General features: G+C 41.1%; 2 protein-coding genes across 2 annotated transcripts; both read right to left on the reverse strand.

Moving 5' to 3' along the window:
* Positions 1 to 168569: 168569 nt before the first annotated feature.
* Positions 168570 to 833480, reverse strand: LOC136881937 (uncharacterized). Its single transcript, XM_067154398.2, has 4 exons — positions 832746 to 833480; positions 258888 to 259972; positions 213977 to 214174; positions 168570 to 170543 (listed from the first exon to the last, which is right to left on the reverse strand). Exons 1-4 carry the CDS (start codon positions 833023 to 833025, stop codon positions 170352 to 170354), a joined length of 1755 nt encoding a protein of 584 aa, XP_067010499.2. The 5' UTR covers positions 833026 to 833480; the 3' UTR covers positions 168570 to 170351.
* Positions 833481 to 1068820: 235340 nt separating this feature from the next.
* On the reverse strand, positions 1068821 to 1129704 carry LOC136863771 (mitochondrial 2-oxoglutarate/malate carrier protein-like). The gene is made up of 5 exons (XM_067140127.2): positions 1129643 to 1129704; positions 1120824 to 1121057; positions 1086698 to 1086788; positions 1074273 to 1074586; positions 1068821 to 1069049 (listed from the first exon to the last, which is right to left on the reverse strand). Exons 1-5 carry the CDS (start codon positions 1129702 to 1129704, stop codon positions 1068821 to 1068823), a joined length of 930 nt encoding a protein of 309 aa, XP_066996228.2.
* Between the last annotated feature and the right edge of the window lie 23729 nt (positions 1129705 to 1153433).

Raw genomic sequence — 1153433 nt, forward strand, 5'->3', positions numbered from 1 at the left:
GCATTTATCTCAGGGAGTGTTACGGTCCGAATCTATCGCAACTCATAAACAATAAAAAATATTTTGAGATATAAGATCTCAAACTAAATGTAAGGGCGCCATCCAATCAGTACTACAGGGTTGAACGGGACACTCTAATCTTTAACTTTCAGGCTCATCATAAAACTCACAAATTATATATATATTCAGATCAAAGGGAAATTATGAAGGCTCCGTCCTAGGAATGGGGACGGATATTTAAACGGTCACCAAGGGTTTACTATTCTACAAGGACAAGAACCTGGAACTGTTTCCTTGCAAATGCTAAAGGAGCATTTTATTTAAGTAAACAAATGAAATTTTACACACAATCAAAATCTGTTGACCCTTGATTTGCCGGTAATTTGGCAAATTATTCCTGAAAAATGATTACATAATATTTGTCACTTTTGACCACCCTTCCATTTGGGTGGTGGAACCGTTGATATTTGATGGTATCAGATTTATCTTCATTAACACCATGACCCTATTTGATCATGGACCAATTACCTGTTGGCTAAGTAGGCGCGATCACATGGACCATGTTATCGCCTCCTCTTTGATTGAGATGAGACCAACCCGGGAAACTACAAACTCTCCCCGGGTTCCTAACCAAGATATGCTAATCGTTAGTTGAAGGAATTCGACAAAGGGACTCTAACCTAATGGTCCAGATGTAGGGATTTGCCTTCATTTTACACATATTAACTTAACTTATTATTTATAACCAATTGACATTATTACGTTAATTCGCCAGGTGACTTCCCTAGTATCATCCATCATCATCATCCGAAATAATAAGAAAAATAAAAAAATAAAAAAATATTTTATTAAATATTATTATTATTATTATTATTATTATTATTATTATTATCATCATCTGTGGAGATCATGATTATCGTAACCCGTAATCATCCTCGGAATAATATTTCAACCTTTCGCGATTTTTTTTCATCTGAAATAAATAAAAGTAGCTTCTTTGATTATCCTTCTTCTCCTTCTTCAAATATTCTCATTATTATTATTATTATTATTATTATTATTATTATTATTATTAGTTGAAAATCTCAAATTTCTCATTTCAACTCCCAACATCATTATTATGTCCAAAATATATTAAAAAATCTTCTTAAAAAGTAGTTTTTTTAATTTATTATTATTATTATTAATTTAAAAAAAAATTAATTTCGCCTGTTACATGGTAGTCCACTCTTAATATGTTTAACGCATAACCCCTTTTACAATTCCGATTTATTTTGGCACTAATCAATCCCGATATGATTTACTTGGAATATTATTATTATTATTAATAGTATTATTATTCTTTCGAGAATCTTTATTTTTATTCCCCATCTTTATAATTTAGTCACATACGTTCTCTCCCAAACAGAAATCACCAAGATCCGAATTCACATCGGTCGGGACATAATAGTGTTCGAACCCGCAACCTTATTTTTGTACTGTCGTCAATTCATGGAGACCATATGCTCCTAAGACAATTCTCAAATCCCATAACACCTCGCAGTTGGGCAAATACCTCCAATCTCTGCAAGTGTTAAATTATCCCTTCCTTTACATTTTGAAGTCCATTTATCCATTGGAACTCTTCAAAACATTTTCACAAATTAACCCTCGGTGTGTGGACTCTATTCTGCCACTCAATACACCGGTATATAAATACAACCTCTATGTGGGCCTTAAGATCCATCTATTTCTTCATCAACATCAGTACAATTCACTTTCATTTCGGGCCGGATTTCTGTCCCACAAAACTCCAAATCTCAACTTTTGGCTCAAATCCCTCTGGACCTCAAACATAGCGTGACCATATTATAAAAGTGCCTATCTCGTTTCTACCAAATTATTTATGATTATTATGGAGTCCAAAAACGTTAAATCAACAATTAGTGTTAAAACCGGATTCACAGCACAAATTATAATTATTCACGGCACATGCGATCTCCACAGTTAAATTACTTTAATTTGCAATCATTCTATCCAACTAGGCCCGTGCCTTTATTCTCAAAGATTATTATTAAACACGCCTTTACACATTACCAAATTAATTTATTACTCCGACACTTCTACAGATTATTATTATTTGTCCACTGGCGAACTTCGCGATATTTACAAACAAATCAATGGACTTCATTCCGTCCCACAACAATTTAAATCACTTGGCAATCCTACCTCTGGATTATCTTAACAACATGCCTTAATATCTATAAAAATTCCGATAACGGAAAAACACTTTGGAAGCACTTCTAAATGAATATTTACATTATCTTTACGTGAAACGTGCTCCATATCATAGCAAACAACTCAAGCACTTGAATGAACAACTCAACCCTACTATACTCTATTTAATAATCAAAATTATGATGAGTGCTCGATCTAATCTACATATTAATTTGTCCCTTTGTCTATCTACTTTGAATTTATACGAGCCGAAAACGGCTCGTTTCACAATCAAGTTACCATGATAAATTAATATGATTTCCTCCCCCTAACGATAGCAATCTATAAATATGTTAAAAGGTTCTCAACTCTGCCATTGTAGTCTGCTAAAACCGGACGAGAAGCCATAGCCCCTCCGGTTTTTAGCAATGCATTCCACTGGTATTCATGCCAGATTGAAGAATTAATCCTTGACCCTTTTCAACTTTACACATTTTGAATAAAAACAAATAAATTAACTGTTGCACTTTGGAATAATTTCCACCCTAAATTCTATTCACAAATTTTACACTCTCGGCCTTGTATCTAGCCCACTTAATGTAGATATACATTCTTCATTCCTTTCCCGGACACTAGGAACATGGGATACCTCGGGATCCCCTTTACAACGGCCCGTGCGCGCACTTGAATTTCCCGTCTCACGTTCGTGTAGCTGACCAGGTATCAGTTTAGAATCGACTGTTTACTAGGTGACATAAACACTCGTGACCGTTCTCATGTAACGCACTTCCTAATCTGTTGGTAGAATCTCACACTCCGTAAGTTATGCTTTACTGAGTCCTGTCTATTTGAAACACTTCATACTAGTAGACTGCTCAAGACTGTAATATGAGCTACATCACGTCATGAATCACTGTACTATGTAACAATATAATACCACGAACCCTACTCCACGAGTAAGTACACACTCGCACCCCTGGCGTAGTCACGGCTCGAACACACTGTCAAAGTAGTTACGCACCACGGGCGTGGTATCCGCCCCAACACTTTGTCAGAAGTACTTGCGTACCACGGGCGTGGTATCCGCCCGAACACTTTGTCAGAAGTACTTGCCTAGTCCTTCTCTACGACCTCATATTTATACTTGTATCCCCTCTCTTCCGAGTTCAACGGAGGTCATCTTGGGACACACAGTCCCGATATCTTCATACGACCCTTTGCGGTTTGGCCCGTGGCTTTAATATATGATCCAATGATGTAATTATGTTCTCAAATGCTCTATACCAATTCTCAACTATTATCGTTCGCTGGTAATGGATATATTCGCGAATTTAGCTGCCGTATCCCGGCTCGGGGTTTCGCGCTCTTTTGTGGCTTCCTTTGCCTTCAGCCAATCAACGAATAGCGTCCATGAATTCTCAGAATTTCACCATGCAATCTCCCGTAATTATTAACTTTATATGAGTTTTATGGTATAGTAAGGCTCCTAAATTCCACTTTATTCTGAATCGATCCTTCACTTCTTTCTATCAGTTTAATCCACGGAGTTAGCCTCGCTAGTGCTTCTTACAATACGAAGTTGTCGCCTTGCTTTGGTCAAGTGAATTTTTCCATTGGTCCACCTTAACCACGTGACCGGGAAGGCTCATATTTTTTTCTTCCAGTGCCAAACCCACGTTCAACTCTCGCTAGTTACCTGGAGATACCCCTACGTCATTTCTCAGAAATTTGCACTCGGCTCTCTGCGCTGTTGCTACTACCAAGACTGCCCGGGGCTAGGAAAACTTTGGCAACAAGTTATCCTCTCTCTTTCCTCGTTGTCACAATTTCTGAGAAACCTAATTCTGTCACTCATTGTGTTTGTTAATCTCAATGGAGACAGCAGTCTGTGGTATGGTGAAACCTGCCCTCTCGGCCTGGCCTGTTCTTACTGTATGTACAGTAAGATACTATTTATTCTGAAAATGAAATATATATTCCTCAATAATTCATCATAATTACAATTGCATGACGCTTATCACACCCCCACCAGGGTGCAGTATGGAGGGGATTTCTGCCCTTTGGTAAATATGTGGTTGTGAGCTGAGAGCTCAGAAATTGTAAAAATTGGGGCTTGAAGCCCAGATTGTTAATTTGTCTCTAAATCTTGGCTTTCCTGGTCTTGTACCTGATTGTCGGTTATTTGTTGACTTGGTGTTATTTGTTAAATTTTGAAATTCTATGTGAAAATTGTTAAGTTTTGCTATTTTCGAAAATACTACCTTTAATGCAATTTTAATTCATATCTTGGCCTTGTAGTTAGACCCATTCACCCCGGCACCTTCTTTAACCTCTGCTGTTCCACAGATACCTCGGAATAATAATAATAATAATAATAATAATAATAATAATAATAATAATAATAATAATAATAATAATAATAATAATAATAATAAAGCATAGCAACAACAATGGTACTAACAGATGGTAAAGCATTTGAAGGTGAAGTGCAGCGCGTCATTGACCTGACCAGGGTGGGGGCGTGACGTAATGGAGGGTCAGCGGACTGGCAGCTGATTGGATTCGAAACTGTGAAAGAGCAACCGTTTTTCGAACGCCTTGCATCGAATGTTGGAGTGGAAACAAAGCGGGACTTCGTTAAGATAATTCGCAATTTCAATTATTCCTAGGTGTTTGGACAGAAATAAACATAAATATTTCTAAATACTGAGTCTAACTTGATAGCCTGTGTTCGAGACCTTTCATGAATAATTAAGGCACACCCACAGGCGTGTTCTTCTAAGAACGACACATGTCGTTCCTTGTTTAAAGAGTGTGTGTTTGCAGGCATGTTGTAGTGTGAGACTTATATTGAACTTATGTGTTCGATAGACTGAAAAGCTTTTGAGTTACGTTTAACTGAGTGGACACTAGAATGTATGGCTCCCTTATTAACAAATTATAATTTTCTGCAGGCTATCCTACCATCTTTAATCTAAAAGGTATATCTCCATTTTTAAAATTTTCCATTTACTGTATTTACCACAGTATTGGTCAAGTGCTACTCTGTCTATTTCCTCAGTAAAGTTGCCGTATCTCGTTTAGAAACTGATGAGAAGCACAAATACATTCTGCCTATCTTAAGCGTTTATTGAAATCCTAGGCAACTTAGTTGCAGTGTTATGTTTTCCATACCACTGTAGCCTCAACTGTGAGATCATAGGTAAAAATGAAATGGCGTATGGCTTTTAGTGCCGGAAGTGTCCGAGGACATGTACGGCTCGCCAGGTGCAGGTCTTTTGATTTGACTCCCGTAGGCGACCTGCGCGTCATGATGAGGATGAAATGATGATGAAGACAACACATACACCCAGCCCCCGTGCCAGCGAAATTAACCAATTATGGTTTAAATTCCCGACCCTGCCGGGAGTCGAACCCGGGACCCCTGTGACCAAAGGCCAGCATGCTAACCACTTAGCCATGGAGCCGGACAGATCATAGGTAAGGAAGTGCAATCAGTATCAGCACGTATTTCAGAAACAATAATATTTTATTTAAAGAAGAGTTGAAATGTAGGAAATTGCTCATTTGCCAAATATTTGAAGCCCTTTAGACGCGCTTCATAATTAGGATAGCCACCATTATACGAGAGAAATTACAGAGGTTCAGACTACCTGTGAATCTAAGGAGACAAGAGTACAATAGAAATTAAAATTCATGTAATTAATTTTCTTTGAAACTTATATTATTATCTAAATCGACTTTCAACCTATCAGGTCGTGTTACGTACATTTAGTAAGTGTTGAAGTGATGTTAAGTACAGAACGAAAATGTGCAACCGGACACCAGTGGGATCCAAACCCTGTTGCACGCAGTCTACAGTGCCAGAGCTGTAGCTTACATCCTTTCCAACCGAACAAATACGACCTAGCCCACTATATCTCAATGGTAAAGAGTAGAGGGGCTAGGTGCGTCCCAATCCACCTCGTCAGCATTTTTTGCTGCGTTAGCATCCGAGGTCATTCAACCCTAGTTGTGTACCTACGCGGGTTCAGAACCCGAAGTCATTGACCATAGGTCATTGAAGGGCTAGGCCGATTTGCGGATTTTACGTAAGAGAGCGAGCCAAACCCCACAGTCACAATCTTGAGAGGCATAAACTTACTTTAACGGCTAGTTGCCCTTCCCGGCGCTTAAGAGAGCGAGCTTAACCTTACATCCGCCATCCTGAAGGGGCTATCCTTAGTTTTAAGGCAGGACGCCCTTCCCGACGTACCTAACATTACAGTCACCATCTTGAGGGCCGTAACCTCACGTTAACGGCTAGTTGCCCTTCTCGACGCCTAAGAGAGCGAGCCTAACCTCACATCCGCCATCTTGAAGGGGATATCCTTAGTTTTATGGCAAGATGCCCTTCCCGACGCAAATTGCACAAGATGGCGGGTATACACAGATCCTTATCAGACGGCCTAGGGGCGCTTGAGCAAGATGGCTGCTATACATAGGCTCCTATGAGACAGCCTAGGGACGCATGCGTAAGAAGGCGGCTATCTAATTGCACAAGATGGCGGCTACACACAGCTCCATATGAGACGGCCTAGGGCGGTTGAGCAAGAGGACTGCTATACATAGGCCCTTGTGAGACGGCCTAGGGACGCTTGCGCAAGATGGCGGCTATCCAATTGCACAAGATGGCTGCTATACATAGGCTCTTATGAGACGGGTTTATTGCGCTTGCGCAAGATGGTTGCTATACATAGACTCTTATGAGATGGCCTAGGGACGCTTGCGCAAGATGGCGACTATACATAAGCTCTTATGAGATGGCCTAGGGACGCTTGCGCAAGATGGTGTCTATACACAGGCTCTTATGAGACGGCTATGGCCGACTGCGCAAGATGGCGGCTATACATAGGCTCTTATGAGACGGCTATGGGCGATTGGACAAGATGGCGGCTATACACAGGCTTATTTGGAGAAAGCTAGCTTAGAGGCTATTTCGCAAGATGGCGGCTACACATAGGCTGTTATGAGACGGCTTAAGGACTCTTGCGCAAAATGGCGGCTATACATAAGCCTTTATGAGACGGCCTAGAGACGCTTGCACAAGATGGCGGCTATCTAATTGCACAAGATGGTGGCTATACACAGCTACTAATGAGACGGCCTAGGGGCGCTTGCGCAATATAGCTGCTATACATAGGCCTTTAAGAGACGGCCTAGGGACGCTTGCTCAAGATGGCGGCTATACACAGGCTTATATGGAGAAATCTAGCTTACAGGCTACTGCGCACGATGGCTGCTATACACTGGCTCTTATGAGGCTAACTCCTAGATCGAGGGTCAGAGGTTGCTGTGCAAGATGCAGGCTGCTCTTAGGAGACGGCTTAAGGGCGCTTGCACAAGGTGGTGGCTATATATAGGCTCTTATGGACAAAGTTAGCACAGGGCGCTACTGCACAAGATGGCGGCTATACATATGCTCTTATGACCTCTTCCTCCTGCGAAGGAACACAGCCGTCCGCCTCCTCCTCATCCGTATAGAAAAAGGGCAAAAGGGCACCTTAGCAAGGGGGCAAATGGGCAAAAAGAACACCTCCTCCTCATCTGTAGGGAAAAAGGGCTACTCTTCCTGGCAAAAGGGCAAAATGGCTCCTTGGTAAAAGAGCACCTTCTCCTAGCAAAAGGGCACCTTCTCCTAGCAAAAGGGCAAGTGGGAAAAAGAACACTTCCTCCTCATCTGTAGGGCAAAAGGGTTACTCTTTCTGGCAAGGTGTTTAGGGTTTGTAGTAAGGATGTAAAGGAGAGGGCATATAAGTCTCTGGTAAGACCCCAACTAGAGTATGGTTACAGTGTATGGGACCCCCACCAGGATTACCTGATTCAAGAACTGAAAAAATCCAAAGAAAAGCAGCTTGATTTGTTCTGGGTGATTTCCGACAAAAGAGTAGCGTTGCAAAATGTTGCGAAGTTTGGGCTGGGAAGAATTGGGAAAAAGAAGACAAGCTGCTCGACTAAGTGGTATGTTCCGAGCTGTCAGCGGAGAAATGGCGTGGAATGACATTAGTAGACGAATAAGTTTGAGTGGTGTCTTTAAAATTAGGAAAGATCACAATATGAAGATAAAGTTGGAATTCAAGAGGAGAAATTGGGACAAATATTCGTTTATAGGAAGGGGAGTTAGGGATTGGAATAACTTACCAAGGGAGATGTTAAATGAATTTCCAATTTCTTTGCAATCATTTAAGAAAAGGCTAGGAAAACAACAGATCGTGAATCTGTTAACAGGGCGACTGCCCTAAATGCAGATCAGTATTGATTGATTGATTGATTGATTGAAAAGGGCAAAAGGGCACCTCCTAGTAAAAGGGAAAAAGGATGTCTTCTTACAGTTACTGAGGTTAGCTCAATCCCTCCTCTTACAGATAGATACTTTCCTGAATTGAACGTTACATTACAAACAAATATACTTGCGTTATGTAGAGTTGTCCTCGTCGCATTAGTTTTTCGATTGAGGAGGAAGCGGTAGGAGGAGGAGGCGGTAAGGAGATGGTAATACTTTTTTCAGCATGCAAAAATATTGTAGGATAAGCAAATGCAGTATCCGACAAGACAAAACAGGTTCAATGTAGTTACAGAATGCAATTGGAAAAATATAGAATTGATATGCTCTATGTCTTTATCCGACAAGACGAAATATGTTGACTATTAAACAGAAAAGTTTATCGCTACTGTGCTATATGTTTCTGTTCGTCAAGACAAGTTGCAATTAGCACAGGTTAGAACTGATTGTAGAAAAAGAAAAAAACATGTTGGCTATTAGTGTTTAGAACATTAAAAGATGAATCTCTCTGTTGGTACAATCTCACTCCTATGCAATCAACGCGCACACATAGAATTGCAAATGTTGTACACTGACTCAACACATGTCATGGGATAGTCACCTAATAGCGTTTGGGGTCTCCTCTGGCCCTGCGAACTGCAGTGAGATGCCGTGGAAGAGAGTCGACAAGTCCCTGGTAGTCCTCTGGACGCAGCTGACACCAAATCGTTTGCAGAGCGGCCGCCAACGCTGGTTTGTTCGTGGGTGCAGGATCCATGGCACGGAGCCTGCGTTCCAGGACATCCCAGATATGCTCGATAGAGTTCATATCGGAGCTTCAGGGTGGCCATGGCAGTCGTTGGACCTCCGCTGAATGTTCCAGGAACCATTCCCGGGCGACGTGGGAGAGATGTGGCGGCGCGTTATCATCTTGAAACACCGCAGAACCGCCTGGGCGCTGGAAGGCCAAAAATGGGTGGAGATGGTCTCGGAGCAGCTCAACATACCGCGTACCATTCAACGTCTCTTCCAGAACAACTAGGGCGCCCATTTCATCCCAGGAAAGTGCACCCCAGACCATAACAGAGACACCAGCACCCTGGACCACATGCCTGGTGACTGGCGACAAATGCGCGTCGTTGTGCCCGATGGCGTTGAGTTAACAGTGACACCCGTGTGAGGCGCCGGCTCTCATACCCCATAGAACCCATGTTCCTACAGATTGTCTAGCACGGTCTGTGTTGAACTGATCCGTGATTTGTTGCACGGTTGTCCGTTTGTTACTATTGACAATCCGTCTCAGATGTCGCCGGTCACAGTCATCGAGGGTGGCTGGACAGCCGGTCGTTCGTCTGTTTTGGACGGTGACACCCGCATTCAACCATTCACGATACACCCTTGACCCGGTTGATCGTGTAAAGTCGAATTCCCACACCACTTCCGAAATCTCACTTCCCATCCGTAGGACACCGAACACCATACCCCGTTCGAACGGTGTCAGATCACGACAACGTTCCATGTTACACCTGTCACATGCACAGCCACTGCTCACAAGGTCTCCTATACAACTGCCTCTGGCACAGGGGGTAATGGTGCGCAGACAACACACTTCCGCATCAGTGCTCCACTATACCATGACATTTGCTCAGTCAGTGTATATCCCTATCCGTTATACTTCTTAATCAGTGCAGATAAAATGTTTACTACTTAGCAGAGGATACCTTCGTCCTAACGGGATGGATTTTTTGGGATTCGAACGCATGCAAAAGAAATAAATCTCTTTAGTTGCCGTAACAGAGTAAAGAAAATCTTACTACTGTGCTGACAAAATGTTTTTACTACTTAATACGGTATACCTTTATCGTACATCACATTGTGTTAAGGTGAAAAATTATGGACTCAAACCCTGTTTTAACACAATAAAAATCATAGGATTGAAACTTTGTTTACAAGGCAGAGGAATAGAAGTGTACTTCCTCTTAAATCAATAATCACTACTATTATGCAGATAAAACGTGCTGTATGAGGGATCGGAAAATATATATTGTCCACTTACCTTGATTTTAGGGACGACTACTTACGCAACACTCTTTTTATGTCGACAGGGGTTTTGAATTGAAGTAACCTTGAAGGATTTACTTCTACGAATCGAACCCTCAGCCTTATAAACTACAACATAGTAGGACTGAATGCTGATACTTACACAAGGTTTTTTTTGTTTAGAACACTGTTTGTGTGATTGAAACATTTTATGAATGTAGATTTAAAAACAGAGTTATTTCATGGTCTACTGTAACGTTTACAAGACTAGAAAAGGGCAAAAATATGAAAGGACACTAGCTCCTCCTCCTCATCGCGGCCTCCTCCTAGGGATAAAGGGCTAATGGGCTAGGGTGCCTCTCCTCTCTTAATCCGGGCTTGAGACCGGCTCTACATCTAGAGTCGGGGTTAACACCCTAAGGAAGGGAGAATTTTGGAAAATAATTTATACTAATATAGCTACTCGATCGACTATACTACAGAAGGATGACTTAGGTGAGGGTAAGCGCTTGGAATGTAGGAAGATGTTTAGGCTGTTGTACTCTCTCGAGAGAGCTATTACTCAATAATGCCTACACAACGTAATTCTTACTCTATTTCAAAATTATGTGCTTTATACTCTGTGTAACCAGCATCTTGATAGGCTCTTAGCAATTGCAAATGTTTTACGAGTACGTTGGGGACTTCACAGTATCTTACGTCTACATAGGGTAACAGAGGCTTGTTGTGACTTTTGAGCCTATATACAGACAGTTGATGTGTATTGACTTGTTTTGATGTAGTACGTGCTTGAGCAGTAGCGTTTCCAGGTACAAACTTAACTTGTTTCGATAGCAATGAAGCGTTGAAATTTTCTTCTACTTCATCTTGCATCTCTTCTTGAGATGTTTTCACGGCGACTGAACGTGTAGTAGGCTTAGAAAATGTAAAATAATAAAGCTCTAATGGCAATGAAACATTTAGGTCTTAATTTTCTTCTTCTTCTACTTTTACTTTATTACTGTTATCACCATCGTTATTCTTATTATCATAATCATGATCTTGCTTCTCTTTATCTCGAAATGTGTGCTTAGTAACAGAACTTGTAGCAGGCATAGACAACGGGAGGGAATTAAAAATCTCTGGCAGAGGTGTATTTTAAAAAAAATAATCAATGTTTTCTTGACTACGGTTGAGCTCTTTGTATTTTCTTCTTGACGAAGCTACATTACACGCGGCTTCATGACGTTGAGCGTTGTATGCGTTCCTGAACTCTCTTGTACAATGTTTGCATTGAAAAATTGTCCTACATGATATCTCATGACGTCTCTTGTGATAGCCTCAGGAATATGCTTTTCCGCACTCTTTGCAAATATAGCTAGAAATAGGTTTTTCCATGACGGACTTTATCTTCTGCTAACAGATTCTTCTTTAAATCTACTTGATACTTGTTACTCTCTACTTCGATGATGCGAACAGCTTAACGATCAACAGTAAGCTATCACAAAAGCGTATAACCAAGGTGACGACAGTGAGGTTTAACCTCGTCAAGATGGCAGCAGTGAGGTTAGCAATGTTCTGTTGTTTAAAATTCAGCGCTCACGTGGTTAGAGATGACAGCTGTTATTTTGATAGGTATCAAAAAAGTATGTGGATTTTAAATTCCGCGCCACGACGTGCATAAGGTGGCAGCAATGATGTTTAGCTCCGTAAAGATTGCAGCAGTGAGGTTAACGAAGCTCTATTTTCCTTAAAAGTGAGGTTAGGGCCCGTCAGGATGACAGCTGTCGCCTTGACAGCTGTCAAAAAGCACGTGGCTAAGCATGTGGCTTTGTTTACAAACAAGTGCACGTGGTCGTGACGTCACGGTCACCTGGTATGCTGCGCCAGCACGCGAAGTTCTATACGGATGAGGAGGATGAGGAGGAGGGCGGTTGTGTCCCTTCGGAGGAGGAAGATGCCATAGGAGCCTATGTATAGCCGCCATCTTGTTTACTAGCACCCTGGGCTAGCTTTCTCCATAAGAGCCGGTGTATAGCAACCATCTTGCGCAAGCGTCCTTAAGCCGTCTCCTAAGAGTATCCGGCATCTTGCACATTAACCTTTGACCCAGGTTCTAGGAGTTAGCCTCATAAGAGCCTGTTTATAGCCGCCATCTTGTGCAGTCTCTAAGCTAGCTTTCCCCGTATACTTTACTAGGGGTCAATGACCTCGGGTGCTGATGCAGTAAAACATGCTTACAAGGTTGATTGGGGCGCACCTAGCCGCTCTACTATAAGGCAACCGACGCGAAATCGGGAGGTTGTGGGGTCGGATCTCAATGGTGTCCGGTTGACCATTTTTCTTCTGTACTTAACAACTCCTCAACACGTACTATATGTACGTGACACGACCTAATAGGTTCAAGGTCGATTTCGATTACAATGCGGTCGTGAAAATTCAATATTCATTGTATTATTATTATTATTATTATTATTATTATTATTATTGTTACCGTGTTTTGGTGGTAGGTAGAGGTGAAAGAAGGTGCGGGCGTGAACGGGTCTCAAGCTACGGAAGAGAAACTAAGTAAAATTTAACCAGGTTATATTTTCTTTTCAAAATTAAGTAACAACACATAGAACCGGTACTTAGTAGCCGAAACACAATTTGAAATGTACAATTACAGGGATTACAGAATTTGGGCTCCGAGAGCCGCCCATACGATTCTTGAGCTAGAAGTCCAACCTTACAATATACAGAACTCAACAAAGGGGCAGAAAACCCCATTCATGCTCAGGAGCACTTGCTCCACATTACACAGGAAAAGCCTCCTCGAGGCATACAACACTCAAAGAGCCACACGCTCTTAAACATTCACCAAACTCCACCTTCAAGTTGTCCTCTCAGGACATAGACACAGGGGTAACATACCCAACCTACTGAGGTCTATTAAATGAAAAGGTTAATTACATGACCTTTAAAGTAACAAATTGAGAGGAGGCGAACTGCACTCCTAATACATTTGCTTAAGACCTACTTGGCACTAGGCCGTTAATACAAGGGCTACTCCCATACTACAGAGGTGACTTAAAAAGAACCAATTTACATTACGTTAACGAAGAATAGGTAGGGAAAAATAAGTTCACCTCAAAACAAATGTGAGTGGGAGCTCGAGAGGGTTAGCACTCTCTATCCCAATATGTAGCTTTACAAGAAAAAGATGAAAAGAGTAATTACATTTTAGGAAAAGGTTACATGCTGGAAATGCTTCGAACCCACCGCGAGTGTTAAACTGCCGACCTAGCCAGAAAAGAAGTTATTAATAGGCCATTACCTGGTGTTGAACGGCTGAAGAAGAAAGAGGCGCTTCCCGCCTCCTGCTATGTACTTAATACACTGAAAGATGGAACAGAAGTGGCCCGGAGAGCCTAAAATCAGCCGTTTAAATACTCTCGCAGAAAGTTCTAGGCGTTAGGGGAAAGAAAACACCCTCCCACAAAGATTTTATTGGCTAGGGTACAGAAATATATTCAAGTTGGGAGAAGATACCCATGATAGGTCAGAAATTAATAGAAGAAATTCGTGATTGGATACATTCAAAACAAGAGGAAGAAAGGGGTAATTATTGCCAACTTAAACAATGACAGAAAGAAATTTAACAAAGAACAAACTCTTGAAATTAAATTTTCTCCAACAAAATAGTTCTTTGACTCCGCACTAGGTTGCACTATTGTAGATCTTCAGTAGTGTCCTCTAAAAGAGAAAGTTCACACTTCTTACTTCAAGCGAAACAAAAACACATCAAAAGTGACACAGTTCAAAAACTCAAAATTTTCCATGTGGTGACATCTTCTGAGAAAGTAGAGAATTAATAGAGTAGATAAAGTTCAGACTTCCTCCAGCAGAGGAGTTTCAACTGGCGCACATTTTAAATTAGCGGCGTGGAGGTGTACCGCCCGGTACAGACCTCCCCCCCCAAAAGTTCCTCCAGGGATGACGCATGAAGTCAGTTTGAAATAAAGTCCAAGTAATGATGTTGATATGAAGATAGATAGCCGAAGCGTTTACAAGATTTCTTAATTCAGTTTCAAAATGTTGTTGTTGCAGGTGAATGAAAGTCTTTATGTTTGTAGAATTAGAATTTCTGAAGATAAACTTTTAATACTTAAAGGTGAAGAAAAATTTTGCAATGTCCACCAAAAATTGTTGTTGAATTCCCAAGTGTAGTTATTGCTTATGGTGACTGTCCATGTAGTTGATGTAGATTGAGTCGGATGGCCAGACCGGCCGTTGCAGCTTGCGTCCAACGGAGGCCGCTCGGACCCCTCAAGTACCCTGAGATACCGCTCGCCCGCACTATGAGGGGAGCAGAGGTGTTGAAGTACGCCGCGCCCGCGGTGAACAGATACAGGCTGCGGGCATGTAGCAGGTCGTGCGCCGCACATCAGCCTTGGCCGGGAGGAGAGCTCCGGCTCGCCGTGCACATGTCGTCCTCGCTGGAGAGGAGGGGGCCCATCCCCCTCCCCAGTCGCTGCACGGCACTGCGCGGCTGCGGGGGCGCTGAAACATTAAAGCTAGGCGGCAGAATTGTGTTGGACTATCATCTTCTTTGAGGGTACAGGCTTGTGGAGAGGTTGAGGGGCCAGCGGCGTGTAGATATCCATGGCATTTACTATTATGAAGCCACAGTGTAAGGTGGAGCAGGAGACGGGAGCGTGGTAATGGCCGTGGCAAGAACAGGATGGCAGTTTAACGGATCGGGGTGGGTTTTACAAAAGGCTTACATCTAAAACCAAAATATTATAGAAGGGGCAGAATGCCTTAAAAGTGAAACTCAAAAAAAAAAAATATAACCTTCATATCCTTTCAAAATAATATGAAGCAAGTTAACACAGAAATTACACCGGTTTCACCTGGGACAGGTGAACTCTAAATATCCTCTCGGTGGCTGGATTACTTAGCAATAAGGTAACCGGCGTAAGAAAATCGAGAATGATACAAGGCCCATGAAATCTGGGGGCAAGCTTGCCCGCGGGAACAAAATTTTTGACCATAACCTGGTCACCTACCTTCAAAGTGGTGGGTCTCCGTCCACGATCATACCTTTCCCTAACCTTTTCATGAGATACTTTAAGATTAGCTTTAGCCTTCTTCCAAAGATCTTTAATGTTGTCCGGATCTATTGTCTCGGGCAGAATGTCATTCAGAGACCAGAGGTTAGAGAGCGGCGTGTTGGGAACGAACTTAAACATCAAAGAAGCTGGAGTAAATTTGTGTGATTCATGAACCGCCGAATTCAAAGCAAAAGCTAACCAATGCAGGGACGTGTCCCACCTAGAATGATCTTCATGATGATAGGCAATAAGTGCGGACCTGAGATTACGGTTAACCCGTTCAGCCAGAGATGGTTGAGGGTAATAAGCGGAAGTAGTTACATGAGAGATGGACAAGTCAAAACAGAATTTACGAAATAAATTAGATGTAAAAGCCTTAGCATTATCAGATACAATGTATTGGCACGGACCAAAAGAAGCAAAAATAGAATTTAGGCAAGTAATAGTTGACTGAGCGGTAGCCAGCTTAGTCGGAAATAACCAGGAAAATCTTGTAAAACCATCTACACACACAAAGATGAACTTGTTGGCATTACCCTTTGACTGGGGGAAGGGTCCTACATAATCAATATACAGGCGTTCCATGGGGCGCGACGCTTGATGAGAAGACAAAAGGCCTACCTTGGTGGACATGGTGCGTTTACTGAGCAAACAAGATTTACAAACTTTTACAAGTTCCCGAATGTCACCGTCCATACCTTTCCAGATGAACCTTTCACGAATCTTTTCACGGGTTTTAAAGATTCCAAGATGCCCTTCCAATGGGGTCTCATGATAGTATTTGAAGATCATAGGCACAAGAACAGCTGGAACGACAACTTTCATCATCTTGTCATGCCTCGAAGGGCAACATAAAACACCATTCCTCAGAACATAAGGGACGACATGTTCCCCAGAAGAAAGGGTTTCCATTATCGGAGCCAGCGTAGGATCTTCACGTTGGTATTTCTCGATATCCCTAAAGAGCATGGGAGCATCGGTTAGGATGGCATTAACCTCGGATAGTATGGACTCGGAAGGTGATGAACTGTCGACCGGTTCATGGGTCTCGACCTCGTTTGAAAACATACGGCTGAGTCCATCAGCCACAACATTTTCGGTACCTCTGATATGCCTGACATCGAATTGGAAGGCGGAAATACGGATGGCCCAACGGGCTATACGACCAGTACGACGCGGTCTACCTAAGACCCAGCTTAAGGCTTGGTTATCTGTCTCCAGGTCGAATTTGACATGTTCCAGATAGAGACGGAACTTTTCTAAGGCGAATAAGACTGCCAACCCTTCGAGCTCATAGATGGAATACTTGGCTTCTTGAGCCGATAGAGTCCTAGATGCATAGGCGATGGGACGCCTCCCTAGTTCAGTCTCTTGAAGAAGGACTGCAGCTACAGCTGACGACGACGCGTCCGTTTGGACGATGAATTTCTTCGAGAAATCAGGCATAGCAAGTACAGGGGCATTACAGAGAGCTAATTTAAGATCTTCGAAAACGGCTTGTTGAGAAGGTCCCCACTCGAATTTGATGCCTTTCCTACGAAGAAGGTTTAAGGGCGCCGCTCTATTAGCAAAGTTAGGAATGAACTTTCTGAAGAAATTCACCATACCAATAAACCTGGCGATGCCTTTAATGTCCTTGGGAGGTTTAAAATCACGGATGGCCTGTGTTCTAGAATGATCGACTGATACACCATCGGGTGACACAATATGCCCTAGGAATGACATTGAGGGCTTAGCAAAGGCAACCTTGGACAACTTAACAGTTAACCCAGCCTTACGAAGGCGATCGAGAACTTCTCGCAGATGATCTAGATGTTCTTCAAAAGTCTCTGAAAATACGACGACATCATCCAAATAGTGATATAAGTACTCAAATTTGATGTCGGAGAAGACCCTATCTAGTAGCCTAGTGAGTACAGCTGCTCCCGTGGGGAGCCCGAAAGGCACGCGGTTGTATTCGTATAAATTCCAGTCCGTGGCAAACGCTGTAAGGTGTTTAGACTCTTCGGCAAGGGGAATTTGATTATAGGCCTGATTCAAGTCCAAGATGGTAAAGAACTTGGCCTTACGAAACCATGAAAAGCAAGAATGAAGGTCGGGAAGGGGCACAGATTGCAACACCACCTTCCGATTGAGAGCCCTGTAATCAATGACAGGCCTGAAGCCTCCTTGGGGTTTCGGGACTAGAAAAATAGGCGAAGAATACGCTGACTTAGAGGGCCTAATAATACCATCCTTCAACATCTGATCGATGATTTCTTTCAGAGCCTTCATTTTAGGTGGAGATAGCCTATACGGTGGAAAACGGACAGGAATCGAATCCGTGACCTCAATTTTGTATTCAATAAGGTCAGTTACACCAAGAGTATGAGAGAACACCTCGGGAAACGACTGACATAATTTACGAATACTATCAGCCTGCTCCTCAGGTAGATGTCTAAGGTCTAACAACATCTCATCCTGGGTAGGCGAAATAGATGAACATGACACAGAATTACACTTTAATAGTGGGATTTTATAACTAGAAGCAAATTTGAATGTGCACGACCTACACTGGAGATCGAGCACAAGACCAGTGTGAGAAATAAAGTCCGCTCCCAGTATGATGGGGCAAGACAAGTGCTTAGCCACAAACAGTTTAATTTTCCATGTAAATTTAAAAATACGAATTTTGACCAGTAAGGAACCTAGAATTTCTAATGGAGATGAATTAGCCGAGACATATTGAATAGGAGATGAGACATCGTCAGGTAGTTTACAAACAGATTTCAATTTCGAGTACCATTCAGCCGAAATAATGGAACAAACACTGCCTGAATCTAATAGAGCCGTTATAGGCTCGTTATTTACCTCAATCTTAAGAAAAGGAACAGGTGCGGGGGTATCCGCCGCAATCCTAAGACACTCTTTGGGGCATTCAAAGGACAGATTGGCAGATTGAACGTTCCCTGAATTTTCGATCTGTTTACCAGGGGCTGAGTCTCGGGAAGAGGGATTAGTCGACTCAGCCGAAGCCACTAGTCACTTTTTATTATTGGCATAGGTGGAATTTGCACCAGAAGTTGAGCAGGAGGGGGTGCTATTTGAGTTTGGGCAATTTTTGGCGATATGTGAGAATGCCCCACACTTAAAACAGCCTTGTGATGAACCAGCTCCATTATTTGCCCTACTAGACTTGATCAGAGGACACTTATTGCGCAGATGGTCAGGCGACCCGCAAGCATAACATTTACGAGGGGTGACTGATCGGCGAGGTGGAGGCCGAGTATTACTAAAAGAAGGCGGGGGTTCTTTTGCCACGCGCAAGGAATCGGCATACCTAACTCCTTCCGCAGAGACGGCTAATGCTTCCAGTTCAGAGAAGGTTTGCGGGCACGCCGCGAAACACAAATATGACCTGTAGGGTGGTGAAATCCCTTCGACAATAGCTTGCACGATCTGATCCTCAGGGAAGTGGAGAGCAAACACCCTAGTATAAAACTTAATATCTTGGATGAAGTCTGCCAGGTTTTCATCCAAGCGCTGTACCCGATAATAGTATTTCTGAATAAGAGATGACCTCGCGCGGGCAGGAATAAAATTTGCAAGCAGATGTGCACGGAAATCTTCGATAGATGACTGTTCAGCTATGGCTCTTACTATTTTATCTGAGAGAACACCAATAGCATAAGGATAGATTATTTGTAAAATTTGACAAGGGGAAAGCGAAAATACGAGGGCATGATCCTGAAATTCAACTAAAAACCTTAAGAAAGAAATAACTTCACTGGTGGTGTTGACCGAAAACTTAGAGATACCTCTTAGCAACATTGCCAATGGATGAGGCAAGCTGCTAAACCCGGGTGACATAGTAGGTAAAGGTTTCAATGGTAAGGAAGATAATTCAGCACGTACATTGTTCAACGATGTGCGGCGTTCAGACTCGTTGTCCAATGGGGCAGAGATAGTTTGAGCAGCAACGGTTATTCTATTAACTTCTCCCTTGGGAGGCGCTTCCTCACTACCTGTATTTACTATGGTGGGTTGATCAGATTTGGGAGGAACTTCCCCAGTTAACAATTGAGTGACCTTATTAGATAATTCGGAAATATTTTCCAGGAGCGTACTAGCTTCCTTCCTCTGAACATCATTCAGTTTTAGAGACAACAGATCGTTAACCCTATTCGAAAAATGATATAGCCTGCCTTGCACACGCTTAATTTGATTAGGAGACGGATCATTTTCATCAAAAAAACTAACTACGGAAGCTAGCCCAGTAATGTTCTCCGTGATCGTGGCAAGAGAGTCGTCAATTTCTTTCTCTCCCAAATTGGGGATGGAAATGGGCAAATCAAGGGACTCTCTAAGCTTGTTAGTGTCTATTGCAACCGTGCCTCCAGATTGAACGTTTCTGATAGTTAACTCATATATCAACTCCTCTTTGCGCAAATAGTTAAGGAGAAGAACATCGCGAGGGCCGGGCATGATGACAGAACAATTTTGGAAAACTCAAAAATGCCAGCAACTGAGAAAATGGTTAGAGTTCGGATCAAAACAATGTCTCGCCGTCAAAAGGGGCTAAATTGAGACCCATTCAACCACGCTCTGCTACCACTTGTTACCGTGTTTTGGTGGTAGGTAGAGGTGAAAGAAGGTGCGGGCGTGAACGGGTCTCAAGCTACGGAAGAGAAACTAAGTAAAATTTAACCAGGTTATATTTTCTTTTCAAAATTAAGTAACAACACATAGAACCGGTACTTAGTAGCCGAAACACAATTTGAAATGTACAATTACAGGGATTACAGAATTTGGGCTCCGAGAGCCGCCCATACGATTCTTGAGCTAGAAGTCCAACCTTACAATATACAGAACTCAACAAAGGGGCAGAAAACCCCATTCATGCTCAGGAGCACTTGCTCCACATTACACAGGAAAAGCCTCCTCGAGGCATACAACACTCAAAGAGCCACACGCTCTTAAACATTCACCAAACTCCACCTTCAAGTTGTCCTCTCAGGACATAGACACAGGGGTAACATACCCAACCTACTGAGGTCTATTAAATGAAAAGGTTAATTACATGACCTTTAAAGTAACAAATTGAGAGGAGGCGAACTGCACTCCTAATACATTTGCTTAAGACCTACTTGGCACTAGGCCGTTAATACAAGGGCTACTCCCATACTACAGAGGTGACTTAAAAAGAACCAATTTACATTACGTTAACGAAGAATAGGTAGGGAAAAATAAGTTCACCTCAAAACAAATGTGAGTGGGAGCTCGAGAGGGTTAGCACTCTCTATCCCAATATGTAGCTTTACAAGAAAAAGATGAAAAGAGTAATTACATTTTAGGAAAAGGTTACATGCTGGAAATGCTTCGAACCCACCGCGAGTGTTAAACTGCCGACCTAGCCAGAAAAGAAGTTATTAATAGGCCATTACCTGGTGTTGAACGGCTGAAGAAGAAAGAGGCGCTTCCCGCCTCCTGCTATGTACTTAATACACTGAAAGATGGAACAGAAGTGGCCCGGAGAGCCTAAAATCAGCCGTTTAAATACTCTCGCAGAAAGTTCTAGGCGTTAGGGGAAAGAAAACACCCTCCCACAAAGATTTTATTGGCTAGGGTACAGAAATATATTCAAGTTGGGAGAAGATACCCATGATAGGTCAGAAATTAATAGAAGAAATTCGTGATTGGATACATTCAAAACAAGAGGAAGAAAGGGGTAATTATTGCCAACTTAAACAATGACAGAAAGAAATTTAACAAAGAACAAACTCTTGAAATTAAATTTTCTCCAACAAAATAGTTCTTTGACTCCGCACTAGGTTGCACTATTGTAGATCTTCAGTAGTGTCCTCTAAAAGAGAAAGTTCACACTTCTTACTTCAAGCGAAACAAAAACACATCAAAAGTGACACAGTTCAAAAACTCAAAATTTTCCATGTGGTGACATCTTCTGAGAAAGTAGAGAATTAATAGAGTAGATAAAGTTCAGACTTCCTCCAGCAGAGGAGTTTCAACTGGCGCACATTTTAAATTAGCGGCGTGGAGGTGTACCGCCCGGTACAATTATTATTATTATTATTATTTAATCCGTTTACCGTCCAGAGTTGGTTTTTCCCTCGGACACTGACCGCCTCTACCACCTAAAGGCCAGAGTCCTGGAGCGTGAGACATTTGGTGGGGGATATAACTGAGGAGGAGGACAAGTACCTCTACCAGGTGGCTATGCTGAACAGAGGCCATGTGGGGATAAGGGAGGATTGGAAGAGATAGCCAAGGAAGGGAAGGGCGCGACCTTGGTCTTAATTAGGTACCATCCCGTCATTTGCCTGGAGAAGAAGTGGGAAACCACTTCGAGGATGGTTGAGGTGGGAATCGAACCCCCTCCACTAAGCTGACCTTCCGAGGCTGAGTGGAATCCGTTCCAGTCTTCATACCAATATTCACATTGCGTGGTAGAGCCGGGAATCGAACGCGGGACTCCGAAGGTGGCAGCTAATTACACTAACCACTACACCACAGAAGCGGACTTCGCTGAAACTTAGACAGCATTAATAGTCATAGCATTATTTTCAGACAGATATCCTAAGGATGGATTCTATTTTTTTGCAATCCCAGTTCTTTCTTGTTATACAGGTGGTTTCGTGTGAATTGGGGAGAATCGTTCGATATATTAAGTGATATATTTTTCACAATAATCGTATATACTGGAATTCGTTTTAAAATATTTAAGGATATACTTTTAATTGTTCCGTGTGTACCAAGAACGTACCAGTGATTTCCCAGTAGGCCAAATTAATTAATTTGACATTTATCCGGCCTCTGAGAGTTCGAAGGCCCAACAAAATGAGTAGTCTGTTCAATGCGAACATGTGCAGAAGAATTTTTGAAGGAGGGAGAAATCCTCACACGCTACAGTGCGTGAGCAGCTCCGCTAGCAGTTGAGGTGATGGGGACGCATATATTATGCACCGCTGAGCAAGTGACGTACCGCACAATAGACGACGGCCGTCGGAGACCAGGTGGACGCATGTGGCATCGCGACTAAAATTTTAAATACTTGAGGAACGGTTAACATCGTTTTGCTTTTAGTGTCATAAGCAAGCAGCTGCATTTTTAAATATGCACGAGGTCTTAACCTAAACACCTTCGCCTCACCACTCGAAGAGAATTCCTTTATCGCTGGCTGCAGATAGACTGTCACTTCGAGTCTCAGTAATACTGGTGGCGCGTGTTGCTTAAATCGAAAGGAAACACCTAGAAAACTCTATTCATAAGGGAACTGATTGAGATAGACCGGGTAGATTTCAATTCAGTAGATGATCAAACATAGGGGAGCATCAGCTATATACTTAATATTAAGGCATAAATGGAGTGTGACACATTTTGAGGATTATTGTACGTAGTAATGTAACGAGAGATTCAGAATTTATATAGAGAGAGTATGGAGCTTGAATTGTATTTTTTGTGACTATTTCAGCGAATAAATGCAACATTAAATAAACTTATCCTGGACCCGTAAAATTCGTCATTACTTAACAGCGATCAAACCTGAAGCTCTTCACGCTTCAGAAACGTTCAATTTATATAATAAACATTTAAATAAACAGTTAGATATTAAAAAAAAGGAAATTCATGAGAGCAATCTTAGGGACCAGGATTAAACAATGGAATAAATTATTCCAAATTCAATTCGGAAATACTGTATATTTAAAAATATCCAAACTTACTTATACAATGAGACTGCGAGGAGTTCAATTTTTAAGGCATTTGGAAAAAGGGAGACCTCCTTGTCGAATACAAAAAATTTTGCAAATCAAACGTACGAGTTCAAAATTGTATAACCAAGTAGAAAAAGTCCTCACTGAATTAGGATCACCAAAACTGCAGGATAGAAATGTAATCAGGAAAATTGTTCACACAAGCAGATTTGAGGAAGATGAGAAGATTTTGTTTTGCTATTTGCTTTACGTCGCACCGACACAGATAGGTCTTATGGCGACGATGGTATAGGAAAGACCTAGGAGTGCGAATGAAGTTGCCGTGGCCTTAATTAAGGTACATCCCCAGCATTTGCCTGGTGTGAAAAAGGGAAACCAGGAAAACCATATTCAGGGTTGCCGACAGTGGGGTTCGAACCCATTATCTCCCGGATGCAAGATCACAGCCGCGGGCCCCTAACCGCATGGCTAACTCGCCCTGTAAGGTGAGAAGAAACCAACATAACGTACTTGGTAGGATGAACAGAAATTTAAAAAAAATGATTAAAAATGAAGAACTATTGGACAAGGAGGAAAGCTCAAGAAAGTTGACTCCACGTGGTCCTAAGTGACCCACTCGCGCATAATAATAATAATAATAATAATAATAATAATAATAATAATAATAATAATAATAATAATAATAATAATAATAATAATAATAATAATAATAATAATTGTACCGGTTGGTACAAATATACGCCGCACATTTGAATTTTCCGCCTTTAAGTACTCCTCTACAGCTGAAACTCTGAACTTTAAAACTGAATTAATTCAACCGTTTATCAGAAAATGTCACTGAGTTAATTTCGAATTGACCGGGCGAGTTGGCCGTGCGCGTAGAGGCGCGCGGCTGTGAGCTTGCATCCGGGAGATAGTAGGTTCGAATCCCACTATCGGCAGCCCTGAAGATGGTTTTCCGTGGTTTCCCATTTTCACACCAGGCAAATGCTGGGGCTGTACCTTAATTAAGGCCACGGCCGCTTCCTTCCAACTCCTAGGCCTTTCCTATCCCATCGTCGCCATAAGACCTATCTGTGTCGGCGCGACGTAAAGCCCCTAGCAAAAAAAAAATCGAATTGTTTTTGTTTATTAATTATCAAGAAGTGTGGACATTCTCTCACAGATGTCTCTACCAAAAACTATGATCATGCATCCTGGTGCGAAGTGAAGGAACTTTTCTTGAAGATATTTTGTATTGTTCTTTACTAAATATTGTTCTTTTATTTGTGGGTTGGCAATATTAATCTTTCTTTCCGCCAGTTTTTAAATTAGCCAATCGTAAATTTCTGTCATTAATTTTTAGCCAATGGCGTCTTTCTTCCCCATTATTGAGGTGTAACTGTAAGCTACCCAATAAACGTCTGTGGGTGTGTCTTAATCATTCATGAAAGGTCTCGAATATTCTCCGATAGTATAAAAACTGCTGATTTTCCGGCTCTCCGCCATTCGTACAATATATAGCTTAGTGTATGGAAGTATAGCAGGAGGCGGGAAGCGCCTCTTTCATTCGCCAGCAGTTCTTCTACAAGGTAATGGCCTTTTTAACATCTTTATTTCTTGCTAGCTCAGCAGTTTAGCCCTCGGGGAAGGTCCGAATCCTTTTCAATGTAAACCTACCTTTCTAAAAATGTAACTTAGTGCCGGCTTATATAAAAGTTTCTTATTACTTTAACTGTAAATCAGGGATAGAGAGTGCTTTACCGTCTCGAGCTCCCCTTCATCTTGAGTTGAGGTGACTACGTTTTCATAACCGATTTTCTACTTTTAATGTATTAACTGTTTTTTATACGAGTCACTTCTTTAGCTTGGGAATAGCCCCGATATCAGCGGCCTAGTGCCCCGTAGGTTTTATAAGGTTTCATGTAGGAGCGTAAGCTGCGCCTCCATTTATATTGGTATTTTGGGCAATTTAATTAACCTATTATTTTTTCCTTTAAGGTCCTGTAGGCTGGGTACGAGATAACCCTGTTTAATTCTTGTAAGTTTTGCCTCGATGGCAAGTTACTGTTAAGTCTGGTATTGCCTTTAATAGGCTTGAAAGATTGAGAGCGGGTCAGCTCTTTCTGGTGTTTTGAAAGGTGCCTCTAGGAGGCTTGACATTACTAGGTGGGAGCAAGTGATCCATGTAATTAGGGGTTTTTGCCCTTTGGTAATTTGTGGTTGTGAGCTGAGAGCTCAAGGATTGTGAAATTGGGGCTAGAAGCCCAGGATTTGTAAAGACCCCTTAACTTGTGTTTTCACTAGTAAAATTATTATTGTACCTGAATTTTCATTGTTATTTCACCTAGTGAAAATTTGTTAAATCTTGTTGTCTATTGAAAATATAACCTTTATTTAAATTTTTAATTCATTTTTCGGACTTGTAGTTAGACCCATTTCAGCCCGCACCCTCTTCAGCGTCCTGGAGAGTGAGACAGTTGGCCTGGGATACAACTGAGGAGGAGGACCAATAACTCTCCAGGGTGGCCTCACCTGCTATACTAAACAGGGGATGAGAAAATTGGAAGGGATACGCAAGGAAGAGGGAAAGAAACATCCGTGGCTTAAAGTTACGTACCATTCCGGCATTTGCCTGGAGAAGAAGTAGGAAACCACGGAAAACCACTTCAAGGATGGCTGAGATGGGAATCGAACTTCTTTCTATTCAATTGACCTCCGGAGGCTATGTGGGGCCCGTTTCAGTCATCGTGACACTTTTCAAATCATTTTTAGAGAGATGTACGATACATGATATACAACATCCAACAACCTTAAGGAAAACAATGTGAAAGTTAGTTTTTTTGTTCATTTATTTACGCTACCTTTTACACGGTGTCCAGTAATGTTATTTGGAAATGAAATTTCATTTTTGAAAAGAGAAAACTTCAGATAACTTCAGACATGTTTTGTCTTAAATGTCTTCATTTAAGTATGAACCTGTCACTTCTTGTGAGGTGTTCCTGTGTTCAGGAATGTTCTGTCAGAAACGGATTAACTTATATGAAGAACATATGGAGAAATTAGTTGCTGTGCAATGTTTCAAAAGGAAATGAAAATATAACAATGTTGAGCTGAATTTAGATAGAGCATATTTTTCCCGGTTATTGTGCAAGTTATGTCATTTGAGAGTGCATGAATGCATGCATATCTTGAGATTTGATAGTGCATTGAAATCCGTACTCCAGTTATGGCATTAGTACTCTGTGTGTTAATCCATCTCCTGCACGAGCAGCTTCACTCTATTTGTTTTTACAATAAAGTTGTCCTCTCCTCACACTTAAACTCTTTAAACCGCAGTCTCTCAATGTGTCAGCTTCATCACAAAGGACAGTCCTGTTGAGAGTCCGGTCTGTGGTTGAATGTATTTACTGAAGATATTTTAGCGAAGAATTTATATAAATACGAGTGCACATAGGATAATGAAATGGAAATGAACAAATAAAACGATAAAATTGTGGCTATAAACAGCTGTTGATTGGTTGAATTTCCTGATATACTTATTCAGGATTGGTCACTGGAGTATGAGGTAAGTAGTTAAAAGAATGTATTAAAATTAATTATTAAATCTGGATTAAATCCACTTTATAACTTATGAATGAGCCAAGCTTTCAGCCAAGTTTCATTGGCTTTCATCAGGGAAAAGCATATGATGGTCTGCTGCTGACAGTAATCATGGAAATTCTTCACGAAAAGTGGAAGTTATGATCACATCATCCACGATCTCCTACTGACTGGTCTGAGATATCGTCATGCTGTGCAGTGGTGGTCAAGAGGGAAGTTACCGACTCACCACCTTCTCCGACAGTTTCTGCAGTGCGTCACGCTGTGCCCGGTGAAATGTTTGGAAACATTGGCAACCAAAGAATAGCTAACAAAACACGTGCAGGAAAATTGCGTGAAGCCTACAGAATCACCCGAAATACGTATAACAAGAAATCGCTTTCAATGAAAGCCAAACATCGTCTCTAACACAGAGTCATTCTTAATCTTCCAGAAGCACTCTGTGCAGCGGAGACGTCACCAACATAAAAGACAGAGAGAAAACAGAACGGCAGATACTGAAGAAAATATTATGACCTATGTTTACAACCATTGTTCTTGGTGGTGATGGTGGTGGTGGTTGCTTAAGCTTTTGGGGTTTGGGAATTTTTTGTTCGTTAACACGTTGTTATTATTATTTTCAGAAATAATTGTTGGGAGTTATAAGATAACGTTGTACTCGACAATAATGGGATAAGTCAAATATGGAGCAAGCCATGAACGCCGTTAAAAAAAGGAAATGGGCTGGTATTTGCATCCAAGACCTTTAATGTCGCACAAGTTACGCCGAGTAGGAGAGTTCTAGGGATAAAAATAGGAAAGTAACTGACGCTGAAAAGGGACTGGACCGTTATCAAACAAATTTTAGTTTATTCCCGGAGGCTGATCTTATACAGCACATTGAAGATCTTGAATCTAGTCTTTTTGGTTTAACACTGGATGATGTTCGAAGGGTAGTCTATCCGTTAGCTGAAAGTAATGGATTCGATCATATTTTTAGCAATGAAGAGAAGACGGCAGGTTAGTATATTTCTGATAAGTTGTAAGCTATATGTTGAAATGCTCTAGGATAGTGGCTCTAATGTAATTTATCACAAATACGTCGATATTTTCTAGGCTGGGAATAGTTACGTGGTTTTAGAAAGAGGCACCCCGAACTTTCATTCAGGCACAGAAGCAAATTAAGCAGGAAGAGCTCATTCATTCAATAAAACGCAAGTCTCTATGTATATTTGACAAATTATAACTTGTTCTTGCTCAGAATGATATCCATCCAACAAGGATTTACAATGAAGATGAATCCGATCTCTCCACAGTTCAGAAGCTCTAGAAGATTCTTGCTTCTAAGGGCAAGAAGCAAGCTGGTTGTATGACCGGTTCTGAAAGGACTCAGCATGAGACTGTGGTATGCTGCATGAGCTCTGCTGGCATTTTCATTCCGCCTGCAATAATATTTTTAAGAAAGAATTTCAAAAACGAACTTTTTGATGGAGAACCTACAGGAATATTGGCCCTTATAAACGAAACGGACTGGATAGCAGGAGAACTGTTCCTTCAGTGGTTCTAACGATATGTCAGTTCATCGAAAGACCAGAAGGCGCTTTTTCTACTTGATGGCCATGCTAGTCATAAGCTTGTTGATATGCTAAGGACAATGGTATCATTAAGCTCTCGTTTCCTCCTCACCGCACTCATCGGTTTCAGCCTCTGGGTGTGGCATTCTTTGGGCCATTTAAGATATATTATAATCAAGAAGTATACAAACGGCTCAAAGTTCACCCAAGGAGAGTTGTTATCCAGTACCAAATGGCTGGTTTGTTTTCATTAGCCTATGGGGAAACAACTTCAATTCACAATGCTACCAGTGGGTTTGCCAAAACTGGCATCTAGTCTTTAGCTCGTGATGTGTTTCCAGACCATGCCTTCTGCGCAGCAGCAGTTCCACTGAAAGGTTTGTGCAATGCGAGCAACACCAGGAAGCAATCCAGGAATACAAAAACAAGACAAACGGTGAAACATTGGAGGAGGCTGAAACAGCATCCTTCCCACCTCCTCATGATTGTATAATCCCCTCCAGTTCCTCATGTGGAACACAGTCATCTTCTATGTCTTATCCAATTGAGAGTAGGCCTACATCTCCTGACTGCTCACCGTCCTCATATATCAGATCAGTTCTGGTATCTCCAATTCCTTCTTCATCACAAAATGAATGTGTCTCAAGAAAACGGAAACATGAAAGGTGTCAAATCCTGACTAGCAGTCCATACCTAAATGAGATAAAAAAAAGGGCTGCACAGAAGAAGAAGAACGCTGACCATTCAGCCATGAGTCGGACTCTCGCTTAATTACTACAGATAATAATTTTAAATATGTGCCATATTTCCTTCATGTCCCAATATTGTTTTATCATTCACGCAAATTTTATTAACATCTGTCTGCTCTAATCCGAAACGTTCCATTGTAACTGGAGTTGAGACTTACCTAGACTTTAATCCAAAACCCACCAGACTCAATGTCACAGAATTCTCCTCAGGTAAAGGTAAAGCTGCTTGCTGATTACGCTAAAAGCAGATCGATGTTATCCTTCCTCAAGCATTTAGAATTTCATCGCAATGCCACACGCACCCACCTGTCATCGGCGGTCGTAGGTATAAAGGTGCGTGCTTTCATCATAAAACTGTATCAGAACTAGATGTCGGTTTTTAGGCAGTAGTAGTTTAGCATTAGGGGCTGCCTGGCCGAGGCGGCAAAGGCATGCTCGGCTCGCCCGGAAGAACGTGGGTTCGAATCCCTGTCAGGAAGTCATAAAATTTAAGAAACGAGATTTCTACTTCCGGAGGAGCACATGGCCTTGAGGTTCACTCAGCCTACATAAAAAATGAGTACCAGGTTAATTCCTGCTGAGGTTACGGATAGTGGAAGCATTTACCTTCCACTCCTCCAGGGAATTTCATGGCCTGTTCGGAGATGACTTGGCTTTTAATAGGTTAGCATTCAAGCTAATTTGGCTAGTAGAAAATATCGTCTAGCCCGATCTTCCATAATGTAGCGAGAGTAGGGGTTCTGATAGGCCGTGCTTCTCATGTTTATGCATATCTCATGGCATAACCCTCGTGCGGGCTAGACTATACTTGTTACTCGCGTCAGCGAGTTTGCATTCTAACCCGTTACTGTCTAGAAATCTGGGATCTAATTAGCACAAACGAGGAAGCTCCGGATTCCTGCTCAGAATCACTCATGTTGTCATTTGTGGATACCCTGTGTAACAATGGCTGGCGTGCAGCAAAATTCGGACGTTGTCTCACAGTCGGTGAACTACAACGCAAACAGTTCCTTTATCAGAAGTGCAAAACTTTGGACCGTCTGAACATTGAAGGTATCGTTAAAGAAGGAACAAATGAATGAATGATGCAAGACTCCCTGTCTCGCGAACCTAATGCCTTCAGGGTAGGAAGAGAACAACATTTGACCAAGGGGGATCGGATAGGGAACATGAAAACTGAGGAGAATAGTGGAAATAACTTCATGGTTACTGCTCGTGAGAGCTTGTGAGTGATCAAAACACACATTTCGCTTTGGGCGTATCACAAACGTTACACCTATTATTTCTGCAAGCGTAAGGGGCATCTTAATCGTCAATCCTGCTTGCTCATGGCGTATGACTAATAAATATACACACCCCTAATATTTATGCAGTACTCATAACATAACCCTTATGCAGGGTAGACTATACTTGTTACCTGCTTCAGTAGGATTGCATTCTAACTTAACAGTGCCTAAAAATCGAGCCCTACACATCACGCATATTGCCTGAAACATGGTACGGCAGGTGATATAAACTGAGGGGCAAACGAAGCTACTACCTACATCACACTCTTAATACAAGCTACTCTACCCTGAAGTCCTAGCGTTATCTATAGATTGGGAGCCAACAGTCTGGGTTCAAGTGTTAACCTCTCTATACTGCTCATATGGAGTGAGGGCGTATGATGAAAATTGATAATAACTCATCCCCCGGGACAAGCCATTCGCTCATTATTTTAAAAATGGGTACTTTCCGAAATGCGAACATTCATGCCTATGTTTCAGAAGGTTATTTGTACTTATGTCCTAAACACCCTGCTTTTTAGGTATATCCATCTCTACTACAAGCTGTCTAAAGCCTCATCCTACTTACGAAACGAACCAGGAGTCACCACTGGCGAATGATTCACTGTAGTTTAAAATTTTTGCCGATTACATTTTGGAGCAGCACACGTCTTGATCTATTTGAACTTCATGCTAAGAAGAACACTACATCACAGAATTATTGCCACGCACTACCTTCTTCTCTCTATCTAATATAAAGCTGAAATATTGTTGAATTATGGAAGAAAGTTTCCTTCAAAAGAGAGACAAGTGAATGTGAGGACGCTCTCTCCCCTCTCGAGGTCGACATCCGTTTATGCAAAAGACATACCAGAGGAGCGGTATTTACCTTCCATCAAGCGGCGTAGAGATATTTCAAAACTTGAGAGCAGCCACGAGGCATGCAGTCATAAATCAAGGAAGAGGGCTTCCTCCGAGAAATGCCGAGAGAAGGAGACGATACAAGACGTGGGGCTCCAAGACGTTCGAGTGAGACTTCACGACACTGAGTGTTGAAGATGTGCATAACTGCCATGAACGTTTATCACATACGTATACCTTTACTGATTCGTGTCAATAATTGAAATATAATAATAATAATAATAATAATAATAATAATAATAATAATAATAATAATAATAATAATAATAATAATAATAATAATAATAATAATAATAATAATAATAATAATCTTTATTAGAGATATGTTTCGAGCTAAAATTGATAAATTCAAGAGGTTCCAGGAAAACCAAAAGGAAAAGTTCAAGAATATGTGGTCAAAAGACAGGAAGAGGAGCCACAGAGAAATGATGAAGAATTTCTGGGAGGATAAAAAGGACTAACCAGCAAGTCAATTGTTTACAGTGGTATAAAGTAGGCCAAAATAGAAGAAATAATACTAATTAATTTATTTGTAACTTATACAAATACATTTGCATATATGTAGTAGGATATTATACATTCTCTTTGCAATTATTTACACCTGCATAGCCCTTAATGTGCTTATCTGCCTGTGATTTTGTTTCATATTTTTATTCATGTTGCAATCCTTACTGTTTGCAACATTAACACGGTACTTTGGAAAAATTAGCACGGTCATTTCGTCCTGTGGTTTGTGTTTCTATCAATCCCTGAAAGTATCATTCAAAAAAGATAAGTTCAAACATTTAGGAACTTGTAGTGTTCTGGATTCACATTTTTTAGTATCTGATGATCTGAAAATAACTTATACGCCTCAGTATTTTTCCATGTTTATGTTCATTTACAATTCTATATTATGGCTTCCAATGATTTTCTTTAATTATGTTGGACATATAAAGCTGTTTAACTCTCAAGAACCTATACTGTTGTTAAATTCTTGTTAACATATCCTCACTAAAGCTAAGCATTCCTCTGTTTTCCTACCAAAAGCATGTATTGACATTTGTACCATGTTTATGTCTGCAACAGAAACCAATCCCTATACAATTACAATATACGATAAAGGTGACTCAACGAGTGAATGATAAACTATTTTTAAGCTGCCATGAGGTATTATATGCTTAACGATTTGCATTTTGAACAAGCTTAGCCTCAATCTTTCACAAACCTTATTAATTTGTTGCTTCTATGAAAAATACATATGATTATCATACCTAGATTTTTCATGTTACGAGTATAACTTCCTCTATCATATAGTCATAATTGGATGGTATTTGTTCACCATCATGAATCACTGAACTGCAAGTCCTGTTATTCTAATGTTTACTCTCAGTATTTTTCGGGGTAGTAACGTACATGTCATTTGTTTTTAAAGTGTTAATTTTTAGACCCTTATCATGGCACCATTCTTGAAAGTAGTTGTACTCCATCTACAAGTACTTCCCTGCCACGTTTGACACAATTAGTTTATCATCTGCATACATGAAATATTTACAGTTTTTAAAACATGAGATGATATATTGACAATAATAATAATAATAATAATAATAATAATAATAATAATAATAATAATATATGTTAAATTCATTTACGTCTCGCCGACACAGATAGGTCTTATGACGACGATGAAATAGGAAACGGCTAGGAGTGGAAAAGAGGCGTCCGTGTTCTTACTTAAGGTATAGCCCCAACATTTGCCTGGTGTGTAAATGAGGAAACCACGGAAAATACTTTTACAGTTTTTGGAGATGCCAAGGCGCCGGAACTTAGTTTCTTTATGTGCCAGTAAATCTACCGACACGAGGTTTAAGTATTTGAAGTCCTTCAAATACCACCGGAATGAACCAGGATCGAACCTGCCAAGTTGGGGCCAGATGGTCACTGCCTCAATCTTCTGAGGCACTCAGCTCAGCTAAGTGTTAAAGTACTGGATTAGTTGGCCATGGTGTTAGGGGCGCGCAGCTGTGATCTTCCATCCGCAAGATAGTAGGTTCTAACTCCACTGTCACCAGCCACGAAGATAGCTTTCTGTGGTTTCCCATTTTCACACCAGGAGAATGCTGGGGCTGTTTCTTAATTAAGACCACGGCCACTTCCCTCCCAATACTAGGCCTTTCCTATCCCATCGTCGCCATAATATCTATGTGTGTCCGTGCGACTTAAAGCAAGTTGGAAAAAAAGTGGTTTAAGTGGTGAATATGCTGTTCTCTGTGTTGCTTAAGGGCGCGTTTACACGGTGCCTTTATTCGTGCAACGCCGCATGAGGCACCGCATGCTGTCTTGCAAGCCGTAAGGTGCAAAACCCGCACGAACCATGTCTCTTGACTCTTCGTGTTCACACGGATAGAAACGAGGCGCATGCAGTATTCGAAAATGGTTTCTAAAGAGCTTAATGTGCTAGTGCCGCCGCTGCTGCTCTGATAATTATTGCTAATAAAAGCAAACGTTATCGAAAGCGATGGGTGCCTGACTTCCTGCGCGTTCGGATTAAGACATTAAACATTCTTCAAGACTTCAGTATTGATAACTATTTGTTTCGTTATTTTGCTCGGATGTCTCCATATGTCTTCGAGATACTTTTACAGTTGATTGCGTCATTCATAAATGAGGAAAACACTAATATGGGAGAAGCCATTTCATTCTCCACGCGGTTAACTGTGACTTTACGTTTTCTGGCTACTGGTGACACAGTATTTATACGTTTTCATTGCCTACTTACAGAGTTAAAACTTGAAAAATAAATCATGAAATCTAATGTTTGAAAGATTTACAACGCTCCTTCCTCAGTCGTCAGCATAATCTCTGTCTGATGAATAAGACAAACTGTCGTTTAAATTTGTTATAACGGGATCAATAGTAGGGACATCTTCCGTTAGTGCATCTTCCTCCCAATAATGTTTCTCAATTTTATGGGCGTAACCAATGCATTTTTCCCATAGTTCCGGAGTAACGGACCTCAAGGCTTCTTGGCATAGATCCCGCGACACCTTCAATGACTTTCCTTTCTCCGCGTGTTTAGACATATTCACTTTAACCAGGCCTACTGTATTTTATGCTTTACATATGCCCATATCGGCTCTATGGAGTTAAGCTCACAATGAGCGTCAGCCGGACGAGTTCAACGTTAGGACGACGAACATGTTTGATGATCTGCTCGAGTTTCTTTTCGGGTGTCCGGAAGTGCGTCTTTGAAGATTTTTTCTTTTTCTCTTTGTCCGATTCCGTAGCTGAACGGTGAGCGTGTTGGTTTTCGGATACAGGGGTCCCGGGATTGATTACTGGCCAGGTCATTGAAATTATTTTATCTTCTCCGGGGCTAGATGATATGTCTTATTCGAAGTGTACCCTCCCTTCACGGTATCAATAGTGATGGCGAGATGCGTTCAGTTTTTCAAAGTCTTATAGGTATTTAACCTTCCGTCTGATGGGGGCAAATACCACTCTTCGACATCTTGCATGTCATTCCCTTATTCAACTTTTTCACCCCATAACACAACACATTCATTGCGAAGTAGTTCTACATGACTCAAAGCTGAAACAGAGCAGTGGGAGAGTTCAGTTGGCCCGGCAAATAGGCCAACCGGGCAACACCGCTCGGCCGATTCGATGCTTTCTTCTCTCAAAACCACTAAATGAAATACAAAATCAATTATTGTAATTTTAAAATTAAGTTAAATACAAATTAATTTTAGCCTGAAATTCTCATGAGCTTTATAACAAACCGAATGGTTTACTACTATGATCACCCAGTAATGAGAAAATATTGTTTCGCAAAACTTACAACAAACTTTTACACAAATATCAGATGAAATAAAAACATGGTGTATATATCAACAATAAGTTACTTTAAGACGCATAACAGTTCGGTAACAATTAGATCAATACTTTTAATGTTACGAATTTTCAAAGTGAGCGTTCCGTTGGAAAAGGAAAAAATAGCGGCACTTTCTTTGTTCAACTTGCGTTAAAATTTTATCTGGGTGAGATAAAAATTTCTACTCCACATAATTAAACGTACAATAAAATAAAGTAAATTTTGATGCAGCTGATTCTATGTGGGACAAAGGATAAACTTTTTAATTAACTCGGGTGTCTAGACCTATACTTTTTTCCACACTGTAGGTTTCACGAGTGACGCACGCAGTTCCCCACTCTGCATGGGGAGCGCTTGCAACTACAGTACTTGAGCCTAGTCGTACGCACACGACTGACGCATGCAGCGCTGCATGCTCCAACTTGCCTCGCCTTGCCCCAAGCCACAAGCAGCAAGTTGCACGAAAAACGCACCGTCTAAACGCGCCTTACTAATTACCGTGTATTTGATTTGTTTTGTATTTATACATATTTATTATCATTACTTATTTAATTTTGTAGTTAATCCCCAAATAGTTAAAACAATCACATCTGGACTCCTAGATTATGCTTAGATAAATCATTCTAAAGCTCTCGTTATATTAGCAAAATCGTCTCCGTTCTGACCATTACCGAATGGAGTGGTCGCGCCTTCATTCATTTCATTTTCATTAGCTCCTCAACTAAGGTTGGCGTCAGGAAGGGCATCCGGCCGCAAAACATGGTATATACATTCATATCACCTCATCTCCAACACCATATCAAGAAACGCGACTAAGGGTAGATACCCATATGACTCCTTACAGGTCATGGAGGCCCTTGAAGGGGTGGAACGTAAAGACTTCCACTATCCGTAACCTCGGAACTTGATGGGGTCTAGTGGTTAGCTACACACCCATCCGCCTACCCCCCGGGAATCAACCTGGAACTCATTTTTGGTGCAGGCTGAGTGAACATCAGAACCATGTGCACCTCCGGAAGTGAACATCTCGTTTCTTACATTTTTCGACATCCTGTCGGGGAATCGAACCCACGTCCTTACGGGTGAACCGAGAATACCTTTACCACCTCGGCCTGGCAGCGCCTCTCATATCTCATTATATCACTACAGATAAAATTCACATACTGTATTTTATTTGTTATTGGCTTAACACTTTACTACATTACGGTTTTCGGAGACGCCGATGTGCCGAAATTTAGTCCTGCAGGAGTTATTTTACGGGCCATTAAATCTACCGATATGAGGCTTACGTATTTGAGCACATTCAAATACCACCGGACTGAGCCAGGATCGAACCTGCCAAGTTGGGGTCAGAAGGCCAGCGCCTCAAACGTCTGTGCGACTCAGCCCGTCTACGTAATATTCACAGGAGCTGTTGTACATTATCAGTTAATTCTACTTACACACACGTGAATCCTCAAGTATACTCCAGCTAGACCGGCTAATTCACACCCACGTACACTTTTACACACTCGGGATTACATAAACATCCATCCACCCTCCCACGCAGACTGAACATTCACACAAATAAGAAAATGTCGTTATGTACAGAAGGTTTAATTAAATATATATTATTTTTACCTCTTTTCTATGGTTTAATCTAACTTACAGATGGGACAATTCTACTGAAACTAGGTCTCGGATTGAACAGGCCAGGACTGTATTCAAGAGAATGAGCAAAACTTCTCCGTCTCGTCTATTTCGGTTTTATGCATTTCTGTCTTACTTCATGGTGCCGAGACTTGGAACCTAACAGAGAACACTACCAAAGAACTTCGATCCTTTGAGATGTGGTGCTCAGAATATCATGGGTTGACAGAATACGTAACACTGAAGTATTTCAACGCCTGAACAAAGAGCTAGAGGTCACGCAAAACATAAAAAAGAAGTAACTTGCGTACTTTGGCCATATCATTCGAAATGATAAATATAGACTCCTTCAGCTTATCTTACAAGGTAAGAATGAAGGAAGGAGAAGTAGAGGAAGAAGAATATCTTGGCTACGGAATCTACCAGAATGGTATGGGCTCATTACCACCACTCTTTTCCGAGTTACTGAAAACAAGAACCGGATTGCCCTGATGACAGCCGACATCCAATGAGGATATGGTACAAGAAGAAGAAAGAAGAAGAAGAGGAAGAAGAAGAATAAGACGTTAAGGAGAGTACAAAAGACGGTACTGGTAAAAATGTAGATTTTTGATTTTATAAAATATATTATTTGGAGTTTCCTCTTTAATTTGGTGGATGTTTAATTGTTTTTGGATGACTGTAAGTATTTATAAATTTCAACAAAAGTATGATCCTGCACAAGCTATTTCTTCAGATCTCGTGAGCACTTGTTCAGTTAAGACAGGATATCTCAGGAACTATTTGCTCAAGAAGACACTAATTTATGTTGATTGATAGCAAACATCCTGCTGCACATGTTGCATACATTCGGTTCTATGATATTACTTCATATCTGGTATTTATGTAGTCAAAATCAAGGTAGCATCCACGTCTTGTAAGTGGCATTGCACTTTAAAGTATAATTTCTGAGAAACTATCTTTTATTTCTGAATGTTTCCCATTTTCTCAAGAAACACTTAAGGTAGAGCTCTGAAAGTTTGTTTTTATATGGATCTACAATGATAGAGATACCACACATAGTGTTTTTTTTTTTGCTAGTTGCTTTACGTCGCACCGACTCAGATAGGTCTTATGGCGACGATGGGACAGGAAAGAGCTAGGAGTTGGAAGGAAGCGGCCGTGGCCTTAATTAAGGTACAGCCCCAGCATTTGCCTGGTGTGAAAATGGGAAACCACGGAAAACCATCTTCAGGGCTGCCGATAGTGGGATTCGAACCTACTATCTCCCGGATGCAAGCTCACAGCCGAGCGCCTCTACGCGCACGGCCAACTCGCCCGGTCACACATAGTTTGATCATAAATCATTTTTAAGGAAATCTTATCTTACCGTATAATATAAAAAATGCATGTTTGTATGTATGTATGTATGTATGTATGTATGTATGTATGTATGTATGTATGTATGTATGTATGTATGTATGTAAATGACACATCTCCTCCTAAACCACTGGAGCAATTTCAATCAAATTTTGAACACTTATTATTTGCTATCCGAAGACGAGCACTGTGGGGGTAAGCCACCTCTAGCCCCTTTAGGAGTGGGGGGTTAGGGGGGATCAGGTAAAAAAATAATCGAAAATAGTGTCGAATCCGTAGTTTTTGGGGTCGCTGAGGTGAATAATGACACTCCCGATTTTTTAAAGTCAAATTTCTGCTCCCATTTGGGTGGGGGGCGAGGGGGGACTGATGATGTATGTATGTGTGTAAATGACACATCTCCTCCTAAACCACTGGAGCAATTTCAATCAAATTTTGAAGACATATTATTTGCTAACTGAAGACGAACGCTGTGGGGGTAAGCCACCTCTAGCCCCCTTAGGGGTGGGGGTTAGGGGGTTAAGGTAAAAACATAATCGAAAATAGTGTCGAATCCAAAGTTTTTGGGGTCGCTGAGGTGAATAGTGGCACTCCCGAATTTTTAAAAGTCAAATTTCTGCTCCCATTTGGGTGGGGGGCGAGTGGGGGACTGATGATGGATGTGTGTGTGTAAATGACACATTCCCCCTAAACGACTGGGGCAATTTCAATCAAATTTTGAAACTTATTATTTGCTATCTGGAGACGAGCACTGTGGGGGTAAGCCACCTCTAGCCCCCTTAGGGGTGGGGGGTGAGGGGGTCAGGTAAAAATATAATCGAAAATAGTGTCGAATCCATAGTTTTGGGGGTCCCTGAGGTGAATAGTGACACTACCGATTTTTTAAAAGTCAAATTTCTGCTCCCACTTGGGTGGGGGGAGAGGGGGGAATGATGTATAAAATTAAACGAAAATAGTGTCGAATACATAGTATTCGGGGTAGTCGAGGTGAATTGTACACTCCAGACTTTCAAATTAACGAAAATAGTGTCGAATCCGTGAGCCTCCGTGGCTCAGACGGCAGCGCGTCGGCCTCTCACCGCTGGATACCGTGGTTCAAATCCCGGTCACTCCATGTGAGATTTGTGCTGGACAAAGCGGAGGCGAGACAGGCGAGGTTTTTCTCCGGGTACTCCGGTTTTCCCTGTCATCTTTCATTCCAGCAACACTCTCCATTCTCATTTCATAGCATCTATCATTCATTAATAAATCACTTTGGGAGTGGCGACCCCATCGTACTAATAGCTTATATCTGCTTCATTCATTACATCCCTGACCCGGTCAATGACTGGAAAACAGGTTGTAGGTTTTTCATTTTCATTTTTTCAGTGTCGCTGAGATGAATAGTGACACTCCGGGTTTTTTAAAGTCCAAGTTTAGCCCCTTTGGGGGTGAGGGGGGATTGATAGATAAAAATAAACGAAAATAGTCTCAAATACATAGTTTTCGGGGTCGCCGAGGGGAATTGTACACTACGGATTTTAGTATCAGAAGATAAACCACGTGGGGGTAAGACAGCATGGGAACCCTTAGGGGCGGGGGGTGAGGGGGTCAGATATACAAATTAACGAAAATAGTGTCGAATCCATACTTTTTGGAATCGCTGGGATGAATAGTGACACTCCGGATTTTAAGTATCAGGAGACAAACCACGTGGGGGTAATACACCCCAAGAAACCTTAGGGGCAGGGGGGCAAGGGGGCTCAGATACAAAAATTATCAAAAGTAATGTTGAATCTATACTTTTGGTGGTCGCTGATATGTATAGTCACACTCCGGAATTTTTTAAGTCCAAGTTCAGCCCCCTTCGTGGTAGGGGGCGATGGGAGAGTGATATATGAAAATAATGGAAAAGAGTGTCGAATCCATAGTTGTCGGGGTCGCTGAGATGAATAGTGAGACTCCCGATATTTTATAAGTTAATCCCCCTTTGGGGTGGTGGGGGGCGAGGGGAGAGTGATGTATAAAATTAATCGAAATAAGTGTGAAATACATAGTTTTCGATTTCGCCGAGGTGAATTGTACACTTCGGATTTTTAGTATCAGGAGACAAACCATGTGGGGGTAGGACACCCCAGGAACCCTTAGGGGCGTGGGACTAGGGGGCTGAGATATAAAAATCATCGAAAGTAGTGTCGAATCCATACTTTTCGGGGTCGCTGAGATGAATAATGGCATTCAGGGGCGACGTAAAGCAGATGGTAAAAATAAAATATAAAAAGCCCTTCTGGCAAGCAACTCAGTGATGAAAACATCCTAGGGATATGAGCTACGAATTTGGGTAAATAAAATATAATGCAATGAAAATCCACAGCCTGATTCCACCCATTCGACCGGGTCAGGAATTGAATGAATGAAGCCCCACCTAGCGGCGAGGATAGGAATTGTGCCGGCTGCCGAAGCCTGTCGCACTCCTCTGGGGCAATGATTAATGAATGACAGATGAAATGATATTGAAGAGTGTTTCTGGAATGAAATATGACAGGGAGAACCGGAGTATCCGGAGGAAAACCTGTCCCCCTTCCGCTTTGTTCAGCACAAATCTCACATGGAGTGACCGGGATTTGAACCACAGAACCCAGGGGTGAGAGGCCGGCGCGCTGCCGCCTGAGCCGCGGAGGCTCTGAAATAAAATGTAATGCAGTATGAGAATATATTCTTTATTTATTTTTAAAAGTTACAATCCTTTTCTTAGTCATCATTATTCGGTCGATTAGAGTTTGCCTCTTTCTACCACGACGAGAGCTACTGTGAGTCATTGTGGAGTTTCACTTAAGCCTACAATCGGTGTGTGCACTTTTCAAAAGATCAAAAATGCTTGAGGGTATTGAGCCAAGAAACACATTGCAGAAAGAATTACGTAAATAATATTATTTGGCTATGATTTGAATAAAAAAGGAGACGAGTAAAGAAATATGCGATTTTAGGCTGTTTTTTCCGGAACTGCATTCAGGCCAGAAGTGATTTTCGAAATTTGTTATTTTTAGTTTGATACAGGGGTCCAAAATCATATAAAAAATTAGATGTATGGCTTTTCAGGCGTTTGCTCTATTAACCAGCGGTTCGTCTTAGGTCTGACACTAGACTCTTCAGAGTGGGATGTGTCAGACCCTAACCACTGACGCTGGGGTGTATGCAGGTGAACTTATCAGAAGCCTATTTAAGAGGCACAGTCTGATAACTGCATACGGGAGATAAAACTCCACAATGGAATTAATGCCCGCCCAGCAATTCCGAATGGAAATTCTACGTTTCCATGGAGGGAATTAGATATTTTTCCACCAATAGAGCATATCAAAATCAGATCAAAAATTAGATGTATGCCTTTTCAGGCGTTTAAGTCCTTTCCGGGTCCTTCAACATTCGGCAAAGTTGAGGAAATTGCTTATTTTTACGTTTTTCTTAGTATGGTGACTCCTACTTTGCCTGCCAAGAAATGTTTTCAGCATTAAAACAAATTTACAGATGACCTACATTTATTCCAGTGAAGTTCCTCCTGCTTTTAGCGGCATGATCTCAACTGAAATGGGCTGGCATTATGCAGTTACAAATCTCCAGCGCTGAAGCTGCTTTGGAAGCTGTACTGTAAGACGTGGGAACTTGAGGGGCTGCCTGTAGTGCAGGAGACAAACAACACTGTACGAGCTGCTGTGTCTACAGAGCACGGCAATTGCACTTCACAAGATAATAAATCTGTCTCCAGTCCACTGTATGCTAACTACTAAGGCAGGGAGAACTTTCCCAAGACTAACGTCATGCCTATAGGGAGGAGGACATAGGAGAAGGACTGACTGATTGGTTGATATTAATGTATATAACCAGGGATGGCAAACCTTTGCCTACTGGTGTGTCAATTCAGATCTTGTTTATAACATTTTACCGTCTGTGCAAAGGGAATCACAATCCTAGGAGAGGAAATCAAAACCCTGAGATTTGGCGATGATATTGCTACTTTATCTGAGACTGCAGAAGATCTAGAGAAATTGCTGAATGGTATGGACGGAGTCTTGGGTAAGAAGTACAAGATGAAAGTAAGAAAGTCCAAAACAAAAGTAACGGAGTTTTGTTGAACGAAGTCAGATGATATTAGGTTAGGAAATGAAGTCTTAAAGAAACTAGATGAATATTGTTACTTGGTAGTAAAATAACTAACGATGGCAGAAGTAAGGAGGACATAAAATGCAGAGTAGCACAATAAAGGAAGGCCTTTCTTAAGAAAAGAAATTTGCTCACTTCGAACATTGATGTAGGAATTCACCGGGCGAGTTGGCCGTGCGCGTAGAGGCGCGCGGCTGTGAGCTTACATCCGGGAGATAGAAGGTTCGAATCCCACTATCGGCAGCCCTGAAGATGGTTTTCCGTGGTTTCCCATTTTCACACCAGGCAAATGCTGGGGCTGTACCTTAATTAAGGCCACGGCCGCTTCCTTGCAACTCCTAGGCCTTTCATATCCCATCGTCGCCATAAGACCTATCTGTGTCGGTGCGACGTAAAGCCCCTAGCAAAAAAAAAAGATATAGGAATTAGAAAGATGTTTCTAAAGCCTTTTGTCTGGAGAATGGCGTTATATGGAAGTGAAACATTGACGATAACTAGCTAAAAAGAAAGAGAATATAAGCTTTTGAAATATGATATTACAGAAGAATGCTGAAGGTCAGATGGATAGATCGGATCACGAATGGAGAGATATTGAATCGAATTGGTGAGAAGAGAACGATTTGAATAAATATGACGAGAAGAAGGGATAAAATGATAGGTCTCTTTTATGTTGGTTTTTGAAGGAAGTGTAGGCGGTAAAAACTATAGGGGTAGACCAAGGTATGAATATGACAAACAGATTAGAGCAGATAAATGATGTAATATTTACGTAGAAGTAAAAAGTTTAGCACAGGATAGGGTGGCATGGAGAGCTGAATCAAACCATTCTATTGACTAATGACCCAAAATAACAGTGTGCCATTGATTATTTTCCTATAAAATTACCATGAAACCTCTCATTTGGCTTCATTTAGGTATCAGATTGCATTACATAGAAATCCATTCTACTGAATGTTTGATGATTTTATTTTGCAAACACCACTCAAAAAATTACATTTTAAAACAGAGGTCAATTTTACTTTAACCTAATAAAATTTTGTAAAAAAATATGTTCATTTAATTATTTGATACATTCTTCTTTATTAAAGCGCAATGTTATAATATGCTATGTTGCTATATTTTCGACCTCTTTACTTCATGTTTAAAATATTAAAATATGTTAGCATATTGTCTGACGTGCGACGGCAGTTTGTGTTCGCGTGTCACCTAGTGGCACGTGTGCCATACGTTCGCCATCCCTGTTCATAACAGAGCGAGCTGACTGCGAGGTTCTGCATACGGGAGATGGTGGGTTTGAACGCAGCCTGACAGTGCTTTCCCGTGGTTTTCTATTTTCAAATGCTAGGCCTCAGCGTACCAAGCGACTTCTGATCACTCCGAAGACCTGAAGTTTATGAGGTGACACGTGGTCGATCTGCAAAACGTTTTGGCTGCAATGAAGGCTTCCAGGAGTGATTAGAATACACTCATCCCCCAGTTTCGGCCGTAACCAGAGAGGAGAAGGGGCGTACACATTTTTTTTGGGAAGGACAGCAACAGAGAGGAAACAGTTCTCAGTATATGATCATCGTTTCTTAACATTAATGAGAAATGAAAATCGAAAAGATTCAATCCTTAGAAGAATGAGGTTCCATAAAAGAAAAAAAAAACGGCCCACATAGGACATGACAGTGCAAAACTGCTTAGGTTCTTTCTTTTTAGCTAATTCCTTTTACTTCTCAGCGACACATGCAGGTCAAATTGCGACGAAGGGATAGGAATGGGAATGAAGTAACCGTGATCTCAATTAAGGTACAGCCTGATGTGAAAAGGGGCAACCACGGAGAACCTTTTTCAGTGCTGGTAACAGTGGAGTTCCAACACGCTATCTCCCGAATGCAAGCTCACAGCTACGTGATCCAATCCACGTAGCGAACTCGCTCGGTTAAATCCCTAGGCCTCACGAACGTAATGCTTTCGGAGCTGACCAAGGAAAGTGAAACAGGAAAAGAAAATTATGTAATAGGGAGTAGCTGTAAGAAAGTGAACAGATCAAAAGCAAGAAAACTAGAACTAGCATGCTAACCTCTCAGTGGTGGTGATTATTGTTTTAAGAGGAATTACAACTGGACAACCATCCTCTATATAACACTAATCAGAGAGGAAAAATAGAAGGGGTGCGACACTTCGAAAAAAGAGAAGGTATCGGCCAAACGAAGACAAGCGCCACGATGGGCGTGAAAATGAAAGACTGCCTACGCCTCCATACGTAATACCGTCGGGGTCGGAAAAGAACAACAGTTGACCAAGGAAGGTCAGATAGGATAGATGAAAGTGAGGAGCCAGGCACAAGTAAATGGAAGCAATTCCAGGACTCAGCTAGGGGACCCGTGGTCGCCAAACCACGCTCCAAAGTTCAGAGCCCCTGTGGCCCCTTTTTATTCGCCTCTTACGACAGGCAGGGGATACCGTGGGTGTTATTCTACCGCCTCCACCCACAGGGGCCCAACCGCTCACCAGGATTACTTCATTGAAGAACTGGAAAAACTCGAAAGTAAGAGCAGCTCGATTTGTTCTGGGTGATTTCCAACGAAAGAGTAGCGTTACTAAAATGTTGCCAAGTTCGGGCTGGGAAGACTTGGGAGAAAGGAGACGAGCTGCTCGACTACGTGGTGAGTCGCGAACTGTCGGTGGAGAGATGGCGTGGAATGACATTAGTAGACGAATAAGTTTGAGTGGCGTCTTTAAAAGTAGGAAAGATCACAATATGAAGATAAAGTTTAATTCAAGAGGACAAATCAGGGAAATATTCGTTTATAGGAAGGGGGAAGGAAATGACATGAAGGTATGTTATGTTATAAATAACCATTTTCAGGGATGTCAAATAGGAAATATGTAGCAGCGGATCATGCGAATTCGTAGCTGCGACTGAGATCTGAACTTACAAAGAATTTCGTTATGGTAATGAATTATTTCCCGAACTGCTTAATTTTAGATTTTACTTCTCGTTTGGAATCACAGTGATCGTTAATAATAGTGTCCAAGTATTTGAAGGAGGACAAACATTACAACAACGTAATAAAGCCAGACAGTCTATATGTCACAGAATGCATTTTCTCTATTAAAACTGGTGAAATAGAAAAAGGAAAGGAAGGTATTGAGGAAAATCCTGTGACCATTGAAAACGGTGGAATGAGAGTTTATATATCCCTTTCAGACCGGAAAGAAAACTGGAGGTGTGAATTTTTGTTTGTACGTCAAGAACTGACTAAAATGCTCCTCAATACACATATTAATAGTTTATTTTACAAAATAAAAACTAACATCCGAAAAACAGGACCCACTCAATTGTGCGTATCAAAATTCAAAACCTCGTTGTATCACGTACGATGGTGTAGCTTCAAAATTTACGTTCACTAACCAAAGTACACACTTCATTGAATATATTCCGGTATTCAGTAAAGCTTCTAGATTAATATAAACGCAGTAAATAAATACTTACTTTAGGCACTACTGCTTCCTGCCATCTCGCCGATCAACTGTGCTTTTTAAACTCTTCTTCCTTCGCCCTGGCGGTCAAGCGCATACTAAAATCAATTGAAATACACGCCACGTGTCCTGCACAATCACTGCAGTCCGGTGTAGCGCCGAAAAAATATCAAATACGGTCAGGGATAACGAAAATACGAACCCGCACAATTGTGCGTACTCGGTCTGAAAGGGAAAGGAATACAAATCTCTACAAGGATGAAGAAAATGAACGGTCAGAAAGAGGGGAATTAATTTTTTATGTCACATGATGAGGATGGGTAACAGCAGTTTAACAAAACGAGTGTTTAACCATATTTACAAGACCAAGAATGACAGTCAGTGAATACAAGGAGTAAAACAAGATGTGACAGAGATTGAAATAACAGAACAATTCAACAACTTTCAGAAGACTGATACAAAATTTTAAGGATTTCCAGGAGAAGGAGAACAGGAAATGTAATAACATGTGGACACAAGAGAGAAGGAAACAGCAAAGTGAAATGAAGAAGAACTATTAGCAGTCATGAAGAGTGTAGATGAATGCACAGGGTTACTTTCTACGGTCTTTAGCTGGTCAAAATCGAAAAGAAGAAGGAACTATCTAAGGCGATTGAAGGAGAGCCGGGCTGAGTGGCTCAGACGATTGAGGCGCTGGCCTTCTGACCCCAACTTGGCAGGTTCGATTCTGGCTCAGTCCGGTGCTATTTGAAGGTGCTCAATTACGTCGGCCTCGCATAGGTAGATTTACGCGCACGTAAAAGAACTCCTGCGGGACTAAATTCCGGCACCTCGGGATCTCCGAATGTCGTAAAAATAGTTAGAGGGACATAAAAGTGCAATTATTATTATTATTATTATTATTATTATTATTATTATTATTATTATTATTATTATTATTATTATTGTACCGGGCGGTACACCTCCGCGCCGCTAATTTAAAATTTGCGCCAGTTGAAACTCTCCTACTGGAGGAAGCCTGAACTTTAACTACAGTGCTAATTCTCAAATTTTTCAGAAGATGTCACTACTTGTAAATTTTGAAGTGTTCTGAACAGTGTCATTTTCGATGTATTTTTATTTTGCCTGTAGTAAGAAGTGTGAACATTCTCTTCTAGAGGACACTACTGAAGAACTACAATCGTGCACCCTAGTGCGAAGTGAAATAACTGTGTTTTTGGAGAAATTTTGGGTTCAAAAGTTTGTTCTTTGCTAAATTTCTTTCAGTCCTTATTTAAGTTGGCAATATTAACCCTTTCTTTCCCCTTGTTTTGAATTTGTCCAATCAGGAATTTCTGTAATTAATTTTCCACCAATAATGTGTTTCTTCTTCATCTAGTGTAGGGGTTTTCGTTATTAACCAATAAATAATTGTGGGCGGGTGTTCTCATTCCTGAAACGCCTCGAACTTTCCACGAGGGTATATAAACTGCTGATTTTCGGGTCTCCGGGCCACTTCAGTAACAGCTATCAGTGTGTAAATTATGTAGCAGGGGGCGGGTAGCGCCTTTTTCTTCGGGCAGCAGTTCAACCACCAGGTAATGGCCGTTTAATAACTTCTTTTCTTGCTAGCTCAGCAGTTTAACTCTCGGGGCAGGTCCGAAGCGTTTTACCATGTAACTTTCCCCTAAAATGTAAAAACACTTGCTATCTATTCTCTCTTTTTAAACTACAAATTGGGATAGAGAGTGCTTAACCCTCTCGAGCTCCCACTCATATTGTTTTGAGGTTAACTTATTTTCACAACCGTTTTTTCCCTTCTAATGTAATGTAAATCATTTTCTAATATAAGTCACCTCTTTAGTATGGGATTAGCCCTTGCATAAGCGGCCTAGTGCCAAGTAGGTTTTGGTAAAATATATTAGGAGTGCAGTTGTGCCTCCTCTCAAGTTGGTGTTGTCGAGGCCATGTAATATTTCTGTTTCTTCACTTAATAGGCCTCAGTAGGTTGGGTATTTGTACCCCTGTGTCTATGTCCTTGGAGGACAGCTTGAAGGTGGAATTTGGTGTGGCCTTTGATAGGCTAGAACTTTGAGAGCGGGTTGCTTTTTCCAAAATAAAAATTTGTTTTCGCGTGCCTCGAGGAGGCTTTACTGTGTAAAGGGGAGCAAGTGCTCCTAGGCATGATTGGGGTTTTCTGCCCCTTTGTTGAACCTTGTATAGAAGGAAAGTTGGGCTCATTGCTCAAGAATTGTGTGTCTGGCTCTCGGAGCCCAAATCCTTTAACTCTGTAATTGTACATTCTCGAATAGTTGCTTTGCTACTCTGTACCTGCCATTCTTGTTATTTCTTGATTTTGCAAAGAAAAAATAACCTTGTTAAATTTTAAATTAACTTTAATTTAGTAGCTTGAGACCTGTTCATCCCAGCACCTTCTTTCACCTCTACCTACCACGGACACCTCCGTAACAAGTGGTAGCAGAGCGTGGTTGAATGGGTCTCAATTTAGCCCCTTTTGACGGCTAAACATTGCTTTGTTTTCGAACTCTAACTATTTTCTCAGTTGCTGGAATTTTTGATTTTTCCTTTTTCAAAATTGTTCTGTCATCATGTCCGGCCCTCGCGAGGTTCTTCATTCTTTCTATTTGCGTAAAGAGGAATTAATTTATGAACTATCTCTTACAAACGTTCAATCTGGAGGCACGGTTGCAGTCGACTCCAATAAACTAAAAGATTCCCTTGATTTGCCTATTACCATCCCGACTTTGGGAGAGAAAGAAATTGACGACGCTCTCTCCACGATCAATGATAATACTACTGAGCTAGCATCTGTAGTTAGTTTTTTTTGAAGAAAATGACCCATCTCCTAATCAAATTAAACGTGTGCAAGCAAGGTTATTTCATTTTTCTAATAGAGTTAACGATCTATTGTCTCTGAAGTTGAATGACATTCAAAGGAAGGAAGCTAGTGTTATTCTTGAAAATCTTTCCGAATTTTCTAGTAAGGTGACCCAATTGTTAACTGGGGAAGTTCCTCCCAAAACCGATCAACCCTCTACGGCGAATGTAGGTAGCGAGGAAGAGTCTCCTAAGGGAGAAGTCCATAGGAAAACTGTTGGAGCTCAACAAACCTCTGCCCCAATAGACAACGAATCTGAGCGTCGTACCTCGTTGAACCATGCACGTTCTGAATTAGCTTCTTCACCCCTTAAACCTCTACCTACTATGTCACCAGGATTCAGTAGTTTGCCTCATCCATTAGCCATGTTGCTTAGAGGTTAACACTACCAGTGACGTAATTTCATTCTTTAGGTTTTTAGTTGAGTTTCAGGACCATGCTCTTGTTTTTTCTCTTTCTCCATGTCAAATTTTGCAGATAATTTATCCCTATGCCATTGGTGTTCTCTCGGACAAAATTGTTAGGGCAATAGCGGAACAATCATCTATTGAAGATTTTCATGCACACCTTCTTGCAAATTTCATTCCTGCTCGTGCGAGGTCATCTCTGATTCAGAAGTACTATTATCGTGCACAGCGGTTGGATGAAAACTTGGCAGATTTCATCCAAGATATTAAGTTCTATACCAGGGTGTTTGCTCTTCATTTTCCTGAAGATCAGATTGTACAGGCTATTGTAGAAGGTATTTCACCTCCTTACCGATCATACTTGTGTTTTGCGTCGCGTCCGCAAACTTTCGCTGAGCTAGAAGCTATGGCTGTATCGGCCGAAGGAGTTAGATACACCGATACCCTGCGTGTTGCGAAAGAACCCCCTACATCCTCTAGTAGTTTTCGGCCTCCACCTCGACGACCCGTCACACCCCGTAAATGATATGCTTGCGGGTCACCTGAGCATCTTCGCAATAAATGTCCATTGGTCAAATCTAGTAGGACAAATAATGGAGCAAGTTCATCCCAAGGCTGTTTTAAATGTGGGGCTTTCTCACATATCGCCAAGAATTGCCCAAATTTGAATAGCACCCCCTCCTGCTCAACTTCTGGTGCAACTTCCACCAATGTCAATAATAATAAGTGACTAGTGGCTTCAGCTGAGTCGACTAATCCATCTTCTCGAGGCTCAGCCCTAAGCAAACATGTTGAAAGATCGGGGAAATGTCAGTCTTCTAATCTATCATTTGAAGGCCCTAGAGAATGTCTCAGGATTGCGGCGGATACCCCCGCACCTGTTCCTTTTCTTAAGATTGAATTAAATAATGAACCTGTAGCAGCTATTTTAGATTCAGGCAGTGTTTGTTCAATTATTTCGGCTCAATGGTATTCAAAATTGAAATCTATTTGTAAACTTCCTGACTATTGCTCATCTCCTGTTCAATATGTTTCGGCTAATTCTTCTCCATTAGAAATTTTAGGCTCTTTAAATGTCAAAATTCGTATTTTTAAATTTACGTGGAAAGTTAAATTGTTTGTGGCCAAGCACTTGTCTTGCCCCATTATATTGGGAGCTGACTTCATTTCTCACTCTGGTCTTGTGCTCGATCTTCAGAGTAGGTCGTGCACTTTCAAATTTGCATCTAATTGTAAAATCCCCTTATTGAAATGTAATTCTGCATCATGTTCATCTATTTCGCCTACCCAGGATGAGATGTTGTTAGACCTTAGACATCTACCTGAGGAGCAGGCTGATAGTATTCGTAAGTTGTGTCAGTCGTTTCCAGAGGTGTTCTCTGATACTCTTGGTGTTACTGACCTTATTGAATACAAAATTGAGGTCACGGATTCGATTCCTGTCCGTTTTCCACCTTATAGGCTATCTCCACCTAAAATGAAGGCATTGAGAGAAATCATCGATCAGATGTTAAAGGATGGTATTATTAGGCCCTCTAAGTCGGCGTATTCTTCGCCTATTTTTCTAGTCCCGAAACCCCAATGTGGCTTCAGGCCTGCCATTGATTGTAGGGCTCTCAATCGGAAGGTGGTGTTACAATATGTGCCCCTTCCTGACCCTCATTCTTGCTTTTCGTGGTTTCGTAAAGCTAAATTCTTCACCATCTTGGACCTGAATCAGGCCTATAATCAAATTTCCCTAGCGGAAGAGTCTAAACATCATACAGCGTTTGCCACAGATTGGAATTTGTATGAATACAACCGCGTGCCTTTCGGGCTCCCCACGGGAGCAGCTGTACTCACTAGACTGCTAGATAGGGTCTTCTCCGACATCAAATTCGAGTACTTGTACCACTATCTTGATGATGTCGTCGTATTTTCGGAGACTTTTGAAGAACATCTAGATCATCTAAAGGAAGTTCTCAATCGCCTTCGTAAGGCTGGGTTAACTGTGAAATAGTCCAAGGTCGCCTTCGCTAAACCCTCCATGTCATTCCTAGGGCATATTGTCTCGCCCGATGGTGTTGCTGTCGATCACTCTAGAACACAGGCCATCCGTGATTTTAAACCTCCCAAGGACATCAAAGTTATCGCCAGGTTCATTGGTATGGTGAATTTCTTCAGGAAGTTTATTCCTAACTTCGCTAATAGAGCGGCGCCCTTGAACCTTCTTCGTAGGAAAGGCATCAAATTTGAGTGGGGACCTTCTCAACAAGCCGCTTTTGAAGATCTTAAATTAGCTCTCTGTAACGCCCCTGTCCTTGCTATGCTTGATTTCTCGAAGAAATTCATCGTCCAAACCGACGCGTCGTCGTCGGCGGTAGCTGCAGTCCTTCTTCAAGAGACTGAACTAGTGAGGCGACCCATCGCCTATGCATCTAGGACTCTATCGGCTCAAGAAGCCAAGTATTCCATCTATGAGGTCGAAGGTTTGGCAGTCTTATTTGCCTTAGAAAAGTTCCGTCTCTATCTGGAACATGTCAAATTCGACCTGGAGACGGATAATCAAGCCTTAAGCTTGGTCTTAGGTAGGCCGCGTCGTACTGGTCGTATAGCCCGTTGGGCCATCCGAATTTCTGCCTTCCAATTTGATGTTAGGCATATCAGAGGTACTGAAAATGTTGTTGCAGACGGACTCAGCCGTATGTTTTCCAACGACGTCGAGACCCATGAACCGGTCGATAGTTCATCATCTCCCGAGTCCATACTATCTGAGGTTAATGCCATCTTAACAGATGCTCCCATGCTCTTTAGGGACATTGAGAAATATCAACGTGAAGATCCGACGCTGGCTCCGATAATGGAAACCCTTTCTTCTGGGGAACATGTTGTCCCTTATGTACTGAGGAATGGTGTTTTATGTTGCCCTTCGAGGCATGATAAGATGATGAAGGTTGTCGTTCCAGCTGTTCTTGTACCTATGATCTTCAAGTACTATCATGAGACCCCATTAGGGGGGCATCTAGGAATCTTTAAAACTCGTGAAAAGATTCGTGAAAGGTTCATCTGGAAGGGTATGGACGGTGAAATTCGTGAACTAGTAAAGGCTTGTAAATCTTGTTTGCTTAGTAAACCAACCATGTCCACCAAGGTAGGCCTGTTGTCTTCTCATCAAGCGTCGCGCCCTATGGAACGCCTGTATATTGATTATGTAGGACCCTTCCCCCAGTCAAAGGGAAATGCCCACAAGTTCATCTTTGTATGTGTAGATGGTTTTACTAGATTTTCCTGATTATTTCCAACTAAGCTGGCTGCCGCTCAGTCCACAATTACTTGTTTAAATTCAATCTTTGCTTCTTTTGTTCCGTGTCAATATATTGTGTCTGACAATGCCAAGGCTTTCACATCTAATCTATTTCGTAAATTCTGTTTTGACCTGTCCATCTCTCATGTGACAACTTCTGCTTATTATCCTCAACCATCTCTGGCTGAACGGGTTAATCGTAATCTGAGGTCCGCGTTGATTGCCTATCATGAAGATCATTCTAGGTGGGACACGTCCTGCATTGGTTAGCTTTAGCTTTGAATTCGGCGGTTCATGAATCTCATAAATTTACTCCAGCTTCGCTGATGTTCAAGTTTGTTCCCAACACGCCGCTCTCTAACCTCTGGTCTCTGAGTGACATTCTACCTGAGACAATAGATCCAGATAACATTAAAGATCTTTGGAAGAAGGCTAAAGCCAATCTTAAAGTGTCTCATGAATAAGTTAGGGAAAGATATGATCGTGGACGGAGACCCACCCATTTGAAGGTAGGCGACCAGGTGATGGTCAAAAATTTTGTTCCCGCGGGCAAGCTTGCCCCCAGATTTTATGGTCCTTGCGTAATTCTAGATTTTCTTACGCCGGTCACATTGTTATTAAGCAATCCAGCCACCGAGAGGGTATTTAGGGTTCACCTGTCGCAGGTGAAACCTGTGTAGCTTCCACGCTAAGGTAGCTGATTTTATGTTTGCTTTAACATTTTTGAAAGAATTCGGAAGGTTATATTTTTCTTTTGTTTTGCTTACATTTTGAGGCCTTCTGCCCTTGGAGTCAGGTTCTTTAAGCATTTACTGTACACCTTCCCCGACTAGTTAAACAGCCATCCTGTCCTTGCCATGGCCATTACATTGCTCCCGTCTCCTGCTTACATAAAACAGTGGCTAAGTGAAATGAAATAAATATCTCCACGCCGCTAGCCCCTCAGTTCCACCACAATGAATGTACCCTAAAATCATCTGGTCCAACACATTCTGCCGCCGAGCTTTAATGTTTCAGTGCTCCCGCACCAGCGCGGCGCCGTACCGCCACTGAGGTGGGGTATGGACCCGCTCCTCTTCAGTGAGGCCAACCAGTGTACGGCGAGTCGGAGCCCTCCTCCCGGCCAAGGCTGATGTGCGGCGCACAACCTGCAACTTGCCCGCGACCTGCATGTTCGCCGCGGGCGCGGCGTGCTTCAACTCCACGGCTCCTCTCATAGTGCGGGCGAGCGGTATCTCAGGGTACTTGAGGGGTCCGAGCGGCCTCCTCTGGACTCAAGCAGCGGCGGCTGGTCTGGCCGTCAAAGTCATCAGCAACTGATATACTTAATCAGTTACATGGACATTTAATCTCAACAATTACTACAATTTTGAATTCAACTGCAATATTTGGTGGACTTAGAAAATTTTTCTTCTCTTTCAAGTATTAAAAGTTTTTCCTTCTGAATTCAACTTCTCCATGCATAAAGACATTACTTCAAAAGTTACTACAAGAAATCTGAAACTGGATGCGATCATTTACGAATTTTTTTTTCTTCTGCAATTAATGTCTGTATGAACATCATAACTTGAACTTTGTTTTCAAACAAATTTGATGTGTTACCCCTTGGAGGGACTTTTGGGGGGGGGGGAGGTCTGTACCGGGCGGTACACCCCCGCGCCGCTAATTTAAAATTTGCGCCAGTTGAAACTCTCCTACTGGAGGAAGCCTGAACTTTTAACTACAGTGCTAATTCTCAAGTTTTTCAGAAGATGTCACTACTTGTAAATTTTGAAGTGTTCTGAACAGTGTCATTTTCGATGTAATTTTGTTTTGCCTGTAGTAAGAAGTGTGAACATTCTCTTCTAGAGGACACTACTGAAGAACTACAATCGTGCACCCTAGTGCGAAGTGAAATAACTGTGTTTTTGGAGAAATTTTGGGTTCAAAAGTTTGTTCTTTGCTAAATTTCTTTCAGTCCTTATTTAAGTTGGCAATATTAACCCTTTCTTTCCCCTTGTTTTGAATTTGTCCAATCAGGAATTTCTGTAATTAATTTTCCACCAATAATGTGTTTCTTCTTCATCTAGTGTAGGGGTTTTCGTTATTAACCAATAAATGGTTGTGGGCGGGTGTTCTCATTCCTGAAACGCCTCGAACTTTCCACGAGGGTATATAAACTGCTGATTTTCGGGTCTCCGGGCCACTTCAGTAACAGCTATCAGTGTGTAAATTATGTAGCAGGGGGCGGGTAGCGCCTCTTTCTTCGGGCAGCAGTTCAACCACCAGGTAATGGCCGTTTAATAACTTCTTTTCTTGCTAGCTCAGCAGTTTAACTCTCGGGGCAGGTCCGAAGCGTTTCACCATGTAACTTTCCCCTAAAATGTAAAAACACTTGCTATCTATTCTATCTTTTTAAACTACAAATTGGGATAGAGAGTGCTTAACCCTCTCGAGCTCCCACTCATATTGTTTTGAGGTTAACTTATTTTCACAACCGTTTCTTCCCTTCTAATGTAATGTAAATCATTTTCTTATATAAGTCACCTCTTTAGTTTGGGATTAGCCCTTGCATAAGCGGCCTAGTGCCAAGTAGGTTTTAGTAAAATATATTAGGAGTGCAGTTGTGCCTCCTCTCAAGTTGGTGTTGTCGAGGCCATGTAATATTTCTGTTTCTTCACTTAATAGGCCTCAGTAGGTTGGGTATTTGTACCCCTGTGTCTATGTCCTTGGAGGACAGCTTGAAGGTGGAATTTGGTGTGGCCTTTGATAGGCTAGAACTTTGAGAGCGGGTTGCTCTTTCCAAAATAAAAATTTGTTTTTGCGTGCCTCGAGGAGACTTTACTGTGTAAAGGGGAGCAAGTGCTCCTAGGCATGATTGGGGTTTTCTGCCCCTTTGTTGAACCTTGTATAGAAGGAAAGTTGGGCTCATTGCTCAAGAATTGTGTGTCTGGCTCTCGGAGCCCAAATCCTCTAACTCTGTAATTGCACATGCTCGAATAGTTGCTTTGCTACTCTGTACCTGCCATTCTTGTTATTTCTTGATTTTGCAAAGAAAAAATAACCTTGTTAAATTTTAAATTAACTTTAATTTCGTACCTTGAGACCTGTTCATCCCAGCACCTTCTTTCACCTCTACCTACCACGGACACTTCCGTAACAATTATTATTATTATTATTATTATTATTATTATTATTATTATTATTATTATTATTATTATTGCTTCGTTGTGCCCATTCATAGAACACGTCGGAACTTGTTCATTGACTTGATGACTTACTCATTCCAATGCTTCCAAAATCTCTTCATGAATTCAATGTGTAGTCTCTCCCGTTCTTCTGACCACTTTGTACCAGTCAATCAATCAATCTATACTGATCTGCATTTAGGGCAGTCGCCTAGGTGGCAGATTCCCTATCTGTTGTTTTCCTAGCCTTTTCCTAAATGATTTCAAAGAAATTGGAAATTTATTAAACGTCTCCCTTGGTAATTTATTCCAATCGCTAACTCCCCTTCCTATAAATGAATATTTGCCCCAGTTTGTCCTCTTGAATTCCAATTTTATCTTCATATTGTGATCTTTCCTACTTTTATAAGCGCCACTCAAACTTATTCGTCTACTTATGTCATTCCACGCCATCTCTCCGCTGACAGCTCGGAACATACCACTTACCTACTCCTAGTTTTGGCTACACATGTTTATATACTGAGTTCTTGAGGACTGCGATTTTGCATGATGTCTTCCCCGATGTTCAATTCATTCAGCTCCCCTCTTGTTTCCTCCATCAAATTTATCTCCTGTTTTGGGAATTTATTACATTGAATAATCTTATGTTGAGTCTATTATTATTCATCCTAACAAAAAGATGTCCAAAAATTCAAAAGTCTCCTCCGTATAGTGTTGATGAAACTATCTGTGTAACTATAGAGGTCTGGATTTCGCCTCTTGACCCAAATTACATTTTCTTGTATGGAGCCGAAAAATTTCCTAAGAATTTTACGTTCTTCTTTTCCAGGATCTGCAGTTTTAGAATTACCTCCTAAAGTTAAGGTTTCCGATACATATAGAGCTTCCGGTAGAATAACTGTTCTTTAATGTTCCAGTTTAGCATTATGTGACAATGTTATTCTGAATGTCCTCTGAAATACTGAGGCCCTGTTTTGTATTGGCCCAACAGTCTAATCCCGAAGGAAGAATTTTTTCTCCAATGTATTTAAAAAAGATACCTGTGAAATTGTGCCAAATGTCATTCCAATTTTATCTTTCTCGCATTTTTGCTGAAAATTCTGCGTATACCTGGGTTTAGCAACACCACCGCGCAAAGCCCATATAAATTTACCCGCAAAGCGATCTAACTGGCTAAGTTCAGCAGCTGATAAAATTAAAACGGCACGAGAAATGCATTTTTTTTTTCAAATAATTTTTCAGTACGACCAACCCTCTAACCCTCATATACCCGGTTCACGCTGTTTCCGACCACCCTGTGTGTGTGTACTGCTCGTGTGTGGTCTGCCCGGTAACTATTTCCCTGCATCCCGTGGAGCAGCCAGTCTTATTTATAAGAAGTACTGCTCGTACGTCATCGCTGTGAAACTCCCCCACAATAAAGTGATGAGTTAAGTGCCGCGATATGGGTCTTTGTTCTGCCCGCCAACTGCGAGCAGGTACACAACAGCTTCCTCATTGTTTGAACAACATTAGTGTTGGTCAGAGATAGCACAAGCAATTCTAAAACATACATACATACAGTGCTTCTTTTATAGTAGGAAAGATGGTGGTACTCACCTGAACTTCTTCATAAACTGAATCTCGCACTTTGTTCATATCTCCGGATGTACCGTTTTCTTCTCTTCCAAAGCTACTAATTTTCATACTGCCTCACTCTGAAGAAATTTTCACTTCCATCTATTTTTCGGGTCGTAATCTTGTAAAATCTTTGCACACCCTACAAGTAGAGCTCTTCACGGATGCGGATATCCCCTGAAGTCAGTCTCTTGGCGGATTTAAACTCTATGGCAGTGAGGATAATTTTTCTGATATTTTCTAAATAATTAGGTTTATTGATTTTCACTCAGATATACTCTAGAAATTTCGACAAGTCACTCTTTCATACATTTCATGCAGTTGTTTTGCTTGTGGTGAGGCGAACATTGACATTGGTGTAGGAGAATGGCGATGTGAAAAGAGCCTTTTCATAAAGTCGTAAATTGACTTATGCGTAACTGGCTCCTGCCCCCAATTAATAGAAGGACAGAACGAAGTTTCCGAAAGAGAACCTCTCGGTATGTCAGTAGTTGTCGTAAGAAGAAATCCCTCATAAAAATGTCACTCTAGTCTAGGGGAACTTGTATCAGGTATCAGGCTACTGTATAATGTTAGCAGATCTAACCGCTTCAATACCTTGCGTGTAATATAGTTAAATCAGGGCTTCTCAGAGTGCATGCACTGGTGCATTGCACGGCGCAAGGTGCAAAAGACGACTTCGCTAGGTTGACCAGAGTGCAACACCTTTCCTCGATTTTGAGCAATAGCACTGTCACTCTTTTCCCCTACAACTGTCTCGCTCGCTCCACCTGTCCTCCCATTCTTCACTAGCTCTGAAGCGCTCCAGCACCCGAACAGATTTCAGCCGAGTTTTGCCGAGTTGTCCCGACACAAAACGTTGGTCCAAACTGAGCCAAGTCGGACCGATGCACGGTGCACAGGACCTCTGCGCTTCCGTTTGCACGCGCGAGATTTTGGACGTTTGAAAGGCCCTGAGTTAAATAGTTGCAATATCCGCGGATAAACACTTGCGGATGAAGGAATTGCGGATGAGGATAATATTTTGTATATCCGCGCAGGGCTCTGCATGCAACCTAGTATTTCATTTTTCGCACAAAGCTACTCGTTTTTTCTGTAAGAAGTCATTTTTCTGATTTAATGTCAAAAGAGTGAAGCCTCATCATCATGGTCAGAATAGTTTCCTTCCTTAACTGCAGTATATGCATCAGATTTCAAGAAGTATTTTTGAGAGACCGTTCAACACTTTGACTGGATTCGTGATTACGAATTCAAAACATTTTTGAATAATATGTACACTGTCGGATATGAGAAGGAGATAGAACATTGAAATTAAAACATCTCGAAGCGCGTTAGGCAATTTTTTTTTGACAATAAGGAGCGAATATCCGGCTATCTGCGAGACTACCATTTTTAACTATATATTTGAACAAGGCTTCTTAACATGGACTGGAAACAGAATATAAACGAGGCTGAGACACAAATCCTCACTGTGGACGATTCCGCCATGGATGTAGGCTAAGTTAGGAATGAACTCGATGGATGAAGCTGTACGCATAAACCGGCTTCGGTTGTGGGGTCATGTGAGGCGAATGGAGGAGGATAGGTTACCTAGGAGGATAATGGACTCAGTTATAGAGGGTAAGAGAAGTAGAGGGAGACCAAGACGACGATGGTTAGACTCAGTTTCTAATGATTTAAAGATAAGAGGTAGAGAATTAATTGAAGCCATAGCAGTGGTTGCAGATAGAGGATTGTGGCGAAGTTTAGTAAATTCACAGAGGCTTGCAGACTGAACGTTAAAAGGCATGGCGGTCTATAATGATAATGTATGTATGTATGTATGTATGTATGTATGTACCGGGCGAGCGCCTTTTGTCACTAAGTTGCTACTAATGTCTTATGATGTCATTATCAACCAGTCAGCTTACTGCCTGTTTATGTCTTTATCAACTAATCAGACTACTGCCTGGTTACGTTGTTTTCTACCAATGAGCACCCAGCCCGTCCCATATATACTGGGAATTTGAACTTAATACGACTATCATAATCTGATCTGTGACTGTGCAGCATTGTGAGGCCCTGCTTCCAGGGGACGTCGACAAGCTTGGGGCAGCGATGAGGTCGACAACAATCTCACCTGAAATGTAAAATGTATTTACGTGTGGCGAAGGGAAGATACCAAATTTCCCCTCTAGTTTGTAACACGGCGTGCTGCAATTACCGTAGTTCATATTTTTTAAATATAGGCGAACCATGTGACCTTGCCGCGGTGGGGAGGCTTGCGTGTCCCAATGATGCAGATAGCCGAGCCGCAGGTGCAACCATATCGGATGGGTATCTGTTGAGAGACCAGACTAACGAATGGTTCATCGAAAGGGCGGTAGCAGCCTTTCGGTAGTTGCAAGGGCGGCAGTCTGGATGATTGACTGATACGGCCTTGTAATAATACTCAACATGGCTTAGCTGTGTTGATACTGCTACACGGCTGAAAGCAACGGGAAACTACAGCTGTAACTAACTCCCGAGGACATGCAGCTCTCTCTGTATGAATGATGTACTGATGATGGCTTCCTCCCGGGTAAAATATTCCCGAGGTAAACTAGTCCCCCATTCGGATCTCCGGGTGGGGACTACACGAGAGGGGGCGATCATCAGGAAGATGGATACTGACATTCTGCGAGTCGGAGCGTGAAATGTTAGAAGTTTGAATCGTTGTGGTAGGTTAGAGAATCTGAAAAGGGAGATGGATAGGCTAAAGTTAGATGTAGTTGGCATAAGTGAAGTACGTTGGCAGGAAGAGCAAGATTTTTGGTCAGGCGACTACCGAATTATCAACACAAAATCAAACAGAGGAAATGCAGGAGTTGGTTTAATAATGAATAAGAAAATAGGGCACCGGGTAAGCTACTACGACCAGCATAGTGAAAGAATTATTGTCGTCAAGATAGACACCAGACCAATGCCCACCACAATAGTGCAGGTCTATATGCCTACTAGTTCAGCGGATGATGAAGAAATCGAACGAATATATGAGGAGATAGAAGATTTAATACAATATGTCAAAGGTGACGAGAATCTAATTGTGATGGGAGACTGGAATGCAGTGGTAGGCCAAGGAAGAGAAGGTAGTACAGTAGGAGAATTTGGATTGGGACGAAGGAACGAAAGAGGAAGTCGTCTGGTTGAATTCTGCACTGATCATAGTCCTTGCCAATACTTGGTTCAAACACCACAAACGACGGCTGTATACGTGGACGAGACCTGGAGATACTGGAAGGTATCAAATAGACATTATTATGATTAGGCAGAGATTCAGAAACCAGGTGTTGGATTGCAAAACTTTCCCAGGAGCAGACGTGGACTCTGACCACAACTTGTTGGTCATGATATGCCATCTGAAGTTGAAGAAATTGAAGAAAGGAAAGAATGCAAAAAGATGGGATCTAGACAAGTTGAAAGAAAAGAATGTGAGGGATTGTTTCAAGGAACATGTTGCACAAGGACTAAATGAAAAGGCTGAAGGAAACACTATAGAGGAAGAGTGGAGAGTCATGAAAAATGAAGTCAGTAGGGCTGCTGAAGAAATGTTAGGAAGGAAGAAAAGATCAACTAAGAATCAGTGGATAACTCAGGAGATACTAGACCTGATTGATGAACGACGAAAATACAAGAATGCTAGAAATGAAGAGGGCAGAAAAGAATACAGGCGATTAAAGAATGAAGTGGATAGAAAGTGCAAGGCAGCTAAGGAAGAATGGCTGAAGGAGAAATGCAAGGATGTCGAAGGCTGTATGGTCCTGGGAAAGGTAGATGCTGCATACAGGAAAATCAAGGAAACCTTTGGAGAAAGGAAATCTAGGTGTATGAATATTAAGAGCTCAGATGGAAAGCCACTTCTAGGGAAAGAAGACAAAGCAGAAAGATGGCAGGAGCATATCCAACAGTTGTATCAAGGTAAAGATGTAGATAATTTGGTTCTGGAACATGAAGAGGCTGTTGATGCTGATGAAAAGGGAGACCCAATTTTGAGGTCAGAGTTTGACAGAGCTGTGAGTGACCTCAATAGGAACAAGGCACCTGGAATTGATGACATTCCCTCTGAATTACTGACTGCCTTAGGAGAAACCAGCATGGCAAGGTTATTTCATTTAGTCTGCAAGATGTATGAGACAGGAGAAGTCCCATCCGATTTTCAGCAGAATGTTGTTATACCTATTCCCAAGAAAGCCGGTGCTGACAGGTGTGCAAACTACCGCACCATTAGTTTAGTATCTCATGCCTGCAAAATTTTAACACGTATTATTTACAGAAGAATGGAAAAACAAGTTGAAGCTGAGTTGGGAGAAGAAATGTAGGAACACGTGAAGCTATCCTGACTTTGCGTCTGATCTTAGAGGATCGAATCAAGGAGGACAAGCCCATGTACATGGCATTTGTAGATCTAGAAAAGGCATTCGATAATGTTGATTGGACCAAGCTATTTATGATTCTGAAGATGATAGGGTCAGATACCGAGAACGAAGAATTATCTAGAATCTGTATAAAAATCAGTCTGCAGTGATAAGAATCGAGGGCTTTGAAAAAGAAGCAGCAATCCGGAAAGGATTGAGGCAAGGCTGCAGTTTGTCCCCTCTCCTTTTCAATGTTTACATAGAACAGGCAGTAAAGGAAATCAAAGAGAAATTTGGAAAGGGAATCACAGTCCAAGGAGAGGAAATCAAAACCTTGAGACTTGCCGATGATATTGTTATTTTATCTGAGACTGCAGAAGATCTCGAGAAGTTGCTGAATGGTATGGATGAAGTCTTGGGTAAGGAGTACAAGATGAAAATAAATAAGTCCAAAACAAAAGTAATGGAGTGCAGTCGAACGAAGGTAGGTGATGCAGGAAATATTAGATTAGGAAATTAAGTCTTAAAGGAAGTAGATGAATATTGTTACTTGGGTAGTAAAATAACTAACGATGGCAGAAGTAAGGAGGACATAAAATGCAGACTAGCACAAGCAAGGAAGAGCTTTCTTAAGAAAAGAAATTTGCTCACTTCAAACATTGATATCGGAATTAGAAAGATGTTTTTGAAGACTTTCGTGTGGAGCGTGGCATTGTATGGAAGTGAAACATGGACGATAACTGGCTCAGAAAGAAAGAGAATAGAAGCTTTTGAAATGTGGTATTACAGAAGAATGCTGAAGGTGAGATGGATAGAGCGAATCACGAATGAAGAGATACTGAATCGAATTGGTGAGAGGAGATCGATTTGGCTAAATTTGACGAGAAGAAGAGATAGAATGATAGGACACATCTTAAGACACCCAGGACTTGTTCAGTTGGTTTTTGAAGGAAGTGTAGGTGGTAAGAACGGTAGGGGTAGACCAAGATATGAATATGACAAGCAGATTAGAGCAGATGTAGTATGCAATAGTTACGTAGAAATGAAAAGGTTAGCACAGGATAGGGTAGCATGGAGAGCTGCATCAAACCAGTCTATGGACTGATGACTCAAACAACAACAGGTTTTCTATGCTATCTCCGGGAATGGCGTAAACCCCGCATGGGGACTAGGTAAATTTAAGGACGTACGAGTGTGTACCCTCGTTTCCCTTATTTACTGTGCTTTCGAGTGACGTTTTCTAACTTGAAATTTCTATCCTGTGTTTTGGACTTAAACTTCTTTCTGGTCTTAGTCATCTTGTGGTATGGCTTATCCTCTGTGTCACCGGCCTTTCTGTCCCATTAGTTTTTATGACACGTCATGGCACGGAATGGTGTTTAGCATTCGTTTCATTTTTTCTCGGCCTTTCAGTTAACCTTGGTTTTAACATTTTTTGGCTTTGGATCTTTCGATCCGCTATTTGTGTGCGGCTGACATTATGAGCAAAGGCAGCGTGTGTAAAATGAAAGGTGTTAAGTTTTTCAAGTAGTTTTTCTTAAGTGTATTCTGAGTACGGTCGACCGTTAAACAAAAAAATATTGTAGAGTTCAGGTTTCGAGACCCTTGCAACATGTAACTTTGTAGTTGAGAGTTCGATTTCCCTCTTGGTAACTTGGTTCTGAAATCTATAATGCTTTTTCCCCATTCTGAACAAAATAAGTTTAGATATTTATTATTCTTCCTCCTCTTCTTCTTCTGTTCGATTTTTTTCACTATGTATTACGGAGTAACAACCAAGGTAGCCTGGATCATCTTTTACCTTCACTGGATTTGATCCTCTGTCAATACAGCTTCATTCGTAGGCTCGTCTCATTTTTTCTTTCCCTTGAAAAGACCACTTTTGAGAATTTCTATTCTGATTCTCCTCAGAAGCCGTTGGAGTCTGAATCTGATTGTCGGATGTGGTTTCTGCTTTGAATGTCTCCCTGATTAATGCCCATGTCGGTATATATCTCCACAAATCTTTTGAAATGCCTAAGGTGCTTTCGAATCAACCCTTCTCGCTTCATAGCTAGGAGATAACCATAACAATCTATTCGTCTCTTCTTCACCAGCACCATAATTACTACAGTCTCCTTGTTAGGTCTTAATCTCCGTTGTCCACCAACATATACAGGACCCAGAATCTTCCTTAACATTTTTTCTCTCAAGTTGTTCCAGCAGTCCTCTAGTTGTTAAATCCAAGGTCTCAGCAGTTTGATCACAATGTTACAGTGTCTTAGTTTTGTTCTCACACTTAGAGATTTCTTGTAGTACACATCTTTCGTTAACTGGTACGCTAATTCTCTCTTCGTTATACTTGCCTTGATTGCCTCCTGTGATATGCCATTGAAATGGATTATCTCAACAATATATTCGAAGCCTTTGACTTTCGACATCTTTCCCCCTGCTGTGTTCATGATTTTTGGAGCTGATTTGATGTTTGTCATATATTTTATTCATTTATTTATTTTATATTTTCAAAGATCCCATGAGATAATGCTCGTACTGGGACAGTACATTTACAGCACAGTTACAATATTAAAGACAAACTTAATGATTGATAATGCATAGCTGATAAAAATATAACAATTTAAGTCTAAAATACAACATTTTTCAAGGATACAATCGTGTGTTTAAACGTTGATATAAACAGAACCATATAGCTCGAATTTAAACCTGATAATAAGGTCATATAACTAGAGTAAATCCAAGAGCATTCAATTTTATCCATAAATGTTTCTTAATATTTATATTGAATTTATTGAAATTCAGGCAAGATTTTATCGAGTCTGGAATGGTATTAAGCGCTATTATAATCTTATACAGCAAACCGTTAGTTCCAAGCTTCACTGTATTCATTCGAGGGAAATGTTAGTTTCTAGATTGCAGTGTTGCGTGATCATGAATAGATGAATTACTGATGAATGTGTGTTACATTTTCCCTGCGCCAAACTATTTTAATTTTGAATGCAAGTATTACCAGTGAATATGAAATAGATAACATAACCCGTGGATCTGCAGGTTCGTATTCATAGTTACTGCACGGAGATTATTCTCTATTAACACTAATGAGAAGGAAAATGGAAAAAGGTCCGACAATTCGAAAAATGAAGGTATCGGTAAAAGAAAGACAAGGGCCATGAAGGGTGTGAAAATGAAATGACTCCCTTAGTCTCATTAACCTAATATCGCAGGGGTCGAAAAAGAACAAGTCTTTACGAAGGAAAGTCGGATAGGTTAGATGGAAGTGAGGAGCTTGGCACCTGTAAGTTTAAGAAGCGCTAGGACTCAGCTATGAGCCTCGTAGGAGAGACTGCGTGGTCGCCAGCTTTGACCCCTAAATTCAGAGCTCCTTGATATCAGCTTTTAGTTACCTCTTACCACAGGTAGGTGGTAGAGTGGATGTATTGTAACCCCCACCCACTGGGGGATTGATATCGGTGAATCGAATACGTGTGCCGCAGGGCGAAGCGAGCATTCACTTCGCACCATTGTACTCCCAATTATTATCAGAACAATGTTTGACGGGTGAGGCTGTGAGCTATCACTTCCTCTGACTTCGGTAGCCCTGTTCCGGCGGCGCGAGCACTTGAGAGTCGATTAATCTCGGGCCGACATCGGAAACCATTCCTCAGCAGCTACTTCTCTCGCTAAAAGCCCACACGTGCTCTGCTCTTAGATCGGAGAAAGGAACTGTCTGCTCTCCTACCTGAACATTAACCTATCCGTGTCCACAAGAAGAATTGCCAAATTATCTGACGTTAGCGGAGAAATGGCCGATAAAGATTCCTCACAGCAATTTACAGTGGTATTATACCGAGGAAGAGAAAACGAACACGTTAGGAAAGTATATCGCCGACGATAATGGAAATAATTTGAAGGTCTTAAAAAAAAAAAAAAAAATAATAATAATAATAATAATAATCTATATATTAAAATGGTTTACTAAAAACAGTTTAGGCAAATCCTTCCTCCATTCTTTTGAACCAATTTGCTTCATTTTTGTTTTGTTATTTCCAAAATTACCTGCCGGTGAATCATGAGACATTGGCAGATCTCTAAGTATAGCCAAATTTGAGTATTCATAAAATGAAGCCATTAAACGATCCGTCCAAAAATTTCAGGCGAAGGCGTACGCTAACCCGCAATACATTCTGTACTTAGCAGGTTGCTAAGCGACTAACACTTTATTCTGATATGTGTGATTTTCCTCCTTAGTAACGTCATTGCATGCAACCATGTTTGATTACTATCTGTCAAGGCAGAGGATTTACACTTCGTCTGATCACTGAAGAATACTGCTAGATACTCTTTGATTCACTAACGTTTCCCAGCTTCCAGATATATTCAACAGATGCCCAATAACTTACATACTGCTAAGAGAAAATAGTCTACGTACAAGCAGATCCTGTCATGACATACGCCTTAGGCATTATCTGAGAACACCTTTTGATGGATAACCTAGCTACACTAAAAAGAGTGAGGGCCATGTATCTTAAAAATGTTCTCTGCCTGGCAAAACTCGCTTCTCTTGACTAACCTATGAGCTCATAAGACAACCGTTCTATACATAAAAGAGCTGCTATTGCCTTCTACGACACAGTACCAAGCTCTACATCAAAATATGCAGGATAAAAAGCGAACATATGGAGACATTTTTACGGACTGTGGCATATCATAAGGTGCTTCTTATCAAATGTTTATAAAACCATTGAAAGGGGCAGGCAAATCAATGTGACTACGACAGAGACGAGTAATCTGACCTATTTATAACGAATGCTGGTGACCAGCACGGGTCCTCTAATAATAATAATACAGTCGAAACCGGTTTTTTTGCGACATTGATTTTTTTTTTGCTAGGGGCTTTACGTCGCACCGACACAGATAGGTCTTATGGCGACGATGGGACAGGAAAGGCCAAGAAGTTGGAAGGAAGCGGCCGTGGCCTTAATTCAGGTACAGCCCCAGCATTTGCCTGGCGTGAAAATGGGAATCCACGGAAAACCATTTTCAGGGCTGCCGATAGTGGGATTCGAACCTACTATCTCCCGGATGCAAGCTCACAGCCGCGCGCCTCTACACGCACGGCCAACTCACCCGGTACATTGATTTTTAACGAAGTACTGGATATAACGGCGAAATGTAACGGTCCGGTCTAAATCCTATATAAACACTTATTACGACATATCATATAAACCGACGTACTTTTACCACAATTTCTGAGAAATGTTTCAGCTGTAACGTCCAATGTTGATTTTTGTTTGATACATATTTGGGAATTGCTGTAAAGTTTATTTTCAAACTCTTATTTTCAGTAGCGCGTAGATTTCAAATAAGTCCGTCTCTTAAATAGTCAAGGCAAGCGTCGCTGTGAAAATGTCGCAAAAGAAAGGGAAAGTATTCGATATTGAAGAAAATCACACATTATGGCAGTTAGAAAATGGAAAACAATCCTTAACATCATGAAGGAATTGGCTGTATCACACTCAATGATTTCTACAATTTGGAAGTACAGAGAGAACATCTAATTTATTAGCCAAGACCGTGTGCGACATTACTAATTAATTTGCATTCTTTCCTTACTTATTATTGTTTATTTTACTGGCACATTATTGTTCTTCAGACTGTGTAAACATTAGAAGAAAAATTCCTCTCAGCCCCAGTCCACAAATACTGTATTTCAAATACTCTACTTATTTCACCAGCCTGAAACTTAAAAATGTAGCATCTTTAGCAACTAAAAATACTACTCGCAAAGTGTACTGGAACATAAAAATTTTAAACTCTACTGGGATCGCACTATACAAAGAGATAAAACAACTCCGCACAATAGACCAAACATAAGGTCGCTATTAGCTAAGGGCGACTAGTTGTAAGAGTATGTAAGTACGGGGCGATCAGTGGCGCAAGTTGTGAATAATTGCTCAATTCCCATCAACAGACTAGTCACTAGAGGGAGAGAATGGTGTCCTATGATGAACTTATTCTCCTTGGTCCACTATTAAAAATGAAAAGCCGAAGGGTTAGGAAAATTCGAAAACATCCTATGTCTGTTTCTAGACTGACTAAAGGATTATATTTTACACTAGCTGTAGTACCCGGCGTTGCCCGGATATTTTTTGAATGTTTACCTTTAATATTTGTATTACCAGTCAGTTAAGTGCGAAGTGAATGCTTATTGAACTCTTTTTGAGATGTTGATTTTACGACTTATCATGTAGTTTTAGAGTTATTTAGATGTAACTGACCTCAAGTTTTAGGTTATTTAATTATCGAGTAAACACTAATCTCGGTCATTTTATACTATTTACTTTTAAGCCCTTCTCAGCTCCTGCTTCGATGGAGGCTGAACGTGGACTTAAACGCCATCCACAGCGTCACAATTCGTATCAGCGACACATAAACAATGGATTTCGACATTAATATTGGTTATTTTCCTTATTTTTGCACGTCAGCCCCTCTCATTCCCCAACACCAGCGGGGGCTAGGTGTATCTGACCTCCACAGTAATGTTTTCTGTATAGTAAGTCATGTGTATACCAAGTTTGATTGAAAGATATGCTAGACCATACACACATACATCCTTAAACTCTGTCCCTTTGGACGTTTTCAATTTTTCGCCAGTTCTCATCCGCCTGCCGAGTAGTACTGAGCTTTATCTTAAATGGCATCCAGAGTGTCACAGTTCATTTCAGCGACCCCGAAAACTATGGATTAGACACAAATTTCGGTCTTTTTCGGTTAATTTTTACATTTCGCCCCTACTTTAGAGGCTAGGAGTCTCTTACCCCCAAGGCAGTAGATCCAGTATACGCACATGCGTCCATTCTCTCGGTCATTTTCGAAATTTTGTTTTTCACTTTTTCTCACCGCTATGCGAAAGGAGGCAAAAATTGGACTTCTAAAAAAATTGAAGCGTTACTATTCATCTCAGCGATCCCGAAACGAATGGATTCGACACTATTTTCGATTATTTCTACATCTCATCCCGTCGTAGGTGTGCTAGGGTTGTCATACCTCCACGCACTTTGTCTCCTGATAATAAGTCATAAGTGACCAAGTTTGATTGAAATTGTTCCCGTAGTCCAGAAACGTATGGATTCAACACTAATATCGGTCATTTTCAGTCTTAATTACATTTCGTCCCCTTATCTAAGGCTTCTAGGGGTGACTTTACCCCTTAGTATTTTTTTCAGGTAGTAGGTAATATTTGTATTAAGTTACGATGACAGTTATACTGGAACGTACAAAAAACATCCTTAATCTCGGTCATTTGGATATTTTCTGTTCTTGACTCCTTCTCACCCGCCTGGCAATTGGGATCAACTTGGACTTTAACGACAACCGGAGTGTCACTCCTCATTTAAGCGACCCCTAAAACCATGGATGTGACATTATTTTCGATTATTTTACATCTAACTCCCTTCCTAACCACCCACCACAAAAGGGGCCTTAATTTGAACTTTAAAAGTCCAGAGTGCCACTATTCATCTCATCGACCCCGAAAACTATGGATTCGACACTATTTTCGATAATTTTATATACCTCCCCCTTTCCCCGATGGAGGTTGAACTTGGTTTAAAAGATTCCGCAGTTACACTGTTCATTTCAGTGGCCCCGAAGAGTATGGATTGGAAAATTCATTCCATGATTTTTATATATCAGCCCCTCGCCCCCACCCCGCTCCTAAGGGCGCCTGGGGTGTCTTACCCTCACGTGGTTTGTCTCCTGATACTAAAATTCCGGACTGCCGCTATTCATCTCAGCGACCCCAAAAACTGTGGATTCGACACCAATTACGATTATTTTTATATATCACTCCCCCTTGCCCCCACCCTAAAGGGGGCTGAACTTGGAGTTAAAAATTTCCCTGGATGTCACTGTTCATCTAAGCGAACCCGAAAAGTATGTATTCGACACTACTTTGATGATTTTTATATCCCAAGCCCCCCGCCCCCCCACCCCTAATGGTTCCTGGGGTGTCCTATCCCCACGTGGTTTGTCTCCCGATATTAAAATTCCGGAGTGTTACTATTCACCCCGGCGACCCCGAAAACTGTATATTTGACACTAAATACGATTATTTTTATACCCCATTCCCCTTGCTTCCCGCCCCAAAGGGGATGAACTTGGACTTAAAAAAATCCCGGGGTGTCACTATTCATCTAAGCGACCCCGGAAGTATGCATTCGACACTACTTCCGATGATTTTTATATCTCACCCCTTCGCCCTCCGCCCCTATGGGTTCCTGGGGTGTCCTACCCCCACGTGGTTTGTCTCCTGATAGTAAAAATCCGGAGTGTCAGTATACAACTCAGCGACCCCGAAGAGTACTCGACATTCTTTTCGATTATTTCTATATATCACTCCCCCCCTTGTCCCCCACCCTAAAGGGGGCTGAACTTGGAATTTAAAAATTCCCTGGATGTCACTATTCACCTAAGCGACCACGAAAAGTATGGACTCGACACTATTTTCGATTATGTGTATATATCACTCCCCCCTCGCCCCCACCCCAAAGGGGGTAGAACTTCGACTTTAAAAAATTTCCGAGGGTCACTATTCATCTCAGCGACCCAGAAAAGTATGGATTAGACACTATTTTCGTTATTTTTGTATATGACCCCCCTCGCCCCCGTCCCTAAGGGTTTCTGGGGGGTCTTAACTCCACGTGTTTTTTCTCCTGATACTAAAAATCCAGAGTGTCACTATTCACTTTGGCGACCCCGAGAACTATGTTTTCGACATTATTTTCCATTATTTGTATATATATCACTCCCTTCTCGCCCCCACCCCAAAGGGGGCTGAACTTGGACTTTTAAAAAATTCGGAGTGTAACTATTCATCCCAGCGACCGCGGAAAGTATGGATTCGACACTATTTTCGTTAATTTTTATATATGACCGCCCCGCCCCCCCGCCCCTAAGGGTTCCTGGGGTGTCTTACCCCCACGTAGTTTGTCTCCTGATACAAAAAATCCTGAGTGTCGCTATTCACTTTGGCGACCCCGAAAACTATGTATTTAACACTATTTTCGATTATTTGTATATATCATTCCCCCCTCGCCCCCACCCCAAAAGGGGGCTGAACTTGGACTTTTAAAAGATCCGAGTATCACTATTCATCTCAGGGACCTCGAAAAGTGTGTATTCGACGCTATTTTCGTTTATTTTTATTTATGACCCCCTCGCCCCCCCCCTAAGGCATCCTGTGGTGCCTTACCCCCACGTGGTTTGTCTCCTGATACTGAAAATCCGGAGTGTCGCTATTCACTTTGGCGACCCCTAAAACTATGTATTCGACATTATTTTCGATTATTTGTATATATCACTCCCCCGTCACCCCCACCCCAAAGGGGGCTGAACTTGGACTTTAAAAAAATTGGAGTGTCACTATTCATCTCAGCGATCCCGAAAAGTATGGATTCGACACTATTTTCGTTTATTTTTATATATGACCCCCCTTGCACCCGCCCCTAAGGTTTCCTGGGGTGTCTTACCCCCACGTGCTTTGTCTCCTGATACCAAAAATCCGGAGTGTCGCTATTCACTTTGGCGACCCCGAAAACTATGTATTTGACACTATTTTCGATTATTTGTATATATCACTCCCCCCTCGCCCCAGCCCCAAAGGGGGCTGAATTTTTACTTTTAAAAAGTCGGAGTGTCACTATTCATCTCAGCGACCCCGAAAAGTGGGTATTCGACACTATTTTCGTTTATTTTTATATATGACCCCCTTCGCCCCCCGCCCCTAAGGGTTCCTGGAGTGTCTTACCCCCACGTGGTTTGTCTCCTGATACAAAAAATTCGGAGTGTCTCTATTCACTTTGGCGACCTCGAAACCTATGTATTCGACATTATTTTCGATTATTTGTATATATCACTCCCCCTCGCCCCCACCCCAAAGGGGCTGAACTTGGACTTTAAAAAATTGGAGTGTCACTATTCATCTCAGCGACCCCGAAAAGTATGGATTCGACCCTATTTACATTAATTTTTTATATGACCCCCTCGCCCCCCCGCCCCCAGGGGTGTTTGGGATGTCTTACCCCCACGCGGTTTGTCTCCTGATACCAAGTCATAAGTGTATCAAATTTGGTTGAAATCGCTCCAATGGTTTGGGAGGAGATGTGGTACAACCCACTCACCCACATACATACAATGACTTTTATATATATAATAATATAATAGACTAGCGAATGTACCCGTGCTTCGCTACGGTATTCTACATTGTATTCGAATATCGAAGTAAATAGTGTACATGCAGTAAATAAGATTCTTTTAAAATTGCATGTCTTTTAGCGTTATCCAAGAAACAGCATGGGGAGGTCCCCGTACGTTGTTTTCAATGTAAAGTGTTTGTTACGGATTTGAGATATAACGGCAGGCTCACTTGCCTACTGGCGTTCACAATCGAGTTGGGAAGTTTACATTATAATTGCAGGCCCCATTGCCTACTACGCGGACAGAATCGATTTGGGGAATTTTCGTTAAAATGGCAGCCCCCCTTTCCTACTTCCAGACAGATTACAGTTGAGGAGATTCTATTATAATGGTAGACAATTACCCTACTATCACTCGAAATTGAGTTGTGCAGTTATCATTATAATGCCAGGCCCATTTTCCTACTGCCAGCCAGCTTACTGCCAGTCACACCAAGTTGGTGAGTTTCCATCAAAATAGCAGGCCACTATGCCTAATGCCAGTCACATTTTAGACTAGCGAATGTACCCGTGCTTCGCTACGGTATTCTACATTGTATTCGAATATCGAAGTAAATAGTGTACATGCAGTAAATAAGATTCTTTTAAAATTGCATGTCTTTTAGCGTTATCCGAGAAAGAGCATGGGGAGGTCCCCGTACGTTGTTTCCAATGTAAAGTGTTTGTTACGGATTTGAGATATAACGGCAGGCTCACTTGCCTACTGGCGTTCACAATCGAGTTGGGAAGTTTACATTATAATTGCAGGCCCCATTGCCTACTACGCGGACAGAATCGATTTGGGGAATTTTCGTTAAAATGGCAGCCCCCCTTTCCTACTTCCAGACAGATTACAGTTGAGGAGATTCTATTATAATGGTAGGCAATTACCCTACTATCACTCGAAATTGAGTTGTGCAGTTATCATTGTATGTCAGGCCCATTTTCCTACTGCCAGCCAGCTTACTGCCAGTCACACCAAGTTGGTGAGTTTCCATCAAAATAGCAGGCCACTATGCCTAATGCCAGTCACATTTTAGATGAGGACATTTCTTTATAATAGCGGGCACCCTTGCCTACTGCCAAACACAATCGGGTAGGGGAGTTTTAAACAAAACTGCATGCTCACTTGCCTTCTGCAAGTCAAATCGAGAAGGGAACTATTCATTACAATTGTAGGCCTTCCTTACTAATGACAGTTACACAGGAGTTGGAGAAGGAACCCTTTCCTACTGCCAGTCAAAGTCGGTGTGGGGAGTACTGATTACAATAGCAGACCTACCCTTTCTCGATCGCTAAAAATCGACATCAGTGAATATATATAGATCGACATACGAAAGTATATGCGTGTTTACAATATTGAAGACCTTCATTTACAGATTAACTGCTATAAACGTACGTCATATCGACAAAGGATTATACCATAAGACACGCCGGATTTAGTGGCCTAAATGGCTGGTCTTATGATATGTCATCTATTCTTGGGTCAGATTGAGTTAGAAACGTGGAACAGGGTAAAGGATTTGTAAGATTATCTGACATTACATTACTTTTCGGATAATTATGTGACAGCTACATACACAGCATTTGGCTCACATATGCCTACTGGGTGGGCCAATTTTCGTGAAGAGTATGATGATTCTGTATTTCATATAAGTAATTGAAAGTATGAATTATGCATGTGAAAATTCCAAATTGACTTAACATCGATTAATAGAGAAAAATCAAACGTAAAAGGGATACAGATACGGCAAAAAGTCATAAGACCAAGGTTGTAGATCATTCCAAATTGAACGGAGATTGTGCAATCCGTTATGTGATAGGAATTTCCGAAGGTCTGCACCATCATTAAAATTGCCTGCATATTTCGATATTCTTCGGGGATAAAATGTGAAAAATTTAATGATCTAGGATGTTGTCCGTTCGTTACAGAGTAAAACGTATAATTTTGTCAAATTTCAATTATCTTCTTTTTCTTCTGGCAGATTATGCTGCAATCTGGATTTTGGGCGAGGCAGGTAAAAATTAGGACTTTCAGGAAACTAAACCAAAAATTATGGAGATGGTCATTATTACCCCCTTAAACGGAAAGCTGTATGATACTAAAACTTCGCCAAAATAGTCAGTGTAGAGGCACACAGTCGTTACGATTTGATTTATATAGATAAGGAATCTGCTCCATGTAAAACACCTTTTGGGCTATGTCCGCTGGATTTAACCTGCAAAAGTGACCATTCATGATATCTCCCTTATTAATCCTCCTGACGAAAAAATGCACATGAAAAAAAAAAGGTTTAGAGGTGGAATTCCATCACGTTTGGTCGATTTCCAGTCAGTCCGTATATATTGTGGAAGAGTAAAATCACCATGTGTGTTCCCTATAAACCGCCAGTCCATTCCGGAACATGAAATGTTATTTACGTTTAGAACCTACCTTTGGACAGGTGGATGCTAAATATAAATTTTGGTTCGAATGTCTTCAGTAGTTTTCAAGTTGTAAGGAATACGCTTTACAGGCACCCGCTCGTGAGTCAAGTCCGATGGGAGTTGTACCGGAGAACGGTCCGTTAATGATATTTCCCTTATTAGTCCTCGTATCGAAATGATGCACATGAGAAGAAAGGTTTACAAATTAATTTCTACCAAGGCATGTAGATTTAAATTAACGTTGGTTGTGAATATTTTGTGGAAGTGGAAAATCACTGTTTCGGTTTCGTATAAACCCCCAGTCAGTTCAGGGATTTAGAAACAATATTTCCCCTAAAACCTATCAAGTACAGGTGTATTCTAAATATGAGTCTTGGTGGAAATACATCCAGTAGTTTGTAGCACTCGCGTACATACGGCGTAATTAAGGAAGAAAATAATACAGTTAAGAAAGTTGAAAGTAATAGAAAATGGATTATAACTGAGGACAGCCGATTAAGGACAAATATGTAAATGCCAAGTGAATGTATTGGAAAATCAAATGCCCCTCATTAAATTATGCTAGTGTGAGTTATGGATATAATAAAGCGGTAACAGAGGAGAAATTTAGGTCCAGTGATTCTTAGGTAAACAAATAATAAGAAGATGACTAATGGTGTTATTACTTAATCTATTCGAGGGCGGTTATAACATCCAACGATGTTGTTGTTGAGTCATCAGTCCATAGACAGGTTTGATGCAGCGCTCCATGCCACCCTATCCTGTGCTAACCTTTTCATTTCTACGTAACTATTGCATCCTACATCTGCTCTAATCTGTTTGTCATATTCATACCTTGGTCTACCCCTACCGTTCTTGCCACCTACACTTCCTTCAAAAACCAACTGAACAAGTCCTGGGTGTCTTAAGATGTGTCCTATCATTCTCTCTCTTCTTCTCGTCAAATTTAGCCAAATCGATCTCCTCTCACCAATTCGATTCAGTATCTCTTCATTCGTGATTCGATCTATCCATCTCACCTTCAGCATTCTTCTGTAACACCACATTTCAAAAGCTTCTATTCTCTTTCTTTCTGAGCCAGTTATCGTCCATGTTTCACTTCCATACAATGCCACGCTCCACACGAAAGTCTTCAAAAACATCTTTCTAATTCCGATATCAATGTTTGAAGTGAGCAAATTTCTTTTCTTAAGAAAGCTCTTCCTTGCTTGCGCTAGTCTGCATTTTATGTCCTCCTTACTTCTGCCATCGTTAGTTATTTTACTACCCAAGTAACAATATTCATCTACTTCCTTTAAGACTTCATTTCCTAATCTAATATTTCCTGCATCACCTGCCTTCGTTCGACTGCACTCCATTACTTTTGTTTTGGACTTATTTATTTTCATCTTGTACTCCTTACCCAAGACTTCATCCATACCATTCAGCAACTTCTCGAGATCTTCTGCAGTCTCAGATAAAATAACAATATCATCGGCAAATCTCAAGGTTTTGATTTCCTCTCCTTGGACTGTGATTCCCTTTCCAAATTTCTCTTTGATTTCCTTTACTGCCTGTTCTATGTAAACATTGAAAAGGAGAGGGGACAAACTGCAGCCTTGCCTCACTCCTTTCTGGATTGCTGCTTCTTTTTCAAAGCCCTCGATTCTTATCACTGCAGACTGATTTTTATACAGGTTGTAGATAATTCTTCGTTCTCGGTATCTGATCCCTATCATCTTCAGAATCATAAATAGCCTGGTCCAATCAACATTATCGAATGCCTTTTCTAGATCTACGAAAGCCATGTACGTGGGCTTGTCCTTCTTGATTCGATCCTCTAAGATCAGACGTAAAGTCAGGATTGCTTCACGTGTTCCTACATTTCTTCTGAAGCCAAATTGATCTTCCCCCAACTCAGCTTCAACTTGTTTTTCCATTCTTCTGTAAATAATACGTGTTAAAATTTTGCAGGCATGAGATACTAAACTAATGGTGCGGTAGTTTTCACACCTGTCAGCACCGGCTTTCTTGGGAATAGGTATAACAACATTCTGCTGAAAATCGGATGGGACTTCTCCTGTCTCATACATCTTGCACACTAAATGAAATAACCTTACCATTCTGGTTTCTCCTAAGGCAGTCAGTAATTCAGAGGAAATATCATCAATTCCAGGTACCTTGTTCCTATTTAGGTCACTCACAGCTCTGTCAAACTCTGACCTCAAAATTGGGTCTCCCATTTCATCAGCATCAACAGCCTCTTCATGTTCCAGAACCAAATTATCTACATCGTTACCTTGATACAACTGTTGGATATGCTCCTGCCATCTTTCTGCTTTGTCTTCTTTCCCTAGAAGTGGCTTTCCATCTGAGCTCTTAATATTCATGCACCTAGATTTCCTTTCTCCAAAGGTTTCCTTGATTTTCCTGTATGCAGCATCTACCTTTCCCAGAACCATACAGCCTTCGACATCCTTGCACTTTTCCTTCAGCCATTCTTCCTTAGCTACCTTGCACTTTCTATCCACTTCATTCTTTAATCGCCTGTATTCTTTTCTGCCCTCTTCATTTCTAGCATTCTTGTATTTTCGTCGTTCATCAATCAGGTCTAGTATCTCCTGAGTTATCCACTGATTCTTAGTTGATCTTTTCTTCCTTCCTAACATTTCTTCAGCAGCCCTACTGACTTCATTTTTCATGACTCTCCACTCTTCCTCTACTGTGTTTCCTTTGGCCTTTTCATTTAGTCCTTGTGCAACATGTTCCTTGAAACAATCCCTCACACTCTTTTCTTTCAACTTGTCTAGATCCCATCTTTTTGCATTCTTTCCTTTCTTCAATTTCTTCAACTTCAGATGGCATTTCATGACCAACAAGTTGTGGTCAAAGTCCACGCCTGCTCCTGGGAAAGTTTTGCAATCCAACACCTGGTTTCTGAATCTCTGCCTAATCATAATTAAGTCTATTTGATACCTTCCAGTGTCTCCAGGTCTCGTCCACGTATACAGTCGTCGTTTGTGGTGTTTGAACCAAGTATTGGCGAGGACTAAATTATGGTCAGTGCAGAATTCAACCAGCCGACTTCCTCTTTCGTTCCTTTGTCCCAATCCAAATTCTCCTACTGTGCTACCTTCTCTTCCTTGGCCTACCACTGCGTTCCAGTCTCCCATCACAATTAGATTCTCGTCACCTTTGACATATTGTATTAAATCTTCTATCTCCTCATATATTCTTTCAATTTCTTCATCATCCGCTGAACTAGTAGGCATATAGACCTGCACTATTGTGGTGGGCATTGGTTTGGTGTCTATCTTGGCGACAATACTTCTTTCGCTATGCTGGTCGTAGTAGCTTATCCGCTGCCCTATTTTCTTATTCATTAATAAACCAACTCCTGCATTACCCCTGTTTGATTTCGTGTTGATAATTCGGTAGTCGCCTGACCAAAAATCCTGTTCTTCCTGCCAACGTACTTCACTTATACCAACTATATCTAACTTTAGCCTATCCATCTCCCTTTTCAGATTCTCTAACCTACCACAACGATTCAAACTTCTAACATTCCACGCTCCGACTCGCAGAATGTCAGTATCCATCTTCCTGATGATCGCCCCCTCTCGTGTAGTCCCCACCCGGAGATCCGAATGGGGGACTAGTTTACCTCCGGAATATTTTACCCGGGAGGAAGCCATCATCAGTACATCATTCATACAGAGAGAGCTGCATGTCCTCGGGAGGTAGTTACGGCTGTAGTTTCCCCTTTGCTTTCAGCCGTGTAGCAGTATCAACACAGCTAAGCCATGTTGAGTATTATTACAAGGCCGTATCAGTCAATCATCTAGACTGCCGCCCTTGCAACTACCGAAAGTCTGCTACCCCCTCCCCCCTTTCGATGAACCATTCGTTAGTCTGGTCTCTCAGCAGATACCCATCCGATATGGTTGCACCTGCGGCTCGGCTATCTGCATCATTGGGACACGCAAGCCTCCCCACCGCGGCAAGGTCACATGGTTCGCAGAGGATATTCCGCCAATATCCCGCAGATAGGCCGATTGACGCCTCTCTTGCCTTCTACCCAAGGAACAACCACGAATTTAAAAGCATGATGAGGAAAATGGCAATACGTTACTTCCCTGCTGGCATGCAGTCAGAGACGTTGCCATGGTAACCTGTAGGTTCGTTGTCGGTCTGTCGGCCACTCAATGCAGAGCATGATACCAGCGGAAAATTGTAAATTTCTCCGTCATGTGAAGAGTAAGGTAAATTATGAACACAACGAAAGTTGTTTATAATGAGGAGACGTTTCACGTACGGTAAACTGAGTTTACAGAAAATCAATAGTATAAGAGAAAATGGAGTAAAACCATTCTGGTTTTCGTATAAACCCCCCGTCTATTCAAAGATTTTAAAATAATATGCATATCGAAACCTTCCTCGGGATGAGTATACTCTAAATATGAAGTTTGGTTGAGATCTATCCAGCCGTTTCGAAGTGATGGTGGAAAAACTATTCAGGTTTTCCTATAAACCCCCCGTCTATTCAAAGATTTTAAAATGATATGCATATCTAAATCTACCCTGGGATGAGTGTACTCGAAATATGAAGTTTGGTTGTGATCTATCCAGCCGTTTCGAAGTGATGGTGGAAAAACCATTCAGGTTTTCCTATAAACCCCCGTCTAGTCAAAGATTTTAAAATGATATGCATATCTGAACCTTCCCCGGGATGAGTGTACTCGAAATATGAAGTTTGGTTGTGATCTATCCAGCCGTTTCGACGTGATGGTGGAAAACCCATTCTGGTTTTCCTATAAACCCCCCGTGTATTCAAAGATTTTAAGATTATATGCATATCGAAACCTTCCCCGGGATGAGTATACTCTAAATATGAAGTTTGGTTGAGATCTATCCAGCCGTTTCGACGTGATGGTGGAAAAACCATTCTGGTTTTCCTATAAACCCCCCGTGTATTCAAAGATTTTAAAACGATATGCATATCGGAACCTTCCCCGGGATGAGTATACTCTAAATATGAAATTTGGTTGAGATCTACCCAGCCGTTTCGACGTGATGGTGGAACAGACAAACAGACAAACAGACACGAACAATTTTATTTATATAGATAGATATGAATACACGAATTTGGAGTTATATTTAAGTAACTTAAATTTGGGATTGAACGACTAAGTCAGTTTACATAACTTGGGGGCACCAAAACCGACAATCTGAACCATGAAAAAGAGATCAGACGCGGTACTGATATTTCCTGAAATTTTTCCAAAAGATGACATCATTTTTTGTGATGATAATCTAAACCTCAAACTCAGGAAGACATATTATTGTATTATTGAAAATATAGCATATCTCTTGGTCCAGGTGATTAATTGCTGCATTTACCTTTATTATGCTTTATTTTTCAAATGAGGATGTCTGCGCAGGAAGGGACAACGCTTTGTTCGAATTATAAATGATAATCGGGGCAAAACATTTAGAACATCATTCTACCAATGTAAATGTATAGTTGATAATTTTCTCAGCGAATATTTTGATTTAAAATTAGGGGCCCGGTTCTGCTCCGCAGCATTCGTTACAAATAAGTCAGATAACTCATCTTGATCATGAAATTACTCCATACGCTGCCCGGGTGGGTATTTTAGGATTTGTATTTCCTCTTGACGTATTATAAACGATGTGTCATATGAAGATGAAGTTCACAATGGAATAAGCAGATAATTGGAGGAATATTCATCTATTATAACGATTTTGGGCCTTTACCTGAGAGGGGTCCGTGGACGTAGGCCTACAGATTAATAAATGAAAGAAGTGTTTCAACGAGGAATTTATTTAATGAATCGCATTTTTTTTGTGTATTTATCACCGAATTAAGTTTTCTATTACCGAGATAGAAACACGATATTATTAATATTTAGAACGGTAATCTGTAAAAAAGTTAAGAAACTAACCTCGCCGGGAGGATACATTTATTGAACAATGTCTAATGGCAGCCTATGAACAAGTAATATTTGAAAAACTAATACCCATTTAAAGAAAAAATACAAGATAGAACTTTAACAAGACTAGAATTACAACGGTAGGTACCGAAAACACGAAACATCAATAAGTAGATAGAGCGTAACTTTTCATTCTTCAAATTAAAACAAATTTAATACAATTTAAATACTCACAGTATATACATAATACACAATTAGAATAATTCTAAGATCTGAACATATAAAATAGAAGTGTTCAAATGGAGAAAGGTGCACTGTTTACATGAGTAGGCATGACGCATGACAGTCCAGCCAACTTGAGCATAATATACACAGATGTTTCAAGTGTTCCTATAAAAAAAGGAAGGGAGCTCACTTCGTTCACCGCATAGGCACGAAAGGCAAAGTTCAAAGTTCTATTCTAACCTCTTTGATCCAAAGTACGAATCCAAGATTTTAAAAAAATGAGAAAAGGGAAAAGTGGGGGTATAATGACACGAAAAGCGAGTAGAAGGATCCCCAGGATCATCTACTACTTCAGAAAAAGGCTCATTCTCGAAGTAAAAAGTATAAATTATGAATTCACTTTAAAAAATCTAAAATGTTCTGATTGTTTGTATAGACAAGTAATCTGAGAGTTTGTTTATTGAACACATTTCAAGAAGCTTCAACGATAGCATACAGTACGTGCATGTTTTCCTTAATCTAAATCAACAGAGATTATACGAAATATGACATTTTTAAGAATGTTCACAAAGAATTTTGTTCACTAATATTTAAGTATTTAGTTGTTAAGACACTTTTTGTATAAGTAATTGAAGATGGCCACACGGTGACCGAAACTGGTACTACTTCTTATTGTGCAGTGTTCTGTTGTGTTAATTAGGTGGATTCCTAATAAAAAGTCCTTTTCTACTCAAACTGGAAAATCAACACTGAGCATGAAAATTATGAACTATGATCTGAATTATGAGTGAAGTGGATTTTTGTAGATTCCTTTATTGTGACGCTGATTGATACTTTACGATTTATTTTGTAGATTTAGGGTTATTGTTGTGTGTTTAATTAAAAGTTTTAGCTTCAGATAATTTTGTATCGCATGAAGCTTTGTCCTTCTTGCAGCCCATATTGCCTGGGAAATAGGTGATCCCTTCAAATAAATAATGTAAGTGATAATTCAAGCTTGGAGATTTATGCAGTAATAGGTTACAATACAAACCTACTGAAGTGGATCACAGCTATAGTCTACCCTACACAACGGTTGTGTTATGAGCTTTGCATAAACAATAGGGTTTAGGGCCATCAGGACCCCTAGAATTTATGTCACTCTCACTACATTACGGAAGAGCGGCCTAGACGACTCCCCTTATTAACCAAATTAGTTTGCACTTTGACCTATTACTGCACAAAAATGCTGGGTGTTGTGATAACTATGTGTTTAAGTATCACCCAAGAAATATGAAGCATACGATTCAAACTGTCATTGAGACTGTCATCGAAAAGTCTAGCGAACCCGCAAACTGGAGGTTCAGCAAAAATATAGATATTTTATTAGTTTTTATTTTTCACTCCTTCTCACCACCCGTGGCAATCGTGGCTGAATTTGGACTCACATGTCATCCAGTGTGTCAATATTCATCTATTCTTCTTCTTCTCCTTCGTTTTGCCTCATGACTGAGGCGTCGTGACTATCATAATATTGAGCCCTCTAGCCGATGAACCATACTCCGCCACTCTTCCCTATCTAAAGCTTTCAATGTGGTTGCTCTGAGAGAACTCTGTAGGGGGCCGTTCACCTTGTCAATCCATCGCGATGGCACTCGTCCTCGTTGTCTGATTCCCTGGACTTTGCCCTCAACAATCAGCTTTTGAAGACTACCATCTCGGCGCATTATATGTCCAAAGTAGCGTACAATCCGCTGAGAGACCTCACACGATGGACGAACTTTTATCTGAAGTTGGTTCAGGATTGATGTGTTCGTGCTATGAGCCTATTCATCTCAGTGACCCCGAAAATAATGGATTCAACACTAATATAGGTCGTTTTCGATTGTTTTCACTTGTCACTCCACCCCTAGGGGAGATAAGTGTGCCTTGCTCCCACAAATATCTTCCCAGATAGTATAAAGTCATTGTCATATGTGTACGAACTTGAAACTGCAGGTTTTCCTATAGTCGCTGTCATTTTTAATCGTTTAGATTCGCCGATATTTTTACGTACAGATATCGCTCCTCAGCTGTGTACAGCCCATTGTGGACAGAATATATTGCGGGCCAGGTTAAACCTTCACCTGTTATTATTGAAGTGGTCATTTAGTGACTTGATTTTAGGATTGCTCAAATTTGAATGAACTTAGAGACCTAACTACTTAATTATTCACCGGCTGGTAATTCCGGAGGGAATAAAACAAAAATGATGCAAATCGATCCCAGTAGAACGGAGAGACGGACTTTATGCTGCTTTTAGTGAACTTTCTAAATATATAGATACTATATATCGTTGATATCAAGATCGGAAATTACAGTGGCACAAAAGATGAAGTACTAACGGAAGGAATGGTGATGAGGAAAGAAATCGTGAAGATGCCAGTAAAGGAAGTTGAGACAAAGAATTCAGTGCATGGATCAGAAAATACGATGCAGTTTAATTTCTTACAGGTGTTCTACCATTCACTGTTTTTGTTGATCAGAGTTCCGTGATACAAAATGTATAATAAATTAATGGGAAGGACAGGATTTGTCACGATGTACGATTGAACTGAACGCTTCTCTCCTGCCAAAAACAGCTTTGAAGGGGAAGGTACGGTACCCGCTCTACTGAAATGGGCGATAAGTTGCCTACCACACTAATTGAACGGAGACTCATGGGAGCGAAATGAAGACAGGAAACTAAATGGCTTGAGAAAATCAATAAGGTCTGATGAAACCTAAACAATCTTGTGTAGTGATATTTTTTTGAAGGTGGTGGTGAATATTGTTTTAAGAGAGAGTTCTGAGACCTGCAAAGCCGATGCATGAATGCGTGGTCGACACACATGGAGGAATGTGGGTTGGATTCCCGTCGAGAAGTCCATACTTTAGAACGGAGGCTTCCATTTCAGACAGACATATGGCTCTGAGGTTCACTAAGTCTTCACCAGGAATGAATGACGATTTATTCCTGAGAACAATGGTGGTAGGGCACAGAGGTAATCACGCTATCCAAATTAGTTCCCAGCTTACAGATTCTACGCAGCTCGTTGGTCTTAACTAAAGGGCGGATGTTGTTGAAATGTCGTCCTTTTTACCATTTGCATTAGAACGTTGTTCAGTAGTCTACGAGGGCAACGTAGACCGTAAACTTGCTGAAGATCGCACATGCGCAAATAGGATATGGGAGCGGTCAGGTGGCGCTGTTGTCGATGTGTAGTGTGCATTTGACGGGCATCCAGTTGGGAGAGATGTTGCTGTGTGTCGTTGAAGGGATGAGTGTCGATTTCACCGCTGTAAAGCATGTTTTAGGAAATTTGATCAGCGTTCCTGGATCAAAATCTAGGTTGCCCGTGGCAAGAATGCATTTCCGTACAGAACGGTTGTCATGTTAGAAACAATGTCAAGCTATTATTGCAACGATGGAATTGTGAGGCCTTAGAACACCCTCCGTACTCACCAGACATGAGTCCTTGTGAATTCGACCTGTTTCTGAAGTTGAAGGAACCCCTCCGAGACTGCCGATTTCCTGACATGGCATCGCACAGTAAGGCTCTCCGTCGCTGTATCAATGGAGAACACCTTGCCAGCGGTTCCCAACGGTGTCTCGACATTTGGCTAAGGATAATAGATGACTACAGTGAAGGAATGTAATGCAATTGTACTTGTTAGTTCATTAAATATTGCGTTCTGTCAATACTTTATTTACAACCCTCGTAGAAATTCATTCTGCCACATAACAAACGAAAACAGTAAATTTTTATTTTGTATTCGTTTGCATTTTTGCCTATTGGGGATGATTAGTCATTATTTCAATTTTCAAGAATTTTACAACAATATTAGCATTTTGAAGGATTTTTAGATCATTTAATTTTTTAATGTATACATTTCATTGTGACACAGGCCCCGCAGTGCGGGGTTAGCTAGCCTGCCTCTTACATGGAGGACCCGGGTTCGATTCCCGGACAAGTCATTTACCTGGATTTGAGGGTTGGTTCGAGGTCTATACGGCCTATCTGTGAGATGGCGGCGCCGGTCTAGAATACAAAGAATAACGGCCGGGAGGATTCGTCGTGCTGACCACACGACACTTCATACTCTTCAGGCCTTTGGGCTGATCAGCGGTTGCTTGGTAGGCCGTGGCCTTTCGGGGCTATTGGCCAAGGGGTTTGGTTTGGTTATTTTATTGTGAGACTGATAAAAGTCCACAAGTAACAATATAAAAATTATGCATCTTTCTTGTACTGTATATGGTTGAACTTGCTAAATATCTTTCTTGGCCAAACAGACTGACCAGCAGTTGTTGGTGACTAAGAAAGGGTAGGGAAAGCATTTATACCTGTGAGTGTTGTGTTTCCAAGATATGTGCAGGAACACAATAGAGAACTGTGATAATTAGGAGAAAGTATTTCCTAACGTGTCTCAAGCACAACAACACACCAGCATTCGTACCCGCCCCTAGAACCAGTCACTCACTCTCGCGTACCTCAAGTCCAAGAAAAAAGGAATCGAGAAGGGACTGGAAACAACACTTATATAACTTTCCGCTTCATTTCAGAATTATCCTCCCAAGCAGTTCCGGAACTACCACAAAGTGTATTTTTAATTCAGCTAGTGGATGAATTTGAAAAAGACGTGTTTCTAACGTTTTTTTTGTATAGTAAATGGCACAGTGTTACAGTGAGAGCGGAAAGGAAGTTTGTTGTACAACAGCGCATTAAATGAGAAAATCCTCTGAAAGCTGTAACGATTGCGAAGATCACCAACAAGTGTTTCAAGGTTCTTCGGAAGGGGGGGGGGCACTACATCGAGCAAATTATTATGTTCATAATTATATACACTTCCAAGTACAATAGGATATAATTATTTCTGTAAAACAAGAGCAGTACAGTGAACAGAACAGGAACACATTACTTGTAAGACCATTGTTACAAAATCACCAGAATGCAGTGTGGTCGAATATTTTTAAGTAATTTTTCACTTATTTTATAACTTTTTCCCATAAATTTAAGGTCATTTTACTTATCATTTTTAGTGAGCTTTTAGGTCATCAAAATTCGCCCCCTAGTCTTAACTCTATTGTTCAAACCAACGTTTACCGTATTAGAACACATTATTTGGGAAATGCCTAAATTTATCTCACTAATAGCACGTTGTGTAGAAAGTTAGTCGGATGTAATGTGGTCCAGGAACCCATGCCACATGTCACCAAAATCATTTTTCTGTTTCTTGGTCCTCCGGATAGGGAATTCACTTCTAAAAGTTATTTAAATTTTTCCTTTTTAGCTGTAAACTTAGATGTTTGGTAGTTGATGTTTTCCGAAATTGGAACTTTTGATCTATCGTTAGACATTTCGGTTTCTGACTTCGCAGTAATGATACGAGACTTTTATATTATTTTTTACTCGTTTCTGGAAAAGGAAAAGAAAGAAAAAAGCAAATTCATCTCGGAACAGACCTATCATGGAGGGGTGGAAGGTAAAGGTTTCCACTATCCGGAACCTCGGCACTTGATGGCTCTACGCGCGATCGCCTATGCCCCCAGGAATTAACCTGATACTCATTTTTGGTGTAGGCTGAGTGAAACTTGGGGCCATGTGCATCTTCGAAAGTGGAAATCTCGTTTCTTAAATTTTTCGACCTCCTGACGGGAATCGGACCCACGTCCTTCCCAGTGAACCAAGCACGCCTTTATCACCTCAGGCAGGAAGCCCTTCGTTTCTGGAAAATGCCAACGAAAAGTCAAGGAAAGAAAAAATCGGTACAAGTACTGTACATCATTTGATTTTAATTTAATGTAAAGTGTGTAATAGGCTAAATTAAAAAAAAAACATGCCACTAAAATCCAGAAATCTTGTTTTGAACCGACTCGCGTTTTTCACTGTGTTGTATATTTTTGGCGGGGCCTCATCACATATTAAATTGACTGTTTAAAATATGCATTCATTACAGGAATATAATATGAAGGCATCATTTTAATAGTGGCACAGCTCCAAATTTTGTGTAACTGGAGTTAATCATACTTTCATGAACTCCTTGTCGAGATAGCGCGAGTGCTCAGGCGATACGGATGATCAAGTTATCCGATTCCTATAGATATTTCTAAAATACATCGTATTCTTGAATTTAGATTATATTGAGAATACCACTCAAGTTTAATAATAGTACACTTATTGGTTTTGCGTCAAACGCGCTACTTTCGCGGTTTTCGTACATAGTCTGTTCTCCTAATATACCGGTATATGAGATACTACGCAAAGTACTGTACTTAGCGGCATGCATTTGCCTTCTTCTTTGCCCATTTTTCTTTCATTTTTTTTACTGTGGGCTTCCTTTGTTGTTTCAGTCTTCTTCTTTGTTCATTCCTCTTGATCAACTCGCCATATGTGAATTTTGGATCTGAAGATACCCTGTTTCGGATATCTGCTGGTTTAATTCCTGCCTGTTTAAAATCGGTTTTCATTTCATCAATTCATTTCATTGTTTATGTTTTAGATTTACTCATATTTTCGTAGAACTCTACTATTTGTTTGGTAAGTCTGTCTGCATGCATATGGCCATAGAAGCTTAGCCTGCGTTCTCTAATATCACTGTGAATGACTGTGTATCGTTTGATTTCCTGTCTGTATCTAAGTTGGTATTGTCTGTTGGTGAGTTTTGGGCCTAGAAATTTTAGTTCCTTCTTATAAATGTTTTTAATGTCTGATTTCCTGTTCAAAATTAGCGTCTCTGATCCATAAAGACATTCTGGTTTAATGACTGTATTGCAATGTCTCAGTTTTGTATGCTTGGAGATAAAAGTTTTGTTACTGATATTTTGGGTTAGTCGATGTGCAGTTGACATCTTTTCACATCTAATTTCATTGACTTTGTTTCTAGTCAATTTCCTGTATTGTTTCAACAAGGTGCTTCAGTTGTGATACCCATTTCATTTGGCCATATTTTGTTAACATGAATATTCGTGCATGTTTTTGCAGGTCATGTATTCCGTCTTTTCAAAAGATATATGAAGGCCGAGTTTTCCCGCAATTTTTTTCGGGAGTTCAATCTGATTTTGGGCTGTTGAAATGCTAGGCCGTCCGCAAATGATTGGCAATCTATCGCTAGTTTTCCTCTGCCTAAAGCGATTGGCTGGTAAATTTTGTGGACCAATTTCTGTTTGAGCCATTCTTGTGTTACTTTTTCACTTTTATTATTATTATTATTATTATTATTATTATTATTATTATTATTATTATTATTATTATTATGCCCTCGTTTCGGTCATCTATGGACCACGCTTGACAATCATTGCATTATTTTTATTATGTTTAACCTTCTCTGCCTTCATGCTCTGCCAGTATCTTTTCATTTCCTTCTCCGACTTCCTTCTTCTGTTCTTCTGTATATTATCTCTCTTTTCTCACTAGTGTCTCCCCAGTCTCCTGCAAAACAGGAAACTTTCTGACGAGTTGCCTAAACCCATTTCTGTTCATTATATCATCTCCAGAATTCTCCATCTTAGTAAAGTCCAACCTCACTCCTCGAAACGGTTTCATTTCTGTCTTCCCCTTCCTGAAGAATTCACGGATTCTCTTCGTTTGTTCTTTGATGCAATTCTTTGTTAGATTTGAGTTTCCTCTCCCCATTTTTTTTAACATTTGGGCCTAGAATTTTTCTGAGCCTTCTTCTTTCACTCTTCTAGATATCTTCCTTTCCCAATCATATGGAATGTTTCTGCTGCATACAGGTGGTGGTGGTGGTGATTATTGTTTTAAGAGGAAGTACAACTGGGCAACCACTCTCTATATAACACTAATCAGAGAGAAAAAATGGAAGGGGTCTGACACTTCGAAAAATGAAGGTATTGGCCAAAGGAAGACAAGGGCCACGAAGGGCGTGAACATGAAAGACACCCTAGGCCTCCATACGTAATACCGTCGGGGTCGGAAAAGAACAAGAGTTGACCAAGAGAGGTCGGATAGGATAGATGAAAGTGAGGAGCCTGGCACAAATGGAAGCAATTTCAGGATTCGGATAAGGGCCCCGTGGTCCCCAACCCACGCTCCAAAGTTCAGAGCCCCTGAGGCCTCTTTTAGTTACCTCTTACGCCAGGCAGGGGATACCGTGGGTGTTATTCTACCGCCCCCACCCACAGGGGGCTGCATACAGACGCTCAAGTTTATCAACAGTGTCTAGATGCCTTAGTTTAGCCCCGTACGATGGAAACTTTTTGTCGTAATTATCCCTCTTCAGTTGAAATACCATTTCCATTATTATTATTAATAACAATATTATTATTAATTAGTCTTGTAGATATAAAGATGCATGCGTCAGACCATATAACTAGCTTCCAATCCTCCATAGTACAATTCTTATGGAGTTAATCCCGTTGAAGTCATGTTTATTTTGTTCGCTCATGTGCACGTTTTTTGGCTTCGTCACATCCATGAGGCTGACTCACTACTGCAGTCCCATCGCCCATTGCGTGGTACCTGTCCAACGCACCGCCATTTCGTGCTACGTCCATGTACTATGAGTGTCATGTCTTCCAGGACATATGGCCATTGTGTGGTAGCACCGTGTAAATATGAGGAAAAAAATAATTGCATGACTTTATGCGCCAACCCTCCTATCTATCTATTTATTGATGATGATGATGCTTGTTGTTTAAAGGGGCCCAACATATATCTATTTATTATGCATTTATCAGATTTTCTCGGTTGTCATGGATTTTTGACAACCGAGGCTAAGTCCAATGCAACAGAATTTAGCCTACCTGAGTGAAATTACACCTACTCATCTCATGGTAAATGTGAGAAAAACGACGGACAATAGTTTTGGCTGTTCTCGTTAGGGTTGGTATCTCAGAGAAGCAAGACCCATCTTTACAGGAGTCTACTACGGCCTGTATTGTCCGACTCCATGGCTAAATGGTTTCCGTGCTGGCGTTTGGTCACAGGGGCCCCGGGTTCGATTCCCGGCAGGGTCGGGAATTTTAACCTTAATTGATTAATTTCGCTGGCACGGGGGCTGGATGTATGTGTCCTCTTCATCATCATTTCATCCTCATCACGACGCACAGGTCACCTACGGGAGTCAAATCGAAAGACCTGCATCTGGCGAGTCGAACTTGTCCTCGGACACTCCCGGCACTAAAAGCCATACGCCATTTCATTTTACGGCCTATATTGATGCATGGGTGTGAGATATGGGAAATTCTCAAAACACGAGAACTGATGCATTGGACAGGAAACTGCTGAGTAAAATCTATGATCCAACATACAACGCAGAGGCTGGACAAGGAGTCACAAAGAAGACGTTTATGGACGCTTTGGGCAACACAAATATTTACGAGGCGATAGGAATGAAAAACAAACTGCAGTGATTAGGGCATGTTTATGGGCACAGAACTCTTCCAGACCTTGTGATGAGCTTCTAGCCATCTGGAAAACGATCAGGAGGATGTGCAAGAACGAGGTGCGAGTGATTATGTTGCACCAGACGGAACCAGCAGCTACTTTGGAGGTGATGGTGGTGATTATTGTTTTAAGAGGAAGTACAACTAGGCAACCATCCTCTATATAACACTAATCAGAGAGAAAAATGGAAGGGGTCCGACAATTCGAAAAATGAAGGTATCGGCCAAAGGAAGACAAGGGCCACGAAGGGCGTGAAAATGAAAGACTCCCTAGCCCTCGCAAACCTAATAGCGTCGGGGTCGGAAAAGAACAAGAGTTGACCAAGGGAGGTCGGATAGGATAGATGAAAGTGAGGAGCCTGGCACAAGTAAGTGGAATAAATGCCAGGACTCAGCTGAGGGCCCCGTGGTCGCCAACCCATTCTCCATAGTTCAGAGCCCCTGGGGCCCCTTTTAGTCGCCTCTTACGACAGGCAGGGGATACCGTATGTGTTATTCTACCGCCCCCACCTACAGGGGGCAGCTACTTTGGAGGGTGTTTGGGACAGAAGAAAATGTGATCAGTATGCGCGATTTTGACTTCCATGTCTGTCACTTTTGTCTTCTACCATGGGCCTTCAAGTCTTGTTTAGAAATAAATGGTGACTTATTGGTCATAAGAAGTTGGAAAATTATGGTATTAAGATTTGTGTATATATAATGATTCGAAATAAAACTGGGGTAAAACAGGGGTATGTTATTGCACCAATATTCTTCTCTATTTATATTTATGCCGTCATATCCTGGTGATGGTGGTGATGGTGGAGATTTTTGTTTTAAGAGGAAGTCCAACTAGGTAATCATCATCTCTGAACAAATTACGTGGAGAAGAAATTTAAAACAAAACAAAATTATGTATTCAACGAATCCATTTCGAAATGAAGTACAAAATAAAACAAAACAGTATTGTGTTACGCCGAAAAGATCACCAACGAATCAAAAGGGAACGTGAGTGACAGAACACTTGCAATTTACATACCTTTGATTAATCCACTCTCACACATAAAGCGAATGACGAAATTAGCATTATTCGTGACATCGGCTAATATGCGTTCGAGTGTCTCCTGCAGGCCGAGGCTTCGTTTTAGGCCAGAAGGATCAGCGCACTCTGTGAGGATGCGGGCCACAGTGAAGTCGTTTATGAGAGACTTCCACCTGGTATCCTATAAATTTTCGCACTGATGATGAACTCTTCAAAAGTCTGAAGGCCAATACAAAAGTGACCCTTATATCTATGGTTGAATTTCAGAATGCGAATGGTAACGTCATAATCGCACTGTCTCAGGGAGATCTTCAGAGTATTCTTGACGCTTTTTCAGCTGCGTACGAAAAATTGGATCTTAAAATCAGTACTCTTAAGACCAAGATGCTACAATAATCTGCCCCAAGAAGTAACCAAAAACGTAGCCGACATTTTCTGCCCCAAGAAGTAACCAAAAAGTAGCCGACATTTTTATTAATGGGGAAAACCTCCAGATTACATTTCCCTATCTTGGTAGCCAGCGTTCATCAACAGTTGATATAGTTGCTGAAGGTCAACACCGTCTGAGATGTGCTGAGACCTCCTTCGGACGACTAAGAGGACGTATATTCTATAATAAAGGTCTCTGGAAAAGCACTAAGATTTTAGTATATAATTATGTGGTTTTCCAATCTCTCTTGTACGTCTATAAAACATGGACCACTCACAGAAGAGAGATCAAATGCCTTGAAAAATACCACTAGAGATGTCCACGGAGGATTCTCAAAATCAACTGGCAAGAGATGTGTACGTGTACATTCAGTCCTCAGCCCAAAGGCTGGTTGGATCCTCAACAGCTCCGCCATCAGCTGTCATAGATGGCTTAGGCATCACTGAAGAGGCGTTGTCAGCGTTCCAGAAGAAGCTAATACTACCAGCATAGTGTCTATGATAATTGGGCATCAGTTACGGCAGACTAATTCGAATGTCCAAACATCACCTTCGGAACAAATGGCGTATTCATAATTAGATTATTGCAATAGAAATAAATAAACGTGTTAAAGATGTAATAAAACAAAACATTAAAGCCTTTGACATTTCCCTGAACAACTGGGAAATACTTGCTCTTGATCGCACTGCTTGAGGGAATGCTATCTATAGTTGAGCTGAATGGTTTGGAAACCTCCGCTGTCACTCTGAAGAAGAAAAACGAGCTATAAGGAAGGACCGGTAAAGTGTGTAAAAAATGGGAGCTCTTCCAGCCGGGAAAACCTACCCGTGGTTCAAGGATTGTTCTTTTAAAGCCATCTGAAGAGTGTGTTGCATTAAAAGACCACCAGACTCGTTTACGAGTGGTCGCCCGACGGATATGATGGTCTGATGGAATACATCTTGTTCAGCCACGAGTCAACATTTCTTCTTCAGATTTACTTCATACATTCTAACTTCAAGGCTCCATGTATATACATGTATATTTACAAGTTGCTTTACGTCGCACCGATACAGATAGGTCTTATGGTGACGGCGGGAGTGGTGGTGATCGTGGTGATTATTGTTTTAAGAGGAAGTACAATTATAACACTAATATGAGAGAAAAGTGGAAGGGATCCGACACTTCGGAAAATGAAGGTATCGGCCAAAGAAATACAAGGGCCACGAAGGGCGTGAAAGTCAAAGACTCCCTAGGCCTCGACTACTCTAATACCGTCGGGATCGGAAAAGAACAAGAATTGACCAAGTGAGGTCGGATATGATAGGTGAAAGTGAGAAGCCTTGCAATGCCAGGACTCAGCTGACAGCCCAGTGGTCGCCAAGTTACGCTCCCAAGTTAAGAGCCCATAGGGCCCTTTTACTCTCTTCTTACGACAGGCAGGGGATACCGTGGGTGTTATTTTACCGCCCCCACCCACAGGGGGCGTCGGTGAGACAGGAAAGGGCTAGGAGTAGGAAGGAGGCAGCTGTGGCCTTAATTAAGGTACAACCCCAGCATTTGCCTGGTGTGAAAATGGGAAACCACGGAAAACCATCTTCAGGTCAGACGAATACTGGATACTGATCACACTTAAGCCACTGCAGCTATCGAGCTTGGTGCTCTATTATTAAAACTGACCTGTACCATTATTATTAAATAGTCCTTTTACATATATTTTATATCTGCCTGAATTGAAGGAAGCGTTCTTTTCAAAACTTGTGTAGGAGCTGAAACTAAAACAAGAGGGAGCTCTAAATAACATTGAGACGAATTAGTGGAGACACGAACGATGTTTATTAGACCAAATGGACAGGGACATCCTTTCTGGACTCGACCACGGAACTCTTCTCCTCTGTAAGAAACAAGTGAATGACAGACTCCGTGAGAGACGTTCCCTTAAATCCATTTCCTATACCGTTATGTCGAAGTTTCATGCTGAATTCGTTCTTAACTTCAACGCGCTCTTTACATGGATCAGTGGAGTTCTTCCGTTGAGCTTCAAATGTAGCCAGATGGGGTCTAAATCGCACGGGAATCATTTCTTTAGAACACTGTAGATCGATATAGACACTCAACTCTGGAGGGCTCTCTCCCTCCGTGAACCCTGGAGCAGTCCCCCTTTCGAATACCTGGAGATACTCATCAGTTGTGTTATAAGTCTTTTCCTGAACAGTTTGTAAGCTAGATTTCCTGTTCACTTCAAGTCCACCGTTCTGCCTAGAGTTGTTCTCGACAGCCCATCGGTCATAAAGAAAAGTTCTTATACAGTCTCGAATATTCTTCCGACGGGCGTTGTTCCGGAGAAATATGATCAACTCATTGAGACCACTAGCTGACGGTTCACCGTTAACTCCACTTATCATGGGAGGCAGGATGGAACTGTATATTCCAGCATCCACAGTCTCATAGATGCCGGTGACTCGACACGCTGAGCCATCGTACCACACAGTCAGGTTGTAATTAGAATCTAAATAGCAATTTAAAATATCCACAATCTCAGTTCCGAAACGAGTTAAGGGTAGATACAGAGGATCTAAACTTTCTTGGAAATAATTCATGAACTTTTCACAAAGAAGGTACACTGCAATCACAACATCACTGTGGATCCTTTCTCTCAGATTGTCTTTACGTAGAGCAGTTTGGAAATAATCCAAGATGGCGCCAGCCGCAAATGTGCACTTTCCAGTAGCGACGTATCGCCCACACGTGGTAAACAGCAAGCTGGCCTCAGACTGAAGTGCTTTCAATATTTTACGTCGAAAAATATGGTCGAGGACGTCTTCAGTGTCCTTACAAGATTTCGAATTACCATCCAGCCAAGTAATCATATCGCTTATTCTGTTCATTAGCGACAAAAAGGCAAGATTTAGCAACCGGTTAGCGATATCTCGGAAAGATAGACAAACAAGCCTCAAGTTGGCAACCTCACTGTAAGGCAAACAGGTGAAAATGTACTCAAGTATTTCGCATGGAAAATCCAGGATATTCATGGGGGACTCCATTGTGGATGGCCCCCCTGCAGGCCACACGGCCTGGCCGGAGTGGTCCACTTGCTGATTTTAGAAGAAAATCTTTCTCAAAACTGGTATTTTAGGTTACCATGTCATTACCATGGCTATGTTTCAACAATACAGTTGAAGCATGGCACCCAACAACGCTGTGTAGCACATGGGATGAAAAGTCAAGTTTCACTAAGGGAAAAACTCTCTCAGTTTTAATTAATGTATTGATGGGGTGTAGTAACTCATGGGGAACACTGTATAAACTTAAGTGTTGATATTTTCATTGGGGTAATCGTATTAACGAGGTTGTTAAGAAAGGTTACAGATCCCTTTACTTGTTTATGAGAGTATTTAGGAGTTGTTAACTAACGATGTCAGAAGTAAGGAGGACATAAAATGCAGACTAACACAAGCAACGTATGTCTTCCTTAGGAAAATACATTTGATCACTTCGAACATTGATATAGGAATTAGAAAGATGTTTTTGGAGAATTTCGCCTGGAGCGTGCAATTGTACAGAAGCGAAACATGGACGATGATTAGCTCAGAAAGAAGAAAGAAAGAGACTAAGCTTTTGAAATGTGCTGTTACAGAAGAATGATGAAGGTGAGATGGATAGATCGAATCACGAATAAAGGGATACTGAATCGAATAGGTGTGAGGCGAACGATTTGGATAAATTTGACGAGAAGAAGAGATAGAATGATAGAACACATCTCTAGACACCCGTTTGTGCAGTTGCTTTTTTCCAGGGAACTGTAGGGGATAAAAACGATATTGGCAGACCAAGGTATACATATGACAAACAGATGTAGGATGCAGCAGTTACGTAGAAATGAAAAGGTCAGCATAAGATAGGATGGAATTGAGCGCTGCATCAAACCACTGTATGGACTGATGACTCAAACGACAACAGTAATAAAATGAAACGATAGGGCGTATAAGTCTCGGGTAAGACCCCAATTATTGTATTGTTCCAATGTATGGCCAACGGCCGTTGCCTTGTTGAAACACCGGATCCCGTGAGATCTCCGAAGTTAAGCAACATTGGGCGTGGTCAAGATATGGATGGGTTCCACGCGCTGTTGGTGGGGGTAAGGGAATGGAGGAGCGGAAAGGAACTGGCCACCTTACCGTACGTAAACTCCGGCTCAGGCACACCCCTGCGGAGGTTCGGACCTGCCTTCGGACAGAATACACCCTTACCTTTACCATTGTATGGCATCGTCACCAGGACTACTTGATGGGAGAACTGGGAAAAGTTCAAAGTAAAGCAGCACGATTTGTTCTAGGTGATTTCCGACGAAGGAGTAGTGTTACTAAAATGTTGCAAACTCTGAGCTGGGAAGCCTTGGGAGTAAGGAGACGAGATTTTCGTCCATGTGGTATGTTTCGAGCTGTCAGTGGAGAGATGACGTGAAATGATATTAGTAGAAGAATGAGCTTGAGTGGAGTTTTTAAAAGTAGGAAAGATCATAATTTCCTCTGTGGTGTAGTGGTTAGTGTGATTAGCTCCCGTAGGCCCGAGTTTGATTCCCGGCTCGGCCACGAAATTTGAAAAGTGGTGCTAGGGCTGGAACGGGGTACACTCACCCTCGGGAGGTCAACTGAGTAGAGGTGGGTTTGATTCCCAATTCAGCCATCCTGAAAGTGGATTTCCGTAGTTTCCCACTTCTCCTCCAGGCAAATGCCAGGATGGTACCTAACTAAAAACCACGGCCGCTTCCTTCCCTCTTCCTTGTCTATCCCTTCCAAACTTCCCATCCCTCCGAAAGTCCCCTGCTCAGCATAGCAGGTGAGGCAGCCTGGGCGAGGTACTGGTCATCCTCCCCAGTTGTATCCCCGACTCAGAGTCTGAAGCTCCAGGATACTGCCCTTGATGCGGTAGAGGTGGAATCCCTCGCTGAGTCCGAGGGAAAAACCGAGCCTGGAGGGTAAACAGATAAAGAGGAGAGAGAGGAAGATCATAATTTGAAGAGACAAAGTTGGAATTCAAGAGGATCAATTAGAGCAAATATTCATTTATAGCAAGAGGAGTAAGGGTTTGGAATAAATTATCAAGGGAAATGTTTGATGAATTTACAAGTTCATTGAAGACGTTTTAGGAGCTAGGTAAACACATGATGATGATGATGATGATGCTTGTTGTTTAAAGGGGCCTAACATCGTGGTCATGTCTAAAGCATTTGATAGGGTGGATCATGGGAGACTACTGGCAAAAATGAGTGCAATTGGACTAGACAAAAGAGTGACTGAATGGGTTGCTATATTTCTAGAAAATAGATCTCAGAGAGTTAGAGTAGGTGAAGCTTTGTCTGGCCCTGTAATAGTTGAGAGGGGAGTTCCTCAGGGCAGTGTTATCGGACCTTTATGTTTTCTTATATATATAAATGATATGAGTAAAGGAATGGAATCGGAGGTAAGGCTTTTTGCGGATGATGTTATTCTCTATAGAGTGATAAATAAGTTACAAGATTGTGAGCAACTGCAACGTGACCTCGAAAATATTGTGAGATGGACAGCAGGCAATGGTATGTTGATAAACGGGGCTAAAAGTCAGGTTGTGAGTTTCACAAATAGGAAAAGTCCTCTCAGTTTTAATTACTGCGTTGATGGGGTGAAAGTTCCTTTTGGGGATCATTATAAGTATCTAGGTGTTAATATAAGGAAAGATCTTCACTGGGGTAATCACATAAATGGGATTGTAAATAAAGGGTACCGATCTCTACACATGGTTATGAGGGTGTTTAGGGGTTGTAGTAAGGATGTAAAGGAGAGTGCATATAAGTCTCTGGTAAGACCCCAACTAGAGTATGGTTCCAGTGTATGGGACCCTCACCAGGATTACCTGATTCAAGAACTGGAAAAAATCCAAAGAAAAGCAGCTCGATTTGTTGTGGGTGATTTCCGACAAAAGAGTAGCGTTACAAAAATGTTGCAATGTTTGGGTTGGGAAGAACTGAGAGAAAGAAGAAGAGCTGCTCGACTAAGTGGTATGTTCCGAGCTGTCAGCGGAGAGATGGCGTGGAATGACATTAGTAGACGAATAGGTTTGAATGGCGTTTATAAAAGTAGGAAAGATCACGATATGAAGATAAAGTTGGAATTCAAGAGGACAAACTGGGGCAAATATTCATTAATAGGAAGGGGAGTTAGGGATTGGAATAACTTACCAAGGGAGATGTTCAATAAATTTCCAGTTTCTTTGAAATCATTTCGGAAAAGGCTAGGAAAGCAACTGATAGGGAATCTGCCACCTGGGCGACTGCCCTAAATGCAGATCAGTATTGATTGATTGATTAAAAAAAATCGGCCCAGGTAAACACATGATAGGGAATCTGCCACCTGGGCGACACGCTCAAATGCAGGTCATTTATGATTGATTGATTAATTTATAGATAGATTGATTCATTCATTGATTGATTTCCGGTCAATCTAAGTTTATGGGTGAATATCGATATGCAGCACATTCTGCACATGTTGGCACATAAAAAGAAACCAAAGAAATAGTGGAATTTCTTTTACAAGCACTATAAATCTGACTTAAGGTGGCACAAAGCTGAGTGAGACAACGAACGGTGGTGCAAGATGGCCAGCGCGAGAAATGTTGCATTGGGTTCTACACAATTTGTTCATTTCTCCCACGTAGAGGAAGAAGGGCGGTCCTCTTAGAAGATGGCGCCTTCTCTTAGGTCGAGGAGATTTGGAGCGGTGAAGGTGATCTTTGAAGGTGAGAGGGTTGGTGGCCATGGTCTGTACTAAGAAAAGTTCCGGCATTTGCCTTCGTACAGGAGAATGGAAAACTACGGAGAACCATTCTAAGGACAGTAGATGGTGGGGAAGAAGCCCTTTTCGTCTCCCGAATGCTGAGCTGCCGAGCCACGGTCCAGCCAGTGTCACCGTTTGTTCTGAAGCAGACTCTGCGTTGCGGAGTACACATTGCTACTGAGTTGATCTGCACTGCACTGCACGCACGCCTGGACTGAACTGAGGGAAAAAAAAGGAAACAAACAAGCATTGGCGCCGTCTCAAGGTCAAGCAGACCTGCCAACTGCAGGGGAGCCAAACTTGGAGAGTTGATGAATCACATACCACGAACTAGAATGTTGTATGTCACTTTGTACAGATTCCAGGACACATTAAAACTAGGGAGTTCTTTTTCAAACACCCTGTATATTTCAGAAGTATGAGGTTAGGAAGTATACACGAAGAGGAACGCTCGGTTGTCAGCTGTGGTGATTTGACGGAGCGAAGCCTAGCACACTTATCCCCCCACCCCACCCGACACGGTCCCCGCACCTATTGGACATTCGGCAGCAAGCCGTGCGAGGTGAGTCGAGGGGAGAGCGGCGTAGAGCCTGGGCTGCAAGGTCATTTTCCGATGCCTAGTTCTGAAAGATACATGCGACGTTTTATCTCATTGCTTTCAAGTTTTGCAAATGGAACAATGTGTCATATGCTTACATTATAATGTGCTTTAGATTTCCACTGTTCTCATTTGAGGTTTGGGCTTCACCGACAGCCTTAGTAGCCCTCAGTATATGCTACTGCTATTCAGAATCTTCCAGAAAGGACGAAACTGCGAAGTATGTACTGGAGTCCCTTCTGTTGGCCGATTCCAGTCGGATAATGCAGACTGTTGCTACTGGTATTGATTCCTAATAACGCTTGCTGTGGCTGATGCTTACCTTGTGTTATTGATGAAACTCCTCCGTGATCTGAGACTCTGTCTTACTACTTCATGATCATAGAAGCTTGCCCACGTTTGACTTCAAGGGAAAATTTCTTCATAACAACGGAGGCTCTCGTAGGAACTGCATACCAAACCCGAATTTGTAAATGGCGAGGGAGGTTCTAACGTTCAGAAGAATGGCTGAATCCAATCGAAGAACTCCCTCCTGGTCAGAAGTTTGGCTAAAGTGGAAATATCTCAATAGATTGCGCTAAGGTGTTACAAGGTGCAAATATAACCTGATGAAGTGGGGTTTTTAACGTCCACTCATCGTTATGTGATTGTGGTTCTCCACAGGCAACACCTCATCTTCTCCAATGCAAACTGTGTCCAACTTCGTGTACTATGCAAGACCTCATGCAAGCAACACCTGATTCCCTGAAAGTGACTAGCTATTGGTTAGCAACCATATAAGTTTGCTCTTCTGCCAGCGCAGCATCTACTTTGGCAAGCACCGTGCTCAGCAGGAAGTCACCTTTAGAGTCCAAATCTATCATATTGGGACATGTTTATTTTTTAAATGTTATGTTATGATTGTTATTGTTATATATTTGTCCTTTGGTTGTACAGTTTGTATTTACTGTATATGTATATAGTACTATACATTATGACCATAGAGAGGATGACGGTTGTCCACCTCTTGTTTAAGGTTCTCAGTTTCAGCCGCTGTTTGCCATCGGACTGAAGGTGGAGCTATGCCACGCTGTGTGGCATAGCTTTTTGACGTTTGTTGGTTTGAGGCAGCCAGAAACTGCACGGCATGTATACTTCAAAGCAATATACTTTATTGGATTGGACAGATTTGACACACACAGGACAAGCATACTCAGCTGTAGAGAAAGAAAGTTCTATGGCTCTAGTTCGTACAGTTGATAGATGTTCTCTCCAGCTTGACCCTGTTAAGGGGAAACGTGCACGAAATTATTCACAAGCATGAACACATTTTTTCTGAAATTGCTACCTTATTATGTTTGGAATCTGGCCCAAAAGGATTTAGTTGAAGTGAACGAAATTCCTGATACATGTGCATCAGGTACTATGCCTCCTTTCCATATGCACTGAATTTTTCATGTTCGCTGAACTCTTTACGTATGTTTCGTCAGGCAGTTGATGGTATCACAGGAGTATTGAAGAAGGCTGTGCAGTATCATATCCGGTTGTTCAATCATGGCGATTACCGCGCACAGTTTGTTTTACTTTGAGAGATACAGTGAGAGGTTGCGTGTTATCATTCAATTGTGTGTTCAGTTGTCATTTCCCAACCTCCTTTTTTCCATGACAAATGTATCTTTTTCTCAGGAAATACTAAACTTATACGTCTGTAACTTGACGGAGAGTCAGGCCAAATACGGTTACACATTTGCTTGCAAGAGAATTACAAAATATATAATGTTATTAACTTCAGAGTGTTTCATATACGAATTTTGTTTGCTCTTTTCAAACTGAAAATGCCATTTATCTTTAAACATCGAAATACTCATGAAATTAAAAACGCCTGCAGGAATTGAATCAGCATGGCCGTAGAAATTACTAAACAAATTTACGAGGTGTAGGACCTCAGCGTTGTTGATTAAAGGGTACATCAATATAAAAATTGAAATGTGAAAAATATCTTGTTTCAGGAACGGTTTATTTAAACTAACTGATTAATGTTTATAACTAAGAAGAATGTATTTTAAATTGTTTGCCAAGTTTCGTGATTCTAACTCAAAAATAATATTCAAGTTACAGACAATTTAGAAAATCAATGAAATTTCGTGCATGTCTCTCCTTAACATGCTTCGTAAATTACTCGTAGCTCTGACCCTCATAGTGATAGAATGACAGTGAGTTATAAATGTAGGAGCCCGATCAACCTGAACTACTAGGTATTTGACTACAGGGGTGAACTCAGATTGCCTTCATTCCCAACTGATGTCAACTTCGTGATTAGCAGCACGATTAGGTAGATGGAAAATGTAACCGATGATTTTCCTAGGATTCGGCCTAAGCTACATGGATATTTCAAAGAGGCAGCTCTGCAACCTGGATTATAGTCCTCAACACCAGATCGTCAGCAAATAGGAAATGCATGTTATTTAGTCCAGTAGGTTATCAGTAATATAAATATTGAAGTGAATTCGAAACGACTTTGGCCTTAATTAACGTACAGCCCAGTATTTTCCTAGTGTGAAAATGGGAAGCAGTGGAGAACCATATTCAGGCCTGCCGTCAGTGGGGTTCGAGCCCACTATCTCCGGATTGCAAGCTGATAGATTTGTACCCCTAACCCCAAGGAAAACTCGCTCGGTGAGAAAATATGATTGTCATCGTCAAGGAGTTTAATTCTAAAGGTATCGACAAGTTCTACAGCAGAAATCGGGGCGGCTTAACTTCATTTTTCTCCCATGAGTGAGAATTACAGAAGGTCGTTTGGGATATCTGGTGAGTTTGAAGGTCTCTGGTGGAGCTGTTATCAACTTGAGCATATCAAAACGGGGAGTGATGATTCACGTCAGTACTGAGAACGTGTGTGTACAGAAGAGTTTCGTGACATTAGCTGCAACGATGCCGAAGCGGATTGGCCCTTACTTGGAGGGCTACATAACAGCCCTTTCCGATGATAAATATAGCTATTTTGCAATCCAAGGAATGTGAAAGAAACGTGATAACAGCGAAATGGATCAGTGCTGTATTGAATAAAAGAAGTCAAAATCGACTGATCTTTATTTCCGAGGAGAAGAAACAGGCAAATTCATGACCATCCAACCAGTCGTACACCAGAAGTGGTGCGGAAAGTGAAGGTCCTTGTCTCAGGTGGTATCCCTGTCCCCCAAAGGACTATCGCACGTAAGTTTGGGATGTCTGTTTCAAGAGCTAACACCATTATCTATAAGGACCTCCAATTATAAAATCGGAATAAGCGCAGAGTTCACAAGCTGTTGCCTCGTCACATTTCGGAACGTCGCACTGCTATTTGGCAGGGGACAGACGGAAAAATGTGGAGATATTAGACGAAACATATGTGAACCTTAGTAACTGTATCAAACCCCGTTCGATTTACTACCGCTCTAGAGATAAACAAATATATCATTATTGTAAAAAAGAATGCCAGAATTATTTTACAAGGGTTTTCGTGATCATCGTTGGATACTGCTACAATGACAAGTTAACCATTCGCCGTGTCGCTAATAATCCCCCTGTGGGTGGGGACGGTAGAATAACACTCACGGTATCCCCTGCCTGTCGTAAAAGGCGACTAAAAGGGGCCTCAGAGGCTCTGAAGTTTGGAGCGTGGGTTGGTGACCACGGGGCCCTCAGCTGAGTCCGGGCATTGCTTCCACTTATTTGTGCCAGGCTCCTCACTTTCATCTATCCTATCTAACCTCTCTTGGTCAACTCTTGTTCTTTTCCGACCCCGACGCTATTAGGTTTGCCAGGGCTAGGGAGTCTTTCATTTTCCCGCCCTTCGTGGCCCTTATCTTACTTTGGCCGATATCTTCATTTTTCGAAGTGTCGGATCTCTTCCATTTTTCCCTCTGATTAGTGTTCTATAGAGGATGGTTGCCCAGTTGTACTTCCTCTTAAAACAATAATCACCACCACCACCACCTGTCGCTAATAATGTGAAGGGGAACTCTACATACTTACCAGCAGGAGGTTTTAATCAGGTATGGGTACATCAAGATAAAACCTCCAGTTCAACTCGTTTCTACTTAGAGAGAATGGAGATGGAAACTGGAATCCATGCAATTCCTTTTGCTGACATTCCGGTGAAGGCACCCGATGTGTCACCCATGGACTTCGGGCCTCAAAAAATAGTCGTCTACGCACTATCAGTGGCCTCTGGAAAACCTGTGAGGAAGAGTGGGATAAGATAGACATGCTAGCTGTGCGAAAATGTCTGCTGCAATGGAAATTACGTTGTCGGGCTATGGCTAGTAGTGCTGGCTTGGAAAGTGATCATGATCGTTTTTAGAGACATGGCTTTCCATAAGCCAACTAACTAAACCCGACCACGCTTCAACTGTGGCTCAGTCTGATATGAAATGAATTGATAAGTAAATTAATGTATTCTAGCGAACATAGATTCACCTACAAATCTCTTCATTCTATTCAATACCCTGCCTTGCGTTTCTGTGGCTATGCTGTGGAATGAAAGGAAAGGAAGAAAACGTATATTTTTCACAGAAATTTGTTTTTATTGTCCGTTTTTCTGCATAAACATAAAGATCAGATGGTTCACCGACTCTGGGGCATGCGACGTATAATTGACCATGAGAAAAGCAATCGATTTCTAAACTCAAACCGCACCCTTGCAAAGACTGACCTTGCGCTTTATTGATAGTCACAGCAAATGCAAGGCGTATTGGAAACTGAAGTCGTTTGAACTCGAAAGCCATGTCGGTTGTAATGAAATCCAATCAGAATTGTTCCTTCAATTAGTGTTCATCAACTTTCAACTACTAATCATGTGCCATTGCACAGCTTTGGCTGATTGATGTTTCGGAATAATATAACTCGCACTCCAATTTTCAAATTCAGAATTAGTGACGGTAATCCGGGAACATCGAGAGAATTAAGAAATTCCGTTGGAAAATTCACTACTTCACTTTGGTTCATCACGGAGTCAATGGATTTGGATGCCACTGTTTCACCTGCGATTCTGTCCGACTCGTTGGCTGAATGGTCAGCGTACTGGCCTTCGGTTCAGAGGGTCCCGGGTCGGAGATTTTAACCTTCATTGGTTAATTCCAGTGGCCTTGGGACTGGGTGTTTGTGCTGTCCTCAACATCCCTGCAACTCACACACCACACATAACGCTATTCTCCACCACAATAACACGCAGTTACCTACACATGGCAGATGCTGCCCACCCTCATCGGAGGGTCTGCCTTACAAGGGCTGCACTCAGCTAGAAATAGCCACACGAAATTATTATTATTATTATTATTATTATTATTATTATTATTATTATTATTATTATTATTATTATACCTGCGATTCTGTTTGGAATGATGATGTTCATATGGTGTACGTCGAGATTTCTAACCGCTAGAAATGCTCTTCCACTCAACCATGCGTTATTTCGATAATTTGTTTCGTTGCTTTGGAAAACCGCGTCTACTAATTCTTCTTTTGAATTCACGATGTTGCAGAAAATAGACGGGAAGGTAATTGTTCCTGTTTCTGGATTTTTAGGCACAGTGCCGTTACCTGACTCCAGTAATTATTTTGAAAACGCTTTAGCTGTTGGATCGGTTTGAAGCTGAACTTGTTGTTAAATGCATATTTTTTTTACTGTGATTCAAAAATTGAGTATTTCAAGCAGGCAAGCAATTCATTATCTGGTATTCAGCGAGGTATAACTGGAAGCGTTTGTCCCAAGTCACCGGATAGTAACACCAATGCTCCGTCAAATGGAACCTCATTTTTTCGCAAGTCTTTCAATGCATGATCTAATGCTTCGAATGACTTTTTGTGAGCCAATGCAAACTCATCCCATACAATGATTTTGCACGGCTGAAGAACCTGTCCCATTCCTGATGTTTTTGTTACTTCTTCTTGTTATTTTGCTTTACGTCGCACCGACACAGATATGTCTTATAGCGACGATGGGGAAGGAAAGGCCTAGGAATTGGAAGGAAGCGGCTGTGGCCTTAATTAAGGTACAGCCCCGGCATTTGCCTGGTGTGAAAATGGGAAGCCACGGAAAACCATCTTCAGGGCTGCCGACAGTGGGACTCGAACCCGCTATCTCCCGATTACTGGATACTGGCCGCACTTAAGCGACTGCAGCTATCCAGCTCGGTAGCCTGATGTTTTTGAAGTGTTACATGTTGAGTTTTCTGTGGATTACATTTTAGTGGCAGTTTAAGAGCTTAATGCTCTGATCTCCCTCGTTTCATCAACGTGGTAGCAACGCCTGCAAGAGCTAAGGCAATAAGGGCGTTTGAACGGATTTGAGCCAGGATCCAGGAAATTAAGAACGTTTTTCCAGCTCCAGCTGGAGCTTCCAAAAAGTACACTCTACCGCATTAGTTGGCCACAGCTTGTATGCTGGTATCAAATGGTATATTTTGTTCTAAAAGGAATTTCGGTGTATTTTCTTGGACAAACAGCTGTAAGTCATTTATGTTGTATGATTGTTCTTTGATCAGTTCTCTGTCGAATGTTGCATTGATGGACGGATTTGGTGCTGGTATTCCCAATTGTGCCAACAACTTGCCGCACACTGCAAATTAAAGATCCTCAATGAAGATTAGCGCTTCATTGTATACTTCTTCTGTGAAATCCAAGCCATGATTTTGTGTTTCTTGACGCATTCTGTGCAGAATATCTTCGGCCATGTAGTCTTTGTATTTCTTCCACTATTGTACTGGTTGTGACGGGGAACATGTTCCGCTCTTTTAGATTCAACTCGTAAAACTCATACGATGATTGGCAAACACACAAACGGCGATCGACTACTTTTAGTGTTTTGCGAGCACAGGACACATTTATTTATGTTTATTCTTTCTTTCTTAATCTGCTTACCTTCCAGGGTTGGCTTTTCCCTCGGACTCAGCGAGGGATCCCACCTCTACCGCCTGGAGCGTGAGGCCTTGGGTCGGGGGATACAACTGGGGAGGACGCCCAGTACTTCGCCCAGGCTGCCTCATCTGCTATGCTAAACAGGGGCCATGGCGGGGGATGGGAAGACTGGAAGGGATTGAAAAGGAAGAGGGAAGGAAGCGGCCGTGGCCTTAAGTTAGGTACAATCCCGGCATTCGCCTGGAGGAGAAGTGGGAAACCACGGAAAACCACTTCCAGGATGGCTGAGGTGGGAATCGAACCCACCTCTACTCAGTTGACCTCCCGAGGCTGAGTGGACCCCGTTCCAGCCCTCGTACCGCTTTTCAAATTTCGTGGCAGAGCCGGGAATCGAACCCGGGCCTCCGGGGGTGGCAGCTAATCACGCTAACCACTACACCACAGAGGCGGACTACAGCGATTATTACCGGATTATAATGATACAGAGTAAGTTGTTGTCGCCTAGCGACAATCTGTCTATCAAGGTCGTTCCAATCTTCGTTAGTGATGTGACATTCGATTCATTTTACTGAATCGATTCATTTGATTCCGTTCACGTTACTGAATCGATACAGTGATCCGATTCACGGCTCACTGGTCACCGCTCCTACTGCATCTGTGTAGTATGTGCTGGTAAGACAGCAGCAACAGCATTCAGTGCTCGCAGCTGCCATCTGGTCTTCATACAATGAACTCCTTTCTTAGAAAAAATGCTAGTTACTCTAATACATCGAAGGTTTCCGGCGACGCAGGGTGGGAAAGGTTAGGATTAGAAAGGTAGCAGCCATGGCCTGAATTAAGGTACAGTCCCAGCATTTCCTGGTGTGAAAATGGGGAAACTACGGAAAAACCATCTTAACGGCTGTCGACGTTGGGATTCGAACCCACCATCCCCCGAATGCAAGCGCATAGCCACGCGATATTAACCGCACGACAACTCGCTGAGTCATTAAAAAAAGTATTTTTCTATCAGCTGAGGATTTTTTAATCGTCATATTTTGTATAGGCTACCCGAGATGTACAGTAGCCCGCTGGTTTTCTGATTCAACATATTGTTATTGCGTCTGTCCACATATGATTGAAGTCTTGTGCAACGATGTGACATATGAACTGAGAGAATACTGAGCCGTTCTTCCAAAATATAAAACAGGTACTTTTGAGTGGTCATGAGCATGACTCATAGTCATAGGACAGGCTAGAGTCGAGTTTAATTGTCAAATGTCAACTAAGTTATAATACTAAAGATTCATTAAACTAATAAATAGTATAACCTAATAGCCTACCTACTTACTAGCTACTTCAGAATTATGTTGTGACTACCTTTTTAACACTGCAAATAAATCCATCTATTATTTAAACCTCCCTGTAAGAAGAGAGCAGTGAATGCAAATGGGTATTATTTTCAAATGAGCTGAGCTCGAGAGTCCATTATAGCATACGATTCTTTCAGTGTAGGATGGCTCACTGTATGTCTCGCTGCAGCGGAAGCTCGTCTCTCCGCGTGTCCAGTGAGCCGATAAGGAGCCGTGTGTATCGTGTCTAACTGAGCCGCGCTCGTTCACGATTCTTTCGATGTGCCATGATTCAGTGTCTCGCTGCAGCGGAAGCTCGGCTCTCCGCGTGTCCAGTGAGCCGATAAGGAGCCGTGTGTATCATGTGTCTCACTGAGCCGCGCTCGTTCACGATTCTTTCGATGTGCCATGATTCAGTGTCTCGCTGCAGCGGAAACTCGGCTCCCCGTCAACGTCCAGTGAGTGCGCCACTCAGCACTGTCCGCTGGGAGTAAGCTGAATCGTGTGCCGTGAGCTCGCCGTTCCTGTGAATCGGTTCACTCGGACACTTAAATGAATCGATACACTGCTTCGAATCATTCATTCAGTAGCCAACACTAATCTTCGTGCGGATTTATAATTATATTCATTCCATAAAATTATCCATTATAAAAATCTGCCCATCCGATTTCATTCAAACCACTTTCTAAACTCGCGCGTACTCAAATGCAACGTTGTGTCCAAATTTCAAGTCAATCGACCGAATACTTTTAGAGTACTGCGATCAGAAACATACGCAGGCTGATTTTTTGCATATAAAGATTACCCTTCAAACATCATCCCGAGAGATCCTAAGCGACCTTCTGTATACAATGCTTGCAAGTTTTTGTGGGCTTATTTGTTATTTGTTGAGGTTACAGGCCGGCAAGGATTAGGACATCGGAGTTATCCCGCAGAGGTCGGTCAATATAACGGATCGTGGATAAGAAGTGCACATTAGAAGCGTGCGAAGGTCAAGTGTCGAGTGTGGGCACTACAATGGGTGGTCTCAGCTCGCTGAGATCAGACAGCGAGACTCCGGTTTGACCTCGAGGTTACTACATTACGTCATGCCTATCAATGGGGAGCTGTTTCTACTTGTCTTTTAAGGGTAGGTTGTATGCCATTTTCAGTTGAAAATACCATATTTATATTTTTAACTAGCAAATGTACCCGTGCTTCGCTACGGTATTCTACATTGTATACGGATATCGACGTAAATACTGTGCGTGCAGCAAATGAGATTGTTTTAAAATTGCATGTCTCTTAGCCTTATCCGAGAAATAGCATGGGGAGGTCCACATACGTTGTTTCCAATGTAAAGTGAGGGTTGCGGAGTTGTGATGATAACGCCAGGCTCACTTGCCTACTGCCATTCACAATCGAGTTGGCAAGTTTACATTATAATTGCAGGCCCCAATGCCTACTGCGCGGTCACAATCGATTTGGGGAGTTTTAGTTACAATGGCAGACCCATTTCCTACTTTCAGACAGGTTACAGTTGAGGAGTTTTTATTATAATACCAGGCAACTTCCCTACCACCAGTCAAAATTGAGTTGTGCAGTTATCATTATAATGACAGTCCCTTTTTACTGCTGCTAGCCAGCTTACTGCCAGTCACACAGAATTAGTGAGTTTCCATGAAAATAGCAGGCCACAATGCCTAATGCTAGTCAAATTTTAGATTGGAACATTTGTTTATAATGGCGGGCACCCTGGCCTAGAGCCAAACACAATAGAGTAGGGGACTTTCGAACAAAACTGCATGATCCCTTGCCTTCTGCAAGACAAATCGAAAAGTGAATTATTCATTAAAATGGTAGGCCCTCCTTACTAATGCCAGTTACACAGGAGTTGGAGAAGGACCCCATTCCTACTGCCAGCAGTCAAAGTCGGTGTAGGGAGTACTGATTACAATAGCAGACACATCCTTTCTCGATCTCTACAAATCGACATCAATGAATATATATACAGATGGACATACGAAAGTATATGAATGTTTACAATATTGCAGACCTTCATTTACAGATTAACTGCTGCTAAACGGTACGTCATATCGACAAAGGATTGTACCGTAAGGCGCAGTATTTAGCGATCTAAATGGCTGGTCCTATGATATTTTCTCGCATCTAATCTATTCATGGGTCAGATTGAATCAAAAACGTTGAATAGGTTGAAATTTGTGTAAGAATATCTTACATTTCCATTACTTTTCGGATAATTATGTGGCATAGCATTTGGCTCACATATGGGTACTGGGTGGGCCAATGTTCGTGTAGAGTTTGATCATACTATCTTTCCTGTAAGTGATTGAAATTATGCACATGAGAAGAAAAGGTTTAGAAATTAATTTCCATTAAGGCAGGTAGATTTCCATAAAGTTTGGTTGTGTGTATTTAGAGGGAGTGCAAAATCACGGTTTCGGTTTCGTATAAACCCCCAATTAGTTCAGGGATTTAGAAACAATATTTGCCCTAAAACCTCCCCAAAGGACAGGTGGATTCTAAATATGAAGTTTGGTGGAAATATATCCAGTAGTTTTCAAGTTAGAGAAAGACAAACAGACCAACAAACAAAGAAACAAACAAACAAACTAACTAACTAACTAACAGACACCAAGGAAACCTACCCCTGGACAGATGGATGCTATATATAAAATTTGGTTCAAATATCTTGTTAGTTTTCAAGTTGTAAGAAGTACGCTTTACACGCACCCGCTGGGATTTGTACCGAAAAACGGTCCGTTAATGATATATCCCTTACTAAATCCTGTTATCGAAATGATGCACATGAGAAAAAAAGGTTTAGAAATTCATTTTCATTAAGGCAGGTTGATTTCCATTAAGTTCGGTTGTGTATACTTTGAGGGAGTGCAAAATCACGGTTTCGGTTTCGTAAAAATCCCCACTCAGTTCAGGGATTTAGAAACGATATTTGAGCTAAAACCTACCCAAGGAGAGGTGGATTCTAAATAAGAAGTTTGGTGGAAACATATCCAGTAGTTTTCAAGTTATAGAAGGACAGAAAAACAGACAGACACCAAAGATAAAAATGATGCAGATGGTCATTATTACACCTGAAACGGATAACTGTACGGAAATTTCGCCAAAATCAATGTACAGACACACGGTCGTTACGCTTTTATTTTTTGCGCTAAAACCTACCCAAGGACAGGTGGATTCTAAATATGAAGTTTGGTGGAAATATATCCAGTAGTTTTCAAGTTATAGAAGGACAGACAAACAGACAAACAAACAGACAAACGGACACCAAAGCTAAAAATGATGCAGATGGTCATAATTACAGGTGAAACGGATAACTGTACGGAAATTTCGCCAAAATAATCAATGTACAGACACACGGTCGTTACGATTTAATTTATATAGATGACGGATAAGCATGAGCACGTTGAAAAGTGCAGACTTCCACTTCGAGATTCATATCTCCTAAACGGTTTATGATATTAAGAAACGGTTTACGCCATCAGACGCCTCATTTATTGCTCTACATATTTGTTTCTAAACCATTTCCTCGTATCTCCCATATTAAGGGGGTAAATTGAGATCAAATTTTGAATAGGGTGAAATTTGGGTGCATTTTTATCATTTTACATTACTTTTTGCCTACTTATGTATAAGCTAGAATCATGAAATTTGGTACACACATGTCCCTTAATCGTGCCAATGTGCGCACACAACGTGATGATCCTATCATTCTTATAAGTGTGTCAAACAATGAAATATACTTGTAAAAATCACCAAATTTACGAACAATCCAGAAATACGGCTAAATTTAACGTATAAGGGAGAGAGATACGACAAAATGTCACAGGACCAAAGTTGTAGATCACTCCGAATTGAAGGGACATTGTGCCATCCGTTTTGTGATACGACTTACCGTTTAGCCAAAAAATAGCTCAAAAGGAATGTCTGCACAGTCATTAAAATTGCCTCCATATTTCGATATCTTTGGGGGGTAAAAAGTGAAAAATTTGAACATCTTGGAATTTTCCCGTCGGTTAGGGACCAAAAGCTATAATTTCACCAAATTTCAATTGTCTACTTCGTCTGGCAGGTTGTGCCTCCATTTTGATTTGGGGGGATAGGGGATAAAAATGAGGAAATTCTCGAAAATTTTTAAGCCCACGAAACCTATAGGTTATCGTTTTGGATATACTATACGACTGTGTTCTTATGCTGAGCCCAAAATTTGAGCCCCCCCAGCGTGCCCCCTTCAGGGAATTTTGAGAATTTCCGATTTTTCTAGGGATCCTGGGGTCATCAGTTTCCTCCGTACAAACTTCCAAATTTCTGAGATTTCTGGAAGTGCCTCATTAATTCACGTCTTTTTTCATTTTTAAATATTTATATATACATCGCTCCAGCCCGACTTGCTTTTATATATATAGATGAGTTCGTTAGCTGGAAATCCATTTTTATAATGTACATGTGTTTTTTCTTCTGAAAATACGAGTTCTACCCCGAACGCCATTTAACGGCCATTTAAATGCCACGTGACACATAAGAGAGCCACGCCTCCATTCTAGATCTGTTCCTTCTGTCCCAGTACCGGGCGAGTTGGCCGAGCGGTTAGGGGCGCCCAGCTGTGAGCTTGCATCCGGGAGATACTGGATTCGAGCCTCACTGTCGACAGCCCTGAAGATGGTTTTCCGTGGTTTCCCATTTTCACACCGGGCAAATGCTGGGACTGTACCTTAATTACGGCCACGGCCAACTCGTCCGGTGCCCCAGGAAGGAAAAAGACTTCGAGTTCCAAAAGCATTGCCGCCTCATCAAGTAAGAACTGCGATGGCTGCATACGAACTTCAAATGATGGACGAAGAACATAAGAACCGATCAAAGTGTAGAAACCAGAGATGCAAGAATATATGATGCTGCACTGACATTCAACGAGAGGAACAATGGTAGGATTAAGGTGTCAGGAAAACTGGATACAGGTGAACATGATTGGTGCGTGCTGTGAAATGGACAATTTACGTATAACAAAACTAGATATACAATTTGAAGCCAGTTCAAAGGACGCTAAGAAGTCGAAAGGAAACCAGAAGAGGGGCAGAGAAGAAGACAATCCAGATGATACAGAATATGGGCCTGGTGCACATTATCGATATTGGCCAACTAAGATCAACGCAAACTTACCCTATGCATTCGTCTTGACCCTTCTTTTTTGAGTTAGTTTTTCATTCTTTACCTTTGAAATATTGTATCGTCTTTTAAACGCTGTGTTGTTACGTTATATATGGTCCTAAATTTCCTCGTTGGGGTTTGTTGATATTATTGCATTGTTCTCCAGATAATCTTCGGCAATTTTCTCATTGTTCTCCACTGGGTGTGCCTATAGAACCTAGGTCAATTCTTGTAGGGGGAAATCTACGATGTGATAATTGTAATTTACGTTCTTGATAGAGCACTCTGTCTTCATATAATCACGATCCAGATCGCGACAGAGAATTGTGAGTTACTTACAAATAATAACAATGTTATTTGCTTTACGTCCCACTAAGTACTTTTAAGGCTGTGCGAGACGCCGAGGTGCCGGAATTTAGTTACGCAGGAGTCCTGTTTCGTGCCAGTAAATCTACCGACACGAGGCTGTCGTATTTGTGCACTTTCAAATACCACCGGACTGAGCCAGGATCGAACCTGCCAAATTGGGGTCAGAAGGCCAGCGCTTCAACCGTCTGAGCCACTCAGCCCGGCTACTTACAAAGAAAGGCTAGAGGAACTATTCAAATCTTATTCTTCTACTACTGCTTTTTCTTACATCTGTGGGTTCGCGGGTGCGAACTGTGTCGCACAAGTGCATTTGGCCCTGTTTTATGGACGGTTGCCCTTCCTGCCCCCAACCCTACATGGAGGGATGTAATCACTATTGCGTGTTTCTGTGATGATTGCTAGTATGGTATGTTGTATGAATATGAAGAGGAGAGTGTTGAGACAAACACATACACCCAGTCCGCAAACTAATCAATTAATCAAAGGCGATTAAAATTCCCGACACCGCCGGAAATCGAACCCGGGATTCTCTGAACCGAAGGCCTGAACGCTGACCATTCAGTCAAGAAGTCGGACTAAGGGAAATATTCGAATATTCTTCAAGAATGGTTAGCGAATGCTGAGAAGTTAGACAGGTACGTATCGTACTTCACGTGCGGTATTCAAAGATAAATTGATGACGAAATCGGAATCAAACGGGTACTTGCCTTGATATTTTCTGGGCTACTGAGTACTGTGTATTTGTTCCAGAAACAACACCAGGATTGGCGGTGGATATATTCAATTTCTAATCATCTTTCTGACGTAGATTCTGCGAAGTCTATTTACACCACATTTCAGTGCTTAATTTTTGCTGGTTATTAGCAGGAGAAATTTCAGTTCCCTGCCAGGAGTGCAACTTCAACATTTTTCTTGAACCGTTACGTACTAATACATCAAACTGACTTGATGCAGATATTCTGTAGTGTTATTATTATTACTTTATAATTTGTTTGATTCGCACCGACACAGATATGTCGTACAGTGACGATAGGATAGGAGAGGGCTAGGAGCGGGAAGGAAGCAACTTTGGTCTTGATTAAGGTACAGCCCCAGCACTTGCCTGGTGTAAAAATGGGAAACCACGGAAAAACCTATTCAGAGCTGCCGGCAGTGGTGTTCAAACCCGCTATCTCCCGAATGCAAGCTCACAACTGCGTGCCCCTAACCGCACAGCAAAATCGCTTGGTTCTTGTCTTTCTTTGTCCGATATCTTCATTTTCAAACTGTCGGATCCCTTCCATTTCTCCGTCTGATTAGTGTTAATAGAGGGGTTGTCCAGTTGCACATCCTCTTAAAACAATAATAACCACCACCACCACCAAATTTTATGGCTATTGTAACATAATTGTAATTATTTGCAGGGCAGAGCACACCAAGTTGGCTAAATATGAGTTAGAGTGTCCTATAAGAAGTAGGGTAACATAGTACTTACAAGGCAATCACAAGGAAGTCCACGGATAACTTAAATATTCCCAATATCTTAACACTGTTATTTACAATTGACTATGTCCGACTCGTTGCCTGAACGGTCAGCGTACTGGCCTTCGGTTCAGAGGGTCCCGGGTTCGATTCCCTGCCGGGTCGGGGATTTTAACCTTAATTGGTTAATTCCAATGGCACGGGGGCTGGGTGTATGCGTTGTCTTCATCATCATTTCATCCTCATCACGACGCGCAGGTCGCCTACGGGTGTCAAATAGAAAGACCTGCACCTGGCGAGCCAAACCTGTCTTGGGATATCCCGGCACTAAAAGCCATACGATATTTCATTTCAGTAGACTATGACTTCCTACTACCTCAATATTGTGAATACAATACTATCACATAGAGATTTACTTAAAATTTACAGGGTGAGTCCTTAACATTGTTAGGAAAAGGCACTAACGCTGCTTCAAGTAATGCATTCCAATGAATAATTCCACGATTTACGTACGAATTTTTGCCATAGACGGTTTTCTGCGGTCTATCTCTTATGTTGAAGTATTTTCTAGCCACTTTTCAACAAGTACATTGGGGCGTGTCTAAAGTAGAATATTGCATAGGCTGAGAGCAGATAAAAGCACACCTTGTTCACACACTTCAGTGAATGTGAAGTGGGAGACAAGAACCCACTGGTTCGAGACCAGGCTTCAGAAGGGAGAGTGATTGTGTTGTTTGCCCTGGAGGTGAATTACGAGAAGGGGAAATGTTCCATATTTCTGCAGCAAGTCATCGAGGAGATGGCCTATTGTAATAATCCATATGCAGCGAGTACCATCAATACACGTACATATGTGTTGCACTTAATAAGCTGCTCAAAGATAGCGCCTCCGTAACGTAAAAGTTAGTGTTATTAACTGTCGTTCTCGGAGACCAGGGTTCGATTCCCAGCACTGCCAGAAGTTTAAGAATGGCAGGAGGGCTGATATATGGTTGAAATAATACATGCAGCTCATCTTCAATTGGGGGTGTGCCTGCAAAGAGCTGCATCACCTTGGAATGAGGACACAAGTGATTTTATTTTTATTTTGATAATAATAATACAAGTTTGGACATTTCTGTACTGTGCCATATATGCAGCAGAATGCCTCTCAATGAATAAGAAAGGTCTGGCAGAACGACTAGAAGCCAAAAAGGGAGATTCTGAGGAAGATCTTGGGCCCAGTGATGAAAATGGATAATACAGGAGAAGGCAAAATCATCAACTATATCTGCATAAGGATAATATAATACAATATTAGGAAAAGAAAGATTTGTTACTATGGTCACGTAACACGAATGAGAACAGAAAGACTGTTCATTCAAATCCTTGCTTACTTTCTGAATAAGAAAACTAAAGGGGTCTGATTCACCGAGGTGGAAAATGATTTATAAGAATTGGGAGTCTTACATGATGACATCTTGCAACGTGACGCTTTAACCCTTCTTTAGTCGCGCGAAAATTATTACGTTACTAGTCGCGCACGGAGGTAACCTCCGGGCCTAAAAATGCGCGTAATTTTCGTCCTTTGAGATGTTGTTTTGGCATGATCGTTTGCAGTATTCTTCGGTATAATTAAAAGAAACCCTTTTAAGTATTAGTATGTTATTCTTACACAGTTTGTTTGATCTAAAATCAGAATACTGTAGATCTTAACTGTGACGAATGGTCTTATGATATTACCTACAACGATCACATCATATGAAATATGAAGTAATGTTTTTGTAAAATACATTTAGAAGAACAGAACAACAAAGTCGTCGACCTAGAAAATAAATAATATGCACTAAAATACAAGGTTTTTTGCTTATTTGCACACGGAGGAAACGTCCAGGTGATGTCACTTGTCACAACAATGATCCCACTTGTCACAACAATGATCCCACACTCGCTCACAGGATGCACGATCACGCCGAAATGCTGACAGGACGAGTCCAAATGAACAAAGAGAAAGGTATAGGGGTGGGGAGACCAACAGTTCAACTGAGAAGTTCAGTACCGTGCAAAATGTAATCGGCCCGGAGGAAATCTCCGTGAGCGACTAAAGGAAGGTTAAAGAAGAAACATAAAGGTCTACAGAGTTTTGGAAAAAGCTAAAATGAAGACAGGGAATATGTGGACGGAAGAACGTAACGAAGCTCACCGAAGAAAGATGCGGGAGTTGTGAGCGAGTGTTAAAGCTTAAGGGAAAAAACGGTTGAAATAGCGTGGTCCATTACTGGCCGAAACGAATGAACGAATAATAATAATAATAATAATAATAATAATAATAATAATAATAATAATAATAATAATAATAATAATAATAATAATAATTCGGGACATGGTGCGTGTCCGCCTCTGTGGTGTAGTGGTTAGTGTGATTAGCTGCCACACCCGGAGGCCCGGGTTCAATTCCCGGCTCTGCCACGAAATTTTAAAAAGTGGTACGAGGGCTGGAACGGGGTCCACTCAGCCTCGGGAGGTCAACTGAGTAGAGGTGGGTTCGATTCCCACCTCAGCCATCCTGGAAGTGGTTTTCCATGGTTTTCCACTTCTCCTCCAGGCAAATGCCGGGATGGTACCTAACTTAAGGCCACGGCCGCTTCCTTCCCTCTTCCTTGTCTATCCCTTCCAATCTTCCCATCCCCCACAAGGCCCCTTTTCAGCATAGTAGGTGAGGCCACCTGGGCGAAGTACTGGCCATCCTTCCCAGTTTTATCCCGGATCTAGTGTCTGAAGCTCCAGGACACTGCTCTTGAGGCGGTAGAAGTGGGATCCCTCGCTGAGTCCGAGGGAATAACCGACCCTGGAGGGTAAACAGATTAAGAAAGAAAGAAAGAAAGACAGAAAGAAAGAAAGAAAGAAAGAAAGAAACATGGTGCGTTCGAATCCCACTGTCGGTAACCATGATGTTTTTCCGTGGTTTCCTATTTTCACTTCCAGGAAAATGCCTGGGAAGTTCCTACGCATTATATTTCAAAACTGCAATCATTGATTAAATTTTAGGGTCAGATCTGACCTCAGCATACCATGAACGTAACTTATATCCCTCATACCAGTTAATGACCAGAACAGTCCCTTGATGAGCCTATCTCTTATTGGTTTGAAGTAAATTCTGGCCCATAAACACTAGCCTATGAACAAAGATCAACCCTAGGTGATAAGTGAAGGAAGAGGGTGTAAGCCTGAGTGATTGAAACGACAGCACGCCCACTCGGAAGACGAAGAATAGTGAAACACATAAACAGCCTCACCGTAACAGCGGTGGGTCCTATCGTTATTTTCTGTATGTAAGATTAAATAATTATGATTCACTAGCAGTTACGCGAGGGCTCCGCCCACAGTGTATTACGTTACTCATGATGCAATGTTTCGAGGTAATGGAATAATACGCAGGGGCGAGGCGCCCCTTAACGCTCTAAGGCTGAGCCTATCCTTAAATTCCAAAATTAGTTTCCTTCCACTCTTATTAGAGTATTTCTATTGATATTTCAAATATTATATATTTGAAGTCGCGCTGCCTAGTGCATGTCTTTGCCACCAACCAATAGGTATTCAGCTCAACTCATTCCCGCACAAGCAGTAGCGGGGTGAAGAGGGGTTATATTTTGTAAACATGTGCCCTTATGCTTCAATCAATCAATCAATCAATCAATCAATCAATCAATCAATCAATCAATCAATCAATCAATCAATCAATCAATCAATCAATCAATCAATCAATCAATCAATCAATCAATCAATCAATCAATCAATCAATCAATCAATCAATCAATCAATCAATCAATCAATCAATCAATCAATCAATCAATCAATCAATCAATCAATCAATCAATCAATCAATCAATCAATCAATACTGATCTGCATTTAGGGCAGCCGCCCAGGTGGCAGATTCCCTATCTGTTGCTTTCCTAGCCTTTTCCTAAATGATTTCAAAGAAATTGGAAATTTATTGAACATCTCCCTTGGTAAGTTATTCCAATCCCTAACTCCCCTTCCTATAAATGAATATTTACCCCAGTTTGTCCTCTTGAATTCCAACTTTATCTTCATATTGTGATCTTTCCTACTTTTATAAACGCCATTCAAACTTATTCGTCTAGTAATGTCATTCCACGCCATCTCTCCGCTGACAGCTCGGAACATACCACTTAGTCGAGCAGCTCTTCTTCTTTCTCTCAATTCTTCCCAACCCAAACATTGCAACATTTTTGTAACGCTACTCTTTTGTCGGAAATCACCCAGAACAAATCGAGCTGCTTTTCTTTGGATTTTTTCCAGTTCTTGAATCAGGTAATCCTGGTGAGGGTCCCATACACTGGAACCATACTCTAGTTTGGGTCTTACCAGAGACTTATATGCACTCTCCTTTACATCCTTACTACAACCCCTAAACACCCTCATAACCATGTGCAGAGATCTGTACCCTTTATTTACAATCTCATTTATGTGATTACCCCAATGAAGATCTTTCCTTATATTAACACCTAGATACTTACAATGATCCCCAAAAGGAACTTTCACCCCATCAACGCCGTAATTAAAACTGAGAGGACTTCTCCTATTTGTGAAACTCACAACCTGACTTTTAACCCCGTTTATCAACATACCATTGCCTGCTGTCCATCTCACAACATTTTCGAGGTCACGTTGCAGTTGCTCACTATCTTGTAACTTATTTATCACTCTATAGAGAATAACATCATCCGCAAAAAGCCTTGCCTCCGATTCCACTCCTTTACTCATATCATTTATATATATAAGAAAACATAAAGGTCCAATAATACTGCCTTGAAGAATTCCCCTCTTAATTATTACAGGGTCAGATAAAGTTTTGCCTACTCTAATTCTCTGAGATCTATTTTCTAGAAATATAGCAACCCATTCAGTCACTCTTTTGTCTAGTCCAATTGCACTCATTTTTGCCAGTAGTCTCCCATGATCCACCCTATCATATGCTTTAGACAGGTCAATCGCGATACAGTCCATTTGACCTCCAGAATCCAAGATATCTGCTCTATCTTGCTGGAATCCTACAAGTTGAGCTTCAGTGGAATGACCCTTCCTAAAACCGAATTGCCTTCTATCGAACCAGTTATTAATTTCACAAACATGTCTAATATAATCAGAATGAATGCCTTCCCAAAGCTTACATACAATGCATGTCAAACTTACTGGCCTGTAATTTTCAGCTTTATGTCTATCACCCTTTCTTTTATACACCGGGGCTACAATAGCAACTCTCCATTCATCTGGTACAGCTCCTCCGACCAAACAATAATCAAATAAGTACTTCAGATATGGTACTATATCCCAACCCATTGTCTTTAGTATATCCCCAGAAATCTGATCAATTCCAGCCGCTTTTCTAGTTTTCAACTTTTGTATCTTATTGTAAATGTCATTGTTATCATACGTAAATTTTATTACTTCTTTGGCCTTAGTCTCCTCCTCTATCTCGACATCATCCTTGTAACCAACAATCTTTACATACTGCTGACTGAATACTTCTGCCTTTTGAAGATCATCACATACACACTCCCCTTGTTCATTAATTATTCCTGGAATGTCCTTCTTGGAACCTGTTTCTGCCTTAAAATACCTATACATACCCTTCCATTTTTCACTAAAATTCGTATGACTGCCAATTATGCTTGCCATCATGTTATCCTTAGCTGCCTTCTTTGCTAGATTCAATTTTCTAGTCAGTTCCTTCAATTTTTCCTTACTTCCACAGCCATTTCTAAGTCTATTTCTTTCCAGTCTGCACCTCCTTCTTAGTCTCTTTATTTCTCTATTATAATAAGGTGGGTCTTTACCATTCCTTACCACCCTTAAAGGTACAAACCTGTTTTCGCATTCCTCAACAATTTCTTTAAACCCATCCCAGAGTCTGTTTAAATTTTTATTTACCGTTTTCCACCGATCATAGCTACTTTTTGGAAACTGCCTCATGCTTGCTTTATCAGCCATATGGTACTGCCTAACAGTCCTACTTTTAAGACCTTCCTTTCTATCATATTTATTTTTAACTACCACAAAAACAGCTTCATGATCACTAATACCATCTATTACTTCAGTTTTCCTATAGAGCTCATCTGGTTTTATCAGCACCACATCCAGGATATTTTTCCCTCTGGTTGGTTCCATCACTTTCAGAATCAGCTGTCCTTCCCATATTAACTTATTTGCCATTTTTTGGTCATGCTTCCTGTCGTTCGCATTTCCTTCCCAATTGACATCTGGCAAATTCAGATCTCCCGCTACAATCACATTTCTTTCCATGTCGTTTCCCACATAGCTGACTATCCTATCAAATAATTCCGAATCCGCGTCAGTGCTACCCTTTCCCGATCTGTACACTCCAAATATATCAAGTTGCCTATTATCTTTAGAAATGAGCCTTACACCTAGAATTTCATGTGTCTCATCTTTAACTTTTTCGTAGCTTACAAATTCTTCTTTCACCAGAATGAACACTCCCCCTCCCACCCTTCCTATCCTATCTCTACGATACACACTCCAGTGCCGTGAGAAAATTTCTGCATCCATTATATCATTTCTCAGCCATGATTCAACTCCTATTACAATATCTGGTAAATATATATCTATTAAATTACTTAATTCTATTCCTTTCCTTACAATACTTCTACAGTTCAACACTAACAATTTTATGTCATCCCTACTTGATTTACAGTTCCCTGTTCCCTTATCACCTCTCCCTAGGCCATCCCGTTTCCCTGAATGTTACTCCCTATTACCCTTCCAAACAAATTTCCTATCTTATACGTACCACTGCGGTTTAAATGAAGGCCATCTGAGCGCAGATCCCTATCTCCTACCCACCCATTAGGATCTAGAAATTTCACTCCTAGTTTCCCACATACCCACTCCATAGTCTCATTTAAATCCCCAATCACCCTCCAGTCAGTATCCATTCTACACAGTATTCCACTAATAACAATCTCCGCTTTCTTAAACTTCACCCGTGCTGCATTTACCAGATCCCACACACCTCCAACTATGTTGGTACTTATATCAGCTTGCCTTACATTGTTGGTACCAACGTGAAACACTACCACCTTCTCCTTCCCCCCTCCCTCTCTTCTACTTTCCTCAACATCTGCCTCAACCTAATTCCTGGATAACACTCTTCCCTGGTACCCTTTCCTCCACACACTTTCCCCACGTGTCTAACGATGGAATCCCCCATGACCAGAGCCTCAACCCTACCCACCTCATTTGATCCCCTCCCCTCCTGGTCAGCCCTATCTTTCCTGATAGCTGCAGAAGCTACTTCCTCCTCCCTTTTCTCCTTCCCATGACCCTGTTCCACCTGTCTTTTCCTATCCTCTACTCTACATTTTCCTTTCCTACCTTTTCCCTTCCTCCTACTTCCACACATCTCAGCAACAGTTCCCTGTCCCTCATCTTCCCTCTGTTATTCTACCTGGAGTGACTCGTACCGATTTCGCACAGACACCTCTCCTGAATTCTGATCCTGAATAGAGCCCTTAGCCTGCAATCTCCTTCCCCTTAGAACATTAGACCACCTGTCTTCTACAACTCCTCCCTTTCCTTCCCCTCCCTCTTGTACACCTATTGTAACCTGTACATTGTTTGAGGGAGTCCTATCTTCCTTCCTGTCTTCTGTGAGAATCCTAATTATCACCCTCAAACTTTCCAACTCCTTCCTCATACCCCTCAATGCCTCGCCACATCCACAGTAAGTACACTCGCGCTCCTTAGCCATTCTTTACGGGGGAAAAATGAAATTAAAAATAAAATAACTTATTTGCAAAAAAATAAATGAACGGAGGGATATATTGTCTGGGATAGTACACAACAATAAGGTAATTAATATACGACTACACTACCGTACAATACTACTTAGTCGTGCTCTATTTTTTTAAATCCTACAACCCCCGACAGGATAAAAACTGCTGTTAATTACTGAATATCGAAAGTAATAGCCTACACAAGAACTACACAATTCCAAACTGCAATTATGCCTATTCTAATTTCAACAACAGTATTTTAGTAAGAGTTTCTACGGATACCTCTACTACACCAGTACTACACAAATATTTTACAATAATAAAATAATGACACTAAATTCTAATAGGATATTACTCGTATACTACTGTACAGTACACTACAGTAATTTTAAACTACTTTCAGACGTATCCTAATTACGATACCGGTACCGTACCGTATGTCACTAAACTAAGCACAACAGAAATGAAATTTGCAAGAACTACTGTACTCAAAGATTACCAACGAAGCTAAATGCATAGACAAATTATTATTAGTATTACGGTCTAATAGATACACACGAAAAATAACCCACGAATATAGCAGGCAAGATACGGCACTATCTAAATGTACTGTATCTATACTACAATGTATCTACTCTACACTACACTGCGTTTGGTTAAATGCTTAAGTATCGAAAGGATTGTCGTACACGAAGAAAAACACGAATATAACTGGCAAGATACTATCTAATATATTATACCTTATCTTCACTACAATTCTACTGAAATGTTGTTATGTGATTATTACAGCTGGTGGATTACTATTATTTTCCCTACTCCACGGGACGGAGAATGAAAGTGTCCTTAATTAGGCCTACTGAAAAATACGAGGTTGTCTACAGTAATTTCTCAAATATTTCTATCAAAACTACTACTACTACTCCAGGGACTTGAACTGCAATTTCTGGGATATATGAACTTTATTTATTATTAGCTAACCGCTCATAAATACTGAAAGATCGAGGGAGCGAAATATAGATTAAGGATACTTTAACTACCTACTCAGAAGTACAAATGAATGGAATACAAGGTCAGCTGATTTTTATTTACTTGACTACACTACACCCTTTGTTCACGACTGTAGCCAACAATGCAATATTTGAATATGAGGAGCGACAATAAACAATAACAATACGACTGTTAACTATTACCGTGTAATCTCTTTAACTTCTTTTTAAATGGAAGTTTACAGGCCTATCTTTTTTTAATGTAGTAAATTATTACCTTCGCGATAGTTTGAACGGATATCTATACGAAATACCGGAGAAGTTGCTGCAGAAGTTACGGTACTATTCCTTACGATAATCTGCCTTTGTAAGTATAGCCAACGAACCTACAGATATTTACAAATATTTTTAAAGTTAATATTATTACCTAAAGTATTTCCTAAACCTAAATTCGAAACAAGGTACACCTAGCTAGCCTACTTAACATAGAAAACGTAATTTACTGAAGACCAACTGAATTACTTGTTACAAAATTTAAATAAATATCACTACTCCCAATTTCTACCAACAAGCACTAAACACCACTATATAAACAGCACTAAATGAATCAGATATACACAAAATTTAGCTATTTCAATAGGTTTTCACTATTTTATCACTACAATAATGCAAGAGCTCTCTCAACAGGAGCTGCTGGTCCTCGTGGAGGCAGAAACTTACAACGCTAACTGTCCACTGAGCCGATTCTTAGTAACTGCTACACTCTAGAGATGTTTGGGAGGATTAAAACAGTACAGTATAGTGGAACATAATGGATACAGGGTTGTCAACGATGTTTAATGCCAGATAGCATTGTTTTATGACATGGTTAAACCACCACTCATACTACAATGCTTATCGAGTGAAATATCGCAACCTTGAGAAAGGTATAGTTCTAAGAGCTGAAGTAAATCCTGCGCTGGTCTTGTAGACCATGTGCACCCCCTTGTACTTTGAATAATAATGCTTTATTATTATTATTATTATTATTATTATTATTATTATTATTATTATTATTATTATTATTATTATTATTATTATTATTATTATTATTACAGTACATAACTCATTGTTGGGCCTATATATAGTATTTTTAAAAATGTTTCATCGTGCTTACAGCCTCAATCGGGGAATTCTTCTATAATGTGCGCTTATTTAGTCTACTGGTCTTGCAATACGGTCTTTGTAATTTTAAACGATTGCTAAACATAATAGGCGTAGCAATAAAATGTGTAATACTTTCCAAGGACTCACTAATGTACCTATATACGCACTTACGGAGCTGTGAAAGTTTTATTTTATTAATTTGAAATAACTCTTATTCTCTCTTTTTAACGTGTAAGTGAAAAATACAATTTATTTAAGATAATTAACCTATTTTTATTTTTGTACATACCTGATGTGAATAAAATAGAGAAGGGAAGGAAGTTACGGGATACGGTCTTTCTAGTAAAATAAGGCTTTGATTTTTGAGGGATTGAGCACGTTTGTTTCTTTCGAGATTCATTAAATCTCAGCCTACCCTACAAAAAAAGTCATCCTTCGCCACTGATAATACGCATGATCTGTTATGGTACGGTAATAGAACGCTATATTATAACTACAAACACCGTAAAACATATCACAAGTGCAAACAGAATTACACTTGCTTTACTGCAGTGTGGTCACTTTTTGAACTAATTATTGCGAATTACTGATATCGATTCGTTATTTTATACATTTTTCTAATTGCCAAATCATTAATCTAGTGCCGTAGGATAAACAAGGGAACGTGTTACACTACTGGAAGCATAAATGTACAAAGTCCTCGGAGTTACAACCGTGGAGCAGCTAGATATAATATTGACCGTGAGAGAAATATGTAGTTATAATTTACTCTAATGATGGAGTTGAGCAGACTTTCCAATTGCTGCTATTTACAGCTGTGGTAAATATATTGTTAAGAGGAGATTACTGTAGGATTCCTTTGAAAGTTAGTTAGGTGTGTTCAGAAATCTATTTTGAAGATAATCTTATTGCAATCGGTTGATTTATTCATTTACAAATGACATAAATTACAACAGTATGACGCGCATAACCGTGCTTTTCTTCCTAACGAGTAGTTATGAATAAATGCCATACGCCCTGTACCAACAAACAATTTAGTTGTAATATATAAGAAGTTCGATCATGGCGCCTGAGTGTCATATTTTTTTTTTTTTTTTTTTTTTTTTTTTTGCTAGTTGCTTTACGTCGCACCGACACAGATAGGTCTTATGGCGACGATGGGACGGGGAAGGGCTAGGAAAGGGAAGGAAGCGGCCGTGGCCTTAATTAAGGTACAGCCCCAGCATTTGCCTGGTGTGAAAATGGGAAACCACGGAAAACCATCTTCAGGGCTGCCGACAGTGGGGTCCGAACCTACTATCTCCCGAATACTGGGTACTGAGAACAAATTCCACCACTTATATGCAACCATACTCATGTATAGAAATGAGGTTAATGAGCGTAGATGGATATTAAAAAAACTGTGGTACATACGATTGGAGCAAGTGCAGTAATCCAGTCTATGACGAACACGAAGTCTGTATAGGTTAAAATAAACAGAGTTAAGAAAGTACATCTGAAAGCAATTACTTAATACTCATTCTAGACAATAAATTGCTATGTTTTATCATAGAGCGAAATCCATCTTTAAACAATCATATGATACTCATTTCTGGAATTGAGGTTGATGTTCCAGAGAATAAATCGCTAGATTATGTCAGAGAGCAAAATGCATGTATATAAAACGGTGGTACATACGACTAAAGCAAGTGCAGTAATCCAGCCTAAGTCTGTATAGGTTAGAATAAACAGTGTTAAAAAAATACATCTGAAACAAGAGTTTAGAACTGTACCTCTGAAGATTGACAATATCTATTGTTCTTCAAAGTTCCATGCTTTTTTGTGTGTATAATCTTTTATTCATTGCGATTCAAAGTTCCACGCTTTTCGTGTGTTCACTGTATTCCTTAAGAGCTTTGGTATAAAAAATGGCGTCAAAGTATAAAACCTTTTAGTTGTATATCACATACTACGATCTACTTTATATCTTTGACGATGTAACTACCTCGACGACCTCTCCGAATGCCTCATTAGCCTTGGTATAAATTTTGGTATTGATCAGTGAAGGTGTGTAGAATTTTATAGCGAACAAACAAACTTACTTTCAATTTTATACGTGGTGCATCATAACTATATTTCTTTCTTAATCCATTTACTCCCCAGGGTTGGTTTTTCGCTCGGCCTTAGCCTAGGATCCCGAGTTTACTGCCTCAAGGGCAGTGTTCTGTAGCGTGAGACAACTGGAAAAAGGATCAGTACCTCGCGCAGGAGGCCTCACCTGCTATGCAGAACATGGGCCTTGTGGGGGACAGGAAGATCGGAAGGGATAGACAAGGAAGAGTTAAGGAAGCGGCCGTACCATCCCGGTATTTGCCTGGAGAAGTGGGAAACCACGGAAAAACACTTGTAATATGGATGAGGTGGGAGTCGAACACTCTCTACTCAGTTGACCTCCTGAGGCTGAGTGGATCCCGCTCCAGCCCTTGTACCATTTTTCAAATTTCGTGGCAGACCCGGGAATGAATCTGGGCTTCCGGGGGTGGCAGCTTATCACACTAACCACTACATCCCAGAGGTGAGCGTATCGACAAAAAATCAGGGATGCTCTTCGTGTTGTGTTAAAAGCGATGATGCAGTCGGATTGGTGGAGAAAATTCTTGTTTTTAAGAAAATGAGGTTACTTTCTTACTTCCGGGCGAACATATTTGGTATGCCAGAGAGCCAGCCGCTGCCTGTTGCAGTGCATAAGACGAGGGAAGGGAAGGGAGGGGAAGTGGGAAGTGGGAGACAGAGTTAATGCACGACACACCACACATCCTGAACAGAGTTCAAAGGTCACTACTACATCGTTGTGAACTGTGCATCGAAGTAGGAGTGGGCATATTGAACATCTACTGTAATCAAACCATTGGCCTTATTGTTTCCTTCGTTCAGCATTTCATTCCATTTACAATCCTGTGAGTGAAGGAATACACAATTGTGGGGCGGCAGTGTTGCATCTATAAGGAATGTCAGTGCAAAAACGGACGAGAGGAGAAACGATCTAGTGCAGTCCTTGACTGACAAGTGTGTTTTGATTACAGTGTGTTCTTGTACTGTGCATGCACTTACGGCTGTTTAATAAACGAACTGTGGACATTGCCTACGCGCCACAAGGACAATTCTGTGTGAGTCGAACGAAGAATCTTGTGCATAGGCGCGGAGCATTATCTCTGTCTCCGTCAAACAATCCAAGTCTCCTCCATCCTCTTCTTTTCCATGAAGCACGACAGCGACTTGTGCTCTGGCATAGTAATCCCCCTGTGGGTGGAAACGGTAGAATAACACCCACGGTATCCCCTGCCTGTCGTAAGAGGCGACTAAAAGGGTCTTCAGGGGCTCTGAACTTTAGAGCGGGGGTTGGCGGCCACGGGACCCTCAGCTGAGTCCTGGCATTGTTTCCACTTACTTGTGCCAGGCTCTTCACGTTCATCTATCCTATCCGGCCTCTCTTGGTCAACTCTTGTTCTTTTCCGACCCCGACGCTATTAGGTTTGCGAGGGCTATGGAGTCTTTCATTTTCACGCCCTTCGTGCCCCTTGTCTTCCTTTGGCCGATATCTTCATTTTTCGAAGTGTCGGATCTCTTCCACTTTTCCCTCTGATTAGTGTTATATAGATGATGGTTGCCTAGTTGTACTTCCTCTTAAAACAATAATCACCACCAATCACCACCATCTGGTATAGTAAATACGGTGAGTTTGCCAATTTGAATCGCCCGGCCAGAAATAACAAAGTAAGCCCATTTTCTCAAAAAGAACAATTTTCGCCGCCAACCCGATTGCACCGAATTTCTTAAATAACACCATAGCATCCCTAATTTTTTGCCGGTGTAGTTATGATACATCCTGTAGATATTGATAGAAGATAAGTGATTATTCTGAACATTGTTTTGGTTTCCCAGCCTGTGAAAGTGTTATTTAAGTTGACAGTTCTCTATCTCGACATTGTTACGCTTCGTGAACGAATCAGTCCCTCTGGGTGGGAGTGGTATAATAACATCCACGGTAAACCCTGCCTGCCGTAAGAAGCTACAAGTGCTCTCAACTTGGGACCGTGGATTGGCAACCAAGGTTCCCCTAGCTGAGTCTGGCACTTCTTCCAGTTACATTTCTCAGGTTCCTCACCCTCATCTTTCCTATCCGACCTCGCTTGGCCAACTCTTCTTTCCCGTCCATGATGGTATTAGGTTTTCGAGGTCTAGTGTCTCTTTCATTTTCGAGCCCTTCCTGGCCTCTTCCATTCTTCGATGCGTGGGACCAGATAGTGTATAGTTGCTCAGTTGAATTCCTATTTCTCTTAAAAAATATCTCCCTGTGAATAGGGATTTTAGAATGACATCCACGATATCCCCTGCCTGTCGCAAGAGGCGATTAAAAGGTACCCAGGGGCTAGTGACCAGGGACCCCACAGCTGATTCTTGGCATTGCTTCCACTTACTTGTGCCAGGCTCCTCGCTTTCATCTATCCTACCCGACCTCCCTTGGTCAACTCTTGTTCTTTTCCTTGATTTTCAGGTCCCTCGTGGCCCCTTCCTTTGGACGATACATTCATTTTCTGATATGTCACAAACCCAAACCAAACCCCATGGCAGTACAGCCCTTGAAGTGCCTTGGCCTACCAAGCGACCGCTGCTCAGCCCAAAGGCCTGCAGATTACGAGGTGCCGTGTGGTCAGCACGACGAATCCTCTCGGCCGTTATTCTTGGCTTTCTAGACCGGGGCCGCCATCTCACCGTCAGATAGCTCCTCAATTCTAATCACGTAGGCTGAGTGGACCTCGAACCAGCCCTCAGGTCCAGGTAAAAATCCCTGACCTGGCCGGGAATCGAACCCGGGGCCTCCGGGTAAGAGGCAGGCACGCTACCCCTACACACCGGGCCGGCTTCTGATATGTCAGTCCTTTTCTATTATTTTCCCTCCGATTTATGTTAATAAAGGATGGTTTCCCAGCTGTAGTTCCCCTTAAAATAGTAATCAGTAGCAGCAGCACCACCACTTCCGACTCAGTTTGTCATACCTACTCTTTCGATATGTCGCTAGTAGTGATAGGGATAGCTGTGTTTATTGTTATTTCAGAGGTTGACCTTCCTGGCGCCCAACGTTAATTTTTATACTATGTATGTCAGACCCGTCTCGCGATATTGAGAGCTTTTGACAAGACCTCATTTATCGAATTGCCACATTACCTATCGCCGATAAGGCTATAATCATATGTGATCCTTTGCGCCGGAAGGGACCTCATGTCGGAAATGGAAGTTCTACAGCAAAGCTGAACAAAAGTGACTGGGGTGTAAACATGTAATTTCTATGATTTGATGTCTTGCGCTACCTATCGGCCATCTTACCAAACTAACCTACGTAGCAGTTAGAGCCTTCAGCACTCGATTTCATGAAAACTGTTGGTAGGAAAATTTGTGATTTTTTTCTCAAAATACAATTTTCTTAATAGCAAAAGCAAAGCGAAGTCATCTCCGTACAGGCCATGAAGCCCCTCGGAGGGGTGGAAGGTGAAGGCTTCGTAACATCGGCACGAGATGGGGTAGAGTGGTTAGCTCTACGCCCGGCCGTCTTTGCCCCCAGGAATTAACCTGGTACTCATTTTCGGTGTAGGCTGAGTGTTTTCTTAATAGCAGCAGTCAATAATTGATATCTTCCAAAGTATTGCACCTAGAAGCATGAAATACTTTTTAAATTCTCAGTATCATAGGCCAACTTTACAACCAAAATTATCTTAAAAATGAAAAATCCATCTCTTAATTTCCAAAAATCTCTCACCCAACTCCCAAATCCTTCACTTCAGCTTTATCACGCCTGAATCTCTTGGCCAGAGAGAAGGCGTTACCTTCTTTGTGGCCCGCCTCCCCCATCAGGGGAGGAATTAAAACTTGCTTAGTAATAATAAAATACGACTGTAGCTCCCATTCCGCGCAACGGGTCACTTACGAGGACTATAAATAAGTTAGTGGCAACGTAGTCCGGACACTCGCAGCAGATCGGGCATGCGAAAACAGGTTATAGGAGCGGTCAGGTGGCGCTGTTATTGATGTGTAGTGTATATTTGACCGGCATCCAGTAGCGAATGTTGTTCCTGTGTGGCGTCGAAGTGAAGAGTGTCGATTTCGCCGCTCAAAAGGTGATCACTGTTCGTGGATTAAAATCGAGGTTGACCGTTCCAAAAATGCAGCAGTTTCTCATCGATAATTACGTCAAGCCTGTAGCGAGAATGAATTACTGTGTAGTACGGTTGCACGATGGGTCAAGGCGCTTTGTGTGGGTCAGAATGTGTCTGTGGTTTGCACCGCACAGGTCGGCCGTCTAGTGTTCAAGATCAGTTTTACATCGTGAGTGGTCTCTTTTCCGTAGACCAGGGCCTCTCAAACGCCCAAAATCTCACGCGTGCAAACTGCGGCGCAGAGTTCCTGTGCACAGTGCATCGGTTCCACTCGGCTCGGCTCGGACCAACGCTTCGTCTCTGGGCTACTCTGCTAAGCTCGGCTTAACTCGGCTCTGATATGGAGCGCTAAGGAGCAAGTGAGGAAGGGGGAGACAGGCGTAGCGAGAGGGACAGGCGTGGGGAAAGAGAGAGAGAGAGCGCTATTGCTCCACATCGAGAAGTGGGGGTCTGTACTTTGGTCAACCAAGCGAAGTCGTCTTTTGCACCGTGCACAGTGCATGCACCCTGAGAAGCCCTGCCGTAGACCATGGATAGACTCTCCGGGAATTATCCGCAGATGCTGGTCTCAGTCATAAAACGTTGTGGCACGTACTAACGAAATGTCTTAACACGAGGAAAATTGTGTCCCATTGGGTTCCACATCAAATCCCCGACGTACAGAAATGATATCGGTGTGCACTGGCCAACATCAACCTGGAGAGATACCGCAACGAAGGAGACGCATTTCTGCAGCGTATTGTCGCCTTTCATGAGACGTGAGCCCGAGTCTACAGTAGGAGCCTGAATTAAAGCGTCAATCGAATGAATGGCGTCACCCAGATTCGCCACGTCTACAGAAATTTCGACAGGAACTGAGCCGGGTGATGCTTATGCTGACTGTAACATACGACTATGAGGGTGTTAATCTTACGTGTGCTGTGCCTGAGGGACAAACTACTATTGCCGATTTCTTGAGCGAAATCTGCGTCCGGCTATGCGGCAGAAATGTTCACATTTTTTGCGAGACGATTGTTCTATCGTGATGCATGACAACGCACGTTGTCATGTCACAAACAAAAAGCATTTATTGCAACGGTGGCATTGGGACGTTTGGAACAGCCTCCATACTCACCAGACATGAGTCCTTGTAACTTCGATCGGTTTCCGAAGCTGAAGGAACTCCTCCGAGGCCGCCGACTTCCTGACGTGGCATCTGTACTCCACGCAGCAGGACGCTCCGTCGCTGTCATCATCAGAGAACACCTTGCCAGTTGTCCCCAACGGCTTCGCGACATTTGGCAAAATATAATAGACTTTGCGGGTGACTATATTGAAGGGATGTTCTTGTTAGTTTATTAAACATTGCGTTCTATCAATATTGCCACTATTTTATTTACAACCTTCTTATATTTGCAGTGTATACAGTAAAGTGACGAGGCAGCAAGTAGTGGAATTTTTCATCTGGAATTAGTCACGGGTGGGAAGACTGGAATTACTTATAGGCATGGTAAAAAGATAAGTTAAAAGGAATGGGAGGCCGTGTGTCTGTGAAAGAGAGGCGACAGCTACCCTCGAGGGCTACAGCCCTTCAGTCCGTCATACACTGCAATGAAGCTACTTTGCAAGCCCTAAGTAGTTCATTCCGTGACTTGCGAGAAATTTAACCAATTTGTTTCCTCTTTTTCTTCCTCTCTGTCTGCTTCCTACTCCTCCTTTTGCAATGTGTGCCAATTTGTGATTACATCAACTTGTGTGTCTGTCCTTTGACAACTGTACACAGTCTCGCCTACGGGAACAGCGCTGCCCACTGCTGCGAGCCCAGTAGCGAGCCGCATTAGTCTATCGTCACTGCAATTAACATATTAACACTGTTCACTGTCCTCTTAGAGGAGAACCTGCCATTTCGTGATACACAGTTAAACTTGCACTAGCAAAAGCGTTCACAGTATGCGTGTGTTATGGCTCTATAATATATATATATATATATCAATCTTACTTATATAAAATGAGAGTTTTTTCTTTACATTGCTCAGAATTGCAAAATGGTATTTATGTATCTGCCGTGTTCACAGTAACAAGAAAATGCACTTTTATTAATTTTCCGTTATTTTCCATCCGGGAGATAGTGGGTTCGAACCCCACTGTCGGCAGCCCTGAAGATAGTTTTGCGCTGTTTCCCATTTTCACACCAGGCAAATGCTGGGGCTGTACCTTAATTAAGGCCACGCTTGATTTCTTCCCACTCCTAGCTCTTTCCTATCGTCGCCATAAGACCTATCTGTGTCGGTACGACGAAAAACATATTCTAAAAAAAATCCGTCATTTCTGTCTGTCTGTCTGTCTGTCTGTCTGTCTGTATTTTTGTATGTATGTATGTACGCGCATCACAAGAAAATGGCTGGGGAGAATTTAATAATAATAATAATTTCGTGTGGCTATTTCTAGCCGAGTGCAAACCTTGTAAGGCACGCCCTCCGATGAGGGTGGGCGGCATTTGCCATGTGTAGGTAACTGCGTGTTATTGTGGTGGAGGATAGTGTTATGTGTTGTGTGTGAATTGAAGGAATGTTGGGGACAGCACAAACACCTAGTCCCCGGGCCATTGGAATTAACCAATGAAGGTTAAAATCCCCGACCCGGCCGGGAATAGAAGCCGGCACCCTCTGAACCGAAGGCCAGTACGCTGACCATTCAGCCAACGAGTCGGACAGGAGAATTTAATGAAAATCGGTATGTAAAGTCGGGAAATGAGGCACTACAATCTAGGCTATAAATAAACTAAAGTGATATAGAATTAAATTTCCGATCATTTATGTCTTACACATTTTTACCCTTCCGGCCACGATATCGGAGATCATCATGAATTTCGATTTTTTTTTTTTTTTTGCTAAGTCCATATCACTGCGGAGCCACAAGAAAATGGGTGAACATAATTTAATGATAATCGGTATGTAAAGTCGGGGAATAGAGAACAACGGTGTAGGCTATATATAACTTTATTCATGCTGAATGAGATGGTAGTTTAGGGGAGGTGCCTAATATTTACTTTTTAAATACCTGTGTTATTATGCAATTCAATGAAATCTTATTCAAACGTGTACATAACTTCATCCAGAATTCTGTACACAATGCAGAAGCACGGGTAAACCAACTAGCGATTTCATAATTTGAGATTAATAGAAGACTTTTACAGCTGATCGAAACAAACACAGCATCGATTATGAAGAAAAGATTGTTACTCTATGGACAAACACTCAGGATGACCGATGGCCAATGAATAATATCGCGTGAGTACATCTTCTCCGCTACAGGGAAAATCATACAATCATGGACATGATTTTGAACTTAGAAAACGAGAGAGTGAGTAGAGATTCTTTGGTTGCTCCCCTCTTAGTATCCTCTTACGACACGTAGGGGTATAGGTAATGTAACCATTGACTCCAGCTGGGCTGAGTGGCTCAGACGGTTGAGGTGCTGGCCATCCTACCCCAACTTGGCAAGTTTGATCCTGGCTCAGTCCGATGGTATTTGAAGGTGCTAAAACATGTCAGCCCGATGTCGGTAGATTTACTGCAACGTAAAAGAACTCTTGAGGGACTAAATTACAGCACCTCGGCGTCTCCAAAACCAGTAAAATTAGTTAGTGGGACGTAAAGGCAATAACATTATTATTATCTTTCAAAAAATACTTTACGTCGCACCGACTGTTGTACAAATGTGAAACCACTGAAACCCAGCTTCAGGACTGCCCTCAGTGGAACTCGAACCAACTACCTCCCGGATGAAATCTCACTGCTGCGCACCCCTAACCGCACGGCCAACGAGTCCGGCCTCTTTGCCTTTGACTCCACTCACAGGGGAGATAAAGAGTTCCGATAAATCGAAAGAAAATGACAGTATTTATAAAGGAATTGCAAGGTTCACGAATTGCGACAAAATGAAAGACCTCGTATTATTATTATTATTATTATTATTATTATTATTATTATTATTATTATTATTATTATTACCAGCTCTGTGATGTCTCTTATTCTAACGCCCTGGGTTCGTTTTCCGGTAGGTTGAAGGATTTTAATTCTGGACTGAGGAGTAGAACTGGGTTCACTTGAGACGAGATTTTCTCAAGTTCTTAGTTACAGGAAAAAAGTGCACAGTGAGAAGATGACGCTACTGGTCCAGTATACATATACGAACACTGGTTGGCATAGTTACAATGGTGTCAGGAAATTGATGACTCTAAGTCCAGGTAGAGGTGGTGGTGGTGATTATTGTTTTAAGAGGAAGTACAACTAGGCAACCATCCTCTATATAACACTAATCAGAGAGAAAATATGGAAGGGGTCCGACGCTTCGAAAAATGAAGATATCGGCCAAAGGAAGACAAGGGCAACGAAGGGCGTGAAAATGAAAGACTCCCTAGCCCTCACAAACGTAATAGCGTCGGGGTCGTAAAAGAACAAGAGTTGACCAAATATGGTCAGATAGCATAGATGAAAGTGAGGAGCCTGGCACAAGTAAGTGGAAGCAATGCCAGGACTCAGCTGAGGACCCCTTGGTCGCCAACCCACGCTCCAAAGTTCAGAGCCTCTGGGGCCCCTCTTAGTCGCCTCTTACGACAGGTAGGGGATACCGTGGGTGTTATTCTACCGCCCCCACCTACAGGGGGATAAGTCCAGGTAGACCTACGGCTCAAAAATATATCCATGTTAACATAAGTTCTACTTAAAAAGTGTAAATAATAAGCTCCAATTTAAATCTATTATCTCCACGGATTCACCATTTCATATTCGTATCACCAAGTTCATCACCGGCGAGCATAGCTGTATAATTTCGTGTTGCTATTTCTAGTCGAGTGCAGCCCTTGTAAGGCAGACCCTCCGATGAGGGTGGACGGCATCTGCCATGTGTAGGTAACTGCGTATTATTGTGGTGAAGGATAGTCTTGTGTGTGGCGTGTGAGTTGCAGGGATGTTGGTGACAGCACAAACACCCATCCCCCGAGCCAATGGAATTAACCAATGAAGGTTAAAATCCCCGACCCGGCCGGGAATCGAGCCCGGGACCTTCTGAACCCGAAGGCTAGTACGCTGACCATGCAGCCAACGAGTTGGACGGCGAGCATAGCTGACGCTTTATTATCGTTCAGATGTCATGGTAATTGGTTGTGATTGTTTTGAATGTTTTTATACGCTGTGAGAAAAGCGTAGATTATCGAACTGAAAATATAACCTTGAGAAAACGGTCCACCCAAGAATAGAAATTTCAGAAAGCTGGACAACACGTTAAAAGCCTTGGTTTCGAATTCGCTAATATTATCAAGCCTGAAGAAAATAAAATGTGATGGTCTAACAATATACCTGGTCGGCGTATGCAGAGTGAGTCTCGGCCCTCAAGTGGTCACGGCTGATCCGTGGTCCGACAGCTCTGCACTCCGACCGGCCTACCGAACAGAGGAGGGTGGCCACAGCTTCACCGTGGCTCTACGCTTCTGTATTCGGGAGACGGAGATGGGGTTGTCCCCACCGTCTGCTGTCCTGAGAATGTTTTCCCGTGGTTTTCCATCCTCCTGCACTAAGGTGAATGCTGGGACGGTTCCTAGTATAGGCCAACCCTCTCACCTTCTCTGATACAAATCTCGTGGCCTGAGAGACGGCGTCACCGTCTAGGAGGTTCTGGTGATTAGGTGCTGGAAAATTCGGGACTCGGCTAGAGACTAAACATTCTCGTTGCACGTACAAGAATACTGAATAAGAGCGTTAGAGTTAATTTGAAAGAAATAATAATCAGGTGCTGAAGTTAGCCTACCAGATCGCTTTGCGGGTGAATTCAAGTGGACTTTGCTAGACGGTGTTGGTAAATCCGCACGTGTCTTAAGACTAATCAAAGAAAGCTTGTGTTGCAGTGCGAGTCCGAACCCACTGTACACATGCCACATGGCTGCTTAACGAACATTTCCATAAATGACTGCTCGCCAAACTCTTACCGAACCTGAGAAATCAGCATCAGACACGAACACATCGTGGGCTTTCGACTCGGCCGGGAATCGAACTCGGGGCCTTCTGAACTGAAATTCAGTACGTTGATTAATGAAATAACTCCACAGATTTTGAAATCCTTTCTCTTCCCTTGCTTTATAGATAGGTACAATTATTTCTTTCGTCCAATCAGAAGATACCTTACTTACATTCCATGCTAAACCTGTTACTCTATGAACCTATTTCACCCCAGTTTTTCCGCTGTATTTCACCACTTCAGGTCCAATTTAATCGATTTTTGCTGCTGCTTTAAGACACTGTATTTCATTTATCTTCCTCTCGACTTCCCCGAGTGTAATTTCAATGCCATCGTTCTTGTCCTCGCCATGAACTCGACTGTTCCCGAATTCAACGCAAGGCTTTTTAAAATATTCACCTGATTCATACAAAACACTATTCATTTAACTCTCCACTCCATTTTTTTAAGATTCTCCATTGTAGTCCAGAAAGCTTTCTCTGCCATTAGAACACCTGTGTGTGTTTTGGGGGGACTATAGAACATTTTCACGGTAACGATTTCAATCCTAGAAGCAGTGTGATAAGTATGACAGAAAAACGTGGATGGGAGACACTGGGGAGCGGGTCCATTATTATCGTACGTGAGCAATCCTCCTCCATTCGCCTCACATGACCCATCACTGACGCAGGTTCATGCGTACAGCTTCATCAAACGAGTTCATTCTTAACTTAGCCTTTATCCTCTCATTCCGAGCATCCTCCTGTAATTGTTCCTACCTATTACTACCATTGTTCCCACCTGTTTTCACCAGCGATCATTCTAGCTACTTCCATGTCTGTTAGGCCGTCCGCACACCAGGCAATACAGAAGCAATTCAATGGCGATCTACTCGACTAGTGCGATCCGATTAATCCGGGCGATCTGCAGTGAAGCGCGATCTGAGCAACTTGTTCTCATATTGCCTGTTGATATGGAGGCGTTGAATGAAAAATTAGAGCGTACTATGAAAAAACGCCGTGTTTTATATGATTTCACTCTCAATGAGTATTTCCGGCAAGACGTGATAGACAAAGCATGGCATCAGGTGGCAGCAGAAGTCAATTTGTCACACATGTAGCGGTGTTTTATTATAATCATTTACATATTACACTATAGAAGTATTACAATTTTACAATATTACGAATATACCACCCTAAAATGGATATGACATTAATCAAACCTTTGAACATCCACCGGAACCCAATACTTCACAGTGAAAAACAAAAACTGTAATCCGTATATGCGCAATCTTAATTTTTAAGAAACCTATAAAAAATAAACATATTTTTAGGAAATAAAAGTAATGCTTACCTTAATGTAATAAAAATTCAGTTTTTCAATTTCAATCACTACTGATCTGCTAGGGCAGTCGCCCAGGTGGCAGATTCCCTATCTGTTGTTTTCCTAGCCTATTCTTATATTATTGCAAAGAGATTGGAAATTTATTGAACATGTCCCTTGGTAATTTATTCCAATCCCTAACTCCCATTCCTGTAAACGAATATTTGCCCCAATTTGTCCTCTTGAATTCCAACTTTATATTTTATATTGTGATCTTTCCTACTTTTAAAGACACCACTCAAACTTATTCGTCTACCGATGTCATTCCACGCAATCCCTCTACTTAGTCGTGCAGCTCGTCTCCTTTCTCCCAAGTCTTCCCAGCCCAAACTTTCCAACATTTTTGTAACGCTACTCTTTTGTCGGAAATCACCAAGAACTAATCGAGCTGCTTTTCTTTGGATTGTTTCCAGTTCTTGAATCAAGTAGTCCTGGTGAGGGTCTCATACACATTCTTATATGCCCTCTCCTTTTCTTCCTTACTAACTAACCCCATGGCACTACAGCCCCGAAGGGCCTTGGCCTACCAAACGACCGCTGCTCAGCCCGAAAGCCTGCAGATTACGAGGTGTCATGTGGTCAGCACCACGAATCCTCTCGGCCGTTATTCTTGGCTTACTAGACCGGGTTTCTAGCTTACTACAACCCCTAAATACCCTCATAACCATGCGCAGAGATCTTTGCCCTTTATTTACAATCATATTTATGTGATTAGCCCATTGAAGATCTTTCCTTATATTAACATTTATAGGTATTCTTTCTTCAGCACTGATGTACTCCGTCGTATTACTGTAGTGTTTTGATGATGGAGAGTAGGGGTAATAATTTCAACTAATACATTATATAACTCTTTCGACATTCTGTAAAACTCAAAAAATTTGACGTCACTTTCTTGCACTTCTAGGCTGGAACGAATAGCCCGCATCGTATATTCCTCTGATTGTAGGGATGAACCCTGTACTCCCTAAGCTTTCTTCTTCTTCTTCAGGATCAAATGTACCAGTACCGGTACAGCATTTCTTGCTCACTTGATTCATTCGACATGACCAAAAGAAAAAGAGAAGATGTCAGACCTTCAAAAATCTTTTGAAATATAACTGCTAAAATAACTGTTGTAGGTATTCTCTACTTGGAAGGTGCGAGTTGACCGTCGAAAATGTTGTCCCGTGTGCAGTTGCCCTCTTGCTCAGACTATCGATATCGCCTCTGCTAGTGTCGTCAGTATCACCTAGTAATTTGTATTGCTTCTGTGTTGCACCGTGTGTGTGGGGCGTTACAATTAACTTATGATTAAGATATTCTGAGTCCAGCCAGCTTCCACTTCCGTAAAGCAAAGTTGGTCTGAAAATAGACCAGTGCAAAAATAGCTTCGTTCGGGAATATCTTCTTTCTGTTGATCGCAACTGCGATCTTACTGCATTAGCTTTGATGTACCTTGATTCAACCTCACTATAATATTGTAAAAAAAAAAAACTCGTGTCCTCATCCCGAGGTGGTGCAATTCGTTTCAGGTACAGCCCCAATGGCGGTGAGCTGCATGTACCATTTCAACCAAATACCAGCCCTCCTCCCATTGTTAAATTTCGGTCAGTACAGGGTATCGAACCCGGGCCCCCGAGGACGGCAGCTGATAACACTAACCATTACGCTACGGAGGTGGGCACCTCACTATTCTAAAATCCTGGGAGAATACACATGTGTTTTTACTTGCTTTACGTCGCATCGACACTGGTCTTATGCAGAAGAAAATACACATCTTAGTCCGCCTCTGTGGTGTAGTGGTTAGTGTGATTAGCTGCCACCCCCGGAGGCCCGGGTTCGATTCCCGGCTCTGCCACGAAATTTCAAAAAAAGAGTGGTACGAGGGCTGGAACGGGGTCCACTCAGCCTCGGGAGGTCAAGTGAGTAGAGGTGGGTTCGATACATACATTATAATTACAGACTGTTATGCCTTTCAGTGTTCAGTCTGCAAGCCTCTGTGAATTTACTAAACGTCGCCACAATCCTCGATTTGCAACTAGTGTTGTGGCCTCATTTAGTTATATACCTCTTATCTTTAAATCGTTAGAAACCGAGTCTAACCATCGTTGTCTTGGTCTACCTCTACTTCTCTTACCCTCCATTATTATCCTAAGTAACCTATCCTCCTCCATTCGCCTCACATGACTCCAACACCGAAGCCGGTTTATGCGTACAGCTTCATCCATCGAGTTCATTCCTAAATTAGCCTTTATCTCCTCATTCCGAATACCCTCCTGCCATTGTTTCCACCTGTTTTTACCACCAATCATTCCTGTTACTTTCATGTCTGTTACTTCTAACTTATGAATAAGATATCCTGAGTCCACCCAACTTTCGCTCCCGCAAAGCAAAGTTGGTCTGAAAACAGACCGATCTAAAGATAGTTTCGTCTGGGAGCTGACTTCCTTCTTCCAGAATACTGTTGATGGCAACTGCGAGCTCACTGCTTTAGCTTTACGACACCTTGATTCAATCTCACTTACTATATTACCATCCTGGGAGAATACACAACCTAAATACTTTTTTTTTATTCGCTAGTTGCTTTACGTCGCACCGACACAGATAGGTCTTATGGCGACGATGGGACAGAAAAGGGCTAGGAGTGGGAAGGAAGCGGCCGTGGCCTTAATTAAGGTACAGCCCCAGCATTTGCCTGGTGTGAAAATGGGAAACCACGGAAAACCATTTTCAGGGCTGCCGACAGTGGGGTTCGAACCTACTATCTCCCGAATACTGGATACTGGCTGCACTTAAGCGACTGCAGCTACCGAGCTCGGTACCTAAATACTTGAAATTATCGACCTGTTCTAGCTTTGTATCAAAAATCTGATATTCAATTCTGTTGAATTTCTTACCTACTGACATCAATTTAGTCTTCGAGAGGTTAATTTTCATACCATACTAATTGCACCTATTTTCAAGTTCCAAGAACTGCAGGCTTTCGGCAAAAATAAAATTTACTGAATTATTTTGATTACTTAGGCGTACCTGTAGCAAGAAATCTCAGTGTCAGAGTGATTCCTTTGATGATGAAATTGCTTTCCTGAGACGTGTATCCTGCTTTTTTTATTTTTTTGGAGTCATTAATGCAAGCAAATACTGAACATCCTCATTAGAGGTTCGTACAAAATTCACATGTGAATTCATATCTTTAGTAGTTAATTCCCTCAGCAACTTTACACGAGGTCCTTCTACTTCTGTTTTTGCTGTCCAATTTCTCATCTATATCTTCTCTATCTTCAACTTCAACATTAGCTGCAGCGATGCGTTTTCTTCGGTCGGACATGTCACCTATCAGTCAGCAGTAGCTAGAACTCAGCCTGACAGTCTAGGCCAGTAGCTAGAGCTACCCTAGCGATACTCTACTTCCGCTCTATCGAAAGTTAATTCACCCGCTGTGTTCACTCACCAGCAGAGTAGCCTAGCTAGAGAGAGCCTATAGTAAGTATTAATTCTCTACAGTGTACAGGTGTCTTAATACTGCAAATTAATGTTAAATTTATAAACGTATTCTGTTAATATTTCTTCAGTTACAATTTCACTAGTCCGCCTCTGTGGTGTAGTGATTAGCGTGATTAGCTGCAACCCCCGGAGGCCTGGGTTCGATTCCCGACTCTGCAACAAAATTTGAAAAGTGGTACGAGGGCTGGAACGGAGTCCACTCAGCCTCGGGAGGTCAATTGAGTAAAGGGGCGTTTGATTCCCTCCTCAGCCATCCTCGAAGTTGTTTTCCGTGGTTTCACACTTCTCCTCGAGGCAAATGCCGGTATGGCTCCCAACTTAAAGCCACGACCGCTTCCTTCCCTACTCCTTGTCTATCCCCTCCAATATTCCCGTCCCCTACAAGACGCCTGTTCAGCATAGCAGGTGAGGCCGCCCATCTGAGGTACTTGTCCTCCTCCACAATTATATCACCCGACTCAATGTCTCACTCTCCAGGACATTGCAGTAGAGGCGGTAGAGGTGGGATTCCTCATTGAGTCCGAGGGAAACCCAACCCTGGAGGGTAAACAGATTAAAAAAGAAAGAAAGAAAGAAAGAAATATTATTTTTTACTTGCTGTTAAGATATGGGTTGGTAGTAAAATGGAACAGGACAAATGGTATTTAATAAATTTGCTCATTTCTTTGTAGGCAGTGTTTATTTTAGAGGTCAAGTTGATACATTGTTCTCGCAACACAATGATTAACCTGAAAACATGTACACTAAGTCGTATATCGTTTACAACATCTCTACAAGAGTCCATTCACTTGTTGACAATGATACATCATGCTCATTACTTGCTTTTTAATGAGGTCATCAATCACGACAACTTAAGTCTTGTATTGTTTTAATATCCTTGAATTGTGCGCAACACATCGGAAACCACATGCCAGGTCTTGAGGACCACTTTTAAATGTGAGCTGTTCGCACCAATATTACCTACTCACCATTTTTCATGTTTCTGTATACACCTTCAACCCAGTTTACAGTTTTGTGAAAGGCTGGTATCGTAAATGTTCATGGACTTCTCCCCTTCTGCGTTTAGGTAACATAGTGCTATAGAGCAGGGGTTTCCAGTTAGTAAGAGCTCAAGGGCCACGTTGTAAAACCTAGAAATGATCGCGGGACACACTTTAACAATAGGCCAGTTTTCGTAAAATTCCGCAAATAGAACATAGGTACCAGCATGAAATAATATGCATAGTTGAATGTAAGACAAGGTTTAATAATTGTAATTGCTTAAAACACTAACTTAAAATTTCATAAAAGAGTGAAATTAAAAATAAACATTTTTATACCCAGGACAATTGAATTTGGAAGAAAGAGCATCTAGAATGTCAGTTACCGAGCTCGATAGCTGCAGTCGCTTAAGTGCGGCCAGTATCCAGTATTCGGGAAATAGTATGTTCGAACCTCACTGTCGGCAGCCCTGAAAATGGTTTTCCGTGGTTTCCCATTTTCACACCCGGCAAATGCTGGGGCTGTACCTTAATTAAGGCCACGGACGCTTCCTTCCCACTCCTAGCCCTTCCCTGTCCCATCGTCGCCATAAGACCTATCTGTGTCGGTGCGACGTAAAGCAACTAGCAATAATATTAATAACAATGTCAGTTCATTGAATTAATATTTCACAAATGACAAAAAGAAGAAAATACCTAAATAAAAAGTGAAATTTATTATGTAGTCGAAACAAAACTTAAAGAAGAACAATTTAGTGGGAGTAGTGTGAAGGGAAGCTGTATGAGCGTAAAATCCCAGCAATGTACTTCCAAGAGTTCTTCCAAAGTGCGGCAATGTGTACAGGCGAATACTACCAATGAGAGAAGAAATATTTGCTTTTATTTTTACAACTTGCTTAAGTCGCACCGACACAGATGGGTCTTATGGCGACGATGGGATAGGAAAGGGTTAGGAGTGGGTAGGAAGTGGCCGTGGCCTTAATTAAGGCACAGCCCTAGAATATGCCTGGTGTGAAAGTGGGAAACCATGGAAAACCATCTTCAGGGCTGCCTACAGTGGGGCTCGAACCCATTATCTCCCGGATGCAAGCTCACAGCTGTGCGACCCTAACCGCACGGTCAACTCGCGCAGTAATAAAGAATTTAAGTCACTTCTTACACCAATGTTAAGTAATTTATTTCTTGGTATTCACTGCGTGCTACAGTGCATAAAATGTCACAGTGAGGATGGCATGGTGTTCAAGATTTGGTATGGAGCCCATTGCCATTTTTATAATGGTTAAGACCTAGCACTGACATTAATGTGAGGGCTCATGTTCAGTCGAACTTTGTATTTTAATTTTTAAAATAAAGAACAATCTACTCAGACCCACTGAATACTTAAAAACAGTAGGTAAGGTAAGGGTTATTCTGCCCGAAGGCAGGTCCGAACCTCCGCAGAGGTGTTCCTGAACCGGAGTTTACGTGCGGTAGGGTGGCCAGTTCCTTTCCGCTCCTCCATTCCCTTACCCCCCACCAACAGCGCGTGGCAACCCATCCAACTCCTGACCACGCCCAATATTGCTTAACTGCGAACATCTTACGAGATCCGGTGTTTCAACACGTCTACGGCCGTTGGCACTGAAAAACAGTGAATAATATTAAAGAATGAATTACTTCTGACTGGGGCCTATTAAGGGTATAGCAATTATACATTTTTGAAAGAGCTATGGAATATGTTTTGTAAATTTTCTTCATATTTCTTACAATATATTTTGTAAAGTACTCACGGGCCGCGAAATATGACTTTGCGGGCAGCCATTTGGAAACCCCTGCTGTAGAGGGTGCTCCCAAAAATGCGGATATTATACCCCTCCCCCCTCCAAATCACTGCTTGGTAATTCTAGGGTTAATAAACTGTTTGTTCTAATGTCTTATATATTTGTATGTTATGTTTGAAAGACTGAGAAACTTCCTGGTTAACTTAAACTGACACAGAAAAGATTTACTTCCATATTAAAAAAAATACCCTGATAAGCAAGTGAATTAGATGTACCTCGCTAGTAGCGTGTAGTAACTTCTTTCGACCTGAAGATGGTGGCGATGTGATGAGACGTGTATTCTGCAAGATGCCAGAAACATACTGATCCATCACTGCTTCAATGTACGGAGATTGTTCGGAGCAGGGCCCGAGGTGCTCACATACGTCTCGACTCCATCTCACATGTGCTGTATAGGATTGAGGTCGGGTGACCTTGAGGGCCACCCAAGAATCCTCATGTCCGTGGACTTTTAATCGAACCAATCGGCCGAGTTCGGAAGTAATACGTTGGATCATTTTCTTACCGTAAGTACAGCCGGAGGGTGTTGGAGATGAGAAAATGGGTGGATATTACCTAAAGGCAGCTACCTGTATTGTTCACCCATGAGGGATATTGATACATGTAATAGGGGTTATATTTCATTCCATGTGAGTCCCCATACTATTACCCTCGCCAAACCTACCTCAGCACCATTGTGCTAAAACGCATCTACCTCTAATGCAATTACTCATCATTAATTTGAACAATGCAATATTCTGACACATGGAAGTGTACCTCTTACAGTAACTTGATCTTCATTGGCTTCAGACTGCGATTTATTTCTTTGACCTAAGTTATCAACGCTGCTATAATACAGTATGTATAACAGATTCAAAAAATTTCAATAGTTCCTGAGAGTGCAAAGGAAATGATTCTAATATTAGCAGTATTGGCTGAAACTGTTTCCAAGTGTAAACTCAAAATTAGCAGCAAAAAGAAAAAGGCAATGGTTATGTCATGCCGCTCAAAATCTGAGGCTGAAATAACGTTCAGGTATTCAAAAACAGAGCAGCATCGCAGGTCACCAATGACAACAGAACTCATGAGGTAAAGAAAAGAATAGCCTTGGCTAAGAATGTCCTTCAAAGCAAAACGCATCTAATAAGCAGTAATTTCATAGACATAGAAACAAGGAAGGCATTTGTGAAGAACTTAATCCGCAGTGTACTCACGTAAGGATGTGAAAGTTGAACACTGGAAAAATTATTACAAGTAATGAAAATCATTTTATTTTCCGTATTGAAAGAATCTCAGTAATAATATAAGAGAATTTATTGGACTCCAACCTATTGAATAGGTTGGAGTCCAATAAATTCTCTTATATTATCACTGGAAAAATCCCAAGGACAGAGTTTGGAAGCATCAGACGTGTAAATATGGCCTGAACAATTTGGATGCAAAAGAAAAGAAACACTCTTCTTCTTATTCTTCTTCTTCTTCTTCTTCAATAAATAGATGAAAAAACAAGTCCCATTAAAGAAATTAACAGAGGCTCATAACAACTGTGCGTCACATTTTTTGACACGATGACTTCCTAAGTTAACATCCTTGGAGGGAAAGTTTTGGACAAGATAGGAACAGGACGACTAAAGCGAACTGCTCAAGACAGGACTCTGTCGTTGCAGCGACAAGGCTCAGCCTTTACAGGATTAAATAATACTTCATGATATATTATTGCGCAATACATATGGCCGTTATTCACGACCTTGTTATGAGGATAATTTTTGGTTATATTAATAATGAATGCAGTATTCGGGAGATAGTAGGTTCGAACCCCACTGTCGGCAGCCCTGAAAATGGTTTTCCGTGGTTTCCCATTTTCACACCAGGCAAATGCTGGGGCTGTACCTTAATTAAGGCCACGGCCGCTTCCTCCCCACTCCTAGCCCTTCCCTGTCCCATCGTCGCCATAAGATCTATCTGAGTCGGTGCGACGTAAAGCAACTAGCAAAAAAAAAAAAAAAAAAATGAATGCAGCAGGTAGAGTGTGGTTTTATTGTATGGAACGCTCACCGGGATTACTTGATACAAGAACTGGAAACGATTCAAAGGAAAGCAGCACGATGTGTTCTGGGTGATTTCCAACAAAGGTGTAGTGTTACAAAAAGTTTGCAAACTTTTGGGCTGGGAAGACTTGGAAGTAAGGAGACGAGTTGCTCGCCTAAGTGGAATGTTTCGAGTTGTCAGTGGAGACATTGCTTGGAATGAGAATAAGGTTGAATGGAGTTTTTAAAAGTAGGATAGATCTTGAAATAAGTATAAAATTGTAATTTAAGAGAACAAATTGGGGAAAATATTCATTTATAGGTAGAGGAATTAGGGAGTGGAATAGTTTATTAAGGGAGATATTTGATATATTTCCAACTTCTTTGAAATCATTTAAGAGTAGACTAAATAAAGAACTGTTAGGGAATCTGGCTTTCGGGTGACAGCCCTAAATGCAGATCAGTGGTGACTGATTGAAAACAGACTTTTGCATCATAAGCTCAAGGTCAGGGGACGCGAATAATTTCTGATAAAAACAAGTAACTGGAGGCTCCGGTGCAAAATGTCGTCAAGTCCACTGTTGCAAAAATGGGTTTCTGCATGATCTCTACAGAGGGCGATTGTCGGCAACTGCAGGTTTACTCATTTCAGACATTAACCTCGTATAATTCCGTGTTTGAGTCATTGACATATAGTGAGTGACAGTTTTAGATACAAGAAGTAAATAAATCATTAAAAAAATGCAGTTACGTTCAGTAAATTGAATAATAAAGTCGATAAGTGCAAATAATGAAGTCGCTCAGCCTTATACTTAAAATAGTGCGCTAGAATGCTTGAACCTGAACGTCGAATTTCCCTCAAAGATTAACTTACTTAAAAATTTTTATTCATGCTGTCTGTCATTAGTATTACCGTCCTATATAGTTGCAAAGAATTTTTCGCTTCATTGTTGAAAACATCTGTACCAGGAATCTCTACCTGTTGCCAAGTACTGTTTCGACATTGTTGGATATGTGGGACCTGAAAAGTGTATCTAGTTATATAAGGGAAGAGTGAGCAAAAATGGCTTTAAATTGCAAACATACGACAGACTTATCCTGATTAAGAACACAAAGCTTAAGGACATGGATCATCTGCTACAGTCCATTCCATAGGAGCACTTCGGGTTTTAGAGAGCAACTCGCTTTCGCTCGTTGGGGGCTCCGTCCCCAAACCCCCGGGTACTCTACATTACAAATGGACATTTCGAAATGGACTGTGGCGAAACGGTATGTCGCATCTACAAACGGACTGGCCTGCATAGTTAGTGCTAATATATTTTTTCATATATTGGCGATTTATTGTATGGATAGGAGTAAACTTTTCGATCTGGGGCAAATTTTACAAGTTGAACAATTATTTTATTCACTTAATAGTCAGCTACAGTCTTGAAACTTTCATAGGACCAAATTTATAGACCTCTTCATTCCAGGGACAGAAAATGCTATCCAGTTTTGATTGGATTTACTGTTTAGGCAGAAAGTACTTCGAAACGAAGGTCTGCAAAGGCAGATATTTTTCAGAGGTAAAAAGTTAAATGTGACAGGGTAACAGCTATAATTTCGCCATATTTCAATTTTCAGGTGCACCCGGAAATTTCATCCGCCATTTTGTTAGGTGGGGGGAGGGGGATAAAAATTAAAAATTTAACTTATTGGCATTTTTCACTGGGTTAGAGCCTAATAGTTATCAGATTTCCGATAGGGCCAGGGAATGGACACGCTAAATAGTGCAGACTTTCATTTGGACATTTAAGGCTGCCAAACGGTACGTCGTATCGAGAAACGGATTGCGAAATCAGACGACCCTTTTAGTCGCCTACATTACTGTCTTATACATGTTGTTGTACCTCCGCTATTTATACCAAAGAGAGAAGTGAACTAGAAAAGATCTACAATCTTGGTTATTTGAGGTTTTGCCGTATCTCCATGAGTTTCACCATAAATTGCTTAAGATGCATAAATTAGGCTGAAATTTTATTTGTGTTTCCACATATTCCTTCTGTTTTACCATACATTCAAGACAGCTAGAATAATGAAAGTCGATCTAAAAATGGCCAATGATCGTGCCAAGGAGCGTGCTGAATTTCGTGCATCTATTTGTCTAACGAGTGTGTGAATCAGTAAAATAATTTTTGGAAATTTAACAAAATTGAGCTAAACCTGGAAAATGAAGTTCAATCTGAGGTAGAAGGGGTCGATATACGACAAAAAGTTATAGGACCAAAGTTGTAGATCTCTTCATTTTAGGGCGCGAAAGTGCAATCCGTTTATTGATAGCAATTACCGTTCAGCCACAAGATAGCTCGAAACCAAAGTTTGCACCGTCATTAAATTTGGCTTAATAATTCGACCTTTCTACTGGGTGAAATATTACATATTTGAAAGTCTTGCAATTTCTACGTCGGTTACAGGCTAGGAGCTAGAACTTTGCCAAATTTTAATTTTGTAGGGCACTGCATCATGGCGTCCGCCATTTTGTGTGGGGCGAGGGGGCAAAAATTAAAAATTAGAATTGTGTGGAATTTTTCCGTCGGTTACAGGCTAATAGCTATCACATTGCAGAATTTCAAGTTCCTAGCTCATCTGGAAGGGTCTAACCCGAAATTTGAGTCCGATAATTTGCTCTGGTGCGGGGGGAACTAAATATGAAAAATTTAGACTTTTTGGAATTGTTCCTTGGGTTACAGCCTAATAGGTATCAGATTGCCGAATGCCAACATCCTAGTTCATCGGGAAGGATCTAACACGTGATTTCAGTCCGACATATTGATTGGGCGGGGGGTGGAGGAAATATTAAAAAAATTGAACTTTTGTAATTTTTTCTTGGGTTACAGCCTAATAATGTAGCTATCAAATTGCCGAATTTCAAGTTCCTAGTTCATCTGGAAGGGTTTAACACGAAATTTGAGTCCGAAACATTGATTGGGCGGGAGGGGGGCTAAATATTAAAAAAATGAACTTGTTGGAATTTTCCCTTGCGTTACAGCCCAATAGCTATTAGTCTGCCGAATTTCAAGTTCCTAGTTCATCTGGAAGGGTCTAACACGAAATTTGAGTCTGATATTTTCATTGGGCAGGGGTGGGCTAAATATGAAAACATGTACTTTTTGGAATTTTCCCTTGGGTTACAGCCTAATACCTATCAGACTGCCGAATTTTAAGTTCCTAGTTCGTCTGGAAGGGTCTAACAGTAAAAATGAGTCCGATATTTTGATTGGGCGGGGAGGGGGCTAAATATGAAAAAAAGAACTTTTTGGAATTTTTCCTTGAGTTACAGCATAATAGCTATTAGACTGCCGAATTTCAAGTTCCCAGCTCATCTGGAAGGGTCTAACCCGAAATTTGAGTCCGATATTTTGATAAGTAATATTTGACCTTTTGGAATTTTTCCTTGGGTTACAGCCTAATAGCTATCAGATTTCCGAATTCCATGTTTCTAGCTCATCTGGAAGAGAAGGGTCTAACCCGACATTTGAGTCCGATATTTTGCTTCTGTGGAGGGACTAAATATGAAAAATTTGAACTTTTTGCAATTTGTCCTTGGGTTACAGCCTAATAGCTATCAGATTGCCGAATTTCAAGTTCCTAGCTCATCTGGAAGGGCCTAACCCGAAATTTGAGTCTGATATTTTCATTGGGCAGGGGTGGGCTAAATATGAAAAATTTGAACCTCTTGGAATTTTTCCTTGGGTTACAGCATAATTGCTATCAGACTGCCGAATTTCAAGTTCCCTAGTTCATCTGGAAGGGACATTTGAGTCCGATATTTTGATTCGGTGGGGGGGACCAAATATGAAAAAATTTGAACTTTTTACGATTTTTCCTTAGGTTAAAGCCTAATAGCTATCATATTGCCGAATTTCAAGTTCCTAGCTTATCTGGAAGGGTCTAACCCGAAATTTGAGTCCGACAAATTGATTGGGCGTAGTGGGGGCTAAATATGAAAAATTTGAACATTTTGGAATTTTTCCTTGGGTTGCAGCCTAATAGCTATCGGACTGCCGAATTTCAAGTTCCTACCTCATCTGGAAGTGGGCAAACATTAATGTCAGTGAGTGAGTCAGTGAGTCAGTGAGTCAGTTAGCCTTGTGGCTTTATACAATAGGGATTCCACCTGTGACATAAAACTCTGAAGAGGATCGTGACGAATATGAGATGTATACCACAATTAAATTGAGCACTATTGCTTGATTACATTTTTAAAACAATTTATTATTGTTAATTAATATCCTAATATAATGCCAAAAATAAGTCCCAAATTCATATTTTATTAATAAACCTCGTAATACACATAATAAATTCATGTTTATTTTGTTACCCGTCTTCTGTCTGTATTGTCGCTTTTTTAATGTGACATTATGATAACTTTTCTGCAAAAATGAAAAGTTTTAGTGTATAAAACTTGTTTCTTATCTCCTGCAAAATTAGATAAAATGGACTTAATCTCGTCTTGCATTTGAGCCTCCAATTATGAATTCTACTGCTGACATTAATATTTGTGTTGACTATTTATTTATTTATTTATTTATTTATTTATTTATTTATGTATTTATTTATTTATTTATTCAGTCTTCAGCCCATAGGTGAGCTGGGTACTCATCTAGGTTATACTGTTGTAAATAGCGAAAACTTGTGGGAGAGCTAAAACGAGACTTTCTGGGCAAGATGACGTGTGACGTAGTTTTCCATTGCTCTCCTCACTGAGCCAGAATGTGTTATTGGAGCATGATGAACACTATGAGTGACGCTTTGATAGTATCCATATGAGATTGTCATGCTCTATACGCCCATACCTCATCCACTACCATTATATCCAGTAACAAATAGTTAAGTATTAGACGGTAACTGCTTTCTCCTGTATAGCATTGAATATCTCGATTTCTTGACCTAAAATAGTCCAGTATAAATTATTTTTTGAATCATCTTCTTAATATTGGATTCTACTCACAGGTTTACTTATATGATTATAAAATGGATGAATTATAACCATGGAAAATATAAATGAAAATCAAACTGTTGGAGTCAGATCTAGAAAAGCTTTATTGAATCTAAAGAACATGTCCATTACAGATACGAAACAGAGGGGCTTGTAGTATAGGGTACCTTTGGATCATTATTGTACAAAACAAATCAATATTTATCAGTCTTGTTTCAAATTAATAAGTAAATAAATAGATCTATATTTTGTAGTTATGAACAAGATATTTCATTGTCTTGGAGCTTCGTGACACACTAGACCATTTCTCCAACGACATCTGCTTACAAAACTCCATAAATATATGTCCCATCATGCACGTATATATTTTACAATATTTTCTTAGTCGATATAAACTATGACGAACAGAAACTTTGTTATTCTGTAATATATATCTATTAACTATCATTCACATTTAATTTTACTTACTACAAATAGGAATAATAAGCTAATTATATACATAGATAGAGGATATTCACATTTATACAACACAAACGACATGTATATACCTTATTGTAATTAACAAATAAGATACATCTAAATTCTAGTTTACTTCAACACTCTTTCAAGAGAGTTTTTTCAGTCATTTCCGGTTTTTCTCTGACAGATTAATCCACGTAGGAATAACAATTCTGCAGTTCCGAAGTAGTTGGTCACAATCGGACATTTACACGTGTAACCTTGTGTAAAATATTCTCTTCCTACCAGACTAATGAAGTGGTTTCTTTTTATTTTTAATAATACAGGATTACCCAAAATTTCGTTAATGTTTGACAGGCAATACTTCAAGGAATATTGGAGGTAGAGATGTAATAATGGACACACACATGATTGTCATAACTTGGGATTTTATTAACACCAAAATAAAGTACACAGAATGACCAACAGATGGCAATGACAGCAACACGTCAGGTACAAATGGCCATACATGCTTGACATCACCTGAGGTTTTATTGATACCAACAACGAATGCACAAACAGGCCAACAGATGGCTCTGGACAGCAACACGCCAGTGATGGCACATGAGACCCGCGTATGGTATAAAAGGAGCTGTAGTGAAATAATCCACCTGCAATCGCGGCATGCTGACGTTACCAGAAAAGGAGCCTTTATTTACTTTATTTTGTGTCAATAAAACCCCATGTCATGCCGATAATGTATGTCAATTATTAACTGTCTACCTCCAGTATTTCGTCCAGTATTGCCTCGCGAAATATTAACGGATTCTGGGCACCCTGAATATCTTTGACGTTCATTGGAACCATACATATGGAACACCTTATTTTGATTGTGTGAGTGGCTATTTGAAACTGGAAATTCCAGTTGGCCCAACTATTTAGGAAGTCATTTATTCCTTGATTCCTCACGGTTTCTAATGGTAGACTTTAAAGGAATTTGGATATGAAAATATACTCAAAGTAATTATTTCAAAGTCAATTTCCTCAAGCATTTTCACTTAATTTTCACGCAATTACAAAATTAAAAAGGCAATTCACAATTGTTGTGTTAAATATCTTTCGCCGACAAGGAGTTAAGCATTTTATTAGTTGAAGACAATTCGTCGATGCGCCTAGAAAAGCGTGATTCTATTTCAGCTTAGAACTCTGACCAGAAAGGCTCTGTCATCGAAGATCCAGTATTGCATGAACTGTATCAACGGATTTTCGTTCGAAGTCACATATGTGCTGCGGGTCAGTCTTTCTTCCCTCAACATTTTCTCTTAACAATATTTTGAGGTGCAACGACGGCATATGAACATAATCTTCAAATTTAAAAAAATCAGATTATGGAAGAGACATTTTAAGAAATGTTTCATAAAGCAGTATCAAATTTAAAATGTTTACCCTTATATTCACATGATTTCCCTGTCCATGTTGTCAGACCCGCGTTCGATTTCCGAATCGGCAAGGGATTTTATTAATTTATTTAGCTCGGGACTGGATGTTTAGTGTTCGCCTTAACACACTTCTTCATTTACATCTACTACATCACACCAACAACCACCACAGCAGTGAACACAACTCTCCACGCAGGACTGGCGTCAGGAAGCGTACTCGCCAGTAAAACTTGGCTTAATGTGCATTAGTCCTGGCCACAAATTATTGGGAAAAGTCCAGGAAAGAAATTATTATTATTATTATTATTATTATTATTATTATTATTATTATTATTATTATTATTATTATTATTATTATTATTAATATTATTATTCCTTGTTCGTATCAGCCTACTGAGGACCACGCTATTTCAGCTGTCTTCTCTCGACTTTGATCTTTGCCCAGTGCTCCTTCATTCGTTGCCGGTTTTGCTCTTTTCTTTCCTCTCTCCACGTCTTTCCCGTCTTTATCTTTGGCCTTTCTTGAAAACCCTGGTGGTCTTTCAGTTCCCTCCTGAGTGGGTTGTGTTCTTGTATATCGTCATAAGTGATACACATCTCCTGTAGGCCCCTTTCCAACACCTTGAACCAAGTTGGCTGAGTTTTCTTATCTTTAAAATAGGTAAAGAATTATTATTATTATTATTATTATTATTATTATTATTATTATTATTATTATTATTATTATCATTATTATTATTATTATTACTACTACTACTAGGGGCTGCCTGGGCGAGGTGGTAGAGGCACGCTGGATTCACCTGGAAGGATATGGGTTTGATTCCCCGTCAAGAGTTGGAACATTCAAGAAAGGATATTTCCACTTCTGTGGGTGCATATGACCCTGAGGATGACTGAGAGTACACCAAAAGTGAGTACCGTTCTACCCCAGCAACTGCCGATATTACGGATAGTGCCTCCAAGGACCTTCATGGCCTGTACGGAAATTACTTCGCTTTATTATTATTATTATTATTATTATTATTATTATTATTATTATTATTATTATTATTATTATTATTATTATTTCCACAATACTGCGCCCAACTAAAGAACGCGATTGAACTTATTTTAACAGATGAACTTGCTTTCTTCTCTTCCCATAGCCTTTGCACCCTTTCTCTTTGATTTTTCTTCTGTTCTTCCGTCCATGCGGTATTGATTCTCATCATGGATTGTTCAGCAAAATGCTGTTTGTTCACGAACGTTATAAAGTTAGGCTTGTTTCATATAATTTCGTCTGTTAAGTTGATTTCTCCAAGGTCTTTATCAATTTCCGGTTATTCTTGACGTTTAGTGAGGAGACATGATTAGATATTCGTTTAGTAAGTCTTTCATTGTCCATTCTTTGAATATGGCCATAAAATTTCAATAGTCTTTTTCTGATAGTGTCTTGTATTTTCTCAGAATGCTGGTATACCTCAAGAAACCCCCTTTACATCCACTCTCCTATGCATATTGCGCCGAAGGTTTTACAAAGGTTTTTTTCCTGTTTTTTCTAAATTTTTAGTCAGTGATCTGTCTCCAATGATCAGAGTTTCTGATGCGTACAGTGCCTCAGGCTTAATTACCGTGTTATACTTTTTAATTTAGCGTTCCGCGCTACTGATTTTTTATTGTACCGTTCCATATGATTTTATAGCCTTTTTAATTTAGAAATTATGTTATTATAGTTATTATCACATGTCTTTGCTGGCGAGAGCTAGTGTTTACAGTGCACTATATTTTATGGTATGGGCTAGAGCAATTTTGTTACTTTCATTGATCTCTCTGTCTTGGTTTTGACAATACGAAAGTGACTGAGGTATGAACGATGCTAGTGATGTCATTCCTTATGCAGCCAGTCCCTGCTATGAATGTTGTGAAAATGTTGTTCATGGGGTCGGTTGGTGCATACATTGCAGAGGGCTTGGCAGACAATAGCAACTGCTGGCTCAGTGAGGAAAGCAACGGGAAACTACCTCACTCCTCATTTCCCTACCACGCCTCTTCAGGGATGCCTCGGCCATCTATTACAGCTAATGTTGGAGATGTTGAGGATCCAACCAGCCTTCGGTCTGATGACTGAACATATATACATTACCATCTATTTCATTAACCTTCGTACCGAGTGAGTTGGTTGTGCGGTTAGGGGCGCGCGAACTCCATTGTCGGCTGTCTTGAAGGTGGTTTTCCATTGTTTCCCATTTTCACACCAGGAAAATGCTAGGGGTGTACGCTAATTAGTGCCACAGCCGTTTCCTTCCCACTCCTAACCCTCTCCTATTGCATCGTCGCCATAAGACCTATCTGTGTCTGTGCGACGTAAATCAACTTGTAAAAAATTACCTCTCGTATCAGTTGCACTTCAGCGGATATCACCAGGCTGAATGAAAATCCTTCCACCCCTCAGTGGAGAAGTAAAATCCTCCAAGTATCCCTATACCAGGTTAACGTTACAGTTCTCAGCTTCTCGGTGCCGTGCTACTGTTCTCTGGACGTGACCTCACACTCTTGTTTGAGAAACACACGTACAATTAATCAACACAAGGCCATGTGTTGGAGGTACATAACAATGGCTAAGTCCTTTGTTTGAGTCAAAGCGTGTATTGCCCCTTAAGACAGCTGCTGTAAATAAAGCGGGAGTATAATGGCTCACCTTTGTACTGTGGCACAAAACTAAGTCAACGTGTTAAATTCATTAGCCACGCCGAGGTAATTGTTAACCTGAGTTCTGGACCGTGTGGGTATGTTGACACGAAGTCCACTACAAGTGTTGTGAATACGTAATGTAGCGTAAACTAGAGGAATGTGACAGAATGAAACAACCAAGTCGACATTAAAAAAACTGTCGAAAATCGTGGGCGTGCCGTACACGAGTTATGGTAAACTCAAATGCTACCAGAAGGCATTCAGTGAAAGTTGAGAGCAGATGACGCAACAACAACTTCAGAGAGTACAAAGTACAGCAGTGGAAAACGTGGCTCTCTTCATTTTAAAAAATAATTACCATCATAGAGACATCGAAACCAACGACAAAAAATAGTTAGTATTTTATATATTTTAGGTACTAGTAGGTTAGATGAAAACTTACTGGAGCGGGTAACAAATGTAGTCTATCCTGCACAACGTTCATGGTACGAGTTGAGTTTTGTGTAAATGCTAGATTTGCATCCCATCAGAACCCCTTGGATTCATGTTACTCTTGGTACATAACGGAAGAACAGGCTAGACTACATTTCCTAATAACCAAATTACCGTCGAAAAATGCGTTGTCTATATTTGTTATTATTATTATTATTATTATTATTATTATTATTATGATTTAATAAACGTAAATACTGCCTCTGTTGTGGGTGAAATTGAAAAGAAAAACAAATGTTATCACCTGCGCTTTTTAATTACAATTAATAAAATCATTAATAATAACCTTAACGTCCCTCTAACTACATTTTCATGGTTTTCGGAGACGCCGAGATGCCAGAATTTAGTCCCTCGGGATTTCATATATGTGCCGGTAAATCTACCGACACGAGTCTGACGTATTTGAACACTGTATAAGTTATGTACATGTATACTCGTCTAGTGGTTAAGTGTAAGAGAGGGCCTTGAGCCCTAACTTCGCCACCAATAAAGGCATTATCTATCTATCTATCTATCTATCACCTTAAAAATACCACCGGACTGCTAAGCTGGGGTCAGAAAACCAGAGCTTTACGGTCTTAGCCAAACAGTCCGGTGTTGTACAGATGTTTTATTATTGATACAGTTGATAATAAAATTAACTGTGCTATACAATTCGATATTTTAGCATAAAAGGGCAGATTTAAATTTGTTTTAATAAGTTTGTAATAGATTTTTGCTGCAGTCGCTTAAGTGCGGCCAGTATCCAGTATTCGGGAGATAGTAGGTTCGAACCCCACTGTGGGCAGCCCTGAAAATGGTATTCCGTGGTTTCCCATTTTCACACCAGGCAAATGGTGTGGCTGTACCTTAATTAAGCCCACGGCCGCTTCCTTCCCACTTCTAGCCCTTTCCTGTCCCATCGTCGCCATAAGACCTATCTGTGTCGGTGCGACGTAAAAGCAACTAGAAAAAAAAAGTAGATTTTTGCTTGCCTGCCGACTGTATTATTCTCACCACCACATTACACATTCTCCGTAGAAGTAACACAGCAGCGCTTTAGGTTTCTTCCTCGTTGCTCCACATATTATTTTAATACTACTTCATATTATTATTGTTTGGCATCACCTTCATCAACTGCTTTTTCTTCCCCTTCTCTTTTCTCTTTACCGTTGTTATGCCTTCATCAGTCGCATCTGCGCATTTGTTTCAGAAAAGGTTGCCATGTTTTCAATGCTTATTTCTGAACTCATAATTTCTCTCTGACTCCTCCTTAACAAACAAAACTTAGTAACATTTTGCAACTGTACGCACTTGTGTTGAACTTTTCCCAAATTTGTGTCGGGTCCTATGACAATAGGTGTTGTTTGGAGCGCTAGAGTACAGTCTGGGTTAGATAAGTGTGAATCCCTGTGGGTGAGGCTGGTAAAATACTACCACTGTATCCCTTGCGTGTCGTAAAAGGCGACTAAAGAGGAGACCAGGGGCTCTAAACTTAGGAGCGAAGGTTGGCGACCACGATTCCCCGATCTGAGTCTGGCATTGCTTCTACTTGTGTCAGGCTACTCACTTTCATTTTTCCCAACCGTGCTCCTTTGATGAACTCTTGTTTATTTTCCGAACTCGACGGTATTAGATTTCGAGTCCTAGAGTGCCTTTCATTTTCACACCCTTCATGGTCGTTGTCTTTCTTTGGCCGATACCTTCATTCTTCAATGCACCGGACCTGTTTCACTTTTTCCTCTGATTACTGCCATCAGAGGATTCTTGCCCAGCTGAACTTCCTGAGCGAGTTGGCAATGCGTTTAGGGGCGCGTAGCTGTGAACTTGCATTCGGGAGAATGTAGGTTCGAACCCCACTGTCGGCAACCCTGAAGATGGTTTTCCTTGGGGTTTCACACCAGGCAAACGCTGACGCTGTACCATAATTAAGGCCACGGCCGCTTCGTTTCAACTCCTAGTCCTTTCCTATCCCATCATCGCCATAAAACCTGTCTTTGTCGGTGTGACGTAAAACAAAGTGTTAAAAAATAATCAGCAGCACCATCGGATATCTACCCGTAGCGTTCAGACTATCTGAAATCACCACATATACAGTGTAGGCCTACTACGGCATGGAATAATCAGTTTTGTAGGTGAAAATTATTTTATACACTCTATTGTCCGACTCCTGGGCTGAAAGGTCAGCGTTGAGGCCTTCCGTTCAGAGGGCCCGGGTTCGATTCCCGGCCTGGTCGGGGAATTTGAGCGAGTCTGATTAATTCTTCTGGCTCGGGGACTGGGTGTTTGTGTTTGTCCCAAAAGGTTCACCTTCATATTCAGACACCACACTACACTACCACCCATATTAGAAACACGCAATAGTGATAACATCCTTCCATAAAGGGTTGGCGTCGGAGAGGGCATCCCGCCGTAAAACAGGGCCAAACCCACATGTGGAACACAGTTATCACCCGCGACCCCACAGATGTGGGAAAAGTGGTAGTAATAGTAGAAGAAGAAGAAGAAACATCTGCGGAATTGCAAATTTGTAACAAAAAGTATGTATCCTTAGCCTTAGATAAGTATTATTCTCCTGTTCATTGGAATATATATATGTAGGTTATGTGCTCTTGGGTAAGGAGAAAAATATGAAATTAGATAAGTCCAAAACGAAAGTTATGAAGTGGAGTCGTACGAAGTCAGGTAATGCAGGTAAAATGAGATTAGGAAATTAAGCCTTAGAGGATGTAGATGAATATTGTTATTTGGGTAGTAAAATAACTAATGATGGCAGAAGTAAGGATGACATAAAATGCAGGCTAGCACAAGCAAGGACGGCCTTCCTTATGAAAAGAAATTTGCTCACTTCGAACACTGATATAGGAATGAGAAAGACGTTTTTGAAGAATTTCGTCTGGAGCGTGGCACTGCATGGGTGTGAAACGTGGACGATAACTAGCTCAGAAAGAAAGCGAATAGAAGCTTTTTAATGTGGTGTTACAGAAGAATGCTGAAGGCAAGATGGATAGATCGAATCATGAATGATGAGATACTGAACCGAATTGGCGAGAGGAGACCGTTGTGGCTAAATTTGTCGAGAAGAAGAGATAGAATGATAGGACACATCTTAAGACACCTATGACTTGTTCAGGTGATTCTTGAGGGAAGTGTAGGGGGCAAGAACGGTAGGGATAGACCAAGATATGAATATGAAGAGCAGATTAGAGCAAATGTAGGATGTAGTAGTTATGTAGAACTGCAAAGTTTAGCACAAGATAGGGTGGCATGGAGGGCTGGATCAAACCAGTTTATGGACTGATGACTCAAACACACACATTCGAATTTTGTCCACTGTCTCTGTTTCGACATCACAGTGTCGCATTGGCTAAACCTGCCAGCAGACAATGTTTTGTCCTGCGAGGAATGCATGACACATGATATCTTGATCAAGTGGAAGTGTTTATAAATTCACATCGATTTACATTTACATCTCGTCCTGTCACTGAGGAGAACATATTTTGTCTTCTTTGGAACTACTAAAAGAAGAAGAAATAAATTTTTCCGCAGAGCAAGTTTCTCCCTAAATGACATTTATAGGCGAATAATATACAACGTTCTACAGTACTAACAAACATTTAGAGGCTATTAAACCATGGATATTCACTACATTTCTGTTAGTGTCGTAGTATATTTAATGTTCCGTTCCAAAGGGAAACTTTATCGAATCCTGTGTGTTTAGGATGGATTACCAAATACAACGTGCAAGTCCGTGGGCTCTGTCCTAACGTGGAAGGCATCGTACCGTATCTCTTTATAATGGTGTGATGCATCAAACTATACAGTGTGGTCGGAATGTACCGTACAAAAAATGGCAGGATGTGGTGGTGGTGGTGGTGGTAGCGGTGATTATTGTTTTAAGAGAAGTACACCTGGGCAACCATGTCGTTTTTGAATGGACACAGATAAAAATGGAATATTCCGCAAATAATTGTTTAAAAAGTAAGTAAAAATTGAGCTTATGTATGCGTTCCAATTTTTCGGAAATTTATTGATCTTGGTAAGGTATGCTTCGTACTTCACTGTCTCCCACCCAGAAAGTGTTTGAGAAGTACAATTTTTTAAGAGATTTTACCAAAAGAGGAATGTTCTGGGCCTCAGGAGGCTATGTTACACCAATCGGAAAGAAAAACGGAAGGGATCCAACTGAAGATATCGGCCAAACAAAGACAAGGGCCATGAAGGGCATGAAAATGATACGCTCCCTAAGCCTCGAATTCTGTAATAGCGTTGGGGTCAGAAAAGAACAATAGTTGACAAAAGGGAGGTCGGATAGGATAGATGAAAGTGAGGAGCCTGGCACAAGTAAGTAGAATCAATGAACTGAAATAAAATGTCGTATGGCTTTTAGTGCCGGTATATCCCAGGACGGGTTCGGCTCGCCAGCTGCAGGTCTTTCTATCTGACCCCCGTAGGCGACCTGCACGCCGTGATGAGGGTGAAATGATGATGAAGACAACACATACACCCAGCCCCCGTGCCGTAGGTATTAACCAATTAAGGTTAAAATCCCCGACCTGGCCGGGAATCGAACCGGGGACCCTCTGAACCGAAGGCCAGTACGCTGACCGTTCAGCCAACGAGTCGGACATCGATGGACTAAGGGCCTGGCAGGATGTGATATTGAATGTTGTTGGGCACGAATGTCAAACCTTGCTCGCAGTAAGCGCAGTGCCCGAACTAGAGGTACTTGTGCACGAGGGTGCGATTCGCTTCCCCTCACTCGGTTTGTACTTCCCCACGGTGCTGAATATGGGCTGTGCACAACGCCTACCGGTGACAGGCTCCAGTTACATGTTTCGGTCTACAAGTAATGGCTGAAACATTCAGCTACATAGGCTGTGGCATGAGGAATGACATAGTAATTTGTTATTGTGTGTATGTGTTCTTCTGTATCAACATGGTTGCTTGAAGAGATGCTACCTCACCGGGAGAGTTGGCCGTGCGGTTAGGAGCGCGCAGCTGTGAGCTTGCACCCAGGAGATAGTGGGTTCGAACCCCACTATCGGCAGCCCTGAAGATGGTTTTCCGTGGATTCCCATTTGTATACCAGGCAAATGCTGGGGATGTACCTTAATTAAGGCCACGGCCTCTTCCTTCCCACTCCTAGCCCTTTCCTCTCCCATCGTCGCCATAAGACCTGTCTGAGTTGGTGCGACGTAAATCCACTAACAAAAGAAAGGATGCTACCTTTATTTTTATTTTACAAATCGCTTTACGTCGCACCGACACAGATAAGTCTTAAAGCGACGATGGGACAGGAAAGGGCTAGGAGTTGGAAGAAGTGGGAGTGGCCTTAATTAAGTACAGCCTGGTATGAAAATGTGAAACAGTGCTACCGACAGTGGGGTTCGAATCTACTATCTCCCGAATACTGGATACTGGCCGTAGGTACTTGTACGGCTGCAGCTGTCGAGCTCGGTTGTTACTTTTACAATAGCCTATTTTCCTTTGTTTAATTTTATAAAAAATAATGTTTTGCTAGCTGCATAATATTCGGTATTAATCGGCTTCATACTCGTTCTTTGGAGAGTTGCGCTTGTTAAGTCCCTAAAATAATAAATGCCTTTTATTTTGTACTTTATCAATCAATCAATCAATCAATCAATCAATCAATCAATCAATCAATCAATCAATCAATCACTACTGATCTGCATTTAGGGCAGTCGCCCTGGTGGCAGATTCCCTCTGTTGTCTTCTTAGCCTTTTCTTAAATGATTTCAAATAAATTGGAAATTTATTGAACATCTCCCTTGGTAAGTTATTCCATTCCCTAACTCCCCGTCCTATAAATGAATATTTGCCCCAATTTGTCCTCTTGTATTCCAACTTTATCTTCATACTGTGATCTTTCCTACTTTTAAAGACGCCACTTATATTTGTTCGTCTACTGATGTCATTCCACGCCATCTCTCCGCGATATCGCTTAGTTCGTAGTCCGTCCTGGTACACGGTGATTACAAAGCACGTTGTTTAACACATTTTATGGAAACGCGGTCTTGAGCACATTCAATTATGCATCTGATTATATGAAATAATATACAGTATACATGTATTATAGGGGGTACAGTAGTTATGAAAGTGTAATGTACACCCCTCCAGGCTTGCGCTATCAGATAACGTACCGCACCTAACAGCTGTTTCTCATGCACGCTGACCTGTCAGTCAGCTCGTGACTGTAGGGAGTGAATTGGCGAAAGGGACCGTATAGCTACGACAAACGCTGGCACGGATTTCGCTAGTACAACGGGGCACATGTGATCACCTCGGGGGTAAAATGAAAATCGATGGAGGTATGACTTTGTTGGCAACTTAAAAGTTCTGAAACCATCTAAAATAAAATACTTTTTATTTCGTCATTTTATTTTCATTTTTTCTAATCTCTTCCCGAGTACGCCTCTGTGACCTAGTGGTTAGTGTGATTAGCTGCCAAGGTCCGGGTTTGATTCCCGGCTCTGCTACGAAATTTTAAAATTGGTATGTGGGCTGGAACCGGGTCCATTCAGCCTCGGGAAGTCAGCTGAGTAGAGGGGGGATTCGATTCCCTCCTCAGCCGTCCTCGAAGTGGTTTTCCGTGATTTAGCACTTCTCCTTAAGGCAAATGCCCGGATGGTACCTAAGTTAAGGTCACCTTTCCTTTCCTCTTCCTTGTCCATCCCTTCCAATCTTTTCATCCCCCCGCAAGACCCCTGTTCAGCGTAATAGGAGATGATGCCTGGGCGAAGTAGTGGTCCTTCACTCCAGTTGTATTCCCCGACCCAAAGTCTTACACACTAGAAAATTGCACTTGAGGCGCTAGAGGTGGGATCCCTCGCTGAGTCCGAGGGAGAAACCAACCATAGACGTTAAACGGAAAGAAAGAATTAGTGGTTTGACTGCTGAATTTCTACTGCTGTTTTCAACTAAAAATTATTACGTCTTCTGATCATAAACACGAGAGGAATCAATGAATATTGAATTTTCACAACCACATTGCACTCTAAACAAACGTTTAACGTATTAAGGTCGAGTTACGTAGGGCCTATATATATTACATATGGTAGAGACGTTAAATACAGGCCTGAATTTGCGGGTTCGGATCCCACTGGTGTCCGGTGGCCATTTTTGTCCTGTACTTAACATCTCTTCAGTATGAATTATATGTACGGAATAAGGCCTAATGCGTTGAAGGTTTATTTCAAGTAGGAGAGGAATCGTTTGTCGTACTCGGGAATTCCTAAGATTGGGCCATTGTGTTCAGTGTAGATCACATTACATAGTCACTCACGAAAATCCTTCTTCCTCCTTATTGGGGAAGATAATATCATTTTCAAGCCATACAATTTCTGATTTAGTTGACATCGTATCAGATTTTCGGGTTATCTTACTTTTAAAACATTATTGCAGGAAATCCCGTGGTACGCTCTCTTCTGTCGAGGTCATCTTCAAAACTAAGTCGTCTCAAGAATGAGTTTATGTAGTCTAAAAGATTATACGTTTAGATTACATTAATATGAGGCGGTTATTTGTTTCCAGAATCTATTACACGTTATATAAAATAGATTTTCCTCCCCGAATTATATTTATCTCCTGTTTTACAGAAAAGTTAGTCACCGTCATTTTTCTTTTGGTGATAGTACACTTACGTTCGGAAAATCTGGTCCATGCCCATAAATCGCAATAGTGCTTTTCCTCCCGTGAAGTTTCCAGATTTACCTTACTCTACTCAGCTCTTACTATTGACTGGTTTTAAGTAAATCCGAAGAAACAAACTAATAAACGATGTCATATTCGGTGAAAATGAATAGTGGGTCAGAAGTAGATTCCCGTAGTAAAATTTGCTATGACTTGGGAAAATATGGGGAGTAAAGGGGAGGGAGGAGTGTTACCCTTTACTTACCTGCTGTGGGCAGGTAAGTAACTTGCCCGGAACATGCAAGAGGGGAAAGGAGAAAGAGGAGAGGGACTGTTAAACAATTCATTAACTGCCTAAATTGCTTCTTTCTGTATGGATCAGATGTTTTGTTAGCAAGTGTACATACCAGAGACCGGATGTACAGGCTGTAATAGGTGAGAATTCAAACTGTTAAAAAAAGCGAGTAACAAGTATATACTACCCTGCACAACAATTCTGTTGTGAGATTTGTATAAACATTATGGGTACGGTCTATTATAACCCCTAGAAATTATGTTACCCTTGATACACTGCAAAAGAACGGGATATCTACGAACCTAATTAGTTTGCATTCTAACTTATTATTGCTCTAATAATGACATTGAGCTGTCATGTTTTCAACAGTTTCGTCGGAGTTCTGACTTTGGATAATTCAATTGAAATGCTACATTCCTGTTGTTCGAATTGTACAAGAGACTGTCGATCTTATTGGAGTCTATGAGGGAACATGAATTAAATACACTTTTTTCTCATTCACGCTCACTCTCTTTACTGGGTGGGGATGGTAGAATAATATCCGCGATTTCTCCCCTGCCTCTTGTAAGAAGCAACTAAAAGGTGCTGTACAGAGTGGTGGTAATTACTGTTTTAGGAGGAAATAAAACTAAGAAACCATCGTCTGTTGAGTCTAATAAGATGGCCTTGGAAACATAACACCGTAGGGTTCAGAAAAGAACAAGAGTTGACCAAGAGAGGTCGGATAGGAAATATGAAAGTGAGGAGCCTATTACAAGTAAGGGAAAGCAATTCCACACTCAGCTATGTGAACCGTGGATGCCAACCCACACTCCCAAGTTGAGAGCCCCAGGCCTGCCTTTCAGTCGCCTCTTACAACAGACAGGGGTTTCCGTGGGGTGAACACTACCGTCCCCACACACAGGGTTAGCCTCAGGGCCTCTTAACTTGGGAGCGTAGGTTGGCTTCCATGGGACCCCTTAAGAGAGCCCCATCATTGCTTCCACTTACTCCTGCCAAGCTCCTTATTTTCATCTGTCTTATCCGATCTCCCTTTGCCAAATCTTGTTTTCTTCCGACTATGGTGGTATGAGGTTAACAAGGCCTATGGGGTCTTTCAGTCTGACGCCCTTCGTGGTACTCCTTCTTACTTTAATCGATACCTTTATTTTTCGAAGGATTTGATCTTCTCTCTTTTCCCTCTCTGATTAGTGTTAATAGAGAATGGTTAGCCGGTTGCACTTCATTTTAACACAATAATCACTACCACTACACTATTTACCTATCAAAACATACACCAATGAGGGATATTTCTAAGTTTAACACAAGTCTCTTTGAAGTGTCCCTATCCATACTTCAGTTATGTAACTACAGCAGAACCTCTGTTACCCGAAATACTTTTAACCGAAGCGAGTGAAAACATATTTTTGTTTAATACGAATTAAAGAAACAAAGTCTGTTAGGTTATGACAAAGTGGATGAGTAGTGTAATACGTGGACTCTGATCTTGTGTGATGTGACGGATCAAAGCCGTGGGGCTCTGCTAATGAAACGGTGACGTGACATAGCGGCTAGAAAACGATGTCAAAATAAAAACAACCAAAATAAAACAAAAACTATTTTGAAAAAGTACATTATAGTTAAAATACATGCCCTGTAGAACATCGGTTTTTCCTAAGTATTTACTGTAGTTTGTGTTTATGAAAATACTGTGTTTCTCAAATCTGGAGAAGTTGCTAAATGGTATGGACAGTCTTGGGGAAGGAGTAGAAGATAAAAATAAATAAGTCCAAAACAAAAGTAATGGAGTGCAGTCGAACGAAGTTAGGTGATGCAGGAAATATTAAATTATGAAATGAGATCTTAAAGAAGTAGATGAATATTGTTACTCGGGCAGTAAAATAACTAACGATGGCAGAAGTAAGGAGGACATACAATGCAGACTAGTACAAGAAGGGAAGGCCTTTCTTAAGAAAATAAATTTGCTCACTTCGAACAGTGATACAGGAATTCAAAATATGTTTTTGAAGACTTTTATCTGCAGCGTGGTATGGTATGGAAGTGAAACATGGACGATAACTAGCTCAAAAAGAAAGAGAATAGAAGCTTTCGAAATGTGCTGTTACATAGGAATGCTGAAGGTGAGATTGATAGATCGAATCATGAATGAAGAGATACAATCGAATGGTGAGAGAAGATCGATTTGGCTATATTTGACCAGAAGAGATATAATGATAGGACACAGCTTAAGACACCCAGGACTTGTGCGGTTGGTTTTTGAAGGGAGAGTAAGTGGTGAGAACGGTAGGATAGACCAAGGTATGAATATGACAAGCAGATGTAGGTGCATCACTTACGTAGAAATGAGAAGGTTAACACAGGATAGGGCGGCATGGAGGGTTGCATCAAACCAGTCTATAGACTGATGGCTAAAACAACAATAATAACAACAACAGCAACACTTCATGCTACCCTATCCTGTGCTAACCTTTTCATTTCTACGTAACTATTGCATCCTACATCTGCTCTAATCTGCTTGTCATATTCATACCTTGGTCTACCCCTACCGTTCTTACCACCTACACTTCCTTCAAAAACCAACTGAACAAGTCCTGGGTGTCTTAAGATGTGTCCCATCATTCTATCTCTTCTTCTCGTCAAATTTAGCCAAATCGATCTCCTCTCACCAATTCGATTCAGTATCTCTTCATTCGTAATTCGATCTATCCATCTCACCTTCAGCATTCTTCTGTAACACCACATTTCAAAAGCTTCTATTCTCTTTCTTTCTGAGCTAATTATCGTCCATGTTTCACTTCCATACAATGCCACGCTCCACACGAAAGTCTTCAAAAACATCTTTCTAATTCCGATATCAATGTTTGAAGTGAGCAAATTTATTTTCTTAACAAAGCTCTTCCTTGCTTGTGCTAGTCTGCATTTTATGTCCTCCTTACTTCTGCCATCGTTAGTTATTTTACTACCCAAGTAACAATATTCATCTACTTCCTTTAAGACTTCGTTTCCTAATCTAATATTTCCTACATCACCTATTCACCTAAAAGTCAACAAAAGTTTCTTCTCCTTTAAAAATTACACTTTATGTATTATCCGAAATGTTGTTTAACCGAAATCTTTGTTCAGGGTAACAGAGGCTCTACTGTAATTTCTAAAACTTTCAATCCTCCCTTTTTCGAGGGTAACGACCATCTGTACCGGTGAAGTGACTTCATCTCCGCTGGACGTCCGAAGCACCACGGTCCTAATTGTTGCGCATCTTCCTTCACTAAGATCGAGAATGTGTCCACGTGTTACGTGATGTCTCCAGACTTGAACTGCGGTGACCTGGGTTGGCGCACTTCATGGAAACTCCTTAATTGAGACAGATATTCTTTATTCTAGCGTTTCCACAGGTCATCAGTTATTTTCCGCTGCTTTCTTACGTTAAATTTTGCTTTTCAACTTGCTTTGTACCCCTTGGGTTTGGAACTAGTGTCTGACCACACTGACGTTAGTGGCCAGTTACATCTTCTCCTTGTGTTCCTTCGGCCACTCAAAGCTTAGTATTTAGACCTTCCTCTGCGACCTGAGACCGGCCTAGTACTTTTATTGAACATTGCTTAGTGGTTTTTCCCACCCATTGTTAGATTTCCTCCGCTACACGGAAAAGCATATAATCATGGATTTGTTTTAGGCTTAGAAGACGGAAGAGTGAGTACAGATTCTTTGGTTGTTCCCTCTTACGACTTGCAGGGGGTACAGACTCCATCCACAGGGGAGGTAAAGAATTTCGATAAATAGAAAAAAATGAGTGATCCACAAAAGAATGGCCAGGTTCATGAAACAAAGAAAAGTCATCTCCGTACAGGCCATGAAGGCCTTTGGAGGGGTGGAAGGTAAAGGCTTCCACTATCCGTAACCTCGGCACTGGGTGGGATAGAATGGCCAGCTCTACGCCCGGCCGCCTATGCCCCCAGGAATTAATCTGGTACTAATTTTTGACGCAGGCTGTGTAAACCTCACGGCCATGTGCACTTCCGGAAGTGGAGATCTTGTTTCTTAAATTTTCGACTTCCTGACGGGTAATCGTACCCACGCCCTTCTGGGTGAACCGAGCACGCCTTTACCACTCGGCCATGCAGGCCCTAAGGCTCATGAACCGCGAGAAAATCAAAGACATACTAGACCTTCAGAAATATATTACCATTCTTCTTCTTCTTCTTCTTCTTCTTCTTCACCCCTGTGGGGTAGAGATAGCGTGCCAGGAATCTAGGTTCGTTTTCCCGGCAGTTCAAGGATTTCAGTTCTGGACTGAGGAGTATTTGCGTAATACGTGCGTTTATTGTGTTTATGTGGGTTTGAGTTATATTATTTCACATTGGTTAATGCACAGGATACCAATTTATTTCGTTTGTATATGTGAGTGTTAGTACAATGCAACTCTATTAAATTACAAATATCACTTCAGCTGATTCAATGGTTTCAGAGACAAGAGTACCTTTGTATAAATCATCGCTGCCGGGACAAAACATTGTATGTGAAATATTTTAGCTTAGAACGTTGGCCGGTAAGGATCTGTCATCTAATTAATTAATTAATGTTATTTATTTTACGTCCCACTAACTACTTTTTTACGGTTTTCGGAGACGCCGAGGTGCCGGAATTTAGTCCCACAGGAGTTCCTTTACGTGCCAGTAAATCTACCGACACGAGGCTGACGTATTTGAGCACCTTCAAATACCACCGGACTGAGCTGGGATCGAACCTGCCAAGTTGGGGTCAGAAGGCCAGCGCCGTAACCATCTGAGCCACTCAGCCCAGCGATCTCTCATCTAAGATGCAATATTGTATCTCCAGATAAGTGTTGTAAATGTGGTTAAGTGTAAGAGAGGGCGAAACACCCTATCTTCGACACATGGAATAAATAAATAAATAAATAAATAAATAAATAAATAAATAAATAAATAAATAAATAAATAAATAAATAAATAAATAAATAAATAAATAAATAAATAAATAAATAAATAAATAAATAGAACGGGCTTCACTTGATACGAGATTTTCTCAAGCTCTTAGTTAGAGCACAGTGAGAAGATTACGCTACTGACTTGGTAAGCATAGATGAGCACTGGTTGCCATGGTTACTATGGTGTCCGGAAATTGATGACGCTAATCCCAGATAAACCAAGAACATATCCATGTTAAAACTTTAGAAAGTACTTACATATGTAACTCAACTACAGATAGGGCATTTCAAAGAGACTTGTGTTAAACATCCTTGATGTGTAATGTGAATGAATATGAACAAATCTGTGTTGATGAGAAAGAAGTGCACATGTATTTATTTAGAGTTCCCCCGTATACTCCACAACAAGATTTGACATCGCGTAAACCTGCAACGTTGGTTACTTTTCCATTAATGTATTGTTTACATCTCGCACATACAAATAATAACCTACGTACAGTAATTATCGTTTGACTTAGACACATGGTACAGTTAGGAATAGAAATAATCACAACAGTTCATGTTTTATGACGCCACATTCTTTCCATCCTATTCCACATAGAACACTCAATGTTAATAAGTTCTTCTTTAATCTCCCCCCCCCCCTCCAAAGTATGGCATAATTTGTGCATTCATTTCCAGTTTTAAAAAAATTCATGTGTAAAATATTATTTTAAATGTATTCTTCTCTAAAGGTGCAGAATATGGCTCAGATTAGACGTAGATTTACTGGGTGAGATATTATATTAAATTTCCTAACAACTTGTAAAAATGCTAAACTTGAACCACCATATTTTGATATTATTTTACAGTATTTCATTTTTATTTTCAAGATATCTTTCATCTGTTATATAGCTACTATCACTATAGATACGCTCAACAAGTGTTACTTCAGCTGGTTCAATGGTTTCAGAGAAAAGAGAGAAATACATTAACAAATCGCCGCTGCCGGAACAAAACCTCCTATGTGAAATATTTAACTTAGAACTTTGTCCGGTAAGGTTCTGTCATCTAAGCTGCAATATTGTGTGAATGTTGTCAAGGCATTCTCGCTCTTCATAATGTATGTGCTGCGGGTCAGTATATCTGCAAAAATATTATCACATAGGACAGGTCCTCTCAGGGTGCATGCGCGTGGTGCATGCACTGTGCACGGTGCAAAAGACGACTTCGCTTGGTTGACCAGAGTGCAGACCCCCCACTCCTCGATTTGGAGCAATAGCGCTAACTCTGTCTTTCCTCACGCCTGTCTCTCTCGCTCCGCCTGTCTCCCTCTCCCCCACTTGCGCCGTAGCGCTCCAAATCCTGGCTGAGTTGAGCCGAGTATAGCCGAGTAGAGCCGAGCATAGCCGAGTAGCCCAGAGACGAAGCGTTGATCCGAGCCATACCGAGCGGCACCGAGCGGCACCGATGCACAGTGCACGGAGCTCTTGCGCCTCGCTCTGCACGCGTGAGATTTTGGGTGTTTGAGAGGCCCTGACATAGGAAGTTATGTCTCCGCAACGACAAAATGATATTTTTCACATGAAGTAATTTTGGGGAGGGGGGAAATGGATGCCTGAATCATGCCATAGTTTTTGTTTGGGGTTAAGGAAGAGGTATATAATTTACGTGCACAATTTGAGTGTTGTACCTGTAATAGGACATCATAAAACATGTTTTGTTGTGCTTAGTTGTAATTCCAACTCTACCACGTGTCCTTAAGGATGCCCCTCGCAGAAGAGGAGGACAGTTCAACTATTCTAAATAAAGTTCCTCACCATTACGACCAAGAGATCTGAAGCAATAATATCGTCTTGCACATACAAATGTCTGTGAACTGCGAGTTCTCTACCGACATGCACACGAGTTGACGGACATGGCCGGATACGTCTTGAGCACCACGTTCTGGTTGTCGTCCAGGTACAGCATGGAGATTGGTGACAGCTGGTCTGGGACACAGCACGGCGCAGGAACACCGGGTTCACGGCCGATCACGTGGACCAAACTCTGAATGGTAGCGTGGTTTGTGGGATTCAGCGTCTGCAACAAACACATGCATTTAGTTTCAGCAAGGTGCACATATATAGTGGACTAAATAAAACTGTCCCGTTAAACATTTATAAGACTGACGCGAAATTGCCCCTTGTTAATGAACAGGAGAACTGCCTGTGGAGAACTAAGAAGACGATCCTCCACATTTGGTGCCGGAACCCCGGACGTTCCCAGGTGACAGCAGTAAGGTCTTGATGACGTAGGACAACTTCCTAACGTGGTGGAAGAAAGAGTAACTTCTTGACCTCAGGAGCTACTACGAAGTTCGACTTCCAAACGGACAAAGAAAGGAGGTGCCCAGTAGGAAACATCGCACTGCTTCAGGATAACATGCGACAAACACATCTGTGGCAAAAGGTGCGAATCACAGACAGGAGACCTCGCAGAGACAAGAAGATACGAGCCCTTATCTTTCAGATGGCCAACGGGACGAAGCTTTATCAGCCTGTACAGCTGGTCTTCCCTCTGTAGATCGACCACAGTGGGGGGGGGGGATGTGGAGAACCGAAAAGATGAGCCTCCACACTGCCCATGACAGGGAATGCTGGGAACCGTGATTTCGATGCACCAATGTGTCGCTGTCACATGTCTGTGCATGCTCGTCTGCCGCATCTCCCGAGGACGACCCTGTGGCATTACGTGTGAGTGAGTGAGAGGAGCAGACGAGTTCAGTGACCAGTTGAATGCAGCACAAAATGATGCTCACTATAAAACAGTGAGTGTTCATTGTCGAGTGTTATGTGAAGTACGATTCATGGAAAACCTTTGCGGAACTGTTTTCGCAAGAGTTTAAGACTGGAAGTGTTTTGGCACAACCTCCAGGAAGGTGTGCAGTGCGAAATTTAGAGGCAAAATGGTGTGAAACGGGCTCTGCATCGAATAAAGGTAAGCCTGGAACGAATTCTGACGAAATCTCAACTCCATTTATCTGTGCAAGTGAGAATTAAGGGATCGTTGTGTGGAAACATTATTTAAAAGGACCTGCATCTGTATTCTGTATCGTGCATGGGTTAAAGCGTCCAGAAGAACCTTCGCGTGTTGAGTTACGCTGAATGAAGTGCAGTCAAGACTTTTGGATCCTCAGTTTTTTATTTCTTCAGACGAGGCCATTTCTAGCATATTCTGTGATATTCATTAACGAGGGTCAATCTCGTTTCAGTCCTATTGTAAAGATTTTCTAAGCCAGTTTTACTTTGCCCACCCGGTAGATGTTATAGAACTTTGAGAGTTCGTAGTACTGTAACTGACAGTAACTCTATACCTGCGTACAACTTGAAAATTAAAACTGACAAGACGTAAATACTGGTGGTCAGCAGGTAAACCTGAAGGCTACTCCGCACGGGAAACACCTCCTTTCAGTTCATTTACTTAGGAAGGAAAGTGACAGCTCAGAGTAGAAATAAACGAGATCTGGTTAGCAGAAATAACAGTGGAGGCTAATGATATCTGAAGCTGAGTGCTGCACAAAAATTTCAAAGTCACTTTTTTATTTGAGAAGCTGTAGAAATATCGTTAAGTAATGAACTACATTCCTATTAAAACTGAAATATATACAGCAATTAAAACACATGGAATAAAAGGCTAATTTTACAGTATATCTACAGTTATTCTTATCTCACTTGATTTGATAATTTACCCTCCTGTTTTTCATTGTTGCAAAATATTGGTAATATTGTGGATGGTCCGATATGGCATACCCTAATGGAGTGGAAAAGAAATTACCATTGAGAGAGAAGAGAAAGCAGGAATGAAGTCTTCTCTGCAGAATGGTGCAATCTAACTTGAACATTTGCATAGGGAGATTGCTGGTCTCGTGAAAATAGGCTGGGATATTTGGGTGCTACATGAACGTAGGAAGAGAATTGGTTCAGCGCGTTTATCGGCTATCCTACTTAGAACGCAATGATAAGCTTGAAGAATATCTGCAAGAGCAGGGATATCAGTTTCAGAACCAAATGCAGACTGGTAACTACCATAATTTTCCTTATACACAGTGTATCACAGATATACCACTGCCATACTTCAGGAAAGAGAAGGGGAAGGGGACAAGTGGTGTGTATGATGGAGACAGAGATAATGCTTCCTCGTAGGGCTGGTACAAGATTGCCTTTGTCTCTTATAGGCAATGTACACAGTTCGTTTATTAAATGGCCGTAACACAGTACAAGAACACACTGTAATTAAGAAATTAAGAGAAAAATCTCAGTCAAGGAATGCACCAGATCGTTTCTCCTCTCAGTCTGTTAGTCGCAGTAACGTTCTTTATTGTTTAACATGTTTAAGATGCAACACTGCCGCCCCACGATTGTGTATTTCTTCACTCACAACATTGTAAATGGATTGAAATACTGGACGATAGAAACAATGCACTGAATGGTTTGATTACAGTAGATGATCAATCTGCCCCCCTCCTACCTCGATGCATAGTTCACAACGGTTTAGTAGTCACCATGGACTCTGTTCAGAACGACCTGAAAAGCTGCCTGTATTCTAGGTACAAGTTCATCTCTTTCTACAGGGTTCCCATTGTAGTCCATTTGTGCAGAACAAACTGTACACTGCCTACTGGAGCTGAGAAGTGATTGTGCGGAACGAACGAGAAATTTGTGCATTCGCATGGAGCATTACCTCTCTCCCACTTCCCACTTCCCATTTCCCCTCCCTTCCTTCCTCCGACGCACAGCAACAGGTACTGGCATAGCAAACAAGGCAAGTTCCTCAATTTTAATCAGACGCCCTGAAGTAAAAAAAAAAAGTAATCTCCTTAGCCGACGGCCGTAGCCGTGTTGAAACACCGGATCCCGTGAGATCTCCGAAGTTAAGCAACATTGGGCGTGGTCAAGATTTGGATGGGTTGCCACGCGCTGTTGGTGGGGGGTAAAGGAATGGAGGAGCGGAAAGGAACTGGCCACCCTACCGTACGTAAACTCCGGCTCAGGCATACCTCTGCGGAGGTTCGGACCTGCCTTCGGGCAGAATACACCCTTACCTTACCATTTTCTCGAAAAGGAAAATTTTCTCTGCCAATCCGATTACACCATCGCTCTCAACATAACACGAAGAGCATCCTTGATGTTGTCGGTATATTTATGATACAGACAATGGAAAAGAAACATGGGCCGTGAAGAAAGCTGACAGGAGGAGCACTGATGCATTTGAGCTTTAGCGTAGGCGGCGCAAGCCACACGTCTCCTTGACAAAAGCTACAATACTTTGGCCACATAATGAGCAATATTTTACTGGAACGGAATGGTGCGTGGCAAAAGCGGAACTGAAAGCCCCAGATTACGTTGGTTAGGTTCTGACATGAATGTCGCTGAACAGAAAGTAGCTGTCAGGAACAGGGACGGTCCTTAGGATGACCAAGAGTCGTACTGGACTGAACGGAGAAGTGGTGAACCACAATATGGATCGTAGATCTGCAATAAAGGATTGTTTTTTCTATTCTTCCTCTTCCTCATCTTGTATGCCATAATGAGATAGTTCACTGTTTGTTGTGCTCACATCATTACTGATAACAAGTTACTCATGCTGGGACACAGCACAGACAGCTAGAACAAGGTGGCTGTACTTACACATGAGGAAGTGCGGCGACGACCACGCCTCCTCTTGGCCTGAGAGCAGCACAACAAAGAAAAAACACAATATATACAACAATAACACATTTGAAACGTCATTCGTCACCAGGACGTACAAAACCTACCACTATATTAACAAAACTTTACTAGTGATCTTCGTTAACAAAAAATCGCGGGAAATAGTGGCATATTGTTAAAATCCTTAAAAATGTATCACAGCATAGAGTACATACAGAATTTATAAAGGTATCTTGGATATATATAAAGTTCTTTTTTTTTTACAAGTTGTTTTACGTCGCACTGACCGAGGTAGGTCTTATGGCGACGATGGGATAGGTAAGGTCTAGCAGTGGAAAGAAAGTGGCTGTGGGCTTAATTATGGCACAGGCCCAGCATTTGCCTGGTGTGAAAATTAGAAACCATGGAAAACCGTCTTCAGGACTGATATCTCCCGAATTCAACATCTCAGCCGCACCCCTAACCGCACGGCCAACTCGCTCGGTGAAATCTTACCTTCTAGAATAAGAGCAAGGAGAGAGAGAGAGAGAGAGAGAGAGAGAGATGGATGTATGTATAGCCAATGCTACCGACGCTGTAAGCCGGTCTGTAAAATATATTTATTTTTATAATGTCTGGCTCTATGGCTATGCTGGCCTTTGGTCACGGGGGTCCCGTGTTCGATCGCTGGCAGAGTCAGGAATTTTAACCATAATTGGTCAATTTTGTTCACACGGGAGCTGGGTGTATGTGTCGTCTTCATCATCATTTCATCCTCATCACGACGCGCAGGTCGCCTACGGGAGTCAAATCGAAAGACCTGCACCTGGTGAGCCGAACTTGTCCTCGGACATTCCCGGTACTAAAAGCCATACGACATTTACATTTTTTATTTACTTTTACAACAAAATATGGGAAACCGTAAAGACATTTTCCACAGTAGTGGCGATTGCGAATTGTATTTGTAAGGGGGGGGGGCAACAAAGTACAGATTTATGATATAGTGGGCGGGGGAGGAGAGGCATATGCATCCAAACTGAAAAAAAACCTACGAAATGATAAGTATTTTAGGCTCTCTGAGCGAATTTCGAAAGAGAGATAAAGGATGACAGTTTACCAACTTCAGTGCGGTAATATAACGTTTTGAGATTTTGATTCATTAATATACAATACAACTTTCACGAAAGGAACGATAATACACTGTATTACAATTAAATAGAAGTACGGAGTGATTACGTAACTAAAAATCGTTTAGTATTTGATTACACAGTCAGAAACTAACGGACTTTAAAGATACTGCCAGACTGACGAATGCGCGCGGCAAGCGGGTGAATCATACCGGTACGTCAGTGGCCATGATCTTGGCCAAAAAAGAAAATATATATCCCTGCTATCTTCCCTCACAGCAAAAGTGTCCTCTACTTGCTGTGGCACTATACAAATAGTTTAGCCATGACGAGCTATATTTTGACCTTATTTCCGCTAATAATTTTGTTAATAATTAAAGAAAAGGAAGGAAAGAATTGGCTGATAAGACAACAGGTCTTGTACAAATTGCTTTTCTTAATAATTCCTATAATTCTTAATTTCGGGCGGTCAAAACAGAATCAAAATATATTGTTTTTTGCACAAAGTGTGTGTGTGGGGGGGGGGGGGGAGGGGAGGGCGGTGAGACTTAAACACTGATGGATTTCATTACCGACTACCGAACAATAAAAACTCCTTTTTTGTAAGGCAATGGTCTGACACAAAAAGAGGTGCTATGCTATGCAACCCTGACATGTTAGACCAATGGGTTTTGTCACAATCAAGGACGCGTGCAAACCAATAATTAATATACACAACTTAGAGTGTTTAGTCAACAGTTGGTAATCGTGTGTGGAAGTAAGGTAAGTGACTAGAAAGAAGAGAACATCACCATGCATGGCGCGTTCCTCCTCTCGTGAGTGAGGGCTTATATCGCTGCTTTCCGACAGGTGTGCCGTGAGACTTCCGAAACTTTGCCATATTGCTGATAATTTAAAATAATTCAATCCGAATACTTTTTTTGCTAGTTGCTTTACGTCGCGCCGACACAGATAGATCTTATGGCAACGATGGGATAGGAAAGACCTAGCAGTGGGAATTAGGCGGCCGTGGCCTTAATTAAGGTAGAGCCCCAGCATTTGCCTGGTTTGAAAATGGGAAACCACGGAAAACCATCTTCAGGTTTGCCGACAGTGGAACTCGAACCCACTATCTCCCGGATACAAGCTCACAGCCGCGTGCCCTTGACCACACGGCCAACTCGTCCCGGTAAATATTTTAAAAAACGAACAGTACTGAAGAGCTTACAGGGATTTCGAAATCCAAGATTTGAGGTTGTAATGATAAACTTGATTTGTCGTTTCTCACACAAAGGCTCAATTCGTGATAAAATTGAAGACCAACGTTCAACTGACATAAGTTCCACTCTTCGCTGCTTTCACAACACTTGCACTTCGAATAGGTTCGTTTCTATCGCCCTGTGGGTGGGGGTGGTAAATGCTTCCACGGTGTCCCCTGCCGTGTCGTAAAATCGACTAAAAGGGGGGACCAGAGTCTCTGAACTTGGGAGAGTGGGGAGGGAGCACAGTTTCCGTACCTACGTTTGGCGTACATGTGTAAGGCTTCTCATTTTTATCTTTCTTCGCTGACTTTCCTTGGCCAACACTTGCTCTTTTCCAACCTTGACGCGCCGTAGTTTATGACAAACCCTACAGGTTTTGCGAGGCCTAGGGAATCTTTCATTTTGACGCCCTTCTCTTGCCGTTACCTCCCTTCTTCGAACTGCGGGACCTCTTCCATTTTCCTATTGATTAGTGTTAATATAGGATGTTCGACTCCTTGGCTGAATGTTTAGGGCTTCGGTTCAGAGGGTCTCGTGTTCGATTGGCGGCCAGGACGAGGATTTTAATCACGTCTAATTAATTCTTCTGACTCGGGGAGTGTATATTTGTGGTTGTTCCAAAACTCCCCTCTTCATATTTGGACAATACACCCGCGAATCCACAGGTGTAGGAAATGCGGATGAATAAGAAGAGATGCTTGATGATGATGCTCGTTTTTATAAGGGGCCTAACATCGAAGGTCATCGGCCCATGAATAAGAAGAAGAAGATAGTTGATAGAAGATGTTTGCTCAGTTGAACTTCCTCTTAAAACAACGATTATCACCATCCCTATATTACTTTCGTTACTGCAAGATTCCATCACTGACTCTTTCAGCTTCTTTCCTTTTATAAACTCTATAATCCAAAACTAATCCCGTGATACGATAAGAAGCAGACAAGCTACTCCTGCACAACTGAACCAGGACTAATAATTAAAAATGACATTAATCCTAATAGTAGATTTTAAAATCTAAATTTTTAATATAAACAATGAAAAAACCAATGATTATGAACATGTTTTATTATTGAATATAAGTAAATTATAAACCTAAACATTACAATAATTATTTATCAGTGATTTAAGCTCACTAGGGACCGCTTATGACTAGTTCTTTTTTTGGATGCTCGCTTTCGTTCTCAGTACATCTTGAGCCCTGCTATAAGTTTTTACTTTCTTTCTTTCGAAACAGGTTTGCGAGATTTAACAACCTTTGGTAAAGCGACCACGTGTTTACCATTTTACATTAATGTAACGGTCTTTTACAAATTTGTGAGTGGATGATATATATTTATGATTTTTTTTTAAAGTTCTGAAGTATATTATGAACGCTATGAATTGTGAGATTAAATCCAGTGAGTCGTTTTTACGAACCTGATCTTATAGTCAGTCAATAGTCTTATTAGAGGGGATTTGCATGAGCAGATGGTTGGTTTAGCTTTCTCGGTTTGAAATGTTGTCTTCTTCTGTTGACCATAGGAACATGAAATTTTAAAAGTGCCAGGAAAAATTCAGCGTTATCTATTCTACCATTTATAATTTTGAAGAGAAATGTCATGGCATCATTTTCCCTTCGGAGTTCTAGGCTGCAAAATTTGCAATGTGCATAGTGACGTTAGTGGATATATGCCTGATTTTTGTACTCATTTCTGTACGTTTCAATTTGTGCAATGTGTGTTTTACATCTGGGACTGCATACAACGCTTGTATATTCTAATTTAGGTCTCACAAGGCAATTTTATAAGCGAATGTGCGTATTTGCCTCCTTAAATGATGTGTTTCTATATAAAAAATCAGGGGTTCTGTATGCCCCAATTTTATAATTGTATGTTGATGATGAGTGAAAGTTAGTTCTCTGTCAAATAATATTCCAAAATCCCTCACTTAAATTAGAGCATGAACCCCTATTTAATACCTGAAGCACATTTCCTTCGTATGAAATATATTGAAGTACATTTACAGACTTGAGATGATAATTTATTCTTAATAGATCACTGTAGGTTCCTCAAGGTTCGAATATTGGACCATTAATGTTTTTGACATGTTGTATCAATGATCTTCCTGAAAGAGTGGAAAATGCCACCTGTACATTGTATGGTGATGACTTTAAAATATTCAAACCTCTTTCTTCAAGTAGTGATAGTGACCTCTTACAGCTCAACTTGTTTAGAAATTATTTTGATTAAAAAATTTGCATATTTTTTATAACACTCACCAGGCCAAGTACGGTTCCTAGGAAATAGACGTATTGCACTACATAATGCTTATGTTTTCACATCAGACTGCTCATAATTGGGTGTCTAATGTCTCTCAGTGTATAGGACATGACAAATACGTCACAAAGGCTGAAGCGCGCCGACTCGCTTGTTTGGAAGGAAGCGGGCGACCTGTTCGCTTATTAGCTCAGGTCTGGGAGGAATGTTAACGTCCATTAGCAGCTCTTTTAAAATGGGAGACGAGAACTCTCGTGGTGAGAAACAAGATGTAGTCTGTGAGGTGCCAGGAATATCAATAGAGTGGACCTGTGGCTATTACACTGTTGTAGCAACAAGCAAACATCACGAGTGGAGGGACATTGGACAGTAATCTATGTGTCAGGGTTCGAAACCACGTTCTCCCGAATATAAGCTTACACGACACGTTTCGTGTGGGCAACTCTTTCGGTAACCTCCTTTTCAAATCTTTAATAATAAAATACGCATTTCACTTAATACATAATTAAGAAGTATTTTCCCCAAAATGTGCCAAATCCAAGGATGAAAATTTACACGAGATAGGAAAACGGTGAGTTTAAAATTTCAAGTGAAAATTCATGTCAGCACATTTTTAGTTAAGATGGAGCAAATTATTATTCCATGTTAAAAGAAATAATAAAGAAAACAGGCTGGATTTGGTACTTTTTGGCACTGAAACTCTGAATACTTGCACCTGAAAGGCATTAATTTCATTCCAGTCATCGGGTAACTGACTGTATTCAAATATACAATGGCCAGAATTGAACTATTTATGGTGAAGGCACAGATATATTATTTTAATTAAATCATATGAAAGAGCGAGTTGGCCGTGTGGTTAGGGGCGTGCAGCTGTGAGCTTCCATCCGGGAGATAGTGGGTTCGAACCCCACTGTCGGCAGCCCAGATGATGGTTTTCGGTGGTTTCCTATTTTCACACCAGGAAAATGCTGGGGCTGTACCTTAATTAAGGCCACGGCCGCTTCCTTCCCTCTTCAGTGTAAATTAAACAAAGTATTCTGTTCTTGCTAGTCCCTTGCTCTTCATTGACGAGTGTGCTCTCTATTGATATATTTTCTTGTGCTAAAGTAAAACTACACCTTTACCAAGAATGGGAGAGAAACCTACACCACGTGATGGTGTGTGGTGTGGGTTGAAATCAGGCCAACGCACATTTTTGGAACTTTATTTATTAGAAGTTCCGTTATTGGATTATCTGCCAGGACATGCTGAGTAAATGGTAGGTGCCACAACTGCAATTGTTGTTTTGCAACAACACATTTCGCTTGTAAGTGTGTCGTTACTTGAGGACTGGAAGAGGTTCTAAGTTTATCCAGCTCCCTTAGCCTGTTATTCAATGTGTCCTGACAGTACAACCCCCGTTAATTAATCAAGGAGAGGTTCCTAAAGAAGCGGTATAGCAAAATACATGAGTTGTGAGCAGTTGTGGAACATCCTTCATGGATGTGATCATGGTTTATCTCCGCCCAACGTCTGCGAGGACAAGGCAAGGAATTCAGGTGGAATAAGAAAATGTTCTGGATTCTCAAAACCATCAGGTAAGAAAAGTGTCCATATCAGTCATTCAACCATATGCGTCGCGGTGTCAGAGAAGAGTAGAGTTATCAGATCAGTGAAGAGAAGGAAGATTATATTTTTCATTGAATCGTGGGAATATGATTATACCAGCTGATGGGCAGATTGGTGGAAGTAGTAGAAGAGAAAGAAGTGCTACTAAAAATTGTCAGACCTACTATTATCATATTAGCAGTATATTTTCTATTATTAATCTAATTTTAATTGCATATTGAAGATATTATAATGTTCTACAACAGCCGTTTGTTCAATCAATTCAATCAGTACTGATCTGGCCAGGTGGCAGATTCCCTATCTGTTATTTTCCTAGCCTTATCTTAAATGATTGTAAAGATTTTGGAAATGTATTAAACATCTCCATTGGTAAGTTATTGCAATCCCTAACGCCCCTTCCTATAAACGAATATTTGACCCAATTTGTCCTCTTGAATTCCAACTTAATCTTCATATTGTGATCTTTCCTGCTGTTAAATACTACTCAAACTTACTCGTCTACTAATGTCATTTCACGGCATCTCTCCACTGAAAGCTAGGAACATATCGCTTAGCCAAGCATCTCGTCTTCTTTCTCCCAAGTCTTCCCAGTCCAAACTTTGCAACATTTTTGTAACGCTGCTCTTTTATCGGAAATTACGCAGAACAAATCGAGCTGTTTTCTTTGGATTTTTTCCCAGTTCTTGAATCAAGTAATCCTGGTGAGGGTGCCATACACTGGAACCATACTCCTTGATTGTACAGTAGCAAAGTAAACGCTCACAAAAAAACGAGTACACATGGTGAGTCTAAATAAAGGGGGCTTACACCCACTTTGTGGTCATCATGCAATTTTAACTAAGCTTGAATAAAGAAGACAGGATATTATTCTATGTGCGAGATCTTGTAATAAGCAAGACATGTTTGGCCTTTTTTTAAATGAATTTTTGAATCCGATACCGTGCTTGGAGAGACTGCAGCAGCTGTACGATCACTGATGGGTAATGAATGTTGCGCGTGTCAGTTCTTGCCTTCTCTCTCAACCTTTTCTTGTACTTTTATACGACGAAACTTGATATATTTATGCTGGCCTACATTTGTTGCCTCTCCGCCAACAACATGGATAAATATTGCGTCTAAGGAGGGTAGGAGAAGAAAATAGCAGATGTTGCGTCTCTTCTGCCTTCGAGAGTTTGTATAATGTAAGGGAAAACCATAGCACAAGTGGAAACCAAATAAAACTGGGGTTGGATTTCATGAGCTCACGAATGGCTCCATTAAAGTTTCACCGTATCATCGGCTCTGAGTCGGGGAGATGCACACGCGGAGGAAACGATATTCAGCTTGGTCAATACGAATTCAGCAGTACGATGGGGTAAGGGGAACTGAACTAAATTCCTCCTCACAACTATAATTGTGTTATGGTGGTCATCATGGTTCTGAAGAGGATGTCTTCCCAGTCCAAACTTTGCAACATTTTTGTAACGCTGCTCTCTTGTCGGAAATTACGCAGAACAAATCGAGCTGTTTTCTTTGGATTTTTTCCCAGTTCTTGAATCAAGTAATCTCTTGAGGGGAGTCTTGACCGAAATTTAGAACTTCTATTATTTACCACTTATCAAAACCAAATTTAAAACTCTTTTCTTAATCTGTTTACCCTCCCGGGTCGGGTTTTCCCTCGGAGTCAGTGAGGAATCTCACTTCTACCGCCTCATGGACAGTGTCCTGGAATCTGAGACTTCGGGTTTGGAATACAACTGGGGAGGAGGACCAGTATCTCGCCCAAGCCGCGTCACCTGCTACGCTGAATAGGGACCTTGTGGGAGATGGGAAGGTTGGAAGGGATAGACAAGGAAAAGGCAAGGTAGTGGCCATGGCCTTAAGTTAGGTACCATCCCGGCATTTGCTTGGAGGAGAAGTAGGAAACTACAGAAAACCACTTCGAGGATGGCTGAGGAGGGTATCGAACCACCTTTACTCACTTGACCTCCAGCCCTCGTACCACTTTTCAAATTCTGTGGCAGATCCGGGAATCTAACCCGGGCCTCCGGGGGTGGCAGCTAATCACACTAACCACTATACCATAGAGGTGGACACCATTTTTAAAATACAAGCACATATTAACAAGACATAGCCCCATGCTAAACTTGGAATTGATTAGTTGAATGGTAGCAAAGCTATTGACATATAATTTTTATTTGTATTTGTTGCATAGAAAATGATCCTTGCGTCACGGTTATCATTTTTGGGGCTATAATTTGGCATCTCGGTAAAAAAAAAACTCATATACACTGACTGACAGAGCAAATGCAACACCAAGAAGGAGTGGTTCGAAAGGGATGAAAGTTGGGAAAAAAACAGAGACGGCACGGACGAATAATTGATGTTTATTTCAAACCGATATGCAGGTTACACAATGCGCACGGCATCGACTCAGTAGGATGTAGGACCACCGCCAGCGGCGATGCACGCAGAAATACGTCGAGGTACAGAGTCAATAAGAGTGCGGATGGTGTCCTCAGGGGTGGTTCTCCATTCTATGTCAACGATTTGCCACAGTTGGTCGTCCGTACGAGGCTGGGGCAGAGTTTACAAACTGCGTCCAATGAGATCCCACACGTCTACGATTGGTGAGAGATCCGGAGAGTACGCTGGCCACGGAAGCATCTGTACACCTCGTAGAGCCTGTTGGGAGATGCGAGCAGTGTGTGGGCGGGCATTATCCTGCTGAAACAGAGCATTGGGCAGCCCCTGAAGGTACGGGAGTGCCACCGGCCGCAGCACATGCTGCACGTAGCGGTGGGCATTTCACGTGTTTTGAATACGCACTAGAGGTGACGTGGAATCATACGCAATAGCGCCCCAAACCATGATGCCGCGTTGTCTAGCGGTAGGGCGCTCCACAGTTACTGCCGGATTTGACCTTTCTCCACGCCGACGCCACACTCGTCTGCGGTGACTATCACTGACAGAACAGAAGCGTGACTCATCGGAGAACACGACGTTCCGCCATTCCCTCATCCAAGTCGCTCTAGCCCGGCACCATGCCAGGCGTGCACGTCTATGCTGTGGAGTCAATGGTAGTCTTCTGAGCGGACGCCGGGAGTGCAGGCCTCCTTCAACCAATCGACGGGACGGGAAATTGTTCTGGTCGATATTGGAACAGCCAGGGTGTCTTGCACATGCTGAAGAATGGCGGTTGACGTGACGTGCGGGGCTGCCACCGCTTGGCGGCGGATGCGCCAATCCTCGCGTGCTGACGTCACTCGGGCTGCGCCTGGACCCCTCGCATGTGCCACATGTCCCTGCGCCAACCATCTTCGCCACAGGCGCTGCACAGTGGACACATCCCTATGGGTATCCGCTGCGATTTGACGAAGCGACCAACCTGCCCTTCTCAGCCCGATCACCATACCCCTCGTAAAGTCGTCTGTCTGCTGGAAATGCCTCCGTTGACGGCGGCCTGGCATTCTTAGCTATACACGTGTCCTGTGACACACGACAACATGTTCTACAATGACTGTCGGCTGAGAAATCACGGTACGAAGTGGGCCATTCGCCAACACCGTGTCCCATTTATCGTTAGCTACGTGCGCAGCACAGCGGCGCATTTCACATCATGAGCATACCTCAGTGACGTCAGTCTACCCTGCAATTGGCATAAAGTTCTGACCACTCCTTCTTGGTGTTGCATTTGCTCTGTCAGTCAGTGTATTTAAGAAAACTTCCGGTTTTGCGGTCAGGTATAAGCTAATGGAGATATAAAGTTTTTATATTTTTTATTATTCATTCAATAGGTTAAATTCTAGTTTCTTGCTATTTCAGGAGTAAAAATATTAAGATAATATTCTAATGATGATAAAATGCATAACTACTTTTAATTTCTGGACATATTCAAACATTCTCCGAAAATTTCAGGTGAATCCGATAACAATTCTGTCGCGAGGAGCGTTTTATGCATGGCAAAGAACTGAATTTTTTTAAGGTAGATAAATGCAGTTGAAAATTTTAAGAGCAACACTTTCTTTAAAACTGACCTGGACTGTAAATTACTTCCTGAGATGTATTTCTCGTGTTACGTTTACCGTAGGCCTACTACAAGGTGTTATTGAAAGCATAGTCCGAAAGAACTTTGAAACTAATTTTGTCTGAGGGGAGCTTGAGTTTGCTCTACACGGCGCACCACTACCCTTTGAATCCAGTATTTAGAGCTTTCAAAATTGTGTTAGAGAAAAACTGATGACTGATTTGAAAGAGGAAGAATTGGAGGATTTTTAAAAGTTAAAATTGAAAATTCCACGTTTTGGTCAAAAATCGCGAGACGATCCATCGTTCTCCGCCTAAGCCTACTGACGTCCCTCCCGGAGCAAGCCTCGCTTATATAGTGTTGAGGCCCGGGCGAGTTGGCCGTGCGCGTAATGGCGCGCGGCTGTGAGCTTGCATCCGGGAGATAGTAGGTTCGAATCCCACTATCGGCAGCCCTGAAAATGGTTTTCCGTGGTTTCCCATTTTCACACCAGGCAAATGCTGGGGCTGTACCTTAATTAAGGCCACGGCCGCTTCCTTCCAACTGCTAGGCCTTTCCTATCCCATCGTCGCCATAAGACCTATGTGTGTCGGTGCGACGTAAAGCCCCTAGCAAAAAAATAGTGTTGAGGCTCGCTTGTACTTCCCGGGAGGGAGGATCCGCCGGATCGTCGGCGGAGGCGATGGGTCGCCACGAGAGGGTACCCCCCCCCCCCTCTGTCAACATTGCTTTATTAGAGAAACGTACAGGCCAAAGAGAAATTTGTTAACGTGAGGGACCGCTCCGCGCCCGGTACTAAGCGTGTACTGAGCGATGGAGCTGTCTGTAAATATATTAGAACGAGGGAAATAAAATGAATAAAACTGAAATCTTGAAGGAAATGATGAGCAGTGACCACCGCCGCTGTGGTCTCCGCCACGTTGATCCGGGTCGCCTCCTGGACGCTGGGCTGCATTCGACGCGGAGTCGCTAGGAATCGGAGGTGAGCAGACGACGGACCCAGAAGAATTCGCCTGCTAGGAGGTGCTTCAAGAGGAAACTGGGCCATTCCATGACCCATCCGAGCCATGAGAAGTACCCAGCCGCCTGCTGGAGTTGGGGGAAGAGGGCGTGATGCATCGTCATCTCTTGGCCGGCGATGTCGATGGTGACGCCAAGGTAAGTTAAAATCGGTGTCGGGTGCAGGACTGACTGGGTGTAATCGAGGGTAATGCCAAGGACCGATGTCAAATAGCGTTCGATTTCTTGCATCAATTCGAAAGTGAGGTCGGGGCTGTAAATGAGCCAAGGGGTCATCTGGACGCGGAACTCCTGGGAGAAGCTCATGCATAGCGGTTACGAAGGGCGTGGAAATTAAAGACTCCCTAGACCTTGCAAAGCTAATACCGTCAGGGTCGAAAAAGAACAAGAGTTGACCCAGTATCTTACAACAGAAGTGAAGAGCCTGCCGCAAGTAAGTGTAAGAAATATGAGACTCAGCTTGAAGCCGATGGTCGCTACTTTACGCTTCCAAGTTGAGAGCCTCTGTTAGCACCGGTGAGTGTATTCTACCACACTCAACTACAAGGGGAATCGTTTAGTTGCAACACCAGCTACCTATGTACTGTTTTACTGCTGGCATTGTAACACCTGAACAATTCTCTGTCCTTGGCAGCGTTGCCAAACTCCGAAACTAGAAAAAACCATACAGAAATTCAAAATAAACCGTATTCTTTATCGCAAAACCGTACAGTACTAATATTCGCCAAAATACACTAACATTCATTAGAATGCGTAAAATAATAGCAAGTAGCAATAATAATATCAAATATAAATCCTTAACTGAAACATATTACTAGAAGGAAGAACATGTAACATACACACTTTCCCCTTTCTTCACATGCTGGATCAGGACGGAGACACTTGCTAAAATGTCTATACTCTCCCACGATTGCCTGTACTTTTGTTTCCTTCTGGGTATTTTAATAGAATTTTTAATTTTTTGGGTGTCGGAGGACGTGCTTTATTTTTGTAATCAAAAGTTAACCGCATCTTTACTTACCTAACATTCAAAATAAACCCCAAAGAAAATGATATATAATTAATACATAGTAATCTAACCGACAAGAAATTGAAACACTGCACTATCACTCCAAAGAATTTGTTAGTACATCACAATATTATTCACAAGTTTGACGAATGTAAGATTTAAAACTAGACGCTGCATTGTTACTGTTTACATTTGACTATTGGTTAACAAAAGATTGATGGAGTTTGGTGTGGGCTCATGCAAGTGTGCGATTGTGAATACATGTTGATAAAGTTTGAGATAGGGTAATACCGCCCGCAGAGTGAGACAGAAAAATACCAGGCGCTTCATTGTTTGATCTGAAACAAAGGTAAATTACAACATTCAAAACTTGGGAGTCTCAGGAGAAATGGGAGCTGCGTCATGAAACATAATTTTGTATACAAAATCTGAGAATTTCCGATAATAAAAAAAATGTTTATTTAGAAACTTCTCAGAACCGTATATAACGCGTACGGCTTGACATTCGAACCCTACACCGTACATAATGGGTTGAAAACTGTAACTGTACGTTTCAAACCGTGCAGTTGGCAAAGCTGGTCCTTGGTCTGCTTGACTCTTGGTTTGGTGGTGGTAGTAATTATTAGTTTAAAAGGAAATGAAAACTGGGCAACCGTCCTCTCGTAACACTGCAATTAGCCCCGTTTCCAGATACAAGGTCGGGGATGAGGTGAGATGAAATGGAATGGTTATACGACCAGATGGCCTCCTGACACCAGACTCAGTTCCCAGAGCTAATGAACATCAACTGGATGGTGAAAGGAACTGAGTAAGGAAGTGAAAGAACTCGGCTGTGGCCTATGCATAGCAATTGCCCTTGGCATTTGTCTGGAATGGATAATGGGAGACCAGAGAAAACCATTCTCAGCACAGCCGACAAGGAGGTTCGAACCCACTCGCTTCCCGAATGCAGAGTTTGGCTCCCTCTCCGCTCTTAACATCAATCAGAGAAAAATTCGAAGAGGTCCGACGCTTCAAAGAATGATATCTACCACGAAGGGCCTGAAAATGAAAGACTCCCTAGGCCTCGATAAAATACCGCCGGGGTCGGAAAAGAATAAGAGTGGACCAAGGGAGATCAGATAGGATAGATGAAAGTGAGGAGCCCATCATGAGCAAGTGAAAGCAATGCAAGAACTCAGCTGGGTAATCCGTGGTCGTTAAGCCATGCCCCTAAGTTAAGGATCCCTTATCTCTCTTTTAGTCGCCTTTTACGACAGGGACAGGATACCGATTGTGTATCCACCCTGAGGAGATAATCGGTAATACTGTCTGCAATCCTTGCTACTTTTAGTTTAACATGTACAAAATACATGACAATTATGTATTCTTATTTAGGGGGAAATTCATTACAGGCTTGATGGGGAATGCTTCAGGAACGTCTGCAAAGGGACGTCCTACCTCTTAATTCTACGTGTTCGGGACTTCACGGGACCTTGTGTACTCAAGTAGTAATATTTATGTTTTCTGTTAGTATTTAGTTTCATTTGATTACACACACATTTCACACACTTCTTTTATATCTTCCGACACTAAAATACATATGCTATTTTTTTTCTTCTTGTTTAGCGTCGCACGAACAGATCAAAAGTTTTCGGCGACGAAGGGATGGGAAAGGGCTAGGTTTGGAAAGGAAGCGTCCCTGGTCTTAATTAAGGTACAGCCCCAGCATTTTACTGGTGTGAAAATGGGAAACCACGGAAAGCCATCTTCATGGCTACCGACAGTGGGGTTTGAACCCACTATCTCCCGAATGCAAGTCCACAGCTGCGCGACCCTTACAGCACGGCCAACTCTCTCAGTCTTAAAAGATGTACTGTAGGAACATAACCGACATGAGTCAGAGCATTCAAACTCATGATAAGAACCTCGTATGGAATAACATTTCGACAGGGTGACGTTTAATAAAACCTTCATTTGTTAGAATCACGTTAATCTAGCAGGACGTTCTAAAATATCACATTTCCTTTTAACGTAATCATCTACTTTTTTTCTAAGTATTCCACAACTCTCTCATATTTACAACAAGGCCCTGAATAGATATTAGGCTTTAGCTGTTCTTAACTTACATTTTTATAATAGCATTAAAGAAGCTAAACTCTTCCTGTATGTAGGTGCCCCTTTCCTATGGAGCGTCCATGAAATGAAATAAAGAAACGAGCAGGAAGGAAGACATCGTAAATACAATATTTAACAAGTTCTGAGAGTAAGAAAGAAAACTTGAACTTCGCTTTATATACTGCGGTGGAGGGAAGCTTCCGGACTATAACGGCCCTTTGGAAGACTCCACGCTCGCACAACCTTCTGAGCTCATTCCGAACTTGACTCAATCAGACATAATGTTAAATAATTCCTACGTCTCTTCACGGCATTGCTAAGCAAATATACTTGACAATACAAAACCTGCCCCCATGAACTTCAAGGATCTCCGAGTGAATTCGAACGCAGTGTGAAAGAACGTACCGTCAGCGCCGGCAACCAGCGGCGCCAACACAGTTTACATGCGTCGAATAGCCGTTCAAGTTAACTGAACAAGTATAAGCAATCAAGTGTACAAGTAGTGGGAATTTATATTTGTTCGAGTGTGATACAAAATCGACCGAAGAATTGGCCGTGCGATTAGAGTTACGCAGCTGTGAGCTTGCATTCGGGAGACAGTGGGTTCTAACCCCACTGTCGGTAGCCTTGAAGATGGCTTTCAGTGGTTTTCCATTTTCACACCAGGCTGTACCTTAATTAAGGCCATGGCCGCTTTCCCACTCCTAACCCTTTCGTATCATATCGTCGCTATCTGTCTTAGTGCGGCGTAAATTGTGCAATTGTGCAAATTGGTAGCAAAACGGACCGTAGGTGACGGACTGTTCAAAACGTTATTAGGATTATACATTGTGAACTGCAGTGGAGTTGCTGGATATTCCCTGTGCCGTGTCTGGACGAGTGGATGACGCAACAGCCGCCTTACCCATATACAGTGGAACCTCGATATCACGAGTCACCTCGGGAGCTACATTTTATTTCGAGTTATTTCGAGATATAGGGAATACCGTTTTTGAGCATATATAGCGCATAATTGAATCGTATGTGTCTGGGCTTATACTCAGTGCCGGATATAGGTGTTTGGGGCCCTGGGCTATTTAAAAATGTGGGGGCTCTTCTTCGTAACATCACGTAAGACTAGCATACTGAAGTCGTTATAGAACTACTTCTACTTAAATTGATGAATAGGGAAGCGTTTAAATAGACTACAGTTTTTCTCAATTTTTCATGTTAATATTTCATAATGCTAAAACATATTTTACATTTGTCTCATCGTCACTATAAAAACTACATACAAAACAGAACTTATGTTTTGTGGCACCACTAGGATATTTTCTATCAATTTTACAAAAACATTACAGTTGTAACTTATGAATGGTTCAATATAATCAGAGGTGAACTGGAAGTTCTCTTCCTGATGCAAAGATATAGTATAGCATGCGCATTCCACCGTGCTTCCCCTGTCCCCTCCCGCTCACTTCGTAGACCTCTTCCCCCCTTCCTCCTCTGCCCGTACTCGCAAGCTGCCAGATTTAAAGTTTCGTCAACAGTAACTTTTACAATAATTACAGTGCGTAAGTAGCGAGGATTCGTGTCTCCGGACGGTAATTGATTCTAGCAGTGATGAAATACTAACGCTGACAGCTGATAAGAAGGAAAGAAGAGTGCATGTTCGATATTTTGCGAGAGTAAATATTCATATACATGCACGGAGGTGGAGCAGCAGGCTTTTTTAATGCAATTTTAGGTTCGGCCAAGGGCCGGGGCCGCAGCCCCTTTAGCCCCTCTTTTAATCCGGCCCTGCTTATACTGAATATAGTATTTATTACAGTATTTAAAAAGATACTAACAAACCTGTATTTTACGAGTACGGCATCGCTTTAATTATGACCTTTATTAAAGCAACTTTTTTAGAAGATAGAATACAGTACATACAACAGTGGAACAAGAAATATACCTCCGTTTAACATCTTTGGAAAGAAATCGTGAATTTCTTCTGTTTTTCACTGTTAACCTTCTTTTCTTCCACATACTTTTTAACATTATTTATTTCTGTGAGAAACACTGTATTTTATATTCGACTGACTTTGTATGTAGATTCAAAACCACGCAGCTAATATTCGTAAATGGAGCTTGTCATCCACGACTTCGGGGGTTGCTTTAGTACGTGACCGATAATGAATTCACACCGCAAAAAGAACGAGGCTTAACCGATTTCCCGATCACCAAGAGTTTGTTTTTCGTTTCCCGTCATATTAGCTCCCATTATCACTGTAACCCCTTCTTTACTTCTTAACTGTTCCTCACAAACTATAAACGTTGTTTTGCACAATCAGTGTTGTACAAAATTCGAGTTAAGGAGTATTTTTTTGCTTCAAGGGAGGAAACATTTGCTTCGAGAAATCGAGAAATTCGTGAACCGAATTTTGAGTAATAGAGAAAGAAATGTCAGCCATCCTGGAAGTGGTTTTCCGTGGTTTCCCACTTCTCCTCCAGCCGAATGCCGGGATGGTACCTAACATAAGGCCACGGCCGCTTCCTTCCCTCCTCCTTGCTTATCCCTTCCAATCTTCCCATCCCTCCACAAGGCCCCTGTTCAGTATAGCAGGTGAGGCCGCCTGGGCGAGGTACTGGTCATTCTCCCCAGTTGTATCCCCGACCAAGAGTCTGAAGCTCCAGGACACTGCCCTTGAGGCGGTAGAGGTGGGATCCCTCGCTGTGTTCGAGGGAAAAGCCGACCCTGGAGGTTAAACAGATGATGATGATGATGAGAAAGAAATGCACGTGAAGAATTCGACAAAGGAAATTGAAGTTACTTCGAGATATTGAAAATTCGAGTAATGGAGGTTCGATATATCGAGGTTCGACTGTAGCTCGCCCACCGTCGTCAGCCTGGAGATAGTTTTCCGCGTTTGCCCATTTTCACACCGGGAAAATTCTGGGGCCGTAGGCCTACCTTAATTAAGGCGGTCACTTCCTCCACACCCCTAGCCGTTTCCTGTCCGAACGTCGCCATGAGACCTACCTGTACCAGGCCTTCGGGCTGAACAGCGGTCGCTTGGTAGGCTGCGGGCCTTCGGAGCTCTTGCGCCATGCTATATTTGTTTTGTTTTCCTACCATTTACTACCTTTTTTTGTCATTTTTCTTAACGTCGCACCGACACAGTGGGGCTCGAACCTACTATCTCCCGAATCCTGGATACTAATTTACTATCTTACCGATAAACCTTTTGGTAGGGGATTGTTTTTCCACCAGCGGGACTCGAACCGGCTGACTATGGTATCAGTGCCATTTAAGGATAAAACGAGGTTGGCTTATTTTTACTCATTTCTTACCCTGACCATCATCACAGTGCCTTGTATTCTAACAGGTATTCCAAGTCTCCCTCTCGACCACCAATGGTTTTTATTACCATGTCTTGGTCTACTTTTTTATGTGTCGTCTTGTTCCTTTTTTATGGACATAGGTAGCAGCAGCAGCTAGAGTAAGCATTTTAAAAGTGAAGATCTTTATCGCGGGATAATGGTGCATGTTTATTCTCTAGTAACAAAAAAATATTGTTTAAAATACAGCCAGGCTGGACATGAGTTTTAGAGCCATTACGAGCTTTAATTGGTTCTCCAAGAGTTATGAAATGGGAGACGAGCTCAGACAGCTACACAAAAGCTCTCGGTAATTTGATGGCCGCCGAATAACAAAATAATCGGAGATCGTTGAGGAGAGTTATACAGCAATCTCCAGTAGTTAAATACCATCTACCCTGAGATTTCGTTCATTAGAACCGAAGTAAGAAGTTGCCTTCGTAAAGTTTTATATCACTGCTCGAAATCGCTTAGCATAGGGAACAATTCCTCATTCACAATGGAGGACACAGCTAGAGTGTCACCGACATCGCTCCAGCTTGGAGAGCTTGATCTCACAAAGGAAGGACGCGTACCAGGGAATCGCCGATCTTACGTAAATTTTGCACACACGTTAAATGAGCCAAGAATAACACAATAACTAAAATACTTATTTCGGAAAATTAACTCCTGCGACCTACAGAAAACGTTCAAATTCGTATGTTTGAATTAGTGCACTTGGCTACACAGGCCGCTACTCCATATCCTACCCGCAACTCACACTGTCCAACAGCTGATTTGAGGCCACGCCGACGTACGCTTATAGTCATTGTTTGGGACAAATGGTTGTTTGTATAATGGCAAATAGCATAGGCAAAGTTATCTTTATACGTAGAATTTTCTCGTCCTGGGAATCGGAGTGGCTCTCAGAACTCTCAACAAGCTGAGAGCAATTAAGAAGACAACCACCGTGTGGTGGTTCTCTTTCTGGCCTTCACGGAGAGATGCCATAGTATTGTGTAGGCTGAGGATTGGTCATGGACGATCTACGCAGTCTTATCTCATAAAGAGGGAAGACCCCCAGTGTGTTCTCGTGGTGCCGACTTCACCGTGGCCCACATCCACACAGAGTGCGCCGATCTCTCTGGCCTAAGGCGGAGCTCGACCTGCCGGAAACACTCGAATATTAGCCGATGACGCGACTACTGGTGATCTCGTCATCCGCTTTATGCGCGACAATGGATTAATCAAGGGTATGTAAACTGCAAATGTACTGTTACTCAGGAAACACACGTTCCCTTTTGATCCGTTGGGGATTTTTCGGCTTAATTCATTAATTTTTTGTTTTATTCAGTACTTCGTTTCAAATTCCTTCGTTGAATAAGTTATTTTGTTTTATTTTAAATTTCTTTTCCACTTAATTTGCTAACGGCCGTAGCCGTGTTGAAACACCGGATCCCGTGAGATCTCCGAATATAAGCAACATTGGGCGTGGTCAGGAGTTGGATGGGTTGCCACGCGCTGTTGGTGGGGGGTAAGGGAATGGAGGAGCGGAAAGGAACTGGCCACCCTACCGCACGTAAACTCCGGCTCAGGAACACCTCTGCGGAGGTTCGGACCTGCCTTCGGGCAGAATAACCCTTACCTTACCTCCACTTAATTTGTACAGACAGGATGATTACCTACAGTAGTTGTACTTCCTCTTAAAACAAAAATCACAACCACCAACAGTCCAATAAAACTAAATGACATTAATAATAATTTGGGGATATTAGGTCGCATAATATTAATAATCTGCTGACGCGCTTCGATCCTGCGACCAGGATCGTCTTCAGAGAAATAACAAAGCATATAATGGCAGCTGTCACTCTATAGAAACCAGACTGAAGATAGAGATACCGTGATAGAAATATGGTTCATTCCAGGGCCTCCAGAGTCACGGAGAAAGATGTTGACGAGTTAGCTATGGAGGGTAGCCGTGATCTACTCAGTATATAGCCGTCACATTTGTTAAAATTATTCGGGTGTTTAACCATTTCTATCACCTCACGAATGATTCTAGGTATACAATGTTTCTCTTTACGAAAGACAGAAGTTGCATAAAAAGTTATTTGATGGTCATTATGTATGGCATATTCTGCTAAAGCAGATTTCTCTGGCTTGCAAAGAAGTGCCTGCGATGTTCTTTAACCCTTGTTACTACCTTCCTACATGTTTTTCCGACATAAACCGATCCAAAGAGAAGCAGCTCGATTTGTTCTAGGTGATTTCCGACATCAGTAGACGAATAAGTTTGAGTGGTGTCTTTAAAAGCAGGAAATATCACAATTTGAAGATAAAGTTGGAATTCAAGGGGACAAATTGGGGCAAATATCCATTTATAGGAAGGGGAGTTAGGGATTGGAATAACTTACCAAGGGAATGTGCAATAACTTTCCAATTTCTTTGCAATCATTTAAGAAAAGGCTAGGAAAACAACAGATAGGGAATCTGCCACCTGGGCGACTGCCCTAAATGCATATCAGTAGTGACTGATTGATTTGATTTGATCACAGGATGAAGGATTAATGTATATTCCAGCACAACTTAAACCAATATCCCCAGATTGTTACATTGTCATAGGCAAAGTTATTTTTGCGTTTAAAAATATATGGAACCCGTGATATTAAGCACATATTCTCACTTCGTTAGGTGTTTGGTGTAGAACCGCCTTGCGCTTTTAACATTTCTACCACTAGCATCATTGGTGCGAAAACGATAAGGAGTAACTTTCTTTCGTGTGTAACGTCCTTTTTTGTACTTGATTCACCTTTATTTTCATTATCGCAATCTTATTCTATTGCGTTTATTGACCCACAATCAATGAAAATGAAAATCCACAGCCTGTTTCCAGTCATTCGACGGGGCAGGAATGGAATGAATGAAGCCACCATCTAGCGGCGAGGATAGGAACCGTGCCGGCTACCGAAGCCTGTCGCACTCCTCTGGGGCAATGATTAATGCGTGGCAAATTAAATGAAATGATATTGGAGAGTGTTGCTGGAATGAGATACGACAGGGAAAAAGCGGAGTAAAATCTGTCCCGCCTCCGCTTTTTCCAGCACAAATCTCACATGGAGTGACCGGGATTTGAACCACGGAACCCAGCGGTGAGAGACCGGTGCGCTGCCGCCTGAGCCATGGAGACTCTTCCCACAATCAACGCAGGAATTAAATTGTTTCTCGTAATACCACTACATCATTTTCATGGCTACGCAATTAATAACGGAATAGAAAACAAGATCAGTGGCGCGGTCCCGCATGCGCCGCAGTCCGGCGTAGCCAAGCGCGCCATTTCAAACATGCGAATTTTAACGCTTTCTGTAAGTCGCATGAGTTAATTTCCGAAAGAAATGCTTTTGGCCGTTGTGTTATTCTTGGCTCATTTAACGTGTCTGTAAATTTTACGTAAGATCCGTGATTCGTCGGTTAGCGCCTTTTCCTTGTCGGTCAAAAATGAGCTAATATGTGAAAGAGGTCCCTCTGTGGGTGGAGGCTGGTAGAACAACATCCATGTTATACCCTGCATTTAATAAAAGGCGAATAAAAGGGGCGACAGGAGCTCTGAAATTTTAGATCATGGGTTGGTAATCACGGTTTCCCTAGCTGAGTCTCGCATTGCTCCCTTTTACTTGTCCCCCTGTGGGTGGGGGCTGTAGAATAACACCCACGGTATCCCCTGCCTGTCGTAAGAGGCGACTAAAAGGGGCCCCAGGGGCTCTGAACTTTGGAGCGTGTGTTGGCGACCACGGGGTCCTCAGCTGAGTCCTGGCATTGCTTCCACTTACTTGTGCCAGATTTCTCACTTTCATCTATCCTACCTGACCTCACTTGGTCAACTCTTGTTCTTTTCCGACTCCGACGCTATTAGGTTTACGAGGACTGGAGAGCCTTTCATTTTCACGCCCTTCGTAGCCGTTTCCTTTATGTGTGTGTGTGCCAATTTCCATTTCTCAAAGTGTCGGACTTCTTCCATAATAATAATAATAATAATAATAATAATAATAATAATAATAATAATAATAATAAACGTCCCACTTACTACTTTAACGGTTTTCGGAGACGCCGAGATGCCGAAATTTTGTCCCGAAGGAGTTCTTTTATGTGCCAGTAAATCTACCGACACGAGGCTGACATATTTGAGCACCTTCAAATACCATCGGACTGAACCAGGATCGAACCTGCCAAGTTGAGGTCAGAAGGCCAGCGCCTCAGCCTGGCGGATCTCTTCCATTTTTTCCCTCTGATTATTGTACTTCCCCTCGAAAGAGTAATAATCAGCACCTCCACTCTCTGGGCCTACACCCTCTAGACTTTTATTTGTGAGGGCATTTGAAATGTCTTGGGTATCGAACCCCCGGTACAAGGTGCAGAGTTTCTTCGTGCCCGTATAGTGGAAGGCTGCGAAACCATACACAATGCTCCTGGGATAAATCAGTGTATCCGGGATTCCATACGATGGAGGGCTGATACCTGTAGTAATGCTAACTGAGGGCATTTGGAGCATTTGATCTAAGAGAGAGTTTCCGGACCTATATCCATATAACTAATTTTCTTCTTCTACGTGTGAGAAGTTTGTATACACCATAATGTTACACCCTGCATAACGTAATAACCACTTCTATTACTAAAATGTTTTCATTCCTCCCCTGAAGGGGAAGGCGGGCCCTTCAGACGGTGACGCCGTCTCTAGGCCAGGAGATTTGTTACGGTGAAGGAGATACTAGAGAAGGTGAAGGGGTTGGTGGCCGTGGCCTATACTGGGAACTGTTCCGGCGTTCGCCTTAGTGCAGGAGAATGGAAAACCACGGAAAACCATTCTCAAGACAGCCGTGACGTCCAGCCCTGTCCCGTCTCCTGAATGCAGAGGCCTAGAACCACCACTGTACAGTCGTGGCCACCCCTCCTCTGCAGAGCTCTTGGACCACGGACCAGCCGTGGCAACTTGACGGCCGAGACCCACTCTGCATCTACCGACGTAACGTATTTTTAAATTCTTCCCCTGAAGGTGGAGGCGGGCTCTTCAGACGGTGACGCCGTCTCTCCGGCTGGGAGATTTGTTACGGTGAAGCAGATGCTCGGAGAAGGTGAGGGGGTTGGCGGTCGTGGCCTATACTAGGAACTGTCCTAGCAATCGCCTTAGTGCAAGAGAATGGGAAACCACGGGAAACCATTCTCAGGACAGCCGACGGTTGGGACCAGCCATGAGGTCCAGCCAGTCCCGTCTCTCGAATGCAGAGGCGTTGAGCCACGGTAAAGCCGTGGCCACCCCTCCTCTGCTCGGTTGGTCGGTCAGAGTGCAGAGCTGTTGGACCACAGACCAGCCGCGGCCACTTGACGGCCGAGACCCACTCTGCATCTACCGACCCCCCCCCCTCTCCCCCGTAATCAAGAATCAGGCAAAGTAGTGATATTTATTGTTAAACCCGTAGTGGTGTTTCCAGACCTTCAGTTCGATTCAATTTTTGCACGCTTTTACCGAACACAGATTTTGCTTTACGCCGCACCGATACAGATAGGTCTTACGTCGACAAAGGGGTAGGAAAGGTCTGAGAGAAGGAAAGAAACGTCTGTGACCGTGATTCAGGTAGAGCCCCAGCATATGCCTGAATGGGAAATAGGAAACGCAAGGCTGGGTTGCTCAGACTTTGAGGCACTGGCCTTCAGATCCCAACTTGGCAGGTTCGATCCTGACTCAGTCCGGTGGTATTCGAAGGTGCTCAAATATGTCAGCCTGGTGTTAGTAGATTTACTGCCACGTAAAATAATTGGCGTCTCCAAAAACCGTAAAAGTAGTTAATGGGACGTAAAGCAAATAATGTTATTAATATTATTAAAATGGTAAACCATCTTCAAGGCTGCCAACAGTGGGGTTCGAACCCACTATCTCCCGAATGCAAGCTGATAGCTAGGTACCTCGAACTGCGCAGCCAGTCACATTTACTGAGGTTCTTTGTATGCATACGGTAGCATTGAAAAGTCCTTCTGGTTAATGTTTAAGCCAAGAAAAACCCTGGGAATTTCTATTTTCAACAGTTGATAGATATCTCAGTTGGGGAACATCAACAACTCAAACTGTTTTGAACATTTTCAGAATAAATTACAACAATGTTTACTAACGAGACGACTGCGCGGTTCAGCAAAATCTGGTTGGTCGAAGATTTTTGGAACAGTGGAGCAAATCCGGTTTTGCACGTTTCTACCGAAACACACCTGTATACATTCAAAGTTGTATATTACTTGCGTCGAAACAAAATAAAAGGCTTTGAATACAGCCAGTATGTTCAGCCTGAGGGCACCTCACTAAAGTACTGTGCCTTACGCTGTCTCTGGGAGGGTCGCTCATCTGCATTTTCTAATCAGTACGAGTCTCAGATGTGGAGGGCTGATAAGAAACCTCAACGTGTGGTCGGCTATGGGTGGAGTCTGGGTTCGAGACTACATCACTTGTCCTGACTTTAATTATCATTAGCCGGGGACAGTCAGTACAAAGAGCTGTTGTGTCCTGTGAACTCTGTTCGAACCTTATAAGGGAGCTTTCACAGTTGCAGGTTTGATGTTGGGATCCGGAGGCCAAAATTCTACAAATAATCCCCAGAGGGAGAATTCTATAAACATGGAATTAAGCCGGTCTGCCTGCCGTCCAGTACGATATCACGTCTAAACAGCTCAGTGGAATTTCAAAATATTGACCTGAGTATATCGACGGTGCGCGAGAAATACCACGTATCCCACAATAATCTTCCGATCTCTAATCCTCCTCAAGACTGGTCACGCCTCCGAGCCACACATAGATATGCAGTCCATCAGAATAACGTTCCTTGTGTTCATTTACCGGCGCCAAGATGCAAAGGAAAAAGAACCTTAAATCCATTATACTGTAGGCATGCGTAAATACATGAATATATATTTTCCTACAGTCTTTCTTTCTTAATCTGCTTACCCTCCAGGGTTGGTTTTTCCCACAGACTCAATGAGGGATCCCACCTCTACCGTTTCAAGGGCAGTGTCCTGGAGCGTGAGACATTGGGTCGGGGGATACAACTTGAGAGGAGGACCAGTACCTCGCCCAGGCGGCCTCACCGGCTATGCTGGACAGGGGCCTTGGTGGAGGATGGGGAGATTGGAAGGGATGGACAAGGAAGAGGTAAGGAAGCGGCTGTGGCTTTAAGTTAGGTACCATCCCGGCATTTGCCTAGAGAAGAAGTGGGAAACCACGGAAAACCACTTCCAGGATGGCTGAGGTGGGAATTGAAGCCACCTCTACTCAGTTGACCTCCCGAGGCTGAGTGAACACCGTTCCAGCCCTTGTACAACTTTTCAAATTTCGTGGCAGAGCCGGGAATCGAACCCGCGCCTCCGGGGGTGGCAGCTAATCACACTAACTACTACACCACAGAGGCTATTCCTACAGTACGGTAGAATACGGTTCATTTTTCTTTGCATCTTGGCGCCGGAAAATGATCGTCTGATTGTTTCGTGTGTAAGATGACGTATGATAGGTTGTGTGATTGTGGTTATTATTATTATTATTATTATTATTATTATTATTATTATTATTATTATTATTATTATTATTATTATTATTATTATTATAGTGTAATGTACATAATATTTAGCTTCTTACTCATGTACACTGACTGACAGTGACAATGCAACACCAAGGAGGAGTGGTTCGAAAGGGATGAAAGTTGGGGAAAAAACAGAGTCGGCACGGAAGAATAATTGATGTTTATTTCAAACCGATATGCAGGTTACACAATGCGCACGGCATCGACTCAGTAGGATGTAGGACCACCGCGAGCGGCGATGCACACAGAAACACGTCGAGGTACAGAGTCAATAAGAGTGCGGATGGTGTCCTGAGGGATGGTTCTCCATTCTCTGTCAACCATTTGCCACAGTTGGTCGTCCGTACGAGGCTGGGGCAGAGTTTGCAAACGGCGTCCAATGAGATCCGACACGTGTTCGATTGGTGAGAGATCCGGAGAGTACGCTGGCCACGGAAGCATCTGTACACCTCGTAGAGCCTGTTGGGAGATGCGAGCAGTGTGTGGGCGGGCATTATCCTGCTGAAACAGAGCATTGGGCAGCCCCTGAAGGTACGGGAGTGCCACCGGCCGCAGCACATGCTGCACGTAGCGCACGTAGCGGTGGGCATTTAACGTGCCTTGAATACGCACTAGAGGTGACGTGGAATCATACGCAATAGCGCCCCAAACCATGATGCCGCGTTGTCTAGCGGTAGGGCGCTCCACAGTTACTGCCGGATTTGACCTTTCTCCACGCCGACGCCACACTCGTCTGCGGTGACTATCACTGACAGAACAGAAGCGTGACTCATCGGAGAACACGACGTTCCGCCATTCCCTCATCCAAGTCGCTCTAGCCCGGCACCATGCCAGGCGTGCACGTCTATGCTGTGGAGTCAATGGTAGTCTTCTGAGCGGTCGCCGGGAGTGCAGGCCTCCTTCAACCAATCGACGGGAAATTGTTCTGGTCGATATTGGAACAGCCAGGGTGTCTTGCACATGCTGAAGAATGGCGGTTGACGTGGCGTGCGGGGCTGCCACCGCTTGGCGGCGGATGCGCCGATCCTCGCGTGCTGACGTCACTCGGGCTGCGCCTGGACCCCTCGCACGTGCCACATGTCCCTGCGCCAACCATCTTCTCCACAGGCGCTGCACCGTGGACACATCCCTATGGGTATCGGCTACGATTTGACGAAGCGACCAACCTGCCCTCCTCAGCCCGATCACCATACCTCTCATAAAGTCGTCTGTCTGCTGGAAATGCCTCTGTTGACGGCGGCCTGGCATTCTTAGCTATACACGTGTCCTGTGGCACACGACAACACGTTCTACAATGACTGTCGGCTGAGAAATCACGGTACGAAGTGGGCCATTCGCCAACGCCGTGTCCCATTTATCGTTCGCTACGTGCGCAGCACAGCGGCGCATTTCACATCATGAGCATACCTCAGTGACGTCAGTCTACCCTGCAATTGGCATAAAGTTCTGACCACTCACTTTTATGGCCATACTTATATTTCCATTTACTTTATTACTTATTGTGTTATCTTTATGCATTGCTTATTTTTTCAGTTTGTATGTTACTTTTTCATTATGACTTTCTTTCTCATTATCTTTACGCTCCGAATTTTATTCTATTTTATTTGTTGAACTCTGCTTTCTTTCATTATATGTTGACCAAATCTGTAACTTTTAGCTTATCTTTGATTTTATGATGGAATAGTACATTTCTTTTATATATGTATTATCTGTAAATTAATTATGTGGTTAAGTGTAAGAGAGAGCCATGAGCCCTAACTTCGCCATTGCTGAAGTCAATAAATAAATAAATAAATAAAATAAATAAATAAAATAAATAGGTAAATAAATAAATAAATAAATAAATAAATAAATAGGAAACTGAATGCAGCGAACTTTGTTCTGATGGATTGAATATCCATGTGTGTCTTAAGGAAAATAATGGACAGTAAGAAAATTGTCGGATACGAGGTATTACTCGCATGCAGTCGATATATTACTTAGAAATTTATCAAGAAAAGGTAGCTCAAAAGTACGTCTGTGTCTGTTCCATTCTACACAAAATACCGGGTCAACTGAGGTAAAATTTGAGATGAAATTATCTTAAACACTCACGAGGGAACACATACATTTGTTACACTCGGATTCGGTTGAAATTTGGTAGGAATATTCGTGGGAGGCAGTAGAGTGCTAAGGTGAAAACTGCCTGTGCCCAGCGCAAGTTTAAACGCCAAAATTGAACAAATAAATAGTCGTAAAATTAGAAGTGCCGCGGGAGTATCGGGGTGTGGCGGAGAGGTAGGGAGGGGCGAAGCTACTGTACATTTTTTTGCTAGGGGCTTTACGTCGCACCGACACAGATAGGTCTTATGGCGACGATGGGATAGGAAAGGCCTAGGAGTTGGAAGGAAGCGGCCGTGGCCTTAATTAAGGTACAGCCCCAGCATTTGCCTGGTGTGAAAATGGGAAACCACGGAAAACCATCTTCAGGGCTGCCGATAGTGGGATTCGAACCTACTATCTCCCGGATCCAAGCTCACAGCCGCGCGCCTCTACGCGCACGGCCAACTCGCCCGGTGAAGAGCGAAGCAGCGGACGTGAACCAACCAGGCTGTAACGAACTGCGCCAGCAGCCAGGCAGCGTATAGTTAGCGCGTTTCCCTTAACTTCCCGATCAGATGTACAAAACGTAAATATGAAAACAGCACATGAAACAAGTGTACAAAGGAAGATGTTTGAACAACGATGTCAATAAGGTTTGAAAAATTCACGCCCGAGCTCTCGTTACTCGTTGTAATTTTTCAAACCTTATTGGCATCGTTGTTCAAACATCGTCCTTTGTACACTTGTTTCATGTGCTGTTTTCATATTTACGTTTTGTACATCTGATCGGGATGTTAAGGGAAACGCGCTAACTATACGCTGCCTGGCTGCTGGCGCAGCTCGACGCAGCCTGGCTGGTTCACGTCCGCTGCTTCGCTCCTCCCTACCTCTCCACCACACCCCGATACTCCCGCGGCACTTCTAATTTTATGACTATTTATTTGTTCAATTTTGGCGTTTAAACGTGCGCTGGGCATATGCAGTTTTCACCTTAGCATTCTACTGCCTCCCACGAATATTCCTACCAAATTTCAATCGAATCCGACTGTAACAAATGTATGTGTTCCCTCGTCAGTTCAAACACGGGCTTATTGTAACTTTTCAAAAATAATTAACCATTTCAATATGGCCGGCAATACGAGGTTGGAGCATAATTCACGGCAAGTATTATCTTTTCCTGCAGGAACGTGGGATCTACCAGACAAATGGAAATATACAGCTGAGAGAGGGGAGCGTAAGACGCAGCGGAATGTATGAATTATGCCGAATAAAAGCAAAGCAAAGTCATTTCCGTACAGGTCATGAAGGCCCTTGGAGGAGTGGAAGCTAAAGGCTTCCACCATTGTCAACCTCGGCACGTGATGGGGTAGAGTGGTTAGCTCAACGCCCGGCCAACTTTGCCCCCAGGAATTAACCTGGTACTCATTTTTGGTGTAGGCTGAGTGAACCTCAGGGCCATATGCACTTCCGGAAGTGGAAATCTCGTTTCTTAAATTTTACGACTTCCTGACGGGGATTCGAACCCACGTCCTTCCGGGCGAACCGAGCACGCCTTTACCGCCTCGGCCAGGAAGCTCCTGAATAATGCCGAATAGGCTTACAAAATGTAGGATATAAAACGAGGGAACTGTCAGTTATGATGACCTTCTTAGAGAGTACAGAAATCTGTACTGTAAACCCTCATAGTAGTCCCCTAGATTTCCACAGCCCGTTGACAACGATGCGGAGAGACGTTACATACCTGTCACTTCACACAATGTGTGAATTTTGCAGTTTTATGTTTCACCGCGTTCCCAGTGTTCTCGCGTGTCCCAAACCATCTCCCATGCGACAGTTCTCTCACTTCGGGGATGAGGTCAAAATCGCACGGACACAGATCCGGTGATCATGGCGGGTGTTCTTGCCTCGTGACATCCATTCTGCAAGGAGTCTGACTGACTACTGCAGTCCCATCACCCTGTGCGTGGTATCTATCCAATACACCGCCATCTTGTACTGTGTCTCTGTACTACGAGTGTCACGCTTTCCAGGATAATAACCATTGTGACTACCACACTACAAAATGTTTTCATTCCTCCCCTGAATGGGGAGGCGGGTCTCTTAGATGGTGACGCCATTTCTGAAGCCAGATGATTTGTTAATGTAAATGAATTGCTCGGAGAAGGTGAGGGGGTTGGTGACCGCTGACTATATTAGGAACTGGCTCGGCACTCTCGTTGGTGCACGAGGATGAAAAACCATGGACAACCATTCTCAGGACAGCCGACTTTGGGGACCAGTGCCAGGGTTGGTCGGTCGGAGTGCAGAGTAGTCGGACCACGGACCAGCACTGGCCACTTGTAGGACGAAGCCTACTCTGTAACCTTCCCGCAAGTGTGAGGAGGAAAAATTAAGTTGCCGTGACATGCCACAACCCTCGTATGTAAGTATTTCCAGAACCTGCTCATATTTTAACCAGTAAAATCCATAGTAATGAGTAAATGGTTGGTCCTATTATCAAATAAAGCCCAGTATATAGATTTCAATGACGCAGGTTTACTAGGAACTGAGCGCTTGAGTAGTCGTCTGGATAACTAACCCAAGAAAACAACAATGGAGAACATTGGAGAACGGCCGCTACCTTTCGGCTTGCCGAGCAACTAGCCTATTCAACGATACAAGTCTCTGGTAAGACCTCAACTAGAGTATAGTTTTAGTGTATGGGACCCTCGCCAGGATTGCTTGATTCAAGAACTGGAAAAAATCCAAAGTAAAGCAACTCGATTTGTTCTGGGTAATTTCCGACAAAAGAGTAGCGTTACAAAAATGTTGCAAGTTTGGGCTGGGAAGACTTGGGGGAAAGGAGACGAGCTGCTCGACTAAGTCAGTAGAGAGATGGCGTGGAATGACATCAGTAGACGAATAAGTTTGAGTGGTGTCTTTAAAAGTAGGAAAGATCACAATATGAAGATAAAGCTGGAATTCAAGAGGACAAATTGGGGCAAATATTCGTTTATAGGAAGGGGAGTTAGGAATTTGAATAACTTTCCAAGGAAGATCAATAAACTTCGAATTTCTTTGCAATCATTTAAGAAAAGGCTAGGAAAACAACAGATAGGGAATCTGCCACCTGGGCGACTGTCCTAATTGCTGATCAGTAGTGATTCATTGATTGACTGATTGATTGGATATTGATTGGATATTTATATATTATACCAATAGCCTTGCAAACCTCCCTAACTTCCTTCATCCAGTTATTTCCCGTTAAGCATGTCGCATTCCATATCTTCTTTGTTAACCTGTTGCCATCCATCCTCATCAGATGTCCCACGAAACTCAACCTTCTTTTCTGTAATACACTTGAAATTAGTTCTACTTCCTCGTATATCTCGTGCCTTAATCTAAGCACCCATATTTCAATCTTGTTTTGTACACCTAACTAACTAACTAACTATTCCCGTTTTCATTCCCCACCCTGAAGGGGTGGGGCGGGCCACATAGAGGGTTACGCCCTCGCTCTGGCCAAGAGATGCGGGCGGGTCAAGGAGATGTGTGGAAAAGGGAAGGTGGGTAAACGAAGCGAAAAATGATAGGGTATGTGTTCGAAGAGGAAAAGTTAGATAGATGGGAAGTAGAATTGTGGAATAGGGAGGTGCATATGGACGGTTTTAATGTATGACTTAAGAGAGACTTGACGGAACTGAAGGAAGATAAGTTTTAAGCAAGGGGGTGATGAGGGAGTTGAAACACCGATGAGAAGGTTACAAGAGAAATGAGTAAGAGTCGGAAAAGGTCAGCGGGGGACGGTGGTGGCGAAAAGAAGAAATTAGTTGGAGGAGGGGGTGGACTAACGGGTTGAGGAGGGGTCGGCCGGGGGCGACGACGGATGGTGTAGGTTTGAAAGCGTGCTGGTGGTGACCAGAGATGGGGGCTCCGGTGGCAATGAGGCGCTGGACGTCGGCGATAGTCGGGAGGAGGTATCTCTCATGATCTTTCTTTCCTCCTTTTCCAATCGAATTATTGCTCTTTTGCTTAATATAATGGTCTCAGTAGCGTGCAATGCCGAGTTCCGGATGGTCATTGTATAGTGTTACAGTTTTCCTGAATAATGTTGAATAATAACAGCGACAAAACACACCCCTGCCGGAGTGCTCATTGAATTTTATTGTAAACCACTAATGCCCTAATACCGCAAAGCCGGGACGTTGGCCTACAACTTAGTAAGTCCCTTAACTTGATCAACAACACCGCAGCGTGATAGTGCCTGGCTCGTTTGACTCTCCTCCGATAGATGGCGTTACTGCAACAATTACAAAAATTAACGCGTGAAGGAAGGGCACAGGAGTTAGTTATAAGTAAAATGAATATTACTTAACTTCAATAAATGTACTTTAAACTATCGACAATCAGTTTTCTTTTAAATCTGGGTATAGAACGCTGTGATTGGAAACAAAATGCAGAATATTTTGCTTTCCGGAAAAGAGTGATTCTGTTTTAACGAATATAATCGTCCCTCGTTAGTTATTTCAGAAATAATGTAGGTTAATCTTCCCTCCAAAACTGAGGAAGCGGATATTCATAATCTACAGTGATAAATGCACCTTTTACTAGGGATGTGCTTAGCAGTTATTTTTTGTTAACGATTAAAACTGTAACGGTTACCCAAAAATATGCGTTAACAATAACGCGTGATTTGGCGTGATGTGAGTAAAATGGTGTGTCAGTCTACCGCAGTGATGTCACACTCGTAGCAAAGCAGGGAAGGCGGTAACATTTATCGCGCTGTGAAGAGAGCGCATCGTTCAAAATGTATTTATTTACAATCGGGAGAACGCAAATATATTACTACTGTCAATTTACGTAATGAATGCCTTATACATAAGCGTTATAGCTCTGGCAGTTTGTAATTTTTGACATTTTCTTGGACGTTTTTCTTTGTGAATATAAGAGAATGCTCTTCCTATTTAATTGTCTTAAGGAATTTTCACTGCTGGCGGTAATTGTTTCATGGTTCTCTCTGTTAGTTTGTCAAACATGCAGGGTTCCCCGCAAAGATAGTTACCGTGAAGGTCATTCAATTCTTTCTCCAGTATATTTGTAACTTCCAGCAACTCGTCACTGGGACTCATTAAATTTCCTCTTGAGACACGCTGGAGCCAGTCTGGCTGTTTGTTGCTTCTGGCCGCTGAACAATTGTGCCTAATTAGGAATACTTGTTGCGAAACTGGTGAGCCAGCAATTTATTTCAAGCCTTCCTGATTAATTGTTCCCTTTGATTGCATATCTTCAAAAACTTCAAGCATATTTCCTTGTTCTGGAGTCATATTAAAATATGCCATGTCCACCTCATTTAAACTCTGATTTTCAGACTGAACTGAACGAAAATCTTAGCATTAATTTCCTCTTCTTCGTAACTCTGTCCGTTTCCATCATCCAAGCTTTTGCTTAGCTGAGCCAACATGCTTTGTGTAAAGCAATATTCGTCTTCGTTGCCATCATCATTACGTGAATTATCACAATCATGTAGTGGTTTAATTAAACACGACTCGTTGTTTCTCACTGTGTTCTTATTCCAACTAAACACAGCAGCAGAATGTTTACCCAGAATATACCACCTTAATCTATCTTTGAAGTCCAAGGGACTTGGATGATCACGAGGACCTCCCATTCCTCTTATATATGAAAATAAATTTTCAACAACGCCCTGATTTAAGCGATATGTTAATATATACACCGGGCTGTATTTAGAGACCAGAAACCGATACATTTCTATCAGGGGCGCATTGTTAAGTAGGATTCCTTTAAGGAAGGTAACAAAGACGTACGCTTTCCAACAGTCATTGCTAACACTTGTTCCGCCACCTTGCTTAAAAGAGCAGTCTGATTTGTCAAATCTGTGCCAAAAGCATTAACACCCGAATGGGCTAAAATTTGGCCCACGAATTGAAAAGATCGAACCAGTCATTGAAGAGCTGTACCGGGAGAGCAACTTGTTTCCAGGTAATATCTGGCATCAAGCCGTGGCTGTCGCAATATTCTATCACTTTTGAGACTGTCCTAGACAGTAACTGAGCAGCAGGTCGTACCTTTCGTCTCTGAGATCCAGACACGTCTAAATGGTACCTAGTAGTAACCTTGTGAGCAAGTAAAATGAAATGGCGTATGGCTTTTAGTGCCGGGAGTGTCCGAGGACAAGTTTGGCTCGCCAGATTCAGGTCTTTTGATTTGACGCCTTTAGGAGACATGCGCGTCGTGATGAGGATGAAATGATGATGAAGACGACACATACACCCAGCCCCCGTGCCAGCGAAGTTAACCAATTAAGGTTAAAAATTCCGACCCTGTCGGGAATCGAACCCGGGACCCCGGTGGCAAAAGGCCAGCATGCTAACCATTTAGCCATGGAGCCGGACTGTGAGCAAGTGTTATTTCACTACTTGATGCGCACAACAATTTTTCAAAAGCTGATCTGTCTATTACTGCAGCATTCACGTCGAAACCTTGATTAAGGAGATGATTTCGCACAAGCTTTACTTTGCTTTGATACAGCAAATGCGGCGTATCTGCATAAAAAATATTTTGAGTGACTCTTCACCAGGATGATGTATAAAACACTGCTTATCGTATCCAATGTTCAGTCTTGAATAAAGTTTCATATTCTCACCACCCATACCACAAATTATGGCAACGACAGTGAAACCGATATTGTACAATTCTACCAGTATTTCGCGCAAAATTTCTTGTGTCATCACCTGATCATATTTGTAATAGATTGGTTGTTTCCATGCTTTAACTAAGTCTCTAGCTATGGCAGTTTGACAAGTCTTGTGTGGTCCTACTCTTTGTTGAAATTTCTTATCGATGCAAATTTCATTCGATACATACATTTCATCAAATATCAGAACAGTTAAACGCTCCTGACTGTTTAATTCCCGAATCTTGGTTTTCATTGTTCTAGATTGAAACATGCCGCCCATGTACCCAATGTTGAAGGAGCCGGAAATGAGTAATGTTGGGCTCTTAACTAACGGTATGCCTTTGAACTAACACTTCGCAATGATATCGCTGCTGCTATATCGTCTGAAGTCCAACAAAATCTTTTACTTTCACTTTTATTTTTATGGTTCATTAACACTTTTATTTGTCCCGGGACCGAGCTCGATAGCTGCAGTCGCTTAAGTGCGGCCAGTATCCAGTAATCGGGAGATAGTGGGTTCGTGCCCCACTGTCGGCAGCCCTGAAGATGGTTTTCCGTGGTTTCCCATTTTCACACCAGGAAAATGCTGGAGCTGTACCTTAATGAAGGCCACGGACACTTCCTTCCCATTCCTAGGCCTTTCCTCTCCCATCGTCGCCATAAGACCTATCTGTGTCGGTGCGGCGTAAAGCAAGTAGGAAAAAAAATTGCCCTGGAGAAAAGATATGTCCGAATAATGAAGCAACTCTCTCAGAAATGTAATTTGCCTTTTTTAGTTGTTGTAGTAATTCTCCTTCATTATTCAATAGCTGTTCACATTTTTTCCGTAAGTCACTATTTTATCTTTCCAACAGTAGGATCTTGCCACTCAAACCTTCCAGTTCCTTAGTTCCATTGTCTCCGTTGTAGTCCTCCCTTGCTTCAGTTTCACCTTCCCTAGTATCAACATAGACAAGGTATTTATTTTTTCAGTTAAAAAAGTGGAAATGTTACATTTAAACATGTATTTATTGTATTGCATTTCTTCAGTCACCTGCTCAAATCAGCAGCCGGTAATCTTAGAAGCTCAGCTACATCCTTATGTTGATTTCTCTGTTTTTCCCTCTCAATCCTCCTGTCGTTATTAGGAGTTAATATATTTCGTGCTAGTGATATATTTTCAGTGGGAACTGCATCCGGTTTTAAATTACGGCTGTTTTTATTCCGATAATTTAGTAGTTGTTGTCTAAAAGGGATTTCAAATCACGTCGTAGCAAAATGAAGCGAGCAAACTCGACCTAAAGCAATAAGATACCTTTGTATTGCTTTAATATAGCATGTATTGAATAACGACAATAATAATTTATCATATTTTATAAATACGTACCATGTTTCAAACTAAATTTGTCATTGCGCCGACATGCGTTTTCGCACAGTCTGGCTAGGTCTTCAGTTTTCGGGAATGAAAAATACTTTATGTCTGATCCTTCGATGTTCCTGGAGTAGCTTAAACAACTTGCTACTGCACAGCCCGGCATTCTCAAAATTACGATCCGTGTACATTAACGAGAATACTAACAGAACTTCAAATTATATACGGCACGTACTTCAATAGATAATGCATGTTTATCAGACTAAACATACAACAGCGGCAAGCCATGTGGCCGTGGAGCCGATTTCTCGCAGCGCTCCCCGCGTGACGTCACCTGGGCAGAAGCAACGCGGTTTCGTCTCTCTTACTGACACATCATCATACATCACGGCAATGATGGTTAAAAGTGACTACCAGTACGTTCAGGGGCCGTTATTAAAGACAAAGAATATTCGATGTACTGGGGAAATATGGTACCAATACTGTGGTGTAAGGGACGCGTGCCTGCCTCTTACTCGGATGCCTCGAGTTCGATTCCGGGCCAGGTCAACGATTTTTACGTGGATCTAGGCCTGGTTCAAGGTCAACGTGACATCAGTCATGTTACTGGTTTTACGTTCCACTAACTTTTACGGTTTTCAGAGAGGTTGAGGTGCCGTAGTTTCATCCTGGAAGAGTTCTATAATGTGCAAGTAAATCTATCGACGCGAGGCTGACGTGTTTGAGCACTTTCAAATAAAACCGGACTAAGCTGGAATCGAACCCACTAAGTTGAGCTCAGAAGGTCAGCACTCTACTAACCTGAGCTACTCAGCCCGACCCACGTGATATCGTTTAAAGAGATAACTGACGGCGAGAGAGGCGGGAATAACAGCCGAGATAATTCGTCGAACGCGTCACCTCATGATCTATAGGCCTTGAGTGAGCAGTGGTCGCTTGATACGCCAAAGGCGCTTCGGGGCCGATAACGCCAGGGGACTAGAAAAATACAGTATCTGCAAGGTTCAAAGATGTTTCTCATGTCCAGGCGTTCCTTCAGAATGTGAAGCACTGTCGCATGCGCTAATCCGTTGTCTCGGGCCAGCTCAAGAATTGTACGGCTTCGGTCAGCGTCCACTAACGCGCCCAGAGCACTAACACTAAATGTCTGCCACGTTCTGGCGTCCCACGTTGAAGGCTTTTACCCAGCGTGCTACTGTTCTGTAAGGCAATGCAGATTCCCCGCAAGCCTCTTGAAGACCTTGATGGCACTGTCGTGCTGCGTGCTGTACACATTCAATTATTGCATTCGCTTCAAAACTGTTCCAGAGATTCGTCAGGCAGTAGACCCCTGCATTCGAACTATCAACACAAAAGGCGCTGCTGAAAGTATCCCACGACTTCCACATCGCTGGCAACGAGTTGTACACAATGCTGGTGACTACTCTGAAGGGCAGTACAACTTGGTAACATGCATCTCTTTTGTATTTGCTTACAGGGCTAGTTGGCCATGTGGTTAGGCGTGCGCAACTGTGAGCTTGCATCCAGGAGATAGTGTTCGAACCCCACTGTCGGCAGCCCTGAAGATGGTTTTCCGTAGGTTCCCATTTTCACATCAGGCAAATGCTGGGTCTGTACCTTAAATAAGGCCACGGCCACTTCCTTTCTGATCCTAGTCCTTTTCTCTCCCATCGTCGTTGTAAGACCTATCTGTGTCGGTGCGACGTAAAGCACATGGTACTACTTTTGTATCAGTTGTAATTAAATAGTTGCCTCTGTTAAAGTTCCAAACCACGTAATTTCACTGATTGTGTATATTAGATCATACTAGCTCCTTAGGTCTTTTAAGTGTGAAACCACCGTTTTTTTTTATATAAAAACCAAAGACAGACAGGCAGACAGCCACATGTGGCGGGGGACAATGGAACGTGCGCAGAGGCAAAGTGAGGCAAGACAGCCGCTAGCTGTGAGCGCTAACGTGTACCGTCATATACTGTACTATTCAGAGCGCGCACCGCGAATTTGGAGCTCCCAAATCCCCCCTTGAAAAGGACTGGCAAACAATTAGACTCCCACTACCTCCTTCAAAGTAAGGAGACCTTCAAAGTACACTGACTGACAGAGCAAATGCAACACCAAGAAGCAGTGGTTCGAAAGGGATGAAAGTTGTGGAAAAAACAGAGACGGCACGGACGAATAATTGATGTTTATTTCAAACCGATATGCAGGTTACACAATGCGCACGGCATCGACTCAGTAGGATGTAGGACCACCGCGAGCGGCGATGCACGCAGAAACACGTCGAGGTACAGAGTCAATAAGAGTGCGGATGGTGTCCTGAGGGATGGTTCTCCATTCTCTGTCAACCATTTGCCACAGTTGGTCGTCCGTACGAGGCTGGGGCAGAGTTTGCAAACGGCGTCCAATGAGATCCTACACGTGTTCGATTGGTGAGAGATCCGGAGAGTACGCTGGCCACGGAAGCATCTGTACACCTCGTAGAGCCTGTTGGGAGATGCGAGCAGTGTGTGGGCGGGCATTATCCTGCTGAAACAGAGCATTGGGCAGCCCCTGAAGGTACGGGAGTGCCACCGGCCGCAGCACATGCTGCACGTAGCGGTGGGCATTTAACGTGCCTTGAATACGCACTAGAGGTGACGTGGAATCATACGCAATAGCGCCCCAAACCATGATGCCGCGTTGTCTAGCGGTAGGGCGCTCCACAATTACTGCCGGATTTGACTTTTCTCCACGCCGACGCAACACTCGTCTGCGGTGACTATCACTGACAGAACAGAAGCGTGACTCATCGGAGAACACGACGTTCCGCCATTCCCTCATCCAAGTCGCTCTAGCCCGGTACCATGCCAGGCGTGCACGTCTATGCTGTGGAGTCAATGGTAGTCTTCTGAGCGGACGCCGGGAGTGCAGGCCTCCTTCAACCAATCGACGGGAAATTGTTCTGGTCGATATTGGAACAGCCAGGGTGTCTTGCACATGCTGAAGAATGGCGGTTGACGTGGCGTGCGGGGCTGCCACCGCTTGGCGGCGGATGCGCCGATCCTCGCCTGCTGACGTCACACGGGCTGCGCCTGGACCCCTCGCACGTGCCACATGTCCCTGCGCCAACCATCTTCTCCACAGGCGCTGCACCGTGGACACATCCCTATGGGTATCGGCTGCGATTTGACGAAGCGACCAACCTGCCCTTCTCAGCCCGATCACCATACCCCTCGTAAAGTCGTCTGTCTGATGGAAATGCCTTCGTTGACGGCGGCCTGGCATTCTTAGCTATACACGTGTCCTGTGGCACACGACAACACGTTCTACAATGACTGTCGGCTGAGAAATCACGGTACGAAGTGGGCCATTCGCTAACGCCGTGTCCCATTTATCGTTCGCTACGTGCGCAGCACAGCGGCGCATTTCACATCATGAGCATACCTCAGTGACGTCAGTCTACCCTGCAATTGGCATAAAGTTCTGACCACTCCTTCTTGGTGTTGCATTTGCTCTGTCAGTCAGTGTATGTAAAAAATAAAATCGAAATTCGCCGTCTGATTTCGTACCGTTCCCTCGTTAGACACTTTTCGTATCTGTTTTCGTATAGTTATCGCGGTTAACGACCTGCTACAAACGTTAAGCAGAACTACCCGTCAGCTCGACTGTTGACCAGCATCAGATGAGTCATATATGGCTATCTGGAGTTGACTTGACTTACGACCAATATCTGATGGATGTTGACCAATAGCATGCTTGCCTCTAAATGACAGATTCCACATGGACCGCTATGAGGACTTCAAAAACATACGGGATGTTAAAAAGAGTATCAAAGGCCTATCTTGATAATGTTAAGTCTAACATAAATAATTTTATTTTCTTTACGTTCCACTAACTACTTTTATGGTTTTCGGAGACGCCGAAGTGCCGGAATTTTGTCGCGGAAGAGTTCTTTTACATGCCAGTAAATATACCGACACGAGGCTAACGTATTTGAGCACCTTCAAATACCACCGGGCTGAGCCAGAATCGAACCTGCCAAGTTGGAGTCAGAAGGCCAGCGCACCAACCATTGACCACTCATCCCGGTTTAAGTTCAACAGATTTACGTTTCGGTTTCTCTGGAAGCGTCCAAGGTAATAAAACGATATGTTGCTAGGATATATATTCATATCCAATACATTTACTGATCTACTTTATTGGTTCTACCTTTATTAAAAATCTAGATATGGATTTAAAATCAAGTTCGTAAATGTTTAAATGTATTTAAAACTATTTATGATCAAACCAAGTGTCGTATCTCTACAATTGTAGATTTATATAAAAATCAATAATGCTGTTAATGAGCGGTAAACATTTCAGAGTTCTATCTTAAGTAGTTACTGAGTAAATGGGAAACATTTGAAAGAAAGGTATCTCATGTGTTGGGTGTTACCAGCGTTAGCATGGGGGAGACTCTGACCCACCTTGTTGAGGGGAAAAGGACATGCCCCCGAGCAGTAGTACGCATCGAAGATCTTGGGACTCACGATGAATGTGTCCCAGCCGAATTCGGCGAAGTCCACCATCAGCCTCTTGCGCTGGCAGAGCGGGCCCTCCTTGTCCAGGTTCGAGCTGTTGCTTCGGGGACCGACGTTGCTTGTCTCGGGCACCCACTCGTTCACCTGTCGGCATAGAGAGGACCAGTGCTGAGCATTCTGTGATAGCATGAAGGCAGAGTAAGAGGATGAACAGCCAGACACATTATATACAGTACTAGCAAGATACCCGTGCTTCGCTACGGTATTATACTGAAATTTATAATTGAATGCTTAACGTTTTATATATAATCCGCCGAAATTCGCGATCTGAATGGCGTTCTGAGAGAATCCGCCAAAATTCGCGATCTGACTCGTTTTCTGAGAGATTACGGCAAAATTTCTCCCATTTTTCAATCTTTCTTTCCGGCAATCGATTTAGAACTTCTCGGGATAGGGCCAGGTATTCCACCCGGTCAGTTGGGTCCCTAAATCTTTGCCACATTTTCCTATAAGCATTTTTAATATGGATCAAATCCTTGAGGAGATCTGGCGTGGTGTCGTCTTGGGTACCTTGACGGTACTGAACCCGCGGCCGGACTGCATTCGTAGTCATTACCCTGCCAGGACCCGTTTCCAGCGCGGTACACACATTATTATTATTATTATTATTATTATTATTATTATTATTATTATTATTATTATGGACCCCGCAGCAAGATGCAAGACCGCAGCTTGGCGGTAAATTACATCTGCTGCCATTGTCAATGCTGACAATGTGACCAGCACCATTGTCGCGCGTAGGCAAGTGTGCGGGATTTCTGGCGATACGAATGAAATACTTCCGTGCATTACTGACCTTATTATAGAGGTGAACAATTATACGGTCAATATCACTCCTATCGTTTATTTCAAATGTGTTTAAATTTTTATTTATATGCCAGGAGAATCTACTGTAATCTAACTTTAAGTTCTCCAAAAGAAAAGATGGCTCTTGAAAACGAAACCAGGAAAGATGAAAAATGATCGGTTTATGATCAGGATCAAGTACATTATGAACAGTAAAATCAATTGGTCTCAACTCCTTTTTCACCCTACCACCGTTAAGTTGATTTTCCCCCACCCCAAAACAAAAGGAGGCGTGTTTCTTTATGTCTAAAGGTGATTCCAAATACCAATGTTCACGTCTGTTACCTTCAGTTTTGAGATTTAAGTATCTCCATGAAAATAATTAACTTTTTTTAGCCCTGAAGATGGTTTTCGGTGGTTTCCCATTTTCACACCAGGCAAATGCTGGGGCTGTACCTTAATTAAGGCCACGGCCGCTTCCTTCCCACTCCTAGCCCCTTCCTGCTCCGTCGTCGCCATAAGACCTATCTGCGTCGGTGCGACGTAAAGCAAATAACAAAAAAAAAATTACTTCCCCAAAATGCGTTTATCTTTGTTTTTAAAGGAGATCCAAACACCAGTTTTCACGTCTGTAACAACTTTAGTTTTTATTAGATGTAAGTATCCTCATACAAATAATTCAATTAAATTTTCAATTATTTAACCCTCCCTTTCGTTGGATTATCCGAAATCAAAGGAATACGCGTTTCTTTACTTTTAAAACAGATTATAAATACCAATTTCTACGTCTGCAACGTCCTTAGTTTTTGAGATAATAGTACCATCATACAAATAATTAAACTAATTTTTCAATCCCCCTCCCCCTTAGGTGGATTTCCGAAAACAAAAAATACATATTTCTTTATTTTTAAAGGAGATTCCAAATACCAATTTTAACGTCTGTAACATCTTCAGTTTCTGAGATTTAAGTATCCTCATTAAAGACATTCAACCCTTTTTCACACCTCCTAGTGGGATTTTCCGAAAACAATAAATACGTGTCTCTTTATTTTTAAAGGCGATTAAAAATACCATTTTTCTCTTCTGTAACATGTTAAGTTTTTGAGATATACTGTAGTCATGCTCATTTTGAAATATCACCCGCTTTTTAGTTCCCCTTAAATGGAGTTTCCGGAAACAAATCACATGTGTTTCTTTACTTTTACAGGAGATTCCAAATACCAATTTTTACGTCTGTAACATTTTACGTTTCTGAGATATATTGTAGATATAGTCTTTCTAAAAATTCACCCCATTTGTCACTCCTGTTTAACCCCCATTAATTGGATTTTTTTAAAACAAAAATACATGTTTATTTTTAAAGGAGTTTCCAAATATTAATTTTCAGGGATTTTAATATCTTCAGTTTCAGAGATATAAGTATCCTCATTAAAGGCATTGAACCCCATCTTCACCCCTCCTAGTGGGGTTTTTCGGAAACAAAACAATGCGTGTTTCTTTATTTTTAAAGGAGAATCTAAATACCAACTTTTACATCTGTAAATTTTTAAAGTTTTGAGATATAGATACACTCATTTTAAAAAATTCTAAAATTTAACACCATTTATCACTCCTCTTTAACCGCCATTAATTGGTTTTTCCAAAAACAAAAAGTACATGTTTCTTTATTTTTAAAGGAGATTCCAAAACCAATTTTCAGGCCTGTAATATCTTCAGTTTCCGAGACATAAGTACCCTCATAAAAGGCATTCAACCACTTTTGCAACCTTTTTCACCCTTCCTAGTGGAATTTTCCGAAAACAAAAAATACGTGTTTCTTTATTTTTAAAGGATATTCTAAGTGACAATTTTTACATCTGTAAACTTTTAAAGTTTTTAGATACACATACATTCATTTTAAAATTTCACCCCCACCCCTTTTCACCCCGTTAGCGACGGAATATCCAAAAATCCTCCCTTAGTGAGCACCTACATTGTAATATAAATGGGGCCGATGACCTTCAATGTTAGGCCCCTTAAAATAACAAGCAGCATCAGTAATATAAATGTATCCTCAAAGTTTCATTTCTTTATATCCAGTAGTTTTGGCTCGGCGATGATGAATCAGTCAGTCAGGACATGTTCTTTTATATATATAGATATACAGAGTGTATCGAACTTCAATACTCTAACTCATAGGCATGACAGAAGAGACCGATACAAGTGGTATTTGGCAACAAGAACAATATCAAAAACAAGCATGCATACGTACATACAGTACGGGGTATCCAGCATGAACAAAAAACGCGCAGAGGGAAAGGTACTAGCTTCCGCACCTGTCCGCACAAGCCCCTGGCTCCACCCTGAAGATGCGTTAGAAAGGGGAATGAGGGGAGGAACCGCCCAACTTTCTAACATGACTGCTACACATTGTGTAACGGTTCAAATCCCGTTACAAGATGATATCTGTATTTTTATTATTTTATCTGTATTATTATTATTATTATTATTATTATTATTATTATTATTATTATTATTATTATGTCCGTATTATTATTATGTTATCGGTGATATTGTTACTATTATTGTAATTATCAGTTTTATTCAATTCGATTTTGCAATGCCTGTTGCTTGCAAGATTGTACTTAGATGTATGCATATATACGTATGTGTAGAATAACACTCAATACCTGTACAGTGAGAATTGTTGTATATATCAGAGATTGGATGTGACGTTGGTACATTGTGCAAGAGTGGTAGCGATTCTGCCAAGTCATTGCCAAGTCATGGCTACGTCATCGTGAGCTTTTAGAATATGCGCTCAGAGATTCAGCCGCCCCGGGCTATTTCACAACTGTATGTAATATTTGCCGCGTTGTGGGAGTATGTCATTGTTATTTCTGGAGATTACGTAGCTGTGTCAACCAACGTCTATATAAGGTGGATGCATATTGTAGCGTCAGTCATTAGTTATACGGATGCAGTACAGTGAAGAAGTCTACTAGATCAAGAGGCCTTAGTTGGTCAGTCAACGAGTGTGAACGAGAGATGGTGAAGACTTAGTGAGCCATTAATTATTGGTCATTGAGAGAGTGAGACCAAAAGGTTGGTCGCTCACTCAGTTGAAGACACGGACGCAAGGGCTTACCATGGAGTCAGAGAGGGCAACCCTGGACCTGCCAAGAGGTAATACCATATTGACTTACAAAGAAGTCAGATGATATGGAGAAGAAGCAGTCACAAGGATGTATCACCAAGTTAGGCGTGACACCTCTACAGTAAACACCAGATCAAAGGAATACGTCGTAATTACACTAAAAGTGTTGAAGGTACAGTCAAGTGAATCAGTGAGGGATATATTTCGTATAAATTGTTAAATGTCCGGTCAAGAAGAATTCAAATTCATGCCTAGTTTCTTTCAGTTGCAATATCATAATTTCATATTCTCATCTGTTTTATCGCAACAAGACTCACTATTTTTTGATATATTATTTAAAGAATATATATTGTTCTATCAAACGAATTCATAGTTTTATTTCATTGACAGTAAAATATCTTAACCTCAAAATTAATGTGGAAACTGAACGCCAATCTTTTTTCCCAGAACTTATATGGTATGTTGTCAAAAGTAAGCTTATTACCCCACACCCTAGTGATAGTCAAGAGTCTCATTCTATTATTGCTGCACTGAGTGGCAGCTGGCGCCCTTCAAATAACGTATGTGTAAGTAAGCAGGTAACAAGTAAGTGTGAGTACAAGGTCCGACGTGTGTGTATTTTATATAATGAATATTAATTTTCAGACTTTCCATTTTAAATGCAGATATTCAGATTTTTTTGTTAAATGCAGTTTTATATAATATATATTTGTAAAATTAGTCAGCAATATAAGGAAAGTCACAAATTGGCTCCGCAACGTGGTGCTCGAATAAATTCAGTATTTGGTCTGAATGACAGCATATCATAGGTTCATTTGGGAAGAGTGTGCACATTTAAGCCAACGGAATTATTACCGGTAAATGTTAGGTGTGTAACTTTGTGATATATATTTGTATTTTGGGGATATGTCAAGGGATTTGAAGAGGGAAATTAATTTGAGATCGCGTACTATCACTAGTGAACCAAAGATGGACAAGGAAGACAATAACAAGTCATGTGACGACGAGGTCATTGCTTCTGCGGACATCCAAGGTGAAATTCAGAATAGGGAGCAGGTGAATACGATGGAAGCTTCTGAGGTAATTCAGGAAAGTGCAGAAATTGAGAAGCACACTGAAACTCAAATCGCGGGTGGAATGAACCAAGATTTTTTTAATTTGTTCATGGCCGAAATGACAGAGCTCAGGAAACAAATGGTTAATAAGAACCAGATGGAAGAAATGATTAGTAGTAGTAGTGAAAAAAGTCAGAAACGTATGGAGGAAAAGATTGATATGAGTAGCGAAAATAGTCAGAAACGAATAGAGGAAAAGTTTGATAGTAGTAATGAAAATTGTAATAAGCAGATTAACTCTCTAAGTAGTAAAATCGAAGAATTGATTAATGGTAACAGTGCGATTAATGATAAAATAGATGGGCTAAGTGAATCACTAAATTCTAAAATAGATACTAAGATAGTAGAGGTAACTAGTCAAATATCTAAGTTAGAAGATAAGGTAAATAAAGAGTGTGTTGACCTTAGAGAAGAAATGGAGTCGAGTCGGAGCGATCTTCATACGCAAATTGAGCATGTCAAAGGAACTTGTACAGAGAATATCAAAGAGTTAAGTAATAAGATTTCTAGTAATCAGGAAGAAATTCACGAGATCATAGACAAAAGACTAGACAAGATCCATAATGCAGTGGGGCAAGATATGAAGGAATGTGTCAGTAAGGTAGAAACGTTTGAAAAAGAGCTTGGGCAGGTCAGAGAACTAAAGAATAAACAAGAAACTTCGTCGAAGAAGGTTACAGAGAAAGAGGAAAAACTGCAAGAAGAATTGAGAATAATGAAAGAGAATGCAGAGAGAGTGGCAGAAGAAAAAGTTTTGAATTGCCAGAGGGTACTACGGCAAGAAATGAGAGAAGGTCAGATTACAAGAGAAATAGTAGTAACGAGTGGTTTATACTATAGGGACCAAGATTTGCCTAAGTTTACTGGAAAACAATTTAATCCTATGGAGTTTGTAACATTAGTTGAGAAAAGATTTGCAAATAAGTTGAGGGATAATATTATCGAATGGGAATACGTGTTAGAGACCTTGTCTAATTCCTTTGTCGGTGAAAGTAAAACCTGGTTTCAAGTGTACCGTAATAATATGTCTAATTTGGAAGAATTTAAAGAGAAGTTTATTAATAAGTTTTGGGATGAGAATGTTCAGGGTCGTGAGAGAGAACGGATTATGTTTGGTAAATATAGACACCAGGAGGGAGTGTCTATGACAGAATACTTTCTGGCACACGTGCTTATCTGGAAAAATCTTAATAGTATTGGTTCAGAAGTTGATATCGTAAGGATTATGTTAAAACATTATTCTGATAGGATTAGGGAAGCTGCGTGTATGCAGAAAGTCAGTACTATCAAAGAAATGGAGGTATTGCTAGATAGTTTTGAGGCTCTGAATAGTAGCATAGGTGGTAATCGACCACAAAGTAGAACTGTAGAGGGAGCGGGAAACAGGTCAGATAATTATCAGAGGAGAGGTAACAATTATGATCAGACGAGGGCCAATAGGAATTTCAATAGTGATAGAGGTCAGCAGAGTTACCCGAGGCAATCCGACAATGGGAGGCGTGGGGATTTGAGTCATAGAGATGAAAATAGGCCTAACGCGAATGTTATTCAGGATCCATCATTGAGCCAGCGCACTTTAAACTCCCAGCGGACTGCATAAACAGGTCACGAGAACAGTCCGAAGGTAAAAGTTGTCAAAAACAGGTAGGTAGTGTAGATAATTGTGTAGTAAAAATAGATTTAAGAGAACAACGTGATTGTGACCTAAGTAGTGATAAGTCAAATGTTTTAAGTGATGACGTAGTCATAGATAATAAAGTAAGAAATAGTAGTATTAATCTAGATATAAGGAGTGATCTGTTAAGTGATGTAAGTAGTTATAATACTGAGGATATAAGTAGTGAGGTAGTGACTCCGACGATAGAAATTATTATATGGAGAAGAAAAGTGAAGGTATTATTAGACTCTGGTAGTGAAAGGCCATGTATTAGCTCCAAGCTTTACGAGGAAATTCTGAAAGAAAGTCAGAATATAACAGAGATTCCTGTGAGGCAAACCTTCATTATAACAGCGGTGGGTAGCAAGTCACAGAAAGTAAATAAAATGATAGCGGTACCAATTACGATTGAAAATGAATGTAACTTTCAACCATGCCTTGTTGTGCCAAATCTGGTGTATTCAGTTATTTTAGGAGCTGACTGACTTACAAATCATGGAGCTAGATTAGACTTTGATTCGGGTAGTGTGTGTTTGTCCTGGGGGAAAACTAGCAAACAAGTATGTGTGAATTATGAAGGGTCTGAGGTAAGTGTTGATAACGTGTGTTCTGGTAAAGGTATTAGGGAGGCGAGTGAAGGTGTTCCTAGTGAGAGGAGATGTTTTGACGTGTGTCACTTGTGTATACGACAGGATCCAAGGGATAGTCTGTATGAGACAGTGGCGAGAAGTAATTTGAGTGAATTACAGGAGGAGCAGTTGTGTTCGATGTTAGGTGAGCATCGAGATGTATTTAGTGATAAGCCAGGAAGAACACATGTATATGAACACAAGTTTGTTGTACATGACCATTCATCATTCGTAGGACCCAAGTACCCCATTCCACTTAAATATGCTAGTGCTGTCGAAGAACAGATAAACATTATGCTGGATTACGGAATAATTGAACCATCTTGTAGCCATAGTATTAATCCTTTAATTATCGTTGCCAAGAAGGATGGGTCAGTCAGGCTGTGTATTGACGGCAGGCTTATGAATCAGAGGATTGTGGCAGACCAAGAGAGGCCTGAAACAGTGGAAGAACTCATTCAGCGTTTTGAAGGAAAAACATGGTTTTCCATCATGGATTTGTCTTCGTCATTTTTTCAAATTCCCCTCAGAAGAGAGGACAGACTTCTCACAGCTTTCGCATATAAGAATTGTTTGTATCAATTTGCTAGAGTCCCTTTTGGTACGAAAACCTCTTCCGCAGCGTTGATTCGTGCTATGTCTAGAGTTTTAGGTCGGGATACAGGGGATATCTTTACAATGTACATTGATGACGTAGTAATAGCATCTCACACTTTTGAAGAACACATGGAACATTTGAATATAGTTTTACAGAAAGTTAGAGAGGGGGGCTTCACATTAAAACTGGATAAGTCAACATTTTGCACACAACAGATTACATTTTTGGGGCACACTGTATCTGCACAGGGGGTAAAACCGGAACAAACGAGATTAGAGAAGATTAACAACACGAGCACTCCACGTAATAGTAAACAGTTAAAATCATTTTGAGGGGTTTGTAATTATTTTAGATGTTTTGTCATCCAATATGCAGCGTTGTTAGAGCCATTCAGAGACTTATTGAGAGGTGGAGCTAAATGGAAGTGGACGGCTGAACATGATGAGGCATTTCTTAGGCTGAATAAAGGTTTTAATGATGCTGTTATGTTAAAATACCCTATGCCTAATCGCGAGTTCATACTCATGACCGATGCGTCAGAAAAGGGTATTTCCGGATGTTTGTGTCAGAGGGATGACGAAGGAAATTTGGGTATTGTCTCTTTGGCGAGTCGGGGACTCAGCTTGACTGAGAAAATGTATACCATCACGGAAATTGAGTTCTTGGCTATTATTTATTCATTAAGCAAATTTAGGATGTATGTATTAGGAAATAAGTATGAGATATGGACAGATCATCAGGCATTAGTATTTATTAAAACATGTAAGTTAACAAGTAATAGAATGACAAGGTGGATTTTAGCTATCAGTGAATATGACTTCACTATTCGACATATTAAAGGTAATGTCTTAGCCGATTTCCTCAGTAGGAATTTATCAGGTAATACTGAGTCAAGGTATGTAGATATCAGAGAAGGAATACTTGTATGTGTGGGTAATGTGACGGACAACATGACAGAACGAGATCGGTTACGTCATCTCATGGTGGAACAGGAGAGGGACGATGAGATGAATGTTATCCTGACCTGGTTAAGAGATAAGGAGGCAGATGTTCTTGTGAAGAAAGGTAAACATGAATACAAACTAAGTAGTCGTTTCCTGTCAAGGAAGTGTCATTCTGGGGAATTTAAAGTTTGTGTATCAAAGGCATTACAGGAAGACATGATTTGGTATTATCACAAAGAACTCGGTCATTTTGGGGCAAACAAGGTTCTTTATGCTATTCAAGGGAATTTTGTGTGGAAGAATATGGGCAGGAGTATTAGGAAATTACTTGCGACCTGTGATCTATGTCAACGTAGTAAGCATCCTAACAGGACGTTAGAGGGCCCACGGCAAGCCGTCATTGTAGACAAGCCCGGCCAACTTATATGCGTAGATCTGTTCGGGCAACTAGTAAAATCTCGGTATGGATACCGGTATGTGTTCGTTTGGATTGATGCCTTCAGCAAATATGTCAAAATGTATCCCCTGAGAAAAGCTACGGGAAGGGGTTGCCTAAAGCAGGTTATTGACAGATATATTCCTGAGTTTGGATGTCCACTCAGAATATTATCAGATCATGGCAGTCAGTTCAGTTCAAAGATATGGACTACCAAGTTGAATGAACTGGGTGTTAAGGCCATATATTCGTCTATTCGATACCCACAAGGTAATATGGTCGAGCGGGTCATGAGAGAGATCGGGAGAATATTCAGAGCATACGTACATGATAAGCACAGTTCGTGGTTTTCACGACTGGGTGATGTAGAACGATGGTGTAACACTACGTTACACGAGTCTACGGGATGTACGCCGTATGAAATTCATTTTGGTAGGAAGCCAACCGATCATATTGCAAGTATGCTAGGCTTAGACTTGGGAGAGGGAAAATCTAAGGATTATTATATCCAGCTGGCTAGGGAAAATTTAATCAAAGCAGGCAATAAACGCATTCGCCAGCAGCAAAGGGCAAAATTGGACGAATTCAGTTTGGGTGACAAGGTGCTACTTAGAGTTCCATTCCCATCATCTGCAGAGGCGAGAAATATGTCTAAATTCTTTCTTTTGTATCAGGGGTATTTCACTATTGTGAGCAGTAGTATAATACAGGGATTCGGCGGCCACCTCCACCTCAGGCTCCCAGAGGCCACCTCCACCTTAGCCAGAGGCCTCCCAGATGCCTCCTCCACCTCCACCTCAGCCAGAGGCCTCCCAGAGGTCTCCTCCACCTCCCGCGGGAAATTTGAATTTGTAAACAAAGCCACGTGCTTTTTGACAGCTGTCATCGACAACAACGCATCGCTAACCTCAGTACTGCCATCTTGACGGGCCTAAACCTCAGTAGCACCAACTTAACCTAACTAGCGTGAGGTAAACAAAGCCACGTGTTTTTTGACAGCCACGTGCTTTTTGACAGACAACAACGCATCGCTAACCTCAGTACTGCCATCTTGACGGGCCTAAACCTCAGTAGTACCAACTTAACCTAACTAGCGCGAGGTAAACAAATCCACGTGCTTTTTGACAGCCACGTGCTTTTTTGACAGCTGTCATCCGCCATATTTAAACCACAGAGGACTGTGCTGCCCTCTTTATCGTAGTAGATGTAAATTCGTCACCTGTCATCGGCAGGGCTGCCATCTTGGCAGGCCTAAACCTTAGTGCTACCAACTTAACCTCACTAGCTCGAGATAAACAAATCCTCGTGCAGCTGTCATCCGCCATCTTTAATCTATAGAGCACAGTGCTGCCCTCTTTAGCTACTTACCTTTGAAATGTGGTGGCGGATAATATGAAAAGTGCTTTTTGACAGCAGCCATCTTGCATCGCAAACCTCAGTGCTGCCCTCTTTAGCTAGATACCTGTGGTGGCAGACAATTCCACGTGACAGCAGCCATCTTTGAGCACAGTGCTGCCCCTCTTTGTGGCGGCGGGAAATTCCACGTGCTCCTGTTTGGAAACAAATTCACGTGCTATTTTCTGACAGCTGTCATCCGCCATCTTGCATCACAAACCTCAGTGCTACACTCTTTAGCTAGATACCTTTGAAATGTGGTGGCGGCAAATTCTACATGCTCTTGTTTGGAAACAAACCCATGTGCTTTTCTGACAGCTATCATCTGCCATCTTTAATCCAGAGAGAACCGTGCTGCCCTCTTTAGCTACTTACCTTTGAAATGTGGTGGCGGCAAATTCCACGTCCTCTTGTTTGGAAACAAACCTATGTGCTTTTTTGACAGCTTTCATCCGCCATCTTTAATCCAGAGAGAACAGTGCTGCACTCTTTAGTTGAAATGTGGTGTCGGCAAATTCCACGTGCTCTTGTTTGGAAACAAACCTATGCGCTTTTTTGACAGCTATCATCCGCCATCTTTAATCCAGAGAGCACCGTGCTGCCCTGTTTAGCTACTTACCTTTGAAATGTGGTGGCGGCAAATTCCACGTGCTCTTGTTTGGAAACAAACCCATGTGCTTTTCTGACAGCTGTCATCCACCATCTTTAATCCAGAGAGAACAGTGCTGCACTCTTTAGTTGAAATGTGGTGGTGGCAAATTCCACGTGCTCTTGTTTGGAAACAAACCTATGCGCTTTTCTGACAGCTGTCATCCGCCATCTTTAATCCAGAGAGAACAGTGCCGCACTCTTTAGTTGAAATGTGGTGACGGCAAATTCCACGTGCTCTTGTTTGGAAACAAATTCTACTCGCTCTTCAGCTGTCATCCACCATCTTTAATCAAGAGAGCACCGTGTTGCCCTCTTTGTGGTGGCGGATAATTTGAAAAATTCTTTTCGACAAGCAGCCATCTTTAATCCAGAGAGAACAGTGCTGCCCTCTTTAGCTACTTACCTTTGAGGCGGTTAATTTGAAAAATTCTTTTCGACAAGAAGCCATCTTTAATCCAGAGAGAACAGTGCTGCCCTCTTTAGCTACTTACCTTTGAGGCGGTTAATTTGAAAAATTCTATTTAACAAGCTGCCATCTTTAATGAAAAGAGCATCGTGGTGCTATCTTGTGGGTAAATTTTACGTCACAGCTGTCATCCACCATCTTGCATTGCTAACCTTAGTGCTGCCCTCTTTAGCTACTTACCTTTGAAAAAAATCTATTTGACAAGCTGTCACCCACCATCTTGCATCGCAAACCTCAGTGCTGCACTCTATGTGGTGGCGGATAATTTGAAAACATATTTTTGACAAGCAGCCGTCTTTAATCAACAGAGCACCGTGCTGCCATCTTTAGCTACCGCCATCTTACATCGCTTACCTCGCTGCTGCACTCTTTAGTTGAAATGTGGTGGCGGTAAATTCGAACAAGTTTAATCACGCATCGGGAAAGCTAGAATAAGCACGTGCTGCAGTGATGACGTCATTATGCATGTTTAGACTTGTCCGTTTTCTTAAGAGTAAGTCGGTGTAAAGGAATGTGGTAGCGGTAAATTCGAACAAGTTTAAACTTGCATCGGGAAAGCTAGAGTAAGCACGTGCTGTTGTGATGACGTCATTATGCATGTTTAGACCTGATCGTTTTTCTTAAGAGTAAGTCGGTGTAAAGCAATGCAATAAGTACAACATTTTTTGAATGCGATCAAATATTTATTTACAAATGTACTACAACAGTGTTCGTTTTTGCTGCTGACAAGGTAGGTGTGCTTCTTAACAACGTATGCTTCTGAAATGCCTCCTGCAACATTCAAATTAAACAAAGCATTTAGAAATATATTATACTAAGTATGGTATGCTTTACAGAGAAGATTATATACTTCTTACCTTGCTGTTATTCCTTTTCGGAATCATCATCATCATCATGAGGTACTAGAGAAAGTTCATTCATACACTGTGTACAGTGTTCAATCCTCGGATTTGGTCCATCCCAATCATCATCACCATTTTCTCCTCGATGCTTGTAATGTCGTTCACAAGTTCTGCATAAAGCTACTTCGATCGACTTCTTACTGTGTAGAGGAAGGATGTCCCAAAAATTATGTACGTAAGAGGCAGCGTACGTATATAAAAATCCTGGTGGTAAGTATTGAATAAGATGTTTCGGCATCGACGATCTACGTTTACAGAACATCTTAATAGCCTCACTCACTCGTGAAAGATAAATAAGATGTTGCGTATGAGCATGCAAACAGCATGCACATTTACAGTTTTGTTCCATAGCGTACGATGTCGAAGCACACACTAATGAAAATGATAAAGATCTATTCTTATTTATAGTCTCGTAACAATATTCGTTAGCGGATGGTAAGTAACATCACTCATATGAATAATAAAACAATAGGCTGCTGTGTTAGCAGGAATGTTTTCAGATGTTTCAAATTCTAAACGAATATCAACTGGAGATTCTTTTATAGATTCTTCATGATAAGAGCAGTCTATAACTACAATCGATGCTTTATTTTTAAATTCTTGAGGTGTAAATAGCGGACGATCTTCTTTCTGATAATACGATGATTGAAATTTACAAAACATGTCATAGAGCATCCCAAACTTATTTTTCTCAAAGTTAATGTCGATGTTTTCGTAGGGATACGTAATTCCGTTGAGATATAGTCTAACGTGTCTTAATTTGCAGTGATCAAACAGTGAGCTATCTTTTTCGTGATTGAATTTACGATTAGTTTGAAATCCAAAAATAATGTACAAGGGCTTCTCAGTAAAACGTGATGTTTTAACAGCCCAGCTATGCTTGTTTGTAGGTGGTAACACAGGATATTCATGCAGCTCCCAACTTCTAAAACGTATAGGTAATGGTGTATCATTTTCTACAATCTTGAGCAATCGAAGTTTTTCACGATCAAGTAAGGTTACATGTGGAATCCGCCACAGTATACGATGCAGTGTTATTTTCGATTCTACAGGTGTTTCTACTGCTTTAAGAGAATTGTAATCACTTCGATCACGGATTAGAATAAGCTCTTGTTTTGCGTTGATTATAATACGTGTAAATTCTTCTGCGAATCCAAAAATATGTTTCAGTGATAACATACCCGTAAAAGTACCATCCTCATTAATCATCCAGTTGTTAGTAGCTTTTGGACACCATCCAGCCATCCGCAAAAGATTACTTTCTTCATCACAGAAAGAAGGGTAGAGTTTCATTGCACTTGTAATACCAACATTCTTCGTTCGATTTATTTCAACATTATTTACTTCATATCGCGCTTCAGAAAAGAGAAAAGCTAGAGCATGGTTGTTTAGTTGTGAAGTGCTTGGTCCACTTCCATCCGACTTTTCTAGTCGTCCTTCAATATAGAGGTAGCTTTCGTGTGGTAAGGTGTAAACATCTTGCTGATTAATAATAAAATGAATTTCATTATTGTTATTTAATCCAAACGTAAAAGGTTGATAGGAATGAAGCTCACTTCGTACTACACCTTCACGACTTTCTACTGTATTCGTAATGTCTAGCATTTCTTCCATTCTGTTGTAGTAGTGTATATCCTAAATCTTGGAGTATCTGCTTATGGGTATCTGTTAACTCGATGAGTCTCTGCACACATGTAGTATGTCTTCGGAATGTACACCGTGTTTTATAGATAGTTTTCATACTGGTTTAAGATGTAGTTTGTAAGCTACGTACGCGTGCTGATCTAAATGAATAAGCTGATTATGTTTACTTACAAGTCTAAGAGTAATATTGCTAATGTGTTTTACAGACACAGGATGATAAAGAACTACTGCTGGTTTCTCACAAATAGTATATCCACGTTCCTCTGTAACAATAAAGTCGTGCAGGACGTGCGAAGGTTGTAGATTACTATTCAAGTCTGTAATAATATTACAAGTAATGTTCACATTATAATCATCGAAGAGTTTTATAGGCTGATCAGACTCGTAACGTACGTTCGGTAGGAGCTCCCTCGATGAAAATCCAAGCAGTGGTCCAATCGAATCAGGTTGTGATTTGAAGTCAATCTTAAATGATGATTCAATAACACATTTATGTGTAATGTTGCTTATAGTGATAGAGAACTTGTAATTATGATTACTAAAACTATCTTCCCCAAACTGATCAATTAACGTACTTTCAATATAGTCGTGAATGTCGTCTACTGTATAACTACCTGAGGGTAGTGTTAGCACATACTCATCGTAATAGAACTTGTTTAAACCATCACGCACATTATAGATTTTATTGTAGCTTTCAAACGATACTAGTCCAAGACTATGCGGCTGATAACCAAGTTCGATTGGTAGATTAAAATAGACGGTTGTTTCAGGTCCTTCTCCACGTACAGCAAACGTTCTTTCACTGTTCGTCATCACGTAGACACTAATGCACTTTCTCTACTGTCTGGGTTTCATATAAGAACATAAGACATAATCGTCCGCACATGCGTGTATTAAAGTTTTGCACACGGTTTTTATTGTAAACAATGTCTGCACTGCTTCCCAAATAACGTATGAGCTCAAAAGGAGGAGGTAAATCTCCATAGCTATCAACATACCAAACTTTAGATTTACGTTTTACATAAGCAACGTAATGAGTTCCAGGTCCACGACTGTCGTCCAAGTTAATTACGGCACTTTCACGTTCACGTGGACGCACTGGTAGTTGATCGCGCATATACACTCCTCGAAAATAATGAATTCCTAGTTGTTTAGCAAACGTAAAAACTTCATCATGCGTTAGAGCTCGATATGGCAGTGCACTCAGTAGACGTTTTTTGGAGAAATGTAGATACCAAGCCCTTTCTTGTGTGGCGCTAGCTTCATGTTCACACCTTTGCCTCGTAACGCAATTGCCTCCATCGTCTTGTTATGACGTTCACTCTCTTTCAACTGTTGTTTCGCTTCTTCTACAGCTTTGACAGTTCTCGCTACAGCACTAGCACCACCTAGCAATGACCCTAAAGCTGCTAAGCCAGCAAACAGCGCAGGAAGAAATCCTCCTCGTTTTGGTACAGGAATAATTCGTGCACGTTTACTAAATATTGCTCTGCACTTTGGAGAAATTCTCGCTCTTGCTGCGCGTAACGCCTTAGTAATAGCTACACGAGGATTGTATTCCCCTCGAATAGCTTTTTGCGCAGCCTTTATAACATCTTTCCATCCAACAGTTTTTACTTTCTTCTTCTTCTTCATGTCGTTTGAATATCGTTGTTTCACCATGCTGGACACGACTTTACTAGTCAAGAGCAAATCACAAACTAACCGTTGCCTCTTGTTTCGTTTAATATATATATTACTATTACGTACTTTATGATTCAGTTATCATGAAGATTATAAAGCAGCAAGACACGCTACCTGTTACCGACATTGTACCACATCTCTTACCTAGTTCTAGTACAACTACAAGAAAACGTCATGGAACGTTGTTTCCTTTTACTGTTCGATGTATTATATCAGGTCCGTCGGGATGTGGTAAAACAAATCTTTTACTCACACTTATTACTCCTGTAAATGGTGTACGCTTCGAGAATATTTACGTTTTCGCAAAGTCACTCTATCAGCCGCTATATACTATTCTACAAACTGTAATGCACGATCTAGTTAAAGATGGAATAAGATATTTTAAATTTAATTCGCATGAGCAAGTACTATCACCAGACGATGTGTTTCCTAATTCTCTTATGATCTTTGATGATGTCGCAACAGAACAGCAAAACGTTATTCGTGCATTCTTTAGTATGGGCCGGCATAAATATGTTGATTGCATCTATTTGTGCCAAACCTATTCTCGTGTGCCTAAGCAGTTGATACGCGACAACGCAAATGTTATTGTGCTTTTTCGGCAAGATGAGCGCAACATGCGACATGTGTATAACTATCATGTTAACACTGATATGACATTCGATGACTTTAAACGTATGTATGCTAAATGTTGGTCATTACACCGTTACAGCTTTTTAGTTATTGATAAAGAAAGTGATGTACAGCATGGACGATATCGCATGGGTTTCGATAATTTTATATGCATTAACACAGAATTACAGTAACTACTTGATTAAAAACCATCATCATGTTAACATCTAGCAAGGAGATCACAAAACATATCATCCAAGCTCGAAACAATATTCGACGGAAATTTAAAGAGCTTAAACGTATTCAAGCAGACACGGATTTATTTTTAAAAACACAACTAAGTACACCACTCAAAGAAATTTTTAATTCTACTTCATTACCGCAGTCTACTTCAAGTTTTGCTTCTATGCAAACATCATATCATAAAGAGAAGCATGAAGAAGAAAAGCATGAAGAAGATACGGAAGAGAAGAAGCAGGATGTAGATCAAGAAGGGGAAGAGGAAGATAAAGAAGAAGGAGAAGAAGAACTTAATGATACATCACCATCTAAGCGTGTTGAGTTTTTAACTACAGATGTTATTGCTGAAACACCTACTACATCGACGCAAAATCTACCATCTTTGTCTGAGGTTATGATTACACCAGAGTATCGCAATCAGTTTAGAACTTTTATTCAAGATACCTATGGATCTCTCTTTGCACCTTATATAGAAAAACTTTTTACAGGACAAACTGACACTACCAACGGTATTCGCTACGAAGATGACTGTTTCCGGATAGGAAATTCAAATGTTAAGATTAATAGCAACAAACTCATTGTAAAAGGTGTTACCTATAAACGTACGGAAGGACTCTTAGAACTTCTTTTCTCACGAATACCTGACAAGGATAAAATTTTTCAAGATAATCTTAAAAAATATAAAGCAATACTTTCTGCTACTGACGCAACACGACGTAATTACAAGAGAACAGAAGCTGTAAATGCGAATAAGAGTTACAAGTATCGTGAGTTTATTTCTAAGCTGTTTCCGACTGCACGTAGTCTAGATGTTATCTACAAGCCTTTGTTGCCGTATGTGGATGTAAGATACTGGAATGACCCAAACTTACTCGTTGAACGATTACAACTTTTAAGAGCATCGCAAGAGGCTGGTCACACTGGTCACGGATCAGAAATTCTAGAAATAGAAAGAGAACTACGTTATGCCGGTATTATTTTGTAATGGCTCGTCAAGAGAAGATCTCACCTGTAAAGGTAAACATCGCACATGAGTTACAAAAACCAGCACGTCGCACCTACTGTCGCAGACGCGTTATTACACGAGGAAAAGATGATCTCTGGCAAGCAGACTTAGTAGAAATGATTCCATATGCTTCTAGTAATAAGGGGTATAAGTATCTACTTACTGTTATCGATGTGTACTCGAAGTTTGCTTTTGCACAACCCGTGCGTTCTAAAACAGCAGCTCAAGTTAAAGAAGCATTTAAACATATTGTTGAAGAATCGAAACGCTGCCCAAGGCTTCTTCAAACTGATCAAGGTAAAGAATTTTACAACAAGGATTTTTCTTCTTACCTCAAGTTACTTGGCATTCAACACTACTCTACGTTCAGCAATCTCAAGGCAAGTGTTGTAGAACGCTTTAATCGTACACTCAAAACAATGATGTGGCGAGAATTTACAACGCAAGGTTCATATCGTTGGATTGATCTGCTACCTAGACTTTTATCTACCTACAACGATACACCTCATCGCACTATCGGAACAAAGCCACGTCTTGTTACAAAGAATACACCTCGTATAAATGCTATTCATCTTGTAATTAAAACAGCTGATCCACGTCGCCATCGCTTTAAAGAGGGTGATTTTGTTCGCATTAGCAAACACAAGTCTATCTTTGCAAAAGGATACACACCTAACTGGAGCACTGAAATTTTTCAAATCAGAAGTGTTAAGCTTACTAATCCAGTTACGTATTTACTTCGCGATCTCAGAGGACAGCCTATTGAAGGAGGATTCTACATCGAAGAACTGCAGAAAACAAAATATCCTGATCACTATTTAGTTGAACGTGTTATTCGACGTCGTGGCAATAAACTGTATGTTAAATGGCTTGGTTTTAATAACAGCTTTAATTCATGGATTAATAAAGAGGATGTACTTTAAATCTTATGTGTGTTTTCTTTTGATCCTCTACGTTTCCTTTCTTCTAAGTCACTAGGACATGCTGTAGGATTAAACAACACCTGTAATATGTTTTGACAATTCATATTTATTTTAGAATATATATATACATTTTTATCCTTTGTTTATTTTACGGTCTTTGACACTCAGTTTTCGTTTTATTACACCAACAACGACAAGTGCTACTATATTCTTCTGAGCAGCTAAAGCACTAGGTAATAACACATACACACACAGCATAACTTTACGAAGCAGATTTTAACAGCTACACGACGTACTCTATGCAGGCAGCATGTAACTACGTGTCAGGCGAACGTGTTCTAGGGCCGCAGGGGAGATGAAACACGAAGAAAAGAAGATCAATCACTCTATTGATGAGTCCACGCCCAACATGCTTCCTCATCTTTCTCCCAGCACGTTTCTTCACCTTTTCCTTGTTTACTCTCTCCACAGCCATGATAAGTGTTTATAAGCGAAGACAACTCGTTAGTTTTAGGTCCGTGATACAGTTTAATTAGTTGACATGTACGGCACTGTCTCACAGAAGGTCTTCTACCTAAACTCACGTGTTCATGATGTAAACTACACGTTTGAAGCTCTGACAAAACTGGATCTTGAGTCCACTCACGAGGCACCTTATCCCAAATCTTCTTTACAGCATTCGCAGCTACATTAACCAAAAATGCCTTTGGTAATGCATTTAACTCTTCTTCTGTAAAAGTGTTTAGTTTCTTTTTGCATGCATAAAACTTTACGATCGCCTTTTCAACTGCGTTACACTTAGTATCTGTTAGAAATGACATGATGTCTTTACTCTAGAAATGTTTCTTTTACACTAAGGTTATTTCGACACTGCAGTTTACATATGTTGTTCACTTCCCGGCATGCACTGCGACACAACCAATCAAAGAGCATGCATACATGTTGTAAAGACTTTACTTGTTTCTCTACTATGCTCTTTCGGAAGAGTTTTAAATGATGGGCATCCCAATTCATGCATGTCGATAACTTCACACGATGATGGTAGAAAATCACGCAACCATTCTATCTTTTCACAACCCTTTAAAAGAACAAGATCTGCTCTTGACAAATGTGCATTCATCATTAAAGGTAGAAAACGATAAGGTATTCCTTTTTCTTCCCACTTCAAACCTAAATTGTTTTCAATCCACTGAGTCTGCTTTTATCTTCATCTGCTTGCAAACAGTAAGGGAACGGTGGACTAAATACTAAACTAACAAGTTTTGGTGCCCACAACACACTGCAATCTAACACAGCCACCTCTTTAAACACAAATTTGTTTCGGTTTACTTTAAAGCCTTGCACATCAACTATTAATGTTTTCGTCATGTTTGCACTCCACTCTCTATCATTGTTTCTCGAAGACTAAAGCTTTTAGTCAACGAACGGGTTTAAACATGCACAATAACGTCATCACTGCAGCACATGCAAACTCTTGTTTTTATGATGCATACTTATTGCATTCCTTACACCGACTTGCTCTTAAGAAAACGGACAAGTCTAAACATGCATAATGACGTCATCACTGCAGCACGTGCTTACTCTAGCTTTCCCGATGCGTGATTAAACTTGTTCGAATTTACCGCCACCACATTTCAACTAAAGAGTGCAGCAGCGAGGTAAGCGATGTAAGATGGCGGTAGCTAAAGATGGCAGCACGGTGCTCTGTTGATTAAAGATGGCTGCTTGTCAAAAATATGTTTTCAAATTATCCGCCACCACATAGAGTGCAGCACTGAGGTTTGCGATGCAAGATGGTGGGTGACAGCTTGTCAAATAGATTTTTTTTCAAAGGTAAGTAGCTAAAGAGGGCAGCACTAAGGTTAGCAATGCAAGATGGTGGATGACAGCTGTGACGTAAAATTTACCCACAAGATAGCACCACGATGCTCTTTTCATTAAAGATGGCAGCTTGTTAAATAGAATTTTTCAAATTAACCGCCTCAAAGGTAAGTAGCTAAAGAGGGAAGCACTGTTCTCTCTGGATTAAAGATGGCTGCTTGTCGAAAAGAATTTTTCAAATTAACCGCCTCAAAGGTAAGTAGCTAAAGAGGGCAGCACTGTTCTCTCTGGATTAAAGATGGCTGCTTGTCGAAAAGAATTTTTCAAATTATCCGCCACCACAAAGAGGGCAGCACGGTGCTCTCTTGATTAAAGATGGCGGATGACAGCTGAAGAGCGAGTAGAATTTGTTTCCAAACAAGAGCACGTGGAATTTGCCGTCACCACATTTCAACTAAAGAGTGCGGCACTGTTCTCTCTGGATTAAAGATGGCGGATGACAGCTGTCAGAAAAGCGCATATGTTTGTTACCAAACAAGAGCACGTGGAATTTGCCACCACCACATTTCAACTAAAGAGTGCAGCACTGTTCTCTCTGGATTAAAGATGGTGGATGACAGCTGTCAGAAAAGCACATGGGTTTGTTTCCAAACAAGAGCACGTGGAATTTGCCGCCACCACATTTCAACTAAAGAGTGCAGCACTGTTCTCTCTGGATTAAAGATGGTTGATGACAGCTGAAGAGCGAGTAGAATTTGTTTCCAAACAAGAGCACGTAGAATTTGCCGCCACCACATTTCAAAGGTAAGTAGCTAAAGAGGGCAGTACGGTTCTCTCTGGATTAAAGATGGCGGATGATAGCTGTCAAAAAAGCGCATAGGTTTGTTTCCAAACAAGAGCACGTGGAATTTGCCGACACCACATTTCAACTAAAGAGTGCAGCACTGTTCTCTCTGGATTAAAGATGGCGGATGAAAGCTGTCAAAAAGCACATAGGTTTGTTTCCAAACAAGAGGACGTGGAATTTGCCGCCACCACATTTCAAAGGTAAGTAGCTAAAGAGGGCAGCACGGTTCTCTCTGGATTAAAGATGGCGGATGATAGCTGTCAGAAGAGCACATGGGTTTGTTTCCAAACAAGAGCATGTAGAATTTGCCGCCACCACATTTCAAAGGTATCTAGCTAAAGAGTGTAGCACTGAGGTTTGTGATGCAAGATGGCGGATGACAGCTGTCAGAAAATAGCACGTGAATTTGTTTCCAAACAAGAGCACGTGGAATTTCCCGCCGCCACAAAGAGGGGCAGCACTGTGCTCAAAGATGGCTGCTGTCACGTGGAATTGTCTGCCACCACAGGTATCTAGCTAAAGAGGGCAGCACTGAGGTTTGCGATGCAAGATGGCTGCTGTCAAAAAGCATTTTTCAAATTATCCGCCACCACATTTCAAAGGTAAGTAGCTAAAGAGGGCAGCACTCTGCTCTATAGATTAAAGATGGCGGATGACAGCTGCACGTGGATTTGTTTATCTCGAGCTAGTGAGGTTAAGTTGGTAGCACTAACGTTTAGGCCTGCCAAGATGGCAGCCCTGCCGATGACAGGTGACGAATTTACATCTACTACGATAAAGAGGGCAGCACAGTGCTCTGTGGTTTAAAGATGGCGGATGACAGCTGTCAAAAAAGCACGTAGCTGTCAAAAAGCACGTGGATTTGTTTACCTCGCGCTAGTTAGGTTAAGTTGGTACTACTGAGGTTTAGGCCTGTCAAGATGGCAGTACTGAGGTTAGCGATGCGTTGTTGTCTGTCAAAAAGCACGTGGCTGTCAAAAAACACGTGGCTTTGTTTACCTCACGCTAGTTAGGTTAAGTTGGTGCTACTGAGGTTTAGGCCCGTCAAGATGGCAGTACTGAGGTTAGCGATCCGTTGTTGTCGATGACAGCTGTCAAAAAGCACGTGGCTTTGTTTACAAATTCAAATTTCCCGCGGGAGGTGGAGGAGACCTCTGGGAGGCCTCTGGCTGAGGTGGAGGTGGAGGAGGCATCTGGGAGGCCTCTGGCTGAGGTGGAGGTGGAGGTGGCCTCTGGGAGCCTGAGGTGGAGGTGGCCGTCGATTCCCTGTATTATACTACTGTGAGCCGTATCGGGAAGTGTGCATATTCCTTAAAAGATCAGGAAGGGAAGATTGTCCGTACTTACAACATTAAGAACTTAAAGAAGTATTTCACGTGAGATTTGTTGAAATAAGAGTAAGATGATTATATTTTGTGAGAAACTGGCAAAATAAAACTAACATCTGCGATTTGCGTGTGACCCAATTGTCTAATTTTTATATTGGAAGAATAAGTGCTACATTGTCATGTGTTGTGTGGCAAAAGGCGAAGAACAAGACATTGAACAGTTAACTGCGATAACAATATTGCGAGAAAAGTTCTCATATAAGTGAATTTTCACAAAATAATTTGATATGTTAAAAAAAGGAGAAGAATGTTGTATATTGATTGAAAATTATGTGTGTGTGTTAAATTAAGGGCTATGCTCTTGTGTATTGTATGAGAATGGGACACTGGACAGTTACCTGCGATGACAATGTGCGAGAAAAATTCTCATACCTTTCATATTTTATAAAATGTATGGATGTTGAAAAAGAAAATTATTGTTGTATACTCATTTAAAGTGTTTATATGTGTCAGTGTTATATATATAATTTTGTTCATAAATCAATCAATTCTTTGTTCTTCGATTTATTTATGAGGGAGGCGAATTGTAAGGTTCAAATCCCGTTACAAGATGATATCTGTATTTTTATTTTATGATTATTATTATTATTATTATTATTATGTCCGTATTATTATTATGTTAACGGTGATATTGTTACTATTATTGTAATTATCAGTTTTATTCAATTCGATTTTGCAATGCCTGTTGCTTGCAAGATTGTACTTAGATGTATGCATATATACGTATGTGTAGAATAACACTCAATACCTGTACAGTGAGAATTGTTGTATATATCAGAGATTGGATGTGACGTTGGTACATTGTGCAAGAGTGGTAGCGATTCTGCCAAGTCATTGCCAAGTCATGGCTACGTAATCGTGAGCTTTTAGAATATGCGCTCAGAGATTCAGCCGCCCCGGGCTATTTCACAACTGTATGTAATATTTGCCGCGTTGTGGGAGTATGTCATTGTTATTTCTGGAGATTACGTAGCTGTGTCAACCAACGTCTATATAAGGTGGATGCATATTGTAGCGTCAGTCATTAGTTATACGGATGCAGTACAGTGAAGAAGTCTACTAGATCAAGAGGCCTTAGTTGGTCAGTCAACGAGTGTGAACGAGAGATGGTGAAGACTTAGTGAGCCATTAATTATTGGTCATTGAGAGAGTGAGACCAAAAGGTTGGTCGCTCACTCAGTTGAAGACACGGACGCAAGGGCTTACCATGGAGTCAGAGAGGGCAACCCTGGACCTGCCAAGAGGTAATACCATATTGACTTACAAAGAAGTCAGATGATATGGAGAAGAAGCAGTCACAAGGATGTATCACCAAGTTAGGCGTGACACCTCTACAGTAAACACCAGATCAAAGGAATACGTCGTAATTACACTAAAAGTGTTGAAGGTACAGTCAAGTGAATCAGTGAGGAAAATATTTCGTATAAATTGTTAAATGTCCGGTCAAGAAGAATTCAAATTCATGCCTAGTTTCTTTCAGTTGCAATATCATAATTTCATATTCTCATCTGTTTTATCGCAACAAGACTCACTATTTTTTGATATATTATTTAAAGAATATATATTGTTCTATCAAACGAATTCATAGTTTTATTTCATTGACAGTAAAATATCTTAACCTCAAAATTAATGGGGAAACCGAACGCCAATCTCCTTTTCCCAGAACTTATATGGTATGTTGTCAAAAGTAAGCTTATTACCCCACACCCTAGAGATAGTCAAGAGTCTCATTCTATTATTGCTGCACTGAGTGGCAGCTGGCGCCCTTCAAATAACGTATGTGTAAGTAAGCAGGTAACAAGTAAGTGTGAGTACAAGGTCCGACGAGTGTGTATTTTATATAATGAATATTAATTTTCAGATTTTCCATTTTAAATGCAGATATTAAGATTTTTTTGTTAAATGCAGTTTTATATAATATATATTTGTAAAATTAGTCAGCAATATAAGGAAAGTCACATTTGAGCACGTGGTTTTCACGCCAGAAGCCCGTCAACACTACGCATCTCTTTGCTTGGTTCTTGCTATATCTCCAGACCAGTACATACACACATACATACATCTTGTTTATACACTGTTATGTATTTGCTCACTTCGAGCACTGATATAGGGATTAGAAAAATGTTTTTGAAGTTTTTCGTCTTGAGCGTGGCATTGTACGGAAGTGAAACATGGACGATAACTAGCTTAAAAATAAAGAGAATATAAGCTTTTGAAATGTGGTGTTACAGAAGAATGCTGAAGGTGAGATGGATAGATCGAATCACGAATAAGGTGATACTGAATCGAATTGGTTAGAGGAGATCAATTTGGCTAAATTTGACCAGAAGAAGCGATAGAATGATAGGACACATCTTATGACACCCAGGACTTGTGCAGTTGGTTTTTGAGGGAACTGTAGGCGGTAAGAACGTTAGGGGTAGAGCAAGGTATGAATATGGCAAGCAGATTAGAGTAGATGGAGGATGCAGTAGTTACGTAGAAATGAAAAGATTACCATAGGATAGGGTGATATTGAGGATGCATCAAACTGGACCATGTACTGAGACTCAAACAACTACATGTCTTTCAGCATTCAACCTGAAAACCTCTTTGAATTTACTGACCGCCGCCACAATCCTCTATATATTCACAGATTTCTGGCCTCGTTTATTTTTATACCTCTTATCTCTATATCGCCAGGAACCGAGTATAACCATCGCTGTCTTGATCTCCCTCTACCGAGCTCGATAGCTGCAGTCGCTTAAGTGCGGCCAGTATCCAGTATTCGGGAGATAGTAGGTTCGAACCCCACTGTCGGCAGCCCTGAAAATGGTTTTCCGTGGTTTCCCATTTTCACACCAGGCAAATGCTGGGGCTGTACCTTAATTATGGCCACGGCCGCTTCCTTTCCACTCCTAGCCCTTCCATGTCCCATCGTCGCCATAAGACCTATCTGTGTCGGTGAGACGTAAAGCAAGCAGAAAAAACAGATCTCCCTCTATGATTGTTCTCATTGGTGAACAAATAAATAAAAACAAAGAAACAAAGGTCACAGACGAATTGTTGACCGACAAAATCCAGAAGGTGTACTGAGGGTATAAATTAGTTATGACCCTCATTCATCAAAACCATCAATATTACATTTCCTGTTGAACATGTCAGGACGTCAGAATGCAATGTCTGTGCTGTGACACCAAGTAGTACGCTTCGAGCAGAGCGAGGGAGTGTATGGACACTCCTGTTGGATCTGAGAAAGTGCTCATCGCTCAGCTAAGTACAGCTGCGTACTCTCTACAGCGCACGCATAGGGTCTTTGAAAGTACACGACAGGCAATGACAGCAAGTACTGAAGCAGGACTACACATCTTGGAACACTTCTTGTAAAATATTACAGTTAAACTGTTATATAATAGTTTTGTTCTGAAGTACCTCAAAATATCTAGGAGTGACGCTGGATAGATCTCTTACTTTCAAGAAGCATTGCATGAGCTGCAAGTTAAAGGTGTCCACCAGGAACAATCTCCTCAAGAAATTGGTCGGATTACAATCATCCTGATACCATCCGAACTTCTGCAATGGCGCAATGTCATTCCGCAGCAGACTTGGTATTGTTTCACGCATGCCAAACAGATGGATGTAGCTCTCAATGAAACCTGTAGAATTACAACAGGCTGCATGACATCCACTCCTGTTGAATGGCTTTTACACCTCGCAGGAATAGCACCACCTCCTGTTTGAAGAGAAATAGCAGCCAATAAGGAAAGAAAGATGAGCAGGAGAAAAGCCCGTCTTTCGCCTGGATACGAACCACATCCGCAACGGTTGAAGTGAAGGAAGAGCTTCCTTACAACATCAAAGGAACTTAGAACCACCGCTGAAAAAGCTGGGCTACAACTGCGGAAGACTTCGACCTACCTTCCCACTGGTTGGAGAAGAATTTCGGAATCTATGCCTCCTCGCCATGACGAGAAATGACTGACTTGGAAATCTCTGAATCTGGTGTGGGCAGATCAAAGGTTAATTTAGCCAGATGGGGATACTCTGATAAGAATGATATTCAGTGTGAATGTGGAGAAGTCCATATCACACAACATTTACTGCAATGGCAACTGTGTCCAGCCTCCTGTAGGCTACTCAAGAAGGCCTTCTTTACTCCACAGTAAATGCTCTGGAAGTAGCCAAATTCTGGTTACAAATAATATTATATTTGAACTGTGCCTTATACGTACATGTTTCTGACACCAGAATAAATATAAACCACCTCAATATGTACAACTATTGATTGCCTATGGTTCCTCCTTCTCCTCTCCCCTGCCTGGTCCGGGCATTTATGGCATTTCTTGACGTTCCTGTCCCCTTCCACCATTCATCTACTATCATTATGTCCCAGACCAGGTTTTTTCTTTGTGCACTCCTCTAGGTCTCCCTCTCGCTTTCTTTCCCTGGAACTTCATCACCACAATCCGTTTTGGTATTTTACCTCCTCCATCCTCTTCATCATCATCATCATCATCATCATCATCATCATCATCATCAAGGTCCCACTTCAGTCACCAGGGTGTTGTTAATAAGCCTACTGCCGGGCTGAGTGGCTCAGACGGTTAAGGCGCTGGCCTTCTAACCTCAACTTGGCATGTTCGATCCTGGCTCAGTCCGGTGGTATTTGAAGGTGCTCAAATACGACAGTCCCGTGTCGGTAGATTTACTGGCACGTAAAAGAACTCCTGCGGGACTAAATTCCGGCACCTCGGCGTCTCCGAAGACATTAAAAAGTAGTTAGTGGGACGTAAAGCAAATAACATTATTATTAACAAGCCTACTCCACTCCTTTCTGTCTTTCCGCTTTTCCTGCTCCATTACTTCCGCCACATCCAATCCAACTTCTTTAATGTTGTTGTTGAAGCATTAGTCCATAGACTGGTTTGATGCAGCTCTCCATGCCACCCTATCCTGTGTGAACCTCTTCATTTCTACGTAACTATTGCATCCTATATCTGCTCTAATCTGCTTGTCATATTCATACCTTGGTCTACCCCTACCGTTCTTACCACCTACACTTCCTTGAAAACCCAACTGGACAAGTCCTGGGTGTCTTAAGATGTGTCCTATCATTATATCTCTTCTTCTCGTCAAATTTAGCCAAATCGATCTCCTCTCACCAATTCGATTCAGTATCTCTTCATTCGTGATTCGATCTACCATCTCACCTTCAGCATTCTTCTGTAACACCACATTTCAATAGCTTCTATTCTCTTTCTTTCTGAGCTAGTTATCGTCCATGTTTCACTTCCATACAATACCACGCTCCACACGAAAGTCTTCAAAAACATCTTTCTAATTCCGATATCAATGTTTGAAGTGAGCAAATTTCTCTCTTAAGAAAGCTCTTCCTTGCTTGTGCTAGTCTGCATTTTATGTCCTCCTTACTTTTGCCATCGTTAGTTATTTTACTACCCAAGTAACAATATTCATTTAATTGCTTTAAGACTTCATTTCCTAATCTAATATTTCCTACATCACCTGCCTTTGTTCGACTGCACTCCATTACTTTTGTTTTGGACTTATTCATTTTCATCTTGTACTCCTAACCCAAGACTTCATCCATAACATTCAGAAACTTATTGAGATGATCTGCATTCTCAGATAAAATAACAATATCATCGGCAAATCTCAAGGTTTTGATTTCCTCTCCTTGGATGTGATTCCCTTTCCAAATTTCTCTTTGATTTCCTTTACTGCCTATTCTATGTAAACATTGACAAGGAGAGGGGACAAACTGCAGCCTTGCCTCACTCCTTTCTGGATTGCTGCTTTTTTTTCAAAGCCCTCCATTCTTATCAATGCAGACTGATTTTTATACACATTGTAGATAATTCTTCGTTCTCGGTATCTGATCCCTATCATCTTCAGAATCATAAATAGCTTGGTCCAATCAACATTATCGAATGCTTTTTCTAGATCTACGAATGCCATGTACGTGAGCTTGTCCTTCTTGATTCGATCCTCTAAGATCAGACGTAAAGTCAGGATTGCTTCACGTGTTCCTAAATTTCTTCTGAAGCCAAATTGATCTTCTCCCAACTCAGCTTCAACTTGTTTTTTCATTCTTCTGTAAATAATACGTGTTAAAATTTTGCAGGCATGAGATACTGAACTAATGGTGCGGTAGTTTTCACACCTGTCAGCACCGGATTTCTTGGGAATAGGTATAACAACATTCTTCCGAATATCGGATGGCACTTCTCCTGTCTCATACATGTTGCACACTAAATGAAATAACCTTGCCATGCTGGTTTCTCCTAAGGCAGTCAGTAATTCAGAGGGAATGTCATCAATTCCAGGTGCCTTGTTCCTGTTGAGGTCACTCACAGCTCTGCCAAACTCTGACCTCAAATTTGGGTCTCCCATTTCATCAGCAACAACAGCCTCTTCATGTTCCAGAACCAGATTATCTAAATCTTTACCTTGATACAACTGCTGGATATGCTCCTGCTATCTTTCTGCTTTGTCTTCTTTTCCTAGAAGTGGTTTTCCATCTGAGCTCTTAATCTTCATACACCTAGATTTCCTTTCTCCAAAGGTTTCCTTGATTTTCCTGTATGCAGCATCTGCCTTTCCCAGGACCATACAGCCTTCGACATCCTTGCACTTCTCCTTCAGCCATTCTTCCTTAGCTACCTTGCACTTCCTATCCACTTGATTCTTTAATCTCTTGTATTCTTTTCTGCCCTCTTCATTTCTAGCATTCTTGTATTTCCGTCGTTCATCAATCAGGTCTAGTATCTCCTGAGTGATCCACTGATTCTTAGTTGATCTTTTTTTCCTTCCTGACATTTCTTCAGTAGCCCTAACTTCATTTTTCATGACTCTCCACTCTTCTTCTATAGTGTTTCCTTCAGCCTTTTCATTTAGTCCTTGTGCAACATGTTCCTTGAAACAATCCCTCACGCTCTTTTCTTTCAACTTGTCTAGATCCCATCTTTTTGCATTCTTTCCTTTCTTCAATTTCTTCAACTTCAGATGGCATTTCATGACCAACAAGTTGTGGTCAGAGTCCACGTTTGCTCGTGGGAAAGTTTTGCAATCCAGCACCTGGTTTCTGAATCTCTGCCTAATCATAATGAAATCTATTTGATACCTTCCAGTGTCTCTAATATCCTTCCAAATCTGATCCATCCACCTTCTTCTCGGTCTTCCAACTGGTCTCTTTCCCTTAACTTCCCTTTCCAATTCCCTTCTTGCTACCCGCTCCTTTCCCATTCTTTTTACATGTCCGAACCATCTATGTCTTGTTTTCTGTAGGTTCTGTACTAACGGTTCTATATTTAGCTCTTCTCTGATTTTAATATTTTGAATTCTATCTCTTCTTGTCTTTTCAACCATAAAATTGTCATTTCTACTGCTTGGATCTTACTATCTTGTCTCTTATTAGTCACCAGCGTTTCTAGTCCGTATGTTACAATTGGTATGAAATACTCTTCATGTCATGTTAATTTCGTTCTTTTGGGTACTTTGTCATCCCATAAAAGCTCTCTGACTTGATGATAAAATGTTGTACCTTTACTTAGTCTGTTATAAATTTCAGGGTTGACTTCATTACTTCCATTAATAATGCTACCCACATATGTAAACTGTTCTACATTCTCTAACCGTTCTCCGTATGTGTTCACTTGGCTTGTCTTTTTCTCTTTTCCACAATGCATGACTACAGTTTTCTTTTTACTAATTATCATTCCAAACTCCTTCATATTTTCATTCCAAATGTCCAGTCTCCTTTGTACTTCCTTTTCTTCCTTTCCCCAAATCACGACATCTACTTCAAATATCAAAGCATTCACTTCATCACTACTGATACTCAGTTTTACACGTTTGATGATTTCATCCAACAATTTAATAAACAATAATGACGAGAATGCACTTCCTTGCTTGAGACCTTTTTTTGTATAAAATGTTTCAGAGTCACCATTCCCCACTTTTACTCTCATGATACATTTTTATCTTGTTAATTAATGATTTTGGTACATTCCTTTTCAGTAGACATTTCTATACATATTTTCTCTTCACTGTACCATAAGCTTTTTCCAAATCCAAAAATACGAATATGATTACCTTGTTCCTTTGCAGATGTTTTCCCATTATAGTTCGCACTGTAAATATCAAGTCTATTGTTGATATATTCGGTCTAAAGCCATATTGTTCTTCCTCTAACTGTGTTTCTATTATATCCCTCAGTCTTTTGTCTATGACTTTCTCCATTATTTTTAGCCCATGTGATAATAGGGTTATACTTCTATAATTTTCACATTTCTTCCTATTTCTTTTTTGTACAGTGGTACATTGCTTCCTTGTTGCCAATCTTCAGATATCCTTTCATCCTTCCATATGGCATTGAGGGATTTGTATAGCCACTGTAGTCCTATGCTTCCTGTTGCCTTGATCATATCAGCATTGAATTCGTCTTTAGCACTTGCTTTAACTTTGGTCATTGCTTTTACTGCCCTTTCAAGTTCTAACAATGTTGTCGGGTTCTCTTATTTTTCTCCGTCTATTATTTCCATTTTCTTATCTCCTTCTTCCTCCGAGCAGCCATCCTCATGAAGGTTTTCAAAATACTTTGCCATCACCTTCTGAAGACCCTTTTCGTCATGTACCATCGATCCATCTTCTCTCGCTAATGCCTTGATATTTTCTTTTCGATTTTATTACTCTCCATCCTCCATCCTCTTGCATGTCAAAACCATCATAGTTTACTCTTATCATTTCTCTAAGGTAGGTTTTCCATTCCGATCTCCTTTCTCATATCTTCGTTTCTCAATCTGTATTTTCTTGCCTTTCCTATCATTCTTCTTAGGAATTTAATTCCGCTGGCTTGAATTCTACATCCTTCCTCTTGTCATTGACCAGGTCTCAGCCACATAAGTCAATTTGGGTACATAATACACTTTGTAGATAATCTCCTTCCTCTTCCTTATTCCAGACAAGGTTTCTTACACTCTGGTGGAATGCACAGCCCTTTTGCATCGTCTTGCTAATCTCCATGTCCAGCCTTAATTCACTCGCTAGGTATTTGAAACTGTCAAATATTTCAAGGCTTTGAACACTAATTTTCACGATGCCTTTCCTCTTCACATTGCTATGGTTTTTGCTTTTCTCTGCTTTGATGTTCATACCATACTTTTCAACTTTCACGTTCAGTGCATCAAGTTATTCTTATACTTCTTTGTTATCCCTATTCTCATATGCTTATATCACAGTTACTTGATTTAACTACTAAGCTTAATGTGGCAAATTATTTTAATAGTGCATACAGATGGATATTTGCACATATTTGAGATTAGTGTATACATTTCAAAATTTTAGATTTATTGTGCATATTTTCTACTTTTATTACGTATATTTTAATATGATTTACAAGCAGTCTTCAAGAAAATGTAAAGTAATTATTGCCGTGAACTCTTTCGGCAGTGAAACGGTTTATAAGGGAACTGACACTTTTCAAGATACACTTCCAAATCATACCGGAATCAATCAAGTAGTTGCCGTCTTGGTGATTCGCTGGACGTTATGGAGAAGGTAAAGTGTGAACTGGAAGGTCTCCCAGGAATCCTCGGACATGTCCTTAAACGAAATTCAGGCTATGACATCGTGGTAGCTATAATCAGATATTTGGGTGGTACGAATAATGTGGATCTACCAGAATGCTTAACTCCTACACTCGCTCTCGAATTCGAGTACTAATCTGTCACATCCGTAGATGTAGAGAGATCATTCTTCGCATTGAAGCTAGTTTTAAGCGGACAAAAGCCACAGATTTATACGAGAAAACTTGAAGAAAGTTGTTTTAGTGTACTGCAAACCAAATTATGGACGAGAAAAGTAGAGAATGCTGTATAAAATGAAAGAAGAACGTATGTTTAAGTGTGTTTCTTCAGGTTTATCCTTTTTAGCGGTTTTCTTACAACCTTACTAATAGATTGTAAGGTAAGGGTAAGGGTGTATTCTTCCCGAAGGCAGGTCCGAACCTCCGCAGAGGTATGCTTGAGCCGGAGTTTACGTACGGTAGGGTGGCCAGTTCCTTTCCGCTCCTCTATTTCATTACCCCCCCCCCCACCTACAACGCGTGGCAACCCATCCAAATCTTGACCACGCCTAATGTTGCTTAACTTCGGAGATCTCACGCGATCCGGTGTTTCAACACGACTACGGCCGTTGACAATTGACTTGTCATGTTATTAAATAATACATTGTGTCTTATTCCAGGAGACATGTGCACATTCTTTTCACAGTGAACACGTCTCACAGTGAATACGTCTCACAAACTATGGGCGGATTGTTTGTTCTTATGAAACAGTGATATTTGTTTATCAGTCAGTTGTTTATTGATGATAATCCAAAATATTTGGGCATTACACCTGATCGCACACCATCTTACAAACATCTTATGAATCTGTCCAAAAAGCTCAAAACACGTAATAATATCCCTCAGAAAATGTGTGGCTCTAGTTGGGGTTCCTCAGTAAAGACTTTAAGGTCTTCTGCTTTGGGACTGGTTTTTTCCTGTGCTGAGTACTGTGCACCTGTTTGGCTGAATAGCCCATATACAAGACTCATTGATACTCAGCTGAATGCTAACATGCGGTTAGTATCTGGTACTATCCAGTCCGTCCGCCTCTATGGTGTAGTGGTTAGTGTGATTAGCTGCCACCCCCAGAGGCCCGAGTTCGATTTTAGGCTCTGCCACGAAATTTGAAAAGTGGTACGAGGGCTGGAACGGGGTCAAATGAGTAGAGGTGGGTTCGATTCCCACCTCAGCCATCCTGGAAATGGTTTTCCGTGGTTTCCCACTTCTTCTCCAGGCAAATGTCGGGATGGTACTTAACTTAAGGTCACGGCCGCTTCTTTCCCTCTTCCTTGTCTATCCCTTCCAATCTTCCTATCCCTGGCAAGGCCCCTGTTCAGCATAGCAGGTGAGGCCGCCTTGGCGAGGTACTGGTCATTCTCCCCAGCTGTATCCCCGACCCAGAGTATGAAGCTCCAGGTCACTGCCCTTGAGGCGGTAGAGGTGGAATGCCTCGCTGAGTCCGAGGAAAAACCAACCCTGGAGGGTAAACAGATTAAGGAGAAGAAGACTATCCAGTCCACATTCCTTTATTAGCTCCCAATTCTGTCAGGTATAATGCCACATGATATAATGCTCTCATTCGAGAGTACAAGAAGATAGAAATGGACCCTCAACTGCCTGTTTTGGATTATATTCCCGCTCTCAAGATCATGAGGCTCAAGTCACGTCTTGTCGTGATGTTGTCACATTGGCTGATGGGAAGTCACCCTTTAGAAGAATGGAGAAGTCTCTGGAAAGTTGCCACAGACAGTTCCTTACACAACATCTTTTCTGGTGAACATCTTCCTTGTGGACATCATCGACCGCGTAAGCTTTGGACCACTCTTAATCGGGTGAGAACAAATCATGGACGATGCAGGGATGCCCTTCATAAGTGGAAATATATTTTATCACCAGAGTGTGACTGTGGTGCCTCTCGGCAGACGATCCCCCATATTGTAAGTGAATGTACACGACATTTCTACACAGGTAGCTCGAGTGACTTTTTGGAACCTACAGAGGAAGCCATACAGTGGATCACCCAGCTGGACATTCCACTATAACTAAATCTTGCTCCCAATAAACATGTTGCTTGTCTGTGTGTATTTGTAAATATTATGTACTTGTATATATGTATTTAACTTGTTGCAATACGCCAATAATAACAATAGCATGAAAGTAAGTACATACTAAAATGACCGGGCTGCTGTGAGCTTGCATCCTGGAGACAGTGGGTTCGAACCTCACTGTCGGCAGCCCTGAAGATGGTTTTTCGTAGTTTCCGATTTTCACACCACTCAAATTAAGGCCACAGTCGCTTCCTTCCCACTTCTTGGCCATCCTTTCCAATCGTTGCTATAAGACCTATATGTGTCGCTGCCACGTAAGGGCAATTGTAAAAAGAAATACTTAAATGCATATTTAACCATTTTTTGCAGCATACAGTAGTTGCATGCTTTTATTGGTGATTTATAGAGCATATAAATCCGATATCTAGCGATAACCTCTTTTTGCGGCCTGTGAATAATATGCCTAAAAAAATTCAGGTATGGTCAAGTCCGTCAGTTTTCATAGAGGTCTCAGCTGAAACCTCCCAAACGTTTTAGCGGTGAGTAAGCCCCCAGCCGAGATAGGGAGAGTGCTAATGCGTGTTGAGATAACCTGCAGCCATCGCTCATTCCGCCACAGGTGTTTAGATAACAGCCTCGCTTTTCTCCTGAGAAACATTTTAGCAGCCGCGCAGTGGCCAGCGCATTCCTCTACGATTGTAGCTGTACCGCCCGACTGAATCTGCAGTAAGTTACAAAAGTCGCGAGATAATACAGTCGGAGTCCCACAGGGCTCAGTGTTAGGACCGTTACTTTTTCTTATTTTTATTAACGATATTGGTAACTTACATCTCAGAGGTAGATTATCACTTTTTGCAGATGACACCAATATATTCTATACCGGTGATAACATTCAAGAACTTGAACAAAATATGCAGCATGATGCAAATTTAATTGAAACGTGGTTCTGTAAAAATCGATTAACAATCAATCTGACAAAAACCAATTATATTTTATTTCATAAACCTAAAAGTAATAATTTTTTTGCTAAATTTCTTGGACTAATTATTGACGAATCACTAACGTGGAAGGATCATGTTGAATCTATCTGTGACAAACTGATCCCAGCTATTAGCATTTTAAATAGACTGAAATACAAAGTTTCTCATGATTTATTGAAAAGTGTTTTCCAAGCGCTAATTGAGAGCCATATTACTTATATGATCCATGTATGGGCATGTTGTACTAAGGAATTATTCGCTAGAGTTGTTATGCTGCATAAAAGAGCATTGAAAATACTTTTTAATTTGCCCCTGTTAACTACTACTGAACAATTGTACAGACTGTGTAACGTTCTCTCACTTGATAGCCTACGACAGAAATCTTCATTGGTTATGATATATAATATTATTCGTAATTTGGCACACTCAAATACATCATTTAAAACAAATTCAGTAATTCACAATTATAATACAAGAAATGCTAATAAAATATCCACTGCACTGTCATCCATTCAAATAAATATGGAATTAATTCCATATGGTATTATTCTGTTAGTCTCTACAATAAACTGCCGGAAGATATAAAGAACGCCTCTTCAATAAAAATGTTCAAAAAGAAGTTAAATAATTATCTTAAGTAGAAAAAATGTAAATTTAACGAATTTTGAAACTGACTTTTACATTTTCTTTCTTGTATATTTAGTAGTTGGTGTGACTGCTTGTTTACTCTTACAGTGTATCATTATGAAACAATTCAATTATATAAAACAAAAATATACCGGTACATATGATTATTTTATAGGATATATTAATATTTTATGAAACTAACGTAACTTATGTGTGATATGTAGTACTTAGCTCTATTTATGTAACCAAAATTACTATTAACTGATTTGATGTATCAAACTTGTATTACTGGAGTGTATTAATTTACTTTATAAATACTCTGAAGCCATAATATTAGAATGTACTGCACCACAGCGAGCTTTAGCTCAGGTGCCTCAGCTAATAAAAAATTAAAAAATGTGGTGATAGTAACAGTTTCTAGAAATACAATAGACTTACATTTGAAACCTTATTAACATGGATATCTCTTTGGGCCGAGGGTTTATCTGGAATTAGCATCATCAATGTCCCCGACACCATTGTAACCATGGCAACTACTGTTTGTCTACGTGCACTAGTCAGTAGCGTCGTCTTCTCACTGTGCGCTTTCTTCCTTTAATTAAGAGCTTGAGAAAATCTCGTATCAAGTTAAACCCGTTTTACTCCTCAGTCCAGAATAAAAATCCTTGTACAGGCCGGAAAATGAACCCTGGGCCTTGAAGTAGGAGAGAGGCACACACACTACCTCTACACCACAGGTATGGCTTACAATAATAATAATAATAATAATAATAATAATAATAATAATAATAATAATAATAATAATAATAATAATACCTATTTACGAGAGGCTCAGGCGGCAGCACGCAAGCCTCTCACCCCTGTGTTCCGTGGTTCGAATCCCGGTCACCCTATGTGAGATTTGTGTCGGACAAAGCGGAGGTGGGACAGATTTTTCACCAGGTACTCCGGTCTTCCCTGTCATCTTTCATTCCAGCAACACTCTCCAGCATCATTTCATTTCATCTGCCAGCCATTAATCATTGACCCACAGGAGTGTGAGAGGCTTCGGCAGCCGGCACAACTTCTATATTCGCCGCTAGATGGGGACTTCATTTATTCAATTCTTTATCCGGTCGAATGACTGGAAAAAGGCCGTGGATTTTCGACACCTATTTACGAAATCTAGAATGTTTTGAATTTTTTCTCAATTCATGAGCCTTTATGGATACTCTCATATTGCTTTCGAATTATCGGAAGTCTTTACCTCCCCTGTGGGAGAAGTGAAGGGATGCATTATCCGTAACGCATTCTCGTCGTAAGGCGCTACTAAGAGGAGAACAACCAAAGAATCTGTACTCGTTCTCTGACTTAATACGGTGGTACTTAAAGGTGCTCAAATACGTCAGCCTCGTGTCGGTACATTTACTCTTGCGGGATAAAATTCCGGCCCCTTGCCGTCTTCGAAAACCGCCAGAAAGTAGTTTTTTAATGCTATTTGTTTGGGGCGTCGACCTATAGAGATATTTTGCCCCTAAAAAATATCGTGTGGCTATTTCTAGCCGAGTGCAGCTCTTGTAAGGCAGACCCTCCGATGAGGGTGGGCGGCATCTGCCATGTGTAGGTAACTGCGTGTTATTGTGGTGGAGGATAGTGTTGTGTGTGGTGTGAGTTGCACAGATGTTGGGGACAGAACAAGCACCCAGCCCCCGGGCTATTGGAATTAACCAATGAAGGTTAAAATCCCCGACCCGGCCGGGAATCCTACCCGGGACTCTCTGAACCGAAGGCACCATATGATATGAACCTGCGTGTAATTGGAATTGCGGAAGTGTAGAGTGTTGCATGTGAGAAAGGAGCGTTAAGGACGGCACAAACGCCCAGTCCCCAGGCCAGGGATATGAATCATTTACAATTAAAAACCCCAGGCTCGGCCGGTAATCGAACCGAGGGGCCGCCGGTTGACAGGCGCACGCGTTACCCCCTACACAGCGGGGCCGGACGAGAAAGTAGTCAGTGAGAAGTAAAAGTAATGTTATTATTGTTATACCGAACAAGTTGGCCGTGTGGTTAGGGTCGCGCAGCTGTGAGCTTATATTCGGGAGATAGTGAGTTCTAGCCCCACTGTCGGCAGCCCTGAAGATGTTTTTCACATCAGGCAAATACTAGGGTTATACCTTACTTAAGGCCACGGCCGCTTTCTTTATACTCCTAGCCATTTCCTCTCCTACCGTCGCCATGAGACTTATCTGTGCCGGTGCGACGTAAAGGAAGTTGTAAAAATATTATTATTATTTATTTTATTATTATCACATACTCGCTCTCTCGTCTTCTAAGTCCCAAAACATATCCATGACTCTATGATTTTCTGTGTAGCGCAGAAAATCTACGAATGTGATTTATTTTCTATATATTTTGTGAACTGATTCATCGTGTTGTAACACGCATGTTTCTTGGACATTCGCGGTCGGAACTAATGTTGTTGTACTCTTGTTTGTGCTTGTACAATGGATGTGGTGATTATTGTTTTAAGGGGATGCACAATGTAATAAACATTTCCTCTTAGGTATAACAATGATAAAGGAAGAGACCCGATTCTGAGAAGAGTAACGGTATCGGTGAGAGAAAACGAAGAGTAACGAAAGCTGTGAAAATAGAAGGCTCCCTAGGCCTCGCAAACTAAGACAGTCGGAGTCGTAAAAAGAACAAGAATTGACCAAGGGAGGTTGGACAGAAAAGATTAAAATTATCATCGAAACTCATCTAAGTGAATGCAATTCTATGGCTTTCCTGTCGCCAGTCGCTTTAAGGGAGGAGACTCAACTTAATACGGGGAAAATAGGCCAATATTCATTGGATTGTTAAATATGCTACAAAATTAATGTTGTTGACAAATGCTGTACATATCCCAGTATTGGCATGTTTCCTAGCAATCAGAAGCAATTTCAATAATGTCAAAATTCTAATTATAACATTTTAAAATAACATGTTAAAAATTTCCCGCCTTTTTAACAATATATCAGTTTCCTTTATAACTCTCTTACTGTTTCACGGATAATTATGATGTTTTTTCAGGGTTTCCTTCCATTGTGTTGTACTAAAATCTGTACCTCATTGAGGTCAATAGGACTTATATTACATTTTATATAATATATTAATTTACAAAAAAAGTATTTTCAGGTGCTCGGAATAAAAACTAGTCAAACATATTTAAATCACAGTGTATGCTAGTGATTGCGGTTCATTTTGTAGGTGGAGGTTTGATACACACTTCAAGAAAGGAAAAGTAGGAAAATTCTTATAAACTTGCGGTTTATAAAAAAAACGGTGATATAGTGTTAAAAGGCGGGAAATTTTGAACATTTTATCATTTTATTTTAAAATGTTATAATTAGAATTTTGACATTATTGACGTTGTTTCTGATTGCCAGAAAACATGCCAGTACTGGGATATGTGCAACAATAGGGATGTATCACGCAAAACTTGTCCGCTAGGCAGCGTAATGGTAATAACCGGTATGCGCTTTCCGCTGCTCGATTGTTTGACATGTGACTTATACGGAATATTCCTACACTTGTGATCATCGAAACGAAACTTTTGCTTTAAATGCATGAAAATGGAGTTTCCATATTCTGGTAATGTTTTTAACAAGACGGGAAATGGTACAAGTGCAATGGCGATTGCGGATTTGGAAGCAGAATTGAAGAAAAGGAGCGGAATTATATCCGGGAAAAAGCAAGAGTTCATTGAAAGGTAAGGACTAAATCCTGCAACTCCTTCTTTTAGCGTTTTTGTTAAGATTACATTCTTGAAGTACAAATAGGGTTTTGAAAACCTTCCTTATACGGTATTTTTCTTTTCCTTGCAGTTTAGAAGCGTACATAAGGCACGACATTGGTGTGACAGCAGTGCCTGGAGCTACGTCCAGTACGACTGAACTTCATTTCCCTGCAGCGCACGAGTTTCGGGATCTTGTTTCGGACCATAAGATAAATATAAATATTTCAAATTTGGAATTAATAAATTATTTCGTGTTCAGGAAGTCTGAAATTAATGGTGCTCCAGTGTCACATTATAGGCCACTGTGTGATTCAGGGTACTGTACCGCACACGGTGTTCTGGCTGTTTATCTACTTCTATGTCTTCTTGCTCTCGGAGTTTGTTCCAAAGTACCGGTGCCATGCCATGAAAATACCGAAGGTACAGCGTTCTCCTTAATTCTTCGTCTTTCGCCTAAAATTATTGAAATTGGTCATATTAACTCGTCAGAATAATACCTTATTATAAAATTATTTCTTAATTAGTACTAATTAGCTTACCAGTTTCAGTAATGACATAATCTTCAACTGTAAAATATTTCGAGCAGACCTTCATATTAGGAGTCACATTTTTATTTCGTAGGTCCTACCTACAAATCGCATGCAACCACTTTTTACGGAAAGGATCCTGCTTAAGAAATTGATGGTATGAATACGGTCGACCTAGATTTTGGGATATCGGGACACAGCAATAGTCAGGCATCACAATGTTCTTGTTGTCTTTGTTGTCGTAACGATATATTAAATCTTTAACTTAATCATTTAACTAGGTAACTTCCATTAAAAACGCATACAAACAAATGACGATCGACAAATGCATACCGGGTACTACTCTTGAGACATCTATCGGTAGTGTTTCAGTACATCCCTATTGTCAACAACAATTGTAGCATATTTAACAATCGAATGAATATGAGCCTTGTTTTTCCCTCTGTTAAGCTAGTAGTTGAGAGAATGAGGTGGAGTGTTTCAGTGTTTTGTGCTTACTGACCGGAAAGGTAGCCCACACTTACATCAAGGAACTAGACTACTGATGGGAGTGAACTAGAAATTCTTCGTTTGTAAGACGGGTGTTTAGATAAGCTCTGCGTATAGGTTTTACCGTCATGATTACGATGATAAGAATTTTCTTCTTATACCGCTTTTCCCACCCCTGTGGGGTCGCGATTGCCAACTGTGTCACACATGCGGACTAGGCCCTATTTTATGGCCGGATGCCCTTCTTGACGCCAACCCTGTATGGAGAGATGTAATCGCTATTGCGTATTTCTGTGGTGGTTGGGAGTGTAGTTTGTTGGCTGAATATGAATAGGAAAGTGTTGGAACAAACACAAACAGCCACTCCCCGAGACAAAATAATTAATCAGATGGGATTAAAATCCCCGAACCGGCCGGTAATCGAAGCCGGCACTCTCTGAACCGAAAGCCTCAATGCTGACCAGACCATGCAGCCAAGGTGTCGGACCAATGATGGTAATAATAATAATACCGAGTGAGTTGGCTGTGAGGTTAGGGTCGCTTAGCCGTGAGCTTGGATTTGGGAGATGATGTTTTTCCGTGGTTAACCATTTTCATAACAGGCTGTACCTTAATTAAAGTCACGGCCGCTACCTTACCAATCCTGCTCCCCCCTCCCCCCCCCCCACCTCATCCTTACACCGCTGAAAACCTTCGATGTGTTAGTATGAATATAAACAATAGCAAAAAAAAAGTTGCTCTCGCGGATCTCTCTTGGGCATCTATGGCTGCGTTTTAACAAGTTTGGTCAGGCGAACACCGAAAATATCACCAGAGATATTGTACATACCGACATGAAGAATCGAATGGACATTTTTCCTGCCCTTCAAAAATCCAATGATCTCTGCTGGGTTTGAGAGAGATAATGAGTTCGAACCCCACTGCTGGCAGCCCTGAAGATGGTTTTCCGTGGTTTCCAATTTTCACACCAGGCAAATGCTCGGGTTTTACCTTAATTAAGGCCACAACCACGTCCTGCCTACTCCTAGTCCTTTCCTATACCATCGTCGCCATAAGACCCCAAAATTATAATAAATGGGCATGTATGAGACTTCAACTGAACTGGATGCTTGCAGCTGCTTACTCCCTACAACATATAATAAAAGTTTCGAAAGTCTATGACAGGCAATAGCATATCATTACAGGGCTTGTTTTGCGGCGGGAGGTCGCATTTTGACACAGTTTTTAAAAGGATTGAACTGAAATGTAAGCATTCAGTTCCCAATCACGCCGAAACGTAGATCAGTTATCGTTTCCGACCTATAATTATTTAATAAAATATATTCGTTTCGGTCTCTTCTATCGAGCCTAGAAGTTTGAGTGTATAACTATGTTACGTCCCTCATTATTAGAATGGAAGACAATACTCTTATCCCCTAGTTCCAGATTAGCTGAAGCTCGGAAGAGAATAATAATTTATTGTGATCCACATATTTTTGATAGTACATGATTTTTATCATTCGTTTATCTTTTACTACATTAAACATTACAATTAAGCCGAATAACTATTTACACCCAATATTTAACTTGTAGTTTTTACATTTGTGTTTGTCCTAGATGTTGAGAATGTCATATAACGATGGCTGGTTCTAATACCACGTATCTCCCAGTGCTCTTGCAATCTATTATTTTCTTTAAGACTGGTCCACGTCTCCCTGTTACATTGGACTCCATTAGACCAATTTTCATTGTGTTCATTTTCCTAAGTTTTGTGTGTAAACGAAAATGAACCTTATACACATTACACTGGAGAAGTGACCAAATTACGTCATATAAAGCAAACATTCCTACTGTACAGTACGGTGAGGTTCATTTTCCTTTACACGTTAGCTTAGGAAAGTGAACGCAATAAAACATTTTCTCATGGTTTACATATCCATATGTGGCTGGAAGGCGTGACCAGTCTTAAGAAAAATATTGGATAGGAAGCAGTTTCAGGTAAGTGATATTATAAGATAGGTCGACCTAGTGCATGCGTTCTTTTCTATTATTCTATTTCGACATTTATCTTTTACTATACCAAAAAATTTGCTGTAAAAATTGCTTTCTCCCTATTTTTGCTTTGCAATCCACTACCCCGGTACTTGATCCTGAGTGAGTCAGTTTCCCTACATACTCTCAACAGATGTGACTTTTCCATTAATTCTCCACGTAACACACACAAATTCTCCTATTTTTCTCTCTTAGACCCTAATTCTTATTGATAACCACTAGCCCCAATACCATACCACTTACTTGTCCATTCGTAAGTCTATCTTTCTTTATTGACTATGTTCTGCTATTTTCACAGAATTCACTTAACGTTCTTTTGGTCCTACATTCTGACATAACCGTATGTTTCTCAATATCTGTCTCTCGTATAATTATTTTCTTAATTTATTTTCTTCGTCTTGTATCTCTTTATCCCAGTAATGTTCCATTCCTATTCTGTCTAGCATCCTTTTCACATTTGATAGCCAATAATAATTGTGCACATGATACATCTAATGTAATCTAACTTAAATTTTTCAGTCTGTCGAACACACAGGATATACATGTAAACAACACAGTATTAAACAAGGGATAAAATGCTGAAGTGGAGAAAAAGCAGGACATTATTAAGATAAGTTTTAGAATTTAAGTTCCTAAATATTAAGCGAAGATAAACTTAAATATTATTTTTAAATAAATCAGTGTGACTCGGTAGAATCTGATGATGTTCTTTTAAGAGCGAAACATGTCATTCTTTGATTAATAGTGTGGTTTTTTATTTTATCCCTTGTTTAATAATTTTTTACAGATATGTTTTAGTAGAATATTATTTTATATTAAACCTATGTTTTCGATATACTTAAAAGCTTTTAAGTTACATTTAACCGAGTCAACACTGGAAAGTACGGCTTCCTTCTTAACAAATCATCTGATTTTGGTATGCTAAATTTAATATTTCCCTTCCGTTTCCTCTCTTAAATCTTAAACAGTACTTAGTTAAATTTTTAGTTTTATATAACTACACATAGAATTCTATCTCCACTATTAGCTGTAGATTCTGGTAGCCCCATTATTGTTTTGAAGAACTTATTATCTATTATTTATTATCTTATTACCTATTACTTCTAGTCCATTACTGCCTTCTTGAATATCCCGTATTTCTGCTCCGTACATTGATATGGATTTTACAAGATAATTTACAACATTTTTCTGCAGTTTATATTCAGCTGTGTTACTTTCTTTTCTTTCTTTTTTAATCTGTTTATCCTCCAGGCTTGGTTTTTCACCCGAACTCAGCGAGAGATTCCACCTCCACCGACTCAAGGGCAGTGTCCTGGAGCGTGTGAATTTGGGTCGGGGTATACAACTGGGGAGGAGGACCAGTGACCACCCCAGCCTGCTTCATCTGCTATGCTGAACAGGGCCCTTGTGGGGGGTATCCGAAGGGATAGACAAGGAAGAGGAAGGAATACCATCCCGGTATTTGCGTGGATGGGAGGTGGGAAAACATTTCGAGGATGGCGGAGATGAGAATCGAACCCCCCCCCCTACTCAGTTGACTTCCTGAGGCTGAGTGGACCCCGTTCCGCCTTCGTACCACTTTTCAAAAAATTCGTGACAGAGCCGGGAATCGGACCCGAGCCTCTGCGGGTGGCGGCTAATCACACCAACCACCACACCATGGAGGTGGACTGTATTATTATTATTGTTATTATTATTATTATTATTATTATTATTATTATTATTATTATTAATTTAGTTTAGTCCTGTTACTGGAACTGACAGACATGTAGTATCTTTTGGACTTGAAACACAAGTACTACTGAAACTTAAAATCTATTTGCCTGTTATCTTCTGCAAATGTACAACTTACCTTCTCGTCACTGGAGCGGTGGCGAGGTCGTTTCTTGTGCTCTCCCTTCTTTCTCCCACGACCTTTCCTCTTGCGATTCCCTCGAACTCTCTTCCCGGACCCGGATGTTGATCCTGGCGGCAGAGGGATAGTGGTATGTTTCTGTTTCTGCCTCTGGTTCTGACGCGGTGTCAACAGAGTGTCGGGAGACGTCTTGGGGATATCCTCGAGAGGGGTAGGCTCAGCGTCCGGCAGTTCGTTGTCCAGAACAGAGCGGATCACCCTTCTCAGTTCTCCAGCCTCACCCTGATGGTTTCGATGTCTCCTCAACTTTCTCTCCGAAGTCTTCTCTATATCTCTGTTCAAGAAACTAAGATCTGCTCCAAGGTCATTGCTCTCATCATCATTGTCCTCATATTGTTTCAGCTTGTGCTTGTGCCTGTGAGATGTGTCGATCTCATTATTCTGAGGAACGTCGGGTGACTCCAGATAAAAATCTTCATCTGTTCTATTAGGAGTTTCATTAAGTGACTGTTGGAAAATGGATTCCTCCGAGAAATGGAGGTCATTTTGTGCAGTTTGGATCATTTCCACAATGGCGTGTGTGTGCGGTGGAACAAGACGTACACGTGTTTCTGATCCATCCTCACCGATGCCGTTGTCTGGACTCTCTTCCGAGAAGACCACAAGGAATGCTGGGGAATTATCAGACTTGTTTCTGTCTGGTTCTTTGAGGAAGTGCCCTGGCGATACTGGTCGACCTTTGGGGGCTTCAAACCTCACTCCCAACAGTTGCGGGCCTTGTATGTTACTCAGGAGAAGTTCTCGAAGGACAGGGGTGATGTCCAGGGCGTGCCACCCACCGCGGGTAGCGTGCGGTACAGGCACGGAGGCGAGCTGTGTAGTGCGCCCACCTCTCCCACCCAGCTGGTACAGCCGCACTCTGTACGGCGGGGCCAACACTCTCCTGTTACTGGACCAGTGCTGGTGGCGCGCAAGTCGTCGGCGGTGCAGGTGCAGCTGCGCCAAGTTAACCTCCTCTGAGGGAGCCACGCACGTCACGTTGAACATGAGTAGCTCTAACGATGAAGGAGGAGGAGCGAAACCTGGAACCACAGAAGGAAAAGGTATTATTAGCATAAATTGTTTTTACTTTAATTTTTGGTCATCTGAAAGATAATAAAATAATAATTAACACAATATACAGGGTGACACAAAAGTCCGTTAACATTTGACGGCGCATTACTTCACGGAATATTCGAGGTAGAGAAGTAATAATTGACACACATGATTGGCATGACATGGGGTTTTATCGACACCGAAATGAAGTAAATAAAGATTCACTAACAGTGCCTTTTCTAGTAACGTCAACATGCTGCAATTGCAGGCGCATCTGATGGAGTATTTCACGATAGCTCCTTTTATACCGTACACGGGTCTCATGCGACATCGCTGACGTGTTGCTGTCCAGAGCCATTTGTTGGCCTGTTTGTGCACTCGTTGTTGGTGTCAATAAAAATAAAACTCCATGTCATGTAAAGCACTTGTGGTCATTTGTACCTCAGTGTTGCTGTCCAGCATCATCTGTTGGTCATTTTGTGTACTTTAATTAGGTGTCAAAAAAATCCATGTCATACCAATCTTGTCTGTCTCTACCTCCAATATTACGTGAAGTATTGCCTTGTCAAATGTTAACGAACTTTTGGTTCACCCTGTACTATTTCTAGAGCGCTATTACTATCTGATGGCTCAAACCTGCGCGAAGCCACGAGCTTGGTGGGGGAAGGAGAGGAAGGACGATAGTGAAGGGGGGTAACTACTGCCCTGCTGCTGGGAGGGAAATGAAGCCTTGTCGCCAGCTGGTATGCTGACAGTAAAAGGAGAAGCGCAAACTATGAGCCGACGTAGCAAGTAGCGAAGTGGACGTTCTTCCTCCTCTCAGCTACTTTGCAGCCCATGGACACGTCCACATACAAAACTCATTTAATGAGCAATAAAGCCATTAGTTAGTAATTGCGCTCTACTACTACTACTATTAACTATTTAGTTCTGATAAGGACAGTTGTTACTTTCCACTGCTTTAGCGTAAGTGTCCCACAATCAGTCTCAATGCCTCGTTTCAACTGCCGGTTTCCCTTTAAAGAGGTCATTGATCTAGAACTGGGTGCTGATCTGGAAGTACCCACCCACGCCACCATTCACAAGAATTGTAGCAGAATTTCCTTTCCGATCAATTACTGAAATGAACTTTCTTTAATTTTGTACTTTTTTTTGTTGTTTTAATGTTGAAAACAATTCTTAACAGACAAAGTAGGGGTCTCCATGCTACGAAAAACGTAAAATTAAGGAATTTCCTCAATTGTGCCGAAAGTTGAAGGGCTAAAGAGGTTTCAAAATGTGGGTCTTGGATAGCTCTATCAAACTAAAAAAAAAAATTGAAAATCACTTCCGACCTAAATGCAGTTTCCGAAAAACATCCTAGAATCGCTTGTTTCTTTACTCGTTTCCTTTTTGATTCAAATCCTACCTAAAATAACTTATTTACATATTTTTTTTCTGTAATGCGTTCCTTGGCTTATTTACCCTCAGGCGTTTAAATTTTTTTTTGGAAAATGTCCACACCGAATGTAGTTATAATGGCTTAAGTCAAACTCTGCAGTGACTCGCATTAGTACTCGTAGTTGTAGAAAAAGGCAAACTGCTAATCTAATCTACAGGATGAAACGATGATTAAGAAATTGATTTTAATTTTTAGGAATAAATAAGGAATATATTCTCATACTTTATTACATTTTATTTACCTAAAATTCGTAGCTCATATTCCTAGGAGTTTTTCAACAGTTAGTTGCTTGCCTGAAGGGCTAAAACTGAATTTCTTACTCTTCTGATATTTTACGAACCTTTTAATGAGATAGAGTCTATTAGACGTACGGTACCTATATATAATGTTAAATGTTATTAGAAAGATAAGCGAAGTAAGAAAGTAAAGGGTTCATACTCTGCTTATTGTCCGATTCTCAAAACGTTTCACGCAATTCTCTTCGCCTTCTAATGCATTCGCTCCTGTGTCTGTCATCACTAGACGTTTCACTTAACACTTTTAGCCCTGGAGCGTGTTCGCCCTTCTTAGATTCGACGGGGACACGTTTAGCATGAAGATTTCTTTTCTTGTGTACGTCCCACCTCTTTTTAAGTCAAGGATTATTTACCATTTATACGTTTCATTTTCTCTTTTTCACTTGACATTATATACAGTTTAGATCTTTATGTTACTATGCTGGTTAGTGTGATTAGCTGCCATCCCTGAAGGCCCGGGTTCGATTGCTGGCTCTGCCACGAAATTTGAAACGTGGTACAAGGACTGAAACGGGGTCCAGTCAGTCTCGGGAGGTCAACTGAATAGATGGGTGTTCGATTCCCTCTTCCCTACCTATCCTTTCCAATCTTCTCACTCCCTCTTCCCTCCCCAGGCCCCGGTTCAGCATAACAAGTGAGGCCGCCTAGGCGAGGTACTGGTCGTCCTCCCCCGTTGTATTTCCCCGACTCAAAATCTCACGCTCCAGGACACTGCCCTTAAAGCGGTATTAGTGAGATACCTTGCTGAATCCGATGGAAAAACAAAACCTGGAAAGTAAACAGATTAAGAAAGAAAGAAAGAAAGAAAGAAAGAAAGAAAGAAAGAAAGAAAGAAATAATGAGGTTACTGTGTTAAAATAACTAAGCTTCAATGAATACCCTCTAGTTCTTAGGTAGTCCAAAATACGACGTTGTCTCCTTGAATTATTCGTACATCCGAGTAATATTTACAAAGCATTTTGTTGCTTGAATGTATTTCCTGGACTGTGCTTCTTCGTACTTCTGTTGATTTTTATGTGTTGGTATGTTTGCTTTATGTACAACCTTCAAATACAAAAATATGTCCACCTTTTTTTTTTATTTCATGTATTGACTTATGCCAAATTTTGTGTTTTGTTGTGAAATTTTGCCGAATGCTTCATTCTCCACAATGTAGGAAGACAGTTTGAACCGATGTTTACGGTGAGAGTGATGAAAGATTGAAATAACTAATGTTGATAATTGGTGGACGAAGACTTGGTGTGAACGTGGTGATAGGTTGAAGTATGTAAGGGTGATGACTGGTCGGCAAGACTTCGGGTTAAAGTAGTGATAGGCTGAAACAACTGTGGTGAAAATAATGATAAGTTGTAATAACTAATGCTGTGATTCAAGTCTAGAGCTCAAAGTGGTGAAAAGCTAAAAACAATAGGTGTGAAAATTTCGGGGTTTAGTGTCCTGTGTGAAAGTGACTGGGATGAAATACACAATATGAAGCTTCAAGATACATATTGCCCTCCGTTTAAATTCATATGAATCCCTGTAAGCTATCACGCACATGAACTATAATTTCAGGTCGAGTTCAGCTCGTGTTCATTGCCTTATCGATGTTCCCTATCCAGCACCATAATAAAGATATGAAGTTCCAATATACTTATGATATTTTTGAAAAAGAAAGTTATTTGTAAATTGCTATTTCAGAGATGTGCTGACATTTATTGACATTCGTGGGGGGGCAGCTGATGACCATATGAGGGAGCAGAAATCAATGATAGGAAGTACATAGGTACAGAGTGGTCCAAAAATGTACTCACTGTTTCATAGTCCATATCTTCTGACAAATTTGACTTGCAGGTACAATTTTCAGCACTGAGAGAGAGAGTAATGTTATACGTTTGAAACAACCATCAGGAGCTTCTGGACAACGCAGATGGCACCGAACTGCAGACCGAATTACAGCTCTTTCGAGTTGACCCCGTATGGGCGACTTGCGCGTCTGTGAGGATTGGGCCCTGCCTAAGATGAATTCTAATGCTGAAGACGGCACACACACCCAGCCCCGAGCCATTGGAATTAACCAATTAAGGTTAAAATCCCCGACCCGGCCGGGAATCGAACTCGGGATCCTCTGGACCAAAGGCAAGCACGCTAACCATTTAGCCATGGAGCCGGACACCGAATTACAGCTGTCCGTGTATCTGGCGTAAATGACAGCGCATTATGCCACGATTTCTCCAAATGAACGTGAGGATTTAAAGCAGATCAATAGACAGCATTGTGGCGGACTGTACTGTTAAGTTTGAATCACGCCTTGTCAGTCGGTCAGGTCCGGAAGAAGAAGGAGAAGTATAATATAAGTATAATTTAAAAAGTATAATTCAAGGATAATAACTTAATCATAATTTCTTCTTCTTCTTAATCTGCTTACCCTCCAGGGTTGGTTTTTCCCTCGGACTCAGCGAGGGATCCCACCTCCACCGCCTCAAGGGCAGTGTCCTGGAGCTTCAGACACTGGGTCGCGGGATACAACTGGGGAGGATGACCAGTACCTCTCCCAGGCGGCCTCACCTACTATGCTGAACAGGCCTTGGTGGGGGATGGGAAGATTGGAAGGAATAGACAAGAAAGAGGGAAGGAAGCGGCCGTGGCCTTAAGTTAGGTACCATCCCGGCATTTGCCTGGAGGAGAAATGGGAAACCACGGAAAACCACTTCCAGGATGGCTGAGGTGGGAATCGAACCCACCTCTACTCAGTTCACATCCCGAGGCTGAGTGGACCCCGTTCCAGCCCTCGTACCACTTTTCAAATTTTGTGGCAGAGCCGGGAATCGAACCCGGACCTCCCGGGGGTGGCAGGTGATCATACTAACCACTACACGACAGAGGCGGACTTAAGTAAAATTTAAGAGCGTTTAATTCATGAATTTCAGTCAATCTTAACAGAAATCGAAGAGACCTCACGGCACATTTTTACTTGGTCTAGAAATGTAGTTTTCTATCACGAATCATTCCAAGATCTTTGACCTGAGTAACAACCGCCAGTGGGGTGCCGCCATTTTCGTGCCTCTGGATAAACTCTCGTTCATTTTAACACATTTCCAGCATTCATTTTCAGTCCTTGTTAGAAACAGCACGGAGAATGACACCCACGTAACATTTTCAAGGAGGTCATTACAATCACTTTATGTCGGTAACACTGCTGAGAATGTTGTTACGGAGTGAGTTACAATACTACCTGGGAAGTGTCGTGATGCGCAAGCTGAGTTAACACACCACAACTTGTTGAGACTATGGCAGTAAAATATATATTATTCCCTCCTGTGCCGAACGATGATGTCAGCGTTGCTATAAGTAAAGTTGTTGACAGCTTCACTGGCGTGGGCAACACGTCAAGTAGGAAGAATCTATATTATGCACAGGGCATACCGTAATTTAAATTAAATAGCAATAATTAGTTGAGGTTACATGCCGAAATTCATAATGGCATTTATTATTATTATTATTATTTTATTATTATTATTATTATTATTATTATTATTATTATTATTATTATTATTATTATTATTATTATTATTATTAATATAATGATGATAAGAATAATAATCTTTCTTTCTTAATGCATTTACCCTTCAGGGTTGGTTGTTCCCTCAGACTCAGCGATGGATCCCACCTATACCGTCTCAAGGGCAGTGTCTTGGAGCGTGAGACATGTTAAAACTGGGGAGGAGGACCAGTCCCTTACACAGGTGACCTCACTAGCTATGCTTAACAGGGACCTTGTGGGGGATGGGAATATCGAAAGGGATATACAAGGAAGAGGGAAGGAAGAGGCCGTGGCATAAAGTTACGTACCATCCTGGCATTTGTCTGGAGGAGAAGTGGGAAACCACGGAAAACCACTTCAAGGATGGTTGAGGTGGGAATCGAACACCCCTCTACTCAGTTGACCACCTGAGCCTGGAATCGAAGCCGGGTCTCCGGGAATGGCAGCTAATCACTCCTACCACTACACCACAGAGACGGAAATAATAATAATAATAATAATAATAATAATAATAATAATAATAATCCAGGCTCTGTCACGAAATTTGAAAAGTGGTACGAGGACTGGAACGGGGTAAAGTCAGCCTCAGGAGGAGAGCTGAGTAGAAAGGGTCCGATTGCCGCGTAAGCCATCCTCGAAGTGGTTTTTCGTGGTTTCTCGCTTCTTCTCCACGCAAATGCCTCAATGGTACCTACCTGAAGGTTACGGCTGCTTCTTTCCCTCTTCCTTGCCTATCCGTTCAAAACCTTCTACCCCCCATAAGGGCTCTGTTCAGCATAGCAGGTGAGGCCGCCTGGGTGAGGTGCTGGTCCTCCTCCCCAGTTGTATCCCTGACCGAATGTCTCACGCTCTAGGACACTGCCCTTGAGACATTAGAGGTGGGAAAACCTCGCTGAGTCTGAGGTTAAACGGATTAAATTAATAAGAAATTTAAAAAATCTTTATCTTGTCCACAAATGATGCTAATTATGGAGAGACAGAAGTTCATTCACTTCCTCTATTCAGGCTGATGACCTATGTTCACCCTCTACTGCATGAATTATTTTTCGTTTCCGTGTGGTGAAGAAAATTTCAAGCTTTAATGTTCAACATACGCTCATTGTTTTAGCTGTACCAGCAATTCTTAACTGGGCCTAATATCTTAACACTCGTATGTGATGTGGATTGCCATATTGTAATATATATACAATTTTTCACGATTTTACGCAAAGCTTCTAACATTCAAAGGCCGAGCGTTACTGCCTACTGGCCATGGGTACGTATTGCAAGGAGCAAGTGTACTTTATCTTGTCCACAAATGATGCTAAATATGGAGACACAGAAGTTCATTCACTTCCTCCATTCAGGCTGATGACCTATGTTAACATTCGTATTACACAAAAGTAACTGAAGGAATCAATTGCAACAGCCTCTAAAATTTGTGATAAATTATATTCAGAAAGCTGATACTTCACTCTTGGCTATGAGGTTAATTTCTTATACAATCTCATAGCGGGTAGTCGTAACTTTTACATGATGCATGTGTATATTTAACTAGCCATTGTCTGTACGCGGTGTTGTTATTTGATCCCATCGGTAATAAGACCATGACCTAGTCAGGAACTGCAGGTCAGGAGGCACCTACTTCTAGCAAATAGAACAAGGGGATTTAATTTGATCTTTGAACTACGTGCACAACCCAGCCTCATTGCAGAGAACGAAAAAGTTTACAGTCAAGTTCTAATAAAATATACTTATTTACTTTTATTCGTTTAGAACGGTTTATTCCGGTTATTTTTCGTAATTTCAGCAGTATTGCAACCTTGTGCAGATGATACACACACACACACACACACACACACACACACACACACACACACACACACACACACACATACGCGCGCGCTATAAACGGAAGCATAACAAGATCATATCTTCCTAATGTACGGAGTAGACTGAAACATTTCTTTTTGCTAGTGGTTTTACGTCGCACCGACACAGATAGGTTTATGGCGACGATGGGATAGGAAAGGCCTAGGAGTTGGAAAGAAGAGGCCGTGGCCTTAATTAAGGTAGCTACAGCCCCAGCATTTGCCTGGTGTGAAAATGGGAAACCACGGAAAACCATCTACAGGGCTGCCGACAGTGGGATTCGAACCCACTATCTCCCGGATGCAAGCTCACAGCCACGCGCCTCTAACGGCACGGCCAATTCGCTCGGTAGACTGAAAATTACTGATGATGATGATGCTTGTTTTTAAAGGGGTCTAACATCGAGGTCATCGGTCCAGATTGAAAATTAAACTAAACCTAAGCCATAATATGACAGCTATGACAACAGTCCACGGGAAATTTGGTGAACACTCTTTTAGGTTCAAAATAACAGAAGACCCTACATGTGTGCGTGGTGAAACAAATCATAAGACAGTTGACCAAGCCCCTTGGGAGTGTATGTTACACAACTCCGAGAGAGATGAACATTGTAGAAGTATTATAAACTCAGCGGCCCACTGGCCGATAGAGAAATACGAACGAATTGAGAACACCTAAAGGATTTTTCTAAATTTGTAAACAAAATCAATTTTTACACATCACAACGAGATAGCAGTTAAGTTTAATATTGGCAAAAGTGATATGTAAATTATTGTATTACCGAGCGCGATAGCTGCAGTCGCTTAAGTGCGGCCAGTATCCAGTATTCGGGAGATAGTAGGTTTGAACCCCACTGTCGGCAGCCCTGAAAATGGTTTTCCGTGGTTTCCCATTTTCACACTAGGCAAATGCTGGGGCTGTACCTTAATTAAGGCCACGACCGTTTCCTTCCCACTCCTAGGCCTTTCCCGTCCCATCGTCGCCATAAGACCTATCTGTGTCGGTGCGACGTAAAGCAGGTAGCAAGAAAAAAAATGTATTTAAGGTATTCATCACTACTGTCATTATGTATATATAAGCATGTAGTCACACTTTCTGTAATGGAGCCTCCTGTCAATAAATGATTGAAAAACACACACACACATATTCCATTTTATGATTCCTATTTCCTTCATTCTTCGGATAATCATACCTTCACGGTTTTCATCTAATTTCGATAGCCACCTTCACTATTGTAAACCAGGTTGAGTATCTCAGATTGCTGAGGTCATGTTGGCAGTGTGAGGCAAATATTTGAACGTTACTGAAAATGAAAACTTACAACCTGTTTTCCAGTCATTGACCGGGTCAGGGATGTAATGAATGAAGCAGATATAGGCTGTTAGTACGATGGGGTCGCCACTCCCAAAGTGATTTATTAATGAATGATGGAGAGTGTTGCTGGAATGAAAGATGACAGGGAAAACCGGAGTACCCGGAGAAAAAACCTGTCCCGCCTCCGCTTTGTCCAGCACAAATCTCACATGGAGTGACCGGGATTTGAACCACGGTATCCAGCAGTGAGAGACCGACGCGTTCCCGTCTGAGCCACGGAGGCTCCTTGAACGTTACTATAGTTCTGTTTATATTGATTTCTTTTTGACATGTACAGTTGGAGTTACTCTCAACGTTTAGAAAAATGTTTCTCTTTTGGGTGAAAAGGAATGCTTACACTTGTGTTTGCTGTTTTGCTTCTGAGCCTTAATTTCGGACACTGTCAGCTCAGTAAGTTTGCTATTTTCTAAGGATCTAATGGGGAAGTGTGTTTAAGGATCTCTGGCACCAAGTTTTAAGTTTCTACGGTGCCTAGAAGCCTCGCATTAATTCATATATTTTTTCATTTTTAATATCTTGGAAGGTGAAAATAGGTGCAATGAGTGTCACCTGAAAATTAGCCTTTCTAAGACTAAAGTGCTGTCAGTAGGCAAGAAACCTAAGAGATTAGGATGTCAGGTTGTGAATACCAAGCTCGCACAGGTAGATAATTTGAAGTATTTAGGATGTGTGTTCTCCCAGGATGGTAGTATATTAAGTGAGATTGAATCAAGGTGCAGTAAAGCTAATGCAGTGAGTTCGCAGTTGCGATCAAGAGTCCTCCATATGAAGGAAGTCAGCTCAGTCGATCTGTTTTCAGACCAATTTTGCGTGACAGGAGTGATGGCAGGGTAGATTCAGGGTATCTTATTCATAAGTTAAAAGTAACAGACATGAAAGTAGCGAGGATGACCGCAGGTACAAACAGGTGGGAACAATGGCAGGAGGGTGCTCGGAATGAAGAAATAAAGAATAATTTAGGAATGAACCCGATTGACGAAGCTATACGCATAGACCGGCTTAGGTAAGTTTAATGGGTTCTTTTGAGGCGAATGGAAGAGAAGTTGAGGGAGACCAAGACGTCGATGATCAGACTCAGTTTCTAAGAAGTTAAAAATAAGAGTTATAGACAGCATTGCCAACTTCCGAAAATTGAAAAACCGCACGGAAATTCAAAATAAACCGTATTCTTTACCATAAAACTACACAGAACTAATATTCACCAAAATACACTAAAATTCAATAGAATGTGCGCAATAATAGCAAGTAGCAATAAATCAAATAGGAATATTTAACTGAAACATTACTAGAAGTAAGAAATTAGAAGAAAGAAAGTAGAAGTAAGTTCGGTGTGGGCTGATTCAATCCACATTTGATAAAGTTTAAACTAGGGTAATCCCGTCTTATACTACTCAGGCGCTTCATCGGTTGATGTGATACCAGCTGAAAGGTGAATTACAACATTCAAAGCTTGGGAGTCCCTTGGAGAAATGGAGGCTACGTCATACGTGTCCAGGAAATGAGGTATAATCAAACAGGGAAAAAATGCATACAAAATCTGAACATTTACAATAATAAAAAAAAAAACGTTCATTTAAAATTTTTCGCAGAACCGTATATAACGTGTATGGTTTGAAATTTGAACCGTACACCTTACAAAGAGGACTGAAAATCGTAAATGTACGGTTCAAACCGTACGGTTGGCAACGCTGGGTACAAAACTAAACGATGCCAGAAATCTAGTTACAAATAGAGGATTATGGTGGCGTTTACTAAATTCGCAGAGACTTTCAGACCGAACTCTGAAAGGCATAACACTCTATAATAAGATGTATGAATGTATGTAACTTTGCTACACTTCGAATTTGTTAGTATGTATGGGATACTTGGTAACAAGGTTCTGCGTGATTTCCGACAAAAGAGTAGCGTTACAAAAAGGTTGCAAAGTTTGGGCTGGGAAGAATTGAGAGAAAGAAGAGGAGCTGCTCGACTACTTGGTGTGTTCCGAGCTGTCAGCGGAGAGATGGCGTGGAATGACATTAGTAGACGAATAAGTTTGAGTGGCGTTTATAAAAGTAGGCAAGATCACAATATGAAGATAAAGTTGGAATTCAAGAGGACAAACTGGGGCAAATATTCATTTATAGGAAGGGGAGTTAGGGATTGGAATAACTTACCATGGAAGACGTTCAATAAATTTCCAATTTCTTTGAAATAATTTAGGAAAAGGCTAGGAAAATATCAGATAGGGAATCTGCCACCTGGGCGACTGCCCTAAATGCAGATCAGTATTGATTGATTGATTGATTGATTGATTGATTGATTGATTGATTGATTGATTGATTGATTGATTGATAAATGGTTAGCGTGTTGGCCTTTGGTCACAGGGGTCCCGGGTTCGATTTCCGGCAGGGTCGGGAATTTTCACCATAATTGGTTTATTTCGCTGGCACGGGGGCTGGGTGTATATGTCGTCTTCATCATTTCATCTTCATCACGAAGCGCAAGTCGTCTACGGCCGTCAAATCAAAAGACCTGCATTTGGAGAGCCGAACATGTCTTCGGACACTCCCGGCACTAAAAGCCACACGCCATTTCATTTGGTAACAAGGATTCCAACAGAATTTCTGTATTTAGTCATTGTATTCTAATAAAACCTTCATATTCGGTGATGTGAACCAAAGCAAGGGAATTATTTAAAGAAGAGAGAAGATTAGGAAGTTAGATCTTAAACTTTTAATGGACCACCATGGGGCGTCACATCTCAAGTTATTATTTTGAACTTCCTAATTGTTGGGGTCACGTAGTCCGTGTCTTCCTTCACATGCCAGTTTCACACGCAGAGTAAATAATTGAAAGTTATTGGCATATCACAGAACGACATCTGTCTACCGTTGTGTAATATGTATGTAGCTGTCACGAAAAGGACCTCAGAAGCACTCAATCATTTCATAACGATTCGGAATTCGAAGTCATGTCAGACTCAAGCGTATTTGTAAGAGAACACGAAAAGACAAGGTAAAGAGCCACATTTATCCACATCGTATTTGTTAAGGGGGCACCCAGCTTTCAACATAGAAAAATGGGGTGTATTAAACATTTTTTCTGCAGCAATGGAAGTATACGGAGACTTAGTATGGCAAACATATTGTTCCTTAATAATATGCCTACACATTTTGAAATCATATAAACCATTATATATAATTAATTAATCGAAATGGCGGTGTATCATGGCTGCCATTTCGCCGTTTCCCTGATAATTTCAATACACAACATGTGCTAGAATCAGTGAAGTCCATCAAGTATAAATATTTTTTCATTAAGGTTTTTCAAGTAGTCAATTTTTTCATAAATTTTCATTTGGAAATATTTTTTAAACTTAAACAATGAAGCTAGCTCAATAATTCTAGTATATCGTCGCTGCCGGGACAAAACCTCCTATGTGATTATATTTTTGGAGGTATACTGACCAGCAGCACATACATTATGAAGAGCGAGAATGCCTTGACAATATGCACACAATACTGCACCTTAGATGACATAACCTTACCGGCCAAAGTTCTAAGCTAAAATATTTCACATAGGAGGTTTTGTCCCGGCAGCGACGATATCCTCTTCTCTATGAAATGTATAGGCATGCAACCTTTCATCTTCATATCTCTGAAACTTTCAGATCTATCAGGGAAACGGTTCTGAAAAACAAAAGTTATGGGAAAGGAGCAACAAACATACCGATAAAGTGCTTGCATGGGTGACAGGGTTCACGTTATGGTCATAACTCCGAAAGTATTGGAGATATTAACAAAACGTTTGCACTGTTATAAAGATAAAAGTACCGAGCTCGATAGCTGCAGTCGCTAAAGTGCGGCCAGTATCCAGTAATCGGGAGATCGTGGGTTCGAGCCCCACTGTCGGCAGCCCTGAAGATCGTTTTCCGTGGTTTCCCATTTTCACACCAGACAAATGCCAGGGCTGTACCTTAATTAAGGCCACGGCCGCTTCCTTCCAATTCCTAGGGGCCTTTCCTATCCCATCGTCGCCATAAGACCTATCTGTGTAGGTGCGACGTAAAGCAAATGGCAAAAAAAAAAAAAAGTTTAATTTTAAGTGAAAAAATAGCACTTTTTGGTCGGTAAAATGTGTTGGTCTTCACTTAAGATATAAATATCATATATATTCATGCTACAGAAATTCATATTGTGTCCTTTGTTTGATTTCATCATTTAATATTTTACAGTTCGTAACTTTAAAATTATACAAATCATACAAAACAATACAAAGGAAGATATGTCCGCCTCTGTGGTGTAGTGGTTAGCGTGATTAGCTGCCACCCCCGGAGGTCCGGGTTCGATTCCCGGCTCTGCCACGAAAATTTGAAAAGTGGTACGAGGGCTGGAACAGGGTCCACTCAGCCTCGGGAGGTCAACTGAGTAGAGGTGGGTTCGATTCCCACCTCAGCCATCCTCGAAGTGGTTTTCCGTGGTTTCCCACTTCTCCTCCAGGCGAATGCCGGGATGGTACCTAACTTAAGGCCACGGCCGCTTCCTTCCCTCTTCCTTATCTATCCCTTCCAATCTTCCCATCCCTCCACAAGGGCCCTGTTCAGCATAGCAGGTGAGGCCGCCTGGGCGAGGTACTGGTCATACTCCCCAGTTGTATCCCCCGACCAAGAGTCTGAAGCTCCAGGACACTGCCCTTGAGGCGGTAGAGGTGGGACCCCTCGCTGAGTCCGAGGGAAAAGCCGAACCTGGAGGGTAAACAGATGATGATGACAAAGGAAGATTCTTCTTCTTCTTCTTCTTCTTCTTCTTCAAGTGCCATATCCTTTCCTCCAGACGTTGGCGATCACCCTGGAGAAAGCATTACTTTCTTCAGCTAACGTACAGAGTTGTTCGGTGTTGTTGATGCAAGTCCATTTTCGATGTTTTAAAACCATGACATTGGTGGTCTACTAGCTCCTCGCTTCTCTTCCATCTTTCCTTGTAATATGAGATGTAGAAGCCCGTGCTTTCTACCTCGTAGAACATGGCAGAAATAAGCTGTTTTCGTGGCTTTGAAGATGTATACCCACTCACGCTCAGCTCTAGCTTTCCTTAACACTTCATTATTGTTTACAAAATCTGTCCAGGCTATTCTGAGCATTCTCCTATGTAACGACATTTCAAAGGCCAATAAAGTCTTTAATATAAAATAATATTCTTGCACTTCAATGGCTGCTCGTGTTTGCTTTTTGTGATGTTTGAAGTCCTTTTTTTACTCTGCCAGTTTTTCGATACCTGAGAAACATTAAATCTGACAACTGGCTTCTCTGGTTTGGATTGCATGCTTTCAGAAGAAAGTTGCTCGCAGATGTATGTCGAGCCACAGATAGTTACTCCCATCTTCAAAATTTCCACCCACCCCTTCAACGGGCCAGTTGCTTCCTCTGCTGTGTTTCTCTCGAGCCGAAAATGTACTTTCACGTCACAAATAAGGGAGTTGGTAGAACCTGCACTAGACTGAACAGTCTGTGGGCTCCTTTGGGTAGTGTAATTCTACAGTCGACGCTAGCAGGTTCGGTCATGTTTACATGCAAGATTGAAATGGTCTTTCTCGCGATTTCCCCTTCTTTTAATGCCTTGTCTGGTTAATGGTTAGCATGGTGTCCCCAGTTCGATTCCCGGCTGGTTCTAGGATTGGTTAATTCTTCTGGTTCGGGGGTTGAGTATTTGTGCAGTGTTCACAATTAGACGCGCAGGTGTCTCGGAGGTCATATGACATTATATTTAGGCGAAGTGCCTTGTTATTTAATCAACGTCTCTGTATTTCTTCTCCGCCTTGGCAATCGTTCTCAGTTCGCGGCCGATGGCATCCCTCGCATATACGGACTCCGTAATTCCACTCTAGAAGATTGGATTTGTCGGATCGTCACAGCATGTCATGACCTCTAAATCGTACAATCGAACCCGGTTATAACGGCTCCGAGGGGACCGGTAATTAACGGTCGTTTTAGGCGATAGTTGCACAAACCGCTTTGTTGTTGTTGTTGTTGTTGCTAAAATGTCATATCTGTAAGTTTTAGGCAGCATAATTACATGGTTAATGAACAGGATAAACTTAAAACAGGCCTTTCCTGGCAAGATGTAGTGTTTACAGTGCACTATGTCTGCTGGTATGGGCTAGAATAAAATTGTTACTTTCATTGACCTGTCTCAGTCTTATAGTTGGCTTTGACAACATGAAAGTGGCTGAGGTATGAGTGACGCTAGTAATGCTATTCCTTATGCAGCCAGTCCCTGCTATGAATGGTGTGAAAATGTCACTCATAGGGTCAGTTGGTGCACGCATTTCATTGGACTTGGCAGACTGATGCGCAGTAGCAACTTCTGACTCAGTGAGGAAAGCAACGGGAATCTACCTCACTCCTCATTTCCCTAGTACGCCTCTTCAGTGACACCTAGGCCATCTATGACAGCTAATGGTGAACCTGTTGAGGATCCAACCAGCCTTCGGGCTGAATACCCAACATACACATACACATACAAACTTAAAACTTCAAGAAACGTAAGTGAAATAAGGACTCTAATTGTAATACAGTATTTATGGAGTGGTACTCATTGGGTGAATGGTCAGCGGTGAGGCCTTCCCGGGGTCGATTCCAGGCCCGGTCGGGGATTTTAATCGCCTCGGATTAATTCTTCTGACCCGGGGACTGGGTATGTGTGTTTGTTCCAACACTTTCCTCTTCATATTCACACAACACACTACACTACCCAACCACCACAGAAACACGCAATAGTGATTACATCCTACCATATAGGGTTGGCGTCAGGAAGGGCATCCAGCGGTAAAACAGTGCCAAATCGGCATGTGCAACACTGTTCACACCCACGACACCACAGGTGTGAGAAAAGCGGTAGAACATGGCAGAAATAAGCTGTTTTCGTGACATTGTGTGGGCATATTATTGCTGCACGTACTATGTAGAAATTAGAAGGAAAATTTCTCTCAGTCTCACTCAATAAATAAATAAGTGAGGAAAGAAGCAGCACAATGTAAATTGATCAATAATGTCGCACACGATCTTGGCTAATAAATGATATGTTCTCTCTTTCCTTCCAAATTGTAGAAATCGTTGAGTTTGATACACCTAATTCCTCGGCGACGCTGGCGTTTGTTTTGTAATCCCGACATTATTTGTGACTCTTCTACAATATTAAACAATTACCCTCTCTGTTGCGACATCTTCACAGAGATGCTTGCCATTGCTTTACATTGTAGTCAGCAATACACAAATGCATCTTCATTTTCTTCTTTTCTTACCGCTTTTCCCACACCTGTGGGGTTGCGGGTGCGAACTGTGTCGCACATATTGGATTTATCCATATTTTACGGCCGGATGCCCTTTCTGACGCCAACCCTATATGGAGGGATGTAATCACCATTGCGTGTTTCTCTGGTGGTTGGTAGTGTAGTGTGTTGTGTGAATATGAAGAGGAAAGTGTTGGGACACAACAAACACCCAGTGCCCTGGCCAGATGAATTAAACAGAGGCGATTAAAATCCCGGACCCAACCGGGAATCTAACCCGGACACTCTGAACCGGAAGCCTCAACACTGACCACGCAGCCAATTCGGACAGCAATTCACAACCGCATAACAAACAAAAATCAACATTGGTCGTCCTATCCGATTCATTTATCCGAGAATGTAACAAAAATATGTCGTACTAAGCGATCTTTCAAATACAGTGCGTATACAGGATTTAGGTCCGCCTCTGTGGTGTAGTGGTTAGTGTGATTAGCTGCCACCCCCGGAAGCCCGGGTTCGATTCCCGGCTCTGCCACGAAATTTGAAAAGTGGTACGAGGGCTGGAACGGGGTCCACTCAGCCTCGGGAGTTCAACTGAATAGAGGTGGGTTCGATTCCTACCTCAGCCATCCTCGAAGTCGTTTTCCGTGGTTTCCTACTTCTCCTCCAGGCAAATGCCGGGATGGTACCTAACTTAAGGCCACGGCCGCTTCCTTCCCTCTTCCTTGTCTATCCCTTCCAATCTTCCACCCCCCACCAAGGCCCCTGTTCAGCATAGCAGGTGAGGCCGCCTGGGCGAGGTACTGGTCATTCTCCCCAGTTGTATCCCCCGACCCGATGTCTCACGCTCCAGGACACTGGCCTTGAGGCGATATAGCTGGGATCCCTCGCTGAGTCCGAGGGAAATACCAACCCTGGAGGGTAAGCAGATTAAGAAAAGAAAGAAAATACAGGATTTAGAAGGGACCGTTGGATTTCGCCGTTATATCCAATGCGTCGTTAAAAGCGATTCCGCAATAAACGGTCTCAGCTTTATTTGTATTCATGAAAAATCCACAGCCTTTTTTTTCAGTTTCAACCAGTTCAATAATAAAATTAATGAAGCGCGAGGATAGGAATTGTGGCACCTGCCGAAGCTTGTCGCACTCCTTCGGGGCAATGATTAATGACTTCCTGGATCCATGGCTAAATGGTAAGCGTACTGGCCGTTGGTCACAGGGGTCCTGGGTTCGATACCCGGGAGGGTCGGTAATTTTAACCATAATTGCGTAATTCCACTGGCACGAGGCTGGGTGTATGTGTCGTCTTCATCATTATTTCATCTTCATCACGACGTACAGGCCGCCTACGGGTGTCACTTCAAAAGACCTGCACCTGGCAAGCCGAAATTGTCCTCGGGTACTCCCGGAACTAAAATCCATACGCAATTTCAATGATTAATGACTGACAAATGAAATCAAATGATGTTGGAGAGTGTTACTGGAATAAAAGATGACAGGGAAATCCAGAGTACACGCAGAAAAACCTGTCCCGCTTCCGCTTTGTCCAGCACAAATCTCACATGGAGTGGCCGAGATTTGACCCTCGGAACCCAGTCATGAGACGCCGACGGACTGCAGGCTGAGTCACAGGGGAACCTGTATTAGTATGCGTATTGGTACAAAACTACCCAACAACAGCCAGTGTTAAATACAGTATTAGAACTCGCTCATTGAGAACGGAAATACACATACGATACCAGCTACTAATTACGACATTGTTGTTGGTCTAAAATTTTGGCCGTAATTGCGCTACCAAATTTTAGTAAACTAGAATGAGAGAAGACGCTAAACTTGTAAGTCGGTATGCTTGGCAAGGTTATGCTACTATGTGTGATTCAAACAAAGGGAATGTACCAGTGGTGAACTTCCCGGTTACTTCCTACGTACGTGTTATCACGGTAATTGCAAGTCACAAGTGAACAGGGCAGGGCAAATCCTGCTAGCCTTGAGTACGGGCTTCATAACTCACCCGCCCAGGCCAGTACCAAACACATTACTCCCTCCGCATCGTGAAAGTTGAGCGAAACGCTTCGCTACTCCAGGAACAGCGTTAACATGTCCAGTCAGGCAGCGTTGCACGGAATTTACACTTTCTTTCAATCGGTTCATTATTCAACTAAAAATTTCAGTCATGACTAAATTAGTCGGGTTGATGATCGGATTTCTTGCAGTTCCAAACATCTACAATTAGTTGGGGCAAAGGGTTTGATCATGTACTAAAATTGAGGACAGGTAACATGCTTCATTTGAGAATATTTTGATAACACCTGTTTTGAGATCGATGAATTTTTTGTTAAGAAGGAAGCCATACTTTCCAGTGTCAACTTAGTTAAATGTAACTTAAACGATTTTTAGTCTGTTGAACACACAGTTTCAATACAAACATTACACTACCACACACCTGTAAAAAAAAACCACACTATTAAAACAAGGAATAAAATACACACGGAGCTATCTGTCTCGGTGCGACGTAAAGCAACTAGAAAAAAAAATACACACTATTAAACAAAGAATGGCATGTTTCGTTCTTAAAAGGACGTCATCAGATTCTATCAAGTGACACTCAATATTTGGAAATATTCATGTTTATTTTTGCTAAACACTCCAGCTGGAGTGGTGTAAAAGCAGTACTTCATTAAGATAAGTTCCAAATTCCTAGGTGCTTAGACAGAAATGAACATAAATATTTCAAAATATTGAGTGTGACTTAATAAAATCTGATGATGTCCTTTTAAGAACGAAACGTCATTTTTTTTTTGCATTTGGCTTTACGTCGCACCGACACAGATATGTCATATGGCGACGATGGGATAGGAAAGGCCTAGGAGTGGAAAGGAAGCGGCCGTGGTCTTAATTAAGGTACAGCCCCAGCATTTGCCTGGTGTGAAAATGGGAAACCACGGAAAACCATCTTCAGGGCTGCCGACAGTGGGGTTCGAACCCACTATCTCCCGGATGCAACAATTCTTTGTTTAATAGTATGAATTTTATTCCTTGTTTAATAATGTGTTTTACACGTATGTTACAGTGTAATATCTATGTATATATAATTTGAAGGTGTAACACAAAATTGTGAATAAACCGTAGTAAGAACGCCTATGTGTTACACATAAAAAGAATTCTCTATCTGAGGATTATTATAAAAAATATTATTTCTTTCATAAAGTCCTTTATTTGCGTAAATTAGTCCTTCATTCGAATAATACGTATGATGCTTAGATCATTGCAGTTAACTGTATTCATAGTAAATGGCTCTATGAAAGTTGTCTCTGTTGATCTTTCTATGCCACCCCGATAGAGGGCTCTGTGGAATTTGTTTATGCAGATCACCAGAATGTAAGTTCTTGCTCTATGTTTGTTCTAATAACCGATGTATGACAAAATGATAAATTTAGAAGCCATTAAAGGTGCTTCCAAGGATCAGACAATTTATCTACCTATGATTGGTTTGGTTTCTACTGACAGCAACATGCCTTTCAAATTCAAAGGGATGCAGTTCCCGTGATGTCTTGCTTTCACAATGACCATTAATACAGCAAAGGGTCAAAGTTTTGACAAAATAGGTATTTACTTATCTCGGTGTGTTTTCAGCCATGGTCAGTTAAATATGGCATTTTGTAGAGTTAAAGTGAAAGGGATGTCAAAATTAAAATTATAGCTACACCTTATATCGTGGCCAGTTCCCCGAGAAAACATAGTTTACAATGAAATACTATAATCAGTCAGTGAATAGGACAGTCAAATGCAATCATTTACAGTGAACTGCAGGCAATTTTTATTAAAACATGACTGTTAAATCATAATAATGTTACTCTTTTTACGTCCTACTAACTACTTTTATGATTTTCGGAGACGCCGAGGTGCCGAAATTCAGTCCCGCGGGAGTTCTTTAACGTCCCAGTAAATCTACCGACATGAGGTTGACGTATTTGAGCACTTTCAGTTACCACCGGTGTGAGACAGAATCGAACCTGCCAAGTTGGGGTCAGTACCTCAACCGCCTGAGTCACTCAGCCCGGCATAACATGACTCTTGCATCCAAGCTCAAGAAGGTGATGATAGTATAACTGTAAAGGTTCAAAAATTCCAGATGTGTAGTCACAACGGAGGTGTAAGGTTAAAGGCAAATGCATGGTCTTCCGGAATTCAGTATCTTTTCCGATACTTTTCCCACGCTTACTTCATCATCAGTTTCGTTTTTACTTTTGCTGCGACAGTTCAGTTTATACTGAACTAGCAAATGTACCCGTGCTTCGCACATTGTATACAGATTTCTACGCAACTTGCTGTACACCCAGTGAGTAAAATTATATTAAATTCCACGTCCCTTAGCGTTATAAGAGAAACATCACTGGGAGAACCCCATACGGTGTTTGCGATGTAAGGTGCGCGCTGGGAAGTTTTGATGAAAGTGGCAATCACAGTCGAGTTTCGGAGTTTCTATTATAAGGGCAGGCTCAGTTGCCTACTGCCATTCACAATAGAGATTTGGAGTTTTCATTATAAAGCCAGGCCCCTTTTCCTAATGCTAGTCAGTATCGAGTTGGGGGGTTTGATTATGATTGAGAAATGCAGTTCTATCTACAGCTACAAACGAAGTGGGTGTAGGCTATTGCAAAAATGAAATGTCCCTCATTAAATTGTGATGATATGTTTTTGTTTACAAATTGTTTTACCTCGCACTGACACAGATAGGTCTTATGGTGACGATGGGACAGGAGTGGATAGAAAGCGGACGTGGCTTGGCGTGAAAATTGGAAACCACGGAAAACCATCTTCAGGACTGCCGACAGTGCGGTTCGAAGCCACTATCTCTCGAATACTGGTGTGATGATATGTGTTACGGATTTAAGAAGGCGGTAACATAGGGCAAATTTAGGCGCAGGGATTCTTAGATAAGAATATGACTTGCGGTATTATTATTTAAGCCTAAAGAGGCAAGCCAGAGGCAAGAAATTAAAGCAGAAAACGGATGTAGAAGAGAAGTAAGTTAGTGGAAAAATGTCAGGACTCAGTTAAGAGCCCCGTGGTCACCAACCCACGCTTCCAAATTCATAGCCTCTGGGACCCCTTTTAGTCATCTCTGACAAAAGGCAGGAGATCAATTATCTTGATCAATTGTTAGTATAATATTTTTACTTATTTTATTATTAGGATTGTATCATGAATGAAATTTTAAAATTTCAGGTAATTTCAAAATTGCTGCTAATTTATATCAACTACATCATTTTTTCTGAACCTCAAAATTTCCAAAATTTGCTGGTGACCAAAAATTCAGGCTAAACCCTAAATGATTAAAAATTCAAGTTACAACTATATTTGCAGGGGTAAATTAAACATTTTTCCCCCAACACTTCTTAGGGTTAGCCGGTATACCGCGTCGATATTCTGACTACCCAGACAGCTATACATCTTGAAATGTTGTTTCAAGACTAGGATTAACTATCTCATTTATCTCATTCTACCGCTCCCATCCAGGGGCGTGGGGGGGGGGGGGGGAAATCTCAGAGCTGGGCTGAGTGACTCAGACGGTTAAGGCGCTGGCTTTCTGATCCGAAGTTGACAGATTTGATCCTTGCTCAGTCCGGCGGTCTTTGAAGGTGCTCATTTACGTCAGCCCCATGTCGATAGACTTACCGGTACATCAAAGAACTCCCGCGGGACGAAATTCCGGCAACTCGGCGTCTCCGAAAACCGTCGAAGTAGTTAGTGTGACTTAAAACCAATATCATTATTGATATTAGAAATATCAGACGGAGAATTGATCTGTTCGCCCTGTTTGTACTCCAATTAGGATCGGCCTTTTCAATCCTGTTATTTCCAAGCTTGAGTTCACCTATGTTTCATTTTCGTACAGCGTAGTCGGGCTGAAAAAAAAAGTGGTGTAAGGATAATTTAATTTACGAACTTCCATCTAAGACAGAAGAAAAAGTCCACAGTTCTTCAGGCAAGCAACTCAACGTTGAAAACATCCTACGGTATGAGCCACGAATTTTTGGTAAACAAAATATAATAAAGTATGAGAATATATTACTTATTGATTCCTAAAAATTACAATCCTTTTCTTAATCTGTTATCCGGTCGATTAGATTAGCAGTTTGCCTTTTTCTATCACTACGAGTGCTAATGTGAGTCAATGCAGAGTTTCACTTAAGCCCTTATAACTACATCCGGAGTCCGGCTCCATGGCTAAATGGTTAGCGTGCTGGCCTTTGGTCACAGGGGTCCCGGGTTCGATTCCCGGCAGGGTCGGGATTAATTGGATAATGTCATTGGCACTGGGGCTGGGTGTACGTGTCGTCTTCATCATCATTTCATACTCATTACGACGCGCAGGTCGCCTACGGGAGTCAAATCGGAAGACCTGCATTTGGCGAGCCGGACTTGTCTTCGGACACTCCCGGCACTAAAAGCCATACGCCATTTCACTACATCCGGTGTGGATATTTTTCAAAGAATCAAACAACACTTGAGTGTATTGAACCTAGGAACATATTGCAGAAAGGATTATATAGTTAATTTGGCTAGGATTTGAATCAAGAAGACAACGAGTAAAGAAACAGGTGATTTTAGGATATTTTCCCGGAACTGTATTTAGGCAGAAGTGATCTTCAATTTCTTTAAAATATTGCCATTGATGCTTTCACGGCCCGTACTGATAGACATGATACTGTAAGGGCTTTTGCGCTTATCAATCAATCAATACTGATCTGCATTTAGGGCAGTCGCCCAGGTGGCAGATTCCCTATCTGTTGCTCTCCTAGCCTTTTCCTAAATGATTTCAAAGAAATTGGAAATTTATTGAACATCTCCCTTGGTAAGTTATTCCAGTCCCTAACTCCCCTTCCTATAAATGAATATTTGCCCCAGTTTGTCCTCTTGAATTCCAACTTTATCTTCATATTGTGATATTTCCTACTTTTATAAACGCCATTCAAACTTATTCGTCTACTAATGTCATTCCACGCCATCTCTCCGCTGACAGCTCGGAACATACCACTTAGTCGAGCAGCTCTTCTTCTTTCTCTCAATTCTTCCCAACCCAAACATTGCAACATTTTTGTAACGCTACTCTTTTGTCGGAAATCACCCAGAACAAATCGAGCTGCTTTTCTTTGGATTTTTTCCAGTTCTTGAATCAGGTAATCCTGGTGAGGGTCCCATACACTGGAATCATACTCTAGTTGGGGTCTTACCAGAGACTTATATGCCCTCTCCTTTACATCCTTACTACAACCCCTAAACACCCTCATAACCATGTACAGAGATCTGTACCCTTTATTTACAATCCCATTTATGTGATTACCCCAATGAAGATCTTTCCTTATATTAACACCTAGATACTTACAATGATCCCCAAAAGGAACTTTCACCCCATCAACGCAGTAATTAAAATTGAGAGGACTTTTCCTATTTGTGAAACTCACAACCTGACTTTTAACCCCGTTTATCAACATACCATTGCCTGCTGTCCATCTCACAACATTATCGAGGTCACGTTGCAGTTGCTCACAATCTTGTAACTTATTTATCACTCTATAGAGAATAACATCATCCTCAAAAAGCCTTATCTCCGATTCCACTCCTTTACTCATATCATTTATATATATAAGAAAACATAAAGGTCCGATAATACTGCCTTGAGGAATTCCCCTCTTAATTATTACAGGGTCAGATAAAGCTTTACCTACTCTAATTATCTGAGATCTATTTTCTAGAAATATAGCAACCCATTCAGTCACTCTTTTGTCTAGTCCAATTGCACTCATTTTTGCCAGTAGTCTCCCATGATTCACCCTATCAAATGCTTTAGGCAGGTCAATCGCGATACAGTCCATTTGACCTCCAGAATCCAAGATATCTGCTATATCTTGCTGGAATCCTACAAGTTGAGCTTCAGTGGAATAACCTTTCCTAAAACCGAACTGCCTTCTATCGAACCAGTTATTAATTTCACAAACATGTCTAATATAATCAGAAAGAATGCCTTCCCAAAGCTTACATACAATGCATGTCAAACTTACTGGCCCATAATTTTCAGCTTTATGTCTATCACCCTTTCCTTTATACACAGGGGCTACAATAGCAACTCTCCATTCATCTGGTATAGCTCCCTCGACCAAACAATAATCAAATAAGTACTTCAGATATGGTACTATATCCCAACCCATTGTCTTTAGTATATCCCCAGAAATCTTATCAATTCCAGCCGCTTTTCTAGTTTTCAACTTGTTTATCTTACTGTAAATGTCATTGTTATCATATGTAAATTTTATTACTTCTTTGGCCTTAGTCTTCTCCTCTATTTCGACATTATCCTTGTAACCAGCAATCTTTACATACTGCTTACTGAATACTTCTGCCTTTTGAAGATCCTCACATACACACTCCGCTTCCGCCGTGTAGAGAAAACAAGGTGAAATTCTTTACGTCTCTCAGAGAACTGTGCTCTGCGTCATCAGAAGAAAATCTCGACTGTCCACGAGGAAGGCTTCTTAAACAATGACTTTTTTAAATTTAGACATTATAATAGAAGTAGTAATGGTACGTTCATTCGCCATCAGATGGCTCCCCGGACGCGGCACAACGCTAGCGTTCGAAACGGAAGCTGACCGAACCATCAGAATCAGCTTAAGATGGTCACATAAACACGTGTACGTAACATATGACACTTACAGGTGTATGACATTGACACAAGCTTGGAATGAAACATCTGGCTATGAGGAATGTACGAATTTGGAAAACACCGAGATGAAATAACAGTAGTGAAGGGGGCAGGGAAAAGAACTACCTACGCAGATCCTTAATGGCTGGCAACCAGGTATTACTTAATTGATAGCCAGTGTCCCTGTTTTTTAGTTTGATAAAGTTATCCATGACTAATAATGTGAAACCTTTCCGGGCCATTTAGCCCTTCAACAATCGGCACGGTTGAGGAAATTGCTTAATTGTATGATTTTCGTAGTGTGGGGACCCACTGCTTTGTCTGCGAGGAAAAGTATTCAACATGCAAAACCCTTAATCGCAACTGCGAAGTCACTCTCTCAGCTTTGCTACGCCTCAACTCAACCATCCTCCAGGTTAGTAACAAACAGTGTTCTAAAGACATATATTTGACAGTTTTACAGCACAAGACCTTATCTGGAATGGCGATCTACTGCTGGGGCAGGAGGAGCGACCCTCCCAGAAACTTGGGCGTGCTAGGTTAGTGTCACAACAATCGTATTTCTTAAAATACCACTATAAGTTGGCATGACCGTAACCTGTGCGCTACAATAATTGCCCAGTTATAGAGTCACACTATTTCATATATTTTTTTATTGAATTTCGACCACTCCTATTGATTTACGATATTGCCTTTTATTATCCATTCTCTACACTACCTTGAACATAGCTTTGCTACTGCCATTCTTCTCCTTCCGCAGATTTCGGCCTTCAGATCTGAGGATCGCGGGTCCACACCCGGCATTTGTAGTCAGATTTTGGAAGGAAGGGAAGAGAATGTGCATTCGACACTCCACGCCGTACAATGTAAAATATCTCCGGCGACACATTTCATATTTACCCAACAAGATTAAGTAATCCTATTTAGAATGCCATCTGGTAGAGTAAAATGGAATGTATAAATTGACATGCAGCCAGCCTATATGACATCACTTCAAAATGCCTGCACAAGGTAGGTCAGGCCGTACAGGTAGTAGTATTATTAATACTAGAAGACCCATGCTGCTCCGCACCATTCGTGGCCATATTGTTTTGCCTGCCCTTTTCAATGGTTTTATGAATATTTAATAAGAAGCGCGTTATCGTACGCCGCATTTCGTAGTCAAAATTCATCCATTCTGACGTCGTCATCCTGTCTGTTTGGCAAAAATCTATCCATATACTCGCTTTTTTTTATTCTGCAGTTCTTGATGGAAGGCTTGGTACTGTGTCGTGGAATGCAATGGTATTTTAATCGCAGTTCTATATAGAACGGTTGTCTTCTGAGCTCACAGGTTAGCCTCGAAGACGCGTTTTTCGCCAGTCAGAGATCTTTTTTAAGATACATGGACTTCGTTCTTTCTAGTTTAGCTAGGTTATCCTCCGATAGATGTTTCCAGAAAATGTCTAAGTCCTATGTCACGATGGTTTCTGTTTGTACGTAGACTTTTTTCTGTTGCAGCATGTAAGATATTAGGAACGCTCTGCCATTTGTTGAATATGTTTGGAAGCTGGAACGATTAGAGAATCAAAAAGTATCTAACAGGGAATAGACTTCTTCCGTGGTCAGAAGAAGTGTATACTCTCTGACTTGACAGGTAGTAATCAAACATGGCTGCATGCAATGGCATTAGTAAAGATTAAAATCACATATATCAGAATATTAATCTAAGTGTAGTCGCTTGGCAACCTCCTAAGTACAGAATTTATTGCGGGTTAGGGTAACTTTTCGCTAGCAATTATTGGAGTGACCATTTACTGATTTCAATTTATGGTTACGCAAAGTTGGCTGAACATTGAGACCTATCAATGTGTCATGATTAACCGGCAGGTAATTCCGGAGAGAGTAAAATGAAAATGACACACATCGGTTCGGTAGAATGGACGGACGGATTCGTCAAAACTGTTTTAGTAAACGTTTTTTATATAAATTGTTATTATCATATTTATTTATTTATTTATTTATTTATTTATTTATTTATTTATTTATTTACAGCCAACTGTGGACTACGGTCACACAAGCTATCTACCTCAGTTACTCCTCTTTATTCACATTGTAACTAAAGATGTTTCAACCTCACGCTCCTTCGCAGCCGTGCTGCCGCTGAGATGTTCCGCGGTTTAGCAGGTTCTTTCTCTGGAACATCCCTCAATCCCGAAACATTCTTCCTTTCCATTATGTCCTCTGGTCTTATATCATTTTTTTCGCATGTCTTTGTACACCTCATTCAGCCAGCGCGGATGAGACTTCAATTTTTCCAGTAAAGTGAGCAATTTGTACGCCAGTCTCTCCGGGTTCGTGGTCTGCAGATAAACTAAACGATTAACCTTCGCTTTTTCTGGAAGACAGAATCCTTGGATACTTACTTAGGTCCCAAAATCTTTCTGAAGAACTTTTTTTCCTTTCTTCTCAATCGACATATCTTCCAATTTTGCTATTCTGCAGCGTAAAGGTATGCTGATCTGACTACTGCACAGTAGTGTCTCAGTTTAGCCTGGAAGGAGATGGACTTGTATCTGTAAGTATCTTGATTCATTTTAAATGCCAGTTCCATCTTCCTTGCTCTCTTCCGCAGTGCTTCCTTTTCATCGTCTTTGGGGGTTATAAACTCGCCAAGGTATTTATACTTCATGTTCCTCCAGACAATCCCGTCGGCTATCTCAATGTCGTGAGTGGAGTCTGTCTTTCTCGAACCTATGTACTCGGTCTTTTCAAAGGAGATCCGTAAACCTGTTTTAGCCTCTATTCCTTGAATTTTATTATTATTATTATTATTATTATTATTATTATTATTATTATTATTATTATTATTATTATTACAATTTGCTTTACGTCGCACCGACACACATGGGTTTTATGGCGACGATTTGATAGCGAAGGCTTAGGAGTGTAAAGGAAGTGGCCGTGGCCTTAAATAACGTACAGTCCCAGCATTTGCTTGGTGTGTAAATGGGAAAACCACGGTAAAACCATCTTCAGCGCTGCCGACAGTGGAGTTCGAATGCAATATCTCCCGGATGCAAGCTCACAGCTGCGCGCTCCTAATCGCACAGCTAACTCCCCCGGTATTATTATTATTATTATTATTATTATTAGTATTAAGAAGGTGCTGAGGTGAATGGGCGGACAAGGAAATCACAAGAGCATAGTTAAAGAAAGCACCAAATTTTGAAATTTTATTTCTTTCTTTCCTTTCTTTCTTTCTTTCTTTCTTTCTTTCTTTCTTTGATTTTAAAATTGATAGATAGAAAATCTGAATAAACAACAACAAATGAGCTCATCAGCTCCCACAGCAACAATGACATAAAGTCCAAAATCAGGTACAAAATTATCAACAATATAATATACAAGGGGATGAGCATTGTAGCCCCGAACAGGTACACTATTTATAAGAACATGTTTGCGACACTAATTTACATAGTCTAAGAGTCCGAGCTCCAAACGTTACTATAGTCCTTCTTCTCAGAGGCACATGTTTGTTACAAGGTTATGCTTGACAACTTCAAATAATGTATTTACAGCCACTTCGTCTCACCAGTTTGTTACGTGCTGGTCTATAAATAATTACAATTGAAACAGGGGCAATGAGTGCCCATTTCAAATGACCTTAAAGTAAAAAGAAGAGGTTCAACACGGTCATGAACAAAAGGCTAGGAGGCGAAACACCTACACTCTTTCTAGATAAACTCTTAAAACCCTAAGTGGGCTAATGGTCTGAAGTTGCACAGGCTAAACCTATTCTACATGGAGGTGACTAAACGAGAAATATTAAATGCCAAAAATGTGTTAAGAAGTTTAGAAAATTTTAGTCACCCCATACCAAGTTGAATGGGAATCAAGAAAGGGTAGTCACACTTTGTTCCCTTAGTTTACATATTTCCCAGCCGGGATTTGAATAGAGCCCTCACACTTGCCGAAAATCTATATTTAACCCATTATATTAGAACGTTACATAAAATGAAACAGGTTTGTAATATTCCCCTCAAGTTATCTGTCGCAGCTATCATATGTTTAAGAAAATTCTGCCATTACCTTGTTTAGCTGGGCCTTCCGAACGCAGACCTGCAACCTCTGCCTCCGAATAACACGCCGCACTCACAGAACCGCAGCGATGGAAATGACAATACGGCCTTAAAGCGCCCAGCTTTTATAGCATTTCCAGGGGAAGTTTCCAGAACTCTTTACAAATAGGCTGGATGCCTGCACAAACCCTGAATTAGAATTGGCTAGAGAAAATATTCCAAATTTTCCTGATTGGTTAATAACTAAGCAAGAAGGAAGCAGTAGGAGTGTTGAGAACGTTGACACATGAACAAAACAATCTCCACTAAAGTAAGGTTTACCACCTTCAAAAATTGAAATTCCCTTAAGAATTAATTCCCCTTAATCCCGCCAGAGGGGGTTCTTAGCCGATGGTGGAGACACCTAACAGTTGAAATCGAATTGTCTTGAATAAAATTAGTTCAAGTTCAATTACATAGATGGCCTTACAGAAATCGCGCAGTTTAACAGGACGGATAAAGTGTACTCCCGATACAATTATTATTATTATTATTATTATTATTATTATTATTATTATTATTATTATTATTATTATTATATAATTCGCTGGGGCCATCAAGGACCACGTTAAGTCTTGTTGCATTTGACACTGAACTTGGCCTTCTTTAGAGCCCAACTTTCCCTCATTCTTTGTGAGTGGGCCTCCTTACGCTCCTCTGTCCAAGGGGCACCGTGTCTTCTCTTCGGTTGCTCGTCTCGGTTTAGCCCGTTCGTCAATATTTTCTTGCGGAAGAGATCTCTGTTAAAGGCGTCTTCAGCTGAGATATGTAGCATTTGCAGGTCTTCTTTGGTATTTCTAAACCAGGGAATTGTGGTTTTGGGGTTTGAATCAAAAAAGTGAAAGATTTCTTTAGTTAACTTTCTTCTGTCCATTCTTTTCAGATGACCGTAAAATCGTGCCCGTCTTTTTCTGATTGTGTCGGTAATTTTCTCTATTTTGCTGTAGACTTCCATGTTGGATCTCTTTTGATGGATTGCATTTCTGTACTTTGATCCCAAGATTCCTCTCACAATTTTGCGTTCTCTTTTCTCCAGTTCTTCAAGGAGTCCTTTGTTGGCAACTAGAGACAGGGTTTCGGCTGCATATAGAACTACTGGCTTCAGAACTGTTTCATAGTGACGTATCTTCGTGTTTTGGGAAAGACATTTTTTGTTGTAGATTGTGCGGGATGTTTGGTAGGCTATTTCCAGTTTGCGTACTCGCTTCTGAAGTGCTTCTTTGTCCAGTCCATTTTTCATGATGATCTCACCCAGGTATTTGAATTTGTCTACTCGGGTGATGTCCCCGTATTTTGTATGGAGTTTTGGTGGAGCCTCTTTGATGTTAGTAATTACTTCTGTTTTCTCAAACGATATCTGCAAACCAGTTTGTTAGGCAATTCTCTTTAAAATTTCAACTTGAGCTCTAGAGGTTTCTATGTCGGTTGAGAGAACAGCAATATCATCGGCAAATGCTAAGCAGTCTGTTGCGATCCCCTTGGATTTGGTTCCTATTCTCAATGGACTGTAGTTGGTTTCCTGTAATCTCACCCACCAGGTTCTGATGATCTTTTCAAGAACACAGTTGAAGAGTATCGGGGATAGCCCATCACCTTGTCGGACTCCTGTTTTGATTATTATTATTATTATTATTATTATTATTATTATTATTATTATTATTATTATTATTATTATTATTATTATTATTATTTCATTATACTTTCCATTAGTTCAAATACTCAGTTAATCGATTTAAATACCATGCTTTTAGAACAAGTTGTGTATTACAATCGCAGACATAGGATATTAGATATTTAATAATACGACATAGAGTTCGTCCAAGCTGAACAGATTAGTGTGTGTAGTATCCTACCACATCACTGTCCATTAACTACATTTACATCCTTTAGCAACCTCTTTCGCTGTTCTCCACATCTACGCCAAACAAGATAAATAGAAATTACACTAGCCGTGAATCCTGGTCACGAAAGGCAAACAATGTCAACGCGCTGACCAAGAAGCACATCAGTATCTGCAGACCATCTGGCGTGACAACCCAAGGCCAAAAGTATGTTTTCTTTGGAACTGTTGCCCCACATGATTGATCTTATTTTGAATTCTTCCAAAACATTATGGTGATAGGGCTCGGAAGTTGAGCAAAAATCCTTTTCTTCTCTAATGTCCGAAGACGAGGCCAAATCTATATAAATAAAATCGTAACGAGCGTGTGTCGGTACATTGATTATTTTGGCGAAATTTTAATTCACTTATCCGTTTCAGGTGTAATAATGACCATCTGCATATTTTTTTTAGCTTTTGTGTCTGTTTGTCTGTTTGAGTTTTTATAACTTCATATTTAGAATCCACCTGTCCTTGGGTAGGTTTTAGGGCCAATATTGTTTCTGAATCCCTTAACTGACTGGGGAGTTATACGAAACCGAAACCCTGATTTTGCATTCCCACAAAACATATACAACTAAACTTAATGGAAATCTACCTGCCTTAATGGAAATAAATTTCTAAACCTGTTTTCTCGTGTGCATAATTTTGATACTCTGATTAATAAGGGAGATACTATTAACGGACCGTTTTTCAGAACAAGTCCCACCGGACTTAACTCAAAAGCGGGTGCTATAAAGCGTATGTCTTATAACTTGAAAACTACTGGAGATATTTCAATCAAGCTTCATATTTAGCATCCACCTGTCCAAAAGTTTGTTCTTACTATAGGTCCATTCCATGTCAAATTCCCGGAATTGACTGGTGATTTATAGGGAACAGAAACTGATTTTACTCTCTCACAATATATACAAGACCAGTCTGACTGGAAATCGACCAACATTGATGAAAATTCATTTCTAAAAGTCTTTTCTCAAGTGCATTTTTTTTCGATAGGAGTTTTGATAAGGGGGATAACATGGACGGTCGGTTTTGTAGGCCAAGTCCAGCGGACATAGCACAAACGGTGCTATACGTGGAGAAGATTCCTTATCTATATAAAAAAAATTGTACCGACCGTGTGTCGATACATTGACTATTTTGGTGAAATTTTCATTCAGTTATCAGTTTGAGGTGTAAAAATGATCATCTGCATATTTGTTAGGTTTAGTTTCCTGAAAAGTCAGCATTTTTACCTCCTCCCCCGAAGTAATATTGCGGCACAATCTGCCAGACGTGCTAGAATATTGAAACTTGGCAAAATTATATGTCTTAGCCTCAAACCGACAGAAAGCTTTCAAGATCTTTAAATATTTCACTTTTTACCACCCCCACCCCCAAATTTCGAAACATTGAGGCAATTTTAATGTCGGTGCATACCTTCGTTTCGAGGTATTTCGTGTCTAAACGATAAGTCGGATCACAAAACGGATGCACAATATCCGTTCAATTTGGACTGACTGCAGCTTTCGTCCTATGACGTTTTGTCGTATACGTTATATTTGTCTCTATTCCTCTATTGTATGTACATACTGCACTTTGTACACGTATAATTTATAGTTTGAATAACTTATACGAAAGATAAAATCATCTAATTCTACACGAACATTCGCCCACCCAGTGTCGATATGTCAGCCAAATTCTGTTTGTAGCTGTCACAGAAGTATCCAAGGTTCACCTTAGTCAACATTCCTAACACAATCTTACCCATAAATAGATGAGATATGAGAAAATATCATTAGACCAGAAATTTATACCTCTAAATGAAGCGTCTTATGGTACAATCTGTTTGTCGATATGACGTATCGTTTAGCAGTAGTTAATCTGTAAATGAAGGTTTGCAATATTTTAAACATGTATTTACTGAACCCTTGAACTTATGGAATTATGGGTTCAATACTTCATATGTCGATCTATATATATTCATTGAAGTCGATTTGTATAGATGTAGAAAGGATGTATCTGCCATTAGGCCTATAATTAATATTTTTGCAAATCGATAGTGACTTTCAGCAGGAGGGCGTCTGCTATTGTAATCATTACTCTCCGCATCGACTTTGACTGGCAGTAGGAATGGGATCCTTCTCCAACCCCTATGTAACTGGTATTAGTAAGGAGGTTCTCGGCTTGACTGGTAGAAGTCAAGGGAACATGTCCGGCTTCATGGCTAAATGGTCAGCGTGCTGGCGTTTGGTCACAGGGGTCCCGAGTTCGATTTCCGGCAGAGTCAGGAATTTTAACCATCATTGGTTAATTTCGCTGGCACGAGGGCTGGGTGTATGTGTCGTCTTCAATATTATTTCATTCTCATCACGACGCACAGGTCGCCTAAGGGAGTCAAATCAAAAGACCTGCACCTGGCGAGCCGAACATGTCCTCAGACACTCTCGTCACTAAAATCCATACGCCATTTCCATTTGAGAGAGCATGAAATTTAATTCAAAACTCCCCTAACCGATTGTGTTTGGGAGTAGGCAGGTGTGCCACCATTATAAACAAATTTATCCATCTAAAATGTGACTGGCATTAGGCATAGTGGCCTCCTAATATAATGTAAACTCACCAACTCGGTGTGACTGACATTAAGAAAAAGGCCTGCAATTATAATGATAACAGCTTAACTCAATTTTGACTGGCAGTAGGGAAGGTGCCCGCCATTATAATGAAAACTCCTCAACTGTAATCTGTCTGGAAGTAGGAAAGGGGGCCTGGCATTGTAAAACAAATCCCCAAATCGATTGGAACTGCGGAGTATGTCATAGGGCCTGTCATTATAATTAAAACCTCCCTACTTGATTGTAAATGGCAGTAGGCACGTGAGCCTGCCGTTATCATCACAACTCCACAACTCGCACTTTACATTGGAAACAATGTATGGGAATCTCCCCCTGGTGTTTCTGCATAATGTTAAGTGACATGCAATTTTAAAAAATCTTATTCACTGCATGTAACTGTAATTTACTTTGATATCCGTATAAATGTAGAATACCGTAGCGAAGCACGGGTACATTTGGTAGTATAATACATGTTAATTTTGGGACATTTTTAGGCCAGAAAATGGTGGGTTTTATTAGTCCTTGTTCGCCTTTTTCGGCGTTTTGGGCTTATTGGTCCCTTTTTGGCCCAATTTTTTAGTTCTTAACGGCTTTTTTTTGCAACACCACTTTATTTTGACTACATTTTTACTGCCCATTGTCAATTCGAAACATCTTTAGTTCATCCATCACCTCTTAAACATCTTTTCTATAGTAAATACGTATATTTGAACCATGTTTGAAAAGGGAGGAAACGAAATGAAAAATGGAACGAGTGCTTATAGAAACCTGGGGTATCAAATTATGTGCAAGATAAGTGAAGTATTGAAAGAAGAAAATTTTGATGTGAGTGTTTTGGAAGAGAAAGATCTCACTTGCTTCAAGTATGAACCCGTAACATCCGCTGATGTAGAGAGAAGTTTCTCGATGTTTCGCAATGTGCTGTCTGAAAACTGACAATGGTTTTCACCCAAGAACTTGGAGATTACTAATGTGATATACTCTGAAGGCCAGCTGAGGTAAAAGCAAAGCAAAGCAAAGCAAAGCAATCCCCGTACAGGCCATGAAGGCCCTGGGAGGGGTGGAAGGTAAAGGCTTCCACTATCCATAACCACTTGGTGGGGTAAAGTGGTTAGCTCTACACCTGGTCGCCTTTACCCCCAGGAATTAACCTGGCACTCATTTTTGGTGTAGGCTAAGTGAACATCAGGGCCATATGCACCTCTGAAAGTGGAAATCTCGTTTCTTCAATTTTTGGACTTCCTGACTGGGGATCGAACTCAAGTCCATCTGAGTGAACCGACCACGCCTTTACCGCCTCGGCCAGGCAGCCCCTCCAAGCTGAGGTAAGGTTTCCGAATGACAATTTCGGTAACTCTAGTGCGGTTAAGCCAAATATAATTCCAGTTAAACTAACTTCAATTTCTTTCTCAAAGATATCCATTGCGGGTTCGCTGAATTCATTCTAGGTCGAAAATTCTGCAAGTACTTTCTTAGAAAACACGCAATTCTTTTGAAATTATGTTAATCTAAAAGCATATGTCTGAGTATCTCACTCATATATTTTTGCAGTGTCTCTTGCAGACCACCAGAATTTAGCATTTTAATAATTATATTTATTAAGTATGTAATTGAAACTAGAATTTTGGACACATTTGGATCGTATTTTTGCAAATGGTAATTCTAAATTCCCATGGAGGGAATTAGATATTTTTCCACCAATAGAGCATATCTAATTCCCTCCAAGGGAATTTAGAATTACCATTTGGAATTGCTAGGCGGGCATTAATTCCATTGTGGAGTTTTATCTCCCGTATGCAGTTATCAGACTGTGCCACATATGAGGCTTCTGATAAGTTCACCTGCATACACCCCAGCATAAGTGGGTAGGGTCTGACACATCCCACTCTGACGAGTCTAGTGTCAAACCTAAGACGAAATGCTGGTTAATAGAGCAAACGCCTGAAAAGCCATACATCTAATTTTTGATCTGATTTTGATCGTATTTTTGCGTCAATTTTGCCTGGTTTGGTCCTTTTTTTGGGTATTTTTCTATCTTTTTACAGGAATACTTTAGGAAATTTTTAGGTCTTCAACTTCCAAGCCCTAAGCAATAACTTACACATTCTTACGATATCACAAGGAATTAGTTTAAGGTATCGTACCATAACACCAACTTCTTTATTTCTTGGGCTAATGCCACCATAAGAAATGAAACCCGACTCTTCTTTTACTACGAGAAGAAAAGGTTTATCAAGTTCCTAATATGGTAGCTTTGGTCTGGGTATCAGATGTGAGTAAACATCCTGAACAAATTCACACCAACATCAAACTTACTGACACGATAGTGGAACAAATCATTGGTTTCCCCTATCTAGGAAGTATGATCACCAATGATAACAGATGCAGCAAAGAGATCGGAAGGCGAATAGCGCTTGTCAAACAGGCGTTTAGTATTAAGATAAATCTTCTAATCAGCACAAATTTAGATTTTGGAATTAGGAAGAAATTTGTGATGTCTTTTGTGTGGAGGTGCTATTGTATGGATGTGAATCTTAGACAATCAGAGATCAGGACTGCAAACGACTGGAAGTGGGTCTGGAGACGAATTCTACAGAGTGAATGAATTGAAAAGAGAACAAACGAAAGCATTCTGCAAGAAATTCAAGGGAAGAGAGAACTGATGCTAAGGATGCAGAGAAGAAGAGCTGGCCACACCTTGCGACATAATACCTTTCTTACCAGTGTAATGGAAAGAAAAGTCACGGGGAAGATAGGCCGAGGACTAGTGAGTAAAAACTTCCTTGAAGACTGGGCTCAGAATCTTCTTTATGGTTCCTGCTATGAAATAAAACGAGGAGCTGAGGACAGAGAACAATGGTTGCATAGACAAGGCATTGCCTTTAGACATTGTTCACGATGATGATGGTGTTGCGATGATGATGGTGGCGAAGATTATGATGATAATGTAACGAGTTGGCGGGGTAGTAGAATCAATTAACACTAGACTGGTAGCTTCAATACTAAGATTTATTAGCTGGGCACTAAAACTACACAAGACTACACACAACTTTTGCTCATAACACACACTTACGCAGTTCGCGCGCTCTCTCTCCCTTCGTTTCTCACTTGTTCTCACACTACACAGTTTTACACTCACACACAAGGTCCCGCGTCGCACGGCTACACGTTCTCTCCTTCGCCGACAATCCGCACTGTAGCACACTAGTCCGATAATCACGGCAGTTCACATACTTCACTACACTGGCAGTCGCTCACGACTGAACCACACCAGCTTCTAACTCAGTCTAACTCTGACTAACTCCAGGCAGGTCGTTCCTCTCTTATATACCTGCGCTGGCTCTTCTAGAATCGTCCGGATGCTGGATGGATCCAGGAACATCGCGAGATGGAACACTCCAGATTAATCGTGGAGTTATTTCCATACTCCTCTGCTACGGGACCGCGAGCGGAAGCGTGTGGGGCTGGCCTAGCACTTAAGCCCTGCTAGTGATTGGCCCAATTGAAGCGTAAAGGGTGGGTCTATACGGTGCCAGGCCGGGTCCACTGCCAGTTGACATGACCATATGACAATATGATGGGGTGATGATGGTGATGATGATGATGATGATGATCAGATCAAGGCTACTCATTTTATGTACTAGCCGCTAATTGGGGCTTTGCGTGTGTGTAAATTGAGTGTAAGGCCATTTATAGAACTGATAAACGCTGGAAACTACATCAAATTGTGTCCAAATGACTTGTCACTTGCTTTATGTCGCACCGACACAGGTAGGTCTTATACCGACGATGGGATAGAAAAAGGCTAGGAGTGGAAAGGAAGCGACCATGGCCTTAATTTGCCTGGTGTGAAAATGGGAAATCACTGAAAACCATCTTCAGGGCTACCGACAGTGGGGTCCGAACACACTATCTTCCGAATGCATGCTCACAGCTACGCGACGCTAACCGCGCGTTCACGCCTGTTCGCCTAAGTGGTTCCAAACCACGATCCTTTTTCATTTGTGCTAATATTGTGGTTTTTGCGATTCCAAACTCGAATGCCCTCCGTAGTGATTTCTTGGGTGATCAGAGCACAGACACCTCTTATTCCGAACAGGATGGCCGTCGTATCAAAAACAACCCGTGTTCCCAAACCAGGACTGCCCTTTTCTTAGGAGCGTCTTCTTTCTCTTATCGTCTCATAAAGTTTTCTCCCAAATTTTATATGCCCATCCCAGTATGTCGATGTTCACGTGCTTAAACACCTGCAAAAAACCGCTCTTCTACACAGTAGGCCATCTGAAATAGATGATAACATGGAATACATAACGTCTCCGAAAAGTAAGGGAGTTACAGGATATTTGGACGACGCTGTATTGTTGGAACATCTTGGTACCTGTCGATTTATTCACAGAAGTTCAATGTTTTCAGAAAAAGGAGAGGCAAAAGTGTAAAGAAACCGTGAATCCATAGAAAAATCTACAGTTCTAACCCTTCATAAATGAGGAGGTAAAGGCTAAGTTAGGAATTAACTCGATGGATGAAGCTGTACGCATAAACCGGTTTCGGTGGTGGGGTCACGTGAGGAGGATAGGTTACCTAGGAGAATAAAGGACTCAGTTATGGAGGGTAAGAGAAGTAGAGGAAGACCAAGACGACGATGGTTATACTCAATTTCTAACGATTTAAAGATAAAAGGTATAGAACTAAATGAGGCCACAGCACTAGTTGCAAATAGAGGATTATGGCGAAATTTAGTAAATTCACAGAGGCTTGCAGACTGAACGCTGAAAGGCATGGCGGTCTATAATGGAGATGTATGTACGTAACCCTTCAGGCAAGTAACTCAATGTTGAAAACATCCTGGGGATATGAGCTACGAATTTTAGGTAAATAAAATATAATAAAGTATGATAACATATTATTTATTTATCCCTAAAAGTTACAATCCTTTTCTTAATCATTGTTATCCGGACGATCAAATTAACAATGCCGTTTCTACCACTACGAACGCTAATGTGAGTCAATCCAGAGTTTCACTTAGGCCCTTATAACTAAATTAGGTGTGGACATTTATCAAAAAATAAAAAATAAAAGCCTGAAGGTATTGAACCAAGGAACGCATTACAGGAACAATTAAGTAACTAAATTTCTAAGTAACTACTGTATTACATTCTACATTCTACATAAACTCTAATAAGCTTCTTACCGCCTGAACTTCCCTCAAAAACTAGCTGAACAATTCCTGTGTATCCTAAGATATTTCCTAGCATTCTATCTCTTATTTTGATCGACATTTGCCAAATCGTTTTTCTATCACCAATTAGATTCAGTATCTCTTCATTCACAATTGGATCTTCGTATTTCTTCTGCAACACCACATTTCAAAAGTTTCGAAGAATAAACATGTCGGAAAAAGAAAAAGAAGGGCCACGAATGGAGTGAAAATGAAAGACTCCCTATGATTCCCAAACCTAGTACCATCGAGGTCGGAAAAGAACAAAAATTGTCAAAGGGAGCCCAGACAGGAAATAATGAAATAATCTAACCTAGTACAAGTGGAAGCAAAACTAGACTCAACTAGAGGATTCGTGCTTGCCAACCCACGCTCTCACGCATCTGGGTCCCTTTTAGTCGCATTATTTATAAGAGGCAGGTGTATTCTACCACTCCACCGACAGGGGAAAGCTTCTTCACGGACTCTACCAGGTATGCATCAATCCTGTTGCTCCACCCACAACTGATATTGTTGTTACTTGATCATCTCGACACTGCTCTTTAACTTTATCATTAATCTTGATTCGTAATGCCCAACTAAACAGCGCGTTAGGACTTATTTAGTGCAATGTTCCTACTTTTCTTCCCAACATCCCTTTATTCATTCACTGAGTGTCTGTGTTCTTCTGTTCATCCTGTATATTTTCTTTTAGGTTTCTCTGCAAATTTATGTATGTTTCTTTAGCTTCTAAAATTTGTAGAATGGTTTCCTAGAGCCTTCGTGGTTCAGGAGGCAGTGTACGGACCTCTCACCGCTGGGTTTCGTGGTTCAAATCCCGGTCAATCCATGTGATATTTGTGCTGGACAAAGCGAAGGCTTGACAGGTTATTTTTCGGCTACTCCGGTTTTCCCTGTCATCTTTCATTCCAGCAACACTCTCCAATATCATTTCATCTATCAGTCATTAATCATTGCCCCAGGGGAGTGGGACAGGCTTTGACAGCCGGCACCAGTCCCTTCCTCGCCGCTAGATGGGGCTTCATTCATTCCATTCCTGACACGGTCGAATGACTGGAAAGAGACTGTAGATTTTCATTTTCGTTATTTTCACTATTATTATTATTATTATTATTATTATTATTATTATTATTATTATTATTATTATTATTATTATTAGTATTATTATATGATTATTATATTAGGACTACGCAAAGTACTTAGAGGCGTAATTTGCCTTCCTTTGTGTCCATATTTCTTTCATTCTTTTACAGTGGCTTTCCTTTCTGTCTTGAGACCAGGTTATTCCAGTCTTGTTCTTTGATCTTTCCTCTTGATCAACTTACCATTTGTGAATTTTAGATCTGAAAATGATCCTGTTCTGTACATTTGCTGGTGAAATTCCTGCCTGTTTTATAGGTAGATCAGTTTTGAATTCGCTGTTCCATTTCATTGTGTCAGTTTTTGCTTTACTCCTGTTTTCGTCGAATTCAATTATTTGTTTGGTAAGTCTGTCTGGATGCATTCTTTTAATATATAAATAGAACCTTAACCTACGTTTTCTAATGTCACTGTGAATGTTTGTGTATTGTTTGATTTCCTGTCGGCCTCAGAGTCAGTATTGTTCGTCAACGAGTTTTGAGCCTATAATTTTCTGTGATTTTGCTTTTCTTTTCCTCAATATTTTCAATGTCTGATTTCCTCTTCAAAATTAGCGTTTATGACCCCCCAAAAATTCTGATTTTTTGTAATGTTTTAGTTTTATGTGTTTGGAGTAGTAATTGTAGTAGTAATTTTGGGTTAGTCGGTATACAGTTTAGATCTTTAGGCATCTCATTCGCTTTTGTTTCGAATCTATTTTTCTGAATTATTATTATTATTATTATTATTATTATTATTATTATTATTATTATTATTATTATTATTATTAGTATTATTATTATTATTATTATTATTATTACATCATCATACACCATTGCTATAGACCGTTATGCCTTCTGCGTTCAGTCTGCAAGCCTCTGTGAATTTATTAATCGACGCCACAATCCTCTATCTGCAACCAGTGCTGTGGCCTCATTTAGTTCTCATTTAGTTCTAGTTCTATGTCCGGCTCCATGGCTAAATGATTATTGTGCTGACCTTTTGTCACAGGAGTCCCAAGTTCGATTCCTGGCAGGGTCGGGAATTTTAGCCATCATTGGTTAATTTTGCTGGCGCGGGGGCTGGGTGTATGTTTCGTCTTCATCATCATTTCATCCTCATCTCGACGCGCAGGTCGCCTACAGACGTAAAATATAAAGAGCTGCACCTGGCGTGCCGAACTTGTCCTCGGATACTCCCAGCTCTAAAAGCCCTACGCCATTTTATTTTACTTCATTTAGTTCTATACCTCTGTTCTTTAAATCGTTAGAAACCGAGTCTAACCATCGTCGTCTTGGTCTCCCTCTACTTCTCTTACCCTCCATAACAGAGTCTATTATTCTTCTAGGTAACCCATCCTCATGCATTCGCTTCACATGACCCCACCACCGAAAGCGGTTTATGCATACAGCTTCATCCATAGAGTTCATTCCTAACTTAAACTTTATCTCCTCATTATGAGTACCCTAATGCCATTGTTCCCACCTGTTTTTACCAGCAGTCATTCTCACTACTTTCATGTCTGTTACTTCTAATTTATGAATAAGATATCCTGAGTCCAGCCAGCTCTCACTCGCGTAAAGCAAAGTGGTCTGAAAACATCTCTAAGTAAAGATTGTTTCGTCCGGGAGCTCACTGCCTTCTTACAGAATAATGTTGAACGCAACTGCGAGCTCATTACATTATTATTATTATTATTATTATTATTATTATTATTATTATTATTATTATTATTATTATTATTATTATTATGCCTTTGCTGGCGATATGTAGTGTTTACAGTGCACTATGTCTTCTAGTACGGGCTATATCAAATTTGTTACTTTCATTGACTTGTCTCAGTCTCACCCTTGACTTTGACAATATGAAAGTGACTGAGGTATGAGCGATGCTAGTATTACCATTCCTTATGCAGCCAGTCCCTGTAATAAATGGTGCGAAAATATCGCTCATAGGGTCGGTTGGTGCATGCATTTCAGAGGGGCTTGGCAGACTGATATGTAATAGCAGCGGCTGGCTCGGTGAGGAAAACAACGGGAAACTACCTCACTCCTCATTTCCCTAGTACGCCTCTTCAGTGACGCCTAGGCTATTTATGACAGCTGTTGGCGAAGCTGCAGAGGAACAAACCAGCCTTCGGGCTGAATACCCAACATACACATAAATTATTATTATTATTATTATTATTATTATTATTATTATTATTATTATTATTATTATTATTGTCCGCCTCTGTGGTGTAGTGGTTAGCGTGATTAACTGCCACCCCCGGAGGTCCGGGTTCGATTCCCGGCTCTGCCACGAAATTTGAAAAGTGGTACGAGGGCTGGAACGGGGTCCACTCAGCCTCGGGAGGTCAACTGAGTAGAGGTGGGTTCGATTCCCACCTCAGCCATCCTCGAAGTGGTTTTCCGTGGTTTCCCACTTCACCTCCACGCGAATGCCGGGATGGTACCTAACTTAAGGCCACGGCCGCTTCCTTCCCTCATCCTTGCCTATCCCTTCCAATCTTCCCATCCCCCTACAAGGCCCCTGTTCACCATAGCAGGTGAGGCCGCCTGGGCGAGGTACTGGTCATACTCCCCAGTTGTATCCCCCGACCAAGAGTCTGAAGCTCCAGGACACTGCCCTTGAGGCGGTAGAGGTGGGATCCCTCGCTGAGTCCGAGGGAAAAGCCGAACCTGGAGGGTAAACAGATAATGATGATGATGATGATGATTATTATTATTATTATTATTATTATTATTATTATTATTATTATTATTATTATTATTATTATTATTATTATTATTATTAAATATCTAGGAAAAGAAAATAGTTTCCGTACGCTTTCTGTAGTTAGGTAATCAGCAGAGCTGGGAACCGAACTCAGTCCACCAAACGGGAAGGTACTGCGACAACATCCAGACCACAAGGCAAGCCACCAGCGAAGTATAATTGCCTGTATGCAAGGTGTCAGAACAAGAAGTTAATATAAATCAAATACTGTAAGTGTCGAGGGCTAATATTTAATGACAGCAATTTGAGTCTTGAGAACTAACTTCAGTGTATCCGGTAAGTATGATCTAAATGAAGCCGTGATGTCGCACACAGGAATCATCTGCATAACCACAAAGGAGTTGTGATGTAATCATAAATGGATAATAGCAAAGGTTAAGGCTGCCAGCTCCGCCTCTAATGTTCACACTTATTATGTATATTATTACATATTTAAAACGTCAGTTTATAAGAACATCAATTATGAACAGACTAGTTTCTGCCCTGCCCAGAAATGACTAGCGCATGTAAATAGGCTGTAGATCGCGGCACTTTGCTTTAAACTCGCTCGTTCTACTCCAACATTCTACTTCAGCACTGCCCACGGGAGCTGGCCGAAACTTAATCGGAGCATGTTCGCCAAGAGAAGAGCGCACCGTGATTAAATGCAGTGACGGATTCATGAACTGTACCCTTAAAGGCGTTATTTTTTACTTTGGGGTTTAAGAAATATTGTTGTATATCCTGAAAGATTTAATATCAATAGGACAATGATTTCAAAATTCCAATGTCGACAATTTAAAAGTTAGGAGATTATTTTGCATGTTACATATATCGCCGTCCGCCTCTGTGGTGTAGTGGTTAGCGTGATTAGCTGCCACCCCCGGAGGCCCGGGTTCGATTCCCGGCTCTGCCACGAAATTTGAAAAGTGGTATGAGGGCTGGAACGGGGTCCACTCAGCCTCGGGAGGTCAACTGAGTAGAGGTGGGTTCGATTCCCACCTCAGCCATCCTGGAAGTGGTTTTCCGTGGTTTCCCACTTCTCCTCCAGGCGAATGCCGGGATGGTACCTAACATAAGGCCACGGCCGCTCCCTTCCCTCTTCCTTGCCTATCCCTTCCAATCTTCCCATCCTCCTACAAGGCCCCTGTTCACCATAGCAGGTGAGGCCGCCTGGGCGAGGTACTGGTCATACTCCCCAGTTGTTTCCCCCGACCAAGAGTCTGAAGCTCTAGGACACTGCCCTTGAGGCGGTAGAGGTGGGATCCCTCGCTGAGTCCGAGGGAAAAGCCGAACCTGGAGGGTAAACAGATGATGATGATGATGATGATGATGGTGAATTTTAGCGTGATCTTCAATGTATTTGTAAGAAAATACTAAATTTATAGACCGATAACCTAGCTGTTAGGTCTCTCTAGACAACAAACAACTAAATTTATAACGTTAGTAATTTGAATTGAAAGGATTCTCTTTTTACGTTTGAGTGCTTTTATTAAGACATTGGACCGGGCGGGTTGGGCGTGCGCGTAGAGGCGCGCGGCTGTGAGCTTGCATCCGGGAGATAGTAGGTTCGAATCCCACTATCGGCAGCCCTGAAAATGGTTTTCCGTGGTTTTCCATTTTTACACCAGGCAAATGCTGGGGCTGTACCTTAATTAAGGCCACGGCCGCTTCCTTCCAACTACTAGGCCTTTCCTATCCCATCGTCGCCATAAGACCTATCTGTGTCGGCGCGACGTAAAGCCCCTAGCAAAACACCGTCTGAAGTGGCAATGGGCTTTACTCTGGAAGTTGAAGTAGAATTCATTCATATTCACTACAAGACCAGGACGTCTGCAAATGTCGCAGTTTTGGGCGGGAACTGTTTAAAACATTTAGAGAACTTGAAACCACTATTTTTCAAAAACCTGATGTTTGCAGATATCTTAGTCTTGCACTGGCACGGCGATATGATAAATCATCATCATCATCATCATCATCATCTGTTTACCCTCCAGGTTCGGTTTTTCCCTCGGACTCAGCGAGGGATCCCAACTCTACCGCCTCAAGGGCAGTGTCCTGGAGCTTCAGACTCTTGGTCGGGGGATACAACTGGGGAGAATGACCAGTACTTCGCCCAGGCGGCCTCACCTGCTATGCTGAACAGGGGCCTTGCGGGGAATGGGGAAGATTGGAAGGGATAGACAAGGAAGAGGGAAGGAAGCGGCCGTGGCCTTAAGTTAGGTACCATCCCGGCATTTGCCTGGAGGAGAAGTGGGAAACCACGGAAAACCACTTCCAGGATGGCTGGGGTGGGAATCGAACCCACCTCTACTCAGTTGACCTCCCGAGGCTGAGTGGACCCCGTTCCAGCCCTCGTACCACTTTTCAAATTTCGTGGCAGAGCCGGGAATCGAACCCGGGCCTCTGGGGGTGGCAGATAATCACGCTAACCACTACACCACAGAGGCGGACTATGATAAATCATGGATGAATATACATTTCACAATCGACCTTTCACTATGTACAAGTTGGTGACAAAGACCAGTTCGTTACCCCTGTGTGAATTCTAGTAAAATTAAATGAAATGGCCAAAACTGACGCGTAGACTACCTGAATGGCGTCGAATGAAAATGCCTATTATCTGCGCACCTTTTCTGGATAGATTTACACCCTAGTGCTGAATTGGTCGACCTCGGCAATCTTCGAGATTCGTACTGGCAACCTTTGAAACACAAACTATGAATCGCTTATGCATCGCTGTGCGACATCTGGCGTACACTTTACGTACTAGTACTGTTGTTATTTACGCAGCAATGCCAAACTACAGAATTCACTCTAGGAATAAGATTCGCATCGAGAAATGTTATATAATGTTATATAAAGTGTGTGTGACACAGTTGTTGGCTTAAGATAACAAAGGCTTAGCAAAATTCATATCGATCGATCATATTATCGATTCAATTCTGATTTCATTTCCATTCAGTTGGCAGTACTACTGGAACCGAAATTGCTCCCTCCTCACTCCTCAAACCCGTACACAAATCTATCGATAAACAGTGCGCAGATAATACATAGAGTAGCTGACGCCATATTAAAATTCTTCTTTTTGTTATTATTATTGTCGTCATCAAAATGAATGTAATCCGATGAGCGGAGATTGAGAGTTACAGGAAGGTGTAAGAATGTAAGTCATTAGCAGCTGTAAAGTCACACAGTTCACCTGACATGAAGAACACCATAATAAATGAGCTCGTCATTTAAAAAAGGGTAAGGATTGTGATAGCCTAGTGACTTCGTCACTGGCTTCTCACCAATGCAGGCACAGTTCGAATTCCCGCAAGTGCATGACGGATTTTTCAAGTGAAAACTCATGGTGTTGTGGTTGGTATTCTATGTAAAACTGGATGTCCCGTAGCTGAAAGTACAAGCTTCCTTACTTTTCAACAAAAACGGCTAAATTTTTAAACACTACCAATTTAATTTTCTTCTAGCTCCTCTTCAATGGCAGCCTTTGCCAACGGTTTAAATTCAAATTAATCGGTTTGTTTTCACTCTTACCACAACAACATTATCGACGTTGCGTTGAAATGTAAAGAAAAATGATATCACATTTTACTCTAGTAAAATCAAGTGATCATAAATATGTCTTTCAATAAATGAAACTCAAATTGATAACGCTTAATTTATTTGCATCGACCGAATCTCTTTCGTGAGAAATCTGTCTAGAATTTGGAGTCAATAAGTCTACGATTCAGTGCATCGAAAGTGGAAAACTGTCTAAGGGTCTATGAAATTACTAAGAATGGATTAATCAGTTCTCTACAGTAAGATGAGACGAGGTCTTTTTCTCAGTCATGGCCATCCATCAACACTTCACATCACAGCCTGCAAGATCACATTCACCATCTGTGCTCTAACGCCCGTCTTATAAAATGTCTCTCCGTCGCGTCCATCCATTGATACTTCACATCACAGCCTGCAAGTTCACATCAACCATCTGTGCTCCCACGCCCGTCTTATAACATGTCTCTCCGTCGCGTCCATCCATTAATACTTCACATCACAGCCTGCAAGATCACATCCACCATCTGTGCTCTAACGCCCATCTTATAACAAGTCTCTCCGTCGCGTCCATCCATCAATACTTCACATCACAGCCTGCAAGATCACATCGACCATCTGTGCTCTAACGCCCGTCTTATAACATGTCTCTCCGTCGCGTCCATCCATCAATACTTCACATCACAGCCTGGAAGATCACATCGACTATCTGTGCTCTAACGCCCATCTTATAACATGTCTCTCCGTCGCGTCCATCCATTAATACTTCACATCACAGCCTGCAAGATCACATCCACCATCTGTGCTCTAACGCCCATCTTATAACATGTCTCTCCGTCGCGTCCATCCATCAATACTTCACATCACAGCCTGCAAGATCACATTGACCATCTGTGCTCTAACGCCCGTCTTATAACATGTCTCTCCGTCGCGTCCATCCATTAATACTTCACATCACAGCCTGCAAGATCACATCCACCATCTGTGCTCTAACGCCCATCTTATAACATGTCTCTCCGTCGCGTCCATCCATCAATACTTCACATCACAGCCTGCAAGATCACATCCACCATCTGTGCTCTAACGCCCATCTTATAACATGTCTCTCCGTCGCGTCCATCCATCAATACTTCACATCACAGCCTGCAAGATCGCATCGACCATCTGTGCTCTAACGCCCGTCTTATAACATGTCTCTCCGTCGCGTCCATCCATCAATGCTTCACATCACAGCCTGCAAGATCACATCCACCATCTGTGCTCTAACGCCCATCTTATAACATGTCTCTCCGTCGCGTCCATCCATCAATACTTCACATCACAGCCTGCAAGATCACATCGACCATCTGTGCTCTAACGCCCGTCTTATAACATGTCTCTCCGTCGCGTCCATCCATCAATACTTCACATCACAGCCTGGAAGATCACATTGACCATCTGTGCTCTAACGCCCGTCTTATAACATGTCTCTCCGTCGCGTCCATCCATCAATACTTCACATCACAGCCTGGAAGATCACATTGACCATCTGTGCTCTAACGCCCATCCTTGATAATACGTCTCTCAGTCATGGTCATCCATCAATACTTCAGAACACAGCCTGCACGGTTGCTAGGTAAAATCCTGACAGACGTACATTTCGTGACCGTAATTTCCAATCAATCAATCAATCAATCAATCAATCAATCAATCAATCAATCAATCAATCAATCAATCAATCAATCAATCAATCAATCAATCAATCAATCAATCAATCATCTGTATTTAGGGCGGTCGCCCAAGTGGCAGATACCCTATCAATTGTTTACCTCATATTTATGTATATTTATAGTAGTTTACTCAGCTTACATTTTCAACGAACTTGGAAATTTATCGAACATTTCCCCTGTTGATCATTTATTCGAATCCCTTACTCCTCGTCCTATAAATGAGTATTTGCCCCAATTGTCCTCTTGAATTCCAACTTTATATTATGATCTTTCCTACTTTTAAAAGCTCCACACAAGCTTATTCTTCTGCTTATGTCATTCCACGCCAACTCACCAATGACAGCTCCAAACATACTACATAGTCGAGCATCTCGTCTCCTTACTCCCAAGTCTTCCCAGCCCAAAGTTTGCAACATTTTAGTAACACTACTCCTCTGTCGGAAATCACCAAGAACAAATCGTGATGCTTTCCTTTGACTTTTTTCCATTTCTCGTATCAAGTAGTCCTGGTGAAGGTCCCATACACTGGAACCATCTCTATCTGCGGTCTTACCAGAGACTTATACTCCCTCTCCTTCACATCCTTACAACAATCCCTAAATACTCTCAAAACCATGTGAAAAGATCTGTAACCTTTCATAACTACTTCGTTAATATGATTACCCCAAGGAAGATCATTCCTTATATTAACACCTAGGTACTCACATTGTTCCCCATGAGGTACCATCACCCCATCAACACAATAATTAAAACTGAGAGGACTTTTCCTGTTGGTGAAATTTACAAGTTGACTTTTCATCTCATTTACATTCGTACCATTGTCTGCTGTCCATCTCACTATATTGTTCAACTCCCCCTGCAGTCACCCACAATTCTGCAACTCATTGACTACTCTTTACAGCAGGGCCTCTCAGGGTGCATGCGCTGTCTCTCTCTTTCCCCACGCCTGTCTCTCTCGCTCCCCCTGTCTCCCTCTACCTCACTTGCTCCGTAACGCTCCAAGTCCGAGCCGAGTTGAGCCGAGCTGAGCAGAGCTGAGCAGAGCTTAGCCGAGTAGCCCAGAGACGAAGCGTTGATCCGAGCCGAGCCGAGCGGGACCGATACGCAGTGCACGGAGCTCTTGCTCCTCGATTTGCACGCATGAGATTTTGGGCGTTTGAGAGGCCCTGCTCTACAGTCTACCATAAACAACAAATATCCTTATCTGTGACTCCAGATCTTTATCCATATAATTTATATAAGTAGTAAAACATAAAGGTCCTATAATTCCCCTGCGGGACCCTCTCTAAATCATTACAGGATCAGATAACTCTTCACCTACTCTAATTCTCTCAGTTCTATTTTCTAGAAATGTAGCCATCCATTCAACCACTCTTTTGTCTAGCCCAGTTACCCTCACTTTCGTCAATAATCTCCCATGATCTACCTTATAAAAAGCATTGGATAGGTCAATAGCGATATAGTCCATTTGACCTCCTGAATATAAAGTATATGCTATATCTTTCTAGAATCCTGCAAGCTAAGTTACACTGGAATAACCCTTCCTAAACCCGAACTGCCTTCTACCAACCAGTTAGTAATTTCTCAAAACATGTCTAATATAATCAGAAAGAATGATTTCCCAGAGCTTACAAACTACACATTTCAAGCTGACTGGCCTGTAATTTTCCACTTTACGTTGTCACCCTTTCCCTTGTACTCTGGGGCTACTGTTGCAATTCTCCATTCACTTTGTTTAGCTCCCTCAAGCAAACAGTAATCAAATAAGTATTTCGGATATGGCACATATCCTTTAATATATCCCCAGATATCGTAACAATCCCAGCTGCCTTTCTAGCTTTCAATTTTTGTAACATTTTATAAATGTCTTCATTATCATAGGTAAATTTCAGTATTTCGCCATTATTAGTCGCCTCCTCTATCAGGACATCATCTTTAAATCCAACTACCATTACACATTGCTGACTGAATACTTCTGTCTTCTGTAATTCCTCGCATATACACTCCCCTTGTTCATTAATGATTTCAGGAATGTCCTTCATGGAACCTGTTTTCAGATAAGACATATGTATGTCAATATGTATCATTTTTAAAGAGAATATCAGATGTGGCAGAGGAAGTATTATTTATTCTGAGTTGTAAAAAGCTTACATGGCCGTCGATTACGTGATCATAGACATACGATCTACAGTTAGTTGTGCTGGTGATTATTGTTTTCAGTGGAAATACAAGTAACCGTCCTTTCTTAAATCCGAATCAGAACAGAGAGAGAAATAAGAAGTCTAATTTGTCGAAGAGTGAAGGTATTGGCAAACGAAAGAAAGGGAAGGACCTCGGAAGGTGTTGAAAGGAAACTTCCTAGGTCTTCCAAACCTAATGCTTTCGGTGTCGGAAGAAAAAGACAGTTGGCCAAGGGAGGTCAGATAGGACAGATGGAAGTGGGGAGCCTGACACACGTAAGTGGAGGTATTGTCAGACTTGTCAATTTACGCGCCTTACTTGGAGTGCAGAAAGCCTCCATGGCTCAGACGGCAGCGCGTCGGCCTCTCACCGCTGGATACCGTGGTTCAGATCCCAGTCACTCCATGTGAGATTTGTGCTGGACAAAGCGGAGGCGGAACAGGTTTTCTCCGGGTACTCCGGTTTTCCCTGTCGCCATTCATTCCAGCAACACTCCATTCTCATTTCATAGCATCTATCAGTCATTAATATATCACTTTGGGAGTGGCGACCCCATCGCACTAACAGCCTATAATATGCTTCATTCATTACATTCCTGATCCTGTTAATGACTGGAAAACAGGATATAGGTTTTCATTTCATTTTTCACTTGGAGTGCAGACAAACAAAGTCAGGTTGGGCAGGAAATATTAGTTTAGGAAATGAAGTCTTAAAGGAAGTAGATGAATGTCGTTACGTGGGTAGTAAAGTAACTAACAATGGTAGAAGTAAGGACGTAAAATGAAGACTAGCATAAGCAAGGAAGTCCTTTCTTAAGAAAATAATCAGCTCACTTCGAACAATGATATAGGTTATTAGCAAACTTTTTTGAAGACTTTTGTCTGGAGCGTGGCACTGTATGGAAGTGAAACATGGAGAGTAACTAGCTCAGAAAGAAAGAGAATTTGAAATGTGGTGTTACAAAAAAATACTGGAGAAATGATGGATAAATCGAATCACGAATGAAGAGATATTGAATCCAGTTGGTGAGAGGAGAACCATTTGACTAAATTAGACGAGAAGAATGATAGAATGGTGGGACACATCTTAAGACACCCAGGACTTGTTCAGTTGGTTTCAGAGGGAATCTGCTTTACGTCGCACCGACACAGATAGCTCTAATGGTAACGATGGGATAGGAAAGGGCTAGGAATGGGAAGGAATCGGCCGTGGCCTTAATTATGGAACAGCCCCAGCATTTGACTGGCGTAAAAATGGGAAACAACGGAAAACCATTTTCAGGGCTGCCGACAGTGGGCTCGAATCCACTATCTCCCGGATGCAAGCTCACAGCTGCGCGCCCCTAACCGCATGGCCATCTCGCCCAGTAGTGGGAAGTGTATGTGGTAAGAACGGTAGGGGTAGACCAAGGTAGGAATATGACAAGCAGATTAGAGTAGAAGTAGGATGTAGCGGTTACACTGAAATGAAACGATTAGCACAGGAAAGGGTGACATGGACTCATGACTCAAAGAACAGGAAGTTGGGAGCCCGTGCACGTGACGTCAACTTATGACCGACAGAGGATGAGGACCTTCAGGTGGAATCCGAGATATTTCACTTTTACAATTCCTAGTGTATTGTTCAGGTTTCAAACCATGACCATCTTGGTGAGAATAAAAGTGACAAACCTATGTGCTACCTCGCCTAAATGCTGAGTTGTAGAGGTAGAGATCAAAATAAATCACTGCAGAAGGAATGGGGCATCGTCGTGGTCAGCCTGTGTGGTACGAGAGGACCGAAATGAACACAGATCTGAGTGCGCCACCTGCAGTAATCGGAGGTAAACAAGAAGTGAGTCAACAAGCCGCCGGACTTGGCCAATCGATGTCCCTGGAGAGTTCTCGTGTTGAGACAGCTGTGCGACAGCTCGGCTCGACTACAGAATGAGCCGCGCCAACGTCATGCAGCGTTCTAGCTTGCTTTAACGTAATCGAGTCTCTAATGCTCGCTTTGTTCAGCTCATAAACCACTGGGCGAAATTAATATTTTTCTTTTCAAAAATATGGTTTCCTTCTGGGAACTTAATTTTTGAAATAAAGGCCAAAGACAGGCATTTATATAAGTGGAGGCACGTGCTTCCCCTAGTGCACTGTCAATGGATTGTCCTACATAGGAGGCTTGTAGTGGTGTCTAATGGCTCAATTCCACATTACCCCTCCTTCCTCCTGACCAGAGAGAGGGAGTTACCCTCCAAGTGGCCCACCTCTCCCCTTCAGGGAGGGGAATGAAAAATTTTAACGATGATGATGATGATGTGTCTAACGGCGTCTTGGAAAGATGTAGCAATCCAACCTATGATCCCCGACTACGCTGGGGTGAAACGCTGGTAATTTCATGACTGAAAATGCCAACAGAGCTTGAATATTTTTATACTGATGTATGACTCATGGTGAAGATATAAATCTCAACACTATACTATAGTGATACTAGAATTTTCTATTTTTCCTTTTGTTTTGCCAATGCACATTTTTGAAGATTTTCGGAATATTCAGTTTTACAATCAAATTATGAATTAGATATTCATAAATTTGCACTTAAACATCAAGAATGGAGACTGGATTATATGCTCATAAAATTTGAAGAGTTGTAGTGGTGGTGGTGATTTATTGTTTTAAGAGGGAATACTACTGGGCAACCACCCTTCATGAATATTAATGCGAAGAAAAATGAAATGGGTCTAAAACTTCGGAAAAGGACGGTGTTAGCCAAAGAAAAGCCCACGAAGGGTGTGAAAATCGAAGATTTCCTAGGTCTCCAAAAACCTAATACCATCGATTTCGGAAAAGAACAAGAGTTGACCAAGCGAGGTGGGATAGGATAAATGAAAGTGAGGAGTCTGGCACAAGAATGTGGAAGCAATGCCAGAAGTCAGTTCAAGTCCACGTGGTGGCCAATCCATCCTCCCAATTTAAGAGGCCCTGGAGCGAATATTTGAAGACAAATATTTACCGAGATAAACTCCCTCAAAACCACATTTAAAAAAAAAATTAGCTTTAAGTTAAGGCATAAAAAACAGTTTTTTTTTAATGGGAGTTCTCATTCAGATCAGTTTGCTAAAACTTTTGCTTGGATTCTGCGAAGGTTTACGACAGTACAAACGAAACTTTCACCGGGCGAGTTGGCCGTGCGCGTAGAGGCGTGCGGCTGTGAGCTTGCATCCGGGAGATAGTAGGTTCGAATCCCACTATCGGCAGCCCTGAAAATGGTTTTCCGTGGTTTCCCATTTTCACACCAGGCAAATGCTGGGGCTGTACCTTAATTAAGGCCACGGCCGCTTCCTTCCAACTCCTAGGCCTTTCCTATCCCATCGTCGCCATAAGACCTATCTGTGTCGGTGCGACGTAAAGCCCATAGCAAAAAAAAAAAAAAACGAAACTTTCTCTGTCACACAAGACACGTTCAGAAACTCTGAGAAATGAATTTCAAAAGTTATAGCGTGCCAAGCTAACACGATACAAATATGAAAATGGGTGTAACACACTAATAAACTCATTTTAATGCTCTTTTTTTTTTCCTATTGGCTTTACGTCGCACCGACACAAATATGTCTTATGGCGACGATGGGACAGGAAAGAGCTAGGACTGGGAAGGAAGCGGCCGTGGCCTTAATTAAGGTACAGCCCCAGCATTTGCCTGGTGTGAAAATGGGAAACCACGGAAAACCATCTTCAGAGCTGCCGGCAGTGGGGTTCGAACCTACTATCTCCCGAATACTGGATACTGGCCGCACTTAAGCGACTGCAGCTATCGAGCTCGGTATTTTAATGCTCTTGTTGTGCATTTGATGTAATGAAACTTCGGAATATGATTTATAACATAATATGGCATCCGAAACAACAAGAAAAAAATTGCCAAAATTTGATCACTGACCTCAAGCTTGGTCCTCTTAAATGAGTCGTCCTGTTGAGAAATCCCTTTTCTTGCTTACTGTGCAAACTATGTTATTATTGCCTTATGAGACAAGCCGCATAAATCCATTTCAGGGACAGTATTTACATGCAATAGTAACTTACACTGCAATCAATTATTAAATAACCGCTTACCAGCTGTCATACATGGAATAGGCTTCACAGAAGAGGTATATTCAGGGAATGAGGAGAGAGTAGGTTTCCCACAATTTTGTACTCACAGCCAGAAAATGCTGTTACAGATCAATGAACACAGCAACTGACTGTGAGCGATACATTCAAATAATTATCATAGAAAGAGGCTACTAAACCGTCTGAACCGAAGACTGGAAGTTCAGTCTAGGAGCTGGACGTATAACAAAAACAATAATAATAATAATAATTCCATTGAGTAAGTGGCTGCGTAGTTTGAGTCACGTAGCAATCAGCTTGCACTCGGGAGGTAGTGGGTACGGACCCCACGGTCGGAATCCCTGAAGATGTTTTCACGTGGTTTCACATTTTCACACCAGGCAAATGCTGTGGCTCTGCCTTAATTAAGGCCACAGTGGCTTCCTTCCCACTCTTCGAATTTTCCTGTCCGCTTATCCTTATATACATATCTGTGTCGGTGCGACCTAAAGCAAATTGTTGAAATAATAATAATAATAATAATAATAATAATAATAATAATAATAATAATAATAATAATAATAATAATAATAATAATAATAATAATATAATCGGGAAGAATTTTATAATCAACCATCACTTTAAACCAAAACCAAATTTCAACATTATCACACTGTTGTCCTCCAGCACGAGCCATTAACATCAAGAATATCGAGAAAATGGAACAGCGGATACCCAGGAAAATATTCGTACCCATAGTGTTGAACACTGGAAATACTGAAGTTGTGTGTCAATTTGTATACGATGATGCTGGATTTAGAATGTTTAACTAGTAGTAATTCTTGTAATATTTTCGTTCCATGGAATTGCTTGTTGTACTCTTGTTGCTGGGTAATCATGTTTTAACGTTACTTTATTATTATTCTACTGTAATTGACCATTGCCACCGGGATATTTCCCAATTACGATGTATTTGTTAATAATAATAATAATAATAATAATAATAATAATAATAATAACAAGTTTCAAGGTGGTATCTGGATGCGAAAAAGCTCGGAAGAAATCTATTCATCAACTGAACGATTCGCTTCACTCGTTTGCAAAAGACGTGTGAAATTCTATGGATATACGTATAGCACGAATGGATTACTCACGTTTGGCCAAAAAATCATTTTCGTTACTAATGGAGCACAACAAACCAAGGTACGCTTGCTAGTGGACACACAAAATGTCCTCACAGAAATCGATGTTGACCCACTGACAACAACAGGGTCTACATACATACCCGTAAGTTTGCACCCAAGAATCCAAGGCAATAAACTTGAAACCAAAGAACGTATGGAGACAAGAAGGACGAAAGGCCCATAGTGAGAAGATGAAGAAGTTTTCAGAACATATGAACGAGGTCAATATGAATAATACCAGTGCTGTCTTGCTCTGTTGAAATGGACAGACAACAATGACTTACAATTCAATTCAGAGAAGACTGAGCACATGATCTTAGAAAAGGTGGACGTGCCTCCGGAGAATATATAAATTTTTTAAATCCAAAGCAAACCTCTAAAAACTGTTAATAGATTCAAATATCTGGGTTTAACTCTACAAACGACAACGAACTCGTTCCTCATCCATAATAAACAGCGAGTGACAGCAGCCACGAAGGATATATTTGATATCAGAGCCATTACAAAACTGTCCCTGAGGTCTGCCATGACCCTCTTCGACGCCAAAATCGTCCTAATACTCCCGTATGGGACTGAAGTAATTTGGGTTAAGTTAAGCATGGGAGATCTACGAACAATGGAGGTAAAGGCCAGATACTTAATGACGGTCCTTGGTGTATCTACAGTAAATACACCCGCTCATGATTGGTACATGAGCTCGCTCAAGAGCCCTTCTTAATGGAGGATCTGAGATCTGTTCTACCTCATACGACAAACCGGCAGAGGATGCTGGAAGAAAGGACATTGAAAAGAAATTTGGATAGACTTCTACTTTACTGAGGACATAATGAACAAAGCATGGATGGACGCAAATCAGGACTTTGTAACCTCTTTGGCTGTGTTCGGCTTCCCTCATAAAATGTGCAAGACAAAATCATAGCATGATTCAATCTCAAATTGTGTCTGCGAACTGTGAGACAGGCTTTGTGAATGTTATCACGTTAATAATATAAGAGAAATTTATTGGACTCCAACCTATTCAATACATTGTATTGAATAGGTTGGAGTCCAATAAATTTCTCTTATATTATTATTGAGATTCTTTCAATACGGACAATAAAATGATTTTCATTACTTGCAATGTTATCACGTTCTTACGTGTATATATCATAGAATACTGCATAAACTGAAATGCACACTATCTTTTGTACTTGTAAGCTTATTCTGCACAAATTGTGGACATTAACAAATTAATAATGATTTTACGTGCTACTATGAGGGCTAAACACGTATATATATAACATCCCTGATACATTAAAAGTTGCGACGTGAGAAGTTGACGGATATCGGATTATTCCCTCCTCCTTCTTAGAAACTGAGGGAATTTATCCACGTTCCAGCGTATTTGCTATCCAAGATAACAAAGGCCTGAGGCTTATTTATTTCTGTTTTCGTAAGGAAGCCGTTCCGTATTTAAACAGCGCTAATTGGTAGCACGTGCTACGTCAGAAAGATAAACAGCAGACAAGGCTTATCTCCCCTGCGAGACAGGTTTCCCGATCAGCTGCTGACAGCCGCTTATTCAGCACATCTAACAGGTCCCATGCCATGTGTACATATATTTAAGGACTGACAATGGCTGACACTGAGAGATTTTAAATCTATCCCGAGGCAAATATTTCGCACGGTCTACAAAATAAATCTTTCTACCTCACGTTTCTTTGTGTTATGTTCTCGAACTTCTTAACCAGGGCTAACCATTTCTAAACTTGTCGGTTAAGGTTAGTGTTGAACAACGAGTTAGCGTCCTTGTCTGGTAGTGAAACCCCTAGGAAGTATGCAGTCCTGTACTGTATTATTCTTACGGACCGATTATGCTTAAAGCTTAATGCGAAAATCTATCTTTAAAAAATCAACATTGGTATTAATATCAGAAAATTTAAGAAGCCCCGAGATAATGACAACAAAGGAGAATAAGATATATAGACAAATAAATGTATAAATAAATAAAGTTGTTGAATTCAAGTACCTTCGTGAGATACTAAGCCTGACGGTCTCGATAAAGAAGGAAACCGTGAGAGAGCCAGAAAAATTAAGCTTGAATTCCACCATGCAAAAAACACATACAACAAGAAACCGATTACTAAACTACGACACTAGCAGACAGTAATCCAACCATAGTGCCTGTATGCTTCACACTGCCTAGGATTAACAACCATAAAAGATACTGAAGTCCGCCTCTGTGGTGTAGTGGTTAATGTGATTGGCTGCCACCCCCGGAGACCCGGATTCGATCCCGGCTCTGCCACGAAATTTGAAAAAGTGGTACGAGGCCTGGAACGGGGTCCACTCAGCTTCAGGAGGTCAAATGAGTAGAGGTGGGTTCGATTCCCACCTCAGTCATCCTGAAAGTGGTTTTCCGTGGGTTCCTACTTCTCCTCCAGGCAAATGTCGGGATGGTACCTAACTTAAGGCCACGACCGCTTCCTTCCCTCTTCCTTGTCTATCCCTTCCAATCTTCCCATCCCCCACAAGGCCCCTGTTCAGCATAGCAGGTGAGGCCTCCTGGTCGAGGTACTGGTCATTCTCCCCAGTTGTATCCCCGACCCAATATCTCACGTTCCAGGACACTGCTCTTGTGGCGGTAGAGGTGGGATCCCTCGCTGAGTCCGAGGGAAAAACCAACCCTGGAGCGTAAAATGATTAAGAAAGAAAGAAGAAAGGTATTGAAGAAATCGAGAAGATGGAAAGAAATATTTTAAGAAAAATTCTCGGGCGAAGAAGATGTGCTGACACATACCGATTACGCAATAACAAAGAAGTATATAATACAAGCATCAGGATTTCAGATACAATACGCAAACGAAGGGTTAAATTCCTGGATATATATATTGCTGGGGCTTTATGTCGCACCGACACAGATAAGTCTTATGGCGACGATGGGATAGAATAGGTCTAGGAGTTGGAAGGAAGTTGCCGTGGCCTTAATTAAGGTACAGCCCCAGCATTTGCGTGGTGTGAAAATGGGAAACCACGGAAAACCATCTTCAGGGCTGCCGACAGTGGAATTCGAACCCACCTATCCCCCGGATGCAAGCTCAGAGCCGCATGCCTCTACGCGCACGGCCAATTCGCCCGGTTGGATATATTTTAAGAATGCCTGACGACATACTCACTAACAAATTGTTTAACCATTTCAACATGCCCAATAGGACGGACAATTCTTATGACGATTGGTTTTTTTTATCACCAAGAATAATCTGCAAGAAATGAACATTATGGAACATCATTGAGAGCCACATTCAGAAACAAGATACATGCCTGTCTCTTACCTGGAGACTCCGGGTTCGATTCCCGGCCAAAGCAGGGATTTTTACCTGCATCTGAAGGCTGGTTCGAGGAGCTATCTGACAGTGGACGCCCCTGTCTAGAAAGTCAAGAATAACGGCCGAGAGGATTTGAGGCCCCTCTAATGTATCTTGTTTCTGAAAGTGGCTCTCTTGTGGATGTCTTGTTCCATGATGTTCATGTCTTGCAGACACCTCGTAATATGCAGGCCTTCGGGCTGAGCAACGGTCGCTTGGTAGGCCATGGCCCTTCGGGGCTGCTGCGCCATGGGGTTTGGTGTTTTTAGAGCCAGAAACAGTGACCAAAAAGAAACGACATTGGACGGCTCAAACGAAAGAAGCTGTAAGGAAGAGAATGAAGGAATGCTGGTGCCAAAAAAAGCAAACCGAAATCGTGAAGAGTTATTTACGTGGTCCATATTCGGCTAAAATAGATTATGAATCAGACATTTTTAAGAAAACTATTAATATACTTTAGTTATCGTTTGAATGTATGTATACTACTCCTTCAAAAATATCTCAAAATGAAAAGTAACGTTTATGTTATACTTATTAATTCAGCTCTGTAACTTTTGTAAATGCAAAAATTCAATAAAACTTCGCCGAGTGATCACACATTCCCTTCCATATCCTCCATTCTGCACATCCATTTACCCACCTCCCTCCTCCAGTGCACCTCTCTCACCCGCCCGCATCTCGCGGCCATGGAGAGAGCGTAACCCTCTAGGTGGCCCGCCCCACTTCTTCAGGGTGGAGAATGAAAAATTTGATGATGAAGATTGAACCCGTTGTGACTTAATGCAAACAACTAAGTCTCTATCAGCACACTGTGATCGCCAGGTGCTGGTGCTATGAAATAGGTATGGTTCTTAGATAAGCGAGGGTCATGCGATCATACCTTAGTTTTCCCTACAAGAACTCATTCCCCCACAATAAAAATATTTCTTTAATCACAACATGCATGAAAGATATCGTACTATGTCTGTGGGAATATTTTTTAAATGATGGTGTTAAACAAGAGTTCAACCTCCAAACATCACGATGTTTGTCAAAACTAATTTTGTGTGGCAGAAGTAATTTGTTTACGTGATAGTGGGCCTACAACAAATGATAATTGAAAATTAAGATCTGTCATGCACGCTGAGTTTGTGAACTGCTCTAACTCAAGCTATGAAACGTTTGTATGCCTTCCCCTAGCTCCGTTTCTTGATACAGGTTCGACGATGAGATAAGATGAATGATATGGCTTATTGTCACGGTCGGATGGCTTTCCTGACGCCATCCTCAGTTGAGGAACTAATTAAGTTGAAATGAATGATGGTGAATGAATGAGTAAGGAATCGGCTGGGACCTATGGATAAGCATTTGCCTGGAAGTGGAAATGCGAAATAACTTAAAACCATTCCCAGGACAACCAACTGAGAGGTTCGAACCCACACGTCTCCCGAATGCAGAGCTTCACACCATAACCGTAGCGCGCTGAAACGCGTTGGCATTGCGCTCGGTCTCTGAGACTTTTGTGTTTTATTTTCAAGTTTGGATGACCTAAGGAATTCGAACTGTAACGTTATGAAGTTAACTTGTAATTGTTAGATCTTACACAAGCGTTATATGCAACATAATGCAAAATGGTGTGAATTCCCTTCTGAATGAAATTGTGAGTGAATAATGTAGATCTTTCCCACTGTGTCAATAAAGAAGAGAACAATCAGACGAGGAAAAGAAAGCGCCTTTTTTAAAAATATTGTAGGAAAGGAAGACTAAATTAACAAAGCAATACTTTAATTTTTTTATATTTTAAAATTTATTGCGTTAGCTAGTTAATCAATGTTGCTACCTTTGAAATTTAATCAAGTGAATACTGCCCAGGAAGATACTGTCATACCACTTGTTTCCTGTTTCAAACAATGTCTTTCCTTTGTAAGAGAAACCTTTGCCGCTTTGACCAACCACAAGCAACTCTTGAAAATCTTTCAGCTGCTTCGCACATTATTTCTATAATCTCTTCGATTTTTTAGGCAGTTTAAGTTGATGTGCTGCTACGTAAATTATACTTGATCGCACCGTTGGTAAAATAATGCTCTTTAAAATACATGTTGTTGAATAATAATTGATATGGCTATTCTCGGCTGACAACTTAAAATAAAAAGTTTGAAGTTTATCACAAGAATATTTTAAAATTCAACGCGAAATTATAAGTACGGTATAATTGTAAATCAAAATTCATCTTAATAATTTCAGTCAGTTGCTACTCTGAATTTAAAATTATTATATGTTTAGGCCTATTTATGTGAAAGTTTTTAGACTTGTCATACTTTGTTAGTGGGATGCATGATAATTAGAGATATTATGTTACTGAAAGAAAGTGATGAATTATGGAGGCTTAATATGTAACAGTTACTTGCAGAAAGTATCCCTTTAATGGTACTTCATTGTACATAGTTATTAAAATAACATTCAGCAGATGAATACGATAGGTCTGGTTTTCTGACGGTGAGCTCAATTTAGCGAATTCTATTCCATCTCACTCCGATAGTATTTGAAAGTGCTCATATGGACCAGTCCACATTAAAAAAAGCCTGTAAAAACAAAACTTCTATTATGATGGTGTCTACGACAAACGTATGCTTATTTAATGGGTTGTAAAATCAATTACTTTATTATTATTATTAATTAATAATTATTTGGGGGTGAATTTAAATCTGAAGAAGACGCAGTACCTGGAATGAGGTGTTGAAACTGATGGCACGATCACTGTCTTCGGGGTGGGGGTTCAGCTTAATAAAGTGACCCAGTAGTTCAACTACCTAGAGTGATATATCACCTGGGACTGTAGTACGATTCTTGACGTCGAAACCAGAGTCAGTAGTGAGTGGATGAAATGGCGCCCAGTTACTGGAGTTCTGTGCGATAGTCAGACCAGGGGTCCTTTGTTGAGCTGAATGCTGGCCTGCAGCATCGAAGCATGAACAGGCAGTGAAGATGCTGACGTGATGAAATGGCTTGACTCGACTAGACCTTATCAGGAGTGATGTTCTGTGAAAGAAATTCAAGGTTGTCGCAATCACAGAGAATATGCGTGACTTATGCCTATGATGCTATGGGCATATACACCGTAGCAATGAGAGCTCAGTTGCAAAGACTGCCCTTCAACTGAACGTGGAGGGTCATCTTTCATTCCAGCAACACTCTACATTAGCATTTAATTTTATTAATCATTTGTTAATCATTGCCCCAGAGGAGTGCGACAGGGTTCCCATCCTCACCGCTAGAAAGGCGCTTCATTCATTCCATTCCTGACCCGGTCGAATGACTGGAAACAGGCTGTGGATTTTCATTTTCTTTGCACTCTCGCCTAAGATCCTTAAGTATTTGGCTTTTCCTTTCTCTTTCTTCCATTGAGATGTCGTGTGGCTTGGCAAGTCGATTTTCGGATGCATCCCTCACTATCAAAAAAAAAAAAAACATTTCTAAATGTCGTTCTGTCCTGTATCTCTTGCTCCTTGACACCCACTTCTGCTGGGTCTTTGTGCAACTGTATACGACAGTCAGGTTGTGTTTTCCATTTTTCTTGCTGAAGGATTATTTTGTTGGCCAACTTCTCTTAATTCATCCCTTTTAATGACTCCAAAAAAGGGTCACTCTCCTTTCTTTCATCGTCGTCAACTTTTTCGATGGTTTTCGAATGGTTTTGAGTTCCTGGTTCAATCTCAACCTGAAAGTGTGTTGGCAATTTTGCGACTTTTCGGACCCAAGATTTTTCGACGGAATCTCCTTTCCCTCTAGTTTGGGTCTGAGTCTGCCACTGCATGAAGGTGCTGCGTGATGACCGCTGCGCGGTAATGATTTAATTTGACGTCAGTGGAGATGGACTACTTGCAAGTTCCATGGCATTATCTGAAGACCATCTCCAACCCGCTTCCTTTTCATTTCCACTGGAAGTGAGAATTCCTCCCAGGTATTTAAATTTATGAACGTGATAGATATCCACAAACTAAGTTACAATTCTGTCCGTGTCAACTAATTTGCGTGTATTTATTTTATTTATTTCCTAGTTTTATTAATCTCGCAATAGGAATGAAATATTCTTCTTCTTCTTTCTTCTTTCCGATGAGGCCCGTTAAGGACCACGTGCCAATTTCAAATCAGTTCTTCATACTGTGTTGTTTTCTTTTCCGCTCGTTCCAATATTCTTTCATCCTTTCACTATGCTGTTTCCTTCTGTCCTCGGACCACTTCGCAACAGGCTTCTTGTTCAATCTTCCTTGGAATCCTTCCATACTTACTACCCTCTTTATAAAAATTTCTTCTTCACTTATATTATTTCTTTTTAAATCATTTTTTAATTGTTGTTAATCTGGAATCATCCATTCTGTAAATATGTCCGAAAAATTGCAATCTCCTTTTTCTTATGGTTTCTGTTATGTTTTCTATGTTCCTGTATATTTCATCATTAGATCTTAATTTCCATACTTCTGTTGTTTTCACAGGGCCTAAGATTTTACTCACGATTCTCCTTTCTAGTACCTCAAGTTTATCTAATCTATAGTTTAGTACCAGGCATTCACTTGCATAAAAGCATTCTGGTTTCACTACTTTAGTGTAGTGCCTTATTTTAAGATTTTTAGATAGACACTTTTTGTTATAAAATGCTTTGTGATACCATATGCTCTTTCCATCCTGTGTACCATTTCTTCTACTGCAGATTTTTCTAAACCATTTTCTTGAATTATTTCTCCCAGATATTTGAATTTTGTTAGTCTTTCCATTGGACCAATATCTGTTGTCAAAATTTTTGGAGCATTCTTGATGTTAGTAATAAATTATGTTTTTTTCCACGGAGATCCTCAAACCTGACTTGTTGGCTATTTATTCCAAGAGATTGATTTGCGTTGTTGCACTTAGGTTTCCTGACAATATAGCGAAATCGTCTGCAAATGCTAGGCAATTTATTTCAAAGCCTTTGTTATTTTCTCCCCAAAGTTACCAGCAAAATGTTAAGCTCTTTAAGCTTTACATTCCAAATTCTTACAATTTTCTCGAGAACACAGTTGAATAGAAGGGGTGACAGGCCGTCACCTTGCTGTACCCCTGTATTTATCTTAATAGGTTTGGATATCTCACCCATACATTTCACCTTTGAAATTGTGTCAGTAAGGGTTTCACGTATTAGGTTTGCGAATTTAGTTTTCACTCTAAATTCACGAATTGTTTTGTCTATGGTTTCTCTGTCAACCGAGTCAAAGGCCTTTTTTAAAATCTACAAAAGTCACAACAATGTCTTTTGAATTCAATATCCTATGGCGAATTATGGATTTTAAGTTAAATATTTTTTCTGAACAAGATATACCTTTTCGAAATCCAGCTTGATACTCACCCAGTTGCTTGTCAAGTGATGTTTCAACTCTATTCAGCAATGTTTTTGAGAATATCTTGTATGCAATTTGCAGAAGAGAGATTCCTCTGTAGTTATCAACCATTTGTTTGTCCCCTTTTTTATGCATTGGGTGTATTAGAGCCATTTTCCATTCTTCTGGAATTCTCTCTGTTCTCCAAATATCTTCAAATTATTATTATTATTATTATTATTATTATTATTATTATTATTATTATTATTATTATTATTATTATTATTATTATTATTATTATTATTATTAATACTGATTATTTATCGTTAGGGCCACTAAGGACTACGCGTGAGATCTCAACTGTTTGTTTTCTTGCAGGCCCACCAGGTTTTCATCCTTTTGGAGTGTGCTTTCTTCCATGTATCAGAATGGACATGCTTCAGTCTAGTTGGGACTTCTTTTTGATGAACTTGTCTAAGTTTGTGCTTGAGTGGTGCTCGGAGTTGAATGTCTGTTTCTGAGATTCATTTAAAAATATCCTTATCGATCTCCACCAACCAAGGAGGAATAGTTTTGGACTTCTGAAGTAGGATAACAAACGTTTACAGATTCTTTCAACTGACAATTTGAAGAGATGAGCGTAAAAAGTTATTCTTCTTTACCGCATCTCTTCTGTGTGGGTGAATATTATTTTATAAGTTGCTTCGAAGTTCGCAAACACCATCTTTGAGGTTAGGATCAGGAATTTTTCTGATAATCCTCCTTTCCTTAATTGTCAGTTTTTTCAAGCAGGCTGTGTGTTCTGCTGCATATAATGCTTCAAGGCTAATTACATTTTGATGATGTCTAATTTTTACATTTTGAGAGACAGATATTTTGTTATATATATTTTGAGTGAGATTATTATTATGATGATTATTATTATTATTATTATTATTATTATTATTATTATTATTATTATTTTAATTCCTCAGTCTCTGATGTTTCCCATTTCTTTCTCTCTTTCCTTCTTATCTCCTTTATTTCTTTCTTTCGAATACTCCTTCATCTTTTGTTCTAATTTAATTGTATGTAGGCGTACATTTTTAAGTTATATTCTGCTATTGATTAAATGATTATTTTCTTCAAATATTTGCTAGTTTTATTAATCTCACAGTAGTTTGGACAGACTGAGAATATTCAAGGTATGCACTATAACGGATAAACAGCAAATCCGATCAATAAAAGAATATACAAGAAAGATTTAGAATTTCCTTCAAAAATATCCTAATACATTTTCACAGTTACCCTAACAGTTTACCAAAAAATTGCCACTTTTACGTTTTAAGGTATCATTTCGAGCATACAGCCCGGAGAGCTCGTAATATATCTACAGTTGCCATCTGCTCACCTGTCCTCATTCGTACACCGTGAAATTGCAGAAGCGAAATGGAAAGTAAATGAGCAGATCTAATAATACGAAGGAGAAATGTTATCAGATCACATCCTTCTATTTCTTGGGTATTTCAGTTGAGGACGAAATACACTTGTTATCGTAAGGTTTCTTGCGCTTGCTACGGATGTGTGATTATTGTTTTAGCCGAATCTACCCACCAAATGCTAATTGCAGGCAGAGTCTAGCAAAACATGACTCAGCAGTCCCTTCACAGAACAAAATGATTTGTGCTTTTTCTGCACCACAGGGCGTAGCTCTACTTCAAGCCAATTTTAATGAGAAGTTTGCACAGGTCTGAGCGAAGAGGGATCGTAACTCACATCCAAGTCAGGCTTTGCAGAGCTCATTTGTGATGTACTGTGGAGGGATGTCCAGGGTTACGGCACGAATAAGTGTTAGTTAGCTTTCATTCTTATTTGTATCCTAGATAGAAGATCACAATGGCTTTAAGTTAAAAGAAGAGTTAATTTGGATGACTATTTTTAAATAACGATATATTAAAGGAGTTTACTAGAAACGGCCTTGGCAAATCCGTCTGTCCGTTCTACTGGACCGATCTGCTTCATTCTCTCCGGAATTACCTGCCGGTGAATCGTGAGACATTGATAGGTCTCTAGGTTCGAGCTCGATAGCTGCAGTCGCTTAAGTGCGGCCAGTATCCAGTATTCGGGAGATAGTAGGTTCGAACCCCACTGTCGGCAGCCCTGAAAATGGTTTTCCGTGGTTTCCCATTTTCACACCAGGCAAAAGCTGGGGCTGTACCTTAATTAAGGCCACGGCTGCTTCCTTCCCATTCCTAGCCCTTTCCTGGCCGATCGTCGCCATAAGACCTATCTGTGTCGGTGCGATGTAAAGCAACTAGCAAAAAAAAAAAAAAAAAAAAAAAAAAAAAGAAAGGTCTCTAGATTCAGCCAAATTTGAGTAATCACTAAATCAAATCATTAAATGATCACTCCAATAATTGCAGGCGAAGGCGTACCCTAACCCGCAATACATCCTGCACTTAGCAGGTTGCTAAACGACTATCACTTTCATTAATATTCTGATATGTGTGATTTTCATCCATAGAAATGTTATTGTTGGGCTCTTTGGTCCTCCTTAAAGCCAACATGTAAGATCGATATACTTACAAGCATCGAGTTTAGGGTAAATTACCGCTGGTATGCTAGGAATCTGCTTTACGTCTCACCGACACACGATGACGATGGGATAGGAAAGGCCTAGGAATTAGTGATGGGACATTCGATTCATTTTACTGAATCGATTCATTTGATTCCGTTCACGTTACTGAATCGATACAGTGATTCGATTCACGGTACATTAGAGTCACCGCTCCTACTGCATCGGTGTAGTATGTACTGGTAAGACAGCAGCAACAGCATTCAGTTCATGTTGCTGCCATCTGGTCTTCATACTTTGAACTCCTTTCTTAGAAAAAAGTGCTAGTCACTCTAATACATCGAAGGTTTCCGGCGATGCAGGATGGGAAAGGTCTAGGATTAGGAAGGTAGCAGCCTTGGCCTTAATTAAGGTACAGTCCCAGCATTTCCTGGAGTGAAAATGGGGAAACTACGGAAAACCATTTAACGGCTGCCGACGGTGGGATTCGAACCCACCGTCCCCCGAATGCAAGCGCATAGCTGCGCGATACTAACCGCACGTCCAACACGCTCAGTCATTTTTGAAAATATGTATTTTTGTATCAGCAGAGGATTTTTTTAAATCGTCATATTTTGTATAGGCTACCCGAGATGTACAGTAGCCCACCGATTTTCTGTTGGTTAAGTTATTGCGTCAGTCGGCTCACTTACTGTCCACACATGATTGAAGTCTTGTGCAACGATGTGACGTACGAACTGAGAGAATACTAAGCCGTTCTTCCCAATATAAAACAGGTACTTTTGAGTGGTCATGAGCATGGCTCATAGTCATAGGGCAGGATAGAGTCGGGTTACTTAATTGTAAAATGCCAACTAAGTTTCATTACTAAGATTCATTAAACTAATAAATAGTATAACCTAATAGCCTACCTACTTACTAGCTACTTTAGAATTATGTTTTGACTACCGTTTTAACCAAACCAACCCAAACCAACCAAACTCCATGGCACTACAACCCTTGAAGGGGTTTGGCCTACCAAGCGACCGCTGCTCAGCCCGAAGGCCTGCAGATTACGAGGTGTCGTGTAGTCAGCAGGCCGAATCCTCTCGGCCGTTATTCTTGGCTTTCTAGACCGGGGCCGCCATATCACCGTCAGATAGCATCTCATTTCTAATCACGTAGGCTGAGTGGACCTCGAGCCAGCCCTCAGGTCCAGGTAAAAATCCCTGACCTGGCCGGGAATCGAACCCGGGGCCTCCGGGTAAGAGGCAGGCACGCTACCCCTACACCACGGGGCCGGCACCGTTTTAACACTGCAAATACAGTAAATCCATCTATTATTTAAACCTCGCTATGAAAAGAGGACAGTGAATGCAAGTGGGTATTATTTTCAAATGAGCTGAGCTCGAGAGTCTATTATAGCATACGATTCTTTCAGTGAACCATGGCTCTGCATGTATTGCTTCATAGGAAGTTCGGCTCCCTGTCGGCGTCCAGTGTGCTCTTAAGGAGCCGTGTGTATCTTGTGTCTCACTGAGCCGTGCTTGCGCCCACGATTCTTTCGGTGTGCCATGATTCATTATTTCGCTGCAACAGAAGCCCGGCTCCCCGCCAACGTCCAGTGTCCCGCTAGTGAGCCGTGAGCTCGCCGTTCCTGTGAATCGATTCACTCGGACACTTGAATGAATCGATACACTGCTTCGAATCATGCATTCAGTAGCCAACACTGCTAGGAATGGGAAAGGAGCAACCGTGACCTTAACTAAGGTACAGCCCCAGCATTTGCCTGGTGTGAAAATGGGAAATCACGGAAAACCATCTTCAGAGCTGCCGACAGTGGGGTTTGAACCTTCTATCTCCCGGATGCAAACTCATAGCTGTGCGCCCCTAATCCCACGGCCAACTCGCCCGATGGTATGTTGGCATACCCCGCTGTTTATACATTCTGGTTCAGGTATTTCTATTTTTAGGAGCATTGCTTCATTCTCCCAATTTTCAACCACTTCATCGCCCAAGGAAATGTACAATCGCTGAAAAATAAGTTCAGGTATGTGTGTTTATCAACGGGCTTGAGTCACGCAGCAAGTTCTCTACAGAGCGAGTGCTGCATCGCTTTCTGTACAATGCCTACACGTACGAAACCCTTTGATATCTTCAAACGCACCCGTCGTATTCGCAAAATAAGCACATCACTAAACTTGGCGCTCCAACCTTGGTTGCTATATTGCGTGAAATTAGTATAGAGTCCGCCTTTGTGGTGTAGTGGTTAGTGAGATTAGCTGCCACCCCCGGAGGCCCAAGTTCGATTCCCGGCTTTGCCACGCAATTTGAAAAGCGGTACGAGGGCTCGAACAGCTTCCACTCAGTCTCGGGAGGTCAACTGAGTAGAGGGGCGTTCGATTCCCACCTCAGCCATCCTCGAAGTGATTTTCCGTGGTTTTTCACTTCTCTTCAGGCAAATGACGGGATGGTACCTATGTTAAGGCCACGGTGGCTTCTTTTTCTCTTCCTTGTCTATCCCTTCCAATGTTGCCAGCTCCCCCAGAAGGACCCTGTTCAGTATAGCAGGTGAGGCCGCCTGGGCGAGGTACTGTTCCTCCTGCTCAGTGGTATCCCTCAGACACAAAGTTTCACGCTCCAGTCATAGCCCTTGAGGCGGTAGAAGTGGGATCCCTCTCTGAGTCCGAGGAAAAAAGCCAACCATGCGATTAAACGGATTAAGAAAGAAAGAAAGAAAGAAAGAAAGAACATTAGTAAAGTCCCGTTAAAAATGTTATCTGTTTCTCGGTAATTACATATGTGATGGAGACAGATTATACAGTGTTTTATGTGTCCCTTAATAGAATTAAAGATTTTCTTTTACAAAATGGCGTATGGCTTTTAGTGTCGAGAGTGTCCGAGGACAAGTTCGGCTCGCCAGATGCAGGTCTTTTGGTTTGACACCCGTAGGCGACCTGCGCGTCGTGCTGAGGATAAAGTGATGATGAAGACGACACATACACCCATCCCCTGTGCCAGCGAAATTAACCCATTAAGGTTAAAATTCCCGACCCTGCCGGGAATCGAACCCGGGACCTCTGTAGCCAGAGGCCAGCACGCTAACCATTTAGCCATGGAGCCGGACTTTCTTTTACAAGATGCTTAACATAGCACCGACAAATATAGGTCTTTTGCAAAACTGTCTACTTCGGGTCCAAGTTTCGCCATTCACACACAAAACCATAAACCACAGCAGAAATGTAATCGATCTAATTATTGGTACCTACACCAACCAAGTGTAAGACTACTGGTCAAGGCTTAAATGCTATGCGAGGAGGATGGGAGTAAATCCAAATTACGCCCCGAACACATCAACCATATTCATGGGCTCGAATTGTTCGAAAAGACTTCCAAAGGGGCCTTGGACAACCTAGTGTTTATAAAGACATTACAATGACTAAAAATTAATTTTACGAGAAACAGAAAACATGAGCCCTGGAACAACAGTACTAGTAACTAACTAATTATGACTATGTCCTATGAAGTCTTTCATGTTGTCATTTCAAGAATCGATTAACGAAACTAAAGTAAATAACTTCGTAAGACGTAGACATTGTGCATCTTACAAAAATTGTTACAAAGGACATAATGAAGCACCGGGCGAGTTGGCCGTGCGGTTAGGTTCGCGCAGCTGTGAGCTTGCATCCGGGAGATAGTGGGTTCGAACCCCACTGTCGGCAGCCCTGAGTATGGTTTCTCGTGGTTTCCCATTTAATAATAATAATAATAATAATAATAATAATAATAATAATAATAATAATAATAATGTTATTTGCTTTACGTCCCACTAACTACTTTAATGGTCTTCGGAGACGCCGAGGTGCCGGAATTTAGTCCCGCAGGAGTTCTTTTACGTGCCAGTAAATCTACCGCCACGAGGCTGTCGTATTTGAGCACCCTCAAATACCACCGGACTGAGCCAGGATCGAACCAGCCAAGTTGGGGTTAGAAGGCCAGCGCCTTAACCGTCTGAGCCACTCAGCCCGGCGGTTTCCCATTTTAACAGCAGACAAATGCTTAGGCTGTTTTTTAATTAAGGCCACAGCAGCTTCCTTCCCACTCCTAGCCCTTTCCAATCCCATTGCCGCCATCAGACCTATCTTTGTCGGTGTAACGTACAGTAAAGCAAATTGTAAAAAAGGAATTTGTATAACACCGCCTTCTCTACCCTGCAGGCCAACATTCTGATGGCGAAATTGTTTTCGACCAACGGGACTTTAACAGGCTAACCACGGTGTCAGACCGTATTTAACGATGATGGCCACCAGGTGCCTGTTTATAAATTGAAATACCTGGGAGAGATTCTTAGTCCTAATGAAAACTGGAAGAGAGAAACCTGTGTGTTAGGAGACATGACCTAAGAAATGCGACGTAAAGAAAGTTGTAAAAAGAAATCAATCAATCAATCAATCAATCAATCAATCAATCAATCAATCAATCAATCAATCAATCAATCAATGAATCAATCAATCAATGTTTGTTAATATTTTATAATTCCCCGCCCTCCTAAACCTTTAACTATTACTTTGGAACGTTTCGGATCAGGAACAACTGCAACTGTTCCAGAAAAAGAACTTCGCCAATCTCTATTTCATACTAGTGAGAAGAAAAGTGGAAGAGTTCTGGACCTCCAGAGAATCAAAGTAGAAAGGCCATGAAGGGCGTGAAAATGAGAGACTTCCTAGGCCTTGTAAACTTAATACCTTCGGGGTCGGAAGAGAACGAGATTTGACGAAGGGAGAAATGGAAGTATGGAACCTCACTGGGGTACAAACTTACGCTCCAGAACTGGGAGTTCCTAAATCACCCCATTAGTCAATCTCTTACGACAACTAGGAGATATCGGGGATGTATTCTACCACATCCATCCTAAGTGTACGGGTTCGATCACGACTCAGTCTAATGGTGAGTGAAGGTACTCAGATATGCCAGCCTCCTTTCGGTATATCTATCAACACGTTAAGGAACTTGTACGGAACACAATTGACGGTGCCAGGAATGTGGGTGTTGGGACATATTATTATTGTGACAACTGTGAGGACCCTCATTTTGTGTACTTTATTTTATTGTCTACAAAAACCCACGTCATGCCAATCATGTATGTCAATTATTACCTCTCTACCTCCAATATTTCTTGAAGTATTGTCTCGTCAAGTGTTAACGGACTTTTGGGTTATTCTGTATACCAACAAATTGTCCTAACTTGGTAAAAGCTAAAAATCCTTTAGAATCGGGAGCTTGGTCTCCCCATTGCTAATGAAGCTCCATGAGCTGACTCTGATATATCATTGTTGCTTATAGTTCTTACCTACTTATTCCTTGTACTTATCTGCTGTACTGCAGTTATTTTGTTATTGCTGTTTTGAGAAAAGAGGAATCAAAACGAAATAAAAATGATCGCTAGGAAATACATTCAAAATATACATTTTCTTTGTGGTCAATTTTTGACCAGGATCGTATGCCCGACCATTTCTTACACTCGCCTACCCTTGGTTACTATTTTTTACATCGTTATGCCCTACTTAGGAGCTCGATTGAACTAGCTTAGCTGATTTGTTGCCTTCTTCTCCTTCCAAAATCTCTTCATCCTCTCGCTGAGCTTCTTCCTTCCTTCTTCTGTTCAAGTTAGATTGGCTCCAGCGTTGGGTTTGTCTTCAAACTGGTGATTGTCGATTTTGGTTCTGAATTTCCATCTGTCCTGTACAATGTCTTCCGAAATGTTGATTTCCTGGAGATCTGTTTCAGTTTCAGGAAACCAGCTGTTCTTGGTTTTAGATGAAAGGGCCAGGTTGAGAATTCTCTCAGTTACTCTATTACTGTTCAATGTGATAATGTATCCATAAAATTTCAATCTTCTTTTCCGAAGAGTGTGAGATATTTTTTCAGAACCACAATATATTTCCTAGAATGATTTTTTCCTCCATATTCCCTCTATAAAAACTGGGCCATTTTTTTTGGCTATTGGCTTTACGTCGCACCGACACAGATAAGTCTTATGGCGACGAAGGGACAGGGAAGGGCTAGGACTGGGAAGGAAGCAGCCGTGGCCTTAATTAAGGTACAGCCCCAGCATTTGCTTGGTGTGAAAATGGGAAACCACGGAAAACCATCTTCAGGGCTGCCGACAGTGGGATTTGAACCTATTATCTCCCGAATACTGGATACTGGCCGCACTTAAGCGACTGCAGCTATCGAGCTCGGTGTTATTCTTCTTCTTCTTATTATTATTATTAAAACAAACATTAGCATCACTACCATTGCGATCCGCTCTTTTGAACAAAAGTGGGAGTCATTATTTTTCTTGTAGGGATGGTGGATGTAATTGGAGGTGGTGATGGTGGTGGTGATTATTGTTCAAAGAGTAAGCACAATTGGACAACATTCGTCTAGTAACAATCAGAAGGAAAATGGAAGGGCCGTGAAGGACGTGATTGTGTAATACATCTCAGGCTTCACAACCTATTAATGTCGTGGTCTGAAAGGAACAAGGGCAGACCAACAGAGGTCGGATAGAAAATATGAAGGCGGGGAGCATGACACAAGTAAGTTGAACCAGTACCAGACTGCTTTGGGACCGTGGTCGCCAACCCATGCTCTGAATATGGAAATGCCTGGAATCTGATCTTAGTCCCTCTTACGACAGGACAGGTATATCACGTATGCATTTTACCGCCCCTACCCTCAGCGGGAAAAGTATTCAGAGGATTGCCGACAATCGTAATGGTTATAAAGCATGGCAAACGAGCTAATGTAATAAAGCTTGGTGTGATCTCTTTTGTACTGTCTTGCTATAACAACACCATATCTATACTAACACAGGTTCTACTTAAGGACAGCACAGGTATTCCTCGAAAGCGAAGGTTGCAAGCACACATCGCTCATTATTTTTGTAAGTGGATTGTGGTTCCTGAGGACGGAACAGTAATAACCTAGGAATTACAGAACCAATCTTTCGTCTGTGATTGAAGCTTCTCCGACAAACCGCAAATTTCATTGGATCTTTTCCTTTCAAGGGTGAGCCATCTGTACAATAACTGTCAGAATTCCCGAGAATAGTGTAGTCTTCAATTAGATGACTCGAATTTTCAAACATAGGGGGACATTTCACAAAGGATATGACAGAATTTATCAGTTGTAAAAATTTTGTCCCAGTTAATACATTTCGAAGAACGCTGGGGAGATATGATCACACAATGGTACATCAAGGATAAAATGGGCACATGCATTTATGGCTCGTTCATGTTTTCAGGGAAATGATGTCCTTAGGCTGTTATAAATTAATCAATGATTGACATTATAAGACTTTGTAGTATTAATTTTCTTACATTTAGATGTAATATTCTCTGAAGTTTTCATGTATAGTAAGAAACCAAACGCCCACTGGACCCACCTTATTATAATAGAGAAATAAAGAGACTAAGAAGGAGGTGCAGACTGGAAAGAAATAGAGTTAGAAATGGCTGTGGAAGTAAGGAGAAATTGAAGGAACTTACTAGAAAATTGAATCTAGCAAAGAAGGCAGCTAAGGATAACATGATGGCAAGCATAATTGGCAGTCATACGAATTTTAGTGAAAAATGGAAGGATATGTATAGGTATTTTAAGGCAGAAACAGGTTCCAAGAAGGACATTCCAGGAATAATTAATGAACAAGGGGAGTGTGTATGTGATGATCTTCAAAAGGCAGAAGTATTCAGTCAGCAGTATGTAAAGATTGTTGGTTACAAGGATGATGTCGATATAGAGGAGGAGACTAAGGCCAAAGAAGTAATAAAATTTACGTATGATAACAATGACATTTACAATAAGATACAAATTTCTGGGGATATAGTAAAGACAATGGGTTGGGATATAGTACCATATCTGAAGTACTTATTTGATTATTGTTTGGTCGGAGGAGCTATACCAAAGGAATGGAGAGTTGTTATAGTAGCCCCTGTATATAAAGGAAAGGGTGATAGACATAAAGCTGAAAATTACAGGCCAGTAAGTTTGACATGCATTGTATGTAAGCTTTGGGAAGGCATTCTTTCTGATTATATTAGACATGTTTGTGGAATTAATAACTGGTTCGATAGAAGGCAATTCGGTTTTTGGAAGGGTTATTCCACTGAACCTCAACTTGTAGGATTCCAGCAAGATATAGCAGATATCTTGGATTCTGGAGGTCAAATGGACTGTATCGCGATTGACATGTCTAAAGCATTTGATAGGGTGGATCATGGGAGACTACTGGAAAAAATGAGTGCAATTAGACTAGACAAAAGAGTGACTGAATGGGTTGCTATATTTCTAGAAAATAGATCTCAGAGAATTAGAGTAGGCAAAGCTTTATCTGACCCTGTAATAATTAAGAGGGGAATTATTCAAGGCAGTATTATTGGACCTTTATGTTTTCTTATATATATAAATGATATGAGTAAAGGAATGGAATCGGAGGTAAGGCTTTTTGCGGATGATATTATTCTCTATAGAGTGATAAATACGTTACAAAATTGTGAGCAACTGCAACGTGACCTCGAAAATGTGGTGAGATGGACAGCAGGCAATGGTATGTTGATAAACGGGGTTAAAAGTCAGGTTGTGAGTTTCACAAATAGGAAAAGTCCTCTCAGTTTTAATTACTGCTTTGATGGGGTGAAAGTTCCTTTAGGGGATCATTGTAAGTATCTAGGTGTTAATATAAGGAAAGATCTTCATTGGGGTAATCACATAAATGAGATTGTAAATAAAGGGTACAGATCTCTGGTTATGGGGGTGTTTAGGGGTTGTAGTAAGGATGTCAAGGAGAGTGCATATAAGTCTCTGGTAAGACCCCAACTAGAGTATGGTTCCAGTGTATGGGACCCTCACCAGGATTACCTGATTTAAGAACTGGAAAAAATCCAAAGAAAAGCAGCTCGATTTGTTCTGGATGATTTCCGACAAAAGAGTAGCGTTACAAACATGTTGCAATGTTTGGGTTGGGAAGAATTGAGAGAAAGAAGAAGAGCTGCTCGACTAAGTGGTATGTTCCGAGCTGTCAGCGGAGAGATGGCGTGGAATGACATTTGTAGACGAATACGTTTGAATGGAGTTTATAAAAGTAGGAAAGATCACAATATGAAGATAAAGTTGGAATTCAAGAGGACAAACTGGGGCAAATATTCATTTATAGGAAGGGGAGTTAGGGATTGGAATAACTTACCAAGGGAGATGTTCAATAAATTTCCAATTTCTTTGAAATCATTTAGGAAAAGGCCAGGAAAGCAACAGATAGGGAATCTGCCATCTGGGCGACTGCCCTAAATGCAGATCAGTATTGATTGATTGATTGATTGATTGACATATTTACGATATGCTCATGCTAACTGAAGTGTTTGTTTATAAAAGTTTAAGGTTCTTGACGAGTCCTTTCAATGTTCTTCTGATTAATAGGGATTCCAATGAGCTATACATGAGCTTTCAGGGAACCAATCGCAACGCATTGTGATTTCTGTGCAATCTAAGAACATGGTTACGTGTCTATTGACATATGCGTCCCAAGTCTTCGATCACGTATTTATGACCAGTATGCAGGTCTCAAGGATGAGCATGGACATAGATTTGTAGATTTTCTGCATATAGTTTCTGTGTCTTAATGATAGAAGTAGTTTCATGTCGACAGTCTGAAGTAGAAGAGGTTCTGACACAGAGCCCTGTGGTATTCAAACCTCAACAGCTCGCCATCAAGAGAAATTATCACCTAATGAAATGCATTTTTCGTGATCTGGGTGGCAAAATACGTCCAAGAAAGAGTACCACTCAAGAAATCGAGGCCATGGTAAGATCTAAGAGAGTTAAGGCAGTGACTTTCTACGAGTTCTTGCCTTCTGAAAGAGGCAGGAAATATTCCGGTTTCCTCACTATGCGCAATAAATAAACAGTGCATAGTGAGCCATCTGCTGACGATCGGCTGTACAGTTTCATCACAGAACAGTCCATCATTGAATTCAAATGTCAACGCATTGTTAGAATATTGATAGATGTGGTCGGTGGATTTCCTATTCGGCGGATGCGGAACTAACGTCTTCCGTAAGCGTAACACGGTCAGGATCAAAAACACGTAATGATTTTTAATACTGAAACTGTTGGTCATAGTGCTACTACTACCAACATCTCTATGAAGTCTACGTCTCAGCGCTTCTCTTTTTTATCAGCATGTCTGAAGGCAGGGTCAGTGTATTAACAGGTGTAGAGAAATATTTACCTGCCTCAACCACGTCGCTCCTCTCGAACTACCTGCTGTATACCAGTGGCTGCTGATTATTTTGTCTACCTTTCTCAGGTAGCTTTCTAGACACAGCTGCTCATCACCGGCAGACAAATGACAACCCAATGGCACAACCAATACTTCAAGGAACACAGCTCTTGGTTATGTTCTCACCTCCTAGACTGATGGTTCCGTATTCGAATTCCGGCACATGTGAACGCGGGAGAGATCGAAGTAAACTGTTGGTTCCACCGTTTGGAATAACAGTTTTTAGCCAGGCAACACTATGGCACGGTGCAGCTTCCGTTCATTTGGTTGTGATTATTGTTTTAAGTGGTAGAACAACTGGGAGATCATCTTTCTTAAGACTATTGGTGGTGTTGATTATCGTTTTAAGGAGAGGTACAAATGGCTTAAAACTCATGGTAATGGTGATTATTGATTTAAGAAGAGGAATACCAGGGCACCCACCCTCCCTAATCATTATTGATAGTGGCGATTATTGTTTTAAAAGGAAATATTACAGGGCACGTGGTTATTGTTTTTATTGAATGTACAATGGTCAACCATCCTCTCTTAACTCATCCTTTTAATATGTCCCTAAAAGATCACTCTCCATTTCCTCTTCGTCATCGTAATTTTTCCGATGGATTTATACAGTTCCTGGTTCGATCTCAACCGGAAATTATGTTGGACGTTTTGCGACATTTTTTGGACACAAGAGTTTTGAAGAAATCTCCTTTCTCTCTTTTTTTCAACGGTAGAGTCTGCCAAAATTTTCGCTCCATAAAGGCACTCCATTCCGATCACTACGCAGTAATGTGTGAACTGGGCTTGAATGGAGATGGACTTGAGCTTACAGGTACCAAACATAGTCTGAAGGCCATCTCCATCCTCCTCACCCTCTCTTTTAATGTCTCCTTACCTTTCTATCGGGAGTGAGAGTTTCTCGTAGGTATTTAAATTTATGAACGCGATTGGTGACGCCAAACTATGTTACAATTCTTTCCTTGTTATATCCATTCTGAGTTTCATTTTCAGTAATTCTCCGTTCCATTCTCTGATGACCATTTCTGGGATGCTATTAAACAGGAGTGGAGAAAGGGTATCAACTTGCCTTAGGCATAATAATAATAATAATAATAATAATAATAATAATAATAATAATAATAATAATAATAATAATAATAATAATAATAATAATAATTGTACCGGGCGGTACACCTCTACACCGTTTATTTAAAAGTTGCGCCAGTTGAAACTCCTCTTCTGGAGGAAGGTTGAACTTTATCTATTCTATTAATTCTCTACTTTCTCAGAAGATGTCACCACGTGGAAAATTTTGAGTTTTTGAACTGTGTCACTTTTGATGTGTTTTTGTTTCGCTTGAAGTAAGAAGGGTGAACTTTCTCTTCTAGAGGACACTACTGATCAACAATAGTGCAACCTAGTGCGGAGTCAAAGAACTATTTTGTTGAAGAAATTTTTATTTCAAATGTTTGTTCTTTGCTAAATTTCTTTCTGTTATTGTTTAAATTGGCTGTATACCCCTCTCTTTCCCCTTGTTTTGCATGTAGCCAATCCCGAATTTCTTAAATTAATTTCTATCCAATCAGATGTATCTTCCCCCAACTTGAATCGATTGCGGGGTCCTATCCAATAAAAACATTGTGGGCGGGTGTTTTCATTCCCCTAACGCCTAGAAACTTCCGCGAGAGTATTTAAACTGCTGATTTTGGGGTCTCCGGGCCACTTCTGTTCCATCTTTCAGTGTATTAAGTACATAGCAGGAGGCGGGAAGCGCCTCTTTCTTCTTCAGCCGTTCAACACCAGGTAATGGCCTATTAATAACTTCTTTTCTTGCTAGGTCGGCAGTTTAACACTCGCGGCGGGTTCGAAGCATTTCCATCATGTAACCTTTTCCTAAAATGTAATTACTCTTTTCATCTTTTTCTTGTAAAGCTACATATTGGGATAGAGAGTGCTAACCCTCTCGAGCTCCCACTCACATTTGTTTTGAGGTGAACTTATTTTCTCAAACTATTCTTCATTTATGTAATGTAAAGTGTTCTTCTCTAAGTCACCTCTGTAGTATGGGATTAGCCCTTGCGTTAGTGGCCCAGAGCCAGATTAGGTTTTAAAAACAAAGTGTATTAGGAGTGCAAGTTCGCCTCCTCTCAAATTGTTATTTTAGAGGTCATGTAATCAACCTTCTTTTCATGTAATAGACCTCAGTAGGTTGGGTATTTTACCCCTGTGAAAACGTCCTTAGAGGACAGCTTGAAGGTAGAGTTTGGTGTGGCCTTGTGATAGGCTTACAATTTTGAGAGCGGATCGCTCTTTGAAATTTGTTTCTGTATGCCTCGTGCAGGCTTTATGTGTAATGTTTGGAGCCAGTGCTCCTGGGCATGAATGGGGCTTTCTGCCCCTTGGCTAAAATTTTTTTTGGAGTAAGGCGGGGCTGATTGCCCAAGAGTTATGAAGTAGGGGCACTGAGCCCGAATCCAGTAATATTGTACCTACATTTTTGCTACTCTGTACCTGTTATGATTGTTATCTCTTGTTTTTGAAAAGGAAATATAACCTAGTTAAATTTTAAATTAATTTTACATTGCACGTTAAATTCGTAGCTTGAAACCCATTCACACCCGCACCTTCTTTCACCTCTACCTACCACGGATATCTCCGTAACAAGTGGTAGCAGAGCGTGGTTGAATGGGTCTCAATTTAGCCCCTTTTGACGGCTAAACATTGCTTTAATTCGAACTCTAACAATTTTCTCAGTTGCTGGAATTTTTTGAGTTTTTTTTTAAATTGTTCTGTCATCATGTCCGGCCCTCGCGATGTTCTCCTCCTTAACTATTTGCGCAAAGAGGAGTTGATATACGAGTTAACTATCAGAAACGTTCAATCTGGAGGCACGGTTGCAATAGACACTAACAAGCTTAGAGAGTCCCTTGATTTGCCCATTTCCATCCCCAATTTGGGAGAGAAAGAAATTGACGACTCTCTTTCCACGATCACGGAGAATATTACTGGGCTAGCTTCCGTAGTTAGTTTTTTTGATGAAAATGATCCGTCTCCTAACCAAATTAAGCGTGTGCAAGGCAGATTATATCACTTTTCAAATAGAGTTAATGATCTGTTGTCTCTGAAGGTGAATGACGTTCAGAGGAAGCAAGCTAATACGCTCCTTGAAACTATCTCTGAATTGTCTAGTAAAGTCACTCAATTGTTAACTGGGGAAGTTCCTCCCAAATCTGATCAGCCCACCATAGTGAATGTAAGTAGTGAGGAAGAACCTGCTAAGGGAGAAGGCAATAGGATAACCGTTGCTGCTACAACTATCTCTGCCCCATTGGACAACGAGTCTGAACGCCGCACATCGTTGAACAATGTACGTGCTGAATTAACTTCCTTGCCATTGAAACCTTTACCTACTATGTCGCCCGGGTTTAGCAGCTTGCCTCATCCATTGGCAATGTTGCTCAGAGGTATATCCAAGTTTTCCGTTAATACCACCAGTGACGTAATTTCATTTTTAAGATTTCTAGTGGAATTTCAGGATCATGCCCTTGTGTTTTCTCTTTCCCCATGTCAAATTTTGCAAATTATCTATCCTTATGCTATTGGGGTTCTCTCAGATAAAATAGTAAGAGCCATAGCTGAACAGTCATCTATCGAAGATTTCCATGCACATCTGCTTGCAAATTTTATTCCTGCCCGCGCGAGGTCATCTCTTATTCAGAAATACTATTATCGGGTACAGCGCTTGGATGAAAACCTGGCAGACTTCATCCAAGATATTAAGTTTTATACTAGGGTGTTTGCTCTCCACTTCCCTGAGGATCAGATCGTGCAAGCTATTATCGAAGGGATTTCACCACCCTACAGGTCATATTTGTGTTTCGCGGCGTGCCCGCAAACCTTCTCTGAACTGGAAGCATTAGCCGTCTCTGCGGAAGGAGTTAGGTATGCCGATTCCTTGCGTGTGGCAAAAGAACCCCCGCCTTCTTTTAGTAATACTCGGCTTCCACCTCGCCGATCAGTCACCCCTCGTAAATGTTATGCTTGCGGGTCGCCTGACCATCTGCGGAATAAGTGTCCTCTGATCAAGTCAAGTGGGACAAGGAATGGAGCAGGGTCATCACAAGGCTGTTTTAAGTGTGGGGCCTTCTCACATATCGCCAAGAATTGCCCAAACTCAAATAGCACCCCCTCCTGCTCAACTTCTGGTGCAAATTCCAGCTATGCCAATAATAAAAAGTGACTAGTGGCGTCGGCTGAGCCGACTAATCCATCTTCCCGAGACTTAGCCCCTAGTAAACAGGTTGTAAATGCAGAGAACAATCAGCCTTCAAATTCATCTTTTGAATGCCCTAAAGAATGTCTTAGGATTGCGGCGGATACCCCCGCACCTGTTCCTTTTCTTAAGATTGAGTTAAATAACGAGCCTATAACAGCTCTTTTAGATTCAGGCAGTGTTTGTTCGATTATTTCGGCTGAATGGTATTCTAAATTGAAATCTGTTTGTAAACTACCTGACCATGTCTCTGCTCTTATTCAATATGTTTCGGCTAATTCATCGCCATTAGAAATTCTAGGTTCTGTACTGGTCAAAATTCGTATTTTTAAATTTACATGGAAAATCAAACTGTTGGTGGCTAAGCACTTGTCTTGCCCCATCATATTGGGAGCGGACTTCATTTCTCACACTGGTCTGGTGCTCGATCTCCAGAGTAGGTCGTGCACATTCAAATTTGCGTCCAATTGTAGAATTCCCTTGTTAAAGTGTAATTCTGTATCATGTTCATCTATTTCGCCTACCCAGGATGAGATGTTGTTAGACCTTAGACATCTACCTGAGGAGCAGGCTGATAGTATTCGGAAACTGTGTCAGTCGTTTCCCGAGGTGTTCTCTGATACTCTTGGTGTTACTGACCTTATTGAATACAAAATTGAGGTCACGGATTCGATTCCTGTCCGTTTTCCACCGTATAGGCTATCTCCACCTAAAATGAAGGCTCTGAAAGAAATCTTCGATCAGATGTTGAAGGATGGTATTATTAGGCCCTCTAAGTCAGCGTATTCTTCGCCTATTTTTCTAGTCCCGAAACCCCAAGGAGGCTTCAGGCCTGTCATTGATTACAGGGCTCTCAATCGGAAGGTGGTGTTGCAATCTGTGCCCCTTCCCGACCTTCATTCTTGCTTTTCATGGTTTCGTAAGGCCAAGTTCTTCACCATCTTGGACTTGAATCAGGCCTATAATCAAATTCCCCTTGCCGAAGAGTCTAAACATCTTACAGCGTTTGCCACGGACTGGAACTTATACGAATACAACCGCGTGCCTTTCGGGCTCCCCACGGGGGCAGCTGTGCTCACTAGGCTACTAGATAGGGTCTTTTCCGACATCAAATTTGAGTACTTATATCACTACTTGGATGATGTCGTCGTATTTTCCGAGACTTTTGAAGAACATCTAGATCATCTGCGAGAAGTTCTGAATCTGGGTTAACTGTCAAGTTGTCCAAGGTTGCCTTTGCTAAGCCCTCTATGTCATTCCTAGGGCATATTGTGTCACCCGATGGGGTAGCTGTCGATCATTCTAGAACACAGGCCATCCGTGATTTTAAACCTCCTAAGGACATCAAAGGTATCGCCAGGTTCATTGGCATGGTGAATTTCTTCAGGAAGTTTATTCCTAACTTCGCTAATAGAGCGGCGCCCTTAAACCTTCTTCGTAGGAAAGGCATCAAATTCGAGTGGGGACCGTCTCAACAAGCCGCTTTTGAAGACCTTAAATTAGCTCTCTGTAATGCCCCTGTACTTGCTATGCCTGATTTCTCGAAGAAATTCATCGTCCAAACCGACGCGTCGTCGTCGGCGGTAGCTGCAGTCCTTCTTCAAGAGACTGAACTAGGGAGGCGCCCCATCGCCTATGCATCTAGGACTCTCTCGGCTCAAGAAGCAAAGTACTCCATATATGAGCTTGAAGGTTTGGCAGTTTTATTTGCCTTAGAAAAGTTCCGTCTCTATCTGGAACATGTCAAATTCGACTTGGAGACAGATAATCGAGCCTTAAGCTGGGTCTTAGGTAGGCCGCGTCGTACTGGTCGTATAGCCCGTTGGGCCATCCGTATTTCTGCCTTCCAATTCGATGTACGACATATCAGAGGTACTGAAAATGTTGTTGCTGATGGACTCAGCCGTATGTTTTCTAACGACGTCGAGACCCATGAACCTGTCGACAGTTCATCACCTTCCGAGTCCATACTATCTGAGGTTAATGCCATCCTAACAGATGCTCCCATGCTCTTTAGGGATATCGAGAAATACCAACGTGAAGATCCGACGCTGGGTCCGATAATGGAAACCCTTTCTTCTGGGGAACATGTCGTCCCTTATGTTCTGAGGAATGGTGTTTTATGTTGCCCATCGAGACATGATAAGTTGATGAAAGTTGTTGTTCCAGCGGTTCTTGTACCTATGATCTTCAAATACTATCATGAGACCCCATTGGGGGGGGCATCTTGGAATCTTTAAAACTCGTGAAAAGATTCGTGAAATGTTCATATGGAAAGGTATGGACGGTGAAATTCGGGAACTTGTAAAAGCTTGTAAATCTTGTTTGATCAGTAAACCCACCATGTCCACTAAAGTAGGCCTTTTGTCTTCTCATCAAGCGTCGCGCCCCATGGAACGCCTGTATATTGATTATGTGGGACCCTTCCCCCAGTCAAAGGGTAATGCCAACAAGTTCATCTTTGTGTGTGTAGATGGTTTTACAAGATTTTCCTGGTTATTTCCGACTAAGCTGGCTACCGCTCAGTCAACCATTACTTGCTTAAATTCTATTTTCGCTTCTTTTGGTCCGTGCCAATACATTGTATCTGATAATGCTAAGGCTTTTACGTCTAATTTATTTCGTAAATTCTGTTTTGACTTGTCCATCTCTCATGTAACTACTTCCGCTTATTACCCTCAACCATCTCTGGCTGAACGGGTTAACCGTAATCTCAGGTCCGCACTTATTGCCTATCATCATGAAGATCATTCTAGGTGGGACACGTCCCTGCATTGGTTAGCTTTTGCTTTGAATTCGGCGGTCCATGAATCACACAAATTTACTCCAGCTTCTTTGATGTTCAAGTTTGTTCCCAACTCGCCGCTCTCTAACCTCTGGTCTTTGAATGACATTCTACCCGAGACAATAGATCCGGATAACATTAAAGATCTTTGGAAGAAGGCTAAAGCCAATCTTAAAGTGTCTCATGAAAAGGTTAGGGAAAGGTATGATCGTGGACGGAGACCCACCACTTTGAAGGTAGGTGACCAGGTTATGGTCAAAAATTTTGTTCCCGCGGGCAAGCTTGCCCCCAGATTTCATGGGCCTTGTATCATTCTCGATTTTCTTACGCCGGTTACCTTATTGCTAAGTAATCCAGCCACCGAGAGGATATTTAGAGTTCACCTGTCCCAGGTGAAACCGGTGTAATTTCTGTGTTAACTTGCTTCATATTATTTTGAAAGGATATGAAGGTTATATTTTTTTTTTGAGTTTCACTTTTAAGGCATTCTGCCCCTTCTGTAATATTTTGGTTTTAGATGTAAGCCTTGTGTAAAACCTGCCCCGACCCGTTAAACTGCCATCCTGTTCTTGCCACGGCCATTACCACGCTCCCGTCTCCTGCTCCACCTTACACTGTGGCTTCATAATAGTAAATGCCATGGATATCTACACGCCGCTGGCCCCTCAACCTCTCCACAAGCCTGTACCCTCAAAGAAGATGATAGTCCAACACAATTCTGCCGCCTAGCTTTAATGTTTCAGCGCCCCCGCAGCCGCGCAGCGCCGTGCAGCGACTGGGGAGGGGGATGGGCCCCCTCCTCTCCAGCGAGGACGACATGTGCACGGCGAGCCGGAGCTCTCCTCCCGGCCAAGGCTGATGTGCGGCGCACGACCTGCTACATGCCCGCAGCCTGTATCTGTTCACCGCGGGCGCGGCGTACTTCAACACCTCTGCTCCCCTCATAGTGCGGGCGAGCGGTATCTCAGGGTACTTGAGGGGTCCGAGCGGCCTCCGTTGGACGCAAGCTGCAACGGCCGGTCTGGCCATCCGACTCAATCTACATCAACTACATGGACAGTCACCATAAGCAATAACTACACTTGGGAATTCAACAACAATATTTGGTGGACATTGCAAAATTTTTCTTCACCTTTAAGTATTAAAAGTTTATCTTCAGAAATTCAAATTCTACAAACATAAAGACTTTCATTCACCTGCAACAACAACATTTTGAAACTGAATTAAGAAATCTTGTAAATGCTTCTGCTATCTATCTTCGTATCAACATCATTACTTGGACTTTGTTTCAAACTGATTTCATGTGTCACCCCTGGAGGAACTTTTGGGGGGGGAGGTCTGTACCGGGCGGTACACCTCTACACCGTTTATTTAAAAGTTGCGCCAGTTGAAACTCCTCTTCTGGAGGAAGGTTGAACTTTATCTATTCTATTAATTCTCTACTTTCTCAGAAGATGTCACCACGTGGAAAATTTTGAGTTTTTGAACTGTGTCACTTTTGATGTGTTTTTGTTTCGCTTGAAGTAAGAAGGGTGACCTTTCTCTTCTAGAGGACACTACTGATCAACAATAGTGCAACCTAGTGCGGAGTCAAAGAACTATTTTGTTGAAGAAATTTTTATTTCAAATGTTTGTTCTTTGCTAAATTTCTTTCTGTTATTGTTTAAGTTGGCTGTATACCCCTCTCTTTCCCCTTGTTTTGCATGTAGCCAATCCCGAATTTCTTAAATTAATTTCTATCCAATCAGATGTATCTTCCCCCAACTTGAATCGATTGCGGGGTCCTATCCAATAAAAACATTGTGGGCGGGTGTTTTCATTCCCCTAACGCCTAGAAACTTCCGCGAGAGTATTTAAACTGCTGATTTTGGGGTCTCCGGGCCACTTCTGTTCCATCTTTCAGTGTATTAAGTACATAGCAGGAGGCGGGAAGCGCCTCTTTCTTCTTCAGCCGTTCAACACCAGGTAATGGCCTATTAATAACTTCTTTTCTTGCTAGGTCGGCAGTTTAACACTCGCGGCGGGTTCGAAGCATTTCCATCATGTAACCTTTTCCTAAAATGTAATTACTCTTTTCATCTTTTTCTTGTAAAGCTACATATTGGGATAGAGAGTGCTAACCCTCTCGAGCTCCCACTCACATTTGTTTTGAGGTGAACTTATTTTCTCAAACTATTCTTCATTTATGTAATGTAAAGTGTTCTTCTCTAAGTCACCTCTGTAGTATGGGATTAGCCCTTGCGTTAGTGGCCCAGAGCCAGATTAGGTTTTAAAAACAAAGTGTATTAGGAGTGCAAGTTCGCCTCCTCTCAAATTGTTATTTTAGAGGTCATGTAATCAACCTTCTTTTCATGTAATAGACCTCAGTAGGTTGGGTATTTTACCCCTGTGAAAACGTCCTTAGAGGACAGCTTGAAGGTAGAGTTTGGTGTGGCCTTGTGATAGGCTTACAATTTTGAGAGCGGATCGCTCTTTGAAATTTGTTTCTGTATGCCTCGTGCAGGCTTTATGTGTAATGTTTGGAGCCAGTGCTCCTGGGCATGAATGGGGCTTTCTGCCCCTTGGCTAAAATTTTTTTTGGAGTAAGGCGGGGCTGATTGCCCAAGAGTTATGAAGTAGGGGCACTGAGCCCGAATCCAGTAATATTGTACCTACATTTTTGCTACTCTGTACCTGTTATGATTGTTATCTCTTGTTTTTGAAAAGGAAATATAACCTAGTTAAATTTTAAATTAATTTTACATTGCACGTTCAATTCGTAGCTTGAAACCCATTCACACCCGCACCTTCTTTCACCTCTACCTACCACGGATATCTCCGTAACAATAATAATAATAATAATAATAATAATAATAATAATAATAATAATAATAATAATAGCCTAGGCAGCTCAGGCGGCAGCACGCCAGCCCCTCACCGCTGGGTCATTGGTTCAAATCCCGGTCACTCCATGTGAGATTTGTGCTAGACAAAGTGAAGGCAGAACAGGTCTTCCTCCAGGTACTCCGCTTTTCCCTACCATCCTTCATTCCAGCAAAACTCTCCAGTATCATTTCATTTCATCTGTCAGTCATTAATCATTGCCCCAGAGGAGTACGACAGGCTTCGGCAGCCGGCACAATTCCTATCCTCGCCGCTAGATGGGGCTTCATTCACTCCCTCACCCGATCGAATGACTGGAACCAGGCAAAGGAATAATAATAATAATAATAATAATAATAATAATAATAATAATAATAATAATAATAATAATAATAATAATAATAATACATTGGTGAGACCATTACCCTCAATAACAATGAAAATGAAGCACTGGGGGAGAGAGCAAGGAAGATGGAATTGGCATTTAAAATGAGCCATGATACTTACAGATCCAAATCCATCTCCTATCTGGCTGAACTGGGACAATAATGCGTAATAGGCAGACAGACATGCTTTCACGCTGCAGAACGAGTAACTAAAATGGAAGAGATGCCGTTTGACAAAAAGGAAGAGAACTTCCTCAGAAAGATTTAGGGACCTAAGAAAACGTTCGTGGGTTTTGACTTCTACGTGAGGTCAAAGAAGGAACTGTATGCGAAAGTCGAAAAGTTCACCACCGTCATGAAAAAAAAAAAAAAAAAAAAGGTTATACTTTTACGGTTTTCGGAACGTAATGAATCTGGAGAGACTGGCGCGCAAATTACTCACTTTCGAGAAAAAATGAAAATCTCATCCCCGCTGGCTGAAGGCGATGTACAATGACATGCGAGAGAAATGATACAAGACCGGAGGACATAATAGAGATGACCAAGAAAGTTGCAGGGTTGAGGTATGTTCCAGAGAAAGAACCTGCTAAACCGCGGAACATCGCGGCGGCAGCACGGCTGGAAAGGAACACGAGGTTGATAAGCCTTTGGTTACAATGTGAACAAAAAGGTGAAACAGAATGTGGTAGCTTGTGTAACCGTAATCCACAGTTGGCTGTGTCGATGTAAATAAATAAATAAATAAATAAATAAATAAATAAATAAATAAATAAATAAATAAATAAATAAATAAATAAATAAATAAATAAATAAATAAATAAATAAATAAATAACAATAATTTCTTCTCCTTGCTTGTATTTTTGATTTGTTCTTGAGTTTGGCATATGGATTATGGATTATGCCAAGATTAATGGCCGGTTGCCCTTCCTGATACCAACCTTATGCAGAGGGGTGTATTCACTGTTGCGTGTTCCTGCAGTGGTTTGTATTATGATGTGTAAATAAAGATGTGTATTAAAATGAACACAAATACCCAGTCTCCGAGCGGGGGAAATTAACTGGATGCCACTATAATTCTTGGCCAGGGCGAGTATTGAACCCGGGCCATCCGACACGAAAGCCGGTACACTAAGTAATGAGCTAGATAAAACAATCGATAATAATAATAATAATAATAATAATAATAATATGCTGAAGCTGATGTGCTGAGTATGAAGAATAGATCGAGTGAACTCAATAGTTCTGAACTTGTACATTTTTTTTAGAATTTTTAATAGTATTTTATGGTTTCAATATTATAAACTTGTTTTGTTCTCGGCATTAACCTTCTTCTTCTACCGCTTTTCCCACATGTTATGGAGTCGGGGGTGCACATGGGGACTTGACCTTGTTTTACCGCCGGATAACCTTCCTGACGCCAAATCTGTATGACGGGATACAACCACTATTACATGCTTCAGCGGCTGTTGGTAATTTGATGTGTTGCATGAATATGAAGAGGAGAGTGTTTGGACAAACACAGTCAGTTACCGAGCGGGAAGAATTAATCAAATGCTATTAAAATCCCCCATCTGCCAGGAAATCGAACCCGGGACTCTTAATGGAAGGCCGCACCGCTGATCATTCAGACAAGGAGCCGGTCTATTTCACCATACGATAAATAAAAGGTGTGAAACAGCCACATGCGTTCATGGATATGAAAGTGGTGGTCGTTCTTGGTGATGAATGTCGTAGGCCGATTCAGGTAGTTGAGGCAGGCCGACAGAACAAACACAGCCTGGTGTCATGGTAGACAATGGAAACGTCTCACAAGACGTTCGCCCTCGTCCTATTGTTCAAGAATGAAATATGAGCCGGAGAAATTAGGAAGTATTGCCTGTGCCTTTCTGACGAGGTCACTCACTTCGAAATAAATATTGAAACGATCTCTGACCTTAAAACATGAGGCAGAAAATTCCTTTAATGAATGGAAACTAGAAATTAAGTCAGCGAGCTCGATAGCTGCAGTCACTTAAGTGCGGCCAGTATCCAATATTCGGGAGATAGTGGGTTCGAACCCCACTTCGGCAGCCCTGAAGGTGGTTTTCCGTGGTTTCCCATTTTCACACCAGTCAAATGCTCGGGTTGTACCTTAATTAAGGCCACGGCCGCTTCCTTCCCACTCCTAGCCCTTCCCTGTCCCATCGTCGCCGTAAGACCTATCTGTGTCGGTGCGACGTATAGAAAAAAAAAAGAAAAAGAAATTAAGTCGCAGAAAACCAAATTTATGATGTGTGTAGAGGGAGTGACAACCTTTCAGAGAGTAAACGGTGGTGAAAGGGCAGGACAAAATTAACAGATGTTAAAAAAATTTAATATCTAGGAATGATAATAAGTGGCAATGGCAACCTGTGGTGGTGGTGGTGATTATTGTTTTAGGAGGAAGTATAACTGTGTAATCATCCTCTATGAACACTAATGAGAGGGGAAAATGGAAGAGGTCCGACGCTTGGAAAAATGAAGACATTGGCAAACGAAAGGGAGAGGATTTAAAGGGATGAAAAGGAAATACACTCTAGGCATCACAAATCTAATACCGTCGGATTCGGAAAAGAACAAGAGTAGGCCAATGGAGGTCGGATAGGAAAGATGAAGGCGAGGAGACTGGCACAAGTATGTAAATGGAATGCCACACACAGCTGAAGAGCCTGTGCTTGCCAGCTTCTGGTATTCCTGATCTCTCAGTAAATGTCTTACTTTCCTAGAATCCATAAGACCACTCTAGGAATTTAATAAGCCGTCACAAGATGACATATGCAGATTTTGTAGGCAAGGGTACCAAGGGTGCTAATGTGTTGAAGGGCAGCTTTCTACTGTGATCGGAAAAGTCCTAGTCCTTGAATGACGTATGAACTTCAGTAGTTTCTACTGTGTTTTTTACACAATGAACCATACGTCGCACCGACGCTGATAGATCTTATGACGACGATGGGTCAGTAAAAGGCTAGGAGTGCGCAGGAAATGGCCTTAATAATTAAGGTACAGCCGCAGCATTTGCCTAGTGTGAAAGTAGAAAACCACGAAGAACCATCTTCAGGGGTGCCGACATAATATTCCGAATGCAAGCTCACAGCTACGCACCCTAACCGCGCGGCCAGTCGCTCGGTAGTTTCTACTGTACTCTGTACTAGTTTCAAATAGTTTTGCAGTACTAATAAAACAATAATGCCCGACCTTAATCCCTTGGTGGTTGATATATGGGATGTATGAAAGCTCATCTAAAAATAAGTGAGTAAATTCAGACCATTCTTGGAATTTAATAAGCTGTCAGACCGTATCTTACAATGCTCTTCCTATACATTATCATCTATATCGATACATTAAGAGTTTAATGAAAACAGATTTGGCATATCGGTCCATCCGTTCTACTGGACCGATTTGCTTGATTTCTCTTCTATTCTCTCCGGAATTACCTGCCCGTGTTCAACTCTTTGGCTGAATGGTCAGCGTACGGGTCGGGGATTTTAACCTTAATTGGTTAATTCCAATGACTCGGGGGCTGGATGTTTGTGCTGTCCCCATCACCCCTTCAAGTCACACACCACACATAACACTATCCTCAACCACAATAACACGCAGTTACCTACACATGGCAGATGCCGCCCACCCTCAACGGAGGGTCTGCCTTACAAGGGCTGCACCCGGCTAGAAATAGCCACACGAAATTAATTTACCTGCCCGTGAATCATGAGACATTGATAGGTGTCTTAAGTTAAGCCAACTTTGAGCAATCATAAAATCAATTCATTAAATGATCACTCCAATAAAAATTGCAGGCGAAGGCTTACACTAACCCGCAATACATTCTGTACTTAGCGTGTTGCTAAGCGACTAAAACTTTCATTAATATTCTGATACTTGTGATTTTCATCCTTAGTAATGTGATTGCATGCAGCCATGTGTGATTACTAGAGTCAGGATTATTAAGTGCTGATAGGTTAGAATGCAGACTTACTTAAGCCAGTAACAAGTATACCCTACACTGTGCAATGGTTATGCTATGAGATTTGCATAGATATTAGGGGTACTGCCTATAGAACTCCTCGAATTTATACTACTCTTTCTACGTTATGGTACAACGGGTTGCATGACACTTCTTACAAGTCAAATTACTTTGCATTCTAACCTATTATCACGAACAAATCCGATGTATAGTGATTACTACCTGTCGAGCCGGAGAGTATACACTTCCTCTGATCACGGAAGAATGCTATTTCCTGCTAGATACTCTTTGATTCTCTCATCTTTCCCAGCGCTCCTAATAACTTACGTACTGCTGAGAGAAAAATGTCTACGTACAAACAGACCCAATCATTATCTAGAACACCTATCGAAGGATAACCTAGCTACACTAAGAGTGAAGGCCATGCATCTTTAAAAAGTTATTTGCCTGGTAAAAACCGCTCCTTCGACACTAACCAATGAGCTCACAAAACAACCTTTGTATATGGAAGAACTGTGATTGCCGTCTACATTACAATACCAAGCTTTACATCAAGAACTGCAGGATAAAATAGCGAATATATAAATCGATTTTTAGTTAACAGACGGCATGATGACGTCTGAATGGATGAATTCTGACCACGAATTGCGGCATGCCAAAACGCGCCTATTATTAAAAGTCCATAAAAATATTGAAAAGGACAAGAAAACTACATGACTACGACAGGCATATCAATACGAGTTATCTGACACATTTACAACGAATACTGTGGAGCAGAACGAGTCCTCTGGTTTTCCTTAAGACTGATCCCACCTTCCAGCCACATATGAATATGCAGTCCTCAGAAAAATTTTCGTTAGTCATTTTCCTATGCGCGTGTGTAATGGAAAATGAACCTTAAATACATACGTAGATACGTCTTTAAGTACACATTCCTACAGTCCGGTACAGTAAGGTTCATTTTTCTCTACATGTACGTATAGGAATATATTGTAAATAACATTTTTCATTTATGTGTTTGCGCATTTTCCTTGTTATAATAAAAAGTATTCTATGCGTGATCTTTTCATGAAGGTCGATTACATATTTTTAATTTCTGTCTTTTGAAGAGAAGCTGCACTTCCCCGCCGTAAAGAACTCAGTGTAAGGCGGCCCCGTGGAGCTGATGATATCTCGTTAGGGAAGCTCGCTCGAGAATGACGCGGGGGGCAATTGATTCCCGAACAGTGGGATAAGATCTCCCCAATCTGCTGGCTCCACAGTAATCCTGCTCAAGAGCTCAGAAAGAGAGATTCCTATCACCGTCACCTGACGACACATCCCGCTTTATGGAGCCTTGGCACTGACATTAATAGGGACTGCATAGAAAGCAGCCTTAAATAATTTCCGATAATCTATTGATTGATGTGTACGCTGAGTTAGTTGCCTATTTCTCCCAAACTGCTCCATTTGTCCTATAACTCTCAATAGAAGAACATGGATTTTTGTGCAGAATGATGGGTACAGAACCACTGTGCTGCAATCAGGCGGAGAAATAGTTCAACAAGATTAAGTCAGGTGTTCTCTGACTCAGAAACTCTTTAACTATCCGTGTTTATATTACTGTGAAGCGGAGTTCTACCATTCAGAGTTTATTTCTAATAAAACAGTACGATAAAGTGTCATCTTTTGTACTCCAATAAATAAATAAATAAATAAATAAATAAATAAATAAATAAATAAATAAATAAATAAATAAATAAATAAATAAATAAATAAATAAATAAATAAATAAATAAATAAATAAATAAATAAATAAATTAATTAATTAATTAATTAATTAATAACATATACGTGCATAAAGTACACATATACAGAAATGCATGGATTGTAAGAAGGGATGAAAGTTGTTTAACTAATTATTTTGTACAAGAATGAAATTTCACAACCCCATAAATAGACTACTTGGAAAAACGTTCAACTTCTTCTATGTGCCGTGCCCAGTTTCTCCGGACGCTGGCAATCACTACAGCTTCTTCTTCTTCTTCTGTAACATCGTACAGTTGTTCAGTGCTCTGTATACCAGCCAAGTCTTTGATATTGCCAAGACAAGACGTTCGTCTTCCCCCTCCCCCCTTCCGCCTCCAAAATTGTTTTTTAATAGTTATTTACGCAGCTACCACGGGTTGCTGTTATGGGAGAGACGTTTATTTCGAAACGAGTAACGTAAAGCTATCACTTTAATTGCTATTTTAAACAATATATTATTTCAGTCTCTGATGAATTTACTTATGTTAAATTAAATGAATTATAAATAATGTTGACTTGTCACGATGCAAATCGTCCATGTTTGATCCGTGTATAGACGGATTCATGTTTTGCTGTTCTTGTCTTGCTATGGAATATGTAAGTGGTGTGCACATGCGTTTTTGTTGTACAAAAACAAAAAATGTTATTTCAAGCAGCGAACAGTCCACTAAGCTACATTAGTCAACGAGGTTGCAAAATTTGGGAGAAAGGAGACGATCTACTCGCATAAATAGTATGTTCCTAGCTGGCGTGGAATGACAGTAGTAGACGAATAAATTTGGACGTTGACTTTACAAGTAGGAAGGACCACAATATGAAGATGAAAATTCGTTCATAGGTAGGGGAGTTAGGGATTGGAATATTAGGGATTGGGATAATTTGCAAAGGAAGATATTCAATCAATTTCCAAATTCTTTGCAATTATTTAAGAAAAGGCTAGGAAATCAACAAACATAAATCTGCCACCTGGGTGACTGCCCTAAGGGCAGATCAATGTTGATTTGATTTGATTTGATTTGATTTGATTTGATTTGATTTGATTTGATTTGATTTGATTTGATTTGATTTGATTTGATTTGATTTGATTTGATTTGATTTGATTTGATTTGATTTGATTTGATTTGATTTGATTTGATTTGATTTGATTTGATTTGATTTGATTTGATTTGATTTGATTTGATTTGATTTGATTTGATTTGATTTGATTTGATTTGATTTGATTTGATTTGATTTGATTTGATTTGATTTGATTTGATTTGATTTGATTTGATTTGATTTGATTTGATTTGATTTGATTTGATTTGATTTGATTTGATTTGATTTGATTTGATTTGATTTGATTTGATTTGATTTGATTTGATTTGATTTGATTTGATTTGATTTGATTTGATTTGATTTGATTTGATTTGATTTGATTTGATTTGATTTGATTTGATTTGATTTGATTTGATTTGATTTGATTTGATTTGATTTGATTTGATTTGATTTGATTTGATTTGATTTGATTTGATTTGATTTGATTTGATTTGATTTGATTTGATTTGATTTGATTTGATTTGATTTGATTTGATTTGATTTGATTTGATTTGATTTGATTTGATTTGATTTGATTTGATTTGATTTGATTTGATTTGATTTGATTTGATTTGATTTGATTTGATTTGATTTGATTTGATTTGATTTGATTTGATTTGATTTGATTTGATTTGATTTGATTTGATGACGGCAGATTACTTGAGCTGGGAAAAGAGAGACGTCATTTTTATGTAGATGGGTATAGAACCTCAGTGCTGCTATCAGGCGGAGAAACAATTCAACAGGGTTAAGTCAGGTTTTCTCTGACTTCACAGTCTCTTTGTTTATACGTGTTTATATAACTGTGAAGCTGAGTTTAACCATTCATGATGGTGGTGGTGGTGATTATTGTTTTAAGAGGAAGTACAACTAGGCAACCATCCTCTAACCATTCAGAGATAACAACTAATAAAATGGTGTGGGAGTAATTACTGTACGGTATTCTGTCATTCTCCGTACGGAAAGGCGACAATTGTGCCATACTATGAAATAAATAAATAAATAAATAAATAAATAAATGAATAAATAAATAAATAAATAAAATAAATAAATAAATAATAGTACATTATGCAACAAGCCTATAATAGCAATAATTAAGACAGAAGTATGTTAATAAAACAAGCGAAGCGAGTTTTATAATTTCCATACGAGTGTCTTAATTACCATTATAGGCGAGTGGCATACGACTGTTTATGTTCGACGATAATTATAACTCTGTTTTAAATATTCATAAATTTCTGTTGATATGTTGCTTGACAGTTGAGTTTACTGAACAGAGTGCAGAGCGAATGCGTTGGGTTATTGATTTTCCGTGAGTGTATCCGAGACCTTGACAATGTCGTATGTTTTCAAAGCTTTGATAGAAGGCTATCATGACCTAGATTTATTTAAAATACAAATTATTTATTGTACAGTTGGTGAAGTGAATTTGCAGGAATGTGCCGTGTGGTTGTAGAATATTGGAAGTAGAAGGTACATTGATGTTAATATGTGTGTCCGACATGTTTGATTTTGGAAACAAGTTCGAAGCTAGTGCGTTGAACGCTGGTGCGATGCTATCCTTACCTGGTTGGTCAAACGGTTGAATTATAATGAAAATCTCAACTCTCATTGGTGGAGAACCTGTATCTAATGAAAATCTGATCTATGATTGGTGGAGAACCTGTATCATAACGAAAATCTGAACTCTGATTGGTGGAGAACCTGTATCATAATGATACTTGAACTATAATGAGCCTCATTCAGTTTTCTGGCATATAATATTTATAGTTGGGCATCACCGAGCATAAGCGCAGGTACAGCACACATATACAGAAGTGCAACCAGCGGTCTCTAAAGTGACACACCCCTGTGGGTGGGAGCGGTGGAATACTTCCACAGCATCCCCTCCCTGTCGCAAGAGTTGGCTAAAAGTCGGACCAGGGACCCTCAACTTAGGCTGGTGACCACTGTTCCTCTAGCTGAGCCCGACATTGCCTCCACTTATTTGTTCCAGGCTCCAGAATTTAATCTGCACTATCTGACCTCACTTGGTCAACTCATGCTCTCTTCCCATTCAGATTGTATTAGCTTTGCTAGGCCTTCGTAATTTTTCCTTGGCGACACCTTCATTCTTCGAGGTGCTGGATCGGTGCTTTGTGTAAACAGAGGATAGTACCTCATTTGTACTTCCTCTTAAAGAAATAATCACCATCATCTCTCTAAGGTGGTCTTTCCATGACTTTACTTTTACGCAATATATAAACAAATTACAGAGACATTTTATTTTTACAGTATGTTTGAGAGGTATGTACAAACATGTTTCTATTTGTTATCGGTGGAAGTTGAACATTTGATGTTTCTAGCTCAGGTAGTACTTAATGATAAATGACTTAGGTCTTTGCTGACATACATTACAATATTTTACCGTGTAAACAGATCTTCGCTTCTTACACGTAGAATGTTTTCGTACTATCCATGCATACTGCTAGGAGCATAGTACAGCGGATGGTATAAACCCAGGGGAAAGGGAAGCTACTACCTACCTGACAATTATCGCATTCCACTTCAAACTCCTCCCTCGGACGAACTATTCACTAAATTAAAAAAATATATACATATTTTACGAAGTGGAGACATTCATCCATACAGTACTACCGTAATCTTATTTGTGCCTACTTCCTAAACGTCCTGTATAGATCTGAACTCTTGCATTGAGACTATTATGTTTTCTGGTGGCTTGCAGCCCATGGAACATTAATTGGTGGGAAGTTGGTGCAGAATTATAGTCTGTTACCTGCTGCGGTATGGGTGGTGCTGATTAATGACATTCAGAGCACAACCAGTGTGTCTGAGTGTCATGAAAGGTGTTGCTCATAGGGTTAGTTGTGCTACAATAGCACTGTCTGGCCCAGTGAGGAAAGCAATGGCAAACTACCTCACTCCTCATCTTGCCTAGTACGCCTCATGTTGGTACTGCCATTGGTTTTTGTGGTTTCCCTATAACTGCATAGCCTTTGGTGATGATATTTGAGGATCCAACCAGCCTCTGGGCTGATGACCTAACAGGCAGACAGACCTGTGGACTGCCGAGAGATCGCATCTCCCCAAGTAATATCGTAGGATTTTTATCACTTCCATTTATTTCCGTAAGCTGCGTTTCTGTCTTCCACGCCTTAAATTCCTTAGCTATTTATTTCATTAACAGTTTGTATCTTTGTCCCTCCGTTGGTATAACGACGAACTCAGACAATATGTAAATTAAAACATTTTGGTTGATACGTTTTTGGTCATTTTCATATTAATTTATTCTAAGTTTACTAACATTTTCGTGTTAAAGTATTGTAATTCAAAACATATTTACTTATATTTTTATTGTGATTTTGTACAATTTGCAAATGAATGGTTAAATTCAGCAATTGAGCTTTGTTCTAGATCTGTGTAGGGAGTAGATGATAAAGGCTTTGAAATAGATTTGAAATTATTGCTTCACCCTCACTATCAGAACTCTGGACAGAATTCGATGAAGTCTTCAAATATGATGCCACTAAATATGGTTGATGTAAGTTTCGATGTTTAAGGATACCCAGGAAATTGAACAACCAAATGAGGGCGCCAATACCGTAAGCGCTCCAGCATAAGAAATTCGTTGGAGACAGATCTGGTAACAGATTTCTATAATTTTCATGTGGTGAACCTCAAACAACGAAATTTTTTCAGAACTATTTCTCTTTGCTTCGTCCAACGTACCACAGACCTTGGGCTATTCAAAGAAGTATCCGCCACGAGTATGTCTGATTTCATTGTATAGAGCCTTCATTTGCTTAGGTTTCAGGTATATAAATTATTTGGTGGGTCGAGTGTGACTCATGTTAGGTGGAGCCACAACAAGCTCTTAAGGTTAATCGACACAGTTTCTGTGGGGTCTGTGATCTTCTTTGTGTTGAACTTCCGTGGGTCGGCTGTCTTGACAGGTAGTGCATGAATCATTTGAGGGCAGTGGGGTTCTATCCTGAAATCCTGATTGATTGTATCTCTTTAGAAAAGAATAACGTAATGGAAGTTATAAGTAATTTATGTTTAATAAATATGTAGCTTTTTGATGAATTTGACATTTCCATACTTTAGCTTCAAAGCAGCTGTTGGGGGATTCTTGTGTAAAAGAATTTCTTATTACTAAAACGTACTAATTAAAGTACTTCTCTTTAATATCCCCCTAATGTAACTCACTAACTCTTGTTAAATTCATGTGTAATCTTAATGGAAATAGGTATGTTTCTTTTTGTTATACTTTTCGTTTAATTAGTTATAAGCAATAACATTACTTAATTGCTTATTTTATATTGCTTAATTAATTAGCATCATTTCTATTTTACAGTCGTGTATATTTATATAAAACTACTGTTAAATTCATACTTAACCATAATTCAAATAACTTTCTTTTAAAAATTGTTTTAGTTTACTTAAATATAGCCTAAGTAATTAAGTTATTAATTACTTACTCAATTATTACTTATTTACATTATTAATTCATTTTAAGGTTTTTAGATGGAAAGACACAATATTCATCTCTATTTATAGTCCATATAAATGTTGTTTTAATAATTCCAGTCAATATGTAATTTTGTAGGTATGTACATAATATAGTCGAGTACAACTTCGTACATAGGGCATTAAATTGGTTAGTTGTAAGAGAAGGCCACATGGCATTAACATTGCTAGGATCGATCGATCAATCAATCAATCAATCAATCAATCAATCAATCAATCAATCAATCAATCAATCAATCTATCAATCAATCAATCAATCAATCAATCAATCAATCAATCAATCTTTGATCATACACACTTTCAAGATTTTAACCGTTAGCGTTGAAGAGGACTAAAAATGAAAAGGGGTGTTTTTTTACGATCCAGCTGTCATCGTAAAATATTTCTCATATCGACGCCTAAGGAGCAATATCTCGTATCTCACAATGCTCTTCCCGTCCAATATTCTTCTTGAGAATGGTCACGCCCCCCAGCCACATATGGGGCCGATGAACAAGCTGTTAGGCCCCCTTAAAATCAAGCAACATCATCATGATCATGATCAGCCACATATTAATATGCAGTCCATCACAACAATTTTCGGTGAGTTCAATTTCCTATGCGCATGTGTAAAGCAAATTCACCTTACCATACACTACTGTAGGGATGTATGTTTGCATGACGTAGTTACTCACTCCTACAGTATACAATATATAAGGTTCATTTTCCTTTACACACAGGCATAACAAAATGAACCCAATCGAAATTGTTCCGATGGACTGTATATCCATGTGTGGCTGGGAGGCGTGACCAGTCTCAGGGAGGATGATGGATATGAAGAGCATTGTCACATACGAGGTATTGCTTCTTAGGTGACGATAATCACTACCCGTTCAATGGCTTGAAACGAGGAACAGTTCAAATCCGACTTAAGTAGGAGGCTAGTGCTTTCGGGCGCTGCCAAGTCGTTTTTCGCTCTGGCCACATCTTTAAAGCGACGTTTTCCCATCAAGTGTGACTGGTAGGAATGGTGGAGGACAACGGCATTTACTTCCACAGAAGTGTCTGGATGAGGTGATAAGTGTTGTGATGTCTGGATCTTTCTAGTCTGCAGAAGAATCATGTGTTTAACCACACATCATTCGGTCAAAAAGACGTATTCCGAAGACGCCAGCGACGCTTGTAGTAAACAATGAATGTTCGACGCGATTTATCAACCGGAAGATGGCTTAGCTAGCCGTGTACGCCTATTTTATTATATCTTCTTCGTTTGCATGCGTATGTATTAGCACTAGCTATTGTCCGGCTCCATGGCTAAATGTTTAGCGTGCTGGCCTTTAGTCACATGGGTCCCTGGTTCTATTCCCGACACGGTCGGGAATTTTAACGATAAATGGTTAATTCCGCAGGCTCGGGGGTCGTCTTCATCATCATTTAATCCTCATCACGACGCTCAGGTCACCCACGGGAGTCAAATCGTAAGACCGGCATCTGGCGAGGCGGACTTGTCCTCGGACACTCCCGGCACTAAAAGACATACGGCATTTCATTTCAGCACTAGCTACTGTCTTCGAAAATTCAGCCGTGCAGGTGGTTAATTCCCGCCAGTAACTTCCCGTTCCTAACAATAAGGTACAGCCCAACCATTTTCCTGGTTTGAAAATAGGAAACCACGGAAAACCAACACAAAAATTAGACACAGGCATTTATTCATATTAAGATTTAAATTTCTACGTCTATTACATTAAAAATACATAACATCCGGGTTTTGAAGCAAGAACTTACACATTGCAATGAGAACTTGCAAAGAGGCAGTATAGAATATGGCTACCTACTCAATATCAAGAGCCGAGTGGATATTGTCTTAATCTTTAATGTAAGTGAAAATTCTCTGACATCTGTAACAAGTCCAAAACTTAGACGGTAGAGCTCTGGTCTTCCGACTCAATGTTGGCAAGTTCGAACCTGCCTCAGCGTGGTGGTATCTAAAGGTGCTCAAATACGACAGCTTCACACCGGTTCACTGTCAGGTAAAGGAACTCATGCGGTACAGAACTCCAGCACCTCAGCGTCTCCGAAAACTGTAAAAGTAGATAGTGGAACGTAAAACCATTATTATTATTATTATTATTATTATTATTATTATTATTATTATTATTATTATTATTATTATTATTATTATTATATCTGTTATTATATCTGTAACACAGATGCTCTTTTAGTTAGATTTTAGAATTTGGGTTTTAGAGACGACCTGAGCCTGCGGTTTGTGATGGCTATATTAGAATATTATTCTCCAAATAATATATTCACTACAAAATATTTTCGTGAAAATGCATGCATACGTCTTCATTATACCTTTGTGTCAGTCGACAAGCCTCTATGAATTCACAAAATGCGACCACGATCTTCTATTTGTAACTAATGTAGCGTCGTTTAGTTCTATACCTCTTACATTTAAATCACTAGAAACCAAGTGTAACCATTGTCGTCTTAGTCTCCATCTCTCTTAACCTCGGTAACGGAGTCCAATATTCTCCTAGGTAACCTATCCTCCTCCATTCACCTCACGTGAACCCACTATCAAAGCCGGTTTATGCGTACAGCTTCGTCAATCGCGCTCATTGCTAACCCAACCTCTATCTCCTCATCCCGAACGACCTCCTCCCATTGTTCCCACCTGTTTGTACCGGCGATCTTTCTTGCTACTTTCATGTCTGTTTCCTCTAACTTATGAATACGCTTTCACTCCCGTAAAAAGCAAACTTAGTCTCAAAACAGATTGTTGTCAAGATGGTTTCGTCCTAGAGCTGCCTTCCTTCTTACAGAATGCTGTTACCGGACGGGTTGGCAGTGCGGTTAGAGGTGCGCGGCTGTGAGCTTGCATCCGGGAGATAGTGGGTTCGAATCCCACTGTCGGCAGCCCTGAAGATGGTTTTCCATGGTTTCCCATTTTCACACCAGGCAAATGCTGGGGATGCACCTTAATTAAGGCCACGGCCGCTTCCTTCCAACTCCTAGGCCTTTCTTATCCCATTGCCGCCATAAGACCTATCTGTGTCGGTGCGACGTAAAGCCACTAGCAAAAAAAAAAAAAAAAAAAAAAAAGCTGCGAACTCTCGGCACTATATTTGCTGCATCTTGATTCAGTGTCATTTACTATTGTTAGAAAAATGCTTAAGAAAATAAAATAAAAAAATTCCTGGAGAATATCTCGCCGCCCGGTATGAGTGATAATATTTTTATTTTTTTACAATTACCTTTACATCGCACTGATACCGGTAGCTCTTATCGCGAAGATAGGCTAGATATGGGAAGGAAGCGACCGTGGATTTAATTAAGGCACTGCCCCAGCATTTGCCTGGTGTGAAAAGAGGAAACCACGGAATACCACTTCAATTAAGGACTTCCGACAGTAAGTTTCGAACCCACTATCTCCCGAAGGCAAGTTGATAGCTACGTAACCCAAACAACTCAGACATTCGCTCGGTGCCCGTTGGTTGCCTTGCACTGCACTAAAATAATAATTCAGCGTCAGAAAAATTAATTATTCATAGCGGTGTGGAGCTCAGTATGATAGGCAAGCGCTTATTTTAGTTTTTAATATCATGTGGCACTCAGGGGCGCAATTAATTGTAAACGTAAAATAAAATAAAATAAAATAAACACTTATTGTGAAATAGTCCAGGTAACTGACACGGACTTTATAATCCATATATCATTAAGCGACAAGGGCGACTGTCGTATGACTCAAGGAAGAGGTTTGCGGTACGCTATTCTTCCGCGTGTGACTCATAAGTATCAAATAACAGTGGATACCACAAAGCTCTGGCCGTGTTCATTGTTGAGTATATTTGGGTACCTGAATCACAAGACAGACAGGTCGTATTACTGAATAAGAAATTTAAGTCACACGATCATCCGACCCTCTTCAGGCACCCGCCCAAAGGCATGAGCATCCATTGTTTATTGCTACATTTAATCAACGAATGAAGGAAGTAACATAGGTGCAACAATAAATTTACTGGAGAAAAGCAGTGGCCTATTGTTATCACAAACTATCTGATAGTTTATTATTATTTAGGCCTATTTATTTACCGAGCCCAGTGGCCTCGCGTATTAGAATGAAAGTAATGTAGACTACTTTATAATTTTCCTTGTTTTAGAATCGTTTCCTCACGATTATTATTTTGATGATGATTATTATTATTGGAGATCGGATGTTTAGGCATTAATAGGTTAGAATGCAAACCAACTTACGAGGGGCTGAGTGGCTCAGACGGTTGAGTTGCTGGCCTTCTGACCCCTTCTGACTTGGCGGCGAGAGTAACATAAATTTTAGATGTTTTAATAAGCCGAGACCCTAATGTTTATGCAAATTTCATAACAGAAATGTTGTCCGGGTAGAGTATACTTGTTTTCTTTGCTTTAGCATGTTTGTATTTTAACCTATTACAGCCTATACATCCGGGCTCTAATTATTATTATTATTATTATTATTATTATTATTATTATTATTATTATTATTATTATTAGCATATAGTAGAGATTATTCTGACACCATCTGTTGTAATTCTGTAATTCACTTGTTGTTGTTGTTGTTGCTGTTTGGGTCATCCGTCCATTGACTTGTTTAATGCAGCCCTCCATGCCACCCTATCCTGTGCTAACCTTTTCGTTCCTACATAACTGGTACATCGTGCATCTGCTCTAATCTGTTTGTCATATTCCTCCCTTGGTATACTCCTACCGCCTACATTTCCCTAAGAAAAGTAACTGAACAAGTGCTGGGTGCCTTAAGATGTATCCTGTCATTCTGTCTGTCCTTCTCGTCAATTTTTGTGAAATCGTTGTCCTCTTATCAATTCTATTCCGTATCTCTTCAGTTGCGATTCGATCTACCAACCTAAACTTCACTCTGCTTATATAACACCACATTTCAAAAGCTTCTATTCTCTTCTTTTCTGAGCTATTTATTGTCCGTGTTTCATTTCCGTATCATGCCACGCCCTAGATGAAAGTTTTCAAAAAAAAAAAAAACATCTGTCTAATTCCTGTATCATTGTTCGAAGTGAGCAAATTTCTTTTCTTAAGAAAGACCTTCCTTGCTTATGCTAATCTGGATTTTATGTTGTTGTTAGTTATTTTATGACCCAAGTTACAAAATTCATCTATTTCCTTCAATAATCTAATATTTCCTGTGTCAGCTGACTTCGTTCGACTGCTCTCCATTGCATTCGTTTCAGATTTATTTATTTTCATCTTGTACTCCTCCAAAACTGTGCCCATACCATTCAGCAATTTCTCCACTTGTGAAACTCTACCAGATTGCAGGAATAGCGCCATTAAATATTCGTCGAGGGGTAGCTGCCAATGCAGAAAGAATAGTTATGTACCAGCTACCCTTAGATTGAGGTCAAGGAAAAGATTCCTCAAAACCAATGCAGTCTTGCAAACAACAGCAAAGAAACAAGTGTGGATTTCTCGACTTGAGAATAATTCTACCTGGCATAAGCTTTCGGAAAATCTCATACATGGGCACGAACAAAATTGGACTTTATGAAAGTTGCTCAGTCGTCTCCGTTCTGGACTTGTAAGATCCAAGACTCATCTCCAGAAATGGCACTTCCCTGTCGACAACATTAACTGTGACTGCGGTGAACCCCAGACCATGGAGCACCTACCGGATTGCTTGCTGTGCCCTGCACCTCGTACAGTAGTGGCTGTCAGTATTTGAACAGTACCGTGAAATGTAGCCCATTGTTTCATACTGTAAAGGTTTCCAGTCCGGCTGTCCTCATTTATTATCCTATCTTCAATTAATGTTAAATGTATCCCTTAATATTTCCGTAAGTATAAACTTGGACACTCTTTCCTTTAAGGAGAAATTCCAATATGTTCAAATGTGTAACTTTTTGGCCCTGTGAAACATCGAAATATGGAAGCAATTTTATTGACGCTGCAGACTTTTTTTGCTAGTTGCTTTACGTCGCACCGACACAGATAGGTCTTATGGCGACGATGGGATAGAAAAGGGCTTGGAGTGGGAAGGAAGCGGCCGTAGCCTTAATTAAGGTACAGCCCCAGCATTCGCCTGGTGTGAAAATGGGAAACCACGGAAAACCATCTTCAGGGCTGCCGATAGTGGGGTTCGAACCTATTATCTCCCGAATACTGGATACTGGCCGCACTTAAGCGACTGCAGCTATCGAGCTCGGTGCTGCAGACTTTCGTTTCGGGTTTGGTTGCTATATGGTAAGTCGTATCATAATCGCCGCTCAATTTGTTGATATTTATAAATTTGGTTCTATGACTTTTTGGTCGTATTACCATCCCTTATACGTTAGATAGAGCTAAATCTCTCGATTATAATCGAAACACCCCAATTTGATTGTGATTAGCAATAGGAAAGTGTCTCTGTCATTATAATGAAAACTCTGCAACTCAACTGTGAATCGTAGTAGGCAAATGAGCAAGTCGTTATAGTAGAAACTCACGAACTCGATCGCGAATGGCAGCGGGAAACATGGCCTGCTATTATGATCAAAACTCCCCAACGCTCACCTTGCATCGGAAACAATATATAGAGACTTCCTCGTGGTGTTTATCGGAAAACGCTAAGAGACATGAAATTTAAAGAAAATCTTACTCACTGCGTATACAGCAGTTCATTCATTTTATTTATTTCATATCTCACAAAATGAAAGTTATACAACTAAAAAAACCATCGTAACACAACAAGCAAATCGCTCAATCTCTTGTTACAGCATAATGTTCACTTGTCACATGTCCATTCGTCCTTTGAAAGAAAGCATTTTCCCTCGTACACTATTCGTTCAGAAAATAGCAATTGCAAGGGAGAAAACAAAATGCATTGGCAAAAAACACATTGCGTGAGAAAACTGCACTGTTCACTGAATGACCATTCGAATTTCATAATGAAACACTCTTGAGTTCCTTGACGTAATTTTTCTCTGTCGGTGGCTCACGTTTCAATAATTTTGATATGGCATCTTTTAGAAGTCGAATGAATGTGTTCAGGGAGCACTGTTCGTTTTTCTAGACATGACACAGTCATGTTCGCGCAAATTTCAAGTGCTGCGTACCGAAATCTAGCTCTAAAGCTGTTCTGTAAGCTTTATTAGGATTAGACGATCTTGCCATCTTTCTTAGCACAGAACAAATCTATTTCCAGACAACTTCCACACTTAGTAATTTTATGCCTCTGTGTGTCCACCTCCAGACATCTTTTTACAGAGTGGAGATTGGGTGATGTGACGGAATATTTTATCTTCTGTTGGAATAATTTCGTTAATATCGTTGGGATATGAGGATACTTGAAATTTCTCCAGATATCATTCCATTTCCTATTTGGATACTTCTCAATGATCGGAGGTTGTATTTCGGTCTTCTCTAATAGATGAGCGTATATTACTCTTGTAAAAGGTACGTTGTTTCCCGTCACTCTTTTAGTGTCTATCGCTTTCAGCGCTCTTATAAAACGTGTCGGCACTGATAATTTGGGTTTTGCTGACTTGTTTTCCAGAAATAAATATCACGATCAGCCCCTAATCCTCTCTTAGCAATCGTTAACTCTCGCATTAATAGCACCTGGCACTTTTCACCTACTGCGGAGCGAGCCAGTCCTCCTTTATCTACTGATTTTCTCGCTTGTGATCGTGCTACACAAAACATACATTTCCGCCTTAAATAATAACTAGTACATAGTTCAACTCGTTGGCTTTTGTTTACGGGCAAGTGTAGAATTTCTGCCGTGTACCACAATTTAGATAAGGGAAACAAGTTTAAACAAAGTATGCCAGATCTTTTGAAAGATGTTCACGTTTCAACTCAAATTGTTTGTCAATGTGGTGCGTACGTTTGGAACTATGGTTGTCCAATTTATGTCAATATTTTGGGCCATGTTGTGGGGTGAACACTAATCCTAATAATAATAATGTTACTTGCTTTGCGTCCCACTAACTTCTTTTACGGTCTTCGGAGACGCCGAGGTGCCGGAATTTAGTCCCACAGGAGTTCTTTTACGTGCCAGTAAATCTACCGACACGAGGCTGTCGTATTTGAGCACCTTCAAATACCACCGGACTGAGCCAGGATCGAACCTGCCAAGTTGGGGTTAGAAGGCCAGCGCCTTAACCGTCTGAGCCACTCAGCCCGGTGAACACTAATCCAAAAGCTTTATTCTCTTTAATAGGTACTGACGCTATTTGTCTCTCAATTGATCACCTGTCAAGTGGTAAAATCTGTTTTTTTTTTTTTTTTTTTTTTTTTTTTTTTTTGTAACTGACTTGGGCTTTAGAGGCTTTTTCGTAAGTTGTTATTATGCACTTTAACCATGGGGCAATGGTTGGTGTCTGCAGTAATTTGGTGACGTCATCAGAATGGGCTACAAACGTGAACAGTCTGTGGGGGTTGGGTATAGTGCTCATTATAAAGCGGACTTCCCGGATAAAGGGCTCAGTACTTAGAGCAAAAAGAGTCGCTGATAAGGGACATCTTCCTCGTACCGATGTTTTAATTGGAATTGGTATGGAGAAGTGTCTATTGAGAAGCACGCGAGAATGTGCCGAACTATAAAGGGTTTGAGTAAGATTGCATATTGCATTTGGGAGATCCATACGTTGCAGCACTGCTAACAAGTGCACATGATGCACTCCGTCGAAAGCTTTGCGGAAGTCCAGGTTTAGAATCGCGCCCATTTCAGTTGGTTTTGCTTCAAAGTGTAACACTGCATTTGTTACTTTTCCTTTTTTTCTATTTGCTTTACGTCGCACCGACACAGATAGGTCTTATGGTGACGATGGGACAGGAAAGGGCTAGGACTGGGAAGGAAGCGGCCGTGGCCTTAATTAAAGTACAGCCCCAGCATTTGCCTGGTGTGAAAATGGGAAGCAACGGAAAACCAGCTTCAGGGCTGCCGACAGTGGGGTTCGAACCCACTATCTCCCGAATACTGGATACTGGCCACACTTAAGCGACTGCAGCTATCGAGCTCGGTGCATTTGTTACTACTTACAGAATGTGGGTTATTTTCCTTTCAGGAATAGCACATGTTTGCCCTACTTTGATGATGTTATTAAGACAAGTTCGTATTGTTTTTGCCAGTATTTCCATGAAGAGTTTGTAATCGGTGTTGAGGAGTGTTAACGGACGGAAGTCCGATACAGTTCGTGGTGCGGGGACTTTGAGTATAAGGATGATATTTCCTTCATTAAAGCCCACTTCGCGAAGAATAGAATAGTCTGTGAGAGACCGGTCGAACGGTTGGTAGTGAAGATGACGAAGGGATGAGACGCGGGCCCGATCTACGAGCCCAAAATCAACTCACACAAAGGCCTTATTTCAGATTCCTATGCAAGTAAAAGGTGCGCCAGGGAACTCCAGCAATGTGTGGGTAATTATGATCTGGTGTACGGCTGCGATATTTATAAGGACTGTATGGTAAGAATAATTTCGGTGTCATTACTATAATATTGCCAACGGCCGTAGCCGTGTTGAAACACCGGATCCCGTGAGATCTCCGAAGTTAAGCAACATTGGGCGTGGTCAGGATTTGGATGGGTTGCCACGCGCTTTTGGTTGGGGGTAAGGGAATGGAGGAGAGGAAAGGAACTGGCCACCCTACCGCACGTAAACTCCGGCTCAGGAACACCTCTGCGGACGTTCGGACCTGCCTTCGGGCAGAATAACCCTTACCTACTATAATATTAATTGTACTAAAATATTTTCATTCCTTATTTTCCTGAATTTATATTAATTTCGAAACGAAATCTCTAACATGTGTATTAATGTGCTGTGCAAGGATTTTCTTATATCTGAATTAGAAGTATTCTAAAAATGTATTATTCCTAAGTCTAAACTTATAAAAAGTGGACGTAATGTCTCATATTTGTGCCAGTATAGTATTTCTGCTTTTGTACTTTTGTAGTATGCTTTGAAAATGTGAATGCTCTTGTGTTTGATGTATGTAACTAGATCCTCTATAAGACAACTGTTGCTGAATATGTCATTTCTGTTTGGTGGTATCCTCGATACACTTTCACAGCGTAACAGTTCGAAGTCATGAGCACGTATTAGTTATATTATGATATATTATATAGCTTAGGATTAGATATAAGAATGTCACTGTGAACACGGGTATTTTTTATACAGTATAGCATTCCTGTTTTTTCGTTTGTGTTTGGACAGTTTCTTGGCACTCTTGTAGATTAGATAACAGTATTTGGATCAGTGTTAAAAGGGTTGTTTTCAAGATGTGCCAGTACACTTTGTAGAAAAAATAAGCCAGGCCATCAGGGCCTAGAGCTGATCTGTTACTGGCCTTTCGCAGGACCTCGAATAGTTCACTTTTTCCAATTGAAAGTAATATGTGCCTCCTTTCGTTATCATTTACTTGTTCGGCGAATGACAGAATGGTCGTTTGATCTAGCGGGGAATTCTCACATTCCTGGAACGTTTCTCTAACTTGTCTCTCAGCTTCAGTCAGACAGTCTTTTGTAGAAAAGAGTTGTCTGTTGTCATTTGTATGAAGATAAGATATTATTTTGCTTTCCCGTTTCTTTTTTCATTAGTTGCATTATAAAGCTGTGCTTTTTCTTTTGCTAAGGGCGATTTACAACACGAACGAATTAAGGAACCCTTTAGGGTGTTCTCCTGAATTTCTGCTATCATTCGTTCAACTGCTGCTATGTGACTGTTTACATTGTAACCTGCATGTTGGCGCACCAGAAGGTCATTTATATAGTGCAGTAGAAGTGTATATTTATTCCGTCTTTTCTGCTCAATGTTTCTTAAAGAAGGTTTGAATCGCTGGTTTAACATCATGCAACCATTTGTGAACAGTTAAAGGTCCCTGTTTTGTGAGACGACTGAGCATATCTGACCACATATGTTGAAAGTTCTCCTTCACTTGCTCAGCATCTAGCAATGCATTATTTAGTTACAAATATCCCTTCTCTACAACAGGTATTCTAGTAGTGCGTGTCTTCAGTAAGACAGCGTAGTGATCACTGTAGGATATTACTTTAACACTGATGTCATCTACATTGAGTGCTATGTCTCTTTTTATGTAAACATCTATCAATTATAGATGCAGATGTTTCTCGAAAAAATGTAAATTGTACGAAAGTGCCCTGTTTACTTTCCCATGCATCGCGAAGCTGTAAAACCTGATATAGCCTTTCAATCGCTGGAGAAGGGTTAAATTCCTATGGTATTTTGCGTGAAAAACAAGTTAAAATCCCCTCCAAAAATTAAATCTTTGTAGTTATGTCGTAAATATGATAGTATTTGTATGGTCAGAAAATCCTCTCGTTGTGTTGTGTTCCAAAGAGTAAGTAGATATTTATGTACAGTGTGTAACCTTATGTTAATATTGACGTGATCCTCCAACTCGGGTGTGTTTCCTTAGCACGGGTACATTTGCTAGTATGAAGATTAAGTTGTAATCTAAGTCGGCATACTGGGTCAAGTGTTCGATATGTCTGCAACTTCTTTCAAGTAATTTATGACTAGGTAAATAATTGATAGGGAATCCGTCACATCGACGACAGCCATAAATGCATACGAGAAGTAAATGAAATAATTATTTCCAAAATGAATTGAAGATAACGACAAAATTCATTCAGGACTCTTGTGAAAACTTCCCTTCACTGCAACTTACTCACTTTCAAAAATAAATATCACTAATGTAATCATATGTAATATTAGCGAATACCAGGAAAACGTGTTGTCAATCTACGTGTAAATCTACAAAATGTGTGGAATTTTAAGTATTTAGTTCAATCTCTATGCCGGCCTCATCTTCAAAGAAACCTTGCGTGATGCTAAGCTAGGTGTGAAAGTAATGCAGTCGTCATAAACAATACTAGGTATGCAGATGACATCCTATTTATATGCGACACCATTGAAGGTCTTCAAGGATTGCTCAGGAGAATAATTACTCTCAGGGAATTAAGATGTAGTCTTTAGTTGGAACAACCATAAAGATATCTCCATTTCATTAAATTATCAAAAGAATGAACGCACAAGTCAGTTCACATACCTTGGGAGCACCATAACAGGTAATTTGGACCCTAAACAAAGTGATCATACACCGTACTGAGATTTCCATATCATCTTTGCAAAAGATGAGGTCATTCTTTTATGATGACAATCTAAACCTCAAACTCAAACAAAAGCTGTTCAGATGCTACGTCTGGTCAGCGTTACTTTATGGAGTAGAGACCTGGACTGTTAAAGCTTCCTCCATGAACAGATCAGAGGGCTTTGAAATGTGGTTACACAGGAGAATGCTCAGAATAACCTGAACAGATTCTGTAACCAATAATGAAGTATTAAGTAGAGATAAAGATGAGCGTGAGCTGGGGATTCGCCAACGTCTTGCGGGACCGGGTATGACACTTGAATAATAATAATAATAATAATAATAATAATAATAATAATAATAATAATAATAATAATAATAACTTTGCGTGGAGTTTTTGCATCAATATCTGTCTAATGGTTGAAATGGTTGAAACTCCATGAACGACGGGAAATCTCAGTAGCCGTTGCTACGCACAAAATTTTCAAACTGAAAACCCCACCCTACCTTCATAATGCATTTAAATCAATAGAGTCAGTACATAACACAGATAATAGGTTTACAAAAACTACCCTTCAAATTCCCCTTCATCGTACCACTAAATTTAACAAATATTTTGTTCGCCATGCATCCCGTATCTTCAATGTCTTTAATCTTCGCCGTTTTGCAAATGACAGGAACTGTACCCAATTAAAGCAGTCCTTAACATCTATCTTCCTGGAGGAGTATGCAAGGGGCTGAGATCAGACATACTTGTGTCCCGCAATCAGAAATATGTATATTTCTAAGAAAATTCTTTCAGTTTTTTAATATTTTTTAGATTCTTGTAGTCTAAATATAAAATAAGTTGAATGATATACTTTATTACTACTTATATAATTTATGTTTTAATTTTATTGGAATTGGTATCTGTATTTTAATTTTTAAGTTTATGTTTAATTTAATATTTTAATATTATAAAATGTAGTTAGTATATTCATAAACCTGTATTGTGTTATAAGGAGACGCTACATGAAGGGGTTTTCAGCCTCAGTGGCATGTACATCATCATTATCAATAAATTCAATTCAATTCAATTCAATTCAATTCAATTCAATTCAATTCAATTCAATTCAATTCAATTCAATTCATTTCAATAAATACTAAACTTAATAGAAATTTCCTTCCAGTTGAAATCCACTCATCTGTCAATCATTTATTTATTCTGAGTACAACAAGAAATGAAACCTACAACCTCCCGTGTTGGGCGTATTGATATCCCCAGATCGGAGATGAATATCTCAGTCTGGTGCTGGACCTGTTTTAAGAGTGGTTCACGTTTAACTCCGTGTCACTCTGGGCAACATGACGAGGCGGAGGATGATAAATAAATTGTGAGGAGAGACAGTAGATTGTATTACTTCTGTCATATTAGAAGATGCCACAGGCAATAAGGACTGAGAGGTGAGAAGAATGCAATACATTACACAGCTCTGATGATAAAGGTTATTGATCAGTAACCGTGGAGCACAGTACAGACCACGTTGTAGACACTCCCTATCTGTCGTAGGTGAGACGAACATTTATGTGCAGAGTGTAGATCGTGTCTGATTGGGACAGGACAATAAAGTAATTCACTGGTACTGTTTTACTAGGTCGTTAACAGTCTCCATGACCTAATAACCAAGATTTTATCTCTGGGACAGCCATTGCTCTTATCGCATGCAGTGTGTTCAAGAATTCATGAGTACGTTCAACATCTTGTAAACCGTGTCCACCAGGCGATGGTGATGAAGATACTCTTACAACGTAAATGAAAGAGCGGTGCTGCTCGTGGTGAAGTATTTTTACTAAGGATTTGAAGTCTCACCAAATCAGATAGAATTTTTGAAAGTGGTAGTAGAGGAAAAGAGTAGGACTTGGAGAGAAGCGACGATGGTCTTAATTGGGTAGGTTGGTGGAGAAAGAAACTATGCCAATCATCACAAGGTTCAGATGTAGATTTTACCACAGATTACTCGAGTTCATGAACTTAAGTTCCGAATTTAGTCAAAGTCAACTGAAAAATATAAGAAAAACAACTTTGATAAGTTTTCGTTTCATATCATATTTTAATAGTATTAATAACAAGCATGCTAATGGCTTTAGGGTTGTAGGGGACGACAAGGAGCTAGAATTTAGTCCCGCAGGAGTTCTCTTACGTGCCAGTAATGGCGTATGCCTTTTAGTGCGGGAGTGTTCGAAGACATGTTCGGCTCTCCACGTGTAGGTCTTTTGATTTGGCGCTCGTAGGCGACCTGCACGTCTTGATGAGAATGAAATCATGATGAAGACGACAAATACACCAAACCCCCGTGCCAGCGGATTTAACTAATGATGATTAAAATTACCGACATTGCCGGGAATCGAACCCGGGGCGCCTGTGACCAAAGACCAGAACGCTAACGATTTAGCCATGAAGCAGGACTACGTGCCAGTAAATCTACCAACACGAGACTGACGTATTTGAGCACCTTCAAATACCACCGGTCTGAGCCGGGATCGAACCTGCCATGTTGGGGTCAGAAGGCCAGTGCCTCAAACGTCTGAACCACTCAGTCCGGCATATCATAAATACAGACTCGATATACCTTGAATACCTTCCTTCCTTCCTTCCTTCCTTTCTTACTTAGTTACAGTATGGTTTTTAGTGCCGAGAGTGTCCGAGGATATGTTCGGCTCGCCTGTTGCAGGTTTTTCTATTTGACGCTCATGGGAGACCTGGGCGTCTGTATGTGGGGGATGGTGATGACGATGATGACGATGGTGACGATGACAATGATGATGATTATGATGATGGTAATGATGATAATGAGGTAGGGGGAGAGTGAAACTGATACTGACAAGTACCCTACTCCTGTCGAATATCATCGAGGGTTCTACTCACAGCATTATGTCCCCATCCTACGAATGAATCACCATCAAACACCTCATATGCCTTCACTGCTTTTGAACACTGCGGAGAAGTTTGAAATTGAATCCAGGCTTCTGGCACGCAATCTAGTGATTAGAAATCGTGTACCACCACTTCTCCTACTCTACCGGCCAACATTCTCTTCGAATTGGCTAAGCACGGTGTCAGACCATATAGACATGACGCCTTAACCATCATGGCCACCAGGCGGGCAGTTTAACGAACTAAGACACATCAAAATACTTTATACACTGTAAGGAAAATCAGGCCGAGAAGCTAAGTGGTGCAACTGTACAATTAATTAATCACAGAGTGGTCTAGGAAGGAAGTTTGCTGGTTTATGAAAGTTTCCTAATTATTTTGTATTTAGAATATTTCTCAAGAATAGTATTTGTTCCAATATGAAGAATTTGTAGACGTTGATCCATATTCAAGAAATATTATTTCAGTGTACTCATCGCTCCATTACGAGATGAAATAGTGCAGAGGTCAGCCATTCCGCAGGTCAGTTTCTGAACAACTAAGTATTCTTCCTCAAAATCAGGGTTATTCAGTAACGGTTAAATGTTATTATTCTTTTTTTCAAAATTACTGATTACAAGTGGTACCATCACTGAAGAAAAATTGGTGTGCATAAACAATGGTGTAGTTACTGCAACTCCATTCACGTCGGTCAGACAGGGCGAAATTTTAAAATGAGAACGAAGGAGTAAGTAGATCATGGAAATTACATAAGCCACAGAGTTGAAGTTCACCAAACATCTTAAAACAGTGTTTTCGTTTGGGTCATCAGTTCATGGACTGGTTTTATGCAACTTTCCATGCCACCCTATCCCTGTTAAACGTTTCATTTCTACATAACTACTACATCCTACGTCTGCTCTAATCTGTTTGTCATATTCATACCTTGGTTTGAAATTCATAGTCCTTAGAAGGACTGTTCGACGAATATAGGTTATCATGACCGAGAGGTCGTTTATGACAGTTCGGTCTCATCTTGATCGTAGTTGCTCGCTTAGCACCACCCGGGGGACACGTGCAGGGTAATGGTAGGTAATACCTGCGGACGTGAGCAACAGTGAATTTCAAACACGGAAGATCGGCCCACAGATCAACATCTGCCAGTTTAACATCGAAGGCATTAGTAGAGCCAAGAGTGAGTATTTATCAAGCATTTTACAGAAGCACGCAGTTGACATTGTTGTACTACAGGAAACACATACAGAGAACACTGAACAGTTATTGGCAAGGGGAAAGATACCAGGATTTAAAATGATAGCAGCTCACGACCATGCTCAATACGGAATTGCTACTTACATTAGAAATAACATTTGCAACTACAGTACCCTACCAGTAAGCGATCATCCAACCTATTTCTCCACCTCAGTACAAATAGAAGACATCATGGTAACGAATATTTACAAGCCACCCAATGAAATATGGCCTGATCCCATTCCCATAATACCTTCTCATAATAACATCATCCTTGGAGATTTCAACAGCCACCATACATCTTGGGGCTATGAGCGAGATGATGAAAATGGAACTAAGGTCTCAGAATGGGCAGAAGTAAACAACCTTGCACTGATATATGACCCCAAAGATAAGGGAACGTTTCACTCTGGCCGTTGGAAATGTGACTACACACCAGACCTTTGCTTTGTCTCGCACAGTTTTATGTTACCATCTTGCCGTGTTAGGAGACAAGTGCTCAATAACTTCCCGCACAGCCAGCACAGACCCATAATCTACCAAATAGGAATTCAGATCCCAGTTATACAATCTACACCCAGACCTCGCTGGAACTTTCAGAAAGCAGAATGGGTTGCTTATGCCAAGTCTACTGATGCCAACATCAGATGGATTAAACCTGTCCCAGAGAACTACATGAGGTTTGTTGGCTTAATAAAATCAGCAGCAAAAACCTATATTCCTAGAGGATTCCGTAAAGACTATATACCGGGATGGAGTGAAGAGTCCAGCAGACTGAGTAAGGAATTCGAAGAAAATAGCAGTCACGAGAAAGCAACAGATTTACTACAATCACTTGATCTTGCTAGAAAAGAGAAGTGGGTGAAGACTGTAAAAGACATGAATTTCACCCATTCCAGCAGAAAAGCATGGTCACTTATTCGGAAATTAGATTCCACATCCATACCACCAAAGCAACATTCCCCAATCAAGGTAGAAGCAATAGCAAATCACCTCGTTTCCACCTCTAAAACAACAAGGAATAAACTGACCACGAAATGGGTTAAAACTGAGCTTAAACGGGCAAAACGAGAAACACAACCGAACGCAACCTATTCACAACCTTTCACATCACAAGAGGTCGATGAGGGATTAAAATCACTCCGAAATGGCAAAGCTGCAGGACTAGATGGAATCTACCCAGAACTACTAAAAAACTGTGGTCCAGCTACAAGAAGATGGCTTGCTGCATTCTTCAGCTCCATACTTCAGTCAGGAAGACTTCCCCCAATCTTCAAGAAGTCAAAAATTATTGCCCTTCTGAAACCAGGAAAGGATCCAACTCTCCCACAAAGCTATCGACCTATAGCTCTACTCTGCGTCACCTACAAGTTATTAGAAAGACTGATACTAAACCGAATAGCACCTGCTATCGAAGCATTCCTTCCAGTTGAACAAGCAGGATTTCGACCCAGCCGTGACTGCAGTGACCAAGTACTGTCCTTGACCACATATCTGGAGGTTGGTTTTGAGAAGAAATTGAAAAGCGTCTCTGTCTTCTTAGATCTTACAGCTGCATATGACACAGTCTGGAGGGAAGGTCTTATGCTTAAACTGATTAAAGCTGTTCCTTGCTTAAAAATTACTACACTAATTGACAGAATGTTAAGCAACCGACTATTTCAAGTTCACTCAGAACACAACAGAAGCAAATTCCACAAAGTCAACAATGGTCTGCCTCAAGGGTCGGTTCTATCTCCTACTCTCTTCAACTTATACATCCACGACCTGCCTGAAACAGTGTCCCGAAAGTTCATATATGCGGACGATATTTGCCTTACAATTCAACGACCCAACTTCGCAGAAGCTGAAATAGTTCTTAACCGAGACCTTGAACTGTTGGATGACTACTTTCAAAGATGGTACCTTCATCCCAATCCACAGAAAACAGTGACATCTACATTCCATCTGAACAACGCAGAAGCAAACCACCATCCAAGGGTATTCTTCAAGGGCCATGAACTACAATATTGTGCCAATCCCAGTTACTTAGGAGTAACATTGGACAGGTCTCTTACGTACAAAAATCATCTGCAGAAAACCGCCAACAAACTAAAAAGTCGTAATAACATTCTCCAACGATTGGCTGGAACTTCCTGGGGAGCGGATGGAAACACATTAAGGACAACATCTCTGGCCTTAGTCTATTCTGCAGCAGAATACTGCTCTGGTGTTTGGCTTAACAGTGCTCACACACAGCTAGTAGATTCACAACTTCGTCAAACCATGCGAATCATAACTGGTACACTTCGTGCTACACCGACCCAATGGTTACCGGTTCTCAGCAATATACTACCTCCACATATCAGGAGACAGAAGGCCCTTTTTCAGCTATGGACCAGAATGCTAAAGAATGAACGTCTACCTGTTCATGAGGATATCAGACAGAAATGCACACGCCTGAAGTCTCGCCAGCCTGCTTGGAAGACAGCCGTGAAGATAACATCTAGTGAATTCAACCCCACCTCTAAATGGTTAACAGAGTGGTCTTTATCCCCAGCTCGGGCAATAGTGGATATTAATAACCCATCCACAAAGCTGGCAGGCTTTGATCTGCCACGTTGCACCTGGAGTAGACTAAACCGCATGAGATGTGGAGTAGGTAGAACAGCATCTACTTTACACACCTGGGGCTGGTCAGTTTCTCCATACTGTGATTGTGGGGAGGTTCGACAAACAATGAGACATGTAGTGCAGGAATGTCCACTCCGTGCTTTCACTGGCACCATGGAAGACCTCAACACAGCAACACCCGAAGCAGTGAAGTGGGTGGCGGGTTTGGACATTCACATTTAGTGACATGTACATCACTCGCACTCAGTGTGTATATATGAACTGTCAGAGTTGATAGGTGGATAGCGATGTAAATATATTGTGTTTCCTTCTTGTACTTTCAAACTTTGTAAATTGCTTTCTTTGACTGTATAGATATGATAATTTGTATTTACTTTGTACTCATCTTTCACTGGTTGTGTAAATAGTTTATGGGTTGTCATTATTCATCATACGCCAAATAATAATAATAAAATACCTTGGTTTAACGCCTAAATTTGTTCAAGTCTCACTGAACAAGTCCTGGGTGTATTAAGATGTGCGTTATCATTAGAGTCCGGATTTCCATGCACTATTAAATCTCAAAGTATGCATGCATTCATGAACTATCAAATGAAGGAACATGCACATTAAACTTAAAATATGCAGTATCAAAATTCGGTTCCATATTGTTATATTTTCTTTTTCTTTTGAAACACTGTAGAAGAACACATTTATCCGCATTTTCTTCATTTGAGTTCATTCTTTTATCTGAGAGAGCATTCCTGAACACAGAAAATGATCTTCCTACGTCACAAGAAGTGACACGTTCATACTTAAACGAAGACATTTAGGACGAAGTATATCTGAAGTTATCTCTTTTAAGAAAATAACTTAGAAATCCCTTTCCCTCAGTCCATTTAGACACGAGGTCTCTTCATAGACTTTTAACAAGTAGCATGACACCAACACTTCACAGCAAAGTCCAACACAAAATTGCAATTTGAAGCGTGTTAGCGTGCTGCTTTCCAACACCCTTCTTTTCACAATTAGTTTGAGCTCAGGGAAGGAAATTCCAGGAAAATAAGAGAGGATTCAGTGCAAAACCAAGGTTTGTAAGCTGCTCTCTCAGTAACGCGGTGCCACAGAAGTGTGATTCAAGTTTTGATTTCTTCGTCTAACATAGACGGAAAAAAACAAATAGCCGTCATTTAGTAGTGCAAAATTTAGGGTTCAGTTTTTACTGGGACACCTTATTTCTAAGGATTAGAGCGTTCGACGCGGGGATCTTCCCGCTTATGTCAATGTTTACTGAAGCAACAGGTATTAAAGTGGTTGGCTAAATGGATTCTAGGGCCTCTATGCATCTAACTTTGGATGTCATGTAGTATGCCAAGAATACATATTCTTTCTCTCGCAATGATAGACAAATAACGTATACGTACAGTCACAAATTCTGCAAACCGAAGTTCAAGAAAGGCACTATCATGTAGGTTAACATAATATATGCCTCAAAGTCAGAAGGAAAATCATATAATCCAATATAAATATCAAATTATTCGCTATTAAATCAAAAATTTTCAAAATATGCATTATGCATGAATTTTCTCCCGAAAAGGCCAAAACATGCAAACATGCACGGAAAAGGTACAGTTATTTGGAATTGATTAGTCATAAAACGAATATTTGCAAAGTTTCACAAGTGTAAGCAGCTTATTTAGGAACACGTATTTGCATGGACATCCGGGCTCTAGTTATCATTCTGTCACTTCTTGTCGTCAAATTTTGCTAAATCGTTTTCCTCTCACCAATTCGATTCAGCATCTCTTCATTCGTGATTCGATCTACCCATCTCACGTTCAGCATTATTTGGTCAGACCATTTCAAGAGCTTCTATTCTCTTTCTTTATGAGCTAGTTATCGTCCATGTTTCACTTCCATACAATGCCACGTCCAGACGAAAGTCATCAAAAGCATCTTGCTAATTCCGATATCAATATTCGAAGTGAGCAAATTTATTTTCTTAAGAAAGGCACTCCTTGTTTGTGTTGCTCTATATGTTATATCCTTCTTACTTGTGTTATCGTTAGTTATTTTGCTGTCCAAGTAACAATATTCATCTATTTCCTTTAAGATTTCATTTTCTACTATTATATTTTCTGCGTCACCTTACTTCATTCGACTGTACTCCATTACATACGTTCTGAATTAGAACTCCTTCCCCAGGACTGTGTCTATACCATTCATCAATTTCTCCAGATCTTCTTCAGACTCAAAGAAAATAACAATATCATTGGCAAATGGGTCTCCTTGGATTGTGATTACTTTTACAAATTCCTCTTTGATTTCTTGTACCACCGGTTCTAGATGAGCTTTGTATGGAAGAGGGAACAAACTATATCCTTGCCTCACACCTCCCTGGATTGCTGCTTCTGTTTCATAGCCTTTGTATAGATAGCGGATAATACTTTTTCTCGGTATCTGATACCTATCACCTTCAGATTCTCAATTAACTTGGTCCAATCAACATTATCGAAAGTATTTTCTAGATCTACGAACAAACAAGCATTTATTCAATCTGAATCACCGTCTTAAAATTATTCATATTGAAACTTTCACACTGCAGAAGGCACGTTATGCTGATTCAAAAATATTTTGAAAACAAATATTTTAATGCACCTTAGCTTATAATATAAAATATATGGAGTCTGTAGTTATATGTAACCAAAATGAAGCATGTTTTCCTGTTGCGTTGGCTAGCAAAGGATGATTTCCAGTGAGGTTGAAACTTAAATTGCTGAATTAATTAGAGTAATTTGTGGTAAAAGAAGTAAATCTCATACTTTTCATCATTAGTAAATATCACATCACCTCTGCTACAGGCATGAAACACTTCAACTAAGTCTATTTAAGACCATTTTTTAAATATTTATATATTAAACAGGCGCAGCGCTCCATGATGCAATGAAAGCAACCGTGCCCCAATGTTCGTTATCCGGGAAGCATGAGGAAGCTTCGCTCCACACTGAGGAGAAAGAAATTACTTTGGCGAATCTCTGACATTTGCTGGTACCGATTACGGAAGTTAACTTTGAACATCTACTTCATTGATGTGGAGTTATTAATGTTCATTGATTTGTTATGTTTGCTCAAAGCACTTGAAAAGTTTAGTGATATCGACATGTAAAGATAGCACATTTTTTATTTACTAAGGATGTAATTGCATGTGAGGGCTATTGTACTAGACAAAGGAGTGACTGAAAGAGTGGATAACATTTCTAGAAAACTAAAGTCAGAGAAGTGGGTGAAGCATTGATGCTATAGTGATCTAGAATGGAGTTCCACAAGGCAATATCATTGAACCTATATTTTTTCTTATATGCAGGGTGGTCGTAATACACGTGAACTTGCTGTATGAGAGTTAGAGGGTTGATCGAAATGATAAATAATTCTAAACAAAATCTACATCTCTTGCTGTTGGCATTTTATCAGCTGCTTAAGTTACCCGATCAAATCGCTTCGCGGGCGAATTCAAATCGCTTTGCGGGGCCGTGTTGCTAAATATGCACGTGGCTTAAAGCCGCCTCGAGCGCACCAATCGAAGAAAAATCTTTGCCCGGGCGAGGCTTTGAACACGGATCTTCGAGCTGACAGTCTTGCGTCAGAGAAACTACGCTACGGTGGCTCCGGATGAAGCCCATGCTGATTTTTGTATCTGACGCTGTCGCAAGCGGAAATACCTGATGAAGCTGTCACTGTAGGAGGGCTGGTGCCAGATATCAGGCCTATTGTGTTTTATCAACTGGTCTATCCGTTTCAGCACTTTGGGTGTAATATAGTTGCAATATCCGCGGATAACAATTCGCAAATGGGCATGTGGGTGATGAAAGAAGTGCAGATGTGGATGATATTTTGTATATTCGCGCAGGGATATGTAGCCATGGGCTTTGGTTTTGTATCATGATTGTTGTGTGTACTTTCTTAAAGTGATAAAATATAAAGCACAGTTTTACGGTCTGTTATTGTTTCGTCATCTTCTAGCGGCATTCATCTCCAGGGATCACTGAAAATGTATTGATTGCTATGATTTTTAGATTTTAATAACGTTTGTATATGGTATATTATTTTCTGATATTAGCAGCTATTTCTTTTCAGTTTCGACTCAGATAATTTATAACTGTTAGGTTCTTCAGACTGCTCAAAAAATATTGAAATATATTAATAAACTACCTGAAAAAAGAAGTTAACAGCATTATACAAGAAGGTATAATACCCCGAATGTTTAGGCAGTAATAAGTTAAAATGTTCCGATATGTAGCGAGAGTAACATAAACTCTAGGGGTTCTCATGGGCCGTACCCCTAATGTTTCTGCAACACTCATAGCATAACCGTTCTGCAGGACATAAATTGAGAAACTCAACGACTTTCCAAACATTCTAGATTGCCATACGGACAAACTTACATATACAAATACAAAGAAATAATTAAAGATCAACACATTCGTTATTACGCGAATCTAATGGGAACTACTGTGAATAGAGATGTGATTTTAAAATAGACAAAGATCCTCGTAGAATAGCGATTACTTTTCACCCGCTGCAGTAGGTTCACATTATAACCCATTAGTGCCTGAAAGTCCGAGCCCTAATTAGAGTGTCGTTGCACGTGCAAAAATCGCTATGTGAAATATTTTAGTTGAGAACTTCTGCAGGTGAGGTTCTGTCAACTAAGGCTCAATATTGTGCGAATAATTGTCAAGGAAATCTCGCTCGCTGCGGCTCAGTATTTATCCGAACATATCAAGCGGTTTCCGCAGGCGAAACGACGATTTCTTTTGTTTGAGCGACTGTACATGTCTGCAAATGTTCAGGAATACGATCATATGAAGATGAACTTCCTAGTTTAAGATGCCGATATTAACAGACCTTATAGCCTCATGATTACAGTCAATTAAAAGAGAGAAGTTAGGCATCAAAATACTGTATCTTATCTCATTGTTTGGCCCGATGGTTGTTTATCATCCCCCAGTGGACTTAACTACCTCACATTCTGTAATCCCTCATAAAGCAGGCGAACACAAATTCGTACTTAAAATACCTTCAGCGAACGTCTTGGACAGGACGCCGACGCCGGGACAGAAGTAGAGGGAGCTTGTATCCTAACAACGCATAGCCACACAAGATATTAGATTTCTTGTTTAGGATTATTCTTTCTTCCTCCGCGGACTCCCCCTGTTGAGCCGTTGGGCACACAGGCTCTATAATGGACGGCCGCAGTCAGCGGGGGAATCTCTCCTTGCACAATATTCTACTCGGCATGATATTGTCACTGGCTTCTCACCAAAGGAGAAGTACTTCGAATCCCAGGTAATGTGTGAAGATTCTTTTAGGATGAAAATCATATTTTCGCTGTTTGATTTCCGCGTAAAACTGGAGATTCGTAACAATTATCAGAATATTCGCAATCATTATGTAAGGTGCTCGGGACATCGTGATGAACAGCACTTATAACGGCATGTCTCTTAATTAATTGTTTATAATACGGTCACACATTTTCCTGTGCACTGAGAAGCAAATACTTAACCGCTTATGGAGTCACTGCATTCTCCCGGGACTGATTCTCATAATATTTTACGACACCCCTTTTATTTATGCAATATTTCTCGTAATTCAAAAGTTTTAGGCATTCGCGTTTGCACCATTAGACCTTATAAATCAAAAACGTATTATTTCCTGCGCGGATCCTTGTAATCGCATTTCGCAAATAATTGTTTGAATAGCTTTTGTAACAATTTTTTATTAAGATATATTTTTTCCGAACGATGTACCAGGCATCCAACTCTTTCTATGAGGTTACGAATTTAGGACGAAAGCAATTTGTATATTCACAAACAGCCCTATCTTCTAATCCATTACAATATCGGCACCGAAGTGCCAAATACCTCCTCCATGGTTATTATCATGAAACTAGAATACGTATGAACGTCTGAGTTCCGAACTAACGCGAAAATATTCTATGTAGGCCTAATTGTAACAGATAATATGGGCATTACTTCCTTTTTTAAACTGAGTTTATTTGAACAGACGTTAACTACTTTCAACTAATTGTTGACGAACAATTCGTTTGTAGTACAGACTAGCAAATTCCCCTTGACGCCCCCGATTAATAATCATATTATAGTACTAGCATGTGCCCACGTCTCTGCCCGAGTTTAGTAATTCAACCGTTAGATATTTCTAAACTCTTTATTTAACAGCAAATTAAAGCATTATATTTATTAACTCACATCTTTTTGACGTAAATTGCATGGTAAGGTAAGGGTTATTCTGCCCGAAGGCAGGTCCGAACCTCCGCAGAGGTGTTCCTGAGCCGGTAGGGTGGCCAGTTCCTTTCCGCTCCTCCATTCCCTTACCCCCCACCAACAGCGCGTGGCAACCCATCCAACTCCTGACCACGCCCAATGTTGCTTAACTTCGGAGATCTCACGGGATCCGGTGTTTCAGCAAGGCTACGGCCGTTGGCTAAATTGCATGAAATACATTATCTTATTTTTATTATGTTGTTACTTTCAATGTTTAAGATACCGGGTTGATAGATTGTACAAATTGTAAAACCATGTAATAGACCGTGTTGTATAATACAAAATACAGTATATTGTTTCCTTAGAGCTTCGGAATAAAATATAATAATGTCCTTCCATTTGGAGGTAAGATGTATACTGTATCGTGTTTGCCTTTCGAACTCTTGAATAATCCACGTACAGTTGACAATGGCAAAAGCAGCGTTTTAGAACATGGAGTCCTATAACTTTAAGCGATTGTCCCATGTCAAAATTTCAGATCTCTGTGTGTCGTACATTTGACTGGGCTTCGCATACATACACACACTTCCTAATGTTACGGGCTGATGGCTCCTCGTGTCGCGGGCCGAAAATGGCTTCCTACTCAATGGACTTACATGCTCAGTCATGATGGTGGCTTCATTAATATTCGTCATCAGTTTCATAGCCGTGTTCATTGCAGAGGGAAGGATTCATATACCTGAGAAGGATAATCCGTGCCACAATCGTCCACCCCAAGATGTTCGAGGGTACTCCAGATTGTTCAAAATCTCTGTCGTGTAGTTGACAGCCTCATCTGTATGACATGTCGTGTCGATCAATTTATAGAAAACAGGATAATTCTTGTGAGTCTTGCTTGTTGATGACGTTGACAGCTTCATGTCTTGGTCCAAGAATTGCTCTTATACACAACCCTGCGTCTTAGGTGACAACCTGTGCCCACCTATGACAAACATTTTAGATCTTTGCTTGCCGTTTATTTGGCTGGGCATCTCATACATGAACACAGACAGACAGACAGACAGACAGACAGACAGACAGACAGACAGACAGACAGACAGACAGACAGACAGACAGACAGACAGACAGACAGACAGACAGACAGACAGACATCATGGATTGAAGGCAAATGGCTTCCTATTCCACGGACTTACAATGGCATCCTGACTGATATATGTATTATTCCTAGTTTATTATTATCTTCTATCTTGTGTCATAATGTTACCTCTAAATGTATAAGTGTCCAACGCTTATCCCCTTTCCCTACGGGATTTGGGTAAGAAGTGAGATGAATCTTCGTAGCGAATTTTTACGACCCGATGACTTTCATGAAGTCAACCTAATCAGATGAGTTAATCCGATGAAATGAATGACTTATATGATAGTAAGAATGAAGAGGATGAAACCCGGCGCCGGCACATAGCCCACTCCTCTCGAATAGCTCAAGACTTTACGTCCCGATCCGACGGACGAATCACCATCAACAGCGACATATGCCCTCACACCATACAAGACCAAAAACGGATTCCTACGCCCTGGACGTAAAATGGCTCCTTGAATATTGTGTTCTCTACCCATCTTATGTAGGTTGCCTAGCAACAGCGACTCTATGCATTTAAGGGGATACGAAATGGGAATTTTTCCAAAAATTGTCATTTTTATATTATTGTTATTTCTTAATATGTCAAATATCCTCTTTAAAATGGTGTATGAATTATGATGATATGATAACTACAAGTGTGCTTTTAAAAATAATTTATATGATGATGCAGGCTAGGCTTTTGCTGTGAGTAAACTTGACGGTTTCTTGCAAGTCACTTGACCAACGTTCCATTCAGTGGTAAAATGCTAGGTATTTGTATTACTTGGGGATGGTGACTCTGAGGCTTCCAAAGTGGTTCAGGAATCTAAACCCTATGGAAATGATATAAATATAACCAAATTGGAATGTGTTGGTTACGTTCAGAAACGTATGGGGACAAGATTGAGACGACTAAAGTTAAACATGAAGGGAAAGAAAGTGATAGTAGAACATTAGAGGGTAAGAACAGATTGACTGATTCAGTCATTCATACTCTCCAGTATTATGGTCTGGCCATCAGACAAAATACTGATAATGTGGAAGCAATGAGGAAAGCTGTCAGGGCATCATATTTCCACATTTATTCCAGTAATGAAAATCCTGTACATGGCTTGTGTCCTTCAGGGACAGACAGCTGGTGCAAACATAACAGGAGCAAAGTAACAGGGGAGAAATATAACCATCCTCATAGTTTTCCACCAGCCATTATGGATGAAATTAAACCAATTTTCAAGGAAATTTCTGACAATAATCTCCTGAAAAAGTACCTGCACGGTAGCCTAGGAAACAAAACCCAAACGAATGTGTCAATAGTGTCATCTGGAACCGCCTACCCAAAATAGTGTTTGTGGGTTTCAGCACACTTCATTTTGGTGTATATGATGCTGTTTTAAGTTTTAAGTAGGGAAACATCACATAGTGCAAAGTTCTGCAAGTGTTAGGGTTGAATGTTGGATGTCGTACTGTTGATGCAATGTTGCGTAGTGACCTGGTAAGATTAAGGTCTGCTGAAAATGCCATTAAAATAGCCCTAAAAGTCAGAAAGGACAGGAGAGGTGTCAAGAAGGGACTACAAGAGGAATTTGAAGAAGATCCAGATAATCCAAGCTACCGACCTGGCATGCATTGATGTGTTAACTATGAAGCCCATTTCCCGTATGTTTACTTTTTAAATACTTAAGGTGCATTTTCTCAGCCAGTTTTGATTATATGAACCTGAAATTTGTAGGAAATACTTATAAATACCTCCTTCTACAGCTGAAACAACAGTTTTTGATTTGCCTCTGTATTACAAATTTTATTAACAAAAATATATTATAAAAATTCCAAAAATATCTTGTTTCAAATAAATAATATCTTCCTTAAGTAGGTCCTTATAAAATTTATGCTTATTTCAGTAGAAGACCAAGATATTCAAGTATAAGCTGCAAAAATTTGAAGTGTCTACCTTCAGTGGTTTCAGGGAAAAAGTACAATATAAACAGCCGATTTTATCATTGTAAGCATAGGGCATTCTGTACCCCCTGAATCTTGGTGACAGGACGTTGGATTGTCATATCCCAATACACGTTTTCCGATGGTTTTTCGTTCATAACTCACAAACGAAAGCGAAAATGAAAATTCCGGCTTCGAGGTGCATTCGGACCCCCTTCCATCTACATATGTTCAAATTTCAGATCTCTGCGTGCTGTAGATTTTGCTGGGCATCGCGCACAGACACACAGACAGACAAACACTTTTATTATTATAGATAATGCCTATTACTACTCGTGACATACGCAATACAAATCACATCGTTGTAGTGAATATTAGTGCCTGTACTCGACATATTTAATTGTACTGGTATCTAGTTAGCTGGTGGCACAGATTAGTTCAGTGAGAGAGACTAGTTTTAGCCTTTACACATACCGAGCGAGTTGGCTACGTGGTTTGACTAATGAAGGTATGAGCTTACATTTCGCAGATGGTGGTTTTCGAATCCCAATATCGGCAGCCCAGAATATATTTTCCGTGGTTTCCCATTTTAAAACCGGGCGAATGCTGCGGCTGTACCGCAATTAGGAACATGGTCGGTTCCTTCCCTGTCTTATCCCATCATCCCCTTCAAACCTGTCTGTGTCATTGTGAGTACAATAAATCGCCAGTATTCATACAGTCTGCGGAACTTTGCAGTAATGTTGGTTGCCTAAAATCCAGGGGAGTGTGTAATTTTTCTGGGAGTGTAAGAATATTTCGTTTTCCATTGCTACAATGTTTGAAAAAGAGCACGATTATAGCACTCCTGATAATATTGAAGACTTTTAGTACAAGATAGTGGTAGTGTGTGTTTGATACGTAATGTATAGGTATGAAAATTGTTACGAGGTATTAGCATTTAACAAATTTAAGCCAATCATCTTGCCTTTTGCAATTTCTTGATTGATGTGGTATTTTTTCTTTGGGAAAGAAGTATAGCTTCTACTGAAGTGTCAATGCCATTTAGGGCTGTGACAGTATGGAAGCAGGTGAGTTATATATTGTGTTGAATTATGTATTGTTTAGAGATCAATCGTGGATCTAAATCTTATCAAGCTTCTACTCATAGCATCAATCGTGCTGCAATAAGTCTTTTTACTGAGTGCAGAAAAGAAAGGCAAACTACCCCACTCTTCATCATGCATTGCTCGATTCATTACAATACTGTTATTCGTTTCTGAGTTTTCCTTACAAGCCCGTTATCTTCCGTATTATTATTATTATTATTATTATTATTATTATTATTATTATTATTATTATTATTATTATTATTATTATTATTATTATTATTCGTTTAGGCCTACGATGGACCTCGTGGTTCTTAACTCTGGTGAGCTCTTTTCTTCCTCTTAGCCCAGTATTCCTTCATTCTAGCGCTATGGATGTCTTTTCTTTCTCGAGTCCATTTGACTCCTACTCCTAGACGCAGTGATTTAGTTGTTAGTGACTGGAGAGAGTCAGATGTCTTGACTAGCATTCTATAGATCTCGGTTGTAAATGTCAATGTGATCAACGTTTAGGTATTGTAGGTCTTTCCGCACTAAATTCGTCCATTTGGCATTTGTTGCTTTCTCTCTAGATATAGTGTTGAAGATTCTTGAAGTGAGTCTCTGGCTATCTATCCTGACTACATGACCATAGAACATTAGTCTTCTCTTCCTCATAGCTGTTGTAATGCTCTCAATTTTACTGTACAGTTCCTTGTTGTGCCTGATTCTGTAGCCATCTCCTTCTTTAATGGGACCCATAATCCTTCTGAGGATCTTTCGCTCTTTCAGTTCCAGTTTTCCGAGTTTTCCTTTCCGGGTCATGTTTAGGCATTCTGAGGCGTACAGTACAGATGATCTTACTACGGTGTTGTAGTGTCTAAGTTTAACATTCAAGGAGAGGGATTTAGACTTGTATATGTTCTTACAAAGATGATAAGCTCTTTCTAATTTTATTATTATTATTATTATTATTATTATTATTATTATTATTATTATTATTATTATTATTATTATTATTATTATTATTATTATTTGAGGATCGAACCATCATCCGGGCTGGAGACTTAAATGACAGACAGACAGACAGACAGACAGACAGACAGACAGACAGACAGACAGACAGACAGACAGACAGACATAGCCATTTCGAAGCCTGAATATTTGTGCAGTAATAGGTAAAAACGCAAAATAATTTGTGGAGGAGGAAGTGTCGACTAGCCCGTTCATCAGTAATGGGACGAGAGTAACAACATTTAAGGGGTTCTAATAGGCCGAGCCCCTAATGTTTCTGCAATTATTGTGACAGAACTGGTTTCTGGGTGGAATATACGTATTACTCGTTCCTGTAAGTTTGCATTCCAACCTATTAGTGCACAAACACCCGGGATGTAGTCATTATAAATGAAGCTCTGTTTTAGAGACTGGGATGTTTTTGTTATTTAAATAGTGCGCAAGTCTTCCCTGTGAGTAAAGAGTGTCCGAATTATTGAGGAGGATGTGAAGTTATGATATTAGAAGGTAACATTAGGACTCATGCTCCAGATACTCTTCCATACCTGGTCAGGAGCATTACTTGGAGATGAATGTTAATACTTGTTTTATTGCTGGCCTCACCCATTTTCGTGGCCTTTCACGGTCAGGAACAGCGTACGTACATCAAATTAGCCGTTCGTCGAGGTCGCAATACCATATGATACTGTAGACAGCTTATGGAGGTTTTCGGAAATAATGCTCTTTCGTACTGAAATGTGAGATGGGCAGAATAATTTCAGTACGGATGTTAAAGAAGAAGTGACGTGCAACGTTTCGGGAGACGTGTTAGCACCCGGATTTATGTGTCTAACTAGTGCGTAGATGTGCACACACCACTTGGGTTACAAGCCGAAACAATGTCATACTTCTTCATGACAACGCCCCACCCCATGCTGCAGGGGCTGTACGGGGGCAACTTGAACCGTGTGGTTGGAAAATACTGGAACTTCCGCCATACTCACCGGATCTGTCTTCGTGTGATTTCGACCTCATCCCCCAAAGTGAAGGAACTATTTGATTGGAGGGGGTATCGGACACGAGGGACCATGGCAACGCTGTGAAACATGAGATTTCTTTCTTAAAAATTGCTTCTCGTCGCACTTACAAAGATATGTAGGTCTTATGGCGATGATGGGAGAGAAAACGGCTGGGAGTGGGAAGGAAGCAGCCGTTGTCCTGTTGTCTTAATTAAAGTACAGCCCTAGCGCTTACCTGGTGTGAAAATGGGAAAGCATGGAAAACCATCTTCTGGGCTGCCGACAGTGGAGTTCAAACCAACTATATCCCGGATGCAAGCTCACAACTGTACGGCCCTAACCGCCAACGGTGGTATACTATTACAGCCATTAAGTTGGTGCACTGACGCCTACAGTACAGGCATTACGACTTATACTCATATACTTCAGTCAATAACGCCTTGGCCTGGCGTTTAGAGCGTAGGCACACAGTGGACATCTATGTACCTATATCATGTCAATATGTTCATGGACTGGCGCTAACAGTTCAAGGATCACATTATCCTTTGACCTGCCTTTTCCCGTCGTGGTGATCCGGGCGATTTTGACTTGATCATCTTATACGTTTCGCTAGCGGATTTACCTAATTTTTGGCGGAACTTGAAATTTGCCCGTTGCCCAAACTAAGTTAACCTCAAGTTCCGCCGCTCTTCACAACAGACACCGTTGTTCTGCTTATCCTGTATGTAGGCAACTGCCTCCTGCAGGGACAAGCCAAGAACTGTCACTGCACCATCGTGTGGTGCAAAAGTTCCATTACAGTGCTCCACAGCGACACTAGACGACCAGCCCACGAACTTAATGAGTATACTACGAATGTGCAGCGTGTAAATATTTCTCTCACAATTTTCTCAGGAGCAACCACGAGATAAAAAATCATTATAACAACAATAATTAATACTGTAATGTTGCAGTCATTATAACGATACCTTTGTCTTGGCTATTTAAATGAAAGTTTCTAGGTCTGATATCACCTGAATGACTTGTGCGCCAGTTTCAACGTCCAATTCTCGGTAACATATCGTGCTATTGAAGTTTACTGCACTCATCAACATTCCGAGTAGCGAGGCCGAGAATATACAATCTGTGTGTATGTATGTTTAGTCCTCAGCCCGAAGGCTGGTTGGATCCCCAACAGCTCCACCATCCGCTGTCATAGATGGCCTAGGCATCACTGAAGAGGCGTACTAGGGAAATGAGGAGTGAGTTTCCCGTTGCTTTCCTCACCGAGCCAGAAGGTGCTATTACATATCAGTCTGCCAAGCCCACTGAAATGCATGCACCAACCGACCCTATGAGCAATATTTTCACACCATTCATAGCAGGGACTGGCTGCAGAAGGATTGGCATTACTAGCATCACTCATACCTCAGTCACTTTCATTTTGTCAAAGCCAAGAGTAAAGCTGAGACAGATTAATGAAAGTAACAATATTGCTCTAGCCCATACCAGAAGACATAGTGCACTGTAAACACTAGGTCCCGCCAGCAAAGGCATACAATCTGTGTACTATTAAAATATCTAATGTGAACACCGAGCCTATCTCAATGTCAAATGAATGCCTTTCGAAAGTAAAATAGTTTTGTTCCCTCACGATGTTCAGCGAAGGAAAGTACTGAGTCTCGTCCCCACCCACCTAGAATACACTAAGAATCAATGAGGATTATGTTTGTTGCTCAGGCAGTACAAGTCTCTCGGTGCTGGTATCCAGGGGGAGTATTTCCCTATTATCAGGCCATTTACATTCTTCACCACCCCCCTCCACCGCAGACCGCAAGCCAAACAGGGGAGGCTCACATACAACTACTTACAGACACAATGTTGTTATCACATTCCTGTAGCTGGAATGTTCGCCTTCGATACCAGGAGTTATGTGGTACTGAGCTCGACTCTGCGACCTGCCGTGTGACTGATGGCTAGAACTCTGGAAACATTTCCTTAAAAATAACGAAATATGACATAAAACTTGGATATATCATCGCTTAAGAACTGAGACCTTAAAGGTGATATTATCCTCTGGTTAAAAATGAAAAAAAAGTGTTTGTTCCTGTATGTGTGATCAGTCCATAGATTGATTTGATGCAGCTCTGCATGCAATACTACCTTGTTCTAACCTTTCCATTTCTACGTAATTTTCTACATCCTATATCTACTCTAATCTATTTGTCGTATTCATGCCTTTGTCTACTCCTCCTGTTCTTATCGCCTACACTTCCCTCAAAAAGTAACTGAATAAGTCGTAGGTATCTTAAGATGTGTTCCGCCATTCTACTCTCCTTCTGTTCAAAATTTGAATCGTTTTACTCTTACAAATTTAATTCCATAGGGTACCTCTTCATTCGTGATTCGATCTGATCTCATCTTCAGCATTATTTTGTAACATAACATTAAGAAAGCTTCGATTACCTTTCTTTCTGAGTTACTCCTGGCTTCACTTTCATATATGCCACACTCCAGAAGAGATTCTTCAAAGGCGTGTTTCTAATTTGTATTTCACTATTTGATGAGTGAAAATTTATTTCCTTATGAAAATACTTCCTTGTTTGTGCTAATGTAAATTCTAAGTTCCCAAGGAGGGAACATCTGTTCTGTCTTTTGACATGCTCTGTTGGTGGAAAAATATCTAATTCCCTCCTTGGGAACTTAGAATTTCCATTCGGAATTGCTAGGCGGGCAATAATTCCATTGTGGAGTTTTATCTCCCCTATGCAGTTATCAGACTGTGCCTCTAATATAGGGCTTCTGATAAGATCACCTGCATACACCCCAGCGTCAGTGGGTAGGGTCTGACACATCCCACTCTGATGAGTCTAGTGTCAGACCTAAGACGAAACGCTGGTTAATAGAGCAAACGCCTGAAAAAAGCTTTACACCTGATCTGTTGCTTGTGCTAGTCAGCAGTTTATGTCATTCTTCCATCGTTAGTTATTATACTACTCAAATAACAATGTTCAACTACTTCCTTCCTAATCTAATATTTCCTTCATCACCTGACTTCGTTTGACTACATTCCAGTTCTTATGAATTTGAGAAAAATCTTACTAAATAGTACAAAATAATTTGTTCTTTTAAGATTTCCATTTTGTACTGACGTGGTATCTCTGGATGAGCGTCATAATATACGAGATACGAGATGGTGGTGTTGGCTCATTTTAAGCAATACTACTGGTTATATTTTTGCCTGGGCTTCCTATAGCCACAACTAAATAATAAAAGACTATTTCGGAAAACTGCAGATAAGAGGTCTCTGTTATCAAACGCTAATATAACACAATAGAGTTTCTTCTTCTTCTTCTCCTGCTTCTTTTTATTCAGGTAGTTTGGAATTACTGAGGACTACACGGCTCGTCTTGACTCTTGACTGAGAACTTCACCTTGTTCTTGGTCTAGAACTACTACTAATATTTGCAACACTAAGGCCCGGTTTCATCAACACATGTTAGTACTTAACAAGGTGTTAAATCATTTTAAGATACGATTTAAGAAAATTTGCGTTTCATCAACAACTGTTAACATTAACAAATGTTAAACTGCGTATTAAAGTTAACATCAGCCATTTCCAATGTTAAATGGCTAACATTAGCATTTAGCAACCTGTTCCAAAATGGCTGCTGTGAATCTCGCTTTCGATGCGGAATTGCTCTATTTAGATCTTTTACAAAACAATCCTGATCGAAGAAGAGTTCAGCGACGTAATGACTCGAAAATTTGACGGATGCGGAATTTCTTCATAGATAGAGGTTATCGAAAATAGTCGTTGCTAAGGTTGTTGACGAAATTCGAGTGAGGTTAGAATATCCTATGAAGATAAACGTACAGAACCTCTTTCTCCAATGTTGCAGGTACTGATAATATTACGATTTTTTGCTACTGGTTATTTTCACATAATGGTCGGAGACAATGCTGGAATTTCTAAAGCCACTGTTAATAGAGTTGTTTGACGAGTGTCTGCAGCAATAGCATCCATGATGAGGAGGCATATAACATTACATTCCCTTAAGTAGAAGAGCGTCAGCAAATTATCCGCGACTTCTATGAAATAAGCCGTTTTCCTAGTGTTTGTTCTAGGTGTAATAGATTACACACATGTAAGAATCCAATCACCTGGAGTCAATTGGGCCGAAATATATCGTAATCGGAAGGGATATTTCTCTGTTAATGTTCAGGTGATTAATGAGCCTAACCTCCAAATCAGGGATATACTTGCTAGGTGGTCTGGTTCTGCACACGACAATACAATATTTAATAACTCCCATATCGGAGCACAGTTTGAAGTTGGACAATTAACGAAGTGATTTTGTTAGGTGACAGTGGATACCCGCTAAAAAAGTATCTGTTAACCCCATTGAAACCATCGCGGACTTTCTCCCACGCCTCGTCCTTTTCTTTTTTCGCCAAGCCGTCCGTGCGCTTGCACTCAATAACTTATATAAATTTATTAACTAATTCAATTAAAAACTCTTTTTCGAAGGAGGAAAAATTAGAACTACGATTCCGTTTCACTTCTCGCGCCGTATTTTACAGCTGTACGCAAACAAAAGCGCATCAGAGCGCGCTGTAAAACAGCATGTTCGTACCACTGCCTCCATGATTCGCACCAATTCGCAATATTGGGAGAGTTAACAGTCGATTAGTTAACATTTCACAAGAAAAGTTTGATGAAACGCAAGAAACCTAGCATGATGTTAAAATTTTAACTCCATATTAACTAACTACTTGTTAGTATATATTTACCATGTGTTGATGAAACCGGGCCTAAGGTTGGTTGGCAACAGCTCTTCAAAGGTTCCGGTTTTCTGCCATTCTCTTCAGTTCTGCATAAGATTGGTATCCAAGCTCCTCCACCAGTTCACCAATATATTCCAGTCTTAGGTATTCCCCTACAATTTCTTCCTTCCACAGAACCCTCCAGGATTAAGGCTAGTAAACTCTCATGTCCGATTATATTTCCAATCCAAGTATTTCCTCTTTTCTTCATATTCATTGACAAGTTCAGTGTTTCTCCACTCTTTCCATTACTTCCTCATTTGTAACTCTATCTGTCCAAGGAATTTTCAGTATTCATCTACAGCACCATTGTTCAAAGCTTCTACTCTCTCTGCCACCCCTGGTGTACAGATCTCACTCCCATACAGAGACATGCTCCATACATATGTTTAACTGTTTCCTCAGTTATAAGCTGATATTTTTAGATATGAAGAGGTCTCTCTTTTTACTGAAGGCTATCTTTGCCTGGTTAATTCTGCTGACCAGATCTCCCTCACTTCAGTTATCAACTGTTATTTTGCTTCGTAAGTAAGAAAACTCATCAACGTTAGTGAGCTTGTTCCCATACAGAGCTATCTTTATTTTCCTTTTTTGCTTACTTTTCACCATTCTTTTTGGTTTTTCTGAATTTATTTTCATGTTATATCCATATGTTCAAGTACTGTTGCTTACACGGTTGAAGTTCTGGCCTTGGCAGGTTCGATCCTGGCTCAGTCCGGTGGTATTTGACAGCGTCGTGTTGTCGGTAGATTTACTGGCACGTATAAGAATTCCTGCGGGACTAAATTCTGGTACCTCGGCGTCTCCGCAAACCGTAAAAGTTGTTAGTGGAACGTAAAGCCAATTTATTATTATTATGATTATTGTATTTATTAAAATACTGTCCATTACTTCCAGCATTGTCGTTATATATTCACTCTCAGCTATTATTGCTATGTCCTCGGCCTAGAACGCTGTCATAATAATGTTATTTGCTTTTCGCCCGATTAACTTTCCGGCTTTCGAAGACGCCGAGGTGTCGGAATTTTGTCCGGCATTATTCTGCGTGCCGGTTGAAGTATTTGTGCACTTTAAAATACCACCGGAATGAACCAGAATCTAACCCTCGAACTTGAGCTTACAAGGCCAATATTCCACCAGCTGAGCTACTCACCGTGGTGAGAATGCTTTCATTTTCTAGTTTTCTGCGAACTTTCTCTCCCCCGTCTTCTTGAATGTGGCGCTCGCTGTACTCTTCTTGCTGGTGAGGGACGCTCGGGAGACTGTCGGAAGTAACATCGGTACTGATTGGTCTCCAATGGAATTTCCAGTTGTTCCAGGTCTGTTTCCAATGAAGTGTTTCGCTTGTTTGTGGGAGCCTTCCCTCTATCTATCATTTTGAGGGTCCTGTCAGAGACCGAGCTCAATAGCTGCAGTCGCTAAAGTGCGGCCAGTATCCAGTATTCGGAAGATAGTGGATTCGAGCCACACTGTCGACAGCCCTCATGATGGTTTTCCGTGGTTTCTCATTTTCACACCAGGCAAATGCCGGGGCTGTACCTTAGATAAGGACTCGGCCGCTTCCTTCCCACTCCTAGCCCTTTTCCCCACAATCGTTGCCATTAAGACCTATCTGTGACGGTGCGATGAAGAACAACTTGCTTGGTCCTGTCAGAGAGGCTGCAGGGGTAGTTTGGGACAAGTGTCCATAAAATTCTAGACACGTTTTCCTCATGGATGTTATTTACGTTTTCCTGGTGTTCATAGAGCTCTTTTTATTTGTCTGGTCCTGTAGGTGCCATCCTCTTCTCTTATGGGTCCTAGTGTCCTCCATAGGATTTATCATTCCTTGAGTTCTGGTTCCCTGAATTGGTCCTTCATATTATTATTTATTAATGTATTCATTTATTCATCGATATGGCAATCTGTGCGACATGTTTACACAATCTACTTGCCCTTCTGCTACCCAGATTAATGCCCTTTTCTTTGCACTCACCAAAGATCCTTGAGTCTTTGGCTTATCCTTTCACTTCCACAGAGATTTTCCGTGTCTTCGCCAGTGGCTTTTTTGTGCATCCCTCACTCCCACAACATTTTTTCCTAAACGTTGTTCTGTCCTGTATCTCTTCCTCTTGACACGCACTTCTGCGAAGTTCTTGTGCACCTACAGTATGTAAGCCATCCAGGCTGTGTTTTCCACTTTTCTGCCAGAAGTATTCTGTTGGCCAACATCTCTTGATTCATTCTTTTAAGATTTCCATTTCCACATCGTTGTCGTATTGTCCTATTGTTTCGATGGTTTTATACATTACCTGGTTCGATCTCATCAGGACACCCTTTCTGGACCCAAGATGTTTTGAACGACTCTTCTTTCTCTTATTTCAAGGACTGAGTCAGCCGCTCCTGTCAATGTTTCCGCTTCATAGGAGCACTCCGTTTTGGCTTTAACGGAGATGGACTTGAACTTTTAGGTGGCATGTCATAATCTGAAGGCCATCTCTATACCTCCCGCCCTCTGTGTTATTGTCTTCTATTCATTTCCAACGGGAGTGCGAATTTCTTCCAGGTGTTTAAATTTATGAACGCGATGGATGTCTCCAAATTGAGTTACAATATTATTTTCATTATTGTCGGCAGCTCTCAAGATTGCTTTCAGCGATTTCGCATATTCACACCAGGAAGATGCTGGGGCTGTTTCTCAGTCAAGGCCACGGCCACTTCCTTCCGAATCCTAGCACTTTCCTATCCCGTCAACGCAAAAACACCTATTTTTATCGGTACGACGCAAAGAAAAGTGTAAAATTGTTATTGAATATTACGAATTTTGAACCGGGCTTGAGATATCTCCTTTTTGCAGGAGGAATAAAGAGGCAGTGTTGTAAATAATTGTATTCAGTCCCTAACATCATAAATAATGTCGCTAGATTGTCGTTAAACGAAACGTTAGAATTCGCTAGGAATGTCACTAAATTTAAATATCCCATATTGTTTTTGTCTGTCTGTTAGGTCATCAGCCCAGAGGCTGGTTGGATCCTCAAATAGCACCACCAAAGGTTATGCGGTTATAAGAAAACCCCAAAAACCACCGGCAGCACCAAAATGAGGCATACTAGGCAAGATGAGGAGTAAGGTAGTTTGCCATTGCTTTCCTCACTGGGTCAGAAAGTACTATTGCAGCACGACTGACCCTATGAGCAGCACCTTTCATAACACTCAGATGCACTAGTCGTGCTCTGAATGTCATTACTCGGCACTACCCATACCCCAGCAACTTCCATATTGTCACAGCCATGGATGAGACTGGGACTTCGGTGGAAGCTACACTTTACTCTGGCCTGTGCCAAGAGATGGATGCAAAAGTACTGTATCCATCAAGAAATGACAGCAGGCAGATATTGTTTTTACACTACATAATAAATCCCAAAGTGAACCTACGTATTCTGTATCTGAAAATGCTTAGACATCTTACTTTACGTGTATAAAGGTCACTTATATGTTCCGAAACAAACCACTGATGTAACTAACACTCGTCTTGCGATAACGATAGCAATATCTCACTCATCCTCTACACATGAATATTTCACTATTATAAATTAAAATCTAGTTGACAGTTTCAATTGGTTGCTTATTGGATCAGGGACTCCCCTGATGAGAGAACCCTGATGACGTGATGACGTAGGTGGATTCACTGTGCCGTTGCAGCAAGATATCAAAGAATGAGAACAAAACAGGACTTCCCGATTTTATTGAGAAAACGACGATATTTTAAACTGTAACGTAATCCGTTTCTAAAACTGAAAACAAGCTGAAGCGGCTAGTCTTGTCATCAAATGAATACTTTTTTAAAGTCGCTAGATTTGTCGCTAGTCGCTAAAATTTACATTTTGTCGTCAGCAGTATCTGAAAGTCGCTAGATCTGTAGTTGTAATATTGAAAGATGAATTATGACAGTTCTTCGAGGGAGGCCCGTTTACTTCCAGCCTGGCTGGTGAGAATGGAGTAGAGGGTATGATTGCCTTGGAAACGAGGGCTTATCCAATGCGGTTTCCATGGAGATAAGCCTGCTGGCCGGCTCGTGTTGTTTGGAGTTGCCAAACCTCTCCCTTCTGAGTTACGTGCAATAGAACAAACGGTCTAAAAACGAACAAGTGAGCCGGAAGCAAAATGATGGGGAAAGGAATGCAGGAATGTGGAAACATCGTGCAGTTCCCCTCCCTTCAGCCCTATCTGTCAAAACGCTTCTATTAATATGACGGGTACAGCGACAAAGTCACCAAGTTGGTAATACTAAAGGAGGTATTGAACCGGCTCTGGTACTTTCAATATTTTGTTTTATCGTTTTCATTTTAGTCCAAATTTTATTCCACGGTTTTTTATGAATTTAACCATTTACTTGTTCATTTAAGACCTATGTTGAACTGAATACCATGTCGCATAAAGCTCAGCCACTTGATCTAGGTCCATTCCTTTCCTGTTCCTCTGGGTAGAGGTATTCAGAGACTGGTAACTTTAATGAAGATCTCAATCTTGTCCACACCCTACATCTCACTGAGAAACACCCTGTAATTACGTCTAGACTATAACTAAGGCTTGTTACATACATAGAGAAGACTTTCCTAAACACACGATCCAAATCCCCTCCGCAGTTTAACCACATAATGAACCCCTTGTGGTATAAAGGGGATGACAAGATTAAAAAGAATCAAACATTCTCTTCCCAATATATGGTGGTTCTGTGGGCTGCAGAGAATACAAAATATAATTTCGAAATATTTGGTGCATATTCTTTGTCTTGCTTAAGCTGAAGGAAGGGGTGTAGACTCAAAGGACGCTAAGCCCTCCTCCCCAGTCTCCCAGAGGATTAACTTTCACCGTAATTATCCGCATGAACCTGCTCTATTAAGTAAGGGCCACAAGTTGCGAGCTTCTCCCTGTTATCCTTTGTCTCCACCCCCACGGCAAGAGCAAGCAGTGTTCTGTTTCTCGGAATGCGGCAAAAAAGTAGACCATATCAACATTCGTGTAACGTCTATGTTATTCTGCGGATGATGTTATTCTGTATAGAGTAATACATAAGTTACTAGGTTGTGAGCAAATGCAAAATGACTTCGATACCGTTGTCATAAGGACAGTAGGCAATGGCATAATGATATGCGGGGTTAAAAGTGAGGTTGTGTGTTTCACAAATAGGACAAGTCCTCTCAATTTTAATTAATGGGGTGGAAGTTCATTTTAGGGATCATTGTAAGTACCTAGGTGTTCATATAAGGAAATGTCTTCATTGGGGTAATCACATAAATAGGATTGAAAATAACGGATATAGATCTCTGCACATAGTTGTGAGGGTATTTAAGAGTTGTAGTAAGGATGTAAAGTAGAGGGTGTATAAGTCTCTGGTAAGATCCCAACTAGAGTATGGTTCCAGTGTATGGGATCCTCACCAGGATTATGTGATTCAAGAACTGGAAAAAATCCAAAGAAGAACCTCTCGATTTGTTCTGGGTGATTTCGACAAAAGAGTAGCGTTACGAAATTGTTGCAAAGTTTGGACCGGGAAGGCTTGGGAGAAAGGGGACGAGCTGCTCGACTAAGTGGTATCTTCCGAGCTGTCAGTAGAGAAATGGCGTGAAATGACATTAGTAGACGAATAAGTTTGAGTGATGTCTTTAAAAGTAAGAAAGATCACAATATGAAGATTAAGTTGGAATTCAAGAGGACAAATTGAGGCAAATATTCGTTTTTAGGAAGGGGAGTTAGGTATTGGAATAACTTATGGATTTCCAATTTCTTTGCAATCAATTAAGAAAAGGATAGGAAAATCACAGATAGGGAATCTGCCACATGGGGAATTGCCCTAAATACAGATCATTGTTGACTGATGATTGCATATTAAATAAAGGGAAACGAAATCTCGAGTCAGGTAAAGAAACAAGCTTCCTTTTCCCAAGACCATTCCGCTACAGTCCCGTATAACGAAGATCGATATATCGCATTATCGATAATTGATTGCACAATATGGGTATGTCAGTATTACGATGCATGTACAGATGGTGTTTCCTGTTAAATACTGCAACAGTTCTAACTGCGCAACTGAGTCCTCGTTCGAGCCATTTGCTGTGCAGTTCACTCGGTTAATTGCGCAGTTCCCTTAGGTGGCCTTGTGATATCAAAATGATAACATCCCAGTCTACGAAAGGAAAGGCGACACATGTCTCCATGCTTCCGTTATAATTCTTCCAAAAGATAGAAATAATAACAATAATAATAATAATAATAATAATAATAATAATAATAATAATAATAATAATAATAATAATAATAAGACAAAAGTAAGAAACTCATTCGGGATCTCTGGGGCGATGTTCGAATGATCATTAGCTTATGAAAAACCATGTCTCGATCATCGATCATACTCAATTAGAAAACAAGCGTTTCTAGTTATAGTCCGACAACTCAATTTCCACTGAGCAGACTTTTTCGCAGAGCTAACTTGTCTGTCTTATTCCAGTCCTCCTGACAGACTTTCCAATGGCCATTTATAGTGCGTGGATGTGTATTTCATAAGGCCGTTTTTAGGAGTCCAAATGCACACAAGTCCATGGATGACCCATCGGATGCCTTCAGCTGAATGTCAGTAAGTCATTTACCCAACATTCCTTGTACAGTCAAGAACCTAAGTCAGTACACATTTCAGTCCAACACAAGAAGTCGAAAAATGATTTTTGTCCAGTTAGATTCAGAAAATTACACACTGTACTTCGCACTGAACCCCGGATGCGCTGATGTTTCTCTGTGACCTCGTCTCACAACTTTAAGTATTGCGATCTCATTCGGTAGCTAGAGCACCTGCTTGGTTGAAGGTCCATTTGATAATTTCATATCCGAGGAACTAGTTTTTCTAAGATTACCAGACTTCCCTCACCTTTTGAAATCGAACTGGGAAACATGCCTGTTTAGTTTCAAATATTAGTCTCCATTAGTTCATCAACGGGGATGAAAATAGCGAATAAGCACTAGACTCCGGATTTGTAAGCAGCAATAGATTAGAATGCAAACTAATTTATTTATTAGGAAGTTTTGTCTATCCCGGTGGCATTCAAACATTTTTGGTTGGGTCAATTCTTTAAACTTAGTACCCCCAAAAGTACAAGTATATTGCGATTATACCAGAAATAAATAATGCTTGTTGCTGGGTGCCAAATAATATTAAAAATCCGACTCATTGGCTGAATGGTCAGCGTACTGGCCTTCGGTTCAGATGGTCCCGGGTTCGATTCCCGGCCGGGTAGGGGATTTTAAGCTTCATTCGTTAATTCCAATGGCCCGGGGGCTGGGCGTTTGTGCTGTCCCCAACATCCCTGCAACTCACACACAACACTATCCTCCACCACAATAACACGCAGTTACCTACACATGCAGATGCCGCCCACCCTTGTCGGAGGGTCTGTCTTACAAGGGCTGAACTCGGCTAGAAATAGCCACACAAAATTTTAATCATCAATCATCATCACCTTCCGCAGTTTATCCCGGTTACTTACGGTACCTGCAGGCACTGAGGGATGAAGGAGTTGTGGCCTTGGATTTGAGGTGGCATATTCTCCCCGACAGCACGGGATTTTCAACTGAAAATCCGACTCCACCATCACCAGGAATCAAACCCCGGTCGTCGGGATGACAGGCAAGCAGCTAAGCCGCTACACCACCCCGATCCTCAATAATAACAATAAAGTGTTGTGCAAAAGGAAACCTAGTAACTGTTTCGGAGTAAAGAAGAATTCCAATACTGAGTGGTCAGCAATGACCGGAGAACTGTTCCTGGTATTTTCACTGCTTAATGACAGCCCTATTATTCGACCATTGGAGTCTTCTGTTCCTTTCTCAAAGGCGACGCGGCAAGCCTTTACATGGCGGATGGGGAAATATGGTTTTCTTGTAAGTGGAATCGAGGTTTTCATTGCCTAGCAACGATATATCTACGAGCATTATCAACGCAACAATTACTATTGTATCTTATACACTCCTACTGATAAATTGAAGTAAATGAGTGGATACCGAAACAAAAATATAAAACAAGAGCAATGCAGCATAAGTAAGCATTTTTACATACCAAGTGAATGGGACACAGATTTTAGAATTAATATTTGGAAAAGTAACTCTGTGTAGTGGTAGACAAAAAAAATCTAAATCAAAATAATATGTTATTGAAAATGAGCAGGGTTGGCATTTTTTCTGAACTTTTCACCGAAAACAGAAGTAACGATAAATTTGCGAACCCCTTGAGACGACTCACGTAACTCCAGTGGTACGCGCACCACACTTGGACACCACTGGTGTACCCCAGTCTTCTATAATACAGGGTGAGTAACATAAATTTTAGGTGCTCTGATGGGCTGAAACCCTGATGTTTGTGCACAATCATAGCATAACGATTTCGCAGGCTAGATTATACTTGCTACTGGCTTCAGTAACTTCAAATTCTAACCTACAGTATTACCACGTTTAAAAATTAAAATTTCTGAAATTACTTTAAGTGCAATCTTTACACAAGATATTACTTTACAAGTCATAATTCTTTTTCTGAAACTTAATAACACTAGTGCCTACAATAAAGACTTACAAGAGTGTCCGAGAATTATTATTATTAAAATAGGCTCTAAAAAGATTATGTTTCTTCCTAGTAAATTAGGTGGTGGCTTGTTCCCATAGTAACATTTTAGGGAAAAATACACGTCTTCAAATATTCGGTGCAAATTTTAATCAAGTAAAGAATTAAGGAAACTGTTTCACAAAATGTCACTTTCAGAAACGCAGCCCTCTCTTCTGCAATGTAGCGAGAGCAACATAAATTCTAGGGGTTCTGATGGGCTGAACTCTTAATGTTTATGCAAACCTCGTAGCACAGCCACTGTGCAGGTTAGTGTACACTTGCTACTCGCTCTCAACTCGTGCATTGACAGCTGTGAGAAAGACAGTGGAAATAATGCCGCCATATTTAAATAGCCCTTTAAAATTCACTTTTGTTGCTTGAATATTAACATATTGTATATTTTGTACTCAGAAAGGGTTGCTCTATTCAAAGAAGTAAAAGTCCAAAATGTAATTTTAAAAATAATTTTTCACGTCCTAGTGCATTTAAACTAGAAGCTATTTCACATCTCATGGAAAGGAAATTACCGGTTCCGGCCTACTGAATGTTCACAATCCAGTTAAGAGGCCTTTGTAAAGTCAGATAAACTTACCAATGTCAGATCCCACTACGAGCAGCAAGACGGAGCGGATCCAAGGCCTGCTGAATTATAAACACAAAGTGGCACAGCTCGCGGCATAACCGCTAATCAGAAGTTGGTCGGCCGGTGCTTTAATATTCAAATCATTCAAAATTGAATTACACTGAGCATGTAGAGACTGACTCACGTGGGCTAACATACATATTCATAGCCTAAGAGGAAATGAGTTATAAAGTCTTGGACAAATACATGAATGGCAAAACAAAAACACTCCACAGACCCTAATGAACACATTCACAGCTCTAGCTAAATACCGGCACACACCTCGCATTAAGTGAGTCAAAGAGTGGAGACGAGGTCGTTTCTAAACTTTTTATGTCAAATGAACGAAAATTTACGGGGAAAGACAAACACACATTACAATAAGATCAAGCCGGTAATCAAGAATCAGTAAATAAGGTCATTCGGAATTTCCGGGGACGATGTTTGAAGGGTAATTAGTCATGTATCCACCAAAAAATTACACTTTTCCAGTTTCTATCTTCATTCTCTCTAAGAACAGACGAGTCGAACGAGAGGTATGGCAGGATGCTTTATCTCGATGCACCCATACCTGGTTTTTCCCTCTCTCGTATAGTGATGGGATATTTGTGTTGTAAATGGGTGTTTCTGTGGTGTAGTGGTTAGCGTGATTAGCTGCCACCCCCGGAGGCCCGGGTTCGATTCCCGGCTCTGCCACGAAATTTGAAAAAGTGGTATGAGGGCTGGAACGGGGTCCACTCAGCCTCGGGAGGTCAACTGAGTAGAGGTGGGTTCGATTACCACCTCAGCCATCCTGGAAGTGGTTTTCCGTGGTTTCCCACTTCTCCTCCAGGCGAATGCCTTCCTTGCCTATCCCTTCCAACCTTCCCATCCCTCCACAAGGCCCCTGTTCAGCATAGCAGGTGAGGCCGCCTGGGCGAGGTACTGGTCATTCTCCCCAGTTGTATCCCCGACCAAGAGTCTGAAGCTCCAGGACACTGCCCTTGAGGCGGTAGAGGTGGGATCCCTCGCTGTGTCCGAGGGAAAAGCCGACCCTGGAGGGTAAACAGATGATGATGACGATGCTGATGATGATGAAATGGGTGTTAAAACCTTTTGTCGATAGCGTGTAGAGATCACCTTCACATTATTAGCGACACAGAGAATACTTAACTCGCCATTGTAGCAGTATCCAGCGATGATCATTAAACCCCTTGTAATAATTTTCCTGGCATTTTTATACAATGTTTGATAATTCCTTTTGTCTATAGGTCGGTAGTAAATCGAGCGGCGTTTGTTACATTCACTGAAGTACACATATGTTTCGTGGAATGTCACCACATTTTTCCATCTGTCCCTGCCAGAGAGCCTCCATACAGTTTTCTTTCGTTAGTGCGACGTTCCGAAATGTGACTAGGCAACAGCTTGTGAACTAGGCGCTTTTTCAGCTTTTCTAATTGGAGGTACACGTTGGTTATGGTGTTAACTGTTGAAACAGACATCCCCAACTTTTGGAGTATCAGTAGCAGAACTCGTTTGTGTCAGCCAGAATGTGGTTACTAGGTAGGCTACAATGCCTGTAAATCCCAGGAAGGGCGACACTGCCACCATCTTTTATAAGGTAAGATTCCATGTAAAGTTGAATGTACGTTTAAAGCAGGGCTTCCGTGAGCGACATAAGTTCGGCTGAGGCAGCTGCCTTAGCGCAGAGTACAAACGCCGTGCGATCGGTCTAACCTTATATGAGAGACCTTGTAGTAAGGTTTTCAAAGATACTCCTTACGATTATCACAGTTAATGTGACAGTCGTCGAATTTGTTTACTCAGTGTAGAAGAAATGCGATCCTGAGACCCATACAGGTAGCAAGACGGAGCGGATCCAAAGCCTCTGAATTATAAACACTAAGTCGTGCGACAACAGCTAATCAGGCCGTCAAAGATAGATCTCAATTACGCGTGGAAGAATTGTTGCGCATAAAATGCTCTACAAGAAAGTCCGTGACGGGACAAACTTATGTATAAAATAATACAGTCTTCAGTAAACGGTTTTGCGTTACAGTCACGTGTAAAAGATGAACCCTTCAGAACTTAGAAACACTTTGAAATTAACCAACACGCATTTAAAAAAAATCGAAAATGTTATATTCAACTCAATAATTTACTAATATAGAGACATACCCTTTACAGTAATTGATTTGCTTGTAAGGTTTAGCTCGTAGTTTAGTGAAAGCGCTAAAAGTGTTGAAATATCTCATGAGAAAAACTTCCCACTGAGCTACGTAGGCCTATGTACGTACTTCAGTAACGAAAACAACTATTGTCATCTACAAAGAAGTCTTAAAATTATTGTCGCCGTAAATTCAAGTATTCTCCTGTACGGAGCAGATGTGGGTCGCTACTTTATTTTATATTTTGGTTGATATCAATCAATCAATCAATCAATCAATCAATCAATCAATCAATCAATCAATCAATCAATCAATCAATCAATCAATCAATCAATCAATCAATCAATCAATCAATCAATCAATCAATCAATCAATCAATCAATCAATCAATCAATCAATCAATCAGTGATCTACATTTAAGGTTGTCACTGCCATAGTGGCAAATTCCCTATCAATTGTTTACATCATATTTCTTTAAATAATTTTAGAGAAAATTCCTCTTGAAATATTATTCAGTTCCTAATTTCTCTTCCTATAATTAATATATATTTACCTTTGTTTGTCCTCTGGAATTCCAGCTCTATATTACTCGATCACTAATTGTGGTATTTTTTCGTTTTTAATATTGTCTTTACGTCGCATCCTCCGCAATTAAGTTTCAGCCCTAGCATTTGCCTGGTGTGAAAATGGGAAACCGCGGAAAACTATCTTCAAGACTGTCAACAGTGGGGGTTGAACGCACTATCTTCCACATGGAAGCACCCAGCTGCGCGCCCCTAAACGCATGGCCATATCAATCAGTGTGATATTTTCTACTTGTCTACTTTTAATTGCTCTAATCAAGTGTATTCGTCTGCTAATGTTATTCCTACCCATCTCTCCACTGAAAATTGGGAGCAAACCGTTTATTCGAGCAGCTCGTCTCCTTACTCGCAAGCCTTCCCAGCCCAAAGTTGCAACATGTTCATAACACTAATCTTTTGTTGGAAATCACCCAGAATAAATCATGCTGCTTTCCTTTGGATCTTTTCCAGTCCTCCTATCAAGTAATCCTTTTGTGAGTCCCATATACTGGAACCATATTCTAGTTGGGGTCTTACCAGAGACTTGTACGCCTTCTCCTTTACATCCTTACTAAATCCCCTAAATATCCTCGTAACTATATGAAGAGATCTATATCCTCTATTTACTATCCCATTAATGTGATTACCGGAATTAAGATGTTTCCTTATATTATCACCTAAGTGCTTACAGTGATCTTCGTAAGGTACATCACCCCATCGCCACAGTAATTAAAACTGAGATGACTTTTCCTCTTGGTAAAACTTACAACCTGACGTTTCATCCCGTTTACTATCTAACCGTTGTCTGCTGTCGATGCCACAACATTGTCAAGGCATTTTGCGATCGTTCACATTCCTGTAACTTAATTATTACTTCGTGCAGTAGGCCTATAACATCATCTGCAAGAGAGCCTTATCTATGATTCCAAGTCTTTACTCCTATAATTTATATACATAAGAAAATATTAATGTCCTTGCTGGACCCCCCTATTATTCGTTACAGGATCAGGTAATGCTTTGTCATGGGAGTCGTAATCAACGAAAGATTTTCGATTACGAAGACATTCGATCTCTAATAACTAAGGCTTGGAAGTTGAAGACATACAAAATTGCCTATGAAAGACCTTAAAATATAAAAATGGACGTAAAAGTGTGATCCACATTCATTCATTCATAGTTTGAGTTTAAATTACAAATTTAATGAAGAAATATTATGTTTAAAAATGCAAAAAGTCTGGTGGTATGCAACAAACAGTGAAAAAAGTCTGGTGGTATGCAACATACAGTGCAAACAGTCTGGTGGTATGCAACATACAGTGAAAAATGTCTGGTGGTACGCAACATACAGTGCAAAGTCTGATGGTATGCAACTTACAGAGAGAAAAGTCTGGTGGTATGCAACATACAGTGCAAAAAGCCTGATGGTATGCAACTTACAGTGAAAAATGTCTGGTAGTATGCAACATACAGTGCAAAGTCTGATGGTATGCAACTTACAGAGAGAAAAGTCTGGTGGTATGCAACATACAGTGCAAAAAGCCTGATGGTATGCAACTTACAGAGAAAAATGTCTGGTGGTATGCAACATACAGTGCAAAAAGCCTGATGGTATGCAACATACAGTGCAAACAGTCTGGTGGTATGCAACATACAGTGCAAAAAGCCTGATGGTATGAAACTTACAGTGAAAAATGTCTGGTGGTATGCAACATACAGTGCAAAAAGCCTGATGGTATGCAACTTACAGTGAAAAATGTCTGGTGGTATGCAACATACAGTGCAAAAAGCCTGATGGTATGCAACTTAAAGTGAAAAATGTCTGGTGGTATGCAGCATACAGTGCAAAAAGCCTGATGGTATGCAACTTACAGTGAAAAATGTCTGGTGGTATGCAACATACAGTGCAAAGTCTGATGGTATGCAACTTACAGAGAGAAAAGTCTGGTGGTATGCAACATACAGTGCAAAAAGCCTGATGGTATGCAACTTACAGTGAAAAATGTCTGGTAGTATGCAACATACAGTGCAAAGTCTGATGGTATGCAACTTACAGAGAGAAAAGTCTGGTGGTATGCAACATACAGTGCAAAAAGCCTGATGGTATGCAACTTACAGTGAAAAATGTCTGGTGGTATGCAACATACAGTGCAAAAAGCCTGATGGTATGCAACTTACAGTGAAAAATGTCTTGTGGTATGCAGCATACAGTGCAAAAAGCCTGATGGTATGCAACTTACAGTGAAAAATGTCTGGTGGTATGCAACATACAGTGCAAAGTCTGATGGTATGCAACTTACAGAGAGAAAAGTCTGGTGGTATGCAACATACAGTGCAAAAAGCCTGATGGTATGCAACTTACAGTGAAAAATGTCTGGTGGTATGCAACATACAGTGCAAAAAGCCTGATGGTATGCAACATACAGTGAGAAAATGCATGAGTGAAGTACTTCCTCTCTCCGACAGCATACATTTTTTGATTAAGATAATTTTTTAAAATGAATTCCATGTTTGTGAAAATGTTTCTTGCAGAACTTAGAATGAAATATTTTTTCCCGCCTAGAATGAATTCAATAGAGATGCTGAAGAAATAAATTGAAATTAGCACAACTGGAATCACGCTAAGGTTACAGAAATTGGAATTCGAAAACCTTTGCAGTACATCACAATAGTATTCTCCAGCTTCTTGGGTGTGGGGATCGTCGGTTTTCAGACAGTAGGTTGCAAAATTCTCTCCACATCAACGGATGTTAAGGGTTCATACTTGAAACAAGTCTTCAAAAACTCACACGTCAAAATTTTCTCCTTTCAATATTTCAATTATCTTCCACCTAATTTGATACACCTGGTTTTTATCAAGCACTAGTTTCATTTTCCATCTCTCTTCTCAGATAAGCTTTAAATATATGTCATTACTAGAGAGCAGATGTTTATAAGGCGATGGATGCAGTTATGATATTCGAATTGAGAATGAGCAGTAAAAATGTATCGAAAGAAGGCGAAGTTAACAAAAAGCCCGTAAGAACTAAAAAGGGCTAAAAGGACCAACAAGCCAAAAAAACGCCGAAAAGGCGAAAGAGGACAAATAAAACCCACCATTTTCTGGCCTACAATGACCCAGAATGAAATATTGTGTTAGGCCTCGTCTTCGGACACTCGATATTAAAAGGATTTTTCCTCAACTTTCAAGCCCTACTACGTAGTAACTCAGTCATCCCCAGCATTTGTTTATGTCCGTGCACTTGCCTGTTTCTCCACGTGCAAAGAAGTAACTTACTCACGCAACATGAAACTGGCAGTTTCAAGCGCGATGTCTGCACAAATAAAAATCTTAAAATACAGAAAACAATGATATCATACGGAAATGGCTTGATATATATTTTAAGTAGCAATATCGCCACGATAAAGGGGAAATAAAATTGGTCTACCATCAGCTGCGGCGGCCATTCAACTCCATAATGGCACAGTAAAGATAAGACGTAGTAGTTCATGAGAAGAGTAATAAAAGTGTGTACGTCTTATCGGGAACGGAGAAAGTAAACAGCAGGTAGGAAGTAGAGCTCCTTGTGGACCAATGCGTGTTAGTTCTAAGAACGGCAACAATACAGTTGAGGAACTCTCCAGCTGTTTTTTTGTGAGAGCGTCACCCAGCTGATTTTTTGAAGTAAGGTGGAGGGGATTCGATTCCCACCAGAGTCATCTTCGAAGGGGTTTTCTGTGGTTTCCCACTTTTCCTCCAGACGTTCGCCTCCGTAGCGTAACGCTTAGTACTATTAGCTGCCGTCCTCGGAGTCCCGGGTTAGATTCCTGGTACTGCTAGAAATTATTTGAGAATAGCAGGGGGGCTGGTATGTGGATAAAATGGTACACACAACTCCCCTCCGTTGGGGGAGTCCCTGAAAAGAGCTGCGACCACCTCGGGGCGAGGACACGAGTTCACTATATTTTTCCAGACAAATGCCGGGATGGTACCTAACTTAAGGCCACGACCGCTTCCTTCCCTCTTCCATGCCTACCCCTTCCAATCTTCCTCTCAAACGCTAATCCCCTGTTCAGACTAGCAAGTGAGGCTGTATGGGTGAGGTACTGTTCCTCCTTCCAGCTGTATCCCCACCAAATATCTCACGCTCCAGGACGGAGTCCTTGAGGCAGTAGAAGTGAGATCCCTCGCTGAATCGGAGGGAAAACCCAGCCGTGGAAGGAAAATAAATAAATAAATAAATAAATAAATAAATAAATAAATAAATAAATAAATAAATAAATAAATAAATAAATAAATAAATAAATAAATAAATATCCTTACAGCTGTCATGTCGTTGATATTACTTGTTGCGAACTCATTTATCTGGCTGGTCGCCTAGTGATACGATATACAGGGTGTTCCTAAATATATTACTTGTTGCGAACTCATTTATCTGGCTGGTCGCCTAGTGATACGATATACAGAATGTTCCTAAATATATAGGAATTAATCACGGGGTAGGTATTGTACCCTAAAACAACACAACTCCCTATGAAAGTTTGTTCTACGGTTGATCGTTTACGCGTTACAGGTTTTCCAACTTTGTACGGAAAGGATTAATCGAATAGCTGTCCCCATGTTGGTGTGCCTGCAGAGATACTGAATTCTAATGCAAGAAGTCCTCAACATGTTCATCACGCACGTCAATGTACACCTTAACATCCTGCCTCACTGATTGTCAGACTCGTTCGAACACTCCGGGCGTCGATGGCAACCTTGCTCCAAACGCTGGAGAAGTACTGCAATCTCCGTAATGGCTTGACTGTCCCCAAACTTAATCCTAAATACGAACTCTCCCCCGCATCTAAAACAGCCGTAGCTTATAAAGGACTTTTTTCATAGGAACTAATGTTGTTTTATGGTGTACTATCCACCCCCTGATTACTTGTCACATATTTAGGGACACACTATATAGCCACGATTTATGCTTCAAAACATTTGGTAATTTTCGAAATTGTTACATGGAGAACTAAATTTTGAAAATTGTGTTTACCGTTATGGTGTGTTAAAATCCGGCACTAAATTATACTGAGAAATCAATAAGAAATTATAAGGAGATCTACATTTTCGACGCTGCGTAACGTTGTTCCTGAAATGAAATGGCGTATGGCCAGGAGTGTCTGAGGACAAGTTCAGCTTACCAGGTGCAGGTCTTTTGAATTGACGCTTGTAGGCGACCTGCGTGTCGTGATGACGATTAAATGATGATGAAGGCGATACATACGCCTAGTTTCCGTGCCAGCAGAATTAACCATCATGGTTAAAATTCTAGACCCTACCGCGAATCGAACCTAGGACCCTGTGACCTTACCCCTAAAAGTCGTAGAACAATCGTAGTATCGTAATATTCTCATCAGAGAGAACTTTATAAATTGTAACCCGCATGAGGGATCGGAATTGATATTTGGATGGCAAAATCAGCGATTTTATTAAATATTCTTTGAAAATAAACATGGATATATATGTTTGAGGGCCGGGATCTGTCTTGAATTAGAGTCATCAATTTTTCGACACCATTGTAACCATGTCAACCAGGTCAGTAGCGTCATCCTCTCACTGTGCGCTTTCTTCATGTACCGAGCTCGATAGCTGCAGTCGCTTAATTGCGGCCAGTGTCCAGTATTCGGGAGATAGTAGGTTCGAACCCCACTATCGGCAGCCCTGAAAATGGTTTTCCGTGGTTTCCCATTTTCACAGAAGGCAAATGCTGGGGCTGTACCTTAATTAAGGCCACGGCCGATTCCTTCCCACTCCTAGCCATTTCCTGTCCCAACGTCGCCATAAGACCTATCTGAGTCGGTGCGACGTAAAGCAACTAGCAAAAAAAAAAAAAAAAAACCCTTTCTTCATGTAAGACAGACTTGAGAAAATCTCGTATCAATTGAATCCCGTTCTAGTCCTCAGTCCATAATAAAAATCCTTAAGATAAAAGGACAAAAGCCTTAGGATAAAAGGCAGACACGCCACCTCCAAACCAAAGGACTGGCTAATAATAATAATAATAATAATAATAATAATAATAATAATCTGCCTCTGTGGTGTAGTGGTTAGTGTAATTAGCTGCCATTCCCGGAGACCCTGGTTCGATTACCGGGTCTGTCAGGATATTTGAAAAGTGGTACGAGGACTGGAACGGGGTCCACTCAGCATCGGGATTTCAACTGAGTATAGGGCGTTCGATTCCCCCCTCAGGTATTCTTGAAACTGTTTTCCGTGGTTTCCTACTTCTCTAGACAAATGCAGGGATGGTACCTAAGTCGATGGCCACTTCCTCACCTCTTCCTCGCCTATCCCTTCCACTCTTCCCATCCCCTACAAGGCCCCTGTTCAACACAGCAGGTGAGACCGCCTGGCGAGGTACTGGTCCCCCTACCCATTTGTATCCCAAATCAAATGTCTCACGCTCCAGTACCTGCCCCTTGAGGTGGTAGAGCTGGGATCCCTTCCTAAGTTTGGGGGAGAAACCAATTTTGGAAGGTAAGCGGATTAAATAAACGATAGTAATAATACTTCTTATTGCTAGTTGCTTTATGTCGCACCGACACAGATAGGTCTTATGGCGGCGATAGAACAGGAAAGGCCTAGGAATGGGAAGGAAGCGGCCGTGGCCTTAATTAAGGTACAGCCCCAGCATTTCCCTGGTGTAAAATGGGAAACCACGGGAAACCATCTTCAGGGCTGCCGACAGTGGGATTCGAACCCACTATCATACGGATGCGAGCTCACAGCTGCGGGCTCCTAACCGCACGGACAACTCGCCCAGTAATAATAGTTTAATAATCATAATATATTTACGAGGTCCAGAATATGTTTCATTTTCTCACAATTCATGAGCCTTACCATTCTCTTGTGTATGTGCTCATTTTCTCGCAACATTTCATCTCTCCTCTCGGTGGACATAAAGGAAAGGGTGATACGCATAAAGCTGAAAATTACAGGCCAGTCAGTTTGACATACATTGTATGTAAGCTTTGGGAAAACATTCTTTCTGATTATATAAGACATGTTTACAAAATTAATAATTGGTTTGACAGAAGGCAGTTTGGGTTTAGGAAAGGTTATTCCACTGAAACTCAACATGTAGGATTCCAGCAAGGTATAGCAGATATCCTGGATTCAGGAGGTCAGTTGGACTGTATTGCGATTGACTTATCTAAGGCATTTGATAGGGTAGATCCTGGGAAACTACTGGCCAAAATGAGTGCAATTGGACTTGACAAAAGAGTGACTGAATGGGTGGCTCTGTTTCTAGAAAATAGAACTCAGAGAATTAGAGAGGGTGAAGTTTTATCTGTCCCTGTAAAAATTAAGAAGGGAATTCCTCAAGGCACTATTATTGGACCTTTATGTTTTCTTATATATATCAATGATATATGTAAAGAAGTGGAATCAGAGATACGGTTTTTCGCAGATGATGTTATTCTGTACAGAGTAATAAATAAGTTACAAGATTGTAAGCAACTGCAAAATGACCTCGATAATGTTGTGAGATGGACAGTAGGCAATGGTATGATGATAAATGGGAATGAAAGTCAGGTTGTGAGTTTCACAAATAAGAAAAGTCCTCTCAGTTTTAAGTACTGCGTTGATGGGGTGAAAGTTCCCTTTGGGGATCATTGTAAATACCTAGGTATAAATATAAGGAAAGATCTTCATTGGGGTAATCACATAAATATGATTGCAAATAAAGGGCACAGATCTCTGCACATGGTTATGAGAGTATTTAGGGGTTGTAGTAAGGATGTAAAGGAGAGAGCATATTTGTCTCTGGTGAGACCTCAACTTGAGTATGGATCCAGTGTATGGGACCCTTACCAGGATTACTTGATTCAGGAACTGGAAAAAATCCAAAGAAAAGCAGCTCGATTTGTTCTGGGTGATTTCCGACAAAAGAGTAGCGTTACAAAAATGTTGCAAAGTTTGGGCTGGGAAGATTTGGTAGAAAGGAGACGAACTGCTCGATTAAGTGGTATGTTCCGAGCTGTCAGTGGAGAGATGGCGTGGGAGGACATCAGTAGACGAATAAGTTTGGATGGTGTCTTTAAAAGTAGGAAAGATAACAATATGAAGATAAAGTTGTAATTCAAGAGGACAAATTGGGGAAATTATTCGTTTATAGGAAGGGGAGTTAGGGATTGGAATAACTTACCAAGGGAGATGTTTAATAAATTTCCAATTTCTTTGCAATCATTTAAGAAAAGTCTAGGAAAACAACAGATAGGGAATCTGCCACCTGGGCGACTGCCCTAAATGCTGATCAATAGTGGTTGATTGATTGATTGATTGATTGATTGATTGCTTGATTGATTGATTGATTGATTGATTGATTGATTGATTGATTGATTGATTGATTGATTGATTGATTGATTGATTGATTGATTGATTGATTGATTGATTGATTGATTGATTGATTGATTGATTGATTGATTGATTGGAGTGAAAAGATGTATTATCTGTACCCCTGCATGTTGTAATAGGCTACTAAGAGGGGAACAACTTCAGAATCTGTGTTCACTCTCTTGTTTTGTAAGCCCAAAAACATATCCATGAACCTGTGCTTTCTCCTTGTAGAAGAGAAAACGTACAAGATAGCAGTTCTATTTTCAATGTTCACAGTCATTTATTTACGGAATGTATTTGTATTCTTTATAATATGACTTAACTTTGTCACTTAGAAATAATATGAGACCAAATGAAATCGCTGTCTCCAGGTTGCATCATGGCAATGAATTTATTGTTGTGGCATTTATCTGAGATTTATCTGAGATCTTCAGTTACCTATCGATGTCCACCTCCGCTATTATCTGCCTCGGATTCAATTATCGGTGATGCCAGAAATTTAAGATTCGTGATCGTACACCTATGTTCCACAAACCGTTCACCGGGGAACTGAGTGCCCCACAAGAGAAACACGTGTTTTACACATTCAGATTTCCGATTTATTTTAAAATGTCATGAAATGAATTAAATGAATTATTTTAAGTACGTGTATATATTTGCAAAGGAGAACAGCACTGTAATTGCTGGTAATGAAATAAAATAAATAAACGTTAAAATATGTCTAATTATTGGTTTTTTGGTACTGCTAATAAAAGGTTCACTTTGCAAAAATTTGGGCACAACTCCATCATATTAATATCTATATATATAAAAGAACTTGTCCTGACTGACTGACTGACTGACTGACTGATTCATCATCGCCGAGCCAAAACTACTGGACATAAAGAAATGAAATTTTGGGGATATATTCATATTAAGATGTAGGTGCTCGCTAAGAGAGGATTTTTGGATATTCCTTCGCTAAGGGGATGAAAAGAGGGGTGAAATTTTAAAGTGAGTGTGTCTATATCTTGAAAGTTTAAAAGTTTACAGATGTAAAAATTGGTATTTAGAATCTTCTTTAAAAATAAGGAAACACGTATTTTTTTGTTTTCAGAAAATCCCAATAGGAGGGGTGAAAAGGGGTGAAAATGGGGAAAATGGGTTGAATGCCCTTAATCAGGATACCAGTACTTATATCTCAGAAACTGAAGATATTACAGACCTGAAAATTGGTACTTATGATCTCTTTTAAAAATAAAGAAACACGTATTTTTTTGTTTTTGCAAAATCCAATTAATGGGAGGGTGAAAAGGGGGTGAATTTTTAATATGAGTGAATCTATATCTCCAAACTTTTAAAGTTTGCAGATGTAAAAATTGGTATTTAGAATCTTCATTAAACATAAAGAAACAAGTATTTTTTTGTTTTCGGAAAATCGCAATAGGAGGGGTGAAAAGGGGTGAAAAAGGGGTTGTATGCCTTTGATGAGGCTACTTATATTTCAGAAACTGAAGATATTACAGACCTGAAAATTGGTGTTTGGGATCTCCTTTAAAAATAAAGAAACACGAATTTTGTGTTTTTGGAAAATCCAGTTAATGGGGGGGTGAAAAGGGGGTGATTTTTTAAAATGAGTGTATCTATATCTCAAAACTGTTACAGTTTATAGATGTAAAAATTGGTATTTAGAATCTCCTTTAAAAATAAAGAAACACGTATTCTTTTGTTTTCGGAAAATCCCAATAGGAAGGGTGTAAAAGGGTGAATAATGGGTTGAATGCCTTTAATGAGGCTACTTATATTTCAGAACCTGAAGATATTACAGACCTGAAAATTGGTATTTTGGATCTACTTTAAATATAAAGAAACACGTATTTTTTTGTTTTTGGAAAATCCAAATATTGAGGGGTGAAAAGGGGGGTAAATTTTTTAAAATGAATGTGTCTATATCTTAAAACTTTAAAATTTACAGATGTAAAAATTGGTAGTTAGAATCTCCTCTAAAAATAAAGGAACACGTATTTTTTGTTTCCTGTAAATCCCAATAGGAGGGGTGTAAAAGGGTGAAAAATGGGTTGAATGCCTTTAATGAGGATAAATATCTCTCAGAAACGGAAGATATTACAGAACTGAAATTTTGTATATGGGATATCCTTTAAAAATAAAGAAACACGTATTTTTTTAGGTTTTTGAAAATCCTATTAATGGCGGTTAAACAGAAGTGACAAATTGGGGTGAAATTTTTGAAAGATTATCTTGGAAACGTAAAATGTTACAGACATAAAAAGTGGGTGTTTGGAATCTCCTGTAAATGTAAAGAAACATAGGTGATTTGTTTTTGGAAACTCCATTTAAGGGGAACCCAAAAAGGGTGAAATTTTAAAATGAGAATTTTTACAGTATATCTAAAAAAACTTAACATGTTACAGAAGTGAAAAATGGTATTTTTATCTCTATTAAACCTAAAGAAACGTGTATTTTTATTTTCGGAAATACCACTTGGGTGGAGGGGGGGGGGTGAAAGTGACTTAACATGGTGTTGAATTCTTTTACTTAGGCTACTGATATCTTAAAAATGAAGATGTTACAGACGTGAAATTTGATATTTGCAATCTGCTTTAAAAGTAAAGAAACACGTATTCTCGGAAAATCCAATGAAGCGGGGGGAGGGGGTGATAGAATAGAAAAATTAATTGACTTTAATTGTATGAGAATATATACATCTAATAAAAACTAAAGTTGTTACAGACGTGAAAATTCGTATTTGGATCTCCTTTAAAAACGAAGAAAAACGCGTTTTTTTTGGGGGGGGGACTATCTTGGGGGGCGGGAGTGTAAAGGAGTTGAATTCCTTTCATGAGGACACATAAATCAAAAAGTGAAGAAGTTAGAGTCGTGATAATTGGTATTTAGAAGATCCTTCACTATGAAAGAAACAAGCAGTTTTTGCGGGAAAATTCACTTAGGGGAGGGGGAGTAGTTTGAAATGAAGTGACAAAAGTAAATTATATTTATGGGGATACTTATATCTCAAAACTGAAGGTAATAGACGTGAAAATTGGTGTTTGGAATCTCCTTTAAACATAAAGAAACACCCGTTCTTTTAATTTGGGGGGGGGGGGGGTTGGCAGTAAAAACTAACGGCGGTGGGGTGTAAAAGGAGGTGGGACCAATTGATTTTACTGTTCTTAATGTACTTATAAGGATCCTCCGTTGCTCAGGCGGCAGCGCGCCGGCCTCTCACAGCTGGGTTCCGTGGTTCAAATCCCGGTCACTCCATGTGACATTCGTGCTGGACAAAACGGAGGCGGGACAGGTTTTTCTCCGGATACTCCGGTTTTCCCTGTCATCATTCATCCCAGCAACACATAATAGTAATTATTATAATAATAATACGAAGAAGAAGAAGAAGAAGAATAACATTAATAATAATAATAATAATAATAATAATAATAATAATAATAATAATAATAATAATGTTCCGGACCGTCGTCAAATGTGCGGACCGCGCTGGAAACGGCTCCTGGACGGGTAATGACTAAGAATGCAGTCCGGCCGCGGGTTCAGTGCCGCCAAGGCACCCAATATGTCACCACGCCGGATCTCCTGAAGGATTTTATCCAGATTAAAAATGATTATAGGAAAATACGGTCTGGCAAAGATTTATGGACCCAACTGACCGGGAAGAATACCTGAGCCTAGCCCGGGAAGTACGAAATCGATTGCTGGAAAGGAAGATTGAAAAATGAGAGGAAACGTGGCGTAATCTAATGGAAAACGAGTCAGATCGGGAATATTGGTGGATTCCCGCTGAAAACGTGTCAGATCTCGAATTTCGGCGGATTATATATCTAAAACAATAAGCATTCAATTACAAATTTCAGTATAATACCGTAGCGAAGCACGGGTACCTTGCTAGTTAAACAATATATCGCAATAGACCGCCTTTCCTGACAGGACCTAATATTTTCAGTGCACTGTGTCTTCTGGTATAGGCTAGAGCAATTTTGTTACTTTCATAGATCTGTCTCTGTCTTATCCTTGGCCTTGACAATGTGAAAGTGACTGAGGTATGAGCGATGCTAGTAATGCCAATCCTCATGCAGCCAGTTCCTGCTATGAATGGTGTGAAGACGTTGCTCATAGGGTCGGTTGGTGTATGCATTTTAGTGGGCTTGGCAGTAAGATATGGAATAGCAACTTCTGGCTCGGTGAGGAAAGCAACGGGAAACTACCTCACTCCTCATTTCCCTAGTACGCCTCTTCAGTGATGCTTAGGCTATCTATGACAGCTGATGGCAGAGCTGTTGAGGATCCCACCAGCGGCATCGCTGACGGACTGAACATACATACATCGCAATTGGGAAATATTTCGTTGGCAATGGTCACTTATAGTAGTGTGATAATAAAGTAAAGTTAAAACGTAATTACCCAACAAAAATCAGAACAACAATAAGAGCACAACAAGCAATTCCATGTAAATGAAATGTTACAAGAAATAGTTCGAGTTTAACATTCTAAATCCAGCATCATCATAATATAAATTCACACACAACTTAAGTATTTCCAGTGCTTAACACTACGATTTACAATACTATAGGTTGAGCTTACTACTGCCTTAACATTACAAGTGATAATAAGGTAAAATTAAAGTTAAACGTTTTTGCATACGAATATCTTTCATTCGCTGCAATGAATAGTGATTTTAGACTCTTTGGACAGTCGATACGTATTCCAGAACTGAGTCTGACTGGTTTTGGCTGACTGGGAATCGTAAATACAGCTTTTTACGCAATAGAAAGGCGGATTCCTCTGCATGCTGATGGGATTTCCAGTCCTCGTTATAGCCAGGATCTCATTAACTCCCCTGCCAACGTGAAAATAATCTGAAGCACGAAGGGAAAAACATATATTCTATTACATCATCTCCTTCAACAACGTTTATTTCCAGAGCATAGACGAAATCATCAAGGACATCAGGTCCAGACTTATATATGATTCCGGTAATATCTGTTCACCGCTTTCAAGGTAATCTATTGCAAACACTACTAACACGAAGTATAAAGTTACATGTTAAAAAAGTATTTAAAAAAACCAAACTGGCGACGTAAAACTAGCCCGATCTCAAGCTTATTAATAGAAGCTAATGAACCGCCGCTTCCGACTCGCAGAAAACAACTGACTATCAACTACGTAGTAAAGATAGCGGCCTCTTCTCACTCCAGAGCACATGTTTTTTACCACGCTATCAGCCTCAACGCTATTCCTCGCAACAAAAGAGACATTTACCCTTCCACGTTAAGTTTACGCAATACTTACAGGAAATTACTTCTTAAGTTCACCCGATTGCTTCAAAAACTAAAATAGACATCATATTCCCTCCATGGAAACCTGAACCACCACCAATAGATTTATGATTTAAGTGAATTCAATAAAGAAACAACAGACAGTGCCGTATTCAAAAAATACTATCTTAAAAGTGTGAAAGTCTACTCAGGCACACTCCTGTATACACTGATGGCTCTAAAACCAAATATGGTAGCGGCTGTGCTGTTGTCCACCCCGATCACACAATGAAGTATGCACCACCAGCTACATGCTCCATGTTCACACGTGAACTGTACGCTATCCTATAAGCTATGAAATCCATAAAGAGTTACCCCCAAAAATAACCTTTTTTAATACTTAGTGATCCTTTATCAAGAGTAAAACTCACTCAAAGTGCACCATCCTAAAATACACTAGTCCAAGACATACTGCAGACTTACAATACTGTGAAAAGTAAAGGACAGCAAGTTACCATAATATGGGTTACCTCACATAAGGGAATAAAAGGCAATGAACAAGCTGACATATCAGCTAAAGAAGCAACTCGTCTTCCTGTACATGGTCCAAACTTTCTAATTCCCCACACAGATGTTGCTCCTTTTCTTACCACGAAGACTGGACACGGGAACAACTCACAAGACTCCATGATATCAGGCGTGGATCTACAGATAAATTTGATGTTTCATTCCTTCAGCGTCGAGAACAAGTTTTTATTACTAGAATACGTAGGCCTATAAGCCATAGCAAACAGACTCATGCACATATCTTTTGTAAGAAATATCCACCAATATCTGACACCTATCAATTTCTTTGCTTATGGCAACGATGGGATAGGAAAGGCCTAGGAGTTAGAAAGAAGCAGCCGTTGCCTTAATTAAGGTGCAGCCCCAGCATTTGCCTGGTGTGAAAATGGGAAACCACGGATTACCATCTCCAGGGCTGCCGAAAGTGGGATTCGGACCCACTATCTCCCGGATGTAAGTTCACAGCTCAAAAAACACCGTTGATCACATTTTACTAGACAACAAAGACAATAGTGTAATTTAAACTACAATAATAGTATATGTGACACCTTGAACAAGGACACTCAGTGTAAAAACATCATTAAGTATTTTAGACAAACAAATCTATTGAATGACATGTAATCACTGTCTGATCTATATGTACTATTGTTATTTTTGCAATTGTAACTCTATGTAATTGAAGTAATTATTTCTTTAATGATAATTGTGAATGTCGCGATATGACTTTGTAAGTTTAATAAATAAGCTTTAAACAAACATCCAAAGTAAAATTTTGGGAAACTCTCAAAACCATTTAAAAAATAAGGTCAGGTGTACGACAGGGAGATGGTTTGTCACCTCTACTCTTCAATTTTGCATTAGAGAAGGTAGTTCGAGAATGGAGGAAATCCATCAATACTAAAGGTGTTCAACTAGGAAGAAATCCAAATAAAATCATTATCGATTGTTTAGTTTTCGTAGATGACATGACGATAATTACAGACTCATTAAATTATACTCAAGAACAAATACGAGAATTGCAGTAACAAGCGCCCAAAATAGGATTGAAAATACCATTTTGAAAACAAACCATTTTTTGGACAAATTTATAGAATGAATAACAATAGACTAACTAAACAAATCTTCAACTTATTGAACAGTTACAAATCCAAGCCAGCGTGGTTCCTTGAAATTGAAAAGGACATGAATAACTCTGGAATTAAAATAGATACGATAGGAAACAGGACAAGTTTAAGAGAAATAACACGAAAGGCAGGATTTCAGGAGAGAAAGAAATTAACAACTGGAAGAAAATGGACCCAAGAGAAAAAGAAATAACATCCTCAGAAAATGAAAGGAGTTTGGAAAATAAGAAAGTGAAATACAAATAAAAGTAACCAATGTTGATTTATCGTACCCTCCAAAGTGTCATTAGAATACTGATAATAATAATAATAATAATAATAATAATAATACCGGGCGAGTTGGCCGTGCGGTCAGGGGTACGCGGCTGTGAGCTGGCATCCGGGAGATAGTGGGTTCGAATCCCACTGTCGGCAGCCCTGAAGATGGTTTTCCGTGGTTTCCCATTTTCACAGCAGTCAAATGCTGGGGCTGTACCTTAATTAAGGCCACGGCCGCTTCCTTCCAACTCCTAGGCCTTTCCTGTACCATCGTCGCCATAAGACTTATGTGTGTCGGTGCGACGTAAAGCAACTAGCAAAATAACAATAATAATAATAATAATAATAATAATAATAATAATAATAATATATTTACGAGGTCTAGAATGTCTTTCATTTTCTCACAATTCGTGAGGCTTACGATTCTTTTATGGTTACACTAATTTTTCTTCCTATTTATCGGAATACCTTATCTTCCCTGTGGGTAAAGTCGATAGATGCATTATCTTTATCCCCTGTATGTCGTAAGTGGCTACTAAAAGGGGAACAATCATAGAATTTGTACTCGCTCTCTCGTCTTCTAAGTCCATATTTCTACGCTTTGCCGCGTAGCGGAGAAAATGTACGAGGGTCCTTTTTTTATGTTCTCGTAGCGCATTGGTTATTTGGTTTCAGCGAGAAAGCTGTGACACTTTCCTTGTACGTTTCTAAATGTTCTAATGTTTCTGATTTAGTTGTGTATTTTGAATGGTCCGCAATACAGCCTTGTTCAGTCTCCAGAATGAGGGTGTGGTACGGCCACAGATTATTAAATCTTTGCGATCGTAAAACAGTTCGTGCTGTACTACTCGTACAATTAGTGACACTGCCGCAGGCTGCGCTGTCTGCGGTATTTATTGAGGGAGGTGCGTCTTAAAGTGTCAGACGATCCTAGACTAGACTATTGTTATCGTCAGCCTAGCTCATTACGTCCAACCAATTTGCTGCCTGCTAAGTTACGATCTAGTCAGTCCTGCTTTATGATGGCATTAAAGTCGATAGTCAATCAGTGATCACACGGGGTAGTATCTCACTGACACCTGTTCGACTCCCTCATATGCCACAGACGATGTTGGTGTCACAGATTTATATCTATTCATTATGTTGTCAAGAACGTCGCAGTTTGTTGCTATGTACTACAGTTTATCACTGACAAGTATTGGTCAACGACCGCCTTTCCTCACTACTCCAACTTGCTATCCGAGATCAATGCCCTTGTGATTCCCACTTGAAAACATCTGACATTCGGGACATTTCTATTGCACACTGAACACATACAATTACGTGGATTTGGTTTTACGTTGAAACAACTTGAATTCTTTTTTTGTCAATAGTATGAAATCATCATCATCATCATCTGCTTACCCTCCAGGTTCGGTTTTTCCCTCGGACTTAGCGAGGGATCCCACCTCTACCGCCTCAAGGGCAGTGTCCTGGAGCTTCAGACTCTTGGCCGGGGATACAACTGGGGAGTATGACCAGTACCTCGCCCAGGCGGCCTCACCTGCTATGCTGAACAGGGGCCTTGTGGAGGGATGGGAAGATTGGAAGGGATAGGCAAGGAAGAGGGAAGGAAGCGGCCGTGGCCTTAAGTTAGGTACCATCCCGGCATTCGCCTGGAGGAGAAGTGGGAAACCACGGAAAACCACTTCCAGGATGGCTGAGGTGGGAATCGAACCCACCTCTACTCAGTTGACCTCCCGAGGCTGAGTGGACCCCGTTCCAGCCCTCGTACCACTTTTCAAATTTCGTAGCAGAGCCGGGAATCGAACCCGGGCCTCCGGGGGTGGCAGCTAATCACGCTAACCACTACACCACAGAGGCGGACAATAGTATGAAATACAGCCATTAAATTCAGTGTTATCAGTTTCCAGAAAAGGGAACCGCCTTAGATTTCACTAAATCCCTCCTCATTCAGCGTACGATTTTTGGGGAGCCGCCGTGGCTCAGACGGCAGCGCGTCGGCCTCTCACCGCTGGATACCGTGGTTCAAATCCCGGTTACTCCATGTGAGATTTGTGCTGGACAAAGCGGAGGCGGGACAGGTTTTTCTCCGGGTACTCCGGTTTTCCCTGTCATCTTTCATTCCAGAAACACTCGCCATTCTCATTTCATAGCATCTATCACTCATAAATAAATAACTTTGGGAGTGGCGACCCCATCGTACCTATACCTGCTTCATTCATTACATCCCTGACCCGGTCATTGACTGGAAAACAGGTTGTAGGTTTTCATTTTTTTCAATAATAATAATAATAATAATAATAATAATAATAATAATAATAATAATATACAAGCAAAATGTCTGACTGTCTCACTGATGCATCCGGGAGATAGTAGGTTCGAATCCCACTATCGGCAGCCCTGAAGATGGTTTTCCGTGGTTTCCCATTTTCACACCAGGCAATTGCTGGGGCTGTACCTTAAATAAGGCCACGGCCGCTTCCTTCCAACTCCTAGGCCTTTCCTATCCCATCGTCGCCATAAGATCTATCTGTGTCGGTGCGACGTAAAGCCCCTAGCAAAAAAAATGTCTCACTGATAACTAATTTGACACTTTCCACGAACCTAGAGGGGTGAAATTTCGCATAGATATTCCTTGTAAGGTAATAATGAAAAACAAATGGTTGTATTGTTCTGATGTTTGGTAAAAAATTGAGTGAATTTGGCGTAAATAATAATAATAATAATAATAATAATAATAATAATAATAATAATAATAATAATAATACGGATCCATGACTAAATGGTTAGCGTACTGGCCTTGTGTCCAGAGGGTTCCGGGTTCGATCCCCGGGTGGGTCGGGGATTTTAACCTTCATTGGTTGATTCCAGTGGATCGGGGGCTTGGTATATCTATCCCCACAGACGCGCAGGTCCCATATATGGCTTCTTCGGACGTCACACGCTATTAAATTAATAATAATAAGAAGAACAATATGGGGCATGATAACAAAGGTATTGTCACAGATTACTGACAGAGAACTGTTTAGAATTCCGGTGTATATTGGATTTTTTGAAAGAATATCACGTCTCTGTCGTTTAGAATTCACCTTCAATTTGAGATCCCAAGGTTATGATAACCATAATCTGATGTAGTGGGTAATTCACCCCGAAATAGTTCAACAAATGTGGAATAAATAGTTTCTTTCTTTTCTAATCCATTTACCGTCCAAGGTTGATTTTTCCCTCGGACACAGCGAGAGATTCTACCTCTACCGCCTCAAGGGCATTGTTCTGGAGCGTCAGGAGAATAGACCTGAGGAGGAGGACCTCCTATGCTGAACAGGGGCCTTGCAGGGGCGGGGGAGAGAGATTGTAAGGGATAGACAAGGAAGAGGGAAGGAAGAGGCCATGGTCTTAATAGGTACCATCCCGGCATGTGTCTGGAAGAGTGGTAGTGGTAGACAACACTTTAAAAAACCTAAGAGCATTGAAGTTGCGTGGAGATAATCTGAACTTATTGAAAACAATATCATTTTCTAGTTTAGATTAAGAGGTCACTGCCTTTTGTTTGATGAGAAAAACCACGGAAAACCACTTCAAGGATGGCTGAGGAGAAAATTGAACCTCCCTCTATTCAGTTGACTTCCCGAGGCTGAGTGGAGCCCGTTTCAGCACTCATACCACTTTTCGAATTTTGTGGCAGAGCCGGGAATGGAATCTGGATCTCGGGGAGTGGCAGCTAATCATACAAACCACTACACCACAGAGGCAGACTAGAATAACTGCCGATGGTGATCAAATGAAAGATAAAATGTTGTAGGGAGGATAGTGAAATCAAATTAGGTGAATTTTCACACTTTTACGAGGATGTCTACCCCTAAATTGTTCTGGCTCTTTTCTATGCATGTGTACAAATTTCACCAACAAACGTGATGTCGAACTTTTCTTGAAAGCTTGTTTGAATAGTTATATTAATTCTGTGGTAGTAATATCCAGGGCGTAAACCACCACCAAATATTAATTCAAATATTTTAAAAATGCAACCAGTTTTAAAGGAAATCTTTTGAAAATAAGTACAGTATATGTCGGTCTGTGAAGAAAAATGCGAACATATAGCTTCATTTTAAAGGTAGAATATGTTGTAATTCTGCTTACAAAATATCTTTAATACAAGGTTTGCAGTACATTTCTCTCCGGAAAAGTTCTTGCTTAGGGCTTAACGTCTCCATCTGGCGGACGAACCACCGTCAAGAGTATCATATGCCCTCAACTCCATATGAACACTGTGGAGAAATTTGGAATTGAACCGAGGCTTTTAGCGTGCAATTTTATGTTTAGAAGTTGTTTACCACCAGATCTGCAACCCTGCCGGTCAACATTACGATGGTGAAGGTTTTTTTCACCAAGACGATCCTATCCAGCTAACCACGGTGTAGTCCGGCTCCATAGATAAATGGTTAGCGTGCTGGCCTTTGGTCACAGGGTTCCCGGGTTCGATTCCAGGCAGGGTCGAGAATTTTAGCCATAATGAGTTAATTCCCCTGGCACTGGGACTGGGTGTATGTGACGTCTTCATCATCATTTCATCCTCACCATGACGCGCAGGTCGCCTAAGGGAGTCAAATCTAAAGACCTGCACCTGGCCAACCGAAGTCCTCGGACACATACCGGCACTAAGAGCTATACGCCATTTCATTACCACGGTGTAAAGACGATAAGATGGTATTTGTATATGTGATCCAGTAGAATACCAGCTTTACACACACATTTCGGAAGGGCGGGATGTCATTACACATTTAATACGTCCTTTCCTCAGAATAGGATATGTACGTCATATTTCTTGACCCCTTCCAAGACATCGCTAGACGAGTCCTCTCTTTAAGAACTATTTCCAACCTACAAGACAGGTGCTGTAGTTAGTCTCGCAGATGTTCCTCCCACAAGCCGCTATTAATATCTGTTAGCTGTAGTCAATGGCTGATCGATAAATTCCTCTCCACACCGCAATGTGGCAGGCGATTAACATTCATCATCTCTCATTCTCATAAGGTTCGCACTATAATTCAGAGACTGCACGAGATGAAACACAAGAGATAGCTGTTCTGATTAGACTGACATGCTGGCGAGACTCTGGCGTTCAGCCAGCTGCGACGTAGATCAGTGCAGATAGACCATTTTAAAACCTTATTATTATTATTGTTATTATTATTATTATTATTATTATTATTATTATTATTATTATTATTATTATTATTTTATTATTATATTATTGTAACATCTGTACTGCCTCTTGTTAGTGGGGAGGATGGTTGTCTAGTTGTACTTCCACCACCACCACCTCTCCCTAGTGGTAGGCAACACTTTATACACCTAAGTGCTGTGAAGTCGCGTGGAGATAGTGTGAACTTAGTGGAAACCACACAACTTGCTAGTTTATCAACAGATTTCACTACGTTTGGTTTGGAATGCCACCTATGGTAGGATGATCAGGTTTAAAACATGAAAATATGGGACACTTTGACTGCCGTTGATTATTAAGCCCTATTTAAGATTAGAATTTCACACGAGCCATAGAATTCACAAAGAGTACCATTTATTTATAGAAAAAGTACGTATTATTATTATTATTATTATTATTATTATTATTATTGTTATTATTATTATTATTATTATTATTATACACACTTCACCAAGGAAATATGGGTAGTAACGGGGCACGGGGTGCACCAAGTGCCTTACAATAATTAAAGTATTTACACATTATAATACAAATGTTGATGTACAGGTATTTATAAAACTGTAGATCACGGGGTCTTCATTCTTGCGAGAGGAACGATCGCACAATGTTGCACGTTGACAGGAGGACAGAATGTTGCATAATTTTGTAGATATTCGGTGGAAGACCCAGTTCATGCCGACTCTTGTGAAGTGTGTGTAGAATGAGGCTGCTGACTGACAGAATCACAGGGACTATCCGTACCAGTTTCATCTTCCAGATCATCTTGATCCCTTCTATTATTATTATTATTATTATTATTATTATTAAAAGTGGAAGTGGCCAAATTTTAGTACATAAAGTGTTGGAAAAAAGAAACTTTTAAGAAAAGCTAATGATCATGAATTTGTCTTTGAGTAAATGAAACTCAAATATTGATAACGAACAATTTATTTTTATCATTTCACAGAGCATACTTGGCGACCAAGGCCTACGGTAATGACTAATGTGACGTCACTTCAGTCATACATTTCGCCGCGTTACACAAATTTTCGGATGATCCCCAGTCATAAGACATATTCATCTCAAAACAGTGCTCACTAAGTTTCATCTTAAGTTGCCATTTGTACACTTTATAAACGTCTGTCTCACTGGTTTCTTACATTTAGTGCCAAGCAAACAAACGAACGAACAGTAATTACTTCACACAATGAGAAACATACATCACAGCTTTGTGATAAATAAATTTTAAACACGTTATTTTATAATAATAATAATAATAATAATAATAATAATAATAATAATAATAATAATAATAATAATAATAATAATAATAATAATTACATTTTTCTATAAATAAATGGTACTCCTCGTAAGGTCTGTGGCTCGTGTTAAGAAATTCTAATCTTAAATAGGGCCTGATAATGAATATCAGTCGAAGTGTCTCGTATTTTCATATTTCTAATCTGATCACCCTCCTATCACCAAACGAAAAACGGAACAAAATGCGTCCAGTATATTTTTTGTTGTCCGCCTCTGTGGTGTAGTGGTTAGCGTGATTAGCTGCCACCCCCGGAGGCTCGGGTTCGATTCCCGGCTCTGCCACGAAATTTGAAAAGTGGTACGAGGGCTGGAACGGGGTCCACTCAGCCTCGGGAGGTCAACTGAGTAGAGGTGGGTTCGATTCCCACCTCAGCCATCCTGGAAGTGGTTTTCCGTGGTTTCCCACTTCTCCTCCAGGCGAATGCCGGGATGGTACCTAACTGAAGGCCACGGCCGCTTCCTTCCTTGCCTATCCCTTCCAATCTTCCAATCTTCCCATCCCTCCACAAGGCCCCTGTTCAGCATAGCAGGTGAGGCCGCCTGGGCGAGGTACTGGTCATACTCCCCAGTTGTATCCCCCGACCAAGATTCTGAAGCTCCAGGACACTGCCCTTGAGGCAGTAGAGGTGGGATCCCTCGCTAAGTCCGAGGAAAAAACCGAACCTGGAGGGTAAACAGATGATGATGATGATGATGATGATGATGATGATGATGATGATATTTTTTGTTGTGCAACGGGACCTTTCGAGAAATGGGGGGCAATCCCGTAAAATAAGTGACATACGGTCACCCTAACCGAGGTTTTTGTATTGAACACTCCTTAGTAGAGTATTGTAACTGATAGAGGGTTGGCACTCGATAGCTTAATTCATCTGTTTCTAAGTTGCCACTACTGCGATTTCGAATTAGAGCAACAATCATCGCTAAGATATAAATAGCGCCAGTCTTGGACCTTATGTATATATCTGGATCTGATTTTGTACAGTGCTACGGGTTGTGAGGTTCGCCTCACGCGAGACTACAGGCGAGCTGGGGCAGCTCTAGGGTAGGCGGCTATACTTTATCATGCGAACTTACAGTACTTGCGTGTAGCGACGGGATGATCCAGCGTTCACCTCTTGCATGTAATAGTTAGGGTTGAACCACGATTACCTTTGTTTTAATGTAGGCTATTTAATTACATTTAACTTTGTAACATTAGGATATACGAGTGTGACCCTTATTTCCCTTGTTCAATTTGCCTTTTGGTGACTAAGCTTTTACAATTTTCTAAATATTTTTCTTTTTGAATTTCGGTTAGTGATTTTCTTTCACGTCTTAGACAACACTGTAGTATGGCTTACCTTCTGTGTCACCGGCCCTTGTGAACAATTAGGTTTTCTGGCAAGTCATGTCTCGGGATTGGACGAGTGGGTTCAGCATCCCTTTCTATTTTGTTCTCGGCCTTTTCTATAAACATTTATTCATACGCAAGGTATGACCCTCTGCTCCAGTTTCCTTTGGGATCCCTAGGATCTAAATGTTGTGTTGCTGATTCACTCTGAATTGAGGGTAGAGAATGTCATGCGGTGTAAAAGCTGATCATTCTTCGGTGTGCTAAGAGGTATTTAGAAGTGAATTTTAGGCCCGTTCGGCCATTGAAAGTTAAAGTTAAGAGTTCTATACGCTTCGGAAGGGTAACGTTTATTATTGGAAGCACGTGCTTCTTACTTATATACCAAAAGTGGGTTTACACTATTGTTCTTTGTTACAGCCTTGTTGTAAACTAAATATTTATCTCTTATTAAATTGCTGTTGTTGTTGTTGTTGTTGATTGAAAAGAAAGAAACGAAAAGATCATTTAGGAAATATATTCAGCATTTCTTTTTGTGTGGTCATTTGCCCAGTAGCTTAAGCCCTGCGACTTCTCCCCACTACTGACTCTTTATTTCATTATTATATTGTTTCGGGGTTACCCGTGGAGTAAAAAGAGGTTAAAGAGGGTGCCGAGTGAATGGGTCTATCAACAATATCAAAGTTGCGTTAAAACTTTAAAAGGTTATATTTCTTTTCGGAAAACAAACTTAACAATACTTTTCACTGAGTGAATATAACAATATATCAGGTACAAGAACAATCTTGAAACAAGACTAGGAAAATCCAAGATTCAGAACTTTAACAATTTTTGGCTTCAAGCCTCTATTTTACAATTTCAGAGATACCGGATTCAGTTCACCAAAACTTTAATTCAAACTAAGGAATCATTTATCCAGGGGCAGATATCCCCTTAATTCAAGAGCACTTGCTCCCTCACTTACAATGTCAAGCCTTCCAGAGGCAACCTTCACAATTACAGAACTTTGAAAAAAGTGCTAACAGGCTCTCAGTTTCTTACGGCCCACTCAAGGCAATCATCAAAATTTTACACTCTCTGGCCTTCCATGGCCCAACTATAATTTGAAACAGGGGTATCTAGTACCCAACCTATAGGGCCTTTGTAAAAAGAACAGGTTAAGTAAACGGCCCGAAACACAAACTGAATGGAGGCGCACACTTGCACTCCTAGATAATAAATAAAATCCTAACGGGGCTGTTGGCCCAGAGATACAGGGGCTAATCCCAAGCTACTGAGGTGACACGAATAAAGGTTCAATTAATGCATTACGGAAAGGAAGAAGAATAGTTACAAAACGTAGTCACCTCAAACCAAGATGAAGGGGAGCTCGAGAGGGTACTTCACTCTCTATCCCCGGTTTACAGTTAAAGGTTTATGAAGTTTTACATTAGCCAGAAGAAAATTTACAGTTTAGAAAATTCTGTTACATCCTTAAAGATTCGGACCTTTCCCCTCGGACTAAGCTGCGGAGGTAGCTACGACAAGAAAGATGTAATTTATGTAGCCATTACCTTATAGATGTTCCGCTGCCGACGAAGAGGCCGACCGCCTCCTGCTTAAGCACACACACTCAGATAGACGACGATCAATTGGCCAAGAAACGAGAAAATCCGCAGTTTATAAACCCTCAGGGAAGGTTCGAGATCATTCAAGACTAAACCAGCCACACCGTCTCAATTTAATTGGTTAATCTCAAAGTTACATTCAGAATCGAACAAGAAGCATGTGATAGGTTGAAAATTAATTACAGAAATTTTTGATTGGCCAGATTCAAAACTGGCAGAGAGAAAAAAGGAGGGTTGCCAACCCAAAAATAAATGAACATAGACCAGTTATGGAAAACATAGGAACACAAAACTTTAAGTTATAAGTTCTTACACCTTGCACCAGGGTGCATGATCATAGTTTTTGGTAGTGTCATCTGTAGAAAAATGTCCAAACTTGTTGATGTATATCAAAACAAAACAAGGAGAAATTAAGTCAGATTAGGAAACTGCGCAATAACAAAATTGCTTAATATTTCAGCGGAGACATCTTCTGATTAAAGCTCCAACTTGTTGTGTTATTAGTTTCACTTTTGATTGATAGAGGAGTTCAGTTAGGCGCTAATTTTGAATGCGCGACGTTGAGGTGTACCTCCCGGTACAATTATTATTATTATTATTATTATTATTATTATTATTATTATTATTATTATTATTATTATTGTAGTCCTGAAACTTACAAACGGTTTTTAATTTAGAATACCATTCAGCCGAAATAATGGAAATCACACTCCCTCGAGTCTAATAGCGCAGTGACGGGTTCATTAATCACTTCAATTTTAAGGAATAGCCACACATGCGGGGGTCTGAGGCATTCTTTGGGGCCTTCGAATGATAGATTAGAAATAACCTCACCCTTACCAGAGCTTTTACTGGGTTCAACAGGGGCTGAGCCTCGGGAAGATGAGCATACTGACTCAGCCGATGACACTAGTCATTTTCTATTATCAGAATTCGCGGAGGTTGCACCAGAAGTTGAGCAGGAGAGGGTGCTATTGACATAAATGCAATTCTTGGTGAGGTGAGTAAACGAGCCGCATTTAAAACAACCTAGAGATGACCACCTTAGCATGGTCCTCTTTTAATTTGAGAGACAATAGGTCCCTAGCCCTGTTATAAAACTGAAACAGTCTAGCCTGTACTCTCTTAAGTTGATTAGCAGATGGATCGCTTCCTTCAAAAAACTCACTTCAGATGCTAGTTCGGTGGTATTGCCTGTGATAGTGGATAGAGCCTCACCAATTTCTTTTTCCCCAAAGACTGGGATACAAGTAGGCAGTTGTAATGACGTCGCACCGACACAGATAGGTCTTATGGCGACGATGGGACAGGAAAGGCCCAGGAATTGGAAGGAAGCGGCCGTGGCCTTAATTAAGGTACAGCCCCAGCATTTGCCTGGTGTGAAAATGAAAACCACGGAAAACCATCTTCAGGGCTGCCGACAGTGGGGCTCGAGCCCACTATCTCCCGATTACTGGATACGTGATGCCATTTATAGCTGCTAATAATAGTGTTACACTCAGAACTGAGCCTTGTGGGACACCATTTTCTAAACTGACTTCTAGAGACAGGCCACCATTAGTTGTTATTAGCTGAAGTTATAGGTAAAAATGATCATATTTCCCTTAATATTATGTTGCAGTAGAGTTTTAATAACGTGAGTTCATCACACAATATCATACGCTTTATGAATATCTAGGCAGACGGCAAGGAGATGTTGTCCGTAATATAAGGCATCCAGGATTGCTGACTCTAATACTACTAAGGTGTCAGCTGTTGAGTGAAACTGTCGGAAGCCACACTGTTCTGCAGCAAAAAAAAAATTTTGTTCTAGAACACATGTTAGTCTTTTAGTATGTTTTCCATTAGTTTGCACATAGTGCAGGTTAGAGATATTGGTCGATAGTTATCTGGTAACATGTGGTCTCAGTCAGGCTTAGGTATTGAAATTATCACAGCTTTCTTCCAAGCGACTGGAAAGACTTTCTGTGACCAAATGAAATTAAATATTTCAGTGAGGAATGCTGGGCCTTCAGTAGAAGTTCTTTCAAGAAGTCATATATAGGCTATTATTATCAGGACCTGGGCTTGTACTTCGACAGCTACTGAGTTCGAGTAGTACTTCAGTAATACTGATATTATCGTCGTAGCATTGGTCAGCACTTAGTTGGATGTGTGACTGAAAATCCGGACAAATTTCACGAGAGGATACAAAGTCTTCTTCATAGTTGGAATCACTTGAAATTTTTGCAAAGTTTTCTGATAATGTATTTGCAATATCGTGATGTGTAGTTGTAACTGATCCAGTCGTTTTATTGAGGGCTATGGTACGTGAGGGTTTTTAAGTCCTCTTATTTTCCGTAGGTGTTCCCAAATTGTGTTTTGTGGGATCTGATGAGATCTGATGCTCGTTTACTCCCTTTTATGACTTTCGGGCAGTAGCACGACTTTTTTGGAACAGTAATTTGTTTTGTCAAGTGGGATGGCGTTTATACTTGTAGAATTCTTGGTTTTCGTTTTTAATTGCATCTTTACAAGAATCATTCCACCAAGGATATGATTTTCTGTAAGTTGTATTGTTGATCCTTGGAACAGAATTTTCTGTGGCTTTAAGTATAAGATTGGTGAATTCTCTTACGATATAGTCAATGAAGTAATTTTTGAAATGGGTAGGTGGTGGTAATCTGTATAACTCTTCCTTAATATTTTCTTTGTATTCTTGCCAATTGGCATGTTTAGTATTCCATTTATTTGGGCGTTTATTTGGATGGGGCTTGTTGTTTCCATTTATTATGATAGAAAAATGATCACTTCCGAAAAGGGTTTTGCTAGCTGATGATTTACATATCGTTCCTGCATATGGCGTGCTCAGACACAGATCTATAGCACTAAAAGTTCCTTGCTGGATATCGTAGTGAGTAGGACCATTCGAGTCTATTAGGATCAAACTTTCAGAATCTGGCAACGATTCAATTATTCTTCCTCTTGTATTAGTGTAAAGACAGTTACAAAGGATGTTATGGGAGTTAAAATCTCCTAAGTGGAGGAATGGTTTAGGAAGTTGATTTGTCAGATCTACTAATTCATTCAAATCCATGTTCTGGCTGCTGGGCAAATAAACAACACAGATGCATAGGGAAAATGTTAGAAAGACGGTAACTGCTACTGCTTCCAAATATTGGTTTTCAGTGTTATTTCTCTCCGAGGAACATTGTCACGTATGTAAGTAGCAACCCCTACACTTGCATGAATGATATTGTTGCGGTTTTTGTGATATGCTGTGAAGTGTCTCATATTACCTACGTAGTTATCTCGAAAATTAGTTTCTTGTAAGTAAATTATTTCGGGTTGGTGTTCATTAAATAAATTTTGGATATTCGTATTGAGGGTAAAATCCGTTAATATTCCACTGCTGTATCTAAGAATTCACGATGGCTTTTAAGAGATGTGTTTACTAGATTTGATCCTTATCAGTTATTAGGATTGTCTGATCTGGGACAGACCCTATTGCTTTCTCCGTTTATGGCAGTGAGTAGTTTCTTTACAAGTCTGATACTTTGGTTTTTAATTTTTTGTCTTATAGTAGGGATATAGTTTATGCAGTGTCTCGACGAGATCTTCAGCATGGGAAGTATAAAATAATGCAATAGGTAACATATTATTTTATTGCTGATGTTCCTTTAGAATTTTCAAATAAACTTTTGAGTTGTATGAATTTTTTTTTGCTAGGGGCTTTACGTCGCACCGACACAGATAGGTCTTATGGCGACGATTTTTTTTGCTATGGGCTTTACGTCGCACCGACACAGATAGGTCTTATGGCGACGATGGGATAGGAAAGGCCTCGGAGTTGGAAGGAAGCGGCCGTGGCCTTAATTAAGGTACAGCCCCAGCATTTGTCTGGTGTGAAAATGGGAAACCACGGAAAACCATTTTCAGGGCTGCCGATAGTGGGATTCGAACCTACTATCTCCCGGATGCAAGCTCACAGCCGCGCGCATCTACGCGCACGGCCAACTCGCCCGGTATGGCGACGATTAGTTGTATGAAATTAATAATAAAATTTGAGGGATTAGCTTCTATTACTTCCTTAACAGGAAGTAGTTGTTTTTCAAGACTGAGGGGATTTAATACCATTAGTTTCTTCTTAGGCTGTTTAATGTCTGGTTTTATGTGATCCTAGAACAGGAAATTCATCATCCGTTTTATCATATCCCAATTTAGAAGAATTATCTAAAAAAGAATTATTATCAGCCTTGGTAGTGTTGTTTGAAGAGTCACTTGAAAGCTGGGGTCGTTTTATTCCTTGAGGTTTAGTTATGGGTGATTATTTATTTACTTCATATATTGGGACTGAAGTGTTCACGTTCAAGGAGACGTCCTGTTGAACGGGGTTTCTAAGGGAAGATGATGCGTCATTAGCATGTTCAATAATTTGCTGAGGGTCAGTAGTTGGCTGAGGATTCATAGTTGCATTTGCTGGGTTGGAGGTGTCCTCCTTGGAGGAAACGGAATGTTGATTAGGTTGCTGGTTCTTTTCTTCTAGAGTCTCAGACGGTGAGGGACACACTCGGGCCAGGTGGCCTTCTTCTTTGCAAATAAAACAGGTGGGAACGTCTGATGAAGTGTAGATCCAATAATTGGTTCCTTCAAAACATATTTGCAGTGCATTAGGTAGTTTATTGAAATCGTCAGGTTTAACATATAGTTGTCGGCGAAAGCTAAGAATGTGTGTAAATCCCGGAACATTAATTGCAGCCTTTAAGCTGGATATAGATGACATTGGTTTGATACCCAGTTGTTGTAAGTGTTCCTCAGTAACTGTGCCGGGTTTTGTACACTGGATAATATCACTGTCTTGTTTGTGACAATTAACGGTCTGAGAGTGAGATCAATATTATTGATTCTAATTACAGGGCGACTGGGTGACAATTCCTGAACAATTTTTGTGTTCGATAGGAATATGCAAATTCTTGAGTTTGAAATATGAGATAAAGCGTATGTTAGCTGGATCTATTATTTTTCCTACAGCAAGGACGAAGTCTCTTATTGGGATTCTGTCGTGAGCATCAATAATAATAGCCGGTTCTTCTTTTGGCGTTAACTGCATTACAGAAGTATAACTTATCTGAGACTGCTTAGGTACATTATGTGTAGAACTGTCGGTAAGGTTATGTACGGACTGATTTCCTTGGTAAGAAGCCATTTTTTTGAGTGTAGAAGGCTTTGAAATCTCCCTGAATTACGATGTTCAAATGTTGGTTATTAATATCCTAACGGTTTTCTATACATAGGAGAGAAAATAACCAAGTTCACTCTAATTAAATAAAATTATGTCGAATCCAGTCCTCTAAGTTTACAATGAGTCGAAATACTCACATTTAGTCCAGTATTTGAATTGAGAAAGGACTTGAAGTATGTTTATTTAGATAAAAACTGGCACACATCAATAACGCGTCTGTATTCATTCACTGCCACCTCGAATTGCCACTTTGGATGTTGTGTTTGTTAATGTTGCTTTAATTATTTCAATTGTTTTATTATCAAGTCCACATTCCTCTAAAATATCAAATAGAGCATTTCTATCATTTTAATCATAGGCCGTCTTAAAGTCTACAAAAGTGATTACAAACTTATAGTTTCTGATCTTCCTCATAGCTATAACTATTATTACTGTTCCGGGAGGTACACCTTAACTCAGCACATTGTTTTGTTTTGGTGTCCATCAAGTTGTTTGAACTTTTCTCCATAGATGTCTCTACAAAAACTGTGGTCATGCACTCTGGTGCAAGACGGAAGAATTAGTGATCTAAAGAAGTTTTCCAACTAAATTAATGTTCATTTATCTTGTTATTTCAAGGTTTGCGACACTTCTTTCTCATTCCGCCAGTTCTGAATCTGACCAATGACAATTTTTCTGCAATTATTTTACAGCCTATCACAGGCTTCTTGTTGGTTTTTGGGCGTAACTTTTGATTCTGCCAATAAAATGGAGAGGGCGTGTCCGGATTAGTCCAGAACCCTCTAGAACCGTCTCCTCGTGTATATAAGCTGCGGTCTTTCAGGCTACCTTGTCTTTGGATCACCGAATTTCTGAGAGCGTGTGTGTTAAGTCAGGAGGCGAGGCGCCTCATTCTTTGCCAGGCAGATCAACAGCCAAGGTAATGGCCACCTGTCTTATTTTCCTGTACCTACCTCCGCAGACTTACACGAGAGGAAGGTTCTAATTTCTAACTATGAAACCGCCTGTTTTCTAAAATGTAAACTTCCTTTCGGCTAATGTAAAATTTCGTAAATATTTAAACCGTAAATCGGGGATAGAGAGTGCGTTACCCTCTCGAGTTCCCCTTCAATTTAATTTGAGGTGACTGTGATTTTCAAACCTTTTTCTCTTTTCTGTAAAGTGTTTAATTAACCTCCATTCTAGTCACCTCAGTAGCTTGGGATTAGCCTCTGCATCATCGGGCCGAGAGCCCAATTAGGGTTTTAAATTTTCTGGGAGTGCAAGTGTACGCCTCCATTCATTTTGTGCTCGGGCCAGTTATTTAACCTGTTCTTCTCTCCACGAGCCCTAGTAGTTAGGGTAATAGTTACCCCTATGTAATATTGTAACTTATAGAATAGGCCTAGAGAGGCCGGAAACTGTATGAGTTTGTGTAATGTTGCCTTGAGGTAGACTCGTAAGAAATTAGGAGCACAGTCTCCTTGGTTAAAGTGGGCGAGCATGTAAGCTCTTTTCTGTGATTTCTAATTCAACTGTAATATTGAGAGGTGCCTCTGGAAGGCTGTAAATTTGTTGGAGCAAAGTGCTCTTGTTTTGGGAGATTTCTCCTGGTCTATGTAAATACTAATTGGCGATATTGTAAAGTGGAAATTAGGGGCTTGAAGCCCAAACCTATTAAATTCCTTAATCTTGGGTACCTGAAAATATTGTTAGTTAAGTTTGAGATTCTAAAAGAAATATATGTTAAAGTTTTAACACAGGGCTGCTATGTGTTTCACATGATACATACAGCTCACCTCCAACGGGAGTGTACCTGAAAAGGGCTGCACCACCTTGGGATGAGGATACGAGTTTACTTATGGCCGGCCCCGTGGTGTAGGGGTATCGTGCCTGCCCCTTACCCGGAGGCCCCGGGTTCGATTCCCGGCCAGGACCTGAGGGCTGGTTCGAGGTCCACTCAGCCTACGTGATTAGAATTGAGGAGCTATCTGACGGTGAGATGGCGGCCCCGGTCTAGAAAGCCAAGAATAACGGCCGAGAGGATGACCACACGACACCTCTTAATCTGCAGGCCTACGGGATGAGCAGCGGTCACTTGGTAGGCCAAGGCCCTTCAAGGGCTGTAGTGCCATGGGGTTTGGTTAGGTTTGATTTGGTAAAGTTTTAACTTAATCTTTGATATAGTAGATAGACTCATTCCACCCAGCACCTTCTTTTACCTCTTTCTGCTCCACAATAATAATAATAATAATAATAACAATAATAATAAAAATAATAATATATTATTATTATTAATCAGCGCTGTGGTGCATAGATAGCGTCCTGCCCCACATTCCAAGGCCTTGGGTTCTTGGGTTAGTTTTCCAGCCAGTTAAATAATTCTAATTCTGGACTATGAGAAGTAGAACAGGGATTATTTGATATGGGATTTGCTGAAGGTCTTAGTTACAGGAAGAAAGCGCAAAGTGAAAAGATTCGCTTAGTGTGCATTAACGAACACTGGTTGCTATGGTTACAGTGGTGTCGGAAAATTGACGACGGTGATTCCAGATAGACCCCCGGCCCAAAAACTTATCAAAACGCGAAATATACTTTATTTCATGCTCACACGTAACTGCCTTCTTCTCGTACTCAAAAAGAACGGAAAATGACACTTCAAAGTACTGCAATTACTATCCGCACTCTTTTAATACAAATTGTCTCTGGGCTGAGTGGCCGAGACGCTTGAGGCGCTGGCCTTCTGACCCCAACTTGGCAAGTTCGATCCTGGCTCAGTCTGGTGATATTTCAAGGTGCTCAAATACGTCAGCCTCGTATCGATTTGCTGGCACGTAAAAGAACTTCTGCGGGACTAAATTCTGGCATCTCGACTTAAAGCAATTATTATTATTATTATTATTATTATTATTATTATTATTATTATTATTATTATTATTATTATTGTTACGGAGATATCCGTGGTAGGTAGAGGTGAAAGAAGGTGCGGGTGTGAATGGGTTTCAAGCTACGAAATTAACGTGCAATGTAAAATTAATTTAAAATTTAACTAGGTTATATTTTCTTTTCAAAAACAAGAGATAACAATCATAACAGGTACAGAGTAGCAAAAATGTAGGTACAATATTACTGGATTCGGGCTCAGTGCCCTTACTTCATAACTCTTGGGCAATCAGCCCCGCCTTACTCCAAAAAAAAAAAAAATTTAGCCAAGGGGCAGAAAACCCCATTCATGCCCAGGAGCACTGGCTCCAAACATTACACATAAAGCCTGCACGAGGCATACAGAAACAAATTTCAAAGAGCGATCCGCTCTCAAAATTGTAAGCCTATCACAAGGCCACACCAAACTCTACCTTCAAGCTGTCCTTCTAAGGACGTATTCACAGGGGTAAAATACCCAACCTACGGAGGTCTATTACATGAAAAGAAGGTTGATTACATGACCTCTAAAATAACAATTTGAGAGGAGGCGATCTTGCACTCCTAATACACTTTGTTTTTTAAAACCTAATCTGGCTCTGGGCCGCTAACGCAAGGGCTAATCCCATACTACAGAGGTGACTTAGAGAAGAACACTTTACATTACATAAACGAAGAATAGTTTGAAAAAAATAAGTTCACCTCAAAATAAATGTGAGTGGGAGCTCGAGAGGGTAGCACTCTCTATCCCAATATGTAGCTTTACAAGAAAAAGGTGAAAAGAGTAATTACATTTTAGGAAAAGGTTACATGATGGAAATGCTTCGAACCCGCCGCGAGTGTTAAACTGCCGACCTAGCAAGAAAAGAAGTTATTAATAGGCCATTACCTGGTGTTGAACGGCTGAAGAAGAAAGAGGCGCTTCCCGCCTCCTGCTATGTACTTAATACACTGAAAGATGGAACAGAAGTGGCCCGGAGACCCTAAAATCAGCAGTTTATATACTCTCGCGGAAGTTTCTAGGCGTTAGGGGAATGAAAACACCCGCCCACAATGTTTTTATTGGATAGGACCCCGCAATCGATTCAAGTTGGGGGAAGATACATCTGATTGGATAGAAATTAATTTAAGAAATTCGGGATTGGCTACATGCAAAACAAGGGGAAAGAGAGGGGTACACAGCCAACTTAAACAATAACAGAAAGAAATTTAGCAAAGAACAAACATTTGAAATAAAAAATTCTTCAACAAAATAGTTCTTTGACTCCGCACTAGGTTGCACTATTGTTGATCTTCAGTAGTGTCCTCTAGAAGAGAAAGTTCACACTTCTTACTTCAAGCTAAACAAAACACATCAAAAGAGACACAGTTCAAAAACTCAAAATTTTCCACGTGGTGACATCTTCTGAGAAAGTAGAGAATTAATAGAATAGATAAAGTTCAACCTTCCTCCAGAAGAGGAGTTTCAACTGGCGCAACTTTTAAATAAACGGTGTAGAGGTGTACCGCCTGGTACAGACCTCCCCCCCCAAAAGTTCCTCCAGGGGTGACACATGAAATCAGTTTGAAACAAAGTCCAAGTAATGATGTTGATACGAAGATAGATAGCAGAAGCATTTACAAGATTTCTTAATTCAGTTTCAAAATATTGTTGTTGCAGGTGAATGAAAGTCTTTATGTTTGTAGAATTTGAATTTCTGAAGATAAACTTTTAATACTTAAAGGTGAAGAAAAATTTTGCAATGTCCACCAAATATTTTGGTTGAATTCCCAAGTGTAGTTATTGCTTATGGTGACTGTCCATGTAGTTGATGTAGGTTGAGTCGGATGGCCAGACCGGCCGTTGCAGCTTGCGTCCAACGGAGGCCGCTCGGACCCCTCAAGTACCCTGAGATACCGCTCGCCCGCACTATGAGGGGAGCAGAGGTGTTGAAGTACGCCGCGCCCGCGGTGAACAGATACAGGCTGCGGGCATGTAGCAGGTCGTGCGCCGCACATCAGCCTTGGCCGGGAGGAGAGCTCCGGCTCGCCGTGCACATGTCGTCCTCGCTGGAGAGGAGGGGGCCCATCCCCCTCCCCAGTCGCTGCACGGCGCTGCGCGGCTGCGGGGGCGCTGAAACATTAAAGCTAGGCGGCAGAATTGTGTTGGACTATCATCTTCTTTGAGGGTACAGGCTTGTGGAGAGGTTGAGGGGCCAGCGGCGTGTAGATATCCATGGCATTTACTATTATGAAGCCACAGTGTAAGGTGGAGCAGGAGACGGGAGCGTGGTAATGGCCGTGGCAAGAACAGGATGGCAGTTTAACGGGTCGGGGCAGGTTTTACACAAGGCTTACATCTAAAACCAAAATATTACAGAAGGGGCAGAATGCCTTAAAAGTGAAACTCAAAAAAAATATAACCTTCATATCCTTTCAAAATAATATGAAGCAAGTTAACACAAAAATTACACCGGTTTCACCTGGGACAGGTGAACTCTAAATATCCTCTCGGTGGCTGGATTACTTAGCAATAAGGTAACCGGCGTAAGAAAATCGAGAATGATACAAGGCCCATGAAATCTGGGGGCAAGCTTGCCCGCGGGAACAAAATTTTTGACCATAACCTGGTCACCTACCTTCAAAGTGGTGGGTCTCCGTCCACGATCATACCTTTCCCTAACCTTTTCATGAGACACTTTAAGATTGGCTTTAGCCTTCTTCCAAAGATCTTTAATGTTATCCGGATCTATTGTCTCGGGTAGAATGTCATTCAAAGACCAGAGGTTAGAGAGCGGCGAGTTGGGAACAAACTTGAACATCAAAGAAGCTGGAGTAAATTTGTGTGATTCATGGACCGCCGAATTCAAAGCAAAAGCTAACCAATGCAGGGACGTGTCCCACCTAGAATGATCTTCATGATGATAGGCAATAAGTGCGGACCTGAGATTACGGTTAACCCGTTCAGCCAGAGATGGTTGAGGGTAATAAGCGGAAGTAGTTACATGAGAGATGGACAAGTCAAAACAGAATTTACGAAATAAATTAGATGTAAAAGCCTTAGCATTATCAGATACAATGTATTGGCACGGACCAAAAGAAGCGAAAATAGAATTTAAGCAAGTAATGGTTGACTGAGCGGTAGCCAGCTTAGTCGGAAATAACCAGGAAAATCTTGTAAAACCATCTACACACACAAAGATGAACTTGTTGGCATTACCCTTTGACTGGGGGAAGGGTCCCACATAATCAATATACAGGCGTTCCATGGGGCGCGACGCTTGATGAGAAGACAAAAGGCCTACTTTAGTGGACATGGTGGGTTTACTGATCAAACAAGATTTACAAGCTTTTACAAGTTCCCGAATTTCACCGTCCATACCTTTCCATATGAACATTTCACGAATCTTTTCACGAGTTTTAAAGATTCCAAGATGCCCCCCCAATGGGGTCTCATGATAGTATTTGAAGATCATAGGTACAAGAACCGCTGGAACAACAACTTTCATCAACTTATCATGCCTCGAAGGGCAACATAAAACACCATTCCTCAGAACATAAGGGACGACATGTTCCCCAGAAGAAAGGGTTTCCATTATCGGAGCCAGCGTCGGATCTTCACGTTGGTATTTCTCGATATCCCTAAAGAGCATGGGAGCATCTGTTAAGATGGCATTAACACCAGATAGTATGGACTCAGAAGGTGATGAACTGTCGACCGGTTCGTGGGTCTCTACGTCGTTATGAAACATACGGCTGAGTCCATCAGCAACAACATTTTCGGTACCTCTGATATGCCTGACATCGAATTGGAAGGCGGAAATACGGATGGCCCAACGGGCTATACGACCAGTACGACGCGGCCTACCTAAGACCCAGCTTAAGGCTTGATTATCTGTCTCCAGGTCGAATTTAACGTGTTCCAGATAGAGACGGAACTTTTCTAAGGCAAATAAGACTGCCAAACCTTCGAGCTCATAGATGGAATACTTGGCTTCTTGAGCCGACAATGTCCTAGACGCATAGGCGATGGGTCGCCTCCCTAGTTCAGTCTCTTGAAGAAGGACTGCAGCTACAGCTGACGACGACGCATCCGTTTGGACGATGAATTTCTTCGAGAAATCAGGCATAGCAAGTACAGGGGCATTACAGAGAGCTAATTTAAGATCTTCGAAAGCGGCTTGTTGAGAAGGTCCCCACTCGAATTTGATGCCTTTCCTACGAAGAAGGTTTAAGGGCGCCGCTCTATTAGCGAAGTTAGGAATAAACTTCCTGAAGAAATTCACCATACCAATGAATCTAGCGATACCTTTGATGTCCTTAGGAGGTTTAAAATCACGGATGGCCTGTGTTCTAGAATGATCGACAGCTACCCCATCGGGTGACACAATATGCCCTAGGAATGACATAGAGGGCTTAGCAAAGGCAACCTTGGACAACTTGACAGTTAACCCAGCCTTACGAAGGCGATTCAGAACTTCTCGCAGATGATCTAGATGTTCTTCAAAAGTCTCGGAAAATACGACGACATCATCCAAGTAGTGATATAAGTACTCAAATTTGATTTCGGAAAAGACCCTATCTAGTAGCCTAGTGAGCACAGCTGCCCCCGTGGGGAGCCCGAAAGGCACGCGGTTGTATTCGTATAAATTCCAGTCCGTGGCAAACGCTGTAAGATGTTTAGACTCTTCGGCAAGGGGAATTTGGTTGTAGGCCTGATTCAAATCCAAGATCGTGAAGAACTTGGCCTTACGAAACCATGAAAAGCAAGAATGAAGGTCGGGAAGGGGTACAGATTGCAACACCACCTTCCGATTGAGAGCCCTGTAATCAATGACAGGCCTGAAGCCTCCTTGGGGTTTCGGGACTAGAAAAATAGGCGAAGAATACGCTGACTTAGAGGGCCTAATAATACCATCCTTCAACATCTGATCGATGATTTCTTTCAGAGCCTTCATTTTAGGTGGAGATAGCCTATACGGTGGAAAACGGACAGGAATCGAATCCGTGACCTCAATTTTGTATTCAATAAGGTCAGTAACACCAAGAGTATCAGAGAACACCTCGGGAAACGACTGACACAGTTTCCGAATACTATCAGCCTGCTCCTCAGGTAGATGTCTAAGGTCTAACAACATCTCATCCTGGGTAGGCGAAATAGATGAACATGATACAGAATTACACTTTAACAAGGGAATTCTACAATTGGACGCAAATTTGAATGTGCACGACCTACTCTGGAGATCGAGCACAAGACCAGTGTGAGAAATGAAGTCCGCTCCCAATATGATGGGGCAAGACAAACGCTTGGCCACAAACAATTTGATCTTCCATGTAAATTTAAAAACCCGAATTTTGACATGTAAGGAACCTAGAATTTCTAATGGAGATGAATTAGCCGAAACATATTTAACAGGAGATGAGTCATAGTCAGGGAGTTTACAAACAGATTTCAATTTAGAATACCAATCAGCCGAAATAATGGAACAAACACTGCCTGAATCTAAGAGAGCTGTTATAGGCTCGTTATTTAACTCAATCTTAAGAAAAGGAACAGGTGCGGGGGTATCCGCCGCAATCCTAAGACACTCTTTAGGGCATTCAAAAGATGAATTTGAAGGCTGATTGTTCTCTGCATTTACAACCTGTTTACTAAGGGCTGAGTCTCGGGAAGATGGATTAGTCGACTCAACCGATGCCACTAGTCACTTTTTATTATTGGCATAGGTGGAATTGGCACCAGAAGTTGAGCAGGAGGGGGTGCTATTTGAGTTTGGGCAATTTTTGGCGATATGTGAGAAGGCCCCACACTTAAAACAGCCTTGTGATGAACCAGCTCCATTATTTGCCCTACTAGACTTGATCAGAGGACACTTATTGCGCAGATGGTCAGGCGACCCGCAAGCATAACATTTACGAGGGGTGACTGATCGGCGAGGTGGAAGCCGAGTATTACTAAAAGAAGGCGGGGGTTCTTTTGCCACACGCAAGGAATCGGCATACCTAACTCCTTCCGCAGAGACGGCTAATGCTTCCAGTTCAGAGAAGGTTTGCGGGCACGCCGCGAAACACAAATATGACCTGTAGGGTGGTGAAATCCCTTCGATAATAGCTTGCACGATCTGATCCTCAGGGAAGTGGAGAGCAAACACCCTAGTATAAAACTTAATATCTTGGATGAAGTCTGCCAGGTTTTCATCCAAGCGCTGTACCCGATAATAGTATTTCTGAATAAGAGATGACCTCGCGCGGGCAGGAATAAAATTTGCAAGCAGATGTGCATGGAAATCTTCGATAGATGACTGTTCAGCAATGGCTCTTACGATTTTATCAGAGAGAATACCAATAGCATACGGATAGATAATTTGCAAAATTTGACATGGCGAAAGAGAAAAAACAAGAGCATGATCCTGAAATTCCACTAGAAATCTTAAAAATGAAATTACATCACTGGTGGTGTTGACGGAAAACTTAGAGATACCTCTAAGCAACATTGCCAATGGATGAGGCAAGCTGCTAAACCCGGGCGACATAGTAGGTAAAGGTTTCAATGGCAAGGAAGTTAATTCAGCACGTACATTGTTCAACGATGTGCGGCGTTCAGACTCGTTGTCCAATGGGGCAGAGATAGTTTGAGCAGCAACGGTTATCCTATTGCCTTCTCCCTTAGCAGGTTCTTCCTCGTTACCTACATTCACCGTGGCGGGTTGATCAGTTTTGGGAGGAACTTCGCCGGTTAGCAATTGAGTGACCTTATTAGACAATTCAGAAATAGTTTCAAGGAGCGTATTAGCGTCCTTCCTCTGAACGTCATTCACCTTTAGAGACAACAGATCATTAACTCTATTTGCAAAGTGATACAGCCTGCCTTGCACACGCTTAATTTGATTAGGAGACGGATCGTTTTCATCAAAAAAGCTGACTACAGATGCTAGCCCAGTAATATTCTCCGTGATCGTGGAAAGAGAGTCGTCAATTTCTTTCTCTCCCAAATTGGGGATGGAAATGGGCAAATCAAGGGACTCTCTAAGCTTGTTGGTGTCGATTGCAACCGTGCCTCCAGATTGCACATTTCTGATAGTTAACTCGTATATCAACTCCTCTTTGCGCAAGTAGTTAAGGAGGAGAACATCGCGAGGGCCGGGCATGATGACAGAACAATTTTGAAAAACTCAAAAAATTCCAGCAACTGAGAAAATTGTTAGAGTTCGAATCAAAGCAATGTTTAGCCGTCAAAAGGGGCTAAATTGAGACCCATTCAACCACGCTCTGCTACCACTTGTTACGGAGATATCCGTGGTAGGTAGAGGTGAAAGAAGGTGCGGGTGTGAATGGGTTTCAAGCTACGAAATTAACGTGCAATGTAAAATTAATTTAAAATTTAACTAGGTTATATTTTCTTTTCAAAAACAAGAGATAACAATCATAACAGGTACAGAGTAGCAAAAATGTAGGTACAATATTACTGGATTCGGGCTCAGTGCCCTTACTTCATAACTCTTGGGCAATCAGCCCCGCCTTACTCCCAAAAAAAAAATTTTAGCCAAGGGGCAGAAAACCCCATTCATGCCCAGGAGCACTGGCTCCAAACATTACACATAAAGCCTGCACGAGGCATACAGAAACAAATTTCAAAGAGCGATCCGCTCTCAAAATTGTAAGCCTATCACAAGGCCACACCAAACTCTACCTTCAAGCTGTCCTTCTAAGGACGTATTCACAGGGGTAAAATACCCAACCTACGGAGGTCTATTACATGAAAAGAAGGTTGATTACATGACCTCTAAAATAACAATTTGAGAGGAGGCGATCTTGCACTCCTAATACACTTTGTTTTTTAAAACCTAATCTGGCTCTGGGCCGCTAACGCAAGGGCTAATCCCATACTACAGAGGTGACTTAGAGAAGAACACTTTACATTACATAAACGAAGAATAGTTTGAAAAAAAATAAGTTCACCTCAAAATAAATGTGAGTGGGAGCTCGAGAGGGTAGCACTCTCTATCCCAATATGTAGCTTTACAAGAAAAAGGTGAAAAGAGTAATTACATTTTAGGAAAAGGTTACATGATGGAAATGCTTCGAACCCGCCGCGAGTGTTAAACTGCCGACCTAGCAAGAAAAGAAGTTATTAATAGGCCATTACCTGGTGTTGAACGGCTGAAGAAGAAAGAGGCGCTTCCCGCCTCCTGCTATGTACTTAATACACTGAAAGATGGAACAGAAGTGGCCCGGAGACCCTAAAATCAGCAGTTTATATACTCTCGCGGAAGTTTCTAGGCGTTAGGGGAATGAAAACACCCGCCCACAATGTTTTTATTGGATAGGACCCCGCAATCGATTCAAGTTGGGGGAAGATACATCTGATTGGATAGAAATTAATTTAAGAAATTCGGGATTGGCTACATGCAAAACAAGGGGAAAGAGAGGGGTACACAGCCAACTTAAACAATAACAGAAAGAAATTTAGCAAAGAACAAACATTTGAAATAAAAATTTCTTCAACAAAATAGTTCTTTGACTCCGCACTAGGTTGCACTATTGTTGATCTTCAGTAGTGTCCTCTAGAAGAGAAAGTTCACACTTCTTACTTCAAGCTAAACAAAACACATCAAAAGAGACACAGTTCAAAAACTCAAAATTTTCCACGTGGTGACATCTTCTGAGAAAGTAGAGATTTAATAGAATAGATAAAGTTCAACCTTCCTCCAGAAGAGGAGTTTCAACTGGCGCAACTTTTAAATAAACGGTGTAGAGTTGTACCGCCCGGTACAATTATTATTATTATTATTACATTTTCTCTGATTTATTGAACTCCTATTCACAGTAACGTAAACAGGGATAGTCAGAGAGATCAAGAATCATCGAACACCAAACTTGTTGAATTGTTCCCCCGCCTGAATGCTGCACTGTGGACTCATACTCATCCACACAAAAAATGGCATCTCTGCATTCCCAGCTCAAATAATCTGCCACCAACACAGTTCTGACTAATGTATAGGTTAACACATTTCATCATCATCATCATCTGTTTACCCTCCAGGTTCGGTTTTTCCCTCGGACGTAGCGAGGGATCCCACCTCTACCGCATCCAAGGCAGTGTCCTGGAGCTTCAGACTCTTGGTCGGGGGATACAACTGGGGAGTATGACCAGTACCTCGCCCAGGCGGCCTCACCTGCTATGCTGAACAGGGGCCTTGTGGAGGGATGGGAAGATTGGAAGGGATAGGCAAGGAAGAGGGAAGGAAGCGGCCGTGGCCTTAAGTTAGGTACCATCCCGGCATTCGCCTGGAGGAGAAGTGGGAAACCACGGAAAACCACTTCCAGGATGGCTGAGGTGGGAATCGAACCCACCTCTACTCAGTTGACCTCCCGAGGCTGAGTGGACCCCGTTCCAGCCCTCGTACCACTTTTCAAATTTCGTGGCAGAGCCGGGAATCGAACCCGGGCCTCCGGGGGTGGCAGCTAATCACGCTAACCACTACACCACAGAGGCGGACGTTAACACATTTACAACAAATAAATATATCACTTTGTATCATAACGTTCGTATTTTTTAACTAGCATTAATTTTGTTGTTTTATTACGACATAACCCTCCATGTACACACCTCTTATATATTCCATAGCAAGATACACGCAACAAAACAAGAAAATGTTAATACACGAATCAAACATGGACGATCTGCGTCTCGATAAATCAAAATTATTTACAATTAAATTGAATTAATTTAAAATAAATAAATTCACCATAGTTTGAAATAAAGCACTGTACAATGGCTACGTTACTTGTCTCGAAATTCCGTCCTCGCCTCGACTCGGAATAAACAACTCACACGTAACGTAGAAGATCACATTCTGGGCTGTTGCGTAAATAAGTAACTCGTAGTCCAGGCATTATGGTTACGTGAACGTAGCAATGACGTTAGTAAATTGATATTAAGGCGATAGCTGACGTATTGATAGTCAGTGGTCTGCTGAGTGTAGTTTAAGTGCGTGGGACTGCGAACAGGTTTGCTTAATCAAATATTTCCTTACTAAATTGCCCTAGGTAACTGACCTCGGGTTTCTAACAGGTAAACTTCAAGAGCACTAAAATGGTTTTAATTTTAGGTTGTTTTAAGTCCTACAGGTACGTGCTCGATATCATTTTCCAAAATGTATCTTATTTGCTATTGCAAACAAGCAGCTGACAAACTACAGGATTAAACTACAACCTGTGGCAATAAAGTTCGGTGAATAGTCCTGTATTATCAGCATAGATGAACAATGCACGACAGTGACCTTACTGTCCTCCTAAATAATCCCCTTCCATAACTATGCACTGCTGAGATCGGCGATACATGTCCTGGAAACTTTGGAAGACGGTGGGATGGTGTTCAAAAGCCTCGTCACGTTTCGTTGGATGTCAGGAATATCGTCAAATCTCTTTCCTTTCAAAGCAGGTTTGATGCGCACTTCTCGGCTCTGACCTTTTTCCGACGAGGCGATCCCGGAGAACGCCATTCCATGCTTTGCCGTTTCGTTTCGTACCTGAGACACCGGGTTTCATCTTCAGTGACAATATAGTTCAAGAAATTTGGTGTCGCATCCGCCGTTTCGAGAAAATCCTGTGAAGCCTCTAAACGTGCCTGCTACTGATCGTGAGTCAAGTGATGTGGCACAAGACGAGAACACGTTTTCCTCTTCCCTAACTTCCGGGTAACGATTTGTCGCACGGATTCACGGTTAATCTGCAGTTCATCCGCAATCATGCGTACAGTTAATTGCCTATCGTTCGTGATTAATGTCCTCACCTTCTCAATGTTTTCGTCACTGACGGCGGTCGCCGGTCTACCGTTAGGGGGGTTGTCGGAAACACTTTCCCGGCCTCCTAGAAAATGGGCGAACCACACGTACACACAGTTCAAGGACAGTGCTTGATCTTCATAAACACGTACCAGCATCGCATGCGTTTCTTTCGGTGTCTTGCCAAACTTAAAACAAAACTGTATATTGATCTTTTGGTCGTTCATGTTCCTGTTCGCAGTTCAGAACCAACGCACTAAACACGCACTGTGACGAACAGGTCTTGCACGGCACACACTCGATGCTCAACTGAACAACGTTGGGAGCAGGTGGTCAAAACCTGCTGCTACGCAGGTGCAGCGTTGTGTGTCGCCAGTGTTGCCGGATCGACCGTTATGACTTCATTCACCGAACTTTATTGTCACAGGTTGTATTTTTACAACGGTTTGCACTTCCACGCTCAGCAGATTACAGACTATCGTCTATCGTCTTCATATCAATGACATTAGTTAGAAATAAAATACATTAATGTACCGATAATGGTAGGGTGGAGGTGCAGGTACTCGAAATTAGGAGATTAAGTAACGAATAAACTCGATGTATGAAACGGAGGATAGGCTTCCAAAGAAATTATTGGCCCGGGTCTTGTAGGGTACTAGAACTAGAGGGAAGCAATAGTTAGACTCTTTTTAATTACTTAATTATAATGCTGGGGATTTACGTTAAGTAATTCCGCGGTGGCTTCCTTACCACTGCTAGCCCTGTTTTATCCCACCATCACCATAATATCTATCTGTTTCTGTGCGGTGACAAGAAAATTGCGTATTTAATTGTAAGATGTGCGGCACTAAATCATTGGTAACACTGCACTTTCTTTACGAAATTATTATAAATCGCATAAAATAAATGAAGTGTCTTCATTTCTCGCTCAATCTGACCACTCATCTTCTACTATTTGTCTCTTCTCTTTTACTTCTCTGTTAAACTCCTTGATGTTCTCCTTCCGTCCGTCTTCATTATAATGTGGCCAAACCATTGTAGCCTGCGTCTCAGGAATATTTAGAATATACAGTTGAATTTACACTCACAAGGGAACCGTTCCATTCGTAAGTCTCCGATCTGATTGACATTTGGTATAACGACTTCAGTAGGAATGCTTTATTCATCCATATCAAAAATTGCCCAGTCGTTTATTTCACACTTGTTTTGGGATGTCAAAGTTTGTTCAGTTATCCAAAGGATAGTTGTGTTCAGCGTACTATTCTGGATTACTGAAAGAAATAAATGACAGAACTGTACATTGTTGCTATTGGTGTTATTTATATAAGCCAGCCCCGCGCTGAAGGGTAGCGTGCCTGCCTCTTACCCGGAGGCCCCGAGCTTGATTCCCGGCCGAGACAGAGATTTTTACCTGGGTCTCAGGGTTAGTTCGTGGCCCCCTTAGCTTGTGTGATTACAATCGAGGAACTATCTGACAGTGAGACGGAGGTCCACGTCTAGAAAGCGAGGATTCGTCCTGCTGACCACACGACACCTGAGTAGCGGTCACCCGGTAGGCCAAGGCTTCTTCGGAGCTGTTGCGCCATGGAGTTTGGTTTGGTTTGGTTTGATTTCGTTTGGTTTGATTTGGTTTGGTCTGGTTGGTTATTTCTATAAAACATGTAAAGTGTATTAAAGTGAATGTACTGTACAACTGTTCAATGTGAGAAAGTTTCAAGCAAGTGCTTGTGGTGATCAACTAGTGCATACAATAAGTGCTTAATGTAATTATTGTACCTTCTACCGTACAAAATAACATACAGTAAATCTACTGCTAGATTATCTTACGGAGATTTACGTAAGATTTTTTATTTTATTTTCTTTTTAACCACATTTATAATCCGGGTTTGTGGTGTAGTGATTAGTGTGATTAGATGCCATCCCCGCAGGCCCAGATTCGATTCGCAGCTTTGCCAAGAACTTTTAAACGTTGTACGAGGATTGGAACGGGGGTTCACTCAGCTTGGGGAAGTCCACTCAGTAGGGAGGGTTCGATTCCAACCTCAGCCAATCTCGAAGTGGTTTTCAGTGGTTTCCCACTTCTCCTCCAGACAAATGCCGGAATGTACCTAACTTAAGGCCACTGCCGAATCCTTTCCTCTTCCCTGCCTATCCCTTCCGATCTCCCCATCCCCGCACAAGGCCTCTGTTGAGCATAGCAGGTGAAGCGTCTGGGCGAGGTACTGGTCCTCCTTCTTCAGTTGTATCCCCGACCCAATATCTAACGCTCCAGGACACTGCCCTTGAGGCGGTAGAGATGGAATCTCTCTCTCAGTCCGAGGGAAAAACCAACCCTGGAGTGTAAAAGGATTAAGAAAAAACACCTTTATGAAACGGAATCCTGCATACAGTGGAAACCATTTCCTTTGAAGACAGGTTTTCCTGTACATGATCTTTTTCTCATTGAGCTCACCTCCTTGTTCACGTAGACACTCCTCTTCCAATATGAGTTGCTGCAATGCTTGTCGACCTGTGTAGACTCTCACCAATTAACAGGTGTTATGGAAGGCCACATCCACTGTTTTGCACGAGATCACTGGGAACACGCGTACTCTGCGACGATGCGCATAGTTTGTGGTTAACCACCCTACACATTCAAGAGTTCTCGACGGTTGGATGTTTGGCCTGTTTTTGGAAGGTCCTGCTAGTTCAGACTCGTTATCAGAATGTGCAAAGTTTGCTGATTAAAAATTTCACAGCAGCGATGTGTGCAAATAGAAGTCAGTGACGGTGCCAACTGTCATCTCGTCAGCGACGAATACTTTCTGTTAGTAATTACTAGAGATGGGAATTATAGTAACAAACAGGTTAGAATGCAAACGTATTTAACCAAGGCGCAAGTGTATTTTACGCGCTCTACAGGTGTGCAAGAGAGCTACATACATTTTAGGGGTTCTGATACTTCAGCTCGCTAATATTTATGCAAATCTCACTACAGAACCGTCGTGCGGGTAGAAAACACTTGCTCCTTGGTTTAGGGAACTGGGAAGTGTGGTGTGTTAAAAAATGTAACTCACGATGTTTAGTTATATATCTCAGAATCTAAAAGAGGTATTTCCTTGTGAATGTTCTTTTGATATATATTCAGAATATATTCATCATTATTTGGGTAGAATATGAATCTTCTACGTTTAATATTTTGTGTTGGAAGAAACATTATAAAAATAATATTTTTGAAAAATATTGTTAAAACTTCCCTTAACTGAGGTATGTCTTTCTGAGAAAATACTCAAACCAGACCCAAGAAACGTTGCATGCATAATATTTAAATCTTTCTTGACCTTCTGAAGTGAAATTATTGGCTATTGTTTACAGAAGTTGAGAAATTATTAGTTTTGTATATACTAGTTGAAAACTGTAGTTTTCTGTCAAATTTACAGTGCTCTTCAAGCTGGCGTCCATGAACTAATCAAGATATCTGATTAAATTTACTTCCACAAGCAGATCTGTATAGTGTCCATGACACTACCAAGTTTCAAGTACATTTAATTGGTAGTTTCTGAGAAGAAGGTGCACAAAGTGTCAAAAAATATGACTTAAGGTAAATCTAAAATCAATATTTGACTGGTAACTGGCATCTAATGATATTCAGCGTGCAGAGTAATAATTAAATCCAATTTTATTGTCTCAAATATAACTTCAGCTCAATAATATTGTTACAGCAAATTATTCAGGGAAATAGAGGTTTTTTAAGCTCAAAAACCAAAATTGAGATTTTTGAGTCTAACCTATTCGTATCTATAATTTCCATCTCTAAACTGACGTCTCAGGAAATGCAAATATTGATGTTGAAATCCAACACCACCTCAAATGTGCTAGCATGGCTTTTCGGCAGGATCGAGGAAAACTCTTTGATAATCATAATACGGGGGTTCTAAATAAATTAGTGGCAATATTGATAGAACGCAATATTTAATGAACTAACAAGTACAATTGCATTATGTCCCCTCATTGTAGTCTCTCGCAAAGTCTGTTACCTCTCACCAAATATCTAGAAGCCGTTGGTGACCGCTGGCAAGAAGTTCTGTGTTGATGTCAGCGACTGTGTGGAGTGCAAGTGCCACGTTAAGATATCGGCGGTATCGGAGGGTTTCCTTCAACTTCGGGAATAAATCAAAGTCACAAGAACTCATGTCTGATAAGTAAGGAGAATGTTCCAAAATCTCCCAATGTAACCTTGCAATAAGAGCTTGAGAATGTTTGCATGTGCCTTGTCATGCAACTTGAAAGGGCGAGCAATAAACGTGGGTAGTATTTGATTTACTTTTTCCCACAGACAATCTCGATTTTAATCCACAAACGCTGATCACCTTTTGAAAAATCTCCTTTGAGCGGTGAAATCAACACTCTTCACTTCAACGCCACACAGCAACAACACTCCCAACTAGAAGCCCGTCAAATGCACACTACTCATTGACACTGGCACCTGTGAGTGTCTGGGCTGCGTTGCCATTACTTTCTTTATAGCCCTCGTGTTAGTACTTAGACAAAGCTTTATGTGTACCAAGCTATTGTTATACTATCTCTTCCATATGGGTTTGAAACATGGACTACCTACAGAACGGAAAAATATATCGAGCGCTGCCTGAGAAGGATCCTGAGAGTGAAATGGCAAGATTGGCACACAAACATTAGTGTTCCAGAAGAAGCAAACCGCATTAGTATTGAAGCCATGATCATCAAGCACAGACTCCGTTAATAATATTAATAATAATAATAAACTCGTGTTCTCATCCCGAGGTGGTGCAGCTCTTTTCAGGTACACCCCCATTGGAGGTGAGCTGCATGTACCATTCTAACCACATACCAGCCCTCCTGCCATTCTTAAATTTCAGGCAGTATCGGGAATCGAACCCGGGCCCCTGAGGACGGCAGCTAATAGCACTAACCGTTACGCTACGGAGGCGTACACAAACTCCGTTGAACAGGCTACATTATTCGCATGCCTGAATTCAGTCTTCCAAAACGAATTCTGCATTCCCAGCTAAAGGATGGTCAAAGACGACATGGAGAACCACAAAAGCGGCACAAAGATACACTAAAGACCTGCATGAAGAAATGCAAAATTAAAACTGACAACTGGGAAGCTACTGTACTTGATCATTCAATATGGCGCCGTAATGTCTTGGAAGGGTCCGCCTCTGTGGTGTAGTGGTTAGCATGATTAGCTGCCACCCCCGGAGGTCCGGGTTCGATTCCCGGCTCTGCCACAAAAATTTGAAAAGTGGTACGAGGGCTGGAACGGGGTCCACTCAGCCTCTGGAGGTCAACTGAGTAGAGGTGGGTTCGATTCCCATCTCAGCCATCCTCGAAGTGGTTTTCCGTGGTTTCCCACTTCTCCTCCAGGCGAATGCCGGGATGGTACCTAACTTAAGGCCACGGCCGCTTCCTTCCCTCTTCCTTGTCTATCCCTTCTTGCCTATCCCTTCCAATCTTCCCATCCCTCCACAAGGCCCCCTGTTCAGCATAGCAGGTGAGGCCGCCTGGGCGAGGTACTGGTCATTCTCCCCAGTTGTATCCCCCGACCAAGAGTCTGAAGCTCCAGGACACTGCCCTTGAGGCGGTAGAGTTGGGATCCCTCGCTGAGTCCGAGGGAAAAGCCGAACCTGGAGGGTAAACAGATGATGATGATGATGATGATGAATGTCTTGGAAGGAACTCAGAGCTTTTAGCAAGAACTTCAGAAAATAGAAACTGACAAGCGCAATGATAGCAAGCAACGGGGACTTCTGAACAAAAACAACGCAACGCAGCCCGCCCTAGTCAGGCCAAATATATGTCAACAATGTGGTAGAATCTGCCGCTCCAAGATTGGCCTACAGCCATCGAAGAAGCCACAAAAACTGAGTTATGAAGAAGACAATCATCCTCATCAGAGAGTGATAGCCCATCACGACAGTGACGACCAGATCACTCCTTATAACAACAGACCGAACTATCCCGTCCTGCACAGTCTACTTCATTACAAACGGTAGTATATATGCTAATGAAGTGCTGACTGCTCGTAAGCTCTCCAGCTATAAAAATAATATCCTAAGGCTTGACAGCAAGCAACCATTGTTGTTGTACTTCTTTAATTTAAATATCAACTGGATTGATGTAGAAATGTTCTCTAGCGCCGTTTGCTTCCTAAACAGCGGCAGCAGCACGTGAAAATAAAAGTGAATAACATTTACAATTCAAAAGGTAGTAAAGAATAATTGTCTCTTCTCATCAAGTCGTAATCGCATCTATGTGACGTAACAGCAAGTGTTATTTTAATAATTTCATCATCAACAACATAACGATGGTCCGGTCCGCACTCCAATCAGCCTGCCTCATCAAGTGCCGAGATTACGGATGGTGAAAACTTTATCTTCCTCCGCTCCAAGGACCTTCGTGACCTGTGCGGGGATAACTTTGTTTTAAAGTCGTATAATAATGCCACCGTATTTCATTGTGACCTACCGAAGTCATCAGTCGATGAACTGTTGCCACCACGATTCGAGAAATGTAATCGTACCTTCTGATTTCACATACCGGTATGGAAACTATAAGAAACAAAACTCCGTCATAGCGTCTGGGATACCTCATCATGCATATCCATATCACTAGCTACATGCACATTCTCTGTTTTCACCTTCTTCATATTTCCCTTCCCCACATTCCTCTTATAATATTACATAGATTCACCGTTTTCCCTGGAGTGATCCTTTCTCTCTCTCTAAAAAGCGAGTAAGAGTGTAAATTTCAGGATGGTTTTCCAATAATTGACCAATCTCCTTTTAATCTCATCTTCCTTGTAATTTTACAGTCCTTTAGCAAGTGTGTGACACTTATATAGAGACTATACAGGAGAAGAAGCATAGGGAGATATCCGTGAGAGGCTTCAATTGGAAAATAATTATATCGGCAGGACTGACCACAAATATAAAATTAGAAGGAATTTTAGCCGAAGCGATTGAGGTAAATTTTCATTCATTGGGAAAGGTGTGAAGGAGTGGAACAGTTTACCAGGGGTAGTGTTTGATCCTTTTCCAAAATCTGTACAGATATTCAAAAGGAGAATAAACAGCAACAGAGAAAATAAATGAAATGTTAGAGGGCATTCGACCAGTGCAGTTAATGTAAATAAAAAATGTGTGTGAATAAATTAATTCCATCCCCTGGTCTAAGGAGTTTGGGCAGCCAAAGTAGGGGACTGCCTGTAGGGGTGAAGTACAGTGGGGACTTCGAGAGCCCTGGAACCGCTACGGTAGCTGTGAAGGCCCTTCAGGAACTCTGAAAAATGGTGGTAAAAGGGGCTCTGGTTAAGACGCAGCAGGTCGTTATGCTACTTGGGTTCCAGAATGGGTAAAGAAAAGAAACGTAAATAAATGCAATGTAAATTTTAATCTTATACCAGTTGTATAGTATCATTTGAAGTAATTCCACATACTGTATATCAGTGGACTATATTTGTAAGTAGTACAGGAGATATTATAAGTAGAATTTTGTAAACAATGTAAATTTATTAAAGATGAGCTGTGTGTTTAATAGAAAAAAATGTTAGTGTAAATTATATAATATTGTATTATAGGAAAATTTTATTCTCTTGTTAATTTAATATTTAGTGCTAGACAATAATGTATTGTGACCGTGAGGAGGTCACAACTGACTGGACAGGTGTTGGTGTGTATCTTGTGTTCGCTTGTCGGCGAGATGGGGTGCGCACGACCTTGACGAGGACGAGAACAAGTTTTTTTACGTGAAGAGGGCGGCCGGTCGGCTAACCAAAAAAAAAATGAAGGTTGGCGAGAGAAAAAGATGCTAGCGCGTGTCACTGGTAATTGCGAGGAACGATATGAATGAAGTATTTATAATACCTTTGGTGGCGTGACATGCATAATTACGGAAGGCTCAAGGATTAAATTAAAATAAACTGGATAAATAATAGCACATTTAGAGGATATAAATTACAAACTAAAATTTTGAACTAATTTACACGACCTTTTGGCTAAAATGGTGATAAAATTGTATATTCATACGGTAGAAGAATTTAGTATCTAAATTGACTTTACTTCCGTGCACGAGCACCAGACACGATATTTAAGTCATGTGATAAGAGTACTCACTCTCACATACTGATGTGTTCCCGGACTATCATCTTCAGTCGCTCAGAGCCCTTGACAGCAAGGTTTTCAACGTAGAACATCGTGAATACTGTCGTCAGGAACAGTGGCTTCACTCCTGTGCTCTACACTTCTGATAATTGTACACAACTTAGAACAGTGCTGTGATCAGACGTCGAATGTGCAGATATTAATCCCTTAAGTACGTGTCATTTCCAAAATACAGTTACGTGTGTGTTTGGAGTTTATTCTAAAGCACTTTGTGTAAGTTTCAGCTTTCTCACGAGTGAACGCGGAAGACTTGGACGTGATCATTTCCAGAAGAGGACGGAACTTCGCATTATGGATTACCAGTGCTTCACCATGAAGTTCTAAACCATCGACCACCGTCGGCAGCGTCGGGATGCAGATTCTTTCATCCTAGCATGGCTGATTGAGAATCCAGACTTCCAGACGTGAAGATTTCTCCTTAAGTTAAGTCGATTACGTCTCATTTATATCTGTTCTATGTAGTTTTGTTCTATTCTTTCTTTCTTCTTAGTAATCTATTTTGACACATTTTATGGTTGTATATTTGCTCGGATATGTCGTAAAATTAACACATGCGATTGCTTAACGACCATGTGGCCATGAATTTGACAGCGAGGGTTCTGATAGAGTTATCCATGTGTTATCGACACCATCTTTGCTTATTGAGTGAATTTCGTCACGAATATGAGTTAATTTATGTCCGATGGATTTAATGATAGGATATTTTGTCAATATTTTTAATATTTTCCTTGTAATGGAACTTCTACTTGTACCTCGTGTCTGAGATAACGTGTCATCGGGATATTAAGTCAGAATTCTATGTACGAATTTAATGTGAATATGTGCATTGGGGCATGAGATAATTAATTGGCGTAATTAATCATCGAGACACATTTAAGTGGATATTATGTCTTTGTAGGACGATGGTAGGTCCTGATATTTCGTGGCTACACATATTTGAGATTAGGATGCGACAAGTTAGAGTCGTCATTGTGGTACACTGTACGTGTAAAGTATATGGAATAATTGCGCATGACATGAATCTTCGTGAAACTGAGCTTTTCACATGTTAATGTCGTAATATTATTAAGCCTGATGTTGATTAGGTTGTAAGGTGAATATGGATTATTCGAGATGAATGCAGTGTAGTTTAATATTAGTGGCTTCAGATGAAGAAAATGAAAGTCCATGTTAATCGATGTACTTCTTAATTCGTAGTAATATCCCAATTTTTCTCAAGTAATTCAATAATTTCAAGTTGAAGGTACAGGTGAATGTTTGCGAAGGCCTTAGGTCTGAAGAACAGATCTTCGACGAAATATCTCAATAATATTTGATTCGTGACTATGCAAGTTCATTCGTTGATGAAATTTTTCGCTCTCATGAGGTAACTCAATCTTGCTGGAACGCAATAAATCTGTTAACAGGAGAGTAATATAGTTGATCGACACTCGTCGACATGTAAATAGTGTAGATATTTTCTTCTTGGTAATCACAGTCTTCTTGACAATTTCCGTAGTTAGCTGTAGAAGTAGTAATTTCCTAGTAGTTAGAGAATTATTTTCTATGGGTTCTGTTCTGATAATGTGTGACACTTTGACATTATCGATGGATAGTGGATGGGATTTCCACATGGATGATATTCTCCCCATTTACTTATGTTCGTAAGCTTAGAAGGCGTTTTATTTTGTTTAATTATTGATCAGATGCTTAAGGTTCAGTATTAATTCTCACGAAAAGAGATGTGAGACGATGTGAACAGGTATATCCGACGTCTCGGATTAACTTAGAGAAAACCAAGGCAAATTCAACTTTTCATTTTATAACTACAAAATTGTTAATATAACGAATGTAAATTTTATTTTGCTATAACTGTTAACTTATTGAACCTTAGATATTTCTTTATTATACTCGTTCTTACAATTACTGCATTTTTTCCAGATTGTCGATGAAGGCTTGGCCCAGACCTCATTTTTCTGAATGACAATTTTTGAATCAACTTTAAATAATTTGATGACTTTAAAGACGGTAAAGAAAATTAACAATGTAAAATACTCTGTTAGAATATTAGGGAAAACAACTGCCGTGTACCATCCCATTTGTTTGCACTTAGGTTTGTTACATCAAGAGCCATATTAAATCACATCAAGTAGTGATCATAGTCATATTCACAGACTTCAGGATGGCAAAAATTTCATTTAATTAAATAAAAGTGTCATATCTGTTCTATACCTTGAACATGCTTATTTGATGAACCCTATGTTAATCCTGCCACATTCATTTATTTTATAAGCCTACAGCCATCGAACTGAGCACCCCTGGGGTGTCTCGTGTTCGCTGACTGACTACGTCGGGGACAGTATTTTAGTGTACCATTTGCCACCGAGGTAGACACCTCATTTGCAAATAAAGAGATTTTGATTTGATTTGACTTACATATCTTCATTGCATATCTATTTTCCTCATTTTAATGTTGAAGACATTCCTTGGCAAACAAAATAGGAGTCCACATACTGCAAAAAACGTAGGATTTAGCAATTTCCTCAACTGTGATTAAAGTTGAATAGGTAAAGGGACCGAAAATATACCAAACTGTGAGTCTTAGACAGCTCTGTCAAAATTAAGAAAACAAATATCGAAACTCACTTTCAGCCTAAATAGAGTTCCTAAAAACTGCTTGAAATCGCTTGTTTCCCTACTCGATTCCTTTTTTTATTCAAATCCTAGCTAAATAAAATTATTTACATTATTCTTTCTGTAACGTATTCCTTCGTTCAATACCCTTAGGCGATTTTTGAATTTTGAAACGTGAAACTGTGTATTGACGCACACCAGCACTCGTAGTGGTAGAAAAAGGCAAACTGCTAATCTAATCGACCGGATAACGATGATTAAAGAAAGGATTATAATTCTTAGGAATAAATAAATAATATATTCTCATTCTTTATTATATTTTATTTACCTAAAATTCGTAGCTCATATCGCTAGGATTTTCCAGCATTGATTTGCTTGCCCGAATTTTTGTCTTATGGCTTTATTCTTATATACTACTATCAGCCATCAAATTACCCCTCTAATTTTCCTTTTTGTTAACATTTCAGTCCTTACTGTCATATTTTACAAAATTCTAGAAGTGTTCTCTTGCTACTACATTCTGTCTTTATTGTTTGTCTTTCACTTATCCCTTGATAAATTTCTCTCAGTTGTGCTATATTGAAACATTCCACTATGTGTAAGAGAGGGCCTGGAGCCATATAAAGAAGCTATCTGTCTCATCTCTAGCTGGTCTTGTAAGTTCACCACGACAAGGATATAAATTTCTCTCAATGTATTGCTGTAATTGGTGACCTATTTAACGAATCTGAACTCTAAGCTAACTCATGCTAATATAAGTCTGCCATATCCTAGCCTCAGTTCAATTATTATGGCAGACACTCAAATTTCGAAACCCTAAAAACTAGAGAGTTTTTAAGAAGATTGTATGGAAATAATTTTTATTCTGAATTAGTGCCGAGCTGAGAACGTCGCAATATTTAATTTTAACTTAATATTTTTCCTTACGTTTCTTCTCCAGTGAGAAAACAACTAATGGGAATGAATGTCACTTAAGGATAACGAACCTGGAACAGGCGGATTGTTTAAAGTACCTTAAGGTGTGTATTCTCCCAGGATGGTAGTACAGTAGGTGATATTGAATCAAGGTGCGTAAAAGCTAATGCGGAGAATTCGCAGTTGTGATCAACAGTATTCTGCTAGAACAAAGTACATTCTTGGACGAAATTATTTTTACAACGGCTTTATTATACGGGAATGAAAGATGGGCGAACTTAGGATACGTTTTTCGATCGAGCGAATTGGCCATGCGGTTAGGTTCGCGCAGCTGTGAGCTTGCATTGGGGAGATAGTTGCTTCGAACCCCACTATCGGCCACCCCATTTCCATCCCAGGCAAGTGCTGAGGCTGTACCTTGTCACGGATTTCGGATATGTATTGTAGTGTACTTAGACACTTATCAAGTTACCTTTTGATCAAAACTAATTATCATGATTATTTCGGCTCATCGGAATTGATCTGGAAGAATTTTATACTGCAAGCTCATTTCTGTACGGATCAGCCACTGTACCGCTAGCATTCAGTAAGCATGCTGTCGAGATTGTACTGCCATCTAGCAGCAAACTCCAAACTTGACTCAGCTTCCTTTTTCTCCATGCGTTAACGACAATCGAGTGATTGGCAATTATCATTACGAATTGATTTGTACAAGAAGGATCAACTCTCGCTATTGCGGCTGGACTTTTGGAATATATTTGAGCAGAAGAAGGAGGAAAAATGTTAACCTTTGATCCGGGGTGATTGTATCACCAAATGGCGATACGCCAAATTTCTTTAATTTATTTTTCTTTTCATCATGGATATCTGTAAGTAGCATTTCTATTCTTGTTGGTCCCGGAACTACCATGAAGTGACAAGCCCTACCGACGATTAATTCTTACTATCTGGTTTTGGAATATATTCATCTAAATCGTGTTATGTAAACTTTTATTACCTCCGAAAGTGAGAAACTATTTGGACAAAAGGAACCCGTAATTTAAGGTTATCTTGTTGAGAAATAATTACCAGTACCAGTATTTTGTGGGGCTTCGATGTAATGATTTGTAGGATTATTTGGTTTGATAATCATTCTGAGCACGTTTTCTTAAAGGTAATTCATACATCAAAAGATGTTTTAGTAACAAATATGTGTCCTGCACTACTACACTTAAAAATGAGAATCCTTATCACTTACGTCTGGGGTAAATCAACCAATTATATCTTAAATATCCTGCTATCCGTACTAAAGTGTGAAATAAGGTGAATGTGAGGGTTGAAAATTGTTTCTGATGACTAGTTCTGTCTCGGGTAGGTAACAGTTCGGGGAGCCGCCATTTTAGTTTTTTGGGTCACGTTATCTCGTTGCTATGGTGACATTCATAACCTTATGTGTGGGTGTATGCTGTGTTTGACTTGACATTTAAAGCTATGACGTTTGTTTAATTCTGACATCTGACTTGCGGTAATTGTGTTATGTTGCTTCTTGATGTTTGACGTGGGACTGGTGATGTGACTTCGTAATTTGTGTTACGCGTGGTTAATGTTTTAAATATCTGATTCCGTAAAGTGTTTTCTTTTTTGGGGAGATTCTTCGTGTATATTTTTCACGTAAATGTTTATTCTTAATTTTGCGTTCCTGATGTTTGTTCCTGTTGGAACTTGTGTTCGGTGACTTAGTTTATCCGAATTACATTTAGTTTAATTTTGAAGTAGTCAGAAGAAACACTTTTCTCCATTATTATTTTGTAACTAATCTAAGATCTCGGAGTTGGGATTCTCATTAATACTCCGTTTCTTCACTTATGTTTAAACATTGATAATTTGCTCAAGGAACTGAATTGCGAAAACAGAGTTATTTAATTTTAACCCTGGTCAAATTTTAATGACCTATATTTCTTGGCTTAAATTATTTTTTTTAAAAAACTTCTTCTTAGGGACTTGTAATTTTGTCATTTCATTCCTTATCTTTAAATTAAAGTCTCTGTTCAACTTCAAACTGGTTTTATTTTAGTCAGTAACATTTATTTATCGTTTAATCCACCTAACCTCAGTGGGCTCGGGTTGTTTCCACGGGTTGCTACGACCTTCCGTTGGGAAAATTTCGTCAATTGCTTGTCCAATTTAATTTTCCCTGGTCGTGCAACTACTGTCGTGTAATACCTCACTTGTAAGTACGCGACAAACTTAATTAAGACCGTGGTCACTTCCATTCCACTCCTAGCCTTTTCCTATACCATCCTCGCCATTCGACCTATCTGTGTCGGTGAGACGTAAAGCGAATTGAACATCATTCTTTTTATTATATTGTTTCTCTTGGAACTGTCACATTCGCAAATTTAATGTAATCTATACTAATATTATAAAGAGGAAACATTTGTTTCTTTGTAACGAATAGACTCAAAAACCACCGAACCGATTTTAAAAAATTCTTTACCTATAGAAAGCTACATTGCGAGTGAGTAACATGGGCTGTATTTTATTTTCAAAACAATTCGAAGTGGGGGGCACGGGGGGAGATATAAAAATAATAGGCTAATTATCGAATTTGTCGTATAAGGACCAGACAAAGCTCAATTTGATCCCCTTGACGCAAAGAATAAAACTCGGTAAGCCCTACGGGCCCGGAAACCATGTTTTAAGGCCCTAAAACCAACCCTTCCGGAGATATTGGCACCACTCTACCCCTGCTTTAGGAATCGGATAAAGAAATGAACTGCCGTAACCATGGCAACGTCAGCTCCAGGACACTACAGCAGCGAAATTATTATAAAGAGGAAAAATTTGTTTGTTTGTAACGAATAGGCTCAAAAACTACCGAACCAATTTTAAAAATTACTTCACCTATAAAAAGCTACATTGCCAGTGTGTAACATGGGGCACGGGGTGAGATATAAAAATAATAGGCTAATATAGGCAAAATATCGAATTTGTCGTATAAGGACGAGACAAAGCTCAATTTAATCATCTTGACGCAAAGAACAAAACTTGGTAAGCCCTACGGGCCCGAAAACCATGTTTTAAGGCCCTAAAACCAACCGTTACGGAGATATTGGCACCACACTACCCCTGCTCTAGGAATCGGATAAAGAAATGAACTGCCGTAACCATGGCAACGTCTGCTCCAGAATTCTACAGCAGCGAAATTATCTACAATAAATCGCAAGAACTTGACATGTTACAGGCATGAAAATTGATATTTGGAATCCTCTTTAAAATAAAAGAACCCAAATATTCGTTTACAGAAAATCCACTTAAGGGGGGAGGGAGGAGTGAAAGAAAGTGAGGAAGGAGTTGAAGTATTTATATGAGGATACATATATCTCAAAAAATAAGATGTTGCAGACTTTAAAATTTGTAAAAATGGACACACTCTTTTTGGAAAATCCACTTAAGGGGGTGAAAAGAATAAAAAAGCGGGTGAATTTAAAAACAAGAGTTTCTTTTTCTTCTATGGCTTTACCCACACCTGTAAGGTTGCGGGTGCGAACTGTGTCGCACATGTGGATTAACGCTGTTTACGGCTGGATGCCCTTCCTGACGGCAACCGTATGTGTAGGGATGTATTTTATACTTCTATACTGATATTATAAGGAGGAAAAATGTGTATATTTTTTGTAACGGATAGACTCAAACACTACTGAACCGATTTTAAAAATGACTTCACCTGTAGAAAGCTACATTGCCAGTGAGTAATATGGGCTGTATATTATTTTCAAAACAATTTGGGGGTGAGTTCGACGGGGCGAGATATAAAAATATTAAAATAATAGCCTAATATAGGCGAAATCGAATTTGTCGTACAAGGACGAGACAAAGCTCATTTTAAGCCCCTTGACTAAAGAACAAAACTCGGTAAAACCTTCAGGTCCGAAAACCATGTTTGAAGGCCCTAAATCCAACCGTTATGAAGATATTGGAACCACACTACCCCTGCTCTAGGAATCGAATAAAGAAACGAACGGCCGTAACCATGGCAACGTCAGCTTCAGGATTCTACAGCAGCGAGATCATGCATGTACGTTTGGGCATAGCTGCCAACCAAAATTGATACACATATGACTTACCATCTGAAAAAACATAAACTGTTGTGCAAGACGCTCATAGCACTTCTTTGGGCGGGGATGGAAAGGGAGTGAAGTATAAAAATAATAGCCCCGGAGATCTCCGTAGTTCAGCGACCAGCGGTTGCCGACGGGCCTCCGTTTTTACGTACTGGCTTAGGTTTCAGCATTTTGCGGAGTCTGTTACGTATAGTTTAAAGTATTTTCTATCAAATCATGGAGTAGTAGGATCAATGATGTTATTAGTGAATATTTTGGTCCACTATTACGATCATTGTAACCATGAAAACTAACTATATACTGTACACAATTGACTTTAAAAAAGTTCTCAACATTTATACTCAGATTCATTATATGATGTGCGACATGAGTGACAAGCCCTGAGAATTATAATTCTCGATCATTATAGCAGTTCCTTTTATGCATCGCGTATTTCCTTTATCATGTTTAATAGTTATGAAATGTCGGATCAAACAAATAAATTCAATAATATTTATATTTGTGGTACTATCTGGAGAAAGTATACTTACACTAAACCTGCAGCTTTGTGAAGGGAGCAGGTATACCTAGGTGAGAATGAAGGAAAAACATGGTAGCAAAAGATCTTAGAGGTCGACGCTAATTAGGAACTAATATTAGGAGGCTCTCATGAAGGAAAGAAGAAGAAGATACACTATAATTCCAAACATGACAAATAATTTCTACGTACTTAAGTAAATACACCAGTGATATAAATATCTAATGAAGTCAGTTACACCGATAGTATGAGTAACTAAAGCCAGCTTTTGATAACCCGTACGAAGAACGGGTACTTCTGCTAGTTCAATATAATTTCGAATTCTTGTATTCAGTAAAAAATATAATTTGATGTCGAGTAATATCGATAATGTCAGCATATCGATACTTTTATTATATATCGGTATCGAATGAAATGTCGTTATTTGATACATCGGAACGTCCCTACTATTGATCAGTTGAAGACGTTCTGCAGGCAGTCAATCCCCTCTCTTCACACCATCCTAGGCAAATGCTGAGGCTGAGAATATAATACTCCTATCCTATAGTTCCGGTTCGCTTGAAATTGTGGGGAACGTATTCGTTTATTGCAATTACTTAAATTCGATACATGGCATTACATTTTCGTCTTACAATTATTTGACTATTAAGGTAAGGGTGTAATTTGCACGAAGGCAGGTCTGAACCTCCGCAAAGGTGTGCCTGAGCCGGAGTTTACGTGCGGCAGGGTGGCCAGTTCATTTTCCGTTCCTCCATTCCCTTACCCCCCACCAACAGCACGTGGCAATGCATCCAAATCTTGATCACGCCCGATGTTGCTTAACTTCGAAAATCTCACGGTATCCGGTGTTTAAACACACTGCGGCCGTTGGCATTTGACTGTTACTACACTAAATATTTGCTTATTTTGTCCTAGACGTTCACAATGTTATACAGTCTAGAACTTAGTGTTTACAATGCACTATGTCTTCTGGTGTGGGCTAGAACAAATTTGCTACTTTCATTGACCTGTCTCAGTGACATCCTTGGTTTTGACGATATGAAATGACTGAGGAATGAGCGATGCTAGTAATGCCACTCCTTACGCAGCCAGTCCCTGTTATAAATGGTGTGGAAATGTCGCTCATGGGGTCGGTTGGGCCGTGCATTTCAGTGAGCATCGCAGGCTGTTATGTAACAGCAACTTCTGGCTCAGTGATGAAACCAACGGGAAACTACCTCACTCCTCATTTCGCTAGTACACCTCTTCATTGATGCCTAGGCCGTCTATGGTAGCTGATGGCGGAGCTGTTCTGGATGAAATCAGCCTTCGGGCTGAATACTCAGCATACATAGTCCAGGACATGTATCTTCTGCATCCTTGGCTTCTTCAGATCTTAGTTTTGTGTCACAAGTCTTATAGGCTTATCCTATAATTACAATATACATTATGACTGAATTGAATGACTGCATGAATTAGTGAATGAATGATTCCATGCCTGAACTGTGTTCGTGCATGCATGAATGAATAAACACTCTTCTATCCTAGTCACGGATAGCCACCGACTGGGGAGAGAGCATTCATTAATGAAATAATGCTTGATTGTGATGAGTTGATGAAAAGACGTGAACATTCCATTATGGATGAATAAAATACTGACTGATCAGGCAGTTCCGACGGTATCTAGAGGCTTCCGCGTCGCTGGGAACACGTTCGCAATGCTGGTGGCTACACTGAAGGCCTGTAAAACCTATATATGTTATGATCTAGAAAACACCACTCCCTGTCGTAAGAGGCGAATGGAAGGGGCCTCAGGGGTTCTGAACTTTGGAGCGGGTGTTGACGACCACGGGACCCTTAGCTTATTCCTGGCATTGCTTCCAATTACTTGCGCCTGACTCCACACTTTCATCTGTCCTATCCGGCCTCCGTTGGTCAACTCTTGTTCTTTTCCGACCCCGACGATATTAGAGCACTCGAGTCCTAAGGAGTCTTTCATTTTCAAATCCTTCGTGGCCCTTGTCTTTCTAGGGCCGACATATTCATTTTTCGAAGTGCCGGATCCCTTCAATTTTTCTCTCTGATTAGTATCATATATAGGATGGTTGCCTAGTTGTACTTCCTCTTAAAACAATAATCACCAACACCACTACCTAGAAAACATAGAGTTGCCAGTAGAAAAAATTAACCCATGTAGGCTACATCTCGTTACTGCTGAAATACGTGGAAGTGTTCTTAGTTTTTCAGCCCATATTAAGCTTTTTTTAACAAGATGCACATTCTCTTTCATGAACAGAGAAAAAGGTAGCAAATTTATTTAATTGAATCACAAACTTATATCTCGAAGAAATCACATTTACTACGGCCAGGACATTTTGAATTACAGCCTGATTTAAAGTAACACGCAATCTCTGTTTAAATGCCCGCGTGTCGCCACGACACATAAAATAAGGTGAAGATATAACCCATGTTTATTATACCATCTATTAAGTTAATTGGTACTGTGTATCACAGCTGTGGTCAGATCGTTCACCGATCAGCCTTGTGTGGTCTGCGCTATATCGTTCCAGCCATCTGCTTAGCATCTTTACCGCCAGTTACCAAATGAGTGTCGAGTTCAAGCGGAAGATTCCTTTAAGGCAATCTATAACTCCGCAGCCTGCAGAGCAGGAAGGTCCGAGTTAAGCTCGTGGCTCTTCCACGGAGGATTTAATCTTGATCTGTCGTCCAGAGAGACGTGTTCTAAATCATGTGACATCTCCTCGCGTATTTTGCATTGTGTAAAAAATATATACTTGGCGGGAGTGCGATTGTCTGAAGTTCAACAGAGTTCAATTCGTGAGTTACTTAAAGAAGGTTGGATGGGAAAAGTTGAAGCGAAGAACCTGAATCAATTAAATGAAAATAAAGCCAGACTCAGCTTGGGACTCAGCACCCAATGTACACCTTCCGCAAGCTCTTTCGGTGTAGAATTATTGTTTACAGTGTTGCCAGGTCTCCCGAAATTTCTTCTAATCCAAATTTAAGGAAAATGAATAACAATGATTAATAGTGCACAATATATTTATGTGTAAAAACTCTTTCCTCATCTCACTGCGTGACGTTTTATCGATAACATCACTCGTTAGCTACTTCCCCGCATTTATTTTAGCTTCGAATTATGTAATCTCTCCCCTTTTATTGAACTCTTGGCTGCATCATTCGAAGGGAAATCACCGACCCGCATATAGAATACAAAATCTGCTTCCTGCTACGACTTCAAAATTGGCATAAAATGTCTACGCCTTATGAGTAACTACATCTACAGAAAGATTGGGAAAAAATGAATAATAAGAAGAAGAATGTAGTAGCCAGGGAGTACGGGAAATTGTATATTTTTCTCATAATAAATTCAAATGACTATTGCATTCTTTAATTTAGTTACGTTATAACCTTTCAATTCTCGAGAAACGACCGAAATTTTCATTAAAACTCCTGATATTTTTACGTACAATCTACCCATTTTTAATTTGTACACCTGGCAACACTGCTTGTATAGTTCCGGGACGATACTTGGGTGGGTCATTGTTACAAAAAAAATTCTTCATCTTCTACCTCTTTTCCCACACTGGTGGTGTCACGGATAGGAACTCTGTCCCACATTTGTATGTGACCCTGACCGGATGCCCTTCCTGACGCCAACCCTATGTGGAGGGATGTATCTACTATTACGTGTTTCTGTAGTGGTTAGTACTGTGATGTGTTGTGTGAATATGAAAGGAAATGTGCTGAGACAAACAGAAATACCTAGTCCTAGAATCGTAGGAATTAACTGTATACAGTTAAAAATCCGCCCCGCCGGGAAACAAACCTGAGGCCCGTGTTGCGAAAATATTAACCATTTGAAATTTTTAAAAAATTCTTGATAGTACTGAAATTTGTAATGTAAAGAATAAGGACCAGGGTAACCTCATTATGACGTCATCGAGTGCTGCCATTTTGAGGTACTAATATTATCGTTCCGCACGGTTAACAATTAGTGTAGCTTTGAACTCTGGCGCGATATCACGTGTTGTGAAGTGTCGTCTTGATTTGTGGGCCCTAAAATTATAATCCAAACTGTATCAAGTAGAGAATATTTAAGAATATCATTGTATTAGGTAGTGCGAAAAAAAATTCTTGATCGATCAAGTGGTTTCGCGGTTTGTGTCACGTAGCTATCAGCTTGCATTTGGGACATACTGGTTTCGAACCCGTCTGCCGGCAGCCCTGAATATAGTATTCCGTGGTTTCCCATTTTCTAAACAGGGAAATGCTGGAAATGTACCTTAAATAAGGCCACGGCTGCTTCCTTTCCACCCTTAGCCCTTTCCTCTCCCATCCCCATCTGAGTCGATGCGACTTAAAGTAAACTGCAAAAGTGTAAGAATTTTCTTACAGATATGTCGCTTCTTTTGTGGCATTGTGAATGCACTTCAAATGTAAGGCTTAAGAATACGATTTTAGTATCTGCCTATTTTCTCGCTTCTGTGCGGATAAATATTATGGTATACATCTGAAGTGAAACATTACATCTCGTCCATTTTTCGACATCCACGTCAGTACTCTATTGAATTTAGATAATTTTAAACATTCAAGTTTAACTACTGGTGGTGCAACAAATAAACAATAATTCACATTTTGAGGTAATACTCCGATTTACCGAATATCGTCCGTAAAAGTATATTGAATTATTATTATTATTATTATTATTATTATTATTATTATTATTATTATTTTATAATAACTATGTGCATCAGTTGTAGAGCGTCTATCTCCCGATCCCAAAATAGTGGGTTCAAACCCGGCACAGGATCTCAAATTTTTGAAGGGCTGGTTAGCAAATAGTCAATTCGACACTTCATGTCGTATGATATCGGCAAGTAAAAGACCTCCGGTGACTCTATTCATGTTTATCTGGCGACAAAATATCCTTAAAACAGCCAGAGACGCCCGAGGGGGATTCGTTTCAGAGTAAAACAAAAAGTTTAAATAGAATTGCAGACAACCTGACTTGCGTCAAATTAAAATTCACTCAAATGGCAAATTAGACCTTGTGATTATTACTATTATTATTAGTTCAACTATTTGCCTAGTCACCTGAGTGCCGTATAAACTATCAGTTTTGCTTAGCAAGCAGTCCTCAATTGGAGCTGTGTCGCGGATGTATAGTAGTTCAGCAATGAGGTCCACATATTCTTATACGGAGCCAAATCTACTGTTTTCATAAAGTCCATCCCATGAGAACAAACCTTTAAGAGAAGCCAGTACATTTTCTTGTACGCAAGACACGTGTCATAACGATAAAATATTCCGTAGTGTTCTTGTCAACATATGTCGTTTTAATCACCAGATTGTTCTCTCTGAAAACACAGACAATGGGCGACGAAACATAACGAGTGACAGCAGCTGTTGTGTTCCTCCCCTTAGCTGAACTCACAAGATGTTCCCAAGAAGTGTGAAGAATGTGCTATCCTTAATACTGCTGTTCTTTACTGGAAATGTGGATTTGAATATTATCCATCATTTTCTGAGTATCTATCCTGACTTTCTTTTCTTTCTTTCTTTCTTTCTTTGTTTCTTAATCTGTTTACCCTCCAGGGTTGGTTTTTACCTCGGACTCAGTGAGGAATCCCACCTCTACCTTCTCAAGAGCAGTGTCCTGGAGCATGAGACATTGGGTCGGGGATACAACTGAGGAATGGCCAGTACCTCGCCCAGAAGGCCTCACCTGCTATGCCGAGCAGGGCCCTTGTGGAGGGATGGGAACATTGGAAGGGATAGACAAGGAAGAGGGAAGGAAGCGGCCGTGGCCTTAAGTTAGGCACCATCCCGACATTTTCCTGGAGGAGAAGTGGGAAACCACGGAAAACCACTTCCAGGATGGCTGAGGTGGGAATCGAACCCACCTCTACTAATTTAACCTCCCGAGGCTGAGTGGACCCCGTTCTAGCCCGCGTACCACTTTTCAAATTTCGTGGCATAGCCGCAATCGAACCCGGGCCTCCGGGGGTGGCAGCTAATCACACTTAACACTACACCACAGAGGCGGACGTCTTTCTTTCTTACTATTAACATTTAAAAAAAAATTCACTTCGAGTCATTACAACTACATTCTTCGTAAAGGACATTAAACAGCTTTTAGTTTAGTGCATATCGCTTTTAATATTCTTACATGACATTTAGTGATGCACTAATTGAATCGAAGAATCCACGAAATAAGGACGTAAAAAGCAAATGTTTGTAAAGTGAGATTTCAGTGGAAATAGGATGTACTGTATTATCACGTCTCTACTCTGGGGTGTCATGTCTTAAACATGCTCTTCAAGCAGAAATTTGTTCTTCGTTTTGTAAGGATGGAACATCAGTCAAGATGGTGGATAGTGTTTGTACGGGTTCATCACCAGGTGTAATACATCATTTAATTCACATCTGTATTTTGACACATTTTCTTAACATTGTTATTTTTATTATGACACTAATATTATTTGCTATCATTTGGCCGGGCCGAGTGTCTCAGATTGTTGAGGCGCTGGCCTTCTGGCCTCAACTTGGCACGTTCGATTCTGGCTCAGTCCGGTGGTGTTTGAAGGTGCTCAAATGCGTCAGTCTCGTGTTGTTAGATTTACTGGCACGTAAAAGAATTCGTGCGGGACTAAATTCCAGTAATATCGGCGTCTCCACAAAGCATAAAAGTAGTTAGTTAGACGTAAAAACCGGTAGCATTAATTATTAATTGCTCTCATTTGTGTTCCAAGTGCATGAACATGATTTCCCTTCTGTTATATACAAATCTAAGCCGGCCCCGTGGTGTAGGGGTAGCGTGCCTGCCTCTTACCCGGGTTCGATTCCCGGCCAGGTCAGGGTTTTTTACCTGGACCTGAGGGCTGGTTCGAGGTCCACTCAGCCTACGTGATTAGAATTGAGGAGCTATCTGACGGTGAGATAGCGGCCCCGGTCTAGAAAGCCAAGAATAACGGCCGAGAGGATTCGTCGTGCTGACCACACGACACCTCGTAACCTGCAGGCCTTCGGGCTGAGCAGCGGTCACTTGGTAGGCCAAGGCCTTTCAAGGGCTGTAGTGCCATGGGGTTTGGTTTGGTTTTTGGTTTTTATATACAAATCTAAGACACACTTGCAGATAATTTTTCACTGTATTACTTCCAATTCATACATTAGTTTTAAAACCTTAATTTAGAATAAATGAACTCATTTGTACACATGCATAAGCAATTCATTCAAGTTTCCGACTCCTTGGCTGAATGGTCAGCGTTGAGGCCTTCAGTTCAGAATGTCCCGGCTACGATTTCCAGCCGGGTCGTGAATTTTAATCGAGTATGATTAATTCTTCTGTCTCGGAGACTGGTTGTTTGTGTTTTTCCAACACTCTTCTCTTCAAATTCAGACAACACACCACACTATCAACCACCACAGAAATACGCAATAGTAATAACATCCCTCAACACTCCATTCAGTGTTGGCGTCCGGAAGGACATCAAGCTGTAAAACAGGGCCAACACACATGTGCGACACAGATTGCATCCGCGACCCCACATTTATGGGGAAAGCTGTGGAAGAAGAAGAAGAAGAAAAAGTAGTAGTAGTAGTAGTAGTAGAAGAAGAAGAAGAAGAAGGAGAAGAAGAAGATATGTAATTGGTTCAACTAGTGTATACAATGTAATAAACTCGCAAAATAATTTTCCTCTCCCCTGAAAAATTAGTGATTTGTTGGTTACATTCTTATTCCGGGAATGTCTTCAATTTGGAACCTCCTCCTCCTTCTTTTTCTCACATTAGACTGGCGACAATTATGAAGTATTTATGGACTGGAATGTAGACTATAATATCAAATTGAATATTCGTTACTTATTTTAGGTATGCTATTGGCTTTACGTCGCACCAACACAGATATGTCTTACGGCGACGATGGGACAGGAACGGGCTAGGACTGGGAAGGAAGCGGCCGTGGCCTTACTTAAGGTACAGCAGCATTTTCCTGGTGTGAAAATGTGAAAACACTGAAAACCATCTTCAGGGCTGCCGACAGTGGGGTTCGAATTTACTATGTCCAGAATACCGGATACTGGCCGCACTTGGGTGACTGTAGCTATCGAGCTCGGTATTTTTGGGGTATGAGTGGTGGTGGTGATTACTGTTTTGAAAGGAAGTACAAGAGAGGGCCTCGAGCCCTAATTTCGCCACTGAAAAAGGCATTAATAAATAAACAAATAAATAAATAAATAAATAAATAAATAAATAAATAAATAAATAAATAAATAAATAAATACAACTAGGCAACCAGCCGTCAATAGATAAACATCACTAAACTTCTCTTTTTCGCTGTAATACACTGACTGACAGAGCAAATGCAACACCCAGACGGAGTGGTCAGTACTTTATGCCAATTGCAGGGTAGACTGACGTCACTGAGGTATGTTCATGATGTGAAATGCGCCGCTGTGCTGCGCACGTAGCGAACGATAAATGGGACACGGCGTTGGCGAATGGCCCACTTCGTACCGTGATTTCTCAGCCGACAGTCATTGTAGAACGTGTTGTCGTGTGCCACAGGACACGTGTATAGCTAAGAATGCCAGGCCGCCGTCAACGGAGGCATTTCCAGCAGACAGACGACTTTACGAGGGGTATGGTGATCGGGCTGAGAAGGGCAGGTTGGTCGCTTCGTCAAATCGCAGCCGATACCCATAGGGATGTGTCCACGGTGCAGCGCCTGTGGCGAAGATGGTTGGCGCAGGGACATGTGGCACGTGCGAGGGGTCCAGGCGCAGCCCGAGTGACGTCAGCACGCGAGGATCGGCGCATCCGCCGCCAAGCGGTGGCAGCCCCGCACGCCACGTCAACCGCCATTCTTCAGCATGTGCAAGACACCCTGGGACACCCTGGCTGTTCCAATATCGACCAGAACAATTTCCCGTCGATTGGCTGAAGGAGGCCTGCACTCCTGGCGTCCGCTCAGAAGACTACCATTGACTCCACAGCATAGACGTGCATGCCTGGCATGGTGCCGGGCTAGAGCGACTTGGATGAGGGAATGGCGGAACGTCGTGTTCTCCGATGAGTCACGCTTCTGTTCTGTCAGTGATAGTCACCGCAGACGAGTGTGGCGTCGGCGTGGAGAAAGGTCAAATCCGGCAGTAACTGTGGAGCGCCCTACCGCTAGACAACGCGGCATCATGGTTTGGGGCGCTATTGCGTATGATTCCACGTCACCTCTAGTGCGTATTCAAGGCACGTTAAATGCCCACCTCTACGTGCAGCATGTGCTGCGGTCGGTGGCACTCCCGTACCTTCAGGGGCTGCCCAATGCTCTGTTTCAGCAGGATAATGCCCGCCCACACACTGCTCGCATCTCCCAACACGCTCTACGAGGTGTACAGATGCTTCCGTGGCCAGCGTACTCTCCGTATCTCTCACCAATCGAACACGTGTGGGATCTCATTGGACGCCGTTTGCAAACTCTGCCCCAGCCTCGTACGGACGACCAACTGTGGCAAATGGTTGACAGAGAATGGAGAACCATTCCTCAGGACACCATCCGCACTCTTATTGACTCTGTACCTCGACGTGTTTCTGCGTGCATCGCCGCTCGCGGTGGTCCTACATCCTACTGAGTCGATGCCGTGCGCATTGTGTAACCTGCATATCGGTTTGAAATAAACATCAATTATTCATCCGTGCCGTCTCTGTTTTTTCCCCAACTTTCATCCCTTTCGAACCACTCCTCCTTGGTGTTGCATTTGCTCTGTCAGTCAGTGTATGTTGGCTACCATAGTTAATGGAATATAACACACATATTATCTACAGAATAATACATAGTGTATTTTGGCATGAAATATCACTTCGCGTTTTGAAGAGGGTGATAGGATTTTCCAAGCATCTTCACGTTCATTTTGTAACCAATGCACTAAACACTGACAGATAAAAAAAAAAGGCAATGCAACTACTGATCGACAATGACTAATTCGACTTCACTCTTTTCTTATTGACTGTTGATAAGCACTTTGGGTTTATTTGAAGACGCTGCAATTGTTATAAGTAAAGTCTAATTATTTAGGAATTTATAGGTTAGAATGCAAATTTACTGAAGCGAATAACAGATAAACTCTAGCCAGGACAACAGTTCGGCCAGGAGGTTTGCATAAACATTACGGGCGAAGTAGAACCCCTAGAGTTATGTTACTCTCGCTGCATTACGGATGAGCGGGCTAGAAGGCATATCTTTCTAGCCTAATTAGTTTGCAGTCTAACCTATTACTGCCAAAACATAGGGAGTCTACTTATAAGTTATATAGGCTTGTGTAGAGAGTTATCCATGCGGATCAGTTGAAGAGTGTCGACCTCCGGACTCCAAGATCGCAGCTTCGAACCTATGGAAACTAAGAATAACGGAATAATGGTATCAGAAGTGTGTACGTCACTAATTAAAAATAACATTCGTAATAAAATATTTGTTTACAAGCTGCTTTACGTCGCACAGACACAGTTATGTCTTAAGGCGACGATGGGATAGAAAAGGCTAGGAGTGGGAAGGAAATAGCCGTGGCCTTAATTAAGATACGGCCTCAGCATTTACCTGGTGTGAAAATGGGAACCCATGGAAAACCATATTCAGGGCTGCCGACAGTTGGGTTCGAACCCACTATCTCCCGAATGTAAGCTCGCAGCTGCGCGCTTCTAACCGCACGGCCAACTCGCTTCGTAATAATAAAAAAACCAAATCAAACCAAACCCCATGGCACTACAGCCCTTGAAGGGCCTTGGCCTACCAAGCGACCGCTGCTCAGCCCGAAGGCCGGCAGATTACGAGGTGCCGTGTGGTCAGCACGACGAATCCTCTCGGCCGTTACTCTTGGCTTTCTAGACCGGGGCCGCTATCTCGCCGTCAGATTGCTCCTCAATTCTAATCACGTAGGCTGAGTGGACCTCGAACCAGCCCGCAGGTGCAGGTAAAAATCCCTGACCTGGCCGGGAATCGAACCCGGGGCCTCCGGGTAAGAGGCAGGCACGCTACCCCTACACCACGGGGCCGGCTCGTAATAATAATAATAATAATAATAATAATAATAATAATAATAATAATAATAATAATAATAACGATAATAATACAGGTTGCGAAAACGACAGGAACTATATCAGAAAACCGATCGATTGATGGAATCCATCAACAAGTGACGAGTCAAATTCTATGGCCACCTATATAGAATGAATGGCAAGCGGTTAACAAAGAAAAGTTTTACAATACTTGATAGTAAACCTAACACATCGATGGCTTAGTGCACAGACGTTGTATGTTCAAAAATCATGATTCTGAGGAAACTAAAATTGAAAGTTTATGAAGATGCAGTTACTTACGACAAATGAAATAGTTGTAGCCAGTATTACTGATCTGTAGAGTAATTTTTTGTAATTGTATTTCAACAACCGGACCACATTTTTTGTACATCAGTAAAGGGATTATTCACTATATTTTGATGGAAGTTTGGGACATACAACTTTTGTAACTAACAATGTGAAAGAGAACTTCAAAGCACAAATATTGTATTTCTCAAAGGAATTGATTTTAACATTCTTTTTCATCATTTATTATTAAATGATTGTATTTCCTTAATAAAATAACAAGGTATGAATAATAAGTAATTAAATAAAGTTGAATACTCACTGTTCAGGTATAAATATGTCTCAAATCTTTCAAAACGGTGTCCAGCACATTCAATATTTGTGATCCATCAAGGCAGTAAGAACTTGAAATTTTCAACAGCAATGTAGTATGTCAAGACATACAATCAATATCTGTGCCTCCAAGTGAAGTGCAAACCAAATGGACATACCTAGGCTAAAGTTATTATACGGGACATACATCATTCGTAGAGTTGTTGATTTAACTAGGACATGCAATATTTGCGCCTTGGAAATCAGCACGGTACCTGTTATTTGGATATACTATAATTGTGAATTAGCTAGATATGTTTGAGAGAAATCCAAATATGGTATTAACTCCAAATTGGCCATAAATGGACATACAATGTTCTGCAGGTTCAGAGAGATCAGGAAGGATCTGGAAAAAAAATGGTCTAAATCGTGAAGACATTGTTAAAAGAACTAAGTATCGACACCAGGTCAATAAATTCAAGGGCTTTCGTGAAGAAGAACAGCAGAACAGCGGGTGGACAGCAGAAAGGAGACAGGCTGTCAGAGGAAGAATGCAATGATACTGGGCTGCAAGGAAAGCTGCTAAAATGTGTAAATGTTGCTAATTGTGGTATTTAATTGCCGTAAACGTATAATAGTAATAATAATATACTCAAAAATGGAAGTAAAATTCCAAATGAAAAATGTGTAGAATGTGAGAAAATATGAACCCGCAACTAGCATTCCCGCCAGCAGCTTTCCGCCATTTTTCGAAGCAGACTTGGCGCGAAATTTGAATTCGTTCGAGGATACATGCGAATATTTTCCCGAACCCAGTTTTCAAGACGACATATTCACAGAAGGGCTACAAATTATAATCGTGTTAATACGGTATATAATTGTACATTACAATATTTCAGTAAGAGAAAAAATAGATTTCTAAGGCATCTACTAAAATGTTCGCAGTTGAGTAATGCCTGGTCTGTGGAAACTGCATGAAACTTGCGAATAACAGTGTAGTTAGAACTGCGTGAGGCTCTACTTCTCCACTTTTTCACAAGATAATCTCTCTGCCATTTCCTTGATGTTTCGTCAATTTACTGTCCGCTGCGCCTCATTGCTATCATTATGGCTAATGCTCCTTAATGAATCTTGGAGGAGGCAAACACTTTAATGGACCCTGGCGATTAGCCACGACCTTGAGACACTGCGGCTGCTTGGCTACAGTAGGTGAGGAACAGTAGTGGTCCCAGAACGATCCTTGGGGAACCGAAGTAATATTAATGCTGCTATTAATACTACTAATAATAATAACTGCCGAAGTAAGCCATCAAAGGCCTCTCTACGATGAGTAACGTGAGAAGATATTGAACAAATCGTAAATTGCTGGTCTACCGTAGCTCCTGCTGAGTATACCCAGCTAAATGACAACGTTGCCCAAGTAATTTATTAGCTCATATATTTGGACAAAGAACTTAATACATCCTACTATCCAGTAAATACCACCTGCAACCGGTTTACAATAATCAAGAGTATAAGTGCATTGGAAGAGGAGAGTACGGATTAACAGAATTGCAGGTTTCAACCAATCTGATATCGTACTGCCGGGCTAGGCGTCAACGCTCAGTTATCTGGTAGATATAGAAATTCCATCTCTTGAGATTATCCGGAGGAAGTCCAAGTAAAAGGTCCACAGGTATCCGACTCTGCCATATTAAATAAGAGAGATTTTTCATCAAGATAGAGTTGTTATTGTTCCAGCAATGATGAGAGCACTATGAAAAATTCCCACCAGCTGTATTGATTCGCTATTACCAGCTAAAACTCAAGAACAACACATCTAGACCTACACTGAGCTGCAGAAGACACTGATCTTACAAACCTGTAGCATTGTGAGCAAAGTCCTGCTCAAGTTGTCACCAGGCTCGTCATCGTCTCCTGGGAGGAGAGCCTCTCGTAATGCTGCACAGTATCAGATCAGATCATGATAGATTCATTTGGTTCAAACTCGCACTTTATACAGTGTAAGGACGGGCTGGGTGATCATTGTTAGAAAATGACATAAGAGGCAGTAGAGATGATTGGTTGATAATGATATCAACAGGCATTAAGATGATTGGTTGATAATGACATATCCAGGCAGTATTGGCAACTTAGAAACAAAAAATCCTCGCCCAGTATGTGCCACCCCAATACAGAAATAATTCTCAACTATGTTAAACATAACGGTAGTGAAACCTAATAATGACAGAGTAATTTAAGTGGGCACAGTTCAGTTCAGCCATTCTCCGTTCGATTTCAACAATTTCACGCGTTAGATGCTTTTGCCTGCAGCAAGGGAGGGGCTGCATTATTCTTACAACAATAATAATAATAATAATAATAATAATAATAATAATAATAATAATAATAATAATAATAATAATAATAATAATAATAAAATGAAATGGTTATTAGTGCCGGGAGTGTCCGAGGACATGTTCGGCTCGCCAGATTTAGGTCTTTTGATTTGACTCCCGTAGGAGACCTGCGCGTCGTGGTGAGGATGAAATGATGATGAAGACGACACATATACTCAGCCCCCATGCCAGCGAAATTAACCAATTAAAGTTAAAATTCTCGAACCTGTCGGGAATCGAACTCGGGACTCCTGCGACCAAAGGCCAACACGCTAACCATTTAGCCATGGAGCCGCACAAATATAATAATAATAATAATAATAATAATAATAATAATAATAATAATAATAATAATAATAATAAAGGAGAAGGAAACAAACCATATGGCACTACATCCCTTGAAGGGCCTTGACCTACCAAGCGACCGCTGCTCATCCCGAAGGCCTGCAGATTACGAGGTATCGTGTGGTCAGCGCTACGAATCCTCTCGGCCGGTATTCTTGGCCTTCTAGACTGGGGCCGCTATCTCATCGTCAGAGAGCTCCTCAATTCTAATCAAAGAGGCAGCCCTCGAACCAGATAAAAACCTATGACCTGGCCGGGAATCCAACCCGGGGCCTCCGGATAAGAGGCAGACACGCTAGCCCTACACCACGGGGCCAGCAATAATAATAATATAGTCAAATTAATTAAAAGAGTGAACAATGAGATTTTACACAGTTCCTATCTTTGGCCACGAGGTGATCCTAAATCCAAGTATAGGTAAAGTTAGATGCACTGCTCTTTTCTCTTGGGTGTTTTGGATCGGACGTGTAGTCCTGAACCAGTTAACACGATGAGTTCTTAAATCTGAATCGAACACCCGGAAGTAAAAATGTAACGTCATTTTCTCAAAAAGGAAAATTTTCTCCGCCAATCCGATTGCGCCATCGTTGTTTATATAACACGAAGAGTGTCTTTGATATTTTTTGTCAGTATAATTTAGATACAAGCTGTATAATGTGCCTCGGGTGCAACAACATCCGATGGAGTTGGATTGGGCATCATGGTCCAGTACATTGGCCTACCCGGTCTCCTAACCTTAATCCATTAGACTTCTACCGGTGGGGACATGTGGAAAGTGTGCTGTACGCTATTCCGGTTAAGGATCTCAACGACATGGGACAGCATGTCTAAACATTTGTTGGACAGTGTCCAGGTATCTAGGAGCGGCGTCCCCATTCCACGTATCAATAACAATTTTACAATGGCACATTATCTGTTTGAAATCGGCTGCTCATAGCAAGTGTTCAGCTCATTATACTTTGAAGAAAATGTTCATAAAAGTCCTCCACATGCACGTGTTTCCTGCCGGCACCTAATGTGAGCACAACCACAATGGTGATATCGGGAGGGGGGACAACATGACCAACATCAAAACATCTCATCACTTGAAGACAGAGCATTGTAAGATAAAAAGCGTTGACAGTTTCCAGTACCTCGGGGAGATTGTACGGCTGAAAACTAGCGAGAGAGATGCTAACTACACCACGCGAGAGTAGATGGCCGCTGCTTTTCGTAGAACACATGCTTTATACAAGAGAAAAACCATTTCAAGATGAGATAAACTAAGACACTACAACACAGTGAGTAAAACAGTGTGTCTGTATATGCTAGTGAACGCCTCCGTATGACAGGAATGTCAGGATTAAGAGAAGTCGAGAAATTTGAGACAATGATCCTCTGTAAGATAATTGTCTAAAAATCGTGGATGATTAGAATAGGTTAGGATGAAGGAAAGAACTAAACCAGGAAAGTGAAAGATTGATTGAGTCAACGAGGAAAAGAAGACTCAAATGTTATAGGCATCTCTTTAGAATGGATGAGAAGAGGCTGACGAAGCCGATTTTGGAAACACAGAGACATGGTGCGTTTGCCAAACTATGTGCCCATATTTATTTCATTATTTTACTGGGGACTGCCTTTCTGTCCTCAGACCAAGTTGTTCTGGTCTTCTTTGGTCTTTCCATTCGGTTAACTTTGTGAATTTTGGATCTGAAGATTATCCGGTTCTGGATATCTGCTTCTGTAATCCCTGCCTGTTTCAGAACAGTTTTGATTTCGCCAATCCACTTGATTGTATCTATTTTGGCCTTACTAACTTTTTCCGTAGAATTCAATTATTTTTGTTTTGTAAGTCTGTCTGGATGCATTCTTTTGATGTGTCCATAGAATCTTAACTTGCGTAACCTAATTTCACTGTGAATATTTGAGTATTGTTTGATTTCCTTTCTGGCTCTGTGCCGGTATTGTCCGTCGACGTGTTTTGGGCCTATAATTTTTCTTATGATTTTGCGTTCATTTTATTCAGTGTTTTGAATATCTGCTTTCCCGATCATAATTAGCGTTTCTGATCCATAAATACATTCTGCCCGGTTTTTTGCAATTTATTTCAGGCGTTCCGTCTGATTTTGGGCTATTTAATAATAATAATAAGATAATAATAAAAATAATAATTTAATAATAATTATTATTCCAGGTTTACACCTGACATACTCTGTCCCAATAACATCAGGAGTTCCCGTCCACAATGTCCAGCTAGGGCTAATCGTACCACTCAATAGCTGCCTATCTTCAGAGCCGCAGCACACAAAGGAGCCCCTCTATCCCTTGACCATTACTCCACGATACACAACCTATAAATCTGGAGAGGTTTTATATCTGTCCTCAAATAGAATTTCTCCTCGTGAAAAAAGAAACTGTCTCGCAGACAGGGAGAGAAATACGTTTGTAAATTGCAGAGCGGAAGGAATCCTTTCTCCTTTTTTGTTGAGGGGTGGTGAAGACATATTGCAGGTTATGATATGTGAAGATGTTCACGTCTGCAGTAGAATGTGTCATGTTTTCTGGAATGACAGCTCGTAACGAGAAATATAAGTATGAGATGTGCTTCTCTTGTCTTCAACTCTTCAATCACTATTGAAAAACGGTTTAATAATAATAATAATAATAATAATAATAATAATAATAATAATAATAATAATAATAATAATAATAATAATAATAATAATAATAATAACACCAAGATACGCCACTATGAAACAGTTCTGAAGCCAGTAGTTCTATATGCAGCCGAAACCCTGTCTTTAAATGCTAACAAAGGACTCCTTGAAGAACTGGAGAAAAGAGAACGCAAAATTGTGAGAGAAATCTTGGGATCAAAGTACAGAAATGGAATCCATCAAAAGAGATCCAACAAGGAAGTCTACAGCAAAGTAGAGAAAATTACCGACACAATCAGAAAAAGATGGGCACGATTTTACGGTCATCTGAAAAGAATGGACGGAAGAAAATTAACTAAAGAAATCTTTCACTTTTTTGATTCAAACCCGAAAACCACAATTCCCTGGTTTAGAAATACCAAAGAAGACCTGCAAATGCTACATATCTCAGCTGAAGACGCCCTTAACAGAGATCTCTTCCGCAAGAAAATATTGACGAACGGGCTAAACCGAGACGGGCAACCGAAGAGAAGACACGGTGCCCCTTGGACAGAGGAGCGTAAGCAGGCCCACTCACAAAGAATGAGGGAAATTTGGGCTCTAAAGAAGGCCAAGTTCAGTGTCAAATGCAACAAGACTTAACGTGGTCCTTGATGGCCCCAGCGAATTATATAATAATAATAATAATAATAATAATAATAATAATAATAATAATAATAATAATAATAATAATAATAATAATAATAATAATATCGGCATGTCAACCCTATCAACAAACATTATGGGAGAATTACAAGAGTGGAAAAATAAGTATCTGGAAGAGATCATATTGCTGAATGGACTCGACAAAGAAGCAAACAAAATTAAAGCCAAAGAAATGGAATGTACATACCAACTGATCAAAGATGTTTACAGGAAGAAATAAAACCAAACCTCATGGCGCAACAGCCTCGAAGAGCCGTGGCCTACCAAGCGACCGCTGCTGAGCCCGAAGCTCTGCAGATTATGAGGTGTTGTGTCTCGTGTGGTCAGCACGAGGAATCCTCTCAGCCGTTATTCTTGGCTTTCTAGACCGGGGCCGCTATCTCAGAGGGCTCCTCAGTTGTAATCACGTAGGCGAAGTGGACCTTGAACCAGCCCTCAGATCCGAGTAAGAGGGACAGGCACGCTACCCCTACAGCACAGGGCCGGCTTACAGAAAGAAATATCCATCCGTAAATGCAAAAATCAGATACTACAACACGGTGGTCGAACTAGAGTGCCTAAACGCAGCTGAACGCTTGAAGATGAGTAGAGAAAATGAACTTTTACATATCAGAAATAAAAGAAAAATATTGAGAAAAATCTTAGTTGCACGTAAGATGGGTGATATGACGACTCCACTTCAAAAATGCTCCATTCCACTTAAGAAAAGGAGTAACGGCAGTTTCAGTCTCTCAATGAACTCTCCTAATAAATCTGTTTCTCATTGCATGGCTAAACTTGCTCTTCCTCGGCGTAACTTAGCTTCAAAGATGATGTAATTTTTCCAACTTCTTTCCTTCCAAAATGTGTATGGCTTCAAAACTATCACACAACACACCACCACAGAAACACGTTGCAGGTAATATTTCCTCCACGTACCGTTGGCGTTAGGAAAGGCATCCGTCAGTAAAAATGGGCATAATTCATAAAATGTGCGGTCTCTAAAACGGTAAGTGTGTGATCACACTCGGCTAGGGAAGTTAAGTAAAAAGGTATATTAATTTGAGGAGATCCGCAATAGTTCGTCCATCTATTATTATTATTATTATTATTATTATTATTATTATTATTATTATTATTATTATTACTATTATTATTGTACCGGGTGGTACACCTCCACGCCGCTAATTCAAACTGTGCGCCAGTTGAAACTCCTCTTTAGGAGGAAGCTGAACTTTATCTACTGTGTTCATTCTCAAGTTTCTCAGAAGATGTCCCTACTTGTAAATTTTGAAATTTCTGAACTGGGTCGTTTTCGATGTATTTTTGTTTTGCCTGTAGTAAGAAATGTGGACATTCTCTTCCAGATGGCACTACTGAAGGACTACAGTTATGCACCCTAGTGCGAAGTGAAAGAACTGTGTTTTTGGAGAAATTTTGAATTCATGAGTTTGTTCTTTGTTAAATTTCTTTCAGTTATTGTTTAAGTTGCCAATTTTAACCCTTTCTTTCCGCCAGTTTTGAATTTGACCAATAAGGAAGTTCTGTAATTAATTTTCCTCCAATAATGTGTTTCTTCTTCATCTAGTGTAGGGGTTTTCGTTGTTAGCCAATAAAATTCTTGTGGGAGGGTGTTCTCATTCCTGTAACGCCTCGAACTTTCCACGAGGGTATATAAACTGCTGATTTTCGGGTCTCCGCGCCACTTCAGTAACATCTATCAGTGTGTAAAGTACGTAGCAGGGGGCGGGTAGCGCCTCTTTCTTCGGGCAGCAGTTCAACCACCAGGTAATGGCCTTTTAATAACTTCTTTTCTTGCTAGCTCATCAGTTTAACTCTCGGGGCAGGTCCGAAGCCTTTTACCATGTAACCTTCCTTTAAGATGTAAAGACACTTGGTATCTATTCTATCTTTTTAAACTACATATTGGGATAGAGAGTGCTTAACCCTCTCGAGCTCCCACTCATATTGTGTTGAGGTGAACTTATTTTCACAACCGTTTCTTCCTTAACGTAATGTAAATTGTCTCCTTCTATAAGTCACCTCTTTAGTATGGGATTAGCCCTTGCATTAGAGGCCTAGCGCCAAGTAGGTTTTAAATAAAGTGTAGTAGGAGTGCAAGAACGCCTCCTCTCAAGTTGGTATTTTAGAGGCCATGTAATTGACCTGTTTATTTTCTTAATAGGCCTCAGTAGGTTGGGTATTTTTACCCCTGTGTATATGTCCTTGGAGGACAACTTGAAAGTGGAGTTTGGTGTGGCATTTGATAGGCTTGAACTAAAGAGCGGGTTGCTCTTTCTAAAAGTTTGTTTTCTGCGCGCCTCGAGGAGGCTTTACTGTGTAGTTGGGAGCAAGAGCTCCTTGGCATGATTGGGGTCTTCTGCCCCTTTGTTGAATTTTGTATATAGTAAAGTTGGGCTCAAGAATCATGTGGCTGGCTCTCGGAGCCCAAATCTTGTAACACTGTAATTGTACATTTTCGAATTAGTGGCTTTGCTACTCTGTACCTGCCATTCTTGTTATGTCTTGATTTTGCAAACAAAATATAACCTTGTTAAATTTTTTCTTAACTTTAATTTCGTATTTTGAGACCTGTTCACCCCCGCACCTTCTTTCACCTCTGCTAATCCACCAAACAACGGTAACAATTATTATTGTTATCGTACCGGGAGGTACACCTCAACACCGCTCATTTAAAATAACCGCCTTTATAAACTCCTCTATCGGTCAAAAGGTGAAACTGATACTAGACGAACTTGGAACTTTAATCAGAAGATGTCACCACTGAAAAATTAAGTAATTGTTTTGTTGTGAAATTTCCTAAACTGGCTGAATTGCTCGTTGTTTTTCTTTGCTATGTATCAAGAAGTTTGGACATTTTTCCACAGATGACACTGTCAAAAAATTATGATCATGTACCCTGGTGCAAGGTGAAAGAACGTATAACTTAAAGAAGTTTCATATTCCTAGGTTTTCCATAACTGATCTATGTTCATTTATTTTTGGGTTGGCAATACTTCCTTTTCTTTCCGCCAGTTTTGAATCTAGCTAATCATGAATTTTTCTAATTAATTTTCAACCAAAGCCGCATTTCTTGTTCACTTTGAATCTGCCAACAAAAATTTAGGTGGTGTGTTATGATTAGTCTTGAATGCTCTCGAACCTTCCCTGAGGGTTTATAAACTGCGGATTTTCATGTTTCCTTGTCAATTGATCACCGTATGAATAAGTGTGTGTGCTAAGGCAGGAGGCGAGGCCGCCTCTTTCTTCGGTCAGCTGAACATCTATAAGGTAATGGCCACGCAAACTTTATCTTTCTTGCTCCCTCCGCAGTTTTATTCGAGGAGAAGGCCCGACTCTTTAATTATGTAACCATACTTTTCTAAAATGTAAACTTTCTTTCGGATAATGTAAAAATTTCATAAAATCTTTAATTGTAAATCGGGGATAGAGAGTGAGTTACCCTCTCGAGCTCCCCTTCATCTTGATTTGAGGTGTCTGCGATTTCGCAACCTTTTATCTGTAATGTATTACAGTTATTTCCAACCGCGCCACCTCATGTAGCTTGGGATTATCCCCTGTTTCATCGGCCGAGAGCCTTATAGGTTTTAATTTTTCATTATCTGGGAGCGCAGTGTACGCCTCCATTCAGTTTGTGTTCGGGCCGTTTATTAAACCTGTTCTTTTTCGCAAAGGCCCTTGTAGGTTGGGTACTATATACCCCTGTGTGAAAACTAATTCAAATTGTAAATTGTGGCTTCAGAGGCCAGAGATTGTAAATTTTGGTGTAATGTTGCCTTGAGTGGGGAGTAAGAAACTGAGAGCCTGTTAGCTCTTTTTCAGAGTTTTGCAAGAGTAACGAGTGCCTCTGGAAGGCTAGATATTGTATTTTGTGAGCAAGTGCTCTTGAATTAGGGGATTTCTGCCCGTAACTAAACAACACCATCTTTAAATTTTAAATTTGTATCTCAGGGGCTTGTAGCCCAGAATTGTTAAGGTCTAAATCTTGAATTTTCCAATTTTTGAAATTGTCATTGTACCTGATGTTTCATTGTTATGTTCATTCAGTAAACAATTGTTAATTTGAAGTTCTAAGAGAAATATAACCTTTTACGATTTTAATTCAATTCTTGGTATTGTAGTTAGTCTCACTCAACCCCGGCACCTTCTTTAACCTTTTCCTGCTCCACGGGTATCCCCGTAACAATTACAATTATTATTATTATTATTATTATTATTATTATTATTATTATTATTATTATTATTATTATTATTATTATTATTATTATTATTATGCAAAGCGTTATTCTAGATTTAAATAGGATAAAGAAGCTAATTTGGAGAAGTAGCTGTCAGAACTTCTACAACGCATTGATAGGAAGAAGCAAGCCTTAAATTGAACGCAACAAAGTGTTTCTTGATGACAGAGCAGAGGCAAGGTGCGTTACTTCGTCCATTCCAGCTTAAACAGGACATAGATCTCAAGATGAAAATAACCAAATCCAAAATAAAAGTAATAGGGTGCGGTCGAACTAAGGCAGGTTATGCAGGAAATATTAGATTAGAGAATGGAGTTTTAAAGGAAGTAGATGAGTAAGCGACTGTGGTCTTAATTAATGTACAGCCCCAGCATTTTTCTGGTTTGAAAATGAGAAACCACGGAATATCATCTCCAGGGCTGCCGGCAGTTGGGTACGAACCCACGATCTTCCGAATGCAAGCTTGCAGCTACGTGACCCAAACCGTCAAACATTTTGTGGATATGTTTCTGGACTTAAAAGACGAGAGAACGATCACAGATTGTTTGCTTTTTCTCCTCTTAGTAGCCTCTTACGACTTGCATGGGGTACGGGCAATACATCTTTTCACTCCTCACAGAGGGAAGATAAAGAGTTCCAATAAATCGAAAGAAAAATGAGTGTATTCACAAAAGAGTGGTAAGGCTAATGAATTCTGAGGAAATGAAAGACATTCTAGATCTCGCTGTGAGCTTGCATACGGGAGATAGTGGGTTCGAACCTCACTGTCGGCAGCCCTGAAGATGGTTTGCCATTGTCACACCAGGCAAATGCTGGGGCTTTACCTTATTAAGGCAACGGCCGCTTCCTTCCCAATCGTAGGCTTTTTCTATCCCATCGTCGCCATAAAAATATGTATGTCAGTGCGACGTAAAGCAAATAGAAAAGAAATTTTCCTTTCTTTTTACGTTAGCGTCTTGAATGCTTCATCGTTTGTTGTTCTTCCTTCTTCCTCCAATATTTCATCTTTTCACTCTGTCTCCTTTTTCTCTCTTCGGACCATTTTGAGCCTGTTTTCTTTACCTTCCGAACTTGCAATCCTTCCGTTTTTAACACTTTCTTTCTAATAATAATAATAATAATAATAATAATAATAATAATAATAATAATAATAATAATAATAATAATAATTGTTACGGAGATATCCGTGGTAGGTAGAGGTGAAAGAAGGTGCGGGTGTGAATGGGTTTCAAGCTACGAAATTAACGTGCAATGTAAAATTAATTTAAAATTTAACTAGGTTATATTTTCTTTTCAAAAACGAGAGATAACAATCATAACAGGTACAGAGTAGCAAAAATGTAGGTACAATATTACTGGATTCGGGCTCAGTGCCCTTACTTCATAACTCTTGGGCAATCAGCCCCGCCTTACTCCAAAAAAAATTTTAGCCAAGGGGCAGAAAACCCCATTCATGCCCAGGAGCACTGGCTCTAAACATTACACATAAAGCCTGCACGAGGCATACAGAAACAAATTTCAAAGAGCGATCCGCTCTCAAAATTGTAAGCCTATCACAAGGCCACACCAAACTCTACCTTCAAGCTGTCCTCTAAGGACGTATTCACAGGGGTAAAATCCCCAACCTACGGAGGTCTATTACATGAAAAGAAGGTTGATTACATGACCTCTAAAATAACAATTTGAGAGGAGGCGAACTTGCACTCCTAATACACTTTGTTTTTAAAACCTAATCTGGCTCTGGGCCACTAACGCAAGGGCTAATCCCATACTACAGAGGTGACTTAGAGAAGAACACTTTACATTACATAAACGAAGAATAGTTTGAGAAAATAAGTTCACCTCAAAACAAATGTGAGTGGGAGCTCGAGAGGGTTAGCACTCTCTATCCCAATATGTAGCTTTACAAGAAAAAGATGAAAAGAGTAATTACATTTTAGGAGAAGGTTACATGATGGAAATGCTTCGAACCCGCCGCGAGTGTTAAACTGCAGACCTAGCAAGAAAGGAAGTTATTAATAGGCCATTACCTGGTGTTGAACGGCTGAAGAAGAAAGAGGCGCTTCCCGCCTCCTGCTATGTACTTAATACACTGAAAGATGGAACAGAAGTGGCCCGGAGACCCCAAAATCAGCAGTTTATATACTCTCGCGGAAGTTTCTAGGCGTTAGGGGAATGAAAACACCCGCCCACAATGTTTTTATTGGATAGGACCCCGCAACAGATACAAGTTGGGGGAAGATACACCAGATTGGTCAGAAATTACTAAAAGAAATTCGGGATTGGATAAATCTAAAACAAGGGGAAAAAGAGGGGTATACAGCCAACTTAAACAATAACAGAAAGAAATTTAACAAGAAACAAACTTTTGAAATAAAAATTTCTCCAACAAAATAGTTCTTTGACTCCGCACTAGGGTGCGCTATTGTTGATCTTCAGTAGTGTCCTCTAGAAGAGAAAGTTCACACTTCTTACTTCAAGCGAAACAAAAACACATCAAAAGTGACACAGTTCAAAAACTCAAAATTTTCCACGTGGTGACATCTTCTGAGAAAGTAGAGAATTAATAGAATAGATAAAGTTCAACCTTCCTCCAGAAGAGGAGTTTCAACTGGCGCAACTTTTAAATAAACGGTGTAGAGGTGTACCGCCCGGTACAGACCTCCCCCCCCCCCCCAAAAGTTCCTCCAGGGGTGACACATGAAATCAGTTTGAAACAAAGTCCAAGTAATGATGTTGATACGAAGATAGATAGCAGAAGCATTTACAAGATTTCTTAATTCAGTTTCAAAATGTTGTTGTTGCAGGTGAATGAAAGTCTTTATGTTTGTAGAATTTGAATTTCTGAAGATAAACTTTTAATACTTAAAGGTGAAGAAAAATTTTGCAATGTCCACCAAATATTGTTGTTGAATTCCCAAGTGTAGTTATTGCTTATGGTGACTGTCCATGTAGTTGATGTAGATTGAGTCGGATGGCCAGACCGGCCGTTGCAGCTTGCGTCCAACGGAGGCCGCTCGGTCCCCTCAAGTACCCTGAGATACCGCTCGCCCGCACTATGAGGGGAGCAGAGGTGTTGAAGTACGCCGCGCCCGCGGTGAACAGATACAGGCTGCGGGCATGTAGCAGGTCGTGCGCCGCACATCAGCCTTGGCCGGGAGGAGAGCTCCGGCTCGCCGTGCACATGTCGTCCTCGCTGGAGAGGAGGGGGCCCATCCCCCTCCCCAGTCGCTGCACGGCGCTGCGCGGCTGCGGGGGCGCTGAAACATTAAAGCTAGGCGGCAGAATTGTGTTGGACAATCATTTTCTTTGAGGGTACAGGCTTGTGGAGAGGTTGAGGGGCCAGCGGCGTGTAGATATCCATGGCATTTACTATTATGAAGCCACAGTGTAAGGTGGAGCAGGAGACGGGAGCGTGGTAATGGCCGTGGCAAGAACAGGATGGCAGTTTAACGAGTCGGGGCAGGTTTTACACAAGGCTTACATCTAAAACCAAAATATTACAGGAGGGGCAGAATGCCTTAAAAGTGAAACTCAAAAAAAAAATATAACCTTCATATCCTTTCAAAATAATATGAAGCAAGTTAACACAGAAATTACACCGGTTTCACCTGGGACAGGTGAACTCTAAATATCCTCTCGGTGGCTGGATTACTTAGCAATAAGGTAACCGGCGTAAGAAAATCGAGAATGATACAAGGCCCATGAAATCTGGGGGCAAGCTTGCCCGCGGGAACAAAATTTTTGACCATAACCTGGTCACCTACCTTCAAAGTGGTGGGTCTCCGTCCACGATCATACCTTTCCCTAACCTTTTCATGAGACACTTTAAGATTAGCTTTAGCCTTCTTCCAAAGATCTTTAATGTTGTCCGGATCTATTGTCTCGGGCAGAATGTCATTCAGAGACCAGAGGTTAGAGAGCGGCGTGTTGGGAACGAACTTAAACATCAAAGAAGCTGGAGTAAATTTGTGTGATTCATGAACCGCCGAATTCAAAGCAAAAGCTAACCAATGCAGGGACGTGTCCCACCTAGAATGATCTTCATGATGATAGGCAATAAGTGCGGACCTGAGATTACGGTTAACCCGTTCAGCCAGAGATGGTTGAGGGTAATAAGCAGATGTAGTTACATGAGAGATGGACAAGTCAAAAAAGAATTTACGAAACAGATTTGATGTAAAAGCTTTAGCATTATCAGATACAATGTATTGGCACGGACCAAAAGAAGCAAAAATAGAATTTAGGCAAGTAATGGTGGACTGAGCGGTAGCCAGCTTAGTCGGAAATAACCAAGAAAATCTAGTAAAGCCATCTACGCACACAAAGATGAACTTGTTAGCATTACCCTTTGACTGGGGGAAGGGTCCTACATAATCGATATACAGGCGTTCCATGGGGCGCGACGCTTGATGCGAAGACAAAAGGCCTACCTTGGTGGACATGGTGGGTTTACTAAGCAAACAAGATTTACAAGCTTTTACAAGTTCACGGATTTCACCGTCCATACCTTTCCAAATGAACATTTCACGAATTTTTTCACGGGTTTTAAAGATTCCAAGATGCCCTCCTAAAGGGGTCTCATGATAATACTTGAAGATCATAGACACAAGAACCGCTGGCACGACAACCTTCATCATCTTATCATGCCTCGATGGGCAACATAAAACACCATTCCTCAGAACATAAGGGACGACATGTTCCCCAGAAGAAAGGGTTTCCATTATCGGACCCAGCGTCGGATCTTCACGTTGGTATTTCTCGATATCCCTAAAGAGCATGGGAGCATCTGTTAGGATGGCATTAACCTCAGATAGTATGGACTCGGAAGGTGATGAACTGTCGACAGGTTTATGGGTCTCGACGTCGTTAGAAAACATACGGCTGAGTCCATCAGCAACAACATTTTCAGTACCTCTGATATGTCGTACATCGAATTGGAAGGCAGAAATACGGATGGCCCAACGGGCTATACGACCAGTACGACGCGGCCTACCTAAGACCCAGCTTAAGGCTTGATTATCTGTCTCCAAGTCGAATTTGACATGTTCCAGATAGAGACGGAACTTTTCTAAGGCAAATAAAACTGCCAAACCTTCAAGCTCATATATGGAGTACTTTGCTTCTTGAGCCGAGAGAGTCCTAGATGCATAGGCGATGGGGCGCCTCCCTAGTTCAGTCTCTTGAAGAAGGACTGCAGCTACCGCCGACGACGACGCGTCGGTTTGGACGATGAATTTCTTCGAGGAATCAGGCATAGCAAGTACAGGGGCATTACAGAGAGCTAATTTAAGGTCTTCAAAAGCGGCTTGTTGAGACGGTCCCCACTCGAATTTGATGCCTTTCCTACGGAGAAGGTTTAAGGGCGCCGCTCTATTAGCAAAATTAGGAATGAACTTCCTGAAGAAATTCACCATGCCAATGAACCTGGCGATACCTTTAATGTCCTTGGGAGGTTTAAAATCACGGATGGCCTGTGTTCTAGAATGATCGACTGCTACACCATCAGGTGACACAATATGCCCTAGGAATGACATAGAGGGCTTAGCAAAGGCAACCTTGGACAACTTAACAGTTAACCCAGCCTTACGAAGGCGATTGAGAACTTCTCGCAAATGATCTAGATGTTCTTCAAAGGTTTCGGAAAATACGACGACATCATCCAAGTAGTGATATAAGTACTCAAACTTGATGTCGGAAAAGACCCTATCTAGTAGCCTAGTGAGCACAGCTGCCCCCGTGGGGAGCCCGAAAGCCACGCGGTTGTATTCATATAAATTCCAGTCCGTGGCAAACGCTGTAAGATGTTTAGACTCTTCGGCAAGGGGAATTTGATTATAGGCCTGATTCAAGTCCAAGATGGTGAAGAACTTGGCCTTACGAAACCATGAAAAGCAAGAATGAAGGTCGGGAAGGGGCACAGATTGCAACACCACCTTCCGATTGAGAGCCCTGTAATCAATGACAGGCCTGAAGCCTCCTTGGGGTTTCGGGACTAGAAAAATAGGCGAAGAATACGCTGACTTAGAGGGCCTAATAATACCATCCTTCAACATCTGATCGATGATTTCTTTCAGAGCCTTCATTTTAGGTGGAGATAGCCTATACGGTGGAAAACGGACAGGAATCGAATCCGTGACCTCAATTTTGTATTCAATAAGGTCAGTAACACCAAGAGTATCAGAGAACACCTCGGGAAAAGACTGACACAGTTTCCGAATACTATCAGCCTGCTCCTCAGGTAGATGTCTAAGGTCTAACAACATCTCATCCTGGGTAGGCGAAATAGATGAACATGATACAGAATTACACTTTAACAAGGGAATTCTACAATTGGACGCAAATTTGAATGTGCACGACCTACTCTGGAGATCGAGCACAAGACCCGTGTGAGAAATGAAGTCCGCTCCCAATATGATGGGGCAAGACAAACGCTTGGCCACAAACAATTTGATCTTCCATGTAAATTTAAAAACCCGAATTTTGACATGTAAGGAACCTAGAATTTCTAATGGAGATGAATTAGCCGAAACATATTTAACAGGAGATGAGTCATAGTCAGGGAGTTTACAAACAGATTTCAATTTAGAATACCAATCAGCCGAAATAATGGAACAAACACTGCCTGAATCTAAGAGAGCTGTTATAGGCTCGTTATTTAACTCAATCTTAAGAAAAGGAACAGGTGCGGGGGTATCCGCCGCAATCCTAAGACACTCTTTAGGGCATTCAAAAGATGAATTTGAAGGCTGGTCGTTCTCTGCATTTACAACCTGTTTACTAGGGGCTAAGTCTCGGGAAGATGGATTAGTCGGCTCAGCCGACGCCACTAGTCACTTTTTATTATTGGAATAGCTGGAATTTGCACCAGAAGTTGAGCAGGAGGGGGTGCTATTTGAGTTTGGGCAATTCTTGGCGATATGTGAGAAGGCCCCACACTTAAAACAGCCTTGTGATGACCCTGCTCCATTCCTTGTCCCACTTGACTTGATCAGAGGACACTTATTCCGCAGATGGTCAGGCGACCCGCAAGCATAACATTTACGGGGATTGACTGGTCGACGAGGTGGAGGCCGAGTGTTACTAAAGGAAGGCGGGGATTCTTTCGCGACACGCAAAGAATCGGCGTATCTAACTCCTTCCGCTGAGACGGCCAATGCTTCAAGTTCAGAGAAGGTTTGCGGGCACGCCGCGAAACACAAATATGACCTGTAGGATGGCGAAATACCTTCTACAATAGCCTGCACAATCTGATCTTCAGGAAAGTGCAGAGCAAACACCCTAGTGTAGAATTTGATATCTTGAATGAAATCAGCCAAGTTTTCATCCAAGCGCTGTACACGGTAATAGTACTTCTGAATCAGGGAGGACCTGGCCCTAGCCGGGATGAAGTTAGCTAGCAAATGGGCATGGAAATCCTCAATAGATGATTGCTCGGCAATGGCTCTTACGATTTTATCAGAGAGAATACCAATAGCATACGGATAGATAATTTGCAAAATTTGACATGGCGAAAGAGAAAAAACAAGAGCATGATCCTGAAATTCCACTAGAAATCTTAAAAATGAAATTACATCACTGGTGGTGTTGACGGAAAACTTAGAGATACCTCTAAGCAACATTGCCAATGGATGAGGCAAGCTACTGAACCCAGGTGACATAGTCGTTAAAGGTTTCAATGGCAAAGAAGTTAATTCAGAGCGGATGTTACCCAATGACGCACGGCGTTCAGATTCGTTGTTCGATGGGGCAGAGATAGTTTGAGCAGCAACGGTTATCCTATTGACTTCTCCCTGAGGAGGCTCTTCCTCGTTACCTACATTCACCGTGGCGGGTTGATCAGTTTTGGGAGGAACTTCGCCGGTTAGCAATTGAGTGACCTTATTAGACAATTCAGAAATAGTTTCAAGGAGCGTATTAGCGTCCTTCCTCTGAACGTCATTCACCTTTAGAGACAACAGATCATTAACTCTATTTGCAAAGTGATACAGCCTGCCTTGCACACGCTTAATTTGATTAGGAGACGGATCGTTTTCATCAAAAAAGCTGACTACAGATGCTAGCCCAGTAATATTCTCGACGATCGTGGAAAGAGAGTCATCAATTTCTTTCTCTCCCAAATTGGGGATGGAAATGGGCAAATCAAGGGACTCTCTAAGCTTGTTGGTGTCGATTGCAACCGTGCCTCCAGATTGCACATTTCTGATAGTTAACTCGTATATCAACTCCTCTTTGCGCAAGTAGTTAAGGAGGAGAACATCGCGAGGGCCGGGCATGATGACAGAACAATTTTGAAAAACTCAAAAAATTCCAGCAACTGAGAAAATTATTAGAGTTCGAATCAAAGCAATGTTTAGCCGTCAAAAGGGGCTAAATTGAGACCCATTCAACCACGCTCTGCTACCACTTGTTACGGAGATATCCGTGGTAGGTAGAGGTGAAAGAAGGTGCGGGTGTGAATGGGTTTCAAGCTACGAAATTAACGTGCAATGTAAAATTAATTTAAAATTTAACTAGGTTATATTTTCTTTTCAAAAACAAGAGATAACAATCATAACAGGTACAGAGTAGCAAAAATGTAGGTACAATATTACTGGATTCGGGCTCAGTGCCCTTACTTCATAACTCTTGGGCAATCAGCCCCGCCTTACTCCAAAAAAAATTTTAGCCAAGGGGCAGAAAACCCCATTCATGCCCAGGAGCACTGGCTCCAAACATTACACATAAAGCCTGCACGAGGCATACAGAAACAAATTTCAAAGAGCGATCCGCTCTCAAAATTGTAAGCCTATCACAAGGCCACACCAAACTCTACCTTCAAGCTGTCCTCTAAGGACGTATTCACAGGGGTAAAATCCCCAACCTACGGAGGTCTATTACATGAAAAGAAGGTTGATTACATGACCTCTAAAATAACAATTTGAGAGGAGGCGAACTTGCACTCCTAATACACTTTGTTTTTAAAACCTAATCTGGCTCTGGGCCACTAACGCAAGGGCTAATCCCATACTACAGAGGTGACTTAGAGAAGAACACTTTACATTACATAAACGAAGAATAGTTTGAGAAAATAAGTTCACCTCAAAACAAATGTGAGTGGGAGCTCGAGAGGGTTAGCACTCTCTATCCCAATATGTAGCTTTACAAGAAAAAGATGAAAAGAGTAATTACATTTTAGGAGAAGGTTACATGATGGAAATGCTTCGAACCCGCCGCGAGTGTTAAACTGCAGACCTAGCAAGAAAGGAAGTTATTAATAGGCCATTACCTGGTGTTGAACGGCTGAAGAAGAAAGAGGCGCTTCCCGCCTCCTGCTATGTACTTAATACACTGAAAGATGGAACAGAAGTGGCCCGGAGACCCCAAAATCAGCAGTTTATATACTCTCGCGGAAGTTTCTAGGCGTTAGGGGAATGAAAACACCCGCCCACAATGTTTTTATTGGATAGGACCCCGCAACAGATACAAGTTGGGGGAAGATACACCAGATTGGTCAGAAATTACTAAAAGAAATTCGGGATTGGATAAATCTAAAACAAGGGGAAAAAGAGGGGTATACAGCCAACTTAAACAATAACAGAAAGAAATTTAACAAGAAACAAACTTTTGAAATAAAAATTTCTCCAACAAAATAGTTCTTTGACTCCGCACTAGGGTGCGCTATTGTTGATCTTCAGTAGTGTCCTCTAGAAGAGAAAGTTCACACTTCTTACTTCAAGCGAAACAAAAACACATCAAAAGTGACACAGTTCAAAAACTCAAAATTTTCCACGTGGTGACATCTTCTGAGAAAGTAGAGAATTAATAGAATAGATAAAGTTCAACCTTCCTCCAGAAGAGGAGTTTCAACTGGCGCAACTTTTAAATAAACGGTGTAGAGGTATACCGCCCGGTAAAATAATAATAATAATAATGTTAATAATAATAATAGTAATAAATTATCCAGCCCTGTGGTGTAGAGCCAGCGTGCCTGTCTCTTATCTCGAAGCTCTGGGTTCGTTTTCCGGTCAGACCAAGGATTTCGATTCTGGAATAAGGAGTAGAAAGGGTTTCACTTAATACGAGATTTTCTCAAGATCTTAGTTAGAGGAAGGAAGAAAGCGCACAGTGAAAAGTTGACGCTAATGACGCAGTATACATATACAAACACTGGTTGCTATTGTTACAGTAGTGTCAGAAAATTGATGAAGTTAATTCCAGACAGACCACAGCCCAAAGAATTATGCATGTTATTGTATGTTAATAGCCACGGACTGGCTTAATTTATAAACCTCAAGCAAATGAGACGAAGAAGTGTGAAGAGTTGGGGAAATGGTGAGGGCTGTGAGCTATTAAAATTGCTCATATCGTTTAAAATCTTATGTGATATTAGTAAGAATGGCGAACGAAAAAGAAATTGTACCTGCAGATATGTTTGCTGTCTGCCGCAGATTGACCTGATTTTGACTTGACCTCACTATCCCGAACGCCTCAATTCTACTTTTTCATACCAGTATTTGAACATCAAATATAATGGAAGCTGTGCCGTCTTAAACACGGACCGTGTATGGGGAGCGATCCGGAGCTCATTCATATTGAATTGCGCACTTTGTGAACGAGAAGCAGAGTGACACTCACTCTGTTAATAAATCATATCTCATTCCCTTGTTACTCCTACCTTTTCGTCTTATGCAGTCACTTACAGTAGTTCAGAAGTACGAGTCTTATTTACAACATGAAACGCCCATACAGAAAGCACCATCGTAAAAACATTTTTCCTGAAAATAAAATGGTGTCAAATGTCCCTATTCAAAATCACTGATCATTCAGGGAACAGTATATTATTTTCTGATTTTTGTCTCCCCTCCAAAGATGTTTGATCCATTTCAAAATAAAAATTAGTATTTCGTCCACATGCATCACAGTAGTTGAATACTATTGAATGCCATGAGCGATCCAGACCAGAAAGATGTAATTGCTTAAGATTTGTACCATACCCGATAATGATTACGTTCCATCTACCTTTTATTATACATTTCTTACCATTTATCCACAACTTCCTAATGGAGGATATAGCGCCTTTTTAACAGACACTCCTCAAATGTTGTCTTATATATCCTGCAGTCGTGGCCATTCATCAATGGTCGCTAATTTCAAATAACCGCCAACCATCAGATATAAACTACACAGTTGCTAGGTTCATTGTTTGGCCATCCGTCCATGCCTTACATCACAGCCTGCACTGTTTCTAGATAACATTGCCTGAACATACGTGCATGCCTTACATCACAACCTGAACGGTTACTAGATAACATTGTCTGAACATACGTCCATGCCTTACATCACAACCTGAACGGTTACTAGATAACATTGTCTGAACATACGTCCATGCCTTACATCACAACCTGAACGGTTACTAGATAACATTGTCTGGCCATTCGTCCATGCCTTACATCACAACCTGAACGGTTACTAGATAACATTGTCTGGCCATTCGTCCATGCCTTACATCACAACCTGAACGGTTACTAGATAACATTGTACGGCCATACGTCCATGCGTTACATCACAACCTGAACGGTTACTAGGTCACATTGTCCGGCCATACGTCCATGCGTTACATCACAACCTGAACGGTTACTAGGTCACATTGTCCGGCCATACGTCCATGCCTTAGATCACAACCTGAACGGTTACTAGGTAACATTGTCCGGCCATTCGTCCATGCCTTAGATCACAACCTGAACGGTTACTAGGTAACATTGTCCGGCCATTCGTCCATGCCTTAGATCACAACCTGAACGGTTACTAGGTAACATTGTCTGAACATACGTCCATGCGTTACATCACAACCTCCACGGTTACTAGGTAACATTGTCTGAACATACGTCCATGCGTTACATCACAACCTGAACGGTTACTAGGTCACATTGTCCGGCCATACGCCCATGCCTTAGATCACAACCTGAACGGTTACTAGGTAACATTGTCCGGCCATACGTCCATGCCTTAGATCACAACCTGAACGGTTACTAGGTAACATTGTCCGGCCATACGTCCATGCCTTAGATCACAACCTGAACGGTTACTAGGTCACATTGTCCGGCCATACGCCCATGCCTTAGATCACAACCTGAACGGTTACTAGGTAACATTGTCCGGCCATACGTCCATGCCTTAGATCACAACCTGAACGGTTACTAGGTCACATTGTCCGGCCATTCGTCCATGCCTTAGATCACAACCTGAACGGTTACTAGGTCACATTGTCCGGCCATTCGTCCATGCCTTAGATCACAACCTGAACGGTTACTAGGTCACATTGTCCGGCCATTCGTCCATGCCTTACATCACAACCTGCACGGTTACTAGGTAACATTGTCCGGCCATACGCCCATGCCTTAGATCACAACCTGAACGGTTACTAGGTAACATTGTCCGGCCATACGCCCATGCCTTAGATCACAACCTGAACGGTTACTAGATAACATTGTCTGAACATACGTCCATGCCTTACATCACAACCTGAACGGTTACTAGATAACATTGTCTGAACATACGTCCATGCCTTAGATCACAACCTGAACGGTTACTAGGTCACATTGTCCGGCCATACGCCCATGCCTTACATCACAACCTGCACGGTTACTAGATAACATTGTCTGAACATACGTCCATGCCTTACATCACAACCTGCACGGTTACTAGATAACATTGTCTGAACATACGTCCATGCCTTAGATCACAACCTGAACGGTTACTAGGTCACATTGTCCGGCCATACGCCCATGCCTTACATCACAACCTGCACGGTTACTAGATAACATTGTCTGAACATACGTCCATGCCTTACATCACAACCTCCACGGTTACTAGGTAACATTGTCTGAACATACGTCCATGCGTTACATCACAACCTCCACGGTTACTAGGTAACATTGTCCGGCCATACGCCCATGCCTTAGATCACAACCTGAACGGTTACTAGGTCACATTGTCCGGCCATTCGTCCATGCCTTACATCACAACCTGAACGGTTACTAGATAACATTGTCTGAACATACGTCCATGCCTTACATCACAACCTGAACGGTTACTAGATAACATTGTCTGAACATACGTCCATGCGTTACATCACAACCTCCACGGTTACTAGGTAACATTGTCTGAACATACGTCCATGCGTTACATCACAACCTCCACGGTTACTAGGTAACATTGTCCGGCCATACGCCCATGCCTTAGATCACAACCTGAACGGTTACTAGGTAACATTGTCCGGCCATACGCCCATGCCTTAGATCACAACCTGAACGGTTACTAGGTAACATTGTCCGGCCATACGCCCATGCCTTAGATCACAACCTGAACGGTTACTAGGTAACATTGTCCGGCCATACGCCCATGCCTTAGATCACAACCTGAACGGTTACTAGGTCACATTGTCCGGCCACACGTCCATACCTTACATCACAACCTGCACGGTTACTAGGTAACATTGTCCGGCCATACGTCCATACCTTACATCACAACCTGCACGGTTGCTAGGTAACATTATCTGGCCATACGTCCATGCCTTACATCATCACCGGCACAGTTGCTAGATAACATTGTGTGGCCATCCGTCCATGCCTTACATCATCACCTGCTCAGTTGCTAGATAACATTGTGTGGCCTTCCGTCCTTGCCTTACATCATCACCTGCTCAGTTGCTAGATAACAATGTGTGGCCACCCGTCCTTGCCTTACATCATCACCTGCTCAGTTGCTAGATAACATTGTGTGGCCATCCGTCCTTGCCTTACATCATCACCTGCTCAGTTGCTGGGTTACACTTCCGTAGCACATTTTGTTACATACACTACCTTCGTACACAAATTTTCGGATGACCACCAGTTCTAAAATATATTTATGTCAGAAATATTACGAACTTTGTAAAGCACAATTCAGGGATCAGTTTACTATTTTCTGATTTCTATCTACACTTGGAATACTATTTTTGAACGAATGCTTGCCGAGTCCAATTCTGTTGACACAGCTTGTAGGTTTTGCAACACAGACTTTTTGACATTCGCCCTTCCTCCACTGAACAACGTTGACATTTTTATTTCTAAACGTACAAATATTTTCTACGTTCATGTCTTCATGTCCATTGCCTTTTCTATGTTGTACAAATAATCCAATAATTCGTCTGCCCTTTGTGTGTGTATCCCAGTTTTAACCCAGTTTTTGTAGTCAACTGATGTTCCCCTTTCTTCCCGTACACACATTAATGCATGCCCAAAATTCATTCTATTTAGACCGACTTCGTGATTAGTCGGTTCGAGTCCCGTTGGTGGAAATAAATCACTATCAGAATGTTGGCCGGTACGGTAGAAGAGGTGATAGTTCATCACTTATAATCACTCGATTGCGTGCCAAACACCCGAGTTCATACCCAAACCTCTTCGCAGTGTTCATGTGGATTGACGGCATAAAACACTGTTGATGCTGACGTTTACGTCGGATGGAGACGCTAAGCTTTGAGCAGATTCCTAGAACAGGTTAAATTAAGAATTGTACCAGTTTCATTTTGAGATGCCTTGAGAATATAGTACAGTTGTGTTTGATTGTGTAGGAGTTGCTGCACAAGAACATGCTATGTGCTGACAGCGGGTTTCACCTTTTCCCTTCTCCCTGTACGGTTCAATGGCTGAATGGTTGGCGTACTGGCTTTTGGTCCAGAGGGTCCCGGGTTCGATTCCTGGCCGAGTTGGAGATTTTAACCTTAAATGGTTAATTCCTTTGGCCCAGGGACTGGGTGTTTGTGCTGTTCCCAACATCCCTGAAACTTAAACACCACACATAACACTACCCTCCACCACAATAATACGCAGTTACCTACATATGGCAGATGCCGCCCACGCTCATCTGAAGGTCTGCCTTACAAAAGCTGCATCTGGCTAGAAATAGCCACACGAAATTGTAATTAATACCTTCAACGTACGTCATCACCGCCAGCACCGCCTCCACCACGACCTTCACCACACGACACTAAGATACAGACACGCAAGTCACCATGGGTGTCAGTTAGAAAGACCTGCAACAGACCTCTTCGGATGTAACACGACACCATCGTTTATAACTTAGAAGATGGTAAAAAGGATGTTGTGGAATTAATTGTAGATTGGTCCCGACTTCACACAGGAACAATTTGTCCCTTTATTGCGATAACCCTTGTAAGATTTTCTGGTAGAAGACGTAAGTTATTTTCCTCCCTAAGATTGTGCATAGCTCTGTGTGGCGATTTTCCAAAGCTTGATCGGCTGTTATTATAGCTCACTCCTTCATCTCCATGCGATATTTAACTTCCTACGCTATCAAACACTACTCTACTATATATCCAGAATATTTTAACGTACATTTGGTGCAATTCTTAATTTTACCTGTTCTAGACTACTGCGACGCTGTACGTACGGACATATCTCAAAACAGTAATAAGATGTTCGAACAGAATTTAAACACCTGTATTAGATTTATATTTAAGGTTCAATTTGATACTCACGAGTTGTCATGGTTTCGTTGGCACCAGCATCGCAGTCTCCATACCTTGTCACTTCTGCATGGAGTTCTAAATTCAGATGTACCATATTACCATTCTTCTATGGCCCTGATCGATAAAGCTTCATCAAGTTTATATGGTCGGATAGTGGAAGTCTTTACCTACCACCCCTCCAAGGACTTTCATGGCCTGTACGGAGATGACTTTGCTTTGCTACAGATTTCTGCTATTTGCTTTACGTCGCACCGACACAGACAGGTCTTATGGCGACGATGGGATGGGAAATGCCTAGGGAGTGGAAGGATGCGGCCGTGGCCTTAATTAAGGTACAGCCCCGGCATTTGCCTGGTGTGAAAATGGGAAACCACGGAAAACCATCTTCAGGGCTGCCGACAGTGGGGCTCGAACCCACGATCTCCCGATTACTGGATACTGGCCGCACTTAAGTGCTACAGATTTAATGAGAGAAATTCTTAAATGATTCTGTGGGATGTAAAAAAAATCGATTTCCATAGCTCTGTACAGTGTTGATGTCGTCTGCTTATATCCTGGATGGCCATCACTCAATCCAGCAGTCTCTTGTATTCATCCTTCAGACTGCTCGAGCGCCCGCTTGGGAACTGGGGCACACCCTGCCACTTGTCACGAGCTGTCGTCTACACACTCACAATCTCTTTGTAATGAGCACAAAGATGGCACACCAAACCATCTCACGAGCTGTTTAACTGAATACGGAACAAATTCTTTAGTATATTAGCAAATCTCAACGGTGTTTTGTGGATCATTGGGGAGAGTGTCGACCTTCTGATCCCAAGATCAAGGCTTCATGCCCGGCAGAAGTATTTGGATTTTTAAGGCGGAAACTGCTATGATAAATACAACGGTTCTCATCCGATCACTGTAGTTAGCAACATTGGGCGTGGTCATAACTTGGATGGATGGCCGCTACATGAGTTGGAGGCTACATACTCACAATCTCTCTGTAACGTAATGTGAGCACAAATATGGCATACCAAACCATCTCGTGAACTGTTTAATTGAATGAGGAACATTTTCTTGAGTATATCAGCAAATATAAACCGATTTCCCTCTGTGGATCAGTGGGCAGGTTGTCGATCATCGGATCACAGCTTAAAATCCGGCAGAAGTACTTGGGTTATTGAAGGTGGAAACTACCATGTTGAATACACCGTTTCTCGTCCGATCACTGTAGTTAAGCAATATTGGGAGTGATCAGTACCTGGATGGGTGACCGCTTCGGAAGTGAGGCACACCCTGCACATGTCACGAGTTGTAGTCTACATACGCACAGTCTTCCTGCAACGTACGTGAGCACGAAGATGTTACACCAAACCATCTCAAGAGCTGTTTAACTGAATAAGGATAATTTTCTTGAGTATATCAGCAAATATAAACCGAGTTCCCTCTGTGGATCAGCGGGCATGGTGTAGATGACCGGATCACGGCTTCAAACGTGGCAGAAGGACCGGTATTTGGATTTTTGAGGACGGAAACAAGTACATTCGACACTCCATGTCGTGCGATGTCGGAATGTAAGAGATCTCTGGAGACATATCTGGTGTTTACCTGTCCAAAAATGTCGGGGTGAGTGGCTCAGAGGGTTGAGGCGCTGGCCTTCTGACCCTAACTTGGCAGGCTTGATCCTGGCTCAGTCCGGTGGTATTTGTAGTTGCTCAAATACGTCAGTCTCGTTTCGGTAGATTTACTGGCATGTAAAATAACTCCTACGAGGCCAAATTGCGGCACCGTGACGTCTCCGGAAACCTAAAAGTAGTTAGTGAGTCTTAAAACAATGCCATTATTATTATCTGTCAAAATTAATTATAACCCAGAAATAAATTGCCCAGCAGAGATCAATTCCTCTACCATCTGGAAGGATAAAATGGAATAAAAAATTGACAGGCAGACAGGCTAAATGGCATTAAATTGAAATGCCTGCACACTTAACTTAGCCATTGAATCTTCTTTTCATTCTCTGTTGGATGGGGGTGGTAGAATACTTCCACGGTATTCACTGCTTGTCGTAAGAGGTAATTAAAAGGGGAACAGGGCTCTCAACATGGGAAATGTGGTGGACAACCACGGTTCCCACAGCTGTGTCTGGCTCTCCTTCCACTTACTTCTGGTAAGTATCCCCGCTTTCATCTTTCCTATCCAACCTCTCTTGATTAACTCTTGGTCTTTTCTGTATTAAGTCAGAAATATGAGACTAAGTGGAACAATGGAGGTGGGGAATGTAGGTATGGTAGAGTACAGAATGAGACTAAAAAAATAAAGATTTAAGAAACGTTGAAAGGATTGAAATAAGATAATTTCAATGATAATGTCGAACTGGAAAACATAGTGAGAAAAAGAGAAACCACTTTTCCCTCCGTGAAAATCAGATTATCATAAAACAATATGTCTCTCAGTCGTGGTCATCCAACGGCTGCTAATTTCAGATGGCAACTAGCCGTACGACATAGCCTGCACGGTTGCTAGGTAGCATTGTCTGACCACCCATCTGTACCTTACATCACTGCCTGCACGGTTGCTATGGTTACACTTTCGTCACACATTTTTGTCGCGACACCTTGCACAAATTTTCGGATGAAATATTTATGTGAAAAGAAAATAACAATTATTGGAATGTGTTCGAAAGACTTTCAGAGAAACTCCGCAACGAAATTTGTGAAGAAGTTAATTTAGTTTGGAGAGCTACTGTATTCATTATGGGCACGTGTTCTGAAACCTGACTGCAACTCCAATCAACAATCAATGTGTATGTTAGCCAACTTTTCCGAACCCATGATTAAATCCAATCTCCAGTCGATAATTAATTTCCTAATTGGCAGGATTACATCCGCCATATCAGTCACTACCACTGATGTGTAGTAGAACTTCTCAACTGTAATTAAATGAAGAAATCTTCAAACGCCGAGCTGGAAGGCAATTTATCTGAATGTAGACGGAGAAGAGCAGTGGAGCAGTTCACTCGGAGTCTCTGAATATTTTCAGTTGTATATCAAAAAAAAAGGAAGATAGGATATTCTACATTTTTTCATTTATTATGTACCATCACTTCACAAAAATTATTTTCTTCCATTGTTCAAATAATGAACCTGTCAAAAAAATATTGAGTATAAGATATCATATTTATTGCTCGGTTCGGGGTTCGTAGCAGTGAACTTTAATTCAGAAGATGGCGAGTTCTTATCCCACCATACGTAGCCCTGAAAATCCGTGGTCTCCTATTTTCCAACCAGGAAAATCGAGGGATTGCATCTTCAATCAATCAATCAATCAATCAATCAATCAATCAATCAATCAATCAATCAATCAATCAATCAATCAATCAATCAATCAATCAATCAATCAATCAATCAATCAATCAATCGTCACTGTTCTGCTTTTAAGGCAGTCGCCAGGTGGAAGATTTCCTCTCAGTTGTTCACCTAGAGTTTTCTTAAATAGTATAATAATCACTATGTAATAAAGAGAAAGCTCTAACTCACTCTTCACTAACCCTTAAGTTGCGTTTACAATAGCGAAACTCCCTCGCGAAAGTCGCTCGGGTGGAACTTACTCGCTTCGAGTGAAATTTCGCACTACCCAAAACAGAGCGCAATTCAGAGCGCAAAATATCGCGAGTGGGGCGAACCGCCTTCGACAAGCCTGAACGCTTCTGCTCTTGTTTTGCAGCCAACATGGAAACTTGTTTTGTCCCTCCAGCCACTGCAGCCGCGTTTTCCATCATATCAATGTCATTTTTGATAAGGGAAGAAGAAAAATCGGCGCCCTCGACGATGGTGGAGCAAACAATTATTCCTTGGAAGAAGCCAATATGGAAACAGCCTTATGAAAGAAATGGTACAGCAACACATTGATGATACAATTAAGAACTTCGTCCGCATGAGTACCCAAGATTTTGAACAATTCGTTTCACTGATCAGTCAAAAAACAAGACACAACATTCATAGAAGCAGTAACAGTGAGAGAAAGGTTGGCTGTCACACTGCGTTTTTTTAGCAACTGGTGATTCGTACACAAGTTTGCAAGTATTTATTTAAAATATCGAAGTGCACAATATCAAAAATCGTCCCAGAAGTTAGTGATGCGTTGACTGAAACACTTCAGGATTATGTGCTGATGATGATGATGCTTGTTGTTTTAAGGGGCCTAACATCGAAGGTCATCGGCCCAGGATTATGTGAAGGTAGGGATAATAACTAATCACATTTAAAACAGTAAATCGACTCGGTATAATATATGTATTTAAAAAAGTCAAGTGAACAAATAGGAATGCTAGTGATTAAAACTCACACAATATTAATTCAATTTAGAAATACATTTTGTATCCAAACCACACCCATTCAAAAAATAGCGTTTGGTATATTTGTTAATTGATGTGGATCAATATAAAAAATGGGCGAAAATGTAAAATAGATAAAATAATGGAAGAAAAAATAAATCACAAACCAAGTAAAATTAATCACAAGCGCAATAGCCCATCTAAATATGACGAATCCAAATGTTCAGGGCTTGTGTCTTCTGAATGTGGTGTTGTCTGCCCACTAGTGGAATTTCTTCACAATGACCCAAGAATGCTTCAAAATAGGTACCGGTAGGTTCAAAAAGTAATGAAATGACACAATTTTGCATTATAAACCAATAGTAAGAGCTTACCTGATCCAGTGACTCTGCTCTTATTTTCTTACGATCTTTCACTTCGATATGATCCCAGTAGCGCTTTCATCTTCGCTTTCACTGTAGATATAGGAAAGTTTAGTTGAGAACTAATTTCTTTTCACGCATCTTCTCTTTTATTGCGATTGAAATAGTTTTTGTTTTTCGGATTCTACATAAAATCTCTATTTTCTTGATTCATCCCTCGCGCAACTACGGGGACCACGTTTCCACTGAGAGAAATTCGAGGAGCGAAACCCTTTGATGCGCGGACAAAAACCGACTGACCTCCGGCTCGCAGCGAGGGCCCTCAATTACTCAGGGGTGAGGGAGCGTCTACGCTAGGCTCAATTCCCTCGCGAAATTATTTCGCGAGGAAATTGCGCTTAGTGTAAACGCAGCTTTACGGTCTCGCGAAGCTAGAGAGCTGCAATTCGGCACAGATGTTTCTCATAAGCCGGGCTGAGTGGCTCAGACGGTTGAGGCGCTGACCTTCTGACCCTAATTTAACAGTTTCGAACCTGGCTAAGTCGGGTGGTATTTGAAGGTGCTCAAATACGTCAGCCTCGTGTCGGTAGATTTTCGAGTGGTTAAAATAATTCCTGTGGGACTGAATTTCGGCACATCGGCATCTCCGAAAACCGTAAAAGTAGTCAATTCCCTTTTCAATCACAGCTGATCTGCATTTAGTGCAGTCGCCCAGGTGGCAGATTCCCTATATGTTGTTTTTCTAGTCTTTTCTTAAATGATTGCAAAGAAATTGGAAATTTATTGAACATCTCCCTTGGTAAGTTATTCCAATCCCTAACTCCCCTTCCTATAAACGAATATTTGCCCCAATTTATCCTCTTGAATTCCAACTTTATATTCATATTGTGATCTTTCCTACTTCTAAAGACACCACTCAAACTTATACGTCTACTGATGTCCACCCACGCCATCTCTCCACTGACAGCTCGAAACATACTACTTAGTCGAGCAGCTCGCCTCCTTTCTCCCAAGTCTTCCCAGCCCATAGTTTGTAACATCTTTGTAACGCTACTCTTTTGTCGGAAATCCCCCAGAACCAATCAAGCTGCTTTTCTTTGGATTTTTACAGTTCTTGAATCAAGTAGTCTAATCCTGGTGAGGGCCCCATACACTGGAACCATACTCTAGTTAGGGTCTTAACAGAGACTCATATTCCCTCTCCTTTACATCCTTATTACAACCCGTAAATACCTTCATAACGATGTGCAGAGATCTGTACCTTTTATTTACAATCATATTTATGTGAATACCCCAATGATGATCTTTCCTTATATTAACACCCAGATACATACAATGATCCCCAAAATAAACTTTCACTCCATCAACGCAGTAATTAAATCTCAGAGGACTTTTCCTATTTGTGAAACTCACAACTTGACTTTTAACCCCGATTATCTTCATACCATTGCCTACTGCCCATCTCTCAACATTATCGAGGCCATTTTGTAATTGCTCACAATCTGGTAATTTATTTATTACTCTGTACAGAATAACATAATCTGCATAAAGCCTTATCTCTGATTCCACTTCTTTACACATATCATTGATATATATATATAAGAAAATATTAAGGTCCAATAATACTTCCTTGAGGAATTCCTCTCATAATTATTACAGGGACAGATAAAGCTTGGCCGACTCTAATTCACTGAGTTCTATTTTCTAGAAATATAGCCACCCATTCAGTCACTCTTTTGTCAAGCCCAGTTGCACCCATTTTTGCCAGTAGTCTCCCATGATCTATCCTATCAAATGCCATAGATGGGTTAATCGCGATACAGTCCATTTGACCTCCTGAATCCAGGACATCTGCTATATATTGCTGGAATCCTACAAATTGGGCTTCAGTGGAAAGCCAATAACATTATTTTTCATAAGCTAATTACGAAATGTGAAGATGTTTTATTCCGATATTTTGTGATTAAATGGTTGACATTGAAGTAACTTATCTAATTATAATACAATTAATTATCACACTTCCTACAAAGGGAGAGGGCTGAAATTCGGCAAAACTGTTTCTGATAGTCTCTCAAGGTGTCGTTGCTAGGTAACACCGCGTCTCGCATTTTGTTACATGACTACCTATTTCCTTGCACAAGTTTTCGGATGACACTGAGCTCTAGAACATATTTGTGTAAGAAAAGCACTTGCAAATTTAATCAACAAAATTGTTTTTTAACAATATTTACAACCCTGAGCCACAATATTTCTCTGCCTGTAAAAGTCATTAATAAAACAAGTTATAAATTAAAAATGCAGCATGAGTTCTGGTGGAGTTGCTGTCCTTCCAGCATGCCATGTGACGCGGTAAATGAGAGCGCGGTCGCCGTCATACCGTTCTTATTCACCCCTAGAAATCCTATCACTTCCAGGAATGGTTAATCAGATTGAAAACAATAAAATTTATCTCATTGCACTAAGTGTTGAAAATGCTCTCTCTCAGCCTGCAGACAAGCGTTGTAAGGTGTGATGATATTCCGGTTCACTCTGTACAGTTCAGCTTCATAAATCCTTAAAATTTCTGTGCCAATTGCATTTACAAATCTACAGCACACAAAAAGAATAAACTTAAATCTAATGGTCCTAACCTCATTGGTTACAGTTCTACCAATTTCTAGCACGATTTTGAAGCCTAGCTGGCCATCTTTGTCACATTCCTTGTCCGCGGAGTGCCACGATTTCCCCAACTCCGTTTTAACTATATAGCCACTGGGAGTGGGCAGCGAGAATGGACAGAACTGCGTGCAGCTGTGCAACATTGAAGACCTAATAAGTGAGCCGGCTTCTGGACCGGCACGCTTTATAAATATTCCACGTGGACTGTCACTGACAAAGCAAGCATGCTATTGGTCAAGAGCGATCTGCTATTGGTCACAGCAGATGCGACTGTAGACAGATATAACGTTCCGATGAAACTGAGAGAAGTATAACCAACAACTGCTCAGTGATACCTCCTGTGCACAAGGATACAAAACGCTGGAAATGGCTTGTCGTTTACAGATGATACTCAGCGGTTTGTTAATTAGTGCTGAGCAGGATTAAGTTTTATAATGCGATCTCATAATAAACTAATAAATGTGTTTAATTCTCTTCTAAAATTATGGAATTCAGCACACCAGAGCAACAAATACGGGTTAACTCTCACATAAAGCACAAAAGTAGAAATCGACTTCCATTATTTAATATTGTCAGTAAAGTACTCACATTTCTATTTTTTTAAATTAAGAAGGAAGCCATATTTTCCACTGTCGGCTCAGTCAAATGTAACTTAAAATATTTCCAGTCAGTCAAACACCCATTAAATATAAATATTACACTGTAACATACCTGTAAAACACATTATTAAGCAAGGAATAAAATTTTTTGAGTGTGACTTGATAGAATCTAATGATGTCCTTTTAAGAACGAAACGTGTCATTCTTTGTTTAATAGTCTGTAATTTTATTTCTTGTTTAATGGCTTTCACAGGTATGTTATAGTGTAATGTGTGTTCGACAGACTGGAAATCTTTTAAGTTACATTTACGCTTCGATGACACAGTGAATTTATTGATAGCATTGACAGACCACAAGTAAGTAACTTGTGACAAGACAGGATGACAGTCGAATAATGGCAGAGACAGTGATTTTGATAAAGTTCCTCGCTAATTTGACAATGTGTATTTGAAATCAGATTACACGTGGGTGTTCCCCAGGGATCGTCATCTTAAGAGCGAACACAGGTGCTTGAAGGGGAGAGCTATATAATCCTCTTAGCGGTGACAGCCGCGTCCTCAGGGGGTGAGCGTGGGCCCTACGCAAATTGCGTTCTACCACGTTTAAATGCCGTCTTATGTAACCTGTCTGCACTGTGTTCACGACTGGGGATTTTGCGTTTATTTATCACTACTGCTTTTCATTTCTCCCGCTCCACATCCTCAGACGATCTATAATACACGTTTCACGCAAAAGAATAAACAATTTTGCACATCCACTCTTTTGTACTCTAGGAACAAGGAAAGTAATAGTAAGTTGTGGTCATTTCTGTATTCGTAAAGTTATTTCATAATTGAAGACTTGAAATTTCAAAGAATCAAATTGTCAAAATCTACATTTCCGGATATTAAGAAAGAAACACATTGATATGATCCACAAAGTGTGAATACATCAGAATGTTTCACTCATTCAAATTACTGAGACAGGAAATGTATTTTACAAATCTAATGCTATCACCGGACACGTACCACGCGAATGTCATATAATGATGAATGGAACTTTTTAAATAGGTAAATCCATGTAGGTATTATTCTTTTCTTAATAATGAAAATTAAGTTACCGAATTAAAATACTGTATAAAGAACAGTGACAAGCATAGCAAAGTGTTGAACAAAATCGTGCACACGCAGAATTCAGTGTGCTCCATTAATCATTTCATGTACTCTTTATGGAGAGTAAACTTCAGCACGGGGTTTAATATATGGACACATTGTCACCTGATAATACCAAGATCAATATTTCGAGATAGAAAGGAAACAAGTGGATATGTTCCACATTGTGTGAATACAGTTGACAGCAGAGAAAAGAAACTTGTCGTGATGGGGTAATACTCGGTATGTATGTTCAGTCTTCAGCCCTAAGGCTGGTTGGATCCTCAACAGCTCTGCCATCAGTTGTCATCGATAGCCTAGGCATCACTGAAGAGGCGTACTAGGGGAATGAGGAGTGGGTAGTTTCCCGTTGCTTTCCTCACCAAGCGAGAAGTTGCTATTACATATCAGTCTTCCAAGCCCACTGAAATGCATGCACCGACCGACCCTATGAGCAACATTTTCGTACCATTCATAGCAGGGATTGGCTGCAGAAGGAATGGCATTACTAGAATCGCTCATACCTCACTTTCATATTGTCAAAGTCAAGTATAAGACAGAGACAGATCAATGAAAGTAACAAAATTGCTCTAGCCCATACCAGAAGACATAGTGCACTGTAAACACTAGGTCTTGCCAGCAAAGGCATATTGTAAAGTCCAAGTTCATGGACGGACGAAGAATTGCAATAAAATACTAGTAATTATCCTCCTATTCAGAAAAATTATTTTCAATCAATCAGTCATCAATGATCTGCGTTTAGGGCTGTCGCACAAGTGCCAGAGTTCCTATCAGTTGTTTACCTAGAACTTTCTCAAATGTTTTCAAAAAATTTGGAAATTTATGGAGCATTTCCGTTGATAAATTTTTCCAGTCCATTACGCCGCGTCCTACAAATGAATATTTGCCCCAATTTGTCCTCTTGAATTCCTGCTTTATCTTCATATTATGATCTTTCCCATTTTTAAAAGCTCCTCTCTACCTTATTCATTTACTAATATCATTCCACACCATCTCTCCTCTGACAGATCGCAACCTACGACATGGTTAAGCAGCTCGTCTCTTTACTCCCAAGACATTCCAAGCCCAAAGTTTGGAACATTATCGTAACACTACTCCTTTGTTGGAAACCACAAAGAACAAATCGTTACTGCTTTCCTTTGGACTGCTTCCAGTTCTTATATTAAGCTGTCCTGGTGTGGGTCCCATACACTGGAACTATGCTCTAGTCGGGGTCTTACCAGAGACCTAGAGTCCCTTTCCTATACATCCTTACTGAAAACCGCAAAATACTCTCATTAGTATGTGAATATGTCTGTAACTTCCCTCCTTAATGCGATTTCCGCATTGAAGATCATTCCTAGGCACTTATAATGATCCCCTTGACATACTACCAGTCCATCAACAAAGTAATTAAAACTGAGACGACATTTTCTCTTGGTGAAGCCTACAGCCCAAAGTCATTTCCAATTGATCGAATATATTACGGATAAAAACTACGAAGAGAGTATTTTTTTCCAATTGTCAGTTTTAATCATGTGTCTGGTATTTGATTTTGTTTACCAGGATTAAACACACGGGATAGGAGTGCACGTATTCGCACTACATCCATTCACATCTGAATGGTGCAGCTGGTCCTTCTTAAAGGGAATAACACAGCATTTATAGCTGTCCTTAATTATCCATAAAGAGCGGCTAAAACAGGAGGGGAAGAAGCTATGACCACCGATAATGTAGTTGGAACGTTACAGGAACTTACACTTACACTTAACCGCCAAAAGCTGCCAACATTCAGCAAATTTGACCCAAGATAATTAATGCATTTCCCTTTCAATATTTCCCATCTTCCTGGAAGAATGTTTGAAACATTTGGGTTAACCTCACCACTCAATATTCTTGCTCCACAGTCATCAAGGGCAAGTTGTCACACACGAGTCTGAGGCTACGAGGGGCATCGCGTCGTAAAGCGGAGAAACGCAAGCAGACCTTAATGTAGTGGAAATAGCAGCTGAAGGAGACAGGCGCATTTCTCAGTTCCCCCTTGGTCTCTGTTCTCGAAGTACCTTAACACCAGACAGATACAGACACTTCAAACGCAAGTAAACATAGCAGAGCTCCTGAGGTCAGCGGCGTAAGCGAAATTTCGTCAGGGAAGAGAAATGGGGGTTCGTTTTACGCCGGTTATTCAAATGAAATTTGCTGATATTTCAAATATATATCTACTACTCCTACTGTGTAGTTTATTATTATTATTATTATTATTATTATTATTATTATTATTATTATTATTATTATTATTATTATTATTCATTGAAAAGGCCATTTTTGGGCCACATTTACACAAACTACCTACGCTTCTGCAACGCAAAGATCTCTTGCAAAGATCCTTAAAGATCCTTAAATCTCTGGTTTCTCCTTTCTTGTCTTTCCGCCGAGATGTTCCGTAGCTTGGCCAGTTGCTTTTCGGGTACATTCCTCTTTCCTGCAAACATTTTCTTAAATGATTTTGCGTCCTGTATCTCTTCCTCCTTGATACCCACTTCTGCTAGGTCCGTGTACACTTGGGTAAGTCACCCAACCTGTGTTTTCCACCGTCCATGTAGGAGGAGTTTGTTGGCCAACCTCTCTTGATTTCTCCTTTTAATATGTCGATACAAGTTCAGTCTTATTTTCTTCATCGTAGTCGTAATTTTTGGTGATTTATAGAGTACGTGGATTGATATCAACCAGAAAGTATACTTCTTTGAACCCAAGATATTTTGAAGGAACATTCTTGCTCTTTTTTCAAGGTCAGTGTTACTGCTCCATAAAGGCACTACGTTATTATTATTATTATTATTATTATTATTATTATTATTATTATTATTATTATTATTATTATTTACAGAGTTGATCCTCTATGGACGGCGTGATAACCAATTTCATGTCATTCTCTAGATATTGTTCTTCTTGCACCTTTGACATCCTCCCAGTATTCCTTGTCGTGTCACGTTGCAGAAATTTTCGGATAACCCCGAGTCATAAGACATATTTATGTCAAAAGTGTTCGTATACCTTCTTCATACAAATGTGTCTTATTGTTGGGCGTCATCAGAAAATTTGTGTTACGGAATTTAGCGTGACGGAAGTTAGCGTGATGGAAGTGTAACGCCATCAAACGTGAGGCTGCGATGTAGAGTGTGGTTGGATGGTCAGACAATGTTACGTAGCAAAATTCCAGACAATGTCTTATCGCTGGTGGTTATCTGAAATTAGCAGGCATTGATGGATATCCATGACTGAGGGGCATATTTATCTTTTGATTTTGATCTTTATCGTTTGATTTTCGCAAAGGGAAAAGTGGTTTCTTTCTAAACAATTCACTTTACATTCTAATCCTACAGATATTAATCAGCAATCAAGGCGAAAATATACAGGATGTAACAGAACTATCCCGAAAAAGAAATTAGGGATGCTCTTGGTGTTATGTTAAGAATGATGGTTCAATCGGACTGGCGGAGATTTCTTTGGAGAAAATGAGATTACTTTGTTACTCCCGAGCGCGTGATTCAAATTGAAGAACTTGCTGTATGTGCTATGCCAGAGAGTCAGCCGCTGCCTGTTGCTCTTCTTCAGATGAGGGAAGGGAAGGGAGGGGAAGTGGGAAGTGGGAGACAGAGGTGCGAATGCATAAGTTTCTCGTACGTTTCGCACAGTTGCCTCCCAGTCCAATTAGGCAGTGTACAGTTTGTTCTGCACAAACTGACTACTATGCGAACCCCGTAGAAAGAGAAAATGAACTTGTACCAAGAATACAGGTAGATTTCTAGGTTGTTAGCGACACACCACACATCCTGAACTGAGTCCAAAAGTCGCTACTACACCGTTGTGAACTGTGCATCGAAGTAAAAAGGGGGAATATTGAAGATCTAGTGTAATCAAACCATTGGGCGTACTTTCTCCTTCGTTATGTATTTCATTCCGTTTTGTAATGTTGTGAGTGAAGGAATACATAATCGTGGGGGGCAGAGTTGCATATTCGAGCATGTTCAATAATAAAAAATATCATTGCGCCCAACAGATGATAAGAGAAACGATCTGGTGCAGTCCTTGAGTGACAAGTGTGCCTTAGTTACAGTGTGTTTTTGTAATAATAATAATTAATAATAATACCCATCTCCCATAATATAGGAAACCATAGATCCGGGAGAGGGTATTTGTTTATTGTAATGTTATTTTTAATTTACAAAACTGAATATTGTATAGCATAATATAAAAAAACACAAATGAATGAGGTGTCGGCAAAATATCATGAATCAAATTTTAACATTTATGGTTTAGAAGTTGATCAGAGAAAGAATGGCTGAAAGGAGTGTTAGAAATATTATTGTAAGAAATGGAACTTCTCAGATATGCTATCGAGGTTCATCGGATAATCCGGAATCATAACCCCCCCCCCCCCACCAAAGAGGTCATCACAGTAGTCATCGTAAGTCCCTCCATAACATGTCCGACTAATGAAGTGAATATTAGTATAGAGTATAGAAAGAAAATCAAAACACATGCAGCCTAATAGAACTACGACGGTAAATTAGTTATATGCTATAACTATAAACTCCACGAACCTGCTACGCAGTCATAGCAGGGTGAGAGGTGCTACTCCCACGTGGCGCGTCCCAGGTGGCGGATAGGGGGGTCCTAACCGGCTAGCCGGCGGACTTGAGGGACCCCTCGCGGACCAAACACACACCCTATGGGTGGGGGAGGCAGACGAATAATACACCCACGGTATCCCCTGCCTGTCGTGAGAGTCGACTAAAAGGGGCGACCAAGGGCTGACTGTATTAGAACTAGGAAACTACTTTTGATTTGTACCATCACGCGCGGATGGATGGATGGATGGATGGATGGATGGATGGATGGATGGATGGATGGATGGATGGATGGATGGATGGATGGATGGATGGATGGATGGATGGATGGATGGATGGATTGATTATAAGACCTATATTTATCCTCATTCTCCCAATTACATTATAAATTCCTCTAGTGACCTCTTATTTTTACACACTGAAGCAATGTGTTGCTTTTCAATATCCATAACTCTTAGAACATTTTTTTACGTATTTCTAGCTGTTATATGCAATTCCTTTCCCAGTACTATGACCTATCGCATTTCTACCGTTTCTATAAAGTTCCATACCCCATCCAGTGTGTTCCCCTACTGTGTGGGCATTTGCGGCATAGTAAACGAACTGTGGATATCACCTGTGGGAGTCAAGGACAATCCTGTGCGAGTCGAACGAGGAAAATAGTGCATACGTGCGGAGCATTATCTCTGTCTCCAACATACAACCCATTTCCCCTCCCACCCCTTGTCTGTCTTGAAGCACGGCAGGGAATTGTGCTCAGGCATAGCATATGTGGTGAGTTCGTTCATTTGAATCGCGCGACCGGAAGTAAAAACGTAACCTCATTTTCTCGAAAAGCATATTTTTTTCCGCCAAATCAATTGTACCACCGTCTGATATTTTGTCGGTGTAGTTCTGTTACACCCTGTATAAGACATTACTGCGCCCTGCTACAGTAGTTATCTACGGATCAGAATGTCACCCCACCGAGCTCGATAGCTGCAGTCGCTTAAGTGCGGCCAGTATCCAGTATTCGGGAGATAGTAGGTTCGAATCCCACTATCGACAGCCCTGAGGGTGGTTTTCCGTGGTTTCCCATTTTCTCACCAGGCAAATGCTGGGGCTGTACCTTAATTAATGCCACGGCCGCTTCCCTCCCACTCCTAGCCCTTTCCTGTCCCATCGTCTCCGTAAGACCTATCTGTGTCGGCGCGACGTAAAGCAACCAGCAAAAAAAAAAAAAAAAAAAACTGAATGTCACCCTAAAATGAGGAAGCAAGATCAAATCCTCCACACCATGGAGATGAAAATTCTCCTTTGGATCATCAGCCTAACTTGCTACGACCATGTAACAAGCGACAATGTGCGGCAAGGACTAGGTGTGATCCCGATTGTAGAGGAAGTGCGAGAGGCAAGGCTCTGATGGTATGGTCATGTCATGTATCGAGATAGCAGTTCTGTGACAAAAGTAGCCTTTCAGTTCGACCCTGGATGTTGTCGTCGACGTGGAAGACCAATGAAACGTAGGATGAACTCCATCACAGACGACATGTGAGTTGCAGAACTCAGCCCAGAAGACGGAAAAGATCGAGAAAAATGGAGAAGACAGAGCAAGAATGCGGACACCGTGTCACGGGAAAGAAACCGAAGACGAGGAATTGATCAGTAATCAACTGCCCTTAATCTTTAAAACATATATAGTGTTGTTATTTTCTATCCTATCGGCTTCATTTATAACATAGGAAGATGGACCTGCCTTACTCTACTACATTCCATCACTTGTGTCTTCACTTCTTTAATTTTCATGTTGCACTCAGTTTTCAAAACTGCATCCATTCTACGACAAGAATGGATAGATGAGAAATGAGAAGTTGAGAGAGATAGCAAAAGAAGAGCCCCTACAGAACCGGATAGAGGCATCTAGGCTTAGATGGTATGGATATATGAACAGAATGACAGAGAAAAGGCTACCGAGGAGGATGCACGAAATGGAGGTAACAGGAAAACGACCAAGTGGACGACCAAGAGACAATTGTATAAAACGTTTTGGAAGACTGCGTTCGGAGAAGAGGAGAGGACTGAGCGATTAGTGACGAGGGAGAAAATGTGGGAAGACAAGATGAGATGGAGAGGCTTATGTTCCAAGCCGACATAGCCAACAGATGGAAACTTCATATGATGATAATCATGATAATGATGATAATGATTCATTCCATGTAACATCTCTTCTAAATCTTCAGCTGATTATTTGTAGCCTTGTCAATAAAGGAAGCATTACTGGTGGACATAGCATATTTTTTCAACATTTTTCGGCTTGCCACGATTCAAGGTTCATCCTACAATCTGTGCCGGAGCTTCTGCAGGTTACCTTAGGCCCCAGTGTTGAAGAGTTGCTCTCAAGATAAATTCATAACTTCTTCTAATATCATGTCCTTCGAAACATAGAATATTCAAAGGCGTTAATTCACTTTCCTGTAATTTTGTAAGGACAATAGAAGAAGCCTGTAGCTTCTGACATCTGGAGAGGCGGATAATTGAATGGAGAACTTTATCTTGGTGAGAATTAAGAGAAGATCAGGCTTATCCCAGCTGGAGTCTCACTCGTCTCATGAATAAACGATTGGGAATAACGAAGACAGCCAGAAGGTTCGCCCCATGAGGCTCATTTGTTTCAAAGTGTTCTATTTCATCAGCCCCAATCTGAGTTAATCTTACGCTCTTTGATCTGTACAGGGCGCATAACAAGTTCCATTACCTGTTTCGGAATTCCTCGGGCAATGTTCCTATCGCGCTCAGTTTAGGAAATTCTGAATCGGAAAAGACAACTTTAGAGTCTTGGATCTCTGTCAGTCAAAACTGTGCCAGTAATCAACCGAAAAAAAATAATTCATGCGAGTTATTTCTGGAGTCTTCGGAGCCACTTTGGAGGGGGTATCAGATTCGTTCCACTTCCGACGGTATGTCATTTCTCTAGTGAAAATTTCAGGGTAAGAGACCCGAATTTCAGCCTCTGCATTATATTATTATTATTATTATTATTATTATTATTATTATTATTATTATTATTATTATTATTATTATTACCACCTTTTTCTTTCTCAAATTACCGCCACCGTTGGAGGAATTATGGCAAAGGATTGTGCAGAGAGAGTAATTTACGTGGTCTCTCAATCTATCACATCGGTTCCATAAACTACTTTTGTTATGTGTACGATGGGTTGCATGTGATCGTGACACAGAAGATAAGTGGGGGTAAAACAATTACGCGAGCCCTCTCACAACGCTTATCACCAGGTCCGTAATAGAATGAGTTGACAGGGACATGTTATGATCAATGACAAGGGAAGGGGAGGTCCTACACTGACTACATACAGTGGCGAATCACTAATGGCTGGACTGACAGGTGCGAGCGGATGATATTATTAACGCTTAATAGTTTAGTAGTCACTTAAATAACCACCTGTTCATAACGTCATATTTTCACTTAATTTGCAATGAAAGTGATCCTTACTAACTTGAAAAGGTTCCTTTAAGGCTACCTTCTTGACTCATAGCTGTTATACTAATATTGTGAGATAACCAGCAAAATGATATTAAAATTGTTTCTAGCATAAATATGTAACCGTACCTAGGATAAATACAGTATGTAAAAGTGAACTCATGAACATACCTGGGCACAGTCCGGCTCCATGGCTAAATGGTTAGCGTGCTGGCCTTTGGCCACAGGGGTCCCGGGTTCGATTCCCGGTGGGGTCGGGAATTTTAACAATCATTGGTTAATTTCGCTGGCACAAGGGCTGGGTGTGTGTGTCGTCTTCATCATCATTTCATCTTCATCACGACGCGCAGGTCACCTACGGGTGTCAAATCGAAAGACCTGCACCTGGCGAGCCGAACATGTCCTCGGACACTCCCGGCGCTAAAAGCCATACGCCATTTCATTTCACCTGGGCACATCAGTTAACGAAGATAGAGCTCAGTCATTAGTACAACCAAGATGTTCCGGCATTTATAAGTTGGAATTATGGTAAACTTACTGATGTGATTAAAAAGTGTACTCTAGCCAGGACAACAGTTGTGCTATGAGATTTGCATAATCACTAGGGGCCTTGCCAACTAGAAACCTATCAGGCGATTCGGCCGTGCGGTTAGGGGCGCGTAGCTGTGAGCTCGCATCCGGGGGATAGTGGGTTCGAACCCCACTGTCGGCAGCCCTGGAGACGGTTTTCCATGGTTTCCCATTTTCACACCAGGCAAATGCTGGGGCTGTATCTTACTGAAGCCACGGCCGCTTCCTTCCCATTCATAATTCTTTCCTGTCCCATCGTCGCCATAAGACATATCTGTGTCGGTGCGACGTAAAGCAATAAGCAATCCTAGAAGTTATGTTACTCTTGCTACATTACGGAAGAGCGGGCTAGCTACTACATACGCATCTGGACTCTAGTCATCATAGATTACATACCGAATAGGAACGTCTAGGGTGGCATTTCTGAGGGTGTTGAAGCTATTTATGTATAACGAACTATCCCTCCAATGTAATATAGGATAATTGTTTATATGTTATGTATTTCCTGTACAGTTGCATGAAGTTAAGACGTGGACATCGAGTGCGGAACTGGAAGCCTTTGAAATGTCAATGTATCACTGGATACTCAGGATTTCTAGAACATATCATATTAGCAATGACAGTGTTCTGATAGCAATAGGAAAGCTGAAAGAGATTCTAGTAAATTGGAGTAATTACGACATATAGTAGGGACCTGTTGACGTGACGTACCCACTTGGCCCACAGATGTATGACAAAATTATAACGTGGCGGGTCACTTTAATATTAAAATAAATAAATGATATGTCATTGTTTCTCCAGAAACAGTATCCCAAGGGCGCCAGTCTTCAAGCTTATAGCTTGAAAACAAAAGTAGATAATTAATAATAATAATAATAATAATAATAATAATAATAATAATAATAATAATAATAAATAAAAATACGTAATGAGACTCAAAAAAACTCCCAGGGGTGGGGTGAACGGAACAAAAATCATTAAGTACACTAACTTGGAATTTAAGGATCATTAATAATCATTTCATAGTCCGACTCGTTGGCTGAATGGTCAGCGTACTGGCCTTCGGTTCAGAGGGTCCCGGGTTCGATTCCCGGCCGGGTCGGGGATTTTAATCGCTTCTGATTAATTCTTCTGGCTCAGGGACTGGGTGTATATGTCCGTCCCAACACTCTCCTCATCATATTCAGACAACACACTACACTACCAACCACCACAGAAACACGCAATAGTGCTTACATCCCTCCATAGAGGGTTGGCGTCAGGAAGGGCATCCGGCCGTAAAAACAAGGCCAAATCCACATGTGCGACGCAGTTCGCACCCGCGACCCCACAGGTGTGGGAAAAAGCGGCGGGAAAAGAAGAAAGAAAGAATAATCATTTCATAAAATACAAATTAAAACAGCTATTTATTAAGATGAAAAACGTGACGTAACGGCGTATTAACGAAATCTGAACTTACGGAAGCAAAAGAAAATTGAATGAAATTAATTTTAAAAATGAACTGTTGCGCGAAGACTCGCAGTAACTTATGCCATAAGCTCACCAAATGTAGACTCTGTTGTCTTGAAGCTGAAGATGGGTGGATCTCTCGTACAGGCTGCCTCATCTGTTGTTGGATTCCAGTCCTACATCCACATTTCTTGTCTTTAACACTTCCTATTGTACTCCTTACATAAAGTCGTAATGAGTCCTAATTTTAAATGCAAAACCACCATGGGTTATGTTCATGGAGAGAATACACTTGTATTCTTCCGTATTACGGAACAGTAGCGTAGCTAAACTCATAATAAAAGCTCTCCTGCCCTATACTAGTCAAAAACCGGTCTCCCGTTGACTACCTCTCGTCATTGAGATAAACAGTCCCAATGAGAGTAACTTTTGAGTAGAATATACTCAGATGCGAAGTGAACTAAGTTAAAATCTTCTCCGATGTGTAGACGTAGAATCGTAGTAAGAGTATTTTCCAAGCGTGAGAATCAGAATCAGAATGTCCGAATCTCAATGTGAATCTGAATGTGAGTGTGAATCTTAATGTCCTCTCCAGCCCTTGTCGGTGGTATATATTGGTTCAAAAGTCTCCTTCCATCAGCCATATCACATGGTCCAGTATGATTCGAGGTCTCATCCCTTCTCCGATGTACAGCTGTGAATCCATCACGTTGCTTCATTACGTTCATTCGCATAGGCTGAACTTTCCCGCTGAAATAAAGCGTCCCCAAGCAGAGCTTGAAAAGTGAATGTTAATAATGTATCAACTGTCTCTTCATGATGTGGAGAGGGTAATATCTCTCGTAACCTCGATGACGTACTTTTCCTGGAATTGGGCTGAAATTAGCCTGCTGACTCTGGTCACCTCACAACCGCTATTGGAAAATTTACTGCAAGTTATAAATATGCGTGATGTTGAAATACTTTACCCAATAATTTGTTCGTTCAGAATACGTTATAGCCGCGATACAAAGAAATGAAATGATGATTGAAATGGATGATAAAAACCCTATATATATATATATATATATATATATATAAATTAAAAAATGACCTATCAGTGATTAAATATATACATCTTATCAATTAAATATATAGTTCAGTAATTAAAAACATTCAGTGATGTCCCAAACATCACATTGAAGATATGCTTTAGTACATTTTATTCGCCAGGAGAAGATGGAAGGAAATAGGGCAGCTGGAAGAAAATTTATTGGATGAAGGAATTGAGAACATCGTTCAGTACAAGATCGGGGGCACATTTTAGATTAGTTGTACATAAAGAACTCTGAAATGTAACACCATTAGGAGAATGAATGCCTTCTAGATATAGGTTTTCCGAAGTATCGTATGCAGTGTTGCCAGGTATACAAATACAAATATGTGGATTGTACTTAAAAATGTCGAGAGTTTTAATGAAAATTTCGGTTGTTTCTCGAGCACTGAAATGAGATAATATAACTAAATTAAAGAATGGAATAGTCATGTGAAGTTATTATCAGAAAAAGTATACAATTTCAGTCATCAGTACTGTCTGGTCACTATATGCTGCTTCTTCTTCTACTTCTCTTTCTCCCCAATTTTCGTGTAGACGTAGTTATTCATCAGGCGTAGAAATTGTGTACCAATTTTGAAGTTGTAGCAGGATTCAAATTTTATATTCTGTATGCGGGTTGGGGGTTTCCCTTCGAATGATACAGTCAAGCGTGAGTTTTGAGTTCAATGAGAGTGAAAAGATCACGTCATTCGAGCATAAAATGAATGCGGCTAACGAGTGATGTTATCGATAAAATGTCACGCAGTGAGACGAAGAAAGAATTTTTTGTCACAAATATATTACTTACCATTAATCATTATCATTCCTTTTCCTTAACTTTGGATTAGAAGAAATTTCGGGAGATTCTTTTTTTTTTTTTGATTTTCTGGTGGATTTCAAAAAATCGGGAGATCTCCTGAAATTTCTTGAGACATAGCAACACTGATGTTATGGATCTCGTGGATGGACTACGCCTCCAATTATATCCTACTCAGGCGAATGAAGAGTGAACGAATGTTGGTGTGTACAGTCAAGATAGAAGGACAGCCTTGTGAGGAACGAGTAAAATTGATCATACAAGATAAAAGTGATGGACATAGAAGTCGTGGTCGAAAGAAACACTCAACACTCTTGGCTGAAGAACCAGCGGGTCTGGACAGGACTAGATTCGAGTAGACTGTTGAGGATAGCAAAAAATCATGTGATCGTGTGATTATGGCCTACCTCTAGTAATGGAGAAGGCACCACATGCAAATGACATATAAATGATGTATTGCCATGCAGGTTGCCAATATTCGATACGGATAAGCAGCACTTGAAGGAGAAGAATACATCATGCCTGGGCGTTTCGAGAATGAAACTCAGTGTTATTTAAAGACCATTTAATGTAAATTTAAATCAGCCCAGAATATTTTCGCAGCCACTTTGAGAGCTGCTAGGTGGCAATAATAACAGTACAAAACATAAATTACAAAGAAAAAATCACACTCGTACATTTTCTTCGTTACAAGGAAATGCTTAGAATCATGGATATGTTTTAACTTAGACTTACGTTCCTCGGCAACGGGTACTTGGAAATAATTTTTTGACGGTTTTAGTGTTTGGATAGAACGCGTATATCGCCGAGAGTATTTAACTTACGATTATGTTTAATGTCTCAATCTATATACAAATAAATAAAACTGAGTGTTTGTTTTTAATGTCAAAATAACAGCATTTACTAAGTTTATATTAAAGTATATACGGTACTTAGAACTAAAAACTAATTTTTACATTTGTTCAGTCAGTCAGTCAGTCAGTCAGTCAGTCAGTCAGTCAGTCAGTCAGTCAGTCAGTCAGTCAGTCAGTCAGTCAGTCAGTCAGTCAGTCAGTCAGTCAGTTTGTCTCTTTGTTCCGGCTAAGCTCCGAAACGGTTGGACCGATTATGACGGGCTTTCACTGGCAGATACCTGATAGTATAAGGAGTAACTTAGTCTACTCTTAAATTTTCAAAACAATTATAGGGGACGGGTGACCTGGGGGGGGGGGGTGGAGCGGATATATAAAAGCAATATGTGAAATATCGAATTTGTCAGACAGGGACGAGATAAAGCTCATTTTAAGCCCCTTGACGCTAAGGACAAAGCTCGGTAAGCCCTGCGGGCCCGAAAACCGTGTTTAAACGCCTTAAAACGAACCGCTATGCAGATATTGCTACCCTGCTCTAGGAAACCGATAAAGAAACGACCAGCCGTAACCATGACAACGTCAGGCCAAGGATTCTATAGCAGCGAGATTTGCCACCCAAAATTGGTACACATTTGTAATAGTTACGAAATGTCAGTTCAAACAAGTACATTCAATAATATTTATGTTTGCGGTACTCTCTAGCGGCAGTATACTTACACTATAATTTCAAACATGACAGATAATTTCTACGTACTTAAGTAAGTACACCAATGATATAAATATCTAATGAAGTCACTCACACCGATAGTATGAGTAACTAAAGCCAGTTTCTGATAATCCTTACGAAGAACGGGAACTTCTGCTAGTTGGCAGATAAAAGAGAAGGGTGCCTGTTGCAAAAAAAACCGAAAATATTAAGGGTAGATTTCATGAAATAGCCCTTCAAATTAAAGCAAAATTGTTGTTAAATATGCGATTATGTGACGTCACACGCATACTCTGTTAAATATGGCGCTGTGTTGACTCACACGCTCAGTTGGAGGTTAGTTGTCATTGTGAATACATCGTGGTCCGCTGTATAGAATAAAATTTAATAAATAATTCTACAAAACCTTCAAAAATCTGAAGCCGTTACAATAGTAAGAGCCTACCGCCAATTGTTTGAGCTTAAAACATAAGAGAGTGGGAACAGATTCCATGGTTGTCACCCCTCTCAGTAACCTCTTACGATATGCACGGGGTGCGGATAATGCATCCTTTGACTCGGCACACAAGGGAGATAAACAGTCCCGATAAATTGAAATAAAAATTAGTGTCTCGACAAAAGAATGGTTGGGCTCATGAACTGCGATAAAATAAAAGACATTTTGGACGTCATAAATATAATACCGACATTCTGGCTCGGTGAGGAAAGCCTCTTCAGTGATGCCTAGGCCATCTATGACAGCTGATGGCAGAGCTGTTGAGGATCCAACCAGCCTTAGAGCTGAAGACTGTACAACATTATTATTATTATTATTATTATTATTATTATTATTATTATTATTATTATTATTATTAATGAAAATGAAAATCTACAACCTGTTTTCCAGTCATTGACCGGGTCAGGGATGTAATGAATGAAACATATATAATGGGGTCACCACTCCCAAGGTGATTTATTAATGAGTGATAAATGCTATGAAATTATATTGGAGAGTGTTGCTGGAATGAAAGATGACAGGGAAAACCGGAGTACCCAGAGAAAAACCTGTCCCGTCTCCGCTTTGTCCAGCACAAATATTACATGGAGTGACCGGGATTTGAACCACGGTATCCAGCGATGAGAGGCCGACGCTATGCCGTCTGAGCCACGGAGGCTCATTATTATTATTATTATTATTATTATTATTATTATTATTATTATTATTATTATTATTATTAGACAACCCTATTGTGTAGGTTGCGAGCTTATCTCCTATTCCAAGGCTATAGGGTCGTTTCGCGGCTAGTTCAAGGACTCTAATTCTAGACGGAGGAGTAGATCGGGTTCACTTGACACGAGATTTTCTCAAGCTCTTAGGTACAGAAAGAAAGCGCCCAGTGGGAAGATGGCGCTACTGATCTACCCTACATAGACAACAAACACTGGCTGGTTACAGTGGTGTCGGGAAATTGATAACGCTGATTCCAGCACAAAAACATAGCTAAATTAAAACGGACACGGTTTGTGGAAAGTAAGGTCACAAGGATGATGGCACAGAACACGTCTGACGGAAAGAAGCTGACGGAATGTGATGGTCAGAGGCAGCCTGTGAGAAGTCTCCAGCAACTGGTTTGTTATCTACAGCCTACTCCCAGTCCAGAGGCTCCACAGTCGCGGTAGGAGTGCTGGGCTGTACGTCCCCCTTCCTGTTATCTACAGCACACTCCCTGCTACATTCTACTAGGCTTCCTGAATCCCTCAGATTTCCCACCATCCTCCTCAACGCTTTTACATTATCTTCTGATCCATTTAGGGGCGGGAATTAAGTCATGGCAATATTTTCCCCTCACATTTGCACGGTGCTAAAAGCATAGGTCATAATTCCTGGCCATAGTACGTGGACACAGTAGTACGAAATCGCGGTGCATTAGACAGATGCCACGCACAAGGCCCTGCAGTTGAGAGTCAGGCAACGGACGAGGCAAGAACAGTCTGCGTTCGCCGGGTCGCAATGGCCAAGAATGTCATAGAGATCTTACGGAAGCTGTGGCGAGATTGGCAGCACCATTTCAGACCCGACGTGAAGCAAGAAGTGACATGCAACGCTCCGGAAGGCCTGTTAGTGTCCGTACATTCCACATCACCTTACACACTCCACTCCCATCTGTATACTCGTATTTACACTTTTCTGGAAGATCCCGCATTCCTGCGAAAAAAATAATCGCACTAATTATATCCCAAGCCTCGTATTTAGAAATTTTGAAGTTTAGCAGATCTTTCTACATTTCAACTGACCTGGTCACGAAGTTATTCTGACCAATGGTAGATAGTATGATATAATTTTGCGAGACAAATTTAACGATACTACTCACATCACTCCAGAACCACAGACTCATGAGCATGAGCTATACTAATTTCACTGCGGTACGACAATCTCTATTTCAACACAAATGGCGGAGGCCTCCACTACTCGCCATGACGTCATCGATTGATGAAACTCATTTCAAAGATTTATTTCATCCTTCACGTCTTTAACTGCATATTAACTATTTAGTTATCACTTATAGTTGGAAAGTTATGAAGCCTAACTTACTAAACCAGTTGTCCATCCTGCCCCGTACTTTCTACTTATAAGCCTCCTGCATGCACTAATGATGAATGGGGTGCCTAATCGCTGGTTTAAAAAGGAGTACTACAACTTGCTATATTTTCCATGTGAAACAAATAGCTACACACGTTCTGTAAGAGGTTGCATTTTTAAATACACCAAACATGCAGAAAGTAATGTTGACTAAATCGTCAATTTATACTCGAACACGCATTCCACCCTACCAAAAAGTTGCTTGTATGTGGTATGTGCCTTGAACAATCCCTTAACTTTTAATGCAACACGTTTCGGCGAAATAAGCATATAGAAGGTAGGCGGCTATTTATTTATTTATTTATTTACGAAGCACAAGATACAGCTACACTGGGCAAATTTCACTTGCACTGTCAACAGACTATTTAACAAACGTAAACTTTCATAATAAAATATAACAAATATAACAAAATATAACAAGATCAGGTACACATCCTACTAATAACTGTCCAAATCGAAAACCATGAGAATGTCCATGTTCATAGCCAAGTCGTCGTGGGTCAAGATGGCGGTATAATCCTTTCACATCAACTTATCTTTAAGATACTATTTACACACCTCTCGAATACACTTTTATTTGATGCTATATCAAGCTCTTGTCTCCTATTAATATTGTTAAAGAGTGTTGGGAAGCGGATTAGGAAAGATCGTTGAAGTATTGAGTGCTGAGTGTGGGGAATGTGGAGAAGGTCTTTGGTTCTGGTGGAGCGGGAAGGAACGCGGAGAGAGAAGAGAGAAACAAGATGTTCCGAGCGGTAATGTCCATTTAAGATCTCGTGGAGGAAACTCAGGTCAGCTACCTGTCGCCTGATGTGCAGCGGTGACACATTAATTGCCATTAATATCTGCTGCGTAGACAGATTTCTGAGCTTGGGGTTTCTGTTCCTTAAAATTGCAGCAAAGAAGGACACTGCTCTGTCTAACTGTTTAGTATTGGAGGGGGCGCCTGTTGTCCAAATCGGAGAGCAGTAGTTTAAGAGAGGTTGAACGATCGTGAGGAAGAAGTGACGAAGAGCAATGGGGTCAGAAATTTCTGTGCATACTGTCTGCCATCTTCGGCTGCACTCATCCCAGATTCTCCATAAATTAAAATTATGTCTGTGTATTCGTCGTTGCTGTATATACCAGCCATTGTCGATATGTTGACAGCAACTGTAGTGCTCCTAGACTAAATACCCGCCTACTACAGATCGTTCGAAAACGACGGGTAGAGCTGAGGAACATGCAGCGAGTGACCATCCAGTTATCTCTTCGTACTCTGAGGTAAATAAAGTGCAGGCAGTAATGCTCCCGTAAAAATCAGTTACTAGACATCCCATTCATCACTAGTGCATGCGGAACACTTATATGTAGAAAGTATGGCGCTCGCGGACCACCTGGCATACCTCCACGTGACGCTCGGGACACAGTACAAGAATGAAACGAAGAATATATTCTACCAGAAAATATTTCACATTATAGAAATAAAACAATAATAAAATTCAAGTATTTTACTTACGTAAAACCAGGTGTTTTTGACAAATTGTAGAATTCAGTTCATTTACCTGAAAGCAGAAAGAGAACAATTTTATTGTATAGCACACGTGTTCTATTAACTAGGCCACTGTAGTAACTAACGTACACATAATACATAATAGTAATAAATATTGAATTTTCACGACCGCATTGTAATCGAAACAGACTTTCAACGTATTAGGTCGGTAGGTGGGTTCGGATCCCACTGGTGTCCGGCTGGCCATTTTTGTTCTGTACTTAACATTTCTTCAACACGTACTACATGTACGTAACACGACCTAATACGTTGAAAGTCTGTTTCGGTTTCGATAATAGTAATAATTAATAATAAAGCTATATAATTTTGTTACTAAATAATTTTGTTAGTAGGAAATGTTGACTAGCCCGCTCTAACATAATGTAGTGGGAGTAACATAAATTCTAGGGGTTCTAATGGGCCGAACCCCTGATGTGTATGTAAACCGTCGTCGGGAGAGACTACTTATTACTCGCTTTAGTAAGTTTGTATTCTAATCTATTACTGCATAAAAATCCGGGCCCTAGTAATAATAATAGGAAGAAGAATAATTCTTTATAAAATAATAAAAATATTACCAGACACATTCAAAAATGATTTACTCCACTAAGCGTTTCATAGATTTGCTCTGTCTTCAAATAGGGAAATGATCAGTAACTGTTGCTCTTCTTGACAGGTGAGCAATAAGAAAGGCCCGCTCCTTGACCTAACGGCATGAGCGGGGAAGAGCCGAGAGCAGCTGACATCTAATAGTTTGTGCTGTAAAGACTGGATGGCGATATGCGGAGTCAATGCGTACAGTGACTCTATATTCACAGTGTAGCCGACGAGTGCTTCATTCTGATTGGTTTCGCCATCTTTCAGCTAACATGTTCCGTCAGCTGATTTAAACCTATGTGTTCCGCATGGAGTAAGATCACTCTTTATGCAATTTCGATGAAGTGTAGGCCACCTGTTTTTCTCTAATAGTGCCGAAAATACATTTCTTTTGTTAATCACGGAGGATAATTAGATATTATTAGTTTTGAAATTTGTAAGAATTTACGTATGTCTGAGGTCTGAGTTTTGAAGACAAAGCTCACCAGGCTGTTGTGCTTATGGATGCAGAAGCACATCCGAAAAGGGTTTTAAAATTAAATTGGACAATTGTTTGAGCTCGCAAAGTAGCATGTTATAAGACGCATCTAGCAACGAATAGAAAATGGGTTAGTAAATTTTAAGGAGGCAACGGCAGTATATGTCATAATCGCCGTTTATATAGCCGAATCGAAAACCTGTACCTAATGAATGTGGTTTAAAATACAATTTCCAATCTTTCAAGTTTCACGCGATTTTACCGTGTGAGGAAAAATAACGGTGAATTTCATGATTATTATATATTTTTTCACAAATTTTCAAATACCTATCTCAGAAAACATCTCCTTTATCTAAAAACAAAAGTTACAGGAACGGCAACTTCCAACAATTTATGTCTCATTCATTTTCACCGCATTAGCTATCTTGATGGATATATTCTAGAATTTAAGCTTTTATGGCTATTCATCTCTTAAAGGACCAGGTTATAACTGCCGCCAAGCATCAAGTTTGTTTCTCCCATACATTACATTTTGTACATTATAATGATAACAATAAAAACAAAGTAATACCAAAACCGATAGTAACAAATGGAATGTTTCGAATACAGCGGATATGTACCAGCACTAACTGAACCCAGACACAGAATTAGTCGCACATCACAGGGTTGGAACAGCAGGTGGTCTGTAACCGAGTACTGAATGCAAGTACCGGGGGCCAGGAGAGTTGCTTGTTTTAACCTCTAAAGAGTATCAGGTTTTCGGTATTAGTACCATCAGTATAATGGTACAATACATTATGTTAACATATATATGGATCTAGGTAATATAATTTTGTCTACCCATTGCTTAATACAAGCCTAACTGATTATAACCGTTTTGTATTTTCTACGTATGTTAAGACTATATGTACCAATAATTCATACCTATAAAAAGTACATTCCTATTGTGGTTTACTTTACAAATACATGTAACTCTATATGAATGAGAGTCTTGAATATCTCTAGGGTGTGAGATAATAAGCTTACTTTGACATCATAACATATAGGTTCTGGGAAAAGGACATTGAAGTTTGGTTTCCCCATTAAAATTTGAGGTTATCTGATCTACTATTGAAATTAAATAATTAATTGTATTTGATACTAAACAAAATATATTCTTAAAATTTATAATTGAAATAGCGAGACTTGTGGCGATAATATAGATGATAATATAAAATTCTGAATTTACAACTGAAAGAAACTCTAGGCATTAATTTTGAAATCCCCTTAACCGGACATTTAAAAGTTGTACAAGAAATTTATCCTTCACTGGTTCACTTAATTGTACCTTGAACACTTTGAGTGTTATTACGGAGTACTCCTTTGAATTGGTATCAGCTGTAGCTATCTCAAACCTAATTTGGTGATGTATCCTTTTAGTTTCACAATCAAGATATAGCATGGCTTGAAATTTTATTCACACTTCACAATCAAATTTACAAGTAATTCACTGATAACTGTTAGTCTGCATTACGACGACTCAATATTCGGCTGGCGCCGAACTGACACAAGAACTCGACCGAACAGATACACGAAACACACTCCGATCACATAATCCATTTGGTAACTGACGATTACGTATCCATATCACTGTTCTATCTTCAACTGACTGACTGACCAACTGTGGCCTCACTCTTCATATGACTATCCATCGACCAAGGCTACATCCATCTGACTACAACACTTCATGGCAAGCCTCTCCATTCAAGTTTTTCCAACCAACTGATTAGCTGCTATAGGATACAGCCCTATACATAGACACAAGTTGTCACACCCACGTCGTCTCTAAAAGAGAACATGAATGTCACTCCAACCCAGCTCCAAAGTATTACATACAGTGATGAACAAGTCGGAGACAAAGTAGAAACTCCCAGAATATTATCTCATAGCTAAATGCATACAATGACAGAGCGATGACTCGACAGTTACTGTAAGAGTATTGTACCATATGTTGCCATGTTTCAAAAGTAATATCACAAATAATATATCCATATCTGATATCATGTACTAAGTCTCACTCTACATTATTTCGATGCCAACATACACACATATGTACATAATAATTACAATAAAGCAAGCTATAATTAATTAATACATAGCGAAATAAGATTATAGAATTGAATCAACTGTGAGCATCCGGGAGATAGTGGGTTCTAACCCCACTGTCGGCAGCCCTGAAGATGGTTGTAAACGGTTTCCCATTTTAACACCAGGCAACTCCCTTTCCACTCCTAGCCCTCTCCTATCACATTGTCGCCATAAGACTTAACTGTGTCGGTGCGACGTAAAGCAAGTTGTAAAATAAATCAATTCAAAGGAATTATTTAAAAAGCTATTTCATATAACGCAGAATGGTTTGACAACATTTGTCGAATTAGTGACTTCGTATTGTTTAAAGACAAAATATGATTCCACCGAAAAATTTAACTGTTTTGTCTTATCTTTTTATTCCTTGGGATGAGTGATATACAGTTGCTGCTAAAGCTTAAGCAAACGAAACCCCACGGAAAACAGCCGCGAAGGGCCTTGGCCTTCCAAGCGACCGCTGCTCTTCCCGAAAGCTTGCAGATTACGAGGTGTCATGTGGTCAGCACGACGAATCCTGGCGAATCCTCACGCTCATTATTCTTGGCTCTCTAGACCGGGGCCTCCATCCCACCGATAGCTCCTCAATTGTAATCACGTAGGGTGAGTGGACCTCGAACCAGCCCTCAGATTCAGGTATAAATCCGTGACCTGGTCGTGAATCGAACCCGGGGACTCCGGATAAGAGGCAGGCAAGCTACCCCTACAACGCGGGGCTGGCTAAAGCTTAATAATGTTTTAAAATATACACCAGAGGGCCCATACTGATCCACATTAATTGTCATAAATAGGTCGGATAACTCATTTTGATATGCGTGCCGTATTCATATTGTTTTGCCTGCCCTTTTCAGTGATTTTACGAACATTTAATTAGAGCGTTATGGATATGCCGCAGTTAATAGTCAGAATTCATCCATCCTGACGTCATCATGCCGTCTGTTTGGTGAAAATCTATCCATATATTCGCTTTTCTTATCCTGAATTTCTTGATGTAAATCTTAGTATTGTGTCGTAGAAGGCAAGGGTATTTTTAAACGCAGATCTTTCATATAAACGGTTGCCTTGTGAGTTCATAGGTTGGTCTCGAAGGAGCCTTTTGTTTTTGGCAGGTAGAGAACTTTCTTAAAATCCATGGCCTTCACTCTTTCGAGTGTAGCTAGGTTATCCTTCGATAGATAAGGCGTATGTCATAATGGGGTGTGTTTGTACTTAGACTTATTTCCCTTAGCATTGATTTATCAGGAATGCTCTGCCATCTGCTGATTATATTTGGAAGCTGGGAAATATTAGAGAATCAAAGAGTATCTAGCGGGGAATAGTATTCTTCCGTGATGAGAGGACGTGTAGCTATACTCTCTGGCTTGACAGGTAGTAAGTAAACATGGCTGCATGCAATCACATTACTAACGATGAAAAGCACTTATATTAGAATATTAATGAAACTGATAGTTGCTTAGAAACTTGCCAAGTACAGAATGTATTGCGGGTTAGCGTAAGTATTCGCCGATAATTATTGGAGTGATAATGTAATGATTTGATTTTATGATCACCCAAAGTTGGCTAAACTTAGAGACCTATCAATGTCTCGTGATTCACTGGCAGGTGATTCCGGAGACAATAAAACAAAAATGAAGCAAATTGGTCCAGTAGAACGGATGGATGGATTTGTCAAAGCTGATTTTAGTAAACCCTTTTAATATATACATTTTTCAGATTTATCATTGATCTACTCAGTTCATGGCGGAGAATATAGAACATTCCACACGAAATAGTTTGCTAGACCTGATCAGTCACTAGGCTCGTATTGTTAGCGGTTTACACAGTCCAGTGTGAGTGAGCGAGCGATCTTTCTCTTGACAGCTACTGTTTATTGGCACAAGCTCCACAGCTGTACAAACCCGCTGCAGGCAGACTGCGTGGTACTAATGTCGTTTGTGCAAAAGACGACCTACACCTTGAGATAAACTCCTGTCGCCGCTAAGCTAAACTGTTGTCTCCCATAACATTAGTGAGTAACAACTGAATACATTTTAAACTTAGACGAGGCACCGCCCTTAACACCCAGCACTGAACTACAAACTGAGACGTGTTATCACATGGAAGCGGTCATATCAGATCACCACACTTCGCACTGGCGGTGGTACCAAGCTACGCACTTGTTGAGTGGATCTCACTGATTTGCTGATTAAGTATATTGAAGGAATGATTTGAGTGAGTACCGGGCTGAATAGCTCAGACGGTCTAGGAGCTGGCCTTCTGACGCAACCTTACAGATTCGGTCTTGGCTCAGTCCGATGTTATTTGAAGGTTCTCAAATACGTCAGCCTAGTGCTGGTAGATTTACTGGTACGTAAAAGAATTCCTGCAAGACTAAAATCCGGCACCTGGGCGTCTCCGAAAACCGTTAAAGTAGTTAGTTGGACGTAAAGCAAATAACGTTATTATTATTATTATTATTATTATTATTATTATTATTATTATTATTATTATTATTATTATTATTTATTATTATTATTGAATGAGTGACACGAACATATGAATTTAATATAGTTATTTCAATAAATTAAGATGGAAAACCTGCATCAGGGAGGACCTGAATAGTACCAATGCTGTTTAAAATAGACAGAAGGTCGAAGTTACTGGAGGAGATTTACCAGGAAAGCCGACCGCATCTGAGTCGGATAAGGCAAAAGAGAAGAAGAAGAAGAAGAAGAAGAAGAAGACTTCATTTAAGTGTACTCCATCTCCGTGGCTAAATGGTTAAATGGGTCTCGGGTCGGGACGGGGAATTTCACTTTCATTAATTCCTATGCCTCGGGGTCTGGGTGTTTGTTCTATGTTCAGAAGTAGGTAGGGCCACGTCCTCACAGAGGCGCAGTTCGGCTGTACGGCTTCAACTCAAAAGGCTTGCACCAGCCTTCTTCGGAGGCTACACGCCATTAATTAGTTACCGGTACCTGTTAAAATGAGGATTTTATTATTCATATTGTTATTTTGTCCGATTCCTTGGTTGAATGGCCAGCGTTGAGGCCTTCGGTTCAGAGGGTCTGGCGTTCGATTCTCCGCTGGGGCGGGAATTTTCATCGCGTTTTACTCAGGGACTGAGAGTTTTATGCTTGTCCCAACACGTTCCTCTTCATATTCAGACAGCACACATTAATTGTGAGGTCATATATTCCCTTCTCCTCACTGTCAACACCGTTAGTTTCACTCTCTGACTGACGGTTTTCGTTCAATGCATGAACTCAAAAACTAGTTATTTTACGAGCTGGAAAAACGTAACATAGAATATTCTTCTTCAGATGATGAGCAGCCAAAACTCAGCTGCGTCAACACATATGGGCTTAGGTGAATGCTTCATTGTAGCCACATTGATGGTAAACCAGAGGAAGTCTCTAGTGATGTTTGTCCAGGAAGGGACAAGCGATGTGACGTTCAGAACTTATACATACAGTAACAGACGCAGAGGCGGATTTATATTATGCCTAGGGGTCGCGGAAGTATGGGGGACAAATTTTGGGTAATACTATTTTATGAAAGATTTTGCAAGATGGATCATCTGCTGAAAGGTATAAAGTTGCAGGAAGGGATTCAGTTAGTTGGAAATATAGTAAGCTGTCTGGCTTATCCTGATGATTTGAAGTTAATGGCAGATTATGCCGAAGCCTGGAGTCTAATATCTTGGAGTTTGAAGATAAGTATAAGGAGTATGGTATGAAAATTAGCCGTTTGAAGACTAAATTGATGTCAGTAGCTAAGAAATCCAAGAGAACTGAATGTCAGATTGGGGATACAAAGCTGGAACGAGTAGATAATTTCAAATATTTAGGATATGTGTTCTTCCAGTACGGTAATATAATAAGTGAGATTGTATCAAGGTGCAGTAAAGCTAATGCAGTGAGCTCGCAGTTGTGATCAACAATATTCTGTAAGAAGGAAGTCAACTCCCGGACGAAACTTTCCTTATATCGGTCCGTTTTCGGAACAAATTTGTTTAACGGGAGTGAAAGCTGTGTGGACTCAGGATATCTTATTCATAAACTAGAAGTAGCAAACATGAAAGTAGCGAGAATGACTGCTGGTACAAACAGGTGGGAACAATGACAGGAGGGTTCTCAAAATGAGGAGATAAAGGGTAAGTTAGGAATGAACTCGATGGATGAAGCTGTACGCACAAACCGGCTTCGGTGGTGGGGGTCATGTGAGGCGAATTGAGAAGGATGGGTTACCTAGGAGAATAATGGACTCTGCTATGGAGGGTAAGAGAAGTGTAGACCAAGAAGACGATTGTTAGACTCAGTTTCGAACGACTTAAACATAAGAAGTATAGAACTAAACAAGGCCACAGCACTGGTTACAAATAGAGGATTGTGGCGGCGGTTAGTAAATTAACAGAGGCTTGCATGCTGAACGTTGAAAGGCAAAGCCATCTATAATGAAGATGTATGTATGTATGTTTGCAATAATATCTTTGATCGCTTGAATAATTAAATTTAGAAAGTTATTCTTACTCTTTCGCTATTTAGACTTAGGACATCACAGCACCTGTATGATGATACAGCTATGAAACACACATAGCCTATAATAACAGTCATCCTCAGACTTTTCAACAATAATGTGTTTCTTGAATTATCAATACTCGCTAACGGTGTGATGGTGTCCCATTCCTCGTCAACCATAATCTCTGAAGGGGAACGTTTTTTTTAATCGTCTATAAGTTGTAAATTTTGATGAAAATTTCGGGGACCTTGGCTGTGAAAAAAGCATTATTCTGCATTCTTTGATTAGTGGCTACAGATGAAAATGTCTACGCATTTATTTTCATCTATAAGTTATCAGGTTATGAATTGTTTTTGTGTAATTTTCGATATAAGTTGTACGGTGTAACATATTCTATAGTTAATCGTTTGCATCGATTAATGTACACGGTATTTAAAAAACGGCATAATTTCAGGGTTATATTCCTCAAATATAGAGGTGGGAAAAAGTGTATAATAACTTGGGTCAAAAAAAATCATACTTACCGAAATATCAGACTCTGTTGTGGGTTAGAACCTCAGGTGGTGTGGGCTATCTTCCGTGTGTTCACGAACTCCGGACGTCGCTTTACAAGATGTGTTCAAAATGCTCGCCACCTGCCATACTAGAGGCTTGTTCTCGTCGACCAATGGAGGTACGAACACACTCTAATATGCGCGGTGTTGTAGATATGATTTCAAATCACCTTACAGTTCTGCCATACAGCGTTGCTTCATCCTCCACAGCAATCTCCAAAGACTTTACGTATCCCCACAAAAAGATGTCCAGCGGATTCAGATCAAGTGACCGGGAAGGCCAAGAAATTCGGGGACCATGTTTAAATACCCTTTTCGTCTTCTTTATGTGTGAGTAATCCTTCTCCGAAATTATGCGGTGTATTTCTGAAACACCAGGTATGTTTTAAACATTTTAGCACGGCTATTGCTGGCCTGGTGCAGCCCTTGTAAGGCAGACCCTCAAACGAGAGTTGGTGGCATCTGCCGCGTATGGAAAACTGGGTTTTATTGTTGTGGAGGATAGTGTTTTGTACGGTGTGGTGATAGTAAAAACACCCTGTCCCCGAGCCAGGGAAATTAACCACTTAGTGTTGAAATCTTCAACCCGGCCATCAATCGAACCCGGGGCCCTCTGAAGCGAGGTCGACTAAGCTGACCATTCAAGCAACGAGCAGGACATACATACATAATTAATTATTGGACAACTTGTAGTGAAAAGCGTATTTTTTAAAGTATATAATCCTCTATAAAGTCGATCGGACAAGAGCAAACTATCAGATACTTAGGAGTTGCATTTAATTGCAGGATCAGATTTTACTTTGAAGGAATTATAACTTGCTTACGAAAATACCTGGACATTTTTAATATCAACTCCAGTGTTACGTCCAGCCAAGAAACTCAGTGTATTATATACTGCTGTGTGAAGATATTTCTGCTTAGAACTTTTGCTGTCATCTAAGGTTCAATATTGTGCAATGATACTCAAAGAATTCAGACCTTGACATGGAAAAGGTAGTAAATAAAAAAAAATCTAATTCAGTTTTTCAAGGAAAACGTAGTAAACGCTCATGGTAACAGGTCAACTGGTACAGTAGATTGGTTTTTACATTTGACGCAAGACGGAACCTGTGTTAAGTCCACGAGGTTTATCATGGAAAAGGTAGTTAGTCAACCAGTGCCTCTGGTGGAATTAGGTATAACTTATGGCATTTGTTGAAAGTCAACTGCGTGTAAACCTTGTTTAAAGCTATTGCAGTTCGCCATAGTGATACTTCAGTTGCTAGAATGCCTCCAAAACCTATTCCATTCAAAATGGTAAGACTTTATTGGCAGCATATTGACATGACGTTCATACTAGTCCTTTGTTTTATAAATAGGTATTACATATGTCGAACTATGGTTCCAGGATGAGTTGCGAAAATGATCAGAGAGGCTAAACGTTTTCAACCATTTCGTGGAATCGTGATGACACCTGGGGATTTTTGTGACTTCGCCGTGAAGAGCAAGAGATATTTAAATACTCAAAACCTTAAGATTAGCATCGTGAGCTGGATAAGGATTACAAGAGCCGAACTTCCCTCAGTCAAGACAAGTAGAGTCGACCCGATCGACGGTAATGCTGTGAGGTTTGCATTATCATTAGGGGTTCGGCCCATTAGAACCCCGTAGAATTTATGTTACTCCCATTACATTACGTTAGAGCGGGCTAGTCGACTTTTCCTACAAAATAATTTTGGGTTCTAATGGGTAGAATGAGGTAGAACGGCCCTATCACGCGATCAACGACATACAGACCTTACAACCACTTGGAAGGAGACTAAACTTCAGCGAACCGAAAAATGTACTTATTGGCTATGCTGGATTTTTAGATGAAAAATAAAATTCTTTATAGTGAAAATTCGGCTTTAAACATACGCGTCAGCTGACAAATTGATTACACAGTGATTTTTCACAACATATTTTATCGCGCAATTTATGTCCGAATCACAATTAGCATAAATTTGTGTGTTAAACTGATAAATGGATTTCTCCTTGATTTTAAATGAATCATTTTCAGTGACATCTGCTTCAGAATGTTAGAAATATTTTTTCTTCTGCTGTAAAATTCACATTAACTTATATGACTTACTACCTTTCCCATGTCAATGCCTCGATTGTCGTTCTTAATGAGATATGTCCTGCGGGTCAGTTTTTCTCCGACACATAGCGGTCACATAGCTCTTTTGCAGGCGCTACAACGATATTTGGCCCAAACTTATTTATTCCTTGCATCAGCTACCGCCGAATTACCAAGAATATATCCATAAAATCATCCGTATTTTTATCAAGGAAACGCTCCAAACATTCCAAATAGCATGTTATACTCAAGTAAAATGTTCTGAGGGTTGGAAATGAAGAAATTCTCGTAGAGAATTATTATCTAGCACTGCAATATTTGCATAGCCTTGAGGAGATCTGAAGATGCTCACATCAAAGCGGTCAGATCGCAACACTGTGAATTTAAATCCTCATGCACCCGCCTTAATCTACCACCTCTGAATGAATGAATAAAATCTGCAATGAAGTACTTCTGGAAAGAACCGAGGAGACGTGAGTTTGGAAGTCCTTATCTGGAAGAGGAAAGGGAGTGGAATTGTTAACCGAAGTTACGGATTGCAACAAATTGATATCCAGAGTAGAGTAGATTATTTACATCGGAGTGGATCTCATGTTTGAAAATGAATGCGAATGTGCCACAGTTGTAACTAGGGCCCGGATGTTTATGCAGTACGGTAATAGGTTAGAATGCAAACTTACTGAAGCGAGTAACAAGTAGAGTCGACCCGAACGACGGTCATGCTATGAGGTTTGCATAATCATTAGGGGTTCGGCCCATTAGAACCCCCTAGAATTTATGTTACTCCCACTACATTACGTTAGAGCGGGCTGGTCGACATTTCCTTCTAAATAATTTTGGGTTCAAATGGGCCGAAGCCCTAATGTTTATGCAAGCCTCATAGCATTACCGTCGTGCGGGTAGACTCTACTTATTACTCGCTTCAGTAAGTTTGCATTCTAACCTATTACTGCATAAACACCCGGGCCCTAGTTATAACTATACCTCGGACTTTTAGGTGATAATAGGTTAGATTGCTAAGTAAATTTGGTTTGTAGGAAGTGTCATGCAACCCGTTGTACTATAATGTAGGAAGAGTAGAATAAATTCAAGGAGTTCTATGGGCTGTACCCCTAATATATATGCAAATCTCATAGCATAACCGTTGTACAGTGTAGGGTATACATTTTTACTGGCTTAAGTAAGTTTGCATTCTAACCTATCAGTACCTAATAATCCGGACTCTAGTTATAACCATCTCCGGAAGTTCTCGAGATGGTTCTAGATGCAGATATAGCTGAACTGAAAGAGAAACACGTGTTGGGACAATATTGACGTGGAACGATCCTGTAAAATATCAAATTGCTTTGCGGGCGACTTCAGGTGGGCTTTACGAGGCGTTGTTGCTAAATCTGCACGTGGCTTATGACCGGCTTGAGAACACCAATAGAAATAAACTTCTCCAGGGGAGGAACTTGTACAAGCACCTCCGTGCTGGTAGGCTTGGCGTGCATGCTACGGTAGCATTGGCTGAAACCCAATGTGTGTTGGTGTCTGATGCTTATTTCCCAACATGGCTCTCAAGCCCGACCAAGCCAGGTGCAGGATTATCAACACCACCTCGTAAAGCCCATTTGAATTCTCCCAAGAAGTGATCTGATTGGCTAACTTGAGCAGCTGATAAAATGACAATGGTGCGAGATATCGACGTACTTTTTTCAAATTACTGATCAGTATGACCAACGCTGCAATCCCCATATAATTCGTTCACGTTGTTTCCGACCACCATCTTCATTTATAAAAGGACCAGCCTTCTGTATTTACAGGCCGCCATTAAGACAAGGTTATAAATTGTATCTTTCAATTGTATTAGTACAGAAAATCCGTAAAATGTAATGAAGATATCGTTTTGCGGTATAACTAGTGCGATATTTCCGTGCTGTAGAGGTCGTGTCTCAGGATCTTTATGGAGCCTCAGAGGACGAGAGTTAAGATTTCCGGGATGAGATTCTTTGGAAGTTGGAAGCGCTTTCACGTGGCGACAAAGTGACGAGGTTCGGTGCCACGAGTTCCTATCATAATTCGTATTACTTCAATTTCCTGAAAGTTGTATTTATGTTTGTAGTAAGAGATAGTGGGATCGCATTTTTATATTCTCTACACTGACCTCCTCTGTCAAACCGCTGAGGTGCACAAACCTGATAGTCGGATCTAAAATGAACTCCTGAAAACTGTTGTCTTTAAAGACAGTGATATCATTTCTCTGCGAACTGTAACTTATGGCCAGTCCGTGTACCTCCTCATGTACACTGACTCCTTCCTTTCTTAGTTTTCGGCCACGAAGGATCTGATCTGCTTGTGGCGCGTATTTCTTACGAGTTCTCCGCGTCTGCACTGGAAATGTTAATACTACTTTGGCAGAGAAGTGTATTGAATTTAGAATTCAAAAATGTAAGAGTATGCTAAATCTTGGACTATCATTTTGGTCTAAGTTATATGTAGCATAGCTATAAATTGTGCTTTAATGTATTTTGCTCTATTCTTTAACGAACATATCAGTGTACACTGAGTCTTGACGCCTACATTCGTTGAAAAAAATACAAATACTTGACTATTGATGCTTTCTGGGAGGTGGGGCGAGGGGTGCTAAATTTGTACCTTGGGGAGCAGAACTGTAAAAATCCGCCATTGAACAGAAAGTTTAATTTAAGGAATGACAACAAGCTGACGACCGAAATATAGCTTCATAAATAAAAACGTGAATGATATAAGAGTGGAGTAGTGCATGGTAATGAAGACAACTGTGATGGAGCACCGAACATGGAGAAACTTCATGACAACTGTCCATTGCTAGGACTAATTACTTAACATGATGAATAGCTAAAAGTAAACTTATTATACAAGTACGTCGCTAGGTATGTACTTCATTTCAATCTTCCAGTGTATAAATGAATTTTGGGACATTCTGTAGAAATATTTACTACCGTCCTATTTCTTCTTCATAATATCACGGCTTTACCATCTCTGAAAGTAACAGTCCTTTCCGCCGCTCTTATTTGGTCCTTGAAAGGCAAGGAGTGAGACGGCGAAATGAAAGTGAATGAGATATTGTCGGGAAGAAATGACGGGCTGAGCCAGAAATAGCACTGTTAAGACGGATAAGGATAAGGAGCAAAGGACGAATTAAGTTGGCGGAATTGAGGGCTAGAAGTGGCTGAATGGCCAGGATTAGAGGCGGGCGGGGCACCTCCTTTCAGTCCAAGACGAGGAATGGTAGTCTGTCTTAATGAGAAGATGACGACTATTCATAGCGTCTTGGAGATATGACCACGGTCAAGAGATCGATACACCTGGTTCAAAGCCACTGCATGCTTAGTTTGCGTAACTTTACAAACATTTTACGCTGAAAAACTTCTGGAATTCTTATTTGTTTGTCTCTATTAATTCATGTGTATATGTTACGGGTTGATACTGTAGCTGCTCATTTCCTGAACTGGGCGAATTTCTCCACAGCTCATGACTAGAGAAAGGCATAAGTAAGTTAGAATACAAGGCGCAAGTGTATTCTATCCGCACAACGGTTCTGTAGTGAGATTTGCATAACTATTAGTGATCTGAACTATCAGATTCCCTCAAATTTACGCAACTCACCGACACTACTGTAAATCGGATAGATGATGTTTTGCGCCTTGTTCAAGTTCGTTTACTTTTTAACCTATTAGTACCTAAAATCCTTTACCTACCTCGTGTATATTACAGCCTCATGGACCAGTTCATGTAATGAGCAAAACACGTATTTATTCTTCTCGGGGTTTTCAATGAACTTGATTATATCTTCTTATCTAGCATCATTTCATATTTAATTATATTTGTACTAGACAAATGTGCGAAGTCCTAAAACTACTGTGCCGGATAAAATCACATCTGATAGTTTTCATACACAAATTTGGCAACAAATAACACCTTTTCTTTATTAATTGGAAACAAATACAGTGAGAGTCTCAGTCGAGTTGCCGGTTATTTCCTGTGACGTGTCCGGGTGAGTGGATGATGCGTGAATGATACAGCTCACCCAGTTGTGTCATAGTCTGCGATAAGCTCCCGTACAGCGTAACTTTTTCGTATATCGCGGTAATTGATCAGTTTAGTGCGTTTCATGGCTTCTGAATCAAGTGATGAGCGGTGTATTTTCATGCGGTGTATACAGGGTGGTCAGAAACAACGTGAACCGTGTATATGAGCGTTAAAATGTTGGTCATACTGGTAAATAATTTGAAAAAATAATTAGATATCTCGTGCCGCTGTCATTTTTCTCAGCTGCTGAAGTTAACGAATCAGATCGCTTCCCGGTAGAATTTAAAGGAGCTTTTCGTAGCGTAGTTGCTAAATCTTCACGTGGCTTACATCGGCTTCAGAGTCATGCCGAGAAATCTGTTTCAATCACACCAAGGGTTTCAGTCGGTGTCATTGCTGAGGCGCGATCCTGTCAGCTCGGAAGCCCGTGTTCAAAACCCTTCTACGGTGAAGTTGTTTCCTACATTGAATCTCTTAAGCCGGTCTTATGCCACGTGCAGGTTTAGCAACAACGCCGCGAAAAGCTCATTTGAATTCGCCCGCGAAGTGATCTGACTCGCTAACTTCAGCAGCAGATAAAGTAACAATAGCGCGAGATATCGAATGACTTTTTTTCAAATTATTTATCAGTATGACCAAATCTCTACCGCTTATATTCGTCTTTCACGTTGTTTCCTACCACCCTGTATAATTTAAAGCACGAGAATGAGAAAAGAATTTTTGAACGATTTCCTGGAGTGCTCTTGTAATGTGTCCTTTCATCAGGTTGAGTAGTAGAGGGTTCAACTGATGCCCTTGTGAAACTCCTCTCGTCTTAGACGAAAATTATTATAAAACTCATAAATATGAATAACTTGCTGTTAGTCGCTGTTCACAATGATATTTGTTGGCCCAGTAACACTGACTGTCAATCAGCCCGACACTGTGCACTGGAATGAATGTGCTGTCTCCTGTCGCATGCAGAAATGTCACTGCTCAGCGGTTCATGCCATGCACAAGACAAAGCTGTAGGCCGGTTGACGATCAACTAAATGAAACGATAATTAAAACTTCAAAAATTCTCCACTGACTAAAATCTAAAACAAATGTTAATGAGCATATGATCATGAATCCAAAACAATCAGTAGATATAATTCACAATGCCTTGTTGTCTGGTATAATGCTTGCTGTCCCAAATCCAGGTCACCGGCCCCTCATGATGGTACTAATCACTGGTAAAGCAGAACCATTGTGTTCCTCCTATAGTAGTACTAATCACAGGTAACGTAGACACATGGTAATGTAGACCCACGGTATATCACACATAAAGGCACCATCCGCCACCCACAGGGGATGTCCCTTTAGTCGCCTCTTAAGACAGGCAGGGGATACCGTGAGTGTATTCTTCGTCTGCGTCCCCAATCCACAGGGGCTGCCACTGATATCGACGATAAGGCACCACTCACAGGTAACACAGCCCCATGGTGTTCCTCACATAAGGGTACTACACACAAGTAATGCAAAGTAACGCATACCCATGGTGTTCCTTACTTAGTGGTACTAATCACAGGCCACGTATACTCATAGTGTTGTTGACATAGAGGTACTAATCACAGGCCACATATACTCATAGTGTTGTTCACATAGAGGTACTAATCACAGGCCACGTATACTCATAGTGTTGTTCACATAGTGGTACTAATCACAGGCCACGTATACTCATAGTGTTGTTCACATAGAGGTACTAATCACAGGCCACGTATACTCATAGTGTTGTTCACATAGTGGTACTAATCACAGGCCACGTATACTCATAGTGTTGTTCACATAGTGGTACTAATCACAAGCCAGGTATAGTCATAGTGTTGTTCACATAGTAGTACTAATCACAGGCCACATATACTCATAGTGTTGTTCACATAGTGGTACTAATCACAGGCCACGTATACTCATAGTGTTGTTCACATAGTGGTACTAATCACAGGCCACATATACTCATAGTGTTGTTCACATAGTGGTACTAATCACAGGCCAGGTATAGCCATAGTGTTGTTCACACAGTGGTACTAATCACAGGCCACGTATACTCATAGTGTTGTTCACATAGTGGTACTAATCACAGGCCACATATACTCATAGTGTTGTTCACATAGTGGTACTAATCACAGGCCACGTATACTCATAGTGTTGTTCACATAGAGGTACTAATCACAGGCCACGTATACTCATAGTGTTGTTCACATAGTGGTACTAATCACAGGCCACGTATACTCATAGTGTTGTTCACATAGTGGTACTAATCACAAGCCAGGTATAGTCATAGTGTTGTTCACATAGTAGTACTAATCACAGGCCACATATACTCATAGTGTTGTTCACATAGTGGTACTAATCACAGGCCACGTATACTCATAGTGTTGTTCACATAGTGGTACTAATCACAGGCCACATATACTCATAGTGTTGTTCACATAGTGGTACTAATCACAGGCCAGGTATAGTCATAGTGTTGTTCACATAGTGGTACTAATCACAGGCCACGTATACTCATAGTGTTGTTCACATAGTGGTACTAATCACAGGCCACATATACTCATAGTGTTGTTCACATAGTGGTACTAATCACAGGCCAGGTATAGCCATAGTGTTGTTCACACAGTGGTACTAATCACAGGCCACGTATACTCATATTGTTCACATAGTGGTACTAATCACAGGCCACATATACTCATAGTGTTGTTCACATAGTGGTACTAATCACAGGCCAGGTATAGCCATAGTGTTGTTCACACAGTGGTACTAATCACAGGCCACGTATACTCATAGTGTTGTTCACATAGTGGTACTAATCACAGGCCAGGTATAGTCATAGTGTTGTTCACACAGTGGTACTAATCACAGGCCACGTATACTCATAGTGTTATTCACATAGAGGTACTAATCACAGGCCACGTATACTCATAGTGTTGTTCACACAGCGGTACTAATCACAGGCCACGTATACTCATAGTGTTCCTCATATAGTGGTACTAATCACAAGTAACGTCAACCCATGGTGTTCCTCATGTAATGGTACCAATCATCCATTAGTTTCCCCTTCTAGTCACCTCTTAAGTCAGACCTGGGATACCGTGACTGTATTCTTCGCTTCAATCCCCCACCCACAGAAGGTTTCGTCTCTTTTAGTCGCCTCTTAAGACAGGAAGGGGATACCGTGGGTGTATTCTTCGACTGCGTCCCCCACCCTCAGGGGGTGGCACTGAGATCGATTATAAGAAGAGGGAGGTAAGAGTGCTTTCCACTGATGAATTAACACCTTACTCCAACCAGCGAACAACGCACTTCTCTTAGAGGTCGTCATGGAACTTTGGCCTGTATCCAAAGTATCCTACTAACTTCTGGGAAGTGTTTGTTGAAACTGTGTTACTGATCACGGATACATTTAAAGTTTCCCTGTGTCAAAATTACAACACCACAATATTTTAGGTCCTTAAAAATATCTTCACAATTCCTGGATGTTTATGCATTACGACACAAATCGAACAAAAGACAACCCTAATTCGTAGAAATTACGTCATCACTCGGCCACGAATTGGGCGGCATAAACCCTATAATGCCCGGCTTGACAAATTTGTCACACGACTTTCAGATGCTATCAGAAGCCATAATACATCTCTTTTATTCTTCCCGGACCATAGTTGAAGAAAATATCCACCAGAGTATGTTCAGGATTGTGTGACAAACGTGCTACACTGGGGAATAAGAATAAAAGAGATGTATTATAGCTTCTGATAGCATCCGAAAGTCGTGTGACAAATTTGTCACGCCGGGCATTATAGGGTAAAGAGGCTAGAACAATTTCAGTGAGAAGAAAAGTGGTTTATAACGAGGATCCACCATCTTCTTCTCTAGACTTCAACATGATACATTTTTATAAATTTCAAGTTCTTTAAACGTGACCTTATATTCCATATAACTGAATATGGAAATCTCAGTGTAGGGATATACATTATATCTTTAGTTCCAAAGAGTAAGAGAATAAGACACTGCATTTCAGGACATAAATTTGAAGTTTTAAAAACAGACACAGTATTAATTTTACAGGTTTGAAATGAATAGGTCTACGTCATTACACAATCGAAACCGTTTACAGCGAAATCGCTTTTAACGACGTACTGGATATAACGGCGAAATTTAACGGCCCCGACTAAATTCTATATAAACACTGTTTAAATAAAGTCCACGGTTGATTTTTGTTTGTTACACATTTGGGGATTGCCGACAACAATTTAAACTTATTTTCAAACACTTGTTCTCAGTAGATTGTTGATTTCTGTCTATTAAACAATCAAGGCAAGCACCTCTGTGAAGATGTTGCGCAAGGGAATGTGAAAGAGTAAAAAAGTCACACACAATATGGGCGATTAGAAAATGGGGTAAACAAACGTCAGAAATGCGAAGGAACTGGATGCATACCACTCAATGATTTGTACAATTTGGAAGGACGCAGATAACATCTTATTTATTACGTACTTTTATTAGTAATAATAATCACATACAGCCTTATCAGCACACTAATTCTAATTCAAAAACGCTTTTCGGACTGTAAGGTCCATCATCAGTCTCGAAATTATTTGAAACCTTCTATTTCACGTGAGTACTCGAGCAGCAGCCTGAACGCAAGGAAAAGCAAGCCCTTCTTATGTTGATCTCAACAAGGCTCCATCTTCAATCAATCAATCAATCAATCAATCAATCAATCAATCAATCAATCAATCAATCAATCAATCAATCAATCAATAACTACTGATCTGCATTTAGGGCAGTCGCCCAGGTGGCAGATCTGTTGTTTTCCTAGCCTTATCTTAAATAATTGCAAAAAAAAAATAGAAATGTATTGAACATCTCCCTTGGCAAGTTATTCCAATCCCAAACTCCCCTTCCTATAAACGAAAACTTACCCCAATTCGTCCTCTTGAATTCCAACTTTATTTTCATATTGTGATCTTTCCTACTTTTACAGAAATGACAAAAACGTATTCGTTTACTGATGTCATTCCACGCCATTTCTCCAATGCCAGCTTGGGACATACCGCATAGTCAAGCAGCTCGTGTCCTTTCTCCCAAGTCTTCCCAGCCCAAACTTCACAACATTCATATAACGCTACTCCTTCGTCGGTAATCACCAAGAACAAATCAAGCTGCTTTTCTCTGGAATTTTCCAGTTCTCGTATCAAGTAATCGTGGTGAGGGTCCCATGCACTGGAACCGTATCCTATTTAAAAGTAATTTTAAACCCATTTTGACGACACGCTCAAGTGGTACGAGGGCTGAAACGGGGTCCACTCAGCCTCGGGAGGTCAACTGAGTAGAAGCGGGTTCGATTCCCACCTCAGCCATCCTGGAAGTGGTTTTCCGTGATCTCCCAGTTCTCCTCCAGGCAAATGCCGGGATGGTACCTAGCTTAAGTCAACGGCCGCTTCCTTCCCTCTTCCCTGTCTATCCCTTCCAGTCTTCCCATCCCCCCGCAAGGCCCCTGTTCGGCATAGCAGGTGAGGCCGCCTGGACGAGGTATTGGTCATCCTCCCCAGTTGTATCCCTAGAACCAATGTCTCACGCTCAAGGACACTGACCTTTAGGCGGTAGAGGTGGGATGCCTCGCTGAGTCCGAGGGAAAACCCAACCCTTGAGGGTACGCAGAAAGAATTAAAATTAGTGTGCTGTTACGACTGTATGTTAATTTAATTTCGTGTGGCTGTTTCTAGCCGAGTGCAGCCCTTGTAAGGCAGACCCTCCGATGAGGGTGAGCGGCATCTGCAATGTGTAGGTAACTGCGTGTTATTGTGGTGGAAGATAGTGTTATGTGTGGTGTGTGAGTTGCAGGGATGTTGGGGACAGCACAAATACCCAGCCCCCGGCCATTGGAATTAACCAATGAATATTAAAATCCCCGACCCGGCCAGGAATCGAACCCGGGACCCTCTGAGCCGAAGGCCAGTACGCTGACCATTCAGCCATCGAGTCGGACACGACTGTATGTGATTAATACAATAATAATAATAATAATAATAATAATAATAATAATAATAATAATAATAATAATAATAATAATAATTACAAATACCTCCATCAGCACTGTTACTGAGATGGCTTTGATATTTGATAACGATTATAATTATTATTTATTAACGAAGACCATGTGCGACATTATTGTTGAATTTACATGGTTGCTACTTCTTCCCTCATTTATTATGTTATATTTTGCCGACATATTATTGCTGTAAGGGTGTATTATGCCCGAAGGCAGATCCGAACCTCCGCAGAGGTGTGCCTGAGCCGGAGTTTATGTACGGTAGGATGGCCAGTTCCTTTCTGCTCCTCCATACACTTAACCCCCCACCCCCCAACGGTGCGTGGCAACCCATCCAAATCTTGACCACGCCCAATGTTGCTTAACTGCGGACTCACGGGATTCGATGATTCAACACGGCTACAACCGTAGGCTTATTGCTATACGTACTGTGAAAACATTAAAAGAAAAATTTCTCTCAATCCCAGTCCACAAATACACTATTTATTTCTTTTTTTTTTGAGGTTTTAACCTTAATCTGTTGATTAACCTTGTGGTCCGCGGTTAGTGTGATTAGCTGCCACCCCCGGAGGCCCGGAGTTCGATTCCCGGCTCTGCCACGAAATTTGAAATGTGGTACGAGGGCTGGAAGGGGGTCTACTAAGCCTCGGGTGGTCAACTGAGTAGAGGTGGGTTCGATTCCCACCTCAGCCATCCTGGAAGTGGTTATCCGTGGTTTCCCACTTCTCCTCCAGGCAAATGCCGGGGTGGTATCTAACTTAAGGCCACGGCCGCTTTCTTCCCTCTTCCTTGTCTACCCCTTCCAAACTTCCCATCCCCCACCTAGGCCCCTGTTCAGTATAGCAGGTGAGGCCGCCTGAGCGAGGTCCTGGCCATACTCCCCATTTGTATCCCACGACCCAGTGTCTCACACTCCAGGACACTGACCTTTAGGCGGTAGAGGTGGGATCCCTCGCTGAGTCCGAGGGACAAACCAACCCTGGAGGGTAAACAGATTAAGATAGAAAGAAACAAAGATTAACCTTGTGACTGTGTAGCCTAAAACTTACATAAGTTAATAATAATGTTATTTGGTTTTTACGCCCCACTAACTACTCTTGACGGTCTTCGGAGACGCCGAGGTGCCGGAATTTAGTCAAGCGGGAGTTCTCTTACGTGCCACTAAATCTACCGACACGAGGCTATCGTATTTGAGCACCTTGAAATACCACCGGACTGAGCCAGGAACGAACCTGCCAAGTTGGGGTTAGAAGGCCAGCGCCTTAACCGTCTGAGCCACTCAGCCCGGCACGTAAGTTAGTTACTTGCAACAACAACTAGACCGGTTTCCGTGACTATCCGCTTTAACGATCGTTAAGTGGGTGTCGTCCCATTTGCGGTCAGTCTCATTTGCGGCCAGTCCCATTTGCGGTCACTCAGGTAGAATACAAAAATAAACTAATTTTGACGGGTGAGACATTGTCCCATTTTCGATCACTCTTATCAGTGGGGATATGGAATTCCCTACTCAAGGACTGGTACAGGCAGACAGCCTTTTAAATAACTGGCGACAGCTGCGTGCTAGGATTCGGATACTGAAACTCATTAAATTATGTTTACAGCTTGAGTACGATGCGTTAATATCGGGACAGGGAGACTAAATAGGACTTATTTGTACCTTTTATTTAGGGTTAGCAGATGGTTATGGGTGTAATCAAATGATTTTTGAAATGCAGGACAAAAGCAGGGCGTATTAAACCGTTAAACTTCAAATTCAAACTAAATGTTTTGCTGTAACACTCTACTTCCTCGACATTGCGACCCTTCTTGGGTTGTGTCTTGATTGCGGACAAGGCAAAAACCGTCCAGATTCCGAACAACTAAATATACCCTGTCCAGATTGCGAACAAGAGATTAGTGTTGACGTGGGATACATAAAACAGATACAATTTTCAAAACAGTCTCATGAAATTTTTGTTCTAGTAGTAGTAACATTAACTGGTACATTGGGATGTTTTAGATAACCCAACAATATTTATAAAAAAATTGTTTTTATTGAAAATGTTTAATAATTTAGTTTGGGGTAATCTTATGATTTAGAATATCCTTTTTATTGTATAAAATAAGTAGAGGGGCATTTGTTTATGGTGGATTAGTGAGAGTTGTATTATTAATAGACTATTATTATTATTATTATTATTATTATTATTATTATTATTATTATTATTATTATTATTATTATTATTATTATTATTATTATCTTTTTTTGCTACTAGGTCTAGGAGTTGGAAGGAAGCGGCCGTGGCCTTAATTAAGGTACATCCTCAGCATTTGCCTCGTGTGAAAATGGGAAACCACGGAAAATCATCTTCGGGGCTGCCCACAGCCGAACCCTTAAGCTGCCTGTTCATGGAATTCGAACGAAACGCTACTCGGGCGCTTCGACACCTCAACACGCGCACAGCTATGAAGATAGGTGTATTAGCTAAAATACGCTCCTTTTGTAGACCATTGGCAGCGTCTGTCTTCGGATCCCATGTAAAAATTCTTTGGTGATACATTTAGGGTTACAGAGCGAGTTGGCCGTGCGGTTAGAGGCGCGCAGGTGTGAGCTTACATCCGGGAGATAGTGGATTCGAACCCCAGTGTCAGCAGCCCTGAAGATCGTTTACTGTGATTTCCCAATTTCATACCAGGCAAATGCTGGGGCTGTACCTTAATTAAGGCCGCTTCTTTCCCACTCCTAGCCCTTTCCTATCCCATCGTCGCCATAAGACCTATCGGTGTCGGTACGACGTAAAGCAGATCCTAAAAGTAAAACAAGTCTTTCTTTCTTTCTTTCTTTCTTTCTTTCTTTCTTTCTTTCCTTCTTTCTTTCTTTCTTTCTTTCCTTCTCTCTTTCTTAATCCGTTTACAGTCCAGGGTTGTTTTTCCCTCGGACTCAGCGAGGGATCCCACCTCTACCGTCTCAAGGGCAGTGTCCTGGAGAGTGAGACTTTGGGTCGGGTGATACAACTGCGGAGGATGACCAGTACCTCGCCTAGGTGGCTTCACCTCCTATGCTGAACAGAGGCTTGTGGGGGGGGGGAAGATTGCAAGGGATAGGCAAGGAAGAGTGAAGGAGGCGGCCGTGGCCTTAAGTTAGGTACCATCGCGGCATTTGCCTGGAGGAGAAGTGGGAAACCACGGAAAACCACTTTGAGGGTGGTTGAGAAGGGAATCGAACACCCCTCTACTCAGTTGACCTCCGGAGGCCGTGTGGAACCTGTTCCAGCCCTCGTACCAATTTTCAAATTTCGTGGCAGACCGGGGATTCGAACTCGGGCCTCCAGGGGTGGCAACTTATCACACTAACCACTACACCACAGAGGCGGACCATGTAGTGTTTATCCGACATAATTTAAAAAAATCAGCCATAGATCGACCTTGAGAGGTTTCTTAACCTTCTGGCAGAGTAACATGTAACGTCAGGATTACACTCAAGCAACCTAATTAGCATCAAATCAGAATGTCTGCGCATGATAGTTGAGACCGTACTACTACTGTTATTATTATTGTTATTATTATTGTTGTTATTATTATTATTTATTTATTTATTTATTTATTTATTTATTTATTTACTTAGTTATTTATTTATTTATTTTCCTCAAATTGTAGGTACAATTGAGGGACGGTGAATGGCGAAAGGTCATAGCCCCACATACACGAATGTGCCCCCATCCCCACTTAAAATTACAATATTAAAATATGCAATTATATTCTACATAGTGTGCTTATATACAGTTACCGTATTTCCATAGACATATACAGTATTTACATAATATTCACAAGACCTGTTCAACAGTGTATTATTGTTCCAACGCATACAGTTGTGAATATTTTGCATCAACAGGGGCTGCTTAACTGAGGCGGTAAAGGCGTGCTCCTTTCACGCAAAAGGACATGGTTCGATTCCCCGTCAGGAAGTCGAAAAATGTAGAGGCGAGATGTTCACTTCTGGAGAGGCACACTTTGCTGGGATTTACTCAGCTCACACTAAAAGTGAGTACGAAGTAGATTCTTGGGGGACAACGGCTGCCGGGTATAGAGTTAACAATTTACTCCCGATTTTACGAATAGTAGAAGCCTTTATCTTCCACTACTCCAAGTCATTCTTGGTCTGAACGGTGAAAGATTTGCTTTGCAATACTTTTTATGGTGAATGCCGCCCCCCACCCCACTAATGCATTTGGCACTTTCCCATTATACATTAAATAACGCATGATAGATTGTACACGAAGGAGATGAATTAGTAATTTAGGACTGCGTATACTGACCCCAATTCCGTTCCCAATCAGGACGACACCCCTTTTTGAAGCAATTGTAGCTCATCTCCAACTTAGCAGTAAAATTACACTTCCTTCTCCCCATTATACAATAAGGGCCACTTTTTCTTTTTTTGCAAGCTGCTTTACGTCGCACCGACACAGATAGGACTTAATGCTACGATGGGATAGGAAAGGCCTAGGAATGGGAAGGAAGCGGCCGTGGCCTTAATTAAGGTACAGCCTCAGCATTTGCCTGGTGTGAGAATGGGAAACCACGGAAAACCATCTTCAGGGCTGCCGACAGTGAGGTTCGAACCCTCTATCTCCCGGATACAAGCTCACAGCTGCGTGCCCCTAACCGCACGGCGAACTTGCCAGGTGGAAGTGATTTTCAGATTTTTATTTTATTTTTATTTTGATAGAGCTATCCAAGATTCACGATTTGAAACCTTTTTGGGCCTTTTAGCTCTTTAACTTTCGGCACAATTGAGTAAATTGCTGCATTTTACGTTTTTTCGTAGTACTTTGTCCGCTAGGAAATGTTTTCAATATTAATAAGTAGTTAGAAGACGTAAAATCAATCACATTATATTCGTGCGAATAGAACTACGGGGAGGGGTTGGGAGAATCCTTGGGTCTAGCCTAATTAGCAGTCTCCCTTCTGCATGGACGTTGGAAAACCCCAACAGGCTGCTGATAACTTTAAAGTGATCGCAAATGGGACACGAACTGGTCTTTCTTCGCATTCTTTTTTTCTTCCGAACTGGAAGTGACCGCAAATGGGACAAATTTTGCTGTGACCGCAAATGGGACTGACCGCAAATGGGACACAACCGTTAAGTGCCGGTCTCTCGGAAGTCGTTATAACCTGTTTCGACTGGATTTCAGAAAATTCTATTTTCACTTTTTAATAATCATTTTTTCTGCTAAATGTTGAAAAATAAATCAGTGACTTGTACTTTGAGGACCCGATATAACATGACTTATACTGTTACTCCCTGGCATGAAAGATATAATACGGAGAACTTTCAAGATATTAAGAACAAACAGATGCATGTTTTCACAGTGAAGGAAGCTCCAATAATCAGGAACGTGTTTAAGTTTTATAACGCCCTAGGCAGGCTTTGAAATGTCATTCCTCCCCTACTCATTAGCCAAAGATAATGTGCCAATTGCATTTTTGGTTCAGGAGGTTTTTTCCCTTAAACCTCCAATGGAGGGTAGTGAGGAGTCTAAACTAAACTGTGAGACACACACACAAGCCTCAGTCCCCGAGCAAAGGGAACCTACCATTCTAGATAAACAACTCATTTCCCGGACGGGAGTTGAATACGGCACCCTTGAGTTAAAAGGTGAGCACGCTAACCACTCGGCTACCGAGGCGACCTTCCGTTCCTCCAACATCTAAGGCAATCACTAACGTGGGTCTAGTTCAAGAAATAATTTTTCAGTAGGGACTTTGGAAGGAAACAGCTGTGGTCTTTAAAACTGTACCGTTCCGGCATTTGTCTGGAGGTGAAATGGAAAACCAGAGAAAAACATTCCAAGGACGGCTGACGGTGGGATTCGAAACCACGGATTATTGTATTTGATCCATTGATTACTATAAACAAAGGATTTCACTAAACTCGCTGTTGGCCTTCATTTAAAGTTTATTTCCCTTCTTTGTGCCCCTACATCTGTGCGGTCTGCCCAGTTATGCCCTGTTACAGATACAGTGCCACATCTAAATCTGGATTAATTGGGGATCGCTATTGCCTGGATTAATAAGTATCAGGATTAATTAACAGTAATTAACATTCTCGAAGTACTTGGTTCAAGGAATATCGAAACCATGAGCTCAGATAAAAAACGCATGTCATGGAACTTCAAGTAATACAGATCTGTAGAGATTATAATATATGTTTCCGGTAATTGTCTGTCGGTGTTCAAGAGGCACCGAACGGATTTTGATGCGACCTTGCAGAGAGGGCTGAGTGTTACATTTCCCTTAGCTTTAAGAAGAGTGTAAGTAACTTGTCTATCCTGTTGCTTGAAATATGCCAGAGGAGGGAGGAGGTGATTGCTAGAGAGGGTGGAAGTGTTAGACATTATTGCCAACCTAAATCGCCATTGGTATACGGGCCGGATATTTTGCTCGTACACCACGAGGAAATCAAGTAACGTTGTGTACAAGGAACTCTTAAGAAATTCACAATTGCCCCCCCCCCTCCTTACCGAGCGAGTTGGCGTTGCGCTTAGGGCCACGTAGCTATCAGCTTTCATTCAGGAGATAGTTGGTTTCAACCCCACTGCCGGCAGCCTTGAAGATGGTTTTCCATGGTTTCCCATTTTCACACCAGGCAAATGCTGGGGTCCTACTTTAATTAATGCCACGGCCACCTCCTTCCAACTTCCAGGCCTTTCCTCTCGCGTCGTCTTCATAAGACCTTTCTGTGTCGGAACGACGTAAAGGCATTTGTAAAAGAAATCCATTTTATACAGTTCACATGGGTTTAAATAAGAAAATATCACCAGTGAAAGACAGGACTTTAAACCATTCAAACCAGCACTCGACGGACACAATAGCACACTTGTAACACAATGAGGGCGCTGTGAACACAAATGTAATGTGAGCTAAACACTGTACATTCCAAGCGGCTGCACAGGCGCCCCAGCAAACGAGCCTGTCTAATTGACTTACACGGACCGACTGACTCACTTTACCTGTGACTCATAAAACATTAACTTATCCTTCTGAGAAGTGATACTACACTCGTGAAAAAAATGACTAACAAGTTATTTATTATACGGGCAAGAATTAAGTGACGAGGCGAAACGGAGCATGAAATTTGATACCAGTAGAAAATAAAATAATGTGAGCGGCACTTAAGCACATATCGCCCACCATCTGGCAAAGTGTCGCATTTGCGGCTCGTTACATGTGACTGTATGAAAGTCTAACCATAAAAATATTTTTAAAAATGGAATTTGCATCAGCTGTCACAAATTGTTTCAGCTCTGCTGATAAATTTACAATTTGCACTTTCATTAGTTTGTCCAAGTTGCTGTTTCGTTTATACCTTGAAATGCGTCTTCTTTGCATTTCATTCTTGCAGACAAAGAAGGAAGTTAAAGTATACCTTTTAGTATTTTGAATATTAAAAACCGAGCTCGATAGCTGCAGTCGCTTAAGTGCGGCCATTATCCAGTATTCGGGAGACAGTAGGTTCGAACCCCACTGTCGGCAGCCCTGAAGATGGTTTTCCGTGGTTTCCCATTTTCATACCAGGCAAATGCTGGGGCTGTACCTTAATTAAGGCCACGGCCGCTTCCTTCCCACTCCTAGCCCTTCCCTGTCCCATCGTCGCCATAAGACCTATCTGTGTCGGTGCGACGTAAAGCAACTAGCAAAAAAAAAAAATGAAAAATACCAATACTGTAATGTGAATCTTCAAACGGAGTGAGAGGAATACACAAACTTGTTGCAAAATTCTGTATTTATTCATTTGTTTATTTATTAAATAATGAATATCAGGCAAAGAGCTCACGTGCACTTTGGAAGGAAGGGTGCGAGTAGTGATTGAGAGTAATATTGATGCAAATAAGTGTCGTTTCAGACCAGTATCAGATTTACAGTACGCGCCGGTTAATTGAAAAATGCTGTGAGAAAAATGGACAGTTATGTTTCGTAGATTTAGGAAGGCATATGACAGAATACGGAGGGGAAAAGGTCTTATCCGCACTGGGGAATTATGGGATTAAGGGAGAATTATTACAAACAATAAGGCACTTATATTGACCATTGGGATGCAGTGAGAACTGATGGTAGGATAAGTTCTTTGTTCAAGGTACTTACAGGGCTTACAGAAGGCTGTAATATTTCACCTTTGTTATTCATACATTGCATGGATAAAGAAGCAATACCTTGTATGTCACAATGCTCTTCCTGCCCATTATGTTCATTCACCGTTTCATTGGTCTTCCACGTGGACGACAACCCCCAGGATCGAACTGAATCTAACCTGTGCACCATGGTTGCGTGTAAAGAAAAATGAACCTTACCATACAGTACTGTAAGGATGCATGTTTGCATGACGTATTTATGCACTCCTTCAGGATACTGTATATAAGGTTCATTTTCCTTTATACACGCGCATGCCAAAGAGAATACAGCGGAAACTATTCTGTTGGACTGCATATCTATACGGGCCTGGGAGGCGTGACCAGACTTAAGGAAAAATAATGGACAGGAAGGGTATTGTGAGATACGAGGTATTGGTTCTTAGGCGTCGGTATGGAGTTTGGCCTATACGGACGACTTGACAGATTGTGCTGAAAGCATGTAGTCTAATATCTTTCAACTTCAAAATAGGTGCAACGAATATGATATGAAAATTAGCCTTTTCAAGACAAAAGCAATGTCAGCAAGGAAGAAACCTAAGAGAATTGAATGTCTTGGTAATACAAACCTGGAACTGGTAGATAATTTCAAGTATTTAGGATGTGTATTCTCCCAGGCTGGTACAAAACGGAGGCGGAACTGGTTTTTTTCCGGCTACTCTGGTTTTCCCTGTCATCTTTCATTCCAATAACACTCTCCACTATCAATTCATTTCACCTGTCAGTCATTAATCATTGCCCCAGAGAAGTGCGCCAGGCTTCAGCAGCCGGCACAATTCCTATCCTCGCCGCAAGATGGGGGCTTCATTCATTCCATCCCTTACCCGGTCACTGACTGGCAAACAGGTTGTAGGTTTTAATTCTCCCAGGATGGTATAATAGTAAGTGAAATTGAATCGAGGTGCAACAAAGCTAATGCAGTGAGTTCCCCTGACAAAACAATGTTTGCACCGGTCTGTTCTCAGACCAAAAATATGGATGTAAGAAAGATATCTTATTCATAAGCTAGAAATAACTGATACAAAAGTAGCGAGAATGATTACCGGTACAACAAGTGGGAACAATGCCAGAAGGGTACCGTACTCGAAATGATGAGATAAAGTCTAAGTTAAAAATGAACTGGATTGATGAAGCTGTACGCGTTAACCAGCTTCGATGGTGGGGTCATGTGTGGCGAATGCGAGAGGATATGTTACCTAGTAGTATAATAGACTCGGTCTTAAAGGGTAAGAGAAATAGAGGGAGACCAAGACGACGATGGTAGACTTATTTTTAATTACTTAAAGATAAGAGGTACGAAAATAATCGAGGCACAGAACTAGTTCCAATAGAGGATTGTGGGTACGTTCAGTATATTCACAGAGGCTTGCGGACTGAACGCTGAAAGGCATAACATTCTATAATGAAGATGTATGTGTGTATCAATATAACCGAAAGAAGGTTAATGGCGTACCTGAGTTGTATTACTTGGATTACGCCTGGGTAAGGTGACGAAAGTGTTTATCACACTGAGTAGAGGGCAGCGAGGCGAACAGCGGGATCATTAGTGGACCAAATACAGTGATCACACATGAGTCTTGCATCACGGAGAAGACAAGATGAATTTTAGAGGAAAATTTGTAAGTGCTTCAAATGTAAAATAAATTTCACGAATTCAGAATGAAATGTGCATTGATCGTTCCGTGGCTAGCAATTTTAGAGCAAAAGGAACCACTCCATCACCAAAGAGAGACCGACTGCTTGAGCAATGATAGATTTAGTGCGCTACAATAACTGGAGACAGAGCACACGCGGTAGTGTTCCTGCCATGGCCGAGAGCAATTATAATTTGCCCAGGTAATAACATCGATTCCCTTCATTAATTCCTGTAATATTGCTTGGTGGTACGACGAAACTATAATTTCCCGTTTATCATTCATTTATTCATTCAGTTATTCATTCATAATATGCAATTGGCGGTGAAGCTGTATCTCATCACTGTTCGCTATGTAAGTGAGGAAGCAGACATTCTCCGTCCGTATCACACATCCGCTGAAGAGCGAGGGAAGACAAGAGTTGCTAATGATGACTTCCGACATACGATCGACAGGCGCCTGTCTGCCAGGTGTTGTCTAGCGAAGTGCCATGTGTTGCTGCCATGAATGGGAAAGTAACTTAAAGTAACTTCTAGTGAAACATTGCTTAATTACTAGTGCTCTGGAAGTAAAGGATATTTCGCAGCTTATGTTTTAAAATCAAATACATTATTAATAATAATAATGATAATAATAATAATAATAATAATAATAATAATAATAATAATAATAACAATATTGGGGTTTTTTGCCTGTTCCCCTATCGGGCGCGTTCCAGGTGGCGGATCGGGGGTCTCGCCGGACGTGTCCGGAGGGCTTGAGGGAAATAAAATACCTCTCGCGGACCGAAAACAGGCACAGCCAGAAATCATCTTGAGGCAACCTCTGAGGCTCAATGCCTTAGTTGTAACTATGAGATTGACAAAGATCAATCTCCCCATTATCTTCATCTTACTAGCATGATGGCAACGTCAGTTAATGATACTAGTACCCCAGGCCCTAGTATTCATACTAGGTTTTCTCGGTCATCGGATTCTGGGGGACCGAGAACATCATGCGGGAATGTATCGGAGCTTCCCAAATCTCTTCGCCCAAAGGAAAAACATTTTATTGGCACTTTAAACATCAACACGCTTCGCAAAATTGGAAAGTTGAAGCACTTAACAGATACATTAGACCAACTCAACATCCAAATTCTGGCACTCCAAGAAACTAGGTACAGTCACGAAAATCATTTTGAATCAGGAAACTATAGAATTTATAAAGGTAAACCAGCTACCCTCCTCCCTAACAAAATATTACAATTTGGCACTGGTTTTGTAGTGAGAAAAAATATCACAAATTCGGTATTATACTTTACATCTCCTTCTGAAAGAATTTCGCTAATGACAATCAAATCAGGAAACAAAGCTTATACACTAATCAATGCACATGCACCTACAAACAATTACAATCAAAAAGACCCACAGAAGGTAGATGACTTCTGGGAATTACTAGAAGAAACTACAGCCAAAATTACAAAACATCATGTCAAAATTCTGCTGGGGGACTTCAATGCACAAATTGGCAAAGAGAAGAAATTTAGGACCACTGTAGGACTTTACCCTGCTCACAAAAGAACCAATAAAAATGGAGAACATTTAATTGGCTTCTACGAGAATTTCGATCTAAAATTGATGTCAACCCATTTCCTGGCACTTCCACAAAAGAAAATGACATGGAGATCCCCGAACATGCATTTAGGAGAATTTCAACTAGACCATGTGGCTATTTCCAAGAAAAACCAAAATGAAATTACGAACGTTAAAGTCAAAAAGGGAATTATTGACTCCGACCACCACCTATCTCTTGTTAAAGTAAAGTTTCAACCCAACAGGAAGAAAAACAAAACAATCAGAAACCCAAGAAGCGGCCCTGAATTTCTGAGACAGAACTCAGACAATTTCCTTGCGAATATCTCCAACGATGGATGCTCCTTCAAACTAGCTAGAACTCAAGGACACACTCTTGAAAGCTTCACAAAACATCAGCAATCCCCCAAGGAAACGCAAACACAGGTGGTGGAATGACACCTGTGACAAGGCCATAGAAGTCAGAATTAGATCCTGGCTAAACTGGAGTTCCCATAAAACTGATCAAAATCGTGATGAATTCTTCAAAACACAGAAACAAACCTAAAAAATCATCAGATCTGAATAACGAATATATGATCAAAACAGACTGGCAGAAATCGAAGATTTCAAGAAAAACAATACACGGAACTTCTACAGAACATTCAGAGAGGAATCATCCAATTACCAGGCACCTAGTCTCTGTTTCAAACGTACAGATGGGACTTTGGAAACAAGTAATAAGGGGAAATCGTTAACTCCTAGCAAACCATTTCATGGACCTTTTAAACTGTGAATCTCCGAAAGAACAATTGAGGTGCCTAATATCAAACATGGACATACGCCACCTATATCAAAATTGAGTTAAGGATTGAAACTTATAGCATTTTTAATGCGCTTTCTGAATTAGTGGTCCGCATATTTCATAAACGAATATTTGTACGTAATTTTTAACATAGAAATATGCAGTTTCTTTCATAATCGGACACCTCCAGACGTAGTTTGTATCAAAAACGGACATCAACTTTTCAGCCAATCATATTGCTACATCAAACTGTCATGGCGACCACATAATTTTTATCGACTGTTTTTTAATGTCCTATGATTGCCAAAAGGACCTCGTTTTGCCAAAATTAAGTGATCAATCGGCTTATTATTCCAGACAACTTTACTGTTACAATCTGTCTGTTTTAATAGGCACATCTCAAAGCAAACTGCGCCCTGATAATGTGTCTGTTTACACGTGGCTGGAGAATGAGGGTAAGAAATCATCAAACGAAATAGCATCAGCGGTTGTCAATGAGTTACGATCTAATGATTTATAAGGCTTCACTTCAGTCAAGTTGATTGCTGATAGCTGCGCCGGCCAAAATAAAAACAGTAATATGTTGGCGATGTGTGCAAAGTGGCTTACAACGTATGCACCATCCTCTGTTGACAAATTAAAATTGGTATTTCAAGTTACTGGACACTCATATTTGCTTGAAGATAGGATTTTTGGACTCATTGAGAAAGACCTTAAGAAGATGGCGACCATAGTAAGTCCTGATGAATATCTTGATGTGTTCAAAATGTACGGGACAGTGAAAGTGATTGGACAAACCTTAGAACTACTGGAATGGAAAGAACAAGCACAGATTTATATGAAATCTGCTAGTCAACTAGATTTCAAGATTTCAAACTGTAAAAGAATTGTAGTCAGGAGCACGAAAAGAGGCAACGTTGTAGTTAAAGGTAAGGTGAGGCAGGCTACTATTTCAAAACAGGTATTGAGCGTATGATCACGAAAGCATGACAGGTAAGTCTAATGTTAATGAATCCTTTACTTCTGATATTGGCATGAAAGTAAACCCACAGAAACTTAAAGATGTTGACAAATTTACTAGGAAAGCACTTCGGAAAAGATTGGACATCAATCCCTCTCTTAAGTGGAATGTCGAAGTCATCAATAAGAACATTTATAGTGAAAATGAACAAGCTGTTAATGATTATTAATGAATGTGATTGTTTTGAAGACCCTTGTGATGAACCAGAGGTTATTTGTCCAGAAATACAGTGAAGCAAGAACTGAAATGAATGTTAAAAATGTTAACAAAGTATAAGAATAGCCTTATTTCTTTCATATTTTAATTATATTTCTTTTAAAATGGAAGTGTACTTCCGTGTCATCCTGTAACATTTTACCAAATATTGGGATAGTTCGTTTCAAAAGTGGACAATTATATGGATGTTTGTATCAAAAATGGACAAAAGCCAATCTCGGTTTCAGAAATGGACATCGTCATATTTGAACGTGTTTTACATTGACTTAGACTGAAATTCCTAAGTGTCGACCATGAGTTTCTTGTTCATAGGGCTGGAAATATGACACACAAAAATGTTCACACATATAACGGGGGTTTAACATAGAGAAACAAAAATGTGGCTCTACTGAAAAATTAACAAAATGGCTTTTGTCCATGTTTGATACTAGGCACCTCAATTTACCTATGAAAAATCAACACCTAATCCAGATTCAGAACCCCCCACATTACAAGAAGTCAAACAAATAATCAGAGATTATTGGTGGTGAAAATTGGTGGTGACAAACTGGCCCAGAGTATTAAAAAAATCTTACAGGACATCTGGTTTTCTGAAGAAATTCCGGAGGATTGGAAATGTGCTTTGATTCACCCACTTCACAAGAAAGGAGACAAATAAGATATTAATAACTATAGAGGAATTTCTCTCCTCTCTCTCGTATATAAAATCTTCTCTAAAACTCTACTTAATAGATTAGAGAAACAAACAGACCACCTGATCGGAGATTATCAGGCTGGATTCCGAAAAGGGAGATCCTGAGCAGAACAAATCCTAAACCTAAAAACCATACTACAGATTCGCAAAACCAAACAAACAGTAATCACCTTTGTTGACTTCAAAAAAGCGTATAATTCCATAGATCGGCAGACCCTGTTCAACATACTAGAGGAATTTCAAGTCGATAGGGAAACGAGGGAATTGATTAAACAAACTCTGACCAACACTACATCAAAAGTTAAGTTCTTGGGAGAAATTTCTGAACCGTTCGAAATCAGAACTGTTGTCCGACAGGGAGATGGACTATCCCCACTACTATTCAACTTAGTATTGGAAAAGGTTATTCGTGAATGGAGAACAGAAACTAAAGGTATAAACATTGGCAGACTTCTTAAAGACAAAATTCACCTTGAATGCTTAGCTTTCGCAGATGACCTTGCGATCCTTTCGAACAACAGACAAGAAGCAACCCACTACATAGAAAAATTGCATGAAATAGCCGCAAAAACCGGACTTCAAATTTCATTTGAAAAGACGCAGTTTATGGAAGGAACTAAATCAAGATTCGACAATCAACCATTAATCACCAAACGTGGAATAATTTCCCAAGTAGACAAATTCAAGTATCTAGGTGAAATTATTCAGCCAGCAGGGTTAAATCAGGAAGCTAACAAAGAAAGAACTACTAAACTGCAAAGGGCTTACAAAATCACATGGAACAGATCCAACAAAAGAAGTATATCAAAAAATGCAAAATTACGACACTACAATACAGTCATCAAACCAGAGGTACTTTATGCATCTGAAACACTGATCATTGGCGGCAGGTCACAAATCAAAAGCATTGAGAAACAAGAGAGGAAAATTCTCAGAAAAATCCTAGGACCAAAATTCGAAAATGGAATTTGGATGAAAAAGAAACCACTCGAATTTTTCAATTCACAGAACAAAAAAATCACAGATACCATCAGAAAGAGACGACTAAAATTTACGGAAACCTACACAGAATGAATAACAACAGGCTGACAAAGAAAATTCTAAATCTAGCTCTAACCCTGAAAATCCGCAACAATTGGTTAGCAGAAATTCATGAAGATCTACAAGAAATGGGTATTGAGGACGAAACCATTCAGGATAGAATGAAACTTAGAAGCTTAGTAAACAAACATAAATTTGCAGAGAAACCAACAAGAAAAAATACAGGCTGGACAGAAACACGCAGAAAGGAACACAGTGAAAAAAATGAAGAGATATGGGGAAGAAAAGAAGAAAAAACATTGTGCAAAATAAGTTCAAACGCGCTCCACAGTTGGGCACAACGAATAATAATAATAATAATAATAATAATAATAATAATAATAATAATAATAATAACAATAACTGCGTACTTGAGAAGGTAATACGGGAGTGGCGAAAGACGTTAAAAGAAAGAAAGAAAGAAAGAAAACTTTAAAAACCCGTAAGAATAGGGACAAAGAAAGCAGAGTGGAAATAGATTGCTTAGTGTTCGCTGTTGATATAGTCCTGATGACAGAAAATTTCAAATGTGCAACAGAACAGATCAATGTTTTGAAGAAAGTAGCAGAACAAACAGGTTTACAAATTTCCTTTCAAAAGACAGAACTAATGTCAAACATCAAAGATGATACGGTACAACTAAACACCAAATGTGGAACGATAAACCGTGTTAATAAATTTAAATACCTTGGGGAATGGATCCAATAAAATGGACTTGACAAAGAGGCCATAGCAGAAAAAACCAAGAAATTGGAAGTCATTTTCCAAACCACCCGCAAAATATACAAGAAAAAGTGTTTTTCGCTGAACATAAAAATTCGTCACTGCAACACTATCATCAATCCAGTATCGCTGTATGCATCTGAATGCCTTATCCTGTCTGAGAAATGTTTGCTTGCGGATTTAGAGAGGAAATAAAGATAGATTCTACACAACATACTTGGCCCAAACTACAAAAATGGCATCTACATTAGAAAATCCAGGCAAGAAATATACTGTAAGATAGAGAAGATCACGGACACAATGCGTAAAGGCAGAGTTCGCTTCTACGGTCATATACGACGGATGATCGACTCTCGATGGACGAAACGTATCTTCAGTATATTTGACTCAAAACCAAAAAACGGCAATGCCATGGTACGTGGAACTAGGCATACAAACAGAAGATGCACAAGACCGAAATTTTTTCAGAGCAGCCATCAAGACTTTTAGGACTTACCGGGACGAAAAGTGGGCAACTGGTGCGAAATGGACAGCACGTTGTTACATTACTAAACGAGTGTATTACTAAATTTTAGCATGCCAAAGGTGTCCAGTGCCCGATTTATTTCTCTGGATCATGAATTCAAACACGATTTCGTAGACACTAATGGAACTGTTATGCGATGTACTATTTGTGATTCAAGAATTTTGTTAGATGAAAAACACCAAGGAGATCTCATCAAACAACACATCTCCAGTTCTAAGCATCAAGTGAATAAGACTCTTCAAGCAAAGAAATAGCGGAAACCTCTATTGTGAACACGTAAGAACAGCAGAGTTCTTCAAAAAGCCAAAACTTGATGAATTAAACCTTGATTTGTGTGCAGCTCTTACACAAGCAGGAATTCCACTCAATAAGGTGAACCATCCAGCCTTCAAGGGATTTCTTGAAAAATACACCAATATGTCAATGCCCAATGAGAGTGCTTTAAGAAAAAACTACATGGAGCCTGTTTACCAAGAAACCATACAAAGAATCAAGGAGAAAGTGATTGCGATGTGAGAATCACTGAGAATGAAATCATAGAATCAATGGAACGATATGTTTTGAACATTTTAGTTTTTTGCTCAGCAGGGGAGAACGTTAATTCCATGTTGTTAAAAATGTGTGAGCTGCAGAAAGCCTAAAACTCTGGCCTACTGGTATCGAGTTTGAAATACTTCTTCTAGTGGTTATGGACCAAGCTCCATACATGGTTTCAGCTGTTAACCAATTGAAACATTTGTTTCCTAAGTTGAAACATGTGCCATGCTTGGTTCATACCCTCCACAGGGTTTGTGAATCCATAAGGAACGAATACGACATCGCAAATCAATTCATTTCTGCCCTGAAGAAGATTCTACAGAAAACTCCGAGTCGTGTTGTTGCCTACAGGAAAAACCACGGGCCTGCCCCTTGCAAATTTCCCGGTCATTACTTGCTCGCGATCGTGGATCGTGGATCGTGATGGTATGTTGTGTGAGAATTTGACAAATTAGAGAGTTTGTGCTTTCTTTGGATCCAGCCGACGCAGGTGAAATTTCCAAGGCACAGCAACTTCTGTTACCGGAGAAAATACATAATTTTGCAGAAAGAACTATATTGTGTCCATAGTAACGAGTACCTGACTGCAGTTATTAAACGAATAAGAGAACAAGGTCTGGAAAATGAAGAATGGGATATTTTTACTTCCGTGAGGGAGTAGTTAGATGGCTTTGCCAAAGACAAACTTGAGTCTTCAGAAAAATCCACACATGGAGGAATTCACCACATCTGTAAAATTGCCATTTCGAGGGAATACAAGGTTTTCCCCAATGGTTTCTGTGGATGTCGAAAGAAGCTTTAGCATCTACAAGGGTATTCTATCTCCTAATGAAAACAGACTTCCTTTTAAAACTGCAGAGATTCTTAATGAGTGATAATTTGATGTACTTGTTTGTATTTCAATAAAGCAGAATAGAGGAAAGAGAAATCGTTGAATTAGTTGAATAAACGAGCAAGTTTTGTGTCCCATTTTTTACTTTATTTTAGCACTTTTCCCTTCCTTTCTTCATCTGAAATTTGCACCTAAAATCCTTACCCTGAAAATAACAAATTTTTTCAGGAGAGCCAGAAAACTAGTTCGTAAAATAATTCTCGTCTTCACAATCATTAAAATAATCTAGTTCCCTTAGCTACCTGTATTTTTATAGCCTTGCATATTATAAATGCAGTAATATCAGTTATTTGACCACACATATGAATTTTGTTTCATTATTTTGACACTTGCCCGCCTCTGTGTGTAGTGATTGGTGTGATTAGTTGCCACCCCCGGAGGTCTGCGGTCGATTTCCGGCTCTGCCATGAAATTTAAAACGTGGTACGAGGGCTGGAACCGGGTCTAGTCAGACTCGGGAGGTCAGCTGAATAGAGGGTCTTCGACTCCCATCTCAACAATCCTGGAAGTGGTTTTCCGTGGTTTCCCACTTCTCCTCCAGGCAAATGCCGAGATGGTACCTAACTTAAGGCCACGGACCCTTCCTTCCATTTTCCATATCTATCCCTTCCAAACACCTCATCCCCCATAAGGCCCGTGTTCAGCATTGCAGATGAGGTCGCCTGGGTGAGGTACTGGTCCCACAACCCACCTGTATACCCCCAACTCAATGTCTCACACTCCAGGGCACCGCCCTTGAGGCGGTAGAGGTGGGATCCCTCGCTGAGTCTGAGGGAAAAAACCAACCCTGGACAGTACACAGATTAAGAAGGAGAGAAAGAAAGAAAGAAAGAAAGGAAGAAAGAAAGAAAGAAAGAATGAATGAATGATTTTGGCACATACAGTAGGAGGTTATGATTTCCACGAAATTACATATAGGAGAGGTTGCTTTAAGAATGAAGCCTATACTATTTTCAAGTTTTGCTCAAACACACCTTTAATTACATATCATTCAGCTGAATAATTTTACATTAATGCTGCCTGGATGAATTTTTATTAAATTTATATTGCGTTGTTTCATCACTTAGTACTTCAGGGAACTTTTCACTGGTCCGGCTTTACAGAGAGATTATCGTAGAAGGAGTGTTGGTCGTGTTCAATTACCTGCTTTAGTTTCCGACTCGTTGGCTGAACGGTCAGCGTACTGGCCTTCGGTTCAGAGGGTCCTGGGTTCGATTCCCGGCCGGGTCGGGGATTTTAACCTTAATTGGTTATTTCCAGTGGCACGGGGGCTGGGTGTATGTGTTGTCTTCATCATCATTTCATCCTCATCACGACGCGCAGGTCACCTACGGGAGTCAAATAGAAAGACCTGCACCTGGCAAGTCGAACCCGTCCTGGGATATCCCGGCACTAAAAGCCATACGACATTTCATTTCATTACCTGTTTCAGTTCTTATAAATGAGTGAGCGTGGACATTGTTCAGTGTACAATCTGCGTGGATCACTAATCGAATAACTCATTCTCCTCCTCTGTAGAAGTCCTTCCCACTGTGTATTGTATCCTTCCGTAAGATGAGTACTGCAGTTGGCAGATATCTATCACTGCAGGATCGCCAGATTTTCTTCCAGGCCGTAAGGATGGAAGGATTGATTTATGTTCCTTGAAGAAACTCAGGTTGACAGTTTTCACATTGCATGGCTTCTTGGGTCCGGCTTGTCTGTCTCATTCTGGGTATGTAACCTGTGGGTGAATTCATTGGTGAAGAGAAGAAGCACTCTAATAAATAGAATATCTGATTGTCAGTATATCGACACCACTGCAATCATTGAAACCAGTGTTCATCTATGTATACTAGGTCAGTAGCGTCATCTATTCGTAGCTATAAGAACACAAAATTCGTGAGAACGAGTACCATTGCACTTGGTGGTGATTTGAACATCGATCTGAAGTAAGCACGCGGTCAAGAGCTTCTTTCCCTCATGTGTGATTACTTTTATTTACTAAAATATCTTAATTCTTCTCCTGAAGAGGGAGGCGGGCCTCTTAGATGGTGACGCTGTCTCTCAGGTCGGGAGATTTGTGACGGTGAAAGAGATGCTCGGAGAAGGTGAGGGGTATGGCGACCGTGTTCTATACTAGGACCTGTCCCGGCATTCGCCTTAGTGCAGGAGAATGGAAAACCAAGGAAAACCCTTTTCAGGACAGTCAACGGTTGGGGCCAGCCGTGAGGTCCAGCCCTGTCCCGTCTCCTGAATACAGAGGCGTAGAGCCACGGTAGAGCCGTGGCCACCCCTCCTTTACTCGACTGGCCGGTCAGAGTGCAGAGCTCTTGGACCACGCACAAGCCGCGGTCACTTCAGGACGAGACTCACCCTGCATCTACCGACGTCATGTGTGATAAGTTCGTCTTCAGATTAAAATGTGACCCAGCCACTTCTACTGCGAGCACTAATACGTGCAACCACAACGTAAACCAGTTAACAACCTTACAGTACGTTTCGTACTTTTCCTATCATCGTCCATTATTGGGTATTACTTTTGCTAGTTGCTTTTACGTCGCACCGACACAGATAGGTCTTATGGCGACGATGTGACAGGAAAGGCCTAGGAAGTGGAAGGAAACGGCCGTGACCTTAATTAAGATACAGCCCCAGCATTTGCCTGGTGTCAAAATGGGAAACCACGGAAAACCATCTTCAGGGCTGCCGACAGTGGGGTTCGAACCCACTATCTCCCGGATGCGAGCTCACAGCTGCGCGCTTCTAACCGCATGGCCAACTCACTTGGTTTATTGGGTATAAGTAATGTACCTAAACCTATTATGTACATTAATATGTAAATACATTTTTGTTACATTCCGTCAGTATTGTACTGCATTTTCTCTTCCAGAATAATAATAATAATAATAATAATAATAATAATAATAATAATAATAATATAAATAATAATAATAATAATAATAATAATAATAATAATAATAATAATAATAATAATAATAATAATAATAATAATCTGTTTACCCTCCAGGGTCGGCTTTTCCCTCGGACACAGCGAGGGATCCCACCTCTACCGCCTCAAGGGCAGTGTCCTGGAGTTTCAGACTCTTGGTCGGGGATACAACTGGGGAGAATGACCAGTACCTCGCCCAGGTAGCCTCACCTGCTATATTGAACAGAGGCCTTGTGGAGGGATGGGAAGATTGGAAGGGATAGGCAAGGAAGAGGGAAGGAAGCTGCCGTGGCCTTATGTTAGGTACTATCCCGGCATTCGCCTGGAGGAGAAGTGGGAAACCACGGAAAACCACTTCCAGGATGGCTGAGGTGGGAATCGAATCCACCTCTACTCAGTGACCTCCAGAGGCTGAGTGGACCCCGTTCCAGCCCTCATACCACTTTTCAAATTTCGTGGCAGAGCCGGGAATCGAACCCGGGCCTCCGGGGGTGGCAGCTAACCACGCTAACCACTACACCACAGAGGCGGACATAATAATAATAATATTAATCAAATTTATTATTTCGTGTGGCTATTTCTAGCTTTGTGCAGCCCTTGTGAGCAGACCCTCCGACGAGTTGTGGGAGTCTTCTGCAGTGTATAAGCAAATGCGTGTTATTGTGGTGGATGATAGTGCTGAATGTGAGTTTCAGGGATGTTCGGCACAGTACAAACACCCATTCCCCTACCCATGGGAATTAACCATTTAAGGTGAAAATCTTCGACCCCGTCGGGAATCGAAGCTAAGCGAAGTGCACTATCCTGACAATTTACCAAGGAGCCGGATGCGAAAAAAGCTTAATTGGACCTGTACACTGGTTTACTCCACTACAGACACTCGTACATTTTCTCCGCTACATAGAATTGTGGATATGAATTCACTCTCTCGTTCCTTAATCCCAAGAACATGTCCATATCCGCCTCTGTGGTGTAGTGATTAGTGTAATTAGCTGCCACCCCTCGGAGGCCCGGGTTCGATTCCCGCCTCTGCCACGAAATTTGAAAAGTGGCACGAGGGCTGGAACGCGGTCCACTAAACCTCGGGAGGTCAACTGAGTAGAGGGGTTCGAGTCCCACCTCAGCCATCCTCGAAGTGAATTTCCCACTTCTCCTCCAGGCAAATGCCGGGATGGTACCTAATTTAAGGCCACGGCCGCTTTCTTCCCCACAACGCCCCTGTTCAGCATAGCAGGTGAGGCCACCTGGGTGAGGTACTGGTCCTTCTTCCCAATTCTATCCCCGACCCAGAGTCGCACGCTCCAGGACACTGCCCTTAAGGCGGTAGAGGTGAAATCCCTCGCTAAATCCGACGGAAAACCAACCCTGGAAGGTAAACGGATTAAGAAGGAAAGAAAGAAGAACATATCCGTGATTCTGTGCTTTTCCGTGTAAGGTAATATATTGCTTCAAGAAACTCTCGCTGATCTCTTGACTTGGTGCGAACGATGTTGCGATTATATATATATTGTACAGAGCTGTTCTTTTCCATTCCACTGTGAACGAAAACTCTCCCATTGCGAACTAACTGAAATGTTGGGTATTACATTCTCTTGCAAGCACGCGTGGAATAGAGTAAATGCATATCGAGTTTGGAACGTCTCTAAAAATGTTAACCAATCACAATATTGAACAACTAATCAATCTTTAGTACTCTCATAATCCTAGACGAAATGTTATTAGGAACAACAAATTACATGTGATATAGCACTTCGAAACTACAAACCAATAAATTATGATTAGTATTATTTTTATTATTAAGTAGTTATAGTTTGTGATACCCCTGGCAGCTACAGGATAGAGCTCATAAATCAGGTGTTAATGATCAAGAGCCGGAGACGGGTGGCCAATCAATTATGTGTGTCTTCTCACCACACCTGTTGGTGTTCCTCAAGGAGCCAACCTCGGCTAATTAACGGAGCAAAAACGACTCCGCGATCCCCGGGAGTAAACAGCGGCGAAACGTGAGACTGGTTGTATATCAGCGAGCCATGATATTCGATCAACAGCAACACTCAACCTGAGGTAACACAATTTAGGAAAAATATGGCTTTAAATCCCACCCTCCCCACATCAAGGGTCTCACAGTTTGTGACTGTGGTACCCAACTTTCGAGCACATTCTGCTTCATTGAATGAGCTGGCTACGAGGCTCGTATTACGTAGATGTGAACCAGAATTCGAACCTCACCTCGGCAAACCTGAAGATGAACGTTAAAACTGTGAATGGGGTTTCATTAAGAAACAAACTGTTTTAGAATGGAAGAAGACTGCGACAAGTAAGAAATGTTCAGTTTCGAGTTATTGTGTACATACGAGTGGTTGATGTTCATACTCTGTCAAATCGCACCCTTATCGTTGCTAACGCCTATATTTCATTTTTTGAGTTCCAACTCAAATACTAGAAGATAGATACATGCCAGTTATCACAGTTTTCTTTTCGGATCATGGAATAAAAGACTGATAATATATTCAACATTAAATGTTTCTACATTGTCCAGCTGCTTGGCTGAAAGGTCAAGGTACTGGTCTTCGGATCAGAGGACCCTACATTCGAATCCAGACCGGATCGAGAATTTTAACTGTGTGTGGTTAATTACTCTAGTTCTGGGATTGAGTGCTTATGTTCTTCCTAATGCACAAAACACAGCACACTATCAATCATGACCGTTATTGTTGGTATTCCTTTCATCACCTAATAGAAAATTACCGTAAGTCTATTTTTTTTTCACAAATGATTTAAATGGTATGAACTTCTATTGCAATATGTTCATAGTGTGTTGTGCTATTATCATGTCGAATATCACAAGACCATTGTATATAAGTATCATTATCCTAAAATAGTACGTATTATTTCTCCCAATTGATTCAAGCTTCTCCTGAAAAATGCCATTCGTAGAAAACGAAAATAAAATCTCGAAACTTGATTTGATATGTCTAGGTTAACATTAATCATACCTGGCATAAAATCATTTTCTTTACTTCAGACATTCGTATTGGTTAGTCACACAAATAAAAGACAAAACTGTAATCATAAATCAAATAGTAGTCCGCCTCTGTGGTGTAGTGGTTAGTGTGATTAGCTACCACCCCCCAGAGGCCCGGGTTCGATTCCCGGCTCTGCCACAAAATTTGAAAAGTGGTACGAGGGCTGGAACGGTGTCCACTCATCCTCTTTAGGTCAACTAAGTAGAGGTGGGTTCGATTCCCACCTCAGCCATCCTGGAAGTGGTTTTCTGTGGTTTCCCACTTCTCCTCCAGGCAAATGCCGGGATGGTACCTAACTTAAGGCCACGGCTGCTTCCTTCCCTCTTCCTTGTCTATCCCTTCCAATCTTCCCATCCCCACTAAGGCTCCTGCTCAGTATAGCAGGTGAGGTCGCCTGAGCGAGGTACTGGTCATTCTCCCCAGTTGTATCCCCCGACCCGATGTCTGAAGCTCCAGGACACCGCCCTTGAGGCGGTAGAAGTGGGATGCCTCGCTCATTCCGAGGGAAAAGCCAACCCTGGACGATAAACAGATTAAGAAAGAAAGAAGAAATCAAATAGTAAGCTGCAAACACACATTTTAATTAATTGACCTAAATTATAACGATTAAGTTGTGTTAATATAACAAGGTTGCATAATATGGCATGTTTTAGCACATTGGAATACCTTGGTTCAAACGGCTTTTTACATAAAATGTCACCAAAAGCGGGGAGGTCATTAAAAAATTACCGCAAATGAAGAAACAGTTGCTGATGATGGACTGGTGCAATATACTGGCACAAATCCGGCAAAGAAAATCTCAAGACCACGGTTTCCTTCCAATTCCTAGCCCGTACAATTACAGCTAGACCCACAGAAAACACCCTCACACAGCGGTACATGCAACTGACCCCTTATGAGGTTTACCGGGAAAAAAATGGTTACAGAACTGCCGAGCCCAAAGTGACCTCCAACACTTTTGGTACTATCAAATCATGCACTAAAAGGAGAGTGATCATTCGCCTCTTTTAATCGGGAAGATAATGAACAACATTTTCGAAATCACAAAGGGAGCGGGAGAGGATTACTCCCTAGGTCTAAGATTCTCTAATATCGCTCAGCAGGGAAAAAGCAAGAAGTGATGGTCTATAAATTCCTAAGCTCATAAATCTGATAAAAAATAATATAACAGTTGAGGTGTGCTCTGGCCCTTCTGCTGCTAGAATCCTCCGCTAAATGTCACTATTAAGCAACTGTCCAGCTGCAAGGCTAAATTGATAACCTTTGATGCAAGGAGTTCCTGGTTCGATTCCCAACGTCCTCGGGGATTTTAACCTCAACAGTTAATCTTTCTTGCTCTCCGACTAGATGATGCGTGCTGTCTGCAACATTAGAATTCACCCCAGGCAGCGTCCGCCTTCGTAGCGTAACGGTTAGTGTTATTAGGTGCCGTCCTCGGGGACCCGGGTTCGATTCCCGGCACTGCCAGTAATTTAAAACTGACAGGTGAGCTGGTATGTGGTTGAAAAGGTACATGCAGCTGACCTCCAATGGGAGTGTGCCCGAAAACAGTTGCACCACCTCAAGGTGATGACTCCAGTTTATTTTACCTCAGGCAGCGCCTCATCCTCAGGTCGCCTGTAGGATGTCAAATCTAAAGACCTACCCCAAGCCTTTCCTGAGGCCATACGCCGTTATTTTACAGGGTGTGATTGAAGTAACGTACGTAATTTTAGTTGGTGTCGAAAATATATTACTCGACCTTAATTAGTGTAGGAAATAATAAATCACTAAACTTCGGTCAATGTTTTTTGAGAAGTCAGTAGTAACTGGGTACTCTCCTCTGCTGAAAAGAACGACAACACAGCTGTGATTTCCCCAGGTCACCCTCCCCTCCAAGGCTCCGCAGTGTTCTAGATGGATATGTCTCGAGGTTTGTGCACTGCGACCTAATTAAGAGTGCGTCATCATACAGTTTTATTTCGTCGTTTATTCTTCACCGCAGTGAGGATATTTATTTTATTTCGTCTCTTAACCCTCCTCAGAGTGAAGATCATTTTTGTTTGTTTTTCGTTCCGTCATTTTCCATTGAACCCTGCTTTCAAATCTTGGTCGGACCACGTGAAATGTACTGTATGTAGGAGCGTGCTTGACAGACAATGCATTAACATACGTTTTCAGACATACTTCCACATCGGGGTTGTTATCTTGCCCTTTAAACCAACAGGTCAATCAATCAATCAATCAATCAATCAATCAATCAATCAATCAATCAATCAATCAATCAATCAATCAATCAATCAATCAATGACCTCCACACTTACTGAGTAGATTACACAGTACTGCCAGATCCAATCATTTATGTGAGTTTGCAACAACAGCGACAATAATTTGTTTACTTACGGATGTTATTAAGACGAGAGCAGCGCTATTCCCTTATCAGCTAACTACCTCCCCTCCCCCCTGACAACACAGAGTCATGATCACATCTATATAAATAAAATTGTAGGGGGTCCGCTGTCTGTAATTTCTTTTGTTTTGCCAATTTTTCAGATATTTATCCGTTTTAGGTCAACTCAAGACCGAATCGGTGGTTTTTACGTTTCGTGTCTGTTTGTGTGTTTGTCTGTCTGTTTGTCTGTCTGTCTGTCTGTTCCACCATCACGTCGAAACGGCTGGATAGATCTCAACCAAACTTCATATTTAGAGTATACTCATCCCGGGGAAGGTTTCGATATGCATATCATTTTAAAATCTTTCCATACACAGGGGGTTTATAGGAAAACCAGAATGGTTTTTCCACCATCACGTCGAAACGGCTGGATAGATCTCAACCAAACTTCATATTTAGTGTACACTCATCCCGGGGAAGGTTTCGATATGCATATCATTTAAAAATCTTTGAACAGACGGGGTTTTATAGGAAAACCAGAATGGTTTTTCCACCATCACGTCGAAACGGCTGGATATATCTCAACCAAACTTCATATTTAGAGTATACTCATCCCGGGGAAGGTTTCGATATGCATATAATTTTATAACCTTTGAATAAATGGGGGGTTTATAGGAAAACCAGAATGGTCTTTCCACCATCACGTCGAAACGGCTGGATAGATCACAACCAAACTTCATATTTAGAGTACACTCATCCCGTGGAAGGTTTCGATATGCATATCATTTTAAAATCTTTGAATAGACGGGGGGTTTATAGGAAAACCTGAATGGTTTTTCCACCATCACTTCGAAACGGCTGGAAAGATCTCAACCAAACTTCACATTTAGAGTATACTCATCCCGGAGAAGGTTTCGATATGCATATTATTTTAAAATCTTTGAATAGACGGGGGTTTATAGGAAAACCAGAATGGTTTTCCTCCATTTTCTCTTATACTATTGATTTTCTGTAAACTTAGTTTACCGTACGTGAAACGTCTCTTCATTATAAACAACTTTCGTTATGTTCATAATTTACCTTACTCTTCACATGACGGAGAAATTTACAATTTTCCGCTGGTATCATGCTCTGCATTGAGTGACCGACAGACCGACAACGAACCTACAGGTTACCGTGGCAACGTCTCTGACTGCATGCCAGCAGGTAAGTAACGTATTGCCATTTTCCTCATCATGCTTTTAAATTCGTGGTTGTTCCTTGGGTAGAAGGCAAGAGAGGCGTCAATCGGCCTATCTGCGGGATATTGGTGGAATATCGTTGGATGTTATAACCGCCCTCGAATAGATTAAGTAACAACACCATTAGTCATCTTCTTATTATTTGTTTACCTAAGAATCACTGGACCTAAATTTCTCCTCCTTTACCGCTTTATTATATCCATAACTCACACTAGCATAATTTATTGAGGGGCATTTGATTTTCCAATACATTCACTTGGCATTTACATATTTGTCGTTATCCTGCTGTCCTCAGTTATAATCCATTTTCTATTACTTTCAACTTTCTTAACTGTATTATTTTCTTCCTTAATTACGCCGTATGTACGCGAGTGCTACAAACTACTCGATGTATTTCCACCAATACTCATATTTAGAATACACCTGTCCTTGATAGGTTTTAGGGCAAATATTGTTTCTAAATCCCTGAACTGACTGGGGGTTTATACGAAACCGAAACAGTGATTTTGCACTTCCACAAAATATACACAACCAACGTTAATTTAAATCTACCTGCCTTGGTAGAAATTAATTTCTATACTTTTTTTCTCATGTGCATCATTTCGATACGAGGATTAATAAGGGAGATATAATTAACGGACCGTTTTTCTGTACAAGTCCCATCGGACTTAACTCACGAGCGGGTGCGTGTAAAGCGTATTCCTTACAACTTGAAAACTACTGAAGACATTCGAACCAACATTTATATTTAGCATCCACCTGTCCAAAGGTAGGTTTTAAACGTAAATAACATTTCATGTTCCGGAATGGACTGGCGGTTTATAGGGAACCGAAATGGTGATTTTACTCTTCCACAATATATACAGAACAAGACCAACCTGACTGGAAATCGACCAAACGTGATGGAATTCCACCTCTAAACCATTTTTTCATGTGCATTTTTTCGTCAGGAGGATTAATAAGGGAGATATCATGAATGGTCACTTTTGCAGGTTAAGTCCAGCAGACATAGCCCAAAAGGTGTTTTACATGGAGCAGATTCCTTATCTATATAAATCAAATCGTAACGACTGTGTGCCTCTACACTGATTATTTTGGCGAAATTTTCGTACAGATTTCCGTTTAAGGGGTAATAATGACCATCTCTATAATTTTTGGTTTAGTTTCCTGAAAGTCCTAATTTTTACCCGCCTCGCCCAAAATCCAGATTGCGGCATAATCTGCCAGAAGAAAAAGAATATAATTGAAATTTGACAAAATTATACGTTTTAGCCTGTAACGAACGGAAAACATCCTAGATCATTAAATTTTTCACTTTTTATCCCGAAGAATATCGAAATATGCAGGCAATTTTAATTATGGTGCACAACTTCGGAAATTCCTATCACATAACGGATTGCACAATCTCCGTTCAATTTGGAATGATCTACAACCTAGGTCTTATGACTTTTTGCCGTATCTGTATCCCTTTTACGTTTGATTTTTCTCTATTAATCGATGTTAAGTCAATTTGGAATTTTCACATGCATAATTCATACTTTCAATTACTTATATGAAATACAGAATCATCAAACTCTTCACGAAAATTGGCCCACCCAGTAGCCATATGTGAGCTAAATGCTATGTATGTAGCTGTTACATAATTATCCGAAAAGTAATGTAATGTGAGATAATCTTACAAAAACGTTACCCTGTTCCACGTTTCTAACTCGATCTGGCCCAAGAATAGATGACATATCATAGGACCAGCCATTTAGGCCACTAAATCCGGCGTGTCTTATGGTATAATCCTTTGTCGATATGACGTACGTTTAGTAGCAGTTAATCTGTAAATGAAGGTCTTCAATATTGTAAACACGCATATACTTTCGTAAGTCGATGTATATGTATTCACTGATGTCGATTTTTAGCGATCGAGAAAGGGTGGGTGTGCTATTGTAATCAGTACTCCCCACACCGACTTTGACTGGCAGTATGAAAGGTTTTCTTCTCCACCTCCTGCGTAACTGTCATTAGTAAGGAAGGCCTACAATTGTAATGAATAGTTCCCTTCTCGATTTGACTTGCAGAAGGCAAGTGAGCATGCAGTTTTGTTTAAAACACCCCTACCCGATTGTGTTTGGCAGTAGGCAAGGGTGCCCGCCATTATAAAGAAATGTCCTCATCTAAAATGTGACTGGCATTAGGCATAGTGGCCTGCTATTTTGATGGAAACTCGCCAACTTGGTGTGACTGGCAGTAAGCTGGCTGGCAGTAGGAAAATGGGCCTGGCATTATAATGATAACTGCACAACTCAATTTCGAGTGATAGTAGGGTAATTGCCTGCCATTATAATAAAAACTGTAATCTGTCTGGAAGTAGAAAAGGGGGGCTGCCATTTTAACGAAAACTCCCCAAATCGATTCTGTCCGCGTAGTAGGCAATGGGGCCTGCAATTATAATGTAAACTTCCCAACTCGATTGTGAATGGCAGTAAGCAAGTGAGCCTGCCGTTATATCACAAATCCATAACAAACACTTTACATTGGAAACAACGTACGGGGACCTCCCCATGCTCTTTCTCGGGTAACGCTAAGAGACATGCAATTTAAAAACAATCTTATTTACTGCATGTACACTACTTACTTCGATATTCGAATACAATGTAGAATACCGTAGCGAAGCACGGGTACATTCGCTAGTTATGCAATAACTTCCTTTCACCAACCTTGCCTTCGCCTACAACCCCTTGTAGCTACAGCAGACTTCACTGATGCCTCAAGAATTACTGAAAACCTAAAATACTGACTTTTTAATATTCATCTACAGGCCTATAAATAAAGTTGCAGGGGTCCGCTGTCCGTAATTTTGTCTGTTTTGCCAATTCTGCAGATGTTTATCCGTTTTAGGTCAACTCAAGACCGTATCAATGATTTTTAGCTTTCGGGTCTCATTTGTCTGTTCGTCCCTCTGTTCCACCATCACAGCGAAACGGCTGGATAGATCTCCACCAAACTTCATATTTAGAGCATACTCATCTAAGGGAAGGCTTAGATATGCATATGATTTAAAAATCACGGAATAGACTTGGAGTTTGTAACAAAACCAGAACAGTTTTCGTCAATTTTCTCTTATACTATTGATTTTCTGTGAACTCCGTGGACTACATGTGAAACGTCCCTTCATTGTAAACAACTTCTGTTATGTACATAATTTCGCTTACTCTTCAAACGACGGAGAAAATTACTATTTTCTGGGGCTTTCATTCTCTGCCCTGAGTGACCGACAGACCGACAACGAACCTACCGGTTACCATAGCAACGACTCTGGCTGCTTGCCAGCAGGAAAGTAACGTTATGCCATTTTCGTCATCCTTCATGTAATCTTGTGGTTGTTCCTTGAGTCGAAGGCCACAGAAACATCAAGCTGCCATTCTGCAAGACATTTGCGGAATATCGCTGGAGGTTAAGATCGTCTTCGAATTTCACTAAAGGTGGCTGTAAATATTTCATCAGTACCGCGGATTGCAGCCCGTTATTTCACACAGTAGGTTGTTTATGGTATTTACTATTTTTTTTCAAATGCTATTTGTTCGGGGTGTCGACCTATAAAGATATTTTGCCCCTACTTGCACCATATGTGAGGAACCTGCGTGTATTATGTAAATGGCAGAAGTGTAAAGTGTTGAATGTGAGGAACAGAACATTAAGGATGACACAAACACCCAGTCCCCAGGCGAGGGATATTAATCATTTACAATTAAAAACTCCTGATCCGGCCGGAAATCGAACCCGGGACCGCCGGGTGACAGGCGGACACGTTGCCCCCTACACCGCGGGGCCGAACTGGTATTTACCATAATTTTTTATGTATTTCTCTTTTACTTTCATTTCCCACTTTCATTTCTTGCCTCTGCCCCTCCTCTTTAGGCTCAATCAATAACACCATAAGTCAACTTCTTATATGTTTACTTAGGGTTTCCTGCCCCTAAATATCTCTTCTGTTACGGCCTTCTTAAATCCGTAACTAATGTCATCAAAATTTAGTGAGAGACATTTTATGTTTCAATACATCCACTTGGTATTTACATACTGTATTTGTGCTATCCGACTGTCTTCAGTTATAACCTTATGTTCCATCAATGACAATTTTCTTATCTGTATTACTTCCTTCTTTAGCTTCCCCGTATGTATGTGAGTGCGAATCTCGAAACCTGGACACTCTTCCCTTTGATGAAAAATTCCACGATGTTCAAATGTACAACGTTTTGGCCCTAGGAAATATCGAAAATGGAGGCAGGTTTAATGACGGTGCGTACCTTCGTTTCGGGGTGATGGGTGGCTAAACGGCAAGTCATATCACAAAACAGATAGCACAATCGTTGCTCAATTTGGAGAGATCTACGACTTTGGAGCTATGACTTTTTGTCGTATCTCGGTCCCTTATAAGTTAGATAGAGCTGCATTTTTCGATTATAATCAAACCTTTAACTCGATTGTGACTGGCATTAGGGAAGGGGACCTGTCTTTATAATGAAAACTCCCCATCTCTATTGCGAATGGCAGCTGGCAAGTGAGCCTTCCGTTATAGTAAAACTCCTGAACTCGATTTTGAATGGCAGTAGAAAAATATGATCTGCCATTATCATGAACACTACCCAACGCCCACCTTACATCGGAAACAATGTACGGGGTCCTCCCCGCTTTGTTTCTCGGATTGCGTTAGGAGACTTGCAATTTAAGATAATCTCACTCACTGCGTGCACATTAATCTACGTAGAAATCTGTATGCAAGCTAGAATACCGTGGTGAAGCACGGGTTCATTTGCTAGTAATTAAATGAAGCTGATAATTTCTTCGCATACGTCGCTTATACTATTCTCTTCTATAGAGACGGACATATCTTATTTCAGTTAAACTCTGTATGACTACAAAAACAATCCCGTCAACGACGCGTACAGCAGCTAGTCGTTTATAAACGAATTGTATCTGAACTCTCGATGAAGGATGTCGATTCCTTACATTAATCGCATTCCACTGACAGATGGCTCCTGGAGCCATTTTCTACACGCATAAACATGAAGATAGACGTATTAACCGCAAGCTGTTTATTTAACGCTGTGATGTGATGAGTCGACCTTGGGCTAATTCGAGAAACTCTCTGTTTATAGATCGATATATTATCATCTCTCTTTAATATCAACAATTTCTGCAGCATTGCTGTTCCCGATCACTCAACGGCGACGTTCATGAACAAGAAATGAATACCTTGGACTAGTTTCAGACACAAGAAGCTGGACAGAATAATCAGAACCGTTAAGTATTCGGAGGAACGGAACACTGGAGGGTGTATAATCACTCTGTTTGTCTTTAAGCCTTCAATTACCTTACGATATCACAGTATCATTAATCAATCATCATTGAGGCTCGGAAGTTGAAGCTGCCTAAAAAATCCTATAAAAGTTCCTTTAAATATTCAAGAAAGGACCTAAAATCTGCCAAGAATGACGTAAAAATGCGATAAACATTCATAATTTTAGTTTCAATCATATATTTGATGAAGAAATAAAAAAGTTTAAACATCCAAAATCCTGGTCGTATGCAACATCTTCTTATTCTTATTTACCTGTTTACCCTCCAGGGTCGGTTTTTCCCCCGGACCCAGCGAGGGATCCCACCTCTACCGCCTTAAAGGCTGTGTCCTGGAGGATGACTAATTCCTCGCCCAGGTGGCCTCACCTGCTATGCTAAACAGGGCCCTTGCGAGGAATGGGAACATTTGAAAGGGATAGACAAGGAAGATGGAAGGAAGCGGCCGTGGCCTTAAGTTAGGTACCATCCCGGCATTTGCCAGGAGGAGAATTGGGAAACCACGAAAAACCACTTCGTGGATGGCTGAGTAGGGAATCGAACCGACCTCTACTCAGTTGACCTCGCGAGGCTGAGTGGAGCCCGTTCCAGCCCTCGTACCCCTTTTGAAATTTCGTTGCAGAGCCTGGAATCGAACCCGGGCCCCCGGGGATGGCAGATAATCACACTAACCACTACACCACAGAGGAGGACCGTATGCAACATACCGTGTAAAAATGCATCAGCGTATAGTATATTGTCCCCCCAGCTACACAATATCTATGCCGAGCTCACTATGAGGAGAACGCTTGATGGTTGGTCTGGTGGTATCGCAATTGCTGGACGAAAAATCAACAATTTGTGCTTTGCCTACGACACCACATTCATTGCCAGTAGTGAAGACGAGCTTGCAGATTTACTTGCAACAGTAAAGGATGTAAGTCTCATTTACGGAGTAGAAAACAATTTGTAGAAGACCAAAGTCACGATCATTGATCGTGGAAATCAAGTGCACCTCGCAGGTGGATTAAAGGGACTGGAGTTGGTTAATGACCTTGTATACCTTGGGTCATGTATAAGTGACAGAGGAAATTGCGATTAAGAGATAAGGAGAGATATTGTCCTGGGGCGTGCACCCATGAGTAAACTACCTAATACCTGGCAAAACAGGACAATATAAAAATCAAGAAGATTCGATTGGTTGAAGCGCTAGTATTTTCCGTGTTCTCTTATGGTTCTGAGACATGGACTGTCAACGCTAAGGACAAAGGCCACATCGACGACTTCGAGATCTGGTGTTGGCGTAGAATGCTACATGTAGCTTGGAGCGAAAGGAGAGAAATGAGTCCATCATTAAAGAGCTGAAGATAATGAAACCTCTCTCTACACGTGTCAGTGAAGGAATACTTCATTTCCTTGGACATACCTTAAGGAGGGATGGAGACAACACGGACGAGTCTATCATAGAAGGCGAAATAGAAGGCGAAATAGAAGGCAGAAGACCACGTGGAAGGACAGCAAGCAGGTGGGTAGATCAGGCTAGGAAGATAACTGGACTTCCTCTTCAGACCGTCCCAAGAAAAAAAAGCTCACGATCGAGTTGGATGGCGACACTTTGTGAAGCATTTAACTCTCTAGAGACAAAACAATGGGGTCACGAGACTCAGTAGTGAGTAATACGACTGATGATGATGATGATGGCGATGATAGTATATATTTGTAGATCAACATAATTTTAAAAAATGAATTTCATGTTTGTTAATAAAAGTGCTTGCAGAATTTAGAATGAAATACTTTTTCCACTTAGCATGAATTCAGCAAACCCGCAATGGATATCCTGAAGAACGAAATTGAAATTAGTATAATTGGAATCATATTTGCCTTAACCACACTAGGGTTACAGAAACTGGAATTCGGAAAACCTTACCTCAGTTGGCTTTGCAGTAGACATCTCCAGGTGTAAAGGATGGTCGGTTTTCGGAGAGCAAGATGCTAAGTAAAAAAGTAAAGTCATCTCCGTACAGGCCATGATGGCCCTTGGAGGAGTGGAAGGTAAAGGCTTCCGCCATTGCTAACCGTGGCACGTGATGCGGTAGAGTGGTTAGCTCTACGCCCGGCCGCCTTTGCCCCCAGGAATTAACCTGGTACTCATTTTTGGTGTAGGCTGAGTGAACCTCAGGGCGATATGCACCTCCGGAAGTGGAAATCTCGTTTCTTAAATTTTACGACTTCCTGACGGGGATTCGAAGCCACGTCCTTCCGGGAGAACCGAGAAAGCCTTTACCTCCTCGGCCAGGCAGCCCCTAAAATGCTAAACATCGAGAATCATCTCTTTCTCGATATTAACGGATGCTAAGAGTTCACACTTGAAGCAAGTGAGATCTTCCTCTTCAAAAACAATCACATAAAAATGTCCTCCTTTCTATATTTTACATATAGTGAACATAATTTGATACTCCTGGCTTTTATTAACCACTAGATTCATTTTTCATTTATTTCATTTCTTTCTCTCTTTTCAGGTATGCTTTACACATATGTAATTACTAGAGAATATATGGTTAGGAGGTGTTAAATGAACTAATGATGATTCGAATTGAGATGAAAATGAAAACCTGCAACCTGTTTTCCAGTCAGTGACCGGGTCAAGGATGGAATGAATGAAGACCCCATCTTGCGGCGAGGATAGGAATTGTGCCGGCTGCCGAAGCCTGCCGCACTCCTCTGGGGCAATGATTAATGACTGACAGATGAAATAAAATAGTGGAGAGTGTTGCTTGAATGAAAGATGACAGGGAAAACTGGAGTACCCGGAGCAAAACCTGTCCCGCATCCGCTTTGTCCATCACAAATCTCACATGGAGTGACCGAGATTTGAACCACACAACCCAGCAGTGGGAGGCCGATGCACTGCCGCCTGAGCCACGGAGGCTGATTCCACTTGAGAATGGGCAGTAAAAATGTAGCCGAAAGAAGGCGAATTTAAATAAAGCCATTAAGACCTAGGAAGGCTAAAACCGGGCGAGTTGGCCGTACGGTTAGGGGCGCGCGACTGTGAGCTTGCATCGGGAGATAGTGTGTTCGAGTCCCACTATCGGTAGCCCTGAAGATGGTTTTCCGTGGTTTCCCATTTTCACACCAGGCAAATGCTGGGGCTGTACCTTAATTAAGGCCACGGCCGTTTCCTTCCAACTCCTAGGCCTTTCCTATGCGATCGTCGCCATAAGACCTATCTGTGTCGGTGCGACGTAAAGCCAATAGCAAGAAAAAGGGGTCCAAAAAGGGACAAGAAGCCAAAAAACGCCGAGAAGATAAAATAGGACAAATAAAACGGACCTTTTTCTGGCCTACAACGACCCAGAATTAACATATAGACCATTATGTTGGGCCTCGTCTATGAACACTCGAAAAAAATATGCATTTAGGGCTCTGGGTCATGTGGCAGATTCTTTATCGTTTGTTCAACTAGTCTTTTGTTTTAAGTGATGTCAAAGAGGTTGCAAATTTATCAAACATCTTCCTTGGTAAATTACTCCATTGCGTAATTCCTCTTCCTGTATAGCAATACTTTCTCCAATTTGTGTTTACAAGTTGCCAATAACCGTTGTCGGCATTGCCGATAGGGAACTGTTCCGGCATTCGCCTTAGTGCAGGAGAATGGAAAATCACGGAACGTCATTCACAGAAAGCCGACGTTTGGAGCCAGCCCCTCTCTGTCTCCCGAATACAGATGCGTAAAGCCACGGCCACCCCTCCTCTGCTCGGTTGGCCGGTCAGAGTGCAGAGGTGTCGGACCACTGACCAGACTGACCAGCCGTGGCCACTGCATCCGCCGTCTCCCCAGCGCAACAACTTACTAGACATCACGTCATACGAAGTTCTATCGCTCAGTCGTTAAGAGACGCTGGTTACACACTGAACGAAAAGGTCCTTGGGTTGTCGGAGAACGTCAGTACACGTAGGACTGATATGACAGCCTTCAAAAAATAACAAAAATGGATATATTATGGACCCTATGATTCGGTTTGAATCGCGTGTTAACCAGCCCCGTGAAGTATACGAGGAATAAAAGAGAATTTACGAGCCTTCTATCGACTTCAATATGCACTGAATAACATCGGGGTGATAGGTCTCATAGGGAACAATACCGCATAAGGGGAGTTCCAATGGCCTATCTTCATATTGTTAATATTTAAGAACGTCATGTTCCTTTTTCGTAGTAACTACTGGGTTGATTTAGATAAAACTTTAGTTCCATACTTAATGATTGTTTCTTAGTACTTTAAAATGGACGTTCCGTATTTCTGTTATTGTGACCATAAATAATATGTTTCTTGAACCTGAACATTTTCGTTTTGAAAAATCCTGAAGATATGCAATTTTTCAAAATGTATTTGAGTTAGAACAAAATCCCTGTGTTCAAATGTCATGTACAAGGCATGCTAAGAGTGTCAAAAATTTGAGACTTCTCTGATAAGTGACAACTGAAGAAATGGAACATTTATGTACAAAAAATAAATTCTGAGAAAATTACGTTTAAAGTTTGCTATTATGTGAGTAGCTAGTGCATCCCGGAACCATACGAACTACCTCTTCAGATATCTGTTCCAGATTTCTCTTTGCAATGCTTCTGTCCTCTTGGGATTTCTTCCGTGCTTCTTGTACTATGATTTCAGCTCCTTTTACACGTGCTGATTCCATTCGCTGCATGGCTGAAATACTGTGGAATCCTCGTTGTACTCCAAGTTTCACTATATTGTTCTTGTTGAAGCTTGATATAGCTTCATACACACCCACGTACAGGGTTTTGACACCAATAAATGTGGTTTTTGGAAAGCTGTTCCAAATCAAACTTCAGAGATTCATTGGGATTTTTATTCTGCCGTGGACACACTTTTTGAGCAGTTCAGGGTGAGCGAACTCTCTTTATTTCATCTCAGTCATAACGCTTTCTGGAGGATGAGAAGTTCACTATGTGTGTAGCTTTGGCCTAAACTTCAGCCTGCCGGTACTTGCACCAACTAGCCTCTCCTCATGGATAACAGTAGGCTGGGCTGTCATCAGAGCAGGATTTTGATGATGACGGAATTAGTGTTGAATTATTTACCTGCGTTGTACACTTTGATCCTCCAACATTCTTTCTCTTCCCTTTGCCCTTATAGGCATTTTGATAAGTTTTTAACTATTTACATACGATAGAAAGATACTAAAGCACTGGAATAACCACACAGAACAGACATATTGCACACGTTTCGACTTATAGCTTACTGTATATAAGTTAAAGCATGTGGCCATGAACACAATGCGATAATGAAGTAAACAAATGAGAATCAATAGTATTACAGCTTAGCCAACTTCAGGAAATATAAAACTCCCAATACAAGATAATTTCCCATTATATAAAAACCAATTCAACAATGAGACTTGTACATTCAATTTTTCAATGTTTTCTAATGCGCACTGCATTATTTAAAGTAATACTACAAATGTTTTACGAATAGTAAATATCAAGTATTATATATCATTTTAAACATCATATAATAATCTGAAATTTTATATTTTATCCATTGGATCTCCTTGTAATATTTAACCTACCAGTATAGTTGACGAAAAACGTGTTTTTCAATGCCTTGAAATATTCGCTGTAAATAATGAAGCATTATCTAAACAGTTATTAACGTAATTGGTATACTTTGTCCTCATGGGGTAGAGTTTATTCTCTGAATAAATGTACACACTTCTGGTGGTAGTAGTACTAGTAATAGTAATAATAATTACTAAATTGTGTGGTCGAACACAGTGCTGCAGCAGGTCTGCGTTTAAACACGAAAAAAAAAAACAACCATAATAATGGTCATAAGCACATATATCATTCATCCTGTTAACTTGTCGGTAGCCGGCACATCACTGGAGAAAGTCCAACGCTTTAAGTATCTCGGCTACGTGCTTGATCACAGCTGGAACAATATCGTTGAAATTAGTTCCCGGAGTGAACAGGCACGGACTGCATTCGAGAGAATCCGAAAACTCCTCTGTAACAGAGACATTAAGATTAATCTCTTGTTCTTACTTTATGGTGCTGAGCCCTGGACCCTAATAGAGAACACCATCAAACATTCTTCGATCCTTCGAGATGCGCTGTTACCAACTCCTGTTCAGAATATCATGGGTTTGACAGAATACGTAACACTGAAGTACACCTACACCGGAGAAAACAGCTTTAACCGTATGATTTGAAGTGATAAATATAGACTCCTTCAATAAAACTGAAGAAAGGAAAAGGAACCTACGAGAATAGTATGGGCTCAGAACAATCAATCTTTTCCGAGTTGCTGAGAACAAGAATCAGATCGCCCTGATGGCAGGCGATATCTAAACAAGAAAGAGAAGAAGAAGAAGAAGAAGAAGAAGAAGAAGAAGAAGAAGAAGAAGAAGAAGAAGCTATTCTTAGGGTGATGATGATGACGATTATTATTATTATTATATTATTATTATTATTATTATTATTATTATTATTATTATTATTATTATTATTATTATTCCGGGCGAGTTGGACGTGCGCGTAGAGGCGCGCGGCTGTGAGCTTGCATCCGGGAGATCGTGGGGTCGAGCCCCACTGTCGGCAGCCCTGAAGATGGTTTTCCGTGGTTTCCCATTTTCACACAAGGCAAATGCTGGGGTTGTACCTTAATTAAGGCCACGGCCGCTTCCTTCCCACTCCTAGCCCTTCCCTGTCCCATCGTCGCCTTAAGAACTATCTGTGTCGGTGCGACGTAAAGCAGCTAGCAAAAAAATATTATTACTATTATTATTATTATTATTATTATTATTATTATTATTGTTATTTACAATGAGGCCTCCTAGGGGCCATATGTCAATTTCAATTCATCCTTCCTTATTGTTTCGTCTTCCGTTCTTTCCAGTATTCCTTCATCATTGCACTATGTTTTATTATTATCTCCGCAAACCACTTTGGATCGGATTTCCTTTCCATCCCTCCTTGGAATCCTTCCATTCTTAAAACATAAGAAACTCTTTCTACAGTTTCCTCTCCACTTATTTTATTTCTTTCTACCTTTTCCTTCTTATTATTACTATTGTCCGCCTCTGTGGTGTTGTGGTTAGTGTGATTAGCTGCCACCCTCGGAGGCCCGGGTTCGATTCCCGGCTCTGCCACAAAATTTGAAAACTTATACGAGGGCTGGAATGGGGTCCACTTAGTCTTGCGTGGTCAACTGAGTTGAGGGGGGTTCGTTTCGCACCTCAGCCATCCTTGAAGTGATTTTCCGTAATTTTCCACTTCTCCTCTAGGCAAATGCCGGGATGGTACCTAACTTAAGACCACGACCGCTTCCATCCCTCTTCCTTCTTTATCCCTTCTCACCTTCTCATCTCCCCTGAAGGCCTCTGTTCGACATAGCAGGTGAGGCCGCCTGGGCGAGGTACTGGTTCTCCTTCCCGGTTGTATTCCCGACCCAAAGTCTCCCGCTCCAGGACACTACCCTTGAGGTGGTAGATGTAGGATCCCTCGCTGAGTCCGAGGGAAAAATCCAGCCTGGAGAGTAAACAGATTAAGAAAAGGAGAAAGACTATTATTATTATTATTATTGTTGTATGTCCTCCGCTCTCTTCGCTCAGCGCCAGCCAGCCGCACGCACGCAAGCGTGGATCATTCGAGACTCGACGCGCAGTCTTCAGTGCGCGTGTCTGTTACGTCGTGTGCAATATATGAGGAGCTCCCTGTCTGTCACTCATGAGGATTCTCCCCAGTGTCCTGCTCCAGAATACACTGAACGTCGAACACGGAGGCTACTCCTCTTAAAAATGTGTCTCGACCAGGTGGACGGAATTCTGGTAGTATGAGGTTTCACCTCAGGTCACTACTCCACTTTCCCGTTCCTTCATCCATGTCGAGCCCCGATGATGTATGCCACACATCCCCAAGCTCACTCAAGCTCCGACACACACATTAAATTCTCTAATTGTGAACATAGCTTTCATTTAGTACAAGCTTATGAACTCAGACACTTCAAGTCAGAAGGAACTCTCTTAGCTAATCTATGCTAGTGCAAATGATAATTTTCAACTTTCACGAACTATATCTTTCCCAAGAACTATCTTTTCAAGATAGCAGTGAGTGTAAATACATTCAGAGTGTACATAGCGTATAGAAACAGAAACTCTCTCAAGATTAATCATCTACTTTGCTTCAAGACAATTTTATGTTTTATTCCTGTACATACTGTAGAATTCTGTGTGAAGCAAATAAATAAGTTGTGTTCTTGTAAACCTTATCTTGTTTACAACAATTATTATTATTATTATTATTATTATTATTATTATTATTATTATTATTATTATTATTATTATTATTATTATTTGCTTACTGATACGGGATCGGGTACCTCTGAATTCACTAACTGCTGCGTTTTAGCTTTTTATTTCTTTAAAGTAATTTTATTTGAATACTGTCCAAACCGTTTCCAAACTGTTGCTTTGGTTACGTTGCGAGTACAGTATTTTTTGTCTTCTCGAGGAATTCAGTAGAAACCAGAGAGGAAGTTTGTCATCATTTCGGCATGAGGACTAGTTCCATGTTATGTTGTTCTGGCTTATGGCAACGAGCAGAAGTCCTCCTACTTGCACAACACACTAGGGCTCACAGTGCTGTATTGTTTAAGAACCAAGAGCGTCAAATATAGTGTACTACATAGTCTCAATTCCGAACGCTTGTCAGAGTAAAGTATAAGATCTCTGACGTTGAGGGTAACGCCTTCTTTGGCAATCAGAGTAAAACAGAATTTATACCGGACAGTTGACAAAGATGTAACAGTTCATTGTTCGCCAGACACAATTTATGGAGCGTGCTGCTAATGCTGAACGTGGCGTGACTGTGAACTATTCCATTAGATACACCTGCTTAAGGAAGAGCTATAGTTTCCAGCTGGTCTCTCGGATAGTTTCTTGAACCATCTGGAGAAGAGAACAGGCCCCGTCGCCCGAAGACACAGGCTCGGGCCCGGCCAGCGTCGTCATTCGTTCTAAAATATCTCATTCTCCAACAAGTGGGCACGTAATGCAATCCTCATTGTACGTTGTGGGGATTTTTCAGACATCACAGATTAGAAGTGCAGGAGACTATCAATCAATCAATCAATCAATCAATCAATCAATCAATCAATCAATCAATCAATCAATCAATCAATCAATCAATCAATCAATCAATCAATCAATCAATCAATCAATCAGTCAATCAATCAATCAATCAATCAATCAATCAATCAATCAATCAATCAATCAATCAATCAATACTGATCTGCATTTAGGGCAGTCACCCTGGTGGCAGATTCCCTATCTGTTGTTTTACCTTTCCTTAAATGATTTCAAAGAAATTGGAAATTTATTGAACATCTACCTTTTTAAGTTATTCCAATCCCTAACTCCCCTTCCTATAAAAGGATATTTGCCCCAATTTGTTCTCTTGAATTCCAACTTTATCTTCATATTGTGATCCTTCCTACTTTTAACTGTGTCTAACGTGAAACATATGCTAATTACGGAAGCTTTCTTCTTTTACTTCCAAACTAACGAACCCCCATGACACTACAGCCCTGATGTTCCTTGACCTACCAAGCAACCACTGCTCAGACTGAAGGTCTGCAGATTACGAGGTGACATATTGTTAGCGCGACGTAGTCTGTAGAATTACTTCCTGTTTTATTTCTTCCATCCTTTGAACTTTTTCTTAAATACTTCGTGTAATAACGTCTCCCTTGAGGCGATTGTGAACTCCACTTGAAACTCCATATGAACATTTCCACTTACTACCCACCCTCACTGATTTCTCGTGCACACTACGAAAAGAACCTGTGTAAAATGATTACATTTTATTAAGTCTACACTAAATAGCAATGTTAACGTCTAGGACAAAGATAAAAATTTAAAATGTTAGGAACTACAATTTAGAGATCAGGTGTAATTAGTGAGTGGGCGTAATTGTAATATTTTAGGTAGTAATAGATAAATTAATTGTAAAAAATGATGCATTTAGTATTCTATTCAGGTGACACTCCGGGGATAAAAATCGATATTTTTTCATTTTAGTAAAAAATTAATGACTGAAATTGAGAGGATTGAGTTTCATTTTTCTTGTCATGAAGTTATTGCGCTGAATTCAAACAATTTATCACTGTAATAATGCTTTGTTTGCCAGTTGTAATTTTACATTTAAAACCCATTTTCTCTCATAATATTCTGCCAAATGTAACAAAATGTGTACGGTACATGTAACACAGCTATATTTAAAAACCTGCGTATGGAAGTTTTGATTGCAGAATTTTTTCAAGTAGTAGGGATTTTAAGTCCAAACATTTTAGAACCTAAAAATCACAAAATTTTTAGTACGATATAAATTATGTACAGAAAACTCAATACGTAGTGCTTTTAAAAGAAGTATTATCTATCAATGAAGAATTTACATTATCATGTCAATAAATATCATGAAAAGGTGGAATTAACAATTCCAAAATAAATTATTTTGGAAAAACTATTAATTGTATATGAAAGAAATGTTCGTGATATCTCTACATTTATGTAGTTGACATTCCCAAACATTTTCGTGAAAATCCATGCATTAGGTGAAAATATCTTTTTATCTCCGGAATGTCACCTTAAGTCTACGCTCCATGTCTGCACTTACGTCATTTCCTGCTTGAAAACCTGTTGAAAGAAAAATCCCCCAAGCACGTAATACCGCATGAAAAAGACAAAGTCATCTCCGTACAGGCCCTTGGGAAGGGGTGGGGTTGGGCGTTGGAGGGGGGAGGGGCAGGTTGGTGGAAGGTAATGACTCCGCTAATCGTAACCTCGGCACTTAGTGGAGTAAAATGGTCAACCTCTACGCCCGGCTGTCTTTGCCCCCAGAAATTAACCTGATACTCATTTTTGTTGTAGGCCGAGTGAACCTCAGAGCCTTCGGAAGTGGAAAAATTGTTTCTTAATTCTTTTAACTTCCTGAAAGAGATTCAATCCCACGTCCTTCCGGGTGAACCGAGCACACTTTTATCACCTCGACCAGACAACCCTTCGTAATACCAGAAAATGCACTCTATTTTTAAGAATAATGTCGGTTGAATGATAATTTAGAACGATTTATGACGGGGTCTTTAATTTCTGGAGTCAGCAACAACTTCAGTCTGTGAAGTCGCATCACGCATTCCTTTCTCCACGGAAGTCTAATAATGAACAGTTGTGCCATCCATCATTAACATTCTTCTTGTGTGAATCTGTCTTGAGACAGGTATCAACTGGACATTACCCATGAATATCTGTGCTGAGCGTCTTGTTTCAGTTGTTCTTAGCTTCTACCTTGCTTGACATCTGTTAACATTCCAAACGTTCCTCTTCCTCTTCTTCCAACTATTTTTCCCTCAACCACCCTCGTATCACGTCTATCACCCATGTTCATCTTTCTGCAGTTAGTATCAATGTGTCCGCGATAATAATCAATTGCATTCTAGAACTGTACGAATGAGGGCACTGGCATGGTTTGTAGCAGAAGAGAGGAGAATAGAGCGTGAAGTGACCGATCCTACAGACAGTCTTGATACGTTGTCTGAGGACTCGCAATAAAATTATTCTACAGGGACAAACGATGAACGACTTTAATATTCGAATATTTCTTACAAAGCTTGCAATATGAAGACGTCTGTTTGTAATGATAATTGAGAAGCAAAGCATCTCTAATAATTGCCCAACGAAAAATGATAATGTGAATTTTGATCATTTGAAGACAGCATTTTGAAATAATATTTGTTGATATTTTATGCTCCAAAATAATATAAGCATACACGGTGTAGGGGCAGCGTGCCTGCCTCTTACCAGGAGGATCCAGATTCGATTCCCAGCAGTACACGGATTTTTACCTGGGCCCGATGAGATAGCGGCACCGGTCTAGAAAGCCTAGGAGAGGATTCGTCGTGGTGACCACATAACACTTCGTAATCTGCAGTCCTTCGGGTGGAGCAGCGGTCGGTTGGTACCGGTATGCCATTGCTCTCCGGGGATGTTGCGCCATGTGGTGTGCTTTTGTTTTATAAAATTAATATTAAGCGGCCGTGTCCATGTTTTTTCTCCACATAATCCGTTATTAGAATTAATTTTCCGTACTGAAAGATTCAATACAATTTGTTGAGTAATGAACTCATACCGCAAAGGAATGTACGTCCTGCTACAAAATGTTTGTGAAGAAGTAAAAAAAAATGCATATTTTGCGAACCCTTTTGTAAACAACGTAATAATTTTATTAGTGTGAATGTTTCTTTATGCGTGGGGAGGCAGAAAAATGTTATGCGATTTCGAGTGTGCTAGAGTGCACATAAGAATTAATTATTCGGCCCAGCTGGAGGATATGTGATGATCGCGTGCGTGTAAGTAGAATTACTGGTTAATGTATAGCAGATTCTGTGAATAACTTATTACTACTATGTAAATACGGTGATGATAGATAAACACATTATATAGCCTACCATTGCAATTACGTATTATAGTAATTTAAGTAGGAATGGAAGCCTACTGGGTGGATGGGGTGAAGAAGCAATTAATGACTAACCAATGGGGTAATACTGGGAAACAAATGTATCAGGAGATTGTGTAAGAAGGTAGTCCAAAGAGTGAAAGTCTAAGACAAACAATAAGAACAGGATATAATACCAAGAGACCACTAACAGAACTACACTAAATTGTTCTCATTCCTCCCTTGAAGGGGGAGGCGGGCCTCCTAGACGGTGACGCCATCTCTCAGGCCAGGAGATTTGTTACGGTGAAGGAGATTCAAAAACTTAAAACAAATCTCTTTATTTGCAAATGAGATGTCTACCTCGGTGGCAAATGGTACACTAAAATACATTATTGTCAAGCACTAAATATTAAATTAAAAGATAAGAAAATTTTCCTATAATACAGTATTATACAATTTACGCTAACAATGTTTTGTATTAAACACACAGCTCATCCTTAATAAATTTATATTGTTTACAAAATTCTACTTATAATATCCCCTATACTACTTACAAATATAGTCAACTGATATACAGTATGTGGAATTGCTTCAAATGATACTATACAACTGGTATAAGATTAATATTTACATTGCATTTATTTATTTACTATTTTTTTAACCCATTCTGGATCCTAAGTAGCATAACGACCTGCTGCGTCTTAACCAGAGCCCCTTTTGCCACCACTTTTCAGAGTTCCTGAAGGGCCTTCACAGCTACCGTAGCGGTCCCAGGGCCCTCGAATTCCCCACTGTACTTCACCCCTACAGGCAGTCCCCTACTTTGGCTGTCCAACTCCTTAGACCAGGGGATGGAATTAATTTATTCACACACATTTTTATTTACATTAACCTGCACTGGTCGAATGCCCTCTAACATTGCATTTATTTTCTCTGTTGCTGTTTATTCCCTTCTTGAATATCTGTACAGATTTTGGAAAAGGATCAAAAACTACCCCTAGTAAACTGTTCCACTCCTTCACACCCTTCCCAATGAATGAAAATTTACCCCAATCGCTTCTGCTAAACTTCCTTCTAATTTTATATTTGTGGTCAGTCCTGCCGATATAATTATTTTCTAACTGAAGCCTCTCACGGATATCTCCCCATACTGCTTCTCCTGTATAGGCTCTATATAATCCTGTAAGTCTAGTTTTCTCCCTTCTCTTACTTAAAGTTTCCTACCCTAGTTCCTTTAACATTTCTGATACACTACTCTTTCTCCTGAAATCCCCTGTTACAAATCTTGCTGCTTTCCTCTGCACACTATCTATTTCATTTATTAGGTATTCTTGGTGAGGATCCCAAACACTGTTTGCATATTCCAATAACGGACGAACCATACTTAGGTAACTTTTCTCTTTTAATTCTTTGTTGCATCCTTTAAGTAGCCTCATTATGACATGTAACGATCTGTATGCTTTCCCAACAATGTCATCCGCATGACCCTTCCAGTGCAAATTACTTTCAAATCTCACACCTAAGTATTTGCACTTGCCATCTTTTGGGATAACTACCCCATCCAAAGTATATTCAAATTCAGTTTTAAAACTCCTGTCTGTAAATGTTGTAACAGTTGATTTGCCTCCATTAACCTTCATATTATTCTCTTCAACCCATTGTTGGATACTCTCAAGGTTCCTTTGTAATTCTGCACAATCCTCAATGGTTTTTATTTCCCTATAAACAATTATGTCATCTGCATACAATCTTATTTTTGATGTTATATTATTCCTTAAATCATTTACGTATATTAAGAAAAGTAACGGACCGATAGTTCTGCTACTGGTCTCTTGGTACTATATTCTGTTCTTATTGTTTGTCTTTGACTTTCACTCTTTGGACTACCTTCTTACACAATCCCCTGATACATTTGTTTCCCAGTATTACTCCATTGGTTAGTCATTAATTGCTTCTTCACCCCATCCACCCAGTAGGCTTCTATTCCTACTTAAATTACTATAATACGTAATTGCAATTGTAGGCTATATAATGTGTTTATATGCCATCACCGTATTTACATAGTAGTAATAAGTTATTCACAGAATCTGCTATACATTATCCAGTAATTCTACTTACACGCACGCGATCATCACATATCCTCCAGCTGGGCCGAATAATTAATTCTTATGTGCACTCTAGCACACTCGAAATCGCATAACATTTTTGTGCCTCCCCACGCATAAAGAAAATTCACACTGATAAAATTATTACGTTGTTTACAAAAGGGTTCGCAAAATATGCATTATTTTTTTACTTCTTCACAAACATTTTGTAGCAGGATGTACATTCCTTTGCGGTATGAGTTCATTACTCAACAAATTGTATTGAATCTTTCAGTACGGAAAATTAATTCTAATAATGGACATAGATTATGTGGAGCGAAAGCATGGACACATCAATCAATCAATCAATCAATCAATCAATCAATCAATCAATCAATCAATCAATCAATCAATCAATCAATTACTACTGACCTCCATTTAGGTCAGTCGCCCAGGTGGCATATTCCCTATATGTTGTTTTCCTACCCTTTTCTTGAACGATTTCAAAGGAACTGGAAATTTATTGAACATCTCCCTTGGTAAGTTATTCCAATCCCTAACTCCCCTTCCTATAAATGAAATTTTCCCCAATTTTTTCTTCTTCAATTCAAACTTTATCTTCATATTGCGATCTGTCCTACTTTTAAAGACACCACTCAAACTTATTCGTCTACTGATGTCATTCCACGCCATCTCTCCGCTGACAGCTCAGAACATACCACTTAGTAGCGCAGCTCGTCTTCTTTCTTCAATTCTTCATAGCCCAAACTTTGCAAAACTTTTGTAAAGCTACTCTTTTATCGGAAATCACCCTGAATACATCAAGCTTCGTTTCATTGGATTTTTTTCCAGTTCCTGAATCACGTAATTCTGGTGAGAGTCCCAGACACTGGAACCATACTCTAGTTGGGGTCTTACCACAGACTTAGATGCCCTCTCCTTTACATCCTTACTACAACCCCTAAACACCCTCATAACCATGTGCAGAGATCTGTACCCTTTATTAACAATCATATTTATGTGATTACCCCAATGAAGGTCTTTTCTTATATTAACACCTAGGTACTTACAATGGTCCCCAAAAGGAACTTTCACCCCATCAACGCAGTAATTAAAACTGACAGGACTTTTCCTGTTTTTGAAACTCACAACCCGACTTTTAACCCCGTTTATCATCATACCATTGCCCACCTCCATCTCACAACACTATCGAGGTCATTCTGCAGCCGCTTCACAATCTTGTAACGTATTTATTACTCTGTTCGGAATAAAATCATCTGCAAACAGCCTTATCTCTGATTCCACTTCTTTACACATATCATTGATATATATAAGAAAACATAAAGGTCCAATAATACTGCCTTATGGAATTCCCCTCTTAATTATTACAGGGTCAGATAAAGTTTCGCCTACTCTAATTCTCTGAGTTCTATTTTCTAGAAATATAGCCACCCATTCAGTCACTCTTTTTTCTAGTCCAATAGCGCTCATTTTTGCCAGTAGTAGACGTTAATACTTCTTTAGCATTACTCACCTCCGCTATCTGGACATTATCCTTGTAATCAACAATCTTTACATACTGCTGACTGAATTCTTCTGCCTTTTGAAGATCCTCGCATACACACTCCCCTTGTTCATTAATGATTCCTGGAATGTCCTTCTTTGAACCTGTTTCTGCTTTAAAGTATCTTTACATACCCTTCCATTTTTCACTAAAATTTGTATGACCACCAATTATGCATGCCATCATGTTATCCTTAGCTGACTTCTTTGCTAGATTCTGTTTCCTAGTAAGTTCCTTCAATTTCTCCTAACTTCCACAACCATTTCTAACTCTATTTCGTACCAACCTGCACTTCCTTCTTAGTCTCTTTATGCACCTCCGGAAGTGGAAATCACGTTTCTTAAATTTTACGACTTCCTGACGGGGATTCGAACCCACGTCCTTCCGCGCGAACCGAGCACGCCTTTACCGCCTCGGCCAGGCAGCCCTTCACAATGCACTACAACAGTTTTAAACTACGTTCGGACGTATCCTAATTACAATAGGTTATTATTAAGTTCAAATAGAAATGAAAATTGCAATTAGGCCTAAGGCTTGAAATTCGCAAGAACTACCGTACTCAAGGATTACCAACAAAGTTAAACTCGTAGACAGAAGATTATTTCTTTAGTATTACTTTATCCTACCATGCTCTAATAGAAATGAAACCGTGCGTTTGGTTAAATGCATAAGTATCGAAAGGAATGCCGTACACGCAGGAAAACACGAATATAACAGGCAAGATACTATCTAATATATTATACCTTATCTTCACTACAATTCTCAACTGAAATGTGGTTATGTGATTATTACAGCTGGTGGATTACTATTATTTTCCCTACTCCACAAGACGGAGAATAGAAGTGTCCTTAATTAGGCCTACTGAAAAATACGAGGTTGTCTACAATAATTTCTCAAAAACATTTCTGTCAAAACTACTCCTACTACTCCAGGGACTTGAATTGCAATTATTGGGATATATGAACTTTATTATTATTAGCTAACCGCTCATAAATACTGAAAGATCGAGGGAGCGAAGTATAAATTACGGATACTTTAACTACCTACTCAGAACTACAAATGATTGGAATACAAGATCAGCTGATATTTTATTTATATTTACTTGACTACACTACACCCTTTGTTCACGACTGTAGCTAACAATGCAATATTTGAATATGAAGAACGGCAATAATCAATAACAATACAACGACTGTTAACTATTATCGTGTAATCTCTTTCACTTGTTTTTAAATGGAAGTTTACAGGCGTATCGTCTTTTTTAATGTAGTAAATTATTACCTTCACGATAGTTTGAACGGATATTTATACGAAATACCGGAGAAGTTTCGGCGGAAATTACGGTACTATTCCTTATGATAATCTGCCTTTGTAAGTATTATACCAACGAACCTACAGGTGTTTACAAATATTTTTAAAGTTAATAATATTAGCTAAAGTAATTCCTAAACCTAAATTCGAAGCAAGGAACACCTAGCTAGCCTACTTAACCTAGAAAACGTAATTTACTGAAGACCAACTGAATTACTTGTTACAAAATTTAAATAAATATCACTACTCCCAATTTCTACCAACAAGTACTAAACACCACTGTATAAATAGCACTAAATGAATCACATATACACAAAATTAAGCTATGTCAATAGGTTTTAACTACTTTATCACTACAATAATGCAAGAGCTCTCTCAACAGCCAACCGTTCTCAAGCGCATCCAACAATAGAATCCTATAGAGTGATCAAACCAGGGATTATGAAGTTTGTTCTTTTTTGCTTGTGTGTATTTGTGATATGTTATTCCTTGTCCTTTCTTATAGTTTTTTGGGTATGAGAGTCTTTGTTATGTAAACAGGGCAAACGCCATCAGCGTTGGTTAATTTCAGGGGAAGTACAGCATGGCCTCAAGTCCCTCCAGAATGGTAAAGCAGCTGGATTTGACGGTGTATATCCAGAGCTACTGAAGAACTGTGGCCCCGTAACTGTACGCTGGCTGGCGTCCTTCTTTAGCAGTATACTGCACTCTGGACGTGTACCCCCAGTATTTAAGAGAACCAAACTCATCTCGATACTGAAGCCAGGAAAGGACTCTTCTCTACCCCAGAGCTACAGGCCAATTTCGCTACTGTGTGTTACATATAAACTAATGGAAAGGCTAATTCTGAACAGGATAGATCCTGCAATTGAACACCTGATCCCAATACAGCAAGCTGGGTTCCGCCCCAAGCGAGACTGTAGTGACCAAGTCCTTGCCTTAACATCATATCTGGAGATTGGTTTTGAGAAGAAATTTAAAAATGTTTCTGTCTTCCTTGATCTGTCAGCGACCTATGATACTGTCTGGAGAGAGGGTCTCCTCCTGAAGCTCATCAAGATTGTACCTTGTCTTAAGGTGATTACTCTCATTGATAATGTATTGAGTAATCTATAATTCCAGGTATTCTCTGAAAATTCCAGGAGTAGATTTCACAAATTGAATAACGGATTACCGCAGGGTTCAGTCTTAGCCCCTATACTGTTCAATTTGTTCATCCACGATATCCCAGAAACTACATCTCGGAAATTCATTTATGCCGACGATATAAACCTAACAGTACAGAGATCTACTTTCAAGGAGGCTGAGGATATACTGTCTTAAGATCTACGGGTGATAGATGAATACTTTAGGAAGTGGAGACTTCAGCCAAGTCCTTCGAAGACGGAAGTAGCCGCATTCCACCTCAACAACTTAGAGGCTACTTATCAACCTAGGATATGGTTCAGGAATCAACTTTTGAAATACAATAGTACACCAAAATACCTAGGTGTAACATTAGACAGATCACTGACATACCGGTCACATAGAAAAAACAGCTGCCAAACTTAAGATCCGGAATAACCTGCTGAGCAAGTTAGCTGGAACTTCATGGGGAGCTGACGCCAATACTTTGCGAACTACCGCCTTAGCCATGGTGTATTCTACAGCTGAGTATTGACTTTCATTGATCTGTCTTAGCTTTATCCTTGGCTTTGACAAAATGAAGGTGACTGAGGTATGAGTGATGCTAGTAATGCCATTCCTTCTGCAGCCAGTCCCTGCTATGAATGGTGTGAAGATATTGCTCATAGGGTCAGTTGGTGCATGCATTTCAGTGGGCTTGGCAGACTGATATGTAATAGCAGCTTCTGGCTTGGTGAGGAAAGCAACGGGAAACTACCTCACTCCTCATTTCCCTAGTACGCCTCTTCAGTGATGCCTAGGCCATCTATGACAGCTGATGGCGGAGCTGTTGAGGATCCAACCAGCCTTCGGGCTGAGGACTAAACATACATACATGGTTAAATACCTCTCACTGCAATCTAATTGATATCCAACTTCGCCAGGCTATGCATATTGTATCCGGCACGCTGTACTCAACTCCAGTGCAATGGTTACCTGTCCTCTGCAACATCTCTCCCCCTCATATAAGGAGACAACAAGCACTTAATAGCTTATGGTGCAGAATAGTGAAGAATGAGGCCCTTCCTATACATCAGGATATAAAGCAGCACACTACAACTAGGTTGAAATCAAGAAAACCAGCGTGGAAGACAGCTTTGGACCTGTCATATCTTCGGTTCAATCCCAGGAATGCCTGGAGAGAAGAGTGGAGGATGTCATCACCCAGTGGCTTATGTGATATCTCCGACCCCAGCTTGAAACTGGTTGGCTTTAGCCTGCCCCGTGCTGTTTGGTCAACCCTGAACAGGATCCGATGTTGTGTAGGTAGGACTAGCGCAGCCTTACATCTGTGGGGATGGGTAGATTCTCCCTGCTGTGACTGTGGTGCTCAAGTGCAGTCTATCAAGCTCATAGTTCAAGAGTGCCCCCTACGTGCATTTCCTGGCTCTGTGGAGGAATATTTTGAAGTAACACCAGAAGTGATTATATGGATAAAAAATTTGGACATTAAAATATAAAAGTGAAGTCCTGATGCTGTCACCAACTTGTTTATTTGTATATTTTGTATTATGTTTGTATATTTTGATTGTCATGTACACATCATACGCTAATAATAATAATAATGTAATTAGCAGCATAATGTTAGTCAGATGTTTCTATGCACGTGATATTGATATTATTTCAGCTGCTACGGGAGTTGCTGTGGCCACGTGTCCTTCGTACTACCTCTAACTAGCTGATGTTTTTGTCATCCAGTTCTGCCAGGACTGTGTTTGTGTGAGCCCGCGAGCTCATAAGTCGAGTCAGTGTTAGTTTGTAAGTTATATTAGGGAACCACCCTATGCCATAGTATTTTTCATATGTTTGTATCCGCAGTTAGACGGATTGTAAATATATTGTCTTAGATATTTTACTAATGTATTAGTAGTACCGGTTCATCATAGAGACGTTGTCTACGACGATGCCTATGGGCAATATTATTGGATTTTTCTTGTACTTATCTGGCGCAATTAAACATTCAAATACTACGGGTCAACCCTTAATTGGTCATCTCTTAGTTAGTCAACAGTTAATTAATCAACGTAATTATATTTACGACTTATCCCCCATATAAGCACGATAAATTCTATGTAAATTTTACGAGTGGTGACCCGACTTTGTTTAGCTGGTTTGTTATGATAATGTCTTAATGTAAGCGTTTTTCGCATTTTTTTTTTATTTATATATGACTAAATTGAGGTCGAATTGATATACACTAGAGTCCCGTTAATGAGAAACCCGTTAATCCGAACTGAAAAATTAATTTTAAAAATTTATCCTTATTGAAATGAAAGAACATATTATAGAATGAAGATTTACTTGCATTTTATTAGTCATATTTTACTAGAATAACTTAATATAAACATAATTACACCTCGTAAATCTTCAATCATTGGTCGTTCATCTTTACAAAGTCTTTTAGTTTCTTTTGCCGTAGTGACTGGAACCTACTCGAAGATGCAGTGTTAAACAAGCGTCTCATAAACATCAGATGAGTGGGCGTAGCAGCGGAGTGCATTTATTTTATACAGTATTTTATTAATGTAAATGCTAAAGAATGGGCATTTTAAATTACAGTATGTACTGTATTGTAAAGCTATTTTTCTCAGACGGTTAAGTCGCTGGCCTTCTGACCCCAACTTGGCAGGTTCGATCCTGGCTCATTCCGGTGGTATATGAAGGTGCTCAAATACGTCAGCCTCGTTTAAGTAGATTTTCTGTCACGTAAAAGAACTCCTGAGGGAGAAAATCCCGGCACCTACGCGTCTCCGGAAACCGTAAAAGTATTTTAGCGCTACGTAAAAACAATATCATTATTATTAGAAAATATTTTCCGGTTAATCCGAAAATTTCGTAATCCGAACAGACTCCGGTCCCAATTAGTTCGGATTAACGAGACTCTAGTGTATTTGATACGAATTTGTAGTTATCATGGACCATTTTCTATGTTCTTTTCGGGATTAATAAAATCTATTTTACCCCACATTTGTTTCTCATTTCAATGTATATGTCCTTTCTTCCTGTTAATATACTTACTAGTATAAGTCTAGATTAGTTTACGATTCGCCCGCACTCAACGAACAGGACCACCGCTCTACCAAATCTTCGGTCTAGTCGGCACAAAGGACAGGAAAAGGCACAATATTATGTGTGACTTGTCTTCAATATTCAGTATTTTTCTTTTCTTTTGCGTCATCTTCAGACAGATTGATTTAAAGTCTACAGTAATAAGCGTTACATTGTTGTTAGCAATCTCCAAATAATTAACAAACAAAAATCAACACTAGACGTTATAGCCGATACATTTCTCCGAAAATGAGATCAAAATACGTCTTTTTATGCGATATGTCGTATTAAGCGATGTTTCTAGATACAGTGTTTATGTTGGGTTTAGACGATACCGTTAGATTTCGTCGTTATATACAGTGCGTCATTAAAAGCGATGTCACAATAAACTGTTTCGACTGTACATGTAGTTAAAGAGGAGGTGTCCTTGACTATATGACTCAGTTAATGTCCAGGAATTACATCAGAAGTTTCAGGTTGTCCAATTTTTAAAGATAGTCATTAAAATATTAATGTAGTTTGTTATTCTCTTAATTATATCTTGTGTCATTTTGTTAATTGGAATGTGTTGGATATTTTCCAATACTAACAACACTTAACTGCATGTACCTGTTAAGATACATAAAATAAACAAAATAAATAAATGCTCTCTTCTCCGTTGCTGGTCTTCCGTGACTGTGAGAGAAGAGTAACCGTGCGCGTAGCTTTGAGCTAGCATCCGGGATATAGTGGGTTCGAACCCCACTGTCGGCAATCCTGAATATGGGTTTCTGTGTTTTCCCATTTTCACACCAGGCAAATTTTGGGGCTGTGTACCTTAATTAAGGCCACGGCCGCTTCCTTCCCACTCCTATACCTTTCCTATCCCATTGTCGCCATAAGACCTGTCTGTGCCGGTGCGACGTAAAACAAATTCTAAAAAAAAAAAGAGGAGAGTATTCTATTTTATTCATTTATTATTCATTCATATGTGGGGCCATGATATTCCGCCATTCACCACATCAAAATTGTACGAAACTTTTATGGAAAATAAACAATAATAACTATTCATCACTTTGTATTCTCCATATTAGGTATGTTATAACACAACGTCAGGAGATAATTCCCAAGACACTTATAATAATAATAATAATGTTATTTGCTTTACGTCCCACTAACTAATTTTTAAGGTCTTCGGAGACGCCGAGGTGCCGGAATTTAGTCCCGCAGGAGTTCTTTTACGTGCCAGTAAATCTACCGACACGGGGCTGTCGTATTTGAGCACCTTCAAATACCACCGGACTGAGTCAGGATCGAACCTGCCAAGTTGGGGTCAGAAGGCCAGCGCCTTAACCGTCTGAGCCACAGGAAAGTGAATGGACATTTGAAATTATTTATACAATTTGTATACACTAAGTAGTCTTTCTTTCCTTGCGTCATATGAGCGGAGGTGAAGGCGCCGTGAAGTCTGCAGAAACCCATCTCTCTTTTCAATTATTTTCGCAGGAACTAATCTTGCCAGAGCTCTCTTCTTTAATCACCACCAACTTTATTATCGCGCGCCTTTAACAGTAACATCGATTTCCGCTGAGGAGGACAATTTGGTATTCTTCCAACTATCTAGTGGGCAGTGCCGACGGACTGGCCGGATACCCCGCTGTCTACGTGCGAGGAACCACGCCTGCACCCTCATATTTTGCCAACGAAAGCATCGCGCACTCCCCCATCCGGATTCCTCAACTGAGATTATGTTGAGCGTTACAATCACGAGCGTCAGACACGAGAAAAATAAACATCCGCAAGCCTCCCACATTCACATTGCTGAGTGAGACATTCGAGAGATTCAACTTCAGTTTCCTGTGTTCAGCACTTAATGTGCCTATAATTATCTTCCTTTGCTCTATAGATACTTCTCCTTGTTATACAAACAAAGATGATCTCATTATTTTTCAATCTGTTCCTCTGCCCGTTTGTTTCATAGCTTCTGCTAGCGTATATTTGTGTTTGTTTGTTTGTTTGTTTGTTTGCCCGTATTTGTTTTTTATTAGACTTAATGTTGTTTTTTGTTTGCTTTTTAACAATTTGTTTTTCGTCTCATCAACACAGATAGGCCTTAAGGCAATGATGGGATGATGAAGCGACCGTGGCCTTAATTAAGGTACAACACCAGAAGTTTCCTGGTGTGAAAATGGGAAATCACGGAAATAATATTCAGGGCTGCCGACAGGGAGGGCTCAAACCCACTATCTCTCGAATACAAGCTGATAGCTATGTGACCCAAACCACGTGGCCGGTTCATTATTTATTTAAACTCCGCCATAGCCAGTTCCAAGTCCGGTTGGGTAAGTCAGTCAGTCAGTCAGTCAGTCAGTCAGTCAGTCAGTCAGTAAGTAAGTAAGTAAGTAAGTAAGTAAGTAAGTAAGTAAGTAAGTAAGTAAGTAAGTAAGTAAGTAAGTAAGTAAATTAGTATATGAGTAAGTTTACAAGTAAGTAATGAAGAAAGTATGTAAATGAGTAAGTAGGTAAGTATATACGTTAGTATATAAGTAAGTGCATAAGTAAGTAACGAAGTAAGTACGTAAGTAAGTAGGTATGTAAGTCAGTATATAAGTAAGTGATCAAGTAAGTACGTAAATGAGTAAACAAGTAATTAATTAAGTAAGTAAGTAAGTAAGTAGTAGGTAAGCGAGCAAGTAAGTAAGTAGGAGGAGGGACTCTGGTTGAATCCTGATGGGACCTCAAATGAAGTACAGTACCATCATCCATCTCAGGAAGTAGCGATAATTATCAAACGGTGAAACAACCGGAAGGGGGCACAGACGCCTAGAGGAGTCAGCCCCCCCCCCCCCTTTTCACTCCCCCACTGTGCTATAAGAACTGTGGGCCAATAACTCATATCCCTGAGGAGCCATTTTTGCCGAAACTGCAACAAAGACAAGAAACCAACCTCTTAAAAAATCTGCCATTTTTAGCATGAACATGACGTGTACGGAAGTCGAATGCTGGAACATAGGAACCGTGCGCCAAACAGCAACATTGAAGCAGTTTTCTTCAGAACTGACAAATCCTGCTCAGACCTCCAGGTACTAGCCAACAGACGGGGCCAGTGGAGGGCCTTTGATGCAGCCCTTTTCTCCCAAAAGTGGACATGGCACACAGGTGAATAATTTGTTTTTAATTCTTTTGCATGTGCAGTTTTGTATAGTACTTTTGTGTTTATTCTGTATTTGCTATTTTGTTTGTGGATTTGCATTGTCCTTATTTGTCTATTTATACCTGCTGATTTTTCTCTGCACTTGTTCCCGTTCATCTGTTTTCCTTTCTTTGTTTTTGTTCATATATATCTGTTCTTTATTTGTTTGTCTCTCTTTCGTTTATTTATCGGTAAAATTTTTGTTCGTTTGATTGTTTCATCTCATGAAAACAAATGAACGTTATTCTGCGAAGCTCAGTAAATAAGTTTAGGGAAAGAGAGGTTGAAATACAGGTGTAAATCATTTAATTGGAACGGGGTGGAATGGTAGCCTAGAGAAACGTACATATATTAATCTTCAATTATCATTATCGATACTGGATAATAATTGCATACAGCAGAAAATGTTGAAAAAAAGTTTGGTGGACTGAGTGGCTCAGATGGGTTTTCTGAATTCAACGTGGCAGGTTCGATTCAGACGCAGTGCAGTGGTATTTGAAAATGGTCGGATACGGTAGTCCCGTGTTAGTTTATTTACTGACATGCGAATGAACTCGAGTGTGAAAAAATTATGGGACATAGAGAGGTCATAAACCGTAAGAGTAGTTAGTGAGACGTTAAACCCAACACGGTAAGCAGACCGCAGCGAATCACAACTGATGGTGAAATGTAAACATGAGGTTACGGTACTCAGACATGAAACCCGTAACATTATTATTATTATTATTATTATTATTATTATTATTATTATTATTATTATTATTAATTATTATTATTATTATGATTTCTTTTCTTAATCCGTCTACCCTCCATGGTTGCTTTATCCCTCGGACTCATAGAGGGACCCCACCTCTACCACCTCAAAGGCAGTGTCCTGGAGCGTGAGATTTTGGGTCGGGGGTACAACTGAGAATGAGGACCGGTACCTCGCCTAAACTGCCTCACCTGATGTGCCTAGAGAGGGGTTGAGAAGAATGGAAGGCAGAGACAAGGAAGCGGGAAGGAAGCAACCGTGGCCTTAAGTTAGGCACCATCCCAGCATTTGCTGGAGGCGAAGTAGGAAAGCACGAGAAACCACTTCGAGGGTGGCTGAGGAGGGAATCGAACACCCCTCAACTAAGTTGACCTCCCGAGGCTGAGTGGACACCTTTCCAGTTCTCGTACCACTTTTCAAATTTCGTGGGCAGAGCCGGGAATCGAACCTGGGCCTCCAGAGGTGGAAGCTAATCACACTAACCACTACACCAGAGAGGCGGACATTATTATCATTACTATTATTTTGCCTTGCTGGCAGGACCTAGTGTTTACAGTGCACTATGTCTTCTGGTATAAGCTAGAGTAATTTTGTTACTTTCATTGATCTGTCTCTGTCTTATCCTTGGCTTTGACAACATGAAAGTGACTGAGGTATGAGCGATGCTAGTAATGCCATTCCTTCTGCAGCCAGTCCCTGCTATGAATGGTGTGAAAATGTTGCTCATAGGGTCGGTTGGTGTAGGCATTTCAGAGGGCTTGGCAGACTGATATGTAATAGCAACTTCTGGTTCGGTGAGGAAAGCAACGGGAAACTACCTCACTCCTCATTTCCCTAGCACGCCTCTTCGGTGATGCCTAGGCCATCTATGACAGCTGATGGCAGAGCTGTTGAGGATCCAACCAGCCTTAAGGTTGAAGACTGAACATACATTATTATTATTATTATTATTATTATTATTATTATTATTATTATTATTATTATTATTATTATTATTATTTTACTTGAAATTTGTAATGCCTGCTTCTGTTTTACAGATTGTTGTTGTTTGAGTCATCTGTCTACAGACTGATTTTATACAGCACTCCAGACCACCCTACCTATGCTAACCTTTTCATTTCTACGTAATGGCTGCATCCTACATATGCTTTAATCTGCTCTTGGTCTTGGTCTTGGCATCTTGGTCTACCCCTACCGTTCTTACTCCCTACACTTCCCTCAAAAACCAACTGAACAAGTCCTGGCTATCTTCAGATGTGTTCTATCATTCTATGTCTTCCTCTCGTCAAATTTAGCCAAAGCGATCTCGTCTCATCAATTCGTTTCAGTATCTCTTCATTCGTGATTCGATCTATCCATCTCACCTTCAGCATTCTTCTGTAACACCACATTTCAAAAGCTTCTATTCTCTTCCTTTCTGAACTCCCTATATGAATGTTCGAACTGAGCAAATTTCTTTTCTTATGAAAGGCCTTCCCTTACTTCTGCCATCGTTAGTTACTACCCAAGTAACAATATTCATCCACTTCCTGTAAGGCTTCATTTCCTAATCTAATATTTCCTGTATCACCTTACTACATTCGGTTCCACTCCATTACCTTTGTTTTGATTTGATTTATTTTCATCTTGTACTCCTTACCGAAGATGCTGTCCATACCATTCAGCAATTTCTCCAGATCCTCTGTGGACTCAGATAAAATAACAATATCATCGGCAAATCCCAGGATTTTGATTTCCTCTCCTTGGATCGTGATTACCTTTCCAAACTCCTCTTTGCTTTCCTTTACTGCCTGTTCTATATAAATACTGAAATGGAGATTTGCCTCACTCTGGATTGCTGCTTCTTTTACAAAGCCCTCGATTCTTATCACTGCAGACTGACTATTATATAGATTATAGGTAATTCTTCGTTCTCGGTGTCTGATCCCGATTGCCTTCAGTATCTCAAATAGCTTGGTCCAATCATCATTACTGAATGCCTTTTCCAGTCCTACGAATGCTATGCACACGGGCTTGTCCTTCTTAATTCGATCTTCTAAAATCAAACGTAAAGTCAGGATTGCTTCACGTTTCTTCGTATCCGCGTGTTTTAAAGATAATATTATTTGGTCCACCTCTATGGTGTAGTGGTTAGTGTGATTAGCTGCCACTCCCGGAGGCCCGGGTTCGATTCCCGGCTCTGTCACGAAATTTGAAAAGTGGTACGATGCTGGAACGGGCTCCACTCAGTCTCGGGAGGTCAACTGAGTAGAGGTGGGTTAGATTCCCACCTCAGCCATCCTGGAAGTGGTTTTCCGTGGTCTCCCACTTCTCCTCCAGGCAAATGCCGGGATAGTACCTAACTTAAGGCCACGTAACTAAAGGCCACGTAACTTAAGGCCACGGCCCCTTCCTTCCCTCTTCCTTGTCTATCCCTCCCAATCTTCCTATCCCTCCGCAAGGCCCCTGTTCAGCATAGCAGGTGAGGCAGCCTGGGCGAGGTACTGGTCATCCTTCCCAGTTGTATCCCCGACACTGCCCTTGAGGCGGTAGAGGTGGGATCCCTCGCTGAGTCCGAGGAGAAAACCAACCCTGTAGGGTAAGCAGATTAAGAAGAAGATAATATTATTTGACCTTATTGTAAATTATTAATTTTCGGACATTAAGGAAACCCCATATTACACAAAGCAATTTGAACGCCTTGGATTGTTTTTCTTTTCTTTCCTTTTCTGCGTTCACTGTTTTCGGTTGACCTTACGAGACTGCCTAAGCCCCACTCGGTCTCTCAGACAGGAAGGAAATCCATGAAGGAGCCGGTATTTGAATACCCCGACGGGTAATAGGCACATTGCAAGCATATATGAACGTACTGACTAACATTGAATATATATATTTTTAAAAATAATATGCAGACCACTCCGACAGAAAGCAGATCACGTAATTTGAACTGGGGAAGACCAGTACATTATTTCTCCTAAAATTCTGCGAGGAACACAAATTGCTTGACTTCAGCGCATCTTACGACCTTGGGGGAAGGCTCATTTTTCCGAGGGTAACTGCTGAATCTTCGTCAAAATATAATTATTATTCTAAGCATTATGTTTCAGTCATGAAGTAATTGTCCACGTCTGTTGTGTAACAGTTAGCATTATTACTATCCTGGAGTGCCCAGGTTTGATCTACGGTACATCAGAAATTTAAGAATGTCAGAAGGGCTAGTTTGAGTTTAAAAACGTGAGAAGGTTATTGTTAAATTAAGGACCGTTTGTCAGTAAAATAACAACCATAATATATTATTGGTTAAATCCTCATTTTATGCCTAACATACCATTCGCTATACTTGCACACAATTTCATGTTTATTAAAACATTTGTCGTAGCGTGCGACAAGTTTTTGCGGACCATCGTCGTAGAAGTCTGCTGCCTGCGAGGGAAACCATTTCTGAATCGTCGTTCACTTCGTTGACGGTGAAAGTGCTTGCCACCGAGGAACTTCTTCAGATGGACATCGAGCTCACATAGAGATCGAGCCAACTGTGAGATTCGAGGACAACGAACACGCCAAACAGCATGCGCGATGAGGATAGAGCCATCTATGAACAATGTAGGAAAACAGACAGAGAATACAAAACATGGAAAGTGCTTAGTCTGATGATAGGTACAAGAGAGACTATGCCTAAAGAAACTCTGAACTTGTTGAAGAGGATCTGAATCCATCATCCAGGTTATAGCAGACTCGGTGCTAATACACTCCCTGTAATTTTTTATGTCATCACATGTATTCTGCGATATGACTTTATGATTAGCCTACATTCTTTTAAACATTTCAATACCGGGCGAGTTGGCCGTGCGGTTAGGGGCGCGCAGCCGTGAGCTCGCATCCGGGAGATAGTGGGTTCGAATCCCACTGTCGGCAGGCCTGAAGATGGTTTTCCGTGGTTTCCCATTTTCACACTAGGCAAATGCTGGGGCTGTACCTTACGTAAGGCCACGGCCGCTTCCTTCCTATTCCTAGGCCTTTCCTCTCCCCTCGTCGCCATAAGACTTCTCTTTGTCGATACGACGTAAAGCAAATTTAAAAAAATCAGTAACCTATAAGTCTGCAAGCCTGTGTTAATTTACTAAACGCGTCCACAATCCTCTACTACTCCTGGGGCCGCGTTTAGTTCTATACGTCTTACCTTTAAATCATTAGAAAATTAGTCTAACCATCGTCCCCTTGGTCTTCCCTTACTTTTCTTACCCTCAATAATAATGGCGTATGGTCTCCCAAAGGCCTGGTGCGGGTCTTTTTCTCGTAGACGGCCTATTAGGCGACCTGCATGTCTGTGAAGATGAGAGCCTTACACAGGATGATTTCTAATACTGAATACGTCACAAACACCCAGCCCCCGAGCCATTGGAATTAACTAATTAAGGTTAACATCCCCGACCCGGCCGGAAATCGAACCCGGGGCCATCTGGACCAAAGGCCAGTACGCTAACCATTTAGCCATGGAGCCGGACTCTTATCCTCAATGACCGTTTGCATTATTTTCCTAGATAACCTATCGTTTTCCATGAGCATCACATGACCCCACCACCGAAGCCGGCTTATGCGTACAGCTCCATCAGACGAGTTTATTCCTAGCTTAATGTTTATATCCTTATTCCAAGTACCCTCCAGCCATTATTCCCATGTGTTTATACCAGTTATCATTCTCGCTATTGTCATGTCTGTTAACTCTAACGCATGTATAAGATATTCTGCGTCAACCCAGATTTCACTCCCGTAAAGCAAAAGTTGGTCTGAAAAGAGACCGATGTAAACATAGTTTCGTCCGGAAAGTGATTTCATCCTTACAGAACATTGTTGACTGCAACTGCGAGCTTACTGCATTAGCTTTGTGGCTCCTTGATATAGGACAGAGGAAATTCAACCTCTACTTGTAAGGCCTGCAGGGAATGAGGTGTCGCGTAGTCAGCACAACGAATCACATCGGACGTTATACTTGGCTTCCCAGACCGAGACCTCCATATCACCGTCGGTTAGTTCCTCAATCGTAATCGTCTAGGCTAAGTGGACTTCGGACCAGCACACAGGTCTAGGTAAAATTCACTGACCTGGGCGGGGATCGAGCCCGAGCCCTGCGGTTAAGAGGCAGGCACCATGGGGCTGGCTAAAATACATACAAAAACTATAAAATTAATTGCCATATTTATTATTTTATGTCAATTGGAATCGAAGCCCACCGGTTTGATTCAATTAAAAGAACCAAACCCCATATCGCAACAGCCCCAAAAGACCTTGGCCTACCAAGCGACCGCTGCTCAGACAAAAGGCCTGCAGATTACGAGGTGCCGTGTGATCAGCACGACGTATACTCACGGCCGTTGTTATTGGCTCTTAGATCGGGGGCGCCATTTCACCGTCAAATAGCTCCTCCCTCAATTGTAATTACGTAGGTTGAGTGGACCTCGAACAAGCCCTCGGACCCAGGTAAGCATCCCTAACCTGGCTGGGAATCGTACCCGGGGCCTCCGGGCAAGAGGAAGGTACGCTACCCCTACACCGCGGGGCCGGCTTGATTCCATTGTAGTGCCAGATATATGTTGGATATACTCTCTGCAGCCAAAGACGGCCGCGCGCAGGGCTAACTACTGTATCTCAAATCGAATCAAATCAAAATCACTTTATTTGCAAATGAGGTGTCTACCTCGGGGACAAACGATACACAAAAATACAATATTATCAAGCACTAAACAGAAGAAGAAAATTTCCTAAAAATACAGCAATACTATACAATTTGTCCGCCTCTGTGGTGTAGTGGTTAGCGGGAGGTCCGGGTTCGATTCCCGGCTCAGCCATGAAATTTGAAAAGTGGTACGGGGTCCACTCAGTCTCGGGTGGTCAACCGAGTAGAGGGGGGTTGGATTACTACTTTAGGCATCCTCGAAGTGGTTTTCCGTGGTTTCGCACTCTTCCTCCAGGCAAATGCCGGGTTGGTACCTAAATTAAGGCCACGGCCACTTCCTTTCCTCTTCCTTGTCTATCTCTACCAATATCCCCCCCCCCCCACCCCAAGGCCCCTGTTCAACATAGCAGGTGAGGCAACCTGGGCAAGCTACTGGTCCTCCTCCCCAGCTGTATTCCCCGACCCAAAGTCGCATGTTCCAGGACACTGCCCTTGAGGCGGTAGAGGTAGGATCCCTGGAGGGGAAACGGATTAATAAAGAAAGAAAGAAGGCTACGGATAGGGGAAGACTTAACCTTCCGTTCCTCCAAGGGCCTTCATAGCCTGTACGGAGATGACTCTGATTTGCTACGCGTTATGCTCATGTTACGATGATGTTTTTTCTCTCTTTTCGTCCACACCAACAGATTTTTAACGATATAACAGAGAGACTTCATGTCTTAAGTATGTCATGTTACGTAGTTACATAACAAATAGCTTCCGGGATTTTCTGCCATTTAAATAAATGAGGAACACATTTAGTGAAGAGCTCGCTACACGTATTGAATATTTGGCGCAGTGAAGCAATCACGGTAATGGTGAGCGAGTGTCTGTTGGTGACACCTGCTTTCCACATTCTCAGTAACGATGTCTGTGGAGAGCTTTATTGACTGACTGACTTGTGTGAACGACAGACGACTAGCTTTTAATATTCCGATAAAAAGGACTTCACTTCTGTGTCAACTGAAGTAAGTAGAGGACTGAAAACGGTCTCATTAAGCAAATGAAAATTGTGTTTATGGAGAAACACGTTTCTGGGAGAGAAATAGTCACTTCCTGTAACCTTACATTTGTGAAGGACTGTTAAATTGGCTTTGAGCCATAATCTGTCGTATACATCTTCCTCATCATCATTATGAATAACATCAACAACATCAACGTTTATATTAATAACCATAATGAACTATGTGGCATTCCACATGCTTAATTTCTATAAGAAGTCTCGTTCAATACCCGGAAAGGAAGTTGAAGACCCCGACATCTCTTTGTTCTTCCGATTTCTAAAACAGTATTTTAGAGAAACTCATTCATCATCATCATCATCTGTTTACCCTCCAGGTTCGGTTTTTCCCTCGGACTTAGCGAGGGATCCCACCTCTACCGCCTCAAGGGCAGTGACCTGGAGCTTCAGACTCTTGGTCTGGGATACAACTGGGGAGTATGACCAGTACCTCGCCCAGGCGGCCTCACCTGCTATGCTGAACAGGGGCCTTGTGGAGGGATGGGAAGATTGGAAGGGATAGGCAAGGAAGAGGGAAGGAAGCGGCCGTGGCCTTAAGTTAGGTACCATCCCGGCATTCGCCTGGAGGAGAAGTGGGAAACCACGGAAAACCATTTCCAGGATGGCTGAGGTGGGAATCGAACCCACCTCTACTCAGTTGACCTCCCGAGGCTGAGTGGACCCCGTTCCAGCCCTCGTACCACTTTTCAAATTTCGTGGCAGAGCCGGGAATCGAACCCGGGCCTCCGGGGGTGGCAGCTAATCACGCTAACCACTACACCACAGAGGCGAACGAGAAACTCATTACTGTTGAAAATGTGCATTTCATATTAACATAACACATCATATATTTCCTAATCTCGTTTCAGACTTTGCTATTTGTTACAATTGCCGTCCCCGCGGTGTAGACGTAGCGTGCCGGAGGCCCCAGGTTCGAAACCGGCCTGGTTAGGGATATTTACCTGGATCTGAGGGCTGGTTCGAGGTCCACTCAGCCTACGTGATTACAATTGAGGAGCTATCTGACTGTGAGATGGCAGTCCCTGTCCAGCAAGTCAAGAATAACAGCCGAGAGGTTTCTTCGTGCTGACTACACGACACCTCGTAATCTGTAGGCCTTCGGGCTGAGCAGCGGTTGCTTGGTAGGCCAAGGCCCTTCAAGGGCTGTTGCGACCTGGCGTTTGGGTTTAGTTTGTTAGTTACAATGATTACGTCAAATTGTCCGACTCGTTGGCTGAATGGTCAACGTACTGGCCTTCGGTTCAGAGGGTCCCGGGTTCGATTCCCGGCCGGGTCGGGGATTTTAACCTTCATTGGTTAATTCCATTGACCCGGGGGCTGGCTGTTTGTGCTGTCCCCAACATCCCTGCAACCCACACACCACACATAACACTATCCTCCACCACAATAACACGCAGTTACCTACACGTGACAGATGCCGCCCACCCTCATCGGAGGGTCTGCCTTACAAGGGCTGCACTCGGCTAGAAATAGCCACACGAAATTATTATTATTATTACGTCAAATTGTTGAGGAAAGCACACAATTAAATTAATGGCCACGGTATGCCACTCACCTTGATTTCAGATAATGCAATATTTCTAAAGCCATGTTCTATGCGTATGTCTGTTGTGTTTATACTCACTTTATGGTTAGTTCACTTTTTGACATACATTTAAATATGTCTGAGAGCTGGGGGTCGTCCGAAAATGTTTGTAATGAAATACTGTCAAGTAACAAAATGTGCGACGGAATGTTATCAGTACCTTGCGAGCTGCACATGCCATAGATCTGTATGTAATACCTTACATCGCAGCCTGCACGGTTGCTCCGTCACATATCTCATTGAAGGGCATATTTATGATTATATGATTTCCCCCAAAAGTAAATTTAGTATTATTTTATATCGATATTTGCCTATTATTATTATTATTATTATTATTATTATTATTATTATTATTATTATTATTATTATTATTATTATTATATTACTCGTTAACAAGTATGATTGTCTTCCGAAAGTAAAGTTGAAATCGCATGAGTCTTTGATACCTGTATAATCGTATTCTGGAACCACAGAGACTCCACAATGTTGGCACACGGTGTCTTGGGTAGCCACTGGCCCTTGAGAGTTGATACTTCTGCTTTCATATGCTCTTGCCTGGCGTTGCGTTTGTAGGACTGAAGATTTCTCCTCTTAGTTCAAAGGATAGAGGCCCTTGGTGGACGAGGTGACCCCATTTTATAATTTTGCAGAACATATAAAATATTGTAGTCACTTTAAATTTACGAATCGTTCGATTTATTAACGCTATATCCTAAGATTTTGGTAACATTCATTGCTGTAGAAACTCTGTTTAATTGTACTTTGTTTGTTTTACAAACAGTTTCCCAGTTTTTTTTTTTTTATAATGTTTGTACTTCAGAACACAATTTGTTGCCTTGTATTGTGTTCTACATTGAGAATGTATACTTTGGAAACCACTCATAATTGGAGCTTGGTCTCTATTGGCGATGCAGAATAAATAAATATATAAATGACTGTGTCTTCTTTTGTAAGTGAGGAAAATTTCTAGTTAAGTCATCTGCTGGGAAAATGGATTCTTTCAAGCTGCCCGAAATTTCCAGAGACCACAGAGGCATTTTTTGTGCCGTTGTATGCATTCGGTGCTTATCAACATCTATACGACTGTTATGAACACTGCGAGAGACGTGAGGGTACAAGAACTGTGTCACAATGGAATTCTCTTACGTGCCGATGAATTTACTCGCACGAGATTGCGTATTTGAGCAACTTTAAATACCAACGAACTGAGCCACGATTGAAACGGCCGAGTTGACAGCCATTTTACCGGCTGAGCTAGTTTTCTTTCGCCACCCCCATATTTTGATGGAAACCAAATTTTCGTAATTTTACCGACATAGAAATACACAATTTACAAGTAGACCGCACGGTTTTCGTTACTCTATTTAATTTAACTCAATGAAACACAATGATCGTTACAGAATTGTATGGCTATCTACATAATGTTGATTGAAATAATGTTCAATATTGTTCAATTTTATCCCCCCCCCCCAAGTTATAATTAAAATGTCGCTAATAAGTTCAGAAAAAATGCTGATTGTCAGGCGGCGAACGCGACGGACTGCGGGCTGTGGCTAGGCGAGATACTCCTCCTCCTTCCCAGTTGTATCCCCCGCCTCAAAGTCTCACGCTCAAGAATACTGTGTTGAGGCGCCCGAGGTGGTGTCCGTCCCTGAGTCCGAGGGAAAAAACTAACCCTGGTCGGTAAATGGATTAAGAAAGAAACAAAGAATAATAAGTAAAATTATGCAAGGAACAGTAATACATACTGCACATCTAGAGACTAGGCTAGCGGCTTTACGTCGCACCGACACAGATAGGTCTTATGGTGACGATGGGATAGGAAAGGCCTTGGAGTTGGAAGAAAGCGGCCGTGGCCTTAATTAAGGTACAGCCCCAGCATTTGCCTGGTGTGAAAATGGGAAACCACGGAAAATCATCTTAAGGCTGCTGACAGTAGGATTCGAACCTACTATCTCCCGGATGCAAGATCACAGCCACGCGCCTCTAACCGCACGGCCAACTCGCCCGGCTCGCCCGGTAATACATATGTGAGTTAAGGTGCTATTTTAAGTCTATGGCATAGGAAGCCATTTTCGGTCCCCGACATGAGGAGCCATATTCAGTTTGTGATACCCGAAAGTGTTTGCCTGTGTGTATGTGTGTCATGCCCTGCCAAATCTACGGCACGCAGAGATCTGATATGTAAACGTAGTCACAACATTTCATCGACGGCCAACACGTCACGTCCATGACATCATCAACAATCAACGTTTAGAAGAATTGCCAGGAATTTTACAAATGTACAAATCTACCGATACGACATGTAATTCAAATGACACTGTCAACTACACGACAGAGTTTTTGAACTACTTGGAGTCACCTGGAGAACCCTCGAACTTCTTGGAGCGTACGATTTTGGCACCGCTTATCCTTCTCAGGAATATGAATCCCCTTTCTCTCTGCAATGGAACATGACTCTCAGTCAAGAAACTGATGCCGAATATCATGATTGAACATACCGCGGGAGAAGTAGTATTCATTCCTCGGATTCAAACCATCCCTTCGGATATACCGTTCCAATTTAGACGTCTAAAGTTTCCCGTTTCCTTCAGTTTCGCTATGTAACATCAACAAGGCACAAGGTCAATCGCTTAAAGATACAGGACTCCAATTGGGAAACCGTTGTTCGAAAGCTCGAAAGGCAATTACTCTCAACTTACCAGCAGCGTAGCCAAGATCGGCCGATGGAGGGCGGGGGGATTATAGAACACAATGAAGCTGCTTCAATCAATCAATCAATCAATCAATCAATCAATCAATCAATCAATCAATCAATCAATCAATCAATCAATCAATCAATCAATCAATCAATCAATCAATCAATCAATCAATCACCACTGATCTGCATTTAGGGCAGTCGCCCAAGTGGCAGATCCCCTATCTCTTGTTTTCCTAGTATTTTCTTAAATGATTGCAAAGAAATTGGAGATTTATTGAACATCTCCCTTGGTAAGTTATTCCAATCCCTGACTCCCCTTCCTATAAACGAAAATTTGCCCCAATTTGTCCTCTTGTTTTTTCCTACTTTTAAAGACACCACTCAAACTTATTATTCGTCTACTGATGTCATTCCACGGCATCTCACCACTGACAGCTCAGAGCATACCACATAGTCGAGCGGCTCGTCTCCTTTCTCCCAAGTCTTCCCAGCCCAATCTTTGCAACATTTTTGTAACGCTACTCTTTTGTCGGAAATCACCCATAACAAATCTAGCTGCATTTCTTTGGATTTTTTGCAGTTCTTTAATAAGGTAATCCTGGTGAGGGCCTCATGCACTGCTTGTGCATGTGTGGTGTGCGCATGCAAGACTTGTCATTATAAGGACGATACAAGCGAATTATGTTGATATTCAGGTTGCAGTACCGATCCTCTGCAAAATCTTACATTAATGTACAGAACAAGGAAACTAGGATCAAGGTCAACAGTTTTACAGCGAATCGTATGATCGATATCTTTCTTTCTTTCTTTCTTTCTTTCTTTCTTTCTTTCTTTCTTTCTTTCTTTCTTTCTTTGTTAATCCTTTTGCCCTCCGGGATTGCTTTTCCATTGGACTCAGCGAGAGCGAGGGATCCCACCTCTACCGCCTCAAGGGCAGTGTCCTGGAGTGTGAGATCTTTTGGTCTGAGCGATACAACTGGAGGGGAGAACCAGTACCTCGTACAGGTGGCCTCACCTGCTACGCTGAACAGGAGACTTGGGGTGCAGATGGGAAGATCGGAGGGTATAGACAATGAAAAACGAAGAAAGCGGCCGTAGCCTTAAGTTAGCTACCAGCGCAGCATTTACCTGGAGGAGAAATTTGAAAGCACGGTAAACCACTTCTAGACTTCTAGGATTGCTGAGGTGGGAATTGAACACCCCTCTACTCAGCAAACCTCCCGAGGCTGAGTGGACCCCGTTCCAGCCCTCGTACTTTTCAAATTTCGTGGCAGAGCCGGGCATCGAACCCGGGCCTCCGGGGGTTGCACCTGATCATGCCAACTATTACACCACAGAGGGGGACCTGAAGAACACTTAATACAGTTTATCTGTAAGCTCTATAAGGGAAAAAGTTTTTTTTTTTATATAATATGATATTTGATATTGTCTTAGTATTATTCTTACTGTCCACCAACCCGGTATCTTAAACTTTGAATGTAACAATATAAATTAAAGTTATGCATGCAATTTATGTAAAAATGTATCTTAATAAATAAAGTACTTTAAATGGTTTAAAAACATCTAACGGTTGAATTAATAAACGCGGGCGAAGCCACGGATACCTGCTAGTTAAGTAAAATAGTACCTTCGTCAGACGATGATGAGGAGTAGATCTTGACTGGCAAAGCTTAGGTGGACAACGCAAGTGGGCTTAGGCAAAGGCTCATTTTGGTCACCTGAGTCGAGGTATGCACCGGGAATCTTCCTCACAACCTCGAACTGAGAAGAGAATCAGCAACGTGTTCAGACATCCCGCAGGGGACTGAACCCACCAGTAATTTGGAACACATCATCAGGAGTCCAACCACGACCGTCCGGGCAGAGGTCCAGCGCATCTCACTCTACAAATCTGTTGGAATTACTTCAAGACCTTGAAACAGTCCACTCTAACCAAATTCTCCTGCCACCCACAATCTGCCCTCTATCAACATATTCTAATGCGCCTGACAACTGATGCGCATTTCTCAGACGGCTAGAATCAGATCTGAATGTATTCAACATCTCCACTGCACTTTGTTCGCAATCAGTCCGTCTCCAATGTCTTTTAAGATTGGCAGTGCAAACTGAAACTCCACCTAGAGATATTTTGACTAATTAAACCTAATAATTACAGTATCTTTCTTTCTTAATCCGTTTAACCCTCCAGAGTCGGTTTTTCCTTCGGACTCAGCGAGAGATTCCACCACAATCGCCTCAGGGGCACTGTTCAAGAACGTGAGACTTTGGGTCGGGGGCATACAACTGGGGAGAAGGATAACTACTTCCCCTAGGCGGTCACACCTGTTGTGCTGAACAGGAGCCTTATGATGTGATGGAAAGATCGGAAGGAGTGGACGAGGGAAGGAAGCGGCCGTGGCCTTAAGTTAGATACCATCCCGGCATTTACTTGGAGGAGTAGTGGTAAACCACGGAAAACCACTTCGAGAATGGCTGAGGTGGAAATCGAACCCCATTTACTCTGTTGACCTCCCGAGGCTGAGGGGACCTCGTTCTCGCCCTCGTACCACTTTTCAAATTTCATGGCAGAGCCGAGAATCGGATCCGGGCCTCCGGGGTTGGCAGCTATTCACACTAACCACTACACCACAGAGGCGGACCTAATAGTTATCTACAGTATCAAATCAGATCGTTATACGAACCTAGACACCTCTACATATCAGTATCAAAATTTACACCAAGGCTCATGGGACTCATGGACAGGTCCTATAGGTAGTTATATCGTCAATGATTTAATAACATAAAATTAGTCATAATGTGATATGTGAAATGTATCATATGTATTCTATTCTATTTGTATTCTATGATATCCGTGGTTCAGGTGGCAGCGCACCGGCCTCTCACCGCTGGGTTCCGTGGTTCAAATACCGTTCACTACATGCGAGTTTTGTACTGGACAAAGTGGAGGCGGCTCAGCTTTTTCTCCGGATACTCCAGTTTTTCCTGTATTATTTCATTCCGGGAATACTTTCCAATGGCATTGCATTTGTCAGCTATGAATCATTGGCCCAGAGGAGTGCGACAGGCTTCGGCAGCCGGCACAGTTCCTATCCTCGCCACTCATTCATTCCATTCCTGATGGATTATTGTCACGCGATATACTGGTAGAAGATTTTATGTTTTGACGCCAATTTTCATACCAAAATTCTTAACGGTTAGACTGGAAAATCGACTAACATTGAACTTGCAATAGCAGGGCATATCTATGATACAATCTAGTGATTTATTCTCTAGAGAATTAACCTCAATTCCATACATGAGTATCAAATGATTCTTTATGCGCATCATATTTTCGTAATTCATGTAATTTGTAAATCAAAAAATCAACCGACTGCAGCTTCATCATTAGGGAAAATCATAGCAGAGATTAATTTGGAAACTCCGTGTTTCTTTCATGATCAATTATATGCAGCCTGCTTCAGGGTTGGAGCTGGCCCCACAGTGTAGGCGTAGCGTGCCTGTCTCTTACCCCGAGGCTCCCGGTTCGATTCCTGGCCAGGCCAGGGACTTTTACCAAGATCTCAGGGCTGGTTCGAAGTCCACTTAGCCTACGTGACTACAATTGAGGAGCTATCTGACGGTGAATTGGCAGTCCCGGTCTAGAAAGCCAACAACAACGGCTGAGAGGATTCGTCGTGCCGACCACACGTCACCTCGTAATCTGCAGACCTTAGGGGCTGCGCAGCGGTCGCTTGGTAGGCCAAGGCCTTTCACGGTCTGTTGTGCCATGGGGTTCTGCTTTGGTCCAGGGTTGGAACTCCGATGAATTTATATATTTACGTTCCCAATTATGTAACACGAAACGTTCTTTATTCTACAGCACTGATTAAGTATTAATGATTTTAAATTTATAAAAAGTACAAAATTACGAATCGATATCAATTATTTGGAGTAAGTTCCAAAGGCTACCAAACTGCAGAAGAATAAATGTAATTTCATTTAATTTTGTGTATACCTAGGTATTTTCAAGTGTTACCTAGAAACTTTGCAACATGAACAACGTGATATATTGCGGGTGCCCGAGGGTAACTGATAGTTTAATAATTTGGTACGGCTATTGGTAAAGTGTTACAACCCTTTTGATGAGATGGAAAGTGTACAAAAATTGTGAGTTAGTGTAGTGGAGCATAGTTTTGTGTGTGACATGCTCGAGTCAGCTCAAACAAGAGACTTAACTGTTTGTGACTGAAATCTCTCGACCAAGCCAGGAATTCTACTCCGAGCCACGAGGAACGAAGGCCAAGGTGCTGACGAGTCAGACATGGGGCCGAACACTTTCTAACCCTTAGGTTTAAGGAGACAGTACTGAAGTTTCTAGAGAAGGATTTGAAAGGGATGATCTTGGAACTACACGCAGAGAGTGAGTCATAAATAACGATAGTGTATCTATGCATTACGATTAGGAAGAAAAAAAAGGTTAAATTAGAGCCCGAATATTCAGGCAGTAATAGAATGAAAACCAAATTACTGCCGTCTACTCGCTCTTCCGTAGTGTATCGAGAATAACATAACTTTTAGGGGTTCTAATAAGCCAGGACCCTAATGTTTATCCAAATCTCATAACAACTGTTATCCGGGTAGAGTATACTTGTTATTTGCGTTAGTATGTTTGCATTCTAACCTATTACAGCCTAAACATCCGGGCTCTAGTTATAATCAGTCCGGAAACTGTATCAATCTGTGCATATATCTGCCTTACAGACTAGTGCGTGTTTTCCCCCCTGTGGATGGGGGCAGTATGAGAGCTTCTGTGGTTCAGGTGGCAGCGTGCCGGTCTCTCACCGCTGGGTTCCGTGGTTCAAATCCCGGTTACTCCACGTAAGATTAGTGATGGACAAAGCGGAGGCGGGACAGGTTTTTCTCCAGGTATTCCTATTTGCTCTGCCATCTTTCATTCCAGCAACACTCTCCATTATAATTTCATTTCATCTGTCAGTCCGTCACGGTATCTCCTCCCTGTCGTAAGAGGTGACTAAAATGGACCCCAGGGGTTCTTGAATTCGGAGCGTGGGTTGGCGACCATGAAGCTTTCAGCTAGGTAATGGCATTGCATCTAGTGGCTTGTGCCAGACTCTTCACTTTCACCTCTCTAATCCGATCCCCCTTGGTCAACTTTTTTTCTTTTTTCTTTCTATTTTTTTTTTTGCTAGTGGCTTTATGTCGCACCGACACAGATAGGTATTATAGCGACGATGGGGTAGGAAATGCCTAGGAGTTGGAAGGTAGCGGCCGATGCCTTAATTAAGGTACAACCCCCAGTATTTGCCTGGGAAAATGGGAAACTACGGAAAACCATCTTCAGGGGAGCCGACAGTGGGATTCGAACCCACTACCTCCCGGATGCAAGCTCACAGCTACGCGCTCCTAACCACACGGCCAACTCGCCCGGTTTGGTCAACTTCTTCTTTTTCCGAACCCGATACTATTAGGTTTGCAAGACCTAGAAAGACTCATTTTCCACTCCTCGTGGCCTTTGTCATTCTTCGGCCGATACCTGTATTTTTTGAAGTGTCGGACCTCTTCCATTTTCTCCCTCTGATTAGTGTTGATACAGGATGGTTGCCCAGTTGTACTTCATCTTAAAAAAATAGTCACCGAATGAGATCGCAGTGCGGTTATCGGCGCACAACTGTGAGCTTGCAACCGTGGCCTTAATTTAGGTACCATCCAGGCATTTAAGGCTGCCGAAGCCTATCATACTCCTCTAGGGCAATAAATAATGACTAACAGATGAAATGAAATTATATGATATTGGAGAGTGTTGCTGGAATGAAAGATACAGAGAAAACCAGAGTATCTGGAGAAAAACCTGTTTCAGCTCCTCTTTATCCAGCACAAATCTCACGTGGAGTAACCGGGATTTGAGCCACGGAACCCATAGATGAGAGAACGGTGCGCAGCCACCTGAGCCATGGAGGCTCCCATGTTATTATATGTAAGATCAATGTCATTCCAGCCGTCCATTGATCCACTTTTCCTTATGTTGGTGCAGAGGAATATTTACGTCCTTGCGCGCCTTCTAACCATATCGGTATTTTGGGAGTGATCGTTCTCAAGACACGAGTAATCCCTCCTTTCATATCCTCCACGGAGTTCGTGCGAATTCCACTAATCCTTTCCTTTACTACCGGCATCAGTCACATTGCGCATGTTCTTAAGTCAGGTCATTAGATAGGCCAATACACACTAAAAGATTGGCTGACCTCTAACCAAAAAGAGTTGAATGACACGAAGTCTGACGAAGTCAGTTAAGGAGAAGAAAACAACAAGGTCATGAGGCAAAGAAGAGAAGAGACGGTGACAAGTGATTGTATAATTCAATCAACACAACAATGGTCAATTCACTCTATATTCTTCGGTTTCATTTCGGATTTTCTTGTTTTTTGTTAATGACGCATCGACACAGGCAGGTCATATGGCGACGATGGTACAGAAAAGGCTAAGAGTGGGAAGGAAGCGTCCGTGTCCTTAATTAAGGTACAGCTCCAATATTTGGATGGGTGGTGTAAAAATGGGAAAACTTGAAACACCACCTTAGGGCTGTCCACAATGGGGTTCGAAACCACTATCACCCGAATGTAACCTGACAGCTAAGTGACTCACGCAGCTTAGCCACTCACTCAGTCACTTCAGGACTGTTAGAACGCTTGTGTCTATCCAGTTTTTCTTCGACGTTGCCGAATAAAGTCTTCGGGGGACATAGATATTCGTTACAGTTCGTCTCCTCAAAGTGGCGTAAACCCAGAAGATACCGCGTATTAATGTGGGCCGGGAAAACAAAATCTATATATTTAAAACGTAAGGCGTTTTCTTTTCCAATCCGCAAACAACTCCTGACAGGATCGATTTTTTACGAAATGAGATTTATATGAATGGTACATACATTTATGTCCGGCTCCATGGCCGAATGGTTAGCGTGCTGGCCTTTGGCCACAGGGGTCCCGGGTTCGATTCCCGGCAGGGAACCATCATTGGTTAATTTCGCTGGCACAGGGGCTGGGTGTATGTGTTGTCTTCATCACCATTTCATCCTCATCACGACGCGCAGGTCGCCTACGGGAGTCAATTCAAAAGACCTGCACCTGGCGAGCCGAACATGTCCTCGGACACTCCCGGCTCTAAAAGCCATTCGCCATTTCATTTTTTCATACATTTATATGTGCCAGCACTATTGTTTTCTTTATTTCAAATATTATTAGTGCTATTACAAATTTTATCATTCCTACCCTGAATGGGGAGGTGAGCTTCTCCAATGGTGACGCCGTCTCTCAGGTCGGGAGATTTGTCACGGTGTAGGAAATACTCGGAGAAGGTAAGGGTGTTGGCGGCCGTGGCCTAAACCATTCTCAGGACAGCGGACTGTTGGGGCCAGCCGTGAGGTGCAGTCCTGTCCCGACTCCCGATTGCAGAGGCGTACAGCCACGGTAGAGCCGTGGCCACTTTAGGGGTCGAGACCCTCTCTGCATCCACCGACTATTATTAGTATTTTATTTTACGAAATTTACATGCGTATAATGCCATCCGCCCGTATACGAGAAGTATTCTTTCTGTCTACAATTTGTCACCGACTTCTACTTGGCCGATTATCAAGCTGTTTGCTTTATTCAAGATACATATCTCTGCATTCCTCACCACTGCGTTTTTCGTTGACCGTTATACGAATTATTCATTATTCGGATGAAGCTTGCTCTCGGCTTCAAAAAGCAGTTACCGAGCTCGATAGCTGCAGTCGCTTAAGTGCGGAGAGTATCCAGTATTCGGGAGATAGTAGGTTCGAACCCCACTATCGGCAGCCCTGAAGATGGTTTTCCGTGGTTTCCCATTTTCACACCAGGCAAATGCTGGGGCTATACCTTAATTAAGGCCACGCCCGCTTCCTTCCCACTCCTAGCCCTTTCCTGTCCCATCGTCGCCATAAGACCTATCTGTGTCGGTGCGACGTAAAGCAACTAGCAAAAAGCAGTTTCAATCAGTTCCAATAACTGACAAGAGATGGCAATACCGCAGTTCATTCTGAATTCAACACATGGCACTTCCATAGTTACGTTTTAGCAAGGTCTATATCAACGAGCTACCGTAAAATAACATGCGCACGCAGAGCAGATTTCGGCCTACAACTGATGGTCCGATAGCTCTGAACTCCCAGAGGCCAACCGAGCAGTGTTGCCAACTTAGCGGATTTTCCGCTAAATTTAGCGGAATTAGAAGACTGTCGGCGGAAAAATATATCATTTAGCGGACAGCGGATTTTTTTGCGGAATTCTAGATTTATTATAGCGGAATTTAGTGTTTTGTCCATTTTACGTTTTTTAAAAATCTGTACTCCAATCCGTCTCCGAGCTATTCCGTATTTCTTATCAGGAGCTAACAGTCACATGAGGAAAATTTGTTATTTGGATTTGATGTTATGCGATCATGATATCATAAATTTGTAATGCGTGGGGAAAGGGTACCGGTACTTATCTCTTAGTTGACGAATGGCGACAGATAATGAAACTGTGAGAGAGTAGTATTTATATTTATGCTATGAAGGAAGACCGTTTAATGAACTGGCCTGTTTGAGTGTGGCCCTTGAGGTAGGGGATTCGCCAAGTTTGCACCCGGCAGTAAAACGCCTACAAGTTTTAGCTCGCCGGCTCGCAGGCAGGGGGGTTAATCCCAGTGAAACTCACAGATCAGGCGAGTGCAGACATTTATTATTATTATTATTATTATTATTATTATTATTATTATTATTATTATTATTATTATTATTATTAATATTATTATTATTATTGTTACCGTGTTTTTGTGGTAGTTATGCGTGAAAGAAGGTGCTGGGTGGTGAATAGGTCTCAAACTACTAAAGTGAAATTAATTTTAAAATTTAACAAGGTTATATTTTCTTTTCAAAATTAGGTAACAACAAATAGAACAGGTACTTAGTAGCCGAAACACGATTGAAAAATACATTTACATAGGTACCCCATTTGGGGCTTCAAAAGTCAGAAACATAATTCTTGAGCAATGAGCCCAACCTTACAATGAACACCATACAACAAAGGGGCCGAAAACCCCCAAACATGCCAGAAACATTTGCTTCCAATTACACCCAAAAGCCTCCTTGAGGCAGAAACACAATTTTCAAGAAAGGGCAACTTCCCCCTAAAATACAAGCCTATTATAGGCCACTCCGAACTCCACCTTTAAGCTGTCCTCAAAGGACATATACACAGGGGTAAAATACCCAACCTACTGAGGTCTGTTAAATGACAAGAAGGTTAATACATGACCTCTAAAATACAATTTGAGAGGAGGCGAACTTGCACTCCTAATACACTTTGCTTAAGACCTACTTGGCACTAGGCCGTTAATACAAGGGCTAATCCCATACTACAGAGGTGACTTAATAGCAATTTACATTACATTACGGAAGAATTGGTTGAGAAAAATAAGTTCACCTCAAGACAATGTGAGTGGGAGCTCGAGAGGGTTAAGCACTCTCTATCCCGATATGTCGTTTTAAAAGAGAATATATGAAAAGAGTAGTTACATTTTAGGAAAAGGTTACATGGTTGAACGCTTAGAACCCGCCCCGAAAGTTAAACTGCTGAGCTAGCAAGGAAAGAAGTTATTAATCGGCCATTACCTTGTTGTTGACCGCTGCCGAAGAAAGAGGCGCTTCCCGCCCCCTGCTATGTACTTAACACACTGAAAGATGGAACAGAAGTGGCCCGGAGACCCAAAAATCAGCAGTTTATATCCTCTCGTGGAAGGTTCTAGGCGTTAGGGGAATGAAAACACCCGCCCACAATTATTTTATTGGGTAGGACCCCGCAACCGATACAAGTTGGGGGAAGATACACCAGATTGGTCAGAAATTAATAGAAGAATTTCGGGATTGGATACATTCATAACAAGGGGAAGAAAGGGGTAAATATTGCCAACTTAAATAATGACAGAAAGAAATTTAACAAAGAACAAACTCTTGAAATTAAATTTTCTCCAACAAAATAGTTCTTTGACTCCGCACTAGGTTGCACTATTGTAGATCTTCAGTAGTGTCCTCTAGGAGAGAAAGTTTACACTTCTTACTTCAGGCGAAACAAAAACACATCAAAAATGACACAGTTCAAAAACTCAAAATTTTCCACGTGGTGACATCTTCTGAGAAGGTAAAGAATTAACAGCGTAGATAAAGTTCAGCCCTCCTCCAGCAGAGGAGTTTCAACAGGCGCACATTTTAAATTAGCGGCGTGGAGGTGTACCACCCGGTACAGACCTCCCCCCCCCAAAAGTTCCACCAGGGGTGACACATGAAATTGTTTGAAAACAAGGTCCAAGTTTTGATGTAGATATGGAGATTAATTGCCAAAAAAATTTATAAGGTTTTCTTAATTTGTTTTGATTTAGTTTCAAAATTTTGTTGTTGCAGATGAAGAATAGTTTGTAAGTTTGTAGAAGTAGAATTCCGAGGGTAAACTTTTAATACTTAAAAGTGAAGGAAAATTTTGCAATGTCCACCAAATATTGCTGTTGAATTCCCATGAAACGGTATTAAGGTTGCACAGGAATGTCTATGTAGTTGATGTAGGCTAAGTTGGATGGCCAGACCGGCCGTTGCAGCTTGCGTCCAAAGGGAGGCCGCTCGGACCCCTCAAGTACCCTGAGATACCGCTCGCCCGCACTATGAGGGGAGCAGAGGTGTTGAAACACGCCGCGCCCGCGGTGAACATATACAGGCTGCGGGCAAGTAGCAGGTCGTGCGCCGCACATCAGCCTTGGCCGGGAGGAGAGCTCCGGCTCGCCGTGCACATGTCGTCCTCGCTGGGGCCGAGGGGGCCCGTCCTCTGCTCCAGTTGCTGCACGGCGCCGCGCGGCTGCGGGGGCACTGAAACATTAAAGCTAGGCGGCAGAATTGTGTTGGACCATCATCTTTTTTTGAGGGCACAGGCTTGGTGAGGAGGTTGAGGGGTCAGCGGCGTGCAGATATCCATGGCATTTACTCAAATCAAGCCACAGTGTGTATTGAAGCAGGAGACGGGAGCGTGGTAATGGCCGAGGCAAGGACAGAATGGCAGTTTAACGGATCGGGGAAGGTTTTACAAGAGGCTTACATATAAGACCAAAATATTATAGAAGGGGCAGAAAGCCTTAAAAGTTGAACTCAAAAAAAATATAACCTTCATATTCCTTTCAAATTATATGAAGCAAGTTGACACAAAATTTACACTGGTTTCACCTGTGACAGGTGAACCCTAAATATCCTCTCGGTGGCTGGATTGCTTACTAACAACGTAACCGGCGTAAGGAAATCAAGAATAATGCATGGCCCATGAAATCTGGGAGCAAGCTTGCCCGCGGGAACAAAATTCTTGACCATTACCTGGTCACCTACATTCAAAGTGGTGGGTCTCCGTCCACGATCATACCTTTCCCCGACCTTTTCATGAGATACCTTAAGATTGGCTTTAGCCTTCTTCCAAAGATCTTTAATATTATCCGGATCTATTGTCTCGGGTAGAATGTCACTCAGAGACCAGAGGTTAGAGAGCGGCGAGTTGGGAACAAACATGAACATCAAAGAAGCTGGAGTGAATTTATGTGATTCATGAACCGCCGAATTCAAAGCAAAAGCTAACCAATGCAGGGACGTGTCCCACCTGGAATGATCATCATGATGATAGGCAATCAGTGCGGACCTGAGATTACGATTAACCCGTTCAGCCAGAGATGGTTGAGGGTAATAAGCCGAAGTAGTTACATGAGAGATGGACAAGTCAAAACAGAATTTACGAAATAAATTAGATGTAAAAGCCTTAGCATTATCAGATACAATATATTGGCACGGACCAAAAGAAGCAAAAATAGAATTTAAGCAAGTAATGGTAGACTGAGCGGTAGCCAGCTTAGTCGGAAATAACCAGGAAAATCTGGTAAAACCATCTACACATACAAAGATGAATTTGTTGGCATTTCCCTTCGACTGGGGGAAGGGTCCTACATAATCAATATACAGGCGTTCCATGGGGCGCGATGCTTGATGTGAAGACAAGAGGCCTACCTTGGTGGACATGGTTGGTTTACTAATCAAACAGGATTTACAAGCCTTTACTAGTTCACGGATTTCACCGTCCATACCTTTCCAGATGAACATTTCACGAATCTTTTCACGAGTTTTAAAGATACCAAGATGCCCTCCTAATGGGGTCTCATGATAATACTTGAAGATCATAGGTACAAGAACCGCTGGAACAACAACCTTCATCATCTTGTCATGCCTCGAAGGGCAACATAAAACACCATTCCTCAGAACATAAGGGACAACATGTTCCCCAGAAGAAAGGGTTTCCATTATCGGAGCCAGCGTCGGATCTTCATGTTGGTATTTCTCGATATCCCTAAAGAGCATGGGGGCATCAGTTAAAATGGCATTAACATCAAATAGTGTGGACTCGGGAGGTGATGAACGGTCGACCGGTTCATGGTCCTCAACGTCGTTTGAAAACATACGGCTGAGTCCATCAGCAACAACATTTTCAGTACCTCTGATATGCCTGACATCGAATTGGAAGGCAGAAATACGGATGGCCCAACGGGCTATACGACCAGTACGACGCGGCCTACCTACGACCCAGCTTAAGGCTTGAGTATCTGTCTCCAGGTCGAATTTAACATGTTCCAGATAGAGACGGAACTTCTCTAAGGCGAATAAGACTGCCAAACCTTCGAGCTCATAAATGGAATACTTGGCTTCTTGAGCCGACAAAGTCCTAGATGCATAGGCGATGGGTCGCCTCCCTAGTTCAGTCTCTTGAAGAAGGACTGCCGCTACTGCTGACGACGACGCGTCGGTTTGGACGATGAATTTCTTCGAGAAATCAGGCATAGCAAGTACAGGGGCATTACAAAGTGCTAATTTAAGGTCTTCAAAAGCGGCTTGTTGAGAAGGTCCCCACTCGAATTTGATGCCTTTCCTACGAAGCAGGTTTAAGGGCGCCGCTCTATTAGCGAAGTTAGGAATAAACTTCCTGAAGAAATTCACCATACCAATGAACCTGGCGATACCTTTAATGTCCTTGGGAGGTTTAAAATCACGAATGGCCTGTGTTCTAGAATGATCGACTGCTACACCATCAGGTGACACAATATGCCCTAGGAAAGACATAGAGGGCTTAGCAAAGGCAACCTTGGACAACTTAACCGTTAACCCAGCCTTACGAAGGCGATCGAGAACTTCTCGCAGATGATCTAGATGTTCTTCAAAAGTCTCTGAAAATACGACGACATCATCCAAGTAGTGATATAAGTACTCAAATTTGATGTCGGAGAAGACCCTATCTAGTAGCCTAGTGAGTACAGCTGCTCCGGTGGGGAGCCCGAAAGGCACGCGGTTGTATTCGTATAAATTCCAGTCCGTAGCAAACGCTGTAAGATGTTTAGACTCTTCGGCAAGGGGAATTTGATTATAGGCCTGATTCAAGTCCAAGATAGTAAAGAACTTGGCCTTACGAAACCATGAAAAACAAGAATGAAGGTCGGGAAGGGGCACAGATTGTAACACCACCTTCCGATTGAGAGCCCTGTAATCAATGACAGGCCTGAAGCCTCCTTGGGGTTTCGGGACCAAAAAAATAGGCGAAGAATACGCTGACTTAGAGGGCCTAATAATACCGTCCTTCAACATCTGATCGATGATTTCTTTCAGAGCCTTCATTTTAGGTGGAGATAGCCTATACGGTGGAAAACGGACAGGAATCGAATCCGTGACCTCAATTTTGTATTCAATAAGGTCAGTAACACCAAGAGTATCAGAGAACACCTCGGGAAACGACTGACACAGTTTGCGAATACTATCAGCCTGCTCCTCAGGTAGATGTCTAAGGTCTAACAACATCTCATCCTGGGTAGGCGAAATAGAAGAACATGACACAGAATTACACTTTAATAGTGGGATTTTACCATTAGAAGCAAATTTGAATGTGCACGACCTAGACTGGAGATCGAGCACAAGACCAGTGTGAGAAATAAAGTCAGCTCCCAATATAATGGGGCAAGACAATTGCTTGGCCACAAACAATTTAACTTTCCATGTAAACTTAAAAATACGAATTTTGATCAGTAAGGAACCTAGAATTTCTAATGGAGATGAATTAGCCGATACGTATGGAACAGGAGAAGAGACATAGTCAGGAAGTTTACAAACCGTTTTCAATTTATAATACCATTCAGCCGAAATAATCGAACAAACACTTCCTGAATCTAAGAGAGCTGTTATAGGCTCGTTATTTAACTCAATCTTAAGAAAAGGAACAGGTGCGGGGGTATCCGCCGCAATCCTAAGACATTCTTTAGGGCATTCAAAAGATGAATTTGAAGGCTGATCGTTCTCTGCATTTACAACCTGTTTACCAGGGGCTGAGTCTCGGGAAGATGGATTAGTCGACTCAGCCGAAGCCACTAGTCACTTTTTGTTATTGGCATAGGTGGAATTTGCACCAGAAGTTGAGCAGGAGGGGGTGCTATTCGAGTTTGGGCAATTCTTGGCGATATGTGAGAAGGCCCCACATTTAAAACAGCCTTGTGCTGAACCAGCTCCATTATTTGCCCTACTACTTTTGACCAATGGACATTTATTGCGAAGATGGTCAGGCGAACCGCAAGCATAACATTTACGGGGTGTGACTGGTCGGCGAGGTGGAGGCCGAGTATTACTAAACGAAGGAGGGGGTTCTTTTGCCACACGCAAGGAATCGGCGTACCTAACTCCTTCCGCTGAGACGGCCAATGCTTCAAGTTCAGAGAAACTTTGCGGGCACGCCGCGAAACACAAATATGACCTATAGGGAGGTGAAATTCCCTCGACAATAGCCTGTACAATCTGATCTTCAGGAAAATGAAGGGCAAACACCCTAGTGTAAAACTTAATGTCCTGTATGAAATCAGCCAAGTTTTCATCCAAGCGCTGTACACGATAATAGTACTTCTGAATAAGGGAGGACCTGGCCCTAGCCGGGATGAAGTTAGCTAGCAAATGGGCATGGAAATCCTCAATAGATGATTGCTCGGCAATGGCTCTTACGATTTTATCAGAGAGAATACCAATAGCATAAAGATAGATGATTTGCAAAATTTGACATGGAGAAAGAGAAAACACGAGGGCATGATCCTGAAATTCAACCAGAAATCTTAAAAATGAAATTACTTCACTGGTGGTATTAACCGAAAACTTAGAGATACCTCTGAGCAACATTGCCAATGGATGAGGCAAGCTGCTAAACCCGGGTGACATAGTAGGTAAAGGTTTCAATGGCAAGGAAGTTAATTCAGAACGGATGTTACTCAACGATGCACGGCGTTCAGGCTCGTTGTCCAATGGGGCAGAGATAGTTTGGGCAGCAATGGTTTTCCTATTTACTTCTCCCTTAGGAGGTTCTTCCTCACTGCCTACATTCACCGTGACGGGTTGATCAGTTTTGGGAGGAACCTCCCCCGTTAACAATTGAGTGACCTTGTTCGATAATTCAGACATATTTTCAAGCAGCGTACTAGCTTCCTTCCTCTGAACGTCATTCAGTTTTAGAGACAACAGATCGTTAACTCTATTTGAAAAGTGATATAGCCTAGCTTGCACACGCTTAATTTGATTAGGAGAAGGATCATTTTCATCAAAAAAACTAACTACAGAAGCTAGACCAGTAATATTCTCCGTGATCGTGGAAAGAGAGTCGTCAATTTCTTTCTCTCCCAAATTGGGGATGGAAATGGGCAAATCTAGGGACTCTCTAAGCTTGTTTGTGTCTACTGCAACCGTGCCTCCAGATTGTACATTTCTAATAGTTAATTCATAGATCAACCCCTCTTTGCGCAAATAGTTAAGATGGAGAACATCGCGAGGGCCGGGCATGGTGACAGAACAATTTTGAAACAAAATCAAGAAAAATTCCAGCAACTGAGAAAATTGTTAGAGTTCGGAAAAAACAATATTTAGCCGTCAAACGGGGCTAAATTGAGACCCATTCAACCACGCTCTGCTACCACTTGTTACCGTGTTTTTGTGGTAGTTATGCGTGAAAGAAGGTGCTGGGTGGTGAATAGGTCTCAAACTACTAAAGTGAAATTAATTTTAAAATTTAACAAGGTTATATTTTCTTTTCAAAATTAGGTAACAACAAATAGAACAGGTACTTAGTAGCCGAAACACGATTGAAAAATACATTTACATAGGTACCCCATTTGGGGCTTCAAAAGTCAGAAACATAATTCTTGAGCAATGAGCCCAACCTTACAATGAACACCATACAACAAAGGGGCCGAAAACCCCCAAACATGCCAGAAACATTTGCTTCCAATTACACCCAAAAGCCTCCTTGAGGCAGAAACACAATTTTCAAGAAAGGGCAACTTCCCCCTAAAATACAAGCCTATCATAGGCCACTCCGAACTCCACCTTTAAGCTGTCCTCAAAGGACATATACACAGGGGTAAAATACCCAACCTACTGAGGTCTGTTAAATGACAAGAAGGTTAATACATGACCTCTAAAATACAATTTGAGAGGAGGCGAACTTGCACTCCTAATACACTTTGCTTAAGACCTACTTGGCACTAGGCCGTTAATACAAGGGCTAATCCCATACTACAGAGGTGACTTAATAGCAATTTACATTACATTACGGAAGAATTGGTTGAGAAAAATAAGTTCACCTCAAGACGATGTGAGTGGGAGCTCGAGAGGGTTAAGCACTCTCTATCCCGATATGTCGTTTTAAAAGAGAATATATGAAAAGAGTAGTTACATTTTAGGAAAAGGTTACATGGTTGAACGCTTAGAACCCGCCCCGAAAGTTAAACTGCTGAGCTAGCAAGGAAAGAAGTTATTAATCGGCCATTACCTTGTTGTTGACCGCTGCCGAAGAAAGAGGCGCTTCCCGCCCCCTGCTATGTACTTAACACACTGAAAGATGGAACAGAAGTGGCCCGGAGACCCAAAAATCAGCAGTTTATATCCTCTCGTGGAAGGTTCTAGGCGTTAGGGGAATGAAAACACCCGCCCACAATTATTTTATTGGGTAGGACCCCGCAACCGATACAAGTTGGGGGAAGATACACCAGATTGGTCAGAAATTAATAGAAGAATTTCGGGATTGGATACATTCATAACAAGGGGAAGAAAGGGGTAAATATTGCCAACTTAAATAATGACAGAAAGAAATTTAACAAAGAACAAACTCTTGAAATTAAATTTTCTCCAACAAAATAGTTCTTTGACTCCGCACTAGGTTGCACTATTGTAGATCTTCAGTAGTGTCCTCTAGGAGAGAAAGTTTACACTTCTTACTTCAGGCGAAACAAAAACACATCAAAAATGACACAGTTCAAAAACTCAAAATTTTCCACGTAGTGACATCTTCTGAGAAGGAAAAGAATTAACAGCGTAGATAAAGTTCAGCCCTCCTCCAGCAGAGGAGTTTCAACAGGCGCACATTTTAAATTAGCGGCGTGGAGGTGTACCACCCGGTACAATTATATTGCTCATTTTTTTTTGCTAGGGGCTTTACGTCGCACCGACACAGATAGGTCTTATGACGACGATGGGAGAGGAAAGGCCTAGGAGTTGGAAGGAAGCGGCCGTGGCCTTAATTAAGGTACAGCCCCAGCATTTGCCTGGTGTGAAAATGGGAAACCACGGAAAACCATTTTCAGGGCTGCCGATAGTGGGATTCGAACCTACTATCTCCCGGATGCAAGCTCACAGCCGCGCGCCTCTACGCGCACGGCCAACTCGCCCGGTTTGCTCATTTTTATTGCTCGTTATTCGAGATCGGATTTCTTGGCGGAATTTTAGCGTATTTTTAGTAGTATTTAGCGGATCTTGAAAATATAAGTTGGCAGCACTGCCACTGAACAGAGGAGGGTTGGCCGCGGCTCTACTAAGGCTCTACGCCTCTGTATGCGGGAGACGGAGAGGGGCTTGTGACCACCGTCTGCTGTCCTGAGAATGGCTTTCCGTGGTTTCCATTCTCCTGCCCTAAGGTGAATGCCGGGAATGTTCCTAGTCGATTATAAACTTAGATATTATTTTGTTCCGTTTTGTTTTATTGTGCTCTTTCCTCCTTCGTGTCGCAGGGGGCAGGTATTGAACCACCCTACTGTACAAAAGGGGGCGTTATTTTCCGTTAAGTTCACTTAGTTGTCTTATGCAATTGTAAAAAAGTCATCGTCCGAAATTATGTAATACAAATCAAAGGAAGCCGCAATTCGGCCTCAAAGAGCAGTGCTCCACCTCATACAGCAAAGGAGCAGTCCGCTTTCGTAGCGTAACGGTTAGTGTTATTAGCTCCCGTCCTCGGGGGCCCGGCTTCGATTCCCGGTACTACCAGAAATTTACGAATGGCAAGAGGACTGGTATGTGGTTGAAACGGTACATGCAAATCACCTTCATTGGGGGTGTGCCTGAAAAGAGCTGCACCTCCTCGGGATGAGGACACGCGTTTACTAGTAAAGGAGCAGAGTGTGCGCTCTGACGGAAGGTTCAGCCTAGCAGTTGCTTGCACGGCTCTCAGTTACAGATAGTAAAGGGGTGCGAATCTAAACAGATTTAAACATTTAACAGTTTTATTTATTATCTATTATTATTATTATTATTATTATTATTATTATTATTATTATTATTATTATTATTATTATTATTATTATTATTATTTTATCCGCTTACCCTCCAGGGTTGGCCTTTTTTCCGGACTCATTGAGGGAGCCCATCTCTACCGCCTCAAGGGCAGTGTCCAGGAGCTTGAGACATTTGGTCAGGGATACAACTAGGAAGGAGGACCAGTACCTCGCCCAGACAGTCTCACATCCTATGCCAAACAGGGGCTTTGTGGGGTGGGGGAATGGGAAGATTACAAGGGATGGGCAAGGAACAGGACAGGAAGCGGCCGTGGCCTTAGGTTATGTTCCATCCTGGCATTTATCTAGAAAAGAAGTGGAGAAATAAAGAAAAAAGCACCTCGAGGATGGCTGAGGAGGTAATCGAACACCCCTCTAATCAACCTGACCTCCCAGTCCTAATACCACGTTTCAAATGTCGTGGCAGAGCCGGGAATCGAATCCGGAATTCCGGAGCTGAAGCTAATCACAGCTAATCACACTAACCACTACACCACAGAGGCGGACCTATTAACAGTGTTATTGTGCCTGATGGTGAGGAAACAAAATAAGTTATTTTGTAAACAAACACCTTCTGGTAAGTAAGTACGTTTAATTATATTAATTTCATTAAGTTATTCGTAGGAAACAAATTAATTATTTTGACATGTGATAACTAAACACTCCTTTGACTACTATCTGTAGTAATAGAAATACTGCAGGTCAATATGAAAGCTTGTTGAGAAATACAGCATAAATAATGAACGACAAACGAACTGTACAATTGCATTGCGTAAACATGATACACAGAGTGACCCAAAAGTCCGTTAACATTTGATGAGGCAATACTTCACGATATATTGGAAGTCGAGAGGTAATAACTGACACACGTGATTGGCATGACATGGGGTTTTATTGAGACCAAAATACCTTCATTGGCAGTGCCTTTCCTGGTAACGTCAAAATGCTGCGATTACAGGCGCATCTCACGGCAGCTCCTTTTATGCCGTACACGGATCTCATACAGCATCACTGACATGCTGCTGTCCAGCGCCATCTTTTGGCATGTTTGTGCACTCATTGTTTGTGTCAGTAAAACCCCATGTCATGCCAATCATTAGCTCTCTAACTTCAATATTCCGTGAAGCATTGTCTCGTCAAGCGTTAACCGACTTTTGTGTCACCCTGTACTCAGCCAGATGCATTGCTGTGCCTTTGCTTGCGACTTGGCTCCGCATATCGCTATCTCGTCCTTTCTTGTTGCAGCTAATATTGTCTTACACTGACAGTAGAGTCGTCGTCAACTGCATGAAGAATTGGCTCCTTCAGTTGAGGAGTTCCCGTCCTTCTAGGCTTGATCCAGTTGCGAGTGCCAGGCGTTAAAGTCCCATGCTCCGTAAGACGACGATCAGTTGCTTCAAACGTCTTCCTGTCGGAGCTTCTCTGTTGTGGAAATCTCTCCCGATACAAACATTGAGCTCCACTGCTATTATCGTATGCTAATCCATACATCAAATGGGCATCTGACAAGTCCACATTTGTATGGATACTTCCGTTCGGAATCCAAGTCCGTGATGAACACTAGTAAGCAGTTACGTGGTTACCAAGTTCTTATACAGTAGCGGTGACTGGAAGTTATAAGTGTGTGTGTGTGTGGGGGGGGGGGATAATATTACAGACAACAACATACTCGAGTTTGAGGGGTATAGCAGGAGGGGGAGAGGGTGATTGGTATATATATCAAAACTGAAAAAAAAAAAAACCCCTGCAAAATGATAAGTTTTTGAAGATCTCTGAGCGAATTTCGACAGAAAGGTAAAGCTTGAGAGTTTATCAACGTAAGTGCGGTAATAATAGTTTTTAAAGATTTTGTTTCAATATTATACTATACTATTCCTCTCGCCTTTCCTTTTGCATATTGGACACATGATCCCCGTTTGCCACTCTTTTGGAAACCTACCACCCTAGAAAATATTGTTGAGTTATTTTACTATCATCTGACTATATTTCCCTATTTCTTTCCACCAGCCGATCTACCCTTTTCTTATCACCCTAATTACCTCCTTTTCTGATATTTCTTTATGAAGCTCATATATCTGTATATCCCCTCCCCTCTGTACGACCTTCTCCCCTCTGTATCTTTCCGTCTATCCTTCCCTCCTCATAATTCTCGGAAGTAGTCCACCCATGAATCGTAGTCGATGATCGGTTTGTCAAAAATTTTCCACCCTTATTAATTGTATTTACTTTGTCCCACACCCTTTCAGGTTGCGAAATAAACACAATGTCTTGCATCTTTTACGCCTTTTTGTGAGATTGCTACATTTTAGATGTATTTTCCCTTATAATTTATGTTTCAACACCTTTACCCTCCAATTTTATCTGCGTTTAAAAAAGTTTAGATACAACTTCTTCAACAGATTTTTATAATTTTGTTTAATCAGAAGTCAACAAGTCCGCCTGTCTGGTGTAGTGGTTAGTGTGATTAGCTGCCACCCCCGGAGGCCCGGGTTCGATTCCCGGCTCTGCCACGAAATTTGAAACCTGGTACGAGGGTTGGAACGGGGTCCACTCAGCCTCGGGATGTCTCATAAGTAGAAGGGGGTTCGATTCCCTCCTCAGCCATCCTCGAAGTGGTTTTCCTTGGTACCCAATTCTCCTCCAGGCAAATGCCGGGATGGTGTCTAACTTAAGGTCACGGCCGCTTCCTTCCCTCTTCCTTGTCTATCCCTTCCAATCATCCCATTCCCTCACAAGGCCACTGTTCGACATAGCAGGTGAGGCTACCTGGGCGAGGTACTGGTCATCCTTGACAGTTATATTCCACCAAACCCAAATTCTTATGCTCCAGGACACTGCCCTTGAGACGGTAGAGGTGGGATCACTCGCTGAGTCCGACGGAAAAACCAACTCTGGAGGGTAAACGGATTAAGAAAGAAAGAAAGAAAGAAAGAAAGAAAGAAAGAAAGAAAGAAAGAAAGAAGTCAACAATAGTCAATAAATAAATATCGAAATATAAAGGATTCCCTGCCGGCTCGGGAAGATTAATCGCGTTTGACTTAATAATGTGGGTCGGAGACCGGGTATTTCTGTTTGTGCCAACACTTTCCTCTTCTAATTCAGACAATGCACTACACTACCAACCTCCACAGAACATGAAATAGTGATTACATCCCTCCATATAGGGCTGGCGTCAGGAAGGACAACAGGCCGTAAAACAGAGCCAAATCCAAATGTTCGACATTGTTCACATCTGCGACTCCACAGATGTAAAAGTGCTAGAGAAGTAGAAGAGGAAGAAGAAAAATAAGAAAATCCACGAAAAATGCATATCCCAGCAAGAATGGCCGATCTCAGCAAGAAAGGCCAACTTACAGCTGTGAAATCAAATTCAAATTTGCTTGGTTTCAATGTAAGTGAGATGAAAATATAAAGGTCAGTCAAGAAACCGAACACCCGTAATAAGACACATTAGCGGGAAAGGTGGCAACACTGTTGTTCTTTCTTTCTTTCTTCCTTAATTAGTTTACCCTCCAGGGTTGGTTTTCCCCTAGGACTTAGCGAGTGATCCTACCTCTACCACTTCAATGGCAGTATCCTGGATCGTGAGACTTTGGGTAGGCGACACAACTAGGAAGGAAGACCAGTACCTCGCCCAGATAGCCTTAACTGCTACGCTGAACAGGGACCTTGTATGGGGATGGGAAGATCGGAAGGGATAGACAGGGAAGAAGGACTGAAGCGACCCTGGCCTTAAATTAGGTACCACCGAGCTCGATAGCTGCAGTCGCTTAAGTGCGGCCAGTATCCAGTATTCGGGAGATATTAGGTTCGAACCCCACTGTCGGCAGCCCTGAAAATGGTTTTCCGTGGTTTCCCATTTTCACACCAGGCAAATGCTGGGACTGTACCTCAATTAAGGCCACGGCCGCTTCCTTCCCACTCCTAGCTCTTTCCTGTCCCAACGTCGCCATAAGACATATCTGTGTCGGTGCGACGTAAAGCAACTAGTGAAAAAAAATAGGTACCATCCCAGCATTTGCCTTGAGGAGAAATGGGGGAAAAAACCAGTTCAAGGATTGTTGAGGAGGGAATCAAATCGCCCTCTACTCACTTGACCTCCCCGTTCCAGTCCTCGAACGACTTGCCACATTTCGTGGCAAAACCGGGAATCGAACCTGGGCCTCCGCGGGTTGCAGCTAATTACGCTAACCACTACCCCACAGAGGCGGCAACACTGTTGTTACGTATCGATACTGCCATCGCTGAGTTAGGAGACCTGCACAGTGACAACTCACGAGTGCACGCAGTTGTTGGGTTATGTCTTTGTTGGTGCGCGGATTTGTCTAGTGTGTTTGTCCAGTTATAGGAATGGAGGCAAGCAAAGAAGAGCAGAGAAATGGGGTTCGTTGTCTGGCGACACAGCGCTATGAAGGCACTTTGCAGAAACTGCCATGCACCATAAAGTCAAAACGCCCTGGAATGCTGTGGGACGGAGTTATCCTGCTGCATGGTAATGCTCGCCTCCATACTTCCAATCTGGCCAAGGCTATGCTTCAGCGATTTGCTGGAAAACACTTCAATATCCTCCGTACAGCCCCGATCTTTCACATTGTGATTTTCACATTTTTGTGCGACCTGAAGGAAGACATTCGTGAACGTCGGCTTCATTCGGACGAGAAACTGCAAGAATGTTTGCGGTTGTGAAACAGTCAGCTTCCTACCTCTTTCTACAAAACTGGAATTGATCGTCTCGTTTCCCAGTGTGATGAATGTATTAATGCTTTTGGTAATTACTTTTGAATAAAAGCGGGTAGCGGGTGTTCGGTTTTCATTCCACTGCCCCTTATATTTTGAGGTATTACAACGTAGCTGCTTTCTATGCTACTCGTAGTGAACAACTAATTACCAAATTAAAAAAGGGCGTAAATCATTTGCGATAATTAACAACGGTTCAGAGAAATAGCCACCACTTACTGGTTTGCAGGACTGTGCTCAGCGGTAGCTCTCAGCGCATTTGAATTAATGACCGCCGCTATTCTTTGTTATGTAGGTGCTATTAAGATGGTGATTAACCGGTCTAATTCACTTCTGTCTTATAAACTACTACAAGCAGAAATGACCCATTAACTCTCCACAAAGCAGGAAGTCAAATGAAGGTCCATGACTCGTACAAGTTCCTTACTTTCTGCTTCCAAACACATCGTTCTTTTGGTTGGTTTTCTGGTTTTTAATTTAACGGCATCAAGTATCGTGAAAAAATTCCAATCAATAATAATAATAATAATAATAATAATAATAATAATAATAATAATAATAATAATAATAACAATAAAGTGTCGATGCATAAGTTCGTGCGGCATTCTTTTGGGTTGGCAGCAATGCGGCGTGAAGGGGTTGCTTATCGTTACTTCGTTGTTTTAACTGAGTTTGGAGTTTGTGTGTTGCGAAACAGAGGTTCCTTGATGATGATGATGCTTGTTGTTTAAAGGGGCCTAACATCGAGGTCATCGGCCCAAGGTTCCTTGATTGTGAACGTATTATTTGTGTATATTTCAGACAAACGGATATGGAATGTCAAGTTGAGAAAAGTGAGCATTTCCGACACATTTTGCTCTTTGAGTTTAACCGAGGGCCCAGTGCAGCAGGAGCTGCGAGAACAATTTGTGAAACACCGGTTGAAAAAACAGCCAAAAAAATGGTTTTCCCGCTTTCGAGTAAGACGGTTTTACTTGTCTGATGATCCAAGTTCTTGAAGACCTTCAGATTTTGACGAAAATCGCTTGAATGGGTTGCTTCATGAGAATCCTCGTTAAACAACGCGGGAAATGGCGCATGTTTTTTGAATGTGATCAGTCAACTATTGTACGCCATTTGCATTCGATGGGTAAGGTACAGAAATTGGTTATATGGGTACCACATGTGCTAAATGACAGTAACAAAAATCAACGAATAAACATCTGTTCGCTATTGTTTGCCCGACATCGGTTGGCTTGTGAGAGGCACGAAGCATTCCTTTCGAACATTGTCAACGGTGACGAGAAATTGTGAGTGTATGCCACATGAAGAAGAGAAAAGAGTGGCTCAGCCCATCAATGAAAGCAACTCCCCGTGCCAAGGATAGTGCCCATCCACAGAAAATCATGTTGTGTGTTTGGTGGAACAAAGATGGCATTCTTCCCCCATGAACTTCTTCTTCCGAAAAACGTAACGATTACCTCTGCTGTGTATAGTGATCAGCTAAGACGGCTTGCCGTTGCTATTGACAACAAAAGACAAAGAAAACAACCAGTCTTATTGCTCCGTGATAACGCTCGTCTGCATAAAGTGCAATTTACCAAAGGCGTGATTGCTGAACTTGGCTGGGAATCTCTTCCTCATCATGCATATTTCCCGTATTTTTCTGACCTTACCTCCTCAGATTTCCACCTTTCCGCTCTCCTTCTAACGACATTCAGGGGCAAGTGTTTCGTGACGAAGCTTCTCTTGACCCATGGCTAACAGATTTCTTCCAGTCAAAACCAAAACAGTTCTACATGGGAGGCATTCAACCGCTAACTGAACGTTGGCAGAAGATCAATCAATCAATCAATCAATCAATCAATCAATCAATCAATCAATCAATCAATCAATACTGATCTGCATTTAGGGCAGTCGCTCAGGTGGCAGATTCCCTATCTGTTGCTCTCCTAGCCTTTTCCTAAATGATTTCAAAGAAATTGGAAATTTGAGGTGAACACATCACTGAGTGATATTGATTGTGAGTTACAGTGCGTGACAGTGACAGGAAAACTAATAAAATAAAATACAAAATATAAGAACAGCACGAACTTATGCATGGACCCAATAATAATAATATTAATAATAATAATAATAATAATAATAATAATAATAATAATAATAGTTTTGCGTCCCACCTACTACTTTTACAATTTCCAGAGACAGTGTATCCACTGACTAGAGGCTGACATATTTGAGCACCTTCAAATACCACCGAAATAAGATGGGATTGATTCCCTCTGAGCCAATCACCATGGTGGAAGAACAACTTAATTCAGTAAGTTGTTCGCAGTCAAATGATTATTAAAATGTTATTGTTTGGGTCGTCAGTCGATAGATTAGTTTGATGCGGCTCTCCGTGCCAACTTACCCTGTGATAAGATTTTCATATCTACTGAGCTATTACATCCTACATCGCCTCTAATCTGCTAGTCATATTCATCTCTTGGTCCACCCCTACCATTTTTACCGTCTACACATCCCTCAAAAACTAATTAAACAAGTCCTGGCTGTCTTACGATGTGTCCTATCATTTTATCTCTTCTTCTGTTTAAATTTTGCCAAATTGTTTCCCTCTCAACAATTCGATTCAGTATTTCTTTATTCGTGATCCTACTTACCTGCATTATTATGCAACGCCGCAGTTCAGAAGTATCAGTTCTCCTTTCTTTCTTTCTTTCTTTCTTTCTTTCTTTCTTTCTTTCTTTCTTTCCGAGCTAGTTTTTCACTTCTATACAATGTCACGCCCCAGATGAAAGACTTGAAAAAACATCTATCAATCTTCGAAGTGAGAAAATTATTTTTTTCTTAAGAAAGACCTTTCTTCCTTATGCTATTCTCTTCATGCCCGCATTAATTCTGCCATCTTTAGATCGTTAGTTATTCAAATACCCAAAATCAGTATTCATATTGTGCCCATTGGATTTTCTGACGTGTTCCAAAATGGCGAACCATAAGTTAAAAGTTCACAGGAGGCCAAGACCAAGTAAAAAACGCAGAAATTTTAAAGGCTGTGGCAAGTGAATTGTTTGTACTAACTGGATGAGATAGAGAACGGACACACATAATTTTAACTGCATCGGAAAGGAAGGATAGTTGCCGAGATAAACGAAATACGCAAATATTACCCGTTCTAAAAAAGAAGATACGGCATAATACACGTCATACAACGTAGAAGGGAGGAATCGCGGCGTGAAATAAGCAAAATTTGAATTAAATATGTTCACCAGTTGGAGCAATACGACACGTCGAAACTTATTAAAAATAGAGCTTGGAGGACAGAAAAATAATCAAGAATCAGTTCCAAGAAGCGAAATTAAGAAATTCATAAGTCTTCAAGAACAGAATTACCGTATAAAATTATATATTTAAAAAATTAAGTCAAAGATACACTGAACTCAGAGTGAAATATTTGGCATAAATCATATTAACAAGGAAAAGACGAGAGTACTGACGAGATATTTTGATTTTAAGAAGCTCCAAAATGAACTTTTACTCGTTGGAATTATTTTCTGTTAATACTAGTTCAAGCAAGAAGACGATCATGGCTTGCTAATTTCGAAGTGGACCGACCGGAGATGAATATCCTAATGAAGGAGAGTACTCCAGCTGGCCCATAGATCCAGCCAGCCGAGGACCAGACATGTAGCACGGAGAGCTACAAAAATCGCCATACCCGCTGAATGATAAGCTAAGTTTGCTAAATATTAGTTCTTAATCAAGACAGATGTTATAATCTTTTAAAATTTATAATAAGTGTGAAGTATTTAAGATAGCAAGTGACTCAGTGAAGTGCAATGTTTTAAATTTTATCTTACGAAATTCAGTTCTGACAAAATCGATATACCTATCTCGAAGAAATTGTTATACATATGTTGAGTATATTATGATAGCTAATGAAATTATGATTATTTGTCAGGAGGAGTGTAGATTTCACACAGCAGAATGAGAGGATTTGCGTTCATTAGATTTCTTAAATGGGTTTTGAAGCCAAACATACTAATCAAGCGTCATTATGTAATGATATAGAAACGAAGTGTAATTTATATGGGTTATTCCTAGTCGAGTTACGTCATATTACGTAATGCTAGGGATAAAATATTATTCTGTGTGAAGAACTATTATCCAATGAAGAGAATATAGTTGCAATGAAGTTTTTTTTTTTTTTTTGCTAGGGGCTTTACGTCGCACCGACACAGATAGGTCTTATGGCGACGATGGGATAGGAAAGGCCTAGGAGTTGGAAGGAAGCGGCCGTGGCCTTAATTAAGGTACAGCCCCAGCATTTGCCTGGTGTGAAAATGGGAAACCACGGAAAACCATTTTCAGGGCTGCCGATAGTGGGATTCGAACCTACTATCTCCCGGATGCAAGCTCACAGCCGCGCGCCTCTACGCGCACGGCCAACTCGCCCGGTGCAATGAAGTTTAATACGTCGTAGGAATTGCATTATATATGAAGAGGTTATGATATGAAGAAAAATGATTACGTTGTTATTATAATTGATTGAATTGAGCGATATATAGAAGTGAATGGAGTAATATGAAGGAATTGGAATGAAATATTAAGAAAATAGTTGCAAGGAAGACGTAATGAGGGATGCTGATGTTAATACACAGATTATGGATTAAATATGAGGAGCAAGTACATTGAGTGAGTAATACTTCAGTGAATAACGTGAAACATGGCAAACCCAGACGCGTATATTAGAGTATATGGTTTCTGCTATCAAAATACGGCTGCGTTATAAGGAAATACTAATAGAAAATATCATACAGAGGTAATGCACGAATTGAAGAATGAAATGAGTGTGTAGCTACGTATAATAACACCGACGTTAGTGATAATATTGAGCTATCATATTTAAAATTGAGAGGAGTCACTTAGATTAACTTGTCATTGCAAATAAGACTTCATGTAAAGTCAAACACGCAAGGAGAGGGTGTTAACAAGACTAATTAAGAACTACTTTAGTTAGTAATGAAGTTTAGAATATTTTTTTGAAAGATACTAGATGATTTAACAAATACGTAAATATAGTAACATTAGGATGGTAGGTGGCAAGATTATAGATGGCAATAGGGACTAGTAACCTTAGCGTGTCATTCAACGAAAACATCAAAGAAAATGAGATATGCATAAAACAATTTAGATTACGAGACTTAAAAAGAACATTTAAATATGAATAAGTGTATATTAATCAGTGGTATGATTGACTTTATTTCTTTTAAATTTGATTATAATTTAATTGATGTAAATGAATATTTCATATCAAATGAGAATGTGAACGAGATGTTAGCTCATGCCAGGATTGAAATTAAACTTTACTAAGCCAGCGCGGACTTAAATGAAATGCAGATATAACGTTAATTTATGTTACGATTTAGTGGACAGATATTGGAAAAACTTACTTTCTTTTTTCTTCATAAATAAATTAATTTAATGAAATTATTGATTTTTAAATATGAGAGTAAGTGATTTTTAGATATTTGTTGTAGGTTAATCTAGTTTTAAGTTGATTTTTGTGGTTTATCATGGTACTTGCGGTGATAGAACATGCGATAGGATGGAGAGATTTATCCGGAGATGAATTATTTTCGCATGCGGTCGATTTTCTCTTTGAAAGCAGAGTTATTTCATGAAGATTTACCCTGAGGTGTAATCGAGCTACCGGAGTATTTTTCTGCGTGTCGTACCAGGACGCAGGATAAGCGCAATATACTTCCTTTTAGACGTCATTCTATCTAATATTTTCTCCATCAGCTAACTTCGTTCGGCTGCACTTCATTAATTTTCGATTTATTTATTTATTTTTGTATTTATTTTTCTTTCTTAATCCGCTTACCATCTAGGGTTGGTTTTTCCCTCGGACTCATCGAAGGATCCCACTTCTACCGTCTCAAGAGCAATGTACTTCAAAGAAAGAATTTTAGTCGGAGATACAACTGAGAAGTAGGACCATTACCTCGCCCAGGTAGCCTCATCTGCTATGCTGAACAGAGGCCTTGCGGAGGGATGGAACGATAGTAAGAGATAGACAAGGAAGAGGGAATGAAGCGGCCGTGGCTTTAAATTAGGAAACATCCCGACATTTGCCTGGAGGAGAAGTGGGAAACCACAGAAAACCACTTCGAGAATAGCTGAGGTGGGAACCGAACGTCTCTCTACTCAGTTGACCTCCCGAGGCTCAGTGGACCCTGTTCCAGCCTTCGAACTACGTTTCAATTTCGTGGCAGAGTCGGGAATTGAACTCGGGCCTCCTGGGGTGGCAGCTAATCACGCTAACAACTACACCATAGGGGAATATTATATTATTATTATTATTATTATTATTATTATTATTATTATTATTATTATTATTATTATTGTTATTTTGTCTGATCCATGATGTTTGTGTAGCGTTTTTGTCTCTTACTAGCGGTTTTGGGTTCTATTCCCGCCTTGTTCAAGAACTGTGATATGAGAGTTAGTGAGCTCAGACCCGAAAGCCAAGAAATAAGAATGTTGTCAGGTTGATCCTGTACATTCCAGTATGTATATATATATAAGTTCTGTTTTAAATATTTTATCTTTTATTTAAGGTTTGTCTGTTTAGTTGAATACTAGCTGCGTATATTAATAATGTGTTAATTTTATTTTTAATAGTATTCTTTTCTTGTCACATTAAAAAAATTTGCTGATACTATAATAGTCACATCAACGAATGGAGTGTTTCCTTCTAAAAGCAAAAAGCAATGGACTTCCCTCCCCCTTCGCCGCCTGCACTCCAAGTACACAGAGTAATCGATGCAAGTTGAGCACAACACAATAGGGACAAGTGTTTGTCGGACAGTACAACCGAAGGGACCATTCTGTTTTACGTCGGATCCATAAACATCGTACAGCAAAGCCTCAATAAATCAAATTTCAAAACAAGAGGATAATGCTTCCAAATATTTCGAATTGTCAAAGATTCAATTTAACGAGTTGAAGTAAAAGTAATATACAGTATTCTTCGTGTTTTTTCTAAAATTCGCTGTGACATACCAGTTTATGCATTGTTGTAATCCACATCACATCAGTTACGGACTCATAACCATCACACGCAGATAATTTAGTCACTTGATTAGGTATATTAAGTGAAAATTTGTTCCTCTTGTCGTGAATGTACTATCTCGTGGATCCATTCAAAAAAGTTGAAGACGCGCCACACGTGTGTATGAAATTAATCGATTTGTGAAGAGATTTTGCCTTGGCATAACTTGTGATTACAAAGGTTAAATTTTTGCTTGACACCTGCTATAACATCTATTTAATTCGAATCATCTCTGCTTTTGGCCAGGAGCGGAAAGGAACAGGCATTAAAGGGAGGTATGACTGAAATGTGTGCAGTTTTCAACCTATTGTAATGTAATTTGTGTCACATGAATAGACCCTTACTAATAAGTTGTTTACTAAATTTCATTCATTTAAGTCATTTGGTTTTGTAAAGCGAAATAAAGTTCATTCGACAATCCATGGCGTATGAAGCCAGCATGTCAAAGATCTCTGGTAATACATTCGGTATTTAACGGATGAACATTAGCCGTAGACCACCAATAAAATTCCGTAGCCGTGTTGAAACACCGGATCCCGTGAGATCTCCGAAGTTAAGCAACATTGGTCGTGGTCAAGATTTGGATGGGTTGCCACGCGCTGTTGGTGGGGAGTAAGGGAATGGAGGAGCGGAAAGGAACTGGCCACCCTACCGTACGTTAACTCCGGCTCAGGCACACCTCTGTGGAGGTTCGGATCTGCCTTCGGGCAGAATACACCCTTACCTTACCTCTCTGCAATCTGGTAGAGAAGAAGGCAATGTCGAAATTGACACACAGGCAGTCTAGATGGCGTAGAATGAAAATGCCCGCTCAAGGTAGCTGAGTCCTTGTATTTTGAATGACAACTTCTGGATTCTTGGGACAGGATACGTAGTAACATGATGATCGTTGCTTAAAGGGGCCTAACAACCAGGTCTTTGGCTCACGGCGTAATAATTTTTCTGAGAACATTGTAGAATTGTCGGAAAGAGAATGAATTATGTGGACGGCGCAAAGAAAGTGACGGGGTTCACAAGAAATTAAGAGCGGCGAGAAATACAAGAGATTGGCTCCAAGGAGAAGACAAAGCTTTTCGTAAAACAGCTCAAAATCCCAACTACGTTGACACAACTTTGAAAAATATTGCTTCTAAAAGAACAAATAATGATTCACAAGGCATTAAGGCTGTCTTCTCTTACCAAAATTATTTCTACGCTGCTAGATAAAAGAGTATAAGTAAAAAAAAGGACTTGTTCTCTTCTTCCCTAGATAGACATCAATATGTTTACTTGAACTATATTGTACATATAGTTTAGTTCTGACTTATACTACATAGACCAAAGGTGGAAATCTCTCCCACAACTCACATGATAGACTTATTTTACTCTGAACATTCTCTGACCTATATTCTCTTTCTCTAGCATCCTACATCTTAATGTCATCGCCGATTAAATTATAAACAAATCCTTAACACACTTTAAACCCGGGGTTAAATTGAGAGGAAGACTATTTGAGGCCACCAAATTTGCCGGTGAACAAGATATATTCGCATAAAATCCAGCCATCCTGTCAAGAATACTGTTACTGTTCAAAGAGGAAATAAAGGTGTCTGAAACGAAAATCAACATCCGTAAAAGAAACGTAATAGACTTCATCAAGAATCCACGTCAATTACATGTACAAGTAAACCAGGTGCCTCAGTTTCAATACTTTGGCTCGATTATCACAGAAAATGCACAATGTCATTGGGACATAAGAATTCGAATAGTTATGGCAAAGCAAGAATTCTGTGGCAAGCAACCTCTGCTGTATTAAAGTGCAATGTCTCTCAGACTACGTAAACAAACAATGATGACATACGTTTGGTATGTTGTGCTGTACTATCTCAAAAACCTGGACGCTCAACAAGAAAGCCGTCAAAAGGCCGGAAGATTTCGTGGTGTGGTGTTGGCGTCAAATGCAGAAAATAAGTCGGACAAGGAGGATGGCTCACTAGAGAGCCAGATTAAAAGTGACAGCTGATTTGGATACCCCATGGCACATAAATAATTTCTTCCGTTTATCCTAATTAATTTTGGGGTCACTGTAGACACTCAGGCTCATTTTGGTTTTGGCCGGAAAATATCGACCCAGGATCGACAAAGGATTTGAACCTCGGACTTCTGGTTGGGAAGCCAGCAGCTAAAACACTGAACTAATCACGCCCCCCCACACCATGGCACTTTGAAGACCGAAATAACTGAAACAAAATAGCAGACAAACGCTCCGAGTGAGACATTCTTTGCGGACGTCGGATTCCGGAGCTATCGAGAGACACACCGTGCTTATCAAGACCGAGTCAAATAAAAAAGTCTTCTCACACTTCCGAGAGTCAATACCTCACAAAAAAACAAGGAAACAAGTCATAACATGGATACTTTTGTTTTTGTTTGATATCTATCTGGAATTAGCGAGATCAACTTCTCGACAGCACTCTATCCATGACGACCAGTGTTCATCTATGTACACCAGGTCCGTAGCGCCATCTTCTCACTGTGCGCTTTCTTCCTGTAACTAAGAGCTTGAGAAAATCTCGTATCAAGTGAACCCCGCTCTACTTCTTAGTCCCGAATTAAAATTCCCTGAAATGGCCGGAAAACGAACCCAGGTTCCTGGAATAATAATAATAATATGAACCATACAGTTCATGGACCAATAGTATGGATTTTATTATTAGATATTGGGATTACCTGAGACCACCAAGGAAGTCATTGTCTTATAGTTTATTTCATAAAAGATTCCAGAAGAAGCGTTCTCGTGGGAAGAGAGCTAGAGCGTCATTATGAAAATTTCCAGAGCCTCATTTAAGGGATTTATGTTCCAAGCCAAGCCTCTTAATGAAGATTGGGGACGCTCCCCGGATCCCGGCAAACTAACTTTCGGAGGGAAGAAGGAATTAAATTAATATCTTTGGTTACGAAAGAGAAGCATTGGATCTGATACAAGAATTGCAACCTGCATAATTTGTGCTTAATTTTGATATGCAATATGGCTGTAATCATAAATGCATTCGTTAAGGAGGGTACTTGACGTGCTTTGTGCGGGAAAACTTCGAGTCGCTGGCGCGCGTATCCTACACGCGATCAAGCGGCGTGGCTACGCTAACCTGATTATAAATGAAAGGCCGCCTGGCACGTCAGCCTCATTCTTTGACCGTAAGGCTGCTTGAACGAAGTCGTCATGCTGCGAGTCGGCACCTAGAACAACGTTTTATCTTCGAGCTGCACATACAACTAGCACTACTGAATCTGCAAGAAAGTAAGTAGTTAACCCGCATATTCAGCTGAATTCTTGATATTACCTGTGTTGATCTGCTATGGTGAGATGAGGTACTGCCTATTATAGACTGATGAACTAGTAGCTTCATATTTCTGTAAGGTCAAGTTTTAACTGACTTCATGCTAGAATAAATGTAGGCTCAGGGTAGTTCTGATACCACGACATGTTGTCCGAGTGAAAGAATAAAATAACAGTGTTACTAAGAGTGATGAAGAAACTATAGTGAACCAGGTTTAAAATTCAGAACACGACTTGGTCAATGTAACGTGTGAGGCACGATATTAGTGGAAACAGGCATCGAGTCTGGACAGTCTGTAATAAGTAAATTTGTTTTCAGTTACCCCTGCATCAAGCCAGAACGAGCTTCTAGATAATCACTGCGAGGAAGCCACAACGGGAGCTGAAGCCGGCACGACATCGGGAATCGATCCAGGAACGTTGGGCGTACCTGATCAGCGCGACATCGAAGGGGACATCTTCCAACCATCTAAGGAGCTGTATGAAGTATTGACGCAAGAGAGAATGTCTCCAGTCGTTCACCAGTATCTGCTGCAAGCGTCGCAGTTTGTCATGATGTGGTAAATTCAGTGGTCCACAGGAAGGGCCGCTCCGTCATGTCATCAATCACATAAGGTCAGAGCTTTCCAATTCTGTTTTAAGCATGTCATTTAAATTTAGATAGGAACAGGGGGGCCGTCAGCCAACCGGTTAGTTTATGGTAGGAAAATTCTTGGTAATAAAGAGCTAGGCCTCAAGCTCGAACCCCGTACATTAGGGTAGGTAGTAGGTTGTATATTCCTTGTTGGTGTGATTATATTTCATTTCGATAGTATTATATTAGTGTACGTGTAATCTTCGTGGGTCAGGTCGAACTCCCTTGGTCATGTTAGGTAAGTCTGACAGACAGGCACTGTTTATAGTGTAGCGTTTAGGCATATGTCTCTGCAGACGTAGGTTGTGTATTTGAAATCCGGATTTACGCCGTAACTCACCTAGCTTTACTGTCAGGGTGTGCGAGTCCGTATATTTGAGAGATGTGGGCATTATGCATGTAGCTGACTGTATGAATTGATATGAGAGAGCCCCAGCACAGATTAAGAGTGTATTAGATGCATTTGAGATGCCTTATTATGGCTATGTGATTATAGCTTACTGAATTGTGCCTTTGTATTATCAAGGATGAGCCCATGGGAGGCGGAAATGAGATTTGTTGTATTGCTGGTGATATTGAGATGAGGGCGTGTAGCCCATGTATATTTAAGAGAGCGCTTTTAGCAGCCAGATTATGTGAGGTACTTTGAAAAGCGAAGTTTCTTAGCACTCAGCTACAAGTCAGTCAGCTGAGCTCATAAATTGTGTGGACCACGGCCTGTCGAGTGCACTGCTGGTGAGGGTTGTTGTGCCTGACGTCACAGTCTTGAAACTCGGTTATATTGCTGTCTGCAGCTTGTCGAGTGTGTAGAGGGGAGAGGACGACCTTGATGTTTTGACGCAGGGAGAGATTTTAGTTCTGTTTGTTCCGCTTTATTTTAACACTTGCCCGTTTGATGTTGACCCCTTGGACAAGGTGGTTGTGTTCCTTTGATTTTTTTTGTATATGATTATTCAACACCTTGCTCCTCATGGAACCAGGGATCTAGACCGGGTCAGGGCACTGTACTTTATGTGTTTATATTTGTTTGCACCGGGGTTCGGTGGTACGAGGCATAGTAAATTTTATGGGGAGATTACTGTTAGATGTGTATTTCAGCAGATCCATTGTCTCTTTATTTTATTACTTACACAATTGTACCATGCTTGTTACAGCAAAGCTGTTTCATGATGGCAGTGAACTGGTAGTCATCGGCTCAACATTATCTTTACCCCAGTCACATTTGAAAGCTCTTATATTTGTAAATAGTATTTTTATGTAATAAATCCCTGATTGTAAAACTTTGAATGCAGCGATGTTTTCTGTTAGATATTTTTTTTTGGTAGGATTTTTCTCTTACCCTGCATCATTTCGTATCCACCTAAGTTATCTTTTATGCCCTCATATTTTATACCCTGATACCCTGATTCATGTTCTACTGAGCTGCGGATTGTGGATACGCCTGTAAGGTAAGACATGTGCCGTACCTACATCTTTTCTTGGATGTATGGGTCACTATGATGTTCTTGGTTCGAATTCGGCATTTGCCTGAATGGAATCAAAAACTTTATAGGGCACATAGTAAATTTGGCGCCCAACGTGGGGCTCGAACCCACGACCCTGAGATTAAGAGTTTCATGCTCTACCGACTGAGGATTGTGGATACGCCTGTAAGGTAAGACATGCGCCGTACATACATCTTTTCTTGGATGTATGGGTCACTATGATGTTCTTGGTTCGAATTCGGCATTTGCCTGACTGGAATCAAAAACATTATAGGGCACAAATAATAATAATAATAATAATAATAATAATAATAATAATAATAATAATAATAATAATAATAATAATAATAAGATAGATTAGTATTATATTTGCGAGGTCTAGAATGTCTTTAATTTTCTCACAATTCATGGCCTTACCAACCTTTTGTGGATACACTCATTTTTCTTTCGATTTATCAGGACTCTTTACCTCCCGTGTGGGTGGAGTCAAAGGGTGCATTGTCTGTATCCTCCTGCATGCCCGAAGGGGCTGCAAAGAGGAGAACAACCAAAGAATCTGTATTTGCTCTCTTGTCTTCTAAGTCCTAAAACGCATACATGATTCTATGCTGTTCCATTAGCGGACAAAGTGTACGAGCGCGAAGTTTTAAGTTTCTTCGTCTGATTCTCCAAGTGCTTTAGTAAAACACTCAACATACTAAATTAGATAATCCCAGTGTACTCAAGTTGTTAATCGTCTCAGTTTTAATTACTGTGTTTATGGCGTGATAGTACTTAGGTGTTAACATAAGGGGATTCGAACCCCACTGTCGACAGTTCTGAAGATGGTTTTCCGTGGTTTCCCATTTCCACACGAAGCAAATGCTTGGGCTGCACTTTAATTAAGGCCACGGCCGCTTCCTTACCACTCCTAGGCCTTTCCTATCCCACCTTCGCCATAAGACCTATCTGTGTCGGTGCGACGTAAAGCAAATTGCAAAAAAGAAAAAAAAGGTAATATAAGGAATGATTTTCATTGGGGCTAATCATATTAACGAGGTTGTTAAGAAAGGTTACAGATCTCCTCACATGGTTTTGAGACTATTGAGGGATTGTAGTAAGGATGTAAAGGAGAGGGCGTAGACGTCACTGGTAAGACCGCAGTTAGAGAATGGTTCCAATATATGGGACCTATGCCAGGATTACTTCATACGAGAACTGGCAACGATCCAAAGGAAAGCAACACGATTTGTTCTGGGTGATTCCCCAGAAAGGAGTAGTGTTTTGTTGAACGCTATTTATTCGGGGAGTCAACCTAAGAAGATCTTTTCTCCCTACTTTGCACCATATGTTATGAACCTGCGTGTATTTCGAAATTGCGGAAGTGTAAAGTATTGAATGAGAGGAAAGGAACACTAAGGACGACACAAACACCCAGTCCCCAGGCCAGGGATATTAATAATGTAAGTTAAAAACCCCTGACCCGGCCGGGAATCGAACGCGGAGCCGTCGGGTGACAGGCGGACGCATTGCCCCTTACACCGCGGGGCCGGTTGCAAACTTTGTGCTGGGAAGACTTCGGAGTAAGGAGACAAGACGCTCGACTATGTGATATATTTTGAGCTGTCACTGGTGAAATGGCGTGAAATGACATCAGTATACGAACAAGCTTGAGCGGAGCTTTTGACATTACAACAGAACATAATATGAAAATAACGTTACATTTCAAGAGGACAAATTAGGGCAAATATTCATTTACAGGCCGTGGAGTCAGGGATTGGAGTAATTTACCAAGGGAGGTATTCAATAAATTTCCATATTCGTTGCAATTATTTAAGAACAATCTAGTTAAACAACAGATAGGGGATCTGCCACCTGGGCGACTGCCCTAAATGCAGATTAGTGGTGATTGATTGATTGATTGATTGATTGATTGATTGATTGATTGATTGATTGATTGATTGATTGATTGATTGATTGATTGATTGATTGATTGATTGATTATATTAGCAGACGAAGAAGCTTTAAATGAGCTTTTAAAAGTAGGAAAGATCATTCTATGAAGATAAAGTTGTATTTCAAGAGGACAAATTGGAGGCAAATATTCATTTATAAGACGACAAGTAAGTGGTTGGAATAAATTATCGCGGTTAAAGCTCCATAAATTTCTACGTTCTTTGAAAATGTTTAAGAGAAAGCTAGGTAAGCAACTGATAGGGAATCTGCCACCTGGACGACAGCCCTAAGTGCAGATCATTGATGATTGATTGAAGCTGTACAGTGTCATCATCATCATCATCATCATCTGTATCATCTGGTTACCCTCCAGGTTCGGTTTTCACCTCGGATTTAGCGAGGGATCCCACCTCTGCCGCCTCAAGGGCAGTGTCCTGGAGCTTCAGACTCTTGGTCGGGGGATACAACTGGGGAGTATGGCCAGTACCTCGCCCAGGTGGCCTCACCTGCTATGCTAAACAGGGGCCTTGTGGAGGGATGGGAAGATTGAAAGGGATAGGCAAGGAAGAGGGAAGGAAGCGGCCGTGGCCTTAAGTTAGGTACCATCCCGGCATTCGCCTGGAGGAGAAGTGGGAAACCACGGAAAAACACTTCCAGGATGGCTGAGATGGGAATCGAACCCACCTCTACTCAGTTGACCTCCCGAGGCTGAGTGGACCCCGTTCCAGCCCTCGTACCACTTTTCACATTTCGTGGCAGAGCCGGGAATCGAACCCGGGCCTCCGGGGGTGGCAGCTAATCACGCTAACCACTACACCACAGAGGCGGACGCTGTACAGTGTACGTGCTGAAAACTCTCCGAGTCTCAATTGAAACGTGTTGTAGTTGGCGAGCAGGGAATGCAAACAGAGCGGTTCAGTGAGCATTGTGCCCAATGAGAAGGAAACAGGGTGCCGTTTGTGTTTCTGAAGAATCATTTCCACTAACGAATGTGACAACCCCTGCGTGACGTGGCTGGCACGTGGTCTGGAGTTCGAGTCCCCTCCACTGCGGCTGTGGGCGGCACACAATAGCCTGGTGATTTATCGTGGTGGAGGCCCACGCTGCGACTCCCACCGGCAGCAGTAGCTGTGTCCAATTGATGGCGGGGTCCCCCACATAAATAGAGAGATATGGGTAGCAATGGGCAGATCCGGGTTAACAGCGTTCCTCTCAACTGTTTGGGTACGGCCAAGCAGACTGAAATGAGGCCTGCTTAGAAAAGACACAACAACATCGTAGTAAGTCTGCCGTCATTACATAGGGAACACAGTCAGTGATTCTGAATAGGAATCCGGCAGTTTCCTCGTTTGTGTTAATAAAATATTGTTTAGTGCCATGGATGTTTATATATAGATGACTGAGGTGTCATAATACGTAATGATTTAGCTTCTACTAACTGAAGTACCACCGAGCTCGATAGCTGCAGTCACTTACGTGCGGTCCGTATCCAATATTCGGGAGATAGTGGGTTCGAATCCCACTGTCGGCAGCCCTGAAGATGGTTTTCCGTGGTCTCCCATTTCCACACCAGGAAAATGCTGGGGCTGTACATTAATTAAGGCCACAGCCGCTTTTTTCCGACCCCTAACCCTTTCCTGTCCTGCCGTTGCTATTAAGACCTATCTGTGTCGGTGCGACGTAAGGCATCTTGTAAAAAAAAATGCTACTAAGATAGTGATTATTAGTGTATGGTCATGAAGAAAGATTAGTTGTGCTATTAATGGTGAGGTGCTATTCTATAAATTTAAATTTGATCAATTTGCCATGTTCTAATAAAAGGGTAAACTTTATATGTAGCGCTTAAATCTACCGCGCTATTCTACCATATTACAAGTTAATTATATAGGTAACTCAGAGTGAAAAATGTATATAATCTGGTATTTTGTTTGTTTTTTATATCCAAAACGAGAAATGTAGCTGGTGAAATACTGTGGTGCAAAGTGCCACGTATGGTCCAACATAGAACGGCTCCTACGTTGAATGATGATGAATGAATACTGATCTGCATTTAGGGCAGTCGCCCAGGTGGCAGATTCCCTATCTGTTGTTTTCCTAGCCTTTTCCTAAATGATTTCAAAGAAATTGGAAATTTATTGAACGTCTCCCTTGGTAAGTTATTCCAATCCCTAACTCCCCTTCCTATAAATGAATATTAGCCCCAGTTTGTCCTCTTGAATTCCAACTTTATCTTCATATTGTGATCTTTCCTACTTTTATAAACGCCACTCAGACTTATTCGTCTACTAATGTCATTCCACGCCATCTCTCCGCTGACAGCTCGGAACATACCACTTAGTCGAGCAGCTCTCCTTCTTTCTCTCAATTCTTCCCAACCCAAACTTTGCAACATTTTTGTAACGCTACTCTTTTGTCGGAAATCACCCCGAACAAATCGAGCTGCTTTTCTTTGGATTTTTTCCAGTTCTTGAATCAGGTAATCCTGGCAAGGGTCCCATACACTGGAACCATACTCTAGTTGGGGTCTTACCAGAGACTTATATTCCCTCTCCTTTACATCCTTACTACAACCGCTAAACACCCTCATAACCATGTGCTAAGATCTGTACCCTTTATTTACAATCCCATTTATGTGATTACCCCAATGAAGATCTGTCCGTATATTAACACCCAGATACCTCGCTAGGGTTTACCACAACAGTCAAGTTTGTCATTGAGCATTGATGTAATGACGTGTGGTTGGTTGTCCCTTGGTGATCAAATGCACAACGTGAAACGTAACAAACATGTACCCGCTGCAGAGACAATGAGATTTATAGGACAGAAATAAGAAGTGCTGTACTAACTAGCGAGGTGAAGTCAGGTAGTAATCATGAGTGGGAATATCATATTCTATAAATACAAGCTAATATTATGATGCAGCTCACAATGTAATTATAAATGCACCGACCTACACTAGTTAATTATGAGCTCTACGACTATTGCGTAGCTCCCAGTTCATAAACAGGTAGCACATATTTGATGCAGACATCTTCCTACAACATCATTGTAGGCTGCCATAATGACAAAGAGCAGCCAGCCACGCAGAGATCTCTCACTAGATTCCCAGCCAATCTCAGCATTTGTAGGTATATGACACCACAAACGGACCAAATTCTGCAATATTGATGTTTAAAAGTATCTGTCAAGCTAGTCCTTTCATTAAGTCAACTTGTAGCAAAAAAAAAACGTTGAAATTTAGGGGGTAGTCAAATTAAAATCGAACACATGCTACGACGTGACCATGGAATGGTCTTACTCAAAAGTAATTACCAAAAGCGTTGATACATGTATCCCATTGGAGACGAGACGATCAATTCCAGATTTGTATAAAGACGTAGGGTTACTGACGGATCCACAACCGCACCCACTCTTGCACTTCCTCGTCCGAATGTAACCAACGTCCACGCATGTCTTCCTTCAGGTCGCCAAAAATGTGAAAATCACAAAGTGAACGATCCGGGCTATACGGAGGATGTTGAAGTGTTTCCTAACCACATGACTGAAGCGTAGCCATCACCAGATTGGAATCCGACTCGTTGGCTGAACGGTCAGCGTACTGGCCTTCGGTTCAGAGGGTCCCGGGTTCGATTCCCGGCCGGGTCGGGGATTTTAACCTTAATTGGTTAATTCCAATGGCACGGGGGCTGGGTGTATGTGTTGTCTTCATCATCATTTCATCCTCATCACGACGCGCAGGTCGCCTACTGGCGTCAAATAGAAAGACCTGCATCTGGCGAGCCGAACCCGTCCTGGGATATCCCGGCACTAAAAGCCATACGACATTTCATTTCACCAGACTGGAAGTATGGGGGCGAACATTATCATGCAACAGGATGACTCCGTCCGACAGCATTCCAGGGCGGTTTGAATTTAAAATGGCGCGTCGCAGTTTGTGCCAAGTGTCTTCATAGCGCTGCGTCACCAGACAACCAACTACACTTTTCTGCTCTTCTTTCTTTGCCTCCATTTCTACAGCTGGACGAACACACTGGATCTGTTCGTGCACCAACATACGTAACAACAGTGTTGCCCCCTTTCGCACAGTATATGTGTCATGGCAGGTTTTCTGTTTCCATTTGACTGCCCCGTATAACTTTCGGAGCCCTAGCAGATTTTCTACTGAGGAGCAAGGTGTAAGTTGTGACGCTGTAACTTTCTAACGACTTTCCAACAACTTTCTAAGTTATTATGTTGAAATAATCCCTAAATCAGAGGCTAGTTCGTGAACCTTAAATGATGAACATTGTTTGAAGTTCTAATTTTCGCAGTATGTATTTTATTTATTTATTTATTTATTTATTTATTTATTTATTTATTTATTTATTTATTTATTTATTTATTTATTTATTTATTTATTTATTTATTTATTTATTTGGAAATGAAACTATTGAGATGCCGAATTACAGAGTTGCGCAGTGAAATAGAAAGTTACAATGGAAGAGCACAATGCAAACTTTAAAAAAATGAAATAGCAATGAAAAAAAAAGTCAACTAATAAAAAAAGTTGCGGCAGAAATTTAAAAATAAAAGAAATTAAATAAAACAAAAAATAAAGGTGGGGAAACAACAATTAAATATAACGGTAATCTCAAATTCGAAGAATGATGAAATAAATTAAAGATTGAGAGTAAAGCGAAGAATAGATCGTTTAATTATGTACAGTAAGATAAACAATGTCCGCCTCTTTGGTGTAATGGTTAGTGTGATTAGCTGCCACCCCCGGAGGCCCTGGTTCGATTCCCGGCTCTGCCACGAAATTTGAAAAGTGGTACGAGGGCTGGAACGGGGTCCATTCAGCCTCGGGAGGTCAACTGAATAGAGGCGGGTTCGATTCCCACCTCAGCCATCCTGGAAGTGGTTTTCCGTGGTTTCCCACTTCTCCTCCAGGCAAATACCGGGATGGTACCTAACTTAAGGCCACGGCCGCCTCCTTCCCTCTTCCTTGCCTATCCTTTCCAATCTTCCCATCCCCCACAAAGACCCATGTTCAGCATAGCAGGTGAGGCCGCCTGGGCGAGGTACTGGTCATTCTCCCCATTTGTATCCCCGACCCAATGTCTCACGCTCCAGGACACTGCCCTTGAGGCGGTAGGGGTGGGATCCCTCGCTGAGTCCGAGGGAAAAACCAACCCTGGAGGGTAAACAGATTAAGAAAGAAAGAAAGAAAGAAAGAAAGAAAGAAACATAAACACTGATAGGACACACATGCAATGGTGCAATGGTACAGTACAGTAAAAAGGCAAATAAATATTATATTTGAACATTCAAATACTTATTTTCATAACTCTTACTTTTCTAGTTGTAATACCGAGCAAGTTGGCTTTGTGGTTTGGGTCACATAGCTGTGAGCTTGCATTCGGAGATGGTAGGTTCGAAATCCACCGTTGGAAGTCCTAAAGATGGTTCTCAGTTGTTTTCCATTTTCACACTTGGCTAAATGCCTGGGTTGTACCTTAATTAAGACCACAGTCTTTTATTTACAAGTCCTAGCTCTTTCCTATCACATCGTCGCCATAAGACTTGTCTGTGTCGATGACTTACAACAAAGTACCGTATCACAAGTAGTAACTGGGTAAAATAATGACCTAATGTAAATCAGGCAGCTCTTATGATTGTTGTACAAATAATATCCTGCGTGTTGTATTTGTCAACTTAGAAAGTATTAATTCAATACCTCCTGCATAGAATACGTGGACTGCATTTCAATTGTTACCCGCTAAGTAGTTGTTCCACATAGGAAATCTTTGGATCTCGATATCTCTGAACCATGTTTTTGCAGCTAAAACGTTATTCCATCCAGCTCCACAATTTTGCATGCATACTTTCATCTTGCCTATGCACTAGCATAATGATTCCATCCGTATTTTTGTTATAAAATCGGAGGGCGGGATATAATGTTTCAATTAAGTCACTGTGGCTGAAAAATCAGGAAATAGACATAAAAATGAACTTACTTTTAAAGGTTCCTGGATTTCATGATTTTCCTTCTTGCTTCTTCTCTTTACCTTTCCTCATTTACCTTCAATAAAGCACTTATTCACTTTCAGAGAAAGTCATTTTTCAGGAACCTTTCTAACATTTCTTTCCAAGTTTTATGTTAAAACTTTTTCAGAGTTCCCGGTCTAGAGACGGTCCAGAGTTGAAGCGGCACACTGCACTTATCACACAAACTTCACACTTTTGATTTACAAATAAATATATTGTGGACACCATCTCCTTGAAGAGCTTTTTTGCATTTTGAGTCTTCCTATGAAGACTTTTGTCTACCATTCGTCTCTTTGCCAATTTGCTGTGCACTTTCTCTACTTCAATGAGTATTGGTGAGATTAGTCTATTCATGTTGTTGTACCTTGTACCTTCAATTTCTTTCTGTCTGAAATGAGCACCAATTATTTTCACTTTTTGTAGACACGAACGTTTATAACAGCTCAAAGGTGGACATGACATCTTGCACCCGGTCAGATTTAAACCAAAATATCTCAACAACTAAGACCCTTAAGGCAAAATAGTTTGCAGTATTCGAAAGGGCATAAAATACCTTACATTTAGAGTTAGGACTGATCCACATGAGACAGACTATTGATATGAGAGGTAGTGGGCCAGGTCATACAACTGGACAAGTCTTTTTGTTGTAATACTGAAAGATAAAATCTGATAGTTCATAGAGGCAGGTCCGTTTACAGCAGGGCCTCTCAGGGTGCATGCGCGTGGTGCATGCACTGTGCACGGTGCAAAAGACGACTTCGCTTGGTTGACCAGAGTGCAGACCCCCCACTCTTCGATTTGGAGCAATAGCGCTTACTCTCTCTTTCCACACGCCTGTCTCGCTCTCTCCGCCTGTCTCCCTCTGCCCCTCTGCCCCTCTGCCCCACTTGCGCCGTAGCCCTCCAAATCCGCGCTAAGTTGAACCGAGTATAGCCGAGTAGAGCCGAGCTTAGCCGAGTAGCCCAGAGACGAAGCATTGATCCGAGTCATGCCGAGCGACACCGATGCAGAGTGCACGAAGGTCTTGCGCCTCGAGCTGCACGCGTGAGATTTTGGGCGTTTGAGAGGCCCTGGTTTACAGAATGCCTAGGTAGGAAGAAGGGAGTGGGGGGTATGCATTCCATGGAAACGTGGGCGGGCCCACTTCAGTTGCCATGGAGATAAGCCTGCTGGCCGGCTCGTGTTGCTTGGAGTTGCCAAATCCTCACTTCTGAGCGGTCTGAACGTACGAACAGGTGAGCCGAAAGGGAAGGGAAGAAGAAAGGAATGCAGGAATGTGACAATACCATGCAATGGCACGTCCAATGCTCCTCCCTCCAACCTTATCTGTCAGAATGCTTCTTTCAATATTACATGTATAGGTATAATTATTAAAATAAACCAGTAGAGCATCGATTTTCTGGATCCGGTGGTAAGTTAGATTTGGGTTCAGACCAATGTTATTTGTTGGTCACAAATTGCAGCCTCGTGTCGATAGATTTAGCAGCACCCGGAAGAACTACCCCAGGACGACATTTCTGGCACCGAAAATAAGACGTGACGGGCTGCTAGAATTTTTAACGTGAAACACCTACTTGTGTTCAGAAAGCCAGTGCTCTACCGCGTGATCTACCCGGTACAACTCGGAGAAAAAACAGGAAACATTAATTAATGACTTCCCCTGTTCGATCCCTAGACTATGGAGGAGGAAATTGAGGGCTATCTTCGTTCATCTGTGAGCTCAAACAAAATCAACATACCGACTAATTAATCGCTGTCTCCGCTTCCCTTCGAATTGGTGCACACAATAGAAGCCAGGGGTTCTACATCATGGCCTTGTGACGTCCAGCGTGCAGCAGATCCGGTCATCTTCCGCAAGCCACTAATGACAGACCAGCCTGTTGACTGTTATTGTGTAAATGGAACATAATCTGCATCTTTGGATGTTCAGTGACGAAATGTAGCCACCAGAGAGACTGAGGCACGTTGAAATGAGGAAGTGGAATAGAGGGTAGGCACATTCACTAACAGGTGGTAGTGGGGATTTTTAAGAGGAAGTACAACTAGGCAACCATCCTTTATATAACACTCATCAGAGGGAAAAAATGGAAGGGATCCGGCACTTCGAAAAATGAAGATATCCGCCAAAGGAAATCAAAGGGCCACGAAGAGCGTGAAAATGAAAGACTCCTTAGCCCTCGGAAACGTAATAGCGTCGGGGTCGGAAAAGAACAAGAGTTGACCAAGAGAGGTCGGATAGGAGAGATGAATGTGAGGAGCCTGGCACAAGTAAGTGGAAGCAATGCCAGGACTCAGCTAAGGGCCCCGTGGTCGGCAACCCACCTTACAAAGTTCAGAGCCCCTAGGGCTCTTTTATTCGCCTCTTACGACAGGCAGGGGATACCGTTTATTGGGTCATCGCTTTTAACAACGTACTGGGTATAACGGCGAAATCTAACGGTCCCGTCTAAATGCTGTACAAACGTCCGGCTCTATGGCTAAATGGTTAGCGTGCTGGCCTTTGGTTACAGGGGTACCGGGTTCGATTCCCGGCAGGGTCGGGAATTTTAACCATAATTGATTAATTTCGCTGGTACGGGGGCTCGGTGTATGGGACATGTTCATCATCATTTCATCCTCATCATGACGCGCAGGTCGCCTACGGGGGTCAAATCAAAAGACCTGCAATTTGGCGAGCCGAACGTGTCCTCGGACACTCCCGGCACTAAAAGCCATACGCCATTTCAATTCCTGTACAAACACCGTTGGCATTTTACTTTACAGCCGAAGAACACTGTTGTTCTTATAATTAATATTAGGTTATTATTATATTTTTATTGTTATAGTGTAAATGTACTTAATATTTAGCTTTTAACTCATGTACATAGACCACTGCTTACGGCCATACTTTTATTTTCGTTACTTTATTACGTATTTTGTTTATGCATTGCTTATATTTTCAGTTTGCATGTAACTTTTTCGTTATGACTTTATCTCATTGCTTTTTTTTAATTTTATACTCCAGTTTTCTTTTTATCTTATGTTTATTTGTTCAGCTTTGCTTTCATTCTTCTTTATATGTTCCCATTATGTGGTATTTACTGTAGCTTATTTATCCTTGATTTTCAAATAGAATAATACATCTCATCTTGTAATTTACTTGCTTAAGTCTAAGAGAGGGCCACGATGTAATAGTACATACTGTACATCACACCCTCGCACTGTATGTAGAAGTTAGAGATATTATTGTCAGTATTCGATTTATTATTATTATTATTATTATTATTATTATTATTATTATTATTATCATCAGGATTTCATTTGTATATTTTGTCATTAATCTTTGTAAGCTGGAAGGTAACCATATATGTAGTATGAGTAATTTGTTTTGCATGAGTGGGAAAACATTGCTATCTTGGACTCCGGTAATTCGTATGACTCATGCGGACATCCCAGTGTCTGATGAGATGTGTTTGTTGATTTTGTTGTACTAGGAAAGTTCTATGAGTCATGTGATATACCCCAGCGTTTGTTTATGTCTTCGGAGCATGAAGAAGTTCAGGGCATGCTTATAAAAGTTGATCAAACGGCGGGAACCACAACTGACACTCGGTACGGAGAAGAAGGAGTACTGACACACTGTACGAGAAGGAAGTAGTGCGGACAGACTGTACGAGAAGGAAGTAGTGTTGATATACGGTATTCGAGTGACACGGCTACAATGGACTGGACTTCAAACGTTCGTGGAACGTAGTCTTGTTATGTTCGTGGAAAGTGGATGATCAACAAATTGCGGAGGGCTTACGCATTAAGTGTTTTAGTACTTGTGGAGGTCTGTCATTATATGTTGGTGAAAGCTATCTCAGACTTTCCATAACTTATGTTCAGGAACGATAAGCGTGTGTTGCTCAAATGTATATATCTTTACAACAAGTGTTAAAGTCTGTGAACACAGTGTTACGAGGTACAGTATCTGTGTGATGTTAGAAGTGCTGATTAAGAGAATCGGCAAGTAGTATTGATACAGAGACAGTGAAGGGTATTTATCTACATATATGTACATTGTTCATCGGACTATCTACAAATGGTAGTTTAGTTCTCGCTTTCGTTTTCCCACTGTTTTCATTCTTGTTGTTGTTGTAAATATGGAGTCTTCCAGCAATATTTTATGTGTGCATTATATATATAATGTTGTGTGTTGATGAGGTGCTCATGCAAAGATTTTGTTAAGAATATAGTTAGCTATTTTAGAATCAGTGGAGTTATTGATGAACCTAGGTGCAGTTCCTACATATTTAGTCGTTTTCAGGAGGTTAGGTAAGGCCTGCAGCAGATGTACCAGTACGCAGCATTATGTACACGGCTTGGGATATAAAGTTTATCATGCTCTATCAAAATTCGAGGGATCCATTCTGGTGAACTCTCGCGCCCGTACTACGGACATTTCGATTAACTATTTTTATTAATTTAATTTATTTCAAGTATTTTATGAAGCTTTTGAGTATTGTCATTTATTTACATATTTTTATTTATTAGTATTCATCAAAAAGTTACAACGAGCCCTCACTTCGCCACTGCTAAAGTCAAAATAAATAAATAAATAAATAAATAAATAAATAAATAAATAAATAAATAAATAAATAAATAAATATTAAAAACGTCGCTTAGTATGGCATCGCTTCTTATGACATATCGTTTAAAAAGGCGTATTTTGATAATATTTTTCAAATTTGATTTTTTAATTTATTTTTGGTGACGCGTTTAGAGATTGCTGACAAAAAATTAATGCTCCGGTTTTCAGTAGATTGAAGAAACGTCACGCATAATATGGCGATTAGAAGGTGTGGAAAGAAATGGCAGCGTCCGGAAGGAGTTGGCTGTATCACACACAACGATTTCTACAATGTGGAAGGACGGAGAATCAGCCAATATCATGTGGGACATTGTTGATCAACTCAAATTTTTGCTACTTCCTTCCTCACTTATTATTTTATACGTATTTTGATATTTTTCTGGCGCATATTGTTGCTGTACGTACTGTGCAAACATTACAAGAAGATCGGGCGAGTTGGCCGTGCGGCTAGGGGCGCGCATCTGTGAGCTTGTTTCCGGGAGATAGTGGATTCGAACCCCACTGTCGGCAGCCTTGAAGACGGTTTTCCTAGGTTTCCCAATTTCACACCTGGCAAATGCTCAATTAAGGTCAAGGCCGCATCCTCCTTACTCCTAGGTCTTTCCTATCTCATCGTCGCCATGAAACATGTCCGTGCCGATGTGACGTAAAACAAATTGTAGTATATTAGAAGAAAATTTAATAACAGTTAAAATCCACAATTGTCAGTCTGTTAGGTCATCAGCCCAGAGGCTGGTTGGATCCTCAAATAGCACCACCAAAGGTTATGCGGTTATAAGGAAACCCCAAAAACCAATGGTAGCACCAAAATGAGGCGTACTAGGCAAGATGAGGAGTGAGGTAGTTTGCCATTGCTTTCCTCACTGGGTCAGAAAGTACTATTGCAGCACGTCTGACCCTATGAGCAGCACCTTTCATAACACTCAGGTGCACTAGTCATGCTCTGAATGTCATTACTCAGCACTACCCATACCCCAGCAACTTCCATATGTCACAGCCATGGATATAGACTGGGACTTCGGTGGAAGCTACACTTTACTCTGGCCTGTGCCAAGGTATGGATGCAAAAGTACTGTACCCATCAAGAAATGACAGCAGGCAGACTCCACAATTATTGTATTGCAAATACAGTACTTTTCTCACTTACGTTTTTTGATGTTTTAACATGATTTAATTAACCACGAAAGTGTGCAACCTCAAATTTACAGATATGACATATTTTGCAACAAAAAAATTAGACCCGTGTTTGTGTCTATCGCCCATAAGGTGCCCGAAGGCAGGTCCGAACCTCCGCAGAGTGTGCCTGAGCCGGAGTTTACGTACGGTAGGGCGGCTAGTTCCTTTCCTTTCCTTTCCGCTTTTTCCTTCCCTTACTCCCTGCCAACAGCGCGTGGCAACCCATCCAAATCTTGACCACTGAGATCTCACGGGATCCAGTGTTTCAACATGTCTACGGCCGTTGGCCCTATCGCCTATAACGACCACTAATTGGCTGTTCGTTATAAGCGTATTCGAATGTATTGGTACTGAGAGCAAATTAACGTGCGCCCGTCGTTGATCGTTAGTTCTAACGTTGTGCCAGTGAGCATTACAAAACAACGTTTGTAAATTTCTCTGTTACACGGAGAAACATAGAATCATGGACATGATTTTTAGGATTAAAAGACGAGAGAGCCAGAACAGATTCTATGGTTGTTCTCCTCTTAGAAATGAAATGAAATGAAATGGAGTATGGCTTTTAGTGCCGGCATTGTCCGAGGACAAGTTCAGCTCGCCAGATGCAGGTCTTTTGATTTGATGCCCGTAGGCGACCTGTGTGTCGTGATGAGGATGAAATGATGATGAAGACGACACATACACCCAGCCCCCGTGTCAGCAAAATTAACCAATTATGGTTAAAATTCCCGACCCCGCCAGGAATCGAATCCGGGACTCCTGTGGCCAATGGCTAACCATTTAGCCATGAAGCGGGACTTCACCTCTTAGTAATCTCTTACGATATGCAGAGGTACTGATAATGCACTCATTCACTCCATCCACAGGGGAGATAAACAGTTCCGATAAATCGAAAGAAATATGTTGCATCAAGATCTACATTCAAAAAAATGGTCGCTCATTTAGCACACAATTTTATAGCCATTAATATTCGCAAGATCTGTATTAAGAGAAAAAATGCTGCTACCTTCGGTGACGTTACAGTGTGTAAATGGCTGAGTTGTGACCTAGACGAAACGCCAGTCAAAGACACGGCGCCAGTTGTACTTTTTTTTTTTTTTTTTTTTTTGTATAGGCAGTGTTCTGGTAGACGGTAGTAACGTGAGGAAGAAGATGACGAAGACTTGGTATACAGGGTTTTTCATATAAACCCAGACCGAACGCACGGTTTTGTTCTCCGCGCTATGGCAGCAGCAGTATGGGAGGTGCACGTATAGTTCTTGACCTTACAAGCAGCCTGGAGGAGAAGTGGGAAACCACGGAAAACCACTTTCAGGATGGCTGAGGTGGGAATCGAACCCACCTCTACTCAGATGACCTCCCGAGGCTGAGTGGACCCCGTTCCAGCCCTCGTACCACTTTTCAAATTTCGTGGCAGAGCCGGGAACCGAACCCGGTCCTCCGGGGGTGGCAGCTAATCACACTAACCACTACACCACAGAGGACATCATTTTTACTAGCAGTAGTAGTAGTAGTAGTAGTAGTAGCCTGGCTTAACTGCTGGCTTCCCACCCAGAAGGCCGAGGCTCGAATCCCAGTCGATCCTGGGTCGAGATTTTCATCTCCAGAATCACGTGGCTTCAGGAAGGGCATCCGAACTTAAACCCCCAGCCAAAACCAAAATCAACCTAGGTGGCTCCACCAACCCCAAAAAGGACTCGGATAAACTGAAAAGCGTTTATTATTATTATTGTTACCGTGGTTTGGTGGATCAGCAGAGGTGAAAGAAGGTGCTGGGATGAATAGGTCTCAATATACGAAATTAAAGTTAATTTAAAATTTAACAAGGTTATATTTTCTTTTCAAGATCAAGAAATAACAAATATAACAGGTACTTAGTAGCCTAGCAACAAATCGAGAATGTACAATTACAGTTGTTACAGGATTTGGGCTCCGAGAGCCAGACACATAATTCTTGAGCAATTAGCCCAACATTAGCCAAATACCAGGTTTGACAAAGGGGCAGAAAACCCCAATCATGCCCGGGAGCACTTGCTCCCCATTACTCAGTAAAGCCTGCTCGAGGCACACATAAACCGCTTTAAGAAAAGAGCAACCCGCTCTCAAAGTTCAAGCCTATCAAAGGCCACACCAAACTCCACCTTCAAGCTGACCTCCAAGCACATGAAGACAGGGGTAAAAATACCCAACCTACTGAGGCCTACTCAATAAAGAAACAGGATAATTACATGGCCTCCAAAATACCAACTTGAGAGGAGGCGAAACTGCACTCCTAATACATTTCTTTAAAACCTATTTGGCACTAGGCCGCTTATGCAAGGGCTAATCCCATACTAAAGAGGTAACTTATATAAGAAAATAATTTATATTACATTAGGAAGGGAAGAAACGGTTGTGAAAATAAGTTCACCTCAAAGCAATAGGAGTGAGAGCTCGAGAGGGTTAAGCTTTCTCTATCCCAATATGTAGTTTAAAGAGATAGAATCTATACCAAGTGCCTTTTACATTTTAGAGGAAAGTTACATGGTAAAAGGTATCGAACCTGCCCCGAGAGTTAAACTGCTGAGCTAGCAAGAAAATAAGTTATTAAAAGGCCATTACCTTATTGATGAACTGCTGCCCGACGAAAGAGGCGCTTCCCGCCCCCTGCTACATAATTTATACAATGATAGATGTTACTGAAGTGGCCCGGAGACCCGAAATCAACAGCAGTTTATATACCCTCGTGGAACATTCGAGACCTTTCATGAATGATAACACCCGCCCACAAGCTTTTTATTGGACGGCCAAAAGATTACATGTCAAAACTGGAGAAGAATACCAGGATTGGTGGAAAATTAATTACAGAAATTTACGATAGGCCAATTTCAAAACTGGCGGAAAGAACAGATTAACATTGCCAACTTAAACAATGGCTGAAAGATATTTAGTAAAGAACAAACTTATGAATAGCACATTTCTTCAAAAAAAAGGTTCCTTCACTTCGCACTAGGGTGCACCCTTGTAGTTCTTAAGTAGTGTCATCTAAAGGAGAATGTTCACTCTTCTTGCTACAGAGAAAACAAATATAAATCGAAAAAGACACAGTTCAGAACACTTCAAAATTTATAGTAATGACATCTTCTGATAAACTTTAGAATTAACATGGTTGCTAGAGTTCAGGCTTCCTCCAGAAGAGGAGTTTCAACTGGCGCAAAGTTTGAATTAGCGGAGCGGAGGTGTACCGCCCGGTACAATTATTATTATTATTATTATTATTATTATTATTATTATTATTATTATTATTATTATTATTATAGTTTTTTTGCTATTCGTTTTACGTCGCACCGACACAGATAGGTCTTATGGTGACGTTGGGACAGGAAAGGGCTAGGAGTGGGAAGGAAGCGGCCGTGATCTTAATTAAGGTACAGCCTTGCCTGGTGTGAAAATGGGAAGTAACGGAAAATCATCTTCAAGGCTGCCGCGAGTGGGGTTCGAACCCACTTTCCCCCGGATGCATGCTCAAAGCTGCGCGCTCCTAACCGCACAGCCAGCTCGCCCGGTACATTTGTTTTCGGGCTAGTGGTGCGCATTCATGTATCTTACCCACCCAAACTCTTCGACGTTTTATTCTGGCCCAACCTACCTGATTGATTTCAATCTCTTTACGCGGGATGTCTTTCTGCCATTAAACTAGCCCGTTGAACGCCTAGCTGTTCATGGTGTGTTGTGAGTGTAGTAGTGTGAGAGATTGACAGTGTATCGGAGAGAAGCATCTGTTAACGGTGTTTGTACACTAAAATACTGCACATCTACATTAATGAATAAAATGCAGATATGGCTTCTGTGGTGGTAATGGTTCCACGAGACACCATCACACACGACAGACACCATCTCTCTACAAGTGGGCATCGTTTTCTCTTCAGCAATCTTTTGTTCGGCCGGGTGCCCTTCACCTATATCTGCTACTCAGCCGACCTTAATTAGCAAATAGTTGACGCCTCGTTGGCTGTCGACTTCCCCACGACCATGGCTTTTAGCATAATTCCCGGCGTGGATCTTGCCATCCCCGAAGATGACATCTTCGACGACCTTAGTGCTGCTGGCCTTCCGGTCCACAACGCCTATCGACTGGTTGATGGCGTCACCTCTACACCTTCTTCACAGATTCTGGTTCATCTCAGCGACGAGGCCGCCCTTCAACGTCTCTACACTTCGGGCGCAACGATTCACTGTCAGATCTATGCAGTGGTGCCAACCCCTCCATACATTGAAGACTAGCTTTCTACCAACCCAACCCTTGTCCCAACTATACATGAGCCTCCATTTCAGACGATGCTTCTGCCCTCAACTCTCACCATCCCGACAACCACCACAATTACCACCACAACACCATCTATTCTTCTCCCTTCCTTACTTCCCATCACCATTGTTACCACTTGTCATCCCTCCCCTGTTATGTCGTCCTCTCTCCCTATTTCTGCGCCCCCTGCCTTTCAGCAAGTACCTCCTAACCCGCCGGCCTCGTCTGTTGCAGTTTCGCCACCGCCATCTCCGCCAGCTAACACCGCACAGCAGTCATCATCGACCCAGCCGCCTTCACCGTCCACTTCTGCCGTGTACAGCTGTGTGATCCGTGGAATCCCTCCAGACTTCTCCGACAGGGACGTCCTCCAAGAACTCCGTGCAGCCGGCGTTCCCGTCCGACGAGCCATTCGCATCCCGGAACGCCTCCGGCCCAACTTTTATGGTACGCCTCCAGCTGACAACATGCGAAGCAGTTCAACAAATCATCGCCACCGGTGCCCGTATCCACGACCATTTTTCTCGCGTAGAGCCCTCTCTTTCTCCGCCTTCACCTGGTCGCCAGCCCTCAGATTGTCCATCTCGTCGCCCCCGGCCAAACTCTCCTCCCATTTTTCCACCTCCACCAGAATGCCCACCCCCTCCTCCCAACGGCTTCCTCCCTTCTCCCCTTCCAACATTTGACCTCCTCCGTCTTCTCACCGCTTCTCTTACCCATCTCACCACTTGCCTCCATCTCCTTACTTTGCACATCTAACCCGGCAGTTTGTTCTAAACTCCACTTCCTCCCTTGCATTTCACTTCTTCCCTCCCGCATATCCTGTAACTTGATAACACATGTATTTGTAATCACAGCATTGTATATGCCATTTGTAAATCTGTCAATAAAGTTCTAGATAACCTACACATCCTTAACCTTAACTCCTTAACTTATTCATTCATACTCAGGCATAGGCACAATTCTCCTCCCATCGCCTACATATTCACATCCTTTACCCACCTCCTTCTTCCGTCACAACTGCCCAACTCGTCCGCATCTCTTGGCCAGAGAGAAGGCGTTACCCTCTAGGTGGCCTGCCCCACCCCTTCCGGGCGGGGAATGAAAGCATTGTTAGTAGTAGTAGTAATGGTTTTGCTGCTTGAGGAATACTGTCGGCGCCTTCCGACACGTCGAATTCCTGATCGTAGAGTGTTTACCAGTGTTTTCGGCACATTGCGTGAAACAGGTATTCTTCCAAGTTCACATTTTTCTTCTGAACATTTAGTTCAACAACCTGTTCAGGAACAACAATACATTGTTGAAATGGTTCAGCGTAGTCCTACCACCAGCGCACGGTGACTTTCGGCTCGTATTAAAAACGTCAAAGAGCTTGGGTGAGTAAGACACATACGTATGCGCCACTAGGCCAAAATCAAATTAAACCTGTTCTGTCTCGTTTCAATTCGAAATAGGGCATGCGTCCATAGCCTATGAAGTTTTTCACTTCAAGTGATCGTTCCTGTCATATCCCCGAATATTGACCATTCCTCTTGGAACTCCCTGTATGTTACTTGTCATATCACAAACTCGTTGCTACCGGGCGAGTTGGCCGTGCGCGTAGAGGCGCGCGGCTGTGAGCTTGCATCCGGGAGATAGTAGGTTCGAATCCCACTATCGGCAGCCCTGAAAATGGGTTTCCGTGGTTTCCCATTTTCACACCAGGCAAATGCTGGGGCTGTACCTTAATTAAGGCCACGGCCGCTTCCTTCCAACTCCTAGGCCTTTCCTATCCCATCGTCGCCATAAGACCTATCTGTGTCGGTGAGACGTAAAGCCACTAGCAAAAAAAAATACTCGTTGCTCACCGACATCGTCCTGAAGATGTGTAAATTTGCTTAGAATCAAAATAAAGAAAAGTCAACAATAAAATGTCACACACATAACGATTGGATATGTGACTGAGTAGAGTGGCTATTGAGACGCATGAGTTCGAATTCCACCGTCGGCTGTCCTGAGAATGGTTTTCCGTGGTTTCCCATTTTCACTTGCAAGCAAACGCCGGGACAGTTCCAATTCACAGGTTGCAGCTGATTCCTTCCTCCCCCTTACCCAGTTTCATTCACCATCATTAGCTCCTCAACTGAGCCTGGCGTTAGGAAGGGCAGCCGGCCGTAAAAATATGCCATATAAATTCACTTCACCTCATCTCCGACCCCATATCAAGGAACGGGAAAAAAGGGGTAGACATACAATCACTCGATATGTGATTTCAACAATAAATGTCACGCATAAAACAGCTCCTCTTGAGTTCTTACGACATTAAGTCAATAAAATGAATTACAAATCCACAGACTTTTTCCAGTCATTTGACCAGGTCAGGAATGGAATGAATGAAGCCCCCATCTAACTGCGAGGATAGGAATTTTGCCGGCTGCCGAAGCCTGTCGCACTCCTCTGTGGTAATGATTAATGAAATGAAATTATGTTGGAGAGTGTTGCTGGAATGTAAGTTGACAGGAAAAACCGAAGTGCCCGGAGAAAATCCTGTCCCGCCTACGCTTTGTCCAGCTCAAATCTTGCATCGAGTGACCGGGATTTGAATCACGGAACCCAGCGGTGAGAAGCAGGCGCGCTGCCACGTGAGGCATGGAGGCTCATTCTAAGTCAATGAAATTGGACATTTCACGTTTTGATTGGTTGCTCCTTATTTAAGGTAGATATACAACGGTGGCCAGTGAATCATGGCGGGAAGATATAATTTCAGTATTCTTATAAATGGGATAGTACCATATATTCAATGGCCATAAAATTCATAAACGCTGTCATCCTATACTATGACCTGCTGCTTAACTTCCAAACAAGCAGAAGGTATTTTAAAAGTGTTCCTAGTTCTGCTGAATGTATCTCTTGGCCCTCTGCCTAAGAAAACCTCATTCATTCATCAAACGACTGTCTGAAGAAGTAGCAAGTAAAGCAAGCAAGAATGTAAGTGAATCCATCTGCTTACAGGCCATGGAGGCCCTTGGAGGAGTGTAAAGTAATAGCTCCCACTATCCGTAACCTCAGTACTGATTCCGATGGTGCGGCCACCTTTACCCCCAACACCTCAGGGATTACCTGGACTCAATTTTGATGTAGAACTTAGGACAATGGGCCTCCCCGCGTGGTTATCAACCCACAATGATGAGGAAGATGTTGAAGATGTCGATATAAATGAGAAGGACAACATGAAGGAAAGAACACTCGAAGAAGAAGAAGAAGAAGAGCGAAGTAGTCGTAATAGGGTAGGATAACTCCCCAAGTCTCAGGTACCGTAGAAGTCTAATAATAATAATAATAATAATAATAATAATAATAATAATAATAATAATAATAATAATAATAATAATACTGCTTTTATGTCTCACTAACTACTTTTACAATTTTCGGAGACATCAAGGTACCTGAATGTTGTCCCACGGGAGTTCTTTTACGTGCCAGTAAATCTACCACAATGAGGTTGACGTATTTGAGTACCTCCAAATACCACCCGACTGAGCCAGGATCGAACCTGCCAAGTTGGAGTCAGAAGGCCAGTGCCTCAATCGTCTGAGCTACTCAGTTGGGCGCGTGGTATTCTGAGCCGGCAGAAAATACAAGATGATGGCCTACACCGTGAAAAGCGCTCAATGCATAAGGTATTTTTACGTCACACACATTTTGCCAGCGTTCTCCCTCTCACAGTGCAAACATAGCTGGATTTAACTCAAAAGTGTACAGAGTTTTCAAACGCTGACGGTGTTTTATGAACACGCCCGGATTTGTACTAGATCTACTGTAACGGTTCAAATCCCGTTACAAGGTGATATCTGTATTTTTATTATTTTATGATTTTATCTGTATTATTATTATTATTATTATTATTATTATTATTATTATTATTATTATTATTATTATTATTATTATGTCAGTATTATTATTATTTTATCTGTGATATCATTACTATTACTGTAATTATCATTCTTATTCAATTCAATTTTGCAATGCTTGTCGCTTGCAGGATTGTACTTAGATGTATGTATATATACGTATGTGTAGAATAACATTCAATACATGTACAGTGAGAATTATTATATATCAGATGTTGGATATGGCATCGTTACATTGTGCAATATTGCTGGCGATTCTGCCAAGTCATTGCCACGTCATGCCTACGTCATCGTGAGCATTTGGCTGTGCGCTCAGATACTCAGCCGCCCCAGGGGATTTCACCATTACATGCAACAGTTTGAGGCGGGTGGGAGTAAATTGTAATTATTTCTGGAGATTACGTAGGTGTGCCATGCAACGTCTATAAAAGGTGGCTGCATATTGTAGCGTCAGTCATTAGTTAAACGAAAGCTGAACAGTGAAGAAGTCAAATGGATAAGTGGACAGTCATAATTCTACTGGAAGCAGAGGCCACAGTTGGTCATTAAGGGAACGAGATGGAGAAGACTCAGTGAAGCATTAGTCTTTGGTCATTGAGAGAGTGAGGCCAAAGTTGGTCGGTCACCTAGTTGAACATACGGACGCAAAGGCTTACCATGGAGTCATCGAAGGCTACCACTTGTAGTGAAGTAATACCATCGAGACTTACAAAGAAGTCATATGATATGGAGAAGAAGCAGTCACACATGGATACATCACCAAATTAGGCGTGACACATCTACAGTAAACACCAGATTTAAGGAATACGTCGTAATTACACTCAAAGTGTTGAAGGTACAGTCAAGTGAAACAGTGAAGGATATATTTTGTATAAATTGTTAAATGTCCGGTCAAGAAGAATTCAAATTTATGCCTAGTTTCTTTCAGTTGCAATGTCATAATTTCATATTCTCATCTGTTTTATCGCAACAAGACTCACTATTTTTTATATATTATTTAAAGAATATATTTTGTTCTATCAAACGAATTCATAGTTTTATTTCAATGACAGTAAAATATCTTAACCTCAAAATTAATGGGGAAACCGAACGCCAATCTCCTTTTCCCAGAACTTAAATGGTATGTTGTCAAAAGTAAGCTTATTACCCCACACCCCAGAGATAGTCAAGATTCTCATTTTATTATTGCTGCACTGAGTGGTAGCTGGCGCCCATCAAATAACGTATCTGTAAATAAGCAGGTAAGAAGTAAGTGTGAGTACAAGGGCCGACGATTGTGTATTTTATTTAATGAATGTTAATTTTCATATTTTCCATATTAAATTCAGATTGATATGTTTCAAAAGATAGTCAGAGAGTTAGGAACATGTTTACACTACCTCCACATGCAGTTAAACCTGGCATAGGACAGCTGATTGTGCGGGAACAATTGAATACACGAAATTTTAATGTGGCCATGGATTTTCAAGTGCATGCACTTTAACAAAATCATGTAATAAACGTACCGCTACTGTATTTTTCTTCCGGGTTTCGTAGTTTGCGTAATGCCGCTAAATAGGAAACCCCTCTCGACGATGGCTCGCTGAGCATTGCTGGCGGATCGGCAGCCACCAGACCTGTTTGCCGAATTTTCTATATCTAATCTGAGATGAAAACGAACTACTAAGTGGAAATTCGAAGTGCATAGACAAAATTATAATTGTATTTATGTAGATAAGGAGATAAATAGTCCAGTTCCTTGGACTTCGGTAAAGAGGGCCCTGTGTTCAGTTCACAGTTCGACCGCGAGACTATGGTAATTCCTGGAGCTCGGGGACTAGTTATTTATGTTCGTCTTAATAAGCATATATTAATTTTCAGTAAATACAACACACCATGCAACCAATCACCACAGAAACACACAAAAGTATACACTCCCATCTACACAGCCAACGGCCGTAGTCGTGTTGAAACACCGGATCCCGTGTGATCTCCAAAGTTAAGCAACATTGGGCGTGGTTAAGATTTGGATGGGTTGCCACGCGCTGTCGTTGGGGGGCAAGGGAATGGAAGAGCAGAAAGGAACTGGCCACCCTACCGTACGTTAACTCCGGCTCGGCTCTCCTCTGCGGAGGTTCGGACCTGCCTTCGGGCAGAATACATCCTCACCTTACCCATGTACACAGGGTTGGTGTTAGGGATGGCATCCGGCCGTAAAACTGGGTCAAATCAATAAGAAGTGCTGAAGTTAATAAAATGCGAAAAAAATGGAATAAGAAGAGATCACGATTTTGACACCGAATTAGTAAAATGAGTGAGTAGACAGCTCTTTGTTCCAAACTACGGGTTTAAAAATATCACAAATATATCGCCAAGACACCTGCTGATCGAGATCAGCCAAATCACGAGGATGCATATTACGATGAGCGCGATCAGGTAATTTTGGATAAATCTTTACGATCCTTTCTTCTTTATTTGACGTATAACTGTCAACGTTCATAAAATAAATGACGCCTTACAAGCCCTGCCGTGATTCAGAAGCCGGTTTGGAAACCTCCGCCCTTCTACAAACCATGTATAGTAGTTAATTTCCGATGTTTATGTGTCAATGTTAATTAATATAGTCCTCGTACACATCCTGCTTTGTACAATCTGGTCATACTTAAAATGGAACACTATAAGTGTGTCAGGAAGTTGTAGAGGAATATGAGGTAACAAAGATTCAGCAAGACCTGAATATTTACTATATTTATTGCTGTTTCAATATTTCATTGTCTTCTACGAGAGATGAATGTGCACAGCCTGCAGTAAAACACGCCGCGAACAGCGTATCCAGACCAACATATTAAATGGCAGTGAATTTACAATGTAGGCTGTGAAACCGGATCCACAAAAGAAGCTTTAAATTTATCCTCTACTACTCCATGGATTAACGTAGCCCCATTCGTAATTTCTGGAAATTATTAAAATTATTTCTAACAGGATTTTTCTTTAATAGACTACTGTAATTTTCTACAACCCATATAACTCTGTACTTTATTCCCCTGCTGTTCTTTATCTTCTGCACATTCCTCACTTACAACTCTCCAACTCTCCTAGGCAGCCCCAGGGGCTCTTAATTTTGGAGCGTGGGTTGGCTACCACGGGGCCCTTAGCTGAGTCTTGCATTGATTCTACTTGTGCTAGGCTCCTTACTTTCATCTATCCTATCCGACATCTCTTCATCAACACTTTTTACTTTCCTACCCCGACGGTATTCGGTATCGAGACCTAAGGAGCCTTACATTTTCACGCTCTTGTCTTTCTTTGGCCGATATCTCCATTTTTCGAAGTGTCGGATCCTTCCCTTTTTTCTGATTAATATTAAGAGAGGATGGTTGCCTAGTTGTTCTTAAAACAATATTCGCCACCATCTTCTAGACATGCTTCTTCGTAAACTAACCTCTGTTCCGAGAGAATTGGCTTCGCGACCTGGGTCTACGTAGCTGGGAGCTTGCATTTGGTAGATAGTGGATTCATAATTTGTTTGTCTGGTTAAGGAATATTTGCTCTGGAAGGAATCATACGATACTAAAAGATAAATAATATCAAAGTGGGATTCAAGAGGCTATCCCTTTCTGGGGTCGGAACCGGAACTTTATTTTTGAGAGGAAATCACAGTTACCCGGTTCTCGTGCCCTCGCTTATTTCTCTCTGATTCAGACGAACTTGTACCATCAACCTCCTTTGTCTACATAAATTCGATAAAACTGTTACTTCAACAAATCGAAATTTTCACGACGTTCCAAGATGTCCTTCAATCAATCAATCAATCAATCAATCAATCAATCAATCAATCAATCAATCAATCAATCAATCAATCAATCAATCAATCAATCAATCAATCAATCAATCAATCAATCAATCAATCAATCAATCAATCACAACTGATCTGCATTTAGGGCAGTCGTCCAGGTGGCAGATTCCCTATCTAATATTTACCTAGTTTTTCCTTAAATAATTGCAAAGAATTTGAAAAATTTATTGAACATCTTCCTTTTAAATTATTCCAATACCTAACTTCTCTTCCTATAAATGAATATTTGCCACAATTTATCCTGTTGAATTCCAAATTTATCTTCATATTGTGATCTTTCCTACTCTTAAAAACACCACTAGACGTGTTCGTCTACTAATATCATTCCACGCCATCTCTCCACTGACGCTCGGAACCTACCATTTAGTCGAGCAGCTCGTCTCCTTTGTCCCAAGTCTTCCAAGCACACACTTTGCAACATTTTTATATCGCTACGTTTTTGTCGGAAATCATCCAGAATAAATCGAGCTGTTTTTCTTTGATTTCTTCCAGTCCTCGATTCAAGTAATCCTGGTGATGGTCCCATACACTGGAACCATACTCTAGTTGGGGTCTTACCAGAAACTTATATTCCCTCTCCTTTACATCCTTACTACAACCCCTAAATATCCTCATAATCATGTGCAGAGTTATGTACCCTTTATTTACAATACCGTATACAATACCGTTCTTGGTTTGTGTGTGTCATTAATAAGGTTCGAATGACGTCATTTTACCCAAAACCTGAAATATAACTGTGAATGATGATCCTCTGACCCCATTTAAACATTTTACATTGCATATAAATGCATATTACTGCCATTTTTACTGCGTTTGTCATGTTTTGCTCATTTTAGTTAAATAAGGTAATAATAATAGCATGTAGCCTCCGAAGAGGCGTGGTAGAGGTATTTCGATTGAACGCTGTGTAGGCGACCTGCGTGTGTATGAGGATGGTGTCCTCGAGTCTTCGGAATTAACCAATGTTTAAAGTCCCCGACCCAGAGAGGAATCGAACCCTGGACCCTCCGGACCAAAGGTCAGCATGCTAATCATTTAGCCATGGAGCCGGAGAGTGATATATCTTGAGCATTTTTGTTTAAATTGAGGCGTCATTTTTAATAAAATACATATTATGTGCGACGATTTTTAAACACCGTATTTCGAAGTATTGTACTAGATCTAGTTTCCTTTCTTTTCCAGAAAGATACGGGTAGCTGGTTTACAAGACATAATGATCCCGTACGAACGTACACCGACAGATACAAAAAAAACATGCTATTACTTCATTTTTGGTTGCTTACTTTTAGGAAAAACGAATGAGAATTGCGCCTCATTGCTACGCTACTGAATGAATGCATACAGTTTTAATTTACCTATATTAGCTCTGTCAGTTTGCATGATTAAACGTATCTGCTGTATAATCGCTTATCACTTTTTGGCACGTTTAATGCTACTAATACTCTAATACTTACTACAATCCTTGAAATACTTAAGTCATGTTTTACCTTTTATGTCATATTTAGCTAGTTTTTAGGGCACATTTCCTTGTATATATAGTACTTCTTTCGGTCATAAATTTCCGAAACATTCCTTATTAATAAACTCACAGATAAAAACATATTTACAGATGCTGATATATGTACGTTGAATGAATGAAAATGCATCGCAAAGCGAGTCTTCTAAAATACATATGTATGTTCAGTCCGTCAGCGATGCCGCTGGTAGGATCCTCAACAGCTCTGCCATCAGCTGTCATTGATGGCCTAGGCATCACTAAAGAGGCATACTAGGGAAATGAGGAGTGAGGTATTTTTCCGTTGCTTTCCTCACCGAGCCAGAGTTGCTATTACATATCAGTCTGCCAAGCCCACTGAAATGCATGCACCAACCGACCCTATGAACAACATTTTCACACCATTCATAGCAGGGACTGGCTGCATAAGTATAGGCATTACTAGCATCGCTCATACCTCAGTCACTTTCATATTGTCAAAGCCAAGGATAAGACAGAGACAGATCTATGAAAGTAACAAAATTCCTTTAGCCTATACCAGAAGACATAGTGTACTGTAAACACTAGGTCCTGCCAGCAAAGGCATTTCTAAAATATGGAATAAAGTTATTAAAGACATGTATATATATTTTTCAAAACAAAAGACACCAGTTCACAAAGCGTGAATGTCCAAAAGGATCCTGAATTTTTACAATTTAGACAATAATAGCCTAAAATATTAGGATTATTGTACAGAAAGACAACACTAGTCCGCCTCTGTGATGTAGAGGTTAGTGTGATTAACTGCCACCCCCAGAGGCCTCGGTTAGATACCCGGCTCTGCCTCGAAAATTGAAAAGTGGTACGAGGGCTGGAACGGGGTCCACTAAGCCTCCGAAGGTCAACTGAGTAGAAGGCGGTTCGATTCCCTCCTCAACCATCCTCTAAATGGTTTTCCGTGGTTTCCCACTTCGCATCTATTCAAATGCCGGGATAGTACCTAACTTAAGGCCACGGTCGCTTCCTTCCCTCTTCCTTGTCTAATCCTTCCAACCTCCCCATCCCCCCCCCCACAAGGCCCCTGTTCAGCATAGCAGGTGAGGCCGCCTGGGCGAAGTACTGATCCTTCTCCCCAGTTGTATTCCTGACACAAATTCTCATGCTCCAGAACACTGCCCTTGAGGTGGTTGAGGTGGGATCCCTCGCTGAGTCCGAGGGAAAAACTGAACCTGGATTGTCAACAGATTAAGAAAGAAGGGAAAAAACTAGAAGATTTCTCATTTAAAAGTAATATAAGTTATGATTTAAGACTGTCGCCGAATCTTTTAAAATGTCCACTATAATTGTTTCCAAAGTCGTGTGCTAGATTCCATGCTTTATCAATATTTTCCATGTATGCTTAGGTACACTGCTTCTACTTCCAAGTAGCAGACCCATCATGGAAATTCCGGTAAGGCGTGCTAGGTTAATCCGGAGGGCCGTGGGTTTGATTCCCTGTGAGGAAGTCGAAATATTTAAGAAACGAGATTTATACTTCCGGGTGTGCTCATGACCCTGAGTTTCACTCAGCCTGCACCCATATTAGTACGAGGTACATTCCTGGGACTAAAGGCGGCCGTGTATAGAGCTAACACCTCCATCCCACGTAGTGCCGAGGTTACGGAAAATATAATTCTTTAATCCCCCCCCCTCCAAGGGGCCTTCTCCTTTGACTTTGCTTTCTTTTAATTCAGGAAGATATAGATAAGTAAGTTCGGTAGCCTTTAGAAAATAATATACCGAATAATGTGGTGTGACTTTAGTTTTACATGCATTTGAAAGAGTTTCAAAATTTTCTGACGAAGCATTTTTTTAGTGTCTCTTTATACGAGTTCGGGAGAACATTTCTCAGGAATGTATGGTGACTTCATTTCCAAGCCTGATTGAATCGCTGTTCCACCAGCATATTTCACTGAAGGGATATGAGGTGTAAAGTAGTTTTCCATCGTTGCAATTGCTAAACCAGCAGGTGATATTGCAAAGGCTATTGACATTTTTGCAGTAATCCTATAAGCCACAGGTCGTAGGGTTATTATTGCTTTAAGGGGAAGCACGACTAGAACACTAAACAATAATCAGAAAATAAATTGAAGTCCTATGCTTCTTAAATCAGTGTATCGGTTAAAGAAAGGAAAACGAAAAGACAATCTAGGCCTCGTAAACATAATCGGAAGAGAATAAGAGTTGGCCAAGAGAGGTTAGATAATAAATATGAAAGTAAGAAGCCAAGCACAAATAAGTGGAATCAATGCCAGACTCATATCGAGACCCCGTGGTCACCAAATAAATAATATATCGGGTGAGTTGGCCGTGCGGTTAGGGGCGCGCAGCTGTGAGCTTATATCCGGGAGATAGTGGGTTCGAGACCCACTGTTGGAAGGTCTGGAGATGGTTGTCTGTGGATTTCCATTTTCACACTAGGCAAACGCTGAGGCTGTACCTTAGTTAAGGCCACAGCCAATTTCTTCCCACTCCTAAGCCTTTCCTATCCCATCTTTTCCATAATACCTACCTGTGTCGGTGCGGCGTAAAGCAAGTTGTAAAAGAATTAAAAAATAAACAATAAATAAGTACATAATTAAGTAAATAAGTACATAAATAAAAATAAATCATATTCTCTCCCTTCTTTCCTTTCTACCTACTTTCCTCTCTCTCTCTCTATCTCTCGAATTACCTGGCCAACTCCGCTGCTGCCTGTCGTATCAGACAGCTGATCAGTTGGTCTCAGAGGATGAGTGAAGCACACTCCAGCCCTTAGTCAAGAATTAAAATCACTGGGGATGTACGGAATCGAACTTAGGGCCTCAGTGTAAAATGCAGACAAGCCACCTTTAGGCCTACTTCAAGTGGCAAGTGAACAACCTTATAGGGTATAATATCCCAGAATTTAACATTTAATTATAAAATTTTCGAGTATGCCATGGTAAGAGATTTCTTCTGCCCATGCTTGTTAATTAGGGATAACGAAATTCGAAAATTAAACAAATACTTTGGCGCATCATGTGGTCAGCATAACGAATCTTTCCGTGTCTTTCTGAAACCGGGACCGCTATCTCACTGACTGATAACTTCTCACTTGTTTCCACGTAGGCTGAATGGACCTCAAACCAGCCCTCAGACCTCGGATAAAAATCTCTGATTTTTGTGGGTAATCGATCACGGATTATCCTGATAACTGGCCGGTAAAGTAAACATTCTTCCTCTTCTTGATCATTATCCCTTGCTATGAATTACGGCCAATTTTACCGCCAGATCCCTTCCTGACGCCAACCCCATTCAGAGGGATGTATTCACTATTGGATGTGTCTGTTATGGTTCGTAGTGTGGTGTAGAAGTAGCCGGGAGGGACAGGCACTGCGTCAGAGAATTATACAAGGATTAGAAGGCAGTAATGAGAATGGTAAACTGAGGAGATTGACAGAGGACTGAGGGAGGGTTGTTTTTTGTCTTCAAACTATTCAGTTTATACGTAGTACAGTCATCAGCCACCTAGTGTCCCTGCGGTACATTACAGCAGTGCTTGAACTGTGAGCGCTAGTCCAAGAACTGATCGACAAATAGTACGCAGTTGTACGCTATGTTGCCCAACCTGTAGGCGCCAATCCACGAAGTTATTGACTGCAGTTTAAGTGAGTGTACGCTAATACTGTGTTGCCTACACTGTAGGCGCTAGTCCACGAACTTATCGACTGCAGTTTAAGTGAGTGTACGCCAATACTGTGTTGCCTACACTGTAGGCGCTAGTCCACGAACTTATTGGCTGTAGTAAAACACAGGTATAATGATTAAGCAAACGCTACAAAACACAGGCGGAGTAATAGTTGCAGGGAAAGTATAAAATCTGTGAAATACGAACATGACCACGCGATCACTGCAGAGAAAGAAGAACTACGGACAGTGATAGAAGAAATCATGCGAGCTGGGAAAGTGTTTGGCATATTTTTATTATAAATTTATTGTTCTTTGTTTGAACAACATTTGGCCATCACCTATGTACAACTAATAATACATATACAAAAGTATGAGCTGGTAGCATAATGCACCTATAATGTATATAAAAATTACTTATGCTAAACAAATACGACACAATAAAATTGAATCTAAATTTTTTGAGGAGAGAGAGTTAGAATAAACCGCCTGCTGGTAACAAGTGGTGAAGAAAAAGTCAGATTCTCAAATCATCAGTTTTCACGAAATTCATTAGAGCATTAAGTAGTTAATTGTTTTGTCCTCGTAACACTAATATAACCACTGGCAGGAAACGGCCCTAGGAGATGTTGCAACTAAGATAAAAAGCAGAATCATAAATTACATTTAAATAGGACATCGCATACCGACATCGACAGCGCGGTGAATCCATTTTATTTTTTTGCTAGTTGCTTTACGTCGCACCGATACAGATAGGTCTTATGGCGACGATGGGACAGGAAAGGGCTAGAAGTGGGAAGGAAGCGGCCGTGGCCTTAATTAAGGTACAGCCCCAGCATTTGCCTGGCGTGAAAATGGGAAGTCACGGAAAACCATTTTCAGGGCTGCCGACAGTGGGGTTAGAACCTACTATCTCCCGAATACTGGATACTGGCCGCACTTAAGCGACTGCAGCTATCGAACTCGGTAAATCCAATAGGGTGAAGATGTGTAGGAAATCAACCATGATTTAACTCATTACGGTAGTTTGAAACGTTAATACACAACCAAGAAGGAACTATCTGTGTCGGTGGAACGTAAAATAACTTGTTCTCTTGAAATATTTTAGAAAGGTAAAATAAATATCAACCTGACGCTAAAGAAACGTTTAGCCAAATATTTCGTCTGTAGTGCTACTCTATAACGGGTTTCAAACGTGGAATATCAGAAGGAAAGGAAGAATCAATCTAGAAAACTTGAAAATATGGTTATGGAGAAGAATGGTGGACCAGTAGGGTAAACAACAGCGAAGAACTGAGAAGAGAGAAAGAAAACAGAACCTTCATCAAGGTAGTAAGCAAAAGGAAAGCTTATTAGTTTGGACACATTCTGCGAAAGGATTGTGTACAAAATCAGTAATGGAGAAAACGTTTTAGGAAGCAGAGGACGGGGTAAAAGAAACTGTAGTACATTTCATGATCTAAACATGGGAAGGAGGTACGAATGGCTTGAAAGGATTGCTTATGACCGGAAACGCTAAAGGGAAGAGTTCAGTTAAAACTTATCCATGGACAGATCCACAGATGATGATGATAATGAGTATCATGATGATGGTGTGTATATATGAAGAAAATGAATCTGTACCAACACAGACACACAGTCGCAGTACTAGAGAAATTAATTAACCATTTTTAGATACAATCCTCATCTCAGCCGGGAATCAAACCCGGGGATCTCTTAACTGAAAACCAGCATTTTGATCATTCAGACTACGAGCTGGACAGTGCTCAATAAATAACGAATAAATTTCAATTATTTATTACAAGTCAATAATTACCCCGTCTCCATTGACTCTTAGTAATTAAAACTGCTTTCAACGTCCGGGACCCCGCTGTGTTCTCCTTAATACAAATTGCTAGATCAGTTGGGTGTGTCAAAGTATCGCTCATTAAACACTGAGTTACGCGTGCCGCGCTCATAAGTGACATGTCGCTTAATTCTCATTTCTGTGTGTGCGATAGAAATGTTGAACACGTGTGTGTTAACCATTATTTATGGAGTCATTACCAATTCAAATCCAATGCAATCAGTTAGAGCCATCATTCGGAATAATGTGGGCGCGCCGAGTTACTTGACTTGGTCCCCGCTGCGCAGTAACCAGCTCGGGATACGACTACATAGCCCTCCAGTTCTACAGCGTAATTCATTAGTGATCAGACAAATTTAATAATTCAATTAGTGGTCCTGGGCAGCCTGCCATATTTCATTGTTTGTGTTGGACCAGATCAATAGAAATGAAACTAGGTAGGTCGATCAGTAGAACTCGGATATTTTGGCAATGACAACTTACTGCAACGAATAATAAGAATACTCTAGCCTCTACAACGGTTTTGCTACGAAATTTACATAAACATTAGGGGTACGTACGACCTGTCAGAACCCCTAGCACAGGGATGGAGAACCTATGACACACCCGCCACTAGGTGACAAGGGAACACGACCTCTGTTGCACGCCACAGAACATGCTAACAGATTTTTATGTCATGTAATAAATAGGTCTAAAATCTCGCAACATAGCTTATTTCAACATTACGCTTTAATAAAGAAGTATGTCACAATTAATTTTTTGGCCATATTTTCTACAAATTGTAAAGCAAAAATATATCTTATTCATAAAATACAAGTGTTTTTAAAATTATTATCAGTGATGCTGGCAAAATAAAACCATGAAACGTTCAGTCGACCTAAATGAAGGGGGTTTCGTGATGATTTTATGGGAAAATAACTGATGGCGCACTAGACAGTAAAAAAGACCTGAATTGAAACACTATTCGGAAAACGGTTGCCATCCCTGCTCTACAATATACACTGACTGAGCAAATGTCATGGGATAGCGGAGCACTGATGCGCAGGTGTGTTGTCTGCGCACCACACGCCCCCTGTGCCAGTGGCAGTTGTATAGGAGACCTTGTGAGCAGTGGCTGTGAATGTGACAGGTGTAACATGGAACGTCGTTGTGAGCTGACACCGTTCGAACGGGGTATGGTGGTCGGTGCCCGACGGATGGGAAGTGCGATTTCGGAAGTGGTGCGGGAATTCGGCTTCACACGATCAACTGTGTCCAGGGTGTATCGTGAATGGTTGAATGTGGGTGTCACCGTCCACAACAGACGAACGACCGGCCGTCCAGTCACCCTCGATGACCGTGACCGGCGACATCTGAGACGGATTGTCAATAGTGACAAACGGGCAACCGTGCAACAAATCACGGCTCAATTCAACACAGGCCGTACTAGACACGTCTCCCGGTAGACAATCCGTAGGAACATGGGTTCTATGGGGTATGGGAGCCGGCGCCGCACACGGGAGCCATTGTTAACCCAACGTCATCGGGCACAACGACGCGCATTTGTCGCCAGTCACCAGGGATGGACACTGGAACAATGGCGTAACGTGATATGGTCGGACGAATCACGATTTCAACCGCACCATGCCGATGGGAGGCACCGTGTATGACGCAGACCACATGAAGAGATGGATCCCGCCTGCCTCGAAGGTTTGGTCCAGGGCGCTGGTTTCTCTGTTATGGTCTAGGGTGCATTTTCCTGCTATAGAATGGGCCCCCTAGTTGTTCTGGAAGAGACTTTGAATGGTACGCGGTATGTTGAGCTGCTCGGAGACCATCTCCACCCATTTTTGGCCTTCCAGCGCTCAGAGGGTTCTGCGGTGTTTCAAGATGATAACGCGCCACCACATCATTCCCACGTCCCCGGGGAATGGTTCCAGGAACATGCAGCGTAGGTCCGGCCACCCAGGAACCCGATATGAACCCTATCGAGCATATCTGGGATGTCCTGGAACGCAGGCTCCGTGCCATGGATTCTGCACCCACGAACAGACCAGCATTGGCGGTCGCTCTGCAAACGATTTGGTGCCAGCTGCGTCCAGAGGACTACCAGGGATTTTTGACTCACTTCCACGGCGTCTCACTGCAGTTCGCAGGGCCAGAGGAGGCCCCAAACGCTATTAGGTGACTATCCCAAGACATCTGCTAAGTCAGTGTATACTGTATTAGAATGCAAACTTACTTAAATGAGTAACAAATATACTCTAGCCTGCACAACGGTTATGCTGTGAGATTTTCATAAGCATTAGGGGTATGCCTATTAGAACTCCTGGAATGTATGTTACTCTCGCTATATTACGGAAGGGCGGACTGGACGACACTTCTTATTAACCAAATTAGTTTGCGTTCTAAAATTTCGAGGTCTAGTGATAACTTAATGGAGATAAGCTAACCATTCTGCAGTAAAATAATATTTACGTATTATTGTACCGCCCCCACCCACAGGGGGTATTCAGCCAAGGAGCAGGACGTAATATGAAGATAAAGTTGGAATTCAAGAGGACAAATAATGTAAACTCGTGTCCTCGTCCTCTTTTTAGGCACACCCCGAACGGAGGTGAGCTGCATGTGCATTTTAACCACATACCAGCCCTTGCCATTCTTAAATATCTGGCAGTACCAGAAATCGAACCCGCGCCTCCAAGGACGGTAGCTAATAATTCTAATCGTCACGCTACGGAAGCGGATAGAGGACACGCTGGGGCAAATATTCGTTTATAGGAAGAGGAATTATTCAGAAAAGTTTTCTGTTTTCTTTCCTTTTTTCCAGTTTTTCACCGATACAGGTAGGGTTTACGACGGCGATGGTACAAGAAAAGTCCTAGGAGTGGGAAGGAAGCGGCCATGCCCTTAATTAAGGTACATCCCAGGATTTACCTGGTGTAAAGTTGGAAACCACTGAAAACCATCCTCAGGGCTGCCGACTGTGGGGCTCGAACCGCTACCTCCCGGTTGCAAGCTCACGACTGTGTGCCCCTAACCACACGGCCAACATGCTAGGTTTCAAGAAAAAAGACTTCGTAAAAAACTGATAGGGAATCTGTCACCTGGACAATTGCCCTAAATGCAGATCAATGGTGATTGATTGACTGACTGACTGATTGATTGATTGATTGATTGATTGATTGATTGATTGATTGATTGATTGATTGATTGATTGATTGATTGATTGATTGATTGATTGATTGATTGATTGATTGATTGATTGATTGATTGATTGATTGATTGATTGATTGATTGATTGATTGATTGATTGATTAAAATAACAGTCATCACCGGTTATCTTTGCGTACTGGCTGTGAAGTTCTGTTCTTTTTCCGAATAGGAATCCTTTATTTCTGTTACATCACACTCACGTATATCGTTACTGATGCGTGTTTGATATTCGCCAGCTGAACGTGGGAGCCAGCTATTAAATTCCCGGCACGATTGTCAGGATTACTCTAGATCCACGACCCATCAAGAACGGTATTTTTAATGGTAATTACGTCAGGGAGGCGGCAGGAACAACGGTTGGTATAATCCGGAGAAAAGTGCCAGGTGCGTGTGGTTGGATCACTTGAAGGCAACGCATAGATTCAATTCCTCAGACAAGATCCCCGCCAGTCTTCAATGCTTGTTCCTTATGGTTGTTTAGGATATAAAAGCCAAGCCAAGAATGAGCCTGTTTAATGAACACTCAGTGTTTAAAGGAGGCTTAGCTAGATACTGGTGTCTCATGAACAGGATATTATATAATTTCACTGTACAATATGCTTTACGTCGCACCGACATACAGACCATATGGCGACAATGGGATAGGAAAGGGATAGGAGCGGTAAGGACGTGGCCATGGCCTTCATTAAGGTACAGTCCCAGCATTTGCCTGGTGTGAACATTGAAAACCACGGAAAACCATCTTCAGGGCTGCCGACAGAGGTTCAGACCCACTATCTCCCAAAATGCAAGCTCACAACTGCGCGCCCCTGACCGCACGGCTAACTCCATCAGTAATTTCACTGTGTGGGTCCAACTAATCTATATTAAAACTGGTGCTGAAAGATGTAAAAGTGGGGAATTTCAGACTTCCAGAATGCGACTGTAGAGCCATCAAACCACAGCGTAAGAGCTTCACTGGAGACTAGGGTTACTACTTTAGCCACTATGTGGTTTAGGATAATAAGCTGATAATTTTGTAACTAGGGAAATCTCATTCATCGACGATGTGCTAGTGGTTTCCGGATTTCGAGTATTAAGTTAGCCACGAATTTTCGAAAAAGCTATTAGGGGATTGTAGGCCCTTTCTTTTTCTACCTTGGCCATTTCTAGCTATATTTACTCTGGACTTTTATTTTCAGTGTAGTGACAGATTTTGATAATTCTTGTTTTGGCTATCTTGTTCTTCTGGGGAAAAAATCCAAATTATCACATAACACCGAGGAGAATATAAGAGAAAGTGTATACATTTTGCAGAAAAATTTGTTGAAGAAATTGAAAATTAGCAGGTTCGATATCCTCGAAAAGTAGTCACTACTCAGTGTGAGTGAAGTCTTGAAAACAGTTCTTACGAGCTTATCACAGGCTTAGCATTAAGATATGAAAGGTATGTTGACACACAGGAAAATCAGTGGAAGTATATAAGTTTTCAGAGCTGGGCTGAGTGGCTCAGGCGGTTGAAGCGCTGGCTTTCTGACCCCAACTTGGCAGGTTCCATCCTAGCTCAGTCCGCTGGTATTTTAAGGTGCTCAAATACGTAAGCCATGCGTCAGTAGATTTACTGATACGTAAAATATCTCCTGCGGGATCAAACTTCCGGCACCTCGGCGTCTCAAAAACCGTAAAGCTAGTTAGTGGGACATAAAGCAAATAACATTATTATTATTTATTAAGTTTCAGAAGTGGGTAAATAGATCCTCCACGAACGAATTCTGGCTAGAATTTAGTCAATATAAAGATGCTGCAGTAGAAAATCCCTATTTAGAATGGGTCTTGAGTGCTCTTTCGGACGTAACTTTACCTCATTCAAATACAGAAGTCAAGCATGTGTTCAGTCAAGTTACCATCGTTAAAGTCCGGCTCCATGGCTAAATGGTTATCGTGTTTGCCTTTGCTCAGAGTGGTCCCTGGTTCGATTCCCTGCAGGGTCGGGAATTTTAACCATAATTGGTTAATTTCGCCGACACGGGGGTTGGGTGTATACGTCGTCTTCATCGTCATTTCAACCTCATCACGACGCGCAGGTCTCCTACGAGCGTCAAATCGAAAGAACTGCATATGGTGAACCGAACCAAATACAGTAGAGACAATACGCGACACTGAGCGAGATATTGAGGGACAGCTATTGGAGCTCTCTCTAGCGAGTAGACCTGAAAACTACTGATTCTGTCATAAGAGCACGTGTATTTTTGTGGGAAGTTTATGGTGTTATTTATGCGTTTTCAGTGAGCTGACGTAATTAAATAGTAGCGTGTGTCATGCCTTGATATCTTCTCTCAACATGAGGGGAAAGGTATGTGCTGTGTTTGGCTGCAGTAACTATGAAGTAGAGAAGAATGCGGGGTCGTTCTTCAGGTTCCCTCGTGACGAGAAAATGTAAGTAATATTGTGTTTGCATATATATTCTTCCAGTGACAGAGATCTTTGTAGTACTTCATAATCTTCTGACCTGCTCGACCCATATTTTAACTGGCTTAAAATGTAATTCGCATATTTTATTGTATAGTGCAGCAGTTAAACTTCAATACCAATGTGTTGTTGTAGGTGGGTTTTGAAATGTCACAGAAGTGATTTGGATAAGGTGTACAAGAAAGAAAGGACGTTACGCTTATATAAGAATTATAAGATCTGTTCAGATCATTTTCAGACCAGCGACTTAAAAAATTCTCGACTAGACAGCCAAGGGTATGTTACATTTTTACTCTAATTGTACGTAAATATTCCTCAAAGCATCACTATCGACAACATTTGCATACTTTCTTTTATCCCTCTTCTCAGATTAAAGCCGGGATTTTATAGATTTTCTTTCTGTTAGTAGGCTTCATGTTAAGAGGAAAATTGTCTAGCTATAAAATGTTTATTAATTGCATCATATGTGTAACGAATGTGCCGATATTTTTATTGACAAGTGTCTTAATGTGATGATACAATGTTTTTAAATGAGAAAAAAGACAAATCCAACCGTAAGTGTTCAGGCAGGAATGCTAAAGCTAAAAAAGTAATGCATAAATGAAAGATCAAGCCATTTCACAGTAGTCCATTTCACATCTTGTTTATATGTCTAATTTCAGCCTTTGGATAATAACCTTTTAAATAATTCTCCATTCATTTATCCAGAATTGCTTTAGCAACTTCGAAGTTAATATCTCAATAACACTTTATTTCTAGACGTAATTTATTTATTCATTTCCGTATATACATTTCCATTGATATTTGAATTTAGCGCGGTTTTTTCAGGTCAAGTCACTAGAAGCGCCACCGTCGAATTGTCTCCCATTTTAGCAAGGCTAAATCCGTAAGCGTCGCGTATTGTCTCTACTGTATTTGGCCGAACTCGTCCTCGGACAATCCCGGCACTAAAAACCATACGTCATTTCATTTCATCATCGTTAAAGAAAGCAAGAGCGCAAGGTACGAACTGAGCTGTATGAAAATATATTGTTTTTCATGGGAAGTTCTTCCATTTGTTGGAACCAGTGCAGCTTACACGTCATCAGAAATATCAACAGATACCACAATTGCTTCCGGAAGGGGCGCAGTTGAGGAGGGATGAAGATAATATATGTTTGTTGGCCGAGTTTAGTATAATTTAAAACAAATTGTTCGTTTATATATTTTTATTCTTCCCCCTGAGCTGCTACACTTAAAAACTATTTGTGTGTATGAACCTACACTGTCTTATGATCTACACTCATGCATGTATACCCGTAATAATAACAGAAGCGTTTTGACAGATAGGGTTGGGGGAGGAGCATTGCACGGTGTTGCTACATTCCTGCATTGCTTTCTCCTTCTCTTCGCTTCCGGCTCACTTGTTCGTTCGCTCAGACCGCCGTGTTCTGTTGTGTTCTGTTCTCAGAAGTGAGAGGTTTGGCAATTCCACGCAACACGAGTCAGCCAGCAGGCTTACCTCCATGGCAACCGTACCCCGTATTCCCTTCTACCCAACCAGGCAGAGAGTAAACAAACCTCCATCTAAGGACTGTCAGAACAAATCTTTCAATATTACGACTATAGAGAGTATTTGCAAGCTGCTCCTTATTAGCTATTTCTAACAATTTTTACGACCAGTGTCAGCTACTTTTCCCCATCGGGTGTTGGCAACACTGCTTGAGACTAGGAATAAATATTGTATGCCACACCGCAAGTTGTTAAACTATCTGACTGTAAATCCCTAATCTTGTTGAGTAGGGACCACGGGATCTTAACTTGGGGGTGTAGGTTGGGGAACACAGTTATCCTGTTGAGTCTGGGATTGCTTCCACTTGCTTCCTCACTTTCATCTTTCCTATCCGACCTCCCTCGGTTAACTATTGTTCTATTCCGAACCCGGCGTTATCAGGTTTTCGAGGACTAGGGTTTTCTTCTCCTAGGTAATCTATCCTCCTCCATTCACCTTACATGAACCCATCATCGAAGCCTGTTTATGCGTACAGCTTCATCTGTCCAGTCTGGGTACATGGCTGAATGGTTAGCATGCTGGCATTTGGTTCAAGGGGCTCAGAGTTCAGTTCCCGACCGGGCGGGGTATTTTAACCTTAATTGGTTATTTCCAGTGGCCCGGGAACTGGGTGTGTGTGTGTCGTCATTGAAACAGAAAATACAAGAACAACAAATAAAAATTTAGAAAAATAAAATGATATCAGTAAAAAGTCTAAAATATATCTTTTAAGTCAAGTTCGTTCTTAACCTTGCATTTATCTTCTCATTCCGAGTACCCTCCTGTCATTGTTCCTGTTTGTGCCAATGATCATTCTTGCTACACTCATGACTGTTATTTCTAACTTATGCATAAGATATCCTGAGTCCACCCAACTTTCACTTTTGTACAGCAAAGTTGTTCTGAAAACAGACCACTGCAAAGATAGTTACGTTCGAGAGCTGACTTCCTTCATTCAATTTAACTATACTACAATCCCGGGGGAATACACATCTTAAATAGTTGAAATGATCTACCTGTTCCAGTTTTGTATTCGTGACCTGACATTCAGTATCTAGGAGAAGAATGGGCTTGGTCGTGGTAGACGGGACCAAGATGACGATGGTTAGACTTAGTTTCAAATGATTTTATAATGATTATGGAACTAAATGAGGCCACAGAACTAGTTACAAATAGAGGAACGTGGCGGCTGTTAGTAAATAGACAGTAGTTTGCAGACTGAAAGCTTAAAGGCATAACGGTCCATAATTAATATGTATGAATTTCAAGACAAACATTTTGTTTTCAGTGTAGTCAAAAGCATAAAAACACGATTGTTATCTTTCATATTGTCATCATAAGAAACCATGAACGGAAAATGAATAAGAATGTAATGAATATAATTCCTTCCACCGAAACAAAAAGGGAAAACAGAAGCCTTAGAGACAGAATGAGCAACAAATAACAATTAGAGACATTCAATATCGATTGGCTATTGAAATACTTACTTACTAACTTGTAGAAGTCCTCGCTTCGATCACACTTACCTGAAAACAAACAAAGTGATACTATTAGGAAATAATACATAATTTACAAGAAATAAACGTTTAGAAATCTAAGTAACATTAACCAACATTCGAAGAGGAGATTTGAGTTATTTCAAGTGATGAGAAAGAGACTGTTTTCAAGGAAAGAAACTGATCTCTACATCCTGAGTATGAAGGTAAGAAATTGATTTCCAGCATTCTTACATCTGATGCCACATAACACCACTGCAATGCAAATCTTAATGAACAACTTACCATTTCTGTAAACTATTTACATAAACCGCTGATGTGTACCTTTCAAAAAACTCAAACTGCTATATTAAAAGAAGTTAGGAAGTGCTATTTTTCACCAGAACCTAAGTTTTCTCAATAACGCACGAACACTCCCAAAAATGTTAAAAATCAATAGAATTGTTTTTGGGGTTAAAGATATACTCCGTGCGCACAGAATTTTCATATCATCGTCTAACAGATCGCTGCTAGGGTCTACTCATTCGCAGCGGGCATCAATATATTATTTACGATAAGAATAAGACACGATTTATCGAACTTATGTACATTTAACAAGATAAAGAAATGGTTTCAAATCTGCCATTACAAGTTTTCATATCTTGAAGAGATACTTCGAAATTTGAGAATGTTGAGAATAATACGTGAAAAAGACCTTTGTGAAATTGAATATGCTGAAAGTCCAGACACAAAATGCTAAGCCGTACACAATATTTTAAAGATTGAAAAAAAAAAACAGTGGGTTGTTACAATTCTGGCATACTACTTCAACAACTTCTACTTTTCACAGATAATATGTGGTATTTGAAGTACATTAGACAATACAAAACATTTAGCTTAACATTCAGCATTAAAATGAAATTTGAAGTTACACACAATTCACGCGATTTTTCAGTCTCTCTTTGAAATAACCGACGTTTACGTAAAGAAAAGATCTAATATTGTTTATTTTAAATATTTTATTTTGCAATATCTCGATTTATAAAAATGTCTGCCACCTGTGGGACTATGAGGAATTCTAATGCTGAAGATGGCACACTCATACCCAGCCTCCGAACCATCGGTATTAACCACCGAAGGTTAAAATCACCGACCCGACCAGGAATTGAACCTGGGGACCGCTTGGACCAATGGCCAGTGCGCTAACCATTTATCCATGGAGAGGGACACTTCTAGCATTGAAATCACTAAGCAGGACCCTCGCCATTATTAATAAGCCCTATTTGATATGAATTCCAGGCACTGGCGTAGCCAGGGGGGGGGCCCAGGGGGGCCGGGCCCCCCCCAAAATATTTTCTGAAACTAGAGCGAGGATTAGCCGTTGTTTTACGTACGGTACGAACAACTTAAAAACGTACGCCGAAATGTTAAATTAACGTAGCGACAATAATCTATTAGTAGGGCTCAATAGGGACATACATAATTCTCCATATTTGTACTGCTTGAATGAAAGGAAGACACTTAGGATTGTGATGCGCGAGGATATTTTCCTGTAGAGGCCTCAGTATTGGGAATGAAACCGTGTATTGACAAATGTCAAGACATGAAGAAAGGGCCAATTAGCAAGGGATTACTCAGTAGGGGGCCGGAACGTGACCACCGAGATAACGGGGGCCACGTCCAGAAACAGCTGCAAGCTTACAACATCGTGTCAGCTTTTGCAGATCGGTTCCAGGAAACAACAATGTCCTAGGGATCCTCGGGTTGCACCGTGGTTGAGAGATGTGCTGTGTTTGAGTTGCAGCGTTGGGAAGACTGTGACAGGATTGTGATCTGCACGTTAGTTCCTCATTTTGTGCCATATAAGTAACATTTTTTGAAGAGGGACCGTTTTGTCACTGAAAAGCCAACACTATGTGCATCCTCGGTAAGTTATGAAAAAGTTTTTTTAAAATTCTTACAGTGCCAAGACAATCGCGGATGCGTGCCTAAGTTCGATAGGTAGGCCTATATATTTTGTCAAATTATCGAGGACTGATTGGAACCTCAAATGGCACCATCAAAAGTGCGGGTAAATACTTTGTAATTGGCGGGCGTGATAACTCAGTTCCAATGCTTCTATCTCCTCATCAGGACGGCCCAGGCTTGAATCGCAGTCGATACATGAGACATTTTTAAAATGGGTTGTCACGTTCTATTGATACGGATTCTACTTAAACCACTTGATCCCGTCCCTTACCTTTCTTTATACTTTTGAGCCAGAACCGCATCATTTATGGTGGTGTATTTTGAGTATCCAACCATCTTCGGACTTACCTTGTACCTTAAATGGTGAGTGGATGCAGTGGCGTACCCACAAAATAATTTCAGTCCAGGACAGTAGTGTGGATACAACTTTTCCTTGGAAGGGGTTGTGAAAAGATTTTTTATTTTTTATTTAGAATTTGCTTTACGTCGCACCGTAGGTCTTCAATGGCGACGATGGGAAAGGAAAGGGCTGACAGTGGGAAGAAGCGGCCGTGGCCTTAATTAAGGCACAGCCCCAGCATTTGCCTGCTGTGAAAAATGGGAAACCACAGAAAACCATATTTAGGGCTGCCGACAGGGCTGCCCACTATCTTCCGGATGCAAGCACACAGCTGTGCGCCCTTAACTGCACGGCCAACTCGCCCGGTGAATATGAAAAGAAAGCCGGTCCTACTGGGTGCGGTGACGGATCTTCAGTAGATATTGTTGGTTTTGATTGTTACCATGTACAATCATCGCTTTAGTACTCTTAACATAAACCGGCTGCATTATTGAAACTGTTCGTAAAATTTATAATATCGTTCTTCGTTTGCGAGGAAGTAGAATCTTCATTTAATTTGTCTTCTTAAAAAAAAGGAACCACTTTGGTACTACACCCCGTGAAGGTGACTACCTTCCAGGCTGTATATATTTCGATTACGAGAGACTCAAGGAAAACTCTACTGCACCCAAAAACAAGGCTGTATCTTCCCCATCCCATGCCTTTCTTAACTCTGTCAGTGCCGGGAATCGAATGCAGGATGTCTTAAATGAAATTCGAAAATAAGGAGACCTAAAAGTACCAGCCGGCCCCACAGTGTACGGGTAGCGTGCCTGCCTCTTACCGGAGGCCCGGGTTCTATTCCCGGCCAGGTCAGGGACTTTTACCTGGATCTGAGGGCTGGTTCGAGGTACACTCAGCCCACGTGTTTATAATTGAGGATCTATCTGACGGTGAGATGGCGGCCCCGGTCTAGAAAGCCAGGAATAACGGCGGAGAGGATTCGTCGTGCTGACCACACAACACCTCGTAATCTGCAGTCCTCCGGGTTGAACAGCCGTCGCCTGGTAGGCGATGGCGCTTCGGGGCTGTTACGTCATGGAGTTTGATTTGGAAAAGTGAACAGAGAAAGAAGCGACACCCCTGCAAGGCTCCTTAGCTTCCAGCTAGTTCTTCTGTCCGGCCTCGTGCGTTTAGGACAGTAAGAAAACGTACGCCTTAATGAATGCTCCTCATAAAACCTTTGTAAAAATACTAGCTGTATCTATTTATAACAATAATAAAAAATGCCTCCTTTTATATGTGGCTCAGTTGGTTGAGTCGCTGTCCTTCTGAGTCTGAGTTCGCAGGTTCAAATCCCGGATTGGATCGGTAACCCTTAAAACGGTGTTGAAATGGCAACAGCTCAGTGTCGTTGATTTCTGGCACGTTAATGAAAATTATAGATACGAATATTAGCGTCACGAAACTCTAACTTTATACTACTATATTCTGTATCCCAGACTTGCGTGGAAAAGTAATTAACAATTTACTTTACGTCACGCCGACACAGATAGGTCTTATGGCGACGTCGGGATAGGAAATGCCTAGGAGTGGGAAGGAAGCGGCCGTGGCCTTAATTAAGGTACGGCCCCAGCATTTGCTTGGTGTGAAAATGGGAAACCACGGGAAAACATTTTCAGGGCTGCCGACAGTGGGGTTCGAATCCACTATCTCCCGGATGCAAGCTCACAGCTGCGTGGCCCTAACCGCGTTGGAAACTAACAGGACAAGGTAAACTCTACATAGCATTTGTTGTAACGTGTATTTTCCTTTACCAACTAACAAAATATCTATACCCATACGTTTTACATTATTTATTTATTTATTTATTTATTTATTTATTTGTGCCTTCAGTACAGTGACGAAGTTAGGGCTCCAGGCCCTCTTGTACACTTAACCACATACTAATCAATATCTTAAATAGAATACTTTCTTAAAATAGTTAAAACTATATAAATTAATATAATTTAAAATAAATTTAAATAAATTACTTACTAAATTAATATTAGAACTAATTAATATTAAAAACTCTTAAACATGGCTAATCCTCAGGAACGCACACATTCATACTTCAACCATTCAGTCAGCTGTCCTCAGCAGGTAGTCTCGGCAGATGACCTTAAATCGTGATTTAAAAAAGCTAGTTTATCTGACCTAAACTGCCAGGGAATTCCATAATCTGGCGACAGTCACCACAAATGATTTAATAATTTTATTTGTGCGGTGCAGTGGAATAGAAAGAAAGGATCTAGAACGTGTATTAATGTTGTGAAATGATGATAAAAAGATGAATTTAGAAGAAATATACATTGGCTAACTTTCAGCTACCACTCTGATCATCATCGTTAAAGTGTGTAGCTGCCGACGTTTATCAGACATCAGCCATGAGACAGCCTGATAGTATGGGGTGATATGAACATCGTACCCGATATTGTAAATAAATCGCAGGCAGGAATTCAGTGCTCGTTGAAGTTTGAGTGTTTCTTCTCTCGTCATGTCAACTAAAACAACGTCACAATAATCAAGAATAGGGAGAATGAGTGTCTGTATTAGTTTGGCCTGTAGCTCAAATGGAAATACATTCCTCTGTCGTTTAAGAGGGTGAAGTACTCCAAAAATCTTTTTACGTATTTCTTTCGTTTGATCAGACCAATCAACTGTTACATTCATCATTACGCCGGGATTTTTAACTGTTTTACTGTAGGGAATAATGTTACCATTCAGTAGGATAGGCGGGATTGCGACATTGTTTGAGAAGCTCAGTCATTTTCGTGATCCGATTATAATTGTCTGAGTTTTTTTTGCAGTTTAGTATAAGAGAGCTTCGTTGTGCATGTACACTGAGTCGTCGGAGGTCCCTTTTAATATCTTGTCTTACAGTGTCGATATAGCCTATTTAAACATCGTCAGCACAGAGGTCATGTGTGTTATTTCCTGTCACAGATGGTATGTCATTGATATAAATACAGAAACTTAGGGGCCGTAGAATACTGCCCTGTGGGGCAACACTAAGTTTCATTTTCCATTTAGAGGCCTTGTCGTTTACCGTTACACGCTGTTGACGGTTACTCAAATAAGAACTAAAAACCTTAAGCGCAGCCAGGTCGAAATTTAGCAGTTCCATTTTCTGTATCATAGTCGGAATTAGTACAGTGTCAAAGGCGCTGCTGAAGTCAAGAAGGATACGTATAGTGAGCAGTCGTTTGTCCATAGCGTTTCTAATGTCTTCGGTAACCTTCAAAAGTGCTGTCGCGGTACTGTGACCCTTCTCAAATCCAGATTGCAAAGGGTCCAAAAGAGCATTTTTATTTAGGTATTCCAGAACTTACTCGTATACTAATCGTTCAAAGTCTTTAGAAAGCGCAGGGAGTGCGGACATAGGACGATAGTCAGAGGGTGATTGTGGGTCTAAACTCTTAGGTACCGATATAATATTGGCTGTTTTCCATACAGTAGGGAAAGTTCCGTTTAGTAAACAGTAGTTCAGTATGTGCGTCAGTATAGGCGAGACAGCACCCATAATGTTATGTATAAAACTAATAGGAATATCATCTACACCTGTAGTCTTTGATTTAATCGAGTACAAAGCCTTTTAACCTGATTTTCTGTGACACTGTGAAATGTGAATGGCGGATTGGCTGGAGGGGAGGGCGGTGAGTTGGTGCAGTTAATTTGGGTAGGTTGAATATTTATTCTACTAAAGTAATCGTTCAGTTCGTCAAGTGGAATGTCAGGAGTTGTCTGTCTCTGTTGATGTTTTCCTATTCCCAGAGCTCTAAGTTGGTCCCATGCGCGATTAGAATTTAAGTTGTTAGCTAAAATCCGAAAATATATGCATTTTTAAAATTTCTGATTAACTGCTTTCTGCGATTTCTTAAGATGCGGTTAGAGTCGAAGTCTGTGTCATCTAGGGTTTGTTTATAATGTCGAAATAACGAGTCACGGTGGGCCATCATTCTCTTGCCTTCATCATCTAGCCATGGACAAGAAGGACGAGAAACCTGTATTCGACGCGCGCGCAAGCAGGCGCGTGTGTGTTTGTGTGTGTATCTTTGCCGCATTATTTGTATAAAATGTCACTTCTTTATTGCTTATCACATGACCATTATTTATAACATTACCGTATTTGTTCTAAACCAGAATATTGCATCCTTACTCAAAGTGTTTATTCTTGCATTCATTTCACTTCTACGCGGAATATATGAAATGCTGCAGTTATGTTGGGATGGGAGTAACAGAGGTAGCCGGGGGACCAGTGGGTTGTCGTCCAAGGAGTCCAGACACCCCAGGAGTTTTAACTAAAGTTATTTTATTGAGCAATTTATACATAATGTGCATTAATATTAGCTTCCGGAGTCCGACTGATTGGCTGAATGATCAGTGTTGAGGCCTTCGGTTCAGACGGTTCTGGGTTCGATTCCCGGCTGGGTCTTTGATTTTAATCGCATCTGAATAATTCTTCTAGCTTGGGACTGGGTGTTTGTCCCAACATATTCATATTCAGACAACATACTACATTACTAACCACCAAATAAACACACAACACTGATTACATCCCTCTATATAGGGTTGGCGTCGGGAAGGACATCCGGCCGTAAAACAGGGCCAAATCTACATGTGCGACACATTTCGCACCCGCGACCCCACAGATGTGGGAAAAGTGGGGAAGAAGAAGAAGAAGGAAATTACTATTAGCTTCCGGAATCCGCACGAATCCACCACTTTTACTTGGATCCAAGGACACTAATTTCCTTTTTCGGTATTCTACACCACCTAAACTATGGAAGTTTGGACACCTATCAAAATAAAATTCTGGATGAATGGGCCCCCCCCAAACTGAAATCCTGGCTACGCTACTGATTCCAGGACTGGTCTCATAAGCCAGCCCGTTCCAGCTCAGCGTTTGACGGCTATGGAGCCCTGATGCTGCCCCGTGTCTGCCCAGGGGTGATCGCCAAACTGTGCTCTTTCACTGCTCGTGTGGTAATATATGAAGCAGGCGCTGGGCTGCTGACCTTGTCTTTTTAGCATATACTAGCAGATGTACCCGTGCTTCTCTACGGAATTCTACATTGTATACAGAATTCTAGGTTAGGTAGTGTACACGTTGTGAGCAAGTTTGTATTAAACTGTATAGCTCTTAACGTTACCCTATAAACGCGACAGGAAGTCACCAAACGTCTTTTCTCATATGAAGACTGAGTTAGGGAATTTTCACTGTAATGGCAGACCCAATTGCATACCATCAGTCACAATCAGTTGGGATGTTTTCATTATAATGCCTTTTTACATCCTCAGAAAAACTGTCTTAGTAGTTTTCCCAACTGAAATGAACATACATTACAATGACATCAGTAGAAATGGTGCGATTAAAAGCAATGCTTTCATATTATGAAATACTCGTTCAAATGTAACACCACACATTTTCTTACTTTTAACTAACAGTACTACGCTGCCGATCTAACAGTCCAAAGTTCCAGAGCTGGAATGACCAAGCCGCAGACAGCCGTTATCCGTGTACACTCTTCGCCTTTCTTCGGCGGGGAGAGGGTCGAATAGTGGAGACTCTCAGGGCAAAAACTATGCCCAATTACTAATCTGTTTCCTAAGAGTACCCGATGAGTCGGAAAATATCAATTCACTACACCGGCGGCTGAAAAACCTATCTGACTTGAAGGCAATTTTTTTCCTTCAAACCAGATGAGAAACACCCTCTTCACTGCTAATTTGCAATAAATTGAATGTAGAATTTAATAAAAGTGAAGAGAGAGAAGCTTTTCTTAAGAAACGGCTCTTTTCAGGATGAATTTGAGTTATTTAATGAATATTGTGATGCTATAATTTGGAATAGGCCTAAATTGTTATTCTAGACCAGGCCATACTACTACTACCACCACCACCAAGTGAGGCTCTGCCTTAAGTATGCACACTGCGCAATCAAAACAGCTCGTCAGAGTAGGGATCGAATAGCTGAAATACTATGATGAACCAGTGTGTTACGTACCAGCAGTATCAGAAAATGAATGAACCAGAGGAATGGCATGCTAAAGAAGAAAGTTTTCTAACTCCCCGGCTATTTCCCGCCAATATTCACTCAGCTTACTATACTCGGTACGCAACAGTAATCCCATCTATCGGAGTTGAGAGGCTGCATAAGAGACAAAGAACATCACAACAATGGTCAATGTAATGTTATTGTTGATCAATGTTACGCGCTTTCGATATTGTAGGCCTTCACATTTAGTTTTCTTCCGACTCTGAAATACCACTAATCATAGTCGGTACGGTAAAACTGAATAAAACATAAATGATCGGAAATAGTATTCTCTAACTTTTTTATATAGTACTTTTCAATAGGACTAATAACATTGGTATTTAAAAAGTATATTTTAGGCGCCTTCCCCTAAACTACAATTTCATCCAGGATGAATAAAATTGTTTATATCTTGGACTTTAGTCTCTTATTCCCCGACTCTATATACCAATTTTCATTAAATTCTGTTAACCCATTTCTTCGTGGCTCGGCGTTGATATGAGCTTAGCAACAATAATACAAATTCATGAATATCTGTGTTATCATAGCCGGTACGATAAAAATGTATAAGACAAATGGTCGGAAATTTAATTTTATATAACTTTGGTTATGTAGTATTTAGCGATACAACTAATAATATAAATATTTGATAATTACATTTTAGGCCTTCCCCTAATCTACCATTTCACTCAGCGTAAATAAAATTATTTATAGCTTAAATTTTAGTGGCTCATTCTCCGACTTTTCATAGATCTACCAATTTCCAATGAAGTAGGACCACTAATAACATAAATATTTAAAAATTAAATTTTAGTCCTTCCCCTAAACTATCATTTCACTCAGCGCGAATAAAATTATTTACAGCCTAGATTGTAGCGACGTATTCCTCGACTTTTCATACCAATTTTTATTAAGATAGGACTACAGAAAACATAAATATTTAAATTTTAAATTTTAGTTCTTTCCCTAAACTGCCATTTCTATCAGTGTGAATAAAATTATTTATGGTCTAGATTGCAGCGACTTATTCCCCGAATTTGCATACCGATTTTCATTAAATTCTCTTTAGCCGTTTTCTAGTGATGCGTATACAGACAGACAGACAGACATGATGGAAAAGTAAAAAGTGCATATCCTTGTTACTGTGGACATGACTGATACAGAAATACCATTCTTTTCAAATTCTGAGCAATGTACAGACAAAACTCTTATTTTATATATATATATATATATATATATATATATATATATATATATATATATATATATAGATTTGAGAGATTTTTATTTGGAAAGCGAAGCATATATGTGTTTATTCGTGCTATGTAGGACAGAATTCGTGCTTTTAGGGTGGAATTTTTGTTGTCCGTAAGACAATGACAGAAGAAAAAGGTTGATATATTCCCATCTTTAATACTGTGACTTGTCCAGTTTTAACAGTGATATTTAATGTGAATCCCTTAAAGAATTTTACAAACAATTCCATAATGGTTTAGAAATGTTGTAGAAATGCCTTCTAAATTTAACATTTTTATAATGCCCTTTTTTGTAAATTTTAAGTGGGCTCCAATCAAATTTCAAAGAGAACTGAAAAGGCTTCAATATAACACAATAGTGAAGGGTAGCTGCTACAATATTCCAGGTGGTCTCGTTGCATTTTTCTAAGAACTTGGAACAAAAAAAGAGTTTACGGATATGCATCCATTGCACGGATATATTTGTCTCCACTTACAGTGGTGTTCAAAACAGTAAGGTCACTATTCATGAAATGACTTCTTTTTATTGTCCGTAATTTTGAATTATTAGTGGAAAGTACATAGAATGAACGGGCTTTTTGTGAAAGCAACATGGATTTTGGTTGAAAAACAAGACATTTACAAGATTCTTAAAGTCATATTTGAGTGAGATGAAAAGCAGTCCAAAGAGGTTGATGTAAAAAATAAAAGGCTCTATGAGCCTTGCTTTCATGACTTGGGACACAAGTATAAAATTAATAACTGGGAAGGTATTGATATCTTGTTTGGTGCGAGCGGAACAATCACGAATTTCTGTGTGAATATTTTCATCAAATGATTTCGACACCCTATTATCGTTCTACAAGGAATGTAAAGTGCGATTTTGAGAGATTCACTCCAAATAGTACAAAATTGTTGTATAAATTAAAATTCGTCGCGGGGGCAGGGAGGGTAGTAAAAATTAATAAATATTGCAACATTTTTAAAAATTCCAATGAAAATTACGTGTGCTTTTTATTGTCGTTACGGATTAATCAGTGGACTTAACCTTTGTGGCTCCCTTAATATGAGGGTTTTTCACTCTCTCAGCAAAAGAATTAACCATTTCGAGTAAGGAAATCCCATATTAAGGGTAGACGGTAGAGCTAGGACTCTTGAAATCTGGCATATTAATAAGCCTCATAAAAGCCTGTCAAACATATGGCATGAGAAATTGAGGAGGGGGAACTGTGACGACGAGTGCGAGCGTCATATATTTCTTCAAAATGTTCAGGAAAAGCCCCAAATTTTATAGTGTTTTAAAAATATAAATTTGGTGTCAGCTCTTAATCGTTGTCACGGCCTGTTTGATATACCATATGTCTGTACAGAGAGGAAAGGATACTTATTTATTTATTTATTTATTTATTTATTTATTTATTTATTTATTTATTTATTTATTTATGATATATGTCTGTAACAGAGTTGCACTCCAATTACAACAGACACTACAAAATATAGTACAATAATACACATTGCAAAACAGAAAAAAATATCACGAAAAATTTACAACAAATTTTCAAAAATTATAATAAACAAATTTAGAGGGAAAAATGACAAAAACAACAATAGGTTATACCGGGTGGTACAGCTGCCCCTATTCACGCAGTTTTATGCAACCCGCAGATTATAGTCGAACCTAAAAATATCGACCTTGACTACTCACTAAAATGTCTGCTCTTACAACGCTTTCAATAATTCGTTTATTCGTGTCAGGCAACTCAGCATTAATGATAAAATACCGATTGATGGTAAAGAATCGTGAAAATTATGTGTCGCAGAAACGTCCTGTACAGAGAAGATTATTGGTGAATGACTAGAAGTAGCAGCAACACAACAGCGCTAAACAGCAACCCGTGATAGCCGAGCTTGCTAAAAGTTAGAGGAAAGTACCGGTGTTCGTTAGTAGGCGGTTCGAGTCCTGTGTACGACGAAAATTTTTATTGCGTTGTTGATGTTCGTGAGAGTCGTGTTGTTGACGACAAATCTAAATCATGATCAGTTCTCATATTGCAGGTACTCAGCTATGTTTGTTTTTAAGGAGCTCTTAAAGGAGCTATTTGCAATAAAGTGAGATTGTACCGACAGCGGTGCGATGGGCTTATGCATGGCCATTCGATAATTGAAGCAAATGTTCAAAATGACCACCTGCTTCGTTAATGCACATCTGAGCACGGTGGAGGAGAGACATTCTTGCTTGCTGCAACATATGTGGTGGAATCTGCCTGCAGGCTTCCGTGATGAGCCGCCGTAAATGATTCGGGCTCTCAGGCTCCTGCTCATAGACTCTTTCCTTTAAATAACCCCAGAGGAAAAAGTCGAGTGGAGTAAGGTCAGGTGATCTAGCCGGCCATGTGACCGGACCCCCTCGTCCAATCCATCGTCCAGGATATGTCCTATGCAAGTGGTTCCGTACTGCCAACGACCAGTGTGGGGGAGCTCCATCCTGCTGGAACCACATCCGTAACCGTGTCATAAGGGGCACCTCCTCCAATAACAGTGGGAGGTACTCACGAAGAAACTCTAGATAGCGTCGTCCCGTGAGGTTTCCTTCGAAGAAATATGGTCCAATTATCTTGTGACCTAGTATCCCGCACCACACGTTGACGCCCTATTGTACCTGAAATCGAGCTCCCCTGATCCAGTGAGGATTTTCAACGCTCCAGTAATGGAAGTTGTGACGATTAACAGTTCCGTTGTTGTGAAATCTGGATTCATCACTAAAGAGAATGTCCATTAAGAAATTCGCATCAGCTTCAACTTTTTGTAATATCCATTGCGAAAATTCTATCCGTTTTGGAAAGTCATCTCCGTGAAGTTCCTGGTGCAGCTGTTGATGGAAAGGGTGGAATTTATGGCGGTGCAATATTCGCAGTACAGATACATGACTGATGTTCAGTTCATTTCCTATGGCCCGTGAGCTTGTGTGCGGGTTGTATGCAATTGCATTTTGAACAGCTTCGTCGTTATTTCCAGACGTCACTGGAGCATCCCGAACGGGGGGTAATGTATGAAATGACCCCGTTGCACGCAACCGTCTTTCAACACGTCGAAATGTATCTGCAGTTGGCAGCCTTCGTCCAGGAAATCGTTCTTGATACAAGCGTCTGGCTTCCCGTGCATTTTGCCTTGCTTCTCCATAAAGTAGTACCATATTCACATAATCATCCCGTGAATACATAATGTTTGCTTTCGTGCTAACCGTACAGTACGTGCTCACACGTTGCTGCTAGGATTACGATATGCTGTTTCATGTGCCCTACGTATGAAGTGTAGACCGCTGTTAGTTGGTCTTCGAGTCGAACGTGCGCAGTTGCTTGGTTGAATGCGTGAGTCAGAATGTTGACAACACGTGCACTGCGCTTCATTCCCTGTAGTCGTTTGCCATATGGAAGTCGCATGTTATTATTCCTTTCGTATGTTTGCTTTCTTTGTAAAGGTGGCAAATTACTTTTGAGACTTAAGAACGTTAAATATTTATTACGAATGGCCTTACAAGTATAATATAAAAATAAAATTGAAAAGCTCGTAACTAGATTCGAACTCTAAATGCCTGCTAACATATCGTATGCTCGCTCCGATTGGTGCCATGTAGCCACTGCAGGCGACAAAGAATTGCTCTCGTAGCTCCGTACTAATGGAATTACCTACGCTATCGCTTCGATACTGATCGTTGATGTTAAAAGTTCTGAACTCGAATGTGCAAACACCACAGTGAACTAAAGAATCGCGTCTCTCTTACGCCCAGATAGTTGCAACCATTTTCTACGCGTTACTTGGTTGAATGAGTCCAGCGTTATGTTTCAGGTGGTATTCACAATCGGTGCGTATGTGGCGATATTTATGATACCTGTTTATTATAACTTCCGTAGAAGAATATCGGAGACTTCAGAAAGGTCTTCGTAAACGATGCCTAGGCGAATACGAAATGACATTAAAAAATGCATGACTCAAGAATGGTTGGAACCCTTCCTGCTTCAAGTATCCTATCGAGGTACGTCTTCCATACGTAACTCCGCGCAGCTATTTGCAACGTACAAGCGCCATCCTTGTAACTCTGTATTCACGAGGAGAGCGGAAGTTCCCGCTTCGACAAGTTACTGATGAGTTACAGCCTTATGGTCCCGTTTTATGCCTTTTTTGATCACTCTAACGGTAGTAATTACATGGCATAAGCTATCACATCTGCTGTACAGCATTTGCGTGCCACAGATTATAAACTACAGTGCAAAACAGGTTTCTATCAATTTCGATGTGATGAGACTGTACAAAATGGTGGTGCATTGACATGTCTGTAATTGGTCTTACCCTATCACGTTTTCTATGATACCACGACCGCCCTTTCTATCAAAAGAAAATGGCCTCTTGGACCAATCAGGTGCGCAATTCTCTACCGACAGCTATAGGCGTGTATATGGTTTGTACAGTATAGTAACATTTCGTAAAAATTAGTAGAGTATTGGACACCGCTCTACATAAAATGGTACAGTGTTTTTGAGATGGACCTCACTTACTGCTTCTTGTACCATTTTTCCATTGTGCGGAGAAGTCTCCATCGGGTTAACTGCACATAACATTGCTGTATGGTGTTGCGCAAGATGGGACTAAGAGGCATTTACGTCCTAGCTGGTTGCATATATTCGGAAAAAAATAGGGGCAGCTGTACCACCCGGTATACAGATCAGGATTAGATAGTGCTGCAATTGCTGACTCCTGATTACATAAGTAGGAAGAGCTAAAACTTTATGTACAAGCACACACATATGTGAACAGGTCAGGTGCATGATTAAGAGTGTAAAAATATCTCGGATTTTATAGACAATTAAATTACATTTGGGTTATTGACAAAGAGATAGTGTAATGAATTCTATTTTCTTTTTATATTTGGGATCAACACCACAACTACATGTGACGACTGAGCCCCACTATTGAAGTCTGCAGCAAGCGAAGCGAAGAGGACTTAAAGTCACCATACGGGGGCTCCTTCTCCTCGCACGGCTCATAACAGTGGTGTAGCGAAAGGTGATGAACTACTACAGCGGCAAAAAGGAAGACTATGAGGCTCTCTGTGCAAACCAAGCATGTTACTGAGTTGTATAAATGAAATAATCTGTCCTTGCCGAAGACATTATGAAAGAATTAGTAGACTTGTACTGACATAATAATAAAATGCTGTGTTTATGTACTGACGGTCTTCAGATAAGGTACAGCGCCACAAATATTCTGCGAAAGAAGTGTTCTGAAAGCGGTACGCCAGGATGTCACTATATTGAGTACCCTCTTATTAACTACGCTGATGCGACTGAATAGAGAAGAGCCGGTCATGTCTTGGGTTTCTATTCGATTCATCCACCCGGACTGATCCCAACGCTAATCAGGTTAAATGCCCTTTCAGTATAAATTAAGGTAAAATCATTAACGTAACTGTTGATATTGAGATCATAGCCAAAGGTCTTGCAGTTTTATGTGGTCTAGCTAATCTGTCTTCGTACAAATTTATGAGCAACGATGAACTTCTAGACAACATTTACGGCTTTCTCATCGGGTACACAATAGGGTACGAACCCTCGACACTCGAGAGCACGTCACGTAAAGCTGCCTGCTCCTCTAGAAATGTAAATTATAAACCCAATAAATATGAATCCTAAACCTACACAATATTAAAAAGATAGGAACACGTAATTTACATATAATACGATGACAATTATTATGATAATGGAAACGACTGGAAAAAATAAGCCACAACTAACAGCAGTTCTCTCAATAGCACTCTCAAAATTACTACTGTAGAACTTAAACACTTTCCCCAGATGGCACGCTCATTCTTCAGCTGGTCTATTAAAAAAATAACATCGACTTACGACTCACTGAAAAATTATAAACTGAATTAAAATATTCTGCGTATGGACGCTCTTTTACCTATTGTTGGTAAAACTGGAGGCTTTGAATTTCATGTCCCAAACCTGTAATTTAAAATGTTCATTGTTGTACCAGTGAAGCTTATTTTAGTTACTAAGACCCCAACTAGAGTATAGTTCCAGTGTATGGGACCTTCACCAGAATTTCTTGATAAGAGAACTGGAAAAATCCAAATAAAACCAACTCGGTTTGTTCTGGGTGATTTCCGACAAAAGAGTAGCGTTACAAAAATATTGCAAAGTTTGGGCTGGGAAGACTTGAGAGAAAGGAGACGAGCTGCTCGACAACGTGGTATAGAACATTCCCAGCTGTGAGTGGAGAGATGTCGTGGAATGACATTAGTAGACGAATAAGTTTGAGTGGTGTCTTTCAAAATAGGAAAGATCACAATATAAAGTTGGAATTCAAGAGGACAAATTGGGGAAAATATTCGTTTATAGGAAGGGGAGTTAGGGACTAGAATAACTTACCAAGGGAGATGTTCAATAAATTTCCAATTTTTCTGAAATCATTTAAGAAAACCTAGAAAAACAACAGATAGGAAATCTACCACTTGAGTGACTGCCCAAAATGCAGACCAAAATTAATTGATTGATTGATTGATTGATTGATTGATTGATTGATTGATTGATTGATTGATTGATTGATTGATTGATTGATTGATTGATTGATTGATTGATTGATTGATTGATTGATTGATTGATTGATTGATTGATTCATTCATTCATTCATTCATTCATTCATTCATTCATTAATATTTTGTGGCAGTTTCAGTTTTCCATTAGCAAAATAATAAACTGTATATAGGACATTCCGATCTCTTTATCTCATCTTCCATTTATCAATTACCTTTAAATCTACTAAATTCGCTATGAATCACTGAAATATTTTAAACTTAATTAAACTATTCTGCGTAAGGGCGCTTTTCACGTTAATTATGTGTGAATTAATTGGGTTTCTATGATACAATAACCTTACTATAAATATATTGCGATAATTACAAAATAAAAGTCTGGGCATTTTTTACCCATGCTTGCTAAAACATATTATCAAAAAGGTCTTGGTAATTCTAAAGTTAGTGAAAGTGATCATAGCAAACACACAAGAAAGCTGTTTTTTCGAAAACAGTTAGAGTTACGAAGAAAATGCAAATGGCATTTCTTGTAGAATATCTAGTTCCAAGGCCACACAGTGCGCTTCATTTTTCGATAGGACCAACCGTTTACCCATTATGTTACATGGTGTAGGCCAAACACTGCACATATTTGTGGCATACCCTTGTAAAATTCCCCGCCTGTTCGAAACGGTGTACTTTATCAAAATTAAAAGAATCCCTTGTCTAATTCTGGATTTCAAGCTGTATCCTTACGAAATTTTACCTCAGTCGGTCCTGTAGTTTCCAAGCCTAACAAGAACAAACAAACGGACACCATCTCATTTTTATTAACAGTATACTAGATGGAACCATAAGCTCGTTTGTGACTTCACGTTTCATAAACCAATAAGGGCGATCCACAAACTGCGGCAGAATTGATGAGGGTCGAATGATAATATCACACGTCTATCCCATTTCCTTTTGCTACTGTCCAATTTAAGGGCCACCAATCCTGTACACTTGAGCCCAGCTTCTTCAGCGAATGTTAAGTGTTAACACAGCTCTTAAGGAGACTTAACACATAATTTTAAAAAATAGCCGTTTCATCAAGAATTGTTATCTCTAACAAATTGTTAATACTTGTGTTAAATTAACATGGCAGCAGCCCTGTGTTAAACTTCTTAACAGCTGTTACAATTTAAAAATGGTAGCATGTAGAAAACATGAAGATTATTTATAAACTGAAGAAGGCACAGGACGACCCATACTGAAAAAAACCTACTTTTTAGAGTTGTCAGACGGAAGTTGTCTATTAAGGTACCTAATTACCAAAGCCACAACGAACAAGGTACTATAGGAAATTGAAAATAGTTTAGAGTTTCCCACAGATTGAAACATCTCTGTCTCCAGTCAGACCCTTTTCATGTAGACGACTAATTTCATGAGTGCAAGACAAGAGTGTAGACTTCTGCAAAGAATTCCTGCTGCCATTGCAGTATTAACAAGACGTTACATTATTTTCTCCGCAATAAAAGAATGCCCGAAAATCATTCAAGACATGCCAATCATCACATTTTCCTGGCGATGTAGGAACCTTAGATTGCATTCATATAATAATATATTGAATGTTGTGATATAACAACCTACTCTTTCATTTCTTCAAGCACACTTGCATACTTTTAAATGAAATCTATAAGAACATTTGTCTCGCATTCATCACAATAACGCTTTTGTTGCCTTTTACTGCACATATTTACGTCAACCATGTGTGACAAAATACTATTCCAACATACAGCTAGGAGCGTTTTATGTAAAGGAACAAAAGATGCTCACTGCCAAACACGTTCAGAAATCTCACGGAAATAATGTCTTTAGCAATTTTTTCGTAACAAGTGTTGGAAATGCGATCCTAAAACAGGGTGCTTTTAACCAAAGTTGTTAGTTAACATTTGTTAAGTAAAATTTAACGCTGGATTGGAGAAACCGGGCCTTGGTGTATCTACATGATTGATAACGAGTGTTTCTGCCATCAGCTGGGTTTAATAAAGGAATCTCAGGTCTGGCATGAATGTAACAGTCTTCGATGTGACTGCGGCAACAAGAACCTCGTGCAGCCTGGTGGAGGGTGTGTCGAAAAGTGTCACTACCAGTCATTTGCACAGGTCTCTAACCCCCCCCCCCTCTTCTTATTTCCCAATTCTCTTCACGTCTTTTCGCAGAAATGACCCTTTGTGTGGGTCTTCTTTATTATCTACTGATGTAAAAGCAGCAAGTTACTGGGGGTTGGATGGTGACAAGGTGGAACATTACAAGAGTAGCCGCAAAGTGCTACAGGGCTATCCGAAAGTTGGAGATTAAATTCCTAACCAGACGCACAGGGATTTCGTGGAAATATGCAGTTAGTGGATGAAGGTAGGTAGAATAATAAGAAAAAGAGATGTGAGCTAATGAAGTACTTCTAGACATCTTACGAGTTTGAAATTTCGTAACAGAGAACCAGTAGGACTACTAAATGAAACCCTGCATCAACATGCATCAACCCACCGTCACGCTGAATCTCGGTTGCGCTGATATATCTCTGGAGGATTGTGTATTCATCTACTGTATTAATGCTAAAAGAGCCCGGCTCCACAGCTAAATAGTTAGCGTGCTGGCCTTTAGCCCTGAGCGTCACGCGTTCGATTCCCGGTCGGGCCGGCGATTTAAAACTTCATTGGTTAATTCGTATAGCTCGGGGGCTAGGTGTGTGTGCCATCTTCATCATTAGAATTCATCACTGGTTGGGCCCAATCCTCATACATGCGCCAGTGGCGTGCGGTGAACATATTCATTACCCCAGCTGCACAATTTTTTTAAAAAATATAAACAATAGCAGCCCCACTACACTCTCTAAAGTCAACATTACCATTTTATAAGGCTGCATTTTTCTTGGAAACGTCCACCTGAGAAAGATCTTTCAAGAATATTTTCAACCACACGCTCGCATATACTTCCAAACTGATATTCACGGCAGTGACGACTCATCAATCAATCAATCAATCAATCAATCAATCAATCAATCAATCAATCAATCAATCAATCAATCAATCAATCAATACTGATCTGCATTTAGGGCAGTCACCCAAGTAGCAGATTCCCTATCTGTAGTTCTCCTAGCAGCTTTTTCTTAATTGATTTCAATGACATTAGATATTTATTGAACAAATCCCTTGTTAAGTTATTCCAATCCCTAACTCCCATTCCTATAAATGAACATTTGCCCTAATTTGTCCTCTTGAATTCCTACATTACCTTCATATTGTGATCTTTCCTACTTTTATAAACGCCACTCAAACTTATTCGTCTACTAATGTCATTCCACGCCATCTCTCCGCTGACAGCTCGGAACATACCACTTAGTCCAGCAGCTCACCTCCTTTCTCCCAGTTCTTCCCATCCCAAACTTTGCAACATTTTTGTAACGCTACTCTTTTGTCGGAAATCACCCAGAACAAATCGAGCTGCTTTTCTTTGGATTCTTTCCAGTTCTTGAATCAAGTAATCCTAGTGAGGGTCTCATACACTGGAACGATACTCTAGTTGGGGTCTTACCAGAGACCTACACGCCCTCTCCTTTACATCCTTACTACAACCCCTAAACATCCTCATAACCATGTGCAGAGATCGTTGTTGTTGTTGTTGCTATTTTGCCTTACGTCGCACCGACACAGATATGCCTTATGGCGACGATGGGGTAGGGAAGGCCTAGAAATTGGAAGGAAGCGGCCGTGGCCTTAATTAAGGTACAGCCCCGGCATTTGCCTGGTGTGAAAATGGGAATCCACGGAAAATGTGCAGAGATCTGTATCCTTTATTTACAATCCCATTTATGTGATTAACCCAATGAAGATCTTTCCTTATATTAACACCCATAAACTTACAATGATCCCCAAAAAGAACTTTCAACCCATCAACGTAGTAATTAAAACTCAGAGGACTTTTCCTATTTGTGAAACTCACAATCTGACTTTTAACCCCGTTTATCATCATACCATTGCCTACTGTCCATCTCACAACACTATCGAGGTCACGTTGCAGTTGCTCACAATCTTGTAACTTATTTATTACTCTATACAGAATAACATCATCCGCAAAGAGCCTTACTTCTGATTCCACTCCTTTACTCATATCATTTATATATATATAAGAAAATATAAAGGTCCAATAACACTGCATTGAGGAATTCCCCTCTTAATTATTACAAGGTCACATAAAGCTTCACCTACTCTAATTCTCTGAGATCTATTTTCTAGAAATATAGCAACTCATTCAGTCACTCTTTTGTCTAGTCCAATTGCACTCAATTTTGCCAGTAATATTCCATGATCCACCCTATCAAATGCTTTAGACAGATCAATCGCGATACAGTCCTTTTGATCTCCAGAATCAAAAATAGCTGCTATATCTTGCTGGAATCCTACAAGTTGAGCTTCATTGGAAGAACCTTTCCTAAAACCGAATTGCCTTCCGTCGAACCAGTTATTAATTTCGCAAACATGTCTAATATAATCAGAAAGAATGCCTTCCCAAAGCTTACATGCAACGCATGTCAAACTCACTGGCCTGTAATTTTCAGCTTTATGTCTATCACCCTTTCCTTTCTACACAGGGGCTACTATAGCAACTCTCGATTCATTTGGCATATCGTTCAACCAAACAATTATCAAATAAGTAATTCAGATATGGTAATGTTTCCCAACCCACTGTCTTTAGTATATCCCCAGAAATTTTATCAATTCCAGCTGCTTTTCTAGTTTTCAACGTTTGTATCTTATTGTACATATCATTATTATGATATGCAAATTCTAATACTTCTTTGGCCTTAGTTTCCTCCTCTATCTGGACATTATCCTTGTAGCCAACAATCTTTACATACTGCTGACTGAATACTTCTGCCTTTTGAAGATCCTCACATACACACTCTCCTTGTTAATTAATTATTCCTGGAATGCCCTTCTTGGAACCTGTTTCTGCCTTAAAGTACTTGTACATACCCTTCCATTTTTCTCTAAAATTTGTATGACTGCCAATTATGCTTGCCATCATGTTATCCTTAGCTGCCTTCTTTGCTAGATTCAATTTCCTAGTGAGTTCCTTCAATTTCTCCTTTCTTCCACAGCCATTTCTAACTCTATTTCTTTCCCATCTGCACCTCCTTCTTAGTCTCTTTATTTCTCTATTATAACAAAGTGGGTCTTTACCATTCCTTACCACCTTTAAAGGTACAAACCTGTTTTCACATTCCTCAACAATTTCCTTAAACCCATCCCAGAGTCTGTTTACATTCTTATTTACCGTTTTCCATCGATCATAATTACTTTTTAAAAACTGCCTCATGCCTGCTTTAACAGCCATATGGTACTGCCTAATAGTCCTACTTTTGAAACCTTCCTTTCTATCACATTTATTTTTAACTACGACAAAAACAGCTTCGTGATCACGAATACCATCTATTACTCCGGTTTCTCTATAGAGCTCATCTGGTTTTATCAGCACCAAGTCCAGGATATTTTTCCCTCCAGTTGGTTCCGTCACTTTCTGAATCAGCTGTCCTTCCAATATTGCATTATTTGCCATTTGTTGGTCATATTTCCTGTCGTTCGCATTTCCTTTCCAATTGACATTTGGTAAATTCAGATCTCCCGCTACAATCACATTCCTTTCCATGTCGTTTCCCACATAGCAGATTATCTTATCAAATAATTCTGAATCCGTGTCAGTGCTACCCTTTCCCGGTCTGTACACTCCCAAGACATCAAGTTTAACTTTTTCGTAGCTTACAAATTCTTCTTTCACCAGAATGATTACTTCCCCTCCCACCATTCCTATCCTATCTCTACGACACACACTCCAGTTCCGTGAGAAAATTTCTGCACCCATTATATCTTTTCTCAGCTATGATTCAACTCCTATTACAATATCTGGGAAATATATATCTATTAAATTACTTAATTCCATTCTTTCTTTAGAATACTTCTACCATTGAGTAGTAACATTTTTATGTCATCCCTACTTGACTTCCAGATCTCTGTACCCTTATCACCGCTCCCTAGACAACCTCGTTTCCCCGAATGTACCTCCGTATTACCCTTCTAAGCAAATTTCCTAACTTATACGTACCACTGCGGTTTAAGTGAAGGTTAATCTATAGCAGATTTTAAACAATGTACTTACAGTTTCATCCGGTGACGCTTCATGATAGTACAGTCATGGTTTTCACACACAAAAAACACAGATACTACCCATCTGCTTTCTTTACTTAAAAAGCATAATCTAATCGGCAAAATTTAACTGGTATTTTACCGTCGTTGAATTTTTATAGTTTCACTCGCATACTGAGTGTACTTGCATCAACGACTAACGAGGGAAAATATTTGTCAAGACGTATAACACACGTTATATTAATGAAGAATGCCACAGAACTCGCGAAACCTTCACGTATACACTACAAAAATTCACTATACATATACCACCATCACCGACAACCATTCGCGCTTAACTCTGTGTTCATGCTGGGAAACCTAAATATTTTTCTGCGGCTATCGGAACACATACTCCGCACGTGCCATCAATGAATTTCTCGAAAAAGCTGTATACATGCCGAAACCCAATACTAAAATATATTCTTTTACATTACACTTGATTAGCAAGACGATGTGTAAGTGGCTATACTGTTAACATGTTGATATTTTTCTTGCAGTCTCTAGCGTGTGGCGCTGAAGACTTCGAGTGTCAAGTATTAAAACTAACACTCCTTACCTAAGCTAGCTGGCCTATTCATGTAAATTGCTGTCGGGGGAGGGGCCACAGCTTCGCCTCGAGGAATCTTCAAGTGCATGGGTCTCCAAGCGACTTAAATTTCGCTGGAGGTAGCTCTCTATCGCGCCGGCAAGGAAACCCAGCTCGCTGGAGAAGCTGAACTGCGGTAGTGCGAGTGGATTGTCGAGACATCTGTACTTGGCTTGGCTTAGATACTCGCAATTTTTTAAACATTATAAAAAGCGTTCTAAGGAATAATTAGACAATGTTAATACAGAGTTCTTTACCCCAGCAGCGCTGGGGTAGATGGGGTTCAGTGCACGCCACTGTAGACGCGCAGGCCGCCTATACGGCATCAACTCGGAAGACCTGCACCAGGCCTCTTCGGAGGCCACCCGCCATTATATCATGTGATGCTAACAGGGGGCATTTTGAATATTTCATTTAGGAAATAGTTTCATTTTGTGCGCTGGTACATTTTTTAACGTCGCACTAACACATCGATAGTTTTCGGCGACACAAGGGCGGGGGGGGGGGGGGAGGAAGGGTTAGGATTGGGATGATAGCAGCCTTGGCATTAATCAACGTACAGCCCCGAAATTTGCCTGGTGTGAAAATGGGAAACAACCCGGCTGAGTGGCTTAGACGGTTGAGGCGCTGGCCTTCTGAGTCCAGCTCGGTACGTTCGATCCTGGATTTCTGGTGGTATCTGAGGGTAAGGGTTATTCTGCCCGAAGGCAGGTCCGAACCTCCACAGAGGTATTCCTGAGCTGGAGTTTACGTGCGGTAGGGTGGCCAGTTCCTTTCCGCTCCTCCATTCCCTTACCCCCCCCCCCCCACCAACAGCGCGTGGCAACCCATCCAACTCCTGACCACGCCCAATGTTGCTTAACTTCGGAGATCTCACGGGATGGTGGTATCTGAAGGTGCTCAAAAACGTCAACCTCGTGTCGGTAGATTTACTGGCACGTAAAATAACTCCTCTTTCCAAAACTGTTAAAAGTAGTTAGCGAGATGTAAAACAAATATTATTTATAAAATGGGTAACCACGGGAAACGATCTTCAAGGTTACCAATGGTGGGATTTCAACCCACCATCTTTCGACTGTAAGGTCACAGCAATACGACCCTAACCACACGGAAAATTCGCTGGTATTTTCTGTCCCTGTGTGTTTCCTATGATTAATGTACTATGTTGAGTTGTAGAAAATGAGTTCTAACACTCAAATAAAGCCTTTCCGAACCAATGTTTATATAACATATTTTCTTCTTCTACGTCTGGGGAATGTGCCCTGCAGGTTTGGACATACCTTTAATGTTACACCCTACGTACAACAATGTCATACCGTTAGTAATAAACCAAGAGAGTTGGCCGTGCATTTAGGAGCGCGCAGCTGTTACCTTGTATTCGTCCGGCCCCGCGGTGTAGGGGGCAACGCGTCCGCCTGTCACCCGGCGGCTCCGGGCTCGATTCCCGGCCGAGTCAGGGGTTTCTAATTGTAAATAATTAATATCCCTGGGCTGGGGACTGGGTGTTTGTGTGGTCTTTAACGTTCCTATCCTCACATTCAACACTTTACACTTCGGCCATTTACAAAATTCACGCAGGTTCCTCACATATGGCCCCGGTGGGGTTCGAACCACAACGTCGGCATCCCTGAAGATACTTTTCCGTGTTTTCTCATTTTCACATCAGGCAAATGCTGACACTGAACCTTAATTAAGGCTACGGTCACTTCCTCCCACTCTGAGTCTTTTCCTATCCCATCGTAGCCATAAGACCTATCTGTGTCGGTGAGACGTAAAGCCAATTGGAAGAAAAAGTAATAAACGAAATCGATTAAAAAGTGAACACTTTCCTTGCTATGATCTACAGCTCAAAAATAACAATGAGTAACTTAATTTCCGTCATCCGCACTTGACACCGAACATAACTCAAATAGCGGTATAATTGTTCTACAACAATTACAACAGAACCACAAACAGAGGACAGGGTATGTCACTAACTTCAGTTAGCTTCAAAATACTTACGCGCACCTTCCCCCAACTTTCCTCTATATAACTTGACCCAGTTCACACAATGGGAATATTTTTGCTATGATTATTGTCCGGTGGATCAATTTAATTGCAGTAAAGAACTGATAAACTGTCTAATACTATCCGCTCAGTAGTTTTTGTGATACACGTACATAACTAGTTGAAATATTAAATGATATTACAAACTGTAGGTTGGTATTACAGCGTCTCGGATGGTTTATACAGTTATATATTGGAAATGATACAAACTGCGATCAAAGTAATAATCTTTCATCGATACTCATACAACGAAATTTGAGCTACAAACCAAGTGCCTCATTCCACGCACCCATACGTCTTATGAGTTATGTCAGTAAAACGAACGTAGCGAATGAAGTTCTGTTTACTAATCCGTGGAAACCGGAGATTTCTTTCTTGACTGGTTTAGAAAATGCGGATGTTTCAATAGAAACATTTTAAAAATGGTGAAATACTGAATATTTTTCCTAACCTTCAAAATCAGATTTACAGAGTACATTTCCTAAAAATAATGTAGAAATACCATAAATACCTAAAGTTATTTCAAACAAATACACTTAAAAGTTTCAGTAAAATAAGAAACGTCGAGCTTAAATTCACTCTGTCATTTGGATTTGAGTTTAAATGCACATTAACCTCCAAAGAAGAATGACTACTCTTACGAGTTACATAAATAACGAAGCTAAGTTGAGTTTCACATCTGGAAATAGATCACAGAGAACGTCGTTAGCAATGTAGGAAGGATTGCCTTTCGAGATAGTCACCTCAACATCCCCTGTGTTTGGCGCGGCCCCAACACTGCCCCTTGCGGTACTCCGATGGCGCCAGTCTCTCTCGGAGCCACACAAGTGCTCGTCTCCCGGCAACGACATGAGGGAGGGGGGACGCGGCCTAATTGCCTACGTTTCGCCGAAAAGAGGCGGGAAAAAATAAAAAGAACGGCAAGTAATAAAGGTGTTTAGCACCGGAAACGGAATTCTCAAAGAGCTGTGTGGTGGTCTCCCTCACTCACACCGTCATGTTGACACGAGACTAGAAGCACTGAATGGCTTCCATCTACTTCAGTTTCAACACAGCCTTGTTCCTTTGTCTTCTGAGAAACGTAATGGAGCTCTTTCCTTATCCTCTGTCGTCTCCAATAACAGTTCTAGAGACCTACTTTGTATTTTCTTCTCTTCCAAATACAGCCATAGCCCTTACTATCGCCTCAATTCCCATGAACCCACTGCCATCCTTCAGTAGGCGAGACGAAAGTGATCATTACTTTAAACAGATCCGTCCCTTCTTCAGAAGTGCTGTAAGCAGGACGAGACGACGGAAATTAAAACGTTAAGAAGTAAAAAAATATTAGGAGGAGAATAACACTCCGACTCCTTTGCAGAAAGGTGGCCATCGATTCAGAAGCTCTGGTTTCGAATCCCAGCCGAGCTGGAAATTTAAACTGTTTAAATGAATTCCTCTAACTCGGGGACAGGGTGTTTGTGTGTAACTTAAAACACCTACCCTCATGTAGGTACGACGCACCACATTATCGAATACCACGGAAAATGCAATAATAAATTCATCCCTCTACATAGGGTTGGAACTGCGACCTACCAGAGTGTGCGGAAAATGCCATAATAATAATAATAATAATAATAATAATAATAATAATAATAATAATAATAATAATAATAATAATGATCAGTTTTAACAAATTGTTTTACGTTGCACCGACACAGATAGGTCTTATGGTGACGATGGGACAGTAAAAGACTAGGAGTGGGAAGGAAGCCTTAATAAGGTACAGCCGCAACACTTGCCTGGTGTGAAAATGGGAAACCACGGAAAACCATCTTCAGGGATGCCAACAGTGGGGTTCGAACTCACTGTCTCCCTAATACTGGATACTGACCGTACTTAAGTGAATGCAGCTATCGAGCTCGGTTTATAATAATAATAATAATAATAATAATAATAATAATAATAATAATAATAATAATAATAATAATAATAATAATAGCAAACAAGTTGGCTACATGCTTCGGGCCATGTAGCTGTAAACTTGTATTTGGGAGACAGTGGATTCGAATCCCACCGTCTACGTCGATAACCCTCCAGATGGTTTTCCGTCGTTTCCCATTTCCACACCTGGAAAACTGCCTTTAGTGTCTGGAAATCTATACGTTTGGTGTGACGTTAAACCAATAACAAGAGTAAGAAAAAGAGGAGGTGGAAAAATAGACTGAACTGAAGGGAAACTTGTACAACAATTGCAGATATTCAGTTCTTCCCGACGATAAACTGTGCACTTGAAGTTGGTCGACTCTGAGTAACTCGTGACTAAAGCTTGTGCCATTTTATCACAGGGTATGGCTGCCATTGTTACTTATCTAAGAAACAGGATGTCACTGTTCAACATAGATACACTGCAGATGATTGTAATTTAAGGGCATACACTTGAAGAACACCATAAGAACGGTATAATAACGGTTACGGAGATCTAGTATGGGGAAAGGATTTTAAGGTGGAAAGTATGGTCAAAAAGGGGGGGGGGGGGGAACAAGGTTCTGAAAATACATACAAAATGGTGTTGATGAAATCACTTTAATGAGATTTAAACCAGTTATGTGAACTTTCTTTATACTATTTACTGGATTTTAAAGGTTAATAAATTTGTTACGTATACAGGATTACACACAGCCTTTCAATGTTTTAATTTTGAAAACAATTCCTAGTAGTCTCCATCCTACGAAAAACGCAAAATTAAGGAATTTCCTCAAGTGTACCGCAAGTTGAAGGGCTATAGGGCCCGCAAAGTTTTCAAATTGTGAGTCTCGAATAGCTCTATCAAACAAAAAAGGAAAACACATTTTGAAAATCACTTCCGACCCTAATGGAGTTCCGGAAAAACAGCCTAAAAACGCTTGTTTACTTTTTTTTTTTTTTTTTGCTAGTTGCTTTACGTCGCACCGACGCAGATAGGTCTTATGGCGACGATGAGACAGGAAAGGGCAAGGAGTGGGAAGGAAGCGGCCGTGGCCTTAATTAAGGTATAGCCCCAGCATTTGCCTGGTGTGAAAATGGGAAACCACGGAAAACCATCATCAGGGCTGCCGACAGTGGGGTTTGAACCTACTATCTCCCGAATACTGGATACTGGCCGCATTTAAGCGACTGCAGCTACCGAGCTCGGTACGCAATTTTTAATTTAAATTCTAGCCAAATTAACTTATTTGCATATTTTTTCTGTAATGTGTTTCTTGGTTCAATACCCTCAGGCGCTTTATGATATTTGAAGAAATTCCACACCGAATGTAGTTGTAAGGGCTTAAGTGAAACTCTGCATTCACTCACATTAGCGCTCGTAGTGGCAGAAAAAGGCAAACTTCTAATCTAATCAACCGGATAAGGATGATTAAGAAAAGGATTGTAATTTTTAGAAATAAATAAAGAATATATTCTCATACTATATTATATTTTATTTACCTAAAATTCGTAGCTCATATCCCCAGGATGTTTCCAACATTGAGTTGCTTGCCTGAAGGACTAGAACTGTGGACTTTTGAAAGTTAGTTGCAATATCTACAATATCTACTTTGCCAGCAGTTTCGATAAAATGCATCTTGAATTCTTCTGAATGTGCATAAAACTTCTCCTTCATACACTTCAGCAAGAGTTTGTGTTGTGAAGAAAAAAGTTCTCGTCCGGACTGGTAAAACACTAACAAGACCAACAAGGAAGTACACAGTCGACAGGTGGAACCGTTAAACTCATGCCAGTACTAACTGAAATGAGTTTAAATTGTTGTTGCATCATTGTTTAAATATGAATTCCATTTTACAGCTACAAGTTGGTCATTCTTGATGGGATAACGATTACTGGTGGTTTCCATAAATTATATTTTATTATTTATTTATTAATTACTGTTGACTTCTGAAAACATAGTTTTTAAAATCTGATCAAAAAAGAGATAAAAAATATCCTGTCTAATCTTTTAAAAACGCAGAGAAAATTTGGGGATGGGGGAGGTGCTGACGCATCAAATAGAAGGGAAAAGGTGGCAAAATGTAGTAATCTTACAATAAGGTGCAAAAGGTGCAACGAATTAAGTTTATTTCGCTTCATTTCATGTGCCCAGATCCATATATTCACCAATCTGTATAAAGAAAACTTTATTTTTGGACAAGTGCTGTAACTTACCGTAAAATCCTTTCACTAATAATTATTAACGTAGTATAGACAAAAATAATAGCACAGTAGAATCTGGTTAATTTAATTTTTAATTCAAATTCGTGAATTCAAACTTCTCTCGCGGTACCTTGGCATTCGTATACACAACAATGTTAAAGGTTCGTGTTTAATTTCAGTATTTTAATAAATTATTGTTTAATTCGAAGTAGATATACTATGTTAGGACTCTCACATTTTGAGCCGGGATGAGTGGTTCAGACGGTTGAGGCGCTGGCCTTCTGGCCCCCAGCTTGACAGGTTCGATCCTGGCTCAGTCCGGTGGTATTTGAAGGTGGTCAAACACGTCAGCCTCGCGTCGGCAGATTTACTGGCACGTAAAAGAACTCCTGCGGAACGAAATTTCGGCACCTAGGCATCTCCGAAAACTGTCAAAGTAGTTAGTGGGACGTAAAGCCAACAACATCATTACTTTCATATTGAAAAAAATGACCTCTAAGGATAATGGAATGCTACCTGGGTTAAAGAGAAATGTGTTGTAGAATCGTGCAGGTTAACTACAGTTGTTGCGAAGCTAAGAGGGTATGTTCCTTGTATTGTCTTTCAGGTAGCAAAATATGAGTTTCTATAATCGGGAAAAATCTGTTCATTAGCCCTAAACCTAGAAAGGATGTGAATCATACTAATAATTAAGTCGTAAATACGAAGACCATACAATATCATGCGTTCATATTTTTTTGAGCGACCATTAACTTTTTTTATGCAGTTACGTGCTTGCAGTATAGTGTGTTCCGTCAGGTCTACTGATCCGTCAGATTTACGGGACCCCAGTGGAGCCAGAAGTAGATCTACTTGCGCAGGTTATGGCAGCGGCGGATGTTGTGTCGAAGTGGGTGGTCACCACCTGAAGCCAAAGCCAGCCGTTCATCTTCGTGGACGCAGAAATACTGCAACAACAACGTACGCACTGAGCTTCGCTCATTGACACAGCACACGACCGTCATTTAACGCGTTACAGTGTTTTACTTGTAGGGAGGAAACGGTACGTTCCTGAACATGACTTCCTATTCAAAATACTATCTATTCGGTCTCCCTTACACACCCTCAAAGTGTGTCAAAAATTCAAAACACCCTGTACAACTCGGGCTATTTCTCCGCCTTGGCTGTGTTTCATTGGGACGGCTCTTAATAAAATGGCTATCTTCTCTACTTGCTGTCATTCACTCCGATAGACTGTGCGCCGTATTTCGATAGCCGTTCGTTCCTTCTCCTCAAAGCTGCAGGATCGAATTCCTCCACAACCTGTTGGCAATTAAATGTGCTTAGATCTTTTTTCTTACAATTTGATTTACGTCGCACCAACACAGATAGGTTATGGCGACGCCGGGATAGGAAAGGGCTAGGAGTGGGAAGAAAGCGACCGTGGCCTTAATTAAGGTACAGCCCTAGCATTTGTCTGGTGTGAAATTGAAATAACACCTTCAAGGCTGCCGACAGTGGGATTCGAGCCCACTATCTCCCGAATGAGAAAAGATAGCTACGTGACCCAAACCACGCAGCCACTTGCTCGATGTCCGGCTCCATGGCTAAATGGTTGGCGTGCTGGCCTTTGGTCACAGGGGTCCCGGGTTCGATTCCCGGCAGGGTCGGGAATTTTAACCATAATTGGTTAATTTTGCTGGGACGGGGCTGGGTGTATGTGTCGTCTTCATCATCATTTCATCCTCATCACGACGCGCAGGTCGCCTAGGGGTGTCAAATAAAAAGGCCTGCATCTGGCGAGCCGAACTTGTCCTCGGACACTCCCGGCACTAAAAGCCATACGACCGGGCGAGTTGGCCGTGCGCGTAGAGGCGCGCGGCTGTGAGCTTGCATCCGGGAGATAGTATGTTCGAATCCCACTATCGGCAGCCCTGAAAATGGTTTTCCGTGGTTTCCCATTTTCACACCAGGCAAATGCTGGGGCTGTACCTTAATTAAGACCACGGCCGCTTCCTTCCAACTCTTAGGCCTTTCCTATCCCATCGTCGCCATAAGACCTATCTGTGTCGGTGCGACGTAAAGCCCCTAGCAAAAAAAAGCCATACGCCATTTCATTTACTTGCTCGGTGCGGTGCTGCTTAAATACTGACTGCGTCGTTTTAATATCTCCGACTTCACATTAACACAACGGAAAAAACGTTCAGACGGCAAAGTACTACCATTCTGAGCGTAATTTGATGGGTTTTATCTCGACTCAGCCCGGTGGTACTTGAAGGTGTTCAAATACGCCAGCCCGTTGTCGGTATATCTGCAGACACGTAATTTAACTCGCGCGAACAAAATCCGGCACCTCGGTGTCACAGAAAACTCTTAAAGTAATTAGTGGGACGTAAAAACATTAGCATTATCGTTTATATACCACACTAGTTGAAATAAAGTTAAAGAACTGCAATGTTATTATCATTATTAGTAGTAGTAGACCTAGTAGTAGTATTAGTAGTATTGGCTGTGGTTACACAACTTCTTTCACTCTATCCTTACTCTTTCACCAGTATTCCTTCATTTTCTTTCTATTCCTTGTTCCGAGAATATTCGTTTTCCTTGGCTTACCTTGGGACAGATCCTATACCAACACAATTTTAATTCTTAACACTTCTCCGCATTTTACGTCTTCTATCATGATTCCACTCTGTTTTAGATTCTGGGTGACTTTCTTTCATTCATACTACCTGTATATTCCAAATCTTCTGGAAGTGAGGATCTTATTTGCTATCCTTTCTGGATCCATTATTTTGACATCTACATAGAAAATCAGGTTCGTTTTCCTTAATCGAGGTTGAGATCTTTTCGAACTTTCCGTACATCTTCTGGTTTGGTCCCAAACGGAATATGAAATCGTTTCCTGTTGCCTTTTCAGCCAAAAAATTGTCCTTAGAAATGTATTTTTCTTTCTTTCTTTCTTTCTTTCTTTCTTTATTTCTTTCTTTCGTTCGTTCGTTCGCTCGTTCGTTCCTTCCTTCATGTGTCACTAGATCATTCCTTGGTCTTATCTCCGTCGTATACAAGCATTCTGCTTAGACTACTCTACCGTAATGTCCGAGTTTGACTTGATAAGGGAGGGATATGGATTTGCGCGTGTTATGACACTGCCCGAATGTCACCTTCATCATCGACTGCTGCCGATTCCTTGATGTTCGAATTCAGAATCGTATCCAGATACTTGAATGTATGTGTTCATTTGACATCACCGTATTTGTTTCTTATTATCTTCTGCTGAAGATATTCACTATGCTGCAAGTTAAATCAAGAATCGAGAAAATTATCCTTCCATTTCTGGGGTGAATGTATTTATTTATTTATTTATTTATTTATTTATTTATTTATTTATTTATTTATTTATTTATTTATTTATTTATTTATTTTATTTATTTATTTCAAGGGCACTTGCGCTTTAGTTCGGAATGGTGTAGTATATGCATTCAATTAATCAGCAGTGCAATCTAAATTATACACGAACAGTGTGTGACAAGATATATATACAGTATATATATATTTTTTGTTATTTGCTTTACGTCGCGCCGACACAGATAGGTCTTATGCCGACGATGAAGCAGGAAGGGGCTAGGAGTGGGAAGGAAGCGGCCGTGGCCTTAATTAAGGTACAGCCCCAGCATTTGCCTGGTGTGAAAATGGGAAACCACGGAAAACTATCTTCAGGGCTGCCGACAGTGGGGCTCGAACTCACGATCTCCCGAATACTGGATACTGGCCGCACGTAAGCGACTGCAGCTACCGAGCTCGGTGACAAGAGATTTACGCTTCAGAATAAACATTGTGCATGTTTCTCTTACGTCTTCACGTAGTCTATACAAAATATGCTGAGAGTAATTCCACAATTATTTTTTACCAAATGTTCAGGTATTTCTTCGTGTAAAATGAACTTTGAAGCACTACTGGTGTAGTAGGTACGAATATCTGAATTAGCCTTACATTAAGTACTGGAATGTGTCAATCAATGCTCAGCTTACTACACTATGATAGCAGGAGCTTTTATACCGAGAAGAGTGAGTGATAAGATTTTACAATATCTGTACAACTGGAGTCAACATGGGTAAGTTGAAAAGGACAGTACGCGCACATTTTAGTGATAGATTTTTGTACTCGGTTGAGGAGTAAGAAGGGAGCACTGTCGGTTCCGGTAGTACTGCCAACTGAATGAAAATGAAATCTGAATGGAATCGATAATATGATCGATCGATATGAATTTTCTAAACCTTTATTATCTTACGCCAACAACTGTGTCACACACACAATATATAATACTATATAACACTTCCCGATGCGAAACGTGTTCCTAGCATGAATTCTATAGTTTGGCTTTGCTGTGTAAACAACAACAGTACGAGTACTTAAAGTGTACGCCAGATGTCGCACAGCGATGATATACGATTCTTAGTTTGTGTTTCAAAGCTTGCCAATACGAATCTCGAAGATAACCGAAGTCGACCGATTCAGCACTAGGGTGTAAATCGATCGCTAAAAAGTGCGTAGATAATATGTCCAATCCTCCTTTATGCAAGATATTGATTTTTGTTTATTGTTCCTTCCTGAAACATGTCCAAATGTGGACGTGGTTCTCAGTCAGTGCACGGTAAATACTCTTCAGAAGTCCAGGGGTTACCTTGTATTTCAGCCTGATTAAGATACCTGTAGAAAGAATAATTTTATCACAAATGGCTTGGACATGGTTAGCCAAGAAATCATGTAAACATTAAACGAATTACGTATAGACCAAAGAATGACAGTGATATGAGGAAAGGAAGGTTAGATGAAGGCGTTTGAAAATTAATGTAATTTGTCATCGCCGGGTTAACTGTTTACCTATTTTCATGCATCCAACAGAATTATCTCAGCTGATACACGGCTACATAAAGACCGACATAATAAGAGTGAATCATGTAGTACGCTTACAAAGGGTGGTTATATTATTATTATTATTATTATTATTATTATTATTATTATTATTATTATTATTATTATTAGACACTATAACAAATATGAGGGGCTGCCTGGCCGAGGCGGTAAAGGCGTGCTCGGTTCGCCTGGAAGGACGTGGATTCGAATCCCCGTCAGGAAGTCGTAAAATTTAAGAAACGAGATTTCCGCTTCCGGAGGTGCATATGGCCCTGAGGTTCACTCAGCCTACACCAAAAATTAGTACCAGGTTAATTCCTGGGGGCAAAGGCGGCCGGGCGTAGAGCTAACCACTCTACCCCATCACGTGCCGAGGTTAATAATGGTGGAAGCCTTTACCTTCCATTCCTTCAAGGGCCTTCATGGCCTGTACGGAGGTGACTTTGCTTTTTTTATAACAAATATGGCTCCAGTACACTAGAAGTTGTAGTTCCTACATTTTTGAACAAGTTGCCCTTACGTCATTGTCTTTACGTCCCACTAACTACCTTTACGGTTTTCGGAGACGCCGAGCAGCCAGAGATCAGTCCCGCAGGAGTTCTTTTAAGTGCCAGTAAATATAAAATAAAATTACAGTTTAAATATTTACCCGCCAATGGAAAATTGATCATAGATTTATCTATTTTGAATGATACATTGTAGAGATTTTAAAAAACCACCAGCACAGGACGAACTGACCATGTGAAAAATATTATTACGCTAATGTAGATGTACAAACATGATGTTATAAATGGGAATCTTAATAATGCTGTAAATAGTAAAGATTGTAATGATGTATAAAAGTATGTATCAACTTCACCGGCAGATAAGCACATTGTGCTTTGCAGGCGTACGAAACTAATTGCGAAGAGAATGTATACACATTTGCAAATGTATTGTAGATAAGTTCTAAATTAATTAATTTAAGAATAAAATTATTAATAATAGTGTTATTATCTTTCCGTCCCACTAACTACTTTTACGGTTTCTGTTAGACGCCGAGGTGCCGAAATTTAGTCCCGCAGGAGTGCGTTTACGTACCAGTATTTGAGCACCTTCAAATACTACCAGACTGAGCCGGGATCAAGCCAGCCAAGTTGGGGTCAGAAGACTAGCGCCTCAATCGTCTGAGCCACTCAGCCCGGCCGATTATTATTATTATTATTATTATTATTATTATTATTATTATTATTATTATTATTATTATTATTATTATTATTATTATTATTATTACAGGGTCACGTTTCCTCAAGTTGTCAGCCCTAGAGGCAGACTGTGCGCTGTAATTCGATAGCCCTTCGTCCCTTCTGTTCAAGGCTGCAGGATCGAATTCTTCCACAGTCTGTTGGCAATTAAAAGTGCTTAAGTATTCACTGTGTGGATTTACAATCATGTTAAATAACTCTTCTAGTGGAAAAATTCAGGACTTCACCCTAAGATGACTGTCAGATATGCTCAGACGCCAAAGTAATGCCTTCTTGACTTGACGTCACGGGTTCTGTCTCAATTTGAAGGTGCTCTCCATCTTTTGTGATACCCGTATTTTATTGCATGTACACTGATCGCCCTGAAGAACTTCTTATTGGAATATTCCTTTCAGCATATGCAACTCATTTAAAAACACACATGTCCGTGTATTGTTCTCGTCAGCTGACTTACCTGTGAGTTTCTTTGAGGTTCAGCGAGAATGTTCCACCTCTAGCCACCTGGTGAATACTCCGGTTCACATCACCCGAACTATAAAAAGGGAGGCTAGCGAAAGATATTTAGTCCATGTTGGGCTCCGTGGTGGAGTCAGTTGATGCTACCGAGCTCGATAGCTGCAGTCGCTTAAGTGCGGCCAGTATCCAGTATTAGGGAGATAGTAGGTTCGAACCCCACTGACGGCAGCCCGGAAGATGGTTTTCCGTGGTTTCCCATTTTCATACCAGGCAAATGCTGGGACTGTACCTTAATTAAGGCCACGGCCGCTTCCTTCCCAGTCCTAGCCCTTTCCTGCCCATCGTCGCCATAAAACCAATCTGTGTCGGTGCGACGTAAAGCAAATAGCAAAAGAAAAAAAAAAGTAGTTGATGCTGGACTTGGAGCCAGTGTTGGACTCCATGGTTGAATCAGTTTGAGACTCGGTGTGTTGAGTTTCGATGGCTGGACTGAGGTGTGGCTGGTCGCTAGTGTCCCACCGAGGTCTGAACGAGGAGCTGTTGTAGTGTGGAGCGAGTATCTTTCTGTAAGTTTATATTCCATTCGCTTCATATACGTAAAATAAAGATTAAACTTTTGATTCATAAATGATTTTCTGTAGATACGAGACGCTACTACTTGAAGGGAAACGATCTTGCTAATATGTGACCATAACTTCAAAACTCTAAGGACTAAATGTTCGGAATACAAAGCGAGACAAGATGGGACGATTTTAAATTACTGAAATGAAGGATGTTTGATTACCCTAATTTCATTTCAAGTTTGCCTTTCTGGAGCCCAACCATTTTGTACGTTCACAGTGCAAACGAAAGAAGTCAAATACCACTGATGTAGGTCATAGGCTCTTCCTTCTTGGAAATTGGACCCCACTTCACAAGACAATGACGTGCTGAAATTAGACCGAGGTGGTCGTCCCTTGTAAACACCGTGGCTCTGTGTGTGCCCAGGTGTACTCGCAATAACAACTTAATAATCTGCACTTCAAACACTAACAGAGTCACGGTCCACTTGAAGACAGCTACTCCACTGGCAACCGACCGTGACTGGCAAGGTACAAACACTTCACTGGCCACGCGGTATCTCATCAGTCCTCGAGCTCGCACGGAACTTTTGAAACAAGTTACATTCGTGCAGGACTACCGACGGTGTTATCGTGGTACATACCGATGAAATAAAGCACCGTCTAACGTCATCTCGATGCCAAAAAGTGGATGAATCAAAATACTGTATCATTGAAGTAAGGAGATCGGTACAGACAAATTCATGACTGAACTCTTCAGTCCTGGTTGAGAACCTGAAGTAACTATAGGATCTCCCTCATAAATCCAGACCGTCCAGCGGCGTTCTTCCTCTCGGAGATCTGAGCAGGTGTACGGGAGGCTCCTTGCAAGGAGCGTGCATGCGTTCGACCTAGCACCAATAACCAGTCTGAATCTCAACTGTTAACATGGTGAGACAGTTATCATTTCAACACCGTATTAGCTTATATAGAAGTTATTCGCAGTACGAGTCGGCTCAACGGGTTCGCAATGCATTTGTTCAGTAAATTCCTGGTGAAGTGCCACCTTCATGAGCAGAGTGAGCAGAGATTTACGTAGTTGTAAATAAATTTGAAACTACCGGCTCAGTGCTCAATAAAAACACATCCGCGCACATGAACAGGTTTAACAGAGGAAAAGCTAGATGACATTGGTGCGAATCTTGAACAGCCATCCAGTAAATCACTCACAAAGTTAGCACAAGTAGAGGTCTCGAGTTCTTCTGCACACAGAGCTACAAAGCTGTTACATATCGTCGCTGGAAAGGTAAAATGTTGTATTCCACAAAGCTCTTCCTATCAATTATTCTCCTTAAGACTGGTCACGCCTCCCAGCCACATATGGATATGCAGTCCATCAGGACAATGTCCGTTGTGTTCGTTTTCCTATGTCGACGATTAAACGAAAATGAACCTTACATGCATTGTACACTAGGAGTGCGTAAATACGTAATGCAAACGTACATTCCTACAGTACGGTACTGTAAGGTTCATTTTCCTTTACACATGGGCATAGGAAAATGAACACAACAAAATTTGTTCTGATGGACTGCATATCCATACGTGGCTGGGAGGCGTGACCAGTCTTAAGGAGAATAATTGATAGAAAGAGCTTTGTGGAATACAACCTTTTACCTTTCCAGCGACGATATCAAACCGTACAGATTTACACGAGCGCATTGTTTAAAACCTGCTGATCCAGCCACATGAGTGAGATATTGTGAGTGGTATCAAGCATCATTGAATGATCGTTTATTCGACCCACAGCTTGTGTTCTCTTCGGATGAGGCCTGGTTTCATCTTAATGGTCCTGGAGCAGTCATGTACCTCGCTAATGGTGTGGAGAAAATCCTAATGGTGTTTATGACTTCCGTCATTATGAAAGATGACACTTCCAGCATCTTTTATAAGGTAAGGTTTCAATATATAAGATTGTATACACGCTTAAGATGCCTTTGCTGTCGACAATGTTTACAGTGCACTATTTCTTCTGGCGTGGGATAGAAACAATCTGCTACTTTCATTGACCTGTTTCAGTCTCATGCTTGGCTTTGACAATATGAAATAGACCGAGGTATGAGCGATTCTAGTAATACCGTTCCTTATGCAGCCAGTCCCTGCTATGAATGGTATGAAAATATCGCTCATAGCATCGGTTGGTGCATGCATTTCGGTGGGCTTGTCAGACTGGCTCAGTGAGGAAAGCAACGGGAAACTACCCCACTCCTCATTTCCTTAGTATGTCTCTTCAATGACACCTAGGCTATCCTTGACAGCTGGTGATGGAGCTGTAGAGGATCAAACCAGCCTTCGGGCTGAATACCCAACATATATACATACACGTTTAAAGCAGGGTGGCCGCGCGCTACATAAGTTGGACTGAGGCAGCTACTGTAGCGCAGAATACAAACACCGTCCGCTCGGTGTGGGTTTATGAGAGAAACCTTGTATAGTCAGTGAGGTGACTTACAGAAGCATCCATCTTCTATATGCCGCAGCTCATTACTCATACTTTAATATATAGATAGAGTGCTATCAGTTTATTATCTGTGATGAAGTTAGGATGAAAGTTACAGACTTCAACTAATATACTACTACCTGAGAATTAAACTTAATTTGAGTTATCGAATTGCTCTTCTGTACTTGAATATTTTTCTATCTTCCCTTCAGCTCTTTCCCTTTATTTAACTGACCTAAATGACATTTTACTCTGCCAATTTAATTATAATCATTTGTGATTTAGGAAAATAATGAGTAGGAAGAGAATACGGACATACGAGGTATTAACAGAAAGCCATCGATACGTGATGCCAACTCACCAATAAGTCGACTATAGCGCAAAATACCGGTACCCGAATTTATTCTTACCCAGTTTCTCCCCGGCCATGGGAAGTTAACAGAAAGTGCTACATTGAACGCTTTAAAATTAATGCTTTTCCGTGGTATCCCATTTTCACACCAGGCAAATGCTGGGGCTGTACCTTAATTAAGGCCACGGCCGCTTCCTTCCTACTCCTAGGCCTTTCCTATCCCATCGTCGCCGTAAGACCTATCTGTGTCGGTGCGACGTAAAGCCCCTAGCAAAAAAAAAATAATGCTGCAGACGATTATATTATGTGATTTTGAAAAGTGGAACCCTCAAAGCCGTTATACCTCCATTTCAGAAAACCCTACTCCTACTAACAGTTCCTCAAATTCACTCATCACCTCAGTAATTTAGTTCCCTAATTTCGTGTTATTGTAAACGCATCCTCATCCTGAGGTGGTGCAGCTCTTTTCAGGAACACCCCCAATGGAAGTGAGCTACATGTACCATTTCAACCACATACCAACTCTCCTGTCAGTCTTAGATTTCTGGCAGTACCGGGAAACGAACCTGGGCCCCCGAGGACGGCTGCTATTAACACTCACCGTTACACTACGGAGGCGGACAATTTCCTGTTAAGGACCAATAATTAATTACCTGATTGTAAACTATAAATATATACAGTACTCCTGTAAAATGGGCTCAAGCTATTAGGATATTCAATAAACAAATACATAAATCAATTAATTAACCTTGAGCGAAATCACACCAACATCAGGCTTGCTAAGAAAGTAGTGGAACAAGTCACCAGTTTCCCTTACCTCGGAAGTCTAATCGCAAATGATAACCGCTGCAGCAAAGAGATAAGAAGAAGAAGAATAGCGCTTGCCAAACAAGCATTCAGCAACAAAAGAAATCTTCTGACCAATATACATCTAAATATTGAGATTAGGAAAAGTTTTGTGATGTCATTTGTGTGGATGTGAATCTTGGACAATCCAAGAACAGGATAGGAAACGGCTTTGAAGCATTTGAGATGTGGGTCGGGAGGCGAATGCTAAAAGTCAATTGGACTGATAAAAGAACCAACGAAAGTATCCTGCGAGAAATGCAGGAGAAGAAACAGCTGATGATAACAATACATAGAAGAGCAGCTAAATTCATTGGACACACAGTGCGTCATAATACCTTTCTGACCAATCTACTAGAAGGAAAGATCTTAGGAAAGACGGGAAAAGGTCGACCTAGGATGCAATTCCTTCAAGTATTGATGCAAAACATTGAATATACTTCGTACTGTGAGATGAAACGACAATCTGAAGACAGAAGACAATGGTTGAATCGACAAGGCATTGCACTTAGACATTGATGATTGGTGAAATAAATTAAATTAGTTATTCTTCTTACTGTTTCTTAGAGGTCGACTAAAGACCACGATATTCAACTGTTGCGCCTGTGGTGGGTTTTAATGCTTGCCCACTAATTGCTCATCCTCTGCCTGTGTTTTCCTTCCCCTCCTTTGTCCAGAGAGTACCTCTCTTCCTTCTTAGCTGTTTGTCCGGTCTTTTAAGTCTCTTTCTGTTCCTCTCAGTTCCTACAGATCTTTATTTATATCCATTTATTATTATTATTATTATTACTATTATTATTATTATTATTATTATTATTATTATTATTATCTTTATTGTACCGGGAGGTAAACCTCAAGTACGCACATTCAAAAGAAGCGCCTTATTGAACTCTATCTATCCAACAAATGTGAAACTGCTATCACAAGAAGCTGGGCCTTTAATCAAAAGATGTCACTACTGAAGTATTGAGTAATTATGTTGTTGTGAAGTTGCCTAAACTGACTAGATTTTGCTTTGTGTTTGCTACTTCAAGAAGTTTGGACATTTTCACTACCAAAAACTGTGGTCATACACTCTGGTGCAAGGTAAACAAGTTGTTATAAAAATAAATTTTGTGCTCATAGGTTTTCTCTAGTAAAGTAACTTTCATTTGTTCTTTTGTATATATTTCAAAAGTTTGTAACACTTCTCTCTCATTCCGCCAGTTTTGAATCTGGCCAATAAGTATTTTCTGCAATTATTTTTCAGCCTATCACAAGCTTCTTTTCGGTTTTTTGGGTGTAACTTTTGAGTCTGCCAATAAAATTGAGAGGGTGAGGCCGGATTAGTACAGAATCCTCTCGAACCTTCCCTTCGAGTATATAAACTGCGGCTGCTCTGACTACCTGGCCGTTTGATCGCCGAATTTCTAGGAGTGTGTGTTAAGACAGGAGGCGGGGCGCCTCATTCTTCACCAGGCAGTTCATCAGCCCAGGTAATGGCCATCAGTTTTATCTCTCTGTAGCCACGTCCACCGACTTACACGAGGGTAAGGTCCGAATTTCTAACTATGTAACCGTTCGATGTAAACTTCTTCCTTTTTTACGTAAAATTTCATAAGTTCTTAAAACTGTAAATCGGGGATAGAGAGTGCGTTACCCTCTCGAGTTCCCCTTCAACTTTGTTTGAGGTGACTACGATTTACTGCTGTTTTCTTTCCTGTAATATATTAAATTAACTTTCATTCGAGCCACCTCAGTAGCTTGGGATTAGCCCCTGTATCATCGGGCCGAGAGCCCTGTTAGGGTTTTAATACTTCATCATCTAGGAGCGCAAGTGTACGCCTCTATTCAGTTGGGTTCGGGCCATTTATTTAACCTGTTATTTTTCCACAAAGGCCCAGTAGGTTGGGTAATTGATACCCCTGTGTAAAACAAATTTTGTAAATTGTGCCTTGAGAGGCCAGTGATCATACAGTTTTGTGTAATGTTGCCTTAAGCGGGTGGTTAAAATTGGATGAATGATGGAGAGCACGTAAGTTCCTTTCTAGTTTACTGTAATATTGAGGAGTGCCTCTAGAAGGCTGTAAATTTGTAGGAGCAATGTGCTCTTGAATTGGGGGATTTCTGCCCTTGCCTAAATAATACCACTTTGAAATTGTAAAGTTGTAAACTAGGGGCTTGAAGCCCAGAATTGTTAAAGTTCTGAATCTTGAATTTTTCAATTTTTTAAATTGTCCTTGTACCTGTAAGCTCATGATTGCACTGAATGAAAAATTTGTTAAGTTTGAAATTCTGAAAGAAATACAACCTTTATTTAAAGTTTAACTCAATTTCTGATATCGTAGTTAGACCCATTCAACACCCGCACCTTCTTTCACCTCTTTCTGCTCCACAAATATCTCCGGAACAATTATTATTATTATTATTATTATTATTATTATTATTATTATTATTATTATTATTATATTATTATTATTATTATATTATTATTATTATTATTATTATTATTATTATTATTATTATTATTATTATTATTATTATTATTATTATTATTATTATTATTATTATTATTATTATTATTATTATTATTGGCGGATCCTCGACCAAGGAAGAAGCTACTTAGTTCAAGGGAAGGGATGAACAACAATAGATAAGGACAGCTCCCGGCCATGGAGTTATGGAAGTACAATCATTATCGATTTCCTATTCGCATTTTAATATTTCAAATTTCATCGCGGAAATTTGTTCTCGTCCTGAGGGCGCCTTTATAGCGTCATAAGCGAGCGGAGCGCAGTGTAAAGAGATAAAGATCTAGAGAAGAAAAGCCTGAGGAGAGGAGTCAAGTTTCATAAATCGTGTTAACGGGGTACCAGGGGAGGGCTCCATACTTGTGACGGGCGCACAATGGCGTGCAGGTGATACGGCATGACGCGTAACGAAACGGTTGTCACTGGACTGTCTACAGCACTCACAGAAGGTATACCACCGACTACTTCACGAGATTCAGGAATTATTTCAAGAGGTGGTCGCCTGAATGGATCTGACTCTTTGGCTGAATAGTCAGCGGGGAAGGCTTCGGTTTAATTCCTGAGCGTATCGCGGGTTTTAATCGCATGTCCTGAGTTCTTCTGGATCCGATACTGATGGTTTGTGTTCGTCTAAAAGGCGCTCTGAAGGTGGGTGATTTATCGGATTTAATTCCGTTTCCCCTTTTGAACATATAAATTTATCCTTTGTTTAATCGAAACACAAACAAATATATGTTATTAATTAAATCTTTTTCTTTTAGTTTCTCACATATGAAGTAACATCTATGACTAGGTTTTTTTGTTTTGTTTACAATTGGCTTTATGTCGCACCGACACAGAGAGGTCTTACGGCGACCATGTAATAAGATAGGTCTAGGAGTGGAAAGGAAACAGCCGTGGTCTTAATTAAGGTACAGCTCCAGCATTTACCTCGTGTGTAAATGGGAAGCCACAGAAAACCAGGGCTGCCGATAGTGGGGTTCGAACCCACTATCTTGGGGATGCAAGCTCACAGCTGAGCGAACCTGACCGCACGGCCAACTCGCTCGGTCTGTGACCAAAAATAATAATAATAATAATAATAATAATAATAATAATAATAATAATAATAATAATAATAATAATAATAATATGCACAATATGAAATGAAATGAAATAGCGTATGGCTTTTAGTGTCGGGAGATCCCAGGGCGGGTTCGGCTCGCCACGTGCAGGTTTTTTGATTTGACTCCCGTAGGCGACCTGCGCGTCGTGATGAGGATGAATTGATGATGAGGACAGCACATATACCCAGCCCCCCTGCTAGGTAAATTAACCAATGATGGATAAAATGCCCAATCCTGCCGGGAATCGAACCCGGGACCCCTGTGACAAAAGGCCAGCACGCCAACCATTTAGCCATGGAGCAGGGCAATAATATGCACACATAAACCTTCATCATAGACTGTTATGCCTTTCAGCGTTCAGTCTGCAAGACTTTGTGAATTTACTAACCGCCACCACAATCCTCTATTTGTAGACACAGTAGTTCTAAGGCATCGTTTTTCTCTACGCCCTGTTAATGTTGAATCATTAGAAACTCAATCTAACCATCGTCGTCTTGGTCTCCCTCTACTTCTCTTACGCTCCATAACAGAGTCCATTATCGTCCTACATAACTTATTCTCCTCCATTCGCCTCACATGACCCCACCACCGAAGCCGGTTTATGCGTACAGCTTCATCCATCGAGTTCATTCCTAAATTAGCCTTTATCTCCTCATTCAGAGTACCCTCCTGCCATTGTTCCCACCTGTGTGTACCGGCAATCATACTCGCTGCTTTCATGTCTCTTACTTCTAACTTATAGATAAGATATCCTGAGTCCACCCAGCTTTCACTCCCGTAAAGCAAAGTTGGTCTGAAAACAGACCGATATAATGATAGTTTCATCCGGGATCTGACTTCCTTGTTTCAATGTCACTTACTATAATACCGTCCTGGGAAAATACACATCCTAAATACTTGAAATAATAATAATAATAATAATAATAATAATAATAATAATAATAATAATAATAATAATAATAATAATAATAATAATTCAGAGGGTTAAAATGTTCAAATGCCTCGATGAAATTATACAAGGGAACGGACTATAGAAAGCTGCTGTAGATTATCAAATCTCAAAAATGGAGAGAGCTTACAGACTAACTAAGAACATCTACAACAAGAAATGCATCTCAGGGAATGCCAAAATATGGCATTGCAACGCTGTAGTAAAAACATAATGCCTGTATGCCAGCTAATGCCCCTCGATGAATTACAATTTGGAGAAGCTCGAGGTCTTAGAAAGAAGGATAATACGGAAAGTCTAGGGCCCAATCCAGACTGAAACCGACTGAAAACTTCGGAACAACAATGAACTCGACAAAACGTTTGTAAAATTTCAGAGACCATGAAAAAAGATGAGGTTATCATATCTCGGACATTTGTACTGAATGGACAAAACCAAACTAACCAAAAAGTTATTCGATTACCTGTAGAACAAGAAGACAATGACAGCATAGATTAAGGAAGTTCGTAAAGATCTAGAGAAGTGCAACATCCAGGAAGTTCAGATGTTATACAGATAAACATTTCGGACCATGATTCAAAATTTGGAACGGTTTCAAGTCGAAAGAACTGCAAAGACGGGGAGAGGCTGGTCAGATGAACAGAAGAAACAGCATAGCGCCCATATGAAGGAGTACTGATGGAAGAGGAAAATTAAGAGAAAAAAAAATGAAATTGTAACGTGATCATAAGTGGTCAATTAACAACCGTGTCTAAAAACTTAGAAAAGCGTACAACAAAAAATGTGTGTCTCTCCATGTCAAGATTAAACATTACAATACTGTAATCAAACCTGAGGCTTTATATGCAGGGGGAACTCTAACGCCTTACAAGTAGGGCGAGCTCGAAACTATCCTAAAAGAAGAGCGAAAAGTCATGAGGAAAACTTTAGGACCAAGACACACGGAAGAAGGGCACCGCCTTCAATCCCGTAAATCCACAGAAAAGTTATCTAATATTGCGGCAGACCTCAGGAAAAGAAGGCTAAACATTCATGGACATGTTAAGAGGCTTCCAGAAACCAGAATAACCCACCAAATTCTTGAAAGTGTTGATAAACTGAAGAATTTCCCTTGGATACAACAAACAAAAGCGGACATGAAGAAAGCACAAATTCAACCTGAAGAAATTTTGAATCGAAATATGTATAGAAAGAAAATTGACAAGTGGTAATTTACTCCAGAGAATGAAGTACCAAAAAGAGCATGTACCAAGTGGACGGAAGAAAGGAAGAGAATCTTTAGTGAACAGATGAAAGCATACTTGATCATCCGCAAACTAAATCATAAATAAAGCTTCGTGTGTTCTGAAAGGGACCATTCACGAATAATAATAATAATAATAATAATAATAATAATAATAATAATAATAATAATAATAATAATAATAATAAGCAAGAAGTAAGAGGCATGAAAGCAGCGAGAATGATTGCTGGTACAAACAGACGGGAACAATGGCAGGAGGGTAATCGGAATTTAGGAAATTAATAATAATAATATAAGTAATCTGCGTGTATGATGTAGGAGTTATAATCCGCTGTGAAAGGGTAGGAATAATTTTAATATCATATGAAGAGAAAAGACGAAGCCAACAACAGCCGGCCGGGAGGGGGGTCGGTGAAATATCGCTTTGAGAATATGTATCAGGAGGAAAACAATTAATGTCGTCTGCAAGGAAGTCATAAGAGTTCTTTTAATTTCTCTACTTGTTTAACGTCGCACTAACACATCGAAAGTTTTCGGCGACAGAAGGCTGGGAAAGGGCTAGGACTGAAAAAGTAGCGGCCATGACCTTAATTAAGGTACAGTCCCAGCAATTGCCAGGTGCATATGAGTTCCATCGCTATAAATTTACAATTATTGTTCTCCATGCAGAGAGAGGCGAGTTGCTTGTTTCTCTCTTTTTATCACTGTGACGTATGCAGAGTGTTTCTGTGATTATGATAGAGACTTCGTGGAGTGCTAGAGAAGGGCACAAAGGGAATACTGGTCTGGAAAGGTCTCAGTCGCATCTTATACGCTTTCGTACATTGCAGAACAAGAGGCCACTACAAACCATGTCACGCTGTATGTAATCCATTCATTCTTAGAAAATGGTGCGAATCTGAAAACCATAACCAGAGGAAGATCTCTCGCACAGACAGCAACGTGCAGGCCTCTTTTACGAACCGTCATAGGCGCTACCTGGTTGCGGCCGTAAAGGCGTGCTCGGTTCACCCGGACGGACGTCGTTTCGATTTCTCGTCAGGAAGACGAAAAATTTAAGAAACGAATATTCCACTTCTGGAGGTGCACATGGATCAGAGTTTCACTCAGCCTGTACCAGATAGGAGTACCAGGATGAACCTAGTAGCAAAGGCGAACGGGCCTAGAGCTAACCCCTCTACCCAACCAAGTGTTGAGGCTATAGATAGATAGATAGATAGATTTATTTATCACATCAACAGGCTATTTGCTCATTTACGGATGATTCAACAAAACATAATACACAACCAATGCACCTTAAATCAATAACACTAATTTCCTAAAATAATAGCCATATTATATTAATATTAATATTAATATTAATATTAATAAGAAAATTGAGTTGAAGAGGCTATTTCTTCTTATAAAGATTAAGCGATTAATCTCAAAACATTATTTCCAGTTTTTAAGTTGATTTTACCGTAAATTATAACACAAAATACGTTTTGCTACCATTTGCATCTGGAACTCTCTATATGCTGAACAATTCTTCCACACATACTCGGGATCTATCATTGACGATTTAGGCTGCGTAAGCAAAGAACGCGCTCGGATGAGCGATATTTCTCTGACATTCATTCCTGACATCAACGCTGTTCAACTCCCTTTTCGTCATAAATTAATCTTTCATATACATAAACATTCCCCGATTAATGTTCTATATCAGGGCATCTCCAACGCCTAAAATCTTACGCGTGCATACCGAGGCGCAGAGGCTCCGTGCACTGTGCATCGGTCCGACTCGGCTCAACTCGGCTTGACTCGGATGGTGTAGTGTCCTGAGAGCGACGAAGCGTTCTTTATAATAATAATAATAATAATAATAATAATAATAATAATAATAATAATAATAATAATAATAATAATAATAATAATAATGTCGTGTGGCTATTTCTAGCCGAGTGCAGCCCTTGTGAGGGAGACCCTCCGATGAGGGTGGGCGTCATCTGCCATGTGTAGGTAACTGCGTGTTATTGTGGTGGAGGATAGTGTTATGTGTGATGTGTGAGTTGCAGAGATGTTGGGGACAGTACAAACACCGAGCCCCAATGATCTCAAGTACTGTATACACTGTGTCGAGCAGAGCCAGCGAGAAGGATCCAGTCGGAGTCTCAACAGCACTGTTAGCTTCTAGGTGGCAATGTTGAAAGTCATGTTCGACGTCATCGAGTTTTCCATGTGTTATAAGTGGATACGATCAGTCGAGAAACACAAATTTTGACAATTAGAAAGACCAGAAGGAAAAAAAAAAAAGAATGAGTCAGAATACACAGAACATCAAACACAGCAGCGGCGTAGAGCAAACACTCGAGCATATGCGCGGTTCATGTTTACCAGAAACTCAGTGGATAACATTCCTAGATAAAGCCAGATGTTTCTCTCAAGGTCTCCCGGATGAGAGCTTTGTCACGTGCTGAAAACTGTCATTTTGTGAGGACTTCGCAGAGTCACTGCAATATGTCATAGAAAAGGTGATGGTTGTTCCGAACCTCCTGTAGATGGGGCCGGTAGAGTTTTTCCCTTTCAAGCTGTTTGTGGCTTTTCTGTTTCCCTTTCTGATACCTTCATTCCTCGACGGTTTGGACACTTGCATTTTTCCTCTGGTTATTGTTAAACGATAATGCTTGACCAGTTCTACATGCTCTTTAAACAATAATCACCACCAATATCGAGACAACAAAGGGATGATTATTTATTTATTTATTTATTTATTTATTTATTTATTTATTTATTTATTTATTTATTTATTTATTTATTTATTTATTAGTCTACAACAGATAAAGACTTCAATTACAGTAGACTCTACAAAGAAAATGATAAAATGACTAATCAGTCCATAATCAATATAAACATACATTCAAGGTGCGTTAAATGAAATATATAAGAAGATTGCAATAATATTTTTACAATATTGTCTAATAATTTAGCTGTCTCAGTCTCATCCTTGGCTTTGACAACATGAAAGTGACGGAGTTATGAGTGATGCTAGTAATACCATTCCTTATACAGCCAGTCCCTGAAAATATTGCTCATAAGGTCAGTTGGTGGGTCATTGTAGTGGGCTTGGCAGACTGATATGTAATAGCAAATTCTGGCTCAGTGAGGAAAGCAACAGGAAACTACCTCACTTCTCATTTCCCTAGTACGCCTCCTCAGTGACACCTAGGCCACCTATGCCAGCTGATGGTGGAACTGTTCAGGATCAAACCAGCCTGCGGGCTGAGCACTTAACATACATACAACAAATTGTGCACAAAATTTGGTGTCTTATTTTCGAGAATAATTATATCGACGACGTCCGACCCGTTGGCTGAAAGGTCAGCGTACTGGCCTTCTGTTCAGAGGGTCTCGGATTCGATTCCTGGCCATGCCAATTCGGTATTTTCTGGGAAGGAACAGCATCCGATTTCAATATCTTCCGTACTGGGAGACCCGGTAGTTCATTTTTCAAGTTTCGTTCATAATCATCTGGAAGAAATTGTTCTGAACATATTCTTGCATTATTAATATTTATCTTGTCCATTCGCTTACACCTAACTGGCCATGTTTCGGAATGCCTCTTTCTTTGGGAATCTGATCGATGTGACCTGTGACTATTTCATGGACCGACATCTAACCTTCTAATTTACTTTAAAGTCATTGTGGATGATGACCGCAAGGAAAATGATGTTATAATAGCAAGTCATTGACGTTGATGAAACCATGACCATCCATGTTTCCAAGCTGAAGGCTAAACACAATTAAGTTACATCCGTTGATGACCAAGGTTATCACTTTACTAATCCCAGCACATTTAATGCTCAATCAATCAAAGTCAAATAATACAATAACAACAATGCTCGCAACACTTTGCGGCAGTAAAATCTATTACATTCGGACATGTCCCTTTCAGCGTTACGTTAATATTTGAACTTTCCCAGCAAAATAAACCAAGATTTTCAGAATACATTTTCAAGTTAATAATTTGGCTTTAAGGCATTTCACAAATACGGTTTCCACTGAGTTTAACAATTTAATAAATTGAAATGACTTTATAAATCTCAATTAACAACAAATTCTATCTCCGCTGTAAGATGTTCCTAACTGTCTGACTGAATTTACAAACATATGAAACTGCATTTAACTTGAAAATCTGAATATCTTCATTTAAAATGGAAAATCTGAAAATTAATATTCATTATATAAAATACACACTCGTCGAACCTTGTACTCACACTTACTTGTTACCTGCTAACTTACACATACGTTATTTGAAGGGCGCCAGCTGTCACTCAGTACAGCAATAATAGAATGAGACTCTTGACCATCTCTAGGGTGTGGGGTAATAAGCTTACTTTTGACAACATACCATATAAGTTCTGGGAAAAGGAGATTGGCGTTCGATTTCCCCATTAATTTTGAGGTTAAGATATTTTACTGTCAATGAAATGAAACTCTGAATTCGTTTGATAGAACAATATATATATTCTTTAAATAATATATCAAAAAATAGTGAGTCTTGTTGCGATAAAACAGATGAGAATATGAAATTATGACATTGCAACTGACAGAAACTAGGCATGAATTTGAATTCTTCTTGACCGGACATTTAACAATTTATACGAAATATTTCCCTCACTGATTCACTTGACTGTACCTTTAACACTTTGAGTGTAATTACGACGTAATCCATTGCTCTGGTGTTTACTGTAGATGTGTCACGCCTAACGTGGTGATACATCCTTGCGACTGCTTCTTCTCCATATCATCTGACTTCTTTGTAAGTCAATATGGTATGACCTCTTGGTAGGTCCAGGGTTGCCCTCTCTGACTCCTTGGTAAGCCTTGCGTCCGCGTCTTCCACTAAGTGACGGACCAACCATTTGGTCTCACTCTCTCAATGACCAATAATGGCTCACTGAGTCTTCACCATCTCTCGTTCACACTGGTTGGCTGACCACTTAAGGCCTCTTGATCTAGTAGACTACTTCACTGTACTGCATCCGTATAAGTAATGACTGACGCTACAACATGTAGCTACCTTTTATAGACGTTGGTTGACACAACTACGTAATCTCCAGAAATAACAATGACATACTCCCACCTACGCGACAGATATTACACACAGTGGTGAAATAGCCCCGCGGCGATGACACCGTGCGCGCATATTCTAAATAAATACGATGACATAGCCATGGAGTGGCGATGACTTGGCAGAATCGCCAACAATATTGCACAATGCACCAACGTCACATCCGATCTCTGATATATACAACAATTCTCACTGTACAGGTATTGAGTGTTATACTACACATACGTATATATGTATACATCTAAGTGCAATCTTGCAAGCAACAGGCAATTGCAAAATTGAATAAAACGGATAATTACAATAATAGTACAATATCACAGATAACATAATAATAATACTGACATAATAATAATAATAATAATAATAATAATAATAATAATAATAATAATAATAATAATAATAATAATAATAATAATAATAATAATAATAATAATACAGATAAAATCATACAATAATAAAAATACAGATATCATCTTGTAACGGGATTTGAACCGTTACAATTCGCCTCCCTCATAAATAAATCGAAGAACAAAGAATCGATTGATTTATGAACAAAATTATATATATAACACTGACACAGATAAACACTTTAAATGAGTATACAACAATAATTTTCTTTTTCAGCATCCATACATTTTATAAAATATCACAAATATGAGAATTCTTCTCGCACATTGCCATCGTAGATAACTGTCCAGTGTCCCATTCTCTCTCATTCTCTCATACAAATCACAAGAGTATAGCACTTGATTTAACACACACAAATAATTTTCAATCAATATACAACATTCTTCTCCTTTTTTTTTAACATATCAAAATATTTTGTGAAATATCACTTATATGAGAACTTTTCTCGCATATGGTTATCGCAGATAACTGTCCAATGTCCTGTTCTCAGTTTTGTCACACAGAACATGACAATGTAGCACTTATTCTTCCAATGCACCAATACGACACTTGGTTCACACGCTAATTCATGTATGTTAATTTTATTTTGCCAGTTTCTCACAAAATTAATCATCTTATTATTATCTCAACAAATCTCACGTGAAGTACTTCCTTACATGTATTATACTATAAACACCGACAATATCCCCTTCCTGATCTTTTAAGGAATATGCACACTTCCCGATACGGTTCACAATAGTGAAATACCCCTGATACAAAAATAACTTCAACATATTTCCCGCCTCTGCAGATGATGAAAATGGAACTCTGAGTCGCACTCTGTCACTAAAACTGAATCAATTTTGCCCTCATTAACTTACATATCTCAATAAATCACATCCTTCTTGGCAACAATAATTAAAGGATCAATACCATGGCTACAAGATGGTTCAATTATTCCGTAATCCAGCATAATGTTTATTTGTTCTTAGACTTCACTAGCATTTTTAAGTTGAATGGGGTACTTACCTCCCACAAACGATGAATGGTCATGTACTACAAATTTATGTTCAAATACGTGTTCTTCCTCACTTACCACTAAATACCTCTCGATGCTTACCTAACATCGAACACAATTACTCCTTTGTAATTCACTCAAATTACCTCACGTCACTGCCTCATACCGACGATCCCTCAGATCCTGGTCGTATAGACACGTAACACACCCAACAATACATTTCCTCTCACTAGGAACAACTTCACTTACCTCTCATATATTTCAAAGAACACACGTCACCAACACACTTACCTCAGACCATCATAATTAACACGTACTTCTTTGCTAGTTTCCTCCCAGAACAAACACACACTACCTAAATTAAAGTCTACTCTACTTCCATGATTTGCAACCAAGTCAGCTCCTAAAATAACTGAATACACAAGTTTTGGTACAACAAGGCATGACTGAAACTTACAATTCTCTTCAATTGACTGGTACCGCTATCATTTTATTTACTCACTTTGACTTACCCAACGGCTGTTATAAAATAGTACCTTCTTCACATCACAATTTCCATCATTGGAGTTACTACCTCACTACTTACATCACATTCTCGGCATTACAAGTACTTACATCACTTATCAGAACACTTCTTACATCTACCTTACTACTACTATTAATTACTTCATTATCTGCGATTACGTCATTACTTAAATATCTCACTTAACATTACTTAGGTTACAATCACACTACTCTTAAATCTACTTTCACTACATAACTACTTATACTATATACCTGTTCATTTTCTACCTTCAGCCTGTCCACTTACCGGTAACTTACCCGATTCCCTGTGAATCTGAAATACTCTGACTCGATAACGACACCTTGATAACATTCATATTGAGACTATCATAGTCTCTCTGATAACTCAAATCCGTACGCCTCCCATCTTCCGATTCTCTCTGATTACTCCTCTGACCTTCTCTCTCATAACTCAAATACATACGCCTACCATCTTCCGATTCTCTCAGATTACTCTTCTGACCTTCTCTCTCATAACTCAAATACATACGCCTCCCATCTTCCGATTCTCTCTGATTACTCCTCTGACCTTCTCTCTCATAACTCAAATACATACGCCTCCCATCTTCCAATTCTCTCTGATTACTCTTCCGACCACTATCACCATCAACACAACTATTAATCCTCTGCGGATCCTGATCACCCCCTCTCCTCTGATACACGGCTAACATTTTCCCCCTTCTCTCTACAATATTACTTTCCCTAGACATCATGCGCTCTCTCTCGCGCGCGCGCCCTTGCACACAATCCTCCCAAAACCTATCAATGAACTTGTCTTTCAATTCTCCTAAATTAGACATATTATCCCAGTACACTCGAAACCATATTCTACTTTCACCGACAAAAACATTAGACAAAATCTCCAACACGTATTCCCATTCAATAACATTATTCATCAACTTACTTGCAAATCTTTTCTCAACTATTTTCACAAACTGTATAGGATTAAACTGTTTTCCAGAAAACTTGGTTAAATCACAATCCCTACTGAACAAACCACTCGCTACTATCACCTCTAAAGCTGTCTTACCTCTACCTTTTTGCCGTATCACTTCCTGGCAACTCAAAATTTCTTCTACTGCTACTCTCTCAGCATTCTCTTCCTCTATTCTCACTTCTTCCTTCAATTCTTCCTCTCTTTCTCCTACCTGCTGTGATAGCGTTTCCTGTTCGTTCCGCAGTTCACTGACTTCCACAAGTTTGCTTTCAATTTGTTCAATTCTACTAATCTGTTCCCTCGTATCTTCCCTAACTGCATTGTAAATTCTGTCCAATCTTTTCTCGACTACCTCATGAATTTCTTCCCGATTACTCGAAATTTTATTTCTTAACTCTTTGATATTCTCTGTACACGTTCCTTTGACATGCTCAATTTGAGTATGAAGATCGCTCCGATTCAACTCTATTTCACCTCTAAGGTCAACACACTCTTTATTTACCTTATTTTCTAACTTAGATATTTGACTAGTTACCTCTACTATCTTAGTATCTATTTTAGAATTTAGTGATTCACTTAACCCATCTATTTTCTCATTAATCCCATCAAAATTCTCTTTATTACTACCAATTAATTCTTCCATTTTACTACTTAGAGAGTTAATCTGTTTATTACAATTTTCATTATTAATACTAATTAATTCTTTCATCTCTTTCTTATTATTTTCACTACTACTACTAAAGAATTCTTTCATCTCTTTCATCTCTTCCTTACTATTTTCAATCAGTTCCTTACAATTTTCATTATTAGTATTAATTAATTCTTTCATCTCTTCCTTACTATTTTCGTTACTACTAATTATTTGTTCCATTTTATTACTTAGAGAGTTAATCTGTTCATTACAATTTTCATTATTAGTATCAATCTTTTCCTCCATACGTTTTTGACTATTTTCACTACTACTAAAAAAATTTTTCATCTCTTTATTATTTTCCTCCATTCGTTTCTGACTTTCATTACTGATCTCGGTAAATTTGGCCATCAGCAAATTTAGAAAATCTTGGTTCATTCCCCCCGCGATTTCCTTTTGGGTTTCAATGTGCTTCTCAATTTCTGCACTTTCCTGAATTATCCCAGAACCTTCCATCGTATTCACCTGCTCCCTACTCTGAATTTCACCTTGGATGTCCGCAGAAGCAATGACCTCGTCGTCACATGACTTGTTATTGTCTTCCTTGTCCATCTTTGGTTCACTAGTGATAGTACGCGATCTCAAATTAATTTCCCTCTTCAAATCCCTTGACATATCCCCAAAATACAAATATATATTCCAAAATTACACTCTTGACATTTACCGGTAATAATTTCCGTTGGCTTAAATGCGCACACTCCTCCCAAAATGAACCTATGATATGCTGTCATTCAGAACAAATTCTGAATTTATTCGAGTCCCACGTTGCGTCGACACATTGTAAGATGTTCCTTACAATGTGACTGAATTTACAAACATATGAAACTGCATTTAACTTGAAAATCTGAATATCTTCATTTAAAATGGAAAATCTGAAAATTAATATTCATTATATAAAATACACACTCGTCGAACCTTGTACTCACACTTACTTGTTACCTGCTAACTTACACATACGTTATTTGAAGGGCGCCAGCTGTCACTCAGTACAGCAATAATAGAATGAGACTCTTGACCATCTCTAGGGTGTGGGGTAATAAGCTTACTTTTGACAACATACTATATAAGTTCTGGGAAAAGGAGATTGGCGTTCGATTTCCCCATTAATTTTGAGGTTAAGATATTTTACTGTCAATGAAATGAAACTCTGAATTCGTTTGATAGAACAATATATATATTCTTTAAATAATATATCAAAAAATAGTGAGTCTTGTTGCGATAAAACAGATGAGAATATGAAATTATGACATTGCAACTGACAGAAACTAGGCATGAATTTGAATTCTTCTTGACCGGACATTTAACAATTTATACGAAATATTTCCCTCACTGATTCACTTGACTGTACCTTTAACACTTTGAGTGTAATTACGACGTAATCCATTGCTCTGGTGTTTACTGTAGATGTGTCACGCCTAACGTGGTGATACATCCTTGCGACTGCTTCTTCTCCATATCATCTGACTTCTTTGTAAGTCAATATGGTATGACCTCTTGGTAGGTCCAGGGTTGCCCTCTCTGACTCCTTGGTAAGCCTTGCGTCCGCGTCTTCCACTAAGTGACGGACCAACCATTTGGTCTCACTCTCTCAATGACCAATAATGGCTCACTGAGTCTTCACCATCTCTCGTTCACACTGGTTGGCTGACCACTTAAGGCCTCTTGATCTAGTAGACTACTCCACTGTACTGCATCCGTATAAGTAATGACTGACGCTACAACATGGAGCTACCTTTTATAGACGTTGGTTGACACAACTACGTAATCTCCAGAAATAACAATGACATACTCCCACCTACGCGACAGATATTACACACAGTGGTGAAATAGCCCCGCGGCGATGACACCGTGCGCGCATATTCTAAATAAATACGATGACATAGCCATGGAGTGGCGATGACTTGGCAGAATCGCCAACAATATTGCACAATGCACCAACGTCACATCCGATCTCTGATATATACAACAATTCTCACTGTACAGGTATTGAGTGTTATACTACACATACGTATATATGTATACATCTAAGTGCAATCTTGCAAGCAACAGGCAATTGCAAAATTGAATAAAACGGATAATTACAATAATAGTACAATATCACAGATAACATAATAATAATACTGACATAATAATAATAATAATAATAATAATAATAATAATAATAATACAGATAAAATCATACAATAATAAAAATACAGATATCATCTTGTAACGGGATTTGAACCGTTACACCGCGGACGAATGGTTCCTTTAACAAGTCCCTACTCAAATTTACTTATTTTATAATGTTCATTCCAGCTGGAAAAAATATAGATATCATTTATTTCCAGTATTATATCTTGTCTCATGACATCACACCATAAGTTTAATCTAAAACTAGCACTTATTAACACTTGGATAACATCAATTATTTTATACCAAAAATCGACGTTAAATGTAAGCCAAATAAATTGTCACCTCCCATCATGACATTTATATAAGGCTCTGTGCATCCCTCAAAAGTAAAGCAGTAACTACTGCCAACACTCTATTTTGGACACCCTGAAAATGGTAATCTCGCTCATTATAGTCTAACTTCCGTGGTTTCAATTATACGTTCAGATCTCGGTTAAATAAGTTAATATTATAGAATGCTATCTAATAACCTACACGTTACCCATTGATGAAAATTTCAATTAGTTTCTTGCAAAATTACGAACTGCATTCTAAGGAACACGTTCTGGTATTTTTAACACGTTGACAGACCACAAAAGATACCGTTATCTCCCCCCAGCGCCGACCTCTCCGATCAGCTGTCTATCGAAATGCTCCCCTCCGCTGTCATAGCTTTAACTGAAAACACCTGTCCTATATATTCACGCTTAACTGGTCTCAAAAGAATGAAATCTCCGATCTCGCTGATAAATTACAAATACGACATTCCTGGCCCAAACAGATTATGCACAGAGATTTACTTTAAGATGTCATTCAAAATTATACACGTCACAAACTTACACTTACGTGGATTCCCTCACGATTTCCATCTCAAACATTATATAAATAACTTCCTAGGATTCACATAGAATCTCCCGGCATGATTACAGGCTTTCAACCACCAGATTCAGAAAAATCCTACCTCAACTCACATCTAACTAGACTGAAACCTCCTGCTTCAAACACGACAAATCTCAATGACCAAAAAGAATGGAATAATAATCCTTAGAATCCACAACGCATAACCACACACAGTAGTCTAATAATGTAACATCGTCGCTTAACATGACCTCGAACTTCTGAACTGGACTTCACAAAAATGACTGACAAATTTTACTGTTATTTTCAGTCAGTCACAGTTTAAACGGACATAGAAATAGCAGTCCCTTCGTGAGAGATATTCACCGATCTACATTGCTCTACACGACAGCGCACCTACACCCAATTGAAAATGGGTAACCGCGGATTTCTTGCACCATTTCCGTCATAATTCAAACAGAAAATTTTACGTCAGATAAAAATATCTTAACTTGACACCAAAAATACAGGAAATAAGCTCACGGAAATGACGATCTACTTTAGACATTATATCGCTTCATAACCCTCAAAATGATTATTTACAACACATTACACGGCACTCGTAATAATTTATAAATTTTTTCCAAGCATGAAAAACAAATGACCTTTCTTCATATTTACTGACATTTCACGAAACAAATGGGTGACCAAATTGCGTCATAAATACCCATTACAAAGTATAAGTGTGACATCATAAAACAGATACATAGGCGGTGATAGTGACACTTCACCTACCTTAACTGCACATCAGCTTCCATCGTATTAGCTCACCAGCAACCCTCCGATTTTTATTTATCCATTTCAAAACTTCTGGCTTCACATTTTATTTTATTTATATTCCTTACCTAAAATAAAGGCACAAAAAAGAAATACCCTTCACTCGATATTTTCGCGGACTGAACACGAATACTGTCGACCGCACACGGATATCTTCTTTTTTTCAACACAATATTATTTGAATTTCACTAATACTACTTCGGCATTTAGATGACGGTCTTTAAATATGTTTAACACTCTAATGAACAAAAACTATCTCCACTTGGAGGCAATACTCCGGTCACATCGGCTAAAATCTAAGTTTCTGCTGGACTTAGTCTATTACTCGCCGATCAATTTACTCAACAGTATGAACTTCTCTCACGAGCTCCAATGATTCAGTGCAGGGTGATTTCAAGATGGCACATCCCGTTATTTATAGTTTCCATTCCCTCTCTTATGCATTTTTCCTTGCCGCCAAGAAATTTTGCGTACATTTTCCGACCTTGTGGAAATGTATTTAAAGCAATTTCTACTGAAACCAATACTCGCTAAATTGCTAGTTACATTGTTCATGAACATTTAAAATTATCTCGTACCAAATTAACTAGCTAAATGACCTTATTTCATAGGCACGATATTCTGACGACGTGGCGTGGGTTGAATAGACACGCGCGTCTATCACGAAATTCCCTCGGAAACTGCTTAGCAATCTCAAATCTGTATCACTAAAGACCAATTGTCTCACAGATAATTACAGGACACTCATTACATTACGATTACTGCTAATTCCTTTTAGTAAATATATTTATTTAACCAACACTTTATTCTGTATCCATCCACCTTCGACACGTGCGAGTGACATCACATCTCATAGCATGAGAAAGAAAGTGGCAACCTTATTTCCTCGTGCCGCCTCTGCGAGATAAAAATATATATTCGAGCTTCTCATTATGATTAATATGGGGCCTCATGTGGTAACTTTAAGACTCTAATTTCTTGGGACACAGAGATCATGGGTTCAATACACACATACATTTATACATGTAGACAGATAGTCGCCTCTGTGGTGTAGTGGTTAGTGTGATTAGCTGCCAGGTTTGAGGTTTGATTCCAGACTCTACCTCGATATTTGAAAAGTGGTACGAGGGTTGGAACAGGCTCAGCTCAATTGAGTAGAAGTGTGTTCGAGTCCCACCTCAGCTATCCTCGAAGTTGCTTTCCGTGGTTTCCCGCTTCTTCTCCAGACAAATGCCGGGATGGTGCCTAACTTAAGGCCACGGCCACTTCCTTCCCTCTTCCTTGCCTTCTCCTTCCAAACTTCTCGCCTGGGAGAGGTACTGGTCTTCCTTGCCAGTTGTATCTCCCTGATGCAAAGTATGACGCTCCAGAACACTGTCCTTGAGGCGGTAGAGGTGCGATCCCTTTCTTAGTCAGAGGGTAAACGGATTAAGAAAGGAAAAGAAGGATATTTATTTATAGGAAGGAGAATTAGGGTTTGGAATAATTTACCAAGCAAAATGTTTTATTGTAAGCAACGTTTAGAATGCATTTATAAATGTGATAAATAAAAAATGTGTGAAAATTTAAGCTTAGCTCCTGTAGTATGATAACTGACATTGAACTTAGTTCACCCAAATCTTTATGAAAAATGTGTATACATGGAAAAACTCAGAATATTAACGAATCACTCAATATATTCTGTGGTCCAGAATTAAAAAAAAACAATGTTTGTTGGTTCTAATACATTCCAGCTAGGGTTTCATCATTGTGTGAACCATTTAATGATGGAAACGTTGGCAGGTCTACAGTGCTGAAGAAGTTCAACATTCATACGAGATATAACACAGAGAGCATTTCTAAAGAGTTGGATGGAATTTGCTTGAAGAAGTCAGACTTGGTGATGGAAGTGATGTCAAATAGAGCCGAAAGAAAGAAGAGGAACCTAAGAGTATCCAAAGAGGACAAAAATAATCCAGAGCGTGGGGCTTGAATATTCTAAGAATCTGTAAACTTTAGTGTTTTGTCGGTCATATATTTTTTATACTTTGGCGCTATTTTTAAGGAAACCTCTAGTTCTAGGCCCCTGAACTTTTTCTGCACATTACCATGCAATTAATTAAGAGTTAACAAGAAGGGATTTTTCTGTAAGTAATACATAAACTAAATTAGAAGTCATTATGGAAAATGTTTAAATAAAAGTATTGCCCATCCTAAAAACTGCATACTACAGAAGGTATTTGATTTCGGTAAATAATCCGTCTTATTAGTATAACTGAAGGTGGAAATAATAAACATTTAAAAAATTCAAGTGACTAACCGAAGTAGATTTTGAGAAAAGCGTACCAGAATTTTGAACATTTAGCATGGACGATATAGGCAGAGCTTCCTCACCCTTAACATACGTTTGTAATAAATTATTTCGATGTACGAAAAACGCTTTTATTTTACAGTGACAGTAGGTAAGACAGATTTGAATATTACAGACACATCAAAGAACTAACCCTGGGTAATACCAAAATGGGATTGACGAAATCAAAACCTATATGCATTCGGGAGATGACGGGTTTGAATCCCATACCTTGAATACTTTCCCATTCTAGGCCTTCCCCAACCTTGCGTTACTGAAAACGTTTGAAGCGTTAGTACGATGTTAAACATGGGCACAAAGGGAGGTATATGAAAAGCTCTACATACTGTGTGTAGTTCTAAACTGCCCACAGTAATAATAATAATATTAAATGAGGAATGTCTGCTCAAAAGGGGCTATTTCCACTTACAAAAAATAAATATTTCGTCTACATTAATTACAGTACTTGAATATTATCTTATCGATAGCCATGAGCAAATTCAGACCAGAAGACGTAATTCCTTAACATTTGTGCCAAACCCAATCGCGGGTACGTTCCATGTGCCTTATATTTTACGTGTCCAGCTCCATGGCTAAATGGTTAGCGTGCTGGCCTTTGGCCACAGGGGCCCCGGGTTCGATTCCAGGCAGGGTCGGGAATTTTAACCATCATTGGTTAATTTCTCTGGCTTGGGGGCTGGGAGTATGTGCAGTCTTCATCATCATTTCATCCTCATCACGACGCACAGGTTGCCCACGGAAGTCAAATCAAAAGACCTGCACCTAGCGAGCCAAACATGTCCTCGGCCACTTCCGGCACTAAAAGCCAGACGCCATTTCATTTATATGTTTTTGGCGTTTTTTTCACAACTTTCGTAAGGTCGAAATAGTACCTTTCCAACAGACACTCCTCAATTGTACTTTACGATACAAGGCTTTTTCGACAGTGCAATCCTTGCAAAATGCTATGTTTCACGGAATTTTGGAGCACATACGGTATCAGCTTATTACTTCTTCTGCCAGCAGGAGATTATCTGTGTACAAGAACTGACGCATTCTTCGTTTTCTTATGAAATATAAATTGTGCTGAGTGACTTATGGAACCATAATCTGTTGGCAATACTTAGCCTGTAATATCTCAACAAACTCTACATATTACCGAGCTCGATAGCTGCAGTCGCTTAAGTACGGCCAGTATCCAGTATTCGGGAGATAGTAGGTTCGAACCCCACTGTCGGCAGCCCTGAAGATGGTTTTCCGTGGTTTCCCATTTTCAAACCAGGCAAATGCTGGGGCTGTACCTTAATTAAGGCCATGGCCGCTTCCTTCCCATTCCTAGCCCTTTCCTCTCTCGTCGCCATAAGACATATCTGTGTCGGTGCGACGTAAAGCCAATAGCAAAAAAAAAAAAAAAGAACTCTACATATTCATGCGCTTTAGGGATACAAATTATGAACAGTAATAAATGAAAGTAGAGATAAGGGGTGACGACCATAAATATCACTTCCCCGTACAGGTCATGGCGTCCCTTGCACAACGGGCTATGCTATACAGAGTCCAAGGAAAACGATATTCATACCAACCTAACAGCATGACAATATCTTAGCTGTTAGTGCCGCGAGTGTTCGAGGAAATGTTCGGCTCGCCTGGTGCAGCACTTCTAAGGTAGACCCTCCAACGGGGAAGGGTCGCATCTGCCATGTATGGAAACTGCGTGTTTTAATGTAGGACAGTGTTGTGTGTGATGTGTGAGTTTCAGAAATGTTACGGACAATAAAAACACCCAGCCCCAATCCAAGGGAAATAACAATTTAAGGTCAAAATCTCCAACCTGGCCGGGAATCGAATCCGGGACCTCTAAACCGAAGGCGACTACCTCAAGGAGTCAGACATAACAGTACCTCATACACATACACACGAACACACACATACAAGAGGCATGCGCTCATGAAATTCCTTTCACACAAATAATTGCGACGTTCCTTCTTAACACGATTTTACGATGGTCACTTACTGAGAGAATTCCACTGACTTATTGTTTGATTAAATTGAAGCAAGAAACGAAAAATTAACGTTTTTTTTTTTTTTTGCTAGGGGCTTTACGTCGCACCGACACAGATAGGTCTTATGGCGACGATGGGATAGGAAAGGCTTAGGAGTTGGAAGGAAGCGGCCGTGGCCTTAATTAAGGTACAGCCCCAGCATATGCCTGGTGTGAAAATGGGAAACCACGGAAAACCATTTTCAGGGCTGCCGATAGTGGGATTCGAACCTACTATCTCCCGGATGCAAGCTCACAGCCGCACGCATCTACGCGCACGGCCAACTCGCCCGGTTGTCGTTATTTTAACTGAAGCATACTTTATTATTATTATTATTATTATTATTATTATTATTATTATTATTATTATTATTATTATTATTATTATTATTATTATTATTATTATTGCGTTCCGGCCTTCTAAGGACCACGTTACAATTTCAATTCTTCCTCCTTAGTTCTTTCCTTTTCTTCCAGTATTCTTTCATTGTTTCACTGTGCTTCTTTTTCCTGTCTTCAGTCCACTTTGTGCCTGTTTTTTTTCCTTCCTCCCTTGGAATCCTTCCATTTGTAAGACTTTCTTCCTAAAAAATCTTTCTTTCCAATAATTCTTCTTCTCGTATGTTGTTCCTTTCCAGGTCTTTCTTGACTTCTTGAATCCAGGTGGTAGTTGATTTCTTTTCCCAAAGGTACTTAAAGATTCGTTTAGTTAGTCTATTGTCATCCATTCTGTAAATGTGTCCAAGAAATAGCAATCTCCTTTTTCTTATTGTTCCTGATATGTTTTCTATGTTCTGGTAAATTTCATTGTTACTTCTTAATTTCCAAAACTCTGCAATTCTTAGAGGACCTAATATTTTCCTTATAATTCTTCTAATATTTCTAATTTATCGAGCTTGTAGTTCAGTGCTAGACATTCGCTGGCATAGAGGCATTCTGGTTTCACTACTGTGTTGTAGTGCTTTATTTTAAGTTTTCTTGATAAGCACTTTTTGTTATAAGTATTCTTAGTTATACCGTAAGCTCTTTCCATCTTTTGTATCCTCTCCTCTATAGCAGATTTTTCTAAACCATTTTCTTGAACTGTCCCACCCAAATATTTGAATTTCTTTACCTTTTCTATTTGACCAATATCCGTTACTAAAAACTTTGGGGCACTTTTTATATTCGTCAAAAATTTTATTTTCTCGGCAGAGAATCTCAAGCCTGTCATGTTAGCTGTCTTTTCAAAGAGATTGACTTGCATTGCTGCATCTGTAAGACTTTCTGAAAGTATGGCAAAGTCACCTGCAAATGCTAGGCAATTTATTGCAACACCTTTGTTCTTCTTCCCCAGCATGAGTGGCAATATTTTGGATTCTTTCAGTTTTTCATTCCAAATTCTTACAATTTTCTCCATGACACAATTGAAAAGGAGTGGAGATAGACCATCGCCCTGCCTGACACCTGTATGTATTTTGAAAGGTCGAGATATTTCACCCATGAATTTTACTTTCGAGATAGTGTCTGTAAGTGTTTCACGAATTAGGTTTGCCAATTTAGTTTTAACTCCAAATTCTCGGATTCCTTTATCTAGGATTTCCCTATCAACAGAGTCAAAAGCTTTTTTAAAGTCAATAAATGTTACAACTATGTCTTCGGAATTTATTAGTGTGTCGAATTATAGATTTCAGGTTGAAAATCTGCTCAGAGCAAGATCTTCTCTCTCTAAATCCACCTTGATATTCACCCAATTGACTGTCCAGTGTCGATTTTACTCTGTTTAGTAGTATTGTTGAAAATATCTTGTAAGCAACTGGCAAGAGAGATATACCTCTGTAGTTGTTGACATCTTGCTTGTTACCCTTCTCGTGTAATGGGTGTATTAGAGCCACTTTCCAATCCTCTGGGATCTTTTCTGTTTCCCAAATTTCTTCAAAGATTATTTGTAGAACATCTATAATTTTTGGTTCAGCCCATTTTAAAAGTTCAGCTGTTATGGAGTCTTCCCCACTAGCTTTGTTATTTTTAAGATTTTTTAATGCTTCCTTAGTTTCTTCCGCTGTTGGAGGTGAATCAGCTTCTAGATTTTCGTGAATTTCAGAAAATTCTAATTTATGATTTGGTTCAGGGCAGTTCAGCAGGTGTTCGAAGTGTTTTGCCAGAATCTCACAATTCTCGGCATTGTTAAGGCCAATATTACCATTTGCATCTCTGAAGCAAATATTCCGGGATTGATAACCTTTCAGATTATTCTTAAAGGTCTGATAGAAATTTCAGGAGTTATTTCTTACAAAATTATTCTGAATTTCTACTAGCTGCGATTTTTCAAAATATCTTTTAACCTGCCTTATTATTCTTGTTGTTTCTTTCCTTTGTCGTTTAAATAGCTCATAGTGTTCATTCTTTCCGGAACATTTCCATTTTTTCCACTTTTTCGATCTTTCCGTAAGTGCTTCCTCATATACGTTATTCTACCATACTTTCTTTTTAGTTTTAACTGATTCAAATACTTTCTTCGCTGCACTATTAATCTGTTTAGATAATTCTGGCCATTTGCCATGCTGAGTTATTTTAATTTCTTCCTGAAAGTTTTCTATAGTTGCTTGTGTAATGTTGAGCCTATCTAAATATTGTATTTCATTAATTTTCTCGACATTCATTGATTCCTGCGAGGTAGAAGCTTTAGCTTAATTTTGGAGAGGTAGTGTTCGGAGTCAAACTCCCCACTTCTTATTACTTTAACATTCATAATTTCCTTAATACTTTTTTTGAGAAATAGCTACATGGTCCAATTGAAAATTACCTAATATCGGATTTCGGGACACCCATGTTTTAGCCTTTCTTGGAAGTTTCTTAAAGAAGGTCGACATTCATTTTAGGTGAAAGGATTTACAGAGATTAATTAGTCTCATGCCATTTTTGTTTGTTCTTTTGTGTGCCGGATATGCCCCTACTGTTTTGTTGAAAACCTTTTCTTTGCCTATCTGTGCATTTAAATCACCTAGTAGAATAATATTTGATTTTGGAATTCTTGACATTTCATCATCTAGAAGACTCCAGAATTCTTCAGTTTTACTCGGGTTCTTGCTATTATCTTCATTTATTGGTGCATTATTATTATTATTATTATTATTATTATTATTATTATTATTATTATTATTATTATTATTATTATTATTCTGGCGTTTCCGTGGCTCATAAGGGAATAGGAAGCGCCTACACTGAATGGCTGGACAGTGAATTATTTAGAGCAACTTTTACTTTAACAAATTTGGAATTTTTTTTTATTTCCTTGCTTAAAATTGAGAGATAGAAAAATGAATAGAATAACAAAAAACAATTGAAGAGGTTAACAACGAGCTCGTCAGCTCCAACAATGCCTTGGATTTAGAAGTCCTAAATCAGGTACAAAGTAACTTAGGATAAACACCCAGTCGTTAAATTACATATGGAAATCATAATTGCTCCTGACAAGTACAATATTGTGGAAGAGCATAGTTTGCTCCGAACAGGTACACTTCATAGGAGTTTCAGCTCCAAATTTCAAGAGTCTAGCCTCGAACAGGCAATCAGTTTCTTTTGACACACCTAAATTACACTAGGCAACCCATAGGATGACCCCACTTCGCAGTGTTCATTCACGCTTGTCCCATGGTGGGCTTATCAATAGCAATACTCCAAAATAAGTTCAGCTACTGTTTCCAAAGGGAACAAACACTAATACACAGTTACCCTGAGAATAATACAGAATAGACAGGGTATAATTACCCATACTACACGGCATTAAGAGTAAAAAGATAAGGTTGCACATAACAGGCCATCAACGAAAGGAAAGGAGGTGAAACATCAGCATTCCTTATCGAAATTTCTGGAAACCTAAGTGAGCTTCAGGCCTAATGACACAAAGGCTAAACACAGAAGCTAGTCCCATACTAAAAATGGTGACTAAAGGAGGAATATTGAAAGCCGAGACAAGATTTTCAAAATTTAGAAGTTGAAAACTTTAGTCACCCAATAAAAAGGTTGAATTGGAAACGACTGAGGGTCACCACTCGCGTTCCCTTACATTACACATTTCCCAGTAGGGAATAGAACTGGAATATAAAGACTTCGCCGAAGATCTTACATAAACACCAAATTACAAATTTACATTAAGAAACGGCTAAAACCTTCCCCTTAAACTACCCGCAGGCACTATCACATGTTTTAGTAAATTCTGCATTTAACTTGTATCGCTGGATCTTCTTCAAGTAGGCCACGTCCCTGCCTCAATAGCCCTCCATCAAGTCGCAATCTCAAGCACTGGAGCAATTCAGAGAAGACGGCCCTAAAGTTCCCTGCTTATATAGTCCCGCAAGGGAAATTTTCAGATTACAATATGCTGATAGGCTGAATTTCCAAATACACCCCAGGGTTTCATTGGCTAGAAAACATATCTACAAGCATATGATAGGTAGATTACAACAGAGGAGGAACCAGTTGAAGTGTTGACAACTTCGGTACATTAAAACAAAGCAAACTCAGAAAAAGGTTTACCAAAAACAAAAATGAAATTTCCTAAGCTATTAGTTTGTTTTTAGTCCATGAAATATCATTAGTAAATAGGCGGCAGAGCCATCTCACCATCGAAGAAGAACGTTTTTTGGAGTTTAAAGTTCGTGTCCGTTGGCATAGATGGCCGTAGAGGAGGCGCGCAATTTAAATGGCAAGGGAAGGTGTACCCCTGGTATTATTATTATTATTATTATTATTATTATTATTATTATTATTATTATTATTATTATTATTATTATCTATTGCCCGCCCCGGCCTCGCAGTATAGAGGTAGCGTGCCTGCCTCTTACCCAAAGGTCCCGTGTTCGATTACCGGCCAGGTTGCGGATTTTTTTTTATCTGGATCTGAGGGCTGGTCCACTCAGCCTACGTGATTAAAACTGAGAAGCTATCTGACGGTGAGAAAGTGGCCTCGGTAAAAAAAGCCAAGAATAACGACTGAGGGGATTCGTTGTGCCGACCACACGACACCTCGTAATCTGCAGGCCTTCGGGTTGAGCAGCGGTCGCTTTGTAGGCCATGGCTGTTGCTCCATGGGGTTGAGTTTGATTTTGGTTATTTCGCACAGCTTCACTTAATTGCGCCAGGCTCTTCATCTTCATCTATCCTATCCGACCTCCCTTGGCAATCTCTTGTCCTTTTCCGACCCCGAGGGTTTTACGTTTGCGAGGCCTTGGGAGTTTTACATTTTAACACTGTTCGTGGCCTTCCCTTTCATATGCCGATACATTCATTTCTCGAGGTGTCGCAGTTAAGGTCCTTCTGATTAGTGTCAATAGAGGATTTTCTTAAAACAGTAATCAGCACCATCTGAAAATTTTAAAACCGTAATTTTTGGAGTTAAGTATTTCACGGATTTAAGACAAGAAATAAGATCTTCAATCATGTATTGTCCAGCTTCATGTCTGACTGCTCATTTCTTGGTCTTGAACCTTCAGGGCATCGTGTTCGATTCCGGACCGGTTCGAGGGGTTTTGATCTTAAATTGTTAAATTATTCTGGCTCGGAGGCTAAGTGTTTGTGCCGCTCCGAATATTATCGTCTACAGAATTTCCACCATAGCTCTCTCAGTGGATCAGTGGTACAGCTTCGACTTCCAAATCCCAAGATCGCGGGTTCAAATCCGGCAGAAATACGTCCATTCGACGCTCCATATTGAACGATATTCACATGTAAAGTATATGTGGTGACACATTTAGTGTTTATCTGATAGCATCCATTCAATCTCGGCCATATATTTCCCAAAGAGATCCGCTTTACTCCGCCATCTCAGAAAAGGAAAATGAACTGTCGAAACTGACTCGCAGGCAGCCTAAATGGCATTCAAATTTAAATTCCTGCAAGCAGTAGTTGAGGCCATACTAGTATTCTTAAAAATACCTGACTCTTAAAACGATCTTCAGGTCCCTGGCTTGTAATAAACTACCAATAACCAAGCCAAACACCATGGCGCAACAGCCCCGAAAGGCCACGGCCTACCAAGAGACCTAGCTCAGCCCGAAGATCTGCAGATTACGAGGTGTCGTGTGGTCAGCACGACGAATCCTCTCGGCCGTTATTCTTGGCTTCCTAGACCGGGGCCGCCATCCCACCGCCAGACAGTGCCTCAATTGTAATCACGTAAGCTGAGTGGACCTCGAACCAGCCCACGGATCCAGGTGAGAATCCATGACCTGGCCGGAAATAGAACCGGGGTCTTCCGGGTAAGAGGCAGGAACGCTACCCCTACACCGCAGAGCCGGCATGTTGCTATCCCTTTAGAAAATGTCCAAATGTGAGAATGCATCATCAGGCAATGGCTGAAGCTGGAATTCAAAATTAATCTATCTCTATTAACTGTGATTTATTATTAACACGCAGTTTCCTGTACACGTCCGATGTCACCCGCCCTTGTCGGAGACAAGGCCCTGCGCCAGGCTAGCAATGGGTACATGTATTGAAAATGTCCCTGTTGGTTACAAAAAATTATATTTCACTAAACAAACCAACCTTTTACAAACATATTCGTTGTGGAAGAACAACTTCTATATTGTTGTTGTTGCATTTGAGTCATCAGTCCGCAGACTGGTTTGATGCAGCCCTCCAGGCTACCCTGTCCTGTGCTAACCTTTTCATTTTTACGTAACTGCTGCATCCTACATCTGCTCTAATCTGCTTGCCATATTCATACCTTAGTCTACTCCTACATTTTTTTTTTTTTTTTTGCTAGTTGTTTTACGTCGCAACGACACAGATAGATCTTACGGCGACGACGGGACAGGAAAGGGCTAGGAGTGGGAAGGAAGCGGCCGTGGCCTTAATTAAGGTACAGCCCCAGCATTTGCCTGGTGTGAAAATGGGAAACCACGGAAAACCATTTTCAGGGCTGCCGACAGTGGGGTTCGAACCTACTATCTCCCGAATACTGGATACTGGCCGCACTTAAGCGACTGCAGCTATCGAGCTCGCTACTCCTACATTTCTTATTGCGTACACTTTCATTAAAAACCAAGTGACTGGGCGAGTTGGCAGTGCGGTTAGGGGAACGTGGCTGTGAGCTTGCATCCAGGAGATAGTGGGCTCGAATCCCACTGTCGGCAGCTCTGTAGATGGTTTTCCGTGGTTTCTTATTTTCACACCAGGCGAATGCTGGGACTGTATCTTAATTAAGGCCACGGCCACTTCTTTCTACTCGTAGGCCTTTCCTATCCCCATCGTCAACATGAGACCTATCTGTGTCGGTGCGATGTAAAGGCACTAGCAAAAAAAGTAAACAAGTCCTGGATGTCTTAAGATGTGTCCTATCATTCTATACCCCCTTCTTGTCAAATATAGCCAAACTGATCTGCTCTCAGTCCGCCTCTGTGGTGTAGTGGTTATCGTGATTAGCTGCCGGAGGCCCAGGTTCGATTCCCGGCTCTGCCACGAAATTTGAAAAGTGGTACGAGGGCTGGAACGAGGTCCACTCAGCCGCGGGAGGTCAACTGAGTAGAGGTGGTTTCGATTCCCACCTCAGCCATCCTTGAAGTGGTTTTCCGTGGTTTTAAACTTCTCCTCCAGGCAAATGCCGGAATGGTACCTAACTTAACGCCACGGCCGCTTCCTTCCTCTCCCTTGTCTATCCCTGCCAATCTTCCCCCCCCCCACAAGGCCCCTGTTCAGCATAGCAGGTGAGGCGGCCTGTGCTAGGTACTGGTCATCCTCCCGCGTTGTATCCCCGACCTAGAGTCTGAAGATCCAGGACACTGCCCTTGAGGCGGTAGAGGTGGGATCCCTCGCTGATTCCCATGGTAAAACCAACCCTGGATGGTAAATAGATTAAGAAAAAAGAAAGAACGATCTCCTCTCACCAATTCGTTCCAGTATCTCTTCATTTGTGATTCGATATATCTACCTCACCTACAGCATCCTTCCGTAACACCACATTTCAAAAGCTTCCATTCACTTCATTTCTGAACTAGTTATCGCCCATGTTTCACTTCCATACAATGCTATGCTCCGGACGAAAGTCTTCACAAACATCTTTCTAATTCCTGTATCAGTGTTCGAAGTGAGCAAATTTCTTTTTCTTCTTCCTCTTGTTCTTAATCTGCTTACCCTCCAGTGTTGGCTTTTCCCTTGGACTCAGCGAGGTATCCCACCTCTACCGCCTCAAGGGCAGTGTCCTGGATGTTCAGACTCTAGGTCGGGGATACAACTGGGGAGGATGACCAGTACCTCGAACAGGGGCCTTGATGGGGGATGGGATGATTGGTAGGGAGAGACAAGGAAGAGGGAAGAAAGCGGCCGTGGCCTTAAGATAGGTACCATCCCGTCATTTGCCTGGAGGAGAAGTGGGAAACCACGAAAAACCACTTGCAGGATGGCTGAGGTGGGAATCGAACTCACCTCTACTCAGTTGACCTCCCAAGGCTGAGTGGACCCCGTTCCAGCCCTCGTACCACTTTTCAAATTGGCAAATGCTGGGGTTGTACCTTAAGTAAGGCCACGGCCGCTTCCTTCCCACTCCTAGCCCTTCCCTGTCCCATCGTCGCCATAAGACCTATCTGTGTCGGTGCGACGTAAAGCAACTAGCAAAAAAAAAAAAAAAAAAAACTTTTCAAATTTCGTGGCAGAGCCGGGAATCGAACCTGGACGTCCGGTGGTGGCAGCTATTCACACTAACCACTACACCACAGAGGCGGACGAGCAAATTTCTTTCCTTAAGAAGGGCCTTACTTGCCTGTGCTAGGCTGCATTTTATGCCCTCCTTATTTCTGCCATCGTTAGTTATTTTCCTACCAAAGTATATGATAATGATTATCCACAGCCTGTTTCCTGTCATTCGACCGGATCAGGAACGGAATGAATGAAGCCTCCATCTAGCGGCGAGGATAGGAAATATGTCGTCTGCGGATGTCTGAAGCCCTCCTTTGAGGTAATGGTTAATGACTGACAGATGTATTGATATTGAAGAGTGTTGCTGAAATGAAAGGTGGCAGAAAAAGCCGGAGTATCCGGAAAACTACCTGCCCCACCTCTGCTTTCTCCAGCACAAATCTCAGATTGAGTGACCGGATGTTGAACCACGGGTACCAGCGGTGAGAAGCTGGCGCGGCGCGCTGCCGCCTTAGCCACGGAGGCTAAATTTCTATGCTCAATTACAAATAAATGCATGAACTAAGTGCTTATTTAATGAATATTTATTTTACTTTTCAAACAAGTAGAAAACCTTCAGAACAGATTCTTACGGGTTAAAGTAAGATTGTTGGGAAGCACACATACTCAAGACAAGGTGCTACACTTCCCCAGAGCATTGAGAGCGGCCTTGGCTATGACAATAAGCGTGCAGGTGTACTCGTAAGTACTAAAGAGACGCGTGACGAGTGTGTGCCTGCTGGTGTAGCACCAGACACGTCCACAATCCACCACATTCCATCACACACCCGTAGTTACAGGTTGCTATCGCCTCTGAGAGGAGAATTTACAACTACACCCAGAACTAGCACACCGAGTTATCAGTATCAAACATCAACCTGCTGTTTACAGCTCACCAACACAGAATTCAGGTCACATAGACTACTTCGAAAGAAATCAGGTGATGAAGGAAATATTATATTAGGAAATGAAATCTTAATGGGAGTAGATGAATGTTGTTACTCGGGTAGTTAAATAATAAGTAATGATGGCAGAAGTAAGGAGGACATAATATGGAGACTAGCAAAAGCAAGGAAAGCCTTTCTTAATAAAAGAAATTTGCTCACTTCAAACATTGATATAGCAATGTTTTTAAACACTTTCGTCTTTAAATGCTAGTTGCTTTACGTCGCATCGACACAGATAGGTCTTATAGCGACGATGTGACAGGGAAGGGCTAGGAGTGGGAAGGAAGCGGCCGTGGCCTTAATTAATGTACAGCCCCAGCATTTGCCTGGTGTGAAATGGGAAACCACGGAAAACCATTTTCAGGGCTGCCGACAGTGGGGTTCGAACCTACTATCTCCCGAATACTGGATACTGGCCTCTTTAAATGCTAGCTCAGAAAGACAGAATAGAAGCTTTTCAAATGTGTGTTACAGAAGAAAACTGAAGGAGATTAAATCACGAATGAAGAGATGAAAATACGCAGCCTGTTTCCAGTCATTCGACCGGGTCACGAATGGAATGAATGAAGCTCTCATCCAGCGGCCAGGATAGGAATTGTGACGGCTGCCGAAGCCTATCGCACTCATCTGGAGCAATGATTAATGAATGACAGATGAAATGATAGTGGAGTGTTACTGGAATGAAAGATGACAGGGGAAAGCGGAGTACCCGGAGAAAACCTGTCCCGCCTCCGATTGTCCGCTTTATCAAGCACAAATCTCACATGGGGTGACCGGGATTTGAACCACGGACCCAGCGGTGAGTGGCCGGCGTGCTGCCGTTTAAGCCACGGAGGCTCACGAATGAAGAGATGCTGAATGGATTTGGCAAAATTTGACCAGAATAAGAGGCAGAATGATTGGATATATCTTAAAACACCCAGAACGTGTCAAGTAAGATTTTGAGGAAAATGTAGGGCATAAAAACGGCGCAGGTAGACCAAGGTATGAATATCACAAACAGATTAGAGTAGATGGACTATTTAGTAGTTTCGAAGGAATGAAAAGTTGTTTTTTTTTTCGTTTTTTTTTCTTACGTCGCACCGACACAGATAGGTCTTATGGCGACGATGGGATAGGGAAAGCCTAGGATTTGGAAGGAAGCGGCCGTGGCCTTAATTAAGTTACAGCCCCAGCATTTGTCTGGTGTGAAAATGGGAAACCACGGTAAACCATCTCTTTTTTTTGCTAGGGGCTTTACGTGGCACCGACACAGATAGGTCTTATGGCGACGATGGGATAGGAAAGGCCTAGGAGTTGGAAGGAAGCGGCCGTGGCCTTAATTATGGTACAGCCCCAGCATTTGCCTGGTGTGAAAATGGGAAACCACGGAAAACCATTTTTAGGGCTGCCGATAGTGGGATTCGAACCTACTATCTCCCGGATGCAAGCTCACAGCCGCGCGCCTCTACGCGCACGGCCAACTTGCCCGGTGAAAATCATCTTAAGGCTGCCCACAGTAGGATTCGAACCCAATATCTCCCGGATACAAGTTCACAGCTGCGCGACTCTAACTCGCCCAGTAATGAATAGATTAGCAGAGGATAGAGTGGCATTGAGAGCTGCATGAAACCAGTGTAAGGACTGATGAACCAAACAGCAACCAACTGCTCTACAATACCTACACTCGTAAGATGATCTCTAGGTCGTTGGCGACGGCCGAAGCTTGTGTTCTCAATTAATCGAACTGTATTCAATAAAAACACTCAAAATCAAGTTTATGTTATAATCAATCTTTGGTTAGCCCAGTTAAGGAGAATAAGCGCCTCTGTTTCTTACCCGGTGTCCCCAGCCTGATACATACTGAACCTCTTGAAGAATTTTAGTCTTCCTTTCAGGTACGGAAACGAGTCCGGTAAGCTACGTGAAGTAAACTAGAGTAAGACGAACTCGGTCAAGTAAGGATGGACGTACGACCACAATGAACTTCTTGGGTAGTCTTATGCACTCCATTGGCTGTGTAACTCACAAGGACGAGAGAATATCGAACAGATAACCGAGTCGACTACGGTGTCCAACCGATCGTCTTCCCAATCATTTCACATAGAACAACCACAAGATACCAAATCTAAACTATTCAAAATAGAGATGGAAAACACATTTTGGTGGGAAACTCCATAATATGCAAGAAAAAGAAATCGTCAAAACAGCCCAAATTAATTTCAAACAGGACGTTGAAGATCACGTTTGATGCCAATAAGTACCGAATTCCAAGGAGTGATTTGGCCAAAATATGACGTATCCATGTATCCCTTGAGGAGCCAATTCCGGGGCACGTCACCAGCAGCAACAAAACATTTTGTTAAATTTAAATTGTTATGCTGGATCAGTTCATTTAATATACAGAGCGTCCCAGGAAAAATATGGTCAGTATTCAAGGATATGACAGGTACGATCATTTGAAGCAAAAAATGCCATATGATAATATGCCCCATTCCGAATAGTTTTCAAGATAAAAGACATTTAATGTACACTTGTCTTTGTGCTAGTGTGTGCACGCATGTGACTTAACCACTCAACCCCTTCGACGTTTTGAAATGGGTCAGTTTTCAGCGTGTAATGTTCGCCATACACGTGTTCGTAGGACGTTGATAAGTCGCCGTGTGCTGGTAGTAGGACTACGCTGCACCATTTCAGCAATGTGTTGCTGTTCCTGCACAGGGTGTTGAACCACACATTCAGAAGAAAAATGGAAACTTGGAAGAATACCTGTCTGAAAACTCTGGTAAACACTCTACGATCAGGAATTCGACAAGTCGGAAGCGCCGAAGGTATTCTTCGACAGTAGGAAAACTACCATCACAGAAGCCTTAAAGATATACCTTATCTGCATATCAGTGGCGTATACTGAGGGCTACCATGGCTATCAGTGAAGCCCAAACCTCAAATGCGAGCGATGGAAATCTAAAGCACATTATATTGTAAGCATCTGACACAGTGTTCCATTTGCAAAACTTGAAAGCAATGAGAAAACACGTCGCACGTATTTCTGAGAACAAGGCTCCGGAGACAGATATTGCAGCCCAGACTCTCGTCCCTTCCCATCGACTCGCCTCACGCGGCTTGCTGCTGTCTGCCTACAGGCGCGGGGACCGGCGGAGGATAGCTGTGCTAGGCTTCAGTCCGTCAGATCGCCACTGCTATCACCATGCGTTACTCATCGTATATACTTCCTCACCTCATCCTTCTGCCTTAAATATGTAGATAACGGAGTGCTGGTATTTCACTCCCGTTTACTTCTACATCCTTGTAGGAATACACTGCAGGACTGCTGTTATAGGAGTAATATCGTTTTCTTTTTATTGGTAGATCTGCTAAAATGAAATGCAATCTTTCAGGTTTAGTGTCCTCTTTTGTTGGTTGGAATCGAACCCGTGATCATGGGTCGGACACTAGCACTGATCTTCCGAGGAAGATAATTAACTATTGAACGATGGGTACGACCGCTATAAAATTCAACATTGTTATTTAACTATTACGATGATGTTAATAATAATAATAATAATGGTGTATGGCATCTACATGGGCTTGGTGGTGACCTAATAAGGATAAAATGAATGGCGAAGACGTCATAAACACCCAGTTTCCAAGTCAGGGGAATTAACACAATGAGGCGGTTGATTCTGAAAGACAAGCATTCTATCCATTTAGCCTCAAAGCTGGACTTCAATTTGCTAAACCTTAGGCTACCAACTCGATTGATCAGATGTTGAGTATTGACGGTGGAAGAGGCCAGGGCAGTAGCTTGTGAAGCAGCTTTGACAACACAGCGGGCAACTCCGTTGGCTATTGGCTGCAGCTCAAAATGCTTAAGGCTTGATGTTCCCTAACCCAACTATCGAAAAGGGGTAGCCTAAGTCTAGTGGTAGCCCACGTCTTGATACCAGCATACGCCACTGCTGCATATTCTTTATAAGTGTAGATGTGTGGAATTTTAGCCAGCGCGTTTTCAAACACAGTTAACCGTTGCCTGTCTCTGATACACTGTCAATTCCTCGCACTACTTCACTCACACCATGAACAACTGCGCTTTCACTGGGCTGGTTTAATGGCAGAAATACATCCCGAGCAAAGAGGTTGAAAGCAACGAGGTACGACGGATTAGAGAAAAACGTTAAAGAGGTTGGGTGGGTAAGACACATACACTACGTGCGCGCCACTAGGACATACAGTACTGCACGCGAAATTTTTAGTGATACTTCGGCTCCCTAATGCTGAATCGGTAGACCTAAGTTATCTTCGAGATTCGTATTGGCAACCTCTGACACAAAAAAATGAATAGATTATGCATAACCGTGAGACATCTGGCGGTATAATTGCAACACTTTAAATACTGTTGTTATTTAAACATCAAAGTCAAAACATAGGTTATGGCCGAGTGGTTAGGAGCGCGCGGCTGTGAGCTTGCATCCGGAAGATAGTGGGTTCGAATCCCACTGTCAACAGCCCTGAAGATGGTTTTGCGTGGTTTCCCATTTTCACACCAGGCAAATGCTGGGGCTGTACCTTCATTAAGGCCATGGCTGCTTCCTTCCAACTCCTAGCCTTTCCCTATCCCATCGTCGCCATAAGACCTATCTGCATCGGTGTGACGTAAAGCGACTAGAAAAAAAAATAGGTGAAGCTTGAACGTGAGTGAAGAAAATCAAAGTACATCACAGGAACAACCTAAAGCTTCTACATGGAAACGACGGTTTAGAAGATACATATCGATCGATCATACTATCGATTCAATTCAGATTTCATTTCCATTCAGTTGGCAGTATTGCCGGAACCGGGATAGCTCCCTCGTTACTCCTCACCCCCATAAAACGAAGTATCACTAAAAGTTTCGCGGACTGTACATTAAATGTATTCTCTCGGAAACCATTAGGAACAGGGCATACGTCCATAGGAAGTTTTTTTTTTGCTTCAAATGATCGTTTTTTGTCATATCCCTGAAATTTACTATTTCTCCTGGGACACTCTGTTTCTGTGCCTTCACTGTAAATAAGCAATTTTGAACACGGTGTATTTTAATACAGGAAGTTTTCCGATGATTGCAGTGAAATGTATAACTTTCATACGGAAGTATTTAGAGTTCCAGTGACAGAGAGTATCCAATTCATACTGTTTCCTTGAATATTTTTTAAACTGCATACGTTATACTTTTATAATAATACATTTATTCTATACAAACATAACAACAGTGCTAAAATGAGGTTTTAAATTCAATTTTACACTCTGATCGATTTTTCCTCACCACTAAAATTTTACCTTTGGACTTGGTACCGTTTGGAAATAATTTTCTCAATCCTGACAATGAATATTAGGGGCTGCCTGGCCGAGGCGGTAAAGGCGTACTCGGTTCGACCGGAAGGACGTGGGTTCGAATCCCCGTCAGGAAGTCGTAAAATTTAAGAAACGAGATTTCCACTTCCGGAGGTGCATATGGCCCTGATGTTCACTCAGCCTACACCAAAAAGGAGTACCAGGTTAATTCCTGGGAGCAAAGGCGGCCGGGCGTAGAGCTAACCACTCTACCCCATCACGTGCCGCGGTTAACAATGGTGGAAGCCTTTACCTTCCACTCCTCCAAGGGCCTTCATGGCCTGTACGTACGGAGATGACTTTGTATTTGTATTTTTGACAATGAATATTACGGTTTCTCTATATTTATTGCTATTTTCTGTTAAGCAGTTTCATATGTAGTATGAGCGTTAACTGTTGGATTTCGTGTCGTCTATTTTACTGAAATTTTAAAAGTTTATACAAACATCCATGTCGTAGAATACAGACGATAACGAGTGTTTTAGCACCGAGTCTGCTATAGCCTGTATGATAAATTCAGGTGTTTTCATTTCATTATCCGTCTAACTTCCAGGGTTGGTTTTTCCCTAGAACTCTACCGCCTCAAGAGCAGTGTCCTGGAGCGTGAGATATTTAATCGGCGATAAAACTGCGAGTAGGACCAATACATCGTCCAGGAGGTCTCATATGCTATGCTGAACAGAGGCCTTGTGGGGGAATGGGGGGATTGGAACGGATAGACAAGGAAGAGAGAAGAAAGCGGGTGTGGCATTAAGTTAGGTACCATCCCGGAATTTGCCTGTAAGACAAGTCTGATAACTGCAGTTGCTTAGGTGCGGCCAGGATCTGTTATTCGGGAGATAGTGGATTCGAACCCCGCTGTCGACAGCTCTGAAGGTGGTTTTCCGCCGATTCCCGTTTTCACACCAGGCAAATCCTGGGGATGCACCTCTAATTAAAGCCACGGCCGTTTCCTTCCCACTGCTACCCCTTTCTGTCTAATCGTCACCATAAGACCTATCTGTGTCGGTGCGAAGTACAGCAAGTTGCAAAACCAAATAGAAGTGAGAAACCACGGAAATCCACTTCGAGGAAGGCTGAAATAGGAATCGAACCCTTCTCTACTCAGCTGACTTTCCGTGGCTAAGTGAACCCCGTTCCAGTCCTCGTACCACTTTTCAAATTCCGTGGCACAGCCGAGAATCGAACGCGGGCCTCCGAGGTTGGCAGGTAATCACACTAACCGCTACACCTCAGAGGTAGAATTCAGGTGTTTCAATCTTCCTAAACATGCTCGGAGGTGCTCTGGCACCTATCATCGGACCAACCACTTCCAATTTTTGTATGCTGTACCTGTTTTTAAGGTCCTTTCTAGCATGATTGATAGATGACCCTACTATGATCACTACACGCCGGATTTTTAGGCGGTAATAAGTTAGAATGCAAACTAACTTGGTTATTATCAGTGGCGAAGCGTGAGTTAAGTAACGGGGTAGACAGAGATTTATTTTTGTGTTTAATCTATTTTAATCATATTATGCATGGAATTTTGTTTTCGACGCATACAGATCTGCATTCAATATTAAATTAATGACTCAAACAAAAACAAACCCTATGAAATGAAATGTCGTATGGCTTTTATTGCCGGGATATCCCAGGACGGGTTCGGCTCGCCAGGTGCAGGTCTTTCTATTTGACGTCATAGGCGACCTGCGCATCTTGATGAGGATGAAATGATGATGAAGAGAACACATACACCCAGCCCCCGTGCCATTGGAATTAACCAATTAAGGTTAAAATCTCCGACCCGGGCGGGAATCGAACCCGGGACCCTCTGAACCGAAGGCCAGTATGCTGACCGCTCAGCCAACGAGTAGGACAGCAAACCCTATAATAACTTGTTACCCAACGTGCACTCGTTTTATTTCGGTGTCAGTTATTCATAGTGTTCTACAGTGCGAAACACCGGTTTACAGTACCTATCATCCAGAAATAATCACCAAACAAGGTCATTAACTAACTCCCTGTTAAGTTTCCCTACCCATCACACTACTATATAGTTATTGTGTAGAGATGAGAAGAATGCAAGAATGAGGAATGTGGCCTGCAAGCACGAACTTCCTGTTCTGCCCAGACAGATCGGCTCTTATCTGTACAGTGATTCATTCATCCCCGCTGCTTTCCGCCTGTGGAATTCCCTGCCGGCTGAAATTAGAGACATTTCTAGTATGGTACTCAGCTGTTCAAAAGAAAGTGTTGCAAACATTACTTACGTATCATAACATAATCTATAGAACATATGTAAGAACATGTAGGCTACTTTCTCCACGTAAATATTAACCGTAGGAACTAGGCGATAAGCTTTTCCAGTTTGTCTGTATGTTACACAATTGTGGTATGTTGTAGGATTTAACATACCGTACATTATATAGTTGGGCATAATAGCAGGCCTGCCACGAAATTTGAAAAGTGGCATGAGGGCTGGAACGGGGTCCACTCAGCCTCGGGAGGTCAACTGAGTAGAGGTGGGTTCGATTCCCACCTCAGCCATCCTGGAAGTGGTTTTCCGTGGTTTCCCACTTCTCCTCCAGGCGAATGCCGGAATGGTACCTAACATAAGGCCACGGCCGCTTCCTTCCCTCTTCCTTGCCTATCCCTTCCAATCTTCCCATCCCTCCACAAGGCCCCTGTTCAGCATAGCAGGTGAGGCCGCCTGGGCGAGGTACTGGCCATTCTCCCCAGTTGTATCCCCGACCAAAAGTCTGAAGCTCCAGGACACTGCCCTTGAGGCGGTAGAGGTGGGATCCCTCGCTGTGTCCGAGGGAAAAGCCGACCCTGGAGGGTAAACAGATGATGATGATGGTGATAATAGCAGGCACTATAACTCTTAAAACAATGATCACCACCACAAACACCACCGCTGAGCCACGCTATAGAAAACAAGACGATAATAAATAAATAAATAAATAAATAAATAAATAAATAAATAAATAAATAAATAAATAAATAAATAAATAAAAAATAGGTAGCGGGGAGCTGTCAAATAACATATTTTAGCATAAAAATAGCAATATAATTCATTGTTGTATAAATTTAATAAGAGAAATAAGAACTAAATAGATTTGCGTACAACTCACCTAAAACAATATTCTTGTAAATGAGTTCAGTCCGCTTGTCCTTCATTTCAGCGAATACAGTATGTCTATTACTCTCGTCCTAAAGTCAGGCGTCTTGCTAAGATGCCACAGCAGTTCCTCCTCTATAGCTATTTCCAAGTTAGACAGTCTGTAGTTGGTCATCGAATTCCTTAAATAAGTTTTAATTCGTTTCAAGGCACTGATAGCGCAATCACTAGAAACTGACGTTAACGGAATAGATAGCATCAAGTTGAGCAATTTTGTTGTTTCCGTATACACATTCTGGAGTTCATTATTAAGAAAGTAAGCCAATAATTGCTTGGGTTGAATATGTTTGTCAGGATCCGAGTACATGTTGGTAAGTTCGTTCTTAAGTTGATCTACATGGAAAGCCTTAGGGAACATGGCCAACAGTTTGTTTAAATGCTGTTGGGGAAATTGTGAATGATAAATATTAAATTTAGTTTCATCAAGAAGTTCTACGAAACGAAGGCATTCGTAATTACCGAAACGTGTTTCTAACTGAAGCAACACTGAATCAAAAACCTCTTAGGCATTCACGAAATTTGAACACAAAGCAGAACATTCTTCGATTTCTTTCATTATCACTTCTGAAAGATCTGATGTTAGTAGTAGCAACCTTCACCTTTTTAATACACAAATTTACATCAGAAGATGTTTTCGACTGCAGAATGCTAAACAGAAAGTCGGTGTAGACAAAAATTCTAGAAAAGAGACAGAGGAGGAACAAAATTTTATGATTGTTCAATATATTGTTTGTTCCTATTGCTGTCTGGATTGTTGTCAGAATTTATGATATGATCCACTGCTCTTTTCAACTCGGAATAATATTTTTTCACGGTCATAACAGCCCGAGAATGATAATTCCATCGTGTAGGAGAAGGATGAGGAAGCTGAAAACCTTGCTCTCTCAGCAATTATGCACGAGTTGAAGAACAAGAGAAGAATGTGTGGAAGACACATAAATTGCATATGAACAATTTCACCTCTTTTAGGGTTTTCGCAGCATGAAGAAGAACTAAATTGAGATGATGGGCGTAACAATGTACGAAGATTGCATGAGGATAAGACTGTCTGACAATTGCCTGGACACCTCCTTTATGGCCAGACGTTACTGTAGCCCCATCATACGCCTGACATATGATCAATGTTCCATTCTTTCAGAATTGAGATTATGATATCAGCCAAACCCCTAACAGTCTTGTCAGGAGACACGTCATAAAGGCCTAGAAACCGTTCTTTGGCTTTTCCATTTACACAATATCTCAGAATAATACTTAACTGTGATTTCACAGTTTCGTCAGCTTGGGTAGAAACGAATTCAGCTAATTCTATCTGAACGGCAACAGTAACAGCCTTAATCAAATCATTTTGTTTGTCTCTAGAACTACCTTTGAAGAACATTTTCTTATTCCAAATGGTCTTTCATGAAAGACTCATACGAAACCAGTAAATCAAGTGTAGCCAAGTAATTCCTTGTATTAAATGAACTTAAAGAAAAACATTGACTTTTTCGATGACTCCAAAAGGGCAATTCCTGATTACTTAAACGACAAACAACGTCTACTAATCTGCTGAAAATGTTCCTATTTTTTGAAACCATTTAATTTGTTTTATGGCCTGTAGTCTCTGCCCCTCTGAAACGGCATGGTCGATACGGCATCGTCCCAACATATGAAATTTCTCGGCGAAATTTATATGATTCTCAGATGCTGCGTGTATTTTAGCTTTTTTCTCGAAATGTTTTATGAAGGTTACACCCGTTCTTCCCCGTCAACACCAAATATCAGACAATAAAAACACAATAACTTTTGTCCATGACCTTTACCAGTTCCACACAACCATTGACATTTATCATGCCAGCTTTTCTGAAACGTTCGAATACATTTTCCGTCCTGTTGTGATAACCTTAGGTCAGGCAGTTTTTGTTAAGTTTTTATCGTTACCTTTTGTTCCAATTACAAAGAGGAAATACCATTGTTAAGTAAATACACAACTGAATCGAAGTCAGGGCTGTTAAATTCAGAAGCCATTATAGGCCTATCTTGAATAAACACAAACGGCCAACAAGAAAACAAGAATAGCACTTCATATTTTATCACCAATAACTATTCCTATATAATGTAAAATTAACACTAGACCTATCACTTTATTACAATACACTAGCATACGCATACACTATTAGCCACCTTGCTCTCACGTCATATCACATTTTAACTTTGAAAGTGTAACTGTTCTTTTCCGTTGTAATACCGTACCGTAACTATATTGGCGGGCAAGAAAATGCATGTACTTGAAGGGTTTTGATGCTATCATTCATTTATTAGGTGTAAGTTTGCTATACTTCGTATTAGAATATTATTATATCATTATTTTACACTGACTGACAGAGCAAATGCAACACCAAGAAGGAGTGGTCAGAACTTTATGCCAATTGCAGGGTAGACTGACGTCACTGAGGTATGCTCATGATGTGAAATGCGCCGCTGTGCTGCGCACGTAGCGAACGATAAATGGGACACGGCGTTGGCGAATGGCCCACTTCGTACCGTGATTTGTCAGCCGACAGTCATTGTAGAACGTGTTGTCGTGTGCCACAGGACACGTGTATAGCTAAGAATGCCAGGCCGCCGTCAACGGAGGTATTTCCAGCAGACAGACGACTTTACGAGGGGTATGGTGATCGGGCTGAGAAGGGCAGGTTGGTCGCTTCGTCAAATCGCAGCCGATACCCATAGGGATGTGTCCACGGTGCAGCGCCTGTGGCGAAGATGGTTGGCGCAGGGACATGTGGCACGTGCGAGGGGTCCAGGCGCAGCCCGAGTGACATCAGCACGCGAGGATCGGCGCATCCGCCGCCAAGCGGTGGCAGCCCCGCACGCCACGTCAACCGCCATTCTTCAGCATGTGCAAGACACCCTGGCTGTTCCAATATCGACCAGAACAATTTCCCGTCGATTGGTTGAAGGAGGCCTGCACTCCCGGCGTCCGCTCAGAAGACTACCATTGACTCCACAGCATAGACGTGCACGCCTGGCATGGTGCCGGGCTAGAGCGACTTGGATGAGGGAATGGCGGAACGTCGTGTTCTCCGATGAGTCACGCTTCTGTTCTGTCAGTGATAGTCACCGCAGACGAGTGTGGCGTCGGCGTGGAGAAAGGTCAAATCCGGCAGTAACTGTGGAGCACCCTACCGCTAGACAACGCGGCATCATGGTTTGGGGCGCTATTGCGTATGATTCCACGTCACCTCTAGTGCGTATTCAAGGCACGTTACATGCCCACCGCTACGTGCAGCATGTGCTGCGGCCGGTGGCACTCCCGTACCTTCAGGGGCTGCCCAATGCTCTGTTTCAGCAGGATAATGCCCGCCCACACACTGCTCGCATCTCCCAACAGGCTCTACGAGGTGTACAGATGCTTCCGTGGCCAGCGTACTCTCCGGATCTCTCACCAATCGAACACGTGTGGGATCTCATTGGACGCCGTTTGCAAACTCTGCCCCAGCCTCGTACGGACGGCCAACTGTGGCAAATGGTTGACAGAGAATGGAGAACCATCCCTCAGGACACCATCCGCACTCTTATCGACTCTTTACCTCGACGTGTTTCTGCGTGCATCGCCGCTCGCGGTGGTCCTACATCCTACTGAGTCGATGCCGTGCGCATTGTGTAACCTGCATATCGGTTTGAAATAAACATTAATTATTCTTCCGTGCCGTCTCTGTTTTTTTTCCAACTTTCATCCCTTTCGAACCACTCCTCCTTGGTGTTGCATTTGCTCTGTCAGTCAGTGTATTTTAGACGTGTCTTATAATAAAGTAAATTCAAATTAATTACATTTAAAGCATGCATGAGATGGTAGCTAATAAGAGCACCTTTGTAACTGAGATCCAAATACTAGCCAATGAGAGAGAGAAGAGACGCTGGTAAGTCTGTCTACTGGGCTGAAAAATCTCGCTATAGGGAAGTAATAGTTCCATAGTCAGCACCTACAGATAGCGTTAGTGTTGCTCTATTTGAAAGCTTTGAAAATCAAAGGGAAAATACACAGAATGGACAGCGTCTACGTGCCTCATGTAACTGACGCGAGCCCGAGCATTGCCGAAGTGAGTCAAAAATAAGTAAAGCGGGGAATACAATAATGTCATGTATTTGGAAATAATTAATGTTCTATAAAAAATAATTGAATTTACTAGACAATTTCTCATTCACAATATTTTAAGGGTATACGCTGTCTACCCTGTCTCCCCTGACGCTTCGCCCCTGGGTATTGTGAAGTGTTGAGCAGCCCGTTCTTTCGTTATGTAGCGAGAGTAACATAAACGCTAGGAGTTATTATGGCCGTACCCCTAATGTGTATACAAAACTCATAGCATAAACATCGAGCAGGTTGCACTATACTTGTTACCCGCTTCGGTAAGTTTGTATTCTAAAATATTTGGGCCTAATAATCCGGTCCCTACTCAACACATATATTTTCTTCCTGGTGTTAGTTGTCATCTCGAATCTCACAGTTAGGTCAAATGACTAGGTCGATCACTATTATGTCAATTCGCCGTGTTGAAAGAGACATCGGACTTCTCCCTAGATTTCAAGATGACTTTTTGTACGAAGAACGACGTGCAATGTGACGGATGATTCTCATTAGCTCTCCTTTGGGACAAAACGCTAACACATGAGGAAGTGTTTCGAACTCGTCAAATTTTCCCCAAGGTTATGTATTACGACTCCCTTCAGTTCGAATAGCGGTGACATCGAAATTTCTTTTAATTACTTCCGTCCATTGCCCACATGATACTCCCTTTCTTATTACCAGGGAACAGAATTTTAGGCAATTCTTCTTTCTTTGTCTCCTCAACCCGAAGGTTGGTGGGCAGCATGAACTTCTCCCAATGACTTCCGCTCTTGAGCTGGTAGGGGCGCCTTCTTTATATGTCATCTACAAATTCTGTTCTTGGTTGACCTCTTCTTGGTCTTCCTTCCATTTTTCCTTCGATCAGTGAGATGCGCCATGATTAATGACGCAATAGATGACCAACCCAGCTGTTCCGTATACTATCCATAGTTGGCAACAGTGAGCGTTTCCCTTCCACTTTATTCAAAACTTCATTTGTTACCTTACTTGTCCATGGTATTCGTAGGATTCCACGCCAACACCATATTTCAAAAGCTCCTATTCTTGCCTTGTCCCTCTTTAACAGTATCCAGTTTTCTGATGCGTAGGTTGCAATGTTCCAAACAAACCTTTTAGTAAAATGTTTCCTCACTGAAAATTTGATGTTACTAGACTTCTCTTCTTATTGAAGGCTTCTTTGGCCTGAGCAGTACGAGAGCGGACATCATTTTTGTATCTTCAATCTGACGAGGTGAGACTTCCTAAGTACTTGAACTGTTTCACTTGGTAAATCTTTCTCCATCCAACGAGACATTTGCAGTCTGATTTCCATCACGTGTGCACATTATCTTCGTTTTTGATTTGTTTATTTTCATGTTGCTGATGCTTCCTACGAGGTAATTCAATTTCTTTAGAGATTACTTTAGGTCTTGTTCATTTTCTGCAACCAGAGCAATGTCATCAGCAAAGCGCATTGTTTTTTTATGTTTCACCATTGATTATTGCATTAGGCCGTGAACACTTTCATTCCTTTATCAATGATTTTAGGCACTAATGGTATAGGGCGTAAACCTACTGAAGCGGGCAACAATTATAGTCTCTTTTGCAAAACGGTTATGCTACGAGGTTTGCATAAACATTAGGGGTACGGCCTATCAGGACCACTGGAATTGATAACTAAAATAAAATTTGTCTTTGCCTGCGGGCGGTGCGTTGTAATTTGCACACAAAAGATTTTCTTTTGCTTCTTCGTTTAATTGTACATGGGAGGATACGAAGTGATTATTCAACTCATCAAGAGAAACTTCCAAATCGTCTACCATGTCCCGTTTATTTAGTCCAGAATGGCGGATTGACTTCCATAAAGTAGCGGGTCTTACGTCAGGTTTTATAAGGTCATGGGTGTACCGTAGTCGAGCGTTTCCTATTGTCTGAATCATTTTATTACGTAGACGTTTGTAATAGACAAAAGTTATCCGCTGTATGGTAATGTTTATTTCCTATGAGCTGCATACCGCTTAGCCATCATTGCTCTAATATCATCATTTAGCCACGGGCAGTCTTTTACAGAAGCGTGCTATTCGTAGAGGGGCGTGTTTGTCAAAAATATGTAGTATCATGTTATTGACACTGGTGACTATGTCGTCAATATTAGTTATATGAGTTATCTCCTGCCACGGCATCGAAAAAGCGTCTTCCAATAATTTTTCGTTGTCAATACGGCTATAGTCTCGGTAAGTCACGTACTTGGGTTTATGTTTGGGGCATTGTAGTGCGTAAGTCATAAAGATAATGTCATGGGCTGACAGTCCGGGAGCAGATGTCTGGCCGTGATGTAATACTCTGTCAGTGTTGTTCGTTACTATTAGGTCCAATAGTGTGTGTGAAGTTTTAGTATGGTGAGTGGAAGAAAGTGGAAGGATCGCCATGCTGCATGCCTGAAACTTATTCAATAGATGGGTGGCTTCGAAAGAATCTGGATCTATAAGGTTCGTATTGAAGTCTCCCATCATTATAAAATGTTCATACATAGATAACAGTCCGTTAAGATCAGTCTAAGTAATTCAGACGGCGAGCTTTAGGCGCTTTGTATACAACACCTATCAAGCATTTCACAGTAGCGACCTGTATCTCTATGAACATGTACTCAGGTTTACACTCATACTGTTGAGGCGACTGACAGATAATTTGAGGTTTCAAGCGCGAAGAGACAAAAGCACAGACCCCACCGCCCCCTTTGCCAAGTCTGTCATTTATCAGAAGGCAGTAGCCAGGTAATTCCAGATTCTTAGCCTGAATTTTGACTTTCAACCAACTTTCACTGCATAAGATGATATCAAAGGACAGTGGAATGAAAATCGCTTTTAGTTCATCTATACGAGTTTGAAAAATTAAACTCTGGGCATTAAGGTGACGTATGTGAGGTGCGCTTGTATGTCTATTTAGGGCTGACTGGAGAATGTGTGTTGTAGCTTCGAGGGGTGGGGTTCGGATCAATGGACTAGCAGGTAGACTGGTTGAAGGGATGGCTGGGGAAGGGGAAGTGTGACCAGGAAAAGTATTGCAATGGTCAGAGGGATTACTGCTGTTTGTGGGAGACGGTGTCCTAAGAAGAATAAGTCTAAAGCAAAGGCGGGCACAGTTCGGTTCAGTGAGCACCACTCCAGCTCAGGCAGGTAAAGGAGCAGTGCATGCGCTCTGACGGAAGGTACAGCCTAGCAGCTGCTTGTACGGCTCTCAGTTACAACCAGTAAAGGGGTGCGTATCTAAACAGATTTAAAATTTTAACAGTTATATTGTGCTGAATGCCTCGTCCTATTCAATGCATTACATCATGGTGAAGAAATAACATATGCTTTATGTCTATACAAATGCCATGTGTTAAGTAAATACGTTTGATTATATTAATTTTATTAGGTTATGAGTAGGGAACAGGTATTAATTAGTTTGACACAAGATAACTAAATACTCCTTTGATTACTACTTGTAGTCATAGAAATACCGTCGGCCAACATAAAAGCTTGTTTAGGAATACATCATGAACAATGAACGAAGAACGAACTGCACGATTGTATTACGTAAACATAATATTCTGAGCCAGGTACATTGCTGTGGTTTTGCTTGCGCCTTGACTCCGCATATCGCCATCTAGTCTTTACAGCACAGTCTAGACCGGCTCCATGGTTAAATGGTTAGCGTGCTGTCTTTTGGTCACATGGGTCCCGGGTTCGATTCCCGACAGGGAAGGAAATTTTAATCCTAATTGGTTAATTTTACTGGCACGGGGGCTGAGTGTATGTGTCGACTTCATCATCTTTTCTACCTCATGGCGACGCGCAGGCCGCCTACGGGAGTCAAATCAAAATACCTGCATCTGGCGAGCCAAACTTATCCTCGGACATTCCCGGCAATAAAAGCAATGCGCCATTTCATTTCATTTTAGCACAAACTACAGAGTGTCTCAAAATAATGTACTAACACTCCGAATGAACACAAAGTCATAGTGGCGTTTTGTTTTCAGGTGTAACGAATGTAATAGCAAGGCAGGAGATGAAGAGCGAATGTGTGTCCTTAAATGTTATTGGAAAAGCGAAAATACCACGGAAGTGCAATGACGGTTAAGAAGGGAGTTCGATAAAACGCCATCAACGCATCGCAAAATTTCTCGCATCAGATATAAATTTGAAGCAGATGAGACCGTTCACAACGTAAACAAGAAACATTCTGGGTGACCACGGACATCCACCAGCCCTCGAAACGAAGAGCAGGTGGGGGGAACCCTACTTCGATCACACAGAAATCTCTACGACAAATGGCTCTGGAGACACACCTCTCAAAAGATAACGTCCATCACATCTGCGCTGGAAATATTACATTCCAATACGAATCCATGCTCTCAATGAAGACGATCTGGTTCGGAGAGTTCAGTTCTGTGAATGATACTTGGCAAAATGTGCAGAAGATGCATGGTTTCCACAAAAAATTGTCTGGAGCGATGAGGCCACCTTTAAATTAAATGGTTCTATTAACCACCATCATTGTACCTACTGGCGTCCGTAAATCCCCATGCTACGGTCGAACACCATCTAGACTTACCAGCGGGGTAACAGCGGGGTGTAGGATATTAGCATTGGGCATCATAGGACCATTTTGTTTTCAACGGAACTGTAAATGGTGATAGTTCCGCAACCTTGCTGCAGGAGTCCGTCGGTTCACACGTTGATGAGATGTTTGGTGATGACGAGATTTACTTTCAGTAAGATGCAGCACCTCACCAGTACTATCACCATGTAAGTGCAGTTTATCCAAACACGTGAACTGGACGAAGGGGTAGCATTGAATACCCTGCGCTTTCCCCAGACCTTACGCCAATGGACTTCTTTTTATGGGATATCACAAGGACGGGGTTTATCGCACAAAATCAAGAACATTTGATGCAGTGAAATTAGAAATTGAAAGCCAATGTTGCGAAATTCAAAATGTGCTGTTTTGTGACGTTTGCGAATCCATTGTTTTGCGTTATCAGCGTTGTCTGAAAAATGACTGTCATTAATATGAACATTTGCGACCACGATTCTGTAATTACTTGTTTCTTCTGTAATTCAAGCCCTCAAACATGTCTCCATGTCCACAAATAATGAGTATACAGTCCTTCTAAGTGTTAGTACATTATTTTGATACACCCTGTATTTAAGTAGCCGGCCCCGTGGTGTAGGGGTAGCGTTCCTGCCTCTTACCAGGAGGACCCGGGTTCGATTCCCGGTCAGGTCAGGGACTTTTACCTGGACCTGAGGGCTGGTTCGAGCTCCACTCAGCCTACGTGATTAGAATTGATGAGCTATCAGACGGTGAGATAGCGGCCCCGGTCTAGAAAGCCAAGATTAACGGCCGAGAGGATTCGTCGTGCTGACCACACGGCACATCGTAATCTGCAGGCCTTAGGGCTGAGCAGCGGTCGCTTGGTAGTCCAAGGCCCTTCAAGGGCTGTAGTGCCATGGGGTTTGGTTTGGTTTTCTGTATTTAAGTACCGGGCGAGTTGACCGTGCGGTTAGGGGCGCGCACCTCTGAGCTTGCATCCGGGAGATAGTGGGTTCGAAGCCCACTGTCGGCAGCACTGAAGACGGTTTTTCGTGGTTTCCTATTGTTCACACCAGACAAATCAGGAGCTGTACCTTAATTAAGGCCACGGCCTTCCCACTCCTAGGCCTTTCCTATCCGATCGCCGATATAAGACCTATCTGTGTCGGTGGGACGTAAAACAAAATTGTGAAAAAAAGCTATTAGAAGTCACCTACACTCTCCTCTTACAGCGCTCATGCCGTTAGCTCAAGGAGCGGGTCCCTCTCATTGCACACCTATAGTCTATTTGGTTGACGTTGGATCAGCAATTTGTTTATAGTCTGAGTTAATGAGGGGTTCAGGTTTTATTTTAATGCCAGAGACACGCTTATTTAAGTGTCAAGTGCTGCCACGGTTCAGGTTTCCCAATATTGTGTGATTATACAATTTTAAGGGAGTAACCTTCATTAAACAAGCGTATTTTGACTGCTTATTATCGCACTTGTTCCGGTAGTAGGTGGTAAATATTTAGCTACTACAGTAGGCATATTCATCTAGATTCTTTACGTGAAAGGGGTTCAAATATATACGTAGACGAAAAGTCGACATATGTAACCACCAACTCAGACTCAAAAGAAAGACAAGATAAAATGTGAGTGTTAAGTGGTTACCACAAAGGATTAATAATTATATACTTGGTAAGCAGTATGGCCCTCAAGCGTGGCCTCCTACGAAACAACCTGCTTAATGTCTGAGGTCGCTAATAACCAGACAAGAGCGAAGAAGCGTTGTTGATTGTAGTGAGGATTTCTTTTCAGTTTTTCCTTGTGTTTTGGCTCAACTCCTGGATTTGTTTCTCTTTGCTTTTAGTCCGTATCCCTCCCACTTGGAGATGACTCCTCTCTCTTTCCTTCCAGTATCACTTTTCGTTTTTTCTTGGAGCGTGCTATGTCCTGTCGGTCTTTGAGAGTCTGTGGCCAGCGAAGGGATGGCTGCAGCTGACCACTCAGACGAGATTAAAAGCTTTCGGCTAATGGTACTCATTGTAGCAGCTCGCTTTATGACTACTGCAAGGAGCACGGCGAAATATTACCTCGCTCGTATGTGGGTGGATGGGTGAGCTTGTTCCTTTATTTACAACACGTGGCAGGCTTGATTCCCAGGTGCGCAGAAACAAGACAGCAACATGTTGGCTACAGTACAGCCAGTACCGTATTTACTGGTGCACCGTCAAATCATTCGGGGAGCGGAACAAACGCTTAACAATATGTTGGCTACAGTACAGCCAGTATCGTATACTTACTGCTGCACCATCAAAGTATTCGGGGAGCAGAACAAACACTTAACAAAATGTTGGCTACAGTATAGCCAATTGCGTATTTACTGATGCACCATCAAAACTTGTAGAGAGTGGAACATACACTTACCAAATTGATGGCTACAGTATTCTGGAGTATGAAGGGCACAACAAATGCTCAAACATGGTCGGTAAAATGGATAAGTCCCTGAATTTTGGAGCCACCTTATTTTCCTGCTGCTCCCTTTGAATGTGTGTGTCGAAAGGGATGGCTAAAAAGCGTGATCCTCAGGGGTTCTCTTATTTTTTTTTGCTACTTGCTTTACGTCGCACCGACACAGATATGTCTTACGGCGACGATGGGATAGGAAAGGCCTAGGAATTGGAAGGAAGGGGCCGTGGCGTTAATTAAGGTTTAACTCTTTGTTCACCCCGACGATATTAGGTTTACGAGTCATAGGGAGTGTCTCAGTTTTACAACAATCATGTCCTTTCCCTTTCTTTTGACAGTACTTCATTCTTCGAAGTGTCGGACCTCTTGCATTTTTTCCTTTCTGATTAGTGTTAAGAGAGAATGGCTGCCTAGTTCTAAGGACGCTTAACATCTCAGTTTCGTAATACCGGTACTTATTCTCTTTTTTGTTTCTTTGAGGAAACTTAAACAATAATTTTATACTTCACTGCAACCGAAACAGAACTCATAAGCTTTTAGCGTTACTGTAATTTTTACAAAATAAAAATATACATCACCGGCCCAACGAAGGAGACTGGTTACCTGTATTGGGCCAGACAGTTTCCATGAATGAGCTACAGTACAATATTTCTTAAACGCAAGACACAACTAAATATTATATTTAGTGTAGGAAGAGTGTAGGGTTCACACCCACTATCTCCCGAATACTAGATATTGGTCGCACTTAAGTGACTGCAGCTATCGAGCTCGGTACGAAAATATCAGCACAGGATAGGATAGCTGCATCAAACCAGTCTATGGATTGATGGCTCAAACAACAACAACAACAACAACAACAGCAACAACAACCACAAGACGATGAGAAAGGAGGGATTAGAAACATTTTATCAAAGGAATATTCGATAAATTTCAATGTCCATTGAAATCGTTTAAGAAAAACTAAATAAACATCCGATTAGGAACCTGCTACCTGGACGACAGGCCTAAATGTAGATCAATGATGATTGATTGATTGATTGATTGATTGATTGATTGATTGATTGATTGATTGATTGATTGATTGATTGATTGATTGATTGATTGATTGATTGATTGATTGATTGATTGATTGATTGATTGATTGATTGATTGATTGATTGATATGTTGTGTGTATTAAGACAGACAAAAACACCCAGTCCACAAGTTAGAGGAATTAACCAGAAGCGGCTAAAATCCCCAATTAAGCACGGAATCGAACCCGGGACATTAAAGTTTAAATTATTGTGTTAACTCAAACTAGGCTGCGCTCTTATTTTTTTCGTAACAATTCGCTTTACGTCTCACCGACACAGATACGTCTTATGGCGACGATGGGATAGGAACGGGCTAGGAGTGGGAACGAAGCGGCCGTGGCCTTAACTAAGGTACAGCCTAATGTGAAAATGGGAAACTACGGAAACTACCTCTTCAGGACTGCCGACAATGGGATTCGAACCACGATCTCCGATTGCAAGCTCACAGCCGCGAGCCCCTAGCCACACGGTCATGCGCTGTTAGTAATGTACTATATACCTAATACGAAACTGTGTGGCCTCCGGAGAGACCTGGTGCAGGTCTTCTGATTTGACACCGTAGGCGACCTGCGCGTCATGATGAGGATGAGATGATGATGAAGACGGCAAACACACCCAGTGCCCGTGTCAGGGGGAATTAACCAATTATGGTTAAAATTCCCGACCCTGTCGGGAATCGACGCTGTGACCAAAGGCCAGCACGCTAACCATTTAACCATGGTTCCGGACAGTAATGTACTATGAACGAACCGTACTTTGAGGTGCAGCTATCGAGGAATGAAGGAGCAGGTAAGATATCGACATCCTCTCACTGGTTATGACGGAAGGAGAGAGGTGAGGCTATTACGTGCTCGCCTATTATTGCAATTGAGAGCGCTGAAGGATTTCCGTACAGATTATCGGGAAAAAGCAGCTCTCCGACCACTTCCTTAGCTCGCAGAAGCCATTGGTAATGCTACCGCAGCAGTTCGTGATTTCAAGAACGTAGGGGAACGGCAGAAATACGGTAATGGCTTAGGTTACGTCGATAACTGCACAAGTTAAAATTCCAGGCTTAACATTGCTACAACAATTGCCTGTTAGTAGTAAATGTTGAAGAACCCACCATTTATCGAACACACATACGAGGAAATAATTTACGTATGAAAATGATGTATAAAACCCCGTAAACAGATTGTTTTGGGATAAAAATTGCTCAACAAGCATTAATTCTGATAGAGGCTGCCTAGTGGAATTGGTAAAGGCGTGATTGGTTCTCCAGGATGGACGTCGGTTCGATACCCGGTCAGTAAGTTGAAACATTTAGAAAACGAGGGTCCCACTTCTGTAGAAATGCATAAGAGTCAGTCTAACGGTCTAGTGAGCTTGCTTGTTACCAGAAGGCTTCGGGATCGATTCCTGGCCAGTTCAGGAATTTTAACCTAGATCTTTTACAATTTTCTTTACGACGCATTGACTCAAATGGTTCAATGGTAACGACGGGATAGGAAAGGCCTAGGAGTGAGAAGGAAATAACTTTCCCTTTATTGTTATTATTATTATTATTATTATTATTATTATTATTATTATTATTATTATTATTATTATTATTATTATTAGGTAATTTAAGGCCTCGAGGGAGCGCTTATGACTAGTTCTTTTTGGACACTCGCCTTCCCTCCTAATACCTCTTGAGTCCTGCAATTAGTTTCTCCTCTCTTTCCTGTGAAAGATGTATACGAGATTTAACAACCTTTGGTAGAGGAGACGACGAGTTTACCATTATACAAACTTTAGGGCGGTCTGAGACATCTATATGGGAAATCCCAGCGGAAACTAAATCTTTTTTTTACTTCATTGAGTCATATGCTTCCAGTCTTGTAGCTTTTGATGAGTTAGATGATCCTCTTCGTAATCTTGCCGTTGGCCATTCTCAGAAGGTGCCCGTAAATCTTCAGCCACCTACGTCGCATGCTAGTGATGGCCGTTTCCAACTGTTGGTACAGTTCAGAGTTCACTTTCAGTCGGTAGGTTCCATCCAGGTCCGCCTCTGTGGTCTAGTGGTTAGTATGATTAGGTGCCACAACCAGAGGCCCGGGTTCGATTCCAGGCTGTGCCACGAAATTTTAAAAGTGGTACGAGGGCTGGAACGGGGTCCACTCAGCCTCGGGAGGTCAACTGAGTAGAGGGGGGTTCGATTCACACCTCAGCCATCCTTGAAGTGGTTTTCCGTGGTTTCCCACTTCTCCTCCAGGCAAATGCCGGGACAGTACCTAACTTAAGGCCACGGCCGTTTCCTTCCCTCTTCCTTGTCTATCCCTTCCAAACTTCCCATCCCCCCACAAGGCCACGGTTTAACATACCAGGTGAGGTCGCCTAGGCGAGGTACTCGTCATCCTCCCCAGTAGTATCTCCGACCCAGAGTCTGAAGCTCCAGCACGCTGCCCTTGAGGAGGTAGAGGTGGGATCCCTCGCTGAGTCCGAGGGAAAAACCTACCCTGGAGGGTAAACAGATGAAGAAGAATGTTCCATCCAGGATGAACTCTTAGCCCATGAATTTTCCGGAGGATACGACTTTCGACATTTTCGATGTCGTCCATGGCTTCTTTTCTGTTCATCAGTTAGGTCTCCGCAGCATATAAAAAGTGGGGTCTGACAATAATAATAATAATAATAATAATAATAATAATAATAATAATAATAATAATAATAATAATAATAATAGATGCAGGCATTTTTCGCCATAGGAGTTATTTTAAGTGCCAGTACATCAACTGACATGAGGCTGCGTATTTGAGCACCTTCTAATACCACCGGACTGAGCCGGAATCGAACCCGCGAAATTACAGTCAGAAGGCCAGCATCTCAACCGTTTGAGTCACTCAGCCCGTTGCCTTGCCTTAAGTTTCAGCCTGGTGTAATATTGGGAAACCACAGAAGACTATCTATCGCACCGTCAGATGGCCATTCAGTTGTTCTCATGTAGCTTGACTGGACCGGAAACCAGCTGTCAGATTCAGGTAGACCGAGTTACAAGTTGTAAGCCCCTGAGGTAGCTCTCTGGAGTTAGGTCCATAAAACTAGTGTATAGCAACTATCTTGTCCAGTAACCCTTGCCTCAGTCCCCGAAGTCTAATAAAACTAATAGGTCATAAATTGAGATAGCTCTCTAGAACTCGGTGCATAAGAATAAAGTATAGCAGGCATCTTGCCCAAAAACCCTTGCCTCAGTTCCCGAAAGTTAGTCTGATAAAATTAATAGCTGATAAGTTACAAATTGTGTGCCCCTAAGGTACTTCTCCTAAGTTACGCCTATAAGAAAAGTGTATCACCATTAGCCCGTGGCCCATTTCCTTAAAGTTATCATATAATATAACCAATGTATAGCGGCCATATTGCCTCTGAAGCCCTAGCAGTAAGTTGTTGCGCGCGGCCGCCATCTTGCACAAAAACCCCTGGGGTAGAAGCCCCCTTTTCTATCTATTATCCGGTCTAGAAAGCCACGAATAACGGTCAATGGCGTGTCACCTCGTCAAATGGAGGTTCTCGGGCTAAGCATAGGTCACGTTGAAGACCTTGGTCCATCAAGGCCTTAGCGTCGTGGGTTTTGTTTGAGGTTCACTCAATATGTTCCAGGTTAACTCCTAAGAGACAAGGTCGGACGTAGAGCTAATCAGTCTATTTCCCTTAGCACCGAAGTTACGGGTGCTGGAAATCTTTATCTTCATCGTCTCCAAGGGCCTTCATATTCTGTCAAAGGAATGGCTGCGCTTACTTGTTTTTATCTTATTACCTGTGGTAACACTTTTTCCTTGCTATTTGCTTTACGTCGCACCGACACAGATAAGTCTTATGGCGACGATGGGATAACAAAGGCCTATGAAGTGGAAGGAAGCGGCCATGGCTTAAATTAAGGTACAGCCCCGGTATTTGCCTTGTGTGAAAATGGGAAACCACGGAAAACCATCTTCAGGGCTGTCGACAATGGGGCTCGAACCCACTATCTCCCGATTTCTGGAAACACTTATTTTACCGTATTCAGAACACAGTTCGTGCTTATTCAGAATTGTTAATCAAAAACAAATTGTTGCTTTCCTTTGTATCCTTGTACCCTGAACTCTCCGTTCTGTAGTAATAATCAGAGTTATTGGAAATCGTTTTGTCCTAGAAGATCGTAAATTGGGAGGGTGGTTTGCGACCACGGGGCCCTTAGCTGAGTCCTGGCATTGCTTTCACTTACATGTGTCAGGCTCCTCACTTTCATCTACCGTATCCAACCTCTTGTTCTTTTCTAAACCAGACGATATTAGAATATTCGAGACCAAGGGAGTCTTTCACTCTGTCATTTTCGTGCCCATCCTGGCCCTTGTGTTTCTTTGACCGATAGGGCTTAATTTCATATATCGAAGTATCGGACCCCATCACTATTTTCTCTCTCTGATTAATGTTAATAGAGAATCGTTGCCCAGTTCTGCTTCCTCTTAAAACAATAATCACCACCACCACCACCACCACCAGAAGTCGTTTTATGTAATGTATTGTTGTTGACAATCTGCTTTAGGCCGAACTGACACAGATAGGTCTTATGGTGACAATGGGATAGGAAAGGGCTAAAACTGGGAAGTAAGCGACCGTGGCCTTCATTAAGGTACAGCCGCATTTGCATGGTGTGAAAATGGAAAACCACAGAAATTCATCTTCAGGGCTGCTCACAGTGGGATTCAAACCCACTATCTCATCAATGAAACCTTATAACTACGTGAACCAAACCGCTCATCCACTTCCTCGGTAATTTATTGTCTTACCTGTTGAAAGTTGTAAGGAAACGGCTAAAATAATTCACACTCCCTAATAGTGTTCATATTCCGGTCAGATTCACGTATTTTATCACCTGAATACTAACATGCACTGAGTGCAGTAGGCTCCGGCTTAACAGTGGCTAGTTCCACTAGCCTTGCAGCTCTCTCTACATTCGGGAAACAGAGAGGGGCTGATCCTCTTCGTCGGCTGTCCCGAGAATGGTTTTCCGTGGTTTTCCACCCTCCTTCACGAAGGCATACGCCGCCCATTTCCTTTATAGGCCACGGCCACACGCACACCACCTTCTCCGGAAATCGTATCACTGATATAAATCTCCTTGGCGTTACTGTCTAGGAGGCCCGCCGTACCCATCAGGGACAAAATGAAAACTTTTAAAACGATTCTTTTTCTTCTTTTTCTACCTCTTTTCCAACATCTGTCGTGTCACGGGTGCGAATTCTGTCGCACATGTGGATTTGGCCCTGTTTTACGGCCGGATGTCCTTCCTGATGCCAACCCTATATGGAAGGAAGTAATCACTATTTCGTGTTTCTGTGGTGGTTGGTAGTGTAGTGTGTTGTCTGAATATGAAGAGGAAAGTGTTGGGAAAAACACAAACATTCAGTCCCCGGGCCAGAAGAATTAATCAGAGGTGATTAAAATCGCCGACCCGGCCGGGAATCGAACCCGGGGCCCTCTGAACCGACGGCCTCAACGCTGACCGTTCAACTAATGAGTCTGACAAAACTTTAAAAATGAGTATTATTATTATTATTATTATTATTATTATTATTATTATTATTATTATTATTTTACTGGCCTAATGGCCATGCGGTCTAGGGGTACGATGCCTGCCTCTCACTCGGAGGCCCCGCATTCGATTCCCGGCCAGGTCAGTGATTTCAACTTTGACCTGAGAGTTTGTCCCAGGTCCAATCAACCTACACGATTACAATTGAGGAGCTATCTGACGGTGAGATCGTAGCGCCGGTCTCGTAAACAAAGAATAACAGCCGAGAGGATTCGTCGCACTGATGATGATGATGATTATTATTATTATTATTATTATTATTATTATTATTATTATTATTATTATTATTATTATTATTATTATTATTATTATTATTATTATTATTTGATCCGTTTGCGCTTCACGGTTGGATTTTCAACCGGACTCAATGAGAGATCCCACATCTACCGTCTCAAGGGCAGTGTCCTGAAGCATGAGCCATTTGGTCCGAAATGGTACTTGGGAAGAGGGCCAGTACCTTTCCTAGGCGGCCTCAGCTGCTACGCTGAATAGGGGCCATGTGTAGGGATGGGAAGAATTGGAAGGGACAAGCAAGGAAGCCGCCGTGGTCTTAAATACTTCAAGGATGGCTGAGATGGGAATCGAACCCCCTCTACTGAGTTGACCTCCCGGGCTGAGTGGACCTCGTTCCAGTCCTCGTACCATTCAAATTTCTGCCAGAGCCGGGAATCGAACTCGGACCTTCCGGGGTGACAGCTTATCACGTTAACCACTACACCACAGGGGCGGACATTATTATTATCATTATCTGGATTCGGGGGACAGTGCGTTCGAACCCCACTGTCGGCAACCCTGAAGATGGTTTATTGTGATTTCCCATTTTCACAGCAAGCAAATGCTGGAGCTGCACCTTGATTAAGGCCACGGCCGCTTCCTTCACACTCCTGGTCCTCTCGCGTTCCATCGTCGCCATAAGACCGATCTGTGTCGGTGCGAAATAAAGCAGTTTGATTATTATTATTATTATTATTATTATTATTATTATTATTATTATTATTATTATTATTATTATTATTATTATTATTGCTGCTGCAGTTACGAAAAGATTTGTACGCCGAGTATATGAAAACTTGGAAATGAAATCATTTGGTAGTGAAACTTGCCTCCTGTGTTTAGTTCTTTTTTACCTGTGATAAAATAATCCATGAGATCCATTGTTGAATGTGTGAGGAGAACCGCCTAGGGAGTTCCACTTTCATCCTAAATATAGTGCTTTATCAGAGACTTCGCATATTGAGTAGTGTGGGCCGCTTTGGACACGGCCAAATGGGAGTCTATGACTGGAGACTTTAAATCTGTCTCACATATCATGAATGTCACTGTTTAATATAACTTTTGAACACAACATAGCCCTGTCTGATTCACATCGCCTCCTCTGACGCATCAACAGTACAATTGATCGATGATTCACAGCTTACTGAGCTGTCGCTATATCATTCTACACTTGCGGTAACCGCCAATTTTCCTTGTTTTCGTACGTTCTAGAAGGGGCGGTGTAAGAAATAGGGGGCGTTACTATATCCACGAGGTCCGGAGTTCCATCGCCGGCACTGCTCCAGTTTGAGGAAATATGAAACCAGAGATCTATCTGTCTCATGCGTACCATAGGGGAAAATTTGAACACTGTTTGGCGATCCGAAGGTTGTGATGTGGAAGATGAACATTAGTGAACCCCTGTGGCAGAATATACGAGTGTTGCTGGAGCTGAATGAAAAAGCTAAGTAATTTAATATGAAAATGTTTATTAACTAAACAAAAGTCATGTTTAGTAGGAACCCACATCCATTGTACGTGATGATCAACAGTGAGCCTGTACAACAGGTAACAGTTCAAATACCTGAACCAGATCATAAGAGAAAACCTTCAGTGTCACACTGAAATCAAAACACGAATAGCAATAGCAAAGCAGGCCTTCAGAGATAAAGAGTCCCTGCTTTGTCAGAACACAATGTCCCTCACCTTACGTAAGAGAATAATGAAATCTTACTGTTTGGTCTGTTGCGCTGTATTTTGCTGAGACGTTAACTAAGAGTGACATTAAGAGGCCTTTGAGATGTGTTGGCGTCGGCTGCTACGGATAAGCTGGGAGGAGAAGAAGACCATTGTCCAAGAAAAGAGACAGCTGTTGAGTCAGATTAGGAAGAGACACCTTTCTTGGATAGGATATACGCTTCAGCACAGTAATGTGTTGATGGAAAGTCTGGAAGGGAAACGTCCTCATGGAAGACCAAGAAAGACATTCATGATGACATTTCTTGTGAACTCAGGATGCAGGAGCTATGCAGACGCAAAATGTACTGTACAGGATCAACCCAGTTGGAGAAGACTCATCGCAGGGGCAAACCAGTCATTAGACTGAATTACTGTATGAAGAAATGTTAACATTTGGTTCGAACGACTGCGCGGTCTACCTGACAAATGGAAATATACAGATGTTGTGGGTGATTTCCGACAAAAGAGTAGAGTTACAGAAATGTTGCGAAGTTTGGGCTGGGAAGACTTGGGGGAAAGGAGACCAGCTGCTCGACTAAGTGGTATGTTCCGAGCTGTCAGTGGAGAGATGGCGTGGAATGACATCAATAGACGAATAAGTTTGAGTGGTGTCTTTACAAGTAGGAAAGATCACAATATGAAGATAAAGTTGGAATTCAAGAGGAAAAATTGGGGCAAATATACGTTTATAGGAAGGGGAGTTAGGGATTGGAATAACTTACCAAGGGAGATGTTCAACAAATTTCCAATTTCTTTGCAATCATTTAAGAAAAGGCTAGGAAAACAACAGATAGGAAATTTGCCACCTGGGTGACTGCTCAAAATGCAGATCAGTAGTGATTGATTGGAATAGGGAGCGCAAGGTGTTGTAGAATGTATGAGAAGGGACGAATAGGTTTACCACGTGTAGGATATAAGGCAAGGAAAATGTCAGCCATGAAATGCTGATGCTACATAATGTTTGCTCTCAGAGAGCAGAGTAACCTTTACTGCAAACCCTCAAAGTAGTCTCCTAGATTGCGCACAACATGTTGCCAACGATGCGGGCCGGGGGGGGGGGGGCGTCGGATATTAATCGCCTCACCATGTGCGAAGATTGCAGTCTCGTGTTTCACAGCGTTGGTAATGTGTTCCCATGTCCCAAACCGTCTCCCACGCAATGGTTCTTTCACTTTGGAGATGAGGTTAAAATCGCACGGAAACATATCCGGTGAGTATGGCGGCTGTTCCAGTACTTCCAATTCTCCGAACAGCCTAAGATGAATTATAATGCTGGAGAAGGATTTCTTGTACATCTTCTGTCCACGTCCATCCACAAAGTAATTACTCCAAGTGACACATCAGTCCGTACACTAAAAGTTCTTCCGACCGGACGAGTTGGCCGCGCAGTTAGGAGCGTGCGGCTGTGAGCTTGCATCCGGGAGATAGTGAGTTCGAATCCCACTGCCGTCAGCCCTGAAGATGCTTTTCCGTGGTTTCCCATTTTCACACCAGGCCAATTCTGGGGCTGTACCTTAAGTAAGTCCACGGCCGCTTCCTTCCAGTCCTACGCCTTTCCTATCCCATCGTCGCCATAAAACATATCTGTGTCGGTGCGACATAAAGCAACTAGCAAAGAAAAAGTTCTTCCGGACCTTTGCACGCCACTGCTTGTGTCGCGTCCGTGCTGATATGCTGCTGCCCCTCTCACAACCTCTCTATGACATTCCTTGGTGTTGCGGCCCTGGCGAACGGCCAGTTTGATGTATGCACCCTGTCCTTGCACCGAGCCTAACTCAGTACTGCAGTCCCATCGTCCTGTGCGTGGTATCTGTCCAATACATCACCATCTCGAGCTGTGTCCATGTACTACTAGTGTCACCGCTTTCCAGGACATGACCATTGTATGGCAGCACCAGGCAAATGTGAAGGAAAAATAGTTTTCATCAGTAATGCACCCTCGTATCAATGGTATTACACTTCTTCGCACCACTTTTTCCTCAAACGTCGAATATTTGAAATTATTTTGCTATATACTTGTAGAAACCACTGAGACACACATAACGCTGTACCACGCTGAAGCTACACTAAGTGTTAGCCGCGCGGCACGTTTATTTTACTGCCTCAAGATGGCAGCACTTTTGCCTCACCTGATAACGTCATATCGAGGTTACATTATTGTTGTTAGATACATTGGTCCTTCCTCCTTAGAGTGAGCGGTTGAACATTGCTATGGCAGGATATCTAGAAATTACTTCCATTTTAAACCTGTCGTGTTTTTTGTAACGCTCATTGGCCCAAGTACGGGTGCCTAACTATTGAAAGGATCAAACAGGTGAATGCATAAATGGTGTATGGCCTCCGGAGAGGCCTGGTGCGGGTCTTTCGGAGTCGACGTCATATAAGCGACCTGAGTGCTTATGAGGATAAGGCCTAAGATGATTTATAATGCTGAAGACGGAACAAAGACTGCCTTCTGATACCAAAATATAGCCTACCGTCACATAGTTCAGTTTTTAATCGGAGCTAACCTTAACTTGTGAATCGTCCAGCCTGTTCGATTTATCGAAACCATCCTCAATCATCACCATCTTCCTTCGCCCTCCAGTAAAGAAACTCGCCATGATAGGCCCCTGGTTCGAAGTGTTAGAATCCCACTCGACAGAGCTGGCCGCGTGGTTTTTCGCAATGAATGCCACTTGGGAAGGAAAACAAAGAGATGTAAGATATTTCTTTTTACAAGTTGCTTTACAGTACTTCGTGCCGAAACAGATAGGTATTATGGTGACGATGGGACCGGGAAGGGCTAGGTGTGGAAAGGAAGCGGCCGTGGCCTTAAGTAAGGTATGGCTTGGTGTGAAAATAGAAAAGCACGGAAATCCATCGTCGGGGCTGCCGACAGTGGGGTTCGAACCCACTATCTCCCGAACACTGGATATTGGCCGCACTTAAGCGACTGCAGCTATCGAGCTCGGTGACGGCAGACATACCCAGCAAACCTCGAAACAAGAGAAAATTAGCCATTGAAAATTAAAAATACCCGACCCAGCCGGTAGTCGAACTGACGACACCTTCGATCAAAGGCCAGGATGCTAATCATTTAGCGACAGAGACAGACATAAGGCGAGTTCTGTATCCACTTCCAGTTACGAGAAAACTGAGAGTTGCCTCAAGCTTTATTCTGGCTGGTAATGCATCTCTGCACTTTACCTTCACACTGAGGACGTTGACTGTCTCATCAGGTGTAAACTAGGCTTTATTCAGGACACTACAGTTGAGTGGTGCAGTATCTCTCATCTTCTCAGTAGCTGGCCGAGCGCGTAACTCATGATCTGACGGGAAACGCTGCTGTCATTTAAAGCTGCTCAATTAATATTAAACTGTCAATTAACCAAAAGCTGGTGTCAGCGAGTCGGTGGCGATCTTTATTAATGTCTGCATTACGTAGCTCACGCCACTGCCACCAATCTCTCACCGTTACGTAGTCATACGGACTTTCTAATGTGTATGCACCAGTCATATTAAATCGGCCCTTTCCCTAGTCTAGAATCACAAATACCTACACAGCAAGATTTTCTTCTGACAATCATCATCATCATCATCATCATCATCATCTGTTTACCCTCCAGGGTCGGCTTTTCCCTCGGACACAGCGAGGGATCCCACATCTACCGCCTCAAGGGCAGTGTCCTGGAGCTTCAGACTCTTGGTCGGGGATACAACTGGGGAGAATGACCAGTACCTCGCCCAGGAGGCCTCACCTGCTATGCTGAACAGGGGCCTTGTGGAGGGATGTGAAGATTGGAAGGGATAGGCAAGGAAGAGGGAAGGAAGCGGCCGTGGCCTTATGTTAGGTACCATCCCGGTATTCGCCTGGAGGAGAAGTGGGAAACCACGGAAAACCAATTCCAGGATGGCTGAGGTAGGAATCGAACCCACCTCTACTTAGTTGACCTCCCGAGGCTGAGTGGAGCCCGTTCCAGCCCTCATACCACTTTTCAAATTTCGTGGCAGAGCCGGGAATCGAACCCGGGCCTCCGGGGGCGGCAGCTAATCACGCTAACCACTACACCACAGAGGCGGACTCTGACAATCATTAGAAGTCTAATTAATGGCATTTTGTTTTATGTACCATTAACTACTCTTACTGGTTTTGGAGACGCCGAGGTGCCGGAATTTAGTCCCGCAGGAGTTCTTTTACGTGCCAATAAATCTACCGATACGAGGCTGACGTATTTGAGCACCTTCAAATACCACCGGACTGAGCCAGGATCGAACCTGCCAATTTGGTTTCAGAAGGCCAGACCTCAACCGTCTGAGCCAGCATATTAGAAATCTACTTCCATAGAAGGAAAAATGTATAGAAATTTATCTACATATAAAATTAATGTTTTTGAGTTGTAGCATGTGATATGAATTACTGGTAGCTAAATCATTAAACTGATGAATCTGAATATTCCGGGGGCATGATAGATGTGTGACATCGTCACCGGCATCTCAGCAAGGCGAGATTGGTTCGAATCCCAGCAAATACATGAGGAATGTTTGAAATGAAAAGTCATATTCTTGTAGTTCAAATTCCACATACATCTGGAGACCCCGAGCTTGTGATTACAACATCAAAAGTCTCTTAAAGCAGGCCGTCTGCGGCTATAATCACAATATCAGCAGACACTTAAATCTGAATGTCCCGTTGCTATCAACACGAAATCAATAGTCACTCAAAACTACAGATCCGTGACTACAACCACGATATCAACAATCTCTTAAAACTGCAGGTCCGTGATTATAATAACAATATCAACAGTCTCCTAAAACGAAAAGTCATGTGGCTGTAATCACAATATCAGCAGTCTTCTAAAACTGAATGTCGTGTGGCTATAATCACAATATCAGCAGTCTTCTAAAACTGAATGTCATGTGGCTATAATCACAAAATCAGCAATATCCTAAAACTGAATGTCATGTGGCTATGATTTCGACATCAACAGTCTCCTAAAACTGAATGTCATGTGATTATGGTCACAATATCAACAGCCATTTAAAATTGAATTCCCCGTGACTATTATCAGAATATCAACCTCCACTTAAAACTGACTATTATCAAAATATCAAAAGCCATTTAAAACTGGATGTCATGTGATTATGGTCACAATATCAACAGCCATTTAAAATTAAATTCCCCGTGACTATTATGAGAATATCAACCTCCACTTAAAACTGAATGCCCCATGACTATTATCAAAATATCAAAAGCCACTTGAAACTGGATGTCATGTGATTATGGTCACAATATCATCATTCATTTAAAATTGAATGCTTCGTGACTATTATCAGAATATCAACCTCCACTTAAAACCGAATGCCCCGTGACTATTACCAAAATATCAAAAGCCACTTAAAACTGGATGTCATGTGATTATGGTCACAATATCAACATTCATTTAAAATTGAATGCTTCGTGACTATTATCAGAATATCAACCTCCACTTAGAACTGAATGCCCCGTGACTATTATCAAAATATCAAAAGCCACTTAAAACTGGATGTCATGTGATTATGGTCACAATATCAACATTCATTTAAAATTGAATGCTTCGTGACTATTATCAGAATATCAACCTCCACTTAGAACTGAATGCCCCGTGACTATTATCAAAATATCAAAAGCCACTTAAAACTGGATGTCATGTGATTATGGTCACAATATCAACAGCCATTTAAAATGGCATTCCCCGTGACTATTATCAGAATATCAACCTCCACTTAAAACTGAATGACCCGTGACTATTATCAAAATATCAAAAGCCACTTAAAACTGGATGTCTTGTGATTATGTTCACAATATCAACAGCCATTTAAAATGGCATTCCCCGTGACTATTATCAGAATATCAACCTCCACTTAAAACCGAATGACCCGTGACTATTATCAAAATATCAAAAGCCACTTAAAACTGGATGTCATGTGATTATGGTCACAATATCAACTGCCATTTAAAATTGAATTCCTCGTGACTATTATCAGAATATCAACCTCCACTTAAAACCGAATGCCCCGTGACTATTATCAAAATATCAAAAGCCACTTGAAACTGGATGTCATGTGATTACGGTCACAATATCATCATTCATTTAAAATTGAATGCTTCGTGACTATTATCAGAATATCAACCCCCACTTAAAACCGAATGCCCCGTGACTATTACCAAAATATCAAAAGCCACTTAAAACTGGATGTCATGTGATTATGGTCACAATATCAACATTCATTTAAAATTGAATGCTTCGTGACTATTATCAGAATATCAACCTCCGCTTAGAACTGAATGCCCCGTGACTATTATCAAAATATCAAAAGCCACTTAAAACTGGATGTCATGTGATTATGGTCACAATATCAACATTCATTTAAAATTGAATGCTTCGTGACTATTAACAGAATATCAACCTCCACTTAAAATTGGATGTCTTGTGACTATGATCACAATATAAACAGTCATTTGAAACTGTACGTCGCATGATCTCATCAACAGTCTCTTAAAACTGCTGGTCCGTGGCTAAGATCATAATATCAGCAGTCACTTAAAATTGATTTCCCCTTGGCTATCATCACGAAATCAATAGTCACTTAAAACTGAATTCTCCGTGGATACAATAACGATATCAACAGTCACTTAAAACTGGAGGCTTGTTGTTATTATCACAGTATTACTTAAAACTGGAAGTTCTGTGACTATGAAAACGATATCAGCAGTCGTTTAGAACTGGAGCCCCTGTGGCGACATTACTTTCTTTATATATATTAAAACTGGAAGTATCAAGGCTATGATTTCAATAATGATATTTCCGTAAAATTGAAAGTTCCAAATATGTGATTATCACTTCCTAAATTACATGCCCTTTTATTGAACAATATTAATTAATTACTGAGAAAATTACATCCAAATTCAACATAAATGACAGACTATCAGAGCTATGTTAGTGAAGATGTACTATGTTAACAGATTTACCTTCCGGTACTCAGAAAATAAGTCAAAATGTGACTGTGCCCTGCTGACGGCCTTGAATTGGTTCCTCCTCCTACGCTCTGGTTGTGTTATCATCAGAGTCAGTCCCACAACACGACAATGTAGTACTCTCGATACACATCAAATGAGACAAGGCACCACGCCTAGTACAAATTGGACGGCCATTAATACAAGCCTGCCAACATGATTTCTCCACCCACATAACATGATCTCATTAACTCTTCATTTGACAACATGCGAATTAGCCACTGTCATTTGTTTCACCCTCTGTAATCGCCACGACACTCATTTGTTTCAATCTTAAACCACAAACACTCGAAATAATACCACAATAGAAATCGGTCTGTAGAATTTAATGGCAAATACAACACAGCATTGGTCAGTCATTTAAAACCTCCATACAAAATAAAAGAAATTCATGTTCACAGTACTTCATATTATAGTTTTCCAAGAACTTATATTTATCGATAAATAAATATTTGCCAGTTTAAGAAATAATTACGATGGATCAAATCACGCACATACAACAAAAAGGTTTGCATCACCTCGGACCAAGAGTTCCGCATTCATTATAAAAAACAGAAAGAAAACATACAGAGGTATCATATCAGCATAACTTGTTGTTAAACGAAACAACAATACAGCTCTGCGTTCTAAATTTGAGTAACTGAATGCAGAACACATCAGTAACTTTAATACGGGCTAACACTTCCCCATGTACTGATGCACTCCTCAGTTCGTCTCAGCGTACCTTCCACTAACTGTTCATCAAGGTAATCTTGGTCCAAATTGTCCCCCTTCTCAATGGCGATTCGGCATAGATCTCGCAGAGTGGTAGGTGGTCATGACGTCCAAGAAGAGTCTTCTTTAATTTATCCCAGGTAAGTTCGATAGGGTTCATGTCCGGGAAACATGGCGGCCAATCTAGCTGAGCAAAATCGTGATCACGAAGGAAGTCATTAACGAGAACCCCACGATGGATTCCATTAGGACAAAATTCTCTTCCTGTTCATGAAGGTAATCTTGGTCCAGATTGTTCCACACCTCAATGGCGATTCGGCGTAGATCTCGCAGAGTGGTAGGTGGGTCGTGACGTCCTAAACCAGCCTTTTTAAATTTATCCCAGACATGTTGGATAGGATTCATATCCGGGAAACATAGTGGCCACTCTAATTGAGCTAAATTGTGATCACGAAGGAAGTCATTAACGAGAACTCCACGATGGATTCCATTATGAACAATTCTCTTCCAAAATGCTTGCGATGTCACTATGCGTCGGAGGATGTCGTCTCTGTATCGTACAGCCGTGACGTTGTGCTACATAACTAGGAGTGGTGTACGGCTGCTCCACATAATGCCACCGCAAACATCAGCAAACCGCCACTTCGCTGTACAGTGTGTCCGAGAAGTGAAGTCTGACCTATTAACTCCAAACAAGTTACCGACGATCGTTAGGAACAAGACTCGTGCGACTTTCGTCGGTGAAGAGGACATTGTGACAATTCAGAAGAGACCATTCAGCATAATATACTGTGCCTCATACTGTCTTTTGAGAGCTGGGCCCTAATTGGTGTCGAAAGTGAAGATGTGTCTCGTGTGTAACCTGTTTCTCACAGTGTGAGTTGAAACGCGAAGACGTGAAACTGCCCCATGACCATTATTCTGTATTGTGGAATTGCCTTCAGGGTTCCTCCGAGATGAAATTCAAAGGTAACGGTCATCGACTGCAGTCGTGGCTCTTCGACTACCTGTGCGAGGCAAGTCATCAACAGTTTATGTCTTCTTGTACGGCTCTCATTTTCAACTCACATCATTTTGATTACGGCCGATACATCGAACAACCGCCGTTGATAACCATCCTTCTCGTCATAATGTGATTATGCCTACACGCATGCATAGAAATTGTGTCCCGATATACAAAGAAGCATGGCGTCCCTCCACTTCCTCCCTTACGCATTGCTGCAGATAGACAGCCCGCTACAAGACTGCCGTGATTGAAATGGGCACAGTGGTGGATGTACCGTATAGCAATACAGTACTACCCTTTCACTCCCTTCGCCGCCTTTTCGGTGATGGAGTAGTCTTAAACACTACCCTTTACTCCTTCTCCTCCTTTTCAGTATTGGAGTGAGGAAGTGTTGATTCTTTATGTCAGGACACCATTTATGTGCATGCATGTACATGTTCACAATACAACAGTCGCTATATACTTTTTAGGAATTTATCAAAGGTGAATATTCATTTTCACTTCTACATCGTGGTAAGTGGAATGACGTGAATTTAGGACGCAGAGTAGAGGGAGGAACTAGTAATTAATATTCTGAAATTATATATGGACTATTAACAGGATTATTAATCAATGTATGAATATAATCAAAAGATGTTTTACCTCTCGTCTACTGGCTACACTCTTACAACCATAAATTCCTGTGATTTTGTACTGAAGAAATCTCAGAAACATACGCTGCACCATTTCAATATCTACACTGCATTTCAAGGGCCACGTTTCTTAATGACACAAGCATATTCCAGCCTACTTCCCACAAATGAATTAAACAGTAGTGAAGTCCTACAAACATCCAATAAAACCGAATATTGTATTATTCTTACGAGTATATGGTTGCCAAGTTTTACTTCCTCTTAAAACAATAATCACTAACGCTACAACTACATACCACTCATATTATTATTAAAATGTGGTACAACTTTACCAATAGTTTAAGAAATAGTGGTGAGAACATCACACCGTTATAAAGCGAACTAATGAAGATATAACTTGAATTTAACCTACACTGCATGGATGATATTATAATTCCAACAACTCATCAAAAGAAGGTAGGTATCAAAAGGCAAAGGAAGACCAGTCAGAGCTTTCCAATTTACGACAATTTAAAAAAAAATGAGTAATCACTTGCAGCCTTTCAAAACGAGTAATTTCAACATGAGAACTAATAAGACTTGAGATGACGGTGAAGCCCAGAAAAGAGCTCTGGAATGATTAAATAAGATCCCATTTCGAAAGCAGGAAGCCTTATAATGTGCTTCACGACAGATGTGCGGAGACTCTGGATTGAGATAAAACTAGAGTTCATTTGATAAGAGAAGAGCAGAGCATATAAAATATAACATGTTTAGTGTGTTTTCTTTTTTCTGTGCGAAATCGTAGATTGCTAGAAAACTAAATGATTTGTTATTATTTGTTGTCATCTGAAGTACCCTAACGACTAATCTCTGACCACTGTATTACCCCAGACCAGAACGTTTGCCGTATAATGACTATGACCTATATTCCACGTCCTTATGTGCAGGGTGAAGGCAAAATAACGTCATTACCAGTGGCGATGTTAATTTTTTTAATTATCTGTAATTTGTCACTCCTTTCCAGCATGAAAAATAGATAAATCATATTTGTTTGTAAAATCTGTACACTCGGGTCTGAAAGGTACTCGGGTCACGGCTTCAAGTGTCCGGGTCCATGGCTAAATTGTTAGCGTGCTGGCATTTGGTTCAAGGGACCCCGGGTTCGATTCCCGGCCGAGTCGGGGATTTTAACCTTAATTGGTTATTTCCATTGGCCCGGGGACTGGGTGTTTGTGTCGTCCTTAAAAGAACAGAAAATACAAGACAAACAAAGAGAAAATTAAAAAATAAGAAAATCTATCAGTAAAAAAGTCTAAAAAATATATATCAGAAATATATATATTTTTAAACGTTTGTGTGGTCTGACACCATGGTTATCTGATTCGAGTGCTGTTGGTGGTAAAATCCGATACAAGGTCGTTTTGTGCAGAGACCAGAAAATGTTGCTATTCAATGCAGTCTAATGAAAGACACAGTAAATGGTTGACATGCTTTAATCAGTAGCGACAACAACACGGGTTCAGATCTTGATAGGACCTTCCTTCACTTCACGTTTATTTCTTGTTCTGATCAACACTGCAAGGCCCATTTCAATATACTGTGTGATCAAAGTAATTGAAATGCAAATAATTAATCCATACCAATAGCGATGCAAATAGCAACGAGATGACATGAACAAGAAATACTCTTCGGCCACGAGTTGACATCCTGGAAGACAAGTGTGGCAATCACGGAGCTTTGCCTGAATCTCACATTATACACACTTATTTGTACCATTTTCCTAGTAAATATCCTTCAGTAAACCCTTGTGGTTTTCTCGCCTCCATTATGTAAGTTTTGGGTGACCTTTTCGTTTCCAATCTCCAATCGTAAACACTTGCAATTTCCAACCTCGGAGATGCTAGGTTTAGGAGATTTACGGAGTCTGTCTGTCTGTCTGTCTGTCTGTCTGTCTGTCTGTCTGTCTGTCTGTCTGTCTGTCTGTCTGTCTGTCTGTCTGTCTGTCTGTCTGTCTGTCTGTCTGTCTGTCTGTCTGTCTGTCTGTCTGTCTGTCTGTCTGTCTAAATGTTTCTCTGAACAACACGAGGAAACCGGCTTGACAGAATTTCTTCAAAAAGTTTGAAGCTCTCGATAGAGTGCTGTAGAGTAGATATAATTTGATTACTAGACTATACAGTGGCATAGAAATTTTAAGGGGACTTAAAACAGTAAATATCAAATTCTTCCGTTAATATTACATATATACACCATTAAAGACTGTTATACATTTCAGCGTTCATTCTGAAAGCCTCTGTGAATTTACTAAACGCCACCACAATCCTGTATTTGTAACAAGTTATGTTCTCTCGTTTAGTTCTATAACTCTTAACTTTAAATCGTTATAAATTGAGTCTAACCATCTTCATCTTCGTCTGCCTCTACTTCTCTTACCCTCCATAGCAGACAGCATTATTCCCCTAGGTAACATATATTCCTCCTCCATTCGCCTCAGATGACCCCACCGCCAAATCCGGTTTATACGTACAGCTTCATCCATAGAGTTCATTCCTAACTCAGGCCTTACCACCTCATTCCGAGTAGCCTCCTTCCATTGTTCCCACCTGCTTGTACCAGCAATCATTCTCGCTACGCTCATGTATGTTCTAACTTATGATTAAGATGTCCTGAGTCCACGCAGCTTTCACTCCCGTAAAGCAAAGTTGGTCTGAAAACAGACTGATAGTTTCGTTCGGGAGATGACTTCTTTCTTACAGAATACTGTTGATCGCAACTGCGAGTTCACTGCATTAGCTTACCGCACCTTGATTCAATCTCAATTATTATATTATAATCCTGGGGGAACACACGTCCTAAATACTTGAAATTGTCCACCTGTTCCAGCTTTCTACTCCCAGTCTGATATTCAATTCTCTTGGATGTCTTACCTACTGACACCACTTTAGCCCTGGAAAGGCTAATTTTCATACCATACTCATTGCACGTATTTTCAAGTTCCAAGATATTAAACTGCAGGATTTTGGCACAATCTGCCATTAGTACCAAGTCGTCAGCACAGGCCAGACTACTTATTATATTTTCACCTAACTGAATCCCTCCATGCCACATTTTTACCTTTCAGTATATGATCCATGTAAACTATGAACAACAAAAGTGAAAGATTACAGGCTTGTCTAACAGTGGTGAGATATAGTAGAATGACATCAGGGTACGAATAAGTTAGTTTAAGTACCTTGAACCAAGAACTCATTCTACCATCAATTCTCACCGCAACCCAATTGATAACATAAATTCCTTTGATCGACTTTAATAACCTACCCTTAATCCCATAGTTCCCCAGTACGACAAACATCTTTTCCCTCGGTACTCTAGATCTCCGTACTTATTTTTGAACCATGTGCCTGACAGTCTACCTTTAAGCGTCAGTCACAACATGAGGTTCGATTGTTAATAACGACCATCTTCGAAATAATTTTCGTGATTTTCACCCTCTACTCCACGAAGATGCTACGACTGATGTCTTCACAGCCCCGACTAAAAAGAGATAAACATACTTGAAAGTACACCTCTGATACAATTCTCGCATTGCATGTGCAAGAACCGTGAGGTTCCAATGCCTAAAAAATAAATAGTATCTTTAAAATTCACTAAAACACCAATCTAGCGTTTTGCATTCGCACTACGGAGCTGTAGGAATATTTACATGGACAGAGGGGTGGCAACCAATTATATAACTTTTTGTACCAAACTATACAGTGGGTAGTTCATTAAATAATATTGAATGTATCACATTTCTGAAAAAAAAAAAAGCAACTTACAGTATTCTTCTAGATCAGGGCTACTAAAACTAAGTGCTGGACCAAGCGTGTTAGCCGTGCGGTTAGGGCCGCGCAGCTATGAGCTTGCATTTGGGAGATAGTGGTTTCGACCCCAGCGCTGAAGATGGTTTTCTGTGGTTTCCAACTTTCACACCAATAAAAGGCTGGAGCTTTACCTTAATTTAGGCTACGGCCGCTTCTTTCCTTCTCTTAGTCCTTCAATGGGCTATGCCATCGTCGCTATAAGACATATATGTATCGGTGCGACGTAAATCAAATTGTAGAAAAGATGTCTACGTTTTTGGAAGCGACATGCGGTTCGTCACGGCTTCTTCTGTGACCTGCTAAACTGAAGTCATTTCACTACCATTCATGCAGTTTTCTTTCTAGTGTTTATAATGAACAACTTCAATTTCAGCTGAAAGTATTTAACGACAACACTCTGTATATCATTAATAAGTTCATCTTTCCCATATAACACCAGTTTCGAGTCAGTTGGAGTCTCTGAATAATTCACTCACGTCAATTTTCTCCTCTGGAAATTTGCGCATTCATCGCAGAGCAAACAAACTAGTATTTCAAACGTCTGACGACGACAATAGCCAGCTTACTTCCGCATAGTAAATTACGTCACCAACTTAAAGTTCAATACACCAGTTACACACATCCCATTAGGTGAGAAATTTTGACTGCGCTTATACACCTATTGCTTAAAACTTTACAAAACTGTCCGACACACCATACATATTCATTCGAAATCATTACCAACAACCTTACTTCCATTTTGATATTCCGTATTCCATTTTATTTAATTTTATTAAACTGATCATGCGGTCTACGTACAATCACTCAAATTCAATGCTGGCCTTGCATGTAAAAATAAGATATATAAAATATCATTCGTACATTTTCTCCGCTACAGGAAAAAGCGAAGCATCAAGGATATGTTTTGGGCTTAGACGAGAGAGCGATTACAGATTCTTTGGTTTTTGCCCTCTCAGTAGCCTCACACGACATCTTAGAGGTACAGATATTGCGTCCTTTTATTCCACCCACAGTGGAGATAAAGCGTTCCAATAAATGGAAAGAAAATATAATGTATCCACAAAAGAATGTTAAGGCTCATGAATTGTGGGAAAATTAAATACACTCTAGACATTGAAAATATATTAGTACTAGCGAATGTACCCGTGCTTCGCTACGGTATTCTACATTGTATTCGAATATCGAAGTAAATAGTGTACATGCAGTAAATAAGATTGTTTTAAAATTGCATGCCTCTTAGCGTTATCCGAGAAAGAGCATGGGGAGGTCCCCGTACGTTGTTTCCAATGTAAAGTAAAGGAAAGTAAAGTGTTTATTACGGATTTGTGATATAACGGCAGGCTCACTTGCCTACTGCCATTCACAATCGAGTTGGGAAGTTGACATTATAATTGCAGGCCCCATTGCCTACTACGCGGACAGAATCGATTTGGGGAGTTTTCGTTAAATCGGCAGCCCCCCTTTCCTACTTCCAGACAGATTACAGTTGAGACGTTTTTATTATAATGGCAGGCAATTACCGCACTATCACTCGAAATTGAGTCGCGCAGTTATCATTATAATGCCAGGCCCATTTTCCTACTGCCAGCCAGCTTACTGCCAGTCACACCAAGTTGGTGAGTTTCCATCAAAATAGCAGGCCACTATGCATAATGCCAGTCATATTTTAGATGAGGACATTTCTTTACGATGGCGGGCACCCTTGCCTACTGCCAAACACAATCGGGTAGGGGAGTTTTACACAAAACTGCATGCTCACTTGCCTTCTGCAAGTCAAATCGAGAAGTGAACTATTCATTAGAATTATAGGCATTCCTTACTAATGACAGTTACACAGGAGTTGGAGAAGGAACCTTTTCCTACTGCCAGTCAAAGTCGGTGTGGGGAGTACTGATTACAATAGCAGACCCACCCTTTCTCGATCGCTACAAATCGACATCCGTGAATATATATAGATCGACATACGAAAGTATATGAGTGTTTACAATATTGAAGACCTTCATTTACAGATTAACTGCTACTAAACGTACGTCATATCGACAAAGGATTATACCATAAGACACGCCGGATTTAGTGGCCTAAATGGCTGGTCCCATGATATGTCGTCTATTCTTGGGTCAGATTGAGTTAGAAACGTGGAACAGGGTAAAGTTTTTGTAAGATTATCTCACATTACATTAACATTACATTACTTTCCGGATAATTATGTGACAGCTACGTATATAGCATTTGGCTCATATATGGCTACTGGGTGGGCCAATTTTCGTGAAGAGATTGATGATTCTGTATTTCATGTAAGTAATTGAAATTATGTATTATGCATGTGAAAATTCCAAATTGACTTAACATCAATTAATAGAGAAAAATCAGACGTAAAATGGATACAGATACGGCAAAAAATCATAAGACCAAGGTTGTAGATCATTCCAAATTGAACGGAGATTGTGCAATCCGTTATGTGATAGGAATTTCCGAAAGTGTGCACCATCATTAAAATTGCCTGCATATTTCGATATTCCTCGGGGATAAAAAGTGAAAAATTTAATGATCTTGGTAGTTTTCCGTTCGTTACAGGCTAAAACGTGCAATTTTGTCAAATTTCAATTATCTTCTTTTTCTTCTGGCAGATTATGCCGCAATCTGGATTTTGGGCGAGGCGGGTAAAAATTAGGACTTTCAGGAAACTAAACCAAAAAATTATGCAGATGGTCATTATTACCCCTTAAACGGAAAGCTGTGCGAAAATTTCGCCAAAATAGTCGATGTAGAGGCACACAGTCGTTACGGTTTGATTTATATAGATAAGGAATCTGCTCCATGTAAAACACCTTTTGGGCTATGTCCGCTGGACTTAACCTGCAAAACTGACCATTCATGATATCTCCCTTATTAATCCTCCTGACGAAAAAATGCACATGAAAAAAAGGTTTAGAGGTGGAATTCCATCACGTTTGTTCGATTTCCAGTCAGGTTGGTCTTGTTCTGTATATATTGTGAAAGAGTAAAATCACCATTTCGGTTCCCTATAGACCGCCAGTCATTCCGGAACATGAAATGTTATTTACGTTTAAAACTTACCTTTGGACAGGTGGATGCTAAATATAAATTTTGGTTCGAATGTCTTCAGTAGTTTTCAAGTTGTAAGGAATACGCTTTACACGCACCCGCTCGTGAGTTAAGTCCGATGGGACTTGTACAGAAAAACGGTCCGTTAATGATATCTCCCTTATTAATCCTCGTATCGAAATGATGCACATGAGAAAAAAGGTTTAGAAATTAATTTCTATCAAGGTAAGTAGATTTCCATTAAGTTTGGTTGTGTATATTTTTTGGAAGTGCAAAATCACTGTTTCGGTTTCGTATAAATCCCCAGTCAGTTCAGGGATTTAGAAACAATATTTGCCCTACAACCTATCAAAGACAGGTGTATTCTAAATATGAGTATTGGTGGAAATACATCGAGTAGTTTGTAGCACTCGCGTACATACGGCGTAATTAAGCAAGAAAATAATACAGTTAAGAAAGTTGAAAGTAATAGAAAATGGATTATAACTGAGGACAGCCGGATAACGACAAATATGTAAATGCCAAGTGAATGTATTGGAAAATCAAATGCCCCTCAATAAATTATGCTAGTGTGAGTTATGGATATAATAAAGCGGTAACAGAGGAGAAATTTAGGTCCAGTGATTCTTAGGTAAACAAATAATAATAATAAGATGACTAATGGTGTTATTACTTAATCTATTCGAGGGCGGTTATAACCTCCAACGATATTCCGCCAATATCCCGCAGATGGGCCGATTGACGCCTCCCTTGCCATCTACCCAAGGAACAACCACGAATTTAACAGCATGAAGAGGAAAATGGCAATACGTTACTTCCCTACTGGCATGCAGTCAGAGACGTTGCCGTGGTAACCTGTAGGTTCGTTGTCGGTCTGTCGGTCACTAAATGCAGAGCATGATACCAGCAGAAAATTGTAAATTTCTCCGTCATGTGAAGAGTAAGGTAAATTATGAACATAACGAAAGTTGTTTATAATCAAGAGACGTTTCACGTACGGTAAACGAAGTTTACAGAAAATAAATAGTATAAGAGAAAATGGAGGAAAACCAGTCTGGTTTTCCTATAAACACCCCGTATATTCAAAGTGATATACATATCGGAACCTTCCCCGGGATGAGTATACTCTAAATATGAAGTTTGGTTGAGATCTATCCAGCCGTTTCGACGTGATGGTGGAAAAACCATTCTGGTTTTCCTATAAACCCCCGTCTTTTCAAAGATCTTAAATTAATGATACGCATATCGAAACCTTCCTCGGGATGAGTATACTCTAAATATGAAGTTTGGTTGAGATCTATCCAGCCGTTTCGACGTGATGGTGGAAAAACCATTCTGGTTTTCCTATAAATCCCCCGTCTATTCAAAGATGTTAAAATGATATGGATATCGGAACCTTGCTCGGATGATTATATTCTAAATATGAAGTTTGGTTGAGATCTATCCAGCCGTTTCGACGTGATGGTGGAAAAACCATTCTGGTTTTCCTATAAACCCCCCGTCCATTCAAAGATTTTAAAATGATATGCATATCGAAAACCTTCCCCGGGATGAGTATACTCTAAATATGAAGTTTGGTTGAGATCTATCCAGCCGTTTCGACGTGATGGTGGAAAAAACCATTCTGGTTTTCCTATAACCCCCCGTGTATTCAAAGATTTTAAAATGATATGCATATCGAAACCTCCCCCGGGATGAGTATACCCTAAATATGAAGTTTGGTTGAGATCTATCCAGCCGTTTCGACGTGATGGTGGAACAGACAGACAGACAAACAGACACGAAACGTAAAAACCACCAATTCGGTCTTGAGTTGACCTAAAACGGATAAATATTTGAAAAATTGGCAAAAAAAAAAAGAAATTACAGACAGCGGACCCCCTACAATTTTATTTATATAGAATAGTATTACTATTATTAATTTATTTATTTCTTAATCCAGTTACCCTCCAGGGTTGGTTTTTCCCTCGGACTCAGCGAAGAATCCATAATCCCACATCTACCGCCTCAAGGGCATTGTCCTGGAGAGTGAGACTTTGGATCGGGATTACAACTGCGAGGAGGACCAGTGCCTCGCCCAGGCGGCCTCACCTGCTATGCTGAATGGGGGCCTTGTGGGAGGATGGGGAGATTGGAAGGGATAGACAAGGAAGAAAGAAGGAAGCGGCCGTGGCCTTAAGTTAGGTACCATACAGGGATTGGCCTGGAGGAGAAGTGGGAAACCACGGAAAACCACTTCGAGGATGGCTGAGAAGTGAATCGAACCCCCTATACTCAGTTGACCTCTCGAGGCTGAATGGATCCCGTTCCAGCCCTCGTACCCCTTTTCAAATTTCGTGGCAGAGCCGGGAATCGAACCCGAGCCTCTGGGGATGGCAGCTAATCACACTAACCACTACACCACAAAGGCGAGCATTATTATTATTATTATTATTATTATTATTATTATTATTATTATTATTATTATTATTATTAGCCAGCCCTCTAGTGTAGAGGTAGCGTGCCTGTTTCTTATTCCAAGGCCCTGGATTCGTTTTCCGGCCAGTTCAAAGATTTTAATTCTGGACTGAGGAATAGAATGGTGTTAACTTACGAGATTTGATGATGATTATGATGATGATGATGATGCTTGTTGTTTTAAGGGGCCTAACATCGAAGGTCATCGGCCCCTAATGGTACGAAATGAAAGAACAAAAATTGCAAAGGCATCCACTGACCAAAATAAAAATAAAATATGGCATGAAGAATGAATGGATGGACAGGAACTCAACAAAACACAAAACAAACAAACAAAAACCGATGGATCGGACTCAATACAGATCGAAAATAACATTATTACCGACCAAGGAACCACTTATAAAGCACAATGATGCTTGGTGTCTAAAGGGGGTGCAAAATCCACGTCTAAGGCCCCACAGAATGGTACATGTCGCGAGTAAAATAGAACCATGGTATGTGTCATGTTGGGGGTATTAATCAGAAGTAGCGAAGACTCACGGTGTTCCACAAAAGATGGTACTACTCACAAGTATTGCAATACGTACAAGTAACGCAGACCTATGGTGTGACTCACACAATGGCCCAACATAGAGTCAACGCAAACCCAGAAGGTTCCCCACCTAGGTGCACTAAACACGGGCGCCGGTATTCCCGTGGTGTTCCTCACATAGTGGGTACTAATCACAGGCAACGCAGACCCACGGTGCTGCTCATATAGTGGTACAACTCACAGGCTACGCCCAGACCCGCGGTGTTGCACACATGGGTACGACGCACGGGTACTGGAATCCACCAGGCCAGGCTTTTACTGCTACTAATCACAAACCTATTTCGTACCGAATTTAGTGGTACTACTCGCAAGTACAGGCAACCTATGGTGTTCCCCACGTGATGGTACGATTCAAAATTAGTTTCATGGTTCTAATTCAGTCAGCCCTTGGTCGCCCCTTTTAGTCGCCTCTTACGAGAGGCAGAGGATACCGCGGGTGTATTCTACATGTGCGTCCCCCACCCGCAGGGGGTAGTGTGTTTGGTCCGCGAGAGGTATTTTATTTCCCTCAAGTCCGCCGGCAAGCCGGTTAGGACCCCCCTATCCGCCACCTGGGACGCGCCACGTGGGAGCATCACCTCTCCCCCTGCTACGCCTGCGTAGCAGGTTCGTGGACTTACGAGATTTTCTCAAGCTCTTAGTTACAGGAAGAAAGCACACTGTGAGAAGAAGACGCTGCTTGCCATGGTTACAACAGTGTCGGGAAATTGATGACACTAATTCCAGATCGACCAACAGCGCAAAAGCATATCAATGTTAAAAAGTTCAGGTGGCCTTGCTCGAAATGAACCAACTTCTGGCAATGAGGCACTACAGGGGACCATGTATTGTTGGTTGCCTATTCGTGAGGAGGGGCAGGAGCACAGCTCCAGGAAGGAAGTTAGCTGGGTATCTTTGCCGGACTGAAAGGCTAACGGCAGTAAAGGGCTAGTCTTGTGAGCGCAAAGTGGTGAGTTCGAACCTGGTATTTGAATGTGCTGAAATACGTCAGCCTCGTGTCGGCAGATTTGCCTGGCTTTCTGTCTGATAGCCATTTTATTTCTTATGACATTACTCTCGACAGTATCAAACCAAATGTTGAGCAAAATTTATTATTAGAAGATGTTAAATAATTGTAATGGTTTTATATTTTATGTATTGCATTTAACGCAGCCTGTTCGTATGCGGATTTGTATATCTCGTTGTGTATTGATCAGTCATTTTATCAATTTTTCAGTACGGTTCACTATAATTAGTCTTTTTATACTGTAGAGTATATTAATGAATAAGTAAATAAACTCGTATCAATCAACGTCCCATGGGAAATATTTATGATAATCGTGGTTGCACCTGTCAAAACCACTGTGTAACTATATCGTTGAAGAAATACTGACCCACAGAAAATATGTCATTAAAAAGAAGAATTCCTGTAGGTAACTTTGACAATATTGAACATTAGTTGACAGAATCATACCGGCCAAAGTTACAAACCGAAGTATTTCACACAGCGGATTTCACAGGCACAACAGTAGTACGTAAATTCTATAGTGTTGTCCACACAGTTTTTCAAGTTATTTAGGTTTTAAATGGACACACTACAATTTTTTTTACGGAAGAGTACAATATCTGATCATTTATTTCAGTTGCAAATTAAGCTGTGAAGAATTTGCGTTCCATTATTCATCAACACTGACATTGCTTTCACTATGACGCATTGTACAAGCTTCCTCCTATTTACTACTGACATAGTATATATATAATACAAGGCAATCCAGATAAGATTAATTGGTTTCCTTCTTATCTGAAGGATATTTAGTTATTCACACATCTTTAAACACACCTAAGCATGTTATTTTTATATATTTTTGTGAAGCACATAGATAATATTGTTAAAGATTGTTAAATTGATGCTATAGGATCTGGAATGTAAATCACTGAAACACACTGTTAAATTACGAAAAGCAGTATTGCCCTGTGACCAGTGTAGTAGTGACGTCCATAACTGTGACTAAATGCTCTCCGCTATGACATCTGACTTGTCCATACTGTAAATCGATAGCGGGAGGCGACACTCGCGATTTAAATTAAAACTTGGCTCCAATCCCAAAAGAAGAGGACATTCCCCGAAATTCCCTCTAGTCAACACGAATGTTTACCTTTGTCCGATAAGAGAAGATAAGCCCGGGGAAACGAGGATTACTTTCAAATAGGTGTCTGTTTGTTTTCCTATTTTTTTTACAATTTGCTTTACTACGTGCCTACACAGGTAAGTCTTAGGGTAACGATGGGATAGGAAGTTAATTAATTAATGCTATTTGCTTTATGTCAACACAGATAGGTCTTATGGCGAGAATGGGATAGGAAAGGCCCAGGAATGGGAAGGAAGCGGCCGTGGCCTTAATTAAGGTACAGCCCCAGCATTTGCCTGGCGTGAAAATGGGAAACTATGGAAAACCATCTTCAGGGCTGCCGACAGTGGGGTTCGAACCGACTATCTCCCGATTACAGGATCCTGGCCGCACTTAAGTGACTGCAGCTATCGACCTCGGTGTGAAGGAAGTGACCGTGGCATTTATTAAGGTACAGCCCCAGCATTTGCCTGGTTTGAGGTATGTACCTGTTATCTTGCATTCAGAATATAGTGGGTTTCAACTCACTATCGGTATCCTTAAGATGGTTTTCCGTGGCTTCCTATTTTCACACCAGGCAAATCCTGAGGCTGTCGCTTTCCTTCCATTCATATACCAGCCCCGTCTCGCCTCATCGTCGCCATAATACTCCTCTAAGATGGTTGCAACACGGAACAAATACCGTAATCAAAAATTGAAAGGCGCAATATTTCGGAGTGTTTTTCTAATACTAAGAAATAGTTATAACTCATGCAATACTCAATGAAATCTGACCATGCGTAGTGTGTACTAAAACTCAATGGCAAAACTTCAGTGATAGATTCCTCATACAGAAGGAAGATAAAAAGGATATGACTAGGGCCCTGCCTTTTAACCATTAATAGGTTAGACTGCAAACATACTGAAGCGGGTAACAAACATAATCCTGCACAACTGTCATGCTATCAGCTTTGCATAAACATTAGGGGTGCGGCCCATCCGAACCCCTAGAATTTAGAGAAATAACAACGAAGAAGTTGTACAACTATATTCTCCGGTAACAATATCAAGTGGTGGTGGTGATTATTGTTTTAAGAGGAAGTACAACTAGGCAACCATCCTCTATATAACACTAATCAGAAGGAAAAATGGAAGGGATCCGATACTTCGAAGAATGAAGATATCGGTCAAAGAAAGACAAGGGCCACGAAGGGCGTCAAAATGAAAGACTCCCTAGCCCTCGCAAACCTAATAGCGTCGGGGTCAGAAAAGAACAAGAGTTGACCAAGGGAGGTCGGATAGGATAGATCAAAGTGAGGAGCCTGACACAAGTAAGTGGAAGCAATGCCAGGACTCAGCTGAGGGCCCCGTGGTCGCCAACCCACGCTCCAAAGTTCAGAGCCCCTGGGGCTAACAATATCAAGCCCCTAAAATCTTGAAGACGGCACTGATTGGCATCGTGGTTGGAGGAATGCATCGAATTGTGCACTTCCCGAAACATCTCGGGCACCTGGTACACGATAAAATACCCACAAATACAGTAGTATGCTACACCGAATCCATATGAAAGGAAACGATTTGTGCACGTTATGCAGGAACTGTAGTAATACCCATGGGCGCCCGCAGGATCTTTTCCAGGGGGGGGGGGCACATTAACAATTTTCTTGAATATAAAAACCAATATAACGTCAGCAACATTAAATTGTTTACAGAAACTTCCAGTTATAACATATGCTAGCTGACTGTCAGTAATTTCAGTTTATGAAATAATCTAGTATGATATTAAACAATTGAACATCAACATTTTTAGAATTCCAGGGGGGGGGCAAGTGCCCCCCCTTGCCCCCCCCCCCCTTGCGGGCGCCCATGGTAATACCATACATCACAGACTTGCTCAGTGTGAAATCATCCAGCAAGTATGGATAACATTTAGGAGGCTATTACGAACCGTTATAAATCAGTCAGACATCTACATTGCATCTGACAGGTTAATCCATCCAGCCTTCAGTTTGAGGCCGTCTGAATCGAACAGTGCATTAGTGTTGCCACTAGGGTGTTCAGTGCACAACGTGTTACACACTAAAAGTCCTGGAAGTGAAGAAGTTATCTTCCCGGATATAAGTTTCTGGATAAGGAAGCTCTTACTTGTCCGAAGAAAAGGAAGTGCCTCGAGAAATATGGCAGTAAAGTAGCTGGCGTACGTTAACCAAGTGCAAGCGCGGTTTAACAAAATGAATGCTCCAGTATTACAGTGTGGACGTGAAAAGGAAATGTAAGAAAGGAACAGTGACTGTATTGAATGTGCTTAATTACATGAAATTACCGGTAGTTAAAAAATGTTTTGATTTTTCTGGTTCAGCTAATTTATGTTCAATTACTAATTTGTTGTTTGTCAGTAAAAGAAAAGTAATTCAGAGGGGGCTAAAAGACTGCAAACCTACTGAAGCGGGTAACACGTATAGTCTATCCTGCACAACGGTCATGCATTGAGCTTTGCATAAACATTAGGGGTGCGGCCCATCAGAACTCTTAGAATTTATGTTACTCTCGCTACATACATTCCTAATAACCAAATTAGTTTACATTCTAAAAATATCACTGCTTAGAAATCCGGGGTCTACATATGACAACATGGGATCGAAAATGCTTATTTACAGAGTTTTCGGATCTGTAGTAATCTGACACTATCAACACTGTTACACTGAATATGATTGAGCTGCCAGCTGGAACACACTGTTCACGCATTACATTAAATATTCAAAGTGAGCTCCTTCTAACTGAATACACGCCTACGCTAGTTTTTGAGTGCCAAAAACAATAAGAAATGCCCGTGTTTTGCGTACTGTCTGACAGGCTGCTATAGTGCCCGCACGCGGAGTTGATTCATCATCCACAGCAGTCGAATACATGACAGATTTTATGTGTCCTCAGAGGAAAACGTTCAGAGGATTAAAGTCAGAAGAGTGTGATGGCCAATCATAGGTCTGATAACTCTACAGTTATAAATTTCCGAACCCATGCAGAAATACCCTTTTCTTCTTCACTATTTGAACCCCACAGTCGGCAAACCTAAATAAGGTTTTCCATGATTTCCCATTTCAACAGCAGTCAAGTTCTGTGACTGTACCTTAATTAAGGCCACGATCTGTTCCTTCCCATTTCTAGACCTTTTCTATCCTATCGTCGCCATAAGACCTGTTTCTGTTATTTACACAACTGCCATTTAATCTTCAGATACATGTTCCGAAAAGAATGACGTAAACTTATAACTTTAGTGGTCGTTGCGTACAATATTTTATTTCACAGTATGGCGAATTTGCATATTTTAAATTAAATGAATTTAATTATTAAATTATCTTGATTCGTCACGAGGCAGATCGTCTGAGTTTGATCCATTCACTGACGTTTTCTTGTTTTGTTGCTCGTGATTTCCTATGAAAGATCTAAGAGGAGTGGACGTGCGATTATGATGTAATAAAACATAAATATTAATGTTATTTGAAGCAGCGATAGTCAGCTAAGCTATCAGAGTCGTAAGTATGGTTCCCTGGTCCTGGATTAATGAAAGTAATACGAACTTTATGATACACAGTGATATATGCGATAGTTATATGTTAGAAATGGAATAACCTATATATCAATTAGTATTCTGATGGTGGCAGATTACTTGCGCTGAGTATGCAGAGACGCCGTTTATTCTGTAGATGGGTGCAGATCCACAGTGCTGCAGTCAGGCAGAGAAATAACTCAACAAGGTTAAGTTCGGTGTTCATTGATTCACGATCTCTCTGATTATCGGTGTTTACATTACTGTGTAGTAAAGTTCAACCAATCAGAGAAGATTTGTAATAAAACAGTGCAGACAGTAATGACAGTACCGTAAAGTGTCCTTCACCGTTCTTTTTTTAGTAGGGGAAGAAGACAATTACGTCATAGTACGAAATAAGGCATACTGTAAAAATCAATTCCTAAAGTCTTGTCGTTAAAGTTTGATACACCTTGTGCAGTTAGGTGTAAGTGTTAAGAGAAAAATATCTTCGATATTATAGGACAGACGTTTTAACACTAGTTGACAGTTCATAATGTTATAAATTTTTCATAAACTTTTCCCACACGTCTAACAATGGAATCCTTCGTGACCAAAACCTCAACCCCACCCACCTCATTTGATCCCCTCCCCTACTGGACAGTCCTACCTTTTCTGACAGCTTCAAAAGCTACCTTCTTCTCAATTTTCTCGCTTCCATGACCCTGATCCATCTGTCTTATCCTATCCTCTGCTCTATATTTTTCCTTTCTCACCTTTTCCCTTCCTGTACATATCACGCACTGCCACTCGTGAAAATAGCGGGCAATTACTTAACTTACAAGAGGAAACATTGCGGCTCCCACACGCAGCAGGACACACACTTGCGGTTCAGCGTGTTCATTTGCGTGCTCTTCGTTGTGTCTGGTGTTTTACTACGACGCGGGTAATCAGCAATAGCACTAAGCCCAGGCCAAACAAACTCAAGGTCTCCCACACAGCAGCAAACTCGTTCCTTCGACATGAATAGCCGTACCATATAACAAGGTAAAAGAAGGGAGTTTCGTTGTTGAGTTCCTTCATTGCGAGCATCATCGCAGAGCACTTTCATTTACGTCGCACCGACACGCAACGATGGGACACACTAATATAAGTGGACAAATCAGAAACATAAATCATATATAACCCTGAAAACTCAAAAATCTCATAAGACAAAATCTATCAACAGAAAAAAGAAAAAAATCAGAACAAACTTAACGCCAATCTTACCTGATAAGAAATTGTCTGAGATACAGCACGAAGACCTCATAATAAAGCATTACTTGAATTAGAGGATCAACTCGCAATCATTAGAGTATAAACCCCAAGACTCGTGTACACTAGAAAAACCGAAATACCTAGATTAAATATAAACAACTTCGTCATAAATGGACAAACCATTCATGTCAATAAAGCTAAAAATCACACTAGGAATGGAAAGGAATCGACCTTGGCCTTAATTGAAGTACAACCCCAGAAAATGCCTGGTACGAAAATGGGAAACCACGGAAAACCGTTTTCAGCGATGCCGACAGTGGAGTTCGAACTCGCTATATCCAGAATGCAAGCTGGTAAGTACATGACGCAAGCCACGCAGCTGATCGCTCGGTTCCAGTGTACTTAAATCTCAGCCGTAGACGCCCAAGAGAGTTTCGGTTTACTCGGTCTGCCATCTAGTGGGCCTAGAGTAAAACGGAACGTCAAAATTGAGAGCAGACAGCCAGATGGCGTCAAATTGAAATGTCTGCACACGGTCGCTGAGGCCATACGATTATTATTATTATTATTATTATTATTATTATTATTATTATTATTATTATTATTATTATTATTATTATTATTATTATTATTATTATTATTGTACTTACTGTATATAAAGTTTTATCCGATGCTGTAACGTGTGCTCATTTGAAAACAGTGACGCTGGTCTATATACGGTGGGTACCATCCGAGCATTCCTCAGAGATTTTAACTTATCTCATGCAATCTGGTCTGGCTGCTATAATTTGTCACTGATTTTCGAGATGGTTCTTTTCTTGTAAGAAATCGGTAGTTGGCTCTTAGGGCGCGGTTTTCGCTGGGATCGATTTCCTCGCCCGACTTTCGTCGTCTCGAACTTAATTGTACAACATCAATGACGTGTCCATGCAGAGAGTATGGTTTTAATAGATCTATATCTTAATCGTCTCTGCCCCTCGAATGCTGTCAACATCAGAGAACTCATTCACCTTTTCATAAACCAGCTTATCCACATTATCAAAAATGTCGGGAAATCTTTCGATTTTAAAAAATCAAAAAATACGAAATTAGATGTAAATCTTACGAATTATCCTCCGTCCTCACTTCATGGATAGTATTAACCATCCTACAACTTGAGGAGTGGGGAGCACTTTGGAGTACAAAGGACCCCTATTTATTATTATTATTATTATTATTATTATTATTATTATTATTATTATTATTATTATTATTATTTCTTCTCTCTTAATCAGTTTAACTTCCAGGGTTGGTTTATCTCTCGGACTCAGCGAGGGGTTCCATCTGTACCGCCTCAAGTGCAGTGTCCCGGTGCGTGACACATTGATCTGGGGATGAAACTCGGAAGGAGAACCAGTACTTCTCCCAGGTGGTCTCATCGGCTATGCTGAACAGGGGCCTTCTTGGGAAAGGGAAGATCGGAAGAAATAGACAAGGGAGAGGGAAGGAAGCTGCCGTGGCCTTAAGCTATGTACCATCTCGCTATTTGCCTGGAGGAGAAGTGGGAAAACATGGAAAACCACTTCCAGGATGACTGAGGTGAGAATCGAACCTGCCTCTACTCAGTTGACCGCCCGAGGCTGCTGAGTGGACCCCGTTCCAGTCCTCGTACCACTTTTCAAATTTCGTGGCAGAACTGGGAATCGAACCCGGGCTTGCGTTGGTGACAGCTAATCACACTAACAACTACACCACAGGGGTGGATTATTATGATTATGATTATTAATAATAATAATAATTTAAATAATGTAATTTGTACTGGAGCAACAATAGAAAGATGTTACTACTTTAGTGATGATGATGATGATGATGATGATGATGATGATGATGATGATGATGATGATTATAATAAAATCAGTGGCGTAACATCCCATTAAGGACCTTGGCCTGCCAAGACGACTACTGCCGAATTAGGTAACGTGCAAATAGTAGAGTTTCATCTGGTCAGTACTGCTCCAACATTAGGCTGTGAAAATAGGAAAGTATAGAAAATCATTTTCAGATGCAAACTAACAGCCAACTCTCTCGGTAAGGAACGTTCATGAAGGAAAGAGAAGAAGAAGAAGACGATGATGATGATGATGATGATGATGATGATGATGATGATGATTTGGGATTTTGCAATCACGGTGCACTCTTAAGAAATTCACATCATCATGCTGTCAGATCAGACACTGCAGGTGCCTTGAAGAAGAAGAGATACAATGTTGACAGCAATCGACGGGCAGACAGGATTAAATTGTATTTAAGCTAAATTATGTTCATGGATACATCACTGATCCTGTAATGGAGACCCATGACAGCCAGGCTCGGGAAGTCGATGCCGTTAAAAAGCGCCTCTACGAGCCAACTATCGATTTCTTTGAAGAAAAGTACCATTCCGAATTAATAACTGTGATTGGCTTAGTTGTAGGTGTCAGAGCGATCGTTTACAATGTGTTTCCTACTTTTTTATATGTTTTAGACATCGCAGTTGGTATTACAGTGCTCAAAGAATGCATTTGCAGATTTAGATGCTATATTTCTGTCATGACATTATTAGTTTATTGCACGATTGTTTTATTAAGTCTGATGTGCAAATACGACTTCTGGGCTGAATTATCAGTCTTCTGTTCAGAGGGCCTTTGACTCGATTTCTACCTGGGTTAATTCCTCTAACTCGGGGACTGGGTGTTTGTGTTCGTCTTGTACACATATTCATTTATAAACAAATCATCACACCATAAATCACCACAGAAACATGCAACAGTGAATAGATCCCTCCACGTAGGTTTGGTGCTAAGAAAGGCATCCCGTCGTAAAACTTAGCTAAATCCATACAAGGTACGTAACAGGGTAAAGACCAAAAACAAGAAGAAGAAGAAGAAGAAGAAGAAGAAGATGATTTATAAATACCAGGACTTGTCTCCATAGTCAATTTGAAGTTCATTAGGTATTCTTTGGCATCATGATAACCAGCAAATGTTGCTGGAGATTTTCAGATAAGTAAATACACACACGTAAATAAATTCAAAGTTTTTGTTCATTTCACGGATTCACTCCAAGTTTGTCGTTTTTAATACCCTACGTTTCACACTTTTTGAAGTGTAATGCGCGATCATTGGAGGTAGAATACTTCAACCTACTACAATCTGCTTTATATCACACCGACACATTTACGTCTTATGGCGACGATTGGATAGGAAAGGGCTAGGAATTGGAAGGAAGCGGCCGTGTCCTTAATTAAGGTACAGCCCCAGAATGTGCCTGGTGTGAAAATGGGAAACTACGGAAAACCATCTTCAGAGCTGCCGACAGTGAGGTTCGAACCCTCTATCTCCCGAATGCAAGCTCACAGCTGCGTGACACTAACCGCACGGCCAACTCTCTATTTCAACCAAATAGCCTACTATAAGTTATTGAATGTACCAACTCAAGGATACTTTTATAGGTATAAATACATGAAAGTACTGGGGAATTACAGTAAGCAATAAACAGAAGATTCCAAACCCTGTTAAATTATTCCAAACCCCAATCCCTCTTCTTACAAACGAATATTTTCCCCGAATTTTGTTCTTCAATTCCGACGTTCTGTTCCTATTATGATCTTCCCTACCCTTAAAAACTCCATTCCAATGCTAATATCATGCCACGCCATCTCTCCACTGACACCTCGGAACATACCGTTTAGTCGAGCAGCTCGTCTCCTTACTTCCAAGTCTTCCCAGCCTGAACTTTACAGCTTTTTCGTAATAGGCTACTATTTTTTTCTGTTGGACATAACTCAGAACAAATCGTGCTTCTTTCCTTTGGATATTTTTCAGTTTTCGTATCAAATAATCCTGGAGATGGTCCCAAATACTAGAACCATACTCTAATTTGTTTTCTTACAAGTTGCCTTACGTCGCACAGACACAGATAGGTCTTATGGCGACGATAGGACTGGAAAGGGCAAGGAGTGGGAAGGAAGCAGCCGTGGCCTTAATTAAGGCACAGCCTGGTGTGAAAATGGGAAACCACGGAAAACCATCTTCAAGGCTGCCGACATTGGAGTTTGAACTCACTCTCTCCCGAATACTGGATAGAGGCTGCACTTAAGCGACTGCAGCTATGGAGCTCTGTAGGCCTAATTGGGTTCTTACGAGTGACTTATATGCTCTCGCTTTTACATACTGACTATTGACAGATTGATTTCTAACCTTTACTTATAACCTCGAAAATATAAGCGGTGAGCACCCCAGAGCTATCCTAGAGTCGGTAGCCCTGAAGGTGGTTATCCGTGGTTTCCCATTTCACACCAGTCATATGCTGTGGCTGTACCTTACCACCACTTTCCCAACCCTAGCCTTTTCCCATCCATCCGTCACCGAAAACCTTCGGTATATCAGTGGAATCTTAAACCAGTACAAAAATCAAACTAACTTCGATTCCTTCAACACAGAGATTAATAATGAGGAGGACTTTCCTCTTGGTGAAACCTAAAACCTGCATTTTCTCTCCGTTTACTAGTCCTTGTCGGCTGCCCATCTCACAATCTTGTCTAGGTATTTTTGCGTATACAATCATATAATGTATGCAGCATAAGCCTTATATGCAATTTCAGTTCTTTACTGTTATCATTAATTATAGGTATAATGGTGCAGTAATATTGCTTTGCAGAAGCTCCCTCTTAATCATTACAGGACAATAATATGCTTCAACTACTCTCAGAGTTCTGTAAGTATAGAATTATTTATAGGCATCATGTAACTAAAATCTATACAAGTTCTGCTGAATTTCAGACTATTAATAATTTCTTAAAAAACTTCAAAATTCAAAGTGTAATGTAATACCTCCAGACTTCTGGAAATATTAGCTTTACGGCTGTTACTGTTATAACAAAGCCATAACCAGCAGCTCGACACTACGTATTTAACACTGGCATTTTATTTCCAAGGCTGTTAACATTAATTGTTATTCTGTAGCATATAATCGATAAATGAAGAATTCTTAGTAAGATAGTCCATAAATATTTTTGAAAATATGGGAAGCGAAGCGTCTCGAAGGATGTTAATATGCGATAATAGCAAATATATCTGAATAGGAGATTTACAGATGCATAATTTAGAATAATATGTATACTTAAAGCAATACTCATAGACACATTTCATCAAATAAATAAATAAATAAATAAATAAATAAATAAATAAATAAATAAATAAATAAATAAATAAATAAATAAATAAATAAATGATGAAACATGGTTGACTTTGGAGTTTAAAGTGAAATCGCTTTCATGTGTTGACATCTCGTTCGTGACATGAGATTTATTTATTTATTATTTATTTATTTATTTATTTATTTATTTATTTATTTATTTATTTATTTATTTATTTATTTATTTATTTATTTATTTATTCGAACATTTTTGTCGGCATTACAGGTTTCCCAAATGAGGAGTGTCTGTTCAGAAGGTGCTATTTTCAATTCAAGAAGAAAATCAGTGTTTTGTACACATGCATTACAGTACTTGAATTCTATCAAATTCCATGGGCAATTCCATGTACCTTTTGTTACACTTTTCTTGTGTTTTCCTACAACTTTTTCATGGTAGAAATAGCTCCTTCGAGATGGCTGTGCGGTCTGGTTCACGTAGCTGGAGATAGTGGGTTCGAACTCCACTGTAGACTGCCCAGAAGATGGTTTTTCGAGGTTTTCTATTTTCACACCAAGCAAATGCTGCGGCTGTACCTTAATTAAGGCAACTTCTCACCCTTTTCTATCCCATAGTGGCCATTAGATCTATCTGTATCGATGCGACGTAAAGCAAATTGTAGGCTACTCACACAAAAATGTTGAGTTCTTGTTAGGTTTAAAGGAAAGTACAACTAGGCTCTAATCGAAAGAGAGAAAGGAAGAGGGCCAGAACTTCGAAGAATAACAGTATCGGCAGAAGAAAGGAATGAACGACTCAGGGCGGAGGAATGAAAGATTCGCTAGGTCTTGCAAACCTAAAACTGTTGCGGGCGGAAAAAAAAATTAGAGTTCACCAAGGGAGGTCAGGTAGGAAAGATGAAAGAGAGGAGATTGACACACAAGTAAGGGAAAGTATTGTCAAACTCAGCTAGAGGGTCCGTGATCGATACCTTTCAGTTATCTGATAACGGAGATACCGTGGTTTTATTCTAACGCCCCCATTCACATAGAGTTTTCAGAGTCCTTGTGTGAATCTATGTTTGTTTTTGGTATGAAGAACGTGCTCTGGAAACTACAATCTGTCACATTAGGATTATAAATACTAATTATTTTTCTATATTACCATCGTCATTTCTTGTGTGGAAACGTTTTCCAGCATTAACAGCTCTTGAGTATTACAAGTTACAAATTGTAGTAACGACTTTAAGCAACCCTATTGTGATAAACATGTTTAAGGAAATTGTCTTTGGTCATTCTAGACTAGACCAAAGGATTCCATATAACCGAAGCGTATTCTAATCTTGATCTATCGAAACCATTATACAGTCTCATCAAAATCGTATAAGAATAGTTATCAAACTATAACGTACCTGCTGTTATTTCGGTCAAAGGCCACTGCTAAAACAGCTCAAAGCGTCAGCGACGGCTTATCAGTAACCATAGCAACAACAATTGAGATATTGTCAGTCAGCCATATAAATAGTAAAATACGTCCATCAAACTGATAATAGAAATGTTAATTCTTGTTTGTAAGGGTAAACTACGGGGTTAACAGTCATTCACAGAAAGAATAGGCTCGTCCTTTCAAAGAATGAAAAAAGAAAATGAATAGTCGTGAAATGCGGGAAAATTAAACATATCATAGGCCTCACAAACCTAATACCGTCGGGGTTGGAAGAGAACAAGTGTTGGCCAAGGGAGATCGGATAGGAAAGCTAAAAGTCAGGAGCTTGGAAAAAGTGGAAATTATGCCAGACTCAGTAAGGGGCTCTAATGTCACCTCGCGCATTGTTCGTAGTTTAGAGCCCTTTAGGGTTACCCTTTTTACCATGGATGTATTTTATCGTCTCCACACCCAGAGGAATTAAGGAATTTACAGTTGATATCTTCTTTCTTTTGGCCTAAATCCTAATTTTATTAATGTCGGCACTGGATATGGATGTGTTCGACTCCTTGGCTGATTTGTCAGCGTTGAGGCCTTCGGTTCACAGGGTCCCGGGTTCGATTCCCGTTTCCATCGTTTGTAATTATTACTCCTGAATGGGGAGCTGGGTGTTTGTGTGTGTCCCAACACTTTCCTCTTCATATTCAGACAACACACTACACTGCCAATCACCACAGAAACACGCAATCGTGTTTACATCCCTCCATAAAATGTTGGCGTCAGGAAGGACATCTGGCTGTAAAACAGGCACAAATCCACATGTGCGACACAGTTCACACCCGCGTTCCCACAGATGTAGGAAAACCAGTAGTAGAAAAATAAGAGTATATATTTGGATATGGTCCAGTTTCACAGCCGGATGCCCTTCCTGACGCCAGCACTATGTTAAGGGATGTAGTGGTTACCAATGTAACGTATTAAGATGAACGCAATTACTCAATCTTCAAACCAGATGAATGAACCATGGACCGGTCGGCGATCTCTGAACTGAAGACCATTTCGCCAAAGTGCCAAACATTCCACAATAATAGTTTAATGATATTTGTGTTTTATTCAGGATTTCCCCCTTTTAATGACCTCAAGAACGCAGTTTACCGAGTAAACTGGCCCACGTAGCCGTTAGCTTGAATTCAGGAGATGGTGGGTTCGAACCCCACTATTAGCAGCCCTGAAGATGACTTTCCATGGTTTCCTAATTTATCACCAGCAAAATGCTGGAACAGTACCTTAATTAAGCCACGGACACTACCTTCCCAATCCTAGTCCTTTCTCGACCTTGCGTCGCCAAACACCTTCGATATGTTATGAGACGTTAAACCAGTAGAAAACAAAGCTATTTCTATCCCATCTATCCTATCTGAATTAGTGCGATATTAAGCCACTAACAAATGAAAATGAAAGAATGCATTTATTGATTCGCGCAAAGGGAGTAGAGAAAAATAAAATCACCGATTCAGTATAATGGATATAATTCCTTGGATTATTATCTTTCGAAGAGAAGTGTTAGGAACACAACTGTTGACAATTTCCTGATCAGTTTGACTGGCCTTCAGGTGATATTAAGGAGGAAAGTGACTTACCTTTGCTGGGAAGTATGCTCCTGACGGTGTTCCCTGTCATCTTGCGTGGTCCACCTCCAGCTACGTATTTCCGGTACAATTCTAGCATGTGCTTGGGAGGTATGATCGGCTTCTTCCTGTTGCCTTCAGTAGACTTGAAAAGGGGTGGCTGAATTTTTAACATTTCTCTGAACACGGACTTAACTGCAGCCTCTTGGCCAGGGTCCAGAGTTTCTTTCCCACTTACTGCTACCACAAAAAGGGTAATCAGTAGAGAAAGCATGGTCGTATATCTCTGCATGGCGCACCAAGATCGCGATCTTTACACTTCGCACGTATTTGCCATAGCATTTAATAGATGGCTTTAATAAGAAGTAAAGTTGTTGGCACAACTAAATGTTTATTTTAGAATTCAATAAGCAGAATCGAAAACACGATTTAGATTTACGAAGTTCAGAAACGAGCCTATGTAAGATAATTAGTTCACTTACATTAATTCTAAAGAAGTATTAATATTGTGTTAACATCAATTTTCAAACTCGTTTTAAAATACTTATGCCAACAAATATATGTTTGAAATCATTCACACATTCTAACTGATAATAAGTTAAATGACAACTATTTTTAGTTCAAATAGCTATGGCGATGAAGCCTACTTCGCTTGTAAACAGAGCCCCCTGTGACGGAGCCGCCACTCGTTACGAACGCTAGGGATCCACGTGTGTCTGAGCGCGTTCACGCTACTCAATTGTTTGCTACAAGCCACAGCGAGTTCGCAGCCAGCACTAACCAGAGCCATCTGAAGCAGCGTCTTTTAGAGGGTCCCGCGCGTCGCATTGGCTGCCGCTTCAGCCAATCACGTGGCCGAGATCATCAGATGCCTGGCCAATAGGACACAGAAGAAGAAGTACCCCACTACCCTGTTGGGTACCACAATACAACACACATCTTCATCTCCCGTAACTTCTCCACACAACTTATCATGTGGACTTAGGGCAAAAGTTCATAAGTCTCAAAACATATTTTTCTTAGGTTAGAGCGTCAAAGTTCCAAATAGATAACGTCTTCATTCGTGGGGCAGTTAGGTTCTAGGTCCCCTCATACTCTTATCCACTGCAAATATGATGAACATAATTAAAATTAAAATTAAATTATTATTATTATTATTATTATTATTATTATTATTATTATTATTATTATTATTATTATTATTTAATCCGTTTACCGTCCAGGGTTGGTTTTGCCCTCGGACTCGGCGAAGTATACCAATACGTCACCCAGGCGGTATCACCTGCTATGCTGAACAGGGACCTTGTGGGGGTATGGGAAGATTGGAAGGGATAGACAAGGAAGAGGGAAGAAAGTGGCCGTGGCCTTAAGTTAGATACCATCCCAGCATCTTCCTGGAGAAGAAGAGGGAAATCACGGAAAAATACTTCGAGGATAGCTGAGGTGAGAATAGAACCCCCCTACTCAGTTGATCTCCCGAGGCTGAGTGGACCCAGTTCCAGCCCCCGTACCACTCTTCAAATTTCGTGGCAAAGCCAGGAGTCGAACCCGAGCCTCCGGGGGTAGCAGCTAATCACTCTAACCACTACTTTAGAGAGCCGGACAAAATTATATAATAGTAACAATAACTACAAACCATGAAAAATAACATAGGCCTAAGTACCCTAGTAGACGGAGATAATAACCAATATTGATAAAGAACTACGTATAGAATATATAAAATGACAATATAAATGAAGATAACAATAAAAGTAAAATGACAACACAAAAACCCAAACCACCATGGCACGATAAACCTGACTGGCTTTGGCCTACCAAGTGGCCGCTGCTCATCCCGAATGTTTGCAGATTATGAGGTGCCGTGTGGTTAGCACGACGAATCGTGTCGGCCATTATTCCTAGTTTTCCTTGATCGATAACAACACAAGAGTGCGTCAAAAATAACCAAGAGACATGTATAAATAAACTTTTCTGCCTGAACAATATGTTATTAATACATTGCACAGTTTCACCCCCTCAACTCATTTCCGCTACCCGATTCTCATTTGTCTGCAACTTGTGTCAACGTCTAACGTTCAAATTACAGAACGTTTGTTCAGCAGCGTTTTTAAACATGTTTCTTTAATTTGTGAGACTATTATGAAGTCTGAATTTATGTAACAAAATTTAGCATGATATTTTTGTTGTATTATAAACTGAATATGACTTTCAATAAATTTAAAACTCAACTACTTGAAATGGTGGTAAAAACTACACTAAAATCCGAGCGCCCGCGCGTGTGTGTGTCCAGGGCTCGATTCACAGCTAGGTCGGGGATTAAAAGTTTAATGGTTAATTCCTCTAGCTCGGGGACTGAGTGTGTGTGCCGTCTTCATAATTAGAATTCATCATAGTTAGGGTCCCATCCTCACAGAGTCCTAGGTCGCCTATAAGGTCTCTCATTCAAAAAAGAACTTTGTACACATAAAATTTTCTATCTGTAAAAAATTACTGCGGGGTAAGACACCCTTAGCACATCTAAGGTGCGGGTGTGGAGAGGGTGACATATCAAAATAATCGGAAACTGGTGCCGAATCCATAGTTTTCAGGGTTGTTGAGGTAGTGTTACTCTGGATGCCGCTAAGTCCAAGTTCAATCCCCCCATCAGCTTGGGGGTTGGGAAGGGGTGAAAAATAAAATGTCTATAATGACTGAGGTTGTGGATGGACGTGTGTATCTTCCAGCATAGTTCTCAACCATACTTGGTACACATATGGCTTACCATCTGGAAAAATGCTGTGGGGTTACGACATCCCTAGGGGTGGGTTGGGAAAGAGGTGATATAAATATAGGCCTAATCGAAAAGGGTCAAATATTAGTTTCGAATTCATAGCTGACGGGTAGGGACACTCACGATGCCGTTTAAGTTCAAGTTCACCCCCCACCCCCCATCGGCGTGGGGGTTGAGAAGGGTGAAAAAGAAAATGTCCCTAATGACTGATATTATGGATGTATGTTCCAGCATAGTCCTCAACGAATCTTGGTACAAGTATGACACTACCTGGAAATAATACTGCGGGGGTTAGACACCGCTAGGGGTAGGGTGAGGAAGGAGGCACGCAAGAATCGGAAACGACCGATGTTAGTGCCAATACCATGGTACCGAGCTCGATAGCTGCAGTCGCTTGGTGCGGCCAGTATCCAGTATTCGGGAGATAGTAGGTTCGAACCCCACTGTCGGCAGCCCTGAAAATGGTTTTCCGTGGTTTCCCATGCTCACACCAGGCAAATGCTGGGGCTGTACCTTAATTAAGGCCACGACCGCTTCCTTCCCACTCCTAGCCCTTTCCTGTCCCATCGTCGCCGTAAGACCTATCTGTGTCGGTGCGACGTAAAAAAAACTAGCAAAAAAATACCATGGTCTTCGCGGTCGCTGAGATGGATCGTGACTCTCTGGATGCCGTTTAAGTCCAAGTTCATCCCCATGGGCATGGGAGGAGGGAGTTGTTGTAGTCGTGGAGATTATTGATATTTTTTTATAATTGGCTTTACATCGCACCGACACAGACAGGGACACATAAGTTATAGGTCTTCTGGCGCCGATGAGATTGGAAAGGCCTAGGTATGGGAAGGAAGCGGCCATGGCCTTAATTAAGGTACAGCCCTGTATTTTCCTGGTGTGAAAATGAGGAACCACGGAAAAACCATCTTGAGGGCTGCCGACAGTTGGGATTGAACCCACTATCTCCCGGATGCAAGCTCACAGCTGCGCGCCCCAAACCGTACGGCATTGGAAACAGACCGACACTTCAAAAGATGAAGGTATCGGCCAAAGAAAGAAAAGGGCTACGAAGGGCTTGAAAATGAAAGGCTCCCTACGCATCGCAACCTAATAGCGTTGGGGTCGGAAAAGAACAAGAGTTGACCAAGGGAGGTCGGTTAGGATAATTGACAGTGAAGAGCCTGGCAGAAGTAAGGGGAGGCAATGACAGGACTCCACTAATCGCGAAGTGGTCACTAATCCACGCTCCCAAGTTACTAACCCTGTGGGCCCTTTTAGTCGCCTCTTACGACAGGCAGGAATACCTAGGGTGTTATTCTACCCGCACCACCTTCAGGCGGGGTGAGAAGGGATGAAGAGGGTTCAAAATGACCGAACGCGTGTCTAGACTACGTCACAGCATAGCTCTCAACCAAACTTGGCACACAAATGACTTACTATCTGAAAGAAAAAAAAAAAAAATACTGTGGTGGTAAGACTCCAATAACAACCCTAGGGGTGGAGGTGAGATATAAAAATAATCGAAAACCACAGAAATTATTATTTTTACCAAACCGACATTAATGTTAAATACATAGATTTCGGGGTCACTGCGATAAATTGTGACACTGTGTGTGCTGTTCAAATCCAAGTTCACCCCCATCAACATGGGGTTAAAAGGAAATATCTGTTGGGCTGAGTGGCTCAGGCGGAAGTGGCTCTGGCCTTCTTACCCCGATATGGCGCGTTCGATTCTGGCTCAGTCCGGTGGTATTTGAAGGTGCTCAAATACGTCAGCTCCGTATCGGTAGATTTACTGGCACGTACGGGACTACATTCCGGCACTTTGGCGTCTTGAAAACCGTAAAACGTAAAAGTAGTGGGACGTAAAGCCAATAACATTATTATTATTATTATTATTATTATTATTATTATTATTATTATTATTAAGCAAATAACCAAAATTACTGAGATTAGTGTTGAATCCACAGAATCCACAGTATCCGCACGGGATCGCTGGGCTGATTGGTGACAGTCCTAATGGTAGTTGGAATCGTGTACATCACATTTACAGGCAGTCTTTGGAAAAGGTTCTAGTATTTACAGAGGAGGCAGTACGCAACAAAGGACGGAAAAAAAGGTCCTATAAACAATGGTCGTAAAATCAGTATCTTCGGAGTTATGGTCCACTACCACTACCATGTCTTTGATTTACTCTTCACAGCATGTGCTCCATGTGGCCGCCGTCCATTGCTATGGAGCCTTCCACCCTACAGTACCGCAGTTTCACAACAAAACATGCGTCATTGAGCACCACCGTACGCCCGACTGCGAGAGTAATACGGTCTACAGTACGCAGTGGAATAAGTGTACGTTGACTACTGTGTTTCGTCCTTGCTTGATACAGTACAAATTCACACACACACAATGTACTGCGCCAATTGTTTACGTATAATCGTTTCGTATTTGTTTCGTGTCAAAGTGCTTTTATCGATTGATTTATTGTGACGTTGATTAAAGGGGCTGCCTGGCCGGGGCGGTAAATGCGTGCTGGGTTCGCCCGGAAGGACGTGGATTCGAATCCCCGTCGAAAAATGAATGTATCGGCCAAAAGACAAGCGACAGGAAGGGCGTGAAAATGAAAGACTCCCTAGGCCTCGAAAACCTAATACCTTCGGGGACGGAAAAGAACAAGAGTTGACCAAGCGAGGTCGGGTAGAATAGATGAAAGTGAAGAGACTGGCACAAGTGAGTGGAAGCAATGCCAGGACTCAGCTCAGGTACCCAGATTCGCCAATCCACGCTTCCAAGTTAAGAGTCCCTGTGGCCAATTTTAGTCTCATGTTATTATTTGTTTGAAAGGCTCACCTACTTATCAGACAATCTGGACTGCCAGTAGGGTATAGTTTGACGTGAATTTAAAACATAAAATTAAAAAGCAAAGCAAAGTCACCTCCGTACAGGCCATGAAGGCCCTTAGAGGAGTGAAAGGTAAAGGCTTCCACCATTGTTAGCTCTACGCCCGGCCGCCTTTGCCCCCAGGGATTAACCTGGTACTCATTTTTAGCGTAGGCTGAGTGAACCTCAGGGCCATATGCACCTCCGGAAATGAAAACTCGCTTCTTAAATTTTACGACATCCTGACGGGGATTCGAACCCACGTCCTTCCGGGCGAACCAAGCACGCCTTTACCGCTTCGACCAAGCAACTTCTTTAAAATTAAAAGCATAACAATAACTCTAAAATTTCAAAAGAGTTCCTAAAATATCAATCAACGTCACAATAAAGCAATCGATAAAAAATCACTACTCAGGTAATACAACTCCAAAAATTAAACATTCAAAAATGTCCGAGCAGCGCCTGGTACTACAGCAAGTTGTAATAATAAAAACAATAAATTGTAGAATAATCCTATAATCACCGCGCGAGTTGCCCGGGCGGTGTGAGCTTGCATCCGGGAGATAGTGAGTTCGAACCCCACTGTCGGCAGCCCTGAAAAAGATTTTCCGTGATTTCCCATTTTCACACCAGACAAATGCTAGGGCTGTACCTTAATTAAGGCCACGGCCGCTTCCTTCCTACTCCTAGGTCTTTCCCATTGCATTGTTGACATAAGACGTATCTGTGTCGGTGCGACGTAAAGCAGATTGTAAAACAAAAAGGCACTCATCTATATATCTGTCTATCTTTCTATCGTCCTCCCTGGCCTTTTCCCAATTGCCTGAGGTTGGAATTTTCTTTGGGAGTCCAGTTTTACAACAAGTTGCCCTTCCTGACTCTAATTCAGTGTAGACATGTTTCTCTCTTGTGTGTTTGTGTGGTGGCTGGCAGTGTGTTGAGTTGTGTCCAAATTAAGATGTGTATTATGACAAATACATACACTCAGTCCTAAGTTAGAGGAAGGAAGCAGACGTAGTTAAAATCCCTTAATCGACCAGGAATCGAACCAGGGGTCCTTTAAACAGAAGATCAGTTCGCTGACCATTCAGCCAAGAAACTTACCCATAACAACTCCCTATAATATAATGAAATGTGAGAATAAAAGTGCAGATTAAATACAGGTGTTTTTTTCTTCAAGTGGCTTTACGTCGCACCGACACAGATAGGTGTTATGGCGACGTTGGGATAGGAAAGTGCTAGGAGTGGGAAGGAAGCGGCCGTGGCTTTAAATAAGGTACAGCCCCAGCATTCGCCTGCTGTGAAAATGGGAAACCACGGAAAACTATCATCAGGGCCGCAAACAGTGTGGTTGGAACCCACTATCTCCCGAATGCAAGCTGATAGCTTACGTAACCCAAACTGCGCTGTCACTTGCTCGATGAAACTGATTACCTTGAATCCACTGGAGGTACATCATTCCCCTTGACAACGAATACTCCAACGTATTCGAAATATCAGCAAATTGTACGTAAGGTACGTAAATCGCCAGCTTCAGGTCTTTCAATTTGACTCCCGTAGGCGACCTGCACGTCGTGGTGAGGATCAAATGATGATGAAGACGACACATACATCCTGTCCCCGTGCCAGGGGAATCAACCAATTATGGTTAAAATTCCCTACCCTGCCGGGAACCGAACCCGGGACCCCTGTGACCAAAGGCCAGCACGCTAACCATTTAACCATGGGCCCGCACGTTCAGTTCGGAAGAAGAACTAAATAATTTAACATACCGTGAAAGCTGAACATCTAAGATAACATTTTTGTCATCCTATGAAAGATACAGGTCTTACCCGTGAGTGGCTTTGATCAAAAAGTTTAAAAGAGCCAAAAATAATTTTGTGCACACAACAGTCTTTACTTTACTCATTACTGTTTTAGTTAAAGCAGGAAAAACAACATTAGTAAACTCGTGTAGACTTCCTCAATGAAAAATGATATAGACCTAGATTATTTAGACTGTGTATACCGGTACGTACACAAATTTACTCTCAGAGGAATATTTTAAAGATTAAGTTCTAGGCACTGAGTAAAAAGAAATTACTTTTCCGTTTAAGAAAATAAAATAATGTCTCTCGGTCATGGCATCCATCAAGGGCTGCTAATTTCAGATGACCGGGCGAGCTGGCCGTGCGCGTAGAGGCGCGCGGCTGTGAGCTTGCATCCGGGAGATAGTAGGTTCGAATCCCACTATCGGCAGCCCTGAAGATGGTTTTCCGTGGTTTCCCATTTTCACACCAGGCAAATGCTGGGGCTGCACCTTAATTAAGGCCACGGCCGCTTCCTTCCAACTCCTAGGCCTTTCCTATCCCATCGTCGCCATAAGACCTATCTGTGTCCGTGCGACGTAAAGCCCCTAGCAAAAAAAAAAAAAAAAAAAATTCAGATGACCACGAGCTACAAGACATAGCCTGCACGGTTGCTAGGCAGCATTGTGACATTGACAATCCATAGCTTACATCACGGACTGAACGGTTGCTACCCCCTGTGGGGTGGGGGGTGGGGGGGAGTAGAATAACACCCACGTTATTCCTCGCCTGTCGTAAGAGACAATTGGTAACGGCCGCAGGGGCTCTAACTTGGGAATGTAGGTTGGCGACCACGGGGCCTTTAACTGTGTCCTGACATTGCTTCCACTTACTTGTGCCAGGCTACTCAGTATTATCAATCAATCAATCAATCAATCAATCAATCAATCAATCAATCAATCAATCACTACTGATCTGCATTTAGGCACTCGCCCAGGTGGAAGATTACCTATCTGTTGTTTTCCTAGACTTTTCTTAAATGATTGCAAAGAAATTGGAAATTTATTGAACGTCTCCCTTGGCGACTTATTCCAATCCGTAACTCACCTTCCTATAAATGAATATTTGCCCCAATTTGTCCTCTTGAATTCAAACTTTATCTTCATATTGTGATCTTTCCTACTTTTAAAGATACCACTCAAACTTATACGTCTACTGATGTCATTCCACGCCATCTCTCAACTGACAGCCCCGAACATACCTCTTAAGCGAGCAGCTCGTCACCTTTCTCCCAAGTCTTCCCAACCCAAATTTTGCAACATTTTTGTAACGCTACTCTTTTGTCGAAAATCACCCATAACAAACCGAGCTGCTTTTCTTTGGATTTTTCCAGTTCTTGAATCAAATAATCCTGGTGAGGGTCCCATACACTGGAACCATACTAGTTGGGGTCTTACCAGAGACGTATATGCCCTCTCCTTTACATCCTCACTGCAACCCCTAAATACCCTCATAACAATGTGCAGAGATCTGTACGCTTTATTTACAAACAAATTTAAGGTATTGCCCCAATAAAGATCTTTCCTTATATTAAGACCTAGGTACTTACAATGATCCCCAAAAGGATTTTTCACCCCACCAACGCAGTAATTAAAACTGAGAGGATTTTTCCTATTTTTGAAACTCACAACCTGACTTTTAACCCCGTTTATCATCATACCATTGCCCACTGTCCATCTCACAATATTATCGAGGTCACGTTGCAGTTGCTCACAACCTTGTAACTTATTTATTACTCTATACAGAATAACTTCATCTGAAAAAAGCCTTACGTCTGATTCCACTTCTTTACTCATAGCATTTATATATATAAGAAAATATAAAGGTCCAATAATACTGCCTTGAGAAATTTCCCTCTTAATTATTACAGGGGCAGATAAACCTTCGCCTACTCTAATTCTCTAAGTTCTATTTTCTAAAACCTTAGTCACCCATTCAGTCACTCTTTTGTCATATCCAATTGCACTCCTTTTTGCCAGTAGTCTCCCATGATCTATCAAATGCCTTAGATAGGACAATAGCGATATAGTCCATTTGACCTCCTGAATCCAGGTTATCTGTTATATCTTGCTGGAATTCTACTAGTTGAATTTCAGTGGAATAACCTTTCGTAAAACCAAACTGCCTTCTATCAAACCAATTATTAATTTCTCAAACATGTCTAATATAATCAGAAAGAATGCTTTTCCAAAGCTTACATGCAATGCATGTCAAACTGGCATGGCCTGTAATTTTCATTTTTATGTCTATCACCCTTTCCTTTATACACAGTGGCTACTAAGCAACCCTCCATTCATCTGGTATAGTCCTTCATGCAAACAATAATCAAACAAGTACTTCAGATATGGTTCTATATCCCAACCCATTGTCTTTAGTATATCCCCCGAAACCTTATCAATCCCAGCTGCTATTCTAGTTTGCAACTCTTGTAGCTAACGGTAAATGTCATTGTTGTCATAGGTAAATTTTAATGCTTCTTTAGCATTAGTCACCTCCTTTATCTGGACATTTTCCTTGTAACTAATATTCTTTACATACTGCTGTCCAGATGAGTGGCTGAATGGTTAGCGTACTGGCCTGTGGTCACAGGGGCCCCGGGTTCGATTCACGGCGGGGTCGAGAATGTTAACCATAATTCGTTTATTTCGCTGGCATGGGGACTGGGTGTATGTGTCGTCTTCATCATAATTTCATCCTCATCACGACGCGCAGGTCACCTACAGGTGTCAAATCAAAAGACCTGCATCTGGCGAGCCGAACTTGTCCTCGTACACTCCCGGCACTAAAAGCCATACGCCATCTCATTGTTTACATACTGCTGACTGAATACTTCTGCATTTTGAAGATCCTCGCATACACACTCCCCTTATTCATTAATGATTTCTGGAATATCCTTCTTGGAACCTGTTTCTGCCTTAAAGTACCTGTACGTACTCTTCCATTTTTCACTAAAATTTGTATGATCTCCAATTATGCTTGCATCATGTTATCTTTTTTTTTTTTTTTTGCTAGTTGCTTTGCGTCGCACCGACACAGATAGGTCTTATGGCGACGATGGGACAGATAAGGGCTAGGAGTGGGAAGGAAGCGGCCGTGGCCTTAATTAAGGTACAGCCCCAGCATTTGCCTGGTGTGAAAATGGGAAACCACGGAAAACCATTTTCAGGGCTGCCGACAGTGGGGTTCGAACCTACTATCTCCCGAATACTTGATACTGGCCGCACTTAAGCGACTGCAGCTATCGAGCTCGGTCATCATGTTATCCCTAGCTGACTTTGCTAGATTCAATTTCCCAGGAAGTTTCTTCAATTTCTCCTTACTTCCACAGCCATTTCTATCTCTATTTCTTTCCAACCTGCACCTCCTTCCTAGTCCCTTTCTTTCTCTGATATAATATATTGGATCTTCTCAGTTCTTTACCACATTTAAAGATACAAACCTATTTTCACATTCCTCAAAAACTGCTTTAAACCCATCCCAGAGTCTGTTAACATTTTTATTTATCGTTTTCCACCGATCATAGTTACTTTTTTTAAACTCCCTCATGCCTGTTTTATCAGACATGTGGTACTGCCTAATAGCCCTATTTTTAATATCTTCCTTTCTTTCATTTTTATTTTTAACTACTTCAAAAACAGCTTCGTGACCACTAATACCATCTATCACTTCGGTTTTTCTATGGATATCATCTGGTTTTACCATCACCACATCCATAATATTCTTCCCTCCAGTTGGTACCATCAGTTTATGAATCAGATGCCCTTTCCATATCAATTTATTTGCCATTTATGTTCATGCTTCCTGTCGTTCGCATTACCTTCCCAATTGACATTTGGTAAATTGAGATCACCCGCTACAATCACGTTCCTTTCCTTACCGTTTCCCACATAGGTGATTATCCTTTCTAATAATTCTGAATCAGCGTCAGCGCTGCCCTTTCCCGCCATGATTCAACTCTTATTACAATATCTGGCAAGTATATATCTCTTATTACTTTATTCTATTCCTTTCTTTACAGAACTTCTACAGTCCACCACTAACCATTTGTGTCATCCCTACTTGACTTACAGATCCCTGTAACCTTATCACCGCTTCCTAGACCACCCCACTTCCTTGAATGTACCTCCCTCTTACCCTTCCAAACAAATTTCCTAACTTATACGTACCACTGAGGTTTAAGCGAAGGCATCTGAGCGCAGATCCCTGCCTCCTACCCACCCATTAGCACCTAGAAATCTCACTCCAACTTTCCCACATACCCACTCCATAGTCTCATTTAAATCCCCAATCACCCTCCAGTCAGTATCCCTCCTACACGGTATTCCACTGATAACAGTCTCCGCTTCCTTAAACTTCACCCGTGCTGCATTTACCAGATTCCACACATCCCCAAATATGTTGGTACGTATACCAGCATGCCTTACGTTGGTGGTACTGCCCCCGTTTTACTGGGTAGCTCAGCCGCTGAGCGAGAGTCCCAGGGAGCGGAACGTTCGCTAAACGGCAACGCAAAAGTTTTGAGGACAGGGATAATCTAAGGACTGACGACAAATAAAAAACACTAAAAATGGGTTTTAACATTTATTAAAAAATTAGTAGCACTTTCCAAAAACCATCTATTATTTTAAAATCTTGGAATAAAATAATTAATTCTTCCCTGCTGGAATTCATCCGAAATTCTTCCCCAAATTACAGTCTGCAAAGATATGAAACTGAATTTTAATAAATCGCATTAGAAAACTAATTATCTCCTTATTTGAGAAAATCCTATCTCGATATATCAAAAACCTGATTTTTAAATCATTAATTGAATTGACAATATTTTTGCTATTTACTCATAAATCAATGAAACTTTCACCTCATAGCAAAAACCAAATAATCATTTTTTTTATTAAATATTATTCTGATAAGTTATTTATACTTTAAATTACTTAATTAAATTAGTTTGAAATCCTTCATCCAACATATTATATTTTTAATCTTGTATAAATGGACTCAATGTTGTGCACAACTCACAATAAAATGCTTAAAATTTACGATGTATTAGGTTACTCTTTTTACATTTTGTGAGCTTAGTTCATTGACATGATCCTTGCTTAAACATTTTCCTCGAAGAACAAGATCCTAATCTATCTTATTTCACCATAAAATCGCTTAATGATTTATAACTGAGTCAAATAGGCTCACCGCAAAACATCAAAAAAATCGAAGAAATTGCGTACACATATCATAACGAAATATCACCATGAAAAATCATATTTACAAAATATCATCCATTCATCCATCTCACATTCAAGCTTAGGTCCACGGCAGTATTATCAAATAAATTTAACGAAACCTAGCCCTTGATTTTTATTTTTGTAATTATTTGAAATTTGAGAAAATTTCCCGATGACGGTGTCATATAAGGACTACCATTACGATCATTTGACTTGTGATGGTATCAGGATTATCACTTTTCAATGAAATAGAATTCACAACGATGTTCCAGGAGAATTTTACAATAGAAATCATCACTAAGAATTCCTTAAATTTGCCTACAGTCTCAGATAAATGAGCATTCGCGTATGCGGTCTATGAGTCACGACTTCAATATTATTATTCTCCTATTCTCTCAAAACATCGACCAATATGTGCTTCCCAAGAAGAAGTTATCTTCAAAGACATACTCTCTTCCTTAATCGACTCATGTAATGGACACACAAATAAAATCCTATCATAAAATCCATTTACAAGTCTCAAAATCCAAAATATCAGCAAATGTAAAATGTGAACCTTCATGTCACGACCATATTCCAGGCCTAAATCTACTTCAAATAGAGCACATATTAATCACTCGTAAGCACAGTAAGAATTATAGTAATGACTCTTACATATTCTTTTAGACCGTAACAACGTCATTATTATTATTATTATTATTATTATTATTATTATTATTATTATTATTATTATTATTATTATTATTATTATTATTATTATTATTATTATTATGCGCGCGCGGTCGCGTCATCGTAGGCTATAGCTTAATGAAATCATAGATGACTCTATCCTATCTCGAAGCTATGATAAACCACAAATATCATCAAGGGAAAATCCTAAATTTACAGAACACGTCGATATTCTGTCCCAAATAATTCCAAAATTATTTGAAAATTATTTAATAAATTAATAATTATTAACGCGTGGGTCAAATAATTTTATCACTCTCCTATGTTAATTCTGGGACAGTGAGAACATGTCACGAAGCACGCACTCAAGTAAGACAAAATACAGGTCCCAAATACACTCTCTCACACATCAAATTCTACCAACACCAATGAAAGAAGAATGAAATTTCTAACTACAAAGAGTAGTAGAAATTATCCCCAATATCTAAACAAGGACTACGTCTACAATATTATTACAATAGATGAACAGAAAAAATAGTTTGAAATCTTATCTGTAATGGACATGGCTTCTGATGATCAGTTAAAATGGATCAGGTTTCATCTCGAGTAATACTCTCCCCTTGGCTGAATGATGCCTCACATTTTAGTTATTCATGGCCGCAGCAGATGAAGACTTGGAACAGTTATAGATTCCTTCGTAATGTTGAGGTTCCATCCTTCGAAATAATTCAGGACTGCTTGCGATCTTCCGTCTTCTGGTAAAAAGCTGAAACTACTAAATTTGTTTTAGTAATAATTCCAAACACACTCGATTCTTTATTATGGCACTGTTCTACGTACTTTAATGTTCCTCATATTATTAATGAAATCTGAACTGCGACGTTTCAAACAAATATTACAATTTAAAATTTCCTCAGAAGCAGAAATATTGCCATCTTTCGTCAAATGGATGTCTATAATTTCCAACGTCGTGTAGGTCGTCTCCCAGTAGTAGAGGCAATTTTATTTTACGAAGAAAAGTTCTTGCAAGAAGCAATTATCCAGGTAAAACAGCTAAAGTCAGCGAAGCGAAGAAAAGTAAGGAATAAAAAGAGCAAATTTCCCCAGATACACGGGTATTTATTTCTTCAAGACGTAGGTGTGTCTGTTAGTTGAATCTCATTGGTTGAAATCTTGCGATCGAGCTAACCTTCCAATCCAATTGATGAAATATCATGACGTATCAATTCTCAAAATATTAATCGCCCTTGGCCTGGTAAACCTGTAGTCACGTGTCACACAGCTGGGGTCTAGAACAAAACACAAAAAACCCAAGACTGCTGTCGGCTCGTCGGGAAATACCTGTTCTGCCGCTGGCGAGCGGAGACAGTGCAGAGTTGAAATCTCCTTCCTGAATGATAAATTAATGCACTGTTCCACCCCGATAATAAAATATTCTTCCCATACAGCCTAATTACCAATTTTCAAGGGTACAGTACCAATGTGAAACACTACCACCTTCTCCTTCCCTCCTCCTCCCCTTCTACTTTCCCCAACATCTGCCTCAACCTAATTCCTGGAAAACACTCTACCCTGGTGCCCGTTCCTCCACACACTTTCCCCACATGTCTAACGATGGAATCCCCCAGACCAGAGCCTACCCACCACATTTGATCCCCTCCCGTCCTGGTCAGCTCTATCTTTCCTGACAGTTGCAGAAGCTACTTCCTCCTCCCTTTTCTCCATCCCATGACCCTGTTCCACCTGTCTTTTCCTATCAACTATTCCCATATTTCCCTTTCCTACCTTTTACTTTTTCCTAATTCCACACTTCTCAGCAACAGTTCCCTGTTCCTCATCTTCCCTCGGTTGTTCTACCTGCAGTGACTCGTACCGATTTCTCACAGACATCTGTCCAGAACTCTGATCCTGAATGGAGCCCTTAGCCTGCAATCTCCTTCCCCTTAAAACATTAGACCACCTGTCTTCTACAATTCCCCCCTTCCTTCCCATCCCTACTTTCCTTCCAGTCTTCTGAGAGAATCCTAATTATATCCCTCAAGCTCTCCAACTCCTCCCTCATACTTCTTAATGCCTGACCACACCCACAGTTCCTAAAGTTGCACTATTTACGGAATAATGGGAAGAAAAGGAAAAATAAAATAACTTATTCTGTGCAAAATAAAAATTAAAAGAAAGAAATATTGTCTAGGATAGTTCACAAAGTTTACACGACAATAAGGTATTTAATATAGGCTACTACTGCACGTCTATACTACTTAGTTGTATGACTTTTTATTCCTACCACACCCCAACAGGATTAAAATTACTGTTAATTACTGGAAACAGAGAATAATACACAATAATTACACAATTCTAAACTACAGTTAAGTCTACCCTAATTAGTACAACAGAATTCTAGTAAAAGAGTTACTACCGATACCACACGTACTACACTACCCAAATACTTCCCATCCGACAACCCTTGGCAAATTCGTTTCCGACCCAGACGCTACTAGGTTTGCGAATCCAGGGAGTCTTTCATTTTCACGCTCTTCGTGGTCCTTGTCTTTCTTTGATCGATACTTCAATTTCTTGAAGTGTCGGATCCCTTCTTTTTTTCTCTCAGATTAGTGTTACTTAAGGGATGATTGTCTAGTTGTACCTCCACTTCAAACAATAATCAGCCCCGCCAACACCAAATCTGGATGATTGCTAGGGTTACAATTCCGTCACGCTAACTTCCTTAACGCAAATTTTCAGATGATCCCTCAGCCATACGACATATTTATGTCAAAATGAATCCATATTTAAGGAACACAGCTTTATTTATTTTTCTCAGTGCATTTTTCAGTACCGGGATTGTTCGAGGACATGTTTCGAACACGAGTTCTGTAGCTGCGCTTCCTAGTACAGCCCATAAGGGTGAGCCACATGTATTACGGTGTTGGGGTGTTGTCTGTGGATGTAGGTGTAATTGTACGGTCTAGGAATGGGATGGCCTTGAGAAAAGTATCATCCTGCATTTGGCTGGAACTGAAATGGGAAACCACGGAAAACCATTTCGAGTATGGCCGACAAGGGAGACATAAGAACGTAGTTAGTGCTGCACAGAGTTGACATCGCAAGTTAGAATTCAAATACAGTTGTTCTAGGCCTATTGGATAAAACTCTCGTTATAGGGTCTGTTTGTCGAATAACATGTTTGCAGCAATATTCGATTATTATTATTCATACACGTCTTCACAGGAAATATGTGTAGTAACGGCGCACGGGATGCACCAAGTGCCTTACAATAATTGAAGTATTTACACATTATAATACAAATATTGATGTACAGGTATACACAAATCTCTAGACCACGGGATCACGGGATCTCCATGCATGTTAACAGGAGGATAGAAGGTTGCATAATTTTGTAGATGTTCGGTGGAAGACCCAGTTCTTGCAGACTCTTGTGAAGTGTGTGTGGAATGAGGCCATTGACTGACAGAATCACAGGGACTATTCTGCCGCCACCGAGAGAACCGAATCTGATATAAACCAAGAACATTGTGTATCTGTATGTATCCATCCGCGGTCTGAATGCTGATTGGAGAACCACTGGGCTACTCCCAAGCAAATGGCAAGAACCACGTGGGCTGTCTTGGAACTGTCGTTCTTCGCTTGATTGCAGCGATTACATCAGAGTTAGCTCTACATAGACTGTTGCTGGTTACCACTGATTGACACGCAAATGTAATGCGGATAACGAGACAAATTATACTCACTGTCCGCGACAAATAAACAACAATCGAATAGCAAATGACATTTGGATATATAACATAAGAGAAAAGAAATGTAGATTTGAATTTATGGCCGAAGCTAAATACGTAATAAATCAATCACAGCAGCGCATATAAGTGAAAACTTCACACATTTAATATTTCAATAAAAGAAAATTCTAGAAGGGAACATACAGCATAGAAAAGGCAATATTAAAACAATAAAAAATGCAGTACTTTACGTAATCACAATCTGATATAGGACGAACTCCTGCGCGCGGAATTAATGCTCTACTCCTAAACACCAGTGAACTCAGATGTCTTCTGGACCCTTTTCAAAGGTTTCCCTTTGCGATGCATAACGAACTCAACTCGGTGGTCCATATTACACAAGAACAAGTAATGTTACAGTCAGTCACTCACTCACTATATCTGCTTGCTTTCCACAGCTTAAGAAATGGCGGGTCAAGCATGAGCGCATCCGTCCCTGGCGCTCTTCAACTTGAAATGCTTGTTTATATTAAATAACAATGAATACAAATCGTTTTTTGTATATTTTTCTGACTTAAATTATTTCATCATCATCATCTGTTTACCCTCCAGGGTCGGCTTTTCCCTCGGACTCAGCGAGGGATCCCACCTCTACCGCCTCAAGGGCAGTGTCCTGGAGCTTCAGACTCTTGGTCGGGGATACAACTGGAGAGAATGACCAGTACATCGCCCAGGCGGCCTCACCTGCTATGCTGAACAGGGGCCTTGTGGAGGGATGGGAAGATTGGAAGGGATAGACAAGGAAGAGGGAAGGAAGCGGCCGTGGTCTTATGTTAGGTACCATACCGGCATTCGCCTGGAGGAGAAGTGGGAAACCACGGAAAACCACTTCCAGGATGGCTGAGGTGTGAATCGAACCCACCTCTACTCAGTTGACCTCCCGAGGCTGAGTGGACCCCGTTCCAGCCCACATACCACTTTTCAAATTTCGTGGCAGAGCCGGGAATCGAACCCGGGCCTCCGGGGGTGGCAGCTAATCACGCTAACCACTACACCACAGAGGCGGACACTTAAATTATTTGAGGAATTATATTACGGACATTTTGCATGTAGGATCACATTAGCCGTATTGTGCCTAACGAACTAGTTTCATGTCTCCGCGTAGGTGTCCCGCGGCAGCACTAACCAATAAACGTTAACCCAAGCACGTGTTCATGTTTACACTACGACTGGTTCTCTGGGTGAAATCTGTATATCCGTGCCAATTAATCTTCCAGATTATCTTGACATTTTCTGCAAGTTCTTTGTACTTGTAGATTTTTTCATACCGGGCGAGTTGGCCGTGCGGTCAGGGGCACGCGGCTGTGAGTTTGCATCCGGGAGGTAGTGGGTTCGAATCTCACTGTCGGCAGACCTAAAATGGTTTTCCGTGGTTTCCCATTTTGACACCGGGCAACTCCTAGGCCTTTCCTATCCCTTCGTCGCCATAAGACCCATCTGTATCGGTGCGACGTAAAGCAACTAGAAAAAAAGTCTTTTTCATGGTACTTCCTGTCAATGTTGGTGTCATTTTTTGTATTATAGTCTAAGTATTATTATTATTCTTTCTTTCTTTCTTTCTTTCTTTCTTTCTTTCTTTCTTTCTTTCTTTCTTTCTTTCTTTCTTTCTTTCTTTCTTAATCCGTTTGCCGTCCATGGTTGGCTTTTCCCTCGGACTCAGTGAGGGATCCCACCTCTATCTCCACAAGGGCAGTGTCCTGGAGCGTGAGACTTTGAGTTGGGGATACAGCTGTGATTGAGGAACAGTACCTTGTCCAGGCGGCCTCACCTGCTTTGCTGAACAGGGACCATGTGAGGGGATGGTTAGATTGAAAGGGATAGATAAGAAAGAGGGAAGGAAGCGACAGTGGTCTGGAGGGGAAGTGGGAAACCACAAAGAGCCACTTCGAGGATGGCTGAAAAGGAAATCGAACCCCTCTACTCAGTTGACCTGCCGAGGCCGAGCGGACCCCGTACCAGTCCTCATACCACGTTTAAAATTTCGTGGCAGAGCCGGGCATCGAACACGGGCCTCCGGGGGTGACAGCTAATCACACTAACCACTACACCTCAGAAACGGACTTATTATTATTATTATTATTATTATTATTATTATTATTATTATTATTATTATTATTATTATTATTATTATTATTATTATTATTATTATTATTATTATTGATGGTGGTGGTCGTGGTGGTCCACAGGATGTGGAGAAAGAAACGGCAGGGCTATTCTGTAGGTCTGGACAAACAAATGGCCACATAAAGAAAAAACTCTAATAACACATTTTCTATTTCTCTATCTTTCCTTTTACTTCTCTGTTTTGTTCTTTAACGGGGAACCATAGCAAGCAGTGATCAACTGCGATCGAACAGTAATTTAAATACTTTTATAACAAGGCGCCAGCTCTCAGGGTATTACTTATAACAATGGAGAATTGAGCTTCCAATTTTCAAGGTCTACGAGCCTTCACATAACATATTAAACCTTCTTGAACAATCACTGTCCTTGTATTCTTCGGGGAAGCCAAAAATAATGCACACAAGAACGAGAAGAAACCTCAACTAACCAGGAGCTAAGCTCATGCTACAAATATAGGCCAAGAACAAGTTAAATTTCAAAATCTGTGAAATAGGCCTACACACAGAAGCGAGAGGGGATATTGAAGAGCACCAAGCGATCCCATGACATAGCATGAGAATAAATCCTAATGAGACATGAGACCCAGTGATACAGAGTATAACCCCATACCACCTTGTGACTAGGAGGAAGAAAAATTAACGGCCGAAAAATTAAAGATGGAATTAAATTTTGAAAATCCTAGTGTCAGGAAAGAATGTCTAGAAACGAGTGTCTTCACTCATGCATCCTTTTAAGACATTATGCTCTTTAGTGCAGTTACATTCGCTGCTTGAATGTCTTGGAAAAACATACATGACAGAAAAACAATCTTAAGTTAATAAAATCCCTACATTAACACTCAAATACACTAGCGTCCAAAAGCTAAGCATAAGTTACGAGTAAGCAGGGCAACAGGAAATAGAGCGCAAATCGCACGACATATGCACCTACCAACCTTACCTGTTCGCTCTGTATAGGAAGGGAGTGTTCCCTGCTTTGACTAGCGGAGTAACCGCAAAGTAAACACAGCCATTGCCTGCGCCTCATATTCCCTCAGTCGTGTTTGCCCTGTTATTGTGTGCGGAGTGTAGACTCGTGGGTGAACGTGACAACATAATGGCACTGCGACGCCATTTGGAGCCCGTTTTGCAGGGTATAATACTCGCCGCCTGGTAGCAAGTTAGACACAGACCGAAGTCGCTGTATCTTTTTGAATGTGCCACAAAGTGTCATTTACTGGCTTTGGAGACGATGTAGAGACACAGGAGATGTTAGTCGTAAGCCAGTACCAGGTCGACCAAGGGTAACCACCCCACAGTAGGACCGGTATCTGGCCTTAACCGCCCGACGAAATCAGAGTGCACCTGCAAGACAATTGTCGGCGGAGCTTGCAGCCGTCTCATGGGTTGTCGTTTCCCGGCAAACTGTGTATCGGAGGCTTAGAACAGCAGGGCTCTTTGTCCGACGTCCAACGGTGTGCGTCCCGCTCACTCCAGCACAGAGACGGGCCACGTTAATTGTGCAGCCGTCAACATCGAAACTGGACCATGAATGAATAGAGGCATGTGTTCTTCACAGATGAATCCCGCTTCAGTTTGCAGAACGATTCCCATCGCACATTAATCTGGAGAGAACCAGGTAGCCGATACAGCCACAGGAACATCGTGGAACGGGACCAGTATGTTGGTGGTGGCGTCGTGGTTTGGGGCGGCATCATGTTGATTGGCTGTACGGACCTGCACATCTTCATGCGTTGTCCGAGGAACAGTGTTAACGCTCGGAATACAGGGATGAGGTACAGAGACCACATGTTCGTCTCTTCAGAGGTGCGGTTGGTCCGGGCTTCCTCTTAATGGACGATAATGCCCGACTGCAGCGCGCTGCTCTAGTGGATGAATTTCTGGATGGGGAAGGCATTCATCACATGGACTAGCCAGCGAGGTCTGCGGATCTGAATCCTATAGAACATGCCTGGGATGCATTGGGGAGGCGAATTGCATCCCGTCAGCCTCCACCAAGGACCCTCCAAGACCTTCGCATTGCCCTTTCGCAGGAATGAGGTCGACTGCCGCAAGAGCTCTTGGACCATCTGACAGAGAGCATGCCACGTCGCTGCGAAGCATGTGTGGCCGTTAGGGGTAACCATACGCCCTATTAAAAGCATATTTTGTTGTGAAAGACATTGCCAAGTTTTGTTAGTTGTAGTCAAAGGTGTACCGTAGCTATAAGAACCTTTCTGACACTGTTTTTTGGACATGTTGTGTGACATATGGCGTGTGAGTCAGCTTCCGTTTGTTCAGCAATCCGTCTCTATTCTTTGTGCTTTAAGTTCGTGCACATAAGTCATGCTAAGATAGCAGTACACACATGTGATTTTGCACGCTCTAGCGGAAGAAGTTTAGTACGATAGTCGATACATGCATTATCGATAGGTGATGTGTACACTCTTTTAAACATAGGTATTCTTTGTGCCTTAAGTTAGCGCACGTAGGTCATGCTAAGATAGCAACACACACACACACACACACACACACACACACACACACACACACACACACACACACACACACACACACACACACACACACACACACACACACACACACACACACACACATGTGGAATAAGTTTAGTACGATAGTCGATGCATGCATAATCGATAGCTGATGTGTACACGCTTTTAAACATCGTTATTCTTACCGCTGCTACGATCGCGAGAGTTTTAAACATAGCTATTCTTTGTGCTTTAAGTTAGTGCGCATAGGTCATGCTAAGATAGCAGCACACACACATGCGATTGTTATGCACTCTAGCAGAAGAAGTTTAGTACGATAGTTGATGCATGCGTCATCGATAGGTGATGTGTACACGCTTTTAAACATCGCTAATCTTACCGCTGCTACGATCGCGAGAATTTTTAACATGGCTATTATTTGTGCTTTAAGTTAGTGCGCATAGGTCGTGCTATGATAGCAGCACACACACATGCGATTGTTATACACTCTAGCAGAATAAGTTTAGTAGGATAGTTGATGCATGTATAACCGATAGGTGATGTGTACACGTATTTAAACATCGCTAATCTTACCGCTGCTATGTTCACGAGATTTTTAAACATGGCTATTCTTAATGCTGCTCTTAACGACGTAGTGCATGAAATTTATAATCTTCGTGCTTTTTAACGAGTTCTAACCACGTGGGCGTCGATTTTAAACTTTGCGTGCTAACGTAGCATACCAGGTGACCGTGATGTCACAACCACGTGCTCTTGTTTGTAAACAAAGCCACGTTCTTTTTTGATAGGTGTCATCTTGACGGACCATAACCTCACTTTTAAGGACAATAGAGTATCGTTAACCTCATTGCTGCCATCTTGAAAAGTTCAGTGTTCCAAACACTAAAAGCTATCAAGCAGATACTGATTTCTGTTAGAAAAATGCAAATGATTGCACCACTAATAGGTCGGGGATTTTATTCTTTATTAGGTAATTCTGATAAGACGTGACCCCTGGGTTCCATTCCCTGTTATATGTGGTATTTTATCTTCGGTTCTGAACACAAAACCATTTACCAATAGAGATTAATTTGCTACAATTAACAAAGTAGAAGCGTTCTTGCTGATAACAATCGATGAGGGTATTGCTGCTGTTAAAAATGTACCAACTTGAGCTAACTCCTTCTAGGAGAAGGAGGGCGTAGTGAGGTGGTGGAGGAGGAGGAGCCTTTTAGCTTTATCCCTAGAAGGAGGAGGAGGACGAGGACGACGAGGAGGAGGAAGAGTCCTTTTATCGTTGTGCCCTTCTGATAAGATAGAACCCTTAGGTCCTATTCTCTATTATGTGTATAGCACAATTATTTTTCGGTTCAGCATTTTGCAATTATCTTGCATAGTAGCCCTCTCCTGCACAAGCTACATGCTTGTAACCCATGCTAACAGATTGAAATAATATGTTTCCGAACCGAAATTTCATGTTACATGTTTATGCGATAACTTGTTCAACTGCCAGGGACTTAAATGTAAGCAGTGCATTTCTTATGGCACTAGGCGTTCTGTTTAATTTTACTTTCCGCATAAGTTACATGCTTGCAACCCATGCCAACAGATTGAAAAAATATGTTATGTTTCAATCACTTCTTTTGTGATCTGCAAGTCTAAACATTCATAATGATGTTATCGCTGCAAAACGTGCACACTATTGCCTTCGCAACTCAGGTTTAAATTTGTTCGATAGAGATATAAAGCTATGCTTTGACAGAGGAGTAGGAGGCGGAGGATGTGGAGGAAGAGGAGGAGGAGGAGGAGGAGGCCTTAACAGCCTATGTATAGCCGCCATTGTTTAAAGATGGCCGCTATCATAAAAGCACGTAGGATTTTTCTAATTACCCGCCACCACATTTCAAAGGTATGAGGTTTAGTGCTGTAAAGATAGCAGCATGATGCTCTGTTGATTAAAGATGGGAACTGTCAAAAAAAGCACCTGAAATTTTTCGAATTACCCTCCACCAAATGTATAAGGATGAGGTTTAGAGCTGTAAAGATAGCAGCACGTTGCGTTGTTGTTTAAAAATGCCGATGACAGCTGTCAAAACCACATAGAATATTTTTCAAATTGCCCGCAAGCAGATTTCAAAGGTAGTAGCTAAAGATGGCAGCACGATGCTTTGTTGATTAAAGATGGCCGCTGTCAAAAAGCACGCAGCTTTGAAGAGCACGTAGAATTTCAAATTGCCCTCCATCGCATGCATAAGGATCTTGATAACAGCAGCCGCCATCTTGCGCAGTAGCGTCCAAGCTAGCTTTCTTCATAAAAGCCTGTGTATAGCCGCCATCGTTCGCAATCTTCCTTAGGCCGTCTCATAAGGAGCTGTGTATGGCCGCCATCTTGTAGAATTAAATAGCTGCCATCTTTCGCAAGCGTCCCTAGGACGTCTCATAAGAGTCTATGTGTAGTAACCATCTTGCGGCCACCATCTTGCGTAAGCACCTTTAAGGCGTCTCATAAGGAGCCATGTATAGCCGCCATCTTGTGGACTTAGGTAGCCGCCATCTTGTTCAAGCGTCCCTAGGGCGTCTCATAAGAGTCTATATATAGCAGCCATCCTTCGGCCACCATTTTGCGCAAGCACCACTTAAGGCGTCTCATAAGGAGCTGTGTATAGCCTCCATCTTCTACAATTGGCGTCGGGAAGGGCATCCGGCTGTACAACTGAGGTCAGGCCGTTCCATGAGGTTAGGCTTGCTGTCTTGCACGTAAATTTATGTTAAGCCCCTCCAGGATAGCGGATGTAAGGTTAACTCCCTCTCTTAAGTGTCAGGAAGGGCATAGGGCCGTAAAACTAAGGTTAGACCCCTCCATGAGGTTAGGCTAGTTCTCTTACACGCAAAAGTTAGGTTAAGCCCCTCCAAGATGGCGGATGTGAGATTAGGCCCGCGCCCTTAGCCAGCACAGTCAATGCGGATGTGGCCTCTCCCGAAAGCGTATGGAGGTGGAGGCGGAGGCCTCTGCGGAGGGACCTGTGGCGGTGGCGGCGGTGGAAGCCTCTGCGGAGGGCATGTGGAGGTGGAGGCTGCCCAACTGTCCACTTATACTACTCGTTATCTTGTATTTCAGCGTCGTGGGGTGGTTGACATAAGGAATGCGCTCAATGTTGTGCAGCAGCCTCCCCGCTGGAGTTGGGTGCTGATCGCTAAAGAACTTGTGCTTTATCAATATTATGTTAAAGACTGGTATGTGCCTTGTTTAAACACAATCAGTGTACACCAGTGAAAATTGAAATTGCAACACACACGAAGGAATGGTGCCACGGTGATCACTCTGACAATACAATAATGAGTTACAAACAATCAGGTTGCTGGAGACAACACTCAAGCAACTGGCGGCAACTACGTGCTACGATTCTGATGCTGAAACTAATTAAATTAATTATGTTACCGTTTGTGTCTGGTGCGCTAATATCAGGGTGGCAGAGACTAAATAAGACCTATATGGGCCTTTTATTTAGGAATAATTCGTAATCCTTGTTTAGTAAAGGTTCAATTTCTTCGTCAAATACCCGAGGAACTGGCACACTGTCGTTCACTCGGAAACGTTTTTTTCGCTCGAAATTCAGGGTCTCTCATATAAACTAAGACCGTCGAAGCGGTGTTTTTACTCTCCGATACGTAAGCTGCGGAATGGGAGGCGCGCATCAAGCGGCCATCACATATTCGACCTGGCAAGCATCAGTCGCCAGTCTGATGTAAAATTTCTGGTTTCACCTTAATGGTCGTGTGAGCAGTCATAACTCTCGCTATTGGTGTGCAGAAAATCCTAATGGTGTTCATGAACTCCCTCATTATCATGGGAAGATTGGTGTTTGTTGTGCTGTTAGTGAAAGACGAACGATTGGGCCTATTTTTTCGAGACCACAGTAAATGCAGAGAGGTACCAAGACGAAATTTTGACGCCGTTCGTCCGTCAGTTAACGGAAAAGGAAAAATTACGTGGGTGGTTTCAACAAGATTGCTCATACAGCAGAAAATCCCCTTCTTACGATCTCGGAAGTGTTTGCAGACAGAGTAATCAGTTCTGATCTATTTCCCCCTCGTTCTCCAGATCTAACAGGGTGTGATTTTTACTTGTATTCTAAACGAAAAGAAAAAGTGCATCGAACAAATTCTCATACATTTAGATGAACTGAACGAAAACATTACGAATGAAATCAGAAACAATTACAGTGGTAGAACTCAATCGCGTCAGCCAGGATGTGGTCACCATACACAATGTCTGTATAATCCAGGAAGGACGACATTTCTAGCAGATCTTTTTAAGGTGAGTTTTCATATAAGACTGCATATACGCTTTAAGCAGGGCGGCCGCGTGCGACTTAAGTTCGGCTAAGTCAGCTGCCGTAGTGCAGAGTACAAACGCCGTGCGTTCGGTCCTAGTTTTTATGAAAGACCCTGTATAGCTCTCTTTATGTCCAAGTTTGCCCCATCGCGAACGCAGCGATGATCGATTATTCTCACTCCTTTACACTGCGATTTCTTTTGTTTGAAACATATCCATATCACCAAACATCCTTGACTTCCACATAGCTCTCTATAATAGTTTCTATTATATTAAGTACTCTGGACTCCATGTCGTAAATAATCACGTAGTTAACAACAAAATCTACTTCAACTATAGACAGATATTAATTCAAAAATGTCCGGCTCCATGGCTGAATGGTCAGCGTGCTGGCCTCTGGTCACAGGTGTCCCGGGTTCGATCCCGGCAGGGTCGGGAATTTTAACCATAATTGGTTAATTCTTCTGGCACGGAGACTGAGTGTATGTGTCGTCTTCATCATCATTTCATCCTCATCACGACGCGCAGGTCGCCTACGGATGTCAGATCAAAATACCTACACCTGGCGAGCCGAAGTCCTCAGACACATCCCGGCACATGAGGCCATACGCCATTCCATTTCTTTTACCTCAAAAATAGTTCAAGAGAGAGAGGAAGTGCATCGGGAAACCCTGATATGCTACTAATTATTTTACAATGATAGCAAATGGGACGAATTTTGCTGTGATCGATAATGGGACAAACCCGGTGCCAACTAGGTACGTGAACGGTACCGGTCTCAGGCCAATCTAATAGCTACTACTCCCACCCAACCTGTCTGGTCACGGACGAACCACTACTTGCTGTATGGAAATCTCAGTAGAGCTTAATTGACATTTAGCCTGTGTGGTTCAGTGAAGTGAATTGTTCGCTTACGAAACATGGCACATCGATGAGTGCGAGCAGGATGTCAATAATATTGTCACCGGTTGAGGGAGTGTGGAAATTGGTTATCTGCGCTGGTTGTAGCTTCACGTGTTGTTCGAAATGCATCTACGGTACAACATGTATGGCAGCAGCGGTTAAATGAAGGGACACGTGCTTGGCGACCTGGGGCAGGACCATTCCGACCCACAACAATGCGGGAAATCACCACATCATTCGGATGTCCCGAGCAATAACAGAGCGAATTTGAGCTACTGTGGCTCCAAATGTTACGTGACAAACATATGGTAATCGTTTGTGTGCAGCTGGCCTACGATTCCGTCTCCCTACAGCAAGTGTTCCACTAACTTACCTCATCGTCATGTGAGGTTGTCGCTGTGTTGGAAAGGGCATAGTGTCGTCTTCAGTGTAGAATCGCGCTTTTGTTTTGGCCGCAATAATTGGCACAATCATATCCGCCAGGTGTCGGCGAGAGGGGCCACGCCGATCTTATTGTCAAGGTTCACATGAGGGCAACCCCCAGGGCATTACAGTCCGGAAAGCTCCCATGTGAAAACACCATTAGTTGTTGAAGGCACAATGTCTGTTAACAGTATGTGAACCGGACTTTGAACTCAGTGGTTTCCCCTCTTATGACGCCCTCCTATGGAGACTACAGAATTCTCCAAAAGACATTTCACTCCTACAGCGGCCCGCCAGATCTATCTCCGAAACTCGCCATATTGAACATGTGTGGGGCAGGATGGATAGACGCCTGCACAATTCTTCTCAGCCACTTCGAATTGTGGACGACCTGATTCTCGCAGTGCAGTAAGCATGGGCCGCAATTCCGCAGAACGTGTTTCGGGGCCTTATTGACACAACAATGTATTACAGCTCTGTGAGAGAACACCCTGTACTGACATGTGTCGAAATGTGCACACAGAGGCACCTGAATGTCTCACAATTGGATCACTACCTCACACCTGTCCACACCTGAAATAAATAAGTACTGTATGTAATATACAATGAGGCCATAAGTGACATGACAGAAGGGCACTTCACTATCATATGATTACCACAAACAGACGGATGTATGCAACATGATATCATGAAGTCAGGACATCGAGGTGCTCAAAGCGTCCTTCATTTACAATGCATATGTAATATCGTTTCAGTAGAGAAGCAGCAATCGAACCAGTAGTGTCCTGGGCTGATAACTTGATGAACTCAGACTAAATACATCACTTGGTTTAGATCTGGAGGACGTTCGTGGATCCACGCCTACCACTCCATGTCCGAACTGTATCATTTAAGGTGACACGGTAGGCCCTATACCGACAAAGTTAAATTAAGCAAATTCATGGAGTTGTATAGTATTATTTGAAGTAATTCCTCATACTGTATATGAGTTGAGAATATTTGTAAGTACTGAAGATATTATGAATAGAATTTTGTAACTAAAATACATTTATTAACGATGAGCTGTGTGTTTAATAGAAAAATAGGCGGTGTGAATTGTATAATAATCTATTTTAGGAAAATACCTCCTTCTCTTGTTAATTTAAAATTTAGTGCTTGATAAAAATGTATTCTTCTGTACCATTTGACACCGAGGTATACACCTCTTTTGCAAATAAAGTGATTTTGATTTAATTTTGATTGTCTTCAGAAGTCAGCAGTATGTAAAGATTGTTGGTTACAAGGCTAATGTCCAGATAGGTGAGGTGAGTAATACTAAAGAAGTATTAAAATTCACCTATGATAACAATGACATTTACAGTTACAAAAGTTGAAAACTAGAAAAGCAGCTGGAATTGATAAGATTTCTGGGGATATACTAAAGGCAGTGGGTTGGGATATAGTACCATATCTGATTTACTTATTTGATTATTGTTTGGTTGAAGGAGCTATACCAAATGAATGGAGAGTTGCTATAGTAGCCCCTGTGTATAAAGCAAAGGGTGATAGACATAAAGCTGAAAAATACAGGCCAGTCAGTTTGATATGCATTGCATGTAAGCTTTGGGAAAGCATTCTTTCTGATTATATTAAACATGTTTGTGAAATTAATAATTGGTTTGATAGAAGGAAGTTTGGTTTCAGGAAAGGTTATTCCACTGAAGCTCAGTTTGTAGGATTTCAGTAAGATATAGCAGATATCCTGGATTCAGGAGGCCAAATGGACTGTACGGCGATTGACCTATCTAAGGCATTTGATAGGGTAGATCATGGAAGACTACTGGAAAAAATGAGTGCTATTGGACTAGAAAACAGAGTGACTGAATGGGTTGTTGTATTTCTAGAAAATAGAACTCAGAGAATTAGACTAGACGAAGCTTTACCTGACTCTGTAATAATTAAGAGGGGAATTCCTCAAGGCAGTATTATTGGACTTTTATGTTTTCTTATATATATCAATGATATATGTAAAGAAGTGGACTCAGAGATAAGGCTGTTTGCAGATGATGTTATTCTGTACAGAGTAATAAATGTTACAAGATTGTGAGAGGCTGCAGGGTGACCTCGATAGTGTTGTGAGATGGACGGTGGGCAATGGTATGATGATAAACGGGGTTAAAAGTCAGGTTGTGAGTTTCACAAATAGGACAAGTCTTCTGAGTTTTAATTACTGCGTTGATGGGGTGAAAGTTCCTTTTGGGGATCATTGTAAGTACCTAGGTATCAATATAAGAAAAGGCCTTCATTCGGGTAATCATATAAATATGATTGTTAAAAAAGGGTACAGATCTCTGCACATGGTAATGAGGGTATTTAGGGGTTGTAGTAGGGATGTGAAGGAGAGGGCGTATAATTCTCTGGTAAGACCCCAACTAGAGTATGGTTCCAGTGTATGGGACCCTCACCAGGATTACTTGATTCAAGAACCGCGAAAAATCCAAAGGAAAGCAGCTCGATTTGTTCTGGGTGATTTCCGACAAAAGAGTAGCGATACAAAAATGTTGCAAAGTTTGGGCTGGGAAGACTTGGGAGAAAGGAGACGAGCTGTTCGATTAACTGGTATGTTCCGAGCTGTCAGTGGAGAGATGGCGTGGGAGGACATCAGTAGACGAATGAGTTTGAGTGGTGTCTTTAAATGTAGGAAAGATCACAATATGAAGATAAAGTTGGAATTCAAGAGGACAAATTGGGGCAAATATTCGTTTATATAAAAGGGAGTTAGGGATTGGAATAACTTACCAAAGGTAAATGTTCAATAATTTTCCAATTTCTTTGCGATCATTTAAGAAAAGGCTACTGCGCTAAATGCAGATCAATAGCGATTGATTGAGTGATTGAAGAAATAGTTTGTTCCTAAGGAACCGCCTACACATCAGAATGCTATGTAGTGTATTAATGAGTTGGAACGTTATGCACTGGTGTATAACCAACCAGAAATGTTTGAAACTGTATTTGGATTATATAGGAAAATGGAATCAGAATGTGCGCATACAAATGTCGAAAAAATGATATTTTTTTCGCTAAGCAGTGAAGGGTGAGTACTCAACATTACAATATGCGAAATAAAACATAAAACAATACTGCAGTGCTTTTTTACTAGGTATGAAATTCAAGGAACTGCTGATTTTATTATGCATATCCAGTGTGCACTAGCTCACAGTTTTACCTTTGCTGCACTGCCAGCGTACTTTTGAAATACTGCAACCTGTAAATTGGACACCTTACTACATTGGAAACACGTTTAAGGAACTGTAGGTGCCCAACTTGGAGGGGTTTCACTGTATAATTCTATCCCGTCCGAGAAGGCAAATGCACTCATCAGGAAGTACCGGAAGATCTGCCTTACTTTCAACTGTCTGCCCTAGAAGACATCCCTGCCCTCAAACTACAGAGGCTGAATTCACGTCGTCCATAATTACTTGATGCTGCCAACTGGGTAAGTAACCACTTCGACGAATCGAGAGATCGTTGGACAATAGCCACAGACAGTGAATTTCATGTACCACGCAAGATGTGGAGTACTCTGAATACAGTCAGGACATACCATAGAAGATGCAAGAACTCGCTTTATGACTGCAGCTATGTTTTAACACGAGTAGTTAATAACAGCAATAATAATCCACAGTTCTAGTTCTTCAGGCAAGCAACTCAATGTTGAAAACATCCTAGGGATATGAACTACGTATTTTAGGTCAATAAAATATAATAACGTATGAAAACATATTCATTATATATTCCTAAAAATTGCAATCCTTTTCTTAATAATCGTTATCCGGTCGATTAGATTGGCAGTTCACCGAGCTCGATAGCTGCAGTCGCTTAAGTGCGGCCAGTATCCAGTAATCGGGAGATAGTGGGTTCGAGCCCCACTGTCGGCAGCCCTGAAGATGGTTTTCCGTGGTTTCCCATTTTCACACCAGGCAAATGCCGGGACTGTACCTTAATTAAGGCCACGGCCCCTTCCTTCCAATTCCTAGGCTTTTCCTATCCCATCGTCGCCGTAAGACATATCTGTGCCGGCGCGACGTAAAGCAAATAGCAAAAAAAAAAAAAAAATGACAGTTCGCCTTTTACCACCACTATGAGCGCTAATATGAGTCAATGCATTGTTTCACTTAAGCACCACTAGGAACGCTAATGTAAGTCAATGCAGAGTTTCACTTAAGTCCTTATAATTAAATTCCGTGTGGACATTTTTAAGGAATCTAAAAAAACCTGAGGGTATTGAACCAAGGGACACATTACAGAAAGAATCTATATAAATAAAATTGTGTCTGTTTGTCTGTCTGTTTGTCTGTTCCACCATCACGTCGAAACGGCTGGATAGATCTCAACCAAACTTCATATTTAGGGTATACTCATCCCGGGGAAGGTTTTGATATGCATATCATTTTAAAATCCTTGAATAGACGGGGGGTTTATAGGAAAACCAGAATGGTTTTTCAACCATCACATCGAAACGGCTGGATAGATCTCAACCAAACTTCATATTTAGAGTATACTCATCCCGGGGACGTTTTCCATATGCATATCATTTTAAAATATTTGAATAGACGGGGGGTTTATAGGAAAATCAGAATGGTTTTTCCATCATCACGTCGAAACGGCTGGATAGATCTCAACCAAACTTCGTATTTAGAGTATACTCATCCCGGGGAAGGTTTCGATATGCATATCATTTTAAAATCTTTGAATAGACGGGGGGTTTATAGGAAAACCAGAATGTTTTTTCCACCATCACGTCGAAACGGCTTGATAGATCTCAAACAAACGTCATATTTAGAGTAAACTCATCCCGAGGAAGGTTTCGATATGCATATCATTTTAAAATCCTTGAATAGACGGGGGTTTATAGGAAAACCAGAATGGTTTTTCCAACATCACGTCGAAACGGCTGGATAGATCTCAGCCAAACTTCATATTTAGAGTATACTCATCCCGGAGAAGGCTCCGATATGCATATAATTTTAAAATCTTTGAATAGACGGGGTGTTTATAGGAAAACCACAGCGGTCTTTTTCCATTTTCTCTTATACTATTGATTTTCTGTAAACTTCGTTACCGTACGTGAAACGTCTCTTCATTATGAACAACTTTCGTTATGTTTATAATTTACCTTACTCTTCACATGACGGAGAAATTTACAATTTTCTGCTGGTATCATGCTCTGCATTTAGTGACCGACAGACCGACAACGAACCTACAGGTTACCATGGCAACGTCTCTGACTGCATGCCAGTAGGGAAGTAACGTATTGCCATTGTCCTCATCATGCTTTTAAATTCGTGGTTGTTCCTTGAGTAGAAGGCAAGAGAGGCGTCAATCGGCCTATCTACGGGATATTGGCGGAATATCGTTGGATGTTATAACCGCCCTCGAATAGATTAAGTAATAACACCATTAGTCATCTTCTTATTTGTTTACCTAAGAATCACTGGACCTAAATTTCTCCTCTGTTACCGCTTTATTATATCCATAACTCACACTAGCATAATTTATTGAGGGGCATTGGATTTTCCAATACATTCACTTGGCATTTACATATTTGTCGTTATCCGCCTGTCCTCAGTTATAATCCATTTTCTATTAGTTTCAACTTTCTTAACTGTATTATTTTCTTCCTTAATTACGCCGTATGTACGTGAGTGCTAGAAACTACTGGATGCATTTCCACCAAGATTCGTATTTAGAATACACCTGTCCTTGATAGGTTTTAGGGCAAATATTGTTTCTAAATCCCTGAACTGACTGGGGGTTTATACGAAACCGAAACAGTGATTTTGCACTTCCAAAAAATATACACAACCAAACTTTATGGAAGTCTACCTACCTTGGTAGAAATTAATTTCTAAACCTTTTTTTCTCATGTGCATCATTTCGATACGAGGATTAATAAGGGAGATATCATTAACGGACCGTTTTTCTGTACAAGTCCCATCGAACTTGACTCACGAGCGGGTGCGTGTAAAGCGTATTCCTTACAACTTGAAAACTACTGAAGACATTCGAACTAAAATTTATATTTAGCATCCACCTGTCCAAAGGTAGGTTTTAAACGTAAATAACATTTCATGTTCCGCAATGGACTGGCGGTTTATAGGGAACACAAATGGTGATTTTACTCTTCCACAATATATACAGAACAAGACCAACCTGACTGGAAATCGACCAAACCTGATGGAATTCCACCTCTAAACTTTTTTTTCATGTGCATTTTTTCGTCAGGAGGATTAATAAGGGAGATATCATGAATGGTCACTTTTGAAGGTTACGTCCAGCGGACATAGCCCAAAAGGTGTTTTACATGGAGCAGATTCCTTATCTATATAAATCAAATCGTAACGACTGTGTGCCTCTACACTGACTATTTTGGCGAAATTTTCGTACAGCTTTCCGTTTAAGGGGTAATAATAACCATCTCCATAATTTTTGGTTTAGTTTCCTGAAAGTCCTAATTTTTACCCGCCTCGCCCAAAATCCACATTGTGGCATAATCTGCCAGAAAAATAAGAAGATAATTGAAATTTGACAAAATTATACGTTTTAGCCTGTAACGAATGGAAAAATCCTATATCATTAAATTTTTCATTTTGATCCCCGAAGAATATCGAAATATGCAGGCAATTTTAATGATGGTGCAGACCTTCGGAAATTCCTATCACATAACGGATTGCACAATCTCCGTTCAATTTGGAATGATCTACAACCTTGGTCTTATGACTTTTTGCCGTATCTGTATCGCTTTTACGTTTGATTTTTCTCTATTAATCGATGTTAAGTCAATTTGGAATTTTCACATGCATAATTCATACTTTCAATTATTTATATGAAATACAGAATCATCAAACTCTTCACGAAAATTGGCCCACCCAGTAGCCATATGTGAGCCAAATGCTACGTATGTAGCTGTCACATTATTATCCGAAAAGTAATGTAATGTGAGATAATCTTACAAAACCTTTACTCTGTTCCAGGTTTCTAACTCAATCTGACCCAAGAATAGATGACATATCATAGGACCAGCCATTTAGACCACTAAATCCGGCGTGTCTTATGGTATAATCCTTTGTCGATATGACGTACGTTTAGTAGCAGTTAATCTGTAAATGAAGGTCTTCAATATTGTAAACACGCATATACTTTCGTATGTCGATATATATATATTCACTGATGTCGATTTTTAGCGATCGAGAAAGGGTGGGTCTCCTATTGTAATCAGTACTCCCCACACCGACTTTGACTGGCAGTAGGAAAGGGTTCCTTCTCCAACTCCTGTGTAACTGTCATTAGTAAGGAAGGCCTACAATTGTAATGTATGGTTCCCTTCTCGATTTGACTTGCAGAAGGCAAGTGAGCGCGCAGTTTTGTTTAAAACTCCCCTACCCGATTGTGTTTGGCAGTAGGCAAGGGTGCCCGCCATTATAAAGAAATGTCCTCATCTAAAATGTGACTGGCATTAGGCATAGTGGCCTGCTATTTTGATGGAAACTCACCAACTTGGTGTGACTGGCAGTACGCTGGCTGGCAGTAGGAAAAGGGGCCTGTCATTATCATGATAACTGCACAACTCAATTTCGAGTGATAGTAGGGTAATTGCCTGCCATTATAATAAAAACTGTAATCTGTCTGGAAGTAGGAAAGGGGGGCTGCCATTTTAACGAAAACTCCCCAAATCGATTCTGTCCGCGTTGTAGGCAATGGGGCCTGCAATTATAATGTAAACTTCCCATCTTGATTGTGAATGCCAGTAGGCAAGTGAGCCTGCCGTTATATCACAAATCCGTAACAAATACTTTACATTGGAAACAACGTACGGGGACCTCCCCATGCTCTTTCTCGGATAACGCTAAGAGGCATGCAATTTTAAAACAATCTAATTTACTGCATGTACACTATTTACTTCGATATCCGACTACAATGTAGAACACCGCAGCGAAGCACGGGTACATTCGCTAGTTATAAATAAGTTAATTTGGCTAGGATATGAATAAAACGAATCAAGAAACGAGCGATTTTAGGCTGTTTTTCTGGAACTGCACTTAGGCCGGAAGATATTTTCGACTTTTTTAAACCGAGCTCGATAGCTGCAGTCACTTAAGTGCGGCCAGTATCCAGCATTCGGGAGATAGTAGGTTCGAACCCCACTGTCGGCAGCCCTGAAAATGGTTTTCCATGGTTTCCTATTTTCACACCAGGCAAATGCTGGGGCTGTCCCTTAATTAAGGCCACGGCCGCTTCCTTCCCACTCCTAGCCCTTCCCTGTCCCATCGTCGCCTCAAGACCTATCTGTGTCGGTGTGACGTACAGTAAAGCAACTAGCTGTCTGTCTGTCGAATTCCTTTTGTTTTTTTGTTTTTATAGTTTGATAGAGGTATCCAAGACTCACAATTTGAAACCTTTCCGGCCCCTTTATACCTTCAACTTCCGGCACAACTGAGGAAATTGCTTAATTTTACGTTTTTCGTAGTATGGGAACCTACTTTGTCTGTTAAGAAATATACATTAAAATATACGTCGACCGTTCATACACGAGTAGTTGACGTCACACCCCTTTATGGTACTGCAGTTCCATTTTCCTTAGTAAGTTTTCCTCTATATTGCCTTAAACAACTGACTTCAGTGCGCACGTCTCCTACCCTGAAGGTTATGCGGAGAGACAGGCAGTCTGGAAGGCAACACATATATTTCGTGTGAGGTTATCTAGGGACAGTTTAAACTGATAATATTGCTCAATTGGCCTCTGACGCTCTTGGACTTTCATCGCAAACGTTGTCCACTTTTCCTCATTGGTGAATGAACTCTACTGAGTAACTTGGTCTACCCATTTTCTGATTTACAACATTGTGTTTTTTTCATTTGTGATTAGGACAGTTGCTGATTTTTTTCTAACAGATTAACATACCGCTGATTGGAAAGCCCTTTGCAAGCCCTGACCTAGACAGAACTAAGAGCATGTCAGAGAGGCTCAAGATCTCAAACACGGCTCCAGTAAGCTGGAGGTCAGTGTAGTTCCCGTTATATTATTTCTCCCTCTTTGGATGGTGGAAGAGAATGGTCTAACATATCCAAATCTTCTCGTAAGACGTGACTAAAATGGGTGACCTCCCAGAGGTGGGATCCCTCGCTGAGTCCGAGGGAAAAGCCGAACCTGGAGGGTAAACAGATAAAGAAGAAGAAGAAGAAAACAGGAAAGGATCTAAGCTACAGGCCTGCCACTACTGCCATCACACTATAGAGTACATGTAAGTTGTCCATTGTGGGCCAAGTCAATGAATATTGAATTTTCATGACCGCATTGTAATAGAAATCGACTTTCAGCCTGTTATGATCATATATCATGTCATTCTTTTTTTTAAATGGGTATTTGTTCGAGGCGTCGACCTATTGAGATCTTTTGCCCCTACTTGCACCATGAAAAAGGGAATTTAGCCTACGGGACGTGGTGTTCCCAAGCGGTCACCCACCCAAGTGCTGACTACGCCCAATGCTGCTTAACTGCTATGATCAGACGTGCACCGGCGAATTCAACATGGTATAGCCGTTGGGATGTCATTCATTTCATCTCATTATCACATTTGAGGAGACTGACGACAGGAAGGGCATCCAGTCGTACAATCTGCTACGAAGATTCATCTCACTTCATAACCGACCACGCAGAGAAACGGTACAAGGGCTTGATATAAATTAATTTTATAAAAGCAAATATTTTTTAAAATTAACCAGTCCGCACAGCTCTTATTCTTCTTTATATGTTTATCCTCCAGGGTTGGCTTTTCCCTCGGACTCAGCGAGGGATCCCACCTCTACCGCCTCAAGGGCAGTGTTCTGGAGCCTCAGACTCTGGGTCGGGGGATACAACTGGGGAGGATGACCAGTACCTCGCCCAGGCGGCCTCACCTGCTATGCTGAACAGGGGCCTTGTGTGGTATGGGATGATTGAAAGGGATAGACAGGGAAGAGGGAAGGAAGTGGCCTTGGCCTTAAGTTACGTACCATCCCAGCATTTCCCCGGAGGAGAAGTGGGAAAAGACGGAAAACCACTTCCAGGATGGCTGAGGTGGGAATCGAACCCACCTCTACTCAGTTGACCTCCCGAGGCTGAGTGGACCCCGTTCGAGCCCTCGTACCACATTTCAAATTTCGTGGCAGAGCCGGGAATCAAATCCGGGCCTCCGGGGGTGGCAGCTAATCACACTAACCACTACACCACAGAGGCGGACTCTTATTAAATAAGAACATCAAACATGTGTTGTTTGTGGGTGTAGGTGTAATTGTATGGCCTAGGAATGGGTGTATGCCGCCGTAGCCTTGAGATAGTTACTCTTCTGACATTTACCTGAAGCTGAAATGGAATCAATTTCGAGGCGTGCTGCCAGAGGATTGCAACCCATTTGTCCCCGGAACACGGAGTTAGCGGCTATAATTGTTCGTGCCTCATCGCACTGAGCAAACCAGTACTTACTTAGGAGATGATCCACTTGTTACCGATGGCAACAGACGAGTGTTTGATTGAAGTATATTGAACATTGCATCATGGAGCAAAGAGCTCTGATTGATTTATTGTAAATAAGGAAACAACTGTCACAAAATCATACAGAGATATGCAAAGTGTTTGCGTTGTCATACACATGCACAGAACGTGATTGAGTGATAACATGAAAGGAACGCAGCATATGCACTCGAGTAACCATGACTTCGTAATGATTGATGACAAACTGGTTCTTTTCCCTGAATCCTTGTAATCTTATCAGTCCCGTAACCTAGTTCTGTACCAAACAAAATACGTATGCAACCTTCGTGGAATTGCTTGGAGTGCGATGACCACAGATATAAATATTGATGAAATGGAAAGGAACATCCTTTTGTCTTGTTGACACCATAGTGCATGAGGAATTGGTTAAACCGCAAACACCTCCACAGACCGGAAGATGTCCAATCGGTAGTAAGATAGTTCAACCTCTTCGTTTATGGGTTAATTAGTCTTGTCCGCGTTTAAGTCGCATTAGAAAACAGATTTGAACAAATCCGCACCAATATTTAATCGCTTAGATTTTAGGACATAATATATTTACATTTGTTCCAGATGAAAATCAACTGTTAAAATCATCAGGAGACGAGGAAATTCAGATCGCTGCAAGCCGATGTCAATACTGCAGCAACACGGAAGCAAGTGTCCATGGTGGGCATGGAAAACTGAGCCAAGAGCTCGGGCTGCTTTATATTGTAAATAAAGGAACAACTGTCAAAAAAATATAAAGGTATACAAAGTGTTTACGTTGGTCTTTATCAAAATCTTAGCTTCTCGGAAGGAATCGGGAGTCCTCAATAAGACAGCAGGGAACAAAGATTTTTAAAAATTTCACCCGTAGAAATAAGTTATGTCCACCTCTGTGGTGTAGTGGTTAGTGTAATTAGCTGCCACTCCCGGAGGCCCGGTTCGATTCCTGGCTTTGCCACGAAATTTTAAAAGTGTTACGAGGGCTGATACGGGGTCCACTGAGTAGAGGGGGGCTTCGATTCCTTCCTCAGCCATCCTCGAATAGTTTTTTCCGTGATTTCGCACTTCTCCTCCAGGCAAATGCCGGGATGGTACCTAACTTAAGGCTGCGACCGCTTCCTTCCCTCTTCCTTGTCTATCCCTTCCAATCTTCCCGTTCTCCCACAATACCGCTGTTCAGCATAGCAGATGAGGCTACCTGGTGGAGGTACTGGCCCTCCTGGCTAGTTGTATCCCCTGACCCAAAGTCTCACTCTCCAGGACACTACACTTGAGGTGGTAGATGTGGGATCCCTCGCTGAGTCCGAGGAAAAAAGCTAACCATGGAGGTTAAACGGGTTAGGAAAGAAAGAAAGAAAGTAAGTAAGTAAGTAAGAATGAAAATATAACAATTAATAATTTCGTCTGGCTATTTCTAGCCGAGTGCAGCCCTTGTAAGGCAGACCCTCCGATGAGGGTGGGCGGCATCTGCCATGTGTAGGTAACTGCGTGTTATTGTGATGGAGGATAGTGCTGTGTGTGGTGTGTGAGTTGCAGGGATGTTGGGGACAGCATAAACACCCAGCCCCCGGGCTATTGGAATTAACCAATGAAGGTTAAAATCCCCGACCCAGCCGGGAATCGAACCCGGGACCCTCTGAACCGAAGTCCAGTATGCTGACCATTCAGCCAACGAGTCGGACAGAATAAAAATAAAAAAGTTATATGTGGCGGCAAACATCATCCTATTTAAAAATGTAGACTTTCGCGATCATTAAATGACATTATGGTATTCTTGGGGTATTAGGTTGTGTTACGACTATTGTACGCCGACGCGTTTCGGTCTTTCAACTCAGATTGTTTTCAGACAAGAATAATGGAGAATGGGAACAATTAATGGCAATTATTACTCTATAGTTAATAGACTCAAACTAGAAAAAAACCGTTAGAAATATAATCCACTGCAGGGCCACCAAAGTCAAGCACAAAGATGTTGAAGGCTAAACATGGAAGGTAGCCATGAACTATTATTATTCGCGTGTTTAGCAATTTCTATTTCTCCTAGGTGTAAAAGATTTCTCATTACAAATGACAGATGTTGCATCGAAAATGATTTGATGGCCATTATGTATGGCATTTTCTTCCGCAGCTGATGTGCCTGCAATGTTCCTTAGCACTTGTAGCTACTTGACTATATGTTTGGCCAACATAAACCAATCCAAGAGGACAAGGAATAGTCTAATGCACATTCCCGCATAATTTAAAGCAATAGCGAACAATGTATGATTTGTAAACAAAATGAATGAGAATGTTGGTTTTAAGATATTCAACTGCCCTGTAGTCAAGTAAGCAATATTTTAATATTGTAAATAATTGTAGTAATTCACATGTTAGTTACTTCGTCGAATATTTGAGATTGTAGCTTTAATTTGGGCTTTATTAAAAATCTATAATTATCTTCCTTTGTAATGTGGGAATTGAGGTGATTTTTGTGTGTGTGAACCTGAAATCAAACAGTAATTTGTGCTGAACCATTGGACCTAGGGTCAGTAGTTAGAACTAAAATTAAGCTGGTGGCTTATTTCATCCCGTAAGAGTTCTTTTACGTCCCAGTAAATATACCAAACAGAGACATATTTATTTATTTATTTATTTATTTATTTATTTATTTATTTATTTATTTATTTATTTATTTATTTATTTATTTATTTATTTACGCTATGGTTTACGTCGTACCGACACTGATAAGTCTTATGGCGACGATGGGATAGGAAAGAGCTAGTAGTGGGAATGACGCGACAGTGGCCTTACATAAGGTATGGCCCCAGAATTAACCTGGTGTAAAAATGAAATGGGAAAACCACTGGAAAATGTTTTATTCGATCACCTTCAAATAATACCGGACTCATTTCGTGATCTAACCCGTCAACATGGTCACAAATAGCCAGTATTCTACCACCTGAATCACTCACGCCGCTTGATTACGTAACATAGTTCAGTTCCCACAAATACCACCATTTCTTAACGTTGATGAACAATTTAGAACTCTAAGCAAGCGCTACTATTACTTCTTATTACCGCAATCGAACCTGATTCGTAAGTGCAGTTTCAATCGAGTTAATTTCTCTTCATACCAAATTACCTCTTCCTATTGTTTCCACCTGTTCGCACAGGCTATTATTTTCGGTACCACCTTTGTGTGTATCTTTGAAGCGATGCAATGGGAATTTCTGTTGAGAGGTCTTCCTTCTTATGGGGAAATGTTCATTGTTTCCTGTAGGAGAAAACACAACTTTGAACATCAACATTTTAATCCGTTTTGCACTTTGATTTCCAAAACGGCGAGAAAACACAACTTTGAACATCAACATTTTAATCCGTTTTGCACTTTGATTTCCAAAACGGCTGCTATCCAACTAGATGACCTGCGCTTACTGGAAAATCACGTGGTAAGGATTATCGCACCCTCTACTGTACTGCAAGTCGGTCTGGAGCGATGTATATATAAATATTTAAAAACTAGCAAGATACCCGTGCTTCGCTACGGTATTATACTGATATTTATAATTGAATGCCGAATGAGGGGAGCAGTGGTGTTGAAACACGCCGCGCCCGCGGTGAAGATATACAGGCTGCGGGCAAGTAGCAGGTCGTGCGCCGCACATCAGCCTTGGCCGGGAGGAGAGCTCCGGCTCGCCGTGCACATGTCGTCCTCGCTGGGGTCGAGGGGGCCCATCCTCAAACCCAGTCGCGGCACAGCGCCGCGCGGATGCGGGGGCACTGAAACATTAAAGCTAGGCGGCAGAATATTGTTGGACCATCATCTTTTTGAGGGCACAGACTTTGTGGAGAGGTTGAGGGGCCAGCGGCGTGCAGATATCAATGGCATTTAATATAAGCAAGCCACAGTGTGTATAGCAGGAGACGGGAGCGTGGTAATGGCCGTGGTAAAGACAGAATGGCAGTTTAACAAATCGGGGGAGGTTTACAAAAATGCTTAAATATAGAAAATATAATAGAAGGGGCAGAAAGCCTTAAAAGTGAAACTCAAAAAAAAAAAAAAAAATATAACCTTCATATTCCTTTCAAATTATATGAAGCAAGTTGACACAAACTTTACACTGGTTTCACCTGTGACAGGTGAACCCTAAATATCCTCTCGGTGGCTGGATTACTTAATAACAACGTAACCGGCGTAAGAAAATCGAGAATGATACAAGGCCCATGAAATCTGGGGGCAAGCTTGCCCGCGGGAACAAAGTTCTTGACCATAACTTGGTCACCTACCTTCAACGGGGTGGGTCTCCGTCCACGATCATACCTTTCCCTAACATTTTCATGAGACACTTTAAGATTGGCTTTAGCCTTCTTCCAAAGATCTTTAATGTTGTCCGGATCTATTGTCTCGGGTAGAATGTCACTCAGAGACCAGAGGTTAGAGAGCGGCGTGTTGGGAACAAACTTGAACATCAACGAGGCTGGAGTAAATTTATGTGATTCATAAACCGCCGAATTCAAAGCAAAAGCTAACCAATGCAGGGACGTGTCCCACCTGGAATGATCTTCATGATGATAGGCAATAAGCGCGGACCTGAGATTACGGTTAACCCGTTCAGCCAGAGATGGTTGAGGGTAATAAGCAGAAGTTGTCACATGAGAGATGGACAGGTCAAAGCAGAATTTACGAAATAAATTAGATGTAAACGCCTTAGCATTATCAGATACAATATATTGGCACGGACCAAAAGAAGCAAAAATAGAATTTAGGCAAGTAATGGTGGACTGAGCGGTAGCCAGCTTAGTCGGAAATAACCAGGAAAATCTTGTAAAACCATCTACACATACAAAGATGAATTTGTTGGCATTTCCCTTCGACTGGGGTAAGGGTCGTACATAATCGATATACAGGCGTTCCATGGGGCGCGACGCTTGATGCGAAGACAGAAGGCCTACCTTGGTGGACATGGTGGGTTTACTAAGCAAACAAGATTTACAAGCTTTTACAAGTTCACGGATTTCACCGTCCATACCCTTCCAGATGAACCTTTCACGAATCTTTTCACGAGTTTTAAAGATTCCAAGATGCCCCCCTAATGGGGTCTCATGGTAGTACTTGAAGATCATAGGTACAAGAACAGCTGGAACGACAACTTTCATCATCTTATCCTGCCTCGAAGGGCAACATAGAACACCATTCCTCAGAACATAAGGGACCACACGTTCCCCAGAAGAAAGGGTTTCCATTATCGGAGCCAGCGTCGGATCTTCACGTTGGTATTTCTCGATATCCCTAAAAAGCATGGGGGCATCTGTTAAGATGGCATTAACATCAGATAACATGGACTCGGGAGGAGATGAACTGTCGACCGGTTCGTGCGTCTCGACGTCGTTGGAAAACATACGGCTGAGTCCATCAGCGACAACATTTTCGGTGCCTCGGATATGCCTGACATCGAATTGGAAGGCAGAAATACGGATGGCCCAACGGGCTATACGACCAGTACGACGCGGCCTACCTAAGACCCAGCTTAAGGCTTGATTATCTGTCTCCAGGTCAAATTTGACATGTTCCAGATAGAGACGGAACTTCTCTAAGGCGAATAAGACTGCCAAACCTTCGAGCTCATATATGGAGTATTTTGCTTCTTGAGCCGATAGAGTCCTAGATGCATAGGCGATGGGTCGCCTCCCTAGTTCAGTCTCTTGAAGAAGGACTGCAGCTACTGCTGACGACGACGCGTCCGTTTGGACGATGAATTTATTTGAGAAATCAGGCATAGCAAGGACAGGGGCATTACAGAGAACTAATTTCAGATCTTCAAAAGCGGCTTGTTGAGAAGGACCCCACTCGAATTTGATGCCTTTCCTACGAAGAAGGTTCAAGGGCGCCGCTCTATTAGCGAAGTTAGGAATAAACTTCCTGAAGAAATTCACCATACCAATGAACCTGGCGATACCTTTAACGTCCTTAGGAGGTTTAAAATCACGGATGGCCTGTGTTCTGGAATGATCGACGGCAACACCATCAGGTGACACAATATGCCCTAGGAATGACATAGAGGGCTTAGCAAAGGCAACCTTGGACAACTTGACAGTTAACCCAGCCTTACGAAGGCGATCGAGAACTTCTCGCAGATGATCTAGATGTTCTTCAAAAGTTTCTGAAAATACGACGACATCATCCAAGTAGTGATATAAGTACTCAAATTTGATGTCGGAGAAGACCCTATCTAGTAGCCTAGTGAGTACAGCTGCTCCCGTGGGGAGCACGAAAGGCACGCGGTTGTATTCGTATAAGTTCCAGTCCGTGGCAAACGCTGTAAGGTGTTTAGACTCTTCGGCAAGGGGAATTTGATTATAGGCCTGATTCAAGTCCAAGATAGTAAAGAACTTGGCCTTACGAAACCATGAAAAACAAGAATGAAGGTCAGGAAGGGGCACAGATTGCAACACCACCTTCCGATTGAGAGCCCTATAATCAATGACAGGCCTGAAGCCTCCTTTGGGTTTCGGGACTAGAAAAATAGGCGAAGAATACGCCGACTTAGAGGGCCTAATAATACCATCCTTCAACATCTGATCGATGATTTCTTTCAGAGCCTTCATTTTAGGTGGAGATAGCCTATATGGTGGAAAACGGACAGGAATCGAATCCGTGACCTCAATTTTGTATTCAATAAGGTCAGTAACACCAAGAGTATCAGAGAACACCTCTGGAAATGACTGACATAATTTACGAATACTATCAGCCTGCTCCTCAGGTAGATGTCTAAGGTCTAACAACATCTCATCCTGGGTAGGCGAAATAGATGAACATGATACAGAATTACACTTTAACAAGGGAATTTTACAATTGGACGCAAACTTGAATATGCACGACTTACTCTGGAGATCGAGCACAAGACCAGTGTGAGAAATGAAGTCCGCTCCCAGTATGATGGGGCAAGACAAGTGCTTAGCCACAAACAGTTTGATTTTCCATGTAAATTTAAAAATACGAATTTTGGCATTTACAGAACCTAGAATTTCTAATGGGGATGAATTAGCCGAAACATATTGAACAGGAGATGAATCATAGTCAGGTAATTTACAAACAGACTTAAATTTTGAATACCATTGGTCCGAAATAATTGAACAAACACTGCCTGAATCTAATAGAGCGGTTATAGGCTCGTTATTTAACTCAATCTTAAGAAAAGGAACAGGTGCGGGGGTATCCGCTGCAATCCTAAGACATTCTTTAGGGCATTCAAAAGATGAATTTGAAGACTGATCGTTCCCTGAATTCACGACCTTTTTGCCAGGGGCTGAGCCTTGGGAAGCAGGATTAGTTGACTCATCCGAAGTCACTAGTCATTTTTTATTATTGGCATTGGTGGAATTTGCACCAGAAGTTGAGCAGGAGGGGGTGCTATTTGAGTTTGGGCAATTCTTGGCGATATGTGAGAAAGCCCCACATTTAAAACAGCCTTGTGATGAACCAGCTCCATTATTTGCCCTACTAGACTTGATCAGTGGACACTTATTGCGCAGATGGTCGGGCGACCCGCAAGCAAAACATTTACGGGGTGTGAATGGTCGGCGAGGTGGAGGCCGAGTATTACTAAAGGAAGGCGGGGGTTCTTTCGCGACACGCAAGGAATCGGCGTATCTCACTCCTTCCGCTGAGACTGCCAACGCTTCAAGTTCAGAGAAAGTTTGCGGGCACGCCGCGAAGCACAAATATGACCTATAGGGAGGTGAAATTCCCTCTACAATGGCTTGTACAATCTGATCCTCGGGGAAGTGAAGAGCAAACACCCTAGTATAAAACTTAATGTCCTGTATGAAATCAGCCAAGTTTTCATCCAAGCGCTGTACACGGTAATAGTACTTCTGAATCAGAGATGACCTCGCGCGAGCAGGAATAAAATTTGCAACCAAGTGTGCGTGAAAATCTTCAATAGATGACTGTTCAGCTATGGCTCTTACTATTTTGTCAGAGAGAATACCAATTGCATAAGGATAGATGATTTGCAAAATTTGACATGGAGAAAGAGAAAACACAAGAGCATGATCCTGAAATTCAACTAGAAATCTTAAAAATGAAATTACGTCACTGGTGGTATTAACGGAAAACTTAGATATACCTCTGAGCAACATTGCCAATGGATGAGGCAAGCTGCTGAACCCGGGTGACATAGTAGGCAAAGATTTCAATGGCAAGGAAGTTAATTCAGAACGGATGTTACTCAACGATGCACGGCGTTCAGATTCGTTGTCCAATGGGGCAGGAATAGTTTGAGCAGCAACGGTTATCCTATTGACTTCTCCCTTGGGAGGCGCTTCCTCACTACCTGCATTCACTGTGGTGGGTAGATCGCTTTTGGGAGGTACCTCCCCAGTTAACAATTGAGTGACTTTGCCAGATAATTCAGAAATATTTTCAAGCAGCGTACTAGCTTCCTTCCTCTGAACGTCATTCAACTTCAGAGACAACAGATTGTTAACTCTATTTGAAAAGTGATATAGCCTGGCTTGCACAAGCTTAATTTGATTAGGAGAAGGATCATTTTCATCAAAAAAACTAACTACAGAAGCTAACCCAGTAATATTCTCGACGATCGTGGAAAGAGAGTCGTCAACTTCTTTCTCTCCCAAGGTGGGGATGGAAATGGGCAAATCAAGGGACTCTCTAAGCTTATTTGTGTCTACTGCAACCGTGCCTCCAGATTGCACATTTCTGATAGTTAACTCATAGATCAACTCCTCTTTGCGCAAGTAGTTAAGATGGAGAACATCGCGAGGTCCGGGCATGATGACAGAACAATGTTGAAAAACTCAAAAAAAAAAAAAAATTCCAGCAACTGAGAAAATTGTTAGAGTTCGGAACAAAACAATGTTTTAGCCGTCAAAAGGGGCTAAATTGAGACCCATTCAACCACGCTCTGCTACCACTTGTTACGGAGATTTCCGTGGTAGGTAGAGGTGAAAGAAGGTGCGGGTGTGAATAGGTCTCCAACTACGGAATTAAAGTTAAATGTAAAATTTAACAAGGTTATATTTTCTTTCCAAAATTCAGAAATAACAAGAATGGCAGGTACGGAGTAGCAAGACAACAAAGTACAATTACAGTATTTACAGGATTTGGGCTTCGAGCCCTGAAAACATAATTCTTGAGCAACTAGCCCAACTTTACGATATACAAATTTCAACAACGGGGCAGAAGACCCCAATCAAACCCTGGAGCACTTGCTCCAAATTACACCGTAAAGCCTCCTCGAGGCATATAAGACTCAGTTTCCGGGAAAAGAGCCACTCGCTCTCAAATTTAAGCCTCTCCCAGGCCACACCAAACTCCACCTTCAAGCTGTCCTCAACGGACATAAACACAGGGGTAAAATACCCAATCTACTGAGGCCTATTAAGTGAGAAAAGGTTAATTACATGGCCTCTAAAATACCAACTTGACAGGAGGCTCTCCGCACTCCTAATACACTTTATTTAAAACCTACTTGGCACTAGGCCGTTAATGCAAGGGCTAATCCCATACTACAGAGGTGACTTCAGAAAAGAACAATTTACATTATATTAACGAAGAATAGGTTGAGAAAAATAAGTTCACCTCAAAATAATATGATTGGGAGCTCGAGAGGGTTAAGCACTCTCTATCCCGATATGCAGTTTAAAAGATGAAATAGATACAAGTTTCTTTACATTTTAAGGAAGGTTACATAATGGAAAAAGCTTCGGACCCGCCCCGAGAGTTAAACTGCTGAGCTAGCAAAGAAATAAGTTATTAATTGGCCATTACCTTGTTGTTGACCGCTGCCGAAGAAAGAGGCGCTTCCCGCCCCCTGCTATGTACCTTACGCACTGAAAGATGGAACAGAAGTGGCGCAGAGACCCTAAAATCAGCAGTTTATATACTCTCGCGGAAGGTTCTAGGCGTTAGGGGAATGAGAACACCCGCCCACAAACACTTTATTGGAGAATAAAGAGAAACCCCTACACAAGATGAAGAAGAAACACATTATTGGTGGAAAATTAATTTCAGAAATTCGGGATTGGCTAGATTTAAAACAAGGGGAAAGAAAGGGTTAATATTGCCAACTTAAACAATGACTGAAAGAAATTTAGCAAGGAACAAACTTTTGAAATTAAATTTTCTCCAAAAAACAGTTCTTTTTCTTCGCACTAGGGTGCACTATTGTAGTTCTTCAGTAGTGTCCTCTAGAAGAGAAAGTTCACACTTCTTACTTCAAGCAAAACAAAAACACATCAAAAATGACACAGTTCTAAAACTCCAAAATTTACAGGTAGTGACATCTTCTGAGAAAGTAGAAAATTAATACCGTCAACAAAGTTCAGACTTCCTCCAGCAGAGGAGTTTCAATTGGCGCACCTTTTGAAATAGCGGCGTGGAGGTGTACCGCCCGGTACAATTATTATTATTATTATTATTATTATTATTATTATTATTATTATTATTATTATTATTATTATTATTATTATTATTATTAGATGTTCTGGACCCCACAGCAAGATGCAAGACCGCTACTTGGCGGTAAATTACATCTGCTACCATTGTCATTGTTGACATTGTGACCAGCACCATTGTCGCGCGTAGGCAAGTGTGCGGGATTTCTGGCGATACGAATGACATACTTCCGTGCATTATTGACCTTATTATACAAGTGAACAATTTGACGGTCAATTTCATTTCTATCGATTATTTCAAATGTGTTTACATTTTTATTTAGGAGAATCTACTGTAATCTAAGAACGTTCTCCGAAGGGAAAGATGGCTGTTGAAAACAAACCAAGGAAAGATTAAAAATGTTCCGTTTATGATCAGAATAAGTACATCCAAAATCTACAGCCTGTTTCCAGTCATTCGATAGGGTCAAGAATGGAATGAATAAAGCCCCATCTAGCGGCTACAATAGGAATTTCGCCGGCTGCAGAAGCACTCCTCTGGGGCAATGATCGATGAATGACTAATGAAATAAAATATTGGACAGTGTTGCTGGAATGAATGATGACAGGGAAAACCGGAGCATCCGCAGAAAAACCTGTCCAGCCTCCGTTTTGTCCAGCACGAATGTCACATGGAGTGACCGGAATTTGAACAACGGAACCCAGCTGTGAGAGGCCGCCGCGCAGCCGAATGAACAACGGAGGCTCCTTATAAGTACATTATGAACAGTTAAATCAATTGGTCTCACCTCCTTTTACACACCACCGCCGTTAAATTTATTTACCGCCCCCCACCAAAGAAAAATTAAAAGAAGGCGTGTTTCTTTATGTTTAAAGGAGAATCCAAACACCAATGTTCACGTCTATTACCTTCAGTTTTGAGATATAAGTATCCCCATAAAAATAATTCACCTCTTTCCACTTCCTCTCACCCCCACCCACCCGCAGGTGAATTTTCCGGCAAAAAATACTTGTTTCTTTAATAGTAAATGATCTTCTAAATACCAATTATCACGACTCTTAACTTCTTCAGTTTTTGATTTGTGTGTCCTCATGAAAGGAATTTTCACTCCCGCCGCCCAAGATGGTTTCCCCTTCAAAACGCGTTTTTCTTTGTTTTTAAAAGAGAGCCAAATAACAATTTTGACGTCTGTAACAACTTTAGTTTTTATTAGATGTATGTATTCTCATACAATTAAGTCAATTAATTTTTCAATTCTTTCACAACCCCTCCCCCACTTCATTGGATTTTCCGAAAATACGTGTTCCTTTACATTTAAAGCAGATTCCAAATATCAAATTTCACGTCTGTAACATATTCATTTTTGAGATATCAGTAGCCTATATAAAGAAATCGACACCATTTTCAGTCACTTTTATACACCCCCTCCCTTCCACCCAAGTGGTATTTCCGAAAACTAAAAATACACGTTTCTTTGTTTTTAATAGAGATAAAAATACCATTTTCACTTGTGTAACATGTTAAGTTTTTTGATATATACTGTAGAAATTCTCATTTTAAAATTTCACCCCTTTTTATTTCCCCTTAAGGGGAGTTTCCAAAAACAAATCACCTATGTTTCTTTACATTAATACCCACTTTATACGTCTGTAACATTTTACCCTTCTCAGATATTCTGGTGATATAGTCTTTCAAAAAATTCACCTCAATTTGTCACTCCGGTTTAACCGCCATTAATTGGATTTTCCAAAAACAAAAAATACGTGTTTCTATATTTTTAAAGGAGATCCCAAACACCAATTTTCAGGTTCTGAAATATAAGTAGCCTCATTAAAATCATTCAACCCATTTTCACCCTTTTCCACCCTTCCTATTGGAATTTTCCGAAAACAAAAAGTAAGTGTTTCTTTATTTTTTAAGGAGATTCTGAATACCAATTTTTACATCTATAAACTTCAAAAGTTTTGAGATATAGACACACTCATTTTAAAAATTCACCCTCTTTTCACCCCCCATTAATTGGATTTTCCAAAAACAAAAAATACGTGCTTCCCTATTTTTAAAGGAGATTCCATACACCAATTTTCAGGTCTGTAAAATCGTCAGTTTCTGAGATATAAGTATCCTCATTAAAGGCATTCAACCGATTTTTCACCCCTTTTCACCCCTCCTATTGGGATTTTCCAAAAACAAAAAATACATGTTTATTTATTATTAATGAAGATTCTAAATACCATTTTTTACATCTGTAAACTTTAAAGTTATGAGATATAGATGCACTCATTTTCAAAATTCACCCCCCTTTTCACCCCCATTAATTGGATTTTCCAAAAACAAAAAATAAGTGTTTCTTTATTTTTAAAAGAGATCAAAAGTACCAATTTTCAGGTCTGTAATATCTTCAGTTTCTGAGATATAAGTATCCTCATTAAAGGCATTCAATCACTTTTTCACCCCCTTTTCACCCCTCCTATTGCAATTTTCCGAAAACAAAATTATACGTGTTTCTTTATTTTTAATAAAGATTCTAAATATCTATTTTTACATCTGCAAACTCTAAAAGTTTTGAGATATAGATGCACTGTTTTTAAAAAATCACCCCCTTTTTCACCCTCCCATTAATTGGATTTTCCAAAAACAAAAAAATACGTGTTTCTTTCTTTTTAAAAGAGATCAAAAGTACCAATTTTCAGGTCTGTAATATCTTCAGTTTCTGAGATATAAGTACCGGTATTCTGATTAAAGGCATTCAACTCCTTTTTCACCGTTTTTCACCCCTCCTATTGGGATTTTCTGAAAACAAAAAAATACGTGTTTCCTTATTTTTAATGAAGATTCTAATTACCAATTTTTACATCTGTAAACTTTCAAAGTTTTGAGATATAGATACACTCATTTTAAAATTTCAACCCCCTTTTCACCCCCTTAGCAAAGGAATATCCAAAAATCGTCTCTTAGCGAGCACCTACATCTTAATATGAATCTATGCCCAAAATGTCATTTCTTTATGTCCAGTAGTTTTGGCTCGGCGATAATGAATTAGTCAGTCAGTCAGTCAGTCAGGACAAGTTATTTTATATACACTGACTGACAGAGCAAATGCAACACCAAGAAGGAGTGGTCAGAACCTTATGCCAATTGCAGGGTAGACTGACGTCACTGAGGTATGCTCATGATGTGAAATGCGCCGCTGTGCTGCGCACGTAGCGAACGATAAATGGGACACGGCGTTGGCGAATGGCCCACTTCGTACCGTGATTTCTCAGCCGACAGTCATTGTAGAACGTGTTGTCGTGTGCCACAGGACACGTGTATAGCTAAGAATGCCAGGCGGCCGTCAACGGAGGCATTTCCAGCAGACAGACAACTTTACGAGGGGTATGGTGATCGGGCTGAGAAGGGTAGGTTGGTCGCTTCGTCAAATCGCAGCCGATACCTATAGGGATGTGTCCACGGTGCAGCGCTTGTGGCGAAGATGGTTGGCGCAGGGACATGTGGCACGTGCAAGGGGTCCAGGCGCAGCCCGAGTGACGTCAGCACGCGAGGATCGGCGCATCCGCCGCCAAGCGGTGGCAGCCCCGCACGCCACGTCAACCGCCATTCTTCAGCATGTGCAAGACACCCTGGCTGTTCCAATATCGACCAGAACAATTTCCCGTCGATTGGTTGAAGGAGGCGTGCACTCCCGGCGTCCGCTCAGAAGACTACCATTGACTCCACAGCATAGACGTGCACGCCTGGCATGGTGCCGGGCTAGAGCGACTTGGGTGAGGGAATGGCGGAACGTCGTGTTCTCCGATGAGTCACGCTTCTGTTCTGTCAGTGATAGTCACCGCAGACGAGTGTGGCGTCGGCGTGGAGAAAGGTCAAATCCGGCAGTAACTGTGGAGCGCCCTACCGCTAGACAACGCGGCATCATGGTTTGGGGCGCTATTGCGTATGATTCCACGTCACCTGTAGTGCGTATTCAAGGCACGTTAAATGCCCACCGCTACGTGCAGCATGTGCTGCGGCCGGTGGCACTCCCGTACCTTCATGGGCTGCCCAATGCTCTGTTTCAGCAGGATAATGCCCGCCCACACACTGCTCGCATCTCCCAACAGGCTCTACGAGGTGTACAGATGCTTCCGTGGCCAGCGTACTCTCCGGATCTCTCACCAATCGAACACGTGTGGGATCTCATTGGACGCCGTTTGCAAACTCTGCCCCAGCCTCGTACGGACGACCAAATGTGGCAAATGGTTGACAGAGAATGGAGAACCATCCCTCAGGACACCATCCACACTCTTATTGACTCTGTACCTCGAAGTGTTTCTGCGTGCATCGCCGCTCGCGGTGGTCCTACATCCTACTGAGTCGATGCCGTGCGCATTGTGTAACCTGCATATCGGTTTGAAATAAACATCAATTATTCGTCCGTGCCGTCTCTGTTTTTTTCCCAACTTTCATCCCTTTCGAACCACTCCTCCTTGGTGTTGCATTTGCTCTGTCAGTTAGTGTATATAGATGAAAAAAGACGTGAATTAATGAGACACTTCGAGAAATCTCAGAAATTTGAAACTTGGTACGGGAGAAGCTGATGACCCCACGGTCCCTAGAAAAATCGAAAATTCTCAAAATTCCCCGAAGGGGGATCGCTGGGGGCCTCAAATTTTGGACTCAGCATAAGAACGCAGTAGTATAATTTATCCAAGGCGACAACCTATACGTTTCGTGGGCTTAAAAATTTTCAGGAATTTCCTAATTTTTATCCCCCGTCACCCCAAATCAAGATGGCGGCCCAACCTGCCAGACGAGGTAGAAAATTGATATTTGGTGAAATTATAGCTTTTAGCCCCTAACCGACGGAAAAATTCCAAGATGTTCTAAATTTTCACTTTTTACCCCCAAAGTTATCGAAATATGGAAGCAATTTTAATGACTGTGCAGACATTCCTTTTGAGGTATTTATTGGCTAAACGGTAAGTGGTATCACAAAACGGATGGCACAACCTCCGTTCAGTTCAGAGTGATCTACAACTTTGGTCCTATGATATTTTGTCGCATCTCTCTCCCTTATACGTTAGATTTGGCCGTAATTCTGAATTGTTCGTAAATTTGGTGATTTTTACAAGTATATTTCATTGTTTGACACTCTTATAAGAATGATCATCAAGTTGTGTGCGCATATTGGCACGATCAGTGGCCACATGTGGACCAAATTTCATGATTCTAGCTTATACATAAGTATGCAAAAAGTAATGTAAAACGTTAAAAATGTACTCAAACTTCCCCCTATTCAACTTTTTGAACTCAATTTACCCCCTAAATATTGGAGGTACGAGGAAATGATTTAGGTCTGCACTTTTCAACGTGCTCATGCTTATCCCTCATCTCTCAGGTGCAATGACTCTTTTTTTAAATGTTGAAAACATTCCTTACCAGACAAAGTAGGGATTCCCATACTACGAAAAACGTAAAATTAAACATTTTCCTCAACTGTGTCGAACAATGAAGGGCTAAAGGGTCTGGAAACGTTTTAAATTGCAAGTCTCGGTTAGCCCAATCAAATTGTCTTCCTTTCTCTCTTAATCTCCTTACCACCGGGCGAGTTGGCCGTGCGCGTAGAGGCGCGCGGCTGTGAGCTTGCATCCGGGAGATAGTAGGTTCGCATCGCACTATCGGCAGCCCTGAAAATGGTTTTCCGTGGTTTCCCATTTTCACACCAGGCAAATGCTGGGGCTGTACCTTAATTAAGGCCTCGGCCTTTCCTATCCCATCGTCGCCATAAGACCTATCTGTGTCGGTGCGACGTAAAGCCCCTAGCAAAAAAAAAAAATCTCCTTACCCTCCAGGGTCGGCTTTTCCCTCGGACTCAGAGAGGGATCCCACCTCTACCGCCTCAAGGGCAGTGTCCTGGAGCTTCAGACTCTGGGTCGTTGATACAACTGGGGAGGATGACCAGTACCTCGCTCAGGCGGCCTCACCTGCTATGCTCAACATGAGCCTTGTGGGGGGGGGGGGGAGGTTGGGAAGACTGGAAGGGATAGACAAGGAAGAGGGAAGGAAACGGCCGTGGCCTTAAGTTAGGTACCATCCCGGCATTTGCATGGAGGAGAAGTGAGAAACCACGGAAAACCACTTCCAGGATGGCTGAGGTGGGAATCGAACCCACCTCTATCCAGTTGACCTCCCGAGGCTGAGTTGACCCCGTTCCATTCTTCGTTCCACTTTTCAAAATTCGTGGCAGAGCCGGAAATCGAACCCGGGCCTCCGGGGGTGGCAGCTAATCACACTAACCACTACACCACAGACGCGGACTGAATCAAATTTAAAAATTAAAAGATCGAAAAAACTTCCGGCCTAAATACAGTTCCAGAAGAGTCAACTTAAACTCGCTTGTTTCTTTACTCGTTTTCTTTCTTATTCAAATCCTACCAAATTAACTCATTCACGTAATTGTTTCTCTAATGTGTTTCTTGATTCAATCTTTTGAAAATGTCCACACTCAATGTAGTTATAAAGGCGTAAGTGAAACTCTGCATTGACTCAAATTAGCGCTCGTAGAGAGAGAAAAAGGCAATATGCTAAAATAATCGACCAGATAATGATGATTAAGGAAAGGATTATGGTTTTTAGGAATAAATAAGTAATATATTCTCATACTTTGTTATATTTACTGTACCTAATATTCGTAGCTCATATCCCTAGGATGTTTTCAACATTGAGTTGCTTGCCTGAAGGAAATGTGTATTTTTAAATTGTTAATTCTTTTTTTAAATTTGCTTTACATGGCTCCGACACAGATAGGTTTTATGGCGACGAAGGGGTAGGAAAGGGCTAGGAATGGTAAGGAATTGGCCGTGGCCTTAATTAAGGAACAGCCCTAGCCCTAACATTAATAATAATAATAATATTTGCTTTTACGGTTTTCGGAGCTGCCGAGGTGCCGGAACTTAGTACGGTCGGGGTTCTTTTACGTGCTATTAAAGCTACCAACACGAGTCTGATGTATTTGAACGCCTTGAAATACCACAGAACTAAGCCAGGATCGAACCTACCAAGTTGGGATAAGGCTAGGAAAACAACAGGTGGGGAATCTGCCACCTGGGCGACTGCCCTAACTGCAGATCAGTATTGATTGATTGATTGATTGATTGATTGATTGATTGATTGATTGATTGATTGATTGATTGATTGATTGATTGATTGATTGATTGATTGATTGATTGATTGATTGATTGATTGATTGATTGATTGATTGATTGATGTCCACCGTCTGAAACCGTCTGAGCCACTCGGCCCGGCTCTCCTTTATCTTCTATTCCTATAAAAGGCAACGCCCTGGCTGATTGTCAATTTACGCCCAGCCAAAACCTTCTTCTTCTTATTTATCAGTTTACCCCCCAGGGTCGGGTTTTTCCTCGGATTCAGCGAGGGATCCCACCTATACAGCCTCAAGGAGAGTGTCCTGGAGCTTCAGACTCGGGATTGGGGGATACAACCGGGAAGGATGACCAGTAACTTGCCCAGGCGGCCTCACCTGCTATGTTGAACAGTGGCCTTGCGGGGGATGGGGAGATTGGAATGGATAGACGAGGAAGAAAGAAGGAAGCGGCCGTGGACTTAAGTTAGGTGCCATCCCGGCATTTGCCTGGAGGAGAAGTGGGAAACCGCGGAAAACCACTTCCAGGATGGCTGAGGTGGAATCGAACTCACCTCTACTCAGATGATCTCCCGAGGCTGAGTGGACTCCGTTCCAGCGCTCGTACCACTTTTCAAATTTCGTGGAAGAACTGGGAATCGAACCCGGGCCTCCGGAGGCGGCAGCTAATCACACTAACCACTACACCACAGAGATGGACCCAATCAAAACCACTGGACATAAAGGACGCAAATTTTTCGGATGCATTTCTGTTACTCGGCAGGTGTTCGCTAAGAAAGGACTTTAAAAATTTAATTTCCTGAGAGAATGAATCGGGGATAAAAAACTGAAAACTAAAACGCCCCTTTCTCCGATATCATTCACGATATTTTAAGTCCTTGGCAGAGTTAGCCATTTTCATTCAATGAAACAAAACCAGACCAAACCCCATGAAGGGCCATGGCCTACCAAGTGACCGCTACTCAGCCGGAGGCCCTGCAGATTATGACGTGTCGTGTGGTGAGCACGACGAATCCTCTCGCCCGTTATTCTTGGCTTTCTGGACCGGGGCCGCCATCTCAACCGTCAGATAGCTCCTTAATTGTAGTCGTGTAGGCTGAATGGACCTCGAACCAGCACTCAGATGCAGGCAAAAAATCCCTGACCTATCCACGAATAGAACCCAGGGCCTCTGGGTAAAAAGCACGCTCGCTACCCCCACACCGTAGGGCCTGCGCCAGGTTCGTTCAGTCCTTGATATACGGAAGTGATATTCTGGGTGTATGCGTGCGATGCACAGTCCTATCTACGGCACACACAGATCTAATCTTTCATCCTAATGAATGCCATTAGACAAGTGTACTCCTTACAGTAAGTGACCCATGTAATCTATCAATACTCAGGGTGAAAGTTTATTGCCTTATGTGACCCATGAAACAAAAATTCATCTTATCACTGCAGCTTGCCAACTGTGAACAAAGACACTTTGCTAATGTCTTACGAAAAGAGATAACTGATAGAAAAGTTCACACTTCACGAGACAAAGTTGAAATTTAACACAATAGTTGCTCTTTTAATTGCCCACCTCTGTGGTGTAGTGGTTAGTGTGATTAGCTGCCACATCCAGACGCTCGGGTTCGATTTTCGGCTCTACCACGAAATTTGAAAAGTGGTACGAGAGGTCAACTGCTCAGAGGGGGTTCGATTTCCTCCTCAGCCACCCTCGAAGTGGTTTTTCGTGGTTTCCCAGTTCTCCTTCAGGCAAATGCCGGGATAGTACCTAACTTAAGGCCACGGCCGGTTCCTTCCCTCTTCCTTGTCTATCCCTTCCAATCTTCCTATTCCCCCACGTGATCCCTGTTCAGCAAAGCAGGTTAGGCTGCCTGGATGAGGTACTGGTACTTCTCTCCAGTTGTATTCCCGACCAAAAGTCTCACACTTCAGAACACTGCCCTTGAGTCGGTAGAGGTGGGATCCCTCGCTGAATCCGAGGGAAAAACCAACCCTGGAGAGTAGACGTATTAGGAAAGAAAGAAAGAAGGAAAGAAAGAAAGAAAGAAAGAAAGAAAGAAAGGAAGAAAAAAAGAAATATAGATAGATGATAGATAGATAGAAAGAAAATTGCTATTTTATGTACTATGAAAGACATAGAATTGAAAGAATCTGTAGTTCTCAAAAACTTCCTTGGGTAGGAAGAAACCAGGAGTTGACAAAGCGAAGTCAGATAGAATATTTTTAAAATACTGAAGTTAGAGGTCTGACGCAAGGAAGTGAAAGTAATATTGTTTTTTGTTTCTTTTTCTTTAAGTATCGAGCCGACTTCAACAGATCTTATGATTACGATGGGGTAGGACAAGGCTATGAGTGGGAAGAAAGTGACCTTGGTCATTGCCTGTAGTGAAAATGGGAAACCACGGGAAACCATGTTCACGCCTGCCGACAGTGGCGTTCGAACCCACTATCACCGGAATTCAAGCTAACGGATACACTCCTTCAACCGCGAAGCCAACTCACTCGATGAAGACAATGTCACACTCAGTTAGGAACCTCGTGAGCGCTAACCCACCATGTCAAAGTTGAGAGCCCCCGAGAGGTCTGTTACGACTGGCTGGGTACCGTGTCTGCATTCTTCCCCCTCTACCCATAGGGCGATATGAACTGGCGGTACGTTAAACACTAGCATTGTCATTATTTCCCTCCTAATCTTGTAAGAACCAACCACGAATGCGAATGTTAATCAAAATGACCTGCAGCTTATGTTACTGGAGTTGCCGGCGCTTTCTTCACGGCTTTCTTCCTTTGCTTTTGTCGCAGTTTACCTTTTTCTTTACTTACTTAATCTGAAACATTTAACTCGATCGCTAACTTTTCTTGCATGCCTTTTCAAGAATATATCTTGTCAAGTATTAGTGTTTCAGCAACGTTTAAATTTCTAGCAAGCAAGGAAAAAGTTAATTCAATTCCTACCCCAATTGGGATAGGCGGTGAGAGAATGGTAAATTATTTTAGTGACTGATTTGATAACTTTTGAAGTATTCCTGTACATACTTATATAGTAAAAACTTAGAGTTTTGCCGCAGAGATCACCACAAACCCAATGGGAGCTCCCAGAAGATGTCCGCACCGCATCCACCATAGTCAAACACTTTACCATAGTGAACCCCTTTTATCCTCATCTATTTTCAGTAATCTTGTTGCACAATGATAGTGGGTATAAAACTTAAACTTTTCTTGGCACTGTTAGATATATTAAATTACAATAAATAAATAAATAAATAAATAAATAAATAAATAAATAAATAAATAAATAAATAAATAAATAATTTCTGGGAGAGATATCACAGCCTTTCAAAATAAAAACTGGTGTACGACAAGCCGACGGACTATCCCCAATTCTTTTTAATTGTGTCCTAGAGAAAGTAGTGAGAATTTGGAACGAAAAACTTATTGAACTCAACATTTCACCGATAAGGTTAGGAAGAGGAAACAAAAGGATTGAAATAAATTGTCTTGCATTTGCAGATGACTTTGCAATACTTTCTGAAAATGTGACATCTGCTGGCTTAAAAATTTCTGCAGAAAAAACAAAATTTTTAACAAATATTTGGGATGCACCAAAATTTCTGAAAACAGATATTGGCCAAATAGAGAGGGTAAAAAAATTCAAATATCTAGGGGAAATAATCCAAGAAAATGGTTTAGAAAAATCTGCAGTAGAGGAGAGGGTACTGAAACCGTACAGTGTCCTGTACAGCTCATGGGAATGATATGGGCTTTTATACTCCATTAAAATTACTCCTAAAGGTCGCGTCATTGGTAGCGGTATGGGCGAAGGGGACCGAGCGGCGTCCTGCCAGAATGGAACCCGCGAAAAGAGCACTTGCCAGACAATGGAAAGACAAAGCAACAGCCAAGCCCCCGCGGAAATACGCTCTCAACTTGCAGAGAGAGATAGAAGGGGACGCGATGCTGGAGTAGTCAGATACGCCCCGAGGTGGAGCTTAGCTTCCCAGAGTGCCAAACGAACACAAGGAACTTCCGGTTTTTTATGCACGTGTCACGGGTGCCAACGTCGGATTTTGGCGCGTAAAAACGGGGTGATATTTTTAATCCAGACATAGGAAAATTATGTGAGACACACCATTGAATAGAGCGGAATTTTCTGCGTTCCCCAGTCTAAAAATATGTAATAACTTATGCAGGGGAAGAAATGAGGTCACCAGCTGTCAAGATGTAACATATCGCTAACACATGTGGATACAGCGGCGTCGCCCAAGCCAAGAGTCGCGCTCAAAATTGACTCCGCCTCCCGAGGGACGCTAATGAATTAATCAAAGGCGGGAAGCAAATTACATAAAAACTGCTGATCGTAGGTCCAGCACGCTTGGCTCAAATGAAAGAGGAGACAGAGGGCTACAAGATGCAATATTTAAATATCTTCAATTCTTGGTGTGAAAGGAGCTCTGGTTCTTAATGAACCGTGAAGGTTTACACCCCCAAGCTTCCGGCGGGCGAGATAATATAGGCCGAGCAGGCCCTTGCAGAGACAGTTGTTCTTTCACGGGTCGTGAGACGGACACTGCGTCCCGCGGTGCTCCAGTTACAGTCAGAAACCCTTGTACAAAAGCCTTTGTGTAGTGAACGGGAGGCCAAACGAGCCTAGGTGAATTGTTTCTGTGCTGCGTGTCAAACTAGTAAAAAACCGCGAGCATATTTTACGAACAAGTATTAGAATTCGGCTGAGAAACTGCCGGTTTAATGGGTCAGTGAAATTCATAATTAGGTATCACCCAAAGTGTTACTTTGAATCAGGGGCTCGAGTCTCGTGAGCCACCCGATTCTTACTGTGAACGCGCTCGCCGTGGTTTGAAAGGCCGTCTTATTCGTGGGTGTAAACTCTGAAATAGAGGACGTGTGACGAGTGTAAAAGTGTTACCCACTTGGATTACTGTAAGATTTCAGCTGTGACGAGTTCCCCAGGATGTCGGACTTGTATGGACCAGGGATGAAGGACTGCACGCCCGCCACCTACCGAGTGGTCATGGAGTACTAAGAACTTCACCATGGGTCTCCCGTGGGAGGAGAGACAACGGCCACCAAACAGATGAGTGATGTCAAAATTTAATTTCTAAGCATGACATAACCCGGGGATAGGATTAGCGTTCTTTTGTAAATATCAAAATGTTGTAAGTTAATGCATGTCCTATATGGAAACTTTATTGATTTTATAATGTTGAAGTAAAATTCAAGGGAGCTGAATTCCCGGACGACTCATATTTCTTTCTTAATGATTAGCTTATCGTGAGGGTTATATTTTTAGTAATATGTAGAATGTCCTAGCAAATATGGGAACAAGGTTAGGAGAATATTTGAGTTTCCCGTAGGGGAGGTTGGAAAAATGGTGTTGGCAAGCAGGGAAACATGTCGAAATGTTGGTAGTCACTGTCCCACGTGGTTGTCGAATATGCCAGGGAAACTCATGGGTCAATCAGACAATGCATGCCTAGCTTACAGATATAATCAGTGCATGGACTGCAAGAAAGAAGAAGATCCCGACCGGGAGAGGTACATATTGTGTGATTTAGATAGGTGTGTGGAACCATATGCAAGTTTCCCGTGATTTTGATTAATTGGCCATAATGGTTTGGAGTGTTTTTTTTTGTTATCTATAGCCGGGGCGAGACCCAGGGCAGGAGTCCCTTAATCTTTGGTCAGAAGGGTTAAATATAAGTGTATTTATGTGGTATGAACGAGGAGCCATGAGAGCCATAGGCCCAAGGGAAGAAGATACGCGATATGAGACGTAGTGAGAAGGCCGAATAGGAATTTACGATGAGATGATCGAGAAGTGATCGTGCCCCAGTCTCAGTGATAATAATGAGAAGGGAGTGAAGAAAAAGAGTATTTTATGGGAATTCCACGATAATATAAATAAGCAAATGAAATGGGCCAAGGATGTGTCCCCGAGACGAGAGGGTGAATGTTTGAGGGAGAGAAGAATCTGAATGGCCGTGCGAAGTGAATGGCCAGCCTTCTTTTTTTTTGTGTATGTCTAGCTCTCGCCCTCGGGACAAAAGGGTCCCGTATCCCATTGTGTGAGGGCTCGGAGCCCGGGTCAGCCCGCGTTCTTTTGTTTGGGTTAAATGGCTTAGCTAAGAATACTTGTATAATGATAATATCACGGTAACTTCTTTTAAAGGTATTTAATAAATGAGTAGGGATCCCCCCGATATCCGGCGAGATGAGATTGTAGCTATTCTCGGGATCTACAGAAACCCACAGTACCTCTCGGTCGGGAGTCTGCCAGTTCGACTCCGGATTATGGTGGTGCCCTTGGGCGAGCTGCCCCAAGCTTGCGCTGTGGGCCGGAGACAGTGATAACCATGCTGTTTCTTTTCTAGGAATGGTTCTCCTGTGTGCATGAATTGTATATATCCATATATTTTGTGTATGTTTCGTAATTATGTGCACATATTTTTGAGTTCAAACAGAACCTATGTGCACGTTGTGTGGTCTCGGTGATAGATGAGTAGTCCGGGGTTTAGCAAAAATGGTATTTGTGTTTGTTTGTGCATTATGCAAATGTGTCTTTTAATATGATATTATGTAGTGTAGGCCCCGGTTATGTTCGTGCTTAGAACAGCTAGTAATATTTGTGTATAGGGACATCAGATCATCACACGGTGTGATCGACAGAATAATGTACAAAATTTCATGAACGGTATGAATTAATGAGGACAAATGAACGATAGCAGGTCGCAAAACCTCAATCATACCGTTATGCAGACGACGCCCATGGGCGATTCGTATTTTAAATGATTATTATTTTCTTTCCCTCCCATATGTGGAGAGTCATTGTATAGAGAGCTGTATCAACGGCTTTAAATGGTCATATTTGAATAAATTTGTATTCGTAACCCCTACTTTATGATTCTTGTCATTTGTAGCAGTGTTAAGCAGTATCCAATAGGCATTTGAACCCAGAGATCCTACTTTCATATTATAGACATAAGACTCCATCTTAAGTATTTGTTGTTTTTGTTTTTCTTGAACGTACCACTTCCCCAAGTGCTCAGGCTGCCGGGCCGGCACAGAAAGTAGGAAGGGGAGCGGTCCGAAGCTCGTTAAGCAATTCGACCCGCTCTTCAATCCAATCTCATCCGTGGGTGTTTACCCCGTTACGTGGAGGCATTCTTATGCGTGGGTCATCCATTCGACGCCCGGTAGGGTGTATACTTGGCGCCCTTCGTGGCCGGGCATTGTTTATAGTGTACGCTGGAGCATTTTGAGTAATAGATAGGCCGCCCACAGGGAGGATAGTGTGCTATGATGGAGTCAAATTGCCAGGTTCGTGCCACAATCTGATTACATTTGGTATCGAACGGGTTGGCAGTTATTTGGAATGGAGTACCCGCCACGTAACCGAACGGATGGAGACGTTAAGCACATGTCCGAAGTGCTAAGATTCATAATTATAAATTGGATACTGCAAGGGTTGTTCTGATTGTGTGATACTCAGCCGGACTGTCATGGTCATCGTACGGGTGTGCGTAAGTCACAACTCGTGATAACTCACACAAGATCAGCCATGAAAGGGAGCGACGTGAATAATAAATAGGATAGGAAAATGACAAGAACAGAAAAATCATGGGTCCAGTTTAAGTGGAAATCCGCATGAGTGTCGCTCATAAAATTAAAATGGATACCCGGGACAGACTATGAAGCTGTCATTTCTTTGGGAGACAACGTTATGGTTCTCTCAGTGTGAGGTTAAAACGGCCGGCAAAATTCTTCAAGTTTCGCCAGTTACGGGAATCGGCCAAAGATTGTGCGCTGAAGTAACAACATTTGGCAGATATAAATGTGTTTTTCGAGAGGGCTTTGGACGCCGCGGATAGAGCAGGGTACCTCAACCCATACTCTAATTTTTGCGCAGTGACGGATGCGATGTTGCCAGTTTGAGACGGGTAATTGTCTGCTAACGCCATCTTACCAATCTCAAGGTGATAACATCCATTAGTGACTGGGGTATGCCATGTTTCCGGCATACGTAAAATCGAGCCCACGGTAGGCCGCGCGCGAGATTGGAAAACTTATTCCAGGATAAAGGGCTAATGTAGAATCAGCATTCTTATTGTTATTACTATTGTCAAATGATATGACGGAATTTCCTATACAATGAATTATGACATTAATATGGCAGGGGGCGTGACACAGGCCGTTTGTAGGCCCAGTTTGGAGTGATTTGTTATGTTACTGGAGTTGCCGGCGCTTTCTTCACGGCTTTCTTCCTTTGCTTTTGTCGCAGTTTACCTTTTTCTTTACTTACTTAATCTGAAACATTTAACTCGATCGCTAACTTTTCTTGCATGCCTTTTCAAGAATATATCTTGTCAAGTATTAGTGTTTCAGCAACGTTTAAATTTCTAGCAAGCAAGGAAAAAGTTAATTCAATTCCTACCCCAATTGGGATAGGCGGTGAGAGAATGGTAAATTATTTTAGTGACTGATTTGATAACTTTTGAAGTATTCCTGTACATACTTATATAGTAAAAACTTAGAGTTTTGCCGCAGAGATCACCACAAACCCAATGGGAGCTCCCAGAAGATGTCCGCACCGCATCCACCATAGTCAAACACTTTACCATAGTGAACCCCTTTTATCCTCATCTATTTTCAGTAATCTTGTTGCACAATGATAGTGGGTATAAAACTTAAACTTTTCTTGGCACTGTTAGATATATTAAATTACAATAAATAAATAAATAAATAAATAAATAAATAAATAAATAAATAAATAAATAAATAAATAAATAAATAATTTCTGGGAGAGATATCACAGCCTTTCAAAATAAAAACTGGTGTACGACAAGCCGACGGACTATCCCCAATTCTTTTTAATTGTGTCCTAGAGAAAGTAGTGAGAATTTGGAACGAAAAACTTATTGAACTCAACATTTCACCGATAAGGTTAGGAAGAGGAAACAAAAGGATTGAAATAAATTGTCTTGCATTTGCAGATGACTTTGCAATACTTTCTGAAAATGTGACATCTGCTGGCTTAAAAATTTCTGCAGAAAAAACAAAATTTTTAACAAATATTTGGGATGCACCAAAATTTCTGAAAACAGATATTGGCCAAATAGAGAGGGTAAAAAAATTCAAATATCTAGGGGAAATAATCCAAGAAAATGGTTTAGAAAAATCTGCAGTAGAGGAGAGGGTACTGAAACCGTACAGTGTCCTGTACAGCTCATGGGAATGATATGGGCTTTTATACTCCATTAAAATTACTCCTAAAGGTCGCGTCATTGGTAGCGGTATGGGCGAAGGGGACCGAGCGGCGTCCTGCCAGAATGGAACCCGCGAAAAGAGCACTTGCCAGACAATGGAAAGACAAAGCAACAGCCAAGCCCCCGCGGAAATACGCTCTCAACTTGCAGAGAGAGATAGAAGGGGACGCGATGCTGGAGTAGTCAGATACGCCCCGAGGTGGAGCTTAGCTTCCCAGAGTGCCAAACGAACACAAGGAACTTCCGGTTTTTTATGCACGTGTCACGGGTGCCAACGTCGGATTTTGGCGCGTAAAAACGGGGTGATATTTTTAATCCAGACATAGGAAAATTATGTGAGACACACCATTGAATAGAGCGGAATTTTCTGCGTTCCCCAGTCTAAAAATATGTAATAACTTATGCAGGGGAAGAAATGAGGTCACCAGCTGTCAAGATGTAACATATCGCTAACACATGTGGATACAGCGGCGTCGCCCAAGCCAAGAGTCGCGCTCAAAATTGACTCCGCCTCCCGAGGGACGCTAATGAATTAATCAAAGGCGGGAAGCAAATTACATAAAAACTGCTGATCGTAGGTCCAGCACGCTTGGCTCAAATGAAAGAGGAGACAGAGGGCTACAAGATGCAATATTTAAATATCTTCAATTCTTGGTGTGAAAGGAGCTCTGGTTCTTAATGAACCGTGAAGGTTTACACCCCCAAGCTTCCGGCGGGCGAGATAATATAGGCCGAGCAGGCCCTTGCAGAGACAGTTGTTCTTTCACGGGTCGTGAGACGGACACTGCGTCCCGCGGTGCTCCAGTTACAGTCAGAAACCCTTGTACAAAAGCCTTTGTGTAGTGAACGGGAGGCCAAACGAGCCTAGGTGAATTGTTTCTGTGCTGCGTGTCAAACTAGTAAAAAACCGCGAGCATATTTTACGAACAAGTATTAGAATTCGGCTGAGAAACTGCCGGTTTAATGGGTCAGTGAAATTCATAATTAGGTATCACCCAAAGTGTTACTTTGAATCAGGGGCTCGAGTCTCGTGAGCCACCCGATTCTTACTGTGAACGCGCTCGCCGTGGTTTGAAAGGCCGTCTTATTCGTGGGTGTAAACTCTGAAATAGAGGACGTGTGACGAGTGTAAAAGTGTTACCCACTTGGATTACTGTAAGATTTCAGCTGTGACGAGTTCCCCAGGATGTCGGACTTGTATGGACCAGGGATGAAGGACTGCACGCCCGCCACCTACCGAGTGGTCATGGAGTACTAAGAACTTCACCATGGGTCTCCCGTGGGAGGAGAGACAACGGCCACCAAACAGATGAGTGATGTCAAAATTTAATTTCTAAGCATGACATAACCCGGGGATAGGATTAGCGTTCTTTTGTAAATATCAAAATGTTGTAAGTTAATGCATGTCCTATATGGAAACTTTATTGATTTTATAATGTTGAAGTAAAATTCAAGGGAGCTGAATTCCCGGACGACTCATATTTCTTTCTTAATGATTAGCTTATCGTGAGGGTTATATTTTTAGTAATATGTAGAATGTCCTAGCAAATATGGGAACAAGGTTAGGAGAATATTTGAGTTTCCCGTAGGGGAGGTTGGAAAAATGGTGTTGGCAAGCAGGGAAACATGTCGAAATGTTGGTAGTCACTGTCCCACGTGGTTGTCGAATATGCCAGGGAAACTCATGGGTCAATCAGACAATGCATGCCTAGCTTACAGATATAATCAGTGCATGGACTGCAAGAAAGAAGAAGATCCCGACCGGGAGAGGTACATATTGTGTGATTTAGATAGGTGTGTGGAACCATATGCAAGTTTCCCGTGATTTTGATTAATTGGCCATAATGGTTTGGAGTGTTTTTTTTTGTTATCTATAGCCGGGGCGAGACCCAGGGCAGGAGTCCCTTAATCTTTGGTCAGAAGGGTTAAATATAAGTGTATTTATGTGGTATGAACGAGGAGCCATGAGAGCCATAGGCCCAAGGGAAGAAGATACGCGATATGAGACGTAGTGAGAAGGCCGAATAGGAATTTACGATGAGATGATCGAGAAGTGATCGTGCCCCAGTCTCAGTGATAATAATGAGAAGGGAGTGAAGAAAAAGAGTATTTTATGGGAATTCCACGATAATATAAATAAGCAAATGAAATGGGCCAAGGATGTGTCCCCGAGACGAGAGGGTGAATGTTTGAGGGAGAGAAGAATCTGAATGGCCGTGCGAAGTGAATGGCCAGCCTTCTTTTTTTTTTGTGTATGTCTAGCTCTCGCCCTCGGGACAAAAGGGTCCCGTATCCCATTGTGTGAGGGCTCGGAGCCCGGGTCAGCCCGCGTTCTTTTGTTTGGGTTAAATGGCTTAGCTAAGAATACTTGTATAATGATAATATCACGGTAACTTCTTTTAAAGGTATTTAATAAATGAGTAGGGATCCCCCCGATATCCGGCGAGATGAGATTGTAGCTATTCTCGGGATCTACAGAAACCCACAGTACCTCTCGGTCGGGAGTCTGCCAGTTCGACTCCGGATTATGGTGGTGCCCTTGGGCGAGCTGCCCCAAGCTTGCGCTGTGGGCCGGAGACAGTGATAACCATGCTGTTTCTTTTCTAGGAATGGTTCTCCTGTGTGCATGAATTGTATATATCCATATATTTTGTGTATGTTTCGTAATTATGTGCACATATTTTTGAGTTCAAACAGAACCTATGTGCACGTTGTGTGGTCTCGGTGATAGATGAGTAGTCCGGGGTTTAGCAAAAATGGTATTTGTGTTTGTTTGTGCATTATGCAAATGTGTCTTTTAATATGATATTATGTAGTGTAGGCCCCGGTTATGTTCGTGCTTAGAACAGCTAGTAATATTTGTGTATAGGGACATCAGATCATCACACGGTGTGATCGACAGAATAATGTACAAAATTTCATGAACGGTATGAATTAATGAGGACAAATGAACGATAGCAGGTCGCAAAACCTCAATCATACCGTTATGCAGACGACGCCCATGGGCGATTCGTATTTTAAATGATTATTATTTTCTTTCCCTCCCATATGTGGAGAGTCATTGTATAGAGAGCTGTATCAACGGCTTTAAATGGTCATATTTGAATAAATTTGTATTCGTAACCCCTACTTTATGATTCTTGTCATTTGTAGCAGTGTTAAGCAGTATCCAATAGGCATTTGAACCCAGAGATCCTACTTTCATATTATAGACATAAGACTCCATCTTAAGTATTTGTTGTTTTTGTTTTTCTTGAACGTACCACTTCCCCAAGTGCTCAGGCTGCCGGGCCGGCACAGAAAGTAGGAAGGGGAGCGGTCCGAAGCTCGTTAAGCAATTCGACCCGCTCTTCAATCCAATCTCATCCGTGGGTGTTTACCCCGTTACGTGGAGGCATTCTTATGCGTGGGTCATCCATTCGACGCCCGGTAGGGTGTATACTTGGCGCCCTTCGTGGCCGGGCATTGTTTATAGTGTACGCTGGAGCATTTTGAGTAATAGATAGGCCGCCCACAGGGAGGATAGTGTGCTATGATGGAGTCAAATTGCCAGGTTCGTGCCACAATCTGATTACATTTGGTATCGAACGGGTTGGCAGTTATTTGGAATGGAGTACCCGCCACGTAACCGAACGGATGGAGACGTTAAGCACATGTCCGAAGTGCTAAGATTCATAATTATAAATTGGATACTGCAAGGGTTGTTCTGATTGTGTGATACTCAGCCGGACTGTCATGGTCATCGTACGGGTGTGCGTAAGTCACAACTCGTGATAACTCACACAAGATCAGCCATGAAAGGGAGCGACGTGAATAATAAATAGGATAGGAAAATGACAAGAACAGAAAAATCATGGGTCCAGTTTAAGTGGAAATCCGCATGAGTGTCGCTCATAAAATTAAAATGGATACCCGGGACAGACTATGAAGCTGTCATTTCTTTGGGAGACAACGTTATGGTTCTCTCAGTGTGAGGTTAAAACGGCCGGCAAAATTCTTCAAGTTTCGCCAGTTACGGGAATCGGCCAAAGATTGTGCGCTGAAGTAACAACATTTGGCAGATATAAATGTGTTTTTCGAGAGGGCTTTGGACGCCGCGGATAGAGCAGGGTACCTCAACCCATACTCTAATTTTTGCGCAGTGACGGATGCGATGTTGCCAGTTTGAGACGGGTAATTGTCTGCTAACGCCATCTTACCAATCTCAAGGTGATAACATCCATTAGTGACTGGGGTATGCCATGTTTCCGGCATACGTAAAATCGAGCCCACGGTAGGCCGCGCGCGAGATTGGAAAACTTATTCCAGGATAAAGGGCTAATGTAGAATCAGCATTCTTATTGTTATTACTATTGTCAAATGATATGACGGAATTTCCTATACAATGAATTATGACATTAATATGGCAGGGGGCGTGACACAGGCCGTTTGTAGGCCCAGTTTGGAGTGATTTGTCGGAATTTCGAGTAAAGTTAGGTCACGCTGAAATTTCTATTTTTAAAAAAAAAATTTTTTTTTTGAATGTATCTATGCTTTCTGTCGATCACCGGTGGTCAATTTCCTGCCCACGGGAGATCCGCTTTCTCCAAGATTGAATTTAGTATGGACATGGAGGTCATGAGGGAAATGATGTGCCAGTTATTGGCAGAACAATTAGGCAAGCAGGCAACAGACGTTAAAGAACGGCTAGACAGAATGACGGAACGTGCAAATCAGCAGGCGGCAGACTTTAAGGCGCAGTTCGAGAAGCAGGGAGAAATTTTAAAGGAACATTTCGAAGAACAATTAGGCAAGCAGGCAGCGGATGTTAAAGCGCAGTTTGACACACAGGCAGAGCTTTGCCAGGCTCAGGCGGCTACGAATAAGGCTTCGTTAGACGAGCTCGCAGAGGATATGAGACTAGGTCGTGAACGTAGCGACGAAAACGCCGCGAGATTGGAGGCAAAGATGACCGAGGCGTTAGAGGGGAAGTTGGAGGACGTCATCCAACAATTAAAGCAAGTAGAGATTAGGGTGACCAATAGGATCGACGTGACGGACACCAGAGTAAGCGCGTGCGAGGAAGAGATGGAGAAGGTGAGCACCCGCGTGGAGGATGTGGCAAGAGACATGCAGGAGGCCAAGGCGGAAGTCCGAGAACTAAGGACACAGACGACGGAGGCCCTCGACAAGGTGGCGAAGGAAGTCAGTGACCGCCTGACCCAAGTGCAGGATATTGCGACGGCTAAGCTCAAGGAAGTCCAGACTCAGGCCCATGGAGAAGTCATGGAGCTTCGGAAGGAGGTGACCGAAGAGATGGAAGCGGAACAAGAAGAAGTCCGAGGGAAAATCCAAGGCCTGAACCGACAGATGGAAGAGTGGGGCAACAAGACCCACAAGGCTGCCGTCCAAGTAGAAGTCCACACGGAGCTTATTAAGGAGATCCGGGAGGAGGTCGAGTTGTTAAAGTTCCAAGAGGCGAGAGGTGAGATCGTGATGCGATCGATCCTCAAGAAGCAGGATAGCGTTGACAGAGTGAGTCCGCCCAGCAGTATTGGTCACGAGGCCAACGTTGATATTTCGCAGGGAAATGAAAATGCACAAGTGCATAATGCACCTCGGGGACAATCGACCCCGCAAGAGAGTGGAGCAATTCCGGTATATAATCTCCTCCGGATGACGAATGACGAGCCGAAGAAATTCGGGTCAAACACTCATCTTACCCCGAAAGGTTTCCTTGCTGAGGTAGACCAATACTTCATTGATCATCGAGTTCCAGCGGACCGAAAACTGAGAGTAGTCGAACGGTACTTAACGGATCAGCCTTTGGTCTGGTACCGGGCGTTCAAATATTGTTTCGATGGGTATGAGGAGTTCCGGCGGCGCTTCCTCGAGAAGTATTGGGGGATCGAGACGCAACAGAATTTGAGGCTAGAATTGTATTCGCGAAGGTATTCGGGTGCAGGGCAGACCCGTTTCTGCGAGTACTTCGTGGGCCAGTTGTTGAAGTTCAAAGAACTGGATAGTCCTCCCACAGAGCTAGAGTTGATTTCTGCCATCGGGTTACAGCTCCCACCGGAAGTACAGAAGGTGTTCATAGCGGCGAATGTCCGAAATGCGGTTGACGCCGAACAAATATTGAGGCAGCTCGATCAAACGAGTGGAATGCAGGCGCGACATCGCCATAGCGAGGCGGTCCATGTTGTCGACTTAGCTCAGGATAAAAGCCCACCGAAAAGGAAGAACCAGGGGACTAGTACGAATGAAGTTCGGGAGATGTACCCCTCGAGAATTAGGAGTGATTGGGGTCCCCAGACATGGAATGGACCGAAACGGGAATACCAGGAGGGCTGGAACACCCGCGAACCAGGACCCCGTGAGAGGATGAATCAGGGACCAAGGCTTCGGTATCGCCAGTATGGACAGCGGAGGAGGCCGTACCAGAATTGGGGACCGAGCGGACAACGGTCGACAGGGCAACGACCAGGAAGAAGGGAAGAGTACATCCGAGATCGCAGGAATGAATCGCGACAGTATGTGGAACAACTGCGAAACACGCCGCCCGGTGTTGACAAGTGGCAGAGACCCATACAGGGTATGGCCGCCGCGGGAATGTGCGAAGGGGCAGAAAGCCTGCAACTGCAAGCCCACAAGAAGGAAGGACGTGGAAGAGAGTTGAACCCCCATGCTCCGGAGTATGCCAGTAGCTCCGGAGCGCAAAAAAAAAATTTCGCCTAGCCAGTGAGGAGATAGCCTGCGGTTCGGGGAGCAACCATTCTTTCGATTCACAGAGGACGTCAGTTACCATAGCTGCGTGGGTGATCCAACCCGAGGATTTGATCGAAGACGCACACCGACAGAATAAGAGGATTATCAGGGAATTACCAGTGGTGTACATCAGAGCTAATGGATTGCGCGTGCGCTCTCTTGTAGACACGGGAGCCAGCGTAAGCGTCGTATCTAGAACGCTCATACGGGAAATCCAATCGAAGGAGCAGATCCCATTATTACCGGTCTCTAACATGAAGGTACGAGGAATCATCCCAGATCGCACAACAGTGTGCAAAGCTCAGGTTTATTTAGATTTGCAGATCGGAGAGGCCATTACTTCACACCCATTTATCATCCTCGAGAAGATGGAATACAACATTATATTAGGCGCCGACTTCTGGAGGGACTATAAGGCAGTTATCGACATGCACCGAAATGAGATCAGGCTAGAGATCAACATGCATTCCGAAGGGGTGAAACTAAACGAAACTGGAGACTGCGTAGTCGATGAGAGGATTTGGACTACTCAAGTGACCTACAACGAGGAAGTCCGTCCTGATCAGAGTCTGGATGGGAAACATCAGGAAGAAGAGATAATAATCGGACTCGAGAGAATGGTTGCAAACTTGGAACAGGAAGAGGAAGAACCGACATTTGAGGAGGCAGTGCTATCAAAAATTAATAAAGCAATGATAGGTGAAGAGGGAAGAGTTAGACTGAAAGAAATCTTGGAACGCCACCGCGATGCATTTGGGTCACAACCGGGAAAAATTTCGAATTTCAAATACAATTTTGTCGTCACAAGTTGGGAACCTTTCCGACGGAATCCGTACCCGATTCCCGAGAAACATTATGCCAAGGTACGACCTATCATCAAGGATATGGAAGAAAACCAGTTAATTTCCAAGTCTCCGACGCCATTTTTAAACCCTTTAGTCATCGTGGAGAAGACGAACGGTTCGCTGAGGGTGTGCCTAGACGCACGTGCCATTAACGAGCGCTTGGTACCAGAGTACGATAGGGCACCAAACATTAAGGATATCTTGAAGAAGTTTAGTCACAAAAATTATTTTTCTGGGGTCGACTTGAGATCGTCCTACCACCACATTGAGTTGTCAGGGGAATCCAAGGTACTGACGGGATTCATGTTTGACGGACAGACGTACGTCTACAACCGTTTGCCGTTCGGCGTCAAGAACGCAGGATCGGCCTTGATAAGGGCACTTGATAGGAATTTGAGCGAGCAGGTGAAGAACTTTACGGTGCGATATGTAGACGACATTCTGATTGCGAGCGAGACTCTGGAGGAGCATTTGGAACACTTGAACCTGTTGTTAGCAGAACTGAATAAAAACAACTTCAAAATCAATTTGGATAAGTCAAACTTTTGCCAGAAAAGCATTTTGTTCCTGGGACACGTCATAGATTCGGAGGGTGTTACTCCGAACCCCGTTAAGATTCAAGCTATTCAAAATTTCCCCAAACCAACACGAGTCAAACACATCAGGCAGTTTTTGGGAATCTGTGGGTTTTTCGCCGATCATTGCCCTAGTTACACGGAGGCGGTAGCTCCTCTTCAGGACCTCCTGAAGAAGAATAATAGATGGAAATGGGATTCAAACTGTGACGAAGCTTTCCAAAGGACAAAAGAATTACTTGCCAACAGCATCAAGCTTGGGTATCCCGACTTTTCGAGCAAATTCGTAGTCCAAACCGATGCATCCATGATAGGTGTAGGGGCGGTATTGTACCAGGAGACGCCGGATCAGGAAAAACGCCGAAACTACATCGCGTTCATGAGTCGTAGACTTCGGGCTCATGAGTGCCAATATACCGTCACGGAATTAGAGATGTTGGCAATTGTTACAGCCCTCAGTCACTGGAGGAAGTATATATACGGATTCCCGGTCGTGCTGCGGACAGACCATAAAGCTTTGACCTTCGCTTTGAAGTCGACGATGGCATCCGAGAGAGTAAACCGCTGGACGTTATTCATCCAACAATTCGACTTAGAGATCGAACATTGCGCAGGAAAGGACAACGTGATTGCCGACGCATTAAGCCGAAACCCCGAACCGGAAGCCCAAGTTCTTCATCACATAGAGTTGAGCGGGGGTGACCGTGAGACGTTGGACAGGCTACAACGCATCGGAGAAGAGCAAGAGAATTGGCCCGCGACCAGACGATTGATCGATTTCTTCAGGAAGAGGATACCAGCAGGAACGCCTGGATACCAGGAGAGTGAGAGGCAGGCACCAAAATATAACTATTTCAACGGGATCCTTCACCAGTTCATAGATGAAGATCATACGAAGTACCGTATTGTTGTTCCGCCCGTGCTGCAAGTGGAACTGATTTGGCTCGCACATCATTCCATCGGTCATGCGGGAATCGATAAAGTTACCTCGACACTACAGGAGACCTTTGTCTGGCCGAGAATGAGGCGGATGATTAGGACCGTGTTGACAACATGTGATACTTGTCAACGAATCAAACCAAATACCTATCTCCTGCGGCAACCACCTAAACCGCTGTTGCCAGAGAAGCCACGAGAGCTATTTGCGATAGACTTTTACGGGCCCTTACCCAAGGCAATTAGAGGGTTACAATTCATTTTGGTCTGCGTAGATGTTTTCTCGAAGTATGTGATGCTGTGCCCAGTACAGAAGGCAAACTCCAGGTCGGTACTGACACAGATCCGAAATAAGATCATTCCATCTATGGGGAAGCCAGATAAGATATTGAGTGACCATGGGTCTCAGTTCACGTCCGCCATGTTCAAACGCGAGATCGAGCAACTCCAAATCCAGCATGTCTTCAGTTCTATTAGGCATCCCGAGTCCAATCCATCAGAAAGGATCATGCGCGAAATAGCAAAATTTTGCAGAGTTTATTGCGCCAGACAGCATTGGCGATGGGTTGATGTTCTTCCAATCATCATGGAGTGCATCAACGGGACGATTCATGAATCTACGGGGCAGATCCCGATAGCGGTACATTTTGATCAGAAACCGGAGAGACCGTGGCACCGCGTGCTACAGTGCCCAGAAGATCCCAGGCCTTCGGCTGAACTTCGTGTGAGGATAGCTTTGGACCATCTCAAAGCCCAGGCAGAGAAGAGGCTCAGACGTCATCGAAACCGGAGATTTCATCGGCCACTTCGTGTGGGAGAACTAGTTTTAGTCAAACGACCAGCCATGTCCGACCCTCCGAAGAAGTACTACCACAAGTTTGCAGAACTTTACATCGGGCCGTATAGGATAATCCAGAACCTAGAGAATAATGCCTACAAAGTACAGTCAATGGATGGAAGAACAGAGGCCACTTACAATGCTGCAAATCTCAAACTGTACCACGCCCCAGGACAACACCCTGAAGAAGGTCCGGAGGAAGAAGAACCAGGAGAAGCCGAGGATGACGAGGACAACCCGGATCCAATGGAAGAAATGGAAGCCGATGAAGAAGATGATGCCGTGAATCACATTGTTTTGGAAGAAGGGAGCGAGTCCGAGGCATCAGCCTGTGAAGATTGTCCAGAATGCTCTGAGAGGACCAGTCTTAGGAACGCTTTAATTAATCTATGCTACCAGATACAACTGGAGAACACAGAGTTGACCGAGAAGGTCCACCAGTTACGCGACCATCACCAATGACTACTTTCCGAGACAGTTAAAAGGGAAAGAAAAATCCCGAGTTCGTGATTTTTCTTTGATGAAGTAGGAGGAGAATGAAACCGTACAGTGTCCTGTACAGCTCATGGGAATGATATGGGCTTTTATACTCCATTAAAATTACTCCTAAAGGTCGCGTCATTGGTAGCGGTATGGGCGAAGGGGACCGAGCGGCGTCCTGCCAGAATGGAACCCGCGAAAAGAGCACTTGCCAGACAATGGAAAGACAAAGCAACAGCCAAGCCCCCGCGGAAATACGCTCTCAACTTGCAGAGAGAGATAGAAGGGGACGCGATGCTGGAGTAGTCAGATACGCCCCGAGGTGGAGCTTAGCTTCCCAGAGTGCCAAACGAACACAAGGAACTTCCGGTTTTTTATGCACGTGTCACGGGTGCCAACGTCGGATTTTGGCGCGTAAAAACGGGGTGATATTTTTAATCCAGACATAGGAAAATTATGTGAGACACACCATTGAATAGAGCGGAATTTCCTGCGTTCCCCAGTCTAAAAATATGTAATAACTTATGCAGGGGAAGAAATGAGGTCACCAGCTGTCAAGATGTAACATATCGCTAACACATGTGGATACAGCGGCGTCGCCCAAGCCAAGAGTCGCGCTCAAAATTGACTCCGCCTCCCGAGGGACGCTAATGAATTAATCAAAGGCGGGAAGCAAATTACATAAAAACTGCTGATCGTAGGTCCAGCACGCTTGGCTCAAATGAAAGAGGAGACAGAGGGCTACAAGATGCAATATTTAAATATCTTCAATTCTTGGTGTGAAAGGAGCTCTGGTTCTTAATGAACCGTGAAGGTTTACACCCCCAAGCTTCCGGCGGGCGAGATAATATAGGCCGAGCAGGCCCTTGCAGAGACAGTTGTTCTTTCACGGGTCGTGAGACGGACACTGCGTCCCGCGGTGCTCCAGTTACAGTCAGAAACCCTTGTACAAAAGCCTTTGTGTAGTGAACGGGAGGCCAAACGAGCCTAGGTGAATTGTTTCTGTGCTGCGTGTCAGACTAGTAAAAAACCGCGAGCATATTTTACGAACAAGTATTAGAATTCGGCTGAGAAACTGCCGGTTTAATGGGTCAGTGAAATTCATAATTAGGTATCACCCAAAGTGTTACTTTGAATCAGGGGCTCGAGTCTCGTGAGCCACCCGATTCTTACTGTGAACGCGCTCGCCGTGGTTTGAAAGGCCGTCTTATTCGTGGGTGTAAACTCTGAAATAGAGGACGTGTGACGAGTGTAAAAGTGTTACCCACTTGGATTACTGTAAGATTTCAGCTGTGACGAGTTCCCCAGGATGTCGGACTTGTATGGACCAGGGATGAAGGACTGCACGCCCGCCACCTACCGAGTGGTCATGGAGTACTAAGAACTTCACCATGGGTCTCCCGTGGGAGGAGAGACAACGGCCACCAAACAGATGAGTGATGTCAAAATTTAATTTCTAAGCATGACATAACCCGGGGATAGGATTAGCGTTCTTTTGTAAATATCAAAATGTTGTAAGTTAATGCATGTCCTATATGGAAACTTTATTGATTTTATAATGTTGAAGTAAAATTCAAGGGAGCTGAATTCCCGGACGACTCATATTTCTTTCTTAATGATTAGCTTATCGTGAGGGTTATATTTTTAGTAATATGTAGAATGTCCTAGCAAATATGGGAACAAGGTTAGGAGAATATTTGAGTTTCCCGTAGGGGAGGTTGGAAAAATGGTGTTGGCAAGCAGGGAAACATGTCGAAATGTTGGTAGTCACTGTCCCACGTGGTTGTCGAATATGCCAGGGAAACTCATGGGTCAATCAGACAATGCATGCCTAGCTTACAGATATAATCAGTGCATGGACTGCAAGAAAGAAGAAGATCCCGACCGGGAGAGGTACATATTGTGTGATTTAGATAGGTGTGTGGAACCATATGCAAGTTTCCCGTGATTTTGATTAATTGGCCATAATGGTTTGGAGTGTTTTTTTTTGTTATCTATAGCCGGGGCGAGACCCAGGGCAGGAGTCCCTTAATCTTTGGTCAGAAGGGTTAAATATAAGTGTATTTATGTGGTATGAACGAGGAGCCATGAGAGCCATAGGCCCAAGGGAAGAAGATACGCGATATGAGACGTAGTGAGAAGGCCGAATAGGAATTTACGATGAGATGATTGAGAAGTGATCGTGCCCCAGTCTCAGTGATAATAATGAGAAGGGAGTGAAGAAAAAGAGTATTTTATGGGAATTCCACGATAATATAAATAAGCAAATGAAATGGGCCAAGGATGTGTCCCCGAGACGAGAGGGTGAATGTTTGAGGGAGAGAAGAATCTGAATGGCCGTGCGAAGTGAATGGCCAGCCTTCTTTTTTTTTTTGTGTATGTCTAGCTCTCGCCCTCGGGACAAAAGGGTCCCGTATCCCATTGTGTGAGGGCTCGGAGCCCGGGTCAGCCCGCGTTCTTTTGTTTGGGTTAAATGGCTTAGCTAAGAATACTTGTATAATGATAATATCACGGTAACTTCTTTTAAAGGTATTTAATAAATGAGTAGGGATCTCCCCGATATCCGGCGAGATGAGATTGTAGCTATTCTCGGGATCTACAGAAACCCACAGTACCTCTCGGTCGGGAGTCTGCCAGTTCGACTCCGGATTATGGTGGTGCCCTTGGGCGAGCTGCCCCAAGCTTGCGCTGTGGGCCGGAGACAGTGATAACCATGCTGTTTCTTTTCTAGGAATGGTTCTCCTGTGTGCATGAATTGTATATATCCATATATTTTGTGTATGTTTCGTAATTATGTGCACATATTTTTGAGTTCAAACAGAACCTATGTGCACGTTGTGTGGTCTCGGTGATAGATGAGTAGTCCGGGGTTTAGCAAAAATGGTATTTGTGTTTGTTTGTGCATTATGCAAATGTGTCTTTTAATATGATATTATGTAGTGTAGGCCCCGGTTATGTTCGTGCTTAGAACAGCTAGTAATATTTGTGTATAGGGACATCAGATCATCACACGGTGTGATCGACAGAATAATGTACAAAATTTCATGAACGGTATGAATTAATGAGGACAAATGAACGATAGCAGGTCGCAAAACCTCAATCATACCGTTATGCAGACGACGCCCATGGGCGATTCGTATTTTAAATGATTATTATTTTCTTTCCCTCCCATATGTGGAGAGTCATTGTATAGAGAGCTGTATCAACGGCTTTAAATGGTCATATTTGAATAAATTTGTATTCGTAACCCCTATTTTATGATTCTTGTCATTTGTAGCAGTGTTAAACAGTATCCAATAGGCATTTGAACCCAGAGATCCTACTTTCATATTATAGACATAAGACTCCATCTTAAGTATTTGTTGTTTTTGTTTTTCTTGAACGTACCACTTCCCCAAGTGCTCAGGCTGCCGGGCCGGCACAGAAAGTAGGAAGGGGAGCGGTCCGAAGCTCGTTAAGCAATTCGACCCGCTCTTCAATCCAATCTCATCCGTGGGTGTTTACCCCGTTACGTGGAGGCATTCTTATGCGTGGGTCATCCATTCGACGCCCGGTAGGGTGTAGTACATAAAATGGAGAGAGCTTATGGTGTCACCAAAGATATCTACAATAAAAGATGCCTATCCAAAAATGCAAAAATAAGGCATTACAACACAGTAGTGATGCCAGAATGCCTATATGCAAGCGAGTGTCTGGCATTAAACCATAATTTAGATAAGCTAGAAATACTAGAAAGGCGAATCATGAGGAAAATATTAGGCCCACAAAACACAGCAGAAGGTTGGAAATTACGAAGTAATGCTGAAATATATCAAAAAATAGAAAATATATCAGATGTAATGAGGAAAAGGAGACTTATGTTTTTTGGACATTTATATCGAATGCAAGATAGTAGATTAACCAGTAAGATTTTCAGATATTTGTGGAGTAAGAAATCAACGACAAGCTGGGTCAATGAAGTAAGAAAGGATTTAGAAAAAAACAATATAACAACAGAAGAAATAAATAATAGAGAAGGCTTTCGGGAAAAAGTATTGAAAATAGAAGGATTCCAAGGTAGGAAAGTAAAAAAGACTGGTTCAAAGTGGTCTGAAAACAGAAAGAAGAAACATAGTGAACAGATGAAAGCGTACTGGAAGAAAAGGAAAGAACAAAGAAGAAGGAATTGAAATTGGCACGTGGTCCTCTGGTGGCCCATTCGAAAGAAGAAGAAGAAATAAGTAAGTAAGAACATTGATAACATATTTGAGGAGTCTGTTCAAAAGGCGCTATTTCCACCCTAAGAAAGTGGTGGGGAGAAACAAGGAAACCTACAATAAATGGCCCATGGAACGTACTCATGATCGAGTGCTTTAAGGAATCACTTCTTTATGGTCTGGATTGCCCCTGGCATTCCATAGTATTCAACTACTGCAATCTCTGTGGACGAAATACTAACAAAAAATTGAGTTGGAAATACCATCTCTTGAACAGATGCTCGCCAATTCATAATAGCAGTTATTTATAACAACAATAATAATATTAAAAACATTTAAGCTCTTTAAGTCTTTAGTTTTTTTTAATCGTGAAATTACCAGCGTTTCGCCCCAGTGTAGCAGTGGGCTCATCAGTTGGAGTGCTACACCTTTCCAAGACACTGGCTCTAGCGCATCGTTGAGACACCACTCGTTACATAGATGTGGGTTTACAAACATAAATTCTTGTCGTGTTTCAAGACCTCGTTTCACTGTTCGTAACAAAAGATGCTGTTTTCTTGAATGAGTTGACTGTGTGGATTGAGCCGCTTAGTCTCAATATTTCCATCCTGTCTATATGTCTATAAGCCCGAGACTCATTCAGGAAAAGTTATTCCTGTAATGTTCAACGTAGGATTTTAACAAGATGTAGCAGATATTTTAGATTCAGGAGGTCAAAAGGACTGTATCGGTCTTGACCAACCCAAGGACTTTGACAGGGTAGATCATGGGAGGATACAAAAATAAGGCCTATTGGAATAGACAAAACAAAGTGAGTGAGTGCGTAGCTAAATTTCTCTAAAATTGAACTCAGAGAGTTAGAGTAGTTATCTGATCCTGTAACGATTAAGGCGGTGTTTCTAGACGTTTGTATTTTCTTAAATATATAATAAATTATCTGAGTAAAGAACTGGAATCACAGGTAAGATTTTTTGCAGATGATATTATACTCCATAGAGTAGTAAATAATTTACAAGACTGTGAGCGACTGCCAAACGATCTTGGCAAAGTTGTGTGGAGGGGAGAAGGTGGTAAATGGAGTGAAAATTCAGGCTGTAATTTTTACAAAGTGGATAAGTCCTATTGTTTTTAATGTCTGTGTTGAGAGGATGACAGTAACTCAATGAGATCACTGTAAGTATCTAGGTATTAATATAAGGAAAGATCTTCATTGAGATAATGACATAAAAGGTACTGTTGGGAGATCAGAAGAATGCACATGCCCGGCGAAGCACGGGGCGAAGGGGTTCTCACCAGCAGAGCCAGTGACGCAATGGTTACCATAGCAACTCCGCTACTACCCAGGCGACTTTATATTACCTTCTACTGACAGCTCTTCGCTCTTGTCAGTTGTAATCCAGCAAACTCCAAAGTGTGAGTCAATGTTTTCGTGTAACAGATAAGAGCCGATCTGTCTGGGCAGAACAGGAAGTTCTTGCTTGCAGGCCACATTCCCCATTCTGGCATTCTTCTCATCTTCACACAGTATTGTAAATAACAGTTACAGATCTCTTCATGTAAATATGAGGGTGTTTAGAAGTTGTAGTAGGGATGTAAAGGAGAGGGCATATAAGTCACTGGTAAGACCCAAAGTTAGGGTATGGTTCTAGTGTATAAGGTGCCTGCATCTTACTCAGAGGCACCGGGTTCGATTCCTAGACCAGTCAAGGACTTTTACCTGGACCTGAGGGCTACGTGATTACAATTGAGGAACTATCTGACGGTGAAATAACGGCCACGGTCTATACAGCCAAGAATAACGGCCGAGAGGAATCGTCGCGCTATCACATTACACCCCGTAATCTGCAGGCCTTCGGACTGAGCAGCGGTTGCTTGGTATGCGAACGCCCTTAGGGTCTATTGTGTCATGGGGTTCGATTCCCGGCTCTGCCACGAAATTTGAAAAGTGGTACGAGGGCTGGAACGGGGTTCACTCAGCCTCGGGAGGTCAACTGAGTAGAGGTGGGTTCGATTCCCATCTCAGCCACCCTGGAAGTGGTTTTCCGTGATTTCTCACTTCTCTTCCAAGCAAATGCCGGGATGGTACCTAACTTAAGGCCACGGCCGTTTCCTTCCCTCTTCCTTGTCTATCCCTTCCAATCTTCCCATCCCCCAGCAAGGCTCCTCTTCAGCATTGCAGGTGAGGCCGCCTGGGCGAGGTACTGGTTATCCTCCATAGTTGTATCCTCCGACCCAGAGTCTGAAGTTCCAAGGCACTGCCCTTGAGGCGGTAGAGGTGGGATCCCTCGCTGAGTCCGAAGGAAAAGCCAACCCTGGAGGGTAAGCAGATTAAGAAAGAAAGAAGTTTTGAGAGTAGAAAATATCTTAAAATGAAGATATATTCGAAATTCAAAACGAAAAAGTAGGGCAAATATTCGTTTATAGGAAGAGGAATTAGGAAATGGAATAATTTATCAAGGGAGTTGTTTGATACATTTCAGATTCCTTTGAAATCACTTAAGAACAGACTAGGTCAAGAACTGTTAGGAAATCTGCCACCTGGGCGACTGCCCTAACTGCAGATGATTTATTTACTTATTTATTTATTTATTTATTTATTTATTTATTTATTTATTTATTTATTTATTTATTGTCACCATTAAGGACATAGTTCCTCGCTGGACCTATGGTATTTTTCTCCCTTAGCAAGGAACTTTTCTTAGTCTCTATTTTCTGTAACATTTATGATCCTGTCTCCAAAAGAAATGCTGTTTTAATTACTACGATATAGTATCTCCGTTTTGCGTTGACAGATATGGAATTCTTTTGACGAACCTTCCTGTCATGGTTGTGGGCTGATTTCGTCAAACTTTTCTCAAATTAGTCATTTTTTGAAATTCTGACTGATCCATTCCCCTATGTACTTGAACTCATTCGCTTTTTGTCTTTGTTATGGGTTAAAGGTATTACTATTATTATTATTATTATTATTATTATTATTATTATTATTATTATTATTATTATTATTATTATTATTATTATTATTATTATTATTATTATTATTATTATTATTAGGCCTATTATTAGTTGTTTGGGTTGTTGTTGTTGTTGTTGTTGGTAGTGGTGGTGGTGGTGGTGGTATAATTTGCTTAAATATTATAATACTTTTACATAGTTAACTGCCTTTGAACTCTTGTAACAGTCTCCCTTCAACTCAGCGCCAATGTAATACTCATAGCTGGAGACGCAAAACAACCACAGCAATGCCTTTAGTGACATATGCTCTTGAAAACAAAATAATATATTTGTTAATTGACTCTGTACTGGGAATTGCTTGAGTGGGGCTGGAAACGTTCCACGAAGCGAGCGCATTCGGAGAACCCGCGACTGTCAGTCGCATGCTGACAAATGTCAACGTTTAAAACAACTGCCGCATGAACATGTCCTGGTATTCGTGCTCGTTAACATCTTCATAACATTGACTGTTAGCTTTTTAACATTTAACTATGTATTTAATTATTTTTTTGCTAGTGGTTTTGAAGACACATGAACTCAGATAGGTTTTGACGATGACGGAAAGTGGCCATAGATTTAATTTAGTCATTGCTTTAATTTAATTGAAAACGGGATGAAAAGTCAGTTTGTAAGATTCTCCAAGAGATAAACTACTGTGTCGATTGGGGTGATAATACTTCATGGAAAACACTGGAAGTACCTAGGTGTTAATACGAGAAATGAACTTCATTGCGGTAAACATATTAACGAAGTTGTTAAGAAAGGTTACAGATCACTTCACATAGTTATGAGAGTATTTAGGGATTGTAGTAAGGATGTAAAGGGGAGGACATATAAGGTCCCAATTAGAGTATGGTTTCAGTGTATAGGGCCCTCACGAGGATCAAGAAAAGATCAAAAGGAAAGCAGCACAGTTTGTTCCGGATAATTTCCGTGAAAGGAATCGTGTTACGAAAATGTTGTAAACTTTGAGCTGGGAAAACTTGGGAGTAAGGAGACGAGATGCTCGACTATGTGGTATGTTTCGAGCTGTCAGTGGAGAGATGGCGTGGAATGGCATTAGAAGATGAATAAGATCTTGAGCGGAGTTTTTAAAAGGAGGAAGATAAAGTTGATATTCAAGACGACAAATTGGGGCAAATATTCATTTACAGGACGAGGAGTAAGGGATTGGAATCAACTACGAAGGGAAATGTACGATAAAATTCGAAATTATTTTAAAATGTTTAAGAAAAAGCTACGTTGATAGGGAATCCCCACGTGAGTGACAGCACTAAATGGAGATAGATAGATAGATAGATTGATTGATTGATTGATTGATTGATTGATTGATTGATTGATTGATTGTTTGATTGATGTAAAAATTATCAAAACCACGGTAAATCGTCTAGGGCCTGATGGTACAATTTCCCTAACGCAAGCTAAAAGATGTTAACATCTCTAAAAATACCATACCTCGGCGCACGAGCAAGATTTCTCAAATAATAAAGGTTTGAATTTAACAATGCTTTCTCTTTGGTCTATAGTGGTACTCTCGATAAACGGTGCGCACGATTTATCGTGGTTTTGATAATTTTTACATCAATCAATCAATCAATCAATCAATCAATCAATCAATCAATCAATCTATCTATCTATCTATCTCCATTTAGTGCTGTCACTCAGTTGCAGTTAACAACGCGCATCTCTGGGGGTGGCAGCTAATTACGCTAACCACTACACCACAGAGGCGGACCTTGTTTTCTTGACACGGCAAACTCTCAAAAGCTTCTTATCATGTCAATAAATATTAAACATTTTAAATCGAAGCTCATATACAAATATTGTTTGGAAAATGAATAAAGCTGTATCTTCATGGTAACCTTTATACAAAATCGGGTTTTACTTCTGGATTTTCTCTGTCCTTTGTATTTGTGCATTTTCAACACTGATGGGGTAAATAACAATTGTCTTTATTTATTTATTTTATTTATTTATTTTATTTATTTATTTATTTATTTATTTATTTATTTATTTATTTATTTATTTATTTATTTATTTATTTATTTATTTATTTATTTATTTATTTATTTATTGAATCCGTTTACCGTCAAGGTTTGCTGTTTCTCCGGACTTACGAGGTAGCGAGGGATCCCACCTGTACCGCCTCAGGAGCAGTGTCCTAGAGCGTGAGACATTTGGTCGGGGATACACCTGAGGAGGAGGGCCAATACCTCACCCATGGAGGCCTTATCTGCTATGCTGCACAGGGACCTTGTGGGGGACGGGAAGAATGGAAGGTACAGACAAGGAAGAGAAAAGGAATTGACCGTGGCCTTAAGCTAGGTACCATCCCGTAATTTGTCTGGAGAATAAATGGGAAACCACGGAAAACCACTTCGAGTTGACATCCTGAGGCTGAGTGGACCCCGTTGCAGTTCTTGTACCACTTTTCAAATTTCGCAGCAGAGTCGGGAATCGAATCCGGGTCTCCGAGAGTGGCAGGTAATCACACTAACTACTACACCTCAGAGGCAGCTAATAATTGTCTAACAGAATATAATTATAATTGTAGTTGATAAATGTTCGAAGAGGAAGTTCCCCTAAAAATAATAAAATATTACGAGGGTTGTGGCATAAGTCATTGTAAATATACTCTCTTTCTGCACGACTGTGGGGTCTACCAGACAAATGGAAATGTACAGACGGGAATGTGGAGAGTAAGTTGCTGAGAAATGTAAGAATAATCCCTAGTAAGTTTACCAGGGTCCGTCTCTGTGGTGTAGTGGTTAGCGTGATTAGCTGCCACCCCCGGAGGCCCGGGTTCGATTCCCGGCTCTGCCACGAAATTTGAAAAGTGGTACGAGGGCTGGAACGGGGTCCACTCAGCCTCGGAAGGTCAACTGAGTAGAGGTGGGTTCGATTCCCACCTCAGCCATCCTGGAAGTGGTTTTCCGTGGTTTCCCACTTCTCCTCCAGGCGAATGCCGGGATGGTACCTAACTTAAGGCCACGGCCGCTTCCTTCCCTCTTCCTTGTCTATCCCTTCCAATCTTCCCATCCCCCACCAAGGCCCCTGTTCAGTACAGCAGGTGAGGCCGCCTGGGCGAGGTACTGATCATTCTCCCCAGTTGTATCCCCGATCCGATGTCTGAAGCTCCAGGACACTGCCCTTGAGGCGGTAGAGGTGGGATCCCTCGCTAAGTCCGAGGGAAAAACCGAACCTGGAGGGTAAACAGATGATGATGATGATGATGATGATGAAGTTTACCAGGTGTATGATATAAAACGAGGAACTGTCAGCCATGAAATCCTTGTGATATTTTATTTTCAAAAAGTACAGTAACCTTTACGGTAAACCTCAAATTAGTCCCCTAGATTGTTCACAACACGTTGCCGACGATCCGGGAGACGTCGGATACCAGTCGCCCTCACCATGTGTGAATTTTTCAGTCTCATGTTTCACAGCGTTGGGAATGTCCTCTCGTGTCCCAAACCATCTCCCACGCAACGGTTACTTCACTTTGGAGACGAGGTCAAAATCGTACGGAGGCATGTCCGGTAAGTATGGCGGATGTTCCAGTACTTAGCTCGTCATATCCACACTGCACTCCCGTCATCCTGTGTGTGGTAGATGCCCAAAGCGCCGCCGTCTCGGGTTATGCCTATATGCTATGAGTATCATGCTTTCCAGGACATGTGACCATTGCATGGTAGCGCCGTGCGAATATGAAAAAAATCCCGATCATTTTTTAAAAATGTTTATACAATTGCCTTTACGTCGCACCGACACAGATAGGTCTTATGGCGACGATGGGGTAGGAAAAGCCTAGGAGTGGAAATGAAGCGGCCGTGGCCTAAATAAAGGTACATCCCCAGCATTTGCTTGGTGTGAAAATGGAAAACCACAGAAAACCATCTTCAGGGCTGCCGACAGTGGGGTTCGAACCCATTATCTCCCGGATGCAAGCTCACAGCTGCGTGGCCATGATTTTTCCCCCAACTCTCGTTACAAATAGAATTTTTAATTTACATGTTCCATGAAAACATTTTTTAGTTTCTCATAATTCTTCAACAACATCTCTGAAAATAACATTGCACTGTGACGCCCTTTCTCTAGTCCTGAAGGCATACTATCTTCTACACCGTAGATAGGCAATGTGGTCTTGCTTCTTGAGCTAACGGCAGGTGCGCGTGAAGAACCGAGAGCAGCTGACTCGTAATAGTTCGTGGTGTAAAGACTAGATGGCGATATGGGGAGTCAAGGCGCAAGCAAAGCCACAGCAATGTACCTGGCGCAAAATATTATGTTTACGCAATACAATTGTACAGTTCGTTCGTTGTTCATTGTTTATGCTGCTCTTCTAAACAAGCTTTCATGCCAGCCTACAGTATTTTTATAAGTAGAGGCAGTAGTCAAAAGAGTATTTAATTATCAAATGTCAAAATAATTAGTAATCTAATGAAATGAATACAATTAAACGTATTTAATCAGCACAAGGTGTTTGTATACAAAATAACATACTTTGTTCCAGTGACAATCTTCCCTTCAAATCAAGTGGACTGTGTAATCCTTCACCTCATTATTTTTGATTCGGCCGGGTGACGCCACAACTTTACATCGCACCCAGCCGACCCACCAAGCATATCGGCCAGACGCCTAGTTGAAAGTCGGCTATAGACAATGTTCACCTGTGTTTTCTTGGACGTCCACCACTCCATCTCGGAAGCCACCATCCTCTCCGACCTCCGCAAGACGGGAGTGTACAGCGCAACCAGACTGTACGAAGGCTCTGTTCCAGCACCAGACGTCCTTCTACTTCTCACCTCTCCGACCGACCGTGACCACCTTCTCGCCACTGGAGCCCACATCCGCAGCCGTCTTCATCGTGAAGAACCCACTCCCAACCAAGTTCTTGAACAATTACCGGACTCCTCATCTGATCTTCCTGCATCTGATGCTTCTACTGCTGCTGCCGCCACAAACATTGTCCTCTCTCTGCATCACTTCTACCACCACGATCACCACCACCACTATTACCACCACCATCTCCTCTGTTCATAACCCCATCACCAACTCTATCACCACCTCGGTTACTTCCCATCCCACCCCTATAATGATAACTACTGTCCCCACCCCTTCCCCATCAAATCAACAACCAGCATCTGAAACTGCCACCAACACGACGCCATCATCATCGCCAGATTGCACCTGTGTCATCCGCGAAGTGGACCCGCTCTTATCCACGGATACCATCGTCAAGCCCTTCGCCAGACTGGAACACCAGTGCGCCCAACAACCCGGATCTTCAATGCCTCAGGACCTACGTACCTTGTTCGACTTCACTTATCGACTCCGGACACCGCCCAACACCTCACCGACAACGGAATTCATCTCCACGGCCGCCTTCAACAGATTGAACCCTCTCGTTCTCCTCCCCAAACTTCCACCCGACCCCCCACACCTCGTCGTCATCCCCGGCCAGCTCCACCTTTCCTTCCACTGAATCCACACATCCGTTTTTACCTGCCTTCACCCGATTTCTCTCCCCCACTAACACCCTTATCAACCCCCCTCCATGTCTTACTCACTTCACTGCATCATTTTTCTTGTAACTTCCACAACCTAGCCCATTCCTTCACCCCTCGCACACACCTCTCACTAGTCCCACAGCCTCTGCATTATTCCTTTACCCCATCATGCTTCCCTACATGTTTATAATTCAGTGCATAATCTTTGTGACATGCCACAACCGAAATTGTAAGCCTGCAATACCACTGTTGAAACATTTTCTGTAGTTCCTATTGTAAACCCTTTGATGTAATAAAGCACCTCGCCCATCTCCTTCTTACTTCACATCCTTAACCCCTCTCCTCAATCCTTCACTTCCTCTTCAATCCGCCCGCATCTCTTGGCCAGAGAGTAGGGGTAACCTACTAGGTGGCCCGCTCCTCCCCTTCAGGGAGGGGAATGAAAGCTTGCAATGTATGTATGTTTCAGTGACATCGACGTCTCTCAAGTGGACTACACAACTCGTCTCAGAAGACTCTCCAGCTATTTTTGATTGGCCGGGTGGCTACACATCTTTACTATCCGCAAGCGCCGAGCCAACAAATCATATAGGCTGACTCGTCGTTGGATGTCAGCCTCCCTACCATCAACCACCATGACGACCACCACCATCACCACTACCTTTACAACCCCTGCTCACACCTTCTCCTCCCTTTCCATCACAACTGTTACGTCGTCCCATTCATCGCCGTTTCTATCCACCTCTCTTCCCGCGCTACCTCCTGTTCATCTACCTCGACTATTACGTATTCCTCCCCGCTAATTCACCCGCTCTTTTACGCCGTCTACATCTGCCTTGCCAACCACTATGTCACCACCACCGTCCATCGTACCAGCAGCAACCGCTCATCAACTTCCATCACCGTCAGCAACATCAGCCACAAACGAAGTCTTCAGTTGCGTCTTCTGCGGCGTAAGCCCATTCATCCCGGCAATCGACATTCAAGAACAATTCCACCTTCAAGCCATACCCGTTAACAGATAGGGAATCTGCCACCTGGGCGACTGCCCCAAATGCAGATCAGTATTGATTGATTGAAGAGGGCGTTCCGTATCTACAACTCCACCGGCCCGACATACTTAATCAGACTTCAGGTTCACAGCGCAGCGGCCGTCGCCCACCTGATCTCCAACGGAGCACTTCTCTACGGCCGTCATCATACCGTCGAACCCTTTCGCTCACCTCCCCGCCTTAGCCATCGCACCTCCACATCTCGTCGTCATACCCGGACAGATCATACCCTCTTTCAACGTTCTTTCCACGTCCGTCCACCTACTTCCTCTGCTAATCTCTCCCCGCCTACCCTTGCACATCTCCAACTCCTCATAACAGTCCTTTACCATATCGCTTCAACACTTCACCACCTTACCTTTCCACGTGATTTAATCCTCCATCTAAAGTTATTTCCCCAAGCCGAGTGGCTCCTCCATAATATTCACATCGCTTACCCATCTCCCACATCTACTCTCTTCACTTCTCCTGGCCCGAGAGATATTCGTCGCAATCTCATTGTGTCAGGAAGTTTAGTTTAGAAATTAATTATTAATCATTATCATTAACTTAGCGATTCATTCACTGGGGAGTCTAATGATGTCTTGCAAATGGATCAATATTGTCAGCTGACAGTCCTTAAACGGATTAAGATCCACAAGTTCTGAAACAATGCTGGCATAAAGGCCGTGGGGGAAGTACAACAGGACAATTACCCACTGTTACCACTGAGCAGGAGGAAAATGCAAGAGGACCCTCCCTTCGAAGAATGAAGATTTCGGTAAAAGAAACGGAAAGGCCAGAAAGGTCGTGAAAATGAAGGCTTCTCTATATCTTGTAAGCCTAATACCGTCGGGGTAGGAAAATGACAAGAGTTGAACTACGGTGGTCGGATAGGAAAGAGGAAAGTGGGGAACGTGGCACAAGCAAGTGAAAACAATGCCAGACTCAGATAGGGAAACCATGTTTGCCAACTCTCAAGACAAGAGCCCCTGTTCCTCGTTTTAGTCGCCTCTTACAACTGGCAGGGGATACCGTGGATGTGTTCTACCACCGCAACTCATAGGGAGAGAATTCTGGCACAGTGCTCGTTGTTATACAGAGCGATCAGGTATGCTTTACTCCAGCTCGCGCCGTGTATCTCCTATGGGCAGCTCCTCTCTCGTTCGCCGCGCGCTGGAAGGGGATGGAGTGGTATGCCATTTTATGTTTTGTTCCCTGACCCCGGCCATTGTTTTGTGTGCGCGCGCATCCCTACAACCCCGACCTTGTACATGATGGTGTCCGATGCTGCAGTCTTGTTTCAGCTGGTCCCAAGTGTGTGCGTGTGTGTTATTCTTTTCTTAAATCTGTAATTACTGGTACTATCGTCCGTGCGTTTTCAGCGGCACAGCGTGTCCCTATGTACGATTCATATGTGTTAACCTCATCTCATGATGTTGAATTGAATTGGATTGAATTTATTGATCATAATTTACATGCCACTGAGGCTGAAAAGCCCCTTTATGTAGCGTCTTCTTATAATACAATACAGATTTATGATCACAGTAACTACATTTTTATAATGTCAAACTATTAAACTAAACATGAAACATAAAAAAAATTAAAATACAGATACCAAATCCAGTAAGGTTAAGACATACAATATATAATAAGAAATTAAATCATTAAGTCCTTCTGTTATTTTGGACTACATGGATTTAAAGAATATAAAGCTAAAGCAGAGAAACAATTTTCTTCGAAATATAGATATTTCTGATTGTTCGACACAAGAATGCCTGATCTCAGCCTCTTGCGTACTCCTCCAGGAACATAGATGTTAAGAACTGCTTTAGTTGTGTACAGTTAGTGTTATTTGCGAAACGGTGAAGATTAAAGACGTTAAAGATACGTGATGCAGTGCAAACAAAGGATTTGTTAAATTTAGTGGTACGATGAAGGGGAATTTGAAGGGTGGTCTTTGTAAACCTATTCTCTCTGTTATGTACCGACTCCGTAGGTTTAAATGCATTATAAAGGTAGTATGGTGTCTTCAGTTTGAGAATTTTCTGCGTAGCAACAGCTACTGAGATTTCCTTTAAAGATTCTGTCAAGAAAATTTCAGGAATCTGGAAGTAACCAACGTAAGAAACAAAAAAATCCAGCGTAGGGTTTTCACAGAAAAAACATGCATGCAACTCAATGTTCAAATCCTCCTAGCGATATGAGCTGGGAATTTTAGGTAAATATAATAAAGTATCAGAATATATTCATGTGTATTCCTGAAAATTACAATCCTTTCCTTAATCATCGTTATCCCGTCGATTAGATTAGCAGTTAGCCTTTTTGTACCACTACGAGTGCTAATGTGAGTCATTGTATTGTTTCACTTAAGCACCACCACGAGCGCTAATGTGAGTCAACGCAGATCTTCACTTAACCCCTTATAACTACATTCCGTGTGGACATTTTTTTTCAAAAAAGGAAAAATCTTGAGGGTGTTGAACCAAGGAACACATTACATAAAGAATTACGTAAATAAGTTAATTTGGCTAGGATTAGAATCAAGAAAACGAGCAAAGAAAGAAGCAATTTTAGGCTGCTTTCCGAAAGTGATTTTCGAATTTTTTTTTGTTTAATTTGATAATCGAAGACTCAAAATTTGAAACCTTTCCGAGCCCATTAGCCCTCCAAATTTCGGAAAAATTGAGTAAATTGCTTAATTTTACGTGTTTCGTAGTATGGAGACCCCTACTTTGCCTGCTACAAAATGTTTTCAGCATTAAAACCATAAACGACACTGGTCATCGTTTGGAAAGTTCTCGCAAATAACCACTTCATCGCCTTGCATAAGTGAGAATTTCATAATGGTCTGTAGAAGAGCTCTATAAAATAACTGAGGCACATGCTGTTCGACCACGTGACCATATTCCCAAGAATATCTTCGAAGGCAAAGTTGTGGGAAGAGAACTAAGAGACCGATGAAGACGTTCCTACTTAACGAAACACAGTCGAAGAAACGAGTTGTCTATCTACTGTTACAATGAAACGTACCGCAGAGTACCGACGAATGTGGCTTCAGCCTTTAGCAAATGATATAAAGATGATTTTACCGGGCGAGTTGGCCGTGCGGTTAGGAGCGAGCAGTTGTGAGCTCGCATCCGGGAGATAGTAGGTTTGAATCCCACTGTCGGCAGCCCTGAGTATGTTTTTTCGTGGTTTCCCATTTTCACCCCAGACAAATGCTGGGGCTGTAACTTAATTAAGGCCACGGCCGCTTCCTTCTCATTCCTATGCCTTTCCTGTCCCATCGTCGCCATAAGACCTTTCTGTGTCGGTGCGACGTAAAGCAAAATATCAAAATAAGATTATTTATTTATTTATTTATTTATTTATTTATTTATTTATTTATTTATTTATTTATTTATTTATTTATTTATTTATTTATTTATTTATTTATTTATTTATATCTTTTATACAAGCTACAGGTTGGACAAAATAAAACTGGCCCGGAAAATATTTATAAGATCGACGCGGAATTGTCCGCAGGGCACCGTGATTTCGATGCACCAATCGATTGCTCTCACATGTCTGTGCGTGCGCATCTCCCGAGTACGTCGTTGAGTCATTATGTGTGAGTGAGTGAGTGAGTGAGAGTAGCAGACGTGTTTAGTGACCAGTTGAATGCAACACAAAATGGTGCTCACGATGAAACAGCGTGTGTTCATTGTCGAGTTTTTTGCGAAGCGCGATTCGTGGAAAACCTATGCGGAACTGTTTGCTCAAGAGTTGAAGACTGGAAGTGTTTTGGCAAAACCTCCAGCAAAGTCTGCAATACAAACCTCAGTGGCAAAATGGCGTGAAAAGTGCCCTGTAGCGGACAAAACCCCTAACTATCCGAAAAGAGTTCGAAGACCAGAAAAAAATGCTCGAGTGAAGGGAAGCCTGGAACGAAGTCCTGCGAAATCTCAGCGCCGTTTATCTGTGCGAGTGGGAATTAAGAAATCGTCGTGTCGAAACATTATCAAATTAGACCCGCATCTGTATCTTTACAAAGTTGCGGTTTTGCATGCGTTTAAAGCGTCCAGACGAATCTTTGCCTATTACGAGGTGCATTCAAGTTCTAAGGCCTCCGATTTTTTTCTAACTAACTACTCACCCGAAAACGATAAAACTGGCGTTACTTCTCGACGTAATAAACCTGCAGACGTACACATTTTTCACAACGTCGACGCCATGATTCCATGGCAGCGGCGAAGGCTTCTTTAGGAGTATGTTTTGACCACTGGAAAATCGCTGAGGCAATAGCAGCACGGCTGGTGAATGTGCGGCCATGGAAAGTGTCTTTCATTGTTGGAAAAAGCCAAAAGTCACTAGGAGCCAGGTCAGGTGAGTAGGGAACATGAGGGATCACTTCAAAGTTGTTTTCACGAAGAAACGTTTGCGTAACGTTAGCTCGATGTGCGGGTGCGTTGTCCTGGTGAAACAGCACACGCGCAGCCTTTCCCGGACGTTTTTGTTGCAGTGCAGGAAGGAACTTGTTCTTCAAAACATTATCGTGCGATGCACCTGTTACCGTAGTGCCCTTTGGAATGCAATGGGTAAGGATTACGCTCTCGCTGTCCCAGAACATGGACACCATCATTTTTTCAGCACTGGCGGTTATCCGAATTTTTTTTTGGTGGCGGTGAATCTGTGTGCTTCCATTGAGCTGACTGGCGCATTGTTTCTGGATTGAAAAATTTCATCCACGTCTCATCCATTGTCACAATCGACGAAAAGAAAGTCCCATTCATGCTGTCGTTGCGCGTCAACATTGCTTGGCAACATGCCACACGGGCAGCCTTGTGGTCGTCCGTCAGCATTCGTGGCACCCAGCTGGATGACACTTTTCGCATTTTCAGGTCGTCATGCAGGATTGTGTGCACAGAACCCACGGAAATGCCAACACTGGAGGCGATCTGTTCAACAGTCATTCGGCGATCCCCCAAAACAATTCTCTCCACCTTCTCGATCATGTCGTCAGACCGGCTTGTGCGAGCCCGAGGTTGTTTCGGCTTGTTGTCACACGATGTTCTGCCTTCATTAAACTGTCGCACCCACGAACGCACCTTCGACACATCCATAACTCCATCACCACATGTCTCCTTCAACTGTCGATGAATTTCAATTGGTGTCACACCACGCAAATTCAAAAAACGAATGATTGCACGCTGTTCACGTAAGGAAAACGTCGCCATTTTAAGTATCTAAAACAGTTCTCATTCTCGCGGCTGGCGCTAAAAATCCATCTGTCGTATAGTGCTGCCGCATCTGTGACGTTTTGACAACGAACGCGGGCTCTTTTTAAAACAATGCACATGTTTCTATTTCTTTCCAGTCTGGAGAAAAAAAAATCGGAGGCCTTAGAACTTGAATGCACATCGTAAGTTCTGCCGGTGGCTTTTGAGTGAAGCGGAGTCAGGACCTTTGAACCTTCAGTTTTTCATTTATTCAGACGAGGCTGTTTCCAGCATTTTCTGCGATGTTCATTAACAAGGTTCAATCTTGTGTCAGACCAGTTGTAAATATTTTCCGAGTGATTTTTATTTTGCCCACCCGGTAGTAGCATATTAGGCAATCTCAATTTCATACAATATTTTTGTAATGTCAACTATTGCATAAATTGTGGATAACGTATTTCCCTAGTTTGTTTTTGCTCAGTTATCATTTTACCTACTCTCAAATCACTTGTTTTTTAGATCTGGGTGAAGTAAGGCGTGCCATGAGAATTTGATTCTCGAATTAATCAAATACAACCTTTCCATTTTACTTTGAATTCTGTTGTTACAGAATATCCTTGTACGAGTATCAATTTGTGGGTAAAAGGATGAAAGTTGCCTGTACTTCTATGAGGATAACAGGAGAACAACCAGATATTATATCTAAGTGTTATATTTTCAAGCTGAAAATATAATTGCGATGTAATGAATTTCTCTGTGTTTAACACAGAAATGAAGTTGTAGCGATGAACACGCAGATGTCTATTAAATTCATTTAGTAGAGGGTGGCGTGTTTGAAGAGAGGTACAAGTAGAACAATTACTGCCATTTAATTTGTATTTAAACAGCTTGCTGGTGTGCCTAGGTACACTCCCCTTTCAACACTTAAGTTCCAAAAATAACTTTAAATATCTCCAGACAGTTAAAAATATCGTTAAGTGGTTCCAGAAGATGTCGCCTCCCTACCAGACTGGTGGTGGCGGTGATTATAAATGTAAGAAGAAGTACAACTAGACAATCACACCTTCTTAACTCTGAACAGAAGAGAAGACTAAAGAGCTCCAAACATACATTGATTGATTGATTGATTGATTGATTGATTGATTGATTGATTGATTGATTGATTGATTGATTGATTGATTGATTGATTGATTGATTGATTGATTGATTGATTGATTGATTGATTGATTGATTGATTGACCTGTCAAAATTATGACCAGATAGCCTTCTCTTACATATAAAGATTGAAGGAAAGGTAGCCTATATACGAAAGAACGCAAGATTCTCTAGACCTCGTAAATTTACAATACCCGTCACAAGTTTAAGACCAAGATGTACAGTACATTGATATTCATATTTATACAATACCAGGGAAGGACGGGGAATTTACTTTTCTCTTAACTGGTCTATTTTATGAAACCTGAAGATATTGTTGCCAATAATAGCCTGGTACCATACGGTACCACATGTCCATTATGAGAGTAAATTCTTGTGAAGTTTTGTAATACACTTAAGTTGCATAATTGTTGAATGTCACCCCATGAGTTTTTTTTCCTTGGATGAAAAATTACCTGAAAATGTATTTACAGATAAGTAAAGGCACATAAAATTTTAAAATAGTATATTCGTGACTATTATTATTAGTGATTTAAGCCCACTAGGGAGCGCTTATGACTAGTTCTTTTTAGATTCTCGCTTTCGTTCCCAATACCTCTTGAGTCCTGCTATTAGTTTTCCCTTTCCTTCTTGTGAAAGAGGTTTGAGAGATTTAACAACTTTTGGTAGTGAAGACAACAAATTTGTCATTTTACAAATTTAGGGCGGTCTGAGACATCAGTATCAAAATTCCCAGCAGAAGCTAAGTCTTTTTTAACTTCATTGAGCCATATGCTTCCAGTCTTGTAGCTTTTGATGAGAGAGATGATCACCGTAAGCCTGCCGTTGTCCATTCTCAGGTGGTGCCCGTAAACCTTCAGCCGCCTACGTTGCATGCTAGTATTAGCCATTTCCAGCTGTTCGTACAGTCCAGAGTTCACTTTTAGCCTGTAGGTTCCATCCGGAAGCACTTTTAGCCTTTTCCTGTTCATCAGTAAGGTGTCAGCAGTATATAAGAACTAAGGTCTGACAACAGTTTTGTAATGGCTTTCTTTTTTTTTTTTTTTTTTTTTGCTAGGGGCTTTACGTCGCACCGACACAGATAGGTCTTATGGCGACGATGGGATAGGAAAGGCCTAGGAGTTGGAAGGAAGCGGCCGTGGCCTTAATTAAGGTACAGCCCCAGCATTTGGCTGGTGTGAAAATGGGAAACCACGGAAAACCATCTTCAGGGCTGCCGATAGTGGGATTCCAACCTACTATCTCCCGGATGCAAGCTCACAGCCGCGCGCCTCTACGCGCACGGCCAACTCGCCCGGTAATGGCGTTCTTCGAAATGCACTTATTGTTGTAACGGTTTTGCGACAGTTGGTATGCTGCGTTGAGTTTGGCACATCTGTCTAAGATGGAGGTTCCGTCTCTACCATTAGGGTCGACCTATTCGCCAAGATACCGGAATCGATTAATATTTCCAATCTTTCCATGGATGGTCATCAAAGGGGCTTTCCCGGGGTGCTTATTCTCTAAGTACTTGATCTCTTCGTATGTTATTTGTAGTCCTGTCTTCACCGCTGTCTCGTGCAGGAATTCGTACACTTTTATCTACAACTGTTCACAAATTTGGGATGTATTCAGTTTACTGTTACGAGGAAACAAGTGAAAGTTTTTCCTACACATTACACAGTTCTGTTCTTTGGAATCAATTTCAACGACTAACCTATCTTTCCGTTCGTCGGATTTTGGTCCGCATCAAAGAGCACTCAAACATTTCAGTGATGATATCCCAGAATGAGGAACAGTTCTGTTTGGGAAACTATAAGGATTCAACCTGCATATCATCTCGGTTCTGTGTTGAGGGGACTAGAGACATTTCTTTGGGCCCTTTACTTGTCAGGAAGGGAAAAGTCGCACAGTTTATCACGTTTGTGGCTGAAAACTATTTCGGTTATTGCACGTAAGTGCTTTCGTGTAAGATTGTCGAATAAACCCCCTTCATTCTTCCCTGCAGCAGAATGTACAGCCGCATCCAGGGGTTCACTGTATATATTCCTTACATCTTTGACGTCCTCTACCAGTACATGCATCACTCACTCCAAGATGAGGCCACTGGAGAGGAAGCAAATTACCAAGTTGGTATACTTGAATTTCTGAACACACGGTACCCTACGCCATAAAAAGACCTTAAAACAAGGCCTCTCAAACGCCCGAAATCTCTCGCGTGCAAAACGAGGCGCAGAGGTCCTGTGCATCGTGCATCGGTCCGACTCGCTCGGATCAGCGTTTTTTCTCGGGGCGACTCGGCTAATCTCGGGTCGGATGGTGGAGCGCTGCAGAGCGAGTGAGGTAGGGGGAGACAGGAGGAGCGAGAGAGACAGGTGTGGGGAAAGAGAGAGACAAGGAATGGAGGGTCTGCATTCTGGTCAACCCAAGGTACGTAGAATACAAGGTAGGGATCACGAGAGAGGTGCGCAGTGGCAAAGCAGAGCTGTGACGTCACGCAGGACCCTCGCGTTGAATCTGCTCTGAGTGAGGTAGAGGTAGTTCGAGTAAGAATCGCTGTGCACGCAGAAGCTAGGTGCTAATAATACACGATAGTAACATATCTGTGGTGTATAAGAAACCGTGTGTGTTTATTTTATGAGATAAAACGTAAAAAGCAGTAATAATGTACACTTTTCAGTATGCTTTGTCATGCCATTGCAGGCTGCACAAATCATAGCAGGCACGCGAAGGAACGAAACATACACTTTCATGAATTCCCTAAAACCACTGACGTACATAAATGGTGACAGAAGTAATCAAGCCATTATCGAAAGCTATCTTTCTCAGCTTCGAGGGTTCGGAAGGCTTTATGACGATCCTCTTCCGACAGCTGTGACGCGAAAGGTGAAATCATTGCTTCTAGCCTCAATGCTTCCAAGGCGATAAGAAATTCCAACTGTTCTCCGGAAGATTATGAAATATTACGCCCAAATATGTACTGATGAACTCGATCAAAACTCGGATATCGTGTGCCAGTCTAAGGCCAGCGTTGAGCCCACAACATCCTATTTTTTATCGGAGGATGAGCAAGGGTTCGTTAAAGCCCTTGAAGATCTAGTAAAACAGCTCGAGGGGAGTCGTGAAACCAAGGAGCTGCTTGAAGACTTCACTGGCTATATAGCTTTTAGGATAAAGAAGAACCTCGATATAGAAAGTAATTACGGAGAGAAAACAGGTCAAACTACAAGGGGTGGAAATTAAATTTCAAAAAGATTCTTTTTTTTTTTTTTTTTTGCAACTTGCTTTACGTCGCACCAACACAGATAGGTCTTACGGCGACGATGGGACAGAAAAGGGCTAGAAGTGGGAACGAAGCGCCCGTGGCCTTAATTAAGTTACAGCCCCAGCATTTGCTTGGTGTGAAAATGGGAAACCATCCATCTTTAGGGCTGCCGACAGTGGGGTTCGAACCCAATTTTCCGAATACCGGATACTGGCCGCACTTAAGCGACTACAGCTATCGAGCTCGGTAGTTTCAATTTTACCACGGGAAAGAACTGAAAGAGGGTTCTAACATAATCACAAACCTTACGGATATCCTGAAAAAGAAATTCTCCGAAATTTATGAGCTTGCAAGTTGCTTCGTGAGAAGCCGTTCTTTTATTCGAATGGACGCTTTAAACAAAAGTAAGACATTGAAGAGACCGGGTTTCTGTTAATACAACACCGATAAAGAAAGAAGAAAGAAGAAAAGCAAAGAAATTCCACTGATGCTATGGATAAGTGTGTTTTGTTATATATATTTTTAATATCAGCATTATTCTTTGTGTATAACATACCCGTTATATTTTTTTATGAAAGGCAATTTATTATGTTGTATATGAAACCAGTGCTAAGAATGTTGATATACAGGCTCATGAATATGGCCTATCTAATGTTAACGTGGAATTTGTCATTTCTTGGCACTTGCAGGAAAACATTTACTGTACTGTTTGTATTGTGGACAGTTTCCTAACATTTGCTGTTTGTGTTGTTGACGGTGTATATAGTTTCCCAATACTGCTTGTAACAACGGACATATTTCTTGCAGTCATCAAGCTTTATGTTCGAGTCTGTAACAATTAGAGCCCCTTGTTATTGTTATTGTTATTGTTATCATAGGTGTTGAGAACATGAACATATGGAATGGCTCCACTGCTATCACAGTCTTAGCATTGGTACATCCTTTTATATAGATCGAAATACTTCAGAAACGCTGCTGGATTCACACTGTATCTGATCTATTATTATCTCCTATTATTACTCTACTGTAATAGTGAAGTGGAATGCATTTTCTTAGGTGATGTTAAAATATCAATGAAGTTATCTCTAACTTGTGGCTAAAACAGAATACCTTACAGCTGTGTATTAGCCTACCTCATATAGAGGACAAGGCGCTGAGGGTTCAAGTGACGTCATCGACAGCCAAGCTTGGTGGGGAGACCTGCGCGTGATCCCTACCTCTTACTCTAACTACCTTGTGGTCAACCTAGCGAAGTCGTCTTATGCTCCTTGCGCCGCACAATGTAAAGGTGCATACACTCTGAGAGGCCTTGTCTTAAAGTATGTATGGTAACTTAGGGAGATCCCGACATGAGGGAGAACTCGACACTTTTGAGCTTAGCGCCTCTGGTAACCGCAGTATTGCACAGGTCAAACTTGCAACTACATTTACTGGAGCCGTATGGTTTTATGCTCATGGTCATCCTGTTAGCTGAAGATAATCACTATAAATACAAGGCATATGAATAATTGAAGGTGAGTAATTAAGTGATATATGATTTAAAAGTAACTTGCTATAATATGATGAGTAGATTGTGTAACGAAATAGGTAAATATGCGATACTTTTAAGATGATGTTTTAGGTTAGGCGCACAAAGCAAGTTTCGGAGAAACGGTAGTGTCATTTCCAAATCGCCAAACCTTCTGTTTGGTAAGTGTTGCGACCTCTTGCCTGCCAATGAAACTCGGGGAGATCTAGACACTACAAGCTGGGAGATCTCGACGCTGTCGAGATCTCCCTCTAAACCGGAATACATTTTCGAGGACAGGGTTTAATGGTGCGTTAATACTACAGTTTAGTAGGAGTAATAAATGAAGACAATGTAGTGTACTAGGATATTTATAATATTTTTGTAATGAGATATTTTTACAATAATGTTTGTAAAGTGAAACTCGAATTACGAAGGTTGGAGAATGATGATAAAGTAGAAGTTTCGCATTAATAGTTTTGCATCCAAATGGTCATAGGTGGAGGATGCCACGAAAATATGTGTACAAAGGTCTGCTTGGACGATGGAATGCAGAAGATATGGCTGCTGCTATTAAGGACGTGAAAGAAAATGGAACTACTTTAGCAACAGCTGCGAAGTATTTCAGTATTCCAAGGAATACACTCAGATCCAGAATACTATCTTGTATATCTATCAATAGAAAACTGGAAAGAGGAGCAACAGTTGACAAAGCTATGTAGGACCATTTAGTGAACCATATTTTTCATCTCAATTCTAAGGGGTTTGGGCGAACAGTGACCGACTTAGCCGTCTTCTTTGCTCTGAGAATTACTGCGCAGTATGTGACGACAACCGTAATGAGGCATGGGTCCAATGTAGTGGGGGATGCAGGAAATGGTTCCACGAAATGTGTGTGGAAAACGGAAACGATGGACAGTTTATATGTACCCACTATGTACAATAGTTGTGTAACTATTCACTCAGAGGAATGGTATTAAGAAGCATATTTAAAAACAAAATGCAATGGTTGGATATGATTGGGTTTTTAAAGAGCCTGGTAATATTTTAAATCCCAATGAAACTGGTGTTCAGCTCATATTTAAGGCAGGAAAGATTATCAGTGAAAAGGGAAAGAAAAACGTGTTTCACAGCACCACGACAGAAAAGGGATCTACGGTAACAGTAATGGTGTGTGGTAATGCTTTTGGTTATGCTATCCCACCCTTTGTTATAATGAAAGGGGTAAGGCAAAGATACACTCAAACGGAATGTCCAGTGGATCAGTTGTTAAAATGTCCGAATCAGTGCATATGACCACTGAGGTATTTTCATTATTCCTTGATCACCTAAACCGTTACAAACCTCGGGGCAGGATTCGGTTGATAATCGACGGACACTCAACGCACTGCAAAGATCCGGATGTGCTTGATAAGGCATCAGCTTTATTAATAGATATTTGTTGCTTCCCCCCCCCCCCCATCCGCCACGGTGACTTCACAGGATTATGGGTAAAAATTTAAAGAATAGGAAACGCGAAAATGAAAAGAATCCTTCAAATCGAAGGACAACAATGTGCGTGCGCAACGGAGAAGCTAGTTTCTCAAGCAGTCTTCTTTGCTCTGAGAATTACTGCGCAGTATGTGACAACCGTAATGAGGCATGGGTCCAATGTAGTGGGGGATGCAGGAAATGGTTCCACGAAATGTGTGTGGAAAACGGAAACGATGAACAGTTTATATGTACCCACTATGTACAATAGTTGTGTAACTATTCGGAGGTCCTACCTAGTGTCAGGTTCTCCCTAAGTGCGAGAGAAGTGGACATTATTGCATCCTTTATTTATTTGATAATTTAACATGTTATGAAATGTTATTTTTTGCCATAAATAATGTAAAACATAAACTAACTGTATACAAAATCACCAGGGAAATAATTGAAATATTTTACAAATAAAGCATGATCAAAATTACAGGTTTTTGCTTAGCGTGTCGAGATATCCCTAAATTACTATAATACATTATCTATACCGCTATTACTCGTACATTTATTAAACCTAACTTTTGCAATAATCCACTTCTTAGTATAAAAATAAGGAAACAACAGGACATGAAATGCTACTGTAAAGGAAGTGCGGTACCGTACGGTACCAGCCTATTTCTTCATCTCCTATATCAATCTAATGGGAAGTTATGGTATTAATTGGTATTTATGATATTCCTTTTGTCTATTATGAATACATTTAACGCTTTGAAATGTCCGCGCACACTTTCTTGCATAATCATTAATGATACTTACCTCGGACAAGCAGCCACAGTCGCTTCACACAAAGAACGCGCCACTTCATAGCACTGTTAATTAAATGTTGCACAAAACACAAAACACAAACCCAAAACACAAACACAAAACACAAACACGCTAACTGTACTAAATTATTCATTAAAAATCTGAATTTCATTCTATGTGCAATGTTGCCATAATCATGGTGCACTTTTTCTATTATTGTCCCAGTGTATTTAGTAGTACGTGCTGGTACCGTATGGCACCTCAAGTCCTTCCCTGTCACGTCCTACGTCATCAACCATGGGCAAGGACTGAGAGTCGATATATCAGTTCCTATAGAATATGAGTGGGCATTTCGGATATATTCTAGGTCATACCCTTTCTTGTGCTCAAGGTACTAGGACAATACAAACCGCCGGAAATCCCTAACCCGTTAGAGGAGAGATTATCACTGGGACTATGAGTAGGTAAGGTAGCCCTGATTCACACAATTTACCGAGATTTAAGCTATCGTATGACCTATAGAAGTAACGTAGTCCCACTTCCATGGAAAACAATTTGGCAACGATTTTGAATTCGATGGGAACCTATTGATATTGATGTGACTTATGGAAGAAAGTAGAACTGACTGAGTCAGCAAAGGGGATGCATCTAGATGTGTTAGGAGTTAATTATATTCGGGTAAGGGGAAATAACGATGAAGGAGACTATTAAGTATACTTAACAGGTGTTGAAAAAGGGAAGGACAGAGCGGGGGGTAGCACCATCAGGAATACTGTTTCACGCAACAGAGTTTCTGTTAGACACGGAAGTAAGCGAAAGATGTAGGCAGATTTATCCGTTGGTGGAATTAGGACCAGAATTGTCCCAGTTATTCATCATGTGAAGGTGCAGATGAGGATGAAGCTGACAAGTTTTACGAAGCACTGAGTAACACCGTAGTGAGGGTCAATAGCAATGATAGGATAGTGCTAATGGGCGATTTCAATGCGAGAGTTGAAAATAGAATTGAAGGATACGAACAGCTGACGGATAAATGTGGGGATGGTACGGATGCAAATAGGGGAAAGAAATGTTTACTGGACTTCTATGCTACGAATATATTCTTCAAGAATAAGGCTATTTACCACTACATATGAAGGGTAGGTGGTCAAGGGGCTAGTACTATACAAATCACTGGAAATCCCTAAACCCGTTAAAGGAGAGATTCTCACTGGAACTATGAGTAGCCCTGATTAACAAAATTCACCTAGATCAAAATATTTAAGCAATCCTATTTTCTATGGCAGTAGTGGAGTCCAACTCCCATGGAAACAACTTGGCGACGATATTGAATTCGATGGGAAGCTATCGATATTGATGTAGCTTATGGAAGAAAGAAAGTAGAACTGGCTGAGTCAGCAAATAGGATGCCCCTAGATGTGTTAGGAGTTAATTATATTCGGGTAAGGGGAAATAACGAGGGAAGAGATTATGAAGTATGCTTAACAAGTGTTAAAAAAGGGAAGGACAGAGTGGGGGTATCATCATCAGGCATACTATTTCACTAATTGAGGGAGGGAGGGGGACAATGATGTTGGTGAATTTAGGCTTGAGGAAGTGAAGAGGATTGTAAATAAACTCCATTATACAAGATGTGTGTTGGGTAAACCAGGTGAGCGCATAATAGATCCCAGCAAATCACTGGAAAGTGGAAATAATATTTTACTTCTCAACGTTAAATGATTTTTCTGGTAAACAGTCTAACTGATGGGGGTGGGGCGACAGTGATATTGGTGAATATACGCTTGAGGAAGTGGCATCTTGGCAGCAGATCCGTAATAGACTATATCATAACCGACTATGAATTAAGGAAATCGGTTAAGAACGCGTGGGTATTACGAGGATTTTTGATAATGGAGACCACTATCTGATCTGTAGTGAACTAAGTATCTCTTAGGCCTGGGATGAAGGAAGTAAAATTTGCCTGTCGGTGAATAAGAGTAAAAAAAGTCTCCAAAATTAGGCAATTAGACATGGATATTGAACCGTACTGTTCATGACTTGATATGCGATATTTAACGCAATTGCAATATTGCACAACATGACGCCAAATATATGGGCGCTAAGCTGTATAGAACGTGGGAGCATGGAGGTGGTTCCCTAGGATGGGTATGACCATGTATGAGTGAAATAGAAAATGTGTTGGAGAAGGAAAGAGAGATAAGAATTTTGTTTTGAGAAGCAGCATGCCACCGTAACAGCATTTAAAGCGGGAAGGGACAGGTTTACCACGTCACGGAAATCGAGTGATATCTCATCTCCCTGAGGGTTTTTCGGCAAAATAAAATGAGGAAAATAATCCCCAGAATTTTGTGAATATGATGGTATGTCTAACCCCATTAATATATGACAAATTCGATAATTCCACATTGATACAACCACCGTGGGAAGCGGTCGAGTAGCCGCATACCAAACTCAAGTATGTTAGCCGGGATTTTCCCTGACGTGGCTCCACTTTTTGCTCCCTATAAGAGCTGGAATATTTGGAGGGAGGCATCTCATTCGACTGTAAGATTGCTGTCGGTGCGTGTCGCGTTTATCTTTGTCTGTCTTGATTATTGCGCCATAAACCTTTGTTTCAACAAAGTCTATGATTACTTTTGAGCCTTTGCGCTAACTTCATTCATAGCTGCAGAAATGTGAATAACAGTTTTACTGCGAGATCAGATTTGATTTTGTCATAGTGCGGTCATGAGCTTATAATTGATCGACTATAAAATTTGCCATTTGCATAGACTTCTTCACAGAAGCGGCACGGGTCGGCTCATAGTACGATGGTGATCGGTAGTAGGATTTAATCAACGAACTGAAATTATCTCTGTGTTTCAGAAGGAGGCATATGTGTGGTTGAGTTAAAATATCCGTTTTCAGTTCGACAAAAATAGGCAACGAACTCATGTACAGTAAATAATACGGGAACCGAGTTTCAAGACCGTGTGGACGCGTGCTTCAAGCCGAGCCTCAAGAAGACGCCAGTGATGGATCTACGTGGAGACATCAGTACGAGAGGATCGGCAATGGACAACGTCTTCATCGTGCTTGAATAAATGGCATAGCCGAGTCTTGATGGAGAGAGAAGAGGGTCGCCTAAAATGACCTAAGTGAACCAAAGTTGTTAGCATGTGGTAGGATTAGTGACATTTACAAAGAAAGTTAGCAACTAATTATGTAAATAATAGTTAGTTAAGCCCTTTGGTAATTAGGATAAGATTAATATCATGATGTATGAGCCCATCAGGCCATTTGATAAGATGATTTCGAAGTCATTGACTTTCTTATGGTATATAACTTATCATTTAGGGATTTGTACTGTGCGTTATAATATTATACAGGTGATATGGGAGCTACTAGTAACTTAAACTTTTCTTTTTTAGTGCTAAGTCATAATATTCCTTATGTATAGTGACATGGATTTTCTGTGAATAGAATCATCTAAAGAAAGCTTGTTATTCTCAGACATCGGGGAGGACAGAAAGATTAAAGTAGCGTAGTATCTGCATGCTGCATGCGCATGATTTGTCTGCATGTTTTCACTATGATGAAAGTCTGTTGAGGAGATTAGTACCATGTTGTAAGTGATGACGTCAAAATTTCCGACCGAGTTTCACACTACCAAAGAATAGACTCGAATCTGGGTCATGAGGGCGTGAGGTTGCGCCATATGTGTAGAACGCTATGTTTTTATAAGAAAATAGTACGTTATAGTACTATGGATGAAATGAGTTAGATCCAAGAAGCGACCTGGTAAATGATCCTGATATTTAGAAAGAGAATTGGTTCCTTACTTGTCGTAAGTGGTTGTGTGAAGGCTCAAATGTTCGTCAAGATAAGACGGAAGTATAAGCCCTTATTTGGTTTCGAATGCAGAAAGGCGGCTGAAACTAGGTCAGTGTCGTGGTTTTGTTTACGAATTTTATGAGTCTGGGAGTCTCTCACCCTCCCGTCGGCTAGGTCGTTGACATAGTTACCACACCCCAAGGGGTGAACAGCCATTTTTAAAAGCCCCTGCAGTTTTTCGTTTCTTTCCTTTCCAGATGAGGTTTATGTATATGACTGAGACATTTTTCTTTTCGTTTGCCTGTCTATATTTGTGTATACAGAATGTGTCATATCTTTGTGCATTATTTGATTTTATGCTTGATCGTTAAATTGTCTGGTAACCGTGAAGATTACCCAGGGATTGTGAGTAAACGCTCATCCAATTTGGTGGAATCGTGCCACAAGTAACTGCTGTGTCTTTTGGGTTGGGTTTTAAATGTGTTTATTTTTATGATTGTGTGGTAAATATGTCCCGGATGCAAGGGATTTTTCGTGGTAAATTTATTTCTGAGTAGCGTCGTTAATCCTATCATAATGATTCATGTTTTAGGTTCAATGGTGTTGTACACTCAAGGACCAGGTCACTAGTTCATCCGTCAGCACATCGACATCGTCACTCAAATTTCTGATGTCTTTGGAATTTTTGTCGAACCATGAGTGCATCAGGTTGTAAATTATATTGTTTTTATTTGTGATTTTAGAATTGACTATGTTTTCGTCAATTAAATAGTTCGAATTTTAAGCAGTTCCTCATTTATAATAATAATAATAATAATAATAATAATAATAATAATAATAATAATAATAATAATAATAATAATAATACAGTAGCATCCTATCCTATCTACACTCTCGTCACAAGAACCAGAGAGGAGTTCTTACCGGCTGTTAGTTCGGTGTATTTTTATTTTTCGGAGAGGTAAGCAGGTAAGTTATGAACCCACCATTTTTTGTTTGTGAGTTATCCATTTATTCATGCCGAAAAGGGTATAATATGATGAACGAAAAGTTCCAAACAACAGACAGTAAGCAGGTTCAGGATGTAGTAAGAGAATGGGTGGAATACAGGGATGCTGTAGTATGAAGTTAGTGCACCTAGTGAACGTAAAAGGAAGGCGTATCAGAAATGGATCCAAACAAGGAATGTTGCAGACAGTAGACGAATAAACAGAGCGAAATTTATAACTGTTGAATCCAAGAAGTCTTGGGAAGATTTTGGTAATAACCAGGAAAGGCTACGTCAAGTGGCAGGGACACCTTTCTGGACAGTATTAAAGAATCTGAGAAATGAAAGAAAAATGGAAATCAATATAGTGTGCTAGGTAAACCAGGTGAGGGCATAATAGATCCCATGGAATCATTGGAAAGGAGAAATAATGTTTTTAAATACTTCTCAACCTAAAATGTTTGTTCTGGTGACTTCGTAAACAGCCGAACTAATGGAGGGGGGACAATGATGTTGGCGAATTATTTACTCTTAAGGAAGTGGAAAGGGTGGTAAATAACCTCCATTATCACAAAGCAGCATGGATATATGAAATTAGATTAAATATAGTGCAAAGGCAGTGGTTTAATGGCTTCATAGAGTAATAAGATTATCATGGAGTGTTAGAAGATACCTTGTGATTAGTCAAAAGCAGTAATTTCACCCATCTAGTGTATAATCAAGAGAACAGAAAGGTTCACATTGATCAGTATACCAGGCAAAGTGTTCACTGGCATTTTTGAAGAGGGCGAACAGTGGTTGAGAATAAATTGGCTGAAAACCAGTGTGGATTCAGACCACAGAGGGGTTGTCAGTATCAGACTTTTACGATGCGCCAGGTAACTGAAAAATGCTACGAGAGTAAATAGACAGTTACGTTCATATTTCGTAGATCTAGAGCAGGTATGGGGCGAAGTACCGAGGGAGGTGTTAGCTGTACTGGAAGACTATTGTATCAACGGTAGATTCTTAAAAGCAATCAGAGGCATGTATGCACATGCTCACAATTGGGCTGTAGTGAAAATTGCTAGTAGAACGAGTTTTTTGTACAAGGTACTTACAGGGGTTAAACAAAGCTCTAAACTTTAACCTTTGTTTTTCATAGTATACGTGGATCGTCTACTAAACGGTATAAAGTAGCAGGGAGGAATTCAGAGCTACTTGGAAATGTGGTAAGCTGTTTGGCCTATGTATACGGACGACTTGATCTTAATGGCAGATTGTGCTGTAAACCTGGAGTCTAATATCTGGTACTTTGAATAGTTTCTTACACATTACGCATGCATACTACTTCAGGAGTAAAATGGTGCACCTACGAAATGTCCCATTACCCATGCGTATTACCTGAAGCATGGTACGGCGGGTGGTATAAACCGAGGGGCAAACGAAACTACCACCTACCTCACAAACAACGCATTCTACTTAAACTCCTCCTTCGGACAAACCATTCGATAAATTTTAGAAATCTCGTGTTTTAAGAAATGCGGTAATTTATAAGATTATTTCTACTTATTTACCAAAGCACTTGTGTACAAAGTTTACTACTTGCTTTGCGTTGCACTGACACTAACACTTGTTTTGACAGAGATGGGATGGGATTGGGAAAGAAGTGATTATGGCCTCAATTAATGTTCAATCCCTGTATGTGTCCAGTGTGGAAATGGGAAATAATGGAAAAACATCTTCAAGGATGTCGACAGTGGGTTCGAACCCACCATATCCCTAATGCAAATTATGAGGCATGTGACTCAAGCCGCATAGCTACCTCGCACGGCCACTTTATATTTAAATAATCACTGCAGAAAATAGACATTACGCGCCAAGTGTTCAGAAGTGGAATAACATGATATTTTCACAACCAGAGTATCAAATCATGAAATTTGCAGCATTATGAGCTCTAATTCTGATTATTCACCATCAAGCGACCATCCACACACAATGGCTTCGGTCTCTATTGGATACCTACAATCATTTTTCTGTGCGACGAGGATTAATGATGATTTCCCGCAGCTAATTTTTACGCGGTAGAAGAAGGAGATTGTTACGCCTGTAGACGACGATAGCTTGATCGATCTGGTAGGAGGATTACCTCCTTTGTGCTCCTCTGAACACAAAGAACGAAGAGACAATGAACTGAAGACAAATATGAGAAAAAAACACATACGAACTTTCCCTGGAAGAGAAATTGGAATCCTAGCTTTGTTCTTGTATATTCTCCTAGAGATAGTATAAAATGAACTTCATTTCACATTACACGATGACTGGTGTTGGTACTCGATGTTGTTTGAAGAGGGAAATCTAGGAAATAATCATCTCCTCTTAAGACTAATGATTCTAAGGAGGGAGGTATCGATCGAAGAAGAGGCAAATCCATGAACCTCCCTAGACATCGCAAACCTATCAACATCAGCATCAGAGCACAAGAGCCAGTCAATGGAGGATGTGTTTAGGACTGCTCGACCTCTCCAAAATATCCTTCTCTAAACACTGACTTTCCCCATTGTTCACTCTGTATCAAGTTGAAAATAAATTAAATATTCATTCACAGTGCTAAAAATGTAATTACATGTAATTAAATGCATATTAACGGTTCAACACGGTATATGTCACGGCACCTATGCACTATAGGCCAATGTCCAAGACACGTAGTGAAGCTAACCCCCACATCAGGTTCGATATTTGTCCGAAAGTAAGCATTTGTCGTGTCGGTCAGTTTAACAGCATCACTTGTAATTTAGGTGGTGTACAGTCAGCACGTGTAGAACTGAGGTAAACGTGGGAATAGTACCTATTTAGGATTTTGACAGCATTCGAATTGTGAAATTATTGCAAAAAGGATGGTGATAAGTGGTTGTCGCCGCTCTTGTTGGAGTGAATCAGAATGATCTCTCCATATTTTGGAAAAATTTCAGGAAACACGATCAGTTGCTGATTGATAATGGATGGGACGCCCACGCACAATAACTCACAGTGGAGGATCGTTACTTGTTGGTTCCAGGATGTCGTTGGTTCACTGCTACTGACACCCTCTTCCGCCAAAACCTTCGCTGAGCACCAGGATGAATGTGTCAGATCAGACAATGCAAAATCGGCTGCTAGACTGCGAATTGATAAAAGAAGCCTATGCCAAAAACTCCTCTTAAAACATAAGGTAGGGCAGCCCGTGTCAGCTGGGCAATAACTCATCGCTGATGACATTAAGAGCTGTGGAACTTACGCCCTTTCCTGATGAGGTCAACATAAGATTGCAAGATTGCAACTACACAACAGGAGCGTTAGAGTCTGGGGGCGATCCGCTGAGAGATGAAATGAGCCCTTCATCCTGGAGAAACATTTGCAGCAAAGGGTTTCCGTCATATTTTGGGGCGGGATCATGTTTGATCAACGTAACATGACAGATCTGGTTTACAGATACAAAATACTTTGTTATTTAAGGTCAACCTAATCGATATTTGTTTTATTCGTTATGAGTTACAATGTCAGGGCATATTTCTGCATGTTTCAAGCCATTATCAGCTGACAAATAATAAAAAGCATCTAAGGCATTTTATAGGGTAGATCATGGGAGACTACTGGAAAAATGAGTGCAATTGGACTTGACAAAAGAGTGACTGAATGGGTGGCTATGTTTCTAGAAAACAGAACTCAGAGAATTAGAGTAGGCGAAGATTTATCTGTCCCTGTAATAATTAAGAGGGGAATTCATCAAGGCAGTATTATTGGAAAAGGCTTTTTGTAGATGATGTTATTCTGTACAGAGTAATAAATAAGCTACAGGATTGTAAGCAACTGAAAGATGACCTCAATAATGTTGTGAGATGGACAGTAGGTAATGGTATGATGATAAACGGGGTTAAAAGTCAGGCTGTGAGTTTCACAAATAGGAAAAGTCCTCTCAGTTTTAATTACTGCGTTGATGGGGTGAAAGTTCCTTTTAGGGATCATTGTAAGTACCTAGGTGTTAATATGAGGAAAGATCGTCATTGGGGTAATCACATAAATGGGATTGTAAATAAAGGGTACAGATCTCTGCACATGGTTATGAGGGTGTTTAGGGGTTGTAGTAAGGAAGTAAAGGAGAGGGCATATAAGTCTCTGGTAAGACACCAACTAGAGTATGGTTCCAGTGTATGGGACCCTCGCCAGGATTACTTGATTCACGAACTGGAAAAAACCAAAGAAAAGCAGCTCAATTTGTTCTGGGTGATTTCCGACAAAAGAGTAGCATTACAAAAATGTTGCAAAGTTTGGGCTGGGAAGACTTGGGAGAAAGAAGACGAGCTGCTCGACTAAGTGGTACGTTGCGAGCTGTCAGTGGAATGTTGGCGTGGAATGACACCACTAGGCGAATAAGTTTGCGTGGTGTCTTTAAAAGTAGGAAAGATCACAATATGAAGATAAAGTTGGAATTCGAGGGGAAAAATTGGGGTAAATATTCATTTATGGGAAGAGGAGTTGGGGATTGGAATAACTTACCAAGGGTGATGTTCAATATTTGTCCAATTCCTTTGCAAACATTTAATAAAAAGCTAAGAAAACATCAGATAGGGAATCTGCCACCTGGAAGACTGCCCTAAATGCAGATCAGTGAAGGATTGATTGAAGGGAAAGGATAACCATTCTCTTATAAACTAAAATAAATAAATTAAAAACATACATTAAAACATTTGAACTTTCATGACGATCGTTAAAGTCAGTGTATCTTGAACGAAGTGGAGTGTCGTGTTAAAACCAATATATATTAAAATAACTTACCCTTCTTAAAATGTTTCAAAATTAATGTATATTAAAAAGTAATGTAATGTTTAAAATATTGTACATAAATTTGGGGTTGAGTGCGCGAATCCTCCGTTGCATCATAATTACTTACCGTATTTGATTAATTATCACAAAGGTAGGTGTGCATTTTCATGCAGTGTGATTTAATGAATATGTGCTGTTCAATGGAACGGGGCCAAAACATATCAAAAACAATGTACATCATAGGAAATCCTTAAAAAGTAGTGCCTCTTGATGAAGAGAACATCCTGTTTGAAAACACTGTAGGCATTTGCTTGATTAAATTTGTAACGATTAACCGGTATGCAGTGACAACATCTCAGAGAGGTCATAAGATGTCTAGCAATCCTGACTGATAAAAAATTGGCCGTAGGCAGTCATTAATGTAACGGCCGTAGCTTTCGGATTGAATTTGTAGACTTACTTAATAGAAATGAAAGACAAATATTATGTGGATAATAGAGTTGATTTAATGTGAAATTATGCACTTGGAGTGTGGGTAATAACGCGGTGAAGTATGGGTCTGTGATGTTATGAATGTGCGTGCGAGTCAACACAGCGCCATCTTATAAAATAGTAAGCATGTGAAGTCAATCTTTCTTTTTCCATTATTATATATGTGATTCTATACAACTGACCACGATTTATTCACAACTACACCTTATCTCCACCCCCTCCCCACCAACTCACATGTGGAGCACATACCACATACCACATGAACTGGAAGATACAACATTAATCTAACAAATCTAACAAATTATCACTATTCAAGCAATAGTTATTTATTTATTTATTTATTTATTTATTTATTTATTTATTTATTTCTTTCTTTATTTATTTATTTATTTATTTATTTATTTATTTATTTATTTATTTATTATTTATTTAGTTAGTTAGTTAGTTAGTTAGTTAGTTAGTTAGTTAGTTAGTTAGTTAGTTAGTTAGTTATTTTGCCTTCAGTTAGGCCTAGTGCAGGTTTTCTACTTGACGTCCATGGGTGACATCCAAGACTGTCTGTCTAACTGTCTGCCTCTCTCTGTCTCTCTCTACGCACAAACTTCTCAAACTGAATATCACATCCCATGTTTATAATGCACGTAAACCTATGGAGTCGGTATATAACAGAAATAATACGTTTACAAAATCTACCCTTCAAATTCCTCTCCATCGTACCACAAAATTTAACAAATTCATTCATATTTGGCACTGCATCGCGTATTGTTAACGTCTTTAGTCTTCACAGTTTCGCAAATAACACTAACTGTACTCAATAAAAGCAGTCCTTGAACATCTATGTTCCTGGAAGAGTTCCCAAGGACCTGAGATCACGCATTCTTGTGTCTGCTTTTGCTTCTATATTCTTTATATTCTCGTAGTCTAAAATGATAAATTGGCTTAATGTTTTGTTTTCTTACTTATTATATATATAAGGCCTGTTATAATTTTACTGGATTTGGTATCTGAATTTTAATACATTTTTAAGTTTAATGTTTAATCTAATGTTAAACAAATTTAGTTAGTGTGTTCATAAACCAGTATATTGTTATATGAATACGCTACGTAAAAGCCTTTTTTCTCTCTCTCTCTCTCTCTCTCTCTCTCTCTCTCTCTGTGTGTGTGTGTGTCTGAGAGAGAGAGAGATAATGATTAATGGAGAGGGTGAAATTTGATGTCGGCACATAGCATGTGGAATACAACCAAGGGGTCTGCTCAAGGCTTAATGTCTCCATCCGAAGGACGAATCACCATCAAGAGCGTCATCAGCTCTCACTCCATAATGACATTGAGGAGAGGTTTGGAATTGAACCTAGGCTTTTAACATGCAATCAAGTTATAAGAAAATTGTTTACCATCACCCATCCTACCCTGCCGGCCACCGTTCTGATGGTAAATTTATTTTCTACCAAGGAGACCAGAACCAGCTTGACGCCTTAACAATCACGGCTACAAGGCGGGGTAAGCTCAGCCCTTGGTGCCGACCACGTACTTTTCAGCGCTATAAAAGTTATAATTTGCATAACTAATTCTGTCCCAGTCACTAGCTTCCGATTACCTTAGACATGTCAGAAGAGTTTTGATTAATGGTGGTGAATATTGTTTGAAGAGGAAGTACTAAATCAAAGGAAGAATGGCGGTGGAAAGAAAGTAAAGAGCCACAAATGAAAGACTCCGTTAACCTCGCAAACCTAATTCTGTCGGTGTCGGAAGAAAACAAGTGTTGACTAAGTGAGGTCAGATGGGAAGATTGAAATTGAGGAGCCTGGCACTAGTAAGTGGAATCAAGGACAAATTCAGTTAGAAAACCCGTGGTCGTCAACCAGCGCTCCCTATCTGAGAGCCCCGGGTCCCCCTTTCAGTTGTCCCTTACGACCCCTACTCACAGAGGGAGAAATTCGAGAAGATATTGGTTACTCCATAGTGCTAAATGGCATTCGCTGATGACACTGTCATCGTAGCTAAGGATGTTATTTCTACCAAGAAATTCAGAGACCAAGCTCCTAATTTAATTTAGGAACAGCTAATGTCATCTATTGTTCCTGGAAAGCCTGTGTCGGAACTAATGTAAAAAAGAAAAATGAAATTTCAATACCTTAAATAAGTCTAGACATTACAGTGAACTTCTGGTAAATTGTAAAAGAGATGGAAGTTCCTATGGTTTCCAGTTTCTGCTTGTTTGAGGGTTTGTTCATCGTTGGGAAGGAAGCTCCAGAATTTATCTGATGTGAAAACGGGAAGCCGTAGAAAACCATATCTTTAGGGCTACTGACTGTGGTGTTTGAACCTACAATCGAATTTGAAAGACCTAATTGAAGTTTTGATATACAGAATGTAACGATAAAGTACGGCCAGACTTTCAGGAAAATTTCCTCACATGTAGAAGAAAATACGCTCTATAGACATTGGTATTGAAGCGAATAACAAGGATACTCTATCCCGTACAACAGTTCTGTTATGAGATTTGCATACAAATGAGGGGCCCGACTGTTAGATCCCCTGGAAATGATGTTACTCTCGCTACATTACGGAAGAGCTGGCTAGACCGCACTTCCTACTACCCAAATTAGTTTACATTCTAACCTATTACTGACTAACCCTCCGAGCTCTACGAGTCATACGCTACATTTGTGGCGTTATTTCCCATTTCGAAAATCTGTTGCATTGGCTGTGGTTCGAACCACAACCACCTGGGTGAGAAGCCAAGTCACTCAGCCATCACGCCCCAGAGGCAAAAGAGACGCTCTACATTATCGTTAATGCCCACGCTGTATCAGCGAGACCAAACAATACTTGTCTGTTGACCGCCCAATGTCCTCGTCAAACAATAGCCCATGTTATTGTGTTCATTAATGAGTCTGCTCGCCCCACTCTCATTACCGTCATCACAGTCATCAGTAGCACTCAGTCTGGCGACAAGCCAGGCGCGGTTTACCACGACTGGAGGGGAGTTTTTGTATTCTTGTTTTTTCCAGAAATGTGGAACACGACACAGACCCGGGCAGAAGTTCACGAACACTACATATTATTACACTCTTTCTTTAACTTAGACTTACGTTCCTAGACAACGGGTACATGGAACTAAAAGGTTTTTGTTTGCTAGTTGCTTTACGTCGCACCGACACAGATAGGTCTTATGGCGACGGTGGGACAGGAAAGGGCTAGGAGTGGGAAGGAAGCGGCCGTACCGTAGCCTTAATTAAGGTACAGCCCCAGCATTTGCCTGGTGTGAAAATGGGAAACCACGGAAACCCATTTTCAGGGCTGCCGACAGTGATGTAATAAAAGTTTTAAGACACTTTTAATGTTTGGGTAGAAAGCATATATCGCCGAGAGTATATAACTTACAATTATGTTTGATGTCTCAATTGACAGGTAAAAGAGAAGGCTATATGTTGTAAAAAAAATTGAAAATCTGAAACGATTTTTTTTTCAGGAAATAGCGCTTTAAAGCAAGGCAAAATTTGTGCAAAATATGTGATGTCACACGCATATTTTGTTATAAGATGGCGCTGTGTTGACTCGCGAGCTCAGTTGGAGGGTAGATGCCGTTGTAAATACATCGTGTTCAGTTGTATAGAATAAAATAAAATAAGTTGAATAGAATAAATTTGGTTAGGCTTTGGCAAAAACGTGCAGATAATATTTGTCTTTTATTTCTGATAAGTAAGTCTACGAACCCTCAAAACCCTGCAGGCGTTACAATAGTGACAGCCTACCGCCATTTATTTGGGCTAAACCGTATGTAACAGATTATACAATATGAAAAACTGGCGTCGACGTTTCGATTGACCTAAGTCAATAGCACTGGTCGTCAAGATGTGCTAAAAAAGTAAACTCGTGTCCTCATTCCGAGGTGGCGCAGCTCTTTTTAGGCACACCCCCATTGGAGGTGAGCTGCATAAACTCGTGTCCTCATCCCGAGGTGGCGCAGCTCTTTTTAGGCACACCCCCATTGGAGGTGAGCTGCATCAACTCGTGTCCTCATTCCGAGGTGGCGCAGCTCTTTTTAGGCTCACCCCCATTGGAGGTGGGCTGCATAAACTCGTGTCCTCATCCCGAGGTGGCGCAGCTCTTTTTAGGCACACCCCCATTGGAGGTGAGCTGCATAAACTCGTGTCTCATCCCGAGGTGGCGCAGCTTTTTTAGGCACACCCCCTTCGGAGGTGAGCTGCATGTACCATTTCAACCACATACCAGCCCTCCTGACAGTTTTAAATTCCTGGCAGTACCGGAAATAATAACACTAACCGTTACGCTACGGAGGCGGAAGTCAAGATGTGCTTATTGTTGGTCTCTAAGTGAAGCGATTACCAGGAACCAAGCTGTGCTAAGGATGTAACCTGAATCACGGCTTGTCATCCTGCCACGACGTCATGTTCAAAGATACAGCAAAGTATCGGCACGAGTGAAACGCAATGGTTCTAGGATTGCAAACGAAGCACTAGAGATACGAAACCATCTTATTAATTTCAATAGCGATCCGGGTTACATCCTGAGCACAGAGAGCACATCTTGACGACCAGTGCTATTTCGTTCGTCGACTGTCCTGATAAACATTGACATGAATTAATCGAAACGTCGTCACTCGTTTTTTTTATATATTTTTCTTTAATTTATTCCAAACGGTTAATCCCAGATAGAACACGAATGTAATTTCATACCGTGAAAGGCTCAGTTATAACGCACCCTTTTAGAAACTAGGCGGACGGCTGCAATAAGACTCGATAACATTGCACAAATTCTACTGGCACAACATGTAACACCATAATTTCCCTGTAACTTACATATAAGCGAAAAAATAGCTGGTTAGCACGTACCATTGCACATAATGGTTCATTTATGGAGCTGAGCCGCAGCTCTCCGAGGGCCTGTACGGACCTTGTAATTGATAGATTTTTACTTGCTTTTCGTGTTCCTAACGCAATGGTACTGCAGCACTTCTTGATCCTAGTAATGATTCGACACTTGACTTTGAGCCACTCTTTTCCTCAAAGCGAACTTATGAGTAGATTCCGGATTTTAAGGCAGTAACAGGTTAGAAATAAATCTAATTTTGTTAGAAGTGTAATCTATCCCCCTCCCCTTCATCCGCTATTTTCTTGTCGTGTCAGAATCAGTAAAATCGGCTATATATATAAGAAAATCTTACACCATTATGAAGGGTGTGTCATAATGAATAGCGCAAATTGAAATAGCTGAAAGTACATGATACTAGAAACAAAACAGTACATTATGAAACAATCCTATAACGACAATGATTAAGAAACGAATATGTTTATAAAATGAGCGAAGCAACTTTTATAATTTCCATCTGAGTGTCTTAATTACCATTATAGGCTAGTTTCGTACGACTGGTTATGCTGGAAATAACTCTGTTTTTAAGTATTCATAAATTTCTGTCGAGATGTCGCTTGAGAGTTGAGTTTACTGTGCAGTACATTGGTTTTCCGTGAGTGGATCAGAGACCTTGACAATGTCATGTGTTTTCAAAGCTTTGATAGAAGGTTGTCATAACCTAGCTTTATGTCAAATACAAATTGTTTACTGTACAGTTGGTGAAGTGAATTTGCAAGAATGTGCCGTGTGCTTGTGGAATACTGGAAGTAGAAGGTGCATTGATATTAATATGTGCGTCCGACACGTTTGATTGAGCAAACAAGTGCGAAGCTAGTGCGTTCAGCGCAGGTGCAATGCTATCCTTTGTAACGGTTCAAATCCCGTTACAAGATGATATCTGTATTTTTATTATTGTATGAGTTTATCTGTATTTATTATTATTATTATTATTATTATTATTATTATTATTATTATGTCAGTATTATTATTAGGTTATCTGTGATATTGTTACTATTATTGTAATTATCAGTCTTATTCAATTCCCTTACCCAATGCCTGTCGCTTGCGTATTTGTAATTGAGTGTATGCATATATACGTATATGTAGATTAACATTAAATACCTGTACAGTGAGAGTTTCGATGTATCAGATGTGGAAGTGACGTTGTTATATTGCTATACCACTGGCGATTCTGCCAAGTCATCGTCACTTCATGGCTACGTCATCGTTTTTATTTAGCAATGCGCTCAGAGAGTCGGCCGCCCCGGGCTATTTCACCACTGTATGTAATATCTGTCGCGTAGGTGGGAGTATGTCATTGTTATTTCTGGAGATTACGTAGGTGTGTCAACCAATAGTTATAAATACGAGGACCAGCGCCTTATAGCGTCAGTCTACGGGAAGGAGAGGCCTCAGTCGGTCATAAGTCATTATTTAAACGGAAGCAGTACAGTGAACAAGTCTACCAGATGAAGAGGCCTCAGTCGGTCAGTCAACGAGTGTGAACGAATGGAGAAGACTCAGTGAGCCATTAATTATTGGTCATTGAGAGAGTGAGGACAAAGTTGGTCCGTCACTTAGTGGAAGACACGGACGCAAGGGCTTACCATGGAGTCAGAGAGGGCAACCCTGGACCTGCCAAGAGGTAATGACTTACAAAGAAGTCAGATGATATGGAGAAGAAGCAGTCACAAGGATGTATCACCAAGTTAGGCGTGACACATCTACAGTAAACACCAGATCAAAGGAATACGTCGTAATTACACTCGAAGTGTTGAAGGTACAGTCAAGTGAATCAGTGAGGGAAATATTTCGTATAAATTGTTAAATGTCCGGTCAAGAAGAATTCAAATTCATGCCTAGTTTCTTTCAGTTGCAATGCCATAATTTCATATTCTCATCTGTTTTATAGCAACAAGACTCACTATTTTTTTGATATATTATTTAAAGAATATATATTGTTCTATCAAACGAATTCATAGTTTTATTTCATTGACAGTAAAATATCTTAACCTCAAAATCAATGGGGAAACCGAACGCCAATCTCCTTTCCCCAGAACTTATATGGTATGTTGTCAAAAGTAAGCTTATTACCCCACACCCTAGAGATAGTCAAGAGTCTCATTCTATTATTGCTGCACTGAGTGGCAGCTGGCGCCCTTCAAATAACGTATGTGTAAGTAAGCAGGTAACAAGTAAGTGTGAGTACAAGGTCCGACGAGTGTGTATTTTATTTAATGAATGTTAATTTTCATAATTTCCATTTTAAATGCAGATATTCAGATTTTACAAGTTAAATGCAGTTTTATATAATATTTGTAAATTTAGTCAGACAGTTAGGAAACTCTCACCTTACCTAATTGATCAAACATTTGTATCATAACGAAAATCTGAACTGTGATTGGTGGAGAACCTGTATCATAATGAAAATCTGAACACTCATTCGTGGAGAAACTGTATCATAATGAAACTTGAACTACAATGAACCTCATTAAGATTCAGTTTTCTGGCATGTACTATTATATTTCGGCATCGTCGAGCATATACGTCTTAGTAAACATAGGTCCGCAAACGAACTGTTTGTGAGATCATTTAGAATTTATCGTTAGCAGCCACCACTGACTTGATTGTATGTAAATGTCATCCTAGTTAGGAAAAGGTACAATGTAACATTAAGAAAAGTTACTATATTCTTTGGTAGAAGTGCAGTAGTTTTTAATGAACAAGAAAACATTCTTACTTAGCATATCACAGTTACACTTCCATTAACTACGAGTAAGTACACTTTACAGTCATTATAATATGTAACTCTAAGAATATTGTCTTGTTCATTAAAAACAACTACACTTCTACCAAAGTAACTAACAACTTTTCTTAATGCTGTATCGGTACCTTTTTTGTAACTAGGATGACGTTCACTCCCAATCAAGTCAGTGGCGGTTGGTAACCACAACTTCTAAATTATCTCGCGAAGGGGCTCGTTTGCGGACCCATGTTTACTAAGATTTGTTTTGCTTTTTGTATCGCGTTCTTACAGCTGTTTCAATTTGCGCTATTAATTATGATACACCCTGTATAAATATTAACCCGTCATCGGTCGATGAATAATGGTGTCACGCCGTCGGTCGATTTGTAAGCGCAATGGTCACCCACGATTTATTACGTTCTTCAGTACGGTTTTGTTGTAATTTTATTAAGTTTAAGATAAAGGTTGGGAATAATGTAGGGACAAACGAATTAACTTTTAACTATATAAAATACCATAGAAAACAATGATTTCCTCTTACATACAAAGAAACACACTAATTATCTCTAAAATACATAAGTAAGAAATTCGATATTGACATTTTCTTATACGAAGAAACTGTCACTCTAACACACATCTATGATGCTGCCTCCACATTGGGCAAAGTCCAGAAAAAGTTGAAGGTGGAAGCCAGAACCACCATGGAGTCTCACTCGCCGTTTTCTTCTTGGCATGAATGACAAAGCGTTATAGTGTTTTAGCCGCAGATTGGCAGCTCATATTTTTCATACCTTAGGATAGTTTCGCCTTTATTTCTTTTACGACAGAATTCACATTTAACCCTGTCTCTGGTTTGAATTGGCTGAGGAGTTGTTCGTTCTCGTTGAAACCCTAGGTGCTTTTGGTATGCTGATCCGTAAATAAGCGTGAATGCCCAGTGATGACGCCCTTGCAATCATATGGGACTTCGAAAGCACCATTGCCAAATTTAAGTTCACACATCACCGAACCTGAGGGCTTTCAACAACAGCAATAACTTCCCGTAGGTCATACTGCACCATTTCCTGTCCTTAAATCCGACTAAATCAGGGGGTTGTAGAACGCATGGTGCTGTCCGAAAATGACCGAAAGAAAATCTCTAAATAAACTTATACTAATTAGTATATGTACAGGAGATATGGAGGCATATCTTGAAATGAGAAATATATATATATGGGGCAGAATGGATTTATTGGTCCAAAAATATGAATATGGTCCATACTAATTGGAATTCAAGATAAGATTAGTCATCTCGACTCCAAATTCGGTCTAACAATGTGACTCGCACATGAAAATGAAATACGGTACATGAAAACAGATATAAAAATCTACAAGGAAAAGCGGGCAACGACCCGAAAAACAAAGTTAAAAAGTCTACTTACATGGAGAATTGATTCGTGTTGAGTAATAATTGTGTAGTTGCGCCAGCTAAGTACCTAAGTCCATTTGACCTTGGGCATCGATTTCAGCCATTTATATGATGTTTCGGAAACTCTAATACACTAGTACAAAATAACTGACTATCTATATTTATACTCCGACATATTGACACAAATAATAAAGCACATCGGTACAGGGTGGTTCCCTAACATTATCTTAAAATATAAAACACAGATTCTACTGTATGAGTCCGCACTCATATGCAAATTGGACCAGACAGAACTAGGTTTCCAACCAAAATTAGCTATCGAGCTAAAACTCCCATAATTAAACAACACAAGACACATAAAAACAAGCAGAATACACACACATAAATAGCACAAACCTGTGGACAAAATATATACAGACAAAACACACAAAATCACAGAGATATCGGGGATCGAACCCGACAATGGCAGGTTTCGTAGCATTGCGTCTAAAATAGACACAGTTGTTGATCTCTCTGTCGCTCCACGTGCTTAGGTCGGTCAGCTGTTTGGAAAGCAAAACATTACTACAGACAAGGAAGTGCAAAGGTCTGGAAACATAACGGCGTCTCATAAACCTCACTTTCACTAGACACGAGGAAAACCAGCTCTCGGCTGTCAGACGGGCCCATTCACTGGGGATCTCATACAAAGAGGCAGGCCTACGCCCGCAATACTTCTCGTAAACAAGGAAACGAATATTTTTTCACATTTCTTCACTTAGCTGTCACTTTCTTAAGCATCTTAATAGCTGACTAATTATCGCCTATTCAAACATGACTCCCAGAAAAAACACGGCATTTCTTGCCTAATCACACACATTGGCCCCAAAATTATCCCTCTGGCATTTCAAGCCATTCATTTGCATATCCTTGGTTCAATCCCGTGCTGTTCCCGGACTTGCCTTCTTACCCATATAAATCCTATCATTTTCCCTTTTTGCCATCTAGCTAAACATGGACACTTCAAATGGGCTAAATCATGCACACCAGCCCTGACCAAATATTTAACTGAAGGTAAACTTGAACAAAGCTTTTGCCAATCTGGCTGACATTTAATCATTAACATATTCAAATTAAGCTTATCCTAATGTACTAGTATTTCCTAAAACATGCTTAAATGGACATTAGTACTTAACTTTTGCAGCTAGCTGCCATTCACCACGGATCGCATGTCCGCTGTGTCACGATCGCCTAGCACACCATGACAGGGTTCAGCGAAGGTTGAGTGGTCCTGGTGTCGATTCCTCGTAAAGCCATCGTCGTTCTCTTCTCGTTCCTTCAAAGGTCTGCAATGATGCTGTGGATTAAGGTCTCCTCTTCACCGCACTGCGTGTACGAATGCACAATATTGATCCTAATGCTAGGCTATAATTGGCTTAGCCTACGCGCAAGTATGAGTTTCGACCTTTGCGTCATCAGATTAAGGGTATTTATCCACTGAATATTCGTCCTCCTTTGCGGCTCAAAATATGCGCAACGCACACGACATATTCATGACTCGCAAACACGTACCGACAGAAGATACTAATTACAGTATCAATTGTACTTCTACGTCACTCGCAGGTCTCGAGTTATTATTCTTGGACGAATGGAAAATACTGAATCTGAACGGTACCAAACCGAACTTTGTATTTCAAAGTACTTGAAAAAGACTAAGATGGAGGTAACTGTCTAGTAAAAGTACTGCTAGTCATCAGCAAAATATTAATTCTGAACTTGCACTTAGCGTGTAACTGACTTTGATCTACACAAAGAAATATCACTTCACACGGAGATCGATACGCACAACGTGTACTTTACTGAAAATACTTCTGGTGAATGAGAAAGCTTCCCCTACCCCGGGTGTTTAAATTGACAAACAGTTTGTCCGTTGCTTCAAGTGGCTCGCCGACTAACAGAAACGGTGGCCTGCTAAAGGCTCCCCCAAATTCCAACGGCTTTACGTTCAAATGAGTCTTAATATCAAAACGCTCAAGTAGTCATTATTATCACACAGAAGTGAATGATAAATCTATTTCCAATTTCTCATTAATTCGGACCTGAGGAACTTTAGCTTGGTTGCGTATATTTCTACTTAAATTCAAAGGATCCCAGTCCTGCGAAGATGAAGTTGGTCAACCTGTATTAGTTGTCTTGGTGCTCCCGACGTTCAAATATTACCTCCCCCTAACTCGTATCGGCTGTATTTGAAAGGTAGAGTGGGGTCGGCTTGCCTGGATACATAGCCAGGGGCTCGATTTGAACTTGAAAAAGTTCGCTGCTGATGGAAAAGAACTGGGTGTGCCTCGCCTATATCGCGGCTCAACTGATTTCCTGAGTTCATTCCCAGCTCCTTGCAGATGCATAAAATGAAATGTTTCCACAGTGTTATGAATAATTAATTGAGGCATATATGGAATGGCTCAATACAATGACTAAATATTCATGTGCAGTTCCACATGTACTGTTAGTGTGTGTGTCTTAACGTTCACTTCATTGTCACTCTCTTCCAATCACTCCCTGATACCATCGTCGCTATCCACGTTGGTAATGCACTTTTCATTAGCGATGGGCAGACTGAGACGGGGTGTCAAGATTTCTCGAGATTAGTTCAACCACCTGTTTCTCGCGGGAAATGTCGAGAGATCTCGATAGTGTTGTTACTGCATTGAGCGGCGAGCAGTGTGTCGTAGGCTTACAGGTACACGGAGCTGAATGTTCTTCGTGTCGAGTATGCGAATAGTCAACCACGGTCCTTCTCCGTTCCATAAATTCGTGTCAACAAGCGACTAGGCCGTTCATTTCTACCGAGTTCTATTATTGACGCGGTATAATATAATTATAAGGGATACGCATTCTGTCATTGTATGCGGCGGTAAGTACACGAATGAGCAGGCTAAATACAGAAACTGACAGCTACTGTAGGTGTACATCGTTATCACTCATAATTTATCAGACCCTACCTTTTTTATAATTTGTTCTACGTCGCACCGACACAGATAGGTCTTATGGCGAGGATAGGATGGGAAAAGACTAGGATTGGGAGGGAATTATCCGTGGCCCTAATTAAGGTACATCCCCAGCATTTGCCTGGTGTGAAAATGGGAAACCACGGAAAATCATCTTCATGGCTGCCGACAGTGGGGTTCGAACCCACTATCTCCAGGATGTAAGTTCACAACTGACCGCCCCTAACCGCACGACCAACTCGCCCGGTAGGCCCTACATGTAATCTCCATTTGATTAGTACTTTTATTTACCGACAGTATGGAGACGAAGGGAATAATTCCCTATAATGTTATTGAATTTTTGCGTCATAATTACGTACTGTTGTATTTGTAGGTGCAATGAGTAATTGTGTCTAATTGTAGGCGACAACTTTTAGACGATGTCCAAAACGCAAAAGTCGTGGACGTGAAGAGATGTCGCATAACACAGTCCGCTGTGTTGTTTGTTCAACAGAATTAAAATACTTCTGGGATGATCCGCCTCCGTAGCGTAAGGGTTAGTGCTATTTAGCTGCCGTCCTCGGTAGCCCGGGATCGATTCCCGGTACCGCCAGAAATCTTAGAAAGACAGGAGGGCTTGTATGTGTTTAAAATGGTAGGCGCAGCTCACCTCCATTGGGGGTGGCCTAAAAAGAACTGCACCTCCTCGGGATGAGGACACAAGTTTACTTTTATTGAAGGAGAATCGTCACAGAGAACACCTCCGGCCCGGTCTGAATTACAAGAATCTTGCCTGTAGACAGTTGCGAGCTATCCAAGTAGGTGCACATCCTACCTTAAGTTATTAACAAATTAACAGGGTTATGTAGCTAAGATGTCCACCTCAAATAACTCGTGAACTATTTAAGATATTGACATTCTGTTTTCAGTTTCGTTAATAGTATTAAAGGGCTCGTATATGAACATGTAGTACTTTTGCAGGCTTCTGACAAACTTCATCGGCACACACACGTTTCCATATTAGAACGTTATTTCACGCAATAACTGCTGATGATACACTATCAAGCTTACGCTCGTAGTTACTGGGATATCGCACAGATCGCAGCACGCGAGAATCGGTCTCGAGATTCTCGCGCGAGTCTCGAGATCTGTGACGTCAGTCTCGAGAGTCTAGAGCAACTTCACCTGGAGGCCATGCTACGTTATTGCTATATTTGTCCCTCTCCTTAAAATAATTTGGGAAGCTAAATGGATCCCCTAAATGCGCCCTTAATTTATTCATGAAGGAAGATAAAATAAAATGGGAGTGAGCACTGCGTTCACACGTCGGCCGACTGCAGGATGATAATAAAACATAACTGAAAATAAATTAAAGGGATATAGATAAAGTAAGAAAGAAAGCCCAAGGTGGTGGATCTATGCTGTGTAGGCCTTGGAGAAGAAGATTCTGCGTTGGGATGTTGACACTTTAGTATGAGGCCTGTCTTCAAACGTGTCCCATTCCAACAGAAGGAATCTCACAAGGACGACAAGCATGGCGAATCTACAATCTTATATAGTTGCCGACTAGAAATTAGCAACTGTCAAAGAGTCCTGTGTTGCATTCATAAGTTCTTCCATAGTGCATGTTGTTGGGTACAGTCTGCATTGAAGAAGATGGGGTGTAGTCTGCGGTGACCCACTTAATCTACTTGGAAATCTCACTTCAAGAAGTAAAATTTGCATTTCGTAACATCTGAGCGCAGTCTGTTCATTTCATCCATAATGTAGCGAAAGTAACATAAATTCTCGGGATTCTTATGGGCTGTACCCCTAATGCTTATGCAAAACTTATAGCTTAACCATTGTGCAGGCTAGAGTATACTTGTTACTCGCTTCAGTAAGTTTGCATTCTAACCAAAAAATTCCGGCTCATCCTATGACTTTCTTGCTGTCCTGCACTGTTGAGAGCCGAAAAATGAGTTCTTTCTCAACCTTAGGAGTAACACTAGAAATACCTCATTTCGACAACCCTCTCAGTGACGTCATCATCAGTGTGAGAGAGGCAAGGGAAAGTAGTCCATTTCAGATAAGCTTTGAAACGTACAAAAGCACCGAAAAGAAACATTTACCGAGCTCGATAGCTGCAGTCGCTTAAGTGCGGCCAGTATCCAGTATTCGGAAGATAGTGGGGTCGAACTCCACTGTCGGCAGCCCTAAAGATGGCTTTCCGTGGTTTTCCATTTTCACAGCAGTGAAATGCTGGGGCTGTACCTTAATTAAGTCCACGGCCGCTTCCTTCCCAGTCCTAGCCCTTTCCTGTCCCATCGCCGCCATAAGACCTATCAGTGTCGGTGCGACGTAAAGCCAATAGCAAGAAAAGGAAACATTCATAGCAGTTATTTTTTTATCTCAGAGAGAGATGCATGTAATTCCACATCTGGTAAAAAAAATCAACTACTTACAACAGAAAATACATCACATCACTAAAATTGCCGATAATTTGGAGGTTTTATTAAACTTTTAGACATTCATAACTCCTATTGTACTTAGACATAAAAGTAGCTGGTGAGACGTAAAAACTTAATAAAATTCATACCTAGACAAACTCAAGCTAAATATATGCGACTAGATGCGAGTGTTAAGAGAAAATTTCCCTTAATTTCTATGACAGTCATTTAGGTTCTAAGTGACATATCATAGTATTCGAATGGGAGTTTAGACTTGTCAGCGCTGTTGTAATTTAATCTCTGTAAACTATGAATTTGGGTTCGATGTCCGGCTCTATGGCTAAATGGTTAGCGTGCTGGACTCTGATCACAGGACTCACGGGTTCGATTCCCGGCCATACGCCATTTCATTTTTTGTGCGGGGGGGTGGGAGGTAGTGTCCATACTTCACTTTCATCTGCGAGTAAGCAATCAAAAGGCGAAAGCAGATTCATTTGCATATTTGTTATATGAATGAAGTAGAAGTATGTCCGGTTCTTGGTTGAATCGTCAGTGACGTGGCCTTTGGTTCAGAAGGTCCTGGGTTCAATTCCTAGACGTGTCGAGGATTTTAGCCGCACTTGATGAACTCTTCATACCCGGGGCTGTTCATGGGTGGCATGATTAGCTCAGTGGCTTAGTTGTCGTCTTCCAGCCGAAGCCACAGAATCGAATCGTGGTCGATCCTGGGTCTAGATTTTCATTTCAAGAATTACGTGGTGTTAGGAAGGGCATTCAACAGTTAAACTGGACATAATCCACACCGAGTGACAACACCAAAAATTGGGGAAAATACAAGAAGGAAGAAGAATCATATTACCTCACTTGCCGTGTTAGACTTGTATTCACGCCATTTAGGCTGCTTGCGTACCAATTTCGATGTTCCCATTTACTCTACCAGATGACGAAGGAATCAGCAATGTGTTGGGCGATCTATAGGCCTACTTGGATTTTAATTTATTTTCTCTTGTAAACAACAAATGTGTCACCATAGATCTTTCACATGCCGACATCGTTTGACATGGAGTGCTGAATGAATTTTACCTCACCTTTAAAAAATTTGACAACTTATACCGGGTTCGAACCCGTAACCTTTGGATCCAGAGGTCAATATTCTGCCACTGATCCACATAAAGAGCTATATCCCTCCACTACGATCTGGCAGAGTATGAATATTGTTAAAAATATGGGCAACTTCTGTTGAAAATTTTGTAGAGGCTGTTTTAACGTTTACCACATTTATTGGCGACGGTGACTTTGAAATGAACTGTCATGCTCTGTCACATGGAGCAATTACAAATACTTCACGCTCAGCTGGTCAGACATGGCATGTCATGACCACAACGCACAAACAATAACAGAGGAGTAGCACTGTGAATAATAATAATAATAATAATAATAATAATAATAATAATAATAATAATAATAATAATAATAATAATAATACATATGTATACATCCACCCTCTTCATATAAATATATGAATAAACAGCGGGCGGTTCGTATGTATAAAGGATTATACCAGTTCATGAATAAAACGCTGTGGCAGGCACTTAAAAGTAGATGACGACTGTCACCTTAAAATTTTTAAATAAATACTTAGAATTCTATTCGCAGAGAAAGGTTTCCATATGACTAGGATTATGAAAACATGCTACATTGCGTCTCTTCAGAAAAATTAAGCAATCAAATCTAAATAACAAAAGGAAATCGCAAGCTAAAGCGTTGTGTTACAGAAAAAATCCATAACAGCCCAACTTTCTAAGTTCGTTTTTATAATGATATTCATGGCGCCATAATTAATTTATTGTTGTTGAAACAAACATGGTTTTCATTGGGAGTAACTCTGACAACGTAAGAACTTTCAAAAAAAATAAACAAGGCAAAAATAATTTTTCGGTAAAAGCTGTCTGAACTAAATTATCTTAAGTCTTTTAAATTGAACATAAATTAAATTATGTGCAGCACTTTTTCATCTGGAAAAATTGGTTATCCTATTTCCAATAATATAACTTGTGGTAATTAATTCAATTAAATTAGTTAATCATCCTATTTAATTGAAAATGTATCTTAAATTAACTGGCTGAAAATACAGTCTTAAGATCAAAGAAAAATATCAAACACACTGATCTATCAAATGAAACAAAAATCAATTCAAAACTGATAAAAATATCAGCGAAAAAACCACCTGGAAAACACAAGAAGAAAAGTATATGCAACACCTTAAAAAGGGCACATGGAATCCAAAACAGGGAATAACTACAAAACACTCTATACATCAGAATGCATCGGAGTGATCTAGGGACAAAAATATGGAAATACGCCCATCACAATCATAAGGGTTCAATTTAACTGATAAAATCACTTAAATTTTTATTGAATCACTAGCTAACGACTCCCAATCGAGGAAATTAGGTCATTGGGTCTTAGAGGATGACCGCCGTAAGTCACAATTTCATAAAATGAATGCATAAATCATCCGAGATCTGATATCGAAAATCACATTAATAACCAGCAGGAACAAGAATAAGTATGTTAATAAATCACCAATGACCTAAAATAATCTAACAAACATCACAACAAATTAATCATCACCCGATCCCGTGGTCGAAAATGTTATAGAAGAAATGCAGGTAGATAAATCACACACTGCAGAAAGTAGCGTCACCATTCCATCGTACATAATATTATACAAAAAAGAAGAGCTTCTGTTAACAATTCCTTATTGTGGGAAATCATTCCTATTTAACACATGGCAACATAGAACATTATCTCTAAACAAAACCATACTAGAAACCAAGATGCGCTTCATGATAATTAGATAATATCGTCATAACTCCCATCGTAATACAATCAATATAAATCTAGCAGGTCGTTGATTCAACAAGAAGTCTTTGAATTTTTCTGACATAAGCCCTCCATAACATACTCGTCACCAATGAGCACAAAAAACACCGTAGCAGTAACTATCACAAAACAACAAGAAACAAGCACATACAGTCTACCACACGTAATTACACTCAGCCTTTAGAATTATCTATGAAATGAAATGTCGTATGGCTTTTAGTGCCGGGATATCCCAGGACGGGTTCGGCTCGCCAGGTGCAGGTCTGTATATTTCACCCCCGTAGGCGACCTGCGCGTCGTGATGAGGATGAAATTATGATGAAGACAACACATACACCCAGCCCCCGTGCCATTGGAATTGATCAATTAAGGTTAAAATCCCCGACCCGGCCGGGAATCGAACCCGGGACCCTCTGAACCGAAGGCCAGTACGCTGACCGTTCAGCCAAGACGTCGGACAGAATTACCTATTATCATCATCATTATTATTATTATTATTATTATTATTATTATTATTACTATACCAGGGGTACAACTTCCCCGGCTACTTAAGCTGCGCGCCTTTTCTATGGCCATCTATGTCAGTGAATACGAACTTTCAAAAACTTTCTTCTTCGATGGTGAGATGGCTCTGCATCCAGTTTCGAATGATATCTGGTGGACTAAAAGCAAACTAATAGCTGAGGATTTTTTTAAATTGGTAAACCCTTTTTATTGTACCGAAGCTGTAATCTACCTACCACATGCTTGTAACTATGTTTTCTAGCCAATCAAACCCCGGGGGTGTGTATTAAAATTCATCCTATCAGTGTACTGTATTTTAATTTAGTCTGGAACTTTGCCCTATGGAATTATTTAAGGAGAGCACTTTAGAGCCGTCTTGTCGGAATTGCTCCATTTCTGGAGAGTGCGACCCGGTGGAGGCCAGAGGGGGCTAGGGAGGCAGGGCGCGGCCGGCTTGAAGAAGATCCAGCGCTACAAGGTAATGGTGGAATTTACCTAAACATGTGATCCTGCCTGCGGGTAGTTCGAAGGGGAAGGTTCCAGCCTTTTTCTTAATATCTAACATGTAATTTTTTTCTTTATTGTGAAAATATTTAATATAAGGGAACGCGAGTCGTGACCCTCAGTCGTCTCCCCTTCAACACAATTGGGTGACTAAAGTTTTCAACTTCTAAATTTTGGAAATCTTGTCTCGGCTTTTAAATTATCCCTCCTTAGTCACCCTTTTATATTATGGGATTAGCTTGTGCGTCACTGGGCCTTAATCCCACTTAGGTTCTCGTCTTTCCAGAATATTCCATAAGGAATGCTGGTGTTTCGCTTCCTTCCCTTTTGTTAATGGCCTGTTATATGTAACCTTCATTTTTATTCTTAAGGCCTTGCAGTATGGGTAATTATGCCCCTGTTTATTCACTATAATTCATAGGGTAACTGTGTCTGCATTCTAGTTCCCTTTGGGAACAGTACTCAAACTGATTGTGGAACCTTGTAATAAATAAGCCCATCATGGGTCAACCGTGTATGAATACTTTGAGGTGGGGTCACCCTATGGGTTACCTAGTGTAACTGAGAGTGTAAAAGGGACTGATTTCCAGTTTGAGGCTAGCTTCTTGTATCTTGGAGCTAAGACTCCTATTAATTGTACCTGTTCGGAGCAACTATGCTCTTTCTGGAGCAATTATACTCTTTCGCATGTAATTTAACGACTGGGAGTTTCTTCCAATCTATTTTTGTTTTCACCTGATTTAGGACTTCTAAGTCCAAGGCATTGTTAGAGCTGACGAGATCGTTCTTAATATTTTCAGCTGTTCTTTGTTGTACCATTATATTTTTCTCTCTCAATTTTAAGAAAGGAAAGAAATAAAATCTCCAAATTTGTTAAAGTAGAAGTTGCTCTAAGTAGCCTAATCCCCTGTCCAGGCGTTTCCTATTCCTCTGTGAGCCACGGAATTTCCGTTATTCTTCTTATTGTTATCATTATTATTATTATTCAAAACGATTTCATTTCAGAGTACTGTAAAATATTTCAAAAGAATCTAACGCGTTTTCATTTCCTGATTCTCGGATTATAGCTTTGTGAGATTAATTTAGGATGTAATTGTTCATGTCCATAAGAGCCTCTTCCCACAGACTCGATCGCACTTGATCAGATATATTTCAGATATTTAGTTCGACACCTTCTATTAGGGCAGACGCTCATACTATTTAAAAGTATGACATACAGTTTGTGGTTGCAGAACATTTCAATAATGGCAGCTTCTTGAAATGAGACGATTGTTTAAAGTGTTTTGACGTGCAGGCTCCATGCCCAAGGGGAAAATATCGACAAAGTGTCAGCCCCAGACGAGCCCCATTCCCAGCTTTTGTCTGGTCCACCACGCGCTCTCTGTCCCCAAGCTCAAGAGGCATCACCTTCTCTAGAGTTACCCTTCATTGAACACAATTATAACTTCAGCTGGATAAAATTGGTCCGAGTGGTCAGTAAAATCGCATAGTGGATCTCGGAACTCTTATCTATTTCATGCAAAATAGGTTTCAAATAACAAAATAGGCTATCAAAACTTTGGCTGCTCTCATAAATGGTTGTCAATTACAGCAGGGGGGTCCAATCTACATGCCTTAATTGTCTACCGTGAAGTTTTCATATTTTAAAATGATCCATTATTTAAATAACTGCTTTTAAATTATAAAGTAACAGGTGGAGACCGCAATGTAATTCATACAGCAGGAGTATTCATCCTGGGAAAGCTACAACCCGCTCTACAGCAGCAATGATACAGGTGTCCTTGCAATAAAATGGCCATGAGTTAAGCTGACAACTTGTCCGTCCACGTCGTTAAGTGGATATGCATAACTTTCAGGCGTTCTAAATGACAACACGAACGAACTTTTGTCTCCATGAGAATCCTTGGGTAAATGGTCCAGTCAGATGTCCCGGGCACGATTTCCGGCCTTGTCGAGGAATTTTACCGTTATTTAAACTCTAATTTATCAGAATGGAAAGTTCGTTTCCTTTCTTTCTTTCTTTCTTTCTTTCTTTCTTTCTTTCTTTCTTTCTTTCTTTCTTTCTTTCTTGAAAGTTATATCCAGAGCCTTAAAGCGACATGTTAGATGTCCCTGAACACTGGATGCCCCACCCCCATTTATTTCTTAGGAGTGTTTTCCATGTAAAACAATCATTGAATGGAGACATTATAATTGATACAGATCTACCGTCAGTCGCTTTCCTAATATTGTAAAGTGTACATTCTGTGGTGTACGTGACAGCATAATTTGTTAATAATGCCTACCTAGTTGAATTTAAGCATTAATTTATTGTGTCAAAACAATACCTTTTTATTTTCACATAAAGTCACATTTTTCTCAGACACTACAGAACATAGAAGATAGTAGTGGTGGGGGTGGTGGTGGTGAATATGTTTTAATATGAAGTTCAACTGGGCAACGATCCGCTATTAACATTAATTAGAAGAAAAATGGTAGAACTCCGACAATTCGAACAATGAATGTTTCAGCAAAAGAAAGGAAGAGTACCTACGCCGCCGGGGCCTAAAGAGAACAAATTTGACCAAGGGAGGTGGGGTAGGAAAGAAGGCGAGGAACCTGACCCAAGAAAGTGGAAGCAATGTGAGACTAAGCTAAGATACCTGTGTTTGCCAACCCACGCTCCCGAGATGGAAGCCCCTGTGTCCCTAATTATTCGTTTCTTACGACAGGAAGGGAATACCACGGATGCAGTGCTACCTTCCCCACTCAAGGTGGTGAAGATTGTTTTCCGTAGTTTACCATTTTCACACCAGGCAAATGCTGGGGCTGAACCTTAATTAAGGCCACGGGCACTTCCTTCCCGCTCCTAGCCCTTTCCTATCCCATAGCCGCCATAAGACCTATCTGTGTTGGTGCGACGTAAATCAACTTGTAAAAAAAAAAGGAAATTCTTTCCAATGGGTTTCTAATAATTTTGAATCCATTTACTGTCCGCATGTCGCGGCATTTTAGGAAATAAGTATTTGACACTTCTTCGCATCACATTTTCCTCTATTATTCAGTATTTAATTTTTTTAATCGCATCCTTGTAAAATTCAAACGACCCCTCACACAACCTGCTACCACGCCACAGTCTCGAACTACACCATTTGTTAGCCGCGCGGCAAGGCGATTTAGTACCTCAAGATGGCGGCACCAGAAGAGACTCTTGTTGTTAGATACATCGATCCTCCCTCCTTACAATGAGATATTGAACACTGTGGTCACAGGTATTGGCGAGACATTAGTTCAATGTTAAAACTTCCAGAACGCTTCTACGACAAAAAATATTAACATAATTATATTTCAAAAATTCATCTCTTTAACTTCAGATTCATAAAGTGAATTTGACATGGCAAAGAAAGAATAGATAAGTAAGTTTGCTTTTTTTTTTGTCCGGCTGAGTGGCTCGGTCGAGGCGCTGGCCTTCTGGCCCCAACTTGGGAGCTTCCGTCCTGGCTCAGTCCAGTGGTATTTGAAAGTGCTCAAATACGTCAGTCTCGTGTCGGTAGATTTAGTGGTACGTAAAATACTCCCTCTGGACTAAATTCAGGCACCTCAGCGTCTCCGAAAACCGTAAAAGTAGTTAGTAGGACGTAAAGCCAATAAGATTATTTATTATTATGTTTCATTTTTACTGCATGTATATCTTCTGGTCCTTCTTTGTCGTGTAGCGGTTAGTGTGATTAGCTGCCACCTCCGGAGGCCCACGTTCCATTCCCGGCTCTGCCACGAAAGTTGAAAAGTGGCACTAGGACTTGAACGCGATCCACTAAGCCTCCGGAGGTCAAATGAGTAGAGGGGGATTCGATTTTCCCCCTCAGCCATTCTCGAAGTGGTTTTCTATTGTTTCCCTCTACTTCTCGAGGCAAATGCTGAGATGGTACCTAACTTAAGGCTACGGCCTCTTCCTTGCCTATCTCTTCCAATCTTCCTACACTCCACAAGGCCCCTGAGCGAAGTATTGGTCCTCCTGCTTAGTTCTATTCCCGACCAAATGTCTCACGCTCCAGGACCCTGCCCTGGAAAATCTCAACTCTGGATAAATAAATTATATTCCCTTGGGAAGGTGTGACTTTTAAATGGTAAGTGTAGTGATAAGATTTACACGTCCCTCGAGATCGACTGGCTCTTATTCCAGGCCAAAACTCAGAGTGCTCTTACAGTCGAATTTTCTCCGGCATCATGCGGCCACCACACTTCACTGAAGACATTTGGATGGCAATTAAGGAGAGGGAATTCTCTTGAAGATATAGCTGAACTCATTTCACTGTTCAAACAATTCTTAACTGCTACACAAAGGCGTCGCGTGCAGCCTGTAGCTATGCGTGTGGTTCGACGCGTCGCGAACCTCAAAGAGAAATTCCCATGCCGCTAATTGCCGGCGGTGTGTTGGGGTGGTTAGATAGCAGCCAGTGCATTCCGTCCTCCCTCGCAAGGCATGTGTCCTAGATACAGAGCCATTATCTCCTCGGGCAGACAGGCAAGAGTCAAGGTGACACTAAAAGGCTTCTGAAACAAAGTAAAGTCATCTACGTTCGTCCCTGGAGGAGTCCAGTGGCAGCGCCGTTCTTGTCACATAGCTGTGAGCTTGCACTAGGGAGAACGTCGGTTCGAATCCCACCACCGGAAGCCCTGAAGATGGTTTTTCGCAGTTTCTCATTTTCACAATAGGCAAATACAGACGTTCATAATTATGCACGTCGATTCTGAAGCATTTATTTGGCTGAGTAAATATCGTTTAGTGTCGTATGGATGTGTTGTGAACAATTCTAAACAGCAGGCAGATATTATTTTGTATTATCTGAAGTTATCTCTTTCCTACTTCGACTCCGTTGATTTGTAACTGTTCGGTTCTTCAGTCTTCCGAAACTAATTTTGAATAAATAAGCTTCTAAAAATATTTGAAAAAAGAAAGCATATGGTAGCAGAATTATACCTGAAAAAAGAAACAATTTGAATTAAGTTGCTCCTTTATCCTTTCTTAATACGTTTACTCTCCAGGGTTGCTTTTTTCCCTCGGACTCAGTGAGGGATCCTACCTCTGGCGCTTCAAGGGCAGTGTTCTGGAGCGTGATACATTGGGTAGGGGGATACAACTGGAACGGAGGACCAATACCTCACCCAGGAGGTTCACCTGCTATGCTGAACAGGGGCCTTATAAGGGGCTCGAAATATTGGAAGGGACAGATGATCTTACGTTAGGTACCATCCCAGCATTTGTCTGGAGGAGAAGTGCGAAAACCACGGAAATCAAATTCGAGCATGGCTGAGGTGGGAATCGACCCCCCCCCCCCCGTTCTCTACGCAGTTGACCTCCCGAGGCTGAGTGGACCTCGTTTCAGCCCTCGTGCCACTTTTCAAATTTCGTGGCAGAGCCGGGAACCGAGCCCGGACTTCCGCAAGTGGCAACTAATCACGCTAACCAATACACTACAGAAGCGGTCAAGTTGTTTCTTTCATCAGGTATAATTCTGTTACTATATGTTTTAATTAAGTGGTCTCTCTTGCAGTATATATTTCATAAATGTATTTATTCAAGATTTGTTTCGGCAGACGGAAGAACCTAACTGTTATAAAATAAATAAAATTTTGGCACCAGCCATTTCATGAATAATCGCTGGCGGAGACCTGCAGGCACATTATTGTTTACTTGGGTTACTCCATGCTGCACTAAAGGCTGCCAAAGCAAGGTGGTGGGGGATGTGTTGTCTCATTTTCAAACTGTACACGACAGGGGCCGCTTTATTTATTTATTTATTTATTTATTTATTTATTTATTTATTTATTTATTTATTTATTTATTTATTTATTTTTATTTATCTATTTATTTATTTATTTATGTATTTATTTATTTATTTATTTATTTATTTATTTATTTATTTATTTATTTATTTATTTATTTATTTATTTATTTATTTATTTATTTATTTATTTATTTATTTATTTATTTATTTATTTATTTATTTATTTATTTATTTATTTATTTATTTCATCCGGGACAAAGCGCAATCATCCAGGGAATTATGTAAGGGTTTTATTTATTTTATTTGTTACTGGGGTACAGGAGAGATGGGTTCATATTCTCTTCATAAGGCCCTTTATGACTTGTAGCGGTACACATGGGGAGACAGTTCTTTGCTATTCCCAGCAAGATGCAGCTGTTTGTATACAACATAAGCAGAACTATGGCCTCTGATGTGAAGGTTAGTTGAATATCAACGGCCGAACTTGAGAAGGTCGTAGTTTGAGCAAAGGGAAAATTTCAAGTTCTGCCAAAAATACCCCAAATCCGCTGGCGAAATGTTGGAGATAATCAAGTCGAAATCGCCCGGATCACCACGATGGAAAAAGAGACGCGAAAAGGCAGGTCAAAAGACTAAGTTATCCTTGAACTGTTAGCGCCAGTCCACGAAAATATTGGCTTCGATACGTACACAGGCGTAAACTGTGTTGCCTGTACTTTAAGCGCCAACCCAAAAAGCATTTGGCTGTAGTACAGGGATGTACGTCGTGTTGCCTAAACAGTAGGCGCCAGTCCAAGAAATTATTGTAGTACTATGACATCTCCTTTACGATGTGCGCGATCTGGAGTACCCTGTGGACACAACTCAGTGTGTTTTACTTATCGCTGTAAGTACTGAATAGTTTTGCAGAACTGTACAATAATTCGCTGTCTAGTAAACGATGGAGACATGACCTCGCAGAAGCGCATCAGGGTTGATTTAAATTTCCAACGCAAGAAAATATATGTATAACGTGCTAAAATGTTGTAAAGAGGAGGATAAGAGGGATTAAGTATTTCTTCTCAATAAGGTGTGGACAGCAAAAGCTGTGGATAAGATTGTGACAAGACCGACAAGAATGGAACACAAGTTGAACGCAGGAGGAAGCGACGACCACATCCAAGAAAATCGATCTCGATGAATATGATAAGAAAGTGGCTCGCGAGACATTTTTGGAATTTTATGATAACTTTCAACTGTCCAGAAAAGACTCAACGCAGTGAAGGAGAAAATTAATTTCCCGGCGACTAAAGTGATATTCTGAAAGTATTAAAGGGAATGAAAAAAGAAGTATTGTTGATTGTGTTTTGAACATTCTAGGAAATTACACACTTGAAGTTACAGAAAAAAGGAGATTTACTTTGTGCCGGTCTGAATGGCCCAGACGGTTAAGGCTCTGGCTTTTTGACCCCAATTTGGCAGTTTCGATCCTGCTTCAGTCCCGTGGTATTTGAAGGTGCTTTCCTTGCCCCAATCTTACACATCACATCGCAAGCCTCGTCCTCATTCATTTCTTGTCAACACCTTACACCGCACGAACCAGATGGAGATAACTGGAAATGTAAACACATCCCTAGCGACCTCACATCAAAAAGGTAATGATTCCTCAAATGCGTAATAGAGTATATAATACGGAAATACAACACATTGAACAAACATCACTCACCTTTTGTTTACTTTATAGCAATGAAACCATGTAATTTGAGATACTGCCACTGATAGCGCTATGGAATATTGTAATACCAAATGTTATTATACACTACAATATCATAGCCCACCTGGTAGCCACGATCGCTAAGGCGTCAAGTGTTCAGCGTCTGATACCATGGTTAGGCTGTTCGAATGGAAAAAATGTTCAGTCAGAATGTTGGTCGGCAGGGTAGGAGAGGAGGTAATATACAGAATTTCTAGTCACTATATTGCATGCCAAAAGCCTGGGTTGAATACCAGACTTCTCCACTGTGTCCATGTGGAGCAGTGGCATGGCACGGATCAACCGACTGGGTGGGGTGGAGGGTGGGTTAGTTATAAAATGATGATAGAACAAAATGAAGGTGCTTGTGCGTGCGTGGTGCGCGCATGAATGAGTGTTTATAAGGACACCTATACAAGTGGTTATGTTGATATTCAGATTGGAGTACCAGTACACAAAACAATCTTGCATTAAAATACAGAACCAGAACAACACGATCAAGTTGTTGTGTTGTAGTATTTTTTTTTTTTTGCTATTTGTTTTACGTCGCACCGACACAGATAGGTCATATGGGGACGATGGGATAGGAAAGGCCTAGAAATGGGAAGGAAATGGCCTTGGCCTTAATTAAGGTACAGCCCCAGCATTTTCCTGGTGTGAAAATGGGAAATCACGGAAAACCATTTTCAGGGCTGTCGACAGTGGTTTTCGAACCCACTATCTCCCGAATGTGAGCTCACAGCTGCGCGCTCCTAACCGCACGGCCAACTCGCCCGGTGATCAAGTTTTACAGCGTTGGGTATGTTCAGATTACGATCTAAAATCCACCGTATAACGATCTAAAATCCAACTTTCGTGGCTTCCTAGAAAATAGATTCCAGAGGTTCACCCATGGGTGTCAACTAGAAAGACCAGCACCAGACTCCTCCAGAGACTAAGGGACATCATCAACCAAGGACCACCTCATTTGACTGTTTTCGTCTTCTCCCGATACTCCAAATGCGCGTCTAGTGATATTTTATTTCCTCAGTCCAGGCCGTTCCTGTCTTTAGTGTCGGAAATTCTGGGAAACCTCCTTAGAGAGGACCAAGGATTTTCCTCAAGATTTTTCGTTCTTTGATTTTCATTATCCTAGGAGCTGTCTAGCTGATGCAATAAAGGGGTGCTCTGTTCACTCGGAAGGATGTGATTTCGATGTCCCGTCAGGAAGAAACGATATTTCCTCTTCCGGCGCTGAAGTTCACTCAGTCTTCACCAATAATGAGTACTGAAGGCAAAGCCGGCCTGGCATAGAGTTAAGAACTCTACCCCATAAAATACCAAGGTTACGGATAGTGGAAGCCTTTACCTCCCATCCCTCCAAGAGGGGTCTGTGCGAAGATGACTTTGATTTGCTATAGTTTTATTGTTATTATTAATCTTTTATATGCATAGCATAGATATCATTAATTTCTTATTAGTATAAACTTCAGGAACAATTCTGTTTTGGAAAACAAGTATAAGTAAAAGTAAAAGTATAAGTAAAAGTATAAGTACAAGTACAAGTACAAGTGCAAGTACAAGTACAAGTATAAGTATATGTATAAGTATAAAAATAAGTATAAGTATAAGTAATAAGTATAAGTATAAGTATACGTTTTATACGGCGCTTTGGTAAACACATGTCGGGTCAGATTAGATAAATAATAAAACTGGTTTAGAATAAGAAACAGGATAAGTATTTTTAGGACTGGCGATTAGGAAGTTATACATCGTACAGTAAAACCTGTGCTCAGCGTAAACTCAAGGGACTGGATTTTTCCGTTGTATATAGGATTCAGGTTCATAAAGGTGATTAAAAATAAAATAGTCCGCCTCTGTGGTGTAGTGGTTAGTGTGATTAGCTGCCACCCTCGGAGGTCCGGGTTCGATTGCCGGCTCTGCCACGAAATTTGAAAAGTGGTACGAGGGCTGGAGCGGAGTGCACTCAGCCTCGGGAGGTCAACTGAGTAGTTTTCCGTGCTTTCCCACTTCTCCTCCAGGCAAATGTCGGGATGGTACCTAACTTAAGGCCACGGCCGCTTCCTTCCCTCTTCCTTGCTTGTCCCATCCAATCTTCCCATCCCTCCACAAGGCCCCTGTTCAGCATAGCAGGTGAGGCCGCCTGGACGAGGTACTGGTTATTCTCCCCAGTTGTATCCCCCGACCCAGAGTCTGAAGCTCCAGGACACTGCCCTTCAGGTGGTAGAGGTGGGATCCCTCGCTGAGTCCGAGGGGAAAACCGACCCTGGAGGGTAAACAGATTAAGAAGGAGAAAAATAAAAAAACACCATAAGAACATACTTCCGTTAGAAAATCAAGCAGTAGATTTATATAATTTTGTGCGGTAGTAGACACAATAATGACACTAATCACTCAGTTATATGCACTAGTTCAACGGCACTAACACAAATTTGTACTTTCTTAGACTTCCTTATACTTATTTAGATGTTTTACGGAAATAATATTCATAGTAATGCTGTACAGTACTGTCGTTTACGTCTTCCCGTAATCCAGAATTGTACGGTTCTCAGTCAAAATGCGGGCATTGGTGTCAAAAGGAGCCTTTTTTTGTTTTATTTATTTTATTTATTTATTTATTTGCAAAACAGAACAAATCTCTATTGTTTCAGGGCATGAAAGTACAACTTTGCTTTCAAACAGAACAATCGCCGACATCTGTTGGAATCAAGTGCGACAATCTCCATAACTACCAATCAGTTCTTTCCGTACCGGTCATGTTAATGTTGTCATATTGCTTCGATGGAGTTGAAAAGTGTGACTACGCTGCTAAATTGTCGGATTTGTAGTTATACTGGAGATATATTCGGTGTTTTGAAACTATATGAAGGTGCACGAACATATTATATTGTCAAAACAAGCTGTAACTTTCTTCGTAGTGTTCTGTGATGGATACGATACCACAAAACCTGACACTTGTGTCAACCACAAAAGTGAGCAAATTGATTCGTATCAAAGGAAATGGAAATCCATTGTTGCTAAAAATCTGAGGTGATAATGACCTGTGCACAGGAGAAGGAGGAGGGCAAAAAGTGAAAAACTTATTGGAAAGCGATTTCAAACTAAATTTTATTTTCGGAACAGTAAAAATGCAAAGCTTCCTGTACGTCAGCAAGCTTTTCTGAATATCCTTCAAGTCTCCAGAAAGCGCGTTGATACTAGAACTAAAACATATACACGAACGGGTAATCCTCCTGTTGAAAATTTAATATCTGAAATTCTGGGAAACCTCCTTTGAGACGACCAAGGATTTTCCTCAAGATTTTTCGTTCTTTGATTTTCATTATCTCTATAGTTTTCCTAGGAGCTGTCCAGCTGATGCAGTAAAGTGTACAAGGAAAGCCTTGTGAAATGTATACCTTCATTAGTGTATGCTGAATCACACTAATGTCGTAATATGTCAACTTAGAGAATTACTGGCCTTGTGAATTAAGCGGTTTTTCCGTGTAAATAATATTATCCGCCACTTTTATAACAATATTAAATACACGTACCTTACAGTGCCATTCTTGACCATTAAGTTTATTGTAAATCATATTTTAATGGCATGTATACTCAAATAAAAGCGTAGGTATCACAATTCTGTATGTTATTACGACAGAAAAATCATTCTCCATGCATGTTGATATCAAAAAGAGCAATATCCACGAAAATAGTTCAGTTTGTATCAAAATGGACAATCTCCGAACTAAAATTTAAAATATCTAATTAACTTTTAATCATATGTTTGATTTTCTTTGATTATTTGTGTGCCGGGTGGTACACCTCCACGCCGCTAATTCAAACTTTGCGCCAGTTGAAACTCCTCTACTGGAGGAAGCCTGAACTTTAACTACAGTGCTAATTCTCAAGTTTTTCAGAAGATGTCACTACTTGTAAATTTTGAAGTTTCTGAACTGGGTCGTTTTCGATGTATCTTTGTTTTGCCTGTAGTAAGAAGTGTGAACATTCTCTTCTAGAGGACACTACTGAAGGACTACAATGGTGCACCCAAGTGCGAAGTGAAAAAACTGGGGTTTTTTTTGGAGAAATTTTGTGTTCAAAAGTTTGTCCTTTGTTAAATTTCTTTCAGTCATCGTTTAAGTTGGCAATATTAACCCTTTCTTTCCCCTTGTTTTGAATTTACCAATCCCGAATTTCTCTAATTAATTTTCCACCAATTATGTGTTTCTTCTTCATCTTGTGTAGGGGTTTTTGTAGTCAGCCAATAAAATGATTGTGGGCGGGTGTTCTCATTCCTGAAATGCCTCGAACTTTCCCCGAGGGTATATAAACTGCTGATTTTCGGGTCTCCGCGCCACTTCAGTAACATCTATCTTTGTGTAAAGTACGTAGCAGGGGGCGGGAAGCGCCTCTTTCGTCGGGCAGCAGTTCAACCACCAGGTAATGGCCGTTTAATAACTTCTTTTCTTGCTAGCTCAGCAGTTTAACTCTCGGGGCAGGTCCGAAGCGTTTTACCATGTAACTTTCCCCTAAAATGTAAAGACACTTGGTATCTATTCTATCTTTTTAAACTACATATTGGGATAGAGAGTGCTTAACCCTCTCGAGTTCCCACTCATATTGCATTGAGGTGAACTTATTTTCTCAACCGTTTCTTCCTTAACGTAATGTAAATTGTCTCCTCCTATAAGTCACCTCTTTAGTATGGGATTAGCCCTTGTATTAGAGGCCTAGTGCCAAGTAGGTTTTAAATAAAGTGTACTTGGAGTGCAAGGTCGCCTCCTCTCAAGTTGGTATTTTGGAGGCCATGTAATTTTCCTGTTTCTGTAACGAATAGGCCTCAGTAGGTTGGGTATTTTTACCCCTGTTTTCATGTGCTTGGAGGTCAGTTTGAAGGTGGAGTTTGGTGTGGCCTTTGATAGGCTGGAACCTTAAGAGCGAGTTGCTCTTTCTTAAAATTTGTTTCTGTGTGCCTCGAGCACGCTTTTCTGAGTAATAGGGAGCAAGTGCTCCTGGGCATGATTGGGGTTTTCTGCCCCTTTGTTAAATCTTATGTATAAGTAAAGTTGGGCTCATTGCTCAAGAATTGTGTGTCTGGCTCTCGGAGCCCAAATCCTGTAACTCTGTAATTGTACATTATCGAATTGTTGCTAGGCTACTGAGTACCTGTTATAATTGTTATTTATTGATCTTGCAAAGAAAATATAACCTTGTTAAATTTTATCTTAACTTTAATTTCGTATTTTGAGACCTGTTCACCCCCGCACCTTCTTTCACCTCTGCAAATCCACAAAACACGGTAACAATTTGCATAAACCCTTTTTCTGTATACATAAAACCAAAACCATTCAGTTATAGTGGACAGAAATGCATTAGATAAAATTTGACTCCTACTGTAAAATGCGGTAAGTTAGAGATTGCTCCTTTTGGTACCAATAGCCTCAAATAATGTCCAGCAATTCCGCGTCATTTTTCGTTAGCGAAAAAGACTTAATGTCCTTTACGGCTGATAGGTATGGAGGAGGCCCTAAAGTTTCCTGTCTCAAGTTTCGGTCTTTCCGCATTCCTACAGTAAAGAATGTCCAAGCAACACGGAATATCCCTCTCATTGTCCACGAATAAAGTTTCCCGGTCCGAGTTAATTTTCTGGCCGAATGCTACCTCGATATCTCGACCATGTGAAAAGGTTTAGGAAGAAACGTTACTTACTTTTCCGTTCCGATAGCCAAATTGCCTTCCGTTTCTGCGTTAGACAGGTTTCGCTAAATACAGGTAAACTTACATGAATATTAAACCAAACTTACGTGAATATTAAACCACAATTCACGGGACCTGGAAAATATTCCTATATGGACAGTTTTCCGGTTCATAAAAGTTCCGCTAAAGGCAGGTTTTATTGTATATCATTTTTAATCTTAAAGTTGAGGTTTTATTTGAAAGGGCTAAATAAGCATTTTTAATAGAAAAAATTACATTTTTTTGAATTTATTTTTCTTTCAAGAATATACGTTTCTCTTTAATCCGATGAAAATATTTCATTTAGTCTCTACTGTACGTGCCATCTTTGTAAATGTTCATGTATGTCACCTGCTACTTCCTACTCTGTCACACTGTCACGAATGAAACACTGTTTGTGTTATCGATCTAATTTAATGTTCGATGATCTAATTATACAGACACGGATATATTGAGAATGAATTACAACAGTTTGTAATTAGTGGCTATTTACAAATTCTGTCTTCCTCATAGGAGGTAGTCCGGCTCGCTGGTATTACGTGGGACGGGCCTCACTTTCACTTGGTTCCGCACGTAAAGTCACTTCACACAACAACTGTACGCAAGCAGTTTCGAACACACAGTCTGTTAACAAATACGTCTCACGACTGTTCTTTGGCTCGAATCCAGACAAGTCACACAGTCATTTCACATGGCTGCTCCACACAATGAACTACTTAATACTGATAACTAAAGAGCGATCGCATAACAGCAACAAATCAACGGTGCTAACCAGCATTACAATAGTCCTCACAATAACGGCAATCAACACTGCTCCAACTACTCACACCAATTATTCCACACGCTGATCCCATGTTGGTACACACACAGTACTCCACTCAGTACTGCACGATGGTACTCAAACAGTACTCCACGGCAGTACACACACAGAACTCCACGAAAGTACACACGCAGTACTTCACGACAGTACACACACAGTACTCCACTCAGTACTGCACGATGGTACTCAAACAGTACTCCACGGCAGTACACACACAGAACTCCACGACAGTACACACACAGTACTCCACGACAGTACACACACAGTACTCCATTCCGTACCCCAACTACACTCCAACACTCTAACAATACTATAGAATACCCACCACGCAAACTTTGACGACAACATCAGTACAGCAGAATGAGAACATTCTGATGTCACCTTTCAGAGCACCCACGAGAAACCAGACGAAGAGAATAATAAAAGCGAGGTCGCTGTGTTCTCCTGTTGGGAGCTCCTAGCACACTGGTTGCTTCCAGGAAATACCATTTTGGAGCTAACTCCCATTCAAACCCATTAGAAGTAGAAGGGTTTAAAATAATTTATGCTTAGTATCTAGGACACAAAAGAGCAAACATGTGTAAATTTCAAATTCCTACATTTCGGACAAGTAACATTCATATTGCAGGTATTTCCTATTATTTATGTTTGCACTCCGTTACTCGGGCTTACAAGACCAGAGAGAGCGAGTACGGATTCCTTGTTCTTCCCCTCTTAGTAGCTTCTTATGACATGCAGGGTGTACAGATAGTGCATCACCCATAGGAGAGAGAAGGGGTTCCGATAACTGAAAGAAAAAATATGCATCCACAAAAGAATGCTAAGGCTCATGAATTGTGAGAAAATAAAGTAAAATATATTATTATTGTACCGGGCGGTACACCTCCACGCTGCTTATTTAAACTATGCGCCAGTTGAAACTCCCCTACTGGAAGAAGTCTGAACTTTGTCTTATGTGTTACTTTTCAAGTTACCCTGAAGATGCCACTATTTGGAAATTTTGAAGTTTCTGAACTGTGTTGTTTTCGATGTAATTTTGTTTTGCTTGTAGTAAGAAGTTTGAACTTTCTCTTCTAGAGGACACTATTGAAGAACTACAACGGTGCACCCTAGTGCGAAGTGAAAGAACTGTTCTTTTGGAGAAAATTTAATTTCAAAAGTTTGTTCGTTGCTAAATTTCTTTCAGTCATTGTTTAAGTTGGCAATATTAACCCTTTCTTTCCCCTTGTTTTGAATCTAGCCAATCCCGAATTTCTTTAATTAATTTTCCACCAATAATGTATTTCTTCATATTGTGTAGGGGATTTCTTTATCCACCAATAAAATGATTGTGGGCGGGTGTTTTCCTTCCTGAAACGCCTCGAACTTTCCGCGAGAGTATATAAACTGCTGATTTTAGGGTCTCTGCGCCACTTCAGTACCATCTTTCAGTGTGTAAAGTACATAGCAGGGGGCGGGAAGCGCCTCTTTCTTCGGGGAGCAGTTCTACACCAAGGTAATGGCCTTTTAATATCTTCTTTTCTTGCTAGCTCAGCAGTTTAACTCTCGGGGCGGGTCCGAAGCGTTTCTACCATGTAACCTTTTCCTAAAATGTAACTACTCTTAGCATCTATTATCTTTGAAGGCTACATATTGGGATAGAGAGTGCTTAACCCTCTCGAGCTCCCACTCATTTTGTTTTGAGGTGAACTTATTTCTCACAACCGATTCTTCCTTAATGTAAAGTAAATTGTTCTTTTCTAAAGTCACCTCTGTAGTATGGGATTAGCCCTTGCATTAGTGGCCTAGAGCCAGATTAGGTTTTAAAACAAATGCATTAGGAGTGCAGATCGCCTCCTCTCAAATTGTTATTTTAGAGGTCATGTAATTAACCTTCTTCTCATTTAATAGACCTCAGTAGGTTGGGTATTTTACCCCTGTGTATATGTCCTTAGAGGACAGCTTGAAGGTGGAATTAGGTGTGGCCTTTGACAGGCCTAAATTTTGAGAGCAAGTTGCTCTTTCTCGAAAATTTTGTTTTCTGCGCGCCTCAAGGAGGCCTTACTGTGTAATTTGGAGCAAGTGCTCCTGGGCATGAATGGGGTTTTCTGCCCCTCTGTTGAAACTTGTGTTTGGGGTAAAACTGGGCTAATTGCTCAAGAATTGTGAGGTTGGGGCTCGAAGCCCAAATCCTGTAAATATTGTAATTGTATTTTTATTGCCTTGCTACTCTGTACCTGTCTTTCGTGTTATTTCTGAATTTTGGAAAGAGAATATAACCTTGTTAAATTTTACATTAACTTTAATTTCGTAGTTTGAGACCCGTTCACACCCGCACCTTCTTTCACCTCTACCTACCACAAAAATACGGTAACAATTATAAATTAGAATAAATATATTATTATTATTATTATTATTATTATTATTATTATTATTATTATTATTATTATTATTATTATTATTATTATTATTATTATTATTATTATTATTATTATTAGGGTTCGGAAGATTTTAACCTAACGAAGTATAATATATGCAAGCAAATATGCTATATATGACTTAAAAGCAAAATATGACTTAAGCATTTTAGGGATAAGTAGCAAGTATTAGTGTATTACTAACACTGAACGTGCCAAAAAGTTTTCGCGATAATACAGCAGACGCATTTAATCATGTAAACTGACAGAGCAAATATATACACGTTCAAACTTTGTACATTCTTTCAGTATCACAGCCCTGAGGCTCAGTTCTCACTCTGTTTTCCTAAAGATGGACCAAAAAATGTATTAACATGTCATTTGTATCTGTCGGCGTACGTTCATACAGCATCACGTACTCGGAACCACGTCTTCTAATCCTGCTACCTACCTATTTCAGGAAAAGAAAGGTAAAATACATCCACTAGAGTATTTTGAAATACTTTGTTTGAAACTCGATGCAAATAACATGTACCTTACCAAAAAACGACGCCTCATTTTAAACAAAAAATGCTCAAAATATCGCATAAACAAATATGACCTGATACCACTAAAATGACCAAAATATGGCCAAAACAATAAGAATGGCCGAAATATGCATTTATATGCAACATATTGCTTTGAACGAGGTCAGGGACCTATTGTATCATTCAGTTATTTTTCAGATTTCCAGTAAAATGAGCTCAGAAAATAAATATGATTTTTCCTTAATATCCACAGCTTTATTATTATTATTATTATTATTATTATTATTATTATTATTATTATTATTATTATTATCCGACTCGTTGGCTGAATGGTCAGCGTACTGGCCTTCGGTTCAGAGGGTCGTGGGTTCGATTCCCGGCCGGATCGGGGATTTTAACTTTCATTGGTTAATTCCAGTGGCCCAGGGGCTGGGTGTTTGTGCTGTCCCCAACATCCCTGCAACTCACACATCACACATAATACTATCCTCCACCACAATAACACGCAGTTACCTACACATGGCAGATGCCGCCCACCCTCATCGGAGGGTCCGCCTTACAAGGACTGCACTCGGCTAGAAATAGCCACACGAAATTTAAAAAATTATTATTATTATTATTATTATTATTATTATTATTATTATTATTCTTATTATTATTATTATTATTAGCCAGCCCTACGGTGTAGAGGTAGTGTGCCTGTCTCTTATTTCAAGGCCCTGGGTTCGTTTTCCAACGAGTTCAATGATTTTAATTCTGGACTGAGGAGTAAATCGAGGTTCTCTTGATACAAGATTTTCTCAAGCTCTTACTTACAGGGTGAAAGCGCACAGTGAGAAGATGACGCTACTGACCTAGTATACATAGATGACGAACATTGGTTGTCATGGTTACATTGGTGTCGTGAACTAGATGACGCTAATTCCAGCCCAAAAACACATCTATGTTAAATTTAGAATATTATTTCATAAATTTGAATAAATGTTTGTTAAGGGTTATACATACTTGTAGTAGCTGAGATATATAGAAAAATTGTACTAAATTTAAATTAACTGAAGGTTTTATTTTAACTTTTTTTAAAATTCCATTCAGTGCAGTTGTTTAAAGGACCCTGCCGTGACGGGAGCAGAAAGGACTGTACTCTACTTCAAGTGCTGACTTGGTTTGCCCGCCTATCTCGTGTCTGGCAGCGCGCAGCATGGGCTCTGACCCTTTTATTGCGCGCCCTCTGATCTATGTAGCGTTCAAATTGAACTCTTGCCTAGTGAATAAAAGAGGGAGAACGAAGCCCAAGCGATGATCGTCCTGAAGACAATTGTTGTTGTTGTTGTTGTTGTTGTTGTTGTTGAATTTTCCTCATTATTACTTTCAGCCCTTCATTTGACTCAAACACATCTTGTTCTAGGAGGCTTCCCACTTACTGACCCGAAATCCATTGGCGTAATAAATATAAGACTTTTGTTTTGCAATTGGCTTTACGTCGCACTGACACAGATAGGTCTTATGGCGACGATGGGACAGGGAAGGGCTAGGAGTTGGAACGAAGCGTTCGTGGCCTTAATTAAGGTACAGCACCAGCATTTGCCTGGTGTGAAAATGGGAAACAACGAAAAACCATCTTCAGGACTGCCGACAGTGGGGTTCGAACCCACTATCTCCCGAATACTGGATACTGGCCGCAAAATATAAGACTAATGTGATGGAGTGCTCAGCACCTCCGCTATCATAAAAGTGCCTTTCCGTTCTTTTGACATAAATATGTCTTAGAGCTCGGAGTCGTCCGAAAATGTGTGAAAGGAAATAGCCATGTGACAAAATGCGCGACGTGATGTTACTTAGCAACATTACTTTGAGAGCTGCAAAGGCCATGGATCTGTACAGCATGGCCATCCATCAGTACTTCACATCACATCACATCCTGCACGGTTGCTAGGTAACAAGGCGTCACACATTTTACTGAATGACATATTTGTGATCACTTAATTTTCCCAAATGGAAATTTAATAGCCGGCCCCGCGATGTAGGGGTAGCGGGCCTGCCTCTTACCCGAAGGCCGCGGGTTCGATTCCCGGCCAGGTCAGGGATTTGTACCTGTATCTGACGACTGGTTCTAGGTCCACTCAGCCTACGTGATTACAATTGAGGAGCTATCTGACGGTGATACAGCGGCCCCGGTCTAAAAAGCCAAGAATAACTGCCGAGAGGATTTCGTCGTGCTAACCACAAGACACCTCGTAATCTGCAGACTTTCCGGTTGAGCAGCGGTCGCTTGGTAGGCCATGGCCCTTCAGGGTTCTTGCACCATGGTGGGGGGGGAAGGGGTATTTAATAACATTTTAACGTTGACTTACGTTTCTCGATAGCGGGTACATGAAAAGAAAAGTGTTTCTTTTTTTGCTAGTTGCTTTACATCGCACCGACACAGACAGGTCTTATGGCGACGATGGGACGGGAAAGGGCTAGGAAAGGGAAGGAAGCGGCCGTGGCTTTAATTAAGGTACAGCCCCAGCATTTGCCTGATGTGAAAATGGGAAACCATGGAAAACCATTTTCAGGGCTGCGGTTCTTAGTGTTTGGGTAGAACGCGTATATTACAGAAAGTACTTAACTTACGATTATGTTTAATGTCTCAATTGACGGATAAAAGAGGAGGCCACCTGTTGCAAACAAATCTGAACCGTAGTTTTCATTAGGTAGAGCCTCAAGGCAAGGCAAAATGTGTGTGAATATGTGACGTCACTCGCATACTCTGTTGAAAGGTGACGCTGTGTTGATTCGCGCACTCAGTTGGAGGTGTGAATACATCGTAGTCGGCTGTATAGAATAACAAATTTAATAATATTTTTTACTATATTATGCTCTGTATATATTCATCCTTCCATCAATTCTGGCGATTTGAAATTGTTTTAGTGCTCTCTGGGTTACTCTGAATCAAGTTTTATGATTGACGGCAAGTTTGATATTGATGTTGATGTGCCAATCCTCATGATAGCCGATTTAAATATAGATATCCAGAGAAATGAAAATGCATTTGATTTTCTTAAACATCACTTTAATTTGAATGTTGTGCTCAGCAACTCTACCAGTACATTGGGCAATTCATTTATTGATCTTACTTTTATTCGTAATATAACTCCTGAACTCCTAAATGATGCCTCTTATTGCTCGTATCTCAGACCCATACTACACCGAGTCATTACCCACATTCCACGTCGTGTTGAATAAAATGTACTATCCACATAATATGTGTCTTTTATTTCTAATAAGTAAGTCTATCAAACTCTCAAAACCCTGCGGTCGTCACAATAGTGACAGCCTACTGCCAATTATTTTCCTCAGGAGATTGTCCAGTCCACTTGTCTACGGCCTCTTCCGTTTCATCGCTAAGCTCAGTTACTTAGGTAGGCCTAACATACAGGAAGTATACTACGAAAGGATACCATTGGTGAATGTGAAGCTCGTATTCAAAACAAAAATAACACAACTTATCCCTTGACTTTTCTGCATTTGGGTATGACAAAATCCTGTATTCGGTTTCGAAAGTTTCGTTCTACGGTTGCTACTCAACAATCTCCGCAAGCTGAACGAAAGATGCATTCATTGTTCTTTATTTCTGTATCTGTTTACCGTTCAGGGTTGGTTTTCCCTCGGACTCAGTGAGGGATACCACCTCTACTGATTCTAAGGCAGTGTCTTGGAGCGTAAGACTTTGGGTCGGGGATACAACTGGGCAGGAGGATCAGTACCTCGCCCAGGCGGGCTCACCTGCTATGCTGAACAGGGACCTTGTGGGGGATGGGAAGATTGGAAAGGATAGACAAGGAAGAGGGAAGGAAGCGGCCGTGGCCTTAAGTTAGGTACCACTTCGAGGATGGCTGAGGTGGGTGTATTCATTGCTACGGCATTATATTTATCAAAAAAGCTGTTCAAGATCTAAAACTGTTTATTGCAACATCGCGTTTAAGGACATATTGGCGAAATCTAACGGTCCCTTCTAAACACTATATGAACAGTGTATTATGCTACGTCTTCTGATATGAGCTAGAAAAAGACAATATGAAAGTGACCGAGGTATGAATGATGCTAGTAATACCATTCCTTATGCAGACGGTCCCTGTGTGAATGGTATGAAAATATCGCTCGATGGGTCGGTCGGTGCATGCATTTCAGTGGGCTTGGCAGTCCGATAGGCAATATCAACTTCTGGCTCGGTGAGGAAAGCAACGGTAAACTACCACACTCCCCATTTTCCTAGTATGCCTCTTCATTGTCGCCTAGGCTGTTTATGGCAGTTGTTCGTGGGAACTGTAGAAGTTCCAATCAGCCTTCGGGCTGAATACCCAACATACAACATAGAACAGTGTATTTTTAAAAATCGCTTAGTACGACATATCGTATGAAACGACGTATTTTTATCACATTTTCGGAGAAATGTATCGGCAATAACGTCCTATGTTGATTTTTTGTTACATATTTGGGGATGGCTGACAACAACGTAAAGCTTATTTTCACTCTTGTTTTCAGTTGATTGTAGTGCGCCTCCGTAGGGTAACGATTAGTGTTATTAGCTGCCTCTGGGACCCGGGTTCGCTTCCCGGTATTGCCAGAAATTTAAGAATGGCAGGAGGGCTGGTATGTGGTTAAAATTGTTCATGCAGCTCACTTCCAATGAGGGTGTGCCTGAAAAGAGCTGTATCACCTCGAGACGAGGATACGAATTTATTTTTACTTTTTTTTTTTTTTTTTTTTTTTTTTTTTTTGTAGATTGTACATTTCAGCTCAGTCTGTGTGTTAAAGTCAAGGCAAGCATCGCTTTGAAGATGTCGGGAAAGGAAGGGAAAATGTTTAGTATTGAAGAAAGATCACACATACGATGCAATAAAGTTACAAAGCAGGAAACAAACGCCAGCATCGTAAAGGAATGGAGTGTATCACGCTCAACGATTTCTACAATTTGCAAGAACAAAAAGAGATTATAATTTATTAGCCAAGATCGTGTGCGACATTATGGACCAATTTACATTGTCGTTACTTCATTCGTCGCTTATTATTTTATATTTTGTTGTCATATTATTGTTAATGAGCCTCCGTGGCCCAGACGGCAGCGCGTCGGCCTCTCCTGCTGGATACCGTGGTTCAAATCCCGGTCACTCCATGTGAGATTTGTGCTGGACAAAGCGGAGGCGGGACAGGTTTTTCTCCGGGTACTCCGGTTTTCCCTGTCATCTTTCATTCCAGCAACACTCTCCATTATCATTTCATAGCATTTATCACTCATTAATATAAATCACCTTGGGAGTGGCGACCCCATCGTAATAACAGCCTATACATGTTTCATTCATTACATCCCTGACCCGGTCAATGACTGGAAAACAGGTTGTAGGTTTTCATTTTCATTATTGTTGTACGTATTGTGTAAAGATTAGAAGAAAGGAAAACTTCCACTAAGCTCCAGTTTACAAATATTGTATTGTAAAAACAGTACTTTTTTCACTCATGTGTTTTCAAGTTTGAAATTTATTCTGTCAATTAACCTTATACTGTACAGTAAGTGTGCAGCCTAAAACTACAGATATGGCATTTTTAGCAACAACAAAGAAAGGCCGGTTTGTGCAAATATCGCCGATAACGACAGTTAATCGGTCCCTTCGGTTCGCGACTGTAAATATGTCTTAGAGTTGGGGGTCACCTGGCACTTCCTCTTAAAAACAATCACCACCACCACCACCACCGGTCACCCGACAATTTGTACAATTAAATAGTGTCATGTAACAAAATGTGTCATGCGATGTTACCTAGCAACAGTACCTTGAGAGCTGTACAGGTCGTGGACCTGATATGGCCATCCATCAATACTTCACATCACAGACTGCACGGTTGCTAGGTAACATTGCATCACACATTTTAATGAAAGACAATATGATCATTTGTCATTCCCAATGGGAAATTTACTAACATTTTTCTTTCAGCTTTGGCTATATAATATTTACAGTCCTCGAAATAGACATTTCGAACTTCCAGTATACTTTCCAAAGTTCGATTTGCGTTATATCGGCTTTCACGCACAAGAATTTTGCCTAAGGAGCATTATCGACAATACGTAGGATAAACCTAATCACGGTAATGGCTGTTATTTCCGTAAGAGCGAGGAACTCGTCGCTTAATACCAATATAAAGCGAAGCTGGAAGGAAACGTTCTGGGTAAGAAGGGAAGAGGAAGGCCGAGGAAGAAGTATCTGGATTCCGTGATGGACAGGTTGAATTTGAAAAAATATGTTGACCTGAAACGCTCTGCAGAAGAGAGACAAATGTGGTTGCAGCGACAAGGCCTTGCCTTTAGGATATGAAATTAAAAGCGAAGCTTAATAGAAATGTTTGTTCACCCGGATATTTTAAACGAAAATAGACAAAACTTCTTGACTGAGTGGTCAGCGTTGACGCCTTTGATTCAGAAGGTCCCGGGTTCGATTCCCGGCCAGGTTGGGATTTTAATCGCGTCTGATTAATTCTTCTGGCTCGCGGACTAAGATTTTTGTGTTTGTCCCAACACTTCCCTCTTCATAGTCAAACAAGACATTATGAACAACCAGAGAATCATGCAATAGTGATTATATCCCTCGATATGGAGTTGGTATCAGGAAGGGTATTCGGCCGTAAAACATGTCCAAATCCACATGTTTGACAGAGTTTACACACGTAAACCCACAGGTGCTAGGAAAACTGTACTAGAAGAGGAAGAAGTAGTAGTAGAAGAAGAATATAATACTAAATTAGGCTTTCAACATTATTTCTGAAATTCTTCTTCTTCTTCTTCTTCTTCTTCTTCTTCTCCTACTACTACTACTACTACTACTACTACTACTACTACTACTGCTGCTTTTCCCACACCTGTGGGGTCGCGGGTGATAACTATGTTGCACATGTGGATTTGGTCATGTTTTATGGCCGGGTGCCCTTCCTGACGACAACCCTATATGATGGAATATAATCACTATTGCGTGTTCCTGCGGTGGTTGGTAGTGTGGTGTGTTGTGTGAATACGAAGAGAGTGTTCCAACAAACACAAACACCCAGTTTTCGAGCCAGAAGCATTAACCAAACACCATTAAAATCCTCGACCCGGCCGCGAATTGAACCCGGGACCCTCTGAACCGAAAGTCTCATTGCTGACCATTCACCCAATGAGTCGGACTCCGATCTTTCCTCAACATGCTAAAAAAATATTTTACTTCAAGTGATGTTAGAGTTACGTAATATTTAACTAACCCCTGTTGAGCACTGAACATTTATTTGGTTTCTCTATTTGGAAAAAAAGAGAGAGAGTCATTGCCCTCTAAAGAGTAGGCTCTTTGATGGCCTCTGGTTCGTCGTTAAATTATGACGGCCCTGGATACGACAGTACCAAGGTAGCTATAATATGACGGACAGAGTGGAGCGTATGTAGTCTCAGTAGTTCTATAGAGACAAGCTTGATTACATCAGTCCCATTCTTTAGTTCTTCGTCGAAAAGATTGTATCTTATTGATCCCAGTAGCCAAGTAAACTCCGAGGAAAGTTCAGCAGCAGAGAGATAATGACAATGTGGGTGGGCTACCAGCAGACGGGCTGGCGCCTCGTCTGCCCACGCCATGGAAAGATTTCATTCACACTTATCTTAACGACCGACTTCGTTAAATTACATAAGACTGATTGGCCACTAGCCTTCAGAGGAATGTTCGCTCTCAAGGTCGATGATGACAGGCAAGGTGCAACCTGCAACTTGCAATATCTAACGTCCAATGTCGGCGGTCCAAAAGGCACCCAAAGTACCCGTTTAGTCTTCAGTCCGAAAGTTGGTTGGATTGTATCTTCAAACAGCATCGTCAAAGGGATAAACACGAAAACCCTTATTGGCACAGAACATGATGAAGACTGGAATAGTTTGCTTGTTTGATTGTTGTAGTAATTATACTGATTTACAAGGGGTAGATATCTGACATGATGTTTACTGCTTCCAGTGCAATTCTCATGCTGATTTCAAATCTGAAAACCGTTTTGCTCTATGTCAGATTTTGAAGATTCTGACAAAGTTTTATTTTTCATGGAACAGCGTTCATCCAGAATTAATTTCACACTTCTTGGTTATTTTTCATACAAAGCCGAATATTTTCATTTGCTTGTTTATTTTCTGTGACATTATGGAGTCCAGAGGTTGCATAAATTTACCAAATCTGTTTTTCTACGTGTCCGGCTACGTAACAAACAAATCTAATAAGTGACATGTAGTGCATTTGCACTAATCTTAGCTAAAGCCATGTTCACTAGTACTCCACGTAGTGAAACTTCTGTCTGCGAGTTGTTTTCCTTGATACAATCTTAAACATATGCAAGGGCGTCCGTACGTTATGTGCTGAAGCACTGCTATTTCAAAACTTAATTCCTTTAATAATATTATCTACAGTCAAATACAGTGCAATGACAAAGACGCCAGCCAAATAATAACAAATCATTTAACTCCCCCCACAACCAAGTAACTAGTGCGCTCCGCGCCAGGTGCTGGCTGTGCACATCACAGCTCAGCGAGAATTTCTAAGCCTTTTGCCAGAAAGCAGCAACTCTGCCTTTTGCGCATGCGTGCCCACCTTTTGCGATGTGCCGTGGAAAGAACAGCCAAGACATCACTTCACAGCAAGCATTCGTTCGACCGTATAGAGGCAGCACTGGTCACACCAGCATTTCGACGGAAATGAGAACGTGGCAGGTGGCACCCTCTTGACACAGCGGTAGTATTTAAGAAGGGATCGCTCAAAGCAAACACGAAAACAAAATACTGTAGAGGAAACCATCAGCTGTTCCCGCCAGGTCTTTTAATACTCAAAACTTGCCTATTCCATAGCCACATTGGTAAATCGATGTGCTATAAAGAATGTACTTTTCATTTTGTCGTGATAAGGACATGATATTATGATTTCCTTTAATTACAAAATGTCTAGATAACAACATAACATGTAATTTTGCATTACGACGTTGCTGATTTTGATAACGTTGAGAAGTTCTGTTTTTGCGCGCTCACATCAACTGTCTCTGAGTTCGTGAATGTTTTGTCATTGCAGGTGTTACTGTGTGTTTAATTAGTTTTGTATGAGGAATGTGTATATGTGTTGGATTGTTTGCGTGTTTGTTCAGTATGAAAAACTCAGTGAAGAGCCTCTTGAAAACCACATATGTTTATAAGTACTTTTATTTCTTGGAGGGGGCATGGGTTACAGCACACAACTGATTTTCTGCACCAGCCGCCACTGAATATAATGTGTAAATTGTCGATGTTGTATATCTCAAGAACAGTGGGTGAGAGAGACAAATAGTTTGCATACTTTGAATCAACATGTTTCAGTTGTCTTAGAACGCATGTTGGATACCAAGATATCCACCGAAAGTCATATTTTTTAAATTTGTGTTATTGTAATAAGAGGAGGTACAACTCATCATGTGCCCCGTCCACGCCTAAACTTACAACAACACTCTGCCTTACACCATCTCCTAACTCTTGGTAACTCACTACCCGATAATGACATATTCATGAATCCTTCAAACACAAAATAAAAAGATTCCTCTGAAATCTTCTCCAGGTTTCCAGTTTCTTCCGTCCTTCCAAACCTTTTCCAACCCTTGCCAGTTACCGTTGCCTTTCTTGTTATTTTCTTATTATTGTTAACATTGCTCTTGATACTTAATATTGTTGTTTATATCCCAGTTGTTACCTTATTTAAATTTGTTATATTATAAGTGTAAAATGGCCCTTCATCAGCTGTATCTAATAATTAACTAATTAAATAAATAGTTAAAGGAAGAAATCTGACGCCTCGAGGAATAACGATATCGTTAGAAGGAAGGGGTGGATATAACAGAGGTGGTGGTACAGCCCCAGAATTTTCCTGGTGTTAAAATGGGAAACCACGGAAAACCATCTTCAGGGCTGACGACAGTGGAGTTCGAACCCACTATCTACCGGATGCAAGCTCACAGCTGCGCGCCCCTAACCGCGCGACCAACTCGCCCGGTGTTATGCCTTTCAGTGCACAGTCTGCAGCCTCTGCGAATTTACTAAACGTCGCCACAATCCTATATTTTCAACTAGTGCTGTGGCCTCATTTAGTTCTACACCTCTCATCTTTAAATCGTTAGAAACTCAGTCTAACCATCCTCCTGTTGGTCTCCCTCTACTTCTCTTACACTCCATAACAGAATCCATTATTCTCCTAGGTATCCTATCCCCCTCCATTCGTCTCACATGACCTGACATACTTCTTTCAGAATACTGTTGATCGTAACTGCGAGCTCACTGCATTAGCCTTACTGCAACATGATGCAATCTCGCTTTCTATATTATCATCATGGGAGAACACTCATCCTAAATACTTGAAATTATCTACCTGTTTCAGCTTTGAATCACCAATATGACATTCAATTATCTTGGATTTCTTACCTACTGACATCAGTTCGGTTTTGGAAAGGCTAATTTTCATACCATACTCACTGCACCTATTTTCAGGTTCCAATATATTAGACTTCAGGCTTTCGGCACAATCTGCCATTAATACCAAGTCGTCAGCATACGCCAGACTGCTTACTATATTTCCACCTAACTGAATCCCTCCCTGCCATTTTATTCCTTTCAGCAGATGATCCATGTAAACTACGAACAAAGGTGAAATATTACAGCCTTGTCTAACTCCTTTAAGTACCCTGAACCAATAACTCATCCTACCATCAATTCTCACAGTAGCCCAATTGTCACTATAATTGCTTTTGACTGATTTTAATAATCTACCCTTAATCCCATAGTCCCCCAGTATCGCGAACATCTTTTTCCACGGTATCCTATCATATGCTTTCTCTAGATCTACGAAACATAAACATAATCGTCTATTCCTCTCGTAGCATTTTTCAATTACCTGGCGTATACTGAAAATCTTATCCTGACAGCCTCTCTGTGGTGTGAAAACAAACTGGTTTTCATCCAACTTCCTCTCTAACCAAGATGCCAGTGAATACTTTGCCTTGTATATAAATCAATGAGATACCTCGATAGTTGTTGCAATCCTTCCTGTTCCCTTGCTTATTACTGCTTTTGTGCAATCTGAAAGTACCTTACCAACACTGCATGCTAATCTTATTACTCTTTGAAGCTATTTACCACTATACTTCACCCTTTAAGGTCTAATTTCAACTCCACCTGTCCAGTTATTGCCTGGGATCTATTGTGAGTTCACCTAAATTACCCAAACCACTGTTCATTTCCCTTTTCCCTCCATTCCTAAGATTCTTTATTACTGTCCAGAAAGGTTTCCCTGCTGCTTGACCTAACCTTTCCAGGTTAATACCAAAATTTTCCCACGACTTCTTTTTTGATTCAACAACTACTTGTTTCGCTCTGTTTCTTCCATCCACGTACAATTCTCGGTCTGTATCAGCCCTGGTTTGGAGCCATTTCTGACAAGCCTTCTTTTTACGTTTACAAGCTGCTCTCACTTCATCATTCCACCAAGATGTTCGCTTTTCCCATCTTTACACATAGGCATTCCCTTGCTGTTTCTACTACAGCATCCCTGTATGCCGCCCATTCTCTTTCTATATCCTGAACCTGCTTACTTCTCAGTAATCATATCCATGTACTTCTGCCTAATTTCCTCATCCTGGAGATTCCTACCCTTATTCGTTTGCAGACAGATATCACTTACTCCTATTGCTATTTGCTATTTGCTTTACGTCGCACCAACACAGATAGGTCTTATGGCCACGATGGGATAGGAAAGGCCTATGAGTGGGAAGGAAGGGGCCGTGGCCTTAATTAAGGTACAGCCCCAGCATTTGCCTGGTGTGAAAATGGGAAACTACGGAAAACCATCTTCAGGGCTGCCTACAGTGGGATTCGAACCCACTATCTCCCGGATGCAAGCTCACAGCTCCGCGACTCTGACCGCACCGCCAACTCGCCCGGTTCACTTACTCCTAGCACATCCAGATGCATCCTCTTTTGCTGACTCAGCCAGTCCTACTTATTCTTTCTTCCATAAGCCCCATTAATATCGATAGCTCCCCATCCAATTCAATTTCGTTCGCCAAGTTGTTTTCAAGGAGTCCTACGCCTGCCAAATGGGAGTGAGACTCCGTTACTCCCGGTAGTTACTCGCAAATTAAAATATGAAACAGAATTAAAATATTCAATCGTCGGACTATGTACTCACACTTAGTACTTACCTGATTACTTAAACATACAATTATTGATGGGCGCCAGCTACAAATAAATGTAACGATAACAGAATGAGAATATTGTATGGTGGTGGTGGTGGTGGTGATTATTGTTTTAAGAGGAAGTACAACTAGGCAACCATCCTCTATATAACGCTAATCAGACGGAAAAATGGAAGGGATCCGACACTTCTAGAAATGAAGATATCGGCCAAAGGAAGACAAGGGCCACGAAGGGCGTGAAAATGAAAGACCCCCTAGCCCTCGCAAACCTAATAACCTCGGGGTCGGAAAAGAACAAGAGTTAACCAAGAGAGGTCAGGTAGGATAGATGAAAGTGAGGAGCCTGGCACAAGTAAGTGGAAGCAATGCCAGGACTCAGCTAAGGGCCCCGTGGTCGCCAACCCATGCTCCAAAGTTCAGGGCACTTGGGCCCCCTTTTAGTCGCCTCTTACGACATGCAGGGGTTACCATGGGTGATATTCTACCGCCCCCACCCACAGGGGGATGAAAATATTGTATGTGTCTAGGGTGTGAGGTAATAAGCTTACTTTGACAGCATAACATATAGGTTCTGGGAAAAGGACATTGAAGTTTGGTTTCCCCATTAAAATTCTGATATTACAGCTGAAAGAAAATCTTGGCATTAAATTTGAAATCCTCTTGACCAGACATTTAGAAGTTATACAAGAAATTTATCCCTCGCTGGTTCACTTTACAGTACCTTCAACACTTTGATTGTTAGGGCCTACACAATAAATTAATTACAAAAAAGCATGCGATAATTAATAAATTAATACATAGTGAAATCAGATTATAGAATTGAATCAAACAATAATAATAGTTACAATAATAGTAATAATGATAATACAGATACAATAATAATAATAATAATAATAATAATAATAATAATAATAATAATAATAATAATAATAATAATAATAATAATGCAAATAAAATAATAATAATAACAATACAGATATAATAATAATTATTATATTACAGATAAATATTTGTAACGGGATTTGAACCGTTACATCCCATAGGTCCGAGGCTTGCTTGAAATGTTCTGAGCTCGGTAAGTTTGTGAAGTAGGATGCTACCCTACTTACACATAGTCCAAGTGAGGATATCTCCTCTAACATGTTAGGGACCCTCGGTGGATTGTATAGTTCTAGCCGCCTGAGCACAAGAAGGGCCATGACTCAGAATATGTCCGAGATGCCCACTCGCATTCCATAGCAACTGGTATCCCGACTCTCAGGACCACTTACTAGGCCACTCAGCCGTTGCCCATGGTTCACGAACTAGGACGTGACTACAGTAACCCACACAATGAACCATATTTTAAATTACATTGAACAAAATCATTCGTGTAGTAATCGTTAATTGACGAAATTAAATAAATTAAATAAAAACAAAACAACGGGATTTGAACTCGGGGAGCAAAAGTGCGAAGCCACCACGTCGGAAACTTAAACCGTCATTTTCTCGTAAACGGTTGAGTGTCTACGGATAAGGCGAAACATGTGTTCACTTTTTTTTCGACCACTCTTTCAGTGAGTGAAGTTTCTGTGAAATCGGGTTTTTTTTACGCTTGGCGGTTCCCCTCGTGAGACTGAGTGCTATTGGACGAAGAATGAGTGAATTAGTGAGACCTAACAGTGAGAACAACAGAGAGCATGAACTGCGAAATTGTGTGTCCTGTACTACGAATGTAAGTTGTGTGTGTTGATATGTAGACTAAGTAAATAATTAATACATGTTAGAAATTAAGTGCTACCAGTTCCTGTGGTCATTTATCCATCTCGCCAACTCGTTACAGTATTTTATCTTTTATTACAATTTGCCTTACGTCGCACCGACACAGATAGTTCTTACGGCGACGATGGGACAGGAAAGGCGTAGGAGTTGAAAGAAAGCTATCGTAGCCTTAATTAAGGCACAGCCTGGTGTGAAAATGGGAAACCTCAAAAAACCATCTTCAGGGCTGCCGTCAGTGGGGTTCAACCCCACTATCTCCGCAATACTAGATACTGGGCGCACTTAAACGACTGCAGCTATCGAGCTCGGTCAATATTTTATCAGGCTTATCAAAATATAATTCACCTCTCATATAGATGCAAACCATGTGGATACCTGCAACAAACTTGGGATTTGAATCGCATTCTGGTCAACCGTAAGATGTGGATTTAGAGAAGAAGAGTGTTTATGGACCTACAGTCTCGTATTATAAAGAAAAAATATGCAAAATATATGAGTAACAGGCTTGAAGGTGGGAGCCCGGGGAACAATTCCTAAATCCTTATCGCAGTTTAGACTTCATTAGGCATTGAAAAACTTGTGTTGAAAGACATCACAGTCGCAATCAGCCGTTCTATCAATAAATGATTTGGTCTCTTGAAGTCTGAAACTTGGGTAAATATTTAGGAGTGCCTCCACTTCCAGCGATATTGAGCGATGTTTTGCCAATTACCTCTGCGATTTTACGGATGTCCTTATCCCAGCGATCCGGTGGCCTTCCTCGCTGTCTCAGTTTATCTCTTGGGCTCCATTCGAGAACAACCTTTGTCCATCTGCCATCCCTTCTTCGGGCCACGTGTCCTGCCCATTGTCACTTCAACGTTGAAATTCTCGTAATGATTTCAACGACATTTGTGACTGCTCTTATGTCATGGGCCCTCTTTCTATCTCTTCTGCTAAACCCAAGCATAGACCTCTCCATTCCTCTCTGGGCAGTTCTTAGTTTCCGTTTAGTGAACTCATTCATTGTCTAGGTCTCACAGACATAGGTCATGACAGGGAGAATGCATTGGTCATGAACTTGCTTCTTTAGGTTTACTAACATGTTGGATTTGAAGACAGTTGAATATCGTCCAAATGCCTGCCATCCTAATTTGATTCTTCGGAAAATGTCTTGACTTATATCTCCTTTCATGTTGATTTATTAGCCAAGGTAGATGTATTCACCTACATTTTCAATAGTTATTCCCTCTATCACTACATTTTCTGAAGTTCCCCATTAGTTATGCATGACCTTTGTCTTGGACAGATTAATCTTGAGGCCTACTTGCTGACAAACTAGTACAAGATCGCCTACTTGTGATTGCAGTTCTTCCATATCGTTAGCCAACAATACTATATCGTCCGCAAATCTCAAGTGATTCAGCCTCCTCCCATTGATTCTGATGCCTCGATCTTTCCATTGAATTTTGGACATTGCCATTTCTAAAACTGCAGAGAAGAGCTTTGGTGAGATGAGGTCACCTTGTTTTACACCACGTTGAATGGGAAAATCTTCAGTTGTTTTGCTGACATTAACAAAGGCAGAAGATGATTCGTATATGTCCTTAAGTATGTTGATGTAGGCTGCTTCTACTCCCTGTTTAGCTAATGCCAAAAAGACAGATGAGTGGTTAACAGAATCAAATGCCTTTTCGAAATCAACAAATGCTAAGCAGAGGGGCAGTTGGTATTCATTCATTCGGCTGATTACTTCCCGTCGAGCAAGTATGTGGTCAATGGTGTTAAAACCACTGCGGAAACCCGCCTGTTCGATGGATTTGTTGAAGTCAAAAGAATGATGTTGAAAGACATAGCGGTAGCTATATCCGCGGTTCAATATTAACTTCGAGAAACCATTTATATAGTCAATAGCATCGTGTGCATGATTTTTGATTCTTAATTCCTTTTTGTACTGTATGTGAAAGACATTTAATATTCCATGTTTGTATGGTTTATTACATAATATTTTTAATAATAAGCAGCGACGGTAAGTTATGTATTGAAAAATGAAGTATGATGGTGGCAACGCTATAATTAGGGAAGTTATAAAATGAAATAAAAAAATAAAATATAGGTTCAATCAAGGCCGTACCCAGCTATTTTTTCGGAGGGGGTTAGGATTTGGCAGGGGGGCTTTCCGAAAACAATTTTTTTTTTAAACTTTAAAATAGGTTTTACAGAAATAGTTTTAGAGCAGTAAATTTTACAACTCAACAGATGAAGTGGAAAGGTAAATTCACAGCGATCTGGTGGGCAGAACACGCTTTAATATGTGCATGCAGTGCGACACAAAGATTTCTGTCATTTGTTTAGAAATGGAGGTAACAATATGATTCACTCTAAGAATTAAATATATTTACAGGTTTGATTAATTTTTAAAACATCCTGTAGCGATTCGATAAGACGAAATTATTTCTATATGTTTAGTGAAATTGATTTTTATGGTGCAAAATGTATTAAGAACATTTAAAAAAAACCAATTCGTATATATATCACCAAAATTTCCATTTATGTTTTCAATAAATTTCTTAACTATATTCGTAGAGAACCATGTAAAGATGGCACAGATTTTATAGATTAAATTCAATTGTTTATTTTGCAAATGCTTACTTTTATAATATTTCCAATTTTTTGTAGGCTATTTCAAAACCCGTAAGTTATCTTCTTCTTCTTAATCTATTTTCCCTCCAGGGTCGGCTTTTCCCTAGGACTCAGCGAGGGATCCCACCTCTACCGCCTCAAGGGCAGTGTCCTGGAGCTTCAGACTCTGAGTCGGGGGATACAACAGGGGAGGATGACCAGTATCTCGCCCAGGCGGCTTCACCTGCTATGCTGAACAGGGGCCTTGTGGAGGGATGGGAAGATTGGATGGGACAGGCAAGGAAGAGGGAAGGAAGCGGCCGTGGCCTTAAGTTAGGTATCATCCCGGCATTTGCCTGGAGGAGAAGTGGGAAACCACGGAAAACCACTTCCAGAATGGCTGAGGTGGGAATCGAACCCACCTCTATTCAGTTGACCTCCCGAGGCTGAGTGGACCCCGTTCCAGCCCTCGTACCACTTTTCAAATTTCGTGGCAGAGCCGGGAATCGAACCCGGACCTCCGCGGGTGGCAGCTAATCACGCTAACCACTACACCACAGAGGCGGACTCCGTAAGTTATATGCTGTTTAAATTTGTCAACTTTAATTTCGGAGGGGGTTTAAACCCCTCTAACCTCACCCCTGCGTACGGCCATGGGTTCAATTGTTTCTGAGAAATATGTACATGCTAGGAACATACAAAATACCATAAATTCTTTCCTTTATTTGAGCGATCGTAACTGCTCTACGCCTTGCCTGTCATCCTCAATTGCTGTAAACGACCTTGGGAATGCACATTCCTCCTCGGCTAGTTGCCAATCAGCCTTACGTAATTTCATTAACGAAGTCGGTCGTTGAGATAAGTGTAAATCAAAAGTTTCTACAGCGTGGGCAGGCTAGGCGTCAGTCTGTCTGCTAGTGGCCAGTCATTATCTCGGATGAGAGATGAAAGTCAGGAGCCTATTACAAGTGGAAGCAATGTCAGACTCACCTATGTACTCCGTGGTTCCGACGCCATGCTCCCAGATTTCCTGAGTACGTAAAGCTGACAACTACATAAAGAAATCACGAAAGATTGAAACAACAGAGTGTAACATTTTAGTACCGGTATCCAGAAGTTCCTTTTAATAATGTCCCGTGTATATCAGCCGCCGAGCTATTAACGTCCTCCTTGAACGGCTAACGACGGCAAAATAAACATTTTCTCTCCCTTTATGGGAATTTCATTTGCCATTGTTCTAGTGTCATTACCATCTTGTTATTATTTTTTTAATACTTATTCATATATTATGTCCTATAATGATGTAAGGTAAGACCTTAACGGCCGCACTGAGCCTATCAAAAGCTACCAACGCGACACCTACACAAGATCACCCTTGTGAATACATTTGCGTGCAAGAGGACACTCCTCCAACCCCAGATAATTCAATACATCAACCGCCCGTCATCTCTCCCCCTCTTGAAGATCTTGTTTCCCTTTCTGTCCAGCGCGCACAGCGTGGCACCTCCATCCCAAAGAAATGTTTTCTTTTTACACGAGGAGAGAACAAAGCGTTTTGTCGCTATTATATATAGGCTAGTGGTGACAGGGGGGGCATTCAGGGAGGTCTTTCTTATGAACTGCCATTTTCTGTCATTAAGGTATAATAAATATGAACTTAAAGTGGACGCGTAGACGGGTTAAAAGAGACCCCACGCTTAGGGAGACATCCACTTCAATATTTACGTTACAACATGCTGTATAAAAGAAGACATCGATTTTAGGTCAAAACCCAATTACATTGAAACGCTTCAACGATCGTTATAAAAACAGTGAAACACCAATTGCGCGTTTTTAAGTGGATAAGATTGAAATAATATATGATGGGAAGACATAGAAGTGAAGATTTGAGCCTGTTTTATTGGAACTCTTTTCTTTTAACATTATTATTATTATTATTATCATCTGTTTACCCTCCAGGGTCGGCTTTTCCCTCGGACACAGCGAGGGATCCCACCTCTACCGCCTCAAGGGCAGTGTCCTGGAGCTTCAGACTCTTGGTCGGGGATACAACTGGGGAGAATGACCAGTACCTCGCCCAGGCGGCCTCACCTGCTATACTGAACAAGGGCCTTGTGGAGGGATGGGAAGCTTGGAAGGGATAGGCAAGGAACAGGGAAGGAAGCGGCCGTGGCCTTAAGTTAGGTACCATCCCGGCATTCGCCTGGAGGAGAAGTGGGAAACCACGGAAAACCACTTCCAGGATGGCTGACGTGGGAATCGAACCCACCTCTACTCAGTTGACCTCCCGAGGCTGAGTGGACCCCGTTCCAGCCCTCGTACCACTTTTCAAATTTCGTGGCAGAGCCGGGAATCGAACCCGGACCTCCGGGGGTGGCAGCTAATCACGCTAACCACTACACCACAGAGGCGGACTTCTTTTAACATTAGTATTAAAATGATTAGGATCTGCCTTACAAGGCTGCATCAGGTTTAGCAATAGTCACACGAAAGAATGGTAAGAAGAAGAAGAAGAAGAATCGTTGAAACGGTTTAACGTAATTGGGTTTTGACCCGAAATCCGATGTCTTCTTTTATAAAACATGTTCTAAATATTGAAGTGGAAGCCTCCCTAATATATTATTATTACCGAGCTCGATAGCTGCAGTCGCTTAAGTGCGGCCAGTATCCAGTATTCGGGAGATAGTAGGTTCGAACCCCACTGTCGGCAGCCCTGAAAATGGTTTTCCGTGGTTTCCCATTTTCACACCAGGCAAATGCTGGGGCTGTACCTTAATTAAGGCCACGGCCGCTTCCTTCCCACTCCTAGCCCTTCCCTGTCCCATCGTCGCCATAAGACCTATCTGTGTCGGTGCGACGTAAAGCAACTAGCAAAAAAAAAAAAATATATATATATATATTATTATTAGTAGTAGTAGTAGTAGTAGTAGTAGTAGTAGTATTTAGGGGCTGCTTGGCCGAGGCGGTAAAGGCGTGCTCGGTTCGCCCGGAAGAACGTGGCTTCGAATCCCCGTCAGGAAGTCGTAAAATTTAAGAAACGAGATTTCCGCTTCCGGAGGTGCATATGGCCCTGAGGTTCACTCAGCCTACACCAAAAATGAGTACCAGGTTAATTCCTGGGGGCAAAGGCGGCCGGGGGTAGAGCTAACCACTCTACCCCATCACGTGCCGAGGTTACGAATGGTGGAAGCCTTTACCTTCCACCCCTCCAAGGGCCTTCATGGCCTGTACGGAGATGGCTTTGCTTTCATTTCAATGTTGCAAAACACAACTCGCGGTATCATCCCAGTCATCCTGCGTTCAAATACGAACTTTCTATTGGGATCGGCCTTAATTTATTCATTTTTACTTAAAAGATTGTACGAACTAAATGTTGTTTGAGTCATCAGTCCATAGAGTGGTTTGATTGGTTAATGCAGCGCTCCATGCCACCCTATCCTGAGCTAATCTTTTCATTTCTACGTAACTGCTACATCCTCTATCTGCTCTCATCTGCTTCTCACATTCATGGCTTGGTCTACTACTACCGTTCTTACCCCCTACACTTTCCTCAAAACCAACTGAACAAGTCCTGGGTGTCTTAAGATATGTCCTATCATTCTATCTCTTCTTCTCGTCAAATTTAACCAATTCGGTTCAGTATCTCTTCATTCGTGATTCGATCAATCCATCTCACCTGCGTTATTCTGTAACACCACATTTCAAACGCTTATTTTCTCTTTCTTTATGATTGAGCTAGTTATCGTCCATGCTTCATGTCCATACAATGCCACGCTCCAGACGAGGTCTTCGCAAGCATCTTTCTAATTCTTATATGAATGTTCGAAGTGAGTAAACTTCTTTTCTTAAGAAATTCCTCCCTTGCTTATACTAGTCTGCATTTTTTGCCCTCCTTATTTCCACCATCGTTAGTTATTTTATTACCCAAGAAACAATATTCAACTACTTCCTTTCAGACTTCATTTTCTAATCTAATATTTTCTGCAGCACCTGGCTTCGTTGGACTGCACTCCATAACTTTGGTTGGACTTATTTATTTTCATCTCGTACTCATTCCCCAAGACTCTCCGTACCATTCAGCAATTTCTCCGGATCTTCTGCAGTCTCAGATAAAATAACAATATCATCGGCAAATCTCAGGGTTTTAATTACCTCTCCTTGGATTTTTGCTTCATTTTATTTTATTTTATGCCAACGGCCGTAGCCGTGTTGAAACACCGGATCCCGTGAGATCTCCGCAGTTAAGCAACATTGGGCGTGGTCAGGAGTTGGATGGGTTGCCATGCGCTGTTGGTGGGGGATAAGGGAATGGAGGAGCGGAAAGGAACTGGCCACCCTACCGCACGTAAACTCCGGCTCAGGAACACCTCTGTGGAGGTTCGGACCTGCCTTCGGGCAGAAAAACCCTTACATACCTACCTATTTTATTTTATTTTATTTTATTTTATTTTATTTTATTTTATTTTATTTTATTTTATTTTATTTTATTTTATTTTATTTTTTTATTTCCGATTCTTATCAGTGTAAACTGACTTTTGTACTGATTGCAATCCTTCTTTCTCAGTATCTGATCTCGATCACCTTCAGAATCACAAATAGCTTGGTCCAATCAACATAATCGAATGCCTTTTCCATATCTACGAAATCCACGTAAGTGGACTTGTCCTTCTTAATTCCGTCTTCTAAGATCAGAATTAAAGTGAGGATTGCTTCACGTGTTCCTACATTTCTTCTGGGGGCCGATAAACTTCGATGTTAGGCCCCTTAAAATAACAAGCATCATCATCATCATCATCATCATCCTAATCACATTTCTTCTGACCGGCCGAGTTGGTCGTGCGGTTAGGGGCGCGCGGCTGTGAGCTTGCATCCGGGAGATAGTGGGTTCGAATCCCACCGTCGGCAACACTGAAGATGAATTTCCGTGGTTTCCTATTTTCACACGAGGCAAATGCTGGGGCTGAACCTTAATTAAGGCCACGGCCGCTTCCTTCCCACTCCTAGCCCTTCCTAATCTGTAAAATTCACTGAGATGCGGCTGGGATTTGTTGCAATTTTCTTTCTTCAAACCCCTTCTTCCACGTAAATCGAACCCGCATGTTGGTGCAGTTCATAATAGAAACAGCCAGCTTTGTGTGTAAGACGTATTAATACCAGCATGATACACAATACGAGCACATCTGAGGCGGTAAGATCAGACGATATTTCTTCTGTTCTCACACAGGTAAAGGATCCCACATCAAGGGGTAGAAACGGAAAGAGCTACGGCATATGCCGGCACATTGTCAAAGAGGCTTCAAGTGGCAGGTGGTTGTCGAGAGGAGGTTTTACTACCCAAAAAATCTTACCATATAAATGATATATTTAATTCAAGAAGTGCTTAAACAACAAAAAGTATTAGTTTTTAGCAAATACCACACAGGCCTACTTTCGTCCTGACAGTTCGGATTCATGAAGAATCTTGTAAAGACTGATGCCATATCCAACTTAATCAAGAAAGTATATGAAAATATTAGTTATTCTTGGCTCTCTACTGGGAAAATATTACTTCTTCTTGGCTCTCCATTGGGGTACTTCTCGACCTTGACAAGGCTCTTGACAGTGTTTCCTCCACAACAAATTGGAAAAGTACGGCATCAGAGGCAGAGTGCTAGATTTACTTGAGAGATAGTTTATAGCTCGAGTACAATATGTCAATATTAATCATTAAATTGTCTGAGGAAGACAATAATTAGTGCCCTACAGGGCGCAATATTAGGCCCTTTTGTTGCAGGCCTTCGGGCTGAGCAGCGGTCGCTTGGTAGACCAAGGCCCTTCAAGGGCTGTAGTGCCATGGGGTTTGGTTTGGTTTGGTTTTACGTCGCACCGACACAGATAGGTCTTATTGCGACGATGGGACAGGAAATGGCTTGGAGTGGGAAGGAAGCGGCCGTGACCTTAATTAAGGTACAGCCCCAGCATTTGCCTGGTGTGAAAATGGGAAACCACGCAAAACCATCTTCAGAGCTGCCGACAGTGGGGTTCGAACCCACTATCTCCCGGATGCAAGCTCACAGCCGAGCGCCCCTAACCGCACGGTCAACTCTCTCGGTAATTACAGAGAGTAACCGGGAATAGCATTACATTCTATAGCGCTTGCCCAAAGGGTGAGAGAGAGCATTTTCAACACTTAATGCAAAGGGATGCTTTTGCTGGCAGGACCTAGTGTTTTCAGTGCACTGTGTCTTCTAATATGGGCTAGAAGAAATGTGTTACATCCATTGACCTGCCTCAGTCTCATCCTTGGCTTTGACAATATGAAAGTAACTGTGGTATGAGCGATGTTAGTAATACCATTCAACATACGACCAGTCCCTGATAAGAATGGTGTGAAAATGTCGGTCATACGGTCGATTGGTGAATGCATTTCAGCGGGCTTGGCGGACTGATATTTACTGTAATAGCAACTTCCGTTTCGGTGAGGAAAACAACGGAAAACTACTCCACTTGTGATTTATCTTGTATGCCTCTTCAATGATGCTTAGGCCATCTATGATAACTGATTTAGCTGGCAGGTTCCCTATCAATTGTTTACCTCACATTCACATTTATTTATAATGGTTTACATAGCTTTTTCTGAAATATTTTCAAATAACTTGGAAATTTATTGAACATTTTCCTTGATAATTTATTCCAATCCCTTACTCCTCCTATACATGAATATTTGCCCCAATTATCCTCTTGAATTCCAACTTTATCTTCTCTTTCCTACTTTTATAAGCTCCAATCAAATTTATTCTTCTACTTATGTCATTCCACGCCAACTCACCATTGACAGCTGTACACATACCACTTAGTCGAGCAGCTCGTCTCCTTACTCCCAAGTCTTCCCAGCCTAAATTTTGCAACATTTTAGTAACACTTTGTGGAAATCACCCAGAATACATTGTGCTGCTTTCTTTTGAATTTATTCCAGTTCTCGTATCAAATAGTCCTGGTGAGGGTCCCATACAGTAGAGCCATACTCTAACTGCGGTCTTACCAGAGACTTAAACGCCCTCTCCTTTACATCCTTACGGCAACCCGTAAATACTCTCGTAACAATTACTTACCTCGTTACTATGATTACCCCAATGAAGATAATTCCTTATATTTACACCTAGGTACTTACATTGTTCCGCACGAGGGACTTCTCATTCATAAAAATTCGATTTACGTTTACTTTTTGGTCAAGAAACGCTCTTAATGCACAGCGCTGTGCGATGGGATGTTCTATCCTTCATTCACTTTTTCTATGCTTGTTTAGCAAAATGTCATCTGCCCCTTTGGATAACATGTCAATGTACCATGTGTCATAACCCGCCATGGATTGCATAAGATTTTAGGTCCGTCTTTAAGGATGTCATTGCTTCAAGGAATATGACTAATTGGTTTCTTTTTTTAAATTGAATTGTATGAGAACTTGCCTTTGTACCCATTAATCAGAATTTTGCTCGATGGGAACTTAATGTTATCTGTAGGTCAATACTAATAAATCACTTAGGTTCACCGAATCTTTGACAAAGTTATTTCTTCATTAGACAGGGAAAGATTGTCCGAGTTTTTGATAGATGTGTATTATAAACACGATAGTGGTGTATTTATGTGTCACTTCGCAGCCATCTGGCCACGAGCGTCACAAATTCTTCCCGGGAGCGATAATTTAATCCAGGGTAACCGTACAAATACCATATCGGTCAGAAGGTGAACACCACCATACAAAGTGGCAGGAGTTTTTTCTGTCTACACATTACTTAATACCGTGATATCTCAACAACTTTCGTCGGTGAATAAATGAATAAGTAAATAAATAAATATTAGATATATGCATGAGTCCTTCGGGTAGAAGGACCCGGGTTTGATTCCCGGCCGGGTCGGGGATTTTAATCGCCTTTGATTCATTCTTCTGGCCTGGGGACTGGGTGATTGTGCTTGTCCCAACACTTTCCTCTTCATATTCAGACAACACACTACACTACCAACCACCACAGAAATACGCAATAGTGATTACATCATTCCATATAGGTTTGCGTCAGGAAGGGCATCCGACCATAAAACAGGTCCAGAATTTAATGTTCGACACAGTTAGCACCCGCGACCCCACAGGTGTGGGAAAAACGGTAGAGAAAGAATAAATAAGAAGATGCGTAAGTCCGCAGCGTTTGTATTTAAGTTGGCGCCACTGAGATAGCTAGGCAGCGCTAACGACGCAATTTCGACGTAGTGACGGGAAAAATATGGCTTTAACGGATGACGAATTTTTTGACGGAAACGTTTTACGATTTATATCGCCTTCAGTATGCTCAATAATTGGAAAACCTCCCTCAAAAGCATGCTTAAAACCAAGATGATTAATTCAGTTCTCACTATGCGTGCCAATTCCAAGCGTATGAAAAAATGTTGTCTTCTTATTCTTTGTCGTTTGGGACTAACGAGGACCATGGAGCTCGTATCTTCTCGTCACCTGGGCCTTCTGTTTTCTCCTATTCCAGTATTCCTTCATTTTCTGGCTGTGAGACAGCCACATAGGTCTGCTGGTCCTGTGTTCTTCCTACTCGTAAGTGACGTTGGAAAAAATCCCCGCTGGATAGATGGCCGATACTGTGGGCGGCCATGTATGGACTCATGCGGAATCCCCACTTGTCCGAAGAGATCCACTTGTACCTGGATGTGTTCCCTTTACTTGCCACAGCGAAGATCCTTTTCGTAAGTCTGCAGTGTTTCATGCGGGTTAGGTGCCCATAGAAGACCAGGCGCCTTTTTATTAATACAAGTAACGATGTCTTTCTGATGTCCGTACAGGTCTTCGTTGTGCCGAACTCTGTAGGTGCCTACCTCTTCTCTTACGGGTCCCAGCAATATCCTCAGGATCTTCCTTTCTTTGAGTTTTAGTTTTCTGAGAGGGCCTTTCCTGGTCATCACGAGACACTCAGAGGCGTAGAGAACAGATGGCTTTATTAAGTAAAACCACGAAATCTTCTCAAGCAAATTGTCACGTTGGCAGCATAATTCACCATTTTCAACTGCAAAACTAGAGGCAGAAGATCATGATAATGTGGATGGATTACTGTTTTAATCGATGCCTGTAAGTAAAGATGTTTACATTTTCTTTTTCTTTTTATTTAGTCCTAGAAGTACTGGGTAGGTAACACTATTCTTTGTGTTTTGATGGATTCTTGCTGATTTTCGGGTGTTGGTATGACGGGCAAACAAATGACTAGATGGCAACACTGTAGCTAGGAGCATGTTTAATGTTTGTCAGTTGTCAGATGAAGTGCCATTGTTGCGCTTGTGGATACGTTTTGAATTGTGCTGCTGTGAAGAAGGCGAAGAGTTAGAAGAACCGTGGAAATGAAGAGTCAATTGGCGAAGATGTACATTTCCGACATATTCTTCTGTTCAAGTTTAACAGGGGAGCTAAAGCATCTCAGGCGGTTCGAATATTGTTTTACTGTTATTGTTTTTTGCGTCCCACAATCTAATTTTATGGTTTGCAGAGACGCCGAGGTGCCGGAATATAGTCCCGCTTGAGTTCTTTTACGTGTCAGTAAATATACAGACACGATACTGACGTATTTGGGCTTCAAATACCACCGGACTGAGAAGATGTTCGAACCATTTGCACTCCATGGGACAGATTGAGAAATGATGGATGGAATTGGTACAATCAATCAATCAATCAATCAATCAATCTACACTGATCTGCATTTAGGGCTGTAACAGATTTCCGATTCCTGTAAGTCCGCCTCTGTGGTGTAGTGGTTAGTGTGCTTAGCTGCCACCCCCCCCCCCCCGGAGACCCGGGTTCATTCCCGGCTCTGTCACGAAATTTGAAAAGTGGTACGAGGGCTGGAACGGGGTTCACTCAACCGCGGGAGGTCGACTGAGTAGAGGGGAGTTCGATTCCCTCTTCAGCCATTCTGAAAGTGATTTTCCGTGGTTTCCCACTTCTCCTTCAGGCAAAAGCCGGGATGGTATACCTAACTTAAAGCCACAGCTGCTCTTCCTTGGCTATCACTTCCAATCCCCTCCCTCACAAGGCCCCTGTTTAGCATAGCAAGTGAGGCCACCTGGGCGAGGTACTGGTCCTCCTCCCCAGTTTTATCATCCCTACCCAGTCTCACGTGGAGGCGGTAGAGGTGGGATCTCTCGCTGAGTCCGAGGGAAAACCAACCAAGGAGGGCAAATGGATTAAGTAAGCAAGTAATTCCTATTAAATAATACCTGGTAAGTATGTATGTCTACCCCTTATTACCGTTTCTTGGTACGGAATTTTACGGCCTGATGCCTTTCCTGACGCCAACCTGTGTTGAGGAGCTAATGAAGATTAAATATATGATGCTAAACGAAACTGGATAAGGAGGGCGAAGGAATCTCCTTTGGCCTATGATTAGGAACTGTCCTGGCATTTGTCTGGTATTAAAAAAGGGAAACTACCGAAACCATTCTCAGGACAGCCGATGGTAGGCCTCGAACCCACCCGTCTCCCGAATGCAGAGCTTGGCTCCACAGCCGTACCGCGTTAAACATGCACGGCCACTCCACACGCTTCCTAAATAGATACAGTAAAAATACTCAGAGAAAATTCACTGAGTTTCTAGGGCAGATGTTAAGGTGAAATTTCGTGGTATTCAAATATGAACGTAAATTTTTGACCGGTAATTTATGTAAAATAAATGTTGGGCGTCAGGAAGATAAACTTCCTATTCATTGCAAATGGGGCATACGTTTACTAAAGGCCCCGCAAGGTTAATAACATTATAGCGAAAGGTAAATTATGCTAATTTTACCTCGGATTTGCTTGCAGAGGAGAGATGTGTTCATTATGAATGCCAGAGACCCAGCAACCCACCTCTAGAACTATACTTATTTTTATATCCTAATATAATGAAGTGTGCGACATCATATATATTATTTAAGTACTATAGATCCCTTTTGCGGCGCTCACAAGTAACCGATCGAGAAAAATGAGCATTCAAAAGAAAGAGAATAGACATTTGCAGTGACGAATTGCACTCTCATTTCGTAAATATCGATAATTTCTTTTAAAAATTAGTTTTAAAATTGTACGAAGTGTGCGATTTGCAAATACTATTGCTGTAGGAAAATATGCGCCATTATTGTCGTCCACTGTACGTTTTGACCACTGAACGCCTGTTTTATGTCATTATAATATACTGTAATTATCAGTTAAGAAAAGAATGATAGTAAAACCAAAAATTACTTCGGAACGTTCGTCAGAATAATAATACACTTGCATTTGCTTCCGTTCAAGTGGATACCATAAATGTTAAAAAATCTAAGAATAAATTAAGTGGTAAGTAAGACTGATTTGTGTATTCCTTAGTTCACCAGTAGTTCACCAGGGGGCTACTCCACCACATAATTTATGAATAACTTATGTGAGATTTCTCGCATGGGTCCCCTAGTTTTCCGTAATTTTTGCAGTTACTACCACTGCGACTGGCTGAAATATCATGCAGTGTGACATCATTTCCAGAAACGGAACACACACAGATTTCGTTACTAATCATTTCACAAATGAAATGGCGTATAGCTTTTAGTGCCGGGAGTGTCCAATGACATGTTCGGCTCGCCAGGTGCAGGTCTTATTGATTTGACGCCCATATGCGACCTGCGCGTCATGATGAGGATGAAATGATGATGAAGACGACACATACACCCAGCCCCCGTATCAGCGAAATTAACCAATCATGGTTAAAATTCCCGAATCTGCCGGTAATCAACCCGGGACCCCTGTGGCCAAAGGCTAGCACGCTAACCATTTAGCCATTCAGCCGGATATCATTCCACAATAAAGTCCTAAATAAAGTAAGCCAATGGCTGACACGAAACAACCCTGCTAGGCCTTCGAGAGACTCTTTAGTAAATACCCCTGACGTGTTAGACCAAATGGTTTCTTCTCACTAACCAGAATGTGCGCATACAAATTTTAAAAATGCTGTAAAAATCCATCAAATCCATCAAAAACACAAGCAATTATTGACTGTTCTCGAAAGTTATTATGTGTGATCAACAGTGCTCATACTCCACCTCTGCTAATAAACGATAAAATCATTCCTAACAGTAAAACAGTGAGAAATCTTGGCGTGACTATGACTGAAACTCTAATTGGACGGAACATACCAAAAATATATGTCAGAAATGTTTTGCTTCGCTTCATCCATTGAAAATAAACAAAGACATCTTACCAGCAGATATGCGACAAACACTGGTGCAGACTTTCATTCTTCCAATCCTCGACTACTGTGAGTAATCCTTGTTGACGCAACTAAGGAACAAACGATGAAACTGTAGCGAGCTTTCAACTACTTCCTCAGATTCATTTTTAACTTGAGCTACGATGTGCATATAACTCCTTACTATCAAGAACTTCACTAGCTAAACCTTGACAAAAGACGTAAATATTACATACTTGTATTAATACATAAACTCCTACATAGCAACTCGCCTCAGCACATTTCCTCTAAATTTCACTTTCTCTCCACATTTCATAACTGTAATACGCGCGCTGGATCTACTCTTACAATTCCTCTTCACCATTCATCTGCGTTTAACATTTCTTTTACTGTGACTTTGGAATTCCTTACCGGTCAGTGTCAGGGATAGTGACTCATTAACTAAGTTCAAGAGATCTTACCGAGATTACCTGTTGAACGCTGAGGAAGTGAATAGCGATAGACTGTGTTTTTCTGATAAATGAATAGACCTAGTTGTTAGTTGTGTAATATATGCGTCTATTTTGCGTGTGAGTGTGTGTTTTGCAATATTATTTCATATTGGTTAATGTACAGTATAATATTTCAATTCCTTTACAAATGCGAATGTGAGTGATAGCGTGTGTTTTAGCAAAATGTAATTCTACTAAATTATAACGTAATGTATCTGCACAAAAGTATTGTAAGTGTGGTTAAGTGTAAGAGAGTGTCATGTGCCCTAACTTCGCCACTTGAAGGAATGCAAATAAATAAATAAATAAATAAATAAATAAATAAATAAATAAATAAATAAATAAATAAATAAATAAATAGCGATGTTCACATATATACCTCGCCCTACAACACAGGTTCCGGGATTGTGCAGTTGTAAACAGTTCGTTGGAAGTAATCTGTGGCTTGGTTCTAAAAGGGCCAATGTCAAAAAACCTGTTTTTGAGCTATGAGCATTTGAAGTTTTGCTTATAGTTTTCCAATTATTTTTTTCAACAACTAACTTTAAACAACTTTATGCTTTCTTTGTGGAAGTCACCTTATTAAACGTTAATTTTTTCTATCGTATTCTTTAAAAATTGCCAGGTCTCTAATCTTTATTGGTAATCTAACATTACTGGCAAGGGCTTATTTAATTAAACGTTAACTGTTCGTTTAGTACTTAACAGAGACATTGGCCCTTTTAGCATGTTGATAGACAGGAAAAACGCGTTTGTATCAGTTAATATCTCAATTTCGATATTTAAAAAAATGACATTGGCCTTTTTAGAACCAAGCCACAGAATTATGCTGATGACGACAGTCATGCGGCGACTAGATACGTTCGCTAGAGGTGGTGTCTTGCATAATCTTGCGTGTTCTACTGTGAACTAAAGCCGTGAATGTACACCTAGATATCTTCATTATGTACTGTTATGCCTTTCAGCGTTCAGTCTGCAAGTCTCTGCGAATTAACCGCATTCCACTGTTTGCAACTAGCTCCGTGATCTCTTTTAGTTTTGCACATCTTATCTTTAAATAATTAAAAAGAATTGTCTAGCCATTGTGGACTTGGCCTTCCTCATTTCTCTTACCCTCCATAACAGAGTACATTATTCTCCTAGGTAACCTATCCTCCTCCATTCGCCTTAAATGACACCACCACCGAAGCCGGTTAATGCGTACAGCTTTATCCATCAAGTTAATTCCTAACTTTGCCTTTATCTTCTCATTCCACGTATCTCCTGCCATTGTTTCCACCAACTTGTACCAGCAATCATACCCGCTACTTTCATGTCTTTTACTTCCAACTTGGATCAATGACCTACATGTTAGGCCCATTAAAACACCAAATACACAATCAACCAAAAATGACTTTTGGTGGATACCTTGGTGTCCAATACGCGTTCTAAGACGACTGAAACATGTTGATTCAAAATATACAAACCATTTTTTTCCATTGAAACATATCATATATGCTTAAATTTATTTATTACAACACTGTGGCATAATTTTATTCAAGCGCTCAAGATAGTCGCGGGGAATGCAGGAAGGAACCCTGGATGGCCGTGCAATAGGCTGTGAGAACCACGTAGCGCTCTGGTAGGAATGATTTCTTCTAGTTGGACCTGAGCCGCAAGCCGTGATTTCGATCATAAAGAACCCATAGCCACGTCCCCACGCGAACAGCAAACTTTGGAGAGGGTGAAATTTGAACGAGGGGATGCACCAAACATTTGTCACAAGTTGAAAAACTTCTCTTTTCCAGGGCTGGAATCACCTGAATTTTAATCATTTAATCCGCCACTAAGCTAAATTCTACAGATCTGACACCACTCGTAGTTAAGGTGATAATTATAGAGTAACAGGAGCTGATAAAACTATTTACTTCTGTCATGCAGATCTACTGTATACGCATATTAACGTGAGCAGCCGTTAGCATCTGTAGAGCTCTCACAAAGGAAGAGGGTTTGTTTGACGGTACTTACCCTTGAAGCCGGAAACCTTGTGAGACTATTAAGGCTGGGTAGACGAGGGAAGCGCTCTCCTATTGCATTTAGAACGCCGAGTGTGATGTATCGTGACCGCGAGTAGATAAGAAAATAACTTTGTGAAATTTATGTTAGACTTGAATTAAAATCGCTGTGATTTTGCTCACAAGAGCTAGTGACGGTCTGTATACGTAAATAATATACGGCGCGTATGCAAAGTGTGAGATTAACGCGTGCGATTCGTTAATATATAACCGCTGACAAGGACAGATCGCAACCGGGCCCAGTTCCCTTAATTCAGTGCCGCGTAGATCGAACTCAAATGTAAGCGGAATCTATAGTTAATTATTAGCCAATACTAAGGTTGCGATCGTGCATTCGAGACGGTTCTAATTTAATTTAACAGTTCCAAATACAGCCAAAATCAAGGAGACAGCAGCCATGAACCACCCAGGAGTCGACAAGAGGACTTCCATCCCTGTGCTGTGTGTCTTAGTCATGAGTTGAGCCCGCATGACATAGTGGCGTGTAATTCGCTGCTGATAGAGAGGTTGCAGCCAAATTTTGTTCTTTAAGCATGTGAAGTGATAGCTAGATTCACTAGGAGAGGCCATTTTATATAAATTAACTCGTAAATATAAGGCAGAGTGGCATTTGTATTCCTCCTTTCAGTAAACTTAAATACGTTTAGGGCAGCTTGCACGCTAAGTCTTCGAGATGTGTATTGTAAATATTCAGATGGAAAAGAAGGGAAAGAGTAGGTTAGATATAGGTGTGTGTTATACTTATTTGTATTTTATTCCAGTTTGTGTCGAGTTAAGATAGAATTGTATGGTAGATTCTTCGTGGAAGATCTAGTGGACTATAAGCCACCAACGTCGAACCGGAAGAGAGGATTAGACCATAGCCAGTGTATGCTAGGATGTTTCATTGTATGATGCATGAATTTCAGCTGTGAGAAGACGCAAGGGAGGACTTTTCAAAGTCGAAAGTAGGGTAGGGTCTTAAAGTGTGGAGGCAGGCAAATTCATGGATATGTACCGTCTTCGAACCGAGGTTTATTTATTTGTGAGACTAGAGAATTGCCTGTGGATATTTACTGGGGCTGAGATGCTAAGAGATAGGCTATGAAATCCGTGATGGGAGCTGGGATGATGATGAGACAATGAACCGGCCTGTTAAATGTGAAATTATGTAAGGCTGTGAGACGAATTTACTAGCCAGATTTGTGTGCTTATCTGTAGCACGGAGAATGTTGTCAAGGACGGATGCGCCATTATTCTTGTCGCAGGTATTCGGCGACCCTCGACTCAGCTGTACGCTGGTCAGAGAAGGGTAGCGGTTTTACAAATAGTCCCGTTATGTTTGTGAATTGCCTGTCCACAAAGACCTAGTCAGTTGTTATTTATGTTGCCAATCAGCTGATTTCCCTACCGTTTTAAATGCTACTGCTATGCTTCTTCTACATGATATATGCGACTTCCAGTGCCAGGATATTTTGGATTCTTGACCCTACAGCTCTATCAGCTATAGTGTATACACTATGTGTGCTTCATTTCCAGGTTTTATTTCATATTGTGATTAGTATTTTTAGTCCACTGTGTTAATTACTTTGTTGTGATGCTATCATTTATTCAACAATGGGAAAACATAGCTCGATGGCTGTTTTTGGGAAGAGAGGTTCTGACCTTATCTGTGATCATGGGTTCGGACCCATACAGTAGAGACTGTGACCATTGTGGCAGGGTGATTCAGATGCAGTCCTGAACAAGTATTTTGTATGTTTGTGTCCGAGTGATCGGAATATATATGTAATTTAGGCCATTAATAGTGGATCTGGTATTACTATTGCATATCATGAACGGTTTAGAATCAAGCCCTCAGGCAAAGAACTAGGGACTTAATAAAGCGCGCGACCACAATATGTAAATTAAATTTTTCCATGCAACAAAAAACTCTCCTAATATCTCGGGTTCGTTACTCGCATTGTTTGTAAACTATTTCTTTGATAAATTAATTTATGTAAAAATCCGTGTGATTTTTCTTTGATTGTCACAACCAACGGTCGGTTGTTTTATTTGAATGTTTTTGTTTATAATGGTTTCCTTTTATGTTTTTAGTTGAATAAATCCATTTTACCCGATTTCTTAGACATTTTTATTTGCTATTGGAACTATTCGGGCGTACCACGCGCTTCTACCCCTGAGCTAGGCCTAAATTAGCACAGGATACGGTACACTATCACCCACCGTTCTTGTGATATATACGACGTCAGTCATTTAAAAATATTTAACATTTTATCAACATTGTCTCACAGACAGAAGTTTCACTAGAGCACTGATTTCTACATGGCGTTCTAATGAACATGGCTTTAGCTAAGACTAGCTGATGTACCCGTGCTTCGCTACGGAATTCTACATTGTATACAGAATTCTTGGTTAGGTAGTGAACACGTTGTGAGCAAGATTGTCTTAAATTGTATAGCTCTTGACGTTACGCTAGAAACGCGACGGGAGGTCACCAAACAACTTTTCTCATATGAAGACTGAGGGAATTTTCACTGTAATGGTAGACCCAATTTCATACCATCAGTCACAATCAGGTTGGGATGTTTACATTATAATGCCTTTTTACATCCTCAGAAAGACTGTCTTAGTGGTTTTCCCAACTGAAATGAACATACAATGACTTCAATAGGAATGGCGCGATTGAAAGCAATGCTTTCATATTAAGAAATACTCGTTCAAATGAAACTCACTTTTAACGAACAGGACTACGCTGCCTATCTAACAGGCCAAAGTTCCAGACCTGGAATGACCAAACCGCAGACAGCCGTGATCCGTGAACACTCTTCGGTTTTCTTGGGCGGGGAGAGGGTCGAATAATGGAGACTCCCAGGGCAAAAACTATGCCCAATTACTATTCTGTTTCCTGGGAGTGCCTGATGAGTCCGAAAATATCAATTCACTACACTGGCGGCGGAAAAATCTATCTGACATGAAGGCAAATTTTTCCTCCAGGCCAGAAGAGAAACCCTCTCTTCACTGCTAGTTTGGAATAAATTGAATGCAGAATTTAATAAAAGTGAAGAGAAAGAAGCTTTTCTTAAGAAATGGCTCTTTTCAGAGTTGAATTTTGAGTTATCTAGTGAATATTGTGGTGCTATAATTTGGAAAAGGCCTAAATTGTTATTCTAGACCAGGCCATACTACTACTACTACTACTACTACTACTACTACCACCACCACCACTAAGTGAGGCTCTGCCTTAAGTATGCACACTGCTCATTCAAAACAGCGCATCAGAGTAGGGATCGAATAGCTGAAATACTATGATGAACCAGTGTGTTACGTACCAGCTGTATCAGAAAATGTATGAACCAGAGGAATGGCATGCTAAAGAAGAAAGTTTTCTAACTCCCCGGCTATTTCGCGCCAATATTCAGTCAGGCTGTTATACTCGGTACGCAGCAGTAATCCCATCTATCGGGAGTTGAGAGGCAGCATAAGAGACAAAGAACATCACAATGAACAATGGTCAATGTAATGTTATTGTTGATCAATGTTATGCACTTTCGATATTATAGGCCTTCACATTTAGTTTTCTTCCGATTCTGAAATACCACTCTTATCATAGTCGGTACGGTAAAACTGAATAAAAGATAAATAATCGAAAATTGTATCCTCTATAGCTTTTTTATATAGTACTTTTCGATGGGAGCAATAACATTGGTATTTAAAAATTACATTTTAGGCACCTCCCCCTAAACTACAATTTCAACCAGGATGAATACAATTGTTTATAGCTTAGACTGTAGTTTCTTTTTCCCCGAATCTATATACCGATTTTCATTAAATTCTGTTAACCCATTTTCTCGTGTCTCGGCGTTGATATGGACTTAGCAACAAAAATACAAATTCATGAATATCTATTACCATACCCGGTACGGTAAAAATGTATAAGACATAGATGGTCGGAAATGTAATTCTGTATAACTTTGGTTATCTAACATTTATCGATACAACTAATAATATATATATTTGAGAATTACATTTAGGCCTTCCCCTAAACTACCATTTCACTCAGCGTAAATAAAATTACTTATAGCTGAAATTGTAGTGGTTTTGCATACCAATTTTCAATGAAATAGGACCACTGATAACGTAAATATTTAAAAATTAAATTTTAGGCCTTCCCCTAAACTACCATTTCACTCAACATGAATAACATTATTCATAGGCTAGATTGTAGCGATATATTCCTCTACTTTGCATACCAATTTGTGTTAAGATAGGACTACTAAACATACAAATATCTGAAAATTAAATTTTAGGCCTTCCCCTAAACTACCATTTCTATCAGCGTGAATAAACTTTGCATACCGATTTTCATTAAATTCTCTTTGGCCGTTTTCTAGTGATGCGTGTACAGACAGACAGACAGACAGACAGACAGACAGACAGACAGACAGACAGACAGACAGACAGACAGACAGAAATTACGGAAAAGTAAAAAATGCATTTTCTTGTTACTGTGGACATGACCGATACAGAAATACCATTATTTTCAAATTCTGAGCAATGTACAGACAAAACTCTTATTTTATACACACTGACTGACAGAGCAAATGCAACACCAAGGAGGAGTGGTTCGAAAGGGATGAAAGTTGGGGAAAAAACAGAGACGGCACGGATGAATAATTGATGTTTATTTCAAACCGATATGGAGGTTACACAATGCGCACGGCATCGACTCAGTAGGATGTAGGACCACCGCGAGCGGCGATGCACGCAGAAACACGTCGAGGTACAGAGTCAATAAGAGTGCGGTTGGTGTCCTGAGGGATGGTTCTCCATTCTCTGTCAACCATTTGCCACAGTTGGTCGTCCGTACGAGGCTGGGGCAGAGTTTGCAAACGGCGTCCAATGAGATCCCACACGTGTTCGATTGGTGAGAGATCCGGAGAGTACGCTGGCCACGGAAGCATCTGTACACCTCGTAGAGCCTGTTGGGAGATGCGAGCAGTGTGTGGGCGGGCATTATCCTGCTGAAACAGAGCATTGGGCAGCCCCTGAAGGTACGGGAGTGCCACCGGCCGCAGCACATGCTGCACGTAGCGGTGGGCATTTAACGTGCCTTGAATACGCACTAGAGGTGACGTGAAATCATACGCAATAGCGCCCCAAACCATGATGCCACGTTGTCTAGCGGTAGGGCGCTCCACAGTTACTGCCGGATTTGACCTTTCTCCACGCCGACGCCACACTCGTCTGCGGTGACTATCACTGACAGAACAGAAGCGTGACTCATCGGAGAACACGACGTTCCGCCATTCCCTCATCCAAGTCGCTGTAGCCCGGCACCATGCCAGGCGTGCACGTCTATGCTGTGGAGTCAATGGTAGTCTTCTGAGCGTACGCCGGGAGTGCAGGCCTCCTTCAACCAATCGACGGGAAATTGTCCTGGTCGATATTGGAACAGCCAGGGTGTCTTGCACATGCTGAAGAATGGCGGTTGACGTGGCGTGCGGGGCTGCCACCGCTTGGCGGCGGATGCGCCGATCCTCGCGTGCTGACGTCACTCGGGCAGCGCCTGGACCCCTCGCACGTGCCACATGTCCCTGCGCCAACCATCTTCGCCACAGGCGCTGCACCGTGGACACATCCCTATGGGTATCGGCTGCGATTTGACGAAGCGACCAACCTGCCCTTCTCAGCCCGATCACCATACCCCTCGTAAAGTCGTCTGTCTGCTGGAAATGCCTCCGTTGACGGCGGCCTGGCATTCTTAGCTATACACGTGTCCTGTGGCACACGACAACACGTTCTACAATGACTGTCGGCTGAGAAATCACGGTACGAAGTGGGCCATTCGCCAACGCCGTGTCCCATTTATCGTTCGCTACGTGCGCAGCACAGCGGCGCATTTCACATCATGAGCATACCTCAGTGACGTCAGTCTACCCTGCAATTGGCATAAAGTTCTGACCACTCCTTCTTGGTGTTGCATTTGCTCTGTCAGTCAGTGTATATTCAATAATATTCTGTGATAATGAACCAAACACCTGTCGATTTATGCAAGCTTACTAATCCTACTACTCTAATTTTAACAGTAATTTTGACATCCTTACAACATGTCCTTAAAGAACAGAAGAAATCAAGACCACTATTATTTAATTACTAATATAACCAAAACAAAAACTCAACCTATAACTAAGTGTTCCAGTAACATTATTATTATTATTATTATTATTATTATTATTATTATTATTATTATTATTATTATTATTATTATTATTATTATTATTATTATTATTATTATTATTATTATCGGTATTAAGCCTCCGTGGATCAGGCGGCAGCGCGTCAGCCTTTCACCGCTGGGTTCCGTGGTTCAATTCCCGGTCACTCCATGTGAGATTTGTGCTGGACAAAGCGGAGGCGGGACAGGTTTTTCTGCGAGTACTCCGGTTTTACCTGCCATCTTTCATTCCAGCAACACTCTCCACTATCATTTCATTTCATTTCATCTGTCAGTCATTAATCATTGCCCCAGAGGAGTGCGATAGGCCTCGGCAGCCGGCACAATTCCTATACTCGCCGCAAGATAGAGGCTTCATTCATTCCATCCCTGAGCCTGTCACTAACTGAAAATTTTGTTATAGGTTTTCTTTTTTTCATTACCGGTATTATTGTTTCATCCAATTAGGAAGGATTGGCTTATCCCGGTTACATAATGGGCTGACTCGGCCGTCTTGATTATGAAACTATACATATATCTACAAATATTTACAACGGCTTATTATTATTCCGCACTCCATCCCAAAGAGGCTAATGCCAACAAATATACATCTGAAGGAAGTTATCTGTCTCCTACATAATTAGGCCTATTTAATAGTAAATTTAAAGTCCGACTCCTTGGTTGAGTACTTCGGTTCAGAGGGTCCCGGGTTCGATTTCCAGCCAGGCCGGGGATTTAAATCGTGTCTGATTAATTCTACTGGCTCGGGGACTGGGTATTTGTGTGTCCCGACACTTTCCTCTTCATTTTCACACAACATACTTCACTACCAACCACCATAAAAACACGCAATAGTGATTACATCCCTCCATATAGGGTTGGCGTCAGGAAGGGCATCTGGCCGCAAAAAAGAGCCAAATCCACATGTGCGATACAGTTCGCTCCCGCGACCCCTAAAGTGTGGGGACAAAGGCAGAAGAAAAGAAGAATCGTGAATTTTAAAAAAATAACTAGACAACAAGTGTACAATGGCACGTGTGAGCCACTTACCGGCGTATTGAAACTCACCTGCCTTCGTTCTTCTTTCTTCGGGAATAGGAAAATCTACACCCAAACATTACGCAGTTATTCGCCATTCTACCACACAGTAGTTTGCCGAAAATAAAAGTGAAATGTGCATGAAAACAACATAAACCAAAACTGTACGAAACACAGTAACATATATGTTTACAGTGAATCTATAATGACGTAAGATGGCGGCGGCGCCAAGTTTCCGGCTTCACTAGCACCAATGGAGATACAGCACTGCAAGTCTATTAAATGTGCCATTTCACCGTTCTATAGTTGCAGTATTAGGAACAAAAATGGCGTTCCGGCTATTAACGGATCAGAATAAAAGCAATTAGCAGCGGTACGAGCCGAAGAGACAATACATTCAACCGGCAATCACGGAAAGAACCACTTTTAGAAGGCGGTGCGAAAGAATGACGAGAGCGGATTATTTAAACCGATTATTGAAAAAAAATCTTCCATTAGAACAAATCTCAATCCAGCACTACATCGAAGAAAGGACGGAGTCGAGTAAAGAAACCAGCTACTTATCGGATTCTTTAATCAATTATTGGAGAAAAGATCAAATCTGCGATAACCCGCTTAACATCAGCTGTGGTTGACACATATACGTGAGATTATAGACCAGCTGTTAGGAAACGTCAAGTTGGATCTGTACTACGTCACGGTTGGGCTCGGAACATTGTATTTGCCCGATACTGCACAACGTCAAGAGAGTAGAATTAAACGGAAATAAAAATGCAATTCTAAAAGCACGTAAAATTCACACCGTTTCGGCGAGCAAGGCAGTTGAAATAAGACGATATGTAGAGCTCTTATAAGCAAATTAGACGGACCAAATTACATATATACTTTTCGCATTAGCACTACTAAGCAGATTACAGCATGTATAAATCGACTAATGCCTTGTGTTATTCTGTCCTTGACGCAATGAAGACCACCATGATATTCTAAGAAGCTGAGGCAGAGACTACTCCGACTATGGTGGCGCTTCACGAGATTGATGACCCAGGAGGGCGGTAATCAGCTGTGAGGACGAGATGGACCCGATTACCTAAGCCGAACCATGGAGTGAGGCCTACCATCCCATGACGATTAACAGCAAGATAAAAATCACTACCCAATAAGCAAAGTTAAGTCCCCATTTGAGTCGTGTCGTAAGTAGAAACCTTTATTCTTTTGGTTAATATATGATGTGCAATATGACATTGTGTGTGCGTAGTTAATATACGAGTGTACTTACAAGGAAATAGGTATTCATCTGAAGTTACCATAAATCCCAGACATAGGTGTAAAATACCAGTGAATGCCGTTCGTAAGTTTGTCAATATGCTGTTGGACAAGTGATTGATATTTTTCTTAAATCATTGTCAGTGAAGTGTTAGAGTATTAAGAGGCAGCTAATATTTATATGCGTGATGGCTTTAACAAAGTAACAAGAGTAAAGATCGTATTTAGGGAATGTTACAATAAAATATGGTGGCACAGATTTAAGGTTACGATGTGCTGTTCTTTGATACTATGACAGTAATGATAATGATTTATATATGTGTAGGTTATGGCACATATGTTGCGTATTTGATGAAACGAGTGCTTTGATTATGAATGCTACGCGATAATTGAAGTGTTAAATGGTGAATGTAATAAGCATATGAGTTGATAGTATATTATGATGGTGATAGTTATTGTTATTTAGGAAGTTGGTCATAGTATTCTTCGAGAGATGGTAGTATGTGTAGGTTGCACATGCTAAGGTATAGGTATTGAAACATACTGTTTTCAATTGCTATTTTATTCCCTAATATATATATAATACAGATTAGGATACGATCTCAATGCCATCAGTATAGAATTAATTGAGTGAGTAGGATCATCAGAAGAGCCGAGAGGCCACCTACGTCAATATTTAGGCCTTCACTGACATACCTATGATTGTTTTCATGTATTCTCACATACGGCAATTTAACTTATGATTTTATGAGAGCAGTTTAACACATCACTGGTAACTTAGTCTTTCATATGTGGATTTTAGATGAAGATAGAGTCTTCCTATGTGTCAATTTTTCCACCTATGGTATTATTCGTTGGAAGGTTAATTAGATACACTTGGTAATGCTATATTAAGTCATATATGCACTTTAATTGAATTTCAACCATGAATTAAAATAATAATTGAATGATTTAGTCACATAAACCTTACAATGAAATTAATTTGAGATTGCTTACGACTTAAAGTGGACTTAGATTTGCTTATATGGAGGTCAGTTGAAATGAAATATGAAACATACAAAAATTTGAAACCTCAACTAGAGAAAATCCCTAATGGACAGACATTAATTTTCTCACACGATTTTTCTACTGTGCGTGGACATTGATATGAAGTGTTCAGCCGAGTGATATGCATTTCTTTAATTGCATGTGAATTTAGGTTCAGACGATTGAATTTTGGTAATTTTTAGGAGCAATCCAGCTTAATATAGAAAGGTTCCAGATCTTAATTAATTAATTAATTGATTGATTAATTATTGGCCACTTTCTTTGCGTTTTCACATTTTCAATTGAAACCCAACTTGAACATTGTATATAGTAGGGAGTATAGCTTGTTTACTTAACTCATTTGGATGCATCCAATTTTTACAATTATGTTGAATAATTTTACTTGATTATATAATTTTTTTTCATTTAATTTCCTTGGATACTATTTATTTATGATACAATTCTTCGACAGGCCAGGATTAAGACATAGATGAATGAGGCCTGATTTCATTTCTTTTTTATGTTAGAGGTTTCTCTAAACCTGTTGTCTTCAAGGCAACATAATTACGGCATTTAGAGATGCTGATTGCGTATGAAACCAGCCACATTATATTTATAATTTCTCAAGATATTCTACGTTTATCTCAAATCATACTTAGACCAATTTATTAATAAAAGCTGAGTAGTGAAAACATTAAATTCTTTCAATGTCTATTTAGAATAAGTGTTAGATATAAGCTTATAATGAATAATTCTGATTGCGATTATGATGATGACATGTACGGAATTCTTGACAAGCCATGATAATCTGATTTTTACGATAAATTCCGGTATCATACAAGTACGGTATCCGACTGATAGCGTGTTGAAGACGTTCACCTACGTAGGTTAGGATTTACCGTAGGCCATCGGTGTTCTTTCTCACGCGGAACTCACAACCCAGCAATATTTGGCAGATGAAATTGTTATTAAGAGCTAGTCTGGAACTCGTGTATCCCCACCTGGACGCGGGAGTGGTGCATAACTATATGTCTGTGGTGTAAACCACGTGATGTGAGAGAAGTGAATAGTTATGTCGCTCTGAAACGCAAAGTTGTGCAACCAACAACAGTCGGGAGCCATACCCGATACCTACTTTATTTACGTGTATTTCTTTCTCAGGATTGTATTTTATCGTCCTATCCTTGTGTGTTGATATTTATGTCTGTTGTGTAATGTGGGATATTAGCTCGCAAGCTAATTTGATTGTCAAGGTTCACATTTCTGTCTGTTCCTTTGCATATGAGCCACGACTCATAATTAAATTCTGTGCTATTTTGGAGGGGACAATGTAGGGAGCCACCCTGTTACCAAAGTGTGTTATACTTTTATCCGAACATGTCGGATTGTAAATATAGGTTAGTTATTTTGACACTAGTGTATTCGTACATAGAGAACTAATACTAGGACGTGTGAGCTTGCATCCGGGAGATAGTAGGTTCGAATCCCACTACCGGCAGCCCTGCAGATGGTTTTCCGTGGTTTCCCATTTTCACACCAGGCAAATGCTGCGGCTGTACCTTAATTAAGGCCACGGCCGCTTCCTTCCAACTCCTAGGCCTTTCCTATCCCATCGTCGCCATAAGAACTACCTGTGTCGGTGCGACGTAAAGCCCCTAGCAAAAACAATACTAGGACGATTCTTAATTGAGGCCCGATGGCCATTAGACATAGGCACACAACCGACGCAGTTGCACACACATATATATATATGATCTCGTTAAATCAAACCCTATGTAAACAATGTGTTATTGTGTCTTTTCATGGGTCGTTACCCAATTTCTTACGTTTTATAGATGTATTTCGTTGAAATTCATTTTGTGTTCGAGTTATCTTGTTTCTCAAGGCCACGTTTGAAGTCCAGACTTGTATTGCCACTTGCATATTTTTAACTTGGTATGGATCACTGATATGTTTTGACAATAAATCCATTCTACTCCCTAACAGGTAGGTCTCATTCAGAATCATGTATCCATATCTCCTGTCGATGTACTAATTAGTATGATATTACTTAGATGTATTGTTAGCCCTTTCATCGAACAGGTACCACGCGCTTTACCCCCTGCCTTTGTACCAAGATTTAACGTATAAAGGATAGAGATACGACAAAACGTCATAGGACCAAAGTTGAAGATCACTCGAAACTGAACTAAGATTGGGCCACCCGTTTTGTCATACGACTTACCGTTTAGCCACCAAATATCTCGAAAGAAAAGTCTGCACCGTTATTAAAATTGCCTCCATATTTTGATAATTTTGGGGGTAAAAAATAAACATTTTAAACATTTCGTAATTTTTCCGTCGGTTACAGGCTAAAAGCTATAATTTTGCCGAATTTCAATTTTCTAGCTCTTCTGGCAGATTGTACCGCAATCTTGATATGAGGGAGAGGGGTTAAAAATTAGGACTTTCAGGAGACTTTTAATCTTATGAAACCTATAGGTTATCGTTTTGGATAAATATATCCCACTGCGTTCTTATGCAAATTTGAAACTCCCAGCGTGTTTCCCTCAGAGAATTTTGAGAATTTTTGATTTTTCTAGGAATTCTGAAGTCCTCAGCTTGTCTGGTACCAAGATTTAAGTTTCTAAGACGCCTGGAAGTGTCTCATTAATTGACGTCTGTTTCCATTTTATACCTTTATAAATGTATGTATAATTGTACATATATATATATATATAGGCTACACTGCAGTATATATAGATCGCTCCAAACTGACTTCCATTCATTAATATAGATTATATTACACCCCTTCCCAGCGGTTCTAGGGGCGTCTTACTCCCAGAGTATATTTTCCAGGTAGTAAGTCATACTTGTAATAATTTTAGTTGATAGTCACGCTGGAACATACATACTGTACATACATTATCTCGGTCATTTTGGACAATTTATTTTTTCACCCTCTCTTACCCCATATGCCAAAGGGGGCTGAACTTGGACTTTAAAAAATCAGGAATGTTACTATTCATCTCAGTGACCCAGAAAACTACGGATTCGACACTATTTTCGATTATTTGTACACCTCACTCCCCCTTCCCCACCCTAAAGGAGGCTAAACTTTGAGTTTTAAAAAATCGGTAGTGTTACCATTCATCTCAGCAACCCCGAAAACTATGGATTCAAACACTATTTTCGATTATTTTTATATCTCCCTTCTCCTCCCACCAAAAATAAGAGCATAACTTTGACTCCTAAATAATCGGGAGTGTCACTATTCACCTCAGCGACCCCGAAAACTGTTGATTCGACACTATTTTCGATTTTTATACCTAAACCCCCATGACCCCCACCCTAAGGGTGCTACGGATGGCTTATCACCACAGTGCTCGTCTCCAGATAGTATGTCATAAGTATAGCAAGTTTGGTTGAATTTGCTCCAGTGGTTTAGGAGGAGATCTGTCGTTTACACACACATACATCCATTTTTATATATAGTAAGATTATTTCTGTTTCTGTTTGCTATTTCTTCCTCAAAAAGATCATTTTGGAAACTGGAATATTTACGGAACTACCTACGAAATGTTATGACCCAAGACAGATTCTGTAAACTCAGCCTCCTGAGCATGGAATGTGTCATCCATGAATATTATTGAAATCAATGCCTTTGTATCCCACAAAGTACGCTGAATTATCCAGTTTCTTTAGAATTAAATATGAGTACAAAATGTTTTGTAAATGTAAAGACGAAGGATAGAAACATACATTCATTTACGTTGTATTTCAATCCTTACAATATATTTATTTCAAATAATCTATTAATAAATTGCTTCGTTTTGTAATATTATAGTAAATCATTTGTATATGGATATAGATAGCATTAAAATATCTGGTGTAGTTAAATTTATGTGTGTTGTTGATAGGATTTATATGTGTTATTGATATAATTTAATTAGCCTATATAATTTCTTTGAAGGGGCCTGTTTTTTCGTGCAGACGGGCCCGTATTATGTCCGTTACGCTTCTGTGCCTTCTTTACAATAGGTCCTCTTACACAATCTGGCAAACCGCTGGGAGGTAGAGAGAGAGCAAAGTTGAAGAAAGAGAAATGTTAATTCATAATATGTTGCTTAAATGATAGCTAGTGTCCCTGTTGAAATCATTGGGCATACGATCACACGCGAAGCGTCGGGAATACGTAAAGTTCCTATTCATTTAAAATTTTTCCAAGGTCTTCTTCGGGCGGTAGTAAGCCAATGTGGTTCTTGTAGCAGCCGTTCGCTTGGAGATTCGCGAATAGATGCTTAGCAGAGGTCGGATTCACACAACTTCTCATCACGAAAAAGCAGGGTCTAACACTGTCCGGCTCAGTGGTTAAATGGTTAGGAGTCCCGGGTTCGAATTCTGGTTGGGTCGGGGATCTTAACATTTTTTAATAATTCGTCCGGCTCGGGGGCTGTGTGTGTGTGTGCGCGCGCGCGCATGTGCGTGTGCGTGTGCGTGTGCGTGTGCGTGCGCGCGCGCGTGTGTGTGTCTTCTTCATCATTAGAAATCATCTTAGGTGCGGCCCCATCCTCACAGACATCCAGGTTGCCTATGGACCGTTTACTAGGAAACGACCTGCACCAGGCTTCTCCAGAGGTCGTACGCCATTATTAGTATTAGTGTCTAATACTATGCCAATGCAAAACATCGTAACTGCATGAGGATACGGGAGTGTACTTCTGTGAAACGACGGAGCACACTTCGGCTGTTGAACTCACATGCAATCTACAATGTACTGTAGTTACTTGTTAACTTATATTATTTGGTTATGTTAAACTGGAGCATAATCACTAGATAAGTCGTAATTGCAGCCAGGACTGAGCACAACAATTTCCCGTCGATATTGAAGAGGCCACAAGCGTTGAGATGAATTTTTGATTGTCTCAACTGCTGGGAGAACAGTTGTAACTGATTCATGGCACCATCATCCAGTGTCTGCAACAACAGGAACTTCTGAACCAGAGCCTCAGTGAATTCCTCCTGGCTGGTCATCATTTGAGCGGACAGAGTTAGGAGAAAAATAGGAGAAGCTTCGCAGAACAGCCAGCACGTGGGCATTAGTATAGTGTCCTGCAGAGAGACCTCAAAAGATAACTCCGTTTTTAGCACTGAAGTCAAAAACATGTACATTGCGGAAACTGTTCCTATGAACATGCTCGTAAGAATAAACAACATCGGAAAACCATACGTCGAATTGGCGGCATCTGCGGTAGAATACAGAATGGCGTGTATCTCCCTAAACCGGAGTATTTTCTCACAGAGATTCCGGGTGGGTGATGATACGTTGAACGTGTGAAAACGGATTGGATTCCATTTGTTGCTTGAAGAGGCTGAAGAGGAATATTTCTTCATTCGAAGGGATGCACTACCAGCAAATGATTTAGGATGTATCAAGTATCTTCTCTGAAGAGAAGTTTGTGTGGTCCACCGTCCAGTTTGACAAGAGTTGATCTCTTGTACAAGGTAAGCATTTAATATTTGTAACCTGCGTTTCACATGCAATGCAGTTCCAAAATATTGTTGAAATGTGAGCATCAAGAATACATTAGGCAAGTACGAAGTGACAGATGTCCAAATGTCCCAGTAATGTCTTATACAATAGTAAGCATCAATGATACCACCAATAAACATATAGAGAAAGAGAGTTGATAACTGGGTTATCTGAATTTTTCTATTAATAATTTCCGTATGAACAGAGGGGAGATTCTTGTCCACCAGATGTAGTAACTCATACATATCCTCTTGGCAACTTGAACTCGAAATCATACACCGCAACAAGGGTATGAAACCAGCTATGAAGTAGGCGGTGTAGTTTAGTATGTGACTGAATACATCAGTGACTGTTATAGGATGACCGATGTTCAAACTTGTAGCCAAATATGCAAAGCACGTTAAATAGATGATTATTAAGAAAATAGAATATATCACTTGTGCATTACAACGGCCAATTCGCTTGCACACGGGGACTATTCCGAACATTCTAGATAAGAACATTAGAGGAAATGCCGACTGGTACACATCGCACGGCTTTAAGAAACGCTGCATGCTGCTAGCTTCTAAACACAGCCTGGGTTCTACTGAAGTGTGAGACTATTAGCAAGCACATTAACTTAATAGCGTAATATTCTAATGGAGTAACAAATGATGACAGGTGACATATGTCCCTCCTGGCTAATGAGATCGACGAGTAAGTGACAGCTGTACTTTATCAAGAACTTCGTTATTCGCTTTATCTTTTTAATGTAGGATTACCTTCATCAGTGGATCAATTGTAAAGTGTCGACCTTCTAATCCTAAGATTGCGAATTCAGACCCTTCCGAAGGCGTCGAATTTTTGGAGGGTGTAAAGAGATCCATTCCTCACGCTTTGCCAGTGGTCGTAAAATGAGGTCCCCGAATACAGAAAGAAGAGAACGAACACGTCAAAACATAACTCTCCCCGTTCAACCAGGTACATCATTTTCCATGTCTAAAGTCAGTTTCGAAAGATTCTGAATCAAGAATACATACATACTGCGATATCCTGGACTGCTTATTTACCGAATGTAGGAATAGACCATTTGGCAACTTCAGACAAAATACAAACGATTTCCTGCAATTTCCATGTCTTTTTACTATAGACAGTGTGCAACTGTCCGACTCGTTGGCTGAATGCTCAGCGTACTGGCCTCCGGTTCAGAGGGACGCGCGTTCGATTCCCGGCCAGCTCGGGGATTTTAACCTTAATTTGTTAATTCCAATGGCTCGGGGGCTGGGTGTGTGTGGCGTATTCAACATTAGAAATCATCCTAGGTAGGGCCCTCATCTTCACAGACATGCAAGTCGCCTAAAAGACCAGACTTAACATTGGAAATTGTTGACTGTAAATTGACACCGTCCGTCTCTGTGGTGTAGTGGTTAGCGTGATTAGCTGCCACCCCCGGAGGTCCGGGTTCGATTCCCGGCTCTGCCACGAAAATTTGAAAAGTGGTACGAGGGCTAGAACGGGGTCCACTCAGCCTCGGGAGGTCAACTGAGTAGAGGTGGGTTCGATTCCCACCTCAGCCATCCTCGAAGTGGTTTTCCGTGGTTTCCCACTTCTCCTCCAGGCGAATGCCGGGATGGTACCTAACTTAAGGCCACGGCCGCTTCCTTCCCTCTTCCTTGTCTATCCCTTCCAATCTTCCCATCCTTCCACAAGGCCCCTGTTCAGCATAGCAGGTGAGGCCGTCTGGGCGAGGTACTGGTCACTCTCCTCAGTTGTATCCCCCGACCAAGAGTCTGAAGCTCCAGGACACTGCCCTTGAGGCGGTAGAGGTGGGATCCCTCGCTGAGTCCGAGGGAAAAGCCGAACCTGGAGGGTAAACAGATGATGATGATGATGAAATTGACACCTTGGTAAAAAAAAATTGGAAGTGCCTACGAAGATTGTATTGCTTTAGATATTATAAACAATATTGGCTCCTTCAAACAGCTACTATTTTGGTCATTTGGTATTTGAATCGCAACTATTTTCGGGTCTACCTAAATATGTGGGCACCGGGCGAGTTGTCCGTGCGGTTAGGTGCGCGTGCCTGTGAGCTTGCATGCGGGAGATAGTGGGTTCGAATCCCATTGTCGGCAGTCCTGATGATGGTTTTCCGTGGTTGCCCATTTTCACACCAGGCAAATGCTGGGGCTGGACCTTAATTAAGGCCACGGACGCTTCCTTCCAACACCTAGGCCTTTCCTATCCCATCGTCGCCATAAGACCTATCTGGGTCGGTGCGACGTAAAGCCACTCGCAAAAACAAAATATGTGGGCATTTTTTTTTTTTTTTTGTAAATCTACAGCCTGTTGCCAGTCATTCGACCGGGTCAGCAATGGAATGAATGAAGCCCCCATCTAGCGGCGAGGATAGGAATTGTGCATCCTTTTTTTTTTTTTTGCTAGGGGCTTTACGTCGCACCGACACAGATAGGTCTTATGGCGACGATGGGATAGGAAAGGCCTAGGAGTTGGAAGGAAGCGGCCGTGGCCTTAATTAAGGTACAGCCCCAGCATTTGCCTGATGTGAAAATGGGAAACCACGGAAAACCATCTTCAGGGCTGCCGATAGTGGGATTCGAACCTACTATCTCCCGGATGCAAGCTCACAGCCGCGCGCCTCTACGCGCACGGCCAACTCGCCCGGTTTGTGCATCCTTTGAGGCAATGATTAATGAATGACAGATGAAATGACATGATATTGGAGAGTATTGCTGGAATGAAATATGACAGGGAAAACCGGAGTACCCGGAGAAAAAAACCTGTCCGCCTCCGCTTTTGCTTTTTGATATCCTAAAATCACGAAGGAGAATCCGTTTTAAGTTATGTCAGCCTTAATGCACATTTAACTGTGGGTACTTAAGAGGTAACTCCTAATTACGAAAGCCTAAGTGATCTAGGATGCATGATCCATTGTGACAAAGACTAAAACAGACGGATGATAAAATGAATACCGATGAAACTAATACAGATCTAATACTTAACGTATTCTCATTCCTTCTTTCTCTTATTACTTTTATATTGCGAACAGTGACAGTAGAGACGGTGTGCCGGGCTGAGTGGCTCAGACGGTTAAGGCGCTGGCCTTCTGACCCCAACTTGGCAGGTTCGATCCTGGCTCAGTCCGGTGGTATTTGAAGGTGCTCAAATACGTCAGCCTCGTGTCGGTAGATTTACTGACACGTAAAATAACTCCTGCGGGACTAAATTCCGGCACCTCGGCGTCTCCGAAAACCGTAAAATAGTAGTTAGTGGGACGTAAAACAAATAACATTAATTAGAGACGGTGTACTGTAACTTTGAGATCTCGCTCACAACAAAGAACGAATCTCTGTGTCTAACGAGTAGTATTCGGAATACAGTAAAATGTCTATTATAAGAAGCTACCTCAGTTAAGTGACAACTCAGATAGTACGAACGGTAAAATGAACAAAAAAGGTTCGTTAATAAATATCAAACAATATTAGGCTATTAAACTTCTTCTCATTACTTAGTGAATTTGGTATTATATAAAAACAAGGGAAAACACACATTCACGTTATTTCTTTCTGTAAATAATGTACTGCAATATGTAGGTAGTACGAACAATTGGCATAAATCATTGCTGCGGGAACAATATCACGTGTCTGACTCTTCCTTATCAATTATTTTCCTTATGACTGGTCACGCCTCCCAGCCATATATGAATATGTAATCCATCACAACAGTTGTCGTTGTGTTAATTTTCCTATGCTTATGTGCACAGGAAGATGCACCTTAAATACATTATACCGTAGTGCGTAAATAGGTCGCGCAAACATACATCTTCAGTACGGTACGGTAAGGTTAATTTTCCTTTGCACATATGCATAGCGAAATGAACACAACGAAAATTGTTCTAAGGGACTGTGTATGCATATATGGCTGGGAGGAAAATAGGAAGAACATTGTAAGATACGCGATTTTTTTTTTTTTTTTTTTGCTAGTTGCTTTACGTCGCGCCGACACAGATAGGTCTTATGGCGACGATGGGACAGGGTAGGGCTGGGAGTTTGCCTGGTGTGAAAATGGGAAACCACGGAAAACCATTTTCAGGGCTGCCGACAGTGGGGTTCGAACCTACTATCTCCCGAATACTGGATACTGGCCGCACTTAAGCGACTGCAGCTATCGAGCTCGGTCGATATTATTTTCACATCGATGAAATGCTGTAATAGAATGCGTATTATTGTACACTTGTAATGCTATATTTTAATACTGTATGAATTGTCTCTCTCACACTAGGCCTACTAAGTAAACCGGGGCACAAAATAAGTCGCATATCATGGTGATCCAGCCCAGTGGATCGGTAACCGAGTCCTAAACAGAACTTCCCCAGGATCGCAACAATTGCTTGTTTTCACCACTAAAGAGTAGTGGGTTGTTGTAATTAGTTATATTAATACCATGAGTAAAATGACACAATATATGGAGCAAGGTAATATAATTTTGTTTACCCATCGGTTGATATAGGTCTAACTTATATTGATTACTTTCGATGTTCTGTGTATATTTATATTAAATCCCCCAAATTCTCCTCCTAGATGTTAAGTCCCTCATCACTGAAATTTGGAGTTCGGCATACACATAAGAAGGCTGCTAAGGCGTTAGATGTGGAAAAGGTGGCAGATGATTTTATATCAAAAAATGAAATTAGAAAGCGAACATTCCTCCCTTTGTAATCGAGACTGAAGGTGGTGCATCTGGTGCTAGAGCTCTTCACATTTCATATCATAAACAACATGTTCTACAGTAATAGGACTTTTATTCAGAAAATATATTTGTGAAGCAAGTTCTAATTTTTCTGTTTACTTCTGATTATTTTTGATAGCTCCGTACATAAGATATTCCATCAAAATATGTATTTATTAATCATGTTTTTTATATTTTTTATTTGAGAATATTATTGAAAACTTCATACATTAAGATTCATTCAGAATATGTATTTGGGAAATAAGTTATATAATTGTTCTGTTTTACTGTTTGATTTATATTTATTTATTTATGATCGTTTCAACCTCCTATGGGTTACAATTACACAACTTCCTTGACTGTTGATGTTCTTTCTTTCTTTCTACGCCAATACTCCTTCATTCCTTACTGTGTGATTATAAATATTGTTAATATATAGGAATATTTGCATTAATAGTTGCTCGCAGTAATTACCCGTAGTCAGCGCGCCTGATATTTATATTAACATAATATACTGTATCGTTTTGCTCATGGTACTAATATAACTAATTACAATAACCTGCAGCTCTTTAGTGGTGAGAACAAGCAATATTGCCGTAGTCCTGGGTTAGTTATATTTAGAATCTCCAACCTCTTAAATAATATGACTTGTTGTATACCACGAAGTCTGAAGTCTGAAGTCAGCTAGTCAAACTGTGAATGTCACAAATAATGACATAGATAGGCCTACTGTGTAAGGAGAATGAATAACATCCTAAAACATTTAACTATTCTTTATGTACACAATAATCATATCACTCTCCGTCATATATCAGTGAATTGAGTACTTGGCGGCTGTAAATGGCTGCGCTGTTCCAATAGCGTCACTGCATTCTCTGTAAGCAAAACACGCGCGCCATCCGTTCCAGCAAGGTCTGTCTAGGGAGGTCAAGTCACGAATGCTACTTATGGAGCCGCCATATTGGGTCTTTAAGCGAGCGTAACCAAAGGCAAGTGTATTCGAATTTAGAGGATTTCGGTACCGTACATTGAAATAAAAACAAAATAACAACTATTTTTCATAAATAATTTAATTGGGCATCTACTAGTCATGTATATATAAGTGCATAACACTTAAATGATATGAATACATTCACAGCTATTTGAATAGGAAAATAATTAACAGAGCCTGAAAGTCTTTTTTTTTTCTTTTTTGAGAAACAAGAATCAACAGAAAAGCCCATGTTCTTCTCTTTTACTTCCTTACAACTTGGTCTTACTGTGTTTCTTATTAATATAATCTGTCAAATACGAAATCTTATTGACAGACACATAGAAATCTGTACAGTACCTGTGTCATATTATGATTACCGGTACATGAAATACTGAACTTGAAGTACTGTATTTAAAGTACTAAACGACGGTTGTAATAAATTACCTTTAGCGTTTTCTTTATTAAGAAATTAATTTCCGATACTGCGTTTCTAAAAGGTTACTCCAGTATGTTGACAAACACTGAATGCATCTTGAGTTGAGTGCATTAAATTATGTATGGTAACTGTTGATATCCATTCATGTGGTATTTCTTTGGGTTCTAAGGCAAAAATATTCTGCACATATGAACAAGTATGATGTTCTTAGCTACACTTAACTAGTTTATTGATAACCCATGCAGCTATATAGTACAAAGTGGTGGTGGTGGTGATTATTGTTTTAGGAGGAAGTACAACTGGACAACCATCCTCTCTAAACACTAATCAGAAGAAAACAAATGGAAGGGGACCAACACTTCGAAAAATGAAGGTACCGGCAAAAGAAAGATGAAGGCCGCAAAGTGCGTGGAAATGAAAAACTTCCTAGGCCTCGAATGCGCTAATGCCGTCGCGGTCGGAAAAGAACAAGTGTTGACCAGGGGAGGTCGGATGGGCTAGAATAGTGAAAGCAATGTCAAGACTCAGCTAAGGGCCTTGTAGTCACAACCCAAAATAGATTTCTCCCCGTGGGTGGGGGCAATAGAACAACACCCACGGTCTTCCCTGCCTGTCATCAGAGGCGACTGAAAGGGGCGTCAGACGCTCCTAACCAGGGAGCGTGGGTTGGCGACCACGGGGCTCTTAGCTGAGTCCTAATTATTATGCAAATAATAATAATAATAATAATAATAATAATAATAATAATAATAATAATAATAATAATGGTTAAGAAAATTAAAGCCATTGGTAGACACGATTCCATAAGAAATAGAAATTTAGTCATTATTAAATTGAGTTAATCTAAGTTAGGCTATTTTAGGGATTACATTAGGATATTATGTTAGGCTACGGTACATTAAATTACGGTAGTTGGTTAGTGCGAGTGAAGCGAGTGTTGTGATCTTTAAGTATTTGTCCAGCCATATAATGTACCCTATAGAGCATTTAAGATGAATGGAATTTTGCTGTAAATAATAACTACAGTACAGTATAAGACTGCTATTATTAATAAAATTGTTGTAATGATGGCTAGCTGGACATAAATTGTTGGTTTGAAGTGATAGGCCTATTGTTTGTTGTGATTATAATTGGTAAATGAACAGGAACAAGCATTTCAAATATCTGTGAAACATTTCTACGTTGCATGTAAGGTTAGAATGATACTGTCTGTAGTTTACATGAAAAGGAATGGAATGAAATGGCGTTTGACTTTTAGTGCCAAGAGCGTCTGAGGACAAGTTCGGCTCGCAAGGTGCAGGTCTTTTGATCTGACTCCCGTAGGCGACCTGCGCGTCGTGATGAGGATGAAATGAAGATGACGGCACATACACCCAGCCCCCGTGCCAGCGAAATTGACCAATTATGGTTAAAATTCCTGAACCTGCCGAGAATCGAACCTGGGACCCCTGTGACCAAAGGCCAGCACACTAACCATTTAGCTATGGAGCCGGACACATGAAAAGGAAATTTTCATAAACATCAATACTACTATTACACTTTTCCTGTTACTTTTCTTGCTTGTTTTGAAAGATAATTCTCTTCCTTTGGGAGGTTTCCTATTATATGTCAGAGACTTAGGTGGATTAAGGACGTTGGAAATTATTGGGATAAAATTCCACTTGAGTAGTTTCCGTCCATCTGCCCTCTTTAGTTCAAATTGCGATTCTTCAAAATGATGCTAGAATAAATACATAATAAGACCTATAAATATAAAACGTTCATATAAACATACTATTATTCAGGAATAATTCGAATGTATAACTTCACTAACCTCTTACAAAAAGCAATTATCTGTAGGTTGCCATTTGTCACGCCTACAGTTTTGTATCCACTGAGCTCTCCTTTGCTTATCTCTCGGGAAGCGAAACACTCTGATTCCGTCAGTTGTCTTATTTTGACAATGTGGTGCGGCGCAGTAGCCCGTTTTCCTTCAAAATACAAGTAACAACTCACATCATTACATCGGGCACGCCCACATAACAACGATATTTGAGACCCAATATGGCCGCCACCGCAAAGTATTGTGGTAGCGTGACCAGACCTCCCTAGACAGACCTTGGTTCCAGGGCAGACAACAGTGATATCTGTTGGGCACTTAACGAACTGCTTCGCTAAATGTCCCGCTTTTGTTCACTATTCCCCTGCTAGATAGAAGCTCTATCCAAAGTACAAAGCAACCGTAGAAACAACGCGGCTATTTCATTCTACCGTAAATTTTCTGAGAAATCATGGACAAATACAGTAGGCTTATCACTTACACCATTACAGTATATGTTATCTATATTAATAAAAGGAAGTGTTTGTCTGTGTGTGTTTTGTGTGCGCGTGAGGCCCAGCCAAATCTACGGTACTCAGAGATATGATATTTTGAACATAGGTAAATGGAAACGGGTCCGAATGCACCTCGAAGCCAGATCTTCCATTTTCGCTTTCATTGGCAAATTATGAACGAAAAACCGTAGGAAAACGTGTGTTGAGATATGACAATCCAACGTGCTGTCACCAAGATTAAATGCATACATTCACTGTCGCTAGGCAACGTACAGAAAATAGGTAATACAGTTCAAGGAACCATTTTAAATCCACCACGTGTGCGATGCCCAGCCAAATCTACGGCACGCAGAGATCTGAAATTTTAAACATAGGCGAATTCTTAGATGAATTTTTATACATTAAAAGGTCTAGTTTCACAACATGACCAATGTAGGATATCTGAAGGCAAACAAACGTTTATTTTCTCTGAATATCCCGTAGATAGGATCTGGAGAAGCTCCTATGGGAAGGCGTTCAAGGTGAGGAAGATGCATAAATACCGGTAAATAAATGTTTAATAATAAACAGATGTAGAATTCAATAATGCCGTAGAGATGGGCAATTGATGACTGAGTAACCAGCTTATCGGCCTTCAGCTGTGTGTCGAACTGATTACCTCAGACATTAGAAGTGATATTTCAATGTGCTCAGGTACGAAGTCTCAAGACGGTAGATTTACTTGCACGTAAAACAATTGTGTGGGACAAAATTACGCCACCTTGGCGTCTCCAAAACTTTAGAAGTAGTTATCTATAATCGGGACGTAAAATCAATAATAGTATTATTTAGTTCATAATAATAATAATGTCATTTGCTTTACGCCCCACTCACTACTTTAACGGTTTTCGGAGATGCCGATGTGCCGGAATTTAGTCCCGCAGGAGTTCTTTTACTTGCCAGTAAATCTACCGACACGAGGCTAACGTATTTGAGCACCTTCAAATATCACCGGTCTGAGCCAGGATCGAACCTGCCATGTTGGGGTCAGCCTCAACTTTCTGAGCCACTCAGCCCGGCCTTTATTATATTATTTAGTTCATAGGGTTCTGTTTCATATCTTCGAATTACACGCACTGAGCGCAGCACACTGTCAACCAATGCAGATATACGCAATTATTATTTTACACAGGGTTGGTGTCATGAAAGACATTCTGTCATAAAACCGGGCCAGGTCCACCCTCTAGGTCTCACAAACCTAACAACGTTGAGGTCAGATCATGTATTCTATATTCTGTGTTCAGGGAACAATGTCAATTAAAATACTGTGGGGATCGGCGGACTACAAGGTTTGACTAAGTAATGTCCGTTAGAAAGATAAAAGTGAAGAAGTGCGTGGAAGCAATGTCAGACATGGCTAGCGTCACCACTTTAAGTGGCCTGTTACGATAGGCAGAGGTTACCGTAGACATATCCTATGCCCCGACCAACGGACGTATCTTCTTTGTTGAACACATACTCTCAGAAGTCAACAACAATTATAAACATAAACATTAAAAATAAAATAATGCTTTACATGCAATTTATGTAAAAACTATGTGTGTTAACAAACATATTTACTTCCTATTTGCCTTTAAAATAAATGGTTTGTAAAAATCTAACGGTTGAATTGACAAACGCGGGGGAAGCCGCGGGTAAATGCTAGTGAAATATAACTTTAGATCTACGTCTTTCTATCGTAATTGTTGGTCATTTACATGGCGCTGTTCGTATTTTCATGTAGGCAATGTGAGTATGCACGAATACTAATGAAGAGAATCAAGAAGTATGCAAATCAATTTCAAAGTAGAATTTTCTCTTTATTCACAATTACGTCAAAATAACGGATCAAATTTATATAAATAAATTGTTCTAGTTCGTTCGTAATCTGTTTTCCCTCCAGGGTCGGTTTTTCCCTCGGACTCAGCGAGGGATCCTACCTCTACCACCTCAAGGGCAGTGTCCTGGAGCCTGAGGCATTGGGTCGAGGGATACAACTGGGGAGAATGACCAGTACCTCACCCAGGCGGCCTCACCTGCTATGCTGAACAGGGGGCTTGGTGGGGGATGGGAAGATTAGAAGGGATAGGCATGGAAGAGGGAAGGAAGCGGCCGTGGCCTTAAGTAAGGTATCATCCCGGCATTTGCCTGGAGGAGAAGTGGGAAACCACGGAAAACCACTTCCAGGATGGCTGAGGTAGGAATCGAACCCACCTCTACTCAGTTGCCCTCCCGAGGCTGAGTGGACCCCGTTCCAGCCCTCGTACCACTTTTCAAATTTCGTGGCAGAGCCGGGAATCGAACCCGGGCCTCCGGGGGTGGCAGCTAATCACACTAACCACTACACCAGAGGTGGAAAATTGTTCTAGTTTAAAAGGATAATTCCTTTGTTTAAAATGATCATTCTTGAGATAGCAATTCTAAGTTTGAACTCAGAAGTCCAGCGCTGTCTTGTTTGAGCTATTTAACCCGGCTCGTTGTTACATTACCTTTAGAAAAATATATATAAAATGGACACGGTCGTTGACCGGACATTTTTCCCAGCAGCTCAATTTCTTCTCAGGGTATCCGATTGTCAACTAAAATCTGGAGATCTTACATCAGGTTTCGCTTTACGTGAGGTCGAAGAGAATGCCGGTCCACGGTAAACTTATGTGCGGTCGTTTGATATACTGTAGACATAATATCAATCAATTATTTCTCCTAACTAAGGTACCAACGACGTGAGAACTCAATATATTCAAATCAGGTATCTACCCAGTCGTTAGTTCGCTTATCTTACCAACTAACTTATCAACTATGTCAAGATGAAAGAATTCATAACACACCAAATTATAGAAAAGCACAATAATAGCATTTATTGAATAAACAAATGTCCTATGAAAATGTAATCTGATTTGGGGTAGTATTTACTCTGGTATTATTTACAGGTAAAAGTTCAGAGTCAGCGCTGGCTCGTAGAAAAAGGAAATAAATATAATGTTAAGTTAAGTACATCAGTTCCGTCATGAATTCAAAATCGGATACTAATATTTACCATTAATCACTGGACATCTACGGTTGTTAAGATTGATCAGTTTCATTAAAACCCCAGGCTAAATAGATCTGAATAGACGTACAGTTAATCTGAAGTGAATAAATAGATCTAAGCTTGAAAATAATTCTGAATTATAAATCTGAATTATAACTTCGAACTATATATCTCAATTATATTTGAATTATAAATTATATTTGAATTGTACGTTGCAAATTATAAATCTGAACTCATTTATTTGATCTTTCTTCTATGTTGCGCATGGGTAACGACTTACGGACTAAGGCATTTCTCCCTAGTGCCTGTTAAATCTGGCTCCTAGCCTATCACTTCCCTAACCATTACTCACTGAAAGAATGTAAATTCCAACAAACTCAGTGTCAGGATAAATAAGCTATCTATCTAACTTCAACATACATTTTTGGTCGACATATACACGTATTTAAGGCTCAATATGCCCTCTCTCTGTTATATTCCATAACATTTCTCATTTAGGCAAGTTACTGAATTCATATGCGCAGTCGTAATGTAAATAATGTGTATTTGTACTTGGAAATATATTACCGCATTTATAGGTATCATGAATGCATTTGGTCAAGATCACCGTCATAAAACATATCATAATATTCTCGTAATTGGAACAAAGCCTCTACAATTGACATATGATCCCGTCATCAATTCAATTCTACTTCAATGAATTCCATCCATACCTTAGTTTAGCTCATCCTTGCGGTGTGGTCAATTTCACGTACCTGTATCCTTTCACATAATTCCTTCCCTCTTATAAGTGTGGCATAGCATATTCTAAGCTGCAGGCACTCCTTGGCCTCTGCGTAATACATAAATAAACCTTCGCATTTCATATACAACATACTTCGTCGAGTTACCACTATTGTAACCATATTTCCACATTCACTTAACATCTTAATTATCATAGCCTCCATAACAACCTGTGGCGATTACATTCACTTTACCATGTCAAAATGCCACAATTCCTTTCTTATAAACGCATTTCAATATCGCTATTTATCATAACCCTAAAGCTGAGTTCAATGCACTTATTGCGAAGCAAGGAGTACATGATTCTATACATTCATTACCACCGCGCGTATCAAACGTGACGTAGACATATAGCATAACTAATACGAGATCATTGCAATTCCTCAATGTGTCATTACTATCAGCTGTTATTAAAGACACCTCTTTCAACTTCTCGTTACTCACGAGTTATTCTGACCAATATGCGGTGATGTATATATACACTGACTGACAGAGCAAATGCAACACCAAGAAGGAGTGGTTCGAAAGGGATGAAAGTTGGGGAAAAAACAGAGACTGCACGGACGAATAATTGATGTTTATTTCAAACCGATATGCAGGTTACACAATGCGCACGGCATCGACTCAGTAGGATGTAGGACCACCGCGAGCGGCGATGCACGCAGAAACACGTCGAGGTACAGAGTCAATAAGAGTGCGGATGGTGTCCTGACGGATGGTTCTCCATTCTCTGTCAACCATTTGCCACAGTTGGTCGTCCGTACGAGGCTGGGGCAGAGTTTGCAAACGGCGTCCAATGAGATCCCACACGTGTTCGATTGGTGAGAGATCCGGAGAGTACGCTGGCCACGGAAACATCTGTACACCTCGTAGAGCCTGTTGGGAGATGCGAGCAGTGTGTGGGCGGGCATTATCCTGCTGAAACAGAGCATTGGGCAGCCCCTGAAGGTACGGGAGTGCCACCGGCCGCAGCACATGCTGCACGTAGCGGTGGGCATTTAACGTGCCTTGAATACGCACTAGAGGTGACGTGGAATCATACGCAATAGCGCCCCAAACCATGATGCCGCGTTGTCTAGCGGTAGGGCGCTCCACAGTTACTGCCGGATTTGACCTTTCTCCACGCCGACGCCACACTCGTCTGCGGTGACTATCACTGACAGAACAGAAGCGTGACTCATCGGAGAACACGACGTTCCGCCATTCCCTCATCCAAGTCGCTCTAGCCCGGCACCATGCCAGGCGTGCACGTCTATGCTGTGGAGTCAATGGTAGTCTTCTGAGCGGACGCCGGGAGTGCAGGCCTCCTTCAACCAATCGACGGGAAATTGTTCTGGTCGATATTGGAACAGCCAGGGTGTCTTGCACATGCTGAAGAATGGCGGTTGACGTGGCGTGCGGGGCTGCCACCGCTTGGCGGCGGATGCGCCGATCCTCGCGTGCTGACGTCACTCGGGCTGCGCCTGGACCCCTCGCACGTGCCACATGTCCCTGCGCCAACCATCTTCGCCACAGGCGCTGCACCGTGGACACATCCCTATGGGTATCGGCTGCGATTTGACGAAGCGACCAACCTGCCCTTCTCAGCCCGATCACCATACCCCTCGTAAAGTCGTCTGTCTGCTGGAAATGCCTCCGTTGACGGCGGCCTGGCATTCTTAGAATACACGTGTCCTGTGGCACACGACAACACGTTCTACAATGACTGTCGGCTGAGAAATCACGGTACGAAGTGGGCCATTCGCCAACGCCGTGTCCCATTTATCGTTCGCTACGTGCGCAGCACAGCGGCGCATTTCACATCATGAGCATACCTCAGTGACGTCAGTCTACCCTGCAATTGGCATAAAGTTCTGACCACTCCTTCTTGGTGTTGCATTTGCTCTGTCAGTCAGTGTATAACATACAAGAATCTTATTCTACACTGCTTAATCGTATTACTATGGACTTAAATATCTCACACTTCAGTTTCATTATTCACTTGCACTTTAAATTCTACGGTTTCTATAACCAACTTATCGGCACATGCCAAAGGCACATGTGTACGCGAACAAAAAACTATGTAATTAAATAATGTAAATGACTTAGCTCGCTTATCGTTACATCTGGTCCAGCTGTTCCGCCTCCACTCGGATGTAGTTGGCTCTGCGGTCAGGTCATGGATTGGTCATCTGGTAGATCCTCGGCCTCCTCATCACGGGTTGGTCGTCTGGTTTCCCATCCCCTTCCTCATCATGGGTTGGTCTTCTGGTAGATCCTCGGCCTCCTCATCATGGGTTGGTCGTCTGGTTTCCCATTGCCTTCCTCATCATGGGTTGGTCTTCCGGTAAGGATGTACTGCTCCCCGGCTTGGTCCATCATGCGTATTTAGCAAGTCATCATCATGCTACTTCTGCTAGCAACAAAAATGCAGATTTCAGAACAATAAATAGCCATGGTATGATCCATTCGACGATAATAATTCCTCAATTGTTATTTCTTTTTGCTGCTCTCAGAGATGTGTATTTAATCTCGTCGGGTTTAAGTTCTGCGTATATATATCTATATCGGCTGCTTCTTGCAAATCTCGAAAATTATTCTTCTTCTCTCGAAACAAGACCAAGGTAGTCTTCTTCCCGTAAGAAAATCTTTCTCCTAGGTTTCACTTGGTTCTTCCTTGTAGAATGTAGCTCGGTTGCTGTCGAGATCCTCCCACGCGTATTTCGTCGTATCTTGCTTATTTTTATATTTTTAATCAGCTCTTCTTCGTCGGCTGGTGAATTATGTCGTTTCTTTTACTATGGCGATCCCTTTTTCTCAAGTACCTCTTCTAAATCCTTCCGTCTTCTTCAAATTACGTAGCGCGTTCGCCAATTGCGTCTTCACTCTCCGATGAAAATTTTTAAGGTGGAGTTTTTTAACAATCCTTTGTCTTCTATTTTTTTGTAAAAACAATTCGCTTGACAGTCCACTGTCCGTAGTGCCTTCAATATTTGACCGCTCCGTGACGTGTATGGCCTTCTCTCTCTCTCTCTTTGCGTTTAGGCCATCTGTGGACCACGGTGCTTGTGTTCTAGCTGTGTTTTTGTCTTCGTCTGCCCCTTTTAGCATACTGGATTGTGTTCTTAGTGGCCTCTTGAGCCTTCCTGTTGGCCCAGTATTCCTTCATTTTCTCGCTGAATTCTTTCCTGCGCTCCTCTGACCAATTCCCGGCTCCTTTGTGGCTAGCTGATGTAAGGGATGTTAGGAAAGGTTTAGTTTTGACCATTAAACGGTATGCATTTCTGTCAGTAATAGCGGCTTGATTAATATTAAGCTCTGCAAGATCTTTGTCCACTTGTTTGGTCCAGGGGAATCCAGTAGCTTTGCCTTTGTTAGCAACCTTGAAGATCTTATGGGATAATCTATTAGGATCCATTCTGTATAGGTGTCCATAGAAAGTCAGACGTTTTCTCCTGATGGCATCTATGAGGTTTTCTTGATGCTGGTAGAGCTCATTGTTGGGTTTGTACCATCGCCTTCCATCTGATAGGATCCTTGGCCCTATTATTCTTCTCAGGAATTTCCGTTCTTGCACTTCCAGGGCTCTCAGTGGGGTGTTTTTAGTTAGGGATAGGCATTCTGCTGCATAGAGGACTGATGGTCTGACTACTGCATTATAGTGTCTCAGTTTTACATTCTTTGATAAATGCTTTGAGGCATACAGTTTTCTGCAGGCATGGTAGGCCTTGTCTAATTTGATTCTCCTTTGTTCAAGAGCCATCGTTTCACTTAGGTCCTCCGATACCCACTCTCCGAGGTACTTCACATTTTTAGCTCTCTTGATGTGTTTTGTATCACTGACTCCCATTGTTGTAGGGGCATCTTTGATGTTGGTCATAAACTCGGTCTTTCTAATGTTGATCATGAGGCCCGCTTTAGCTGCAATAGAGTGCAGTGTTTGAAGCTGCATAGTGGCCTCATGCATGTCGTTTGCTAATAAAGTAAGGTCATCAGCAAAGGCCAGGCATGGAATCCTCAGGTTGTCTGATTTAAACCCCATTCTTAATCCGGTGTTCTCAGGTAATGACCTGGTCCATTCTCTTATGATCTTTTCCAGGATACAGTTAAATAATATGCGTGAGATATCATCTCCTTGCCTCACCCCTGTTTTGATTGTGAAGCTCTCTGATAATTGACCTCTAAACTTAACTTTGGAAGTGGTGTTGTGCAGGGTGGCTTGCACCAACTTATTAATTTTTTCGTTTAGTCCCAGTTCTCTTAAGGTGTTGAAGAGTGTGATCCTATCCACGGAGTCGTATGCCTTCTGGAAGTCGACAAAGATAGCTACCCACTGTCGGCATCTTTTCTTGCTATATTGAAGGATGGTCGTCAGATTTTGTATCTGTTCAGCACAAGACCTTGCAGTTCTGAACCCTGCTTGATATTCTCCTAATTCTTTATCCAGTTGTCTTGTTATGTGCTGTTCCAGAATCTTGGAAAAGACTTTATACGATACTGAAAGGAGTGATATTCCTCTATAGTTGCTGGGATCTGTTTTGCTTCCCTTCTTGTGGATTGGATGGATAACAGCTGATGTCCAATCATCTGGGAGCCTTTCCTTAGCCCATATGTCCAGGATTACTTTGTGTATGTGCCTGAATGTTTGCTCACCAGCTTGTTTCAACATTTCTGCCACTATTCTGTCTTCTCCAGGAGCTTTGTTGTTCTTGAGAAGTTGAATGGTCTCTCTTACTTCTTCATAGGTGGGAGGAGGGATGTCTTTGGTGTCCGGGTTAGCTGGTTCTCTAACTGGGAGGCGCTGCGCAGGTTCTTCAGCATTCAAAAGTCCTTGGAAATAATCAGCTAGGGTCTTGATGCAGTCATCATCATTGAGGCACAATGATCCGTCTGTTCTCTGGAAGTGTAAAGTTTGGGGTGTGAACTGGGTCGTCTGTTGTTTTAGACCTTTGTATAAGTCTCTGGAGTTGTTTTTTCCAAAATCCTCCTCGGCTTGCTTAATCAGTTCTTTGTTGTATTTTCTTTTCGCCCCTCTTATGCTGCTGGAGGTGTTCTTTCTTTGTGTAATAAAGGCTTGTAGGTTGGTTTCGTTTTTATGATGGTTCCATTTGAGCAATGCTAGTCGCCTGGATTCTATAGCCTCATCGCATTCCTTTGACCACCATGGATGCTTGTTTCCTTTAGGTCTGTTGGGGATCGTCTTCTGAGCCGCGTCTGTTATAGCATCCCGAAGTGGGTCCCAATTTGTAGTGGTGTTAATCCTATTGATGTGTTGGTTCAGACTCTCTTGGTAACTTGCATTGTCTTCTTTAAGTTTGGTGATATCAAACCTAGGAATATTCTTTTTCTTCATAAGCATAGCCTTGGTCTTATACAGTGGTTTCAGATTCATCTTAATCATGGACAGGTAATGATCGGAGTCTATGTTAGCTCCTCGTAAAACCTTCACGTTCATAATGTCGCAGTGGTGCTTCTTATCTATTGCTACGTGGTCAATTTGGAACTCACCCATCATGCTGTTTGGGCTGCGCCACGTCATGGCCTTCCTAGGTAGGCGTTTAAAAGCCGTAGACTTCAAGAGTAATCCATACTTGGTGCACAGACTGATTAGCCGCTCCTCATTCTTGTTGGTTCTCTTATGGGCGGGGTATCTTCCTACAATCTTCCGGTATTTCTGTTCTCTCCCAATCTGAGCGTTGAAATCTCCCAGCAGTATTGTCGTATGATGATGTGGGATGTGGTCTAGGGTTTCCTCAAGGGTGTCGCAATACTTATCTGTAGTCTCTGGGTTTTTCTTGTTAGAGTCATTGGTAGGAGCATGGAAGTTAACCAAAGAGCCTCCTATTGCTAGACCTGAAGGATATTACTGAAGTTCTATCATTGGGGTCCCAATTTGTAGTGGTGTTAATCCTAACAACTTATGATCTTTTCCAGGACACAGTTAAATAATATGCGTGATATATCATCTCCTTGCCTCACCCCTGTTTTGATTGTGAAGCTCTCTGATAATTGACCTCTAAACTTAACTTTGGAAGTGGTGTTGTGCAGGGTGGCTTGCACCAACACACCTTCCACCGGGTTGCTCAGCTTAACAGGGACACCTCTTGTATGTTACGTGCTGGAGTTGGAGTGAAAGAGGCTAGTTGGATTCTCTTGCTGAATCCAATATTTTATGTTAGCAACTAGTTTGTGGTGTACTGCGAACCCTGTCCCCAGGAAGGGTACATTCATCATGACTCTCTTACCAGGCTTTCCCTTATATATTCTATATCCTTGAGACTCCATGGCATCTTCATCTGGGAACCGTGTCTCTTGTAAGGCTACAATGCTGATGTTCTTGTCTTTCAGGATTTCAAGGGAATGTTTAAGTTTCCCGGTCTTGATCAGCGAGTTAAAATTGATCGTAGCTAGGTATGTGATGTTCCTTTTTCTTTTAGTTCTGACTGGGTCACATGAAGGCATAGGTCCCCCAGAATCCGATGACCTATATGCCCCGTCATGAACGGGGGTGGATTGGTTACCACCTGGGGATTTATCATTATTGTTTTCGTACTTCATGTTTGATACAGTCTATCACACAAGTGTGTATAGTTGGTCACCCGAAAGTGACGAGTTGTTGACTATCAAGGTTGTAAGCGTTGAAGCCCCCAGCACTGATCGGTTCACTGACCCAGTTTCCCGCTGGGATTGGTTACCCAACCTTCCACTGAGTTGCTCAGCTTAACAGGGACACCTCTTGTAGGTTACGTGCTGGAGTTGGAGTGAAAGAGGCTAGTTGGATTCTCTTGCTGAATCCAATATTTTATGTTGCAGATACCCGGCAACGACGCATTAGATATCTATTCCTTGTATCTTATAGATCAGATGGACCATGCCTTCACTCGGCGCCATTTTGAAAGCTGTCTACGAGATGTAAATGTGCACAATATATATATATATATATATATATTTTTTTTTTTTTTTTTTTTTTTTTTTTGCTAGTTGCTTTACGTCACACCGACACAGATAGGTCTTATGGCGACGGTGGGATGGGAAAGGCCTAGGAGTTGGAAGGAAGCGGCCGTGGCCTTAATTAAGGTACAGCCCCAGCATTTGCCTGGTGTGAAAATGGGAAACCACGGAAAACCATCATCAGGGCTGCCGACAGTGGGGCTCGAACCTACGATCTCCCGGATGCAAGCTCACAGCCGTGCTTAGAAAAATATATTTCACCTGTAATTACTATCAAACCAGTCATATAACTCCGGTGAACTGTCGCGCTGAGCAGATCGAACGATAGAAGCCCAAGTTGACGGGTTTGATCCCAGCTCAATCTATTGCTATTTCAAGTTGCTCCAACATGCCAGCCGTACATCGATCATCAATACCGGTCATCGATCAGCACCAACACAACGCGCTACGGCAGGGACGGAAGACGATACTCTCATGTTTCCCACACCATATTTCTGCTTGATTTTAAGCTAATTCTCAATAGTCACGAGCAGAGCTAGGAATTTGATGACTTTTAATTGGTTAACAACAGCCATCGCTAACTTGTACAGAAATCCTAATCATAGTTCCCACATTGTAGAAATGTTAATTTATTACGTCATTTTTGGTCATTTTTGCCATTTTGTATTTTTAGGTGAAAAATGAAAATCCACAGCTTGTTTGCAGTCATTCGACCGGGTCAGGAATGGAATGAATGAGCCCCCATCTAGCGGCGAGGAGAGGAATTGTGCCGGCTGCCGAGGCCTGTCGCACTCCTCTGGGGCAATGATTAATGAATGGCAGATGAACTGAAATGATATTGGAGTGTGTTTGCTGGAATGAAATATGACAGGGAAAACCGGCGTACCCGGAGGAAAACCTGCCCCGCCTTCGCTTTGTCTAGCACAAATCTCACATGAAGTGACCGGGATTTGAACCATGGAACCCAGCGGTGAGAGGCCGGCGCGCTGCCGCCTGAGCCACGGAGGCTCTGGATTTTTCGGCCATTTTCTAAAATTATACGTCATTATTTGGTCATTTGTACTTTTATAGTTTTTGTCATTTTCTTACATGTATGAGGATTGTGGTATTAGATATTTTCGCATCTTTAAGCGAGGATGAATACGGAGACTTGAGAATCTTCACAACACTTTGTCAGCCTAGGTACTAAAGAAACTTTGTTCACCATTTACTTCTTGGAAATGTCCGTCTCCATGGCTAAATGGTTAGCGTGCTGGCCTTTGGTCACAGGGGTCCCGGGTTCGATTCCCGGCAGAGTCGAGAATTTTAACCATCATTGGTTAATTTCGCTGGCACTGGGGCTGGATGTATGTGTCGTCTTCATCATCATTTCATCCTCATCACGACGCGCAGGTCGCCTACGGACGTCAAATCGAAAGACCTGCACCTGGTGAGCCAAACTTGTCTTCGGACACTCCCGGCACTAAAAGCCATACGCCATTTCATTTTTCTTGGAAATGTCCACATTCCAGGAGAAACACCTCCAATTGGAGATGACTTCCTCTTGAACAGTTGAGATTTTCTTCCGAAGACGTGGAGCAAAGTTCTCTGCGAAACGTAAAGAATTTCACCTTGTTTTCTTGAAATGGCAAAAGTCCAAAAGCTTATATCCTGCCTATAACATAAGTATAGTCTATACCGACTCGATCAGTAAATTTATTGTAAATTTTCATTTAAAATTTATGTCATTTTTTAAGTTTGCGGATCATTTTACTGGATTTTTACCATCATTTAGCACACTGGGGCGAAACGCTGCCAACCAGGAATGGGTTAGCTGGAAAATGTATAATGTCCAATAACGGACCAACTATATTGGTATTACCATTATTTTTATAGCTCATTTCTTAAACATTTTTAGGTCATCAAAATCCTGGCCTTGGTCGCAAGTAAAATGTTTACTATGCCTGTGGGTACAACGTACATGTTGACTTCAAATGCTTCTTCCTTTATCTGAATTTTGGTGCGAAAGTACCCTCACGGCGAAATCAAGTTTATCCGAAAACCTGTCAGCATAATGTTACCGTGCTTTTGTGGTAGTTAGAGGTGAAAGAAGGTGCGGGGTGGTGAACAGGTCTCAAGCTACGAAAGTAAAATTAATTTAAAATTTAACAAGGTTATATTTTCTTTTCAAACTCAGAAATAACAAGAATGGCAGGTACAGAGTAGCAAGGCAACAAAGAGCAACAATAGTATTTACAGGTTTTGGGCTTCGGGCCCCGAACTTCCAATTCTCGAGCAGTTAGCCCGAATTTACATGTACATAAGGTTTAGCAAAGGGGCAGAAAACCCCAATCATGCCCAGGAGCACTTGCTCCGAATTACACAGTAATACCTCCTAGAGGCACGCAGAAACAAATAGCAAAAGAGCGATCCGCTCTCAAAGTTTTAAGCCTATCACAAGGCCACACCTAACTCTACTTTCAAGGCTGTCCTCTAAGGACGTAAGCACAGGGGTAAAATACCCAACCTACTGAGGTCTATTAAGCGATAAATGGATAATTACATGACCTCTAAAATACCAAGTTCAGAGGAGGCGGACTGCACTCCTAATACATTTGCTTTTAAAACCTAATCTGGCTCTAGGCCACAAATGCAAGGGCTAATCCCATACTAAAGAGGTGACTTTAGAAAGAAACAAATTTACATAATGTTAAGGAAGAATAGGTTGAGAAAATAAGTTCATCTCAAAACAATATGAGTGGGAGCTCGAGAGGGTTAAGCACTCTCTATCCCAATATGTAGTTTAAAAGATAGAATAGATACAAGTTTCTTTACATTTTAAGGAAGGTTACATAATGGAAAAACTTCGGACCCGCCCCGAGAGTTAAACTGCTGAGCAAGCAAGAAAAGAAGTAATTAATCGGCCATTACCTGGTTGTTGACTGCCGCCGAAGAAAGAGGCGCTTCCCGCCCCCTGCTATGTACTTTACACACGAAAAGATGGAACAGAAGTGGCGCAGAGACCCTAAAATCAGCAGTTTATATACTCTCGCGGAAAGTTCGAGGCGTTTTAGGAAGGAAAACACCCGCCCACAATCTTTTATTGGTGGTTAAAGAAAACCCCTACACAAGATGAAGAAGAAACACATCATTGGTGGAAAATTAATTTGAGAAATTCGGGATTGGCTAAATGCAAAACAAGGGGAAAGAAAGGGTTAATATTGCCAACTTAAACAATGACTGAAAGAAATTTAGCAAAGAACAAACTTTTGAAATTAAATTTTCTCCAAAAAAACAGTTCTTTCACTCCGCACTAGGGTGCACTATTGTTGATCTTCAGTAGTGTCCTCTAGAAGAGAAAGTTCACACTTCTTATTACAAGCAAAACAAAAATACGTCGAAAATGACACAGTTCAAAAAACTCCAAAATTTCCAGGTAGTGACATCTTCTGAGAAAGTAGAAAATTAATACCGTAGATAAAGTTCAGACTTCCTCCAGCAGAGGAGTTTCAACTGGCGCAAATTTTAAATAAGCGGCGTGGAGGTGTACCGCCCGGTACAGACCTCCCCCCCCCCCAAAGGTTCCTCCAGGGGTGACACATGAAATTTGTTTGAAAACAAGGTCCAAGTTATGATGTGGATATGAAGATTGATTGCAGAAGCATTTATCGAAATGGTTGAAATTTAGTTTGATTCAGTTTCAAAAATTTCTAGTAGTAACAGCGGAAGTACTATCTTAATGTTTGTAGAAGGTTGAATTGAGAAGGAAAACTTTAGTTTTAAAGTTGAGGAAAAATTTTCTAAGTCCACCAGATATTGTTGTTGAATTCTCAGGTATAGTAATTGCTGATAGTAATTGTCCATGTAGTTAATTAAATTGGATGGCCAGACCGGCCGCTGCAGCTTGTGTCCAGAGGAGGCCGCTCGGACCCCTCAAGTACCCTGAGATACCGCTCGCCCGCACTATGAGAGGAGTAGAGGTGTTGAAGCACGCCGCGCCCGCGGTGAACATATACAGGCTGCGGGCCAGTAGCAGGTCGTGCGCCTCACATCAGCCTTGGCCGGGAGGAGGGCTCCGGCTCGCCGTGCACATGTCGTCCTCGCTGGGGAAGAGGGGGCCCTTCCTCTAACCCAGTCGCAGCACGGCGCCGCGCGGCTGCGGGGGCACTGAAACATTAAAGCTAGGCGGCAGAATTGTTGAACCATGATCATTTTTTGAGGGCACAGGCTTGTGGAGAGGTTGAGGGGCCAGCGGCGTGCAGAAATTCATTTCAGATGCGAGCCACTGTGTGTAGTGGAGCAGGAGACGGGAGCGTGGTAATGGCCGTGGCAAGGATAGGATGGCAGTTTAACCGTGCGGGGAAGGTTTACAAAAACTTACATATGAAACAAAATATTATAGAAGGGGCAGAATGCCTTAAAAGTGAAAACTCAAAAAAATATATAACCTTCATATTCCTTTCACGATTATATGAAGCAAGTTAACCCAGAAATTACACCGGTTTCACCTGTGACAGGTGAACCCTAAATATCCTCTCGGTAGCTGGATTGCTTAATAATAACGTGACCGGCGTAAGGAAATCTAGAATGATACACGGCCCATGAAATCTGGGGGCAAGCTTGCCCGCGGGAACAAAATTCTTGACCATCACCTGGTCACCTACCTTCAAATGGGTGGGTCTCCGTCCACGATCATATATTTCCCTAACCTTTTCATGAGAGACTTTAAGATTGGCTTTAGCCTTCTTCCAAAGATCTTTAATATTATCCGGATCTATTGTCTCGGGTAGAATGTCACTCAGAGACCAGAGGTTAGAGAGCGGCGTGTTGGGAACGAACTTGAACATCAAAGAAGCTGGAGTAAACTTGTGAGATTCATGAACCGCCGAATTCAAAGCAAAAGCTAACCAATGCAGGGACGTGTCCCACCTGGAATGATCTTCATGATGATAGGCAATAAGCGCGGACCTGAGATTACGATTAACCCGTTCAGCCAGAGATGGTTGAGGGTAATAAGCAGAAGTAGTTACATGAGAGATGGACAAGTCAAAACAGAATTTACGAAAAAGATTTGATGTGAACGCCTTAGCATTATCAGACACAATATATTGGCACGGACCAAAAGAAGCAAAAATAGAATTTAGGCAAGTAATGGTGGACTGAGCGGTAGCCAGCTTAGTCGGAAATAACCAGGAAAATCTAGTAAAGCCATCTACGCATACAAAGATAAACTTGTTAGCATTTCCCTTAGACTGGGGGAAGGGTCCTACATAATCAATATACAGGCGTTCCATGGGGCGCGACGCTTGATGAGAAGACAAAAGGCCTATCTTGGTGGACATGGTTGGTTTACTAAGCAAACAGGATTTACAAGCCTTCACTAGTTCACGGATTTCACCGTCCATACCTTTCCAGATGAACATTTCACGAATCTTCTCACGAGTTTTAAAGATACCAAGATGCCCTCCTAATGGGGTCTCATGATAATACTTGAAGATCATAGGTACAAGAACAGCTGGAACGACAACTTTCATCATCTTATCATGCCTCGATGGGCAACATAAAACACCATTCCTCAGAACATAAGGGACCACATGTTCCCCAGAAGAAAGGGTTTCCATTATCGGAGCCAGCGTCGGATCTTCACGTTGGTATTTCTCGATATCCCTAAAAAGCATGGGAGCATCTGTTAAGATGGCATTAACACCAGATAGTATGGACTCGGGAGGTGATGAACTGTCGACCGATTCGTGGGTCTCGACGTCGTTGGAAAACATACGGCTGAGTCCATCAGCAACAACATTTTCGGTGCCTCGGATATGCCTGACATCGAATTGGAAGGCAGAAATACGGATGGCCCAACGGGCTATACGGCAGTACGACGCGGCTTACCTAAGACCCAGCTTAAGGCTTGATTATCTGTCTCCAGGTCGAATTTGACATGTTCAAGATAGAGACGGAACTTTTCTAAGGCAAATAAGACTGCCAAACCTTCGAGCTCATAGATAGAATACCTGGCTTCTTGAGCCGACAAGGTCCTAGATGCATAGGCGATGGGTCGCCTCCGTAGTTCAGTCTCTTGAAGAAGGACTGCAGCTACTGCTGACGGCGACGCGTCGGTTTGGACAATGAATTTCTTTGAGAAATCAGGCATAGCAAGGACAGGGGCATTACAGAGAGCTAATTTAAGATCTTCAAAAGCGGCTTGTTGAGAAGGTCCCCACTCGAATTTGATGCCTTTCCTACGAAGAAGGTTCAAGGGCGCCGCTCTATTAGCAAAGTTAGGAATGAACTTCCTGAAGAAATTCACCATTCCAATGAACCGGGCGATACCTTTGATGTCCTTATGTGGTTTAAAATCACGGATGGCCTGTGTTCTCGAATGATCGACTGCTACACCATCAGGTGACACAATATGCCCTAGGAATGACATAGAGGGCTTAGCAAAGGCAACCTTGGACAACTTGACAGTTAACCCAGCCTTACGAAGGCGAGCGAGAACTTCTCGCAGATGATCTAGATGTTCTTCAAAAGTCTCTGAAAATACGACGACATCATCCAAGTGGTGATATAAGTACTCAAATTTGATGTCGGAGAAGACCCTATCTAGCAGCCTAGTGAGTACAGCTGCTCCCATGGGGAGCACGAAAGGCACGCGGTTGTATTCGTATAAATTCCACTCCGTGGCAAACGCTGTAAGATGTTTAGACTCTTCGGCTAGAGGAATTTGATTGTAGGCTTGATTCAAGTCCAAGATGGTGAAGAACTTGGCCTTACGGAACCATGAAAAACAAGAATGAAGGTCGGGAAGGGGCACAGATTGTAACACCACCTTCCGATTGAGAGCCCTATAATCAATGACAGGCCTGAAGCCCCCCTGGGGTTTCTGGACTAGAAAAATAGGCGACGAATACGCCGACTTAGAGGGCCTAATAATACCATCCTTCAACATCTGATCGATGATTTCTTTCAGAGCCTTCATTTTAGGTGGAGATAGCCTATAAGGTGGAAAACGGACAGGAATCGAATCCGTGACCTCAATTTTGTATTCGATAAGGTCAGTAACACCAAGAGTATCAGAGAACACCTCTGGAAACGACTGACACAACTTACGAATACTATCAGCCTGCTCCTCAGGTAGATGTCTAAGGTCTAACAACATCTCATCCTGGGTAGGCGAAATAGATGAACATGATACAGAATTACATTTCAATAATGGGATTTTACAATTAAACGCAAATTTGAAAGAGCACGACCTACTCTGGAGATCGAGCACAAGACCAGTGTAGGAAATGAAGTCAGCTCCCAATATAATGGGGCAAGACAATTGCTTGGCCACAAACAATTTGATTTTCCATGTAAATTTTAAAATACGAATTTTGACCTGTAAAGAACCTAGAATTTCTAATGGGGATGAATTAGCCGAAACATATTGAACAGGAGATGAGTCATAGTCAGGTAGTTTACAAACAGATTTCAATTTTGCATACCATTCGGCCGAAATAATAGAACAAACACTGCCTGAATCTAATAGAGCTGTTATAGGTTCGTTATTTACCTCAATTTTGAGAAAGGGGACCGGTGCGGGGGTATCCGCCGCAATCCTAAGACACTCTTTAGGGCATTCAAAAGATGAATTTGAAGACTGATCGTTCCCTGAATTTTCGACCTGTTTACCAGGGGCTGAGCCTCGGGAAGATGGATTAGTCGACTCAGCCGAAGCCACTGGTCATTTTTTATTATTGGCATTGGTGGAATTTACACCAGAAGTTGAGCAGGAGGGGGTGCTATTTGAATTTGGGCAATTCTTGGCGATATGTGAGAAAGCCCCACATTTAAAACAGCCTTGTAATGAACCAGCTCCATTATTTGCCCTACTAGATTTGACCAATGGACACTTGTTCCGCAGATGGTCAGGCGACCCGCAAGCGTAACATTTACGAGGAGTGACTGATCGGCGAGGTGGAGGCCGAGTATTACTAAAGGAAGGTGGGGGTTCTTTCGCGACACGCAAGGAATCGGCGTATCTAACCACTTCCGCTGAAACGGCCAATGCTTCAAGTTCCGAGAAGGTTTGCGGGCACGCCGCGAAACACAAATATGACCTATAGGATGGTGAAATTCCTTCTACAATAGCCTGTACAATCTGGTCTTCAGGAAAATGAAGAGCAAACACCCTAGTATAGAATTTAATATCTTGGATAAAGTCTGCCAAGTTTTCATCCAAACGCTGTACACGATAATAGTACTTCTGAATAAGGGAGGACCTGGCCCTAGCCGGGATGAAGTTAGCTAGCAAGTGGGCCAATGGATGAGGCAAACTGCTGAACCCGGGTGACAAAGTAGGTAAAGGTTTCAGTGGCAAGGAAGTTAATTCAGAACGTACATTATTTAATGAGTTACGGCGTTCAGACTCGTCCAATGGGGCAGAGGTTGTTTGAGCAGCGATGGTTTTCCTATTTACTTCTCCCTTAGGAGGCTCTTCCTCGCTGCCTACATTCACTGTGGTGGGTAGATCGCTTTTGGGAGGAACCTCCCCAGTTAACAATTGAGTGACCTTGCTAGATAATTCAGAAATATTTTCAAGCAGCGTACTAGCTTCCTTCTTCTGAACGTCATTCAACTTTAGAGACAACAGATCGTTAACTCTATTTGAAAAATGAAACAGCCTGGCTTGCACACGCTTAATTTGATTAGGAGAAGGATCATTTTCATCAAAAAAACTAACTACAGATGCTAGCCCAGTAATATTCTCGACGATCGTGGAAAGAGAGTCGTCAATTTCTTTCTCTCCCAAGGTGGGGATGGAAATGGGCAAGTCAAGGGACTCTCTAAGCTTATTTGTGTCTACTGCAACCGTGCCTCCAGATTGCACATTTCTGATAGTTAACTCATAGATCAACTCCTCTTTGCGCAAATAGTTAAGATGGAGAACATCGCGAGGGCCGGGCATGATGACAGAACAATTTTGAAAAACTCAAAAAATTCCAGCAACTGAGAAAATTGTTAGAGTTCGGAACAAAACAATGTTTAGCCGTCAAAAGGGGCTAAATTGAGAGCCATTCAACCACGCTCTGCTACCACTTGTTACCGTGCTTTTGTGGTAGTTAGAGGTGAAAGAAGGTGCGGGGTGGTGAACAGGTCTCAAGCTACGAAAGTAAAATTAATTTAAAATTTAACAAGGTTATATTTTCTTTTCAAACTCAGAAATAACAAGAATGGCAGGTACAGAGTAGCAAGGCAACAAAGAGCAACAATAGTATTTACAGGTTTTGGGCTTCGGGCCCCGAACTTCCAATTCTCGAGCAGTTAGCCCGAATTTACATGTACATAAGGTTTAGCAAAGGGGCAGAAAACCCCAATCATGCCCAGGAGCACTTGCTCCGAATTACATAGTAATACCTCCTAGAGGCACGCAGAAACAAATAGCAAAAGAGCGATCCGCTCTCAAAGTTTTAAGCCTATCACAAGGCCACACCTAACTCTACTTTCAAGGCTGTCCTCTAAGGACGTAAGCACAGGGGTAAAATACCCAACCTACTGAGGTCTATTAAGCGATAAATGGATAATTACATGACCTCTAAAATACCAAGTTCAGAGGAGGCGGACTGCACTCCTAATACATTTGCTTTTAAAACCTAATCTGGCTCTAGGCCACAAATGCAAGGGCTAATCCCATACTAAAGAGGTGACTTTAGAAAGAAACAAATTTACATAATGTTAAGGAAGAATAGGTTGAGAAAATAAGTTCACCTCAAAACAATATGAGTGGGAGCTCGAGAGGGTTAAGCACTCTCTATCCCAATATGTAGTTTAAAAGATAGAATAGATACAAGTTTCTTTACATTTTAAGGAAGGTTACATAATGGAAAAACTTCGGACCCGCCCCGAGAGTTAAACTGCTGAGCAAGCAAGAAAAGAAGTAATTAATCGGCCATTACCTGGTTGTTGACTGCCGCCGAAGAAAGAGGCGCTTCCCGCCCCCTGCTATGTACTTTACACACGAAAAGATGGAACAGAAGTGGCGCAGAGACCCTAAAATCAGCAGTTTATATACTCTCGCGGAAAGTTCGAGGCGTTTTAGGAAGGAAAACACCCGCCCACAATCTTTTATTGGTGGTTAAAGAAAACCCCTACACAAGATGAAGAAGAAACACATCATTGGTGGAAAATTAATTTGAGAAATTCGGGATTGGCTAAATGCAAAACAAGGGGAAAGAAAGGGTTAATATTGCCAACTTAAACAATGACTGAAAGAAATTTAGCAAAGAACAAACTTTTGAAATTAAATTTTCTCCAAAAAAACCAGTTCTTTCACTCCGCACTAGGGTGCACTATTGTTGATCTTCAGTAGTGTCCTCTAGAAGAGAAAGTTCACACTTCTTATTACAAGCAAAACAAAAATACGTCGGAAATGACACAGTTCAAAAAACTCCAAAATTTCCAGGTAGTGACATCTTCTGAGAAAGTAGAAAATTAATACCGTAGATAAAGTTCAGACTTCCTCCAGCAGAGGAGTTTCAACTGGCGCAAATTTTAAATAAGCGGCGTGGAGGTGTACCGCCCGGTACACATAATATCAGTATTGTTTAAGGGCGGTGAACCAATGCTTTCATGTATGTCTTCGGGAATACAATTTGTTTCACGTCGCACCGACACAGATAGGTCATATGGCGACGATGGAATAGGAAAGGCCTAGGAGTGGGAAGGAATTAAGGTACAGAAATTAAGGTACAGCCCCAGCATTTGCCTGGTGTGAAAATGGTATACCATGGAAAACCATCTTCAGGGCTGCTGACAGTGGGGTTCGAACCCCCTATCTCCCGGATGCAAGGTCACAGCTGCGCGATCCTAACCGCACGGCCAACTCGACCGGTAGATGAAGTTCTGAACCATGTTTCTACAAGAAACAGGAAAGAGGCCCAATAAAGTATTAATAGCCAACACGACGTTATTTGTAAGAGCTTATTTCTTCCTATTATCACAGTATGACCAACTGTTGTCCGTTACTTTTTATAATTTGCTTTACGTCGCACCGACACAGATAGGTCTTATGGTGACGATGGCTTAGGAAAGGGCTAGGAGTGGGAAGAAAACGGCCGTGGCCTTAATTAAGGTACAGCCCTGGCATTTTCCTGGTGTGAAACTGGGAAACCACAAAGAAAACCATCTTCAGGGCTGCCGACAGTGGGGCTCGAGTCCACTATCTCCCGAATGCAAGCTCACAGCTGCACGCCCCTAACCGCACGGCCAATTCGCTCGGTGTCCCGTTACTGTACGGGGTTGGGTATGAATTCAAATAATCTTCATAGCGAGTTTTTCGACCGGATGCCAATCCTAACGCGTGCCTCATCAGAGGAGTTGATGAGATAAAATTAATGACGTGATATATGATAGTAGGAAGGGAGAGGGTGAAGCACGAAGCCGGCACATAGCCTACTCCTTTTGAATAGCACCAAGGGGTTTGTTCAAGGCTTTGTGTACCCTCATGATAATACACACTTGAACAGAATTAAACTGAATCACTATAAAATAATAATACTGTATACAGCGAGCGTACTTTGAAATAAGTCTGATGAAAGGTATTTTAAAATATTACTTACTATTTCTCTCAGTTGGAACTGACCGTATAAATTACTTTTATTTTCTTCAAAATTCCCTATTCCTATGCAGAAGCAGTTCCAGACTCATTTGTCATTTAGATTCAGAATTTGTATTTATTTATTTATTTATTTATTTACTTATTTATTTATTTATGTATTTATTTATTTATTTATTTATTTATTTATTTATTTATTTATTTATTTATTTATTTATTTATTTATTTATTTATTTATTTATCTATCTATTTACTTATTTACTTCATCCGTTTACCCTCCAGGGTTGGTTTTCCCTCGGACTCAGTGAGGGATCCCACCTCTACCGTCTCAAGGGCAGTGAGACTTTTGGTCGTGGATACAACTGGGAAGGATGACGAGTACCTCGCCCAGGAGGCCTTAACTGTTATACTGAACAGGGACCTTGTGGGGGATGGGAACTTTGGAAGGGATAGGCAAGCAACAGCGAAGGAAGCGACCTGGCCTTAAGTTTGGTACCCGCCTGGAGAAGAAGTGGGAAACCACGGAAAACCACTTCGAGGACGGCTGAGATGGGAATCGAACCCCTCTACTCAGTTGACCTCCCGAGGCTGAGCGGATCATATTCCAATATTTGTACCATTTTTTTTAAATTTCGTGGCAGTGCCGTTAATCGAACCCGGGCATCCGCGGGTGGAAAATAACCACATTAACCACTACACCACAGGGGCGGTTCCTGAAGTCTGGATATCTTTGTCCAGTTATTCTTCTTTTAGCTTCAATGATTGCGATCTTCTAGTGTTACAAAACCTCGACCGTTGGCTAGCCCTGAACAAATAGTACAACTATTTAACAAATTATGGCTAACGCTGGACCAATAGTATCAATCAATCAATCAATGAATCAATCAATCAATCAATCAATCAATCAATCAATCAATCAATCAATCAATCAATCAATCAATCAATCAATCAATCAATCAATCAATCAATCAATCAATCAATCGATACTGATCTGCATTTAGGGCAGTCGCCCAGGTGGCAGATTCCCTATCTCTTGTTTTCCTAGCCTTTTCTTAAATGATTTCAAAGAAATTGGACATTTATTGAACGTCTCCCTTGGTAAGTTATTCCAATCCCTAACTACCCTTCCTGTAAATGAATATTTGCCCCAATTTGTCCTCTTGAATTCCAACTTTATCTTCATATTGTGATCTTTCCTAGTTTTATAAACGCCACTCAAACGTATTCGTCTACTAATGTCATTCCACGCCTCCTCTCCGCTGACAGCTTGGAACATACCACTTAGTCGAGCAGCTCTTCTTCTTTCTCTCAATTCCTCCCAACCCAAACCACGCAACATTTTTGTAACGCTACTCTTTTGTCGGAAATCACCCAGCACAAATCGAGCTGTTTTTCTTTGGATTTTTTCCAGTTCTTGAATCAGGTAATCCTGGTGAGGGTCCCATACACTGGAACCATACTCTAGTTGGGGTCTTACCAGAGACTTATATGCACTCTCCTTTACATCCTTACTACAACCCCTAAACACCCTCATAACCATGTGCAGAGATCTGTACTCTTTATTTACAATCATATTTATGTGATTACCCCAATGAAGATCTTTCCTTATATTGACACCTAGATATTTACAATGATCCCCAAAAGTAACTTTCACCCCATCAACGCAGTAATTAAAACTGAGAGGACTTTTCCTATTTGTGAAACTCACAACCTGACTTTTAACCCCGTTTATCAATTTACCATTGCCTGCTGTCCATCTCACAACATTATTGAGGTCATTTTGCAGTTGCTCACAATCTTGTAACTTATTTATTACTCTATAAAGAATAACATCATCAGCAAAAAGCCTTACCTCCGATTCCACTCCTTTACTCATATTATTTATATATATAAGAAAACATAAATGTCCGATAATACTGCCTTGAGGAATTCCCCTCTTAATTATTACATGGTCAGATAAAGCTTCGCCTATTCTAATTCTCTGAGATCTATTTTCTAGAAATCTAGCAACCCATTCAGTCACTCTTTTGTCTAGTCCAATTGCACTCATTTTTGCCAGTAGTCTCCCATGATCCACCCTATCAAATGCTTTAGACAGGTCAATCGCGATACAGTCCATTTGACCTCCAGAATCCAAGTTATCTGCTATATCTTGCTGGACTCCTACAAGTTGAGCTTCAGTGGAATAACCTTTCCTAAAACCGAACTGCCTTCTATCGAACCAGTTATTAATTTCACAAACATGCCTAATATAATCAGAAAGAATGCCTTCCCAAAGCTTACATGCAACGCATGTCGAACTTACTGGCCTGTAATTTTCAGCTTTATGTCTCTCACCCTTTCCTTTGTACACAGAGCTTACTATAGCAACTCTCCATTCATCTGGTATAGCTCCTCTGACCAAACAATAATCAAATAAGTACTTCAGAAATGGTACTTTATCCCAACCCATTGTCTATAGTATATTCCCAGAAATCTGATCAATTCCAGCTGCTTTTCTAGTTTTCAACTTTTGTATCTTATTGTAAATGTCATTGTTATCATATGTAAATTTTATTACTTCTTTGGCCTTAGTCTCCTCCTCTATCTCGACAGTATTCTTGAAACCAACAATCTTTACATACTGCTGACTGAATACTTCTGCCTTTTGAAGATCTTCACATACACCCTCCCCTTGTTCATTAATTATTCCTGGAATGTCCTTTTTGGAACCTGTTTCTGTCTTAAAATACCTATACATACCCTTCCATTTTCCACTAAAATGTGTATGACTGCCAATTATGCTTGCCATAATGTTATTCTCAGCTGCCTTTTTTGCTAGATGCAATTTTCTAGTGCCTTCAATTTCTCCTTACTTCCACAGCCATTTCTAACTCTATTTCTTTCCAGTCTGCACCTCCTTCTTAGTCTCTTTTTTTCTCTTTTATAATAAGGTGGGTCTTTACCATTCCTTACCACCCTTAAAGGTACAAACCTGTCTTTAATCCATCCCAGAGTCTGTTTACATTTTTATTTACCGTTTTCCACCGATCATAGTTACTTTTTAGAAACTGCCTCATGCCTGCTTTATCAGCCATATGATACTGCCTAATAGTCCTACTTTTAAGACCTTCCTTTCTATCACATTTATTTTTAACTACGACAAAAACAGCTTCATGATCACTAATACCATCTATTACTTCAGTTTCCCTATAGAGCTCATCTGGTTTCATCAGCACCACATCAGGATATTTTTCCCTCTGGTTGGTTCCATCACTTTCTGAATCAGCTGTCCTTCCAATATTAACTTGTTTTCCATTTGTTGGTCATGCTTCCTTTCCAATTGACATTTGGTAAATTGAGATCACCTGCTACTATCACATTCCTTTCCATATAATTTCCAACATAGCTGATTATCTTATCAAGTAATTCTGAAGCAGCATCAGCGCTACCCTTTCCCGGTCTGTACATTCCAAGACATCAAGTTGCCTGTTATCTTTAGAGAAAAGCCTTACACCCAGAATTTCATGTTTTTCATCCTTAACTTTTTCGTAGCTTACAAATTATTCTTTCACCAGAATGAATACTCCCCCTCCCACCTTTCCTATCCTATCTCTACGATACACACTCCAGTTCCGTGAGAATATATCTGCATCCATTATATCATTTCTCAGCCATGATTCAACTCCTATTACAATATCTGGTAAGGATATATCTATTAAATTAATTTGATTCCTTTGTTTACAATGCTTCTACAGTTGAGCACTAACATTTTTATGTCATCCCTACTTGATTTCCAGTTCCCTGTTCGCTTAACACCGTTCCTTAGGCCATCCCGTTTCCCTGACTGTACCTGCCTATAACCCTTCTAAACAATTTTCCTAACTTATATGTACCACTGCTGTTTAAGTGAAGGCCATTTGAGCGCAGATCCCTGTCTCCTACCCACCCATTAGGATCTAGAAATCTCACTCCCAGTTTCCCACACACCCACTCCATAGTCTCATTTAAATCCCCAATCACCTTCCAGTCAGTATCCCTCCTACAGAGTATTCCACTGATAACAATCTCCGCTTCCTTAAACCTCATCCGTGCTGCATTTACCAGATCCCACACATCCCCAACTATGTTGGTACTTATACCTCCTTGCCTTACGTTGTTAGTACCAACGTGAAACACTACCACCTTCTCCTTTCCCTCTTCCTTCTCTTCTACTTTCCTCAACATCTGCCTCAACGTAATTCCTGGATAACACTCTACCCTGGTTTCCTTTCCTCCACACACTTTCCCCACATGTCTAACGATTGAATCCCCCCATGACCAGAGCCTCAACCCTACCCACCTCTTTGATCCCCTCCCCTCCTGGTCAGCCCTATCTTCTCTCACTGCTGCAGAAGCTACTTCCTCCTCCCTTTTCTCCCTCCCATGACCCTGTTCCACCTGTCTTTTCCTTTCCTTTCCACTACACTACATTTCCCTTTCCTACCCTTTCCCTTCCTCCTACAGTTCCCTATCCCTCATCTTCCCTCTGTTGTTCTACCTGGAGTGACTCGTATCGATTTCGTACAGACACCTGCCCTGAATTCTGATCCTGAATAGAGCCCTTAGCCTGCAATCTCCTTCCCCTTAGAACATTAGACCACCTGTCTTCTGCATCTCCCCCCTTTCCTTCCCCTCTCTCTTTTACACCTACTGTAACCTGTACATTGTTTGAGGGAGTCCTATCTTCCTTTCTGTCTTCTGTGATAATCCTAATTATCTCCCTCAAACTCTCCAACTCCTCCCTCATACCCCTCAATGCCTCGCCACACCCACAGTTCGTACACACGCGCTCCTTAGCCATTCTTTACGGAAATAAAGTAACTTATTCGCAAAAAATAAATGAAGAGTAATTAACAAAAATGGCTATGTCGTATTAAGTTTGAGTGTCGTCATTTCTAGAATCGATTAAAAAATCTAAAGCAAAGAACTTCCTAGAACACAGACACTCTACATCTTACGGAAATTGTAACAAAAGACGTTATTAAGCAAAGTGCCATAGTAGAAAGTCGTGTGCGAACTTTTCATGTTCTAATAATAATAATATTTACTAATGGTCAACGAAAATAACTCTTGTTTTAGTTTTAAAGTATGAAATCTTCTATTTAAGACACAAATAGGTAAAAAATTCAACTGATATTAATGGGCCACATAACCACAATCTCTATTCGAAGGTGGTATAGCTTAGTTCATTTCTCAATGCACTTAACTTTTATTCCACGATACTTAGTTCATTTCTCAATGCACTTAACTTTTATTCCACGATACTGGACGAGCTCCCACATTTGTGGGATTTATTTAGAGGAAAAGAAATGATCAAACTAAAAATGCATGAGAAAATAACTATTTAAAGACACAAAATACTGTTACATGGCAAATAACAATACAACCACTTCATACGATCTTCGCATCAGTCTCTTTTTCTTTTATTGTTTACTGGGTTTTGCATTTAAAATTTACCCAGCCCCTAGTCGTTATAATATCAAATGCCTTATATATGAAGGAGGATAAGGAAAATTTGGGAAAAGTATTATTATTATTATTATTATTATTATTATTATTATTATTATTATTATTATTATTATTATTATTATTATTATAACTTTAGAAAAATTAGAAGTAACTTTAACAAACTTGGAATGGATAAACACCTGGAGAAATATAATACATTCTGAACTGTTCAAACAATCCTCAGTTTTCTAAATCTAATGTAGAATGAAGACAACCCACGAGAAAGCTGGCAGAAAATAACACTTATCCATATTCATTAAAAATTAATGTAAAATATTGTGAAAATTACAGAGGAATTAGCATTGTTAACTCAGATTTAAAATGTATGCCAATATCAAAGAAAAGTTGTCAAAATAAAGAGAAATTAATTGTTTGAAATTCTAACTAAAGGTAATAATTCTTCAACAGACCGTAAACAATCTACAAGTCCAATCTCATGTCTGAAAAACTGGAAATGAACCAGACTGAGAGGAAACCAATAAATGAAGATGTAAGACAAGGCTGTGAACTTTCCCCTCTTCATGTTATCATTTATATGAATGCAATAATGGAAACATGGAGGCAAGGACGTCTTGGTTCAATACCAATCAATAGACGCCACGAACACTTAGATGCCATTCTCTTTGCTGATGATGTTGCATTACTGACTTTGACAAAGATCAATATTTAATCGTAGTAATGTTTCCTCAGCATTCAATATGATTATCTGAACTAAATATTAGAAATGGGTGAATGTGTTCAATTACCTAGGGTATAACTAATAATAATAATTTGGTGTGGCTATTTCTAGCCGAGTGCAACCCTTGTAAGGTAGACCCTCTGATGAGAGTGGGCGGCATCTGCCATGTGTTGGTAACTGCGTATTATTGTGGTGGAGGATAGTGTTATGTGTGGTGTGTGAGTTGCAGGGATGTTGGGGACAGCACAAACACCCAGCCCCCGGGCCATTGGAATTAACCAATGAAGGTTAAAATCCCCGGCCCGGCCGGGAATCGAACGCGGGACCCTCTGAACCGAAGGCCAGTACGCTGACCATTCAGCCAACGAGTCGGACGCGGTATAACTTATCATACCAAACAGAAATAGATGTACTTGCAAAAATTAATTTAATTTCACAAAAACGTCGGGAATATTCAACCACATCATGAAGCCATCACTTGTACAGAAACACGCTCGTTTGCACCTTTATAATTCTCTTGCTAAGCCAACCTTTTGCTATGGATATGAGGCCTGGATATTAAGAGCTCAAGACGTTTCAAAAATTACTGCGCGAGAAATGACGTTCATGCGCCGTACTGCAGGATACACCAAGTAATCATGAAAGGAATGAAGAGGTGCTAAGAGAACTGACAATACAACCAATGTCAGGAAAAGTGGAAACGTCATATACAAGGGATGGAACCTGGAAGATTGTGAAAAAGAGATTCTCCGATATCAACCCAGGAGAAAAAGACTTCCGAAATGAAATGAAATGGCGTATGGCTTTTAGTGCCGGGAGTGTCCGAGGACATGTTCGGCTCGCCAGGTGCAGGTGTTTCGATTTGACTACCGTAAGCGACCTGCGCGTCACGATGAGGATGAAATGATGATGAAGACGACACATACAACCAGTCCTCCATGCCAGAGAAATTAACCAATGATGGTTAAAATTCCCGACCCTGCCATTTAGCTATGGAGACGGACAAGGACTTCCGATGAAGAGGTGGTGTGACAATGCAAGAGCATAACGGGACGCATGCTCCAATACATGAAAGAAAGATTATGATGGTGATAGTTATTATTATTATTATTATTATTATTATTATTATTATTATTATTATTATTATTATTATTATTATTATTATTCATCGTTAGGGACACTAAGGGCCACGAGATTTCAACTGTATACAACCGAGATAAATTCAGAAAGTTAGTCAAGACATCTGACTCTCTCCAGTCACTAACAACTAAATCACTGCGTCCAGGAGTAGGAGTGAAATGGACTCAAGAAAGAAAAGACATCCATAGCGCTAGAATGAAGGAATACTGGGCTAAGAGGAAGAAAAGAGCTCACCAGAGTTAAGAACCACGTGGTTCATCGTAGGCCTAAACGAATAATAATAAGAAGAAGTAAATAAATAAATAAATAAATAAATAAATAAATAAATAAATAAATAAATAAATAAATAAATAAATAAATCCTTTGTAACATCCCTCACAGAAGTTACCCACAGACCAAAAGACGAGATCAGGAAATGGTCTGAAGAACGTAAGATTGAATTTAGCCGAAAAATGAAGGACTACTGGGCCATCAGGAAGGCTCGGGGTACCAACATGAAAACAACTGCCAAACCAACCGCTAAGAACACCAATTGTGGCAAACGACGACGATGACATCAAGAAACAGCAAAAACACAAGCACCGTGGTCCACAGATGGTCCTAAAGAATTAAAAATAAATAAATTAATTAAATAAATAAATAAATAAATAAATAATATCCTCTTCAGGATCTTCCTCTCTTTTAACTTCAGCTTTCTGAGTGGGACTTTCCTGGCGATTAGAAGGTACTCAGAAGCATACAGAACAGATGGTTTGACGACCGAGTTGTAGTGTCTGAGTGTGAGGTTCTTAGAGAGGCACTTAGATTAATAGATACTACGACACAAGTGATAAGCCCTTTCAAACATGGTACATCTGGCATCTATGGCTAGGTTCTCGCTGTGATTCGCAGAGATCCTTTCTCCCAAGTACTTAACTGCAGGTACTTTTCGTATGGTAGCGTCTGTGAGAGGAATTGTGGAAGGGGCCTCTTTGATATTGGTCATAAATTAAGTCTTCTGGATGCTGATCTTCAGAGCAGTCTTAACCGCTACACTATAAAGACTCTGTAAGTTGTAGGTAGCCTCCTCTATATTGTTTGCCAGTAGAATGTGGTCATCGGCAAAGGCTAGGCATGGGACAATGAGGTTGTCTCCTTTGTACCCAAGCTTCAGTCCAGCTCCCGGTGGTAGCACCGTTCTCCATTCCCTAATGATCTTTTCCAGGACACAATTAAAGAGAATGCAGGAGAGACCATCACCCTGCCTAACCCCTGTTCTTATTGGAAAGCTTTCGGATAGTTCACCTCTGAACCTGACCTTGGATGTCGTGTTCCTCAGAGTGGCTTGAACTAATCGTAGGGTCTTCCCATCCAGACCAAGTTCCCATAGTATGGAGAAAAGGGTGGTTCTGTCCACAGAGTCATAAACTTTCTGAAAATCTACTAGGACCACCACCCAGGGATGTCCACCTCGGCTTTTGTAATTGAGAAATGTCTTAAGATTCTGTATCTGTTCCGGGCAAGATCTAGTCTTACGGAAACCAGCTTGGTATTCACCTAATTGTGAGTCTAGTTGTGTGGTGGCTCTATTGAGCAGGGCTACAGAGAGGATCTCGTAGGTAATTTGTAACAAGGAAATCCTCTATAATTGTTGAGGTCTGTCTTACTTACATTCTTGAGGAGGGGATGAATCACGGCAGAGGACCATCCTTCGGGTAGGGACTCTGTTGTCCATATGTCCTTTATGATTTGATGGCTGCTCTGCAGACTGGTCATGTGCATGTTTGTACGTCACGGCAACTATGCCGTCTCCACCTGAAGCCTTGTTGTTCTTGTGACCACCGATGATGTCCATTATTTCTTCTCTCGTAGGTGGTTGAGAATGAGGGTTCCTGTGAAGGCTCATGGAAAATAAGCTTTTCTTTAAGTTCCTCTGCGTTTAGTAGCTTCTTGAAATAATCTGCAAGAGTTTTTGTGGAGTCTTTATTGTTCACTTGAAGTTTTCCATCTGGCCCGTGGAGTAGGAGTTGTGTACTGGGTCGTTTGCTTCTTAAGTCCTTTGTACAGGTCTCTTGAGTTGTTTCTCTGAAAATTATTTTCGGCTTGTTTCATTAGGCTCCTGAGGTAATTTTCCTTGGCACTACAGATGGTGTTAGCTGTAGCTTTTCTTTGTATGAGGAAGGCTTCATAATTGGCTTCAATTTTATGTTGGTTCAACCTAGTCCAGTCTTTACGCCTTTCTTCTACAAGCTCATATCACTTTGTACCGTACTCCACCATGGGTGTTTGCCTTTGGTTGATGAGGCAGGGATAGTTTCTTGAGCGGCATCCAACAAGGTCTTTCGTAAGGCAGGCCATCCTTCTTTCTCTGAATTCTTCCTGAGGGTATCCTGAAAATCACAATCTTCATCGCGTAGTCGCAGAGTGTTGAACCTGGGTATCTTATGACTACTTTGGAGATTTTGTGTGTTTTCCTAAATGGTTGCATATTAATCTTGACAAGTGAAAGGTAGTGATCAGCGTCTATGTTGGCTCCTCGTAATACCTTGACGTTCTGTATGTCCATATGATGTTGCCGTGCTATAGCAACATGGTCTAAGTGGAATTCACCAAGCATTTGGACTCTTCCAGGTTTTGGCCTTTCTAGGTACACGTTTGAAGGCTGTTGGTTTCAGCACTAAGTTGAACTTGTAACAGAGTTCAATGAGATGTTCTCCATTTCTGTTTGTTCTCTTATGGGCTGGATTATGGCCTACTATGTTCCAGTACTTCCACTCCTTACCGACTTATGCATTGAATTCTCCCATGAGTATGATGGAATGGTGGGAAGGGATCTTATCTAGAGTTTCTTCTAAGGTGGCCCAGCATTGCTCTACATTTTCCAGGTTTGTACGGTTTGTGTCATTCGTGGGTGAGTGGAAATTTAAGATTGTGTATGCTCTATTACGAGACCTGAAGGATAACGAGGAGGTTCTTCCGTTAGGTGAAGTGAAATCTAAAACATGGTCAACCTTCTTGTGGTGTACCTCAAACCCAATACCAAATTGTGGGAGTATCTTGATAACTCTTTCACCAGGTTTGTCCTTGTAGATTCTGTACACTCCGGACTCTATTGTATCCTCATCGGTAAACCGAGTCTCTTGAAGTGCTGCTATCAATACCTTGTACTTTTCCTGCACGGCAAGCGTTTGTTTGAGCGTATCTACCTTCAGTAGGGAATTAATGTTTATTGTAGCAAAAGTACTCGATGTTTCTCTTTGGTTGTCGTTTAACAGAATTAGATAGAAGTGGGAAGCATGAAGGTGCAGGTTTCCCATAATCCGATGACCTGCTTGCCCCAGACTGTGTGGGGGTGGATTGTTTACCACCTGGGGTATACTTCTGAATATTCGTTGTCTCCATGTTTCGAGTATTACGAGAGTCGTAATGGTGGTTACCTAAAAGGTAACGGGTTTTTTACTATCAAGGTTGTAAGCCTTGAAGCCACCAGCGCTGATCGGCTCACCGACCCAGTTTCCCATTGGAATTGGTTACCCAACCTTCAACTGGGTTGCTCAGTTTAACAGGGACACCTCTTGCAGGTTACATGCTGGAGTTGGAGTGAAAGAGGCTAAGCTGGGTTCTCTTGCTGAACCCAATATGTTATAGTTGCAGATGACAAGCAACGGCGCATTTCACTCCCATTTGCCCAGAGCCATGTGATGACAAAAGCCACATGGACTCCTCCCAGGTTAATTCCTGGGGTCTATTATTATTATTATTATTATTTATTATTATTATTATTATCATTATTATTATTAGTATTACACATTTTGTTATAGAACCTATAGAACCATGCACAACACTTGGAGTGAAGGAAAGAGAATCAATTAAAGATACAGTTTTATTCGTCACACTCCCATACAACAAAATACATATCAAAACCCACTCCCCTTTCCACTCGTATCCCTTAACCAATACCGCCGGTAGGCTTTTGTAAACTGCTCCATGAAAATAAGCATCAAGATGCTGTGTGCAGCTTTGGCGAAATACGGCGTGAAGCCTTTCCACAGCGCGAAAAATCCTTCCTTCTTAACCGTCTGCATCATAGCATCGACCATGTTCTTGTATTCTGGTTTTCCATCTATCACCCTCATGTTCTGTATCCTGAAATAAGGGAAACAAAAATACCTTACTATTCACATTACAGCAGTCAAAAACAACGTGTAGACTCATTTAAACTCATTTATAAGAGACTAGCTGATGTACCCATGCATCACTACGGAATTCTACATTGCATACAGAATTCTAGGTCAAGTAGAATACATGTAGTATGATCTTATTGAACTGCATGACTCTTAACGTTATACGAGAAACACAACGTGCGCCAATCGTCGTATGTCATTTGAAGTTCGGATTGGTGATTTTTTTTCTTTTTTTTACGATTTACTTTACGTCGCACCGACACAGATAGGTCTTAGGGAGACGATGGGACAGAAAAAGGGCTTGGAGTTAGAAGGAACAGACCATGGCCTTAAGTAAGGTAAAGCAATGCAAGCTGAGAGCTTCGTGACTCAAAACGCGCAGCCACATGCTCGATTGGGGAGTTTTCATTGTAATGACAGGGCCCCCTTGCCTGCTGCCGGTCACAATCGAGTTGGTGAGTTATATTTGCAGTTGCCCTCGCCTACTTCCAATCACAAAAGTTCACTCGCTGACGGCGTTATTCAATAGGACTAACATTTTAGGCCGGATATTCACTTTTTAGGGTCCCAGGCGTACAGTTTCCTATGACTTGATTCGCATTTTATTTCTATCTTATTTCCCTCTTAAGATACATGATACAATGTTATAGCATGTAGCCTATATGATAACCAAAGGTTCCAGCTGTATGCTTGCCAAATTTTAGCACGATCCGTCAAGTGGTTTTCTTCTTTTTCTGCGTGAAAGAGACCAATGCATGCGGCAAAGCGCAGAAACACGTGTTTCCTCGAAAACTATTGTAGGGAGGCCCTACAAAGAAATTTCATATAATTTATTTTCTGAGAAATCGATTTTTATGTAGGCCTACACATGGTGCGCTCCATTTTTCAACAAGACTAACCGTTTTAATGGTCTCAGGCGTACGTTTTTCTCTGACTTGCTTCACGTTTATTTATTTTTTCACCATATGCCTCACTTAAAAGTTACGTTAGAGTAAGTAGCCTATATGATAATCGAGGTACGAGCTACAATAAGTTTCTCTCATCGGTTGGCCGGCAGGCGCGCCCAGCTTATCTATATCCCGTTAACTCATCACTCCCGCTCCGCGACATACCAACAAAACTGTTGCTTTATCCGTACATGACATGTGTAACAAACGTAATAATTAAGAAAATTAGTGTATAGGAATTAAGAAAATAAGCTCGTACCTTACGACAGGAGATGTTGAAAATGTTCTCCTCCTGCATCCACACATTCCAGTTTTAACACTTTCGTAGCCCTCCATGCTGAGCTACTCGAAACCCCGGTTTCTTGTCCAAGTCGTCTTAGGGATTTTGTAGGCGTATGTTCTAATCTTTCTGCGATTTCATTTACTTTGTCCTCGTTAAATATACATTTTTTTTAAACACTTCATTTCATATCGAGTAAAGAACCAGTTCCTCGCAATTTGTTTACGAGTTTCCGCATGGTCCCTCTAGGTGGAGGGCGAACATCTGGAAATTGTGTTACAAATCGCCTAACGACTTCCCTGCAAGACTCTGTTTTCACATAATGATCCTACATAAATACCCTTTCCTCTACCGTGTTCACATGTGGAGGCATTATGAGAATCATACCCCGTAGTAATACTTCACAGCTCGAGAACAGTTGGAGCGATAGATCAACACTTAATACACGTTCTAAGAACGGACCTGAACTGCGAAGTGTGGGTATTCCAGTACTGTCACTGCGCTGTGTATCGGGAAGTGATGAGTGAACGAGAGGCAGATAAGCTGGGCGCGTCTGCCGGCCAAGCGATGAGAGAAACTCACTGTGTAATCTTACCAAGCTTGAACTCCATCAGTCAAGTCGTTTTTATGTGAGAAGATGAAGACACATTCAGATGTACTATTGCTGCCAATTTTTTCTTCAACCATGCTTCTCGTGGGAACCCTTTCATATTCCAGAATGATACATAAACTATGATCACCGGAATTATATTATATTTTAAATGGTGAAAGATTTATTTTTTTCAAAATCGCTCCAGTAGTTTCTGCGATTACCCCTTACATACAATATACAAACAAACTCGGAGTCTCTTTTTACATACGCATTAGTATAGATGGGTCCCACACAATATTTTCAATAATGCGTGGATGCAGGAGATGGGGTCTTGGTAATGGCCACCAGGAAATTGACGACGGGGGTAATCAGAGGGGAAGATCGTACATAACACAGCTCTGATCACTGAATGCGTGGGATAACCAAGCTCAAAAAAGATGCGCACCAAATCGTCCATGCTGCCTGATCACAATGTACAGAATGAGCACCTCGGGAATTCTGATGTTCAAGTGCCACACTTATTGGCACACTGTTGCCACGTGCAATGGTTCTTCGCACATATTAATTGTACAGCAGGAACAAGGCAAACCGAGCTCAATAGCTGCAGTCGCTTAAGTGCGGCCAGTATCCAGTAATCGGAAGATAGTGGGTTCGAACCCCACTGTCGGCAGCCCTGAAGATGTTTTTCCGTGGTTTCCCATTTTCACACCATTCAAATGCTGGGGCTGTACCTTAATTAAGGCCACGGCCGCTTCCTTCTCATTCCTAGGTCTTTCCTATCCCATCGTCGCCATAAGACCTATCTGTGTCGGTGCGACGTAAAGCAAATAGCAAACAAAAAAGAACAAGGCAAGAACTCGCAGTTCGTTCACCCACCGGTGACTGAAGAACTGAGTGGACTGGTTTGATTGAGTTTCGAGTTTAGATTGACACACAACTCACCGTTCAAATATCTCCCACTTCGACTGAACACCGATGAGTCTAATTTGAGTCTGGCTAGAGCCTCTCTCCGTTCTAGCAGCAGGCTCGTTCTCTAACCATACTCTACCAGTGGAGTGGTAGAAATGGAGACGGAATGAGCTCAGATTTGTTACAAATTTAAAATGGAACGGCGTGTTAGCCGAGGGGCATAGTGAATTCTCAACAAGCCAGCCCTACTTCCAATCCCGGCCAGTGTATGTGAAGTTTGCTGGTGGTAGTGAGTATTGTTTTAAGAGCAGGAAAACTGAACAACCATCCTCTATTAACATTGATGGTGGTGGTGGTGGTTGTGGTGGTGGTGGTGGTGGTGGTGGTGGTGATTATTGTTTTAAAAGCAAGTCAAACTGGGCAACCATCCTATATCAACATTGGTGGTAGTGGTGGTGATAATTATTGTTTTAAGTGTAAGTACAACTGTGCAACCGTCCTCTATCAACATTGGTGGTGGTGATGGTGATTATTGTTTTAAGAGCAATTAAAACTGGGCAACCATCCTTTATTAACATGGTGATAGTGGTGGTGGTGATTGTTGTCTTAAGAGACAATGGAGCAACCATCCTCTGTTAACATTGATGGAGGTGTTTTGAGTGTAAGTACAACTGGGCAACCATCCTCTATCAATATTCGTGGTGGTGGTGATGATGATGATAATGATGATGATTGTTTTAAGAAGAAGATCATTTGGACAACCATTCTCTATTAACATTGGTGGTGGTGTTTGTGGTGATGATTGTTGTCTTAAGAGGAATACAACGGGGCAACCATCCTCTGTTAACATTGAGGGAGGTGGTGGTGATGTTTGTGGTTATTTTAAGAGGAAGTACAACTGGGTCACCATTCTGTATTCACATTGGTGGTGGTGGTAGTGGTGATAACTGTTTTGAGAGGAGTACAATTGGACCGCTATCCTCTATTAACATTGGTGGTGGTAGTGATTATCTTTTTAGAGGAGTACAACAGAGCAACCATCCTTTCTTACCTATGATGAAAGGGAAAATTGTAAGAGGCCCGACGGTTGAATTTATCGGCAAAAAGCAACGAAGGTTGTGAAAATGAATGACAGCCTAGGCTTCGCAAACTTAGAACCGTCTAGATATGGCATGTACAAGAAGCGATGGAGCCTGCTCCTAAACTGGCCCACAGATGATAGATGATGTCATCATGCCACTGCTACCTCCATTGTTCAGCTCACCTGATCTGTGCGATGTCCACCGGTAAGGATGTACAAGAAGCGGTGAAGCCCGTCCCTAGACTGGACCACAGATGACAAAACATGGTGTAATGCCAGTACTAGGCTTCTAGTGTATAGTTCGCCTGATCTTTGCGATGGCCACCGGTAAGGATGTACAAAACGCGATTAAGCCTGCCCTTATACTGGACCACACATAACAGAACATGATTGCAATGCCACTACTAGGCTCCAAGTGTACAGCTCACCTGATCTTTGCGAAGTCCACCAGTAAGGATATACTTTACATCAAGCGATGAAGCCTGAACGGACAAGATGATGTCATCTTGATTTATAAATTTCATTTTTGTTCCGTATTGATAGCCACCAAACATCATAAAAAGAAAGAAAGGTTCCACCTAATCAATACTTATTTATTATCACATGTATGATAGAATATCACATTTATAATAGGACCAGTTTCGACCTCTTACAAGGTCATCCTCAGCTGTATTAAAATCCTATGTTTGCATTTTGTATTATGCCTCATTCCTAAAAGCTGTATGACATATTCTGAAATTTAACAACATAATGTTGATTACACTTTTGCTAAGAGTTCAAATGTTACAACATAGCTAAGTTATAATAAGTTAAATACTCTTATTACATAATATAATGACCCAATATGCACATGTAATTATAATACAATGGATTCGTCTTTTTCTTTCTAATGCATAATATAAGAATAATTTACCATAGACTTTTGCCTATTCAGTTAAAGCAAGTTCCATTCTTATAAATGTTTAGTCATGTGTGAGGCGAGCTTTGTTGATATTTGTGAATATTACATCAGTAAATTAGCAGTAAAACGCCAGTTAAGTGTAATTATATGCTGATGGCTCAATAAAATATAATACATATCTACATTAAAATATTAGCAAACATGGTTGAACGTGCTTAAATGCTCTTTTGAGGTCTAAAACAGTTGATAATAATAAATCTTGCGCTGTTTTGCGTTACGTATTACATTGAAATAATGTGAAATTTGCCCATTATACAAACATATAAACACATTAAAATATTTAAAACATTGCAAAGTATGCTTAGACGCAAATGTCTGTTTGTAGTCTAAATTAACAAGTGACAGCACATTCTTATCTTGTTTTATGATATAAGATGATGTCATGCCACTACTAAGCTTCTAGTGCACAGCTCACCTGGTCTTTGCAATGTCCACCGGTAAGGACGTAATACAAGCGATGAAGCCCGCCCCTAGACTGGCCCACAGATGACAGAAGATGTTGTCGTTCACCAATTTTGTCTCGAGAAGTTTAGACTTGAACTCGGAGTAGGTCGCCAGGAGGGTAGCGTTGACCACCATAGCTCGTCCTATGGTTGGTACAACACCAGTCCACAACGCCAAGAAACCTTCTTCCTTGCTGATGCGAACCAAGGCGTCCACTACATTGCGATAGTTGCGACGTTTCTCAGGAGGAAGCCGTCCATCTGACGTCATTCGGATCAACACGACCTAATCAAGAGGATAATTTTTTTCTTTTATGAAACTACAAATATTGTGGTTTGAACTTAAAGATAAATAAAAATTATATCCCAAAACACACATTTTCTGTGATGATTATTGCAAGCAATCTAGAAGATTTAAACTGTTGCTATAGAACCACGGACCGATTATTGTCTTAAGAAGAAGTACAAATGGGTAACAAACCTCTCCTAACACTTAACCGCGGGTTAATCGAAGAAAGAGAAGCGCCACAAAGGAGGAGAAAATAAAAGAGCTTTATTAATAGTTTTATTACTATTTCTTCTTCTTGTCGTTTCGGTCTTCTGTGGATCACGCTATTTCAACTGCTTTCTCCTACTATCTTTCACATTTGCCCAGTGTTCCAGCACTCTTCTTTGGTGAGAATCCCTCCGTTCTTCTGTCCACTTCTTGCCGGTTTTCATTTTGGGTTTTGGCTGAAAACTCTGTACTTGTCCAAATTTCTTCTTCAAAGATTCACGTTCCAAGATGTCCTCATGTGAGATCCCCAGTTCTTGTAGGTCTTTTTCCAACTCTATAAATCAGATCCCTTTGGTTTTCTTTCCCGCCAAGTAGGCACAGATTCGATTGGACTATCCTCCGGAGCTCGTTCGTGTCAAGGGCCATACAAAGAGATTCTTCTATTGCGTATGGTGTCCGTTATCTTTTCCACGTGTAGATAGAGTTCATCGTTGTGTCGTCTTCTGTACTCTCCTTGTTCTTTGCCTGGGCCCAAGATCTTTCTTAAAATCTTCCTCTCTTTGACTTCCAGTTATTCCGCCAGGCCTCTCTTATTCATCGCAAGGCATTCTGATGCATAGTACCGCCGGTCGATAACGGTACAGTAGTGCCTGAGTTTGGCCTTGAAGGACACTGATCGTTTATTGTAGGTGTCTTCAGTTAGATGGTAAGCCATTTCCATTTTGTTGATCCTTGACACGCAAGCTTCCTTTTCACGAATGTTGGGCTCTATCCACTCACCCAGGTATATGAATTTCTCTGCCTTCTCTACTTTTCCTTCGTTCACCTTAAGTTCTCTGTGTGCTGACTCGATGTTCGCTACGAACTGTGCTTTCTCAAACTAAATATGAAGCCCTGCCTTCGCTGCTTGCATCTGTAGTTGACTAACTTTTTGTATGGCCGTGTCAAGAGAATTAGAGTGAATTGCAAGGTCATCTGCGAAGGCTAAACAGTCGATTGTCAGGTTCTTGTTCTTAGAACCTAGTCTGACCCCATTCTCTACACCTTCCTTACACAATTCTTTACCCCACTCGCGAATAATTTTCTCGGGAACAATCTCCCTGTCTTACCCCTGTCCGTATTTCGAAGGAGTCAGAAATCTCCCCCCTGAATTTCACTTTTGAGATCGTGTCCAACAGGGTTCCCCAACAGGGTTTCCCAACAGGGTTTCCTGAATGATTTTGTCTTGTCTTATTATCTAAACCCAATTTTTCTAGATCCTGGATCAGGGTACTTCGATCCAGCGAGTCGTAAGCCTTCTTGAAATCAACGAAGGTCAGTATGAATTTCTTACTTCTCAGTTTCATGTACGATAGATGATTTTAAATTCATGATTTGCTCAATACAAGATCACCCTTTCCTAAACCCTCCTTGGTATTCTCCTAGTGGCTGATCTAGCTGTGCTTCAGCTCTTGTTTGAAGTGTTTTCGCGAGAATCGTGTATGTTATCGAGAGAAGTGATATGCCACAATAGTTGTTTACGTCCGCTTTGTCACCTTTCTTGTTCAGGGGGTGAATCAGGGCCGATGTCCAGTCACTTGGTAGTTTCTCTGTTTCCCAAATCTGTCGAATGATATCTGTAAGCTTGTCAACTGCTTTATCACACGCATACTTCTAAACCTCGGCCACTATTGAGTCCTCATCTTGTTCCTAAGTGATTGAATGATCTGTGTTTTCTCAAACGAAATCCGAAGCCTTGCCTTTGCTGCTTGAATCGGTAGTTGACTGATTTGTTCTCTGGTTCGTGGACTTGAGTCTGGACTAATTGGCATATTTTCTTGTAAGGAAAATTTTAATATTGGAGCCTCACAGTTGACGATGGACTCAAAGATTTTCGCATGTGTCTTTGTAACTATAAGCAACTTGCCCATCGGAATTTCTAAAGTGAAGACTGGATGGTATTTACTGAGATTTTGCTTGAAGATTTTGTAGAAGTCGCGAGTGTAGTTCTTTTTGAAATCTTGGACTATCTGTGCCAAATTATTTTTGTGGAATGTTCGTTTTACCCTGCGTATGGTTTTTCCAGCCTGCTTTCTCGTGATCAGGGACCTCTCCCTGTTTCCTTCGTTCTTCCGTTTGTTCCATCACAGCCAGGCAAGTCGCCTTTGGTTTAAGGCATCGTCGCATTCATTGGTCCACCAATGCTTCCTCTATTTTTTATTTTGTCAGTGATTCAAGTTTCTGACTGAATTCACTTTGAGTCCTTAATTTTTCCGCATCAAACCTGGTGATCTTTCTTCCCTGAAATATCTTGATGTAACTTGGAATAAGTATCACTTTTATCTTTGAGAGATAGTGATCAAAGTCAAGATTCGCGCTTCTTAATACTTTTACATTCTGGATTTCTCTCTGAGATTTACGAGAAATGGCAAAGTGGTCAATTTGGAATTCGCCGAGGTGGGGATTTGTGGATGTCCATGTTTTCTGTTTCTTAGGAAGGCGTTTGAAAGCAGTTGACTTCATAACAAGATTGAATGCCTTGCACAGTTCTACCATCCTTTCTCCATTGTGGTTTGTCCTCCTGTGGGTCGGGTAATATCTCACAATACTCTTGAAATTATAATGACCGGGCGAGTTGGCCGTGCGCGTAGAGGCGCGCGGCTGTGAGCTTGCATCTGGGAGATAGTAGGTTCGAATCCCACTATCGGCAGCCCTGAAAATGGTTTTCCGTGGTTTCCCATTTTCACACCAGGCAAATGCTGGGGCTGTACCTTAATTAAGGCCACGGCCGCTTCCTTCCAACTCCTAGGCCTTTCATATCCCATCGTCGCCATAAGACCTATCTGTGTCGGTGCGACGTAAAGCCCCTAGCAGAAAAAAAATTATAATGATTAATTTTAATTGATTCGTGAAAGACCCCGACGAGCAAAGTTCACTTTCGGGACTGTATACATTGGGCATACGAATAAAATACAAGTGGAAAAATGGCACCATTTCAATATATGCGAGAAATCAACAAGGTAAAATGGAATTTTAAATAAAGCCTACTACTGTATAATAATCTAAAAACAGAGCTCGGTAGCTGCAGTCGCTTAAGCGCGACTAATAAACACTATTCGGGAGATAGATGGTTTTCCGTGGTTTCCCCATTTTCACACCAGGCAAATGCTGGGGATATACCCTAATTAAGACCACGATCACTTCCTTCCCACTCCTAGCCTTTTCCTGTCCCATTGTCGCCATAAGACCGATCTGTTTCTGTGCGATGTAAAGCAACTTGTGAAAAAAGGAAATAATCTAAGCAAGAATCTAGAAGAAAATTTAAAGAATCTAAATCATAGCTTATCTAATGACAAAATATAATGATTCCCGTTTTCATTTGGTAATTTACAGAAAAAAATTAATTAGGCAGAATTGAAACAATAATTTCCTTAATGTAAGTTTAAATGTATTATTAGTTGAAAGGCTCGTATTATATTTAGGTAGATAGTTCTGACTCTTTTTTACGTAAGTTATACTAATCCTGATTGCCATTTACCCCTCCAATTTCTTATTTTTTAAATTTCTTTTAGGTCCTTCATCTCTTTCATTTGGGTTGCAGTACGAGTCCTTTAGTTATTATTAAATATATTTCCGTCGATTTTTCAAGAAATGCACGATTATTCCTGTACTACTGAGACTATTTGCCAGATGTTGGTACAAAACCGCACCTTTTAACTCCTTCTGGTTTTAAGAGCTTGAGTTTTGTGAAGCATGCACGTTAGCGACTTATACTGTATATATAGGTTGTTATTATTATTATTATTATTATTATTATTATTATTATTATTATTATTATTCGAATAACCCTTTCGAGGGTACGATAAATCAAATTTGGTTACTTTTCTTTGCATTTAACTTTCTTCTTTTCCAAATTTCCTTCATTTTCTGAGAATGTTGTTCCTTTTCCTCTTGAGACCATTTTCTTCCAGTTGTTAATTTCTTTCTCTCCTGAAATCCTGCCTTTCGTGTTACTTCTCTGAAACGTATTCTGTTTTCTATCGTATCTATTTTAATTCCTGCGTCTTTTATATCCTTTTCAATTTCAATGAACTACGTTGGCTTGGATTTGGAACTGTTCAATATGATGAAGATTTGTTTAGTTAGGTTATTGTTATTCTATAAATGTGTCCAAAAACTGGAGTCTTCTTTCCATCATTAAAGTTGTCAGTTGTTCAACTTTTAAATATAGGTCTCTGTTTCATTGTAGTCTAAACTCGTCATTGTTGTTTCTTATAGGTCGCATTTCTTTTTCTCAAAATTCTTCTTTTATCTTTTTCTAATTCTTCAAGATCCTCAATTCTTGTCAGCTTAAGAGTATCCGCTCCATATAAAATTTCTGGCCGGGCCACAGTTTGATAATGTCTTAATTTCAAGTTCTAGGTAGAGATTTTTTATTGTATGCATTTTTTGGTCATATGAAACATCCTTTCCCTTGTTTACTCTTATATGTATAACTACCTTTTTTGTGTTGTTTGTTATCCATTCTCCCAGGTAGTTAAAGCAATATGTCCGAGATATTATGTTATTGTTAATTGTGATATTTTGAGGGGCATTAATGATGTTTGCCATGAACTTTTCTTCGAATGATATTTGCAATCTTATTTTGGCCACTTGTTTCTGTAATTCTCGTATTTGTTCTTGAGCATTATCTAATGAGTCTGTGATTAACGTCATGTCATCTGCGAAAGCTAAAATATCTATAATGATTTTATTTGTACTTCCTCATAGTTAAATGTAACAAAGGCTTTTCAGTCTGTCAAACACACAGCAAATACAATGTAAATTATAACACTATAAACATACCTGTAAAAACACACTAACATACAAAGAATGACATGTTTCGTTCTACAAGAACATCCTCAGATTCTATCAAATCACTTTAAAAACAATCTTATATATGTACAGTATTATTTACGTAGCGTAAACTTGTCAATGATAGAAAGTTTAGTGATAACATGAAACAGTAATGACAAAAATAAAAATAAAAATAAATAAAAAATAAAAATATATACAAGTATTAATATAATGCAAACTTACGTACTTATCTAGAATGCCGATGTTAAGTCCGTTGTCACCAAACACTATTTCAGGACTGTGGTCATGGAAAGTTTCTGGTGAGGCACGCTGCGCGTGGAGAGGGGACGGCAAGAATGGGAGAGCGATGTGGATCTCTCCTATTGGATGATTGAATCGAGTATACTGTAAAGTGGAGAGGGGAGGGAGAAGTGGGGCGGAGCGGCTGGAGCGCTGTGGAACCTTCCATCAACATTGGAGAGGGGAGATAAGTTATTGACCTACTCCATGTTAAATGTACTTTTATGTAATATGGATGAATGCAAAATTAATAATTTAGGCGAATAAAGTAAGGAACGGTATTATTATTATTATTATTGTTATTATTATTATTATTATTATTATATTTTATTATATATAATTCACAAGTTTACAATTGGGTTTATGAGCTTCTTCGGTACAATGTACATGGAAGAAGTACTATTTGGTACATACGCACACGTGCTTCATACATAACGTTATATACTTAACATTGTTGACAAATAGACTTGACAGATATTTATGAGATATTTACTATATATAAACGGCCATAATTATTAGTGGACGATTTTCATTAGTCCTCTATATATGGTGGATGGTTCATGCCAATAAACTTTCTTACTATATGGCAAGTGGCCAGTATTGCTGCTTTTTGTAATTCTCTGTAAGTGAGAGGGTGGAGATTAAGGGCTTCAATGCTCCTGTGTAGTGTCTTTGGTATAATACCATTACATCCAATCACTACTGGAATTATGATAGCATTATTATTATTATTATTATTATTATAAAAGCAATTTAATGAGTAGGTGTTGTCAGATATCATGTGAGTAGAGCGAATAGGGGAGGATTATTTAAATGTGTATGCTCATTCAGGTTATTTGCATTAGCATTTTTGCGACGTAAATTTCTATTGCTTCTTTTATATTCAAAGATTTACTTCTATTCTCGAAGTGTAAAATTTTTAGATCAGTGTTGATGTCTGTGAAATGGTGTGAACAGTCGTATATGTGCTCCCCGAAGGCTGAATGCCGATTATATCTGATCGCGTTTTTGTGTTCTTTGTATCTTGTATGGAAATTACGTTTCGTTTGACCTATGTATTTGGCGTTGCGGTTAGGATCTTGGCACTTGAGTTCATATACTCCTGACTTTGAGAAAGGGTCCTTTTTGTTTAGGTTGCATCTGCTGATGTGTCTCTGTAGTGTGTTAATCGTTCGAAAGGCTACTTTTAAACCTTGTTTCTTGAAAATGTTGGATACTTTGTAAATGTTATTGTTAACATAGTTGAGAACCACGTAGTTTTCTTTGTCATGTGTGGTACTTTCCCGGCGACTTTTCTTATGTTTATTTAACAGTTTATCTACTGTGCCTGGAGGATGGTTGTTTTCTTTCGCGATTTGTTTAATGATTTGCATCTCTTCATTGAAATCCGTTGCGCTCATTGGTATGGAAATAGCTCTATGTATCATTGTATTCAGTCCTGCTATTTTGTGTGTGTATGGGTGGTTCGAGTTGTTGTCAATAGTGTGCGACGTCTGAGTGGGCTTTCTGTATACTTTGTAAGATAGGTTGTCATTATTCCTGTTGATTGTGATGTCTAAATGGTTTCTTTTCTTGTTATTTTCTGGCTCCATTGTGAAGCTGATGGATTTGTGTAATGAATTTAGGGTGTTTAATAACTGGTGTGCATTAGTGATGTCATTATTATATATGCATATGACTTCATCCACGAATCTGCTCCAATGTAAGATTCCTTTTGGCAGCTGGCCCGTTAAGAAGATGTTCTCGAAGTTATTCATAAAAATGTTTGCTATTATACCTGATAACAGTGAGCCCATGGCTAATCCTTCTTTTTGGTAATAGATTTTGTCGTTGAATGCAAAGCAATTTTGGTGTAGTGTTGTTCTAAGAAGGTTAATAATTTCTTTGGTTTCTTGTAGAGAGGTGTTTTCTTTACGAAAGTTTTCGATAATATTAATGGATTCATCTATTGGTATGTTGGTGTACATGTTAGTGATGTCAAAGGATATCATACGTGTGATCTCTGTTATTTTAAGTTTATTTAGTTCTTTAATTAGTTCTAGGCTGTTTTTAATTGATCTGTCTTCTTTAAGTGAAATTTTCTATTTTAGAATTAGGTTCAGTTGTTTGCTTTAATTGTAACTTGGCGCATCTTTAAAATTTACTATTGGTCTAATGGGACACGGTTAGTTCCTGTAATATTGATGGCTTTCCTCCATTCTCAAACTACCTTCTCTAATGCACAATTGAAGAGTAGAGGTGACAAGCCATCTCCCTGTCGTACACCTGATCTTATTTCAAATGGTTTTGAGAGTTCTCCCAAAAAATTTACTTTGTATGTTGTGTTTGTTAATGTTGCTTTACTTATTTCAACGGTTTTATTATAAAGCCCAAATTCCTTTAAAATATCAAATAGAGTATGTCTAACAATTGAATCATAGGCCTTTTTAAAGTCTTCAAATGTAGAGTTTCTGGTCTTCCTCAAAGCTATTATGTTCTTTAGATTTAAAATTTGTTCTGAACATGACCTTCCCTTTCTAAATCCTGCTTGATACTCTCCTAAGATGATGATAATGATTATTATTATTATTATTATTATTATTATTATTATTATTATTATTATTATTATTATTATTATTATTATTATTATTATTATTATTATTATTATTATTATTATTATTATTATTATTATTATTATTATTATTATTATTATTTGGCGAAGTATTCACTCCGTCGCCTAATGAGGAACCACTGCAAATCAGCCGCCCGAGTATTGGTGGAAAAACCATACCGATTTCAGGTGGGAGGAAATGGCTGCCCTCAATCCTTAACACCAAGGGAGATGCTGGCAGCAGCTCTAAAATGCTTGGCGACAGGCTATATGACAATTCGGCATCGATGAGAACAGAAGAGAACAGGAAAAAAAAGAGTAACTTCCCTCATTTTACAAGACGAGGCATCAAAAATTCTCGACTCTGTATATCAGAAAATATCTCAGATACAGGCTAGTTCACTTGGGACTGAAGAATTATTTCAACTATCTCAAAATAATTTCTAAGTCGCATTTGAATATTATTAATGTAAAATCCATTCTATGGTCCATGAGAAATAAGAATATCTCATTGAAGATAATGAAAATCGTCGACAAGCATTTACCCGACGATTCATATTGTTTAACAAGCTGCCGTTGTACCCGTGCTTCGCTAAGGAATTCTACATTGTATACAGAATTCAGAGTTAGGTAGTGTACACGTTGTGAGTAAGATTGTATTAAATTGCATAGCTCTTAACGTTTCCCTACAAACGCGACAGGGAAGTCACCAAACGGTTTTTTTAATGTGAAGACTGGGTTAGGAAATGTTCGTTGTAATGTTAGGTCCTCTTGCCTACCGTAAGTCGCAAACAGATTGGGGAATTTTTATTATAATGGCAGAATCTCATTCCCCACCTGCCTTCTTACATCCCCAGAAAGACTGCCTTAGTGGTTTTGCCAAGTGAAATCAATATAGGTCATTACAATGACGCTAGTAGGAATGTCGCGATCACACATTTTCTCGCTTTTAACGACCAGTACTACGCTGCTGATCTAACAGTCCAAAGTTCCAGAGCTGGAATGACCAGGCCGCAGACAGCCGTAAGCATTTAACACTCTTTTATCTTCGGAGTGGGGGAGGGGCGAAGAATGGAGAGTCCCAGGGCAAAAACTATGTTCTTTTACTCATCCGCTTCCTAGGAATACCCGATGAGTTGGAAAATCTCAATTTACTACACTGGCGGGGGATAAATCTGTCTGACTTGGAAGCAAATTTTTCCTCCAAGCCAGAGGAGAAATCCCCTCTTGGATGCTAATTTGGAATAAAATAAATGTAGAATTTAATAAAAGTGAAGAGGAAAAATCTTTTCTTAAGAAACGGCTCATTTCAAAGTTGAATTTTGAGTTATTTAGTGAATTGAGGTGTTATAATTTGGAATAGGCCGAAACTGTAACTCTAAACCGGGTCATAAGTGAGCTTTTGCCATTATTCCCATAACTGTACACACTGATCAATCCAATCAGCGCGTCAGAGTAGGGATCGAATAGCTGAAATACTATGATAAACCAGTGTGTTACGTACCAGCAGTATCAGAAAATGTATGAACCAGAGGAATGGTATGCTAGAGAAAAAAGTTTTCTAACTCCCCCTCTTCCTCCCGCCAATATCCAGGCGGGCTGTTATACTCGGTATGCAGCAGTAATCTCATCTGTCGGAGATGAGTGGCAGCATAAGAGACAAAGAACTTCACAACAAACAACGATCAACGTAATGTTATTGTTACTCAATTTTATGAGCTTTCGATATTGTGGACCTATCAATCAGTCACTACTAATCTGCATTTAGAGCAGTCGCCCAGGTGGCGGATTCCCTATCTTTTGTTTTCCTAGTCTTTTCTTAAGTGATTGCAATGAATTTGGAAATATATTGAACATCTCCCTGGTAGGTTATTCCAAACTCTCACTCCCCTTCCTATAAATGAATATTTGCCCCAATTTGTCCTCTTGAATTCCAACTTTTTATTCATATTGCGATCTTTCCTACATTTAAAGACACCACTCAAACGTCATTCCACGCCATCTCTCCACTTAGTCGAGCAGGTCGTCTCCTTTCTCCCTAGTCTTCCCATCCCAAACTTTGCAACATTTTTGTAACGCTACCCTTTTGTCGGAAATCACCCAGAACAAATCGAGCTGCTTTTCTTTGGATTATTTTTCCAGTTCTTGAATCAAGTAATCCTGGCGAGGGTCCCATACACTGGAACCATACTCTAGTTGGGGTCTTGCCAGAGTCTTATATGCCCTCTCCTTTACATCCTAAGTACAACTCGTAAATACCCTCATAACCATGTACAGAGATCTGTACCCTTTATTAACAAACCCATTTTATGTGATTACCCCAATGAAGATCGTTCCTTATATTAAGACCTAGGTACTTACAATGATCCCCAAAGGGAACTTCCACCCCATCAACGCAGTAATTAAAACTGAGAGGACTTTTCCTATTTGTGTAACTCACAACCTGACTTTTAACCCCGTTTATCATCATACCATTGCCTACTGTCCATATCACAACATTATCGAGGTCATTTTGCAGTTCACAATCTTGTAACTTATTTAATACTCTGTACAGTATAACATCATCTGCAAAAAGCCTTATCTCTGATTCCACTTCTTTACACATATCATTGATATATATAAGAAAATATAAAGGTCTAATAATACTGCCTTGAGGAATTCCGTGCTTAATTATTACAGGGAAAGATAAAGCTTCGCCTACTGTAATTATCTTAGTTCTATCTTCTAGAAACTTAGCCACCCATTCAGTCACTCTGTTCTCAAGTCCAGTTGCACTCATTTTTGCCAGTAGTCTCCCATTGTCTACCCTATCTAATTCCTTAGATACGTCAATCGCGAGACAGTCCAATTGACCTCCTGAATCCAGGATATCTGCTATATCTTGCTGGAATCCTACAAGTTGAGCTTCATCCTCCACGGCCGAGTGTATCATTCTCCCCTGCAGCCTAACTTTCTCCATTTACCACACACGACCACACTACTGAACCGATTTGTACGTACAGATTCATCCATCAACACTACAGCCTTGTGAAATAACCCCTGCAAGTACAGTGATGTTGGTGGCTAGCTTCGCACTCGGCCCCGGGAGCGCAGCGGTGGGAGAGGGGCGATGAGCAGTGCGGCGACCTTGCCGAATAAGTGCCTGTCTGGAAACTTCGAAACGTTAATATGTACAGATTCTTTCACTACTATAATGGCTTTAGATAACCCTGAGAACACCAAAAGCTGGTATATTCAGAATTTAAGAAAGTTAAATCATGAGTTATATTTAAGAAATTGTAAGATAATATTCACGTGGGTTCCACGTCCCTCCGGTATTCTGGGCAATATAAAGGTTGATACAATTGCAAACGAGGCTGGTATGTGTGACGGATTATTCTCTTATATATAGCAGTAGGCTACCACAGACATATTTATGGAACACTGTCAAAGGTTCATCTGAGAACAGTGGAACGAGGACTGGCGTAGATCATATCACACCTATTTAATATTCTGAACAAAATACCAAATAAACCGTAATTTTCATTTTGAAAGTACATACGGCTCTGCCACGAAATTTGAAAAGTGGTACGAGGGCTGGAGCGGGGTCCACTCAGACTCGGGATGTCAACTGAGTAGAAGCGGATTCGATTCCCTCCTCGGCCATCCTCGAAATGGTTTTCCGTGGTTTTCCACTTCTTCTCCAGGCAAATGCCGGGAAGGAACCTAATTTAAGGCTTCGGCCGCTTCCTTCCCTCTTCCTAGTCTATCCCTTCCGATCTTTCAATTTCCCCTCCCTCCACAATACCCCTGTTAAGCATAGCAGGCGAGGCCGCCTGGACGAGGTACTGATTCTCCTTCCCGGTTGTATCCCCGACCCAAAGTCTCACGCTCCAGGACACTGCCCCTGAGGCGGTAGAGGTGGGATCCTTCGCTGAGTCCGAAAACAAAAATAAATACATTTTTATGCAGATTATGATTTGTTTTCAGACTATCACAAACAACCATTCCCCTATCTAGTGGACTTAACCAAACGCTGTTAAAAGTCCTTAACCGTCCGGGAATTGAACCCAGTGTCCTATAAACCATTCTACCAAGAAGCCAGACTACCATCAGTGCTCAGAGTCAGATCCGATTGCATTCAATATAATGTACATGAAAAACCCTGCTACTGTATGATATCTGCCGGTTAGAGAGCCATATGAAATCATGCTTACATCTGCTGGAGTTCCCACGAAGGCTCCGGCAATTCCTGCGGTCATTCCACAGAAAGTTCTCAAAGGAAAACTGATCGTGCCGTCCGCATTCCTGTAAACAGTCTTAACATAGCAAGTTAGAACAATTGTTAGTCCAATGAGTGATCAGCAAAAGATTCACATCACCAATCAAATACATCACAGGATAATTCAAATACAATTTACGTGCATTTAATGAAATGTATATAATAAACAATCCTATTCAAAATGATTATAAAGGTAGTGATCTAGCAAGGCCTCGAAAGTACGTAGTAAAAATCACAGTAACCAGAAAACAGACGGTAGGTGCCACGAGTCGGATGCGCAGTAGAATGGCAAGGTCGTGACGTCACTGGACTCTCCTTCACATTACTTTACGAATTCTTTCACGCGCCATTGTCAGTCTACACACTTTGGTGTCAGTATTTTAATTCTAAGCAGTGAAATTCGGTGCATTGCTATTCGTCTGTGAACTGCACATTGTTTCTTTAATTATTTAATTGTTTTCGAGGTTTACGTATGTTTTAAAAGTCCGTGGAACTCGTGCGTATTGTTCATGAGTGAAGTGAATTTCAGTGCATATGTCGTATATGTGCTGTTAAAATGCCTTTCTGTGCGGTTGTAGGTTGTGCAAATCAAAGACTTTAGGTACTAAACATCCCAACAACGCAAAGAATCGGTAAGTTGTCCCTTTGTAGTTCGAAAAGGACCCAACTCGGCAAAAACAATGGGTAGAGTTTTGTAAAAGGAAATATGTTCTTTTTTCTGCCCTCTGATTTACAATCTTTACCCTTAAGCCCTTGTTAAAAAAGAGGAACAGTTCTTTCCCAAAACATTCCCACACTTTCTGCATCAACAAAAAATTTATAGAAATACACGTGCATAGGGTACTTATTTTAAATTCTTTCAAGGAACTGGGAGCTGTAAATACTAACAATTCCGGTATACTGGAACACTTAAAAAGATTTATATTTTCAATTAAATTTTCAACTCTTATCTCTCCCTACTATAAAATACTCTCCCGGTTAAAAATAAATAAACTACGATATCTTCACATTTCAACTCTCGTATTTCGTCTGTTGAATGAATCTAAACCCCAGTATTTATTCTCAAAGTTTAATTTACTCTCATGAACTTAACACACGATCGACTGTTACATTCTCAATTTCTGTGCACCGCTCCTTTCAGGTGCAAGGCTATGAAATTCCTTTCCAGTCAATGTTAGGAATTGCACCTCTTTAGCCCCTTTTAAGCGGTCTTGCAGAGATTATCTATTAAATATATACCCATCTTGTGTGAATGCCAGTATGAATGAAAGAATGAATGTGGTTAGGATTTTTAAAATTATTATTTCATTATTCTGTTTTCTGAAGTTTATTACGGTATAGATATTATGCGGTTGATTGTAAGAGAGGGGCGTGAGCCTTAACTTTACCACAGATAAAGGCATGAAATTAATTAATTAATTAATTAATTAATACCAAAATGTTTTACTATTCTGGCTTTCAAAGTAGGTCTGCAATGTTTACAAAAACAAAGCAAGCAAAGCAAAGCAAAGCAAAGTCACCTCCGTACAGGCCATGAAGGCCCTTGGAAGAGTGGAAGGTAAAGGCTTCCACCAGTGTTATAGGGTTGGGCACTATGTCCCTGTTTCGGGACACTGTGCCGGTGCACAGTTATGTTTCGCTGTTCCGGAACACGGAGTGTCAATTGCTCCGAAACATTCTCAAGCGAGACCGAGATATTGACTTGCTATCCCGTCAGAAGCGCCCTTCCCCTTCGCCTACTAGCTGACTGTCGATACCGGCAGTGTGCACTTTGCTCTAGCGCGTGACACTCAGGAGCCGTCATCGGCTAAGTTAGCGTGCTGGCCTTTGGTCACAGGGGTCCCGGGTTCGATTCCCGGCAGGGTCGGGAATTTTAACCATCATTGGTTAATTTCTCTGGCACGGGGGCTGGGTGTATGTATTGTTTTCATCATCATTTCATCCTCATCACTACACGAAGGTCGCCTACGGGAGTCAAATCAAAAGAAATGCATCTGGCGAGCCGAACCCGTCCTGGGACCTCCCGGCACTAAAAGCCATACGCCATTTCATTTTTATCGTGCATGATCGTCGTAGCAGGATATTTAGCCACCACACTCTCCCTCTGCTTGAGCTTTTCAGAACTTCTTATTTTCACTTTCCTCGAGTTCAGAGTGTATTGTGAACAGAATTACAGGCTCACTGATATAATTGAACGCTCATAATGCTATCGCGTACTCAATTTGTAATCGGTTCTAATGTTAATTGGTACACATTCATTATTTCTAACACCTTAAAGAGAAACTATGTCGCTAATATTATTATGAAACACTTACATCTACTTACAAATATTATCATATTTATATCGTTATGATGGAAGACCATGTCATATTGTAGGTGAAGAAGTGACTTGTAAATATCACTTCTTCACCTGAATGTTTCGTCTTAAAATGACAATTCAAGTTTTCCTATAATTAAAGGATGTAGAACATTCTGACATACTGAGCCCATAAAGTTATTCACAACTATTAGAGAATTAATTAATACACTTCACTAGCTTAAGTAATGATTTCACTGAACATTCTGAAAGAAAGAAACTCAAGTCCACGTTTTAACAAACTTCACCTCATTACCGCAAGCTACAGTTAACTGACTGAAAGCATCTTTTCGCGCGGGATCTTCGAGAATGCTTACACTGTAAGGAAGAAAAGAAAGAAAGTCTTGTGTATAATAAAAGGAAGTACGGGTACAACATACTGGTCACACGAAGTTATACTTGGCTATTTTACAATTAAATAATACATTAGTTTAATTGGTTTCACTTCAAGATTCGCAAGTAATCAAAGGTAAGCGGGACTTGTGACGACACGATGCGCTTGACACCATGAGCCGAGTGACAGTGAATATAGCCGATGACGGCTCCTGAGTGTCAGGCGCTAGACGAGACGGAAGTGCAGTGTGCCCGTGCCGCCCGCGCCGCCAGTCCCGCCACGTGCTGCTCGTGTTGGAGTGTTTCGTGTTCTGTCATATCCTCTTTGTTCTGCGAGTTCCGTTGCACCGGCCACTGGCTTGCGGTAGTAAATCGGTACATGCGAATAACTTAATGTGTTCTGTGTTGTGTTCAACTGTTCTGTAAGAGTGTTTTCATTGAAGCCTAGGAATATATACCGTATAAAAGACGGTAAACTTTCCATGATGTCACCCCGGAGTCCTGTTTGGGACTTTTTTACTAGAATAAAACCCGACAGAGTGAAATGCAATATATGTTTTTCTATTTTGTGTGCAAAGGGATCTTCAACCGGCACAATGACGAGACATCTCAGACTTAAACATCCCACAACAGACATTTATCAAAGTAGGTTCTTATCGGTGCATCATGACTCAGAAGATGAAAAGGCAACAACTGAAGCTTCAAGTACTGTGCCTGCCACATCAGTTCAAGCAATAACTGGACAAACCTATCTTCCTGTGTCGCTAATGGAAGCTGTTTCATCATCATCTCCCACCAACACTACTGCTACTACTACTACTACTACAACAGGTACGTCCGATCATACACTCGAGTTAAGCAGAGGGAAGGTACAAAGATTGAAACAAAATAGAATACAAGCCTATTCATCCAGGCCTATGTCAACAAGTAAGAAAGAGAAACTTGACGAACAGTTGTTGAAATGGATTGCAAAAGAATTTTTACCTTTCAATATAGTTGAGGCTGACGAGTTTCAGAAGTTTTTATCGATGTTGAATCCTAATTATAGTATCCCAAGCCGTAAAACACTTTCGAATAGTCTCTTGAATAAACTCTATGACACAACATTGCAAGATGTCAAGGCTAACATGTCAGAAAATGCTTCATATGTAGCCCTTACAACAGATGGGCGGACTTCATTGAAAAATGAAAACTATATAGCAGTTACCGCTCATTTCATATGTAAAAGTGATGGCACACTCTCTTCAAAGCTTCTGTCCTGCTCAAAGTTTGTAGGAAGACACACAGCAGAAAACATTGCCGAAGAATTCAAGAAAGTGGTAATAGAATGGGATCTTCAGGACAAAATCGTGGCCTGCACAACAGATAATGCTTCAAACATGGTTAGTGCGGTACAGAAGTGCAACTGGTGGCACGTTCCGTGTTTAGCGCATAGTTTGAATCTGGTAGCACAATCAAGCCTGGAAGAAATAAGGCCAACGAGAGAGAAGGTGAAACGTATTGTCGAATTCTTTAAAAGGAGCCCACAATCCTTGGAGAAACTTCACAGCAGTCAAAAACAGATGGGTTATCCTGTTCTGACTCTAAAGCAGGACTGTCCAACACGGTGGAACTCGACATACGAGATGATGAATAGAGTGATTCAGACCAAAGAACCACTACAAAGTACTCTTGCAATAATGAACAATAATTCTGTGGAAGTTTTAAACAATGAAGACTGGTACATAATTAAGAAATCAGTTGAAATTCTACGGTGCTTCGATGAAATGACGAGGGAAGTCAGCAGTGAAAAGCACGTTACCCTTTCAAAAATTGGATTGATGAGTAGGAACCTTCGAACTCATTACCAACAGCTGCGAGAGATGGAATATGACAGTCCTGCCATTTCTCGACTCCTTGGCAAGATATGTGAAGAACTGACAAGTAAAATTTGCAATAAGTACCACAATATAAATATAATGTGGGAAGCAACACTTTTAAATCCACGATTTAAGACGTATGGTTTTATGAAGGATGAAAGCAAACTTAAAGAAATAAAGGAAAAACTTATTAATGATGCCGCTACCGTTATTGGCACTGCACACCGACAGCTGTTAACACATCAGCTGGAACACGAGAGCCCTCATCAAATGAGAATCAGGCATATGGGTCTACAGTATCATTTTCGAGCATACTATGGAAAAACTTTGATGCAGCCGTTGAAGAGCTCGTTCAAGCGCCCACTGTTAATCCAAAAGCAGCAAGTATCATACAGATGGACAAGTATTTAAATATGCCTCTTCTGCATAGGATAGAGAATCCTCTTCAATGGTGGAATGACAACAAAGATACCTTGCCAGCCCTCTACGACTTAATGAAGAAGAGACTTTGCATTATGGCGACATCAGTTCCCTGTGAACGAGTGTTCTCAAAGCAGGGACAGACCATCACAGAAAACCGTACACGTCTGAAAAGTGACAAAGTTTCTAAAATTATGTTCCTGAATGCAAATATGCCGTGAACATTTTGAGCACCATTGAAAGTGTTGTAGCCTATTGGAAGATTAACATTTGTCGGTAGAGTCACTTAATTTTTATTTTCGTGCTCTCCTTGTACAGTATAAGTTACAGTGTTTAATTTTTATTTTCGTGTTCTCCTTGTACAGTATATAGTGTTTAATTTTTATTTTCGTGTTCTCCTTGTACAGTATATAGTGTTTAATTTTTATTTTCGTGTTCTCCTTGTACAGTATAATATAGTGTTTAATTTTTATTTTCGTGTTTTCCTTGTACAGTACATAGTGTTTAATTTTTATTTTCGTGTTCTCCTAGTACAGTATAATATAGTGTTTAATTTTATTTTCGTGTTCTCCTTGTACAGTATAATATAGTGTTTAATTTTTATTTTCGTGTTCTCCTAGTACAGTATAATATAGTGTTAAATTTTTATTTTCGTGTTCTCCTAGTACAGTATAATATAGTGTTTAAATTTTATTTTCGTGTTCTCCTAGTACAGTATAATATAGTGTTTGATTTTTATTTTCGTGTTCTCCTTGTATAGTATAATATAGTGTTTGATTTTTATTTTCGTGTTCTCCTATTACAGTATAATATAGTGTTTAATTTTTATTTTCGTGTTCTCCTAGTAGACTACAGTATAATAAAGTGTTTAATTTTTATTTTCGTATTCTCCTTGTATAGTATATACTGTTTAATTTGTATTTTAGTGTTCTGCTTTAATATCGTGTACGTAAATAGAGTACCGGTACTGGCGAATATATATATATATATATTTGCTAGTGGCTTTACGTCGCACTGAACGACACAGATAGGTCTTATGGCGACGATGGGGCAGGGAAGGGCTAAGAGTGAGAAGGAAGCGGCCGTGGCCTTAAGGTACAGCCCTAGCATTTGCCTGGTGTGAAAATGGGAAACCACGGAAAACCATTTTCAGGGCTGCCGACAGTGGGGTTCGAACCTACTATCTCCCGAATACTGGATACTGGCCGCACTTAAGCGACTGCAGCTATCGAGCTCGGTAAATATCTCTTTAATTGTGCGAGTATATGTTTAATTAGTGAAAATAACATTGTGACATTTGTAAACACATCTACTGCCAGTGTAATTATGACAGGTGTATTTCAGAATGAATGAAGACATTCTTATCCTAAAAACATTTTAGACATGATATTTCTGGGTGCATATTTCATATTTTCGACTGGTTTTTCACGTGCCGTGAAGTTTTATCCTGGCCCTAATTACAATACCTGCCGATACATTCAACTGGTGGAAATATCCTTGGATTAGTTACTTTTAAACACCTGCACTGCCATTGTAACTGTGTTATCTGTATTTCGTATTGACCGAAAAAATCTTAATCTAAACGCAGCCTTTAAACGAGATTATTGTGCGCGAATTTCAGTGTTCCAACTGTTCGTTCACGTTTCGTGCAGCTTTATGCTGGCCATGGCCATTATAAACTACACACAGCACGTTCAATACACTGATACAGGCATATTCCCGCTGGCCCGGAGCATGTAATGTTGCCTCTCGAAGTTCTCTCTACTGCGCAGTGCGCAGTTACAGCCCCGCGTCCCAAGTGCCCACTGCACACAGCCAAGGCCAAGTAGTTTATCTAGTGCAGCCTTCGACACAGCACGTTCATTACAGGCACATTCCAGCTGACGCGGAGCATGTCATGTTGCCTCTCTCTCTCTACTATGCAGTTACAGTCCCGCGTCCCATGTGGCGGCACTCTGTACCGAAACGCTCCGCCTCCAAGTTCCTAATGTTACGGAACAACAGAATGTTCCGGTCTGCCCAACCCTACAGTGTTAACCTCGGCACGTGATGGAGTATAGTGGTTAGCTCTACGCCCGGCCGCCTTTGCCCCCAGGAATTAACCTGGTTCTCATTTTTGGTGTAGGCTGAGTGAACCTCAGGGCCATATGCAACTCCGGAAGTGGAAATCTCGTTTCTTAAATTTTACGACTCCCTGACGGGGATTCGAACCCACGTCCTTCCGGGCGAACCGAGCACGCCTTTACCGCCTCGGCCAGGCAGCCCCTATTTACAAAAGCACACAAATAAAATAATAAAATGAATAGTTTTATGCAATAGTTATTTTTATGTGAAAATATTATACTACAACGTAAACGTATTTGTGATAAGAAAGATACACGGGCACGCTGATGTGCAGTAAATTGCAACGTCTGGCAGACTGGAGTCCACTGACGTCACATGCTCCTGGCCGGCTGCGTGTGACACCTATTGTCTCTCTTCGAGTTACCGTGGTAAAAATATCCATCTATATATATATATATATAATCCCTATTCTGTCTGTAATTCACAGTGTTATTAAGAAAGCGAGAATGTTTCAACAGCTGAAATTCGTACAATCTATAATTTGTATGTCTTCTCACGACTTTTGTACTTTAGTCTTCACAACATGTGCTCGATGCAACCGCCATCCATTGCAATGCAGCCTTCCACCCTACATTCATTGGAACAACACTAGTTGTTGCTGGATTTCATCACAGGCATTGAACATGTAGTGTAACTGCATCATTTATGGGACCTCATAAATCATGTTCCTTATATGTCCCCAAAGCAAAATGTCTAAAGGGTTAAGGTCAGACGAACGGACAGGCCAAGGCATTGACTCTTCCCGACCAATTCATCGCTCACGGAAAATCCGTGTTAGGTGCCGCCTAACCCTACTATGAAAATGGGTTGTTGCCCCATCTTGCATGTACCACATTTGCAGTTGTTTCTGTAGTGATACATTCTCCACCAACACAGGAACGTATTCCCGTCTTTCGTTGTATACGACCCTCCGTAAATTATTGGAAAATCATGATCATTTATAGCAGTGGTAGTGGACCATAACTCCGAAGATATGAGGTTTCCGACCAATGTTTTATAGGACCTTTTTCCTTCGTTTATAGCGTGCTACCTGCTCTGTAAGTATTGGAACCTTTTTCAAGGACACTCTGTATACCGAGATAAATTTTAAAAGTACTTGAGCATGTCTATTGCAACTTTCAACTACTGTACGTTCTTCAGTTACTTGCTCCTCTAATGAGCAAGAGTGAGTCAAGGCGACTGCTCCCCAGTCCGATTGGAGTGTCACGTGGTGATCGGTATGATATCCCCAGACGGAGGTTCTCATTTGATTTCGCTAGGCTGAGTGATCCCCGTTTCAATCTTCGACCCAGAAATAAAGAACCAAATGAAAGATAAAGAGACGATTATAATGGAATCTAATGAAAACAAAGGACCAGCCAAAAGAAGACGACGAGATGGATAAGGAATGTGAAACAGAAGGGTTCCGCAGTTCTGCTCAAGTAAGACTGATATCAAAAAATTCTCAGCTGTTGTACTTTTGTGATTTTAGGTACCAAAAAACCAAAACCAAACCCCATGGCACTACAGCCCTTGAAGGGCCTTGGCCTGCCAAACGACCGCTGCTCAGCTCGAAGGCCTGCAGATTACGAGGTGTCGTGTGGTCAGCACAACGAATCCTCTCGGCCTTTATTCTTGGCTTTCTAGACCGGATTTTAGGTACGCTCATTGAGAAAAACTATAAAAGACAGTAAGTCTGAATTACTATGGTATTTCTAAATGTTTTGTATCTAAAGCTGCCCCATTCTTTCCTTATATTAACATAATATGTGATCATAAAAAAGTATTCCTAAAATGATTGCTTAATTTTTAAAGTGAAAAGACTGGCTGCTTGTTTTCACTTTCTTCCATTATTTTCCATCATAAGCAAGAGTTGCGTGCTGTCTCTTACCTGAAGGTCCCGGCTTCGACTTCCGGTCGCTCCAAGAATGTTTAACCTTAAATATCAACGATTCAAAGAAACCCGAAACCAAATGCAGTACTGAATATCTATATGCTTCGTCTGTAACGTGGTATTTAAAAAGCACTTATAATATGAGCGTACCTAAAAATGAGGGAATTAACATTGTCTTCAAAGGCAGAAATGTCTACATTTGAACATTTAAGACATTTAAAAACTAAAGGTGGACGATGCAGCGGCACGCGTCCAGCTGTTACCAAAATTTGAAACAATCTATATGCCATAGTTTTCACTGCGTCATCACAAGGAAGCCCATATTATTATTCTTTTATTCTGAGAGTCATTTTAGCAGCCACAGATCCTGACCTACCATTTATATCAACTGTCAAAAGCGGTTTCTGGCCTGGTGTCCGGCTGCATCGCTAAATGGTTAGCGTGCTGGCCTTTGCTCCCAGGGATGTCAGGTTCGATCCCTGCCAGGGTCGGGAATTTTAACCATCATTGGTTAATTCCGCTGGCAAGGGGTTTGGGGGTATGTGTCATCTTCGTCATCATTTCATCCTCATCACGACGCGCAGGTCGCCTACGGGAGTCAAATCAAAAGACCTGCGCCTGGCGAGCCGAACTTGTCCTCGGACATTCCTGGCACTAAAAGCAATACGCCATTTTATTTCTGGCCTGGTTGGAGTATTCCGCAACCACCACTTTTAATACTCTTTTAATTAATTAGAGATTTCAAATTATTCTTTCTGAACAGTGATTCGTTCGTTTAAAAGCTCCCTGAATCAACATCTTAGTTTCTGTTCAGTCCAGCACAGTGTGGGTGATGCGTATTTACTTTGCAACCAAACGGTAGATTCCACCCTGTACTCATTTCTCGTTCGCAAGCATTTCGCTAGCTTCTGCACTGCTGGTGTCGTAAAGCTTTGCCCGGGGAAATGGTTCCCGCTTGACTCGCAATGCTTGTAGGCTGCAGTCAGGAGTGCAAAATGTTGCTGCTATTTTTAATTCGACTGTGACTCAAGTAGTGAATTCTCACAATGAATTTAGTGTCTAATTTTCTGATAAAACCTTTCGACTTGCATTCAGCAGAAGAGAAAAGTTTAGGACATCCCCTCCAGCACTTAACATAGAAAAGACTGTACACAATAAAAAACAGACAGTTTACACGTAAGTTCAATTCATTTGTTTGTGATAAACATAATTGGATTTGTGGTTGTGAAAAGAACAATTCATGTACTGTTTTCCATGTTTGTTGTTTGGTGGGGAGGATGAATTGACTAGAACAGGAATTTCAGTCGTCTAGTAGACAGGATTTTAAAAAGCACGAAACGTCGAAGGCATATATACATTAAAATGCTGTAGTAAGTATAAGTAAGTAATTAGTCTTTATTCGTGATGAAGTTAGGGCTCAAGGCCCTCTCTTACACTTAACCACAATATTTAAGAAATTATTTAACATAAATGTAATTTTTAAAATTCAAATGTTTTTTAAACTTATATAGTATTACTAATAGCATTTTTTTTTTTTTTTTTTGCTAGTTGCTTTACGTCGCAACGACACAGATAGGTCTTACGGCGACGATGGGACTGGGAAGGGCTAGGTGTGGGAAGGAAGCGGGCGTGGCCTTAATTAAGGTACAGCCCCAGCATTTGCCTGGTGTGAAAATGGAAAACCACGGAAAACCATTTTCAGGGCTGCCGACAGTGGGGTTCGAACCTACTATCTCCCGAATACTGGATACTGGCCGCACTTAAGCGACTGCAACTATCGAGCTCGGTACTAATAGCAAATATGGAGATAGTAACAATGATATAATGTACAAAATAATAAATATGAAGTTTAAAATAACGTTTAAACCAACAATAGTAATAATAAAAGAGGGAAATACAGTAAAAATCTATAACTAGCAAATACATTTTTATGAAAATATGCTTATTCACGCATTCATTCACATTTCACTCATCATACAAGTCAACTGGAAGTATTGAGTAATTAATTCCGGCAATCCATCTTAAATATCCTACAAGAACGCAAATCTCTGACGTTAACAGGCAGGGTATTCCACAGCCTAGCGGCAGTGTCTGCAAAGGAGCAGTTGTAAGCCCTAGAGTGACTGAGAGATATAGTTTAATAGGAGCCAGATCGTGTATCGTGGTTATGGTAGGAGAGGTAATTAAAGTTTGATGATAGGTAATTTGGTACACCGGAATTTAGAACTCCGAGCAGAAGGGATAATATGTGGAGATTGGTGGTGGTGGGGGTAGTGGTGGTGGTGGTGGTGGTGATTATTGTTTTAAGAGGAAGTACAACTAGGCAACCATTCTCTATATAACACTAATCAGAGGGAAAAATTGAAAGGGATCCGACACTTCGAAAAATGAAGGTATCGGCCAAAGGAAGACAAGAGCCACGAAGGGAGTGAAAATGAAAGAATTCCTAGCCGTCGCAAACCTAATAGCGTCGGGGTCGGAAAACAACAAGAGTTAACCAAGAGAGGTCAGATAGGGCAGATAAAAGTGAGAAGAGTAGCGCAAGTAAGTTGAAGCAATGCTAGGACTCAGCCAAGCGCCCAGTGGTCGCCAACCCACTCTCCAAAGTTCTGAGACCCTGGGGCTAATGTGTGGAGACTGCGACGCTCGTGCACACAAACTCCCTATAATAAGGTGAAATAAGAGAATCATATCGCAGCTTAAATATACATCGAGCGCCTTATTACCGTCTTGAGATATGTCCGTAAGTACAGTGTTGCAGTAGTCTAGAACAGGTAAGATTAGGGATTTTACCAGTTGTATTTTACGATGTTTTGGAAATATAGTAGAGTAGCGTTTGAGAGGAAAAAGAGATTTCTGAACTTTTCGGCATGTATTTGTCACTTGTTAGATCCAATTTAGCGGTTCATGCTAGTTTACAATAGGGAACGACAGTATTATTTAACACAATAACATATTTAAGCATCAATTTTTGGAAATTGAATATTATTAAACATTAAGGTACTGAATACAGAAAATCAGTCTATGTGCATAATGAAAAGGTCCTGTAGACAGGTGTTTCATACGCGATTTCATTCTTCGTATTTTCCTTCTTCCGCTTCTCCCACATCTGTGGAGTAGCGGGTGCAAACTGTCCCGTACATGAGGATTTGGCCCTGTTTTACACCCGGATGCCCTTCCTGACGCCAACCTTATGTGGAGGGATGAAATCGCTATTGCGTGTTTCTGTGATGACTGGTAGTGTGGTGTGTTGCGTGAGGAGAGTGTTGGGACAGACACAAACACCCAGTCCCCGAGATAGAAGAATTAATCAAACGCAATTAAAATCCCTGACCAGGCTGGAAATCAACCCGGAACCCTCTGAACCGAAGGCCTCAACGCTGACTTTTCGGCGAAGGAGTCGAGCTTACACGGTATTTCATTGTTAAGAGAAAATTCCTCTATCTTACTTTCAGAATTTAAAACTTACACTTATACATTTAAAACAAACTCTAGCTACCTATAAAAATCCCTGCTCCCGGCGAATAAGCTGATAAGTCATGTTAACTTGGCTCTTTAAACACATAATCAGATGTCCCAAAACGTAGATATGTTCTTATACCACATTCTCTATATGCGACTGGCCGATGACCTAGATGTTAGGCCCCTTTAAACAACAAGCAACAAGCTGTATATGCGACAAGAAGGATCAGTACTTACCTGCTTATGCACGAATGTGGAGGATGTACAGTATAGGGGAATAAGGTGGTGTATATACAGTCAATCAACCGATCTGCATTTAGTGCAGTCGCCCAGGTGGCAGATACTCTATCTGTTGTTTTCCTAGCCTTTTCTTAAATGATTTCAAAGAAATTGGAAATTTATTGAACATCTCCCTTGGTAAGTTATTCCAATCCCTAACTCCCCTTCCTATAAATGAAAATTTGCCCCAATTTGTCCTCTTCTATTCCAACTTTATCTTCATATTGTGATCCTTCCTACTTTTAAAGACACCACTCAAACTTATTCGTCTACTAATGTCATTCCACGCCATCTATCCTCTGACAGCTCGGAACATACCACTTAGTCGAGCAGCTCGTCTTCTTTCTCTCAGTTCTTCCCAGCCTAAACTTTGCAACATTTTTGTTAAATAATAATAATGTGATTTGCTTTACGTTCCACCTACTACTTTTTAAGGTCTTCGGAGACGCCGAGGTGCCGGAATTTAGTCTTACAGGAGTTATTTAGTCCTGCGGAGTTCTTTTACGTACCAGTAAATCTACCGACACGGGGCTGTCGTATTTGAGCACCTTCAAATACCACCGGACTGAGCCAGGATCGAACCTGCCAAGTTGGGGTTAGAAGGCCAGCGCCTTAAGCGTCTGAGCCACTCAGCCCGGCGCAACATTTTTGTAACGCTATTCTTTTGTAGGAAATCACCCAGAACAAATCGAGCTGCTTTTCTTTGGATTTTTTCCAGTTCTTGAATCAAGTAATCCTGGTGAGGGTCCCATACCTCACCCTTGGTAGTAATGTGACTTATCAGCTTATTCACCGAGGTGAATTGTAACACAGTGTAGAGCCCACAGGCAGAAATCAAAACTGAAATCTTTAATGGCTTAAAGGAGTGTTTTCAGTGTATAAATAGAAGCTGACAAAATAATTGAAACGCCCAGAAAGGAAGGAGGAAAATATATGAAAATTCACCTAATAATAATAATAATAATAATAATAATAATAATAATAATAATGTTATTTGCTTTACGTCCCACTGACTACTCTTTTACGGTTTTCGGAGACGCCGAGGTGCCGGAATTTAGTCCCGCAGGAGTTCTTTTACGTGCCAGTAAATCTACCGACACGAGGCTGACATATTTGAGTACCTTCAAATACCACCGGACTGAGCCAGGATCAAACCTGCCAAGTTGGGGTCAGAAGGCCAGCGCCTCAACCGTCTGAGCCAAATTCACCTGATGAGAGAGTATGATATGTTATTTCAGTGATTACGAAATCGAGTCAAATTTACAACGAACTTGTCAGTACGAGCCCACTGACCTGGATTCATGCACTGATTCGGTTGGGAAGGGTGTCATATAGGCGTTGGATCCTCTCCTGAGGCAAGCCGGCCTACAACTGTTGTAACTGGTCCTTGATACCTTGGATACTGGCATTGGGACGTGGCTGACGTACGAACTGGTCCCATACACGTTCTATCGGGAACAGATCTGGGGCCTATTCCACAAAAGTATGGTCTTGTACATTACAAGTTACTAGTGTGGGTTCTTGTAATGTATGGAGTTGTACATTTCTGTTCCACAAAAGATTGATAGTCTCTTATATATTACTAGTGAATTGTTACAAGTTTTACAAGTGACAACATATCAATAAACATACTACGTCATAGCATGAATCAGCTGTTTATCTTCATATTCCTTTCGTTGAATTAGGTTATGCTTGTCTCATTAATCTTAATATCGTATTTTAAGTTTAGTTATGTAGCAAAGATTCAAAGAACTCTAATATTTCTGTGAATTTCTCAATGCTACAATGTTATTTTTCAGTTTATTTCTTTGATGATAGGAAATTACTCCGTTATTATCACCCATTATGTTCTTCCGCGATCCTCGCATATGTTCCACGATAGTCTGACATACCCACCTTGGTCTGTCATTTGGAATCGGATGCCGCTAATGACGACATTCGGCCGCCCAACTTAATTGTTACAAAATTGCACACTCTGCATGAATTGTTAAAATGGTATCAAGGAAAGGAAGTTATTCATTTTGAAGGAAATAGAAAGAAGGAAAGATATTAATTTCGGTGCATTCTGCGAGAGTCTGAAAAAACAAGACAAAATAAAGGGTTGGATGGAAATATTTGATTTGGAAAAGCTCATGGAGCTTTTGAGGGGGAAAAGTTGGATTAATGATTGGAATTACTTGGAATTAATGATTCCAGGAATGTCCTTCTTGGAACATGTTTGTTCAGTATTTCCAGGTCAGGGAACAATTTGAGGAAATTTTATATCATTTATTGCAGCTACCACAGAATGTATTGACCTACAGACCGAAGATTTTGCCATCCCATGCATATGTGCAATACCATGGTACTGACCACAATTTCCTAGCCAAAGCAGTGTTGTTAGTAGGCCTAACTGTTGTTTAGCAGAGAGAGATTTATTTCTGTTCGTAGGATGTTTCAACCTATGTTAAATATCCATCAAAAGTTCTTCCACTTGTATTGTGCTTAACCTAAAACTCTCATTGTATTCAAATAGTGTTAAACTGGAAGTTTATTCTTTCCCTATACATACGGTAGTTTTCATTTTCATTACCATCACTATCACTTCTGCTAGACCACATATTTATCAAAATGTATATGAAATAAGTATATTTAAATAGCACTAGTACATTTATATATTATTGTCCTTTCACTGGTAGGGAATAGTTCCCAATTCACTAGTAAATTACAAGTACTAGTACTTTTGTGGAACATACCTATAAAAATTCACTGGTAATTTGTACGTATGGAGTAGTAAAGTACAACTGTAGAAAATTATTTTGTGGAACAGAAACTCTGGTATTTGTACTAGTTACTAGAGAATTTACTTGTAATGTACAAGACCATACTTTTGTGGAATAGGCCCCTGGGAATCTTGCTGGCCACAGAATGCCTCAACATCACGCAGATATTTCATACGTGCCGTGTATGGACAAGTTGAAAAATGGCACTAGGATACTGTCGCATGAGAGGTAACACATTGCACCCATAAGCGAATTTGCCTAATTAATTTACAATTAAAAGTTGAATATTTCACATATGAGATACCACAGTAGGTGGGAAACTAGCAGTCACAAAGGAACTTTCTGGCGCCAGTCAGACTGCAAGTAGAATCCATGAAACTCTTCTCTAAGCACGACCAACTTGTAAACCAACCTAAGGGTTCCTTCCAATAAATTTTATGACACCGCGTAGGAGTGGCGACTTGCTGTTCGGTTCTCACGAGAAAAGCACGCGTTGAGGCCTGACCTACTTAGCTAGGACAATAGGGACAACGACAATAACCGCCAATCCTTGGGAGGAAGTGGAAGCACCCACGTTTGGAAGAGCGCGAAAGTCTCAGCCAATCAGAAAATTCTAAATTTGAATGAACTGTCACAGCGGGAAATCTACAGTCAGTATTTCGCGATCTGAAGCCCGGTGTGGTGGTGAGAAACAGTGTCCTGATTTCTTTATAATATTTGGTGAATTATCAGTGCGAATCTGTGGTTAATTAGTGCCTAATTAATAAAATTCAACTTCACACGGAGGAGTAAGAGGACCCAGAAGAATGAGTTGTCATGGCGGGATGAAGCCATCCACCGGAAGAAAATAACACCAGTGACGCGCGCCGTCGTGTGGATTATCCTGTGATCATTTCCCGCGGCGCAATATCACATGTGAGTCAGACAAAATTTAGGAAGTTTTGCATATAAATTTTGAAAACTATAACCTACGGATGTACGATAAAGCGCTCCTAAGGACTAGATTATTACGCCACATCCCTTCCACGGAACTATTTTCCAGGTGGTGGGAGAACTCTTTACAAAACCCAGCGACCAGAGGGTTGAATTCTCAGTTGTTTTGTTGAGTCTTGGCAGTGATTCTGTATGTCTCAGTGTCTTGAGTATTCTCAGTGTTTCTTGAGTTTTCGCAGTGATTCTGTAATAGTCTCAGTGTATCTACGTTTGACAGAGTGACAGAGTGTGTCAGCAAATTCATTTAGTCAGATTTACTTTTGGCTGGTAAGAAAGCGATTAGACACTTGTAGGCATTTTTAGAGAGCCTTGTATTATTTACTTGGGAGAGTAGCATTTCAGAAAATGAACACTTTAACAGACTTTTACTGTAAATGCAGGGAGAGTAGGCAAGAGCTACACTTTCAACTTAAATGAACTCACATTTCGAGTCGAGAGGAACAAGTCCATGTTTTCAGCATATTTACATAAAAACATCTCTACCCAGCGGGTAGTGTTACATGTGATATCAGCATAAAATTTTCTCCACAACATAAACTGTATTTTAGCTTGTTTCTACCATTCAATAAACTGTTTTAACAAGCGAGATATTTACGGCCAGAAACTAGTAAAGACAGACAGGGAGGAGATTGACTTTCTTCAATGCAGGCCGCAGTAGTAAACCTTGAGGAAACAGTTATGTCCCGGTGGGGTTAATGTTCTGTAAGCTGCAGTGTAAACAAAGCTGAGAGACCGGCGAGCAGACCAGCAGGTGATTTCCAGGTAGATAGCGAGGCGACCGTCCAACTACACAACAGGTACAGGAGTCTGCAGTGGTATCATCTAACTTTCACTGGAGTGAGAGAAATGCGAGTGTTTTATGCTAAAGTAAGTGTGTGTCACGGCATGGCAAAAATGTGTCAAATTTGCGTGTGTAAAAATCTGGAATACCACATCAGCTTGAAGATGGAATTCTAATTTCACCATGACCGAGGCCGGTGGGTGAGCCAGCCTGCCTCCATCACACAGGTATGAGCATCGATAAATAATGTAAATAAATATGTAGGACCGTGGCTAATCGATGATCAATGTAGTTTAGAGTAATTAGGTAGGATTGTAAATAATTCACGGTTGATTTGTAACTATAAATATTAATAATTATAAATAATAATAATAATAATAATAATAATAATAATAATAATAATAATAATAATAATAATAATGTTGCACTTTCAGCTAGGATTATTTGTGCACTTTGTTTAGGTAGATGTTTGTTTGCGTGTTGTTGGTTTATTTCTGTAGTATGTCACTTTGACAGTTGGGCAGCTATGATATTTGATCTATTGAGTGTAATGCCGTTTTATTATTATTATTATTCATCATGTTATTTAGATCGTGGGTTTTTGAGTCACATTTTGTTGGAGTTTTGATCTTGTAGACGCCGCCGCGATGATTTCAATGTTTATTTTACTAGTTTGCTCATTTCAGTTTGTTTTATGTTGCGGAATCATCTTTCAGATGACCGGTTTTGATTGTACCTATCACGTGTATTTTGCGACGATTTTGGTAGACGCGAGTATTTTATTCTGTGTAGTGGCGGTTACGCATGTTTCAACATCTGTGTTTTGAGAGGCAATCTCGTCACTTTTTTTTAAGTATAGAAGCAGTGAGTGCCATTGATGAGTCAGCTCTGAGATTTTTGTGATGTGTTAAGAAGAGAATGATCGAGAGATCGAGCTAGATGATTAATATCCCTGATGATCTACGTTGGTAATGGAAATATGATATTTGGACCATGTCATGAATTGTCGTAAGAAGTCGTAATGCGCACGACAGATATTTTGGCCGCCGGATACGAGCGAGGCCGTATTGTGAGAATAATGAATAATAATGACGTCAAGAATTTATGAGTAAATAGAAATGTGAAATGAAGAATTTAACCACGAGTGTTAAAGGTGTTACGACATGGGTTATGATAGAAGGCAGAAGCCTGTATTTGTTTAAATAATTCCAGGGAAAGTAGATGCTCGGCAAATAATGCTAGCCAGTGTACAATGTGAGCAGAGCGACGAGTCAATGTGTTTTGAATAATCATGTAGAGTCACGGATGACGTGAAATAACAGTAATTTGTCTGTAAAGGTTAAATGGTATCATGTCCAGACATTTATCGTCTGAGGTTTGAGATTGCCGTCAAATTCACAATATTTATATTTTGCTACTCGCAGCGGGGTATATATTTTTCATGAGACTCCGATTTCATTCTGCGCATTTCCATCCTTATTAATTTCCAGTAGGCCGCGATGGTGGGATCTAGTTTTGTTTATTTGTTTTTCATTCTGATTATACTTTTTACCGTTCATTTGTAGGACGTAAGCGTATGTGAATTATTTATATTTGATTTGATGTAAATAGATAGGTGTAGATAGGCTAGTTTTTTTTTTATTTCTGTATTCTCTTTGTCGGAGCAGTGTTTCTCCGTTAATTAAATGTAATGATGTAAATAAGATTTCAGATGTTAGGTTTATGGATCATCGATTATGTCACAGCCGAAACTATAGTAGTGGTATGCTCATACCAGGCATTTAAGTAATTACCAAACTTTCTTTTTAAAATCCACTACATTTTATTTTGAAATGAAGCGATCCTTAAATAAATAAATTGTATAAACTGCCGCAATGAACGAGATAAACAAGATGGCATCTGCCTCCATCTAGTGGTGGTACCACAAATATGAGTTGATAATGAAATGCAGTCAGCGGCAAATTCAATAGAAATTTAAATGTACAAGGATCGCTATCATTTGAAATGTTAATATCAGGCACTTGGCCTAAATTTCTGTTTATTCTAAGGAAGTCCAGTCTATCACAGGTATGCAAGTGAAGTTTAAATTTAGATGAGTGGTTGATACACTCAGAGTGATGTTTCAATAATTTATTTTGTTTAATCATGAGGTGTTGAATAAGACAACGGTTATGTAGGAATGAAGTGTGATGTTCATGGCTGTTTTCTTCGAATTTTTCCTTAGGTGATACACTTGGTTAGTGCAGTCCATGATTATTTAAATTTGGGTATTTTTTCCAAATGAGCCACATGTGATAAACATTTGACAACTCCTATAAGTCAGTGGATTGATGACGTAACAAATTTAAATTACTTTATTGTGATTCAACTACTTTAAATATTTTTGAGAGATATTTTCTCCGTAATGTAATTCTGTGTTCCAAGAAGGTGGTTTTCCTGACCAGAGTTTTAAATTGAGTCATGTTATTAACTTGAAGACAGTGTCTACAGAGTTTGGAATAATTTTAATTAATGTGTTTGACCTCCAGTCAGTTTATTAGGCAGATTATGATTGTTTTGTAAGGCAGATCCTCAATCTTTAATGTTTTTATTAGTCTCATTTAATTTCATTTTGTTTTACATTTTCACTAGTTCAGTTTACGTTCATTTTAACATTTTGCATTTTATTCAATAAATTAGTCTTTTATTTAAATTTTAATTCAGTCTTGGGTACCGTCATTTTAGTTAGTTTACCCCCCCCCCCTCTTTTCATTTCCTCACTCCTTGATCAGCGGGTGGCCTCTCCGGGGATAACGGACGGGCACGACTGAGGAAGAAGAGTCTACATGCAGCGGTGAGTATTATTTACATGTCATCTATTACAGGAGCAGCCGGCGCAAAGAAGAAGGAAGAGATCACCGCAGTTGTTGCCTTGAAAAGGGCACAGGGGCCGGAGTGAGGAGTGAAAAGCGTGGCGCCCACCTTTGGGGCCAGATTTGCCTATCCCCGGGACTTTGCACTTTACATTTAATTTATTTTGTACGCAGACTGACAGCCATGAACATAGATTTACTGAGTGTTGATAAATATGAATGCTGTGATAGTGCTGTTTGACAAGTAGTGGTATTAACTATAAATGACATGTTTTGTATAATTTTATCCACATTTAGGATAAAATTGTTTTGTATTGGTGATTACTGTGTTTTGCATGTGTTGGAAGTATTGTTGGGGAGCCTGAAGGTCTCAGTCGTTTCTCTCAGCATATAAAATGTCGATTAGTCAGGAGCAGTGGGACATGTTGATTAAAACCATTAGTGATTTAAGCGTAACAACTAGTGAGTTGAAATCCAGTCAGGCCGAACTATCGAATAAGATAGAAAATAGCCAGGCAGAATTAGCTATTGAACTTAAACTAAATCAAGATGAGTTGAAATCCAGTCAGGCTGAACTTGCAAACAAGGTAGAAAGTAGCCAGGCCGAATTAGCTAACGAATTAAAAACCACACAAGGCGAATTAAAATCCAGCCAGGTAGAACTTGCAAATAAGATTGAGAGTAGCCAAGCCGAACTTGCAAATAAAGTAGAGGCAGTACACGGACAGGTCTTGGAAGAATTCAAACAGTGTGAGATAAAGCTCGAGGAGAAATTTATAAAGAGCCAGGTTGAATTGAAGAAAGAGTTACGGGAAAACCAGGATAAACTCATGCAGGCGTGTAATGCTAACAGGCAGGAGACAATGGAGGAAATAAAGAAGTTAGCCGATGCACAAGCACAAAAACAAGAACAGTTAGACAACCACAGCGCGACTGTTGAGGAAAGCATGAGGGAAACCAGGGTGATGGTACATGATCAGGGCAAGGATTTAGCTCGAGGTATCATACTCTTGGAAGAACGAATAGATAAAATTGAGGATGAGACTAGGAAAGAAATGAATAAAGTATGCGTACAGGTTGGAGAGACCCAGGAGAAAACGAGCCACGAAATCATGACCTTAAAGTCGGAAACCCAGGATATTACAAAGAGGTTAACAGAACTGTCAGAAAAGATAGCAGAGACTGAGGGTGCGATTACACTCAGTGAGCAGTCAGTAAGACAGGAATTTAACGAGGTCATAGAGGGGAAAATCCAGGCAATTAAGACCCAGGGCGAAAACCTGTCGACCTTAGTCAAGCTGCTAGTAGACAAGCAAGCAACCGAGTCGCAAGTGGCAAAAGAAATTAGGATACAACCGCAGGGTGAGCAAACAGAGAGCGAGCCGATAACACAAATATTTAACGTGGAAAGGACAATGCCGGAAAGTACACAAAGAGCTGAAGCTTCCACCCAGATCATAAACATTGTGCGTACGAGTGACGATCAACCAAAGAAATTTAGTGGAACGTCACAAATTACCCCAAAAGTATATCTTAGGGAATTGAAACAATATTTCCAAGATATAAAGGCCCCAGAAGACAAGAAACTACGTATTGTAGAAAAATATCTCGAAGGACAGGCAAAGACCTCGTACTATGGTTTCGTAGATACCTTTAAGACGTTCGAGGATTTCGAAAAGGCTTTCCTCGAAAGGTACTGGTCCTTGTCAACACAACAAGCACTCAGAATGGACTTGTACACTCGCAAGTACATGTCGACACAGCCCACACGCTACCTAGACTTCTTCTTAACACAGCTCGTGAAACTTAGACAATTAGACTCCCCTGTGTCTGACGCAGAAATCGTGCAGACAATAATCAAGCAATTTCCGTCGGACGTGCAGCGAATGCTCATTACGGCGAGGGTAGATGATCCAGCTCAAGTTGAGGCTATTTTAAGGGAGCTAGACGCTACATCAACTAGTAATGTACCGCAGAGAGTGACCAGGCAAACGCAGGAACATAGGGCGTACCTAGCTAATGCCACAAGTGAGAATGCACGAGGCAACGCGCAGGTAAACGGCCCGAATTCAGGTGCTGTACCGCGGCGGGATACGAACACGAGACGCCAGGAGGAAGAAACCCAACGTCCGTGGTTTAGAAAACCTAATTATCCAGACAGGCGACCGCGATACCAGGACAGGCAGCCATACCAAAAGAGGTACCTCTCACGAGACAGAAGGCGATGGGAAGATCGAGGAAGAGATAGGCCTTATTATCGCGACCCTGAAAGAAGGTGGAACGAGAGAAGAAATTACCAGCGAGATAGGAACTCGGACCCGAGGTACCAAGAGGGGCGCCGATATATCAATGACCTGAATAATAAACAGCAGCGCGATCCGTGGAAACAGGCAATCGAATCCCAAGACATGAACCCGGACATCACGGGAGCCGAAAGCCTCGAGTTCCAGCAGACAAGAAGGAGAGGAAGCGAGGACCGCAGACCGCTCAACCCTAATGCACCAACGTACGAGGGGACCGGTGCTAGGAAAAAAAAACTTCAATTTCGAATTAGTAGCTCCTTTAGACACTGACTCAACCACACATTTTACCATTGAGAATGAAGAGTGGGAAGTAGCTAAAGTGGACTCATGGATAGCGCAGCCTGAGGACTTATTAAATGATGAATTCAAGCAGGAGAGTCCACAAATTTTACCTCTACCTGTGATTAAAATCAAAATTAATGAAACAAGTATTTTAGGACTTTTAGATACTGGTGCAAGTATCAGCATTATTTCGAGGACTCTGTTTAATGACTTGAAAGAGAGAATGAGCCTACCTGAGATCCCGGTCTCGACAGTAAAAATAAAAGGGATCGTGCCAGACAAGGTGACTACCTGCAAGTCCCAGACATACCTGGAGATGACAATAGGGAGCTCAACCTACAGTCATACATTTATCATAATGGCCAGAGTTAACTACAACGTAATTCTCGGAGCTGATTTTCTAAGGGAAACACATGCCGTCATTGACCTTGCAGGGGGCGTTGTGAGATTCCGAAGGAATGGAGGTCATGACAGGGTTGCAATAAATCCGGAAACTGATGAGGAGGACGAAGCAGATCACAGTACTGACGGAGAGTTCCACGACATCTTAGGAGGCGAGCATGCGGATGAACAATTAAATATTTTGGACCATGAGGGGATTTTTACAGACATTTTTATGGCTGATACTGCAGAAGATATTGAAAAATTAATCAATGACAAGGTTGCAGAGAGTAAAGGAACAAAAGAACAGAAAGATCAACTAAGAGCCTTCTTAATTGAACATCAGGCCGTATTCGATTCCAAAGTAGGCCTCATCCCTAATTTTACATACGTTTTCAATGTTTTGGACTGGGAACCATACAAACGAAAGCCGTATCCAGTGCCAGAGAAATACCACGAGGAGGTCAAACAAATTATCAAACAAATGGAAGAAAACGGGATTATCTCGAAACGACCCACTCCGTACGTGAACAGCCTTGTCATAGTAAAGAATTCCCTGAGGCTGTGCTTAGACGCTCGACAATTAAATTCCAAATTAATCCCAGAGAATGATCAAGCCATGCCTATTAAGGACGCAATTCGTCGATTTAGAGACATGGAAGTTTTCACAGGTGTGGACCTGACCAGTTCTTTTCACCACATCCTTCTGCATGATAAGTCGAAATTACTAACAGGGTTTATGTTTGATCAACAGACCTATGTGTTTGAAAGACTCCCGTTCGGAACCCGCAATTCTAGTAGCGCTCTCATACGGGCACTTGACAGGAACCTAACAGACGAAGTCAAAGCAGTTACTACTTTGTACATCGATGACATGATAATTGCAACTAAAACCTTTGAAGAAAACCTCCAAAATTTAGGTAAACTGTTCAAAAACCTTATAGAAACTGGATTCAAGGTGAATATCAAGAAATCACACTTTTGTCAGCCGGAAATCCTATTCCTAGGACACGTGATAGACGGCAAGGGAATCCGACCAAACCCGGTAAAGTTAGAAGCAATAAGTAACTTCCCTAGACCTACCAAGGTGAAACATGTCCGCCAATTCCTTGGTATGTGTCAATTCTTTCGAGAACACTGTAAAAATTTTACCGAAGTCGTAGCACCACTACAAGACCTGCTGTGTAAGAATAACAGATGGAAATGGACACAGGAAGCAGAGACAGCGTTCTCAAGTACTAAAGAATTGTTAGCCAGGAGTATACAATTAGCGTATCCTGATTTTAACAGACCATTCATCCTCCAGACAGACGCATCTAAAGTGGGCGTAGGTGCAGTCTTATTCCAGGAACAGGACAATGAATGTAAAACCAAGGACTATTTAGGCTTTTATAGTAGAAAACTGAGGTCGCACGAACGGAACTACACAACTACAGAGCTGGAAATGCTAGCTATAGTCCAAGCCCTACAGCACTGGCGGAAAGTTATTTATGGATTTCCAATCGTCATAAGAACCGACCACAAAGCTTTAACGTTCATGTTAAAGTCAGCTGTTTCATCTGACAGAATTACTAGATGGTCACTGTTCGTGCAGCAATTTAATTTTACCATTGAACACTGTACCGGCAAGGCAAACATTTTAGCAGACGCTTTAAGCAGGAACCCAAATAAACATGAAGAGCAGGTAAATTATGTGGACTTAACACAGGAAGACCGAAATGTACTGCTCCGACTGAGCCAGTTACCAACCTTTCAACAGGCTGATCCAACCTTACAGCCGATTATCCAGTATTTCCAGGGAGCAATTCAACAAGGGGACCCTCGTTATGACGAAATTCACAAGGCCGCACAAGAATACAGGTTGTTAAATAATCAATTGTTAAAATATGCGGATAAGGATCATACAAAATTAAAGATTGTAGTCCCGAAAGAATTACAGGAAGAGCTGATATGGCATGTACACCGTATTATTGGGCACGGAGGTATTGATAAGACCGTCGCCACAATTCAGGAAACTTTCACCTGGAAAGACCTAAGGAAAACTGTCAGAGATGCAATAATTACATGCGACACTTGCCAGCGTGTAAAGGCGAACTCCTACCTTGTAAAACAGAAGCCAATTCCCATTCTACCGTCAAAGCCCCGTGAGTTATTCGCGATGGATATTTATGGAAAAATCCCGAAATCACGGAGAGGCAATCAGTTCATATTAGTCACCATGGATGTATTTTCCAAATTTACAAATCTTTCTCCAATGCAAAAGGCCAATACTAGGTCAGTTTTAAGATGCATTAATAGGGAAATAATTCCGGCCATGGGAAAACCGGAGAAATTATTAACAGATCACGGAACACAGTTCACATCCGCAGAGTTCAAAACAGGTTTACGGCAACTGGGAATACAACATGTTCTGAGTTCAACACGTCACCCAGAGTCGAACCCGGCAGAAAGAGTAATGAAAGTCATCGCAAAATTCAGCAGAATTTATATCCCAGAACAGCATTGGCGATGGGTCGATATTCTCCCATTGATCACTGACTGCATAAATAATACTGTCCATGAAGCAACAGCGAAAATCCCGGCCACAGTGCATAATGGCTTACAACCGGCCAGACCATGGAATCCAGTCGTTAATTGTCCTCCTGAACCCCTATTATCTCCGGAACTGTGTACACAACAGGTACAGGAGCGTTTAAGAGAGCAAGCTAACCGCAGGCTGAGAAGGGTTCGAAGAAAAAAATATCACAGGCCATTAAGAGTAGGTGAAATGGTATTGATCCGTAGACCAGCCATCTCCGATCCTGAAAGGAAGTATTACGCAAAATTCGCACCATTGTACATCGGTCCTTACAGCATTGTTCAAGATATGCAAAACAATGCATATAAAATTAGAAGTTTAGATGGAGAAAATGAAATGGTTATGAATGCAGCCAATCTTAAAACATATAGAATAGCACCAGGCGCAGCTCAAGTGAATCTCGTGGAAAAACCAAGGAGCTCAAACGCAGGAGAAGACACAAGTTCCGGCACGGAAGAAGAAGATGATGATGATGACCCGTGTACCGAAGCAGAAGAAGAAGATGAGCAAGAAACCCTATCAACGAACCCAGGAGACGACAGTCATTTCGAGATTGAGACAGGCCAACAAACAGAAGAGGATTGTCCGGAATGCGAACAGAACTCAGCCGAGATACTGGCAGTCATGAAACAGATTGCAGATGACCTCGAGAAAGAGAACAAGAGTTTAGAGAGAGAAATCAGAGAAAAGCTCAGACATAAGCAGAGGTATACTTCATAGCCAGGAGTATACATTCGCTTATGGCTGCAAGTATGAGTAATCATTGGTTGAATTTAGAAATCTTCCACTATCGCGTAAGATTTCTAACGTCGTAAGGGAGCATTGCACCCATAAGCGAATTTGCCTAATTAATTTACAATTAAAAGTTGAATATTTCACATATGAGATACCACAGTAGGTGGGAAACTAGCAGTCACAAAGGAACTTTCTGGCGCCAGTCAGACTGCAAGTAGAATCCATGAAACTCTTCTCTAAGCACGACCAACTTGTAAACCAACCTAAGGGTTCCTTCCAATAAATTTTATGACACCGCGTAGGAGTGGCGACTTGCTGTTCGGTTCTCACGAGAAAAGCACGCGTTGAGGCCTGACCTACTTAGCTAGGACAATAGGGACAACGACAATAACCGCCAATCCTTGGGAGGAAGTGGAAGCACCCACGTTTGGAAGAGCGCGAAAGTCTCAGCCAATCAGAAAATTCTAAATTTGAATGAACTGTCACAGCGGGAAATCTACAGTCAGTATTTCGCGATCTGAAGCCCGGTGTGGTGGTGAGAAACAGTGTCCTGATTTCTTTATAATATTTGGTGAATTATCAGTGCGAATCTGTGGTTAATTAGTGCCTAATTAATAAAATTCAACTTCACACGGAGGAGTAAGAGGACCCAGAAGAATGAGTTGTCATGGCGGGATGAAGCCATCCACCGGAAGAAAATAACACCAGTGACGCGCGCCGTCGTGTGGATTATCCTGTGATCATTTCCCGCGGCGCAATATCACATGTGAGTCAGACAAAATTTAGGAAGTTTTGCATATAAATTTTGAAAACTATAACCTACGGATGTACGATAAAGCGCTCCTAAGGACTAGATTATTACGCCACATCCCTTCCACGGAACTATTTTCCAGGTGGTGGGAGAACTCTTTACAAAACCCAGCGACCAGAGGGTTGAATTCTCAGTTGTTTTGTTGAGTCTTGGCAGTGATTCTGTATGTCTCAGTGTCTTGAGTATTCTCAGTGTTTCTTGAGTTTTCGCAGTGATTCTGTAATAGTCTCAGTGTATCTACGTTTGACAGAGTGACAGAGTGTGTCAGCAAATTCATTTAGTCAGATTTACTTTTGGCTGGTAAGAAAGCGATTAGACACTTGTAGGCATTTTTAGAGAGCCTTGTATTATTTACTTGGGAGAGTAGCATTTCAGAAAATGAACACTTTAACAGACTTTTACTGTAAATGCAGGGAGAGTAGGCAAGAGCTACACTTTCAACTTAAATGAACTCACATTTCGAGTCGAGAGGAACAAGTCCATGTTTTCAGCATATTTACATAAAAACATCTCTACCCAGCGGGTAGTGTTACATGTGATATCAGCATAAAATTTTCTCCACAACATAAACTGTATTTTAGCTTGTTTCTACCATTCAATAAACTGTTTTAACAAGCGAGATATTTACGGCCAGAAACTAGTAAAGACAGACAGGGAGGAGATTGACTTTCTTCAATGCAGGCCGCAGTAGTAAACCTTGAGGAAACAGTTATGTCCCGGTGGGGTTAATGTTCTGTAAGCTGCAGTGTAAACAAAGCTGAGAGACCGGCGAGCAGACCAGCAGGTGATTTCCAGGTAGATAGCGAGGCGACCGTCCAACTACACAACAGGTACAGGAGTCTGCAGTGGTATCATCTAACTTTCACTGGAGTGAGAGAAATGCGAGTGTTTTATGCTAAAGTAAGTGTGTGTCACGGCATGGCAAAAATGTGTCAAATTTGCGTGTGTAAAAATCTGGAATACCACATCAGCTTGAAGATGGAATTCTAATTTCACCATGACCGAGGCCGGTGGGTGAGCCAGCCTGCCTCCATCACACAGGTATGAGCATCGATAAATAATGTAAATAAATATGTAGGACCGTGGCTAATCGATGATCAATGTAGTTTAGAGTAATTAGGTAGGATTGTAAATAATTCACGGTTGATTTGTAACTATAAATATTAATAATTATAAATAATAATAATAATAATAATAATAAATATAATAATAATAATAATAATAATAATAATAATGTTGCACTTTCAGCTAGGATTATTTGTGCACTTTGTTTAGGTAGATGTTTGTTTGCGTGTTGTTGGTTTATTTCTGTAGTATGTCACTTTGACAGTTGGGCAGCTATGATATTTGATCTATTGAGTGTAATGCCGTTTTATTATTATTATTATTCATCATGTTATTTAGATCGTGGGTTTTTGAGTCACATTTTGTTGGAGTTTTGATCTTGTAGACGCCGCCGCGATGATTTCAATGTTTATTTTACTAGTTTGCGCATTTCAGTTTGTTTTATGTTGCGGAATCATCTTTCAGATGACCGGTTTTGATTGTACCTATCACGTGTATTTTGCGACGATTTTGGTAGACGCGAGTATTTTATTCTGTGTAGTGGCGGTTACGCATGTTTCAACATCTGTGTTTTGAGAGGCAATCTCGTCACTTTTTTTTTAAGTATAGAAGCAGTGAGTGCCATTGATGAGTCAGCTCTGAGATTTTTGTGATGTGTTAAGCAGAGAATGATCGAGAGATCGAGCTAGATGATTAATATCCCTGATGATCTACGTTGGTAATGGAAATATGATATTTGGACCATGTCATGAATTGTCGTAAGAAGTCGTAATGCGCACGACAGATATTTTGGCCGCCGGATACGAGCGAGGCCGTATTGTGAGAATAATGAATAATAATGACGTCAAGAATTTATGAGTAAATAGAAATGTGAAATGAAGAATTTAACCACGAGTGTTAAAGGTGTTACGACATGGGTTATGATAGAAGGCAGAAGCCTGTATTTGTTTAAATAATTCCAGGGAAAGTAGATGCTCGGCAAATAATGCTAGCCAGTGTACAATGTGAGCAGAGCGACGAGTCAATGTGTTTTGAATAATCATGTAGAGTCACGGATGACGTGAAATAACAGTAATTTGTCTGTAAAGGTTAAATGGTATCATGTCCAGACATTTATCGTCTGAGGTTTGAGATTGCCGTCAAATTCACAATATTTATATTTTGCTACTCGCAGCGGGGTATATATTTTTCATGAGACTCCGATTTCATTCTGCGCATTTCCATCCTTATTAATTTCCAGTAGGCCGCGATGGTGGGATCTAGTTTTGTTTATTTGTTTTTCATTCTGATTATACTTTTTACCGTTCATTTGTAGGACGTAAGCGTATGTGAATTATTTATATTTGATTTGATGTAAATAGATAGGTGTAGATAGGCTAGTTTTTTTTTTATTTCTGTATTCTCTTTGTCGGAGCAGTGTTTCTCCGTTAATTAAATGTAATGATGTAAATAAGATTTCAGATGTTAGGTTTATGGATCATCGATTATGTCACAGTCGAAACTATAGTAGTGGTATGCTCATACCAGGCATTTAAGTAATTACCAAACTTTCTTTTTAAAATCCACTACATTTTATTTTGAAATGAAGCGATCCTTAAATAAATAAATTGTATAAACTGCCGCAATGAACGAGATAAACAAGATGGCATCTGCCTCCATCTAGTGGTGGTACCACAAATATGAGTTGATAATGAAATGCAGTCAGCGGCAAATTCAATAGAAATTTAAATGTACAAGGATCGCTATCATTTGAAATGTTAATATCAGGCACTTGGCCTAAATTTCTGTTTATTCTAAGGAAGTCCAGTCTATCACAGGTATGCAAGTGAAGTTTAAATTTAGATGAGTGGTTGATACACTCAGAGTGATGTTTCAATAATTTATTTTGTTTAATCATGAGGTGTTGAATAAGACAACGGTTATGTAGGAATGAAGTGTGATGTTCATGGCTGTTTTCTTCGAATTTTTCCTTAGGTGATACACTTGGTTAGTGCAGTCCATGATTATTTAAATTTGGGTATTTTTTTCCAAATGAGCCACATGTGATAAACATTTGACAACTCCTATAAGTCAGTGGATTGATGACGTAACAAATTTAAATTACTTTATTGTGATTCAACTACTTTAAATATTTTTGAGAGATATTTTCTCCGTAATGTAATTCTGTGTTCCAAGAAGGTGGTTTTCCTGACCAGAGTTTTAAATTGAGTCATGTTATTAACTTGAAGACAGTGTCTACAGAGTTTGGAATAATTTTAATTAATGTGTTTGACCTCCAGTCAGTTTATTAGGCAGATTATGATTGTTTTGTAAGGCAGATCCTCAATCTTTAATGTTTTTATTAGTCTCATTTAATTTCATTTTGTTTTACATTTTCACTAGTTCAGTTTACGTTCATTTTAACATTTTGCATTTTATTCAATAAATTAGTCTTTTATTTAAATTTTAATTCAGTCTTGGGTACCGTCATTTTAGTTAGTTTACCCCCCCCCCCTCTTTTCATTTCCTCACTCCTTGATCAGCGGGTGGCCTCTCCGGGGCTAACGGACGGGCACGACTGAGGAAGAAGAGTCTACATGCAGCGGTGAGTATTATTTACATGTCATCTATTACAGGAGCAGCCGGCGCAAAGAAGAAGGAAGAGATCACCGCAGTTGTTGCCTTGAAAAGGGCACAACATGAGGACGCATGATGTCCGTGGCGTACCGTTGTGCCATCAGAGTTCCTTCAATCACTACCAGCCGTGATCTGAAGTCATACCGACGGCTCCCCACACCATGACGCCAGGAGTAACACCGCTGTATTTCTCCAGCACATTGGAAGAATGGGACCTCTCGCCAGATCACCGCCATACTCGCAGACGATTGTCATCCGGGGTAGTTCAGAACCGCCATTCATCGCTGAACCCAGTGCGACACCATTCATCAGCAGTCCACGCTTCCCGGTCACGGCACCACTCCAAACGCAGCCATTTGTGTTGTGTTAACGGCAGCCTATGCATGGAACAGTAATTCCCTAAGCCGGCTGTGCTAGTCTCCGACCATTGGTACTGGATGACACATAATGTTACAGGGAGTCCTTTACTCATTCTCGGATGGCAGGCGCAGATGTGAACGGGTTACGATTGCTTGGTGCACAATTCGGTGATCCTCCCTTATGGTGGTCAGACGGGGTCGACCGGAACCTTGACGACGAGTATGACGAGTATGACTGCCCTCACGTTTCCATGCAGTCCAAAAACGGGCTACTGTCACATCCGAATGCCCCACAAATCTGGATATTGCACGATTCGACCAACCGGCCAACTGGAGACATTACAATGGAGCTTCTTTCACACTCTGTCATGTGCTGATAACAATGACATACCCTACCAGGCCTGGGAACAACACTAAACACTGCTAAACACGAACAGCACTAATGCACTCTGGTGGCCGTTCTACCTGGCACAGAGAATTGGAACTCTGAGCATTTACATGCCCGCCGATGGTGTGTACATGTACGAAGTTACATTGATATCCGACCATTTCTTCTGGGTGCTTCAAGTATGTTGTCAGGGAGTGTATTTACGTGTCACGATTAAAAACATGATTTTAGCTAATCCCAAAACCTACATTAGATGCTTTGCTTGAAATCACCATACTCGAGCCAGTAAGTGACAAATAGAGGTGTTGTGCTTCTGGCTAAGGCAGTTTTTCCTTAATCATTTCGGAAGAGCGAATCTGCGGTAGTGAATTATTGCTTCCCTGTCTTGAACAGGCTTGAAGCTAGTTATAATAACAATGCTTTCAGCAGGGGAGAAACCAATGTGATACGAGCCCGCCTGCCAAAATAAAAGTTCGCCCCCCACCCCCTTAAAATACAATGCAAAACCTGTGAATAACTTAATGTAAATTGAATTACAGCAGGTAGAAGTAATGCAATACATTGTGAAGTTATATAAACATAGGGATTATTGTCATTAAACTATTATTTAAAAATAATGTTTAATAGATTTTACTTGACTGCCTCTTGGTTTAATTGCTAAGCTGTTGAACTGCCAACCATGAACCAGTTAGATGTTTGTACTTAACTTTAATTGCTTTCATTTTTCAGTAACAACTACAATCGGCTACAATAATTTATTCGATTAAAACACAGTAAATATACGAACAAAATTAAATAAAAATCTAATCAAAGTTTTAAAAATATCAAACCTCACAACTGATAAACTTCGCGCATGGGAGCTCGTTCGAAACTGAGTTGATTGATTGTTACTACTTCTTATTACCATTGTACACTGTTATTCACCGAGCGAGTTTGCCGTGCGGTAAGGAGCGCGCAGCTGTGAGCTTGCATCCGGGAGATAGTGGGTTCGAACCCCACTGTCGGCAATCCTGAAGATGGTTTTCCGTGGTTTCCCATTTACACACCAGGCAAATGCTGGGGCTGTACTCTAATTAAGGCCGTGACCGCTTCCTTCGCTCTCCAAGGCCTTTCCTATCCCGTCGTCGCCATAAGACCTAGTTTATCTGTGTCGGTGTGACGTAAAGCAAATTCTAAAACAAACAAAAAGAGCTTCTTGTCGAATAAATGTGCAGCAAAAGTTAAATGTTCTGCAAAATTTGTGCATAATACTATCAGGTTCACTGCACATCAGCAAAGCATTATTTCTGAATTAAAATATGATTTTTTGGCATCAATTTTCATTGTTGTAATTATTTGTAAATAATTTGCTGCAGTTCTTTTCCGAGGAACGTTTCGCGGTGTTAGGAAAGACAACAAGGGGTATTTTTTTACTGCTGTGCAACCGAGCTCGATAGCTGCAGTCGCTTAAGTGCGGCCAGTATCCAGTATTCGGCAGATAGTAGGTTCGAACCCCACTGTCGGCAGCCCTGAAAATGGTTTTCCGTGGTTTCCCATTTTCACACCAGGCAAATGCTGGGGCTGTACCTTAATTAAGGCCACGGCCGCTTCCTTCCCACTCCTAGCCCTTTCCAGTCCCATAGTCGCCGTAAGACCTATCTGTGTCGGTGCGATGTAAAACAACTAGCATATAATATTACTGCTGTGCTGTGTTACACTCAACACAATGAAATGCAATTCCTTTACGAACAAAACAGAAAAAACAAATTTTTTCGCCTGATTCTGCAAAACCGCCCAGACCATTTCTGTGCAGAGTGACATTAAGCTAAGGTATATTATAATTATGTTTTTGTGAGGAGTCTGTCGGTCTCCTTAAAGACCCGGGTCCGTCTGCGCTGCGCCCCTGCCTTTCATTCGTCTGATGCTGACAAAGCTGTAGTCAAAAGGGACTTGGAGCTACTCCGATGTGACTACCAGAAATAGTAGAGAGTGGTGGTGATTATTGTTTTAAGAGGAAGTACAACTCCGCAACAATCTTCTATATAACACTAGTCAGAGGGAAAAATGGGAGGGATCCGATACTTCGAAAAATGAAGACATCGGTCAAAGAAAGACAAGGGCCCCGAAGAGTGTGAAAATGAAGGACTCCCTAGCCCTCGCAAACCGAACAGCGTCGGGGTCGGGAAAGAACAAGAGTTGACCAAGAGAGGTCGGATAAGATAGATGAAAGTGAGGAGCCTGGCACAAGTAAGTGGAAGCAATCCCAGGACTCGGCTAAGGGCCCTGTGGTCGCCAACCCACGCTCCAAAGTTCAGAGCCCATGGGACCCTTTTTAGTCGCCTCTTACGACAGGCAGGGGATACCGTGGGGGCACCCACAGGGGGTAAATAGTAGAGAATTAGAAACAGTTTCATAAGTTAGCTTCTGTTCTTTCACGTTACCTCGTTCAGTCCACAGATACTGTACTTACTGGAATGACTCCACTAGGAACTGATACACCCCGAGTCTTGTAGTAGAGTATGTGGCCTGGCGAAAAACTCCGGCAGATACACCGTAATAAAGCGCCGCTAATCCTTCATTCCCCACGATACCTCTAACAGCATGGAACGAAGATTTGAACTCCTTCTTTCTCTGCCCTATTGCACTCATCTGCATGCGGTTCTTGACGACATCAATAGGGTGGCAGATGAAGGTCGCCGTAATCCTGGTGGACAAAGTAAGAGTACACTACAAGGCAGCACGAAGAAAATAGACATCACATCCTTTAAAGCCGACTAAAAATCATATTATACACTAGATCCAAATGTGACATTTGAATTGAGTCCATACCAGCCACGGAGGGTGACAGTGAGAAGAAGTCTATGTATGAACCTACAGTGTCGTACTATAAAAGCAAGTACAACCTTAAACAAAATGAGGTGATTGGATTGACGGTGAGTGGTCGTGGAACGATACCAAGCCTTTTTTGTAAAAACCTGCAAGATGCTACGCATCCCCAAATACGAGTAGCATCATAAAATAAATTGCAATCCCGACATTTAAGGGATCTGGGGCTTTGCGAAATCACATATCTTTGCTGCTGTGCCAAAACCGCGAATGTGACAATGCTCTTCCTATCCATTATTTTCCTTAAAACTGGTCACGCCCACCAACCACATATTGATATGCAGTCCATCAGAACAATTTTCGTTGAGTTCATTATCCTATGCGCGTCTGTACCGTATGTATATTTTCATACGAGGGTTGGAACTCTTCGATCATATATCCAATAGATGGCTGATGACGTCACATTCTTGAAGCAAGGATCTCAATCGGCTGACTGGTGGGTAGAGCGAGAGTTTTGAACATTGTGTTATAGGCGAGAATAGTGACCAGCGTACTTAAAAGTGACTTTTAGCTACTGTTAATGAAGCGATGGTGCACTATTGCGTAGCGTATGGATGCAAGGAGACCTTCAAAAATGGATCTGGCATTTCCTTTCACGGGTAAGTAAATATTTACGTGATGATGATGATGTAAGGGGTTTTATACAGTTGTTGTCAGGTGTCTGTAGAATACGTACAATTACATGTAATTTATTTTAATGGTTACAGTTCCAGTTTCCCGGTTACAGCAATTTTGAATACTGTGCTTTTATTGATTTCAGTTTTCCTGCTGATGAGACAAGAAAAAAAAGCAATGGGTAGTTGCATTAAGAAGAGAGAATTTATTGCCTGGAAAGCATTCAAGATTATACTCTAAGCATTTTTCATCGGAATGTTTTGATAATGAAGCATTTGGTGTGGGAGTTAAACTGAAGCCAAATGCAGTACCAACAATTTTTAAATTTCCACCCCACCTTTTACCAGCTGAAAAGAGGAGAAAACCTCCTGTGAAGAGGAAACTTCAAATGGATCCTGTTGCATCATAAGTTGTGTGTGAGCAGATTTTCTTATTTTTTAAAATATTATTTTCCATAGATTTATGCAGGAATGTGTCCTGTCATCCTTATGTGAAATATTTGTGTTTAAGACATTTAACATACTGTTCAACTGCAACATCTATTGCAGCATATCAGGTTACTATATTACACATACGTAAGACATTTTTGTTGTTGACCCTTATAACTTTCATATTTTTTCAGTGTTCCTCAGGAAGAGGAGAATGAGTCTTTCCCTAAAACAAAGATGTTCAGAAAATCTTATGTTGGTGATTACACTGAGGAAATGGTAAAGTCACCAAGGAAAGCCCAGACCTTCATGCAGGTTGCCAGGGAAGTTATTCATAAGAAGCTAAAATTGGAAAGGCAGAAGTATCGGCGAGCTATTAATCAGTTGCAGAATGGGAAAGCCTTAGTAAACCATCTGAAGGAGAAAATGATAACTGAGGATGCTGCTTGCACGCTTGAGGTAAGAAAACAACAGCTTAAATAATTTTTTTCGGTTTCCCTATATCTGCTAGCCTTTGGTGGTGCTATTTGAGGATCCAACCAGTCTCTGGGTTGATGACCTAACAGACAGACATACATACATAAAATTTGGAGCCTTTAGAAGTCTGTAATATGTTTTTATTGTATCACGATCTCTGTTAAACAAATATTTCAAAAATAATGTAATACCATAAATTAACTTGTGAAAAAGCATAATGCACCTTTGAACTTCCATTGTTCCAGAAATGTCTTTCTCCTGCTGCTGCCCAACTTCTGATGTAACAAAGGATGGTGATACAAGAGCAGAGTATCTTCCTGAACTACGCTGCTTTGCACTTACATTGAATTTCTATTCAGTTCGTGCGTACAGCTACTTGAGGGATGTATTTCCTCAAGGTTTTCCCCATCCAAGTACACTGCGGAGGTGGTATCAGTCGGTGGATGGTAAGTCAGGATTCAGTTCAGAGGCCGCAACTGCTCTCATTTCGAAAGGGAAGGAGATGGCTATCAATGGAAAGCCCCTAGTGTGTGCACTGATGATGGATGAAATGTGCATCCGGAAGCACATTGAATTTGATGGAAAACAATTTCTTGTTTATGTGAATTGTAGTACTGAAATCGAGGATCAGGATTTACCAGAAGCCAAGGAGGCTTTAGTGTTTATGGTGGTCTCACTAAATGGACACTGGAAAATTCCACTGGGTTATTTTTTGATTAACGGTTTAAGTGGCTCGGGGAGAGCAAATCTAGAGATTGAGTGCCTTACATTTTTAAATGACCTAAACGTAATTGTAGTGTCACTTACTTTTGATGGTGCTGCTTCTAATTTATCCATGACCCGTTGTCTGGGAGCTTCTTTCGATGAAAATAATATGGTGAACTGGTTTGAAAATCCTTCAAATGATTCTAAAGTGTTTATTCTTCTAGATGCTTGCCATGCTATAAAATTAGTGAGGAATACTTTAGGAGCTAAGAGAACTTTTGCCAGGGGTAATAATCTTCAGAGTATCGAGGGCCTTCATCTAGAAACAAAGCTTACCAAGAGGCACATTCACTGGGAGAAGGAACCCATGAAAGTAAAGCTCGCCACACAAACATTCAGTGAAAGTGTTGCAAGTGCAATGACATATTGTGACAGAGACTTAAATCTTCCTCAGTTTCAGGAGTGTGAGGAGACTGTAAAATTTGTTAGGCTCGTGAACAATATATTTGATATCTTGAACAGCCGTAATCTTTGTTCAAAGGGATGGCAGTAACCATCGAAAGCAGAAAATATCCACAGTACAAGGGCTTTATAATATAATTATTGCATTTGCTATATACACGTGTTAGAGTGTGTAGGCCTATATGAGGATTTCTATGCTTCCTGTGACTGGAATATTTATATAGACTCAAGTTGCTTATGTAAGAGGATGCTGGTTTGGTATGCTAGTTTCACTGATTTATATTAGTGTTCTACTTTTAGGCATATTCCCTCTAATCATTCTGTCTATGAGTCAGGTTGATTGTTATAGAAATTCATTCTTAAATTACTTTTATATAGGCATGTCTTGTTTCTGTACTTTGGGAGCAACATTACTGAATGCTGCTGGATGTTTTCTTTTCTTCAGATGTGACCTCCTATTTTTAGACCTACTTCAAATGTGGCATGTACATTAGTTTATGTTGGGCTTTAAACTAAGCTTAATTTAGTAGGTGGCAGTGGAGTGAAATTTTACCTGTGTAGCATTTTATGTATCCCTTTATTATTATTATTATTATTATTATTATTATTATTATTATTATTATTATTATTATTATTATTATTTTGTTGAAGCAGCATACTATAACAGATCCTTGCTTCATGGGCATAAATAGGTACTACAACCAGTGCCAATTGATATGCATTTGACCCTACTGTATTGTGAATTTTTATAACTTATGATAAGTGAATATTTCTTGTTATGGTGCCTGTTTATCCCTTACCCTGGAGAGTTCATTTTTGTTGCCATCTGTTGGTGGTGTATGGTTCACTGAAGTATGATACTTGTGTTCTTTTCTTTTCTTTTCTTTCCATAATGGTCCTGTAGGCTATGTGTCACTCTTGGCATCTTGTGTTGTTGGGCATTGGTTTGAAGTAGGCCTATTTCAGTCAAAAGTACACCAAGCACGGTAAATACAGTATTTTAAAGTTGTTTCTGGAAGTTATGAAGTGTTTATTGTAGATGTCAGTCGCATTAATATTTAAAATTATACTACACTTCCTTATGGACAACTTTCAGGGGTTACCTTTCAGCTATTAATCCCAATATGATGCGGTAATTGGAAAAAATTACTTGTCTCTTACGTTATAATAAATAATTAACATTAAACAATTAGTGTTACTCACGGGGATGTAATACTTCCAAAAAATACGATCATAATGAGGGTGCATCCTATCGTAGGTCTCTTTTGGTTTTAAACATATTCCGATTTCGCCACCTTTTCGAATGTCACTGTTTGACAATTTCCTTATATCCTCTCGGACTCTGTTTCGAACTACCCCCCAGTCAGCTGATCGAGATGTTGGCTTCAAGCCGCAACATGGACGAGGTGGCGCTAAGCGCACTCTATAGTATTAATGCTCTAAGTTGGAACTTAAATAATGGCAACACTGCTGTGGAGACGCTATGCAACGGAATCTAATATTGTCGCTGATAGCACACGTTGGTTACATTTACCTACCTTACCTCAGAGCAAATGGAATCGCCCTTCCGACATCACCTGCGTGCGCACAAGCGAAACACAGTCACGTGTGAGCTAGCAGTCTAACGTAACGTTGTCACTATGTTTTTCAAACAGAAACAACGGAGTTGGATCAAGATTGAATGTGCCAAAGGTCATACAGCACGACAGTGTCATCAAGGTCTTCAAGAGGCTTGCGGGGAATCTGCATTGCCTTACAGAACAGTGGCACGGTGGGCAAAAGCCTCAACGATGGTCGGCAAACTGTGGCGGACATTCGTCCTAGGAGTGAAGAAGAAGTGCATGCTCTTGCCGTGTTACTGGACGGTGATCGAAACCAGACGATTCGTGAGCATTCGCTTCAGAACTGTTGCAGAGATTTGACAGGTAGTAGACCGCTCCATTCGCACCATCAGCAGAACAGGCTCTGCTAAAGGTATACGTACTAGGACTTCCACATCACTGGCAACGGGTTATACACAACGCTGGTGACTACATTGAAGGACAGTAAAGGTTGCTAACATGTAACTCTTTTGTACCTGTTGTAAATAAATAGTTGTCACTATTTAAGTTCCAACCTTCATATTTGCTTTGCGTCGCACCGAACGCAGATAGGTCTTATGGCGACGATGGAATAGGACAAGTCTAAGAGTGGGAAAGAAGCGGCCGTGGCCTCAATTAAGGCACAGTCCAGCATTTGACTGGTGTGAAAATTGAAAACCACGGAAAACCATCTTCAGGACTGCCGACAGTGGGGTTCGAACCCACTATCTCCCGGATGCAAGCTCACATCTGCGCGCCCTCAACCGCAGGGCCAACTACCCCGAAACGTGACATATTTACCCATTTCTAGAGTATGATGTATTATAGGTTCATTTTCCTTTATACATGCGCATAGAAAAATAAACTCAACGAAGATTGTTCTGATGGACTACATATCAAATGTGTGACTGGGAGGCGTGACCAGTCCTAAGGGAAATAATGGACAGGAAATGCAGAAATAGTAATGCAAATGTCACCTTGTCATTAAACAACCGTAAAATAGAACAAGTCCACCAGTTCAAGTACCTCGGCAGCATAATAACAGACAGTATGGATCCAGATAAGGAAATCAGATGCAGAATTGAGAACGCTAGAGCTGCATGTCGCAGGATGAGCTCTTTGTTCTGCAATAATCATCTAAATCTGAAGCTCAGACAGAGATTAATGAAGTGCTACATCTGGTCAGTACTGTTATATGGAGCAGAAACATGGACCTTAAAAGCCGCAAGTATCAAACAAGTTGCCACCTTTGAAATGTGGTTGTACAGAAGAATGCTTAGAATACTCTGGACAGATATGATAACAAACGATGAAGTCCTAAGGAGAGCTAGGACGAAGCAAGAACTAATAACAACTATAAAAGTTCGCAAAACAGCTTATCTAGGCCACATATTAAGAGGAAACAAATATGGCCTCATAAAACTCATTCTCCAGGGTAAAATAGAGGGCAAACGGCGAGTTAGCAGACCAGAGATAACATAGTTACACAACATCAAGCAGTGGACCGGTATTGAGACAATTGAGAGAATCTTCCGACTGGCAGAAGACAGAAAAACTTCCTCCAGAGTAATTGCCGACGTCTGGGCAACCGGATATGGCACTTGAAGAAGAAGAAGAAGTGCGTAGTCAGATTCGCGGTTTACCGGGCGAGTTGGCTGTGCGGTTAGGGACGCGCAGCTGTGAGCTTGCATCCGAGAGATAGTGGGTTCGACTCCCACTGTCGGCAGCCCTGAATATGGTTCTCCGTGGTTTCCCATTTTCACACCAGGCAAATGCTGGGGCTGTACCTTAATTAAGGCCCCGGCCGCTTCCTTCCCATTCCTAGGCCTTTCCTATCCCATCGTCGTCATGAAACCTATCTGTGTCGGTGCGACGTAAAACAAATAGCAAAAAAAGTAGATTTTCGGTTTTGTTACAACAGCGACGATATGCTATATAACAATGTGTTATTGTCCTTAATCACTTCTATTGTTTTTCTACCGGGCGAGTTGGTCGTAACCATATCATTTGTCTTTACTGTGTTTTGTCCTTGTGGCAGCCGTGATAATTTTCAGGAAGTCAATAAAATAAATTAAAACATAACATCATAAAGGGCGCCTGGGCGAGGAACTTGTATGTTTTAAGGACCTCTTCGTTCCAAGACTAGTAAACTTCGCTCATCTCTTAACATCTACTAGGAGAAAATACATGTTTAATATCAAAGATCTTAGTACCTTAGTTCTTCAACAGGGTTGTAAATAGCAACTAATTACTTAGAATAATTTAAACTATTTTCACGGGTGATAATAATTTGAACCATAGTTCTTTTCGTACAAAAATTATAACATTCATGCCTGCAATAATGACTTACAAGTGTACCCAAAAAACTATTTTTTATCTTACTAAAATGTGTTCTCATAAAGGAAATACTTTCCCTAAAATGTGAAGGTGGTTAGCGCCATACTACTTATATTTTAGGAGAAATTATAGTTTTTGCTAGTTTTCCTCGGAAAATTAAATAAATTAACTGAGTTTGCTTGTTGTGGTTTTTGTGGTTTCTAAGAAAAATGCAGTTAAAATTTTGTAAATGCACTTTCAGAAAATTAATGTCAGTTGAGATGAAAGTGACTGAGGTATGAGCGATGCTAGTAATGCCATTCCTTATGCAGTCAGTGCCTGCTATTAATGGTGTGAAAATGTTGCTCATGGGGTCGGTTGGTGCAGGTATTTCAGTGTACCTGGCAGACTGACACGAATTACCAATTTCTGGCTCAATGAGGAAAGCAACGGGAAACTACCTCACTCCTCATTTCTCTAGTACGCCTCTTCAGTGATGCCTAGGCCGTCTATGACAGCTAATGATGGAGCTGCTGAGGATCCAACAGCCTTCGGGTTGAGGACTTAAGTAAAATACACCATTGTAGCGACAAGGCAGATTACGATGATGATGATGATGATGATGATGATGATGATGATGATGATGATGATGATGATGATGATGATGATGATGATGATGATGATGTTAAGTCCTCAATCCGAAGGTTGGTTGGAACCCCAACATTTCACCATCAAGTGTCATAGAACGCCTAGAACTCACTGAACTGCCATACAAGTTAGGCCTATATGAGGACAAAGGAAATTTTCCGTGTTTTTTAATTTGCTTTACGTCGCACCGACACCGATAGGTCTTATAGCGACGATGGGAGGTGTTGGTGATTATTTTTTTAAGAGAAAGTGCACTAGGCAACCATTCTCTATATAACACTAATCAGAGGAGAAAAACAGAAGGGATCCGACGCTTCGAAAAATGAAGGTATCGGCCAAAGGAAAACAAGGGCCACGAAGGGCGTGAAAATGAAAGACTCCCTAGGCCTCGAGTGCTCTAATAACATCGGGGTCAGAAAAGAAGAAGAGTTGACCAAGGGAGGTTGAATAAGATAGATGCAAGTGAGGATCCGGGCACAAGTAAGTGGAAGCAATGCCAGGACTCAGCTGAGGGCCCCGCGGTCGCCAACCCACGCCCCCAAGTTGAGAGCCCCTGTAGCCCCTATTAGCCGCCTCTTACGACAGGCAGGGGATACCGTGTGTGTTATTCTTCTGCCCTCACCCACAGGGTGTCGACGATGGAAGAGGAATGGGCTAGGAGTGGCAGGGAAGCAGCCGTGGCCTTAATTAAGGTACAGCCCCAGCATTTGTTTGGTGTGAAAATGGAAAACAACGTAGTTCTATCAACGAACCAGATGGTAATGTTCAGTCTGCCAAGCCGATGAATCATGAATCATCACTGATCTGCATTTAGTGCTCCCCCACCCCCACCCAAGTGACAGATTCCCTATCGATTGTTTTGAAAGAACTTGAAAGTTTATCAAAACATACACCAGTTAATCCCGCAGGCGACACCTTCATGCTCTTCATCACAAAGACAGGCTGCATAAAGAATCGCTCATAGATTAGTCACTTGTACATCGTCAAAACCGAGGCAGTTTACATCACCCAACGTATGCCAGGTCGGATGTGGATTGCAGGTAAAACTAAAGAGAAATCTTAAAATGTTCCCTGACAATCATGTGGTTTACTAAACATTGAAGAAATTTCAATCTTGGTACCAAAATGGGGCAGAAACGGAATATTTCAGTATCATAGCATAACTTTCTTACCCTGCAGCTCCACCCAGCACGAATCTGGCTGATTTTGGTATAGGTTTAGGATCAGTCGACATGTGTTTAACTAAATAATCACGTGCCCATGTTGATGCTTGCAAAAACGACAAAACAAATATAAAAATATCTAAAATTTATCGCCTACTACGTGTTTCTTATGCACATATTATGTTGTAAATACAGGCATATGTTTCTAGTTACTACCATGGATTACCAAAGAGATAGATCGGAAATACAATACATAAAAGAGGCTCCTACTTACAGTTGTATGTGACGTATACAGATGGCATTGACTGTTACATCAGTGCGTCATATGAGGGGTGTAGAAGCAAAACTCACATTGTCCACTTTTCATGATTTGCGGTAAAGCTGAAAAAAACTCTCAAATGTGCACACCTGGACGAATCTTGCTATATACGTTTCTATTTACGTCTTGAATGTGATAATAAGTGCCGGAAAGAATCTTTTCTTGTGGAAAGTAAACGTGAAGACAGAAAATTACATTTTAAATTTGGAGAATGTGAGTTTTGCTCCACGTTTTTGGATAATGTGAGTTATGCATCACAATGCTGTGGATAATGTTAGTTTTGGTACAAACATTCTTATGTTTAGTAGGCTATATGAAGCTAAGAAACAGGATTCAAACAGTGAACAGAAGCAAATAAATAAAAGAAAAACGGACACTTGGAGTAGAATAATAAAATAACACTGTTTATCAAACAGTAATGCATAGTGATAATACAAGTTTATTAAAACGGAATGATAGCACTGTACCTCAAGATGTTAACATGAATGTTCTACATTCCCAGAAATCACAACATTATTTCTTTTTGCTGTATACTTTGTCGTGGATTGACATTGGTTACGTCAACATCGAAATATCTATGTATTCTTTGTATTTGTATAGTTGCCTTTGTTTTACTCCGTGACGTATGTGTGTTGTTGATAATAATAAACGTGATATTGTGAACACGACGGTGAAGTCCTCTTATAATTCAGTAGTTCCGATTTATAAAACATAAATCTTGGAGCCGAAACCCGGGAATATTACGAGTTCAACGCGACACGAGAGAACAGAAGAGGATTTTCACACCACGGACATGGATGTTGAGCGACTTAAATCTCGACATAACTACGCATCTCTGAGAAGAAGAAAGGATCACCAACGCAGAACTAGCTACAACTTCAAACCAACAGATAAGACGAAACACAATTACAGTATTCTATACGTAGTGTTGACCGTAGATTGGTAATTTTTTCTGAACATTTAATGCATGGAAGTTCGAAGGAATTTCAATATTGCTCGTAACAAGAAGTATAACCCCACCTACGTCAAAATATCCGTAATGGCTTCCATTCCAAAGAGATCTATGCATGCAACACTCGAGTAGAACACTAGCGCCGTCTGTTGTAAAAAGGGAGTAACTAAGCTATGATCTTTAACTTTTAATAAGACATCTCTGGCAACCATTAATTGACAATAGTGTATGACGTAACGTTGAGCCGCGCAATCATTTCACATGTTTATTTTTGTCTGAATATCTCAAGGAGTAATAGTACTCAGATCAATGAAGAATTGATTTACTAGCAGGAGACATTATGGAAGGCAGTATAGCGAATCAGCTCACGAAATTGAAACGTAGACGAGTAACTCAACATTCGAACACTACGCGTTTTATTAATCAGATTCATTCATTCAATCAGTTCACGGACTTAGATGAAATAGAACATGTCCGCGACCGTCTACAGGAAACTTTAGGGTCCTTAAATACGTTGAATGACAGTATCCAAGATTTACTCGATGACGCGAAGTACGAAGACGACGTGGCAGTTGCACCCGAGGACGTCACTCCGTATAATGTTTACTATATGCCACACCACATTGTAAAGAAACAAAGGGGTGACATCACAAAGTACAGAATTGTCTTCGACGCGTCGTCACATGAACCAGACTTGCCTTCACTGAACGACACACTGGAAATAGGTCCTAACTTGCTTCCTGAAATATTGGGAACCCTGCTACGTTTCTGGAGCCACCCGAAGGCTATCGTGTGTGATGGTCACCAAGCATTTTTGCAGTTAGCGTTAGACGTAAACGACAGAGGCCTCACGCGGTTTCTGTGGTATCGCACCGAGAATACAGGAGATGATTCGTACAATTTCACTGACGAGGTCATTGCCTACCGTTTCAAACGTTTGACATTTGGACTTACATCGAGCCCATTTCTTCTGCCCGCTAATCTTAGGGAACTGGCAACACTGCGTCAAGATAATTATCCATTTCCATCGGGTCTTCTCGATAAATCAAAATTTATGGATGACTTTATAACAAGTGTTGCAGACGACATCCTCTCGATGAGGTTATATCACGAACTCACCGACGTTTTGAAGGAGATCAAACTCCCACTCCGTAAGTGGGCTACCAATTCACTGACCTTGAAGGAAGCCTTGAGCAACGAGGGGGTGGAAATGAGATCTGTAACAAGTGTTCTGGGTATCGATTGGGATACCTCTGAAGACATCATTTCGACCGACAAGGGGGAAATAGCAAGAGATCTGGTGGACATACCAGGGACGAAGAGGAACATTCTACGCGCCACTGCCAGATTCTATGACCCTCTCGGACTTTTCGCACCTGTGGGGATCGTAGCAAAACTTATATTCCAAGACACATGGCTCCGAGGCCTATCATGGGATGAAGTTCTTCCATCAGATCTTGCACGTAACTGATATTTGTGGACTTCTAAACTTCAGCACCTATCAACCATATCCGTTCCCAGAAGGGTGGGCATTACGGGACCAGGACATGAACCAGAGCTGCACGTCTTCTGCGATGCTTCGGAGAGAGCATACGGAGCTGTCGTCTACACGAAGTCAACGCTTAACGACACTCCGGTCACAAAACTCGTCTGCAGCAAAAACAGACTAGCACCCGTGAAGAAGTTAACTCTACCAAGACAAGAGCTGCTAGCCGCACTACCTGGGACACGCCTTCTTCACTACTTCTGTCAAGAGACTGGCTGTGACATCAAGAATGCTCAGCTGTGGAGCGATTCTACTGTTGCACTTGGGTGGATTCGCAACGATCCGAATAAGTGGAATACCTTTGACTGCAACCGCATGACAGAAATACATAATCACGTAAACCCCAGTCAATGGAGACACTGTCCTGAAGATCAGAACCCTGCAGATCACCTCACTCGAGGAGTATACGCAGATCAGCTAGCCTCCTTAGAAACATGGTGGCATGGTCCTCGCTGGCTCATCAAAGACAGAGGCGCATGGCCACGTGACACAACACCCACCTGCACGCAGTTGCCAGAAGCCAGGAAGACGCAACAAGTTCTCACGATCACTATAGCGGAACCCCTACTGGATATCTCGAGGTATAGCTCATACTGGAAATTGCTATATGTCACAGCTTGGGTACTTCGTTTCGTCAGTATGTTGAGCAAGAACACAAAACACCCCAATGTACTAACGGCTGAAGAGCTACGTGCGTCACGCACATACTGGATCAAAAGGGTTCAAGAGGAACGGTTCACTCTTGAACTAGCTGCATTGCGAAAAGGTGAACGATTACCAGGCACTTCACAGATTGCTAGATTTAATCCATTTCTACATGAAGGTATCATTCGACTTGGTGGCAGACTACAGTTTTCAAATTTGTCTTAAACTGGGAAACACCCAACAATTCTGGACGGCCGTCACAGGTTCACCGAGTTAATCATTCAAGAGACCCACATCAAACTTCACCATCTTGGAGTACGCATAGTACTGGCAGAACTACGTGAAGAATTCTGGATTCTACGAGCTCGACAAATAACTAAGAAGATTCTGAATTCTTGTCTACCGTGCAAATTAGCGCACAACAGCAGACCAGTTGTGTTTGAGGCGCCATTACCAGCAGACCGCCTACAGTTGACACAACCCTTCTCTGTGATTGGGATCGACTTCGCTGGACGTTAGATGTGGCAGCAATGTTAACAAATCGTACATCATTCTTTTCACTTGTGCCACCACCCGTGCTATCCATCTCGAGCTATCTACGGATATGTCTACGGATAGATTCTTGATGGCCATGCAGAGGTTTGTCAGCAGACGAGGTGCGCCGCACACCATATATTCTGACAACGCTCAGACCTTCCTCACTGCTCATAACGAGCTTATAGAACTCAATAATATTGTGACAGACACCAAGGTACACCACCACTGTGCTCACAATGGTATTCGTTGGAAGTTTATCGCACCGAGGGCGGCTTGGTGGGGAGGCTTTTGGGAGAGAATGGTTGGCTCTGTAAAAAGATGTAAAAAGGTACTCGGCCATTCCCAGCTGAACGAAGAAAGTCTCGATACAGTATTGACAAGTGTTGAAGCCACCCTCAATAGCAGGCCAATCACCCAGGCCACAGACACGGGAGATCTCCTGACACCATCCCATTTTTTGCTGGAAGAAAACTAACGTCCATCCCAGAAGGGCCAGAACCGAGCACGAGGAAAAATCTCGTAAAGGAATACAGATAACAACAAAAGGTCTTGGGGGATTTTCACGACGCTGGAAAAAGGAGTATCTGCTTCAACTGAGAAGTCACCATGAGGTCAAAAATCAAAAGACCAATACACATTTGCCCAAGATCGGAGACATCGTCCTCCTCCAAGAAGACGTCAGACCTAGCCACATGTGGAAGAAAGCGAGGATAGAAGAGATGCGCCCAGGAAGAGACGGACATGCAAGGACGGTCGTTCTGCGGCAGCCTGACAACACACTCATTACTCGGCCAGTGCAGCTGGTCATCCCTTTGGACATAGACCAGGGTGGGGAGGATGTCGCGGATTGACATTGGTTACGTCAACATCGAAATATCTATGTATTCTTTGTACACTGACTGACAGAGCAAATGCAACACCAAGAAGGAGTGGTTCGAAAGGGATGAAAGTTGGGGAAAAAACAGAGACGGCACGGACGAATAATTGATGTTTATTTCAAACCGATACGCAGGTTACACAATGCGCGCGGCATCGACTCAGTAGGATGTAGGACCACCGCGAGCGGCGATGCACGCAGAAAGACGTCGAGGTACAGAGTCAATAAGAGTGCGGATGGTGTCCTGAGGGATGGTTCTCCATTCTCTGTCAACCATTTGCCACAGTTGGTCGTCCGTACGAGACTGGGGCAGAGTTTGCAAACGGCGTCCAATGAGATCCCACACGTGTTCGATTGGTGAGAGATCCGGAGAGTACGCTGGCCACGGAAGCATCTGTACACCTCGTAGAGCCTGTTGGGAGATGCGAGCAGTGTGTGGGCGGGCATTATCCTGCTGAAACAGAGCATTGGGCAGCCCCTGAAGGTACGGGAGTACCACCGGCCGCAGCACATGCTGCACGTAGCGGTGGGCATTTAACGTGCCTTGAATACGCACTAGAGGTGACGTGGAATCATACGCAATAGCGCCCCAAACCATGATGCCGCGTTGTCTGCCGGATTTGACCTTTCTCCACGCCGACGCCACACTCGTCTGCGGTGACTATCACTGACAAAACAGAAGCGTGGCTCATCGGAGAACACGACGTTCCGCCATTCCCTCATCCAAGTCGCTCTAGCCCGGCACCATGCCAGGCGTGCACGTCTATGCTGTGGAGTCAATGGTAGTCTTGTGAGCGGACGCCGGGAGTGCAGGCCTCATTTCAACCAATCGACGGGAAATTGTTCTGGTCGATATTGGAACAGCCAGGGTGTTTTTCACATGCTGAAGAATGGCGGTTGACGCGGCGTGCGGGGCTGCCACCGCTTGGCGGCTGATGCGCCGATCCTCGCGTGCTGACGTCACTCGGGCTGCGCCTGGACCGCTCGCACGTGCCACATGTCCCTGCGCCAACCATCTTCGCCACAGGCGCTGCACCGTGGACACATCCCTATGGGTATCGGCTGCGATTTGACGAAGAGACCAACCTGCCCTTCTCAGCCCGATCACCATACCCCTCGTAAAGTCGTCTGTCTGCTGGAAATGCCTCCGTTGACGGCGGCCTGGCATTCTTAGCTATACACGTGTCCTGTGGCACACGACAACACGTTCTACAATGACTGTCGGCTGAGAAATCACGGTACGAAGTGGGCCATTCGCCAACGCCGTGTCCCATTTATCGTTCGCTACGTGCGCAGCACAGCGGCGCATTTCACATCATGAGCATACCTCAGTGACGTCAGTCTACCCTGCAATTGGCATAAAGTTCTGACCACTCCTTCTTGGTGTTGCATTTGCTCTGTCAGTCAGTGTATTTGTATAGTTGCCTTTGTTTTACCCCGTGACGTATGTGTGTTGTTGATAATAATAAACGCGATATTGTGAACACGACGGTGAAGTCCTCTTATAATTCAGTAGTTACGATTTATAACATACTTAAAACTTACGCGGTCACCTCCTCGAATTTCTTCAGCCAAGCAGCCAGTATCTCTAAAATGTTTTAACATTGTGTTAATGCGAAATCTTGAAATGTTAATCTCACCCATAAATGTCTTCAAACATACAGAAATTCTGTTTCCCTTATGGTTTGGAATGAAATATTTTGTCCTGCAAGACTGAATATTGTATCTGCCTGTGGTGGGCCTCTTTCTTTTCGTGCCTACAGACTCTGTAAATTTTAAAACATAGTTGTCTTGGTAATCTTTGTCCTTATGAAAATAGAATCTCTCATGAAACCTGCGAAGGTCTTGAGCTCCAATTGTACGACATAAGAAGGCTCCCTGACTTTAATTGCATTCTGGAAACTTTGGTAACCTCTTTGAAGAATATCTGGAAGAAAACAAATTTAAAACATGTAAATACGAAAACTTGGAATAGTGAGACCTTCTCTTAATACCCCACCTCGAGAGCAAGAAAGTGCACATCCAACTCACCTCATTTGTTTGGCCTTGTTTCTTTTGCAGTTAGATTGATCTCTACTCCTCTTCCGACCTCTTTCCTCCGGAGAACATGGTTTCACATTTTCTTCCATTTATAACCCTTATTTTGGGGAACTATCTATCTTAATTCAACAACTGATGTGTTGCTGAAGCCTTCACCTAACAATATGATATAACCTGTAACCTAATGCAAAAATATGGGATACACTCAATGCACCCGGAAACTAGTGTAGCAACATGATTGGTGTAACCGGAGAGTGTGACTTTTGCTTCGTGCTGGGAAGTGAATGATGTGAGTTTTGCAACTAACCCTGAATTTCAGAATGATTTTATGCAAGTAAAATGTTAGTTTCGCTACAAGTGTTTCATTGGAAATGATGCCCATTAAGGTAGAGAACATGTCTCCACACAGAACTCAATATTGAAAAAAATGGAGAATGTGAGTTTTGCTTCTACACCCCTTATATATTGAACCCTTTAACTATGGAATTATGGGTTCAATATGTCGAGGAAAAGGAACAGCCCCATCGCGTCAGCAAAGAGAAACCGAAAGAATGAATATTCGACCTGAGCTTTCAGTTAAATTTTGAAATTGTGCGTCAGAAATTGAAACACGAAAAGCTATTGATTTGTCAGGACCTCCCTTGGTCAAAGCCGTTCTCTTCCCCTCCCAATTATATTAGGACTATGAAATCCGTAGTGGTGAGCATTGTTTTAAGAGGAACCATCCTCTCTTAATACTAATCAGATGGGAAAAAGGAAGTGGTCTGACACGGTGAATAATAAAGCGTCATGAAGGACGTGACAGTTTAACACTTTTCGTGTCCCTTGACTTTCTTTTGCCAATATATTCATTTCTCTAAGGGCCTTCGTATTCTGGGATTAGAATTAAGAGGTAGATTATAATTATCTCAAAGCATCCATAAATGACTATCGAGTGCACTGCGATTTGATCTGTGATATTATAGAATTATCGCAATTTCATAGCTCTTGCAATGTCATGTAGCCAGGGATACAGTGTTGCCGGAACGCATCGGAACGGAGTTTGAAACCTATTCGGAAAGTCGGAACGCAGTCTGAAACCGGTTCCCCCATTAAAATGACTGATTTTTCTTTGTTTTATAGCATGTCAATGTTTTAAATCTCCCACAGTATTTCAAAGGCCAATTGTAAAGAACTTCTGTATCAAATCACTACTGCCAACTGGATTTCTACTTACATTGCTTCATCAAATCTCTAGAATTTATGATAATGGATAGTACCTACTTCAAATTTCTAAACGTGACAGAACTTATAATTTTTAAAGTAACAGAAAAAATACTAACCGTTTTCAGAAGTATCGTTTCTATCGTTCTCTATTTATTTATTTATTTATTTATTTATTTATTTATTTATTTATTTATTTATTTATTTATTATTTTATTCCTTGATCCCTCTTGTGTCGGTTTTTACTTCTGGAAGTCCTGAGTCTTGATCAAGTTTATAAAGTATATAAAAAGTTAACTTTAATAAACAGCAGATGTCTATTTCACGAAGATGAAGAAGACCTTGTCATTTTAACAAACGATGAATTTTAAGGAATCTGGAGAATCTACTCACACAAAAATAACTTAGAGATAATGGCCACGTGGTTATTGTATGTGATTTAAGTTCCGATGCCAGTAGTCGTTCTACCTGTGCAGCATCTGTAAGCGAAAGTTTGCCTTCATATCCAAAATACTGCACTGCTCAACAATGAGAAAACTTTTTGAATACATACCCTTGACTAATTATTGAAGATTAGAAAATTTCTTGTATGGTTGTCCAAATGGAATGGAACTTGGTTTGGGTGTTGAAAGAGAATCAGAGATCTATATTTCAAAAGAATGTGAAAACACTGAGGTTACGTATTATCGAAGCAAGAAAGAGGAAGAAAAATATTTTAATGATAAAACGCTATGGAAAACAGAACAATCTGAGATAAAGTTAACCTTGCAGTGAAGCAGCAATGACAACATCTTATTGGTCAACAACTAAGTACACAGCAATGCAGATATCAATAAGAATTTTCGTACAGCATACTGTGCAGCAAAATGTTGCATTTCATATGATATAACAAATAGCCTGATTTAATAGATCTACAGGTAGCCAATGAACTGGAAAAGTGTATAGGTCTCCAGAGTCCTACATCTGCCTCCAGTAATATAACCAAAAATATTTTTAATAGTATTTATCCGTGTATATTTCACTGGTGACGAAACAATCATATTCTTCTTTAAATTGTTATACAGTAATTGGAGTCTTCTTGTTCTGAGAGTATAGTGAATACCTTTTAAATTTATTATATCCTAGTGGCCCCTCACATGAATTTTTAGCAAAAAATTTGATTGGTGTATGTGAAGATGGCGCAAGTTCTATGATAGGTAAAACTCTGGTGCGCTAAAATGACTGAGTCTGAAGTATCGTACTATTACCAAGTGGTATAGTCTATTACTCTATGTCATAGAATAGAACTGAGTGTGGGTAAACCCGTAAACTCCGGGTCTGGAGCAAATGAGATTTAGATTTTCATGGGTAAAGTCTATTCATTGTACCATAGATACCAAAAATTCCTGCAGGTAAACGACCTAGGACTGCAAATAACAAAAGTAGGGAGAATTCTGTTTGTGCGCTGACTAGCTTTATCTCATAGAACTGTTGAGCCAACCGTAAAGAGTTACAAAGCTCTGTATGAACCTCTCCTAATAGCATCAGATGATCAGAATACGTAAATTACCGTAAGATTTTATTAAATTGTATATCCTTAGCGATATCCGAAAAACACCACTGGGAGATCCCCATACCTTCTTTCCGATGTAATGTGCGCATTGGTGAGTTTTGATGATCAGACTCCTCTTTTTAGTGGTCTACCTGATTGGTCCTATGATATTTCTACGTATCTCCTCTATTTATACGTTTGATTGAATAGGATGAAATTTGGGCACAGGTGTCACACATTGCTTTATTCATTTTATAAAGGTCACTGCCCTTTTACTTGTTTACACAAGTTTGTTTTTAATTTAGCACTACTGTAATTCCCAAAGTGATGCCTACAATACATCAGAGTTCAAAGCACTGATTGAACAAATCAAGTAATGGAACGTTCTACATGGCCAGTAGATGTAGATATTCCATCGCCTGAAGGAGAGAACAAATTCGTACAACTATGTGAAAGGTTCTGCATGCCATTCAAGAGGCGACTTAAAGGGGACCCTTAGCTGAGTCCTGGTATTGCTTACACTTACTTGTGCCAGGCTCCTCACTTCCATCTATCCTATCCGACCTCTCTTGGTCAATTCTTGTTCTTTTCTTACACCGACGCTATTAGGTTTGTGAGGGCAAGGGAGTCTTTCACTTCCCCACCCTTCATGACCCTTGTTTTCCTTTGGCCGATATCTTCATTTTTCGAAGTGTCGGATCTCTTCCATTTTTTTCTCTCTGGCTGGTGTTATATAGAGGATGGTTGCCTAGTTGTACTTCCCCTTAAAACAATAATCACCACCTCCAACCGAGAGCGCGAGTCAAAACAGCGCCATCTTATATCAGAATATGCGTGTGACGTCTCATACTTAGCACAAATGTTGCCTTACTTTGAAACGAAAACTACGTTTCAGATTTTCAATTTTGTTTCCATTGTTGCAATTTTGTAATCAGGACATTAAACATAATCGGAAGTTAAATCACCTCGGCAATATACGCGTTCTACCCCAACATTAAAAAGCGTCTTAAATGTTTTCTTTCCATGTACCCGTTCGCGTTGTCGAAGAACGGATATCCGACACTTCGGAAGGAGATATCTTGGATTCAGGAGGTCAAATCGACTGTATCACGATTGACCTGTCTAAAGCATTTGATAGGGTGGATCATGGGAGACTACTGGCAAAAATGAGTGCAATTGGACTAGACAAAAGAGTGACTGAATGAGTTGCTATATTTCTAGAAAATAGATTTCAGAGAATTAGAGTAGGTGAAGCTTTATCTGACCCTGTAATAATTAAGAGGGGAATTCCTCAAGGCAGTATTATTGGACCTTTATGTTTTCTTATATATATCAATGATATGAGTAAAGGAATGGAATCAGAGGTAAGGCTTTTTGCACATGATGTTATTCTCTATAGAGTGATAAATAAGTTACAAGATTCTGAGCAACTGCAGCGTGACCTCGAAAATGTTGAGAGATGGACAGGACGCAATGGTATGTTGATAAACGGGGTTAAAAGTCAGGTTGTGAGTTTCACAAATAGAAAAAGTCCTCTCAGTTTTAATTACTGCGTTGATGGGGTGAAAGTTCCTTTTGGGGATCGTTGTAAGTATCTAGGTGTTAATATAAGGAAAGATCTTCATTGAGGTAATAACATAAATGGGATTGTAAATAAAGAGTACAGATCTCTGCACATGGTTATAAGGGTGTTTAGGGGTCGTAGTAAGGATGTAAAGGAGAGAGCATATGTCTCTGGTACGACCCCAACTAGAGTATGGTTCCAGTGTACGAGACCTTCACCAGGATTACCTGATTCAAGAACTGGAAAAAATCTAAAGAAAAGCAGCTCGATTTGTTCTGGATGATTTCCGACAAAAGAGTAGCGTTACAAAAATGTTGCAAAGTTTGGGCTGGGAAGAACTGAAAGAAGGAGACCTGCTCGACTAAGTGGTATGTTCCAAGCTGTCAGCGGAGAGATAGCGTAGAATGACATTAGTAGACGAATAAGTTTGAGTGGCGTTTATAAAAGTAGGAAAGATCACAATATGAAGATAAAGTTGGAATTCAAGAGGACAAACTGGGGCAAATATTCATTTATAAGAAGGGGAGTCAGGGATTGGAATAACTTACCAAGGGAGACGTTCAAAAAATTTCCAATTTCTTTGAAATCATTTAGGAAAAGGCTAGGAAAACAAGAGATAGGGAATCTGCCACCTGGGCGACTGCCCTAAATGCAGATCAGGATTGATTGATTGATTGATTGATTGATTGATTGATTGATTGATTGATTGATTGATTGATTGATTGATTGATTGATTGATTGATTGATTGATTGATTGATTGATTGATTGATTGATTGATTGATTGATTGATTGATTGATTGATTGATTGATTGATTGATTGATTGATTGATTGATTGATTGATTGATTGATTGATTGATTGATTGATTGATTGATTGATTGATTGATTGATTGATTGATTGATTGATTGATTGATTGATTGATTGATTGATTGATTGATTGATTGATTGATTGATTGATTGATTGATTGAACGTAAGTGTACGTTAAAATACCACCGAAAATATTTTTCAATGCATGTAGACCAGTTACTTGAATACCAAATGAGTACACTGTGTCAGGATAGGTCATCACATAAGGGTCATATTTGTGCCACATGAATTCATGTATTTCATTAACGCACATTGTGAGCGTTCATTCGCACATGAAATCAGAGAAAGTAATATGATATCAATTCTTTTATATATGGCGTCGACTTTTTTCAATGGTGGGCCCAGGACTGAATATAATGTGCTCATCTTAATAAGTATTTAAATAAGGATAAAGAAGTTCGCACCATTAGTTTAGTATCTCATGCCTGCAAAATTTTAACACGTATTGTTTACGGAAGAATGGAAAAACAAGTTGAAGCTGAGTTGGGAGAAGATCAATTTGGCTTCAGAAGAAATGTAGGAACACGTGAAGCAATCCTGACTTTACGTTTGATCTTAGAGGATCGAATCAAGAAGGACAAGCCCGCGTACATGGCATTCGTAGATCTAGAAAAGGCATTCGATAATGTTGACTGGACCAAGCTATTTAAGATTCTGAAGGTGATTGGGATCAGATACCGAGAACGAAGAATTATCTACAATCTGTATAACAATCAGTCTGCAGTGATAAGAATCGAAGGCTTTGAAAAAGAAGCAGCAATCCAGAAAGGAGTGAGGCAATGCTGCAGTTTGTCCCCCTCCTTTTCAATGTTTACATAGAACAGGCAGTAAATGAAACCAAAGAGGAATTTGGAAAGGGAATCCCAATCGAAGGAGAGTAAATCAAAACCTTGAGATTTGCCGATGATATTGTTATTTTATCTATCTGAGACTGCAGAAGATCTCGAGAAGGTGCTGAATGGTATGGACGAAGTCTTGGGTAAGGAGTACAAGATGAAAATAAAAAAGTTCAAAACAAAAGTAATGGAATGCAGTCGAACGAAGGCAGGTGATGTAGGAAATATTAAATTAGGAAATGAAGTCTTAAAGGAAGTAGATGAACATTGTTACTTGGGTAGTAAAATAACTAACGATGGCATAAGTAAGGAGGACATAAAATGCAGATTAGCACAAGCAAGGAAGAGCTTTCTAAAAAAAAGAAATTTGCTCACTTCGAACATTGATATAGGAATTAGAAAGATGTTTTTGAAGAATTTCGTGTGGAGCGTGGCATTGCATGGAAGTGAAACATGGACGATAACTAGCTCAGAAAGAAAGAGAATAGAGGCTTTTGAAAAGTATTGTTACAGAAGAGCGCTGAAGGTGAGATGGATAGATCGAATCACAAATGAAGAGATACTGAATCGAATTGGCGAGAGGAGATCGATTTGACTAAATTTGACGAGAAGAAGAGGTAGAATGATAGGACACATCTTAAGACACCCAGGACTTGTTCAGTTGGTTTTTGAAGGAAGTGTAGGTGGTAAGAACGGTAGGGGTAGACCAAGGTATGAATATGACAAGCAGATTAGAGCAGATGTAGGACGCAGTAGGTACGTAGAAATGAAAAGGTTAGCACAGGATAGGGTGGCATGGAGTGCTGCATCAAACCAGTCTATGGACTGACGACACAAACAACAACAACAACATATACATTCAGCACAGTATGAACTAAGATAAAGTTAGGCGGGCAAAATTGTTTCACTTATGCGTTTCGAAACATTTCAACTCATAAGTAAAACCTCACTTCCAGCCCTTGTAACGTAAATAACTATTTTCTTTCTTTCTTTCTTTCTTTCTTTCTTTCTTTCTTTCTTTCTTTCTTTCTTAATCCGTTTACCGTTCAGGGTTGGTTTTTCCCTCGGGCTCAGCGAGGGATCCCACCTCTGCCTCAAGGGCAGTATCCCTGGAGGTGAGACTTGGGATCGGGGGATACAACTGAGGAGAACCAGTACTTCGCCAATGTGGCCTCACCTGCAATGCTGAACAGGAGCCGTGTGGGAGGGATGGGAGAATTGGAAGGGATAGACAAGGAAGAGCGAAGGAAGCGGCCGTGGCCTTAAGTTAGGTACCGGTACCATCGCAGCTTTGCCTGGGGAAGAAGTGGGAAACCATGGAAAACCACTTCGAAAATGGTTGAGGAGGGGATCAAACCTCCCTCTACTCAGTTGACCTCCAGAGGCTGAGTGGACCCCGTTCCATCCCTTGTACCACTTTTAAAATTTCGTAGCAGAGCTGGGAATCGAACCCGAGCCTCCGAGGGATGACAGCTAATCACACTAACCACTACACCCCAGAGGTGGACTGAATAACTACTAGTACTACCACTACTACTAATAATAATATAAATAATAATAATAATAATAATAATAATAATAATAATAATAATAATAATAATAATAATGTTATTGGTTTTACGTCCCACTAACTAATTTGTAGGTTTTCGGAAACGCCAAGTTGCCGGATTGTTTTTCCACGTGAGTTCTTATACATGCCAGTAAATCTACCGGCACAAGGTTGAGGTATTTGAGCACCTTCAAATACCAACAGACTGAGCCACGATCGAACCTACCAACCTGAGCTCAGATAGCCAGTGCCTTAACCGTCTGAACCACTCAGCGTGACTAAATAACCTACTGTATTACCAACTTGAACGGTAGTGTTTTGCTTGCATGCGGGAAATGGTGAGCTCGAATCCCACCGTCGGCAACTTGAAGATGGATTTCCGTGGTTTCCCATCTTTTTTTTTTTTTTTTTTTTTTTTTGCTAGTTGCTTTACGTCGCACCGACACAGATAGGTGGCGACGATGGGACAGGAAAGGGGTAGGCGTGGGAAGGAAGCGGCCGTGGCCTTAATTAAGGTACAGCCCCAGCATTTGCCTGGAGGGTAAACGGATTGAGAAAGAATCATGAATTAATGTTGAAGTCGATATGTCACCGACTTTCAGTAGTACGGTATGGGAAATAAATAAATAAATAAATAAATAAATAAATAAATAAATAAATAAATAAATAAACCGCGACTACTGGGACGATACAATTCCACTTCAGAGACTAAATATCACAGAGAGAACCAGAGTCATTCACCAAACATTATCGTAATTAAAGATGAAACAGGTAAATTCGCGATGCATCAGCTCCCTGCTTTCTCAGATCACTTGATGTAGCTTTGGACGTACACTGCAGTTTGTGATTCCGTTCCATCTTTATTATTTATCCGTAAAACTCAACTTGTTTTACTGTTGCGGGACATTTTGATATCTACAGCTCGTAAAGAAGTTAACAACAGTTACAGAAACCCCATGACCTACAACGAGTTTGTAATATTGTTAAGAGATTGGTTGTTGTCGGTGTAGTGCTTCGCTCTAGCAGTCAAGTGACAAACGAAGACGTGACTCTTCGTCAAACAGTTCTCAAACACTACTATAGATATCTCTGTAGTTCACTGTGTAACCAGGGTCACGGCCGACCTAATGCGTCGCTCTAGCTAGCAGCGGGGGATCCAGTGGGTCGTGCCAGGGTCCATCGAGTGTAAGGTTAGATCATCGCACAGCGCCATATTCGTGCCAATGCAAATATTTTACACAACATATATTACATAGCATCATGAATTAATGTTGCAGGTGTTCATGCACGCATTGAATTCCAGCTTAAAATTTTCAATTCTGACCAAGCGAATTTGTATATTAGCAAAAGTGTTAAGTACATTTTCTCTCAATTTCCACAAAATGATTATAAAGTGTGAACATGTAAGCAGGTTTACATTGTAATAAACTTGATTTAGAGAAAAAATATGTCTAGGTAAGGGTCGTAAAGCTGTAAACATACACGAGGGGTCCGAACCCCATCCCATTTGTACACTAGAAAATGCTTCAGATGCATTTTATTTAAGGCAAATACCGGGCGAGTTGGCCGTGCAGTTAGGAGCGCGCAGCTGTGAGCTTGCATCCGGGAGATGGTGGGTTTGAACCCCACTGTCGGCAGCCCTGAAGATGGTTTTCCGTTGTTTCCCATTTTCTCACCAGGAAAATGCTGTGGCTGTACCTTAATTAAGGCCACGGTTGCTTCCTTCTCATTCCTAAGCCTTCCTATCCCATCGTCGCCATAAGACCTATCTGCGTCGGTGCGACGTAAAGCAAAATAGCCACACAAAAAAAGGCCACGGCTACCGCGATCTTCCGAGTCGTAGTTCTCCGATTTTCTAAAGGTATTGGAAACCTCTCTGTATGTTTGTGGCGTTAAAATGGTAGAGGAAAAACCATATAGAAGTAAAAAGAGTAGATAAATGGTACCCATTTGTAAGGTATTTTATCTGAATCTGCAGAGGATCTGGAGAAGTTACTGAAAACAGATACAGTCTTGGAGAAGGTGTGCAAGATGACAAATAATATTAAAATACATGGTATGGGATTCAGGTGGATCAGAAAATATTAGATTAGAAAATGTAGATAAATATTTTTATTTGGGTAGTAGAATAGCTAACGACGGCAGAAGTATGAGGGGCATTATCAAATACGGCCTTCCTTAAAACACGTGGTCACCTCAGTCATAGATTTGTGCATTGCAAACATTTCTGAGAACGTCTGCGATGGTAGTGATGGTTATTACTGTTTTACGATGAAGTACAACAGGTTAACATCCTCTCTTAACACTACATCGAGGGGGAAGTGGGAGGTTGGAGCATTTATAGAACACTTCAGCATCGGTAAAATTCTATACTTCTGTGTGTCTCAAACAGAAGATGACAATAGTTTGAAGCTAATACAAGAGTAAATTTAGCGTATCATCCGTAAATTTAATTGTTAAAACAGTTATATACAGACGTACCCAGGACTATTTCGCCGCGCGCACAGGCTACTTTTATTGGCACTGCGGTGTAACGTTTCTTCTTTTGTTACCTGTCGAGGTCCAGTGCTGATACGAAGTAATGTGGGGTGTTATGTGTGTGAAGTCTAAATATCGTAGTGATAAAGATGGCAGATAATGTATGACCGAGTGAGTTGGTCGTGCAGTAAGTGGCGCGCAGCTGTGAGCTTGCATTAGGGAGATAGCGGGTTCGAACCCCACTGTGGGCAGCTCTGAATACGGTTTTCCATGGTTTCGCAATTGCACACCAGTAAAATGCTGGGGCTGTACCTTAATTAAGGCCACGGCCGCTTCCTTCCCACTCTAGCCTTTTCCTATTCCACGGTCGCCATAAGACCTAGATTATCAGTGTCGGTGCGACGAAAAGCAAATTGTAAAAATAAAAATAATAATAATAATAATAATAATAATAATAATAATAATAATAATAATAATAATAATAATAATAATGTTATCGTAAGCAACACAAGTGTTTACATCTCATTACTGTTTACTTGACAAAAAGAAACATGAGCCCTGGACCAGCAGTGGGAGTAATTAACAAATTATTGAGAAAAGACTACACCACGCCTTAATAAAATATCGTATTCTTTTTCAGGATACCTGTCCTATTTTCTTCTATAAATTCCTATAACAATTTCTAAATACCTATATTAAAAATAATCAATTAAAATGCGTGGAAAAACATGAATTAAAAAGAAATGTTGTCCGCCTCTGTGGTTTAGTGGTTAGTGTGATTAGCTGCCACCCCGGAAGGCCCGGGTTCGATTCCCGGCTCTGCCACGAAATTTGAAAAGTGGTACGAGGGCTGGAACGGGGTCCACTCAGCCTATGGAGGTCAACTGAGTAGAGGCGGGTTCGAATCCCACCTTAGCTATCCTTGAAGTGGTTGTCCGTGGTTTCCCACTTGCTATTTGCTATTTGCTTTACGTCGCACCGACACAGATATGTCTTTTGGCGACGATGGGATAGGAAGGGCCGAGAAATGGAAAGGAAGCGGCCGTGGCCTTAATTAAGGTACAGCCCCAGCATTTGCCTGGTGAGAAAATTGGAAACCATGGAAAACCATCTTCAGGGCTGCCGACAGTGGGATTCAAACCCACTCTCTCCCGATTACTGGATACTGCCGCACTTAAGCGACTGCAGCTATCGAGCTCGGTAGGTTTCCCACTTCTCCTCCAGGCAAATGCCGGGATGGTACCTAACTTAAGGCCACGGTCGCTTCCTTCCCTACCAAGCTCGATAGCTGCAGTCGCTTAAGTGCGGCAGTATCCAGTATTCGGGAGATAGTGTGTTCGAATCTCACTGCCGGCAGCCCTGAAGATGGTTTTACGTGGTTTCCCATTTTCACACCAAGCAAATGCTGGGGCTGTACCTTAATTAAGACCACGGATGTTTCCTTCCCACTCCTAGCCCTTTCCTGTCCCATCGTCACCATAGGACCTATCTGTGTCGGTGCGACGTAAAGCAACTTGCTTCCTTCCCTCTTCCTTGTCTATCCCTTCCAAACACATCCCCCTCGCAAAGTTCCTGTTCAGCATAGCAAGTGAGGGCCGCCTAGGCGAGGTACTAGTCATCCTCCCCAGTTGTATCCTCCGAACCAGAGTCTGAAGCTCCAGGACACTACCCTTGAGGCGCTAGAGGTGGGATCCCTCGCTGAGTCCGAGAGAAAAACATACCCTGGAAGGTAAACAGTTAAAGAAGAAGAAGAAGAAGAAGAAGAAGCGTTTCTTTCTGCGCAAAGTTAATGATCATGAATATGTATGTCGTTCAATAAATGAAACTAAATATTATATTAAGGAGAACTGCAACTCTGCGTCGAAGGAACTTAACTTGCAGCCGCCGCATCTGTGGCGTACAAAGTCTACGATAACGACTAATATGACGTCACTTCCGTCACACATTTTGTCGCGTTACAGATATTTTCGGATGAAACCCCCCCCCCCCCAGCCATAAGACATATTCATGTCAAAACTAAACGAAAAATCTTCACAAGAGCTAGACAGTCTCCATGCAAGACCAACTACAATACTCATACCACAATACAGAAAAAACATTGCTTCCGTACCGGGCCTAAGGATTGTCGTAACAACTTTGTAGTACGAAAATTTTTATCGAAGGTTTTCAAAAAACTTAATATTTGATTCATAAAATAGCAAAGGTAACACCGCGTGTACTTTATCTAGGAGAGTAGGATGCACTGAACGGATTTTAAAATAAATCAACCGATCGATCAATCAATCAATCAGTAAATCAATCATTCACCACTGACCTGCATTTAGGGCAGTCGCCCAAGTGGCAGATTACCTATCTGTTGTTTAACTAGTCTTTTCTTAAATAATTGCAAGGAATTTGGAAATTTACGGAACATCTCCCTTGGCAAATTATTCCAATCCATAACTCCAAACATTTGCTCCAATGCGTCCTTTTGAATTCCAACTTTATCTTCCTATTGTGATCTTTTCTACTTTTTAAAACACCACACAAACTTATTCGTCTACTAATGCAATTCGACGCCATCTTCCTACTGACAACTCGGAACATACCACTTAGTTGAGCAGCTCGTCTCCTTTCTCCCAAGTTTTCCCAGCCCAAACTGTGCAACATTTTTGTAACGCTACTATTTTGTCGGAAATCACCCAGAACAAATCGAGCTGCTTTTCTTTGGATTTTTTTCCAGTCCTCGAATCAAGCGATCCTGGTGAGAGTCCTATACACTGGAACAATACTCTAGTTGGGGTGCTAGATTTACCTAACGGTCTCCGACAAGTGCAAGATATTGACTCATACTTACTTACTCCTTGACGCTACGGTCCTTGCAGAAGCTTGGTCTCTGCAACAATCTTCTTCCAAAGCTCTCTGTCGATTGCCTTGGTCCTCCATCTCCGGACTCCCATGGTACGTAGATCAGCCTCCACCTCTTCTATCCATCGCTTTCTTGGTCTACCTTTACATCGTCTTCCACCTGGATGCCCCTCCAGCACTTTCTTCTCTTGTAGTCTCCATTCGACGGACATGTCCTAGCCAACGCACTCTAGCAGTCTTCATCAAAGATACTATATCCTGCTCTTGGTCGTTGCCTACGAGATATACAAGGCCGGGAAGTGGACCGATAGAAATGCGGGTCGCAAGTAGTTTTACGAACGTCCGCTACAGGTCCCGACATCTTGCTATGCTATGCTGCTCGCGCGAAATACATTCAATTAATAGTACATGTTGGTTTCTAAAGACGTAAAAATCTACAAATAATGAAGTTAGGAACACCTAAATGTGATTTCGAGTGGTTGGGTGCAAAGTAAGGCACATTTAAGTGATCTTTGGAATTATTTTAGGCGAAGTCAAGTGTGATAATTAATAAAAGTAATACATTTTTAAGATCTTCCAACTTAAAGGCTTTGTCCTGAAGTTCTTTTCCAAGTCATGAGCATCTGTAATTAATTTTATGTGCTTCATTGTCGAGTATTGGTTTTAAAAGTTTTGTAATGAGAGTTGCAGTCAGTACTCTCTGATCACACTCGTCACATTTGAATGCCTCAATGAACTTTGGAACAACAAAAACGTGAAGTTTTTAAACTAAATTCGTATTTCCCAGATAACGTAATGAGTGACGCGTAAAATTCAACATATTTTGCAGGAAGTAAACAAATTCTTTTGAGGGGTAGCGTAATGCTCCACGATCTTTTATCCCAATGAGGCACATCAATGGACTGTCAGTAGTGGCCGAGAATATCTGTCCCAAGCATGATTCACAGTTGGAATTTTCTTCCGCAACTCGAACGAGATAACCACATATCATGGCCAAGGAAGACAACTCCAGAGTGACAGGTTTTTCTGAAAAGGCATGGTGTCATTCTTAATAGCATCTAAGATAATATAAAACTACCGGGCGAGTTGGCCGTGCGGTTAGGAGCGCGCAGCTGTGAGCTTGCATTGGGGAGATAGTGGGTTCGAAACCTACTGTCGGCAGCCCTAAAGATGGTTTTCCGTGGTTTTCACACCAGGCAAATGCTGTGGTTGTACCTTAATTAAGGCCACGGCCGATTCCTTCACACTCCTAGCCCTTTCCTATCCCAGCGTCGTCATAAGACTTATCTGTGTCGGTGCGACGTAAAACCAATAGCAAAAAACTTCCAGATATTTTAGGCCTATTAAAAATAGTACATCTGAAAGAAAATAGAATAATCGCGAATTGATTAGTTAGCTTACCTTCGAGCATCTCATCAAGTAGGCCTATCTCCAGAACTGTTGCTGATCAGGATTACGATCATAGTGTACTCTGGGCTTGATAGCCATTTCATCTATGATAAGGGATCCTAACGTTTCCTCCACACATGTCAAATTCATGGCTTCGTAATGGAGGTTTCCTTCAATGAGGTGGTGGTGGTGGTGGTGATTATTGTTTTAAGGGGAAGTACAACTGGGCAACCGTCCTCTATATAACACTAATCTGAGGGAAAAAATGAACGGATCCGACACTTCAAAAAGTGAAGATATCGGCCAAAGGAAGACAAGGACCACGTGAAAATGAAAGGATCCCTAGGCCTGGGGAACCTAATACCGTGGGGGTTGAAAAAAACAAGAGTTGTCCAAGAGGAGTCGGATAGGATAGATGAAAGTGAGGAGTCTAGCACAAGTAAGTGGAAGCAATGCCAGGATTCAGCTAAGGGTCCTGTGGTCACTAACCCACGCTCCAAAGTTCAGAGCCCCTGGGGCCCCTTTTAGTCGCCTCTTACGATAGGCTGGGGATAGCGTGGGTCTTATTCTACCTCCCTCACCCACAGGGGGATCTTTAATGAGGAGTGTTATTCTAGTTTTCTTAGATTCGAAAAGCCAACATAGGCCTAATTCGTGTCTTTTGATGCGGTAGTAGGAAGCAGTGAAGTGATCTAATGAAACTGTAACCCTTAATCTGAAGTCTCAATATTTAAATTGTAAATTACAGACTCTGGATGACGTCCCAGGTGACCAAAGCGAACCTAATTTGCCACCTTACCCCCGTCCGGATGTAGCAATAATCCACTTCTCCTTTAAAACTGGATCGGCTGAAAATGATTGAAAACTCCAATTATTCTCTTTCTTTTTTTACGAATTGGACTTACAGTACGATATACCATATTTTATAGAGTATATGAAATTTACTTCGAGTTCATTTGAACACTATCAGCAAGTGAAATCTATAAGTAAACGTATTAAAAACACTTTTCTCCATATGTTAATAAACTACAGCACATGAAAACTATAGCACGATGTCGAGACATCCCGGTTTTTATGCTCAAAACTAACGCACACTTCCCGGCCTTGTATATCTCGTAGGCAACGTCTTGGTACAGGTCTCTAAGCTCCTGATTAGATCTAATACACCATCCCAGTTCAGCTTTAACTGGCCCAAAAATCTTCCTCACTACCTTCCTTTCCCATATCATTAACCTATATTCTTCTGTTTTATTCAATACCCAGGTCTCAGCTCAATATGTAACCACTGGTCTAATGACAGTCTTATAAATGGTCAACTTAGCTTTCCTGGATATTTGTTTGTTTCTTAATGTTGGAATTAAGGCAGCATAGCATCGATTTCCTGCAGCCAGTCTAGAGCTTATTTCCTTTTTTGTTTCATTTTGTGAAGTAATCAGAGAGCCTAGATATCTAAATTCCTGTACCCCTTCAAAACACTTTTCTCCACACCTAAGTGCATTTGGAGGTTGACTAGATCTGGAACTCACTAGGAACTTAGTTCTGTTGTTATTCACTACCAGTCCAATTTGCTGTGCTCCCCTCTCCAATTCTTCATAGGTTTCAAGAAGTGCATTCTTTGTACGAGAAATTATGGCCACATCATCTGCATATGCCAATATTTGAATTAGTCTATGATATATGCTCCTTTCACGATTTGCAGTGATGATACGCACAGCTGTTTCTAAATCAATATTGAAGAGGACAGCAGACATTGGATCTCCTTGCCTCAAACCCACTTTTACATCGAAGGTTCGCGATACTTTCCCTTGTACGCATACCTTAGATTTACTTCCACTCAAAGCTGTTTTTACCAACCTAATCAGCTTCTCAGGATAACCAAGGGCTTTCATTTCGATGAGTAGTTTTCCTCTTTGCACTGAAGCGTACGCTTGTTTAAAATCAACGTACAGTTGATACAGTGGTATGTTGTATTCATAGCACCTCTCCAGGATGATCCTCAATGTAAAGATATGATCTATTGTTGAACGGTTTGCACGAAATCCACACTGATATTCTCCAAGATCCTGCTCTGCTTTGTGTGTTAGATGCTTAGCTATTATTATGGTAAAAATCTTGTAGCCTATGCAAAGCAGAGATAGCCCTCTGTAATTTTCACATTTCAATTTATTTCCCTTCTTAACCCTCAAGCACACGCGCCAAATCTTACGACGTAGACACACGCGCAGGGGTGCTTTCCACCCCACATATCATTGTATTGTACAATATGAATTACTGTATTAATTGGGTTTTTAAGATAGATTATGTAAGAATGACTTTTTCTGCGGGGATCCAGCTAGAAAGGTACAAGATCGGGGAGAGCACAGAAAAGTTATTTGTACATTTCACTAGGAAATAAAATGACCTGGGGTGGATTCCACCCCATACGCGTGGGTTTGAGCGTTAAGAATTGGGTACACCAAAGCTGTTTCCCATTCTTCTGGTAATTTCTCTGTTCGCCAGATTTCCAGTATCAACTTATACAATGTTTGTATCAATACCGTTCCACCATATTTTAACAACTCAGCTGTTATTCCATCTTCTCATGGTGACTTATTATTCTTCATCGATAAGAGGACACC

This window comes from Anabrus simplex, chromosome 1, assembly GCF_040414725.1.
Source record: "Anabrus simplex isolate iqAnaSimp1 chromosome 1, ASM4041472v1, whole genome shotgun sequence".
NCBI classification, from domain to species: domain Eukaryota; kingdom Metazoa; phylum Arthropoda; class Insecta; order Orthoptera; family Tettigoniidae; genus Anabrus; species Anabrus simplex.

Coding starts and splice junctions, on each gene's coding strand:
- LOC136863771 (XM_067140127.2), bottom strand. CDS start 1,129,704: ATGTCGACTGATCCTAAACCTATACCAAAATCAGCCAGATTCGTGCTG. Junction 1,086,789..1,120,823: donor TTCCTAGTGGAGTCATTCCA/GTAAGTACAGTA, acceptor GACTGTTTACAG/GAATGCGGACGGCACGATCA. Junction 1,069,050..1,074,272: donor GTGGACATTGCAAAGACCAG/GTGAGCTGTGCA, acceptor CCCTTATTTCAG/GATACAGAACATGAGGGTGA.
- LOC136881937 (XM_067154398.2), bottom strand. CDS start 833,025: ATGCAGAGATATACGACCATGCTTTCTCTACTGATTACCCTTTTTGTG. Junction 259,973..832,745: donor GAGCATACTTCCCAGCAAAG/GTAAGTCACTTT, acceptor CTGTGGTTCCAG/GTTTCGCTCCTCCTCCTTCA. Junction 214,175..258,887: donor ACCGCTCCAGTGACGAGAAG/GTAAGTTGTACA, acceptor CTATGCCGACAG/GTGAACGAGTGGGTGCCCGA.